The sequence below is a fragment of the Rhinatrema bivittatum genome, chromosome 5, assembly GCF_901001135.1.
Source record: "Rhinatrema bivittatum chromosome 5, aRhiBiv1.1, whole genome shotgun sequence".
In the NCBI taxonomy this organism is placed as follows: Eukaryota; Metazoa; Chordata; class Amphibia; order Gymnophiona; family Rhinatrematidae; genus Rhinatrema; species Rhinatrema bivittatum.
In genome coordinates this window covers 81,629,202-82,536,889 of record NC_042619.1, presented here as the reverse complement: position 1 = coordinate 82,536,889, position 907,688 = coordinate 81,629,202, and the positions used below count along the sequence as shown (strand labels likewise).

General features: G+C 44.3%; 5 protein-coding genes and 2 long non-coding RNA genes across 14 annotated transcripts in view; 3 read left to right on the top strand and 4 right to left on the bottom strand.

Annotated features, from left to right (window-relative positions):
• Nucleotides 1–27,266: 27,266 nt before the first annotated feature.
• Nucleotides 27,267–380,780, bottom strand: LOC115092047 (intraflagellar transport protein 88 homolog). Its single transcript, XM_029602513.1, has 28 exons — nt 380,658–380,780; nt 378,165–378,263; nt 376,148–376,210; nt 360,147–360,203; nt 332,957–333,010; nt 331,591–331,644; nt 298,521–298,584; nt 298,356–298,425; nt 297,407–297,497; nt 284,852–284,956; nt 272,650–272,752; nt 264,156–264,270; nt 263,843–264,074; nt 250,289–250,359; nt 226,376–226,462; nt 193,927–194,026; nt 178,447–178,533; nt 169,707–169,893; nt 148,136–148,244; nt 111,376–111,526; nt 98,456–98,571; nt 93,978–94,030; nt 63,843–63,908; nt 63,446–63,552; nt 54,396–54,447; nt 37,325–37,435; nt 27,917–27,955; nt 27,267–27,714 (listed from the first exon to the last, which is right to left on the bottom strand). The coding sequence occupies exons 2-28, from the start codon at nt 378,252–378,254 to the stop codon at nt 27,593–27,595; spliced, it is 2,556 nt and encodes an 851-aa protein (XP_029458373.1). The 5' UTR covers nt 378,255–378,263; nt 380,658–380,780; the 3' UTR covers nt 27,267–27,592.
• Nucleotides 380,781–399,365: 18,585 nt separating this feature from the next.
• On the top strand, nt 399,366–666,974 carry CRYL1 (crystallin lambda 1). Its single transcript, XM_029602510.1, has 8 exons — nt 399,366–399,537; nt 401,696–401,803; nt 447,001–447,127; nt 599,254–599,415; nt 610,621–610,815; nt 633,832–633,937; nt 661,844–661,950; nt 665,508–666,974. Exons 1-8 carry the CDS (start codon nt 399,497–399,499, stop codon nt 665,619–665,621), a joined length of 960 nt encoding a protein of 319 aa, XP_029458370.1. The 5' UTR covers nt 399,366–399,496; the 3' UTR covers nt 665,622–666,974.
• LOC115092045 lies at nt 486,471–785,192 on the bottom strand. 6 transcript variants are annotated; one of them, XR_003856889.1, is made up of 10 exons: nt 784,663–785,192; nt 767,620–767,716; nt 767,422–767,496; nt 766,190–766,571; nt 765,376–765,515; nt 764,690–764,768; nt 654,533–654,593; nt 547,392–547,454; nt 530,807–530,879; nt 486,471–486,874 (listed from the first exon to the last, which is right to left on the bottom strand). It is a non-coding gene; the product is annotated as an uncharacterized LOC115092045 (long non-coding RNA). The 6 variants fall into 6 exon arrangements; XR_003856887.1 differs by lacking the exon at nt 767,422–767,496; XR_003856890.1 differs by lacking the exons at nt 654,533–654,593; nt 767,422–767,496.
• LOC115092046 lies at nt 488,390–491,441 on the bottom strand. The gene is made up of 3 exons (XR_003856893.1): nt 489,897–491,441; nt 489,029–489,375; nt 488,390–488,471 (listed from the first exon to the last, which is right to left on the bottom strand). It is a non-coding gene; the product is annotated as an uncharacterized LOC115092046 (long non-coding RNA).
• Nucleotides 758,610–780,382, top strand: LOC115092044 (gap junction beta-2 protein-like). Its single transcript, XM_029602512.1, has 2 exons — nt 758,610–758,872; nt 777,019–780,382. Exon 2 carries the CDS (start codon nt 777,043–777,045, stop codon nt 777,829–777,831), a length of 789 nt encoding a protein of 262 aa, XP_029458372.1. The 5' UTR covers nt 758,610–758,872; nt 777,019–777,042; the 3' UTR covers nt 777,832–780,382.
• Nucleotides 782,756–841,970, top strand: GJA3 (gap junction protein alpha 3). 3 transcript variants are annotated; one of them, XM_029602508.1, is made up of 5 exons: nt 782,756–783,016; nt 789,166–789,390; nt 789,513–789,556; nt 791,618–791,876; nt 840,218–841,970. In XM_029602508.1, the coding sequence occupies exon 5, from the start codon at nt 840,235–840,237 to the stop codon at nt 841,498–841,500; it is 1,266 nt and encodes a 421-aa protein (XP_029458368.1). In that variant the 5' UTR covers nt 782,756–783,016; nt 789,166–789,390; nt 789,513–789,556; nt 791,618–791,876; nt 840,218–840,234; the 3' UTR covers nt 841,501–841,970. The 3 variants fall into 3 exon arrangements, with proteins under 3 accessions (XP_029458368.1, XP_029458367.1, XP_029458369.1); XM_029602507.1 differs by lacking the exon at nt 789,513–789,556 and having other exon boundaries at nt 782,763–783,016; XM_029602509.1 differs by lacking the exons at nt 782,756–783,016; nt 789,166–789,390; nt 789,513–789,556; nt 791,618–791,876 and adding an exon at nt 820,317–820,442.
• A 40,417-nt stretch (nt 841,971–882,387) lies between these two features.
• The window catches only part of ZMYM2 (zinc finger MYM-type containing 2), a 581,711-nt gene continuing 556,410 nt past the window's right edge, over nt 882,388–907,688 (bottom strand). The window contains exons 22-25 of the mRNA XM_029602506.1: nt 903,648–903,762; nt 895,447–895,698; nt 895,216–895,336; nt 882,388–884,690 (exon numbers count right to left, since the gene is read on the bottom strand). Coding sequence (XP_029458366.1) covers nt 884,495–884,690; nt 895,216–895,336; nt 895,447–895,698; nt 903,648–903,762 — 684 coding nt within the window. The 3' untranslated portion in view covers nt 882,388–884,494. The remainder of the gene's footprint in view (nt 884,691–895,215; nt 895,337–895,446; nt 895,699–903,647; nt 903,763–907,688) is intronic.

Here is a 907,688-nt window from a genome sequence, read left to right as displayed (position 1 = left end):
ACTGCAAGTGTGCAGGCGGGAATATGCCTTCAAAGCAGTCATTTGAATACATACAACCTAATTAAATAAAATTCTAAATTTTATAAAAGGCATGAATAAATAGGATATTTATTCTGTTTAGAAATGTTAAATACAAAGTTTTAGTGTTTAATATGTTCCCAAATTGCAAGTTAGAAAGTTGGGATTATTTGATGATATCATGAGAGCATTGATTCTTTTGGTAAATGGTTGTTCTTTTTCAGTTGAGAAATGTTTTTTTCTGAAACCTGGAGAGAGAGCAGAAGGCACAGACTCAGAAAATTCTTTACATTTTCGAAGGAAATTTGAGAGAAGTTCAAAAGAACTTTAAAGTTAAAGTACACTGACAAACAAAAGGATATTGTTTTGCTATATTATTTGTCAAAATTAGCTGATTGTGTGACTGTTATAATAAGAAAAATCTAAGACATTTGGAGAGAGATCTAAAAGGTTAAACAGATGATTTTATCTCTTTCCAATTAAAAAAAGGTAAGGTAATCTAAATTATTAAAGGCAGGTAAAGGGAAGCAGATGTGCAGAAATTTAAATCTGCTTCTTAGTTGTATGAATGTCTTTATTGGAGAAAGTTTGGATAAGTATTCCACTGAAAGTATTATAAATTAGAGTATAAAGAAAGTGAAGTTGCTTATCTGTAACAGGTATTCTTTGTGGACAATAGAACATAAGCCATACAAGATGGGGGACATCATCTGAAGGTGCTGATTTGGTCCATTTTCTCCCCTAGCCCAGAAACGTCTGGATTCTGTTCTGGGCATATGTGGGACTTTCCATGCTAGCATCACCATATGACCTCCCTTGGTCTAATTTTGTCCACTTTGCAAACAGTCACAAATTCTTACTTGTTGGCCTCATCTCACAGCAAACAAAAATTTTCATCAACTTCTTCAATACTAAAGTTCAAGGCAAGAATGGCAATGCCAACAACACTACAATCAAAAAAATGGAAAAATCCCTTCAAGGCATGCAAAAAATGCCATCATAAGATGGCAATAGCAAATCAACATGATTGGTGTATCCGTTGTCTAGGCCCAGAGCACAATAGCCCTTTTTGCGGCCCCTGTGGCAGAATGTCACAAGGGTGCTTATATAGAGAGATCTAAAGTTCCAATATGAGTTAAAAGCCTCATCAGAGCATAAAACACCACAAAAAGAGACAAAAGTCTTCTGAAACCTCAAGAAAATTTAGAGGTAGGTCTCTGGCACAATCTCCAATGCAGAAGTACCTGGACTTGAGCACAGCATCACACTCCAGTGACGCAGCAGATAACGTACCAAGAACCTCAACAGTGCCAACTTCAGTGCAGGAAACTGCCGGCACAGACGGATTGGTGCCAAAAAGATCTTGTGCAGAAATCTCATAGCACCAAGTTTTGGGGTGCACATCGGTGCATTCAATTCCCGGCACCACAACACTGGTGTAGAAAATGACCGATACCAAAGAATTGCCGAAAAAGAAGGCAACTAAAACTAAGAACTTATCAGACTCATCTCCTTCGATGCCTTTCTTAGAACCACATGCTTCCTCATCTGCATTCACAAAGGAATCGAAACTTCCTTTGCCAAACTATTCAGTCTCCCCTTTCTGCAAAATTATGGACAGATTTCCTAAGGGCTTACACAGATGAACTGCCAAAGAAAGGGAGAACAATAAAGACACCAGTATTAGAGAAACTTAAAAAAACAATTGTAATTAAAAATCACACCTCAACCAAAGGCCCAGGGCCATGATATCTCAGAACAACCAATTGAAATATCCTTAGATGAAGGAATATTTTCATGGGTTCCCTTTTACATTCATTACGATTCTAATCGTTCCTATATATCTGAGGAATTGGAAGAAGACTTGCATGGTGATAATTCTCTGGATCTGCCTTCAGATCCATCACCAGAGACTAAAAAAGCAACATCACCCCTGAGGATATGACAAAATCATCTTATACAGAAGATGTTGGATGTTCTGGCTTTCAAGCTCTATGAGGAAGAAGAGTCCGCAAGGGAATTAGAGTGCATTACAATGCCTTTGTATTCTGAAGCAGTACAAAGCATCCAGTGCTGCTTCAGGTCCAGATTAGAATATGGAAAACACCTTATTCCTTTTTTCCAGTAGCAATGAACATAGATATAAAATACCAAATATAGAAATGCCCTGGATAAGAAAAAGTACAATTGCTACATAAATCACTTATTGTAGAATCAGCCAAGAAAAAGGGTAAGAAAACAAAATCTTTCTCAAACACTCCATCGGGCAAAGACTCACAGATTCTATTATATTAGGAAAAAAAATTTTCAAGGAGCCATTCCGCAATCCAGAATTGAAGCCCATCAAAATAAATAAATTCAGTGTTAGAATTTTGCCTGCTATGCAGCTTAATCATTCTTTCTTAACTCCTGCAATGACACTTCCCCACCAGCAGAGGCCCCTCAGTAAGCCTCACTTCTAGTCTTGCTAAACTCCCCCTCTCTGCCTTTGTCATACCTCAGCCCTAGCTCTATGCAAAACTGTCTTACTGTGGTAGCCTTGACTTCTCATGGTGTCTCTCTTGGCTCCATGACTTGACCCTCGTTCTTGCCTTATGGGCTTCTAGCCTTTTAGCCTTGTTCTTTGCCTTGCCTTGTGGTCTTCGTTCCTTCTAGCCTTGTTCCTTGCCTTGCCTTGCCTTGAGGCCTTTTTGAATCTGTTCTGTTTGTTTCTTGCCTTGAGGCCTTGAGGCCAATTCTATCTTGTATCCTGCTTTGAGGCCTTTGGGTCTTTATTCTTGTTAACTTTTGGTCTTCTATGTTTTCAATTCTATGTGATCCTTATCTGCCTTGTCCTATACCTGCCCTAGCCTGCCTTGTTGGTCTTGTCTTGTCTGTTCCTAGTATCCTGTTCTTGCCTGGTCTTGCCTTGTCTTGTCTAGTACTAGATCATGTCCAATACCAAGCCTTGTCCAGTCTGCCAAACCTTGCCTGCTTTGTTCAGCCTGACAATACCTGCCTTGTTTGCCAAGCCCTGTCTTGCCTTGTCTGCATAGTCCAGTCTGCCAAGCCCTACCTGCCTTGTCTTCCTTATCCAGCTTGCCAGGTCCTGTCTGCCTCTTCCAAGCCTTGTCTTCAGCCATGCCTGTCTGGCCTTGCCTGCCAGGCCTTGCCATGTCTAGTCTTGTTCCAACTTGTGTGGACTCACCACAATAATGTACTGCTACTGCAGAGACCTACTGGCCCCTAGAACCCAAGATTTCAACCTGCGGGGGAGGGGGATAGCTAAGCAGAAGACCATCCCTTGTCTTGCTCCAAGACTGCCTGTCAATCCCATGCTGCTCCTCATGTGGGTTTCCTGGACTCCAGTACCCCTAACATTCAGTACCTCTTTAACAACCTGCAATAACTAAAGTACATTTTGCAGATACTACCAGAACAAGAGCTGAAACAATTCACAGAGGTTATTAAAAATACTAGAGATCATGTGACGCGTGAGAGGGAGCGGATGTAGCCGACCCTCTCTGGCTCCTTTTTTTCCTGATCCAACCCCATCTGGCCCCGTTTTCTTCATTTAAGTGGACATTATCTACTATACCTGGCTTGCTTTTGTCTTGTAGCCTGATTTGGAGCCCGATGTCGACCCGAATAGTGCGCAGGGAAAAGGATTTGGCTAGAGAAAAAACGAGGCCTACTGACCCGGCTTCCGAGGATTACAACATGGCGGATTCCCCGGTGCCAACAAACTGGGCAGATCTCCGCGCGGCCGTCGTTGAAGCGCTGGAACCGGAATTCAAAAAGCTATCCTCACAAATTGGAGAGGTGACCGCGGCGATCGCTGGGTACGAGGTGCGATTTTTGGCGTTGGAGCAACGGATCTTGGATGGGGAAGATGGCGCACAGGCTACGCAGTCGGAGGTCGCGGAGTTGAGGGCAGAGATCACTCGGCACACAGCACGCATCGAGGACCTAGAAAACAAGTCCCGGAGGTCTAATTTACGCCTGGTTGGCCTCCCGGAGGCGATTGATGACCGAGACCTGCCCCAAAAAAAAGAACAATGGCTGACCCGCGAACTTTCACTGGAGAAGGAGCACGGTCCCCTGCGCATTGAGAGAGCCCACTGGCTGGGGCAGAAACGCGCCCAGCAAGACAGAGCACGAGTAGTGATTATAAAATTGTTAAATTACGCCCATAAGGTTGAAATCCTGCAGGCAGTTCGTCGGGGGCAGGCTCTAATGTATGAGGGGAAGAAGATCCTGATCTTCCAAGATTTTTCAGGGGCCTTGTCTGCACAGCGCAGGGCGCTTTCTCCACTGTGTGCCCAATTGTTCAATCTTGGCCAAAAAGCTGTGGTAATATATCCTGCACGAGTCCGAGTCAGCACTCCTGGAGGGCCCAGATGGTTTACGGAGGTGGCAGACTTAAAAGCTTATATTGGAACTCTGGGACAGGAGGCAGGGAAGCGATCGGGCAGAAGCAGCTCCGGATCTGACACTGGATGAACGAGCATAAAAGCCAGCATAATTTAAGTGCATTTCATGCTGATAGCTGGGGATAGGGCATGGTGTGCCCAGCTCTTTGACTAATGAGACATGGAGAATGGATTATTACTGTTTAATGCATATGTTTGCTGTTTTCCTTTATCAAAATGCGGTAAGGCGTTTTCACATGCAATAGGCCTTTCAGACACGCAAAAACATGTGAGTGAGTGAGAGAGAGAGAGAGAGAGAGAGAGAGAGAGAGAGAGAGAGAGAGAGAGAGAGAGAGAGAGAGAGAGAGAGAGAGACTGGCCATGATAGCATGTCCCATGCATACGTTTTTATATCCCTAGGATAGGCCCACCTAGTAACTCGAGGTGGGGATTAGATAAGGGTGTAGGGGGTTAGGGGCCACTGTCACATTCTACATGAGACGTACGAACAGAACAGTGGTCTCTTGTGACGATTAGCTGGCCTTCGGAGTGAGGAAACTCCCTCCAAGATGAGATTTGGCCAAGGGTCTCTCAGCCTAAGGTAGGTTGAGAGACCCTTGCCCAAATCCCATCTTGGAGGGAGTTTCCTCACTCCGAAGGCCAGCTAATCTTCACAAGAGACCACTGTTCTGTTCGTACGTCTCATGTAGAATGTGACAGTGGCCCCTAACCCCCTACACCCTTATCTAATCCCCACCTCGAGTTACTAGGTGGGCCTATCCTAGGGATATAAAAACTTATGCATGGGACATGCTATCATGGCCAGTCTCTCTCTCTCTCTCTCTCTCTCTCTCCCTCCCCCCCCCGGTTCCCATATGAAGTGGTATCGCAATGTGCACTACCTTAGTTCTTCGCACAGGTAAGTTATCGCAAAATGCGATAAACAGTACATTAGCATACACCACGCCCCTTTTGGTAACGCATGCGGTACTTACCACATTTTGATAAATGAACCCCTCTGTTTGGTTATCTCATGTTCCTTGCAGAGACAACAGGTCTCCATTTCACCTGTTTTTGGGTTATTGGTGCACTCTTTGTATTGAAACAAGGTACTGTGATATACATCTATGGGAGGGGTATGATGCTGTTCAATTTTCTTATTTATCTTTTTTATTTTCAATTTTTTAGAATTCATATCCCTCGCTGGGTTGGGGTGGATGAGGGAATAAAGGAGCCTAAGTGTTCAAGGTGATCTCCCAGGTGGGGAGTTAGTTGAGATGAGATTTCGGGGGGAACTAGGTAAGAGAAGAAGGGAGTGGCGGGGGAAGGGGAGAGGGGAGGGGGTGGGCAGGGGCAGGGGTGTGGGCAAGGGAAGGACTTTAGGTACTGGCACGATAGAAAAGCAAGTTATTTGGCTGATAAATGGGGTGGAGAATTCACTATCACAGGGAGGTGGCCAGAGCTGGGATGGCCATTACTCCCTTGGAGTTGGAAATTTCTCATTATTCAACTGAATTTTCAGTGGCATGATATGGGGTAAATGGCTACGCGCAGCCTCAAGTTGATTTCATGGAATGTCTGTGGTATTAACTCACCTATCAAAAGGTCAAAAATTTTACAAGCCTTGAAAAGACAGGCAGCGGATATAGTATTCTTGCAGGAAACCCATCTTACTGATGTTGAGCACCAGAAATTATGTAAGACTTGGGTGGGCTCGGTGTATTTTGCCTCTGCCACCACGAGGTCAGTGGGAGTAGCCATATTGGTTCGCAAGAATCTCGCACTGCAGGTCCTCTCTGAACTTAAAGACCCTCAGGTCTTTAAGTCATTTTAGTCATTTCTCATTTTAGAGGACCTGATTAATCAAAAATAAAAATAAAAAAGAACTAAAAACATGGTTGTTTAGACAATCATACACTGAATGATATGACCCATATATACCAATCCCAACCTTCTTCCTAAACCCTTACTTCTTTAATAAGATGATGCAAACTAAACCTGTACTATTTCTATCTAACATGTTATACTCTGCTGTTGCTGAGATGTTTTTATATATATATTTTTCTCTTTGTATTGTATTATGTTATAATTAATAACTGTTCATTGTATGAATTTGTTACACTGTAAACCGGAATGAAGGCACTTAGCTATATTTCGGTATAAAAAAGAATACAAATAAATAAATAAAAAATAAATAATCAGAATTCTGTGGTGCTTTGTAACCTATATGCCCCGAACTCTCATCAAATGCCTTTCTTTCAGAATTTACACAAATTGTTACTTTCCCATATTGATCAAGTACTAGAAGTGGGGGGTGATTTCAATTCTTTGCGGGACCCCAAGTTAGATAGCTCCACCAATGCGCGACAGGCTGGAGCTAGGGGACGAGGAATACATCTCCTTGAACGGAGCCTGCATGTGGCGGATACCTGGAGTACATTACATCCCTTTGAACGGGACTTTACACATGTTTCAAGAGCACACGCGACGCAATCCCGTATAGACTATTGGCTAGTCAGTACACACTCATTTTCTAGGATTTCCGGGGTGGGCATTGGAGATATCGTTATATCAGACCATGCTCCCATTTGGGTCGATTTAGTGTTGCTCCCCCAGGAGAGCGAACGCCGGCGCTGGCGTGTTCCTTACTATTTGGAATCTGATGCTGCCTTTCAAACGTTTCTACTTGAAAGATGGAAAGATTTTGCAACACTTAATGCCCAACATAGCAATGACCCTATATTGTTTTGGGACACAGCTAAGGCTGTAATTAGGGGAGACATCATATCTTACCTTGCACACCGAAAAAAAGCGTTGAATAGCCAGTTGTTGTCGCTGACTCAGAAACTACAACAGGGCAAACGGGCGCTATTAAGATCTCACACACCCGCTACTAAGAGTGCCTACATGGCTACTCAATCTGCCTTGAACTCTCTTTTACATCAAAGAGCAAAACATAGTATTCTCTACTATCAACATAGGCTCTTATCGGCATAGTAACAAATCTGGGAAGCTTTTGGCTAGTTTGGTTAAGTCTAGCAGGGGATCCCGTCACATTACGGCTCTTCGCTCTCCACAAGGCCATATAGTACATGAAACTCCCAAAATTCTAAACATTTTTAGGGATTACTACTCCACGCTATATCAGACTGAGGGCTGGGAGTCAGACAAATGGGAGGCCTTTTGTGCAACGTTAAAACTTCCCTCACTTACTCAGGCCCAGTTAGAAGGGCTAAATCGGCCCATTTCTGAGGAAGAAGTCAGATAGGTTATTCGTGGTTCCCCGAGGTTTAAGGCCCCAGGGCCGGATGGCTATAGTACGGAATTCTATCGATGTCTAACTGAGCCCCTTTCCCCATTTCTTCCTTTAGTATTTACTGCATTAATCTCGAAGGGAAGCTTCCCGGTACATGGGAATGTGGCCCATATTACTTTGATCCCTAAACCTGGGAAAAATTTATTACAACCTGCCTCTTATCGCCCCATTTCTTTGCTAGATGTGGACCATAAATTTCTGGCGAAAATTATGGCAGACAGGTTGGGCGCTATTCTCCTGCAGATGATTCAACCGGGTCAGGTGGGCTTTGTCCAGAAACGTTATGCCCTGACTAATATTAGACGGCTGACAGTAGCCATCGACCTGTGCACTAGACATCGTATTCCCTTTCTCATTGCTAATTTAGATGCAGAAAAGGCCTTTGACCGTGTGGAATGGGGATTCATGTTTGCCCTATTAAGGGAAATGGGGTTTGGAGGTTTTTTCTATCAAGCACTCCAACTATTGTACTCTGACTCGGTTGCCTCATTGATAGTGAATGGTCAATACTCTTCTTCTTTCCCTGTTTTTCGGGGCACGCGGCAAGGATGTCCGCTATCCCCTTTACTTTTCTTATTGACCCTGGAACCTCTATTGTTGGCCATACAGGCGTCTCCTATGATCCTAGGGGTGCTATTTCAGGCCCATGGGCAAAAGGAGGTTTTCAAGTATGCCGCTTTTGCGGATGACCTTTTGGTGTTTATTACTAACCCAAGTAGTTCCCTGCTGGCACTACTTGATGTGGTGAAAGATTATGGTGTCTTTTCAGGCCTTCGTATCAACTGGGAGAAATCAGAGGCCTTGGGGTTCCCTTCGTCCCTACGGGAACAATGGGGGGTCCTTTTCCTCTGCAATGGGCGAAGGGCACAATTAAATATTTGGGCATAGGTATATCCTTAGATCTAACAACTTTATACGATTTAAATATCCCGAGACTACTTCAGCTCACTAGAGATAAACTCAGTCTTTGGAGGAACTTGCCACTTTCTATTGGGGGGGGGGGGGGGGGCGTGTTAACCTATTTAAGATGACATTATTGCCTAAGTGGTTATATGTGTTGCAAAACCTACCTCTGACCTTGAGGCGTTGTGACAATGCCGCCCCACAACAGATGCTGCGGTTTTTTATTTAACAATATCTATCCACAAAGCGTGAGGGTAACTCCTATATCAAACTCAACAAACAACCCACACACAGAAAAATTCTATCTTTGTACCTTAGATGTATATCTTTCTTTTTTATCTTTTTTTGTTATTTTTTGCTTCTGTGCCTCATGCCCAACTTAATAAGTGCCTTTAGTAAATGTTATTAGAGAATTATTTAAAATATTTAATGGATGAATGGTGATGCTTCATACAATTACAAGAACACCAGACCCTGGTGTCTCGTTCAATTTTTGTTATGTAATCATGAGCGCCACCATCCCCCACATAGTCCTTTAATAGATTTTTCAAAAACTTGTTTTTTCTTTTTATTATTTTCGTTTTTCAAAAATGTAATTTTTCTTTTTATTATTTTCTTAAAATCTTCTCTTTATGTCTTTATATCTTTAGACATTAATGTGAAACACTGAATGAAAAACAAGAGATTAGGTCGCCAATCACTCAAGATAGGAGTATTACTTATCTTGCACTTAAAGTCCTCGAAGATCTTTTCGAGGACTTTAAGTCCTCGAAGATAAGTAATACTCCTATCTTGAGTGATTGGCGACCTAATCTCTTGTTTTTCATTCAGTGTTTCACATTAATGTCTAAAGATATAAAGACATAAAGAGAAGATTTTAAGAAAATAACAAAAAGAAAAAATAAATTTTTGAAAAATGAAAATAATAAAAAGAAAAAACAAGTTTTTGAAAAATCTATTAAAGGACTATGTGGGGGATGGTGGCGCTCATGATTACATAACAAAAATTGAACGAGACACCAGGGTCTGGTGTTCTTGTAATTGTATGAAGCATCACCATTCATCCATTAAATATTTTAAATAATTCTCTAATAACATTTATTAAAGGCACTTATTAAGTTGGGCATGTGTGAGGCACAGGAGCAAAAAATAATAAAAAAAGATAAAAAAGAAAGATATACATCTAAGGTACAAAGATAGAATTTTTCTGTGTGTGGGCGGATTTTTATTTGGCAAGGGAAAAAGGCGCGTATACCACTGTCTTGGCTTGTGCTGCGCTGGGGTGCAGGCGGTATAGGCATTCCTGACTTTCAGTCCTACTGTGTGGTGGCCAATCTTCATATCATTCAGGAATGGATATTGGGAACTCCCTTTTATATTAACCTGCTGGCTGAATCTACACTGGTGGCTCCCTTCGAGCTGACTTATGTTTTGATGGGATCGGGTAAAGAGCTGCCGCCTGTGATCTCTCGGAGCCCATTGATTGCCCCGCTCCGAAAGTCTTGGCTGTACCTCACCAAGAGGTTGGGTTTGCCCCGGTGTAATCCTTACCTTCTTCCTGTACAGGGCAACCCAGAGTTTCTTCCGGGATCCCAAGATATGAGCTTACGGGGGTGGGCAAAGAAAGGCATTACTCGTTTGGGGCATTTGGTGGACCCTGAGGGGGTGCTGATGCCGTTCTCTACAATACAACAATTGTATGGTTTGACCCATGTGCAGTTATTTGGCTATATCCAAATTAGACACTACTTTTTATCATTGCGGATCGATAGTCAGAGTTCCACTCAATTATTGGCATTGGAATCTTTTTTTCACCTGGGCAGAGAACGGCCTTTATCTTTCTCTATGTATTACAGGGCTCTTCAACGGGATATGTCACAAAGTACATATGTTACCTCAGTAGAGCGTTGGGCTAAAGATGGAGTATTCACGCTTACATTGGCAACCTTTTCTGCTTGTATGGGGAATTTAAAACGGTCCACTGACAATATGTATTTCCAGAAAATGCAATACAAATTTCTGCGGAGGGCCTCAGGTTGCGTGGCGAGCACGGCTCAGAACGGATTCAACATGCCCTCGCTGCCACCTTGCACTTGGTACTCTATCGCATGCATTCTGGGCCTGTCCCCTCATTCAACTGTTCTGGCAAAAAATTGTAAATTACTTACAACACCTATTGAAAGTACGTTTTCAAATTACTCCGCAGCTGATTTTATTTGATTGCATTTCTCAGTCTGTTATACGAAAAGTGGGTTTACGTATTTTGGTCAGGAAGGCATGGCTGGTGGGGAAAAAAGTAATTTTGCTTAATTGGCTGGAGCTGTCCGCACCATCCTACTGGACTTGGCGCAATCATTTTCATCGAATGATGCATATGGACAATCTCACCTCTAAATTGTCACCAGCGCACCGTCGAGCCTTTTTGGAGACCTGGGAGGTATATTTGCAGGCTCTACCACATCAAGCTCGTAGTTTGATTCTCAACGCCTGATGCTTGTCTCTCTGGACGAGAGGTGGATCCACGCCCTTGAATGTCTTGTACCAAATCTTGCATATTCTGATGTATTTACCTGTTTGTTTGCCAGGCCTTTGGGGGGGGGAGGGGGAAAAAGGGGGGGTATAGCGGTGTTAGAGGTGACAGGAGGGAGGTGGTGTTGGGGGGGATAAGGGGGGGGTTCTGGGGCTAAGCTCACCTGTATCCATTATTTTGGGGTTTCGTCCGCTACAGCTGTTGAATCTGCGGGACTGGGAGAGGTATCAGAGTGCAGCATCTCCTGGTCCTACTTAACACGAGTAATCCCTAAAGGTGACCTCAGCGATGTGTACATGTATGGACTTGGGTATACGGGGATAAAATTCACTGAGTGTTTCCTTATTGTTCTATGACTTGTGTTTCTGACATTGCTGTTTCGCACTTGATTGTACGTTGAAAACGCTGTTCCACTATTTACATGAGGATCACTCAATAAAATTGAGTTTACAAAAAAATACTGAAGACTCAGCCCATCAATTTGACATGTTCGATCTCCTTTGATACTTCCTCCAGAGTAGCAGCTATGTGTATAGTAGCAAGGAGGATAGCATGGCTTTGAGCATCAGGTCTCCAAGAAGTGATCCTTGAGAATTTAGCCAATGTGATGGTGATAAGCTATTTGGAGAGAAGATTGAGACCATAAAGCCAATCAAAAACCAGAGGACAGTTCTTCAATCATTGTCAGCATCTCAGAAAGATAACTCTGTTCAAAGGAGATATCAGCAAGACTCTTAATGTAAATCATAGTACCACTGCTCACAGCACAGGCAATATACCCCTTGTACCTAATACAGGCAAAGGCCCATAGCATTACAATCACTTCAGCAGTCTCAGCAACAGAAATCCAGACAAAGAGTTTGAGTTTGCCAAGAACAGAGACAGACTCAGCAGTCTCAAGAGGCTCGTGCTGGTTTTTGACACTCAAGCTACTTACCAGCAAAACTCAAGTCTGGAACTTCAAGTAGGGGAAGACCGAGCTTCTTCAGTCAATAATGGAACTTCATTACTACTGACAAATGTGTTTTAAAAATTATCCTCAAGGATATTTCCTAAACTTTGAAACATTACCACTGTTACCGTTCAGCAAGGCTCCAGCAGGCTCCCGCGGTATGCAGCTCGACGGCATCGTTTGGCTCGGCGCGGTACCGCATGACTTGCAGCGTGACTCTGCCCCCTTTTGTCGTCAGCAGCCTGGCCAGAAGTTCCCGCGGTAGCGTGGAAAAATACTGGATTTAAAGGGAGCTCTCCAGCATAGCGTCGCCTCGGCTACAGGCTTGCTTGTGCTGAAGCTTCGGTGGTTCCTGCCTGCATTCTTGTCTGCTGTTTGTCTTGACCCGGATCACTCCTCGGACCTGCCTTGTCTCGCTACCTGCCTTCAGATCTGTTTGCTTTGGAACTTTGTCTGCTGCCTGTCCCGACCCGGACTGCCTCTTGGACCTGCCTTGCCTTGCTGCCTGCCTTTGGATCTGTTTGCCTTGGTACTCTTGTCTGCTGCCTGCCCCGACCTGGACTCCTCTTGGACCTACCCTGCTGTACTGCATGTCATCGGATCTGTTTGCTCTGGAACTCTTGCCAGCTGCCTGCCCCAACCGGTCTGCCTCTCGGACAACCCTGATCATCTCACAGAATAAGGTAAGGTGGTTCTCTACCCTGGTTCCACTATCAAATCCGTAACAGTTAGCTGAGGCCATGGTACCCGTAGATCTGACTGCCTTACAAGCCATTCCTGGATTAACCTCCCGAATCCAGCAGCAACAGGGAGTACTTGATCAGGTAACAGGAGTTCTGGAACAGCTAGCTGCTTGTATGGATGCCTTGGCGCTAGCTCCATCTGGGACTCCACCTGCCGCCATACCACCACCTGCCACATTATGCCTTCCACCTCCACCTCGCTTTAATGCAGTGTCGGGGCTTCATAAACCAGTGCCACGTGCACTTTTCACTCCAAGCCTCACTATTTCCCTCAGACAAGACTAAAGTCACCTTTATTTTGTCTTTATTGGAGGGTCCAGCCTTAGCCTGGGCATCACCATTATGGGAGAGAGACGATTCCATTTTGAATAACCTGGACCAATTTTTGAAAGAATTTCACCTTATCTTTGATAATCATAGCCAGGACGCTTGACTTCAGCAGCTACTAACCTCCTTCAGATCCGGCAGAGTTCTCGTTCCGGACTTTGGCAGCCAAACTTTGCTGGGGAGAGGATAGTCTTACTGCTATCTTTCGTCAGGGATTATCAGAACCCATAAAGGACGAGTTAGCAGCCCAGGATCCACCTGAATCATTGGAGGAACTGATACGTCTGGCAATTCGTTTGGATTTACGATTCCAGGAAAGAGCGCGAGAACGTGCATCTGCTCGGTGACTTTTTCGGCTAGCACCCACGTTTCAACAACTACTTGAGATACCCAGGTCTGCGGAACCTCAAACTACACTTGAGGAACCCATGCAAATTGACCGGTGCCGACTTTCCCTTGAGGAATGACAATGTAGGAGATTAAATAATCTCTGCCTATACTGCGCCGGAATAGGACATTTTGTGAACAAATGCCCTAACAAGTCGGGAAACTCTCGGACCTAGGCCGGGTAGGAGAGGCCTCCCTGGGTCCCATCGTTCCCTCTCCACAAATACTAATTCCAGTTACCATTTCTCTGGGAAAAGAGTTTGTTCATCTCCAAGCCTTCATAGATTCAGGAGCAGTTGTCAATTTCATTGAGGAAAATCTAGTCCAGCTTCATCATCTTCCCACTGAACCATTAAAGACTCCACTCTCCATTTCTTCAATTTCAGGTCAACCCTTGGGGATCCGAATCTCCCACATTAGTAAACCAGTTAAAATGAATTCTGGAGTGTTACACCAGGAGTCCATTCCGTTCAGTTCGCTGTTAATCAAGTGATCTTAGGCCTACCTTGGATAACTTTACATCAACCCCATCTGGATTGGGCAGCCCTACAGTTAGCTAGTTGGAGCCCATATTGTCATAAAAATTGTTTAATTCAAGTCAAACCTTGTCAAGTCAATTCCATGATCAAGTGCTCAGGCATACCACCTCAGTACATGGAGTTCACGGACGTCTTTAGTCAGCAGCAAGCAGAAACATTACCACCACACCGGCCCTATGATTGTGGTATAGATTTACTCCCCGGTCAGTCTCCCCTGAGAGGGAGAGTTTACACTCTCTCCGAGCCTGAATCTGAATCCATGACGCAGTATATCCAGGAGAATCTGGCTCGGGGATTCATCAGACCATCCTCCTCTCCAGCTGGAGCTGGGTTCTTTTTCGTCAAAAAAAAGATGGGCCTCTGCGACCATGCATTGATTACAGAGGGTTAAATAACATTACCAAGAAAAACTGATATCCAATTCCACTTATTTCCAAACTATTTGATCGAATCAAAGGAGCTCAGATTTTTACTAAACTTGATATGAGGGCCTACAACTTAATCCAAATATGAGACGGGGACGAATGGAAAACGGCTTTTAACACACGTGATGGACATTATGAGTATAGGGTAATGCCATTCGGGCTTTGCAACGTTCCAGCTGTATTTCAAGCTATGATTAACAAAATCTTCAGAGATCTCATGTATTCCCATGTACTTGTTTATCTGGACGATATACTAATTTTTTCAAGATCAGAGGAACAACACCAGGATCATGTGCGACAAGTATTCCTGCCTTCCTTTGGATCTGTTTGCCTTGGTACTCTTGTCTGCTGCCTGCACTGACCCGGACTGCCACTTGGACCTACTCTGCTGTACTGCCTGCCGTTGGATCTGTTTGCCTTGGAACTCTTGCCAGCTGCCTCTCAGACAACCCTGATCATCTCACAGAATAAGGTAAGGAGGTTCTCTACCTTGGTTCCACTATCAAATCCGTAACACCTACTATGTGCAATTCTGGTTGCATCTCAAAAAAGATATAGTAAAACTGGAAAAGGTACAAAGAAGGGCGACCAAAATAATAAAGGAATGGCTCCCCTATGAGGGAAAGCTAAAGAGGTTAAAGCTGTTCAGCTTGAAGAAGAGATGGAGCCATAATGGCCAAACTGTATATCCACTGCTGCTTAAACTGTAAAAGTTTCAATTCATGATTACAACTACACAGCAAATGTCAGGCTATTCAAATCATGTTGCAATACAAGCAGTGCTTCAAATTTCTCACGTGTTATACAACTTAAATGTTCAATGATCCAAGTCTTCCCTTTCTGCTGGGTTTTCCCTACTTATAAAAGTGGTTAAGTATACATAGAAACATAGAAATGACGGCAGAAGAAGACCAAACGGCCCATCCAGTCTGCCCAGCAAGCTATGCACTTTATCCATTTTTTTATTTCCCTTTTTCTCTCTCCTACCTGTTACTATTGGCTTCCAGTACCCTCCAGCCCTAATTCCCCTCCACCCCACCACCAATGTAGAGAGCAGCGCCGTATCTGCATCCAAGTGAACATCCAGTTCAATTAGGGGTAGCAACCGCTGTAACAAGCAGGCCACACCCCTGCCCCATACTCTTACCCACCCCTGTTTTGTTTTTTTTTGGAGATGGCAGTCCTCCATCCTTCCGCTCCGTGAAGGTGGAACACCAACCACTCCGTGAATGCCTCTGTGGCTACTGCCGCTCCGTGCAGTGTTTTGCTGCCTCCTCTTTATTCATGCCCTCTAGACTTGATGGATCCACAGTGTTTATCCCACGCCCCTTTGAAGTCCTTCACAGTTTTAGACTTCACCACTTCCTCCGGAAGGGCATTCCAGGCATCCACCACCCTTTCCGTGAAGAAATACTTCCTGACATTGGTTCTTAGTCGTCCTCCTTGGAGCCTCAGCTCGTGACCTCTGGTTCTGCTGATTTTTTTCTGATGGAAAAGGTTTGTCATTGTCTTTGGATCATTAAAGTTTTTCAAGTATCTGAAAGTCTGAATCATATCACCCCTGCTCTTCCTTTCCTCCAGGGAGTACATATTTAGATTCTTCAATCTCTCCTCGTATGTCATCCGATGAAGACCCTCCACCTTCCTGGTCGCCCTTCTCTGTACCGCTTCCATCTTGTCTTTGTCTCTTTGTAGATACGGTCTCCAGAACTGAACACAGTACTCCAGGTGAGGCCTCACCAAGGACCTGTACAAGGGGATAATCACTTCCCTTTTCTTACTTGATATTCCTCTCTCTATGCAGCCCAGCATTCTTCTGGCTTTTGCTATCGCCTTGTCGCATTGTTTCGCAGACATCATATCATTAGACACTATCACCCCAAGGTCTCTCTCCTGCTCCGTGCACATCAGCCTTTCCCCCCCCATCGAATACAGTTCATTCGGATTTCCACTCCCCATGGTAAATTTTTATCCTCTCTTCCCATGACATGCAACACCTGGGTTACATCCTTCTCCCTCCATCTCTGAAAATCTAATGAAGAGCTACCGGGTGTAAAATTTGGAAGTTCTCTGAATCGGTAAAAATTGGGAGTTGAGAGATGAATTGGCAAACAAGGATGTCAGTTTGATCCAGGCCCATTTCAGAGGTGACAACACAACATGTTTAGACTACCCACTTGTTAATTTACTATATGGAGCATGAAGCACAAAGACTATATCAAAGGGATGCAGCACCGCCCTCTCCCCCATCACATTAACATAAAAGGACTTGCCATATATCCAATCTCTTATAATGTGCAGCAGACAGGCTAAATTGTAGGATTCCAAGTCAGGGACACCTGTTCCCCCTGCAACCCAAGACTCCTTCAGACATTTGAGTGGGATTCTCGCATTTTTCCCTTGCCGAAAAAAGGAAATCAATAAAGTGTCTATCAATTTGAGATCTTTTTGTAACAGACACCAGGGAGGTTTTTGTAAGATGAAAAGCCACTTGGGGAAAATCACCATCTTGAAAAAATGAATTCTTCCTCCCAAGGATAATGGCAGATTAACCCATGAATGCAGCTTCTGTTTGGAATAATCTATGATATGGGAGATATTAATTTTATATACATCACCCAGGTCTGGAGAAATCAAAATACCCAAGTATCTAATCAGAGCTGAAGCCCATTTCAGTGGGAAGCTACCAGGCTACTGCTCCCAAAGAGAGGATGGAGATGCCAAGGCCTCCAATTTATCAACATTGAGTTTTAGACCCGAAAATTTCCCGAACATTTGAAAAGTCTGCATGAATGCCTGCAAAGAGGACACTGGATTAATAAAAAATACCAAGATATCATTGGCAATGATGGAGCCACATCAAAAGTATCAGGCTTAATGAATAAGGGTAAAAGCTGCATCAGCAAGTTACCCCCATGTTTATTTGTTCCCCAAACCATAAAAGTCAGGACCCTCATTGGTTGCTGTCTGAATCCACTTCCCCCTTGAAGCAGAGAGCAATAATGGAGTTTCATTAAGCCTTGATACTGTTATTTGTTAAGGGTCACAACTTCCACACCAGCAAGTTACCCCCATGCACTGTTTTCTTTAATTCCATCCTCTAGACTTTATGGATCCACAGTATTTATCCCATGCCTCTTTGAATTCCTTCACTATTTTCATCTTCACCACCTCCTCTGGAAGGGCATTCCAGGCATTCACCACCCTTTCCATAATGAAATATTTCCTTACATTGGTTCTGAGTCATCCTCCCTGGAGTTTCATTTCATGACCTCTAGTTCTATGGATTTCTTTCTAATGGAAAAGGTTTGACGATTGTGCATCATTAAAACCTTTCAGGTATCTGAAGGTCTGTATCATCTCCTCTCGTCCAGGGTATAGATATTCATATCTTTCAGTCTCTCATAAGTCTTCCAGTGCTGACCCCTTACCAAATTGGTCAATCTTCTTTGGACTGCTGTTGCACCGGAGGTGGACTCTTGGGCCGAGCTGGGGTTGACGCTACCCGTAGGAGGGATCCTATGGGTCCCCACCATCAGCAGGCAGAGTGGGCTGAAGGACGGAGGCCGGCTGGCGCTTCACCAATACAAGCCCTTGTTCCCCGCGGGTTGAGCCTTTGGGTACCGGGGCCAGCTGGACTTAGGTGGGCCTCCGTATGTCGTTGTCGTCGATGGAAGGATCGAGAGGTCAGCCCAGGGGCAGTAACAGTGAAGAGAAGAAGTCTGTACTGAACGAGGTGGAGTCCCGGAGACCCGGGAGCCAATAGAACCAAAGTCAGACAGGGGGCGCCCGAGCAAGAACAGGCCGAAGCCTGAATAGGCCAAGTCCAGGACGTAGACTGAAGAAGTGTCATAGGACAAGCTGGAGTCAGGGCCGGTGGCAATCTGGAAGCAGTGACAAGCAAGGCTGAGGTCTGGATGAAGAGAGAGTGAAGAACATAGGCAATGCAGAGGTCCGGGCTTGGAGAGAGGCAATAGAGGAGTCAGGCAATGCAGAGGTCTGGGCTTGGAGAGAGGCAATGGAGTAGTCAGGCAATGCAGAAGTCTGGGCTTGGAGAGAAGCAACGGCATGGTCAGGCAAAGCAGAGGTCCAGGCTTGGAGAGAGTCAATGGCGTGGTCAGGCAAAGCAGAGGTCCGGGCTTGGAGAGAGTCAACGGCGTGGTCAGGCAAAGTAGAGGTCTGGGCTTGGAGAGAGTCAGGTAAAGCAGAGGTCCGGGCTTGGAGAGAGTCAACGGCGTGGTCGGGCAAAGCAGAAGTCTTATCCGAGAAGGCAGCCCAAAGGCAGGTTAGGAAACAGGAACACAGAATTGAGGAAACCAGGAACAGGAGTCAGCGAGGATCAGGAACCGAGAACGAAGGAGAATCACCAGGAGGCAACGAGTACACTACCAGTGTGGAGACCTGTTGCAAAAGCAATCCTTAGGAGCGGAGCCCGGCCTTAAGTACCGGAGCTCCACTGATGTCATCATCCGGGGCCGTAGCTAGGTTCCCGCGGCGGGCCCTACTTAAGATTCAATGATGCGCGCGCACACGCCTAGGGAGGAGCATGGCACTGAGTGGCGGTGTCTCTCCACGGGCCACAGGGATCTGCAGCTGAGCCGGAGGCACCGGGGGCGGCCCGAGGACGGAGCCGGTGGCCCACCGCCACCAGGGACAAGGAACCAGGCACTGGATTCATGTGAGAGAGGTGAACGGCCAGCACACGTAACACCGCCTCTATCCTGTCTTTATCCCTTTTGAGATACAGGCACCAATACTGACGGCAATACTCCAAGTGAGGCCTTACCAAGGACTGACAAGGACATTATCACCTCTTTTTTCTTTTTTCAATTTTTTTAATGAATATTATACATTACATTTTCATGAATAATAACGTGAATTTACAAGCAGAATACATATTTGAAAACTATTAAAAACAAAGGAAATACATAGCTTAAAGTAAGCAAGGCTTCTGCATATCTAGTCCCCCACTTTGTTTTTCAAGAAGTTGTTAAGTTGAGAGGGAACATAAAATATATATGTAGAATTTTTATATTTAATCATGCATTTGCATGGAAATTGTAATAGGAAAAGGGCACCAATTTGCAAAACCTGAGGCCGCATTTGAAGAAATTGTTTCCTCTTCAATTGTGTTACCTTTGCCATATCTGGGATAACGCTAACTTTCAGATCTAGGAATGTCTCCTGACAATGTCGGAAGAACATTTTTAAAATCCACTCCTTGTCGGATTCCAATAAAAAGGAGACAATTAAGGTTGAGGGTTTAACCTGTTCTCTTTGAGTTGTTTCTAGGATTTTAGTAAAGTCCGAAATCATAGGTGTCAAGACTTGAAAACCATTTTGAGATGGAATGTTCTTTTTAAATGGAGGGATATAATAAATTCTGGAAACCAGAGGTATAGTCTGTTCAGGTATTTTCAATATTTCTATTAGATATTTCTTCCACATATCTTTAGGTGGTATCAAAGGGTCTTAGGGAAGTTTATAAACCTAAGATTCTTGCTTTACTCTGATTCTCAAACTGTTCCATCTTGTTGGATAGTAGTTGATTTTCTTTTATAACACTCTGAGCTGTGTTAGAAACAGCCTTAATTTCTTCTTTCAAAGATAAACAATTTTTCTTGTTTTTTTTTAACAGAATTTTCCACTATTTTTAATTTGGTATCCATATGTTTAATTACATCTGTTACAGGTTTTAACTGTTGAAATACATTTTCATTCAAAATTTGGATTGGCTCCCAGATGGATTCTAATGAAATTACTTCAGGCCTTATCAAGTCTTTTCTGGTCACAGTAGGCAATTCAATTTCTTCCCCCTTTGGCTGTGGAGAATCTATGCCATCGGCAGCTTCTCTGGAATCGGCAGGAGCTCTTCGGGGCTCTTCCATAGCCCCAAGAGCTCTCCCATAGCCCCAAGAGCTCTCCCGTTCTCAAAGTCCATGTTAATTTTTTCCCCCATTTCACCCACCAGTAATCAATGGGGGTGGTTAGAAAAACGGGCCTCTGCTGGGTTATCCGGGTCCTTTGATCCTCCAGGGACAGAGTTGTTAGTAGCTCCTGCAAGGCGACAGGTTCTACTTCCTCCTGCTCACCTCGCCGCAAACCAACTCCCGAAACTCCTGGACCACATGGGTATCCATCGGCCCACATGGGTATCCATCGGCCCTATAGCTAGAGGAGTCATGGGAGTGGTCAAAGACTCACGCTCCCATGCTCTACGTTTCCTCACAGAGTGCGGCATCAGGCAAAAGACTGAAATCTGACGGCGCCTTGCTCACCAGCGTTTACACAGCTCCACCATCTTGGATCCCTCCATCACCTCTGTTTTCTTACTGGTTATTCCTCTCTCTATGCATCCCAGCATTCTGGCTTTAGCTATGCCTTGTCACATTGCTTCGCCGCCTTCAGATCACCAGACACTATCACACCAAAGTCCCTCTCCCAATCCGTGTGCATTAGTCTTTCACCACCATCATATACAGCTCATTTGGATTGCTGCACCCCAGATGCATGATTCTGCACTTATTAGCATTGAATCCCAGCTGCCAAATCTTTGACCATTCTTCATGCTTTCTTAAATCACTTTTCATTCTCTCTACTCCTTCAGGCATGTCCACTCTGTTGCAGATCTTAGTATCATCCGCAAATAGACAAACTTTACTTTCTATCCCTTCTGCCAGGTCACTCACAAAGATATTGAACTGAACCGGTCCCAAAAGCAATCCCTATAGCACTCCACTTAACACTGTTCTTTCATCAGAGTAGGTTCCATTTACCATTACATGCTGTCTCCTGTAAGTCAACCAATTTGCAATCCATGCTACTACCTTGGCACCCACTCCCAAGCTTCTCATTTTGTTCACGAGTCTCCTATGTGGGACCATATCAAAAGATTTACTAAAATCCAAGTAAATCACATCTAGTGTTCTTCCCTGATCCAATTCTCTAGTTACCCATCAAAAAAATCAATCAGATTTGCCTGACAGGACCTTCCTCTGGTGAATCCATGCTGCCTCGTGTCAAGCAACCCACTGGATTGTAGATTGTTCACTATCCTTTCCTTCAGCAGAGTCTCCATTAATTTTCCCACCATCGAGGTGAAGCAAACCAGCTTGTAGTTTCCAGCCTCCTCTCTGCTCCCATTCTTGTGAAGCGGGACCAACACCACTGTTCTCCAATCTTCCTGCACACTCCTGTTACCAAGCATCTATTAAAGGGGTCTTTCAGCAGACCCGCCAGCACATCTCTGAGCTCTCTCAGTATCCTTGGGGGTATCGCATTCGGCCTCATGGCCTTGTCCACTTTCAGTTTTCCTAGCTCTTCCCATACATTTTCTTCGGTAAATGGAGTATCGTCCACAGTCTTGTCAACTATTTTTCCACATCCAACATAGGTCTGTTTGGATTTGTTTATGAAGATGTACTCTACTTATAATGCTATTTGTTATTTGTTAATGGTTAATGGTTATTGGTTATTGGTTTGTGGTTATTTGTTACCTGTCATCTAACTTCTTGTTCTCAATGTAACGCCACTACAGCGATTATTTCCACGTATAAGACGTGTTCCACTTACAATGTTATTTGTTATCGGACGAATTTGTTTCAATGTAACGCCACAGCTGCGATTGTTCAGTTTCAATGGAAACCAATATGATTTGATATCTTCTTTCAAGAATGTCGGTATACAAAGATTCTAAATAAATAAATAAATAAATAAATAAATAAATAACTAGCGATGGTCCTTCGCCAGGGTCTTCTTTAGCCAACACCGAACTGAAGTCTTTTTTAAATATGTTGGTCATCTCTTCATCTCTCTCCACACATTGATCTTTGTCACCTTTCAATTTCATTATACTTCGAATCTGTCTCCTTTCTCTGATATATCTGAAAAAATGTTTTGTTACCTCACTTTACCTCTTTGGCAATCCTTTCTTCCGCCTGACATTTTGCTTTCTTGCTTTCGTTCTTCATCTCCTTCAGTTTCATGAGATATTCCTCCCTGGGTTCCTCTTTTTGGGGTCCTTTATTTTATTAGCCACGTCCTTTGAGAACCAGATCAATTTATTTCTTTTACTTTTGTTTACGTTTCTCACATATAGATTTGTTGCCTTTGTAATTGCTCCTTTTAGTTTGGTCCACTGTTGTTCCACCTCTCTTATTTTCTCCCAGTCTTCTAGATCTACCTTCAGGTACGTCCCCATTTTGACAAAAAGTAAACAAGGAGTAAAAATATATCTCCCGTTGCATAGCATGAGTTCCCAATGAGAAGTTATTATGAAGAGTCCAGACCCACTTGTCTGTACACTCAGGGAGAAAAAATTGACAGGCTTATCATTTAGGAACAGTGAAAATCTTCACTGAACAAAGAAAAGAAGACGTCCTCGGGCTCAGCAGCATTTATTTTGTCTCCAGTTCTTCAATAAACTTCTTTGCCTCTGGCACCAAGGTAAACCATTGAACCCCACCAGAATGCTGCACGCTCAACATGACCAGATAAAGTAGTGCTGAACGGATTCCCAGAGAGAAAAGTTCAGAGCTCAGAGGAGCAAATTCGTGGCAAGTAGCAGAGATCTTTGCAGAATAATCCTGGAAAGCTAAAATCTTCTTGGCTTCATAGATTACCTGTTTGCCGCCTCATAGGGCTTGCATAATGGCAACTTTGTGGGCGAAGTCCATTATGCATACTATGACTACCCTTGGCTTTTCACTGTTCTCCTGATGGGGGCCCAATCTGTGTGCACATTCCACTCGCAGTGTCCCATACACCGGATAGGTCCAACTCTTGCGGCAACCATGGTTCTAAGAAGCCTTGCAACTTTCTTTCAGCTATTACTTCAGGCAGACCGAGGAGCCTGATGTTATTATGGTGAGATCGATTCTTCAAATCCTCCAGCCGCTCCTCCTATTTAGCAGCAGCTTTCAGAAGGGCAGACAACTCAGATCTAGCGCCCCATAGATCATCCTGCGTATGGGAGTTTCTTTGTTCCACGTCTAAAAAACAACGCTCAAAATCCAGACACAGTAGCAGATATTTCTTCTAATTTGTCCATAATTTTCCGCAGTTTGGGTTCGAGTGCCTCTACTACTGTGGTTTTTATTTCTGAAATCGTCCCGGTTTTGAGTAGCTCAGTCTCCAGGTTGGACTGCCTGTCCGCCATCTTGTTTTCTTGTGCTCTGGGTCAGTCTTTATCTTTCTCCTTCTTCCCTACACGAGTCAACATGCCAGATGCAAATCCAACAGGCTCAAAAAGTTCCTCTCACTCTGTTGCTAGTAGTATCCAAAAAAGTAAGAAAAATTGATGTGATGGGGTAGATCAGGAGAAATGGGCCAAAGAGCAAAGGAGATTACATCCTTTGCTTCTCACAGTGTCATGTGATCCCTCACGCTGCAATATTTTACTGCAGGAGGGGACAAATACAATTATCTGTGCTAAAAAATCTTCAGTGGTGAGGGGTTGCATTCCCACAGTAGTTTCCCCTCCATGGTAAAATATCATAGTAGCTTCTCGCAGTATGTTTTCTCAGGAAAAAATTATGCAACAAAACATATGGGGGAAAAATGCATGATGGTGGCATCTTAAAGGACCACCAGCGGCTAAAAAGCAACCACCCCATGTATCACATTCCTCATAGGGTTATGCCTAGACCCTGCCCACCCACCCCATGCCACCTGTCGAGGCGGCCCAGCAGGGAAAAAAGGTATAAAACAAAATAAAAACATTGTAGTTCAATGCCCTGTACCCCCCATCTCAAACCTCACCCTTGTCAGCAAAATTCCCCCATCCAAACTCCCCATGTAGAAGGAAGTACTCCTCCAAACCCTTCCATGCTAGCCTACCCTCTGAATCCCCCCATACCTTAGAATAGATCCCTAGTATTCTAGTGGGGCCTGGAGCACCCCCTAATGCCATCGGCTCTGAACCAACCATGTAGGTTGAGTGTTCATGGAACGATGGAGGTTGCCATTGCTTCTCTATCCTCACCCACCCACCATTGAACCTAAGAAAAAAATGTCTCTTCCCATCAGTTGTCATGCATCTTTCGCCTGGGCCCAAAGGAAAATGTTACCACTGATCCTGGCAAGGGGGATGTTTGGAGGAGGAGCTATTTGAAGGGAGGCATCAATCTGAGGGCTGAATCAGCTGGAAGGGTTTGGCTATGGAACGTAAGAGGGGGGAATGACAGAAGATGGATTGTCCATCCACAATCACCTTCAGCTCGACCTCGAAATCCCCTTCAGACTCCACACCTCCACCAGACCGATTAGAGAAGTCTACAAAGGAACTCTGCAAGCCCCTCCAACCAAAGCCGCACGTCTCACCACGACCAAAGACCGAGCTTTCTCGACAGCAGGCCTAGCCATCTGGAACAACATCCCCACAGACCTCAGACTGGAACCCTGCCATCTAACATTTAGGAAAAAACTCAAGACTTGGCTTTTCCACCAAGCCTTCTCATATACGCCTGACCCATACTAATTGGCCTTAGACACTCTTCATGAGCTATGGAACATCATACCTCTTCTAAGTACCTTATAAGCACAATCCCTTAACTCTCAATTGTATTATGCTCTTAGTTAACTGCCCTCTCCGGCCTTATCTTTCTGGCTGCTTAAGCTTCCAAGTTTACCCTCCTTGTTGAATGTAACTTTTCGTCTTCTGTTAAATGATTGTTCTTTGTTACAGTTTACCCCGTTCTGTGTAAACCGATCTGATACGGTTATTAACCATGAAGGTCGGTATAGAAAAGAGTTAAATAAATAAATAAATTGTGAAATATATGAGGTTCTAAGGGTGAGAAGATTGACGGTGAGGAAGATAGGTGAGAGAGAAGATATGGGGGATGGGGTGAGAGGGAGGAGATGACAGAGGATGAGCTAAGAGAATGCAAAAAAGAGCTGGAGGGAGTTAGAGAAAGGGGATGGGATGGAAAGTTGAGAGGAGCTGGGGATGTAAGAGAGGATTAGTTGGAGGGGCAGAGGTTGAGAGAAAGGGTCCTCTGGAGGGATGAAGTTTGAGAGAAAGGATCGACTGGAGAGGGGATCAGTTAGAATGCAGAGAGGGTGAGAGTGGTGCTATCGTCTGAGGCCATGTGAATTTTCAAGTGCTAAAATGGGGTCACGCTGGCTAAAAGTTTGTGAAGCCCTGACATATACAATAAAATAAAAATAAATAAATAGAAAACCACTGCCAGTCTGGTAGTGTTAAAAAATAAATCCTTTACCAGATTATTGGATGCAGATGAAAGAAATCAGTAGAGTGAACAATGAAGAAGAGTGCAAGCCATACAGCAAAAACAAAAGACAGTACACTGTCCAAAAAGTTAGTCACCTCAAAATCTTCACATACAAGAGGTTTTCTTCCTGTATTATCTACTATACTAGTGCTGAGATACTCCTAGGAAAATGGGTCCCTCCCAGGGCTCTTCCCATTCTGGCATGCACATCTGTATAGTCCTGTAACTGAACTGCAACAGACTACTGAATAGAAGAACTTTTGCTGACTACTTCCAAGCAGCAACTCTGAAAGTAGATTTCCTAGTCTGGCAATCCTTGCTCTGACGCCAACCAGAAACCACGCTTCAAACCTTAAGGCAAATCTTCAGTGGAATACAAGGAGTATGGTATTAATTCTCCTTTCACTATTCTTCACCTCTTTTGGTTCAGAAGCTCAAAATCCTCCTTGGATTCCCAAGAAATCTCCCTCCTCCTGGAAGGCCTGAGGGCTTCAACTTTGAGCCTTAGCCACCTTCCCAGGATGGAAGATTGGACAAAAGAGAACACAAGCCAAAGTAGATTCATGAGCTTTGTTAAATCACACTTCTTGACAAGACACCTCCCACTTGAGTGTCAGGGAACATTATATATGCCTACGCTCTCTCTCATCCTCCATTCAGAATTTGTGAAGATAATGATATCTTTAGTAAGAATGTTGGTGACACCCTTACAAGTGTTATAAAACAGAGGCTTCCACTTTCATATATTGGAAAAATACTGTCCCTCTCAAATGGGAAAAGTGATTACAGAAATATTTCTGCTAGTCTTTGGCTTCAACCAACATAATTTAGTCAGTTGCTATTCCTTCCTTGATGGAACAATATTTTCAACAACTAGCCACAGTGGTAGGAAATATTTTCCATATATCTGTAAGTAGGTTTGATATCTTTAGCTACTTTTTCTGTGCCATAGAACAAGGGCATTACAGTGACACTGGGAATGAGAATCCTATACTGCAAAACAGGAAAGCGAGTCAGTATGAAGTTTTGACTTCAGATTGATTAATTATAATGTATTTTAATGGGCTAGGCCTTTACCTAATTTTAGCATGGCATATAAGTATGAGTGTAATAATCAGCACAAGTTAAGGCTTCCTTGTTATAATGTAACTGTATGCTCTGTATCTCTTGTTGATTGGTTAATTGTATATTCTACTTAGTTCATTGTAAACCGAATTGATTTGATTTGTATCAAGAAAGTCGGTATATAAAAGCCTTAATAAATAAATAAATAAAATATAGCAGAGATCTCAAATTTTAAATAAACATAAACATTAAATATTTATATTGCTAATTTAATTATTGTTGATAAATGATTCTTTATAAGACACTGTCCAAGCAAAACATGTGAAATAATTATTGCTGTGTATGATATACAGTGCCTTAAATTCCCTGTACTTCCCTTGGATTCCTAAAATTATAGATTGATTATTTCTAAAACAATGACTAATTTATCCAAATAGCAGTTGCAGATGTTTTTATTTAAAATGTATTAACACTTCCAAATCTGCCAAGTACATGCTAGGACATGGTATACAGTACCTAGAATTTCTGTATTTAATAGCCAGGTTGTGAGAACACTCTGAATTGCTTTATGACATAACCCAACACAAAAAGTTCTTTGGTTGTAATTATTCATTTGTCAGGATCACAGGTTTAATCCAGAGCCCCATATATATATATATATATAACTCAATCTGTACAAAAATGTTTTCACATATACTGAGGCTTGTTAAAAAAAAAAAAAAACAAACACTTTCCTGTTACTATTCAATCATTTGGAAAATCCTAATCTGGGAGTAAATCATCTCCTAACACTTCATCTGCAAATTCATCATCTTCAACTCGTTTTTTGGGTGCTGTTTTTGGCCTTTCCATTGGTGTTCCCAGAGGATCCATATATGAGGTATCTAGAATTCAAAAGAGACATTTTTACAGACGCTCAATAAGGAAACTAACTTTTATTACTATGAAACCAGAATTGGGAATATGGCACAATAAAATTAACTATTTCAATAAAGTCAAATAGAAAAATACCCCAAACCCCACATCAAAAACAAAGTCCCAGTATAATAAAGTCAGTGCATAATTGAAAGACAACAAAGTTATTACCAGAGCTACTTTTTCTGTTCCGTCCTGCTGGTTTATTTACTGCAAAGCAAAGAAGTTACATTAAATTATATGCAGTTTTAAAAATGGAAAAAAGACCTGTATTCATTGAGACAAGCCTTCTTCTACTCAACTGCTAAAACTGATCCTCAGTGTTACATCAGCATATACATCTTTCCTATGTGCACAAAGTATTTACAATATCAAAAGCTGGAGATCAATGGGAGGATAACTTTTAAACAAGTGTGTGCTCATATACGCAGCTATATGGACATGCGCACGCATGCACATGTATTTTATATTGTGCGTTCAAATGCGCACACACTATATCAAATACACTTAAATCTACCCAACAACATGTTCATGTGTCTAAAAGACACGTGGCATGTATTTTCAACATAGCCGGATAAGCAGTGTTTTAACACTTATATGGCTATTTTACAGGGTCATTCATCAAACCACATTAGGGCCTTATAGTGCAATAAAAGGGGGCCTAATGCGCCATAAATGCGCAATCTTTATTGTACTGTGCGTTTGCATGTAAATATGATCATGAGTATGTAAAAGCTAAAAAATTATTCAAATGAGGGACTCCTACCACACTTCGTGGAAAAATAACGCACACTAATGTGGGATTTAACTACACCTTTTTTTGTGCGTGAAAACCAGTTTATATCATGCCATAGTGACCGTTATCGCTGCAATTATTGCGAGCGAGACAGCGAGAGCTTTTCTGACACACACCGACACAGCCCTGCTGAGCCAAAAAAACCCTCTTTTCTTATCTGCCCTATCTTCATACATCTTTGATGTTAGGGGGAAGTGTACTAGTTAGTGGGATACTGGCTGCTTCATTGGCCCACTTATGCGATGGAAGCAGGATTTCAACGCACATGTGCACATCCATTTCAAATAGGGTGCACATGTACGTGCTTCAGCCTATGTTATACCATGCGCATATATACGTGCCTATGTTACAATGGTCTTAGCCATTGTATTACATATGCGTGTATGGTATAAGGCTAGACAAGCGTACTGTTTGAAATGGATGCGCACATGTTTGCGCAAATCCCACTTCCACCACATAAGTGAGGGTATTTTAAGGATGGTGGTCTTGAACGAGTAGATGTGGCTCGGTTATTTACACTTTCGAATAATAGAAGGACTAGGGGGCATTCCATGAAGTTAGCAAGTAACACAATTAAGACTAATCGGAGAAAATTCTTTTTCACTCAACGCACAATAAATCTCTGGAATTTGTTGCTAGAGGATGTGGTTAGTGCAGTTAGTGTAGCTGGGTTCAAAAAAGGTTTGGATAAGTTCTTGGAGGAGAAGTCCATTAATGGCTATTAATCAATTATACTTAGGGAATAGCCACTGCTATTAATTGCATCAGTAGCATGGGTTCTTCTTAGTGTTTGGGTAATTGCCAGGTTCTTGTGGCCTGGTTTTTGGCCTCTGTTGGAAACAGGATGCTGGGCTTGATGGACCCTTGGTCTGTCCCAGCATGGCAATTTCTTATGTTCTTATGGGATGGGGTTCACGTGAATGTGTTCGGGGCTGCAAGGGTGAGAGGTTGAGAGAAAACGAGGTGATAATTGAAAATGTTTGATTGTTTTTCTGAATATCCTTTGGAGCGCATACGAGATACTGAAATCTGAAGGTTTGTGTTTGTGGTTACTTTGGTTAATTTAAAGTTTTAAACTAAAAGGGACACGCGCTGTCGCCATTGCAAGTTTCACCAGTTTATTCCCAGTTTGTCCCAGTGAGGGATAGGGCTTCCTAACCTACTAGTTTATATGTCTTTCTTTCCCCCTGTTATTCCCAACCCGTAATAGTTTGCTGATTATCCTAGATTTTTTCTTTTGACTTACATGCCATCCATAGCAGCAGTAAAGTTACGAGGCAGGGAACCTCAGCACACACAACTACTGGCCTTCCCCCACATGTCCCGCCCCTTTTTCTATACTTTTTCACATGTGAGCATAGTGGGAAATATGCACATACTTGGTCGGCTTTTAAAACTCGCTCAGCATATGCCAGCCAGAGTTTTGTGCATATCTCCCAGTTTAGACGAGCAACATGTTAAAGTGTTGTATACCGTGATCCTTTGTCCCGCAATGCAAGATTTTATCATGGGTTATGAAATTTACCTATGTGATGCAGTATTTAAGAAATTTTCCTAACCACACCCCTTTTTTTTAAATCTCAGCTGCTAACATGCCATATTTCCACAGAATTTATAGCAATTTGATGAATCTAGGCCTTAATTAGCTGGATAAGTAGTGGTTCTTGAAATACATCTGGCTAAGTAGCAGCAAAGATAGCCGGATAAGTGTTATAACACTACTTTTCCTACTATGTTGAAAATATATGCCGAGTGTCTTTTAAATAAAAGATATAGATTGAGTGGTACCTGATTATAATTATTTGTGGATATGTTTACTGCTTAGCTGCCTGCCTAGTTCAGGAACTTATATTGAATCCTTTTTTTTTTTTTTATATATTGACATTTGATTTGACATATCACATTGGTTTACATTCAGGTACTGCAAGTATTTTCCTATCCCCAGAAGGCTTACAATCTAAATTTGTACCTGAGGCAATGGAGGGTAAAGTGACTTGCCCAAGGTCACAAGGAGTGATAGGGGGACTTGAACCCTGGTCTCCTGGCTCGTAGCCCACTGCTCTAACCACTAAGCTATTCCTCCTCCCTGTTGTGATATCCTGTACCTGATTTTGCGGATCAACCTATGCACAACCTATGGTCCTCCCTATCGTGATGTCCTGTAGCTGATTTTGCGGCCCAACCTATGTAGTTTTAAGTTACATTATTATCATGTGTGATGGAATGTACCGACTAATCCTTCATTCTACCTTATCCCAGTCCTCCTTAAGGCAGAATGCCACAAGGGATTCTGGGTGAAGGAGGTTCTCTTCACCCTACCATAAGAACCCAGGCCTAGAAAGGCTAGGGAAGCCCCAGGACATCACGATATAACCAGATGATAGACGTTTATCTGTTAGTTGTGCCTGATGCAAGATGAGCTACTATCTTGATTCTTGTATCTTTGAAGCACTTTAAATAAATATCTGTACCATAACTAAGTTGGTTCAGTCTTATCATATTCCTGAAATATCCTGCAGTGGCAGAAGGCCCGAATATGCTCCATCATCATTCTGTTGAAATAATTGTCTTTGTAGATGCTTTTTATCATGTACCACAATGTCTTTTATTTTACTGTGTTACTTAACTAAAGAGTTTCACTTCCATAGCATGGATAAATCTATTGTATTTGTGCTCCTAATTTTAATCATTTACTCAAGGAAATTTAACTTGCATATTTTCCTTAGCACTAACCACATCCTCTGGCAACAAATTCCAGAGCTTTATTGTGCGTTGAGTGGCTTCTGACATTATCCAGTGAGTCGGGGTAGAGATGCCTGCACAACTTCATCACATCACCCACGCAGCACGAGGTACAACCTGGCCAGAGCTGGGTGGTGACGCAAGAGAAGCGGTAGCAAACATAAAAATCAGTGACGCTCTTCTTCAAATGTGAATGACGATGGCCAGTATGATGCGATCTGACAGCAGTGGCAGCCACAGATTAGTTCACAGATCAGAAAATGGACTGAGGTACTATCCTGGGATGGGGAGCAGCACCGGATCGCTGGACCGAAATATCACTTCCACTGGCGGGGTGGCAGCTGGGACCAGTATGACGGCAGGGGAAACTCCCATGTTCTTCATTCCCCGGAGGAGGGTGAAAATTACTTTAAAAGGAGCAAGATCCATGGGTGCAGTGCAGTGTGCCGATTGCTGTGCCCTTTTACCAGGGCAGCCATTACAGTTCCAATGCCACATCGAGGCCCACTTTCCCCAGCTTGAGTACAGCAAAGGATGTCCCCAGACTGCCCTCAGTCTCCGAGTTCAAATAAGCCACCCTCAAGGGATGCTCTACCTCTCCTTCAGCAGCTTCCGAGGGAAGCAGTGACAATGCTACCTGCTAGGGAACCCTGCCAGAAGGACCGCAGGGATTCCCCATTCTAGTGGTGAGTGGTGATGCCAAGACCCCAGGAGAGGTGAGTGTTACCTCAGAGGTGGCTGCTCTTTCGATAACATCCAAAACCGCGGCAGAAATCTCAGCTTCAACGGAGAATGACCCTCCCTCCTGGGGGGACATTGTAGAAGAAGCTTTTCATGCCCAAGAATGGGAGCCAGAAGAATTGGAAGAAAAAAGAGAGAAGAAAACTGAAAGAGGAAGGCCTGCCCTCAGGAGCCCTTCTACAGATATTTGACCAAGAGGGGCCTGCTGAAGCCTGCTGATACTGCAGCCCTCGGACTCAGACCATGGCCAAGGACCAGGTGTCTTTGGACACCTGGTCCTTCAGATCCAGGTCCTCTGGAGGCCTATACAGTAGATCTCTGGTCGCATGCAAGGGAGCAACAGAATGGAACATAGCTATCAGTGCCTGCACGTCCTGAGAAAGGTTCATTATAGCAGCACCTGAGGTTAACCTGTTTGCCAGTACATCACAAAGCTACAGGGAATACTGTATCATTGCTATGAGAGGATGCCTGGTGGTTACCAGCTCCAGAATTTCATCAGGGAATATCTTCCAGATCAGCAGCAGCTCCCCTGGAGTGTAGCTGCCAGATTCATTCATGTCAGAGTCTTTAGTTCCCAGCAAGGCGTTAAACCCAGCAGCTGCTTCTAGAATCACCATACCAAGCGAATTATTCGATCAGGCTATGCCCTCAGATATCTGCAACTAGTCATAGGTTGCCCCCAGCACCTGCAACAATCTGAAAGATCTTCTGCAAGCTTCTCAGGCTGAGAGGCTGGTTTGCAGGATGGTGCTCATTGAATACAGAGGGGCAGGCACAGGAGGAGCAGCCTGTGAGTGAGCTTCCTCATGCTCCCGGTCGGATCATGCACGTGCCTCTTCTTGCTTCACCGCCAGTAGTATGAGGTCCACTGGCGGCACTTGAGGCCTGCTTTCTTCCTCTGCAGCTAGAGTTTTCAGATGTTGACCCGGAGACCCGGCAATTCATTCAGAATTCCAGAGTCTCCGGGCCAAATCCAGGGAGTTCCTAGATATGCCACAGACCTCTTCTTCTGTCGCTGGCTCCGGGAGTGCTGGCGGCAATGCTAGGTTTGTACTTCTGCTGCTGGCTCCTGGAGCATTGGCGGCAACGCTGGGCCTGTTCTTTGCTGCCACGCCGGCTCCAAGAAATGCTGGTGGCGTCGCTGGCCTCTGCCACTGCAGGTCCTTGCTTTTGCTGGCGGGGTTTCCCCCACCACGTCACTGTTCTACGCCGCCGGCAGGACCTTCCTGCCGGCAGCATTGGCATCCCTCCCCCTGTTGCCACCCAGGGCAGACCACCCCCCTCACCCCCCCTTAGTACACCTCTGGCTAAAGATTACTTTTGAAACAAAGGTGAAAGTTCTGACTGCCCTTCCTTCTTGACTGGATCATCAAGAGTCCTGGTGTAAGGGATCCCTCCCATCAGGGATTCGAAGACAAGAACATAGGACTGCATTAGAGCACAGGAGGTTTGAGTCATCTAACAATGAGTAAAAACAAAGTGTACCATCAAAAAAGACACCCATCCGGTGACCCTCAAGGCCCTGGGGAAGGAGAGAGAGTTTTATCTCTCTGTGCAGAGATAGTAACTTTGTAATCTTGTAAGCTGGTGGTTCTGCCCATGAGAAGGACACCCTGACTACCTAGGGACCTATTTTTCCATGCCCTGGAGGCCTTTGACATTCCTGCACAGATTGAGGGAAAACATTGTGATAAACTAATACATTGTACTGCTGTGGATCAAGATTTGTGCCATCTTCATTCATTGTTCATCAGTAAAGAATTGTTTTGAAATACCCAGTGTACATTGGGACAACAGGACAAACACAAGGCCTTGGGAGTAATCCTCCCCCCCCCCCCAACTCAACAAAGGTTCTAGGCCCTGCAATAAAGAGACAAAGCCAAGCTAGCCTGGGAAGGTCCCTGCCCCCAAAGAGTACAACAAATTCTTTTATGGCCTCATCAGGTAGCAATCCCCTCCTCCTGGGGTTAGAATTACACAGTAAAGACTTATTTTTGGAACACCAGCACCATGTGTGAAAAGTCTTCTTGGTGCTGCACCACTGAAACACCTTGGCCCTGAAGATAATTCTCCACCACCCATTGGGGGCTCCACACCAGGGTTTTATAGGCCTGAGTTGGGGCTAAGCTTTGGTATCGTTTGCCTAAGTATAACTGGAGGATGGAGTGGGGGAGAAAGAGGGCTGGCTACATTTAGATGTGTTCTGCACAGAATGGAATCCGAGGCTCTATTGAAATCCAAATAGACCAGATTCAGTGCTCTCATCAGATCTAATTCCTTGTTAGTTGGTGGAAAAAAATTAATCAGAATTTGACAGTCTCTCTCAGATCCTACAGTCTGATGGTTTCAAGGTCATTTTACCACTCTTTTCTTTAGTAGTGATTCCATTAATTTATTCACCACTGGGTCAGACTAACCAGCCTATAGTTACTGGCCTCCTCTAATGAATTTGCCTGTCTCCAGTCTACTGACATCACACCAATCTCTATAGGATAATTGAACAGAACTACCACCAGAACCTCTCTAGGCTCACTATGTTAAGATGTATCCCATTTGGATCCATTCATTTTTATCAGATTTCAGAGACTGAGCCTACCACTTTTGCACTCCTGTATTTATCTGTGGCCTTTTTCCAAGCCCTTTAAAAAACAAAACAAAACAGAATAAAAATATTTGTTCATTATTTTTGCTTTTGTAGTGCCCTTTTACCTTTGTGCAGCCACCCCATATCTTTATGATTGTCACAAAAGTGCAGTGGGACACTGCTGATTTGCAACTTTTGGGACATCTGTAACCCTTCTTACAATGGCTACCTCAGCCTGTGATTTCCTCATAGATTGTACTATGCCCCTAATTACATGACTAAGAACCAATGGAGCACAGAGAAGGATCTGACCAATGAGAAATCTGAAAGGACAAAGATTTCAAATCTGCCTGGGTTTTCTGGGTGGAGTTAGAGAAATATTACTAGGACAACGGAAGTTCTGCCTGTGACTCTACCCAATTAAGACTTGCTGTCCCCTGCAGGGATTTACACAGTGAGTATCCCAGTTATAATGGGCAGTGGCAGATTAATTGGCAGCTTGGAAAGCAACTGGCTGTAACTTTCTAGGAATTACCGTGCCAGTTCTGTGCTGAACCCATGTTGTTGCTGTTGTGGCTACCAGCTGCCACTAGGCCACTCTGATCTGAGGCTGGGGCATTGCTCACTATAGCCTACGGGCAAAGGATAAAGGTCCCACAGACTGGAGGGAAGACTACTACTTGGAGAAGTCATTTGAGGAGCATGAGTAACTATTCTCATACCACCCGCAAGGGAAGAGGTCTGTACCTAGCCTTGCATAATGAGTGAGCCATCAGACTATATGCCAGTGATATCCATCATCACATTAAAAGCATAGCTATTCATCTTCACCAGACGTAAACCTGTGATTACAGTTAAACTCAAGTTCTTTGTTATTTCTAATTTTAACCCTTGAAGTCCCTGTCCCATCGCCATACCAAACCCCAGGGGCAGAAGCAGGGCCCGTGCAAGGGGATTAGGTGCCTTAGGCACCTTCTGCCTTGCGCCACCCGCCTCGCGAGCAGCGGTGGCAAAGAGGAGTGGAGATTCGAATCCCCACTCCTCTTTGTCGCCGCTGCTCAGGCCCCCTATTGGTTGGCGCCCTAGGCCCCCAGGCCTAGCTCACCTAGTGCTTCTGCCAGCCCTGGGCAGAAGGCAGTATCCTTTTGCATATCCTAATTGAATTCTTAACATGTATCATTATTGTCTTTTGCTGTCAGAGGGACTGAGAGCACATCACTTTACTGCTAACTTCCAAGGTTTAAGGGACTATATATTTAGCACAGTAATTGCCTTCTGAGGCCTGGGGGAAATCATATATTTATGTATTTATTTAAATTCTTTTATATACCAAAGTATAGCTGAAAGCCTTCACCCCGGTTTACATTGTAACAATTCATACATGTAACAGCGATTAAACTTGAAAAGTAAGTACATAAAAATGTGAGAACAACTCAGAGAGTAACAAGTTAGTAGTATACAATTTACATATAATATTACATTTAGAACTTAATTATGAGAAATAAGTTTATTACAGAGGTATTGAAGTTCAAGATGAGGAGTGAGGTTATTCGAATCAGTCAGTGAATGATTGTCTAAACAACCATGTTTTTAATTCTTTTTTGAAGGATTTGGAATCACTGATGGAGCTTAGGTGATTTGGAATAGAGTTCCATTCTATGGGTCCTGCTATTGAGAAGGCTCTATTTCTAGTAGTGGATAATTTTGCAGATGACAGTGGGGGAATTACTAGTTGTAATTTTTCAGAGGACCTTGAGGAACGTGGAGATTTGAGAATTGCGATCATATTGTTTAGAGATGAGTCTTTGTAGATTTCATTATGTAGTAAAGTTAAAGTCTTGTATTTAATCCTTTGTGAGATTGGTAGCCAGTGAAGGTTGTCTATGCATATGTCTATGCATGTATATTATTGGGCCCAGTTATTAGTGTAAATATATACCACCATGGTTTATAGTGACTTCATTAATAATGTAAAAGTATACAAGGCTTTGGTATCCATAGATTTAAAGTTATAGTTTATTGCCCTGGGGCAGAAACTGATTTGACTGTGTATCTATAGTTGTATCTGTTTATGGTTAATCCTTCATTTACTGCAGCAATGGTTCTTTTAATAGTAACAGTTGCACTGTTTTACTATGATGGGTTCATTGGCTCACAGGTAAAGGGGGTTGGGAACGCTACTAGAATACTCATTTTAGGGACAGCTCCCCTCAGAAGTTTATTCATTATATGGATCACACCTCTGGGTGGGGGGACACTTTTGTAGCTGTCACAGATTCTTCACCTCTAAATCTTAATATTCTGTTCCTGCACTTTCTAATTTTATTAAAATATTTTTTAAAAGGTCCTGTCACTGTGCTTTACTGTCTTAGGTTTTTTTTCTGCAAATATGCCTTTGGTCTCCTATCTTCCCTGTTTCTCTCAGTCTTCCCAAATGTTTTTCTCTATTCTTCTTCTGGTATATCTTGTACCTTTTGAATGCTATGAAAACCACTTTGCCCTTATATTTTCAGTCATCCTTTAAAAAACAAAAAACAAACAATAGGGATGTTATTTTCTCTTTGTTTTATTTACTTCCCTAACAAAGGCTTTTTGCTCTTACAATGGCTCCTTAGTTTTCAAGTTTCGTCTCCTGTTCCTTTACTTCACCTAGATATTCCCACCTTGCCAGTGCTTCCCTAAGGTATTCCCCCATCAGCTATTCTCTACTTGCCTGTTTCTTTCTTGCTGCTGGTATCATTGAGTTGATCTGTACCTGGCAAGGATCTTAATTTGGCATTTAGTCTTTCGCCTTTGGCACTGGCACCACTGGTTTGCTTGTTGTCTGGAAAACATACAAAAATGAATTTTTTAACAATATCATTAATATGGTAGAAGGTAGTCATTGACGGTAACTGCTCCATTGACATGTCTATCCAATAAAGAGAGGAAAAATCTAGCAAAAAAAGAAAACAATAGTTATCCATCTAGCATTTGGTAAATTGAGGCACAGGGAATTAATGTGACTTGCCCAAAGTCACATTGATAGTAAGTCACACCCATTTCCCAAGAGTTCACTTTAAACATTGTTCAGTGTTGTAACCATTAGACCATATTTTCTCTTTCTTTCAGTTTCTTAACAATATACTTAGGGGACGATTTTAAAAGGCATGCGCATCCATGTGCATGCAGTTCCCGGAGCGTGCACTTGGATGCACCGATTTTATAACATGCGCGTGTTGTTGCGTACCCCATCCACGGTAGGCCCGCGACTGGGCCTACTCACCGTTGCAGCGCTGCTCCCGAACCCAGACCATCCTCGCTCACGGCTGTGGGCAGCCGCCTATGCCCCCGAGCACCTACTGCCTCGGCGGCTGTTCCAGACTCCTCCGTGGACCTCCTCAGTTCCTGACGGGCCTCCCTGCGTGGGCCATGGGGAGATGCCGTCGTCCGGCCTCCTGCGGGCCCTGGCTTTCGTGCGCGTACCTCCCAGTCAGCCCGCGGCCCCGGATGATGACATCATCGGGCCTTGGTATATAAGGCAGGGCTCCGCCACTAGTTCCTTGCCTTGGCAGCAGGTCTCCACGTTTGATCGTGTGCTCATTGCCCATCGTTCCCGTTTCCTGATCCTGACTTCGTTTCTGGTTCCTGATCCTGACTCCGTTCCTGGTTCCTGCTCCTGCTCCATACCCTGGTCCCTTCTGTTGCAACCGTCACTGCCCGACGTCTCCACTACGCCCACCTTACCTCTTTGGTGACTCCCTCTTTGCCTTTTGGAAGTTTGGCTGCCGCGGCATCATCGTGCCGTTCTCCTCTGGCGTTCCCGGACTGGCTAGATGCCACACTCCACCATGTTTCCCAGCAGCCTAAGAGCGTGTGCGCGGTGTGGCCCCAACTCAAGTACCAGCAGTGGCGCGAACCTCAGGGGCGTTCCCCTGAGGTGATGTCATCTCCACCGGATATTTAAGGTCTCTGAAATCGCTAACTAATCGAGTTAGCAAGGAGTTGGATTACTAGGGAAAGGTTTCCTTACGCTCCTAGCTACTCTGCCTCCTCGGACTTACCAGGGGTACTTGCTCCTCGGGGGCCTCGTTTCTCTTTGCCTTTCAGGTCACAGTCTGGAACCGGTACTCGTTCTAGAGGGCCCACGTACCGGGACTTGCTACTGAATACCACTTCTGCCAGGAAGTCATCGCTGCCTACAACTCCAGTGAGTTATCATCTCTCTCTCAGAGTGTTCCCTGGAACCAGGTACTCGCTCCTCGAGGGCCTACTTCTTTCCAGCTCCTGTTCCTGAACTCTGCATACCCTGCCTACTCACTATATTCAGTTTCTCTACAGCTCAGTTATCCAGGATCGCTGTTCCAGTATCTGAGGGACTACAGCCCAGCCAGGCATTCCAGCTCACTACTGCCACCTCTGGTGCTTCCATATACTGTCTAATAAAAGAAGTAGTGTGTGTCTGTCTCCATACTCTGAGCCTGACTGGTGGTCCCTCTCGGGATCTTCCCCCGGGGGCATGGTCATCTGCCACTGGCCCAAGGATCCACCCACAACTACCTCAAACACCAACAGCTTCCTTGTCTCGCTGGACTGATTCTCTGGCTTTGATCTTTGCTGCGTTCGACCACACTTAGGATTGCTTCTTTGGCTTTGACCCTTGCTACATTGGACTACACTCTGGACTGATTCTCTGGCTTTGACCTTTGCTACGTTGAACCACGTTCAGGATTGCTTATTTGGCATTGACCCTTGATACCCTGTACTATGCTCAGGATTGATTCTCCGGCTTTGACCCTTGCACCGTTAGACTAAGCTCTGGACTGATTCTCTGGCTTTGACCCTTGCTACGTTGGATTACGTTCTGGACTGACACTCTGGTTTGACCCTTGCTCTACTCCGTCTCAGTAGCTTATCTTGCTCAGCCGCCTGCCATGACCTCAGATTGCCTTGACTATGCCTTTGGTATCTATTGGACTTGGCCTCTTGGCTTCGCCTCTATTACTTGGGCGCTGTCTGTCAATGCCCTGTTCCTGTTGGCACCCGGGTCTCTGGATCCCTGCCTCGTCCGGACCTACGTCAGTCTCTTGATACCTCTGCTGGTTCCTGGCAACCCTTAAGAACATAAGAACATAATAAATTGCCATGCTGGGTCAGACCAAGGGTCCATCAAGTCCAGCATCCTTTTCCAACAGAGGCCAAACCAGGCCACAAAAACCTGGTAATTACCCAAACACTAAGAAGATCCCATGCTACTGATGCAATTAATAGCAGTGGCTATTCCCTAAGTAAACTTGATCAATAGCTGTTAATGGACTTCTCCTCCAAGAACTTATCCAAACCTTTTTTGAACACAGCTACACTAACTGCACTAACCACATCTTCTGACAACAATTCCAGAGCTTTAGTGTGCGTTGAGTGAAAAAGAATTTTCTCCGATTATTCTTAAATGTGCTACTTGCTAACTTCATGGAATGCCCCCTAGTCCTTCTATTATTCGAAAGTGTAAATAACCGAGTCACATCTACTCGTTCAAGACCTCTCAGAATCTTAAAGACCTCTATCATATCTCCCCTCAGCCGTCTCTTCTCCAAGCTGAACAGCCTTAACCTTTTCAGGGTTTCCTCATAGGGGAGCTGTTCCATCCCCTTTATCATTTTGGTTGCCCTTCTCTGTACCTTCTCCATTGCAACTATATCTTTTCTGAGATGTGGCGACCAGAATTGTAAACAGTATTCAAGGTGCGGTCTCACCATGGAGCGATATAGAGGCAATATGACATTTTCAGTTTATTAACCATTCCCTGTTGCGGTCGTGCCTGAGGTCTAAATCTCACCAAACACTTCTCCACCCCCAATCCACTCACCCCCATCTCGCAAACCACAAGATCACATCAGAACTATAGGCTAGAATCCTTTGAGACTACCTCTTCTCTCGAAGTTATGAATATCCTAAAGAAACTCAAACCCTCTTCTCATCCGCTAGACACCATCCCATCAAACCTTCTCATCTCAATTCCAAATACCATAGCGAAACCCATCGCAGAAATCAACTGCTCACTAACCCAAGGTCAAGTGCCCGACTCTCTCAAGCAAGCCATACTGAAGCCTCTACTGAAAAAACCTAATTTGTCAACAGATGATCCATCCAACTTCCGTCCCATAGCCAACTTACCCTTCATCGCCAAGATCATTGAAAAAATAGTAAATAAACAACTCACAGACTACTGGAAGATCACACGATTCTGGCTCCATCGCAGTACGGATTTTGTAAATCCCGAAACACAGAATCCCTTCTGATTTCTCTCATGGACTCCGTTCTATTGAGCTCAGAAAAAAGACAACCACACCTACTTATTCTCCTTGACCTCTCAGCAGCCTTTGATACGGTCAGCCACTCAATCCTTCTCCACCAACTAGCTGATATTGGTATCTCAGGCGCTGCCCTCGACTGGTTCCGCTCTTTTCTCAGCAATAGATCATTCAAGGTAAAAATCAATAACAAAGAATCACAATCAATCAGCTCAAACCTGGGAGTCCCTCAAGGCTCTTCCCTCTCCCCTACCCTTTTTAACATCTATCTGCTACCTCTCTGCCTCCTCCTTTCTAAGCTGAAAATCAAACACTTCATTTACGCGGACGACGTCCAAATTCTCATCCCGATTAAGAAATCCCTACAAAATTCTTTAATCTTCTGGGAGAATTGCTTTCATGAAATCAGCGCCCTCCTTACTAAACTCAATTTAGTAATCAACAAAGACAAGATGGAATACTCATCATCTCCCAGGAAGACAACCCCTTGTCTAGAGAAACAGCCTCACCCATAAATGGTCAACCATAAATAGTCTTCAACTCTCCCTCCAACCTTACATCAACTATCCTGAACAACCTCAAAAACTCAGCCTTCGTAAGAGACCTAGGAGTGCTCCTCGACAATCAGCTCAACCTGAAAAAATTTGTAAACAACACGACAAAAGATTGCTTCTTTAAATTACAAGTTCTGAAAAAGCTAAAACCGCTCCTGCACTTTCAAGATTTCCGCCTGGTTCTACAATCTATCATCCTTACCAAAATTGATTACTGTAACTCTCTGCTACTTGGTCTACCAGCTACCACCATTAAGCCTCTACAGATGTTACAGAACTCTGCGGCCAGGATCTTGACCAACTCTAATAAGAGAGACCACATCACATCTATCCTCTACAACCTCCATTGGCTACCGATCAAATACAGAATTCTATACAAAGTCCTGACCATCATGCATAAATCCTTATACAACTCAGCCCCAATGGATCTCACATTTCAGCTACACACCAACAAATCCACGAGACCGATCAGAAAAGCTTACCAAGGCACCCTTTTCGTCCCTCAAGCCAAAACCTCGCTAAGTAATAGGGCACTATCCACTGCAGGTCCTACCCATTGGAACACACTCCCACCAGAACTCAGACAAGACTCCTGCCAGATTTCTTTCAAGAAAAAACTGAAAACATGGCTATTCAGCCTTGCGTTTCCTTGAAGGCCCACAATGTACTACCCATGACAACTTTGATTGGTTCTATATGTTATTAATTCACCTTTAAATCCTCCCCACCTTACACCTTCTTTTCTATTTTCCCCTCCACCCTATCTTCCATTCCCCGTGTCCGCCCTCACTCTCCCATCCCAGTATTCCTTCTCAATCGAGACAATCATTCGCCTGATTTCGTCTTTACATTGATGGCACATTTACTCACATTTTGTATAAGAATTGTTACCAAAGGCTTCTAAATGTTTAAATGTTTAAATGTTCCTCGTTTTTTATGTAATGCTCACAAGCACTCTTATTTGTTCCATGTTCTTTGTTCCATGTAATGCTCTTAGGCAAGTTGAATTGTTTCACTGTAAACCGGTTTGATTTGCATCCAATGCAAGAAGATCGGTATATAAAAAACAATAAGTAAATAAATAAATAAATAATGACGTCTTTCCTGAGCATGGAGTAGCCTACAGGTGGAATTCATTCCTGTGCTCCTGAGCCGTCATGTCCTGCCAGCCTTTGCGGAGCTCCGATTGACTTATGGCTCGTTCGTCGAAGTTCTGCCTCGGCTGGATTCTTCCCTGCGCTCGTCCCGTTCTCAGCGTGGTCTGTGACCAGCCTCCTCGGGCTGTGTAGGGCCCGCAGTGGGAGAGGGTGGTCCGCGACCAGTCCCGCGGGTGGACTGTGTAGGGCGCCCTGAGAGACAGTGCCAATGTCCTTCCGCCCAGCTCTCGTCTCGTATGGACTTCGTCAAGTTCCTCGTCTTGTCCTGGATGCCGTTGCATCAGTCTTGGTATCATGTCAATGTCTTGCTCCTGATGTCGTTGCATCGACCCTGGTCCGGGATGCCATCGCATCGACCACTGGTCCGTGATGTCTTCGCATCAGCCTTGGTGTCATGTCTTCAGCTACCTTGGTGTCATGTCTTGTGCCAGCCCTCGTCTCTGATGCTGTCCACATCAGCCTTGGTGTCATGTCTTCGTCTGCGATGCTGTAGCATCGATCTTGGTGTCATGTCTTCATGTCAAGGCCGTCTGCCCTCGACCTCAGGCCAGGCCTGCTGCTCCATGCCGATCCAAGCGGCAGGTCCGAAAGGGCTCGGAATGGTTGGAGGACCATTCACATTCCAACATCATCATGTTGTTGGCCTTGGGAGCTTGCAGGCCTGGCAGAGGGTAAGCCTGTCAGCCATGCTGGAACATGCCGTCAACCCTCGGTTTGGTCCTGGATCTGTCTGGGGTCGGGCTGAGGCCCAAGGGCACACTAAAACACCAGCTTTCTTGACAGAATGCAAGGCCTTGCGAGGTTACTGTTCAACAGAAAAGCACAGGTCCAAGTACAGATCCCTGAGGCACTCCACTGTTTACCCTTTTCCACTGAGAAAATTGACCATTTAATCCTACTCTCTGTTTCCTGTCTTTTAACCAGTTTGTAATCCACGAAAGGACATCGCCTCCTATCCAATGACTTTTTAGTTTTCGTAGAAGCCTCTCATGAGGGACTTTGTCAAACGCCTTCTGAAAATCCAAATTCACTACATCTACCAGTTCACCTTTATCCACATGTTTATTAACCCCTTCAAAAAGGGGTTACTGGGAGTCGTCACATGGAGGCCCGCCTAAGATCAGCCGGCCCCGGCACCCAAGGGCTCAACCTGTGCGGAACAAGGGCTGGCATTAACGAAGCTCCAGTTGGCCTCCTCCTAGTCAGCTCCGCCTCCTGACAGTGGGGACCCGTAGGGCTTGTCCTACGGGTTGTGTCAACCCCACCTCGGGCCAAGGATCCACCACCAGTGCAACACATGTTAGTGCGTGCATATTAGAAAATACGGTTCCCGCGTGCACATGCATGCCGGATTTTAAAATATGCGCACACATGTGCGAGTGGGTCAGGACTCGTTTGCGCAGGGGAGGGGGGATTTTGTAATCTACGTGCAGCAATGCGATCGGGCCTTTGCCCAGTTCCCTCCCAGTCTGCTCCAAATAAGGAGCGGACTGGGAGGGAACTTTCCTTTACCTCTATCTACCCTTCTTCCTTTTTCCTTCTCCTCCCCGACCCCTAAACTAACTAGTGTTTTTTTTTTGTTTGTTTTTTAACTTACCTGCTCTTTCGGCCACGCTAGTAACCCCCGAATTTTACATGCATGGGCCGTTTAAAATTCGCCTGTTAATGTCCATATTCATATTCACTCATTTGTGGAGGCACCTATACAAGTTTAAGTGGTTTAGATATTGTCCATGGGCTATGATTCTTTATCTGGAAAACTTCTATTATCTGGAATTTGTGCACTGTGCAGTCATCATATGTGAGTGCCTCAAACTCATTCCTGCTTTGCTCACAAGTCATTTGCAGCTGATACAGCCCTGGTAGATCATCAGTTTTGCTCCTCTCTTGATCTCCACATTTTTGTGAAGACCAGAAGTGAGACCAAGTAGCTTTCTTCAGAGAAAAGTCCAGGAGTGAAAATAAAAAAGACTGCACTATCTGTTCAGCAGAAAGCTGAGCTGCTTAAAAACTTGATAACAGGCTAGCATTGTATCTTGTATTATTCTTGAGAAAATCATGAATAGTACAGGCTACAGGAAAAATTAAGGGAGAAGAATAATTATATGAAGCAACTGACACTGATGGGAGTTACTCAAAAATTCATCAAGTGATTGTGCACAGCAGTCCATTGTAAAACCAACCCCCATCAGTCATTAGTGATCAACCTGACAATCCAGATATCAGCTTTGAAGAGCTATCTGTTACATCCCTTGCTGCATCCACTTCTACCACAGATGATTCTTAAAGTAGATAGATACTGTTACCATTATTGATATTATGTACTAGCTGACTCCTTTGTATTTTTGATGCATAATACAGTTGGATGTACTGTATATTAATATATTAAAATACATTTTAACTGCCTTTCCCAAGGCTCAGAGTGATGTACAATAAATATACATAAAAATATAAATAATTACAATACAAAAGTAAAACAAAATCCACCCATCATATAAAATCCAAGCAACAAACATGTAAATATTAAATCAAAGAAATTCTAAAAATCAGCAACCAGTTGGCTAAAATAAAATCTCAAGATTTCTTAATAGAAGACATTATGGGGCAGATTTTATAAATCTGCACACACGCGTACTTTTGTTTCGCGCACGAGGCGTGAACAAGAGTATGCGGGATTTCAATAGATACGCGCGTAGCTGCGCATATCCATTAAAATCCGGGGTCGGCATGCGCAAGGCTGCCCAAAATCGGCAGCCTGCGTACGCCGAGCCGCGCAGCTGCCTCCATTCCCTCCGAGGCCGCTCCGAAATCGGAGCGGCCTCGGAGGGAACTTTCCTTCACCCTCCCCTCCCCTTCCCCTCCCTTCCCCTATCTAACCCACCCCCCAGCCCTATCTAAACCTCTCCCCTACCTCTATCCCGAAAGTTATGCGCCGATGTTATAAAATACGATGCCTGCAAACACATGCGATACAAAATCAGGCGCACATGTGCGTGCGGGTGCCCAATTATGCACACGGAGGGGGGGGGAATTTTGTAAAGCACGCACGGCGACACGATCGGGCTTTTGCCCAGTTTCCTCCCAGACCGCTCCAATTAAAGAGCGGACTGAGAGGGAACTTCCCTACCCTCCTACTTAACCTTCCTCCCTTTTCCCCTCTCCACCATGACCCCTAAATCTACCCTACCTATCATTTTTTTTGTTTGTATTTTATCTTACTTCCTCCTTGGAGTAGAAGTAATTTGCGCACGCCTGCAGAGCACAAAATTGTGTTATCCTGGTTGACCCCTGCCCCCACCCAGATCCCGCCCCCTGCCCACCCCTTTTTAATGGCCTGGCACTTCTGCACGTACTGGGAGATATGCGCACGGCCGGGCCGTTTCTAAAATGTACTCAGCGCGCACACAGCCCGGCCACGCACATATCTCCCGGTCTTTGTGCGCACCGGGTGAATAGAAATTTACCTGTGAGACTTTACCAATTTTATCTCTTTCACTGATGGAATACAGAGCAGATCCTCATCTGCAAATCTCAAAATTCACGCAGGCTCATAGTTGTCTGGTTGCCCCTTCAAGTACATGGCCCAATACCATTTAAGGCTTTAAAAGTAAGACAAAGTACTTCAAAAAGGAGCCCACTAGGGAATTGGGAGCCAGTGCTGTGAGTTAAGAAAAGGACTAATACACTTTAAGAGGTGAATTTTAAAAGCCTAATGGGCACATTAATTAGAGGATGCGTGAAGAAGTTAGGCTCATATGCACAGATTGGATTTTAAAAGCCACCAAGATATGCGCATTTCTCCCACATTGCGCACATCTCGAAAGTTTTCAAAAAGGGACATGGCGTGGTCTGGGTGGGCCACGGGAGTTTCGGGGCGTGAACCTAAGATGTGCACACAAATACTGATACGACCTGGCGTGAGCTGAGGCCCTCTGCCACGTAACTTCACTTCTGCTATGGATGCCGTGTAAGTTAAAATGTAAATAAAACTAGGCAGATCAGCAGGGTTTTAAGGGTCGAGGCTAACTGGGGGGAGTGGAGGCTATGAAACCAGAGGAGGTGGAGGACCTATCTTTTAATTGGGCAAACTGGGGACAAACTGGTAAAACTGAGAATGACATCAGCGTGCACCCCTATTAAAATCCCCTGATTTACATGGTAAAATTGGGATTTACATGCACATGCACCTGCCCATTTAAAATTTGACACACATATGCATGTGGCCAAGCTATTTTATAACATGTGAGCATATAAATGCGAATGTTATAAAATGGTTGCGTACCTAGGCACGGGCCGACGACTGTGCACAATAATGCGCATGTGCACCAGTTTGAAAGTTCACATCCCTATGAGGTCCCTGCTGCCAAACATATCGTTTTGGACAACTTGTAATCCATGTGTGCTCTTAGCAGAAAGATCAATAAAAAGAGAATTATAGTTAAGATGAGTCAATACTAAGAAATGTAAGACAATTTTCAAGTCAGATTGTGACAAGTAAGGCTTTAATTGGCTAACCATTCTAAGTTTTATAAAAGCTAATGAGATATGATCTTCTATATTAAGGACTGAATTTAATTCCCTGTCTTCGGGAGGTTCATTCTATCTAAATTTGGCTGGAATTTAACTTTTTTGAGAGTCTTCTGTATTGACCCACAAGACCTCAATTTTCAGAGTTAAGCTTCAGCCTATTTGCTTTTATCCAACTTGAAATAGCTTCAAACAAAGATTAATCAAAGATATAGATTCCTGTTGATCTAGAGGTAATGGCCAATATAACTGGGTATTATTTACATAAAGCTGAAACTTAATCCCGAAAGATCTAAGGGAGGAAATATATATTAAATAGGAGAGGGACCAAACTAGACTCCGGTGGGGTAGGCGATTGATTCAGCCATCTAACCCGTGGTGCTCAAATGGGGGGAGGGAACCCCAGGGGGGGGGGACATGAATGATCCCGAAGGGGGGCATGTTAGCTGACTAGAGAAGGACAAACAAATAAGGCTGTGCTGCCCAGATTCGGCGCTGGAAAGGCACTGCAAGCTCAGGAGTTAGGGAGCGGTGTGGAGAGAGAGTGTATATCTATGTTTGCTTGGTGTGCCATGATCACTGTTTCCTTTAAGCTGTGCACATGTGCATGTGCTCACACCAAAACATAGGGGGTAATTTTCAAAAGAATGTACACGTTTAAATGTAACTACTGTTGTAGCAATTTTCAGAAGCCATTTACCTGCTTAAAGTGCACTTATTCAGGTAAATCCTATGGAGAATTCAATGGCATATATTGTAGCAATTTTCAAAAGCCCACTTACACAGGTAAAGTGCGTTTACACATATAAAATCCAATTTTAAGCATGTAAATACTTTTAAAAATCAGGCCCAGTGTCCACACAACAAATCCTATTATTTGCATTATTCTTGCTCGTAGCGCACAAATTGAAACTCACATAGCCTTTCAGAAGTTAGAGGTAGCATTAGCTATGGTCATTGTCTTGCCTGTCTCTGGAAATGGGTGTCTGCCTCTCTGTGTCCATGCCTGTGTGTGTTTGCATGTGCTCTAAGGCTGAGAAACTGATCAGTAGGACCCAAGGTCAGGGAGATTCCACACTCAACCGGGTAGACCCTGGTCTTCCCTTTCCTCTTTACCATTCTGAACTAAGCAAGAAAAACCGTCATGAGCCAGCTAACGGTTGTTCACCATCTTGCTCTATCCCCCTTTGAAGTTGTTGAACTTGTATTGGTATGTGAGGGTTTTGAGGGGGGAGGAGACTCAGCCCGGCAGGGTCCCTGTTTTGTTGCTTGAGTGGGTGGAAGGGCTTTATTTCATGCCTCTAGACCCAAAAGATACTTTTTTTTGTTTTATCTACATGGCACTTAACCATGTATAGCCGGTTAAGTCTAAACTTATCCAGCCATATGAGGCCGGATAACCTTAAACCAACTCTGAGGCAGGTCTAAAGTTATCCAGCAAACCTAGCCAGTTATATCTGAAAATCAGCTAAATTAGCTGGATAATTTTACCCTGCACCAGAACACCCCCATAATGCCTTTTTAAAATCTGGCTAAAATGTATCTGTTAAATGACTCAATATTAAAAAAAACCTGTTATTTAGCTGAATAACTTGTTACTTAATGCCTTTGAATATTGATCACAATGTTTACAAAACGTTTTGAATTGAAAGAGCTCACCTCATTCTGATTTGAACTGCTAGTTCAAGGACATTTCCACTGATTTTCAATATACTGCGCTATCATCAGGCTTTGGAGATATTAACCAAAGTAAAAATACAAATTCTGATGATATAGGAAGGCAATAAAAAATTGTTGTGCTAAAATAAAAAATGTAAAAAAAAATTGTTGTGCCAGATTTGGTTAAGGATACTAAAGTAAAATGGAGGAAATTTATCTTACAACAATTATAGCTTAAAGAACTGACTAGCTATGAAAGTAGCTTTGAATAATGTTACAAAAATTACAGATCCTGAAGCCATTCAACAATATATGACCATCATGATAAGAGAATGATCACCAGCTAAGCAATTTCAAGATAAATCGACTGTGAAGTATTCCAGTGTACTAGTTAGAAGTTGATCTTTGTATGAACAGTATATTCAATGTCTGAGATAATTTATCTTGTTTCAATGCAAAGAATCAATATTCAGAAATTAGTGTCCTAAGTTTTTCTTTCTCCTCTTCCTCCTCGGTCATGTACATTGAAATAGATTTCACATTAATACCCAGCTGAAGCTTATATTGAGAACTGTCAGTATTCTTACTTCTAGGTGAATGTGCAGGAAAGATTTAAAGGGGATTCGAGGGTGAGAAGCAAGTAGAAGAATTCTAAAAAAATTATCAAAGACTAATTTCTGTTTTTTGCTCAATTGCTTTTAAAAATAAAGGTGAAATGATTTACATGAAGCACATATGATAGGTACATATGTAATGTGTGGTTAATTTATTTATATAAATAATTTGCACACTCAGCCTCATTGTTTTACTGTACTTTCAAAACATTTGAAATAGCATCCTGGCAGTGATGGAAAGAATTCTGACTGCTAAATGAGAAACTAAGAACAGCATTTACACAGGAAGAAGACCAATTGCAGGGGTTAATTACTTTTATATGGTGGGTTGATTGCTGTAAAAATATTTCAAAAGTATTCTTTAAACATTTAATAAATTATGGCCTGTTTTTAGCTAACGACGACCAGCGACAAAAAAAGGGGGGCTAAATTAATATATAGGTATTTTGCTCACTACTTTTAATTTATAATTTTTAATTTTTAATTTTTTAAATTTTTTATGTTTATAATTTTTAATATTTTGTATATAATTATTTATATGTATTTATTAATTCTTGGTTGAAGACGACTTACAACAAATATACATTGCTGAACGGAGCACAACTCAGGTGGAAGTAAAACTGCATCAGCAAGCCTGATGGCGTCTCTCTGAAATGTGAAAAGAGCGTCCGGTCTTCTCAATCATTTGCAGTTTCACTCAACAGCTGGAAAGGCTTTGACAGCTTTCTATTAGCTTTGACAGCTTTTTATTAAGAAGCAAAAAAACTCTTATAAGTAAGTGTCTTTGAAACCGGCTTGCTGTGATCCTAAAGATGCAGTAACTTCATTGCAGACAAAGACGGAGTAACAAACTTGGAGCACGGCTCTACTGCGGCCGAAGTTTCGCTGAAAACAGCTTCATCAAGAACCTGAAATATCACAATGTTTGTATGAAGAACTTCCCACAGATCCGTCGTCTCAAAACAATGCAAATACAATTAAACTTTTCTATTTGCAGCGTATGCTGTTAAAATCTTCTATATCGCGTCTTCAGTCATTTTGCATCACTATTTTAAACAAAGAAAAATCAATAAACAATTTTAAAAAGTTTCATGTACTTATCTTTCAGCGGAGCAAAAGAGAATTTTCCTTACTTCGGGACCTCCTGGTCTCTCACGTAGATGCACAAAGACAGACAGCACTCAATGAATTCAGCACTAGATTTTAACAGACCAAACAAATGCTGGCGCATCCAATGGGGTTTAGGTAACGTGATGACGTATTGATTTGGAAATCAGTCAGAGGAACACCTGTAGATCTAAATCTACATTCAGTCCTTGCGGCTGAAGAGTCTGTAGGCAGTGTATCCACCGCTGTTCAGATTGAAGAAGTAGGCGATCAAAGTCTCCTCCTCTCCATGATGGAGTAATTTGTTCCAAAACACAAACCCGTAGCTCATCAAATGTATGCGACAAATCCTGACAATGAGGCACCAAGGGGGCGGTGACTCGACCATGTGTTAAACAAGAGCGGTGCTCTATGAGGCGGGTTTTTAAAGAACGCTTCGTTTTGCCCACATATATTTTCAAACAGGGACATTGTATCATGTAGATTACGCCCACAGACAAGCAGGTGGTTATTGATCGTAATTGTAATGTGAAATCAATAGAGGCGAAATGTATTGAAGTGACATTCATCATAACCTGACATATTGAGCAGTGGCCACATGCTTGATGAGATCCCAATTCACTATTTATTGTCTGAGGTAGGGAATCCGTCGGTACTAGCTGGTCTTTTAGATTCGCTCCTCTAGTATATGTGCATAATGGTATTTTATCAAATACTGTATGACTTTGTAAAATATGCCAATTATCCATGATAATGGATTTGGCAGTAGGAGCCATCAAGGAAAATGGAATGACACATGTGAGTACGTCTGATTCTTCTGTAATGTTCGATTTAGGCAAAAAGAGCCAATCACGGTGTGTGTGCTTAGCACGAGTGTATGCTTTTTATATACAACGCAGGGGATAGCCCCGGTTTTGAAATCGTGCAGATAACATTCTTGATTGTTGTTGAAAATCCTCCATGGTTGTACACAAACGTCGTGCTCTGAAGAATTGGCCGATTGGCAAATTTTCTTTAAGGTGTCTCGGGTGTGCGCTAGTGAAATGTAATAAAGTATTACTACTGACAGGTTTTCTGTGTAACTTTGTAATAAAACCATCTGCCGTTTTTGTTATCAATATGTCCAAAAAAACAATTTTCTGATCTTGAAAATTCGATGTAAATTTAAGATGTTGGTTTAAAGAGTTTAACCAATTGAAAAAAGTTTCAAAGTCATTTTTAGTGCCAAGCCACAGAATGAGTATATCATCTATATACCGGTGCCATGATCGTATGAATTGGGAAAAAGGGTTGTTATTATTTATCCATGCCTTCTCAAAATGGCCCATATAGAGATTGGCTAAATTCGGCGCCATGGTTGCCCCCATGGCGGTACCACGTATCTGTTGTAAAAACTGTTGCTCAAATGCAAAAATATTTTTTTGTAATGCCAATTTTAGTAAAGACAGTAGAAATTCTGACGGAATTCGGTGTGGGCGAGGTCTCATTTCAAAATATTCAAAAGCAATATTTATTGCTTCTGTTTGAAGAATGCACGTGTAAAGGGATTCCACATCCAAGGTTATCAAAGAAATATTTGTAGTGTCACATTGTATCTGTTCAAGTTGGGAAATCATTTGCTAAGAATCACGCACATAAGATGGTAATTGTGGGACAAAAGGAGCTAAAAAGAAGTCTACAAATTTGGATAATGGCTCAAGTGCTGAGTCTTTTCCGGAAACAATGGGCCTCCCTGGTGGGTTAGTTAAATTTTTGTGAATTTTTGGCAATATGTAGAACAAGGGAACTTGTTTCAAAAAGACAGCTTCTTTAGTAGTTAAAAAGCCTTCTTGTGATCCCTGTGTTACAATGGTCTCTATTTGTTGCATAATTTCTTCAGTGGGATCTTGAGTTAAAGGTAGATAGAAGCGAGAATCTTGCAAATGACGTTTAACTTCAGATGTATATTGGAGCCGATCCATCACCACTATTTTGCCTCCCTTATCTGCCGGTTTGGTTATTAAATCACTATTGTTTCGTAATGTTTGTATAGCTTCAAATTCATGTTTTGTCAAATTTGAATAATTATGATGAGTAGTAAAATTGTCCCGTATTTGACGTAATACTACTTGATGATAAGTATGAATTACTGGATCTGGGGTCCCAGGAGGACACCATGTGGTTTATTTTTTAAAATGGACATATCAATATTGATGGTATTGTTGAAAAATTGTTTCAGATATAATTTCCGAATAAATTTGAAAACCGCTACCTCTAAATCGAATAGATTAGGTTTCGGGGTGGGTATGAACGAAAGACCTTTCTCGAGAACTTGAATTTGTGGTGTTGTGAGTGAAAATGTGATAAATTTAAAATCAAAGATCCCTGTTGGTTTGTTGACGGGTCTGTCGTGTATTGTACTGGCGATCGGCCCACGGTTTGTTGCCTCCTCTGGTCCTGTACTGACGCCGGCCTCCCCGGCCTCGAGATTCTAAAAAACGATTCTCTCCTGTAGAGGTATGTGTAGGTCCTGGGGCGGCTGATCTGCGCCCAAACAGATGCGCCAGCATCTGTTTGGTCTGTTAAAATCTAGTGCTGAATTCATTGAGTGCTGTCTGTCTTTGTGCATCTACGTGAGAGACCAGGAGGTCCCGAAGTAAGGAAAATTCTCTTTTGCTCCGCTGAAAGATAAGTACATGAAACTTTTTAAAATTGTTTATTGATTTTTCTTTGTTTAAAATAGTGATGCAAAATGACTGAAGACGCGATAAAGAAGATTTTAACAGCATACGCTGCAAATAGAAAAGTTTAATTGTATTTGCATTGTTTTGAGACGACGGATCTGTGGGAAGTTCTTCATACAAACATTGTGATATTTCAGGCTCCTGATGAAGCTGTTTTCAGCAAAACTTCGGCCGCAGTAGAGCCGTGCTCCAAGTTTGTTACTCCGTCTTTGTCTGCAATGAAGTTACTGCATCTTTAGGATCACAGCAAGCCGGTTTCAAAGACACTTACTTATAAGAGTTTTTTTGCTTCTTAATAGAAAGCTGTCAAAGCTAATAGAAAGCTGTCAAAGCTGTGTAACTGTTGAGTGAAACTGCAAATGATTGAGAAGACCGGGCGCTCTTTTCACATTTCAGAGAGACGCCGTCAGGCTTGCTGATGCAGTTTTACTTCCACCTGAGTTGTGCTCCGTTCAGCAATGTATATTTGTTGTAAGTCGTCTTCAACCAAGAATTAATAAATACATATAAATAATTATATACAAAATATTAAAAATTATAAATATTAAAAATTTAAAAATTTAAAAATTATAAATTAAAAGTAGTGAGCAAAATACCTATAGATTAATTTAGCCCCCTTTTTTTGTCGCTGATTGTCCTTTTGGGTTTGCTTAGCTCTTTTTGTCTATTCTGTTTTTAGCTAACCATGAAGATATTAGTTTCTCTATAAATGTTTTTTGTATTTCTTATTTGACAACTCATCCTGGAAATGTTCAGACCAGACTAGTCAAAGACCACAGCTAGAGGTTCTAAACACCACCTGTAAGAAGGTAAAAGTGAGATTATTTATTTATTTATTTATTTATTTAGTGGTTTGATATACCGTTCCAAGTGAGAATCACTAGATCACAACGGTTTACAGCGTAAACATTCACAATTATAAGTGACCAGACAAAGGGAAAAAACACATCTTGAATGCTAATTGAGGCATGTTTCACAGGTAATAAATGTAGGAGATAGTAAGAAAGGCTAATTAGAAGATTATAGCCCCAATGTACTGTAAAGTCTTATTGGACAACTTACTAAGGAGCATTTCCCAGGTGAAGGGTCATGCAAGTCAGAGTAGGCCAGAGAAATTTACGATCTGTCCCACTGTTTATTTTTCTGTACTTACCACTAATAGCACTTCCTCCTCTTCGACAACGGGCACTGCCATCTCGGCCAGACTTCACAGGTTACATGAGCAAAAAATGTTTCACAATAACCCAAAAGAGAAAGTAAAAAGTCAATAGTGAAACACAATAAATATAAATATACATTCTGCAAATTATCTAGAACCTAAAAATTGTCTAAATGATATGCTAGGGTTGTATGAGTGTCTACTTTATAAATTTAAATTCTGCTTGTTTGAATTTAATTGAGGTTATGCTTTATGTATGTTTGTTTATATTTGCTCACAATGTAGAAAGAGCTCAGGTAAACCCCCAAAATGTGTAACAAAGACAAAACCAGGGGAACCAAAGCAAAACAGAACTCACAACCATCCAATGGTCAGCAGAAACTATACTTAGAACCAGTGTCAGCAAGCCAGATGATGTGTCTTGCTGTATTATGCAAGGACCATCTGGGCAATTCAGTTATCCACCTTTAGCAATGTTCAAACAAAACTTTTGGATATTTTTAGGAAATTTCCAAGCCCAACACTGCCAGTTTTTTGTGAGTGAGACCATCGGTCCGATACCACAGACTCCTTGATGGATTATAAATTGTTTAACTAACTCCTGAAGAAGCTGTCATTCAGCAAAACACTGGCCATGTTGGGCTTGGTGATTTTCTAACTAGACTGTTGGTATCTCATTTGCTTTTCCATTCTATAAAAATACTAAATATACCAAAAATACCAAAAAAATTGTTAAAGGTGAATGATTGAATTGTCAGGATGGTACTTGCATTATTCAGTGGGACACATCGTATGGCGTGCTGACACTGGTTCTAAGTATACTTTCTGTTGACCATTGGATGGTTGTGAGTTCTGTTTTGTTTTGGTTCCCCTAGTTTCGTCTTTGTTTATATTCGTTAACATTTTTGAATGTTTCATGTACTATTTTTTTTATTTATTCCTCCATATTTGCATGTATTTATTGTTTGTTGACTTTGTGCTCCATTTTGAGCAACTTAAAATTCTTTTGAGAAATAGTGTATTATAAATATTTTAATTAAATAACAAATGTTTTAATCGTATTGTTACCAGTAGATTGCCTGATGATGTAATGAACTGAGAAACACAAATTGAGCCTTGTAACCATTTACCTCCTGCTGTAAAGAGGGAATACCATACAACAGCATGTATATTACAGGATTTTTTTTTTATAATCTGTTTATTGTGAGTCAATGCACAATGGATACAGTGTGAAAAATACAGAAACCAACATCAATCAGAAAACAAAATATAGTCATACGTACCAAGGGAAAGAATGTGCCTCAAACGTTTTCCAAATAACAGGATCCCAAACCCTCCCTCAACACACACACACCCACTCATACTCACGCATTTCCACATTCAAACCACTACAGCACTATCCATTACAAAAAGTTAGTAATGATAAATATAGAAACTAATAGGAAGGAGAAAAGAAGGAAAAAAAGAACATGCTTAATCATCGAATCTTTCACCATATCTGGAAATAGGGTTTTAAAGCTACTATATGTTTAATGGCTGTTATCTCCTTTTCAGCAATGAATTCCATCAAAGCCATTTGCTGGATTGTCATCCATAACTGAAACGGCAGCTCTTCTGAATTCCAAAATTTCAAAATAATCTTTTTAGCCAGCAAAACTGAGACAGCCATAAATCTACGATTCCCCCCCCCCCCCCTCTTAGGCAGGGATATATCCCTGTCAAAAAAATGCAAGAAATATTGGGATAGAATTATTCAACACTTTCTCCAGGTAGGTGCAGACCCAAGATCATTAAGATTGTAGTTTATGGCATTCACTGAACATATGGCATACTGTACCTTCCTGAAAATTACATTTCATACACTTATCAGTATCCCACAATTTAATCCTCACACCCTTAAACCTAGTGAGATAGATCTGATGTATTACTTTGAATTGAATTTCTCTCATATTTACAGAAGAAAAATACTTATACACCAATGAAAAAGCCCTGGAAATATCACCATTATAAAAAAATTTGCTCCAATCTGTCGCCAATTTCTGTAAATTTTGACCCTTAAGATGGTCTCAGAGCATTGTTACGCAAGTCGAGAGTCATCAGCAATCAGCAAAGTCTCAAGAAGACACTTGGTGGAGACAGATGCTAGAGCCTCTAGCGGTGTGGGAAAAACAAAGAGTTCAAGCAAGATGGCGCCTCCAGCAGATCGGTAGAACACAGCAAAAAAACTGGGACTGAAGTTTTTTCCTTAAAAAAAAAAATTCCTTTGGTAAAGAAAATCCAGGACTTGGCACAGGCCCATCACAAGGACATGAACGCCGAACACAGGCCTTCGCAATCTGTTGGGGAGCGCTAGGAGAGCGATCCCACTTCCTGGGAGATGTGTGTCCTTGGGCCACGGCTAGACCCTAGAGGAACTCTGAAGAGGTGCCGCGGGAGGCGTGGCATGCCCGAGCATGGGCTGGACAGGAGCAAGGCTGGAGTGATGACTGGGAAGACAGGCCCTCCTCCGGACCTGCACGCTTCGGAAGACTCAACAATGCAATGTTGGTCTTGTGAACAGTCCTCCGACCGTTCCCAGCCCTTTCGGAGCTGCCGCCGGGTACGGCACGAAGCGGCAGGCCGGATGGAGGCCAGGGCAGCGAAGACTGGAACATAGAGATACTGACGAGACTTCAGGAACGACGTAGACTCAGGCATAGACGTGGACTCAGGAATGAGGTGCTGGATGCATAGACGTGGACTCAGGCACAGATGTGGACTCAGGACGAGTTACTGGATGCACAGAGGTGGACTCAGGAACAAGGGCTGAAGGCAGACATGGGCACTGTCCCTCAGGGCGCCCTACTCAGGCCACCCGCAGGATTGAGTCGCGGACCACCCTGTCCCATGCGCGCCCTACACAGCCCAGGAAGGCTGGTCGCGGACCACGCTGAGAACGGGAGAGCAAAGGGAAGAGGAAGCGGTGGTTTACTGCACTCCTGGCAGTCGAGGCAAGTTGCTGTACTCCTGGCAGCCAAAAGCTGGTGCTGCACTCCTGGCAGCCAAAGGCAAGTTTGCTGCACACTGGCGGCTAAGGCAGGTTAAAGCATCAGGGTCAGGAACAAACACTAAGGATACTGGAACAAGAGACAGACCTCAGGGCTGGAACATGGACATCTGGAACAGCAGGTAACATCAGGACTGGAACACGGATACTGGATCAGGAGACAGACCTTGGGACTGGAACAGCAGGCGGACATCAGGACAAGACGAGGAGCTCCAACAAGTAACAGGAAACACAGGACCTTGCAGAAGTGCTGGAACACGGACGACTCCTGGAGCGAAGGATCTCAGGAGTGACCAACTCCTTACGAAGGCAAAGTTAGACTGGACGCTGAGCCCTTTTGTAGGGCTGAAGAGGACAACGCCCAGGGAGGGGTCAGCAGGGGGCCACACCTGGCTGGCCCTTGAAGAGGAGGAGAGAAGAGAGCTGGAAGCGGGTGGCGTCCTCAGCCACGTGGAGGGCCCAAGGAAGCCAGGCAGGCAGCGGAGCAGCCCTGCCCTGAAGCTGGAGAGGTGGCAGGCTGCTGGAGCAGCTTCCAGCCACGAAGACTCGAGCAGGAAGAAGCGTAGAGAGGTAAGGCTGGCTGCAGGGACGGCAGAGAGCTGCAGGCCCCGGCAGGGACCCGAGCTGAAGCAGGCACGGTCTCCCTGCCGGCTGAAGACCCCGGCAGTTAAGCAGGACATCGGGGAAGAGCTGGAGCAACAGCAGCAGTCCTGGCTGCATGAAGGAGCTCTCGGCAGCATGGAAACAGCTGCGGGGAAGGCCCCAGCTGACTCAGGGGAAGCAGCAGCGTCAGTGGCCTGACTGGCCGCGAAGGTAAGAGCCTGCCCACACTCCTCGCGGGCAGGATCGCAACACATATTTCAGTTTGGACCAGAGGATAGAAGTGTTAGCTCCTGAAAACTAGTCATGAAATATGTTATTTATTTATTTATTTTAAGAATTTATATGCCGCTTATACACAACTCTAAGCAGCTCACAATAAATGTACATACATAAAAAAATGAAGCTAAATAAAACAAAAAAAAGCAATACAAAAAAAATCTTCCAAAAAAATAGTTCAGTTAAAGATATAACATGTTAAATTAGTTTTTAGAAATGTGGACCCTTGTGTGGTGGTGCAGTTGACACAGCCAGGCCGGGAAGCCTGTACGGCCCACACTGACTGCCAGCGAATTGATCCCAGATGGAACTGACTGGAGCATCACCTATGCCAACTGTTGTTCCCACAGGTTGAGCCCTTGGTTCGGAAAGCCAGCAGGACTTAGTAGGATCCTTGAGGTAATGGCCGGAGGGAAAGTCCAAGACCAGGCAAGAGTAGGGTCAGGCAGCAGACAGCGGAATCCAGTAGATGAACCAAGTTCGGGAAAGGCAGCAGACAGGCAAAGGCCTAGTCCAAAGCAAGGGGTCTGAGTCCAGGAGGCAATCAGGAAGGTCAGAGAACAAGCTGAAGTCAAGCCAGAGGAGACAGGGCAAGATAAGGAAGGCAAGAACAGACTAACCCAAAAGGACCGGAACCAGGAAGGATAAACAGACCAAGGCACAGAACCACAACAAGAGCAGGAACACTAGAAGACAAAGAACCAGAAATACAGGCAAACAATGCAAGGAGAAGCAACACACACTGATGAGCAGATCACTCAGGAGATCTGTTGCCGAGGCAAGGAGTGCCGGGCTGAGCAGGCTTAAGTAGCTAGGGCGGGTAACATTATCTTGAGGAGACTGCAGTGGTTATCCCGCCAAGGCGCATACAGACCAGTCTGACCTCTGTGGTGGTAAATTAACAGAGTCACTGCTAAAGGAGAGGACAGCAAAATATCTCAAATCCAGCAAGGCAATAAGAGGTTGATTTGAAAAGGGTTGCTCGTGCAAAAATGGCCACATATGCTTGTATGTGGACTGCATGCGAGCAACACAAATTTTAATATGCCGCGAAGAAAGCGCATACATACCTGTGCACACATCAAGAATAAGGAGGAGGAAAAGGGGCAGGGAATAGGGGGCCATGGGCATTCTAGGATGGGGCCAAGACTTACGCACATAACTCCGAATTTAGAAAAAACAAGACTTTCAGCAAAGTGTGAAGGTTCAAGCTCAAGTGGGGGGATTACAGGATGAAGAACCAGAGGGGTCTTAAAGACCTCAGTATCAGCCTGACAAACTGGTGGACTAATTGGAAAAACTGTTTTTTCTCTTGCGCGCCATGTTTTAAAATCTGCCTGCATACGTGCGTAAAAGCTGCTAAAGCTCTAACAGAAATATGCACGGGACATTTACTCGAGCCACCTCTTACGATTTCGTACACACATACGTGCGGCAGAGGGATTTTAAATGGTACGTGCGCGCATGATATAAAATTGCAGCGTATCTCAGCTCGTGCGCCAATACGCGCATTTATGGGTGCACATGCGTTCCTTTTAAAATTAGCCAGTAAGGTTTTACTAGAGGAGGATTATGTCAAACAAATCTGATGAGCTTCTTTGACTGGATGACCAAAGAATTAGATTGGGGTAAGCACTGAATGTGGTATATTTGAATTTCATAATGGCTGATTTTCAAAAGCATTTACACACTTAAAAATGTATTTTACATGTGTAAACGCACTCTACCCATGTATGTGAGCTTTTGAAAATTGCTACAATGTATGCCATTGAATTGTCCATAGGGTTTACCTGTGTAAGTGCACTTTACGTATGTAAATGGCTTTTGAAAATTGCCCCCTAAGAGTTTTGACACTGTTCCACCCAGAAAGCACCTAAGTAAGCCGAGCAGCAGAGAAGTGGGTCCTAAGGTGGTAAAATGGGTGAGAAACTGATTTAGTTTTGGGCAATAGTGGTAAATGGAGTTCACTAAAGACTGGTGGATGTATGGAACCTCCTTCCAAGGGAGGTGGTGGAGACAAAAAAATGGGATTCAAGTACAGATGATCCACAGAAATGAAGGTTATGAGAGATTAGCTGGAATCTATAGGGTAGATTTAAAAAAATCCTGTGCGCCGGCGCATGCAAAGCCCCGGGACATGCGTAAGTCCTGGGACTTTGCTTGGGGGGCGTGTCGGGGTGGCGTGACGTTCGGGGGCATGTCTGGGGGTGTGGCGGCGGTCCGTGAGAGGGGCCGGAGGAGTGACAGCAGTCCGGGGCGGGGCCGAGTGCTCCGGCACAGCGGCCTGTGCCGGGGCAGGGAGCCGGCGACGCGCGTACTTTTAAAAAATCTGCCCCTATGCCAGGAAATACAGTTGGCAGACTGAATGAGACTTATCGTTCTTATATGCCATCATATTTCATATTTCACTATAAGGATCAGTCCTGGGTCCAATTTTGTTCAATATTTTCATAAGTGATATTGCAGAGGGGTTAGTAGGAAAAGTTACTCTGTGTAGATGATACAAAGATCTGTAACAGGGAAGACATTAAGGGGCAGATTTTCAAAGGGGTACACGCGTAAGATACGCGTTTACCCCCCCGAAAACCTGCCCCAACCTCCCCCTGCGCGTGCCGAGCCTATGTTGAATAGGCTCGGCGGTGCGAGCAAGCCCCGGGATGCGCGTAAGTCCCGGGGCTTTGCTAGGGGCGCGTGTTGGGGCCTGTCAGGGGGGGGGGGGGCATGTCACGGCGGCGCGTCATCCGGGGGCAGGGCCGCGGGATTGGTTCTGACCCGGGGGCATTTCGGGGGCGTGGCTGAGGCCTCCAAAATTGCTCCCGGGCCGGGGAATCGTGCAGCCGGCATGTGTAACTCTTCAAACAAAGTGGGGGGGGGGGGGCTTAGATAGGGCTGGGGGCGTGGGTTAGGGAGGGGAAGGTGCAGGGGGGGTGGAAGGAAAGTTCCCTCCGAGGCCGCTCCGATTTCGGAGCGGCCTCGGAGGGAACGGAGGCAGGATGCGCGGCTCAGCGCGCGCAGGCTGCCGATTTTGCACAGCCTTGCGCGTGCCGACCCCGGATTTTAAAGGATACGCGCGTATCTATTAAAATCCGGCATACTCTTGTTCACGCCTGGTGCGCGAACTAAAGTACGCGCGGGCGTACTTTATTAAAATCTACCCCTAAGGGTGATCTAATAAAGCACAAGGAATAGTTAATAAATTGGCAACTAAAATTAACACAAATAAGTACAGTCATGCTTTTGGGATGTGGAAATCCAAGGTAGCAGTACTTGATTGGATGTGTGCCAAATAGAAGAGAGATCTTAGGGTGATCGTATCTAATAACCTCAAAGTAGAAGACCAGTGTGACAAAGCAGTGGCAAAAGCTGGAAGGATCCTGGGGTGCAGAGATATTACCAGAAGAACAAAGGAGAAGATAATGCCCCTGTACAGTTGTTAGTGAGATTTATATATTTATAAAATCTTGTACCCTGTCACCTCCAATAGAATTGTCTAGGGCAGTTCACATACATCCATAATAAAATACTTACATACAATTAAACCAGATCTCATTTGTAGTATTGTAATGAACTCTGGAGATCATATATCCAGTAGGATACAGAGAGAGTACTGGAAGTTCAGAGGAGAGTTATCAAATTGATGCAGAATCTGCACTATGAAATTAGATTATATTGTAGAAGAGAAATGAAAGAGGGGGGTATAATAGAGAACAACATTTTTCAAAAGTGTTAATAATGCCCAAGAAGCAAGTATTTCTTAATGGAAAGGTAGATTTTGAACAAGGGGTCATGATATGTGACTCAATAATAATGTACAAAAATATTTCTTCATAAAAAGGGTGGTGCATGCATGGAGCAGCCACTTAGTGGAGTTGGTGGAGGTCAAAATAGTAGCAGAATTCAAGAGAGCATGGGATAGGCACAGAGGTTCCTTAGATGTGAAGGCAAATCATGAGACTGACGAAGCTCTGTAGTTCTATATCAGGGATGGGCAAACTAGATGGGCCTTTTGGTTTATATCTGCTGTCATTTTTATGTTTAAAATTTAGAGATAAAAATATTAAAACATTATGGAATACTTTTCTATAACATTTGGGATATATCCCTTTGTAGTACTGCCGCTTAAAATTAAATTTTAGTTTCAGTTTCAGATTAGATTATAACTGTATAATGGCGCCTATTCTACAAAATTCAGTGACATGCAAAAGAATTTGCATAGGGATAAACCTCTGTGGGACAGAACTGACTATCCCTTTAGTCAATCTGAATATCTATTTTACAGTGTAAGGGAAAAATAGTAAATAGAATGAGTAGCTACACGTTTGTCCATTTACAGGGCTCAGGAACTGGACAGAATAGAGGCCTATCTTCTTAGAAAACAATATTTTATCTAACTGCTAAAGCCTTCTATGATAACTCAGTCATTTTTGTAGGAACCACAGGTCTCTGTAGTTCAATAGTGCTGTCATTTTGTACTGCTGGTGACCATAGTTCAGGGGTGACCAACACCGGTCATCAAGAGTCAAAAACAGGCCTGATTTTCAGGATATCCACAATAAATAGCCATAAGATAGATGTATGCAAATCTATCTCATGCATATTCACTGTGGATATCCTGAAAACGCCTGCCATAGCTCATGGAAATGGAAACAAATTCATTTTTTGGAGAAAAAGTGAAGTTGCTTGCCTGTAATAGGTGTTCTCTGAAGGTAGCAGTTTACCAATCATGCATGCAGGTGGCGTGACCACACTTAATGCCAATCAATTGGTTTCTTCCAAAGCTTTCTGGAAAGGTCCGAAGGCCTCTCGTATTCATGCACGGGAATTCCCATGCTGCTGTAGCCCTGTAGTTCTTTTCATTTATTTTAACAAAGCTTTAACTGAGGGAAGAACAACTCCAAAGGGTTTATGCGAGAGATGAACTAGTTTCTTCACAGGTCACCTGTCACAGGCAAGCAACTCCACTTTCTCGGATGATAAGCAGGAACCAAGGGGAGCTGCAGGGCCATAGCAGCCGGAGAACCCCACATATGCGTAATTGTTTGCTTGGTGCAAAGCACAGTCCTGTCACTTACTTGCATGACTCGCTGAACCTGCTTGTTTTCAGAGAAAAAATGTTTACCTGTTCCCTCATTTCTTTCATTTTTTCTGCCTTCTTGAGTTTTGTTGCATATTCTTGAACTTCTTTGAGCCCAATGTCTGTGCAGAGACGAACCAGGAAACGCAAACCTATAATCAGATGTTGTGAAGATATTCATAAAAGGTGTTACACCCACAGGTAGAAAGAAAAATAGTAACAATAGTATACACTAATAAAACAGTGCACCTAACAAAAAATAGGTGCATAAATTAGCCAGTTGCTTAATTATTTATTTGGTTCACTTTTTTGCCTGCCTGTATGTTTACTAAGAATTCACTGAGATACTGTACTCGTGGTATGATCACATTTTATTTGCAGGAAAGATTTTAATAAACTAATTCAAAGTATTTAGGAACAATGCAATTAATAACTGACTTACATTCAATATTATCTGGAAATTTCCTGTGAATCTCTTTATAAGTTTCTAGTGCTTTCTGGTAGTTACCTAAAGAAAAATAACAGACACAGCATATGAATTTGATCACTTCTTATGCTCATTTTGGCTAAGATCATGTGTAAGATCTGAGCTATGAGCTTAGGAATGTTCTTGTGTTTTTGGCTCAGATTAAGAACCTGTATAATATAGGGGGCTAACGCCCTGCTACTCAGCCTCATGGGAACATGAAACTATTTGGATCTTGACTAAACTAGGAGGATTAAACCTCCCATAAGAAAGAGAAGACAAATGGAAAAGTAATGCAGCCCGACATGTATAAATTTTTGTGAGTACTGTTGAACCTGTCATTGGACACTTTTGTTGGAAAGAGTACATTTCTGGTGAAATGCTTCCAAGAAATGAAATACACAGACAGAGATTTAAAAGTCTGGGTTTTGAAGAATATAGAGAGGAATTCAAGGGGTGGAGACAAGGAGAAGTGATTGTTGAGAACAGAACAATACTGGATTTTTTTTTTTTTGCTTGAATACCAACTTCTCAAATAGTCTAAGTGAAAAGATACATTTGTTATGTTTCCTGTTAACAGTGGATATATGCACAAAAAGTATTTGTGTATTTGCAACATGGGGAAGGCAATTTTCAAAGCCATTTGCTCAGACAAATCGTGATTTACACAGGTAAAATTGCTTGGCTGAAAACTGTCCTTTGGCCAGCTAAAGGTATTTGCAGGCTCCCATAATGTGCATACTTTTTGCTGGGTTAAAAAGAGGCATTTCCAGGGGTGTGCTTTGGTCGGCGGGGAAACTGTGCACATACATGCCTTCCCCTCGGCTGCCCACACAAATAGCAGGTGCAATGTGTAAGGAACCTTACTAATTTTATGTGCCTCTTTTACAAAGGACATATTGTTGCATAATCTCTGAAACCCTTATTTGCCCTGACTCCATGGGATTCAATGAGGAAAGCCCCAGCACTCACACATATGGAATAAAAATGCATAACACCCTGGGAAAACATTAGCATCAGTGGCTTTGGAAGGTCCAAAGCATAATGTGCTGCAAAGTTCAAACACCATTTCTACCATGACTGTATTTGATGAAGAGTTATCCTGGTCATAAAGTGGTTATAAACCCTGCTCAGATGATTATTTACAACTTTCTATGAATTCAAGGAAGCAAAACTACACTTTTCCTATGCTAGGGTGAGCGGTTATCTCAGATACCACGAGAAGTGGCAGTGGAAAAGTGGGGCAGGGTGAAAAGATGCCCTATCTTCCCCTACATGGAATGCCTTCAGCAGGGAAGCTCCCGAAAAAGATGATAAAAATGCACTATCACAGAAGACCAACAACACAAAAACTATTCAAATCTAAAAACCTCAGAGCAGACCTGGTTGCCATCCAGAAGGACCTGAATTAAATTCCTGCTCAGATCTTCTGCTGTGCAGGTTGGCCAGGGATGGGGATGCTGCAAAGGCAATGTTCACCACATGTAGGGTGGGAGGTGGAGAGTTTCTTAGTTTCTTAGTTAGAGTTGAGGTACATATTCTATATATATATATATATATATATATATAAATATGTATACTAAATAAGAAGGCTGACTAGTAACATATACATAACCCAGGTTCTCCTTTATTAACAGACCTCCAACATCATACTTAATGATACTAAATTAATGTCTTCCATTTAATCCCATCCATAACCACCTACTTTAATTCTTCTCAGTCATGGCCTTGTTGTCTTAACTCAAAGCCTCTTATTTCTTTGTTTTGTATGTTTGTTTTAACTAGATTGTAAATGCCAAGGAGTAGGGTCTGTCTATTATGTATGTCTGTAGAGAAATGCGTACATCTGGAATGTGCTACTTATCCAGCTAATAGGGAGATTTACTAAGCCATACTTTATCGTAGGAGGATCCAAATATCATGGGGGCATCCCACAATATTTAGCCCCTCCCTGATAAACTATCACGGCAGTATTGCAGTGTGACTTTTTATCACGGCACAAATGCACATCAAAAAATTGCATTGCAGTATGAGGCCTCATCGTGTGATCGTGGTCTTCCTCGGCCAGGGCTGCCATCATTTAAAGGGCCCGAGGCCCATAAATTTCCCCTCCAAAAATTAGCAAAAAAGCTCCTAGGAGTCAATGGCAGCCTCCAAAACCGGTAGAGGCGATGGCGACAACCACAAGGAAAAAAAAAGTTTTAAAATGTGTGACAACTCCCTACTCCCCTTCCCTAACCCCTCTCCTAAGTATTTATTTCAAATTTTTTATACCCCACAAGTTATATTCAGTACTGTAGTTCACAGCAGTTTACATATGTTGCATACATTCTTACAATAATATTCAGACAGTATAAATACACAATATTAACAATAATCAAATCAAAAGAGAGAGAAAAGAGTTGGGACCCATTTAACTCTAAAAGACCTGTTTGAAGAGATACATTTTTAGTGCTTTTTTAAACATTTTCAATGACGAGGCCATGTGTATTGAGTTTGGTAAGCTGCTCCATAACCGTGGACCAACTACTGAAAAAACTCTGTTTTGGGCAATCCCCAGTCTTGCTATTTTTAAAATTGGCACTTCTAGTAAGTTTCTACTTGCTGAACATAGCTGCCGGGAAGGTTTATAGAGCCGAAGGGTTGAGGCCAGCCAGGTGGTTGATTCATTATTCAGCAAGTTATATATGAGACTGAGAATTTTGTATTGTGGTCTCCAAGCGATTGGCAGCCAATGTATGGTGTCATGTAGTCTCTTAGTTTACTTCCAGTTAAAATTCTTGCGACAGAGTTCTGAATGATTTGTAGGGGATGAATAGTTGAATTTGGTAAACCCAAGTACAGAGAATTACAGTAGTTCAATGAGTTCAAAATCAGAGCTTGTAGAACAGATTGAAAGTCCTGTGATTCCAGCAGAGGCTTTACATTTTTTAACAGATGTAATTTGTAAAATGCATTTTTTTACAACAGCAGAGACATGTCTATTCATTGATAAATTGCAGTCAAGGTTATACCAAGATTTCTAACAGTTTGTCTTATTGGTATTTGTTGATCCTGAAAAGAAATGACAGTTGGATATGGACATTTTTTTTTTGTTTTGTTTTGTTTTTAGTCTTTGAAAGATTAAGTTGGAGTCTATGATATTATATCGAATAGTGTGGATGAAAGAGTGGAGCCCTGTGGAACACCAGATATTATTTTGAACCAGTCTGAGTAAGACGAACCTATTCTAATTTATTATAAACGATCTGTTAAATATGATTTAAACCACTCTAATACTGTTCCGGATATGCCAATGGAGGCTAATTATATTAGCAAGATTGAATGTAAGGCCTTATCAAATGCAGCAGATATATTGAGTAGTACCAGGTTCCTGTTCACACCCCAGATCAATCCAGATACACAGGGGTCAATTTTCAGTTGCTGTCTGCCTCAGTTAGTCAGTCGGATAAACATATCTGGATAACTAGCAGGGTATTTTCAGTGGCTAACTGCTCCTCCTTGGAACACCTCTTGCAAGTCCACGGAACTCCCCCTTCTTATCCAGCTAAATTCTAGCCAGGTAACTATTACGTTATCCATCTAAATGGCTTTTGAATATGAACCTCATGGATTTTGCCTCTCCACCAACAGATGGAGACAGAAAAGAAAAACTTTACTGACACTGCTACTAAACCTAGTGTGCCCCTCAGTATTTCTTTGTCTCCAGCAGATGATAGAGGTACAAAACCTGCAGTCTGGAGAATGAAAAAAAAGAAAAAGAAAGAAGAGAGAAGAGAGATGAAGAGAAGAAGAATGGCAGGCTCTTTACTCCTTGGGGTGTGAGACTTGGTTAAGGGCCATCCCCCGGGGAGAGGGGCCCTGGGACAAGTTTATCCAGAACAGTGTATCCAGAACAAATGGGAACCCTTGATTGATTCAGCCCGAAGAGAGTGGAAATGGATACAACCAGTGGTCTGGCTCCTTTTCTGGTCTGCCACACAGCTTGCGCTCATGAACCCGGACTCCCTGCTCCAAAGGGAAGTATTGGCCTCTGTGTTCCTTTGTATTATTCTCCACCAGAGTAAAAAAAAAAGAATAAATAAATAAACGAAGCAGTAGTTTGTAACAGCGCAAAGGGGCCAGAGGAGTTACCTGAGTATTTTGGGGATCTGCTCCGTAATGTTGCGGGTCTGTACCCTTGCTTACAGGTGTGGTGCTGGTAGTCTGCGGATCCGGGGAGGAACAGTGTGCAAGTGCAGCAGGAGCAGCATGGCATTGGCGGAGGACTGTGGCGAGCGCTGCCATGTCAGTAGTGAGAAAACATCTTGGAGCTCCATTGTGACAGGTGCTGGTCAGGAGGCTAGGCCGGTGCAATGGGGACTGACTGAAGGGGAGAAAATTGATTGGAGTCATAGTGGCTGTCAGGCCTCCCTTCCCTGTAGCGTGGAAATGGTGGCCATCTTAGATGCAGTTCCTGCATTGGTTTCTGACCAGGATCTATTAGGAGATCCTCCAGGTGGATTCCAAGTGTGAGGATGAGTTACCAGGAAGGGACTGAGGAGATGTTTTCCATGGAATGTGTGCTTTTATTACATAAGGTTGTGCTTTGGCAAGAGGGTGCTTCTGGTAAGCAGATCTGGTTTCACAGTTCTCCAAATTGGACTAACTCCAAGAGGTTGGATTTCCAGGAGAGGCTTAAGTAGCAAGGTCAGGCTACAGTCCAGGGACTGTATCTCTTAAGCCCAATGGACGACTCCAATGGTTCTGAGTCCACTGTCATTGACCCCAGGGGGGGAGGAGTGTTGGCACTTCCAGAAGGAGGATCTCCTTTTTTCTTAATCCTCCATGTTTGAAGGAGCTGGAGATTAAGCTGGCACCAAAGGAATCTGATCCGGTAGGTGTGCACCCCCATCTTGGAAGGTCTCCATGGCCCAGCTAAAGCATGCCCTTTCCCCTGGCCAGTTAAGAAGTCTATTGAAGGATGGAAGGTTGATAGGGCCAGTCATGGAAGGACTGTGGGATCCTGTGAAAGGTTTTCCTTTCCATAGACTGTGCATACCCAAGTCCTAAGGGACTGCGATCACAGGAAGGACCTAGAAGGAGAACCAGATTCTGAAGGAGCAGATCTTTTTTTAGAGGAAGTGAGAGGATCCATAGGATACTTTTATTATCGCAGTGCAGCTTTGACATTAGTCTCAGTGGAACAGGTTACTCTGAACGCAGAGCAGAAAGGGGAGAGAGCTATGGTTTAGCTGGTCCCTTGCTTGAAGAGGTGTCACAGCCTTTTTCAAATGATTGCATAGAGAGCCCATGGTGTCTGTTTCAGTCTGAAGAAAGCATGGCTTTTGAAGCTACCCAGTACAAAGTTTGGAGCCCTTGTCTAGGAGCTTTCTGGAGTTGTGGCCTGATGCTGTCTGGTGTTACAACACACAAAGGAAGATGGGAATACATCTTCTAAAGATGCTTTGTGGACTTGGCCTTGGGGCACACAGGCAGCTGTAGGCAGAATGCTTGGTATGACTTTCTGGGCACTCTTTGCCTGGACATTGAGGTCCACTGTTTCAGCCAGAGATTTCTTAGAGTCCAAGTCACAATTTGGCAATTTCCCTTCAAGAGCAAGCCTTTTTTTGGTGAAATCCTGGAATAGCTGGTAAGGTACCTGGATGAGTCCATTACTGACAGTGGAGCCCAGAAGGAACAAGAAGAATTTCCAAGGGAGTATCGGTGGGGACTCTTCTCTTGGAGGCAGGTGCTTGCTGAACCACAGTCATTTCCAGATTCACATAAGCACCCGTGGCAGATTTGGTCTGGTGCTGGCAGGAGTAAGAGCGAGCAAGGCAGCGCAGATGGCCCTCTCTTCTCCAGAAGTCTTAAAGGGGCAATTGGCCCTCTTTTCTGAGGAGTGGATAAAAGTAGAAGCAGATCAGTGGGTTCTCACAGTCATAAGAATTTGCTCGTCCAGTCTGCAAGGCCTATATGAGCTCCCCATGTGCTTTCTATGCTAAGCAAGAGGTGGTTCGCTCCATGTTAACTTGTCTATGACACCTAGAGGTGATTGTCCCGGTGCCCTGAAAGGAGTGGGGCAGAGGATGGTATTCCACCTATTTCTTGGCTCTGAAGAAGGAAGGGACCTATTGGCCCCTTCTGTAGCTACAGAAGGTGAATGTGGCTCTGAGAAGGCTACATTTCCAAATAGAGACCCTACACTTGGTGATTACGGCCGTCCACAAAGGAAAGTTACTGGGTTCTCTGGATCTTACAGAAGCATACCCACGTATTCCCATCAGAGTGGAGCATCAGAAATGCCTTCACTTCATGGTGCTGGAAGAGCATTTTTAGTGTTGTGTGCTTCTGTTTGGGTGACAGCTCTGCAGGCATTCACCAAGGTGATGGTGGTAGGAGCCACAGTACTCCGAAAGGAAGCCATCTTAGTATATCCTTACCTGGACCACTGGCTATTTTGGACAAAGTGGAAGGACATATGTCAGTAATTGGTGCAATGAATCATGCAGATGTTACGGACCCTGGGTTGGTTTGTGAATCTGGTAAGGAGCAATTTGATCTTGATCAGATCACTGGAGCTGCTAGGAGCCGCTTCGATACAGTTTCAACAAAGTGTTTCTCAAGGAGGTCAGGGTGCTATTGTGGTTTTTGGTACCCACAGTCTGGTGCAGGTCCTGGGTTCTATGGAGTCTACACTAGATCGATATCCCAGAGCATTCATGCATATGAGATCTCTTCAGAGAGCATGTCTCTTCCAATAGAACCCTCAATACAGAGGAGTTCCAACTACAGTTATCACTGTGGGGGAAGGGGGGGGGTGTGGAATCCAGGTCCAGTCTCTCTTGGTGGCTTTCTTGGGTGTGATCTTGGAGATCCCTGAGTGAGTGATAGTGACCACTGATACCAGCCTTAAAGGGTGAGGAGCCATATGCCAGGATGATGCGGCACAGGACCAGTGGTTAGCAGAGGAAGTGTAATAGTTTATCAGCCATTTACAGGCAAGGATGGTTTGCAAATACATTATGGGTTTTTTTTCCACAGTTGTCCAATTGAGTGGTGAGAGCCCTATCGGATAATGCATTGACGGTAGCTTAAGTTCACCAACAAAGTGGGATAAGGAGTCTCAGGATCTATTAGGAAACCCAGGAGCCTTTCTGCTAGGCAGAGCAACATTGGGTGGCATTGGCAGGGTCTAATATTGCTGGCGTGGTCAACATTCAGACAGACTTTCTAATTCAACAAGTGCTAGACCCTGGAGATTGGGAGCTGTGGAAGAGGGGATAGTGCTCTTTTGCTTCAGGAGGGGCGTTCTACAGCTGGTCTTGATGACCCTAACGTAGAATGTCAAAGCATCCTGCTTTTTCAGTTGCAGACAGTGGGTGGAGCAAAGGGACTCAATATTCTAGTTCTCCTGTGGCCATGCAAGATTCTGCGGTACATCTTTCCTCCTTGGCCACTAATAGGAAGGGTGCTGAAGTATATTGAGATGCACCCGGGGAGAGTGATCCTCATAGCTCCTGAATGGTCATGTCACCCATGATTTGCAGACTTGGTAAATCTGTCGGTGGATGGTCTTCTGAGGCTCAGGCAACTTCCCAAGTAGCTCCATCACAGACCAGTCTTCTTGGATTGCTTGCTTTTGTCTTGAGAATTTGGGTTTGATAGGAAATGTTTGTGATTGAGAGGCTTTCACAGAAAGTCCTTACTGACTTGTAGCAGGCTAGGAGTCTTTCCACTTCTCTAGCCTATGCTAAGGTATGGAAAGTGTTGGCTTCATAGTGGATGTTGTACTATTTATTTATTTACTTAGACATTTTATATATAGTCATTCCATGGATAGACCATAACAGTTTACAAAGTGACATTCATAGTTATAACACAACAAACAAAGAATAATTTGTTACAGAGGTAATATTCATGGACAGGCAGTAACATTTATCAAGTGAAATTTCTAGTACATATTAATAATAGATCTAGTACTTAAGGCAAAGAGTATTGAAAATAAATACATCGTAATGATAGTTTTCACATCTTAGACAGTGGGTTGTTTTGAGAATCTTACATTCTCTCATTTGATTTATTCTTCATGATTCGATTATTATCTTAAGTCTTTCTTGACTTTGTGTCTCTGTATATTCTGAAGTTTTTAAGTTAATTTATATGTGTTTTGAAGAGCCATGTTTTTAGCTCTCCTTTAAATCTCTTTCTATCAGGTAATTGTTCAATCTGTTTGATGTAATTTTCTGTTCCTTGTTCTGTGTAAACCGAAGTGGTATGCACTAGTGCATGAACTCCGGTATAAAAAAGCCTTTAAATAAATTAAATAAAATAAAGTACGTAACATCTTAGGCAGAGAATTCCAGAGCTTTGGATCCGTTATGGAGAAAACACAATCTCTTATTTGTGTCAGATGTATGCTCCAAATTGTGGGAATAGTCAGTAATCCTTTATTTTGAAATCTTAGTGTTTGCTGTGGAAGTATGGTTATAGTGTCACTCCTAACAGGCCAGTGTTATTGGAATGAATGATGTTGAATATTATCATTAATGTTTTATAGTAGATTCTACTGGATTGTACTAGTAAACAATGCAGTGACATCAGCGAGGGTGTAATGTTATCATATTTTCTAAATCCTATTAAGAGTCTTGCTGCAGCATTTTGTCATAGTTGTAGTGGTTTTAAGTGACATGCTGGAAAACCTAGTAGAAAGGAGTTATAGTAGTCTAGGTTTGAGAAGATTAAAGTTTGCAGTATAGTTTGGAATCCTCAAAAGTTAATAATGGTTTCAACCAATGAAGTATATGCAACTTGGCTTAACCTATCTTGATTAGTTTACTGATTTGCCTTTTCATTGTAAGGTTCTCATCTAGCTGTATACCTAAATCCCATACTTGATTTGAGGGGTTAATTTGAAAATTACCCAGGTTTAGGGCAGGTGGTTTAACTATCGATGAGTTTCTACTCAGCCATATGATTTCAGTCTTTTTTGGTTTAATGTTAATTTAACTTGCAAAAGTTCTTGTTGTATTGCTTTCATATAGGTAGAGAGCATTGAAGCTGTATTTTCAAATGATCTGGAGAGTGAGATGTAAAACTGTATGTTGTCTGCATACATGAAAGATTCATCAGTAATTTACATAGTGGGAGCAAGTAAATATTGAATAGTTTTGCAGAGAGGGCTGAGCCTTGAGGGTCACCTGCATCACACTGGAAAGTATCAGATATATGGTTGCCCAATTTGACTTGGAATGTTCTATTAGATAGAAATAAAAGGAACCATCTGAAAACCCTGCCATTGATTCATCTGATGGCAGAACAGGTTATGGTCCACAGTATTGAAGGCAGACGTTAAGTCAATTAGCACAAGACAATAAGATTCATCTGCGTGAAGCCCTCGTAAAACTGAGTCCATTAATGAGAGGAGTAATGTCTCAGTTGAGTGATGTTTCCTAAATCCAAATTGATTTGGGGAGAGAATATTTTGATCTTCAAGGTGATTTAAAAGCTGGGATAACACTGCTTTCTCAAGAACTTTTGTGAGAAAAGACAATTGGATATTGGATGATAGTTGTCCCAATCGTTAGTTCTACCATTCTTATTTTTTAGGATCAGCTTTATCACAGCTTGTTTTAAACCATTTGAAACCATTCCTTCTGAGAGAGACAGGTTAACTAATGTTGACCACGTGTACTTGTTTCAAGGAACTGGCTGGAATTGGGTCATGAGGTCGTTCAGCGGGGGTTCCGGACCGCCGCTGAACGACCTCCTGCACTCGATCTCCTGCCGGCGCCATTTTCCATACGAAAACGATTCGCGGCGAGAAATCGCTCCCAGAACCCCGCTGGACTCCCAGGAAACTTTTGGCCAGCTTGGGGGGGCCTCCTGACCCCCACAAGACTTGCCAAAAGTCCAGCGGGGGTCCGGAACGACCTCCTCCGTCGAATTGTTTTTGTCTATGGCCGCCGCCATTTTGCGGCGGCCATTTTGAAAAATGGCGCCGGCTGAAGACAACACGATTCTATTGAGGGGGCCGTTCCGGACCGCCGCCGTTCTGGACCACCGCCGGATCCCCAGGTAATTTAAAGCATTTGGGGGGGGTTCTGGAGGATGGGGGATTTAATTTAAAGGGTCGGGGTGGGTTTTAGGGGGGTTTAGTGTGCCGGCTCACGATTTTAACGATTTTTCACGATAGTTTACACACCCAAACGGCAACAATACGATTCCCTCCCCCTCCCAGCCGAAATCGATCGTTAAGACGATCGAGGACACGATTCACATCTCTAATATTCATTTCAAACGTTTCTTGAGATGGATGATGGGTCTTTAATTAAATTTTTAACAACCTCAAAGAGCAGTTTAGAATTAAATATAACTCAGTGAATCTGCTTAGCATAGTAATCTTTTTTTTTTTTTTTTTTTTGCATTATTGGTTTGGTATTTTCTAAGGTTCTGTTTAGAGCTTCTTAATTCATCATTGTGCCAGGGTTTCTTATGTTTCGAGTTATTCCTTTCTTTGTTAATAGTTTTTGTCTGAACAGGACTAAGGTTTTCAGCTATGTCACTGACAATTTTATCCCAGGAATCAAAAGCTGATGTGGAATTGGTTTAATTTATTTCATGGAGCTTATTTCCTATTGCTTCAGCAAGTACTTCCATCTCTATCTTTTTCCTGAAGGTAAAAGTAAGCTTTTTATCTATACTGTTATGGATATGGTTGGCAATACCAATTTCTACCTTTATTAATTGGTGATAGTTGGTGATGGTAATTTCACCCTTTATTAATTGGTAATCAGACCAGGGCAATATCGTGTGCAAAGTATTAATTAAGCAATTACTGGTATTTGCAAATTTTAGGTCTAGAGTGAGACCTGCTTTATGAGTGGCTTTCAAGACAAATTGTGACCATCCCAGGGCTTCCATTGCTTCTAAAAACATTTCACAGGCTAAGGTTCTTGGTGTTTTGTCTACATGGAGATTAAAGTTTCCAACAATTAATGTAGATTCTGGTGATGGAAACACCTTAGCAAATAATTCAATCAGTGGTGAGCAATCATTTTTGAGTATTTCAAGTGTGTGGCGCTACTTTGAGTGTCAGTGTCTCATGTTCTGACCTTTTTGCAGAACAATTTAGCAAAAGGGAGAGCATTCATTTCCTGAAGAGTCCAGGTGGCAGCTTTGGACTGTTTTAGAGGTAAGGTACATGGAGTATCCCTAGCTTCTCATCTGGATGTGATTTGTTTTCTTTGAGGAGAGAGGCATTAGTGCCCCGTGAGGTGGGTGTTTCCCTCATTGATCCTTGTCTTGTGTTGTGGTTCCTCCATGGTCTTTGGTTCTGGCCATTGTGAAAGGCATTCCTAGTGGCCATTTGCTTGGCGAGGAGGATTTCAGAGCTTCAAGCATTGTTTGGTGAAAATCCTTTCCTTCAGTTTTCAGAGAAAGTCCTTTTTTTTTTTTTTAACCGAAGGTAGTCTTTGACATTTCCTTTGAACTTTTCCTTGTGGAACTTTCTTAATTTTGGAATTTGGGTTCTTTGGATCTGTAGGTGAGGAGAATTCACTTGTTGGATGTCTGTCAGGTACAATTGTGCTATCTGATGATCATTAACGATTTTTTAAGGTCCGATCATCTTTTCGCTCTGTTTGAGGGAATGGATAAAGAGAGTAAAGCTTCTAAAGCCACCATTACTCATTAGCTAAAGGCGGCTGTTGGATCAATTTATATTTGCTAGAAGCGTCTGATTCCCAAAGGGAGTAGGGCACATTCTTCTAGGGCACAGGCAGTATCCTGGGCTGAGTGACAGATGGTATCCCCAAGGAGTACTGTTACGGTAGCATTACCAACTGGGTGTTCAGGTGCTGGAAGCAGCTGGTGTTGGAGATAGTGTGCTGTGAGTGGGTCGTTCAGATTCCTGCCCAGTTTAAGGAGTTTGGATACATCTCATGCATCTAGACTGATCTGGGTTATGAACAGGAAAGAAAAATTGGTTCTTACCTGCTAATTTTCATTCCTGGAATACTACAGATCAGTCTAGAGTCCCACCCTCTTGTTAGGAGCTGCTGTTGGCAGTAGCAATCAGATAGGAGTTAGCAATCTGTAGTTATTTAGGAGAGTTGTGGGTGGATCCTTGGACCAGTGGCAGATGACCATGCCTCCGGGGGAAGATCCTGAGAGGGACCACCGGTCAGGCTCAGAGTTAGGAGACAGACACACACCAATTCTTTTATTAGAGGTGGCAGTAGTGAGCTGGAATGCCCAGCTGGACTCTAGTCCCTCAGAAGCTGGAACAGCGATCCCTGGAGGCTGAGCTGTAGAGAAACTGAAATATAGTGAGTAGGCAGGGTATGCAGAGTTCATGTACCGAACCTGATGGTAACACTCACACAATGTCTCATGGAAGCCCAGGAGCTGGAATGTATAGGCCCTCGAGGAGCAAGTAACTGGTTCCAGGGAAAGCTCTGAGAGAGCGATAGTAACTCACTGATGTAGTTGGCAGTGATGACTTCAGACAGAAGAGAATACAGAGCAAGTCTGGGAACGAGGGCCCTCGAGGAGCGAGTACCGGTTCCAGACTGTCACCTGAAAAACAAAGGAGAGAGCGAGGCCCCGAGGCGCGGGTACCCCTGGTAAGTCAGAGGAGGCAGAGTAGCTTAGGTAGAGTAACCCAACCCTTGCTAACTCCATCTGTTAGCAAATTCTAAGACCTTATATATCCGTCACGGGTGACGTCATCTCAGGGGGACGCCCCTGAGGTTCGCGCCATCGCCGGTACTTGTCGGGGCCGCGCCATGCGCGCGCCCCTAGGCCTCCAGGAAACATGGCGGGTTGCAGCGTCTAGCTGGTCCGGGGATGCCGGAGGACTTTGGCAGAAGGACGCTGCGGCAGCCAATCTTCCCGCGGGCGAAGAGGGAGGCGCCAAAGAGGTAAGGAGGGCGGAGAGAGGCTTCGGGAACCAACGGACACAACACCTCTCTGGAAAGATCGCTGTGTAAGTCTATGTGTAGATAGTAAAGACAATGGTTTTTCAGCTGGGGAGTCTTGGTCTTTCCCTGGCTCGGTTTCAGGGGGAGGTGAAGCTGGTTTATGTGTTTATCTCATCTTGGCTTGGGGACTGGTCAGTACTGAGGGACTGCAGGTGGCACACTAGGTTAAGTAGCAGTGTCAGTAAAGCTTTTTTTTTCTGCCTTCTTCTTGAGTAGGGAGGCAAAACTCATGCTTTTGGACTGCTCTGTGGTATTCCAGGAACCAAAATTAGCAGGTAAGAACCAATTTTCCTATGTAGTCTGTAATAACATCAAATCCACAAAGTTTGTGTCAAGTGATGATTGGAGTAGTGTTTCAGTACTATAGCCTTTTCTAAAGCCATGTTGATAGACATCTAGAATTCTGTGTTCTTTAAGAAAATCATTCAAATAATCCCCCGCCCGAGGCAAAAGGGCCCTTTTCTAACCCCTCACCCAGAATCAAGGCATCTCTACCCCCTCCAGTCCACACACCAACATATCCCTGGGGTCTAGTGTTTCCCCCAGCCCTGGTGGTCTGGGGCATAGCCTCATTAATGATTAGTGAGGGCTTGGAGCGCCCCTAGCTCTGGGTCCATCAATGCCATTTTTCAAAATGGTGTTGGCCTAACCTTGTCCTATCATGTGTTGGGACAAAATCAGGGGATTGGGCCTTGGGCATAATAGTGTTGACCGGCCTGGAGCTAGGGGACATTCTGGGCCCCCACTGACCACTAATGTGGATTTTTGGAGGTGCAGGGAGCTCGGGAGATGGGGATATGACTGTCGCCCCCAGACCACCAGGGTCTTTGTTTTGGTTGGAGTGGGGAAAGGGTCTAGGGAGGGGAACACTAGATCCCAGGGATATGTTGGTATTTGGATCGGGGGGAGAAGGGAAGGCAGAGGTAACTTGGTTCCAGGGAGAGTTGGAAGGGGGCCCTTTTGCCTTGGGTGGGGGTTGAGATACTTAGGGGAAGGGTTAGGGAAGGGGGGTAGGGCATTGTCATGTGTTTTAAAACTTTTTTTTTTCTTGTGGGGTTTGCTGCTGCCGCTGCCTCTGCAGCAGCAGGGTGGGGAGTGGACAGGGGTCATCATTGATCCTTTTCAAGAGGATGTAGATTTGGGCCATTTGATCCTTTAACTTACATTGTGGAGGCATCGGGAAGCATGTTTGCATCCAGATGTCCCTGCAATGGTTTATCTACACCTCCTTGAAGTGCGATAAGGTAACAGGCCAGACTTTTTTCTAAGTCTGCCGCATTATTTTATTTACATTAAATTGCCCATGCATAAGTTGCTTTGCATTCATTAAACAATTTTATACATGAAAATGCATGCAAAGCAGCTTATTTCCATAGGGGGAGGAGTATATTGAAGATATCGTGCAATATTTATTTATTTTATTTACTTTAATTTTTATACCACCAATGCTGTAGACCTGAGGTAGTGAACAAGAAAAAGCCTGTTGAAACAGATAGATTTTAATAGCCTAATAGCCCTTTAAAAGATTTTGTGCACCCTTCTATGAGTAACTCAAAAGGGAGGGAGTTGCAAATCTCAGAGTAGGCCACCAAGAAGGCATTTTCTCGTGTTTCGACAAGTCTAGCATGCCTCACACTAGGAACTTCTAGAGAAGAGTGCAGAGTCCATGTCAGGTTGTAGATGCATAACAACGCATTCACCCATGGGCATGACTCAAAGGCTAGCATTTTATGTTCCAGGGTGACAACTTTATATGTGGTTCTCCTTTGCTCTGGAAGCAAGTGCAAGTGTTGAAGACCCAGAAAAATACAATTCCTCATTGATTTGCCTGAGATTAATCTAGCAGCGGCATTTTGTAAAAGCTGCAATGCTCACAAAGTTGAAGCAGGAAGACTAATATACAAGGAATTGCAATAATCCAGAAGGGGCATAATTATTGCTTGCACCACCAGTCGAAAATCCAATGAGGACAGCAGTGATCTCAAACCACATATTATTTGTAGTTTATAAAAGCTGGAGCAAGTAATGGCTTTCACCTAGTTTAGGTGAAACTAGGTTGTTGAAAGTCAAATCAGAGTCAGTAATTACTCCCAGACGTCTTACTTTAGTGGATGTTTGAATAACAATCAGTCAACCAGAACCAATGGGAATGTTGTTAATGGAACCCCTTGCTGTAGCATAACCATTTTGGTTTTTGATAAGTTCAGTGCTAAATAATCACAACATGGTGATATTGCATGTTAAACTGTTTATCGCATGATATTACTTATCACAGCTTAGTATTTATTTATTTAAGAGTTTTTTATATACCGGGGCACGTTAAAAACATCACCCCGGTTCACAATGTAACGTAGCGTAGCAACAGGCTTTACAATAATTTAGAATAGATAAACATAGGTAAACATTATTTAGATTTACAATAAATTAGAATAGATAAACAAAGTGACAACTAATTCAATTTGAAACAGGTGGTTTATCAGGTGGTTACATGATAAACTCATAAGGAGAGTAGAAGAATATAGGTTCTTTAACTATTCACGGGGTGACAGGTATATGGGCGGTTATATGGGCGGTTATGAAGAGATAGCTCTTAAGGAGGGTAGCTCTTAAGGTAGCTCTTAAGGAGGGTAGAGGAAAAAGGTTCTTTAACTATTCACAGGTGACAGGTATATGGTATTGGAGGGTAGAGGGAAGATGGGGCTGTTGAGTTGGGAGGTGGAGGAGGGTGGGAGGAGGGAGAACAGGGATGTGGGGGGGGGGGTGGGGAAGAAGGGGGTAATGGTTGTTAAGTTCAGTAGAGGCGTGTCATTCGGGAGGGTCGTAACTTTAGTCGGGGTATGCTAGTTTGAAGAGCCAGGTTTTCAGATTCTGTTTGAATTTTTTATGGCAAGGTTCCTGGCGTAGGTGGGGTGGCATTTTGTTCCATTGGGATGTGCCTGCTATAATGAATGATCTTTCTCTGATCGTGGCATGTTTGATGACTTTGGGGGAGGGGGTCAGGAATTTGGCTTGGTGCTGTTTTCTAGTAGGTCTGGTTGTGTTGTGGATGTGGAGATGTTCAGGGAACCAGTGCATGTTTTGGTTGTGAATGGCTTTGTGTATGAGGGTGAGGGATTTATAGATTATCCTGGAGTTTACTGGGAGCCAGTGTAGGGATTGAAGAACTGGGGTGATGTGGTCATGACGGTGAGTATTTGTGAAGATGCGGGCGGCAGCATTCTGTAGGAGCTGTAATGGTTGAAGGGTATTTTTTGGGAGGCCTAGTAGTAGGCGTTGCAGTAGTCCAGTTTGGATAGGATCATGGCCTGCAGTACTGTTCGGAAGTCAGAAGTGTGTAGGAGTGGTTTGATTCTCTTCAAGGTGTGGAGTTTGAAGAATCCGCTCTTTATGGTGTTAGATATGAATTTTTTGAGGTTAAAGTGGTTGTCTATCCATATGCCTAGGCTGCGGACGAATTGGGTGGGGGGGCAGTCTGGTGGGGAGGGGGAAGAAAGGCTGAGTGTGGGAATGCTGGGGGGAGAGAGGATGAGTAGTTCGATTTTGTTGGTGTTGAGTGCTAGAAAGTTGTCAGTGAGTAATTTGTTTATTTCAGACAAAGCAGATTTCCAAGTCTTCATTGCGTTAGTGATAGAGTCTGTTATGGGTATGAGTACCTGTACGTCGTCTGCATATATGAAGTGTTGGATGCCCAGTTTGGAGAGCAGTATGCAGAGGGGTATGAGGTAGATATTAAAAAGGGTTGAGGAGAGGGATGAGCCTTGTGGAACTCCTTGTGATAGCTTGACTGGTTTGGATTCATTGCGGCCGATTTTTACTCTATAGCTCCTGTTATGTAGGTAAGACTGCAACCAGAGAAGGGCGTTGTCTGTGATGCCAATTTCCTTGAGGCGTTTAATGAGTATGTTGTGATTAACTGTGTCGAATGCCGCCGATATATCTAGAAGTGTGAGTATATGGGGCTGTCCTTTGTCTAGGGCTTTGAGTATAGTTTCCGAGAGGGAGATAAGCAGGGTTTCTGTGCTGTGGTGTTTACGGAAACCAAACTGGGAAGATGAGAGAATATTGTGGTCTTCTATGTATTCTGTGAGTTGTCTATTAATTATTTTTTCGAGTATTTTGGAAAGGAACGGGAGGTTTGACACTGGGCGATAGTTGGCTGGATCAGTGGTGTCTAAGTCTGGTTTTTTGAGGATGGGTTTTATAATGGCTTGCTTAAGTTCTGTTGGGACCTGGCCCAGTGAGATAGATTTATTCAGGACATTTGCGATGTGTTTGGCAATTGATGTAGGGTTTGAGATTAGTGTTGTGGTGGGCAGATTGTCTGATGGATGATAGGCGGGTCTGAGTTTTTTGATAGTATTTTCAATTTCTAGTGCGGATGTGTTTTCGAAATTTGTGAGGGTGGTGTTTGAGGTTTGAATGGGTGTGTTGGGATTGTAGTGGTCATTTGGTGTATTGCTGGGAGTTGTTGAGTTCGGGAGATTGGGGTAAGGTGAGAAACGAGCCATAATGGTTTGTACCTTAGTGTTGAAGTATGATGCTAATTTTTCACATTTTGTTTCATCGTCGTGGTCAAGGTTGTGTCTGTCTGGTGCTGTGATAAGGCTGGTTACGTATTGGAAGAGGGCTTGTGGGTTGAACTGGAATTGGTGGATTCTTGCGGCATAGAAGTCTTTTTTTGCTTTTTCAGTGGCTTTTCTGTAGGTGTGTAGAAGGGTGCGAAACTGTGCTAGGATGGTGGGTATTTGGTTCCTCCGCCAGGATTTTTCAATTTTACGAAGGTCGAGTTTCATGGTTTTAAGTTCATTTGTATACCATGGTTTCTTATTATTTTTGTTTGGTCTGATTTCTTTGGTGTGGGATGGGCAGAGTCTATCTGCTATGTCCGCGGTGATTTGAAACCATGAAGCTGTGGCTGTGTTTGCGTCAGTGAGGTCTATGTTGGGGAGTTCTTTTGAGAGGGCCTCAAGGATGTCTTCAGTCTTGCCTTTTTTGCGAAATGTTATTGTTTTTTTGTGTTGCGAGGGGGGGGTGTATTTGATTGTGCAGCGTGTGTCTATTTGGACGTGGTCTGACCAAGGGATGGGTGTACATCTGGGTTGGTCAGTTTGGATTGAGGAGTTGGTAAAGATGAGGTCGAGTGTATGCCCAGCCTTGTGTGTGGGTTCTGAGACATTTTGTTTGAAACCAAGTGCTGTCATAGCTGTCAAGATAGCTTCACAAGAAGGGGAGAGGGGGTTGCGGTCTACGTGAATATTCAGGTCTCCCAGAATTATGGCAGGCTTGGTGTTGTTTATGTGTTTAGAGATGTATTCTATGAGTGGGGAGGGATTTTTTTCGAGAAGGCCAGGGGGGGCATAGATTAAGCAGAGTTGGAGGGAATCAGATTTGAATATGCTGATTTCCAGTTTGGGGGGTGGTGTAATATTTTGGAGAGTGAGGTTGAAGTTCTTTTTGGCAGCCAGGAGTAGTCCACCTCCTTTTTTTTTGCTTCTAGGAATGGAAAATAAGCTGTATGCATCTGAGGACAGTTGGTTAATTAAGGGGGAGTCGGTATCCTTTAACCAGGATTCCGTGATGGCGCATATGTCAGGGGCTTCGTCTGTGAGGATGTCCTGTAGAAGAATGGTCTTTTTTAGAATGGATTGAGCATTGAGTAGCAGAATGGAAAATGATAGCATACCCAGGATTTGTGTGAAGGGGGATGCCATAATGGGGATGATTGATCTGTGTTGTTGTGTCATGTATGTGTGACTGGTCATTTTGTGGGGGGTGTAGAAGTGTTTTATGGTGGGAGTAGGTTGTGGACTCATTATTGTAAAGAGTGTGGGGTTTTGCTCGTGTTTGGTTGTTGTATGTAAGGTGGGTGTTGTTCACTGCAATGGGTGGGTTAGTATGTGGTAACGGGTGGATACGAGGATGGTAAAGGGTCTTGGCTAGCGGCATAGGAAGGTGGGTCATATGCTACATGGGTCTATGTTCAGAGAGACTTAATGATAATAGGGGGCTTTCCTATGGTAGGGATGAATAGGGGCTTTCCTATGGTAGGGAGGGAAGGCTGTGGGTGGAATGCAGGCAGCGGGGTGTTGTGATGTGGGTAAGGCGGTTGTAATATCTGGTTACTGAGATTGGGGAGGTGGTGTAGATTTTGGTGGGATCGGGGTTATGTAGAGGCATGTTATCGTAGTTATACAAGCATTGTCATAAGAGGCAGGCAAGTTAAACGTGGTTATACAGGCAAAGTCAAAAGAGGCAATTAAATAGGCAATACAATCAAAGTAGGTAGACTCAGGCAATTATCGTAATCATTTTAACATGCTGTAGAACATAGCGTTAACGAGGGCAATCATTTAACTGCTGTGGGAGTATGGGAGATAAAGAACCTGAGGGGGCGGGTAATAATTCTTACAGTTGGTGGGGTCCTGTTGGTCTCCGGACTTGTAGTTGGGTTATGAGAAGTAGAGTTGATGGAAACGGAGCCGGTGCGGTGTCGGAGTCCCGTGGCCGCAGCCTAGATGAGACAGAAGGCTTGTCGTTGGTCTGTGGGGGATTGCAGGGCTCTGGTAGCTGCGGCTGCGCCTGCGGAGGTGCACGAAGGAGTGCACAAAGGGGCAGGCCCCTTTGTCGCGCTCCTTAGGCGCGCGACGCACGGCGTGCGACGCCTAGAGTGGGGTTGCTTTTTAAAGTTCCCTCCGGCCCGTAGTTGTGACGCGATCCGGGGACGGAGCAAAGCCTTCGGGGCTCGGAAGGAGCACTGGGGCGGCCACGAGGTCCTGGGGAGGGCTCCTCAGACCCCGATGGGTCAGGCGCCGATAGCGCAGGAGCGGCGATCCGTGCAGCGGCAAGAAAGGCAGGTACCTTGAGTGGGGCTGCTTTTTAAAGTTCCCTCCGGCCCGTAGTTGTGACGCAATCCGGGGGCGGAGCAAAGCCTTCGGGGCTCGGGGCTCGGAAGGAGCACTGGGGCGGCCACGAGGTCCTGGGGAGGGCTCCTCAGACCCCGATGGGTCAGGCGCCGATAGCGCAGGAGCGGCGATCCGTGCAGCGGCAAGTAAATCTAGGCATAAGTCAGAGAGCTGGATAAGTCTTAAATAGTGCTACTTTTTTTGGATAATTTATTTGAGGCTTACCTGCCTATCTTATTTATCCAGATAAGTATCTATTTGAGACTTATCTGAATAAATAAGATGGATGGATAAGTCTCAAATATTGCTACTTATCCGGATAAGTAGGGCTTTTCAGACTTCTCCTGCTAAGCATCAAATTTGTCGCTACCTAGGTGGATAAATCGTAACTTATCTGGATATTTGCTGCTACTTAGTTGGATAAATTGGAATTTATCCAGATAAGTGTAATATTTATTTATTTATTTGACATGTTTTGTATACCATCATTCGGTTTCGCCATCATAACGGTTCACAATAGTAACATTAGTTAAACAAACGTTGAGTCATATTAGAGAACATTGTTACATCATATTTTTTTATAGATAGCATTACATCATGGTTATTATATAGTTTAAGCAGTTATGCCAGCCCATTTGCATGTGGCTATGTGCATTGTCTTGTAAGTTCTTGGGTTGTCTTAGATGCTTTTATGATTCTCTGAGGCTGTGGACTTTTCTTGGTGTTTTCTTAGTGTTTTCTTGAGTTGTCTTAGATGTTTTTATGTTTCTTTGAGGATGTGGACTTTTCTTGGTGGAAGTTTGTGTGGGATTCTTGTTGTGTTGATGGATGAGATCATTTGCATAGGCTCTGGTGAACAACCAGGTTTTCAAGTCTTTTTTAAAGGTTTTGGTATCAGATTCTTATTTTGCTTGGTAATTTGTTCCAAAGGGCGGGGCTGGCAAGGGATATAGCTCTCTCATGAGTTGTGTTCTGATGAGTGGATCTTACATGAGGTATTTTGAGGAGGCTCCTTTTTGGAGCCTGGGGTATGATGTGTTTGTTCAGCCATAGATTTGTTTTCCTGTGATTATTTTGTGAAGGATTTTTAGAGCTTTGTATTCTATTCTGTATTTTATTGGGAGCCAGTGTAGAGACATAAGGGTTGGTGTGATATGCTCGTGTTTCTTTTTTCCTGTAAGAATTCTGGCTGCTGTGTTCTGTAGTATTTGGAGCAGACGGATGGTAGTCAGAGGTAGGCCGAGAAGTAAAGCATTGTAGTAGTCGATGTTGGAGAATATAAGTAGTTGTAGTACTGTTCTGAAATTTGTGTGGTTTTTCTTTCAAGTGTGTGCATGTTGCAGGGTACATTTGCATGTATTTTATAATCTGTGTATATATGCATAGGATATAAAATACAGGAATAGATTTTTGTGTGCCCATATACACAAGTATATAGGGGCACGCATAGCTATTTGAAAGTTATCCTCTCTATTTGCATGATAAAATAAGGTAACTATTACAATAAGCTAGATTCTTTTCATTTCCAGTTTTGATTTTATCCACTTTTTTTGATGGATGTTTAACTGTAGTATATATTATAATCTGATGGAGTAGACACTGTGAAAAAATATTTTCAGCTTCTCAGATGAAAGATTATCTAGTGTGTTACAAGAAAAAAATGTATTTGATGACCCATGCAACTCACTGATCATGCAGCCAGAGCTACCTCCTGGGTCTTGAAAGTAATCTTTAGCAAAAATAAAAATACCACTGGAGTACAGAGATGTGAATCGTGTGATCGATCGTCTTAACGATCGATTTCGGCTGGGGGGGGGGAGGGAATCTTATCGTCGCGGTTTTGTTTTTTAAAATATCGTGTAAATCGTAAATCGGGGGAGGGCGGGAAAACTGGCACACTAAAACATCCCTAAAACCCACCCCGACCCTTTAAAATAAATCCCCCACCCTCCCGAACCCCCCCCCAAAATGCCTTAAATTACCTGGGGTCCAGAGGGAGGGTCCCGGTGTGATCTTTTACTCTCGGACCTCCGGTGCGTTGTAGAAATGGCGCCGGCGCTACCTTTGCCCTGTCATATGACAGCAGGGCAAAGGTAGCGCCGGCGCCATTTTGTTTTTTTGTCCCCCGACGTCAGGAGCGTAGGAGATCGCTCCCGGACCCCCGCTGGGCCCCCAGGGACTTTTGGCCAGCTTGGGGGGCCTCCTGACCCCCACAAGACTTGCCAAAAGTCCAGCGGGGGTCCGGGAACGACCTCCTAAATTTGAATCGTTTTGCCGTACAAGTCTTGTGGGGGTCAGGAGGCCCCCCCAAGCTGGCCAAAAGTCCCTGGGGGTCCAGCGGGGGTCCGGGAGCGATCTCCTGGACGCGTGACGTCGGGAGCTAGGAATCAAAATGGCGCCGGCGCTACCTTTGCCCTGTCACATGATAAGGGCAAAGGGCCACTGGCGCCATTTCTCTTCACAGCAGCCGTGGGCAGAGAGCGGGACATCGCGCCGGGATCATCGCGCCGGGACCCCAGGTCATTTAAAACATTTGGGGGGGGTTCGGGAGGGTGGGGGTTTGTTTTAAAGGTTCGGGGTGGGTGTTAGGGTTTTTTTGGTGTGCCGGTTTTCCCACCCCCTATTTAACGATACAATACAAATGCCCCTGACGATAAATCGTGGGCATTTGTATTGTATCGTGCACTCTAACGATTTTGGATGATTTTAAAATTATCTGACGATAATTTTAATCGTTCAAAAACGATTCACATCCCTACTGGAGTATACCCCTACAGCAGGTCACTGACACCCCCAACCTCACTGAGGATATATGGGGGCAGGTCTTCCCTAACCTGCCCAGGCCCAGTCTCAGGGTTCCCGTTCCCAGGAGCTGAACAGGCTCCAGTAAGGCTCCTATCACTTAAAAGGGTAAATTCCAAAAAATGTACCCAGAGAGAGAATTCCCTGCCGACAGGTTGTGTACTGGAGAGGCAAAACCCCTCCCGACCCTGGCCAGGACCACCCAACAGGGTTTGCTTGGCTCCTCTGGCAGGGCCTGAAAAAATAACAAAAAACCTAAGCTCCTCTCTACCTCTGAATACTGTTCACAACTGAAAGAACTGCCTCCCTAGCAGTAGCCAGAGCCCTGCTTTTAAACGCTCACTGGAGGGATGGTTATTCCAGACCCTTAGAAGGAAGAGCTGTATTTGAATGAATCCTCCCCCACTTTCGTCCTGCACTGAACTGTCTGATACCTGACATCCAGGTCTTATTAGTAACAGAACAAAAGGTCTGTTACATAATACATATAAATGTCTCTTTCACCATATACTTTAAGAATTATATTTGCATGATAAATTAAGGTGGCTATTAAAATAAGGTGGATTCTTTTCATTTCAAGTTTTATAAATTTTGTGTAACATGCAGCACACTAACATTTTGCAGATTTTCACAGGTGCAGGAACCATTAAGCTTCCAGTGAAGTCTAATGAGTGAAATCAGCTTTAGGGCAGATCATGGTTGCACTTGATTAGGGATCTAGTGGAGACTAGCCAAACCTATTGTTGCATTGGGAATCAGTGTCCAGATAATAATATGGCTGGAACTCCACATCACAACCTTGCAAATCTACTCAATGAAAGCTGATCTTGTTGTGATGAAATATTATGTCAGGTGCAAAAATCACTAGGGTCTGGAGCTCACCAACTCTGTAGGCTAAAGTGACTGCCACCAAAAATATGACCTTCCAGGTCAGGTAATCAAGCACGCAAGTATGTAGGGACTTGAAGGAAGCTGGATTGAAAATTATAGAGATGGGGTTTCCTTGATGCTGGTAATACATGTCAATTGCACTGATGAGAACCCTAACAGTGTTAGTTTTGAGGCCTGACACTGGAACATGCTGAATGTTTTGAAACAGTTTTTGAGAGGGGCATGAGAAGTGACCTATGGTCTTGTCCTCCATTTAAAATCATACAACCCTCCTGATGGATGCCTGTCTAGAAGTAAGAAGAATCTGAGACACTCCATTAGAGAATCCTAAGAAACAAATTATTTTGCTGTCAACATTCAGGCTGTGAGAGTCAAAGAGTAGATCTTGGAATGATGCAGAATTCCCTGAGTCTGCATAAGAGTTGGGAGAATTCCCCAACTGAATTGACACCCTGAAGAACAGCTCTCAAGAGTGGTCTCAGTCAAAAAGGAGTTATGAGAAATATAGTTCCTGGTCTCTTCTGAGTTTTACTATGGTTTTGACAACCAAGGATATCAAAGGATATGCATATAGAAGACCTGTCCCTTGATGAAGGAAGACACAAGTCCATCTTATGATTATTTTCTGGAGTAGAAACTGTGGATCCTGTTCAGGAAGGTTATGAATAGATTAATATCCAGTAGTGTAGTTTTTAACCTTTTTTGGTTATAGTACTCCTTTTTTAATTTAATTTAATTTTATATTCTGCTGTTCTGGCACTTTCAAAGTGGTACTGTAGGTATTTCTGTCCCCAGTGGGCTCACAATCTAATTTTGTACCTGAGGCAGTGGAGAGTGAAGTGACTTCCCCAAGGTCACAAGGAGTGGCAGTGGGATTTGTACCGTAGCTTCCCTGATTCTCAGCCAGCTGCTCTGATGAGGAAGAAGAGAGGGTTGCCCCTTGGAATTTCATACAAATATACTGGACCAGTGTTTTTCAATTAGGGTTCTGTGGAACGCACCAGTTCTGGGAGCTTCATTAAAGGGTTCTGTGAGGGCAGCCAGTGCCACCTCCTCACCTTGTTCTGATGCTGGCTGCCAATGCCATCTTAGAACAACAGTTTTCTTCTGACACAATGTGGTGCTTGAACTCCTGCTGCACAAATCACTGAGCACGGCAAGGTGTGGGAAGGTAACAGCTGTTCCGGGGTGTGGCCAGTAGTCAATGTCAGATGAAGGAGGGACATGGTGCAGCAGCGCTCATACTATACTTTATTAAAGCTTCCAGAACCAGCTGAAGAACACTGGACCAATATATTTGCATGCATTTTTTTTTAATGTCTTAGAAGAGGGACATTTAGCTGAAGAGCTAATTGTCTTTAAAATAATATATATAACCCCACCTTTTCCAGGGGCTACCTGCCTAGCCCCGGAGAACCACTGAGTATATTCAACCGGGGTAGGGGATTTCACTTGGGGCAAGCTCTCCTGCAAGGCCAAACTTGGCCAAGAATATCACACACAAAAAAACCCAAAACAACCCCCACACACAATGTCCACACCAGGTTTGTGTTGCAAAAGAAAGATAGTTTATTGCAAAAAATAACCAGTTCAGCAAAATAAACAAAACTGTCAGTTCTCAGTCCAGTACAGCAAAACAGCAGAAAAATCCAGTTCAAAAGTCAAAATCACAGTCCACTCTCTCCCAAAGAAATTTTTTCCAAAACAGATTTTCTCTTCTTCACAACAACTTTCCCAAAGTCAAATACTCTCTTCTCCACCCTCTCAGATCATCTGCAGTCTCAGGAACAAACCAAAGTCTCTCTTAAAAATCTCATTACTCACACACAGGTCAGGATTTTCTCCAGAACAACTCATCCCCTGTCCTTAGACAGATGCAATTTCTCCAGCCCTGCACTGAAACTCATACAGGCACAGCATTCCTGTCTGGTCCTGTAGGCCTCCAACAAAGTTCCTTCTTCTTGACTTCAAACTCCATGTTCTTCAAGTTCTCTTCATTTCAAATTCCCTTCACATCAGACTCCCATGAAGGCCTGAGGAAGTACCCCAGCTCCTCAGCATCAGTGGCATCACTCCCAGTGGTACCTTCTACATCTCTCAGTCTCTTCCCATTCTCTCTCCCTCTAAAATCATTGTGGAAAGCATATTTTATACTCCCCTTTAGTACCTAGCCCCTACTGGGCTGGACCACTATCACTTAGCTTAATGGCCCTCACACCCTTTGTCTTCTTAGTGAAATTCCAGCAAGTCCCACATTATAAAGAACAGAACACTCTATGGAATTCCTCTGCATGTCCCCTGATGGAAAAATCTTATTATTAGAGATAAACCCTATTCTTTTATGTAATGGGAGCCCCCTCCCCCCCAGTATCATAACCAGTAAGGCCTGGGTGAACCCCCAATTTTAGCTACAGCACTGTAGGTTAGAGAATGGAGAGGTTACCATTTGATGCAGCCCTGCCCTTTGAGGATGCTGGAGAGGCCTTCTCCCTAGGAAGGTATTTTAAGTAGCTCTCTACTGAGAGTCTGTGAGCAGACCCTTTAGGTTTGCTGAGAATTAGGAGGCAGTAGGAGCGTTGCTTGAGTTCAAAATTTCAGGCCCACTTGGGGAAGCCAGGAACAGCCTGCCTGGGGATCCTGAAATGAGGCAGGAGGTGTTTCCCTCCAGTTAACTCACTGGCTGGTTGGGACTCCCCTCTGGGTTGATTTTCAGTTTTTTTTACACTTTTTCATGATAGGAGACTTTTGAGTCCCCTGGGCCCAGGGTAGAAAAGACCTGCCCCTCCACCCCCTCAATGAGTAAGAGGTTATAGTGGTGACCTGCTGCAAGGAAGAACTCCAATGTTAATTTTAGTTGAAGGAGCAAGGATTTTGGTTTGTGAGATCCAGGAGGAAGAGTTTTGGCAGCCCCTTCCTTCCTGCATTTGTAGCAGTGACAGCTCCTTGTGCTAAGTGGATCCCATCCTTCGGGGATTCAAAAGAGACAGAAAGAGAAAGAAGTAATCTGCTAACTTTGAGTAAGAACTAATTAAGAACATCTGGGGACCCTCAGCTGGAGTCTTCAATCTCTAGGGATATAGAATTTTTGGACTCTAAGTGTAGAGACTGTATTTTTTATCTTTTACCAGTTTCAAAGGGGTTTTCCCTGCCCAGTTGGGAACTCCATTTAGCCAAGCCCTGGCGGGTGGATGTTCCCTTGCCCTGGTAACTGAGCAGTTGCACAGAGGGAAAAGAACTGTAACAAAAGAGAAATTATGTGGCGCTGAGGACTAATTTAAGTGTGTCATATTTCATCCTATTGTTATGATTTGTGGGTATGTGGGCCCTTGGCCCGAGATGCAAGTTGTTACTACTTGTGGGAAGGACCCCCACAGGTCTGCATCATCGGGAGGTGAGGTCAGAGACAGCGGAGAGCTCTGGGTGAGGCAATGGAGAGGTCCCGTGGTACCAGGAGAGAACCCCCTTGGGAGTAGACTGGAGGCAATACCTGGGCAGAGACCCCGAGGTGAGGAGTGCCAGACAGCCTGCAGAGCGAGGAGTGTGAGGCTTGGCTGATTAGGAGGTACTCTGAAGGGCAACCCTGAGGGGAGGAGCTGCACAGCGTAGGATGATGTTGTAACGCAATAGGCCACAGGACGGGGAGGCCTGAGCTGAGTCTCTGGTGATGACGTAGCACCGCCGCTAGGAGCGGGAAATGCTGACAGTCTCGATAAGTTATGTAGGTGCGATCCCAAAGAGCAGGGAAGTGTGTAAAGTCCCAGGGAAGCCAGAGGGCGCTGCCCCGAGGAGCAGGGAAGTCCTGGCAGTCACCAGTACAACATAAGCGCGGTCCTGAGGAGTGGGAGGCACAGACAGTCTTGTTCAGGATGTGGGCGCAAACCCAAGGAGCAGGGAAGTCCCTCTGTAGAACTCACGGATAGTTGAGATGTCCCAGAGGTAGCCCCGAGGAACGGGAGGCCTTGCAGGTTAGAACCCAAGAGATGCAGAGCCAGCCCGAGGAGCGGGGTAGGTGAGGAGAGCAAGTCCCCAATGTGTGCACTGGCCCCCGAGGAGCGGGTACCAGACAGGGTCCAAGTCTCAGGAACACGTAGACAGTAGTCGAAGACGTACGGAACTTGTTGCCAAGTCGGCTAGCTGAGGGCGAAGGTGGAGTTTAAGACGCTGGTCTGATGACGTCATCAACTGGAGACGCCCTCGAGGTTCCCGCTGAAGAGGCTTCAAAGGAGGGCTTGGTGGCGTGCGCTTGTGCCTAGGAAGGCCTGAAGTCGAGGAGGGTGGCGGTGGCGTCCAGGCTGCCAGAAGGAGTCCCGAGGAACACGACGGTGAACACTGGCCCGAGCCGTGAGCTGCCCCGGGGAGGGCAGGAGAGCAGTGCAGGAGGTCAGTACATGCAGTCGCAGCTGTCTTGACCGACGGGCATAACACCTATTTTTCTAGCAGTAAAGACTTTAATTTTGGACACTGAACCAGTGGCTCCAGTGTTTTATTTGGCACTTACAGCACACACACAGGCTGATTCAGTAAGGATCACGGAGAATGGGCACTCCCAAAACGTGCCCAGCCACTTCTCCTGGACGCGCTATCCTATATTTAAATGAGGAGTTGCGCTAAAAGGAAGTGCTAGGGACGATTATGCGCCCCTAGTGCCTCCTTAGCCCAGGAGAGGTGGCTCTATCAGCAGGGTCAGGAAACCGATGCTCAATTTTATGAACGTTGGTTTTCTGAACTCACTGATAGCCATCGGTTAGAAAAATGGATGCTGTTAAAATTGAGCGTCTGTTCTCCTAACCGGACTGGCTGGCACATTTTTAAAAAGTTTTTGGTTCCTCCAACTTAATATCGCTAGGTATTAAGTCAGAGGGTGTACAGAAAAGCAGTATTTTCTGTTTTTCTGTACACCTTTTCAGGCTGCTCATAAAGTAATGCCTGCAGACGTTAATTTATGAGCGTAAAATGTACAGATTGGTTGCACATTTTACTTTCAGTATACCGGGTGACTAATAGCCTCGTCAATATGCATTTGCATGTGATGAGCGCTATTAGTTTCCAGGAGGTTTGGCAGCACGTTTTCAACACGCTAAACCCCTTACAGTACAAGGGGTAATAGACGCGCGTCGAAAACACGAGGCCAAACATATGTTAAACAGTGCGCACGGCCAAGTGCAGTTTACAGAATCGGCCTGCCAGTGAAGGAAAAATATCCCTCTTCCAGGGACAAGAAAGTTACAAAAGAGTCATCCCTGTCACTCCAGGCTGTAAAAGTTAAGTCTTTCCCCCCACCACCAAAGGATCTAGACCCTGGGGAAAGAGACAGTAAAAAAGCTAGCCAGGAGTGGTTCCAGTCCCAAAGAGACTATCATTTCTTTTATGGCTACATTGGTGTGCAGTCCACGCTCACGGATGGGGTTACATTTACATGACAAGACACCATCTAGTAACCAGTAGTACCACAAATACCCACACTGACAAAAGATTACAAAATTAAAACATACTTTCTAGATTTTTTTTACAACTGAAAACATGATTATACAATCAACAGCACATTATTCTGAGGCACTCGCCATCATATTAATAGAAGTGCACGTATGTGTATATATATGTGTGTGTGTGTGTATGTGTGTGTGTGTGTGTGTGTAATGGAGAGGGCATGTGGTTATATGGATCTGTGGTGCAATGAGGTTTGTGACTCACTGTGTTTTCTCCTCCGGTCAGGCTGTTGCAGTATTAATACTTTGAGACACAGACCACAGCTCTCTTTAGAGTGCTTTATAAGTGATCCCTTTGGTTAGAAGGAAGACAGTATTGTTGAGCGGCATGTGGGTCTCTCTTGCCTCTGGAACTAATTAGGCAATTTAAATTTTTCCAGTGAACAAAGTCTTAATACCTGACTTTTGGTATCCAAATATTAGTTTCTTATTTATTTATTTGACATTTCTTCTAAACCACCTTTCCAAACTCAAAAGATCACCCAAGGTGACATACAAGTATTAAAACATAAAGTAATTTGAAAACTTAAAACATTATATCATTAATCAAAAGTGTCTATACTTAGTATATAGAGGGCAATTTTCAAAGCCATTTATGTGAGTAAAACATGTTTTACCTGTATTAATCGGCCATCGCAAAGCTGTCCTCCAAGACTGCTAAACGTTTGTATGGTGTTCTACAACAAATCTACTTTTAGCCGCATTATGAAGAGGCATTTCCAGGGGCATGATTAGGTTGGGTGAGGAAAATAACATGTGAAGATTGCATTTTCAAATCTAGGCTCATTATTTTCCATTAAAAAGTACCCACACAAAAAGCAGCCAAAAGCATCTGTGGGTACTTTGTACCTACAACAAGTTTAAAGGGAAAGTACACATGTACTTTCCTTTTGAGAACTGGTGCAAAGCCCATTGCAGACCTGCAGACTTTATTCCAATGCAGGAAGTTTGAAAATTGCCCCTAGAAATAGCAGTTTTGCAATAATTGCATGAGAACTTTACCAAGAATATTTTAAAATGTTAATATTTAAAATATCTAAATCCATCTGATGAAGGGAAACTTACCACTTCTTCTATGGCAACTTGCCACCATCAGCTGCCATTTTACTTGAGTGGGTCTGTAAAACAGGATAGCGAGTGCTAAAACTGTAAATGGTGAAGACGACCAAAAAGATATTCTTATAGATTTCTTAAAATATAAGGTAATTGCTTACCTTCAATTATTGTTCTCCAAAGTTAATATTGTCATAGATTTATAATAAATGGCTCAGCGATCTGTCGTTACTGCTTTGAGGAGATCCCTAGCTTCAGGTTTTTATTATTTAGAACTCTGCCATGCAACAAACTGCCAATTGTCAGTTCCTTTTAATCCAGGTGAGTGGAGATTGAAAGAAAATTAGACTGCAAGTCCCAAAGGGAGATATATGTAGCAAAAACTCAGTTATGGAAGTTGAAAATAACTTATTTATAAGAAGGTGAATATTCACTGGGATAGTGAGTGGGAAGTTAGCTGTGGAAGTTAACCAGCTAATAGGGTTATTTTCTAAAGGCTTATCGCACATATGCGCATACAACCTATTTTATACTATGCACGCATATACGCGTGTATGTTATAATATGGCCATGTCCTTTGGTGTGAGCTGGCATGGACATGTACATGTATGCCCGTGCGGCTGTTTAAAAGTTGCCGTAACCATGTAACAAACAATCATAGCAATATCACATGAATATCCTATGGACAACTCAATGGCATATATTGTAGCAATTTTCAAAAATTCTCTTACATGGGTAAAGTACATTGACACGTATAAAACCCAATTTTAAGGATGTAAATGCTTTTTTAAAATCAGGCCCTTAGTGTTCTTTAGACAATAAGGAGACTTTCAGAATATCCTGTTGTAAAGATTTATTAAGTTCATAGTAACTCAGTTGACTCAACAAGTATTGTGGGCTCCCTCTATGAAGACACATAAAAATGAGACAGAGTGTCTTAAATTACAATCGTGCTGCTTTAGATAACCAATAGAAGTCATAAAGAAGCAGAGTGATATGATCAAACCTTTGGCATGAGTAAGCAATCTCACAGCACTATTTTGTAACAACTGAAGATAATGAATCTCCCTCGTGGGAAGACCCTGATTCAAATAGTTGCAGTAATCAAGTTTAGGTGTGACCAATGAGTGGATAACCAAAGCTAAGTCTGATTGTTCTAATTATGGGGGTAACCAAAAGATTAACTGCTAATGGGAAAAATGAGCACACCAGTGTACAAATCTGGGAATTTCTTAAACTATCCCCCAAAATTAGAGAAAAAATAATAATTTTTTTTTTAAATCTCAAGGTTTTCTGTTGAGTCATGCCAGGTCACCAGCCCAGAACCTTTTGAGTTTGTTTCCTTTTCCCTCACTGGAAAAAAGTGAAAGACCTGACCTGTTAACTATTTTATTTAGAAAATTCTCACTGAAAATCTCTCTTCTTCTATTGTTTACTTTGCATCCTACTATCAATATTAATTTTAATCAATTTTAATTCATTTGTAATATTACAAATTTGGCCTTTTTAGATTTATCATGATTTTTAGTTATGCTTTGATTTTCATGCTTTTTGTTTTGCTATTCTATATGTAACCCCAACTTGGATGGCTCAATATGAGTCAAGAGCTCACTCTCAATTTCAGGGCTAAGTCTTGGTTAAAAAATGTTCACTCTCCTTAAACCTCGATAATAGATGCTCTGCAGGAAGGCTGAGTGGAGGTTACCCTACAAAACCCTGTGCTCTGTCTCCAAGTGCAGAAGACCCAGGACACATGAATGGTGTTCTAGCATATAGTCATTATTAAAGCACTTGTCCAATACGAATAATCTGACATAGAATACACTTTCTCTTTGGTAAATCCATAGTCCATAAATAAATACTTCAAACATAGGCTGTGTAATCCCTCTTCTCTGTTACTGAAGTCCCAAGTATTTCCCTCTTGAAATTAGGGACTCCTAGGACATTCTACTTGGATACTCTATCCAATTTAGGGCTTCCTGTTTGGTTCTTGAATTTTCCTGATGCTCCTATCTGATTCTTTCATAGACCCTCTTCTAGTTGTTTATTTGGGAAGACGGGGGCACATTCAATCCTGGGGTAAAATCACCATACACAGTCACAATTCTAAAAATATCTCCGGGTGTGGATTTATATTCTGCTTTTTGCACTTTTTTCAGCGCTTCAAAGCGGATTACATGCAGTTACTGTAGGTATTTCCCTATCCCCAGAGGGCTTACAATCTAAGTTTGTACCTGAGGCAATGGATTCTCCCGTGGGGACAGAATAACCTCCAGGGCCCAAGGTGCAGGGTAGGCAACCTTCTTTCCAGTATACTCACAGTCTGTAAAGGAAATTGTCTGTCCTTGTGCCTATAACAATGCTGGGCACTTGAATGAGGTGTTCAAAAAACAAAGTTTACTGCAGCAAGTCTTCCAGGGTTATAACAAGGCACCACACATACTTTCTCACTGTCACATCCAAACGTTGTCCAAAGTCTCAATCTTGCTTTCTCTAGGTATGTGTCCCTCAGAATGGCTGGCACTAAGATAACCTCTCTTCCCAGGTTTTAGAAAAGGCTCCCAGTATGGTAGGGGTCCTCTAACCAGGAGTGGGTATCTCCCTTCCCAAGATAATAAAAAAAAGAGACTGAGGTCACAGATGTTCTCTCAGACTCTAATCTTCACAGTCCTCTCTGTTCCTGGGGTAAAGATTTTGGTGGTGGACTCCAGATGAACTCCTTTGCACTCACAATTCTCTTCTCTGATGTTAAACTGAATATTTTGGGTCAAAGGTTCCAACAATAAGCATAGCAGAGGAATTCCTTTCTCCCCTCTTGTGGTCAGGAAGAGTGGGCAAATTTTCTCCAAAACCAATAGGACAAATAAAACTTCTCAATTACCAAAAAACAAACTCTCTTGTGGCAAGTCACTACTGTTCCACCAAGTGTTGTGAGATGGGAGCAGTAGGTCTTTTCTACCCCGAATTTCCCTGGGCTTCTCTATCCCGACTTTCCATGAGCTAGGAGCAGGGATTCACAAACGACCACTCCAAAAATCAATTCTTTAAAATGATGACTCTCCTTTCAATATGTGGCAAACCCGATCAAGCACAAAACTATAAGAGGAATTCCTCCTCCTCTTCTATGCTTACAGGCTGTGGGGCCTAGTCACAGAATCAGGTAACCTCAAAACTGAAACAGATCTTACTCCTCAGAAAGCGAACTAAAACATGCCACACCATACCCTGTCCCAGCTTGCAGTTATGCAAAAAGGAGCTACTAATTCCAGCATCCTTACAGGAAGTGCTATCAGTAATGGTATGCTCCTTCCTTTCTCCTAACCTGTATTCCATCTTAGGGCCTATTGGAGACCTAAAGGATCTCTACACTTTCTTCTGCTTTCTCTCCATTCAGTTTCTCTGCTTGTATCAGATAGGTACTACCATTACTCTCCTCTTTATAATGCATAGGAATCTGTTGTGGATGAACACCTCTCTTTTTCCAACTGTGATGGATGTCAGACAGAAACAGAGAAACATGATGGCAGAAAAAGGCTGTATGGACCATTCAGTCTTTCCATCCATCCAATTAATTTAGAATTATAATTCTCATCATTTCCTTAGAGATCCCCTAAATTTATCCCATGCTTTCTTGAATTCAGATACTGTTGTTGTCTCCATCACTTCCACTGTAAAGAAATAGTTCCTAAGATTACTCCTGAGTCTACCCCCTTTTAACCTCTCCTCATGATTATCAGCTCCTGGGCATGGAAACCTTTGAGATATTTCAATGTTTCTATCATATCTCCAACATGTCGCCTTTCCTCTAGGACAGGGGTCGGGAACCTATGGCTCGTGAGCCAGATGTGGCTCTTTTGATGGCTCATCTGGCTCGCAGACAAATCTTTAATAAAAAAGTAAAAATCTTAACAAAACCCCCCACCCTCCTGACGCCCTCCAAGACCTCTAAAATTAATTTACCACAACCCCCCACCCTCCTGACCCCCCCCAAGACCTGCCAAAAGTCCCTGGAGGTCCAGCGGGGGTCCAGGAGCGGTCCGGGAGCGATCTCCTGGACTTGGGCTGTCGGCTGCCAGTAGTCAAAATGGCGCCGATGGCCCTTTGCCCTCACTATGTCACTGGGGTCAACCAATGACGGCGTAGCCCCTGTGACATAGTAAGGGCAAAGGGCCATCGGCTGCCAGTAATCAAAATGGCGTCGGTAGTGAAAAACGATTTTTAGTGAAAAACGATTTTTACGAAAATTCGGGGGGAAAAGTGATCTTTTTTTTTTTTTATCTGATATATTAATGAATTTAGAAATATTGTACGATATTTCAATTTGTTAGAAAAACGATTCACATCCCTAGTGAAACTATTCAAACAGGTTATGGATGTAATGCATTTGAAATAGTTTATTATGCCTCCTGCATACTGTTATAAAAGTTAAAGGCTCAAGATAAAATATTAGAATAAACAGAACACACACTACTTTAATAATTTGTACTTACTGAATAAGTGCTGCTCTTTCAAAGTACTGAATGGCTTCTTCAAAAAAACAGGTATCAACGTAATAGGCTCCCAACCATTCAATGACCTCAATATTTGAAGGGAAATGCCGATATGACTGGCAAAACACAAATGGTGAAAGAAACACAATTTAGGAATAAACTATGCACCTGGAATTAAACTTTCTGATGCAAAAAATATGAATTATTGCATTGTGCATGAGATATTATATATTGATGTGAGACAACTTTACAAAAAAGGAGAAATTACTACTTACCTGCTAATTTCTTTTCCTCTAAGCAAGACAGGCCAAATCCCACAAGTGGGTTATGCACCTTTATCAGCAGAGACAGAGTAAAAGCTGACATTATGGATATATAGCTCTGCCCCGACATCAGCCCACCAGTATTTTCTGGAAAAGCCAAACCGTGGACAAACTGATCATACTTGAAAATAATTATTAACAATCAATCACTCATGCTTCCAACCCATAGAAAACAGTGGGCCGGATTTTAAAAGGGTTACGCGCTTAAGTTAGGCGTGTAACCCTTAAAAAACCCCTTGTGCGCGCTGAGCCTATTTTGCATAGGCTCGACGGCGCGCGCAAGCCCCGGGACACGCGTAAGTCCTGGGGTGTTATGACTTGGGAGGTGGACTCTTGGTCCGGCGATGAACGTGCGCCCAGCCGCCGGAAGGTGAGGCCAAGTCCAAGGTTCACGAGAGGTGGAAGATGGAAATCTGGATGCAGGCGCCTCCTGCAGGTCGTGTGGTCCATATAGCTGGCGCCTCCAGCAGGTCGTGGGATCAGGAGCTGGTGCCTCCAGCAGGTCGTGGGATCAGAAGCTGAGCTGGCGCCTCCAGCAGGTCGAGGGATCAGAAGCTGGCACCTCCAGCAGGTCGTGGGATCAGAAGCTGAGCTGGCGCCTCCAGCAGGTCGAGGAATCGGTATGCACAGTCCAGAAATCAGTGCCAAGGGAAACTCCGCAGCCGGTCCAGAAGTCCAGTGCCAAAGAATATTCCGCAGCCGGTCCAGGGATCGAGAGCCAAGGATACTCCACAGCCGGTCCAGGGGTCGAGAGCCAGAAGAATACACCGAAGCCAGTCCAGGGGTCGAGAGCCAGGAGAATACAACGCAGCCAGTCTAGGGGTCGAGAGCCAGAGAAAACAACGCAGCCAGTCCAGGAATCAAGCACGGAGGATCAAACGCAGGAACAGAACTCAGGAACAAACCACGAGAGCCAAGAAGCCAAGGCAAGGTCTGGGGCTCCAGACCTTGCCTTAATAGTCTAAACCCCATTGGAGCCCACAGGAAGGTGTCCAGTCATTTCCTGTCGTGGCCCCTTTAATAATTGGCTTCTGCCGCGCGCGCGCGCAGCCCTAGGGAACTCGGCGGGGGCGGCGCCAATGGAAGAGGAGAATGGCCGACGCCGCGGCCATGTTGGTAGCAGCAGGAATCGCCGTGAGACGAGCCCGTCGACGCCGGAGAAGTCATCGTGAGCGGGGCGGTCTGCTGCGCCGGTGAGTGCTTGGCCCCGGTCGCAGCTTGCTGCCGCCGGTGGCCATAACACGGGGCTTCGCAAGGGGGGCGTGTCGGGTGGGCGGCTCAAATTTCGGGGCGTTCCGGGGGCGAGGCGCCGGCTCGGGGGCGTGGTCGAGGTCTCCGGACCAGCCCCCGGGTCGGGTGATGGGAAGGTTTAGATAGGGCCAGGGGGGTGGGTTAGGTAGGGGAAGGGAAGGTGCGGAGGGGTAGAAGGAAAGTTCCCTCCGAGGCCGCTCCGAAATCGGAGCGGCCTCGGAGGGAACGGGCAGCGCGCGCAGGGTTTGGCGCGCACAAGTTGCACAAATGTGCACCTCCTTGCGTGCGCCGACCCTGGATTTTATAAGATACGTGCAGCTACGCACGTATCTTATAAAATCCGGCGTACTTTTGTTCGCGCGCGTAGATTTCTAAAATCTACCCCAGTGAGTGCAGATCAAAGAATTAATGTTCACTAAACTGAGGGACTGGGTAAAACACCTACCAGTCCTCCAGCGACTGCACCTGAAGAGTGAATCAAGGCAAAAACTGGCAGCCGAGGGTGGGTCAGGAATTGGCCTGCCTTCCTCGGAGGAAAGGAAATTATCAAGTAAGTAGTAATGTCTCCTTCCTCTGCACTCAGGCAGGTCAGTTCCCACAAGTGGGATGTACCAAAGCTACTCACGAACAGGATGGGAGGTTGCTCATTGTCCAGTTAAGACTGCACACATGAAAGCTGTATCCTGCTGAGCCAAACAACCAAGCGGAAGGCTTAGGAAGATATGCAAAAAAACCACATCACTACCTGGAAAAACTCGGCTGGAGACGATAATCAAGGCTCTGCCCATAGTAGTGCCTGAGCCCTAGCGGAATGCACTCTAAGTCATTTAGAGAAAAGAATCTTGGCAACCACACAGGTGGCTGTGATGACATCCTTTTTCCAACAGGCTAAAGTTGCCCGAGTTGTCAGTTCCCCAATCGATTAGACTTCCTGACATCTAAACATCTCAGATGCCGCTTGATAGCTAAGGTCCATAAGAAACAATATTCAATCTCATTTCTATTCCTGCCTAACACGGGTAGGAGAAATAGACTGATTCAAATGAAACTTTGAAACCATTTTCAGCAACAGAAGGTACGGTCTGGAACTGCATAGCACCCGAGTCACATATAAAATAAACTGTCCTTAAGGAAAGTATATTCAAGTAAATGCTACATAGCGATTGAAAGGCAGGAGCCTCCAAGGATCCAGAACCAGATTAAGGTTCAACAAGGGCACTAGTATCCACCAGAGAGGACAAAAATTCTTAACTCCCTTCAAGAACCGAGACACATCTGGAGGGGAATACTAAAGCCCTCCATCAACTTGCCCCCCTAGAAGAGGCTACAGCTGCCACGTGAAACTTCCAAAAATTTCTATTTTGAGAGGCTGAGAACCTCGCAGCTCACATCAGTCCTTGAAAATACTCCAAAAGTTAACATAAGCCAGAGACAGAGAAAAAAACATCCCAACCCAGCGCAAGGTGGAATCACTGCAGCAGAATATCCATGCTTCAATAATTGAAGGACAAAAATTGACCCAGATCATCATGTAGAATGGGTCTTTGTGCAATAGATCCACTCATGGCAGCCACTTGAGTAGCTTCTGCAGATCAGCCTATCACGTCCTCCGAGCCAAGCCGGAGCATCAGAAACCTAAGTTTAGGTCTGACTTGTAATCTTTTGCATGACTCTGCCTAATAGTGGCCATGGTGGGAAGGGATATAGCTCCATGTCCCGTGGCCTCTTTGGAACGAGAGCATCGATATGCAGCGCTTCGGATCACACCTGTGACAGAAGGACCTTGGAACCTTGCGTTGGCCAAAGTCTCTAGCAAAGCCAGAAGGGTGACCCCAGTGCCACCAAGAGCAGAAAGGTCTTGGCCGAGAATGCCCATATCATGAGAGCATCCATTTGCTCTGACACCTGAGGGTTCTCGGTTCCGACTTGAGGAAAGAAGTACGCCTTCATAGGCGCATTGCCCGACATTATCCCAACCATCCAAGCCTCAAGAAGCTTGATGAAACACAAGCACACCAGCTGAACTGCACATGTTTCCAATCATTTGAAGTTCCTTGGTGCCCCAGCAATCCATACTACCATTCTGGCAGCTCCAGGGAAACACCTTCCTGAGAACATCTACTGGCAACCACTTCTGCAAGTGGACGCTCTCTTCCAAGAGAAGCCTCACCATGTAGTCCTGAGACAGCAGACTCCACCGGGAAGTTGTGCTGAAGAGGCCGCATGTGCGCCTTCGCTCAGGGGAAACCCACAACATGGCTGCCATCAACACCAGGACATGTAGACAAGTCACACTGTCAGACGAATAGCCATTTCCAGGGTCTGAATTGGAACAATCAACTTCTGAAAGAGACTTCCAGCCAAAAAGACTCAGCCCTTCTAGGAAATGACATGGGCATTAAGACACTCCAGCATCTGAGGCGACTATAAGGAGCTTCTTGCCATGCGAGAAGCCAGGTGACTCTCTTGCAAAGCAGATATGGGGGACCAAGATGTCCCCCTGCGGAATAAAGCCGCTATCACCACCATGACCTTAAAGAAGGTCCTGGGTGCAGTGGCCAGCAGGAAGGGCAAGGCCTGAAACTGATAAGGACATCCCAGAACGGCACACCACAGGAACCGTTGATGTTCGTAATGACTGGGAATATGTAGAAAGCCTCAGTCAGATCTAGAGATGGGAGAATTCCCCTGATTGCATTTCCGTTGTTACAGCACGTAGAGTTTCTATACAGAAATAAGTCACTCCATATTTTCTTGCGATCCAAAACAGGAATTATGGGCTTCAACTCCAACAGCCTCCTTAAGGAAGTCTCCACTGCCTCCCTCTTCTATAGGGAGTTGCAAGGCAAGACCACAAAGCATCCGCAGGGATGTGAATAAAACTCCACAGCATGGGCCTTCTCTTAACACTTCCAGGACCCATTAGACCGATATGATCCGGACCCAGCTCTGATAACGGTGAGAAAGACAAGGTGCTCTACTCCCGGAGCCCACCTTTTTCCAAAGCTTCTAGATCAGAAGGACTGAGACTTACGAAGAAGACAAGAACTCTGAGTAATCACTCCCCTATAGGGACAATGGCTGAAGCCTCTAGCATGGCCTCTAGCAGCCTGTAGCATGGCCTCTAGCATGACCTTCTTATCTACTGGCAAACGAGGGATCTGTTCTCCAACTTATTTCCAAATAAAAAAGGAACCTCATGAGATTGGACTTGAAATTGTAACCACCAACCAATTTCGCAGCACCGATGACATCTTGCAGCTCTCAAGACACAGCCCACATCAACTAAGAAAGTGGCACCAGTTGCAGCAATGCTCTGTTAATCAACCCTGTTCCCTCAGGTTCCTGAGAGAGGCACAGACTCGCCCAAGCCATCAGGGAGCAACAAAAGGCATTTTGTCAATTCATTGCCATGGTCTCAAGGTCTGCTTAAGGATAGCTTCAATTCTCCTATCCTGAGCATCTTTTAGAGCTGCCTCTCCTTCTACTGGATGTGAAAAGATAATTTTAGGCAGCTTAGCTAGATCCCTGGAAGACTTTGTAATGCAAAGAGAGCTATGGATCAGAACAGGTTCAATGACTAATGATTGTGCATATATATATATATATATATATATATATATATATATATATATATATATATATATATAACCTATAATTTACGTACAAGGATTGTAATGACACTATCACTGTCTTTATTTCCCCCTTCATTCCTGATACTCCCTGACACCAATGAGCTGATAATGAGTTAAGATAACTTCAAAAGGCATCTGGTGTCTCTTAACAACTGGGAAGATCAAAGACTAGTATTGAAATACATTCCTAACTAGCTGGATGTAAATCTTTTGTTGAGTACCTAATGCTTGCAGTCGAGAAGTTAAGTCAGAAAAATAAGATATATAAGGAATTGCATTTGCCAATTTCCTTTGGATGATCCAAGAGAGCAAAGGGCTAGTTCTTTTTGGGGTCCCCGGGCTCGCAGTATTCCAGGTTTTTAAGGACACTGCTTGTAAAAGGAAGACTTAAGAGGGTAGTGTCCTTTGTATATTATTTCTGTCTGTATTAATATAATCCTATTTACCTGTATTGATTTATGTAAGGCTTTCTGTGATACTGTATTTGTTTTTGATATCATTTATCTTTGCTGACTCATTATCTATATATTAGCAACATTTAGTAAACTAAGTTTTGCTTTTACAATATTGTTTATGCATGTTCTATGATGGCTACCTCGTACACCAGAAGGTTGGTCTGCTTAGACACAGTACACCCCAGCACTTCCATCTTCAGAAAATATAACTGTTCCAAGGTGTGCCATCCATCAAAGCATGTCCCCATTTAAGGTTTACTTCTGGAGTGCCCCATACAAGGGCAATAAGCTCTTGAATTGCCTTCAGGAGGGGAAAGAAATAAGATGCTTGCGTAGGGTGACCAAAAGGGATCCATCTTTTGCACACCCATAGAGTCACACCAAGCAGCTTTAGAGTCTGAGATAGCTGACTCAGTAACTCAACAACTTAAAAGAAATGGAGCAGCGGACTTTATAGTTCCAAATCAAAAGGGATTTCCCCTTCAGCAGAGGGAAGAAAGCCATATCTTCGCCAGAAACATCTGTATCCACGTCCTCCTGCAAATCCTTAGGGACTCCTGTACTGCAGTGCTTGCACGCGGTAACAACCATTGACTACTTGATCCCTGGAAAATCCCACTCAGGAAAGGAAGATGGCCTATACCAGGCCCTACAGGCTTCAATCTGATGCCCTTAGATCAATCATCTCCTGAAGATGCTCCCATCCTAGGGTCAACTCAAGAAGGGACACCCGCAATGAGTCACCTTCAGGAGACTGTCCAGCAGCCAGGCAGCGCCGGCATAAACTAGTAGAAATCCTTGGTTGTATTGCCCTTATATGGCAAGCAGTGCAAATCACAAGACGCTTAGACTCAATTGTCACCTGCGCCTTATTGCTTCGCTTCACTTGTGTGCCCAAAGAAAAAATGTGCTCAAGCACAGTCACAGCACGTTCACGCTCAAGTAGGTGCCCAGTATGAGCTCAGCATGCTCTCAAGGCAGCGTTCACTCAGGTAGGTGCTCAGTATGTGCTCTAGTCAATGCTCAGTATGCGCTCAAGTCGACGCTCAGTACGCATTCAATTAGGCGCTTAGCGTGTGCTCAGGTATGCATTCAGCATGCGCTTAGACAGGCTCTCAATACACACTCAAGCAGACACTCATTGCACACTCAGGTAAGTGCTCACTCAGTCTCAAATAGGCGCACAAAAATATAGATCACGCATATATGCTGCAACCTTGTGCGCACCAGTAGGTAGGCACATGTGCGTCTATGTTACCACACTGCTGCACGGAAATCATGCACACAAACAAGAGCGCAAAAGTGCTGCCACGGCCTATCATGCAGCTTGAAAAATCAAGCCTGGGAGCGGGGCCTAGCCAGAGGTTACTCAATCCACTGCACCTGTGCCTCCCCACTTCACTAAACTCCCCAGAGAAATGAGAGGGATAAAGGAAGACACCGAACACTCACTCCAAGGAAGGAGGACCCAGTAAGAAAAGAAGAATAAAACCTCCCTACTCTCTGTCTTCTGCTCATCTTCACATACTTTTTTTTACCTGAGCTCAGCTGACCTGGCTGAGAGTATGACCGGGTCTCCAGCTATTGAGGGAGATGGCAAAAGCCTTCACTGCCGAGCCTCCCTCGTCCATCAATTGCTTCACCTTGAGTATGACCGGGTCTCCGGCTACAGGGGGAGAGGGCAAAAGCTTTCACTGCCAAGCCTCTCTGGTTCGACAACTGCTTTGCCAATTTCTTTTTTAAATCCATGCTTGAAAAAGGTTACCTGACTAAAGGCGCTCAACTGAGGGAGGGACCCATTGGCGTCACCTCAGAAGTACTAGCGGTGCAAATGTCTTTTCCTTTTCTTTATTTTTTTACTTCAGGCAATCCCCAATAGGGAAATGAATGTCCACCATCTGTAGCAGATGGAGAATACTAGTGGGCTGATGGGGCAGAGCTATATATCCGTGACGTCAGCCTTTACTCCATCTCCTTTTGCTGGCAGAGGTACATAACCCACTTGTGGGGATTGGCCTGCCTTAGTGCAGAGGAAGCTGTCATCTTACAATCCATTTCTTTGCTGTTTAAAATACTGATTAAAAGAATTGTCACTCAGATCATAACTATGTGGATTGTAGAAGTTAATATAAAAATAATCAAGAAATAAAAATATGTTCTATTTTGCAAATTTTTTTCTCAACAGTATATGGAAATCTATCTCATGGATAATAATTCTGGCTATCCTGAAAATCCAGTTTAGTTAGTTGTGCTTCCAGGAAAGGGTTTAGAAACATTGCAGTAGAGGGCCAAGGAGAGGAGATAACAAAACTGACTTGGATAAGGAGCAATATCCTGCAGATGGTGAAGCTTGTACATATCCCTTCACGTACACGTCCCTAATAGAAACTTGAGATCAGCAAACAAAGCCCTACTAACTATTCCCTCAGTAAAAACAGCCAGACTAACTCAAGTAAGGGATAGGGCCCTATCCCTGGCAGGACCTATAATATGGAACACAATGCCTTTAGAAATCAGAACACAAAGAGACATCAAAGCATTCAAAAAAAGTTTAAAAACATGGCTATTTAAGCAAGCATACCACAAAGGGAATGAAGAGTAGAATCCAGGGAATTGTATGATGCAGTCCGAAGAACTCCCACACACACACACATCAGCTTACTCGAATGGTATGTGTGTGTATATTTCATTTTACTTTACCTCTATTAGATTGCAACAACAGAGGACAAGACTTAAGTGTTAATTTATCTTATAGCCGATATACTTAAAGTAGACATGACTTATCACAACCACTAAGTAATATTTAATATGAAACTATGTTACAGTATTTGATGGCACCTGTTTAATATAACTCAACACATTTAAGTTTGAAATTATGTGCCTTATTGTGAACCGTTGTGACGGCAACTAGCTTAACGACGGTATAGAAAAGATTTTAAATAAAATAAATAAAAAATATCATCATATCCCTCCTTCGTCTTTGCTCTAGTGAGTTCATTTTGAGAATTGTTGAATATTTTCAGGGGGTCAAGACCGATCCCTTAGACAAATTATGCTTTCTCTAATAGCAATTGTGCACTCTGTTCATCAGGCAAGGTAAAGGTTAAGCAGAAAGTAGATTAGAAGAAGATACGTTAGAATTGTTGTGCCTTTACATGGTTCTACATGAAGGTCCCTGTCTCAAGTGCCAGGAAATGTCTTGTTAATTCTCAGCAACACAGCAGATAACACCAGATGCCTCTGCTTCATAGTAAATGCCAGACATTTGCTGTAGGAGCAAATGATCTCTAATTGGAACTGTGGGTTATTTTTGAACAGAGCAGGCAGATGACATCAGAGCTGTGGAAAGTCCCCTGGCCTAGCAGGGTTGACCTTAACCCAGCAGTCTGATGAACTTTCCACCTCTCTGATTTTCCTTAGCTTGTGGGTTGGTGATCACTTGAACCTGTGAGCTGACCTTGTGCTTCATCCCAAGCCCTAGCTGGATGTGTGTTGGAGTTTTCCACCTGCAGGGTACATGACTTCAGTATTAGCTAATTACTTCCAATGTCTGTAAAATCCTATAAATGTGCTGAGGACAAGTCAGTTGGCAGATTGGTGACTCAGGTTTCCCATCTCCTTGCATATGTTTTTCTGTGCTAACCAATAAAATCTTACTGAACCTATTGACTGTGTGTATTGTTTTAATACAACTCGGACAGGGAAATCTGGTCCAGGGTCCAACTGGTGTCCTAGTTGGCAGGCCCATTCTACTATTTTTGTGTCCACGTTACCTTAAACATATCTGTGTAGGGTTTGTGTTACAGGCCTTGCATCATTTAGTAGCTCTTCTCAGATCTGCTTTCTCATTGCAGTGTCTTTACAAAGATATGGGTTCCAGAACTGAACACATTACTCAAGTTGGGTTAGTTTCCCTTTACATATTGGCTTGCAGGCACATAGGTACAAAGTATCAACAGGTCTGATACCTCCCCACACTTTCTAAAATTACCATCTCTCTGCACAATTAGAATAGATGACAGATCTTTGTAAAATATTTAGTGATTCTATTTGGATCAAGTTATCTATTGAATGCTTCCATTTCATAGGCTCCTGTTCTGTCTTAAAATAGGACACCAGTGGAATATGCTTCCAGTCTTTTAAATACTATTTCAATATATGCATTCACAGTAATGGAAGATGTTTGTATTTTATGCATTTCAAATTTAAATAGATTCATATTTTGTAATTTCCAGCTACAATTGAGTGCAAAAAAGCATAATATTTTAGCTATATTCTTCAGCTTGGTCCTTGTGCTGATTTTCTACTGCTATTAAATTGAGTTATATATATGACTCCTGCCAGCCCCAGAGCTAAAATTCTATTATAAGAAAGTATATGAAACATCTATTGCATCACACATTTGCAGAAGAACATGTTTTTAATAGGTTCCACAAACATAATTTTATATAAATGAATGATAATACAGAGGTAATGAGAGAATTGGTTAGTATGGCTATCAAAAGTAAGGCTTTTCTTCACATGCAAAAGAGAAAGATACCAGGAAAACTGATAAATTAACAAATTCTGTATAAAGTTCCTCAAAGACTTAAATGAAGTTATCATAGCATAAGGTGCTGATCTATACCACAATCTAACCCAGATGCATCAGGGACCAGATTATCATGCCAGATCAAGTGCTTGAAGATCTCATACAGAACAATTTTCAAAGGTTTTTATGTGGGGAAACCTATTTACACACAGAGGTAGTTTTTAAAAGTGTTGCTCGAGCAACGCAAATTTTAATAATCCACAAAGTATGCACATACATACCAATGCACTTGTCAAGAATAAGGGGGTAGAAAAGGGGCAGGGCAGGGGCATTCTGGGGTGGGGCTAAAACTTACGCACGTAACTCAGAATTTTAAAAAAGCTGACCATGGCACACGCCCATGTGTTATCTGCGTAACTTTGCTGCAGATCCTGATGAGGAGTAAATCTAGAGATGTTAAGTTTTAGGGCTTTCAGCACAATGTGACGGTTCAGGGTAAACTGGGGGGCTTACAGGATGAAGAACCAGAGGGGTCTTGAAGACCTCAATATCAACTGGAGAAACAGATGGACTAAATGAAAAACTGTTTTTTCCCTTGCGCGAGCATGTTTTAAAATCTGCCTGCATACATGTGAAAAAGCTGCTAAAGCCCTAGTGGAAATACATGTGGGACATTTACTTGAGCTACCTCTTAAGATTATGGGGTAGATTTTAAAAGGGTTATGCGCGTATGTCCCAGGGCTTTCCGGGGGGGGTGGGGGTGTCGGGGGGGGGGGCATGTTGGGGCTGACGCGACATTTGGGGCGTTCCGGGGGGCATGTTGGGGGCATGGTATCGGCCCGGGGGCTTTTCAGGAGCATGGCTGAGGCCTCCGAAACGGGTCCCGGGCTGGGGAATCGCGCGCCAGCAGCCCGCTGGCGTGCACGTTACGCCTGCTTCTGGCAGGCGTAACTTTTAAAACACAGGTGGGGGGGTTTAGATAGGACCGGGGGGGGGGGTTGGAGGGAACGGGCAGCTCGCTTAGGGCTCGGCGCGCGCAAATTGCACAAATGTGCACCCCCTTGCGCGCGCCAACCCCGGATTTTATAAGATACTCGCGGCTACACGCGTATCTTATAAAATCCGGCGTACTTTTGTTTGCGCCTGGTGCACGAACAAAAGTACGCACGGGCGCACTTTTATAAAATCTACTCCATGTGTACACATATGTGTAGCAGGGGGATTTTAAACGATACGCAGCATATCTCCGCTCATGCACCGATACGCGTGTTTATGGGTGCATGTGTGTTCCTTTTAAAATTAGCCAGATAGACAGTAACTTTCAAACTGGCGCACAGGCACACTTTGGCGCATGTGCATCAGTGAGTGTCCAAATACGCGGCCATTTTATAACTTGCATGCATATATGCACGCATGTTATAAAATAACCTGACCTTGTACATATGTGTACCCAATTTTAGGTGGGCGCACAACTATAAGCGTAAATCCTGCTTCTACTACATAAGTCAGGGAATTTTAAAAGTCACACGTATCCATGCCATTGCCAGTTTCACCAGTTTGTCCAGTTAACAGCTAGGTCCTCCAAACCCCCTGGTTTGATAGTCTACACTCCCCCCAGTTACTCTAGACCCTTTAAAACTCTGAGAAATGGCTTTTTCCTTTTATTTTTTAACTTATAACTCTTCCCTAGCAGAAATAAACTTATACGGCAGGGGATCTGGGTGCACACCCAGGCGCATAAGTATTTAAGTGCACATGTCTTGGCCATGCTCCAAAATGGCCATGTCCCGCCCAGACCATGCCTATGCTCTGCCCTTTTTTGAAAACGTTTGAGATGCATGCGCAGCGGGAGATACCCGGATGCATAATTTTTTGAAGAGAAGAGAGAAATCATCAGAGACCTGGTCTAGACTTGGGCGCCAAAATCAAGCCTTGGGCCGGGCCCCGGCATTGGGCCTTAACCTCAGGCTGGGCTCTGGCCTAGACCTCAGTGCTAGGGCCATACTTCAGCATCGAGCCTGGATCTAGGCCTTGGCACCAGGTCTAGGCATGAAGCTTAGGCCTTGATGCCAGCACTAGGCTTTGCATTTTTACTTTTTTTAAAATGAAAATGAAAGTAAAACCAACAAAATTTTGTTGGCTTTTTTTTCTTTCTATTTTCAAAATGAAATTAAATGAAATAGATGCTATTGACATGCGTGATTTCCAATTTTATGGACTGAAACCTTTTGAAAATTCACTCCCAAATGAAAATCAGGCCTATTGCCTTGTACTTCCTTTTGGTAAGAATATATTTTCATGCCTTATTTATATAGTGACACACTTTCTCTGCTCTCTGGAGTTAAACATTATGAACAGCAAATGGATAAATGTGTTCTTTAGAAGTTCAAGGATCCTTGTCAGAAATAAACCAAAATGTCCATTAAAGGTGTAGTTAAAGCATTTCCAACTTTTATTCAAAATTACAGTAGATTTTGGTCCCCCGACACAGACTGGGTTTTGCCACAAGGGCTGCATCAGGAGGGTCAGATGACAAGGATCCTTGAACTTCTATGCTATAGTTCTTAAACATGGTTGGTTACCAGTCTGTATACTGCTCATCGTCTCCACTTTATTATTTGCTAAATGTGTTCTTTGACTAGCAGTCAAAAATAAATATGTGTACTCCATTTCTATAAATAGTACAGAATGCCTGGAGATGAACAATAACATATAATAGAAGCACCTCATAGTAGTACTGAAAAGCTTGGGGTTTATCATCTTCACTATCGTACAGTTCTCCAAGTTTTGCCAGTGCGTGTGAATCTGTTGGAATTACACTGATCAGCTGCATTAGCCATTCAATAGCCTGGTTGGGATCCTCCAGCATTTCATATCTAAAATATCTTCAGTTAAGGATACTATAACATGCAATATCTACATAATAATGTATGATACTTTACTTAGGGCTTGCCATCAAATAATAATTTATTTTGTGATTTCAAAGTTTCATGCTAATTAATTTCATTCAAATATTATAAAATCAAAAGTGCTATGAGAAGTATTTAAAAAGTTAAAATAGTTCATTATCAGGAGCTCCAAGTTTACAGAATAACAGGAAATAGGAATTCTTTTACATTTTATTCCTTTACTTTTTTTTTCAGAATCTTTATTAACATTTTCATATAAAACAAACATCAGAACTCAGCTACCGAGATCATGTTTATTCCTTTACTTTTGGTTATTATTTTGTTTAAACATACTTTGCTAATGTTAGGGTGCTTTGAAAGGTTTTCATATGAAGCTATCATATTGCACTGTGAAATTGCATTAGTCAGACTGCTAAAACTATTCAAGGCTGCTGATATGCTAGAATGTATGCTATAAACTAAAAAGTTTGTAAAAGTTCAGCCTTATGTTTTTTTCCTGCCTTCTGGGCTCAATTTACAAGAAATCACATGACTTACAAGAATCCCAGCCCCATTAACATATATAAGATAAAATTATAATGTCAACTAATTAGGAAAATGTTATGCAAACTAGCTCACTGGTGTGTAAATTGTAGGTGGTAATCTATTTAATTTTATATGTCAACAATGTTCTGAGAGACTGCTTCTGACTTGCCTTGTACTTTCCTGGAATATTCCAATACTTTTTAAAGATCTTTCTTAAGCTGCCAGATTTAAGTGTTTATTTTGATAACCCACAATACTATCCACAGTACATGTTGGTAAAACATCTGAATTAAGTATAGTATGCCAACCAGGATAGATCCTCGTCCCTAATTTAATCCAAAATGTTTTTCCTGCAATACAATCGGTCTTGATGTACCTAATACTATGAAATTATTATAAGTTTTCCAATAAAAAGAAATTTCAATTTGCGTTTGTCCAATACCATTTTTTTTACAAGCTGAAACCCACAAAAAAATTTACATTTAAATTTGTTTTTATTATCAAATCTCCCCTACCCCTAGCCTCCTTCTCATCCCTTCATCTCAGCAGACTTACTGTCTCTCGCTCTCCACAACCAGTTTCCCCTCTCTCTTTCTTCCCTACCCTCACCAATCTCTCTCCCATTTGTTAACATAAGAACATAAGAACATGCCATACTGGGTCAGACCAAGGGTCCATCAAGCCCAGCATCCTGTTTCCAACAGTGGCCAATCCAGGCCATAAGAACCTGGCAAGTACCCAAAAACTAAGTCTATTCCATGTTACCGTTGCTAGTAATAGTAGTGGTTATTATCTAAGTCAACTTAATTAATAGCAGGTAATGGACTTCTCCTCCAAGAACTTATCCAATCCTTTTTTAAACACAGCTATACTAACTGCACTAACCACATCTTCTGGCAACAAATTCCAGAGTTTAATTGTGCACTGCGTGAAAAAGAACTTTCTCCGATTAGTTTTAAATGTGCCACATGCTAACTTCATGGAGTGCCCCCTAGTCTTTCTATTATCCGAAAGAGTAAAAAACCGATTCACATCTACCCGTTCTAGACCTCTCATGATTTTAAACACCTCTATCATATCCCCCCTCAGCGGTCTCTTCTCCAAGCTGAAAAGTCCTAACCTCTTTAGTCTTTCCTCATAGGGGAGTTGTCCATTCCCTTTATCATTGTTTTAAACCAGGGGTCAGGAACCTTTTTGGCTGAGAGAGCCATAAACGCCACATATTTTAAAATGTAATTCCATGAGAGCCATACAATATGTTTAAAACTAAATACAAGTAAATGTGTGCATTTTATGTAAGATCACACTTTTAAAGTACAATAAGTCTCTGAAAATATTACACCAGGCCTTAAGACACCAATACATCTCCTATTAGGAAAACGGACCAAGTCAGGCTGCTATAGAGTCCTACACAGAAACTACACGCCAGCAGAAAACCTCACCTGAATCACGTGCTGTCCCTCACCTAACATAGAATAAAGAGACCAAAACGCATAACAAGAAGCATGCAGACAAAAACTGAATTGGAAACTGCAACAAGCCAGAGTCTCTGTATGCAGTGTAACAAAGGAAAAAAGAAACATCACACATCCTTATAAAACAAATCAAGAAATATAAAATCATCAGCAGTAAAACTGTACTAACAAAAGAACATATTTCGAAACAGCTGATGAGTGGAATATCCAATAATTAAAAACTCATATAAAACATTTCCAGATACCAACAAAATATTTCAAAATAGCAGACACAAAGATCCAGTAATGAAAATAATAAGGATACAAAAATTTTTTTGCTCTGCATACCTGGGAACGTTTGATATCCAGGTGTCCTGAGATTGTTCTGAATTAGCAGGAGGTGGGGTGGTTTGCTTGGAACTTTCTCCTCTCTGTCACATACCAGCGCTCTCTCTCACACTGGCTCTCAATGACACACCTATACACACATGCTCTCAGTCACTCACATATACAAATGTTTTTTCTCTCTCACTTATATAGGCTCTTAATTACACATTTACACACATGCTGTCTATCTTTTCACGCTTACACACACACAGGCTTTCAATCACATAAATACATGCTGTCTTTTTCTCTCACACACAGACTCTCATTCACATGCTTACAAACATGTCCTCTCTTTCTCTCAATTACACACAGGCTCTCAATCACATACTCACATGCTCCCTCACCTAAATCAGCTCTCAATCACACACAGACACACATGGTCTCTCTCTCTCATTTAAAACACAGGCTCTCAATCACATACTCACATGCTCCATCACCTAAACCAGCTGTCAATCAGACACAGACACACATGATCTCTCTCTTACTTATACACACAGGCTCTTAATCATACATACACATGATCTCTCTCACACACAAAGGATCTCAATCATACACACATACTCTTTCAAACAAACAGGTTTCAATTACAAACTTACACATACAGGTTCCCAATGGTAAACTTACATTCATGCTCTCTCTCTCACAGGCAGGATCTCAATCACAGACATACTCTCTTTCACATATACAGGCTCTCAATCATTCACATACATGCAATCTCTCACTCACACACACAGGATCTCAAACACACATGCTTGCTCGCTCATTCACTCTCTCTCTCTCCCCCCCCCCCCCCCCGGGAACTCGCGGCAGCAGCAGCCACCTCCCAACGCTAACCTCCTTCATTTTCAGCCCTCGCGGAGGCGAAGGCGGAGTCCCATCGGCCGCGGTTGCAGATTTTCATTTTCCTCCGAGCCGCGCTGCAGTCTTCTTCCCGCGCAGGCACCCGATGCTCTCCACTTCCTCTTCCGGGCCGCGGGAAGAAGAGAGCACCGGTGTGCTCTCCTCTTCCCGCGGCCCGGAAGAGGAAGTGGAGAGCATCGGGTGCCTGCGCGGGAAGACCCGCGCAGGCACCCGATGACTCCAGCGCTGGCACCCGGCTGACACCCGATGACTCCCGCGCAGGCACCCGGATGACTCCAGTCGGCGTGCTCTCTTCTCCTCCCCCCCGCGGCCCGGAAGAGGAAGTGGTGAGCATCGGGTGCCTGCGCGGAAGAAGAGACCACGCTAGTGTGGTCTCTTCTTCCCGCGCAGGCACCCGATGCTCTCCACTTCCTCTTCCGGGCCGCGGGGGGGGGGGGGGGGGGGGAGGAGAAGAGAGCACGCCGGGTGCCGCTGACTCCAGCTGTCCTGCCGCGTTCCGCCCGGGCTGACAGCATTTTAAGCCCGGGCGACGGAGGACCGGGGAGCAGCTGGGTCAGCGGGGAACCGCGAAGTATGGCGACACGTGTCTGCGAGCCAGATGCAGCCCTCAAAAGAGCCATATCTGGCTCGCGAGCCATGGGTTCCCGACCCCTGTTTTAAACAAATACACATCCCTATAATGTTGTTAATAAAAATGGGGAGGTTGTTTGCTATATTATTATCTAGACCAGTGGTTCTCAACCGGTGTGTCATGACACACCGGTGTGTCGCCAAGCACACGCAGGTGTGTCGCCACACTTCCCGGTCCCCTGCTGATCCAGCTGCTCCCCCTACCGAGCAAGACAGGTCCTACATCCGGGCTTAAAATGCTGAAAGTCAGGGCATGCTCTCTTCTTCCCGCCCCCCCCCCCCCCCCAGCCTGGAAGAGGAAGTAGTGAGCAGCGGGTGCATGCGTGGGAAGAAGAGACCATGCAAGTGCAGGCAGTGTCGGCCCGCAGAAAAGAAGAGAGGCGCAGTCTGAAGAATGAGCAGCTCGGCTCAGAGAAAAACGAAGAATGTCGTCAACCCCCGCATCCGATGGGACTCCTTGCTCCGCGAGGGCTGAAAATGAAGTAGATTGCTGCTGTCTTTAGGGTTAGAAGTGGAGGAGGCTGCTGCTGCCACTAGTTCGGGGGAGGGGGGGGGAGAGTGAGTGAATGAGCAAGCATGTGTGTTTAGATCCTGTGTGTGTGTGTGAGTGAGATAGCATGTATGTGAATGATTGAGAACCTGTACATCTGAAAGAGAGTATGTAGTGATTGAGAGCTGGTTTAGGTGAGGGAGCATGTGAGCATGTGATTGAGAGCATGTGTGAAAGTGAGAGAAAGACAGCATGTGTGTCTGTGTGATTGAGAGCTGGTTTAGATGCGTAACCCCTGAAAAGCTGCCCCAAGCTGCCCCTGCGTGCGCTGAGCCTATCTTGCAAGCCCCGGGACGTGCGTATGGCCTGGTGCTTCAAAAAAGGGGTGTTCTGGGGGCGGGGGCTGTGGGTGGGGTGCCGGCACTGGGGTGTTCCAGGGGAGGGACCGAGGCCTCCGGAACAGCTGCTGTGCTGGGGGATGGCGCGCCGGCAGACAGCCGGCGCGCACAAGTTACGCCTGCCCAGAGGCAGGCGTAACTTTCCCAATAAAGGTAAGGAGGGGGTTTTAGATAGGGCTGGGGGTCGGGTTAGATAGGGGAAGGGAGGGGAAGGGGTGGGGTGGGTGGGGGTGGGGGCGGAAGGAAAAGTTCCCTTCGAGGCCGCTCTGATTTTGGAGCGGCCTCGGAAGGAACGGAGGAAGGCTGCGCGGCTCGGTGTATGCAAGCTGCACAATTGTGCACCCCCTTGCGGCACGCAGACCCTGAATTTATAACATCAGGCGTAGATTTGTTCGTGCCGGGTTGCGCAAACAAATCTACGCACACGCACAGGTTTAAAGATCTGCCCCCAAGGGTCCATCAAGCCCAGCATCCTGTTTCCTTACAGAGGCCAAACCAGGCCACAAGAACCTGGCAATTAACCAAACACTAAGAAGATCCCATGCTACTGATGCAATTAATAGAAGTGGCTATTCCCTAAGTAAATTTGATTAATAGCAATTAATGGACTTCTCCTCCAAGAACTTATCCAAACCTTTTTTGAACCTAGCTACACTAACTGCACTAACCACATCCTCTGGCAACAAATTCCAGAGCTTAATTGTGCGTTGAGTGAAAAAGAATTTTCTCCGATATTCTTAAATGTGCTACTTGCTAACTTCATGGAATGCCCCCCTAGTCCTTCTATTATTCGAAAGTGTAAATAACTGATTCACATCTACCCGTTCAAGACCTCTCATGATCTTAAAAACCTCTATCATATCCCCCATCAGCCATCTCTTCTCCAAGCTGAACAGTCCTAACCTCTTCAGCCTTTCCTCATAGGGGAGCTGTTCATCCCCTTTATCATTTTGGTTGCCCTTCTCTGTACCTTCTCCATCGCAACTATATCTTTTTTGAGATGCGGCGACCAGAATTGTACACAGTATTCAAGGTGTGGTCTCACCATGGAGAAGGTACAGAGAAGGGCAACCAAAATGATAAAGGGGATGGAACAGCTCCCCTATGAGGAAAGGCTGAAGAGGTTAGGGCTGTTCAGCTTGGAGAAGAGATGGCTGAGGGGGGATATGATAGAAGTCTACAAAATCATGAAAGGACTTGAACAAGTTAATGTTAAATTGGTTATGAACTCTCTCAGATAATAGAAGGACCAGGGGGCACTCCAAGAAGTTAGCAGGTAGCTCATTTAAATCAAATCGAAGCAAATTCTTTTTCACTCAGTGCATAGTTAAGTTCTGGAATTCATTGCCAGAGGATGTGATTATAGCAGTTATTGTAACTGGGTTTAAAAAGGGTTTGGATAAGTTCCTAGAGGAAAAATCCATAAACTGCTATTAATTAATAACCAATAGTAGCTTGTAATCTATCTAATGTTTGGGTACTTGCCAGGTACTTGTAGCCTGGATTGGCCACTGTTGGAAACAGGATACTGGGCTTGATGGACCCTTGGTCTGACCCAGTATGGCATATCTTATGTTCTTATGATACAGAGGCATTATGACATTTTCCGTTTTATTAACCATTCCCTTGATAACAATTCCTAACATTCTATTTGCTTTTTTGACTGCTGCAGCACACTGAGCTGACGATTTTAAAGTATTACCCACTATGATGCCTAGATCTTTTTCCTGGGTGGTAGCTCCTGATATGGAACCTAACATCGTGTAAATACAGCAAGGGTTATTTTTCCCTATATGCAACACCTTGCACTTGTCCACATTAAATTTCATCTGCCATTGGATGCCCCAATCTTCCAGTCTTGCAAGGTCCTCCTATAATGTATCACAATCCGCTTTTGATTTAACTACTCTGAATTATTTTGTATCATCCGCAAATTTGATACCTCACTTGTTGTATTCCTTTCCAGATCATTTATATATATATATATATATATATATATATATATATATATATAGAAAAGCACTGGTCCAAGTACAGATCCCTGAAGCACTCCACTATTTACTCTTTTCCACTGAGAAAATTGACCATTTAATCCTACTGTTATCTCCCCAACTCCTCATAGTAACTACGGAAGCAAGAATTCATTTAGTCTTTCTGCAATGGCCCTTATCTTCCCTAAGAGCCCCTTTAACCCTCGATCAACTAGTGGTCCAACCGACTCCCTCACAGGTTTCTTGATTCAGAAAAATTTTAAAGTTTTTATTATGGGTTTTGCCTCTATGACCAACTTCATTTCAAATTCCTCTCTTCGCCTGTTCTTATCAATGTTTTACATTTAACTTGACAATGCTATGTTTTATCCTATTTTCTTCAGATGGATCCTTCTTCCAATTTTTTGAAGGATGTTTTTTTGGCTAAATAGCCTCTTTCACCTCACCTTTTAAGCATGACGGTAATCGTTTTGCCTTCCTTCCACCTTTCTTAATGCGTGGAATACATATGGACTGCGTCTCTAGGATTGTATTTTTAAACAATGTCCATGGTGTTGCGCGTCCGGCCCTGTTGGTGCCACGACCAGGCCTGCTCACGTCGCGCTTCCCTCCACCAGTTCCGGTTCCTAATCCCTTGCCGCTGCTGCCAGCTCCTGACGTCCCCGACACTCACCGCGGCCCTCTCCGGCTTCCTCCATGCCGCAGGCCTCTTAGCGGAGCTCCCGTAGGGGCTCTGTGTCTTCAACCTCCTCGGCCCCGCCCCTAGGCACGCGCACTGCCGACAGTTGAACGTTTAAAGGGCAAGGGTGGGAAGCTCTCCTCGGACCCCGCCCGATGACGTCACCTAAGGCTCCTACTTAAGGCGAGGCTCTGTCCCCAGAACCTCCACCTTGGCAATCGGGTTGACACTTTGGTGTAGCTAGTTTGCTGTTCCTTGTTCCTTTGTTCTCCTGCTTCCTTGATCCAGCCTTGTTCCAGTGTTCTTGCATTTCTGTCATGTTCCAGTGCTCCTGCATTCCTGTGTTCCCGTGGTCCTCTCTGTGTTCCAGCGTCTCTTCTGATCCACCTGCTCTTCGTTCTCCTCTGGCCATACCTTCTCGGACTGATTCACGGTACTGACCCCTGCTTGCCTGACTACATTGACCGCTGCCTGGAACCGACCACTGCCTGCCTTCTGACCACGTTGACCACTGCCTGCCTTATGACCACGCTTGACCGCTGTCTGGAAACTGACCTTTGCTCATCTTGACTACGTACGGACTGATCTTGGAACTGACCCTTGCTTTGGCTGACCACACTCAGACGGATACCCTGGCTTTGACCCTTGCGCTACATTCGGATACTCTGTTCGCTCCTATGACCACCAGACCAGCCTGCTCAGACACTGCCTGCGACCTACATCTGACTAGAACAGTAGGCGCTGCTTATCTCGCCCAGAGGATTTTCACTTCCTGTCTCCATCCAGAGGCCTCCAGTGATCCTGGTCTAGTCCATCCTATCTCCACCAGCCACGCACCTTTGCTCGTGGTGGGCACACTTCTCCGCTATCTCTCTGGGAGACCTGCAGAGGCCCACCTAAGTCCAGGCAGTCTGGGTACCCAAGGGCTCAACCTGCGGAAATACCGGATTGCTATTGGCGAAGCTCCAGCTAGTCTCTGTCTCCTTGTGTGCTCCACCTCCTGGTGTCAGGCGCTCTCTGGGTCTAATCAGAGGGCCGTACCAATCCTGCACAAGGCCAAGGGTCCACCTCCAGCGCAACACGTGCCTGTTGAACACTTTTAACTTTTGCAGCTGCACCTTTCAGTTTTTTTAAAATTATTTTCCTCATTTTATCAAAGTTTCCCTTTTGAAAGTTTAGTGTTAGAGCTGTAGGTTTACTTATTGTTCCCCTTCCAGTTATTAGTTTAAATTTGATCATGTTATGATCACTGTTGCCAAGTGGCCCCACCACTGTTACCTCTCTTTCCAAATCCTGCGTTCCACTAAGAATTAAATCTAAAATAGCTCCCTCTCTTGTTGGTTCCTGAACCAATTGCTCCATGAAGCAGTCATTTATTACATCCAGGAACTTTATGTCTCTAGCAAGTCCTGATGTTACATTTACCCAGTCAATATTGGGGTAATTGAAATCTCCCATTATTATTGCACTGCCAAATTGGTTAGCTTCCCTGATTTCTCTTAGCATTTCATCATCTGTCTGACCATTTTGTCAGGTGGATGGTAGTATACGATCACTATACTCTTACCCAAACACTTGGGATTTCTACCCATATAGATTCTACTGAGCATTTAGTCTCTTGTATGATCTTTATCCTGTTGGACTCTATACCCTCCTGGACATAAAGTGCCACACCCCCAGCAAGTTGATCCTCCCTATTATTGCAATATAATTTGTACCCTGATATAGCACTGTCTCATTGGTTATCCTCCTTCCACCAAGTGTCTGTGATGCCAATTATGTCAATCTCATCATTTACTGCTATACACTCTAACTCTCCCATCTTATTTCTTAGACTTCTGGCATTGGCATACAGTCATTTCAAAGTGCGTTTTTGTTTGTATTAACAACCTGCTTTTCAGTTGTTAGGGATAATTTGGAAATCATTAGCTTCAGTGATTTTTTACATATAGGCCCATGGACTATGTTTGCTTTCATTGGAACCTCTCTGTTGGGATGCCCTAACTCTCCTGTTTCATTAATATCCTTCAAGGATACATTTCTCCGAACCATGCACTGCTGAGTGACTGTTGGCTTTCCCTCTTGTTCTAGTTTAATAGCTGCTCTTTCTCCTTTTTGAAAGTTAGTGCCAGCAGCTTGGTTCCATTCTGATTAAGGTGGAGCCCATCCCTTCGGAAGAGACTCCCCCTTCCCCAAATGTTTCCCCAGTTCCTTACAAAACTGAATCCCTCTTCCCTGCACCATTGTCTCATCCATGCATTGAAACTCTGGAGCTCTGCCTGCCTCTGGAAACCTGCACGTGGAACAGCAAGCCATCCTGGAGGTTCTGGATTTCAGCTTCCTACCTAAAATCCTAAATTTGGCTTCCAGAACCTCTCTCCCACATTTTCCTATGTCGTTGGTGCCCACATGTACCATGACAGCCGGTTCCTCCCCACCTTCGCACCAGGCAGGCAAGTTACCAGGCGGTCCTCATGTCCACCAGCCATCCTGCTATCTACATTTCTAATAATTGAATCACCAACTATGATAGCCGGCCTAACCCTTCCCTCCTGGGCAGTAGCCTTGGGAGACTTGTCCTCAGTGCGAGAGGAGAATACATCACCTGGAGAGCAGGTCCTTGCTACAAGATCACTTCTTGCTATACCAGGGTGATGTTCTCCTACTGGGCTTATAAATTTCTGTATAGAACATAATTCATGTTAATACTTCTGCAGTATTAGACATCTTTATTCTGTAATGTGATCCATCTTAAAAAGGCTTGATTCTGTAAAGGTGAAATACAAATGTTGAATTAAATTAAAATGTAATTTCCTTCCCATTCCTTGCCTTTCCCTTTACAACACACTTAACTTCATTGTTTCTTATACATTTCTAGAAAAGCTTCTATGGATTAGAAGAAATACTCTAGGGGAAGTCCCGGGAGGTCCAATAGTGATCTGCAAAGACAAGCTGTAGAAATATGGATGAATTTTCACATTGGTAATGTCTCTCTGTCAATCCTATCACAGCCATGATTAGTCTGGCAACAAGAAATTACACAGGAGAGCATAGGTCTGTCTGTTACCAAAGGAATCAGGAGGTCCACATTCAGTGCCATTTGTCTGGCTGACTTAGCCAGAAAAACAGCGCTGTTTCAACATCCAGCTGTGCCCACCATCTGGCACTTTGCCAGCTAACTTTTTATCTGGCTAAAAAGAGTAGGGACATGTTGTGGGGCAAAGTCAGCTATCTAGCTAACTTACAGGGTCATTTATCAAATTGCGTTATGGCGTTTTCAAATGCATTAAGGCGTTTTCGCATCGTTGAGTGAGTTTTCTCACTCTGAAGGACATCAAATCTTCACAAGAATGTACTGTTCTGTCTCACTCTGCATGTCAAAGTGGCCCCTAACTCCTACACTGATACCTAAACTCTTACGTAACGGGTGATTTCGTGTGCCCTTGGGCCTCAGCCCGACCCCAGACAGATCCAGGACCGAACCGAGGGTTGACGGCGTGTTCCAGCGTGGCAGACGGTCTTACCCTCTGCCAGGCCTGCAAGCTCCCAAGGCCAACAACATGATGATGTTGGAATGTGAATGGTCCTCCGACCATTCCGAGCCCTTTCGGACCTGCCGCTCGGATCGGCATGGAGCAGCAGGCCTGGCCTGAGGATGAGGGCAGACGGGCCTTGACATGAAGACATAACACCAAGGTCGATGCGGACGGCATCAGAGACGAGGGCTGGCACAAGACATAACACCAAGGTAGTTGAGGACATGACACCAAGGTTGATGCGAAGACATCACGGACCAATGGTCGATGTGACGGCATCCCGGACCAGGGTCAATGCGATGCCATCAGCAACAAGATGTTGAGGCGAAGACATGACATCAAGACTGATGCAACAGCATCCAGGACGAGACGAGGAACTTGACGAAGTCCAGACGAGACGAGAGCTGGGAGGGTGAACATTGGCATTGTCTCTCAGGGCGCCCTACACAGTCCACCTGCGGGACTGGTCGCAGACCACCCTGTCCCACTGCGCGCCCTACACAGCCAGAGGAGGCTGGTCATGGACCACGCTGAGAATGGGACGAGCGCAGGGAAGAATCCAGTCGAGGTGGGACTCCGATGACGAAGCCAGATGTCATCCGGAGCTCCACAAAGGCTGGCAGGACATGGCGGCTCAGGAGCACAGGAACGAATTCCACCTGTAGGCAACTCCACGCTCGGGAAAGACGTCATCTGAGAGAGCACGGCTTGACAGGACCAGAAGGCTCAGGAGCGCTGAAGCGAACACCAAGAAGGGCAGGACACCAGGAGACGAAACACCAGGAGGCGAACACCAGGACACCTGGACGAGGACCTCAGGCATGAAGACTTGACTTGACATGAAGACGAAATGAAGAGGAGCTCCACGAAGAAGACCTGACGGAGCTCTGGCAGGCAGGAGCCTCCAGAGTGAAGTAACTCCGATGCAAGGCGAAGACTGAAGTGACGGAGGAGCCCTTTATAGGGCTGGAGCAGGAAGTCCAATCAAAGGTAGGGCCAGCCACACTTCCTGTGTCTGGCCCTTTAAATTCTGAGAGAGAGACGCGTGCCGGCGTCTAAGGGAAGCAGCAGGAGCTTGTGCAGGACCACTGACAGCGGTCTGCATGGACGTCAGTGTCAGGCAGCAGGGCTGGCCTGGAGGCAGGCCCCGATGACGGCAGCGGCTCCAGCTGCTGCAGGAAGCCCCGGGGGCGGCTCCAGCCGCCAATCGAGCCTGGGGATGCGGCCTCCTGCCGCGAAGATCAAGACAGCATCTGCGGTGGCTCCCATCCGCGAAGGTAGAAAGTCCGCGGCTCCAGCCGTGGTAAAGAGCAGACAATATGGGCAGCCTCCGGGCTGCAAAGAAGCAGGAAAGTCCGCGGTTCCAGCCACGCGGCAGCATCCGTGCCGCGTCAGGTGAAGACAGCAACATGGTGAGTACCTGTTCGCAGGGGGGAACCTGCGGGCAGGGTCCATGACATAAACCTCACCTCGAGTTACTAGGTGGGCCTCATATAGTAGCATAAATAGCTGCTTACTATGGTGCCACCCCCAGAGGCTCTCTCTCTTTCTCTCTCTCATCCCCTCTTCTCAGGGCCGTCCTCCAATCCTTCCCCAACCTAAAATGCCAAATCGCAATTTGCGTTATGGGCATATCACACAGCTTAACGCCAATGAAAAAGGTGTAGTTATTTTCAGTGTTAAAACTGTGCAATATGGCATCGCAAAATGCGAAGCCAGCCCACTTTTCCAAAATCCTTCCCCAACTCCTCCCCTTTCAAAAATTAGCATCGTACCATGCGTTATGGTGCTTTTCGCATGCGTTAAAGGCGTTGTTGCATGCGAAAACGCCTTAACACATGCGAAAAGGCCATAACGCGAGTTGGAAAATAGCCTTCTAAGGGGTCATTTTCTATCCCTATCGCACGCTAGAAAGGGGCTGAGTTGGGGCAGAGTCGGCACCGGAAGAGGAGGAGTTGGGGTGGACTCGGGGCAGACTCGGCGGAAACTTCGCTGGCAGCGAAAAGGTAAGACCCCTTATTGCCGCCAGTAGCACACCCAATAGCGCTACTGGCGGCGAAAGCCGGCAGTGATAACACCGCGGTGGTGCGATCGCTGCCGACTTTCGCAGGCCCGCCCCCCACTTCGTGCCCCCTGCCCCCCATTACCGCAGGATTCAAAGAGCTCTGCGATATTAGAAAATCCAGACCTAAGTTAGCTAGATAAGTAGCACCACCTAGTTACACCCACTGCTCGCCCACTGACTATCTGGCTGTTCCTTAGCCAGATAAGTGATGTATTTTTTTTTAATTTAAATGTTATTATGTTAACAACAAAGCATATACATCCAGTAAGCCATAGATCATCCAAAACACAATACTGAGTTTTTTACATATTAGCATTACCTTGTCACCCACCCCACTCCTTCCCCCAGAGGGTTCAAAGAACAACAGAAATATTTATTTGTTTATTTATTTAAATTGTTTATATACCGCTTTTACAACAAAAGATGGTCAAAACGGTTTACAAGTAAAAACATCCATAATAAAAAAAAAAACACAAAACAAGTAATAAATAATAAATAAGTAATAAGTTACAAATGGCAAAGAAAAGTAAAATAAAGAAAGTAAAGCGTAATGTGTACAGGGGTGTGGAATCTGAATTTTTATAAGGAGGGCAAAGAGCTAAAAGCAGTGGAAAACAAGTAAGTTTTCATTTTTTTTTTAAAGACCTTTGAATTTGAGATCTGCCTTAGAAAATCTGGTAAAGAATTCCATAGTAGAGAACCGGCGACTGAAAATGTTTGTTTCCTAGTTATGTCAAGTGTAGCTAGGCGAATTGAGGGAATTTAATGATTGTAGATGTCTATTTGGTTGGTACAGATGGAGAAAGGAGCACAGCCAAATAGATGATTATGTATAAGACTGTGTATAATGGATAGAATTTTATATTGGATTCTGAACTTAATGGGGAGCCAATGTAGCAAAGATAAAATAGGTGAGATATGATCTTTCTTAGAAGTACCTGTCAAAATGCGGGCAGCAGTAGTTTGGATCAATTGCAGGGGATGGAGGGAGTAGTCAGGAAGACCAAGATATAAGGCATTGCAATAGTCTAGACCAGTGAATTACAAGGATTGCAACACAGTACGAAAATCACCAGGAGAAAGTTTTAGTAAACAGATGTTTTAGTAAATGAAGTTTAAAAAAAGAGTTCTGTACTACTGAAGCTATGGGATGTGACAAGGATAATTCAGAGTCAAGAATTACCCCAAGATTCCGGGCTTTGGATATTATAGGGATGGAGATGCCAGCAACTGTCAGATAAGAGGGAGGACTACGTATAGAATGAGAGATTGTGGATAGATGAAGAATTTCTGGTTTTGATGAATTTAGTTTAAGGTGATTGTGGGATAGCCAGGTATTGATAGTTTCAATATAGAGGCTTACAGCTGATAGGGTGTTTGACCAAGAAGAGCTGTAAGGGAGGAAAAATTGTATGTCATCTGTGTAAATCTTGAATTGAAGGCCAAGCCCATCAAGCAGGTGGCAGAGGGGTAAAAGATATATGTTTAATAAAATGGCAGAAAGGCAGGAACCTTTAGGGATGCCAAAATAAATGGTAAACCATTCAGAAAAATGAGAGTCTATATTAAATTTTTGAGGACGATTAAATAGATAAGATTTGAACCAATTAAGTACCGTGTCTGCAAAGCCGACTGATTGTAGTCCAGAAAGGAGGATTTGGTGGTCCAACATATCAAAGCCAGCGGAAATGTCTAATAATACCAGAATATAGTCAGTGCTGGAGTTGAATCCGCTTAGTAAGGTATCAAAGGAAGATAGTTAGTTTCTGTACTGAGGCCTTTTCGAAATCCGTGTTGATTTGGGTGAAAAATTGTATTGTCTGATAAGAAATCAGTGAGTTGATGGAGAACTACAGATTTGATTATTTTAGCAAGCAAAGGAAGGGAAGCAATTGGATGCAGGTTATTAAGATCAAATGATTCTATGTTTTTTTTTCTTTTGATTTGGAAGGATGGAAGTTTGTTAGCGAGAGTCTGGAAAAGTACCGGAGACGAGGGATTGATTAACTAGTTGGGAGAGAAAAGAGTAGGCGAGGCTACTGAGGGCCTTTAGAAATTGACTTGGACAGGGTTTGAATAGAGAAAAGAAGGTTCTTGTTTTTTGAAGGATGTGTGCTATTGAGAAAGTATCAGTCAAGATAAAAGAAAACCAAGTAGTGTCAGTTGGAGAGGAGTTTACTTTAAGGCAGGGGAGGTGAGAAAATTCATTGGAGATGTTAACAATCTTATTTTTAAAGTGGTGAGCTATTCTCATTTATTTATTTAAAAGTTTTTATATACCGCACAATAAGGCATTTATATGTCTGTCTAAACGGTTTACAAAAATACAAACATAATTTAAATAAAAATGAGATTAACGCAAGAGATTAATAAATGAAATAAAATAAGATAAAAATAACATGCATACATTAAAATTTAAACTCTGGTAATCTTATATTTTGTTGCATAGTGCGTTATCGATAGGTGTGATGGAGGTTAGATGAGTAGATGCTAAGGATTTCCATTGGCAGCAGCAATTTTATTTGCATAGAAAGTTTTCTTTGCAGTGTTAATTTCATTTTTATATCTTCTTAAACAACTGAAAAAGCAATCTTTGGCCTTAGAAGAGTGGCATTTGCGCCAATGGTGCTCGTGGCATCTGAGAGTAGTTTTCAAAGCTTGAAGAGTGGTGGAAAACCAGGGAGCATTTGGCTTCATAGGAACAATAGAACCAAGTGTGCGAAGTGATCATATCACATCAGTATTAATAACCTTACACTGGCAACTTGTGAAGTTCTACATAGACTATAAAATTCTATGCATTATACATAAAATCATATATGAAGAACAAATTGACTGGCTGAACACATCCATCCGACTCCACACACTGTAACGTAATCTAAGATCTACCAACAAGGGACTGCTTACTATACCTTCTATTCATTCAGCCCACATGACTCAGGTTAGGACTAGAGCCATCTCGATTGTGGGGCCAAAAATTTGGAATTCCTTGCCACCCGAACTCCATTTACAAGGGAATCTAAAACTGTTTAAAAAAGAACTAAAGACATGGCTTTTTAACAAGGCTTACACTGAACCAGAGTAAACAACGTAACCATCAGCCTTATTAACATACTTGCTCTTTTATATTTCTCATTTTAATTAACTCACTTAATTTTTATTGATTCTTCTGATTTTAATTGCTCCTTTTTACTTCATATTTTATATCATTTGTATCTTATCTATTTTATTTGTTGGAGCTTGCGTCGGCCTCGAGCTCGGGACGCTCAAGGCTTGGCAATCCTGTTGCGCTGACAATGGGACGGAATGCAACCAAGGGCTCTCCAGCATGGAATGAGGAGAGTGCGTGCCCTTGTGGTGAATACAGTCCAAGTCTGGGAATCAGGAACCTTGAATCCTCTGCCGACCTACACTCCCATGATACCACTAACACTATGGTGATATCTGAATGGTCCTCCGACTGTTCCAAACCCTTTTGGACCTGCCACAGGGTGAGCAGAGGCTGCAGGCTGGATAGAGGTCACGGTGGAAGGAGGTTGTAGGCACTGGAGCTTGGAATGAAGACTGGAGCTTTGAGTGAAGACTGGAGCTTTGAGTGAAGACTGGAACTTGGGACGAAGACTGGAAACAAGAGGGATGAGCAAGACCCTCAGGCTCCCTACTCAGCACGTGGGGCTGGTCGCAGACCACACTGTCCCCTTCATGCCCTACACAGTCAGATGGCTGGTCGCGGACCATAAGGAGATTGGGACAGGATTAGGAAGTCTCATAGCGCAGGTTAGTGGAAACCTCTCGGATCCTCCAGAGTCAGGACTTGGGAAATGAGATAAAATCTTGGAGCTTGGAAACTCAAAATAAAAGCAGGGAATCTCCAGAGGCCCGGGTCCCACCAGACCTGGAGCATCAGGACCGGGAACATGACGGAACTTGGGACATCAGGACATCGAGGAACATTAGGACATCAAGGAACATCAGGACATCACGGAACTTGGAAACAACACGGGACATCAAGGAAACTCAGGAACATCAAGGAGACCATGGAGATATGAAGATACAGGATACATGGAAGTCCATGGACAAAATCAAGATGCCAGGAAGGAGCTGGAAACAAGAAGTCCTTGGGAAAAGTAGCCCAGAAGGACTAGCTCCTTGCCGAAGCAAGGACTGACGGAGAAGCCCTTTTATAGGGCTGAAGACAGGCAACTCCCTGGGAGGAGTTCAGATGGGCCACACCTGGCTGGCCCTTTAAATAGAGAAGGAAGCTGCAGGCCCGCCCCTTAGGAAGGAAGGGGCAGGACCCTGGACAGTGGCCATGCTGCCGCTGTGCAGAGAGGAGACGAGCAGAGAAGCTGTGTCTTAGGGCAGGCCCCGGTGACGTCGGCGGCGACTAGCCTGGAGGGGGCAAGAGTGTCGGCAGCTTCCTGCCACATTGGAGAAGCCCGGCACGGCTCCTTCTGCGCCGGCAAGATGGCGGCCAGGCCGCGGAAGTACCCGGCGTCAGCGGCCCCAGGCAAGGGTTGTGGCCTCCGGGCCTTGAAGGTAAGCGCTTCCCGTGGCACCAGCCGCGGGAGGAGCGCAACATTATTATTGCTACTACTTCTTATTATCATTTGTATTTCTGATTTTATTTATTTATACTATTACTGTCTTTTATATTTTTTATGTAATTATTATTGCGCTCTCTAATTATGTAAACTGCTGTGATGGTTCTTCCAAATGACGGTATATAAAATCAATCAATCAATCAATAAATAAAATAGAATCAAGTGTGCGAATAATGGCTGAGTTGCAGTCATTGATGGAATTATTAATGTCGCCATTAAGAACTGTTGGCATATTTGGAAGAAAGTTTTCAACAAAGACATTAGTGTATATATTTTTCCGTTTGTAGAGAGTAGTTTTGCTTTGGGTAAAGTGAGAAGAAGGAGGATTCAGATTCAAAGAGATAGAGATCAGGAAGTGATTGGACAATGGTATAGGAACAACTGAGAAAAATGTAGGAGGAAGAGATACAAAAAGAGGATTATAGAAGACAAGGTCGAGAGAACGGCCCAATTTGTGGGTAGGTACATCTATTAATTGATTAGTTAATTAATCTATTTATTTATTTATTTAGCTTTTTATATTCCGCTTTTCGGCACTTCAAAGCGGATTACATTCAGGTACTACAGAATATATTCAGAATAGCATTTACAATACCACAAATACACGGAGATCACGTGAGCCAGCGGTGAGGGCGGATGTGGACTCCTTAGCTCCGGGTCCCGTTCCCCGATCTACCACCATCCCTTAAAACGTGCTCTAATACCACCCCCTTTTTTATTCCCCTGCCACTTACTACCGAGGGCTGCGCTTGTTCCAGTAAGCAGAATGGCGACTCGGACGATACGCAAAGACAAGGACCGGGAGAAGCCTAAGGGCTCTGAGCCGCCATCTTCTCCGGATCGCCCGCCATCAAGCCTGCAGGGCCCAGGCTCTGACCTTGAACAACTTAAGACAGCGATGTCGGCGGTGTTAGGCCCAGAGCTCAAAGTTATCGCAGAGCAGCTTGCTGATTTAAAACAAGCTCTGAGTGGATACGAACCGCGGTTAGTGGAGCTAGAATCGCGTGTATCGGAAGCCCAAGATGACCTCGTGACAGCAAAGCGGGACATCGCGGCGTTACAGGCTACCAATCATAAACAGGCCCAAAGGTTAGAAGACTTAGAAAACCGATCAAGGCGGTCGAATATTCGACTGATCGGAATGCCGGAGTCCATTAAAGACTCTGAGTTGCCGGCATATTTGGAGAAATGGCTAATGGAGCAATTAACTCTTACTGCGACTAATGGCCCACTCCACGTGGAACGAGCGTACCGGTTGGGCCCGAAGACATCAGATAACATGCGACCGAGGCCGGTGATCGCGAAATTGTTAAACTATGCCCATAAGTCGGAAATCTTTCGGGCTCTGCGAGGGGGGAGAAGCCTTACCATTGATGGGCAAAAAATCCTGCTCTTTCAAGATTTTTCGGCGGAGGTATCTCAGCGCCGCCGGGCTATGGCCCCTTATTGCTCGCAGCTAATTAATCTGGGTCATCGGGCGACCCTGATATATCCTGCTCGGTTGCGGGTGGCGACTCCGGCTGGTGTCAAATGGTTTGAAACTCCGGATCAAGCAAAGGTCTATGTGGAAGCTCAGGGGGCAGATGATATGGCGGCTCAGCGCTCACGTTGATACGGGGTCCCCCTTGGGAAGTATACGCCTCGCGGAGAGTTTTTTTTTTTTCCCGCAGCCCCGGCTAAGTGACCTATCGGGGCGTGGGAGTTCTTGAGGCCTGCATAAGACCTGGCGCTTGATCTCCTGGATTTCTACTGCTGCTGGTCCCAGAGACTGTTTTGTGCCCGGACTGGAGATCTGTTTCAAGACCCTGCTGTGTTTGTTGTTTGAGTCTCTTTTGGACCTGTAGCCTTTGTTGCTCTGGCACTGTACTTTCACCGGCTGCCTTTTTTTCAGTGGTAGCAGCTCTTTTATATTATTTGTTCCTGTTCTGTTTCATTTTTATGGGGTTTTTTTTTGGGACTACCCTCACCACTGTCCTTGTAGGGGAGGCCGGCGCCATCTTGGGCAACCTAGGTAGAATGCGGGGAGCAGCAGCGTTCTGAGCTGGGCGGCCTCCTGGGGGCCTGCACGTTAATTTTGCCACGGAAATCCCAACTTTCTGTCGTTCCAGTTGCTATCGATCGCCTAGACTCTCCGGCACCTCCCGTGCAGTCGCTCATTGACCTTGCTTATCTTTCGCCCTGGCTGGGAGATGGTGCCGGGACCAAGGGGATACATGGGACTGCTTGTGGGTTGGGATCAGCCACTCAGCCGCTGTTTTTTTTTTTTTTTTTTTTTTTTAATTTTCCATTTTCCTAGCTACGTTCTCAACTTTCGGCCAGTTCCCCCGATGCTGTTAGGGGTCCTGGTTATATTTGCATTTTGTATTGGGGTGGTATAGTCAATTCATTGTTCAGCTTGGGGTGGGGTGGGGGGCGGGGGGGGGGGCCATAGGAACGAGGAGTTCATCTGCGGGAGGGAAGCCACGTGATCTCACCTACCACAGTACCTGGGGATCCGGGGATTTTATGGGTGCTGTGTTAATTAAGATGGGGGTTTGGTGGGGATATGGGTTCGGGGGGGGGAGTGGGGGAAACGGGGGGAAGGGGAGGGTGTTGGAATTTTCTATGCTTGGTGTGTATTATGGTCCAGTTCAGCAGGTTCTATGTTCACTCGGGTACTGCCCTTACTATACTGTGGTTTCAGGGCTGGGCTCCGGCTGGGAGAGCTCTGCCTTGTTTATTGTTTGGCACTCAGCAGCTTGTGATGGATTGTCCTACGCACCTCTAGTACTTTAACTCGAATTGTGTCCTGGAATGTGAGCGGAATACATTCCCCTATTAAGCGTACCAAAATCTTATCTCATTGAATAAAAAGGGAACGACTGGGGTTTCTTGCAAGAAACCCACTTAAACTGATAGTGAACATCAAAACTCTGCAGGCATGGGTGGGACAGGTGCGGTTTGCCTCGGCATCCACTAGCTCAGCTGGAGTTGCTATTTTGTTTCATAAAAATTTACCTATCCAAAATTAGCCAGGAGATAAAAGACCCGGATGGACGATTTATTCATTGTAGTGACTGAATTGTACCATCGTCGTATTGCCTTTTGCAATATTTATGCCCCCTAATCTTATAATCCTCGGTTCTTCCAGGTAATTTCTAAGCACCTTATACCATATGCGAATGATATTCTAGTCCTTGGGGGGATTTAACACAGTCCGGGATCCCCAGGTGGACGCTTCAGGGTGACCAGGAAGGAACGGGGGATGGGTAGGGGCCCGGCGTTGTTGGAGGCCATGCTCCAGGTGGTAGATGTTTGGCGAACGCTTAATCCAGGGGTTAAGGAATTTACCCACCTGTCCCGAGCTCATGTGTCTTATGCTCGTATTGACTATATTATGTTTAGTGGACATGCCTTTCACTTAGTGAGTGAGGCGGGTATTGAGGCGGTTGTTATTTCAGATCATGCTCCGGTATGGGTGGACCTGCAACTTGCCCCCCCTAGTGGAAGAGCTGCGAATTGGAGATTCCCATATTACTTGGCCACTGATCCCCAGTTCCAGAAGTTTTTACATGATAAATGGTCTGATTATGCTACTCTTAATCAGGAGCATACAGTTGACCCTTCGTTATTTTGGTACACGGCTAAAGCCGTGTTGAGGGTGACATAATTTCTTACTTAGCGCACCGGCGAAAATCTATTAATGCGCAAGTTATTCGGTTGACAAATCAGCTGAGTCAAGTTAAACGACAATTGCTGACGAGTAACACAGGCCCCCTCCGTGATCAATATTCTTCTATTCAATGTGCATTGAACACCGTCTTACATGATCGTGCAAAAAAAAGTATTTTATATTACAAATATCAATTATACCGTTATGGTAACAAGGCCGGGAAACTGATGACACATTTAATTCGAGCGTCTCGTGGTCCCCGTTATGTGGCGGGGTTACAAAATACATCTGGACAAGTTGAAACTAATACTCACACCATTTTACGTCTTTTTAGAGACTATTATTCAAGGTTATATAGTGCTGGAGCATGGTCTGAGGAGAGCTGTGCTCGGTTCTGTACCTCATTATCCCTCCCTGTTCTGACGTTGGAGCAGCGGACGGTGCTTAACGCCCCTTTCACTGATCTCGAAATTAGAGGAGGGATCATGCAGGCCAAACCATTGAAGGCCCCTGGCCCGGATGGATACGCGGCCGAATTTTATCGGTGTCTCATAGATAAAGTCTGCACACCTATGAAAGCGTTTTTCACGGATTTGATAACTAAAGGCCATTTTCCCGTACATGAGAACTCTGCTCATATCACGTTGCTTGTGAAACCAGGGAAGGATCCGCAGAGAGTGGAATCGTACCGCCCAATTTCGTTACTAAATTGTGATCAGAAGATTTTAGCTAAAATTCTTGCTGATCGACTAGCTGGGATTTTACCAACCCTGGTGGGGGACCATCAGGTGGGCTTCGTACGGAAGCGTTATGTGCTTTACAATATTCGACGACTTCTCACGGCTATGGAAATCTCTCAGCGCATGCGGGTTCCTTCCCTGGTCGTAAGCTTCGATGCCGAAAAAGCATTCGACAGGGTGGAATGGCCTTTTCTTTTTATGATACTGCGGACTATGGGGTTCGAGGGTTTTTTCTTGCAAGCTATTCACCTGCTCTATGCGGGCCCACAGGCTTGTTTATTAGTTAATGGGGAGCGATCTTCTTCGTTTCCTATCCAGCGCGGTACCCGCCAGGGTTGTCCGCTCTCCCCCTTATTGTTTATTTTACAGTTAGAACCTTTACTCTTGACCATACAGGGTACACCAGGCATTCGAGGGGTTCGATTTCAGGACACGATATTTAAATGCGCAGCGTTTGCAGATGACCTTTTGGTCTACCTCACGTCCCCGCAGGTTCCCTCCCTCTCCTTTTGGTTAAAATGGAAGCATTTGGGGGAATTTTCGGGCTTCCGGATCAATTGGGGGAAGTCTATGGCTTTACCCTATCCTCCCGATCTACGGGATAGTTGGCCGGGGGTCCTTCCCTCTACAGTGGGCCTCACAGGCAATCCGATATTTGGGGATTCAAATCCGGCTGACCCTACTCGGGTGTATTCCGAGAATGTGTCCCCGCTCCTTCGCCGGGTACAGGACCTCTTGGAGCGGTGGGGGATCTCTCCCTCTCTCCCTTAGCGGAAGGGTGGCCCTGCTACAAAATGGTAGTGCTGCCTAAGGGCTCTATCTTATGCAAAATTTGCCACTCTCTCTTACCCGGGCAGAATAAGTTATCGGCGGAACGTACTCTACGCCGGTTCTCTGGAGGGGGGGGAGGGCCCGCTTACCCCTGGTCTGGTTGCAGAAACAGTGGGGCGAGGGGGGCCTGGGGGTCCCGGATTTACAATTATACAATTTAGCTTGCAATATGCGAATTATCCGTGATTGGATTATGGGGACTGCCGCTTATACGAGCCTAGACGCGGATATGGCAATCTCGTCTCCTATTGCGTTAACCTACGCCATGCAAGCCGAAAGCCAGCATCTGTCTTATATTTTTACCCATTCTATCAATATCAGCCCAATTAGACGAGCCTGGGTAGCTCTCACCAAATGGTTGCATTTGCCACGTATTTGTGCATTTTTATTGCCGGTAACGGGAAATCCCGAGTTCTCCCCAGGCACTCAATCCCAGGTTTTTCGAAAGTGGCGGGACAAGGGTGTCACCTATCTGGGACATCTCTTTCATGAAGAAGGTCATAGACTTACCTGGTCGCAGTTTAGGGAGCGGTATGCCATAGGACCCAAAGAGGTTTTTTCTTATCTGCAGGTTGACCATTATCTGCGCTCCTTGCCACCCGCATTCCTCCACTGTAAAACATTTCAGATATTGGAAGCAACCTTGCTCCTCACTCAGCCTAAGGCACCTACTATTTCACAGTATTACCGAATATTAAGTAAAGGCAGCTGTACTGATTTTTTTGACATCATGGCAGCCCGTTGGAACGCTGACGGGGAATTTAATCTGACTGCTCAGCATCTCAGGCATTGCTATGGAGCGGTATCCAAAATCTCGAATAACAGCCTTTATCGTGAGCTACAATATAAATTTTTGAGCAGGACTTATATCTCCCCCCAGAGAGCTTATCAACAACGCATTGTGGCCTCGGCACAATGTCTCAGATGTCTGGGTCATGTTGGTACGCTTACCCATGTGTTTTGGTCCTGCCCAATTATTTTGCGTTTTTGGAAGCGTATTGCTAAGTATTTGGCAGAGGTCCTCCGGATCTCTATTCCCATTGCCCCTCCTTGGCTACTATTTGGCATTATTCCACCCATACGGATTCGAGATTTGGGTACTCGTTTGTTTATTCAAAAGGCTGGCATGGTAGGAAAACAGGTTGTTTTAAAACAGTGGAGAGAGGCGGACCCACCTTCCTTTTGGGTGTGGAGAAACCTCTTCTACAATATGATGCACATGGAATCTCTCTCTTCCAGGAACTCACCTCAGCAACACCAGCGATTCTTGGATATCTGGGAACCGTATCTGATGACTCTGCCACATCGGGCGCGTAGCCGCATTCTAAACGCCCGGCCGTGACGAACCGAACCTCCTGCTCTACATTCCATCGACGATGAGGACTGTTGGTGATTTGGGACAAAATGACCCGAGCTGAACGGGACTTTTTATTTTATTTTATTTCATTCTGCTGAAGGGGATTAAAAGGGGGGGGGGGGATGGGGGGAGGGGGGGGGGGGTGAAAAATTTCGCTCATATTGTTGTACTGATTGTGTTGTTGCAATGCTGGGTTCGGTGGCAGATACAACCCGAACTCAGCCGTTTGTGAGTTGGTTTTTTAAAAATTAATAAAATCGTTTGAACATACAATACCACAAATACACATCAAAATCATCAATATGCGCAGGATTAAAACTGTGAAAAGCAGGTTTTCAGATAATATTATTAGTCCGCAAAGCACACCATATTACATAGGGAGACAATATTAAATTAAATTTGGGTATAGAATTTCTCTTTAGGGTGGTAAACTTACTTAATCGGTAGACACAGCCTAAAGGTTTAATAACATCAGATAAGGGAGGTGCGTCAAATTTCTTCCAGTGGAGAGCTATCTCACATTGAGGGGCTAAAAATATCTGTTGCACTAGCAGTTGCACGAGCTTATATGCCTGTGGGATTGTATACCCAATAAAACATACTTGGGACAATTAATAGTAGCCATACAAGTGTTTTTTTAATTAAAGAAAAAAAATCACCTCCCAAAAACTAATTATAATGGCAAATTCCCACCAAATGTGAAAAAACAATCCTAAACAATCCACATCCTCTCCAGCACCTGTTATCTAAATGCAAGAAAGCTTTATGTAACCACTCAGGCATTAGGTACCAGTGCAATAACACTTTATATCCATTCTCTATGAAAGCAGCGGAAATAGAACTCTTTTCTCTATGCAAAAAAGAGATACAGATTCAGAGATGGATATTGAATCAGTCTCTTGTGGTCTATTTAAATTTACTGACCAAGGCATTAAAGCTCAGTATGTCTCTTCCCCCCATACATCTTCCATAAGGGTCAATCCTTGTTTATTCCCGTTCCGAAAGGCCCCCATGGCTAGCCTCAATGGGAATTCTGTATTATGAAAGAGCAAGGAACTATAAAAGTATTCTCTCTGTCCCACTATCCTATTTCACCATCGAGTCCAAAGCCTCATATTAGCTGTTGTGGGAGAAACAACCGTGAGAAGTCTCCAAGTTATCTTAGATTGCCAAACCATTGCATGCAGGAGAATAGAAACCACCAGCGATTGTTCTAAGTTCATCCACTGTTTCACCTCCCTCCTTCTATTCCAGTCCATTATTGCATGCAGTTGAGAAGCTGCATAGTACCATACAATATTCGGGACTCTCAAACCTCCTCTTAGTTTTAGTTGATACATCGCTTCATGAGCCACCCTAGGGGTCTAAGCCACCAGATGAAATAAAAATGTATTTTTTACCACAATTTCAGCATATTATTTGGGTCCCAAACTGGTAGTGTTTGAAACAAATAGCATTGCCAAGATACCTAGCCCTGCATATTTCCCACCTTTAGAATAGGCAGCATAAAACCTGTGGGGATAGTCTTTAGAGTTTAGCAAATATTCATACTGCCTTTTCAGGTGCATCTCTTGTATCATCACTATTGATGCTTTCAACGAGGCTAGTTCTTTATATAATAATTGCTGTTTTCTTTACAAATTCAAGCCTTTCACGTTAAATGAAAGTATTCTAAACATATCTGTCAATGACCCCAGAGGTTTCCAACCTCCATCACATCAACCGAAGAACCATTAGACAACAGCATTCTCCACACTCAACTCTCCCATGCAAGCTGTTTCCATTCACATACCCTCTTCCCATGAATCCCCCCTCTCTTGCAAACATATTGGGGTAGATTTTAAAAGGAGTGCGCACGGCGTACATGTGCACGCACTACCCGACGCGCACACATGCATCCCAGATTTTATCACTTGCGCGCGCAGGCACGCGCAAGTTATAAAATCAGGGGTCGGCATGCGCAAGGGGGTGCACAATTGTGCACCTTGCGCGCGCTGAGCCCGCTCCGAGCCACGCTGCCTTCCCCCTTTCCCTCCCAGGCTGCTCCGAAATTGGAGTGGCCTCAGAGGGAACTTTCCTACCCCCCCACCCCACCTTCCCCTACCTCCCCCGCCCTTTCCCCTCTACCTTTGATGACTTCTTTTTTTTATCTCGAAACTTACTTCAGCCCTGGGGCTGAAGTAAGTTGAACACGCTGGCCAACTGCCGGCGCTCGATCCCCAGCACAGCGGCAAATATGGCCGCTGTGCTGGGAGCCTGACCCCACCCCTCCCCCACCCCTTTTTGCAAGCCCCGGGACTTACACGCGTCCTGGGGCTTTACACGTGTCGCCAGGCCTTTTTAAAATCCGGCCCATTATGCCTATATCTCAGCCCCCAATAACTTCTTCTCTCATCCCCCTCCTGCGTCCCCTCCCCAATAGTGATCTGCCATCCCTCCTTCACAGATCCTCTCCTCCAACAGGAAGTGTGTTCATCAGGCTAGATTTATTTTGACTCCATTCAAGCAACAATACAAAATGTGAACTTAGGAAAACAGGTAAGCCAACAACCAAAGTAAAACATCTCTGCTCTCGAGGACCCAAGCTGCCATGGTTTAGAAGTAATCAGCTCAGGTTTTGCATAACCTTTGCCTCCCCCATTGCAGCAGCAACCAGAAATTTGATAGAAACATGCAATATATCATTTTAATCAGCATTCAAAACAGAATTAAACAACATATAGGGGTCGATTTTAAGCCCCTTGTATGCAATACCATGTGTGCGCAGCTCCCGGTGCGAGCACATGGACGAGGCTATTTATAATATGCGCGGTCAGCGTGCACGTGTTATAAAATACGATATCCGTGCGTACATGCATGGCGGATTTTAACATCTGTGCATGCATGTGCAGGTGGATGGCCTCCGTGCGCGGGGGGGGGGGGGGATTTTAAAAGGCTACGTGCGGCGACGGGAGGGCTTCCCCAGTTCCCTCCCAGTCCACTCCAGAAGTAATCTCTGCGTGCCAACTGGCTGCCAGCGCACGCTTCCCTGGGACAGCGTTGAATGGCGCTGCCCTGACACACACACACCCCCCGCCCAGACCACGACCCCCAGCTTGCCCTTTGGAAGGGGCCCGACACTTCAGCACCTAATGCGGTTTATGCACGTGGCCGGGTCCTTCTGAAAATACATGCGGCGCACACAAGGCCTGGCCTGCGCGTAACCCCCCTGTTTTACATGCGTGGCCCTTTTTAAAATTGGTGTGCCCATTGTTAGCTTGCAAAACGGCTTTAAAATGAGCGGGGGGTAACAGCTTTTTTTTCTGCTTGTTGATGGAATTTTCTATAATATTTTGGTTTCCTTTAGACAATTTTAGTGGTTGACTGTTTACGCTCACCAGCCACGGGAATAAGCAGCCGGCCCTCCATCCCCCGCCTGGGTCCTGGTGCTGAGCCGGCCTCCTCTTTGCGGCGGTAAAAAGTCGCTGCCGCCATGATCCCTCGCAGCCGCTGGGAATGCCGCCAGTCCCCCGAACCTGACTGTAGCATAGGTGCACGAGTGCGCCTCACGTTGAGCTTTAAAGGGACTGCGGCGGGAAAAGTTCCCGCGGTTCCCATCTGACATCATTGAGCAGGGACTATTCCAGTTTAGTCCCTGCTCTCCAGCCTTGCCTCTGCAACAGGTCTCCTGAAGCTGCTGTGTTGGTTCTGCTCTTCGTTCCTGGTTCCTGTCCCTCTCCGTACCCGTCCTGCTCCTCGCCCTCTGGGCTGACTCTTGGCCTCGACCCCTGGACTGCTTGCTGGATTCTGTTGTTCGCCGTCTACCTCGACCTTGGACCGGTATCTGGATTCTCCTGTCTGCTGCCCGTCTCGACCCTCGGACTGTTTGCTGATTTCTGCTGCTAGCCGCCTGCCAAGCCCTTGGACCAGTAACTGGATCTTGCTGGCCTCAACCCGGATTGGTACTAAGATCCGCCTCCCGACAATGAGAGCCTGGGAAGTCCTCTCTCAGGTAGGACTACACTCGTCTCGGCTCAGGGTCCACTGTCGCAACATTGACCATCACCAAATTCTGTAAAACACTCATCAGTAGTCTTACACATGTCCTCTGAACCCAGCTTTTTGCTTCAATCTAATTATTCTTCAATCCACTTTTTCATGATAAAGGTTGCTCCAGCATCACATGTCTCATGAAATGCAATTCACTTAATACGGTCAATCTGATACTGTTTTCCGTTATCATATGTTCTGGCCATAAATAACAAAATTCAGTAATGTGTAAGGTATTGTTAAATTCTAAATTGAATGGCTATAAAATGGTACAAATTATATTAGTGGGATAATCCAGTGGGATGCTAGGTGGGGAGGCAAAGTTTATGCAACTCTCGGTAGATGGAAACCATCAATTATAGTGTCTTTGCAGGTGGCAGAGCCCCCCTTGATTGTCGGCACAAACCATTTGCCATCCTTGCCGACACATGTGCCACCTCGGATAATCATCTCTGGGCACTGATGTGGCAAGAAAACGGTGCACAGCATGGATGATTGTGAGGCCTGCTGCTTTGAGATCACATCTGCCTCAGCCACAGTTTTCACTTTAGAAAATGCTCCTTGTATAAAAAATGAAAGACCAAATGGGTACAGTCATGCATAGCAAATTTCTTCCTTATGAAGCGTAGTGGTCACCTCTTTCAACTCCTGCCTCTTGCGTAAGGTGGTCAGGGTAAAATCTACATACATTGTGATTGAATTGCCTTCCCATTGCCATGAAAACAGTTTTTGTGCTATAGTGTTAGATTTCTTTCTTTCATGGTAGAGCTGTGGAAGCATACAATTATATCACGTGGCCTGTTGATCAACTGCCTCAACACTTGATGTGCTCATTCCAGATCTATATTAAATTCCTTCTTTCCCACCTCCTCATCATGATTCAAAATGGTCTTGCAATTGCTAACAGCACTTTTACAGTCCACATACACAGGAGTCTTCGGTACTCCCTGGAACTGCAGGCTACAGTGGCAGGACCGATTTCAAGGTCCTCGAGCTTCTTGTGAAGTTCTGACTGCTCTATTAGTTCTTTGCATTGCCCCTGGCACTGCTCGATTATTTTGACCTGCACAACTAAGCGTGTGTCATTTTCCTCCACTTGTTGGCTGATCTGTTATCTCCTAATGGAATTCGGCCATCATTGCTAGGATTTCTTTTTTTTTTTAATTATTATTTTTCATGTCCTATCTGAGCTCAAGTATTTGGGGGAAGTCTGTTCATCCACAGAGGGAATAAGTGTCCCTGTCCAGTAAAGAAACATCTCTGAGTCTGTTCCTCTACACCATCTGCTTGACCATTTCCAAAAAACACAGTGACCAGTGAAAGGTTTGGACACCCAGCAACTGGTCATATTTTATGTACCTTAGTTGAGCCTGCATTTGTAAATTGTTAATATGTATCAACAGCTTTGGAAAACAGAGCCTATAAGTGTCTGTGATCTTTAAAAATTAACCAATGTTTTGTTTCAAACCAATTGTCAAGTATATTTCATAATAAAATAGTAACCATTTTACAAGTACAATAACACAAGTTGTGCAGTTATACAGTATATATCTATTTTTTTGTGAAAGCCTTTTATTTCACAATGTACTGGAATCATGTTTAATCTTTATTATCATACATTTTGTGGTGTCATATTCCTTGCATAAACATTAGAGCATGGAAGTAAGGTCTGTGATACAAATATCTGCATTATTTGAAATGGCTGGAATAAGCCTGAATATAATAATATACTGTATTAAAAAGCAAAAAACAACTTACCTGATAATTTTCTTTCCTTTATTTCTGCCACACAAGTCCAGATTGATTAGGATTCATCCCTGTCTCCCAGTTGATGGAGGCAGAATGTACTTTTAATTATTTATTTAATACTGATTACATAACTATCTATATATATTACTGGCGGAATTCTAACTGGTTAGTATCCTTCTGTCAAAGCATCTATTTAAAATTCTTCTTCTTAAAGTTTTCTCTCATTTTTTTTAATTTAAAGAAGTGTCTCTAGAAATTTAATTTTTTTTTTTTAATATATATTGGGGGGGTTTCTGGAAAATTATGAAATAAGTTTAATTTTTTCTTCCTTGCCTTTCTGCTATGCCAGTCCAGAACAACTGGGAAGTATCAAAGCCTAATTATTTAGAGATGGTGGATATTAAACTTGCTTTTAAGACACTTGCTCCATAAGCATCTTCCTTAGCAAAAACATCCAACCTGTGACAATATGAATTGATGACCATATTGCCCCTTTATAAATATTTTCTGGACTTCTAGCACCCAGTTCTGCTGGTAAATTTATGGATTAATTTAGATGGGAAGGTAAACTACCTTTGGCAAAAAGGAAGTTTTAGGAGTTATGACTAAATTTAATTTAAACTTTAAAAATGGATCTCTACAAGATATAGGCCTGGATTTTCCATTCTCGCAGACAATGGTGAATCCCGGCGGTAATGGGGGGCGAGGGAGGGGGCAGGCCTGCAAAAGTCGGCAGCGATCGCACCACCGCACTGTTATCGCTGCCGGCTTTCACACCCAATAGCACCACCGTGAAAGGTGGTGCTATTGGGCGTGCTACTGGCGACGATAACGTAACTTACCTTATCACCGCCAGCGAAGATAACGCCGCGTCCGCCTCCTCACCGCCCTGACTCCTCCCCTCCCTGCCCCGACTCTGCCCCCCGCTTGCTATTGCACGCGAAAAGTCCCTTTTCGCGTGCAATACGGATAGAAATGACCCCCACAGTTTGTAATTCAGATATCATTGCCAAAGTAATTGCAGCTAAAAATACCTTTAAACCGGCATGCGGGTGCACATGTGCATGTGTTCATCAACCCTTGCCCAGGGATGCATTCATCTTATAACATACGTGGGGATATGCGCACATTATAAAATAGCCTAACCATGCGCAATTTTAAATTGATGCACATCTGTGTGTGCAAATGCTGCTTCTACCATGTAAGTGGGGGATTTTAAAAGACACACACACCGATGCCATTAACAGCTTTCCCAGTTTGTTCATAGTTTGCCTAGGTCAGAGATAGGACCTTCCAAACCCCACTAGTTTAACACCCTTCCTGCTTCCCTGTTAGCCCCAACCTTTAAAACCCTGTTGATCTGCCAAGAATTTTTGGTTTATAACTTAGATTTTTTTTTTAAAATACAGTCTTAACACCCCTCCTAAATAATTTTAGATCCTATTGTTTTGGAGTCCTATTGGCAGATTATTCCACTCAGACACTGCTCTAGAGGAAAAGACCCTTGCTCTTGTCTGTACCCATTTATACTTATTAGCTGAAAGAATAGCCAACAAACAAGTACCCTCTAATCTTAGAGCCCGCTTTGGTATATACCACTCAATAAGATCTCTCAGAGCACATGGAGATATATTTTTGAAAAGCTTGAACACAGTAACCAACAGCCTGAATCTTATCCTCCACCTGACTGGAAGCCAATGAAGGTCTCTCAGTCCAGGAGTAACATGCTCTCTTCTTGCAAGAGCAGTAAAACTTGGGCTGTGGCATTCTGCGCCAGTTGTAACACGTGTCAGTCTCTCAGGTAAAACTACATACAGCACGCTATAGTAGTTTAAATGACTAAGGATCACAGCCGTATCACACTACAGTGTGATATATTTGCGCATTCGCTAATTTTGGCATGTGTCAGGCTTTTAAAATTCACCTGTTTTTAAAGTGAGATCCTTTATAGAAGCCTGTCTTAAAGGCTCAAATGGCAATGCTGTAAGGGGTAGATTTTCAGAGCCCTGCTCGCCTAAATCCGCCCAAAACCGGGCGGATTTAGGCGAGCAGGGCCTGCGCGCCGGGAAGCCTATTTTACATAGGCCTCCCGGCGCGCGCAGAACCCCGGGACTCGCGTAAGTCCCGGGGTTCTCGGAGGGGGGCGTGTCGGGGGCGGGCCCGGTCGTCGTGGCGTTCCGGGGGGCGTGTCGGCAGCGTTTTGGGGGCGGGTACGGGGCGTGGCTACGGCCCGGGGGCGGGGCCGCGCCCTCCGTACCCGCCCCCAGGTCGCGGCCCGGCGCGCAGCAGGCCCGCTGGCGCGCGGGGATTTACATCTCCCTCCGGGAGGCGTAAATCCCCCGACAAAGGTAAGGGGGGGGTGTAGACAGGGCCGGGCGGGTGGGTTAGGTAGGGGAAGGGAGGGGAAGGTGAGGGGAGGGCAAAGGAAAGTTCCCTCCAAGGCCGCTCCGATTTCGGAGCGGCCTTGGAGGGAACGGGGGGAGGCAGCGCGGCTCGGCGCGCGCAGGCTATACAAAATCGATAGCCTTGCGCGCGCCGATCCAGGATTTTAGTGGATACGCGCGGCTCCGCGCCTATCTACTAAAATCCAGCGTACTTTTGCTTGAGTCTGATGCGCAAGCAAAAGTAGGCTGATCGCGCTTCTTTTAAAATCTACCCCTTAGTGCTTTAAATACCAAACTTAAATCCTAATATGGTACTAGAGATCTGAATGGTGGTCCGATTCTTAACTCCCTTCATATAACATGCAATATCTGTATGGGACACAAATGATAAACCTTTTACTCTTCCTCTGTAGTACGTAATACCTGCTATCTGAACTTTTAGGGGTCGATTTTAAAAGGACACGCACATGGACGTGCTGATTTTATAACATGCGCACATCGGTGTGCGCATGTTATAAAATCCGGTGGCCACGGGCACATGCATGCCGGATTTTAAAATCCGGCGCACATGTACAGGTGGCGCACGCAGAGGGTGTGAATTTTCACAAATTACACACAGTGACGCGAGTAGGGCTTCCACAGTTCCCTCCCAGTCCGCTCCAATTAAGGAACGGAGTGGGAGGGAACTTCCCTATACCCCTATCTAACCTTCCTACCTTTTCGCCTCTCCTCCCTGTCCCCTGCCCCCTACCTATTAGGTTTTTTTTTTTTTGTTTTCTACATACTTCAACTTCCTAGTTGAAGTAAGCATCTTGCGCCGGCCAGCTGCCAGTGCGCACTTCCCCGGGACAGCAGCTAATGGTGCAGTCCTGGCCCGCCCCCCCAGCCCGCCCCTTTTTCAGGGCCCGACACTTGGGCGCGTATCGGGACTTACGCGTGTAGCTGGGCCCTTTTGAAAATGCGTGTGCATGTGCAGGGCCCAACCACGTGCGTAAATCCTGATATTTACATGTGCAGCTCTTTGAAAATTCGCCCATTAGTGTATTAAGCGTTAACCCCTTTTCTAAACCTCTTTGTAGGAAGGATATAATATCTGGAATTTGAGAGGGTCGTGGTGAGATGAATTTTTCTTTACAGAAAGCTTTGAAACATCGCCATGTGCGAATATATTTCATTTCATTTATTATTTATATACCACATCTATCAGACTAGCAAAGCTGTCCAGGATATGTGTTGCCATTAGATCCATCTGAGGCAAGTCCCATCTCTTTACAATCACTTGAAAGACTTCTTTGCTCAATTCCCTCTCTACTGGGTCTAAGAAATTTCTGATTAAGAACTCTGCCTTAACATTTTCTTTTCCTGCTATGTGTGTTGTGATCCTGCTCACGGAGCTCATCCCGCGAGCAGGCCCCCATTTACTGCCTGAGCCGCCGCCAACTGTCTCCGCGGCGGGCCGCCACGCCATTGTCTTTCTGCGGCCTAGTCCGCCTCCGGTCCATGCCGCTGCTCTTTGTCCTTCTTCGCAGCTTTAGCACCACTGCCGGAGCCTTCGTCTTCGCGACAGCCGCTGCACGTCTCCTCCATCCTTGCGGCCTTGCACCACCACTGGGACCCTGCAGCTGCTGCCAAAGTCATCTCTGAGCAGCCGGGGAAGCCGCTACAGCTGCTGACGCCATCTTGTGGCCTGGAGGCCGCTCCCTACACCTGCCTGCTTCCTCCATCTGTGTGGCAGGGATGCCGCTGTCTGTGGTCCTGTTTCTTCCTGGGCCCTCCTCTAGGCGCCGGCGAGCACCTCTTTAAGTTATTTAAAGGGCCAGCAGCGGGAAAAGCCCGTGGCCCACCGGGAGTCCTGATCAGTCAACTTCCTGCTTCAGCCCTATAAAAGGGCTCATCTCCAGATCCTCAGAGCCTTCGGATCGAGGTTCCACAGTTGTCTGTGCTTCGTGACCAGTCCACATCCTCCGAGGTCTTCATCTGTGTAGATGGCTTCCTGTTTGGTGTTCTCCATGTTCCAAGTTCCTGAAGTTCCGAGCTCCAAGCTTCTGATGTTCCAAGTTCCAAGTTCCTGATGTTCCTAGTTCCAAGATGAGTTCCGAGTCTTCCAGCTCTTCGAGTCCTCCAGATGGCCACCCTAAGGGTAAATCCATATGGATCCGGTTCCTGTTTCCGGTCATTGGACTCTCGTTTAGTTGGATCCCCTTTCTGGTGCTTGACTTGCTCCCGTGTGGTCCGCGACCAGCCTTCTTAGGTTGTGTAGGGTGCACAAGCGGACAGAGTGATCCGCGACCAGCCCACGGGCTGTGTAGGGTGCCCTGAGGGACAGTGCCCACCTGTACCTTCCAAGTTCCAAGTCCTCGTCTGAGTGCTTCCAAGTTCCAAGTTCTCGTCTGAGACCTTCCAACTTCCAAGTCTTCGTCTTGTTCCTGCCCTCAGCGTCCGTCTGGCCTCACGCATTCATCGTTCCCAAGCGGCGGGTCTGAAAGGGCTACCGTGTGGCCGGAGGGCTACTCTCGTGACCAGCATTGCATTGCTGGGTCACACTGGTGCGTGTAGGTCCAGCGGAGGGCTGATCCTGCCTGGTTCCCGTGCCGGGTTTCTTGCCTTAGCTTCCAGTCCTGCCTGGTTCCTGTTCCGCCCATGCTTACATGCTCTCACCTCCCCTGGTGTGCCTTGGGGCTATTCTCCTGAGCTGCACCGTGGTCCAGGGGCTCACGCTCTCCCATGAGCTAGTGACCGTGCCTGTTCAGGATCCATAGGCCGTGGTCCGCAACAGGTTCCAAAGGCGTCTAAGCCCTCAGTCGCAACAATGTGTAGTGCTGAAATTGGTAATAAATATTTCATTTCATTCCATAATTGTATGGGGAAATTTGTAAAATTCTTTAAGTATGTTTGTGTCAAAATGTTTGTTAATCCTGACCACTTGTTGACTTTGATATTGGCATAAACATAATAAAAATGTTCCAATTAAAAAAAATGTCTTCCCAAGAAAGATTTGTCTCTTCCTTCTTGGTTGTTTATGTATGCACCTGCAGTTGCATTGTCACAAAGAAGCCTCACAACTTTACCATGAAGAATTGGCTTGGAGTGAAATAGTGGCAAGCAAATTGCTATGGGCTCTAATCTGTTGATTAAATTTGATATTGTTTTTATGTGGTCTCCTGATTTTGGGTCTGTTTGTAGGCCTTTGGAGAAGCAGCTCATTTTTTACCATAAGTCGAGCAATGTCACTGCTTATCAGACATCGCGGCTATCTGGTTAGAACTTATAAGTAGATAAACAATGCCTTAGTAATAATTTTTCTATTTCAAAATGGTAAATATGAAGGCTTACCTTAAAAAGTTATAACTGTTAGTGTATTGTTTGCTGTGTGTATATATATTTATATATTCTGCTTTTTGGCATTTCAATGTGTACATTAAAGCAGATTACATTTAGATACTATAGGTATTTCCCTATTCCAACAGGGCTTACAATCTAATTTTGTACCTGAGGCAACAGAGTGTAAAGTGACTTGCCCAAGGTCACAAGGAACAACAGTGGGATTTGAACGCTGGTTTCCCTGGGTTATAGCCTGCTGCCCTAACCACTAAGCTATTCCTCCACTCCCTTTTGGAAATACACAGTGCACACAGGGCCCGGCCACATTAAAAGTGCTGATTTTTACGCACGCAGCCATTTGAAAATTCAGCCTTTCGTGTTAAAATTCTCTGGGTGAGCAACGATTAGCTGAGAGTACCTTTCAATTTCAGTAGATGAAGTGGCATTATTTGGCACATCATTTAGAAAAGAAAATCTCTGTGGTGCCCCCCTTCCCTTGGTGTCCTAATGAGGTGCTTATTTTGCTTAATAGTTAATCCAGGGTTGGAAGGGAGCTTTAAATAATATGAGCTTGTTACTCTGACCAGTAGGCAAGAGTCTAGCCCAAGTATTGCAGCTGTCTTTCTTCAATACTTTTATAATTTTGGAATAGGTACTCTATACATTAACTGGATGCAGAGAATACTGGTCAGTTAGGATTCTACTAATAATATACATAGATAGATAGGGATGTCATCTGCAGGACACTGCCTCAATCAACTGGGAGGGAGGGATGAATTCCAATCGCTCTGGACTGGAATAATAGAAAGACAAGGAATATGTTATATCTGATCTCCTCTGAGTCTCATAAATAACAGACTTTATAACTGTCACAAGATACTTGAACAGGATACAGAGTAGCTAACTGGTAGAGAATTTGGCCATTGTTTCGAAGGATTGCATGTAGCTTCAGGAAGCAATCCAGAGCCTCTTCTATCCTGCCTAACTTCTTATATGTTAAACCTAGGGGGAGAAAAATAAAAAAGCAATCATGAAAATAATATAATAATATTTCTCAGATAATCTGTGACTTTCAGAATACAAAAAGGACAACTGAAAAAAAATTAAGATCAACAGCTTCGGAAGTGCTCTATAGTTTCCCCATATTTTCTAATAGTTATGGGGCATCCATACTAGCTTGTACTTATATTGTTATAATAAGCTCCTGATTTTATTACAGAATTGAAATGTGTATATGGTGGGAAAGGAATGAGAACAGGACAGAACTTATTTATTTTTATTTCAAATCTCTTATTAACCACTTCTCTGATCCAGAAAAGGGCGCTCGAAACAGTATACAAAAGTATATAATTCTCAACACACAATAACTTGGAAAGTCAAAACTCACTAGACTTATAAAAGCAATATAGCAAGTATAAAATAACTGGAAACGGAACTCTAATGCAGTAGTCCTGCTAAAGACATGACAACTATGTCAGTTATCCATGCATTTACAGGGTCAATACATGATTTTTCTTGCCCTAGGCATACTCATATTTGGTGCTGCCTTGCCCGATAAGTTTCCCACTCACAGCTTAGACTCCCTCTCTCAGGTACCTGTGGGCGGTTGGTAGCTTATATGTCTGTAGCAGCCACCATGAGAGATGATGTTTCTCTGCAGACTTCCTTATTTAAAATGCTGCTGAGAGCAGAACTGTTTACATGCCAATAGAGAGAAACTTTGATTTGATTTTACAGTTGCAAGAATTGAACAATGAAGTTTTTCTTAAAATCCCTGCTAAGAGCAGAGTGAATACATGTGTGTTGGGTTTTGAAGAGAAAACTCCTGGAGGCTCTTTTGGTAGGTATACTTGAGCAAGAAACTTTAACAAAGGGATTTTCAGTTGACTGGACTGTCAAGAGAAAGCAAAATTGCTTACCTTGTAATAGGTGTTATCCCAGGACAGCAGGATGTAGTCCTCACATATGGGTGACATCATTGATGGAGCCCTATTGCGGAAAACTTTCTGTCAAAGTTTCTAGAAACTTTTGACTGGCCCTGTGAGGCAACTGAGCATGCCCAGCATGCCATGATATTCTCTGCCACAGGGGTCTCTCTTCAGCCTCGTATGTAGCAATAAGCTTTAGCAAAAATAAAGTAATAAAATGTATTGGACCCAACTCCGCGGGGTGGCGGGTAGGTTTCGTGAGGACTACATCCTGCTGTCCTGGGATAACACCTATTACAAGGTAAGCAATTTTGCTTTATCCCAGGACAAGCAGGATGCTAGTCCTCACATATGGGTGATTAGCAAGCTAGAGGCTGAGTCATTTTGTAGTGAAGCAACAGTGAAGTATTGTTGTTGAAAATGAGGCAGCCAAAGATCATAGCAGATTGGATGTAGAAGGAGTTGGGATTAAACTGGAAACAAGTTTTTTAAGACAGATTGTCCATATGCTGAATCTTGTCATCCTTGTTTGTCCAAACAGTAGTGAGCTGCAAAGGTGTGAAGAGAACTCCATGTTGCTGCTTTACATATGTCAAGAAATGGCACTGAACGGTAGTGTGCTACTGAAGTTGACATTGCTCTTACTGAATGCGCCTTTACTCACCCTTGGAGAGAAAGGTCTGCTTTTTCATAGCAAAACTGTATGCAATCTGCTAGCCAATTGGATAGAGTATGTTTACCCACTGCTTTTCCCTGTTTGTTTGGATCATAAGATACAAAGAGTTGAGTGGATTTCCTGTGGACTGCAGTGCAGTCTAAGTAAAAGGCTAGCGCACGCTTACAGTCCAAGGTATGTAAGGTCCGTTCTCCTTGGTGAGAATGAGGCCTTGGAAAGAATGTGGGCAAAACTATAGATTGGTTCAAGTGGAATTCCATAACTACTTTGGGAAAGAATTTTGGATGTGTACGGAGAACCACTCTGTCATGTAGGAATTTTGTATAGGGTGAGTACGTGACAAGTGCTTGTAACTCACTAACCCTTCTAGCCGATGTAATGGCTATAAGGAAGATAGTCTTCCATGTGAGAAATTTAAGATCACAGGAATTCATGGGTTCAAAAGGAGAATGCATGAGTCTTGTTAAAACCAAATTCAGGTCCCATTCTGTGACAGGTGGCCAAACTGGTGGTTTAAGGTGAATTAAACCTCTCATAAATCTACTGACAAGAGGATGTATAGATATTGGTGCATCTCCCATCTTGTTTGGTAAGCTGAGATTGCACTTAAATGTACTCTTACAGATGATGTCTGGAGACCAGAATCTGAAAGATGGCATAAGTAGTCTAGTAGAGAAGTTGTGTTGAAGGTTTACGTGAAGCTATAAGCACTTGAGATACATTGGTTGAAAGATTGAATGGTTTTAAAATCAAGCTTTCAACATCCATGCTGTCAGTGATAGGGATTGAAGGTTGGGATGGCGCAACCGACCCTGATCCTGAGTTATGAGAGTGGGAGCTACACCCAGGCGAATTGGCTCTCTGATTGAGAGGTCTAGAAGTGTGGGAAACCATAATGCCGAGGCCAATACGGGGCTGTGAGTGTCATGGACCCCTTGTCCTGTTGTAGCTTCACTGGAGTTTTGGTTATCAGCGGTATTGGAAGATACACGAATAGAAGGCCTGAGTTCCAAGGGCGAGCAAAAGCATCCTTACTAGTTGGTGATTCTGTCTGTGCAGAGCACAGAATCTGTCCACTTTGTGATTCAGGTTTGATGCAAAGAGGTCTATTGTTGGTTGTCCCCAATGTTGAAATATTCTGGTCGCTACTAAGGGATCCAGGGACCATTCGTGTGGTTGGAACTGGCGACTGAGTCGATCCGCCACTACGTTGTGAATGCCTGCCAGATAAGTGGCCCGGAGAAATATTGAGTGTGTCAGGGCCCAGTCCCAAATCTGTGCAGCTTCTTGACAAAGGAGATATGAGCCCGTACCTCCCTGTTTGTTGATGTACCACATGGCTACTATGTTGTCCGTTTGGATCAGAACAGTCTTGTGTGAAAGGCAGTCCTTGAATGCATGCAGAGCATAACATATAGCTCGAAGTTCCAGGAAATTGATTTGAAATGTTGCTTCAAGTTTTGTCCAAGTACCTTGGGTCTGGAGATTGTCTATGTGAGCTCCCCAACCCAAGGTGGACGCATCTGTAGTTAAACTTATCTGTGGGACTGATTGCTGGAAGGGTAGGCCCTTGTGCAAGTTGTCCTTCTTCGCCCACCAAAGTAGAGATGAACGTAGCTGGTGGGTTACTTGAATTGGAGAGGACAGTGATTGAATAGCTTGGATCCATTGTGATCTTAAAGTCCATTGGGTTATTCTCATGGCTAATCTTGCCATAGGAGTGACATGAACTGTGGATGCCATGTGGCCTAGTAAGGTTAGAAACTGATGAGCTGTTGCTTGTTTCTTTGAGTGAATTGAGTTTGCCAGTAGGGAAAGTGTGTCTGCCCGATCCCCGGGTAGAAAGGCTTTTGAAAGTATGGTGTTCAATTCTGCTCCTATGAATTGAAGCAGGTAAGACGGAATGAGGTGGGACTTTTGATAATTGATGAGAAAGCCCATGGAGTGAAGTAGAGTAATTGTTCGACTGAGAGAAGCCAAAGCTCCTTGTTGAGATTGGCTTCTGATGAGCCAGTCGTCTAAATAGGGAAAAACATGGACACTTTCCTTGTGCAAGTGTGCTGCTATTACTGCCAGACATTTGGTGAATACTCTGGGAGCAGAGGCAAGTCTGAATGGTAGTAGTCTGTACTGGAAATGTTGATGACCCACCATGAAGCGCAGATACTTGCGATGAGGAGGGAATATTGGAATGTGAGCGTAAGCGTCTTGAAGATCCAGAGAACAAAGCCAATCTCCTGTTTGAAGAAGTGGAAGCATGGTGCCTAGAGAAATCATCCTGAACTTTTCTTTCTTCAGAAATTTGTTGAGATTTCTGAGGTCTAGGATGGGACGTAGGCCTCCGGTTTTCTTTGGAATGAGGAAATAACGGGAGTAGAATCCTCTGCCCTGCTGAGTCCGGGGCACTGGCTCTATAGCCCTGGCTCTCAGAAGGGTGGATAGTTCTACTTGCAATTGGATTATGTGATTTTCGCTTAGAGGAAGAGGTCTTGGAGGAGAATCTCTTGGAATTGAGAGGAAATTGAGTTGGTACCCTCAAGATATTATTGCAAGTACCCATTAGTCTGTTGTTATTTGTAGCCAATGGTTGTAGAAGGAGGATACTCGCCCTCCTACTGGAAGATCTGGTTGAGGATTGAAGAGATGGCCTTGGTCTCTGGGAAAAACCTCAAAAGCCTGCAGCCGGTCCCATCTGCGGTGGAGGTTGAGGCCTAGCCTCCCTAGATTGTCTGAGCTGAGCTCTTTGTTGCGGCCTAGTAGATCTACCCCTTGATGCTGGAGGGTATCTAGATTCTTTCCTTGGAGGCCGACGAGATGACTGGGTAGCAGAATCCTGCGGAATTAATGAAAGTTGGCGCAGGGTTTCTGTGTGTTCTTTTAATTGTGCTACCGCATCTTGCACTTTGGAACCACAAAGGTTGTCACCAAGACAAGGTAAGTCAATTAATTTTTCCTGAACTTCAGGCCTGAGGTCTGAAGCTTTAAGCCATGCCCATCGTCTTGCACTTATACCAGAGGCCGCTACTCTGGAGACTGTTTCAAACCCATCATAAGCGGCTCGGACTTCGTGCTTGCTTGCCAGCTTCAAGTCCTTTGTGAAAGATTGCTTGGGCTGCTTCTTGATATTGCTGTGGTAATGATGTTGAAAATTCTTGCATCTGTTTCCACAGATTTCTTTGATATTGAGTCATATATAATTGATAAGATGAAATTCTGGTATTTAACATGGCTCTTTGATAAAGTTTTCTTCCCAGGGAATCTAAGAATCTATGATCCTTTCCTGGGGGAGTGGAGGAATGTGGCCTTATCCTTTTGACTTCTTTTGTGCGGATTCCACAACCACTGATTGGTGTGGAAGCTGTGCCTTTTGGTAGCCAGGAACAGACTGTACCAAATAAGTAGTGTCCATTCGTTTGTTGACAGCAGGTACTGAGCATGGGTGCTCCCAGAGTCGATGCTGTAAGTCTAGGAGGACTTCATGGACAGGTATGGCTACTACTTATTTTGGAGGATCCACAAATTGGAGGACCTCCAATGTTTTCTGTCTAGCATCTTCCTCCATTACCAAGGTGAAGCGTATGGTGTCAGCCATATCCTGAACAAAATTTGTAAAGGATAAATCCTCCGGCGGAGATTTCTTCCTTTGGTCTGGAAGGGAAGGATCTGACATAAATTCTTCTGAGGAAGTGTCTGTATGCCCATCATCCCAAGTATCGTATGAATCGTCCTGAGGTGGAGATAGCGGAGAAGATCTTGGTGGACGAGGACGTCCTGAAGGACCTGGTTGCGGATCCTCGAGGGGTATCCATCCAGGAATCTCTTTTCGTAGTCTGGTTGGAAGAGCATCGACTACTTCATCAAATCTCTTCATGAGAAGTTGGACAGTGCAAATTCAGGATGTCCTGGAGCCCCAGGTGACATCGGCATCGATGGTATCAGGTCTGGTATCGACGATGGAATTGGTGTTGGTATCGATGGTCGCCTCGGCATCAACTTAGGCTGTGGTGCCGGCATCGGTGCAGGCACCGGCATCAACGGGGTTGTCGGCATCGGTGCAGGCACTGGCATCGGTGCAGGCACTGGCTTCGGTGGAACCACCGGCATTGGTATAGGTACCGGCATCGGTTCGGGAACCGGCATCGGTGTAGGCACCAGCATCGGCGAAGGCACCGGAATTGACATCTGTTCCTTTAAGGCTTGGCGCACCACTTGATGGATGAAATCCGACAATTCCTGAGTTACAGCTGGTGCAGGTAGAGCAGCTGTATGCTGTGGTGGTGGGGGTGTCGATGTTCCCTCCACAGAGCCTGTGGAGGTTTGACAACTGGTGCGTCTCCATGGGATGAAGGCCCCGGCATCGGAGGTACTGGTGTTTCCTAGATTCTTGGCCATTTCGCGGTCGATTCCTCTGGGGAGAGAAGTGCCTCTGGTATCGATGGGTGTAGGTGCCGATGGTGCTTCGTGCGGGGTTCGATCGCTGACTTCGTCGATGCTATCAATGACGTTGGCGATGGATGGTCCCCGACCCTTTCAGAAGATGTTTTTTCAAAATTATGCGTTTGGAGACTCCGGCTGGAGATGATTTTGTCGATGTAGAGGGTGATGGCAAAAGTTGTAGATGGAATAAGTGCTCCATCTTCTCTTGGCGGGCCTTTCTTCCCTTCGCAGTCATTTCTGCACATTTAGGGCAGGTTGTTATGTCATGTTTTTCCCCCAATTAAAGCACACACTCAAGGTGTAGGTCTGTAATGGACATTGTCCGATTACAGATGGGACATTTTTTAAATCCTGTAGCCATTTTAACGTCGACAGCCATCGATGAAATGAGGAGAAAACGTGAGAGGAAAAAATTTTATTCAGAGAGCAAAAACGAGACAAAGATTTACTCACCAGCCGGTGGAAACCTGAGAGATCCTGTGTGGGAGAAAATGAATGAGAAATGTGACTTTTAGTAATACAAAACACTGTGAGAAAACTCACAAAGGCTCCTGCTCTGCGATGCCTAAAGCAGCGCGGAAAAACCAAGACTGAAGAGAGACCCCTGTGGCAGAGAATATCATGGCATGCTGGGCATGCTCAATGGCCTCACAGGGCCAATCAAATGTTTCTAGAAACTTTGACAGAAAGTTTTCCGCAATAGGGCTCCATCAATGATATCACCCATATGTGAGGACTAGCATCCTGCTTGTCCTGGGATAACCCCCTTTTGATTGCAGTCTTGGGCAAAGAGATTGGATTTAGTCGTAAATAACATGAGGAAAGAGGAATTGGAACTGGTAAGTCTGTTGTACATCAATGGATCATTTTGAAATCTTGCAAGGAGAGCCCTTGAAGCCAAGTATGTTACAGCACCCTGGGAACTTTAATTCTGAGACACTGTGGGAAGTTATAGCTGGTTTACAACTTTCTTTAACTGTTCAGCTTTCTCAGTTGTCTAACCAAATTCAATCATTGGCTACTGAACTTTCTGCACATAAAGGTAGACTGAGGAATTACAGGTACATTTTAAAAGGCTGGCATACATGAGTATGTTGGCCCAGTACAAGCCGAGCAGATTGTACAACCCCGCCCGGATACGTGCGTATCTGCCACTACATGCACAAATGAAAAGTTCAAAAAAGGGGTGAGGCATGGGCGTTCCTGGATTTCACATTAAAATTAATGCATAAATATTTGCGCACACAGGTGCACGTCGGGGTCCCCTGCCATGTAACTTTACTTTTGCTAAGGATGATGTGCAAGTTATAAAATAAAGACAAATAGACAGATCGGCAGGGTTTTAAGGGTCAAAGCTAACAGGGGAGAAGGGAAGCAATTAAACTAGGGGGGTTTGAATGTCCTATTCCTTACCCAGGCAAACTGGGAGTGAACTGGAAAAACTGGTAATGGTGTCGGTGCATGTGTTTTTTACAATTCCCCCACTTACATGGTATACGTGGCATTTGTGTGCATAGGCATGCGTCCATTTAAAATTGTGTGCATTTGAGTGTGTTCAAGCTATTTTATAACGTGCGCATATACACTCATATGTTATAAAATGGCCACGTCCCTGGTGTGGGCTGACAAACACGTGCACATGTGTGCCCGCGTGCCTGTTGAAAAGTTACGGTCCTTGAATATACAATTACTTTGCAGGAAGAGCATTTGATTAAACTTGAACAGCATGAGTCAATTTTGGTTAAAGATAATACGAATATCGTAATAAATTAGAAAGTATGGAAAATGTGATTAGGTGTAGGAATCTGCGATTGATTAATTTCCCAAAGTGTTCAATTATTTCTCCATATGAAATGTTAAAATATTTGTCTGAGATTTTGAAGATTGAAGTTGCTTCATTTTATCATATTTCAAATATATATTACCTGCCTCAGGATAAGAGGCAACCTTCTGTGGATCAACAATCTCAACTGTCCTATGATGGTTTGGATTTATCCAGATTTCTAGATAAATTGGAGGTAGATATAACAATTCATAACATTAACAGGCTAATTTTAAAACAACTGCGCAGGGTCCCATACACCCAAATATGGTTGTGCGAGTGAACATACGCTGGAATTTTAAATCATGCGCGCATTTACATATGTATGATTTAAAATATGCCTACCATGCATAAGTGTGCTCCTAATTTTAATCTGAAACATTTTTATTTTTAAAATGAATCATACAATTTTTCCCCCTCCCGTTTTATTGTAATTTCCATCTTTTTGTTAAATTGTAAACCGATATGATGTGTATTTTAATGTCGGTATAAAAAAAACTGTTAAATAAATAAATAAACAACGTCCCAGTGGTATTGGTACACGTAAACACCCCTGGACAAGTGACAAAAGAGAAGGGGAAAAACATTAGTTATCTCAATCCCCCACTCCCCCCCATTAATAGAAACATTACATCCATCAACAAGTCCATACTGTGTTTCTTAGCACCATATACACGCTGAATCAGGTCCGGATCCCGGCAAAGAACCTATAAGTCAGTCATTGAGAATCAAACTCCTGGATCTGTGCAGAAGAGCCTGGACGTATGGGTCCCATATTGACAAGAACCTCCAGCGTAGTAATGAGGAACAGCGAGAGGTCAGGTCATCCATACGCATCATATGGTGAAGATGGTTTTGCCATGACCAGAAAGAAGGAGCATCTGAATCCCTCCAATGTAGCAATATCACTTTTTTACCTACTAAACATGCTTTCAGAATGAATAAACGAGGACCAACACCTTTAATCGGTATCAAAGGGAGGTACCCAAACAGAAAAAGTAAAGGGGACATGGGAAGGGAAAACCCCAGTAAATTCTTGATATAGGGCTGGATTTACTAATGCCGCAAGGCATAGTGAATTTGGCGGTAACGGGGGGCAAAACGGGGGGGTGGGGGCAGTCCTGCAATAGCCAGCAGCAATCGCACTTCCGCGGTGCAATCGCTGCCGGTGTCGTGCCAAATAACTACACCATAAAAGGTGTAGTTATTTGGCACCATAAAAGGTGTAACTACACCATAAAAGGTGTAGTTATTTGGCGCGAAACTGGCAGCGAAAACGCAGCGTACCTTTCGCTGTTGGCGAAGTCTTCGCGGCGACAGCCCTGGTGCCGCCCCGACTCCTCCTCTTCTGGGGCTGACGCCGCCCCGATCTTGGTATCACCCATGATAAGGGACTTTTCCTGTGCGATCCGCTTGGAAAATGACCCCCATAGTTTACAATGTGACCCCCAAAAGTGTCTTATAAGGGGGCAAGCCCAAAAAGAGTGAGATAACATGCCCGTAGTCTGCTTACACTTATCACACAAGGCAGAGAAGACATTTTGGAACAGTAGGTGATATGAGCTGACACATATGCCCTCCGTAAAATTTGTACTGCATTTCCCTATAATACATGCCTGAGGATAATTGGGACACTCGTTTAAAGCATGCCCGAAGGATAGGGACAGTAAGAACAAACACTCCATCTCCATTCCAACGATCCACTAGGATCGAATACGTGTCCCTTCATACAAGTTTTTTAAGACTTTTATAATAAAGGGAAAGGGAGGGAGGCTGTGACCTGTTGAAGAAAAATAAAGCATCCAGAGAGTGAAAAACCCTGGGCTGCATGGATTCCGGAGACAAGGATTTAATATAGTGTTGCATCTGGAGGTAGGAAAACACCTGGACAGGCTGCAAATTATACAAAGCCTGCAGATCTGGGAACGACCTCAATTGACCCTCTACATTAAGTAAATGACCCAGCTGGGTGATAACTTTAGACCCGCACAGGCGAAAACCCACCGTCTGAGAGCCTGGAGGGAAATCCAGGTTCCCCTGAATGGGCAGCAAATAGGAACAAATCCAGGGAATCTGTAACATTTTGGTTACCGCTAGCCATGTTTTCGGAAGGGGCGCTATCGAAGAGGATTGGGTCAAAAAGGTTGGGAGTTTGTCCGAGGGTGACTGCAGTATAAATGTCAAATCCAAAGGGGCTACTAGGCCCTGTTCGGCTGAAACATTAACATAGGAAGATTGGCTCAAGAGCCAGTCTCTAATAAGATGTAAGTTTCCAGCCAGATTATATATGCCCAGGTCCGGCACTCCCAACCCCCCTTCCCCCCACCTCTCCAGCAGGCCAGACGAAAGTATTCTAGTTTTCCCACCCTTCCACAAATAGGCGCATAGCGCTTTATCCAAATTAACCAGATCTTTGCATGTAAGAGAAAGAGGTACATTTTGCAGACCATAAAGCCACTTCGGGAGGAAAACCATCTTAAACAAGTTCACTCGACCCCCTAAAGAAAGAGGCAAGGCCTTCCAAGTACACAGTATTTCCTGGGAGTAGTGAATCAAGGGCGGGACATTACATTTGAATAACTGGGCTGGGGAACAGGGAAGGTTAATCCCCAAATAGCGGATGGACCCCTTAGCCCATTGCAAAGGAAAAGTCTCATCCCACCACTCCTGGAGAGAGTCTGGAAACGCCAAAGCCTCCGACTTGTCAGTTTTAAGGCGTAGGCCCGAAAAAAGTCCAAATTCCCAAATTAATTGCATCAGGGCCAGAAGGGAGTGGGCAGGGTCTGTCAGAAAAACCAAAATGTCATCTGCAAAGACTGCGTACTTAAACACATCCGCCTGCAGCTTAACCCCCTGTACCTCAGGAGTATTCTGTATTGCCAAAAGCAGGGGCTCAAGCTACAGCAGGAATAAAAGGGGGGATAGTGGGCAACCTTGCCTTGTGCCCCGTGAGATGGAGAATATCTCGGACGGTGAGCGATTAGCAACAATAAGGGCGGAGGGGTCGTGATATAGCAATTGGACAGCATCATAAAAAAGGCCATTAAACCCCATAACCTGCAAAATGTGAAAGAGGTATTTCCACTCCACCCTATCAAATGCTTTCTCTGCATCAAAACTAATCACCAGAAAGGGGGAGTCCGTTTGCCGACACATAGTCATAGCTGCCAGTATCTTTCGAATATTAGTCAGGGCATAGCGGTGCTGGACAAAGCCCACCTGACCTGGGCCAATCAGGGAGGACAATATCTCCGCCAATCGATCCGCCATAATTTTGGCTAGCAATTTCTGATCAAAACTAAGTAAGGAAGTAAGGAAATAGGACGGTACAAGGCTGGAGAGTGAGTGTCCTTTCCAGCTTTTGCAATAAGATGTTATGCTCAGGCTAGTGAACCCTTGGGCCGACGGGAGGATGGTATACCTTAGGAGGAAGATCCGTAGGTTCTCCCGTCGGGTGGCGAAGCAGAACAGAAGATGTAACCAGCTGACCCTCGGCACTGGAGACTGAGACGACTGTGGAGGCAGATGAAGAGTCGTGACGTCAAGGAGAGGAACTGTGTCTTCGCCACTGGAAGTCCACGGTCCCCCCCAGGAGAGCCCGTAGGGACCCGGACCGCTGGGACTTAGGTGGGCCTTTGAGAGGTCAAGGAGTCGAGAGTTCGGTGCAAGGGCTAACTGGGGCTTCAGCCCTGGAAGCCCGCGGTCCCCCTGGGAGGAGCCCGAAGGGACCCGGGCCGCTGGGACTTAGGTGGGCCCTTGGAGACGATGGTCCAGAAGAAGTCTATGGTCAAGTGCCAGAGGGTCGTCGTATACCAGTCCGAGGTCACACACCAAGGGATTGCCGCTTGCCAGTCCGAAGTCACACACCAGGAATCACCGCTTGCCAGTCCGAAGTCACACACCAGGAATCACCGCTAGCCAATCCAAAGTCACACACCAGGAATCTCCACTAGCCAATCTGAAGTCAGGAACCAGGAACACCAAGACAAGACAGGAACAAGGATCCAAAGTAGAAGAACTCACTGAGGCAAGCAGACCTGACTACGTGGGACGTTGCCAAGTCAAGGAATGAGCAGAGGAAGCCTCCTTTTATACTTCCTCTGCTCTGGCTCATAGGGAACAGCTGTGGGTAGTTTAAAGGGATCAGGTCCCTTTAAATCTGAAGAGGAGGCGCGGCCTCACACCTAAAGATGACAGCGGCCATCTTGGATTTCCTCCGCGGAGAAAACGCTGCTGGACACCGCGAGGGAGGAGCAGGGATGGCTCCCCCACCCAGCGACCATCACTGGGGCCTGTGCCAGAGCGACGGGCACTGGATTATGGACTTCCACCGGAGCTGCCGTGGGTGAGGTAGGGGGCCGTGCCCGTGGACAGCCATGGGCGCAGAACACAACATAAGAGTAATATGAGCAGTGTTAACATGTGCCGGGAAGGAGCCTGTTCTTATTAATTCTGTAAAGGTATGTGCCAGTAAGGGTCCCAAGGGGTCCGTCCACCAGACATTTATAAAATTTGGCCGTAAAGCCATCTGGGCCTGGGGCTTTAAAACGTTTAGCTTGTCGAATAGCGAATTGTACCGCCTCAACCCCAAGCAGGCAATTCAGCCATTCCCTTTGTGCCCCGGAGGGGCAAGGTAGGTCAATTCGAGCACAAAATCAATCACACGCCTCCCCGTCCCAACCCTCAGTAGCATATAAGTCAGAATAAAATTTTCTAAACTGGGCCAAAATAGCTGAAGTGTCATTGATAATATGTCCAGCTGGAATTCGGATAGCTGTGACATGTCGTGGACTATGAGCTGCTCTAATTAAGTTAGCCAATAATTTCCCCGATTTATTGCTAAACTGGTATAATCGATATTGGGAATAGAGAAGGCTCTTTTTGGCCCTTTGGTGGAGTAAAGAATTTAAGGTCCCTTGGAGAGTAAGGTAACGCTCTCTGTCTGAGCTAGTATTAAAACTTGCCACTCGCTCCTTAGTGTGCCGCAATTGAGTGCTTAAGGCCAGAAGGTGCTTGTCCAAAACTTTGCGCCTATGAACTATATAGGCTATGATGTCACCCCTTAGGACCGCTTTAGCGGTATACAAAAAAAGGACAGGTTTGGCCAAGTGTTTGCTATTTAACCTTGCATAGTCTTTCCACTTGGCCAGTAGGTAGTCGTGAAATTGAGTATCGTCAGCCAGGTAGTATGGAAAGCACCAAAGGAGAGATGAGGAAGTGAAGGTAGAGAGTTGAAGATCTAGCCATACCGGCACATGGTCAGAAATAACAATGTCCCCTATACAAGCATCATTAACTTTAGTGGAAAGGTGACTGCTAATTAAAAAATAATCCAATCGGGACAGGGTAGCGGGCACCTGCGAAAGATGCGTAAAATCTTTTTCCATAGGATGGAGGATACGCCACGCATCTACTAAGTGGAGGGATTGTTCAAGCTGTAAAGGGCCTTTGCTCACTCCCAGGTCTCTTGTGGATGCTTGGGATTTGTCTAAATGGGGATCTCGAATAACATTAAAGTCGCCCCCCAGAATAATAAAATCATCTAGATATGGGAGAAGCAGACATTGAAGTACTCTAAAATAGCCAGGGCTATAGTTATTGGGAGCATAAATATTACATAATACAAGAGTAAGTTCATACACCTGAATTACCAGAATGAGATAACGCCCTTGAGTATCCTTAATTTCTTTTTGAACTTTAAAGGGCAACTGTTTATTAAATAAGATTGCCACACCAGCGGATTTAGTAGAAGCCGATGCAAAATAAACATCACCAACCCAACTTCTACGTAATTTCCCATGTTCTATGTCTCTTAGATGGGTCTCCTGTAGAAATGCTATATCAACCTGTTTCGTTTTTAAATGAGTAAGAATTTTGGACGCTTAATAGGAGAGTTTATCCCACACACATTCCAGGATATTTTTCGGGTACCGCAGCTAGGAGCACTTCACTCTAGGAAAACAAGACATGCATGCCAGATAATACTCATCAAAATGGGAGCCCCCCAACACAGGCCCCCACATATCTTTGACAGTGAAATAAAGGACCCAAACCTGTAAGCACACATTCCTGTTTCATGTGATACAGAACACAGCATGGTACAAACCCCCCCTCCCCCTAACCAACCCTGTTGCCCCTCCCACCCTCCCTGACCCGTTTCATTTCCCATAACCCCGAACATCCTCAACATCCAGAACAACCCTATGGAAGCCACTTCCATGCAAACAACCCCACACCCCCCCCAATCCAGCCCCATCCACAACAGTAGAAATGCCATCTAGATAATCAGGCCCTGCTTTAGTGTTGCAAGAAAGAGAAAAAAAACAAACTAGAATTCTGCAGCACCATCCGGCAGTCCTTAACAGGAACCCTGGGTTACCAGGTCCATCCAGTCTCATCCATGGTCTCTATAAGACAAACGCAACCCCATGGACTTCAGGGGGTTCTGTAGAAAGGAAATTGATAAACTGAGAAAGTCCACTGCTCACGCACCCTTGTTGGCCTATGGATCGAATCCTTTATTGACAAAATTAATAGCCTGTCCTGCCAATCCGGTGAGGACACCTAACCTGCACCCAAACTCACCATCATTCTGCGAGTCAGGGAATGGATGGGTGCGCAGGAAACTGTGAACTTCCTCCGCTTCAGTGAACCAGCGAACCCCTGCCGGGGTAGTGGCCCGCAGGCATGCAGGATAGACCAAGGTAGCCCAGAGGCCTGCCGCAATCAACTTAGAGCAAAGGGGCGCCAAAAGGCAGAACTTGGCAGCTAACGCCATAGAAAAGTCCTGGAAAATCAAGATTTTCTGGTTTTCATAAACCAAGGACTTACCAGCTCGAGTCACTTGCAATATCTCGCATTTGTGCGCAAAATTAAAAAAATTTGCAGTAACTACCCTAGGTCCAGTGTCAGAGGCCTTATTATGCTCGAGACTATGTGCGTGTTCAATGCGAAGGGGGCCATGTGCTCGAGAAAGCACAAATTCCTTACTGAGCCAGCTTTCCAGGAAGGCAGGAAGCTGTCGGTCGTCTAAGGACTCAGGAAGGCCAAGAAAACGCAAACTCGAGCACCTCGAGCAATTCTCGAGGTCCTCCAACCTTTCGGAGGGCTTCTCCAGTGCGGCCTTGAGAGCAGAGATTTCCATCTGGGAGGTGAGGGCGCCATCTTGAATGTCCAACACACGCTGCTCTAATTCCGAGAAATGGGCTTCATAGCCTGCAAAAGCCGTGGAGAGCTCCGATAATTTAGATGAAATGTTTTTGAGCTCAGGACCCAGCGTTTCAGCAATCGCCATTTTAATCTTGGGCAGCGCTGCCATGGGAGGCGATGCGGGAGGGGTCCGGTGGCATGATGGCGGGCGCTTCCTGGATCTGAGGTCTGTCTTTATCTTTCTCTTTTTTCACCAAGCAGGAGGTCATCCTCCGAATTGTCCGACTGTCCGGGTTCCAAGGAGTCTGGATGTTATTTGGCAGTGCAGAAAAATTATTTGTTAGCGTGTGGATGAGGCTGGATGTAGAGGCCATGTGCTGTGAGGGGAAATTATGTCCATCCCCTGCACTGCATCACATGACTGTGTGCTACTAATTTTAAGCCATTACTCGAGCAAAAATACTTTGCATATCTTCCTTAGGACTTTGTCAGCTTTAATGCATGCAGGGAAGCAGATTTTTAAACATGTTCATGTGAAGGATATAGCCAGTTTTCTCAATAAGTCCATCAGTTTGCCCAGTCTATCTCGAGGTCATCCATACTACTCTGGTTCTTCATCCTGTACTCCTCCTAGTTGACCCAATCATCTCACTCTGTAGTGTTAAGCCTATAATGCGATTTCTGCATACTCCTCTGCTTTTAAAATATGGATTTACGCATGTAACTGTTGGCCCCATCCCTAAACACCCATGCCCCGCCCATGCACCACATTTTTAGCTCACACACATGTATATATGTGTTGCATCCGTCGGTCTCAGACGGCTTCGACCTTTGTGCCTCACCTTTCTCTCTGCTCTCCCCGCTAGCCTTGGAAAGATGGCTACCGCTGTGTCTGCATGCCGCTCTCTCCAGCGTCCCCGGAACAGCAATGGCAAGGCTATCCGCCATTTTCTCCTGAGGGCCTCCTAGGGCGCTCGTGCGCACGCCACCCATGTCTTTATCCATGTCATGGCAGGAATCTCGGGGGCGTCCCCCTCGAGTGTCGTCACGCCATCTGGGTATTTAGCCTGCCCTTCGTTTGCTAACACACATGCCGATACAGAAAAACGCGCGGGAGAGCCGGCGAGCGCCAGCTCTCCCGGAGCGCACACAGGCCACTCTCCTGGGCGCACGATTCAGGAGGGTGGCCTATGCAAATTATGGCCTGCGGTAAAAGGAGGTGCTAGGGACAAAGCGCGTCCCAAGCGCCTCCTTTTTGACAGCAGCGGCGGCTGTCAGCGGGTTTGACAGCCGACACTCAATTTTGCCAGTGTCAGTTCCCGCTGACAGCTACGGGTTCGGAAAACGGATGCCGGCATAATTGAGCATCCGTCTTCTGACCCGCGGGCCACGGGCATATTTTAAATTTTTTTTTTTAAATTTTAAATTTTTTTTTACTTTTGGGACCTCTGACTAAATATCGCTATGATATTAAGTCGGAGAGTGTACAGAAAAGCTATTTTTTCTGCTTTTCTGTACACTTCCCTGGCGACGGCAGAAATTAACGCCAGCCTTTGGGCAGGCGTTAATTTTTGAAAGTAAAATGTGTGGCTTCGCTGCACATTTTGCTTTCTGGATCGCACGGGAATAACTAATAGGGCCATCAACATGCATTTGCATGTTGCGGGCGCTATTAGTTTTGGGGTTGTTGGCTGCGCATTTTCGACACGCTATTACCCCTTATTGTATAAGGGATAAAGCTAGCGCGTCAAAAACGCGCGGCCAAACCCGGGCTAACAGTGCACTCCACCGGAGCGCACTGTACTGTATCAGCCCGAAACTGAGTTAGCAAGGATTGTACTTTTCCGGTCTAAGCTACTTTGCCACTTCCTTGCTGCCGCTGGAAGCTCTCTCTGCCCTTCAGGGTAATCATCTAACCTGGGTACCTGCTCCTCAGGATCCCTTTGCTTCTTTCAGGTGCCTTTCATGGATCAGTTACTCGCTCCTCGAGGGCCTGCTCTCCCTGTCTCGGTGCCTGTATTCAACTACTTCTGCCTGCTGAGATCTCCATCTTTACAGCTACCAACTTAGTGAGTAATCTAACATTGTCAGTCTGTCTCATCTATAGATCAGCACTAGGAACCTGCATCCTGCACTCCCTATACCATCATTGCGAGACGGGTCTCCTCTGCCGAGGGCCCCTGGACTGCTACCTCTGGATTACCTCACTACTGCCACCTCTGGTGGTATCACTCTGCTGAATAATAAAAGACAAATCTCTGTGTTTGCGTGTCTAGAGTCTAGCCTAGTACTGTGGTTCCTCATGGGGCTCCTTCCCGTGGGAGTGGTCATCACCACAGTATCCAAGAATCCACTCCAACACCTCAAAACCACAACAGATTGCTAACTCCATGATTTGGCTCAGCTCACCGTATTGCAGGCCATTCCAGGCCTTGCCCAGCGACTCTCCGAACAACAGAACTCGCTGGATAATTTGACTACTGCCTTTATCCAGTTGCAAGCACAGATGAATACACCGATCACCACAGGTAAAGAAGTGACACCGCCAGAAGTGACGGTCAAGACAACTGTACCTCTAACTGCACCAACACGCTTCTCAGGGGAAGTTTGGAAATGTAGAGGATTTATCAATCAATGTTGCATGCATTTTTCTTTGCAACCTAATCATTTCCCTACAGCTTATGCCAAGACCACCTATATCTTGTCTTATCTGGACGGAAAAGCGTTGGTGTGGGCCTCTCCGCTGTGGGAGCGTGATGACCCTATCCTGCATGACCTTGCCGGGTTCCTTGAACTGTTCAGATCAGTATTCGTTGACCCTGCCCGGTACATGACAGCAGGATCTTCGTTGGTTCATCTGAAACAAGGTAATAAACCTTTGCCAGACTTCGCCATAGAATTCAAGACGTTGGCATCAGAATTACATTGGGACCCTAAATGCCTGAAGACCCTCTTCTTGGAAGGACTGAACTCCCGGTTGAAAGATGAGCTGGCAGCTCGAGAGATGCCTGAGACCTTAGCAGAACTAATGAAGTTGGCAACAAGAATTGATCGCCGACTTCATAACAAGGTTCAAGAGGCCAAGAGCCCCAGAAGACCACTTCAGGGAGAAATCCGAGTTAAGTCTACACCCAGGCCTATTTCCTCTGGTCCATTTGCTGGTGAAGAAGAACCAATGCAATTAGGCTGCAGTCACTTGACTTCAAAAGAGAGAAGAACGCGAAAGAGGTTGGGACTATGCATGTATTGTGGACAAGTTGGCCATGCTGTACAAACATGCCCTATATGTCCGGGAAACTGGCAGACCTAAGTCCTGTGGGAGGACTCTTCTTAGGGCTAACTGCACCCTCTCCTCCACTCTCTCTTCCTGTATCCTTAATCTGTGGACCTCTAGAATACCAGATCCTTGCCTTAGTGGACTCTGGGGCAGGAGGAAATTTCATACTGAAACATCTAGTGGAACATTTGCGGATCCCCACCACTACAAATATTCACTGATAATCAATCCAAATATTAAATCCAAAAAGGATCTTTTTATTATTTTTTATTTTTTGAAAATTTTTTGTAGAAGATGGGAATGGTTTCATACATTGTATCCGGCAACCCCCCCTTGGTGCCTTTATTCCTTTAATCATCAACACATCCACCAACCTCCATATTTCTTTTATTTTAATTTAAATCAACTGGACAAACTGGTGATAAAAGCCGCTAAAGCCCTAGTGGAAATATGCATGGGACAATTACTTGAGCCGCCTCTTAAGATTACGTGCACATATACGCGTGGCAGGGGGATTTTACATGATATGCACGTACTTTTGCACACAATATAAAATCGCAGCGTATCTTCACTTGTGCACCAATACACGTATTTATGGGTGTATGCACGTTCCTTTTAAAATTAGCCAGTAAAAGGGGACATTTTTGATAATGAGACATTTTTATTGCACTAACTTCATTCATCTATGACATGCTTTCAAGAGTTATCCTCTCTTCATCAAGTCAGACTGAAAATTGCCTCCTCAAAGATGATCTCATGGTTAACTGTCAAACTTTTCAAGCCTTGAGAACCTTGTTTAAGTTCTAAACAGTGTGAATTTCTTCAAAATCAGCTAATATTTTTTAAACATTTTATCTTTGGGGTGGTTACGTCCTGGAGGAATAAAGGTAGATGTGGGTGACTACTTTGGACACAATGATCTTATAAGACATTAGAGATGACATTTTTGGGCTCACCAAAAGAATTCTTTAGCTAGGAGAAGAAAATGTCTGTGGAAAACAGTGTTTGTTTTTTTACCTTCCTCTGAACCACCACTAGAGACCTACCAAGCGGGCAGCTTAAAAAGAATAAAAATAATGAACCTTGATTTATTTTCAACATTACTGAAATAGGAAAGATTCATGTTGCAGTGGCCTTTACATAAAGCACATATTTTAATCCAGAGTAGGGGTTTAGTTGCGAGAGCTATATTAGGAAAACCTGAAGAGCTTATGCGGGCCAGGTTTCTACAGCCATTGAGGCTTCAGGCGGCTGACCATCTGATTCACTCAGCTATAAACTGTGCCTGAAAGCATAGGCAATGCCAAGCAGATCCTACTTCTTTTGAGTTCTAGTTCCCTGGAAATCCCTGTATATTGCTGGAATGTTTGGGGGACTGTTTTAAATGTTCCTGAAAACTACTTTGTTCATATTCTGTTTTGAGGATCTGTGGCAACCAAGCCTTCTTTGGGTTTGTTGCCTGCACATGCGTCAGACTTACTAGCCTTTATTTATCAATCACCTGCTATCTTCCACACTTACTTACTATAGCACGCTATTGTGGGAGATTGGGGTTGGTGAAACAGCACAGTTCAGCTGCAAAAGTGAACAGTCCAAAGTTTATTTTGGCAGTTTTAGGCCACAAAAGAAAACCGCTTTTGCAACAGCAGCAAATCAGTAACAGAAATCACAGCTTGTTGTTAACATTCCCCAAATGAAATGATAAAGCAAGATAGTTTACTAATATAGTAAAGGTTGCTCACTCTATTAGCAAAGCATCTGCTACAGGTCTAAAGTTCTGCTGCCATTCTCTCTTCTATTCAGCAGGCCAGGCTTTTTAAACTGCTCCCTAATGAGTGGAATGTCTTCAAATGGAAGTAGGCAGGTGCAGACTTATCCTGGTTTGAGATAGCTCAAGTAAAAGACATGAAAACCCTGGCCTAGATTCAGACATAAATTTATCTTCCTATAACTATATACTACTACTATTATTTAGGGATGTGAATCGTTTTTTGACGATTTAAAATATCGTCCGATATTTTTTAAATCATCAAAAATCGTTAAAGTGTGCGATACAATAGAAATTCCCCGATTTATCGTGAAAAATCGTTAATCGGGTTTGTGTCCACTAACGGGAGTTATTTGGGGGGGTGGGAAAACCGGCACATCAAAACAACCCCTAAACCCACCCCGACCCTTTAAAACTAATCCCTTACCTTCCCCCACCCTCCCAAACCCCCCCAAAATGTTTTAAAATCACCTGGTGGCCCAGTGGAAGCCCCGGGACCGATCGCCCGCTCTCGGGCCATCGGCTGCCACTAATAAAAATGGCGCCGATGGCCCAATAAAAAAACCCCACCCCGACCCTTTAAAACTGACCCCTTAGCCTCCCCACCCTCCCGACCCCCCCAAAAACGTTTTAAAATTACCTGGTTGTCCAGTGGGGGTGCTGGGAGCGATCTCCCACTCTCGGGCCGTTGGCTGCCACTAATAAAAATGGCGCCGATGGCCCTTTACCCTTACTATGTGACAGGGTATCCGTGCTATTGGCTGGCCCCTGTCACATGGTAAGAGCACTGGATGGCCCGCACCATTTTTAAAGATGGCGCCGGCCATCCAGTGCTCCTACCATGTGACAGGGGCCGGCCAATAGCATGGATACCCTGTCACATGGTAAGGGCAAAGGGCCATCGGCGCCATTTTTATTAGTGGCAGCCGACGACCTGAGAGCGGGAGATCACTCCCAGCGCCCCCACTGGACCACCAGGTAATTTTAAAACATTTTTGGGGGGGGTCGGGAGGGTGGGGGAGGCTAAGGGGTCAGTTTTAAAGGGTCAGGGTGGGTTTTTTGTTTATCGGATCGGGCGCAGCCGATAAACAAAAAACTAATCGGGCCGGACGATAAAAATGATAAGATTTGAATCGGAACTGGAACCGAACCGATTCCGGTTCCGATTCACATCTCTACTATTATTACTTAACATTTCTATAGCGTTACATAATATACGCAGTGCTGTACAACTGTATGTAACAAGAATACTCACACTTGAAAATGTTTCCAGAAATTTTTTATCTACATGTTTTATTTTCCTCTCCTTTTCTTTTTTTAAATTATTCAAAACGTTGCAAAACAGTTGAGGGTCCTATAGCCATTTTTAAATCTTAATAGAAAACACTGAACAAGAATGTTGCTTACCAATATTATACAATGCTTCAGTGCAGGAGGAATCATTCCTTAAAGCTTCTTTATAAAACTCTGCTGCTTTGTCATAATCTCCAGATGAGAACACAATATTGCCTTTATTAGTAAGAGCTGAGGGATTGTACCTATCAGAAGCCACAGCTAAATCTGCATAGTTGTCAGCTTGTGTATATTCATTCTCCTGTATAAACAAATGCAAAATTCTCTCACTGACAAAAAACATTAAGTTCTCATCAAACAGCCCAGGGATAGGTCCGGGAGTGCCAAAACAAGTCTGGTTTTCAGGATATCCACAATGAGGTATATGTACATGCACTGTCTTCATTATATGATGGCTCTACTGAATGACTGTATATAAAACTCAACAAATAAATAAATAAATAAATAAATATGCACATACATCTCATGTTTATTCACCATAGAGGTCCTGAACACCAAACCCTGTCTAGAACCGCAACTGCCTACCTCTGCAATAGCCTATCCTAGGGATATCAGAATAGTTACTTACAAATTAACTCTGAACTCTCTCAGGTAACATAACATATAACATAGTAACATAGTAATGACAGCAGAAAAAGACCAAATAATAGATACAGTTTGCCCAGCAAGCTTCTTCTGATAGTAACTGCTGCTCCGTGCAGATTACCCCCAAGCCTTGTCTCAAGCTCTTCTCCTATGAGCTGCACACAGGTCTGGTTTCAGAATAGCCACAAAGTAAAATTGCTTACCTGTGTTTCACAATAACTGCGCAATAGGGTCACATATACAGGCCATATGACCTGGTTGCATGTGTCAATGGAAAATCCTTCAGTTGTTTCCATAAAAGATGTTTGGTATGAATGGTAGAGGACCTCCACGGCACTGGAACTACCACCAATGACTTTAGCAGTCAGCATAACAAATGGAGGTAGTAGCCTAGTGGTTAGTATGGCAGGTTGAAAACCAGGGAAATCAGAGTTTGAATCCTACTTCTCCCAGAGATACTCCTTGTGACCTTGGCCAAGTTATTTCATCCTCCATTGCCTCAGGTGCAACTTAGATAATAAGACCTCTTGGGCAGGGAAATAACTACAGTACCTGAATTGGAAAAGATGAGTAATTAAATCCAAACTCCCAAGAAGGGGATAAGGTAGGTTGTCTGACTCCATTGAGCTGCTTTGATCAGGGAATGAACTTTATAGATGAGTAATTTCACTTTTCTCTGAAAACAAGTAGCCTCAGTAGACAAGCTAGCCAAGGGTTTCTTCAAATAAAAGGAAAAAAGCACAACATCAAAGCCAGTAGGTAAGCAATAAAGCAGAGTTGCTTACATGTAACAGGTGTTCTTTGAGGACAGCAGAATGTCAGTCCTCACACATGGGTGACATCATCTGATGGAGCTTGGCATGGAAAACTTATGTCAAAGTTTCTAGAACACTGACTATGCCTCTCTGATTATGCTTGAGCATGCATTATACCAAGCATCCATGCAAGGTCCCCTAAGTCTTATCACATAGAATTGAGGATCAAAATAACAAAATAAGAATAAAACCCACAATGTGAAAACCCAACTCTGCAGGGTGGCGGACAGATTTCATGAGTACAGACATCCTGCTGTCCTCATTGCTCACCTGTTACAGGAGAGCAATTCTGCTTTCTCTGAGGACAAGCAGGATAGCAGCCTCATACATGGGGGCTACAGGCGGCCGCTCAACAGAAAAGGGGACCAATAAAACAAATTCCATTCTTCACAACAAGAACAACAATATTCAGGGGGCAGCCTGAACAGAAATAATTGGCCTTAGGAGGGAACAGAGTTGGGTTCTACACCTCAAACAAGTTTCAAAGGACAGATTGGCCAAATCTGCTGACACATTGGCCATCCCTATCCAGACAGTAATGAGGTGTGAATGAGTGGATGGAACTCCATGTCGCAGCTCTACAGATCTCCTCCATGGGGAGTGTTCGCAAGTGGGCCACCAACGTTGCCATCACTCAAACAGAGTGAGTCTTGACATGGCCCCCAAGATGCAATCCTGCCTGGATATAACAGAAGGAGATGCAGTCTGCTAGCCAATTGAAAAGCTTTTGCTTGGCATTGCTGTTCCCCAACTTGTTCTGATGAAAAGAAACAAAATGTTGGGTGAACCGTCTATGGGTTTCTGTCTGCTTCAAATAGAAAGCTAAGGCTCTTTTGCAGTCCAAACTGTGCATGGCTCATTCACCTTAGTGCGAATGGAGCCTGGGACAAAATGTTGGAAGGATGATGGAAGTCTGACAGGAACTTAGGGTGTGTGCATAAGACCACCCTATTGTGGAAAAACTTAGTGTAAGGTGGATAAGTCACCTGGTTCTCACTGATCCTGTGTGCTGAAGTGCCCACTACCAAAAATAGGACCTTCCAGGTCAGGTACTTTAGGTCACAGGAGCACAGTGACTTGAAAGGAGCTTTCATCAGCTGAGCTAAAACCACGTTGAGGTCCCAGGACATGGCAGGAGTCCTTAGGGGAGGCTTCAACTGAAGGAGACCTTGCATAAAACATACAACTATAGGCTGTATGGAGATGTGCTTACCCTCTACACCGTGGTGATATGCGCCAATCGCACTCCGGTGAACCCTAATGGAAGTCTTTAGACCAGTTTCTGAAAGGTGAGGAAGGTAGTCAAGCAGTTTTTGTGCACAGAGTGCACTGCCACCCTGTGAAATAAAACTGACCCAAAAACATCAATAAACCTGGCTAGAGACAATAAGGGGAGCATTGGGAGGGGGACCCTGTGTCGATCCCGCAAATAAATTACAAGAAAAACTTCCACAAAGTTTTCAGAAAGTCTTCAAAATTGCCGCAACACACGAGGGGCTGAGGGAATCCTGCATGGATGCATAATATAATGCATGCTTGAGCAGGCTCAGAGGCTCATTCAAAGTTCTAAAAGCTTTGACATAGTTTTCTGTGCTGAGCTCCATCAAATGATGTCACCTATGTATGAGGACTGCCATCCTGATTGTCCTCGGAGAATAAAGGTCTAACTCCCCCCACCCCAGTCTGCCTGTCCTGCATGGGTGGGGCCATAAAATAATTTATCTCTTTGGGGTATGGACCCTGGATAGCTGTAGACACTGTCTCTTTTCTCTCCAAGGTGAAGGTCCTTTGTTGGAAGGGGGGAAAGTTAGGGCCGGATTTTAAAAGCCCTACACGCGCTGTGCCTATTTTAAAAAGGCCTGGCACGTAAATCCCGGGGCTTGCAAAAAGGGGCGGTCTGGGGGCGAGGTGTGTGCAAGGCGTGGTGGTCTGGGGGTGGGGCCAGAGGCTGTGTTGGAGGATCACGTGCCTCCAGGCAGGCGCAAAAGGTTAAATGGGATGGGGTTAGAGTAGGGATGGGGGGGAAGGTTAGGGGAAGGGGTGGGAAGGTTAGGTTAAGGGGAAGGGAAGTTCCCTTCCAGGCCGCACCGATTTCGGAGGGAATGGGGGAAGGCGTGTAGGTTGTAAAATCGGGCGTACATGTGTGCACGCCAGGTAGCACGCGCACATGTACGTCCGCGCGCTGCTTTGAAAATCTACCCCTTACCTTTCAAGGCCCTAAATGTTAAGGGTAAGTCCGTGTACCCCTGGGAGAGGAGCTCCCCATAAGGAAGTTCACACTGTGGGCTCTTGGTGCTAAAACCACTCCAGACTCCGAGGTGGTGTCCAAATCAAAATTTACTTCTGGATAATAAATAGAGTAGTGGCACAATTCACTTTGTCATTAGCTCCAAGGTAATATTAACTTGATTACATTTCCTTCTTTCAATCTGTGTAAGATATTTCCTCACAGGGACCCCTGATATTTCCACCCTCCAGGGTGTGGAAAATTGAAGTCCTTTGGTGAGGAAAGTACCTTTTTAGGTGACAGGGATCCCCTTCAACCCTGGATGAAACTAGGTAAAACAGTCTTGGCACAGAGAGTTGATAATCCTCTCTCTCTCTCCCCAAGGGTGAAGACTCTGTGTGGGTGTCCTCAGTGATGACAGAAAAGTTCTTACTCACACTTTAAAACCCTTGATTTGGTATCTTGGTATCTGGATCCCCAATGGGAGGGATCCTTCTGGAACAGTAGCTCCTGATGTTCCCTTCAGGTAGGAAGGGGCAGCCAAACACTTCCTTCTCAGTCTCAAAGCAAAACCTCTTCCCTTACAAAACAATTTAACACCAGGGGGCCCTGGCACCAGGTCACTACTTGCTCCGTCCTCATCAAGGTATAGAGGGACAGGACTTCCCTAACCTGGGCAGCCTCAAAAATAGGGTTCCCCAATCCCTGAATCCAGGTAGTGCACAGGGTTTCACCAGACCTCCTACCAAGAAAAGTGTAAAAAACCCAAAATATACCCAGAAGGGTAGCCCAACCAGCTAGTAAGAAGACTGGATAGAAACCCTCCTTACCCTGGTCAGATTCCACAGGCTGGCTTAGCTTGATTCCCCTGACTAGACTTGAAAAACAACAAAGGCTAAGCTCCTCAACTACCTCCTAACCTCCTAACTTCACAAAGCCCCCAGATTCCCTCTAGGGAGATGCTTCAAAGACCTCTCAGGGGGGGCAGCCATTCCAGACCCCTCAAAGGGAGGGTCTGCATATGAATGGTATCCGCCCCCTTACTGACCTGCACTACTCTAGCTTGAAACAAGACATACCCAGGGTTTACTAGTAACCGAAAAATGGCTATCGGTTACCAAGGTTTTGTCAGAGGAACCTCTGTTATGGGATTCTTTTTGTTTTGTTTCAATGAAAATGAACCTCCAAACATCAACTACAAGTCAGCAGGATAATCCTGGAAACTTAACACCTAGTACTGTAAGAACTTTTGAAAAACAGTTTTACAATTTTTGGGAGAAGTTCTTTTCAGGTGTGTTTATTTTATTTATTTAAAAATGTTTACATTTATTTGTTTATTTATTTATTTATTTATTTAAAGAGTCTTCTATACCGATGTTAGTCGAAACATCACCTCGGTTTACATGGAACAAAAGCAACGGAAATTACAAATATCAGGGGAAGGGTAGGGATACAAAAACCAAAAGGAGAGCAGTGAAGCATAGGAACAATTAACAAATGAACTATAATGTCATAAGAACAAAGTCATAGTCAAGTTCAGATCAGTATTCCATCACAAATCAATATTCTTCAAGGATTTTGGGGAAAGGCTTGTTTGAATAGCCAGGTTTTGAGTTGGGCTCCGAATTTGGTGATGCAAGGTTTAAGTCTGAGGTGGGTTGGGAGTGAGTTCCAGTGCACAGGTCCAGCAATGGAGAGCGCCCGATCCCTTGTAGATGTGATGAGGTGTGCTTTCTTTAGGGATGGCACATGGAGGGACCCTTTGTTTGTGGTCCTTGTTGGTCGATTCAAGCAGGCAAATTGGAGGGGATCTACAAGCCACTTGGAGTTATGGGAATATAAGGCTTTATGGATAATGGTCAGGGATTTATAGAGGATACGGGAGGGAATAGGGAGCCAATGTAGGTCCTTCAGGATAGGGGAGATGTGGTCATATTTGCGAGCGTTGGAGAGGGTTCTGGCTACAGCGTTCTGCAGCATCTGGAGGGGCTTTATGGAGGAGTAGGGTAGGCCAAGAAAGAGGGAGTTACAGTAATCCATCTTGGATGCCAGAGTAGCCTGGACGACAGTGCAGAAGTCACTAGCGTGAAGTAGAGGTTTCAGGTTTTTTAACACTTTAAGTTTGAAGAAACCCTCTTTGAGTGTGGCACTGATATGTTTTTTGAAGTTCAGTTGTTGGTCGATTAGGACCCCCAGGTTCCTTGCGCAGGGCTGTGCATGAGGAATCTTGTCAGCAGAGTCAATTGTGAGTGAGGGGTTGGTAGGGAGGTGATGGGATATGAGGAGAAGCTCAGTTTTGGCAGTGTTTAGAGCAAGATGGAGGTTGGTAAGTCAGGAGTTGATGGTGGCGAGATGGTTTCCCCAAGATTCAAGGGCATCGGATAGGGAGCCTTGAATGGGTATGATGATTTGCACATCGTCAGCTTAAAGAAAGAATTTGAGGCCAAGTTCTGATAAGAGTTTGCATAAGGGGGTGAGGTAAATGTTAAAGAGGGTAGAAGAGAGGGAGGAGCCTTGAGGTGATCCAAGACATCGTAGGCAGGTCAGGAAATTTAAACAATTAGCATCATGATAAGGGCAGAACAAGACATACACTATATACAAATTAAAATTCCAAACAAAACATAGAAACAACCTCATAAAAAAACTGTGGAACCAGGGATTATAACTTTCAAACCGGCACACAAGTGCACATTGATGTGTATGTGTCGGCTCGCATCCATGCCATTGCCAGGGTCATCAGTTTGTCCACCAGTACGCCCAGTGTTGAGCTAGGACCTCCAAATCCCCTGCTTTAATAGCCTGCACTCCTCCTAATTTCTCCAGACTTTTTAAACGCTCCAAAATAGCTGGGTTTTTTTTAAAACTTACACCTCCTCCATAGCAGAAGTAAAGTTACATGGCAGTGGAACTGGGCGCATAAGTATTTATGTGCACATCTTTTGCCCACTGTTATGAACTCCCCTGCCTGCAGGTCCCCCCGCGAGCAGGCACTCACCATTCACTGCTGTTTCCCCGATGCGGCATGGACGCCGCCGTCGGGCCTCTCCAACGCAGCTGGAGCCGTGGTCTCGCCTGGTTCTCGCGATCCGGAGGCCGCCCGGACTCGTCCTCTTCACTGCGACCAGAGCCGCGGACTTTCCTGCCCTCCATCGCGGTCAGAAGCCGCCGCCGCTGTCACTTCACCTTCGTGGCGCTAGGCCGCAAGCCCCGGTCTCACCGGGCGGCTGGAGTCGCCCCCGGGGCCTTCTGCAGCGGCTGGAGCCACTGCCGACGTCAAAGCCTGCGCCCAGGCTCAGCCCTGTTTCCCTCATGCCGTAGGTCAGTGCAGGCCGCTGTCCGTGGTCCTGCACAGTTCTTCTGCTGCTTCTTAGGTGCCGGCGCGCGTATCTTCACTGAATTTAAAGGGCCAGGCACAGGAAGTGTGCTGGTCCCACCTAGGGAGTGGACTTCCTGCTTCAGCTCTATATAGGGCTGCTCTGTCAGTCTGTCTGTGCCTTGCATCTGAGTGACATCCCTCTGGAGGCTCCTGCCTGCCAGAGCCTTGTAAGGTCTTCTGTTCTTCGTGGAGCTCCTCGTCTCGTCTGCCTTTGTACCACGTCTTCGTGTCTTGCCCGAGGTCCCTGTCCATGTCCTGATGTTCCATCATGATCTTCCATGTCCTGATGTCCTGTCATGATCTTCCATGTCCTGATGTGCCTGCTTGTCCGGATGTTCTTCCCTGCGTCTTCGTCTGGTGCTCCTGAGCCTTTTGTTCCTGTAGAGCTGTGGTTCTCGGATGATGTCGTGCCCGAGAATGGAGTGGCCTGCAGGAGGGATTTGTCCCTGTGCTCCTGAGCTTCTGTTCCCGCCAGCCATAGGTGGAGCTTCGGATGACATCGGCTCCGTCATTGAAGTCCTCCTTGCCTGGGTCTTCCCTGCGCTTGTCCTGTTCTCCTCGTGGTCCGTGACCAGCCTCTTAGGGCTGTGCAGGGCGTGTAGTGGGACAGGGTGGTCCGCGACTCAGTCCCGCGGGTGGGCTGAGTAGGGCGCCCTGAGAGACAGTGCCAGTGTCCTTCCGCCCAAGTTCCTGTCTCGTTCGTGATGTCTTCGCTTCAGCCCTCGTCTGTGATGTCCTCGCTTCAGCCCTCGCTTGTGATGTCTTCGCTTCAGCCGTCGTCTGTGATGTCTTCTGTGTTCCAAGGACTCTCTGCCCTTGTCCTCGGTCCGGCCTGCCGTCCAATGCAGTTACCCAGCGGCAGGTCCGAAAGGGCTTGGAACAGTCGGAGGACCATTCATCAATCAACATTGCTTTGTTGGTTGTCTTGGGCGTGCAGGTCTGGTTGAGGGTCAGACCTTGTTCTCTAGTCCTTGCTTCAGCCAAGCTGGAACACGCCGTCAACCTTCGGGTCGGTCCTGGACGCGTCTGGGGTCGGGCTGAGGCCCAAGGGCACACAAAACACCCCTTCTCAACACCCATGCCCTGAAATGCCCATGCTCCACCCCTTTTTGAAATCAAGTAAGACGTGTGTGTAACGAGAGATACGCGTGCATCTAGGCAGCTTTTAAAATTCAGTGAACGTGCGTGAGCCTGACTTGTACATACATCGGGCTTTTAAAATTCATCTTTTAGGATCTATTAAAAAAAAACCTGCTGGAAATTTTAAAGTGTCCAATTTTTTTCTAAACATGCTAAAATCAAGGATTTCACACACTTCCATAAAAGCAAACCTTTCCCGATAACCCTTCCACAATATATTTTATGAAAATATTAAACAAAAATGGACAAAGGACCAATCTCTGTGGCACAACACTGGTAAACCCCTTCTCCTAGGAATGAATTCCATTTTTCACCTTTGTCATCTCCTACTCAACTAGTTTCTAATCCGGACATGTGGAACTGTTTCAAAGGCCTTAGTACACTTCATCTAGTGCTCTTCCCTGTTCTAACTCTCTGATTGCCCAGCTATAGAAATTGATTTATCTGACAAGACCTACCTCTGGTAAATTATGCTACCTCAGATCCTGTAATCTATTAGAGTCCAGAAACTGCTTTTTTTCCTGTTTTAGCAGAAATTCCAGGTCAGATTAACTGGACTTTTGTTTTCACACTCCTCCTTACTTCCACTTTTCTGAACAGGAATGATAAAGTCACAGTTAAAAAAAAAATCACCAGACAAATACTTACCAAGAAATAAAGGAATGAAAGATTTGTTGCAGCTGCACTTTTTACTCTGCTGTCCTTTTTCTCAAACATTTTCAGAGTCTCTACAGCCTAGAAGTAAGACATATGTGCATTATTTTGAATTGCATCTTATTATATTAAAGATGTGATAATAACTCTTTTATTAAAAAAAAAAGTATGATTTTAATAAACAAATTGTATTCCATAAAGTAGATTTTATAAAGTATATTTCCTATCAAAGTTAAGGCATGGGGAGCGGAGCGGCAGTTACTACCCTTAAGAGAAGGCACAGGAGTAACCATAAGCAGCTTGCTGTACTCTATGGAACATTTGGTCTTTATCTGCAGTTATTGTTTATTATTTATTTATTTTACATCTTTTCTATACCGTAGTTTGGAGGAGATCGTCACAACGGTTTACATCAAGGCACATAAAATTAATGATACTGTAATTTGCACATTTACAAGAGTGCCATAAGGTTCGGTAACATACAGGTCAAGCCAGTAAAGTGCGGCCGCGTTTACCCCGCTCCTAACCCGCTTTCTACTCACTTTCCGGCCGCGTTAGCCCTTCCTGCGATCCACAATCCCCTTTAACCTACTCTTACCGCGTCCTTAAATCCCCGGGTAACCCCTTCCGCACGCGGCATGTATATTACATGTAAACGATCGAATTAGCTATTCCCTACCATCCAGTAACGCGCGCCCCAACTATCGCTTTTTTACCCTGCCGTTTTGCCGCGTGTTTAACCTGCTAACTTACCGCCTACCCTTACCCCTGCGTTAGAGGCAGGGGTAAGGGTAGGCGGCAAACTTTCCCCCAGCCCCCGCTCACCTGCCCTGGCCGCGTCCATGGGTGCTGGTCTCCGGGGCAGCCCAAGTCCTCTCCCCTTCTCCCGAAGCAACAAAAGCGAAAAAAAGCGAAAAAGCAAAAAAAAAAAAAAAAAAGCGAAAAAAAAAGTTGCAAGAGAGAGAGGGGAGAGAGGACGGGCAATCCTACGCTCGGGATTGCCAGTCCTCTCTCCCCTCCTCCCGAAGCAAGGCGCGAAAAGCAGCCTTGCTCCGTGAGGAGGGGAGAGAGGACTGGCAGTGTATAGCGACGAAGCGACTTACTTTTTTTGCAGCCCCCCTCCGGAGACGGACATCGGCGAGGACGACCGCGGCTCCCCTGCCTCCAGCTGCCCGTGAAGATGGACGCCTGCACGGGCGAAAGCGGCCCCTGTTCGTGCAATTGGGCCGCTCAAGGCGTGACGTCACGACGTTTGGCGTCACGGCATGTGACATCACGTCTTGAGCGGCCCAATTGCATGCACAGGAGCCGCTTTCGCCTGTGCGTCCATCTTCGCGGGCAGCTGGAGGCAGGGGAGCCGCGGTCGTCTTCGCCGATGTCCGTCTCCGGAGGAGGGCTGCAAAAAAAGTAAGTCGCTTCGTCGCTTTACACTGCCAGTCCTCTCTCCCCTCCTCCCGGAGCAAGGCTTCTTTTCGTGCCTTGCTTCAGGAGGAGGGGAGAGAGGGCTGACAATCCCGAGCGTCGGAGAACCATCCACTTCCTGGTACCTGTCATTTCAAATGTCATTTTTTTCCTGTTTTTTTCCTGTTTTGTCATTTGAAATGACAGATACCAGCGTGTCCGTGAAGCGTTAGGCCCGCGCACCTAGGTTACTGTATAGGCGCTGTATAGTGCTCTATACAGTAAAATGGGCTGCGCGGGCCTAACGCTTCACGGACGCTTCTTAGACGCAGCTTGCATTTGCAAGCTATTTACATACAGGATCGAGCGGTAGGTGAGCTGGACTGTGCGTGCGGCAACCGCGGGTACGCCAGGCACTAACGCAGCTCTTCCTACCACTCGTTACTGGATTGACCTGAAAGTTAGTGATCAATAATGTTAAATGTAATTAATCATGTCCATGTCTCTATCTCGGTTTATATTACAGAAGTAACTTTAAAATTATGACTTGTCCTTTAAAAACTACACACTTAGGGGTAGATTTTCAAAAAGCGCGAATAGGCCTACTTTTGCTTGCGCATCAGACTCAAGCAAAAGTACGCCTGATTTTAGTAGATACGCGCGGAGCCGCGCGTATCCACTAAAATCCCTGGATCGGCGCGCGCAAGGCTATTGATTTTGTATAGCCGGCGCGCGCCGAGCCGCGCTGCCTACCCCGTTCCCTCCAAGGCCGCTCCGAAATCGGAGCGGCCTCGGAGGGAACTTTCCTTTGCCCTCCCCTCACCTTCCCCTCCCTTCCCCTACCTAACCCACCCGCCCGGCCCTGTCTAAACCCCCCCCTTACCTTTGTCGGGGGATTTACGCCTCCCGGAGGGAGACGTAAATCCCCGCGCGCCAGCGGGCCTCCTGTGTGCCGGGCCGCGACCTGGGGGCGGGTACGGAGGGCGTGGCCACGCCCCCGGGCCGTAGCCACGCCCCATACCCGCCCCCAAAACGCTGCCGACACGCCCCCGAAACGCCGCGACGACCGGGCCCGCCCCCGACACGCCCCCCTCCGAGAACCCCAGGACTTACGCGAGTCCCGGGGCTCTGCGCGCGCCGGGGAGGCCTATGTAAAATAGGCTTCCCGGCGCGCAGGGCCCTGCTCGCGTAAATCCGCCCGGTTTTGGGCGGATTTACGCGAGCAGGGCTCTGAAAATCCGCCCCTCAGTGAATACAGCAGTGTGTGTGGATGTTATATTGATCGTGCTTTGCCTGCCCCTGGTTTCTATTCTCCCTTCTCTTTCTGAAAAGCTTGTTTAAAGAGCCAGGTTTTTAAACCTTTTCTAAAGGTTTTGCTGTCTCTTTGTAGTCTTAAATCTAGGGGCATGGAGTTCCATAGTATGGGTCCTGCCAGTGATAGTGCTCTCTCTCATACCTGTGTTAGTCTTGCAGTTTTGACTGATGGAATGGTTAGGAGTGCTTTGTTTGCTGATCTTAGGTTTCTGTTAGGGATGTGTACACATAGGGCTGTATTTAACCAGTCTGCATGTTCGTTATGTATTAACTTATGTATGGTGCACAGTGTTTTGTATTGTATTCTTTGTTCAATGGGAAGCCAGTGTAGTTCAGCCAGTGTTTCGGTGATGTGATCTCTTTTACTTTTGCCAGTTAAGTTTTGCAGAACCTGCAATGGTCTTAGTGAGGTGTATGGAAGACCTAGTAGAAGTGCATTACAATAATCAGTGCTTGCAAATATTAATACTTGTAGTACAGATCGGAAGTTGGCCGTTGTCAGAAGTGGTTTAAGTCTCCTGAGGACCATGAGTTTAGCATATCCTTCTCTTACTTTTAGATATATGTGTTGTTTTAAGCTTAGTTCGGGGTCAATTATTACTCCTAGATTCCGTACTTTTTCTGCAAGTATTATTTGTTGATTGTTTTTTAGTGTGATTGGACTATGTTTGATTTCCGTATTTTTTCTCTCTAAATGTAAGAATTCTGTCTTCTCTATATTAATTACTAATTCCATTTGGTTTAGTAGCTGTTTGATGATATCTAGATACATGTTGGCTAAGTTTAATGTTTTCTCAATTATATATATATATATATATATATATATATATAGTATGTGATTCCCAGACCAGCTAGCAGGTGGCATAGTGGTAGTAAGTATATGTTGAAAAGTGTTGCGGAGAGGGCAGATCCTTGGGGTACTCCCGTTTGAAGGTTTATTTTTTTTTATATAGCGTCTTTAATATGTACCTGAAAATATCTGTCATTGAGATATGATGTGAACCACTTGATAGTTTTGTTGTTTAGGCCTATTTCTTCTAGTCTATTTAAGAGTATGTCATGATTTACAGTGTCAAATGCTGCTGACAGGTCAAGCATCACTAGAATGTAATGTTTGCCGTTATCAAATCCCTTCATGATGTTATCTGTAAGTGCAAGCAGAAGTGTCTCTGTGCTATAGTGTTTTCGAAAGCCATGTTGTGATGGATAAAGGATGTTATTGTTATCTAGGTGTTCTGCTAGTTGCTTTTGTATAGTTTTTTCTATTAACTTTGCGATTAAGGGTAGGTTTGATACTGGTCTGTAGTTACTCAGGTTCAGTGGGTCACTGTTTTTCTTTTTTTTTAAATATTATGTTATGTTAAATTCAGCTACAACAAACCTTCTTCATAAACAAACTTGTTGCTTCCCAGCTCAGCTGGTATAAACAGGAACCACTGTATTTTTATTTACAAATATATACATATATAAAATTGTATTAAATCTCACAGGGCCGGATTTTATAAATTAGTGCGAGCGCATACTTTTGTTCGCGGGATTTTAATAGATAAGCGCGTAGCCACGCGTATCCATTAAAATCCGGGGTCGGCGCGCGCAAGGCTGCCCAAAATCGGCAGCCTGCGCGTGCTGAGCCACACAGCCAGCCTCCGTTCCCTTCGAGGCCGCTCCAAAATCGGAGCGGCCTTGGAGGGAACTTTCCTTCCACCCCCCCGCACCTTCCCTTCCCAACCCACCCCCCCGGCCCTATCTAAACCCCCCCCTACCTTTGTCGGCAAAGTTACGCCTGCTGGAAGCAGGCGTAACTTTGTGCGCGCCGGCCGGCTGCTCCGCTCCATGTTCCGGTCCCGGGGGCTGGTCCGGAGGCTGTGGCCACACCCCTGGAACGCCCCCAGGCTGAAACCACGCCCGCGGCACCGCCCCCGAAACGCCATGTCACGCGCAACACGCCCCCAAAACGCCGTGTCACTCCGGGCACGCCCCCCCATGCAAGCCCCGGGACTTATGCGCGTCCCGGGGCTTGCGCGCGCCGCCGAGCCTATGCAAAATAGGGGTTTGGGGTAGGTTTTCGGGGGGTATGCGCGTACCCCTTTGAAAATCTACCCGTAAATGTTTAAGGAAATAGGACTATAAAGAAAATCTCCCCCTTGAAACAAAGAAGTTATATAATCTCTCATTATGTAGCTCATTATATTAATTCTACAATTCTGACATTTATAAGTAGGGACCTTTGTTTTCAGCTTTTATATTATTTTTCCAAGGAATTTATAAGTGTTGATTATAACAAACAAAAACAGGAGAAAAATCTGTAGGAAAGCTAAAGTGTGTTTTTTAAAGAAGCTTTTATATCTTTTTTTTTAGTCTCTGTATCTTTTCCTTCTAATGTTACTGATTTAAAATTGTGTGTTTATGTGAAATATGAATTTACTATTATTGTAAACCTCACTAGACTATGATTTGCAGGTGGCAAGTGTTTGTCTGAAATGTAGTTGTGAGAAAGCTTCTTTGTTACATTGTCTTTGGGAGTACATTTCATACGTCCTTTTTGGGATTCTGTTAAAGGTTTTTTTGACCTAATGCATATCCCTACACTCTCTTGGTCTCCAGCTTTTTGTCTGTTGTACATACCTGTCATACTTTACTGCTTCTCAATGGCTGTTTAGCAGCTTTGCGATTGATCCTTCAATGTTGGTTGAAGCCTTTAGGTCCCTCTTTGGAGATGTGGAAAGCAGCATTCATGGATGTTTATTTGTTGGAGTCCAATTTAGGCCTGGATTCTCTAAAGTCGCAGACCTTAGAGAATCCAGCGGTAATGGGGGGCGAAGCGGGGGCGGTCCTGCGATAGCCGGCAGCGATTGCACCTCCACGGTGCGATCGCTGCTGGCTTTCGCGCCGAATAACTACACCATAAAAGGTGAAGTTATTCAACACGAAACTGGCGGCGATAAGGAATCTTACCTTTCGCCACCAGCGATGTGTCCGCAGCGTCGGCCCCCAGTGCTGCCCCGACTCCTCCTCTTCCGGGGCCGACTCTACCTTCGAGAATGACCCTCTTAGTTAGGGGAGAGGTGGCGAAGTCCCAAGCTTGGTGTCAGGTGATTTGGCATCCACTCATTATCTTTCTTCCCATAAGAAATGCTTCAGTTGTTTACATGGACGATCTATGTTGTGTTTTTATGCTTCTTTTTGTTCTCTTGCTCTGAGATAATTTTATCTTTGTATTCTCATTGTATAAGGTACTACCACAATCACAATTGATGCTTATCTTCTTTTTATTTGGATGAACAATTAACCATTTGGGGGGGGGGGGGAGCTAGGGTTACTTATGAACCTTCAAAAAATTTGTATGAGATAGTATTGTTTTCTGAGTTATATTGCTGGCTGTATTCTGAACTTTGTACTATCTTCTCTACTATTTATTAATAATAAAAATATATTACAATTAAAAAAAGTTTTTAGAATTTTAGGAGGCAGTGTGTGAACCTACTTGTCTATAGAGAAAGCAAAATTGCTTACTTGTAATAGGTGTTCAAAATATGATATTATGTTGGGTAGCTTATGGGAATACACATCAAGAAGGAAAGTATTGCTTTAAGTTTTACATGAAATAAAAATCAAAACTAAAATAAGTAATACACTGGGACAAATGTGTTTAGCTTAAAGAAGGCTGAAAAGGCTGTAAAGTCAATTGCCTACAGCTAGTGTTATGAGGACCATACTAAGATATTATTTATGCTGCATAACTTAAAATGAATAATGCAGATTGCTGATTTTGTATATAAAAAATGCCATACCGGGTCAGGTCAAAGGTCCATCTAGTTCAACATCCTGTCACTAAGAGTGGCCAATCCAAATCAAAAGTTCTCATCAGGATCCAAAAGAATAGATCCAATCCTTCTTTCTCATAAGCATGGATAAGCAGTGGTTTTATCAAGTCTACATGGCTAATAATGGTTTATGGACTTTTCCTCCAGGAACTTGTCCAAAACCTTTTTAAACCCAGCTACACTAAATGCTTTCCCCACATCCTCTGCCAAGAAATTCCATAGTTTAATTGTGTACTGAGTAAAAAAATACATTCTCCAACTTGTTTTAAATGTGCTATTAGCTTTATGGAGTATCCTCTAATTCTAGTACTATTTGAAAGAGTAAATAACCATTGCTCTGTTTACCCATTGTCCCCCATTCACGATTTTATGGACCGCTATCTTATCTCCTCTAGGCTGAAGAACCCTAAGCTGTTTAGCCAGGGAGCCGTTCCATTCCTTTTATCATTTTGGTCACCCTTCTCTGTACCCTTTCTAATTCTGCTGTATCTTTTTTGAGATGGGGCAAACAGAATGGCACATAATACTCAAGGTGTGGCTGTAGAATGGATCGATTCAGAGGCTTTATGATATTATGTTTTATTTCCATTCCTTTCCTAATAAAATCTAACACTGCTTGTTTGACCACCACTGGACACTTGGCTTAGGATTTTATCTTTAGGAATATTTATTGAAAAGCAGTTAAACATACATTTGACATATAGAACACTGAGGCATGCCAAACGATCAACAGAACACAGTCAACTGTTCAAATAGATTTAGAGGGTTCTCACCCCCTTAAGCCCCCGCCCCCCCATGTATTGTCCACAACAATTCCAAGATCCTTTTCCTGGGTGGTGGAACCCAACATTAGGTACCTATACTTTCGATTATTCTTTCCTATATACATCACTTTGCATATGTCCATTTAAATTATGTCTGCCATTTGGACTCCTAATCCTCCAGTTTTGATGTTCCTTACAATTGGATAGTGATCTGACAACTTTGAACAATTTTGTATCATTTGTGAATGTGATTACCTCACTTACTACTCCATTTTCCAGATCATTTGTTCAGCTTAGAAAGAGACGTCTGAGAGGAATATGATAGAAGTCTTTAAAATCATGAAAGGTCTTGGAAAAGTATATGTGAATCAGTTATTTAAACTTTCGGATAATAGAAGGACTAAGGGGCATCCATGAGGTTATCAAGTACAGGAAAATTAGGTCTTACCTTTGCTAATTTTCGTTCCTGTAGTACCAAGGATCAGTCCAGACTGCTGGGTTATGTCCCCCGTCCAGCAGATGGAGTCAGAGAGAAAACTGAAAAGGCACCCTCTATATACTCTGGTGCGCCCCCTGCGATCCTTCAGTATAATCAATAACAAAGCAGAATGAAACAAGAAACAATGGCTGAAAACTGGTGACTAGAACAAGATAAATATGAACATTTGGAAAACGAGGAAACCAGGCGTTAGGCCATGAAATACAATCATGTAAAACGAGAACCATCTGAAACAGAAAAGCTGAAAAACAGAGCCGCCGCGGGACTCTTCACTGATATGGGCGGGCGTCTGGACTGATCCTTGGTACTACAGGAACGAAAATTAGCAAAGGTAAGACCTAATTTTCCTTTCCCTGTACGTACCAGGATCAGTCCAGACTGCTGGGAAGTACCTAAGCTGCCCTAAATGGGGTGGGACCTAGACAGTCCCGCGCAAAGCACACCGCTACCGAAAGAGTCCACCGGAGTGTGCACATCCAATCGGTAATGTCTAGCAAAAGTGTGCAAGGATTTCCAAGTAGCCGCCCGGCAAATCTCTTGAGGAGAGACAAAACCACTCTCCGCCCATGACGACGCCTGAGAGTGCAGAGAATGGGCTTTGAGACCAGCCGGAACGGTACGACCCTGACAAATGTAAGCAGAAGTAATGGTCTCCTTCAACCAGCGAGCTATCGTAGTCTTAGATGCTTTAGCTCCCTTTTTCGGACCGCTCCACAAGACAAACAGATGGTCAGACAGTCGAAAAGGGTTGGTAATCTCCAAATACCTCAACAGCGTCCGTCGCACATCCAACTTCCTAAGTTCCGGTTGTCGAGACGCATCCCTATCGTCCAGAACAAAGGCAGGGAGATCGATGGTTTGATTGATGTGAAAAGCGGAAACTACCTTCAGCAAGAAGGAAGGAACAGTACGGAGCGAAATCCCCGAATCATGAATACGGAGAAAAGGCTCTCTGCAAGACAACGCCTGGAGCTCGGATATTCGCCTAGCCGAACAAATAGCGACGAGAAACACTGTTTTGAGAGTGAGATCCTTGAGGGTAGCCCTTCATAAAGGCTCGAACGGAGAAGAACAAAGACCACGGAGAACCAAGTTTAGGCTCCAAGAGGGACAGATAGCCCGTACCGGTGGGCGTAAGTGCTTAACCCCTCTTAAAAACCACAGGTAAGCCTCTGTGAGGTCCAAAGAAGCCAAATACTCGCCTTTGTGGACCGCTGCGATAACAGAGCGCAGAGTTTCCATCCGGAAGCGCGGTATGTGTAACGCTCTGTTGATCTGCTTCAGATCCAGAATGGGACGGAATGTGCCTTCCTTCTTTGGGACGATGAAGTAAATGGAATAGCGACCCGTTCTTTGTTCGGAAGGTGGAACCGGCACGATAGCTCCAAGGTCTTGTAACCGAGTTATCGTCTGCGCAATCGCCTGCTGTTTTGCTTGGGAACCGCTGGGAGAAATGAGGAACAGGTCGCGGAGGGGCCTTGCAAACTCCAATGCGTACCCGTAATGAATGATGTCGAGAACCCACTGATCGGTAGTAATTCTGGCCAATTCCTCTCGAAAGTGAAAAAGACGTCCTCCTACTTTCGGAACTGAGGGATGAGCCAGCGTCCCTTCATTGAGCTGTTTTGGCGGCGGCACAGGAATGCGATGCTGTTTTACGCGCTGGCCGCCTGCCACGAAAGGAAGGAGTCCATGCTTGAGAACGCGTGGTAGGTTGTCTAGAAGAATAAGAGGAGGATGAGGAGCCTCTACTGGAGCGAAATCGACGCTGCCCGCGAAAACGACCGCGAAAATTGCCCGAAGACCGAAAAAACCGAGGTCTGTCCTCCGGTAACTTAAATACCTTGTTCTCCCCCAGAGAACGAATTAACTGCTCTAACTCGTCCCCAAATAAGAGTTTACCGCGAAAAGGAAAAGAACCCAGTTGTGCTTTAGAGGACGAGTCGGCAGCCCAGTGACGCAGCCAAAGTAGCCTTCTCGCCGATACTGCGGAAGACATGGAACGGGCCGAGGTGCGAAGCAGATCATAAAAAGCATCCACAGCAAAAGCTACTGCGGATTCCATGCGGTTGGCCTGCTCTGCCTCCTGCAGCGGCAGATCTTGTGATGTTAACATCTGTTGTACCCAGCGAAGGGTAGCTCGCTGCACCATGCAACTGCAAAGTGCTGCCCGTACTCCTAAGGCTGAAACCTCAAATATCCGCTTCAATAAGGTCTCCAACTTCCGATCCTGAAGATCCTTTAGGGCCGTACCTCCCGTCACCGGGATGGTAGTGTGTTTCGCCACGGCTGTGACAGCGGAATCTACTTTAGGCACCTTAAGCAACTCCAATGAATCCGCAGGTAGCGGGTAAAGTTTATCCATCGCCCGACTAACTCTAAGAGTGGCCTCTGGATTATCCCATTCTCGGTAGATAATCTGAGCAAGCTTATTATGAAAAGGAAAAGCATGCGATGGAGTGCGGAGTTCGGTCAATTCTAAGTCACCCGGTAGGTCATTTGACTCAATCTGGGGTACCGGAATTCTCAGTTCCTGTAGCACATGACTGATTAAAGGATCTAACTCCTCCTTGTGAAATAATCTGAGAATTTGAGGGTCGTCCCCTTCGACCGGATCCCCGCCCCCTATATCCATTCCTGAATCCGGGGTGGGAGTGTCCGGTAAGACCGGATCAATAGTAACATGCGCTGGAGGCTTAGGAGGAGGGGCTGGATTAGGAGGAAGGGCTGGATTAGGAGGAAGGGCTGGAATAGGGGTTCCCAAGCCCAAGCCAGTGGGAGCTGAAAGTTTGCCCCGTTTATCAGAAATAGGAGCAGCCTGTTCCCATTCAGCTTCTGCTTCCAAATAAGCTTTATGGAGCAAAAGAACAAACTGTGACGAAAAAGGGTGAGGCCTCTTCGAGGAACCTCCCCTGGCTCCTCTAGTCGGCTGAGGGCTAAGCTGCGGAGGAAATTGGGGTAGGAGGTCCTCTCCCTCCTCAGGCGACACTGAATCGCGATCGATATCGCCCAAAATGGCCGCCGACTGCCCCAAAATGGCCGCTGCCTCCGAGGACGGAGGGGAGGAGAGCCGTGGTCTGCCCGAATTTAAACTTGCCTCCTGCCGCGGAGAAGGGGAGATACCGGTCGTGGCTGTCTTCCGCGAGGGCCCCTCCCCCCCGGGAAGGCACCGGGAACAGAGGCCCTCGCGGGAGAGCCGGCGACCCGGCTCTCCACACGCTGCACAAATGGTTCCTCGAGGCATGCTGAATAACAGAGAAACGGCGCGAAAATGGCGCGAAAAGGGGCCCGGGTGACAAGCACCCCTTCCGGAGAGCACAGTGAGTAAGCAGGCGAAAAGGAAAAAATTACCTCGTTTTTTTTTAAATGCCAGTAGCGCTGTTACCAGCAGCCGAATAAAACTTGAAAACTTTTTTTTTTTTTTTTTTTTTTTTACTTGGGAGCTGGCAGAGGGTGCACCACACCCATAAAATCTAATTCTCTGAGGAATTAATACTTCTCAGGAGTCGGAGAGGGAGAGTGACCGGCCCACCTATTAATACTCCCCTCCTCTCACTGGGCTGGGCAGACAGAAAAACTCCGGGAAAAGGCTCTAGGGTAGCACCCTGCCTTGCCTGCTATGGCTCCAGAATAGGCAAAATTAGTTCTTAAATTTACAATGAGCTAGTCACCAAATCTTTAAGCCATATAATTATAATCAAACCTGACAGGGAACTTCCCCAACTACAGGAGATCAGGACCGCAGATTATGCTCTCTCATCTGCTGGAGTCAGAGATATACTGAAGGATCGCAGGGGGCGCACCAGAGTATATAGAGGGTGCCTTTTCAGTTTTCTCTCTGACTCCATCTGCTGGACGGGGGACATAACCCAGCAGTCTGGACTGATCCTGGTACGTACAGGGAACACATTTAAGACTAATCAGGGAACATTCTTTTTCACTTAATGCACAATTAAGATCTGGAATTTGTTGCCAGAGGATGTGGTTAGTGCAGTTAGTGTAGCTGGTTTAATAAAGGATTGGAGAAGTTATTGGAGAAGTCGTAGGGACTTAGGGAATGGCCTCTGCTATTACTGGCATCAGTAGCATGGGATCTTCTTACTGTTTAGGTACTTGCCAGGTTTTTGTGGCCTGGTTTGGCCTCTGTTGCAAACAGGATGCTGGACTTGATGGACCCTTGGTCTGACCCAGCATGGCAATTTCTTATGTTCTTACATAGACCTATTACAGATCCCTAGGACACTCCACTATTTATCTTTCACCACTCAAAATATGACCATTCAGTTCTACTCTTTGTCACCAATTCTTTAGCCAGTTACCCATCCATTGCCTCCTGTTCCATGACTTTTTAATTTCCTGATAGGCTCTCATGAGGGATGTTGGTAAACACCTTCTGAAAATCCAGTCACTCTATATCAATTACTCCCCCTTGTCCACATTTGTTATCCCCTTCAAAAAAATCTAACAGATTTGTAAGATAAGACTTCCCTTTGTTAAATCCATGTTTGCTTTGCCCCATTAGTCTGCGTCTGTCCATACAGTCAGCATTTCACCTGCTTCCAATATCAGGCTCACCAGACTGTAGTTTCCTGGATCACCTCTGGAACCCTTTTAATAATGGGTGCTATGTTGGCCATCCTTCAGTCATCAGATACTGTAGCTGATTTGAATGAGTATACCATCTGGTCCCAGTGATTTGTTACTTTTTAGTTTGACAGTCTGTTCTACATATTCCCAGTTCACTGTGATTTGATTCCATTCCTCTGAATCATCATCCTCAAAGAATGTTACCAGTAAAGACCAAAGCAAAGAATTCATTAATTTCTCTGCCATGACCTTGCTTCCTCAAGAGTCCCTTTTACCCCTCGGCCAAAAAGTCCCTCACTGACTTTTTGATTCTAATATACTTGAAGTAGTTTTTATTTTGAGTTTTTGCCTCTCTGGTAAGTTTCTTTTCAAATTCTCCTTTGGCCTGCCTTATTAATGTTTTACAGCTAACTTTCCAGTGCTTATGCTCTTTCCTATTCTCTTCATTTGAATCCACATTTGTTTTTGAAGGACATCCTTTTGGCTTTAATAGTTTTTCCCTTCTTCATTTAACCATGTTTGGTCTTCTTTCTACCTTTTTAATGCATAGAATATATCTAGTCTGGGTTTCTAAGACAAGAATTTTTAAACAGCATCCATGCTGCATGCAAACATTAAACCTTTGCAACTGCTCCTTTTAGTTTTTTTTCTAATTTCTTCATTTGATCATAATCCCCCTTTTTAAAGCTAAATGCTGCTGCTGTAGTTTACCTTAATGTCTTCCCTTTAATGCCTGTGTTAAATTTGATTATGTTATGATCATTATTGCCAAATGATCCCAGCACCATTACCTCTCACATCAAATCCTGCAATTCAGTGAAGATTACATCTAGAGTAGTTTTGCATCCTTGCCCCTAGCTGCAGGGATGATGTGTCCTATAGGCAGAATATGCAGCTCTGTCCTCCACTACTTGGAAGGCCTCCTCAGTCTCAAAGACTGCCTCCTAAGGAAGTTCTGCAGTAGATAGAGATCCCTGAGAAATAAAAATTCTACATCTGTACCACCATTAGGATACCTAAATGGGGTATTGAGTCTGGAGCCATATTGTGGTAAGACAGCAGCATTCCCTTTTGCAAAGCTTTAACTAGTTTCTAAAACTGTGGTATAAATAAATTAGATCATTCAAATGGATGTCCTAGAAAGTGTCTCTTACAGGATGATCCACAGATTAACTCTTTAGCCAGTCCTTTCCTAGCAGCACTCTTCAGACCATGGGCTTGGAGGCAATTAGATGAAAGAGCAGACAATATCAGCCAAGAACTTGACTGCTATACAGCAATGAGACTAGGCTTGCTGGTTACACACCTGGCTTGTCCAGGGCCTCCTGCAACGTCAGAGACCATTTAATTAAGATCTTAAGAGACGAAAGCTCAATGCACAACATTCTGATGCAAATAACCATTTATGTTACACTTTCTGTTCAAGGCTGTCCCTCTTTTTCTATAGCATCTCTCATGTCAGTCCTGATCTCCAAAGGAATAATGGTATCATGGGTGATACCTGCATTTGAGGAATCCATAATACAGGATTCTACCCCCAGGTCTACTTTGGTAGGCTGTTCAGTGCTATCATGGCTCTGGGCAAGAATTTCTCTGTTTTGATAAGCTCTTCAATAGCCAAGTGGATTGGTAGCATCTTATAGTCTCTGTGCCATTCAGGGGCTCTAAGAGTCCCAGTACCACGCTATCTAATGTAAGAATGACTGATACTTTCTTTTGCAAGGAATTCATGTAGTATCAGGCTTGGATTTTTCAATAGGCACATCAGATGTGTGCCTAGGGCAGCAGAAATTGGGGGGGGGGGAGGGGGGAACGACAATAGGCTAGCTGAAGATTTGCTGTCTTCCAATAAAAATAATATAAATTATACTAATAAATATAGAATAAAATTACTTTAGCTTCATAATGTAATATAAAAGATGGAAATATTTGCCTTTTTGCCACAGGATCTACCCTTAAGCTGCCATAGAAACTAGGAGGGACTGTGTCTTAGACCTTCTGCCCTCTGTTGTCCAACCTTGGGGGGGGGGGGGGGGGGAGGGAACAAGAGGATGACAGGGGATGACAGCACCAACAGTGCCTACGGGCACCGAAATCCTAAATCCATCACCTTGTAGTACTCATTGTATAATCAAGCTTTTACCTGTTATGATTCTCTTCTCTTCAAAAAGAGTGTGAGCCAGGTAGACCTGGAGCTCAGAGTACACCACATTATCAGGGCCATTTATAAGGCACTATAGGGCTTGCACTGGACCGTAGGCCCCATGGGGAACTGGTTGCACACTCCAGGTTACATAATTTATAATACTTTATGTCTCATAGTCTAACTATTATTGGTAGTATTATACCAGTATATTACATATGCTCTTAAAGGTGAATTTTAAAAGCCAGACCTGCACCGAAATTAGGAGATGCACGAATATGTCAGGCTCACGCATGATGAGCAGATTTTATAAACCACCCAGATATGCATGTAAATGCAGCTGTGAGCACATCTCGGAACTCCTCAAAAAAGAGTGGGGTATGGGCATGCTCTGGGTGGGGCATGGGTGTTTCAGAACTTTAAGTTAAACAGAAATTTGTGCGTAAATACTTACACAATCTGGAGCATGCAGAGGCCCCCTGCCGCTTAACTTTACTTCTGCTATGGATGGCGTGTAAGCACCAAAAAACCCCCCACAAAGCCATTTTGGAGGGGTTTAAAGGGTCTGGCATAATTGGAGGGTGTACAGGCTATCAAATCAGAGGAGTTTCAAGGACCTACCAGTTAACTGGGTGAACTGGGAACGAACTGGTAAAACTGGCAAATGTGTTGATGCGCGTTTCTTTTAAAATTCCCCCACTTATGCAGTAGAAGCGGCTTTTGCGCAAACAGGTGCGTGCCCACTTAAAATTTGGCGCACTTGTGTGCACGGCCAGGCTATTTTATAACATGCATGCATGTAGGCGCGTATGTTATAAAATAACCAAGGCTCTGGGCACAGACCGACAAATATGTGCACCCATGTGCTGGTTTGAAAGTTACTGTCCCTGCGTATTGCTATCAATATATTATTGAAAAAATTATATATAAATGGGATACTACCTGGTTAAAATCTCTTTGTCTCAAATATGTAATTGCTTTATTTATTTCCAGGTCATTGGCTAGCTCCACATACTGGGATGTTTTTACTACCTCAACACACCTAAAGTACAAAAGAAAGTGATCAGTAGTGTTAATAAGTTCACCCACATTAAAAGTTTATTTAAATCATATCATTGATCATTTTAATTTTAAATGTTTAGAAATATGCACACACATTATGGTTATACATTTGGATTTAATTACTCACATTTCCAAACCTGTACTGAAGACAAGTTAAAATTCAAGTACAGTAGGTAGGTTCCTGTCCAAATAGGGCTTACAGTCTAAGCTGGGACACAATTTTATCACAGTTCATGTACATGAACCAGGAATGCAATATAAAATATAAGAGGAGCATATAGTCACTTGCATTATTATTTTACATATATATTTTCTAACAATTCTGTTTTATACATCAAAATGTAAGCATTATTCAGTTTTCCCACAGGTCATTTACAAACAATAGAAATACACATTGTATTCTTGTTAAAATATGAATTTATGTAGCTGCATTACAAATAAAATTGTAAATATACAATATTAATATATTTATTTAAAATGCACAGAAAAAATGTTTACAATTGTACTAGCATATCTACAAATGATTATTTAGGTTAACCTGTGTCATGAGAAAGTTTCTAAGTAAGAAGGACCTGATTTAAGAAAGATCCATTTCACTTTTACTCCAGAGGAACCAAATGAATTCTACTGCTCATTAACGTAAACACAAATTGTTAACATGTGCAAAATGCCTGTGTTATCTATTGCAAGCAGCTAAGACAGGGCTTCCCACTCCTGTGCTGGGAGCCCCACAGCCAGTCAGGATATCCACAATGAATTTGCATGAGATAACTTAGAATATACTGAGTCTCCATGATATGCAAAGTTATCTCATGCATATTCATTATGGATAGCCTGAAATCTCTAATGGCTGTAGGATCCCCAGTACGTGTTTGGGAAGCCCTGTTGCTAACACATGCGAACTGTATTGTTAACACATGTAAAGAAGCTTTCATGTTAATACAAAATCTATGTTAATGAGGTTATGAAATGCAAAAGCATAAACATTGCTCATTACTTTTTAGTGCAGAGAAAAAGTGCATGCATTAAAATGCACAAAATTTTACATACATGCATTAACACCAAAAACATCACTACTTGTCAGGGAGTATAAGTAAGTTTGTGTATTTACTGTCTGCCTTAATTTGTGGACTTTTACAGGTGTATATCTGTGGCAATACATGCTTCATTTGAATCATATGTCAGATGTTAATACAGTTTAATAAATCAGCCCTTAAGTTATTGCATGTTGAGAAAGTATAATTACTTACCTGTAGGTTCGTTCTTTGAAGACAGCATCTCAATGGAGTTACATACATGGGTCATATGACCTGTCATATGCATCATTAGAGAATGTTTGTAGAGCTTTCCAGAAAAAGCTTCAATGTGCACAGCTGCGGTCCCATATGCCAAAGGACCAATAGCAATGCAATTGTATTAAATCTCTTTGTTAAATATATATGACTTAGGAGGGAGAGAGAGAGGAGAGCAGAGGACTGCAGCGGCGCGGCTTGGCTTTTGTTTTTCCACCTTCAGCTGGTCCCGAGGCAGGGCTGTTTGAGGCCAGATGGTCCGCCTCGTGACGTCGGCTGCTGAGAGGGGCGGACCCGCAAGCGGCAATAAAACCTCCCGCTCTGCGGCGCGTAGCAGAGCCGGCGCGTCGCTTAAGCCGCGCGTGCTCAAGGGGCACGCGTGCAGTCAGCGGACTTTGCTGGACTTCGCCGGAATCGCCTAAAAGTAAGAACAAAATAAATCCTACTCCTCTCTCTCGGGGTCACATATTCCAGTAAATTCAGCATAAGAGGGAAAGTTGAGATATATCTTGTTTTTCCTTTTAATCATAGTTATGCCTCCCAAACGTAAAGGCAGGGTAAGAGTCTTTCCTACTCTCCCGATGCCGTCCTTGACGCAACAAGAAATAACCAGCTTTATGGCCTCTCCTATCCTATTAGCTAGAGATGCCAAGGACTTTGATGTACCAAGGGGTTAGGGAGGGCCCCTTGTGTCTGCAGAAGAGGCCTCTCTTAGCCCAAACACCGGGCTACCACCAGTACAAAGGGAGAAGGGAAATGCTCCTGAATCAACTGTAGAGGAGCATGAAGATCTTGGGCTTATTGCGGGGAATATTCAATCCCGCATTTATAGTTCAAATGAGAAAAAAGACACTTCAGTCACCCCTTCACTTGTTGTAGGGGGAAATGAAAGTTTGTCTCTGGTAACTCCTGGAATGGAGGGGAAAGACTCTATGCCAAATATCCAGTTATCAGGACCCCTAACCCGTCCAGCACTGGTAACATTAGAAACTTTGTGGGATATGATGGCAGGCATGACAACTAATATTAAAGATTTGGAAAGGAAAATGGATTTATTTAATGGGAAATATGAACAGGAATACCTAGAGACCCAAAAGCAGATAAAAGAAACTAATGAGAGAGTTAAACATCTGGAAGATCAGGGAAAGAAATCATTGGAGTTTAATGCAGCTGTGGTGAAAGACAGGGATGTTATAAGTAGGAGATTAGAAATGTTGGAAAATAACACAAAAAGGTTCAACTTAAGATTTTTAAATTTCCCAAGAATAGTTGGGGAAGAGCCATTAATATCTTTAAAAAAAGTTTTTGTTGAGCAATTAGGGTTTACCTTAGAGCAGGGGTCAGGAACCTTTTTGGCTGAGAGAGCCATAAACGCCACATATTTTAAAATGTAATTCCATGAGAGCCATACAATATGTTTAAAACTAAATACAAGTAAATGTGTGCATTTTATGTAAGATCACACTTTTAAAGTACAATAAGTCTCTGAAAATATTACACCAGGCCTTAAGACACCAATACATCTCCTATTAGGAAAACGGACCAAGTCAGGCTGCTATAGAGTCCTACACAGAAACTACACGCCAGCAGAAAACCTCACCTGAATCACGTGCTGTCCCTCACCTAACATAGAATAAAGAGACCAAAACGCATAACAAGAAGCATGCAGACAAAAACTGAATTGGAAACTGCAACAAGCCAGAGTCTCTGTATGCAGTGTAACAAAGGAAAAAAGAAACATCACACATCCTTATAAAACAAATCAAGAAATATAAAATCATCAGCAGTAAAACTGTACTAACAAAAAGAACATATTTCGAAACAGCTGATGAGTGGAATATCCAATAATTAAAAAACTCATATAAAACATTTCCAGATACCAACAAAATATTTCAAAATAGCAGACACAAAGATCCAGTAATGAAAAATAATAAGGATACAAAATTTTTTTTGCTCTGCATACCTGGGAACGTTTGATATCCAGGTGTCCTGAGATTGTTCTGAATTAGCAGGAGGTGGGGTGGTTTGCTTGGAACTTTCTCCTCTCTCAGTCACATACCAGCGCTCTCTCTCACACTGGCTCTCAATGACACACCTATACACACATGCTCTCAGTCACTCACATATACAAATGTTTTTTTCTCTCTCACTTATATAGGCTCTTAATTACACATTTACACACATGCTGTCTATCTTTTCACGCTTACACACACACAGGCTTTCAATCACATAAATACATGCTGTCTTTTTCTCTCACACACAGACTCTCATTCACATGCTTACAAACATGTCCTCTCTCTCTCTCATTTAAACACAGGCTCTCAATCACATACTCACATGCTCCCTCACCTAAATCAGCTCTCAATCACACAGACACACATGGTCTCTCTCTCTCATTTAAACACAGGCTCTCAATCACATACTCACATGCTCCATCACCTAAACCAGCTGTCAATCAGACACAGACACACATGATCTCTCTCTTACTTATACACACAGGCTCTTAATCATACATACACATGATTTCTCTCACACACAAAGGATCTCAATCATACACACATACTCTTTCACACAAACAGGTTTTTCAATCACAAACTTACACATACAGGTTCCCAATGGTAAACTACATTCATGCTCTCTCTCTCACAGGCAGGATCTCAATCACAGACATACTCTCTTTCACATATACAGGCTCTCAATCATTCACATACATGCAATCTCTCACTCACACACACAGGATCTCAAACACACATGCTTGCTCGCTCATTCACTCTCTCTCTCCCCCTTTCCCCCCCCCCCCCCCCGGGAACTCGCGGCAGCAGCAGCCACCTCCCAACGCTAACCTCCTTCATTTTCAGCCCTCGCGGAGGCGAAGGCGGAGTCCCATCGGCCGCGGTTGAAGATTTTCATTTTCCTCCGAGCCGCGCTGCAGTCTTCTTCCCGCGCAGGCACCCGATGCTCTCCACTTCCTCTTCCGGGCCGCGGGAAGAAGAGAGCACCGGCGTGCTCTCTTCTTCCCGCGGCCCGGAAGAGGAAGTGGAGAGCATCGGGTGCCTGCGCGGGAAGACCCGCGCAGGCACCCGATGACTCCAGCGCTGGCACCCGGCTGACACCCGATGACTCCCGCGCAGGCACCCGGATTGACTCCAGTCGGCGTGCTCTCTTCTCCTCCCCCCGCGGCCCGGAAGAGGAAGTGGTGAGCATCGGGTGCCTGCGCGGAAGAAGAGACCACGCTAGTGTGGTCTCTTCTTCCCGCGCAGGCACCCGATGCTCTCCACTTCCTCTTCCGGCCGCGGGGGGGGGGGGGAGGAGAAGAGAGCACGCCGGTGTGCCGCTGACTCCAGCTGTCCCTGCCGCGTTCCGCCCGGGCTGACAGCATTTTAAGCCCGGGCGGCGGCGGACCGGGGAGCAGCTGGGTCAGCGGGGAACCGCGAAGTATGGCGACACGTGTCTGCGAGCCAGATGCAGCCCTCAAAAGAGCCATATCTGGCTCGCGAGCCATGGGTTCCCGACCCCTGCCTTAGAGCGTTCTCCCACTGTTAACAATTGTTATTTCCTCCCCATTAGAAATGAATTGCCTAGGTTAGAAAATTTCCAGGGAGATCTTACCAATTTTTTGGAGGACTCCACAGCAAATGTAATAAGTTGGGGAACTTTGTTGGTTACCTTTTACTCCACTGCAGATATTAATGCTATAATGAAAAAATATTTTAGTAAGTATCCAATTACTTATTTTGAAAAACCTATAAAAATTTTCCCTGATCTGGCTCCCTCTACTCAATTGCGATGTAAGGCCTTTTTGGTATTTCGCCAAGAAATTATCTCGCTAGGTTTTTCCTATGTACTACGTTATCCGTGCAAGTGTATAATACAAAAACAAGAAAATACATATATATTTTTTGTTCCTGACCAATTAAAAATGTTTCTGGATCAAGCTAGATTGCCTACCTCAACCCCAGTTTCTAGTTAAAACAAAGAAAAGAGGTATAGGATATGCAAATTCGTTTTAAAAAGATTTTCTTTGTTAATTCTCCCAAGTGTAGGAATAATAACCCTCCAGTTTGATTGATAAACCAATGTGGTGGTTAATTGTGTTTAATTTTCTAGTAAGTGTTAATATATTGCATTAATCATACATTGTTATTACATAATATGCAATGAGAATATGAATATTGTATAGTGAAAAGTGATAAATAAAGAATTAAAAAAAATATATATATATGACTTAATGTTCTCTTCTATTTTTCTTGTCAGTGTGTTTCTGGGACTTTAATACAATTATTTTTTTCTAGTGGCACCATGTGTTTTTGGTTCTATTTTGTATTGCCCTTCAGACTGTTTCAACAGTCATACTTAACATGGATTTATGATACAATAATAGTACAAACAAGTGCTGTCATTCAGAAGCCAGGGTACCTAAAAGTTTGAGTTTTTTACATTTTAAGGTGAATTTTAAAAGCCCTATGTGCACCAAAGCTGGGAGATATGTGCATGTCTCGGGCCGGTGCACGCTGAGATTTTAAGAAGCACCGAGTATGCATGTATCTCCTGGTACATGCACAAATCAGAAAATTAAAAAAGGGCAGGGCATGGGCGTGGTCTGGGCAGAGCATGGGTGGGACATGGGCATTCCGGGAAGGTCACTTGAAATGTATATGTAAATATTTATGCACACAAACGTGCTGGGGGTCTCCTACCGCATAACTTTACTTCTGCTATGGATGGAGTGTAAGTTTTAAAATAAAAAAAATCAGGGCTAGTCAATGGGGTTTGAAGGGTCTGGGCTAATAGGGTAAAAGGGAGGAAGGTTAATTAGTGGGGTTAGGAAGTCGGGAGCCTTTAACTGGGTGAACTGGGAATGGAATGGGGAAACTGGTAACTGCATCAGCACGTATCTAATAAAATCCCCCCACTTATGCGGTACAGCCACCATTTACATGCATCCTTACAAAATTGCATGCACATGAATGCGCATATAGTTGATTTTATAGCACGCACATATGTTATAAAATGGTTGCGCCATTTGCGCGAGCCATCATAGCGCATTACATTCCTGTTCATTTAGTCAATGCTCATAACATCTTAAGTGCAGATTTTTATTTCATTTCCAGATTTCCAGTAACTATTCCACGTTACTGTTGCTAGTAATAGCAGTGGCTATTTTCTAAGTCAACCTAATTAATAGCAGGTAATGGACTTCTCCTTCAAGATTTAGATTGCTTCTCTAATCTATTGAATTGGATTAGATACCATGTATTCACAGTGCTCTAGAGCAGATAATGCACATTGTTATAATACAATGGTTAATATCATAGCTTAAGAATAGGATGTTAATGACTTCTTCTGCAGTGAGTGGTAGAGAAACTAAACTCCCAGGTTTGCAGCTATGTATTGCAATCATTATGCTATAATTCCAGAGAAAAATGTCTAGCATTGCAATTAATTTTGCCTTACTAACTGGTGGCCTGCTTATTTCGCAAATCATACATCAGGTTCTTCTATCTGGAAAAGGGGGGTGTACAGGGAAAAACATGATACTATATAGCCTAAGCTCACTCTTACTTTCATACTTTCTCCTATCAACTACTGCACAAATTGGTGGTAACCTTCATGCTACTTTATACCACTTAGATTCTATAACAGTACAACTGACATAAAAACATAAGAACATGCCATACTGGGTCAGACCAAGGGTCCATCAAGCCCAGCATCCTGTTTCCAACAGTGGCCAATCCAGGCCATAAGAACCTGGCAAGTACCCAAAAACTAAGTCTATTCCATGTCACTGTTGCTAGTAATAGCAGTGGCTATTTTCTAAGTCAACCTAATTAATAGCAGGTAACGGACTTCTCCTCCAAGAACTTATCCAATCCTTTTTTAAACACAGCTACATTAACTGCACTAACCACATCCTCTGGCAACAAATTCCAGAGGTTAATTGGGTGTTGAGTGAAAAAGAACTATCTCTTTCTCCGATTAGTTTTAAATGTGCCACATGCTAACTTCATTGAGTGCCCCCTAGTCTATTATCTGAAAGAGTAAATAACCGATTCACATCTACCTGTTCTACACTTCTAATGATTTTAAACACCTCTATCATATCCCCCCTCAGCCATCTCTTCTCCAAACTGAAAAGTCCTAACCTCTTTAGTCTTTCCTCATAGGGGAGCTGTTCCATTCCCCTTATCATTTTGGTCTCCCTTCTCTGTACCTTCTCCATCGCAACTATATTTTTTTTTAGATGCGGCGATCAGAATTGTACACAGTAATCAAGGTGCGGTCTCACCATGGAGCGATACAGAGACAATATGACATTTTCCGTTTTATTCACCATTCCCTTTCTAATAATTCCCAACCTTCTGTTTGCTTTTTTGACTGCTGCAGCACACTGAACCGACGAATCCAATGTGTTATCCACTATGATGCTTAGATCTCTTTCTTGGGTGAAAGCACCTAATATGGAACATAACATTGTGTAACTATAGCATGGGTTATTTTTCCCTAGATGCATCACCTTGCATTTATCCACAATAAAATTCATCTGCCATTTCGATGCCCAATTTTCCAGTCTCACCAAGGTCTTCCTGCAATTATCACAATCTGCTTGTGATTTAACTACTCTGAACAATGTTTGTATCATCTGCAAATTTGAATACCTCACTCGTCGCATTTCTTTCCAGATCATTTATAAATATATTGAAAAGTAAGGGTCCCCAATACAGATCCCTGAGGCACTCCACTGCCCACGCCCTTCCACTGAGAAAACTGTCCATTTAATCCTACTCTGTTTTCTGTCTTTTAGCCAGTTTGTAATCCACGAAAGGACATTGTCACCTATTCCCATGACATTTTACTTTTCCTAGAAAGCTTCCCATGAGGAACTTTGTCAAATGCCTTCTGAAAATCCAAGTACAGTACATCCTTACCGGTTTTACCTTTATCCACATGGTTTATTAACTCCTTCAAAAAAGTGAAGCAGATTTGTGAGATAAGCCTTACCGTGTGTAAAGCCATGCTGACTTTGTTCCATTAAACCATGTCTTTCTATATGTTCTGTGATTTTTTGATCTTTAGAACACTTTCCACAGTTTTTTCCTGGCACTGAAGTCAGGCTAAACAGGTCTGAAGTTTCTCGGATAGCCCCTGGAGCCCTTTTTAAATATTGGGGTTACATTAAGCTATCCTCCAGGTCTTCAGGTACAATGGATGATTTTAATGATAGGTTACAAATTTGTACTAATAGGTCTGAAATTTCATTTTTGAGTTCCTTCAGAACTCTGGGGTGTATACCATCCGGTCCAGGTGATTTACTACTCTTCAGTTTGTCAATCAGGCCTACCAAATCTTCTAGGTTCACTGTGATTTGGTTCAGTCCATCTGAATCATTTCCCATGAAAACCTTCTCTGGTACGGGGACCTCCCCAACATCCTCTTCAGTAAACACCGAAGCAAAGAAATCATTTAATTTTTCCGCAATGGCGTTATCTTCTCTAAGTGCCCCTTTAACCCCTTTAACGGTCCAACTGACTCCCTCACAGATTTCTGCTTCGGATATATTTTAAAAAGTTTTTACTTGAGTGTTTTTACCTCTATGGCCAACTTCTTTTCAAATTCTCTCTTAGCCTGTCTTATCAATTTATTACATTTAACTTGCCAACGCTTATGCATTATCCTATTTTCTTCTGTTGGATCCTTCTTCCAATTTTTGAATGAAGATCTTTTGGCTAAAATAGCTTCTTTCCCTTCCCCTTTTAACCATGCCGGTAATCGTTTTGCCTTCTTTCCACCTTCTTAATGTGTGGAATACATCTGGTATTTTTTAACAATGACCATGCCTCTTGCACACTTTTTACTTTTGTAGCTGATCCTTTCAGTTTTTTTCTATTTTCTCATTTTATCAAAGTTTCCCTTTTGAAAGTTTAGCACGAGAGCCATGGATTTGCTTACTGTCCCCCTTCCAGTCATTAATTCAAATTTGATCATATTATGATCACTATTGCCAAGCGGCCCCACCACCGTTACCCTCCCTCACCAAATCCTGTGCTCCACTGAGAATTAGATCCTAAAATTGCTCCCTCTCTTGTTGGTTCCTGAACCAATTGATCCATAAAAATGACATTTATTCCATCCAGGAACTTTATCTCTCTAGCATGTCCCCGATGATACATTTACCCAGTCAATATTGGGGTAATTGAAATCTCCCATTATTACTGCACTACCAATTTGGTTAACTTCCTAATTTCTCTTAAGATTTCACTGTCCGTCTCACCATTTATTTATTTTATTTGGAACTTTTATATACCGACATTCATGTGAAAAAGTACATATCATATCGGTTTACAGCGAAACGAGAGAAGCATAAATGAATGCGTTACATCGAACAAGGGTTACGGGAACTGGGATCAAAATTACAAAGAAATACTATGTTCTTCCTGATACATAACAGGGTGGCAAAAAACTGACTTAGATAGAAAAGATACCATGAAGGAAACAGATCCAAAGTAATTCGTGGCTAGTGGGTTGAGGTGATAGTGAGAGGCAAGACCTGTCTGCGAGATAGAATCATTGTTTAGAGTTCGGAAAACTTGACTGAAAGAGTAGTCCAGTTATAATAGAAATGGCAGATGGATGGATCATCTGAATTTACTGAAAAAGCTTGAGAGAAGAGCCAGGTTTTTGAGTTTTTTTTTTTAAGGTTGTCAAGCATCTTTCTTGCCGGAGGTCTGGCGGGAGGAGCATTCCACTGCGAAGGGCCAGCTGTGGAAAGAGCTCATTTCCTTAAGGAGGATTTGACAGGGGGGGGCGTAGTAGAGTGGGTCTCTATAAGCAGATCTGATCGGTTTAGCGGGATTGTGGTGACGAAGAGAGATATTTTGATCAGGTGGGGATAGATTGTGTAAGGCTTTGTGTATAATCATTAGGACTTTATACTGGATTTTAAATTTGACTGGGAGCCAGTGAAGGTTACGCAGGATGGGTGTGATGTGCTCTCTTTTGCTGGTCTTGGTCAAAATCCTCGCCGTAGCGTTCTGCAGCATCTGCAAGGGTTTGATGGTGTTTGCTGGTAGACCGAAAAGAAGCAAATTGCAGTAATCTATTTTCAAAAAAAATGATGGCTTGAAGAACAGAGCGGTAGTCTTGGAAGTGTAGAAGGGGTCTCAGTCATTTTAGGACTTGTAGTTTGAAAAAACAGTCTTTTGTGGTGTTATTGACAAATTTTTTTAGGTTCAGTTGGTTGTCCATGATGACTCCGAGGTTTCTCACATGGGAGGAGAAGATAGGTTGCATGGTGAGCTGATTGTTGGAGGCTGCTTTGGTGTCCTCCCGGGATATGAGGAGGAGTTCTGTCTTATTGGTGTTAAGGACTAAGTTGAGGCTTGTGAGAAGGTGGTTGATAGATTGAAGGCAATTTTTCCAGAAGCAGAGGGTTTTGTGGAGTGAGTCCTTAATCGGGATGAGAATTTGCACATCGTCGGCGTATATATAGTGAGTTAACTTTAGATTTATTAGGAGCTGGCAGAGAAGGTCATCCGGTATAGTTGGGGAAGTAAGTTTGGTGAGGGCCGAGACGTATGAGAACAATGCTTTAGAGTCGAAGATGAAATGGTGGATTTTCTGTGCGAAGAAGTCTCTCTTAGTTCATAGGATAGAGATCCTGTAGTGATGCATGAGGATTTATATGCAGCCTGATTTTCTAAGGATGGATTTTTTCGCCAGATGTGTTCGCCGCTTCTTAATTCTTGACCAGGTGGATGGTAGTATACTCCTATCATTATAGTCTTCCCCGATACACAAGGGAATTTCTACCCATAAAGATTCAATTGTGCAATTTAGGGGTAGATTTTCAAAGGGTTACAAGCGTAACCCCCCGAAAAACCTACCCCAAACCCCCCCCTGCGTGCACCGAGCCTATCTTGCATAGGCTGTCGGCGCGCGCAAAGCCCCGGGATGCATGTAAGTCCCGGGGCTTTCCTGGGGGGGGGCATGTTGGGGGGGTGTCGCGGCCGGCGCATCATCAGGGGCATTCCGGGGGCGTGGCCGCGGCCTCGCGGACCAGCCTCCGGACCAGACCATGGCGCACCGGCAGCCGGCCTGGCATGTGCAAATTACGCCTGCCTCGGGTAGGCATAACTTGTGCAACAAAGGTAGGGGGGTGTTTTAGATAGGGCTGGGGGGTGGGTTAGGTAGGAGAAGGGAGGGGAAGGTGCGGGGGGGGGGGGGGGTGGAAGGAAATTTCCCCTCCGGGGCCGCTTCGATTTCGGAGCGGCCCTCGGAAGGGAACGGAGGCAGGCTGTGTGGCTCGGCGCGTTTAGGCTGCTGATTTTGGGCAGAATTGCGCGCGCTGACCCCGGATTTTAACAGATACATGCAGCTACGTGCGTATCTATTGAAATCCGGCGTACTTTTGTTTGCGCCTGGTGCGCGAACAAAAGTACGCGCACACATAGTTTTATAAAATCTGCCCATTAGTCTCATGCAGGATGTTTATCCAGTTGGACTCTATGCCATCCAGGACATAAAGCGCTACACCGCCTCCCGGGTGCTCCTCTCTGTCATTGTGATATAATTTGTACCCCAGTATAGCACTGTCCCATTGGTTGTCCTCCTTCCACCATGTCTCTGAGATGCCAATTAAGTCTATGTCATCATTCACTGCTAGCATGCAAGAAGGGCGGAGTTAAGAGCACACACATTTAGGTAAATCACAGCAAAATAATTGTGCGGCAATACATTAAACTGGACAATAGCACTATAAACGAAGCATAAACAGTTAATAAGTGCACACACCAATAGTGCACAAAATTTAAATCAAAACGAAGCGTAAACACGTAGTTTATACTATTGGTGTGTGCACTTATTAAACTGTTTATGCTTCGTTTATAGTGCTATGTCCAGTTTAATGTATTGCCGCACATTATTTGCTGTGATCATTCAATGCTATACATTCTAATTCTCCCATCTTACTTTTTAGACTTCTGGCATTAGCATCAAACATTTCAAAGTGTGCTTTTTGTTTGTATTTCATTCTGCTTTTTAATTGATAGGGATATGTTATAATTTTTTTAGCTCAGGTGAGTTTTTTAGTTACAGGCACTTGGATTACTTTTCTTATTATTGGAACCCTCACTGTTGGATGCCCTAATTCTAATGCATCATTAGTATCCTTTGAAGATACCTCTCTCCGAACCATGCGCTGCTGAGCGACTGTCGGCTTTCCCCTTGTTCTAGTTTTAAAGCTGCTCTATCTCCTTTTTAAAGGTTAGCGCCAGCAGTCTGGTTCCACCCTGGTTAAGGTGGAGCCCATCCCTTCGGAAGAGACTCCCCCTTCCCCAAAAGGTTCCCCAGTTCCTTACAAAACCGAATCCCCCTTCCTTGCACCATCATCTCATCCATGCATTGAGACTCCGGAGCTCTGCCTGCCTCTGGGGACCTGCGCATAGAACAGGAAGCATTTCAGAGAATGCTACCCTGGAGGTTCTGGATTTAAGCTTTCTACCTAAGAGCCTAAATTTGGCTTCCAGAACCTCTCTCCCACATTTTCCTATGTCGTTGGTGCCCACATGTACCACAAACAGCCGGCTCCTCCCCCAACACTGTCTAAAATCCTATCTAGGTGACGCGTGAGGTCAGCCACCTTCGCACCAGGTAGGCATGTTACCAGGCGACCCCTCATACCCACCATCCACCCAGCTGTCTATATTTCTAATAATCGAATCACCAGCTATGACGGCCGACCTAACCCTTCCCTCATGGGCAGTAGGCCTTGGGGAGTTATCCTCAGTGTGAAAGGACAATGCACCATCTGGAGAGCAGGTCCTTGCTACAGGATCCTTTCCTGCTGCACCAGGTTGATGCTCTCCAATCATGAGCCTTTTTCCTCCAAGGCAGCGCCAGGGCTGCCAGTCTGAAGTTGGGACTTGGCTACTATGTCCCTGAAGGTCTCATCTATATACCTCTCTGTCTGCCTCAGCTTCTCCAGGTCTGCCACTCTAGCCTCCAGAGATCAGACTCGTTCTCTGAGAGCCATGTACAATTTCTCACCGGCGGGTAAAAAATCATACATGTGACACTCGATGCAAAAGACAAAATGTGGAGCAGTTTTTAAAGTGCATTTACATGTCAAGAAAAGTGAAATGTCTATTTATATTAATTGCACAGCATATAGTTGAGAAAATAAATTAGAAAATCAACATTTAAATGTTTGATTGTAAATTTTATGTCAACTTCACTGTTAGAAAAAAAATATGCTAAATAGAAAGTTATAAAATGTGAACTATTTTTATTCTGCTACATAATATTCCTTTATTTAATCAAATTAAAAGCAGCTGTTTAATTCTCAAGAACATATGGACAAACAGAACTTTAAAGTTAGAATTCAGGTCACAGTGGGGCTAGACTGCAGCATGATTGGTTGCATAATATATCATCATGTCAAGACTCATGCTTGAACTTTGGTCATTCTGTCTCAAAAAGGGAGGGAATAATGGGGTATGTATCCAGTTAAATAATTTACACTACTGGCCAGTCAAAGACCACTATTCCAACTCCCCTTAATCTTGTGTGTACCTGCACTAAAATTTCACCATTAACCATTTTTGGAAACCCTAGATCCATAGTTTCTTTGCTATACCCAGATGTCCAGTCTAAATCCTTTAGAAAGAAAAATACATAGTAGAGATGTGAATCGTGTGTGATCGATCGTCTCTAACGATCGATTTTCGGGCTGGGGAGGGGGAGGGAATCGGATCGGTCGCAGTTTGGGTTTTTAAATATCATGTAAATCGTGTAAATCGAAAACCGGCACACTAAAACATCCCTAAAACCCACCCCGACCCTTTAAAATACATCCCCCACCCTCCCGAACCCCCTCAAAATGCCTTAAATACCTGGGTCCAGAGAAGGGTCACGGTGTGATCTTTTACTCTCGGACCTCCGTGCGTTGTAGAAATGGCGCCGGCGCTACCTTGACCTGTCATATGAAGGTCAAAGGTAGCGCCGGTGCCATTTTGTTTTTTTGTCCCCCGATGTCAGGAGCGTAGGAGATCGGCTCCCCGGACCCCGCTGGACCCCCCAGGGACTTTTGGCCAGCCTTGGGGGGGGCCCTCCTGACCCCAAGGACTTGTCCAAAAGTCCAGCGGGGTCCGGGAACGACTTCCTGCACGCGAATCGTTTTTCCATACGGAAAAACGATTCGCGGTAGGAGATCGCCAAAAATGGCGCCGGCCGTACGGCAACACGATTCGACTGCAGGAGGTCGTCCCGGACCCCCGCTGGACTTTTGGCAAGTCTTGTGGGGGTCAGGAGGCCCCCCCAAGCTGGCCAAAAGTCCCTGGGGGTCCAGCGGGGGGTCCGGGAGCGATCTCCTACGCTCCTGACGTCGGGGGACACAAAAACAAAATGGTTGCCGGCGCTACCTTTGACCTGTCATATGACAGGTCAAAGGTAGCGCCGGTGCCATTTCTACAACGCACGGAGGTCCGAGAGTAAAAGATCACACCGGGACCCTTCCTCTGGACCCCAGGTAATTTAAGGCATTTTGGGGGGGTTCGGGAGGGTGGGGGATTTATTTTAAAGGGTCGGGGTGGGTTTTAGGGTTGTTTTAGTGTGCCGGTTTCCCGCCCTCCCCCTTCCCCCGATTTATGATTTTTTGACGATAAATCGGGGGGAATTGTTATTGTATCACGGCTCTAACGATTTTTGACGATTTAAAATATATCGGGACGATATTTTAAATCGTCAAAAAACGATTCACATCCCTAATACATAGCTAAAACATTTTTGCCTTACAAAAACAGTAGGCTTATTACCCTGTGTCCATACAATTTAATGGTTACAGTAACACATGGAGGTTGATATTCAAACGTTAGATAGCCAGATAAGTAGGACTTATCCGGCTATCCAGTGGCTACTGAATATGCGTTTATATTCTGCAGCCACTAGTTAGCCAGATAAATAGTGGGCAGGCAACAGGCACATCAGGGCAGTGCTACTTAGTTGGTTAAATTATCCAGCTAAGTAGCGATATTCAGCCTTAGATAAGTTATTTGGCTAAGTTAAACCTGCTCACTAGCAGGTCTAAACTGGGATGGATAAGACTAATCCATCCAAGTAGTGATTTGTTTGGGGATTTTCAGCAGCATAGCCATGCTGCTGAATATCCCATTTAAGTTAGGTGGATATGTCTATCCAGCTAACTTAGCCGAAAAGCTAGGTTTTCAATATTGACCTCAAGTAGATTATAGACCAACAGACAACATGATTTCACAAAAGAAAGATCCTGTCAGACAAACAAATTTTGCTCAACTGAGGGGCAGGTGTGATGACCTTTTGGAACTGTCACTATAGAGGCCCTAGTCTTGAATCTTTTGAGCTAGGATAGGAAAAGTAGTGGAGGGAGGGATGAACCACTTGGAACAGCTCATTCTCTATGGTTGCAAAAATGGCCAGCCCCCTACTGCTATAAAAGCAGCATGTGGCATAGCTTAGTATGGCATTTTGGTTAGGAGGTTAGACGAGAGCAGGAGTGTGGTTTTTTTTGAGTTGTTCCCTGCTTGGGTACTGGGTTTTACAGCCTGGGCCAATACTGTAGCAGGAAAGGGACCAGTGCCAGTTCATATCAGAATAGTATTCAGCTACAATAAGCAGTATCTCAATTATAATCATCATTGACTTAAACATGTGCGTGAACAATTGCTGTGACATGTAACTTATACATGTGACTGTAATGTGCTCAATTGCCACTTCAAAAAACATGGCGCCCACAGAATACTTCTGTATATCCTATTAGCTCATATATTGATATGCCTAGGAATGTATCTATCTGCATTTTTGCTGTAGATATTGTTATTCCCATGATCTTTCTTATTTAAGAACATAAGAACATAAGAAAATGCCATACTGGGTTCAGACCAAGGGTCCATCAAGCCCAGCATCCTGTTTCCAACAGTGGCCAATCCAGGCCATAAGAACCTGGCAAGTACCCAAAACTAAGTCTATTCCATGTAACCAATGCTAATGGCAGTGGCTATTCTCTAAGTGAACTTAATAGCAGGTAATGGACTTCTCCTCCAAGAACTTATCCAATCCTTTTTTAAAACACAGCTATACTAACTGCATAACCACATTCTCTGGCAACAAATTCCAGAGTTTAATTGTGCGTTGAGTAAAAAGAACTTTTCTCCGATTAGTTTTAAAATGTGCCCCATGCTAACTTCGTAGAGTGCCCCCTAGTCTTTCTACTATCCGAAAGAGTAAATAACCGATTCACATCTACCCGTTCTAGACCTCTCATGATTTTAAACACCTCTATCATATCCCCCCTCAGTCGTCTCTTCTCCAAGCTGAAAAGTCCTAACCTCTTTAGTCTTTCCTCATAGGGGAGTTGTTCCATTCCCCTTATCATTTTGGTAGCCCTTCTCTGTACCTTCTCCATCGCAATTATATCTTTTTTGAGATGCGGCGACCAGAATTGTACACAGTATTCAAGGTGCGGTCTCACCACTGGAGCGATACAGAGGCATTATGACATTTTCCGTTTTATTCACCATTCCTTTTCTAATAATTCCCAACATTCTGTTTGCTTTTTGACTGCCGCAGCACACTGTACTGACGATTTCAATGTGTTATCCACTATGACACCTAGATCTCTTTCTTGGGTTGTAGCACCTAATATGGAACCCAACATTGTGTAATTATAGCATGGGTTATTTTTCCCTATATGCATCACCTTGCACTTATCCACATTAAATTTCATCTGCCATTTGGATGCCCAATTTCCAGTCTCACAAGGTCTTCCTGCAATTTATCACAATCTGCTTGTGATTTAACTACTCTGAACAATTTTGTGTCATCTGCAAATTTGATTATCTCACTCGTTGTTATTTCTTTCCAGATCATTTATAAATATATTGAAAAGTAAGGGTCCCAATTCAGATCCCTGAGGCACTCCACTGTCCACTCCCTTCCACTGAGAAAATTGCCCATTTAATCCTACTCTCTGTTTCCTTTCTTTTAGCCAGTTTGCAATACACGAAAGGACATCGCCACCTATCCCATGACTTTTTACTTTTCCTAGAAGCCTCTCATGAGGAACTTTGTCAAACGCCTTCTGAAAATCCAAGTATACTATATCTACCGGTTCACCTTTATCCACATGTTTATTAACTCCTTCAAAAAAGTGAAGCAGATTTGTGAGGCAAGACTTGCCCTGGGTAAAGCCATGCTGACTTTGTCCATTAAACCATGTCTTTCTATATGTTCTGTGATTTTGATGTTTAGAACACTTTCTACTATTTTCCTGGCAATGAAGTCAGGCTAACCTCCAGTTATGTAACATCTATGTAGATTGTCTACTGTTTGATGTCATTTTTCTGCATATCCAGTTACCTTTGTAAAATAAAAAAGTTTAGGGGACGGCAGAGAGAGAGAAGGCCATCTTCGGAAGTGGGGGAGACCTCAGACCATCTTATTTTATTTATTTATTTATTTATTTATTTATAGATTTTATATACCGAAGTTCAGGTAACAGAGTTACTTATCACTTCGGTTTACATTCCAACGGGCAAGCAAACAATGACAAAAATTGTCTTACATTGAACAGGGAGTCGAACAACTTGGATAAATATAACTTGGAAGAACAAGAGTAAAAAGAGTAGTAGTAGCTGGACTTGTGGGAGTACAAGCCTGCAGGCAGGGGAGGGATGGCTGAAGGAGGGGTAGAGGGAAAAGTGAAACTATCGATTTATTAAGCATAGGATGTATACTTAGGGGAAGGCTCTGGGTGAGGACAGTCCGAGGAAGCTGTGGAGGGTCCGTGATGTTATGGGAAAGCTTGGCAGAACAGCAAAGTCTTTAGTCTTTTTTTAAACGTGATTGGGCATTGTTCCAGCCTGAGGTCCGGAGGGACACGGAATTCCACTGTTTGGGGCGGCGGTGGAGAGAGCTCTTTTTCTTAAAGATGTTTTGATAGATGGAGCCTGTAGGGTACCTCTTTGCGCTAATCTAATCGGACGGGAGGAGGTGTGTAAAGTTGAACGAGGAATTTTGAGGGTCCAGCGGGGTGATGTGAATTGGCTTTGTTGGATGATTGATAAAAGTTTGTAGAGGATTCTCAATTTGACTGGGAGCTAATGGAGATCTTTAGAATTGGTGTTATATGGTCCCTTTTGTTGGACTTTGTAAGAATCCTAGCTGTTGCGTTTTTGTAAACGCTGGAAAGGCTTAAGGGAGTTGTCTGGAAGGCCGTGAAGAAGTGAATTACAATAATCGATTTTTGAGAAAATGATTGATTGTAAAACTGACCTGAAATCATGGAAGTGGAGGAGGGGGTCTTAGCCTTTTTAAAACTTGGAGTTTATAGTAGCACTCTTTTACGTGTTGTTGATGAAACCTGTGTAGCTCAGTTGGTTATTCATGACTACACCAAGGTTTCTGACCCGAGGGGAAAAGGCTGGAAGCGTCGTAGAGAGTGAGTTGTTTAGCGGAAGGTTGCCGTCCTGTGTGATCAGTAGGTACTCTGTTTTGTCGGTGTTGAGAATCAAGTTGAGGTTTGAAAGGAGGTTGTTGATGGAGAGAAGACAGGAATTCCAAAAAAGTATGGTTTTATGCAGAGAGTTGGTAATCGGTATAAGGATTTGGACGTCAGCTGCGTAAATGTAATGGGTTAGCTTAAGCTCGGAAAGGAATTGATAGAGCGGGAGTAGGTAGATGTTGATGAACCTTGAGGGACTCCTAGGGTGGAAATGAATGGTGGAGATTCTTTGCTGTTGATTTTGACTCTGTAATATCTGTTCTGGAGGAATGATTTAAACCAATTTAGGGCTGTGTTTTTGATGCCGATCTCCGTTAATCTATTAATGAGACACCCATGGTTCACTGTGTCAAATGCAGCCGTTAAGTCGAGGAGGATGAGCAAGCAGGGCTGTTTATTTTCAAGGTTCAGGAGAATGCTGTCTGATAGTGATAAAAGGAGATTCTGTATTACGAGATTTACGGAAACCTAGTTGCGTCGGGGAGAGGATGTTGTTATTATCCAGGAATTCGGAGAGTTGTTTATTAACTATTCTTTCCAGGATTTTGGCAATGATCGGTAGATTTGCAATCGGGCGAAAATTAGCTGGATTGTCTGTGGATAGATTTGGTTTTTTTAATAAGGGTTTCAAGATGGCAAGTTTGAGGGGGTCCGGGACCAACCCTGAGAAAGGGAGGCATTGATGGTCTGGGCGATAGGTTTGGCAATGTCTTTGGCACTAGCTATAAGAAGGTTGGATGGAATCGCATCAAGTGGGTGTGATGCTGGCTTGAGTTTCTTTAGAAGATTTTCTATCTCTAAAGCGGAAGTCAGTTCAAAATCCTCTAGGCTTGCCGAATATAGCGATGAGGTGATGGGAGGTTGAGTGGGATTGGAGCTGAGAGCCGGTGAGGCGGTGAATGGATAAGTTTGGTCAGGAACTTTCTTATCAGTACAGGAGGCAAATAGGTTAGCTATTTTGAATTTGAAATATGTGGCAAGTTCGGTGGCTTTGTTTGCTGCTATGTCATCTGGAATAGCAGATGCTGGTGGTTTGGTGAGCGATGAGACCAGGGAGAATAGGGCTTTGGATCAAAGATGAAATGATGGATTTTCTGAGAGTAGAAGTCTCTTTTTGTCTGAAGTATGACGATCCTGTATTGATGCATATGAGATTTAAAGGACGCTCGGTTTGAAGACGAGGGATTCTTACACCAATTCTGTTCCATTTTTCTGAGTTCCCGCTTCAAAGTTGTTAACTCTGGAGTAAACCACGGGTTTTTTTTTGTCCTTATTAGAGATGATATCCTTGGTAATAAGAGGGCAGGTCATGTCCGCCACTTTGTTTGTGATTTTAGACCATGAGGATAAGGCCGTGTCTGCGTCTGTGAGGTCGATTTGGAAAGGTGCGAGATGAGAGTTTCCTGGTTGCATAACTTTCTGAATTGAACAGTGGTTTTCTGTGATGCCGTGGGGGTTGGTTGTTGGTTTAGGAAAGAAGTGGAGATTAGCTTGTGGTCAGACCAGGGAATTGGCAGACAGATAGTGGGCGATGCTGGGGTGAGGCCTTGGTTAATGAAAATTAAATCAAGGGTGTGTCCTGCTTTGTGGGTGGGTTCTTTTATGAGCTGATTGAATCCCATGCAGTTGAGAGTGCTAAGGAAGGATTCGCAGTTAGGGGAACGAGGGGTGGTGTCCACATGAAGATTGAAGTCACCTAACAGGATGGCCGGCGTATCAGTGTTGATGTGTTTTACTATGCATTCTATTAAAGGAGACGGGTCTGAATCAAGATGTCCTGGGGGGGGGGGGGGGGGGGGGGGGGGGGGGGCGTAGATAAGTCCTATTTGAAGTTGAGAAGATTTAAAGACTGCAATTTCAAGGAAATGTGAAAAACTGGTCACCTGAAGTGACAATCTAAATTTTTTATTAGCTACGAGAAGCAGACCGCCTCCTCTTTTTTTTGGTTTGGGGATGGAGAAAATGTTGAAGGTTTGCAAAGGGAGTTGATTGAGAAGGACCGTGTCTTCCGGTTTTAACCATGTTTCTGTGATAGCACACAGGTCCGGCTGCTCATCCATGAGATAGTCATATAAGAGGTGGAGTTTTTTTGAGAGGGACTGGGAATTCAGAAGAGTTAAAGAGAATAGGGTAAGACCAAGTAGTTGGTTCAGAGGTGAGAGCATGATGGGAGTAAGTCTTTTTTGTTGTTAGTTGATCTTGGGGCACTCCGACTCCTCCTGGCTTGCAGTGGCAGTGATTTCTGGGTTCCCACTGATATGTGTGTAGAGACTCACCCAGAATAAATTATATTATATTAGAAAAATAATACCTTCCATACTGGTTTCTCTTTGTTTTTTCTATCTTTATAATTGTTACAACACTATTATGTGATTACTTGACTCTGAAAGATAACATATGTGGTCTTGCTATTATATGTTTTCTCTTCTTTATAATGCAGCCATACTTGCAGCTCAGCAATAGAGCTAACGGACATCTAGTGGAACTTAGTCACAATGCTATTATTTGTTAACTAGAGAATGCGTGTCTGTCTATGAGTATCACTTACATTATTAGGGATCTACAGGGATACATGCACTACTCTGTACACACATTATACACCAAAAGTTAGTTGCTAGTCTACACATTTTAGCCCATTTGCCATGATCAGTTCTTACTGTTCTGTCCTCCTCTCTTGTACTTGGGTGTGCCACTTTGACCATTTGTAAGTGGCACAAGAGGGAAATGATATGTGTGCCTGAGCTTGAAACCAACATGGAGATGGCAACTGACCTAAAATCCTCTGCTATCTTAGCCTTTCTGGCTAGGTGAACTTTAAATGCCCTATTGAGCCTGACCAGGAGGAATTCCAAGGACATCTGGACAGCAGATGAAGCTGGCAACAATTTGTGATGCCTAATTATAGGGTCACAAGAGCAGAAGGCAATGGTCAGAACATCAGGCTAGAATGTCGATTACAGGGGCATCTGTAATCACAGCACACAGCCTAAGATATAAAGATTGCCCTGAGCAGCAAGATTTTAACAGAACAAAGGATTATCTAAAGAGTGATGGTAAATGGGCCCCAACTTGGAGAACTGGTCAGGGTAATTTAGGGATAATTTATCATGCTGTTGACATGACAACCTATGTAAATGATACTCCAGGTAGTCACACAACTTAAGAATTTCTGACCTAGTACTGTATTGTATTTTACCTATAAAAGAAGGATCAGTTCTTGTATACAAACAAGATGCTGGTTGGTCAGTTTGTCAGAGAAATGGCATCCAGCATCTCCCAAGAATACTTATATTGCTCAATAAAAAATTATACTCTCTACAAAATTTAAGTATAGTGTTCTTGTACCCTTGGAGAAGTGCCATAAGTGTGTTTGGAACAATAGAAAAAAGACCAAAAAAATAGCAAAAAGGAAATTAACTCAACAGGTTAATATATATTCTGCTATAACATGAAGCTCTTGTCCCATCTCTTAATGAAAGTATAATGCGATCTTCATATGTTGTCACTCTGTGCAAATGGCTTAAATATGAAGCCTATGAGGCACAAGGACTTTCTAATCATAGGTTGCTTATAATGAGTTCGGAGGACAGACTTCAGGACCACATGAGAAACTGCCCGTTCCAGAGTTAAGTGCACATTACGTTTTCATAAGCAGTGCACCTCTCTGATGCATCTATATCTCCAGTCAGGAGAATACACAAACTCAGTATAAGCGACCTATGATTAGAAAGTTCTTGTGCCTCATAGGCTTCATATATAAGTCATTTGCACAAAGTGACACCATATGATGGTCGCATTATACTTTCATTAAGAGATGGGACAAGAGCTTCATGTTATAGCAGAATATATATTAACCTGATAAGTGTGTTTGGCGCATAACATCACCCAGCGCCTGATGTCATCTTCCCAGCCCCATAAAAGACCTGCAGTGGTACACTGCCGCCACCGGTGCATCACCAAAGGGGCGCTTGGCTTTGATTTTTTCTTTCTTCATCATTGGATGGACTTGGATCCATTTCAGAGTAAGACTCACTCTCTCCTGCTGATATTTCTTGACATAGAGTGTTCAGAAACAAGTATCACTGTGTCAAGTTGTTGTAGGTCTTTGTAACTTTCATAAAGTATTTCAACATAAAAATTATTTATAGAAGAAATATTTTCCTAGCTAATACACTTTCACCTGGTGAAGCTGAATTAGATGAAAAGAGGGCCTTTGTTGGGACATAGTAGGTGGAAAGATTTTTATAAGGACATAATGTTGTTATACATATATATAAATAATAACACATGGTCTTATTAAATGGACATATTTGTGGGATATATGTATTTTTAAACTTTTTTAATTTTCAGATTTTTCCAATTTAGCAAGTCAAAAATAAGACATCCAGAATATAGAGGATTAACAAAGGAAAAAAAAAAGAAAAAAAAATTACATTGAAAAGAAGATATGTCCTATAAGACCACTATGCGGGGACCTAAATAGGAAATAAAAAACAACAAAAAGGAAGGCATAATATCAAATTAATCTCACTATATAAAACAAATTGGATTGCAACATTAGGCATGAATAGGTAGGGGCCCTTCTTGATTTTGGAGAAAACCTTCCAGCTGATCAGAATCAAAGAAAATATATTTGTTAGTACCTGTTTTTATAATACACTTACAAGGAAATTGCAAAAGAAATGATGCACCCATATCAAACACTCGTTGCTTTTTAGCCAAGAAAAGCTTCCTTCTAAGTTGGGTCACCTTAGCAACATCAGGAAATAAAGCAAGTTGTTGATCTAAGAAGAATTTGTTAGCAGAGCGAAAAAAGATTTTCATTGTCCATATACAATCATGTTCCAAAGCAAATACAACAAGCAAATAAGCAGTACCCTGTATTTAGGTTCTTGCAAAAAAGTTGTCAAATGTTCTAATGCATTAACATGTGGTGAAACATGACTATTAGCATTCCCACTTTGTCTAAAGGGTAAATAAAATGCTTTGGTAATAGGAGGAACCGAATTAGGAGAAACTTTAAGAACTCTATGTAGAATTTCTTTAATAATTCGATTGGAGAAATACTCAAAGATTTAGGAAAATTAAGAATTTGCAAATATAATTTCCTCCAACACTTCTAATCTACGTTGGATAGATTCCTGACCTTTAATCAAAGATAGATCACATTTCCCTAAAGAATCAGACTTTTTTGTCTAAAGACGAAATATGGTCTTTAAAATCATGAGAGGTCTAGAACAGATAAATGTGAATCGGTTATTTACTCTTTCAGATAATAGAATGACTAAGGGGCACTCTATGAAGTTAGCAAATAGCACATTTAAAACTAATGGGAGAAAATTCTTTTTCACTCAATGCACAATTAAGCTCTGGAATTTGTTGCCAGAGGATGTGGTTAGTGCAGTTAGTGTAGCTGGGTTTAAAAAAGGTTTGGATAAGTTCATGGAGGAGAAATCCATTAACTGCTATAAGAGAATAGCCACTGTTATTACTGGCATCAGTAGTACGGGATCTTCTTGGTATTTGGGTACTTGCCATGTACTTGTAGCCTGGATTGGCCACTGTGGGAAGCAGAATGCTGGGCTTGATGGACCCTTGGTCTGACCCAGTACGCCAATTTCTTAGGTTCTTAGACACATCCCTAGCATATCAGAGTATGAGCTAAAAGGATATGCAGAAGTATCCTGTGGGCTCCATGTTTTTTGAAGAGGCAATTGAGCACATTACAGTCACATGTATAAGTTACATGACACAGCAATTGTTCACTCACGTGTTTAAATCAATGATGATTACAATTGAGATACTGCTTATTATATCTGAAAACTATTTTGATATGAACTGGCTTTTTCACCTATTTTAAAAGACATTTGATTTGGAGACTTATCCAGATAAGTCATAATCTGAAGTAGAGCTGAGCTGGCCGAATGATTTATTCAGCTAACTCTGATATTTGAAGTTAACCAAATAGGGCCTGCATTTATCAAAATGCGGTAAGTACCGCATGTGATTGCAAAAATTCAGTTTATCGCAAATTGCACTAATTACCTATGTGAAGAGCTAAGTTAGTGCACATTGCAATAACATTATCAGAATTTGCAGTAGGTGTTAGACCTGTTGTATTTCCTGCATATGACCACTGGGTGGACTGAGAGATTTGGACAATGTTCTCTCCACCTAGCTTGATGTTACCCAGGTAGAGAGTCCATCAAGCTAGGTTGAGAGAACATTGCCCAAATCTCATCTTGAAGTGAGTTTCCTCACTTCGAAGGCCATCAAAGCTTCACAAGAGACCACTGTTCTGTTCGTACGTTTCACGTAGAATGTCAAAGTGGCCCTTAACCCCCTACACTCATACCTAAACCCCACCTCGAGTTACTAGGTGGGCCCACCATAGGGATACCAATACCTACCTATGGGGATGTCATTATGGCCAGTCTCTCTCTCTCTCTCTCAAATAGGCCTGACATCGCAAAAGGAAATGAAATTTTATCGCACAGCCTAACGCAATTCAAAGAGGTGTTGTTAAAATCAGCATTATGGCTGTGCGATAGTTCTTCGCAGACAGGCTAACCCAGCTCACTCTCCACCCCTAACTCCTCCTATTTTCTGAATTTGCATCGCACCATACAATATGGTGCTATCGCATGCAATAAGCCCTTAACGCATGCAAAAAAGCCTTATTGCATTTTGATAAATGACTCCCTAAGTTATTTGGCTAACTCAAAACATGGCAAACAGCAGGGTTAAAATTATCCAGGTACACATAGCCAGTTAACTTTAAAACCTGATAAATTTAAAACCTATAGGCCGAATTTTTATTCCGCTGCGCGTGTAAAAAACGGGGGTTATGCACGTGACTGGGCCTTGTGCACACCACGCACATCTTCAAAGGGGCCCTGTTATGCGCCGAAGTGCCAGGCCCAGATAAAGGGGCAGTCCGGGGGGCAGGGTGGGGCAGGGCTGGACGTGGCCAGTACAGTGGCCATGCTGCTGTGCCGGGGAAGCACATGCCAGCAGCCTGCCGGTGCGCGCAAATTACTACTGCTCCAGAGGAGCAGCAACTCGAAAAATAAAAAAATAAGGTAAGGCAGGAAAGGTTTAGGGGGTGGGGAGGAGAGGGGAAGGGGTAGGAAGGTTAGATAGGGGGGTAGGGAAGTTCCCTCCCAGTACTATAAACTGCTGTCCTAAGTTTGGTTATTGATCTATATATGGTAACGCAATGTTATTTGTTTCTTTCTCTGGTACTTGTTCCTATTGTATATCCTGTTCTTCATAGATCTGCTTCTGTTCTAGGTTGATCAGTTCCTGTTTATTGTAATTTCAGTTTCTCTGTCACACATTTTGAGCTCTCTCAGTGGAAAAGCGTGATCATAAATAAACAATAATGATGACGAAGAACATTCAATGGGATATTCCGCTGAAATTCCTGATAACTCATCCGGCTAACTTTTAGGCCGATACAGTACAGTGCGCTCCGGCGGAGTGCATTGTTAACCCACGACTGGACGCACGTTTTCGACGTGCTAGCTTTACCCCTTATTCAGTAAGGGGTACTAGTGCGTCGAAAACGCGCGTCCAACTCCCCCGAACCTAATAGCGCCCGCAACATTCAAATGCATGTTGATGGCCCTATTAGGTATTCCCGTGCGATTCAGTAAGTAAAATGTGCAGCCAAGCCGCACATTTTACTTTAAGAAATTAGCGCCTACCCAAAGGTAGGCGTTAATTTCTGCCGGCATTGGGGAAGTGCACAGAAAAGCAGTAAAAACTGCTTTTCTGTGCACCCTCCGACTTAATATCATGGCGATATTATCGGAGGCCCCAAAAGTAAAAAAAAGTAAAAAAAAAAAAAAAAAAATTTAAAATGGGCCCGTGGCTTGCAGGTTGAAAACCGGACGCTCAATTTTGCCGGCATCCAGTTTCCAAACCCGTGGCTGTCAGTGGGCTTGAGAACCGACGCTGGTAAAATTGAGCATCGGCTGTCAAACCCGCTGACAGCCACCGCTCCTGTCCAAAAAGAGGCGCTAGGGACGCGCTAGTGTCCCTAGCGCCTCTTTTTGCCGCGGACCCTAATTTAAATAAATTTACTGTATTGCGCGCCTGCTCTCCCGCGATTTTTACTGTATCGGCCCGTTAGCCAGATAAGTTGTCCATTGTAGCTTGTTTTGAAAACTGACCCCCAAGTGCAGAAAGCAGAGCTACCAAAAGTAGAGCAGTGACAATTGTCAGCTATTACATATTTCATTTAAAAATATTACAAATAATGGAAACAATAATCAAAACTGTCCACAATGTGCAAACTCCACAGGTATTTTTATCTTTGGGGTTTTGCACCAATGATAAAAGCAAAAGCCTTCCTCTAAAAAATTACCTGTAGACATTACACCTTTCAGTTAAATTACATAGATAGGTCTGAATAATCAAACCTACGTGCATAGCTCCACACTCTGCCCCCTTCGCTCTGCAGGTAAAAGCATGCATTTTGTTGACCAACATGCATACAGGTGAATTTTAAAAGGCCGGTGTGCACCAACATTGGAAGATACACAAATGTCAGGCCGGTGCGTATTGAGCGGATTTTAAAAGCCACCCGAGTATGCCAGTATCTCCTGCTGTAAGCACAAATGAAAAGCTCCAAAAATGGGGCAAGGTGTGGGCATGATATGGGTGGGACATGGGCATTCCTGGATTTCAGCTTCAAATTAGAACAAATACTTATGTGCATTGGCATGTGCAGGGGTCCCCTGCTGTGTAACTTTACTTCTGCTATGGAGGATGTGTACATAATAAAATAAATAGGCAGATCGGTGGGGTTTTAAGCATCAGCACTAACAGAGGAGAAGGGAGGTTATTAAACTAGGGGGATTTGGAGGTCCTATCCCTTACCTGGGCAAACTGGTAATGGCATTGGTGCGCTTGTCTATTAAAATCCCATTTACACAGTGGAAGCCGTATTTGCGCGCATAGGAGCTCGCACATGTGTGCACAGTCAGGCTATTTTATAACGTGTGCATGCCGTGTGTCCCTGGGCATGGGCTGATGAACACACACACATGTGCGCCTGCATGCCTGTTTAAAAGTTACCGTCATTCTTTTTACCTATGGACAAGTTGGGCAATGATGATAGCACTTATTTCTGCAGGTAAACTGCTATTTTACCCATTGAAAGGGTTTTCATTATTGCTTTCAAATTCTATAAATACATAATGCTTTAAAGTCACATTTTCCAGAACCTAAATTGAAAATAAAATGTTTGCCTAACTTTTGTTGGATGGTCTCTATCGTCTTTCATTTTCTGTCTTTTCCTACCCTTTGTCTATTCCTTTCTCCATTTTTTTCCTACCTCCTTAATCTCAAACATCATTCACTTTTTCATCTCACGTCTCTCCTCTCACTGCCTCACTTCTTGTTAATCCCCAATTCTTTCATCTCTGTCTCTGTCTTCCCATTTCTCCTTGTCCTACCATCATCATTGATCTTCTGTCAGTAAAGAAGGCTTGCTTAGCAGGACTAAACCCAATGATTTTCTGGATATTGTTATACTATGCATGATTCTTACATTTCAGTGCTCTAGCATTTCTTTGTATGTCAAAGAGAGAAACTTAATGTTACGCTTAGCTGGCTGCAGGGTAAGCCCGTGACCAATTGCACTCACCAGCTGGCCCCGGCTCTGGAGCCGAAGCTACCGACACACCATCATTGCTCTTCTGGCATTTTTCTAGGCCAAAGGAAAGGAGCAGAGAATACCAAGAGATAACGTTAGCGTCTCGCTGGGGATTTAAATCCCAGCTGCGCTTCCAGTTGGTGCCTCAGCAACGGGTCTCCTGCCTAGTGCAGTACTGTTGCTATTCCTTCCAGTGTTCCTGCATCCAGCATTGCTGATCCCAGCCTGTCTCATCCAGCCTTGCCTTGCCCAGCCTGTCTCGTCCAGCCTTATCTTGCCCAGCTTGTCTCATCCAGTGTCTCCTCGCCTGTCCTCATCCATTCTTCAGCCTGATCTCCTGGTATTGTCTTTTTGCTTTGGACCTGACTACACTTGCCTGCCATCTGTACCTGATCATTGCTTTGAACCTGACCATGTTTGCCTGCTGCCTGGACCCCGACCACTGCTTTGGATCTGACTACGCTTGCTGCTGCCTGGATCTGAACATTACCTTTGATTTAGACTACGCTTGCTTGCCACCTGTCCTGACCCTTGGCCTGTTCCTGGTACCTCCTGACTGCTGCCTGTCCTGGCCCTGGTGTGTCCTTAACTCTTGCTCCCCCTAATGCCCTAGGGACCCACCTAACTCCTGCCAACCGCCAGAACCCAAGGGCTTAACCAGCAGGGGAGACTGCTGATATAGGTATAGGTGAAGCTTTAGTCTGTCCCACTTCAGAGTGCATTTGCCAGCTGTCAGCGTGCGCCTCGTAGATTCGCTTGTGAAACTGCGACTTTCTCTTTCTATATTGCAGCTGCAAATTCTCTGTAATATATAGACTTTTAACAAGCTTATCTCTCATATAAAATATTCTTGTAATACAAATACCTGTACTTGCATCTATATTCTACTACTTCTATTCACTGCCACAGGGAAACTGAACTCAGGACCTTGCATTTATATTACTACTACTACTATTATACCTTCCTTCTCTTTATTTTCTCTTCCATCTGTCTCTCACCCATTGCCCATACCCAACTGTCTCATTGTTTCTCTCCTCCCTTCTAGCCCCCATCTTCTCTTCTTCTGGATCTGATCCTCCCAGCCCTCCACATTCCCCTCTCTCTTTAGCTCTCAGAAATTCCTAATCCCACCATCCCATCCCTCCTTCTTATATGTCTCTTCCACCTCCAAGATCTCCATCTCCTTTTTCCCTCTGTCTAAGCTGTTTATCATAATATCCCTCCATCTTTCTCCCCTCCTTATCTCCCCCTCCTTTTCTGCTTTTTACCTTCTTCTTTCCACACCACTTTCTCTCTCTTATCCCTCCTCAATCCTTCTCTTAAGCTGCAAATCTTCTATTTATCAGCAGTGCCACCCACTGCCTTACACTCTCCTTGGCAGCCCAACAAGGTCACCTATGCCCTCTTCCTCCTTGAGCACTCAGTGCGGCTGAACTGAATCCTTTTCTTTCCGGTGGCACGAGTCATAAAACTTTTAAAACGTGCTCATCACCACCAGTACAGGTAAACAAAACATCAAATAATTTGTAAGGGTGCCTTGGCAGAAACAAAATAGAGCAAAAATGTGAATATATGAAAAGGTTTTTTTAAATTTGGGAATAAAACCTAACCTGACCAGGCGACACTGCTTGTCCCATGCTCTCTGCAACAAAGAAGTGCCTATGGTTGATCCAGCTATTCTGTTGCTATAGTGAGGAGCAAATGTCACAGTGGCATTAGGTCAGAAAAGGATGATGACACTAAACTGTTCAAATCATTTTGACAGAGTGCTAATTTCTTTCTGATTGCGCTGTATTGAAATATTTTTGCCCATTTCCAAAGCAAAGTGAACTCTACATACAGACTTCATATACCACCTTGTGGCCATCAGTGAACTGAATATTTTTTCAATAGCTGAATACTGTTTTCTTGGAGAAACAGATTTCTCATATTCAGTAAGTATACTGTAGGTGAATTAGAGGCCGTTATTCAGCCAGCTGGGCATGGGTAAAGTCAAGCAACTTTGTCCAATTAATTTTATCCAGATATTCATCCTATATAGGTTTGGGATTAATATCTGGTCTCAAGTTAACAGGACAAAGGTGTCCAGTTGCTTTGAGGTCTGCAGTTACCAAGCTAACTGAATCAGCTCGTGCCGAATATCAGTGCTGACCGGCTAGGGATGAACAGTGCCCCATTGCCCCCAGTGCTGCCTCTTTTTGTCCAGCAACCATTTGCTTGGACAAATTGTAGCCAGTCAAGCTGTGGGGGGAGGGCCAAATTTGAAACATCTGGGTTTATCCAGCTAACTTTAGGATACTGACCCCTTGATTACTTACTTTGATCAATTTCACTTGATTAGTTACCTTGGCTGCCAGAGCTCCACCACTGCTGCTGCTCTCAACACGCAGAGTTAGTTGCATCTCCCCATCTCACTCAGCATAGGGATAAGAGAGAGGATGGAAGGACACATGAGAAGCGGCTCAGGAGGGGGAAGAGGAGGAAGTGATGTATACAACGTGAGTGCGGCAGAAGGCAGGGGCCAGCTGTCTGCGTGCTGCCCATTAATTTTCACATGCTTGCTGCTCATGTAAGTGGGAAGGAGAGATATGCATGACTACATATGTGCTAAGAAAGGAGCTCTGCATATTTGAGAGCTACCGCCGGTATTTCTTGTCCATAGTCATGAACGGCTTTGCCAGCTGCTTGTAACGTGAGTAAGAGAGCACAGTAACTCTGCTTTGTATTTGTTAAATCTCTTATACCTACTCGATACTTCTCTATCTTTTGCTTTGCTGTGAGCAGCGTGCCCATAGCCAAGCTAAAGAAGTCTTTTAAGGCTGAAATAATTAACACACATAATGATCCCCACATTGCCACCGATGACCTGGCCTTTTTTCAGGACAAGATTTTCTAGCTGAAGGAATTCCTGAAATCCAGCAGATACAGGGATTCTGTCATGCATCCATGATTTCTCACTTCATGTCATTCATTATTTATATACCACACCTATCAGACTAGCAACGCTGTCCTGGGTGGTTTACAACAATTTAAGAACATTCAAAATAAGTACAACCATTAAAAACATCTACGGTATTTCCTAACCCGATCTCTCCCCCTTCCCAAAAGGAAAAGAAAAGAAGAAAGGGAGAGAAAGAGAACTAACATTTAATCCATATGGTGATGACAAAGAATCATTCTAACATCCTGTATTCCTAGGCCACATGTGAAGCTTATTTAATGTATACAATTTTATATTCTGCTACCTCCACAAAGTGTTCAAAAAGCTTAGATTTATAGGTAAACTATGAGATCCAGATTTAGAGGTTAGCTTTGTACCATAAGCCACAGATGTCATAAGGCTTCATTCATTAAATTATGGATGACTTTGTATTTCTATTTATCCCACATTTTTCCTTCTTTTCTGTACAGCCCCCCCCCCGACGCACACATTTAGAAAGCTTGCCCAGGAGACAGAAGCTTACTGTTCAACTTACTCTCAGTGGTGCTTCTTCAGCTGGTTAGGGTTAGCAGAATATGTCATCCTCCCCACCCCCCTCTTTTCTGAGATCCAGTGCATTGCTTCAATTGTATGCCCAACCCTTGCTAGCCCTGTTCAACAGGAGACTTGAATGCCTGCCATATGGATAATTTTTAAACCAGTAACAGTAGAGAAAATCAAATCCACAAGTGACTTATAAAAAGGCATTAAAATAGTGGCAGTAAACAGTAGATTTAGACCCATCTTTGTCAGTAATCTACATGTGTGGGTGGCTTCATTTTTCTCCCTTAAATTTATACAACATATAAGGGCAGAGATAAAGATGCACGGTTTACCTTATATAATTAAACACATCCTCTTACCAATCATAGCCTACAGCAAAGGATGTATCAATAACTGGGGCAATCAGTTTAGCACCTGTCATGATGTATTTCTCAGCCAAAGCTTTCCTGAAAAAAAGATTTATAAAAGACTCATGTGATTAAAAGATAAGTGGGAATGTTGTTAAGACAACTTTAGACATAGGGAAGGTAATTTTGTAACAATGCAGGAAACTTATGTAGCGGCAATGCACATAAATTACACAAATTTTCAAAGCAATCATAAATTCACTTTGAAAATTATTTGTAAGTACATACAGAAACTCACCTACAGAAAGTTAGAGCTACTATTCATAACCCATAACTTGTGCTTGTGAATTCACTCGCAAGACTTTTTAAAATCAAAAGTATATGTGTAAATCCAAACTCCATCCCAACTACACCCCCATAATGCCTATGTTTTGTGTGTGTCAAAATATGTGTGAAATTGTGTTTTGTGCATACTTTTATGTGCACAAAATGGGAAATTTTATAACAACCTATTTACGCGAATAAAGCAAAGTTGCTTACCCATAACCAGGATTCTCTAGACAGCAGGATAAATCAGCTATAACCAGTGGATAATGTCATGTGATGGTTCTGACACAGACCCAACTCTCAAGAGTTTAGAAGTCTTTCCAAGCATGTGCGGGAATTACCCTGCACAGTTACTGCCTTGTGAGGCCCTCAGTCTTAACCAGAACTTTATGCTTAAGCTGAGTAGTTGACTCTCAGGGAGGTGGGAAGGTAATAAAAGTATGGCTGATTTATCCTGCTGTCTATGGAGAAATCTGATTATAGGTAAACAACTTTGCTTTCTCTGTCAAGCAGGATTATTTCAGCCATAATCAGTGGGGAGTCCTAAACTGAAAGTTATTATGCAGAGCAACTACTAGAGAATAATCTAGATACCACCAGTAGAGGGTGTACTATTAAGTGAACAGACTCTGCAGAACTGCTTGTTCAAAAGTATGGTCTCTTGAGAACATGGAGTCCAGACAGTCGTGGGACATTGAAAATGTGGCTTAGTGATCAAGCAGTTTTGTCTATGTCTTCAATAGAGATGGTCCTCAGAAGAGCCACTGATGTTACCATGGTTCTCACTTGATAAGCCTTGACAGAATCCGTGATTTGTAAGTCAGCCAGTAGCTCTTTTGGCTACTGATTTTTCCAACTTGTTGGGATCGAAGAACATGAACAGCTGAGAAGCTTGACAGTGAGGCTAAGTCCTCTGCATGTAAAATATTAGGGCTTTCTTACAGTCCAAGGAGTGAAAAGCCCATTCTCCTTTGTATGTGTGCTATTTTGGAAAGATCATAGGTAGCAAAATCGTTTAGCTGAGGTCAAATGTAGTTACCACTTTCAGAAGAAATTTTGGGTGAGTGCATAGAACAACTTTATTGTGAAAAAAAGCTGAATATATGTCAAATAAGCAACAGAGACTTTAATTTGCTCACACTTCATGCCAAAGTTATGGCCATGAGGAACACCATCTTCCAAGTGAGAAACTTCAGGTCTGTTGACTTGAGAGGGTCAAAGGGATAGACCAAAAGATATAACTTTGTATTGGTAGTGTCTGGAATTCACTTGGAAGCACAGAAACCGCCAGCAGGAGGGGTGTATTGGAATGTGGGTGTAGACATCTTTGAGGTCCAATGAATATATCCAGTTGTTCTCCTGAATGAATGGGAGTACCAGTTTGAGGAAAGTCATCTTGAATTTCTCCTTCCAAAGATATTTGTTTAGGGAGCATAAATTCAGAATTGGATGGAGACCCCCTGAGCATTTGAGGATGAGGAAGTATTGGGAGTAGTATCCTGCACTGATCTGGTGTTTGGGCACCAACTGAATGGCTTTTTGCTGGAGTAGGGATTGGATCTCCTGTTCCAGAAGAGGTAACTGAGAAGAATCCCTGAAATGGGTTGTGTAGCATGGAAGAGTGGATTAGGAGAGGAAATTCAGATGATAACCCTCGTGGACAATTTGAAAAACCCATTGATCCAAAGTGATGTGGATCCACTGCGAGGCAAAGATGTTATTCTGCCCCCTACCGGAAGGTAAGGTTGTGACTCGGTGTTCCTCAAAAAGATGGTGGAGTTTTCTGAAGAGACAACTGGGAGGGCTTTTATTGTTTCCTGTCTCTTGGATGTCCTCTAGCTGGAGCCAACTGAGTTTGAGAACGCAGTTGCTGGAATGATTGAAACTGTTGCGGCCTGTAGGGTGGAAAATATTTGTATGGTTTCCCCTGTTATAGTATGGCTTCCTATACTGTTGATAGAAGCATCTCGATGTCAACTGAGTGTCTGATTCTGCCGACAGACTGAATTGCCATGTCCTACTCTTTTAATTGGGACACCATATCCTTAGGTTTTTCACTGAATAGATTATCTCCCAAGCAGGGAAGATTGGCCAGTTTGTCATGCACATCTTTTCTGAATGAACTAGAGCGGAGCCAGGATGTTCGACAAGCAGCTATAGCAGTTGCCGAGGTTCTAGAAGATGTCTTGAAGGATTCATATACTTCCCTGAGTAGGTGGTATATACCTTCCTGCATGTCATAGAATGGCTGAGGTGTAATCGGTTGGCCTGATTCAGAGCACAGGAAAGCTTTCAGTAACTTTAAGGTTTCGTACAGATACTGCACCATATAAAATTGGTGCTGCTGTATTCTTGATATCAACATAGCACTCTGGAAAGTTTTTTTGGCATACTCATATAGGAGGACTAGAAGCATGTAGTCTAGACTTCTTTGCACGTTTCATTGCCAACTCAAAGACAAATGATTGGTGAGGAAGTTGAACAATGCCGTATGTGGTCAATTTTTGTATTCTGAATTTTAAATCGAACTTCCTGGAAACTGGAAGAATGGAATGAGGGGACTCCTACATCTTGGACAAAACTGAATCAAGTAGCTTATGTGATGTTGGTTCAGCCGGTACATCCAGAATTTTTAGTATTCCAAATACTTCCTCTCGAGGGTCAGGAATTTTATGGATCTCCACTCCTAGTATGTTGTCCAATTTGTCCACAAATTTTGAATAGGTGAGATCATCCAGAGGAAAGGAGTGGTATGGAGGCTCCTTCGGTGGGTCAGAGGGGTTTCCCATTGAATTGTCCAGGGAATGATCTGGTGGAGAGCCTTGGATGCTGATCAGAGGAGAGTGTTGAACTATATCAGGTTGTTCCTCTGGAGCTGGTGATGGCTGCTCCCTAGAAGAAGGAGGAGTGGTTGATGGATCTGCATCTCCCCCTGGTCCCAGAAGATGCGGAGGAGAAAATTGTGGATGCAATGTTGAAAAAAGATTTTTTTATGGTAGAGGAGATCTGGTCCATGGCCTGTTGTAGTTGAATGGCCTGTAGATTTGTAGCAAATTTTGAATGGTGCTGACCCTCTTGAGAGAAATGGGAAAGTTTATCCTGAGGATGTATCTTTGCGGATAAAATTTCTATGGGTGGTTGCGGCTTCCAGGATCCTTGCTCCCGATCAGGAGGTCTAACCTTGGGCGAGAGCACTTCCTGAAGTTTGAGGTGATGTTGTTGTGAACAGGAAGATAAGCCCGAACCTACCGAGTGGCCCTCAAGTGATGAAGCTGATTGAGAACTAATCGATACAGGGAGAGGTGAGACCCAGGGAGGTTGAGATAGAATCTCCTGGAAGGGATCTGTAGGGTGAATTGGAGATCTGTGCTTATGTCAAATTGATTAGGTTTTGCCAGTCGAGTCCCTGATTTTTTGTGATGCATGCATTGATGAATGCTTCATGTGCGTCGAAACCGCGCCACACTTAACATGGCTAGTCTGTGTCGATGTGTAGTGCTTGATGGGATGCAGCATATGTTGTTCTGTCGACTTGTTCTTCGTGGCCTGCACAGATGCAACGTGCATTGAGGCCCACATTGATGCGTTTTTTTTCTGACATTTTTTCTGACTTCTTCAACACATTTTGCACTCTAGTCAGGCATTGATCTTCCGATAGCACTGTCGATGCATCCCCTTTGGGCCACTTTGGACCTGGAGTAGATTTGGGTTTCTTAGGTGGCGTAGCAATTTCAGCCTCTGAAAAAAATCAGATGCTTCTTACTCCTTGGTTCCTCCGAAGAGGCCCTCCTGGCAACCTCAGGAGACAATGACTTATGCCCCAGAGATGAGTGGATGGAGCGTCTCAGTGAGGGTACATAATTACCTGAAGTCGATGAGGCACCTTCCCAGTCTTGGAGACTGGCGATTTTTGCTGTGCTCTCTCCTTGCTCTGGGAGACATGCGGCTGCAATCCTTGCATTTCGCTTGGTCATGATCTGGACCTAGGCAAATGTAACAATAGTTATGGTTGTCAGTGATGGACATTTGGGGGGTAATTTTCAAAAGGAGTTACATGCGTAAATGTAGCTACTATTGTAGCAATTTTCAAAAGCCATTTACTCAAGTAAATTGCACTTATGTGAATAAATCCTATAGACAAGTCAATGGCATAAATTGTAGCAATTTTCAAAAACCCGCTTACTCAAGTAAAGTGAATTTACTCCAGTAAACCTGGTTTTTACTCGAGTAAATGCTTTTTAAAATCAGGCCCTAAGTGTCTGCAGTGACAATATTTAAATCCTGGTTTCTTGGGGCCTGACATTACAGCACTGAAAAGTGCTGTTTGGGGAATCGCTGACATGATGAAAAAAAAAGAAAAATAGAAGAAAACTAGAAGAAAACCTGAAGAGGCACGCAGAGAAGAACATATTCCGTGCCTGAGCGCGGAAAAAAAACAAACTGAAGATACGGTTATTGCGCTTCGCGCAGGAAGTGCCACAGAAACACAGTAGTTCAAAACTTTATCTTAAAGAAGAAAAGGTCCGCAAGAGCACCGTTGGGGACATCACCCAAATAGCATGGCTGATTCAGCTTGCTTAGCGATGGAAAACAAAGAGGATCCTACTTTGTAGGGTTGTGTTTTAGTTTAAAGATTGAGACAAATTTTTCTATTCATGTAGAATACATTGTATAATTATTTGTGGGAAGCGATACATTGTAAATTGAGAGTTTTCTAATATGATACATTGTAATTGTTGATTGCATTGGTTGGTTGCATGTAAGTTGATGAATAGGGAAACAGAGAGATAGGTTTAACCAGTATGAGTGGATGTATGGTGTGTGTGTGTGTAGTATATTGAACAAGAGTAATCCAATATATATTCAAGAGAAATCAAGGATATATATTTTTTATGCATATGTAGGAATTTTTGACTATAAATTGGTATATGTTATGGTATCTGCTTTAATTTTTTATATTTATTGATTGTAAAAAATGATTGTACTTTGTACCACATTATATTCCTGGCATGTATAATGATCAGGTATTTTTTAATTTATTGTTAATTAATTAAAGATTTACATAAAATATTTTCAAATATATTTGATTCCTTCATGTCATGTACCTATCTTAATGAGTGCCACCATCTTCTGCACTTTGGGGTAGATTTTCAAAGGGGTACGAGCGTAGGATATGCGCGTACCCCCCGAAAACCTACCCCAAACCCCCCTGCGTGCACAGAGCCTATTTTGCATAGGCTCGGCGGCGCACGCAAGCCCCGGGACGTGCATAAGTCCCGGGGCTTGCATGGAGAGGCATGCGGGGGGCATGGTGGTCGTGACGCGGCGTTTCAGGGCCATGGCGTGGGTGACGTTATGTTTTGGGGGCGGTGCCGCAGGCGTGGTTTCGGACCGGGGCGTTCAGGGGGCGTGGCCACACCCTCCGGAACAGCCCCCGGGTCGGGTGATGGCGCGCCAGCAGCCCGCTGGCGTGCGCAGATTTACGCCTGCCTCTGGCAGGCGTAAATCCGTCGATAAAGGTAGGGGGGGTTTAGATAGGGCCGGGGGGTGGGATAGGTAGGGGAAGGGAGGGGAAGGTGAGGGGAGGGCGAAAGAAAGTTCCCTCCGAGGCCGCTCCGATTTCAGAGCGGCCTCGGAATGAACGGAGGCAGGCTGCGCGGCTCGGCGTGCGCAGGCTGCCCAAAATCGGCAGCTTTGCGCACGCCGATCCCGGATTTTAATGGCTACGCGCGTATCTATTGAAATCCCGTGTATTCTTGTTCGTGCCTGGTGTGCGAACAAACGTACGCGCTCGCACAAAATTATAAAATCTACCCCTTTGTCTGCAAATAGGTTCTCTCCTGTGCATGGGACATCCAGTAGGCGATTGTGAACATCTTCCTGGAGTCTACTTGCTAGCAGCCATGAGCAACATGACTAATAGATGCTCCTGACGTTCTGGCTACAGTGTCATAGGTTTCATGTATGGAGTAGACTGGCTGCTTTCTGCCCTTCTTCACTAGAGTATGCTGGAAGTCAACCTGATGAGGGTCTCCTGATCTTGCTAAAGGCTTTAGCTTTTGAACACATTCTGTAAGTACTGCACCATGAACAGCTGGTGGGCAGCAATTCTGGCACTAAGCATCAATCCCTAGAAGCCTTTCTTTCTGAAGGTATCCAAAGCCCTCTAGTCTTTATCAGGAGATGTGTTAGAATGCTTAGCATTTCACACATTTCAGAACTAATTCCACCACCACAGCATGATGTTGCAGCTGAATTATTCCGAAGTCCAAAGACGCTTGAACTCTGTACTTCAATATGAATTTGAACACCTCCAGCAGGCAGGAAGACATGGGAGACTGCCACATTCTCACCTGGAGGTCCTTAAGAAGACTGTGCAACGGGACAGAAGTTGATTCTTCAGGAGACTGGGTAAACTGTAACAGTTTACCCAGTCTCCTCTTACCCAGTCTCCTCTTACTATGCATTAACCTCATATTTCTTGAGGTTAATGCATAGTATTTTCACCATTTCCTCCGGAAAATTAAAATAGCTAATGTCTTTGGGAAATGAAGCATGCTTCAGTGGGACTGGAGAGGGGGGTTGGAAGGCATCTCTGTAGACCTCTCATCAGATCACAGGGATAATAGGAGTGGATCTTTGATGGTCTGATGTAGATTAATCTCTGGGGAGCATGCCCGAGGACAGAGGAACTAGCTGTGACATCAAGAGGCTCGCTCCCACTAGTAAAGCAACTCAAAGGACAGTCCCAGGGATTCCCTTGAACCCTGCTGTGTGGCAAATGTTCTTTCATCCTGGATAGGAGAGGCTCCATGTTCCCTCTCTGATCCTCAGGAAGTAAGGAGGTAAAGAAATTCCTTACTATCTCAGACAATTCCTCACTATCTCAGACATCCTCATCTTATACCCAGATGGCTTACTCTTCGCTGAGTGTCACAGTGGCAGGTGGTGCTAAAGAAGAGCTCGATGGAGCAGGCACTGGAACTCAAAAAGCATTGGTGCTGACACACTACACTGATTGGATACCAGCTGCACCATTAGCACTGGTACTATTTCTCTATGCACCAAGGCTCTTCTTTCCATTGTGGATGGTGGTTTACTTCTTGGCACAAGGGTGCTTGACAGTGAGGAAACTGGCACCTTGTCCTGCACCAAGGGAACTAACCACACCTTGGTCTGCATCAGCATGCTCTGCAGCAATGTAATTGAAGATGCCCTTGATGGCACTAGACCATCCATGAAGAATAAGCAGTGTTGTGCGATGTATGTCCTCCACTCCGTGGAAGGTAATGCCATCTGCACTGAAGAGCTCCTAATCATGGAGACTGAAGACACTCTTCTCAGCATTGAGCCAGGGTTCACCACGACATAACTGCACCAATGGCACTGATGGAAACAACTCCAGAAGGGATCCCTCATGTCATCTAAGAACTGCCAAGGGTCCATCAAACCCAGAATCCTATTTCCAACAGTGGCCAGTCCAAGACACAAGAACTTGAAAGGATCCCAAATAGTAGATTCGTGTTGCTTAAGCTCAGGGATTAAGCAGTAGCTTTCCTCAAGTCTACCTGAATAATAGTAGTTTATGGATTTTTCCTCCAGGAATTTGTCAAAACCATTTTTAAACCCACCTACATTAACTTCCCTTACCACATCCTCTGGCAATGAATTCTAGAGCTTAATTGTGCACTGAATGAAAAAGTGTTTTCTCTGATTTGTTTTAAATGTGCAACTTAGTAACTTCATGGAGCATCCCCTAGTCTTCCTTTATTTTCCAAAAATTAGGGGATACTTTATGAAATTACTAAGTATCTTTTCTTAGTGCCTCCTCCTGCATTTTAGGCCAATCTCAGAAGCTGATTTGCAACAGATCTGGATACTTGTGCCAGACGGGGAGCTTTCCAGTAGATATGCAGAAAGAAGAGGAACCTAACTCCTGGCACAATCTCCAGTGCTTCTTATGGAACCAGGAGTTTGATAAGCCCTTGCATTAGGAATTAGAGTGGCTAGCACTGCCTGCCCTCGTGCTGATACTTTGGCCAACTTCAACAAGTCCTCCATCTTCCAGGTGGGTGTAAAGAATTCACAGAGACATACTGACTCAATTAGGGCAATTTGGACCATCATGGTCTGCCCATACAAATAGGCCTGGAACCCGCTTACAGTGGGTTCCTTCACCTTTATGCTTTTTCTTTTCTTCTTTGTAACTAACTTTTATTTTTTTTTTTTTTGCAAAACTTTAAAGTTCTTTTTGAGGGGCTGTCAAGGCAGAGATGAAAAATGAATTGGCAACTTGCAAGTTTGAATAAAAAATGCAAACATAGGAAAAAATTTAAGAGCAACTGGGAAATCTGTCCAGGCAGTAGCTTGGACAAAAACTGACTGAGACACTCATGAGACAGCAACTGCATTTGGGAACTCCTACACTTGTTCAGAAAGATTATCTGAGCTCTGAGAGCTAGATCTATGTTAGCGCCATCAGATAACATCACCCACTGGTAATGGCCGATTTAATCCAGCTTGTCGATGGAGAAACCTGTGTTTTATGCACATAAATAGCTTTGAAAGTTCACCCCTAAAAGAGTTTTGGTTCTTTATGCAATTTTGAATGATTCTTCTCAACCTTTTTTCCAGTAAAATACTAAAATGTAGCAGAGTAATAAAAATGCTTTAAAGCTATAATGGGAATCTTAGCAACAAGAAGAGTGAGTGGTTTAAAGTTACCATATCTTGTTACTCTGTCTTGAAATAATTAATAAATATAAATATTAGTATTACTATAAGTCTCAGCACACAGAAATAAACTAGTAGATTAGGGTCACACAAAGAAAGGGGCCGGTTTACTAAAGTGCATTAAAACTGCGCATTAATGAGTTTTAATGGATATCATTTAACATGGTATTTACCAGAGTAAGTGAATACCGTCAAATAATAAATACAATGTTAAAGAATGAACATTACAAACAGCCACAGAAATGCCAGTATGAACCCCACCAACTCTCCATTAAGGACTGTCAGGTACCTGAAATAACATTCCCCCAAGCAGGAACACAGCAAAAACACAACCCTCCCCCCCCCCCCCCCCCCCCCCCCCCCCCCAGCTGGAGGGCAACTGTCCTCTCCCTAGAGTTGCCAAAGGGCTCTGAGCCCTCAGGTCCCTCAAAACCTGTCTCCCCCTTCCCAAAGTGAAATCCGGGTATGTGTGTGTGGAGGGGGTGCTGATTTATCCAAACTTGCTTCTGCCCGACTCACTCTGAGGTGTCAAATAACGTTGGTAGACCTGACAACTTCCTTTGTCCCTAACCTGATACCACTTTGAATGGAGTAAGCTGGAGTTGGGGGGAGGACCTTGGTGAAAGAGGGGGAATCCTAGGACTCAGCACCTCAAGTTGTTCAAGGAGAGGGCATTTGACACCCCTTATTCAGCTAGTGGGGAAACTTTGAAGGTGGGCAAGGAGGTGGATATCGGGGCATGAAGCCCCTTCTGTAGCTGGGACAGGAGACCTCAGTCATATGTAAATTCATACAGATGCCACAAAATTTCCAAAACCTCTTGCCACAATCTGCCTCCAAGTTACCACAGGAATCCGGAAATAGCTCATAAAAGAGTTAAATCTTTCTTTTAGCAACAGAAGGTTACTGCAGAAAGTTACTACACTGCATATACAAAAAGTGAGATAGAGAAAAGAGGAAACAAAGGAGAAATTACTACTTACTTGATCATTTCCTTTCCTTTAGTGAAGGGTAGGTCAATCCCAAGAGTGGGTTATGCACCTCTGCCAGCAGATAGAGACGGAGCAAAAGCTGACATCATGGCCATACAGTCCCACCCCAACATTCTTGAGAATACCATAATATTGGGGGACTTTAATATACATGTAAATGCACTCAATAAATCCACTAATACAATCTCATTTTTAGAAGCTATGAAGGGTATGGGTTGGCTTCAACTAATTTCTGAACCTACTCATCAAAAAGGTAATACATTAGACCTGGTATTTCATAACCCTACCTTTGTCAATATACCCTTGGACAAAGTTAAGAATGAAAAAGTACCATGGTCTGACCATTTATTTATTTATTTATTTTTGGTTTTTATATACCGGAAGTTCCTGTATAATATACATATCACTCCGGTTTACAAGTAACAGAGATAACTATCGCCTGGATGGCGGTTTACATGGAACATATCGAACAATTAAAATCATCATTTAATTTCCTTTCCTGCAATTACTGAAAAGCAAGTTGAAGCAAAAGATCCAAATAAAACTATAAATATAAGAAAAAAGATTACAAATGAGGAATTTCTTACAGCTTTTGTCAATAAATTACCCACAATATTGCAGGAAGATGTGGAAAAAACAGTTGAGAGCTGGAATAACTCTATTGTTGATACATTTGACACAATAGCCCCAGTAAAATCGATTAGGATATATAAGAAAAAGTCAAATAATAAATGGTATACGGATACATTACGTAAACTAAAAACATTACTAAGAAAAAGGAGCGCCTCTGGAGAAAGCATAAAAACATCCAAACGAAAAATAGTTACTTTGCAACTTTAAGAATGTATAGACAAGAAATAAATGCAGAGAAAAAGAAATATTATGCCAACAAAATTAATTTAGCTAATAAAAATCCAACTGCCTTATTCAATATTGTCAAATCACTGACTTCTCCGAGGAGTCCTGAGTTATCCGAAATTGATAATCATACTTGTGATAAAATAGCTTTATTTTTTCAATCCAAAATTAAAATTATCATATCTGAATTTAAGAATTTACCTTATCCTACATATTCAGATCATACTCCAATTTACAATTGGAATTTTTTTGATAAGATTTCTACCGAAACAGTTCAAAAGATAATAAGTAAGCAAAAACCTTCTAATTCTCCCTTAAATCCTTGATCTGGTGTTATCTTTAAAGGCTTAGCAGAACATTGTCCTGACATAATTTGTTCAATAATAAATCAATCTTTAGAATCTGGAAATTGTCCATATCAACTGAAACAAGCCTCTATTACTCCAATCCAAAAGAAAAAAGCACCTTCATTTCTAGATCTCTCTAATCTCAGACCTATTGCTACTCTGACTTCTTTGTCTAAAACAATGGAGTCATTTGTCCTATATCAGCTGAAAGAATATTTGTATGAGTATGATATATTACACCCAGATCAACATGGATTTAGAAAGGGCTATTCAACAGAAACACTCTTGCTCTCCTCTTTTGACACGTATATTACAGGATTTGATTCAAACACAGATTTCTTGTTAATATTACTAGATATTTCTGCAGCGTTCGAAAAGCTAGACCATAAGATTCTTTTGTCTAGACTTCAAACAATTGACTTACAAAATACTGTTTTAAACTGGTTTAGTAGTTACCTCACTAACTGATGCTATCGAGTAAATCTTAAAGGTAAATCTTCTCAAATTTATACCCAAACCACTGGAGTCCCGCAAGGGTCTTCTTTGTCTCCAGTATTATTCAATATTTACCTCCTACCATTGTGTCAAATACTATCCACATTAGACGTCCAATTTAAGATTTATGCGGACGATATACAACTTTTTGTTCCGTATAAATTGTCATGGGCTGATACCATCTCATTATGTAAAATTTATGTAAAAACAATTGAGCAATGGCTAAGTCATAGTAGACTTAAACTTAACACAAAAAAACAGAGCTATTACTGTTAAGTATGATTGATAATCCCACAAATTGTCCACCATCAACGATCACATTAGGAAATGAAGTAATTGAAATCAAAAGAATATCCCGAAATCTAGGAATACAACTGGATACTAATCTATCTCTAACATACCATGTCTCTCACTTAGTAAAAACTCATTCTTTAAACTTCATACTTTAAAAAGATTAAAACCCTTGTTATTCAAATCTGATTTCCAATCAGTTCTCCAATCTCTTATTTTCTCGGGCTTAGATTAATGTAACAGTTTGTTTTTAGGCTTGCCTGATTCCATTTTAAAACCTCTGCAGCAGATTCAAAATGCTGCAGCTCGCCTACTGACAGGATCTCCAATGTGACATCATATTTCTCCTATTCTTTTCAATTTACACTGGCTCCCAATTAAATTCCATGTGAAATATAAAGTATTATCATTAATTCATTCATTAATTCATGATCCCGATTCAACTTGGTTATGTACCACATTACGACTCTACAAACCAACCAGAAATTTAAGATCTGCTAGTAAGAATTTACTTGACGTACCCACAATCAGGCTCGCAAGATTAAATATAACCAAAGAGGGAGCGTTTTCTGTGGCGGGCCCCTTACTTTGGAATTTGCTCCCCAATGCTCTAAGACAAATTACTAACCATAAAGAATTCAAAAAAAATCGGTAAAAACATACCTATTCAAAGTAGCTTTTGCAGAACATGAAGAAATGAAATCAGTTTGAGATCTCATATATTGTTTCTGTGACTATCCAGCGATTCATATTGCTATAAACTAGTACGCAGTGATTCATATTGCTATAAACCGTATGATAAAATTTTGGGAAACCTAGCTTTATTTTATTTTAAAATTCCGACTTTACTCTGTTTTTGTAAAACGTAATATAGTTAATTATTTAATTTAAGAACATATTAGTTAGAATTAGGGCTTAAAGTATACATTGTATTTTTTTCCTTAACTTTACTTTCTTTCATTTACTTTTTGTGTTTTTATTTTATTTTTATTTTATCTGATGTTATTCTAATATCTGTAAACCGTTTTGGTCAAATTATTATTTGTGAAAGACTGTATAGAAATCTTTTAAAATAAAAAATAAATAAATAAAATCACCTCACCAGTATTCCCTGGAAAAGCCAAACTATGGACAAACTAATTATACTCGAACTTTAATATCAGCAGGCAAACATTCATGTTTCTCAACCAACCAGAACACTGAACTTTTACTTTTTAATATATATTTTAGTCTAGTATAGAAGGAGTGTGAAATTGCATAATTGTGAGCTTTGGTTTTTAGGAGGGCGCAGATGTTAACTGAAACCAAAGAGTGTGCAATCTAGACTGCTTTTCTGGGTCTGAGAAAAAAAAATAAAGCTTTTACTTCTGGCCCTGTAGCTAATGGGGGTGGGGCTAATTGGATTTGCCTGGCCATAAGTCTTGTGTGTTGAGGAAGAACAGAGTCTTCTGACTGCAGGTATTCCTGGATTCACAAGGTTTCCTGAATTCGCAAAGTGTACTTTTACTGTTTAATATATATTTGAGCCTAGTATAGAAGTTGTGTATAATTGCATAATTGTGTGCCTTGGTTTTCAGGAGAGGACACATTTTAACTGAAACCAAAAAGTGTGCAATCTAGACTGCTTTTCTGGGTTTGAGAACAAAAAACAAAAATCCTAAATTTCAGTGGATTAGATAAACTCAAAATAAGTGCATGTCAAGGAATATTTTAATCATTGATAATCTCAACTGTTAAGCCCTCCCTCCCTCCCCTCTACCCAGCCACCCCAGAGGTTGCTCTTCTAATATAGTCTTGCTGGGGTACATAATAGGTAACAAGATAATTTGCTAATTCTTTATCAGATTAAAGGAGCTCTCTATCAAATCAAATGAACAAGATGACTATTATTCAGTGTAACAACTGTGGAGCCTTTACATTGAAAAAAAAAATCTGGAGGCTTAGGGCTTGCCCCTCTTTTCCAAAACTCTCCTCAATGAAAATGGAGTTAGCTCACCTGAAAGCTGAATTAGCTACAATAAAAACTGAATTAGCAGCTACCAAGGAAGCCTCATCTACTTTACAACATTCAGGAATCTTTCCCCCCTAACACAGAAGATTCACAAACCCAGAAATAAAGGGTTTACAGTTGGCTCAGGTAGGATAAGACCTGTGACCCAAAGACACCCATTCTTCACAACAATGCTGCTCAGATGCCTCCTCCACTTGCACAGAGTATCCAGAAACCCAAGAATAAATGGATTAAAGTGAGTTCTGGTAGGAAAAGACCTGTAATGCGGCGACACCCACTCTCTCAAGTGACACAAGTACAAAATTCATTTTCTGTATTGGAAAATGAAGAAGCTCTACTAATAGAGATTAATGAGGGACCAGAAAGGAAACAAGAATCCCAATGCATACAGAAATTCAATAACGCAACCAAAAACCATAAGAAGAAGCTTGTTGTGCTGGGATTCTCAGTCATCAAAGGCACAAATTTGGGAATGCTTCTCAAGGGGAACACTATAGTTAAATGCCTTCCAGGATCCTCAGCTGGTAGAAATGCTAATCAGATGCAATTAATGAAGAAAGTAAGGACTCTGAAATTGACCTTATCATCCATCTTGGAACCAATGACCTTGCAAGAAACAACATCCAAGCCACACAGAGAGATTTCCAGACTCTGGGCAAGCAGATTAGGTACATGCGGGCGGATTTTAAATGCCCTGCCCGCGTAAATCCGGCCGGATTTACGCAAGCAGGGCCCTTGCACGCCGGCGCACCTATTTTGCATAGGCCGCCGGCGCGCGCAGAGCCCCGGGACGCGCGTAAGTCCCGGGGCTTTTTAAAAGGGGCGTGTCGGGGGGCATCACCAAATGACGCGGCATTTTGGGGGTGTGACGCTGCGTTTGGGGGGCGGGCCTGGGGGCATGGCGCCGGCCCGGGGGTGTTCCGGGGGCATGGCCGCACCCTCCGGAACAGCCCCTGGGTCGGGTCTTGGCGCGCGCGGATTTACGTCTGCCTCCGGTAGGCGTAAATCCATGGATAAAGGTAGGGGGGGTGGATTAGGTAGGGGAAGGGAGGGGAAGGTGAGGGGAGGGCGAAAGAAAGTTCCCTCCGAGGCCAGCTGAGCGGCTCGGCGCGCGCAGGCTGCCCAAAATCGGCAGCCTTGCGCGCGCCGATCCTGGATTTTATAAGATACGCGTGGCTACGTGCGTATCTTATAAAATCCAGCTTACTTTTGTTTGCGCCTGGTGCATGAACAAAAGTACGCGATCACGCTATTTTTTAAAATCTACCCCATGGTGAACAGTATTACCTTTTCAGAAGTGTTTCCTGTTCATGGAAAGGGGAAGGATAGGCTAAGTCATATAAATAATTTCAATGCATGGCTTAAAACCTGGTGTAAGGAAGAAAGTTTTTGATATATTGGGGTCTAGGGCCAAGTATGGCACAGTAAGAAGCTCTATGTAAAAAATGGCTTACATCTATCTGTCTCACATATTTTGAGATAAGAGTAGATAATGAGTCTTTCCCACACGGTTTTTATATTTAGTTTAATTCTGAGGATTAAAACATTTGTGGCAGGAAAAAAGATCTTAAGTGAAAAATTCAAATCATATATCATAAGGCATTTAAACTAGAGGATGGAGGTGGCAAAAGGAAATTGAAATGTCACCTCCAACATCTCCAAGAAGTGGGTGAAAAAATGAATAAAAATCAGCTAAATAGGGCCAAAAAGATGTCCAAGGAGAGAAGCTGGAAAGCTATAAGCATAAATGCCTTTAGACTGGGCAATAAAATCCCAGACCTGCAGACTCCAGTGGCGGAAGCAGGTTTGGATATTGGTACTGTTACAGAGACATGGTTCACGGAGTCTCATGATTGGGATACGGCCACCCCTGGCTATAACTTGTTTAGGAAGAACAGAGAGTACAGAAAAGGTGGAAGAATAGTTTTTTTATGTCAGAAACAATATCCAAGCAACTGAAATGCAAGGGACGTGGGGTAGGGAAGGAGCATTATGGGCTGTCCTAAAAAAAAAAGATGGTGCTTCCATTTACATCAGTGTGGTCTACAGGCTTCCAACTCAAACAGAAGAACTGGACAAGGCTCTGATTAAAGACATCCAAAAGGTGGTAAAGAAGGGAGAAGTTTGCTAGTTGGAGATTTTAATCTGCCGGATGTGGCTTGGAGCATCCCATCTGCAGAATCTACAAGAAGTAGAGAGATAGTGGATGCTTTTCAAGGGGCTCTGTTCAAACAAATGGTGAAGGGAGGGGTATGATACTTGACCTGGTGCTCTCAATTGGGGATGTCTCAAATGTCTGAGCAGATGCCTACCTGAACACCAGTAACCATCAGCCGGTATGGTTTGATATTGCAAACAGGATATGGAGAAGACGCACAAAGATCCGAGTTTTGAATTTCACAAATACAGACTGTCAAAATGGGAATGTTCCTAGAGAAAGAACTGGAAGTTTGAGAGAAAATGAATAAGGTGGAACAACAGTGGGCCACACTGAAAGGAGTTAATACAAAGTCAACAAATCTACATGTTAGAAAAGTAAACAAAAGTAAGAGGATAAAGAAACTGAACTGGTTCTCAAAGGAAGTGACTGAAAAAATAAAGGCAAAAAGAGTGTTCAAGAAGTATAAAGGATCCCAAAAACAGGAACACAGGGAAGAATACCTGGTGAAACTGAGGGACATGAAGAAAGAAATCAGGAAAGCAAAAGGTCAAGTGGAAGAAAGGATTGGTAAAGAGGTAAAGCAAGGTGACAAAACATTTTTCAGATATATCAGAGAAAGAAGGAAGGTCTGTAGTGGTATAGTGAAATTGAAAGGTGACAAGAAAAAATGTGTGAAGAGAGACAAAGAAATGGCAGAAATATTAAACAAATATTTCAGTTCGATGTTCACTAAAGAAGACCCTGGAGAAGGACTGTAAACAAGATCATAGATAGGAATGGGTTAGACGAAACCTTTTACGAAACAGAATGTATGGAAGAGCTAGGCAAACTGAAAGTGAACAAGGCAATGGGGCTGAATGAGAGATACTTCCCAGGATACTGAAGGGGCTCAGAGATGTGCTGGCAGATCCACTGAAGGACCTCTTTAATAGATCTCTGGAAACAGGAGTGGTACCATGGGATTGCAGAAGATCGGTGGTGGTCCCGCTTCATAAGAGTCGTAGCAGAGAGGAGGCTAGAAACTACAGGCCGGTTAGCCTCACATCGGTGGTGGGAAAATTAATGGACATGCTGCTGAAGGAAAGGATAATGAACTATCTACAATCTGGTGAGTTCCTGGACCCGAGACAGCATAGATTCATTAGCGGAAGGTCCTGCAGACCAATCTGATTGATTTTTTTTGATTGGGTAATTAGAGAATTGGATCAAGAAAGAGTGCTCGATGTGATCTACCTGGATTTCAGTAAAGCTTTTGATAAGGTCCCACATAGGAGGCTTATGAATAAAATGAGAAGCTTGGGAATGAGCGTCAAGGTGGTGGCATGGATTACAAACTGGTTGACGGATAGACGACAGCGTGTAATTACAAATTGAACCTACTCTGAAGCGAGAACAGTGTTAAGTGGAGTGCCACAAGGATCGGTGTTGAGACCAGTTCTGTTCAATATCTTTGTGAGCGACATTGCAGAAGGGATAGAAGTTAAAGTTTGTCTATTTGTAGATGATACTAAGATCTGCAACAGAGTGGACATGCCTGAAGGAGTAGAGAAAATAAAAGAGATTTAAGAAAGCTGGAAGAGTGGTCAAAGATTTGGCAGCAGGGATTCAATGCCAAGAAGTGCACCTGGGAAGCGGTAATCCAAAAGAGCTGTACGTGATGGGGATGAAAGACTGATGTGCATGGACTAAGAGGGATCTTGGGGGATAGTTTCTGGGGGTCTGAAAATGGCAAAGTAATGTGACAAGGCGATAGCTAAAGCCAGAAGAATGCTGAACTGCATAGAGAGAAAAATAATCAGTAAGAAAAAGGAGGTGATGATGCCCTTGTACAGATCCTTGGTAAGGCCTCCCATGGATTATTGTGTTCAGTTCTGGTATCTCAAAAAGGATATACAGGATGGAGGCGATCCAGAGAAAGGCCACAAAAATGGTGTGGGTTCTGTATCGAAAGACCTATGTAGAGAGGCTTAGGGATCTGAATATGTATAGACTGGAAGAGAGGAGATGCAGGGGTGATATGATACAGACCTTTAGACGTATGGACTCCGAACCTTTTCCATTGGAAAGAAAACAATACAATTAGGGGTCATGAAATGAAACTCCAGAGGGGACGACTCAGAACCAACATCAGGAAATATTTCTTCACGGAGAGGGTGGTGGAGGCCTGGAATGCCCTTCCGGAGGAGGTTGTGAAGAAGAAAACAGTCAAAGGATTAAAAGAGGCATGGGATAAACACTGTGGATCTCTAAAGGCTAAAAGACAGAAATGAGATAAGCATGCAGGGGGTTAATTTGCTGGTAAGGCGGAGATAACGACCCTTAACCAATATGCTTTGATGCTCGTAATGCAACTGCAACATTGCTCCTCACTTAAACAGCAGGGGGATAAGAAGAATTTCATTCAGATGACAATTGAGGGCCCCAACTTCCATAGTCTGGGATAGTGTAACGTGGATGTAAGGGAAAAAGCACAGGACTGCTTCTATGGCCAAGTCCTAAAGGAAATGATGAAAGTGTGCTGGTGCAGCAATTACTACCCTTAACCAAATAAACCTTGATACTTTTGATGCAACTCCAGCATTTCTCTCTGCTTCAATGGCAGGGGAAAAGGGGAATTGGATTTAGACAGTCACCATCGAAGGCCCCAATTTTTACGGTCTGTAGAACTGATGAGTATGGGGGTAACCAGCACAGTGAAGAGGTTACCTCCCTTAATAGAAGCATGGGATTACTACCGTTAACCAATAAGCCTTGATGCTTTTGATGCAACTGCAACATTGCTCTCTGCTTTGAATGAGGGGGTGGGGGCTGAAAGGAAAGAGAACTTTGGATTCAGGGTCAACCAACACAAGCCATGACTTTTGTACAGTCTGGGGTACTGATGCTCAGACATTAAGGAAAAAAAAAAAACAGGACTGCTTCTACAGCCAAGTCCAGGAAAACTGACTGATGCATGGGGGTAACGTGCACTGTGCAGCAGATACTACCCTGGGAAGCTTGTTGAGCAGACTGGATGGATCATCAGTCCTTTTCTGCTGTCATTTCTATGAACTCAGTCAAAGAAAATAAAATATCTAGCAAATTACGGGCTACATAAGTCATTTACCAGTTGTCAATGAAGAGCAAGAATGATACTCTGCATAACCCTAAGAAAGGCTAACCACAAATTCAAACACTGGCAGCTGAGGGCAGGTCTGGGATTGACCTACCCTTCACTAAAGAAAGGAAATTATCAAGTAAGTAGTATTTTCTCCTTCCTTAGCTTTCAGATAGGTCAATCCCAACAAGTAGGATGTACCAATGCTAATCTCGAAAAGGGTGGGAGGCTGCCAGCGGTCCAGACAATACTGCCCATGAAAAGGCAGTGTTCTCCCTAGCCCTAACATCCAAGCGGTAAAGCTTGGAGAAGGACAGAAAAGATGACCATGTTGCCGCTTGACAAATTTCAACAGGCAACAACGAACGAAGTTTCGCCCACAATACAGTCTGAACCCACATGGAATGTGGTCTAATCTGTCTTGATAAGGCAACTTCAGCAGCCACCTACAATGTCATAACAACTTCCTTAACCCAGCGGGCAATCATTGCCCATGTTGCCGGAGCTCCTTACCTACCTCCACTATGGAGCACGATTAGGGGATCAGACTTCTGAACAGCCTTAGTCACCTCCTAACACCACCTTACAGGACACTTGACGACAAAGGAACGCAAAAGGCAGTACTCATCCTCATCTCTGCCCCTGTCCAAGGCAGGCAGAAAAATAGACTGATTCAAATGAAACTCCGAAACCATTTTAGGCAAAAAAGAGGGCACCGTCCGAAGTTGAACCGCATCTGGAGTCATACGGAGAAGGCTCACAGCAGGAAAGAGCCTGCAGCTCAGAGACCCGATGTGCCGATTAGATTACTACCAGAAAACCTGTCTTCAAGGTAAGCAACCACATGGAAAGAGTATGCAGCGGTAGAAAAGTCGGACCCACCAAAAACTCGAGGACCAAGTTAAGGTCCCACAGAGGCACCGGAAGCCACAACAGGGAGTGAAGATGTTTAACTCCCTGCAATAAACGAGACACATCTAGATGGGAAGACAAAAGTCCTCCAATGATTTTTCCCCTAGAACAAGCCAGGGCTGCAACTTGAACCTTCAAGGTGCTAGGGCCAAACACTTAAGGAAGCCTTCCTGTAAAAATTCCAAAATCAAAGGAATATTCCACCTTGCGCGATTAAGCACATTACTCTGAACACCAGGCCTCAAGACCCTCAAACTGTAACCTAGGCTAGAGATGTAGAACATTTCCGGGCCTGAAGAAAAGTGGAAATTATGGCAGGTGAAAAACCCCACTTCAACAACCGAGGCCTTTAATGGCCAAACCGAAAGACAGAATCAATCCAGATCCTCTTGCAGAATGAGCCCCTGATGTAAAGGTCTGTCCAAGACAATAACCTGCAGGGACTGTCCACCAGAAGTCTACTTCTAATGCAGCAGCCATCAACCCCCAGACCTGTAGATAAAAAACATGGTCAGACAAATAGAGTTCCGCAGCAATCAAACTTGTAGCATCAATGTATGGAACAGAGGCCGTGGCAGGAATATGCTGCCCTACCTTGCATTGAACCGAACCTCAAAATACTCCAGGGTCTGAGATGGCTGCAAATCACCCTGGGTCAGATTCATCCATGAACCTAGTTCCTGTAGCAAGGAACCACCCTGAGGGAAGTGGGAAGACTCTCTTCCGCAGTTTTGGTTTGAATCAACCAGTCGTCCACACAGGGTGAATTAGAATGCCCTCCTTGTGGAGAGCCACTGCTACTGGCATCATAACCTAGGAAAAAGGTCCCGGGCACTGTGGCTAGCCCGAAAGGCAAGGCCTGAAACTGGTAAGGACTATCCAGAATAGCAAGACAGACCGCTGAATTTCCCAAAGGATGGGAATATACATCCAGTATGGGCGGAAACGGCTCTTTTTTCTTGGGCTTGACCAAATAAATGGAATAATGGGCCGAATATCTCTGTAATTTGTGAACGGGAATCACAGCTTTCAGGTTCAACCTCCATTGTACTTTTCCTTCCACTTCTACCCTCTGCTGAGGGGAGTTAGATAGAGAGACCATGAAGGCATCCGGAGGACTGTGAAGAGTTCTAGAGCGTACCTGTCCAAAAAAGCTTTGAGAACACATTGATCCAAAGTAATCTGTATCCACCTGTGGTAAAAATGGGATAGATGCCACCTATCTCCTGAAATAACAGGTGAGCCTGCCAACCTTCATTGGCAGACCAAGGGTCTCCACCTCTGGAATCTGTATCCTTTCAAGATCTTCAGGGGCGAAAGGACTGAGATTGCAGAAGGGACAAGACCTCTGGAAAGAACCCTTCATAAGGCCGAAAACACCTCAAATGCTTTGCTTTAGGATAGTCTCAATCCTCTAATTCAGTGCATCTTTGAGTGCCGGCACCTCCCTCTACCAGGATGGTGGTATGGTTTGTGACAGAACCCACCAAGGCATCCACACTAGGGAAACGCAACCATTCTCTGTTCTGTGGATCCAAGGGGTATAAACCCACCAAGATATATCCTCCATTAAAAGATGCCCCTGGTGCACTCCATTCCAGAAGTCAACTCCTGGAGTTCAAACTGGAGGGGAAAGAAACAAGAAGCCTAGCATAGGGTGACCAAAATAGGAACTTTCTTATACCTTCCCAAGGAGTAAGTCACAGCCGAACTCGGCAACTCATCTCTAGAAAAGAAACAGAGTAGAGTTCAATTTGGCTCTAAAGGTGGGGAAATGTTCCCCATCACCATCAACATCATCTGTATCATTTTGATTCACCTGCATTCGAATTTAGTCAGGCTGCATTGTGCCATGGTGAATGGCCCCGGTGCCAGGCGGAGGAGCACTTGGAACGCACGGACCAATCTTACTAGGCATTGGCGATTCAGAAGACCAGCCCTGTAGAAACGTCTACCAACCCTGGAAGAATTCTACCCAGGAAAAGAGGATGAGTCCATTCCAGGCCTGAGAGCTAGTGGTTCGTGACGACTTGGCCTGTGGACCACCCAAAAGAGGGGATACCCTCATTGTCTCACCCTCAGTCCCAGTCCCCACAGACCACGGAGATGGATCACCGCCGGCAAAATCAGAAGGGGTAAATCACCCTGAGCATTAAAGAAAGCAGCGGCCAAATGACCCTGAAGTGCTATGCAGCACAATAGATAAGTGCTTAGACTTCCTCGCCGCGGGCGCCATAGTTATAAGCGTGCAGAATGGTGAAAGCTCGCACCTGGAACATACACACATAAAACCCACGCCTAAAATGGGTGCCCCAAAAACGTGCGCACATGTATACATGCATGTATACACGCCTAGGCCTCACACCCAACTAGGCGCCCAATCTGGGCACCCAGTAAATCAAGGTGCCTGAGCAGGATGCACAAATGGACACACAGGCATGCACTGAGCAGCCCATAGCACAAAAAACGCATGCAAAGACCTCATAGCTTACTTACCATGTGCTCAAACAGGGAGAAATCTGCGCGCAGGGCCTAGCCAAATGGCTGCTCAACCCGACATTCCTGCACTGCCCTCTCAGCTCATGGAACTCCCTGAAGACATGAGTAGGTTAGCCTATGAATTTTCTCCTTTTTTTTAAATAAGAAAAAAGTTCACCTGAGCCCAGCCCAGCCCTCTGTGACTGAGAGCAAGAACGGGTCCCAGCTACAGGGGAAGAGAACTAAACCCTCACCATCGAGCCTCTCTTGGCCTGCAACTGCTAATCGCACTTTAGGTCCAGGCCCTTCATGGCTACCAGACTGAAGCACTCTACTGAGGGAGGGACTACATTGTATCCCTCAGGAGGCAAGAGGTGCAATAGGTGTTTCATCCCAAAAAAGACATCGAAGTTGGTTGCACAACTAGACGTGCAAAATCACCTCGCGGCCTATTGTGCGACAAAGGAAAAAATCTGGAAGCGAGGCCTAGCTAAATGGCTGCTCAGCCCACCATGCCTACATTACCTGTTCACTTCACCGATTTCCCCAGAGATGTGAGTGGGACAGGCGAGCACCAAGGTAACACACCCTTTCACCTGCTTTCCTCTTGCTGTTTTATTATTAGCATTATTTTTTTATTAAGCAAAAAAAACCTTTTACCTGAGCTCAGCCTTCTCTGGCTGAGAGCAGAAACGGGTCTCGGCTATGGGGGGAGAGGACTAAAGCCTTCACCACCAAGCCTCTCTCGGCTTGCAACCACTATTGGAATTTCAGGTCCACGGCAGTCAAGGCTATCGGACTGAGGGCACGCTATTGAGGGACTGCACGGTATCACCTCAGGAGGCAAGCAATGCTAATAAAGATGCCTTGTCTTTCATTATCTCTTTTTGATTCCTTCTTTTCTTTTCTTCTCTTCTTTCTTTTTTTTTTTTTTACTCAAAGCAATCCCCCAAAGGGAAATGCATGTCCACCATCTGCTGGAGACAGAGGATACTGGCAGGCTGATGTCAGGGAGAGACTATATGGCCGTGATGTCAGCTTTTGCTCCGTCTCCATCTGCTGGCAGAGATGCATAACTCACTCGTTGGGATTGACCTACCCGAACGCTAAGGAAGGGTATGTATAATAAATAAAAAAGAAATCCAGGGGGGACAAAATCATTATTTTCAATTACAGAAAAATAAAGCAATTAATAATTTTCACACTTAGAAGTACAGTGTTACCTCTCACGTTCCATTTGTCTGAGACTGTCATTTTTAATAGCGTCAATCACCAGGATACTATGAGGGTCATTCTGAAAGAGGTAAATTATGAAAAATAGTTAAGGAACTTTGAATATCTAAAAATATTTCAAAGGCTATCCATTGAGAGAGCAATTTTCAAAGGGATATTTGTGGGTAAAAAGTGTTTTATCCACATAAATCAGCCATATGAAAACCTCTTCAATCTGTATGTGGGTAAAAGCATGTGCACAGTAGTATAATCTGTGTACTTTTACCTGCAATGTAGTGAGAGTATTCCCGGGGCAGGACAAGGTCAGGGTAAAAACTATATGCATAGTTTTGGATTTTCAAACCTATGTTTGTAGTTTTACTGAGAAAAAACATCTGCAGAAAAAGCTGATGCAAATGATCTGTGGATACTTTTTCCTTGGACAATTTCAAAGTAAAAGTACACGCAGATAAAAAGTGCCTGCAGACTTTGCAGTTATGTGAGTAGTATGAAAATTGCCCCCTTAAAGTTGGGTTTATTAAAGGATTTCCTCTCAGCTTGTGTCCAAGACAAAAGTCCTTAGTAAGGTATTTTGCAAATAAGCCTCCATAAGATCTAAAAAGGTCAGAAACTCTACCTGTCTCACTGTCATTATTACTGATTTCAGTGTTTCCATACTGAATGTGTCACCTTGAAAAATGTGTTGACTTGCTTCAGTTCCAGAATCAGCTGATAGGAACCTTCTTTCTTAGGAACTAAAATGTAAATCAAGTACTGCCCCAGACCGCATTGAGGCCTCGGAACCGGCACCACCACTGTTAATTCTAAGAGGCAGTGAGAGTAATTGTTACTGCCTTGTTTTTTTCTGGAGAGTAACAAGGGGAAACCATAAAGGCATCTGAAACCGGATGGGAGAATTCCAAAACATAATCTTCTTGTATTATCTCTAGGATCCATTGATCTGACATAATTTGAACCCATCCCTCATAAAATCTGGATGGGTGGTACCTATCCCTGAAATTGGAGACTAGATCCCCAAAAAACTCATTGGAAACTCTGAGAAGGCCCTACTAACCCTGAGGCTGAGGATCCATATTTTCCCTCGGTTTCGCGTAAGAAAAGGACTGAAATCTACCGAAAAGGCCAAGACCTTTGCACATTAGGAGACGGAGCTTACTTGAATATCTGGTGTCTCAAAAACAATTACAGGCCTGAACCAGCCACAAAACACACTCAGAAAATCTCAGAACTGTTGCGTTCGTCGGTCTCAGATGGCTTCGACCTTTGTGCCTCACCTTTCTCTCTGCTCTCCCCGCTAGCCTTGGGAAGATGGCTACCACCGCGTCTGTATGCTGCTCTCTCTGGCGTCCCCGGAATGGCAATGACAAAGCCTCATGGCATGTTTCTCCTAAGGGACTCCTAGGGTGCGCGCGCGCACGCCACCCACGTCTTTATCCACGTCATGGCGGGAACCTCAGGGGCACCCCCCTCGAGTGACGTCATGCCATCCGGGTATTTAGCCTGCCCTTGTTTGCCAGCTCATCGAGTTAGCAAGGATCGTGATTGGATGGAAAGCCTCCGGTCTGAGCTACTCTGCCGCTTCCTTGCTGCCACTGGAAGCTCTCGCTGCCCTTCGGGGTATTTCTCTAACCTGGGTACCCGCTCCTCGGGGGCCCTTTGCTTTCTTTCAGGTGCCTATCTGGGATCAGGTACTTGCTCCTCGAGGGCCTGCTCTCCCGGGCTCGGTGCCTGTGTTTAACTACTTCTGCCTGCTGGGATCTCCACCTGTACAGCTACCAACTTAGTGAGTAATCTAACCTTCTCAGTCTGTCTCATCTACAGCTCTGCTGTGCTGGGAACCTGCATCCGGATATCCCTATACCATCTCTGTGAGACAGGTCCCCTCTGCCGAGGGTTCCTGGACTGCTACCTCTGGATTACCTCACTACTGCCACCTCTGGTGGTATATATCAGCTGTATAATAAAAGACGAATCTCTGTGTTTGTGCATCCCGAGTCTAGCCTAGTACTGTGGTTCCTCACGGGGCTCCTCCCTGTGGGCGTGGTCACCTCCACAGTACCCAAGAATCCACTCAAACACTTCAAAACCATAGCAGGAACCCCGGACTCTCCCCAGACCTTGACCATCTTTTCCAGATCCTCCCCAACAGCTTCCCCTTGAAGAGAAGCTATGACAGTGAATGAAAGCTCATGAAACTGCATCCCAGGCCCAGTTCCAGCTGAGCTACAAAGCCCAAAAAAGCAAGAGAAAACTGCTGGGCCAAAAAAAGAAAATTAAATTATTGAATTTTTATGAAAGACAACTTTAAATGCATAACAATATTTCCAAAACTATCATGGGTCTATGATTAAAGATATTATAGGTATCAAGAATGTGATTACAACGTCATTTAAAAGGAAAATTTAGAGTCGAGTGAACATTGTACTGTATGGTTCTATATGAAATTCTGATCTGAACTGAGCCATGGAAAGAATCATTATCAAAGCCATTTATTGGGTAAACAGTCATTTATGCAGGTAAAATAACTTAGCTGAACACTGCCCTCCTCTGGCTAGTTAAAGGTATGCACAATCTCCTATTGCAGAAAAGTGTTTAGGTTAGGAGGAAAATAGTGCATAAGCACTATCTTCCCGCTCTCAGTTGCCTGTACAAAACAGTGAATGTTTTTACCACATGTACCTTGCACTAATTTTCAAAGTGAAGCTACCCACATGATTTCTTTTTGAAAATTAGCATAAAGTATGCAGGATATTTGAAAACTGCCTCCCATATGACTAGGGTCTTGGACTTTTTGTATTTTTTGAACACTAACTTTTTTGCTCTTACAATTTCTGCTACCTCCTTAGAGAACCATATCGTTCTTTCTCCTTTTCCTTTTGTCAACCTGCCTACACTTTCAATATACAGAAGAAATATGGTCAGCAATAACAGGGAGCACTGATAGGTAATAATTCTCTATGTAGGCTGCTTGACAAAGGGGAAAAGAGAAACAATGATATGATTCTCTAAGCAGGTAGCAGAAATGGTAAGAGAAAAGAAGTTGGCATTAAAAAAATGATAAAACCTGGAAAAGATGTGTAAGGAGGACCACGTCGCAGCTCAGCAGATATTGACGGGAGATAACAAATTAACCTCCGCCCATGACACTGCCTGAGCTCTAGTGGAATGAGCCCGAAACTGAGTAGGCAATGGCTTCTCAGCATCCACATATGCGGCTGTGATCACCTCCTTAATCCAATGAGCAATTGTAGCTCACGAAACTGGTTCGCCCTGCTTCCTTCCACCATGAAGGACAAGCAGGCAATCCGACTTTCAGAGAGGTTCAGAAACCTCCAGATACCGCACTACAAATCACTTGACATCCAAGGATCGCAGGAGGTGATACTCCTCCGCATCCCGCATCCAGGGATGACAAAGAAATGAACTGATTCCAATGAAACTCCGAGACCACCTTAGGCAAGAAGGATGGTACAGTATGCAATTGTAATGCCCCTGGAGTCACCAGAAGGAACGGCTCCCAGCAAGACAAGGCCTGCAGCTCAGAAATGTGAAGTGCAGAACATACAACCACCAGAAACACTGTCTTCAAGGTTAATAACCGCAAGGAAAGGGTGCGCAGTGGCTGAAAGCCCACTAAAAAATCCAGCACCAAGTTAAGACTCCACAAAGGAACTGGCAACCGCATGGGAGGCTTAAGGTGCTTCACTCCCTTCAAGAAGTGGGCCACATCAGGATGAGTTGATAAAGAGACACCATTCACTGTACCTCTGAAACATGCAAGAGCCATAACTTGAACCTTCAAGGAATTAAGGGCCAATCCTTTAGTCAACCCATCCTGCAAAAAGTCCAGAATAAGTGGGATCTTAAATGAACAAGGAAGAACACTGTGCTCCTTGCACCAGGCCTCAAACATTCTCCAATCCCGCACATATACTAGAGAAGTGGAGAATTTCCGAGCGCAAAGTAGCAATCACCGTAGAAGAATATCCACGCTTCAACAGGTAAGCCCTCTCAAGGGCCAAACCATAAGACAGAACAGAGTAGGATCCTAATGAAGAACTGGCCCCTGCCGCAACAGATCCACGTGCGGCAGAAGACGAAGGGGGTTCTCTACCAGAACCCTCTGCAGATCTGCATACCATGGACACCTGGGCCAATCCAAACCCACCAGGAGTACTAGCCCCCTGTGGACTTTGATTCTGCGAATTAGCCTGCCCACCAAGTGCCATGGAGGAAAGGTATAATGCAATTCATCTTCCTGCCAGACCTGTACGAGAGCACGGATGCTCAGAAACCATGGATCTCTCCTACGACTGAAGAATCGAGGAACCTTTGTATTGCAAGAAGTTGCCAGCAGGTCTAGAGACGGAAGTCTCCAACGATCTACTAACAGCTGAAAAGCCTCGGCAGACGATACCCATTCACCGGGGTCCAGACTCTCCCTGCTGAGAAAGTCTGCTCTTAAGTTGTCCTTTCCGGCAATATGGGTTGCCGAGATCATCTGTAGATGTCCTTCCGCCCATTCCATAAGTCAGACTACTTCCTGCAACACTTGCTGGCTCTTGGTTCCATCCTGGCAATTGAGGTAGGCCACTGTTGTCATGTTGTCCGACATCATGCAGACCGCTCAATCCTGTAGTCTGTGGCTGAACTGCAAGCACATCAAGCAAACCACTCAAGCTTCCAGGCGATTGATGTTCAAAAGGGCCTCTTCGGCCGTCCAACGCCCATGACCTGTCAGTTCCTGACAGTGAGTTCCCCAACCCTGGAGATTCACATCTGTCGTGAGAATCAACTAGTTCGGGGAGGACAAGGACATTCCCCTTCTCAGATGTGCCTCCTGCAATCATCACTGGAGGCAACAACAGATTTCCATCGGCAAGTGGAGATGAAACGAATAGTCCTGAGACTGTGGGTTCCAACGAGACTGCAGTGAGCGCTGATGAGGGCGCATATGCGCCTTCAACAACAGCACCACTTTCAGGATAGCCGCCATCAAACCATTGGGTATATAGTGTTCACGAACTGATGCACCTGAGACATCAACTTTTGGTTTCGTGTGTCTGGCAGAAAAACCTTGCCCAGCCTCAAGTTGAAATGAACTCTCAGATACTCCAATGATTGAGAAGGCTAGAGACTGCTTTTGGCCAGGTTCACCACCCAGCTGAGCTCCTGCAGCAAGGATATCCCCTTGTTGATCACCAGGTTGCTCTCTTCCAAAGACCTGGCCTGAATCAGCCAGTCGTCCACATATGCAGGCACCAGGATCTCATCTCTTCTCAATGCCGTGACTATGACCACCATAACCTTGTAAAATGTTCTGGGGCGGTGGCCAGACCAAAGGGCAGTGCCTGGAATTGATAATGGTGACCCAGCATTGCAAAGCACAGAAAACACTGGTGCTCCAAATGAATGGGAATATAAAGGTAGGCTTCAGACAGATCCAGGGAGGTCAGAAATTCTCCCGCCTGCACGGTTATTATCACAAAGCCCAAGGTTTCCATGTAAAAATTAGTCACCTGCAGATGACGGTTGACATCCTTGAGGTCCAGGATGGGACGAAAAGAACCTTCCTTCTTGGGCACAACAAAATAGATGGAACAGCGCCCTGTATTTTCCTGAGGCGTAGGCATGGGAACCACAGCCCTCAGCCAGAGGAACCATAGAAGCATAGACTCCATTTCATGCTTCTTCTGCGGGGAGTGGCAAGGAGACACCATGAACACGTCCCGAGGAATGCTGCGAAATTCCAGTGTATAGCCTTCCCATATCACTTGCAGGACCCATTGATCCAATGTGATCTCAACCCACCTTTGATAAAAGAGAGATAGGCATCCCCCTATTTCCTCCTCCTGAAGGTGGGTTAGCAAACCTTCATTGGGAAGCTTGGGTCGGTCTGCCACCCGAGCCTGCTTGTCTCTTGGGCTGTCGGGAATGAAAGGACTGAGACTTACCAAAAGGCTGAGTCCTCTGAAAGGCTGGATTCCTGTAGGGATGAAAAAACTTGGAACCCCTGAGACAGCGAAGTTGCTTACCTGTAAAAGGTGTTTTCCTAGGACAGCAGGATGTTAGTCCTCACATGTGGATGACATTCATCAGATGGAGCCTGGCACAGAAAACTTCTGTCAAAGTTTCTAGAAACTTTGACTGGCACACTGAGCATGCCCAGCATGCCACTATCCACACATCCATGCGTCCACTCAGGGTTTCTTTTCAGTCTTGTAAGTAGATTATGAAAAAATAAACTACAGGAACCCAACTCTGCGGGATGGCATCCTGCTATCCTAGGAGAACACCTGTTACAGGTAAGCAATTTTGCTTTCTCCTAGAACAAGCAGGATGGTAGTCCTCACATGTGGGTGAATCCCTAGCTACAAGCTGGCCCCGAAAAATAGTGGGACCAACAGATACCAAACAAATGCCAATGGGCACAACAACAATGGGGACAATCTGAACCCAAATCATGGGCCTTAGGAAGGAAGAGTTGGGTAGGAAGAGTTGGGTTCACAGCTAAAAGAGGTTCCAGAGGACAGACTGGCCGAATCTGCTATCCCAGCGGCCATCCCTGTCCAGACAATAATGAGCTGCGAAGGTGTGGAGAGAACTCCATGGTGCAGCTTTGCAGATCTCCTGCATTGGAACTGCACACAGGTGAGCCACAGAAGTTGCCATGGCTCTGACAGAATGAGCCGTGACATGGCCCCCCCAGTTGCAGTCCTGCCTGGTCAAAGCAGAAGGAAATACAGTCTGCTTGCCAGGTAGAGAGAGTCTGCTTAGCAACAGCCACACCCAGCCTGTTAGAGTTAAAAGAGACAAAGAGTTGGGTGGACTGTCTATGACCTGCCGTCTGGTCCAGGTAGAAGGCCAAGGCACTCTTATAATCAAGTGTATGCAGTGCCCTTTCCTCTTGGCTGGAATGAGGCCTAGGGAAGAAAGTAGGCAGGACGATGGAGTGGTTGAGATGGTAACCTGTCAACACCTTTGGCAGCAACTTAAGGTGTGTACGTAGATCACCTGGTCCTGGAAAAATCTTGTATAGGGCAGATAGGTCCCAAGACATGTATAGTTCACAGACCCTGCATGCCGACATGATCGCTACTAAGAATATGACCTTCCAGGTCAAATACTTGAGAGTAGAGGAGTGCAGTGATTCAAACAGGGGTTTCAACAGCTGGTCCCAAGAGACCGTAGGGGGCCTCAGGGGAGGCCGCAGCTGGACCAACCCACGCATGAATTGCCCTACCACAGGCTGCACAGAGATGGGTGAACTGTCCACCTCCTGGTAGTAAGCACCTATGGCCCTCAGATGTACCCGAACTGAATTGGTTTTAAGCCCAGACTCCGAGAGGTAAAGCAGGTAATCCAGAAGTTGCCAGACGGGACAGGAGAAGGGGTCAAGACCCTTCTGCTCCCACAAGATGGTAAACCTTCTCCACTTCGTAGCATATGACTTCCAGATGGAAGGCTTTCTTGAAGCCACCAAGTCTCGGGACACCTCCTCAGAGATCAAGAGACTGCAAGATCAACCGTTCAACATCCAGGCCATGAGTGACAGGGCCCAGAGGATGGGGTGGTGCAGCCTGCCCTGATCCTGCGTGAGGAGGTCTGGGGCCGTTCCCCAGATGGACTGGCTCCCACTGAGAGAGGTCCCGCAGGTGTGGGAACCTAACCTGTCTCAGCCAATGGGAGCTATGAGGATCATAGTCCCCCTGACCCGGCAAAGCTTCAAGAGAGTCCTCGACACCAACGAAAGTGGAGGATACATGTACAGGAGGCCTGTCCCTCAGTAAAGGGCAAAGGCGTCCATGGCTGGTTGGCTGTTTGACCTGGTCAGGGAGCAGTACTGGGGAACTTTCCTGTTACAGGAGGAGGCAAATAGATCCACATCCAGGGACTCCTAGAGATGGAAGATCTGATCTGCCACCTTCAGCTTCAGGGATCACTTGTGGGGTCTGAAAGTTCGTCTCAGCCTATTCACCAGGGTGTTCTCCATACAGGCCAAGTACATGGCTTGGAGCAGCATTCCCTGAGCTAGTGCCCAAGCCCAGATCTGCACCACTTCCTGACAGAGGAGGAAGGACCTGGAACCCCCCCCCCCCCCCAATCCGGCTTGGTGATATAGCACATAGGTACTTGATTGTTGGTCCGGATGAGGGTCCCCCTGTTGACTAGCCGATCCCGGAAGGCCAACAGAAGGTACCGGATCGCCCGCAGCTCCAAGAAGTTGATCTGACACTGAGCTTCTTGTGTGGTCCAGAGACCTTGAGTGCGGAAGCCATCGACATGGACCCCCCAACCCAGCTGGGATGCATCTGTGGTAAGCACAAACTGGGTGGGGGGAGCCTGGAAGGTAAGGGAACACTGCTCCAGATAGGAAAGAGTTCTCCACCAAGACAGGAAAGCCCTGAGAGAGGGAGAGACTTGAATGTGAACTTGAAGACCCTGGTTGGCTGGACGCCACTGGGACTGCAGTGACCACTGGGCCCAGAGCATATGGTGATGGGCAAAAGGGACAAGAATGTGCCACAGGAGCACAACAGTAAGCAATTTACAAGGTCATTGTCACTGCGTCAATAGCCTGTTTAAGGATAGATGCAATCTGCCTATCATGTATATCCTTCAAGACTGCTCCTCCCTCCATGGGGATAGTCGTCTGCTTAAAGATGGCACAGACAAGTGCATCCACTCTGGGAAAATGCAAACGCTGTCTCACCGCTGGATCCAGAAAGTACAGGCCTTTGAAACTTGCCTCCAGGGCATCCCATTCAAGATCAATCAATTCTTAAATGGTGTCCATAAGAGGAAAAAAGCAAGAAGCTTTAGGCAAAGAAACCAAAATGGAATTCTTCTTTGGCTCTGACATAGAATCTGCCCCAGGCACTCCCAGCATTTTCAAGGTCTGGGAAATTAGGGCCGGAAGTTCATTTCTATGAAAGAACTGTAACATGGTTCGATATGGCTCCAAACCAGGAGGAATCTCCCCATCTTCCAAGGAATCAGGATCTGCCTCATCATCTGTGCCATCCGGGTCACCACTGGGTATACCCATGGCAAACCGAGGCGTGCCAATGCATTTAATCGTAGGATTGGAAGAGAGAAGGGCCACCAGCTGAGGGTCTGAACTGACAGGAGTGTGTGAAGCGGAGGACTGCACCTGAACAAAGACCTGTAAATCCTGAAAAAATTGCACCCAAGAAAAAGCAGCCAGGTCTTGACCAAACCCCAAAGGTACTGGAGTGAGCCCAACTGGACTGTCATCTCCTGCGGGGAGCCAGTCAAGGGAGTACCAAAATCTGGCGCACTTCCAGCCAAAGCCATAACCAGGCCATAAGAACATAAGAACGTAAGAAATTGCCATGCTGGGTCAAGCCCAGCATCCTGTTTCCAACAGAGCCCAAACCAGGCCACAAGAACCTGGCAAGTATCCAAATACCAAGAAGATCCCATGCTACTAATACCAGTAATAGCAGAGGCTATTCCCTAAGTCAACTTGAGTAATAGCAGTTAATGGATTTCTCCTCCAAGAACTTATCCAAACCTTTTTTGAACCCAGCTACACTAACTGCACTAATCACATCCTCTGGCAACAAATTCCACAGCTTAATTGTGCGTTAAGTGAAAAATAATTTTCTCTGATTAGTCTTAAATGTGCTACTTGCTAACTTCATGGAGTGCCACCTTCTATCCATCATCAGAATGGGAGGATCCAGGCTTAGCAAAATCCAAGGAAGACAACTCTCCCTCAGTATCTGAACAGTGCTGACAGATGTTTGAAGACAGATGAGGCTGAGAAACCCTAATATGACAGGCAACACAAAGAGAAAGGCACTTAGGCTTCTTGTTTACCTGCGCCAAGAGCGACAGTAATTGTATGTTAAAATGGCTCGGGCTTAAAAAAGTTATGCGCCTAGCTGGAGCGTATTACACGTCCAAAAAGGTTGTGCATGCAGAAGTCACGCCTAGCCTGGCGTGCACAACACATGCGCAGAGCCGACCCATTACGCACACCGACGTCCTGTAGAGGGCAGTAAGGCATGCACAGGAGCGTGTGAAAATGCCGCCACGGTCTACTATGCGGTGCGCCGAGAAAAGCCTATTGCGGCGCCAAGCCCACCAGGGCCACTCAACCCGCCAGACTGCCAAGTTCCCCTAACCCCAATGGAAGAGGGAACAATGTTGGAACGGTGTGCCAAGCATGGAGACTGAAGGAAGGCCTGACTCTGTAAATAATTTTCTATTTTTAAAAACTTACTGGAGCTCAGTGTTTACCAGCTGAGTACAGGGACGGTCTCCGGCTGCAGGGGGAGAGGGATGTGCCGTCACTGCCGCGCTCGGCCTCCAGCACCCGCTGCCTTTCAGCTGCACAAGCAGTAAAGTCCACGCCGGGAACCAGCTACCGGACCAAGGCACACCTCTGAGGGACCACTGAAATCACTTCAGGAATTTCTCAACTCGGGGAGGGACCTTTAGGTATCACCGCAGAAGAGCAGGGCTTTCATTTTTAATTTAAAATTCTCCTTTCAAAATTCACAGCAATCCCCATAGGAAGAAGCTCGTCCACCATCTGTTGGAGATGGAGAATACTGGCAGGCTGGGGTCACTGCAGGAGTATATATACTGTGATGTCAGCTTGCTCCGTCTTCATCTGTTGGCAGGGGAGCTAGCCCATTGGTCCTGAGAACATCTGTCTACATGCTAGGAAAGGAGGGATTTTTTTTTTGTTTCTAAGGACAATACAATTAGCTGGCTGGAGGAAAGAGGGATTTCTTTTTTATAAGAGCAACTTATTTTTATAAAATACATTTTTTGAACTGGCTAATTACCTTCTTAAATAGACAGGCTGCAAGGCAGACCTTATGTTAAAGACTGGATGGGGGAGGGAATATATCCTCCCCTTCCCTTGCTCTTTAATTTTTTTTTTTTGGGGGGGGGGGGATCTCCCCCCTCATCAGAACTGCAATCGGTGCATATAATTTAAGGAAGGTAGCTAGCCAGTCCCTGACACTCAAAAAGGAATATGTGAAGAGCAGAAGCAGTACAAGGCAGAAATAAGTTCTTTTGTTCAATATTCACAGAGGGAGAAAAGCGACAGACTTAAGGCACCATCATCAGAGGATTTGACCCTAATACCAACTACATTTTAGTACTAATTGATATATCTGCAGCATTCGATACTTTAAATCATAGTATCTTAATCGCCAATCTATCTCAGATTGGAATTTCTGGAACAGTACTACATTGGTTTTCAACATTCATCTCAAATCGTCCCCAGAGAATCACAATGGGAAAAGCAAAATCAGAATGGTACACCACCAAAACGGGTGTACCACAAGGTTCATCACTATCTGTGATCTTATTTAACATATATCTTTTACCGCTGTGCTGCCTTTTATCTGGACTTAATCTAAATTTCAAAATCTACACTGACGACATTCAGTTTACGGTACCTTTCTCCGACTCATGGTCGGAAACACTTTCTTCTTTATACATTTACCTAAAGACAATAAAAACTTGGTTATCCCACAATAGGCTAAAACTAAATGCTTCAAAAACAGAACTAGTATACTTATCAACAGTACCAGATTCAAATAACCAACCCCCCACAAACATTTACATTTGAAAACCAACACATACCCATAAAACAATGTGCAAAAAACCTAGGTATGATTATAGACTCCAAATTATCAATGACCACGAACATATCTGAAACAGTTAAAAAATTGTTCTTTAAACTATATATGCTCAAAAAACTCAAACCCTTACTATCACAAACCGACTACCGTACAATTACACAAGCTTTAATATTAACAAAACTGGACTATTGCAACTCTCTATACCTAGGTCTACCTCTATCAACGATACATCCACTGCAGCTTGTTCAAAGTGCTACAGCCAGAACCATTTTCAATCTATCACGAAGAGAACATATAACACCCATATTACAACAGCTTCATTGGCTACCAATATCCCACCATATTACATACAAAATCTTGTCAACAATCCATAACCTGTTAGACAATACAACTTCTGTTTGGCTTTGCTCTTTACTACATATATACAGACCATTCAGACAACTTTGATCCATGGACAAATATATTTTGGAGATTCTCTCAATCAGAACAGTAAGTTTAACAGTAACCCGAAAACGGGCCTTTTCCGTGGCAGGTCCAACTCTGTGGAACGCTCTCCCTGAACACATCTGTTTGACTGCAAACTCTAAAGATTTTAAGAAGAAACTGAAAACTCACCTGTTTAACAGTGCATACAATATACAATTATAGTAGTAATGACAGTACATCCACTAATATTGCCAATCAAGACAAAATTAATAATCTGCTTTTTAATGTTTTTACTTGTTATTTTTCTGTGAATGTTTTGACAATTGATATTATGAATGTAACATTGTAAACCGCCTAGACGGGCATATATATGCCTCATTTGCGTGGCATATAAAAACTTTTAAATAAATAAATAATAAATAAATAAATAAGGCTGGTATGATGGGGTTTGTATCTCAGACGGGTGGAAATAGGTCAGAGATGCAGAGGAGTTAGTCAGCCCGAGACACAGAGAGCACTGTAAAGAAAACCATAGTCATGTTTGATATTCTGTATTCTGAATGCTGCAGTAACCAAATTTTAAACTAAATAAAATGTTGAGGGAGAGCAATTTTGAGCCATCCAATTTACCTGCATAAACGGCTTTGACAATCAATCTCATGAAATATTCCTTAGAGAGCAAGGGATGACCTTACCACTGAAAAGAGACACAGTACTTCTCTGGCCACACCAAATCAAATATTTATTCCTAGTTAACCTCAATATCTCTGTGTATATGTTTTCATACATTACTGAATTTGGCAGATTCAAGTCCAAAATAAGTTTTAATAAGTCATTCAAATAAAAAAAAGATACTTATAGCTCTGTTTTACCATGATCTTGATGTCATACATAAAGGGGTAGATTTTAAAAGCTCGCACGCGGGCGTACATGTGTGTACGCTACCCGGCACGCACATATGTACTCCTGATTTTATAACATGCGCGTGCATATTATAAAATCCGGGGTCGGCGCACGCAAGGGGGCGCACAATTGTGCACGCCGAGCCCGCTCCAAGCCGTGCTGCCTTCCCCCTTTCCCTCCCAGGCCGCTCCGAAATCGGAGCGGACACGGAAGGAACTTCCCTACCCCCCACCCCACCTTCCCTTCCCTCCCTCTACCTCCCCTGCCCTTTCCCCCCTACCTTTGATGATTTATTTTTTTTTAATCACAAAACTTACTTACTGGGGCTGAAGTAAGTTGTGCTCGCTGGCCAACTGCCAGCGCGAGATCCTTGGCACAGCAGCAAATATGGCTGCTGTGCTGGGAGCCTGACCCCGCCCCCTCCCCCGCCCCTTTTTGCAAGCCCCTGGACTTACATGCATCCCGGGGCTTTACGCGCATCGCCGGGCCTTTTTAAAATAGGCCCGGAACATGTAACCCTTTTAAAATCCGGCCCAAAAAGTCTTCCACAAAACAACCAAACATATAACTTTGTTCACTTACATTTGGGGAAATATATTTATCATCATCGTCAATTCCCAATGGAACACTAATCAGTTTCTGAAAAGCTTTCTTCATTTTTTCTCGGTCTCCAGTAGCAAAATAGCAAAGAATCAAGTTAAAGCCAGCCTTCACATTTGGAAATTCACTCATAATATGCTCAAATGTATTTATTGCATCCGAGTACTGGCCAGTTTTAACAAATGCAACTCCAATGTTCTGCATGATTTTAACCCTAATGGGAGAATAAGAATTGTTAGCTCTCATCTTCCTTGCATGAAAATTAGTCACAGTGTCTATGGAAATATAAACTCACCTCATTTCTTTATGTGTGCTTGGAATCTGATCCAGAGCCATTCGATAGAATTTTATTGCTTTTGAGTAGTTTCCTTGTTTTAAATAAATATTTGCCATGTTCACTTTGAGTCTTCCTAAAAAATATAAACAGAGTGAATGAAAGCTATTTCATGTTGAAGTTCTCTGTTTTGTGGATGTGGATTTGATTGATCTCCTTTACAAATTCATGCACAAAGCAAGTTACAAATTCAGGTACAATAAGTAGGTCCCTGCCCCTGAGGGTTTACAATCATGCAAGTTGATGCAGAAAGGTGCGTTCAGTTGAATGCAGCAAAGAGTTTTGCATGCAGAAAATGTGAGTTCCTAAAGGAAAATTGGTTCTTACCTGCTAATTTTCGTTCCTGTAGTACCACGGATCAGTCCAGACCATGGCTTGAGCCTCCTGTCCAGCAGGTGAGGACAGACCAAAACTGTGAGGGTATCCTATATCAGGACAGAGCCTACCCTACACTCCTTCAGTATAAAGTACTTTCAAAGCAGATATAACTTCCCAAAGATCAAGCAAGCAATAAGAAAAAACTAACAAATTGAACAAGTGAACAATTGAAAGGATTCTGTATGAATAAAAACGCTCTTGCATACAATTTTATTTTCATCTGTTAAATGCTTCCGGTGCCTTTAGTAATAGTAGACAACAAATCAGATAATTGAAAAAACCTGCAGAAAAAAAACAGAACATTCGAGCGGACGTATCAGATCTAGTACGGGCAGGTGTCTGGACTGATCCATGGTACTACAGGAATGAAAATTAGCAGGTAAGAACCAATTTTCCTTTCCCTGTACGTACCTGGATCAGTCCAGCCCGTGGGATGTATCAAAGCTTCCCTAAACAGGGTGGGACCGAGATAGTCCTGCTCGAAGAACCTGCCGCCCGAAGGAGCCAAAAACTGGAGTATGCACATCCAGACGGTAATGACGAGCAAATGTATGCAGAGATTTCCAAATAGCTGCCCTACATATTTCCTGCGGAGAGACCGATTGACTCTCCGCCCAAGAAGTAGCCTGAGACCATAAGGAATGAGCTTTTAAGCCTTCCGGCACGGGCCAACCCTTACAGAAGTAAGCCAACGCAATGGCCTCCTTTAGCCAACTCGCAATAGTAGCCTTTGAAGCCTTAATACCTTTATTTTGTCCACTCCACAGAACAAACAAGTGGTGAGAGACCCGGAACTCATTTGTAACCTGAAGGTAACTCAGTAAGACCCGTTTCATATCGAGGCGCCGCAGATCACCCCAGTTGTATTTGCTATGAAGAAAAAGCTGGAAGTTCCATGGATTGATTGACATGAAAAGAAGACATGACCTTTGGCAAGAAAGAGGGTACCATCTTAAGGGAAAGCCCTGAATCCGAGGAACGTAGAAAAGGCTCTCTGCACGACTACGCTTGGAGCTCTGAGATTCTTCTGGCTGAACAAATGGACACCAAGAAGACGGTTTTGAGAGTCAAATTCTTGGGCGTAGCCCTCCTTAAGGGCTGAAAAGGAGCTTCGCAGAGAACCCGGAGAACCAAGTTAAGACTCCACGAGGGACAAGTAACCCGGACTGGAGGATTCAAGTGCTTGGCTTCCTTGAGGAAACGGACGACATCCGGATGAGCCACCACTGAATAACCGTCAATGGTGCCTAAGAGGGAACCGAGAGCGGAGACCTGCACTCGCAAGGTACTGAATGACAACCCCTTGGCGAGACCGTTCTGGAGAAAAGAAAGGACCTGGGAAACAATTAAACTCTGGAATTTGTTGCCAGAGAATTTGTTGCCAGAGAATGTGGTTCGTGCAGTTAGTATAGCTGTGTTTAAAAAAGGATTGGATAAGTTCTTGGAGAAGAAGTCCATTACCTGCTATTAAGTTCACTTAGAGAATAGCTACTGCCATTAGCAATGGTTACATGGAATAGACTTAGTTTTTGGGTACTTGCCAGGTTCTTATGGCCTGGATTGGCCACTGTTGGAAACAGGATGCTGGGCTTGATGGACCCTTGGTCTGACCCAGTATGGCATTTTCTTATGTTCTTATGTTCTTATGAAACCGGAGCCTTACAAGCCGAGATACCCGAGGCGACACATGCATTTTCAAAAACCTTCCATACTCGGACATAAGCAAGCGAGGTAGTCGGCTTCCTGGCCCGCAATAGAGTGGATATAACTTCTTCTTTATATCCCTTCTTTCTCAATCTCCACCGTTCAAAAGCCAGGTCGCTAGACAGAAGCAATCCGCCTGATCGAAAAATACGGGACCCTGCCGAAGAAGATGGGAAAGACGACCGAGGCGTAGGGGACTGCCCGTGGCTAAATTCATGAGGTCCGCAAACCACGGTCTGAGAGGCCATTCCAGAGCCACTAGAATGACAGGCCCGCGATGAAGCTCAATTCTACCTCCCCTGCCCACTAACGGCCAGTGAGGGAACATGTACAGAAGAATGTCACGGGCCAAGGAAGGACCAGGGTATCCACCCCTTCTGTGCAATGTTCCTGTCTGCGGCTGAAGAACAAGGAGCTTTCGCATTGGTCATGGTGGACATCAGATCCAAGTGAGGGGGACCCCACCTGCGGATGATCAGGTTCATCGCTGCATCTGACAATTCCCACTCGCCTGGGTTTAACTTCTGGTGACTGAGGAAATCTGCTTGAACGTTCTCCTTCCCCACAATATGGGATGCCGCTAAGCGCTCTAGGTGACGTTCTGCCCATGCGAAGAGCCTGCTGGCTTCCAGAGCGACTAGGCGACTCCTGGTGCCCCCTTGTCGATTGATGTAGGTTACAGTGGTGGAATTGTCTGACAGGACCCGCACCGCCTTGTGGAGGAGTAGGGGAAGGAAGGCCTTGAGAGCCAGTCAGACCGCTCGAGCTTCCAGTCGATTGATGTGCCAGCGAGATTGGATCAGCGACCAATACCCCTGAGCAGACTGGGTCTGGCATACAGCTCCCCAGCCGGAGAGGCTAGCGTCCGATGTTACCACAAACCACTGCGGTATCAGAAGGGACATCCCCTTCTGAAGATGGGCAGGCGATAGCCACCAATGCAATTCTGCAACGGGAGACTCAGAGAGCGGCAGGGGCGTCTGAAACTGTTCAGATACCGGTTTCCAGCGTGATAGCAAGGCTTTCTGTAACGGAAGCATATGTGCAAAAGCCCAGGGGACCAGATCGATAGTGGAAGCCATGGACCCCAGAACCTGGAGATAATCCCAGGCAGTTGGCAGGGCAAGAGAGAGAAAATTGCGCACTTGGCCCCTGAGTTTGAGCGATCGGTCCTCCGGAAGAAACACCCTGCCTACTCGAGCGTCGAATCGCACCCCCAGGAATTCCAATGTCTGGGAGGGTTGAAGCTTGCTCTTGGGAAAGCTGTTGACCCACCCCAGAGAGGTCAGACCCGACAGGACCTTGCTGACCGCCAGCTGGCAAAGAGACTTTGATTTGGCCCAGATGAGCCAATCGTCCAGGTAAGGATGGACTAGGACTCCGTCTTGATGCAGGGTGGACGCCACTCCCACCATTACCTTGGTGAAAGTGCGCGGCGCCGTGGCAAGACCGAAGGGGAGTGCTCGAAACTGAAAATGTTGGCCCAGTATCTCGAACCGAAGATACCGCTGGTGATCGCAGCGAATTGGGATGTGTAAGTAGGCCTCTGTCAGATTGAGCGAGGCCAAGAATTCTCTAAATCGAACTGCCGCTATCACCGCCCTTAAGGTTTCCATCCGAAAATGGGGAACTGAGAGCCCGGTTGACATGCTTGAGATCCAAAATTGGACGAAAGGAGCCCTCTTTTTTGGGCACGACGAAGTAGATGGAATATTGGCCGAACCCTTGTTTTTCCACTGGGACTGGACTGTGGCCCCCAGTTCCAGCAGCCTGCGCAGGGTTTGTTCGACCACAGGCCCCTTTAGACTTCCGCAGGGGGAGACCAGGTGAAGATCCGGTAGGTCTCGAGCAAATTCTTAAGCGTAGCCTTTTTCTATCACCTCTAGGACCCACTGGTCTGTCATTATGGTGGCCCATTCCCCGAGAAACTGGGTCAGTCGTCCACATAAGTCTCGAACGGAGGAATGAGCAGGTCCCATCTCATTGAGAGGAGGACTTGGTGACCGAGTGTTGCTGGCTACTATCCCTGAAAGGCCGACGTCCCCGAAAGGAATGAGGCCAGGATTGAGATCGGGAAGCATTAACCCTCGAGAATGAGCCCCTTGCCCTGGTGGATAAATGGCATTGCCCCCTAAATCTAGTGCAAGAGGGTAAGAAGGACTTAGACTGTTTTGGGTGGTCCTCCGGCAACTTATGAACCTTATTTTCTCCCAGTGATTTGATAAGTTGCTCTAGGTCCTCACCAAAAAGCAACTGGCCCTTGAAGGGAAGGGTTCCCAACTGCACTTTGGAAGAGGCGTCTGCAGACCAATTTCTCAGCCTGGCAGACACCGCGAAGACCTTTGCCTTGGCTGCCCTTGCAGAAGATTGTACAGGGCGTCCGCCCCATACGCAATCGCTCCCTCCAAGCGATCCGTCTGCTCCGCCTCTGCAGATGGAAGGTCTTGGGTGCTGAGTAATTGCTGAACCCACCTGAGGCTTGCCCGCTGCATGAGACTGCTACAGATTGTCGCCCGAGCTCCCAAGGACATGACCTCAAATATGCATTTGAGGTAAAATTCCAACTTGCGGTCCTGGACATCCTTTAGAGCCGTAGCCCAACCACTGGGATGGTGGTGTGCTTGGTAACTGCCATGAAAGAGGAATCTACCTTGGGCATCTTAAGTAGATTCAAGCAGTCCTCAGGAAAGGGGTAGAGCTTGTCCATAGCCCTCCCCACTCGGAATCCCACCTCAGGGGACTCCCATTCCCTAAGGAGCATCAGCTTATGCATAGGGTGAAAAGGAAATGTACATGGAAGAGCCCTAAGTCCCACCAGGACCGGGTCCATTTTGGCAGGCATTGCGGCCGTAACTGTATCCGCTGGGGGCAGCTCAATTCCCAGTTCTTGCAAAATGAAGGGAATAAATGGCTCTAGTTCCTCCTTTTGAAATAACCATAGGACCAGAGGATCGTCCCCCTCAGGGGGGGGGGGGGAGGGGGGTAGCAAGCAGTGGGTCAACATCCAGATCTGGAATAGGGACCGGCGGCGGCTGTGGCGGATCTGGAGGCGGCGGGGCCCCCGGGACCACCCTAACCCTAACCAAGCCCTGGCCCTCCGGTGCCTTCAGAGGTTGCGGAGCAGAATTCGCAGGTTTTTTGGTGGGGGGGGTCCAGGGATGGATCTTCCTCCTGCTGTACGCTGGCTAAATAGGACTTGTGCATAAGAAGCACAAACTCCGCGGAGAAACAAGACTTAGACTTCCCGAGGGAGAAGGGTAGGAGGGGGGTATGGAAAGGTCAGGCACCCCCTCCAGGGCATGAGGGGGGCTCAAATCCGGAGAAGAAACTAAAAAATCGGGCTCATCTTCCTCCTGCACATCCGGGTCTGCATTTGAGCCTGCTTTCAAGATGTCCCCCGTTCCCGTGGTTTTCTGGGCCAGGAACGGTCTGGCCACGCGGCGGGGAACTCGCCCCCGGGTCGCTGTGGGCAAGGGGACCAAGGAGCGACGTTCCCCACCCGGTAGGCACCCTGAACAGAGGCCTTCGCGGGAAAAAAGTGTGGGAGACTCTCCACATGCTTTACAGGCACTGGAATGGGGCATCAGCAATGAAGAAAAAAAATCGCTAAAAAAGTAAAAACAGTTGAGCTGTGCAGGGCTGAAGTCGGTCAGCGGAGGCAGTGACTGAACTCTGCCGGAGCTGTCCACAGTTCTTAAAAAGTAACAAATACAAGTAACAAATACAGCCCTGCTTGTACCTTTTTTTTTTTTTAAACTGCTCAGCTAAGCCAGGGGAAAAACACTCCCTGAGAGGGTACTGTTTTACAGTGGACAGCTAGATAATGTGGGAGGGACTGGATCACCAGTATCACCCCAGATGGTCACCAGGAAAAAGGGGCCTAGGATGGGCAAGCCCCCCTCCCCCCCCACCAGGCTCCCAGCAGAGTGAAGAGACTGAACTGTCTCTGTGAGGAAAAAAAGGGAGAAAACTTTCAAAGGCCTCTTTTTTTTTTTTTAAACAATAATTTAATACTTGCTTTATCCAGACCAAAAGTAAAGAAAATCCCCTCAGGGAAACTAAGGGAAGAAGAAGAAGGGGAACAGTAGGTTCAGCTGCCTGCACCTGCTGGAGACAGACGAATAATGAAGGGATGTAGGGTAGGCTCTGTCCTGATATAGGATACCCTCACAATTTTGGTCTGTCTCCACCTGCTGGACAGGAGGCTCAACCCATGGTCTGGACTGATCCGGGTACGTACAGGAAAATTAGAGTAATGCTTAATGCCCTCGCATTGATATCCATTGCAAATGAGGGCATTAAGCAGGACTCCTTGATGCAGAGAGACTGTGTTTGGCCAGCGCATCTTTTTTTTAGTACTGCAAACTTAACTCCTCGGTCAGAGCTGGAGTTATGTTTCCAGTGCTACTAAAAAAAAAAAAAAAAAAAAGGAAAAAAAAAGACAAAAAAAGAAAAAAATAGCCAGGAACACTCTGGGCAGCCACCATCACTTAACTGGATAAGTATTGACTTATCCAGGTAAGTGGCGGCGGTGGCTGCCAGTACTTAACTGGACAAGTATTGACTTATCTGAGTAAGTAGCGGCAGCTGCTGCTGCAACTTAGCCAGATAAAAACTGATTAAAGTACTTATCCGGCTAAGTAGAGGTAATCCACACCAGATAGCTGGATAAATCATTATTTTTTGGACAAAGTGGTGGTGGCAGCTACTGCCACTTACCCGGATAATGGCCTGTCAGTGATGCCTCCCCCCTTCCTGAGTTAAAATGTACATCTGGCCTATGCCGAACTGACATTTTAAAGTTTATGTGCATTTTTTTTTAACTCTTGATGCATTTGCATAACATTAGCTTACTGCAACAGGAGTTAAAAAATATTTTAAGCTGAGTGTTAAAACTGTGCGTGGAAATCAAGGGGTCGATTTAAAAAAAAACAAAACATGAGGGCGTCCATGTGTGTGCGGTTCCCAGTGTGCACACATGGACGTGGCTATTTTATAACACATGCGCGTTATAAAATACGATATCCGCGGGCACGTGCCGGCAGATATCTGTCAAGCACGCAATGAGAAAGGATCTTAAAAAAATACACCGAGTGACGCAGATAGGCCTTTCCCAGTTCCAATTAAGGAGCGGACTGGGAAGGAACTTCCCTAAACCTTACCCTATCCTTGCTCCCTCTTCTCCCCAACTCCTAAATTATACCTACCTAATCCCTTTTTTTTTTTTTTTTTTTAAATACTTACTTGGAGCCATATCGTCTGTGTGCCGGCTGGCTGCAGGTGCATTCTTTCCCAGGTCAGCAGCTAAAGGTGCTGTCCTGGCCTGGTCCCTGCCCCTCCCTGCTCCCTGGCCTGCCCATTTGGAGAGGCCCGGCATTTTGTCGCGTAATGGGGGTTATGCACATGGCCAGGCCCTTCCGAAAATATGCGCAGCACGCGCAAAGCCCAGCCACACGCGTAACCCCCGTTATTTATGCGTGTGGCCCTTTTAAAATCAGCCCACAAGGGTATAAAGTTTTAATGTTCAGCTACCTGCATCGCCACCACTATCACAGGAAAAAAGTAGAAAGGCAATACTTCCCTGCTCAGTCGGGATAGTCCAATGCAGAGCTGTCAGCGGAATCAGCGCTGCCTCATGGAGGATGAATGATCTGGACCACCAGATATACAACCCCACGGAATCTAGGACCAAACTTCCATCAAGGATCACCAACCCCCTGCTCATTCACCTCAAACCAGGAAGGATGGCCCCACCAGTACCTACCAAGCCCCTGGAAGGAACTGGAAACCTATCTTCTTGTTACTTTCATTTCTTTTTTTATTCCAGACTGCAGGTTTTACACCACTATCATCTGCTAGAGACAGAGAAATACTGAGGGACTGCAGGTGGCATACTAGGTTATATGGCAGCATCAGTGAAACCTTTCTCTGTCTCCTTCTGCTGGCAGGGAGGCAAAACCCAGGAGTCTGGACTGATCTGGGGTATGACAGGAAACTGTTTATGTAAAGTGGAAAAACATTCATTATCAAATAATGCTAATTTTTTTATTATTTTAAAATAGTAAAATAAAAGCAGCAGTTTCAGTCAGCCATCATAACTTTTATGGTTCTGTTATGACAGCCACACTGTTTTATATTTTCAGGTAATATCTTTTGCTCATTTGAATTCTGATCTGAAGAAGCCAATTTTAATTCTCTTAAGCTAATCAAGAAAAGTAGTGTTAGTCCAATAAAAAGCAATCATTTGATATATATTTTGTGTACCTTTATTTCTGCAAAGGTAAATGGTCATTAAAAAAACCACTGAAATTTAAGAGCAAATTCTTCCACATACCATCAATATCTGATGAAAGACATTTGCATGTGTAATTACCTGCATTGCTGAACATCTTATTTTTCACTATGACTTGGTAAGTATTGAGTGCCTCAGCATGCATATCATTCGCTGAATACTGGCTGGCTAGGTTGAAAAGGACCTAGAGAAGAATAAATAACTGAAAACACTGGAAACACATAGATGTATACAATAGAAAAGTTTTAAAATCTCCTCTACGATGCATAGTTAAGTTTTTGTGATACTGTCTACATATATCCATGTTCTTTAGTTTCTGCAGAACATGCACCTTATTTGCATCTCATTAACATTGGCTGTTAGTACATGTGATAACATACATAAATGTTTTTAACTGCCAATGTTAGCAGATTTTAGTACATCAGCCCCCAGATATCAGAAAATGAAGATAATTATATTGCAGCATATAGCAAATGTTGCTTACCTGTAACAGGTGTTCTCACAGGACAGCAAGATGTTAGTCCTCACAAATGGGTGACATCATCAGGATGGAGCCCAATCACGGAAAACTTCTGTCAAAGTTTCCAGAACTTTGACTGGCCCCTACTGGGCATGCCCAGCATGGCACTAACCCTGCAGCCAGCAGGGGTCCCCCTTCAGTCTTATTTGAAAGCTACAGGCAGTGCCGAAAAATAAAATAACAAAATGTTACGAACCCAACACCGCGGGGCGGCGGGCGGGTTTCGTGAGGACTAACATCTTGCTGTCCTGTGAGAACACCTGTTACAGGTAAGCAAAATTTGCTTTCTCACAGGACAAGCAGGGTAGTAGTCCTCACAAATGGGTGAGTACCGAGCTGAGGATGTCCGAAAATGCACCAAATGTACCCAATGGCGTGCAACAGGCACAACAACTGGGGTGGAATTTGGTAGAGGGCATCCTGAACCCCACCGGGCAGGCGGAAGGGTGTAGGTACGTCACGTTGGAAATAGGTTACGCAGGACAGACTGGCCGAAGATGGAATCTTGTCTTCCGGCTTTGTCCAAGCAATAGTGGGCTGCGAAGGTATGGAGAGAGCTCCAGGTGGCAGCCCTACAAATGTCAGGAAGCGGCACCGATCGGAGGTGTGCTACTGAAGTCGCCATGGCCCTCACAGAGTGTGCTTTGACACGGTCTTGAAAAGGAATGCCTGCTTGCTGATAGCAAAGAGATATGCAGTCCACCAACCAGGAGGAGAGAGTCTGCTTACCCACAGGTTGCCCTAATTTATTGGGATGGAAAGAGACGAATAACTGAGTACTCTTCCTGTGGGCAACTGTACGGTCTAGGTAGAATGCTAGAGCCCGTTTAGAGTCAAGGGTATGCAGAGCCTGTTCCCCTGGATTGGAATGGGGCCTGGGAAAGAAGGTAGGTAGTATGATGGATTGATTAATGTGAAACTCCGAAACTACCTTAGGTAAAAATTTAGGGTGAGTGTGGAGTACCGCCCGGTCCTGCAGGAGTTTAGTGTAAGGCGGATAGGTAACTAGCGAGCTGCGAGCTGAAGTGATAGCCAAAAGGAAAATCCGTCGTTTTGAGTGATCAGATGCGGGTCCATTCCCAAGGGAATGTGCCTGCGGATGGAGAGATCCTGAAGTATAGGAAACCACACTTGGCATGGCCAGTGAGGTGCTATCAGGATCATGGTTCCCTTGTCCTGACGTAGCTTCACAAGAGTCTTCGAAAGAAGAGGAAGTGGAGGGAATGCATAGAGCAGACCGGTTGCCCACGAGAGGGAGAATGCATCTCTGGCCTGAGAGCGATCGCACCGAATGAGGGAGCAGTAGTTGTCCACTTTGTGGTTCTGAGGGGACGCAAAGAGGTCTGTCTAGGGGTATCCCCATTGGCGAAAGATTGAAGTCGCTACCAAGGAGTTGAGAGACCACTCGTGTGGCTGGAAGACACGACTCAGTTTGTCTGCCAAGACATTGTCCACTCCCGGCAAGTAGGTGGCCCTGAGGTACATCAAGTGGGAGAGCGCTTCCGACCAAATCTGCGCAGCTTCCTGACACAGAAGGAAGGAGCCTGTGCCTCCCTGCTTGTTGATGTACCACATGGCCACCTGGTTGTCCGTCTGAATCAGGATGACGTGATTTGACAGGTGTTCCTGAAAAGCCCTGAGAGCATATCGCATTGCTCGAAGTTCTAGGAAGTTTATTTGATGTTTGGCTTCCTCTGGAGACCAAGACCCTTGTGTCTGTAGATTGTCCACGTGGGCTCCCCACCCGAGGTTGGAAGCGTCGGTGGTGAGAATGAGTTGAGGATCTGGCACTTGAAAGGGCAGACCCTGGAGGAGATTGTTGAGATTTTTCCACCAGGCGAGAGACAGACGGAGTGAGTCGGTGATGTGGACAATGGTCGACAGAGGCTGAACAGCTTGAATCCATTGTGACCTCAGAGTCCAATGCATGAGTCTCATGGCTAGGCGGGCCATTGGTGCGACATGGACTGAGGATGCCATGTGTCCTAAAAGGACGAGGAATTGGCGAGCTGTTGCTGTATGCTGAGACTGCAACTGGTGAGCTAGAGACACGAGAGTTAGAGCTCGTTGTTGGGGGAGAAAGGCTTTTGCCTGCAAGGTGTCCAAGTCTGCCCCAATGAACGACAAGGTTTGAGATGGGACTTAATAGGATTTTTCGTAATTGACGAGAAATCCTAGAGAAATTAGAGTGTGTAGGGTCAAATTGAGGGACGACCGAGTGGCTCACTGGGTTGGAGCCCTGATTAACTAGTCGTCCAGATAGGGGTAGACGTGAACACCTTCTCTCCTGAGAAAAGCTGCGACAACCACGAGACATTTGGTAAAGACTCATGGTGCCGATGCTAGGCCGAACGGAAGCACGCGATATTGATAGTGCTTTGGGCCTACTAAGAACCTGAGGTACTTGCGATGAGCTGGAGTTATCGCAATATGTGTGTATGCGTCCTGAAGGTCCAAAGAGCAGAGCCAGTCTCCTCTTTGCAGAAGAGGTAGAAGCGAGCCCAAGGTTACCATCTTGAACTTTTCTTGCTGTAGATACTTGTTGAGAGCACGTAGGTCCAGAATTGGATGAACTCCCCCGGATTTTTTGGGGATCAAAAAGTACTGGGAATAGAACCCTAGGCCTTGCTGCAAGAGTGGGACGGGTTCTATTGCTCTTAACTGGAGAAGAAGGGAAACCTCCTGCTCCAGAAGGACAGAATGGTCGGCTACTCTCCAAGCTTGCAGAGGTGGTGAGTCCGGTGGAAGAGCAAGAAAGTTTAGGTGGTAACCCTGAGCAACGATTGCTAGCACTCATTAGTCGGTTGTGATTGATTGCCACATGCCGTGAAAGTGGCACAATCGACCTCCCAATGGTATGCTTGGCAGAGTAATCAGGCTGCTGCTCTCCAAGTGAAAGTCAAAAACCTGAAGCAGGCCCCGGCTGGGGAGCAGCTTGCGGCTTTTGCTTTCGGGCCTGGCGAGGCTGAGGTTTTTGAGAAGGTCTCGTAGTTCGGGACCTTGCTGATGGAGGATAGTACTTCCTTGGACAGAAGAATGACTTCTTAGAGTCCTTCCTAAAGGGCTGTCTTGAGGGGAAGTCGGAAGGTATCGATGAGAGCTGTTTAAGGGTCTCATGATGTTCCTTTAATTCAGCCACTATTTGCTGGATCTGTTCACAGAACAGATTGTCTCCTACACATGGTAGGTCAGATAGCCTGTCTTGTACTTCTGGCCGAAAGTCAGAAGATTTGAGCCAGGCCCATCGTCTTGCACAAATGGCAGCTGCAGACACTCTAGTAGAGGTGTCGAAGATATCGTAAGCTGTTCTTATCTCATGCTTTCCTGCTTCAAACCTCTTGTTGACAAAGATTTGAAGCTGTTGTTGGAATTGTTCAGGCAGGGTTTCAGAGAAGTCCTGTATCTGCTTGAAAATGACCCTATTGTATTGGGTCATATACAGCTGGTAAGCAGCAATTCTGGAAATGAGCATGGCCCCTTGGAACACTCGTCGACCAATATTGTCTAGGAACTTGTGTTCCTTAACAGGAGGGGTAGATGAGTGAGGCTTCGTCCTTTTTGCTTTCTTTTGAGCCGATTCCACCACAACTGAGTGGTGGTCGAGCTGAGATTTTTGAAAGCCGAGGGCTGACTGTACTAAATAGGTAGTGTCAGCTTTTCTGTGGACTGGGGCAATGGATCCTGGGTTTTCCCAATTCTTTTTGAGGAGGTCAAGAAGAACTTGATGAACAGGAATAGAAGTGATCACTTTAGGGGCATCCAGGAATTGGAGGAGCTCCAGCATCTGATGCCTATCATCCTGCTCTGTCTGAAGCTGAAAGGGGACCAACTCAGACATTTCCTTCACAAAATTAATGAAAGAAAGGTCCTCTGGAGGAGAACGCTTTCTACCTTCAGTAGGAGAGAGAGGTGAAGGTAAGTCATCTGTGTCTGTGGAAGTATCATCACCCCAGGTGTCATAAGGATCAGCAGACTGACCTGTAGGACGAGAAAGGGGTTGGATACCCGAAGGCCCCAGCTGAGGTTCTGAGAAAAATCGAAGGAATCACCGGGGGCACCGTGGACGGCCTGGAAGGCATCGGTGCCGGTATCGAAGGCATCGATGGCGCCGATGTGCGTATCGCTCCCGATGAATCTGTGGCGAGGGACGAAATGGCATCGATGGCTGAGGCAATACTCCCGAAGGAGGAATGCGGAATGGTGTTTCTCCTCCCGATGAAGCTGTTAACGGGGAGCGCACCGGAGCCATTGGAGACCCGGGAATCACCGGTGGAAGGGCGGTCATGAGCGCCTCCATCCGGGATAGCAGCGGTGCCAGCGCTGCTGTCATCGGGTCGGTGGCTGGTTCCACTCTCGGTGCCGGTGTCGGTGCCGGAGGAACCTGGAGCCGTTGCATCACCTTGGACCAGCCGATCCAGTTCTTCCCGGAGACCCGGAGCAAGCAGCTCGGCTCCGTGATGGAAGAGGGAGGCGGAGGCACAGTCGGAGGGACCACCTTTACAGGCGGAATCGCGACTCCCAAACCCGTATTGGGTGAGGGTGGCCTCGATGTCCCGGTCGCAGGAATGGTCGATGCCATTTCTGGATGGGGCTTCTTCGATGGTGGCTCGGACGGTGGCGAGGTCGATGATTTCACTCCCTCGATGGTCCAAGACTTAAGATGGCGATGTTTCTCCCTACGATCCCCTCGATCTTGAGGGGGAGTAACAGGAGTCGATGGCCGTGAAGACGTCGATGGCGGACGGTCACCGGACAGAGGTCGATGCTGGTGCGACTTCAACGATGCCAGTTCCGATGACATCGATGCGATGGACGGCATTGGGGTGTGAGAACGGAAGAGGAGTCCCATCTTCTCCATTCTGGCTTTGCAACCTTTTGGTGTCATGAGGGCACATTTGGTGCAAGTCAGGACATCATGCTCAAGGCCTAAACACAGTACACAGTCACCATGAGGGTCTGTGATAGACATGGTGCGAGTACAGTCTGGGCACCGACAAAACCCCGACGCCATGGCCATAGAAAAAAATCGAGCCGCGGTACAGTCGATGGCCAGTAGGCAGGGAGGGCCAAACTCGACGGTAATCGACAGAAAACGGGTAAAAACTTACCGGAGTACCGCGGCCTAAGAAAAGTTAGAGGAGGGACCCCTGTGGGGCAATTTAAGTTTAATTAACTCCATGAGGAAAATTCCTGTCAGGAATCTCTTCAGAGCTCCTAAACCGTGAGGCTACTGCTGCGTGGAAAAAAGAAGACTGAAGGGGGACCCCTGCTGGCTTCAGGATTAGTGCCATGCTGGGCCAGTCAAAGTTCTGGAAACTTTGACAGAAGTTTTCTGTGATTGGGCTCCATCCTGATGATGTCACCCATTTGTGAGGACTACCATCCTGCTTGTCCTGTGAGAAACTATAATACCTACTTACAGACCTCACAATGGAAGAACCATTTATATTGAAAACAAAATATTGTAGTGCACAAGAGGTAATTTTCAGAGAGAGAAGCAGGGGTTGTGCATGTACAAATGTATGCACATATATGCTATTTTATAAATCTTGAGAGTACACATGTACTTGCTGTGTCATGTATAAATGTTTACAAGGAAAAAAGGGGCAGTTTAGAGCAGTGGTCCCCAACCTTTTTTGCACCAGGGACCGGCTTCAAGCAAGACCATTTTTCCATGGCCCGGCAGGGCGGGGCTTTGGTCATATGGGGGCGGGGTTATGGATGGGGTTGGATTTTAGTGCATACTTATTTAATTATGACATTTATAAATCCTGCACCTCCAGTTCTCTAACTCTGTGCATCCACTGAAATTCCCCCACAGAATAGAGCTTGGATGTTTCCCTTACAGCTCATCATACTAAAAGATATTTTCAAATTCTGGTGTCACCTCACAGTAACAGCAGCACAAACACCTTCCACTGCCAGACACATTGTGAACTAACACAAAACCCCACAAAAAAAAAAAAGATACTCAAAATCTATACTGCAATCCCATCGTAACATAACAGTAACAACACCAAGGACTCAAACAACAAAAACCCTACCTGTGAATAAGCAAGGGTAAATATTATACTGGGTCCTAGGATAACAATACACCACCTACTGAGGAAACAAAACAAACCCGATTGCTATAGATCCCTATACAGACACTACATGCTAGCAAAATCTCTCATCATGGTCACACTCGCAGAGCAGAGACAGACCCTCACCAAATACAGAATACAAAATAAAGGAGCACAAATTAGAAAAAACTGAAATGGAAACTTCAAGAAGCCAGACTCTGTGTATTAACAATGGAAAAACAGAATCACCATTCCTCATAAAACAAATAAAATCAAGAAACTTAAAGCATCAGTTATAATAGTAAAACTATATTAATAAAAGAATACATTAAAACTACTGATAAATAGAATTTCTATTAATTAAAATCATATACATTTTTTACAATTTCCCAAACACCAATAAAATATTTCAAAACAGCACATATATCAAATAACACACAATAATTAAAACTAATAAGGATTTTAAAAAGCCCCTGCTGTCCATACATGGGAGTTCTTGATTTCCAGTCACCCTGATATTGTCGAGGATTAGGAGGTTATCCTCTCTCTCTCACACATACATGTCCATTCTCTCTCACACATACACTGTCACATACATACACATTCATGCTCTTATACCCAACCATAACTTCTCGCTCTCACAGACACTGATACACTCTCAGGCTGTAAGATACTCTCTCCCCCTCCATACACACCCCTCCCACACACACACTCTTACTCCCCTGGATTTTCTCATACACACTCATGCTCTCACTTTCACTGGCTCCCTCACAACCTCAGAGCCTCTCTCATTCCTCTGCTGCCACTGTCACTGGTGCCGCGTGGCTATTGGGGAGGTGCTGATTGCTGCTACTGGCACTGAAGTCCATTCTGCTGCCTCCTCTGTGCAGGCCCCATGGGCTTCCAGTTCCTCCATGCTGATCTCGTACATTGTGAGATCCGCATAGAGAAAGTGCTACTCTTGTACATTCCCAAAGATTACATGTGCCAATCAGTAAAAAGTAATTTATTATTTTTTTTACATCTGCTGTCTGATCTTAGTTTTCTAATCGGTTGGTCACAGGCTTTTTTTTCCCCCACCTTCCCTTTCTTATTTTTTTGCCAATTCCTTTTATATTGCCTTTTTTTCTATTTCTTTTCTCTCTATCTGTCTTCTTCCCTCAAACACACAGTCAGGATCTCATTCTCACATGCTTTCTCTCTCTCTCATACACGCGCTCTCACTTTCACATGCTCTCTCTCATACAATCATTCATACACACAGTCTCTCACTGGCACATGCTGGCTGAGTCTTACACCCACAGGCTCTCTCTCACTCCCACATGCTGTCTTGCTCAAGCACAGGCTCTCACTGTCACATGCTCTCTCTCATACATTCATACACACAGTCTCTCAATGGCACATGCTGGCTGAGTCTTACACCCACAGGCTCTCTCTCACTCCCACATGCTGTCTTGCTCAAGCACAGGCTCTCACTGTCACATGCTCTCTCTCATACAATCATTCATACACACAGTCTCTCAATGGCACATGCTGGCTGAGTCTTACACCCACAGGCTCTCTCTCACTCCCACATGCTGTCTTGCTCAAGCACAGGCTCTCACTGTCACATGCTCTCTCTCATACAATCATTCATACACACAGTCTCTCAATGGCACATGCTGTCTGAGTCTTACACCCACAGGCTCTCTCTCACTCCCACATGCTGTCTTGCTCAAGCACAGGCTCTCACTGTCACATGCTCTCTCTCATACATTCATACACACAGTCTCTCAATGGCACATGCTGGCTGAGTCTTACACCCACAGGCTCTCTCTCACTCCCACATGCTGTCTTGCTCAAGCACAGGCTCTCACTGTCACATGCTCTCTCTCATACAATCATTCATACACACAGTCTCTCAATGGCACATGCTGTCTGAGTCTTACACCCACAGGCTCTCTCTCACTCCCACATGCTGTCTTGCTCAAGCACAGGCTCTCACTGTCACATGCTCTCTCTCATACAATCATTCATACACACAGTCTCTCAATGGCACATGCTGTCTGAGTCTTACACACACAGGCTCTCTCTCACTCTCACATGCTGTCTTGCTCAAGCACAGGCACTCACTGTCACATGCTGTCTCTCTCACACACACAGAGGCTCTCAAATGCTGTCTCTGCAAACATTCAGTTCTTCACTCCCACTCACAGTCTCTCAACTCATCTCATACACGCACACATACACACTCTACAAACCCTCAGCCTCTCTCTCACCTCTGGGCCTCCTCTTCACGAGCCGCTGCAGGATGGGCTCTGCAGCGGCCCTGGTCTTCTCGGGCCGCGCTGCTCCTCTTCTGCACGCGGCTGATGCTCCTCCTCCTTCCTGCCCGTGCGGCTCTAGCAACATTTTTCTTCCGGGGCCGCGTGGGCAGGAAGGAGGAGGAGCACCTGCACGTTTAGACAACTGTTTTCTGCGGGCCGTGGTGACGTGAGCTCCACCATGGCCCTGCTGATCTTCTTGCTTTTCGGGTCGTGCCTCCTCCCTTTTGGGGTTGGAGGAGGCGGGTCTCCAGCCTCACCCCGACTCCCCGCGGCAGCCAATGAACGGTAGCCGGGGAGAGCGGTGCTGTGGACCGGCAAAAACCCCCCAACGGCCTGGTCCCGGTCCGCGGACTGGTGGTTGGGGACCCCTGATTTAGAGGTGTTCAGAAGTAAACACACATGTTGCTATTTTGAAAGCGGCATATGCACACATATTACCAAACTTGTCTGTATACTTTTACACTTGCTAATTGATTCAGCAATTGAAATCTTGTGTCTGTAGTTTTTGAATGAACTAGTGGGGGTTTTAGGGTGAATTGCTGGAGGTTCTAGATGATCTAGTGAAAGTCTGGGTGAATGGGTGATTCCAAGCACGCGTGCAAGTGAGTATTTTCAGAAGCAGAGTACATGCATGCTTTATAAAATACCCACCTTCATGTTTAAGCCTGGGTTATTACAAATGCATTGTTATAATGATTACATGTGTATAAAAAAGAAAATTACTTCTTACCTGCTAATTTTCGTTCCTGTAGTACCATGGATCAGTCCAGACGGTGATTATGTCCCCTGCCCAGCAGATGGAGTCAGAACAAAACTTCTGAGGGTGCTGCTCTATAAGTCAGTGCACCCTCAGCATGCTCTCAGTATACAGAATTTCAAAGCCAAAGCCAGATAAATGTGGATAATGATGAATCAAGCTATATAAACCCACTGGGGTAGATTTTAAAAATTTGCGCGATCGCGTACTTTTGTTCACTGGATTTTATAAGATACGCGCGTAGCCACGCGTATCTTATAAAATCTGGGGTCGGTGCGCACAAGGGGGTGCACATTTGTGCAACCTGCGCGCGCCAAGCCCAGCACGCGCTGCCTGTTCCCTCGCCCTCCCCCCACCTTCTCCTCCCTTCCCCTCCCTAACCCACCCCCCCCCCCGGCCCTATCTAAACCCCCCCCCCTTACCTTTGTTGGCAGATTTACGCCTGCTAAAAGCAGATGTAAATCTGTGCACGCCAGCGGGCTGCTGGCGAGCCATCACCCGACCCAGGGGCTGGTCCGGAGGCCTGGACCACGCCCCCGGGCCGGCACCACGCCCCCCGGGCCTGCCCCTGAAACATCGCGTCACACCCCCGAAACGCCGCATCGTTTCGGGAACGCCCCAACACGCCCCCTCCCCGCCCCTTTTACGAAGCCCCAGGACTTACGCGCGCCGGCGGGCGAGGGCCCTGCGCAGGGCATTTAAAATCCGCCCCACTGTGTATGGGTAAGACACAAACCCAGCGAAGACCCGCCCGCTGTGCAAGGGAGGTGCAGAGGGCTGCTCGAATCCCAAGGGCGGAGACCTAAAAAACCCTCTTGAGGTAGACCTCCAGCTTCCGGTCCTGCAGGTCACGCAGCGCCGTGCCCCCAGTTACCGGAATGGTGGTACGCTTCGTGACCGCCGAGACTGCCAAGTCCACCGTCGGGACCTTAAGGAGGTCCAGTAACTCCTCAGGGAGGGGGTAGAGCTTTTCCATCGCCCTGCTGACTTTCAATGAGGATTCGAGTGCATCCCATTCCCTGGCTATCAGTTGCATAAAGGTGGGATGGGTAGGAAAGGCTTTAGCTAAGGGGCGGAGGCCCGCCAGGACCGGATCCCCTTCTTCCCCGAAGCGGAGGGTCCTGGCACTTCTTGTGGCGCGTCAAGGTCCAGCTCCTGAAGGATATGGGGAATTAGGTCATCCAGCTCTTCCTTTTGAAAAATGCGCAGCACTCTGGGATCGTCACCTTCCAGCTGGGCCGCCAGTAGGGGATCATCCGGATCCTGCAGTGGATTCGCGAGAGATGGATCCCGCTACCGGGGGGAGTGACAGTCCTACCCGGGAAGCCCCTGCCGATGAACCTGACGTCCCGGTCCCAGGGGTATCCCCCACCCTAGGGACCTTAAGCGGTGGAGGTGCTGACGCTGGGTCTAGAGGATGGCCCATGCTTGCAATGTACGCGTTGTGCATTAAAACCACAAACTCTGTGGTAAAATGAGAGGGCCCCGAGGAGGACAATGCAGGCGGGTCCCCAGGCTGCCACCCGGGGACCGGGGGCTGCACCGGAGTAAGAATCGGCGGTGGATTGTCCGGGAGGTCCTCCATCTCCTCTCCTTCCGGCGTTGCACATGCTGCCCCTGAAGTCAAAATGGCCGCTGTTCCTGCCATAGACGGGATAGGGGCCAACCCAGCAAAATGCAGGCGCGCCGCGTCGTGCGAAGAAGGCCGTCTCGTCGGCAGCGAGGTGCCCTCCCCACCAGGGAAGCACCGCGAACACACCCCCTTGCAGGAGAGCCGGGACCCCGGCTCTCCGCAGGCAGCACAACACTGAGGTCGTGGCATAATGACCACGATTGAAAATCAAAAAGAAGGAGGGGCCACGAGGAAGCCGGTGCCGCGGGTAGCAGGAACACGCGTCTGCTGTGCCCGGGCCCTACTGTAGAGCAGCTTGCTCTCTTTAATCGGCGGTCCCGAGGAAGGCGCGTCTCGGGGCCGCGGGCCAAATCGCGGCAAGGGGGGGAGGGGCTGACCCCGTCAGCGATCACCCCTGAGAGAAGCAGGTCCAAACCTAAAAGAAATAAAGAATTCCCAAAAACTTACCCCAGAAGTCACTCACAAAAAGAAAGAAGTGGGGTTTGCCTGGTTTCCTCCAAGGGCAGAGCTGATTGCAAGTTCTGAAGGGGCAATGCTTGAGAAATGAACTAACTTGCCTCTTTTTTTTTTTTTTTTAAACAACTTGATTCACCAACACAGAGTAAAAGAAAGTAGAAACAGGGAAAGAAGAACCAAATTCTAAAATCCCAGGGGAGCTAAGGCTCCCCAGCTCCTGTCTGCTGGAGTCAGAAGAATACTGAGAGCATGCTGAGGGTACACTGGCTGATACAGTAGCACCCTCAGAAGTTTTGTTCTGACTCCATCTGCTGGGCGGGGGACATAACCACCGTCTGGACTGATCCTGGTACGTACAGGGAATATATGTTCATAATTTAATAAAATGGGTAGAGAAAGTTTGTGTATTCCTGCACTACAGATATATGGTTGTACTGAAATATGTTTGTGTACTTACAGGGCAGTACTACATGGTATTTTATAAACTCTGTGGCCAACCTATGTACACAAATAGCGCACTACAGACAGTTTTGAAAGCTGGGATCTTACTGAATATGTTAGGTCCAAGTTGATGTTTTCAAGATTTGTCATATGCTCACGTTGTCTCACCAGAACTCTTTCTTTCCTTCCAGCTTCTTTTGCTTTTTCTAATGCCTAAAATGACATATAAAATAATTAAAAAAGAACCAAGCTTGAAACTTTCTAGAAAAATCTTGTGACCCACTGTGACAGCTGACAGGATAGCAGCCATAAAGGAAAATTGGTTTTTACCTGCTAATTTTTGTTCCTGTAGTACTACAGATCAGTCTAGACTCCTGGGTTTTGCATCCCTGCCAGCAGATGGAGACAGAGAAGGTTTCACTGACACTGTACTTAGCCCAGTGAGCCACCTGCAGTCCCTTAGTAGTGACATGTACCCAAGCCAAGATGACAGCCACAACCATAAATTTCTAAGCAAATTTCTAAACAAACTCCCTCCCTTCCAACAAGCCAGAAGAAGGTGAAATTGCCCGAAAAGACAATGGAAAACTTGTTTCCCAAATTTAACAATAATAAGCAATCAGCATTGAAAACCAAAACTCTGCACTATAAACAAAGCAACAGTATGAGCAGCAGATTCTCCCCCCTAGTAAATGGGCGGGTTTCTGGACTGATCTGTGGAACTATAGGAATGAAAATTAGCAGGTAAGAACCAATTTTCCTTTCCCTGTATGTACCCAGATCAGTTCAGTCTCCTGGGATGTACTTAAGCTCCCTTTAACTTGGGTAGGGCCTGGAGAGTTCCGCTCATAGAACACTATCACCAAAGCACATAGAAGCCGGAGCCCCAACATCCAAGCGAAAATGTCTGGCAAAAATGTGCAATGACTTCCCAATAGCTGTCCAGCAAATTTCATGCAGAGACATCTGTTGTGACTCAGCCCAGGAAGTCGCCTGAAAATGCGTCAAGTACATCGCTAAATCCCCCGGCACTGGGTGCCCTTTAGAAATGTAAGTCGACTCGATCACTTCCTTCAGCCACTGCACAACTGTAGCTTTGGACGCTTTATTTCCCTTCTTTGGACCACTCCACAGTACAAAGAGGCGATCAAATCTATGGACATCATAAGTGACCTTTAAATACCTCTATAATGCATGCCTCCCATCTAGCAGTCTAAGCCCTCCCATGTGAGGCGTAAAGGAATCCAGATCCAGAAAAGCTGGAAGCTCTACTGTCTAACTAAGATGGAACACCAAGACTACCTCAGGCAGAAAAGAAGGCACCATGCATAAAGATACCCCTGAATCCAACATCTGAAAAAAGGGATCTCGACAAAACAGCATCTGGAGCTCGAAATTCTCCTGGCTGAACAAATAGCCACCAAGAAAACCATTTTAAGAATCAAGTCCTTAAACATAGCTCTCTTTAGTGGTTTAAACTGAGCCTCACACAATCCTCTAAGGACTAGATTCAGATTCCAAGATGGACAAATGTTACGCACCTGAGGATGCAAGTTTTTAGCTCCCTGAAGGAACTGTAAAACATCCAGATGTGCGGACAGAGGACAGATCCTCCAAATTCACACATAGTCAAGAATGTAGGAGGTCACCTAGCCTGCAATAAGGTAGAAATAACCGCTTTAGACTATCCCCTCCTTCTCATAAGAACATAAGAAATTGCCATGCTGAGTCAGACCAAGGGTCCATCAAGCCCAGCATCCTGTTTCCAACAGAGGCCAAACCAGGCCACAAGAACCTGGCAATTACCCAAACACTAAGAAGATCCCATGCCACTGATGCAATTAATAGCAGTGGCTATTTCCTAAGTAAATTTGATTAATAGCCGTTAATGGACTTCTCCTCCAAGAACTTATCCAAACCTTTTTTGAACCCAGCTACACTAACTGCACGAACCACATCCTCTGGCAACAAATTCCAGAGCGTTATTGTGTGTTGAGTGAAAAAGAATTTTCTCCAATTAATCTTAAATGTGCTACTTGCTAACTTCATGGAATGCCCCCTAGTCCTTCTATTATTCGAAAGTGTTAATAACCGATTCACATCTACCCGTTCAAGACCTCTCATGATCTTAAAGACCTCTATCATATCCCCCCTCAGCCATCTCTTCGCCAAGCTGAACAGCCCTAACCTCTTCAGCCTTTCCTCATAGGGGAGCTGTTCCATCCCCTTTATCATTTTGGTTGCCCTTCTCTGTACCTTCTCCATCGCAACTATATCTTTTTTGAGATGCGGCGACCAGAATTGTACACAGTATTCAAGGTGCGGTCTCACCATGGAGCAATATAGAGGCATTATGACATTTTCCGTTTTATTAACCATTCCCTTCCTAATAATTCCTAACATTCTGTTTGCTTTTTTGACTGCTGCAGCACACTGAGCCGACAATTTTAAAGTATTATCCACTATGATGACTAGATCTTTTTCCTGGGTGGTAGCTCCTAATATGGAACCTAACATCGTGTAACTACAGCAAGGGTTATTTTTCCCTATATGCAACACCTTGCACTTGTCCACATTAAATTTCATCTGCCATTTGGATGCCCAATCTTCCAGTCTTGCAAGGTCCTCCTATAATGTATCACAATCCATTTGTGATTTAACTACTCTGAATAATTTTGTATCATCCGCAAATTTGATAACCTCACTCATCGTATTCCCTTCCAGATCATATTCCTTTCCAGATCGTATTCCTTTCCTTTCCAGATCAATACAAATACAAATAGCTCCTATGAATACCCTAATTACCTAGAGAGCCCCCGGTCGCCCCCTGCCCCTTCCCTCCCCCAATCCTCCTCACCCCTTCCAACTCCAACCAAGAATAGAGTGCCCTATCCACAGACGGGTAGATTTTCAAAGGGCTACGTGCGTAGGATACGCGCGTACCCCCTGAAAACCTACCCCAAACCCCCCCTGCGCGCGCCGAGCCTATTTTGCATAGGCTCGGCGGCGTGCGCAAGCCCCGGGACGCACGTAAGTCCCGGGGTTTGCATGGAGGGGCGTGTCGGGGGCGAGCCCGGAGTGACACGGGGTTTTGGGGGCGGCACCAAGGGCGTGGTCTCGGCTCGGGGGTGTTCTGGGGGCATGGCTGCGGCCTCTGGACCAGCCCCCGGGACCGGAACTCAGAGCGGGGCAGCCGGCCGGCGTGTGCAAAGTTACGCCTGCTTCTAGCAGGCGTAACTTTGCCGACAAAGGTGGGGGGGGGGGTTTAGATAGGACCGGGGGGGTGGGTTAGGTAGGAGAAGGGAGGGGAAGGTAGGGAGAGGGTGAAGGAAAGTTCCCTCCGAGGCCGCTCCGATTTCGGAGCGGCCTCGGAGGGAACGGAGGCAGGCTGCACGGCTCGGCGCGCGCAGGCTGCCGATTTTGGGCAGCCTTGCGTGCGCCGACCCCGGATTTTAATGGATACGCGCAGCTACGCGCATATCTATTAAAATCCGCGTACTTTTGTTCGCGCCTGGTGCGCAAACAAAAGTACGCATTCATGCAACTTTATAAAATCCGGCCCAGAGAGTATAAGGCACTAAGATGTGCTTGGGTGCCTTCCCTCTAGCACAGAAAAAGAGCACATAATACACAGGAGATCCCAAAAAATCCAAAAAGTTATCCTCCCTTCTCCCCTGGGCAAGTCACACTGTTAATCAGCAATTAACAGTATTAGAAGTAATGTACAGAACAGGTATGGTAATAGCATATACCACCTAATATCACATGTGAGCCCCTAAAACCCCGGGAATTCACTGGACCTAAACAAGCCATCCAGAAATGCTCTTGAATAAAAACCAAAAGCAGTGTGTATCGCTATCCATCCTGGTACAAAACTGTACTGAAAGAAAAAAAATGAATGTCCTTGATCAGATATGTCCAAGCTCGGTTATGAACCTGTCACTAACAGGAAAAAAAAAAAATCACCCCTTGATGTCTGCGGCACAGCAGGAATGTCAGTCGAATGTTTCGAACAAACTGATAACATTTTCGTCTTCCCCTTCCTTCAGATGAAACAGGACATGCAAACTGCCGCCAGCAAGAAGTTGTCAAGTCTTGGCATCAGCCGATGCTGGCAGTGGTAGGGCTTGCAGATAGGCCTTAGCCTCTTGCACTGATTCATACCACCGGATTCCTTGAGCTGTCCAAATCTTGAGTTTTGTAATTCAATTCAGTGTTTGTATAGTTCAAATCTTGAGTTTGGCAGGACAGAGCAGAGCGAACAGAGTCTGCCGTTTCACAAGCTCCAAACATATCGGCCCATATTCCCTGTGTAGAGTGGAGACCTTCGCCGAAAAGTCTTGAAAATATTAATATGCGCTGCCCATCATATTGGAGGTCTTTGCTTCTTAGATATACCTGAAGAATGCAGATTTTGTGGGCAAAATTCAAAATCTTTGCCAACACGATTCTTGGTTTCGCTCTATCTGCAGCTACAGAGCCTACGCAATGCACTCTCTCAAATTGGATACGGTCTTGAGTATCAGTTAGGGCCAACTCCGATGGCAGCCATTGCTCCAAAATTTAATGTAGCTTACCATCTGAGATATTGTTGGGAAATCCCATGAACCGTAAGTTAGAGCATTGGGACAGATTCTCTAGATCATCTATTTTATCCGCTTGGGCTCCGACCAATTTTTCAAGTTTTGTCAATCTTAGCAGTCAACACCATCGTGTCATCTTCATTTAGGCCCACTCGCCCCTCTAAGTTCTCCAGACAGGAGATTTGCACAAACAAATCATCAAATCTGGGCGAAAGAGCTGCTATAACTGCTGCTGTTAGTTCGGCCACAGCAGTTTCGTTAAGCCCTATCACGTTAGAAGAGGCACTCATGACAGCCATTTTTCTTTTCACTGTTGCTGGCTTCTCCTTTCCTTTCTTAGACAATCGGGTGGACATGCCCCCACAGTAAGCAGCCCAAACTGGCTGAAATGATTCAGGGTCACCTCCGATGCGGTTTTAGGAGTAAAATTTATAACTTGCGATCCTGATGGTAGGGGATTTAGAAGGAAGGAACTCAAAGCTGTAGGAATCATGTCTTTCCTTGCTCACCTCATCACGTGACCTCTATAAATTGTGATATTTTTTATATAAGGACTCAAGGAGCTAATCCCAGTTGAGAAGAAAGTTTTGACTAAAGTAGAGTTTTGGATGTTGTACTTGGGGACTGTTACAGGAAAATTGGTTCTTACCTGCTAATTTTCGTTCCTGGAATACCACAGATTGTCCTGTAACCCTCAGGAATATCTGTTGAGCTCACAAACTGCTTGAAACCTTCATTTTAGAAAATGAAAGGAAGACTTAAAATGGACGTTGGACCCGTTCCCCTCAGGACTCCCTCAGGAGAAAAAGTTGTCACCTGCTTGCAACTGGCAGCTAATCAGCCACCCGATCTGAGGTGATCCTCCTGAATGGAATTCAACCCCCCCCCCAGCAAACCATAGCTGGTGGTCCGGAATGGAATGTGCCTAGCATGCACTGCGTAATTCGCCTTCCCGCACCTGGTGGGAGCAATCACAATAGCAGGAACTTTTGTAATGGCGCTGACAGTCTCTGTCACTCCCACATGCAGGGGGAGAGATTCCCATGCTGCTACTGAGCAGAAGCATTGGCCATAGCGCTACGGTATGCCTCTTCTCGCTCTCAGCGGGATCTAACAACATAGTGCTACCCTATCTTAACTGCTTGCGCAGAGCAGGCAACACTTCTCCTGGCGCCACAGGACTGCTCTTCCTGCTCTCAGCGGGAGCCAGCAAACATGGTGCTGTCAAACTTTAACTGCTTGTGCTGAGAGGAAGCACTTGCCCTGGCGTCACAGGACTCCTTTTTCCCGCTCTCCAATGTAGTATCACAATAGTGCTGCAAAACTGACACTGCTTGTGCTAAGTGAAAACACTTGCCATGGTGCCCCAGGATTCCCCTTCCTGCTCTCAGTGGGAGTGATTACAAAGGAAAATTAGTTCTTACCTGTTAATTTTCTTTCCTGTAGTACCACGGATCAGTCCAGACCATGGGTTGAGCCATGGAGACAGACCAAAACTGAAAGTGTATCCTATATCAGGACAGAGCCTACCCTGCAGCCCTTCAGTATAAGCATTGTCAAAGCAGTAAAAGACATAAGGTCAAGCAAGTAACAGAATAACCAGTAACTTAGTGTAAACAATCAAACAATAGAACAATTGAATGAACTGTGTGACTAAAACACTCTTGCATGACTACTCCAGATCATCGTGAAAGATGCTTCCGGTGCCTGTAATGAAAATCCAAGAGAGCCATGCAGAAACACAAATTACTCCTATAAGAAGGACAAAACAGGAAAAAGTTCGAGCGGACAGAACACGGGAGGGCGTCTGGACTGATCCGTGGTTCTACAGGAACGAAAATTAACAGGTAAGAACTAAATTTTCCTTTCCCTGTACCCAGATCAGTCCAGACCATGGGATGTACCAAAGCTTCCCTACAAAGGGTGAGACCAAGACAGTCCCGTCGAAGAACCTGACGACAAAGGAACCAAAGACTGGCGCCTGTACGTCAAGGCGGTAATGACAAGCAAAGGTAAGCAGGGACTTCCACTTGGCTGCCCTGCATATTTCCTGTGGAGAGACCGACTGACTCTCCACCCAAGAAGTAGCCTGAGAACGCAAGGAATGAGCTTTCAAGCCTTCAGGAACCGCCCGGCCCTTGCAGATGTAGGCCGAAGAAATCGCCTCCTTCAACCACCGAGCGATTGTAGTCTTAGAAGCTTGTTTGCCCCTATTTGGACCACTCCACAGAACAAAAAGATGATCCGAGACCCGGAAGTCATTGGTAACCTGAAGGTAACACAGCAAGACGCATTTAACATCCAGGCGGCAAAGGTCACTGCCCCCGGATCCCGCGATATCCTCAGAAGAAAACGTGGGGAGCTCCACCGACTGATTAACATGAAAGGAGGAAACAACCTTCGACAAGAAAGAAGGTACGGTTTTGAGAGAGATGCCCGAATCCGAGAACTGCAGGAAAGGTTCTCTGCAAGATAGAGCTTGAAGCTCCGACACCCTCCTGGCGGAGAAAATAGCAACCAGGAAGACAGTCTTGAGCGTCAAGTCCTTAAGAGTAGCTTGATGGAGAGGTTCGAAAGGGGCCGAACAAAGAGCCCAAAGAACCAAATTTAGACTCCATGAAGGACACGTGGGCCGGACGGGCGGTTTCAGGTGCTTAGCACCCCTGAGGAAACGGACAACATCTGGATGAGAGGCCACCGCCCGACCCTCGATGGTGCCCAGGAGGGAACCGAGGGCGGAAACCTGTACGCGCAACAAGCTGACGGAAAGACCCTTGGATAGCCCCCGTTGAAAGAAAGTGAGAACCATAGAAACCGAAGGTGAATGCGCCGAAACACCCCATTCCGCGCAGGTGTTCTCAAAAACCTTCCAGACACGGACATAGGCCAGAGTCGTAGACTGCTTACGAGCCCTAAGCAGAGTGGAGATAACCTCTTCTTTATAACCTTTTCTCCACAATCGTCGCCGTTCAAATGCCATGCCGCTAGACAGAAGCGATCCGCCTGATCGAAATATACGGGACCCTGCCGAAGAAGATGGGGGGATGGCTGAGGCGAAGAGTATAGTCCGTCACCAGATTTACCAGATCCGTGAAATGGCCTGCGAGGCCAATCGGGGGTCACGAGAATGACCGGTCCTCGGTGAAGCTCTATTCTCCTGAGAATCTTTCCCACTAATGGCCAAGGCGGAAACACGTAGAGGAGAATGTCGGGAGGCCAAGGGAGGGCCAACGCATCTACTCCTTCTGAGCAATGCTCCCTCCAACGACTGAAGAATCGGGGAGCCTTGGCATTGCCCAAAGTAACCATCAGATCCAGGTGAGGGAGACCCCACCTGTGAACAATCAGCTCCATTGCCTCGTCAGACAACTCCCACTCGCCGGGATCGAGACATTGAAGGCTGAGGAAGTCGGCTTGAACATTCTCCTTGCCTGCTATATGAAAGGCAGCTAGATGATCCAAGTGCCTCTCCGCCCAGTAGAAGAGCTTGCTGGCTTCCAGCACCATCAGACGACTTTGAGTACCCCCCTGACGATTGATGTAAGCTACCGTGGTAGAACTGTCTGACAGAACTCGAACCGCTTTGCAGCAGATCGGCGGGAGAAAAAACTTGAGAGCCAGGCGCACTGCACGGGCTTCCAGGCGATTGATGTGCCAACGGGACTGGAGTGGGGACCAGTATCCCTGAGTCGCTTGAGATTGACAAACCGCCCCCCACCCGAAGAGACTGGCATCCGTCGTGACTATGACCCATGAAGGAGTCAGCAAAGGCATCCCCTTCAGGAGGTGCGCCGGTGACAGCCACCATTGTATGTCTGCAATGGTAGAGTCGGAGAGAGGTAGGGTCTCCTGGAACTGCTCAGACACCGGCTGCCAGCGGGATAACAACGCTTTCTGTAATGGATGCATATGCGCAAACGCCCAGGGGACCAGGTCGATAGTGGAAGCCATGGTCCCAAGAACCTGCAGATAATCCCATGCCGTGGGAAGCGGCAGGTAAACAAAGCTGCGCACTTGATCGATGAGCTTGAGTGCCCAAGCGTCTGGGAGAAAAACTTTCCCGACCCGAGTGTCGAAGCGAGCTCCCAGGAATTCCAGGACCTGGGAGGGCTGGAGATTGCTTTTGGAGAAGTTGATTATCCAGCCGAGTGAAGTGAGAAGAGCCAGGACCCTGTCGACTGCGCGACTGCACAAGCCAGTCGTCCAGATAAGGGTGGACAAGGATTCCTTCTCGGCAGAGTGCAGCCGCCACGACTACCATGATCTTGGTAAAAGCGGTGGCAAGCCGAAGGGTAGAGCCCTGAACTGGAAGTGCTGGTCCAGGATGTGGAATCGGAGAAATTTCTGATGCTCCCGGCGAATCGGTATGGGAAGGTAAGCCTCTGTCAAGTCGAGGAAGGCTAGAAATTGCCGGGGCGGACCACCGCTATCACTGCCCTCAGGGTCTCCATTCGGAAATGGGGAACCTTGAGAGCTCGGTTGACTCGCTTGAGATCCAGGATTGGACGGAAGACATTGTCCTTCTTGGGCATGACAAAGTAAATGGAATACTGGCCGGCGCCTTGTTCCTGCAATGGACCCGGGATAAATCGCCCCCAGTTCCTGGAGCCTGTTCTCTCCGACTACTCCTTCAGGCGTATCCACTCTGTTGCAGATATTAGAATGTTTAGGGCGGTCCTCCGGCAGCTTATAGACATTGTTCTCACCCAAGGATTCAATAAGCTAGTCCAGGTCCTCATCAAAAAGCAACTTGCCCTTAAAATGAAGTGTGCCCAGCTGAGCCTTCGACTAAGAGTCCGTGGACCAGTTGCGCAGCCAGAGTAGGCGTCTGGCCGAAACTGCGGAAACCGTTGCCTTGGCCTGGACTCGAAGCAAGTCATACAGGGCATCTGCGCCATATGCAATGGAGCCCTCCAAGCATTCCGCCTGCTCTGCCTCTGCAGACGGGAGGTCCTGGGTGCTGAGTAACTGTTGCATCCACCTAAGGCTTGTCCGCTGCATGAGACTGCTGCAGATTGTCACCCCGACCCCAAGAGCTAAGACCTCAAAGATCCACTTCAAATAAAAGTCGAGCTTGCGGTCTTGAACATCCCGTAACGCTGTGGCACCCACCACTGGGATAGCTGTATGCTTGGTGACCGCAGTAACAGAAGAGTCAACCTTTGGAATCTTCAACATGTCCAGGAAATCCTCGGGGAGCAGGTAGAGCTTATTCATAGCCCTCCTGACCCGGAGGCCCATCTCAGGGGCTTCCCATTCCCGTAGAGAAGCAGTTTATGCATAGGATGGAATGGGAATGTTCGCGGGAGTGCCCTAAGTCCCGCCAGGACCGGGTCCGCATTTGGTGGAATCGCCACCGTCACAGAATCATCTTGTGGAGCCTCAATCCCCAATTCCTGGAGAACGAAAGGTATGAGAGGTTCCAGCTCCTCCCGCTGAAATAACCGGAGGACGCGGGGATTGTCGACCTTGAGTGGGGGGGCCTGAGCCAAAGCCTCCTCATCAAATTCATCAAGAGGGTCCATGGTGAGCTGTGGAGGGTTCACAGGGAGGGGGGCTCCCGGGACCACCCGCACCTGAACAGGGTCTTGCGGATCTGGAACCGTGGGGGGACGTCGTGGGCATCCGAGGGAGTTTCGGAGGGGGGGGGGAAGCAGGGGGGGGTCCTCCTCCTCCTGTAGGCTAGCTAGATATGATTTGTGCAAAAGGAGCACAAAATCTGAAGTAAATTGGGGGGAGGGGGCGAGGGAGACGAGGGGGGGTCCGGGACATCCCCCTGAGAGCGCACTGGGCTCAAATCGGGGGGTAAAACTGGCAAATCTAGCTCCTCTGCCTCGAGAGGCAGAATCTGCATCAGAAGAAAAACCCAAGATGTCCGCCGTTCCCGCGGTTTGCCGGGTCGGGAACGACCTGGCCATGTGTCGTGAAGCCCGTCCCCGGGCTTGAGTTTTCTGTGCCGCCACGGAGGAGCCCTCCCCACCCGGGAGGCATCGGGAGCACACCCCATTCTCTGGAGAGCCGGGAGGCCAGCTCTCCACAGGCTAAGCACAAATTTGAATGCGGCATGAGAGAATCAGCACAGCCGTGAGGGAAACAAAAAAATAGCTGATAGGGGAGACCCAGAGGAGAGGAGCAGGATATCGAATCCCGCTCCCTCCCTAAAAGCCAAAACCTTACTGCCACTGAACTTTCACAGAAAAAATACAAATTTACTATTTGTTTTCTCTTACTGTTCTTTTTTTTTTTTTTTTTTTACAGCAGAGAGTTACAGGGGAATGTGCTTCCCTGAATATGCACCTGAGGAATGGACGTCCCAGGGCAAGGCAGAAGGCTGAGGGGGAGTGACTGGCACCACCAGTATCGCCCCAATAAGGAGGTCACTGGGAAAGGAACCTAGGCTGAGCAAGTCAAGGGCAAAGCCCCCCTAGGAACCCCAAGAGCGAGGGAGACAGGGCTGTCTTCCTAACACAGTCAACAAAATGACAGAAAATAAAACTAGTATTTTTTTTTTTTTTTTTTTACAGAGAAATAACTTCAATTAATACTTGCTTGAGCTTGCCCCCAGAGAAAAGAAGCAAAGAAGAAACCCCAAAGGGGAAGGGCAAGCTAACAGGGAACCGCAGATTGAGCTGTCTGAAACCTGCTGCAGACAGACAAATACTGAAGGGCTGCAGGGTAGGCTCTGTCCTGATATAGGATACCCTTTCAGTTTTGGTCTGTCTCCATCTGCTGGACAGGAGGCTCAACCCATGGTCTGGACTGATCCGGGTACATACAGGGAATGGTGCTGCTAGAAAGATTTGCTTGTGCTATACAGGAGCGTTTACAATGTGGCTGCAGCACTCTTCTACTCGCTCTGAGAGCGGCTAGCCAGGAACTGCCTGACTTAATTGCTTGCAAATAGCGAGAGCGCTGACTATGGAGTGGACATCACATATCGTGTCCATCCCTAAAGCAACGGACACACTTTCTACCTCCCCTCAGCATACACTGAACAGCATCAACCTGCACTGTGGGAGAGCCTAATCTGTACTCCCCTATTCCAGCTGATTGAAGTAGTCTATTGTTTTTCTTTTCTTTTTTTAAACTTAAAATCAAAATTAAATACTTACCTGCCAACTGTTTTGAGGAGCCTCAATGGAGTGCACCATAGAGAGGAGGAATGGGAGATAAATGCGGGAACCAGCACACTGGATTTCATCTCTCTCTCCTGGCAGCATACCGAGGGCCACTGACTCTCTGCTCACCTATACTTGACCAGGAGGATAGCCTTTGCAGACCACTCCTGGGCATCACATTTCATCCAGCTGAAGATTTTGCACCTCTACCAATCTGTTGGAGACAGAGAAATACTGGGGGACTGAAGATGGCATATTATCTTTAGTAACACAGAGAAGAAAAGCTTTACTGACACTATTGCCATCTGCTGGTAGGGTTGAAAAACCCATGCGTCTGGACTGATCTGGGATATGAACAGGAACCTGCAGTTTTGTGTCTGGGGATATTTTATCTATTTATTTATTTACTTATTTAATGGCATTTCTTTATCACTTTCTTCTACCTTTTCATTGCCTTTATGCTGGAACCCCATTCCAGTTACCCAACATTACAGAGTGATAACTTTTTCTCCATGGATAATGGTGCAAGTGAAGTGAGAAAAAACTTAACTCCTAAAATGGACAAATTGACAATAATATTCATTGCCATCATATTTCTGATGCTGTTTTTGAGTTTTGGTATTGTGGCCTGGACCATCCTTTTTAAGTTACAGTAAAGACTTTCATTTGTACACCTACTACAGACTCAAGAGTGGAGTTTTTTTTCCTACTAGTTTAACCTTTTCGCCTTACTAGGGGTTGGAGGGACCCCTTTATTCCTCTGGGTTTCTTCTGATTTTTGTTTCCCTATGCTTCACTATTTGTAACTGCTGAAGAGTTTTGAATTTAATTGTGAAGTCGTCACAGAGGTGGTGACAGGCAATGCCTGAGGCTCCGGAAGAGAAATCTTCCTCCCTGTCCGGACCTGTATCATCCCTAGTCTAGGATAAAGCACTGAAATGGGGGAAGTGCTACATACATACCAGTTTTAATTCGCCACGGCTGTTGGCTACACAGCTTTCTTCGATCAGCTCATTCACTTTTCTTTCTAGCTGCTTAATCTTTTCGTCTGGGCTAATATAAAAAAAGAATTTTATCAGCACTGTGGTGGCCTTTTCAGACTGCTTCAGATAAGGTCTCAGAATAATTTGTACTGAGCTAGTATCACCTCCTTTTTTTTTTTCTACTAGTTATACCTTATCATTCCTTTAACTCTTGCCACTGTCTTGTTATATTCAGCAACTTTGAAATCATCAAATACAGTCACTCTCATATCCCTCACCTCTATCATTTGCTACACTGCAATACAACAATCTGCAATTCTTTTGTGTTAAATCTTAACTAGCAATCATGTCTCGAGCCTTCTTAGCTTATTTCTCATTTTTCCAGGAATGGCGATACTGCTGCACATTTTAGCGCCATCTAGAAATAGATACATTTTTCCTACCAACTCCTCTGCAATAACATTTATGAAAACATTGAACAGAAGCGGACCCAGGACTGATCCCTATGGAATGCCACTGGTAACTCTCTTTTCCTTGGAGTGAACTATATTTCTCTTCTTGACTACCATTCAATCAGTTTCTAACCTCGTTGTATACCCATGTAGAATTGTGTCAAAGCCCTACTGATATATAAGTACAGCACATCCAGTGTTCTCCCCAATCTAATTCTCTGGTCACCTAGCTAAAAACTGATCAGTTCCATTATAGAGGAGCTGAGGTACTCAATCAGGTCAAGATCCCAATTTCATTAGATATTATAAACTGTCATATGAACTTACTGTGCACAATCTCTTTATCACTTTGCACTTTTCTTAATTTTTTTTACATGGATCATAAACTGGTACTGGGACAGTTAAACCCTATTTTTAACTGACTGAAGAGTACCCTATTTATGTTTAATGATAATAAAAAAACTACAATTACATACGTATCTTCACTTTTATTTTCCAAAGGAGGGGCAGGACCTCGTGACTGACCAAGAGGATCAAATATGGATCCTGTAAAATAAAAGTCATGAATGTGTAATACTGAGAAATGGAAAGAAACATCAACACCTGTTCCTATGACTTCCTTCAAATATTGGAAACCTTACTTCTGAAACCTGTTTTGGAGTAACCCGCTGCACGCACTGCTGTCAGAGGTCGAGCAAATCCATCCTATCAACAATAAACGCCAGCAGTCAGTTCCACAGGAGAGACATATTGAGGATAATTTTCAATAGTATATATAAATCAGCCCCTACATGCATAAGTAGGTGCATTTAAACTTAACCCCCCCCCCCATATTTTATAAACTCTGCAGTGAAAGCCACACAGTTTATATAATAGCAGGCATCCCCGCCTCAAAAGTACAGGCGTATGTTTCAGTACATATACATTCTTTCAATGTTTATTGCACTTATTTTATAACAATTACATTTGTGTGTTAATTAATTGCAACCCTCAGTTTATGCGTGAAGGCAAATATTTCATCAAGTTGGCTGATGTATGCGCTTAACTTGCTTATGTAATACTTACTTGCCTGCATACTTGACATCACCAATTCAGTGAGACCTCCACCAGTTCGCCCACATACTCCATCTATTCACCCACACCCCCACCCAGAAAATGCAGAAAAAAAGTGTCCGATATAATATCCATGACATGATTAGCAGGTAGATGATATACATGCATATTCAGTTTATAAAATCTATAAAATGTGTACATACTCCCAAACCCTGCCCCATAATGCCCTTGAAACACCCTCTTTGTATCCACATACTGTTCCACAAGGCAGCAAACAGCATGCTCATATTCCCGTCCTTCTCAAAACTTGCTTACCAAGCACAGAGGCTACTTATGCATGAATATGTCAATATTACATGCATTACACCTTCAGAAGTCTTTGAAAATTCACCCCATTAAGTCTAATCAATTTTGTTTGAGAAGAATAAGCCATTGAGGCCAGCACCTTGAGTATATTAGAAACTATGGTACCTGCCTATCTTTAGTGAACCCTGCCTGTTCTGGGGAAATAAGAAAAGGCAGTATCATTGAGCACTGATCAGCCATGATTTTTACTAATAGTGAGATTGGCCTATAGGAATCAGGTTGTAAAGGGTCCCAACCTGGTTTAGATAGAACTATTATAGTGACTATGTTAGCCCCTAAAGGAAATGCCCCAGTTGTTAAAAGAGCTTCATATATTGTTCCTCGGGGGGGGGGGGGGGGGACTGGACGACATTCCTGTCCAATCAGAATTTGGACCCAGGGCCTCATGAAATGGTGACATTTTTTTTCCTTTATAATAGACTGGACCTTTAACAGAGTCAGAGGGGCATTAAGTGCTTGAAGATCTTTTTCTGTCAGTTTAGAGAGGCCAATTGAGTGTAAGTAATTCTCTACTGCCTCCAGATCATTAGGCTCCAAAGTGTATAAATTTATTTAATATACAGAAAAGATTTCCCCAATCTTTTTAGATTCTTGAGTCAGGAGACCTCCTGGAGATTTCAAAGAGACTATATAAGCTCTCCCTTGCCAAGTACGTATTACATTGGCAAGCATACACACTGCCATGTTATCATATAGGAAAAACTTATGTTTATAATATAATAGGCTTTTTTCATTTGCTGGTGTATTAGAGTGTTTAAAGCAGCTTGAGTGGCCAAGAATTGAGATTTATGCTAAGGAGCTGGGTTAATATTAAATTTTCTTTTATCAGCTCTTACTTGCTTTTCCATGTAAACCGCTTTGATCAATTATATAATTGCAAAAACGGTATAGAAATAATTTAAAACCAAACAAAACAAAATTTATTTGGCTCTCATTTCCTTCTGTCTGGCCACATATGCCATTATTTCTCCCCTCAGTACAGCTTTTGCCATCTCCAAAAAGAGCAATGGGTTATCTATGTCCTCCTTATTAAATTCTTCAAATTTCTTCCATTTGTCAGGCTTGGTCATGATACAAGTATGGGGGAATTTTCCATTGACCACGCTCAGAAGAATTAGTAAAGCCTTCTAAAGTCACTCAGACTGACGCATGATCAGATTTCGGAGCAGCCTCGGGGGGAACAGGGAAAGCCATCGGGGCTTTCCTAGGGCTCGGCATGCACAGGGTGCACAAGTGTGCACCCCCTTGCGTGCGCCGACCCTGGATTTTATAACATGCGCTCGGCTGCACACACATGTTAGAAAATCGGGCATAGATTTGTGTGCGCAGGGTTGCATGCACAAATCTATGCCCGCGCGTAGGTACGAAAATCTGGTCCTTTCTGCGTAATTTTGAAAAATTGAAATAGACGATACTCCAGTTACAGAAGAGAATGTATGGGAAGAGCTAGGAAAACTGAAAGTGGACAAGGTCATGGGGCTGGATGAGGTAGATCCCAGGATAGTGAGGGAGCTCAGAGAAAAAAAACTGAAAGGTGCAGCTGTAAAGGTTAAAAGTGTTCAACAGGCATGGACATTGTTTAAAAATACAATCCTAGACTCGCAGTCCAGATGTATTCCACGTATTAAGAAAGGTGGAAGTGTTGCATCCGTCTGTCTCAGACGGCTTCGACCTTTGTGCCTCACCTTTTTCTCTGCTCTTCCTGCTAGCCTTGGGAAGATGGCTACCGCCACGTCTACTTGCCGCTCTCTCCAGCGTCCCTGGAACGGCTATGGCAAAGCCTCATGCCATGTTTTTCCTAAGGGCCTCCTAGGGTGCGTGCAAGAGCGCCACCCACGTCTTTATCCACGTCATGGCGGGAACCTCGTGGGCGACCCCCTCAAGTGACGTCACGCCATCCGGGTATTTAGCCTGCCCTTGTTTGCTAGCTCATCGAGTTAGCAAGGACTGGACTTGTCCGGTCTAAGCTAAACTGCCGCTTCCATGCTGCTGCTGGAAGCTCTCTCTACCCTTCGGGGTATTCTTTAACAATGGTCCCCGCTCCTCGGGGGGCCCTTTGCTTTCTTTCAGGTGCCTTACTAGGATCAGGTACTCACTCCTCAAGGGCCTGCTTTCCCTGCCTCGGTGCCTGTAATCATCTACTTCTGTCTACTAGAATTGCTACCATCAGCTACCAACTTAGTGAGTAATCTAACTTATCAGTCTGTCTCATCTACAGCTCTGCTGCACTGGGAACCTGCAACCAGACTTCCCTAACCATTTCTGTAAGACAGGTCTCCTCTGCTGAGGATCCCTGGACTGCTATATCTGGATTGCCTCACTACTGCCACCTCTGGTGGAACTCATCAGCTGTTTAATAAAAGACAAATCTCTGTGTTTGCGCGTCCTAAGTCTAGCCTGGTACTGTGGCTCCTCACAGGGCTCCTCCCTGTGGGCGTGGTCACCTCCACAGTACCCCGAGAATCCACTCAAACATCTCAAAACCATAACAGGAAGGAAGGCAAAACGATTACCGGCATGGTTAAAAGGTAAGGTGAAAGAGGCTATTTTAGCCAAAAAAACATCCTTCGAAAATTGGAAAAAGGATCCATCTGAAGAAAATAGGATAAAGCATAAGCAAGTTAAGTGTAAAACATTGATAAGACAGGTGAAGAGAAAATTTGAAATGAAGTTGGCCGTCGAGGCAAAAATTCATAATAAAAACTTTTTAAAATATATCCAAAGCAAGAAACCTGTGAGGGAGTCTGTTGGACCGTTAGATGACTGAGGGGTTAAAGGGGCTCTTAGGAAAGATAAGGCCATTGCAGAAAGACTAAATGAATTCTTTGCTTCCATGTTTACTAATGAGGATGTTGGGGAGATACCAATTTCGGAGATGGTTTTCAAGGGTGATGAGTCAGACGAACTGAACCAAATCATTGTGAACCTGAAAGATGTAGTAGGCCAGACTGACAAACTAAAAAGAGTAGCAAATCACCTGGACCAGATGGTATGCATCCTAGGATACTGAAGGAACTAAAAAATGAAATTTCTGATCTATTAGTTAAAATTTGTAACCTATCATTAAAATCATCTATTGTACCTGAAGGCTGAAGGGTGGACAATGTAACCCCAATATTTAAAAAGGGCTCCAGGGATGATCCTTGTAACTATAGACCAGTAAGCCTGACATCAGTGCCGGAAAAAATAGTGGAAACTAATCTAAAGATCATAATTGTAGAGCATATAGAAAAACATGGTTTAATGGAACACAGTCAACATGGATTTACTCAAGGTAAGTCTTGGCTAACAAATCTGCTTCATTTTTTCTGAAGGGGTTAATAAATATGTAGATAAAGGTGAACCGGCAGATGTAGTGTATTTGGATTTTCAGAAGGCATTTGACAAAGTCCTCATGAGAGGCTTTTAAGAAAACTAAAAAATCATGGGATAGGAGGCGATATCCTTTCGTGGATTACAAACTGGTTAAAAGACAGGAAACAGAGAGTAGGATTAAATGGTCAATTTTCTCAGTGGAAAAGGGTAAACAGTGGAGTGCCTCAGGGATCTGCACTTGGACCAGTGCTTTTCAATATATTTATTAATGATCTGGAAAGTAATATGACGAGTGAGGTTATCATATTTGTTGGTTGATACAAAATTATTCAGAGGAGTTAAATCACAAGCGCATTGTGATACATTACAGGGGACCTTGTGAAACTGGAAGATTGCGCATCCAAACAGCAGATGAAATTTAATGTGGACAAGTGCAAGGTGTTGCACATAGGGAAAAATAACCCTTGCTGTAGTTACACGATGCTAGGTTCCATATTAGGAGCTACCACCCAGGAAAAAGATCTAGGCATCATAGTGGATAATACTTTGAAATCGTCAGCTCAGTGTGCTGCAGCAGTCAAAAAAGCAAACAATGTTAGGAATTTTTAGGAAGGGAATGGATAATAAAACGGAAAAAAATGTCATAATGCCTCTGTATCGCTCCATGGTGAGACCGCACCTTCAATACTGTGTACAATTCTGGTCGCCACATCTCAAAAAAGATATAGTTGCGATGGAGAAGGTACAGAGAAGGGCAACCAAAATGATTAAGGGGATGGAACAGCTCCCCTACGAGGAAAGGCTGAAGAGGTTAGGGCTGTTCAGCTTGGAGAAGAGACGGCTGAGGAGGGATATGATAGAGGTCTTTAAGATCATGAGAAGTCATGATCGAGTAGATGTGAATCGGTTATTTACACTTTTGGATAATAGAAAGACTAGGGGGCATTCCATGAAGTTAGCAAGTAGCACATTTAAGACTAATTGGAGAAAATTCTTTTTCACTCAACGTACAATTAAGCTCTGGAATTTGTTGCCAGAGGATGTGGATAGTACAGTTAGTGTAGCTGGGTTCAAAAAAGGTTTGGATAAGTTCTTGGAGGAGAAGTCCATTAACTGCTATTAATCAAGTTGACTTAGAAAATAGCCATTGCTATTACTAGCATCAGTAGCATGGGATCTTCTTGGTATTTGGGTACTTGCCAGGTTCTTGTGGCCTGGTTTGGCCTCTGTTGGAAACAGGATGCTGGGCTTGATAGACCCTTGGTCTGACCCAGCATGGCAATATCTTATGTTCTTATTTTCTTATGTTCTTATGTGCTGGCAGGTCCGCTGAAGGACCTGTCAATAGATCTCTGGTAATGAGAGTGGTAAATCCGGGCGGATTTACGCGCGCAGGGCCCTCGCGCGTCGGCGCACCTAGTTTGAATAGGCCGCCGGCGCGCGCAGAGCCCTGGGACGCGCGTAAGTCCCGTGGTTTTTTAAAAGGGGCGGGAAGGGGCGTGTCGGGGTGTGGCCGAACGACGTGGCGTTTCGGGGGCATGACGCGGGCGTGGTTTTGGTCTGGGGGCGTGGCCACGGCCTTTGGACCAGCCCCCGGGACCAGAACACGGAGCGGGGCAGCCGGCCGACGCGCGCAGATCCACGTCTGCTTTTCGCAGGCGTAAATCGTGGAATAAAGGTAAGGAGAGGGGGTTTAGATAGGGCCGGGGGGTGGGTTAGGTAGGGGAAGGGAAAAGGCAGCGCGCGCTGGGCTCGGCGCGCGCAGGTTGCACAAATGTGCACCCCCTTGCGCGCGCCGACCCCGGATTTTATAAGATACGCGCGGCTACGCGCGTATCTTATAAAATCCAGCGTACTTTTGTTTGCGCCTGGTGCGCAAACAAAAGTACGCGATCGAGCAATTTTTTAAAATCTACCCTTTTGTGAATAGCCTGGTGGAAGGGATAGAAGGTAAAGTTTGTCTATTTGCAGATGATACTAATATCTGCAATAGAGTGGACATGCCTGAAGGATTAGAGAGAATGAAAAAGTGATTTTAAAAAGCTTGAAGAGTGGTTGAAGATTTGGCAGCTGGGAATCAATGCCAAGAAGTGCAAAGTCATGCATCTGGTAGTCCTGGAGGAATTCTGCGCTACTGTGGAGTGCAGAATTTGCGCAGAATCCCCCCCCACCCGTGCAGAATAGCTATTTTCTGCGTAGAAATGCCAGAAGACACGTCCACCAGTCCAGAGGTCAGAAGCCAAGAATCAATCCACGGAGCAGGGGAGAAGAGCGGGACGAAGAACCAAGAACCAGGAACACACTCAGGCAGGAACCTCAATACCAAGGCAAGGACTGAATGCTCAGCCCTTGCCTTAAATACAGGAAGCCAGGGGAGGAGCTTCAGGGGGAGCCATGACACTTCCTGTCATGGCTCCTTTAAGAATATCCCTCAGCCGCGCGTGCGACTCTAAAGAGCAGAGGGGGAGGAGCCGGATCGCCGCGGAGCCACGCTGCCGAACTCAGCGATGGCAACGGCCGGGAGAGGGAAGAAGAAGGGCTGCCTGCCCCCTCAGGCACCCTCGACCATACCCGGCGACCTGGGTGAGTTAAGTTTGCTGCGCCCTTCGGCCTGGCCTCAGTCGCGGTCGGCTGCGGCCGGCGGCCATGACACCCGGTCCTGGTCGCGGCTTGCCGTGGCCGACGCTGCTAACAGTACCCCCTCCTTTAGGCCTCCCCCTAGAAGGTTTGGGTTTACCAGGGTGTTTTGAATGAAAGTCTTTGTGCAACGATTTATCCAATATATTCTTTGCCGGTTCCCAAGAGTTCTCCTCAGGGCCAAATCCCTCCCAAGTCAGGAGGTACTCCCAAATGGTGCCCCATTTCCGGACATCCAACACCTCACGCACTTGATAAATAGTCTCATCCACAGCTTGATGGTGCGCAGGCTCAGGTGGATTCCGACTAGGCCACCTGAGGATCAATGGTTTTAGAAGAGACACATGGAATGAATTGTGAATGCGCAATGAAGCAGGTAACCGAAGTTGGTAGGATCCTGGACCTAATTGTCTCAATACCGGAAACGGTCCAATATACCGAGGAGCCAGTCTCATGGAAGGGACCCTCAGACAGATATGCCGGGTGCTGAGCCACATCTTCTCCCCGGGATGAAACTGAGGAACCTGGCGTCGATGTGGATCAGCGAATTTCTTAGCGGAGCGGGCTGCTCTCTGTAGCATCTTTTGAGTATGAGCCCAAAGTTGTTTCAGTTGTGTAGCTGTTAACTGAGCTGCTGGTGATGGAACAGGTAGGGGTACAGGCAAGGGCGGACAGGGTTGACAACCGAAGACAATCTGAAAAGGGGATGCTCCCGTAGAGGTCCCAGCATGCGAATTATGAGAAAACTCCGCCCAGGAAAGAAGTGATGCCCAGTCATTTTGTTGAGAGTTGACATAAAAACGTAGAAACTGTTTTAGCGCTTGACTGGTGCGCTCTGCCTGACCATTAGCCTGAGGATGGAATGCCTTAGTGAAATCCAACGAAATCTGGAATTTCTTGCAGAGGTTGAGCCAATATCGAGCCGTGAACTGCGGGCCCCGATCCGAGGTGATGTGTTGAGGCAGTCCATGTAGGCGGAAGATGTGCAGCATGAATAATTGAGCCAGTCGTGGAGCAGACGGGAAGGAGGGGAGTGGAATAAAATGAGCCACTTACCAGAGACCCTGAGTGTATGGGAAATGCGGAAGCAAGATTAAAGGAAAGGTATATTGTGGGAATAAGAGATGTTGGCCTAAGAAGAGAAATGAAGAAAAGATTAAAAGATTATCCCAGAATGACATTCCCAGAATTGATACAAGAGGCTATTGAATGGGCAGAAGAAGATGAATCAATACAAGTAGAAAGAGAAAGAAATCCACGACTATTGACTCGCAAGGGGGAAATACCAGTAAGAGCATTAAAAGCTGGAATTGAAGAAAATGAAACCACATCAAGGAACATAGAAATTTTAACTAAAATGGTAACTAGTGTTTGTGTACAGCAAGATAAGTTACAGCAACAACAAGAGAAAATATCACAACAAATAAATGACATGTGCCGAGGGATTCAGCTGAAGAGTACACAAATTAGTACAGACGTAGTTCCAACTCAATCAGGAATGAGAAACTTCTACAATAATGAAAGAAACTCTGCAAACATAGATAGACGGAGAGCTCCTTTGAGAAATGAACAGGGAGCCTATATTTGTTATAGATGCCAAGAACCTGGACATATAGCTCGATATTGTAGATCAGAAAAACCCATAGAGAATACTTGGGGAGCACGATTTTCACTATCATCTCAAGTAGGAATACAAGAACAGCCGAAAACTAATGTAATCAGTGCGTCGTCATCTGCAATGACTGCTAGTACTATAAAAGCACAACATGGTACCACTGAAAAGAATCTTATAATTTCAGAAAAACAAAAAGAAAAAGCTTTCGGGAAAAGCCCAGTAGTAGAAGTGGTAATGAATGGTATAAGGGTAAAATGTTACATCGATACAGGATCAGATGTTTCAACGGTAACTGAATCGTTCTTTAAAGAGAATTTGGAACAAAATTCCGAATTAGGAGATGCAAGTTGGGTCCGATTAGTAGCAGTAAATGGCTTAGATCTGCCAGTGAAAGGATGTATAGAAGCTACTATTATCTGCTTAGGGCAAACATTACAGCAAAAGTGTATATTTATTGTTCCAGATGTAAATTGGATTCAAAGTGAGAATGAAGAACAGATACCTGGAATCATTGGGATGAATGTGTTACAGGATATGGGAGGAATATTCAAAGAATTATCAATGTTAGCTGGAAACCATAAGAAAAAATCAGGTATTTTTAAAATCTGGGCTGAATTACAACAATGTGAGTCAGGAAGAATTGGTTTCGTTAAATTGATAGGAAATAAGGGAATAGTTATACCTCCATTGTCTGAGAAAGTAGTAGAGGGACAATGTACCAAATTACAGAATATCCAGACTGGTTCGGTAGTCATAACAGCTACAGATACTGTAACCGTACCTTGTAATCTTTTAGTAGCAAATACCTTAGCTACACCCAAAGAAGGAAGAGTACCAATTCGATTAATGAATGCTGGATCACATCAAATTCGTCTTACTCCAATGTCCAGAATTGCAGAAGTAGTAGTCCCAGAAACGTTACATGTTCCCGCTCCAATATATTTTAAACAGGAAGGACATGAAATACAGATTTGTAAGGCGGATAACTCAGAATTAAAAACTAAAGAAATGGAAGAAAGTTCAATTCCAGTAAGTCATATACCAATCAAAGTACAGTGGGATAGCTTAACTCCATCACAAGCTTCTGCATTAGAACAGTTATTAAGCAAACATAAGAATGTATTTTCAGTCAATGATACTGACATTGGATTCACTGAGTTAATCAGACATTCTATCAATACCGGTGATCACGCTCCAATAAAGCAACGCTATAGAAGAGTGTCACCACATGTTTATGAAGAATGTAAAAGGCATGTACAAGATCTGGTAGCTCAAGGCATTTTACAGAAGAGCAGTAGTCCATGGGCCTCACCTGCTGTTATCATTAAAAAAAAAGATGGTTCAATAAGGTTCTGTTGCGATTATCGGAAGCTGAATCAGATCACGGTTCGAGATGCATATCCTTTACCTAGAATTGATGAAGCCCTAGATGCTTTAAGTCAGGCAGCCTGGTTTTCATCATTGGACTTAACATCTGGATATTTTCAAGTAGCCATAGATCCAAAGGATCAAACCAAGACAGCAGTGACAACTCCCTTTGGTTTATTCGAGTGGACCCGTATGCCATTTGGATTAACCAATGCTCCAGCTACATTCCAAAGGTTAATGGAGCTTACTCTGAGGGGCGGATTTTAAAAGGCGCGCGAATAGCCTACTTTTGTTTGCGCTCCAGGCGCAAACAAAAGTACGCTGGATTTTAGTAGATACGCGCGGAGCCGCGCGTATCTGCTAAAAACCTGGATCGGCGAGCGCAAGGCTATGGATTTTGTATAGCCGGTGCGCGCCGAGCCGCGCAGCCTACCCCCGTTCCCTCCAAGGCCGCTCCGAAATCGGAGTGGCCTCGGAGGGAACTTTCCTTTGCCCTCCCCTCACCTTCCCCTCCCTTCCCCTACCTAACCCACCCACCCGGCCCTGTCTAAAACCCCCCCTTACCTTTGTCGGGGGATTTACGCCTCCCGGAGGGAGGCGTAAATCCCCGCGCGCGAGCGGGCCTCCTGCGCGCCGGGCCGCGACCTGGGGGCGGGTACGGAGGGCGCGGCCACGCCCCCAGACCGCAGCCACGCCCCCGTACCCGCCCCCAAAACGCTGCCGACACGCCCCCGAAACGCCGCGACGACCGGGCCCGCCCCCGACACGCCCCCCTCGGAGAACCCCGGGACTTACGCGAGTCCCGGGGCTCTGCGCGCGCCGGGAGGCCTATGTAAAATAGGCTTCCCGGCGCGCAGAGCCCTGCTCGCGTAAATCCGCCCGGTTTTGGGCGGATTTACGCGAGCAGGGCTCTGAAAATCCGCCCCTGAGTGACTATGTATTTAATATACTTCTATTATATTTAGATGATATCTTAGTATTTGCCAAAGACTTTGAAACCCATTTAGAACATTTAGACAAAGTTTTTCAACGTTTAGCAGAAACTGGACTAAAATTAAAACCTACTAAATGTAAAATTGTATGCCAAGAAGTAAAATATTTAGGACACATAGTTTCTAAAGCAGGAATGGTACCGGGGTCAAGCCATACCGGGGTCAAGCCAGGAGAAGGGTCCAACGGCGTACCAGGATCAAGCCAGGAGAAGACACGTCCACCAGTCCAGAGGTTAGAAGCCAAGAATCAATCCACAGAGCAGGGGAGAAGAGCGGGACGAAGAACCAAGAACCAGGAGCCAGGAACACACTCAGGCAGGAACCTCAATACCAAGGCAAGGACTGAATGCTCAGCCCTTGCCTTAAGTACAGGAAGCCAGGGGAGGAGCTTCAGGGGGAGCCATGACACTTCCTGTCATGGCTCCTTTAAGAATATCCCTCAGCCGCGCGCGCGGCTCTAAAGAGCAGAGGGGGAGGAGCCAGATCGCCGTGGAGCCACGCTGCCGAACTCAGTGATGGCAGCGGCCGGGAGAGGGAAGAAGAAGGGTTGCCTGCCCCCGCAGGCACCCTCGACCATACCCGGTGACTCGGGTGAGTTAAGTTTGCTGCGCCCGTCGGCCTGGCCTCAGTCGCGGTCGGCCGCGGCCGGCGGCCATGACACCCGGTCCCGGTTGCGGCTTGCCGCGGCTGACGCTGCTAACACTACCGCCCTATTTCAAACCTATCATTCATAGCCAAGACCATCGAAAAAGTCATACACTCCCAACTTGATGACTATCTAGAAAAAAAATAATATCCTATCACCATCCCAATATGGATTCAGAAAAAATTTAAACACAGAATCTCTCCTTCTCTCCTTAAATGACACAATACTAAGAGGCTTTGACAAAGGAAAAAAATTCCTACTCATTCTCCTTGATCTTTCAGCTGCTTTCGACACAGTAAACCACAAAATATTGCTAGAACGTCTATCTGAAATTGGATTAACTGACATCACCATTCAATGGTTCTCTTCCTATCTATTTGACAGAACCTACCAAGTATTAACAATAACCCATCCAAAAGAATTGACCTCAATACTGGAGTTCCCCAAGGATCAGCATTATCGGCCACTTTATTCAACATATACCTTCTTCCCATCTGCCAACCACTGAAAGATAATGGAATCACTCACTTCATCTACGCTGACAACATTCAGCTGTTAATTCCCATCCAAAACTCAATTGAAGACACCTACAAAGAAACCTCTGCACTACTTATCTCAATTAAAAATCTCCTAACTTCACTGAAACTCATAATCAACATTGACAAAACTGAAATTATCCTCATGGACAAAAAACCCAACCCTACCACCCCTTCCTTTACTTAACAATCAAACGAAATCTATACTCCCTGCCACCCACACCAGGAACCTAGGAATTATCATTGATAAAGAGCTTTCATTCAAAAACCACATATCAAACAAAACTAAAGAAGGATTTCATAGACTACTAACCCTAAGACATCTAAAACGGTTCCTCAACCCTTACGACTTCAGAACTGTCTTACAGCTTCTCATTTTCTCTACCATTGATTACTGCAACTCCCTACTAATTGGAATACCTTATTCAAACCTCTCCAGATTCTGCAGAATTCAGCAGCCAGAATTCTGACTAGAACAAAAAGAAATGATCACATAACACCCACACTGATTTCACTACACTGGCTTCCAATTAAAGCACAAATTGAACACAAATCCATGACCATCGTACACAAAATCCTAAACAATGAGCAACAAGGACTAAATGATTTAAACATAACCCCCCAGTTTCCCCAAAGAAGCCTACGCTCAAACAACTCAGGACGTCTAAACATCCCCCCCCATCAGAGATGCTCATCTGACAACAACCCGAGAAAGAGCCTTCTCCATCACCTCCCCTGCAATTTGGAACTCCCTCCCAAAAGATCTGAGAACCCAACATAGCCTCAAAACCTTCAAAAAAGACCTAAAAACTTGGCTGTTTCGCAAAGTCTACACTGACATGCTTACCTCTGATCATCCTAACACACATTTGAACCTTCAACCTTAACCACAAAAATACCTTGTCTCCATCCAACACCAAACAGCCCCTGTGTCTTTTCCAGACTGGTAATGTTTAACATCTGTTTTTTTATATATATCCTGTTATACCTTTTTCACAATTGTTAAGAAAAAATTACAACTTGAATCTTGTAAACCGTTACGATGGCTTCACCGAATGATGGTATATAAAACTCAACAAATAAATAAATAAATAAATAAATAAATAAATAAATAAAAGAAGGATCACTTCCTGTATACAATGAGATGCTGGTGGTTTGTTTATCAGAGACATGGCAACAGCATCTCCCAAGAATACTTATCTTGTTCAATAAAAAATCATGCTTTCAATAAAAATCTAAGTGTTCTTGTCTCCCTGGCCATAAGCGTCATAAAAAATGGCGTGGCACATAACATTATGGCGCCCGAACAGGGACCTGATAGCTGAGGCTATCTATTGTGCAGTCTTACGTCTGACTCTGCTGGACTGGGTCAGATCTAATGCTGCTACTCGGACTTTAATTGGCTTTTGTCCGAAGTTTTGTTTATTGCATAGTAATTCCTAGGAAAAGAAGATTTCTGGATGACTGGTTATTGAAAAAGTAGTACCCGGAAGACAGAAGTGAGTGCCCCCCATGGGATGACAGATCTGTGAGTATTTAATCATGCCTATATAATTAATTTGCAAATTTAATTTTCTAGATAAGTAAGTAAAAGATTTTCTTTGGCCAATTGTAAATATAAGTGCACTATATATTTTGATTTACTTTGGGGGCACCCATTTGTAGACTATGAAACCTTATTAAGAGTGATTTTGGTTTATTTGTTTGTATATTTGTTAATAAATTTGTACTGGAAAAACCAATACAAAGAGGTTTAAAAACAGCGATAGGTAGCCCGTGGTTGTAAGCCCTTGCCCTGCTTGCAAGGCTGAGGGATTATTAAAGGAACATACGAAAGTAAAGTTTTTGGAAAAATATAGGTTGAAAGGAAAATTAGTTTCTTACCTGATAATTTTCGTTCCTGTAGTACCAAGGATCAGTCCAGACTGCTGGGTTATGCCTCCCCTCCAGCAGATGGAGTCAGAGAGAAAACTGAAAAGCACCTCCTAGATATACTGGTGTGCCACCTGCAATCCTTCAGTATAATCGATATCAAAGCAGAAGGAATGTAAGACAACCCCTCCGCTAAAGTAGCCAATCATTAAATATGGCAACTGACTAGATCAACTGACTAGATCAAGTAGTAAAATTCTTTAAAGTCAAGTAGTAATATTCTTCAAATAATTAACCAAACCCAACCGGAAACGAAATGGGTAACCACTTACCGTATCAAATTACCGTATACCAGATAGAGCGAAAAAACTGGTAAGAAAGGAGTTCGAGCGGACTCTCCTGAAACACAGTCTCGGGCGGGCGTCTGGACTGATCCTTGGTACTACAGGAACGAAAATTATCAGGTAAGAAACTAATTTTCCTTTCCCTGTACGAACCAGGATCAGTCCAGACTGCTGGGATGTACCCGAGCTGACTTAAATGGGGTGGGACCCAGAGAGTCCCGATCGAATTACACTGCTTCCAAAGGAGTCATCTGATGGCCCACGAACATCGAGCCGATAATGTCGAGCGAAGGTATGCAACGACTTCCACGTGGCCGCCCTGCAAATCTCCTGGCTAGAAACTAGTTGACTTTCAGCCCACGAAGTCGCCTGAGAACGCAGGGAATGGGCCTTGAGCCCCTCAGGAACAGCCTTACCGCAACCAATGTATGTGGACGCGATAGCGCTCTTCAACCATCCGGCAATCGTTGCCTTGGATGCCTGCAGTCCCTTCTTGGGGCCCTGCCACAAAACAAACAGGTGATCCGACCTCCGAAAGTCATTGGTGACCTCCAAATATCTCGGGAGTACTCGACGGACATCCAAACGCCTCAAATCTGGACCTTGAGAAGACTGTAGCTCTGTCGCCGAGAAAGAAGGCAATTCCACCGTCTGATTAACATGAAAGGCCGATACCACCTTAGGTAAGAAGGAAGGTACCGTACGCAAAGACACGCCGGACTCCGAAATACGCAAGAACGGTTCTCTGCATGAAAGAGCTTGTAGCTCCGATACACGACGTGCAGATGCGATGGAGAGCCCCGGCCTTCTCCTGAGCCCCGGCTTTCTCGAGAACCGGAGTCACCTTTGGAATCTTTGTAGGGGGGGGGGGGGGTCATCTGGCTCCCAACCTGCCTCTGCCTGTAAAAAAGCCTTGTGCATTAAAAGCACAAATTTTGAAGAAAAAGGTACTGGCCGTTTAAATGTGCCCCCCCCGCGGGTCGGGCCGGGGGGGCTCGAGGAGCTTCTAAATCGGAGCCACTGCACGGGCTTAATGCCGGCGGTGAGGGAGGAGGAGAATCCTCCTCCTCCGACGCTGAATCGGGAGCCTGCCGCGTGTCCAAGATGGCCGCCGCCTCTCTTTCACTGGGAGGTGGGGCCGACGATCGAGCTCCGGACACCCTCCCCAGCCGCGCTGAAGAGGACAGAGCCGGACCGCTGCAGGCAGCGCTCGGCCCCCGAAAGGGTCCCTCGCCCCCGGGAATGCATCGGGAGCAGAGACCCTCTCGGGAGAGTCGCGCCCCCGCCCTCCCGCAGGCCGTGCAGGCCGAAGAACGCGGCATCCAGAGGCCGGCAAAGAAAAGCACGCCAAAAGTGAGTACTCAGGCAAGAGGTGATAACGCTGGGTGAAATCGGCCACCCCCTCCGGAGTCCCTGGTTAGGCTATAACAAGCGCGGCAGGCTGGGGCTGTAAGTCAGAGCACTGCCTGCCACCAACAGGACTTAAGTGTCCCTCAAGCGGGTGTAAACCCAATTATTAATTTTTCTTTTTTTTTTTTTAACAAACAGAAAGAAAAGCCCCCTTCAGAGTAAAGACTCCGGTATAATCACAATGGGGGGGGGGGGGGGAGGGTGACCGGCCCACCGGTAAGCTTTCCCCCAGGACCAAAAAGGGACACACTAATTCCGGGAAAAATCAGTGAGAGCAGTGCTCTCAACGCCTGCCTTTACTCTGTGCGTAACCGAACAGAACAACCACTAAGCTAAATATCTATTGTACTTCTTTTTTTTTTTTTTTTTTTTTAAATAAAACAAAGAAAGAAACCAGTTGATCTAGTTAGCATAATAATAATAAAGAACACCTGTAAATGTTTTCAGAAGAAAGCTAGCCAGAACAGACAGGACCGCAGGTTATGCCTCTCAATCTGCTGGAGTCAGAGGAAATACTGAAGGATTGCAGGTGGCACACCAGTATATCTAGGGGGTGCTTTTCAGTTTTCTCTCTGACTCCATCTGCTGGAGGGGAGGCATAACCCAGCAGTCTGGACTGATCCTGGTACGTACAGGGAACTCTGGTTTTTTTTATTTCTGTCTGATTTCTGCCATGGTGTAACGCATTGCAGTGATTGGGGTCTGACTTACAATTGTTATGGCAGTTTCAGTACTTGAAAGGGCACTGGGAGCTGGAGAGTTAACTGTGTTGGCAGGTAAAGAGAGGGAGTTATGTAAAGCTCCAGGCGATTCATATGTGTAGTAGGTCACAGGGGGGAGAACTGGTTTAAGGTATACACAGACTGATGAGGAATTAAAAGTTGTGGAGAAATGTTACAGTAAGTGAATTTAATTTAGTAGATTCTTTCAGAAAGTTTGTTTTCGTCAGCTTTCTCTGGTGCATAAAGGGCATTCGTTAGATAAACATTTACAAGTCTTTGATTTATGATATAGGTAAAGGGATTCTGTTCTTGATGACACTGAATGGAGTAAGATGCCCCCACCCTATGCTCCTGCTACTCTGAACTCCTCTGTCTCAGGTGACCTTAGTATGCCCGGCTTATATCCAGCTTTGCTGCATGCCTGTAGTCAGTTAGGTCACTTTTCACTATATACTGCCCCGGCTGAATTAGGTCCAGTTGATCCACATGATGTTGCTCCAGGTTATAAACCATTTCAGTTAGATTCTCCACCTTTAATTCCAATATATGTTACTGCTCAGGAGAGGAAACTCCCAGACTACCTAAGTTAGTCAGAACTCCGTTACTCCATTGCCAGCAGTAGTTCCTGCTGTATTTCCAGCAGTGGCACTTCCCCAAACTGTACAACAGCTAAGGATTATTGGGTTTGCTAAACTTTTGCAGACTGTGGATACCAGCGTTTAGTACATAAAGAGGTAGATCTTAAATAAGTACGCCGGATTTTATAAGATACGTGCGTAGCCGCGCATATCTTATAAAATCCGGGGTCGGCGCGCGCAAGGCTGTGCAAAATCGGCAGCCTGCACACGCCGAGCCGTGCAGCCTGCCTCCGTTCCGCGTCTCCCCACCTTCCCCTCCCTTCCCCTATCTACCCCACCCCCCAGCCCTATCTAAATCCCCCCCTACCTTTGTTGTGCTTGAAGCAGGCGCAACTTGCGTGCGCTGCCTCGGCATTCCCCGGCACAGGCCGCAGTGCTGGGGGACTCGGGACCGCCCTCCCGGCCCACCCCCGAACTGTCGCCACACCCCTGGACATGCCCCCTCCCGCCCCTTTTACGAAGCTACGGGACTTATGCGCGTCCCGGGGCTTTCTGCGCACCGGCGGCCTATGCAAAATCAAATGTTCACAAGAGACCACTGTTCTGTTCGTACATCTAACATTGAATGTCAAAGGGGCCCCTAACCCCGTACACTGATACCTAACCCTCTCTCATGGCCAGTCTCTCTCTCTCTCTCCCTCTCTCTCCCCAAAGGCTAGGTGGACGCTCTGGGAGCTTCAATTCATCTAAATAGGCCTTGCGGGAGACATCGCGCAAGGCGATAAAACCTTAACGCCCGGTCACAGCAGCTATCGCACAGCCTAACGCAATTCAAAAAGGTGTTGTTAAAATCGGCGTTAAGTCTGTGCAATAGCTCTTCGCAGTTAGGCAAACCCAGCCCACTCCCCGCCTCTAACTCCTCCTATTTTCCATATTTGCATCGCACCATAAGATATGGTGCTATCGCATGCGGTAAACACGTTTTCGCATGCGTTAAGGGCCTATCGCATGCGTTAACGGAGCTTTTCGCATGCGCTAAGCCCTTAATGCATGCGAAAAAGCCTTAGCGCATTTTGATAAATGACCCCCTAAAACTACTTACAAGGTTGCTTACAGTATACTAAGGGGAAAGATATCAATTATTTCTTCTCCTGCAGCCTACATTTATAGTACTCACATTGTTGGTCTATCATATTCCAGTCCCCCTGCTCCTAACCATACCCAATATACCGAGTTTAGTTAGCCCCTTCTATTTTTCCCTATATACCTTTTTGAGCATTTCTTCCTGTAACACTACCTATTCGTTTATTTACCTAGAGTTTATTCACAACCTCTCACAGATGTGCTCTGGTAGTGTGACACTTATGTTCACCTATAGGCCCACTTCTGCCTACGACCAGAACATGTCTTATGCTTTGCAACACTGTTATAACTTGTCCCACATTATGTATGCACAACATAGTTTGAGTCCTTCTGCTGGTTCTTGGTTTTCCTCTATTTTCCTGGCTTCCTTCACTTTTCTGGTTATGTGCATTGCTTATATCCTCCTCCCAGTTCAAGTGCCCCTGTTTTATTGTAACTTTTGATCACCTTGCTCTCTCTTCACCTATTGCTCTCTCTTCACCTATTGTTCATGTTGATGTTAATGTTATTGTTATTGTTATTGCACCATTGTTTCCTGTAAACCGATACGATATGATTGGTATCATGAATGTCGGTATATAAAAGCCCTAAATAAATAAATAAATAAATAAATAAATAATGTGGGAGGCGGCTAAGCGATCCAGGTGCCGTTCTGCCCAGATGAAGAGCTTGCTAGCTTCTAGGGCCACCAGACAACTCCTAGTGCCCCCTGCCAATTGATATAGGCAACCGTAGTGAAGTTGTCCGAGAGTACTCGCACCGCTTTGTGATGGATCAGAGGAAGTAAGACTTTGAGAGCCAGGCGGACCGCTCAGGCCTTCAGCTGATTGATGTGCCAGCAGGATTAATCTGGGGACCAGAACCCTTGAGTAGCTTGGGACTGACACACCGCTCCCCAACCGGAAAGGCTGGCATCCGTCGTGACTACAATCCACAGAAGAGTCTGCAAGGACATTCCCTTTCGAAGGTGTGGTAGCGATAGCCACCACTGTATGTCAGCGATGGTAGAGTTGGATAGCGGGAGAACAGTCTGGAACTGTTCCGACACCGGCTTCCAGCAGGATAGCAAAGCTTTTTGTAATGGTCGCATATGCGCAGCCCAAGGGACCAGGTCAATCTTGGACGCCATGGACCCCAGGACCTGAAGATAGTCCCACGCTGTGGGGATCGGGAGCGAGAGAAAGGTGTGCACGTGCACTGTGAGTTTGAGCGTTCGAGCTTCCGGTAGGAACACCTTGCCGACTCGGGTATCGAAGCATGTTCCCAGAAATTCCAGGACCTGGGAAGGCTGGAGATTGCTCTTGGAAAAACAGATTATCCACCCTAGGGAGGTGAGGAGAGCTAGGACTCTGTCGACTGCTATCCTGCAGAGAGTTTCCAATTTGGCACAAACGAGCCAATCATCCAGATAAGGATGGATTAGGACTTCTCCCTGGCGGAGAGCGGCCGCCATGACCACCATGACCTTGGTAAACGTGCATGGCGCAGTGGCGAGGCTGAACGGAAGCGCTCAGAACTGGAAGTGCTGTCCCAGGATGTTGAAGCGGAGATACTTCTGGTGATTGCATCGTATGTGTAGGTAAGCTTCCATCAAGTCGAGCGAGACCAGATATTCGCCTGCACAAACCAGTGCTATCACAGCCCTCAGGGTTTCCTTTCGAAAATGGGGCACCCTGAGGCCCGGTTGGCTCTCTTGAGATCCAATATTGGGTGGAAGGAATTGTCCTTTTTGAGCATGGCGAAGTAGATGGAATACTGGCCGGCGCCTTGTTCCTCCACCGAGACTGGGACTATGGCTCCCACCTCCTGTAGTCTGACGAGGGTCTGGCAGATGACAGGCCGCTTTTGGCGTCCGCAGGGAGAGACTAGGTAAAGATCCGGTAGATCCCGAGCAAACCCTAATGCGTAGCCTTTCTCTATCACCTCGAGGGCCCACTGATCCGACGTGATTTTGGCCCATTCCTCGAAAAATAGGAAGAGACGTCCACCTGAGTCTGAACAGAGGAATGGGCTAGCCGGATCTCACTGGGGAGCGGACTTTGCGGTCAAATGTTGTGGGTTACCATCTCGGAAGGCACGACAGCCCCAAAAGGAACGAGACCAGGACTGGGACCTGGAGGTGGATCCCCTCGGGAAGGAACCCCGTGCCCTGTTGTTGTACCACCACTGGCCTCTGAAGCGGGAACGCGTAGGGAAGAAGGACTTAGACTGTTTAGGACGGTCCTCCAGCAGCTTATGGATCTTGTTCTCACCCAAGGATTTAATAAGCTATTCTAGGTCCTTGCCAAAGAGCAACTTACCCTTGAAAGGAAGTGTGCCCAACTGAGACTTGGAAGAAGAATCCGCCGACCAATTGCGCAGCCAGAGGAGATGTCTGGCCGACACTGCTGAGACCATCGCTTTGGCCTGTACGCGGAGTAAGTCGTAGACAGCATTCGCTCCATACGCCACAGCGCCCTCCAGTCGTTCAGCTTGTTCCACCTCTGCAGATGGGAGGTCCTGGGTGCTGAGTAATTGTTGGACCCACCTAAGACTTGCCTGCTGCATGAGACTGCTGATCATCGCCCGGATCCCTAAGGCCAAGACTTCGAAGATGAACTTGCGATAAAATTTGAGTTTGCGGTCCTGGACATCTTTCAAAGCTGTAGCTCCCACCACCGGAATAATGGTATGTTTGGTGACAGCGGATACGGAAGAATCCACCTTGGGAATTTTAAGCATCTCTAGGCATTCCTTGGGAAGAGGATAGAGCCTGTCCATTGCTCTACCCACATGGAGCCCTGTCTCGGGAGCTTCCTATTCCCGAAGGAGCAGCAGCTTGTGCATGGGATGGAAAGGGAAAGTGCGTGGAGGCACCCTGAGTCCTGCCAGGATCGGGTCCACATGAGCTGGCATCGCGGCCGTAACTGTATCCTCCTGTGAAACTTCAATCCCCAGCTCCTGTAGGATAAATGGAATGAGCGGCTTCAGCTCTTCTCTTTGAAACAAACGGAGGACTCGTGGGTCATCCCCCTCAAGAGGGGGGGCTGGCATCAGCAAATCCGCATCCAGATCCGGGTCTGGAGCCGTGGGTGGCTGAGGCGGATCCGGGGGGGGGGGGGACACACCCCCGGCACTACCCGAACTCTAACGGAGCCTTGCGCATCCAGCGCCGCAGGAGACAGCGGGGTGGGCATCCGTGGGATCTTAGCAGGAGGAGGACCTGGGGGGGGTTTCCTCCTCCTCTTGTAGGCTTGCCAAATAAGATTTGTACAATAATAGCACAAAATCAGAAGAAAAACGTAGTCTGGATTTGCCGGAGGGGGGGAGGGGAAGGAGGGTCAGGGACCTCTTCCTGAGGACACACAGGGCTTAAATTGGGGGGGGTGGGGACATGAGAATCTGGCTCCTCTCCCTCCTGCAGCCCCGAATCGGGAGCTGCACTGATACCCAAAAAATCCACCGTTCCCGCGGTTTGCCGAGTTGGGAACGGCCTGGCCATGCATCGAGAAGACCGCCCCCGGGTGGCCAGCTTGAGCACTGCTGAGGAGGGGCCTTCCCCACCTGGCAGGCACCTGGAACAGAGCCCATCGCGGGAGAACAAAGGTTAGAATGTGGCAAAACAAAGAATAAGGAGCTGCCACGAGGCAGAGAACAGCTGAGCTGTGCTGCCCCTGGGAGCGAGTGCACGCGATCGAACCCTGCTCGCTCCCTACTCTGACCCCAAAAACAGAGGGAAAATAATGATGCCTTAGAAATTTTTAATGTACACTTTTTTTTCCTTTTTTTTTTAAATTACAGGGGAATGAACGTCCCTGTCAACACACCCGAGGCCAAGGCAGCTACTGAGGGGGAGTGACTGAACCACCAGTATCGCCCCAAACACAAAGGTCACCGGGAAGAGAGCCTAGGCTGAGAAATCAAGGGGCAAGCCCCCCTAGGCCCCCCAAGAGCGAAGGAGACAGAGCTGTCTCCTTAAAAGAAACAGAGATCTCTGTGAACATCAACAATTCATTCTTTTTTTTTTTAATTGCTAAGAAATATAATACTTGCTTGAACTTGCCAAAGAGAGAAAGAAAAAAACCCCCATAGGGCAATGGCAAGGCTAAGAAGGAAAGGGAACCACAGGGTGAGCTGCCTGCATCTGCTGGAGACAGACAAATACTGAAGGGATGCAGGGTAGGCTCTGCCCTGATAAATGATACCCACAGTTTGGACTGATCCGGGTACATACAGGGAAATGTGGTTTTGCTATTATAAGTTAGGTCCTTTTTATAACTTAGGTATCCTTACAGCTCAAGTATAAAGCTAACGAATATCTAGTGAAAGTTAGTTATACTGCTATTATTTGTTACTTAGAGAGTGCGTGGCTAGCTATGAATCTCATTTACTTTAGGGGGGATCTAGAGGGATCACAATGCATACAAAAGGTTAGTTGTTAGCTTACACATTCAGCCCATTTGCCATATTCACTGCATACAGTTCTGTCCTCCCCTCTGGTGCTTGGCACAGAATTCTCTGCTTAGCCTGCCTTGGCTGTATGAACTCTAAATGACTTATTGAGAATGACTTGCAGAATTCCCAGGATATCTGGACAGGCAGTCAAGTTGGCTCCATGGTGATGACTAATCATAGGGTCACAGAAAGCAGAAACCAATGGTGGGAACTTCAAGCTATACGGACACTAGAGAGGCAATCTTTCTCAGGGGTTTCTATAAACACAGCCACAGATGTGTTAATTATCCTGACCAGCAAGATTCTAACAGAACAAAAGACTACCTAAAAAGTGATGGTAAATGGGCCCCACCTTGGGGAAATACTCAGGGGTAGCTAGGGATGATCTTATCATGCTATTGACATGACAACCAATGTAAATTATTCTCTAAGGCAGTCACGCACACTAGAATCTTTAACCCAGTACAATATGGAATGTTATCTATAAAAGAAGGATCACTTCCTGAATACAAGGAGATGCTGGTGTTCTGTTTGTCAGAGACATTTCATCAGCATCTCCCAAGAATATTTATCTTGTTCAATAAAAAATTATGCTTTCAATAAAAATCTAAGTGTTCTTGTCTCCCTGGCCATAAGCGTCATAAAAAAATGGCATAGCGCTTAACATCTTACAGTGAATTTCTAGGGAAATTCTGTTCAAAATATTTAAAATTCTGCATCTCTAAGTAATAACTTTTTCTGTATTAATTTAAAATTTAATTACTTAGACTGTCATGTAAATTATGTTATTTTGACCAATATAAAGTTTGCAGAATTTTAAGTTTTTGTGCGCAGAATTTTAAATGGTTTTGCGCAGAATTCCCCCAGGAGTAATCTGGGGTGTGGCAATCCAAAAGAGCTTTAAGTAATGGACAGTGAAAAACTAATGCGCATGGACTGGGAGACAGACCTTGGTGTGATAGTATTTGATGATCTGAAGGTGGCGAAGCAATGTGACAAGGCGATAGCTAAAGCCAGAAGAATGCTGGGCTGCATAGAGAGAGGAATAACCAGTAAGAAAAAAAAGAGGTGATAATGCCCTTGTACAGGGCCTTGGTGAGGCCTCACCTGAAGTACTTTATTCAGTACTGGTGCCCGTATCTCTAAAAGGATAAAGACAGGATAGAGGCGGTGCAAACAAGAGCAACCAAATTGGTGAGGGGTCAGCATTGGAAGACTTATAAGGAAAGGCTGAAGGACGAGAGAGGGAGCAATTTTAGATCTACTTCTCAGTGGAGCACAGGACTTGGTGAGAGAGGTAACTGTGGTGGGGCCGCTTGGCAATAGTGATCATAATGGGGCGGATTTTCAGAGCCCTGCTCGCCTAAATCCGCCCAAAACCGGGCGGATTTAGGCGAGCAGGGCCCTGCGCGCCGGTAAGCCTATTTTACATAGGCCTACCGGCGCGCGCAGAGCCCCGGGACTCGCGTAAAGTCCCGGGGTTTTCGGAGGGGGCGTGTCGGGGGCGGGCCCAAACCGCGCGGCGTTTTCGGGGCGTGTCGGGAGCGGTCCGGGGGCGTGGCTACGGCCTGGGGTGGCCCGGGGGCGTGGCCGCGCCCTCCGGACCCGCCCCCAGGTCGCATCCCGGCGCGCAGGAGGCCCGCTGACGCGCGGGGATTTACGCCTCTCTCCGGGAGGCGTAAATCCCCCGACAAAGGTAAGAGGGGGGCTTAGACAGGGCCGGGTGGGTGGGTTAGGTAGGGGAAGGGAGGGGAAGGTGAGGGGAGGGCAAAAGGAAGTTCCCTCCGAGGCCGCTCCGATTTCGGAGCGGCCTCGGAGGGAACGGGGGTAGGCTGCGCGGCTCGGTGTGCGCCGGCTATACAAAATCGATAGCCTTGCGCAAGCTGATCCAGGTTTTTAGCAGATATGCGCGGCTCCGCGCGTATCTACTAAAATCCAGCGTACTTTTGTTTGCGCCTGGAGCGCAAACAAAAGTAGGCCTATTCGCGGAATATGAAAATCCGCCCCAATATGATCAAATTTGATTTAATGACAGGAGAAGGAACAGTGTGCAAATCCAAGGCTCTCGTGCTAAACTTTCAAAAGGGAAACTTTGATAAAATGAGAAAAATTGTTAGAAAAAAACTGAAAGGAGCAGCTACAAAAGTAAAAAATGTCCAAGAGGCGTGGTCATTGTTAAAAAATACCATTCTAGAAGCACAGTCCAGATGTATTCCACACATTAAGAAAGGTGGAAAGAAGGCAAAACAATTACCAGCATGGTTAAAAGGGGAGGTGAAAGAAGCTATTTTAGCCATAAGATCTTCATTCAAAAATTGGAAGAAGGATCCAACAGAAGAAAATAGGGTAAAGCATAAACATTGGCAAGTCAAATGTAAGACATTGATAAGACAGGCTAAGAGAGAATTTGAAAAGAAGTTGGCTGTAGAGGCAAAAACTCACAGTAAAACCTTTTTAAAATATATCCGAAGCAGAAAGCCTGTGAGGGAGTCAGTTGGACCATTAGATGATCGAGGGGTTAAAGGGGCACTTAGAGAAGATAAGGCCATCGCGGAAAGATTAAATGATTTCTTTGCTTCGGTGTTTACTGAAGAGGATGTTGGGGAGGTACCCGTAATGGAGAAGGTTTTCATGGGTAATGATTCAGATGGACTGAATCAAATCACGGTGAACCTAGAAGATGTGGTAGGCCTGATTGACAAACTGAAGAGTAGTAAATCACCTGGACCGGATGGTATACACCCCAGAGTTCTGAAGGAACTAAAAAATGAAATTTCAGACCTATTAGTAAAATTTGTAACTTATCATTAAAATCATCCATTGTACCTGAAGACTGGAGGATAGCAAATGTAACCCCAATATTTAAAAAGGGCTCCAGGGGCGATCCGGAAAACTACAGACCGGTTAGCCTGACTTCAGTGCCAGGAAAAATAGTGGAAAGTGTTCTAAACATCAAAATCACAGAACATATAGAAAGACATGGTTTAATGGAACAAAGTCAGCATGGCTTTACCCAGGGCAAGTCTTGCCTCACAAATCTGCTTCACTTTTTTGAAGGAGTTAATAAACATGTGGATAAAGGTGAACCGGTAGATATAGTATACTTGGATTTTCAGAAGGCGTTTGACAAAGTTCCTCATGAGAGGCTTCTAGGAAAAGTAAAAAGTCATGGGATAAGTGGCGATGTCCTTTCGTGGATTGCAAACTGGCTAAAAGACAGAAAACAGAGAGTAGGATTAAATGGGCAATTTTCTCAGTGGAAGGGAGTGGACAGTGGAGTGCCTCAGGGATCTGTATTGGGACCCTTACTTTTCAATATATTTATAAATGATCTGGAAAGAAATACGACGAGTGAGATAATCAAATTTGCAGATAACACAAAATTGTTCAGAGTAGTTAAATCACAAGCAGATTGTGTTAAATTGCAGGAAGACCTTGTGAGACTGGAAAATTGGGCATCCAAATGGCAGATGAAATTTAATGTGGATAAGTGCAAGGTGATGCATATAGGGAAAAATAACCCATGCTATAATTACACAATGTTGGGTTCCATATTAGGTGCTATAACCCAAGAAAGAGATCTAGGAGTCATAGTGGATAACACATTGAAATCGTCGGTACAGTGTGCTGCGGCAGTCAAAAAAGCAAACAGAATGTTGGGAATTATTAGAAAGGGAATGGTGAATAAAACGGAAAATGTTATAATGCCTCTGTATCGCTCCATGGTGAGACCGCACCTTGAATACTGTGTACAATTCTGGTCGCCGCATCTCAAAAAAGATATAATTGCGATGGAGAAGGTACAGAGAAGGGCTACCAAAATGATAAGGGGAATGGAACAACTCTCCTATGAGGAAAGACTAAAGAGGTTAGGACTTTTCAGCTTGGAGAAGAGACGACTGAGGGGGGATATGATAGAAAGTTTAAAATCATGAGAGGTCTAGAACGGGTAGATGTGAATCGGTTATTTACTCTTTCGGATAGTAGAAAGACTATGGGGCACTCCATGAAGTTAGCATGGGGTACATTTAAAACTAATCGGAGAAAGTTATTTTTTACTCAACGCACAATTAGACTCTGGAATTTGTTGCCAGAGGATGTGGTTAGTGCAGTTAATATAGCTGTGTTTAAAAAAGGATTGGATAAGTTCTTGGAGGAGAAGTCCATTACCTGCTATTAAGTTCACTTAGAGAATAGCCACTGCCATTAGCAATGGTTACATGGAATAGACTTAGTTTTTGGGTACTTGCCAGGTTCTTATGGCCTGGATTGGCCACTGTTGGAAACAGGATGCTGGGCTTGATGGACCCTTGGTCTGACCCAGTATGGCATTTTCTTATGTTCTTATGATATGAATATGTATACCCTGGAAGAGTAGAGGTGCAAGGGAGATATGTTCCCTGTACGTACCTGGATCAGTCCAGACAGTGGGTTATGTCCCCAATCCAGCAGATGGAGTCAGCACAAGCTTTGAGGGGGCGTCACCCTATATACCACTACCCCCTCTGCAGGAGTTCAGTATCTTCTGACTCCAGCAGATGCGAGTAGGGTATCCTGGGATTCTCCCATTGCTATAGGTTTTCCCTGTGATTCTCTTACTTGTTTTTCACTTTGGCCTCTGCCTATTTGTGTTGCTTTGGATCAAGTTTTGGTATTTTAAAAAAAAAAAAAAAAAAGTCTAAAAAAAGTTTCAATTTTTAGGGAGCTGCCATTTCCTTACCCTCTGGGTCTCTCTCTTGCCTGTGCTCCTGGGACTATCTGCAGCTCCTGGGGGTGATGGGCTCCACCATCGACATGGTCCCTTGGGCGTTTGCGCGCCTCCGACCTTTACAGAGAGCTCTCCTCTCCCGTTGGAAACCGCTCTCGCAGGACTACCAGGTGATTCTCCCTCTGCCGCAATTGGCCAGGAACAGTCTGAGCTGGTGGTTGGACCCGGCGAATCTGGCTCGCGGCGTGTCCCTCGATCTGCCAAATTGGGTGGTAGTCACCACCGACGCCAGTCTCGTCGGCTGGGGAGCCGTGTGCGACCGCAGTGCCACGCAGGGGACGTGGTCCGAGGAGGAGGCGAAATGGTCCATCAATCGTCTGGAGACCAGGGCGGTCAGGCTAGCTCTGCGTCACTTCCTGCCACTTCTTCGGAACCGGGAGGTCAGGATATTATCGGACAACGCGACCACAGTGGCCTATATCAACCGACAAGGCGGCACTCGCAGCCCGCAGGTAGCGCTCGAGGCAGCCATGTTGATGCAGTGGGCAGAGCGGCATCTGGTCCGCCTGGCGGCCTCGCACATCGCAGGGGTGGACAACGTCCAGGCGGATTTCCTCAGTCGTCAACTACTGGATCCCAGAGAATGGTCCCTATCCAACGAGGCGATGCAACTGCTTGTCCATCGGTGGGGGACCCCCCACCTGGATCTGATGGCGTCCGCGCAAAACGCCAAGGCTCCCCGTTTCTTCAGTCGCCGAAGAGAGCGAGGGGCGGAGGGAGTAGATGCTCTCGTGCTCCCGTGGCCGTCCCACCTTCTCATCTACGCATTCCCACCGTGGTCACTGGTGGGCAGAATACTCCGAAGAATAGAGGCTCATCAGGGGACTGTGATCTTAGTCGCGCCAGAATGGCCCAGGCGTCCCTGGTTTGCGGATCTACTACAGCTGGTGCTCGACGGACCCATCCGCCTGGGACATCTCCCTCGCCTCTTGCATCAGGGTCCGGTATTTTTCGATCAGGCGGAACTCTTCTGTCTTGCGGCCTGGCTTTTGAGAGGTGCCGGCTCCGGCGCCGGGGCTACCAGGAGGTGGTAGTGTCAACGCTGTTGAGCTCGCGAAAGACGTCAACGTCGGTAGCCTATGTTCGCATCTGGAAGGTGTTCGAGACGTGGTGTTCTCGCCGGAACACGGGACCAACTAAGGCTTCTGTTCCTCAGATCCTTCAATTCCTACAAGCGGGGGTGGACAAGGGGCTCGCCTATAATTCCCTACGGGTTCAGGTGGCTGCCCTTGGTTCGCTCTTGCGCGATGGGGGTTCTCTGCTACAGCACCCGGACATTGTTCGTTTTCTCAAGGGTGTCAAACATCTGCGGCCTCCGTTGCGAGATCCTTGTCCCTCCTGGAGTCTCAACCTTGTGCTTCGCTCCCTGTCGGGACCACCGTTCGAGCCACTGCGGAGTGCTACACTTAAGGATCTAACCCTTAAGGCAGTGTTTTTGGTGGCCATCTGTTCCGCTCGTCGCGTATCAGAACTGCAGGCTCTCTTGTGTAGAGAACCTTATCTGCGTTTCTCCGACTCTGGAGTCTCCATCCGCACCGTTCCATCATTTCTTCCAAAGGTAGTGTCGGCGTTCCATGTGAATCAGACGGTGGAACTGCCGTCTTTCGCGTTGTCTGAACCGAAGTCTCTCCGACTCCTGGATGTTAAGCGCACTCTGCGTATCTACCTGGAGGCTACGAATGATTTCCGGACGTCTGACCATCTCTTCGTCCTTTGGTCCGGCCCTAAGAAGGGGTCCCAGGCCTCGAAGACGACAATTGCCAGATGGCTGAAGGCTGGTATTGCGGCTTCCTACAGTGGGGTGGGGCGGACTCCCCCACCCGGCATCGTCGCGCACTCTACACGTTCTCAGGCGGCCTCCTGGGCGGAGGTTCGCTCGGTCTCTTCTCAAGAAATCTGTAGAGCAGCCACCTGGAAATCGTTACATACGTTTTCCAGGCATTATCGTCTACATCTCGCCTCCCCAACCTCTGGGCACTTCGGCGAGCAGGTTCTCCGAGCAGGCCTCGCAGGACCCCCACCCGATTTAGGGAAGCTTGGGCACATCCCACTGTCTGGACTGATCCAGGTACGTACAGGGAAAAGAAAATTATTATTTACCTGCTAATTTTCGTTCCTGTAGTACCATGGATCAGTCCAGACGCCCACCACGTCTGGGTTCTCAGCCTGCTCAGTTCCTCTTTCTGGGGATATTCTTTTCTCACATCTTCAGCTTTTACTGCTTTCGCAGTTCTCTACAAGTTGTCTTACTGGGTTTTTAAAATTTCCTAAAGTTTCCTATCCGTTGGTAGGATCTTTGCAGTTCTAGTTCTTATAGTTGCACGGCTCTTGTTGCCGGTTCATTTTAAACTTGATCCAATGAGGGGTTCTGTTTTTCTACTCGGGCTTTGATATACTCGATACTGAACTCCTGCAGTGGGGGTAGTGGTATATAGAGTGACACCCCCTCAAAGCTTGTGCTGACTCCATCTGCTGAATTGGGGACATAACCCACTGTCTGGACTGATCCATGGTACTACAGGAACGAAAATTAGCAGGTAAATAATAATTTTCTTATATAGACCTTAAGATACATGAAAGGTTTTAATGATGCACAATTGTCAAACCTTTTCCATTGGAAAGAAATCAATAGAACTAGAGGTCATGAAATGAAACTCCAGGGAGGTCAATTCAAAACCAAAGTCAGGAATGCTGCTAAATATAGGCTGCTAAATATAAGCGTATATTCAGGAAATGTTTCTTCATGGAGAGGGTGGTGAATGCTTGGAATGCCCTTCTGGAGGAGGTGGTGAAGGTATTCAAAGGGGCATGGGATAAACAGGTGGTGAAGGTATTCAAAGGGGCATGGGATAAACACTGTGGATCCCTAAAGGCTAGAGGATGGAATTAAAGAAAAGAGTGCATGGGGGTAACTTGCTGGTGTGGCAGTTGCTACCCTTAACAAATAACAGTATCAAGGCTTAATGAAACTCCATCATTGCTCTCTGCTTCAACAACAATGGGAAAAGAGGTACTGGATTCACAGAGAAACCAATGAGGGCCCCAACTTTTATGGTTTGGGAAACAAATAAACATGGAGGTAACTTGCTGATGTGGCTTTTACTACCCTTATTCATTAAGCCTGATACATTTGATGTGGCTCCATCACTGCTCTCTGCTTTCATGGCAGGAGTTAGGGAAAATAAGATTCGAACAGCATCCGAGGGCCCTGAATTTTACGGTCTGGAAAACTGATAAGCATGAGGGTAACCTGTATAGTGCAGCAGATACTGGCATAAGTTTGCTGGGCAGACTGGATGGATCATTTGGTCCTTTTCTGTCATCATTTCTATGTTTCTATGGAAGCCTTTGGATCTGATTAGCTCTAGTGAGAGAGGGAGGCAAAGTCTGTCACCTCCAGAGCCCCTTATTTTGCTATTCAGTCTACCAGGCCATCATCCACAGCATGGAAGACAAAATATTGGCAGGCTGGTGTTAGCACTGAGTTATATAAGAAGCGACATCAGTGAGCCTGGTGATCTCTGTCTTCATCTGCTGGTTGGTATCCACTGGTCTGGACTGGTCCGACTGGATGAAGAAGAACTATGCCCTTTGCCACTGCTGTTTCTGCAGATAGCGGTGGGAGGGGCACAATACAGTGCAGGTATATTTAAACCTTTTTTTTTTATTCCACTTCAAAAGGGATTACATTCAAGTACTGTAGGTACTTCCCTTGTCCTCAAAGAGTTTATAATCTAACTTTGCACCTGAGGCAACGCAGGGTGAAGTGACTGCCCAAATTCATAAGGAGTGGCACTGGCATTTGAACCCTGGCTTTGCTAGTTTGTAGCCTGCTGTTCTAACCACTACTCCTCCACATGTAAAGTACATGCGCCACTGTCTTTCCCAGACTGAATACCCACACCCTTTTTTCACACAGCCATGCACACTTTTAGCTGCATACGAGGAGGGTAATTTTCAGTCAGGCCATTCTACCTGAATTGAAAGGGCAATTTGAAAATTGCCCTCTGCAACTTCTACGTATTTTCCATGACCTGAACTAATTATATTCTTATTGGGGCCAATATTCAAAGGTATTTATCCAGATAACGTTTGAGTTATCCGGAGTTATCTGGATAAGTGCTGATGTTTGAATATTGCTGGCATTTATCCAGCCAAACATTATGAGGTCAATATTCAAAGCTGGCCATTTAAGTAACTTAGCTGGATATAATTTATTTGGCTAAGTTTCAAGGTATATTCAGCATCAAGGCTAAGCTGCTAAATATAAGCATATATTCGTGCTTAGCCAAATAAGTTATAACCAAATGAGTTTAGACCTGCTCTATGGATCGTCTAACGTAGCCGCATAAATTGTAGGGCTAACTTGCTCCACCCTGATCCACCCACTACAGGCCCACAAATTATGCGGATAACATTTTAGCCGTATACCTGACTTATGCGGCTAAGCAGCGGCCGCTGAACATAGGTGCATATTCAGTGGCTGCTACTTAACAACATAAGCTATACTTATGCAGCTAAAAAGACCTGAATGCACTTTGAATATTGATCTCTATTTGGATTAGTCATTATCTGGATAAAATTTAGCCTGATAACTGGGGGACATATCAGGGGCAGTCCAGGGTGAAACTGAGTTAATTCCAAGATATTTGACTAAGTTATTCGGCTAACTCTAGATGAAGGCATGAGCAGAGTTAATCAGTTATCCGGGAATGTGTTCCTGGATAACTTTAATCTTAATTATCTATTTCAGCCAGTTAAGCGGCACCAATACTGTTAAAAAGAAAAGACAGCCTGATCCCCCATCATACTCCCCAGTGAGTCCCTCCCTTCCCCTAATCCCTTCTATTTAGGCCAAGTTAACGATATAGGAACTGTCTCTTATGTGTTTGTACAATGCTGCATATGTTAAGTAGCATCCCAGACACAGGGTTCCCTAAGTCCCCATGCCTGAGAAAGGCCCAGGTGTCCAGTAAGGCTCCTGCCACAAAAAAATCTCAAAGGCCTGAAAAACAACCTAGAGGGATATTTCAACCTGCTAGTGAGTAGACTGGAAGGAAAACCCTCCTGACCTTGGTCAGTATCCCCAGGTTGGGTTAGCCTGCTTCCACCGACTGAGTCTGAAAAAAATAATAAAGGCAAAAGCTCCTATACACCTCCTAACTTGTTGCAAACCTAAAGGGACTGCCTCCTAAGCGCTCTCTCTGGAGAGCTTCTAAATAGACTCTCGTGGGATTAGACATTCTAGCGCCCACAAAGGAAAAGGCTGCATTTGAATGGTGCCTCCCACTCACACTAACCTGCACTTTTACTGACTTAAAAGGGTCATCCAGGTCTTACTGGTGATGTGATCATAGGGTCCGTTACACCAGTGGTCCCCAACTCTGTCCTGGGGGCCCACCAGTGTGTAGCCTGTGGTTGCAAGCATGTTGCTTGTCTCCAGTACAAGGAGAAAAGAGGGGGGGAGAGGTTTTAAAGTCATCTTAACTTGCAAATATAGTGTAACGCAGTGGTCCCCAACCCTGTCCTGGGGGCCCACCAGCCAGTCGGGTTTTCAGGATATCCACAAGGAATATGCATGAGAGATAATTTGCATGTTATGGAGGCAGTGCATGCAAATGTTCTCTCAAGCATATTCCTTGTGGATATCCTGAAAACTCAGCTGGCTGGTGGGCCCCCAGGACAGGGTTGGGGACCACTGCGTTACACTATATTTGCAAGTTAAGATGACTTTAAAACCTCCCCCCCCTCTTTTCTCCTTGTACTGGAGACAAGCAACATGCTTGCAACCACAGGCTACACACTGGTGGTTACATTTGGCAATGCCTTGAATACAAGAATCTCTCTCTCATTTAAAGAGTATGAAAATTAAGCCTGCAGGAAGGGCACCCCCGAATGATCAGACAACTCACCAATGGAAGTCCTGCTCCAAAAGGATTCTCTTTCCTCAGCTTACCGTTGCTCTCCTATAATTTTTTTTTTTTAAACAGAGAGAGGTTGGGGGGTGGGGGGGGAGGTAAAAAAGGGAAGACATAAAATGACTGAGGATCTTCCTTTTTCCTTACTGAGATTCCCCTCCAGACTCAACCTAGCCTCTTATGAGGCTGGGAGCTAGCACATCATGGCTCACAATGCAAAAAATGAAATTTCTGATGCCTGGCCCACTGACTGCTGGGAGAGAATCAGATAAAGTTGTAATATGAAATCACCAAAAATCAAACCCTAAAGTGAAAGAAAACCCAGCTTCAAAATCCTGCTGTACCATCAGTGCACCCTACCATCTCCTGAAGGCAGAGAATACTGGCTTTAACTGATCCTGCATCACACACAAGTTCTGATGGTGTCGCAAAATGTCTTAAAACTCTGTCTCCATCTACTAGAAAGGGGACATAACTCTTGTCTGGACTGGTGTAGAAGGATGAAAAAGGAAAGGATCCATTAACTCAGATACAACTCCCCCACCCTACCCCTGCACCATATTACTCATACTTGGATTCCCCATGCCCAATGCAGAACTCATTCTGGACTCTCTTCTTTCGTCCCCTTCCCCCGCCCTGGGCTAGCCAGCAGAAATATAGTGTCTTACCTACTACCAGCTTGGCTTACGGTGTTGTTCTGGCATCACTAGAAAATTCCAGAATGACACTGAACGCTTAGATGGATGGGAGATATGTTTTGTCTGGGGGAAAATTTGTGTCCCCTTTCATAAACTTCAAGTATGCTGACCCTGATGTGCTGGATAACTGTGCTACAAGTTTACTATAGCCCTGAAGCAGAAGTAGAGTTCCACATGCTAAGAGGGCACATGGAATTCAAATTCTGATACTATGGGTTTGTGCATAGTATGGAAATAACTAATAAGGTTATCATCATGCCACATCTATTTCTACAGGTGCGACAGGAAATTTAAAATCTTGAATTTCGTCTGCGTAACTTAAAAGTTACAAAGATAAACTCTTTTTAATATCAACCTCATAAAAATAGTAATAGCCATGCACTATTTCTCAATGAATGGATAATAATATTTTAATTATCATAATACAATCAATACAATCCTAAACAGTTTCCTATGACCCCTATTACATAGACAACAAAATATACTGAGTATATTATTTGTAATAGAGTACTCAGAACTCATTTTGCATCTTATATAGTATCCCAGGTTTGAACAGGTATGTTAGTAAGGGTTTCTTTGGGGGTGTTTCATTGCTTTGGCATCCTATACACACTGTAAGCAGAGAATGGAGGTAAATACAGAAACGAACAAAAAGACATTACCTGAACAGCTCCAGTAACTGGTCTTCTAAGCGACGATGAACGTGCCAACCTTCCCTACAAAAAAAGAACAGACAAAACAGATGCCTAACATGCCCAACCGTATTACTTCTTCTCGACAAAAAAATTCAGAGTAGGGACAGTATTGATGTTGAGTGCCTCCGTGATGATTGGGTCCTACACTTAATGAAGTAATTATTACTGATGTTGACTTCACTATATTGAAATGGTATGAGATTTTACAGGATTCTTTAAATTTGATTCCTCCTTTTAAAAGTGGCATAATAGTTAGATATCATAGAGCCACGTGATTTAATAAGGAACTGATAGAGAAAAACACCAGCTTCGATGTGCTGAACATTGTTGGCAGTTGTCAAAAGCCTATTTTGATAGGGTGGTGTATCTGAATGTAGGATGAATATTGAGCTAGAATAGACCACCTGTATTCAGGTGGCTCTCAATAGATCTCCAGAGCTGTTTCAAATCTTAGAGCTCAGTAACCCACAATCCAGTGGAAGCACTGAGAGGAGAGGATCACCTTGCTGGTGGCTGAAAGGAATCAGTAAGTTTTGCTTGGGAATTGTTTTGGGTTTTTTTTAAGTATTGGGGCGAAGTAAACTATTGGGGTATATTATTTAGTGTGTTTGTGCTTTTAATAGTCAGTAAGGCAGCGAATAAACAGAAGTTAAGAGTGTTTGTATAGGTGGGCCACTTTGAAGTGGACTGTTGCTCCAAAATGGTTCTGGATTCATCTCACCAGATACTAAAAAAAAGCTAATTACAGTGGGGAAAAGAGTAATCTTATGATAGTGGAATAAGGTACTCCCGCCATCTATCGCCAACTGGTTGGATGAGTTAAGTTGGTGGATGGAGATGGAATCACTTTCAGTTAAATGCAGAGGGAAGTTCCTGTTGGTACAAAAGGAATGGGAACAGGTTAAAAAATTCTTGGAGAGTCTGAGAAAAAGGCATATTTAATGGTACTTTCAAGACGGGGGAGGAGAAGATGTTTAAACATGGGCTGGTGAGAAGGGTGATGTGAGTAGGGGAAAGTGATGGAGGAAATTTGGGGGGGGTGGGATTAAAAGATATACTGCTGAAGGATGCATCACTGTTGCTCTCTCTATTTAGAATAGCACCTTGAAGAGTGTTGTTCTTTGTTAAATGTACACATATTTTGATTGATATTGTAATGTGGATAATACTCTTTGTTGTCTTGCTGTGATGTTTAAAATAAAACCCACCTAAAATAAAAACCTTGGTCCAGATTTGGGATGGACCTGCTGAGTCACTTTTAGTTGGCGGAGCTCACATTGTCAACTTCAAACTGGAAGCTGCTGCTATTGAGGAAGTAGAGGTGGGATCTGGTACCACTGAAACTGCCAAAAGGGGCATGTTTAATGGAATCACTTCTGACTTCTCTGGTTGAGGATGTATATAGAGATTAGGTCACCCAGACACAGACTATTTTGAAGGCCACAGGCCAACCTCCAAAGGGGAATTTTCAAATGCCAGTGTGCACCAATATCGGCAGATACGTGTGTGGCCAGGCCGCACATGCATCAAATACATTTTCATAGTGACCCGGCCACATGTATATCTGAGAGAACGCGCAGAAGTGGCGGGTTATTGAAAAGGGGCGGGCCAGAGGCAGGCCGGGACAGTGCCATTTTGCATTGTCCTGGTGAAGCGTGTGCACTGGCAGCCAGCTGGTGCACACAATTTACTTCTGCTCGGAACAGAGGTAATTTGTGAAACAAAAAAAATAGGTTAGTTAGGGTGGGTTTAGGGGTTGAGGTGGACAGGGGAAAAGGGAGGAAGGTTAGTTAGATGGATAGGGAACTGGGCAAAGGCCTGATCTCATTGCTGCACGTGTGTTAAAAATCCCCCCCCCCCCCGTGCGCGTGCCGATATCGGATTTTAACACATGTGCACAGTGATGCTCGCATGTTATAAAATCAGAGCGTCTTTGAAAATTTGCCCCTAAGTGAACGTATTTACCATTTTGCACTGCGAAATGCTAAAAAAAAAAAAAATGCTTACAAAGAGGCAAGAATTTGAGAACTGTAGTGCCAGTAGTTCCCAGATGGGAAATTAAATAATTAACTGATACAAAAGGGAGAGAGGGAAAGCCACCCATCTGTGTTTGGAATCAATAAAAGAACACAGTGGCAGGGAACATTGCTCCTATCACAAGCAAATTGGCAGATTTTACTGTCTAAGATGTGATAATACTTAAAGAGAGAGAGATAGCTTCCTGGACATGATAGCACAGACTGATACTTTAGAAAATGTAAGCTTTATATATATGTAGTAATTGTTATTATCTGCAACCAACTCTTCTATATTATCTGATTTTATTTATTCTCTGTTGTGTGCATGCAGGTGATGCATGCACACTGTAGAGGCCAGTGATGCATGCACATTGTAGAGGCCAGTGAGATTAGCTCCCAGGCAGATTGCTAGTGTGCACAGTCAGCCCAGAACAGTATGATGTTTTAAAAGTATAGCAGGGCCACTTTGAAGTGGACTGTTGCTCCAAACCTGACTATACCATCACATCCTTATCTTTAGCTGCTAAAACGGTAAAGAAAGTCTTCACTAACTCTGCCAGAAAAAAACGAATGGCTGAATACTGCGTTACAGCTGCATACTCCGCAAAGAAATTTGAGATCGGCCAATAAAGGACTCTTATCAATCCCTACAATTAAATCTGCACGCCTTGGCCAAGTAAGAGAGAGAGCTCTGTCAATAGCAGGATTAAAACTGTGGAATCTGCGTCGGCTAGTGTTGGCATGAGGATAACTTGCACAGAGTGGCAGTTGCTGCCATGGGAAGCCTGCTGGGCAGACTGGATAAACCATTGGTCTTTCTGTTGACAATACTATGTATGTTATGTAAGGAGGAACCTTACATGCTATTTTGTGGTAGTTCAATGAGAAACCTCAAGAGAATTGGGTGGATGGGCAGACTAGATGGGCACAGACTCTGGGCTCATGCTTTGAGCCATGTATAGAAGCACACTTGTGATCTAATGAGACTGCCCTGACCATACACTGCCACAGTCATCACCCAGGATCTCAGTGTAGCATGAACCTCCTGATTAGTCTCCAGTGTCACTGGGCCTCCTTCTCATCAGCGTCGGGCCATCCGGCTCACCCACCGATGTGTCTGGACTTCCGGTTCACTCGCCGATGCGCCGGGCCGTCCGGCTGAGTTGTTGTTGCGCCGGGCCCTCCAGCGCAGGTGCCGATGTGTTTGCTCTCCGGTGTCCTCAGCTCAGCAGCTGGCTCATCAATGCCTCGGCACGCCGAAGCTGACCTCAATCAGTTGGCACGCCAGTGCGTTCTTTGATGCTCCTGCTCCGTGGTATGGATTTTGGTGCTCTTTCCTGCTGCCGGCCGGTGAGCAATCGTCAGTCAAGCGCGCCCCTCCCCCAATCTCTACTCGGTGCCCGCCCGGGTAGACCAGGGAGTTGACCGAGGAGACAAAGTAAAAGTAGCACACCAGCTGGGAGGGGGTGCCCTGAAATGTTAAACAATCTCGTGAGGGCAAGCCTGATGAGGAAGGTTTCTGCCTTCCTTTTTTCTTTGGGTTTTTTTTTTCTTTCTTCTTCTTCTTGGTAGGGGTTATTTAAAAAAATTTTTTTTTTTTTTAGATAAAGATATATGTTTTTTAAAGCACAGTGAGGAGAAGTAAAGAGCTCCGTGCAAAAATTTAGACTGAGGAGCCTGAGGTAATCCTGTCAGGATATAGGAGGGAGGGAGTACACCTAGCTAAAAAGACTTTGCTAGTCTTAGAGAGGTCCGCCACCTAGTGGCATGGAGGACATACCCATACAGCATGGCTAATTCAGCTGCTTATCTACGTGAAAATATGTGCTTTTAGTATTTTACTTATTTAATATCTATTTTAGTATACTTTATTTTATTGTATTATTAGTATATTTTATTGTATTTATTTTAGTATACTTATGTATTTTATTGAAATGTTAACCGCTGTGAAGGCTATGCTGAGACAACAGTATATAAATGACAATAAATCTTAAACCTTAAACCTTAGCCCAAGGGCTGACTTGCCCTGAGGCCGGGCATGGAAGGTGGAACACCTTCTTTAGATACTAGGATGGAATCTCCTTGCACATCTTCTGGTGTATCCAGGTGTATGCCTTACTGCAGTAACTTTGCTGGTGAAAGAGTTCTGGAGATTGGTTCCTTCTGCCCTTGAGAAAGTTCCATATGCATGGTAATAGGCAATAAATTAAATGAATAGCTGTGTCAAAAACACTACAGCCTGATGTGCCAATGGTGCAGTCTGTTCTGATGCTTAAGGCAGGGGTGCGCAAACGGGGGGGCACAAACAAGCTTCCAGGGGACCACCAAGAGAAGAGGCAAAGTTGCAGCGCTGAGCTGGGACATATCCCAAGATTTACTGTTCCTTCCCTCCTCCCCAGCTCTGTAGCAGAGGCTATGAGATTTTATATTGAGTGGGATGTGCCCACTATTCAGCAGCAGTGCTGCCTGTGTGTTGGTCTGCCGAATTAATATTTCATCTCCCATCTAGTGATGCTTAGTCTGGCTCCATTGTACAGCAAACATGTCCATAGTGGCCTTTGATGTTGGCTTCTAGAGCCATGGCCTGGGCAGGAAGCTTCAAGACCATTGCCAACTAATACAGCAATTGCAACCCACTGAGTCCACTGTGCTCTGACCCCGCCACTGTCTGGGGCCTAGTTCAACCGCAAGCAACTGGCTGCAGTAGGGAGTCCCTTCTGCCTGTCTGAAAGTGACTCCTGCATCAAGGGCTCTGCCTCGAGAGTTCCGCCTTTGCACAATTCACTGCTGAGCCCGGTTGGGCCTCTGCTCTCCTGGCCTTGATCTGTTTCCCATTAATTCATGGAGCTGGAAGTAGGAAGGTCTGTGTCTGGAGGCCAGTGGGTGCTTTTGCCAGTCCTGCTCCTGAGCTTTGGACTGGGTTTGCTACATAATAAATTTTGCCCCTATTAGAAAAGAACAGATGTCATTTTTAAATTGATTGGGGAACACATCATACCTACCTACACCACATCCTCTGCCCTTCCCTTTACACACATGTATGGGAGGGGGAGGGAGGTATCTACCAACTGGAGACCAGATGATGCACCTTGCAAAGTAGATCCGGTAGGGCCCGCAGTGCGGGGTATGCCGAGAATCTGAACTGTCGATGGTAGGAACGGTGCAGGAGGTCAGCAGAATTGGGTAGATGAAGGTACTCACTCCGAAGTGTAAATGATGGTTAGCTGAGGCGAGCACGGTAGTGGCCCGAGGCACGGGGTACACCAGAGGTTCCGCAGGCAAGATGGTAGCAAACGAGAAGTGTACTCACAAGGCTGAACAAGGCTGAGTCCCAAGAGTGAGTAGATGGATCCTCCAGGCAGGAAGGCCCTCCGAGGAGTGGATAGCCAGAATGTGACAAGGCCCCCGAGGAGCGGGTACCTATAGCGTTCAAGTCCCGGAGTTCAGGAACACAGTTCAGTGTAGCAAATAGCGAAGCATCTCCAAAGTAGAGTGGAATTCAGCAGGAAGGAAGTCCTTGCTAACTCGTAGGAAGCTCAGTCCGAATAACTTAATTGCACTGATGGGTGACATCATGCGGAGGGGACACCCCCAAGGCTCCCGCCATGACATGTATAAGAGAGGACCTGGCGCGCGCATGCCCTAGGTGGAGTGGAGGAGTAGCCTAGTGGTTAGAGCAGTGGGCTATAAACCAGGAGACCAGGGTTCAAATCCTGCTGTTGCTACTTGTGACCTTGGGCAAGTCACTTTCCCTCCATTGCCTCAGGTACAAACTTAGATTGTAAGCCCTCTGGGGATAGGGAAATACCTACAGTACCTGAATGTAATCCACTTTGAAGCGCTGCAAAAAGCAGAATATAAATCTAAAAAAAAAAAAAAAAATCCCTGATTCAAGATGGCAGACAGGATTGCCCATGCCGTCCCGGGAACACCAGAGAAGGCAGCGTTTGCAGGCGGAGGCCGCCATTCTTCCGAGAAAAAGAAGTGAGCATCAGAGGTCACAGCTGTCTGCAACCGACGGGCCCAACAAAGCTCCTCCGCATCTTGTCCAGGCAACCCAAGGCTGACACCTGCATGCAGAGTGAGCTATAGGATAACCCCTGTTGCAAAAAGGCCAAACTGTGAGGAATATCCACTCTCAAGAGGGTCCAGCCACTGCTCCAAACCCAAAGACTCAAAAACCTTCCAGCCTTCTAGCCTGGAGTAGGGTGGAAATAGCTGGCTCGGAATATCCTTTTAAGCGCAATCGCAGCCTCTCAAAAGCCAAGCCATGAGTCAAAAGTGATCCTCCCAATCCGAGAATATGGGCCTTTGACGAAGAACCCCTAGGAGATGGGCCAATCTGAGAGGCTCGTCCATTGCGAGACACACCAGATCTGCGAACCATGGTCAGCGCATCCAATCTGGCGCTACCAGAATCACCCTCCTTAGGTTTCTAGTTTATTAGATTTTATATACCATCATATCGGAATGGCCATCACGACAGTTTACAATAACAAGAAATAAAATACAAAAGATTGTCAATAAGAACACAATAGTAAAAAATACATAGTTCTAAAATTAAGATAGTTAAAAATTAGCACAAGTAAACTAAAATTTAAAAGAAACAACAACAACTACATGATAAGATTAAGTACATTCAGTTAATTAAAAGCAGTAAAAATATAGACAACTTCTTAAAAATAATAAATAAAGGTCCTTAGTTAGAATCTGCGTAAGCACAGCTAAAGAGCCATGTTTTAAGATCGGATTTAAATTTTTTTATATCTGCTTGTAATCTAATTTCTGCTGGCAGCGTATTCCAGAGTTTAGGGCCTGCTATCGATACTGCTCGCTCTCGCACCTGACTCAGGTGTGCTGACTTCACTGAGGGAATTGTTAGTAGACCTTTGTTTGCCGATCTGAGATTCCTTTGGGGAACATGTAGTTGAATGGCTGTGTTTAACCATTCGTTTTGTTCACCATAAATTATTTTATGTACAATGCAGGTTGTTTTATATTGGGAACGATAGTTAATTGGGAATGCAATGAGATTAAAATCGGTGTAATATGATCGCACTTTTTGCTTCCTGTCAAAATTCTAGTGGCTACATTCTGTAATACCTGTAGAGGTCGGATAGTGAAAAGCAGGAATCCTAGTAGCAGTGTGTTGCAATAGTCAAGGGGCCAGGGAGGGAATACATACAGCAGAATTCTGCTTGGCCACGGGCACACTAGCGCATCTATTTCTTCCGACCCAACTTCTCGCCTGCGACTGAAGAATCGGGCCATTTTGGCATTGCCTTGCATGGCCTTAAGGTCCATTTTAGGGTTGCCCCACTTGTCGCAAATTAGAGTCCAGGCTTCCGGGGCCAACTCTCATTCCCCCAGATCCAACTGCTGCCTGCTGAGGAAGTTTGCTTGCACATTGTTCACTCCCGCGACGTGAGAAGCTGCTATTCCTTTGAGAAAAAGTTCCGCTCACACAAAGAGATGCTGGGCCTCTAGAGCCATAGCGTGACTCTTCGTCTCTCCTTGACGATTGATGTACGCCACTGTCTTCGCATTGTTGGAAAAGATTCTCACCATCCGACCCTTGATCCAAGGTAAGAACACCTCCAGGGCTCTGTGGACTGCCCTTGTTTCCAGGTGATTGATCGACCACGCCGCCTCCACTGGCATCCACAGACCTTGAGCCAATTGCCCCTAACAGACCGCCCCCCAATCTGTAGTAACCACTATCCAGTCCGGAGATTCCAGATCCACTCCCTTCTCTAAGTTGTGGCGCAACAGCCACCACGAGAGACTAGACCTGGACTCCCCCTGTAGCAGTAAAGGCAACTGATACTGTTTTGACAATGGATTCCACCTGGACAAGTGCGCTTTCTGTAAAAGTTGCATGAGAACAAAGGCTCATGGAACCAAATCCAACATGGATGCCATGGACCCTAGAACATGCAAATAATCCCAGACTTTGGGCACCGGCAGACGTACCAGACGCATCACTTGTTTCTGCAACTTCATTACTCTGTCTGAGGTCAGAAACACCCTATCCCTCTGAGTATTGAAAAGCACCCCCAGATATTCCAGCAATTGGGTTGAAACCAGATGGCTCTTCAACAGGTTTATTACCCAACCCAGTGACTGCAATCTGTCCATAACCCACTGCACTGAGCAACCGCACTCCTCCTCCATCTTCGCCTGGATGAGCTAGTTGTCCAGATATGGGTGAACCAGAATCTCTTCTCGCCTCAGGGCCGCCACCACTATCACGATCACCTTTGTGAAGGTCCGTGGTGCAGTGGCCAGCCCAAATGGAAGAGCTTTGAACTGGAAGTGCTGTCTCAACACTATGAACCTCAGAAACATCTGATGATTCATTCGAATGGGAATATGTAAGTAGGCCTCCATTAGCTCTAATGATGCTAGGAACTCTCCTTTGCGGACCGCTGCTATCACTATGCACAAAATTTCCATGCAAAAACGCGGAACCCGCAGGGTTTCATTGACCCTCTGCAGATCCAGAATGGTTTGAAAAGTTCCCTCCTTTTTGGGAACCACGAAATAAATTGAGTACTTCCTCCCCCCCGTACTTGTTCGGACAGAGGCACTGGAAAGATTGTGTCCAATCTTAGCAACTTCCACAGCGTATCCTGCACTGCCTCCTGCTTGCTTTGAGATGAACAATTGGACTCTAGGAAGGCCTCCCTGATGGAGCATGAAAATTCTAAGACGAAACTGTCTCTTACCATCTCCAGAACCCACTGGTCATAGGTGACCTTGGTCCATTCTCCATAGAATTGGGCTAATCTTCCCCCCACCGCCTCCACGGAGGAATGGACAGCTCTGGCTTCATTGTGTTGAGTTTCCTCCCCCGGTCCCCTGACCAGTGAAATCTCTGGAGGATCTGTGAGAACCCCAAAATGACAGTTGCCTTCCCGAAGTCGGCTTCTGTCCCAAAGATGAGGAACTCTTGCCTGAATGAAAACGTTTTGTATCCCAAAACCAGGAATGGGCAGCAAAACTCTTCTTGACACCCTTCTTATCCTCAGGCAACCTATTCCCTTTCAATTCTCCCAAGCTCTTCATCAGCCGATCCAGATTCTCCCCAAACAGAAGTTTCCCTTTGAAGGGGAAATTACACTGGGGCTTGGACCATGTATCCACCAACCAATTTTGTAGGCCAACAGTCTGCGAGTCGCCACTGCTGAGACCATGTTTCTGGCAGACGTACGCAGCTAATCCTATAGCACATCCGCCACATAAGCCACTCCAGCTTCCAAATGCGCTGACTGCATGGAACTGCTGGGTCAAGTAGAACTCTGTTCTTGCGCCTTCTGCACCCAGCATAAGCAGGCCCTCTGCATCAGACTGCCACAGATCGCCACCCGGAGACTCAAGGCAGAAACCTCAAACATCTGTTTTAACTGCATCTCCAGTGTATAGTTCTGAACATCATTCAGAGTGGCTGAACCCGCCACTGGCAGCTTGAACAGGTCTAAGGTCTCCTCCATCAACAGGTATAGCTTCACCATCGCCCTGCCCACCTTAAGACCCTCCTCCGGGAAATCCCATTCCCGGTTAACCAATTTCTTTATCTTCTTAGGTAATGGGAAGGCACTAGGAGGACCCCTCAGTCCCTCCAGGACTCGATTCACTCCCTCATTGTCTGACTTATCTTGAGTGACCTTGAGGCCCAATTCCTCCAAAACCTGAGGAATCAGGACATGTAGCTCCTCTTTCCTAAACAGGTGGACAACTCTCAGGTCATCTCCCTCTGCCACTGGTATCTTGTCCGTATCAAGGCCATTCTTGTCTGTATACGGATCCACATCTGGGTCTGCATCAGGATCCACCCCACTGGAATCACCCCCCTGAAGGAGCACTTGCAAGATCTTCCTGAGGATCATCCGAGCCATCCAAATTCCTTGGATCATCTTCGGATCCTGAACCATGCCCCAGGCCCAGATGTCTGAGCAAACCACCCAAACCTCTCGATGAGACCTCCCTAGGTCTCTTGGAAGGACCTCGTGGCAGTTGTTCTCTGAGACGCATCCCTCTTGCCCCTTTCCATTCCAGAAAGGCTTTATGTAGAAGTAGAACAAAATCCGGTGAAAACTCCTGTGGATCCTCGTCATCCTCATCAAGGCCGCTCCCATCTGACTCTCCACCTGTGTTAAGATCCCGCGCTGCCGACGGTCTCATGGGAGAAAGAGCCGGAGTAGAATCCCTGGGCACCTTGGAGCTCGCAGCCTTCTTCCTATGACCCTCAGAGGTCATGGCTGCTCCTTCCAGTCCCTCTGGGACATCTGCCATGGGCCCCAAAGATCTGGTTGCCCTCCTGTCTGTAGCTGCATCTGCAGAGACTCTTTCATCCCCTCTGGCACAGCCAGAGCACAGGGATGCTTCATTGAGCTGCATGGACCACAATCCGCACGCTTTACAGACTGCCATGCATGGCTTTGGCACCATTAAACAAATGGGAGAAGCAGTGGCCTAGTGGGAGGAAAACCCTGCTCCGGCGCTTGCTCGCAGGCTGCGCATGTGGTCTGCCTTGAGAGCCACGCACTTGCACAGGAGGACCAAAAGTGCACCTGAAGAACCTGCCCATCAGCATCCCTGGGTCCCCTGGAGAATCGGCAGTAGAGCAGTAGAAAAAACCCTACTCAGGTGCTCGCACACAAGCCACGCATATGGTCTTCCCCCAGAATCATGCGCTTGCACAGGCCCAACTCAGTGCGTGGAACAGAAAAACATGACTAAGCCACCTGCCTGTCAGCGCCCAGATCTCCCAGCAGCCACAGCAGCTCAAACTCTCCCTCCTTCCGCCGCCGACAGCTACCACTGAAGAACAAACAGCCCCTGCCGCCAAGCCCCCCTGACCGAAGCTCCTATTTCCAACAATTACCTTTAAAAAAAAAAATGTAATTACTCAAGAAACAGAAATACTTCCCTGCCAAGAGAAAGATTGGCCTGAAGGAAAAGACCTCAGAGGGAATGAGGGAGCCAGTCCCCTGGCTATCAGATCCTCCAGAAGTAGCAGGCTAAACCCAAATGGGGATAGCCAACCCTCTGCTTGCCCAGCTCCCCCTGAGGGATGGCCCACAAAGGAACCTAACACCTCAAAGAGCAATGCATCAAATTCTGCTTCTTTCTTGCTTTTTTTTTTTAACAAGCTGTAGAATTGCACCTCTACCATCTGCTGGAGACAGAGAAATACTGAGGGACTGCAGGTGGCACTCTTGGATATGTAGCAATGCCTCAAAGTTTTGTTCTCTATCTCCATCTGCTGGTAGGGCTGCAAAACCTACTTGTCTGGACTGATCTGGGTATGAACAGGAAAATAAGATATGTCATACTGAGTCAGACCAAGGATCCTTCAAGCCCAGCATCCTGTTTCCAACAGTGGCCAAACTAAGTCACAAGTATCTGGCAAGTACCCAAACATTAAATAAGTCTCAAGCTACTATTCCTTATTGATTAATAGCAGTTTGTGGATTTTTCCTCTAGGAACTTATCCAAACCTGTTTTAAATCCAGTTACACTAACTGCCATAACCACATCTTCTGGCAATGAATTCCAGAGCTTAACTATGCGCTGAGTGAAAAAGAATTCCCTTCGATTTGTTTTAAATGAGCAACTTCATGGAGTGCCCCCTAGTCCTTTAGACAGTAAATAAGTGATTTACATTAACCTGTTCAAGTCCTTTTATGATTTTGTAGACCTCTATCATATCGCCCCCTCAGTCGTCTCTTCTCCAAACTGAAAAGCCCTAATCTCTTTAGTCTTTCCTCAGCTGTTCCATGCCCATTATTATTTTGGTTGCCCTTCTCTGCACTTTCTCCAGCAGTGAAAAACAAGATAAGGAACTTTGACCAATGTTACCCAGTTTATCTGATCTGCTTGTTGATTTAAGGACTATAAAGCTTCTTTCCAAATAAAAAGTAAGCTGTCCCAAGACACAGACAAGTCTGCCTGGAAAAGCAGAAAAAAACAAACAGTCTAATCAAGGGCAGTTCAGACAGGAGCCGTGCCCTTCCCCCCTCCCCCCCAAAAGAAAGAGAAGGGGCAGTTATCTGAAATGAAGAAAATTGCTGACAGGGCATGGTAGCACTGGTCAAGAGGTGACAGGACCAGACCCTGAACTGAAGGCCACCAGCAGGAGCAGTGACCCTCCCCACGGAAGAGGGGGAGGTCAGTGACTTGAAATGAAGATACGACAGTAAAAAAAAAAAAAAATTTGAAAATCGGCGATATTAAGTCAGAAAGTTAAAAAAAGTTAAAAAAAAAATAATTTTGAAAATCGGCCCGTGGCTCGCGGGTTGAAAACTGGACGCTCAATATTGCTGGCGTCTGGTTTCTAAACCCGTCGCTGTCAGCGGGTTTGAGAACCGACGTCGGCAAAATTGAGCGTCGGCTGTCAAACCCGCTAACAGCCGCCGCTCCTGTCCAAAAAGAGGTGCTAGGGATGCGCTAGTGTCCCTAGCGCCTCTTTTTGCCACGGGCCCTCATTTAAATACAGAATCGTGCGCACAGGAGAGTGGCCTGTGCGTGCGCAGGGAGAGCGGGCCCGTAAGTGACTATGCATGAGCTTTTTGCATATTCATCTCCTGGGCTGTTAAAAGCAGCAGAGAAGAGAGAAGGAAGGAGGGCCAATAAGAAAAAGAGAGTCAACACCTGACAATGCCCGAGACATCTGAAATAAGATTCCTATCTGTTCCTGGTTACTCATGTTGCAGCCTTGCCAGCACAGAAAAAAGGGGGGCAAACAAAAGAAAGACCATTTACACCTGAAGACGACGCCAAGATGATTGCGAGTTTCTGGTGATATGGCAGAGAGGAAAGCCCTGCCTGGTATCTGGCTGCCCTTCACGAAGCCAGAGACTGCTCTAGGGCTAAGAAATGCCTCCTCAGCCCAGCCAGTCCCAGGACCAAGGAAGCAAGCTCTTTCCCTCAATACTGTCTTCGAGATCTCCAACTAGAGACTGCTCCAGAGGTAAACAGAAGGTAATCTCCCAAAGAAGGGGAGGGCTAGCCAGCTAGTTACCTTTATTAATATAGTCCAAGCAGGTTAAGGATTCTGGCATGTCTCAAGCCACTTTACTTAGTACAAACTGATGCTAAGTAGCAAGGATTTAAAGACATGTATTGTTTATTTTCTTCTAAATGCTAATCCTGCCATGTCTGACAAATAAAAGTCTGATTCTGGGGATAAAACATGGTCTTGTTTGAACTAGTCGGATTGTGTAAGTATAAGAGGTAAGACAAATTGGTTCTGACCTGCTAATTTTCATTCCTGTAGTACCACAGATCAGTCCAGACTCCTGGGTTTTGCATCCTTGCCAGCAGATGGACACAGAGAAAGTTTTACTGATACTGCTACATAACCTAGTGTGTCACCTGCTGTCCCTTGGTATTGACCTGTACCCAAGCCAAGATGATAACCACACTAAAAAACTTTAAGAGCTAAATTCCCTCAACGAATAGGAGGATGGTGAAGCCATAACCAACAGGAAACTCCATCCCAGAAAATAAAGTGAAGAAACATTGTGGAGAACCACCAACTTTTGCATTACTAACAAAACCATCAGAATGAGTGGCAGAATGTCCCTAACCGGTGGGCTCTGAACTGATCTGTGTTACTGCAAGAATGAAATGAGCAGGTAAGAACCAATTTTCCTTTCCTGTACAAACCCAAATCAGTCCAGACTCCTGGAATGTACCTAAGCTCTTCTACATCTGGTGGGACTTGGAGAGTCCCACTTGCAGAACACTCTCACCAAAGCCCATGGAAGCTGGAGCCCCGATATCCAAACAATAGTGTCTGGCGAAAGTGTGCAGCGACTACCAAATAATCGCCCTGCAAATCTCCTGTGGAGATACTTGCAGAGCCTTGGCACATGAGGTCGCCTGAGAACGTGTCAAGTGAGCTCTCAAGCCCTCAGGCACCTGCTAACCCTTAGAAATATATGTTGAACCAATCGCCTCCTTAAGCCAATGTGCAATTGTAATCTTAGAAGCCTGACACCCCTTCTTTGGACCATTCCTCAGAACAAAGAGGTGATCTGACTTATGAAACTCATTAGTAACTTTCAGATACTTCAATAATGAATGCCTCATATCCAAGAGCCTCAGTTCTCTTGCACGAGGCACAGAGGAATCCAAATCCAGAAAGGCTGAAACCACCTTAGGCAGAAAAGAGGGCACCGTGCATAATGACACCCTCGACTCTGAAAACTGCAGAAACAGATCCCAACACAACAAAGCCTGGAGCTCCAAAATCCTTTGGCTGAACAAATGGCCACTAGGAAACCCACCTTATGAGTCAAATCCTTTAAGGTTGCCCTCCTCAGTGTTTTGAACAGAGCCTCACACAGTCTTCTAAGTAGCAGATTAAGATTCCAAGACAGAGAAGCCTTCCTTACCGGAGGATGCAAATTCTTCATCCTCTGAAACAAAACAGATGACATCCAGATGTGCAGATGAGTATAACCTAGAACCTTACCTCGGAGACAGGCCAAGGCTGCCTCCTGGACTCTCAGAGAGTTAACGCCCAGACCCTTGTCCAAACCTTTCTAATGCAAAGCCAAAATATTCTTGAATAGAATGCATCCCATTAGCGATACAACAGGACTCGAAGATTTTCCAAACTCGCAATTCACTAAAGATGTGGAAGTTCGCCTGGCCTGCAACAAGTCAGTAATAAAAGCCTCAGAATATCCCATATGTCTTAGCCATTTCCTCTCAAATGCCAGGCCGTGAGACAAAAGTGAGCCGCCTAGTCCAAAAATATTGGGCCCTGGCAGAGAAGATTCGACAGATGGCCGAACCATAACGATCCATCTACAGCCATATTCACGAGATCTGTGAACCATGGACAGCAAAGCCACTTCAGAACCACTGGTGGAGCAATGTGATACAACGTAAAGTAGAATGCCCCGAGGCCATGGTAGAACCAGAGCATCATAAGAACATAAGAACATAAGAAAATGCCATACTGGGTCAGACCAAGGGTTCATCAAGCCCAGCATCCTGTTTCCAACAGTGGCCAATCCAGGCTACAAGTACCTGGCAAGTACCCAAACACTAAGTAGATCCCATGCTACTGATGCTAGAAATAGCAGTTGCTATTCCCTAAGTTAACTTGATTAATAGCAGTTAATGGACTTCTCCTCCAAGAACTTATCCAAAATGGTTTTAAACCCAGCTACACTAACTGCACTAATCACAACCTCTGGTAGCAAATTCCAGAGTTAATTGTACTTTGAGTAAAAAAGAATTTTCTCTGATTAGTTTTAAATGTGCTACTTGCTAACTTCATGGAGTGCCCCCTAGTCCTTCTATTATCTGAAAGAGTAAATAACCAATTCACATTTACTCGTTCTAGACCTCTCATGATTTTAAAGACCTCTATCATATCCTCCCTCAGTTGTCTCTTCTCCAAGTTGAACAGCCCTAACCTCTTTACTCTTTCCTCATAGGGCAGCTGTTCCATCCCCTTTATCATTTTGGTCGCCCTTCTCTGTACCTTCTCCACTGCAACTATATCTTTTTTGAGATGTGGCGACCAGAACTGTACACAGTTCTCAAGGTGAGGTCTCACCATGAAGAGATAGAGGCATTATGACATTTTCTGTTTTATGCAACATTCCCTTTCTAATAATTCCTAACTTTGTTTGCTTTTTTGACTGCCGCAGCACACTGAGCCGACGTTTTCAATGTATTATCTGCTATGACGCCTAGATCTTTTTCCTGGGTGGTAGCTCCTAATATGGAACCTAATATCATATAACTACAGCATGGGTTATTTTTCCCTTTATGCAACACCTTGCACTTGTCCATATTAAATTTCATCTACTATTTGGATGCCCAATCTTCCAGTCTCGCAAGGTCCTCCTGCAATTTATCACAATCCACTTGTAACTTACCTACTCTGAATAATTTTGTATCATCTGCAAATTTGATTATCTCACTCGTCATATTCCTTTCTAGATTATTTATAAATATATTGAAAAGCACTAGTCCAAGTACAGATCCCTGAGGCACTCCATTGTTTACCCTTTTCCACTGAGAAAATTGACTATTTAATCCTACTCTCTGTTTCCTGTCTTTTAACCAGTTTGTAATCCACGAAAGGACATCGCCTCCTATCCCATGACTTTTTAGTTTTCCCAGAAGCCTCTCATGAGGGACTTTGTCAAATGCCTTCTGAAAATCCAAATACACTATATCTACTGATTCACCTTTATCCACATGTTTAACCCCTTAAAAAAAATGAAGCAGATTTGTGAGGCAAGACTTGCCTTGGGTAATCCATTTATTTATTTTATTTATTTTTAATTTTTATATACCGAAGTTCTTGTGAGAATTACAAATCACTCCGGTTTACATAAAAACGATGAACTGCCCAACCGAGAAAGGAGGCTTTACATGGAATCCATGCTGACTGTGTTACATTAAACCATGTCTTTCTATATTCTCTGTGATTTTGACCTTTAGAATAGTTTCCACTATTTTTCCCGGCACTGAAGTCAGGTTCACTGGTCTATAGTTTCAAGTATCGCCCCTGGAGCCCTTTGTAAATATTGGGGTTACATTGGCCACCCTCCAGTCTTCACGTACAATGGATGATTTTTATGACAGACTACAAATTTTAAATTAACAGATCTGAAATTTCATTTTTTAGTTCCTTCAGAACCCTGCGGTGCATACTAGCCGGTCCAGGTGATTTTCTACTCTTTAGTTTGTCAGTTTGGCCTACTACATCTTCCAGGTTCACAATGATTTGGTTCAGTTCATCTGACTCCTCAACCTTGAAAACCATCTCCGGAACCGGTATCTCCCCAACATCCTCATTAGTAAACACAGAAGCAAAGAATTAATTTAGTCTTTCTGCAATGTCTATCTTCCCTAAGAGCCCCTTTAACCCCTCTGTCATCTAATGGTCCAACCAACTCCCTCACAGGTTTCTTGATTTGGATATATTTTTTAAAGTTTTTATTATGAGTTTTTGCCTCTACAGCCAACTTTATTTCAAATTCTCTCTTTACACTCATCTTGACCATGCTGTTTTTTCCTATTTTCTTCAGATGGATCCTTCTTCCAATTTTTGAAGGATGTTTTTTTGGCTAAAATAGTCTCTTTCACCTTACCTGTTAACCATGCCAGTAATCGTTTTGCCTTCCTTCCACCTTTCTTAATGCGTGGAATACATATGGACTGCGCTTCTAAGATTGTATTTTTAAACAATGTCCATGCCAGTTGTACACTTTTATCCTTTGCAGCTGCATCTTTCAATTTTTTTCTACTATTTTCCTTATTTTATCAGAGTTTCTCTTTCTGCCCCGGGTTCCCTCAGATGGCTGTAAAACTGAGACAACTTGGCGTTGTCTAGTCGCCATTAGGTCCATATGATAAGAACCATCTTTTGTGAATGAAATTCATTGCCATCTCTCACAGCTCCCACTCTCTAGGATCTAATTTCCTCTGATTGAGAAAATCTGCCTGGACATTGTTATACACTTCAAGTGCTGCTTTGCCCAGAGAATCAACTCCTGAGCCGCTGCCCAATTCTTGGTTCCTCCCTGCCGATTGATGTAGGCCACCACTGTTGTCCAAAAGAACCCTCACCGGACGACCATGTAACCATGGCATAAAGGCAAGTAAAGTGTACTTCACCACTCTCGCCTCTAACCAAGTGATAGACCAAAAAGCCTATCTTTCTTCAACCATTGGCTCTGTGCCAACTGATCCTGAAACAGTGCTCCCCAGCCCAAAAGGCTGGCATTGGTGGTGAGAACCACCCAATCCAGAACCTCTAACTGCATACCTCATTCCAGATTTGACCGAAGAAGCCCTACCTTCCTCTTCGGACAGAAGAGGGCGATGAAAATACTCTGAAATCAGATTCCACTGGGAGAGAAGAGCCATCTGAAGAGGCCACATATGTGCAAAAGCCCAAGGCAACAGCTCCCGTGTCAAAACCATAGAACAGAGGACTTAAAAATAGTCCCATACCCTGGGCACTGAAAGCTCCAACATATGACAAATGTGTCCGTTTAACTTCAATATCCTCTTTTCCGTAAGGAATACTCCCCCTCCTGCTTATCAAATTGAGCCCCTAGATATTCCAGGATCTGGGAGAGAATGAAATGGCTCTTCACAAGATTCAACATCCAGCCTAAAGACTGCAAGCTTTGCAGCACCTTCTGCACAGATAACCAACAGAGATCCTCTGACTTCACCCTGATGAGCCAGTTGACCAGGTACGGATACACCAGCACCCTACTCCTGTCTTAAGGCCACCACCACTACCAGCATCACTTTGGTGAACGTACACGGAGCTGTTGTCAAACTGAACGGAAAGGCCAAAAATGAAAATGATCCCCTAGAACCATGAACCTCAGAAACCGCTGATGCTCCTGCCTAATGGCAATATGGAGATAAGCCTCTGTAAATTCCAAAGATGCCAAAAACTCTTCTTTGCACGCTGCTACGATGACTGACCTCAGGGTTTCCATGTGAAAGCGAGGAACTTTGAGGACTGTATTCACCTTTTTCAAGTCCAGAATTGGATGAAATGTCTCTTCTTTTTTCAACACCACAAAATAAATGGAATACTGTCCTATTCTTTGCTCCTCTCGAGGAACTGGCACTATAGCCCCCAGACATCCCAAGCAGGCCACTGTGTTTTGAATATCACCTGCTTGACATAAGGAGCACAAGGGGACATGAGGAAAGCGTCTTGTATGGGCCGAGCAAATTCTAATGCTTAACCATCTTTATCACATTTAAGACCCACTGGTCCGTGGTAATTTTGGTCCACTCCACGTAAAAGAAGCCAAGTGGCCTCCAACAGCGAGAATCGAAGAGTGGACTGTTCTCACTTCATTGTAAGGACTTCGCTCCTCCTGCACCGGAGTTGTCTCGAGATGGCGTCCAACACCGCCCCCCCCCAAAAGGACTGGCCCCAAGACTGAGCTTTGACTGCAGCCTGTCTCTGAGATCCTCAAGACCCTTTGGTTTGGCAAATCCTCCTATTGTCATGAAACTGTAGTCGAGCAGGAAAAAACCTCCTGCCCTTCAGCTTATCTTCTGGCAACTTATGCACTTTGGAATCTCCCAAATGCTTCATTATCTTTTCCAGGTCCTCTCCAAACAAAAGCTTGCCCTTAAATGGAAGAGCACCCAGTTGAGATTTAGAACATACATTCGCTAACCAGTTGCACGACTGCAGCAACCTCCTAGTACAGACTGCCAACACCATGATCCTGGAAGATATCCTGATTAAGCCATAGAAGGCATCCACCCCTTATGCCACATTTGCTTCTAGATGCTTAACCTGATGTGCTGCTGGACCAGATACCACCTGTATCTCCTGAAATTGCTGGACCCAATGTAGACATACCCTCTGCATACGACTGCTGTACACTGCAGTCCTTATGCCAAGGGCCAAAACCCTCAAAGATCTTTTTGAGGTGAAGCTCCAGCTTGCGATCTTGCAAGTCCCATAAAGCAGCACAGCCTGCCACCAGAATGATGGTCTTCTTCATGACCACCAACACCGAGGCGTCGACTTTAGGAAGAGCTAGCAGCTCCGACAAATCTTTCAATAATGGATAAAGCTTTCCCACAGCTCCGCCCACCCTTAAGCTAAATTCCGGAGTGTCCCACTCCCGAACTACCAACATTTTCACAGATTTCTGAAAAGGAAAAGCCTTCGCTGGACCTAGCAAACTGTCCAAAGGAAAATTAGTTTCTTACCTGATAATTTTCGTTCCTGTAGTACCAAGAATCAGTCCAGGACACCTGGGTTGTGACTCCACACCAGTAGATGGAGACAGAGCAAGACCTGTTGGACTCAGTCATATATGACAATGTGCCAGTCACAGCCCCTCAGTCTTAGGCAATGTCAAAGTAGAAACCCTAACAAGGAAACTATCTAGGCAAAAATACCTTACTTAAACGGGGAACCATTCAAAACCCCCCTCTGGAACAGAACTCCCCAACCGGGACAGCGAAACAAGCAATCAGATTAGATAAACAAACAATGAGCGGACTCTCCGTTACTTCAGCACAGCAATGCGGGCGGGATCCTGGACTGATCCTTGGTACTACAGGAACGAAAATTATCAGGTAAGAAACTAATTTTCCTTTCCCTGTACGTACCAGGATCAGTCCAGGACACCTGGGATGTACCAGAGCCAACTTAACGAGGGTGGGAAGCAGAGAGTCCCGCTCGGAGTACCCTCTCTCCAAAACCCCCAGCCTCAGTAGCCTGAACATCCAACCGATAATGTCTAATGAAGGTATGTAACGACTTCCAAGTAGCCGCCCTGCAAATCTCTTGAGGCGACACCCTGAGAAGATTCTGCCCAAGACGCAGCGTGGGATCGTGTCGAGTGAGCCCTGAGACCCACGGGAACCGGTTTTCCCCGCACTAGGTACGCTGAGCCAATGGCCTCCTTGAGCCAACGGGCGATTGTTGTGCGGGACGCTCCAGCACCTTTCTTTGGACCAGAGAATAGAACAAAAAGATGATCTGTCACCCGAAACGGATTAGTGACCTCTAGATAGCGAAGGAGGGACCTCCGCACATCAAGCTTCCGTAATTCCCTTGTTTTTGGGTCAGAGGACTCCCCGACAGCAAAATCGGGAAGCTCAACTGATTGGTTTAAATGAAACGCCGACACGACTTTAGGCAGAAAGGAAGGGACCGTCCGCAAGGAAACCCCCCGAGTCGGAAATGCGCAAGAACGGCTCCCTACAGGACAGGGCCTGCAACTCCGAAACACGCCGCGCCGAGGAAATCGCCACCAGGAATACGGTCTTCAGCGTGAGATCTTTAAGAGTCGACCGCTTCAAGGGCTCAAACGGCGCCGAACATAAGGAGGAGAGAACCCAATTGAGGATCCAGGACAGACATGGATGACGCAATGGAGGACGGAGATGCTTTGCTCCCCGAAGAAAACAGGAGATATCCGGGTGTAGAGCCAGGGAGGATCCCCGAACCTTACCTCGCAAACAACCAAAAGCCGCCACCTGGACTCGTAGGGAACTGCACGCCAGCCCTTTGGCAAGACCGGCCTGGAGAAACGCTAGGATATCGGCGACAGAGGCGGAAGTGGGATCTAATCCACGCTTCACGCACCATTCCTCAAAGATCACCCAGACTCTGACATACGCCAGGGACGTAGACTGCTTCCTGGACCTCAACAGCATGGCTACCACCGCGTCTGAGTAACCTTTTCTCTTCAACCAATTCCTCTCAAAAGCCAAGCCGCGAGACAAAAGTGATCCGCATCCTCCAAACAGACGGGGCCCTGGCGGAGGAGCCCCGCAAACCCCTGAAGCCGAAGGGGAGTATCCACCGACAACTGAATGAGGTCTGCAAACCACGGACGCCGCGGCCACTCTGGTGCCATCAGGATTACGGTGGACGGGTGCAACTCTATGCGCCGAAGAATCTTGCCGATCATCGGCCACGGGGGAAACACATACAGCAACACATCCGTCGGCCAGAGAAGCACCAACGCGTCGACGCCCTCGGCTCCTCTCTCTCGACGCCGACTGTAAAACCGCAGGGCCTTCGCGTTGTGCCACGTGGCCATCAGATCCATGTGAAACACTCCCCACTTCTCGCAGATGAGGAGAAACGCTTCGTCCGCCAGCTCCCACTCCCCGGGGTCCAGGCGATGACGGCTGAGAAAATCCGCCTGGACGACGTTGACTCCGGCAATGGGAGCGCTGCGATGTTGCTGAGATGGTGTTCTGCCCAGGCCATCAAGAGCTGCGCCTCCTCCGCCACCAGCGGACGTCTCGTCCCGCCTTGGCGATTGATGTAGGCCACGGTGGTCGCGTTGTCCGACAACACTCGGACCGCTTTTCCCCTTACCAAGGGCAGGAAGGACTGCAGTGCCAGGCGAGCCGCTCTGGTCTCTAGCCGGTTGATGAACCACTGCGCTTGAGTCGCCGACCATAGGCCTTGTACTGACTTGCCTAGGCAAACTGCTCCCCAGCCGGAGAGACTGGCATCCGTGGTCACCACCGTCCAGTTGGGCACTAGCAGGGACACTCCACAGGTCAGATGATTCGAATCTAGCCACCAGTACAGGCTGGACCTCGCCTGGACCGTGAGTGGCAGCGGCAGGTGGAACTCTTCCGATACCGGCTTCCAGCGGGATAGTAAGGACAACTGCAATGCTCGTAGATGAGCGAACGCCCAGGGGACCAACGCGAGCGTTGATGCCATAGAACCCAGAACCATCAGATAATCGCAGACCCGCGGCAGTCGAAGGGACAATAACCGCCTCACTTGCGACTGCAGTTTGCACACCCGTTCCTGGGATAGGAATACCTTGCCTCTTTTCGTGTCGAATAAGGCTCCAAGGTATTCCAAGGACTGGGTGGGCACCAGTTGACTCTTGCTGAAGTTGACGACCCAGCCCAGAGACTGCAAGAGCTGCAGGACCCTGGCCACTGCCAGCCGACACTGACTCTCGGACTTTGCCCGAATCAACCAATCGTCCAGGTAAGGATGAACCAGGAATCCTTCCCGGTGGAGCTGCGCCGCAACCACTACCATCACCTTCGTGAATGTACGAGGGGCCGTCGCGAGACCAAACGGGAGCGCCCGGAACTGGTAATGCCTTCCCAGGATGCAGAACCTGAGGAACCGTTGAAAGGACGGCTGAATGCCCACGTGTGGGTACGCCTCCGTCAGATCCAGGGAGGCCAGGAATTCGCCTGGACGTACTAAGGCAATTACCGATCAAATTGTCTCCATTTTGAAGTGAGGGACGCGAAGGCATCTGTTTACCCCTTTCAGATCCAAAATTGGCCTTGACATGCCGTCTTTCTTTGGAACGATGAAGTAAATGGAGTAACGGCCCTCGCCTTGCTGATTGGCCGGGACGGGAAAAATAGCTCCCAAGCTTTCCAAGCGCCGGATGGTTCCTAGCACTGCCGCCCTCTTCTCAGGAGCCTTGCAGGGCAACACCAGAAACTTGTCTGATGGGGTGTGAGCAAAATCTAATGCGTAGCAGTGTCTTATCACGTTGAGGACCCACTGGTCCAACGTTACGCTGGCCCATTCCTCGAAAAACAACGTCAACCGCGCCCCTACGTTTGGAACGACGGCCTGGAGCTGCTGCGAGGGATGGGCCGACCGCATCTCATTGCAAAGCCTTGGACCCCGTGCCCGACGGGGCTCCTCCTTGTCTACCGAAACGTTTCCCACGAAAGGACTGCTGCCACTGGGCGGGCCGGGAGGAAGACGACCTATACGAGGGGCCGGTAGACCTTTGAGGACGCGACTTCCTGGGACCACGAAAATGGGACCTACCTGGAAACGAGGACCGCGACCTGGATCTGTCCTCGGGCAGCTTAAAAGCCCTGTTCTCCCCCAGAGAAATCATTAAATCATCCAACTCCTTGCCAAACAGCAACTTTCCTTAAACGGCAGCGCCCCGAGGTGAGCCTTGGAGGATCCATCTGCCGCCCAGTTGAGCAGCCACAGGAGGCAGCGTGCCGAGACGGCCGCCACCATGGATCTAGCCGACGTCCGCAGAAGATCGTGGAGAGCATCTGCTCCGTATGCTATTGCCGCCTCCAACCGATCCACCTGCGATGCCTCCTCCGCTGACAGATCAGCATTCGCCTGAAGGACCTGGGCCCAGCGCAGGCTAGCTCGCATAGCGAAGTTGGTACAGATGGCGGCCCGGACCCCCAGGGCGGACACTTCAAAAATCTTTTTGAGTTGCACCTCCAGCTTCCTGTCCTGTATGTCCCTGAGAGCCGTAGCTCCTGTGACCGGGATTGTAGACCTCTTCGTCACCGCTGAAACCGCCGCATCCACCTTCGGGAGCCGGAGAAGCTCCAGCGCATCCTCCGGCAGTGGGTAGAGCTTATCCATGGCCTTGCTGACCTTCAGTCCTAACTCCGGAGTATCCCATTCCCTGAACAAGATATCCGTTGACGAAAAGTGAAAAGGAAAAGCAACTGCGGGCCCCGTGAGACCTAACAGGACAGGATCCATGTTGGCTTCTTGTCGAGCCACCACCGGCGGAGCCTCTATTCCCAGCTCCTGGAGAATGGCCGGGATTAGTGGGGACAGTTCCTCCCTGCGAAACAGCCGGACCACCTTGGGGTCATCCCCTTCAACGGCCTGCGCCCCTTTGCCCGCACTGGGCTGGGCGGAACCGTCCGCTGCCGCCCCCTCGGCCCCCCCCACCGGGGGCTCCTCAGGGGAATCCGTGTCGACCTCCGAAGAAGACTCGGTGTCCGATTCCTGCGGGGCGCCTCGTGGAGGCCGCTTCCCTCGGGATGGCTCCTGGGACAGCCCCGTGGTTTCTCTAGCTTTCCTCTTTCTTGGAGCGGACTTGTGAGCTCCCCCCACGGAAACTTTCCCCTGGCTACGTCTGCAACGCTTACATTTAAGCACTTTGCGCAATAAAAGCGCAAAATCAGCAGAAAACGATCCGGAGCCCGACGAGTCCTCACTAGCATCCCCAGGGGACGTGTCTCCCCCCGGGGCGTCCCCCCCCCGCAGGTCCCTGCTGCTGGGGAAGCGCGGGAGGCAAGCCGGGATCCCCAGCCGCCTCCCGCGCGATTTTGCGGCCAGAGCTCAAAATGGCTGCCACTCCCGCGCTAAGCGGGAAGGGATCCTGAGGCCTAGCAGGAGGAGCACTACCAAGCGGCGGCGATCGCGCAGCCCGAGATCGGCCCCCCTGACGTGCCCCGGACGAACCCTCACCGCCCGGGACGCAGGCCGCACAGAGGCCCTCCCGCAAGAGGCGCGCGCCGAGCTGCAAGCCCGGCAACTCGACCCCCGCGGCATGCCCCCGATCGCGATCGAAAACAAGACAGCCAAAAAAACAAATTTAAAATCAATTTGTACCGTTCGGCACGCGCCCCCCCGAGAAAATCCCGAGCGGCGACGCAAAGCAAAGGAGAGCCGGCAGAAAACAAAAAACAAGAAACTTTTTTTTTTTTTTAAACACTTGCCGCTGTCCTCGGTCCTGGAGCCCTGTTCCAGCAGGGGTGAGTGAACCGGGCTCCCCGGTGTCACCCCCGTCGCTGCTACTCGCTGAGCCGGGTCCTCGACCTTAGCAGCGGCCTCGACCAGGGGGGGGTGGTCCCCTCAGAACCTCCCAACCCCCCTGGGAGGCAGGGCGGACGGGACTTCTCTCACCAACAAAAATAAAACAATTTTGAAAACTTCAAACAGACTTAGCTAAACTCAATCAAATCAACCCTGACTGACTACAAGAACTCAGGGCAGGCAGAGGCTGTGACTGCACCTGCACCATCTACTGGAGACAGAGTAAGACTGAGGGGCTGTGACTGGCACATTGTCATATATGACTGAGTCCGACAGGTCTTGCTCTGTCTCCATCTACTGGTGCGGAGTCACAACCCAGGTGTCCTGGACTGATCCTGGTACGTACAGGGAACATGGGAAACACTCCCTCCAAGACAGATTCCTCCTGAGATATCTTGATTTCCTGCTCCTGAAGAACATGCGGAATCAAAGGCCAGAGCTCTTCTCTGCAGAAAAGGCACGCCGCTTTGGGATCATCGCCCTCGGCCATAGGAACCTTCTCTGCCTTCCCATCCATGCCTGCCACATCTAGTTGCGCCTGCGTCCAGGGAATCCCCTTCAGTTGCCTTGACACCCTCGGAGTCATCCATGTCCCCCTACTGACCATCAGACAGCAAAGAATGCAACAAAGCATGTCAAACGCCATCCGTATGCTTCCTCTTGGAAGGAGGGGATCTCTCCATCAACTGGGATTAAACACGGAGTGGGATCGGGGACTAGAGTGATCCCCACTTCCTTCCTGGCCAAATATATCTTGTACATGAGGAGAACAAAACCAGCTGGGACTCTTCAGAATCCCTATCCTCTATTTCATAGTCTCCCCAATCCAGGGGAAAATCTTCCATATCTGAGCCCCCTTGGAGCTCTCTAGTGCCAGCCACAGCAGGAGACAGTCATGGTGGAGATCCCCGGGCCTCCCCCATTGATGCTGACAGCTGAGCAGCAGGAAACAAAATGGCCAACATTCCAGCACCTCAAGAGCAACTTCCAGCGGCAGGCCTGGGCACGCGTGCTGAACAAACTGGCTTAGATCGCGAAAGAGGCAGTCCCATCGTGCCTTCCCCCCTCCCCCCGGAAACACAGCCAGAGCATAAGTCCTCCTATTAAGCTGCAAATGAGAACCTCCACAAGCACGGCATGCCGTGCTGTGCACCATCACTTGGCAGAAATCACTGGATACCAGCTCTGCGCCCGCTCAAACAACTGGCCGTTGACACAAGCAAGCAAAAAAAAAAAAAAAAAAAGTTAAGGAGGATTTTGTTTTCCTAAACTTCTTTAGCAATCAGCCCTGGGTAACAGATTGAAAGGCATACTTCCCTGTTCCTCCAGGTTTGCTGCACAGAGTTGTTAATGGGCCACATACACTGCCTCGCGGAGGATGAGGGATCTGGACCTCCAGATGTCCACCCCATGGAACTCTGGAACAAGCTATCAGAAGGGTCACCAGTCCCCTACTCATTTGCCTCAAACCAGGGATAATGGCCTCACTAGGATCTCACAATTCCCTGGGAAGATCCAGAAATCTTTAAACTTCAACATTTTTCCTCTCTTTTTTTTTCTTCTCCAGACTGCAGGTTTGCACCTCTACCATCTGCTGGAGACAAAGAAATACTGAGGGACTGCTAGGTTATGTACTGACACGCTAGTGTCAGTAAAACTTTGTCTCCATCTGCTGGCAAGTATGCAAAACCCAGGAGTCTGTGCTTATATGGGTACGTACAGGAATAGAGGTAACTATAGCACTGTCTGCCTCAACAAGTGTGGGAGAGAGGGAAACGAGGTGAACAGTATTAGACAGGTTACCGAACACTCTCATACCACTTACAGAGAAGAAGCCAAAACCTCACATATGTTACTTTTCACATTTAGGAGTATTATTTTTCTATATATTTTTTATAGATTTAAATAATCATATATGATGTAGATCTAAAGTTTCAGATATTTTTAAATAAGAAAATTCCATATCTGTAGCAGTTGAAAACTATTTAATTTGCTTTCTTCAAATGTGCGAGCTTTTAGTCAGTCAAAAGGAAAGCTCATGGAAGAATCAAAAACTTACCCCAAATCCTGTTTCCAGGGGTTTTGCAGATGCTGTGCCTTGAATTTTGCCTGTAACCTTAAAAAGAAAAGAACAAACACAAATATATTAAAAGAAAATGTTTCACAACATATGTTGTGTCAGTAAAAGGAAATTTTAACTGTATTGAACTTTCCCTCCTATAATAAAAGTCAAAAGGTGAAACCCTTTGATAAAAAAAAAAATCCAATGAGACCTGACAGCTGCCTGTGAGCTTTTATGCTGGGATTCCCAGCTGAGATCTGCTGTTTTGCCTTCATGACTCTCTTTATATGTTCTCCTACCCTTTAAAGATTTCCAGCTCTGTGATAAAGCTCTTTCAGTCATTTTACTGCCAATCTGCTGCTCTAGCAGGACAGACAGTTCCATCAGATGGATTCTTGTCAGCTAAACATGCTGGAGGAACTCTAACAAACAGAGATCCTATGGCAAAAATGCTGGAGACTGGGAGGGTGTGTGTCCAGTGCCTGCATCATGACCATAAGTGTTTTTTCTATAGCTGTCAGAGGGCAGGAAGGTTGATGCTGCTCATTATCTGGCAATATCAGCTCTAGAAAACACATCCTGAGTGTCACAGTCCATTCGTACTCTGCAAGAGCTGAGTGAATCATAGAGCTGTTATAAAATACCAAGACTTCTTTTTAGAACTTGACACTTATCTTTAGTGCTTTTTTTTTTATCAACTGTGAGCATGAAATTCACTATGACCTATGAAACTGGCCATTTTGCTTTTCAAAAAGAGCCATATTTTGACATGAAAAAAATACAATTGATAAAATAAAGTTTGGGTTTATATTCAGCAGGCCAGTAAGCAAGAAAGTTATCCAGGTAAACTTAACCCGGATATTCAATGGAACATACGTGGGTGTATTCCATTAAATATACCCCGTTAAAGTTACATGGGAAACATTAGGACAGTATTCTTCCAAACTTACTTGGCTAACTTTAGTCAGATAACACTGAATATAAGTATTCATTGACAGAAATTTAACTACACCCCTGGAATGCCTCCACGCATACCAACATATCCTGACACATACATCATGGTACCCTGAATCTTCAATCTCTCTTTTCAGCCTTATCAGAAATAAGCTTGACAACTCTTCCTCCTTCACAACTCCATCACTGACAACATCCTCCCAATCCTAAGAAATAGAAAAATCCCATGCACACACACACATAAGAAAAAAAACAATGTGGGAAATGTCAGTATTGTACATATCCACAATGAGATTCAGCTTGGGCCTACATGCAATCCACATATACCTAACTTGATCTAAACAGGCCTGAATTGATGCTTCTATAAACTATTACACAAGAAGGAAACTCTCAGACTCACTGAATCCTGCCTTAGTGGGATGTAATGCCTTGTTTGATAAGAGACTGAACAATTTCTAAATGAATTACTTATATGCTAACAGACTTACACTAGAGACAGAGACTAAAGAAGTCCATATTCAGGCAGTCCAGATAGCCAGATAAATTTATCTATCTTTGAATGTATATTCAATAGTGCAGCCACACTACTGAATATAGCCGGCTATCTTAAAGTTAGCTAGCTAACTTTAGGACAGCTCTTTGGCCCAACCAGACTTAGCCAGCTAAGACATCCGGCTAACTTTGAATATCAGAGTTAGCCAGATGACTTAGCTAGCTAACTCAGCTCCTCCTAGTTATGTCCTTGGAATACCCCTAACTTATCCGGCTAAATTCTAGCCAGCTGATTTCTGAGTTAGTTGGCTAAATGCTTTTGAATATGGACTTCCAAATGACTTAATTACAGCCTGTGTCTAATAGAAGGTTAAAACTATCAAAAACAGTCACTAAAGAAAGCAGATATTAACTTGAAGGAAACATGCTTTTGATTTGTAGGTAAAGAGATCATATAACTAATCTCATCCCTTTTTCTCTTGATTGCATCATTGAACCATTTCAGACTGTTAGAAGGGGCATCCATATACACACAGACCACCTTTTCAACCCTTAACAAACCTTTTCTCACCTTTCAGACTCCCTCATCACACTTTCCCCTTTCTCTTTCTTTCTCTCTCTCTCTCTCTGTAAAACAGCTGCACAATTCTGTGGAATATAATTTTGTAACAAGCTGATATCTTATATAAAATATTCTTATTATGGGGCGGATTTTAAAAGCCCTGCGCGTGTAAATCCTTCCGGATTTACGTGCGCAGGGCACTCGCACACCGGCGCACCTATTTTGCATAGGCTGCCGGCGCGCATAAAGCCCCGGGACGCGCGTAAGTCCCGGGGCTTTCTAAAAGGGGCATGTCGGGGGCATGGCCGGCGTGACGCGGCGTTGCGCGTGACACAGCGTTTCAGGGGCGGCGACACGGGCATGGTTTCGGCCCGGGGGTGTTCCAGGGGCGTGGCCACGGCCTCCGGACCAGCCCCGGGACCGGAACACGGAGCGGGGCTACCGGCCGGTGTGCGCAAAGTTACGCCTGCTTTCAGCAGGCGTAACTTTGCCGACAAAGGTAGGGGGGGGTTTAGATAGGGCCGGGGGGGGTGGGTTAGGTAGGGAAAGGGAGGGGAAGGTGGGGGGAGGGCGAAGGAAAGTTCCCTCCGAGGCCGCTCTGAAATCGGAGCGGCCTCAGAGGAAACAGGCAGCGCGCGCTGGGCTCGGCGCGCGCAGGTTGCACAAATGTGCACCCCTATGCGTGCGCCGACCCCGGATTTTATAAGATATGCGCAGCTACGCGCGTATCTTATAAAATCCAGCGTAATTTTGTTCGCGCCTGGTGCGATCGCGCAATTTTTTAAAATCTACCCCTATATGAATACCTGCCTTTGTGTCTATTCACTGCCCTGAGAAAGTGAACTTGGGGACCTTGCATGCACATTACTAATAAGATTATAGTATCCTCATCTGATATGACTAAAATACTTCCCTTTTCTGTGGTGGCCTATACAAATTGAAACTAGAAGAGCCTAGATACAACAGGTTAAGACCTGGTTGTTTTCTGGAAGAAACTGATGAGATATTTATCGGTTTAATGTCTTTTGTAATAATTTATTTATTTAGGCATTTTATATACCATCATTCCAAAAGAAGATCACAACAGTTTACAAAAGCAATATTCACATTATAGATCAGCATATCATCAAAACATGTTAACTAGATTATTAAAATAGTCACTGAGTTGTCTTAGTACTCTTTACTTCTCTTAATGACTCGCTCTTTCATCAGCCAATATCCATGTAATTTTCTGGCATTATTTTGCGTTAGACTGTACGCATATTTGAAAAGCCATGTTTTCAGCTCACGTTTGTAGCTCTTTCTTTCAGTGATCAGATGTAATGACTCGGGTAGAGAGTTCCTGTTGTAGTTAGTAAGGTTTTGGGTGGATCCCTGGACACTGTGGCAGATGACCACGCCCACGGGGGGGGAGGGGAGTCCCGTGAGGGGCCACAGGTCAGGCTCAGCTCTAGACACACAAACACAGATAGTTCTTTATTTAGACAGTTTGAGAAGCCACCAGAGGTAGCAATAGTGAGTAGAAGATGTAGCCCGGGAACCCCGTTAGCAGAAAGATGTAGCCCAGGTACCCTGTTAGCAGAAAGAGTCCAATGGAAGTTGGAAGGCAGAGCAGCTGGGTACGGAGAGCAAATCCCATCCATAAGATCACCCTTGCTAACTCAATGGCTAGCAATAAACAGTAGGCTTAAATATCCGGGCAGTCTGACATCATCACAGGGGGTCACCCCTGAGGAACGCACCAATGAGGAAATAAGAATGAGAGTCGTGAAGGGATCCAAGATGGCGTCCTAAGGAGAGGACGCGTTGAGAGTAGCTCCTCAATTTTGAAATTTTCTTTCCTGGAATAGAATGCCTCACACTAAAAGGAAGGGGAGAGTGAGGCTGGGATTCGCAGTCGCCACCTCACCAAATCCCCTTCAACCAACGATCGAGGGCTTTTTCAACGCGGCAACTACTTCAACCCCAGAGAGGAGGTCCGCGGAGGCGTCGGGTGGGGAGCACACCCAGACGCCATTGGACCTATCGACATCATTAAGCCCTGGGGCGCCCGATACTCCCTCCCCCCCTACCCACGACGTGAGTTCGGAACAGGCCTGGACCCGGCGGCCGACGGGGCTAGCAGGAGACCAGGCGGCAGCGGCTGTTTCTGGGCTGGGAGCTGTTGGAGTGGTGGCGTGCGCTGAAGCTCGAGGAGAGCAGAGAGAACAGTGGGGATCCACTGTGCAGAGTCCGGTGGATGAGAGCACGGCCATGATTGCTATCGGTGGGGGAGAGGAACCGGTGGACGAAATTCAGCAAATTTCGGAGGTCTGTCGGAGTCAGGAGGTAAGCCCTGATCTCAGTCTCAAGTTAATAAGACCGCAAGAAATTACTTTAGACATTGTTTGGAATGCCTTAGTTGCCTTGGAGAAGGCAATAACAACTCTAACAGTGGCAGTAACCAATTTACAACATAAGGATAATGAAATCAAACCAGTGTTGGATATTCATGAGAAGAAAATCAAAGACATTGAATTAAATGTAACTAAAATTCAAGATATCCAAGTAAAATTAATACAAAAGTGAGGTGAATAATCTGAATAAATTGGAATTCCTGGAAAATTCTCAGAAATATTTAAACCTCAGGATATTAAATTTTCCTTCTATGAAACTGGTATCCTTACGAGATCAGTTTAAAAAATATTTGATGGATGTTCTTTCTTTTCCAAGTGAAGCCATACCACCTATTTCAAAGATCTATTTTGTATCAAGAACAACTGAAACCTCACATGTGGAACCAAATGTCCCCCTAAATTTAAGGGCAGATTTGACTGGACTTCTTGAATCTTCTACATTAGAACAACTAGAGTACCGGGGAACTGTATTGTGTACTTTTGTCTTTCCTACGGACCGAGATTCAGTTTTGAAGTGTTTTCTTCGTAACAGGGAGAAACCTTTTCTTGGTAAAAAAATTAGAATTTATCCTGATCTTTCAAGAAGTACGCAACTTCGTAGAAAATAGATGTTAGAGATGTGCCAAGAAGCAAGGCAGCTGGGAGCTAAAATTACAATTAGATATCCTTGCAAATGCTTAATGTATATTAATAATAATAAATATGTATACTATGATCCTTTACATTTACGTTCTTTTTTGGATAACTTTGGAACTGAGAGTGCTGTACCTTAGTAAATTCGGGCATTAATGAATATATGTATCTCTCCTTAAAATTTTCCTATAAATTTTGAAATTTGATGATTTATGCTCCCTTATAACATCTTGGATCCCTATATATTCCTTAATTATTTTACTTTTATAATTATAAGAGTTTTGCATTGATTAATCCTTTAGATTATATTGTTGGAGTATGAACATGTTGTAAAAATTTGAAACTCTATGTCAATTAATGAAAACTAATAAACAATAAATTTAAAAAAAAAAAGAATGAGGGCCATGCGGTGTGTGCGCCCCCTAAGGTACCTGGAGAGCATGGCGGGAGGCAGTGCCCAAGCCGGTCCGGGGACGCCGGAGAGGACGGCAGACGGACGCCGCGGCAGCCAGGCGTCCATCAAGAGCAGGAGTCGCCGCAGACAAGGAAAGGTAGGCAGAGTGGAGCCATCGGGCAGCGATGGTTGCAACAGTTCCAAAGCTCGGGGCCCGCTACAGAAAACATTCGTTCTCTTATTTGTGTCAGATGAGTACTGGCAGCCAGTGTAGCTCTACCAGCGATAGGGTGATGTGGTCAATTTTCCTTGTCCCAATAGAAGTCTAGCTGAGGCATTTTGTAGAAGCTGTAATGGTTTTAAAAGTCCTGAAGGTAGTCCTAGTAATAGTGAATTGCATAATCAATATCTGAGAATATTAGTGTTTGTAGAACTGTTCAGAAGTCCTAGAATGTTAGTAAAGTTTTTAACCTATGTAGGATTCACAGCTTGGAGTAACCTGTTTTAATTAGTTTGTTTATGTGCATTTTCATAGTAATGTTTTCATTGATCTGTATTCCTAGATCCCATACTGTTCAGAGGGTAGAGTGTGAAAAATACCTAAGTCTAGGGATGGCGGTTTCACTATAGCGTTGTTTCTCCTTAGCCACACGATTTCAGTTTTTTTTGTGTTAAGTATTAGTTTAAGCTGAGATAGCTTTTGCTGTATTGCCTTCATTGTATGTTGAGATTGTCGATGTCATATTTTCAATTGATTTGCTGATCGGAGTAAGTTGGTTTTGCAATAAGTTGGTTTTGCAGCTCTGGAGATAATAGCTTATTATTTCTGGGATCCATCAACACATTTTCCCATAGACACAGAAAGGAAGAAATGCCTTATTGAAGCAGATGGAGTAGCGACCTCGTCTGAGCTCTCCTGCGGGTACCGGAACCATGGCGCCTAGGTCCTGTATCCGCCGCAAATTGTCCTGTACCGCCCGGTGTTTTTGGTGGTACCAGCATGGGGAAACCATGTACCGCTCGTGGATCGGTCAAGCAAAATCTAACGCGTAACCGTGTTCTACTATACTGAGGACCCACTGATCTGAGGTTAAGTTGGTCCATTCTTCTAGAAAAAGGGATAACCTCCCCCCTATTCTTGGGACAAAAGAGTGGACTGGCCTCACTTCATTGCGCTGACTTGGGACCCCCATGAGATTGTGGGGCTCCATCTCTGGCAGGCAACTCCAATTTGCAGTCCTGCAAATCCTTCAGGGCAGTGGCTCCTGTTACCGGGATGGTGGTTTTCTTGGTCACTGCCGAGACTGTGGCGTCCACCTTAGGGAACTTAAGGAGGTCCAGCACTTCCTCCAGAAGCGGGTATAACTTGTCCATAGCCCGACTTACCTTTAAACCAATGTCCGGAGTGTCCCACTCTTAAACAAAAGATCCATAACTGACATATGAAACGGAAAAGATCGAGCTGGACCCCTGAGGCCCACCATCACCGGATCCATAGCCCCAAACCGTGAGTCCTCCGGAGGAACCTCAATGCCCAGCTCCTCCAGAATGGCTGGGATAAGTGGACCGAGCTCATCCCTTCTGAACAGGAAGACCACTTTGGGATCATCGCCCTCCACTAAAGGCGCGTCTACTGGCTTGGCCGGCTGGAGCTGGTGATCCTGATCCGCATCCAGTCCCTCACCAGGGGCTTGCGGAGGACACTCGCCTTCATCCACCCCGTCTGTATCTGAACTGTCCATCTGACAGGAAAAGGACCGGAGAGGGTGTTTGGCCTTGGGGGCTTCTATGCCACTGTGTGACTTGGTACATTTGTGGAGTGATGAAGCTCCTGTCCCAGCCCCCTGCGATGGTGGAACCTCACGGGGTACCTTAGTACCCTGGATCTTTGCTGCTTTTTATTCTCTGAAGGCTTTATGCAGCAACAAAACAAAATCGGAGGAGAACGAGGAAGAAGACTCATCCGAGTCCTTCCCCCGTTCCTCCTCTGAGGAAGAGATCTGCACTGCCTGCAAGTCGCCCCTCCCTAGGGGCTGCAGGGTGCAGCGAAAGAGGTGACGGAGAGCTCCCCTCCCCCAGGGCAGCCTTCTCCTGCTCCCTGAACATTCGCAGTAAGGCTTCAGTACCTGCACTGAGAAGAAAAGGGTCCTGAGGCTGCCGCAGCAATTTTGCCCTCCCAAGGTCCCTGCGTGCTCTAGAGCTGCTGCGATGCGATTTCACCGGAATCAGCTTCCCCGAAGAGCCTTCCCCTCCCAACAAGCACCCGGTACAAACTCCTGCCTGCAGGCCGCACAATGCGGCATGATCCCCGAGCTAAATTAGGATCATGGCCCGAAAAAAGAACCAGCGCGACCAAGGCAAACCCCTGGGAGCTCGTAGGAACTGAAAAGGACAGCGAAAATGGCATCGGAAGAAAGGAGGTCCGAAAGAGACCGCTATGCCGGCTTAGAAATTAAATAAATCACCTCAGCGTTGTTTTGTGATTGATAATTTTTATTTGTCAACATCAAAAATTGGTATACATCAGTTGAATAAGATTGACAATAAACAATTTTCTTGAAAGAGTTTCCCCCCTCCCCCCCAGCTGAGAGAAGTACATTCAACCATTAATCTCATCTAGAAATATATAGTGCACAGTCACAAACACTAATACACAACTGGACTTGTGCATTTTCACAAGGTATCCTCGACAGTCATAAGAACTTTAGAATTGTTTATTCTTCCATGTTAGATAAGGATCCCAAATCCTATAAAATTTTGGCAAGGAATAATTTTTAACCGCCGTTAATTTATACAGGGTGCAATTCCAGTCAAGGCGGGTTATTACTTCAGCCTTTGTGGGTAGGGCAGTTTATTTCCACATCAATGCCAACTCACAATGGGCCGCAAGAATTATCTGGTGCGCGCACCGGCCGGTAGCCCCGCTCCGTGTTCCGGTCCCGGGGCTGGTCCGGAGGCCATGGCCACGCCCCTGGAACACCCCCAGGCCGAAACCATGCCCGTGTCGCCGCCCCTGAAACGCTGTGTCACGCGCAACGCCGCGTCACGCCGGCCATGCCCCCGACATGCCCCTTTTAGAAAGCCCCGGGACTTACGCGCGTCCCGAGGCTTTATGCGCGCCGGCAGCCTATGTAATATGGGATCTGAGGGGGTAGATTTAATAGAAAGTGCTCAGGGGCCAATGGCAACAACAGGCCTGCAATAGCATTGATCAATTGAATTAATGTCTCCCAAAACAGACCCACCTTAGGACAGCTCCACCACATGTGAAAATAGGTATCCGTTCCCCCACAATTTTTCCAACAAGCTGCACTTGTAGAGGGTATGATCCTCTGCAACCGAACAGGCGTTAGATACCACCTCATGAGGACCTTGTAACCATTTTCTATTAAATTGGCGGAGACCAAGCTACTTTTAGTATTCTGAAATATCAGGTCCCAATTGTCGGGGGAGATTGTCTTACCCAAATCCTGTTCCCACGCCCTTTCATAAGGGGCCTGACGTCACAACGCATTACCTAAAAAACCATACAGATTAGATATGATACCTGTCATATCATCCACCCGTGCACACCAATGTTCCAAAACTGTCTTGCCCTTCCGGAGCTCAGCACTAATATTCTCTGCTAGCACAAAGTGACGAAGTTGCAGAAATAAAAAAATGCCCTGCTCCCGTAACTGAAATTTCTCTCGGAACTCCGGAAAGTCAAGCATCTGCTGTGACCCCCATAAGTGTTCTGGCCTAACCACTCCTTTGTCGATCAATGGGAAATATGATGGGGGTACCCTACCTGCCGGAAAGTTAATGTTATAATTTAGGGCAGTGCTGTAAAAATACCGGCGTGAGCTGACAAAATGGACTTTCCATTTTTCCCAAGTATCAATAGTGGACCTAGTTGTAGGGGCCAAGGTACCACCTCCTGGCCAGGTGCCCCTAGGTTGCCACACTATGGCCCACAATGGTGCCACCCCCATCACCTCCTGTTCAATAGTTACCCAACGTGGTATATCTCGCTTCTTATTCCAAGCTATAATGGCCTTCAACTGGGCGACCACCCAGTACCATTGTAAATTAGGTACTCCTAAGCCACCCCTACTTGTGGTTGATACATTACTTCCCTTCTGATCCTTGGTGGCTTCTGCTTCCAGATGTAAGAGAACACCCGTCTTTGCCAACATTTCAACATACTGTTAGGGATAGAGATGGGCAAAGATTGGAACAAATATAGAAGTCGGGGGAGTAGATTCATTTTACGGCGGCCATCCACCCCAACCATGAAAATGAGAGGGAATCCCATGTCTCCAAATCCCTTGCCAATGTGTTCCATAATGGCTTATAATTTAAGTCAATCAGGTCATCATAATTTCTACTAAGGTGTATACCTTGATATTTTATGCTGTAAGTAGCCCACTTAAAAGGAAGCTGTAATTGTAAGCTAGCCCGCTGCTCCTCCCCCAGGGTCAAATTTAACACTTCAGATTTATCGAGGTTTAATTTGAACCCCGAAGCCCGACTAAAATCCTGTAACACTGCAATAGACCCAGGTAGAGAAGCAGCCAGCCTTGTGAGGGTAAATAGAACATCATCTGCAAACATGGCAATCTTATACTCCGATTCACCCAAGGAGACCCCGTGTATATCTGTCGAAGCACGTATATGTTGGGCTAATGGTTCCAAAAAGAGGGCAAAAAGAAGTGGCGAGAGTGGACATCCCTGTCTCGTGCCCCTTTGTATAGCTAGGGGTTCAAAGTAAATATCGTTGACCTTAACTCTCGCCTGAGGGTTAGAGTATAGATTTTGTAGCCAGGCCAAAAAGGAATCACCAAAATTCATTTTTCGCAGCAAACTGAAAAGATATGGCCAATGGACCATATCAAAGGCCTTTTCGGTGTCTATGGATAATAATACTGCCAGTGTCCCCTGCTCCCTAACTGACCATATGAGATTCACTACCTTTCTGATATTGTCCGCTGTCATGCGTCCTGGTATAAACCCCGTCTGATCTGAGTGCACTAGTTTTGTCATAACACGCTTCAGCCTGTTAGTTAAAATTTTGGCAAAGATCTTGATATCGATATTGAGCAGGGAGATTGGCCTATACGAACCGCACAAGGTGGGATTGCGACCCGGTTTTGCTAAAATAGTTATCCCGGCTACATTTGCACTAGCCGTCAGAGGAGACTGAGGCTTCAAAGAATTAAACCAGACCTGCAATAAGGGGATGATGTGGGTGGAGAACGTTTTATAAAATAATGCTGTATAACCATCTAGCCCAGGCGTCTTGTTAAGTTTTAAGCCCTTAATCAACTGTAGAATCTCCTGTTCAGTGATATCTTTGTCGAAAAACTGCCTCTCAAGATCAGAGATACCAGGGATGTCCACCTCTTGTAGATACTTTTCTATATGGTCAGTGTGGATCTGAGAATCTGCAGAATAAAGGGCCTGATAGAATTCCTGAAATTCAGTGATATCTTTGTCGAAAAACTGCCTCTCAAGATCAGAGATACCAGGGATGTCCACCTCTTGTAGATACTTTTTTATATGGTCAGTGTGGATCTGAGAATCTGCAGAATAAAGGGCCTGATAGAATTCCTGAAATCTATGCCGCATTTCTTCCGCCTTGGTAAGCAGAGTGCCCCCTTCTGATTTAATTTTCACTATTTGGCGCTGGGCCACTCGCTTACGTATGCAGCGAGCCAGGTAACGGCTGGCCTTATTTCCCCATTCAAAGCGCTCCTGATTGGTTTGCTGAAGCTGAAATGCTATAGTTTCCAACTCAAGGGCCGACAATGCCGCCCTGGCTCTCTGGAGCTTAGCGTAACAGGCCTTTGCTAGAGTTTGTTTGTGGGCGCATTCAAGATCATGAATTTCTGGACGGAGCTGCTGTTGTCATCTACATCTCTGCTTTTTGATATAGGCCGCCCTTGCAATTAATCGACCCCTAAGCACTGCTTTCAGGCCCACCCAAACCATAGAGGGATTGATATCATCCTGCACATTGAAGGCGATATATTCGGAAATAGCTTCCTCTATTTGTGTACAATAACTTTCATCTCCCAATAATGAATTATTAAGAGTCCAGAATCGTCCCCCCTCCCTTCTAATGGGATCGTGCAAGACAAGTTCTATCGTGGCATGATCCGACCAAGTGATCGGCTGTATATCTACCTTACTAAACCGGGGTAGCAGTAACTTGCCTATAAGAAAAAAATCCAGCCTGGCATATGAATGGTGCGGATTAGAAAAGAAGGTGTAATTCCAACTGTGTGGATACTGAAACCGCCATATATCTATAAGGTTCTATTTTCTCAATAGTTTCTTCAACCGGGCTCTAGCCATTCCCACCCCCGAACCACCACCCATAGTGGTATCCACCCGGGGGTCCAAAGTCAAATTGAAATCTCCCCCCAATATCAAGTGACCCTCCACTGCTTGCTCCAGATAGTGACCTAAGGCTGTATAAAATGCTGGTTGACCCTGTACTGGGGCATATATATTGACTATAGTGAACTTGACATTTGGCAACTGAAATTGCACCAGCACATATCGGCCCTCAGGATCAGAATAGTAATGGTTTACCACACTTTGAAAATCTTTATGAAGCATAATAGCCACCCCCGTATATTTGTTCCAAATTGTTGCAGCCGCCATGTATTGAGTAGGATATAGGGACCATTTCATCAAAGATTCATATTTTTTTCGTAAATGAGTCTCTTGCAACATAATTATGGCAGCCCCTGAACGTAAAATTTCAGCTCGTAGAAACTGCCGCTTCCTCGGGCTATTGAACCCTTTCACGTTCAGAGACAACATAGACAGCTGCTCAATCATACTTTAAATATAGAAGTCAAGAAATGGGAAGAATATCCTAAGAAACAGGGCAACCCATGAAATACACATCATCCAATCTATATATCCATTAAAATAGAGATGGAGAATACAATATTTCAGCTTAATCCCCCGAACCCCAAAATATGTGCTATGTTGCCATAGCCTCGCTGCCCACGCAACCAGAGGGGGAAACCTAAATGACATGTAGAACGTGTCCCACATCCCCTCGAGCCTTCTTTTGTAACATACCGTATTTTTCGCTCCATAAGACGCACCTGACCATAAGACGCACCTAGGATTCAGAGGGGGAAAATTAAAAAAAAAAAAAAATTTTGTGCTAAACCGGCTCTGCATCTGGGCGTCTTATGGAGCAAATTAGGGGAGTGCATAGCTTTTTTTTTTTCTCCCCATTTTGTTTTCGGGTCTGGGGAGGGCCATTTCGGTCCACTCCCCAGATCAGAAAACTTTTCTTTCTCTGGGAACCCCATCCCAACCCTTTAAATTAACAGCCCCCACCCTCCTGACCCCCCCAAGACCTGCCGACTTAATTTACCGCAACCCCCCCTCCTGACCCCCCCAAGACCTGCCGACTTAATTTACCGCAACCCTCCTGACCCCCCCCCCCAAGACCTGCCGACTTAATTTACCGCAACCCCCCACCCTCCTGACCCCCCCAAGACCTGCCAAACGTCCCTGGTGGTCCAGCGGGGGTCCAGGAGCGGTCCGGGAACGATCTCCTGGGCGTGGGCCGTCGGCTGCCAGTAATCAAAATGGCGCCGACGGCCCATTGCCCTCACTATGTCACTGAGACCAACCAATAGCAGCGGTCGGTCCCAGTGACATAGTGAGGGCAAAGGGCCATCGGCGCCATTTTGATTACTGGCAGCTGACGGCCCCACACCCAGGAGATCGTTCTCGGACCCCCGCTAGACCACCAGGGACGTTTGGCAGGTCTTGGGGGGGGGGGTGCGGTAACTTAAGTCGGCAGGTCTTGGGGGGGGGTCAGGAGGGTTGCGGTAAATTAAGTCGGCAGGTCGGGGGGGTCAGGAGGGTGGGGGGTTGCGGTAAACTAAGTCGGCAGGTCTTGGGGGGGGGTCAGGAGGGTGGGGGTTGCGGTAAATTAAGTCGGCAGGTCTTGGGGGAGTCAGGAGGGTGGGGGGTTGTTAGATTTTTGTGTTTTTTTTTTTTTATATTCGCTCCATAAGACGCACATACATTTTCCCCCCACTTTTGGGGGAAAAAAGTGCATCTTATGGAGCGAAAAATACGGTATATCATGAATACAGTTAACATTAACCCTTTAGAAACTTCTTGCAAGTCACTCACATATGAAACCCAAACCTTATGTAAACACACTCAGAATATAATCCTGACGCTGGTGGCATCAGCTCTTCTCCATGAAGTAGTCAGTGTCAAGTGTCAAGTTGGGGCCCCTAGGGCTCCTCATCCCTTGTCTGTTCTTATAGGAGCTTCTCCAGATTGCCGTTGAAGTCTCTTGTTGTTTTTACCCACTCTCTGCCACCGAGGCGTCTCCAATCATCCAAGGACAGGTGCTCGGGTCTGCTGTCTGGCCCTCTGCGTCATGTAGCCTGCTTCTATCAGGAGTCGTTCTGCCTTCTCTGCCTTATGTACCATGGAGGTGGATCCCTGTATGGTGACGGCAATTCCAAAAGGAAACAGCCAACGGTACCTGATCCCCTCCTTCCACATAACCGCAGTAGCCTCCTTAAATTCCGCCCTTTTTTTTCAGCGTCAGGGGTGATAGATCAGATAATATGGAAATAGAATGATTTTCCCAAGTCCAGCTTTGTTGCTTTCTGGCAATAGCCAGCACTTGTTCCTCAATAGGAAATCTGTGAAAGCAGGCCAGAATGTCACGAGGCCAGTCTCCAATTTTTGGGCCCAGCTCGCGATGAGCTCTTTCTAACAAAATTTCCATCGTGCTTTGCCCCGGGTTAGTGCTGTCTGCTTGAGCCAACAAAAAGTCACAAATTTTTTTCACCACCTCTGAGGCATTTTGATACTGTTCTGTATCTGGCACACCCCGGAACCATAAGTTCCGATTTTCCAGATCCTCCATTTTAAGGAGAAGTGCGGAGTTTTCCTGCTGCAAGTCTGCCATGCGGATGTCTATTAGATCAAATTTTACCTCCTGGGCGTTCTGCCTCGTGTCGCATTCATCCACTCGACTCCCCAAGCTGGAGATATCTTCTTTCATGTCTGACATAAGTTCTTTCATTTCTCTTTTGAAGTCTGTCATTTCCATTCTGATCTCCCGAAACCATTCTCTAAATTCTTCCCGGGAGGGGATACCGCCCACCACCTCCTCCGAAACCACCGCTGCTGCGCCAGGCGCCATGTGCTCCTCTCCCCGGCTCTCCTGTGCGCTAGGCCCCGAATTATCCTCCGGGCTTTTGAACGAAAACTGGCAGAGATTGGGGGGTTTTTTCTTTGCAGGCTGAGCCATTACCGCCTCCGGTAATGGCTCAGCCTGCGAACCCCTTTCGACTGGGTTCGCAGGGTTTTTTGATAATGCGCTCGCTAATGGGCTCGAGGAGGGTTGGAGTGAAACGCTCACGCGGCCATCTTCCACAGTGGCCACCCTCAGCGTTGTTTTGACCTATGTGCAGATCTTCAGAGAGTGAGTGAACCGAGCTCCCCGGTATCACCCTCTGCCGCGGGCAGTTACAGGGCTCCCAACCCCCTGCTCCAGAGCCTCTGTTACCATGGAGGATGGTCCCACCAGGACCTAACAACTCCCTGGGAGGCTTAAAGAGATATCGTCTCTCTTTTTTTTTTTTTTTATTACTAAATCCTTGTCCCTTTTTTTTTTTAAAGATTCCCTAAGGAACAAATACCAACAAAACTAAAAACCTAACACAAAACCCAGACTAAAGGTTTTGCACTGCCACCATCTGCTGGAGACAGAGAAATACTGACAGACTCTAGGTGGCAACTCAGGGGTATAGGACAGAGTCCGTTAAAACTTCTCTGTTTCCATCTGCTGGAGGGGAGGCAAAACCCTGGAGTCTGGACTGATCCGGGTACATACAGGGAATGGGTGATTATCTGATTAATTTGAGGCAGGTATGTGTAGGTGCAAGTTACATTCAGCTGCCTTCTGATACAGTAACACAAGACACCAATCACTCAGGGATTTGGTTCAAAAAGTGAAAATCCTCCGGGTTGTTCCCAGGTGAAAAATTATATCCAACTTTCTATAGGAGAGTGGAGTAGTGTAATGAACTCAAATAACATGAGAAATACCCTGAGCAAAGAAAAGACACCAACCGAAACAGTTAAAATTATTCTGAAAATCATTCTCACCAGGATTTTCAATTTGCTTGGCTCTCAGCAAGGGTAAGTTTAGAAAACCTGCCTAGGTTTGAAGTCTATGCATCTGGACTTCAGCCCCAGTTTTCAAAGCAGTCTGTTTTGAGAATAAATAGGACTGCGTATACCTTAGTATGTCACAGGTTTGCACACTTATGCCTACGAGAGAGCAGCTGTAACCATTCATGCGAACGTTTATGTGTATACTTCTGAAAAGCGAATAGGTACACTTCTCCCCAGTATGTGCAAAATTGCTTCCTTGCTTACTTTTATGCATACAATCCCCAGAGGAATTTTCAAAAAGCCCATTTACATGCATAAATGCTTTTGAAAAACTACCCTAAGAAAAAGAAAAAATGTTCAGCAACATCATTCATTCTGAGGCATTAAAAATAGGACTTACAGGAGGCCTTCTACCATGGCTGGTCCTCACGGCCTGCTGAAATGCTGTGTCATTTTCCAAATCCTAACAAGGCAAGCAAGCATTTCTTAATCGTGTACAGTTAAAATTCAGTTTACATATTGTTATTAAATTACTTTCCAAAACTAAGCTGGTAAACTTTCAAGAAGTAGTCCCTGTGGTAAGTGATTCTTGATTAATTACTACGACAATTCATTGGTCAGGTTTTCGTGGAATACATCGTTTCTACCAATTCTAGAGTAAGAATGAACTTCAGCATCAAATTAGTACTGAGGGTATTTCTTGATCACAGAAGTCTATTAAAGCAATCAGAATACCAGACTTGGTCAAAAACAAATCCAATAAGTATTACACTTCACATTACAGCTTGACAAGAAGTACTGAATCGACAATCAATAAATGTTCAATAAGTTATTAAAAGGATACCTGTATTATTCAGATGGCAGAATAGCCCATGATATTTAACACAAGAGCAAATGTTGATACAACTCTGTTCTACTTTTTAAAATTACTATGTCTTATTAAAGTTGCATGGAGCCAGTGGCTTCAGTGATTCATGACTGACCTCTTTTTTTCCTCCCCAAAAATCTCACCAATGCTAAAGCAACATTTTCTCAAAAATTAAAAAAAAAAAAGCCAATTCTGTTAAGAATGGAGGAACTGTCAAAATTTGAATTGATGCTATTGGTCTAGGAAAATACCCGCACTATTAAGAAGCCAGATTTACAAGAACTTGTCCCTGCTGTGTTCAAACAACCCTTCTTCATTGGTATAAATGCATCATCAGTCCGTGAATCTATTTAAGAGATACTGGCATCACAGTGAAAGAAGGTTAGCACAGAAGGTTTTAGGAGATACTGCAAAGAGCAACAGCTTTCAAATAAAAACCAAAACAAAAAGAAACATACCCCCTCTTATAAAGGACTCTGCACACACTTGCTACAAGGAGGAGAGCATGGCTTTGGAATGAACTTCTGCTGGAACCGCATGCCATGGTAAATTATAAACAGTTTCAAAAACAGTAAGGTGAATTTGTTTAAATAGGTTTTGTTTTATTATCTAAAAATGTGTTTCATTGCTTGTAATTTTGTTTTATGTTACCCCGTTTTTGTTTTTCCCTGGTCATATGTAAGGGCTCCTCCCTATAATTTATCTGTATATATCCTGTTTTATGTAAGGGCTCTGCCTAAAAGTTCTTGTTTTATTGTGAACCGATGCGATGTGCGAACGGACATCGGTATAGAAGAGACTTTAAATAAATAAATAAATAAATAAATAAATGTTATATTATACCTTGCTCAGCATGAGATTCTCTTTATGAGCGGTCTATGACTGTAAATAAATAAGTACTTATTTCTATAGTACAACTATATGTATATAGCACTGTACAAATACAGATATGGGAGCCAAGAAAGCTGCAAGATCTACCATGGAATTACAGCCCTGGATACGTAAGATTGCTGAATATGACGGAAATGGCCTCTCATTTCAGCATCCATTTTACTAAAATTGTTGTTGTGTTGCAAAACCCCAAAAGAATTGCAATGGGGTATATAGCTCACACCAGCCACTAGGCGCAAAACATTCAGAAAAGAAATGCCTGGATGGATGCTGAATCAGAAAGTTTGTAGCAAAGGTTCTTGGGAGTGGGTTTTGGAGAATGGCAGCTCAGGATCCCATCCCTGCACCCAGGAGTGACTGAAAAGAAGGGGGCTGAATAATGTTCAGTGTTGGAGGCAGAAATTGCTGGTGACTGTTTGAAACTATACATACTCTGTTGGTGGTGGGAAAACAGGGCTCTAGATATAGAGTGTTTATGGCCCAAACTGTTTGTCTTCTGAGAAATAAAGACTGTTGTACAGATGACAAAAGAGGGGTGGGTGTCACCGCACTGAAGAGCCAGCAGGACCAGAGGGATTATGACCCATGGAGCCAAAGAACATGGCCTGAAGGCAGTGGCTGCACTAATAGTAGTAAAGAATAAGGAGAACTGGGTTACCTGGGTGTCATAGGTGGGATTGTAGTCATTATAGCCAGTGTAGAGATCCTCCTCATCTTCTTCAGGCACCAGGTGTACATGCTGCATCATTTACTCCTCCTTAAATATTTCACAAAACACTGATTAAAGCTCAACAAGGTTCTCTACCTTCTAAAGCACATTACACAAATTTGCTTCACAGGTCTGGCATAGAAACAACACACAGGACAACATACAATTATAAGGGAGTGGGAGGGTCTCAGGGGCACCTCATTAATAAACAGCATACGTTTCCCCAATATGGATTAACTAAAATATAAGACTGCGCATATTATTTTATCAGATCTTTCAGATTTGCTCAAATATGAAGGACAAACTGATGTCATTTTTTACAGAGTAAATATCAAAGCCATTTCTGCAGGTAACAGTGCCTTTACCTGTTGAAATGCGGGTTATAAAATTGCCCAGCTGATATGCAAGTAAAAGGATGTGCACAGGGCCTGAATGTGCCCACATTTACCCGCAGTTTGAAGAGGCACTCTCATGGGCAGTGTTTGCTATTTTCAAAAGTATATGTGTAGTTTTCCCAAAACAAATACCTGTGCACAAATGAACAGTGTAATCACAAGTGGATAGTTTTGGTGGGTTAATTTTCAAAGGAAAAGGATGGGCAGATGTTCCCTTTGAAAACTGTTTGTAAAGTCTGTAGATAAAAAAAACCCAAAAAGAAGATACACCGATGCAGGCAGCTACAAAATGACCACCTTAAAGTTTCTTTTCATCAAGAGGATTTTTCCCACTTTCTTCAGGGCAACTGGAGGGAAGATTTACCCTCCATGCTGCTCTTATCATCGGCAGCCATTTTCCTTCTCCTCATTACCCTCTCCCTCTTTTTCAGGGAATGAGCATTCGGCCTCTGTGACACACACCTGACCCCTGCTGGCCCTGTCAGGCACAAGACTCAAACAAGTCTGTACCACAGTGCACTGCCATAGCGTTAGCCTGAGAAAAAAATGTTTTATACCAACAAGGCCATTTTCTTTTGCACAATGCTAGTTCTTAGCAATTTTGTGGAATTATATGACAAAGAGAAGTCACTAATCCTGAAATTAAAGATATAAACATCAAAAGATCAATGCACTGTAACCATACTAGACAGTCAGAGGAATAGGAACCTAAACTTTTATGATGAACTTTATGGTTTTATGCATGCAAAGTTAGACATTTCCACCTGCTAACTTGCAGTATAAATGTGTGACCATATGTCACATTTAGTTCTTTGCATAAATCCTAATTTTTGACTGAAATCTGCATGTATTTTTTACATGATGCTGTTATAAAATTATCCTCCCTTCCAAAGATTCTTTTTGGAGTTGGTTGCATTTTAATCTCTTTCTTTAGCAAATATTTTTATGAAGTGTATAGATTAATAGGCCAGGGCAGTGCTATTTTCTCAGAATTTTAAAATACTATGCAACTGCCAGATGTGCTTTTACACATGGTCTCTGTGAAGTCAAACGAATATATGCCCAATTTACATATATTCTAAATTGTGCAATTTCCTATTAACCTAAAAGTAGTTAAGCTGATTACATAAGCCTGTTGTAATACTCGTTTAGCTTTACAAAGCTTTTGAGAACAACAGAGCATCCTGGTGATAATGCCACATCACCATTTCTGCTGAAAACTGAAATGGTGCTATCCAGGCGTCCAAAGAAACATAACAATAAATCCTAAAGAGACTGATTAAAATTAAAACATATCTTAATTTTTGCTTTTTTGGAAGGTATATACATAACATTCACCATACAAAGTTTAGGTTGTTTAGGGGTTGTTAATGTACTGACCGAGAAATCTGATTATCGAGTAAACAAGATCTGCGGAAGGTACAACAGTAGGAAAACTTCCATTGTAATCAGTGTAGAGGACTAAACTCCCATGCGCTTTTAAATCTCCCCAAAATAATAAGGGGGAGGGCTGCGGGAAGTATCCAGCAAAAGACCAAAACCGGGAGTTTCATATTCGGAAGACAGCGCTAACTCGCAAAACTGGTGAGTGCTGGACTATTACGTAATTGAAACGCTGCAGATAAGGACACCTTATGTTATAACCTATTAACACCACCTTCTGCTGTAAAACTGGGGACAAAGCTGTCTTCTCAACACCCCGATTCCTACACCACTGCTCTTCCTTGCAGAATCCTTCCTGTTCCCAGCAATAAAATACCAGGAGACAAATATTCTCACAACCTAAGTGATCGCCAAATAAAACACAGTTATGCTGGAGGTGGAAAGCTGTGGCACCAGCAAATCGCTCTTAGGAAAAGCTTTATGGTGTTTAGCAAATGTATGTAGTTAATGCCATTTTTAATCTGAACCTGGCTCCGCTGCAGCCTCCCCTCTGAAACACTGTCAATACAATAAAGTGATCCCTTTCTTCTCCTGCAGGGAATCCCAGGGACAATTCGCAGGCTCGGCAGGAGGAGCGACTCGCGAAACCGGCGGCAGCACTCACACGATCAGTCTCCCTCTGAAGAGTCGTGAACCAAAAGAAGACAGAAATTATTACATATAATAAATAAAAATCCAGATAAAGGGCGCAGAACAATAACGCGACATAACCAGAGGCTCTGAGCAGCTCCGTTGACTACCAAGAATCCAAAGAAGCCGATCCTAACACCCCGCGCTCTTCATCCTGGCTGTGATTGGTTGATTGGATGTCGCTAGGACAATACGTCATAATCTGAAAGCCCCGCGTTTCGTTGCTAGGAGACGGGTAAACAGAGCTCTGCGTGCCTGCCTAGAGATGAGAGATCCAGGAAGCGGCTGGCGCGTGATCGGCTGGGAAAAAAATGTTTAATATTATCCCCTGCATTAAATCCGGAACTCAGCGACAGAGCCTTCGCTTGCTGGGAGCGTATGAATTGCTTGTCTTTGTGATCTGCATAATTGGTTTAAACTTTACCTCCAGAAAATGCAACTTCACCAATGTCTCTTGTTAACTGTGACAACCGTGTTTGCGCGCACACAGGTTGTTAAACAAGTGCACACAAACATAGCATGTACAAGTAAAGGAAGAATGGAATGGTGTTTTCATTGAACATTGCACACACAGATTTGTACACTGCATTGCACAGTAGACCTTTTTTGTGCACATAACCCTCAAAACATTATAGGGAACATCGCTTGCCATTGTGGGTGGAAGTCAATCATGTTAATGTTGCTTAATCATTAAATAAACTTCCAGGACCAGTCACATATATTTATTCTTTTGTTAGAATTTTATGTTCAGTTTTTTTTTTAATAGAAATGGAAGGAAACATGAAATCATCTTTGACTAAGATATGATTAATGCCAGGGATTCAACGACTCTTTCAAAGCAGCTGATAACATCACAAAGGCATTGACAGTTACAATCAAACTAAAACAGGACATTTTTTTAAAATAATATTATGTTAATGGTATTCAAAAGATGGTGGATGCCACGTCTGGTCTGCTGTCCTTTTTATTGACTTAATTTCTGAAGAAAAAGCAGGTTTGCATATTCACGACATCAGGGGAACATAAGGACCATTAGACAAACTAGGTGGTCGACTAGAGTGCCAACATTTTGGGGGTGACAGAGCCAATACCACCAAAGAAGGGAGTGATGTGCTGGATGTAAGCTGGGGGGGGGGGGGGGGCACCAAATACTCTTGCAGCAGCCCTGACAGGAGTATGTTTTCTTTTTGTGGGGTGGAGAGGGATCCATATCTATGCCAGAAAGTAGGCTCCTTTGTTCTGGAAGAACTTCTTGTTCTGTTTTAAACTTCTTTGGGGTGCTATTCTTAGTTATGGGCAATTGGAATGTTTGATTGCAGACCTATACTTCTGTGTCCAGTCCACCTCCATCAGGATCTATGGCCGCAGCTGCTGAAGTCCTAAGAGGATCTTTGGGTGGAGCAGTGAGCTTTTCATGTTTTTTTTTTCTTAATTTAAAAAAATGTATATACTGCATCCTGCTTTTGAAAAGAGCCACCTAAAGTGGTATACAGATTAAAACAAACACATAAAACAGCAATAAGAACATCACACAGTAATAACAAATACAGTAAAATAAATACAGCCAGTAGATATTAAAATTACTGGAAATGTATCAGTTTCACCAACAATGGCCAAGTTCACATATATCTTTAAAACATAGTTGCATTACCACCCACCTCCATAACCAGTTAAATCTCCGGTGGCCCCCTTTCTGCCACTGGTTCTTCCCCCCCCCCCCCCCCCTGCCTTGCTTTCTTCCTGCTTCTTCCTCCTCCTCCTTCTAGCCGTTTCCCCCTTCCCCCCCACCCTTGTTTTATGTATTTTGCCTTCTGTTACATTGTAAACCGGCATGATATACCCACGAATGTCACTATATTTAAAAGCTTATTAATAAATAAATAAATAAATAAATAAATAAATAAATAAATATACAATAACACACATTAAGATACTGACAAAAAACTGAGTTCAGATACCAAAATATCACCAGCACAAAGACCACTTAGGGATTCAGACAGTCATATATTCAACTTCTTTCAAAAAGAAAAATAATTAATTTCCAGTTGAAATGCAAGGGGCAAAGTATTCCATAATATAGGAACAAGAATATAATAGATTCTTGCTCTATAATGTGCCCATTGGAATTCCCTCATTGTAGGAATCATTTATTAAATTTATTTATTAAAGGCTTTTATATACCGACTTTCTTGATACAAATCAAATCAACTCGGTTTACATCAAACTAAGCAGTAACTATAACCATCCAGTCAACAAGAGATAATTTAAAGGAGCATAAAGTTACATTATAACAAGGATGCCTTAACTGGGAGAAGGAAAAAAAAGAGAGGGAAAACGAAGATAAATTACTATATACAATGGAATATGGGAGGGGGGCAATGAGCCGACCTCATGATGATTTGTGAGTATAATTAGCGTTTGTTTATTTACATGAGAGATGGAATAGTTCTAAATCAGGCTGTTGGGCTAGTGGCGGGGAGGCTCGGCAGAACAGCCAAGTCTTTAGTTTCTTTTTGAAAGTTGGTAGGCAAGTTTCCTGCCTGAGGTCCGGAGGCATGGCGTTCCAGATGGAGGGACCTGTGATAGAGAATGTCCTGTCTCTGATATTTGAGTGGTGTACAATTTTGATTGGAGGAACATGTAAGGATCCCTTGTAGGCATCCCTTAAGGGTCTGGCCATCGAGTGCAGTTTGAGAGGGTGTAAAAGATCAAGTGGGGTCTGATGGTGAATATTTTTGTGGATAATTGTCAGTGATTTATGGAGAATCCTGAAGTTCACTGGGAGCCAGTGAAGATCTTTTAGAATGGGGGTGATATGCGTTCTCCGATTAGTATTTGTTAGAATTCTTGCTGCAGCATTTTGGAGCAGCTGGAGGGGTTTTATAGTAGAAGCCGGTAGACCTTGCAAGATGGAATTACAGTAGTCAATCTTAGAGAACAGAATGGCTTGAAGGACAGATCTGAAGTCGTAATGGAATAGGAACGGTTTGAGTTTTTTGAGTACTTGTAGCTTGTAGAAGCACTCCTTTGTGGTGTGTTTTATAAATTGCTTTAAGTTCAAGTGACTATCTATTATGACTCCAAGATCTCTGGCGTGGTATAATTGTATGTTAGGTTGCGGTTGGTGATATGAAGGACTGCCTTCTGGGGTGATTAGCAATAGTTCTGTCTTGGAAGTGTTGAGCACCAGATTAAGGCTTGAAAGGTGATGGTTGATCGTTTGCAAATGAGAGTTCCATAATTTGAGTGTTGAGTCCAGTGACTCCAGTGAGTCCAGTGAATCATCAGTGATGCTGCCTGATTAGACCTAAGAGCCCTTCCTGGCACATACCACCTAGCTTTCTTCCCTAAGTAATCTGAGCCTTTACCAAGCAAACCATGGTAAGTAAGCAATTTAAATTTTGCTCTGGCCTTTAATGGAGCCTAATGTAACTGGCACAGCAAGGGTGTAACATAGATCTTCTGAGAATTAGTCTTGCAGCTACCATATGAAGTTTTTTTTTAATTAATTTGTCATTACTATGAAATGCATCACTGGCCTAAATGCCTTATTGTTTAAAAAAGGGCACCACTGTTCAATCATTTTTAAGTTCCCAAAAGCTTTTCTAGTTGTTGTGGTGATGTTGGAATCATTGAAGGGGAGTCTAATAGGGATGTACATTAGTTTAAATTGAATGAGTAATTTAAACCAAAAGTGCCTAGCTCAGCAAATAAGTGCATGGTATTTAATATATATGTGGTTTTTTTTTAAAAACACGGCCCTCCTCCCATGGCCCCTTACCATCCCTCCTCCACCCATGTGGCCCTCTTTACTTCTTCCATGGTTTTCCGATGATAAAAGGGCAGGGATGATCCGCAGTCGCTTCTGCCCCATCAGCTGTGCTTTAAAAATGGTGCTGGTCTCAGGGCTGGCCTATACCAAGTAGCTTTATGGCTATAAAACTGCCAGCAGCTATTGAACATATATGAACATTTCCCACTGCTAGAAGCTCCAGTTGTTTGCTGTTCATGTTAGCTAAAGGGATATGGCTGTCAAGCATCCATTCAGTTGGTCACCTATTTTATTTATTTATTTTTATTTATTTATTTAAATTCTTTTAATATACCGATGCTCAAGACAGAGTCTTATCGTACCGGTTTACAATAAAACTAGGGGAGAACCAGTTAACATGGAAAGAGAAAGTTACAATAAAACAGGGAAATGTAGAACATGGCCGTTAGAAGAATAAGGGTAGCACCACATCCTTCTCCAATGGCACCAGTATCTGCACATCATATGCATACAAATAACTTGCTAATCTAAAACTGCAAATAGATTCACCGTGCAATTTCATCAAAATATTTAAAAAAAAAAACAGTGGTGATAAGGCTGAGGGGGACCCCACATGTAACTGGCCTCTCTTCTACAAACTACTAATTCTAAAACGACTAAAACCACTACTAAACCACAACAACTTCAGAACCACACTACAATCCCTAATCCTGACAAGCCTGGACTATTGCAACTCCCTGATGTTAGGCCTACCCAAAGCAACCAACGACCACTCCATGTCCTTCTAAATGCAGCAGCCAGAGTCCTTACCGGTAACAAAAAACAGACCACATCACCCCTGTCCTAAAATCTCTGCACTGGCTCCCCATAGACAAAAGAATTGAATTCAAAGCGCTAACCATGCTACATAAAACCATATATTTTATTTATATACGATATATGCGAATTAAATCAAATGGCTAAATGATGTAATACACCCGCACATTCCATGACGAAAAGCATTGCTAGAAATACCCTCAGTGACAGCAGCCAAACTCTCTACAACCCGGGACAGAGCATTCTCAATAGCAGCCCCTACCCTCTGGAATAAACTCCCAGAAAACATGACTACTGAGCGACTCAAAAGTCTTCCGAAAACACCTCAAAACATGGCTATTCCAACAAGCCTACAGAGAGGACACTGGATAAGAAAAACATGATCACAGCTATCACCCACCAGAAAAATACGTACACACCACTCACCCACCAACATGCAATATCACGCAAAAAACCTGCAACAACACGCAAAAAACTGTCTTAGCACTTAGCACATCAACGAGCTTCATTCAACCCACGAACAACTCATGAACCTACAACCAACCCCACCATTCATTATCTTCCGTTACCTGCTAACTATAACCCACTACAACGATCACATACTACAACCAATTACACTGTCATACTTTACAATTGTTAAACGTTATTTGGTTTCGTCTCTTGTTAAACATCCCTATGTATTATTGTTAAACATTCCTATGTATTGTCATTTCACTTGCATAATCGTTGTATGTATTGTTAGCCCTACTGTAAACTGTTGTGAAGGCTAGTTCCAAACAACGGTATATAAAAGCACCTAAATAAATAAATAAAATAAATAAATACAATTGTAAACCCATTTAAAGTTACTCCCCTGTGATCTCTCTGAATGGAAATAAGCAATCTAGATAATTATATTGTTTTGCAGCCCTATGGCATACACCTTTCAAGAAAAATATTACCATTCACCAGATCAACTCTGGATAAATCCAACATAATAAAGCTGCTCCATCTTTATCATGACAACACAAAATCTCATCTGAAACTGAGACCAATATTGACTCTATGGAATGACATGCATAAAAAAAAGCCCGATTGATAGCTATTGTTGTGAGGCCTCCTTCAGGTTCTGGTCACCCAGGCTGCTTATTGTAGTGGTCTGAAGCTTGAAGGTAGACTAACTCTGGAACAATATAAAAGTGGGAGGTCAGGGAATTTCAGAACTAGCTCTGGGATGGGGAGTCTTACCTTCCCTTACACTCCCTGCACCGCTCTTCCCCCAAGATTTACATCCCTCACCTCCTACAATATTTACCACTTTTCACATTACCCCTCCCCCCCCCCCCCCCAAGCATTCATTCCTTTTCAGCAATCATCTGTTTTTCCTTGCACCAATCATTCTGACCCAACTGGAGCTCTGGGTGCCTCCCTTCTCACGTCTGCTGTTAGCTGAATCCCAGGTTTTGGGAACACAGTGATCTACTGATTTTGGGGTAGTGTTCACTCTAGTTTCTTCCCTATAGCCAGCACCCCAGAGAAGAGCTCTCTACTCCAGGCAGCAGGTAGGGTGAAGCAGGGAGCTGACTGACTCTTCTTTGCTGTCCTGTCAGCTCCAGCCTTGCCACCTCTTCTCCTGTCCTCCAGTGTTGGGCTGTAGACAGAGCAGAAGGGGCAAAGCAGGGATGAGCAGGGAGGGAGCTGGAGCCACTTGCTCCAGCTCCCTCCTCTGTTTCTGCTGCAATCAGCAGCACTATGAGGACAGGAGAGGAGGTTTTGGAATAGAGAAGAGAACTTATCTTCTTCTACTCGTTTCTACTATGTATGCTCCCTGCTCCAGCCTCTCCCTTCTTGTCCTCTGCAGTGGTATTTAGTTGCCATGTGGCCAGGAGGTCAAGAGCCACATTTTGCATATGAAAGAGCCACAGGATGGCCACTCCTGTAATAGCCTTTCCTGGCTGAGCTACTGACTCCACTCCATTCCAAGTCCCAGCTGCTTGGAACTTCCTGAAAAGCAAACTCTAGGATATTAGGGAAATGTAGTTTATACCTAGCAGCCTCCTTATTTCTAGGCTATTTTGAACCAACTAGGCATTCTCCCATAGGCTTAAATAGGCACTTTTCAGCACAGGAACAAGGCTGTTACTAGTGAATCATTCACACTATCAAAAGCAGAATTTCTTTCTATAAACTATGGGGCGGATTTTCAGACTCTGCGAATAGGCCTACTTTTGTTTGCGCTCCAGGCGCAAACAAAAGTATGCTGGATTTTAGTAGATACGTGCGGAGCCGCGCGTATCTGCTAAAAACCTGGATCGGCGCGCGCAAGGCTATCGATTTTGTATAGCCGGCGCAGCCTACCCCCGTTCCCTCCAAGGCCGCTCCGAAATCGGAGCGGCCTTGGAGGGAATCCTCTAACGCCCTCCCCTCACCTTCCCCTCCCTTCCTCTACCTAAACCCACCCGCCCGGCCCTGTCTACACCCCCCCCCCTTACCTTTCTCTGGGGATTTACGCCTCCCGGAGGGAGAAGTAAATCCCCGCGTGCGAGCGGGCCTCCTGCGCGCCGGGCCGCGACCTGGGGGCGGGTACGGAGGGCGCGGCCACGCCCCCGGACCGCCCCGGGCCATAGCCACGCCCCCATACCCGCCCCCAAAACGCTGCCGACACGCCCCCGAAACGCCGCGACGACCGGGCCCGCCCCCGACACGCCCCCCTCGGAGAACCCCGGGACTTACGCGAGTCCCGGGGCTCTGCGCGCGCCGGTAGGCCTATGTAAAATAGGCTCACCGGTGCGCAGGGCCCTGCTCGCCTAAATCCGCCCGGTTTTGGGCGGATTTAGGCGAGCAGGGCTCTGAAAATCCGCCCCTATGAGAGTTGATCTAGAATGGCCTTCTTGATCAAGTTGACAAACAAATGTAAATTAGATATAGGTTGATAGTTGTTACACTAACTAGAATCCAATAATATATTGTTTTTTCAGGATAGGAATTACAACTGAGCCCTGCAATATCAAGGAAAAGTGACCTTCACCCAGGAAGAAATTCATAAACTTACTCAATCACAACAAAATGTCATCTGGCAGATTTTTTGTACCAGTTAGCCTGACTTCAGTGCCAGGAAAAATAGTGGAAAGTGTTCTAAACATCAAAATCACAGAACATATAGAAAGACATTGTTTAATGGAACAAAGTCAGCATGGTTTTACCCAAGGCAAGTCTTGCCTCACAAATCTGCTTCACTTTTTTGAAGGAGTTAATAAACATGTGGATAAAGGTGAACCGGTAGATGTAGCACACTTGGATTTTCAGAAGGCGTTTGACAAAGTTCCTCATGAGAGGCTTCTAGGAAAAGTAAAAAGTCATGGGATAGGTGACGATGTCTTTTTGTGGATTGCAAACTGGCTAAAAGACAGGAAACAGAGAGTAGGATTAAATGGACAATTTTCTCAGTGGAAGGAAGTGGACAGTGGAGTGCCTCAGGGATCTGTATTGGGACCCTTACTTTTCAATATATTTATAAATGATCTGGAAAGAAATACGACAAGTGAGATAATCAAATTTGCAGATGATACAAAATTGTTCAGAGTAGTTAAATCTCAGCAGATTGTGATAAGTTGCAAGAAGACCTTGTGAGACTGGAAAATTGGGCATCAAAATGGCAGATGAAATTTAATGTGGATAACTGCAAGGTGATGCATATAGGAAAAAATAACCCAAGCTATAGTTACAGAATGTTAGGTTCCATATTAGGTGCTACCACCCAAGAAAGAGATCTAAGCGTCATAGTGGATAACACATTGAAATCGTCGGTTCAGTGTGCTGCGGCAGTCAAAAAAGCAAACAGAATTGGGGAATTATTAGAAAGGGAATGGTGAATAAAACAGAAAATGTCATAATGCCTCTGTATCGCTCCATGGTGAGACCACACCTTGAATACTGTGTACAATTCTGGTCGCCGCATCTCAAAAAAGATATAATTGCGATGGAGAAGGTACAGAGAAGGGCTACCAAAATGATAAGGGGGATGGAACAGCTCCCCTATGAGGAAAGACTAAAGAGGTTAGGACTTTTCAGCTTGGAGAAGAGACAGCTGAGGGGGGATATGATAGAGGTGTTTAAAATCATGAGAGGTCTAGAACGGGTAGATGTGAATCGATTATTTACTCTTTCGGATAGTAGAAAGACTAAGGGGCACTCCATGAAGTTAGCGTGTGGCACATTTAAAACTAATCGGAGAAAGTTCTTTTTTACTCAACGCACAATTAAACTCTGGAATTTGTTGCCAGAGGATGTGGTTAGTGCAGTTAGTATAGCTGTGTTTAAAAAAGGATTGGATACGTTCTTGGAGGAGAAGTCCATTACCTGCTATTAATTAAGTTGGCTTAGAAAATAGCCACTGCTATTACTAGCAACAGTAACATGGAATAGACTTGGTTTTTGGGTGCTTGCCAGGTTCTTATGGCCTGGATTGGCCACTGTTGGAAACAGGATGCTGGGCTTGATGGACCCTTGGTCTGACCCAGTATGGCATGTTCTTATGTTCTTAGGGCACATGTTACTTTTAAAGTGCTCAACAGCAACTTCAACTTTGAAAGGGGGTGGTAGGGGACTGAAGTAATCCAGTACAACTATATCTCCTTTGCGCTCACTGCACTCGTATCTTCAATATCTGCTCTTCTTGGACTTTCTATAATACTCCATTCTGTCACTTCATCAAATACCATTTCACTCTCTTCACTGATTATCATCAACTAATGGTAAAAGCCCGTTCAGGGACAGGGGAATACTGTGACGTGGAGGAAGTGCATAATTGAGATGAGTGGTAATAGAACATGTACGCTGAGCTCGGGTGGACTGTGTGGTAGTCGGGTGGATTTGACAATTCAGAGAGAGAGAGAGAGAGAGAGAGAGAGGGGTGGAGTTGGAGATACAATGAGAAAGAGGGGTGGAGCTCAATTTCCATAAGGACTGGCGGAGTAGCCTAGTACTTAGTAAAGCAGGCTGCAAACTAGCAGCCTGCTTTACTGCTTTTCTGTGCACTTCCCCGGCGCCTGCAGAAATTAACACCAGCCTTTTGGCAGGCGTTAAATTCTGAAAGTAAAATGTACGGCTTGGCTGCACATTTTACTTTCTGTATCGCGTGGGAATAACTAATAGGGCCATCAACATGCATTTGCATGTTGCGGGCGTTATTAGTTTCAGGGGGGTTGGACGCGCGTTTTCGACATGCTAGCTTTACCCCTTAAGGGGGTGTTGCGATGATACCTAAAACCTGTCAACTCACTTGATACCATTGGGAAATCAGACTGTCTACTGAAGGACAAATTACATCTACCAAGCGCTTTCTCAATAGGTCATAAAAATCATCTGGATTAATTTTTCTCTCCCCTAGTTTTTGATAATTATCTTTTATGTTCCCACTTCCAGACAAGGCCCTTTTGAACTTCAATCTTAATAAATAGTGATCTGACCAAGGAATAGAAGAGCTCACCAGGGAACAAAGTCCAACATGTGTTGTCTAAGTTCTAAAGAACGAAAGATTAGATCCAGCAAATGCCCATCTTTGTGGGCAGGACTAACTGCTAATTCATGTAGACCACTCACACACAGTGAGCAATGAAAAGCACGGGCCCTCGTGTATGTGGGGTCATCCACGTGCAGATTTACATTTTCTGAAACCTATAGAGATGGAAATTTCAGACATAACAAACTCATTGATTTTTGGAGGTTAGCCAGTCCTCTCTGATCCATCCCAGGGAGACAGTAAACAAGGAATATACTGTCAGGCCCAATGCTCCCATGTTTAAAGCCAGGCCTTCATCTCCTATCAGTGCAGCGCTGGAGGCGCCAGGAGCAGGGCAGAGGATCCCTCCCTCCTGGCTCAGATAAAAAAGGTATTGGGCAGGATGGGGAAGGTCAGGGGATGGGGGGCAGGCACCACTAGTCTTCCTTGTGGGTGGGTGGGAGGAAAGGGGGGAGGCAGGCCAATTATGTTTCTATTTAAGAATTGGGACCAGGCAGGCATACAATGCCAGCCCCTTTCTAAGTCATTAAAAAGGTTTGAGGGCAGGGAGGGAGCTAGGAAAGCACAGCCTAGCAGGGCCCTACTATTACCCTTGGGAAGATGGGAGGGGATTGCCCCCACTCATACTCATCCTCATCAACAAGCCATTTATGTACATATGTTATATACTATAGTCTAATGTTCCATGTACTCCTGTTAGTTCTGTTACAACTTGTTATATTTATTACCATGTTATAATGTAAAATATTCTTGTTATATTTATTACCATGTTATAATGTAAAATATTCTTATATCTATTTAATACCATGTTATAATGTAAAATAGGGCTGTTATCACCCTATTCCTTTAGTTATCTGGAAACCGATGTGATATCTCGATCGAATGTCGGTATACAAAATAAATAAATAAATAAATACCTTATCTCCCTGAGTTTTGACAGTGCTACTTGTAAAGATATCCAGTTAAGTAGCACGTTATCCGGCTACACTCAGTCGGATAACTAAAACCTATTCGCTACATTCAAATATAGCCGGATAGGTTTTTTAGTTACTCAGCTATAGTTAGCCGGATAACTTGAGGATGGTATGTTCAGCGGGGCACTTATCCTGCTGAACTTATGGGACAAGTTAGCCAGCTAACTTTAACCAGATAACTTGTCCACCTCCAGGCCTAATGAATATGGACCTCCATATGTTAGTTTTGAAGCGTTCGATCATTTTAACTTCAAATGTCTTACTTTCCTGAATAGTTCAGAATTTGTCCATATCCTATTCATATTGCCACAGATACAGTAGTCTGATCCTGAAAGATCTTCTTCCTCAGAGGTATTGCCTTGTTCTTCTCTGTGCAATGAAGTTTTGTGTATGTGAAGGTTTATTCTTGTCTTTAACTTTTGGCCTGGTTTACCAGTGTTGCATCCCTCTATACATTTTCTGCATTGAATATGTGGCCAAGGCTCTAAATCAGGATCCTGCCATTAGAAATATGAATAGGTGGCACTTTTTTAGTTAGGGGGAGATTTTCTTCTTTCCTCAGTGTGTGACAAATTTTTAGAGAGGAAAACAGGAGGAGGTAGCAGTGGCCAGTTGGGCTGGAAGGCTAAGAAGAAGGAGAAGGCAACAGCTGTAGATTGGGTCCTGGGAGGGAAGGAGGAGAAGGCAGCTGCAGGGGCAGATTGGAGCTGGGAAGGGGTTTTCATGTGTTGGTGAGCCACAAAAAGTAAAACAAACTGTGCAAAAAATGTCCTTTTCCTCTGACAAAATTCCTAGAAGAGAAACATGATAAAATTGGGTCACTGGATATAAGACCAAGTCCTCTCCTCTGGCTTGGGGCAACTATTGGAAAATTAGTTTATCTCCCTGTTCTCTTTTGGGACAAAGATGGAAGCATGGTATTTCTTGATCTGACTTTCCTGATCAATAAACACATGTAGGCAGGGCAGGCTCACTTACCACCAGTTCCCATGACTTTTAACTTTGATTCATTTCTGCTGCCAGGAAACTTTGTTATGAATCTGTAAACACCCTATACTTAGACAGCTGTATGTCCTGGGCATAGTACAGTAGGGTACTTTTAATTTTTAACTGATTATCATCTCCTTGATGCGTTAGACAAGCCTGCCTCAAAGGTACTCATGTGCATAACCATCCTGTGCCACTGTTGTGGGAATATTACTGCGAAGGCTGCCTGCACAGGATGAGCGAGAGACCCATATCTTAGCAATGCACCAAGGCTACTTCTCTACAGCAGTGTCCAGTGGGCATGGGATGGATTTAGATTTCTGGCATTTGTTTAGATATATACAGTACATTGTACTGCAATTTATAAAAAGCTAGTTTTGTCACTTTTTGGGGGGGGTGGGGTGAGGTTGGGAAATAGGCTAAAAGTATTACAGAGAAGAAGAAAAAACGGGATGGGGTTTGACCTAAATGTTTGAGAAACACACTGTTCTACAGGTTGGTTCAGCTATGATCATTGGCAGGGCTAGATTTAAGATTTGGGTACCCATAGGCAAAATGTCAAAGCAGCACATGTGCCATATGTCGGCACATGGCACAGCAAGCAGAAACAGAATCCTCTTTGGCCTGAATATTTGGCCCTTTCAAAATGTGCTGCCTTGTAAGCCACTGTCATAAGAACATAAGAAATTGCCATGCTGGGTCAGACCAAGGGTCCATCAAGCCCAGCATCCTGTTTCCAACAGAAGCCAAACCAGGCCACAAGAACCTAGCAATTACCCACACACTAAGAAGATCAATTAAAAGCAGTGGCTATTCTCTAAGTAAACTTGATTAATAGCCGTTAATGGACTTCTCCTCCAAGAACTTATCCAAACCTTTTTTGAACCCAGCTACACTAACTGCACTAACCACATCCTCTGGCAACAAATTCCAGAGCTTTATTGTGCGTTGAGTAAAAAAGAATTTTCTCCGATTAGTCTTAAATGTGCTACTTGCTAACTTTATGGAATGTCCCCTAGTCCTTCTATTATTCGAAAGTGTAAATAACCAAGTCTCATCTACTCGTTCAAGACCTCTCATGATCTTAAAGACCTCTATCATATCCCCCCTCAGTTGTCTCTTCTCCAAGCTGAACAGCCCTAACCTCTTCAGCCTTTCTCATAGGGGAGCTGTTCCATCCCCTTTATCATTTTGGTTGCCCATCTCTGTACCTTCTCCACTGCAACTATATCTTTTTGAGATGCGGCAACCAGAATTGTACACAGTATTCAAGGTGCGGTCTCACCATGGAGTGATATAGAGGCATTATGACATTTTCCGTTTTATTAACCATTCCCTTCTAAATAATTCCTAACATTCTGTTTGCTTTTTTGACTGCTGCAGCACACTGAGCCGACGATTTTTAAGTATTATCCACTATGATGCCTAGATCTTTTTCCTGGGTAGTAGCTTCTAATATGGAACCTAACATCGTGTAACTACAGAAAGGGTTATTTTTCCCTATATGCAACACCTTGCACTTGTCCACATTAAATTTCATCTGCCATTTGGATGCCCAATCTTCCAGTCTTGCAAGGTCCTCCTGTAATGTATCACAGTCTGCTTGTGATTTAACTACTCTGAATAATTTTGTATCATCCGCAAATTTGATAACCTCACTTGTCGTATTCCTTTCCAGATCATTTATATATATATTGAAAAACACCGGTCCAAGTACAGATTCCTGAGGCACTCCACTGTTTACCCTTTTCCACTTGGAAAATTGACCATTTAATCCTACTCTCTGTTTCCTGACGTTTAACCAGTTTGTAATCCACGAAAGGACATCGCCTCCTATCCCATGACTTTTTAGTTTTCGTAAAAGACTCTCATGAGGGACTTTGTCAAACGCCTTCTGAAAATCCAAATATACTACATCTACCAATTCAACTTTATCCACATGTTTATTAACCTCTTCAAAAAAATGAAGCAGATTTGTTAGGCAAGACTTCCCTTGGGTAAATCCATGTTGACTGTGTTCCATTAAATCATGTCTTTCTATATGCTCTATGATTTTGATCTTGAGAATAGTTTCCACTATTTTTCCCGGTACTGAAGTCAGGCTCACTGGTCTATAGTTACCTGGATCGCCCCTGGAGCCTTTTTTAAATATTGGGGTTACATTGGCCACCCTCCAGTCTTTAGGTACAATGGATGATTTTAATGATAGGTTACAAATTTTAACTAATAGATCAGAAATTTCATTTTTGAGTTCCTTCATTACCCTAGGATGCATACCATCCGGTCCAGGTGATTTGCTACTCTTTAGTTTGTCAATCTGGCCTACTACATTTTCCAGGTTCACAATGATTTTGTTCAGTTCGTCTGACTTACCACCACTGAAAACCATCTCCGGAACTGGTATCTCCCCAAAATCCTCATTAGTAAACACGGAAGCAAAGAATTCATTTAGTCTTTCTGCAATGGCCTTATCTTCCTTAAGAGCCCCTTTAACCCTTCAATCATCTAATGGTCCAACTGACATTAATACAGACCTCTCAACCCCTCAATCAGTCCACAGGTTCCAAGTACGCCAACCGGTCGGCCTGGGCTTACAGATGATTGATGCTCCAGAGAGACTCTTCTATATTCCAGCTCCCTTGCGCTGTCAACTCCTGACAGTGGACCCCCCCCCCCCCCCAACCCTGGAGGCTTGCATCTGTCGTGAGTTCTAGCCAGTCCGGTGATTGTAGGGAAACCCCTTTCCTTAGATGGTCCGCTTGCAACCACCACTGCAACTGTATTCCGATTTCCATCAGAAGGTGAAGCTGAATCAAATATTCTTGAGACTGAGGACTCCAATGAGCCAGCAGGGTCTGCTGAAGAGGACGCATATTCATCCTCACTCACGGAACCACCTCTAGGGTGGTTGCCATCAATCCGAGCACCGGTAGATAAGATCACACAGTTGGGCGTACTGATTCTGTCAATAATCGTACCTGCGCCATTAGCTTCTGAATGTAGCTCTCCCGCAGAAGCACCCTACCTTGCTTTGTGTCGAAGCAAACCCCCTAGGTACTCCAGTGTTTGAGATGGCTGCAGCTTGCTCTTGACCAGATTCACCACCCAGCCTAGTTCCTGCAAAAAGGAGATCACCTTGCATGAGACCAGAAGGCTCTCTTCCAGGGCCTTGGTGTGAATCAGCCAATTGTTTCAAAATTACCCTCACACTGTTCAGCTGAGTGGAGTTGATGTTTGAGGATCATTGTTATAATGTGGGTGATGTTTGTTTTGCATGCAGCTGGTATTTATGTTGTGACCTCCCATTTATGGCTTATGCAAACTTATGCAAAAAAAAAAAAAAGAAAACATTACATGGGCGAAACATGCTATAACAAAACAGCACATATTCCCAGAACTCAAACAGCAACAACCCTAATTAAAATGGCAATACTGCAAATATTCCATTGGGCTTTAGACCACCAGTAAAACTCCTACTGGAAAAACAGAACAAGCTGGACTGCTATAATCCCTACACAGAACCTACATTAGCAGAATATATCACTCATTCACACATGCAGAATGCAGATACTCAGACACAGAATAAGTCAACACAAATTAGAACAAGAGAAAGAATGGAGCTGGTTTAGGGGACAAAGTGGCCATTCTTTGCTCTGTAGTGTCTTCTTCTGAATCACCCCCTTACCTTCTGTCCCTGAATGACAAGAGAGGAGAGGCTGGATTAGAAAGCAGAGCAGCTCTGCTTTACTCTGCTCTGTGCTCTGACTGCTCCAGACTCGCTCCCTCACCTCCTGTTCCCTGCATGCTGTTTGGGAGGAGAGGGGCTGCAGAAGGAAGCAGAGGGGTGTTCTCTGCTGCCAGAGATTGGTGCACTGGCCAGTAGAGTCACTGGTGCAGATCCCTGTGTGTTCATGCAATGCAGGGCTCAGTGCATCTGCCTCTTTTGCCCATGTATAAAAGTGGCCCTAAGTGGGGTGGAGTGTGTATGAGGTTATGTGGGGTTATGCATGGGGGGGGGGGGGGGGGGGGGGGAGAATGTGTGTGTGTGATATCTAGGGAGATGGAATGATGGGTATAGAGTTGTATTGGTAGGAGAGACTTAAATGGGGCAGTGGAGTGTTTTTTGGGGATATAGTTGTGTTTGTAGGTAGCAGATGTGGTTGTGAGGGACTGCACATGTGGGCATTAATGGATAGGGTTTATATCTGTGTGGGTGTGTGAGGGGTTGTGTATGTGAGCATATCTGAAGGCATGGGTATGTATATGTGTGTGTGTGTGGGGAGTGTAAGTTGTTGGGGATGGATGTCTATTTTGGGAAGGTTTGTGTGGGGATTCTGTGAGGGTTAATGTGCAGGAATTGTGGGGTATGTTTTTTGGGATATATTACTGTGTGTGGGGGCTATTTGGTTAGGGAAAATGTGTGTGTGTGTGTGGGAAGGTTTGTGTGTGTGTGTGTGTGTGTTTGTGTGTGTGTGTGTATGAAGGTGTGTAGTTTGTAGTGAACTGAGAAGCTGCATCATTTATTTTCTCTGTCTCTGTGGGAGGGTGTTCTGGGTTTGGATGTGCTGGGAGCAGGTGTATGTGTGTGTGTATGTGTGTGAATGAAGAGCAGAGCCATGGGGGCGGTTTGCTGGAATGTTGGCTACTACCTTGCGATTACTACCCTTATTCAAAAAGCCTTTGCTCGGTTAATGCAACCCCAACATTGCTCTCTGCTTCAACAGCAAGGGGAAATGTGGAATAGAGGATTTGCATTCAATAACAACCAAAAAGTACTACCCTTACTCAAAAAGTCTTTGCACGGTTAATGCAACCCAAAAATTGCTCTCTGCTTCAACGGCAAGGGGAAATGTGGAAAAGAGGATTTGCATTCAGATAACAACAAAAAAGGACTGAACTTCACAATCTGGGTAAAGCGTAGGGGTAGCTTGCTTATCACGGCGGTTACTACCCTAAACCAATTAAGCATAATACATTTTTTTTATTTATTTATTTATTTATTTATTTATTTATTTATTTATTTAGAGGTTCTTATATACCGCGGTACGTATAGATATATATCACCTCGGTTTACAGTAAACAATAAATTAGCAACAGGCTTTACATACAACAGGTTATACAGGAAGTAAACAAATAACAGCACTTTCAAAGCATATACAGCGTTGCTCTCTGCTTCAATGGTAGGGGGAAATGAGGAAAAAAGAATTTACATTCAGAAAACATCCAACAAAGCATCAATCTGTGCAGTCTGAGCAAACAAGCATCGGGGTAACTTGCTGGATGCGGCGATTACTACCCTTAACCATAAGCCTAATGTTCACCTTTGATGCAACTCCAACATTGCTCTCTGCATCAATTAAAGGGGATAGCAGGAAATTTGATCAAACAGTTTCCAACAAGGTTGATGAAACAGATAAGTATGGGAAAATAAGTGTGGAAGCTTGCTGGGCAGACTAGTGAGTAAGCGCAGTATGAAATAAAGGGCCTGACTAGATGGGCCGATTGGTCTTTTTCTGCCGTCATTTTCTATGTTTCTATGTATATGTGTGTGTGGGATTTTAGTAAGACTATGTGGAATTTGTGTGGATATGTGGTATAAAGAGTGTGGGGTGTGTGTGTGTGTGATGGACATGTGTGTGTGTATGGGATGGGGTGTTTACTGTATGTGTGTACGTTGGAAGCATTGTTTTGTGCCATCTTTTGTGAATTGCTCGGTTTTTTTTTCTTGTCTCTGTCTCTCTGCCCATATTGCTCTGTAGCAAACTTCTGGTGAGGAGGTGTGGGGGCATTTGGAATGGAGCACTGCCCAGCATTCTAACAGTTTGAAGTTATATAATTATTTCCTACAATCCCTATAATGGAAAACATAAGACCCGATGAGAATATTCTGAAGCAATTCTTTTGTGCAAAAGGAAAAGAAGGAGAGAAAAGTTGTCAGAAAATCTTCAGTCATTTTTGAGATGCCTGACACTGAGTCAAAGATATAGATAAAGCTACAAATCAGCATTTTCTTGTGTGCATTGGGCTATTTTTGTGCTTTTACTGATATCTTTTACTATGAGTCTAAAGTTATGGACTTTGCTTTTAGAAGAGATAAAAGCAGTTTCCATGTGTTGTAATGGTGATGCAGTGCATTTTCTGGTTTCTTCCAGATGAAGCAATTGGAGCATGTTAGTGTTTTCCTCAGTTCCTAGTTATTGTGCTAATAGAACCATTTGTGCCAACTACAATATTTTTTGAGGTACGGCTCTTACAGTCAATACAAGAGACTTCGTTAAGCAAATAGCAAGTACAGACAAGAAGCCAGTGGGGGAAAATCGACTTTTGGAGCTCATCTAGAAAATTGTGGAATACTTAATATTTTAATCTAAAAATCACCGAGTTTTTAATAGCCCCTAAATCTGCTTTTTGTTTAGTACGTCTCACCTTACTTCTCGCAAGAAAAGAGCAAAGAAGGAACTACACGTCATATGCACAAATCAAAATTTACTTCCACCAACATGTCTGGAAGAAAATAAAAAAACTGGGCGTGAGTAATTCTGGCCATTCAGGAAGCAGTGCTCAGTGACTCGTTAAGAACTGTCGAGAACAACCAATCAAGTTCAAGTTTACAAGCTATTTCTTTGTAGAGTCAGGAAAACTAGTCTTATGAGGACAGCGCCGTGGTCAGCAGCTTTCTGCTTGCAGCCCGAGGGTTTCCTTTTCCTGGCCCTATTACTGTGGTGCTCTGTTCAGCCTCACAAAATCCACCAGTATAGGAAAGAATGAGTAACATTAAGGATGGACATATTCTCATTATTGGCAGGTAAATTACTTTATGTGTTTCTTTTTTAACTTAAATATTTATGTACTAGTTATCTTTTCATATGTTTCTGCTCTTAATGTACCCATTTTTTTTTATTAGTGGATGCTTTTCAGTATTGGTTTTGTTTTTTCTTGCCTGTGCTTGAGAAGCATTGTCAGTATAATTTTACAGCAAGTTTTCCCTTGTTCACATTGTAAAATGGTCCTAAACCAATCGTTTATCAAGCTTTTCTAAATTGAAAACGCTATTAAACTGTTATTGTTTACTTAACTGGTTCAGAAGTAAGCAGAGCCATGAAAAACTATAAGCATTTAAAAAAAATGTTAAAGACCAAACCAGATTATTATTGCACTAGAGTGGCTAGAACAGTGGTTCCCAAACCTGTGCTGCAGGATCAATGCATGCAAATCTATCTTATTCATATTCATTGCAGATATCCAGAAAACCCAACTGGCTGGGAGTCCCTGAGGACAAGTTTGGGAATCTCTATACTAGAATATATTTTGGAGGGCAATTTTTAATAGTACACATTGCTGCAAAGTATACGGATACCTGCTGATCTTGGAGTTTTTTTTAAATGGGGAAACTACCTACCTGTGCATAGATTTAAAAATTCTGTTCTACATGCATTGTGGTCAATATTTAAAAAGTGCCTAGGCACCTAACTGACAGACCGATGCAATAAGATGTGCATTAAAACAGACATTCGTTTTCCTAATGCGTGCACAGCCACGTCTCCTGGGCACCTGATACAATATTTAAATGACTGCTGCGTTAAAAAGGATGCACCAGGGAAATATTGTGCGTGCCTAGCGCTCAAATGCATCGGGCGCCAGGGAGACGTGGCTATGCGTGCACAATTCCAACAGGCGCTCAGTATGAGCGTCTGTTTTATCTAGTTTCAAGTCGCACAATAGCTAGGAGCAAAAATTGGTCTGGTATTTGTCTACTGTGCATGTATATTGTGCATTCAATTTTTTTTTCCATCAAACCATTACATTATATCGTTATTCTTAAAGACAGCAAGCAGTATATGTAAGCATCGCAACAATACTATTAGGAGGAATAACAGAGGACAGTATTTTTAAGATTTCGCCTGAGCCCATGACTCGCGGATTGATTTAACACCAGCTTTCGGGCTGGAGTTAATTTTGTTGGGCACCCAGTGATTTTTTTTTTTTTTTTGCATTGGGAGGCAATAACTAATAGCCTCTTCTACATGGAATTTACATGTGATGAGTACTATCAGTTACAAGTTTGTGCACATTTTGGACGGCGCTAATCTCATTGCATGGGGTGCTAGTCTAGTGCATAAACCTGTGCACTAGGCTGGGCGCACTTTATTACATTGACCAATGAGCCTGTCAAATTCATCTGAATTTAATCAGCTGGATTTTCAGCTGAGAGGCTTCCTAAATATTGTTAGTGAAAAGTTAGCTGGTCAGATTTAGGGCACTCGGTCATGGCTGCGTGAACTTAACTGGCTAGCTAAGTTCACTCCAGGAACCCTTGCTTCTTTGTAGCCCCATCATATGCCTCTTCCCCCTCCGGATGCAGGACGAGGTATGCTTACCGCCTCCCTGCTGTAGCACAGGCTTCTTATAGCTCAGGGATGGCCAACTCCAGGTTTTCAGGAGTTTACCTATGTTTATCTACTCTAAATTATTGTAAAGCCTGTTGCTACATTATCTATGTTTATCTACTCTAAATTATTGTAAAGCCCGTTGCTACGTTACGTTACACTGTGAACCGGGGTGATGTTTTTAACGTGCCCCGGTATATAAAAAACTCTTAAATAAATAAATAAATATCCACAATGAATATGCATGAGCTTGATCTGCATGCACTCCCTCCATTGAAGCACATTTATTTCATACATATTCACTGTGAATATCCTGAAAATCAGGCCTATGTGTGCTCTTGAGTTGGTCACCCCTAATATAGATCTTTGTAGGGGGAGTTAGCAAACAATTACTTTGTAGTTATTTATTCACTTTACTTTCAAAGAAGGAACCGGGCCCCTTCAGTACTAGGGTACCAAGTGCCATTCAGATCTTCTAAGGGCTTAAAATGCTATTGCACCTTTATGAATCGGCTCTTTAGTACAGAATATAAAAGTTGTATATTGATAATATGCAACTATTTTCTCTTGCTGCAGTGGTCTTATTGGTCGCAGCTGGGCAATGGTTTTCGCTAGTGGTGGCTACAAAGTGAAACTTTATGATATCATGGAACAACAGATCACAACAGCCATGGGAAACATTGGGTATGTTGTCTGAAATGCTGTGGTTTCATATAAACTGTTATAGCTGTACATTTCTGCTTCCAGTAGGCACTGCTGAATGTACCTTGTGATCAGCTGAAGCATTCAAAATAATTATGATGAATTTGTAGTAACGCCAGAATTACAATTTCTTGCCACCTTTGTGCCATTGGGAACCAAAATATTTATTTACTTCACATCCATGGCTCAAAGGTAGAAATTTTCAATGGGATTTGCACAGGTAAAAAACATATTTGCCTAAATCAGCAGTGTGAAAATTGCCCACCTGGTATGCAGGGAAAATTCCATTCATAATTGCATTAAGTATTTTGGTTTTTCAAAACTTTGCATGTAGTTTTGGCTGGAAAATGTATCCGCAGGAAAAAAAAAAACAGGTGCAGATCCTTTTTTTTTTTAATGTATAATTTTATTGAAAGATATAACAAAGTGATATAACAACAAAATGAGTTAACAGCATCTTCCAGAAGACAATATGAAAGGACCCCATGCCCCAAACAGGCATATAGACACTAATAGGGAAAATACCACCCACAAAACCATGTGGCAAGCAATCAAGAAAATATTCACTACATAACTAAATGCATCATAGTCATTTCTGGAGAATGACAAGGAAAAGAGCAAACATACACCACCCAGGAATGCGAAAGTTCCATCCCCACACCGAAACCATCAGCTGGAAGCTTTCCAGTGCACAAAAGGAGCCCAAGTTTTATCAAATTTAGAAACAGTATATGAGCGTATGGCTGACATTTTACTTAATAAATGCACTCTGTCCAAGTGCTGGATTACAGCTGACAAGGTCGGCACAGCCAGTGAGAAGCAATGGCACCCCTTGCGGCAATAGATATTTGATGGAGTAAAATCTGAGCAAGGGTCTCATCCTGTTCAAAAGGAAAATTCAATAATACAGATCGCACACAAAGAGTCAAGTGTAGCCCTGTCAGTTTTTCTACATAATCATATACCTCTAACCAAAATGGCGATTTATAAGAGGGCAGCTCCACCAAATATGATATAAAGTTCCCACACTTCCTCCTTACAACTGGGATTAACCTGAGAGTGGCATTAGATGCCACCTCTATAAGAGCTTATAGGAGTTTTCCAAAATATTCATGGAGATAGAACCTTTTGCCATTCATTGGAATATTATATCCCAATCACTCTCATCCATGGAGGCAATGTCAGTATCCCATGCCAAGATATGTGATGGTTTTGCCACTAACTCTTTATTTAACATATTGTACAATTTGGAGATAACCCTTGTATCTTATCAGCCTGGAGGCATTAACCCTCTAGAAGAGAGCATCCCTGAACAAGATCTCGAGTAACTTTGGGGGAACTTAGAAAGTGGCGCATTTGTGCATATTGTAAAAGAATTCTTGTCGGCCAGGGAATATTTATCTTTAAATTTATCCTATGATAACACACTAGTTCCCTCCCACATCTGTTCAAAAGTCAAGATACGCTTATCATTCCAGGTCTTAAAACAAGAAATCACTAACCCCAGGGTAAAGTCAGAGTTGAACTATATATTTATATATATCTATCTAGAGAGAGAGAAGAACTATAAAAATATTTCAAATCTGACTTTACCCTGGGGTTATCCTTTGGGTTGCAGGAATTATTTTTATAGTTCTCTCTCTCTCGCTCTCGCTCTCGCTCTCTCTCTCGATATAGAGAGAGAACTATAAAAATAATTCCTGCAACCCAAAAGGACTCCTTTCCATTGCTCCCACACTCGTCACATGGTAAGAGTGCTTAAGGGCTTCTCCCGAAATGACCGCCAAGTGCCAACAGGTTGCCAGAGAAGAGCATTTCCCCGACTAAGCATTGCTCTATAATGACCCAGTGTTTCCTGTCACTTTGTCTATGCCAGCCTACCAGAGCCCACAGTTGGGAGGCCACATAATGCCATATCAAGTTTAGTGCACATAGAGCCCCTCCCCTGTTTTTTTTGTTGAAAAATAACCCTCTTGGAAACCCTGGCCGAGGCTACCTCTTCCAGATAAAGGAAAATAGTTGCTTCTGCCACAGTTTCAACATTTTGGTGGGTATGGATATGGGTAAAGTTTTGAAACACAGCAGGGGAGAATATTCATTTTTAAAGTGGCCAATCGCCCAAGCCGTTCCCAATGCTTCAAATCCTTAAAAACAGCATGGGCCAGAGGAACATAATTTGTGTGAAAAGATCATTTAAATTCTGACCTAAATATATCCCCAAATATTTGAGACAATTGGCAGCCCATTTGAAAGGAAAGGCCCTTGCAGAACTGGTAGGTCAGCCCCAGGAACCAAAATGTTCAGAACCTCTGACTTCGCAAAATTAATTTTAAACTCGGAGACTCTACTGAACCTCAATAGTTCAACCATAATTTCCCTTGGGACTCCTGAGGTTGGGACAGGGTAAACATAATGTCATCAGCGAACGTTGAAAGTTTATACAAACCTTCACCAATCTGGACCCCCCTTGTATGGCTTCATTCTCCCTAATCTTAATTGCCATCAGGTCAAGAAATAAGGCAAACAACAAAGACGATAGGGGCCAACCCCCTATTGACAGGAAAGGAATCGGAGTACCCACCATTTACCTTTACAGAGGCTTGGGGACGGTCATATAACTTATGAATCCAACCTATAAAAAGGTGTCCAAATTGCATTTTTTCTAATACTTGAAACAAACACTCCCAGTAGACCATGTCGAATGCTTTCTCAGCATCGATGGATAACAATATGGTCGGGATCTTAGCTTTGGAAGTGTGCCATAAAATATCAATAATTTTACGGACATTGTCTGCTGCCATACGATGCGGAATAAAGCCTGCTTGGTCCACATGTATCAAACTGCTAATAAACTGATTCAATCGATTAGTAAGGACTTTAGCTAAAATTTTAAGGTCGACATTTAAAAGGGAGATTGGCCTGCATGAACCACATAACAAAGGATCCCTCCCTGGTTTGGCTAGGACAGTAATTCCTGCCAAGTTGGAGCCCTCTGAGAGCGAGTCCCCACTCCGTAGAGGACATTCGTCAGAGGAACAAGAATATAAGAGGCAAAGAGTTTATAAAATTTAGGAGAGAAGCCATCCAAACCCAGAGATTTGTTGATTTTAAGATCCCAAATAACTTGCAGGACCTCTGTCATTTGAGTCTCCCCATTCAACAAAGTCTGTTTTTCAATATAAAGGCTAGGCAGATCTACACTCTGAAGAAAAGCTTCAATCTCAGCGATGGAAATACCAGTATCACATTTCTATAAATCACTATAAAACTGGGAAAACCTGTCTCTAATGTCTCCTGACATGGTTAACAATTGGCCCTCTTGAATCTTTCACCCTTGTAATTTGCTGCATACATTCCCTGGCTTTCAGTTTGTGGTCGGAGTTTCCCAGCTTTATCACCCCATTCAAAATGCGATTGTTTGACCAAATTTAACTGGTGTGCTATGAGACCAGCGTCTAGAGCGCGCAGTTCTTCTCTAAGTGCCAAAAGCTGATGGTAGAAGGTTCTGTTTATGTAAATGCTCTAATTTCAGCAATCCTTGAGAGTAACAAATTCCACTGCCAGGTCCTTTCCTTTTTCTGAAGGTGCAGATCTTTTGTGGGTACTTTTCCCTGGGGCATTTTTCAAAACAAAAGCATGTGCCTATTTTTCCTTTGAAAATTGGTGCAAAGACTGCAGGTTAAAAGTACCTATAGACTTTATGGTATTGCGAGAAGGTTGAATATTGCCCCAAAGCACGGAAGCTGATGTCATAAGCAGTGACTGATTTAGGATTTTGGTGCTGTCGCCCCCTGTCATCCCCGTCTTCCCTCCTACCACTACCCAGACAACACAGGGCAGAAGGTCTAAGGTGTAATCCCCTTAAGTTTCCTGTGGCAGTTGCAAATTTGCTTCAGATTTTTTACATTTTTTATATTACATTATGAAACCAAAGTAGTTTTACACTATATTTATTAATATACTTTATATTATTTTTATTGGAAGGCAGCAAATCTTCAGCTAGCCTGCTGCCCTAGGCACAGGCCTAGTGTGCCTTTTGGCAAATCCAGGCCTGGTTATAAGGGGCACTAGGCTGAGTACACATGTTAACTCCCATTTCTGTGCACATTTGTGTGCATAACTTCACTTATGATTTACTAAGGATTTTAGAGCAGAAAAATGTGTGCAGAAATGGAAGTCAAGATGTGAACACAAATTAGCATGCCTCTATGTAAATCCCATGGATTTCCATAGATTTCCATGTACCTCCCCAATGCAGGGAGGTGCATTAAGGCCCTGAAGGGTTATCTCATGTTTTCTTAATGCTGAAAATTTAACTCCTGGGTCAGAAGTGGAGTACTTTAACTCAAATTTCAGAGATTGTTAATCTATGATGCTGTGCATGATCCCAAACCTGGAGTTCCTCTGTGCGGGGATCCCGGAATTATTGCGCACACATTTTTTTTTTTATTTATTATTTAATATCTTTTATATACTGACGAACGTTGGGAACATCTCGTCGGTTTACAGAGAACAGAACTTAGCAACAGGCTTTACAATTATCACATGATTATAAGAGGAACAGTAATTATAATAATAACATATAAATAAGAGGGTGGATTATACAAGTAATAATTAACTAGGTGGGATACAGGGTAGGGGTTACCTAATAAAGGGGGGGGCAGGGAGGTTCTGATAATTTGGGATGGACATCAACATTTGTAGGAGGTAAATATTTGTATTTTTGGATATTACTTTATTGCTGTTTCAAGGTTCCTATCATATTTATAGGCATGAGGGATATCTTATCAGTACAATCAACACCTAACAATCAGTTTCAGGATACCTGAAGATTTGCTAATATTCTCTGTGCAATTGCTTTTTGTATGTGGTGTTTGTCTATTATATGAAGGACAAGGAGTCAAAGAAATGAATGGACATGCCAGGTTCCTGTGGTCATAGCTCATGCTGTCATATCCTGATCTTTAAATAAAATATTAACTTTCTCTGATGCAATCTCTGTTTTTTTCCACTTTTCTCCAAGTTTATTTTGGATGTGTTGTTAATGATCCTAACATTATTACTTCAGTAAATGTTATTCATGGAAATTTACTTTTGTCAACTCCAACTATGAATCTTTCCAGTATAAGAAAAGATGGGAGAAAAATGCTTTTTTTTGGTGGTTTTCAGCTTCCATTTCAATTGTCTTTCCACTTTCGGAGAAATGTCTGTTCCACTCGCAGTATTGCTCAGAAGACAGAAATGTACATCCCTGACTTTAAAACAGGGAGGATTGTTTTCAAAGCTGTTTTTCTGGGTAAAACAGTGTTTTACCTAGGGAAATGGCTTTTTACAAAACTGCCCGCTTGATATGCAGGTAAACCTAAGCATGTGTGTCTTGTATCGGCCTAAGTTTACCTGGACCGGGGGTTGTGTTCTCGGGGGAGGGGAGGAGTTTGAACATACACAAATTTTGCATTTTGAAAAATAGGCAACTAAAGTTCTCCTTTAAAAATCTGCACACAAATTAGCAGATGTAATTGAAAATTATCCCACCAAAATTGCCCGCATGCAAAGTGGATGAATGCATGTAAATTTGCTTTGAAAGTTCAAGAAAAACAAGTGCACAATTCACTGAAGATTTATGTGGGCTGTTACAAAATTACCCCCAAAGTGTCTTCCATTTCACAAAGAAATATTTTTTTGTGTGGCTGAAAATAGATCTTACACGCGTAAAGGAGAGCAGTAGCCCGTGTTATAGACTGTAGAAGGATGTGCTGGCCCACAGTATTGTGCCAGTCTCTCTGCCTTCACTAGCCCTTTTAGCCTGATCAGGGCTGGATTTAAGATGTTGGTGCCCGTAGGCAGGACCATAGGGTGAGGTCAGGGGGTTCCTCCCTAGGACTGCAGGGATTTCACCACTGGAGATTTGTAAAGCAGGGCAGAGTTGATTGGCCAGAGTGCCACGGTAGTGCCTTATCAAGGAGGCAGTGGCACATGATCCTAAAGTATGTTGGAGAAGGCTCCTCTTGGGCCTAGGTATTCAGCTCCTTCAAAATTTGGTGTACTAGGCAGTTCCTATGCCTAAATCTGGGCCTGATCCTGATAACAATCTTTCCCTGTACGTACCAGGATCAGTCCAAATGGTTGGTTATGTCGCCCGTCCAGCAGATGGAGTCAGACAAGGCTTCGAAGGGTGCTGGCATAAGTACATGGGCACCCTCTGCAGGAGTCCAGTATACTTCTGACTCCAGCAGGGGAACCTGGTGCTTCCCCTTATTGAAGGATTTCTTTTTGGTTCTCCTCTTTACTTTTCTTAGGCTGGATCAAGTTTGTTCTTAAAGTTGTTTTAACTTCTTGTTTGAAAAAAAAAAAAAAAAAGGGGGCTTCAGTGGGAGGAGTGGGGGGGGGGGGGGCAGGGCAGGGCCCTCTCAAGGGACTTCCAAGTCCAGCCTGGGTTCTCTTCCTTTCAAGGGCAGGTTCCTCTTCGGGGATGAGCTGGTTGAGATCTTCAAGTCCCTGGGTGAAAATCCGGTATACAAACTCCCGGAAGACTGTCGGCGAAATTTCAGGACTTTCACTTCCTCCAGATCTCGCTCCCGGGGGCAACATCGCTACCACAATTACAAACAGCAGGGGCCTCGGACTCCGTCTTCCAGGTCCCAGGCCTGGCCTCGTTCCTTTCGCAGCCGCAGGCCTGCCTGGGAGGGAACAACTCAGGGGGGCTCATCCAAGCCCACTCAATGATGCCACGCTCCCCCACTCCTTGATGCCGCGGATTGGGGGACGGCTCTCACGTTTCTACGAGGAGTGGGTTCGCATCACCTCGGACCAGTGGGTCCTAGACATCTTAAAGAACAGCTACACTTTAGAGTTTGCCCGCCGCCCACGGGACAGGTTCATCTTCTCACCTTGCGGATCGAGTCTCAAGAGAAGAGCGGTACAACAGACCTTGGACAGGCTCCTGAGCCTCGGGGCCATCGCGCCCGTCCCCTTCGGAGAGGTGAGCTCGGGCCATTATTCCATCTATTTCGTCATTCCCAAAAAGGACGGCTCCTTCCGCCCAATCCTGGATCTCAAGGAGGTCAACAAGTTTTTACGGGTCTCCCGGTTCCGCATGGAGACCCTACGGTCCGTGATTGCGGCGGTACACCAAGGGGAATTCCTGGCCTGTCTGCACATTCCCATCCTCAGGGCCCATCGGAGGTTTCTCCACTTCAAGATCCTGAACAGACACTTCCAGTTTCAAGCCCTCCCCTTTGGGCTGGCAACGGCACCGTGGACGTTTACGAAGATTATGGTGGCGTGGCGGCTGCTGTAAGGCGAGAGGGAATCCTTGTCCACCTCTACCTGGACGACTGGCTCATTCGAGTGAAGTCCTTCTCCGGGGTCGTCTATCTGCTCCAGTCCCTGGGCTGGGTGGTGAACTTCGCCAAGAGTTCCCTCATCCCCTCACAGCGCTTGGATTTCTTGGGAGCACATTTCGATACGCTTCAGGGCAAAGTCTTCCTGCGCCCGGACAGGGCTCAATCCCTCTGGGAACAAGTACAGCGTTTTTTCTGTGTTACCAGATCCCACGTCCTGGGATTATCTACAGCTCCTGGGTTCCATGGCCTCCACGATCGATCCCGTCCCATGGGCTTTTGCGCATCTTCGGCCTCTGCAAGCGGCTCTTCTCTCCCGTTGGAAACCAGTGTCTCAGGATTACCAGGTGGTGCTTCCTCTTCCTGAGATCGCCAAAGACAGCTTGGGCTGGTGGCTGCATCCTCCTCATCTGGCCCAAGGAGTCTCTCTGGAGACCCCGGATTGGGTGGTGGTTACGACCGATGCCAGCCTATCTGGCTGGGGGGCGGTATGCCTCCAGAGCTCTGCCCAGGGGCGGTGGTCGAAGGAGCAAGCGACCTGGCCGATAAATCGCCTGGAGACAAGGGCCGTGTGGCTGGCCCTCATTCAGTTCTTGCCCTTGGTCCGGAATCGAGCGGTGAGGATCCTCTCGGACAATGCGACGACCGTAGCATACATCAATCGCCAAGGAGGCACGAAGAGCAGGCACATCTCGCTCGAAGCCGCCCGCCTCATGTCGTGGGCAGAGAAGCATGTAGCGTGCCTGGTGGCGTCGCACATCGCGGGCGTAGACAACATTCAGGCCGACTATCTGAGTAGTCAGCAACTGGATCCCGGGGAGTGGTCCCTCTCCGAAGCCATGCTTCTCCTTCAGTGTCACTGGGGGACATCACGACTGGACCTCATGGCGACGTCCCTCAATGCCAGGGCTCCTCGATTCTTCAGCCATCAGCGAGAGCACAGAGCGGAAGGAGTAGACGCTCTAGTGCTCCCCTGGCCGGAACAAGTTCTACTCTACGTTTTCCCCCCCTGGCCTCTGGTGGGCAAGGTTCTTTGGAGAATAGAGCATCATCGGGGTCCCGTCATTCTGGTGGCTCCCAAGTGGCCACGGCACCCTTGGTTTGCAGATCTGCTCCACCTGGCAGTGGACAGCCCGGTTTGGTTGGCCCATCTTCCACGCTTGCTTTGCCAGGGCCCCGTATTTTTCGACCAGGCAGAACGCTTCTGTCTTGCGGCCTGGCTTTTGAACGGCATCGTCTCCGCTGCAGAGTATATCCTCAAGCCGTAATTTTGACGCTCCTTAAGGCCCGGAAGACCTCGACTTCTGTTACCTACGTGCAGCTCTGGAAGGTTTTTGAGGCTTGGTGCGCAGCGCGTGATACTCATACTTCAAGGGCTTCCGTTCCTCAGATCCTGGCGTTCCTACAGGACAGAATGGACAAGGCACTCGCCTACAACTCCCTGCGGGTTCAGGTTGCTGCCCTGGGCTCGCTTCTCCAGTATGCAGACCAGTCATCTCTATTGGGACAACCGGACATCGCCCGTTTTCTCAAGGGAGTGAAACACGGCCTCCCGTTCAGGATCCGTTTCCTTCTTGGAGCCTTAACCTGGTTATTCGGTCCCTGGCGGGTCCTCCTTTCGAGCCTTTTTGAAACACCTCCATTAAGGATATCACACTCAAGACTGTTTTCCTGGTGGCCATAAGTTCCGCGCGCCGCATTTCGGAGCTCCAAGCACTCTCCTGTAGGGAAGCCTATCTCCGGTTCACAGATTCCGGGGTTTCGCGATGCACAGTACCCTCCTTTCTTCCCAAAGTCGTCTCATCTTTTCACCTCAATCAGACGGTCGAGCTCCCCTCCTTCCCAGAGAGGGATTCGGGGCACCTGCGTTCTTTGGACGTCAAGCGGAGCCTCATTCGCTATTTGGAGGTTACAAATGATTTTCGAGTCTCCGACCATTTGTTTGTGTTGTGGTCGGGACCGAGGAAGGGTTCCCCGGCCTCGAGGACCACGATTGCCAGGTGGCTCAAGGAAGCTATAGTCTCAGCGTACATAGGTGCGGGTCGGGAGCCTCCATGGGGGATTAAGGCACATTCCCTTCGCTCTCAGGCTGCTTCCTGGGCCGAGGTACAGTCCATCTCCTCACAAGAGATATGTAGAGCAGCGACCAGGAAGTCGCTCCATACCTCTGCGCGCCATTACCAATTGCATTTACCCTCATCGTCCACAGGGTGTTTCGGCGCCAGGGTCATTCGAGCAGGGCTTTCAAGGGCCCACCCAGTGTAGGGAAGCTTTGATACATCCCACCGTCTGGACTGATCCTGGTACGTACAGGGAAAAGAAAATTACTCCTTACCTGCTAATTTTCATTCCTGTAGTACCAAGGATCAGTCCAGACGCCCGCCTCTCATTACCATACCTGCTCGATATCTCCACTGCACCTCATTTTCTTATACCTGTTGGGCGTTTGTGCCCGATTTCTCTCTAGTTCCTGTTGACTTGCGAGTCTGTTCTCTAGTTCGTTCTGCAAGTTCTCAATTCTGGCGCCAATTGCCTCATTTGGGCAATTGTTTTTTATGATTGTTACACTTGATCCAGCCTTGGTAGCTTCTTTTGGCTTTCATATTCTCGATACTGAGCTCCTGCAGAGGGTGCAGATATACTTATGCCAGCACCCTTCGAAGCCTTCTCTGACTCCATCTGCTGGACGGGGGACATAACCCACCGTCTGGACTGATCCTTGGTACTACAGGAACAAAAATTAGCAGGTAAGGAGTAATTTTCTTATTCTATATTGATAATGGTGACATATTACTGCATATTATCCTAAAGCAAGGGGTTTTGTCAAATCAAATGCAACTTCTATCTAAATTGTCAAAAACGAGCATTCGATGTAATATTAATTATCTTATATAACATGGTGTTTAAATAGGCAAAAACGTTTTTATCATAAAAGGACCATTATCAATCCATGCTGAGGTTTCGTAATAACTTTTCACCTCTATAGCGTATATGGGTCCAGTTTAATTATTGGTCCGTATCAATGTAGTATGAAAGTTACTGCAAATCTTTTTTTTTTTTTTTGTACACTTTTTTGTCTTGTAAATAAAAGTGAAACACATGTATATCCTTTAGGGAGTAGATGAGTTTGACAATTTAGACACATTAAGAACATAAGAAAATGCCATACTGGGTCAGACCAAGGGTCCATCAAGCCCAGCATCCTGTTTCCAACAGTGGCCAATCCAGGCCATAAGAACCTGGCAAGTTCCCAAAAACTAAGTCTATTCCATGTTACCATTGCTAATGGCAGTGGCTATTCTCTAGCGGGCGGATTTACGCGAGCAGGGCCTTGCGCACCGGCGTGCCTATTTTCCATAGGCCGCCGGCGCATGCAGAACCCCGGGACGCGCGTAGGTCCTGGGGTTTTCGGAAGGGGGCGTGTCGGGGCGGGGCCGAATGACGCTGCGATTTGGGGGGCGGGGCATTTTGGGGGCGGGCCCAGGGGCGTGGTTTCAGGCCGGGGCGTTCTGGGGCGTGGCCACACCCTCCGGAACCGCCCCCAGGTCCGGTCTCTGCGCGCCAGCAGCCCGCTGGCGCGCCCGGATTTACGTCTCCGTCCGGGAGGCGTAAATCCATGGATAAAGGTAGGGGAGTGGGTTAGGTAGAGGAAGGGAGGGGAAGGTGAGGGGAGGGCGAAAGAGCGTTCCCTCCGAGGCCGCTCCGATTTCGGAGTGGCCTCGGAGGGAACGGAGGCAGGCTGCGTGGCTCGGCGCGCGCCGGCTGCCCAAAATCGGCAGCCTTGCGCGCGCCGATCCAGGATTTTAGAAGATATGCGCAGCTACGCGCGTATCTTATAAAATCCAGCGTACTTTTGTTTGCGCCTGCTGCGCAAACAAAAGTACGCGATCATGCAGTTTTTCAAAATCAACTCCACGGTGAACTTAATAGCAGGTAATGGACTTCTCCTCCAAGAACTTTTCCAATCCTTTTTTAAACACAGCTACACTAACTGCACTAACTACATCCTCTGGCAACAAATTGCGTTGAGTAAAAAAGAACTTTCTCCAATTAGTTTTAAATGTGCCCCATACTAACTTCATGGAGTGCCCCCTAGTCTTTTTACTATCCGAAAGAGTAAATAACCAATTCACATCTACCCATTCTAGACCTCTCATGATTTTAAACACCTCTATCATATCCCCCCTCAGTCGTCTCTTCTCCAAGCTCAAAAGTCCTAACCTCTTTAGTCTTTCCTCATAGAGGAGTTGTTCCATTCCCCTTATCATTTTGGTAGCCCTTCTCTGTACCTTCTCCATCGCAATTATATCTTTCTTGAGATGCGGCGACCAGAATTGTACACAGTATTCAAGGTGCGGTCTCACCATGGAGCGATACAGAGGCATTATGACATTTTCCGTTTTATTCACCATTCCCTTTCTAATAATTCCCAACATTGTTTGTTTGCTTTTTTGACTGCCGCAGCACACTGAACCGACGATTGCAATGTGTTATCCACTATGACACCTAGATCTCTTTTTTTGGGTTGTAGCACCTAATATGGAACCCAACATTGTGTAATTATAGCATGGGTTATTTTTCCCTATATGCATCACCTTGCACTTATCCACATTAAATTTCATCTGCCATTTGGATGCCCAATTTTCCAGTCTCACAAGATCTTCCTGCAATTTATCACAATCTGCTTGTGATTTAACTACTCTGAACAATTTTGTGTCATCTGCAAATTTGATCATCTCACGCGTCGTATTTCTTTCCAGATCATTTATAAATAGATTGAAAAGTAAGGGTCCCAATACAGATCCCTGAGGCACTCCACTGTCCACACCCTTACACTGAGAAAATTGTCCATTTAATCCTACTCTCTGTTTCTTGTCTTTTAGCCAGTTTGCAATCCACGAAAGGACATCGCCACCTATCCCATGACTTTTTTTACTTTTCCTAGAAGCCTCTCATGAGGAACTTTGTCAAACGCCTTCTGAAAATCCAAGTATACTATATCTACCAGTTCACCTTCATCCACATGTTTATTAACTCCTTCAAAGAAGTGAAGCAGATTTGTGAGGCAAGACTTGCCTTGGGTAAAGCCATGCTGACTTTGTTCCATTAAACCGCGTCTTTCCATATGTTCTGTGATTTTGATGTTTAGAATACTTTCCACTATTTTTCCTGGCATTAAGTCAGACTAACCGGTCTGTAGTTTCCCGGATCGCCCCTGGAGCCCTTTTTAAATATTGGGGTTACATTAGCTGTCCTCTAGTCTTCAGGTACAATGGATGATTTTAATGATAAGTTACAAATTTTTACTAATAGGTCTGAAATTTCATTTTTTAGTTCCTTCAGAACTTTGGGGTATATACCATCCAGTCCGGGTGATTTACTACTCTTCAGTTTGTCAATCAGGCCTACCACATCTTCTAGGTCACCGTGATTTGATTCAGTCCATCTGAATCATTACCTATGAAAACCTTCTCCATTACGGGTACCTCCCCAACATCTTCTTCAGTAAACACCGAAGCAAAGAAATCATTTAATCTTTCCGCGATGGCCTTATCTTCTCTAAGTGCCCCTTTAACCCCTCGATCATCTAACGGTCCAACTGACTCCCTCACAGGCTTTCTGCTTCGGATATATTTAAAAACGTTTTTACCTCTACAGCCAACTTCTTTTCAAATTCTCTTAGCCTGTCTTATCAATGTCTTACATTTTAACTTGCCAACGTTTATGCTTTATCCTATTTTCTTCTGTTTGGATCCTTCTTCCAATTTTTGAATGAAGATCTTTAGGCTAAAATAGCTTCTTTCACCTCCCCTTTTAACCATGCCGGTAATCGTTTTGCCTTCTTTCCACCTTTCTTAATGTGTGGAACACATCTGGACTGTTCTTCTAGAATGGTATTTTTTAACAATGACCATGCCTCTTGGACATTTTTTACTTTTGTAGCTGCTCCTTTCAGATTTTTCTAACAATTTTTCTCATTTTGTCAAAGTTTCCCTTTTGAAAGTTTAGCACACTGTTCCTCTTCCAGTCATTAAATCAAATTTGATCATATTATGATCACTATTGCCAAGCGGCCCCACCACCATTACCTCTCTCACTAAGTCCTGTGCTCCACTGAGAATTAGATCTAAAATTGCTCCCTCTCTCGTCGGTTCCTGAACCAATTGCTCCATAAAGCAATCATTTATTCCATCTAGGAACATTATCTCTCTAGCGTGACCCGATGATACATTTACCCAGTCAATATTGGGGTAATTGAAGTCTCCCATTATTACTGTACTTCCAATTTGGTTAGCTTCCCTAATTTCTCTTAGCATTTCACTGTCTGTCTCACCATCTTGACCAGGTGGACGGTAGTATACCCCTATCACTATAGTCTTCCCCAACACACGAGGGATTTCTACCCATAAAGATTCAATTTTGTATTTAGTCTCATGCAGGATATTTATCCTGTTGGACTCTATGCCATCCCGGACATAAAGCACCACACCTCCTCCCGAGTGCTCCTCTCTGTCATTGCGATATAATTTGTACCCCGGTATAGCACTGTCCCATTGGTTATCCTCTTTCCACCATGTCTCTGAGATGCCAATTAAGTCTGTCATCATTCACTGCTATACATTCTAATTCTCCCATCTTACTTTTTAGACTTCTGGCATTAGCATACAAACATTTCAAAGTTTGATTTTTGTTTGTATTTTCATTCTGCTTTTTAATTGATAGAGATAAGTTAGAATTTTTTAGCTCAGGTGAGTTTTTAGTTACAGGCACTTGGACTACTTTTCTAATTATTGGAACCTCACTGTCAGGATGCCCTAATTCTAATGCATCATTAGTATCCTTTAAAGATACCTCTCTCCGAACCATGCGCTGCTGAGCGACTGTCGGCTTTCCCCTTAGAGCAGCTTTTAAACTAGAACAATCTCCTTTTTAAAGGTTAGCGCCAGCAGTCTGGTTCCACCCTGGTTAAGGTGGAGCCCATCCCTTTGGAGGAGACTCCCCATTACTGCAGCCAATAGTAGACAGTTTTCTAAATGTCCAAGCTTTCCGATCTTGGGTCTCTCCCCAGGCACCAAAATTCCCATACGTGTGTTGCTTCCTCCCTGAGTGTATTTCATCAGATTATAACACGGCATGCCCAGGAAGGTTGAGGTGGTTTTGGAGATTAGGAGAAGGTAGGGATTAGAAAAGAGTACATGCCAGGAAAACTGCCTCTTTCCTTTCAGTGATATGTCTTCAGTTTCTGGGCATCAAAACTTTTTATTATTTTATGGTCTATAGCTTCTTCTTCCTTGTTTCTATGCTTCCAGCTTTACTCACTCCTGTCTGTCTTGAGATAAGATGCCATAGGCCTTCCTATTCGGCTTTCAGAATTTGTTTCTCTATTCCCACCCAGCCTAGTCATGCAGAGATGGTCCCTGGCTGAGAAGCACGGATAGCTGCTCTCTTCAGAGCCCAGCGCGAGTGTGCTTTAGTCTCAGCCAGTGGATGACACAGAGAGGACTTTCTCCCTCCAGAGGGCTGTGAATGCTGTGTCTACCATTTCCCTGGCGTGGTTAACCTGAGAAGCACAGCCATCAGGCCAATCCTCAGTTTCTGTCTTTAATACTGTATCCTGCTTCAAATGACCTCTTGAACTAGTAAAATGAAAACTGTTTTCTTCCACTTCTTACCAAAACTTTAAGAGATTTTTTTGTAAAACCTGTTTTTTATTAGCATTTTTGAGAGGTCACACAGATATGTTACGGAATGATGGACATGACATTTCTTTTTACATTATGTGTATAATCCTCATTCAAATGTATTTAGACTATACAAGTTTTTGATACACAACTTAGCCAAATTTCTCTTTAGCACGTCCAAAATATTAATCATACCAAATTTTATTTCTGATCTTATCTTCTGGGTTCTTTCCAGTTTATTTATTAATATTCAGCACAAATTTAACCTGAAGCTAAGATCTGATTTTAAGCCGACTTTCAAATATCTATAATTGTTAAACATGCAGCACATGCAGCACTTCTTGAGTGGTTTCTCAAAAACTAAAAAGAAAAGAACTTGGAAAAAAGATAACATTAATAGTTTCCATATATATCTCTAAATCTACAGAGTTTCCACACTACTTTTCCATTTGACATATCTCATTTCCATCTAGTTTAATAAATAAAATGTTGCTATATGTTAACTTTTTCTTATTGTTTATTTGATCTATTCATTTCCAACACACACTTGTTTTAAGTGGCTCTATCAGTCACAAGTTTACTACTATATATTATTTTACCCTGTTGTCATAATTCTAATTTAAATATTTTTCTATCTTGGAAAAACTATGGTCTTCCCTAATTCCAAACAAACGGAGCAATTCTTTTCTTTAAAAGTTTTATGCTTTATATACTGTACTATAAGCAAAAGACTTTAAATGTAAAAGGAAAGTGTGTGTTTGCTGCCTAATCTAGAGCATTATATTAGGGGTTCTGTTCTGGCAGTTCGAACAATTCATGTCACAAAAAACCAAGGCATCAGGAGACTGTACTAAATTCCAATAACAATGTCCATAATTACTTGTTAATTATCTTGTGATAACAACCAATGGTAGTTGCATATAAATTAGATCTGCATTCAAAATTATGCATTAATGCTGTAATAACAGCAAGGAAGGCTGTCTAACAAAGCCGTGAGGGCAGCAAAACAGGATTAGCAGCCAGATGTCCAAACTGGATTTCTTTATTGAGCAGTAACAAATAGTTAAATATCGTGCATTAAAAGTGATGATAACGTGTTGTTGATGCCAGAGCTATTGAATAGGGTTAACTTAATTGAAGGTTGTTATTGGCACACAACAAGAGCTTTCTTAAGATTACAAAATGCAGTTTACAAGGTTACAGAGCTTGAAAATATATTCAGATCATTGACCTTTGTTTGCTATCAAAACTCCTATCTAAACATACTTTCAAGCTCTGTAATCTTGTAGGTTTTGCATTTTGTAATCTTACAAAAGCTCTTGTGTGTGTGCCAGTAACCACCTTCAGTTAATTAAGTTAACCCTATTCAGTGAATCAGTGGTTTTGGCATGAATATATTAGTCTCCTGTTCATGGAGATAACAAATTGTATCTTTGTGTATAACTTTTCAACCAGGTTAACAGCTCAGTACTAAATGTTCTTAGTCCATATTTTTATGATGGATATGTCTGAAAAATATTTATAGCTGTCAATGTTAAACCAATTTTAGCTGAAAGAGAAGTAAAGTGAACTGTTCATTAACTGTTGGGTGATAATTCAGTGCACTGCCCTTACGGAATGAAACCTTTTCTCCACTCACAAGAAGGCCTGTAAAATTGTGAAAGGTCCCTGGTTCAATCTGAGGTGTTTTTTTTGTTTGTTTTTTTTTTGCTCCCCAAGACAGCTAAGGCAGGGCAGGCTATGGAGGCAATATGCACCGACCCCAGGTAAGGAGTCATAGTCCTTGCTCAAGGGTGACACCTAGTAACTGGATTCAGGGCCTGTGAGTGCAGGTGGCCTATAGGATCTCTGGTGCATGGCCCCTTGCCAGCTACGGTCACTGCAGACTGTTGGGAGGGAGGAGAGAGTAGGGGAGTTATAAAACAGAGAAGATGCCATGGATAGTTGCAAATGATCCCTCATGGTTCTGATTGAGCTGGAGGTTGGGAACTGTCTTACTTGCTCATTTACACAGCTATATGCACTTTCTCATTTTTATTTCAATATTGTTTGAAAAATAAATGTCGTTATGCGTATTAGATAATATTTCATATTATAAAAATATCATAGATTCACAATTTTACATACAGGGAGCAGAATAGCAGGACTAGGCTCCTATATTGAGGTGAATTAATACAGAGCTTTAATAACCAATGTTTCCATTTTTAAAAAGTTAATGAAATGCCATGTTAATTTTTCCTCAATAATAAAGTGGAATTTACTGCTGGCCCTTGTACATATTTGGAGAGTGAGAGTTTTTTTTTGTAAGGGAGGAGTTATGTTAAATCATGGAAGACAACAGTGTGGACATAAATAAGAAATGCCATGCTGTATCAGAGCAAACTCCACTGAGCCCAGCATCCTGTCTCTGAGTTGTAGGTGCCCAGCATATCCCATGAAATAGATCTGTTTCCTGTTACTCATTTCCAGGGATATCAATAGATTTCTTTAGTCTACTGGCTAATAATCTTTTATGGACATTTCCTCCAGGAACTTCTCAAACTTCTTTTAAAGCCCACTCCACTTCCTTTGGCAACAGATTCCACAGCTTGATTTGTGTGCTGAATGAAAAAATACTTTATGATTTGTTTTAAATCTTCTGGCTGTTAGTTTCATGGAGTGTTCTCTTGTTTTAGCATTTGAAAAGGTAAATAACAACATTGCACCCCACTCATGATTTTATTAACTTCTATCCTGTCCCCTCCAGTTGTCTTATGAAGCCAGTATAGAAGGAGGCAGACGCAGTTAAAAAGCACAAAGGTCAGCTGTAAGTGGAGGTGAGGGGAGACGCCGAAGATCTTGCACCTAAGAGTGCAAGTGTATACTTGCTCACTATTCTGGTGACATTTAGAGCAAAGGAAAATCTGCATGTAGAGGTATGGTCACGAGTGAGGTTCATGTCCTGTTAAGTGTGAGCCTGGGAACAAACATGAGCATCAATGGCAACTTTAAAAATAAATGGTTCAGGCTCTTCTTGCAATGGCTAAATCCGAAGCTGGAGCAAGATGGGTACAGGCAGCAGCCACAAAACAATCTGGGTCAGAGCCTTTGCTGGCAATTATAATGTGGAATAAAGATACGTGAATGAGCATGCACATGAGATGATATCAACAAACAAGCACAGCCAACATCTACTGCATGCTCTCACTTGCAAGCACATACACAGGCAGCCAAAATCATTTACACAGCTACTATTTATAACATCTTCACACAAGACCCTTCAGAACTGGCTACAAGAGCATTTCTTTCTCTGAAAATCATGCTGATAATCAGTGGTCCCAGTATGCCTCCTGCAGATAGGAGGTGCTAGGGTCACTTGCTTAGGCTTCCAGAGAGAGACAAAATCCTCACCTGGTCAAGGTCCAATTGGAAATCTGTTAGGTTACTGCTGAGATCTAGGGAGCAGTAACAAAGCCAGAAATTCAATCCCGCATATAGGGTAACTAGATGGCTCCAGGTCCTCAGGAACAGGCTGAGCAAGCCTGGGTTTGCTCCATTGAGTGCATGGACATGTAGCCACTCCTTGTGATCTTGGGCAAGTCACTTTACCCTCCATTGCTTCAGGTACAAACTTAGAGGGTCATTTACTAAGCATTTTTTCCATAGACATAGAATGGGAGAAATGTTGCACTCCCTGGCAGTGGCAGGCCCATGGTCGGGTTCACTTACCTTTGTTCCTTCTACTTGTGCAAATTCTGTGCTGCAGAACAAAATTACAGCATTGGAGACCGTGAGTTACTCTCCATCAAGCTGGCTTTGGAGGAATGGCGCCCATGGCTAGAGGGCGCTCAACATAAATTTACAGTGTTCACAGATCATAAAAATCTGGAACACTTGAGCCAAGCCCAACGTCTTAATGCCCGTCAAGCCCGAAGGGCTCTCTTCTTTTCCAGATTTAACTTCGAGCTTCGCTACCGCCCGGCAGAGAAAAATCTCCGGGCAGATGCCTTATGTTCATTTGAACCTGAAGTTCCTGTACGTACCCGGATCAGTCCAGACAGTGGGTTGAGCCTCCTTTCCAGCAGGTGGAGACAGACTAAAACTTGAAGGATGCCCTATATCAGGACAGAGCCTATCCTCTAACCCTTCAGAATTCGTCTGTCTCCAGCAGGTGCAGCATCTCCCCTTCGGTTCTCTGCTGTAGGCTGGTCAGCCTTTTTCTTCTTTCTTTTGCTAGGCTCAAGCAAGTATTTCTTGTCAAAAAAAAAAAAACTAGAAGGGAAATTTGCCTTCTTTTTAGTGAATTTTCCTGTTTCTGTGTGGGAGACGGTGCCGTCTCCCAGCTCTTGGCCGGCTCAGGAGGGCTTTGCCCCTTTTGCAGGAGGGGGTTCCCTGCATAGCCTGAGTCCGTGGACGCTTCCAGGTATGGGGACCGACGCTCTCTGGGCCTCGTTCCCCCCCCCCCCCTCCCCACCCCCCATCTGGCTGCCAAGAGGGTTTTGAACCCGCTGCTGCGCTCAGTAAAAAAAAAAAAAAAAAAAAAAAGTTTTAAAACTTTAAATAAGTTGCAGGTACTCACCTACCTCTAACTTATTGGCAGCAGTTAACCAGCTTTTTCCTTTTTTTTCTGGTCAGAGTAGGCCTAGAACCGGCAGCCAGACAAGCAGAAGGCAGCAGGTTTCCCTCCTGCTCTCTCCTGCTGTGCAGGCTGTCAATCAAGCTTTTTTTTCTTCAGCCGCGGCTTAGCTATGTTCCAGCAGGCAGCCTGCCTTTCTTGTGGGCTGCCTTCTTCGCGTTTTTCGCATCAGGGCCTTTGCAATGCTTGCCTGCTGGGTGGGGAAGGTCCCTCCTCGGCAAGACAAGCAAATTTAGCCCGGGGCTCCACTCCTCCCGGCATGGCCAGGCCTTTCCCGGGTCGGCAGAGCCCGGGAACGGTCGCCATCTTGAATTTTTCATCAGGGCCGATTTCAGTGCTCCCTGGGGCTGGGGTACCAGATTTTTTTTATTTAACCCCTGATTTGGCCCCCGCGGGTTCCCAGGAGGGGGGCCCTGACCTTCCCTCGCCCTCCCTCCCCCCCTTCCCACCATCAAATCCAGGGTCCCTTTTTCAGCGGATTTCGTCCTCCTCCTGCACAAATCTTACTTAGCTAGCTTGCATGAGCAGGACGAAAGCCCTCCCCCCCCCCCCCCCCCCCCCCCAAAAATAAATCCCTCGCTCAGCGCCGTTGACCGCTGGACCGGCTGCGAAGCCCCAGGGACCAGTTCGGGTGTGGTGGTCCCGGGGGTGCCCCCCCGGTGTCCCCGGGTCCTTGGACCCCGCTACTTCCTTGGATTCGATGGATGCCCCCCCCCTTGTGGGGGATGACCCCAGAGCCCGCCGTCTTTTTCGTAAGGAGGAATTAGAGCCCTTCCTTCCCTTTGTGTTACAGGAGCTGGGTCTGGAAAGTCCCTCCGTGGATAATCTCATGGCCTCGCTCCCTAAGGATATGAACCCGGTTCTGGGGGGGGGGGCTCCGGGCTCCGGCCTCGGCCTTTCCCTTCCACCCCATGCTCAAGCTCCTTATCCTTCGGGAATGGGAGGCTCCTGAGGGTTCACTCTTGGTGGGGCATGCGATGGATAAGGTCTATCCCCTCCCGGAAGAGGGCTTGGAGCTGCTGCGATATCCCTCTGTACATTCCTATGTCTCTGCGGTGGCCAAGCACACCACCATCCGGGTGGAAGGTTCCACGGCTTTGAAGGATCCACAAGATCGTAAGTTGGAGGCTCACCTGAAGCGCATCTTCGACGTTCTGGCCCTCGGGGTCCGAGCATCTTGCTGTAGCAGCCTCATGATGCGGACGGGTCTTCAGTGGGTTCAACAGTTACTCTGCGCCCGGGATCTTCCGCCAGGTGAGGCAGAACAAGCCGAACATCTGGAGGCGGTAACCGCCTACGTATCGGACGCCCTCTACGATCTGGTCGGTGTGCAGGCGAAGGCGATGCCACTGGTCCTCGAAGACTCGGCTGGGCATGTTGCCCTTCAAAGGTAAGATGCTCTTTGGCGAGGATCTCGAGAAGCTTATGGACTCCTTGGCTGACAACAAGGTCCATAAGCTTCCAGAGGACCGCCCTAAGTCTTCTCGATCCTTCGCGTCCTCCCGCTCTCGCTTCAGGGGCCAGCATCGCTTCGCTTCTCGGGGGTGGGGCGGGTCTGCGAGGGATTCTTCTCGTGCTCAGTCCTTTCGTGGCAGGCGGCCCTTTCATGAGGGCCAGTCCGTGCGTTCCACCTCTAAACCTGCCACACAATGAAGTTCAGCTGACCCATTCCTCGGTTCCTTACCTCGGAGGACGTCTCTCCCTGTTCTTCGAGGAATGGGTCAAGATTACAATCACTTCGGATCAGTGGGTCCTCGACATTATCAAAGACTGGTATGCTTTCGAGCTCGTCAGGGACCTGCCGGATCTCTTTCTCTTCTCGCCTTGCGGATGGGCCAAGAGGGACGAGGTGGTCCAGACCCACTCCTGGATCTGGGAACGGTGGTCCAAGTTCCGGAAAGGGAGGTTGGCGCAGGCCAGTATTCTATTTACTTCACCGTGCCCAAAAAGGACGGGTCCTTCCGCCCCATTCTGGACCTCAAGAGGGTCAATCGGGCCCTCAAGATCCCCCACTTCCGCACGGAAACCCTGCGTGCGGTCATTGCGGCGGTCCGCCCCGGAGAGTTCCTTGCTTCTCTCGATCTCGCAGAAGTGTACTTCCATATTCCCATCCACCGCAACTACCAGAAGTATCTCAGATTCCACATCCTCAACCAGGACTTCCAGTTTCGAGCTCTCCCCTTCGGCCTCGCGACCGCTCCTTGCACCTTTACGAAGGTCATGGTAGTGGTGGCCCTGCGCCGGGAGGGGATTCCCTATCTGGACAATTGGCTCATTAGGGCCAAGTCAGAGACCTCTTGCCAACGGGCAGTGGATCGCGTCTTGGAGCTCCTTGCCTCCCTCAGGTGGATAGTGAACTTTTCCAAGAGCAAGCTTCAGCCCTTCCAGGAGTTGGATTTCCTGGGAGCCCACTTCGACACCCGAGTAGGCAAGGTCTTCTTACCACGGGCGCGCGCCCTCAAGCTGATCGATCAGGTCCGGAATCTGATCGCGCTACCTCCTCCGACCGCCTGGGATTATCTTTAAGTCCTGGGATCCATGGCTTCCACCATCGACCTTGTCCCCTGGGCTTTTGCTCATATGCGTCCGTTGCAGAAAGCTTTGCTGTCCCGTTGGCAGCCAGTGTCGGAGCAGTTTCACGTAATCCTTCCGTTCTTGGATTCTACTGCCGACGAATTACAGTGGTGGCTGTCTCTTCCTCATCTTCTGCAAGGGATGCCTCTTCAAGCTCCACAGTGGACGATAGTGACCATGGACGCCAGTCTCCTGGGCTGGGGTGCGGTCTGCCTTTCTCAATCCAGCCAGGGAATATGGTCACAGACCCAGTCGCGCTGGCACATCAATCAGCTGGAAACCTTGGCGGTCCGCCTGGCTCTTCAGGAGTTCCTTCCCCTGATCCGCGGTAAGAGTCCTGTCCGACAACTCCACCACAGTGGCCTACATCAATTGCCAAGGGGGCACTTGCAGTCCCCTGGTAGCCTTGTAAGCCAGCCGTCTCCTCTCTTGGGCGGAGCGCCACCTGCAGTGCCTGGCAGCCTCTCACATAGCAGGCAAAGAAAATGTTCAAGCCGACTTCCTCAGCCGGCAGTCGCTCGATCCGGGAGAGTGGGAGCTCTCGGACGTGGCCATGGCTCTGATAGTGGACAGGTAGGGTCCTCCTCACCTCGACCTCATGGCGACTCTGCGCAATGCCAAGGCAAATCGGTTCTTCATCCGCTGGAGGGAGCACGGCGCAAAGGGCGTGGATGCTCTGGCTCTACCTTGGCCAGGGGACGTCCTGTACGTGTTCCCCCCCCCCCCCCCGTGGCCTCTGGTGGGGAAAGTTCTCAGGAGAATAGAGCTCCACCGGGGACCAGTGATTATCGTCGCTCCCGAGTGGCTGCGAAGTCCGTGGTTCACGGATCTCATCAATCTGGCGGTGGACGGGTCCCTGCGACTCGGTCATCTTCCTCGTCTCCTCCAGCAGGGGCCTGTATTTTTCGACCAGGCCGATCGCTTCTGTTTAGCGGCCTGGCTTTTGAACAGCGTCGTCTGAGGTGCAAGGGTTATAAGGAGGAGGTCATCTCCACCCTGCTGCGAGCCCGGAAGCAGTCAACTTCTCTGGCCTATGTGCGCATCTGGAAAGTTTTTGAGTCCATATGTGCGGAGTCGGGTGTTCCGGCACGCTCCGCCTCGATCCCTCTGGTTCTTTCCTTTCTTCAGAAGTGTCTTTCTAAGGGCCTCTCCTTCAGTTCTCTACGCGTTCAAGTCTCTGCGCTCGGCTCTCTCCTGGGTCGGGTGGACGGTCATTCCTTAGCTGCTCACCCGGACGTGATTTGTTTCCTGAGGGGTGTTAGGCACCTTCGTCCCCCCTCTCGTGCCACGTGTCCGTCGTGGAGTCTCAACCTAGTCCTTCATGCTCTCTGTACGGCTCCCTTTGAGCCTCTTCGCCACGCTACGCTCAAGGATCTAACACTCAAAACTGTCTTTCTGGTCTCTCTCTCCTCTGCTTGCCGGATTTCCGAGCTCCAGGCGCTGTCCTGTCGGGAGCCCTTCTTGCGTTTTTCTGATTCCAGGGTTTCTCTCAGGACGGTTCCTTCCTTCTTGCCTAAGGTTGTCTCCGCTTTTCATGTCAACCAGTCGGTAGAACTGCCCGCGTTCTCTCCGGAGGAGATTGCGGGTACGGCCGGTGGTGACCTTCGTCGGCTAAATGTCAAACGAGTCTTGCTTCGCTATCTCCAGGTCACCAAACAGGCTTCTAAGACCACGATTGCGCGGTGGTTGAAAGAAGCCATTTCCTCAGCATATCTTTGTCAAGGTCTTCCTCTTCCTGAGGGTCTCAAGGCCCATTCTCTGCGTTCTCAGGCTACTTCATGGGCAGAGAGTCAATCTGTCTCCCCGCAGGAGATTTGCAGGGCCGCCATTTGGACGTCTCTGCACACTTTTGCTCGGCACTACCGTCTGGTTGTGCACGCTCCGGTTTTCGGTTCCTTTGGGCAGCAAGTGCTTCGAGCGGGACTGTCTCGGTCCCACCCAGTTTAGGGAAGCTTTGGTACATCCCACTGTCTGGACTGATCCGGGTATGTACAGGAAAGGAAAATTAGTTCTTACATGTTAATTTTCGTTCCTGTAGTACCACGGATCAGTCCAGACGCCCTTCCCAGTCTGTCTTTCTGTCCTCTCGAAGCTTGTTTTCTTGCAGGTTTGTAGATTTTCATATTTCACTTTGTGCAAGATTACTGAGCAATTACACCGGTAGCCTTGGTCGTTTTTTATACCAAGTTTATGCAAGAGCGTATAGGTATACCATGTTTCTTCATTATTCTATAGTTGCTCCTTTGAGCTTTATGGTTACTTGCTTAATCCTATTCTTGGGTTTCTTGTTTTCTGCTTTGACATACATTATACTGAAGGGTTAGAGGATAGGCTCTGTCCTGATATAGGGCATCCTTCAAGTTTTAGTCTGTCTCCACCTGCTGGAAAGGAGGCTCAACCCACTGTCTGGACTGATCCGTGGTACTACAGGAACAAAAATTAACAGGTAAGAACTAATTTTCCTATAAGCCCAATGAACCCGGTCATATTATCGACCCAGCCTGCATTTGTCTTTCGGCTACTTATCCTGTTCCTAATGGGAAAACTGTGGCGCCCCGTCGACTCCATGAAAGAGTCCTCCGGTGGACACATGACTCTAAGCTTGCCGGTCATCCAGGGCGAGAGCGAACCTTAGCGCCGCTTCAGCGGTTCTTCTGGAGGCCCACTATGGTCTCTGATGCTAAAGCGTACGTCGATTCCTGCAGTACCTGCACTCAACAGAAGCCCCCAGTCGGGCGACCTTGGGGTTTACTTCAGCCACTTCCAGCTCTCAAAGAACAGTGAACACATCTTTCCACGGATTTCATCGTGGATTTGCCACCATCTAAAGGCCACACGGTCATATGGATTACAATTGATAGATTCTCCAAAATGGCCCATTTCGTTCCACTACCATCTGCACCCGAATTGGCATGCCTGTTCTTTCGACACATCTTCCGACTACACGGCGTACTCAAGGACATTGTTTCTGGCAGAGGCTCACAATTGCTCGCCAGGTATTGGCGTGCTCTTTGTAAAACATTTGGCGTTAACATCAGTTTAACAGCATACCATCCTCAAGCCAATGGACAAGCCGAGCATACAAACCACTTCTTGAAGTCCTTCCTCCGCGCACACAAACGATCATCAGGACAATTGGTCAGAGCTTCTTCCTTGGGTGGAGCTCTCCCACAAATCCCACATTGCCGCTGCCACAGGTACGTTGTCCTTTTCCATTGTGTACGGGAAACAACCATGACCACCGCTACCCATTCCATTGTCTGTGCCTTCTCCTGCTGCGCAAGCCACTGCCGATGCCCTCAAGGCATTGTGGAACCAGACGAATCTTCGCTTATGCCAAGCCGCTTTCCGGGCCAAGAGATCTGCTGACAGCCATCGACGCTCTGCTCCTGAGTTCCTTCCTGGCCAGAAAGTCTGGTTAAGCACCCGTTTATATTCAACTCAAGATACCTTCTCAGAGGTTTGCACCAAGGTATATTGGACCTTTTGCAGTCATTCGTTATGTCGGAACAGTAACTTACCAACTCCGGCTGCCGCCTACACTGGGAATTCACAGTATGTTTCACGTATCACTCTTAAAACCTATGGTCCTACCCTGGCCTTCACAAAAGGCTCCTGCACCTCCTCCGCTGGTCGCAGAGACTGACACCACATATAAGGTCCATGAAGTCCTTGACATCCGCCTCCGGGGCCGCCGGTGGGAATACCTCCTTTCCTGGGAGGGTTACGGCCCTGAAGAAAATTCATGGGAGCCAGCCTGTAACATCCTGGATAAGAGACTCCTCCTCCAGTTTCATCGTGCCCATCTGGGCAAACCCAGACCTGCAAGGGGGGGGCCATAGAGGGGGGAGTACTGTTACACGTGACGGCTGCAGCAGTCCCGTGGCTCGGTCCCCTCAGCATCTGGTCCTCGTCTCTGGTGGCTGTGGGCCACTGGCTCTGTCCTCGGGCCGCCCCTAGTGCCTCTGGCTCTGCTGCAGTTCCTGATGCTCCGTGTCAGGCCTCTCTGCATGGCCCGTGGAAAGACGCCGTCCCGACTAATACCGCGCGCACAGCTAGTCTCTAAATAGGGCCCGTAGCAGGAACCTGGACACGGCCCTGGATGATGATGTCAGCAGAGCTCCGGTATATAAGCCCGGGCTCCACTCTCTCAAATTGCCTTTGCAACAGGTCCCCTTGCTAGTCGAGTGCTCGTTTCTTCTACTGTTCCTGGTTCCTGATCCTGATTGCCTCGTTCCTGTTCCTTCATATCTCCATCGGATTGCTAACCTGGTTTGACCCCTGCATTGCCTGACTATGCCGTTGCCTCTCTCCAGCCCTGGACCTCTGCATTGCCTGACTGTGCCGTTGCCTCTCTCCAGCCCTGGACCTCTGCATTGCCTGACTACGCCGTTGCTTCTCTCCAGCCGTGGACTTCTGCTTCATCTGACTCTCCTCGTCCAGACCTCAGCCTTGCTTGCCACTGCTTCCAGCCTGCTGCCAGCCCTGAACCTAGCTTGCCTGTGGTTCATTCAGGCTTCAGCCTGCTCTTGCTCGGGCACCCCCTGTCAGACTGTGTTTCTATTGGCGCCCGGGTCTCTGGGACTCGGCCTTGTCCAATACAGACTGTTAACTATTTTAGTTGCTGCCTCTGGGCTGACTTTGATCCACCCATCGACGACCACCAACAGAGGTGACCTAAGTCCAGCCGGCCCCGGCACCCAAGGGCTCAACCTGCGGGGAACGAGGGCTGATATTGGTGAAGCGCCAGCCGGCCTCCATCCGTCATCCCTCTCTGCCTGCCGATGGTGGTTACCCGTAGGATCCTTCCTACAGGTAGCGTCAACCCCACCTCGGCCCAAGGGTCCACCTCCGGCGCAACAAAGAAGTCTGTTATTATCCGTGTAAATGGGGGCGGCTGCCTACATTGTTAGACTATTTTTCATTCTACCAAATCCCCCAATTAGTTTAATACAGCCCTGCATCCCCTGACCAACCCCTCCTTTTCTCTCTTGCACCTTCCCCCTACCCTAGTATGGACACCAGAGATGGTGGGGAGAGTGTGGGAAGCAAGTATGTTAAGCAGCAACTCAGCCAGGAAGCTGACAGATTTAGTAATGCCTAAAGTAGTTAGCCAAACAGGCAATCACCTTATGTCTCTTCAAGCTTGGCCATTAGACTTCATGGCCTTCTCAATTCTGACAACACTTAACACCCAAATCTGGGTTATTTGGCTATCCTATCTCTGGGAAAGCTGCTCCAACACACTTAACTCTGCTGTGCCTTTCCTGGGTGGGCAGAAGTGATCAGTGTTCTGCTCTGTTTGTGCAGGAAAGTAGGAACAGGCTGCCATCCCCAGATCAGCTCAATTTCTAGGGGAGATGCAGAAATTGTGTACACAGCTGGCTCTACTCCACTTCCTTGGGTCTCAGAAAAAACCTTCCAGAAAGCAACTCTGAATTTTTTCTCGAAAATTAATATTGAAACAGATGTGCAGAGTTATGCTGCTGGGAGAGGAACTACTCCAGAATCACCGGGAGTAGAGTGATTATATATAGAGACCTTATTATCACAGGGTGAAAGGAGAACAGAGTACGTAGAAACACATTGTAATTAATGAGTGGACTAGGCATGTTGGTTCAGCATCACCAGAGCAAAGAGGAGGAGGGGTTTGGCGTGTGAGAACCCCATAGTCACTATCAGCCATCTACAGTTTTCCACTATGAACCTGCATTCCCAGTCTGCAGTAGTCCTTTAGTTACCTGTGCTCATCCAGAATATACAGAGTGTGAAGAAATTGTAAGGGTACAAGCTTAAGAAAAAAATTACTTGTAATCCCGTCCCTTAGATGGAGCTGATCCATCTAAGGGAGCAATTGGCCAGGATTCAATTAACCTCCCCTTCCTTGAAACATCCATCTGGCACTCATCTCCCACAGCGGTTATGGAATCCCAGGAAAAAATGTTTTACAGTGGGCTCTGGTAGAACGTGACAATCAGGCACCCACCTTCCCCAAGTTTACATCAACCTGTAACTCAATCCCCACTCCCACAGAGTTATCAGACATCCAGGATTCAAAAACCCAGAATCAATTGGATAACAGTAGGTTCTGGCAGAATAAGACCTGTGAAGGATATGCGAAGTGAAAATAAAATCAATCAGCTCAAAAAAATAGAAAAGGTTCCTGGGAAGTGCAGCATAGCAAGGGAGAAAAATTGGAAATCTATGACTACAAATTCTCGCAGTTTTAGCAATAAAATCCCAGACCTGCAGGCTTTAATGGTGGAGGCAGATTTGGACGTTGTTGCTGTCATGGAGACATGGTTCATGGATTCTCATGACTGGGATACGGCCATAATGGGCTATATCTTGTTAAGGAATGATAGAAAGGACAAAAATGGGGGAGGAGTAGCACTTTATGTCAAAAATAATATCCAAGCAACTGAACTGCAAGGATTTGGGGTAGAGAAGAAGCATTATGGGCCGCCCTAAAAAAAGATGACTGTACATCCATTTTTACTGGAGTGGTGTACAGGCCTCCGACTCAAACAGAACTAAACAGAGATCTGATCAAAGACATTATAAAGGTGGGGAAGTGTTTATTGTTGGTGACTTTAATCTGCCGGATGTGGACTGGAGAATCCCTTCTGTAGAATCTAACAGTAGTAGAGAGATAGTGGATGCCCTGCAAGGCGGTCTATTCAAACAATTGGCAATGGAACCCACGAGGGAGGGAGTTATACTTGACCTAGTGCTCACTAATGGGTCTAATGTCTCTAACGTCTGGGTGGGTGCCCACCTCCAGCACCAGTGATCATCAAACAGTATGGTTTGATATTGCAAATAGGATCCAGAGAAGTGTCACAAAGACCCGAGTTTTAAACTTCAAAAAAACAGACTTTGTAGAAATGGGGAAATATCTGGAGGCAGAACTTGAAGACAGGGAGAAAATGGGAGAGGCCAAACAACAGTTACAATTCAAGAAATCCTTAAAAACATATTTGTTTCAGAATGCTTTCAAAATTATAACTACTATACACTAATCTCTTCATTTACACAACCTGGAAATTCCCCTCCTATTAATCCTTATGTATATTTTGAAAAATACCTTTCCTAAACTCCTCTTCCCCTTACATTTGCAGTGGCTACAAGTTGACACCTGATTATTGTTATGATATGTTTATTTTTTCATAAATTACTAATTTTATTTTATGAGATTTATTAAATTTTTAGCTATTACTTATTTTATTTTATGATTTATATTTTTGTAAACCATTTTGACTAAAATTTGTAAAAGCGGTATAAAAACACTTTAAAATAAATAAACAGTGGGCCAAACTAAAAGGAGCAATTACAAAAGCATCAAATCTATATGTTAGAAAAGTAAACAGTAAGAGAAATAAGAATCCAATCTGGTTCACAAAGGAGGTGGCTGATATAATAAAAGCTAAAAAAGCAGCTTTTAAGAAATATAAAAGATCCCAAAAAGTGGAACACAGGGAGGATTATCTGGCAATACTGAGGGAGATGAAAAAAGTAATCAGAAAAGCAAAAAGGCAGAGAAAAGGATTGCCAAGGAGATAAGCGAGGTGACAAATTTTTCAGATATATCGGAGAAAGGTCCATAGAGGAATAGTGAAATTGAAAGGGGATAAGGATCATTGGGTGGAGAGAGATGATTAATTAGCAGAAATATTAAACAAATACTTAAGTTCAGTATTCACTAAGGAGCACCCTGGAGAAGGACCGTCACTTGTTATCAAGACTGTAGAAGGAGGTGGAGTAGATGAAACTCCATGTATGGGAAGAGCTAAGAAAACTGAAAGAGGACAAAGCAATGGTGAGGTTCACCCCAGAATACTGAGGGAACTCAGAGATGTGCTGGCGGGTCCACTGTGTGACCTGTTCAGTAGATCCCTGGAAAAGGGTGTAGTGCCTAGTGACTGGAGAAGAGCGGTGGTGGTCCTGCTTCACAAGAGTGGGAACAGAGAAGAGGCTGCAAACTACAGGCCAGTTAGCATTACCTCGGTGGTGGGAAAATTAATGGAGACTCTGCTGAAGGAAAGGATAGTGAACTATTTACAATCCAGTAGGTTGCTCAATCAGAAGCAGCATGGATTCACCAGGGGAAGGTCCTGTCAGACAAATCTAATTGATTTCTATGATTGGGTGACTGAGCACTCTTCCCTGATCCAGTTCTCTAATGTAATTTACTTGGATTTTAGTAAAGCTTTTGATACGGTCCCACATAGAAGACTCATCAACAAAATGAGAAGCTTGGGAGTTAAGTGGAGTGCCACAGGGATCGGTATTGGGACTGGTTCTTTTCAATATCCTCGAGAGCAACATTGCGGAAGTGATAGAAGGTAAAATTTGTCTATTTGCGGATGATACTAAATTCTGCAACACAGTGGATACGCTAGAAGGAGTACAGAAATGAGATGGGATTTAAGGAAGCTGGAAGAGTGGTTGAAGATATGGCAGCTGGGATTCAATGCCAAGAAATGCAGAGTCATGCATCTGGGGTGTGGTAATCTGAAAGAACTGTATGCATTGGGGGGGGGGGGGGGTGTGAAGGGCTGATGTGCACGGAGCAGGAAAGAGACCTTGGGGTGATAGTGTCTAACGAACTGAAGTCAACGAAGCAGTGTGACACGGCGCTAGCCAAAGCCAGAAGAATGCTGGGCTGCATAGAGAGAGGAATATCTAGTAAGAAAAGGGAAGTGATAATCCCCTTGTACAGGACCTTGGTGAGGCCTCACCTGGAGTACTGTGTTCAATTCTGGAGACCGTAACTCAGAGGAGACAGAGATAGGATGGCGGCAGTCCAGAGAAGGGCGACCAAAATGGTGGGTGGACTCCATCAAATGACTTACGAGGAGAGGTTGAATAACCTGAATATGTATACCCTGGAGGAGAGGAGGAGCAGGGGTGATATGATACAGACCTTCAAATACTTCAAATACTAAGCAACAAAACAATCAACTGGTTCAGGTCATATCTATATAACAGATACTTCCAAGTACAGATCAAAGACATAATATCAGAAAAAATAAACCTTCAAACAGGAGTTCCACAGGGATCAGCCTTGTCTGCCACACTTTTCAACATATACCTGTTGCCACTATGTCACCTGCTGGCTGGTCTGGGCATCACACATTACATATATGCTGATGATATTCAATTAATACTACCCATCGATACAATTGAAAAAACATTACACATAGCTAACATGCATCTAGATATCATCAAACAGCTACTAAACCAAATGGAATAAGTTATTAATATAGAGAAAACAGAATTCCTACATTTAGAATGAAAAAATATAGAGACCATTGAAAACCCAATCACTCTCAAAAACAACCAAAAAATAGAATTAGCAGAGAAAGTACGGAACCTCGGAGTGATAATTGACATGGAACTAAGCATGAAACAACATATATCCTTAAAAGTAAAGGAAGGATACGCCAAACTTATGATTCTCAGAAGACTAAAACCACTACTAACAACTACCAACTTTCGATCAGTGTTACAAGTCTTAATTTTCGCAAGCACTGATTACTGTAACGCCCTACTACTAGGCTTACCTTACACCACAATAAGACCACTACAAAACACAGCTGCAAGAATTCTAACTGGTAAAAGTAAAAGAGACCACATCACCGAAACCCTAGCTGAACTACACTGGTTACCAATTGAGCAAAGAATACAATACAAAACACTATGCACCATACATAAATTAATACATAACAAAAAAGCAGAATGGCTGAACACTGCTCTTCATGTACACGTACCTCACAGAAATCTGAAATCAGCCAACAAAGCACTACTAACTATTCCCTCAGTCAAAATAGCAAGACTAACCCAAGTAAGGGAAAGAGCGCTAACCTTAGCAGATCCTATACTATGGAACACCATGCCTTTAGAGATCAGATTACAAAGAGACATCAAAACTTTTAGAAAAAGTTTTAAAAAATGTCTCTTTAAACAAACTTATCCAAGTTCTACGCCCTATTCTATGTAATGCATTCTTACATGTGTTGTTTTTTTCCATTATAATGTAAACCGAGATGATATGTAATGTCTTACATGAATCCCGGTATATAAAAAAAAATGTTAAATAAAGAGAATAGAGAATACAATCCAGGGAAGTGTAAGGTGCGGACAGCAGAACATTGACACACTTCACCTTAATCAATATGTGTGTATTTTATTTTTTCCTCACCACTAAAGGAGAAGACACAATTACAATTATAAATCTAATCTTGTATTCAAAATCAAGACAGATAGAAATGGACATGATTCATCACATTTACCAAATAATAATTTATTTTAAAACTGTTACCGAACTTTGATGGCACCTGTTTAATTGTTATAAGTTGATACATTTACCTACATTATTTTATGTGCCTTACTGTAAACCGTTGTGACGATATCCATCTTAACGACAGTATAGAAAAGATTTTAAATAAATAAAAATACTTGAAAGGTTTAATGATCCATGGTCGTCAACAAACCTTTTCCATTGGAAACAATTTAGTAGAACTAGGGGTCATGATTTGAAACTCCAGGGAGGAAGACTTAGAACCAATGTCAGGAAATATTTCTTCACTGAGAGGGTGGTGGATTCCTGAAATGCCCTTCCGGAGGAAGGGGTGAAGACTAAAACTATGAAGGATTTCAAAGGGGCATGGAATAAACACTGTGGATCCCTAAAGGCTAGAGGATGGGAATAAATAAAAAAGCTTGGGGGTAACCTGTTCGGAATGGAAGTTATTACCCTTTAAAAGAAACATGGGGGTGACCTGCATGGAACAGTAATTACTACTTTGGGAAATTTGCTGGGCAGACTGGATGGACCATTTTGGTCTTTTTCTGCTGTCATTACTATGTTACTTCAAATGTCTCAGAACATACATGCAATATGACACAAACCACTGATAGGCAATAGCTACCTGTCCAAAAAAAGGCTGTTACATATCCTTAACTATCAGCCAACCGACACATCATCCTGCTGATAATCTATAGCCTTTGAAAATCCCTTCAAAGATCAAACAAAAGAAAAGCTCTCTTACATACTACCCTTCTGAGGGCTTCAGGTAGCTCTCAGCAGAAATCAAGCTCTCTCTTCTTGCTGGTAGGCAATGCTGGGCCCCCTCAACCTTTTCCATGTGGTGAACATGCAATAGACTAGAATGTTGATGTGACTGAAGGTATTTAACAGAGCCAGTACAGAAGTTGGAGTTTCAGGCCATGTGGGATTTTCCCCAGCTAGTTCACACTGATACTGATTTGACATCACAAAGGGATGGGAAGGAAGAAGAAAAGACATAGGTGAAATATAAAATCTGGCATGGATACTTTTAGAGATAAAGGACACATAGAGCTACAGACTTCCTATATTAATGCCAATGAGCAGATGGAGAGAATAGACAAGTTCCCTAAGCTTCATCTTCCAGACCTCTTATGTTATTGTATTGTATCCTCAGTTCCCTGCTGGACCAAGAGCTGCTACATGCACACGTCCACTCCATGGTATTGGCCACAGAGGAAGCCATTAGGGAGAAACCTGGATCAGGATTGCAGAGTCACCGAGGATATCAGCCCAAGCATGCACCTGTGATAATCAACCCTCTCTTCTACACTCCAAGGCAGTCAGGTGTTGATGTTATTCACAATGATTATGCCTAAACTGGAAGAGCCTCCCCTTGATAGCTTAATGATCTTCTGACATATCAGTGGGGATATCATTAACACTTGGCCCTAGGTGTGTTATGAATGGGTGGAGAATCCCACCTAGAAATTATTTGCTTACTTGCCATGTGTAGGTTTTACTATTTAAACATATACGCACAGAAAATGTGTCTGCTCATGTGCGCACACATTACAAATAAGGTGCACATGATTGTGCTTTCAGCCTATATTATACAATACGGTAACATAGGCGTGTTCTTGTGCGCATGGTATAACATAGGCTGAATACACATACATATGCACCTTATTTGTAATGTGCGCGTACGTGTGTGCACAAAACCCATTTCCATCCTGTAAACTGGCCGGTATCCCAGTACTAGTATACTCCCCCCCCCCCCCCCCCAACATAGAAGATTTAGAAAGATAGGGCATGGAAAAAAATACATTTATTTTGGTCCAGCAGGGCTATGTAGGTGTGTGAGAAAAGCTCCCATGTTATCACTTGCAATAATAAACATCATAATAGCTGCAACCTGCAATAATGGCAGCGATCCAGCGATAAAAACTTTTTCCCCCTCTACTGCGCCAAAAAAGGTGTTATTTCCAACATTAAATCCCACGTTCGTGTGATACATTTTCACAACAGGTGTAGGAACCCCTCATTTACATAAAAAGCTAGCTTTTGCATACTCATTATAAAATTTGCATGCAAACACTCAACTTGATAAAGATCGTGCGGGTATCGCACATTAGACCTCGTTTATCGCACATTGAGGCTCTAATGCAATTTGATGAATGACCCTATTGGTGTGGCAGAATTATGTTCTACCCAGGCCCAGATATAAGCACAGGCAACATAGGCAACTGCCTAGGGTGCCAAATTTTGAAGGCTTCAAGTATCCAGGCCAAAGAGGAGCCATTGCCTAGTAATCTAGTCTTGAATGTAAAATTCTGATTGCCTTTTCATTGTCTGTTTTGTGACAGAAACTGCAGAGCAGTGAGTGACGTCCTGTACTTGCACCTGACAGGACAGTAAACCTTTGGGCAAGCCTATATTTAGACATGATAGTGTGGGCTACTGTCCATGCATCAAGATATCAACTTTCCTTTCTTTTCTTTCCTCCTTCCTTTATTGATCTTGATCTGGCTCTATTTTTGTCACTATTTTTAAAATGTATTTACATTGTTTTGAAATAATAGATTTATATCATTTTATAGAGGGTCATTTTGTCACATAAAAGGTAACCTAGAGAGATGCTAGAGAGATAAAGTTCCTTGATGGAATAAAAGGCAGTTTTATGGAGCACTTTGTTCAGGAACTGATGAGAGAGGGAGCAATTTTAGATCTGTTTCTCAGTGGAGCACAGGATTTGATGAGAGAGATAACGGTGGTGAGGACGCTTGGCAATAGTGATCATATTATGATCAAATTTGATTTAATAACCGGAAGGGGGACAGTATGTAAATCCATGGCTCTAGCACTAAACTTTCAAAAGGGAAACTTTGATAAAATGAGAAACATAGTTAGAAAAAACTGAAAGGAACAGCTACAAAGGTAAAAAGTGTGCAACAGGTGTGGACATTGTTAAAAAATACCATCAATAGACCAGATGTATTCCACTCAATAAGAAAGATGGAAGGAAGGCAAAATGATTACCGGCTTGGTTAAAAGGGGGTTGAAAGAGGCTATTTTAGCCAAAAGATTTTCATTCAAAAATTGGAAGAAGAATCCATCAGGAGAAAATAGGATAAAGCATAAGCATTGGAAAGTTAAATGAAAAACATTGATAAGACAGGCTAAGAGAAAATGTGAAAAGAAGTTGGCCATAGAGGCAAAAACTCACAATAAAAACTTTTAAAAATATGTCCGAAGCAGAGAGCTTGCAAAGGAGTCCGTTGGACTGTTGGATGATCAAGGGGTTAAAGGGGCACTTAGAGAGGTAAGGCCATCGTGGAAAGATTAAACAATTTATTTGCTTCAGTGTTTACTGAAGAGGAGATTGGAGAGATACCTGTTCTGGAGAAGGTTTTCATGGGTGATGATTCAGATCAATTGAACCAAATCACGGTGAACCTGGAAGATGTGGTAGGCCTGATTGATAAACTGAAGACTAGTAAATCAACTGAATTGGACGGTATATACCCCAGAGTTCTGAAAGAACTAAAAAATGAAAATTTCAGAACTATTAGTAAAAATTTGTAACATCATTAAAATCATGAAGATTAGAAGATGGCCTGTGTAACTCCTATATTTAAAAAGGGATCCAGGGGTGATCCAGGAAACTATAGAATGGTGAGTCTGACTTCAGTGCTGGGAAAAATCATGGAAACTGTTATAAACAATAAAATCACAAAACATTTAGATAGACATGGTTTAATGGGACACAGCCAGCATGGATTTACCCAAGGGAAGTCTTGCCTCACAAATCTGCTTCACTTTTTTTGAAGGGATTAATGAACATGTAGATAAAGGTGAACCAGTAGATGTAGTGTATTTGGATTTTCAGAAGGCATTTGACAAAGTTCCTCATGAGAGGCTTCTAGGAAAAGTAAAAAGTCATGGGATTGGTGGCAATGCCCTTTCGTGAATTACAAACTGGTTAAAAGACAGGAAACAGAGAGTAGGATTAAATGGACAATTTTCTCAGTGGAAGGGAGTGGGCAGTGGAGTGCCTCAGTGATCTGTATTGGGACCCTTACTTTTCAATATATTTATAAATGATCTGGAAAGGAATACGACGAGTGAGGTTATCAAATTTGCGGATGATACAAAATTATTCAGAGTAGTTAAATCACAAGTGGATTGTGATACATTACAGGAGGACCTTGCAAGACTGGAAGATTGGGCATCCAAATGGCAGATGAAATTTAATGTGGATAAGTGCAAGGTGATGCATATAGGGAAAAATAACCCATGCTATAGTTACATGATGTTAGGTTCCATATTAGGAGCTACCACCCAGGAAAAAGATCTAGGCATCATAGTGGATAATACATTGAAATCGTCGGCTCAGTGTGCTGCGGAAGTCAAAAAAGCAAACAGAATGTTACGAATTATTAGGAAGGGAATGCTGGATAAAACTGAAAACGTCATAATGCCTCTGTATCGCTCCATGGTGAGACCCATCCTTGAGTACTGTGTACAATTCTGGTCGCTGCATCTCAAAAAAGATATAGTTGCGATCGCGAAGGTATAAAGAATGGCGACCAAAATGATAAAGGGAGGAAACACTGAAGATGTTAGGACTGTTCAGCTTGGAGAAGAGTGTTAGGGCTGCTGGTTATGGCTTCCCGTGCCCGGTCCCCCCCTCCTATCGGCGAGGCATCCACCCGCTCCGGGTTGTCTGCAGCAGTGGCCAGCCGCTCTTGGGGTGCTTCCTCGCGCTCCCCTCTCCCAGTGCACTGGCAGGCCATTCGCTCAGGCCTCTCCAATGCACTGCCATCCCTGGCACGGGCCCTGCCTCCTCTGGGCCTTCCTAAGCCCACGCGCATGTTCCTGTCCAGGATTTACAGGGACCACGAAAGGAAATTGCCATGGCCCCTCCTCTCTGCCCTGCCCAGCCTTTTCCTACTTAAGGCAAGGTCTGGTTCTCAGACCTTTCCTTGGCTTCTGCGTAGGTTCTGTTTCCTGTTCTTCTGCGGAGGATCGCACTATAGTCTGTGTTCCTGTTCATCGACCTTCCGGATATCGACCCTCGCTTTGCCTCCTGACTACGAGATCTGCTGCCTGCTTGACTTTCGCCTGGAAACCCAAATACGAGATCTGCTGCCTGCCCTAACTTACGCCTGGAAACCTGATTACGAGATCTGCCAACTGACCCGACCTACGCCTGGCCTTCTTAGAGTGCTGCGGCCTGTCCAATTCCTGGACTCTTTCCTGAATTCCTTCCAGCCTCATCTCTGCAGCCTTCAGAGACCCCACATAAGTCCAGCCGGCCTCGGTATCCAAGGGCTCAACCTGAGGGTAACGAGGGCCAGTAGTGGTGAAGCCCCAGCGGGATCTCTGCTCCAGCCCGGCCTCAACTTCCAATGGCGAGGACCTGTGGAGGTTGTGTCAACTCCATCTCGGGCAAGGGGTCCACCTGCCTAGCCGCAACAGTAAGCCAAGGCTATGGACCAGGCAGAGGCTTCCGCCCTACAAGCCATTCCAGGTTTAGCTTAGAAAATCGTGGAGCAACAACGAGCCTTGAAGACACTGGCTTCCTCCATTGACTGTCTCAACGCTCGCCTGGACTCGGTGGTCGCTGCAGGCACTGCCTCTTCTCCAGCATTTAATTCTCCCATGGCGCAGTTACCCTCTCATCAGGCCATCTCGCTTCCTGCTCCTCCATGTTATGCTGGTGATCCCCACAAGTTTTGGGGGTTCTTTAACCAGTGCAGTATGCACTTCTGTCTCTAGTTCTCACTATTTCCAGACAACGTAACCAAGACTACATGCATCTTATCCTTGCTGGAGGGCAAGGCCCTGGCTTGGGCATCCCCCATATGGGAACACGCCGACCCGGTATTGCAGGATCTTCCCCGCTTCTTGGAGCTGTTCCGGAAGTGTTTGAAGATCCAGGGTGACAGACGGCTGCCAGTATCAGGCTCCTGCACATCCACCAAGGAGGACGCCCACTCTCTGACTACACAATTGAATTCAGGACCTTAGCTTCAGAACTCCACTGGGAGGAGAACTGCCTCCGGTCTATTTTTTTAGATGGGTTGTCCACGAAAATCAAAGATGAGTTGGCGGCTCGGGAACTTCCTCTTTCACTAGACTCCCTCATTGAGCTAGCGAGCTGGATTGATCGCCGCCTGCAAGAAAGGGCTCTTGACCTGCAAAGCCAAAGACACACTAGTCTACCACGACTCTTCCCCTGTATCCCGGGTGGCACCCCCTGCAGAGGGAGCAGTTGAAGAGCCCATGCAACTTGGATGAGGACCTTTGTCCCCTGAGGAATGTCAGAGGCACTGTAGGGCCAGCTTTTGTCTCTGTTGTGGAGGATCAGGTCACCTCATCGCCCTCTGTCCTATTCGCCCGGTAAACTCCAGGGCCTAGGCTCCACTGGGGGGAATGACCCTAGGCTCGACTTCTCCGGTTCCCTCGCTCACTCTATCTGTGACCCTCTCTCTGGGAGAACGCAAATTCTCCACACTAGCCTTGGTGGACTCTGGGGCTGGAGTAAACTTTATCATGTGGGACATTGTGGAACAGTTACTCATCCCTACTCATCCATACCCTAGACCCTCTCTTACATCCGTGGAGATCCTCTTCCAGGTAGGATCACGCACATTACGATCCCTCTAGAGTGCCACATCGATCCTAGTCACTCGGAACATCTCACCCTTATGTAATTCCAAAAGCCATCTACCCTGTTGTTCTCGGTATACCTTGGCTCCAGTAGCATAACCCCCCAGTTCGACTGGGCTTCCCTCCAGTTGACCCGATGGGGATCCACTTGCCAAAAAACCTGTCTGAAAGGGAATTCCTGTTCCTCTTGCTGCTTAAACACCACGCTCTTGGAAGGTCTGCCTCCTCAGTACAGCCAATTTGCCGATCTTGTTTCTAAGAAGGCTGACACCCTGCCACCGCACCGAGACTTCGACTGCACCATCAACTTGATCCCCGGTTCTATACCTTGCGGGAGGGTCTACCTGCTATCTATCCTGGAGACCCACGCCATGTCGGATTATATCCGAGAGAACCTCCAGAAGGGGTTTATCAGACTGTCCACCTCTCCAGCCGGGCTTGGTTTCTTCTTAGTTAGCAAAAAGGATGGGACCCTGCGCCCTTATATCGACTTCCGTGGTCTGAATGCCATCACCATCAAGGACTGGTACCCATTTCCGCTGATATCCGAACTCCTTGACCGTCTTCAAGGGGCTAGGGTTTTTTTCAAAGCTGGATCTCCAAGGGGCCTATAACCTGATCTGAATACGACACTGCGATGAATGGAAGACGGCCTTTAACACACGGGACGGCCATTATGAATATCTAGTCATGCAGTTCGGCCTTACCAATGCACCTGCAGTCTTTTAGAACCTAATGAATGAGGCATTCTGGGACCTCCTTTATGAGTGTGTGGTCGTCTACCTCGACGATATTCTGATTTATTCCAGCAATTTGCGTACCTATCGCCAACATGTCTCTGAGGTCCTCCAACGTTTGAGGGAACATCATCTGTATGTGAAACTGGAAAAATGTATTTTTGAAAAGGAGTCCCTGCCCTTCCTTGGGTACATTATTTCCAGTTGAGGCTTCCAGATGGATCCGGCTAAGTTAAGGTGTATTCAAGAATGGCCTCAACCCAGCGGGCTGCGAACTCTTCAATGCTTCCTCAGCTTTGCGAATTATTATCACAGCTTCATCCGAGATTTCTCAAAACTAGCCACAGCCCTCACATCTCTGACCCGCAAGGGGTCTAATGTTAAGACATGGCCCGTCGAAGCAGAGGTGGCCTTCCAATCCCTCAAGAGGTCCTTCCTGCAAAAACCTTGCCTCAGGCACTCAGACCCTTGACTTCCGTTCACTGTGGAGGTGGATGCCTCCTCCGAGGGAGTAGGAGCTGTTCTTAGTCAACACGATTCGGGGGGGGGGAACGGGACACTACACCCCTGTTTCTTCATTTCAAAGAAATTCTCCTCGGCGGAGCGAAACTATTCCATTGGGGACAAGGAGCTACTAGCCATCAAGCTTGCATTTGAAGAATGGCATCAGTGGCTGGAGGGGGCCCAGCACCATATTTCTGTGTAAACGAACCATAAGAATGTAGTACACCTGCAATAAGCTCAACGACTGAACCCCCGCCAAGCTTGGTGGGCCCTCTTTTTCACCCGTTTCAGTTTCGAACTCCGCTACCAACCCAGTAAGAACATAAGAGCGGATGCTCTCTCCCATTCCTTCTCCTCTGAAGATTAAGAGGAATCTGTTCAAACCATTCTAGACCCAGCCTGCGTCATCCTCTCGGTCACCCAGACCATTCCTCCAGGCAAGACAGTAGTCCCTAAAAGACTCCGCAGCAAGTTTCTAGCCTGGGCACATGACTCCATGTCGCCAGCCATGCTGGTCTGGCAAGGACTCAGAACCTTCTTCAAAAATTCTACTGGTGGCCTGAGATGAGCAAGGATATCGTGCATATGTCGACTCTTGCCCCAACTGTGCCCAACAAAAAACCCCTGTGGGGAAACCCTGGGGCTTATTGCAACCATTACCACTCTCATGGAACCCTGGACTCACATCTCCATGGATTTCATATTGGACCTCCCTGCCTCTGAGGGCTACACGGTGATCTGGGTGGTGGTCGACCTCTTTTCTAAAATGACGCACTTCACGCCCTTACCCGGTCTTCCATCTACTTCTCAACTGGCCCAGTTATTCATACGACACATTTTCTGTCTCCATGGCTTGCCACAGCATATCACCTCTGACCGAGGCTCCCAGTTTACTGCCAAATACTGACAGTATCTCTGCAAAAAATTTCGTATCTCCTTAGACTTTACTACCGCCAACCACCCGCAAACCAATGGGCAGGCTGAGAGAACTAACTGCACCTTGAAGCAATTTCTGAGATCTTAAGTCAATGCTCGTCAGGATGACTGGGTCTGTCTCTTTCCCTGGGCTGAGTTTCCGCATATGCCACGGGGGTTTCCCTCTTTCAAATTGTTTATGGGAAACAACCCATTCTTCCCCTGCCCCTTCCAGTGTCCGTTCCATCACCTGCAGTACAATTGACAGCAGCAAAACTCAAGAGACTATGGATTCACACTCAGGAGCCTGTCGGGGTAAGTTTCTACCAGCTTTGCACACTGTTTGGGAGTGATTTTTGCCCATTCTACCTGGCAGATTTGCTCCAGGTTGTTCAGGTTGCTTGGATAATGCCGATTCTTGTTTGGACTGAGATCTGGATTTTGACTTGGCCATTGTAGAACATTCACCTTTTTGTTGTACAACAACTCCTGTATTACTTTGGCCTTCTGCTTGGGATCATTGTCCTGCTGAAAGGTGAACTTTCTCCCAAGATTTAGTTTTTTAGCAAACTGAAGCAAATTGTCTTGCAGTATCTCCTGTATGTTGCTCCATCCGTCCGTCCTTTGATTTTAACAAGATGCCCAGTCCCTGCTGAGGAAAAGCATCCCCACAACATGATACTGCCACCCCATACTTTACTGTTGAGATGATGTTTGTTTGAGGAATAAGCAGTGTTAGATTTGTGCCAACATAGCATTTTGAATTTTGACCAAAAATGTTTGTCTCATCTGACCACCAAACCTTATCCCACATTTTAGCTGGATCACTCTGATGCTTTCTGGCAAATGTGCTTTGATGTGATTTTTCTTCAGTAATGGCTTCTTTCTAGCCATTCTCCCATGTAGGCCAGTTGTATGCAGAGTTTTTGATATGGTTGACTGGTGCACTGCCACTGAACTCTGTAGCTCCTTCAAAGTGATTGTTGGGTCTCTGTGGCTTCCCTCACAAGACTCCTTCTTGCTCTGATGCTGAGTTTTGAGGAAAGGCCTTGCCTAGGCAGTGTCTGGGTGGTATGATGCAGCTTTCATTTCCTCACAATTGATCCAACAGTGTTCACTGGGATATCCAAGCACTTAGATATTATCTCGTAGCCTTTTTCTATCTTGTGTATGTCTGTAACTTTATCTTTAATTTCCTTAGAATGCTTTTTGGTCTTCATTTTCACAGCTTTCCATCAGATTCACAGTTTGATCAATGGTACTAGAATTAGGGGGTCTTTTATCCAGAAAAGCTGACCTTTTTAAATAATTCATAGGTAGAGGCCAATTGTAAGCTAATTGTTAAGGCAGTATTTTTCATCTGTGTAAACTTGGAGCTTCCACAGTACAGGGATTGAATACTTATGCAAGCAGTATTTTTCAGTTTTTCATTGTTTTTTTACCAAAGATGCAGAGAAATAATGAATTATGATTTTGAAAATTTACTTTAAGAGCATACTAGTTTGGAATAAAAATACTGTCTGGAACAATCTGTGCATCATTTGTAATCCACACAAATCTGTTGACTTTTTAGCGGGGGGAGGGAGGTGTCGAATACCTTTTGCAAGCCACTGTATATTCATAAGTCAATCATTTTTAAAACATTTATCTAAAGTGGAGGGTATCTCTCATTTACCTACCTCATGCTTGGATCAGAACTGGTTGAAAAGAATTCAAGTTGCAACCTCTTAAGGAGTTTCCTTGGAAAATTTAAATATCAATAGGCAGTGTCAGATTTATAGTTTTGATGCCTATAGGCAGCAGGCAGGGCTGAGGTATGGAGATTGACTCTCATCCCCTCCGAGGTCATCAGAAGTATGAAGAGTTGTGAAGGGGAGAGGGTGAGGGACCCCAGATTGGTCCTGTCCATTTCCTCTCCTCCTGCCTCTGAGCCACACTGCGCTCCAGTATCGACAACAACTTTAAACAGGAAATTCAATGTGGGGCTTCCAGCCAACTTTCACACACTCATGGCCCTGTGGCATACCCACCTTCTCCTCCCCATGGACTTCCTGTTACTCTGGAAACCTATATGAGGGGCAGGGCTGCCTCATGGCCTTGAGCATGTGACAGGAAACTGGCAGCTCAGCACTGAATTTTCTTTTTAAAGTTGAGTTGCTGCTGCTGCCTTTGTCAGATCAGAGTGGCCCCAGCTCAAAGACAGGCCTGGAGAGAGTCATGGGAGCTGCAGCAAAGCTCCAGTACCCTATCAGAATCTAGCACCAGAAGCAATTGCCTGTGTTGCCTAGACTTAAATCCAGGCCTTTCAGTAGGGAAACAGGTTTGTAGGTGGATATGATTGTCCAGGCAGGGAAGAGGGGATTGTGAAAGAAGCACTTTTTTTTTTTTTTTTTTTTTTTTTTTTAAAGTAGATAGGATGCAGTCCTAGGGAATGGAGCTAAACCACAAAAAATATAGAAAGAATCATACATTGCCACAATCCTCATCCTCTTGCAATAATAATTTCAAAGCTTGTTTAATTCTTTTTACCTTTTAGAATGTCTAAATGGTGACTGGCAGTACTGGCACTACTCTATTACAATATAAATATACAAGCCGTTAGGCCCGTTCAAACGGGTGAGATTTGTGAACCCCCGTTTGAACCCTTCCTGGATCAACTCTGTCTCCATCCAATTGGGATAATGCCCCAATCATTCCAAAATTGCCTCCAAATGAACCAGTGTCGGGGCCAAGGCATCAGGACTCAGTTCCCCTTCCACCACCCCAGATGGCATACTTACTGCATTGAAAACTGGGTGTCCCCCTTTGCATATTAAGCAGGCTATGCCGGAACTTACAGTTGGGAAACAAGCACAACGTTTTATTATATCTCCAGCATAGTCTGTGCCACCAGTCTGCAATTTAACGGGGTTCCCTGCCTTTCCGAATCCTCCAGGCTTATGAAAGGAACTGCTCAGTTTCCCCCTGCTGACTACCTTACTACCCCTACATGCTCTCTGTTCATCATCTGTATTTACCACAGATTGATATCCTATGTGTCCCACATCATAAACCGATTCCCCTCCATTTTATCTTGATACCTCTCATCGTAGTTCAACCAAGCCCACTCCTCATAATCATTAAATGTCCCTAAAATGGTGTTAGCGTATGCTAAGAAGGACCCATATTGTGCAGGATCAAAATGACCCACCACACTCGTTAGCGGAAGAAAACATCTTACCCAATTAATGATATTCCTGGGAATCTTCTTAGGAGCTGCACTCTCCTTATTCTTTGTTTTCCCCTTCTTACTACCCCTCCTACCTTTCAACAGCTTAAATATATCAACATAGCTAGGCTTCTTAATCCTAGAGGAGGCACATTGGTCAGACCAGCACATCGGTCAGAGCTGCTCTCTTCTCCCCAACTTCTTACCTTTCCCACTTACTCACTCATATCCTCTTCCCTTTTCCTTCCATCCCCTCTCATCTTCCCTTTCCTTCCCCTCTCACCTCATCCACAACCATTTCCCTCTCCCTCAGCCTTCCTCCACTCCCTGTGTTTCCTGCAAGCTTTTGCCCAGCCAGGACACCATTAGTTGTTTTGCCGGAGGGGCCTGGTCCATCCTCATATTGTGCTGCCACCCCAGCATGGAACGGACGAGAGTTTTGTTTTGCAGCACATCGGTCAGAGCTCTGTGGTCCGCGCATGCGCGGCACGTTGGTCAAAGCTGCTCTCTACTGCGCATTCGCGGCACCTCGGTCACTGCTCAGTTATAAGAGAGAGATTTTAGTGCATCTTATGTTTCAGGAAGTAGTTTTCAGTCTTTGTGGATATATGATTGTTTTCTATTGTTCTGATTAGTAAACAGATGGAGGAACTGGAAAAATCAGGAATGCTGAGAGGATCCCTGAGTGTGCAGCAGCAAATCTCTCTCATCAGTGGCTGCACTGACCTGAAATCGGCAGTAGAGGGTGCCACATACATTCAAGTGAGTTTTCAAAATATTTTGTCACCCTGTCAGGTCTGATTTATGACAAGTTTTCCCCATCATCAAATAAGAGGAGAACATCTTTGAAAAACGTTGTCATTTGATATAGTATTCAGGTAAGTCAAACTAGTACTGAAACTGTGAACAAAAGTGAATGTTTTTGCTTTTATCTATATGCTTGACTGAATTATGCTTCATGGTACTTTATTCCAATGTGTAAAATACTGTTGAAATAAAATTTGATTCATTGGATTTGAAGATAGTCAAAAATATCTTGTATTAATGATTCAAGTTGTAAATAAATGAGGCAATATAAATTTGCATAGGCTATATTATATTCTGGGAAGTAAAGAGTGTGTGTGTGTGTATATATATGATGGTACAACAAATTTTGGCTTTAACTAATAATTTAGATATGGATACTCAAAATTTTTAAATAAATGTAATCGGGAGTATTACCATAAATTTTACCTTACTATTTTTAAATTTCCAACTATTTTTATTGAAAAACCAGAATTGTTTTATATTTCAATGTTAAAAACAACACATAACCATCTATTCACCTCAATTAGCAACAATCTGAAGGAATATACCCACCATATTTCCACACCATTCACTCTATGAGCTCAATGTACACACACCATACACGCTATATTAAAACTGTATAGAAATACTGCTCTATATGAAAAATTCACAATATCACTTTAATATCTCTGTAAATGTTTACCCAGTGGCGGCAAGTGAACATTCTTATCATAAAGCACCATGGATATGTTTAAAATTGGCAACATGCCAACTTCTAAATAACATCACAGAGGTTTATCGTTTGTTTGCAGTCCGTAATCGTGAAATCTAATCACGTTCTTAACGGTTTAATCCCAGAATCTGATCACGTTCTTAATAATTCAGTCCCAACAGAGACCTTTGTTTTACCTGATATGGGCTGCATCAGGGGAATGTTTCACAAGTATCCAAAGTAGCAATGTGTAAATTCAACCAAGTGCCATTGAGCGGATCCTTCATCTAGTGAAGTTTTATCCTTTTGTTGTACGAAATTGGAAACGTGCAGTTTAAGGATTCGGTAAATCTTTGAGAAATGGACATTTAAGATCATATATGTTCAAGACTGGGGGGCAAGGTCCACTCTACTGCCATTAATATGGTGGCGGGCGGATATTTGCCCCTCCCTTCTCCTAGGGGTGTTGGTGGGGCAGGTGAGGGTCTCCAAGCCTTGGAGTCTCCAAGTCATTTATTTATGAAATGATGGGGTATGTTCCTGATTGGTTCAGGCAGGGATGGTTCAGTGAGTGAGTTAGGCGATATGGGGCATGTGTTTGGCTCCTTTTTTAATCTGGGTACCCTGGAAAACCGTTGCGTTCCTTCTTGTTGGCGCTTTTTGCTACCTTCCCTACTTTTTTCAATCATCTGGTGTTTTGTTGCTTGGATTACCTTTGTTTTCCGGGGGGCATGGTGTGGTTTAGGTGGGGAGACACGGGCGGCAGGCCAACAGTGTATATCGAAGGAAAGGAGTTCCCTTCTTGAAAATGAGGCAAGGCAAGTGGGTATGGAGGCCGGCGCTGGTGAGGCAAGGAAGGCATTTTAAGGAGTAGGTCCAGCAGTGGCGGCAAGTGAACAAAGTTCGGGGGAGAGGCACTGATCCAGTATGCACGTATTGCGGCCAGTTTGGTGGTGGAAGCGAGAGTGAATGATGGTGATGATGGCATCGGGCATGGAGGAGCGGTAGGTGGAGACTTTGTGATCGGCGTTTGCGCAGCACTGAACGGTGAAATGGATGCAAGTGGGGTAGAGGCACAGCTGGGTCAGGATGTCTGTGTGGCGAGTGCCGGAGCACTCTTGGGGCCTTTTGTGAAGGTTACGGGGGAAGCTAGCTTTTTCATCGGCCGAGATGGTGGTGAGAGGCCATGTTGTTTGCAGGTGTTGACGTGAGTGCTGGGTAGAGGTGGAACTGCAGTCCTGGTAGAATGTGCGGTGGTCCTGGGTGATCAGGGTCAGTTTCGGGGGCGCAGCATCAGAGTCTCGAAAAAGAATGGCAGGGAAAAGGACCGACAGGGGCCTCAAGAGAGACCTCATTTGGAAAACAATGCAGCGTTGGGGGGTGGAGCTGCACCATTGGTTTCTGGTCCCTTTCCTGGGGCTGGTGATGGGAATGTCTGTCAATGTAGAGAGAGCTTTGTGCAGGACATGCAGCAGTTGTGGTCATAGTTCTCTCTAAGCTGAGCATGTGAGCGAATGCTCATATGTTTCAGAGCGTTGCTCACAGATTTTACATGGTTGCTCATATACATTTTTCTTTGTGCTATGTACAGAAATGCAATGCTAATACTGGCAATCAAAAATCATTGGTTTAAAAAAATTGTTGCTAACAAGAAAAATAATTTGTACATATCTAGTCCCTTCTTGGAGGGAACATTGGTTATGGAGTCAGCCTACTTGGCCAGAATGGTATGGCGGATGAGGTTATGGGGCAGGCTCAGGCAAGGGCCCTGGTTTGGCTCTTGGCCCAGGGTGATTTGGTCAGTGGGGATGAGGTGGGATAATTTGTGGATGGGGGGAGGTTGGGGAGACTACTTTGCTTGGGATGGGGATGTTAGTCCAAGGAAAGTTGGGGAGAGGCGGGGTACAAGATGGGGAAGGGGTGTTAGTCAGAGCAAAGTTTCTGGGCAGGTTTTGAGGCCAGGAGAGGGCAGGATTGGGGCTGCAAGAGTTTCTGGTGCTGGCTTGTTTTCTGCTTCTGCAGTTCCACATTCCAATGAGGTCAGTGAGCGGTCGAAGGACTTCTCAGCAGGAAGCTTGGCAGAGTTAGGATTTCTCTGCGGGGACCTCGGTGGGCTTTGAGGCAGCCGACCATCAGCAGAGGATGCAGGCGGTTGAGACCTCGGCCGGCTCTAATGCTGTTGACTGACAGCAGAGCTCCCGGATGGAGAGCAACAGGGGTCAGCAGAGTGTTGCAAGCAGCAGAGATCGGGCAGAGAAGCAGGGGTCAGCAGAGGGTGAGATTGATAGGGGTATTATTAGGGGGACCCAATGGAGTGGGAGGATACAGGGATGTGTGGGGGGGCACAAGGGGGTACGTGGATATCTGGTGGGCAAGAAAAGGGAAGAGGTCCAGGAAGCATAAGTTTATCATTTTCTTTTTCTTACTCTTCATTTTCGATTTGTGGCATTCCAACCGTTAGAGCAGACTGTTGTGGGTGAGAGTCTGGGACAGGACATGAGGCATCTAGCACTAGTAGCGTTGAGGGAGTTATGGGAGGGTGTTCCCAGGAGTTTGCAGAGGAGGATTAAGAAGCCTAGCTATGTTGATATATTTAAGCTGTTGAAAGGTAGGAGGGGTAGTAAGAAGGGGAAAACGAAGAATAAGGAGAGTGCAGCTCCTAAGAAGATTCCCAGGAATATCATTAATTGAGTAAAATGTTTTCTTCTGCTAGCGAGTGTGGTGGGTCATTTTGATCCTGTACAATATGGGTCCTTGTTAGCATACGCTGACAGCATTTTAGGGACATTTAATGATTGAGGGGTGGGCTTGGTTGAACTACGATGAGAGGTTTCGAGATAAAATGGAGGGGAATCGGTTTATGATGTGGGGCACATGGGATATCAATCTGTGGTAAATACAGATGATGAACAGAGAGCATGTAGGGGTAGTAAGGTGGTTAGCAGGGGGAAACTGAGCAGTTCCTTTCATGAGCCTGGGAGATTCGGGAAGGCAGATGGGTGGCACAGACTATGCTGGAGATATAATAAAACGTTGTGCTTGTTTCCCAACTGTAAGTTCCGGCAGCCTGCTTAGTATGCAGAGGGGGACACCGAGTTTTCAATGCAATAAGCATGCCATCTCCGGTGATGGAAGGGGAACTGAGTCCTGATGCCTTGGCCCCGACACTGGTTCGTTTGGAGGTAATTTTGGAATGGTTGGGGCATTTTCCCGATTGGATGGAGACAGAGTTGCTTCAGGAAGGGTTCAAACGGGGGTTCACAAATCCATATGAGGACCTGGGAGCCAGGGGATGCATTCGGAATGTCAAATCAACAGTCAGGTTAGCAGGTGTCATTTGGGAGAGATTGGGGAATGAGTTAAGTTTGGGGGAAGTTGCTGGGCCATTTGATTCGCCTTCTTTTGAGGCAATGCACTTGTCTCCTTTAGTGGTAGTCCCCAAGAAGAAAGTGGTAAAATTCAGAGTAATTTTGAATCTGTATTTTCTGGCTGGGGCTTCAGTAAATGATTTCATACCTAGGAACAGGTGCTCAGTTAATCCGTATCATGGTGACTTTGGTATTATGGGGTCATCGTCTAAGGGACAAAAAGGTTTTGTTCCTGGGGTGACAGTCGGAGCATAGTGGAGGCCATAAACAGGCAGTTTGCTAGATATGGTAGGGTATCATCATTATTAAGAACATAAGAAATTGCCATGCTGGGTCAGACCAAGGGTCCATCAAGCCCAGCATCCTGTTTCCAACAGAGGCCAAAACCAGGCCACAAGAACCTGGCAATTACCCAAACACTAAGAAGAAACCATGTTACTGATGCAATTAATAGCAGTGGCTATTCCCTAAGTATAATTGATTAATAGCCATTAATGGACTTCTCCTCCAAGAACTTATCCAAACCTTTTCTGAGCCCAGCTACACTAACTGCACTAACCACCTCCTCTGGCAACAAATTCCAGAGCTTTATTGTGCGTTGAGTGAAAGAATTTTCTCCGATTAGTCTTAAATGTGCTACTTGCTAACTTCATGGAATGCCCCCTAGTCCTTCTATTATTCGAAAGTGTAAATAACTGAGTCACATCTACTCGTTCAAGACCTCTCATGATCTTAAAGACCTCTATCATATCCCCCCTCAGCTATCTCTTCCCCAAGCTGAACAGCCCTAACCTCTTCAGCCTTTCCTCATACGGTTGCTGTTCCATCCCCTTTATCATTTTGGTTGCCCTTCTCTGTACCTTCTCCATCGCAATTATATCTTTTTTGAGATGCGGCGACCAGAATTGTACACAGTATTCAAGGTGCAGTCTCACCATGGAGTGATACAGAGGCATTATGACATTTTCCGTTCTATTAACCATTCCCTTCCTAATAATTCCTAACATTCTATTTGCTTTTTTGACTGCTGTAGCACACTGAGCCGACGATTTTAAAATATTATCCACTATGATGCCTAGATCTTTTTCCTGGGTGGTAGCTCCTAATATGGAACCTAACATCATGTAACTACAGCAAGGGTTATTTTTCCCTATATGCAACACCTTGCACTTGTCCACATTAAATTTCATCTGCCATTTGGATGCCCAATCTTCCAGTCTTGCAAGGTCCTCCTGTAATGTATCACAGTCTGCTTGTGATTTAACTACTCTGAATAATTTTGTATCATCCGCAAATTTGATAACTTCATTCGTCGTATTCCTTTCCAAATCATTTCTATATATATTGAAAAGCACTGGTCCAAGTACAGATCCCTGAGGCACTCCACTGTTTACCCTTTTCCACTGAGAAAATTGACCATTTAATCCTACTTTGTTTCCTGTCTTTTAACCAGTTTGTAATCCACGAAAGGACATCGCCTCCTATCCCATGGTTTCGTAGAAGCCTCTCATGAGGGTCTTTGTCAAACGCCTTCTGAAAATCCAAATACACTACATCTACCGGTTCACCTTTATCCACATGTTTATTAACCCCTTCAAAAAAATGAAGCAGATTTGTTAGGCAAGACTTCCCTTGGGTAAATCCATGTTGACTGTGTACCATTAAATCATGTCTTTCTATATGCTCTGCGATTTTGATCTTGAGAATAGTTTCCACTATTTTTCCCGGCACTGAAGTCAGGCTCACTGGTCTATAGTTACCCGGATCGCCCCTGGAGCCTTTTTTAAATATTGGGGTTACATTGGCCACCCTCCAGTCTTCAGGTACAATGGATGATTTTAATGATAGGTTACAAATTTTAACTAATAGATTAGAAATTTCATTTTTGAGTTCCTTCAGAACCCTAGGATGCATACCATCCGGTCCAGGTGATTGCTACTCTTTAGTTTGTCAATCTGGCCTACTACATCTTCCAGGTTCACAATGATTTCGTTCAGTTCGTCTGAGTCATCACCCCTGAAAACCATCTCTGGAACTGGTATCTCCCCAACATCCTCATTAGTAAACATGGAGGCAAAGAATTCATTTAGTCTTTCTGCAATGGCCTTATCTTCCCTAAGAGCCCCTTTAACCCCTCTGTCATCTAATGGTCCAACCGACTCCCTCACAGGTTTCTTGCTTTGGATATATTTAAAAAAGTTTTTATTATGAGTTTTTGCCTCTATGGCCAACTTCATTTCAAATTTTCTCTTTGCCTGTCTTATCAATGTTTTACACTTACCTTGACAATGCTTATGTTTTATCCTATTTTCTTCAGATGGATCCTTCTTCCAATTTTTGAAGGATGTTTTTTTGGCTAAAATAGCCTCTTTCACCTCACCTTTTAACCATGGCGGTAATCGTTTTGCCTTCCTTCCACCTTTCTTAATGCGCGGAATACATATGGACTGCGCCTCTAGGATTGTATTTTTAAACAATGTCTAAGCCTGTTGAACACTTTTAACCTTTGCAGCTGCACCTTTCAGTTTTTTTCTAACTATTTTCCTCATTTTATCAAAGTTTCCCTCTTTAAAATTTAGTGTTAGAGCTGCAGATTTACTTATTGTCCCCCTTCCAGTTATTAGTTTTAAATTTGATCATGTTATGATCACTGTTGCCAAGTGGCCCCACCACCGTTACTTCTTTCACCAAATCTTGTGTTCCACTAAGAATTAAATCTAAAATAGCTCCCTCTCTTGTTGGTTCCTGAACCAATTGCTCCATGAAGCAATCATTTATTACATCCAGGAACTTTATATCTCTAGGAAGTCCTGATGTTACATTTACCCAGTCAATATTGGGGTAATTGAAATCTCCCATTATTATTGCACTGCCAAATTGGTTTGCTTCCCTGATTTCTCTTAGCATTTCATCATCTGTCTGACCATTTTGTCCAGGTGGACAGTAGTATACTCCTATCACTATACTCTTACCCAACACACATGGGATTTCTACCCATATAGATTCTACTGAGCATTTTCTCTCTTGTATGATCTTTATCCTGTTGGACTCTATACCCTCCCGGACATAAAGTGCCACACCCCCACCAAGTTGATCCTCCCTATCATTGCGATATAATTTGTAACCTGATATAGCACTGTCCCATTGGTTATCCTCCTTCCACCAAGTTTCTGTGATGCCAATTATGTCAATCTCATCATTTGCTGCTATACACTCTAACTCTCCCATCTTACTTCTTAGACTTCTGGCATTGGCATACAGACATTTCAAAGCATGGTTTTTGCTTGTTTTAACAACCTGCTTTTCAGTTGTTTGGGATAATTCGGAAATCATTAGCTTTGGTGATTTTTTACATATAGGCATATGAACTATGTTTGCTTTTAATGGAACCTCTCTGTTGGGATGCCCTAACTCTCCTGTGTCATTAGTATCCTTCAAGGATACATTTCTCCGAACCATGCACTGCTGAGTGACTGTCTGCTTTCCCCCTTGTTCTAGTTTAAAAGCTGCTCTATCTCCTTTTTGAAAGTTAGTGCCAGCAGCTTGGTTCCACTCTGGTTAAGGTGGAGCCCATCCTTTCGGAAAAGTCTCCCCTTTCCCCAAAGGTTTCCCCAGTTCCTTACAAAGCTGAATCCCTCTTCTGCATTGGAACATAATGGCATCAGCAAAGCATGTTCCAGGGGTTAAAAATGCAATTGCGATGCCCATTCTCATTCCAAGTGGCATATCTTTCAGACTTTGGCCCAGAAGCGGACAAGATGGGAGCTGTGGTTCCGTAATACATCTGAAAATTTGGTTGAGCAGAGAGTGGGAAATGATTCAAACATCTGTGATGCCGGTGGCTTGGGCATCCTATGTAAAGGGGAGAGGTGCGGTCTCCAGTGTTTTACATGCTCAAGGGTGGGGAGAAGTAACAGTTCCAGATGTGATTATTTTTCAGTATATCTTATGGGCAAAGGCTGTTTATTATTCTTTGATATCTGTGCGGGTACAGAAAGTGGGATTTTCCTTTTTCCAGAAAATGTTGAGTTGGGGTAATCCTGCGGCGAGTTTTGGTGTGAAACTACTTTTAGGAGGGTGGGAGAGGTGGCAGGGTGCAGTAGGGGACAAGAGGTGGCCGATTCGATATGTGGAATTATTAGTTCTGTCGGGGGAATTGGGGAATGTATGTCTGTCCTTTTATGAAGATTTGCTTTTTTGTGTTGCTTACGTGTTTGCTTTTTTGGGGGGCAATGAGATTGGGGGAATTAGTGGCGGAGTCTGGGGCACACCCAGGAAGGTTTGGGTTGCTAAGGGAGAATGTAAGGGTGGACAACGAGTGGGTGTCGTTTTGCAATCATAGATCCAAGGTGGATCAGCGAGGCAAGGGTCAGACAATTATGCTAGGGCAGTCTTCTAACGTTTAACATACCCATTTCGTTGTGCCCGGGCATTCTTGGCAGTATGCCCAGAAGTGGAGGGTCATTTTTTAGAGCATGCTGACGGGTTGCTTTTAATGCTGTACCAGTTTACCAGCATTTTGAGGTTGGTCATAGGACATGTGGGATGGGATGTGAATTTGTAAAGAATTCATTCCTTCCGCATTGGCGCAGCTACGAGCACAAGAGTAGGCGAGTTTCTCAGGGGAACAATTTCAAAGGCTTGGACGATTGTGTTCAGGAGCTTTTGCTTCTTAGGTTAGGAAGGGGCTTTAAGGATATCCCAGGGGATAGTGAGTGGTGGAGGAGCATTAATGGTAGTCTGTCTTGTTTCTCTCAGAAAGAAGGGAAGGTGGCTTTGGCTTTGACTGCAGGTGTACCTGCTTCATGGGTGACTCGTTAGTTCACTGGGCTTACATGCAGGTGTAAGATGTTTTCTGTATAAATTGTATTTATTAAATTATTTTTTGTATAACAATATTTAATAAAATAATTTTTTGTGGTACATTATCTTTTAGTGATATATATATATATCTATATATATATATATATATATATATATATATATATAGCTATGTGTGTGTGTGTGAGTATATATAACAAAATATTACCCTGAACCATAACTTTAATATTTAAAAAACATTTTTTTATTATAAACCAAATTGTTTATTGATTTCATTTATTAATATTCCACACACATGCTGTTAAACCACCTACCCACATTAATGTGTTCAACACTTATTCCATACATACCACATTCATACTAGTTATACTTCATAAAATGGTTGAAAACACCACAACCATAAATTTCATAGCACCTTATTGAATATATAAACTTGGAAAATCTTATCAAACTCTCTTTGGAAAGTTGAAATTCCTAAATTTCAAATTACATAAGGCATTTGGCAGATATGCAAACGTACCCCAGATTTCTCAACCCAACAGAGGCCTATGTTTCACCTAATTAAAAGCTTAATCAAGAGAAGTATAGATAAAGCTAACATACTGTTTGATAGTACTCATTGTTTGGAAATATTTTTCTTTTTCATAAACTACATTCATTACAAATCCCCAGCCGTAAAATGATGATTAGCCAGCAATGAAATAAGTTCATTAGTCCATCTTGGTTTTTCTTTCCATAACAGCGTCAACTCATCATTGCTTTCTCACAGTAACCATGCCCGGCTTAGCTTTCTGCTACTGGACTCACTCTACATGGTTCATACATAAAGTCACGTTCAAAGACACAGTGTTGTGTGTGCAAAGAAATGCAACACCGATGATATCCAATTTATATATCCAAATGTATCAAGCATTTGATACATTTGATTATAATGCATGTTGCCTCTACAGTTAAACATAATTATCTTCAGTATTTACTAAAAGTTTTACATAGAAAATTTTCTTTCTTTTAAAACTTTTACTTCAAACTAGAAATATAAATCCCTTAATTAGATCACAGCACACATTATGGGGCAGATTTTAAAGACTTATGCGTGTAAATCCAGGTGGGCTAAAGGTGGATTTACACGCGTAGGGGGGTTACGCTCGCCGGGTCTATTTTCAAAAGGCCCGGCAGCGCGCGTAAAGCCCCGGGACGCGTGTAAGTCCCGGGGCTTGAAAAAATGGGTGGGATGTGGGGCGGGGGCGTGGCCAGAGGCTTCTGCTGGGCTGGGGGATCGCGTGGGGGGGTGGGGTTTCTTTAGGGCTGGGGGCGGGATAGGTAGGAGAAGGAAGGGGAAGGTGGGGGGGGGAGAAAGGAAAGTTCCCTCCGAGGCCGCTCCGATTTCGGAGTGCCTCGGAGGGCATGGGGAAAGCCAGCTGGTCTCCCTGAGGGCTCGGCGCGTGCAGGTTGCACTAGTGTGCACCCTCTTGCGCGTGCTGACCCCAGCGCGCATGTTATAAAATCGGGTGTACATTTGTGTGCGCTGGGTAGCACGCACAAATGTAGGCCGCGCGCGTAGGTTTTAAAATCTGCCCCAATATAATCTATCTATATAAAATCTTTGGTAGAGGCCTGGATTTAGGCATAGGCAATTGCCTAAGGTGCCAGTTATAGAAGGTATTCAATACTTGGGCTAAAGACAATCCTAGTCCTGCTTGCTTTAGGGCTTTTTGCCACACTATTTCTAATGGTTGCTGTCAAACCCCTGCCTCCATTTTATGGTCTTGCCTGTGGGTATCAAAATCATAAATCCAACCCTGCTCTGTTAAGTTGGGAAGCCAAAAGCCTTAGGTCTTATGCTTTCATTATCTAAGTGTGTGTATTAAAAAGTTGTATTAAATATTTTGTTATGATAAAAGTATATATTTCCTTTGGTAATTCATGAAGAGCAGGTACACTAGATGGAAAACTAGGTCCTAGAATTTAATGAAGATTCTATATATAGTGCCTAGGTCTGATCCCCGGACCTAACCCCAGTCATATGACTGGGGCAAGGTCAGGTTGGCACCATTTGGGAAATAGCTCAAAATGGGCCAAATGCAAGGATGCCCCGACCCCTGGCAGGATCCCTTTCAAGATTCGGGGGGGGGGGGGGTTTGGAGGAGGGTCAGGGTTGGGGGATTGTGCGGGGGGGTTTGGGGATCCATCAACTTTTTTGGGGGGATAGGGGGCTTGATCAATTGACTTTGGGGGGCTTGATCTGTTGACTTGGGGAGTTTGATGTTGGACTTCAGGGCAGGGGTGGTGGGTTTGATGTTGGACTTTGGGTGTTTTGATGCTTGACTTTGTGAGTGGGGAGCTTGGGGTTGGATTTTTGGAGTAGGGGTTATTGGTATCAGGGGCTGGGGGTCACATTTTACTTGTGTGCTTTGGGGAAGGAGAAGGGGGCTAGGGCCATTGCTACGCCATTCTTTTATTTACTTTTTAACATTTTGGGGGTGTTGGGCCACCTCAGTTATTGGCCCTGGCTTGAGACGAGGCTCAGCACTGACCCCTGCCCAACCTTCTCATTTGCAGCAATAATATTTGGGTGGGGACCAGTGGCCCTTTAAGGCGATGGTGGTCCCGTGAGGTTTGGGCTGCCATTGCATTAAAGGGTCTCTTACTATGTTCTTTGTGCCATGGTACAAAAGAACGCACTTACAGCCGCATTGCTTTTTTGGGGGAGGAGCCCCAATATCATGGCAACATCCCCCCCCCCCCCCCCCCAAGATGGTGGGACCCATCCTGTGATAAAACGTAACTTTGTGAATCTAGAGAAGTTTTTACTTGAGGCAACACATAAGTAAAGTGACTTCTTTCATTTTAGAAGCATCAAACAGGGAATATAAGTGATGGGGACCCTAAGGATCATGTAATATGCTCAAATTGCTTTCTTTTCTAGTTCCATTAACTACAGTTGATCTCTGGTTTTCCATTTGTCTCTTAGCAACTCAGGATCATCTCTGCTTACCCCATGTCTTCTTAGATTCTGTTTTTTTTTTGTTTCCATCATCTCCACTGGGCAGCTGTTCCATGCATCTACCAACCTTTCAATGAAGAAATATTTTCTAGTATTCCAGAGTCCACCCACCTTGGAGCCTCTTGTTCTGCTAGAAAATGTTTGCTTCTTGTATATTATTGATACCTTCTGTGATATTCGAATGTCTCTTTATATCTCCTTTTTCTCTTCTCTCCTCCACAGTATACATATTTAGGTACTTAAGTTTCATCTCATAGGATGTTTGGTGCATTTTTATAGCCCTTTTTTGGACCACTTTTACCCTGTTTTATATACTTTTGGAGGTACAGCCTCCAGAATTAGACAGAATGTTCCTGATGAGTTGTTTCCAATGGTGATCTATTTTTTTTTAACTGTGTTTTTTTCAGGGTAAACTGCATAATATATGCCTCTTGTTTTATTCACTCACACCTCCAAATTTTGCTTTTCATTTATGATGGAGACATTTAAATACCTCCAAGGTTTCCATGCATAAGAGGTGAACCTCTTAATGGAAAGGAGACTCTAGAACAAGGGGTCGTGGGGTAGACTCAGGAGTAATCTAAGGAGCTATTTTGTTACTGAGAAGATAGTGGCTGCATAAAATAGCCTTCCAGTGGAGATGGTAGAGACAAGGATGATATGTGAACTCAAGAAAGTATGGGATAAGGACAGGGGATTGCTGAGAGAATGGTAGGATTGTGGATGGGCAGACTAGATAGGTCATATAGTCTCTTTCTGCCGTTGTATATTATATATATAGTTTTATGCTTATTTGAGAATTTTTGTGGGTAATTAGGTTTATTTTTTTTTTTGTTTGCCAATGCTATTATCCCCTTCAGTGTTGTGCTCCATGGCCGTGGCGCCCCATAACCGCAGCCCCCTACCTGATTCGTGGTGTTCCCTCGCCGTGGGAGCCCCGGGGGAGGGCTCCGACTCGGGCCATAGCGCCCGCGCGGCCTCCAGCGCTGCCCGTTGCAGGGGAGGCCGTCCTGCTTCCCCCCCAACGGCGTCTCCCCTCCGCGGGGGGGGGGGAATCCAAAATGGCCGCCACCATGCTTAAGCATGAGGCCACGCCCCCGCCACAGAATTAAAGGGACCCATCCCTTTAAATGGCCTCACCTGTTCTCTATCAGCCAGGGCAGAGGAAGTATAAAAGGCAGCTTCCTCTGCTCATCCAGTGACTTGGCAACGTCTTCTAGCGCTGTCCAGTCTGCTTGCTTCGGTGAGTCCTTGAGCTTTGGATCCTGTTCCGTCTTGGTGCTCCTGGTTCCTGACTTCGGATTGGCTTACGGTGATTCTGATACACGACTTCGGACTGGTGAGCGATGACCCTCTGGCACTCGACCTAGGACTCCTTCAAGACTCAGTTTCCAAGGGCCCACCTAAGTCCCAGCGGCCCGGGTCCCTACGGGCTCCTCCTGGGGGGACCGCAGGCTTCCAGGGTGAAGCTCCAGTTGGCCTTTGCACCGTTACCCTGACCTCCCTAGGTCCACCTAAGTCCCAGCGGTCGGGTCCCTACGGGTTCCTCCCGGGAGGACCGCAGACCACCAGTGGTGAAGACACAGCACCTTATCTCCTCTCTTCATTGTCTCCTTGTTCGCCTCAGTCTCCAGTGCCAAGGGTCAGCTGGTCCTGCCTCCTGTTCTGCCTCGCCACCCGACGAGAGAGCCTACGGACCCTCCAAAAGGTATACCATCCTCTCGTCGGCCAAGAGTCCACAAGCCTGAGCATAACATTCAGTATATTGAAATTTTACTGTTAAATGTTTCTCTAAAAATAATGTAAAAACACCTCTTCTCTGCCCCTCCCCAGCCATTATATCTAAGGACAAGGGAAAACAAGGCAAACGACACACAGGTTCCTCAGATCTTGATTTCTCAGACTTTTTACACTGATGAAAGAATATTGGAATATAGCCTGGGAAGACAAATATGAAAGTCATTAATGGTATACTACATAATTATATGGTATGTCCATGTACATGCAATAAAATATTTTTTCCTGATTTTTATTGGTTATCTAATTGATTTGCTATCACATTGTTTTTGTTTCTGAGCAGCTCCTTCTTTTTTCGAACCTCATTTCAGTGTTGTATTTTCTCTTCCATATTTTTCATTAATTTTCCTTGATTCCCTGCATTATGTTACTTATTTTTCCTGCTTTACTTCCTTTCTTATTTTATCATTTCTGAATATCTAATACATTGTGATTATATGGGTCGATTCACCTTAAAGGAGGCTGAAGTGAATAGCGATTTGGTAAAGTGGGTGAATAATATGCTAGCCTGAGTTTGAAAAGAGACTCCTTGGAAGCCTGATTAAAGGTAAATAGGCTGAAAATAAAGGATTTTCAGTAGACCTCTGTCTGTGGGACATGTTGCTTTATTGGCCTTATTTAAATGTGCATGGGGCTCATTATTCCTTTTTGGACATTTAAAGTTACTGTGCTGATTCCTGCAGTATCTGGAATTAGACAGAGGAAGCTCAAGTATGCTGAAGGAGTGGTCTTACCCACAACTTCAGCTTTCTCCAGCACAGTCTGTACTTAGTCCCAGCTCCCAGTCTGTACCTAGTTTTAGCCCCAGCTAGTACCTGCATCCAGCTCCCAGCCTGTACACAGCTCCCAGTCTGTGACTTCTCCAGCCATAATGTTCTACAGATGACAAGTCCTACCGACCCCCAAAATCCAAGGACTCAACCTGCAGGGAGGAGGCTTGTTAGGCAGAAGACCAGCTCCAGTTTTGCCCTGCAATCCTGTACTGCTTCTGCAGGGGGTACTCTCTGACTCCAACCTGCTGTTCCATAATGGCCTGCAGAGTCTCATTCTTCCTGCCTTGCCTCGCTCCTTGCCTTGCTCCTGCTTCTCCTTGCTCCTTCCTACCCTGCTTGGACTGATTTTCATGCCCTGACCCTAGCCTGCCTCCCGACTTTGCCTAAATCCTGCCAGCCCCCGAACACAATGGCACAACCTGCGGGGAACGGGGTTTATGTGGTGAAGTTCCTCCTCGTCCTTGCCTGTGCGGGTTCACCTAATGTTGGCGTAGGTTAACAGTTTGCCTGTAAGGCTTCATCAACCATGCCACATCCTAAAGGGCTCACACGCTATGACAACTTTTAACTTAGTTTGGGTTGCAACTGCCCTTTGACTACCTTCCCTTTTATATAGGTAATTCTGCCTTTTGTAGGTTGTACCTGTCTACGAGCCTTATTCCCTGATATATGAAGAATTTTTTTTTCTGGACTATTTTTGTACACTAGCCCTTCCTCCTACACAGCAAGGACAGTTTTTTTAAATTTTTTTGTTTCTTTGTCTTCCTCCCCTATGCAGAATTATCTCATAGTTACTTTGTCTTCTTTAGTCCTCCATTTCTGCAGACAAATTCATTTCTGAGTCTCCCTTTCACATAGTGCAATGTTAGTTCACATTCTGGTCTAGTCTCTAATGCATTTATGAGGATTTCATAGGAATCGGACAAACTGAACAGTAATACTGCAGACACGATAGTCTTTCAAATTCCCTTTCATGTATATCAGTCTCTCTAATCTGCCTATTTATCTATCTATATATTAAAAACTAGTGTTGGTTGGTCAGTCAGTCAGCCACACTATAGTATCTTTCTTGTGGTGCCCATTCTAGTGGAAAGTGCACTGTGCAAAGACAATATGCTGTGTCTGCAAAGCACTGTTACAAACATGCACATGCACCAACACATAGGAGCACACACACAAGCACCACACAGAGGCTGTTATTGACCAGACATCTCAAGGAATGCTGGGTAATGTTCGCTAGTATGTTCAGTCTGCAATGCTTTGTCTCTCACTCTCCCACACCAGGGACAGGCAAGCATAGGTACACACAAGTGCTCACAAGCTTGAATAAATATACAGAAGTGCATACACATTTGTGCAAACATGTACAAGCTTGTACAAGCACACACAAACTTATACATGTGTACATGCTGGCTTACATATGCACATAAGTTCACATACAAGCACACACACACATGCACAGGCATCCCCATGCACATACAGACAGGCAGAGGCATCCACCCCCCCCCCCCCCCCCCCCCCCCACACACACACACAGGCACATTTCACTTGACATTTATAAGATGAATATGTTTAGGTAAGGCATTCCAAAGAATAGATGCCATGCTGGAAAAAGCTTTATTCTTGGTTTCAGCATATTTGATGTATTTTTACAGAAGGAATTCATAAAGTAACATCAGTAGTTGAACGTAATTGTCTTCTTGGGATATACAAATACAGTTTTTCAAAACTATGGGACTATCTAGAAAGAAAGATTTAAAAACCAGTACTAGAATCTTAAATTGTATTTAGAACATTACTGGAAGCCAATGCAAGCCATCTAGGGCAGGAGTAATATGGTCATGAAGTTTTAAGCCTAGCAAAACCTAGCCACCATATTCTGAATATACTGTAGATGAGACAATATTTTCTGTAAACCAATGTACAAAGCATTGGAATAGACTAAATAACTAGTTACTGTCACATGGATAACCATTAACAAATTATATTTGGAAAGATTTGGGCATAGATTATGTAAAAATCAAAGCTAATAGAAGGAAAAATTAATAGCAATATATCTGAGGATTCATCGTAAAACCTGAATCAGAGATCACTGCTAGGATCTTAACCTCTGATTGTAAAGATAATGGCCATCGAAGAATATCTGTGGTACAGGCAAAACTATTCTTTCTCAGAGGACAAGCAGGATGGTAGTTCTCACACAGGGGTGATATCATCAGATGGAGCCCCGATGCAGAAAACACTATATCAAAGTTTCTAGAACTTTGACTAGATACACTGAGCATGCTCAACATGCCCCATACCATGCGTCCACATGGGGTCACTCTTTAGTCTCTTTTTCCCCATGGAGCTGTAAGCCTCGTGATGCGATTGAGCTCATTTTGGCTGTTTTCAGCCTTGTGGAAAACTTGCCTTTTTTGCATTTTTTTAATGGAATTTCTTCTCAGTCCACCTCCAGGTCCCCCTCTGTGCCTTTCCATACTGTCACTAGTCAGGGTTTTCGATGATTCAGATAAGTTTCTTTTCACAGTCTATTCCCCCCGTGGTGGCAGTGCCTTGGTGCCTGCCGGCCATCTACGCTACCATCACTTTTGATTTTGCGGCCCTTTTGTTCAATCCCATCATGGCCATGTTCGGTTTTCGTCAATACCCCTGGTGCCCGAGAACTATGTCTATCACTGATCCTCATGATATCTGTATCCTCTGCCTGAGGGCATCACATGATGTCCAGGGTTACCAGGTACTTGTAGCCTGGCTTGGCCACTGTTAGAAACAGGATGCTGGGCTTGATGGACCCTTGGTCTGACCCAGTATGGCAATTTCTTATGTTATGTGCTCATATGACCCTAAAGGGATGTTGGCTTTGACTTGACAATATAAATCAGTCTAAGCTATTGACTTCGGCATCGGCGGCATCAGCATCAATGGACCTTGGAGCCTCACCAATGGACACCGCACCATCGACTAGCGGGACCATTGGTTCTGTCGGTGCAATCGGTTTATATAGGTGCTGGAGACAGACTGTTGCTAATCTCCTTCGGGCCGAGGAGGCCAGGTTCACTGTCTTCAGCCTTGGCACTGTGGAATGACCAGGCTGAGCATTGAGGGGAAGCCTAAGAAACATTGGCACCAGTCCCCATTGATGCACAGTGCTGGGCATGGGGATGCACCAGCTTTTGCCGCAATGCCACTGAAGTGACCCTGCAGCAAGGAGTGCCTATCCTCTATTGATGCTGGGGTTCCGCGATCATCTCCATTGGTCCCGGTGCCAGTCATCAAGCCACCTCATAGTTCCTTAGGAAGATCTGGCCACCCCTCCCTCTTCCCAGTTGGTGTTGGCATCGGCAACATTTGAGGAGGAGCTGGAGCCATTGAGTCCAGCTAGCGGTAGATCAAGCACTGATGGGCATTGGGCCTATGGTACTGGAGCCGGTGCTGCCCGATATCCTCCTGCTACTGGGGAAGCTCAACGTGCTCATTGGTGAGTTACCGATCCAGCTAGTGCCAATTCCTGGGATGGCGTCTGTGCCCGGTGGGGCACTGAGGCCTCCCCCTATCAATATGGTGGTTGTTGCCAATTCCTCCTCCGAGGAAGCTCCATTGAGGCTGGTGGAGGTGCTATGGCTTGTAGCCCCTCGTCTAGTTCCACCTGTGCCTGCACCTCTGGATATAGGCTGAGCATCTAGGGCCCTATCCCCTGTGGCATACAGTGAGGATGAGGGTCCCAGTGTTCCCTGGGGGGATGATCAGATAGAGTAAAGGAAGTCTCCACCTAAGAACTTAACCTTTGCAGGGTTTGTGAGGGTGATGGCAGAGGCCAGGCACAAAATGCTTGAGATCCTTCAGCTCATGGAGACTTCTAAGGAGATTGTGGCAGTCCCGGCACATGAGATCCTTAAGGAATTGTTAGTGAGGATTTGGGAACATCCCCTCACAGTGCCTCCCATTAATAAGAAGGCAGACAGGGTTTACCTTGTCCAAAAGGCTGCCAGATTCAATAAGCATCAGCTGCCACACACCAGTCGGTGGTAGTCGAATCTGCCGTCAAGAGGGCCAAGTGCTTTCAAACCCATTCCTCTACACCCCCAGGGAAGGACTACAGCGTGATGGATGCTCTTGGGAGGAAGATGTTCCAAGGCGCCATGCTCATTGCCCACATCACTGCCTACCAGCTCTACATGAGCCAGTACTCATGGGACATCTGGAAGCAGGTGCAGGAGGTGGCTGAGTAGCTTCCCCAACAGCAGCAAGACACCCTCTTGTCGCTGGTGCACAAGGATTTGGAGTGCAGGAAACATGAGGTCTGTGTGACCTACGATGTTTTTGAGATGGCATTGAGAGTCTCTGTGGCAGGAATCGGTGACTACAGAATGGCATGGCTGTGGGCCTCAGATATCTGACTGGAGGTACAGGAACGACTGGCTGACATGCTGTGTACAGGAGAGAATCTCTTGGAGACAGGGTGAGGGTGAGGGATGGAGGAGGAATAGCCTAGTGGTTAGAGCAGTGGACTGTGAACCAGGAGACCAACGTTCGAGTCCTGCTGTCGCTCCTTGTGACCTTGGGCAAGTCACTTTACCCTACATTGCCTCAGGTACAAAAACTTAGATTGTAAGCCCTCTGGGGATACCTGAATGTAAACCGGTGTGATATCTCAATTGAGATCGAATGTCGGTATATTAAATAAATAAATGTTGTGGCCCAACTCAGCGACCATCACAAAACCCTTCAACAACTCTCTGCCAGTACACCGGACCCATCCTCCTCCTCCAGGAGGCCATCAAGACCGGGGCCAAGGACATCGTTCTTTCACCAAAGGAAGTAATATCCTCTGCCTCCTCACTCCCATCAACACCATCAGAGCTCCTGTGGCCATCCCAGCCAACAGAGAGCTCCCAAGCCCCAGCTTCTCCTCAGTCAAACCTGGGGACAGGGTTTTGACTGGGCCACATGGAGTGTAAGCCATTCGCGTGTACCTGGGGAGATAGCCCTCTGTTCGAGGGCAGGCTGTGGTTCTTTGCAAACCAGTGGCCCAGTGTAAACTTGAAGTAGTGTGTTCTGTCCATTGTCTGTCAAGGGTACCAATTGAACTTATTGGGTGTCCCACCAAATTGCCCTCTGTACCTATATTGGTGGCCGGTAGCGCATCAGGAAGTACTTTCAGTGGAGCTCTCCTCCCTCTTAACAGCCAGAGTGGTCAAGCCTGTACCACCAAGGCAAAGGTGATGATTTTACTCCAGGTACTTCCTGATTCCAAAGAGAACAGGAGGACTCTGTCCCATCCTAGATCTGAGAGACTTGAACAAGTTTCTAAAAAAAGAAAAGTTCAAGATGGTTTCCCTGGGCACCTTGATCTCCCTTTTGCAAAAAGTGGACTGGCTATGCTCCCTTGACCTAAAGGACACATAAACCTATATCGAGATCTTCCCTGGTCACAGGAAGTATCTCTGATTTGTGGTGGGAAAACAGCACTTCCAGTACTGGGTGTTGCCATTTAGGCTCGTGTCCACACCACTGGTTTTCCAGAAATGATTGGCTGGTCAAGAGCATGTCTCAGGCAGGGGCTATTGGGTCCATGTGATTGACTATTCGGATGTTTGAATCATTAGGGTACATTCTCAAATACCCAAATTCCCATCTCAGCCTGTCACCTCGATTGGACTTCATAGGAGCTCTGCTAGACACAGCTTAGGCCAAGATCTTTCTGCTTTGCCAGAGGGCTGTTGCCTTGGCGATCATTGCAGCAGAGGTTCAGCAGAGCCAGCAGGTGTCAGCCTGGCACATGTTGAGGCTCTTGGGCCTCATGGCTATAACTGTCCATGTCATTCCCTTGGTACGTTTACATATGCACAGAGTCCAGTGGATCTTGAAGTCACAGTGGTGCCAGGCAATTCAGAGCCTACAGTATTGCATCCAAGTCACCCCATCTCTCCAGGATTCATTGTCCTGATGGCGGGTGCTTTCTAATTTGGAACATGAGATTTCCTTTCGGAGTCTCCCTACTCAAATTGTGCTAACCATAGATGCATCTACCCTGGGGTGGGGAGTTCACGTGGATAATCTCGGCACCCAGGGTCTGTGGTATGCTCAGGAACATAAGAACATAAGAACATAAGAAAATGCCATACTGGGTCAGACCAAGGGTCCATCAAGCCCAGCATCCTGTTTCCAACAGTGGCCAATCCAGGCCATAAGAACCTGGCAAGTACCCAAAAACTAAGTCTATTCCATGTAACCATTGCTAATGGCAGTGGCTATTCTCTAAGTGAACCTAATAGCAGGTAATGGACTTCTCCTCCAAGAACTTATCCAATCCTTTTTTAAACACAGCTATACTACCTGCACGAACCACATTCTCTGGCAACAAATTCCAGAGTTTAATTGTGCGTTGAGTAAAAAAGAACTTTTCTCCGATTAGTTTTAAATGTGCCCCATGCTAACTTCATGGAGTGTCCCCTAGTCCTTCTACTATCTGAAAGAGTAAATAACCGATTCACATCTACCCGTTCTAGACCTCTCATGATTTTAAACACCTCTATCATATCCCCCCTCAGTCGTCTCTTCTCCAAGCTGAAAAGTCCTAATCTCTTTAGTCTTTCCTCATAGGGGAGTTGTTCCATTCCCCTTATCATTTTGGTAGCCCTTCTCTGTACCTTCTCCATCGCAATTATATCTTTTTTGAGATGCGGCGACCAGAATTGTACACAGTATTCAAGGTGCGGTCTCACCATGGAGCGATACAGAGGCATTATGACATTTTCCGTTTTATTCATCATTCCTTTTCTAATAATTCCCAACATTCTGTTTGCTTTTTTGACTGCCGCAGCACACTGAACCGACGATTTCAATGTGTTATCCACTATGACACCTAGATCTCTTTCTTGGGTTGTAGCACCTAATATGGAACCCAACATCAAATCAACTTCCTGGTGCTTAGAATGATCAGGTACATGCTATGGGCTTTCAGAGATCGATTGTCCAACAAAGTTGTCCTGATCCAGACCGACAACCAAGTAGCCATGTGGTATGTCAACAAGCAGGGAGGCACGATATCATACCTCCTGTATCAGGAAGCGGTCCAGATCTGGTCGTGAGCTCTGTCCCACGGGATGGTGCTCAGGGCCATGTATCTGGCTGGGATGGAGAACATGGCAGCGGACAGACTGAATTGAGTCTTCAGACCCAACGTGTGATCCCTGAACCAGGGGGTAGCGAATTAGATATTCCACCTCTGGAGGAAACCAGATGTAGATCTGCTTGCATCCCCCTGCAACAGGAAGGTGCTTCGGTTCTGCTTCTTGTACAGGTCAGATGGAATACCAGCCTCAGACACCCCTGCCTGTCATTGAGGCAAGGGTCTTCTGTACGCATATCCTTCAATTCTCTTAGTGGTGAAGACTTTCTTGAGCTTTGTGAGGACAGACAGACTATGATCCTGATAGCCCATCACTGACCGAGACAGGTCTGGTTTCCAATCCTGCAGGAATTGTCCAACCAGAAAACGATCAGTGTGGGGACTTCCCTAGATCTCTTCATACAGGGCAGTCTGCAGCGTACCAAGCTCTAGGCCCTGTCACTCATAGCCTGGATGTTGAAAGGTTAATTCTGCAGCTGCTTGATCTTTCAGAAGATGTGTCTCGGGTCCTGGTGGCTTCTATAAAGCCTTCCACTAGAAAGTCCTATGGACTGAAGTGGAAGAGGGTTTCCATGTGGTATGAGCAGAAGGCCCTAGATCCATTCTCCTGCCCCACACAAAAACTGCTTGACTACCTTCTACACCTATTGGAGGCTGGATTAAAAATCAGCTCTGTTAGAGTTCATCTTAGTGCAATTGGCACATACCATCAAGGTGTAGATGGTATGCCCATCTCTGTACAGCCTATAGTTGTACATTTCTTGCGGGGCCTGCTTCAACTGAAGCCTCCCCTAAGGCCTCCCACTGTGTCTTGGGACCTCAACGTGGTGTTAACTCGGCTGATGAAAGCTCCTTTTGAGCCGCTGCACAACTGTGACCTGAAGTACTTGACCTAGAAGGTCTTATTTTTGGTGGCAGTCACTTCAGCATGCAGGGTCAGTGAGCTCCAGGCCTTAGTGACTTATCAATCTTATACTAAGTTTTATCATGACAGGGTGGTCTTGTGTATGCACTAAGTTCCTGCCTAAGGTGGTGATGGATTTCCATCTTAACCAGTTAATCATCTTGCCAATTTTCTTTCCCAAGCTTTATTCCCACCATGGCAAATTAACATTGCACAGTTTAGACTGCAAGCAAGCCTTAGCCTTCTATCTGGAGCGGACCAAAGCCCATAGACAGTCCACCCAATTTTTTGGTTCTTTTGATAAGAATAGATTGGGCGTTGTGGTTGCCAAACAGACACTATCCAATTGGCTAGCAGATTGCATCTTCTTCTGTTAGGTCCAGGCTGGACTGTATCTTGGTGTTGTGTTAAGGCTTATTCTATCAGAGCCATGGCAGAATCAGTGGCCCACTTGCAAGCAGTTCCTGTGGAGGAGATTTGCAAGGCTATAGCGTGGAGGTCTCTCCAGACATTCACATCCCATCACTGTCCTGATAGGGATGGCCGACATGACAGTAGGTTTGACAAGTTTGTCCTGTGGAACCCTGTTTGAGGTGTAGAACACAACTCTCCCAACCTATGGCACGTTGTTTGTGTTCAGGCTGTCTCCCCCCTCTGTTACCAACAGCACTGGTGTTGTTGTGCCCATTGGCACCTGGTTAGATGTCTGTTGGTCCCCTTTTTGTGTTGGGGAGCAGCCTGTAACTAGGGATTCATCTATCTGTCAGGACTACCATCCTGCTCGTCCTCAGAGAAAGCAGAGTTGCTTACCTATAACAGGTGTTCTCTGAGGACAGCAGGATGTTAGTCCTCACGAAACTTGTACGTTACCCCACGGAGCTGGGAGTATCCTATTTTTTAATTTAATCGTAATTCTATGTTATGAGACTGAAGAGGGACCTCGCGTGGGTGCATGGTATAGGGCATACTGAGCATACTCAGTGTGCCTAGTCAAAGTTCTAGAAACTTTGACATAAATTTTCCGCAACGGGGCTCATCTGATGATGTCCTCAAAACACCTGGTACAGGTAAGCATCTCTGCTTTCTATCCAGTCTTTTGCATATTTAAAGATAACTGTTATGACTGTCTGTCGCAGATGGCTGTGACCGCATCTACTCATGTCCTGCACCATCCTGCTTCCCTCTCCGGGTCTGCTCACGGCGGGGGCTAATCTCTGCCGCCAGGTACCCCATGGTTCCTTGTGGCGGTCTGGACTGCCACCACCCATGCTGACTCTGGGCCTTCCTAGGCGCACATGCGTGCCACCGGGCCCTCTTTTGAAGCTGCTTTGGCAGGAACCTCGGGGGCATCCCTTATTGATGATGTCATTGGATCAGGGTTCTTACGCTCCGCCTTTGTCCCCAGCTAGCCGACTTGGCAATGAGTTCCATCGCTCCTCTACGAGCTCCTGTCTCCGTTGGATCTGTGGTGATGTTACCGGATCCTACTTGGACTCTAGATCCTGGCCGGTACCGGCTCCTTGGGGGCCTGCGAGCGCTCTCTACAGAGACCTGGTCTTCTGGCTTCCCCCTCTCCTCGGGCTGGCCCTGCACATTCCAGAGGTCCTACTCCTTCAGCTCCCCACTCCTCGGGGTTGTCTCTGGGAACGCCTTCACCACTTGGGAGTTCTGTCTCCGTGCTTCCCTGCTCCTCGGGGCAGTGCCTACGTTCTATACCAGAGACTGTCAGTGCTTCCCCTCTCCTTGGAGTAGTGCCTATGTTCTACACTTGGGACTGTCAGTGCTTCTCTGCTCCTCAGGGCAGCACCTACGTTCGACACCAGAGACTGCTGTGCTTTCCCGCTCCTCGGGGCAATACCCTTGTTCAACCACTGGTGACTGCCGGCACGTCCCGCTCCTCGGGCTTGTGTACGTCATCATGTGGAGACCTGACTTGGGCTTCCCTGCTCCGCGGGTTAGCCTACGTCATTGCGTTAGTACCTCCCTCGCTACGTAGCTCTGCCCTTCAGGGTTGCCTCTACTGTATATCTCCAGCCTGCCTGCTTACTGTGGGGGACCCTTCTTGCTGTGTCTCTTACCCTGCTCCTTGGGACCTCTACACAGATTCTCACCCAGAGCTCCTGCTGTACCTGACCTCGCCTCCCAATGGTGTGGACCTGTGGGGCTCCTCCCCAAAGGTGGTATCAACTCTCACCTTGGGCCAAGGGTCCACAAACCCACAAATCATTACAATAACTTTAAATTTGCTTTGCAGTGGTCATGATGAAAGGAGGAATATACATAAAAAATGAATTTGATATTTGAAAGGATGCATAATTTCCCTGATGTTGTGGAAGGGATGGAAGTTCACTTATGATTTTGGACTTGTTTTTTAATCATATTAGGCATAAACTTAAAGCATGTCTTAACATGTAATATACAGTGAACACTGAATTCTGGAAACCACCCATGGGTGTTGGTGAAACATTTTAGAATTAACTTCAGAAACAACCATGCTTTTAAACATGGCAAGAAGACTTTTTTGCTAATAAAGGAGCAATTTTCAAAGGAATTTCCATGGGTAAATATGTGTTTACTTGTAGAATGCCTCCTCCCTCCTGCCTCCAGGGTGGGCTATCTGAAGAGATCCCTGCAGTACCTTTCCCTTTAAAATAGGTTTGTATGCCCATGGGTCGGCAACTCCTCTGCACCCTCTAAAAATTGCCCTTTGAAAGAACCACATATGAATGGCAATGTCTGTTGCAATGACTGCAGCAGAAAAAGGACACAGGAGTTTATGGGACTTTCATTTAGGAGTCTTTTTTTTTCCCTTTTATTTTTTACAAAGACAGGAAAATGTGCCAAAAACAAAACAAAACCTTCAAAGAGTCATAGGGGAATTATGAAAACGTTTTTCCAAAAGTTATAGACATTTATTTAAGTCTTTTTTTCTTGTGGAACATTAGGCAGAAATTGTAGTGAAGCCTCTTGTTGCTTGTAATTAAAATACAACATTTTAATTTCTAAACTGTTGGAATACAAACTTGAAAGCTGTGCAAGGGATAATGAGATGAAAAGGGTAAATTTGTATCTGCCCTGCTCTTTCCTTGTTCCCTGGTTTATCTTGCCCTTGAAATATTTTCACACCTTCTCTTTTAATTTCTCTATTGCCTTTTTGGCCATGACGGTTGCACCAGTCTCTTTTAACAATAGCCTATACATCCTCATTATGGTCTCTCTCTGGAATGCCAAAAAATCTTGGGGTAGATATTCAAAATCCATTTAGACTGATAACTGAAATGTTATCTGTGTAAATATTTAATATGGCAATTTCAGCCAGTTATCTGGATATATTGTTATTTGGCCATAATTTACCCGGATATAAAAGGGGCGTTCTGGGGAGGAGTTTTGCTATCCGGCTAACTTAGCTGAATATCGGTTATATCTGGCTAAGAGGGTCATTTTCAAAAGCAATCGCATGCGATTGCTAAACAGGGGCGGAGTCTGCCCCGGAAGAGGAGGAGTCGGAGCGGCACTGGGGCCAACTCTGCGGAGACATCGCTAGCAGCGAAAGGTAAGAACCTTTATCGCCGCCAGTTTCGCGCTGAATAACTACACCTTTTATGGTGTAGTTATCCGGTGCGAAAGCGGCAGCCAGTGTACCGCAGGCCCGCCCCCCCCCCCCCCCCCCCCGTTACCGCTGGATTTTGCGACCTTAGAAAATCCAGGCCTAAGTTAGCCACATAACATTAGATCTACTTCTGAACGTTACTTAGGTAATAACACTGGAAACATACACCGGTATCTCATAGCACAGCGATCCCGGCAGGAGAAGAGGGGCAATTTTCAAGGTAACCAGCTGGATGGGGAGATGCCTGGCTGGGGGGGGGGGGGCGGGCTGAGTGGATGTTTGAGGGAGCTGAAGAGATAAAATTAAGATTTTTTAGCGGGGATGGGGGTGAGGAGGGGCTGGCGGCACTCATCTTTTTGAGCTATAGATTGTTTTTAAAGATTGGGGCACATTTTTTTAGTGAGTGGTGGGGGATGGGCATCAGGCTGGGAGGCCTGTGCTTTTTTTTTTTTTAAAAGGTGTACTACGTACCCGGATATCTTGGAAGATATCCGGGTAAGTAGCTAGTTATCTGGCCACACGAGGGTGGATAACTTTAGGTCTAACCAGCCATATTTAACCAATGGCTGGTTAGGGTTAAAGTTACAAACAATAAGCCCTACTATCCAGAAACCGGAAGTACACGTACAAACAATAGAATAAGGTTTCAGGTTAATTTTTCAAAATTCAATACGCCATATGTTAAAGTACAATTGCTGTGAGGACAAATTATGTAGGACCACTATCAACGGGATCTGTATAGCAATCAGACCCAACATAGGAGTGGTCACTTTACTTTATTAATAATATTGAAGTCTCTCAAAGTCTTTCGAAAATTATATTGCCACGGGAAGATAAACCTCTAAATTCAAAACAAAGCCACGAGAAAGCTTTTGTTTAGATGAAAAATCATACGCAAAAATTGTAGTACTTAGCTTCAAACCGGGATTAAGGCTGAAATCCCGACATGATCACGTTTCGGACCACCCAGGTCCTGCTTCAGGGGTCAAGTCTTCTAAATCCTTCGTAATAGAACTTCTAAAGTTCATTCCCACGACGGCAAAACAAACTGGCGTTTCTTCATCCCAAACATTCTTTGGTGGTCCATTTGGACCGCCAAAGAATGATTGCTATACAGATCCCGTTGATAGGACAAATTATGTAGGACCACTAACAGCAATTGTACTTTAACATATGGCGTATTGAATTTTGAAAAATTAACCCGAAACCTTATTCTATTGTTTGTAGGGATAAAGTTATCCAGCTATATATATATATATATATATATATATATATATATATATATATATATATATATAAAAACCAGATAACTTTAAACAAGCATATTCAGTGGGACGTTTATCCCGATGAATATACTGGACATGTTATCTGGCTAACTTATCCACTAAACAGCCAATTGAATATTGGCCTCCTTATGTTTTATCTTGGTTGCCTGTTTTCAAGATCACCTTGTCTCTCCTTTAAGTCAACTGGTAATCTCTTAACATGCTTCTTTTTTTTTTAAAGCAGCCTGCTATAAGAGTCGATTTGCTGTCCAATAGGAATTTAATTTTTTCCATCTTACACTTTCAATTCTTTTAGCTCTCCTCTAATATCCACCACTGCATTTGAGGTGTCTCTTCTAATTAAGTTCATTCATTAAAGTGATCATGACAGAAATGAAATTGCCCCTCCACAGGCCTCCTTTTTCATTTTGGATTTTCCTTGAATCATTTTGGGATCTCTGGTAAATTTTGCAAGAATGAATGCGCATGTGGGCTTTTAAGTCCATAACCTGCAGAAGAGCCTTATGAGATTTTTTTATAATTGGATGCCAAAACTGATTCAGAAAATCCCTAGTGTATCAGAGGAAGAAATGAGCACTATGAGCCAACTTTGGGAGAGAGGTTGAAAGAAGTTATACTGTATCTCAGGGCTGGGCAAATCTGGTCCTCCAGGGACACAAAGTGGTCGGATTTTTTAGTATATCTGTAATGAATATGCATTAGAGATATTTGCATGCACACTGCATGCAAGCCTATTTCATTGATATTCATTAGGGGTATCCTGAATACCCAACTGGATTGTGGCCCTTGTAAACTAGAATTGCCTACCCCTGCTGTATCTCCAGCAGGCAGATAAAGCATTGTCCACTTAATTTATACTATGGAGCTTTTATGTAATTGCGGTTTAGTTTATTCAGTTTAATAATTTTGCTGTACTGCTTTTCCATAAAATGAATCGAAGCAGTTTACAATTGAAATACTATAAAAGTGTATGCTTATTTGCTATCTCCCTAGTTCAGATGTTTTGTTTTCTGTACTTTTTTTTCCTTCCACTTAAGTGTAAATGAAGAGATTTAAATTCCAGCTTAGCTTTAGCAACAGTAGCAAACAATTTCAGTATTATATATTAACATCCTTAGGGCCTGCTTGGTCAATACCAAAGGGTATTTTCCCTTAGACACACAGAATGGGAGAAAAGCCTTGGTGAATCAGGCAGTTTGATATAACTTGTCGCTGAGCCTTATTACTAGCAGCTTTCTCATCGTTTTTCACTTTGGAGAAAGAAAAAAGTAAGAGCTTTCTGTTAGGATCACCTTTATTACACCAATAGCAAATTAAAGAAACATCTCACAATAAGTTTCAATTTTATTGCATTCTTGAGAGAAAGGCAGTGTTTATTTTCCTAATGTATACAGAATGTATTCATCTGTCTCCATTTCAGCTTTCAGACTCCTTTCTGCAGGGAGCTCGCTTGGCTTCCTGCCAAAAGTAACTTTTTAACAAATTGCAGCAGGAGGGGGGCCTCCTCCTATTTCTCTCTGAAGACACAGATTTGATTGTTTAAACACCATTTAGTAGTATTTATTAAGCAACAGAATAGCAACAACTACTGTTTTCCCATCAGACTCTAGTCTACAACTGCTGTCAACAAAGGTAGCTAATTAGGCGTTGTTCATTTTCAGTCTAGCTTCTGTCTGAAGCTTAATTGACTTCCTGTCGAGGTCAGCCAGTTAATCAGGCACAGACTGGAGCCTTTCAGTTTACAGGTTCCCTGAGTCAAATCTCAGCTCTCAGCAAACTTTAAACTATAATTTGGGAATTGCAACAGTGAGGAACTACAGAAGGATCTTGCAAGACTGGAGAACCGGACATCTAAATCACAAATGAAATTTAATATGGAAAAGTGCAAGGTGATGTAATTTTAGATACACAATGATGGATTTTGCATAAGGAATAACCATCCAGGAAAAAGATATAGGTGTCATTGTTGACAGTATATTGAAATCCTCAGCTTAGTTTGTGGTGGTGGTCAAAAAAAGCAAATGGAATTCTAGGACTTATTTGGAAAGGAATGGAGAATAAAACAGAGAACGTCATATAGCCAAAGATACAGATGAGTTAGAAAAGGTACAGAGAAGGGCAACAAAAATGGTTAAGGGGTTGGGACAGCTCCCTTGTGAAGAAAGGCTAAACAGGTTAGGGCTGTTCATCTTGGAGAAGAGACAACTGAGGGGCATATGATTAAGATCTACAAAATCATGAGAGGAGTGGAATGGTTATTTACTATTTCAAATAACACTAGGACTAGGGAACACTCCTTTAAGCTAACAGGGAGCAGATTTAGACCCAATAGAGAGAGGTTTGGGTTTTGTTTTCCATTTAGGGCTAGATTCATCAAAATATACAGGTATTACCACCTGCAACCACTGGGGGGAGGGGGGGGGAGCGGAGAGAGAGACTATAAGGCCCTTCTAGTAGTTAGCTATTTATGCTACTATAGGAGGCCTACCTAGCAGTAACTTCAGGTGAGGTTAAGGTAGTAGTGTAGGGGGATAGGGGCCACTTTGACATGCAGAGTGAGATGTACGAACAGAACAGTAGACTCTTGTGAAGATTTGATGTCCTTCAGAGTGAGGAAACTCTCACACAACGATGAGATTTGAACAATGTTCTCTCAACCTAGCTTGATATTACCCAGATAGAGAGTCCATCAAGCTAAGTTTAGAGAACACTGTACAAATCTCATCATTGTATGAGTTGTGCGTTATCTTGCGTTATGGCTTCACAAAGTGCGAAGTCAGCCCACTTTTACAAAATTCCCACCCCGACTCCGCCCCAATCCCTCCCCTTTTAAAAATTAGCATCGCACCATGCATTATGGTGCTTTTCGCATGCGTTAAGTCGTTTTTCACATGCAAAAACGCCATAATGCGAGTTGGAAAATGACCCCCTTAGCAATAAAACAGTGACATTTGTTGCTGGAGGATGTGGTCAAGGCATCTAGCATAGCTGGATTTAAAAAGGGTTTGGAGAAGTTCATGGAAGAAAAGTCCATAAATAGTTATTAACAAGGTGACTCAGGGAGATCCACCATTTGTCACAGGGATATAGCAGCAAGAAACGGAATCTACTTTTAGGGACTGGCCACTGTCATAGACTGGATACTGGGTTTGATGAACTTTAGTCTGACCCAGCATGGCACTTCTTATGTTCAGGTTCAAAGAGGGAAAACAAGTTCTGGCAAACAGGCAAAAAAAGGTACTTTAATGGTCTTTAAATACAGCCTTGCAAGTTCCAATGCCACATTCACTGCCTACTGTTTTGTTCAAAAACTTCACCAAAAAGAAATGTTTTGTCAAAATATTTCAGCACAGCCCCAAGTACGCAGCTCTGCATCTGCTCCTCACAAAGAATACAGGGTTAGTTCACCCACCTAAAGTCTCCATAGCCTGAGTTTCTAGCACACAGCACTAGAGATGTGAATCGGAACCGGAATCGATTCCGGTTCCGATTCACATCGTTAATTTTTTTTTGTGCGGCCCGATCGCGGTTTTGTTTATCGGCTGCGCCTGAGCCGATTAAACAAAAAAACCCACCCGACCCTTTAAAACTGCTCCCTTAGCTTTCCCCACCCGCCCGAACCCCCCTAAAACATTTTACAAGTACCTGGTGGTCCAGTGGAAGTCCCGGGAATGATCTCCCGCTCTTGGGGCCGTCGGCTGCCACTAATCAAAATGGCGTTGATGGCCCTTTGCCCTTACCATGTGACAGGGTATCCGTGCCATTGGCCAGGCCCTGTCACATGGTAGGAGTAATGGACGGCCGGCGCCATCTTTAAAAATGGTGCAGGCCATCCAGTGCTCCTACCATGTAACAGGGGCCGGCCAATGGCACGGATACCCTGTCACATGGTAAGGGCAAAGGGCCATCAACGCCCTTGATTAGTGGCAGCCGATGGCCCGAGAGCGGGAGATGGCTCCCAGGACCCCCACTGGACCACCAGGTACTTATAAAATGTTTTGGGGGGGTTCGGGAGGGTGGGGGAAGCTAAGGGAACAGTTTTAAAGGGTCGGGGTGGGTTTAGGGATTGTTTTGGTGTGCCGTTTTTCCCGCCCTCCCCCAAAACGATAAGAGAACCCCAGGAACAAAATCGTGGGGTTCTCTTATCGGGAGCCCCTGATTTCTGACTATTTTGAAAATATCGTCCGAAGCCCGATTCACATCCCTACACAGCACTGTTCCTTGGCAACTGCACAACCTACCAATCCCTCTGGTTGTCCTCAGGCCTTCCTACTTCACACCAGACTACTCCATCTACCCCATGAGGTAATACATCTGTGGCCTTTTCAAGCCCTTGACTCTCAGACTCCACTCCCAGTGCCCCTATTGGCAAGCCTACTTTCTGCCCGGTCAGCTGGGGCTTATAATCTAATATACTCGTACTTGTTCTGGGAGCCCTCCTGCAGTTTTCTTCATCTACTCTGTCCCCCTGGGGCCATGTATTATCGCTCCTGCCCCAGCAAGAACTCCCAGTAGTAGGTAATCTTGGATGGAGGGTCCAGGGGGGGGCCAACATTTTATTTTGTACATTTTTAAAGGGTTACAAGAAGGTGGGGCTTCTAATAGCCCCACTGCTATGGAACATTTTTGTCCCCCTTAGGGGGCCAGGATGAGGGTGGGACTACTGGCCCACCAGGAAAGGTCTTTCTGTTTGGGAAGGGCTCTCATGTGGGCTCTGTGCCGCTTCCATGAAGCCCCACTCCTGGCCACAAGAAAAAAAAAAGAGGTGTAGTTCTTTTTATTTATTTATTTTTTTTGTGACAACATGACTGTGAGGACTTTTCTGTATGCCCGTTTTCACAATTCACCCCTAATGAGCTGCTTTGCATGCATGATTTTGCATTGCAGTAGCTTATTAGGGAGAATTTAAATATACTTTCATGTGTAGCAGATTATGCACAAACATTTTCTACTGCAACATTAATTTTTGGAAATTTTCTTCACAAAATAATTTTTCACTACAAAACCTGTTTTGTAAAAAAGAAATTTGCTCTTTAGTACGTTGGCTTCTTCGTGATGTGTACTAGAGGAATGGGTGTAGTATGCTGGTTTTTTTATGTGATGTGTAACTTGCTGAGGAGTGTCAAAAAAGAACACATTTTTTTTCTATTCAATACCTTCCCGCAGAACCATTCTGTGCTTTATCCCTCTGCTTTTAACCTTTAAACATGCTGTACAACATAAAACAACTATTTCTTCCCTAGCTGCTTATCTTATTTTTGGTCAGCTATCTAGTTGATGATGAATGGACACCTACAGAGATGTGAAAACTGGCTTGCAAAGCACAGAAAGGACTATTCAGCTGTTTAGACAGAAGGAAAAATAAAAAGTAAGCCCTAGCACACACAGATGGATGCACACAAAGAAGAGCAGCTTTAAACTGTGCAGTTTCTCTTCTTCCTTCTCGCCAGTTTCAGAGCTAAGGATCAGTTTGGGGTTTATCCTTCTCGGTGGACAGTTAAAGCAACTCCTCCTCCTCTGCTCTACACAGGTGCATGCAGCTACGAGATATGCCTCCTGGTGGGGGAACTCCTTGTAACTAATAATTGGGTTCCAGGTTACCTGGGTAGCAACATTAGAAAAACAAAATCTTGGTCTTAATTTATCCAATATTTTTTCTGATTCTGTGCCAACAGGAAAAAATTAATAGGACCCCTCATCTTTCCTGTTTCTTTTATTAGAAATGTTGTAAAGACATGTTTTTTTCCTATTTCCCATTGCTTATTTTGCAGCTCATTTTCTATAATGTTCTATATTTATTTTACACTTACAAATCAGTAAGATAATTTCAACTTGTTGTAGCTCTGACATTAATAACTTGTCTTGATACTTATTCCACCTGCAGAATTAGAACCTATTCAAAGGACATTGAAGCCAGGAAACAGAGGTTACACAAGATCATGTAATAGCAATAGTTTACAGGTTTAAGAGAGAAATACTTGATGTATATAAAAGATAACTGAAAGGACATGTGAGATAAAATGTGTTTATAACATACATATAAATAGCTAGGGCCAATATTCAGCATCATCTGGTTAAATTATCCAGCTAAGTAGTGTGACTCTCTCCATAACACCCATTGCTCACCCCACTGGATATCCAACTATCTACTTAGCAGGATAAGTGGCTTATCCAGCTGCATGGCGGCTGCTGAACACAGCTGGATATTCAGTGGCTGTCACCTGGTAAGTCACTGCTTATCCGACTAAGTAGTTCTGAATATCGGCCTTTGTGTGTTTCATATTATGGTTCACCACAAGTTGAATGTTTGAGATCCTTAATACTTGCATCTATTATCTGCTACTGATACAGTCAACTGTTTTTGTGTGTTAAGGGCTGAATGCTTGTATAAGACTCTCTAATTTCACCCCTTCCTAGTGTTATATGTCCTCGTTCTATCTCATGCCAATCACTATATATGGAGAAAATGAAATAAAAAAATGTAAGTAGAAAAGGGATCTTTGGGGTTTTGGGACTACTAAAATTCATTCCTCAGGAAATTACCTTAGTAGCTCCAAACTGTTATATGTCCATTTATTTGCTCAGTAGTTTTCCTCTTGTTCCTCTGGGCTTCTAGCTCATTTGGATTGGCCTCATGTGCAACTCTTTGGGTTTTTGCTCAACTCGCTTAGCCCAGTCATTGCAGTGGCAATCTTTGGCCAGGGACCACACCATGGCTCTCTCCAGAACACTGCAATTGTATGCCCTTTTTAACTCATTTTGTATTGGGCACACTGACACAATCTATTTTCATATATAGAAACAGGGCAATTAGAAAGACTGAGAATTTCTCTGGTGCATTTCATGGATTCCACAAAGATCTGTCTGCAGTTCTGTAGGCCTAATTTACCAAGGGTTTCTTACCCTCTACCCCCATTTCATACATATGAGAAAAACCCTTTGATAAATTGGTCCCTGAGTTTAGGGCCTGAATAGCCTAGTAGTTAGAGCAGCAGGTTGAAAAGGAGGGGAGCCATGTTTCTTTCACTTTCATTCTCTCTAATCTGGGGCAAATCACTCCACACTTTCCTTCTGGTACAGACAGATTGTAAGCCCTTATGATTGTAAATTGCCTTGAGCAAGTAGTTAAATCCATTTATAGATTATCATATTTCATCACACTATGATCCATAGTGGTTAACCAGCAAAATGTATTTCACATACCATAAAATCATCTATATTTGTAAGATCTCCTTCCTAGTTAAGTTACTACAGTTTATCATTTCCAAATTCCTCTGACTGCTTCCCAAAATCATGAGGTACAATCCAGTGAATCCTCATTCCTACTTACATTTTTTGAATCAGTTTATCATTTCCTAGTATCCTAGACTGCCTCTCACAATCTCATAAATCCAGAGTTAATAACAAACTCAGGGTAGTGTGAACATGTGAGAGTGAGCTCGTGAAATGTGAGACTGGTTTAACTGGTTCAAGAAAATGTTGACTGGTGATTTCTGACCAGATTGTGAAATTCTGCTGTTTATCACAGGCCATGAAATAAGAACATAAGAAATGCCATGCTGGGTCAGACCAAGGTCCATTGAGCTCAGCATTCTGTCTCCAACTCTGGCCAATCCAGGTCGCAAGAACCTGACAGACCCCGAAAAGTAAATCTAATTTCTCTTACTTAATCCTAAGGATAGCAATAGCTTTCTTTAGTCTACCTGGCTAACTATGTGTTATGGACTTTTCCCTTAGGAACTTTTCTAAAACTCTTTTAAACTCTGCTTTGCTGTTTGCCTTGACCATGTCATCTGGTAACAGATTCCATAGCTTGATTGTGCTTTTGAATGAAAAAATACTTTCATGGAGGATCCCCTTGTTTTAGTACAATATGTGATTGTAGACCAAGAATAGGAATGGTGATATTGCAAACCGTTGTGTTCTTCATTTGAAAAGACAGTATATAAAATGCCCAAATAAATAAATAAATACATACATATGATTTGAAAGGGTATATAACCATCCTTTATTTACCTGTTCCAACCCACTCATGATTTTATAAACTTCTATCAATTCCCCTTTCAGCCATCTCTTTTCCAAGCTGAAAAGCCTTAGCCTGTGAAGACTGTCATCAAAAGAGCTGTTCATCATTTTTGTCACCTTTCTCTACACTTTTTCTAGTCCCGCTATGGCTTTTTTTTTTTTTTTTTTGAGATGGAGTGACCAGAACTGCCCTCAGTACTCAAAGTGCGGTCACATCATGACTCAATACAGAGGCAGTATGATTTTTTCCATTTTCTTCACAATTCCTTTTTAGATCATTCCTAACATCCTATTTGCTTTTTTGATCACTGCAGCACACCGAGACAAGGATTTCAATGCATTGTCCACAAGGACTCCAAGGTCTTTTTCCTAGGTGGTGACTCGCAATACAGAACCCAGATTGATGTACCTGTAGCTGGGATTATTTTTCCCTATATGTACTTTTCCACTTTAAATTTTACCTGCCATTTAGCTGCCCAGTTTTCTAGTCTCACAAGGTCCCTCTGAAGTATCTCACAATCTGCTGCTGTTTTAACAACTTTGAATAATTATGTATTATCTGCAATTTTGATCACCTCACTTGTTATTCCTTTTTCCAGATCGTTGCTGAATATGTTAAAACAGCATAGGTCCTAGTCACGATGCCTGTAGTACTCCATTAATGACTTTTGCCCATTTGAAAACTGCATGAAGAAATGCAGATGCAGCGCAAAATACACTAATATACCAACAGGGAAAGCAAATTGTGTGTTGCGGAGGTTTAGCGGTCTTTAAAACATCTTTTCCTTTAAATACTACCTTTTCATTTTTGGACTTCATTAGAGTTTTTCCAGACTGCTAAACTTCCGCAACCTACAATTTGTTATCCCATTTGAAAAACTGACCATTTAATTCAACCCTCATTTTGCTGTCCAGTGATTTTGTTTTTAAGAATGGTTTCCACCAATTTGCCCAGCACCAATGTCAGGCTCACTGTTGCGTGGCTGATGAGGAATGGACGCACTAGATCTGGATCACTGGAAACCTCCGGAAGGAGACGGGAGATGAAGGTCTTCCAGGCGGGATAGGCAGCGCCTATGGGTCCAGTTGGAGGTAGGTCACTGATAGCGTCCGTCTAGGCTGGTCTAGTAGTCACAGGAGCAAATAGAGTATCTGAGTGTAGTGCAAGGGTCAAAGCCAAGGTATCAGTCCGAGAATGGTCAGCCAAAGCAAGGGTCAGTTCCGAGATCAGTCCATACGTGGTCCGTAAGCAGGCAGTGGTCTGTTCCAGGCAGCGGTCAAATGTGTTCAATGAGCAGGCAGTGGTCGTTTCCAGGCAGCAGTCAACGTAGTCAGGCAGACAGAGATCAGTACCGTGAATCAGTCCAAGGAGGTACGACAAGAGGAGGAACGAAGGAAGGAAACAGGAGAGATACTGGAACACGAGGAGGACATGGGAACACAGGAATGCAGGAGCACTGGAACGAACAGGAACACAGGAATACTGGAACGAGACTGGATCAGGCAGAGGAACAAGGAACAGCAAACTAGCTACACCAAAGTGTCCACCCGATTGCCAAGGCGAGGCTCTGGGGATTGGGCCTCGCTTTATATACACAGCCTAGGTGATGTCATCAGCAGGCACTGTGGATCGGGTTCCCGCGCTGGGCCCTTTAAATGGACTTGCGGTCCACGCGTGCGCTCCTAGGGGCGGGGCCGATGCTGTGGAGGACGCCGAGCCCTGGCGTGAGGAGGGCTGAGAGTCGGAAGGCCCAGATGGGCCTGGGAGCGCCGGCCGCGGCAGTCAGAGACAAGGAGCCGGAGCTGGTAGACGGGAGCGCGAAGTGAGCAGGCCCGGTCACGACACCAACATGGCCGGGACACGCAACATTCACTGCTCTGTAGTTTTCTGGATCATCCATGGAGTCTTTTTAAAAATCGGCATCACATTGGTCACTTTCCAGTCTTCAGGTATCATGATTGTTTTGAATTATAGGTAAGAGATTAGTGATAACAGGTTAGCAATTTCATGTTTTAGTTCTAAAAGAACTCTGGGATGGATGCCATATGATTCTGGTGATTTGTTACTCTTTAGTTTGTTAATATGATCTATTACATCCTCTATTGTAACACATATTTGTTTTAGTTGCTTAGAATCTCTATCAATTCAGATTTGTTACTCTTTAGTTTGTTCATTTTGGGGTAGATTTTAAAAAAGCGCGCCTTCGCATACTTTTGTTGGCGCATCAGGCGCAAACAAAAGTACGCTGGATTTTAGTAGATACGCGCGTAGCCGCTAAAATCCTGGATCGGCGCGCGCAAGGCTGCCGATTTCGTGTAGCCGGCGCGCGCCGAGCCGCGCAGCCTGCCGCCGTTCCCTCCAAGGCCGCTCCGAAATTGGAGCGGCCTCGGAGAGAACTCGCTTTCGCCCTCCCCTCACCTTCCCCTCCCTTCCTCTATCTAACCCACCCCCCCCGGCCCTATCTAGACCCCCCCCCTACCTTTGTCGGGGGATTTACGCCTACCGGAGGGAGAAGTAAATCCCTGCGCGCCAGCGGGCCGCTAGCGTGCCGAGACGCGACCTGGGGCGGTTCTGGAGGGCGCGGCCACGCCCCGGACCGCCCCGGGCCGAAACCACGCCCCCGGGCCCGCCCCCGAAACGCTGCGTCCCGCCCCCAAAATGCCGCGCCGATCCGACACGCCCCCCTCGAAAAACCCCGGGACTTACGCGAGTCCCAGGGCTCTGCGCGCGCCGGTAGGCCTATGGAACATAGGCGCACAGGCGCGCGAGCAGGGCTTTTAAAATCCGCCCCTTTATCTATTACATCCTCTGTTGTAAAAGATATTTGTTTTAGTTGCTCAGAATCTCTACCCATTCAGGTGTGGGTCTGTTCTCATCATTCTCCGCAGTAAATACTGGGGTGAATAATTCAGTTTTTCTACTGTTTCCTTGTCCTCCCTTAGCACCCCTTGGTCATCTTAGTGGCCCAACTAACTCCCTCACAGGCTTTTTATTTTGAATGTATGTAAAGAAGTTTTTATTATTTCTCCTTACTGGCAAGCTTTTTCTCAAATTCTCTCTTGGCCTGTCTTACTACTGTTTTACACCTAACTTACCAGCATTTATGTTTTTGCCCATTTTCATCAGTTGGGTCTGCTTTCCATTTTTTGAATGATGCCCTTTTATCTTAAACCACCACCTTTACCTTACCATTTGGTTAGTCATTTAGTCTATCTTCAACCTTTTTTAATGTGTGGAACACATTTTATCTGAGCTTCCCTGTCCATGCCTCATTCCTCATTCTGAAACACTCAAAAAAAAGTATGTAATGGGATACTGAAAGATAGCAACCTAGATACAAGAAACCCTTTCACTAAAATAGCTATATTGAGAATATCTTGGTTTCTTGCTTGAGTAATGTGGAGGAGGAAAAGAGCTCAGAGATCTAGCATACTATGTCAGCTAACTTAAAATTGTCAGTATTGTTTGTATCATCGGTCAAAAACCTCCAACTAGCCATTTTTAATATTCAGATATCAAAAACTCTTTTAATAAGTTCAACTTTTTGTATTTTTTATATTTTTCTAAATGAGAGACAAAGAACTTATCTTATAATGACCATTCCTTTCTAACAGACCAGAGAATCTTGGCAAAAGCCGCCAAAGTTGGCCAATCATTTCGCCAATAGGCTGCCTCAGGGCGGGAATCCGACTTATTGCCGCCTATCTTTTGACTAATGATTAGAAGAATACAGACATTTTTAAATCGGCTGACATAGTATGCCAAATCTGAGGTCTTTTCCTCCTCCACATTATTCATTCCTCATTCTAACTAAAGAGGAACCCAAGAGTGAAAGAATCAAAACCATATGAATAAATAAAGGATCTCACTCTCAATACGTATATCTTGGATATATGAAAAGGCTCACTATTTAAATGTTATTGGTGACCATCATATTGCACTTTCCAGGCATGAGAAATTTCGAGTTCCTGACACCCCAATGTGCAAAGGTATAATCATCAGTCAATATGAAAAATTAAAATGTTCATGTTGTGAGCAAAAATTCTTTTTTAAGTATATTTTCTTTTCTTTGCAAATAAGCTGAGCTTTACCTAAGTTTTTATCTTAAACTTGTTATCAAATCCAAAAACCGAGAAAGCTACTTGGAGTGCAGGTGCACATTGATAAAACCAATCTTCTCTTGTGCAAAACTCAACTTCCACCCGACATTGCAGTGTTTTGGAACAAACGTCCTTCTTCAGGAGTAATCGCTGTCCTCGCGTTTCCTGCATTAAATTGCCCAGTATTCTAAAGGAATGAAATTACAGATTATAAATTATATGACTTCACTATAAAACCAAAATAGATAATTCTATTACTGGCATATTAATAAATCATGTTGAGCATTAAAAATAACCTGTCAAAGTTTCACCAGTGGGTAAGTCAGATGGGGAAAACTCCATCTTCACTGATGGAACCCAACATTTTTAAAGGGCCACAAGGTGTGAAAATGAGCTGTCAATCAACTGCGTCTGGATGTAGATATATAAGACTATAACAAATTTTACAAAGTATTACAAAGAATGCCACGATATCCTATCATTGAGACCATTTGGTTCAATTACATTTAATTTGAAAATCTAGTAGCTTTCTCGTCAATTTAACAGCACTGAATGGTCGCCTCCCCATGGTGGGGCAAGGACAAATTCCAAAAGAACTTTTGAAACTTATGCCCTGTTTGAACAAAAGAGGTGCATGTTTGTCTTCTGAATTAACTTGGCCATGATGTTTTTTGGCCAGATATTTTGTATGTCCAACATTGTAGGTATTTCCCTATCCCAGAGGGCTTACACTGTAAGGCCTGGATTTATCAGAGACAGAGACAGAGACTAGCTATAATGCCCTCACACTAGATAGGTATTTATATCTCTATGGGAGGCCCACCTAGTCACTCGAGGTGAGGTTAAGGTATTAGTGTAGGGGTTAGGGGTCACATTGACATTCAAAGTGGGACGTACGAACAGAACAGTGCTCTCTTGTGAAGATTTGATGACCTTCAGAGTGAGGAAACTCACCGAAAGATGAGATTTGTACAGTGTTCTCTCAACCTAGCTTGATGTTACCTAGGTAGAGAGTCCATCAAGCTAGATTGAGAGAACATTGCACAAGGTCATCAAATCTTCACAAGAGAACACCATTCTGTTCGTACGTCATACTTTGAATGTCAAAGTGGCCCCTAACCCCTACACTAATACCTAAACCTCACATTGCATTACTAGATGGGCCTCCCATAGAGATAGGTATTTATATCTAGCATCAGGGCATTACAGCTAGTCAGTCAGTCAGTGTCAGTCTCTCTCTCTCTCTCTCATAGCTTGGCTGCCTCTCCAGGAGTTTAAAATGGCATGTGAGAAAAACATTATGCAAATAAAAAAAGTGTAGTTAAAGCCATGTGATTATGGCTTTGCAAAACTGTGAGCCCAGCCCACTTGGCCAAAATTCCAACCCCCAATATCCTCTCATTTGCATCACACCAAACATTATGGTGTTTTTGCATGTGTTAATGGTGTTTTTTGCATGCGAAAATGCCATATAGCACTTTGATAAATGACCCCCTAAGTTTGTACCTGAGGCAATGGAGGGTAAAGTGATTTGCCCAAGGTCACAAGAAGCGACAGTGGGACTTGACTCGTCAAATAACATGACTCATCAAAATAACATGACTCATCAAATTGATGCTGTGTCAGCACTTAATCACACATTCATTGTTAGGCACTGCCCAGTATGTTCCTGCAATAGTAGAATTACAAAAGTCACACTGACCTCAGGGGTCATGCCTGGGAAGATTGTCATTTATAGGTGCTGTGCGTGGAAGTGCTGCTCTAAGAACACGTTGTTTAATGTTCTGTCCTCACGAAAAAACAAACATAGGTGGTTGGGAGAATACTTGATGTATGTTCAGTATATGCCAATGTTGTTGGTTAATCCTTGTAATTTTATCTGCCATATTTGTATATCTGAGGATGCAACTAGTCCTTTATTTTACGATCATGCTCATACATTAGCACACTCACATGTTCACTCACACACATGCTTATTCTCACATACTCATTCATTTCTCTCCCTTGTCCACATACATATGCACACTCACTTCTCTCGTTGTTCCACACACATACATGCACTCACTCCTCTGCCTTTTACACACACATTCACTCTCTTCCAAACACATACATACACACTCACTCCCCTCTCTGCTTCCACACACATAAATGCATTCACTCCTGTTTTCCACACACACACAAACTCACATCTCTTCCTCTTCCATACATGTACATGCACACTCACTCCTCTCCCTTTTCCACATACACCCATAAATGAATACACTCACACATACATACATACACACTCATTTACTTCTCTTCCTCTTCCACACACTTATGCACTCTCATTCTCTCTTCTCACTTTGATTCTTATTAGCCACAGGAGCCTCCTTTTTCCCCAGGCCCGCAGGATGTGCTCCACTTCTTCCTCCTCCTGCAGTGTCGGGCTGCTCTGTCCTTGTTTTATTTTCAGCGCGCGGCCCGATATTGTTGCTCCTCCTCCTGTATCTGTAGTTTCTTGATTCCTGCAGGGGAGGGCAACGCTCCTGCCCATCTCCTTTTCACGTCATTTTCCTGAGGCACAGGTGCTGACACTCATCTTTCCTTGAGCCTGCGCTGCTCCAGACCCTTTTTCTTCTGATCTTCTGCAGCAGGACCCCAGAGTTATTGGGTGTTGGCCCGGAGATCAGCCCAGAGATTCTAAAATTTCTAAAAAAAAATATTCCCATTGGGGGTAGGGGGGAAACTATTCAGAGTTAAATTAAAATCATCTAAACATATAAGATTATTAAAATCATTTTTAGCTGTGATTAGTTGCTAAAAAAAGATGGATTAATTAGCCAGTAAAATTTTAGATGGACAATAAGAAAGGCAAATTGAAAAACTCGGAGTGGAAAGCAACAAAATCTCACAAGAAATGTTGCCACCCAAGTCTTCAAAAGAGGGTTCCAAAATTTTTTAAAGATAATAAATAATCCCCCTCTCATTCCCTTCTTCCTAGGTAAAGAGAGAGAAGCATAATTGGGTGGATACATTTGATTTAAAATCATAGAATCAGAATTCAACAGCCAAGATTCAGTCACACAGAAAAAGTTTGGTTTTTCAGCTATAATTAGATCATGAACTTGTAGTGAGGGCTGAGGAGATGTGGACCCTTTGCCCGTGGGGGAGTTGGCGCTACCTGAGGAAGCAAACTCCCACAGGTCCCCCCGTCGGGAGGCGAGGCTGACCTGAGGCAAGGGCCATCTGGAGCTACACCATTATCAGCCCCGTTCCCTCTGGGTTGAGCTCTTGGGTGCGTGGGGCCGGCTGGACTTAGGTGAGCCCTTGAGAAGATGGAAGGTTTGTTGAAGTTCAGTCTGGAATCAGAAACCAGAGAATCGCCAACCGCCAGTCCAAGGTCAGAAGCCAGAGAATCGCCAATCACCAGTCCAAGGTCAGAAGCCAGAGAGTCGTCAATCACCAGTCAGAGGTCAGCAGCCAGAGAATCAGTCCAGGAGCTGCAGAGGGGACAACAGGAACAGGACTCGGAGGGCAGGACTCAGGAAAGCAGGAACAAGAGCACCAGAGCCACAGGCAGGCTTACCAAAGCAACCAGACTCATTGCCAAGTTGAGGAACAGGAAGAGGAGGCTTCCTTAAATAGTACCTGGATCCTGACATCATCTGAGAGGCTGGGCTGAGTTAAGGTGGCCTGCCCCTTTAAGAATGGCTCCGGGGGCATGGCCAGGTGTCTAGGGAGCATCCTGCCCGATGTGGGCTGCGGTAGCGGAGGTCTGCGGCCTGATGCCGCGAAGAGGAGGACCGGGAAGCCTCCCAGCCATCAAGGAGGGCTGCGCTGAGCCTGCGGCAGGGACAACAGGGGAGGAGAAGGCCAGAGACCTGTGACGGGAGTGACTCCCTGCCGCAGTGCAGCTGCCGACGCCTGGGCCAGAGATAGGAGGGGCCGACCACGGCTGCCGTGGCGCCTAACAGAACTAACAAGGGTTTACTCTTAATTGCTTGAGCGTTAACCAGCATAATGCCAATATCAGATAAAACAGAATAAGGTAAAGCATTGGATAGCCGAATATTAACTAGCCAAGATGGCCGCCAATGTTATCTAAACCATTTAACTTTGGCAAGTTCCCCATAACGACCGTGATGAGTAATAGTGGAGATCTTATAAATTGCCTGAGAAGAAACAGGGACGAAATCACTGACAGTGCTGTTAAAAACATATGGACTTATCTGGTGTGCCCGTAGGCGCTCCTTCATGCGCGCAACACATTCTTTGTATGGATTCCTTGCATAAATTCCTTGTTTTACACCTACATAATAAAGAATGGGTGAACTTTTTTCTTTTTCTTTTCTGTTTTTCCATCTAGTATATTCCATACTTTTCTTCATGGTTCTAATCAGGATCGATCTCAACCCCAAGCTCCTGCTATATGATGGAGGGGGAGGAAGGAGTTCTGAGATAAGGACATTACAGGAATCTTATGCACTGGAACTTTTTCTTCATTTTAATTTCAGTACTCTACCATTTTTGCCACAAGTTCATGAACCAGAGGGGCACCAGGAAGCTCTAATTCAAGAGGCCTTGTTCTTTGGCTGCTTGGCTCTTGTCATATCTTTAACACTACAATAAAGGGGAAAATGAAACAGAGCTTGACTTTTGATAACAATTCCTTATCCCCTTATATAAAATTCATTATACTTAAAGATATAATTAATATAAGTAAAGATTAAAAGGGTGGATTAAAATGCCATAATTATACCCAGTGGACAAGTTTAGTCTTGTTATTCTTTTAATGTTTTCAAAAGCATACTTAGCTCCTTCCTTCATGGTTTCAGTTTTCAAATTTAATAAAATGTATTAAATGTTTGTGTGATTTTTCATATCTATTTAGAAGAGCATATTTTAGAACATGCAATGTAAATAAACGTATTGTTCAATGACAATACAATAGAATAAAAATGTTTGTCTATCAATTTTCTTTAAATAATGTAGTCTAACTCTAATGAACTGAGCCACTTATCCTCAGAATCATAAACAGTGAAGCTTATTGCTTAGGGCCTTGCAGTGTTAGAACTAATGCAGAAAAGTTGCAAGCCAGTAGCAAATTTTCCATAGTAATTAATGGAATATCCTGGTCCTGTATAAAATTCATTTCTATTGTACAAGGAGTGTAGTATACAATTTTATGATGACCTACTGTACAGTTTTTCATCCCAACAATGTACAGAAAATGTAGGAAAAACTAACTGGAAACAACAAATATATTTTCTCAACCAGACATACATATGATAGTAGATAAAAACCAATAAATTAAAATAGTCTGCCAATTTCTATTCTTGATGAAGACTCTACTTGATCTCAGGCTTTAGTTTCACATCCTCATAGCAAATGATTCTCTTTTCTTCTCTGATGCTTTTTTGAATTGTGCTACTGTTTCAGCTTCCACCACTTCTAGTGGGAGGCTGTTCCAAATACCCATCACTGTTTGTGTGAAAAAATATTTCCTTATGCTACTCCCAAGCCTATTCTCTTTGAGTCTCATATCATTAACTCTTGTTCTGGAACATGAAATGGTAACATTTTTTGGCTATGCAAACAACCCACAACATGCCATGTCAATGGAAAGGTTCCCCTCTGGATGAAATTCTGCTTTCAGGAGGGGAGGGCTCAACCTGCTTATATACGTTTGGCCAGTTGTGGATGGCCCCGTAAATGGCCGCACTCGCCCCCAAACACCGAAGAGGCCATTGACGCAGCCAGGATGCTGCTTTGCTGCTCCTCCTGCAGACTCCCTTAAGTGCGCATGCACATAGCGCACTGTCATTTAAAGGGCCCTTGGCATGAGTCTGTTCCGTCAGTGCTCATCAATCATGTCATGCGGCTGTATATTTAAACCCCACCCATGCTCCGTACCTTACCTCAGCAACAGGTTCCCCGCCTAGTCTGCAGTGCATGTTGCTTTCATGTCTCCTTGCCTTCTGACTGTCCTGCCTCATCTCTCTGCTTTGCATCTTCCTAGTCCATGCCTTGCCTTGTTGTGCACAGACCATGACCACTCTCTTGCATACTGCCTGGTATTGACCTCTTGCTATAGACCACGGCCATTCTCTTGTCTGCTTCCAAGGTAGTGACCTCTGCTATGAACCATGATCACTTTCTTGCCTGCTGCCTGCCCTGACCGTTGGCCTGGACCCAGATACTGCCTGATCACCACCAGCCCTGGCCGCCTCCTGTACCAGGACTTTCCTATAACGCCCATTGAGGGACACTCACCTATATCCTGCTGGCCCCTGGAACCCAAAGGCTTAACCTGTGGGTAACAGGGCTGGTACAGGTGGAGCTCCAGTTCCTGTCCCAGCAAGGGTGTGTCTACCATCTGTCGGCATGGGCCTAGTTGGCTCACCTACTAGGCTGTGTCAACTACAACACAGCCTAAGGACTCACTGACCATAACAATTTGCTGAGGCCATGAGTTTGGGGGATACGCTCTCAGTTCAGGCCATACCTGGTTTGGCCTACCAAGACCAGCAGCAACAAGAGCAGCTCAACCAAATAATTGGGTTGCTCCAGGGCTTTGCCATATACATGAACGTTATAAAGGCCTGACTACCAGCACCAGTCCTGGTGGCACCTCCTCCAGCTGCATCTGATCATGTCCCTGGACCTATACCGCACCTCCCAGATAGGAAAGAGATCCTAAGGCTTGCAGAAGTTTTATCAATTGATACTTCATGCATTTCAAATTACAGGCCACCAGCTTTCACTCTGATCGTACAAAGGTAACTTTTATGTTGTCCCTGCTGGGCAGTCTGGCCCTGGCCTGATTGTCACCTCTTTGGGAGCGAAAGGACCCCATGATAAAGAATCTGGATACTTTTCTCCTCCAGTTTCATTTAATCTTCGATGAGCCAGGTCGAGTCTCATCTGATGCCTCCAAATTGCTTCGAATCAGTCAAGGCAACTGCGCCGTGGGCAAGTATGCCATTCACTTTAGAACCCTGGCCTCTGAGCTTTGTTGGGGCAAAGACAGTCAGACGGCCATCTTTTGGCAAGGATTGACCGACCAAATAAAGGATAAACTGGCATGCTGGGACATACCACCGCACAAGGATCTCATCTCTCTGACCACAAGGTGGGCTTCCCAAACTGTGGGTCGGGACCCAAATGGGGTCATACATCCTTCAGTTGGGGTCACAAGTGCCTCAAGTGACAGCATTCTTTAGGTGCCAGCAGCAGCAGCATTAGTAGTAGAAGTCAGCATGGGGTCTGTAAATAAGCATACACTCATAGGCTATGCAGTGGCACAGCCCTTCCATGAGTTTCTGTAGTTGCAGGAAGCCCTGTGTAAAGAGGGATCAGGGCTGCTGCAGGGCCTGATGTGATCTGCAGGTGGCAGCAGCTTGGGACCAGCCAAGAAAGAAGGGGAGGCTTGAATGTATGGCCAGTGGAGATTTTCACTGCTGCCCTCCCCTCACCAACCACTGAACCCAACCAAGAGAAAAATGTTGCCCCTGTCATCAGCCTGCTCTCTCTTCCCACTGTTATCATCCACCTTTTGGCCAGAGCCCAAAAGAAAATGTTATCATTGACTCTGGCTAGTGAGATGTTTGGGACTATTGAAGAAAGGTATGAGAGGCAAGAGGGTTTTTTGTGTTGGATAAGGTGAGGAGAGATTAATTCTGGAGAGTGAGAGAGAGAAGGAATGACAGAATATCAACTGAGGGATGTAAAAATAATGGAGATTTGAAAAAAGAGTTGGAGGGAGGAGATGAAGCTGGAAGGTTTGAGAGAGAGGATGAGAAGGAGGAGGCAATGGGAGATGGCATGAGAGGGAGTGGATGACAGAGAATCAACTGGGAGATGTGAAAATGACTGGAAGAGGTGAGAGAGAGAAGGGGTGGGCTGAGGAGTGAGAGATACAGAGATTGAGAGAGGGAAGGAGGTTAAGAAAGGGCATTAGATGGAGAACAGGAAGGGTGAAAAGGAATGATTGATGGAGGGGAAGAGCATCACTGCTAATTTGTTTTGGTCATCCTCTGGGCATACTTAGGAACTCTCCGGATTTGGCCTGGAGAGTCCATCAAGCTAGGTTGAGGGAAAATTGTACAAATCTCATCTTTGTGTAAGTTTCCTCACTCCGAAGGACCTCAAATCTTCAGAAGAGTGTACTGTTCTGTTCGTACGTCTCACCCTGAATGTCAAAGTGGCCCCTAACCCCTACACTACTACCTAAACCTCACCTCGAGTTACTAGGTGGGCCTCGTATAGAGGTATAAATACCTAACTGCTATGAAGGTCTTGTAATTAGTTTCTCTCTCTCTCTCTCAGTTTAAAACACTACTTGTGAAAACATTGCAAAGTGCAATAAAGCCATATTGCACAGTTTAATGAAAAGGGTATAGTTATTCCCATGTTAAAATTGTGTGACATAGCTTTGCAATTTGTGAACCCAGCCCACTTGACCAGAAATCCCTCCCCTTTTCTAAATTAGCATCAACCCATGCGTTATGATGCTTTTCGCATGCGAAAAACCCATAATGTTGCTTGGAAAATAACTCCTTGGTTTGCCTGCATCTACTTTACAACCTCTGCAACTATTGTTAAATTCTGCAGCTCGCCTTATTTCAGGCACCAAGTGAAATTAGCATATTACACCAGTAGTTTTGAATCTGAAATGGTTACCAATCAGTCAGAGAATTGTTTTTAGAGTTGGCTTAATTGTAGCTAAACTATTGATTTCTGATATATGCCCTTGGGCTAATGCCCTATTGAGAATATATAGTCCTACTCATCAATTGTGCTTATCTCAGCATGGACTCCTAGACGTGCCCTCTGCTCGAGTTGCTCGCTTAACATCTACTAGAGAATCAGCTTTCTCCATGGCAGCACCCTCCTTATGGAACTCCTTGCCGATTGACTTAAGACTAAATCCTAGTAGTAAAACCTTTCGGAAAGATCTTAAAACCTTTCTTTTGCAGCAGATCTCTTGAGTGTCTTAACTTTATTGGTCAGTGATCTCATGTGTGCGTCAGATGTCGTTTTTGTTTTGTATATACTATTATGTTTTATTACTTGATGTTTTTACGTGTTTGTTTTATTTGTTATATGCTACAACCACCAAAACCTCAAGGGATCCTCTAGTAATAGATACAAACACAAATCATGAACGTGAGGATCCTAAGTACCTTATTACTGAGGTTTGTCCAGTGGGAAATACACAGCGAGAGTAACTATAAAACTTACTCGCTGAGCTGTATTCCCTCCATTTTTATTCTTTATTTAAAACATTTTTAAATTTGTGTTTTTATTTTATTTGTTAATTCTACAAATAATTGCTTTAGATTGCTCACTGAAGCGTCTTTATGAAGTAACTCTCGTTTTTAAAGCGAGGAGCTAGGTGTTGGGGAGCGCTAGGAGAGTGATCCCACTTCCTGGGAGATGTGTGTCCTTGGGCCACGGCTCGACCCCAGAGGAACTCTGAAGAGGTGCCGCGGGAGGCGTGGCATGCCCGAGCATGGGCTGGACGGGAGCAAGGCTGGAGTGATGACTGGGAAGACAGGCCCTCCTCCGGACCTGCACTGCTTCGGAAGACCCAACAACGCAATGTTGGTCTTGTGAACAGGCCTCCGACCGTTCCCAGCCCTTTCGGACCTGCCGCAGGGTACGGCACGAAGCGGCAGGCTGGATGGAGGCCAGGGCAGCTAAGACTGGAACATATAGATACTGACGAGACTTCAGGAACGACGTAGACTCAGGCATAGACGTGGACTCAGGACGAGGTACTGGATGCACAGAGGTGGACTCAGCAACGAGGGCTGAAGGAGGACATGGGCACTGTCCCTCAGGGAGCCCTACTCAGGCCACCCGCGGGACTGAGTCGCGGACCACCCTGTCCCATGCGCGCTCTACACAGCCCAGGAAGGCTGGTCGCGGACCACGCTGAGAACTGGAGAGCACAGGGAAGAAGAAGCGGTGGTTTACTGCACTCCTGGCAGTCGAGGCAAGTTGCTGCACTCCTGGCAGCCGAAGGCAAGTTTGCTGCACTCCTGGCAGCCGAAGAAAGGTTAAAGCATCAGGGTCAGGAGCAAACACTATGGATACTGGAACAAGAGACAGACCTCAGGGCTGGAACTTGGACATCTGGAACAGCAGGTAACATCAGGACTGGAACACGGATACTGGATCAGGAGACACATCTTGGGACTGGAACAGCAGGCGGGCATCAGGACTGGAACAGAAGGCGGACATCTGGACAAGATGAGGAGCTCCAACAGGTAACAGGAAACACAGGACCTTGCAGAAGTGCTGGAACACGGACGACTCCTGGAGCGAAGGATCTCAGGAGTGACCAACTCCTTGCGAAGGCAAAGTTAGACTGGACGCTGAGCCCTTTTGTAGGGCTGAAGAGGACAACGCCCAGGGAGGGGTCAGCAGGGGGCCACACCTGGCTGGCCCTTGAAGAGGAGGAGAGAGGTGCGCGCCCACGCCCTAGGAAGCTGGAGAGAAGAGAGCTGGAAGCTGGTGGCGTCCTCAGCCACGAGGAGGGCCCAAGGAAGCCAGGCAGGCAGCGGAGCAGCCCTGCCCTGAAGCTGGAGTGGCTTTCAGCCGAGAAGACAGAAGCAGGAAGGCAGAAGTGAAGAAACGCTGGCTGCAGGACGAGCAGGGAGCTGTAGCAGGATGCAGGCACCGGCAGGGATGGCTTCCCTGCCGGGTGAGGACCCAGGCTGAAGCAGGCACCGGCAGGGACGGTCTCCCTGCCGGCTGAAGACCCCGGCAGTGAAGCAGGACATTGGGGGAGAGCTGGAGCAACAGCAGCAGTCCCGGCCGCATGGAGGAGCTCCTGGCAGCATGGAAACAGCTGCGGGGACGGCCCCAGCTGATTCAGGGGAAGCAGCAGCGTCAGCGGTCTGACTGGCCGCGAAGGTGAGAGCCTGCCCGCGCTCCTCGTGGGCAGGATTGCAACACTAGGAGCATATTATTTATATAATTATACCGACTTGCTTGCTCTCTATTTCTCCGTGCTCCTCTAGTGCCCGACACTGAACAGCGTTTCAGTGGACAATGGTGCCTGCTTTAGGGGCTCGAGAGTGTCTTCGTCGAAGTGAAAGTAATCTTAAATCGCCATCTTGAATTGCCATCTTGATGCTTTAGTGAACCACCAATGCTTCCCCTCAGGGGTGGGGAGCCCATGTGAATGGTATTCACATGCAAGGTCTCTGGACGGCCTCCGAAGCCCGTTGTCAGATAAACTTCCTGGAGCTTTGGGCAATCCGATACGCCTTGTGGGCATTCAGGGACCAGTTGTCATCCAAGGAAATCCTAATTCAGATGGACAACCAGGTTGCGATGTGGTATATCAACAAGCAGGTAGGCACGGGTTCGTTCCCCCTCTGCCATGAGGTGGTACAGGTCTGGTCCTGGGCCCTTTCCCAGGGCATGTCACTATGAGCGACCTACCTGCTGGCCCATCTCACGTGCTGGCAGACTGCTTGAGCCACTTCTTCCAACCACACGAGTGGACCCTCAACCCGGAGGTGGCAGCCAAACTGTTTCGCCAATGGGGCAGACCGGATGTGAATCTCTTCTCCTCCCCAAGCAACTACAAGGTGAGCAGGTATTGCTCCCTAGTGTTGGGGGACAGCCTTCCGGCCTGCGATGCCTTCTCTCTCCACTGGGGTTCGACCTGCTGTATGTGTACCCCCTGCTACCGCTCCCCTGAGGACCCTGCTGAAGCTTCAGCAGGAAAGAGGGACGATGATATTTGTGGTGCCTGCTTGGCCCTGACAGGTCTGGTATCTGCTTCTGCAGGACCTGTCGGTGTGGGCACCCATTTGGCTGGGGATGGCGCCCAACCTCATCTCGCAGAATCAGGACACTCTGCACCATCCGAACCTCCGGGCGCTGGATGTTGAGCGCATAGTCCTCCAGCCTTTGGAGCTCTCAGACTGTGCCTCCCAGGTCCTGGTAGCATCTCGAAAGCCTTCCACCAGGAAGTCCTATAGCTTGACATGGCAAAGATTTTCCATCTGGTGTGTGGGTCCTGATTTGGATCCTTTCTCATGCCCCCTTTCCTAGCTGTTGGACTACCTGTGGCATCTGTCTGAGTCTGGGCTTCAGACCTGCTTAGTCAGGGTGCATCTCAGCGCTGTCAGCGCGTACCACCAAGGTGTCGCTGGCACGCCCATTTCGGTCCCATCCTTATTGGGCTGTTTCATGTGGGGCCTCCTCCATCTGAAACCCCCTCTGCGGACCTCAGCATTGACCTAGCATGACTCAAGTGACCTCCTTTTGAGCCTCTGCAATCCTGCGACCTGAAGTTCCTCACCTGGAAAGTTGTTTCTGGTGACGATCACTTCGGTTAGTAGGGTCAGCGAGCTTCAGGCTCTGGTTACGTACATAGTTAATAGTAGTTTATGGACTTCTTCTCCAGGAACTTATCCAAACCTTTTTTAAACCCAGCTACACTGACTGCCTTAATCACATCCTCTGGTAATGAATTTCAGAACTTAATTGTGCGTTGAGTGAAAAATAATTTTCCCTGATTTGTTTTAAATGTGCTCCTTTCTAACTTTTTAGAGTGCCCCCAAATCTTTGTATTATCTGAAAGAGTAAATAACCGATTCACATTTATCCACTTAAGTTCTTTCATGATTTTATAGACCTCTATCATATCACTCCTCAGCCGTTTCTTCTCAAAGCTGAACAGCCCTAACCTCTTTAGCCTTTTTTCATACGGAAGCCGTTACTTACCCTTTATCATTTTGATTGCCCTTCTCTGTGCCTGTTATTTCAGAAGACAACATGACTTAGACACATCACAGCCTAAATTACTATTTTTATCAAGGGATCATCCAATTTGTGTTATAAAAGACTGGTAAAAGCTTGAAAAGAAAATATTGTGTGAGCTTTTAAAGAACTCTTTGGATATACTTTTTCCTTTTATTTGAAAGGAGCCAGTGGTTTAGCAGGCACACTTTTAACCTTTTTTTTTGTTACTAAAAATAAAATGTTTTGGGGATCATGTGACATGAGCATGTGAGGATGTATTTCTTACTCACTCTGGGCCCCAACCTCCTGTAAGGTCAATGTTATAGCACTATTTTATTTAATGACTTTGCTTTAATTCCATCTGCATCATAAACAGTTTCTGTGTAAATCGTGGTTGCTTTGTTATTTTTAAAGCAGAGAATGGCTACGAAGGTGGTCTGAAAGGAGAAGGGAATGAAGCACAAGATGGCAGAACCCTAGAATGATTCTCCCTCTCTCACAGCTTCAGAATCAAGGGTGAGTGGGAGGAAGTGACATCATCATAGCGAACAAAGCCCGGGATTTAGTAGTTTGCTATCATTCTTTTTCCCAAAAAGAGAGAATTTACAGCGTGGCACAGAAGCAACGCACGTGGCAGTGGGAAGGACACACCATTGCCATCTTTGCTGACCTTGCTGCTGCCACGCTGAGGAAAAGGCAGGAATTTCGATGCATTACCGCTAAATTGTCAGCGGCAGACATTTGGTATCGCTGGCTCTTTCCCAGAGGCCTGACTTTCAAGATCCAAGGGACTTCGCATCGGGTTAAAACAGTTGCGGAAACCGCCGAGATTCTACAGGAAGAGGGGATGCAAATTGACATTCTACAGCAGGAGAAAGAGAACAACTGGGCAACACAAGTCAGCCCAAGCAGGGATAGACCTCGCTGGCAAAGAGCCCTGCAAGGCAGGCGCAGACTTCAACGAAATTCAATGGGAGATGTGAGAGGAACTGATCCAGCTTGATTGAAGCAGCCATGGATGCATACCCAATTCAACTCTACAAGGGAATTTACCACCGCTGAGCCCATGAGGCGAGATCATCTAAACATGCTTTTACTTTTGACATAAGTACTTTTCATCTATAACCTCAGAGTTATTTATTATTATTCTCCTGGACAGGCGAGAATGTTGCACTACAATCGCTGATCCGGCTGCTGGAGTTTGTGAGGTGACAAGGACTTCCTCTGAAATAATCTGGGAACAGGATGGAATCCCAGGATAGGGTACTAGGGGGGGGGGGGGGGGGGGAAGGGATTGAGGGACATAGAAGAATACACAGGTGGGTGGAGGTTTTCTTTGCATTGTCAGGGTGGGCTTCTTTATTTTGGGTATGTTCTCTCCATGGAGGCCACTGTGTCCTTCTAAGCATTTTGGTCTTACCTTTTGGACCTGCTGGGTTCTTGTTGTCAAGAGTAACTAAGGTGTATTACATATCTGGGAACAATGAGTGGACAGGGGCTCTTTGCGACATGAGGGACAGGAGAGTGTTCTATATGCATGGCGTCATTTAAATTTCTATCTCTCAATGTAAATGGTCTTGATAGGAGCTGCTATCTGTTGGGAGTAGCAATCAGATCGGAGTTAGCAATCTGTTGTTATTTAGGAGAGTTGTGGGTGGATCCTTGGACCGGTGGCAGATGACCACGCCCCCGGGGGAAGATCCCAAGAGGGACCACTGGTCAGGCTCAGAGTTAGGAAGCAAGACACACACTAGTTCTTTTATTAGACAATATACTGAACCACCAGAGGTGGCAGTAGTGAGCTGGAATGCCCTGGCTGGGCTGTAGTCCCTCAGATATTGGAACAGCAATCAATGGAGGCTGAGTTGTAGAGAAACTGAAATATAGTGAGTAGGCAGGGTATGCAGAGTTCATGTACCGAACCTGATGGTAACACTCACACAATGTCTCATAGAAGCCCAGGAGCTGGAATGTATAGGTCCTCAAGGAGCGAGTACCTGGTTCCAGGGAAAGCTCTCAGAGAGCGATGGTAGCTCACTGATGATGTTGGCAGTGATGACTTCCAGGCAGAAGAGAATATGGAGCAAGTCTGGGAATGAGGGCCTTCGAGGCGCGAGTACCGGTTCCAGACTGTCACCTGAAAAACAAAGTAGAGAGCGAGGCCCCGAGGAGCGGGTACCCCTGGTAAGTCCGAGGAGGCAGAGTAGCTTAGGTTGAGTAACCCGTGCACCATAACTTTGCTAACTCAATCTGTTAGCAAATTCTAAGACCTTATATATCCGTCGTGGGTGACGTCATCTCAGGGGGACGCCCCTGAGGTTCGCCCCATTGACGGTATTTCAGTTGGGGCCGCGCGCGCCCCAACTGAAATACCCAACTGATGGACGCCGCAGCAGCCAATCTTCCCGCAGATGAAGAGGGAGGCACCAAAGAGGTAAGGAGGGCGGAGAGAGGGCGTCAGGAACCGATGGACACAACAGGTCTTAATACTCCCCGAAAGCGCCGCTTACTGTTCAAGGAAATAGAACGTCTGAAAGCGGATGTAGTACTCCTACAGGAGATGCACCTGAGGAAGCGGTATCAAAAGTTGATGGCCTCAGATAGATTTCCCCATCAATTTTGGTCGGCTGCCATTCAGGCTTACAAATATGAGGGGGTGGGGATCATGATGCACAAAGATTTTCATTGTGAGCTAAAGGAGTCGGTTGTGGATCCTGAGGGAAGATTTGTGCTTGTAAATGTATCTGTGGATGGGGAGCTGGTCACACTGATCTCGGTTTATGGCCCTCGGACCCATAAAGAGAAGTTCTATGTTTCTCTAAATGCCAAGTTAGCCACTAGGATGGAGGGCCAATCAATTATTGGTGGCGATTTTAACTTTACCATTAACCCTAGACTGGATAATTCAAATGGCCAAAGTAGCGATTCCAAACTGGCCAGGAAAGCTCTACGGGCCCTTATGAGTGATCATGGTCTGATAGATGTGTGGCGGTCCAGATTCCCTACCTCCAGGAACTATACGTTCTATTCACACCCACACACGAGCTACTCCAGAATTGATATGTTCCTGGGCAGCAAAAACATGATGTCCAGGATAAAAGATTTAGATATTGAGCCTATTCTATGGTCAGACCACGGCCCAATATGGTTTACAGTGCAGTTCCAAGAGTACAATAGGGGCACCAGATATTGGAGATTAAATGACTCTGCTTGACGATACCCCATTTGTAGCACAATTGACATGATATTCAGGATTATTTCACCCCTAATGATACCGGCGATGTAAATGCGGTAGTACTATGGGACTGTTTAAAAGCGGTCATGAGAGGTAAATTCATATCTCGCGCTGTGTTTTTAAAAAAGGAAAGGGAGGGGCGGCGTGCCCAAATGCTCCTCCAGAGACGAGAGTTGGAAAGGCTCCATAAGATTAATCAGGGTGTACCATCTACAATGAAGCAACTGAGGGAATTAAGACCTCGGTATCGCGACCTTAGACACAGAACAGATAGCACATCAAATTACCTTAGCCCGACAGCGCTACTTTGAAGGTGGCAATAAAGCAGGAAAATTACTAGCTCAAACTTTAAAATGCAAACAAGCATAGGCCACCATAGTTAAGGTGAAAGCACAGGATGGAATCATGCTGATGGATAATAAGTCCATTCGTCAGCGGTTCCAACAGTTTTATTCAGAGCTATACTCACAAGATGACACCATGAGCAACGAACGAATAGAGCAATACCTTGAGGGTACGGACTTGCAGGAATTGACTAGCGCACAGCGTGATATCCTTGACAGAGAGGTTTCTGAAGTTGAAATAATGGTGGCTATTAAAACCCTCCAACCTGGTAAATCACCCAGACTGGACGGCTATACTTGCAGGTTATATCAAGTATTCGCCAAACATCTTACCCCAGTACTAAAGAACTTTTACCAGGCTTTCCATAATGGCAAATACGGCTGGTATCACGGTCCTTGCAAAACTGGGTCGTGATCCCACGCTATGCGGGTCGTATAGACCAATTTCCCTTATTAACATTGATTTAAAGTTACTCGCCAAAATATTAGCGACATGACTGAATAGCTTTATTGCCCATATAATACATCCAGACCAGGCCGGTTTTATACCGGGCCGGCAGGCGAGTGATACTTCACACATCCAGCAGAGCTCTCTGCTTCAACGGCAGGGGAGAAGAAAAAAGGGTTCGCACTCACAAAGCGGGGAGTAGCTGGCTTGTTACGGCGGTTACTACCCCAAACCAAATGTGCCTGATACTTCACTTTCCATGCATATCCAGCATGGCTCTTTGCTTCAACGGCATGGGAGAAAGACTGATACATCACGCATTTCCAGCATAGCTCTCTGCTTCTACAGCAGGGGAAAAGAAAAAACTGATGCTTCACGCATATCCAGCATAGCTTCAACGGCAGGGGAGAAGAAAAAAGGATTCGCAATCACAAAGCGGGGAGTAGCTGGCTTGTTACGGCAGTTACTACCCCAAAGCAAATGTGCCTGATACTTCACTTTCAATGCATATCCAGCATAGCTCTCTGCTTCAACGGCAGGGGAGAAAAAAACTGATACTTCACGCATATCCAGCATAGCTCCCTGCTTCAACGGCAGGGGAGAAGAAAAAACAACCAACAAGGGCTGTACAACATAGTCTGGGTAAAACAAATAAGCATGGGTGTAGCTTGCTTATTGCGGCGGTTACTACCCCTACTACCCCTAACTAATCAAGCTAGATATTTCACTTGGATGCAGCTCCATCACTGCTCTCTACATTAATGGTGGGGGTGGAAGGGAAATAGAACCAAGAGCTAAGAGAAACAGATAAGTATGAGAGAAAAAAATGTGTGAAGCTTGCTGGGCAGACTGGATGGGCCCTTTGGTCTTCTTCTGCCGTCATTTCTATGTTTCTATGTTTCTATAATGTCCACAAAATCTTAGACATGATATGGTGGGTTAAGAAACAGGGGATACTGGCATTGGCTCTCTCGGTTGATGCCAAGAAAGCCTTCGATATGGTACATTGGCCATATCTTTTTGCTCTACTAAGGAAATTAAATTTTGGTGAGCATTTTTTACAATGGTTATCACAGCTATACAGCGAGCCTCAGACCTGCATAAAGGTCATAAGAACATGCCATACTGGGTCAGACCAAGGGTCCATCAAGCCCAGCATCCTGTTTCCAACAGTGGCCAATCCAGGCCATAAGAACCTGGCAAGTACCCAAAAACTAAGTCTATTCCATGTTACCGTTGCTAGTAATAGCAGTGGCTATTTTCTAAGTCAACTTAATTAATAGCAGGTAATGGACTTCTCCAAGAACTTATCCAATCCTTTTTTAAACACAGCTATACTAACTGCACTAACCACATTCTCTGGCAACAAATTCCAGAGTTTAATTGTGCGTTGAGTAAAAAAGAACTTTCTCCGATTAATTTTAAATGTGCCACATGTTAACTTCATGGAATGCCCCCTACTCTTTCTATTATCCGAAAGAGTAAATAACAGCTTCACATCTACCCGTTCTAGACCTCTCATGATTTTAAACACCTCTATCATATCCCCCCTCAGCCGTCTCTTCTCCAAGTTGAAAAGTCCTAACCTCTTTAGTCTTTCCTCATAGGGGAGCTGTTCCATTCCCCTTATCATTTTGGTAGCCCTTCTCTGTACCTTCTCCATCGCAATTATATATTTTTTGAGATGCGGCGACCAGAATTGTACACAGTATTCAAGGTGCAGTCTCACCATGGAGCCGATACAGAGGCATTATGACATTTTCCGTTTTATTCACCATTCCCTTTCTAATAATTCCCAACATTCTGTTTGCTTTTTTGACTGCCGCAGCACACTGAATTGACTATTTCAATGTGTTATCCACTATGATGCCTACATCTCCTTCTTGGGTTGTAGCACCTAATATGGAACCTAACATTGTGTAACTATAGCATGGGTTATTTTTCCCTATATGCATCACCTTGCACTTATCCACATTAAATTTCATCTGTCATTTTGATGCCCAATTTTCCAGTCTTACAAGGTCTTCCTGCAATTTATCACAATCTGCTTGTGATTTAACTACTCTGAACAATTTTGTATCATCTGCAAATTTGATTATCTCACTCGTTGTATTTCTTTCCAGATCATTTATAAACATATTGAAAAGTAAGGGTCCCAATACAGATCCCTGAGGCACTCCACTGCCCACTCCCTTCCACTGAGAAAATTGTCCATTTAATCCAACTCTCTGTTTCCTGTCTTTTAGCCAGTTTGCAATCCACGAAAGGACATCACCACCATTCCCATGACTTTTTACTTTTCCTAGAAGCCTCTCATGAGGAACTTTGTCAAACGCCTTCTGAAAATCCAAGTATACTATATCTATTGGTTCACCTTTATCCATATGTTTATTAACTCCTTCAAAAAAGTGAAGCAGATTTGTGAGGCAAGACTTGCCTTGGGTAAAGCCATGCTAACTTTGTTCCATTAAACCATGTCTTTCTATATGTTCTGTGTTTTGATGTTTAGAACAATTTCCACTATTTTTCCTGGCACTGAAGTCAGGCTAACCGGTCTGTAGTTTCCCGGATCACCCCTGGAGCCCTTTTTAAATATTGGGGTTACATTAGCTATCCTCCAGTCTTCAGGTACAATGGATGATTTTAATGATAGGTTACAAATTTTTACTAATAGGTCTGAAATTTCATTTTTTAGTTCCTTCAGATCTCTGGGGTGTATACCATCCGGTCCAGGTGATTTACTACTCTTCAGTTTGTCAATCAGGTCTACAACATCTTCTAGGTTCACCGTGATTTGATTCAGTCCATCTGAATTATTGCCCATGAAAACCTTCTCCAGTACGGGTACCTCCCCAACATCCTCTTCAGTAAACACTGAAGCAAAGAAATCATTTAATCTTTCCGCGATGGCCTTATCTTCTCTAAGTGCCCCTTTAACCCCTCGATCATCTAACGGTCCAACTGACTCCCTCACAGGCTTTCTGCTTCGGATATATTTAAAAACGTTTTTACTGTGAGGTTTTGCCTCTACGGCCAACTTCTTTTCAAATTCTCTCTTAGCCTGTCTTATCAATGTCTTACATTTAACTTGCCAACGTTTATGTATTATCCTATTTTCTTCTGTTGGATCCTTCTTCCAATTTTTGAATGAAGATCTTTTGGCTAAAATAGCTTCTTTCACCTCCCCTTTTAACCATGCCGGTAATCGTTTTGCCTTCTTTCCACCTTTCTTAATGTGTCGAATACATCTGGACTGTGCTTCTAGAATGGTATTTTTTAACAATGACCACGCCTCTTGCATATTTTTTACTTTTGTAGCTGCTCCTTTCAGTTTTTTTCTAACAATTTTTCTCATTTTATCAAAGTTTCCCTTTTGAAAGTTTAGCACGAGAGCCGTGGATTTGCATACTGTTCCTCTTCCAGTCATTAATTTAAATTTGACCATATTATGATAAGAACATAAGAAATTGCCATGCTGGGTCAGACCAAGGGTCCATCAAGCCCAGCATCCTGTTTCCAACAGAGGCCAAAACCAGGCCACAAGAACCTGGCAATTACCCAAACACTAAGAAGATCCCATGTTACTGATGCAATTAATAGCAGTGGCTATTCCCTAAGTAAAATTGATTAATAGCCATTAATGGACTTCTCCTCCAAGAACTTATCCAAACGTTTTTTGAACCCAGCTATACTAACTGCACTAACCACATCCTCACTATTGCCAAGCTGCCCCATCACCATTACCTCTCTCACCAAGTCCTGTGCTCTACTGAGAATTAGATCTAAAATTGCTCCCTCTCTCGTCGGTTCCTGAACCAATTGCTCCATAAAGCTATCATTTATTCCATCCAGGAACGTTATCTTTCTAGCGTGTCCCAATGATACATTTACCCAGTCAATATTGGGGTAATTGAAGTCTAATTCAAAAAATCTCTTAATGGGTAACCCCACGAGGACAGTGAACTAAATTGAAATACGTGGTGTTTTAAAGAATTGAAAAAACTTTTACGCTGTGCATATCAAAATTTACTTTAAGAATTTAAGGACCATCATACCACCCAGTGCTCACAAGTCAAACTTGCATTTCATGCACTTCATTTGGGTCACTTTTAATCAACTGGTCCATGTAACTCAGTTCAATTTTTATGAATTTTTTAAGTAATAAATTTAAAAAAAAAAAAAAAAAAAAAGAAGAAGAACTTCCCTTATTCATCCGCTGTCGGGGTCATTCATCCCGTTGCTGTCGGAGGTACTCGTCCGACGCGCGCGTTTCGCCAAAGTAGCTGCTTCAGAGACATGTATTCAGACTCTCCTGATCCAGCACTCCCCTTGATTTGGCGGGGGATACAAACAGATCTTTAGGCATTAGTAAATTCTTACAAAAAGTGCTTCAGTGGTGTTAAAGGTCCATCAAATTTTTTTCTAAAAAACATTAAAAGCTTCGGTTAAATTCAGCGATTATTACTTTTTTGCAATCAAATGTCTTAACGATGTGTACTTGCAGAGGGAAACAACAGATAAACTTACCGAACCCAACGCCGTCTCCCCGCTCGAAGTTCTTAGCGGTAGAGCGGCTTGGGTCGGTCTGAATTTAAATGCAATTGCGTCTGACATCCACCTGACAGGAGATTCCTGATTTTGGCGGGCAATCACCAGAAATGAAACCATTCGATGTCTTTATTCAAGCCACCAGGGGTCATTGATTTCAATTGAAAAATCCACTTCTGTTCGCATTGTCTCAAGGTCTGTACACGATTTCCACCTCTCCAGTGCTGATTGATGATTTCTAGCACGGTCCATTTGATGTCATCAAACTCATGCTTAAATTCTTTAAAATGAGCAACTAGGGGTTCCTCAATTCGGTTGGTATTAATGCAGCATTTATGTTCAGTAAGACGAATCTTAACCTTCCTTTTTGTCATGCCTACATAAGTTAATGGGCACGGACAAAAGATGGCATAAACTGCATGAGTTGAATGACAAGAAAATTCAGGCAGTAGAATGGTTTTCCCCGATGCCGTGACAATTTGAGTCTGAGGAGACTTTAGAGGGCAGAATTTGCATTTATCACATGTTTGAACAAGTTCCTTGTTCTGTATGGGTTTAGAACAGTTTGAGCGTACAACATGGTCCCGAATGTTTTTGCCGCGAGAATATGCAATCCGCAAGGGTTGATTCAATGAAGGATGAATTTGTTGAATAATCTTCCAGTGTTCCCTCATAGCTCTACTGATTGGGGCCGACAGAAGGGTATGTTTCAATACCACAGTGTGTGAGCTCGATCCTGGCTCAGGATTTTTTGGCAAAAATAAATAGTCTCTATTCGAATAAAGCGCTCGCCGGTAGGCTTTTTTAAATTTATTACTTAAAAAATTCATAAAAATTGAACTGAGTTACATGGACCAGTTGATTAAAAGTGACCCAAATGAAGTGCATGAAATGCAAGTTTGACTTGTGAGCACTGGGTGGTATGATGGTCCTTAAATTCTTAAAGTAAATTTTGATATGCACAGCGTAAAAGTTTTTTCAATTCTTTAAAACACCACGTATTTCAATTTAGGTAATTGAAGTCTCCCATTATTACCGCACTACCAATTTGGTTAGCTTCCCTAATTTCTCTTAGCATTTCACTGTCTGTCTCACCATCTTGACCAGGTGGACGGTAGTATATTCCTATCACTATAGTCTTCCCTGACACACAAGGGATTTCTACCCATAAAGATTCAATTTTGCATTTAGTCTCATGCAGGATGTTTATCCTGTTGGACTCTATGCCATTCCGGACATAAAGCGCCACACCGCCTCCCGAGTGCTCCTCTCTGTCATTGCGATATAATTTGTACCCCGGTATAGCACTGTCCCATTGGTTATCTTCCTTCCACCATGTCTCTGAAATGCCAGTTAAGTCTATATCATCATTCACTGCTAAACATTCTAATTCTCCCATCTTACTTCTTAGACTTCTGGAATTAGCATACAAACATTTCAAAATTTGTTTTTTGTTTTTATTTTCATTCTGCTTTTTAATTGATAGGGATAAGTTAGAATTTTTTAGCTCAGGTGAGTTTTTAGTTACAGGCACTTGGACTACTTTTCTAATTATTGGAACCTCACTGTCTGGATGCCCTAATTCTAATGCATCATTAGTATCCTTTGAAGATACCTCTCTCCGAACCATGCGCTGTGAGCGACTGTCGGCTTTTCCCTTAGAGCAGCTTTTAAACTAGAACAATCTCCTTTTTAAAGGTTAGCGCCAGCAGTCTGGTTCCACCCTGGTTAAGGTGGAGCCCATCCCTTCGGAAGAGATTCCTCCTTCCCCAAAAGGTTCCCCAGTTCCTAACAAAATTGAATCCCTCTTCCTTGCACCATCGTCTCATCCACGCATTGAGACTCCGGAGCTCTGCCTGCCTCTGGTGACCTGTGCATGGAACAGGGAGCATTTCAGAGAATGCTACCGTGGAGGTTCTGGATTTAAGCTTTCTACCTAAGAGCCTAAATTTGGCTTCCAGAACCTCCCTCCCACATTTTCCTATGTCGTTGGTGCCCACATGTACCATGACAGCCGGCTCCTCCCCAGCACTGTCTAAAATCCTATCTAGGTGACGCGTGAGGTCCGCCACCTTCGCATCAGGTAGGCAGGTTACCAGGCGATCCTCATGCCCACCAGCCACCCAGCTATCTACATTCCTAATAATCGAATCATCAACTATGACGGCCAACCTAACCCTTCCCTCCTGGGCAGTAGGCCTTGGGGAGATATCCTCAGTGCGAAAGGACAATGCATCACCTGGAGAGCAGGTCCTTGCTACAGGATCCTTTCCTGCTGCACCCGGTTGATGCTCTCCAATCATGAGACCTTCTTCCTCCAAGGCAGCACCAGGGCTGCCAGTCTGAAGTTGGGACTTGGCTACTATGTCCCTGAAGATCTCATCTATATACCTCTCTGTCTGCCTCAGCTCCTCCAGGTCTGCCACTCTAGCCTCCAGATATTGGACTCGTTCTCTGAGAGCCAGGAGTATTCCTCTAGTTTTTCTGTAAAGCGGGGAACAGGGCAAGGATGCCTTTTGTCGCCACTCCTGTTTGCCATTTTCCTAGAGCCTTTCGCTCTGAAAGTCCGCTCAGATCCTGGCATAAAAGGAGTGGAGTTGGGACGTTTCTTGTCGAAACTGTCACTATTTGCTGACGACATTATGATTGTCATTACTTAGCCTGCCACATCTCTGCCTGGGATAACATCAGCTTTGGAGACTTTTAGCCTGGTATCTGGTTTTCGTATTAACTGGGACAAGTCTGAAATTCTTAATATAAGCATGGGGTCTCAGGAGGCGCTCCTTCTTAAAACCCAGTTCCGATTTAAATGGGCCTCTCAGAAAATAAAATATCTGGGAATATATTTGAGTGTTACACAGGATCTCTTTCAACTAAATTATGGCTCCTTATGGGGTAAGATCTCCCAGGATTTGGAAGTATGGAACCATTATAGTATATCCTGGTTAGGCAGGATGACAGTTCTGCCCAAGCTACGATATCTTTTTCAAACTTTGCCTATATCCCTCCCCAGAAAGTGGTTAGCTCAAAGAAAAAAGAAAATTATGATCTACATTTGGGGTGGCAAACGACCCCGCATAGCACGGCGATTGATGTATCAATCTCGACCACAGGGAGGCTTTGGTATACCCAACCTCGAAAGGTACTATCTGGCAATTAGTAGATTGGCACAAGCTGTTACGGTACTGGGCCGGCCCAGAGGTAGTTGTGCTTCCTGCTTCCCGGTTCCTGTTTGTTCCCGACGTCTAACTTCTGGCCCCTGACCTTGCGTGTTCTTGACTCCGGCTTCTGCTCCTGTTCCTGGTTTTGGCTTCCGACATCTGACTTCTAGCTCCTGACCTTGCTTCGTTCACAGATTCTGGCTTCAGCTCTCTCTGTTCCGCAGGTATCCAGTTCTTCACTTGCCTGGAGGTTTCGCCTAAGTCCCAGCGGCTCGGGTCCTCACGGGCTCCTCCCGGTGGGGCCGCGGGCTTCCAAGGGTGAAGTCTCTTCTGACCTCCTGGGCTCCGCCTAGTCGTTGGACTACCTCGTCTGACTGCTCTTCTGGTCCTTGGTTGCATAGGATCACTCCTAAGACCAAGAGGCCCGGGTCCCTATGGACTTCTCCTGGGGGGACCTCGGGCTTCCACTGGTGAAGCCTTCTCCGGATTCCTTCTCCAGCGCCTCCTCCCGGCTGTGACGTCCAATGTGGATCCTCCACAGTGCATCAACATCACTTTCAGCCGGCCCAAGGGTCCATGTCCATAACACAAGCAGATACACTCTAAACTATGGGTTCAGTTCAGTCAACAACTCATTGGCGATGTCCCGCTCACCAGTCTATTATGGCAATCCAAGAAAACTTGGTGTATAGTGCCAAAGGAGGTTTTACCTCCGTCTATAGTGCATCCGATAGAGGTTTGGAATACTAAGGGCTCTTTACTTGTGGGCCACCGGGAATATCACTTGAGCACATATCTTTATGCAAATGGCGACTTTACGCCGGGCTATGAAACCAAGATTTACAGGGATTGGGAATCAAAAGGCATCTTCTCACGGGCACAAGTGTGGGACAGCATAATTTAATAACATTTCAGGATCTAAACTTAAAGTACACTCTATCTCCTGCTGATATCTACCCCTACCTGCAATTAAGACACTTCACGAAGGCATTTATGCTGGCGGGACACTTACAACAAGGGAGATCCGACTTTGAAAATCTATGTGTGAAGGTGGATCAGACTGCCAAATTACTATCGACAATTTATAATATGCTGGGTGGACAGTTGACTATCCAACCTACTCATCTACTGGCGTGGGAAAAGGACTTAGATATCACCTTCATGCATAGTGAATGGGGAGATATCTTTAAAAGACTGGGCAAGGAACTAATTGCAACATCAATGATAGAAAACTCGCTAAAACTACTATACCGCTGGCACTACTGTCCAGCGAGACTACATAAAATGAATCCAGGCGTCTCGAACCAGTGTTGGAAAGGTTGTTGGATGGTGGGGTCCTACTTCCATATGTGGTGGTCCTGTCCAAAACTAAGGACACTGGGGCAGATATAAAACGATGGATCGGGCAAATGATACCCTCAGTTATCTGTATACTCCCCCAGCATGCTGTACTGGGGGTACCTTGCCTTTCATCGTCGGCCCCTGAAAGTAGGATAATCAACTTTATCTTTACGGCCATCAGATTAGCCCTAGCGGGGAAATGGAAATCACCTAATGTCCCCACGATAGCTGAAGTTCAGTGCAAAATCGGGGACATACACCTTCTTGCGGAGATTACAGCATATAAGCAGAACTCTATGGGGAAATTTCATAATATCTAGAAGGCTTATTGTATGTGGAGGGATCAGTATGCTAGGGCAGATGCAGGTTCCTCTTAACTGATGTTTAGCAGAGAACATACTTATTTCCTATCTTACATCATGCGACGAGGTCACACCACCACCTGTAGTTTCTACAAAGCTCGTGGTAGGGGAAGGGGGGATTACAGTCACAAAATCCAAGACAAAATTGGGAAAGTGATAAAATGGTTTTATTGGTAACTGTTTCATGATGAAGAACTTTGTTCATTCTTTTGTTGTTGGTTGAACAACTGCCATGAAGCATAGCTTATTATGTTTATTGTGATATATTTTGTCTTCAATAAAATAGTAAAGAAAAAAAAAAAGAAAAGAATCAAGGGTGAGTTAAGTCTCCTTTGCTATTGTTGCCGCATTGGGGGTGAAAATTGAAAAAACGTATTCTCTATCTGAGGAAGCACATGTTGTCTTTGCGGAGACTGAAAAGGTACAAGAGTTGAAGTTGTACCTTTTAGGTGTTGATCACTGAGTGCATACTTTTGAGTCAGAATTAAATAAGATAAAAACTGTAAATAAGAAACAAATGGCAAAAACTGAAGACCTGGAGAACAGGTTGTGCAAAAGTAATCTGTGTTTTATAGGATTACCTGAATTAGTCACGGAGAAAGACATGCTTGACTTACTGGACTCTTGGCTGCTGCATGCGCTTTACCTGGATGACAAACATGGCGGATTAAGAATTGAGCAAGCGTATCGTTTAGGACAGCAAGCAGCGTATAGAATCAGGCCTTTCCCAGTAATCGCCATAATAATTGCATTTGTACACAAGGAGGGCATTATGCAGGTCTGTTGGAAGTGGGAGCTCATATATGAGGGAATTAGGATTCTCATATTCCAGGATTATTCAGCAGCTGTAGCCATCAGGCACAAGGAATTTTTGTCCATGGTCTGCAGCTGGCCAAAAATGAGATGAAAGTTTATGCTGCGATTTCTAGCCAAACTTCGCTTCGCATACAAGGGTAAACATCCAAGTTATGATATAGTTGAAGAGACATAGGCTTCATTAGAAGCTAGCCAAAGGAGTTTGATCCGAGCCTGTTGCCATTGTGCTAGAGGTGAGGACCAAGTTATATTTCTCTATGGAATGAATGGCAGCTTAAAGTGCGTGCTTGCAGTATAAGACTTTGTTTTTAACTCCAAGACTTGGAGTTAAAAACAATTTTCATTTCATCTTATGCTGAAGTGGAAGTGAAATGATGGGTAAACCCCTATAAGTGCTCATATGAATCTGCAGCTACTAAGCTAGGGTGTGGGAGTTGATTAAAATGCTACGAATTAATATATGAAAAGCTGCAACATGTTTTGATATAATCTGAAAGTTGTTGGAAAAAGATTTTGAAGGTTAGGATTTTAAGAGCTCACTGATTGAATCGTTTAGAGAGGGACTACATAGCTGCAAAAGAGGGTGCTGAAGTCAGTCCAGTGAAAATATGAATTGGACATCTCCAGACGCTTTATTTGACTTTATCCTCTGCTCTGAAATTGAGGATAATGGGTGACCAGATGGATAACTGGAATGAGAGAAGGGGAAGTAAATCAGACTGGTTCAACTATTTAGCTTTTTTGCATTCATCTGCAACTGGTTTTAAATTTGACTATTGGCTAAAGCTGGAGCCACCGCAGTGTGTATGGAGTGTGTAGCCTCATCTTGTATTGGAACTCAAAGGAGAAAGTGTGCTGGTTCTAGTTCTTTCTCCCCCCCCCCCTCTTTTTTCAATAAGTGGGCTGTTAGTTTGATGTGGACACCCTGGGTAAAACTTGTAAATAGTATAACTATGAGCAGCTCCTTACTGTTCTAAAAACTGGAGAAACTTGGAGCATTAAATATTTTTACTGTGTTTTAGTTGTAAATGGAATCACTGTCAGAGAATATGCTTATAGTTTGTTTTTGGAGTACATAATTCATGGGTCTACTTGGAACCTATATTTTAATGGCATGATTATTAAGATTTATATATGGGGAAGTTGGAGCCCTTGCACACTGTTTAGAGTGACTTTGGCCCACAGTTGGTTCATAAACCTGTTTATAAATATGGTTGGGAATAAAAGGGGGAAAATGGGTGGGAGGTGGGAGTTATTTTGGAGTGCTGAATCTAGAGGTTGGGTTGGGGGGGAAAGATAACAGTAACATTGATAACAAGTGGATGTACCAACAGGAGACCTCTAACATTCTCAGAGGAAAAAGACTTGGATCTAGGTTGGTGGATCCTAGTTATGACTGTTACACATGGACCAGTGGTTATAGGTCAAATAATATTGTTCAGTGAATACTAATGATATTCGTTGTGTTACATGGAATGTTTCTGGTATAAGTTCAGTGATTAAGAGATATAAGATATTGCGAACTTTGCAAAGGTGTAAAATGCAAATTGCAATGTTGTGGGAAACATGCTTAGACAAAGCAGAGCACCAGAAGCTGAGGCGTCAATAGGTGGGGGGAGGTGTTTTCAGTGCTATCTAGGACAAGAAAAGCAGAGGGTCGCCATTTTAGTGAAATAAATGATTCTCTTTAAAGCTCTCAATATTGTAAGGGATCCTGAAGAGAGATTTCTTATCATTGAAAGAACATTGTATGGATGTAGCGCCCCCTTATCCCCCCAATGACACCTTCTGGCTGCAGGCCCCTCTGACATAGCTTCCAGCACCATGCTGCATTCAGTAGCTCTGACTAGGAGGCAGACTGCAATCTCCGAGTCTTTGTAGGCCCTGCATCTGGGACTTCCTGTGGCACTGGCTGATGACATCATCAGTGCCTTGAGATATAAGAATGCTCAATGTTCCTAGCCTGTGCCTCAGCCATAGGTCCTCTCATGGATTCCTTGCCTAGGTGTTGTCATTCTTCCTGATTCTGACTCCTGTTCTTGCTTCTCTGCCTGCCTGCTATGTTCCTGCCTCCATTTTAGACCTTGCCTACTTCCCACCTTACTCTGCTCATGTCCCCCTGCCTGCCCTACTTTTCCTCCACCTTGGACTGACTTCTCATTATTGACCTGGCCTGACCTTTGACACTGCTTCATGTGCTGCCTGCCCTGGTCTCTGCTTGAACTCTGCCAGCCCTGACCTTAGCCTGTCTTCTGTCTCTGCCTAGATGTTGGCTGTCTTGACTTTAGTCAGTAACATGTCAGCCGGGCCCTAGTCCGTACTGGCACAAACTAGGCTGCACCAATCCGACAGTGGCCCAAGGTCTCACCATCTTGAAATGTGACAATGAGCAGATAGTAGTTTTATATAATGTGTATGTACCCAATATATAATCATTTTTTCCATACTATAATATCGAGATGTTTGATTGTGTACTTCTATATTTTTTGATAGACCCTAGTTTGGATAAGAGTTCTGGAGTAAAACACTAATAAAGGGATCTCATATCTGTGTAAAAAGTGGATTTAATAGATTTGTGCAGAGCCTTGCATCCAATAGATAGGGAATACCCTCATATTTCTAGAGCCCACAATTCACAAACTGGAATTGACTATTTGTTCACATGACACACTGATTTTTGACAAGTCCCCTTGAGATCTCTGACCATTCCTCAGTTTAGGTGGATATTGAGGGAGTTTGTTTCACTAACAGGTTATGGGGATGGACGTTCCCCAAGTTCTTGTATCATGACCATGTTTTTCAGGAGTATCTGATGAAGTGTTGAGATGACTTTAAACTGAATAATGAAGTACATTAGAACACTCCCATTTTGTTTTGGGAGACAGCTAAATCCATACGCAGGAAAATATTATTTCATACTTAGAGGTGAAGAGGAGAGCTGTAGCAAAAGATATACTTAATTTGGAAAGTCAATTGGTCATAGTGAAACAATTATATAGAAACAAACCAATAGTGATGTGAATCGTTTTTTGACTATTATTAGGTATGCGCGCGGGATACAGAAAGTAAAATGTGCAGCCAAGCCGCACATTTTACTTTCAGAAATTACCGCCGACCCAAAGATCGGCGCTAATTTCTTACGGCGCCGGGAAAGTGCACAGAAAAGCAGTAAAAACTGCTTTTCTGTGCACCCTCCGACTTAATATCATAGCGATATTAAGTCGGAGGTCCCGAAAAGTAAAAAAAAAAAAATAATAATAAATTTGAATTCGGCCCGCGGCTGTCGGGCCGAAAACCGGACGCTCAATTTTGCCGGCGTCCGGTTTCCGAGCCCGTGACTGTCAGCGGGCTCGAGAACCGACGCCGGCAAAATTGAGCGTCTCACTGACAGCCGCCGCTCCTGTCAAAAAGGAGGCGCTAGGGACGCACTAGTGTATCGGCCCGTGAGCTAGGAAGTGCCCCTTGTTACCGCAATATAAGCACAGGCCTTGAGTGCGGCTACATCTTCTCTCTTCCTGCGAGATCAGACCTTGTCCTAATTGCATGGGCTCAACCCCTTGGGTTCCAGGAGAGGCAGTAGAGGAGGGTACCGGTCGGGGAAATGTAGACCCCGAGTTTCTGGGTCCATGACTGGACTTCCCTTCACGAAAGCGGCGTTGGATTCGATGGTCACCCCCCCCGACCCCCCCCAAAACTTTTTACACATACCTGGTGGTCCAGGGGGGCCGCGGGAACGATCTCCTGCATGCGGGCCGTATTGCCAATATTCAAAATGGCGCTGGCGCTACCTTTGCCCTGTCACATGGTAAGGGCAAAGGGCCATCAGCTCCATTTTTTTTAGCGCAGCTGATAGCGTGGGAACGGGAGATCGCTTCCCGCGGCCCCCCTGGACCACCAGGTATGTGTAAAAAGTTTTTTGGGGGGGTCGGGAGAGTGGGGGAGGCTAAGGGGGTAATTTTAAAGGGTCGGGGTGGGGGTTTTTTTATATCGGCATGGGTCTCACTAAAAAAAATTAGTGATGTGAATTGGACTCGGAACAGATTCCAATTCACATCTCGTAACGATCAGATTCCCCCCCCCCCCCCCCCAGCCAAACCTGATCGTTAAAACGATCGGGCACACGATTCACATCCCTACAAACCAATACTGGCAAACAAAACCACATTTTTGGTGACTCAAGGGATGCTCAATATTGCATCAAAGAGCAAAGAAGGGCTTACTATACCATACATTTATTTTCTTTTCAATTCGGGAATAAGGCTGGACAGTCTTTAGCAAATTTGACTAGATACTGGACAGGACCCAAATATACCCACATTGAACTTAGCCTCAGAGGTATAGTTAATTCTAACAAGATTTTAGACAATTTTATCAATGTTTATATACAGCTGATTCTACAGATAAAGTCTGAATCAGGAATCATTTAACAGCTGCTGAATTTCTTAAAATAACAGAGGAACAGGCTGCAAAATTAAACAAACCTATTTTGCTGGAAGAAGTACAATTTAATATTCATCATGCCAAGGCTTCTGGGCCAGATGGTCTTTCCACAGAATTCTATACGATTTTGTCTCCAAACATTTCTCTCTTTGGGAGGTATATCTAAGCAGCTAATTGATATAGGTCATCTTCCATATACTTCTAATAAAGCCATCATCATGGTGCTGCCAAATTTGAGATCATTTACTCCTAGAATCCTGTAGACCAATTTCTTTAATAAACTTTGATGTCAAGCTCCCAGCAAAATGCATGGTTGACAGGTTATCACAACTGTTATCTATATTAATAGATGATGAATAAGTAGGATTTGTTAGAGGTTGGTACCCTGTTTTGAATGTTCATAAAATTATTGCTTCAGTGGAGAGAAGCAAATGGTATCAATTGCGCTCTCTCTCTCTCTCTTGGTGAGCTTTGATGCTGAAAAGGCATTCGACAGAGTAGATTTGGCCTTTATGTTTGAGGCTTTAAATTTGTTTTGGTATTAGGGGAAATTTTGTACAAGTGGTTTAAGTCCTCTATAGTAGACCAGTGGCATCAGTGCTGGCTCATGGCATTTACTCAGAGGATATTGAACTTAGGTGGGGAACGTACAAGGGATGCCCACTTTCTCTGCTGCTGTTTGTACGTGCACTCGAGCCTCTCTTGAAGAGACTTAGAGAACAATGCATTGCAGGAGTTCCATTGGGAAGCTGTGACTTGGCATCATTTAAAGTAACAATCTTTCCAGATGACATTTTGGTTCATATTGTGAATTCTGATATACCCCGGGGGCCCTCTTGAAAGAATTCTCAAAGTATATAGAGAGAGCAGAATTCAAATTGTATCTAGGTAAATCTGAGGCTCTGCCAATGCAGGACTCAATGAAGGAAACATGGGGATCTGTATTCCCATTGAGGTGGGTGGGAATATTTAAATATTTGGGAATTTTATTGCATAAAGATCTTTTAAAGATATATCGTATACATTTCCAATAAGTGTTTGCAGCTGCAGAGTCTTTGTTACATCATTGGTCAGGTTTTCCCTGTCTTTAGCAGGTAAGATCAACATGTTTCAAATGATGATACCTCCTGAGTGGTTGCATTTTTTTGCAGACACTGCCTGTTTATTTACAGAAAAAAGATTTGAATAAAACTGAAAAAATTGTTCGGCATTTCTTATGGAAGGGCAAAGAAAATCGGGTATAGCTCTTAATATTCTGATGAACAAATGGGGCAAAGGGGTAATGAGTCTGTCAAATTTAAAGCTGTATAACAAGGCATGCCATATTATATTTTTAGGTGACTGGACAAAGTAATTATTATACCTCCCTTGACATAGAAAAGATGCTAATTGTACCCCTGGTTTTTTTTATATATTATTCATGCTTTACCATCCAAAATACCATTACAGGTTAAAGAAAGTCTCCTGTTTATGCCAATAATGAAAAGGTGAAATGGTTATGTAATAAGCTACAGTTGAGTTATAGTCTTGCATTTCTTGCCAATTAGAAGAAATAACGATATTACACAGATATTGCCTAATACATTTGTGACTACATAAAGTATTGTAACTCTTTCAGATGTTAAAGTCAATTTCTCAGTCTTTATATTTTGTATTTTCCCTTTCTCCATGGTTTAGAGCAAGTTTATGCTTTCCTTCCATGTAGTTGAAATTTTGAGATATATAATTTCATAATACACAGTCACACATCTCATGCCTCTTCAGTAGTTTTCTGACAACTCCTCTTTCTCCTCACTGTATTTGAATGGAGCATATTGAACACCTCTTCTCCCAATATCTTCTGTAAATGAAATCCGGTGGGATCCAAAATAACTCATCTCCTCTTCTTTCTCCTTTCTCCCCTTTGGACCAAGCATAAGTCATCCCTCCTTCCAGAATCAGATGATCCCAGGTTCCTTCCAATGAAAGGAAACCTCATCTTTAAAAAGTCAGTGCGATCAAAAGGAAAGAGTTCCAATCAATGAGAACCCACTGTTCTCAAAGAACAAGAAACAATATCATATCAGGTCTTCAGGTTCCCAAAAATAGAAAGGATAGGGAGGGTGGAAGAAAATTCCCATATCCATGAGTTCCTACAATAAATTAACATACCAAGGACAGCAATAGAAAACTGCCCCTAGGAAGTGCAACAAAAGTTCTACTAAGTGAAATGGTGGTCACAATTTATATATCAAAGAAACTCACCATTTACTATCTGCCACATGAGGGAGTTAACCACCCACACTCTTACCCTGTCTACTCACAAACATGAAGAGGTTTAGACTGAATTGTCAGGGAACCAGGAGGTCTCTACACAAATACTAAATGATAAAGGTCAGGTATTGTCCTTTCAAGATTTAAAGCAAGAATGTGATTCAGACCATAAGCAGTTATTTGCTTATTTACAAATCCATCATTATATTCATTCTGTGGATGCTAAGGAACTCTTGCTGGATCTTGCAGTGCTGAGAAGCATACTCTGCACACTATTCATCTTTGTATGTAAAAATTATTGCAGACGGATGTAGAATTGTCTTATCAGAATATGTTAGTGAAATGGAATCAAGAATTGACCTTAAATGTGGCTAATGCGTAGCATGCCTCTTGTTTTAAATGCATAAGATTCATTATAAAAACTATTCCTTTAAAGGAAACTCAGTATAAGTTTTTAAGGAGATTTTATGTATACGAAAATTGGGCATTTATGATAAAGATTTCTCAGACAGACAAGTCTGCTAATTGTCTTACAGAAGTAGGAGCCCTGGGACATCAATTTTGGTCCTGTAAATTTATTTACGGGTTCTGGAAGACAATAATAAAATATGTCAAAGGAATTGCAGATACCTCTACAATCGAATGTCATACCTTTTGATGATTTACAGGGTATCCTTTTTAGAGATGCTGCCACTAAGTTGTGGGTCAAGAAAATATTTTTATTAGCAAAGAAATCAGTGCTGCAAAGTTGGAACATTCTCCGTTTTTAACATAATGGAGAAATGGACTCCACAATTTGTGTCTTAAGGAAAAATATACTGGGAAAATGGGAACTTTTAAAGACAAAAAAAGCTTTCCTTGAATTTTGGGATATGGGTTTGTAGTCTTTACCTCATAAAGCTAAAAGCATGATGTTGAGGGATTATTAGCATCTTTGTATTTGAATTGTCATCTGAGCTAATGTCTTTTAAATTGCTGATTATGTCCACTTGAATAATATATGATTTGTTGGAGAGGAGGTGGTGAGTTAGGAGGGGTGAGAAACGAAGCTTGAAACTGTTTTGTATGTCCTTCTTTGAGTGTAGTCCATGGCAGAGTTTACCATGTATTATACTGATTATTGGAGTTTTATATTATAATAAAAAGATTTAAACATAAAATCCTTTGAGCCATGTACCATAAGTAAGGATATCAAAAGCAATATTGCAGAATTTATAGTTTACTTGTTGTGGCTTGCTAAATGCTTACAGATGTACTTTAAGCTGATTACAGGCCAGCACTCCTCCCTGAACACGAGATTTTAAGAAACTTGTGATGTCTATGTAGCTAGTTCTTAGGATACACTGTGTTCCAGTGCCAGCCCTACGGTACTTTGAAAGAGAAACTAAGTAGGGTAGAAGCAAGACAGGAATAAAGTGGAAAGAACTGGAATGAGTATATCATGAATTGATGATAGAATGAGGTGGAGACTGAGACTGGCTCACTTGTTTTCTTTAAGTACTAAGCATTCTTTCTTGAGAGTCTCATATTTATGTTTTCAAACTTGTTTTCTCAAAGGGTAATCTATTGACCATTTTTTATATTTCCTCTTTCCTCGGTCTCCAAATCTCAACCAATCATGGTGGCTGAAGGCATGGATTGTGACTTACTGCAGAATCTTGTATAAATTTGCCTTTAAACTAGCCACCAGGTGCGGTTTTGATGGGAGTAATGAATGCTGCCTCACTAGCAACACAGCTCTCATTCAATGCAACATGCAGCTCGTGTGCTGGACCTCTGGACCAGACTTAGAATAGCTTGGGGGTAATGATCCTTCCTTAAGGATGATGCTTTTGTGAAGACTTTGGGGGACCACTTAAAAGAATATTTCCCAGGGGATAGTCTGGGAATGTTCTAAGGCAGTGGCATGAGACTTACTTATCTCCAAGGCTGTCTCATGTAAAAAGGAGAGAGAAAGGAAAAGGTCCTCCTTGCTGGCTAGAATAGAACATTTTGCCCATCAGCACATGTATACACAGTCCAATACTATTTACCGCCGGCTGCTAGCAGCCAGATCTGAGTTGCAACGGCTTGATGATGCTCGATTTGCACATCACTTGGTCCTGATCAAGCAGGCCTATTATGAAGGAGGAAAGAAAGCAAGTCTTTATGTAGCCCAGCAGTTGAAAGATAAAATTGCTCAAAGCTCCCTTACTAAAATTAAATATGTTCAAGGTAAGATGCACACTACTGTGGCTGAGATTCAGGGATGTTTCACAGAGTTTTATGCCTCTCTTTACAGTAGGGATACAACCATTTACTGTGTTAATATTGATTGTTAACTTCAGGCCCTTTCTTTTCCTATGCTTACCCACAAGCAGTAGCATTATTTAGATAGCCAATCACCACTACTGAAGGCTGGTAACTCTTCAGGCCTGGATGGTTTCTCTAGTGGATATTATCGTAAGCTTTCCCACATTTTAGTTGTTCCACTAACAGACATGTTTAATTTTATACAGGGCGGCGGTTCCTTTCCTGATTATTCAAATGTGACTGGGATTTCTGTTATAGCCAAGCCGGGCAGGGATCCGTACTTTTGTGGGTCATACAGGCCTATTTCTTTGATTAATCTGAATCTGAAGATATTGGCTAGAGTATTAGCCTTGAGGTTGAACAGATTCCTGCCAGTTCTCATACATTCTGACCAGGTGGGCTTTATGCCGCAGCTGCAGATGGCTGCAGTTAACGTACGTAAAATCATTATCTTATGTGTGGTGGGTTGATCGGGAACACATCCCCTTTGTTTTATTATCCATTGATACTGAGAAAGCTTTCTTCAATGGGTACAGAAACTATATGAGCTCCCTAGGGCTAAAGAAAAAATAAATGGAGGACATGGGAAAGGTTTTGATATATGTAAAAGGACTAGAAAGGCCCCTTTCTCCATTATTATTTGCGTTGTTCCTGGAATCCTTCACCTTGAGTGTTCAAACATCATCTCTGATTAAGGGGGTTAGCTTGGGCGAGTCACAATTCAAGCTATCTTTATTTATAGACAATATCATATTTACCCTGACTGATCCTTGCTTATCCTTAAGGGGTGTTGCAAGTGAACTGGAGCTATTTAGCAGGGTTTCTGGCTTTAAGGTAAACCTTGATAAATCTGAGCTCTTAAATATTAACTTAGATGCAGAGGCGTCTATTATTAAAAAATGTTTCCCGTTTCGGTGGGCTAAAGCATCCCTCAAGTATTTGAGTCTTCTTAGGCGTTCGTACTTCAGATTGGTTTAGCCTTAATTATATACCTTTATTGAGAACCATAGACAGGGACCTAAAGAAATAGCAGAGAGGCACTTTCTTGTGGTTCGGCCGCATTGCTATAGTTAAAATGAACGCGCTGGGGCGTGGCCCAAAACCGGTGTCCGGCGCCACGAAGGAGGCCAGGGGCCTGTGCCGGGGAACCCCCCGCACCCGTGCGCCGACACCGACGGCACCCCGAGAGCAGGTAGGAGGGGCTAGCTGCGGCCAGCCGCGGGTAGGAGCCATAACAAAAGAAAGGAGAGTCTCAATGGAAATTACAAATTAAGCTTATGCTTAACAAGCTATACAAATTACCACCAGTTGGTATAGACCTACTATTCTACTTGATCCTGTATAGGGGAGGAAGTTAACATTTCCCTCTTTCTTGAGTCTAGGAATACTCTTAGTTGTTCTGGGGCATTAAATATATATGTATCTTTATTATAATTAACAACACATTTGCATGGGTATCTGAGAAGAAACTTTGCCCCCAATAGATTAGATTCCTGTCTTATAGAAAGAAAGGCTTTCCTCCTCTCTTATGTTGCTTTCGATACGTCTGGGAAGATTTGGACACGTTGTCCCATAAAACATTCTCCCATATGTTGAAAATAGAACTTCATCACCAAACTCACATCTGATTCTATTACCAAAGAAACTAGTAAAGTCGCTCTCTCATATATTTCAACTGATGATTCCAAGAACTCTGTTAGATTATTTAAATCAAGCTGTGGTGCATTCCTCTATTATATGGCAAGAAATAGACTTTATTTACAGATGGTAAAATTTCACTTGGCATTTTTAACACGTCTAGCATGTATTTTCTCATTGTTAAACGAGGCTGTTCCCCTATAACCTTGGGGAAATTCAGAATTCTTATATTTAGCCTTCTCAGTCTTTTTTCTATAAACTCCACTTTTCTATTCACCACTTGTTTGTCTTGAACTAACATATTGCAAATGTTCTTCGTCGACTTAACCTCCTGTTGTAATACGGATATCTTGTTGGTGTTCTCCTGCAATAAATCATCATGTTCTTGGGATACTTTGTCCAACTTCACAGACAGCGAATTCAACTGGCTCATTAGCCCTTGAAACATAGGGCCATAAGAGGCAACCAGTTTCCACAGGGAATCAAGAGTTACCATATCAGGTTTTCCAAAATCCCTGTTTACCAGGTCCCCCAACTGCCCTCGAGGATCTTCCGCCACATTTTGACCCACAGTTTCGTCCATACGAGGTAACTCACCAGTCCCCTTGGGGCCACATGGAGTCAGAGCAGCTGCTCCTGGTGCTTCCGGACTTTCAGGTTCCACCGGTGTTTCCAGGCCTCATCTCACCGCCTCGACTCCTTCCGATCCATGTACAGAACTCTTTGGTACCGTTTCCAGGATCTCGTTACTGCAGTAAGATTTGGAGATCCTTGGGCCACTGGATTCCGCAGGTTTGGGGGGGCTAAGAGAGGTAACCCCAGATGCGAACAACTCTCCCAACACCACTCCATCAGCAGGGTTAGCTTCCCCCATTTTCTGGTAAGTCGCGGCAAACTCTGGGATTGTACGCTGTCCTGTCAGAGTAGGTGGTATGGAGGGAAATACCCTTACTCGGCCTTTACGTTTTGGAGGCATTTTAGTTTTCTTTGCGAGAAAATTCAGGAAATCCAAGAACAGCTCCATGCTGCTGCTAGTAGCGTGCCGCCATCTTGGCTCCTCCCCCCAGTGGACCTATATTTTCATTTCCTGGTTTGAGTCCTGGTGTGATGTGGTGCTGAATGCTGGCCTATTGTGAACTTAATGGCGGGGAGGGTGGTTGGTGGTTGGGTTACAGTGATGGTCCTTTTGTATTTTGATTGATGTTTCCTTTCTGGAACTGTTTGTATTTGACCCTATCACTGTACTGTTTTTCTTAGAAATAATCAATAAAAATGTAATAAAAAAAAAAAAAAAGGTTTGGGGGTAATGTCTTCAAATGGGTTAATTTAATGCATTCCTTGACAGGAATGAATCTTACTTGTAAGCCAGGGTATGTGGAGTCTGATCTCAGTCTCTTAAATTTATTGCTAATGGCCTTGTTAATACTTGCATTATGCCAAAGAGAGCTTCCTTCTGGAGTTCATAGGGTGTTATATGCACAGGTAACATGTCTATATGTGCCTGCAATATTTTAATCAGGCCAGTGGTCTGATGTCTTTTCTATCCTCACGCCTCATCTCTGGAACCTACTTCATTCTCATTGTTTTAAAAAATCTATATAAATAAAAATGTTAAATAGTTTGTACAAAATCGCTAATCTCAGAAACCACTGCACCGATTGCTTTCAAATTTGGACACAACCTTTCTTTCGCTTACGGGAAGGTTCTTCTGTACTTACATTACATATATGTCACACCTGTGACAGGTAAAAAAGGTTTAAAAATTGGTTCCACAAAACAGCGACATCTGGTGGACATCGGACATCAGTGCATCCTCTTACACCTTTCACAAACACACACCCCACACACATGACAAATGTATTTAATTCACATACTCTCCGAACACAGAGAAATCCACACCCCCCCCCCCCACACACACATGCCAATTGGACTTACTTCACACACCCTCCCAAAACACACCAAAACGCATCAAATTCCAGGCTGCTACACCGGGGGGCCACGCACATGTCACATGTTGGCAATTCCCACACTCTCCAAACTCACACTAAAACATCCTCCTCACACCCCCCACGCACATGCCTGTTCTACTTACTGCCCACACCCTCCGAACACACAAAAGCGGAAACAGGTCCGTGCTGCTCCAGCGGGGGACCAAGAACGGTCCGGGATCACATCGCGTACACTACGGCCGTCGGCTGCCAGCAATCAAAATGGCGCCGACGGCCCTTTCCCTTACTATGCCTCTCGGAGACAACAATGGCGGCAGTAGCCCATGTGACATAGTAAGGGCGAGGGCCCATTGACGCCATTTTCAGGACTGGCAGCCAGAGGACCTTTGCCCTTACTATGTCAGGGAACCTAGCGCTCCCATTACTCTTCCATGGTGACATAGTCAGGTGAAAGGGCCATCGGAGCCATTTTTATGGCTAGCAGCCAATGGCCTGAACCCAAGACTTCGATCCCGAACCGAACACCCGCTCTACCGACTGACTGTTTGCACAGGTATCCGGGGGGCTGCACGGTGGGGGGCCCGTAGTTATTTTCTTGCGCGCGTGTTCAGGGGGGGAGGGGGGGTTTTAGTCATTATGCAACTCTCGCGGGGGGCGGGAGGGTGGGTTACTGTATTTCGCCGGGGTGGGGTGTGGGGTGCGTATTTAAACACTGCATTTATGGTGGGGTTCTTTTGGAGTGGAAAGACGGAGGGCACACACAAACACAAACACAAAGCGTCCCTGATCTCGGAAAGGCACCTAATTATTTAGTTAATTGTTTTGTAGAGGGCTAGAGAGTGCTAACTTGGTTAGGCACTCCCCTATTTTGATACAGAACACGCACAACCTCCCACTGACGGACCACGTTTACCACCACCAATTTCTATTTCGGTGTTTTTTTTCTCAATCGGCATCCTAGCTGCTTCTTACAGTCTGGGTCCTCTTACCTAAGAAAGCATACATTTCAGGGGAGGGAGAATGAGGGGAGGTGAGTGTGAGGGGAGAGAGCTGGAGTGGGGACAGGGGAGGGAAGGGGGGGTGAGTGACCAAGGGGGAGGAGGATGAGTGACTGAGGTAAATGAGCAATGGGAAGGGGGAGGGAGGGTAAAGAACCTGACTCTGCCACTGCAACGCGTGGCCGGGTACCGCTAGTAAGCTATAAAACTGTTTTCAGCATTGCATTCAATCAATAATGCAATGAAACATTTCCTACCATTTTCATTCCTCTGACTTGCTATCTAGTAACCTTGTAGACTGTAGAATGTTTTATAAGGTGCCCTAGATAGGATACCAGTTGAATACATAAATAAATAAAATTACATGTTCTGTTTCTTAAGAAAGCAAACTAAATTCTCAAATACACACAAATTGTTTTTGTTTTTTTTTAAATAGAAGTTTAAAAAAAAAAGGAAAAAATGGGCGTGCTCTCAGTCTGAAAAACAAATATTAGAGCAATAAGCAAGCTTGGGTACTGCCTTCAATTCAAACAACAAAAAAGAGTTTATGCTTAAGTTACATAACAAAAAGAAACCAGTGTCCATAGGTGTTTCGGTCTCAACACCAAACCTATGGCAGAGTAAATCATAATAAAACTCCTGGTATTTATAACTTATGTCCAGTCTAAGTCATCATCATCATCAGTGGAGACTGCCGATGTTTGAACATCTATGTTAAATCATTTGATGATCCAAAGCAACAAAGGTGCGTTCCATACCTTCATTACGATTTATATGTATGTGCTCTTTCTCCTCTTACTTGCTGGTTGTTGAAATAATTTGATGATGTCATCACATGCAAACAGTGCATGCTTGAGAAGATTTGAACATTTTGGGGACAGTGGTGCGCTGTAAAGGGTTCTGAGGCAGGAAAATGACTGCAAGAACCGTGTGGTTGACGGATGCCACGGGTGCCAGCTTTATCAGGTGTGCTTCTAATATGAACACAAGAACTGCCATACCAAGGGTCCATCAAGCCCAGTATCCTGTTTTCAGCAGTGGCCAATCCAGGTGACAGGTACCTGGCAAGATCTCTAGAGTGGAAATTCTTGTATTTTAAAGCTTAATTTTTAATTAAATTTAAATTTAATTAACCTATTTATTTTAATGTGCTCTTTTGTGTATATAAAAGTGTGTGTATAAAAGTGCAAAAACCTTTTTTATCCATTTGAATAATAAAATTTCCTCATATAAAATGAATTGCAATATAGTAAACTTCCCATAACAAAATAGCACTAATTGCCAGCACTCATACAGTAATAACCTTACCTATGAAAATGTAGCACTGCAAATATTACACCAGGCCCTATATACCAATACACCTTCTGTTAAGAAAACAGAACAAGTTAGTGTTGTATAACAGCCTACATAGAAACTGCACACTAGCAGAATACCTCATGTCGGTCACTCATGCAGAACACAGACAGACCCTCAACAAACACAGAATAAAGAAACTATAAAGTATAAATACAAATATGAAGACAAAAACCAAACTGGAAATCATAAGAAGCCACACTCAGTGTATAGTTCAATATTGAAAAAAACAGAATCACCACTATTCCTCATAAAACATCAACAATAAAATCAAGAAATATCAAATATCAATCATACTAGCAAACTATACTAACAAGAAATACATATTTCAAAGCAGTTGATGAATAGTAATTAAACACTCATAATTTTTTTTTTTTTTTAAATGTCCCAAACTCCAATTAGGATAAGATATCCCCTGTTCTCCATACCTGGGAACTTTTGATTCCAAATGCACTAAGATTGTCGGGGGAGGGGGGCGGGGATATGCACAGATTCTCTTTTTTCGCTCTCATACATACATTCTCTAACACACACACTGTCACACATGTTCAGTCACACACTGTTTCACTCACACACTCTCTCACATGCTCACTCACTCCCATGCTCAGATTCACACACAGATGCCCAGTCACACACTCTCATGCTCACTGATCACACTCAGTCACACATTCATTAACAGACACAGATGCTCAGTCACATATTAGCTCACTGACAAACACACGCTCAATCGCACTCTCACGCGCTCACTGACAGACTCTTAAACACTTGGTCACAAACTCTCACACTCACAGAAACACATACAGTCTCACACACTCTCTCGCATGCTTTCACAAATGCTTAGTCACACACATTCTCTCACACACACTGACTTACAAAGACTCTCATTGACTGATCACACATGCCTACTCACTCACTGAGTTTTTCTTCTTCCTCCTGCAGAATGCAGAAATGGCAGCAGCCCCACAGATTAATTTTTTTTTTTACTTAACATTGGTGGTTTGAGGATACAAACAAAGCCCAGGCAGAGTAAGGTCTTGCTGGGCTGCCTGTTTCTGCAGGAAGTGGCATCCCTTGTTGTGGAAAGGAGTGGGCTACAAGGTCCTGTTACTCTTCATTTAGATTTTTTTTTTCCTGGCTGCAGCCCAAGAGCAAAGGAGGCCCGCAGCAAAGCAGAGCACGAGTAAGAGCCTTCCTGGGAGGCTTGAGAAATGCAGTTAGGTACCTGGTCTTGGTCACAGAGGCCTTGTGGACATGGGGCCGCTGTTACCAACACCAACCACGTGATTGACTGGACTGGACCACCGGGGCATGCTCGAAGCCCCGAGAGGCCAATCCGCCCCTGTGCAGAAACATACTGTGCTCTTATACAGTATCTTTCACTATTATTTGCTTGTTTTCAGTAAGTTTAAATTGTGTTCTTAAGCATTTCACTATGGGCTAAAACATTTTGGTGTCTTGGGAGTTCATTTTAGGTGACCATAGAATGTTTGCATTTATTTTAAGAATTCTCAGTTTTAGTTGGGTTTGATATTAGGCCAGAGTAAAATGATGTATTTAAAATATATTGATTAGATTTTTTTTTATTTCTGGGGAAAACATACAGAGTCCATATTCAAAAGATTTGTCAGGTAACTTGGGATGCTACTTGGACAAATCCTTGGTTTCAAAAATTTCTTTTGTACAAAATTTAACCAGATAAAAAAAAGAGGTGGTGACGGAGCATTCCAGGAGCAGGTTTAACTTCAGTTACCCCATGGGCCGGTTTTGAAAAAATCCCCTGGGCTGATATTTTCCTGCAATCCGTCCCTGCGGAGTACTGTCCTAAAGTTACTCAGATCACTGTATCTGGGTAGCTTTGACCTTGGTTAGGTATATGTAAGGGAACGCACATCCAGTTATGTTCCTCTGAATATCCTCATAAAGTAACCTAGGTAATGTAATCCAGATAACTTCCTTGCTCCTCATTTCTTTTATATAACCTGCATATTGTTATAAATCACTTTTGACAAAACTGGTTATACAATAAAAAAAAATCCAGCATGAAAAAAAGTTATCAGTCTGTGAGCCTGTTTACTAAAGGTTTTCTCCCATTTTGTGTCTGTGGGAAAAAATGCTTAGTAGATAGGATCCTTGGTAACACAAATACTCAATGCACAGATATTAATGTCAATAAACAAAAACTATAAGCCAATACCTTTTTCTCTGTTGTCAAGCAGGATGATTCAGCCATACAAGTGGGTGATGTCATCTGACATCGTCAATTGGAACTGTTCATTAAAAACAAAACGTTTATCTGAGCATGCATCGGAGGTCTCACAAAAACAGGGGAAGCAGAAGGGTATATGTGACTGATTTAACCTGCCACATCTATGGAGAATCTCCCATTATAGGTGATCCGTCCACATGCAGGATATGTTTTCCACACAAATGGGGAAGCTCAAACTAAGGGTTGCTTGCAGAAGGAATGTAAAGATATACCCCACTATGTGGAGTATACACTCTGCATTAGCTTTATTGGATTGACTTGCTACATTTCAGCTAACATCTGTTTTTATCTAATTGTATTTTATTGTGTTATTGTTTTTTTTTGTATGTATTATGTAATCTGCATTGATTAGTGTAGAAATGCGAAATATAAGTGAAATAAATAAATAAATACACCTATACCAGTCCCGACCCAGGAAGGTTGAGCCCTTGGGATCCAGGGGCCAGCAGGACTTTGGCAAGGATCCTGCAATAAGCAGTCAGGTGAAGTTGAATAACAGGCTGAGGCTAGGGCAGATAGCGAGCAAGTGGTGTCTAGGCCCAGGGAGATGTTGGGACAGACAGAGTATAGGCAGTGTTGAGACTGAAGCCAAGGTTGGGGCAGGCGGAAGTCAATCACTGTCAAGATCCAAGCTGAGGTCAGGGCAGGCAGAGTTCCAGGAGTGGAGGAGTAGCCTAGTGGGTAGAGTAGCAGTCTACAAACCAGTCTACTTGTGACCTTTGGCAAGTCACTCTACTTTCCAGTACAAACTTAGGCCTTGTTAAGTGTTAGGCGATTAATAAATTTTAATAAATGAAATGAAATGAAATGAAACTTAGATTTTAAGCCCTCTGGGGATAGGGAAATACCTACAATACCTGAATATAATCCACTTTAAAGTGCAAAAAGCAGAATATAAATAAGACTAGCCAGGGTCAAGCAGAGATAGACAAACAAACAAGAATGTGGGACCAAGAAACAGACAAGACAGGGAAGCAAGGTGAGGCAAGGCACAGAGACAACAAAGCAATGTGCACTGCAGGAGTAGGAAGACCTTTTGCTGGGGTTTAAATTCTGCAGGGTCTTCTTAGCAGTGTCATTGGCACGCGTGTAGTCCTAGGAGGCAGCAGGACAGAGATGCTTGTGATAAGGCAACTGTTCAGTGAAATTAAATGTTGCCAGAAGTTGTAAAGTACTAATATGTATAATTCTACATCCTCATAAATGTAAAGGGATAATTTGGGACTTGGAGCATGCCAAAAAATTATATTCCTGCCCCGATGGCACTGTAAGGTCCTTCAGAACCTCTCATAGAATCGCACAATCCCACAGATTTCCTTGAAGGCATCCCATGGGTTCATATGCCTGTTGAAGCCTGAAATCAGAGAGAATAACTACTACATTAAAAGCTATTTTTTTATCTCCATATTGTATAGTACTTTATTTTACAAAAACGTAAAAATGACAGCAAATAAAACCTTAAGATCCATCGAATCTGCCCATTTTCCATTCCTGTTGCAATGCTACAGACTCTAATTTATCTTTTTCTTTACCCTTGCTTCCTCACCACCTTGAAGAGCCATTCAGGTCATGGCCATAGACCCATTGGCATACTGGATCCCCACAAGTCTATGGTCTGGCCAGAATTCACCAAGGTTGCCCAGCATTTCCTGTTCTACTCCTCAAACAGCATGCCTGATCATCGGGTATTCTGAATGGCAGAGGATATCGTGAGTCCACATTGTTCATGGCCGGTACCAGAGTTGGTAGAAACGTTGGTCTTTATTGAAATAAAGCTCCCTCTGTTGTGTTACCCTCAAATTCCATGAGAGAGGCAGGAGGACTGCATGCACAGCTACACTGAATCATTGCACATTGCACATTGAAATGTTTGCACTCAGCACCTTGTGAGTTCCCAGTCTTGATGCTGTTGCTGCCTCTCTCTTAGTTTCATGGTGGTGTTTTGTCCTCCAAACAAAATAAAAGACCACCTTCTCTCCCATGGGCATAGGATGACTGCTGAAATTGGTGGTTCACCAGAAAATCAGCTGCTGCTAGGTGCCCTAGAACACAGTCCATCCTCCTACATTACCTTGTGAGCACTACTTTCTTTGATGCAAAAAGCCTATCATCACTTAGCATCCAGTCAGTTGAATCCAGAACAAGTAGGTTATGCACCTCTACCAGCAGATGGAGACAGAGCAAACTGATGTCACAGTATATACACCCTTGTAGTGACATCAACCTGCCAGTATTCTCCATCTCCAGTAGATGGTAGCCATGCATCTCCTTTCTGGGGATTGCTTCATTTTGAAAAAGAAGCATTAAGGATATTACATTTGCCCTGTTCTCCTGCGGTGATACCAAAAGGTCCCTCCCCCAGGTGAGAATTCCCGAGGTTATTTCAGTGGTCCTCAGATGAGTGCCTTGGTCTGGTAGCTGGTTTTTCAGCCGGCGTGGACTTAGATGCTTAAGCGGCTGAAAGGCAGCAGGTGCAGGAAGCCGAGCACAGCAGTGACGGCATATGCCCTTTCCCTCTGCCGCCAGAGACTGTCTTTGTGCTCAGCTAAGTAAGGCTGAGCTCAGGTAAATGTTAAAAAAAAAAAAAAAAAAAATTATATATATATATATTTGCAGAAACATAAAAGGAGATTTTTGTAGTGTAGGGCTTCCTCCTTCTGATCTCATGCTGGGCTCGCCATTCTGACATTTGTCCCACTTTGTGGGAGGTCGAGGAACATGGGCAACCTGACCGGTTGAGCAGCCTCTGTAGGTTAGGCCCCGCTTTGAGGCTTTTCCGCTGCTGCGTGGTAGGCCGCAACAGTGTTTCACGCACTTTCTAAGGCTGCCCTTTACAGGCTTGTCTGTTCGGTGTATGTGTCTAGTTGTGTGTCCAGGTTGTGTGTCCAGTTTTTGGATGCTTAGTTGGGCCTTGTATGGGTGCATCTAAGTTAAGTGGTGCCTTAAGTGGCCGCACGCTTACCTGTGCGTACAAATTTTATTGTGCGCTTAAATTGTTATGGCACTTATTTTTGGGACTCCTAAATTTTGGACACCTAGGCATCCTGGACACCTAAGTGTTGGACCCCTAGGTAGGATGCCTAAGGCTTTTTTGATATAAAAAAAAAAAAAGAAGCTAAGACGCACGCCTCCGGCCACCACTCAAGCACTCTATCAGCCATAATGGTGCCTATGCCTAAGAAACCTAAGCTCCTTTCTGTTTGCACTGCCTGTTATATTCAGACATCTCAGCCAGGAGTGTCCAATAACTTGTGTCAGCGGTGTTTGGAGGCTCAGAGAGAATTATCCTCCTCTGATTTCACTAAGCCTGGTTCATCCCAGCCGGATATAGGCCTGGCTCAAGATGGCTCAGGTGGGGCGCCTAAATTTGGAACTCCCCTAACTGGTTCCCCAGCTCAATCAGTATGCCTCAAGTGCCTCTGGGAAGAAGGTCGATGAGGGATTGCAATCATTTATCCAGGCGCAATCTTCAGCCCTCTCTAACACTTTTAGAGCAGATTCACAGGTAGGATCCTTGCCGGAATCTACTGTTAAGCACCGGAGTACTCCTAGAGCGACAGCGGGACTTTCTGAGGGAGGTCCGGATGGCACGGATGATGATACCGATCCTGACTCTCTTGAGGATGGTGAAATTCCTCCAGGATTAGAATCATATAGAATGGGGGCGCTCTTGAGCAGCGACCAAGATGGCAAGATCCTGCTTAGTTTCAGCTTTTCCACCCTGGTTCTCTCGGTGTGCGCCTTCGTTTTTTGATATCAACTTGTGCCTGGCTATGTCTGGAGCTATATTCAGGAAGATCGAGACCACTTCTCTGTGGCTGCCAGCACGAAACACTCCAAGCAAGATCCTCCATCTCCGGACAAGATGGCCTCCGCGAAAACTATGGCATTGGCCGACGTCGTCCTGGCTGAACTCCGGCACTTGAAAGATATGCTTCAGAGCAACATGGACTCCACAGCTTCCATCCGCTCTGATCTCTCAGTGATGTCTCAACAGTTGATCTCTTTTACTGTGCAGCTGGAGGATGTCTAATCCCAGACCGCATCCCTCCTGTTTGTGACAGCCCCACTCCCACAACTTACCTTAAAAGTGAAACGCCTCCAAAGAGAGCTGGAAGATTTGGTGAATCGCATTCATCGCAGTAATGTGAGGGTACTTGGCATCTCTGAAGGCTTGGAGGGTGTCTGATATAAGGCAGTTTCTTTCTACTCTGATTCCTGCCTGTCTACAGCGGCAGTTCGATTTACCCTTTGAAATCGCGCGTGCTCATAGGTTCCCGTCTCGGCCCCTTCAGAAATCCAGATTCCCGCGGCCTATTATTTTTAAGTTGCTGCACTATCTGCAAGTTTTGGAGGTGCTCGCAGCAGCCCATGCCAAATCGACAGTAGTATTTCTTTTTTTTTTTTTATTATTTATCAATCTTTTACATTTATTGACAAAGATACACTTTGTAATGCAACTTAAGAGGCATTATTTAAGAAATCTCTAATATAATTAGCAAAAAATAATACAAATATCATTCTCTTATTTTTCAAAAAAGAAACAGTGGGGAGAGAGAATTTAGTAAGGAAAAAGAGAGGAGCTTCAATGAAACTAATACAAAACAAATTGCTGCTTGATACCCCGGGACACATTGCAATGATCCACACTATTAATTGGTTACAGGATTTTGTGCTCTACTATTCAGGAACTCCCGTAGCTGCTCTGGGTTAAAGAAAACATAAGTATTACCAGAGAGCTTAATTGTACACCTACAAGGATAGCGTAACTGAATGTTTGCTCCTAAAGTTATTACTTCTGGACGCATTAATAAAAACGCTTTACGACGTAGTTGGGTTGGTCTTGCCAGATCTGGATAAATCCGGACATGATCCCCAAAATATGAAACATTTAAATTCTTAAAGTAACATCTCATCACATAACTAAGGTCTTGTTCAGAGAAAAAAGAAACAAACAATATAGCTCTCTCTGTAATCTCCACATTTGAATTTTCTAGGTATTCAGTTACATTTGAAATATCTGCCCTATTAACTGCCGAAATCTGTGTTAGCCCCAGTCTCTGAGGCAGAAACAGGATCTTCTTTGCGGCAGGAACTTGTTCAGGGGGAATTTTTAAGACTTCATGTAGGTATTATTTAAAAGTTATTAAGGGTATTTCACCCATAATTTTAGAAAAATTCAACAGCTTCAGGTTTAAATGTCTCAGGAAATTCTCAATGGATTCCATTCTCGAGGAAATCATGCGCTCACACATAGTTATAACAGAGGAATCTTGTAGGCTTTTAACATCCTTTCTCAAAGACTGTATGGATTGGGAGTGCTCTTGAAGCACCTGTTGATGGTCGCTGGCTACTGAATCCAATTTTTTGGCAACAACTTCTAAACAACGGGACTGTTCCTTATATGTAGAGGCCATACATATCAAGTCCCAAAGGGAATCTAGAGTGACAACCTCCGGTTTTCTAATCTCTGAGGTCTGCAGATTGTTCACTCCTGCATCTTGCACCGATTCATTCCCCTCTGATACCACCGGGGAACTTGCTCCACCGACTGCACCTCTCTCTTCGGGAGCCTCGGTCTGCACAACAGGAAGGGGAGCCAAGACCTTGTCTGAGCAAACGCCGGCAAGACCAGCCAGAGGAGAAGTTGAAGGAAGTTGCTGTGGATCTGGCAGGCTCAAGGAAATTTCCCCAGGTGACAGTGGGGCTCCTCTCCCCACCGCACCAGTGGGGCTTGATGCCCTAAAATCCGGGGAAGGGACAGCAAACTCCGATATGAAAAGCTGGTCTGACGGAACATTGAATTCGGCTGGGTAAATTCAATTCTTCCCCTTCCTTTTATAAGGCATGGCTGTGATAATAAGTTTTTATAGGAGAACGAAGAACAGAGCAGCAGGGTTGCCGTCCACTCAAGCAGCCATCTTGTTCTCTCTCCTGCCAGTAGTATTTCAAGGGCACACCTTGCTTTTTGTGCCTGACCTTGTGAAAACCACAGTGGCATGGACTAAAACCTTTTTGGTGTTTCGGCCCCGTTTTCAGGCGCTGGGTAACTGGTATGGCCTTCTATACCCTGTGCGGATATGTGTCACCTGTCACAATCAAACCAAGACCTTCGAAATCCCAGACAACTTGGACTCGTTTCTCTCATCATTGGAATCCGCTCAGGAGATGGTGATGTGACTTTTGATTTTCCTGCTACTTTCTCATTTTCTCCCTATTTGGTATGGTGACCCTGTTAGAGGATTACTTGACATTTTCCAGATTTTTTTTTTCCTCTGTCTCCACACTGCATTTGAAGGGAAGCCAATGTTGTTACTGGCGCACTTGAGTTGTAATTTTTCTTTTTCATCACCTGATCTGGGCGATGTCTTTTTCAACTTGGTTGAGTTGGAACTTGTTCGGCTGCTGGTTCTTCCCTGAAGCTCGGTTGGCATTTTGTTGCCACTAGTTTTGGCTACAGTCCTATATTTTAATGTTTACCATAATACATGTTTTTTTTTCTTTTTGTTTGTGTCTTTCTTTTTGATAGGCTGCCTGTTTTCTTGTTTTGATTACTGATTGATGCTTACATTTTTATTGGCGAAGTTGTGCTTTTTATTTTTATATTTGTCTAGACTATGGCTACTGTATCTGCTTTGCAAGTCATCTCCCTTAATGTTAATGGTCTCTCACACCTCATTAAATGCAAGAAAATTCTGTCTTATTTGAACTCCCTATGTCCTGATGTGGTCATGTTTCAAGAAACTCATCTCTTCCTTGGAATCTCTTAAACTGAAACAAGCTTGGGTTGGGGGCGTTTTGTTGTTTTTTTAGCCCAGTGCCAGACAAGAAGCGGGAAGTTGCAATTTTATTTTATAAGAAGCTGGGTGTTCAGCTATAGCTTTGGGTCAGAGCATTTTCTTTTTTTTAACTTGTATGCCCCTATTGCTGATGACCCAGGTTTTTTCCAGGCTGTTTTCTTGCAGCTTCTGGGGCAAAGGCCCTCACATCTGATTGTGGGGGGCGATTTTAACCAACCCTTAGATCTTATATTGGATAAACAGTCCTCCTCTAAAATCTGTTATACCAGAGCTTATAAGATGTTACATAATCTTATAGATACTGCAGATTTGGTGGACCCCTGGCGTCTGTTAAGGACCACACCTTTTTTTTCCTCCCCCAACTTCACATATTCTCGCATTGATTATTTTTTGGTCTCCAGCTCCCTGATCCCTAATGTAACTTCTGCATCCATACAGCCTATATTGGTGTTGGATCATGCAGGGGTTTCATTTCCTTTAGCTCTACCCTCCCTTTCAATGGAAGACCGCTTGTGGCAGTTTAATTCGTCTCTTTTGGAGGATACTGAATTTAAGGAGTACCTCAGGGGCAAAATTGTCGAATACTTTCTCTATAATGATACTTCAGATGTTGCTCCGCCAATGGTTTGGGCTGCATTCAAGGCTTCTATTCAAGGAGAGATTATTAGCTATAGCGTTTAGGCTAAGAAAGCACAACAGGCTAAAATTAGTGAGTTGTGAGACCTGGTGGCCAGTTTGGAAAAGGAGCATATCTCTCATCCTTCCCCTGCTATCCTTCTTCCACTGGAGAGAGCACAGTATGATTACACGCTTCTAAGTCTTCATGCTAGAAAATTTATTTTTAATTAAAAAAGCTCAGCATTACGTTGAGAATAACAAGAGCGGCCACTTACTGGCTAATTACTTGAAAAATAAACGAGAAAAAAAAAGAATCCATGTGATTAAATCCCAGCGAGGGGACACCCTGCTGTCTGATACCGCTATTCTGCAAACCTTTTGTGATTTCTACGCTGATCTGTATATGTCTGAATCCTCCTCATCTATATTGGCTATTAATACTTTTTTTTCACAGTTGTTTCATCCTATCCTCACAATGGACCAGAGAGCAGCTTTAGATTAACCCACCACCTTGGATGACATCTTGACTACTTTGGTTGGACTACAAGGAGGGACAGTCCCAGGACCCAATGGATATACAGTGGACGTTTAGTGGACAGGAGTTGCTAGTTCCTAGGCTTCTTACTTTCTTTACCACTATATCATCTCATACTGATTCCATCTCTTTTTTTTCGGAAACACATGTAGTGGTGCTTCCAAAGCCAGGAAGAGACCCTCAGTAAGTTTCCAATTATCGCCTTATATCCCTTCTTAATACTGACTACAAAATTTTGCTTACATTTTGGCTACTAGATTGATAGCGGTTATGGGCATGCTTATCCACTCTCACTAATCCGGCTTTATTAAAAACCAACTGTTACGGGTTCAGACTGTAGACACTGGTATTCTGCCCAGGGGCTCATCTCACTGAGGTTTACACTGGGGCTACCTGAGGGGCTTATCCCACATAAATACACAATTACTGGGATTATACCTGGGGGCTTGAACCCAAGAGTTTATTCCCTACACAAATAACCATACACAATTAATAGGATTATACCTGGGGGCTTGAACCCAGGAGCTTATTCCCAACACAATGAGCTACACACAAACTTTGATTCAGTACATCACGGTTCCAGGTATTTAGGAAAGTGAGTTTATTTGAGCAATAGGAGGATAGAACAAATAAAATCAGATTACACAGAAGAAGTAATGGTAATTTCTAACAATTGCTACATAGTTATAAAAAGCTTACATTTCCAAAGGATCAGCCTGAACCATCACGTCCAGAGCTTTCTCTCTCCTCTCTCTCTCTCTCTCTCTTGCTGTCTCTCCTTATATACTTCAAATGCTTGTGGAAACAGTGGCATTCCCTCCTCTGATTTTTTAAATCAAATTTCAGGCACAGCTGTGTGGCTTTCACTTTCTCTCTTAGGCTTTAGTATAAGATAATAACAACTGCTTCTTATCATAGACTTAGTGGAATAACTAAATACATAGACTCTGGCCTGTTCGTAAACATTTCACAGAGCATGGCAGGTAAATAGGAGTTCACTCAGAAGTTGGTCTAGGGCCTTCAAACTAGTCTTTGTCTGGGTGAAAACTCTGAATCCATACGGCCTACCCTCTGTATACATCCTCAGCAAAAGTAACAAAAAATGACTCCAACACCGACTTATTTCCAACAATGCTTGGGTGTTTTTTTATAATCAAGAGCTGGCAAAATCTTCCTCCTCTCCGATTATTGCTCTCTCTTTGGATGCTGAAAAAGCATTTGACAGGGTTGAATGGCTTTATCTAATAGAGTCATTGCGGTGGTTTGGCTTTGGTGGTTCCTTTTTGCAATGGATTCAATTGCTATATCATCACCCTACTGCCTTTTTATTCCTCAATCGGATTTCTTCCCGCTTTCAGTTATATAGGGGTTCTAGACAGGGGTGCCCTTTGTCCCCTTTTCTTTGTAACCTGGCTTTAGAACCCTGCTATGGGCTATTCGCCATGACTCTGTTATTGATAGTATCGAGTTCAGCTCAGTGACTTACAAGCTCTCTGCTTACACCGATGATGTTTTGCTCTACATTGCTAATCCTGCCACTTCTCTTCCCCATCTGTTCTCTTTTATCTCCCACTACTCTTCCCTCTTTGGATATCATGTGAACTGGCATAAAACTGAGATGCTTCCTTTAAATTTTCTTGGCTCATGTGTATATCAATCCGCTATCGATTATGTCTGTCTGATAAAGGCCTTGACTATCTGGGTATTAATTTTTTTTGGAGTTATCCAATAATATATCTCATTGTGAGTCATCTCTTTTATATATGTTACGCGAGTCTGTTTTACAGTGGTCTCCTTTTCATTTAACTTGGTGGGGGCACCTTGATACTATTAAATTTTTTTAGATTTTAGATGTTTATATTCCGCTTTTCAAACTTTTTTCAGTGCTTCAAAGCAGATTACATTCAGGTACTGTAGGTATCTAACGGGGTCATTTATCAAATCACGTTAAGGCATTTTGCATGTGAAAAAGCCATAACGCTTGCGATAAACACCATAACACATGGTTCGATGCAAATTTTTAAACGGGGAGGGATTGGGGAGGAGTCAGGGGCGGGATTTTTGTAAAACATGGGCTGGCTTCGCGAAGCCATAATGCATGATATCGCAGTTTTAATGCCGAAAATAACTACACCTTTTTCAATTGCATTAAGCTGTGCAATGTCATGCGATATGCCTATAACGCAATTTGCGATTTTTTCGCAAATTCTATTTTGGGCATTTTTATACTGGGATGAGGGGGAGGGGAGAGAGAGAGAGCCTCTGGGGATGGCACCGTAGTAAGCAGCTATTTATGCTACTATAGGAGGCCCACCTAGTAACTCAAGGTGAGGTTTAGGTAATAGTGTAGGGGTTAGGGGCCACTTTTACATGCAGAGTGAGACGTACGAACAGAACAGTGCACACTTGTGAAGATTTGATGTCCTTCGGGGTGAGGAAACTCACTCAAAGATGAGATTTGTACAATGTTCTCTCAACCTAGCTTGATGTTACCCAGGTAGAGAGTCCATAAAACACACCCCTTTTCCTATCGTATGTAATATTTACTGCAGATTGATAAATCTAGGCCTACGTTTGTACCTGAGACAATGGAGGGTAAATTGACTTGCCCAAGGTCACAAGGAGTGACAGTGGGATTTGAACCCTAGTCTCCTGGTTCCTAGCCAACTGCTCTAACTACTGGTGTTTAGGGATGTGAATCGTTTTTTGACGATTTAAAATATCGTCCGATATTTTTTAAATCATCATTAATCGTTAAAGAGAGCGATACAATAGAAATTCCACAGATTTATTGTGAAAAAATCGTTAATCGGGTTAGTGCACACTAACGGGAGTTAGGACACAACCTAAAAACCCACCCCGACCCTTTAAAACCGCTCCCTTAGCCTCCACCACCCTCCCGACCCCCCCCCCCCCCCCAAAAAAAAAAACGTTTTAAAATTACCTGGTGGTCCAGTGGGCCCCGGGAGCGATCTCCCGCTCTTGGGCTGTCGGCTGCCACTAATAAAAATGGCGCCGATGGCCCTTTTCCCTTACCATGTGACAGGGTAACCATGCCATTGGCTGGCCCCTGTCACATGGTAGGAGCACTGGATGGCCCACGCCGGACTGGCTAGTATTGACCACAGACCAGGCCTCCTTGGTTGGCGTGCTCAGTGTCAGGAGCTGACAGCGCAAGGGTGCTGGAATGCAGAGGAGTCTCTCTGGAATATCAGTCGGCTGGAAACCAGAGCGGCTTGATTGGCATGTTTGCAGTTCTGTGACAGGCTGCAGGGTCGGTTGGCTTGGATAATGTCAGACAATGCAGCAACTGTGGCTTATATCAATCGGCAGGGAGGCACCAAGAGCCAGCAAGTGTCGCTGGAAATAGATCATCTTATGGAATGGGCAGAAGTGCATCTCCAGATGATCTCAGCCTCACACATAGTAAGAAAAGATAATGTAAGAGCAGAATTTCTCAGCAGGGAGAGTCTGGACACAGGAGAATGGGTCAAACGAGGCGTTTCAGCTGATTCTGGATCACTAGGGTCCCCCATTTGTAGACCTGCTGGCGACTTCTCGCAATGAGTAAGTTCTGTGATTCTTCAGTCGCAGGAGAGATCCAAAGTCATTGGGGAGTGATGGCCTAGGGCAGGAGCGACTTGAAGACAAGTTGCTATATGCCTTTCCTCCATGGCCCATGTTGGGCAGATTGATCCGACGAATAGAGCTCCACAGAAGGATGGTGCTCTTGGTTGCTTCAGTTTAGTCCAGGAGGCCATGGTATGCAGATTTGCGACGGCTCCTGGGTTACTCTAGCGCACAGTAACCTGTTAAAGCAAGGTCCAGTTCTTCACAAAGATCCAACTCGGTTTTGTCATAAGGTATGGCTCTTGAGAGAGCTCACTTGCTGAAACGTGAATACTCGGTGGCAGTGATTTCCACTTTGCTTAGAGCTAGAAAGTTCTCCACTGCCTTGGCCTATGTGCAGATTTGGCGAGTGTTTGAGGCTTGGTTTTAGGACCGAGGTGCTCTTCCTTATTCGGCCAAGATACTGCTCAGTTTGGAATTTTTGCATGATGGTTTGACTAAAGGTTTGGCCCTATTCCTTAAAGGTACAAGTAGTGGCTCTCACCTGTTTTAGGGGCCAAGTTCTTTGTGGTTCCTTGTCGGCTCATCCTGATGTGGCCTGTTTCCTGACAGGAGTGAAACATCTTCGTCTTCCCTTGCGGTTTCCGGTATCCTTATGGGGTCTTAACGTGGTCTTGGATTTCTTAGCAGGTCCTACATTTAAACTGATGCGAAACCTGCCTTTGCGGTTACTGAACTTGGAAACTGTTGCGACCCTTGAATGTCAAGAGACATATTGTCCAGTATCTGGAGGTTACTGAGCCTTTACGGACAATGGATCACTTGTTTGTCCTTCATGGCAGTACTAAACAAAGAGAGCTGGCCTCGTGGGCTACAGTAGCTTGCTGGATTAAGGAGGTAGTCACGGCAGCATACGTTGTGCTGGAAAGCCATTATCTAGTCAGGTTAGGGCTCATTCCACTAGGGCTCAGGCAATGTCTTGGACGGAAGTTAGTTTTCTATCTCCCATGAAAATTTGCTGAGCAGTGATGTGGTCCTCCTTATACATCTTTTCCAGGTATTATCGTCTGGATGTGCGATCCTGGGGGGACATAGCCTTTGCACCTATAGTTTTGACAGGACTGCGGGCAGCCTCCCACCCTATTGGGTACATCCCTCTTGTTCTGGATTCATCTGACTGGACGCTAAGAAATGAGAAATTACTACTTACCTGATAATTTCCTTTTCTTTAGGACAGTCAAATGACACCAGCTTCCCTCCCTTGGCTGCTGAATGATTGCACTATGGTTCTTTTATGTGGCTATGTGTTACAGGGATTACTGGTAAGTGTTAGTCCAGTCCCTAGACTAGTGTTAATACATTTTTTGTCGGAGCTCAGTGTTTTCTGTTGGCTGAGTTTTGACATGGTTATCTGTTTTTAATAAAGCTTTTTGCTAGTCTGTCCACTAGTCCACTGGCAAGCTGATGTCGCTACAGGGGTGTATATACTGTGATGTAAGTTTGCTCTGTCTCCATCTGCTGGTAGAGGTGCATAACCCACTTGTTCTGGATTCATCTGACTGTCCTAAAGAAAAGGAAATCATCAGGTAAGTAGTAATTTCTCAATTTTATGCTCACAGCAACCCAATCCTTAGAGGGAAACTGAAATAAATCCATCCCTTCAAATAATCGCCTAATTGCCTAACAGCAGTTTCAATAAAATATGTGAATGAAAAAAATATTTTTTGTAAGAACATTCATACCCATTTTCTGCATGCAAATAAAATTAATAAGATCAAACTTCTGTTTAAAATAGAAATGTGGAAGAGAGGACCTTAATGCCATAAAAGCCAGTGTTAAGTAAGTACCATAATTGTCACAGCAAGAATTCAAGTTACACAAGAACTGAACCTTTAAAATACAGACAAATCCTCACCAAATACAAAATAGAAACGTGCCAACAAAAACTGTACTGGAAACTACAAGCCCGACTGTATTATTATTCCTTGCAAAACATAAAGCAATAAAATCAAGAAATATAAAACATCATTCATAATATTAAAACCATGCTGATAAAAAGAATAAATGTCAACATAGCCGACGAACATCCAGTAATTAAAAAAAAAACTTGCATAAATTTGTTCTAGTATTTCCAAAACATCAATAAAATATTTCAAAACATCTGATGAATAAAACATCCAATAAAAATGTTCTTTATATCCCCCCCCCAAAAAAATACAATAAAATGTTTCAAATCAATAGAAACATCAAATTACACCCAATAATTAATAAAGATTAAAAAATCTCCTGCTCTTCATACCTGGGACCTTTTGATTTCCACTCACCCTGAGATTATCATAGATTGGGGGAGGTAGGGCCACACAAACTATCTCTTCTCTCTCTCAGTCACACACACATACTAACACATTCATTCTTTCATACACTCCCTCTCTCATATATATGCCAGTGCTCTCACATACCCTCCCTCTCTCTTAAACATAGGCTCTCTCTCCTGCGCGTGTGCCTGTGAGAGCCTGTGTGTAACACACCAGACCCTAGAACACTAATACACCAACTACTGGGCAAACAGAACTAGCAAACTGCTACAAATCCCTATAGAGAAACTACATGCTAGTCAAATTACTGGACCTCTTCACACATGCAATCACAGACAGACCCTTATCTAGTACAGAATAAGGGACTACAAATTAGAAACGGAAACATGCAGGCAAAACTGAAATGGAAAGCCCGAGAAATCAGACTCTGTGAGCTCAGGAATACTGAAGAAAAAGCAAAATACAAATATATAAGCAATGCACATTCCTAAAGTTGTCTGATCTTATTTTTCTAATCGGTTGGTCCCAGTCTCTCTTTTTTTTTCCCCTTGTCTTTCTTTTCCTTTTTCCTTTTTCAAGGTTTCTCTTATTCTTTCTGTTTCTTCTCTCACATCCTGTCTTCTTTCCTTCCTCCATACATGCACACAGGCTCGCTCTCACACTCAAGCTTTCTCTCACACAGGATGCCATTCTTGCATGCTGTCTCTCACATACACACAGGCTCCCACTCTCATGTGCTCTCTCCCACATGCAATCTCTCACATGCAGGCTTCCATTCCCTCACACACATGCAAGCTCTCACTCTTACATACTCCCCGTTCACACACAGGCACTCACTCCCACAAACACAGACAGGCTCCCATTCCACCGCAGATACACACAGGCTCTCACTCTTACATCCTCTCATTCACACACAGGTTCTCACTCACACACACACACATACACAAATAGGCTTCTATACCCCCTTAGAAAAACAGGCTCTCACACACACACAGGCTCTCACATGCAGGCTCTCACTCCCATACATATGTACACACACACAGGCTCTCACATGCAGGCTGCCACTTTCTCACACACACACACACACACACACAGGCTCTCACTCTCACATGCTGTCTCTCACACCCAGACTCCAATTCCCCCCCACAGACACACATTCTGTCTCACACAGCTTCATATTGCCACACAACACACAGGCTGTCATTCTCATACTCAAGCTCCCTAGTCCCTCATGCTCTCTTACACACACATACACACACTCAGGCAGGCTCCTATTCACACACACACACACACACACACACACACACACACCACCAGCAGCTTACTATTCTCTCTCTCTCACACACACAGGCAGGCTCCCTATTGGGTCCAGAAGGCCGCCAGTGGCTGAGAAGAGGAAGGAATTCTTTCTCCCGTGCTCCTCGTGTGTCTGCCCTGCGCTATTCAAAACTTGCGGGGCTAGCACTTGTTCTCTCCTGCCCCTCTCTGGATGTCTTGGAATTGTGGTGCCACTGATGCTGATGCTGCCCAGACTGCTCCCCACCTTCCTGCTCCTCTCATGGTTCAGTACCTTGCTGTGGAGTTGTGCTACTTTGCTTGCTGTTTCACATTGCACTTTGTGCTTTGCAGTTTTAATGCCATTCTTACTGCCTCAATCTGTACCCTGTGCCTTGGCGGTTTGATGCCACTGCTGTTGGTGCCCTTTGCCCCTCTGGTACCTTGGAGTCTTCTTGGGGCCTGCCTGAGTGTGTGTGTGTGTGATGCATATAGGGAAAAATAACCCATGCTATAATTACACAATGTTGGGTTCCATATTAGGTGCTACAACCCAAGAAAGAGATCTAGGTGTCATAGTGGATAACACATTGAAATCGTTGGCTCGGTGTGCTGCAGCAGTCAAAAAAGCAAACAGAATGTTGGGAATTATTAGGGAATGGTGAATAAAACGGAAAGTGTCATAATGCCTTTGTATCGCTCCATGGTGAGACCACACCTTGAATACTGTGTACAATTCTGGTCGCTGCATCTCAAAAAAGATATAATTGCGATGGAGAAAGTACAGAGAAGGGCTACCAAAATGATAAAGGGAATGGAACAGCTCCCCTATCAGGAAAGACTAAAGAGGTTAGGACTTTTCAGCTTGGAGAAGAGGGGGGATATGATAGAGGTGTTTAAAATCATGAGAGGTCTAGAATGGGTAGATGTTAATCGGTTATTTACTCTTTCGGATAGTAGAAAGACTAGGGGGCACTCCATGAAGTTAGCATGGGGCACATTTAAAACTAATTGGAGAAAGTTCTTTTTTACTCAACGCACAATTAAACTCTGGAATTTGTTACCAGAGGGTGTGGTTAGTGCAGTTAGTATAGCTGTGTTTAAAAAAGGATTGGATAAGTTCTTGGAGGAGAAGTCCATTACCTGCTATTAAGTTCACTTAGAGAATAGCCGCTGGCATTAGCAATGGTAACATGGAATAGACTTAGTTTTTGGGTACTTGCCAGGTTCTTATGGCCTGGATTGGCCACTGTTGGAAACAGGATGCTAGGCTTGATGGACCCTTGGTCTGACCCAGTATGGCATTTTCTTATGTTCTTATGTTACTGTCCTTTGCCCCTCTTTTAGTGCTTTGTGCTGTTTATGAGACTATTTGTTCTGTTTTGCCCCTTTCACAGTACCTTAGGATGTTCCTGCCACTGTTGGTGCTTTGCCACTGCATATAAATTCTGATAAAAGTCCACCTAGAAATAAAAGTCAACAAATAAATTGTAGATAATAGCTTTTTTTGTACCAACTTCATACATTTGTGGCTATCTTTTAAGATCTCTCTTCCCTTTATTAGGTTAATACAAAATTATCCTTTCTCTTTTTGAGTTCTTATGAATTTCTTTTTCTTCTACGGTTGGTCTATCATGTCATTTCTCTGTATTGACTTGTTTGTGTGAAGAGTTTTTCTGCTAGAGCTAGATGTGTTCCATTGACCCGAGGAAGGGAAAATAACTTTTAAAAGTTAGCTGCAAATGGGTCAATAATTCACAAGGTGGACAATATTTAGCCGGTTACAAAAGGCAGCCCCAGGGTTGTTCCTGGGGAGGACTTGTGACTGAGCCAGCTAGCAATGATTTTCAATATTAACCAACTAAGTTTAGCTGGGCAGCCCTGGTTATCTTTGTTGCTCAGCAGCTTTTTGAAAACTGACCTGAAATGTATTAAGTTAGTCCAGTAAAAAGGCTGATTTTCAAAAGGTTTAAACTTCTAAAATGGACCTTTTGAAATGTTACTACGGCTGAGAGCCTAAATTTAGGCTCCTAGTTTCATTAATCTCTTAAATTTAGGATCCTATATGGGAGCAGAGAAAGGATGGGGGAAATAAAGTTAGGTAATTAATGCTGATTTTCAGAACTAGTTACCTAATTTAGGAATCCCTGAATGTAGGCACATGCATAGCAGTCCTAAATTTAGGAACCTAATTCTCAGCTAAAACCTTAGGCATGTAAGTTTGACTGACAAATAGGCACCTAACTTAGGACAATTTACTAAGGCTTTCTCCCATTCAGTGTCTATGGGAATAATGCTTAGTAAATGAGGCCCATAGCAAATTCATTTAGGGGCTGATTTTTTTTTTTTTTTTTTTTTTATGTTGGCCTCTAAGATCCTTAAAATTGGTTGAAAATAGGCGCTTAACTTAAGACATTAACTTAGGCGCCTAAATTTAGGAGCTTAGCTTTTTCGAATTCGGCCTTGTAACATCTACAACTTATTTGGTGACCTTTGTTTTTATATGTCTAAGTGAACTAACAGACAACCACATCATGTTATTTTGATTAAATGCCCTAATTCTATCTTGCATCTTCCAATTATCCATGAGTATCTGTCCTTCCTATTTTTATCCTAGTAATCTGCTGTAAAAAGGACAATTTCCTTAGGAGTAGATTTTCAAAGGGTTACACGTGTAACTTACGTGCATAACCCTGAGAAAGTGCCCCTGCGCGCGCCGAACCTATTTTGCATAGGCTCGGCGACGCACGCAAGCCCCGGGACAAACGTATGTCCTGGGGCTTTGAAAAAGGGGCGGGAAGGGGGCGGGGCGTGGGCAGGGCGCCGGTCCGGGGGGATTTAGGTAGGGCTGGGGGGGGGGCGGGTTAGATAGGGGAAGTGAGGGGAAGGTGGGGAGGAGCGGAAGGAAAGTTCCCTCCGAGGCCGTTCCGATATCAGAGGCCTCGGAGGGAATAGGGAAAACCATTGGGGCTCCCCTAGAGCTTGGCGCTCGGGTTGCGTGCACAAATCTACACCCACACACATGTTAGAAAATCTGGCCCATGGTGTAAGAGCTAGTAATTCATGGGGATGATTTTACAATACTATGCAGCTCGTTGCAAAGATTTTGGATACTTTCATGCACAGATTTTGCAGCAGTATTCAAATGGAAGGTATGCACATACTTGCCCTTTGAAAATTACCAAGGAAAAAAGTACCCGCAAAGGTTTGCGCCTGCTTTTTCAGCAGATACTTTTTCCCTGAAGAGCAATTATAAAATTGCGTGTGTTTCGGCCTAACGCAGCCTAAGCCTGCCCCAGAAACATCTTCATGAAAACATCAATAAATGTGCATCTGTTCAAACACCACACTTACTTTTACACACATACATGGCGGTCAGTTTTCAAAACGCCCTTTTGCCCAGGTAAACAATCTTTTAAAATTGAAAATTTTGAAAATTGCCCTCGCTAAGTCATATTTCATTTGTCATAAAAACTGCTTTGTTTTCCTAAAACTGTGTTCTATATTATCTGTTAGTGTTAAGCTTGCCGGCAGCGGGAATCCGCGACCGAGCTCACTCTCCCAATGCCGCACCATGGCAGTCGGGTCAGGCCTGGGCTTCCTGGTGGCTGCGGAAAGCTGCCACTGCTGCCACCACTCTTCTTCATGGCCCCGAGCCATCAGCACAACACCGCCGACTCTGTGGCCCTGAGCCATCAGCCTGACACTGCTGATTCCTCCTCCTTTGTGGCTAGAATGCCGCCAACACTGCACTCTTCCTCACAGCTGGAACACCGCCGACTTCTCCTGCACCTGGGATCTTCCTAGGCGCACATGCCTTTCTTCCTTATTTACAAGGCCCTCGGCGGGAAAGAGCCCATGGCTCTTCCCGATGATATCACTGCCTAGGGACTATATAAGGCTGGTCCCCTGCCTTCAGCCAGTGTCTTGGTAATAGGTCTCCTCGCTTCTGAGAAGTGGATTGCCACACCTGAGTTCCTCCCATGTTCCTTGTCTCCATTCTGCATTCAGTGGACTGATCTTGGCTTTGACTTGGACTGGACCTTGACCACGAGCCATGCCGTCTGCCTCGACCTTTGTCTGGAACTTGACCATGAGCTGCGCTGCCTGCCTCAACCTTTGTCTAGAACTTGACCAAGAGCCTCGCCGCCTGCCACGACGCTTGCCTGGAATTTGACCACAAGCTACGCCGCCTGCCTCGACATGTGCCTGGATCTCAACCTCAAACTTCACTGCCTGTGCTGGACCTCGGCCTCTGCCTCTGTGTCTCTTCTTCCTCCTGGACATCCATCTCTGCAGAGACCCCCACGTAAGACCAGCCGGCCCCGGCACCCGAGGGCTCAACCTAAGAGGAACGTGGGTTGGTAGTGGTGAAACTCCAGCAGGGTCTCTTGCTCTCCATCAGCCTCGCCTACCGATGGTGGGGACCTGTGGGGCTCCTCCCCACAGGTAGCATCAATTCTCCCTTGGTCCAAGGGTCCACCAGCATAACAGTTCAAGCTTACCTCAAATTCTCTTTCAAGGTAATCAACCTGACAAGTGCCTTATTGGATCAACTAAGTTTATGAACTTGTTCCTATTAATTTATCTTGTTTCCCAAGATCTAATGATGTATATTCCTTTACTTTTTTTCTGAATCTTACTGCTCCATTACTTGATTTATTTATTGTTTGCAATACTCTATAGGTCTACCAAATCCAGTTCTATACAATATTTTTTCTACATAGACCTAGACTTACTTTTTACTCAAAGATTCTCATTCAAATTATCCAAATATGGTTGTAAGATTCGTTTACAAATGCTGCATAAAAACAGATGTTTACAAATTTGTGTTGGGAGCTCATATACCTGTAATGATCAACTTAATATTATTAATGCTGCCTTTGACAAACATATATCTTCCTAATTCATTCAGTTTTGAACTGCTCAGGATAAAATATATATTTTCAAATTTGATGATTCCCATATAAATATATATATCTGTGGGTAGATTTTGGTCTTGAAAAGTATATCATCTCTTCTTTTAGAATTAATCTCTTGAATAAGCAGAAAATATACCTGCAATCTTTCTATCTTTCCAATAGTCAATTTTCTTTTATAAGGAGAATTGAATTACTTGATATTCAGTGATGCTGCCCTAATTAATTTCCTTTCCTTAATATTTTGGAAGCTTGTTTTTTTTTTTTTTTTTTTTACTATTAATAGCAGATAGTGGTATGTCAGCCCCATTAATATAGAAGATATTTACTTTCTTCTCCCAGGATAACCCCCTAAATATCACCTGGCCTAACTTCCTTATGCTAACAGGTGTATCATGCAGTCCATTTAATTATTATTTTTGCATAAGGGGTTATTGCTACATGAAAAACCTGATTCATCCTATCATATTTCCTGATGTTGAAATGTACGGAAATAAAGGCTAATAAAAATGTACGGAAATAAAGGCTAATAAAAATATATAGTGGGTAATGTATTTTATGAGTCACATGTATCTTCTTGCAATGTCCTGTTTGGACCTGAGGAAAGGAGTATTAACTCCCAAAAGTTAGTCAAAAGATGTATTAAGTTAGCCCAATAAAAAGATATCACCTTATATTATTTTTTTTTTTTTTGTTTATCAACCTTTATTTCCATGCATTCAAATGGACTAACATGACAACTACTTAATACAACAGAAATGAAAATGTCTGTTGTATTAAGTAAATGCAGGCAAATCACTGCATCCTTCTCTCACCTCTTAACATATTCTCTGTTACTCTTATATTTCTTTCACTTCCCAGTCTCTCTCCCTGTTTCTTTAATTTCTGGCTGCTTTTAAAAAAAAACCATTTTATTAGTATTAGTAAAAAGGCCCATTATATTGCAAAAGGTGAGAGAAGCATGGTTTGACAGTTCCATTTGGGGGGGCAGGCTAGGTTTCAGGAGGTAAGATTGTGTTGGGATGTGATCTTTGGCTCCCTCCCCCCCAAAACACAGACGCTCCCCGTAGCATGGGTGTGTGTGTGTATGAGAGGGTACTTTCTTTCTTTCCCCATTCACCCACCCCACTCACACTTTCTGTGTCTCACAAACACGCCCACACGGAAAACACAAAACTGCTTATTGCGCCAATTTACGAGCGCACACAAAGCTGCTACTGTATTTTATAACCTGAGTGGAAACGATATTTGCAGGTTCTAAAATATGAGTACATATGCATGCACAAATTACAAGCTGCGCAAGTTTAGCCTTATCCAGTTTATCTGGCTAAGTTTTGTGCGGGCAGCTTTGCTTGCTGAATAGCCAGTTAGTGTGTGTGTGTGTTTTTTATGATAGTGCACTATTCTGCGATTAGCACACAAAGCCATCTTTGAGAAGTTTCTTTCACAAAGAAGAAAACTTTGTGCATAGTTTGAGTGCATGAAATTTAATTCAGATTCCTAGTTAATGGGCTGATGTGATGCAAAATCAGACAAAGAAATTTTTAGCTATGATACAACATGTGAAATTGACTTTGCTGGCTGGATTTAACAAAACAAATAACTATGCCTCAATCAGGTAGTTGTGGGTTTTTTTTGTGTGTGTGTGTGTGTGTGTAAAATCCTTAGTAGCAAAATTTTACATGCAATTTTTCTACCATGCTCATTTGAATATGTAGAAAAATTGTATGAGAAATTCCCAGTTGAACGCACAAAATGCATAGCTTTGTACATAAGCCTCAATGAAAATTATACCCAATTTCAATATCAGAAATTCTACAGTTAACATAACAGAATTCAATGTCGGCATCAAAGGGCTTAATATATCATATCCTTTAACCATCTTACACATGTTCGCCTTTTCTGTTTTCCTATCATTTGCACCATTCATCTATCTTCACATTCAAACCATGCACAGGATCCCTTTCAGCTCCAGTTATTCCACTTAACACCAATGTTACAAGTAAACTTTCATCTCTCCCAGGACTTTTAACTCATTTGGTAAATGATTACCAAAAGCTTCCCAAGTTTTATAAAACTTCCTAATCTTTTTCTGTCCTTCTTTAATAGGGTAGGGGAGATAGGGCAGATATGATAAAGACATTTAAATACTTCCAAGGTTTCCATGCACAGGAGGTGGGCCTCTTTCAACAGAAGGGAGGCTCTAGAACGAGGGGGTCATGAGATGAGGTTAAAACGGCGTAGACTCAGGAGTATTCTAAGGAAATGTTTCTTTACAGAAAGGGTACTGGATGCCTGGAACCCCACGGAGTTGGAAGAGACAAGGACAGTATCTGAATTAAAAAAAAATCATGGGATAAACACAGAGGATCTCTGAAGAAGTGGTAGGGATTGTAAAGATAAATAGTTGGTGTAGATGGGCAGACTTTTTCTGCTGTCATGTTTCTATGTTAAGGGAAGATATTTTCTCCATTTGTTAAATATTAAGCATTTGCATCAGCCATAACAGGAATTCTGGAGATTCTTTCTATATCTGTGTTATCCACCTTCTTCTGCAGTATCCTATCTACCACATGGATGTCATCCATCCGTCTCTTGTTTACCTCACAGATGTAATCCTCTCTATAATCCTGTACTTCGCTCCGAATACTTCGGTAGAGGAGCAAACACTAAATCCTTTTAATAAATGTAAACTTCCTTGCTATCATTAAGAGTTACACATTTCTTCATTCCTCATCCAACCAGAAAGCTCAGCTAACTGGCATCTAGTAGAAGAGCTTTTTTTTTTTACAGAATATTAATCAACATTAGAGAGCGCAATATCTTTTCTCTTCTTTGCTCTGCAGTCTGTCCACTTTTGCCTCGCTCCCTCCTCTCCTGTTCCCTGCCAGGGCTAGGAAGAGATCGGAAGGGGAAAGGAGAAGTTGAATTAGGGGTATGGACTAGTCCACTTTATGCTGTATAATAGGATTTTTGCTGTAGTAGAGTTTTTTTTTTCCCCCTTCCAGTAACAGTGAGGTATTCTTTAGTAGATAGTATATTTTAGTGGTTCTCTTGGGGGTCAATATTCAGCTGCTGAGTGGCTCGATAGGTTAGCCGGACACACTTATCTAGCTAACTTAGGCCTGGATTTTCTAAAATTGCAGAGCCCTTTGAATTGCGCAGTAATGGGGGGCGGGCCTGCGAAAGCCGGCAGCGATCGCACCACCGCGGTGTTATCGCTGCCAGCTTTCGAACCCAGTAGTGCCACCGTGGCTATGAGAAGTGGAAAATGCTTTTGAATGTGCATCAAAATGTAAAGCACCTGGCATAGATAAACTATCATCAGAAATGATTAAAACCCAGGAGAAACAGGGATAAAAATGGCTTTAAGTATTTCAAGCAGTGTGGATCCAACAGGAAACATCAAAAGATTGGCAGATTGCCATTATTGCTCCAGACTGGCAAAATAAAGGTAGCAGGCAGGATTTCCAAATAGAGAGTTTCCTTATTAAGCCACACAGGAAGATATTTTTATTAAATAATCCAACAACTTTTAAGATCAACTATCAGCGTCCCAAACATGTTTCAGGAAAAAAAGTTGGCACCAATGTCATCTTTACACTCAGGCAACTAAAGAAAAGGTGCATCGAATACAATAAAAGTCGCAAGGTGGCCTTTGTAGACTAGGAGAAGACATTTGATCAAGTTAATGGTGAAACACTATGATCAATCCTGGCAGAGTAAAAGCACCTAATTGCAGTCTAAGTCTACCCAAGGATAGCAGTAGTGTAGTGAGAGCAAAGTTAGGTATTTTACAAGCTTTCCAGGTAATATCAGGCTTTGTATTTTCATCTTTGCTTTTTATCACTTAGCATGCTAATATCTATAATAAACAAAGCCCTGAAAGGGCGATAACAATGAACCTAGCTCTGATAGCAGAGAATGAACAACTTCAGATCCACTTGAACAAGTTGCAGATAAAGAGCACAACATGAAAATCAATAGAGATAACATGGATGATAATAGGAAGGCAAAAGAAAGATTTGAATGTAATGGTAAACAGGTTACAACTCAAACAAATTAATTTAAATATGTTAGTGTGACCATAACAGAAATTGGAAAGTTAGAGAGTCAATACAAATCAAATGTTAAGAAAGATGGCACCCTTGTTCTAACACAAATATATAACTTGGGGAGGGCAGGGGGAGGGAGAGGGGTAATATGCAGAGTCTGCAGGTGTATCTAGAAAAGCTAAGCACAGCTACCCAACAGGATGCTACAAGTAACAGCTAGATGCCTTTCCTTAAATTAATTTGCCTAAACATTCTGGAGAAATTTGTCTGTGCGTGAGAAGCTGATGCTTGCATCACCTTGTAAATAATGTGTCACCTGTTTTTCCTCTGTCAGCATTTAGTATAGCAAAATAAACTTGCAGTGCAATCTGAATCTGGAATTGTGTTTGTGCCAGGATCCACCGTGAAGTCGTTTTATAAAATGTAGATATCAGGATGAAAATGGTAATGGTGGTGGTGGGATTTTTAGTGAAAATCTCAGCACAGAGATGACTATAAAACCAAGGGAGCACTTTATTGAGATAAATATAGAGTCAATACATTGCAATAATTGTCAGTTTTCCATAATTTTGTAATCCACCTTATACGATACTGTTTGAGAGAGGTGGAATAGAACATTTTTTAATAAACAAAATAATAATTTAGCTGTGTGCACGTAACCCCCATACGCGTGTAAATCCAGCTGGATTTACACGCGCGTAACCCCCCTACGCGTGTGTAAATCCAGCTGCATAGGGCTTTTAGCTGCGTGTTAAGCAGTAAAGTTCCTATATCAGTCCTGGAGAAAATGAAAGTTTTTATATGTCTCGCACTCACATCTGATGAATGAACCCATGGTGGTCTTGAATGCTCACGTACTGCAGCATCTTTTAAAACTGGTCCAATAAAGAGTATCAGAGCTAACAAAGATTCCAGATAATCATTAGAAAACATCCCTTTCATAATCTAAATGTGTTCAAATTAAAGGGCTAAACGTTCTATTTATGCTGCAGCGTTTTATTTTAGAAATGGCTGGTCCCCATAGATTAGGGGGGGGGGGGGGGATTTTAAAACTGGCTATACAAGTGCAAAGTCTGGGGCTACTTTTATGTGCTTTCACTTAGGAACCCCAGGAAAGGACTTGTACATATTGGACCAGATTTTAATACCTACGGGCGGGCGTAGATTTGTGCGCACAACCCGGCGCGCACAAATCTACGCCCGATTTTATAACATGCGCACGCAGCCGCGTGCAAGGGGGTGCACAGTTGTGTATCTTGCGTGCACCGAGCCCTAGGGGAGCCCCGACGGCTTTCCTTGTTCTCTCTGAGGCCTCGGAGCGAACTTTCCTTCCACCCCCCCCACCTTCCCCTCCCTTCCCCTACCTAACCCGCCCCCCAGCCCTACCTTAACCCCCCCCCCCCAACCTTTATTCCATAAGTTGCGCCTGCCTCCGGGCAGACGTAGTTTGCGATCCCCCGGCACAGCCGCTGTGCCGGAGGCCTCAGTCCTGCCCCCGCCCCTTTCACAAATCCCCGGGACATATGCGTGTCCTGGGGCTTGCGTGCATCGCCAGACCTATGCAAAATAGGCTCAGTACGCATAACCCCCCTATGCGTGTAAATCCAGCTGGATTTACGTGCGTAGGGCTTTTAAAATCTGCCCCATTGACTTCTGCTAATGTGTGCAGGTACTTTTCACGGCAAAAACTAGGCACGGGCTTTTGAAAATTCAAAACTATGCACATAATTCCAAACCCCATCCACAGGAATACCTCTCCCTACTGTGGGTAAAAGTGGGCACATGTGGGTGACAATATAGGGTGGGCAATTTTCTTAAAGCCTATGTCAGTAGGTAAACTGCTTTTGAAATGATCCTTCCTTTATTTAGGGAGGGTGATTTTTCAAATAGCACTTTCTACTCCCAATATTTAGCCTGAATTTTCAAAGCTGATTTATGCGCATAAGCGTCCACTTTGAGAATTTGTGGGTTGTCCTACTATGTGCATGGGCATACACACATAAAGCTACACTTGTTTCCGAGCAAAAGTATGCACCTAAATCCCACCTCCACCCCCCTCAGAATGTCTCTTGCTGTGCGCAAAAGCATGCGTGAAATCAGGTTTCACGCATGCTTTCATGTGTGTAGGCCCCCAGTTGTTTTCCAAAAAGCCATTTACGTGCACAAAACCTGGTTGTAAGCATGTAGATCCTTTTGAAAATTAATCTCGAGGTACAATAACCAACCATCTAGATAAGGGGTACACAACTCTAGTCCTTGAGTGCCCCAAGTCACTCAGGTTTTCAGAATATGCATGATATGTATTTGCATGCAGGAGAAGCAATGCATGCCAATGGATTTTCCTGCATATTCAGTGTTGATATCCTCAAAACCTGTATGGCATGCGGCACTCGAGGACCAGAGTTGCCTATCCCTGTTCTAGAATAAATGTCTAAAAAATAATCATACTCATCTGTGTGAATTGTGTTCTGGATACATGAAATCATAGTGCTTCTTTGTGCAATGTGATATATAAGAAGCTGAATTCCACCTTCTGCCTTATAATTAAAATGTAGAGAATTTCTCTCTCAAAACCTGATATGCTGAAATGTATCAAAGGGTTGTGAAACTACTCAATCTCTTAATCATAAGAGACGATGTGAACCAAACACAAAACCTTCTTTATTGGGGTTACACTTGTGCCCAAATGACAGGGACTTTGTGAGTGGTGCACACTAGGGATGTGAATCGTTTTTTGACTATTTAAAATATCGTCCGATATATTTTAAATCGTCAAAAATCGTTAGGGCCACGATACAATACCAATTCCCCCGATTTATCGTTAAAAAATCGTAAATCGGGGGAAGGGGGAGGGCAGGAAAACCGGCACACTAAAACCCCCTAAAACCCACCCCCGACCCTTTAAATTAAATCCCCACCCTCCCGAACCCCCCCCAAATGCTTTAAATTACCTGGGGATCCAGCGGTGGTCCAGAACGGCGGCGGTCCGGAACGGCCCCCTCAATTGAATCCTGTTGTCTTCAGCCGGGGATCCAGCGGCGGTCCAGAACCCCCGCTGAACGACCTCCTGCAGTCAATCTCCTGCCGGCGCCATTTTCCATACGGAAAACGATTCGCGGCAAGAAATCGCTTCCTGAACCCCGCTGGACTCCCAGAAACTTTTGGCCAGCTTGGGGGGGCCTCCTGACCCCCACAAGACTTGCCAAAAGTCCAGCGGGGGTCCGGAACGACCTCCTGCGTCGAATCGTTTTTGTCTATGGCCGCCGCCATTTTGCGGCGGCCATTTTGCAAAATGGCGCCGGCTGAAGACAACAGGATTCAATTGAGGGGGCCGTTCCGGACCGCCGCCGTTCTGGACCACCGCTGGATCCCCAGGTAATTTAAAGCATTGGGGGGGGGTTCGGGAGGGTGGGGGATTTAATTTAAAGGGTCGGGGGTGGGTTTTAGGGGGTTTTAGTGTGTCGGCTCACGATTTTAACGATTTTCACGATAGTTTACACACCCAAATGGCAACAATACGATTCCCTCCCCCTCCCAGCCGAAATCGATCGTTAAGATGATCGAGGACACGATTCACATCTCTAGTGCACACTGGAAAGTCAGTGTTTGCGTGTCCCTGTATTGGGGAACATGCTGCTGCTAGAAGAGTCACCCCACTGGCTGCCAATCCACAAGCTGGAGATCCTCAGCCTTTAGAAGGTCTCAGTCTATGAAATCCCCCTTCCTTTCCATTAATGGGAAAGCCATCTTGCTCCATGAGCAACTGAGCATATGCAGAGAGACTCAGCATAATTTTTATGCTTCAACATATTGCTAGGTCCCATCAGAAGAGCAAAAGAGTGATTGGCATGCGCAAACCTATCTCATGCATATTCATTGTGGATAGCCTGAAAACCCGAACTGGCTGGGTGTGTCCCGAGGACTAGGCTGAGAAATTCTGGAATAGTGAACATACCTTAAAAAGGCTGAAAAATAAAACAAAACTGTTGTTTTTATATTGCTCTCAATGGTGGCTTTCTATGACGGCTGCTGAAGGCTTTATTTATTCTGGAACTTAAAACACTATTTCCATATGCTACCCTTCCAATTAAAAGATAAAGTGAAGAAAGCTGCTAGAAGGCAAAAGCGGCATGTGGATACATTAATTTAAAATTCCACAATTAAGAGATGAAGAAAGGTGTGTTCTTGCATAAATATGTTTTCCAGCCATGTGCACCTGGCATGCTTACTTAAATGCAGTCCACGCATAGGTGTGACTTCCAGTGCACAAAATGTAACTTTCAGTGAGGACAGAGACTACACTTCATTAACAAAGAGCAATATTATTCTTTCTGTTACAGTAAATATAGGGTTGTTAAAGCTCAGATCTGGATAAATGAGGTAATGCTTAAAATATTAGGATACCAAAGTCTGAAACAGAAAATTGGCATATATCTAGGATTCTTAAACCAACGTGATTAATAGCCAAACTATGTAAAAGCAAGGGTTAACAAATAAGATTTAACAATTCATTTTCCATAAAATCAAATTACATTGTCACATGCAGGAAATCTGACACATGTGCTTAACAGCGCGTAGCTCAGAATCCGTTGTAAAATAAAGCATCTAGCAAATAGAAACTGACGAGACGGACAAGGCACCAAAGGACTATGAGCATGGAAAAGTGAGACCGGTACACTCACTCTCTGCATTGTGGAGATCATTTTCAGAGGTGTTATGTGTGTAAAATTAGCATATGTGCACATAAGTAGATTGCCCTCGTGATCATGCTATCTTATAAACATCAAAAGTCTATGCGCAATTTCGGTTTCACATGTACATTTACCTGCGTTAAAAAGAGACAGTCTAGATGCGTTCCTGGGTGGGGCCAAGAAGTTATGTATGTAAATTGCTATTTTATAAGAGATTTATGTGAATGCATTAGGAAACTTATTTGTGCAACTTTACACCTGCTAATTATCTAGTGCAATTAATATCAGGCTCGTCTGTTGTCTGCTGTTGGTTGGGTGGGAGGTCCGGTGGACTGGGGGTCATTCAGGGTGAAGAACTAGCAGTGTTTGGATGATTTGGAGAAGGAATGGGTGACCTGGCGGATGTGTCGCCAGACTGGTGATTTCAGTTACCCAAGCAGGTTTTAAAATACACCAACTTCCAGGTGTAAATCAGGCTTTTCGCGAGCAAGTTCTGTTTTTTTTTGCAGATAAAATGTACGTGCGTATGTTTATAGAATAGATAAGAAAAGTATGCGCTTTCTATGTATTGCAGGTATTCACATGCAATCAAACATGTTCACATGTATGCCGGGGGCAGAAATATGCATATTTTATAATCTGCATGTACTTGATACACGCAGGATATAAAATATTGTAGTAGATCTCCGCATGGCCATACACACGTTTATGGGACCGCGAGGAGTTGTTTGAAAGTTATCCTCTATCTGTCCTTGGTTTCCTTATGTCTGATGTGGTTCCGTTCAGTTGTCATCTTGTTATCTGGATTGAATTTAGTAGATGCTGTAGATATCTGTTCTCAGTCCTTAGTTTATAATGTTTTTATTGGGCTTCTTATATTTTACCCTGGGCTTTAACAAGCAAGTATTTGAAAGGAAATGTTTTAGTAGCATTGTCATCCTTCTTCAGATTCAGTTAAGAAAGGGACAAATAAAGTCTTGATTCATATTAATATATACAGAGCCCATTTTTCAGTAGTCTGTGAAAATCACCAAATGTGTATGTAAATCACCTGCAGGGATTTAGGCTTCTATTTTATAAACTATGTCATGGGAGCTGCACAATTTATAAAATACCATGGGGCCAATGCAATATCATGCGCTGGGCGCAGCGCATAGCTCAACACATTTTTGTTTGTGCATTTTGGATGCGCGTCCATAACCCGCGATGCAAAACAGGGGTTAGTGCCTCCAAAACGTGCATCCAATAGATTGTAGCTAATAGCGCTCATCACATGTAAATTCATGTTGACAAGGTTATTAGTATTTTCCCCGATGCAAAAAAAAGAAATGTGTGCCCAACGCGCACATTTTTACCCTCAAAAAGTGTACAGAAAAGCAGAAAATACTCTTTTTCTGTATTTCCTCCAACTTAATTTCGTGGAGTGTCAGGCACTTAATATTAATTTATTCACTCCTTCACTTATTGCCAATTGGTCCGTTCACTATCACATGTCAGTGAAATGACCAATCTCCTTTCAGAAGGCTGTCCTGAAAGGGGATTGGTCCTTATGACAGTCAAAATGACCAATCTGGAACAGCCCTGCAGGGGTTCCTGGCCGAGAGGGAGGAGATTTTCAGTCTGTCAAGGGTGGTTTTATCATATGGACCTCGGATTCCCGATTTCAGGTGCAGGACCCCCGAGTCCGACTCAGACCACTTGGCACATTGGCCCAGACCTTGGGGGGAGGGAGCTTAGGTCAGGTCAGCTGCTGTATGCCCGGCCATGTCTCCTGCGTACTCGAAACCAAGGACACGCAAGGGATGCAAATTTTTCCTAGTGCATCCTTTTTAGTAAGGCAGGGCATTTAAACATTAGATTCAGTGCCCAGGAGAGGTGGTTGGCACGCATTAGGAAAGCGAACACTGAGCATTGAGTGTCTGTTTTCTACTTGCCGATATTGCATCGGCCCCCATGTATTTCTGCCCCCAAAGTACACGAATATGTTTTAGTACTTGCATATATTTATAATAGAGGAAAACACATACTTTCTCTACTCATTTTTTAAAATGTATTTATTAGTTAAGAGTGCCCAACGTTGCTCAGGTAGTCTCGCGCGCGTGTGTGTGTGTGTGCGCACACATACGTATGTGGGTGTGTGCCTATGCCTGCCTATGCATGCACCTGTGTGTGGGGGCCTGTGCAAAAATGCGGGCATGCTTCTTTGTGGAAGGGGGCCAGCTATGTGTGAGTGTGTTTGGGGGGAGGCCTGTGTGTGTGTGTGTGTATATGTGTATGGGGGACAACTGTGCTTGTGTCTGCCTGTATGAGTGTGTCTATCTCTTTGTGCCTGTTTGTCACTGCCTGTTTGTATGTGTCTGCCTATGTGTGTGTGCGAGTCACTATGTGTGCAAGCCAGTGTGTTTACGTGTGCAAGCCTGCATGAGACTAAATGCAAAATTGAATCTTTATGGGTAGAAATCCCTTGTGTGTCAGGGAAGACTATAGTGATAGGAGTATACTACCGTCCACCTGGTCAAGATGGTGAGACGGACAGTGAAATGCTAAGAGAAATTAGGGAAGCTAACCAAATTGATAGTGTGGTAATAATGGGAGACTTCAATTACCCCAATATTGACTGGGTAAATGTATCATTGGGACATGCTCAAGAAATAACATTCCTGGATGGAATAAATGATAGCTTTATGGAGCAATCGGTTCAGGAATCGACGAGAGAGGGAGCAATTTTAGATCTAATTCTCAGTGGAACACAGGATTTGGTGAGAGAGGTAATGGTGGTGGGGCTGCTTGGCAATATGGATCATAATATGATCAAATTTGAATTAATGACTGGAAGAGGAACAGTATGCAAATCCACGGGTCTCATGCTAAACTTTCAAAAGGGAAACTTCGATAAAATGAGAAAAATTGTTAGAAAAAACTGAAAGGAGCAGCTACAAAAGAAAAAAGTATGCAAGAGACGTTGTCATTGTTAAAAAATACCATTCTAGAAGCACAGACCAGATGTATTCCACACATTAAGAAAGGTGGAAAGAAGGCAAAACGATTACCAGCATGGTTAAAAGGGGAGGTGAAAGAAGCTATTTTAGCCAAAAGATCTTCATTCAAAAATTGGAAGAAGGATCCAACAGAAGAAAATAGGATAATGCATAAATGTTGGCAAGTTAAATGTAAGACATTGATAAGACAGGCTAAGAGAGAATTTGAAAAGAAGTTGGCCGTAGAGGCAAAAACTCACAGTAAAAACTTTTAAAAATATATCCGAAGCAGAAAGCCTGTGAGGGAGTCAGTTGGACCGTTAGATGATCGAGAGGTTAAAGGGGCATTTAGAGAAGATAAGGCCATTGCGGAAAAATTAAATTATTTCTTTGCTTCGGTGTTTACTGAAGAGGATGTTGGGGAGGTACCCGTACTGGAGAAGGTTTTCAGGGGTAATGATTCAGATGGACTGAATCAAATCACGATGAACCTAGAAGATGTGGTAGACATGATTGACAAACTGAAGAGTACTAAATCACCTGGACCGGATGGTATACACCCCAGAGTTCTGAAGGAACTAAAAAATGAAATTTCAGACCTGTTAGTAAAAATTTGTAACCTGTCATTAAAATCATCCATTGTACCTGAAGACTGGAGGATAGCTAATGTAACCCCAATATTAAAAAGGGCTCCAGGGGCGATCCGGGAAACTACAGACCGGTTAGCCTGACTTCAGTGCCAGGAAAAATAGTGGAAAGTGTTCTAAACATCAAAATCACAGAACATATAGAAAGACTGTTGTGTTCCGTGGCCACGGACGGCCGCGGTCCCCTACCTGACCCGCGACGGCGACCCGCCGCGGCAACATCGGGGGAAGTGCCAGTAGCCCGACGCCCGTCGGTCCCGTGCGTCAACGAGGCCCTCTACGGTGGACGCCGGGCTGGGAGCCGTCCCTGCTCCTTCCTCTCAGCGTCGGGCAGCCTTTCCTCTGCGGCCGAAATCCAAGATGACCGCCGCCATCTTAGGCACGAGGCCGCGCATCCTTCCTAGATTTAAAGGGACCTCGCCCCTTTAATTGACCACAGCTGTTTCCTATGCACCGGATCAGAGGACGTATAAAAGGAGGCTTCTTCTGCTCATTTCTTGACATGGCAACTTTCGTGGTTGGCCAGGTCTGCTTGCTTCGGTGAGTCTTCTTGTGCTTCGGAACCTTGCTTCCTGGTTCCTGTCTCGTCTCAGTGATTCCTTGGTTCCTGACTTCGGATTAGCAAGGGGTGATTCCTGGTATGTGACTTCGGACTGGCAAGTGGCGATCCCTTGGTGTGTGACCTCGGACTGGTAAACGACAACCCTCTGGCACTTGACCTTGGACTTCTTCTGGACCATCATCTCCAAGGGCCCACCTAAGTCCCAGCGGCCCACGTCCCTACAGGCTCCTCCCGGGGGGACCGCGGGTTTCCAGTGGCGAAGACACAGTTGGCTTCTTCGACGTCACGACTCTTCCTCTGCCTCTGCCTCCCCGGTCACCTCAGTCTCCAGTGCTGAGGGTCAGGCGGTCACATCTTCTGTTCCGCTTCGCCACCCGACGGGAGAACCTAAGGATCCACCTCCTAAGGTATACCACCCTCCCATCGGCCCAAGGGTTGACAAGCCTGAGCATAACAAAGACATGGTTTAATGGAACAAAGTCGGCATGGCTTTACCCAAGGCAAGTCTTTCCTCACAAATCTGCTTCACTTTTTGAAGGAGTTAATAAACATGTGGATAAAGGTGAACCGGTAGATGTAGTATACTTGGATTTTCAGAAGACGTTTGACAAAGTTCCTCATGAGAGGCTTCTAGGAAAAGTAAAATGTCATGGAATAGGTGGCGATGTCCTTTCGTGGATTGCAAACTGGCTAAAAGACAGGAAACAGAGAGTAGGATTAAATGGACAATTTTCTCAGTGGAAGGGAGTGGGCAGTGGAGTGCCTCAGGTTCCATATTAGGTGCTACAACCCAAGAAAGAGATCTAGGTGTCATAATGGATAACACATTGAAATTGTCAGTTCAGTGTGCTGCGGCAGTCAAAAAAGCAAACAGAATGTTGGGAATTATTAGAAAGGGAATGGTGAATAAAATGGAAAATGTCATAATGCCTCTGTATCGCTCCATGGTGAGACCGCACCTTAAATAATGTGTACAATTCTGGTCGCCGCATCTCAAAAAAGATATTTATTTTTATTTATTTATTTTAGTTTTTTCTATACCAGCATTCGTGAGAGTATCACATCATGCCGGTTTACAATAAACAGGGGGAGTGATAAAAGTTACAGTGAACGAAATAAATAACAGGTGCTGAACAAAAACAATTACAGTTACAATAAAACAGGGAAAAGTACAACTAGGAGCAGAGAAAGGTGATAGGAAATTTAATAGAATATATTAACCGAAATTTGACGGGGTACATTTACAGAGTTTATGGTATTTACTAGGACATGTCCATTTGCCATTTTGTAGTTTTTGCGTAAGGGTAGTGACTGGAGGTTATAGTTTTGTGCGTAAGGGTAGTGATTGGAAGTTGGTTAGAGGTAGTTAAGATTTATTCCGAGTCTGGGAAGGCTTTTTTAAATAGCCACGTTTTATATAATTGCGTTTTATATAATTGCAATGAAGAAGGTACAGAGAAGGGCTACCAAAATAAGGGGAATGGAACAGCTCCCCTATGAGGAAAGACTAAAGAGGTTAGGACTTTTCAGCTTGGAGAAGAGACACCTGAGGAGGGATATGTTAGAGGTTTTTAAAATCATGAGAGATCTAGAACGGGTAGATGTGAATCGATTATTTACTCTTTCGGGTAATAGAAAGCCTAGGGGGCACTCCATGAAGTTAGCGTGTGGCACATTTAAAACTAATCGGAGAAACTTCTTTTTTACTCAACGCACAATTAAGCTCTGGAATTTGTTGCCAGAGGATGTAGTTAGTGCAGTTAGTATAGCTGTGTTTAAAAAAGGATTGGTTAAGTTCTTGGAGAAGTCCATTACCTGCTATTAATTAAGTTGACTTAGAAAATAGCCACTGCTATTATTAGCAACGGTAACATGGAATAGACTTAGTTTTTGGGTACTTGCCAGGTTCTTATGGCCTGGATTGGCCACTGTTGGAAACAGGATGCTGGGCTTGATGGACCCTTGGTCTGACCCAGTATGGCTTGTTCTTATGAGCTTGTGTGAGCTTTTGCGCACTCGAATACATTTGTTTGAGCTTTTGCATGCTTATGTGTGTGTGTTTCTGCTTATGTATGCGTGCATATTCCTGGAGTTTGAGAGACAGGGCTTTGCAGACAGAGCATATTAGCAAACATTACCCAGCGTTACTCAGGTTATCTGTTCAATAACAGCCTCTGTGTGTGCGCGCTTGTGGGTGTGGGTGCCTTTTTTGTGCTTGAGTGCCTTTGGCTATGTGTACATGTGTGAAGGACTTGTGCCTCTGTGTGTGTGTGAGTCTGCCTATGTGTGTATGTTTGAGGGAACCTGTGTGTGTATGTCTGCCTGTGCCTGTAAGTGGGTTTGCCAGCATGTGTGTGTGTGCCTGTGCTTATGTAACTGTGTACTTGTGTATATGTGTGCTTGTGTGTGTATATGCATGCATATGTGTGTGTGTGTCAGTGGCATAGCCACTGGTGGGCCTGGGTGGGCCATGGGCTACCCACTTTGAAGCCAGGCCCACCCATTTTCATCCTCTGTCTGGTCATGAGAGGCAAAAAGAAGAGGCAAGTCAGCAGTTCCATGTCAGTGGAAAAGAGGCAGCAGAAGCATTAGGAGCCCTGCAGAGCTGGCCTGAGGTGCCAGAGAAAGGGCCATCGCTTCTAGCTGCTAGTGCTGCTCCTTCCCTCTGCCATTCAGTTCAATGGTTTGCTTTTGAACCCCTCGAGGCTCTGTAGATACAGAGCACTCCGTGGTTCAGAAAGCAGATCATTGAACCAAGCAGGAGGGAAGAGGATTGACGCTGGCGGTTAGGCTGGCGGTTAGGTTAGCTCAACTGACCGCCAATACTGAAGTACAGAAGAGGGAGATGAAGAGTGCAAGCTGTGGGAAGTGAGGACTCCAAGAAATAAAAGCAGCTCTGGGAAAGAACTAAGTGAAAGCTCAGGGACTAGGGAAGGACGACTTCAGGGGAGAATGGAAACTCCAGAGTGAGGTGGGTTGGATGTTGGAAGCTGTAGGGAATGATGTGAAAGTGGAGATCTGGGTTAGGTGACTGTGTGGGGGGAGAGACTGGGAACTTGAGGGTGAGTAGGGGGTTAGTGAGGGCTCAGAGATTGGGTGTGGATAGTGAGGAGAATGGGGACTGGATTGGGTAAAGTTTGGGGGAGGAGTGGGGACTGAGTGAGGATTTGGGGGACAGTGGGATTGGGTGGGAGAATGGGGGGTTGGTGAGAGCTGAGGGAATGGGTATGGATTGGGAAGGGTGGAAACACAAGGTATTAAAAAGGGACTAAGAGTGGTGAAGTAGGGACTCTGGGATGGGGGGAGAGCATGGACAAGAGACTGAGTGGGGATTGGGAAGATAATGGAGACTTGGCTTTTGGAAGGAGGCTTATGAGATGAGGATGTTATTTGGGCTGGGAGAGTATGAGTGTGGCATATGAGATGGGTGTAAGAGAAGGGGGCTTAAGGGTGGGAAGGAGTTGAGATGTGGCATGAATGACCTGGGGTGAAAGACAGTAGAAAACAGTGGGAAGAGGGAGCTGGAGAGGGCTGAGAGACATTGGAAAGGTATGGCTCTATGAAGGGAGTAAGAGATGATGGAAATGGGGCTAGGAAGGAGGTCGAAAGGATGTAATAGGAGGCTAGGTAGGGGATAGAGCGATGAAAGGAGCTGGAGGCGGGGAAGGGAATTAGCAGCTGGGGGCTGGTAAGAATATGAAAGGCAGAAGAAAATAGATGATGGCTGGGAAAAGGGTGAGTACAGACAAAAATTGGGAGACTAGGGAATGGGTGAAAGACAGGGATAATAAGATACTAGGGAAGGAGTAAGAGACAGACAGGAAATGAGAGGGTAGATAGAAGGGTGAAAGGGAGATAAGAACATAAGAGTATACCATACTGGATCAGACCAAGGGTCCATCAAGCCCAGAATCCTGTAGGCCATAAGAACCTGGCAAGTGCCCAAAAACTAAGTCTATTCCATGTTACCGTTGCTAGTAATAGCAGTGGCTATTTCCTAAGTCAACTCAATTAATAGCAGGTAATGGACTTCTCCTCCAAGAACTTATCCAATTCTTTTTTAAACACAGCTATACAAACTGCACTAACCACATCCTCTGGCAACAAATTCCAGAGTTTTTGTGCGTTGAGTGAAAAAGAACTTTCTCCGATTAGTTTTAAATGTGCCACACGCTAACTTCATGGAGTGCCCCCTAGTCTTTCTATTATCCGAAAGAGTAAATAACCGATTCACATCTACCCGTTCTAGATCTCTCATGATTTTAAATGCCTCTATCATATCCCCCCTCAGGTGTCTCTTCTCCAAGCTGAAATGTCCTAACCTCTTTAGTCTTTCCTCATAGGGGAGCTGTTCCATTCCCCTTATCCTTTTGGTAGCCCTTCTCTGTACCTTTTCCATTGCAATTATATCTTTTTTGAGATGCGGCGACCAGAATTGTACACATTATTCAAGGTGCGGTCTCACCATGGAGCGATACAGAGGCATTATGACATTTTCCATTTTATTCACCATTCCCTTTCTAATAATTCCCAACATTCTGTTTGCTTTTTTGACTGCCGCAGCACACTGAACCGACGATTTCAATGTGTTATCCACTATGACTCCTAGATCTTTTTTTTGGGTTGTAGCACCTAATATGGAACCTAACATTGTGTAACTATAGCATGGGTTATTTTTCCCTATATGCATCACCTTGCACTTATCCACATTAAATTTCATCTGCCATTTTGATGCCCAATTTTCCAGTCTCACGAGGTCTTCCTGCAATATATCACAATCTGCTTGAGATTTAACTACTCTGAACAATTTTGTATCATCTGCAAATTTGATTATCTCACTCGTCGTATTTCTTTCCAGATCATTTATAAATATATTGAAAAGTAAGGGTCCCAATACTGATCCCTGAGGCACTCCACTACCCACTCCCTTCCACTGAGAAAATTGTCCATTTAATCCTACTCTCAGTTTCCTGTCTTATAGCCAGTGTGTAATCCATGAAAGGACATCGCCCCCTATCCCATGACTTTTTATTTTTCCTAGAAGCCTCTCATGAGGAACTTTGTCAAATGCCTTCTGAAAATCCAAGTACACTACATCTACAGGTTCAACTTTATCCACATGTTTATTAACTCCTTCAAAAAAGTGAAGCAGATTTGTGAGGCAAGACTTGCCCTGGGTAAAGCCATGCTGACTTTGTTCCATTAAACCATGTCTTTCTATATGTTCTGTGATTTTGATGTATACAACACTTTCCACTATTTTTCCCGGCACTGAATCAGGCTAACTGGTCTGTAGTTTCCTGGATCGCCACTGGAGCCCTTTTTAAATATTGGGGTTACATTAGCTATCCTCCAGTCTTCAAGTACAATGGATAATTTTAATGATAGGTTACAAATTTTTACTAATAGGTCTGAAATTTCATTTTTTAGTTCCTTCAGGTGATTTACTACTCTTCAGTTTGTCAATCATGTCTACCAACATCCTCTTCAGTAAACACCGAATCAAAGAAATCATTTAATCCTTCCGCGATGGCCTTATCTTCTCTAAATGCCCCTTTAACTCCTCGATCATCTAACGTTCCAACTGACTCCCTCACAGGCTTTCTGTTTCGGATACATTTTAAAAAGTTTTTACTGTGAGTTTTTGCCTCTACGGCCAACTTCTTTTCAAATTCTCTCTTAGCCTGTCTTATCAATGTCTTACATTTAACTTGCCAACATTTATGCATTATCCTATTTTCTTCTGTTGGATCCTTCTTCCAATTTTTGAATGAAGATCTTTTGGCTAAAATAGCTTCTTTCACCTCCCCTTTTAACCATGCCGGTAATCGTTTTGCCTTCTTTCCACCTTTCTTAATGTGTGGAATATATCTGGACTTTGCTTCTAGAATGGTATTTTTTAACAATAACCACGCCTCTTGCACACTTTTTACTTTTGTAGCTGCTCCTTTCAGTTTTTTTCTAACAATTTTTCTCATTTTATCAAAGTTTCCCTTTTGAAAGTTTAGCATGAGAGCCGTGGATTTGCTTACTGTCTCCCTTCCAGTCATTAATTCAAATTTGATCATATTATGATCACTATTGCTAAGCGGCCCCACCACTGTTACCTCTCTCACCAAATCCTGTGCTCCACTGAGAATTAGATCTAAAATTGCTCCCCCTCTCGTCGGTTCCTGAACCAATTGCTCCATAAAGCTATCATTTATTCCATCCAGGAACTTTATTTCTATAGCATGTCCCGATGATACATTTACCCAGTCAATATTGGGGTAATTGAAATCTACCAAGCAGAAAATATGAAGCAGAGACGTCTTGCACATCAATCAAATCACAAAATCCCAGCGTGCAAGAAACAGGTAACCAAGTCCATCGACAAACTTATAGTCAATTTTTTATTAAGATGATGATTTTAAACAACAATCATTCCTGGCAACTCCATGAATCTTCAAACATGCAAGTAAACAGTCCCCCGACACGGTCCGTGTTTCGCGGTAGCTGCATCGGGAGGGACCCACGATTAATGTTATCTATGGTATAAAGAACAATAAATGATGGACCTTATAGAAAGGGCTATTAAACTTATACAGGTTTTCAAAGAAACAACAAAAACATACCTTATATATTCATCGTGGAGCGCACCGGCTCGTACACCAAGTGAACAATTTAAAGAGGCAGTTTTGGCGCCAAAGACAGAAAATACCGCGAGAGACTCGCAACTAAACTCCTCCCCCACAGAAGTGTCAACTAAACAAGATTAAAACGTCTGTGCTCTTCTAGGAGTGATTTTTTGAATCAATCCCAGGTGTTGTCTCAGCGGTTTTTGGACAGAGGGTATCCCTTACGGGTGGTCAAAAAAGCTTTTAAAACGGTGTTATACACTGACCGTGACTGGCTGTTCCTCCCCTCATCAGACAATGCAGGCCAATGCTTTAATTGTATTTTGCCTTTTTCTATTGCTAGTAAAGCTATTGCGGCTATGATCCGGAGACATTGGGAGAATCTATCCCTTTCATTGCTTTTTCAGGGACCACTGCGGTTCACATTTCGGAGAGGCAGCAATCTCCGGGACCAGTTAGTTCACGCAAATTTTAATAGACAACTGAGGGAGAGTGGCGCTGGCCAGCATGGTCCCTGTGGGCATTGCACAGTTTGTAGTCACACCACCTTGTCAAATTCTTTTACTCATCCTGACACTGGACTTTTTCACCAACTTCGATATAGGTCGGATTGCACCACGAGGGGCGTGGTTTATGTCATCCAATGCCCGTGCCCTCTACTGTATGTGGGTAAGACATCTAGGATGGTTAAGACCCGAATCATAGAACATTGCTCGAACATCCGTCTACTCAGGATGGACGAACCCCTAGTTACACATTGGGTTCAACATCATCACACCATTGCTGATCTACAATTTTCAATTTTAGAGGTGGTGGTACCCCCGTTTCGGGGAGGGGACTACTCTGAAATCCTGGGTAGACGTGAACAAAAGTGGATCTTTAAATTATCTACTGTCCATCCAAAAGGTCTCAACAAAGACATTGAATGGTTCTTGTTTAGTTGACACTTCTGTGGGGGAGGAGTTTAGTTGCGAGTCTCTCTCGGTATTTTCTGTCTTTGGCGCCAAAACTGCCTCTTTAAATTGTTCACTTGGTGTACGAGCCGGTGCGCTCCACGATGAATATATAAGGTATGTTTTTGTTGTTTCTTTGAAAACCTGTATAAGTTTAATAGCCCTTTCTATAAGGTCCATCATTTATTGTTCTTTATACCATAGATAACATTAATCGTGGGTCCCTCCCGATGCAGCTACCGCGAAACACGGACCGTGTCGGGGGACTGTTTACTTGCATGTTTGAAGATTCATGGAGTTGCCAGGAATGATTGTTGTTTAAAATCATCATCTTAATAAAAAATTGACTATAAGTTTGTTGATGGACTTGGTTACCTGTTTCTTGCACGCTGGGATTTTGTGGTAATTGAAATCTCCCATTATTACTGCACTACCAATTTGGTTAGCTTCCCTAATTTCTATTAGCATTTCACTGTCAGTCTCACCATCTTGACCAGGTGGACGGTAGTATACTCCTATCACTATAGTCTTCCCCGACACACAAGGGATTTCTACCCATAAAGATTCAATTGTGCATTTAGTCTCATGCAGGATGTTTATCCTGTTGGACTCTATGCCATCCCAGACATAAAGTGCCACACCGCCTCCCGGGTGCTCCTCTCTGTCTTTGCGATATTTGTACCCCGGTATAGCACTGTCCCATTGGTTATCCTCTTTCCACCATGACTCTGAGATGCCAATTAAGTCTGTCATCATTCACTGCTATACATTCTAATTCTCCCATCTTACCTTTTAGACTTCTGGCATTAGCATACAAATATTTCAAAGTTTGATTTTTGTTTGTATTTTCATTCTGCTTTTTAATTGATAGGGATAAGTTAGAATTTTTTAGCTCAGGTGAGTTTTTAGTTACAGGCACTTGGACTACTTTTCTTGTTATTGGAACCTCACTGTCAGGATGTTCTAATTGTAATGCATCATTAATATTCTTTGAAGATACCTCGCTCCGAACCATGCGCTGCTGAGAGACTGTCTGCTTTCCCCTTTGTTCTAGTTTAAAAGCTGCTGTATCTCCTTTTTAAAGGTTAGCGCCAGCAGTCTGGTTCCAACCTGGTTACGGTGGAGCCCATCCCATTGGAAGAGACTCCCCCTTCGCCAAAAGGTTCCCCAGTTCCTAACAAAACTGAAGGTTTTCCTTGCACCATCGTCTCATCCACGCATTGAGACTCCGGAGCTCTGCCTGCCTCTGGTGACCTGCGCGTGGAACAGGGAGCATTTCAGAGAATGCTACCCTGGAGGTTCTGGATTTAAGCTTTCTACCTAAGAGCCTAAATTTGTCTTCCAGAACCTCCCTCCCACATTTTCCTATGTCGTTGGTGCCCACATGTACCACGACAGCCGGTTCCTTCCCAGCACTGTCTAAAATCCTATCTAGGTGACGCGTGAGGTCCGCCACCTTCTCACCAGGTACCCAGTTATCTACATTCCTAATAATCGATTCACCAACTATGATGGCCGACCTAACCCTTCCCTCCTGGGAAGGGTTAGGTCGGCCATCATAGATATCCTTGGGTAGATATCCTTGGTGCGAAAGGACAATGCATCACCTGGAGAGCAGGTCCTTGCTACAGGATCCTTTCCTGCTGCACCAGGTTGATGCTCTCCAATCATGAGACCTTCTTCCTCCAAGGCAGCACCAGGGCTGCCAGTCTGAAGTTGGAAGTTGGCTACTATGTCCCTGAAGGTCTCATCTATATACCTCTCTGTCTGCCTCAGCTCCTCCAGGTCTGCCACTCTAGCCTCCAGAGATCGGACTCTGATAGGTAGGTGTGGTGAAAAGAGGCTAGAGAGGTAAAGAAGAGAACAAATATATAAAAGAGACATGAAAGATCAATGTCAGAGACAGATGTTGAAGAGGAAGTGAAGAGACAGGAGAGAAAATAAATGGGCAGTAGAAGATAGAGGATATTGGGAGAGAAATTGGGTCTAATGCAATAAGAAAACTATGATGCTCAGACAAAGGTAGAAAAAAGCATTTTATTTTCAATTTAATGATTAGAATATATTAATTCTGGAAATGTGCATCTTTGATATCTTTAATATCTTTATATTTTGTTTGGTACAGGAGAAAATGCATTTCTCTTTCTATTTTTCCAATGTACTGCATGCAAAGATGGCTATTTGGGGGTTTCATGTTTATTTTTTTTGTCTACATATTTCTGATTGTAGTTTGTAGTCACTTACTCGGTATTAGGTAAAGGTCAGTTTGTTCTGTGTAGGGATCTGTAGCAGATGAGCTTGTTTTGTTTTCCTATTTGAAAGTGTATTAGTGTTCTAGAGCCTGGAGTAATTTATTTGCAGTGCTGTCTTTTCCTTGCTGTGTGCATTCTGGGAGTTATTGATGCTATAGGTTTGCTCTATAGGGTAGCAGATTTAAAACAAATTGGAGAAATTATTTTTTCACTAAGTGCACAATTAAGCTGTGGAATTTGTTGCTGCTGGATGTGTTCAAGGCATCTAGCACAGTGGTGTTTAACAGAAGTCTGACAAGTTCCTGGAGGAAAAGTCCATAAATAATTATTAGCCAGGTAGACCTGGGAAAGCCACAGCTTAACCCTGGGAGTGAACAACAAAGAACTAGAGTTACTCGTTGGGATCTACTGAATACTTCCTAATGACCCAAATTAGCCACTGTTGGAGACAGGATGCTGGGCTCGATGGACCTTTGGTCTAATCCAGCGTGGCACATCTTATTTTCTTATGTTTTGCACTACTTCAGTCTGCCTAACAGTGGAGAAAGTTTGTTTGCCGGTTATTAAAGTGACACCAGAATTTGAATATTAATTTAGAATTTACAGTATAAAAGAATGATGTCAATTATGTGTTTTGACAGGATTGTTTTCAGGGTGGGGGGATGGAAATCATGATTGGTTCTGTTACCAAAATTTTGGTGGGGACTCTATAGGTACGAGCCCTGAATTTACATAGCTAGCAGTGCCTCAGGAAGGACTTGGTGGTGTGTTCAGTTAAGAGAGATGCAAGGAAGGAAGGGATTTGAGATAGAGACACTGCTGGGGACAGGGGAGAGGCTCTGAACTTGAGAGATATTATGGTTAGAGGTGTTTGAGTGGATTCTCGGGGTACAGTGGAGGTGACTACACCTACAGGGAGGAGCCCTGTGAGGAGCCACAGTACCAGGCTAGACTCAGGACTCACAAACACAGAGATTTATCTTTTATTGAACAGCTGATGAGTTCCACCAGAGGTGGCAGTAGTGAGGCAATCCAGAGATAGCAGTTCAGGGATCCTCGGCAGAGGAGACCCGTCTCACAGAGGAGGTTAGGGAAGTCCAGTTGCAGGTTCCCAGTGCAGCAGAGCTGTAAATGAGACAGACTGACAAGTTAGATTACTCACTAACGGGCCAATACAGTAAAAATCGCGGAAAAGCAGGCGAGTGCCCGCTCTCCCGGCGTGCGCACAGGATACTCTCCTGTGCGCGCGATACAGTAATTTAATTTATTTAAATTAGGGCCGGTGGTAAAAAGAGGCGCTAGGGACACTAGTGCGTCCCTAGCGCCTCTTTTCGGACAGAAGTGGCGGCTGTCAGCGGGTTTGACAGCCGACTCTCAATTTTGCCGGCATCTGTTCTCGAGCCCACTGACAGCCACGGGTTCGGAAACTGGACGCTGGCAAAATTGAGCGTCCGGTTTTCGAGCCGCGGGCCTATTTCAAATTTTTTTCTTTTTTTTTTTACTTTTTTAATTTTCGGGACCTCCGACTTAATATCGCCACTTCCCTGGCGCCACTTCCCTGGCGCCACTTAATATCGCACTTCCCTGGCGCCAGCAGAAATTAACGCCTACCTTTGGGTAGGCGCTAATTTCTTAAAGTAAAATGTGCGGCTTGGCTGCACATTTTACCTACTGAATCGCGAGGGAATACCTAATAGGGCCATCAACATGCATTTGCATGTTGCGGGCGCTATTAGGTTCGAGGGGGTTGGACGTGCGTTTTCGACGCACTATTACCCCTTACTGAATAAGGGGTAAAGGTAGCGCGTCAAAAACGCGCGTCCAATCGCGGGTTAAGAGTGCGCTCTGCCGGAGTGCACTGTACTTTATCGGCCTGTTGGATGGTAGCTGTGTGGTAGCGATTCCAGTAGGCAGAAGTAGATGGTTACAGGCAACGAGGCAGGGAGAGCAGGCACTCGAGGAGCGAGTACCTGATCCCAGTAAGGCACCTGAAAGAAAGCAAAGGGCCCCCAAGTAGCGGGTACCCAGGTTAGAGAATACCTCGAAGGGCAGAGAGAGAGAGCTTCTAGCAGCAGCACGGAAGCGGCAGAGTAGCTTAGACTGGACAAGTCCAATCCTTGCTAACTCAATGAGCTAGCAAACAAGCACAGGCTAAATACCCGGATGGCGTGACGTCACTCGAGGGGGACGCCCCCGAGGTTCCTGCCATGACGTGGAGAAAGACGTCTGTGGCATGTGCGCAAGCACCTTAGGAGGACCTTAGGAGAAACATGGCGTGAGGCTTTGCCATAGCCGTTCCAGGGACGCCGGAGAGCGCGGCTTGCAATCGCGGAGGTAGCCATCTTCCCAAGGTTAGCGGAGAGAGCAGAGAGAGAGGTGAGGCACAAAGGTCGAAACAGTCTGAGACTGACGGACACAACAGTACCCCCCTTCAAAGGGCCCCCTCCAGACCTCCTACCTGGTCTTGGTTTCTGAGGATGCGTTCTGTGGTATTGTTGAAGCATCTCTTTATCCATGATATTTGCCAAAGGTTCCCAAGAGTTTTCTTCAAATCCATAACCCTCCCATGATAGGAGTTACTCCCAAACTCTGCCTCACTTTCTCACATCGAGGATGGCTTCTACTTTGTACTCTGTCTTCTTCTGCATCAATAGTTGTAGGTTCCAGTGTCTTAGAGGAAAACTTGCTGAGAATGAGTAGTTTCAATAGCGAGACATGGAACGCATTATGAATCTTCATTGCTGGTGGAAGTTTTAGACTGTACGTAAGAGTACCCAGACGTCGGAGGATGGGAAAGTGTCCGACAAAGCGAGGAGCAAAACGAGCTGATGGTAGCTTGAGTCTTAAGTGTTTTGTTGACAGCCAGACGTTATCACCAGGCTGAAATTCAGGAGCCTTGCAGTGGTGAGCATCATAGCCTTTCTTTGCTCTTCATCCTGCTTTCTGTAGCATCTCTTTAGTCTTAGTCTATAGTAGATGGATTTCTTTGGCAGTAGATTGAGCTGCCGAGGATGACACTGACAGTGGAAGTGATAAAGGTGGTAAAGGCAGTCGTCCGTAGACCACTTCAAATGGTGTTGATCCAGTAGATGTTGCTGGATGAGAGTTGATGGCGAATTCAGCCCAGGGCAACAGTTCAGCCCAGTCATTTTGACGTGAGCCAACATAGGCTCGGAAGAACTGCTTGAGTGTTCTATTCATTCTCTCCATTTGGCCATTCGACTGAGGATGGTATGCAGAGGTGAAGTCGAGAGAGATGTCAAGCTTCTTACACAAAGCCTTCCAGAACTTTGCTGTAAACTGAGCTCCTCTGTTGGAGACAATGTGCTTTGGCATGCCATGCAGGCGAAAGATGTGGGTGATGAAAAGTCTTGCAAGCTCCATGGCTGAGGGCAAGCCAGTGAGAGCCACGAAGTGAGCCATCTTCGAGAAACGATCCACTGTAACCCAGATGGTATTGTTACCTCCTGAGAGTGGTAAGTCTACCACAAATTCTGTAGCGATGTGAGTCCAGGGCTCATCTGGTACTGGCAAGGGATGAAGCAGGCCCCAAGGATGTCAGGGCGGAGTTTTCTGTCTGGCACAATTTGAACAAGAAGCCACATAGGTGAATGTGTCCTCTTTCATGGTGGGCCACCAATAGTACTTCTGCAGTTTGGCCAGAGTTCCGCGTTGACCAGGATGTCCAGCCAGTTTTGAATCGTGAGCCCATGCTAACAGTTTCTTTCTCAGGTTATTGGGTACGATAGTCTTGCCCGCAGGTACTGGATGAGTAGTTGACAGGATCACTCTCTTCGGGTCGATGATATGCTGAGGTTCATCAGGTATGTCTTCAGAAATAAATGAGAGAGATAGGGCATCTGCTTTGACGTTCTTATCTCCAGGATGATATTTCAGCACAAAGTCAAATCTGTTAAAGAACAGGGACCATCTCGCCTGTCTATGGTTTAAGCACTGAGCATAACGGAGGTACTCCAGATTTTTATGATCTGTGAAAATGATGATCTGATGTTGGGCACCTTCAAGCCAGGGGTGCCACTCTTCGAACGCCATCTTTATCGCCAGTAGTTCTTTATCCCCAATGATGTAGTTCTTCTCCGCAGGCGAGAAGCGTCGGGAGAAAAAGGAACATGGATGCAAGATCTTAGAGTCGCTGGACTGGCTTAGCATGGCCTCTACACCTTCATCTGAAGTATTGACCTCTACGATGAAGGGTCGCGTCGGATCTGGATGGTGAAGGCATGGCTTACTGAAGAAGGCATCTTTCAGTTTCTGAAATGCTGTCACAGCTTCCGTAGATCAATTGGCAACGTTGGCACCTTTCTTAGTCATAACTGTTAGTGGAACAGTTAGTGAAGAGTAGTTCTTGATGAATGTTCTGTAGTAGTTGGTAAATCCCAGAAATCGTCTAAGAGCTTTCAGACCAGTGGGCTGTGTCCATTTTTGAATGCTCTCAAGCTTCTGTGGATGCATCTGAAAGCCTTGGTTGGAAACTATGTACCCTAAGAAAGGCACAGATTCCTTGTGGAATTCGCATTTAGACAGCTTGGCATATAAGTGGTTCTCGCAAAGTCTTAGCAGTACTCTTTTGACATCTTCCAAGTGAGTGTTCAGGTCCTGGGAAAATATCAAGATGTCGTCTAGATATACAAGGACACATTTGTAGAGTAGATCACGCAGAATGTCATTCATCATGTTTTGGAAGACAGCCGGGGCGTTGCACAAGCCGAAGGGCATCACCAGGTGCCTATCCCGGGTATTAAAAACCATCTTCCATTCATCGCCAGAGCAGATGCGAACTAGGTTGTAGGCTCCCTTGAGATCAAGCTTGGAGAATATCTTGGCTCCCTGTAGTCTATCAAATAGCTCCGAGATGAGTGGTAAGGGATAGCGGTCTTTCACAGTGATCTTGTTTAGACCTCTGTAATCAATGCATGGATGTAGTGTTCCGTCCTTCCCCACAAATAAGAAGCTTCCCCCCTTAGGAGACTTGGAGGGTCTTATGAAGCCTTTCTGAAGATTCTCCTGTATGTACTCTAACATAGCTTTATTCTCCACAACAGAGAATGGGTAAACCCTTCCTTTGGGTGGCTCAGTATCAGGCTTCAAATTGATGGCGCAGTCGTAGGATCTGTATGGAGGTAGAACGTCTGCGGCTTCTTTGGAAAATACATCTTGGAAAAATGCATATTGTGGCGGCAACTCAGGCATCAACGGGGTAGTTGGCATGCAGGGTATTGGAGAGACCTCCATCAGACATTTACCATGGCAATCTGGACCCCATTGTGACAGCTCCAGTGTGGCCCAGTTGAATTGAGGCATATGCTTCTGCAGCCACAGTAGCCCCAGTACTAAAGGGTGCATGGCCTTCTCTAGCGCAAAGAAGGAAATAGTCTTTGTATGAAGAGCACCAGTTCGTAGGCTCACTGGATCAGTGAGCAGGGTTACTTCACCCAGTAAGGGCTCCCCATGAATAGAAGATAGAAGTAGTGGAGACTTCATGGTAGTAGTGGGAATCCGCAAGTGTTCCACTAGACGCTTCAAAATGAAATTTCCTCCTGCCCCAGAGTCCACTAGGGCAAGAGTCTGGTATTCTAGAGGTCTGCAGATCAAAGATACAGGAAGAGAGAGTGGAGGAGAGGGTGCAGTTAGACCTAAGAAGAGTCCTCCCACAGGACTTAGGTCTGCCAGTTTAACGGACATATAGGGCATGTTTGCACAGCATGGCCAGCTTGACCACAATACATACATAGTCCCAGTCTCTTTCGTGTTCTTCTCTCTTTTGAAGTTAGGTGACTGCGGCCTAATTGCATTGGTTCTTCTTCACCAGCAACTGGACCTGAGGAAATAGGCCTGGATGTGGACTTCACTCGAGTTTCTCCTTGAAGGGGTTTTCTGGGAGTCTTGATCTCTTGAACCTTGTCACGATGTCGGCAATCAATCCTTGTTGCCAACTTCATTAGTTCAGCCAAGGTCTCAGGCATCTCACAAGCCGCCAGCTTGTCTTTCAACCAAGAGTTCAGTCCTTCAAAGAAGAAGGTCTTCAGGCACTTAGGGTCCCAATGTAATTCTGACGCCAACGTCTTGAATTCTATGGTGAAGTCTGGTAAAGGTAGGTTACCTTGCTTCAGGTGAACTAACATGGATCCTGCAGTCATGTACCTGACAGGGTCATCGAATACTGATCTGAACAGTTCTAGGAACCCATCAAGGTCATGCAGGAGAGGGTCATCGCGCTCCCACAGTGGAGAGGCCCAAGCCAACGCTCTTCCGTCCAGATAAGACAAGATATAGATGGTCTTGGCATAAGCTGTAGGAAAATGATTAGGTTGCAGAGAAAAATGCTTGCAACGCTGATTTATAAATCCTCTATATTTCCAAACTTCCCCAGAGAAGTGTGTTGGTGCAGATAGAGGTACAATTGTCTTGACCATCACTTCTGGCGGTGTAATTTCTTTACCTGTAGTGTGACAGCATATGCCCTCTCCTCCCGCAGCTGGAGACCGACTCTGTACTCAGCCACGTAAGGCTGAGCTCAGGTAAAATTAAAAAAAATATATATATATATATAAATACAGAGACGCATAAGGAAGATTTTTTTGTAAGGCTTCCTCCTTATCCAGTCTCCTTGCTCAGCGCGCCATTCCGACGTTCATCCCGATCTGAGGGAGGTTTAAGGGATGTGGGCAGCCTGGTGGGTTGAGCAGCCTTTTTCGGCTAGGCCCTGCTCTGAGGCTTTCCTTCTGTGTGCCGTGTGGTAGGCCACAGCAGTGTTTCACTCGCTTTGCCTGCATGCTCGGCTGCCCTCTTCAGGAGTGTCAGTTCAGGCAGTGTGTCCAGGTTGGGCATCCACTTTTTGGACACTTAGGTGGACATCAGTTTGGGCATCCAGGGTAAGCGACGTCTGGGTTAGACGAGTGCTTAGCTTGGAAGCATTGATTGTGCGCTTATCTTTGGGACACCTAGGTTTTGGGCGCATTAAAAAAAAACAAAACAAAAAAACAAAGCAGAATGGCGCCTATAGCTAAGAAATCTAAGCGCTTTTTCCTATGCGCTGCCTGTCATATTCAGGCATCTCAGCCTGACATGCCCTCTAACTTGTGCCAGCGCTGTTTGGAGATTCAGGGAGAGTTACCTTCCTCTGATTTTAATAAGCCTGGTGGTTCCCAGCCTGATGAGGGACTGGGTAAAGATGTGTCAGGAGGGACACCTGATCTTGGAACTCCCTTAACTGGTTTGTCAGCGAAGGAAGGTAGCTCGGTGGGCGCAGCACAGGTGCCTCCTGGTTTGGATCCTTCTGCCTTTTCTTGGGTAGAATTTTTTTTCAAGGGTTGAAACCCTTTCTTCAGGCACAGTCCTCAAGCCGGCCCAGTCCTGCCAGGGCAGAGCCGCAGCGTGTTACTCCTGTTAAGCGTCAGAATACACCCAGATCAGCAGTAGGACTTCCCGTTAGGGACCTCCTGGAGGATAGAGAAATTCCTCCGGGACTGGAACCGTACAGGACTGTGTTGCAGTTCTTTCATAGAGATGAGCTGCCGGCTCTGATTTCCCAGACCTTGAAAATGCTGTGAGTGCCTGGAACGGATTCCAGTTCTGAGCCAAAGAAAGCTCCCATTTTGGTTTCCTTGCGTAAAGCCTCTTGATTTTTTCCCTGTCATGGAGGCCATTTAAGAATTAATTGATCTTGAGTGGGGCGCCCTGGGGGCTAATTTCAAAGGTGGCCGAGTTTTGGAAGCTTTATACCCCTTGGATCCAGTGGTGGGAGATCGTTTGTGCAGTCTGCAAAAGGTTGAGAGGGAGGAACGGCCTTGAAGGATGTTCATGATAGGAGAATTGAGACCATCCTTAAACAAACATTTGAAGCAGTGGGAATAATCCTGTAAAATCACATATCTGGACATCATACTTTTAAATATTAAACTTTGTTTTGCAAAATGTATGTTTCAGAAATCATGTCACAGTCTGATGAATAATGTGTTCTGTGATTTTTGGAAATAGACTACAAAAAAAAAAAAGATCCCAAGAAATACCTTATACTAGACTGGTTGAAGGTAATCTCTGAAATGGCTGGCTGGCAGAAATGTTTTCACCTCTCATTATAGGGGAAAAACGTTCAAATAACGCTGTCGCTTCAGTTACTTTAACACAAGGTCCCTTCCATTACCAGGCACTTTGTGAAGTAATATAAAACCCTGCAAAAGGTCACTCAGAAACTATATAGCAAACCTTCTATATCAAAACAGCATTAACAGAACTCAAATAGCAACAACCCTGCACGAAAAGGCAACACTGCAAATATACTACAGATCCCTACGTAGAACCTACATGCTAGCAGAATACTTCACCTCTGCCACACATGCAGAACAACAGGCAGACCCTCACCAAATACAGAATAAGGGATCCCAAATTAGAAAAAGAAATATGCAGCTAAAAAGCAAATTCTTCTTTGTTCTTCTGTCTTCTCCAGCCCCCCCATTTTCTGTTCCCTGCAGATAGGAGGAAAGGGAGGGAACAAGAGAGGAGAAGGGGCTTTGTCTAATCCAGGCTCACATTCATCCCCATCTAGTTCCTAGGGGAGGGGCTAGAGTATTTAACAGAAGACTGATCTCTGCTGCCTGAGATTTTGGGCTGTGGCCAGTAGATCCAAGTAAAAGCAGCCTTGCTGATGAAACCTCCTTGGACTTGCCTCTGGGGCAGCCGCTGCCGCCCCCCCCCCCCCCCCCCATCCTGGCTTTGAGTTAAATTCAGAGTCCGTCGATAGTTGTGGGGCCAAAGCCAGGCCTCCCCCATCTTCTTTCTCCTTAAAAGGCGCTGGCATGAATTCTCTGAAATTTTCAGGACTTCAAAATTATACCTTTAAAGCATATCCAACAATATAATCAAATCACTCTTAGGAAAATTTATAAATCTGACCCCTCACGATATTTTCCACATTTTCAATTTTATAATGTAAATTAATATCTTTCACCAGATGGGATTTTGCTTTCAATTATACTTTAATATCTGGTTTACAGTACCTCCAAACGATCCTTACTAGCATTGATTCATTTTCAAGAATTTTAGTTTTCCCAGAAGATTCTTGAAAATGAAGCATAATTGGGTTATGAAAGGGACCTTTCAAGTGCAGCAGTAGCTTGCCACATTCCTTCCAAATTAAAGCGTGCTGGTCTAACCAGACTCTGCTAAAAGGGGGAATTCACTTGCTCTTGTTTTTTGCTGCCCACCTCCTCCTGGGGCCACCACTCCGCTCCTCAATACTTTCCCAATCTGATCATCCAGCTTTCAGGGCTCTAACACTTAAACAGAAATTATCTTGAATTTACATCTTTAGATAATCGGTGTTAATTAGAAAAAAACAACGCTGTGAACCTTATTTTGAAAGTACCAAAAAGAACTGTAACCAAGATACTTAAACTTCTTGAATGGACTTTCAGTCCTGAGGAGTAAATGATGTATCCAAATAGAACAAAACTTTGCTTGAGATAATATTAAACCAAAAACCTTTGACACCTATGTTGGCCTTGGTAGGATGAAAAACTGAGGGGCAGATTTTCAAAGCCCTACGTGGCACTCTTAAAGCCCCAGGAGACATGTAAGTCCCAGGGCTTGAAAAAATGGGCGGTCGCGGGGCGTGGGTGGGCGGGGAAGTCCGGAGGCGGGGTGGAGGCGGGGCCAGAGGCCTCTCCATGGCCGCTGGGCTGGGGATCACGTGCCGGCAGTTGGCCAGCGTGTGCAAGTTACGCCTGCCTATGGCAGGCGTAACTTGTGAAATAAAAGTATGGGTTGTTTTTTTTTCAGGCTGGGGGGCGGGACAGGTAGGGGAAGGGAGGGGAAGGTAGGGGGGGGAAAGGAAAGCTCCCTCCGAGGCCACTTTGATTTCGGAGCGGCCTCGGAGGGAACGGGGAAAGCCAGTTGGTCTCCCCGAGGGCTCGGCCCACGCAAGATGCACTAGTGTGCACCCCCTTGCACGCGCAGACCCCTGATTTTATAACATGCGCGCGCAGCTGCGTGCATGTTATAAAATTGGGCATACATTTGTGCACGCCGGGTAGCACACACAAATGTAGGCCACGCGCGTACCTTTTAAAATCTGCCCCTGAGTTTGTAGTTTCATTAAATAAAAATGTAACCTCCATCCCAGTCAACTCTAGGGCACAGGTGTCCTGGGGAGTGGTACAGACTACGCAAGGCCTCATGACCTCCCTGGTTTCTCATATGAGGTGAGGGGGGGGGGGGCGGTGGGGGAAGAGAGAATCTTGCTTTTCAAGGCCCTTAGGGTTTTTTTTTCAGTCTGGAGCTTTCCTGAACACCAGTCCAGTTACAACAAAGAAATGGTTTCACTTTGGTTCTCTTTTCAGAAATAAGTCATTACTACAAACTGATGGCAGTGAATAAAGTCCAACAGAGTACTCTAATTGATAGTGAACTAAACAGCAACAAAGTTCAAAATTGTCACAAAAATCTAAATATAATCCTTTTTCAATCAGGTAAGATCTTAGGGCAGGCACCCTTCCACCCTGGGACCTCCCAGTAGCTTTTGGGTAGATGAAATCTCTTCTCTTTGCTGTTTTTCTCTTTCTCTTCTCTTAGTGAGCTCCTGGCAGACATTCTGATCAACCGTCACTCTGTGGATTTTCCCAGGCAGATTTACTCCTGAAAACGCCCAGTACACTCATCCCACAGATTCTAAGGAATCCTTTTGCTCCTCAGGGCTCCTCAAACTCTGATTTTATCCAAGAGCAAGCAGAATGGCAGCCCTCACATGTAGGTGACATAACCAATGGAGCCTGGCCCATAAATTTTATGTTAAAGTTTCTAGAATTTTGTCTATGCCTCACTTGACCTGCCTGGCATGCTACTATACTACACGTCCATATAGAGGCCCCTTCAGTCTATTCTTTTTCATGGAGCCCACTGGTCATAGTTCCTCACTCTCCTGCTCACTTATTGAAAGTTCTTTCATTGTGGGACCCTGAAATCTTGTTTCATCTCCTTGAAATTCCCTAGGTAGATTTTTTGATCATTTTTTCGTTCTGTCTCAGTGCCAGGTTGGTACACTGTCAGTGCCAGATAGGCATCAATTGCCTAGCAGCCATTGAGTTTGATTTTGTTTCTTTTATTTTCCAGTCATCCATGTCCAGCAGTCTACAACAATGCTATCAATGCACCAGGGTTATGTCGGTCACGGATCCCTATGATAGATGTATCTTGTGCTTAAGGGTATTGCATGAGGTCTGGAGGTGTTATCTCCACATGACCATAAACCTAAGCTGATGGATAAGCATTTTGAGCACCAGAAGATTAATCCATTAGCATCAGCACTGGAGGCATCAACACTGAAGGACCCTCGAGTTGCACCAGATGCTGGTACTGCAATGGCATTGAGAGGGCAGTCCACTCCCTTGACATCAGGATTGGTAAAAACTAAAGGGATAGGCCTTTGATTGTCTCTTCCCATTCTAAGAAAGCTTGGTTTCCACTTCTTCAACACCAGATTTGAGGAGCTCCAATACCAGACACAGAGCGAAGGCAAAGAAGCACCGGCATTGATCTCCATCAGTCCATGATGCTGGGAGCAGGGTGGTTCAGTAATGGGCAAGAACTTCTCCCCCTCCTAAGTGGTCCCGTAGGGAAAAGTGCCTATTCTCAAAGGCATGGGAGCCTCACCAGTCTCGGGGAGGGGGGGGGGGGGGGTTGTCCTACTGTCAGCCATGGACATGGCCAGTTCTCCTGCCTTCCAGTCATTGTTGGCATCAGCTATCTTTGAGGAAGAGCTGGACAAAAAGATTCAACACTGCAAGGTCTTAGTGTTCCACCATTGAAGACGTAGGAACCAGCACAGGCTGAAGCCGAGCCATTGCTCCCTCTTTTGTGTTTTTGTGTGGTCGGTTGCAGATGAGGATGTGAGAGAATCCCCTCTTTGTGGCTCCTGTGAAAAAGAAAGCGAACACGATTATCTGGTCCAGAAGACACTCAGATTTGAAAAAAGGCAGCTACTGCACCAATCTGTGATGTTCAAATCCACACTCAAGAGGGCCAAAAGAACCAGGACCCATTCCTTAGTGCCCCTGAGGAAGGTTACTAGAATCCTAGTCACTCTTAGGAGGAAGATGTTTCAGGGGGATAGCCTGAATGCCTGCACAACCTTATAACAGTTCTTCATGGACCAGTAATTGCAGAACTTATCAAAATAGATGCAGGAGATTATTGAGGAGCTTCCTCCAAAGCAGCACACACTTCAGTTGCTGGTGGACAAGGGAATGGAATGTAGAAAACATATGGTCTGCTCGACTTTTGATGTTTTCAAAGTGGCATTGAGAATCTCTGCCATGGGGATTGGTGTCTGCAAACTCACCTAGTTGCATGCCTCAGACATCCAACCAGAGGTCCAGGAAAGACTTGTAGATCACTGGAGAGAATCTCTTTGGATATAGGGTTGAGGAAGCTGTAGCACAGGTATGTGAATACTGCACAATGCTTTATCGTCACTCTGGAAATGCCCTCCTCTTCTAGAAGGTATACAAGAATGGAGCAGAGGAGGTACTTTTTCCACCCGAAGAGGTGCTATACTCTCTCCCCCTCTGACCTATACTCAGCAGGCTCTTCCTGCCTGGCCAAGCCACAGCCAGCACCCTAGTCAATGGCTGGGATGGGGTTTTGACTGGATCGCACAGAGCATAACCTACTTTCCTGTACCCATGTTGGAGGACCTTCTCCTTCAGAGGCAGGATGAGGTTTAATGTAAACTATTGATCCAGTGTAAGTTTGGACGTGTGGGTCCTCAGCATCATATGAAGTTGGCACATATTATACCTATTGGGCCTTCTGCCAAATTGCTTCCCCAACCCCTAGATCTTAGTTGGGATCACTTGGCACATCAGAAATTGCTTCAACAGGGCCTCTTCTCCCTCTTAGAGATCAATGGGGTCAAGGATGTCCTACTATGGGAAAAAGTGTAGGGATTCTACTCAAATACTTCTTGATTCCAAAGAAAACAGGCAGACTGCTTCCCATTCTACATTTAAAGCCCTCGAACAAATTTCTGAAAAGAGAAAGGATCAAGATGATTTCCCTGGTCACTTTGATTTCCTTTCTTCAAAAAGGGAACTGGCTATGCTTTATTGATCTCAAGGATGTTTACACTCACATAGAGATATTTCCCCTTCACAAGAAATATCTCAGATTCATTGTAGGAGACCATCTTCACTTGGTGTCTTATGGCCTAATGTCAGTCCTGCATATCTTCATCAAATATTTTCCTGTGGCGGTGGAAATGCATATGTATCCCTATCTGAATGATTGGCTGATCAAAAGCTCATTGCAGGTGGTGATACAGAATCAATGTGTAAGACCATTAGGATGTTGGAGTTTTTAGGGTTCATTCTCAACTACCCCAAGTTCCACTTTGGCCCATCATCTCAATTGGAGTTTATCATACCCTGTTAGACATGACTTGGACAAGAACATACTTCCCCAACAGTGGGCTATCAGCTTGATATCCACAGTGGGAAGGATCCAGACAATTCAGCAGACATCAGCATGAGACATATTGAGGATTTTGGGCCTTATGGCATCAACTGTTTATGTAACTCCCTTGGCACATCTCCATATGAGGAAAGCCCAATGGGCCCTCAGATCACAGTAGCTGCAAGCCACTCAGGATCTGCATGACAGCATATGTCACACAACTGCTCAAGGACTCCCTGCCCTGCTGGTGAGACAGTTCCAGTATGACCAGAAGTATACCCTTTCAGATTTCTCTGATCAACATTATCCTTGCAAAAATGCATCCAACCTGGGTGGGGAACTCATGTAGAGTGGATGTGCACCCATGGTCTTTGGCCTGCTCAGGAAAGCTTCATCATATAAACTTCCTAGAATTCAGGGCAATTCAGTATGATCTAAAGGCTTTTAAACATTGGTTAGCCAACAAAGTAGTTCTGGGCAAATGGACAACCAAGTTACAATGTTATACATCACCAAGCAGGGAAATATGGGATTGCACCTCCTGGGACAAGAGACTGTTCAGGTGTGGGACTGGGCCATCTCTCAAGGGATGGTTCTCAAGGTCACATATCTGGCTGGAATGAGAATGTCCTTGTGGACATGCTGAATTGGATCCTGGAACCACTACAAATGTTCCCTTAACTGGGGAGTAGCAAAAGAGATTTGCCATGAGTGGAGCACATCTGCAGTGGATCTGATTTGTCCCCTCAGAACAGGAAAGTTCCGCTCTTCTGTTCCAAGAAAAGGGCAAACTAGCCTTCAATGCCTTTGCCCTAGATTGGGGCAAAGGCCTGCTATATGCATATCCTCTGATACCACTAGTCATGAAGACTCTATTGAAGCTGAAAAAAGACCAGGGGACCATGATACTCATAGCTTTGTTTTGGCCAAGACTCATTTGGTTCCCACTCCTCAGGAAGATGTCCATCTGGGAACTGATCCGGCTGGAGAATTTCCCAGATCTCATCACTTAGAATCAAGACAGGTTGCATCATCCCAACATCAAGTCCCTGGCTCTCACTGCCTCGATATTGAGAGGCTGACCTTGCAACCTCTTGAACTGTCAAGGCTGTGTTTCAGGTTCTTTTAGTTTCAAGAAAGGATTCCTTTAGGAAGTCCTATGAGCTGAAGTAGGTTTGCCTTGTGATGTGAATAATATTCTCTAGATCCTTTCTTCTGCTGTACTCAAAAATTGCGTTATTTTTTCTTCATTTATCCGAGTCAGGTCTCTAGACCAACTCAGTAACAGTTTATCTTAGTGCAAATGGTGCATATCACTAGCATGATGAAAGTAAACCCATCTCTGTACAGCCTTAGGTTGTCCGATTTGTGTGGACCTGCTTTATTCAAAGCCTCCCATCAGGCCCTCAGGTATTTCTTAGAACCTCAATGTGGTTCTCTCTCTTTGAGCTACTATGCTCCTGTGATCTGAAGTACCTAATCTGGAAGGTCGTGTTTTTGGTGGCTGTCACTTCAGCGCACAGAGTAAGTGAACTCCAGGCTGTTATAGCAAGTTTAATTATGATAGGTTGGTTCTGCACATCTGTTCTAATTTCTTGCCTAAGGTGGTCTTGGAATTCCATCTTAACCAGTCAATTGTCCTTCAAACATTTTTTCCCAGGCTACATATTCACCAAGGTGAACATGTTCTGCACAGTATGGACTGCAGGACAGCCTTTGCCTTCTACCTAGAGCAGTCTCAAGCTCATAGAAAGCCCCAGATTTTTGTTTCTTTTGACACCAACAAACTGGGGATTGCCATTGCCAAACAGACATTAATTAACTAGCAGATTGCATTTCCTTCTGTTGTGCCCAGGTGGGACTGAATCTGGTGGGCCATGTCAAGGCTCACTCTGTCCAAGCTTTGGCAACATCTGTGACTCACCTAAGATTGATCTGTATGGAGGAGACCTACAAGGGTGCAACGGGAGACCTACAAGGGTGCAATGTGGAGTTCTCGCTACACATTTACATCTCATTACTCTTTAGGCAGGGACTCCAGATGTGACAATAGGTTTGGCCAATCTATCCTGCAGAATTTGCTTGAGGTATACAATTAAACTTCTTTCCCTCCTATGCCTGTTGTTTTTGTTCCAGTCTACCCCTCATAGATAAGTTATAAAATGGAAAAAAAACTTATTGCTAACAAAAATAGTTTGTTGATCCCTTTGGCACTTTGTTTTTGTTTCCATTTTTTTGTTCAGGGCAATCTGCAGCTAGGGATTCCCAAAATGTGAGGACTGCCAACCCCCACTTATCCTTGGAGAAAGCAGAGTTGCTTACCTGTAACAAGTGTTCTCTGAGGACAGTAGGATGTTAGTCCTCACAAAAGCTTCCCACCTCCCCTTGGAATTGGCTACTTCCTAACATTGTAAGGAGAAGCCAAGACTGAAAGGGCATAGTATAGTGGCAGTGAGGCAGTCAAAATTCTAGAAACTTTGACATAAAAATTCTAGACCGGGCTCTATCAAATAATGTCACCCATATGTGAGGACTGGCATCCTGCTGCCCTTGGAAAACACCTGTTACAAGTAAGCAATTCTGCTTTTCATAAGTTTGGTAGTCAGAAGCATGTCCAGTCTATTCTTGCAAAATTCTAAAGCAAATGGCTCTATGCCCTCCAATAGTCAACTATTCTGTAGTCTTATTCTTAATTTTAAAATAAATTAAATTGGTGATTAATTATGAAAGATATCCTGAAAAATCTTTTAGTTAAATCTCATGAACATTAACATCTTTGGATGCCTCTTACTGGACTAATCTAAAAAATGATTGCAACAGGCAAAGTTCTGGTTTCCCCCAAGCCCAAAAACAGTCACTAAAACTTAAATTCAAGCTATGCAAGAGAGTAATTTAAGCTGAATTGGAACAAGATAACTCTGTGAGAGTGGAACTATATTGTAATAGCTACTTAAAAGGCATTTTTAAATTAAAAAGAAATGTTTAAGAAATCATTTGGTTAACATGTAGGTCCCAAGGTAACCTTCTCTGAATTGTGGATTTCTAGTTCTCTGTTCAAGTGTAGGAAAGAATTGTTCCCAGTTCATCTTTGCTGTGCCATAAACCCTAATGGCTATTGACACATCCTATCACTAGATTAAAGAGAACCTCAGAGGTTTTAAAACATGTACCAAAACACAATTGTGTATAGTTCATCCTATCTGAGGGATTTTTCCAGGTAAACAATATATTGACATAATTGCAAACAGCATTTTTTAAAATTAAGGTGAAGTGTGATTCTCACCAAAATAGTGGGCACAGCAATATGCAGTATCACTTAAAAAGTAACCTCATTTTGCCTGTAACCTTGTTGCCCTCACTCCTTCAGAGAACTTCTCAGCTGTTGAAGACTGATTACTGTATCTCAGTTACATACTGTTTGATTTTTTTTTCTCAGGGCGCACAGAATAGTTGGAAGTTTGTCTAAAAAACAGAATCCACCTGCAAGTGACACAGTTCTTGATTAATAGCTTGTTCTGGGGCCTCTCTTTTCCCTTCTGTCCCAGAGGAAGCCAATATCCTTCACTGAGAAAATGAGGCCATGCTTGACAAGGACAGAAACCTTATTGGACTGGGCCAACAGAGCACAATTGCACCACTATAAAAGAGACTGCAAATGTTCCATTCAGAAATCATATATAATCATTGCGGGTTTGAGTTTCCTACAGTTTGGCCTTCCTACCTCTGATTATCTTACAATGTGAAGAAAGGGACAAAGCATTTTGGGGTAGAAGCTGCTTTACTCTCACAATAAGGCTATTCATTGCTGCCCTTTAATGACTTTACACAGTAAATAAAGTATTTTACTAGTCCACAGCTTAACTAAAGTAAGTTGTTTAAACTTTACCAGCTCTCTAATTTAATGGATCTAGGCTTGTCCAGTTCATTGCAGCTGTTTGATAAGATGGCTTAAATACAATGGGCTTTGCAGTTCTTAAATGACAGCTTATTTTCTAGAGTTAAAATGATTTCCTTGTGATTTCTTTTCTTAGAGAAATGTTAAGGGATTTGATTCAGTACAATAACAAATGATTGTTTTGAGGTTCTTGTCTGTAGTACACTGTATTTACCATGTCAGATTACATGTCAATGCACTAAAAGAGTGAATTATTTTAAGTATAATAATGTTAAGTATAATTGCATTAATTAGGGCTGCATTGTCTAGCATTTAGAAAACATATGGAAATGTATCTAGAATTAATTTCTCAAAATAATGTGAATTTAATGCACTGATTTCAACTGAGGTGCCATCCTTGGCACTCGAGAAAGTGACATTCTGACTGTTTATAGATGAAGCTTATTAAATGGAAAACCTCAATGACAGGAAAAAAGGATCCTATTTATTTATTATTTACAAAGATTTGATATTCTGGTTTTTGCCAGGTTTGATCTCAAAGTGGATTACAGAAATTTAGACTTAAACAGGTATAGTATTGTTAAATGTAGCTAATACTGAGTGCCACTGTATGGCATTGTAGCACAACACGAGCGATCTGTGGCTGGATGGAGGACAGATTACAGTCTGGGCTCCAGCTTTTCTCTTGCACATGTTTATTATCAACATTCATATTTTATACAGAAGTTGCTTACCTCAGCAATACTTCACAAAAACACAGCAATACAGCAGTACTTAATTGGAGTTCTTTCTCCTCATCTTCCCCAGGGCCTGCTCTGCTCTCCTCTGAGCCTAGACTATATTCCTGTTCAGAGATGACACCCTTTACCCAGAATGCCTTGCATTAAGGTGGACTGGTACTGGGCAATTGGGACCGGTCTTTTAAGGTGTCCTGAGGGCTTCTGCCACAGGCATAAAGACCAAGTGTGGGAAAAAACTTTAATATTCCTAATGAGCCGGCTGGGTAAAGGCCTGGTTGAATAGCTATGCCTTGGCCTTTTTCCAGAAAGTGAAGTAGTTTGGTTCCTGGAAGATGAGTAAATGAAGCTTATTCCAGCTCTTGGGAGCATAGCAATTGAAGGCTTTTAGTCTTGTGCAGTTCAATTTGGCAGAAGTCAGGGGTGGGGAGGAAAGAATGAGGATCAGGGCTTTCTAGCTGAGGTACAGAAGGCAACGAGAAAAGTGTGGTACTCCGGGGTCTGATTATTCACAAATTTGAAGATAAAGCAGAGGGTTTTGAATTAATCATTCATTAGCCAATGTAGTCTGTAGAAGATGGGTGTAATGTGGTCTGACAATTGGGCACCTACAAGGATTCTGGCCACCGTGTTTTGCATGAGTTGTAGTCATTTCAATTAAGTCTGTGAGCTTCTGTTCAGAAGATTGTTTCGGTAATCTAAATGACTAGTCCTTAGTGCATAGATAACTGATGCAAGGCTGTGCTGATTGAAGCAGTAGGAGACTCTCACTACTTTAAAGATGTGGGCTTCCATAATGAGATTAGGATCAAGTTGAACCCCTAGGATTTGTACAGAGTCTTTTAGTTGGATGGGGGTGCCTGATAAGGAGGGAATTGACCTTAAGAGGTGACAAGTTTGAGTTATGGTTATGGAGCACTTTCCACAGCTAGCCATCCGCAATGGAATGCTCTCCCGCCAGATCTTCGGCAAGAACGATGCCCGACAACCTTAAAAAAAAAAAGACTCAAAACCTGGCTGTTCTGTCAAGCTTTTCCTTAATACAGATGATCCATCCATCTCTCCCTCTAATAACTGGACTATTTTTTAGTTAGCTTTTCGTTCTCGAAACAAGGCATAACTTCACAGGCAGGTTATGCATCCCTCTACCTCCCATGTCAGTAAATTTGTCTTCATCCTTTGGCTTATTGTTCTCCACCTTTATCCCATCCCCTGGTAATTTACCCATTGGTCCATTCTCACCCAGTTTCATATGTTTTGTTCCTTCTAGACTCCATTTGTCTAGCAAAGTTAACTTTGATCCCCTGTTATGTATCCTAGAAATGTGATATTGTTCATTTTTAGCTTCTTGCTCTCATGAAGAGCTTAGTATTTATTTGTAACTCTGATCCCAGTTACCTTTATTCCTTGTTTGATGTAATGCATTCGTTTGCTTTTATCATTTCACTGTAAACCGATGTGATATGTAATTTTGCACATGAATGTCGGTATATAAAAGTTCTAAATAAATAAATAAATGGAGCCTTTGGGCTACTGCCGTCAGATAGTTGTTGAGAATGGCGATGGGAGAGGATTGATCACATCTGAATTTGACGCAAAGTTGGAGTCATCCACATGCAGGTGATATTCAATGTTGAAGGATAGAATCAGGTCACAGATTGGATGGATGTAGATGTTGAAGAGAACTGAGAAAAAACAGAGGCCTGAGGTACTCTACAAATGAGGTTTTTAGGAATGGACTGTTCGTTGGCCCATATGACAGACTGAGTTCTGTTGGACAGAAAAATTGAAATCACCTAAGGCAGTACCTTTGATGCTGATAATCTAGGCAGTGAATAAAGAAGCTGTGATCAAAGGTTCTGAAAATGTACTGCCAATGAGGGGCTAAATATAACCATCTACTTTCACTAGACAATTATTTGGTACTCAAATTCTGGTTGATCCCAGGGGCATGGTTGGGTGGAAGAAGGTAACTTAACTGGCCAGCACTCATTTTCAGAACCAGCTGGCTAACTTCAGTGGTTATCCCTCTGCACAGGAATAACAGGGTTAAATCTATCCAGCTAGATTTAAGACAGATTTCAGCTGCAACCGTGACTGAAAATCTGCTTAAATCTTCTTGGCTATGCTCTAACCAGCGAGTCTGCTGTTCCTCAGCTTAATGAAAATTGCCCCATAATATACTTGTTGATGCAAAAACATCACATTTTATTTTTTAAAAATCCATTACATTTCAAAGGTGAATGACATATTTATAAAATCCTTGAAAAAAACTAAGTATTCAGATTGGACAATCATCATCCATGTGTCAAAATCCTTTAAAACAAAGTGAACTTGTTAGGTGTGAGCAACCAATGACATCACAAATTGCTGTAGCTGTACTGAAATTTCAATTAGGCTGGTTTAAAAAAGATCAGTTAAAAAGTTACCTTTGTTTTTTGTTTTTTTTAGAGGATGGAGGTGGGGAGGTCATGTGATACAAGAGGCATTAACAGTCATGTTTTACATCAGTTCTGATCTCTGCCCACACTTATGTAGAACTGATTGAGAAGATCCAGTATCTAGATTGAGGTCCCCCAATGATATGCCATTTTTGTGACAAATCTGTTAGCAGAGTTATTTGATCCAGAAAAGTTCTAACCTACGTTATTCATAGAAAAAAAAAACAACCCAGGAATGTGAATGTGAGGACAAAGGGGAGCCTTAAGTCAGCTGGCACCATTATGAATTTCAGCACCAGCAGGCAGGTGTTGCGTCTGTCGCTGCTCGACGCCCTCACTCCGCCCTTTTTACCTCTGTGGTGACTCCCTCCAGGTCTGATGGACGGTTAGCTGCCATGGTGTCTTCATGCCGTCTCCCTCCGGCAACCCCGGACCGGCACGACGCTGCGGATCTGCCATGTTCCTGATGACGTAGGGCACGCTCCAATTGATGTACCAGCAAGGGCGCGAACCTCGGGGGTGTCCCCTGAGATGATGTCATCCGTTTCCAATATAAAAGGTCTCTACGTTTGCTAACAGATTGAGTTAGCAAGGACATGAATTCGGTCATGAACTCGGACAATCATATGGACTCACTACGGATTCGTCCAAGCTACTCTGTCTCCTCGGACTTACCAGGGGTGCCCGCTCCTCTGGGGCCTCGCTCTCTTTTTCTTTATTTCAGATTGCAGATAGGAACCGGTACTTGCTCCTCGAGGGCCCATGTTCCTAAACACTCTGAAGATTCTCTACTGTCTGAAAGCTATCGCAGATACAGACATTGTGAGTTACTATTTCAGATTGCAGATAGGAACCGGTACTCGCTCCTCGAGGGCCCATGTTCCTAAACACTCTGAAGATTCTCTACTGTCTGAAAGCCATCGCAGATACAGACAATTGTGATTTACCATCACTCTCTGAGAGCTTTCCCTGGAACCAGGTACTCTCTCCTCGAGGGCCTAACCCTTTCCAGCTACTGAGCTTCTTTAAGACCTTATGTGAGTTTTGTCATCTAGTTCTGGCTATGAACACAGTATACCCTGTCTACTCACTATCTATAGTTTCTCTACAGCTCAGCAACCCTGGGATCGCTGTTCCTGTTCCTGAGGGACTCCAGCCCTGCCGGGCATATCAGGTCACTACTGCCACCTCTGGTGGTTCTACTAACCTGTCTAATAGAACTATCTGTGTCTGTCTCCATACCCAAGCCTAGCCGGTGGTCCCTCTCAGGATATCCTCCTGAGGGCGCAGTCATCTGCCATCGGCCCAAGGACCCACCTATCTACTTTTCTTTACAGCCGAGTGCTCTCTCCAAGCACTCCGCTGGTAACAGATTGTTAACTCCTCACAGAGTCTCTAACAGATTGCTAAATCCTCCCTTCTACAGGAGTCTCAGTCTAGTCATAACAAGATTGCTAACTCCTAATACCACGGGAACGAACCATAACAGATTGCTAACTCCTCCCCTCTGGAGGAGTGAACTCTAACAGCAGGTTCTGTTGGATATTGGTGCTGTCCCATGGGGCTCAGGCAGCCCTTGAGTAAGGAGAGCTGGCCCAAGGATCTGAGGGGGCCCCTTTTTTTCCAGATTGGTAGGGGTGGGGTTTATGCTTCGTGGACAGAACTGCTTGCTATCGGGCCGATTCAGTAAAATTCGCTGGAGAGCCGGTGCTCCGAGACGAGCACCCGCTCTCCCGACGCGTGCCCAGGCCACTCTCCTGGGCATGTGATTTTGTATTTAAATGAGGGTCTGCGGTAATAAGGAGGCGCTAGGGACACTAGTGCGTCCCTAGCGCCTCCTTATTGACAGAAGCGGCGGCTGTCAGCGGGTTTGACAGCTGACGCTTAATTTTACCGGTGTCGGTTGTCGAACCCGCTGACAGCCATGGGTTTGGAAAACGGATGCCGGCAAAATTGAGCGTCCGTCTTCCAACCTGCAGGCCACAGGCAGATTTTCAAATTTTTATGTCACACATAGTGAGGGCAAAGGCGATAGGCGCCATTTTGAAACTCAAAATCGCCGTCCGATGCCAATACTCAAAATGGCGCCGATCGCCTTTGCCCTCACTATGTGTGACATAGTGAGAGCAAAGGCGATTGGCGCCATTTTGAGATGCAAAGGCGATCGGCGCCATTTTGAGTATTGGCATCGGACAGACAGCATGCATGAGGTCGCTCCCGGACCCCCGCTGGACTTTTGGCAAGTCTTGTGGGGGTCAGGAGGCCCCCCCAAGCTGGCCAAAAGTCCCTGTGGGTCCAACGGGGGTCCCGGAGCGACCTGCCGTCCGATGCCAGGACTCAAAATGGCGCCGATAGCCTTTGCCCATACTATGTCACAGGGGCTACCGGTGCCATTGGTCAGCCCCTGTCACATGGTAGGAGCACAAGTTAGCGCCGGTGACCATGTGACAGGGACTGACCAATGGCACCGGTAGCCCCTGTGACACAGGCTATCGGCGTCATGATGAAACCGGCAAACGTGGGAGTGAGAATGCAGGGATGGCTTCTGGACTCGCCGCTGGACCACCAGGGAGTTTTGGTAAGTCTTGGGGGGGTCAGGAGGGTGGGGGGTTTAAATTTTTATTTAGGAGGCCGAATAAAACAGAAATCTGTTTAATACGTGGGGAATCGCGATGCGTTTCGCCTCCCCACGCTTTTAACAGATAGGACAAAATAAGTTGCGGATTACAAATACGTGGAAAACGGATGCACACCTCTATTCAATATTAGTCCGTGATCATTCCTCTTTCTCTAGGCTGTGCAGTAATCCTTTCTCCAATGTCCAACAACAGAAAGACTGCACCCAAAACACCCTTATCCAAATGTCTGCCTTCAGGCTTTTATCCTGCCTATAAACGTTTGGATTGGGGATTCAGCACAACTCGCCCCTTCTCCCCTATAGCTGTGCTCCAAGCCCAGACAAACAGCCAGCACTCTCCTTAGTTAGTGCTTTACTGGAAAACAGGGGAGACAAACTATTTCCCCCTGTAGGTTTTTCTCCTCATTCACTCCTTCATTCCTCCAACACTTGCCCAGGGAGGACTCATCTGTATCCAGCATGGAGATAGATGAGATCGGGCATATTCAGGGCAGTGTGGCCATAGGCAGAAGGGTCTCTCTGCTTAGTCCTCATGGCCTTTATCTAGCGTGCTTCCATGCAGGCACCCTTAGCCGGCGATGAAGAAAGTTAGGATATCTCCATGCTGGATACAGATGAGTCCTCCCTGGGCAACTCCCAGTCCATCTCCACCTCCATGTCCAACGAACAGCTCTCTTCATATTCCCCTGCACTCAGGGACCCACCCTCTTCTTCACACAGCATGGACTCAGCTGAATCTAATTCATCCCAATCACCTTCAGCAGCCCCTTCAGCCTCATCCTGGGCTCGAGCTTTCCACTGCTGCTCTGGTATTGTAGTTTTTCTAGGGTATTGTAGTTTTTCTAGGGTATCTAAGCGCCCCCTGCTGTTCCACCTTGAGATTGTTCGGCATCTTTTTACTATGGCAGGGCTTTCTACCCCTCCGGGAGGGCTGCGAGTTGCCTTTGTCATTACAACATGCATAGGTACTTACACTCTCTTTCACAGACAGGCAGACACATACTCCAAAGAGGTACGCACACATACACATGCACATACAGAGGTACTCTCACTCACATACACACATGTACTCTTCATACACAGGCACCCTCTCTCTCACTACACACACACACACACACACACACACAGGCACTACCTCGTATACATACATACATACAGGCACCATCTCATATATACATATACACACACATAGGCATCACCTTGTATATTCACACAAACACACACATACCCCTAATACACATACAGGTACCGTCTCCTACACATGAACACACTCACACACTCTCATACATACACAAGTACCCTCTCCTACACATGCACACACACACTCGCATAGGCACCTCACTCTCACACACACACAGACACTCTTTCATACATAGTCTCTTTCAAAGTCTCTCTCATACACAGGCACTCATTCTCACTTGGCCAGTCTCTCACTCCCACACACACACATACTGAACCTCTTCTCTGGCTGCTGACTGCAGGGGAAATGGCAGCACATTAGAGGCTCTTCTTCTGCTGCCAGCTATAGAGGAAATAGTGACAGCACTGCAGGGCCTCTTCTTTTCCTGCAGGCTGCAGAAGAAACACCAATGGTACCACAGGGCCTCTTCTGCTGCTGGCTGTGGGAAAAATACTGGTGGTACTACAAGGCCTCTTCGACGGCTGGATCTTCCTTTTGCTGGCAGGGAGTGGGAACTCCATTAGCATATCACTGCTTTGTGCTGCCGCAGGACCTTCCTTTTGCTGGTGGGAAGTGGGAACCCCAGCCAGTACATCACTGATGCGTACCACCAACACTGTGGATTTTCATGTTGACAGGAGTGTGGGGACCCTGCTGATGTTAGAACTTAAAAGGCAGGGGTTTTTGGGGGGGTAAATCACTTGCTGCTGCTTCCAAAATATCTCTGACTGAGTTGGCTGCCTCATCCTGCCTCGTTATAAAACCACCCCTGGGTGCAGAGCACACAGGTGCTTTTAGTGCAGGTTACTAATTTTCTAAGGGAAGCTACACATGTTTTAATTTGTTTAATTTATTTTATTTTAATTTATCAGCTGTGATATCCTTGTCAAAGTGGGAGATAAGAGCTCTGCATTATTTTTCTATAAATATATTTCTTATTAGAAAGACATTAATTTTATTTATTATTCTGCTGTAAATAACCAGACTCATCCAAGAAGCTTATCAGGAAAGAAGATGTGCTTTCAGTTTGATTTGCTCCATAACTAAATATTTTTAAATCAAAAATAGTAAATAAAATACATTAATCTATGCCTTTCTAGTGGGAATAATATTGTTTTTCAGAATCATTGTACCATGGTAACATATAAAAGGAAAGATGTTTATAATTGCAATGAATGATTGAGTGATTCCACTGCAAATGAATTATTTGCGGGTTTCTAACTCTTTCAGGAATGCACTCCGGAGAACCTGGAATTAAAAAAGAAGATATTTGCTCAGTTGGATCTTCTGGCCAGCGATAAAGCAATAATTGGCAGCTCCACGTCCTGCCTTTCACCTACCAAAATGTTCACTGGACTTAAGCACGTCAAACAATGTATCGTGGCTCATCCCGTAAGTACTCCAATGAACCGGGAATAGTTTGTAAACTTTTATTTTTTATCTTAAAAGTAATGATGAGGTCCATATTCTGTAAGCCAGTGAGCAAACAAGTTATCTGGCTCAAGTTAGCGAGACAACTGGTCCCAAATATTCGGTGGGATAAACGCCCCGCTGAATATACTCATTGGATAATTTTAGTCTTAACTGGCTATATTCAACATATAGCCAATTAAGTGGCTACAAAATTTTAAAAATATTTTTGTGGGTTTTTAGGCCTCATTCCACAGCCCTCCACTCCAAAAAGCACTTTGAATGAATGCAAGCTAGTGCCTGATCCCTCCCTAACTAACCACATTTTAAAAAACAGAAGCAGCCTTACCGGCCTGAGAATGCCCGCCACAATATTTTTGGAATAATCATTAAGTCCGTTCTTGCCCCCCCCCCCCCCCCCAATCCCACCCACCTGAAACCTCTAGTGCATTTCCCCCACCCCTGCACCCCTCCCCCTGGAAACTCCATCCAGAAGCACAGGTAAGACGACACTGCGCTCCTGGCTGGGGTTTCAGAGGCTCTGGGGTGTGTTCTGAGGAAGTGGGGAGGGTGCATTGGAGGTTGTGGGTGGGTTCAATGTGGGCTGCGGGGGCTTGATGATTTCTCCAGAAATATCATAGAAGAAGGGGGCTGGCCTTGAAATGCTATGATCCTTTTTTTTTTTTTTTGTATTTGATGGGGGAGATCGAGCACTAGCTCACACTTATTTCAAAGTGTTTTGTGAACTAGAAAGCAACAGGATCAGACCTGAAGGCCCACAAATTTTCTTTTTAAAAGTTTTTTTAGCCACTTAACCAGCTATGTTTTAATCTAGCTAGTTGAGGCTAAAGGGCTGCACGCGCCCGGATAACTTTAGACTCGTTTTTACCATGGCTAGACCTATTCGGCTAGAATTATTCATCTAAATTTAGTTGGACAGCACTGATATTGGTACTATCCAGCTAAGTTTAAGCCTTGCCCCCAGAGTTCCTCTTTTTATCCAAATAAGTTTCATCTGGATAATGACTTATCCAGAAAGCTGGGGGAAAATATTTAAATCACATATTTATCCAGCTAAATCCTGGACAAATCCTTTTGAACACTGACCATTTTGAAAACACTTGTGATCAGTACAAGGACTGTCTGCATTAAGGACAATGTTTACTCACATAAGATACCTTTGCCTTTCATAATATAGGCCTTGCATAAACACCTTAATTTGCCAGATATGTCAAATCAAGTTTAATCTTTCTTTTGAAAAGCTCAGGACGATATGGGGCAAGTTATTTTGCTAAAACAGATTGGCTGAAAATGTTTGAGAGATTTAGATTCCAGCTAACTGAGGAATCTAAAAGGTAGAGAAAACATGATTATCTACAAAATTAAGCATTCAGATTATTACTGAATCCAGGTATTCATTCCCTCCTTCACTGCAGCTGGACTGCGCACGCTTTCAAGTTTAATTTGTTTTTTATCTTCAATTCTTTAAGGGTAAAGGAATATGGAATTCAAGAGTGGAAAAGTCAACAGCTTTCCATATTTTACACTTTCAAAAGTAATGATCATTTTGAAATTTGTTTCTGCAACCTCTGTACTTCTCATCCTCGAGTTTCACTGGTCCGTTTTTGTAGCATGTTCATTTACTTTTGTAGACTATGAATTATTGCTCTTCTCCGTGGACAAGCCGGATAGATTCATCCACACAAGTGGATGACGTCATCCAACAGTACCGAGACAGAAAAGCTTGCGCAGAGCTCAAAAAAATTAAAAGGTTTCTCTGAGCATGTGCTGCGTGACTCTCCTCAATCTTTTTCTTCTGCACATGCGAACAAACATGTTTTTGGCTGTCTCTCTCTCAGCCAATCATCAAAGTTTTTTGTGAATTGTTTTCTTTATTTTCTTTTTCTGTTCAAGCACTTAGATTTCTTGCATGCCTTTAGCTATGCCAGTCTTAGTCCTGGAATCAGATGGCTTTTCACCAGCAAAACATCCTGTTTTAGAGAAAAATGTGGTTGGAGTTCATGAAGAAGTATATATCTGATAATGCCACAGTTGCTTCCTCCTTCTCCATTGCAAGAAATGTCTCCTATATGTACACTAAGGCCTCCAAGTTGGACACTTATTCCACTAAATGCTCGAAGTATGATTCTGACGCTCATATTATTCTTCTGCCAGTGATTTCTAATTAAATTTCAACTTCTACTTCTGTAAGATTTTCCTGGCCTCCCATCTTTGTTTCTTTTTTTGTTCAGCCCGATGCTATAAGGGGATTAGTGCATCCAAAACACACATCCAACCCCCTGTGAAGCTAATACATGTTGAAGAAGCTATTAGCTATTCTCCCCTGATTAAAAAAAAAAAAAGTGCACCCGACGCACACATTTTTACCCTCAGAAATTAACACCTGCCCAGAGCAGGCATTAATTTTTGAGCAGCCCAAAAAGTGTACAGAAGAGCAGAAAATATTGCTTTTCTGTACTTCCTCTGACTTAATATTGTGGCAATATTAAGTCAGAGGAACAAAAAGAAGGAGAATTTTTAAAATAAAAATTAAAAAAAAAAGTGTACCAGCGGTCAGGTTAGGGAAACTGATGCTTAATTAATGAGCATCCATTTTTCTAAACCGTGGCTGTGCACAGGTTAGGAAAAGGGACACTCGTAAAACTGAGCGTCTGTTTTCCTAACCCACTGACAGTCACCTCTCCTGGGCGCCTGCTGCCGAGGAGGCACTAGGGGCATACAATGTCCCCTAGCGTATCCTTTTTACCACAGCAGCTGATTTAAATATTAAATTAGGCGCCCCAGAGAGATTGATTGGCGCGCGTTAGGAGAGCAGGCGCTCAATCATGAGCGCCCTTTTTCCGCGCGCCAATATTGCATCGGCTGAATGTATGGAATGTTTTGAGCATGGTGAAAAGCTGAAGAGAAGCTGCACTGATGACTTTCTGAGAGAGATAAAACAGAAAGGAGTGTTAGAAATAAATTGCTGATAAAGGTTGTAGAAGGCTTACCAAACTGGGAGACTCTCTCGCATTGCAGTGGACGAAATTCATTGTTCTAGTCAATGGGAGCATAGCTTCAGACTTGACTTCTGGCATCTTCACCATGGGGCCGATGCAGTATGGTGCGCCGAGCCGAGCGCACTCTTAACGTGCAGTTGGACGCAGGTAGAATAGGCGCTAAACAATCCCCTAATGCAATAAGGGGATTAGCGCCTATTCAACGTGCGTCTAACGTGGAATGAATGCAATAGCGCTCTTCACATGCAAATGCATGTGAATGAGGCTGTTAGGCATTCACTCCCGGTGCAAAAAGAAAAATGTACGTCTCCGACGCACATTTAACTGTCATCTATTAACGCCTGCCAGGAGCAGGCTGTCTAGGTCGCTGACTAGGTTGCTGAAAACCAACGCTGAGTTTATTGGCGTCTGTTTTCGTGGCTGTGCACCGCTAAGGAAAACCGACGCTGATTTCTCTGGAAATAAACTGTAATAACTGAAAAAGTCTTGCAGAAAGTCTTTGCGATGGCGCAAAGCTGACAGCAGTCAAGCGGGAGCAGTGAAGGAGCGAACCCTCCGAGCAAGCGGCTGTGCCTTACCTGGGGATGTAGCGGGCTTCTTCCCCCAGCCGCAGCTGGAAGTCGTCCCAAGCCGGGCCAGGCCTTCCCTGGCAGTCCGAGCGGCGGACAAACTTCCTCCAGTCCCGATGTGCTGGGGCACTGCAGGAGGAGAGTTCAGTTCCTCCCTCTGCCTCTTCTTCCCGAGCGGGGGGGGGGGGGGGGGGTTGTTGATCGGGTGCTGCTGCGGCTCCCCGAGTGAGCGCACACTCTCACCCGTCTGGCCGTCTGTGCGGGACACTTGCTGGGGTCAGTTTTCATGACCGCCGTACGGCAGTAAGGAAAACCGACGCCGATAACCCGGTGTTGGTTTTAGTCGCTAAAAACCAATGCCGAGTTTATCGGCGTCTGTTTCCCTTACTGCCGTACGGAGGTCACAAAACTGACGCCTGGTTTAGCGGCGTCGGTTTTCATGACTGGTGTACAGCAGTCACGAAAACCGTTTGGGTTCATGTTAGCAAGGATGCGACCCTAGTGCATCCTTGGTAATGCAACCCTCCTAATTTAAATATTGCATGGCACCCCCCTTTGGGGCACCATGCGCGCATTAAGAGAGTGGGCACTGACTGTTCAGTGCCCGCTTTCTACACAACTTTATTGCATCGGCCCCCATGTTCCTTTCCCTTCCTTCAGAGTAGTGCCAGGAAGGGCTCATGCAGGGGATCCTGACTCTATCCCCTGCTTATGTCATCCTGTAGCCAAGGTAGCCGAAGAGAGAGGAACAGCAAAGAGCAAGCTTTTGGGACTGGAGGAGAGGAGTTTTCCACCATGGTCCTTTCCCTGCAGATACAAGTCCATTGCCTTCCTCTAGAGTTGTGCCAGGCTGGACTCATACCAAGGTTCCTAACTCTGCCACCCTGCTATCATAACAGCAGTGATACTTATTTACTATTTACTTTTAAACATATTTAAACACCTTATTTTCTATGTAGCCAATGCACTGGGAGAAAGTGGATAAAAGATAGTTAGACTCTTTTGAATATTGTACTATACTATGAGTGCAGTTCCTTAATCCTTATATTAAATTTCAGCATTTAGCTTCCTTGAATCTGCCTACATAGCACTAGAGAAATGGTTCCACCTGTTATTAGATTGCTTTATACTTAATTTATTCACATGAATAATCCATGACTCAACCTACATGTTCACAGTTGTAGGATATGTCTCAAGGAAATTGTGAAAGATATGTTTTTACATACAATAGGTAAAATAAGAAATACCATGCTGAAGCAATGGTATATTGAGCCCGGTATCCTGTCTCTAACAGTGACCAGACTGGATCACGGGAAAGAACCTGGCAGATACCAATGGGAAAGTCCTTTCTCCTAGGACAAACAGGATGGTAGTCCTCACACATGGGTGACATCATCGGATGGATCCCGGCACGGAAAACCTATGCCCAGCATGCCACTATCCACACATCCACGTGGGGTCCCTCTTTAGACTCTTCTTTTCCGTGGAGCTGTTGTCTCGCGGTGGTGGAGCTTATGCTCTGTTTTTTTGTGGAAAGCTTTTCCCAGTCGCTTCTGCGATGACTTTCCTGCACTGGGTCCCTCTTCCTTCCCCTGGCATAGTTAGTGAGGTGGTACGGTAAGTTTCTTCATTCTCTGCGGGCGATTCCCGGCTTGTTTCCTTTGGGGTCCGCCGGTCATCGACCACTCGCCGGGTTGTTTTTCTATGGCATTGTTGGGTTTTCATCGGTGCCCCCAGTGTCCTCAGACTATGTCTCTCACGGATTCGCACGACATGTGTATCCTCTGTCTAGGGGCGTCGCATGATGTTCAGGGTTGTCATTTTTGCAACCAGATGACCCCCAAGCATCAGTGTGCCTGCCTGGATAAAATGGAGAAACTGTTCAGATAGAAGAAATCCGAACCCTTGATGCCGGCATTGGGGGCATCAACTCTGAGAGATCGCGGTTAACCTGTGGAAACTGAGCATTCATTGTCCTCTCCTCTACCAGGGCCTTCAGTGGAACGGGGTGCTGGTGATTAGCCTTCATCGGTCTCGTCGCACTCGAAGTCTGGATCGTCTCCTTTGTCCTCAGCGCCAGGGAAAGACCGGGTCGAGCATCGTGGGAAATGCTTGTCTTCGCATGGTGCTGGGCTTGGGTTGGCGCTGGCTTCTGCTGTGATGCCCCTGAAGCGACCCTGTGGTGAGGAGGTACTGCCCTCCATCGAACCTGGGAGTGCTAGGAGTTCACCGATTCTGGTGCCAGGATCCTCCTCAGGCCGATCCTCCTCAGGACTCCAAGGGAGGTCCGGTTATGCCTTCCCCTCCTCCATCTGTCCTCTCTTTGACGGCATTCCAGGAGGAACTTAAGTGCAAGGTGCAACTGGCGGTTGTCTGAGCCCTGCAGGGCATCAAGCTACCAGCCCCTCCGGTGCTTCCAACAGTGCTGGAGCCCTCGCCCTCAGTGTTGGCACCGATGCTGAAGCACCTCAATGTATTCCTCTGTGTTCTCCCCACGCAGCCGCTGCCCTTGCCCATGGGTGCCTTCGATGCCCCTGCGACCACTATTGCCGCCTCCTCGCAGTGCTATTCCTGTGCTGGGTTCCTCCAAGGAGGAAGGGCCTTCACGGCCCGCGTCATCATTGAGGCCCTTGGCCCCTTGGCCAGCATTGCCTGGTCCAGTGCTAGTTTCTTTGGGGCTCCTGATGCCCTCAGTGTCCTTGGTGCCCAGGCCAAGAGTCTGGGGAAGGGGCCCTCCACTGGTGACTCCAAGTGATTTTAGTGAGGAAGACACCCCGTATGACCTGTGGGGGGATGATACCTCCAAGTCTTCGTCTGATGACTCAGGGGATCTTCCCTCATATCCGTCTCCTCTGGAGGAGCGTTGCCAGTCCCTGCCTGAGGACCAGACCTTTGTGGGGTTTGTCCAGGCCATGGCAGAAACTATTCCATTTCAGCTTCTGACGGAAGAGGATGCCAGGCATATAAGATGCTGGAGGTTCTCCAGTTTGTCCAAGTCCCAAAGGAGTTGGTGACTGTTCCCGTCCATGAGATCTTCAAGGAGTTACTCCTTAAAATTTGGGAACATTCCATCTCCATGCCTCTGGTGAATTGGAAGGTTGATGCTGTTTATTTGGTACGAAAAGGAAAAACCCGTGGTTGCAGCTGAAAACCAGAATCAAATCACAAATTATTTGGTACAGCATACCTTGGACTTGAGAGGCGTCAGCTCCCACATCTGTCGGTGTGGTAGAGTCTGCCCTCAAAAAGGCCAAGTGTTCCCACACCCATGCATCAGCCCCTCCAGGTCAGGAGCACAGGGTGCTAGATCATCCTGTTGATCGCACGTATTGCTTCCTAACAGCTGTACATATCGCAATACTCTCGGAACCTCTGGAAGCGGGTCCAGAAATTGTCCAAGCACCTGCTCCAACAACAGCAGGATGCTTTTTTGGCGGTCGTCCAGCAGGGCCTGGAATGTGGCAAACACGAGATGTGTTCCACCTACGACGTGTTTGAAATGGCAGCTAGGGTAGTGGCAGCGGGCAGCGGTCCTGCATGATGGCCTAGCTCTAAGTCTCTAATCTCTGGCCAGAGGTCCAGGAGAAGCTTGCAGACCAGCCGTGTGCTGGCGAGAACTTCTTTGGTGACAAGATGAGGGATGCTGTGGCTCAGTTGAAGGATCACCATGAGACCCTTCAGCATCTCTCTGCTAGTACATTGGACCCACCATCCTCTGCCAGAAAATCCTCATGACAGGGCCCAAGGAGGTCCTTTAATCACCAGAAGAAGTATTATCCTCCTGTCTCTCATGCCTGTTCTCAGCGCGTGGACTCTCGGGGCCACTCCAGACAGCAGTGGACCCCCAGGCCTCAGCCAGTGCCCCAGCCAAGTCCCACTACAGGATTTGGATTAGCTGCAAGGGAGCATAAGCTGGCTGCAGATCTTCATGGACCGCTGGCTCAGTGTCCCTCAGACCAGTGGGTTCGTTCCATCGTTAGTTGAGGGTATCGGTTAAACTTCCTGAGTGTCCCCTTGGACTCTCTCCTGTGCCCCTCTTGGGGTCTGTCCGCCCTCATATCATCCAGAGCAGTCGAACCCGTTCAAATGCAGCAGCAGTCGCTATTTCCTGATTCCAAAGAGAACAGGGGTCTCTGCCCTATTTTGGACCTGAGAGCTTAGAACAAGTTTCTAAGAAGTGAAAAGTTCAACATGGTCTCTCTGGACACACTGATTCCCCTCCTGAAAAAAGGGAACTGGCTTTGCTCCCTCGATCTGAAAGGCGCATACGCCCACATCGAGATCTCCCCCGATCACAGAAGTATCTTTGGTTCGTTTTGGGTGAGAGATATTTCCAGTACAGGGTGTTGCCATTCGGCCTCGCCTCGACCCCATGTGTCTTCACCAAGTGTCTGACAATACCTCCACAGACTGGGGGTGCAGTTGTTTCCCTACGTGGACAATTGGCTGGTCAAGAGCGCCACCAAGGAGGGAGCATTTTGGTCCTGTACTTGACTATTCGGGTGTTGGAGTTCCTGGGGTTTGTTATCAACTACCCGAAGTCCCATCTTACCCCGTCGCCCATGTTGAGCTTTGTCAGCGCTTGGCTGGACATGGCTCAGGCCAGAGCCTATCTTCCTTGTGATCGGACACTCGCACTGGCGTCCCTTGCGGGAGTGGTTCATCTGAGCTGGCAGGTCTCAGCTTCCCACATGCTCCGACTTCTGGGTCTCATGGCTGCAACCTTCCATGTTACTCCCTTGGCTTGCTTACATATCCGCAGAGCTCAATGGACCTTGCTGTCCCAATGCAGTGGGCCACTCAGGACCTCCATATATGCATCCTCATTACTCCGCCTCTCCAGACCTCTTTGCCTTGGTGGGAGAGCCTAGGCAATTTGGAGCAGGGGGTTCCTTTTCAGTCTCCCCCCACCCAAGTTGTACTTACCATGGATACATCAACCCTGGGCTGGGGCACCTATGTGGAGGGGCTCTCCATGCAGGGTCTGGGGTCTACTCAGAAAACTCAGTGCCAGATCAACTTCTTGGAGCTTTGAGTGATCTGTTAAGTGCTTTGGGCGTTCAGGGGTTGCCTATCCAACAAAGCGATCCTGATCCAGACTGACAAACAAGTGGCGATGTGGTATATCACCAGTGAAAAGAAGGAAATCCCAGACAACCAAATGGGTTAACAACTATTTAGATAACCTATATATACAATTGTACAATTTTATTTGCAAAAACAAAAAAAACTAAAAAATATTTCTTTCTCACACGATTCGCAAATAATGGAGCTGTCCAGGCAGCCCGTTTGTTAAAGGGTATGTCATCAGGCTTGCTGATGCATTATTTAATGAGTATATACTAAAAATGTTTTTTGTTGCAAGACAGGATTGTTAACCCATTTGGTTGTTTGGGATTTCCTTCTTTTCACTGGTGTTATTGTTGGTGGAGATTCCTGGCTCTTTTTTAGTGTTTAGATGTGGTATATCAACAAGCAGGGAGGTACGAGTTTGTTCTTCCTGTTCCAGGAGGCAGTTCAGATTTGGTCGTGGGCTTGGTCCCAGGGCATGCTGCTATGAGCCATGTATCTTGCCGGGATGGAGAATGTGATGGCGGACTGGCTGAGTTGAGTCTTCTGACCCCACGAGTGGTCCCTGGATCAGGAAGTGGCAGAACGGATCTTCCGTCTTTGGGGAATCCCAGACATTGATCTCGTCGCCTCCCCCTGCAACAGCAAAGTGAGACAATTCTGCTCCCGGTACAGGGGGGATGGCAAACCAGCCTCGGACGCCTTTGCCCACCATTGGGGAAGGGCCTTCTGTACGCATATCCTACATTTCCCCTGGTGATGAAGACTCTCCTGAAGCTTCGGCAGGGCAGGGGGACCATGTTCCTCATAGCCCCTCATTGGCTGAGGCAGATCTGATTCCCGCTCCTGTGGGATCTATCGGTCTGGGGACTTCCCCCTCTATCATTTTTTGTTGCTCTTTTTGCACTCTCTCTAGTTCTGCTGTATCTTTCTTGAGATGTGAAAAGAACTGTATACAATATAGAGGCATTATATTCTTAGTTTTGTTTTCTGTTTCTTTCCCAATAATTCCTAACATTTTATTTGCTTTTTTTGTTCTGCCACTGCTGCACAATGAGCTGATGATTTCAATGTTTTGTCCATAATGACACCAAGATCCTTTTCTTGGATGATAACTCCTAATATGGATCACAACATGGTGTACACATATGAATACATTTTCAAAAGGGTTTCACATGGCAAAATAGCATATACATATGCAAGTAGCATGTTTTCGTGTATATGCTATTTATAAATTTCAAAAGTACGCTTGTATTTTCTGTATCTAATGTACATTTTACTGGTGCAAAAAAGGGGTGATCCAGAGGTATTATGGGTTGGGGATCAAGAAGTATGCATGGTAGTTGTTGTTTTATAAGAGATATGTATATATTATTAAACTTATTCATACCATTTACATCTATTAATTGACTAGCATAAGTGAAATTGGACTTGTCTGTCTGCAATTTATGGGTGGAAAGCCTAGGTGAGCTGGGAGGGGGAGGTTCAGGGTAAAGTGCTAGAAGGTGTAGGTGAACTGGAAACAGACTGGGTGAACTGGCAGCGGTATCATCATCCTTGTTATTTCAAGTATGCATGCAAGTATTTTCAAAACGGTACTACTTTATAAAATACCTGCTTCCACGTATAAATTAGGGTTATTATGAGAACACTTTTTTATTTTTGAGCCTAAACTATATGTGGCCAATTTTAAAACAAGCGTGTGCTTGCTGAGATACACTGGAATTTTAAATCATGTTTTTGTTTTTATCATAATAAACCCTGATAAATTACCAGAAAATTAAAATGAAAGTCCCTGTTTATTCTTTATCATATTTCAAAGTTTTTGTGTATTATTTGCGGAAAAGTAGGAAATGCCTTTTAATTAATTTTGATCCACATTATCTAACTCTGCGTGTCTTTTTCAGAGTTTGTTTTTTTTTTACGTATTAGTCTCCTGATAAAATACAAAATGGAAAATTATGGATTAATGAAAATGTGTATATTTCTTAATCTGGCATCTTCTTGCTTTTAGTATGTTAGGAGTAAATTTTCGGAGGGTTTAGGTTACTAACCATGGGAGTTGGCTGCTTAAATTGTCCCTTTTTGAAAACTGAGCCAGGCTGAGTGCCTATATTTAGATGCCTAGTTTCACAAGACACTAAAATTTAGGTGGCCTAAAAATGGGCTGCCATAATGATGAGGTGAGGGTTTAGGACTGGGCATGAAATGTCAGTGCCAAATGTCGATTTTCAGCAGTAGGCTTAATTTGACCAGCCGAATGTTTAGGCTGAAATAACAGACCTAAAGCTGGTTGGCCGGCTATTAGCAAGCCCCCCTTCAAGCTCCAATCGCCTTCCCCAAGCCCCAGTCCCCCTTCCCAAGGTTCCATTTAACTTTGAGTCACAGTGTTGGCATGAAGGCTGTCGCATCCCTCGTCATGGTGCAAGGGTAACCTCTGGGGTTGTAAGTGCTGATTCCAGAGGTGTGGTGGATAAGAAGATGGTAAAACTTAACCTTAATTGTTTGCAATTTTTTTCATTCTCTAGGTAAACCCACCCTACTATGTGCCACTGGTTGAACTAGTTCCGCATTCAGAGACTGACCCTGCTACAATTGAGAAAACATATACTCTTATGAAGGAAATTGGACAGTCTCCTGTCAAGCTGATGAGAGAAATTGATGGCTTTGCTCTGAATCGACTCCAGTATGCAATAATTTGTGAGGCATGGCGACTAGTGCAGGTACCATACAATCCATATAGGGTCATTTTTATTTTTCAATTTAATTTCAGAAATTTAAACATCTTGTGAAACATTTCAATTAAGACAACCACTGGATTATATGTTTCCGATCTTTATAGTCTAGAAGTTTGATTGTGCAGCTTTCAGTGCACAGTATGTTGTATGTATGCTAGTAAACACTTTGACCATCAGTAAATTAGGAGCTTGAGAACATTAGTGACTGGCTGTCCCTTAAAATCTCAACATACTATAAAAAATGTGTCTAAATGACTCTAGTCGGAACTACATATTTAAGCTCATCCTTGTGTTGAATTTTTAACAACTGTAGGGGGCCAATGTAATAAAACACACGCTAAAATTAGAGTTAGATTTAATCATGGATTTCATTTTTAACGCACATGTTAAAAATAAAAAGCAGTCCCTGCAGGATGCAGGAAGCTAATGACATGCAAATAGACCAGGAGTAAAAAAAAAAGGGGGGGGGGCACTAAACTGAAAAAGCATGTTTTTTTCCTCATTCATTTGCTCTAAAAAAAAGTTCCCAAACCTCCATAGTGGGCCCTCTTTGGCCTGGCCAGACTGGCTGAATGGATCGGCCTGGCAAGTCCTCCCTTTGTCCCCAGAATGCCGAAACCCTCTCTCTCACAATAAAATTTAGTCTGGCCTGGGTCCATCATCCTAGCCTCCCTCTTCCTCTCACTTTACAATGAAGTCACCGGGCAGGGCTGGGTTGGGTCTAGGTCGTCATCCTCCTCCCAACCCCCTCCTTCTCCCCTAAAAAAATTAAACTGGGCCATACCCTCCAAATCCCCCCTCTCTTCCTGGGAACTCCTGCCAGAGAAGACCTTTCCACTCAGCGGAGGAAGACCGACCCGGGGATTCGCCGCCCAGGCCGGCCCAGGACGCATCACATGGTCTGCCGAGCGCGGCTCCGTCTTGGCCGCGCACGGCAGACCACACGACCGGAGCGACCGGCCCACCGAGGGATGCCCGATCCCCCGATAGGCCAATCCGCCCCTGTTTCCACTCCTGGCAGGGCTGTCCCCTCACTAGCAGCAGATTGGTCCCTCCACTGTCACATGTCAGCGAAAGGATCAAACCCCCTTTCAGAATTCTGAAAAGACAACCTTCTGAAGTTTTCTCCTTCATACTCCTTCCTATCTAGTGTTTATTACGGAACCACTTGTGCACCACCTCTATCATTGTCTCCTGCCATTCTAGCAATATTTTGGGAGAGCAGCAAGTGTCAGACCTCATTTTTGGCATCCATTAGCCTAATCCCAGAAATATCAAATTCATTTTGACATGGTATTTTGCCAATTCATTTTCAAGCCCTGACCATATAAATAATTTTGCTATCTATCCATGAATGAGGATAATAAAAAAAACATAAGAAGTGCCATGCTGGGTCAGACCAAGGTCCATCGAGCCCAGCATCCTGTCTCCGATAGTGGCCAATCCAGATCGCACGTACCTGGCAGATCCCATAAAGTAGATCTAATTCCAGTTACTCACTCCCAGGGATAGCTTTCTTTAGTCTCCATGGCTAATAATGTGTTATGGACTTTTCCTCCAGGAATTTGACCAAACCTCTTTTAAACTTCCCTGTGCTCATCACTTTGACCACATCCTCTGGCAGCAGATTCCACAGCTTGATGGTGCGTTGAGTGAAAATGTAGTTTCTATGATTTGTTTTGAATCTGCTGGTGGTTAAGTTTCATGGAGCGTTCCCTTATATTAGTATTATTTGAAAAGGTAAATAACCTTTATTTACCCGATCTTCCCCACTTGTGATATTATAAACTTCTACCACACAGTGGCATAGCCAGAACTGATTTTTTTTTTTTGGGGGGGCCCAAGATTAACATGGGTGAGCAGTAGGCATACAGGACTGAGCCCTACTAATTGTACCCTTATCCATAAATAATGGCTTAGAGGGCACCTGAGTGAAACTTTAAAATATTTTAACTTAATTATTTCCAGCACTTACCAACATTCAAAATTCCTTATTAACCTGTATTATTTGTATATTTATTGCAGTTTATAAATAAAAAGGCATGTTATGTAAAAAGCAAAGAAAATTAAGATCCAATCAATCATGTAAAAAACCAAATATCAATGTATTCTTTCATGTATCCTCTTTTTAAAATGGCATCTAGAATGAAAATAATAGATTGTTAAAAATTATACTACTGCTGGTTAATTTTTAAAATGTAGAGTTGCAAGCAGTTTTCACATTCTGCTTTCTTTTATCTGCTGCAAATGCACTTTGTCCTCTTATGAAAGTAATTGCTGACTAGTGGATGTGAAACTGAATTTTACTTTGTCTGCAAGTGAACCTTGATGATATTTTTGGTGTAATCCTTTCAAAACTTAATTCAAGTTCTTTAAAAGGTTTGTTACATTTATGTCCTTAAAGCAGCTTTTCACTCAAAGGAGGAAGATTTCAGGGCAAAAAGAGTGTTATCTTAGGCCTGGATGTATCAAAATGCACTAAATATTGCATGTGATAGAAAAAGGGGCATGTTTTATGGTAATAGGCAGTTTATTGCAATAATACTTATGCAAAGCCAGATTTGTGGTATTTTCTACATACAACCACTAGGGGGATATGAGAGAGAGAGAGACTAGCCATAATGTACTCACACTAGATAGGTATTTATATCTCTATGGGAAGCCAATAGAGATATAACTCGAGGTGAGGTTTAGGTATTCATGTAGATGTTAGGGGCCACAAAGTGAGATGTACGAACATCACAGTGCTCTCTTGTGAAGATTTGATGACCTTAGGAGTGAGGAAACTCACCCAAAGATGAGATTTCTGCAGTGTTTTCTCAACCTAGCTTGATGCACAAATCTCATCTTTGGGTGAGTTTCCTCACTCTGAAGGTCCTCAAATCTTCACAAGAGAGCACGGTGCTGTTCGTACTTCTCACTTTGAATGTCAAGTGGCCCCTAACCCCTACACTACTACCAAACCTCACCTGGAGTTACTAGGTGGGTTTCCCGTAGAGATATAAATACCTATTTAGTGTGAGGGTGCTCTTGCGCTCTCTCTCTCTCTATCTATCCCCCTCTTCCCCCCCCCCCCCCTCCCTGGCTGGCTCTCCAGGAGCTTCAAAACAACTAAAACCAGCATGGGCAATGCATCATACATTAAGGGATTTTCATATGCATTAAAGGTACTTAACACTTGCAAAACACCATAACGCAATTTGATAAATGACCCTGTCAATCTCTGCTTGAAATTCATTGTATTAACAGAACTTTGAAAAGGATATTGGAAATCAGAGAGCCTGATTCACCAAGGCTTTTTCACCATTCATTATATTTGGGGGAAAATGCTTAGGGGCGGATTTTCAGAGCCCTGCTCGCCTGTGAGCCTATTTTACATAGGCCTACCGGCGCGCGCAGAGCCCCGGGACTCGCGTAAGTCCCGGGGTTCTCCGAGGGGGGCGTGTCGGGGGTGTGTCGGGGGCGGGCCCGGTCGTCGCGGCATTTAGGGGGCGTATCGGCAGCATTTTGGGGGCGGGTACGGGGGTGTGGCTACGGCCCGGGGCGGTCCGGGGGCGTGGCCACGCCCTCCGTACCCGCCCCCAGGTTGCGTCCCGGCGCGCAAGAGGGCCACTGGCGCGCGGGGATTTACGCCTCCCTCTGGGAGGCGTAAATCCCCCAACAAAGGTAAGAGGGGGGCTTAGACAGGGCCGGGTGGGTGGGTTAGGTAGGGGAAGGGAGGGGAAGGTGAGGGGAGGGCAAAAAGAAGTTCCCTCCGAGGCCGCTCCGATTTCGGAGCGGCCTCGGAGGTTCCCGGCTCGGCGCGCGCCGGCTATACAAAATCAATAGCCTTGCGCGCGCCGATCCAGGTTTTTAGCAGATACGCGCGGCTCCGCGCGTATCTACTAAAATCCAGCGTACTTTTGCTGGCGCCTGATGCGCCAGCAAAAGTACGCCTATTCGCGTTATTTGAAAATCTACCCCTTAGTGAATCATGCCCTTAGTAAATATTTTTGGTAAGTAGCACTTTTTTTCCCAAACTCAGATAAGAAACTGTAAGATACATTTTAAAAGCCTTGCATGCACAAAAACAGCCATCTATATGTGTAAGTGGGCCATACAGGAGGTGCATGAATTTTAAATAGCCAGGGAGAGAGAGAGAGAGAGAGACTCTGTATAGGGCTCAGCCTGATGCTCAATATATATTGTAAGGGGGCACTTTGATTACCGGTGAGTTTTCGAGAGATGGGTTAGGGTTTGGGGGTGGTGTTACAGAAACATTGAGAGGTATTCATTATAAAATTGAAATCATTAAAGAATTTTAGATCTCAATATTTTATAACCGCACGTACCATATACACCCCCTCCTTCTTGACTTGAAATCCCTTGCACCCCGACCCATTTCCCCCCCTTTCCATGTAAATAATAGGCTAGTAGTGACCCCCCCACCCACCAACTCTTTAAAAACAACATTGGTAGCCTAGTGGCCCCCACCATGGACCTTTGAAACCGCCTCCCATACCTCATTACTTTAAAATCTTCATTGATGTTCAGGTTAGGGTCCGGCGTGCCCCTAGCCATGGGTCCGGTTGGCACCATTTTCCAAAATGGCACCAACCAAGCCTTACCTCTATCATGTGATGGGGCAAGGACCAGGTCATGTGGCCTTTATCTAGTCTCAAGACCTTGCCTCTGTCAGGTGATTGGTACTGGCCAGGCCTTGCCCCATTTTGGAAAATGGTGCTGACAAGGCTTGGGGTAGGGGGCACCCTGGGCCCTAACCCTGGATACCAATACAGATTTTAAGGTAATGGGGTGTGAGGGGCCATTAGGCCACCAATATTATTTTAAAGTGTTGGGAAGTGAATGGGGGGCCCACTGCTGGCCTGTTGTTTACATGGAAAGGGGGGGGGGGGTAGGGGTGGAGTGCACACTCTTTTGGGAGGGGTTGAGTCATTAAGGAGGGGTAGGCCAGGTGAGGGTCATCTTTTAATGCCATATCTCATCTATTTTTTAACTTTGAATTTGCGGAGATGCCTTGAATGACAACCCTGGTATGGGGGTGGGCTTTTAAGACCCCAGTGACTTTTTTTTGAGCCAAGGCCTGCAGGGCCTATGAGTTGAGGACCGCCATTGCACTTTCACTAGGCCTTAGCCACATTCTTTTGTCTCGCAGGTGATACTACCACAATATGTTGTCGAGGAAGGGCAAAATATCATGGGATGCCCCCCCCCCCACAATATTGGGCTCCTCCCATGATACAATATAGTGACTTAGTGAATCTAGACCTAAACAAGATAGCCTGAGAAGTTTTGCTTATCTGGCTTTCTTACTTAGCCAGATTAGTCGGAACTTACTCGACTAAGTGGTGCTGATCTGCTGTATACATATATTTTTATTTTCAGTTTTAAAAATATACATGTGGAGGTTTTACACACATATTTTAAATAGCACTTACCCCTGTAAGTTGCTTTTAACATAATAACATTTTAATGACAGCAGAAAAGGACCAAAATGGTCCATCTAATCTGCCCAGCAAGCTTCTTATGGTAGTATCTGCCATGCTATGTAGATTACCCCCATGCTTCTTTTAACTGGGTGATGGTCCTTCTTGAAAATTCAGACAGTTCTGCTTGACTTGATTTACTGATGGATTTGGCTGGAGAAGCAGTCCTGTTCATTTTCTCTTATGTCTGTGTATCAGTACCTCAGGCCGTAAAAGTCAGGATCCGTGTTGGTTGTTGTCTGAATCCAATCTCTCTTTCCACCCCACCTCCCACCCCCCGCTGTCAAAGCATAGAGTGATGTTGCAGTTGTGTCAAAGGAATCAAGGCTTATTAGTTAAGGGTAGTAATCCCATGCCTTACGTTAAGAGTAGTAACTACCACTCCATGCAAGTTACCCCCATGCTTATCAGTTCTGTAGACTGTAAAAGTTGGGGCCCTTGTCGGTTGTTGTCTGAATCCAATTCCCTTTTTTCCTCCTGGCGTTGAAGCACAGCACACTGTTGCAGTTGCAGCAAGGCTTATTGGTTAAGGGCTGTAATCCCCATACCTTCTGTGAAGGGTAGTAACCGCCACACCAGGAAGTTATCCCCATGCTTTCTTTTCTTCATTTCCATCCTCTAGCCTTTAAGGCTCCACAGTATTTATCCCATGCCCTTTGAATTGTTTAGCTGTTTTTGTCTTCACCACCTCCACCGGAAGGGCATTCCAGGTATCCACCATTAGAGATGTGTATCGTGTGATCGATCGTCTTAACGATCAATTTTGGCTGGGGGGGAGGGAATCGGATCGTCGCGGTTTTGTGTTTTTAAATATCGTGTAAATCGTAAATCGGGGGAGGGCGGGAAAACCGGCACACTAAAACATCCCTAAAACCCACCCCGACCCTTTAAAATAAATCCCCCACCCTCCCGAACCCCCCCAAAATGTCTTAAATTACCTGGGGTCCAGTTGGGGGGGGGGGGGTCCCGTTGTGATCTTCCACTCTCGGGCGTCGGGCGAGTTGATAGAAAATGGCGCCGGTGCTACCTTTGCCCTGTCATATGACAGGGCATAGGTAGCGCCGGCGCCATTTTGGTTCCTGTTCCCCGACGTCACGAGCGTAGGAGATTGCTCCCGGACCCCCGCTGGACCCCCAGGGACCTTTGGCCAGCTTGGGGGGGCCTCCTGACCCCCACAAGACTTGCCAAAAGTCCAGCGGGGGTCCGGGAACGACCTCCTGCACTCGAATCGTGTTGCCGTACAGCCGGCACCATTTTGCTGTACGGCAATATGGCCGGCGCCATTTTAAGCATTTTTGCTTAAACAGGAACCAAAATGGCGCCGGCGCTACCTTTGCCCTGTCATATGACAGGGCAAAGGTAGCGCCGGTGCCATTTTCTATCAACGTGCCCAACGCCCGAGAGTGGAAGATCACAACGGGTCCCCCCCTACTGGACCCCAGGTAATTTAAGACATTTTGGGGGGGTTCGGGAGGGTGGGGGATTTATTTTAAAGGGTCGGGGTGGGTTTTAGGGATGTTTTAGTGTGCCGGTTTTCCCGCCCTCCCCTTCCCCTCCCCCTTCCCCCGATTTACGATTTTTGACGATAAATCGGGGGAATTCCTATTAAATATCGCCTCTAACGATTTTTGACGATTTAAAATATATCGGACGATATTTTAAATCGTCAAAAAACGATTCACATCCCTATCCACCATCCTCTTCGTGATGAAATACTTCCTGAAGTTGATTCTGAGTCGACTCCCCTGGAGTTTCATTTCATGATCCCTAGTTCTACTGATTTCTTTACAACAGAAAAGGTTCGAAGTTCATGCATCATTAAAACCTTTCAGGTATCTGAAGGTCTATATTTTATGTATTTATTTATTTATTTAGATTTTTTTCTATACCGGCATTCGTGAAAATGTCACATCAAGCCGGTTTACAATAAACAATGGGGTGATAACCGTAACAGAGAACGAGATAATATGTACTAAACATACTATAGATGCAGTTACAATAAAACAAGGAGTTGTACAACTAGGAGCAAGAAGAAGAAAAGATAGTAACTTTAACATAGTATATTAACCCGTAAAATGGTAGACTTTCCAAAAATTTCCAAAAATTCCAAAAATATAATTTCTCCCCTGCATCTCCTGTCGTCCAAGGTATACATATTTAGATCCATCAGCCTCTTCTCATAAGTCTTCTAACTCTAATCCCACACCATTTAGGTCGCCCTTTTCTGGACCACCTCCATCCTGTCTCTCTCCTTTTTGAGATATGGGTTCCAGAACCGAACACTCCAGATGAGGCTTCACCAAGGATCTGTACAGGGGCATCATCACCTTCTTTTTCTTACTAGTTATTTATTTATTTAGCTATTTTATATATCAACATTCCAAATAAAAGATCACAATGATTTACAAAATTTATTTAAAATTTACAAAATGACGTACATATCATAGATCAAAATGTACATTGACTGGAAGAGGTCAGAAACATATATTTTAAATGACATCCTTGAGGGTGCATGCTCTGAGTTCAGATGATTTTAAGTTAGGTTATAGGCATTTTGAAATAACTATGTTTTTAGGTCATGTTTGAATTTCTTTGTGTTTGGAGTCAGTCGTAGAGATTCAGGCAGAGAGTTCCATAATTTTGGTCATGATATTGAGAACACACGGTCTCTTATTTTAGTTAGGTGGGTGTTCTGTAATGATGTCACAGCTAGTAATCCTTTGTTTTGAGATCTTAATGATTTCTGCAGCTTATATGGTTGTAGAGCTACACCTACCACGCCAGAGTTGATAGAGTGGATGGTGGAGTATGTCACATTATTTCACCATCTTCAGATCGCCAGAAGCTATCACCCCCAAGATCCCTCTCTTAGTCTGTGCACATCAGTCTTCCACCCCATCATATACAGCTTTTTTGGATTACTGCATCCCAGATGCATGACTGCACGTCTTGGCATTGAATCCCAGCTGCCAAGTCTTCGACCACTCTTCAAGCTTTCTTAAATCACTTTTCATTCTCTCTACTCCATCAAGCATGTCCACTCTGTGGCAGGTCTTAGTATCATCCGTAAATAGACAAACTTTACTTTCTATCCCTTCTACAGTGTCACTCACAAAGATATTAAACAGAACTGGTCCCAACACCGGTCCCTGGGGCTCTCCACTTAAAACAGATCTCTCTTCAGAGTAAGTTCCATTTACAATTACACATTGTCTCGTGTCAGTCAACCAGTTTGTAATGTACGCCACCACCTTTGCGCTCAATCCCAAGCTTCTCATTTTATTCACAAGCCTCCTATACGGGATTGTATCAAAGGCTTTGCTGAAATCCAAGTAGATCACATTGAGCGCTCTTTCTTGATGCAATTTTCTAGTCACCAAATCAAAATTTTCATTAGGTTAATCTGACAGGACCTTCCCCTGGTGAATCCATGCTGCCTTAGGTCCAGCTACTTACCCATTGAAGATAGTTCTCTATACTTTCCTTCAGTAGCATTGCCATTAGTTTTCCCACCACTAAGCTGAGTCTAACCAGCCTGCAGTTTCCAGCCTCCTCTGCTCCCACTCTTGTGAAGTGGGACCACAACCGCTCTTCTCCAGTCTCGTGGCATCACTCCTGTTTCCAGGGATCTATTGAACAGGTCTTTCAGAGGACTCGCCAACCCATCTCTGAGCTCTGACAATATCCTGGGATGTACCTCATCTGGCCCCAAGTTCTTGTCCACTTTCAATTTACCTAGCTCTTCCTATACATTTTCTTCTGTAAACAGAATTTTGTCTACCCCCATCTCCATCCACGGTCTTGTCAACCAACAATGGTTCTCCTCCAGGGTCTTCTTTAGTGAACATGGAACTGAAGCATCTGTTTAATATTTCTGCCATTTCTTAGTCTCTCTCTACACATTGCTGCTTGTCTCCTTTCAGTTTCACTATACCTTTTCAGGCCTCCCTTCTTTTTCTGATATATCTGAAAAAGGTTTTGTCACCTCGCTTTACCTCTCTGGCAATCCTTTCCTCCTCTTGACTTTTTGCTTTCTTGATTTCTTTCGTCATCTCCCTCAGTTTCTCCAGGTATTCTTCCCTGTGTTCTTCTTTTTGAGATTCTTTATACTTCTTGAACACTGTTCTTTTTGTCTTTATGTTTTTCCAGTCATCTCCTTTGAGAACCAGATCAGTTTCTTTTTCCTCTTATTCTTGTTTAATTTCTAACTTATAGATTTGTTGCCTTTGTATAACTCCTTTTAATTTGGCCTACTGTTGTTCCATCTCACCCTTGTTCTTAAAGGAAGATCCCCTATTAGTGCCTTTTTATTTAGAAACCAATTACAAAGATTCACTGAATAATGTGAGACAGCCCCAGAATATTTTAAGGATCTGGCTCCAGGTATCTGGCCCAGTCCACCTTAAGACACAACCAAAGATGTAATCCTGGTCCCAAAGAATTTCCCTTAGCAGGGGAGTAAGAAGAAGGGCTCAGGAGAAAACCAGGGGGGGGGGGGGTGTCAGGAGTGGGATGAGAAGCTCAGGATATGTTAAGACTATATACACTTGGTTTTGCTGTGAGTTACATTGTTGGACTGCTGAGGTAAACAGGTCTGATGTACCTGTTTATATATATTTATAAAATAAAAGTTTATATATATATAAACCCTAACTTTAGGCAATATCCCTTTTTCTTCATGCTTAACAGTCAATATATATATAAAATAAAAGTTTTGTGAAGAGACACCTGGGTCTATTCACTCTGTACCCTGTCAAATTCCCAAGCATGGGCTGTTCCCAAGGGACCACAGTATACAGTTTTCTTAACTTAATACTAAATAAGTATTCTCAAAAGATGCCATGGTTAAAGATAAAACTCCTTCATGAGCCATGTTTTATTCACTAACAGGTCAATACAGTAAAGTGCGGCCGCGGTTACCCGGCTCCTAACCCGCTTTCTACCCACTTTTCGGCCGCGTTAGTCCAACCCGCGATACACTATCCCCTTTAACCTACTCTTACTGCGTCCTTAAATCACCGGGTAACTCCTTCCGCCCGCGGCATGTATATTACATGTAAACGATCGAATTAGCTATTCCCTCCCATACAGTAACGCGTGCCCCAACTATCGCTTTTTTACCCTGCCGTTTTGCCGCGCATTTAACCTGCTACCTTACCGCCTACCCTTACCCCTGTGTTAGAGGCAGTGGTAAGGGTAGGCGGCAAACTTTCCCCCAGCCCCCGCTCACCTGCCCTGGCCGCATCCATGGGTGCTGGTCTCCGGGGCAGCCCCAGTCCTCTCCCCTCCTCCCGAAGCAACGAAAGCGGAAAAAAGCGAAAAAGCGAAAAAAAAAAAAAGTTGCAAGAGAGAGAGAGGGGAGAGAGGACGGGCAATCCTACGCTCAGGCCGCTCAAGATTTATTTATTTATTTATTTATTTATTTATTTATTTAACAGTTTTATATACCGAAATTCTTGTAAGAGGTTACAAATCAGTTCGGTTTACATTGAACAGTAACAGTGCTTCAGAAGAGAGCAATTACATTGAACAATAACAGTTCGGATTACAATGAACAGTAACAATGCTTCAGAAACGAGCAAATGGAAACGAAGTAGAATAACATGCCTCAAAAACAATGTCTAGAAGGGAGCGAATAAATAAACCCGTGATAGCAGAGGCTCAAATCTTGAACTAAGAACAGACTACTCGGGATTTAAGACGACAGAGGATTGCATAATACTAGGATCGAGGAATTAAGGGAAAATATCAGTGTGTACCTCTAAAAATATGAGATGCGGTCTGTGTGTCACTCTACAACATAATAGGATACTATGAGTACAGCAGAAACTATGAATAAAGCTAACTCTGGACTACTTAGATTTTATTGGCTAAAGGGATATGTTAGATAGTAATGGAACTAAATCTGGGCCTGAAATTTTTAGGCTAGAGCGGTCTAAATGATAGGAAGAGTCAGAAGTGCTGCTCCTGGTCTGAATCGGGGAAGGCCTGATTGAACAACCAGGTTTTGAGTCTTTTCTTAAAAGTGACCGGGCAATGTTCAAGCCGAAGGTCTGGAGGAAGAGAGTTCCAGTGTTTTGGCCCAGAGGCTGAAAGGGCTCTCATTCCTAAGGTTGTTTTTAGAAAGGGAACCTGGAGTGTGTCTTTGTATGCTGATCTTACCGGCCTGGAAGGTAAGTGAAGTCTAAAAGGGATCTTGAGTTCCAAAGGTGTGATGTTGAATATTGCTTTATGGGTGACGGTTAGAGTTTTGAACAGGATTCTGTAGTTGATAGGGAGGCAATGAAGATTCCTCAGGATGGGAGTGATGTGATGTCCCATTTTTTGGATCTGGTTAGAATTCTGGCTGCGGCATTTTGCACCATCTGTAATGGCTTGATAGAATTTGCAGGGAGGCCGATCAGAAGAGAGTTGCAATAGTCTATTTTTGAGAAGATGATTGCCTGAAGTACTGTCCGGAAGTCGTGAAAGTGGAGGAGGGGTCTCAGCCGTTTTAAAACTTGGAGTTTGAAAAAGCAGTCCTTGGATGTGTTGTTGATGAAGGTTTTGAAGTTGAGTTGTTTATCCATGAGGACTCCCAAATTTCTGACTTGGGCGGAGAAAGTGGGAAGGGTTGCAGGATGGTTTGCAGGATAGGTGTTGGGCAGAGTGCAATTGCCGTCGTGAGAGATGAGAAGATATTCCGTCTTTTTAGTGTTCAGGATCAAGTTGAGGCTTGATAGCAGGTTGTTTATGGACTTGAGGCAGGTGTCCCAGAACTCGAGGGTTTTGTTTAAAGATTCGGTGATAGGTAAGAGAATTTGTACGTCGTCTGCGTACAGATAGAAAATTAGATTCAGATTGGAGAGGAGATGGCAGAGTGGGAGAAGGTAAATATTGAAGAGTGTTGGGGATAGTGACGAGCCTTAGGGAACTCCCAGAGTAGAGAAGACGGGTAGGGACTCTTCCTTGTTGATTTTGACCTTGTACGTCACGTGTGACGTCACGACGTTTGGCGTCACGGCATGTGACGTCACTTCTTGAGTGGCCAATTGCACGCACAGGGGCCGCTTTCGCCCGTGCGATGCGTCCATCTTTGCGGGCAGCTGGAGGCAGGGGAACCGCGGTCCCTCATCACCGATATCCGACTCCGGAGGGGGGCTGCAAAAAAAGTAAGTCGCTTCGTTGCTTTTCACTGCCCGTCCTCTCTCCCCTCCTCCCGAAAAGCAAGGCTGCTTTTCACACCTTGTTTCGGGAGGAGGGGAGAGAGGACTGGCAATCCCGAGCGTAGGATTGCCCGTCCTCTCTCTCTTGCTACTTTTTTTTTTTTTCGTTTTTTCCGCTTTCGTTACTTGCTTCGGGAGGAGAGGAGAGAGGACTGGCAATCCCGAGCATAGGAGAACCGTCCACTTCCTGGTACCTGTCATTTCAAATGTCATTTGAAATGACAGATACCAGCGTGTCCGTGAAGCGTTAGGCCAGCGCACCCAGGATACTGTATAGCGCTCTATACAGTAAAATGGGTTGCGCGAGCCTAACGCTTCACGGACGCTTCTTAGACGCAGCTTGCATTTGCAAGCTATTTACATATAGTATCGAGCAGTAGGTGAGCTGGACTGTGCGTGCGGCAACTGCGGGTGCGCCTGGCACTAACGCAGCTCTCCCTACCGCTCCTTACTGTATCAGTCTGACAGAGCTGTTTCAGAGTATATGGCATTTTGCAGAGATATAATAGTCCTTTACAAGTAAACCTGAACAGACAATTGAAAATATATTCAGCAAGGAAAACAACTATAAATATGATAACATAATTTATTGCAAACACTTAAGAAATATATCAGAAAGAATCAAAAAGATGTTTGAATGTTATAACTCCTGAGGCAGCTTAAGGGAGTGAAACATGGCTTATGTCAGAGTTTTGCCTTTAACAATGGCATCTTTTGAGAATAATTGCTTAACACCAAGTTAAGTAATTGTATATATATTTATAAATCTTGGTGTCAAAAGACTATTTTTTGAAAGTTGTTTCTAAGTAAAAAGATATAATTAAGACTTCTGATGTTTCTAAATTGCAAACATAAGTGCTTATTCTTCAGACAATTAGGTGTATTTGGAGGGTCCTGGAAATAGGCGTTTTGTCAGTGTTTTTCACATTGTGAACAATACCTCTAGGTGCATTTTTAGGTTGATTTAATTCTATAAAAGAGAGAACTATACAAAAGCTTACAACAAATTCAAAACAAAACAAGAGTGAGGGTGGAGAAGAGAGGCCTTGGCATCAGGAGGGGCAGGGTGAAAATGTGTGTATGGTGCTGAGATGTGTGTGTGTGTTGTAGGATGGGTGTATGTGGATAGGGAGGTTAGCAAGGTATGTGAGCATATGAAGTTGGAGGAGTGGCAGTGTGTATGAGTATATGTGGTTGGTGGGGTGGCTAGGGATTGGCGGTAGGGATGGGGTGGCAGGGGAAGGGATGTGTGGCTGGGGGAAAAGGGAGGTGTAGTTGAGGGGGATAGGGATTGGGTATGTATATAGCTTGGGTGGAGGCTGGTGTGTGGATATGTGACACTCTCCCTTCACACTTCCCCTTCCCCGCTTCAATTCCTCCACTCTACCTTTCTACCCTCCCCATTTCCCACTCTTCACTCACTTCTACCTGCTGGTTCTCCTCCTCCAACATTGACTGTTCTTAGGACGGTGGGACTTGGGCTCCCCACCAGTCTGCTCCTCCCATGTTGATATCCTATATGTTTTGCTTTTCTTCATAGCTGCCAGGGGTTTTTTCCTCGGTCATTGCAGATCTTGATAGGGAATCATAAATCTCAGCTCCTTTTGGGGTTCAATATGTGTGTGCTCTTAACCCCACTGGTAGCTGTCGCTGTTGTGCAGTGGCTAGGATTGCCTCAAAATGGCAGTGTGCCCTGCTCCTCTTGATTCTGTCTAAACAGATTTGCTGATGGCAGCCACATCTAAAATTTGTCCCTCAGCCATAGATCTATTGCTTTGCTTTTGGAGATTGTTGGTGGACTTTGTTTCTATTCCTGAGAAGCCAAAGCAATAACGGCTTGAGTAATACATGGCTGGAATTTATTAGTTCTCAGAAAACAGGTTAGATGCCTATTGCAACAAGTCTAACTGTGAAGATTTAAACACAGCTTCAGTGATAGGGAATCATACATCTCAGCTCCCTTTGGGGTTCAATATGTGTGTGCTCTTAACCCCACTGGTAGCTGTCGCTGTTGTGCAGTGGCTAGGATTGTCTCCATTCTGGGGCTGTAGAAAGTGTCACCAGATCTGGGTATTGAACCCAGAGTTCAAAATGGCAGTGTGTACTAGGGATGTCATCGGGTGCCCGATCATTTGCGCTTTCGGGTTCGTCTGGCCGCAGGAAAATCTCATTTTCCTTAGTAAAAAATCGTATTTTGGCTTAGTGCGCGCTAACTCCCGTTAGCATGCACTAACAAAAAGTAACAAAAAATAACAAAAAATAAATGTTTTTTTGTTAGTGCGCGCTAATTCCTGTTAGCGCGCACTAACCCGAAAAACAATTTTCACGAAAATTCGGGGGAAAAAGTGATCGTATCACATTTTAGCCAATATATAACAAATTAAGAAATATCGTACGATATTTCAATTCTTTATAAAAACGATTCACATCCCTAGTGTGCACTGCTCCTCTTGATTCTGTCTAAACAGGTTTGCTGATGGCAGCCACATCTAAAGTTTGTCCCTCAGCCATAGATCTATTGCTTTGCTTTTGGAGATTGTTGGTGGACCTTGTTTCTATTCCTGAGAAGCCAAAGCAATAACAGCTTGAGTAGTACATGGCTGGAATTTATTAGTTCTCAGAAAACAGGTTAGATGCCTATTGCAACAAGTCTAAGCTGTGAAGATTTAAACACAACTTCAGTTGCAAAATGCTATCCTAGTTAAAAGAAAAATAAAATATATGTGTTCATGACTACAGTACTTTTTAAATCATATTTTGAGTGACATGTTAATTTTATTTTAACATCTCAAGGGCAGTTTACTCTTTTGTGTTTCAAAAAGTTCAATTTATTCATTCAAAAATTTATAAACTGCCTATATCAAATAATTTGTACTAAATGACAGTGCAACATCATCTTATACAATATAAACAATACAATTTACATAAAACAGCAAGTGCCAAACATTAATTGTAAAGATTGTTAAAATGCACTGTGGAAAACAAATTTTAAAAGCAACAAAGGCCCTATTAAAGTGTTCATGGCTGTGTGCAGGTTAGCGCATGGTTGTGTGCAGATTTTTGTGTGTACAAGTTTCCTACCAACTTAACAAGGAGTTTAACACACATAAAATGTGTACATAAACAGGAGTAAAACTATTTGCACAAATTAGTGCTCTTCCATTCAAATCCCAAGGTATTAGCTATCACTCCCCAGCGCAGAGAGGTGTGTAGGCTACCAAAATGATAAGGGGAATGGAACAGCTCCCCTATGAGGAAAGACTAAAGAGGTTAGGACTTTTCAGCTTGGAGAAGAGACGGCTGAGGAGGGATATGATAGAGGTGTTTAAAATCATGAGAGGTCTAGAACGGGTAGATGTGAATCGGTTATTTACTCTTTCGGATAATAGAAAGACTAGGGGGCACTCCATGAAGTTAGCATGTGGCACATTTAAAACTAATCAGAGAAAGTTCTTTTTCACTCAACGCACAATTAAACACTGGAATTTGTTGCCAGAGGATGTGCTTAGTGCAGTTAGTGTAGCTGTGTTTAAAAAAGGATTGGATAAGTTCTTGGAGGAGAAGTCCATTACCTGCTATTGATTAAGTTGACTTAGAAAATAGCCACTGCTATTACTAGCAACAGTAACATGGGATAGACTTAGTTTTTGGGTTCTTGCCAGGTTCTTATGGCCTGGATTGGCCACTGTTGGAAACAGGATGCTGGGCTTGATGGACCCTTGGTCTGACCAAGTATGGCATGTTCTTAGGTTTAACTCATCTTTTTTTAAATGCTGAAAATGTAACTCCTGGTTAGAGATGGAGTAAGGTTTCTGGGGCCAGTGGTACTTTATGGGACTGAATTTGTAGTTTGTGGTACAGGGGTTCTGTACTCAGGATTTATGAGCATAAAATAAGATTTGTGCATAAATCATGTTTTGTGCACAGAGAACATGCTTTGTGCACATATTATATTCAGGTTATCACACTTTTAACTTCTGATGCGTTGGCATACTATTAGCTTATTGTGTTAAATCATTTTTAGCACCTGAGTGAAAAAACATCTGAGCTGAAATTCAGCGCACATTTTCCCTCACATCTTATTACATCAGAGCCAAATGGCCAATGGCATAAGTATATAATACGCCAATGACTGTGTTTGTGGCAGTGGGCTTTTTTGCCAAGTAGTTGCCTTGCTGAGAATTAGAGGTCCTGAGCCACACTTGAGGGCATTTGATGATTAGACAAAGGTAGTTTGCTTATTGAAATAGTAATCCAATAATGCCTAATGCCAAAAGCACTAACACTTAAACAGTAGTCAGATGTTATTGCTAGGGTGTGCTTACTTGTTTGATGAGACATATAATGTAATATGGGTGTATGCGCACTCCTGTTTAGGTTAAGGAGTTCATCCCCTTTTTTTCTTTATTTACAGCCATCCCAATGTGGTGCCAGTTAGAGATTGTGATTGGGAATGAACTAATAAACCTAGGCCTCAGGCAAATGGAAGGTGCCAGATTTGTATGTATGATGCAAGTATTCTTCAGAAAAATGGGTGGCAGGGTTTAATCACTAATGATGGGTGAGCCAGTTTGGAACTTCTCTTTCAACAAAAAGGAACTGTAGAACTAGCGGTCATAATGAAACACTGGCTTAGCCGACACAGAGTGACACCTCATCCCAAATATGCTGACGTGCCCTGCAGTGAAGAGAATCCTTACGGGGAGAATTCTAAGGAAGCAGTGGCTCAAATTAAGGACCACTGTGCTCTGCCTCAAACGCTCTCCACTGCTGCTCCGTAGGAGATATTCAAGTGGGGTGTCAAGGAGACACATCTGTCATCAGAAAAGTCGTAGTCCCTCATCCTAGAATAACAGAGGGCCACAAAACCACTGCCCCACTAGCCCAGCCAAAACCCAGGGATGGGGGTTTTGATTGCAACCTGGAAAACAGACAGAATCCCAGTATCAGTGCCAGAAGCCTTCCTTTGGGCGAAGGCTGAGATTTTATGTAAACCATTGGCCTAGTATAACCTCAGAATCTTATGTTCTTAATCAGAAATGAATACAGATTGCATCTATTGGAAAAACTACCAAATTGCCCTCCAAGAAGCTCTTGGTTTGTTTCTCAACATTGGAAACTACTACAGGAGAGCTCTCCTCCCTTTTAGAAACCAATGTGGTAAAACCTGTTCCACCAGGGGAAAGGAGATGGGGATTTTATTCCAAGTACCTCCTGATTTAAAAAAATAAACAGGGGGACTCCATCTCAAACAAATTCCTGGTAAAGGGAAATTTCAAGATGGTTTCCCAGAGCATATTAATTCCCTTCTTGAAAAGGGGGATTGGCTATGCTTCCTGGATTTAAATGATGCCTACACCCACATAGAAATATTTCCAGGTCATGGGAAGTATCTCAGATTTGTAGTAGGAAAACACTAAATCTCATACGTCCGATTGACCTAGTATTAGCAACACATGTATTCACAAAATGTCTTGGAGAGGTTGCGCTGATTATACACATACGGGCGGATTTTAAAAACCCTGCTCGCGTAAATCCGCCCGGATTTACACAAGCAGGGCCCTGGCGCGCCTATTTTGCATAGGCCGCCAGCGCGCGCAGAGCCCCGGGATGCGTGTAAGTCCCGGGGGTTTTTTAAGGGGGCGTGTCGGGGGCGGGGCCGAATGACGCGACGTTTCGGGGGCGGGACGTGGCATTTCGGGGGCGGGACCGGGGACGTGGTCCAGGCCTCTGGACCAGCCCCCAGGTCGGATGACGGCGCGCCAGCAGTCCGCTGGCTCGTGTAGATTTACGTCTGCTTCTAGCAGGCGTAAAACAAAGGACAAAGGTAAGGGGGGGGTTTAGATAGGGCCAGGGGGGTGGGTTAGGTAGGGAAAGGGAGGGGAAGGTGAGGGGAGGGCAAAAGAAAGTTCCCTCCGAGGCCGCTCCGATTTCGGAGCGGCCTCAGAGGGAACGGAGGCAGGCTGCGCGGCTCGGTGCGCGCAGGCTGCCCAAAATCGGCAGCCTTGCGCGCGCCGATCCAGGATTTTATAAGATACGCGCGGCTATGCGCGTATCTTATAAAATCCAGTGTACTTTTGTTTGCGCCTGCTGCGCGAACAAAAGTACGCGATCGCGCTTTTTTTAAAAATCTACCCCATATTGGATAGACATATATTTCCCTACTGGATGATTGACTGATCAAGAGCATATCTCTAGGAGATGATGCCATAGAATCAATGAGCAAAACTATCAGAGTGTTGGAGTTGCTAGGGTTTATCATAAATTATTACAAATCCCAATCCATTGTTTTCTGGTACACCAGTCCAGAATGACTGGGTTGGTCCCCTTCCAGCTGATGGAGGCAGAGTGCACTTTTTTAAAAATCTATAACATCACAACATAAATCCTTGAGTCTCAGAGCCTTCTCATCAGCAGGTCCAGCTCTCTGGAACTCGATCCCACCTGATTTGAGACAAGAGCCATGCTCTTTAACATTTAGGAAAAGACTAAAAACTTGGCTTTTCAAAAAAGCATTTCCAAGCCTTGAATAAAACCTCCTCTCACTAGCACTATCTCGTATGCAATAATGGAATGTAAACACGAATCAACCAACCTCAAACCCTCTCTCACTAATTCCTGCTGAATATTTATCATACTATTACCATTCACAACTGTGTCATATTTATTCATTTGATTACCTATGTACTGTTTCATAGTCTTATTTTTTCACTTGCTATTCTAATGTATCAATAGGCTGAAATGTAAATATTGTGCTGTTCAATTTCTCCCCTTCCATCCCAAGTTTATTTTCCTTGTTTTTTGTAACTTTCCCTCTCCCTTTTTCTGATTCACTGTATTTAAAGTTCAAGGTTCTTATTGAAAATATTATTTTTTACGTTACGTTATGCTTTACACTCCTTGTTATTTGTAAACCGGGTTGATGTGATGCCTATCATGAAACTCGGTATAACAAAAACAATAAATAAAATAAAATAAAATAAATCACTAGTACATATATGGAGCTTGGAGCCAGTATACTACTGCTAAAGCATATAGCTAAAGTTTCTCAGTGACTTTTGACAAGAAGTTATTACTGAATTTAAAAAGACTGAAATTGTATTTCGGTCTATATGTTCTCTTCCATTTTGACGTTTGATGGAATTGATGTTGACAAGCCCGTAACTTAGGTGTAATTACTTAAGCTGTAGGTTAAGGGGCAGATTTTAAAAGCCCTACGTGCGTAAATCCAGGAGGATTTACGCGCATAGGGGGGTTATGCATGCCAGGCCTATTTTCAAAAGATCCGGCGGCACACATAAAGCCCCGGAACGCGTGTAAGTCCCGGGGCTTGAAAAAATGGGCGGTCCAGGGGTGGGGCAGGGCGAGGCGGAGGCATGGCCAGAGGCCTCTGCAAGGCCTGGGTCGGGGGATCGCGTGCTGGAAGTCCGCTGGTGCGTGCAAGTTAGGCAGGCGTAACTTGTGAAATAAAAGTACGGGGGGGGGGGGGGGCGGGACAAGTAGGGGAAAGGAGGGGAAGGTGGGGTGGGAAAGGAAAGTTCCCTCCGAGGCCGCTCCGATTTCGGCCTCAGAGGGAACGGGGAAAGCCAGCTGGTCTCCCCAAGGGCTCGCTGCACGTACGGTGTACTAGTGTGCACCCCTTGCACATGCCGAAGCCTGATTTTATAACATGCATGTGGCTGCGTGTGCATGTTATAAAATCGGGCGTTAATTTGTGCGCGCTGGGTAGCGGGCACAAATGTAGGCCGCGTGCGTACATTTTAAAATCTGGCTCTAAGAATAAACAACAAAGAATCGCATCCAGTCCTCACAGATCTAGGAGTCCCACAAGGTTCCTCACTTTCACCCACCCTCTTCAATATCTACCTCCTCCCTCTCTGCCACCTACTCTCAAACCTCAAGCTTACACACTACCTCTATGCAGACGACATACAAATCCTTCTCCCGATCTCAGAATCCCTTGAAAAAACCATCACATACTGGAACGAATGCCTACAGCCGATTAAAAACATTCTCTCAAACCTCAACCTAATATTGAATGACAATAAAACCGAAATGCTCATTGTCTCCCAGGATCCCCTTACAATCTCATCAAACCTCTCTCATAACTCAAATAGCAAGTTCTCACCCGACGTCAGAGACCTTGGAGCCTGGCTAGACAACCATCTAAACCTAAAAAAGTTCGTAAACACTACCACTAAGGACTGCTTTTACAAACTGCAAGTCCTTAAAAAACTTAAACCCCTCCTCTACTTCTCGGACTTCAGGCTCGTACTGCAATCCATCATACTATCAAAGCTCGACTATTGCAACTCCCTTCTGCTAGGTCTACCCTTCAACACCATCAAACCATTACAGATGGTACAGAATTCCGCTGCTAGAATCCTTACAAGTTCTAACAAAAAAGACCATATCACCCCAATCCTTCGTAACTTACATTGGCTTCCCATCAAATATAGGATACTCTATAAGATACTCACAATAGTACACAAAGCAATATACAATCTGGCTCCTATCATGCTAAGCACTCAACTTCAACCGCATACATCTTCCAGACCAATTAGAAGCGCATACAAAGGAACACTGCATGTCCCACAAGTAAAATCAGCATTGAGCAAACGAGCATTATCTTCAGCTGGACCCCACCAGTGGAACGCTCTCCCCCCAGATCTAAGACTAGAACCCAGTCATCAAGAGTTCAAAAAAAGACTGAAGACCTGGCTTTTCCAACAAGCCTTCCCAGATTCTCAATGATACTTAGACAAGAGGACTTCCTAAATAATAGTATCCCTAAATTATCGACATCTCACCAATTCCTACTATCAGGACTCCACAACTGCTCAATCAATTTTTGAATCCATAAGTTCACTATATTACTCTTATTGTATCTATATGGTAGATTTGACAGGTCATCTCTACTACGTTAAATAGTTAAATTGTATGTACATATTATATTATATTATATTTATTATTACTATGTTAAATTGACATCCGGTTTTATTGTTCCTTATGTTCTACAGTTCTATGTAAAGCCCCCATCCGCTGTTGGGCAGTTCATCGTTTTTTGTAAACCGGAGTGATTTGTAATTCCCACAAGAACTTCGGTATATAAAAATTAAAAATAAATAAATAAAAAAATAGTATGAAGCTGCTTTTTAAATTTTCATTTGCTTAGACATCTTAAACCATTTTTAAGTGAATCCGATTTTAAAACTGTTTTGCATATACTTGTAATTTCCACTGTTGACTACTGCAATTGTTTGTATATCGGTGTGTCACTGTCAGCACTAACAGCTCTTCAACGTATATAAAATGTGGCAGTAAGGATTGTTTCAGGTATGAGTATTCAAAACATATAATTCCTGTATTTGCTCATTTACATTGGTTATCCATCATTTGGATGGTAAAGTTTATGATAATTTTGTTAGTTTTTTAAAGTCATTCAAGACTTACCCCTATTTTTTTTTAGGTCTTTTTAAAATATTTATCACCCTGTTGGTGTGCTAAGGTCCACTTCTCAAAATTTACTGGTAGTCTCATTGGTTTGTCAGGTGAGACTTGCAGAATTGAGAGACAATTGTTTTATGTGACTGGGCATTGTTTATGGAATAAGCTACCTGAAGAGATCAAAGCCGAAACTTCTATTATTAGACTTAGGAAGGTATTGAAGGCTTATTTATTTCAACAGGTATTTGGGTAGACATTTGATTTAATATTCCTATGTGCTGTCACTGTATTTTAAATAAGAAGATTGTAATATAATTTTATCTTAATGCTAGGCAGAGTATATCTTCACAATAAATTTTCCCACAGGATCTGTTGATTGATTACCTGCTGGATGACATGTAAATTAATATATTAATTATTTATGTTTTATTAGATTTAATGTTTTATTTTATGTCCATTGTTCTTATTATTTATCTACTGATTTTGTATTGTTGTTTTATGAATTTTTATGGATGTATGGTTATAACCTACCTCATCCTGTAGATATGTGGGCTATACATTTTTAAATAAATAAATAAAACTACCAAATATCAATACATTGTTAACTGAAATATTATATAAAATATATATAAAAAGGAGAAAATCCTCATGATCAAAATGTCAGAAGATTAAAAATTCGCCTTTCCTCTCTAGTGCTCTCAGAAGCTAGTCAGGAAATGTATTTAGTCCAATAAAAGGTTTTGCTTACTTTTATTTCTGTGCATCTAGGTGGACAAACAGGACAACCACTGCTGAATTGACTTGGTTATTTAATATGAAAATATTTCTGTGCCTAACCTATGCAATATTTATTTATACTTTAGGCAGGGGTGATATCACCTACTGATCTGGATGTGGTGATGTCAGAGGGACTTGGAATGCGCTATGCTTTTTTAGGCCCTTTTGAAACTGCACACCTCAATGCCGAAGGTAAGAATTTTTTTTTTTTTTTAGCTAAAACTGAACCTTGGTACAATATTTGTATTCAATTCAGACCTTACTATTTTCAAGTAATTCCATCTCCAGTCCCTTAGAAAAGATGTAAAATATATTTAGAAACTTTATATATTTTCTATGTATGGTAGTAAAAATATTTAAAGGATATTTTAAGTCCCTTAAAGGAAATTAAAATAAATAAAAATAAATAGAGATGAAAGCTTTTCCAAGAGTGTATGTTTTATCACAGACTCACACTGTCGCTGAATTTTCTTTTAACTGCTGTGATATGTGTAAAACTAAGGATTCAGATTGAGAGCGTTAGCTGCTAAATTATGATGGTCCCTTGTCTATGTTTGTCCTCAGAATGTTGACTTGCCTTATCGTAGGATCCTCCTACGAAGCTTTCAGTTGTTCTTTTAGAAACAGCCAGCCATGCGTGTAACCTTTTGAAAATCTGCCCCATAGTGTGTGAGGAAATGTGTGAGACTGAGTGTTTGTGTGTCAGCATGTGGGAAAGTGTGCATTTGACTGGGCATTTGAGTCAATGAGCGTCTGTGAAAGTGTGTGTGAGACTGAGTGTGTTGTCAGCATGTGAGAAAGTATCAATCAGTGAGCATGTATGATAGTGTGTGTGTGCGTGACAGCGTTTTTGTGCATGTCAGGAAGCATGTGTGATAGTGTGTGTGCGTAATTCGGGGTATGTATGAGTCTGTGAGTGTGTGAGACTGTGTGTATGTGTTAAGTATGTGTATATGAGAGCGAGAGGAGAAAGTCTGGGCACATCCCTCATTCCCATCCATCTCAGGGCTTTTGAAATAAAAAAAAATGTTCTGAGGCATTTTATTTATAAATTAATTTAAGAGTAGGTGATTTTTTTAATCTTTATTGGTTTTAATTTTTGGGTGTTTGATGTGTCTGCTGTTTTGAAATATTTTATTGGTGTTTGGAAAATCCTTTAAATTCAAACCAATCGTACCACTGGTCAATAATTCATATAACAGGTTTTTGCCAAGTATATATATATGTAGGCCCCTCACTCTAAGGGTCTGTAACATCATACAGACTCCTAAACGGTACGGGGCCACCTTACTTTAATTATAGCATCGTTTTTTTGAATTTTGCTTTTTATATTAAAACTTCCCAAAATTAGTCAGAATGTTCAATGATCGCTTTTACCACGTTCAGTCATCGCTTTTATAACATCAAATTTAGAGATACGAGAGGAACAATCACTACTCATCTGCTCCAATCTTGGTTGATCTCCCTCGCCCCGACAAGCGCGTGTTTCGAACAGAAAGTTCTGCTTGAGGGGGTTTCCTTCTGTATCTGTTTCTTAAACGATCTTCCCAACTTTGGTACTGCGATTTCCCATCTTCGGTATATCTCTTCTTGGCTTATTTAACGCATCTTAATTTCTCAGCAGCCCCATTGAGCCGCGTCTGCATTTAAAATGGCATACCGGCCAGAGTGATCCTGTTATAGCCAAGACCGGAAACTACGTCATCATGGGCAGTCTCCCCTCACGTCCGGCGTGTTCCTTCTTTCATACACACAATCACCAGGGCAATATTATTAATATTGAATGTCGAGAGACTTTCATCCTTTGATGATAGGGTTACATCACATCTCTTGTTGCCTATTATTACCATCAGTATCACCGCTTCTTTTTCTTTTTTCATTATTCAGGGTGGCCCTAGCAGGGCATCCTGCAGACCTCTATCACGTCCGCATCGACGTCATCAGGTTGCAACATCCGGGTATTCTTCGAGTCCTCTATCTCTGATTCTTTAATCTTGAAATGTTGATCCCCATCAAATGTTGATCCCCATGAAATGTTGATCAACATCAAACACCAAACCAGGTGCCCGTTGGTACCTGGTTTGGTGTCTGTTGGTTCCGCTGGGTCAAGTCCAGCCTGCAGCTAGGGATTCCTCCATGTATGAGGACTACCATCCTGCTTGTCCTAGGAGAAAGCACAGTTGCTTACCTGTAACAAGTGTTCTCCAAGGACAACAAGAGTTTAGTCCTCATGAAACCTGCCCGCCACCCCGCAGAGTTGGGTTCTTCTGGTTTGTTCTTTGTTATTGTATCTACATACCCGCATGGATGCAGGGATAGTGGTATGCTGGGCATGCTCAGTGTACCAGCCAAAGTTTCTAGAAACTTTGACAGACATTTTCCGTGCCGGGCTCCAACTGATGCTGTCACCCATGTATAAGGACTAACATCCTGCTGACCTATGAGAACACCTCTTACATGTGAGCAACTGCACTTTCTATTATGATTGATGTTTTGTACTTCTTGATTTTATTGTTTGTTTTATGAGAAATGGTGATATTTCTGTTTTTCCATTGATGTACTGCATCAGAGACTGGCTTGTTGTGGTTTCCAGTTCAGTTTTGTCTTCATGTTTCCATTTACACTTTATGGTCTCTTTATTTTGTATTTGGTAACGTCTGTCTGTGTTCTGCATGTGTAACTGAGCTGAGGCTAAAGGAACCCTAAAGTCTAAAGGATGGAAATGAAGAAAAGAGTGCATGGAGTAACTTGATGGTACAGCCAATAAGCCTTGGTTAATGCAACTCCATCATTGCTCTCTGCTTCAATGGCAGTGGGAAAAGAGGAATTGGATTCTTTCAGCAACTGAGGGAAACAAGTATGGGGGTAACTTGCTGATGCAATGGTTACTACCCTTAACCAATAAGACTGTTACTTTGATGCAACTCAAACATTGCTCTCTGCTTCAACGGCAAGGCATAACAAGGAACTGGATTCAATAACAATCAAAGAGGGCTAGTGTGGGAAACTGATAAGCATGGAGGGGTAATGGGGAACTGGATTCAAAGAGCAATCAACGAGGGCCCTGATTTTTATGGTCTGGGAAACATATAAGCATGGGGTAACCAACAAAGCTCAGCACAAACTACCATAAGCTTATATAAGCTTACTGGGCAAACTGGAAGGACCATTTGATTCTTTTCTGCTGTCATTTCTATGTTTCTATGATGGATTCTGCTAGTGTGCCAGCCAGTTGAATGGATGGAAGGGGGACCCCAGTTCAGTTTGCTCATCTCTGGTCTAGGGTATGCTGCTCTTCTTAATTATTTAGGAAAGTGTGGAATTTACATTAGAGATATTTTGGCTCCAGACCACATGATGGACCTTTCAAGGTTTGGCTTGGCATGCTTTTAGGAACTGTTGAAATACGTGCTGCACAGACAGTGCTCAAGGGTGTCGGGCATATAACCTGTGAACCTATTTTGAAAAAATCCCCCAGGCTGATATTTTTCTACAATCTGCCCCTGCTCTTATCCTTTCCTCTTTCCCCACTTCCTCAGATACTGTCTCCTTCACTGCTGCAGGCAATACTGGGGTCTAAGTTTACTTGGAGCCTTGCAGTTATTGTTCACCCCATGAGGGTAGTGTGATGTGATGCAAGAGACAACATCTGAGGGAAAAATGGAATGCAGTGGTTGAGCCAAAGAAAACTGCTGTGGTTTGGTGGATGGGGAACTTGAGGTGAAGAAAATACTGTGGTTTGGCTGGTAGGAGAGAGAGAAGAAAATGCTGTGGCTTGGTGAATGCTCTCATCACCAAACTTTCATCTGCTCCCTGATGAAATAAGCTTATTCATTGAAATTAGAGCTTTAATGGACATGAAAGCAAATGGCTATTAATGTGTCACTCTTAAATGAGTGTAAAATTAATTTCTGCTTGTCTACATTAAATATTTCATGGACTTTTTTGAAGATAAAATCTTTTAACCACTGTCCATGCATAGGTAGGCCCCATGGCTCAGGCTACAGCGCTGGAAACTCAAATGTGAGTTTCCTGTCCAGTGGCAATAGTTGGGATCAAGGCTACATGCTCAATCCTATGTAGAGGAGGGAAGGCAACTACTCCTACTGTAGCATTTCCAGCTTGCTCAAGCAGCAGTATTGAGGTTGAGTCTTGAAGAAATTGTTCCAGCAGCTCTCCTGGCCAGCAAGGGCACATACATTGCCCAGACATGTCATCTGAGGGTGGTGGGTGGGGGAAATGAAAAAAGAGGAAAAAAAATATGGGATAAAATATCATTGTCCATGAATGGTCAAATTCAAACCTTGGTGTACACTGGCTTTGGCATGTCAAAATTCCCACTGCAAAAATGAAATAAGATACCGTAAAATCTTCCAGATTTAACCTGGCAGTTAGGATATGTAAGGGAGATACCAGATATTCTACCACTGTATGCAACAAAATACTGACCTCAGAGGAACACAGACTTTAAAAGATGGATGCTGACACATATGTTCCAGCAAAGAAACACTGTCTCAGTAGAGAGAAACAAGATAAGAACTTTGACCAGCATAACAATGCTATCTAGCTATCAGATCAACTTGTTGATCCTTGCTAAATAAAAAAATAAGTGGCCCTAGCATAGCCAGGGCAGAAACTCAAAATAACTTAATCCCCTAGAGCAGAAAACACAGTCTGTCCAAGGACAGTTCATCAAACTGGAACAATAAACCACCCCAATGGAAGAGGGGGGGAAGCCTCTGAAAGTAAGAAAATTGCTGATATGGCAAGACAGTGCTGGTCAAGACGTGACCAGATACAGTCCAGAGTTGCCATGCGGCAGGAGCAGTGATTTCCCCCCCATGGAAAAGGGGAAGGTTAGTGATCTGAAATGTAGAGTCAACATCATCTGAAATGTAGAGTCAACACCACTGCATGAATGTGCATGAAGTTTTCACATATTCATCAGCTGATGGGGAAACAAGAAAAAAAAGAAGACCAAATGATGCATTGAGCTCTTCCTACTCTTCAGCAACAGCAGCTACCTGTTCAAAATCAACAGAGGAAAAGGCATCAGCCCAAGGCTGAGCAGCAGATGCAGCCTAAACCAGGCATCTGTTTTTGACAATTCTATGACCAGTCTCCCTGCCTCATCTGGTGAGAGGAAGAGTTAAGTCCTTCCTTCCAGTGTGGCTTCAGATTACCAAGACAAATGGTGACATATGACTACTGTTTAGCTTTCTTTTGCCCTCCTCCAATCCAACAGATTTGTCTTCAAATCCAGCTCTTCTCAGTCTGCCCAACTGCAGTTGGAACTGAAGTCTCTCCTCACTCAGAAGGCAGTTGAATCTGTACTCTCCCAGGAGCAAGGCCAGGGATTAGATTCATGGTACTATCCAATTTCCTGGAAATCAGGGGATTTGAGACCTATACTGGACTTAAGCAGACTGAACAAGTTGCTGGTTTGGGAGAGGTTCAAGATGAACTTGCTCCATACGATTCCCCTTTCATTCAACTGAGAGATTGATTTTGTGCATTGAATTTAAAATATGTTTTTTGCACACATTCCCATTGAAAATTTCTGAGGTTCATGATGATGGATGAATACTTCCAATATAAGGTGTTCCTCTTTAGCCTCTCAGTGGCGCTAAGGGTATTCACAAAATGTATTCTGGTAGAAGTGGCACAGCTTCATCGGCAGAAAGTCAGCATATTCCCATATCTGGACAATTGCTTGGTGATGGGTCCATCTCTGTAAGGTATTCTGGAGTCCCTCAAAAAGTCCATCCATCTCCATACCTGGGTTTCCTAGTCAACTTTGCCAAGTCAAATCTATTTCTGGCTGAAATAATTTTGTTCATCAGAGCCTGGAGAGAATAATTCTAGAAGAAAGTATTTCTCCCTGTCAAAAGGGCCACGTTGATGATGGACCTAGTAAGGGTTTCCTTCAACAGGGCTGAGGGTCAATAAAGTTGGTCCTGGTCCTTCTGGTCACATAGGAGATGCTGTGCATGTGGTACCTCTGACTCTTCCACACATGTGAGGTCTCCAAAGGTGACTGCAAAGCTAATAATATCAGTTCTTTCAAACTTTATCCCACCAAATCTCTGTTTCTTCCAGGATGAGAGCATCCCTTCAGTGTGGATCATTCCAAAAGTTCTAAAGGTTGGTCTCTTACTAAAGTATCATAGCATCAAATGAAGATTGGACATCCAAATAGCAGATGAAATTTAATATGGACAAATGCAAGGTGATGCATATAGGGAAAACTAACCCATGCTATAATTACACAATGTTAGGTTCCATATTAGGAGCTACCACCCAGGAAAAAGATTAGGCATCATAGTGGATAATACATTGAAATTGTTGGCTTAAAGTGCTGCGGCAGTCAAAAAAGCAAACAGAATGTTATGAATTATTAGGAAAGGAATGGTGAATAAAACAGAAAATGTCATAATGTCTCTGTATCGCTCCATGGTGAGACCGCATCTTGAGTACTGTGTACAATTCTGGTCACCACATTTCAAAAAAGTTGCACTAGAGAAGATACAGAGAAAGGCAACCAAAATGATAAAGGGAATGGAACGGCTTCCCTATGAGGAAAGGCTAAAGAGGTTAGGACTGTTCAGCTTGGAGAACAGATGTCTGAACAGGGGATATGTTAGACGTCTATATAATCATGAGAGGTCTAGAACGAGTAAATGTTAATCTCTTTGTTTACTCTTTCGGATATTTATTCTTTCAGATAATAGAAGGACTAGGGGACACTCCATGAAGTTAGCAAGTAGAACATTTAAAACAAATCTAAGAAAGTTCTTTTTCACTCAGTACACAATTAAGCTCAGGAATTTGTTGCCAGAGGATGTGGTTAGGGTAGTTAGATTTGGATAATTTCCTGGAGAAATCCATTAACTGCTATTAATCAAGTTGGCTTGATTACTGCTATTACTGGCTATTACTGCTATTACTGGCCATTAGTAGCATGGGATCTACTTAATGTTTGGGTACTTGCCAGGTACTTGTAACCTGGATTGGCCACTGTAGGAAACAGGATGCTGGGCTTGATGGATCCTTATCTGACCCAGTATGGCAACTTCTCATGTTCTTATGTTCTAATATGTGTACCGATTCCTCCACTAAGGGGTGTGGGGTGCAAACTTATGTTATGTGGACCCAAGGATGTAGTCTCCCATAGAGTCTTCTTTAAATCAGCCATCTAGAGCAGCAAGCAATTCACTATTCTCTGAGAGCTTCTTCTCATCTTCTTTTGTGAATCTTAATCTAGACAGACCACCAAATTCTTTACAATCCATGTTCTATATAAACAAATAGGGAGGTATGGGCTCTTTTGTTTTTTGCCAGGAGGCTATCCAAACTGGTCATGGGCAGGACATCACAATGGCCATTTTTAGGTGACCTATCTTCTGAGAATCCAGAATACATTAGCAGACTACCTCAGCAGAATGCCACAACTGTACAAGTGGTCCTTGGATCAAAGAGTTGCAGATGACTTGTTCTTCTCCATGTATCCAAGCAGCTACAGATCAATTCTCGATGCTTTTCTGCCCAACTTGAACTCTACACACACACACACACACCAATTCCTCTAATCACCAGAACTGTCCAGAAGGTCCTTTGGGACAAGATGGGTATAATCTTCATTGCAACAGCTTGGCTGTGACCAGTGTGGTTTCCATATTTCATTTATCGGTTTAATCTCTGATTCCATTGAGAATATCGCCAACTCTCATCACACAGGAAAATAGCAGTCTCTGCCATCCCAACCTTCCATCTCTGGCTCTCATGACATGGATGTTGAACACACAGTAACCTCCTCTCTGCTTCTTCTGAAGTAGGTGGAAGATATGCTGATTTCTGCTAAAAATATAGAGGTGTGAATCGTGTAATCGATCATCTTAACGATCGATTTTGGCTGGGGGGGAGGGAAATCTGATCGTCGAGTTGTTTTTTTTTCTAAAAATCGTTAAAAATCGTAAATCGGGGGAGGGCGGGAAAACCGGCACACCAAAAAAAACCCTAAAACCCACCCGAACCTTTAAAACAAATCCCCCACCCTCCCGAACCCCCCAAAATGTTTTAAATTACCTGGGGTCCAGTGGGGGGGGGGGTCCCGACGTGATCTCCTCCCGCTCTCTGGCCACCGCTGCATTGAGAAATGGCGCCGGTGGCCCTTTGCCCTGTCACATGATAAGGGCAAAGGGCCTTATCATGTGTCCCAGCGTTTGAAAAGTTGGTCAAAACCTTCTGTGTAAAAGTCTTTTGGCTGGCATCGTAACCAGCGCTTCACCTCTTGTTCCACTTCTTCATCGCTGGTGAAATGTTTACCACCGAGATGGCTTTTCAGTTTGCCAAACAAGTGAAAATTGCTGGGTGCCAAATCCGGACTGTATGGTGGATGTTCAAGAACTTCCCAGTGCAGGTTCGCAATTGTCTGACGAGTCTCATTCGAAGTGTGTGGTCTGGCATTATCATGAAGAATCAGCACTCCTCTTTTTTCCGGATCTGGGCGTTTTCTACGAATAGCTCCTTTAAGCTTTAATAGAGTAGCACAGTAGGAAGCCGAATTAACAGATTCACCACGCTTCTGAAAACTGGTTAAGAGTATCCCATCTCGGTCCCAAAACACAGTCAACATCACCTTTCCTGCAGAAGGCACAAGCTTGAACTTTCTCAGTGTTGGTGATAGTGGATGCTTCCACTGCATCACCAGTAACAATACGTGCCATCATTGATTCACCTTTGTTTGCATAACGGCAGAGATTTTCCAAACAGACACCCATCCGGTTGTTCTTATTGTCTTCGGTCAGCTGTTTGGGAACCCATCTTGCACAGACTTTGCGAAGTTCAATGCATCGTGCACTAAGGAATATGCTAATCCGTGAGAACACCCAATTTCTTTGGCAACTTCGTCAATTGTTACCCTCCGGTTAGCGCGAACCATCTCTTCAACCTGCTTCACAGTTGCCTCTGTCGCAGTCTCTACAGGTCGACCAGGTCTGGTTTCGTCATTCACGTTGGCACGTCCTTGTGCAAATTTATCGGTCCAGTTATAAATTGCTTTACGCAACAGACATTTCTCTCCATATACTGGATACATTTCTTTATGAATGTCTTTTGCCACTAAGCCCTTAGCCCATAAAAATCGGACAACAGCACGTTGTTCTTCGACCGTACAATCTGTCAACACGGCAGCCATTTTCCTTGTGTACACAGCCCCTGTGCATGCACAGTTTAAATAACTATTTATGTACATAAGCACTTCTAAGGTGCTGCCATCTATGGAATATGACAACATTACAGATATATGTTTTTATTACCTTAGTAGAGAGATTTGTGACTTACTTACTGACTTACCCTCGTATATTTACACAGATGTATATTTCTAAGGTACACACATTAACATAGGAAATTTTACTAGGCCCTTTTATTTTTCCATTGCTTAAGATAATTAGACTGCAAAGGTGCTTATTGCAGCATATAAAATAAGGCCCAGAGGGCACCTGGAGGATCCAAGATGTCTACATCAGTAACTCACAGATAAGGGCGTCCTCTTACCAATTTTCTCATTTGTGAATATGCTGCATTCTGCCCACAAATGGAGAGCCAGGGAGTGAGAAGCCCAGTTGCCTCCTTCCCAGGCCCCGTTACCGGCCCTATGGAAGTCTGCGTGAGTTGGGCATCTCTATCCCAGGAGTGGAGTCACTGGAGAGGTCTCGAAAAGGAGCGGAACTCGATCCTCTCCCTGACTCAATGCTATCTCTGTTCTCGGTCGATCCGATTGCATCTTCGAACCCTGCCCAGAACCTGATGCTGGAGGAGCAACGATACTCGGTGCAGGCCGATGATGTGGCGATGGCTAAGTCAAGTCACTCTGGGACCGTGAGTCTAGCAGAAGTTGGCTTGGAAATGCATTACATCTACGGCATCAAAGGGCAGCTGTCTGAGAGAGAGGCAGTTCGACGTAGAGAGGAGGAAAATGCTGAATTGGTGCAACTTTACAATCCTTACCTCTGGTAAGTCCTGCTACCTTTTCTCTTGAAACTATCTGGGAAGCTATTAAGACTTTGGATAATAATATATCTGCTCATTTAAGCCCTGTGGTTCGTTATTTGAATGATTTGGAAATTTGAGTAAAGTTATTGGCATCAGATAGAAAATCTCTAAAATAATTAAATACTTCTCTTAAACTGGAAGTGGCTAGTAATACTGCCTTGCAGCAAAATCTATTCAAAGAAAACCAGCAAGCTAGGGGGGAAAACCTTCGGTTTATTAATTTTCCTAAGGATCCTGCTATACCCCCTAAAGACATGCTGAGCCAACTTGCCTATTACTTTGAGGGCTATTTACCACCTTATTAAAAAAAACCCCCACTAATGGATAAGAACATGCAAGTGTTGTCTCTGATTAGACCACCTAACTTAAATTTACCTACAATTTTGGAATCCTCAGTGTCTGATATAGTCACTCCACTACTTTAGTGGTTGTTTTTCTCTTAGAATCAGATACAGAGTAGGTTCTAAAGCTTTTCTTTCGTCTTCATTTGGAATTGTTTTTGAGCCTTAAAATTCAAGTTTTTCCAGATATATCTAGACAAACTCAGAGGAAGAGGAGGAAATTTTTGTTGTTAAGACCTCGAGTTTTGGAATTGGGTGCTTTATTTGTTCTCTAATTCTCCTGTAAAAGTCATAAAATATCAGAGTATTTCCTATGTTTTTTTCCATTCCTCATAGCTTGTTTCATTTCTGAGTGACAAACTCCCTCAGTCAGCGGATACGCCCCCTCTACTATCTGAGAATGCCTCAGAATACCAGTCATAATCTGAATAAGCTAAAAAATATCCTCTGTTCCTAGTTTTCTTTATATACTGACATTGGGATATCATTCCCTTCTCTTTTTTTCCCTTCAGTTGTGTTAGGATCTTCTTTATTGAGGACTTAGAATGTAGTGAGACAGGAGAATTATGTTTTTTTATTGTTGATATTTTCATATGTATGCTTCACTGTCTTAGTGTTTTCCCATTCACGTTAAATCTTGAAGTATATTTAAAAATGAATAAATTAAAAATTAAAAAACAAATAAGGCCCAGAGGAGAAATCCAGCTTCCACTTGTTAACAGTCATAAACCTGAGAGAGTAACCAGGATTTCATTGCTGTATGGAACTTCATGAAATTATCTTCTGCACAGATGTCATAATGTAGAGCGTTCCAGAGCAATCAAGTGAAAGAAGTTCTCAACTTGGTGTGGAACCAATCTGATTCCTTCTCCTATGGCCCAATGGACTTGCTTCATTATCTGTTCTTTTTCTCATCCTCAAGCATTAATACCTCTTCAGGCAAGGTTTATCTCAGTACCATTGTGGCTTATCATCAGCAGGTGGAAGGGGCTCTAATCTTTCTCCACCCTTTGGTATCCAAATTCATGAAAGGATTATGGCATTCCAGACCACTGGTCAGTAAACCTCCAGTTTCTTGGGATTTCAGTGTAGTCCTAGCTCAATTCATCAAAACATTCAAACTGCTCGAGTTGGTGGACATCAGGTTTCTTACCTGGAAAGTTTTGTTTTTTGTGGCCATCATGTTGACACAAAGGGGGTAATTTTCAAAAGGAGTTACATGCGTAAATGTAGCTACTATTGTAGCAATTTTCAAAAGCCATTTACTCAAGTAAAGTGCACTTATGTGAGTAAATCCTATAGACAAGTCAATGGCATATATTGTAGCAATTTTCAAAAACCCACTTACTCAAGTAAAGTGAATTTACTCCAGTAAACCTGGTTTTTACTCGAGTAAATGCTTTTTAAAATCAGGCCCAAAGTGTACACAAGTTTCAAGCTGTGGTTTCATATTCACAAAACCTGCAGTTTTTCATAATAGAATGAACCCACCCCAAGTTCCTTTCCAAAGTGGTATCTGCATTCCACATTAATCAAGCTATTGTGCTGCCTTCATTTTTTTCAAGACCACATGCGCACAGAAAACAGGCTCTTCACTCCTTGGACTGTAAGAAAGCCCTAGCATATTACCTAAAGAGGACTGAACCTCCCCTTAAGCTTCTCGACTGTCTGTGTTCTTTGATCTGAATAGATTGGGAAGGGCAGTTTCCAAACAATCTTTGTCCAATTGTATAGGGAATTATATAGTGTGTGTTATGCATTGGCTGGCTTATGGATTGCAGACTTGGGCAGGGCTCATCAAGTGAAGGCCATGATGACTTCAGTGGTTCATCACAGGGCTACTTCTATTGAAGACATTTACAAAAGCTGCTACTTAGTTATCTGTTCACACTTTCTTGTCCCACTATGTCTGGACAGCACGTCATGAGGAGACAGTAAACTGTTTATCCAGTAATTAATTCTCCATTTCGTGGGGCCGAGTTATCGTTAAGTAAATGCTTCTGCCACTGCAACCCTCAGCTTGCAATTCCCCACGTGTAATGGCTAATTCATGCCTGCTTGTTGATGGAGAAAGCAACTTTGCTTATCTGGAAACAGGGTTCTCCGTAGACAGCAAAATGAATTAGCTATTTTCAATACCCTCCCACCTCCCTGTAGGGCCGACTATCAGCTTTGGAAGTGACTATCGGGCACATTTTACTGTACTTACATGTGTGGCCGGGCCCTGCATTCACTGTGTGCATTTTCAAAAGGGCCCGGCCACACGCATAAGTCCCGATACTCACACAAGTGCCGGGCCCTGAAAAAGGGGCGGGCCAGGAGGGCATGGTCTGGGTGGGGAGGGGCAAGGTGGAGCGGGACAGCAGCCATTAGCTGCTGTTCCAGGGAAGCACGCGCCGGAAGCTGGCCCTCGCGTGGAAGTTTCTTCTGCTTCAACTGAGCAGTAAGTAAAAAAAACAAAAAAATGGGGATAGAGTTAGGTTAGGGGTTGGGGTGAGAAGGGGAAGAGGTAGGAAGAGAAGGGTTAGGGATAGGAAAGTTCCCTTCCAGTCTGCTCCTTAATTGGACTGGGAGAGAACTGGGGAAGGCCGATTGCATCGCCGCACATAATTTACTAAAATTTACCCTCCCTGAGCTCACCACCCACACATGCGGATTTTAAAATCCGGTGCGCATGTGCCCACGGCCAATGGATTTTATAACATGCACACACCGGTGCGCGCATGTTATAAAATTGGTGCGTGCAAGTACGCGCGCCGGGAGCTACGCACACATGGACACATGCGCGCTCCTTTTAAATCTACCCCTTAGGGGCTAATGAGGCTTTGTGCTCACACAGCAAATCCCATGCATGCTCAATAAAGTCTTTACAAGCCTTTGAGAGCTGAGTCTGTGTTAGTGCCATTGAATGACATCACCCACATACTATGCTGTCTAAGGAGAACTCTTCAGTTAAGAAAACTTATTTAATTTACTTTAACATTCTCTTATTCATTTATATAAGTGCTCAAGAATGTGTCAGGCTACTAGGTAATTCGGTAGGAGAAGAAACTCTGGCCAGAATCCTGAATACAGAAAAAAGAAAAAAAAAATCCCATTTGAAAGCCACCAGAGAATTCAGAAACCTGAGTGCTGAATGGTGCATGGCTGATGAGGCAGGAAAGAAGACTATCTTATTTATTTTAACAAGGAAAGCACTATTAGAACATCGAATGGATATAACCTGATAGTAGTGTGAGTTGATTCTAGTGTTGATATGCTCTAAAGCTCGGATTTAGACCTTTGAAGAATTGGCATGGTACTGTCAACTTGAAACATTGGCAAACTCTGTTGTGAAAGTAAATATTTATCATACTGTTTGAGATTTTCTCTAATTAAACTATTGTGTTAATGTCCTTGTGTATATTCTACTTACATATACTGCTCATTTCTTTTCTGCCAGTAAGATATATATATACAAATGTATGTTGTAACTTCATTCTTTCACAAGTTATCAACTGAAAACTATTCAGTATATCCACATCTACCAGTTTTTTCTCTCTAGATAGGTATTTTCTGACCATTTTGCATCCTGAAAATATTGGATTTGTAGCCCAGCTAGAACCAGCATAGAATAAATTGCCAGCATAGTTGTGTGCATTATATAGAAGGAGACTTTGAAATATCCAGTGCCTGACACAGGCATGATCCTCCCCGGCCAGAGCCAGAAAGAGGGCCCAAAAATGAAAACTGTGTGCATGCTGACCAGTGACAAACATTCTGTATAAGCAGACAATGCAGGAGGGAAGAAGGAAGAAGGGGGGCCCTGATGGCCTGCTGTCCCATTGCTCCAGACCAGCTGATCACCCGCAACAGCAATTGGAAGAAAAGTCAGCACAGGGCCATCAGCGGACACATGCTCACAGGCCTTGTGGTGGCCTCACCACCTGCTCCCGCACAGGCCGCCTATTACCAAGAAAACCTGTACCAGGGGCAGAGCTGCCTTGAATCCTGAAAGCGCACACCTCCTGACTGATCCTACACTGATTTACCCTCCTATCGCTACCATCCTTGGGCCCCAGACCAGCCAAAAGAGGCTAGGGCAGGGACGGGCTGACAACGTGCAGGGAGGACCCGGGAGGTGTCCGTGGGCATGGTGCAGACAGGAGAAGAGACATGATGATGGAGTGGGAGGGAAAAGACCTGGGAGAAGGCCATTAGTCTAGGCACGGTTTTAGAAACACATTTAATCTTTATTTGCATTTCAGTGCTCTCAGTTTCCCTATTAGACATAGATATCTCATGACAGTCTTTTGAATGTGGACCAGGGGCTCTGACGTCGTTGGAGAGCCAAGTTCATATACTTGAATCAACTGGCAGCTGTCAATATAGAGAAATGTCTTACTCTCCTCCTCCTTAAGTTAAAGAGTATTTTTTTGTGCAGCTAAGCATTCATTTAGTTTTCTAATATTAATAAACAGATGTACTAATTGAGACAGTTTCCTAAACAGGTGCATAAACGCTTTAGTTCAAATTGCTGTATTAGTCAAATGACCCAGATAGTTCTTAGAAACTTACTGTCAGTGGAAGCAGGCAATAAAATCATCACTATCCCATGGAGATCTTTAGTACATTTTCACATCAGTTGAATCATGTCAACTGTATCTTCAACTACCATTGCTATGATTCAATTGACTGTAAAAGAAATTGCTGTATCTTTAAGGCATCAATTTGTGCCATGTAGCCCTTATATAAAGACTTCACCTCCACCTTCATCTATCATAGAACAGGCAGTTTCTGTCACAGAGGTGAGTCCTTTGGACTGAGGCAAAGTTGATACTGCCCAGGATGTAGGTGTGACTGTGCCCACGCTAACAACAGGTAGACATGCTCTGGGCTGGGACGGGGACAAGGCTTCACCTATACCGGACTCTTTCCCCTCAGGTTGAACATTTGGGTTCTGAGGCCGGCAAGACTTAAGTGAGTGTCCACAGCCAGGGGGGCGGTGCGAGTGACAGACGAAGTCGGAAGGCAGGCGAAGGTCGACACAGGCAGAAAAGGTGCAGTCAATAATCAAAAATAGGTCAGGGCAGACGGCAATCAGGCAAAATCGGTAATAGGCAATAGGTCAGATCAGGTGGAAGGAAAGGAAGGCAAGGTAGAACAGGAGCAAGGACAGGGCCAAGACAAGGCAAAGGCACGACTGGAGCAAGGCAAAGGCAAGATCCACGGCAACTAGCTCTGCAGGAGCAGGACAACCTGTTGCTGGGTTGTTTGGCTGTGTCAGCAGTGAGGCTTAAATCCCCTGGGCTCGCTGATGTCAGATCTGTGTGCCGAAGGAGCTTTCTTGCCGTGTGGCCAGTAAGTGCTGTGAGTGCACACATGCGCGCACCTAAGGAGCATCAGATGGCGGTGGCAGTGTCGTTGGCATCTTAGGGGTAAGGGGAGGCTGGCGAAGGTGTGGCTGTCGCATCTGGCTACACATTACAGTTTCATAGCCATAGTGGCTGGAGGTTGCTATATAAAGCTCCTGGTGGTATCTATGTTTGGACATAAACTTTCTGGCCATGTATTTTTTGCAAGCAGAAATTTGCTACATGTGATGGTGAGTTTATAAGCCATATCTCTATAGCTTCTGAAAGTTCTTGATATTTTAGAACTTCTCATCATGGTAAAGTAAATTTCTTATCTTAGCTTTGCTTCATCCAGATTTTGGACTTAGAAAACTTTTCAGCAGAAAGTTATCACGTTTGGTGAAAAAAAAAATCAAATTTTATTTTTAAAAGAACATGGATCAGATGCCCACAAGTGGGATGGGCTCCACTCAAGGCACGCTGGCCCTCCTTCATCTTCTGCCACGAGTGGGATAGGTTCCGTTCACAGCATGCTGGGCCGCTTCCATCTTCTGATGTGCATGAGAAACACCCACGCACATCAGAAGATGTGATAAGTATGATATGTTTTCCAAACACCAAGTTAAAAAGAGAATGCATGTTTGAATTTTGTGCATAAAATAGCTGTAGTAAAAGTGTTTGTGCATTCTTGTTGACATTTGCATGTATGTTCTTTATAAAATAGTAAAGTATGCACAAAATTGCAAACAATGCCTCAAAACACCCCAATTACATATTCATGTGTGCATTTTCTTGCAAATGCATTATGTTGCCCTTTTTGTAAAATTGCACATATACATGTACAAGTCATTTTTACATGCATAATTGCTTTAAAAATTAATTAATAAGAGGATAATAATATTCTGTCACTGGCCAGATTGCAAAGTTGACTGAATAATCTTATCCAGCTAACTTTGGAGAGATAGCCAGTGGTGCAGATGCACTATTGAATATAGCCAGCTATCTTAAAGAGTGAAAGGACAGTGATTGCTTCACCTAAACTTTGGAACACCCTACCTAAATTCCTGAGAACCCAACACGACCTAAAAATATTCAAAAAGGACCTAAAAACACTAATGTTCCACAAATTCTACACTGACCCTCAGACGTCTGATCATTCCAACTCTCAACTGAACTCTCAGTTATAAACCTCTTAATACATTCTCTTCACCCTGAACTGCATACCCTCCTCTTCCAACCTAATAATGCTCTCTGGACTTGATATGCTTATGTCTGATATTGTTCACATTGTTTTTTCTGTTACACAACTGCTAAGAAAAATGTATATTTTTGTAAACCGTTATGATGGCTCTACCGAATGACGGTATATAAAACTCAACAAACAAACAAACAAACAAATAAATAAATAAATAAATAAATATAAATGTGAGTAATTCTGGATGCCTTTCATATACCAAATCTAGTAACGTCATAAATCACATGAATTAAAAATTTGACTTTTTAGCAATATTATCAATTCAGTTTTTAAAGTATTGTTTTTCTGGCTATTCACTCATTGAAAAGTAAAGTAGTCATATTGTTCAGCTATTTAAAAGATGAACAAGAAAAAACATTTTTTTAAAGGATAGGAAGTAGTACATTGTTTCGAACTACTGCATTGTGAATGGTGGTTCATTGCAAAATATGGTTTATGTTCCCTTTGCTTTCATAATTCATTAATACTGTGCATGCCACATTTTAATCAAAATCTGTGTTGAAAACAAATATGGTAGTTAATTTGATACAATTTTCAAAACTATGTACTTTTTTTTAAACTCTTTATTTATGCATTAATAGAGGCATACATACAACAAAATCAATTATTCAAACAGTGCATAGTCTAATAGTATATAAACAACTCAGGTACAGTGGTACAGTAATTACACATAGAGCAAAGTGAAGCTAAATGCATAAAGAGCAATTACACATTAGTAATACTGTCTTGATAAGTATGATATGCTTTCCAAATATGATCATATTTAAATTGTTCATTTCTAATTGTGTACTACAAGCGTTCTATGTTAGCCACCTCCTGGACTTGGGCTCTCCAATGTTTTAAGTAGGGAGTCTGTTTCCAAAAAGTGGCGATTGTAAAGCGAATAGCCAGCAACAACTGACCGATTAAACATCTAAAAGAAACCAGCATACCAGAGCTAGCCAGTAGTCTGATTAGTGGTGTAATATTCACTTGAAAATTAAGAATATCAGCCAACTCTTGAGTGACACCAGCCTAGAACTTCGGAACTTCTAGGCATTGCCAGCACATATGGAAGAAGGATCCAATACCTCCACAACCTCACCAAAACTCTGGGTTCAGATAAGGATAAATGGCTGCAAAAAAGGCAGGGATATGGTACATACTATGCAATAATCTCACCATCAACTCCGCATGTTTTTGGCAAATTGAACTACGATGTGCCACTACCCAAATATCCTTCTATGCACGAGCGTCCGAAGAAACCCCAAGATCATCATTCTAAGCGTCCATTAACTGAGAGGAAGTATCTGACCCTAGTTTAACCCTTTAAAATTCCCCAATACATTAAAGAAATTCCTTTTGCTTGTGATTCAGGATCACCCAGGTAAGTGAAGAGTCCATTCACCTGACAAATTGGCACAGATATATCAAAGCAAGAAGCCAATGCCTCCCAAAGCTGTAAATAATGACTATGGTCTCCCACATCTAAATCAAATTCCTCACAGAGAAGCAAATGAAGCAAACTTACCCTCTTTCCATAATTGGGCAATACTGATTAGTCCATTAGCATGCCATCCCTTAAAGGCCAGCAAAAAAGTCAAGCCTGAAATCAGTGAATTACCATAGATAGGGGATACTAAAAGCACATTGGTATTCTGCGGATCCAAAAACTGCAAAACCTGGCTCCACACATCAAGCGCATGAGCCAGGAATTAACTACTTCTAGTCACTTGTCATCTGATCAGAGAGGTCGATGGCAAAAACGGTAACAAAGATAAGTCAATAACATCCAATTGTAATCTTTCCAATGAGATCCATGAATCTTTACAAAGTCCAAGCCAAACCTTAAGACACAATAATAGTGAAGCCCAGTGATATAATTTCAAATTGGGAAGAGCCATACCACCCTGCAACTTAGGCATCCATAGCTGGCTGAGCTGGATTCTAGACTTTTATTTCACCAAATTAAATATAGCTATAGTCTCATGTATATCATCAAAGAGTTTTAAAGCAAGGAACATGTTGAAATAAATATAACAATTTTGGCAAAATACTCATTTTAAGCAAGTTGATCCAGCCCGCCCAATATATGGATAAGCCCATCCAAGAAATCAAGAGCTGTTTTATCTTAGCTGCAAGTACCTCATTGTTACCATAGTTTAGACTATTGTGATTTTTAGGCTCGCATATACCCAAATTATCTTGAAATCGGAAAAACAAATCGGAACAGCGACCTTAGAACTCAAAAGGAGAAGCTCAGACTTGTCCTAATTAACCCTATAACCTGCCAGTCTGCCATATTGTTGCAGAAGCTGCATCAAAGCTGGTCCAGACTGATGCAAATCCATCAAATATAAAAGAACATCCTCAGTATATAGAGAAATGCGATGTTCCCTTTTACCCAAAGTAACACCACAAATATCCTTATTCTTCCACACCGCTTCAGCCAGATCACTTGCCAAATCAAATAAGAGCGAGGATAAGGGGCACCCTTGATGCGTCCCATGGGCTATTTCAACAAGCAATAAAGCATTCAAGTATTTTGGAATTCTGAAACACCACAAATAAAAATTGTCATGAAAGTCAGTCAAAGGCTTTTTTTGTGTCTAAAGAAGTGACTACTTCTGAAACCCCAGACTTCTCAGCCAGCTGTATAATGTTGAATAGTCGTCTAGTGTTAGACATTGACGAACTCGCTTTAATGAAGCCTGTCTGGTCACAGTGATTTAAGTTGTGCAAACAGTTCTCAAGCTTCATCTGCAACACCTTAGCAAGTATTTTCAGGTCTGAATTCAGCAGAGATATAGGCTGATAAGAACTACATCACCAGCACTCTTACCCTTTGTGAAATAAAGAAACAAAAGTATCACCCAAATTACCGAGGGAAAATTGACCTTCATCTACTGAATTAAATAGACTAAATAAGAACGGCATGAAGCCCATCAAAAATGTGTTATAAATATGAATGGTATAACCTTCAGGCCCTGGGCATTTCCCACCTGGCAAAGGTTTAATTGTATCCCATATCTTCTGAACTGAGATAGGTGCCACCAAAGCCTCTCTCTGAGTCTCTGGCAATACTGGCAAATTCAAGCTAGAGAGAAAATCATGAATATTTCCTTCTACTACTGCGGGCTGCTGGGGAGTATAACTGAGAATAATATTGCATAAAGAGCTGCTCAGTCTCACCAGGATTAATCGTAATGTTCCCATTAGACGTTTTAAGGGACGCAATATGAGATTTATATTGCCGTTCTTTCACCATATGAGCTAAAAAAAACCCTGGTCTGTCTCCGTATTCATAGAATCGTAGACAAGTATATCGCATAGCTCTTTCTATCTTATGCATTTCCAGGGTTTGTATCTCCTTCTGAACTGCTTCCAACTTTTTATAAACGCATATCGAACAACTCTGTTTATGGAAAGCAGGGAGGTGCACCAACTGATTTTGAAGAAGCATAAGTTGTTTATCCCTTTGTCTACAGATGTGACTGGCGTATTCAATAATTTTGCCTCTCAAAACAGCTTTAAAGGTTTCCTACTGCAATAGAGGCAAGTATTCAGTATCCGGGTTATGAGTATTAAACTGGGAAATCGTATCACGCAACAGACCAGAAAACTCCCTATCCCCAAGTAGAGATATGTTCAACCACCAAGTGAAGCCGGACGGCCTGAGTGTTATTCCACCTCTGTTCTTTGTATCGCCCAGAGTGAAAGTTGTTGTTATATTGTAAACCGTTGTGATATGTATATTTTACAGGAACATCGGTATAGAAAAGCAAATAAATAAATAAGTTACACAAGGAAGATTTTCACTACTTACCATATGTTTCAGGAAGTTCGGTGAGCACAAAAAGTAATCTAGGTGACTATGGGAGTTATGTCTAGGGGAAAAAAAAGCATAGTCTCGGTCTAAAGCATTCTGCTGCCGCCATACATTGAGCAAATGATAAGTATCTAACAGCTGCTTATGACCCAAGTGCTGCTGTGAAGCCACACCCAAACCAAAAGAACTATCCAGCACCAAATTCATACATGTGTTCTAATCGCACTCCATCAGCAACCAGTAAAACCCAAATGTGGCAAGAACAACTGTTTATAAAAGGCAGCTTGCCCCTGATTGGGGCCATACACATTAGGTAAGATAAACCTGATAGTGTTCAGGAAACAATCTAAGATTACATATCGACCTCCAGGATCAGAGAAAGAGCCATGCACCATAACAGGAAAGTTTTTATCAAAGAGACCAATAACCCCTTTGCTCCATGGGTTGTAAGAAGCATAATATATGCTGCCCACCCACCCCCCTTTCAGATTTTCATGCTCAGCATTGGTCAAATGGGTTTCCTACTATAGAAGGTTCTGAGTATTCTGTTCACATGCAGATTGCAAGATCCACTTTCTTTTAATGGGTGAACAGATTCCTCACATATTCAAGGGAAAAACATATAATAACCCTCATTGTTCCTTAAGAAAATAAGCTTCCTGCCATACATAATGCAAAAGGCCATTTCCTACCCAAACTAGATCTACCCTCAAACAGATAACATAACGCCACCCATTGACAATAGTCTCCATAGCTATACTTTGCCCACATTGCCCCATAGGAGGATGTCCCATATACCAGTTTTCACCCAACTTCAAATCCCACAAACCTAAGCCCATAGCTAATATTTTCCAAACAGATCCAACCCCCAGACAATCCCCAAGGGACCCTAAACCATCTAACCCACCCACTAAAAGGTACATAAACCCAAACCCCGTCATACAAGGCAATGAATCCCATACCTATTCCCTCTCTCCATTCACTAAACCCTTGACCCCCAAGACCAAGCATCTTCTGGGTGGGAACCAAATCAAGACCCAGAAAAATAAAAAGAACAAAAAACAAACAAAAAACAAAGCAACAAGAAAAAAACACTGTCAGTCATAGGAAAGCCACCAAATTCAACTGGCAAAACAATTCTGGAGGGCATATGAATCAAATGCGTAGTGATGATAGAAACTTCCCTTCGCCCATCATTCCTTACCAGGCCGCTCTCGTCAGGTTGTGCAGGCCACAAAGAACACAAAGTGACACATTAAGTATAGGGCTAAAGAATTAAGAGCCAGAAGAGCTCTTTTTATAGTTCGCCGGCAACTGCTCTACTTCTGGTGCCTTATTCTCCAGCACCATCCTCAACTTTGCAGGGTACAACATAGAGTAGCAAATTCCCATACTTTGCAACTCACGCTTAATTGCTCCTTGTGCTTGCCATTGCTTCTGCACCTCAATAGAGTAATCTTGAAAAATCATAATTTTCCCCCCTTTATAAGACAGGGAGCTTGTCTTTCGCGCAGCTTTCAAGATTAACTGCCTATCACTGGAGTTATGAATGCGCACAATCAGAGCCCGGGATCATCTTCCTTGTGCTGTGACCGGGGCTAATGATTGATGGGCCCGGTCTATTTTAATGGCACCATTTTTGCATGAATCCAGGCCAAAAGCTCAGGAAGCCAGGTCACCACGAAGAGAACCGGGTTAATGCCCTCACTCCTTTCCAGCAGTCCCACGATTCAGGTATTATTTCTTTGCAACCTATTTTCAAGGTTGTCTAATTTAACAAAGGCAGCCCTATTTATTTTTATTTGGCATTTTTTTATATACCGACATCCGTTTGCACATCGTATCGGTTTACAAATAACTTGGAACTTGTAGGCAAGGCCTTTACATGGAACAGTAACTATAATTAAAAGAGAAACAAGAAACCAATTTACAAAAGAGGAAAACTAAATTACAAAAATAATCAGTGACTGTTCACAGAGATTTCAGATATCAATCATATGGTGGGATTAGAAGACGGGTAGGCCTGTAGGAAAAGCCATGTTTTTAGTTTTTTTTTTAATTTAGGTGTGAATGTCTCTGTGCGCAGATCTGGAGGGAGGGCGTTCCAAAGAGTAGGGCCAGCAAGGGAAAAAGCTCTATTCATTGTGGAGATCAGTTTGTAGGGTTTGATAGAGGGAGTGCGGAGTGTTCCTTGAAGGGCGGGACGAGTGGGTCTTGTGGAGGTGCGAGGAAGGAGGGGAGGGCAGAGCCAATGGAGGTTTTCATTTGTAATGCTTTTGTGGATGAGGGATAGTGTTTTGAAAAGGATACGCGATTGTATTGGTAGCTAGTGAAGCTCGATAAGAGTTGGTGTGATGTGGTCTCTTTTTTTAGTGTTTGAAAGAATACGTGCTGTGGCGTTCTGTAGGAGTTGCAAAGGTTTAGTGTGCATGGAGGGGAGGCCAAGGAGGAGAGCATTACAGTAGTCTATTTTGGAGAATATAATAGACTGAAGTACTGTGCGAAAGTCGGAGAAATGCAGTAGGGGTCTGAGTTTTTTGATAGTTTGTAGCTTGAAATAGCAGTCACTTAAGATAGACTTGATGAAGGGTTGGAAGGAGAGTTGGTTGTCGAGAAGAACACCCAGGTTACGGGTGTGCGAGTAGAAGATAGTGGAAGAGTAGGCGAGGGGAACAGATGGAAAAGGAAGTTTGGTGGAAATGATGAGGAGTTCTGTTTTTTGAGGGTTGAGGGCAAGGTGCATGTCTGTGAGGAGTTTGTTGATGGCGGTAAGGCAGAAAAGGGGAAGAGAATTTGCACGTCATCTGCGTAGATGAAGTGCTTGATACCAAGGTTGGTGAGGAGGATGGTGAGGGGAAGCATGTAAATGTTGAATAGGGTAGAGGAAAGTGAGGAGCCCTGGGGAACGCCCTGATCCAAACTAATAGCATCAGATTCATTGTTATCAGCAAGGACTGTGACATGACGATTTTGTAGGTAAGATTTAAGCCAGGAGAGTGCGGTTCCAGTAATACCAATACTACTGAGGATGTTGATAGGGATGGTGTGGTTAACAGTGTCGAACACCGCAGAGATGTCCAACATAGCAAGGAGATAAGAAGTACCAGTATCAGTTTTTTTGATTATGGTGTCAGTTAGGGAAAGTAGTAAGGTCTCCGAGCTCAGATGCTTTCGGAAACCATATTGCGTGGAGGGTAGAATGTTGTGTTGTTCGAGAGGTAGTCAGAGAGGCGAGCGTTTACTAGCTTTTCTAGGATTTTAGCCAAGAGGGGGAGATTGGAAATGGGTCTGAAATTGGAGAGGGTGGAGGGATCAAGATTAGGTTTTTTGAGGATGGGTTTAACTACCGCTTGTTTGAGAATGTTGGGGACCGTGCCCTGTTCTAGGGAGCAGTTGGAAATGTCGGACAGAGGTATGGAAAGAAGAAGTTTGGATGGGATGGTTTCAGAGGGATGGGAGGAGGGTTTCATCTTTCTCAGGATATTTTCTATTTCCAGGGAGGAGGATGGGTCAAAAGTAGACAGGGAAGCCGAGAAGTTGAAGGCGGGTAGAATCACGCTGTTGGAGTTAGGGGCAAATTGTGCGGTAAGGGAGGAGACTTTATTTTTAAAGAATTGTGCCAGTTCGTTGCAGCGATTCTTAGAGGTGGGAGATTGGGGTTGCATTGTGGAGGAGTTGGTAAGGCCAGTGATCAAAGTAAAGAGGGCCTTGGGGTTGTATTGGAAACCATGTATCTTTTTAGAGTAGTATTCTCGTTTAGTGATAAGGATGGTTTTTCTGTATTCGTGCATGAGTTGATAGTAAGTTGTTTTGGCTATCCACTTTAGCTCGTACAAATTAGCGAGTCCTCCAAGTCAGATACTCGCCCCTCCACTTCTTTAATCTGAGCTGAGTTATCTTTAATGGATTCCAAAAGTTGAGCAATTTTTTTCCACAATACCCAATCTAGTGTCTAATCGGGCTGTAATTTTTGCTGCAAATGACGCCAACAGCTTAGAAGTGTGGTCATCTTCTTCACCATCCTCAATGAGCAATGTTTCCTACTCATCTTCTGAAGCAGTGGCCATGGCCCTGTTATCAGCGTCAACCAATTTCTTATTTGTCATCTTTCTCAACTTAGAGCTACGATCGGCCCACAGAACCGGAAAAGAACTCTGACTTGAATCCTTAGGAGCAGACATGTAGAAAGATTGTGGCCAAAAAAGGGAGTTAAGGTAAAAAAATATTCAGAAATGACAGGAGCTCAGCCGCTCACAGCTTCTTCCATTAGGGCATAACCGGAAGTCCTCAAAACTATGTACTTTTTACCCTTGGGTTTTGCACCAGTTCTCAAAGGGGTAGATTTTCAGACGAGCGCGAACAGCCTACTTTTGTTTGCGCTCCAGGCGCAAACAAAAGTACGCTGGATTTTAGTAGATACGCGCGTAGTCGCGCGTATCGGCTAAAATCCTGGATCGGCGCACGCAAGGCTATCGATTTCGTATAGCCTGCGCGCGCCGAGCCGCGCAGCCTACCCCCGTTCCCTCCTAGGCCGCTCCGAAATCGGAGCGGCCAAGAAGGGAACTTTCCTTTGCCCTCCCCTCACCTTCCCCTCCCTTCCCCTACCTAACCCACCCGCCCGGCCCTGTCTAAACCCCCATCCTACCTTTGTCGGGGGATTTACGCCTCCCGGATGGAGGCGTAAATCCCCGCGCGCGAGCGGGACTCCTGCGCGCCGGGCCGCGACCTGGGGGCGGGTACGGAGGGCGCGGCCACGCCCCCGGGCCGTAGCCACGCCCCCGTACCCGCCCCCAAAACGCTGCCGACACGCCCCCGAAACGCCGCGACGACCGGGCCCGCCCCCCCGACACGCCCCCCTCCGAGAACCCCGGGACTTACGCGAGTCCCGGGGCTCTGCGCGCGCCGGGAGGCCTATGTAAAATAGGCTTCCCGGCGCGCAGGGCCCTGCTCGCGTAAATCCGCCCGGTTTTGGGCGGATTTAGGCGAGCAGGGCTCTGAAAATCTACCCCAAAGGGAACATACGTACGTATTTTCCTTTGAAAACTACCTAGAGAAAAGGTAGCCACTAAGATCTGTATCTTCTTTTTCTGTGGATATATTTGCCCTGAAAAACAACACACTGTGCACCTGATTTTCAAAAGCATTTACATGCTTAAAACTGGGTTTTATACACGTAAAAGCAGTTTGCCCATATAAGGGGGCTTTTGAAAATTGCTACAATATATACCATTGAATTGTTCTTAGGATATTCATGTGTAAGTAGGTAAATGGCTTTTGAAAATTGCTGCAATAGTAGTTACATTCACACAGGTAAATCCTTTTGAAAATTACCCCAAGGGCCTGATTTTCAAAAGCATTTACATGCTTCAAACAGGATATTACACATGTAAATGCCTCAGGGATCTGTACTTGGACCAGTGCTTTTCAATATATATATAAATGATCTGGAAAGGAATACAACAAGTGAGGTTATCAAATTTGCGGATGATACAAAATAATTCAGAGTAGTTAAATCACAAGCAGACTGTGATACATTACAGGAGGACCTTGCAAGACTGGAAGATTGGGCATCCAAATGGCAGATGAAATTTAATGTGGACAAGTGCAAGGTGTTGCATATAGGGAAAAATAACCCTTGCTGTAGTTACATGATGTTAGGTTCCATAATAGGAGCTACCACCCAGGAAAAAGATTTAGGCATCATAGTGGATAATACTTTAAAATCATCAGCACAGTGTGCTGCAGCAGTCAAAAAAGCAAATAGAATGTTAAGAATTATTAGGAAGGGAATGGTTAATAGAACGGAAAATGTCATGCCTCTGTATCGCTCCATGGTGAGACCGCACCTTGAATACTGTGTACAATTCTGGTCGCCGCATTTCAAAAAAGATATAGTTACGATGGAGAAGGTACAGAGAAGGGCAACCAAAATGATAAAGGGGATGGAACAGCTCCCCGATGAGGAAAGGCTGAAGAGGTTAGGGCTGTTCAGCTTGGAGAAGAGACGGCTGAGGGGGGATATGATAGAGGTCTTTAAGATCATGAGAGGTCTAGAACGAGTAGATGTGACTCGGTTATTTACACTTTCGAATAATAGAAGGACTAGGGGGCATTCCATGAAGTTAGCAAGTAACACATTTAAGACTAATCGGAGAAAATTCTTTTTCACTCAACGCACAATAATGCTCTGGAATTTGTTGCCAGAGGATGTGGTTAGTGCAGTTAGGTTCAAAAAAAAAGGTTTGGATACATTCTTGGAGGAGAAGTCCATTAATGGCTATTAATCAATTTTACTTAAGGAATAGCCACTGCTATTAATTGCAACAGTAGCATGGGATCTTCTTAGTGTTTGGGTAATTGCCAGGTTCTTGTGGCCTAGTTTTGGCCTCTGTTGGAAACAGGATGCTGGACTTGATGGACCCTTGGTCTGACCCAGCATGGCAATTTCTTATGTTCTTATGCACATAACTCCTTTGAAAATTCATGTGTTAGTTTTGAAAAAGCAAAGGGGTAGATTTTACAAAAGTGCGCCTTCGCGTACTTTTGTTGGCGCACCAGGTGCAAACAAAAGTACGCTGGATTTTAGTAGATACGCGCGTATCTGCTAAAATCCTGGATCGGCGCGCGCAAGGCTGCCGATTTTGGGCAGCCGGCACGCGCCGAGCCGCGCAGCCTGTCTCTGTTCCCTCCGAGGCTGCTCCGATTTCGGAGCGGCCTCGGAGGGAACTCCCTTTCGCCCTCCCCTCACCTTCCCCTCCCTTCCTCTACCTAACCCACCCCCCCCCCCCCGGCCCTATCTAAACCCCCCCTACCTTTATCCCTGGATTTACGCCTCCCAGAGGGAGACGTAAATCCACGCGCTCCAGCGGCGGTTCCGGAGGGCGCGGCCACGCCCCTGAACCGCCCTGACCCGAAACCACGCCCCCGGGCCCGCCCCCGAAACGCCCCCCTCGAAAAACCCCGGGACTTACGCGAGTCCCGGGGCTCTGCGCGCACCGGCAGGCCTATGGAAAATAGGCGCACCGGCGCGCAAGGCCCTGCTCGCGTAAATCCGGGCGGATTTACGCGAGCAGGGCTTTTAAAATCCGCCCCAAAGCTAGGTGTGTGTTTGAAGTCTTCTTCCTAACTGCACTCCTAGGAATGCCTCACTCAGCTCAATGTGGGTTAAAGTACATGTATACAGGGTGGGCACTTTTCAAAATCGCTATTTACAAAGGTCAGTGATTTTGGAAAATTACCTCCCCATAGTAGATCAACAAGTGTTGCTAAATGCATTTGATTTTTGTGTTATTTTAATGTGTTTTTCAGGGTTTAAATCTTACTGTGAGCGATATGGTGAAGGTATAAAACGAGTCGTCCAATCCTTTGGGCCAGTACCAGAATTTTCAGGAGAGGTTGAGCAGAAAATTGATCAGGTGTGTACCCAAGTTTAGAAAGATATCATGATAACCTCCTCTGTACTTTCCTTCTGTGTACAAACATATATTTGAATTGCATCATTAGTTATCCAGTGTTTAATCTAAAGATTAAAACTGGAATTGTGAAGCAATACTTTGGGATTATGGCTCGCTTAAAATAAGCTTCATTATGGATCAGCTTTCCCAGGAAATTCCAGGAGCTATTTTTAATAAATGAATTAATAATAATAAATGGCTTCTCAAATTATTACTGGTAATTTTTTTTGTTTATTCTATAACTATACATGGAACTTTGCCTTTTGGTTATCAATGACTGAATGGAAAAAAAGAGTATTTTAATTTTAACTGGAAGCACAAATCATGAACCAGCATGTTTACAAAGCCACTAGCTCAGCTAAAATACTGTTACATGCAAATGAAATAAACTCCTTTTTAATATCTTAAATACATTTTCTTGGATTTCTAAGTAAAAATTGGTAAAAAAAAAAATATATATATATATACATATTGGGTAGATTTTCAAACAAGGCGCGTTGGCGTACTTTTGTTGGCGCTCCAGGCGCCAACAAAAGTACGCGGGATTTTAGTAGATACGCGCGGAGCCGCACGTATCCACTAAAATCCTGGATCGGCGCGCGCAAGGCTATGAATTCTGTATAGCCGGCGCGCGCCGAGCCGCGCTGCCTACCCCCGTTCCCTCCAAGGCCGCTCCGAAATCGGAGCGGCCTTGGAGGGAATCCTCTAACGCCCTCCCCTCATCTTCCCCTCCCTTCCTCTATCTAACCCACTCACCCGGCCCTGTCTACACCCCCCCTTACCTTTCTCCGGGGATTTACGCCTCCCGGAGGGAGAAGTAAATCCCCGCGCGCCAGCGGGCCTCCTGCGCGCTGGGCCGCAACCTGGGGGCGGGTACGGAGGGCACGGCCACGCCCCCAGACCGCCCCGGGCCGTAGCCACGCCCCCGTACCCGCCCCCAAAACGCTGCCGACACGCCCCCGAAACGCCGCGACGACCGGGCCCGCCCCCCTCGGAGAACCCCGGGACTTACGCGAGTCCCGGGGCTCTGTGCGCGCCGGTAGGCCTATGTAAAATAGGCTCACCGGCACGCAGGGCCCTGCTCGCCTAAATCCGCCCGGTTTTGGGCGGATTTAGGCGAGCAGGGCTCTGAAAATCCGCCCCATTTTGTTTTTTATCCCCGAACAAAACCTAGTGCCTGACAGTTAGATTCAGTACTTCTGGATGTTGGACTTTGTCCTTTTGATTTCACATTTCTGTCATCAGGCAAGAAAACAGACATTGTATTTGTTCTCTATCTGAAGTTCAGATTTAAAATCTTAATAAAACATTAGAGAATGTTAATTTTAATTGTTGAGGATTCTCAGCAAAGCCACACTATTTCATTTCAGAAGCTCCCTACATATCTTCTAAGAACTGTACCATGACTTTGAATGATATTATATGAACATTAAATACAATTTAAAACCAATGAACATTTTCCAGATTCTAGCTATTAACATATTAACAATATGTTGCTTTGCATCAGGAAGGCTTCATACTATTTTGACTGCAGTAAAGCAAAGAGGCAGGCAATGCAATATTTCAACAAACAAGGTGTTCACCAAAAACACTCTAGTTTTAATTGCTTATATTTGCTGATGTATGTTACTTAACAGCATTGTTACTGGCATCACTGAATATGAGAAAAGCGGGAGTTTGTCTGTAATAGCTGTCCCAAGCAGTAGCTTCATTAAGCCAAAGGGCTGGAGGGGATGTGCCACTTAACACCATGGTGGCCTAGCAGACAGCAGAAGCCCCATTCTCGGGATCTCAGGGCGATTGAAAGAGGGGTCATCTGACCAAGTTCCTCCCTACCCATCCCTCTTCCCTGTTTGCAGTCTGCCATTCTTTGAAAACTGTCATGAAGTCATGGTGCTGTTTTCAGCTGGCGTTCAGAGAGCACCATGACTCCATGACAGTTTGCAAAGCTTAATGCAAAGAACTGAGATGTCAGGCAAAGAGATTTTTGTTTCAGTTTTCTCCTGAGTATGTTTTTCAGCATGTCTGATGTTTGCCAGCTAAAGGTTTGACTTTTGTTCTAACTGCTCCTCCCTGAAGAAGCCAGCTTGTACGATATTGGCAAATCTTTACTTAAATCAGTGCTTATAAAAAAAAAAAAGTTTTGCTGGTTGCTCTCTATAACGTGAATTTTAAAAGACCAGAACACGCCAAAATTGGGAGACGCACACGCATATAGGACTACATTTTAAAAACTACGTGCAGGCGTAGATTTGTGCGTGCAACCCAGTGTGCACAAATCTATGCCCGATTTTATAACGTGCGAGCCCAGCCGCATGCATGTTATAAAATCCAGGGTCGGCGCGTGCAAAGGGGTGCACAATTGTGCAACTTGCGCACGCCGAGCCGCACAACCTTCTTCCGCCCCCCTCCTTCCCCTCACTTCCCCTACCTAACCCGCCCCCCACCCTAACTAAAACCCCCCCTTACCTTTAATTTTTAAGTTGCACCTGCCTCTGGGCAGGCGTAGGTTGTGCGCGCCAGCAACGGCCGGCCCGCGATCCCGGGCACAGCGGCAAATGGCCGCCGTGCCTGGAGGCTCCAGCCCTGCCCCCACCCTGCCCCCGGACCACCCCTCCCCACCCACTTCCCGCCCCCTTTTTCAAGCCCCGGGACATACGTGCATCTCGGGGCTTGCGCATGTCGCCGAGCCTATGCAAAATAGGCTCGGCGCGCGCAGGGGGCTTTTAAAAGGGTTACGCGCGTATATTACGCGCGTAACCCTTTTAAAATCTGCCCATAAAGCTTACATGTGCCGACCATATTTTAAAAGCTGCCTACATGCATGGTTTTTTTAGTTTGTGTTATTGGGTACTAATTTAAATAATGCCCTTTATCAAAGGGCCTTCATTTTCTGTTTTTATTTAATTTTTCTGGGAATTTTTCAGTGCTCATTACAGCAAGAGCAAAAGTGATATTTACCCAGTAATATAAGTCATTTTTCCACTTATTTCTCTCATTTTTGTTCTTGTATTAAAGACTGATAAATTCCTAGGACAAATAAAATAAAAACTGGAAACGAAGGTCCTTATTTATATCATAGATTAAGGTTCTGGCACCGTGTGATTGCATATTTCTGTAAATGGAGAAAAATTCCTTCTGTATTTTCTATAATTGTAGTACAAGAACATCTTAACATTTGTATGTCTGCTGTGGTACTGTAAAGATAAGGCACTATTCAATAAAGTTGCCATTTTATTTTAAAAAAGAAAAGAATTTAAAAAAAACATTTCAAATCCTTATTATGGGTTAAGGCAGCTAAATAAAATGAGTTTCCAAACTTATTGGTGAAGAATGCTCAATCAAGTGTGAGCTACAGACTAGCTGAACTATAAATGATGTATGTTCGTCATATTATACTTCTTTCATTTCACGAATGTAATTTCTATTATGAGATTGTAACTTTAATGACAGCATGGCTAAAATTATTATGTCATCATCATTACATAGTTAAATGTCTTTTCTTTTCTCTATTCTAGGCATTGTGTGAAAATATTCCTGCCGATTCTGTCCATTTAAATACTAGAAGAGAATGGAGAGATGCATGTCTTAGCCATCTGGCAAAGCTGAAAAGAGAAATGAAGTCAGACTAATGCAGTGTGTCAGATGAATGTTAAGAGGCACATGCAGAGTAACCCATGCTAACTTTAATGCAGATTAACACATGCGTTAATTGCTGCAGGGCCCATCGGAAATAATGGAGCCAATTCACTAAATAGTGCATGCGTTATCCACATTAAAGTTAATGCAGGTTATCAAGCTTTAGTGAATTTGCCTCATGGTGTCATCTCAAAACAAGCATGATAAAGCCTCCTAAATTAATTACAAATAGATATATTAGATACCGGATAATAATGATATTACTAATACTGCCATCTTAACGTTTTCTTTTAGTAAGTGCATGGTTGTACTGTATGTACATTTTGTGCTATTGACTGGGAATGCATCTTTCACACTGCAGATTCTCATGACATATCAAAGAGCAATCTTGTTTTTATCACCATGGTATTTAATCAATGTGAATGGTCAAATCTCTCTTGAAAACTAGCAAACCTCTTAGACTACTGTTAGCTAAAAAAAAGTTGAATGGTTTATCACCAGAATTTCTGTGAAACCTTAAGATTATAACAACATTTAATTGGCTCATTTAAGGTCATATAATCAAATATAGAAATGACTACTAACTTTTATGATCAGTTTAGTTTTCAAAATACTTTCAGAAAATGGTGAAAATCCTTGATAACTTGGGAGGAAATATTTACTTTTAGCTTCTCAGGATATTGCTGGTCATTTTTTGAATTTATTGAATTTATTGTTTTCAAATCCTCACTTTTTGTTTTCATGTGAGAGGCATGCTTAATATGTCAAATATTTTCAAATTTGTAAAGCGAGTCATTTTGCAACTGCCCGCATAAATTTAAAATATTTTACCTGGGGACATTACACCAGTTTTCCAAGGGAAATTACACATACACTTTCCTTTTGAAAATTATCTCACCAAACTTTTCCACACACATTTAGCCCTGCTAACATGTGCACACATTTTTTGCAAGGAAAAATATGCACATCCTTTTGAAAAAGCAAAAGTATGTGAGTAAGTACAACCCCCACTTCTACCCTGCTCCCGGGAATGCCTCTGTTCACTGTGTGTGAAAGTACATAAATGCAGGCTCCACACACATCCTTTTATCTGGGTTATCAGACAGGTAGTTTTGTAAAAGCCCATTTCTGTGAGCAAAGCACTCTTATCACAGGTGGAAATGACTTTAACAGTTACTCTCTCTGTAGTTTGCATCATGTCAGTGAGGTATTTCTACTGCAGATTTTTAAGACATATCAAACAGCAATCATGTTTTTTGCTATGGTATTTTTATTCAAATGAATGGTCAAACTTCTTGGACTATCTAAAAACTTTGCAATAAAATCAGTTGATTGGTGGACAACTATTTTATCTTCTTTGTTTTTTCTGGGTACAGGTTTATATAGTCACAAGGAGCACTTCCGTCAGAGTTTTGCTGCAAGAAAATTCTGGAATATTTCGGATTGAATGTGCTTGCAATAAATAAACATTTTTGATGGTGGCGATTGCTGTCCAGATTGAGATGACCACCATCAATATTTGGAAAGGGAGAGAAAGAGAGACTTGTGCTATTTTTATTTCTCAATCTGTATCTTTACCTCTAAGATTAGCCCCTTAGTTAAGTCAAGTTAAAGTCAATTGGTGTTTTTGCATGCATGCATAGTGTGAGTACAACTATTTCTCCAAACTCTCACAATCATTGTGCCCTAATTCTACAATGCCTAGGGCCCTTATCATGAGATAAGAAGTGCTAATCTTAGAGTTTATTTCTTTATTTATAATATTTATATACCACATAATCAGTATATACACACCAGACACAATTATGAATAGAAATAAGATCAGAGTGGTAGGCAGGAGCAAGCAGATTATGAATTTTGAAAGCAAGCGGCTTGATTTACTACGGCTATTTTCCTGTTCTTAGTCTATGGGAAAGAAGCTTAGTAAATCTGGCTCAAGGAGAACAAATTTGAAATAGATATTGAAAGAGACAATAAATGAAATTCTCTATGAGAAATTTGAGATTTGAGGAGTTCATATAAAAGAAAATTCTAATAATCAAGGCATAATGTTATAGAAGCATAATTTAAGAAAGTAATAAATGTTCATATTTTTGTATAGATGATGAAAGGCAGATTTAAGATGTTGTACAGAAGTAAGGCTACAGGGGTAAATATTCAAAAGCCATTTAGACAGATAATAGGAAAGGTATCTGTCTAAATGGCTTAGCCACATATTTAAAAGACTGAAAAACAGATCTCTTGGTGGTTCACAAGGACTGGAATTTGAAGCCACTAAGGTGGTAGCTTTCATAGTGGCATGCAGGCACACATTGGCGTATACACGTCGGTGTGCACCCAGGGACACGTGATTTTATAACTTGCACACATATATGTATGCATGTTATAAAATAATCTTAGTTCGTGCGTATTTATGCCTCATTTTAAGTTGGCGCTCCCTTAGGCGTAAATGCCATTTCTATTGTGTAAATCAGGGTATTTTAAAACCGGCACACATCCAGTTTCACCAGTTCATCCACTAGTTTGCCCAATTAAGAGCTAAGTCCTCCAAAGCCCCATGGTTTAATAGCCTTCACTCCCCCCCCCCAGTTTCCCCAGAGCCTTTAAACCCCTCTAAAATGGCTTGGGGTTTTTTGTTTTTTTTACAACTTACACCTCCTCCATAGCAAAAGTAAACTTACACAGTAGTTGACCTGGGTGCGTAGCAGGATACATAAATATTTACTCGCACATCCCTTGGCCACACCCTAAAATGCACACATTCTGCCCAGTCCCTGCCCACACCACGTCCCTTTTCTAAATCGAATGAGATATGCATGCAGCGGGAGATACATGCACATCTGGGTGGTTTTTAAAATTCTGTGGGCACGCACGAGCCTGATTTGTGCGAGAATCTCCAGATTTTGGTGCATGCCAGGCTTTTAAAATTCACCTTTAAGAGTGCAGAGGGTTAAAGTGGTTTTAGGGGAAGTTAGGTGAAGAAAGTGTTAGAGAAAGGTTAGAGAAAGCAAAGTTAAGCACTTTGCTGAAAAGAAGTGATAGTTGCTAATCAGAAGATCAAGTGAATGACAGGAGGAGTGGTGAAAGAAGAGAGAGACTGGATTAGACCAGCAGTTCTCAACCCAGTCTTCAGGACACACCTAGCCAGCCAGGCAGGTTTTCAGAATATCCACAATGAATATGCATGAGATATGTTGTCTCCATTGTATGCAAATCTATTTCATGCATATTCTTTGTGGATATCCTGAAAACCAGACTGGCTGGGTGTATCCAGAAGACTAGGTTGAGGGGGATTGAAAGAAGGGGGTCCAGTTTTGGTAGACAATTAACAAGGAGGGTGATCCATTGCTCCTACCATGTGACAGGGGCCGGCCAATGGCACCGATAGCCCCTGTCACATGGAAGGGCAAAGGGTCATCGGCGCCATTTTGATTAGTGGCAGCCGAGAGCGGGAGATCGCTCCTGGGACCCCCGCTGGACCACCAGGTACTTTAGAAAAGTTTTGGGGGGGACGGGAGGGTGGGGGATTCTAAATAATGAGATTTAAAGGGTCGGGGTTGGTTTGGGGGTTGTTTTTGTGTGCCCTTTCTTCCCACCCCCACCCCCCCAAATGATAAGAGAACTCCTGAAAAATTTTGTGGGGTTTTCCTATCGCTTTTGGGGACCCTCCAATTCCTGATGGCTGAGAAAATATCATCCATCAGAAAAACGATTCACATCCCTAATTCACAATGCAAAGAAGCAAAATGTACCTCTGATGCCAAATGAAAAAAGGATATAAGCTGCCATTGGTACTTATGTCTTATATTTTGTTTCCACAGCTCTCACCCACGAAGCTGCTAGTCCCAGCCAGGAAGCCTCAGCCAGCAGCGCACCACCCTTTTTGCATATGCCCTTCCTCATGGATGCCCAGACCCAGGTCAGCAAGGAGGAAGAGCAGCAGCAGGCACAGGCGCAGGAGGCATTGTCAATGCTGGAGGCCCTAGGTTCATCCAGCCCACTCAATGTGTTCCTCACCCTCTCTGGTTTCATGGAGGAACAGAGCCTTGAATGGGAGGCTATAAAATCAGCACAACCTCGAGCCAGCACACCAGAGCACCAGCTCAAAGCACCTCACCCTTGGCAGGAGCAGCCCGCATGCCTGGTCATGCCAAATTTGGAGGATCAAATTCCTGCACCGGCACCAGGCCCTGCACAAACACCAGCACCAACATCCCCATCACCAACAGACGACTCCATACATGAGTAGCTGGACCAGCTTGAAAGAAGGCATGGGGTACACCTTAGACTCATACTGGCAGAGCTACTGTGCCTCAGGAGAGCTGTAAACAGGCAGAGTCAGATTCTCTGAGATCAAACCGCTGCAAACACACAAAACATGAACACGCTGGTTGCTACAGTGAACAGCATGACCAACGTTCTGATGCAGATCCTGCAAAGGATGCCCGAGCTGCCAATAGAGTCTTCCCTAGCATCATTGGAATCCACGCCCCGCAGCAGTCTATGGGCTGACAGAGGGGTAGGCCCCTAAAATCCATGCCTCCCCCCCAAGTGGCAAACCACGACGTGGCAAGGGGGCCATGAAGACCAGAAATACCTGGCCTTTAAAACCGAAGAACAAGACTTGTAGGACAAGCCTGGCCAGGACTCTGTACAGAGTTCCTGTGCCGTCTAGATGAAAGAAGCCTGCTGGGCCCATCCTCACTACAGAATTCCTATGCCGTCTAGATGGAAGAAGCCTGCTGGGCCTGTCTTCACAACAGAATTCCTGTACCATCTAGATGGAAGAAGCCTGCTGGGCCTGTCCTCACTACAGAGTTCCTGTGCTGTCTAGATGGAAGAAGCCAGTTGGACCTGTCCTCACTACAGAGTTGTTGTGCTAGCACTCAGAAGGAATGGTCCTCTGTCAGCCATTGTGATCCAACAGCCTAACTGTAAAGCCTCCGTAATGCTCTGCCTGTATTCCATCCTCCTTGAAGCGGCCTCCAGTCACGGTCCAACTGCTGCCTTTTCTCATCTTGTCTAATCTCCTGCTCTGGATGCTGGTGTCTCATCTCATCTCACTCCTGCTGCTGCTGCCTCCATGCTGCTGGGTCTCCTTCTGGGCCTCCTGCCTCTATGTTGCGCTCTTTGGTCCTGGTCCTGCTGCTTCCATGCTGAACTCTTCTGCCTTGGCCCCTAGGCTGTCCCCTTAAGTGCACTCTTTCAATGTGGACTGTCTGGGGCCTTTTTCTAGCCATCACATAGCAAGGCTACTTTCAGCTACAACAATAAAGATGTACTATAACTATTGGGTGTTGCCACTTCCACTTTCTATGTTCTTAGTAGTAATCATGATAGTGCCAAATATATAAGATTATAAGCCTGTATATGTAACTAGCGGTACCCGGCCACGCGTTGCAGTGGCAGAGTCAGGTTCTTTACCCTCCCTCCCCCTTCCCATTGCTCATTTACCTCAGTCACTCATCCTCCTCCCCCTTGGTCACTCACCCCCCCTTCCCTCCCCTGTCCCCACTCCAGCTCTCTCCCCTCACACTCACCTCCCCTCATTCTCCCTCCCCTGAAATGTATGCTTTCTTAGGTATGAGGACCCAGACTGTAAGAAGCAGCTAAGATGCCGATTGAGAAAAAAACACCGAAATAGAAATTGGTGGTGGTAAACGTGGTCCGTCAGTGGGAGGTTGTGCGTGTTCTGTATCAAAATAGGGGAGTGCCTAACCAAGTTAGCACTCTCTATTTAGTTAATTGTTTTGTAGAGGGCTAATTAGGTGTCTTTCCGAGATCAGGGACATTTTGTGTTTGTGTTTGTGTGTGCCCTCCGTCTTTCCACCCCAAAAGAACCCCACCATAAACGCAGTGTTTAAATACGCACCCCACACCCCACCCCGGCGAAATACAGTAACCCACCCTCCTGCCCCCGTGAGAGCTGCAGAATGACCGAAACACCCCTCCCCCCCTAAACACGCACGCAAGAAAATAACTACGGCCCCCCACCGTGCAGCCCCCCGGATACCTGTGCAAACAGTCAGTCGGTAGAGCGGGTGTTCGGTTCGGGATCGAAGTCTTGGGTTCGGGCCATTGGCTGCTAGCCATAAAAATGGCTCCGATGGCCCTTTCACCTGACTATGTCACCGTGGAAGAGTAATGGGAGCGCTAGGTTCCCTGACATAGTAAGGGCAAAGGTCCGCTGGCTGCCAGTCCTGAAAATGGCGTCGACGGGTCCTCACCCTTACTATGTCACATGGGCTACTGCCGCCATTGTTGTCTCTGAGTGGCATAGTAAGGGAAAGGGCCGTCAGCGCCATTTTGATTGCTGGCAGCCGACGGCCGTAGTGTACGCGATGTGTCCCGGACCGTTCTTGGCCCCCCCCCCGCTGGAGCAGCACGGACCTGTTTCCGCTTTTGTGTGTGTTCAGAAGGTGTGGACAGTAAGCAGAACAGGCATGTGCGTGGGGGGTGTGAGGAGGGTGTTTTAGTGTGAGTTTGGAGAGTGTGGGAATTGCCAACATGTGACATGTGCGTGGCCCCCCGGTGTAGCAGCCTGGAATTTGGTGCGTTTTGGTGTGTTTTGGGAGGGTGTGTGAAGTAAGTCCAATTGGCATGTGTGTGGGCGGGGCTGTGAGGAGTGTGGATTTCTGTGTGTTCGGATGGTGTGTGAATTAAATACATTTGTCATGTGTGTGGAGTGTGTGAGTGTTTGTGAAAGGTGTAAGAAGATGCGCTGACGTCCGATGTCCACCAGATGTCGCTGTTTTGTTGAACAGATTTTTAAACCTTTTTTACCTGTCACGGGTGACATATATGTAATGTAAGTACAGAAGAACCTTCCCGTAAGCGAAAGGAAGGTTGTGTCCAAATTTGAAAGCAATCGGTGCAGTGGTTTCTGAGATTAGTGATTTTGTACAAACTATTCAACATTTTTATTTATATAGATGATGCCATTTCAAACATTTCATGAAATGTTTGACCAGCTGAAAGTGCTGTTCATGAAATGTTGAATGATTTGTGCTTTTTGATATCTTGTCCTTGCAGAATGTGATTACTCAAGATATTGACTTTATTTCAAACAGTGGACTACATGTCTTCGCTAATAAAGTGGTCACTGTTTGAAAATGACACTTCCTAGTTGGCTCCCTTCATTTGTGTGGTTGTAGTGTTAACAGTTCACTCAGTATAAGGTTTGCCCTCCACATGACCTTGCATTCTAGAATGCCCTTGCACATTCCAACTTACCACTTATCTAGGAGGCAAGACTTAGGCCATACAACTGAACGCTCACTGGATGCTCCTTAGGAAGACAGCAAGAGTTAAAGACGAAGCTCATTACTGGGGACCTTCTTTATTGCTTCTTGTTGCCTTCTTCACTCTGCATAGTCGTAGCTAACTCCTGCTTACATGGGCCTATATGTGAGTTGCACAGTAGCAGGCTGGCACACACAGTATATTGTGTACATGTAGAGCTTGTGTGGTGTTAAGGGGAAGTTATTCAACATCACACAAGATGTGTTCTTTGGCCCCCTTATTTGTGTCATGACTCAAAGGCTATTTATACCCAACCATTTGTAGCCTTCACACTGTGAAAATCTGCCTGGTCCCAAGCAGCAGCAGCAGCCCTCTAGACCCTGTGCTCTTTGCCTGTGGTCATTCTCCACAAGACACTACTCCCTCACTTATCCTCCCTAGTTGTCACACAGCAGCTCACTCTCTGATCAAACATTCAGCAAGTACACAGCGGTGTCGAAGGGAAAGGTAGGTTAAGTGTACAAGTGAAGTGCCTAAAGTGCCAAGCAAAGCCTGTCCCCTAGATTCTAAAGCAGATATGGGTGCACCCTCTCTATGTATGCACAGGAAAGCTATTGACCTACATATGGCAGAAAGAAGGTAGCCCTACCCTGCCAGCGTATACAGAGCACGGAGTATGTGTGGAATGATACGGCCTGGGTGGGCGGGCTGTATGTAAATGGTGCATGATATGATCAACGGAGAGGAGGTAAAGGAGATCAGTGACAGCAAAAAGAAATTCTCAAATTGGACTTCCGGCAGGCCTCAGGTACCTGCCTAGCAAACCATCCCCAGACACACACACATCCCTGCACTGGGTAGCTCACTACATGCTGCCTCTAAACCATCTAAATTTATAAACCCAAACAATATAACATGAAAAAATTATGAATTCAAAAAAAGACCTGTTATATGGATGTCAATAATCTGAGTGTACCTTCATACGATGCTGTAAAAAAATACGGCTATCGTGACTGTGAAGCCTATGTGTAGGCTTTAAAAATCATTAGGTACCCCAGTGTTGGAATGCAAACTTTTGTAGTGCTCACTGTCCACTGTGCAATTGTTGCTAAAATGATCACGTGGATACTGTTGCAATATTCACTTATCTCAAAATTGTAGTCGGTCTTGCCTCAGCCGACATCCTGATGTTTCGGAGGCTGGCTCCTTCTTCAAGGGCTGGATATGCGCAAGAGAGACCGGTATTCCAGTGAAACATTAGATGTTGTGACAGTGAATTTGATTACTGTGCCAGCAATGTTCAACTTGTTAAGTTTGTTTAGCGGTCTGTGAAGCTCCGTGAAAAACAAGCGGCTGCTCCCACGACTCTGTGCTGGCCTCTAAACCATCATCATGCAAACCATTCATCTGAATCAGCCCTACGTCGATGCCATTAGGTGGTCCTCGGCATTCCACATTCCAGCCATCACAGCATCCCCACATTCATTGGATAGCTTCTTAACACCCATTACCTCCCTCCCTAAAGTAGCAAGCCTCTGTGATAGCTTAAGCTCTGGGTAGCTTGCACCCCTACAAATTACCGGACTATTAGAACCACTCCAAGTACTTGGTGGAAAAGCATCGGTGGGGGAGGAGGGGGGGGCAGGGGTCAGGCCGGGTTGCATGACAGACAAATGTCAACTAAAATTTAAACAAGACCACATATTTGAAGTGTCATGCTGGCAACTTTCACACCTCCACCCCTCTTTATAAACTGTAGGGGAAATTTTAGAGGGCAAAGTGTGAGGGCATTCTTACTGCAGCCCACATGCTCTACTGTCACAGGCGCCCCCTTCTCAAGAGAGCAAGCACTGGAGCACTACTGTGCAAAAGTTGTATGTGCACAATATTTGCACACACCCTGTTCTGGGGTATGGATTGTAGTGGCAAGGGAAGGACCTCCGAGTGCAACAGCACCCTGAGACACAGAGATTGGCAGAGAGTAACACAGCACATCCCTCATCGCGTTGCACACTGACACCCTTATCTTTTGAGTACAGACTACCTGCAGCACTTCCTGCACCTACACATGGCCAAGGAGTAGGTTCCTGAATTGTTTGGCATCAAACAATATTGAACTCTGTGGCTGCTTGTCCCTAACAGCTAATGAGGTAGTCTAGACTCCTTCATTGACACTTATTATCTATACCTGACCACATAAAATACATCTATCAGAGGCTTATATGACACTTCCTTTGTCTGAGGTACTGACATGAGCCCCTCAAGGGCTTAGGTGCCTATAAATGCGTGTGTGGCAGAAGTCGAAACAGAAAGGCGATCAACCTACATGGCTATCACATGAGACCTCTGTGAGCAGTACGCCTATACATTCAGGACTGTGTCCGTGTACTATGGAGGCAGCTTGTAGACTCATCAAGTCATCAGATGACAACAGTTTCTCTAGCTAGAATGCTGTACTCAGAGCAGATCATTCACAGTGCAGGAGCACATCTGCCCTGCTCACCACAAACTGTAAAACTGAATAGCACCACATGAGGCACAGCCTAGAGCAGAGCTTTCCAAACTGTGTGTCGGGACACGTTAGTGTGTCGCCTGCAGTGTGCAGGTGTGTCGCGCAAGCCCGGTCAACTCTGATGCGAGTTTGGGCTTTTTTTTATCTAGAGATTCACTTTTTTTTTTCAGTTTATGGGTTGCTTATTATTGGGTGATTTTTGCTGTCAATCGCGTTTTTTGGGGGGGCTTGGTGGGTGGAACGAGCCCAGCCATCCTTGCATTGGCTGCTGCTGCCGATGAGGCCTGGCCATGAGGAGTACTGACTGCAAGCAGCAGTGTCTGGTGATCATGGAAGGGAGTGAAGCACTTAACTGGCAACAATCAAAAAGACGAGGTACATGAGTGTGGGGGCCAGACATGTGCTGGGGGGAGAGAGATGAGTGAGTGGGGGGCACACATGCTGGGGGGACAGACATGTGCTTGAGGGGGAGAGATATGAGTGTGTGGGGGCCAGACATGTGCTGGGGGGAGGAGAGAGATGAGGGTGTGGGGGACAGACAATTTGTTTCATTATTGTTTCTCATAAATTATAACAATAACATGAATCTTGGAATATATATTTTTAATATAAATTTAAGGTTTTCATGAGATAGGTTGTGTCGTGAAACATTTTATTTATGTATATATTTAAGGAAACATACATAAATTGTCGAAATATGTTTCGTTCGTTTAACCTTTAACCTCTGGTTTACTAGTAGACTGAATTACCGTGTCGTGAAATTATGTTTGTCTAAAAAGTGTGTCACCAACATGAAAAGTTTGGAAAGCTCTGGCCTAGAGGATAGCAGCTCTTCCAGATTCCCCACCAGTCATGACAGGTATGTGGATCAGCAAGTGCTAGCAAGCCTGAAATGACGCAAACATGTGGAGTGATGTTGGAAACAGAACAATCTGCAACTGTTTGGCATAGGAATGCTTGCTATAGGTCAAAGCTAAATACGCTGCTTATTTTCTGGGTACATACATACATACAGCTGTACCATATGACTCAATGAGTCTGAACGACCAAGGCCCTCACCTTCTGCACATTATCATTTACAAATTGCATAGGTAGTTGTAGTACGGTGCATCTGTGTCTAGGTGCATGCAACCACTAAGAGGAATGCTAGATTAAAGGACCTGCACGCATTGTGGGAATGGCTAAGGCTGTAAGGGAAGGCATCCTACTTGAGCACTCTGATGTCAGCAGTAGAGTTGCCAAGTGCCTTCATTTTTCAGGACAAGTTAATCCTGTCCTGATTTGGAACCCATTAGATGCTGGGATTTCATCTGATTTCCCTATAGCTTATCCGAACTAAACAAAGACTATCAATACCTGCATACATGGGAGTAAGACCAGGACTGGATCAACATGTCCTGTAAATCTGGATCCAGTTGGGAAATGGAGTCAGCTGTGACTCTGAAACTGGTGAGGCAGTGATGTCAGCCCTGTCTTGGCACGCCCATGTGGCAGTAAGATGAGCCAGTACAGGCGTATAACTTCACATAAACATAATTCTCAGCTACGGAATCAGGCAGTAAAATGGGAAATCTGTCATTGAAACCTTAAACTCTCTACCTTTCCCTTTAGGCTGTGCCTTTAAGCTTCCAAGCTCTTTGAGAGGTACAGTATTTCTAGAGCTGTAGCTCTCCATGCTCGAGGAGCAGATAGGGTTGCATCACACTTGTGGCACTATCTCATCCACATGTGAGCGCTAGGATGGGGTCCACTGGGGAGGGGCGGCAAACCACACTGCGCTACCTAGGCCAGAAACTCTCGGGCCACACATGTTGCTTTTACTGTTACTAACAGGCAGAACACATTATGGCAGCCACATGTATTTGATGATAGGGATGTGAATCGTGTCCTCGATCGTCTTAACGATCGATTTCGGCTGGGAGGGGGAGGGAATCGTATTGTTGCCGTTTGGGGGGGTAAAATATCGTGAAAAATCGTTAAAAATCGTTAAAAATCGAAAAATCGAAAAACCGGCACATTAAAACCCCCTAAAACCCACGCCCGACCCTTTAAATTAAATCCCCCACCCTCCCGAACCCCCCCCAAATAACTTAAATAACCTGCGGGTCGTTAAAAATCGAAAAATCGAAAAACCGGCACATTAAAACCCCCTAAAACCCACCCCCGACCCTTTAAATTAAATCCCCCACCCTCCCGAACCCCCCCCCAAATAACTTAAATAACCTGCGGGTCCAGCGGCGGTCCGGAACGGCAGCGGTCCGGAACGGGCTCCTGCTCCTGAATCTTGTCGTCTTCAGCCGGCGCCATTTTCCAAAATGGCGCCGAAAAATGGCGGCGGCCATAGACGAAAAAGATTGGACGGCAGGAGGTCCTTCCGGACCCCCGCTGGACTTTTGGCAAGTCTCGTGGGGGTCAGGAGGCCCCCCACAAGCTGGCCAAAAGTTCCTGGAGGTCCAGCGGGGGTCAGGGAGCGATTTCCCGCCGCGAATCGTTTTCGTACGGAAAATGGCGCCGGCAGGAGATCGACTGCAGGAGGTCGTTCAGCGAGGCGCCGGAACCCTCGCTGAACGACCTCCTGCAGTCGATCTCCTGCCGGCGCCATTTTCCGTACGAAAACGATTCGCGGCGGGAAATCGCTCCCTGACCCCCGCTGGACCTCCAGGAACTTTTGGCCAGCTTGTGGGGGGCCTCCTGACCCCCACGAGACTTGCCAAAAGTCCAGCGGGGGTCCGGAAGGACCTCCTGCCGTCCAATCTTTTTCGTCTATGGCCGCCGCCATTTTTCGGCGCCATTTTGGAAAATGGCGCCGGCTGAAGACGACAAGATTCAGGAGCAGGAGCCCGTTCCGGACCGCTGCCGTTCCGGACCGCCGCTGGACCCGCAGGTTATTTAAGTTATTGGGGGGGGGGTTCGGGAGGGTGGGGGATTTAATTTAAAGGGTCGGGGGTGGGTTTTAGGGGGTTTTAGTGTGCCGGCTCACGATTCTAACGATTTATAACGATAAATCGTTAGAATCTGTATTGTATTGTGTTCCATAACGGTTTAAGACGATATTAAAATTATCGGACGATAATTTTAATCGTCCTAAAACGATTCACATCCCTATTTGATGAGATCTTTACTTTGACAACTGTTTTCAAGCACAGTCTACTGCTCCATTGTCAAGGCGAATCCTGAGTAGGCAATCATGTTTTCTCTTTCACACTGATGTACACAAAGAAGCAGTGAGAGAAAGAAAGATGATAGCGAGGACAGCACCAGCTAACAGTCTACTGGCCTCCCTTCCCTGGAAGGGGATGTGGTAGGTGAGTTCTATCAGGCAAGGTAGCATTGTATAAGATTTTGGCGAAACTGTCTGCCATTCAGCACGCCGTCCTGGGCTCATGCGGGGACACATGGGGGATCTGGAGGGAGATCAACAACAATATCCATTCATAGTCCACAGCATAGAGTGAGATTATGGAAGACACAGCAGAGCAGCACTATAGCTGCTACTTTGGGTGGGGCATACATTTAAGCTCCACCGATCTTGTCCAAACAGCGACAGCGACTTTTGAGAACTCAGAAGGTGCATTCGATGGCACAGCGGGTAGCACTCAAGGCCTTGTTGTACCTTGTTTCTGCCGGTGTGTTGGGAATGGCAATGGGGGTGAGAAGCCAAGTCCTGCAACAGTACCTAGGACTTTTCAGCTTGGAGAAGAGACGGCTGAGGGGGGATATGATAGATGTGTTTAAAATCATGAGAGGTCTAGAACGGGTAGATGTGAATCGGTTTTTCACTCTTTCGGATAATAGAAAGACTAGGGGGCACTCCATGAAGTTAGCATGTGGCACATTTAAAACTAAGCGGAGAAAGTTCTTTTTTACTCAATGCACAATTAAACTCTGGAATTTGTTGCCAGAGGATGTGGTTAGTGCAGTTAGTATAGCTGTGTTTAAAAAAGGATTGGGTAAGTTCTTGGACGAGAAGTCCATTACTTGCTATTAATTAAGTTGACTTATATAATAACCACCGCTAATATTAACAATGGTAACATGGAATAGCTTAGTTTTTGGGTACTTGCCAGGTTCTTATGGCCTGGATTGGCCGCTGTTGGAAACAGGATGCTGGGCTTTATGGACCCTTGGTCTGACCCAGTATGGCATATTCTTATGTACTTATGTTCTTACCCAGAATCTAATTGTGCATTGAGTGAAAAAGAATTTTCTCTGATTAGTTTTAAACGTCTACATGCTAACTTCATGGAGTGCAACCTAGTCCTTCTATTATCCGATAGAATAAATAACTGATTCACATTTACCCATTCTAGTCCTCTCATGATTTTAAAGACTGCTATCATATCCCCCCTCAGCTGTCTCTTCTCCAAGCTGAACAGCCCTAACCTTTTTAGTCTTCCCTCATAGGGGAGTTGTTCCATCCCCTTTATCATTTTGGTCACCCTTCTCTGTACCTTCACCATCGCAACTATATCTGCAGCTACCAGCTTTGTACACAGTATTCAAGGTGCGGTCTCACCATGGAGAAATACAGAGGCATTATGACATCCTCCGTTATATTCACCATTCCCTTCCTAATAATTCCTAACAATCTGTTTGCTTTTTTGACTGCTGCAGCACACTGAGCTGACTATTTCAATGTATTATCCACTATGACGCCTCTTTCCTGTTTGGTAGCTCCTAATATGGAACCTAACATCATGTAACTACAGCATGGGTTATTTTTCCCTATATGCATCACCTTGCACTTATCCACATTAAATTTCATTTGCCATTTGGATGCCCAATTTTCCGGTCTCACAAGATCCTCCTGCAATTTATCACAATCTGCTTGTGATTTAACTACTCTGAATAATTTTGTATCATCTGCAAATTTGATTACCTCACTCGTCGTATTCCTTTCCAGATCATTTATAAATATATTGAAAAGCAAGGGACTCAGAACAGATCCTTGAGGCAATCCATTGTATACTCTTTTCCACTGAGAAAATTGTCCATTTAATCCTACTCTCTGTTTCCTGTCTTTTAACTGGTTTGTAATCCATGAAAGGACATCTCCACCTATCCCATTACTTTTTACTTTTCTTAGAAGCCTCTCATGAGGAACTTTGTCAAATGCCTTCTGAAATCGAAATACACTAAATCCACCAGTTCACCCTTATCTACATGTTTATTAATCCCTTCAAAAAAGAGAAGCAGATTTGTGAGGCAAGACTTATTTATTTATTTATTTATAGATTCTTATATACCGCGGTACGTATAGATTTACATCACCTCTGTTCACAGTGAACAGTAACTTAGCAACAGGCTTTACATATAACATGTTATACAGAAAAACAAAATGTAGCAACAAATTTTACATATAACAGTTAATACATTACATAAACAGTTAAATTATCAAGTTTTATATAAATAACTGATACAAGAGACCAATATAAAGCTCCAGTATATACAATCACCAGATGCAAGTTTCTAAGCAGCGTAGCTTATCTAATGACTATTAAAGAGCCGGATTCTAACGTTTGGTTCAGGTTGAATTCACAGATTCGCATAAGGAAGGGGGTGAGAAGGGGGAGAAGAGAGATAGGCAGAGAGCAACAGGCGAGTGGAGTAAAGAAGTACGTAGTGCAGAATAGGAAACAGTGTAGATCTGTGAGCTGAAAAACAGAAGAAGAACCTGGTGAAATTGAGCAATTATACAGAAAAACTGATTCTCAGGTTATTTATTGATCATTGATAGAACGCTTGTTCAAACAACCATGTTTTAAGGTTTTGTTTGAAGGTTTAGTGGCAGGACTCAAGACGTAAGTCCAATGGCATATTGTTCCACATGTTGATACCCGCTATAGAGAAGGAACGTTCTCTTGTGGATAAAGTCTTTACCCAAGACTTGCCTTGGGTAAAGCCATGCTGACTTTGTTCCATTAAACCATGTCTTTCTATATGTTCTGTGATTTTGATCTTTAGAACACTTTACACTATTTTTCCTGGCACTGAAGTCAGGCTAACTGGTCTGTAGTTTCCTGGATCGCCCCTGGAGCCCTTTTTAAATATTGGGGTCACATTAGCCACCCTCCAGTCTTCAGGAACAATGGATGATTTTAATGATAGGTTACAAATTTTAACTAATAGATCTGAAATTTCATTTTGAGCTCCTTCAGAACCCTGGGGGTATACCATCTGGTCCAGGTGATTTACTACTCTTCAGTTTGTCAATCAGGCCTACCACATCTTCTAGGTTCCCTGTGATTTAGTTCAGTTCATCTGAATCATTACCAATTAAAACCTTCTCTGGAATTGGTATCTCCCCAACATCCTGTTCAGAAAACACCGAAGCAAAGAAATCATTTAATTTTTCCACTATGGCCTTATCTTCTCTAAGTGCCCCTTTAACCCCCTCAATCATCATCAGTTCAACTGACTCCCTCGCAGGCTTTCTGCTTTAGATATATTTTTTTAAGTTTTTACTGTGAGTTTTTCCCTCTACGGCCAACTTCTTTTCAAATTCTCTCTTAGCCTGACTTATCAATGTCTTATATTTAACTTGCCAATGCTTATGCTTTATCCTATTTTCTTCTGTTGGATCCTTCTTCCAATTTTTGAATGAAGATCTTTTGGCTAAAATAGCCTCTTTCAGCTCACCTTTTAACCATGCTGTTAGTTGTTTTGCCTTCCTTCCACCTTTCTTAATGTGTGGAATACATCTGGACTGTACTTCTAGGATGGTATTTTTTAACAATGTCCACGCCTCTTGCACTTTTTACATTTGTAGCTGCTCCTTTCAGTTTTTTTTCTATTTTTCTCATTTTATCAAAGTTTCCCTTTTGAAAATTTAGCACTAGAGCCATGGATTTACTTACTGTCTCCCTTCCAGTCATTAATTCAAATTTGATCATATTATGATCACTAGTGCCAAGCGGCCCCACCACCGTTACCTCTCTCAGCAAATCCTGTGCTCCACGAAACATTAGATCTAAAACTGCTCCCTCTCTCTTCGATTCCTGAACCAGTTGCTCCATAAAACTGTCATTTATCCCATCCAGGAACTTTATTTCTCTACGTGTCCTGATATTACATTTACCCAGTCAATATTGGGGTAATTGAAATCTCCTATTATTACTGCACTACCAATTTGGTTAGCTTCCCTAATTTTTCTTAGCATTTCACTGTCTGTCTCACCATCTTTGCCAGGTGGACGGTAGTATACTCCTATCACTATACTCTTCCCCAACACACAAGGGATTTCTACCCATAAAGATTCAATTGTGCATTTAGTCTTATGCAGGATCGTTATGGGACTCTATGCCATCCCGGACATAAAGCACCACCCCACCTCCCAGATGCTCCTCTCTGTCATTGCGATATAATTTGTACCCTGGTATAGCACTGTCCCATTGGTTATCCTCCTTCCACCATGTTTCTGAAATGCCAATTAAGTCTATGTCATCATTCACTGCTATACATTTTAATTTTCCCATCTAGCTTCTTAGATTTCTGGCATTAGCATTCAAACATTTGAAAGTGTGTTTTTTGTTCGTATTTTCATTCTGCTTTTTAATTGATAGGGATAAATTGGAATCTTTTAGCTCGGGTGAGTTTGTAATTACAGGTACTTGGACTACTTTTCTTATTATTGGAACCTCACTGTTGGGATGCCCTAATTCTAATGTGTCATTAATATCCTTTGAAGATACCTCCCTGCGAACCGTGCACTGCTGAGCAACTGTCGGCTTTCCCCTTTGTTCTAGTTTAAAAGCTGCTCTATCTCCTTTTTAAAGGTTAATGCCAGCAGCCTGGTTCCACCCTGGTTAAGGTGGATTCTATCCCTTTGGAAAAGACTCCCCCCTTCTCCAAAAGGTTTCCCAGTTCCTTACAAAACTGAATCCCTCTTCCTTGCACCATCGTCTCATCCAAGTATTGAGACTCCGGAGCTCTGCCTGCCTCTGGTGACCTGCGCATGGAACAGGGAGCATTTCAGAGAATGCTACCCTGGAGGTTCTGGATTTCAGCTTTCTACCTAAGAGCCTAAATTTGGCTTCCAGAACCTCCCACCCACATTTTTCTATGTTGTTGATGCACACATGTACCATGACAGCTGGCTCCTCGCCAGCACTGTCTAAAATCCTATCTAGGTGACGCGTGAGGTCTGCCACTTTCGCACCAGTTAGGCATGTTACCAGGCGATCCTCACGCCCACCCGCCACCCAGCTGTCTACATTCCTAATAATCGAATCACTAACTATGAAGACCAACCTAACCCTTCCCTCATGGGCAGTAGCCCTGGGAGACACATCCTCAGTGCAAGAGGACATTGCACCACCTGGAGAACAGATCCTTGCTACAGGATCCTTTACTGCTGCACCAGGTTGATGCTCTCCGATCATGAAACCTCTTCCTCCATATGTTTCTTAATATACCCTAAGCAAGTCAAGGCCTCTCATACATTAAATTCACTAATGATGCTGAGCTTTACTCAATATAAGCCTGTGCTGTGTTAAGGACGTAAGAGGCATGTGTTGTCTATCTTATTCTAACTGCTAAGCTTGAAATGTCTGAAAATAAAGCAATCTGATTCTGAGACAAACAGGTGTCCTTTCTTAGACTTTTCGGATCGCATATGAGGTAATAAGTGATAAGTTTCTGTAACACAGCCAGTATCCCTCAGAGAAGGAAGGGAAGGGAGAGGAAGCAGCCTCTTCCGGCTACACATACCCTTGTACTGCTTACAGAGCTGCTTATGTGAAAATATATAATACTATTGGGAATATATATACCATGATAGGTGACAACTGACCTACTGCAAGTAATGTTACAATGTCTATGAAATGACCTGAATTATAATATTGTATATGAAATAATCCAAACTCTGACAAACCAGCTAAAGCTAAGTTCCGACATCAATTCTCACTCTGCTGCAACACTCGATTAGGGCAGAAAATACCAGTGAGCTCATAATGACACTAAGTTAGAATCCAAAGGCTTTCTTTAAAAGGAATGTCTTCAGCTGCTTCTTAAAAGTGGAAAAACTCAGCTCAGGTAATAAATTCCAGAGCTAGGGACCAGCCACCACAAAGGTTTTCTGGTGGTACTCTGAAAGTCAGATTAAACGTATTGAAGACTTATCAAGGAGACAGCACCCGATTGATCACAAGTCATTAGTGGGTCTATGCCCGGGTATCATTAGTGAGTAGGGATGTGAATCGTTTTTGAACGATTAAAATTATCGTCAAGATAATTTTAAAATCGTCCAAAATCGTTTGAGTGCACAATACAATACAAATGCCCCCGATTTATCGTCGGGGCATTTGTATTGTATTGTTAAATAGGACGCGGGAAAACCGGCACACCAAAAAAACCCTAAAACCCACCCCGAACCTTTAAAACAAATCCCCCACCCTCCCGAACCCCCCCAAAATGTTTTAAATTACCTGGGGTCCAGTGGGGGGCTCCTGGCGTGATCTCCCTTTCTCTCTGGCCATGGCTGCGTTGAGAAATGGCGCCGGTGGCCCTTTGCCCTTATCATGTGACAGGGCAAAGGTAGCGCCAGCGCCATTTTGGTTCCTGGCTCCCGACGTCACATGTGCAGGAGATCGCCCCCGGACCCCCGCTGGACCCCCAGGGACTTTTGGCCAGCTTGGGGGGGGGCCTCCTGACCCCCACAAGACTTGCCAAAAGTCCAGCGGGGGTCCGGGAGCGACCTCCTGCACGCGGGCCGTATTGCCAAACTTCAAAATGGCGCCTCACTATGTCATACGGGCGACGGTCGCCCGTATGACATAGTGAGGGCAAAGGTAGCGCCGGCGCCATTGGCAATATGGGACCGTATTGCCAATCTTCCCCAATCCCACCTACCTGGAAAGCACCCAATAAACATGCAGTTCAAAGTGCAAGGTGGCAAAACTATTTTAAAGTGAACTAACAAGGCAGCAGGATGGAGTTAGACTGCTCTCTTCCTCCTGCTACCTCCCGGTAAGGTAAGAAGCCATGTTGGGAGGAGACTAAAGATGGAGGATAGATATGTTAGGTTCCTTTTAGGGACTGGAGATTAGGTGTCTATTAAGTAGGTGGAATGAGGAATGTAGGGGGTTACAATAAGTGCCTGTCAGTCTGTGGAGGGAATTGGAAGTGTAGATCACTTCAGGAAAGAGTGTTGGGAATCCCGACAGCCTTGATCCGCTCCCCCGACGCCGTCTCAGCCTGTTCCTAGACTCCGCTTCACCGAGGAGACCCACACCTAAGTCCTGCCGGCACCCAAGGGCTCAACCTGAGGGGAACGAGGGCTGGTATAGGTTACGTTCCTGCTGGGTCTTCCTCACCAATACCGCCCTCCGGTGATGAGAACACTTGAGGGCCGTCCCTCGGTGGTGGTTCCAACCCTCGCCCTAGTCCAAGGGTCCACATTGCTAACAAAGAGGCCGAGAATATTGCCTCCCTGCTTAGTTAATTGCTATCCGTGTACCATCAGCATATTTGGGATTTGACCTTGAGTCTTGGGGATTTCAATGAAATCTCTGGGTTTCCGGAGACACCTGGAAAATATCCACATGCAAACCCTCCTCCCTTCCTGTTCCCTGCTAGCTGTCTAGGAGGAAGGAGAAAGAACAGGAGGGGAGGGACTGGATTAGAGAGCAGAGTGGCTCTTCTCTGTTCTGCTCTGTCCATTCCAACCTCAACACCTCCAGTTTTGTTACATACACAATAAGAGTGGAGGGGCTAGATTAGGAGCAAAGTGACTCTTTTCTTCTCTGCTTTGTCTATCATGACCTCAGCCTCATCCCATCCCTTCCTTTCCATACTCAGAGTCTGGGAGGGGAGGGGCTGCAGCAGGAAGCTGAGGGCTGTTCTGAACTGAGTGAGATTCCTTTTTTGAGCCCCAATTGCCCGAGAGACAGTGTTGGGGTCAGTTCTAAAGGAGGAGGAAGAATACTGGGATCAGGCTTGGGGATCGCTTGATTCTCCGAGGACAAGTAATCCTCACACATCATCAGATGGAGCCCCAACATGGAAAACTTATGTAAAAGTTTATAGAACTTTGACTTGCCACACTAAGCATGCCCAGCACACCTTATACCACGCATCCACGCGGTGTCCTTCTTCGGTCTTTCTTTTTCTGTGGAGCTATAACATAGTGGTTTGTGAGCTCACTTTTGGTCTTTTTGGCTCCTTTTGGAAATTTTTCAACATTTTTATTTAATGCAATTTTCTTCTCACCTGCATTCAACACCAGGTCCCTGTCAGTCCTCCCTGTAGTGTTCCTAGTAAAGGTTTTCGATGTTTATTGGCAACTTTTCTTTCTCAGTCGATTCCCCGCAGCAGCAGTGCTTCGGTGCCCACCAGCCATCAATGCCTGTTGCCATTGATTTTGATCTTGCTTCCCATGTATTTCAGCACATCATGGCAGTGTCCAGGTTTAAGCAATGCCCTCAGTACCTGAGGACCATATCCATCACTGGTCCTCATGATGAATGTGTCCACTGCTTGGGGGGCTTCGCATGACATCCAGGGTTGTCACAAATGTGCTCAGATGACCCCAAAAGGACGTCGTCTTCATCTCAACAAGATGGATCCCCTCTTCGGATTGAAGAAGACTGAGCCATTGGCATCAAAGGACCATGGAGCTGCACCAATGAACACCAAGCCATTGACATCGGCAGGACCGTTGGTTCCTTCAGTGCCGTCAGCTGATAGGGGCACTGGAGACCAACTATCATCGGGCTCCTCCAGGCAGAGGATGTTGGATTCCTCGTCATCGGCCTCGGCACCGGGGAAAGACTGTGTTGAGCATTGAGGGAAGCCGAAGAAACATTAGCATCGGTCTCTGTTGATGCACACTGACGGGCACAGGGATGCCCCAACTCATGCTGTGATGCCCCTGAAGTGACCCCACGGTGAGGAGTGCCAGTCCTTCATCGGTGCTGGGGGTCCATGACAGTCTCCACTGGTTCAGATCCCAATCACCGATCCTCCTCTCAGTTCCAAGGAGGATCTAGTCACCCCTCCTCCCTCCCAGTCGGTGTTGGCATTGGCAATGTTTGAGGAGGAGCTTGAGAAGCGAGTACAGCTGACAGTCGAGTGTGCAATTCGGGACATCGGTCCTGTGGCAGTGATGGCACCAGAGTCAGCACCGTCCGTCTTGGAGCCACTGTTGGAGAATCTCCATGCACTCATCAGTGCGCTACCGACCCAGCTGGTGTCAGTTCCTGGACTGGTGTCAGTGCCTGTTGGAGCACCATAACCTCCCCCTACTGATACAATGGACATGGCGATTCCTCAGAGAAGGAAGCTCTGCCTAGGCCGGCTGAGACATCGAGGCCTGCAGTCCCCTGTCCAGCCCCACCAGTGCCTGCACCTCTGGATGAAGGCCAAGCACCCAGGGCCCCATCCCCTGTTGATGTCAGTGAGGATGAGGGCCCCCATGACCCCTGGGAGATGACACTACAGAGTCCATCGATGGCTCTGAGGGTCTCCCCTCAGATCTTTCTCCTCTAGAGGAGCGAAGGAGGCCTCCACCTGAAGACCTAACCTTCGCATTTTTGCTGTGGGCGATGGTGGAGGCCATCCCTTTTCAGTTGCTGACAGAGGAGGATGCCAGGCACAAAATGATTAAAACCCTCCAGTTTGTGAAACCTCCTAAGGAGGACATGGTGGTCCCAGTACACAACATCCTTAAGGAGTTACTGCTGAGGATGTGGGAACACCCCCTCATGGTGCCTCCCATGAATAAGAAGGCTGATGGACTTTACCTCATCCAAAAGGCTCCCGGGTTTGATAAGCGACAGCTTCCCCACCAATTGGTGGTAGTCGAATCCGCTCTCAAGAGAGCCAAGTGGTCTCTGACCCATTTCTCGGCTCCCCCAGGGAAGGATCACAGAACGATGGATGCTCTTGGGAGAAAGGTTTTTCAGGGAGCCATGCTCATTGTCCGCATAGCTCCCTACCAGCTCTACATGAGCTAAAACATGTGGGACATCTGAAACAGGTGCAGGAGGTGGCCAAGCAGTTGCCTTAGCAGCAGCAGGATACTCTCATGTTGCTAGTACATAAAGACCTGGAGTATGGAAAACACAAGATCCGAGTGACCTACAATGATTTTGAAACAGCATCAAGGGTCTCTGCAGTGGGAATCGGTGTCCGCAGAATGGAATGGCTGTGGGCCTCATATCTGACCAGAGGTACAGGAAAGATTCACTCACGTGTCATGTACTGGGGAGAATCTCTTTGAAGATAGGGTGAGGGATGCAGTGGCCCAGCTCCAGGACCACCATGAAAACCTCCAACAACTCTCCGCCAGCACTCTGGACCTGTCCTCCTCTGCTAGGAGGTCAGCAAGATTGGGGCAGAAGAAGTCTTTCTTTCACCAGAGGACGTACTATCTTCTGCTTCCTCACTCCTGTCAGCAACGTCAGGGCTCCTGCAACCATCCCAGGTAGCAGAGAGCTCCCAAAGCCAGCCGTGCCTCAGTCAACTCCAGGGACAGGGTTTTGACTGGGTTGTAGGGAGCGTAATCCAGTTACCTGTACCCAGGGCAATGGATCCGCCGGTCAAGAGCAGGCTCTTGACAAATCAGTGGCCCAGTATAACCTCAGACCTGTGGGTTCTTTCTATCATCCGTCAAGGATAACGATTGAATCTGTTGGGTGCCCCACCAAATTGCCCTCTGAGCCCATTTTGGGGGCCAGTAGTGCATCAGGAGGTGCTACTAACGGAGTTCTCCTTCTTCTTAATGGCCAGAGCAGTCAAGCCTGTTCCATGAGGGCAAAGAGGGCAGGCATTTTACTCCACGTATTTCCTTATTCCAAATAAAACAGGAGGCACGGCTTGGCTCTCTTGAGAAAGGAAAAGTTCAAGATTGTTTCCCTGGGTACCTTGATCCTCCTTTTACAAAAAGGGGACTGGCTGTGCTCCCTCAATCTGAAGGAAGCATACACACACATTGAGATCTTCCTATAGCCTAGTGGTTAGAGCAGTGGGCTATGAACCGAGAGACCAGGGTTTGACTCCTGCTGTTGCTCCTTGTGACCTTGGGCAAGTTCATTTACCCTCCATTGCCTCAGGTACAAACTTAGATAGTATAGGGAAATACCTACAGTACCTGAATGTAAACTGATGTGATATCTCAGATTGAATGTTGGTGTATTTAAAAAAAAAAAAAAAAAAGTAAATAAAATAAATCTCTTATTCGTGGTGGGAAAATACTTCCAGTTTCAAATGTTGCCATTTGGGCTCGTGTCAGAACCACAGGTCTTACAAAATGCCTGACCATGGTGGTGGCGCACCTCTGCAGGCTGGGGTGCATGTTTTCCCTTATCTGAAAGATCTCAGGCAGGGGCTGTCAAGTTCATGTGCTTGACCATCCAGGTGTTGGAGTCACTAGGGTTCGTCATTAACTACCCGAAGTCCCAACTCAGCCTGTCACTTCAATTGGACTACATAGAAACCCTGCTAGACATGGCTCAGGCCAAGACCTTCCTGCCTTGTCAAAGAGTCATCACCCTGATGACCACTGCGGCAGAGATTCAGCAGAGCCAGCAGGTGTCAGCCTGGCACATGTTGAGTTTGTTAGGCCACATGGCCACAACTGTTCACGTCACTCCCTTGGCACAATTGTACATGTGCAAAGCCCAATGGACCCTGAGGTCACAGTGGCATCAGGCCACACAGGATTACATTCACAGTGGCATTAGGCCTCCAAGATTACATTCAAGTCACCTTGCCCCTCTGGGTCTCCTTGTCCTGGTGGCAAGTACTTTCAAATGTGGAACAGAGGATTTCTTTCCAAGGTCCTCATACTCAAATTGTCCTAACCACAGATGCATCCACCCTGGGCTGGGGAGCTCGTGTAGATGGGCTGAGCATCCAGAGTCTCTGTTCTGCCCAGGAATTCTGTTGCCAAATCAATTTCCTGGTGCTCTGGGCAATCAGGTATGCACTATGGGCTTTCAGAGACCAGCTTGTCAACAAAGTTGTCCTGATTCAAACTGAAAACCGAGTGGTGATATGGTATGTCAACAAGCAAGGAGGTTTGGGGTAGTACTTACTGTGTCAGGAAGCAGTTCAGATCTGGTCATGGGCCCTGTCCCATGGGATGGTGCTCAGGGCTATGTACCTGGCCAGAAAGAGAACGTGTTAGCAGACAGACTGAGTCGTAACTTCAGACCCCACGAGTGGTCTCTGGACCAGGGGCTTGCAGATCGGATAGTCCACCTCTGGGGGAGCCCGGACGTGGATCTCCTTGCATCCTCTTGCAACAGAAAGGTACTTCGATTCTGCTCCCTGAACAGGACAGATGGCAAACCAGTCTCAAATGCCCTCGGCCGGCATTGGTGCAAAGGTCTTCTGAATGCGTGTCCTCCAATTTCCTTAGCAGTGAAGACTCTCTTAAAGCTTTGCAAGGACAAAGCAAAGGGACTATGATCCTCATAGCCCTTTATTGGCCAAGACAGGTCTGGTTTCCACAGTTGTCCACTTGGAGGCCAATCAGTCTGGGGACTTCCCTAGATCTCATCACGCAAAATCGAGGCAGATTGCGACATCCCAACATCCAGGCCCTGTTGCTCACAGTCTGGATATTAAGAGGTTAGTTTTGCAACCACTCGATCTTTCAGAAGATGGGTCTTGGGTCCTGGTGGCTTCTAGAAAGCTTTCCTCTAGAAAGTTCTATGGACTGAACTGGAGGAAGTTTTCTGTGTGGTGTGAGCAGAAGGCCCTAGACCTGTTCTCCTGACCCACACAAAAACTGTTTGATTACCTTCTACACCTATCAGAAACTAGCTTGAAAACCAACTCTATTAGAGTTCATCTGAGTGCAATTGGTGCATTCCAATATGGTGTACATAGTACGCCCATCTCTGTACAGCCTATAGTTTTATGTTTCAAGCGGGGCCTGATTCAATTGACACCTCCCTTAAGGCCTCCCACTGTGTCTTGGGATCTCAACATGGTGTAAGTTCAGCTGATGAAAGTTCCTTTTGAGCCACTGTGCATCTGTGACCTGAAGTACCTGACCTGGAAGGTCATATTTTTGGTGTCAGCGAGCTCCAGGCCTTAGTGACTTATCCATCTTACACTAAGTTATATCATGACAGGGTGGTCTTCTTTATGAACCTTAAGTTCCTGCCTAGGGTGGTGGCTGACTTGCATCTTAACCAGTCCATCATCCTGCCAACAATCTTTCCTAGGGCCCCATTCACACAAAGGTAAAAAAAACACCCTGCACAGTTTGGACTGTAAGCAAGCCTTAACCTTCTTTCTGGAGTGGAGAGAAGCCCATAGACAATCCACCCAATCTTTTTTTTCTTTTGATAGAAATATGTTGGGCATTGCTGTTGCCAACAGACTATCAAATTGGCTACCAAATTGCATCTTCTTCTGTTATGTTCAGGTCAAGGCTCATTCTTTCCAAGTCATTGCAGCATCAGTGGCCCTCTTACGAGCAGTTCCCATGAAGGAGATCTGCAAAGCTGCAATGTGAAGTTCTCTCCACACATTCTCATCTCACTATTGCTTGGATAGGGATGGCTGCACAATAGTAGGTTTGGCCAATCTGTCCTTTGGAATCTGTTTGAGGTGTAGAATCCAACTCTCTCCTGCCTATGACCCATTGTTTGGGTTCAGACTGTCTTCCCTTCTTGTTTCCAACAACACTATTGTTGTTGTGCCCGTTGGCACCAGGTGTTTGTTGGGCCCCTTTTATGTTGGAGGCAGCCTGTAGTTAGGGATTCACCCATGTGTGAGGACTACCATCCTGTTTGTCCTCGGAGAAAGCAGAGGACAAGCAGGATGGCAACAGAATTGATTCCCTATAATAGGTGTTCTCCGAGAATAGCAGGATATTAGTCCTCATGAAACCCGCCCGCCTGCAGAGTTGGTTTCTCTTATTTTTTTATTTATGTCTAATTCTATCTTATAAAACTGAAGAGGGACCCCACATGGACGCGTGGTATAGGGCACGCTGGGCATGCACAGTGTGGCAAGTCAAAGTTCTAGAAACTTTGATACTAGTTTTCCGTGTTGGTGCTCCATCTGATGATATCACTCATGTATGAGGGCTAACATCCTGCTGTCCTATGAAAACACCTGTTATAGGTAAGCAATTCTGCTGTCATCCCTGGAGAGAGGGAGCAGATAGAGAGAAAGTGTGTGTGTGTGTGAGCAATGTAGCTTAGAGAAAGTTGGTTCATATTTGGTCATACCACAGTAATAACTAGTGAGATCATTACCATGCTTCTTGCATATCTCAAAGACATGGGCACATTCAAAATTAATAGAATTAGATTATTTTTGACATGGCCACATTTGGAGTACTAAAAAAAAAAACCAAAAACAAAAACAAAAAACCCTTCTGTGCCTCCCCCTTGTATAGTTATAAATGCTGGTCTAAGCAGGATTTGAAATGACAGGTAAAGACCATAACTCCCTTCTTGTATGAAAGTAAACCATCTGATTTGTAAAACACTCAGAAGAGGACTATACTGTAATAATGTTATCACTGATTAAATAACTAGGGAGCACTAATAACTAATCTCAAAACTCTTATCAACCAATATCAAAATACACTGAAAATATTATTTTACAGATATTACGTTTATAAAAGGGTATCATATTTATTTATTTATTTAAAAACTCTTCTATACCATCGTTAATTCACCATCACAACAGTTTACAGAAAGGCACAATAAGAAAAAATATAATTGGTATAGATTACAAATTAAACATGTGCCAACAAAGAACGGTAACATATTTTAATAATAAGACTCAATTCTCATTTCATAGACATTACACGCCATTTGAAGGCTTGCCACCTGGTTCCAGGTTTTTTAGAACAGGCTGAACCAGTCCCGGTTTTACCCCATTGCCTGCATGGACTTGTAACTCTGATTTTCCTAAGAAACACAGGAATACAAGATCCTGTAGACAATGGAATAAAACTAAGACTGTCCTGAAAAAATGCAACCATTTGGCAATCCCAACCATATGACAATACTAATTGCCTGTTTAATCATCTCACACACTTACTAATGTTTAAATCACTCAAGTCTCTTGATTGCTTAGATTCTTTTTCTTTTTTAAATATTCATTCACTTAGAGGACCATATTCAGAAAGCTGGTGAGCAGGCAAGTTATCCAGACAGCTTTATCCAGATATTCAGCAGAGCTTATCTGGGTAAATATCTGAGGTATTGTCATCTGAGTAAAGTTACTCAGATAACTTTAGACCTTCTATTTGTGCAGACCAATTTGTCCACATAAATTCAGTCAGCACTCAGTATGGTATTATTCAGCTAAATATCAGGCCCATTCAGTAAAGTCTGCGGGTGCACCTGCTCTACCGACACGTGCCCAGGCACCTCTCCTGGGCATGCAATTCTGTATTTAAATTAGGGTCCGCGCTAGGGGTGTGCATTCGTTTTGAACTTAAAAAAGTGATGAGGCAAACGATCGGATTTCCAACTTATTCAACATAGCTATGTTGAATACGTTGGAAATCGCAATCGTTGATCCTAAATAAAAATTTAAACCCCTCACCCTCCTTAATCCCCCCCAAGACTTACCAAAACTCCCTGGTGGTCCAGCGGGGAGTCAGGAAGCCATTCCTCTATTCCTTTGCGAGGAGCACGTGACGTCCGCGTCACGGAGTGACGCGGACGTCACGTGCTCCTCGCAAAGGAATAGAGGAATGGCTTCCTGACTCCCCGCTGGACCACCAGGGAGTTTTGGTAAGTCTTGGGGGGGATTAAGGAGGGTGAGGGGTTTAAATTTTTATTTAGGGAACCGGTGCACGTATGGACATAGACTCAACTTATGGAATTCTCCATATTGACCGAAATTGACCCCCCTTTTCGACTTATGGACTTATGAACATAAACGTTTTGTCTGCACATCCCTAGTCCGCGCTAATAAGGAGGTGCTAGGGACACTAGCACGTCCCTAGTGCCTCCTTAATGGCGGAAGCGGTGGCTGTCAGCAAGTCTGACAGACGACACTTAATTTTACCAGCGTCGGTTGTCGAACCCACTGACAGCCATGGGTTCGGAAAATAGACGCTGGCATAGTTGAGCTTCTGTTTTCAAACCCACGGGCAGATTTTTCTTTTTTTTATTTTTGGGGCTTCCAACTTATCGCTATGATATTAAGTCGGAATGTGTACAGAAAAGCTGTTTTTTCTGCTTTTCTGTCCACTTGCCTGCTGCCGTCTGAAATTAACACCTGCCTTTGTCCTTTTATTTGTCCTTTGGCAGGTGTTAATTTCTGAGAGTAAAATATACAGCTTGGCTGCACATTTTACTTTCTGTATTGTGGGTACTATCTAATAGGCTCATCAACATGCATTTGCATGTGATGAACGCTATTAGTTTCGGGGGGTTGGCCGCGCGTTTTCCACACGCTATTACCCCTTACAGTATAAGGGTAATAATAGTGCGTCAAAAAGCGCGGCCAAACGTGGGCTAAACGGTGCGCTCAGCTGAGCGCACCGTTCTGTATGTTATCTCACCACACATAGGGCTAGATTTTATAAATCTATGCGCGCGTGTACTTTTGTTCACGCACCAGGTGCAAACAAAAGTAAGCTGGATTTTATAAGATACGCACGTAGCCTATAAAATCCAGGGTCGGTGCGCGCAAGGGGGTGCACATTTGTGCACTTTGCATGTGCCGAGCCCTGCGCACACTGCCCGTTCCCTCTGAGGCCGCTCCGAAAGTCCGAAATCGGAGCGGCCTCGGAGGGAACTTTCCTTCCACCTCCCCACACCTTCCCCTCCCCTCCCTTCCCCTACCTAACCCATCCCCCGGCCCTATCTAAACCCCCCTTACCTTTATTTGAAAAGTTATGCCTGCCTCCAAGCAGTAGTAACTTACGCGTGCCGGCTGTCTGCTGGCGCGGCAGGCCCCGACACAGGCAGCTGTGTCGGGGCACTCTGCCACGCCCCTGGACCACCCACACGCTCCGAGCCGACACCACATCCCCTGGCCACGCCCCGGACCGCCCACACGCTCCGAGCCGACACCACATCCCCTGGCCACGCCCCCGACCGCTTTTTGCAAGCCCCGGGACTTACGCGTGTCCCGGGGCGTTTTAAAAGGGTTATGCGCGTACTTTATGCGCGCAACCCTTTTAAAATCCGGCCCATATAGTCCTACCCCCTTTTTTTGTCTGCGTAACTTTGCACCAGACAAAGAGGGATATTTTTAAATGGGAAGATCTTCAAAACAGCATCAAGAATCTGATTTAATTCTACTTACATTCTCCTCTAAAACATACACATGGTCCATTCTGAATTCTGCCTTCAGCTCACTTCACATGCTGCTGCTAACAGTGATTATTTTTCCTGACAATGGGGGCATGAGCATTGCAGAATTTAATTAATTCTCTTCTAAAACACTGTGAGCATCTTAGCCAATAGATATACAGTATACCTCTTATTTGAACCAGTCTATTGTTTGGTAAACTCTGTGTTTAAGGAGGACCAATGAAAATCACAGAATTCAATCTCTTGTCAGATGAAACCTGCCAGGTTTACTACAATACCCACCATTCTATCTTCTGATTTATCCCTCTGGGAGGCAACCTGTTAAATTGAAGATCCAGTATTGCTCCCTTTGAGCTAAAAGAGTTAACGTATTGCATTTCTGAATACTGGGCTGTAGTTTTTCAATGGCGAAAAAACAAATGGTCATCCAACAAATATTCTCCTGGTATCCAATATTGGATGAAAGGAGTTTTGATACTAATAACAAGAGAGAGAGAAAGAGAGAGATAGACTAACCATAATGCCTGCACTCTAGATTGTTATTTATATCTAGCTTGATGTTACCCAGATAGAGAGTCCATCAAGCTAGGTTGAGAGAACATTACACAAATCTCATCTTTGGATGAGTTTCCTCACTCCTAAAGTCATCAAATCTTCACAAGAGAGCACTGTTCTATTCGTACGTCTCACTTTGAATGTCAAAGTGGCCCCTAACCCCTACACTAATACCTAAACCTCACCTTGAGTGACTATGTGGGCCTCCCATAGAGATATAAATACCTGTCTACTGTGAAGGCATCATGGCAGCTCTCTTTCTCTCTCTCTCCCACAGCTGAAAAAGGCATAGTTAAAGCTATACAAAACTGCAAGTTCAGCCCACTTGGCCAAAATTCCCACCCCAATATCCTCTCATTTGTATCACACCAAACATCATGGTGCTTTCGCATGTGTTAAAGGCATTTTTTGCATGCGAAAACGCCATATAGCACTTTGATAAATGACCCCCATAGATAGCATAGTCTGGTCTGCAATTTGAAAAAAAAAAAAGCAGAGGTACTTGTCTGCCAGTTCAAAGATGACTAAACATGTTCAGTTCTCTTGCATGCTGACATACACTACAGCTACCACCTTTATATTGCCCCTGAGATTCTTTTTCAATCAGTGAGTGCATTTGTAGGGGATCGGATACAGTCACTAACCGGTTTCATATATTTTTGCATCTATGAAAGGCAAAGGCCAGAGATCCTCAAGATTAGCCAATGTGTCTTAATAATTTTCTTAATAATGAATGCTTGAGTAGAATAAGGAAGAATACGTACTATATTTTCTGTAGATGCCTTGCATTTAGGTTGTAACAACAAATCCTGGTTAATGTATAAAGCTTGTTTAAATGTTTTCTTGATCAAAGCAGTAGGATAGCTTTTTTTGCAGAAATCTGTTGGCCATGTCTTTGGCATGGGTCTCATATTCTAAAGAGGTTGTGCACAACCCCCTTAGCCTTAAGAATTGTCCAATAGGGATATTGTTCCTAAAGAATCTATGATTTTATTTTTTCAGTAACTCTGCATTTCATAATTTATCCATTGTCTTGAGCTGTCACACTCATGACTACCTCACTGTCATGCAGGTGAATGTCTCCAAGACTGAAAACCTCTTCTTGGACAGGAAGAATCTCATCAGCTGTATTTCTGTATTCATTGTCTTGTTTTTTGACTCTGTTCTTGCATGCCTCATTTCTCAATAACTATGTGATCCATAATTATCACACCTCTAACACTTTAAATCTACCTTCTATCATTTTTGCAATATTGCTTACATGCCTCTTAGTTTTTAGTTTCATCACATCCCTTTTATTTGTCCTGCCCCTCTCCCCTATTTCTTACCTTCTGTATGTTCAGATTTAATATTTCCCATCATTTGTTTCACAATACAAGTGGAATAAAGTTGAACAGAATCAAATGTATGTTCATATTTGCCAGCCCTGAGCGTTTTCATGTCTGGTATGTTTTATTATTTTGCGTTTTAAATTTGAGTTGGTTTTTATGTTACCCACTTTAGGCAGTCATTGGAAAAGTGGGATAAAAAATCTATATAAATAAAAATGTAAATGTTTGTTCAAAATCTTAAATCTCCAAAAGTTCTTCACCGATTGCTTTGAAATTTTGACACAACGTTGCTTTCGAATACGCGCATGTTTTTATATACCTATATTATATAGATGTCACACCTGTGACAGGTAAAAACATGCTTTTTTGGAAAAACAGCCCCATCTGTTGGACATAAAAGCAACACATGCTATCTACAATATAAATGGGCTCTGACCGACGGACCGCAAATGCGCGGTAGAGAGCAGCTCTACCGCGCATGTGCGGACCATAGAGCTCAGCGCTACGTGCTGGTTATCACAGAGGGGAGGAGGAAAGGGCAGACGAGTCGCTGCTCCGAGAAATGGCTCAGCCCGTTACTCCGCCGCTGGGGAAGGGGGGAGGGAGTAGGGACTGCCGAACAATTACACACAGGAGGAGGAAAGGGTAGAAGAGTCGCCGAGCCAGTCTGTCCACCACCAGGGAAAGGGGGGGGGAGGGAGTTGGGACGGCCGGAGCAGAGCAAATGCAGTAGAAAGCGGCTGTGAAGAGATCACAAGCAGCTGCAGCCTGCAGCAGCCAAAGCGCAAAGAGCTGAACAGAGAACAGCTCACCCTCCTCCCCCGCCCCTGAGTCCCGCAGATAAGGAGAAGCCAAGTAAATATCCCGCAACTGCAGGGGGGGGGGAGGGGGAAGGCAGTGCTGTCAAGCTACCCGTGGGTCTCAGCCACCACAGGAAGATTTTACATGGGCATCGCTCCACCCCCACTCCCAGCAAACCACCGTCTCGAAAGTGAAAGTCAGAGCCCTGCTCCCTCCTCCCTCTCAAGCCCCCGATCGGATTTCTTAAAGGCACAGGTCTCCCAGAAAGAGCAAAGTAAGCTATGCAACGTGTCCAACATCTGTTGCAGTGCCTGCCACCTGCCCTTTGCGAGGGGGAGGACGGAGTGTTTTCCTCACTCTCCCAGACACAACAGGCGTGGGAACTTTGCAAGCTCTTGCGAGTGCAGTGCAAAGACTTAGGTGGAGAGGGGACAAAAATATCACCCGTTTTAACTGTGTGAGAGAGAAGTATGTTAATGTGCGCTGAAGGCGAGTGTGAGTGCCAGAGAGAGAGGGAGACTATGTGAGGGATTGTGTATGTGTGTGTGAGGGATTGGGCGTGCGTGTGTGAGGGACAGTGTATGTGCAAGAGAGAGAGAGAGAGGAAGCCTATGTAGGGGGCTGTATGAGAGAGAGCATCTCTACCCCCCCCCCCCCCAGCTCTCCACTTATAGGTTAGAGGGGAATGGGAGAGCAAAGGAGTTGGGGCCTGTAAGGATAGCGTGAAAGGGGTCTGAGCCTATCCCTCCGCCACCAGGGAAGAGGGGGGGGGGGGGGGGGGGAGTTCGGATGGCAGGACCATTACGCCTCGCGAGATTCCCCTCGGCCACCGCTGCAGCTCCTACCACTGCCGCCGCCTCTGGCCCTTCATGGTGCTGGGGAGTGGGGAGAGGAGCGGAGCAGAGCAAAGACGTAGGAGGAGAGGGGACAAAAATCTCGCCCGTTTTAACGGGCTTAACGGCTTGTACTAAATATTTTACAATTCCATTTTAATGTTTCCGATTGCATTGTTAAATTGAATTTTCATAGATTTCGATTTATTTTCATTTTGATTTAATTATTTCGTGTGACATTGCGTTGGAATTGAGCTGTGTCGTTTACCATACCTAACATTTACTGAGTATAGTTTATTTTTTTCTTTTTTCATTCTTTTTCATTTCTAGAATTATGCGGTTTACAACTAGACACGGATTGCTTCTCACATGGACAATTATATGTTGCGTGTTCTAGAGTCGGCAAACCAGACAATCTCTATATCTGCACAGACAATGGAACAACAAAAAATATTGTATACCCACAAGCTGTTACGAGCGCGCGCGGTCGTCTCGGGCGGGTGGTGAGCCCTTGGGCCACGGCAGGACCCCAGGAGGAGCCCAAGGCCACACCGTGGGAGGTGAGCTGAGCAGGCATGGTGAGCCAGGCAGGCAAGAACAGAAGCAGGGAGTCCGACCCTCAGCCGGACCTGCATGCCCATGGTAGCCAACACGGGGAAGTTGACTAATGAACGGTCCTCCGACTGTTCCCGGCCCTTTCGGACCTGCCGCAGGGAACGGCAATGGGCAGCAGGCCGGACAGAGGCGAGGGCAGACAGAGTCCTTAAACAGAAGACATCAAACGGGGCAGAAGCAGGCTGAAGCAAGACGGAGACATCAGGACAAGGGCTGAAGCGAGACACAGGAAAGGTCCAGGCGAGCAGGAACTCCGATGCTGGGATACTCACATCCGAAGCCCCCTCGGCTGGCAGAAGCTCAAGAGCCTGTGGGACGAATCCCTCCTGTTGGCCACTCCAGGGCCCAACAGGACAGAAGGCTCAGGAACCAGGTCAAGGCAGAGACAGGTAGACATCCGGACAAGGGCTGAAGCAGACACTGAAGACAAGGCTGGACGGGAACATTGCACTGTCCATCAGGGCGCCCTACTCAGCCCGCCCGTGGGACTGAGTCGCGGACTACCCTGTCCCAGACGGGCCCTACTCAGCCCAGGAAGGCTGGTCGTGGACCACGCTGAGAAGGAGGGTGCAGGGAAGACCCAGGCGAACAGGAACTCCGATGCTGGGATACTCACATCCGAAGCCCCCTCGGCTGGCAGAAACAGGAGCAGACATCAGGAAACACATCAAGGCAGACATCAGGAAACATGGAGGACCTGAATCGGCAAGGTTACAGACAACTGTAATGCACAATCCGAAGGCCGAAGACAAGCAGGAGTCAGAGTCACGGACCGGAGTCAAGGCAGGCTGAAGACAAGCAGGAGACGGAGTCACGGACCGGAGTCAAGGCAGGCTGAAGACAAGCAGGAGTCGGAGTCACGGACCGGAGTCAAGGCAGGCTGAAGACAAGCAGGAGTCGGAGTCACGGACCGGAGTCAAGGCAGGCTGAAGACAAGCAGGAGTCGGAGTCACGGACCAGAGTCAAGGCAGGCTGAAGACAAGCAGGAGTCGGAGTCACGGACCGGAGTCAAGGCAGGCTGAAGAGAAGCAGGAGTCAGAGTCACGGACCGGAGTCAAGGCAGGCTGACGACAAGCAGGCATCGGTGTCACAGAGGACCTGGATCAGGAGAGGCCACAGGCAACTGTGTAACCCAATCCAAAGGCAAAGACACAGTGAACAGAAAGTCCTTAAATACTGGAGGTAGAAGGCAACTCCCTAGGAGGAGCTTGCCAGGACCGCCCACCGCTGGTCCTATAACTAGGGTAGAGAGCTGCGGGCCAGCCCCTAGAGAAACGGGCGTGGCTGGAAGCAGGAAGTCCAAACGCTGAGGCTTGCAAGCCACAGGCATGCCTCAGGAGCAGCTAGGCCTCTCAGGCCCTGGAGCAAGTCCTGGATGATGCGCAGGCGAGGCCCTGGCTTCAGAGCGGCCTCTGGAGGAAGGTAAGAGACCTCCTGCAGCGCAGCAGCAGGGGGGATCGCAACACAAGCATTGTGAAATTAAACATATTAGAAACGTGCGCTTTCTCTTTTTTTTCTTTTCCATTTAACCAGACTGAGCCACAGCAATGCGTGGCCGAGTACAGCTAGTATTAAATAAAATTTGTACTATGGAAAAGAGAATATTAAAGCAGTGGTTTGAGAAAATATAAGCTAAAAGCCATGGAACAGAGGAAAATACACCACACACCTTGCAGTTTCTAACAATGACCATACTATCTTCAGCAGAGAAACATTTATTATACTAGCTACTGTACTTTCAGGGATCTGTGCTGCATCTATCTACAGGTGTGCCTCCTAACAACATTTCTAGCTGCCAGTTTGTTTGACATCCATTAATAAGAGAATATTTTCATTCTTACAAGCTTGGTTTGCCTTTTCCTATACCTCAGTCAGAACCTGCCCCAACCTAGCTCACTTCCATATACAAGAAAGGTAGGGGTGGAGAGATGTGGAGTCTAAGGCTGAGATGTCATGGGCCTTCATACTTGGCCACCAGAGTATTTTACTCCATATGGAGCCCAACCTGTGCCCTCTCTAGCGCAACATTCACAGTGAAAATGCCAGAAGCCAACTGTTTCATTCCTATCTAGGCTTACCTTGAGAGGTGAGTTCAAAGCCTCAAGTTTAACAAGGAAAGCTCAGTCTCTTAGTTGAATCACACAGTGGTCAGGATTCCTGGGTATCATTCTGAGTGTAGGTGACTGTTGGAATCCTGCAAATGCATGGGATGTGGGTGTTTCTGGAGATAGACACACTGGAATTGCCATGGCAGGGGTGCCGGACTGACAAGAAACAGATATTCTGGGGTTGCTAAGGACCAGAAATCCAACGGCCACAGGCAACAGGAGTCACGTGATGAAGTTCCATGAGAATGGCAGGCAGCATTAAAGTTGTTCGGCACACTTCCTTCTTCCCAGCTTGCTCTTCTCAGAATCAGTCTACTCCCTCAGGATCATGGTTCCTTGCTCTATCTGGCTCATGTTTCACAGGAAAATGGGCTTTCCTATGTTGCTGACTGGCTCACTGATCAAGGAACCAAGTAGCCCCTGGTTAGAGTTCCATTGGTAACTAACCCTGAGAGTAGCTCTTCTCTGGATTTGGACATTACATCTTTCTGTTGTGCAATGACTGGGACTTACTTGCCATTAAGGCCCATGATCACTTCCTCTACATCACTCTCAACTCCTTCTGACCCAGTGAACAGGAGCTGGGTCAAAGACTTGACCCAGCTCCTGTTGACCCAGACAAGTCTCCTGTATGGCAATACATAGTGCTACCTCTGGGACATCAACTATGGTTTTCTTAGAGAAATCAGAACTACGAGTGATCAGCTATAGAACAGCATGTAAAGGAATGCTTTGGGAGCAAAATAGAAAATGAACTAGAATTTAGCTAATGGAATTAAACAATGTAAACATTTAAATTAGTTAAGCACACATTGTAAATAAGGCTTTTGTTAATCTGGAAAACTATGTATAGAAATCTCAAAATTCATTAATGTGGAAAAAATTCACTTGCAAATGATGACTATATGTACTTCCAAATTTTGGATGTATGGAATGTTTTATACTTTCAAAACTTAAAATGTAATTGAATCCACTGGTTGTAAGATTTAATGATACCTGCTTTATTGTTGTTGCTCAAAGTTTCAAGTAGTTTAAAATATAGAGAGACATTTTAAAACCACTAAAAAGCTGATTTTGCTGTTGATGTTTTTCTATAGTTGTGCCTCCCATGCTTTACTTGTTGCTAGTTACTTGTTAAGAAACTTTAACTGATCACAGAGAGGGCAATGTGTTAACTAGCTACATTAAGACAAGGACCATGTGTACTTTCCACCCAGGAGCTTTGTACCAATTATTAAATCAAAAGTCCATGCATACTTTTAATTTGAAAATGACTGCAAATACAAAGTACTCATGGTCTCCTGCAGTTGCATGTTCTGTGGGCAGTATTTTGCTGGAAAAGTGCACATGAAGACTTGAAAATGCTATCTGTATGTGTATTTTCCCTCTCACATCCTAAACAAGCTCTGCGAGCACCTCCCCTCCATGTGGTTAAAACTCCATGTTTTGATCCATGCACGCTGGGGGGGGTGAAATTTTCAGATAGCCAATTAATACAGGTAAAAACACTTTGAGGTCAATATTCAAAGTGTGTTCAATGCTATTTAGCCACATAAGTATTGCTCATGCAGTTAAGTAAAGGCTGCTGAATTTGCATCTATGTTCAGCAGCCACCACATAGACACATAAGTCACTTAGGCTAAAATGTTAGCTGCAAAACTTGTGATCGCGTAGTGGGTGGATCAGGGCAGAGCAAGTTAGCCATACAAATTATTGGATTAACTACCAATATTCGGTCTTAGACATGTGGCTAAGGCCTGGATTTATCAAAATGCACTAAATATTGCATGCGATAGGAAAAGGGGTGTGTTTTATGGTAATAGACAGTTTATCACAATTTGCACAGAAAGTGCTATCTTAATACAAATTGCAATAACTTCAATAGAGAGAGAGAGACAGACATGCCATGATGCTACATAGGTATTTATATCTCTATGGGAGGCCCACCTAGTAACTCGAGGTGAGGTTTATGTATTAGTGTAGGGGTTAGGGGCCACTTTGACATTCAAAGTGAGACATACGAATTGAACAGTGCTCTCTTGTGAAGATTTAATGACCTTCAGAGTGAGGAAACTCACCCAAAGATGAGATTTGTGCAATGTTCTCTCAAACTAGCTTGATGTTACCTAGGTAGAGAGTCCATCAAGCTAGGTTGAGACAACATTGCACAAATCTCATCTTTGGGTGAGTTTCTTCACTCTGAAGGTCATTAAATCTTCACAAGAGAGCACTGTTCTGTTCGTACGTCTCACTTTGAATGTCAAAGTGGCCCCTAACCCTAATACCTAAACCTCACCTCGATTTACTAGGTGGGCCTCCCATAGAGATATAAATACCTATCTAGCATCAGGTGATTAGGGCTAGGTTCTCTCTCTCTCTCTTTCTCTTTCCCCCGCACCAAATGCAATGGTGCTTTTGGATGCAAAAACACCATTTGCATGCAAAAACAACATTTAGCACTTTGATAAATGACCCACTAACAGGCCGATACAGTACAGTTCGCTCCGACGGAGCACACTGTTAGCCTGCTCTTGGACGCGTGTTTTCCCTTACCCCTTATTCAGTAAGGGGAGGAAAACACGCGTCCAACCCGCGGCACCTAATAGCGCCCTCAACATGCAAATGCATGTTGAGGGCCCTATTAGGTATGCGCGCGAGATTCAGAAAGAAAAATGTGCATCCAAGCCGCACATTTTACTTTCAGAAATTAGTGCCGACCCAAAGATCAGCGCTAATTTCTTCCGGCACCGGGAAAGAAGAGTGTCCTGTGCGCGCGCCAGGAGAGCGGGCACTCGCCCGCTCTCCTGCGTTTTTTACTGTATCGGCCCATAAGTTAGATGAGCATAGAGCAGGCCTAGCTCTGGCTGCCGGCTTTCGCTCCGACTAACTACACCATAAAAGGTATAGTTATTTGGCGCAAAACTGGCGGCAATAAGGGTCCTTTCCGTTCGCCGTCAGCGATGTCTTCACGGCATCCGCCCCAGTGCCGCCCCGTCGCGTGTGAAAAGTCCTTTTTCGTGTGCGATCCCTTTAGAGAATGACCCCCTAATTTACTTAAATGGCCAGCTTTGATTATTGACCACTTTTTACCTACATAAATTGCATGAACAAGAGGAATGTACACTTTTTTCTATGAGATTGCCAGCTTGATTACTCACATTTTTAGGCTTGCCTTAAATTGTTTTGGTTCCACACCCATAACATGTGCGCATTTCAAAATCTATGAAGTCAGGTGTCATCTAAAGCGTGAAGCAACATTGCAAGGAGAAAACTATGATCCGTAAAACCTTACAGAAGAACCTGAAGCACCATGAACACAGAAAACGAGATATTCATGTCACTTATTCCAGCTAGTAAGCAAATATCACAGACCAGTGTCTGAGTTTGCTGTGGCACAAATCTCCAGCAAAATGGATTTATGACCCCCATACAGTAAAATATGCCTTGGGTTCACTAAAAGACTGAAAAAAGAGCTTTGAAAAGGAAAATGTTCTCTCCCAATGGACAGAAAAGTTTATAGCATTTAACTGAAAAATAGTAACACCTAGAAGAGCAGCTGAATTACAGGTGTAGAAGCATTCTTTCTCAACACAGTAAATATAATCTCCAGTTATAAATTAACCATGTGGTTTAATGTCTGAATAAATTAAAGAGGAGGGCACATAGACTTTTGATTTTCCATCCAAGCATTATTTGATATTCATTTTCTTCTCTGAATTAATGACCATTTATCCATTTATTCAAAGGGCTAAAATTGCCTGATAGTACCATTTCCCAGCTTGATAGCGCTCTGAGGCAAAAATAAAACAGTGGTATCCTCCTATAATTAGCACCGATATGGAGAACTTCTCTGTTTCTGGACGCTTCTCCATTTTTTACAATATATTTCAAAGGAAGTAAATCCCTGTTGTAGCAAGCAATGAACCAACAATTCTGCTGTAGTCAATTTTTAAATACACTTAAAAAAACAAAGCCATAAAAGGGACCCAAAGAGCACCCAGCCAGCAGAAATAAAATGTAAAATGCTATTTTATTTATTTATAAAATTCTGCATGGTTCTCCTGTTCTCCACCATGAGTTTGTTAGCTACCATTAGAGGAAGAATGGCACAAAAACCCAAATAATTTCTGCACGACTGTAAGGCAATTTCTTTACTAGATTCTAAAATGCTGAGAGCATAACACTGGTCCAAAAGTCTCGTTCTGGTGTTTGGAGAATAAACTGCTAGTAGGAAGCTGCAGAACTTCACATTTTAGCTTTAAATTATATGTCTTTATATTAACCAATACTGAGAACAGAGGGCAAATCAATATTACTAATGAACCTAATAGGAAAACGAGTCCATAGTAAACATTACAATTTTTAAATCCAACCTTTTCTAAAAAGAGGCTCTTATTTAAACTGAAAAATCAGACTTTTTCTTAAAAAAAGGTCTTAAGTGTCTCATTTAACAAAAAGTCTGATTCTTCAGTTTAAATAAGATCCTCTTACTAGAAAAGATTTGATTTAAACCTAACCTCTGCTTCGGGGTTTTGGACAAAATCTGCAGGGGCCACCAGGGCTATGTCCTCACATAGTCCCTCAGCCTTTATGAGCACCACAATAGATTCTCTGATGGGAGAGGCTGAAACTCCAACATCCAAGGCGTAGGTATGATAACCTCTTCTGTGGGCATACCTTTGGTTACTTAAGTGTAAATACAGAATAAAAGGCAGGACTCTGTGGCTCGGTGTTACAAATCAAATTTACTGCAAATATTCCAGATTAATCAGATGGCACCATATACTTTTACCTATGGTTACATCCATGCCCACTATGCCTCTACGACCAGTTTCTCTTTGACTCCATGATTATATCCCTCAGCACTGGGATCCAAGATAGTCTCACCCTCCAAGGCTTGGACTGATGAGTAGTATCCCAGATGGGCAGGGGTATCCTACGGTTAGTGGAATCTTTTTCCCCACAATACCTTAAGCGCAGATGTCCTCAGTTTCTACAAATTCATTCTTCTTTTCTTTCCCATGGTAGATCCTCTGGTGGGGTCTCCAGACTCTAAAGTTCTTACTCCTGATTCTCTTCTTTAGATGGTACTTTTAGGATTTTACCCCAAAAGATCCATGAAGCAGGGGAAACCTCAGTTCTTACCTTCCCCCCTACTGAGCAGTTAGGGTGGCAGGAAAGTATTCCCCTCAAATACAAGGAAAAACAAAGTCTTTTACAAAAAAAAACTATTTAGGGATTCCCTTGCAGTGAGTCACTAATCTGCTACCATCCACAGATTGTGACATGAAGACAACGGGTCTTCTTTACCCCTGGCCCTTCCAGGGAAACAATTATTCTTTCCCAAGCCAGGGACCAGAGATCTCACAAGAAGGGCCAACAAATACCAAAATCCTTGGGAAACCCCCAAAAAACTGGAGACAACCCAACCAGAGAAGTGGTATGTTAGAATGTGATAAGTCTCTCATCTTTCCAGGGGACCCCAAACTGTGAGTTCTGAAAAAGACAAAACCCAGAAACACCAGGACTCCTCCTCAGAAATCTAAACCAAAAGCTGACCAATCTAGCAGCCTCATGGGCATGCCTACTATGTGCATTCATTATTGAAAATTACATGCATGCACATCGTTTTCAACCATGCCCCCTCAGAATTCCTATATATATTGTGACTGCAAAGTACATGCACTGTGAAAATATCCATGGACTTCCAGGCAACTGAAAATCCACTTATGCAGATTCAACCAATCTACACATATAACTCCTTACATGTAATCCCAACTAAAACTAAAAGTTTACTCCAACTACCTGATTCATCAACATCCTTTTCTACAGACATAGAACGGGAAGCCAAGGTGGCAACATGAAGTGAGAACGGGCCATGTCATGCTTCTGGGCCGCATAGAGTCTTGTTTCCTATATTCAAATGTGTATGCCCCATCATGGGTAAGCGTAAAGGGAAACTCAGAGGAGCACCCCCAGGCTCCTTGGGAGTTGTAGTCCTGTGCTACAGCCTACAATTGACTGTTACCTGGCATAATTTGTGGGTCTTTCGCTGGTGAATCTTCCTTGGCTGTGAGAAGTGGAGGTAGCCCACAGCTAGAGCATGAGATCTCTGTCAGTCTTAGCACAGCGATAACCCCAAGCCCTCCTTGCTTCACCGAACTTGCTGGCAGATCTCAGCTGCCTCTGATGACATCAGTGGATACGATTGCAGCAGTTCAGGCTGGGGGAGAGGTACTGAAGCCTGTGGAGTGCAAATCGGAATGGCAGATGGCCATGGGGGAAGCTCTGGTCCAGGTGTGAGGGGGTTCCCCGTTTGAGGATCTTCCACAGGTTATAGAGAACAGTACTAACATGAAAGTCTTGTTGTGCCCTTCTCCTCTAACCAATTTGCTGGTAAGATCTCTGGTCAAAACAAATATATTCATGATGGATTCCTTATGGGATGCCCTGACATCTGTGGAAAAGGTAATTTCCTCTTTGGTGCTTGTAACAATGGATAAACATAACAAAATCCAGTGCAGGGAGTGATCCCAGTCAGCAAAACTGGAACATTTTGAACAATGAATTAAGCAAGTCTCTGAGGTGCAGTCTGACATTCTCTCTAATAATTTGGCGATTTTACGTAAAGTTGAGAACTTGGAAAACTATTTGCAATACTTGGATATCCATGTGATTAATTTTCTTAAGGTTTCCTTGGTTGTTCCAATTGAGATTTTCAAAGAATACTTGACGCAAGTACTGGGTATTTCATCTGAGGCTATTCCAACAATTAGTAACATTTTCTTTCTCCCAGAGGATTTCAAGATGCAGTTTCGCCTTCTGCCAACAATTTGAATTTTACTGATATTTTGGAAAGTTCTAGTTCTGTTGAGATTTAACAAAGGGGAATGCTTTTGGTTTCCTTTGGGTTTTTTCCAAGATAAAGATTGCGTTATGAAATATTTCTTTCATAATAGAGCTGCTTTATTTTATGGCTATAAGGTGTGGCTCTTTCCAGATGTTTCCAAAGTACCCAAGCTCATAGGAAAAAGTTTCTTGCACTACGCCAGGAGGCATTAGATCTTGGTGCAGTGTTTATAATGTTTTCTTGTGAATGTATTCTACATTTAAATAGTATGAAATATGTGTTTTTTGAGCCAACAGAACTTTGTGTATTTCTTGATGCCAGGAAATCACAGGAACCCTGATATGATCTATGGGAGTTTATTGTACATTTGTAATCCTGCTTTAATTCTCTCATTAAAGTTTTTTTCATTGTGTTTCTTGTTTGGTTTTCCTCAAAATGTGCTTGGGCCTCCTTTTAAGATTGTGGTCTCTGTAGAGCATGCTGGTTATACTATACAATTTCTTCATATTTTGTTTCCTTAATTATTGAGGCTTTGTAATCTTTATGCTTGTTCTTGTGTTGAAAATGACACTTGATAAAGTGTTGAAAATGAAATCTTATAAAAAGTAAACAAAAACAAAACAAAAACAAAAACAACCCAACAGATAAAACCTTTAGCAAATCAGTTCATTATTGGGAAAAACTCTTTAGTGCACTTGGTCTACAGATAATTCTCATCAATTGTTGAGAATTATCATCATAAAATGTAATAATGTGATTCATAAAATGCAAAACAAAATTGTCATATATGGTGCCTGTGGTATGGTTATCTACTAAATTTGCACAGATCCATGCTCTAACTCAGAGATGGTACCAGCCAGTTCCCTGCATCCCTGTAATGTGGGAACTTTTTGGCATGCATCTGCCAGAACCACTAGAGGGATTTAGTATTTTTGTTTCACCTCCAGATTTAGGAGGAATATGGAGCTTCCTTAAAAAGGAAGTATGCCTCTAGGTTGGACAGGAGTAAAGAGTGTTTCCAGGCTCTTCCTGTGAAACTATTTGGATAGTGAAGAGCTAATTCAGTTTGTCTCATGCGAGACTCTCTCTCATTGCTTCAACTGCAATAGCTGCAGAGCTTTACCTGTAAGCTAGATTTGTAGGTCCTTTTGTTGGAAAGGATCTTCATGGTATTTTCCAATTGGATTCAGAGAACTGGAAGACCGAGTGATGGTACATATCTGGTGCTACCATCTTGAGCAACTTGGCGTGTAGCATACTTTGCTGGGAAACTTTGGAAGGAGGGCAGTTGTAGCACAATACTCCTTTATTGTTACTCCACATTTGAGCCGCTCTTCAGGGCTGAGATTGGAGAAGGCATTCATTGATTTTCCCCTAAAGCCTGTTCCAGTGATTTGTTTGAAGATTGTTCATTTTGAAGGAGTAGAAGGTCAGAAAGAATATAATATATATAGAGCATCCTTCCCTCATTTCTCCCCACCTCCTCCTCTATGCTTAATGCATCTGATAAAGTGTCCTTAAAAGCTTATGCCTCAGGAAAAAGGGGGATAGAGGAGTCAAGATGGTGGCATAATGGCTCATGTTTCTTTTGGATAACATACCTCTTAAGCATAAGGGTTGTCTGCTAACCTTCCCCTCTGAATCGACCACCCTCTTACCTGATCAGCAAATGCTGGGTTTCATGGTGAGTTGAGATCCAGAGACGGTGCAGGGGGATGTGCCTGTTGGAGCCCGGATGCAGGGAGACCCAGAATCCCAGGGTCTTGATGTCACGCTGTCACACCCCCCCCCCCCCCAAACATCTTCCTCTGAGGCAGTCTGCAGTGCTGGGGGTCCTTGCTTGCCGGTCAATCAACTGTTTCTGACGTCATAGGACCTGAAAAAAGGGGAGCAGGACCCGGATGGTAGAACTGTAGGAGGAAGGAGCCACAGCAGCTGAAGTGAACAGGGTGTAGGTTTGCCATATTCCATTGTCTCTGAAGGTTCCAGCTGGGAGAACATTCAGTTATTGAGTAGACCATTACTGCTGCTTAGGTTTCTTGGGATAATATTTGGTCTAAGCTCACAAGGGTGGGTACTGCAATCTCCAAGCGTGCTTCAGATATTGGTTTTTTAGTTAAAGAAGTTGCCGAAATGTGTAAATCTCAAATGGAAGATATTACAGCTTTGAAAGGAAAGCTGGAAGCTATATCCTCAGAGGTCCAGACAATTCAGCAGTTAAACCTGACTTTGGTTCAAGATAAAAATATGGCACATAGGACAACTGAGTAGCTGGAAAACTTTTACTAGACATCAGAGTTTGAGATTTCTAAATTTTCCCAAGACTTCCTTTCTTTGCCCTCAGGATTTATTCAAGAAATATTGTTTGAAAATTTTGGGAATCTCCGAGGCAAATTTCAACCTTTGAATGAAATATACTTCTTACCACCTGGATCAAGACTCAGGGAATTATTGATTCCCCTGTGGCATCAAACTTCCATTCTCATGTTCAAGATTTGGATATTTCCAATGTTTTGAACAGTTCAGAGACTGCTAGACAGGAGAGAGGTACTCTCCTTGCCAAGTTTTTTTTAAACAGGATTTAAATATGGTCTTGAAATTTGTTCTGTAAATCTTAGGCTCTATTTTATGGTAAAAAACTTTGGATGTATCCTGATGTACATGTAACACCCCTCTTGGTTTTAAGGTCCTTAATATAGGGGTCACAGCAGAAGTCCCTGGGGCCACAGTCTCACTAATTGCTCTTATCTTTTTCTCGCACTGCCCACACATTAGAGTAAGCCACCAAGGGGGCCGGGATTCGATGGCAGAGAGAAAGACAAGCCTCCGGGGCCCTAAGCTCCTGGGGTTAGGTACTTCGTATGGTCTCTCACTACCAAATGGTCTCTTTCTCACTGGTACTCATGTAGGCAGATCTCTCAGGTCTGCAGGTTGGTTCTTGAGGTGTAAAATAGCAGGCATAGGCTTGGAATGGTGTTCAACAAAAATAGTTTTACTGCAACTGAAGAATAAAGTTCCAACAAGAAGGCCAAAATCCTCAAAAAGAAAAAACAGGATGGCAACTCCAAGCACTACAATCTCTATCCAGATCAACCTCTGAACAGGTGTCCTAACATCCGAGTTTCTCCTGTGATGGGAAAAGAAAAGCTTCACTCCAGAATTAAGGCAGAGTGGAAAAAACAAACTCCCTTCTTCAACAGATGACAAAGAAACATCTGCACCTTCCAGGTGGATAATGAGATTAGAGACCCTGAAGGAAGATACATTATTATTATTGGGAGGATGCATGGTAATACAGATAAAGGAAAAAGAGGTGCCGATGGAGATTTGGTCCCAGTTAGTGGTGTCTTCAAGTAGAAAAGCCTGGACCTTATTAAACAAGATGACCAATCAAGCTGGGAGGATCTCGTCTTTGTTATTTATTTGTGGGAATCCACAATTTTCCCCATGGGTAGAAAACCTAATATTCAAGGATTGGTACAAGAAAGGGCATAAGAGCATACAACTAATCGTTATTGAAGATTCAGATTCTATACATAGTTTTCAAGAATTACAAACCCAATACTCCCTCTCACACAAGGATTATTTTTGCTTATTTACAACTGAGACATTATTCACAGAACTTCTTAAAGTTAATCCGGAAATGAGCACTAGTGACAAATTGAAAGGAATTTTTATAGGTGGAAAGAAGGGATGGCCATCATGTGCTAAGTTTAACAGGAAATTAAATAACGTATCTGTTCAGGGGGATTTTCCAGAAGTACATTCAAAGTGGATTCGATAAACTGGGTTTCAATTGTCTTCACAAGAATATCAACACTGCTTCAAGAACTCTTCTACTGTATGTCTTAAGAGTGGTGCAGAGTTAAGTGATTACATTCATAGCTTTTGGGGATTCCGAAAGTACAAATCTTTTGGAAGGAGGTTGAAAAATTCTGTTCTAAGCTTTTTGGAGTGTCTTTTAAGAGTGACCCAAAAGTTTGGTTCTTTGGCACCTATGAAGGTCTTATGCCTTTGTTAAATTCCAAGCAGTGATTATTTCTCGATAAAGCAGGTCTAATTGCATTGAAAACTATACTGGCCACTTGAGCCTAGATTAATCAAAATGCTATGTTTACTGCATGAATAATGCATGCGATAAACAAAAGGGGCGTGTTTATTCAAATGGACAGCCTGCCGCATCACACAGATAAATATTGCACACAGCGTTGCATTACGCATGCAGCAATGCGTTACTGCAAGCAGCGGTGCTTCATTGTGATACGCATTTCATCATCGCAGTGCGTTTATTTATTTATTTATTTATTTTATTTATTTGCAATTTTTGTATACCGACATTCGTTCGGGGAACATCACATCGGTTTCCATGTAACATAAGGTAGCCAACTGGGCTTTACAATGAACTGATAGGCGAACTGGGTATCAGGGAAGGTGGGGGGAAGAAAACAAAGGTAAACTGTACAAATTAACAAGCGATATAATATGGATAGATATATACAATGAGGACATTATGTACAGGTGAATTATTTACAGAAAGCATCTGGGGGGGCGTTATGAGGAAGGAGGAGCGGTTGAATACTTGGTGGGCGAGGGGAGGAGGGGGGAACAGGGGTGTGCTTAGGGGGCGGGGAGATGGTGTGAGGAGAGGAGAGGAGGGTTGGTGGGGGGAAGGGGGTGGAAGAGGGAGAATGGTTGGGATGTTCACGTGTAGGCTCGGGTGAAGAGCCAGGTCTTGAGGTTTTGTCTGAATTTTCTGGGGCATGTCTCAAGGCGTAGTTGGGTGGGAATGGAGTTCCATAGTGAGGGTCCAGCTAGGGATATAGCACGTTGCTTGGTGGAGGATAGGTGAAATTGTTTGGGCGATGGAGTGTAAATATTTGCTGTGTAGGGTATTCTAGTAGGTCTGGAAGAGGGACGGATGTGAAGGCTGTCTGGGAATCAGAGCATGTCGGGATTGTGGATGGCTTTATGTATAAGGGTGAGAGTTTTAAACTGAATTCTGGCGGTAATAGGGAGCCAGTGAAGTTGTTTAAGAACTGGTGTTATGTGTTCGTTTCTACGGGAGCCAGTTAAAATGCGTGCTGCAGCGTTTTGGAGAAGCTGAAGGGGAGCAGGGCTGTTCTTCGGAAGACCTAGGAGTAAAACGTTAGCGTAATCTATTTTGAATAGTATGAGGGCTTGTAGGGCGGTTCTAAAATCGTTGTAATGCAGGATGGGTTTAAGTTTTTTGAGGGTGTGTAGTTTGAAAAAACAGTCTTTAATGGTGGAGGTAATAAATTTCTGAAGGTTGAATTGTGGATCTAGTGTGACACCTAGGTCTCTTACGGTTTGGGAGAAAGTAGGGGCAGGGGGAGAATTGGCTGAGAGGGTGGGTAGGGGGTTGATGGCTTGAGGAGAGATGATCATAAGTTCAGTTTTTTTGGGGTTCAGAGCTAGGTTAAGTTGAGTAAGGAGTTGGTCGATGGAAGAAAGTGCAGTGTCCCATCTTTTTAGGGCATTTGATATGGAATCGGTTATGGGTATTAGGACTTGTACATCGTCTGCGTATACGAAGTGTGGGAGATTGAGAGTAGAGAGAAGCTGGCAAAGGGGGAGGAGGTATATGTTAAAGAGGGTGGATGATAGTGAGGAGCCTTGTGGTACGCCCCTTGTGATGTCGATTGGTTTGGATTCATGGTTTTCGATTTTTACCTTGAAGTGTCTATCACTAATGTAGGATTTGAACCAGTGAAGTGGGGTCCCGGCAATGCCTATGTCAGCTAGCCTATCGAGTAGGATAGAATGGTTGATAGTATCGAAGGCTGCTGATATGTCTAACAGGGCTAGGATGAAAGTATGACCTTTGTCAAAGCCTTTGATGACAAAGTCAGTGAGGGAAAGAAGAAGCGTTTCAGTGCTGAAACGTTTTCTGAAGCCGTGTTGTGATGGGTAGAGTATTTGGTGTTGGTCTAAGTAGTTTGAGAGTTCCGTGTTTACAGTTTTTTCTAGGATTTTCGTGACAAACGGAAGGTTGGAGATGGGGCGCTAGTTGGATAGGTCGGACGGATCAAGTTTTGGTTTCTTGAGGATGGGTTTAACAATAGCTAGTTTGAGCTATTAGAAAGGGAATGGTGAATAAAACGGAAAATATCATAATGCTTCTGACCGCACCTTGAATACTGTGTACAATTCTGGTCGCCACATCTCAAAAAAGATATAATTGCGATGGAGAAGGTACAGAGAAGGGCTACCAAAATGATAAGGGGAATGGAACTGCTCCCCTATGAGGAAAGACTAAAGAGGTTAGGACTTTTCAGTTTGCAGAAGAGACGGCTGAGGGGGGATATGATAGAGATGTTTAAATTCATGAGAGGTCTAGAACAGGTAGATGTGAATCGGTTATTTACTCTTTCGGATAGTAGAAAGACTAGGGGGCACTCCATGAAGTTAGCATGGGGGACATTTAAAACTAATCGGAGAAAGTTCTTTTTTAGCTCAACGCACAATTAAACTCTGGAATTTGTTGCCAGAGGATGTGGTTAGTGCAGTTAGTATAGCTGTGTTTAAAAAAGGATTGGATAAGTTCTTGGAGAAGTCCATTACCTGCTATTAAGTTCAATTAGAGAATAGCCACTGCCATTAGCAATGGTAACATGGAATTTACTTAATTTTTGGGTACTTGCCAGGTTCTTATGGCCTGGATTTTCCACTGTTGTAAACAGGATGCTGGGCTTGATGGACCCTTGGTCTGACCCAGTATGGCATTTTCTTAAGTTCTTATGTTCTTATGTTCTCCAGTCTTCAGGTACAATGGATGATTTTAATGATAGGTTACAAATTTTTACTAATAGGTCTGAAATTTCATTTTTTAGTTCCTTCAGAACTCTGGGGTGTATACCATCCAGTCAGGTGATTTACTACTCTTCAGTTTGTCAATCAGGCCTACCACATCTTCTAGGTTCCCCATGATTTGGTTCAGTCCATCTGAATCATTTCCCATGAAAACCTTCTCCAGTATGGGTACTTCCCCAACATCCTCGTCAGTAAACACTGAAGCAAAGAAATCATTTAATCTTTCCACGATGGCCTTATCTTCTCTAAGTGCCCCTTTAACCCCTTGACCATCTAACGGTCCAACTGACTCCCTCACAGGCTTTCTGCTTCGGATATATTTGAAAAGGTTTTAATGTGAGTTTTTGCTTCTACAACCAACTTCTTTTCAAATTCTCTCTTAGCCTGTCTTATCAATGTCTTACATTTAACTTGCCAATGCTTATGCATTATCCTATTTTCTTCTGTTGGATCTTTCTTCCAATTTTTGAATGAAAATCTTTTGGCTAAAATAGCTTTTTTTCACCTCCCCTTTTAACCATGCCGGTAATCGTTTTTCCTTCTTTCCACTTTTTTTAATGGTGGAATACATCTGGACTGTGCTTCTAGGATGGTATTTTTTAACAATGATCATGCCTCTTGCACTCTTTTTACCTTTGTAGCTGCTCCTTTCAGTTTTTGTCTAACACTTTTTCTCATTTTATCAAAGTTTCCCTTTTGAAAGTTTAGCACCGAGAGCCGTGGATTTGCTTACTGTCTCCCTTCCAGTCATTAATTCAAATTTGATCATATTATGATCACTATTGCCAAATGGCCCCACCACCTTTATCTCTCTCACCAAATCCTGTGCTCCACTGAGAATTAGATCTAAAATTGCTCCCTCTCTTGTCGGTTCCTGAACCAATTTCTCCATAACTCGGTTATGGAGCAATTGGTTCCTGAACCAATTGGTTCCTGAACCAATTGCTCCATGACTCGGTTATTTACACTTTTGAATAATAGAAGACGAGGGGGCATTCCATGAAATTAGCAAATAGCTCATTTAAGACTAATCAGAGAAAATTCTTTTTTACTCAACGCATAATAAAGCTCTGGAATTTGTTGCCAGAGGATGTGGTTAGTGCAGTTAGTGTAGCTGGGTTCAAAAAAGGTTTGGATAAGTTCTTGGAGGAGAAGTCCATTAATGGCTATTAATCAATTATACCTAGGGAATAGCCACTGCTACTAATTGCATCAGTAGCATGGGTTCTTCTTAGTGTTTGGGTAATTGCCAGGTTCTTGTGGCCTGGTTTTGGCCTCTGTTGGAAACAGGATGCTGGGCTTGATGGACCCTTGGTCTGACCCAGCATGGCAATTTCTTATAAAAATGTCATTTATTCCATCTAGGAACTTTATATGTCTAGCATGTACCGATGATACATTTATCCAGTCAATATTGGGGTAATTGAAGTCTTCAGGAAAAACGTTGTATCACAATATTTATATTTAAAGTGTTGTCAATGTTTAAACTATAATACCGTGCATGTATATCACATTTATAGATTAGGGACATTCATAACATCCACGGTGCTGCAAGTCAATACTTGTGTTTTTGCACCTGTGTGGATCATTTTTAATCATTGGTCCAATAGTCCACTGCTCATTCAGAAGTGTTTTTAAACTTTTTTGACATTTTTATATTTTTTCTATTTTTTTAAAACTCAGAGGATTACTTCCCTGTTTTTTGCTTAGCCGGAGTCAGAGGTCCGACATGCGCGTTTCGCGGTCCGCTGCTTCAAGGATATTTAAAGCTGTCTCATATCGCCCGGCGTACTTCACTATGGTGCTGCTGCGGGTGAAATCTTCATTAATTGCAAATTCACAGGGGTCCCATCAGTTATTTTGGACCTGTCTCCATATTCAGTTTCAGCATGTCAGCCAAATGGTCAGTTTTCTCAGTGGAGAAAGGTAAACAGAGGAGTTCCTCAGGAATCTGTACTCGGACCAGTGCTTTTCAATATATTTCCAAATGATCTGGAAAGGGGAATGATGAGTCAGATGATCAAATTTGCAGATGAAACAAAAATATTTATAGTTGTTAAATCACAAGCAGATTGTAATAAATTGCGGAACTGGGCATCCAAATGGCAGATGAAATTTAGTGTAAACAAGTGCAAAGTGATGCACATAAGGAAAAGTCACGTACTTTGTAGTTACATGAGGTTAGGTTCAATATTAGGCATTAACACCCAGGAAAATGATCTGGGCGTCATAGTGGACAATACATTGAAATCATCGGATTAGTGTGCTACAGTGGTCAAAAAAGCAAATAGAATGTTAGGAATTATTAAGAAGAGAATGGTAAGTAAAACGGAGAATGTCATAATGTCTCTGTATCGCTCCATGGTAAGACTAAGACTGCACCTTGAGTACTGTGTGCAATTCTGGTCGATGCATCTCAAAAAGTATATAGTTGTACTGTTAAAGGTTCAGAGAAGGGTGATCAAAATGATAAAGGGGATGGAACAGCTCCCCTAGAGGAAAGAGGAAAGAGGTTGCCTCTGGTTTTAGCTTAGAGAAGAGACGGCTGAGAGCAGATATGTTAGAGGTCTATAAAATCAAGAGTGGTATAGAACGGATAAATGTAAATCAGGTTTTTTTTAATTGTTTTGTATTAATTTAATACAAAATTTTGTATTAATTTAATACAAAATTTAATACAAAAATAAGCTGAATGTGAAGTGCTTTTTGGCACTTCACATTCAGCTTATTTACTCTTTTAAAAAATACAAAAACTAGATGCACTCTGTGAAGTTAGTAAATAGCACATTCGGAGAAAGTTCTTTTTTACTCAATGCAAAATTAAGCTCTGGAATTCATTACCAGAGGATGCAGTTAAGGCAGTTAGCATAGATAGGTTTAAAAAAGGTTTGAACAAATTCCTGGAGAAGTCCATGAACTGTTATTAACCTGGTAGACTTAAAAAGTAGCCATTACTTATGACTGTGCGATAGTATGGGATTTATTTACTGTTTGGGATCTTGCCAGGTACTTGTGACCTGGACTGGAAACAGGATACTGGGCTTGAAGGACCCTTGGTGTGACCCCATGTGGAAAGTACTTATCTTCTTATGCTATATATCACCTACTTCACCAAACCATTTACAGTCAGATTTAACTGGACAAAAAGTAGGGCAAAATCTACAAAAAGCAAGATAATATGCTTCCACAATTTGGAAATAATGCGTGTCTTTGACCAAGACTTCAAATTCCTGCAACTTTGTAAATGAAAAAATTCCTCAAAAAGCTTGTATAAAAAGCACTTCTGTTGTGAATTGCGCTGCCCGTGGGTTCCCCCGCGAGCAGGCCACTTACCCTCACTGCCTTTCTTCACCGACGCGGCAGGACGCCGTCGTCGGCTTGCCCACGCGGTCCGGAGGCCGCCCACCACCATCCGGGCTTCCGCGGCCGGAGCCGCGGCTGTCTTCGGGGCTGGGACCGCCCCCGACACCGATTCCATCTTCACGGCTGGAGGCCGCAAAAGCCCCGGGCTGGAGTAGCGGCATGGACCGCCCTCAGGGCCTCCGGCAGCGGCTGGAGCCGCCGCTCACGTTGGAGCCTGCTCCCGGGCTCAGCCCTGCCTCTTCTGGCATCTGACGCACAGACGCTGTGCAGGCCGCTGGCCATGGTCCTGCACAGCCTCTGCTTCCTGCTCCTAGGCGCGCGGCCGCGTCTCTTTGCTGTATTTAAAGGGCCAGACACAGGAAGTGTCTGGGCCCCACCTTGATGACTGTTTCCTGCTCAGCCCAATAAAGGGCTGCTCCGTCCATTGTTCCTGGCCTTGCATCATCATGAGTCTTCGCTCTGGAGGCTCATGCCTGCCAGAGCCTGTGTAAGGTCTTCTCTCCGTGGAGCTCCTCGTCTCGTCCATTGTGCCATGACCAAGTCTTCGTGCCTGAGGTCCATGTCCAGGTGTCTTCGTTATCTCCTTCGTCCTGGTGTTCCTGCCTGCCGTGATGTCCTTTCCTAAGCCACGCCTCGTCTTCGCTCTCGAGCCTTCTGGTACCGGTAGGCCGGGCGTCCCTCAGATGCAGTATTCCTGAGTGGACTGCCTGCCGGTGGACGGTTGTCCTGTGCTCCTGAGTCGTCATGTCCCGTGCTGTCCCGCTCCCGTCATGGTCTGTGACCAGCCTTGGGGCTCAGTCCCACGGGTGGCCTGAGTAGGGCGCCCTGAGAGACAGGGCCAATGTCCATGCCTTGTGTTGCCTTTTGGATGTCAAGAGTCTCGTCCCTGGATGCCGTTGCATCAGCCATGTGTCTTCGTCCCTGGATGCCATTGCATCAGCCATGTGTCTTCATCCCAGGATGCCGTTGCATCAGCCATGTGTCTTCGTCTAGATGCCGTTGCATCACTCCATAGTCATGTCTTCATGTCAAGGCCCGTCTGCCCTCAACCTCAGGCCAGGCCTGCTACTCCATGCTGCTTGCAGCAGGTCCGAAAGGGCCCGGAATGATCGGAGGACCATTCAACTTCCAACATCCTCGGATGTTGGCTATGGGAGCTTGCCGGCCTGGCCGAGGGTAGACCGTCAGCCATGCGGGGCCACCGTCAACCCTTGGCTCGGCTCAGAAGGTCTGGGTCAGGCTGAGGCCCATGGGCACACTAAACCACCAAAGTACAACAACTTCTGCTCTGAGTTGTCTCCCACCCTCTGGTATCTCATCCCTGCTCACTAGCTGTTAAAATCATGCAGGAAGCTAAGCACCAGTTTAATAGCTAGGGAGCACTCCTGCTGTCTCCTAGATGGGACAAGGAGTCTGTACTCGCTTTAGCTATCAAAGGTGTCCGCCATGCTCCTGCACTGCAATTCACCAAAGCAGTTACAATGTGGTGATGTTAGGCTCTTTCAACTGATGCAGTCAACCCAGGGTAAAAAGTACCAAAATAAAGGGTAACCACTCCTCTCTGCAGCAACACAGGTTTCGGTAGTTAAGACGTTAAACAATGGCAGACTACTCCAGACCTGTAGCTCCAAAACTAGTCTGATTTTTATTTGCAGAAAGAAACTTATTGACAAGCTGCTGAACAAGGCACGTTTGAGCGTACACAGTTCTCGCAAATCTGTACCAAGCTTTTCACAGACAGTTCCCATAGACAGTTCCCATAGACAGCTCCCTGGGGTTGTTGAATTCATTAAATTAAATTGAGATACGTGGTGTTTTTAAATTATTAGAAAAAACTTTTACGCTGTGCATATCAAAATTTACTTTAGAAATTTAAGGACCATCATACCACCCAGTGCTCACAAGTCAGACTTGCATTTCATGCACTTCATATGGGTCACTTTTAATCAACTGGTCCATGTAGCTCCACTCAATTTTTATGAATTTTTTAAATATTTTTCAAGTAATGAATTTTAAAAAGAAGAAAAACTTCCCTTATTCATCCGTTGTCGGGGTCATTTTTCCATAGCTGTCGGAGGTACTCGTCCGACGCGCGCGTTTCGCCAAAGTAGCTGCTTCAGAGACGTGTATTCAGACTCTCCTGATCCAGCACTCCCCTTGTTTCAACGGGGGATATAAACAGATCTTTAAGCATTAGTAAATTCTTGCAAAAAAGAACTCCAGTGGTGTTAAGGGTCCATCAAATTTTTCTAAAAAACATTAAAAGCCTAAATCAAATTCAGCGATATTACTTTTTTGCAACAGAATGTCTTAACGATGTATACTTGCAGAGGGAAATAAAAGGTAAACTTACCGAACCCAACGCCGTCTCTCCGCTCAGAGTTCTTAGCGGTAGAGCGGCTTGGGTCGGTCTGAATTTAAATACCATTGCGTCTGATATCCACCTGACAGTCAGATGATTCCTGATTCTGGCGGGCAATCACCAGAAATGGAACCATTCGATGTCCTTATTCAAGCCACCAGGGGTCACTGATTTTAATTGAAAGATCCACTTCTGTTCGCATTGTCTCAAAGTCTGTACACGATTGCCACCTCTCCAGTGCTGATTGATGATTTCTAGCACGGTCCATTTGATATCATCAAACTCATGATTGAATTCTTTGAAATGAGCAACTAAGGGTTCCTCAACTCGATTGGTATTGATGCAGCATTTGTGTTCAGTAAGACGAATCTTAACCTTCCTTTTTGTCATGCCTACATAAGTTAATGGGCACGGACAAAAGATGGCATAAACTGCATGGGTTGAATGACAAGAAAATTCGGGCAGAAGAATAGTTTTCCCCGATGCCGTGACAATTTGAGTCTGGGGGGACTTTAAAGGGCAGAATTTGCATTTATCACATGTTTGAACAAGTTCCTTGTTCTGTATAGGTTTAGAGCAATTTGAGCGTACAACATGGTCCCGAATGTTTTTACCACGGGAGTATGCAATCCTCAAAGGTTGATTCAATAAAGGATGAATTTGTTGAACAATCTTCCAGTGTTCCCTCATAGCTCTACTATTTGAGGCCGACAGAAGGGTATGTTTCAGCACCACAGTATGTGGGTTCGAACCTGGCTCAGGATTTTTTGGCAAAAATAAGTAGTCTCTGTTCGAATAAAGCGCTCGTCGGTAGACTTTTTTAACACGGTGTGTCGGATAGCCGCGTTGTAAGAAGCGGTTAGCCATATCTTTTGCCTGAGTTTTGAAGTCCTCTTGGTCTGCACATAATCTCCTCAATCTGAGGAACTGGCCCACAGGAAGATTGGTTTTAAAGCTGGTCGGATGAAAACTGTCATATCTCAAGAGATTGTTGCGATCATTTGGCTTGCGGAATATGCTGGTGACCAAAACGGTGTCTTTTTTCTTAATCAAAATGTCTAGATAAGAGATTTGATTATGGTGATGTTCCATAGTGAATTTTAAACAGGGATCAAGACTGTTCAGCCATATATGGAACTCTTGTAGCGTTGATAGGGATCCTTCCCATATGACAAAGACGTCATCAATATAACGTTTCCAACATTTCAATTGAGATCTCCATTGGCAATTTTCTATGTGTAGAGTCTCAAACCTGGCCACAAAGATGTTTGCCACATCCGGAGCCATGGCAGCTCCCATGGCAGTTCCTCGGATCTGTAGATAAAAATCCCCATCAAACATAAAGTAATTCCTACTTAATGTAAATTCAAGAAGTTCAATAATGTAAATAATTGGGATCCTTTTTGGATGTGAGTATACTTTTAATGTTTCTGAGACTGCAACAAGTGCTTGATCCTGGGGAATAACTGTGTAGAGAGACTCGATATCAAACGTAACTAGCCAGCATTCTTGTGGTAAGTGTACAGTATCAAGAAATTGTAACATGCTTGTGCTGCCTTTCACATACGAGGTGGATTTTGACACGCAAGGTTGTAAAATTTTGTCCAAGAAAATTGAGATCGGTTCCAACACTGATTCATTCGCTGAGACGATTGGACGTCCCGGAGGGTTACAGAGTGTTTTGTGGATTTTAGGTAGTATGTATAGTACGGGTATCCTGGGGTTTTCATTAATTAGAAAACGACGTTCTGAATTTGTTAGATACCCACCATCAAAGCCCCTCTCTATAATCTCTTTTACTTCAGAGAGGATCTCCTGTGTGGGGTCTTTTTCCAGACGTTGGTAGAAGTCTGTGTTGGACAGTTGTCGATTGACTTCTTTAAGATATGCAGATTTTTCCATTATAACTACTGCACCTCCTTTGTCCGCAGGCTTTATGACCAGCTCTTCATTTTCTTGGAGCTGATGTAAAGCCTCAGATTCTTGTTTAGTCATATTGTAGAAAATATGTTTTTTTGTATGTTCCAAGATTTCAACGTCATGTAAAACCAATTCTTTAAAGGTGTTAACTACGGGATCCCCCGGTGGAGGTGGACTCCATCTAGATTTTAATCTCACCAAAGATTCTTGTGTTGGCGGTGGTTCAGAAGGCTGCTGGGACAAGAATACAGTTCGCTGTAGATGTCGGATAAATTTTTGAAAATCACATCTAAAATTAAAAGGGTCATGTCTTTGTGATACTACAAAGTTTAATCCCTTATCCAGAACTTTTTGTTGCAACGGTGTCAAAAGATGTTTGGATAAATTAATGACCGCAGATTCTATGTCCAGTCTCTCTGCCCCCCCTGGGGCGGGTACTTGTTCCCTGTGTATTGAGACCTTGTTTTTGGGCGGTTCCAATCGGTATTTTGTTGACCTCTGTATCCCCGTCTTTTGCCTCGCGTATTCTGACCCCTGTTTTGTACAGGACGTGTACAAGCCTACCGACGAGTGCTTTATTCGAACAGAGACTACTTATTTTTGCCAAAAAATCCTGAGCCAGGTTCGAACCCGCATACTGTGGTGCTGAAACATACCCTTCTGTCAGCCTCAATTAGTAGAGCTATGAGGGAACACTGGAAGATTGTTCAACAAATTCATCCTTTATTGAATCAACCTTTGAGGATTGCATACTCCCGTGGTAAAAACATTCGGGACCATGTTGTACGCTCAAATTGCTCTAAACCTATACAAAACAAGGAACTTGTTCAAACATGTGATAAATGCAAATTCTGCCCTTTAAAGTCCCCCCAGACTCAAATTGTCACGGCATCGGGGAAAACTATTCTTCTGCCCGAATTTTCTTGTCATTCAACCCATGCAGTTTATGCCATCTTTTGTCCGTGCCCATTAACTTATGTAGGCATGACAAAAAGGAAGGTTAAGATTCGTCTTACTGAACACAAATGCTGCATCAATACCAATCGAGTTGAGGAACCCTTAGTTGCTCATTTCAAAGAATTCAATCATGAGTTTGATGATATCAAATGGACCGTGCTAGAAATCATCAATCAGCACTGGAGAGGTGGCAATCGTGTACAGACTTTGAGACAATGCGAACAGAAGTGGATCTTTCAATTAAAATCAGTGACCCCTGGTGGCTTGAATAAGGACATCGAATGGTTCCATTTCTGGTGATTGCCCGCCAGAATCAGGAATCATCTGACTGTCAGGTGGATATCAAACGCAATGGTATTTAAATTCAGACCGACCCAAGCCGCTCTACCGCTAAGAACTCTGAGCGGAGAGACGGCGTTGGGTTCGGTAAGTTTACCTTTTATTTCCCTCTGCAAGTATACATCGTTAAGACATTCTGTTGCAAAAAAGTAATATCGCTGAATTTGATTTAGGCTTTTAATGTTTTTTAGAAAAATTTGATGGACCCTTAACACCACTGGAGTTCTTTTTTGCAAGAATTTACTAATGCTTAAAGATCTGTTTATATCCCCCGTTGAAACAAGGGGAGTGCTGGATCAGGAGAGTCTGAATACACGTCTCTGAAGCAGCTACTTTGGCGAAACGCGCGCGTCGGATGAGTACCTCCGACAGCTATGGAAAAATGACCCCGACAACGGATGAATAAGGGAAGTTTTTCTTCTTTTTAAAATTCATTACTTGAAAAATATTTAAAAAATTCATAAAAATTGAGTGGAGCTACATGGACCAGTTGATTAAAAGTGACCCATATGAAGTGCATGAAATGCAAGTCTGACTTGTGAGCACTGGGTGGTATGATGGTCCTTAAATTTCTAAAGTAAATTTTGATATGCACAGCGTAAAAGTTTTTTCTAATAATTTAAAAACACCACGTATCTCAATTTAATTTATTGCCCTCGTGGGGTTATTCATTAAGAGATTTTTTGGAATTTGGTTGTTGAATTCATTCCCACATTTCTTCTCTTAGAAAGAGCACAAGGGTTTTAAAGGTGCGCTGACGTTTCCTGGCTTTCTTTGCAGAATTTTGCATTCTCCCCCCCCCTTCCTTTTCACTCTAGGGTTCCTTCCTTACAATGGAAATCCAATTACGTTTTTTATTCGGGTGTTAGTAGGATCCCCTTGTTCCTCAGTGTTCCATGTTTTTCAATGACTGGAAATCTCTCATAGACTGGGAATTCATCTTTCTCTCAGAAGCTTAGGGCCAGAGCAGGAGTCCTGGATTTCTTCTGCTGCCATGCTTCTGAAGTACTCTGTCTCTGTAGATCCTTGCCACGCAGATGCACCCAGTACCTGCTGTCACAGCACACACTCTTCTCAAATTGACTTCGTTCTGAGCATCTCTCCCTAGAGCACAGCTGGACAAACTATGGCTCATGGGCCAAAACTGGCCCCCTCGCCACCTTTTTGCCTACCCTCTGCCTACCTCTGCTGTGAGCTCTGTCATCTCTGGCCCTCTGGTGACGTTTTGCCACATCTTGGGCCTTTACATTCAAGCTGCCTCAGACTTGCTGGTCCCACTTAGCATGCTCTGCATTCCAAATCCTCTGTGCTCCAAGCCTCCTCTTGGCACTCTATCACCCACTCCAAAAACAGCTACATGGACTGGCTGAAAAAAACCCGAGATGTCCTGCTTCTGTGCCCCCTTACTTCGTATGCGTTACTGCCCCCACCAGCACTGTTGTGAGCCTGAGGAGGTGGCGGCGGGAAACAGTTTGCACGGGTTCTCCTGGGTGTGAGAAAGAAGAGCTAGACTGGGAGGTAAAGAGTGAGAGGCGATTTGTGTAGAATAAGAGTGCTCTGTCTGTCTGGTGGCTGAGGGACCCTAAGGGGGAATCCCTCACCCCCACACTCAAAAAGCTCCAACAAGGGACCCTGGAACTTGGAGCAGGTGAGATTCAATAATGTCGCCCGGTATAAAAAGAGTTTGCCCATCCATGCCTTACAGCATGCTCCCACCTAGAGGGTCTTGAAATATGAGTACACAGTCCTGTGGTCATGCTATAGGGCCCAGGCGCTACCTAAATACTCTGTTTAGTAAATGGTGTGGAATCTGCTCCCTACCCTATGCACCCCTTCCAATTATCTCTAGTCCTTCTCCAACCCCTTCTTCTGAGGTGACCGCTGAACAAAAGTATTTGTTTAGTGTTTCTTTTATTCTTGCTGCCCTCCACATTTTTCTCCTTTATTCCCCTTAAATTTTACAGTCTCACCTCTGTACTTCCTCCATTCACTGACTTGCCACATGGCTTTACAGCTTTGGCTGTCTTTTCTTCTTCTTGTGCCTTGGCTGTTCTGGTTACCTTTTCTGATTTTTGCTTTTCTCACCTTCCCCCTTCTGAGATCCCTTGTACCTTTTCAATGCTAATCTTTTCGCCCTTACATTTTAGCCATTTCCTTGAAAACTATACCAGTCGCCTTTTTCTCTTATTTTTATTTAATTTCCTAATATAAGTTTTCTAGCCCTTGCTATAGCATTTTTTAGCTTATCCCACTGTTCTTCTAATACACAAAGATGTTCCCACCCTGCCAGTTCCTCCTTAAGGTATTCTCCCATTACAACATAGTTGGTACTCTGGAAGCTAGCATTTGTCTGAGCGTGTCTTGTCCAATATCTCTCTATCTAATCCTAACTGATTCTGTAGATGGGATGCTCCGAGCCACATCGGGATAGATTACAATTTCCCACCAGGAGCAGCTCCCCTTTCATTGTAGTCTTATTTATGACATTGCTTAGATCACCATCTAACTCTCCTGTCTGTGCTAGAGGAATGTAGATCTCTCCAGTGTAGATAGCCCAGGGCTATGCACACACATTGTTTATGTTTCATTTTATTTTCTGTTTTGTTGGGAGGTGTTTGGGTTTTTCTGTTTTGCTTAATTTCTGTTTGTTTCTTTATTTGAAAATGTAAAAACAAACAAAAATAAAATTATAAAAAAAGAAACACAAAAAAAAACAACAAATATGGGATCATCCCACTACAAAAAAATCCCCCACAGACCCCCTCCTGGGCACTCCAACGATCCCCCGCAGCCTCCTCAGATATTCTTCCACCATCTTCTTTCGTGTTGGGGTTGCTTCTTTCCTTTAGGTATTATAATTGTAAATGCCTCCAGCAGACTGAGGCCAGTGACATTATCAATTCATTTCATATCCAACTTAAGTTTCTGCAGTGCACCTTCTTCTTATATCTAGCAGATCATACTGATATGTACAAATCTATATAAGCACAATTTTTCTATTTGATTTTTTTTTAATTTTGTGGATAATTAAAAGAGAATCTTAATCTAGGATATAATGTACCAGGGGTTGCCAACTCTGGTCCTCAAGAACCACAAACAGGCCAGGTTTTCAGGATATCCACAATGAATATGCATGAGAGAGATTTGCTTACAGTGGAGACAGAGCATGCAAATCTCTCATGCATATTCAATGTGGATATCCTGAAACACTGGTCTGTTTGTGGCTTTTGAAGGCCAGAGTTGGCCACCCCTGTAATATACTAATTTCTTAGTTTTCTAGCATGGACCGTTGGCACTAGAAGATTATACACTGCACTCACATGCCTCCTCCAGCTTTTTGCAGTGATTGCATCATCTGTCACACTTCATGGGAATTTAATGAAATGAACTCCCTCCTCATTTCATTGTGCTTTAAATATAGTTTAGCAAACAATGTATTTGAAAATTATCAAAATGTTTCAGAGTCTTAAATTGGAAAGTAAAGCTTTTTGTATCATGCTTTGCAACTGCCAAGATCTTTGATTAATTGATGTAATGCTGAGAATTACAGGGTGAAAAAAGAAGACAGAGAGACTCCATAATCCCACAAAGAGTTGACATCATATCTCTTCACAGTCACTCACCTTTTGTGCCAATAAATTATACAGTAATGTGTTTAACTAAAACAATATTTAAAGCATGTTTACTACAAACAATGTCTTTATTTTGTTTTTAGACAGCCTCAGGTACCAAAATCTTTATAGTCAAGTGCAAATCCATTAAAAAAACACTCATTGAATTTAATAATGGCAATAAAATGCTCTAGATTTTCAAATACAAGTACTAGATGTCTCCTGACATGGACTGTGTTTTGCAGAAGCTGCATCAGGAGGGAAAACCAATTGAAATATATAAACAAAAACAAAGAACAAATCAATACAGGCAACACAGCAATAAAATTAAAATGTATACATCTTAAGTCAAATCTAGCAAATTGCTAACATATATGTTAAAAAAATTCCATGCATAAAGAAAAAAACTCCAAACCCATAACAATATATTAAAATATATTTCAACATGTGTACCAATAATCCAAAAAAAAAAAAAAGAAAAATATCTTACCAATAATTCAAAGGAATAGTAATTACAAAACACATGAAACATATAGTCAATCTAGCAGCATGTATATCCGAAACATTCCATTCAACTCATATAACCAACTGAGAAAACTGGCTTTTCTGTTCCATGTGACCTCTTTTGGCGCCATGTCAGGGGACCTCTAGCACTTGTATTTAAATTTCTGGAGTATTTTTTTGCCATTACTAAATTTCTATTTTGTGGACTCATATTTTTATGAGTTTTACTCCTTGTTAAATGTAACTTTTATCTTATTCTCTTCTCTTGTTAATTACTTTTATTTATTGCTTCTGTTATACCCTTGTTTTATGTAAACCGATCCGATATGGTTTAATTTACTATGAAGGTCGGTATAAAAAACTGTTAAATAAATAAATAAAATAAATATTTGGACAATCTCTTCACACCTTTTTTTCTTTTTGATTGAATTTGATTTGTTGGTGTGTTTTCTCCACCTTTTCGATTGTGCCATTAAGATGAAAGTGACATCACAAGATTTCTGTGATGTCATGGCCAGGGCCAGTGTTAGACATGCTCGGGAGAAGAAAAAAAGAAAGACGAGATGCCTAAATGTTGTTTGCAAAAGATTAATATGAGCAACTGAAGGAGGAGATCAGACAACCAGGAGAGCAAGTATAGATAGGCAGGGCTGGTTTAAGGCTATAGTAATCAACCTGACTGCATGGCCCTGATTGGGCTGAATGGGAATGGCGATGAGATTAATGCTCTCAGTGCTGCCTGCATTATGTCTGCCCAAGTCACTGTCTGGGTGCTACTTCTGCCCTGAGTTTTTTATATTGCTGGTTGTTTTGCTGTTCTGCAGAAGGAAGGGAACAGTGAGGTGCCGAAATTGTCCCCATTCCATGAGGAGAAGAACTGAAGGCATTGCAAATTGAGGGAGGAGATTCTAGAAACATAGAAACGTAGAAACATGACAGCAGAAAAAAAGACCATACGGCCCTTCCTGAGGTCCATATTCGGTCATTGTTCATATAGCAGGGATATTCAATAGTGCAGTCACATTGAGGCCAGTATTCAGTAGACTGTTTAGTGGATGGGTTATCCGGGCAAGTAGGGCTTTTGCCAGAAAAACATCGCAAGAATTAAAGGGGCCTATGGCCCAATTTTTTCTTTCCCCCCACTTAATTTTAAAGTAGCCCTATTGGGCCTTGCATCCCCCACGCACATTGCGGCCCCCTCCCCCCCCCCCCCCCCAGTCAAACCCTTTCTTTAGAAATCACCAAGGCCAGGCCCTTCCCCCATCCCCTCCCAGCAATCCCACCCACCCGGCGAGTCCAGCACAGCTTCTGTCAAAGCTGCTCTGGAAGCGTAAACTATACCAGGTTTACACTTCCAGCGCTTCCCTTCTAACTAACCTGGTGTAGTTTACGCTTCCAGCGCAGCTGTGACAGAAGCTGTGCTGGACCACGCCGGGAACGAAGTTAGCCAGCTAAATGCTTCTGAATATGGATCTCCCCATCTCTACAATCCCTGCCACTCCCTCAGAGATCCCCTGCTCTTGTCCCATGTTTTCTTTAACTTAGATACGATCCTTGTCTCCACCACCTCCACTGGAAGGCTGTTCATCCGTCCTCCACCCTCTCTGTAAAGAAACATTTCTTTAGAGCAGTGGTTCTTAACCAGTTTGTCACCTAGCACCTGCAGATGTGTCATCACCTTCCCGGTCCCCCGCTGGCTCAGCTGCTCCCCTGCCCCAGCGAGATGCAAACTCTTTCCCCGTCTGGGCTTGAAATGCTGATAGCCCAGGCGGAACGCGGCAGGAGAGCTGGAAGAAGCACTCAGTCATCATCACGAACAGCATGGGCTCTTCTTCCTGCCCCCGCGGCCCGGAAAAGGAAATGGTGTGCAGCAGCTGCACGAGTGGGAAGAAGAGACTATACTAAGTTAGAAGAGCATGCAGCATCCACCCGAAGGAGAAGATCAGTGTGGCCTGGAGCTAAAACTGGAGCAACGTCAGTCCCTGTGGGAGATGGAACTCCTTTCTCGAGATTGCAAGGGTTGTAAAAGGAAGAGGCTGCTGCTGCCACCAGAGAGAGAGTGAGCATGTGTGTGTTTGAGACACTGTGTGTGCGTGGGTGTGAGAGACAGTATATATGTAAGTGTGTGATTAACAGCCTGTGTGTGAGAGAGAACACATGTGTGTAAGTGTGTGATTGAGAACCTGTTTGTGTGAAAGAGAGCTTGTGGTGTGTGTGTGTGTGTGTGTTTGAGATTGAGATCTTTTGTTTGTGAGAGAAAGACACAGCATGTATGTAAGTGTATGATTGAGAGTCTGTATGAATGAGAGAGAGCATGTCTATCCATGATTAAGAGCCTGTGAGTATAATTGAGAGAGAGAGCATGTGTGCCTGTGTGTGATTGTGAGCTCATGTGTGTAAGAAAAAGAGACAACATAAGAAGAACATAAGAACATGCCATACTGGGTCAGACCAAGGGTCCATCAAGCCCAGCATCCTGTTTCCAACAGTGGCCAATCCAGTCCATAAGAACCTGGCAAGTACCCAAAAACTAAGTCTATTCCATTCTACTGTTGCTAGTAATAGCAGTGGCTATTTTCTAAGTCAACTTAATTAATAGCAGGTAATGGACTTCATTGAGTGCCCCCTAGTCTTTCTATTATCCGGAAGAGTAAATAACCGATTCACATCTACCCGTTCTAGACCTCTCATGATTTTAAACACCTCTATCATATCCCCCCTCAGCCGTCTCTTCTCCAAGCTGAAAAGTCCTAACCTCTTTAGCTTTTCCTCATAGGGGAGCTGTTCCACCCCCTTTATCATTTTGGTCACCCTTCTCTACACCTTCTCCATCGCAACTATATCTTTTTTGAGATGCGGTGACCAGAATTGTACACAGTATTCAAGGTGCGGTCTCACCATGGAGCAATACAGAGGCATTATGACATTTTCCGTTCTATTAACCATTCCCTTCCTAGTAATTCCTAACATTCTGTTTGCTTTTTTGACTGCCGTAGCACACTGAACCAACAATTTCAATGTATTATCCACTATGATGCCTAGATCTTTTTCCTGGGTGGTAGCTCCTAATATGGAACCTAACATCATGTAACTACAGGATGGGTTATTTTTCCCTATATGTATCACCTTGCACTTATCCACATTAAATTCCATCTGTATGTAAGTGTGTGATTGAAAGCCTTTGAAAGCCTTTGCGTGTAAGTGTGAGAAAGATAGACAGCATGTGTGTAAATGTGTAACTGAGAGCCTATGTAAGTGAGAAAGAGTGAAAGCATATGTATATGTTTGACTGAGAGCCTGAGTGAGAAAGAGAGCTTGGGTGTGACTGAGAGAGAGGAGAAAGTTGTAAGCAACCCCTGCCCCCTTTCTTGCTAAATCACAACAATGTTGGGACACCTGGAAATCAAAAGTTCCCAGGTATGGAAAGCAGAACATTTTTTTATCATTATTTTTAATTATTGGGTCTTTGTGTCTGCTGTTTTGAAATATTTTATTGCTGTCTGTAAATTTTTTATATGAGTGTTTAATTATTGGATATTCCATTCATCAGGTGTTTCAAAATAATCTGTTCTTTTTGTTAGTATGGTTTTACTGCTACTGATTTTATATTTCTTGATTTGTTTTATAAGGACGGGTGATGTTTCTTTTTTTCCTTTATTACATTACATACAGAGACTCTGGCTTGTTGCGGTTTCCAGTTCAGTTTTTGTCTGCATGCTTCTAGTTATGCTTTATGGTCTCTTTATTCTTTGTTAGGTGAGGGTCAGCACGTGTGATTTAGGTGAGGTTTTCTGCTGGCGTGTAGTTTCTGTATAGGGGGCTCTATAGCAGCCTGGCTTTTCCGTTTTCCTAATAGGAGGTGTATTGGTGTTTTAAGGCCTGGTGTAATATTTTCAGTGTTGCCTTTTCTTAGGTAAGTGGTACTGTTTGAGTGCTAGAAGTTGGTGCTGTTCTGGTATGGGAGGTTTACTATTTATGTAATTTCTATTCAGAGAGAGTACTTATCTTTCCTTTGTGTCTTTCTTAACAACAAAAGTAATACTGGGCCTTTTTGTTTTATTTCTGCCATGGACTATAATGAGCAGTGTGTCACACATGTGAGTGTTGTCTGTCAGGTTTGTCACGATGGGGAAAAGGTTGACAACCACTGCTCTAGAGTATACATGTGAAACCTAGGCACCTTTACGGGTTACCTGTAAGCCCTGGGACCATACATCTAAGTACAATTAGAGAGGGATAGTTAGAGGGAGAGTCCCTCTCATTGCGGGTGCTGTAATGGATATCCCCTGCAGGAGGTTTTATAGCAGAGCTCCACAAAGGTTCTGGGGGCAGTCTTAGTTGGTAGCTTGAGAGGAAGGTCGGAGATGTTTCCGAGTTACATTTTGGGCCTACCTGGGGCTTTGGAATCCATCCGAGATACTTCAGAGTGGGTCGGGGCTCTATTGCTGTGCTCTCCTTCAGAGGTGCAGAGTGGCTGTCCCAGGACCAATTTGAGTTTTGGGACTTTTGCTTGGTAGGAGCCTTGCTGAACACCTGGGCCTTTCCGGGAATCAGGGAGTGGGGAACCCTGTGTTCAGGGCCCCCAGAGGTCGAGAAGACCTGCCCCTGAAGTGGTGGTGACCCGTTGCGGGGCATCTCCGGTGTTATTTACTGTTGGGGAACCGAAGAAGTTAAGTTTGAAGACCTGGGAGAAAGCATCTTTTCCTGCCCCTCTTCCTCCCCTCCCATCAGGGATCCCTATCAAGACAAAGGACCTCTATCTGTGAGTAAGAAATCACCTACCAAAAGAGGACACCCCTCCGGAGTCTTCACAAGCCCTGGAGAAGAGGGAGAGAAAAATCACTCTCTGTGCAGAGACAGCTTTGCGATCTGGGAAGGGTTTTCCATCCAGGAAAGGGGGTCCTGACCAAAGGGAATCAACACTTAACCTAAGCCAGGTAGGGTGGCTGGATTCCCGGCCGGTTCAAAAGACTTGCATGGATAGAGGACCAAGATATGTACTAAAGAGCCAGAAAGACTGTGGTGCTGTCAGTTATATGCATTGTGCCATCAAGCCATCATTGTCTCCAGTAAAGTTATTACATTTGGACACTAATCCAGTGGTCCCTGCATCTTCTTTGGGCACACAGCATAGAGAGCGTAAAAATTCACCGCACCCAGGAAATTCAAGGGAGGAAATGGGACCTGAAGGAACCCTTCTCTTCACCCAGTCAAAAGGATCCACACCTTGAGAGTTAAGGGAAGAAGAAGAACTAGTTAGGGTCCCTTCCCCAAAGAGATTATAAATACGTTTTTGGCCTCATTGGGTAGCAGTCTGCACCCAGGGATGGGGTTACACAAGTTTAGATCTTTAAACCTCTCCCCTTACACTTTACAATGAAGACAACTGACAATTTTAGTAGCCTGTGGACCGACTCCATCCGGTTTACATCCTGTTGAAGATGCAGCCTCCAGAACTGTACACAATGTTCCAAGTGAGGTTTCACCAGGGACTGATTATAGGGGCAATGTCTCCTCCTTTTGTATTCTGACCACTCCTCTCCCTATGCACCTAAGCAACTTTCTGGCTTTTGCTGTCACTTTAGCCACCTGTTTGCCTACCTTAACATCATAATATTCAATCATCCCCAGATTCCACCCTATATTGTAATGATCACTTGGGGTTTTTTTTTAGCCAGAATGAATGAATCAGCTTTTTTTTTTTTTTTTTTTTAAATGTAGGTTTTTATTGAAGTATGAACATATATTCAGGTACAAGCATCATAAAGCATAACGTATACATTTCAGTTCAGGTTAAGGCCCCAGGTCCCTTCCCCCAGAACGACAGAATCCTACAAAAACAGTCCAGATATAATTACAGATACACTGTAAACATGCTTGTATTTTACTGTAACAGTATCAATAAATCACATGGTGGAACTCCCTATAAAATATAAACCAAAGTCCTAGTATGTCTTCTGATTCAGAATATTGAGAATGCTTGTGTCTGAAAGGCAATAAATGGGAGAATTATAGTCGTGCAATATATTCTGTAAAAGGCTGCCAAAGTTTTTGGAAGGAAGCAGTGAGAGATGCCAGGTGATAATATGAGTGCAATTTTGTAATAACCTCTGTAAACGTGGGTAGTTGGTCCGACTTCCACTTAAGTGCCAACACAATACGAGCAGCTATAAACACCTGGATACAGAGTTTCTTCTGTGACTTGTCTAAATTCTCAGGAAAAACCTGCAGTAAAGCCGATTCAGCAGACGGGCCAATCGACACACCTATAATTCCGCTAACCCTTTGAAATACCTCTTCCCGTGAAGGCTTGACACATGCGCACGTCCACCAGATATGTAAATAGGTGCCTTTAGCTCCGCAGCCACGCCAAAATACATCTGGGATGTGAGGATAAAACCTGTGAAGTTTATCTGGGGTGAGGTACCATCTGTAAATCATTTTATAACAGTTCTCCTGCAATCTAGCAGAGATAGAGCAGTGACTAGCAAGAGATATTATCTCTCCCCTCTTCTTTGAACCTAATTGTCTGCCTAAATCACTTTCCCATTGAACAATATAATTGCCTGTCGCCAATTCAGGGGGAAAAAATAATTGATAAAGTTTGGAAATGGTTCCCTTAAGGACATCCCCTTTAAGGAAATATGCTTCCAATAACGATCTGCCCGGCCTCAGGGAATTGGATCGAATAATGCTACGGATAAAATGAGAGACTTGCTAGCACAACAGAAAGTTGTATAAGGCTGATAACCGCTCTCTAGAGAGGAGGGTACCCTTTTGAAGTAAATGGCCTACAGTGGTGATTCCCCGCTCCCGCCAGTATTTGCATACGGTGGGATTGACAACCAGTGGCAAGATGCATATTATGCAATAAAGAAGTTTGGCAAAAATATTGATATTTACCCGCCAGTTTTTGTTTAGTATTTGCCCAAATGCGAAGAGTGACTCCCAGAGACCAGGGGATTCTGGTGATTGTGCGCCAGGTATTTCGGGGTTGCCACAGCAAAGATGGGACCTACTATAACTTGTTCAATGCGGACCCACTGTTTAAGAGCTACCCGACGAGGGAAGCCTAATATGGCCCTCATTTGAGCCGCGCTGAAGTACCAGGATAAATTAGGCACAGCCATGCCCCCTTGAGTCTTCGGTAAATATAGTACAGTTCTGGCTGGTCTGGGAGGTCGTCTCCTCCAAATAAAATCAAAGATTTTTTTCTGACAATTTCAAAGGATTGTGGATGGGATAAATACTGGCAGGGAGGAAAAGAGATACAAAAATGTTGGTAAAATGGTCATTTTTGTGATGGCAATCCTCCCAAGCCAGGAAAAAGCAAATTTATTCCATCTACTTAGATCCGTGGTCAATTTATCCACTAACGGTTTATAATTAAGAGAGAACAATTCAGATAATTTAGCAGAGAGTAAGATACCCAGATATTTGATGTAAGCTTTGGCCCATCTAAAGGGAAATTGCCTGCCTATAGTCTGCACTTCCCGTGGTGTTAAGTTGACATTTAACAATTCTGATTTTTCTAAATTGACTCGAAGTCCCGCCACTTGACTGAAACCGGTTAATTCTCTCATCACTCCCTGTAGGGATCGCACTGGGTCAGTGAGGATCATAAGGACATCATCCGCAAATAAAGAGAGCTTATATTGCCTGTCCCCCAATTTAAATCCTGCAATATCTGCTGCGTTACAGACATGAGTAGTAAAGGGTTCTTTTTTTTTTTTCTTTATGCATTTTAACAAAAAATCACAAGATAAATTCTTGTAGGAAAATACAGAGAATATTTCTAATACAAAATGGAAAAAAGGGAAACATTATTCCTACATAATGAATATGCATATTCTCTTAATTTGAGTCCTCAGAATTGGAGCATGGATTTCACAACCTAAAATAGAATATGTATTTTTACTTATTAAGGAAATCATACACAGTTTTCAGAGAACCAATTATTCATATGAGGGACTTAACACAGTACTGTTCCCTACGGGTATCGGCGGAGTTTTCCCTATAAGAAATTGTGTAAGCTGTGGGGGTTCAAAAAACATATATGGTAAGTATTATTTGCATATTTTATAATACATTTACACGGGTATTTGAGGAAAAAAGATCCCCCTATTAACAACACTTGTGATTTCAAGAGAAGGAATGCCTTCCTTCTCTTTTGAGTATCTTTTGATACATCTGGGAATACTCTAATTCTACAACCCAAAAAGACTACATTTCTTTATCTTAAACATAATCTTAACAACCAGTTCTTATCTGGCTCTAAGGCCAGAGTGACGAAGGTTACAGGCATAGCTTGTGCAGTATCTGATACTTCTAGTAATGCCGAGATATCTATTGGCACATCACCTCTCGGATTTTCTGGAATCACTATATCTCGTTGCTCAGTCTGACTCTTAACTTTAGGTAAATAAAATATTCTCGAGAGGGGTGGAATAGCTGACGCCTCCACTTGAAGCACTTCCCGCAGGTATTTCCTGAAAGTCTCTCTGGGAGATACCTGAGGTACTTGCAGGAAATTGATAAATCTTAAGTTCCTGCTTTTTAATTGATTTTCAATATTTTCCATCTTTACTGCCATATTCTTCTTTTCTTTTATCATCACAGTCTGTACTTGCTGAAGTTCTTTAATCTGTTCACTATTTGTTTTAACTTGCTGTTCCAGATTCACATTAGCTTGAGTCAGTGTTTCTACTTTCTCTTCCACAGACTTTAAACTAGTATTTATCGGTTGTAGCAAACGCAAGATTGAAGTTTTCATTTCTGTTATAGTTTCCCAGATCGTCTCTAGAGAGAAAACAGTAGGTCTTACCCCACTCGCAAGCAAAGAAACCAAGAGAACTTCTTCGCTTCTTCCTGTCCCTCTCTATACTGGGCTTTCCTCCTCGTCGAGTTGCCCGGAAAGAACTGGGCTAACCGCTGCTGTTGCACCTCCTGCAGTCCCTGCCAGGAGCAGTTCCTCAACTCTTTGGTCCGGTGCTGTTCCTCCCGCTCCAGTGGTGCTTCTCTCGGCTACAGGATTCCTCGGCGGTATACCCTCAGCGGGACTTAAAGGCGATAGTGAACCTGGGAGAGAGGGGAGCTCATCTTCCCCTCCCCCACTCTCCAGCGGCTGTATACCCTCTCGTTGGTGTTCTCCGCGGACAAGGTGGGCATCCATGGGTCAGGTAAGTAGCGGTGTCTTGGGGGCCTCAGGGTAGGGCTCCCCCCCTCGGCTTCTGCTTTCTTCCCATCCAAGAGGAAAGATTTTAGCAGGAAAAAAGTGATTCACCCACAGAGCTGCTCGCTGGCCGAAATCACTGTGCGGCCATCTTGGATCCGCCCCCGCTTATGAGATCATAAAGGGTTCTAGATATAGGGCAAATAGTAGCGGGGATAGGGGGCACCCCTGCCAGGTTCCCCGCCCTATATCAAAAGCATTCCCATAGCCATTATTTTCATTTACCCTAGCTTGAGGGTGGTCATACAGGCGTTGGATCCAGGTAAGAAAGATGGGTCCAAAGTCCAGTTTTTTCAAGGTGTGGAAAAGAAACGGCCAATGTACTAAATCGAACGCTTTTTCAGCGTCGATAGATAACAATTCTGCTGGCTCCCCCATTTCTCGCACCCACCACATTAAATCTATAACTTTCCTGATGTTATCTGCAGCCATGCGCTGCGGGACAAAACTGACCTGATCATTATGCACTAAGTTAGGAAGAACTTTGTTAAGCCTAAGTGCTAGCAGTCGCGCAAGGATCTTAAGATCCACATTTATTAGGAAAATGGGTCTATAGGAGCTGCATTGGGTGGGGTCTCTACCTGGTTTGTTGAGAACTGTTATTCCAGCTAAATTGGTTCGGCGGTTTATGGTCCCGTCCTCCCGAAGACTGTTAAAGTACCTAGTTAGGGGTTCCACAACCGTGTTGGTACATTTTTTATAGTATGCACCAGAGAGGCCAGAGAGGGGATTGCCTAATTTGAGAGATTTGATCACCGCCTGTACTTCAGAAACGGTAATGGGGGCATCCAACGTCTGTTGTTGTTCTCTAGAGAGACACGGTAGGTCAACAGTATCCAAATTTATTTATTTATTTTATTTAAAAACTTTTCTATACCGTCGCTAAGTTATATACCATCGCAACAGTTTACAAATAGGCACATAAAATAAGGTAAGTAAATGTAGGATATCTTACATTCTAACAGGTGCCAATAAAGTTCGGTTACAATTTCATAAATAAAATCATTATTTGATTAATGTTGGTCAAGTCCAGGTATAATTATTGAGTTACTATCTCTTTGAGATATTACTTCTTAAATGTAGGATTAAGGAGGAATAGCCTAGTGGTTAGAGCAGTGGACTATAAACCAGGAGACCAGGGTTTGAGTCCTGCTGTCACTCCTTGTGATGTGTGATATCTCAATTGAGATTGAATGTTGGTATATAAAAATAATAAATAAAAAATCTGCATTACCCTGGACTTTCATTCTCTTTAGTGAAGGCTTTTTTAAAGAGCCCTGTTTTTAAATTTTTCTTAAAAGTTTTGAGATTATTCTGTAATCTGAGTTCGGGTGGCATCGTGTTCCATAGTATGGGCCCCACCAATGATAAAGCCCTTTCTCTCACTTGGGTTAATTTTGCTGACTTTACTGAAGGGATTGTTAGTAGTGCTTTGCTGAGCGGAGGTTTTTTTGTGGAACGTGGACGCGTAAGGCTGTGTTTAGCCAGTCTGCTTCTTTATCATATATTAGTTTGTGTATGGTGCATAAGGCCTTGTATTTGATGGGTAACCAATGTAAGTCTGCTAGAGTTTCGGTTATATGGTCCCTCCTCTTTTTTCCCATCAGTATTCTGGCTGCAGTATTTTGAAGTGTCTGGAGTGCTCTTATCGATGTGCTTGGGAGTTCTAGTAAGAGTGCATTGCAGTAGTCAGTGCTGGAAAAGATAAGTGTTTGCAATACTGTTCGGAAGTGGGCAGCTGTGAGTAATGGTTTCAGTCTTCTGAGGACATAAGTTTTGCGTAGCCTTCTCTTACTTTTATAGATATGTATTGCTTCAGGTTGATTTCTGGGTCATTATTACTCCCAGCATCTATTTCTGAATTAAGGGTAGAATCCTCCGGGCTATAGAGCTTTTCATAGAAGCAAGAGAAGGCCTCTCTAATCCCGGTGGAGTCAGTGAGGACTGTCCCCGAGGAGTCTTTAATTTTGGATAAATTGTTTTGAGAAACTTTAGCTTTTAATTGCCGTGCTGGCAGCTTCCCCGCCTTATCCCTCCCCCCCTCATAATATACCTATTTAGTGATGTCCATGGCATGAGGCAGCTGCTTGTTATCTAGTTGCTGGAGTTCTGATTTAAGGGCCAGTAGTTTTTGATAACATTTCTGTGATTGAGAATGCATGTGTTCTCTAGTTAATTGACTGATTTGTTCCAGGAGGCCTTTTCTAGCTTGAAGTCTTTGTCATTTACATGCAGTGGCCTTGACTGTAAGGAGACCTCTAACCACCACTTTAGAGCAATCCCACAGGGTGCAAGGAGACGTGTCTGGGTTATCATTAAGGGAGAAATACTCCTGTAACTGGGACTCCAGTGTCTGAGTGAGTTTGCTATCTTGTTGTATTTGTTTAATTTCCAAAATCATACACCATCGTCCCTATGCCCCATACTGACCTCTATGCTAATGGGGGCATGGTCTGACCAGGTGATTGGCTCGATTTCTGTTCTGCGAACTAGATTACATAGCAGTTTATCAACCAAAAAAGTAGCCAATACGTGAATAATTATTGTGGGGAGTGGAGTAGAAAGTGTATGATCAGGAGTGTGGGTTTCGGTTCCTCCAGACGTCTACCAGCCAGTCATTCATAATTCCCCGTAACTGGTCCCTAAGGGCTTGTTGAGTGGTAGCCTGATTTTTAGAATTATCCTGGTCTCGGCTCAGGGTTAAGTTAAAATCTCCACCAAGTATTAGAGACCCTTCTACATGCGATAATAAAAAAAGCCTGTATGGCTCTAAAGAAATCACTCTGATCCTTGTTGGGGGCGTAAAGGGACACCAAAGTGTAAACCTGGGAACCTATTCGAATTTTGAGTAGTAAAAATCTACCAGATGGGTCCTCAATGTGGGATATCATATCAAATACCAATTGAGAAGAGAGTAGAATTCCAGTCCCTGTATATTTATGCTTAATCCCGCTGGTAGACGTAAAAACGTGGGGAAATTCTTTACATCTTAACAAATGGCTGTGTCTGCATTTTAGGTGCATTTCTTGAACAAAGGCTATGTCCGCTTTAAGGTTTAGCAGCTCTTTCCTCAGCAGAAATCGCTTCCTATAAGAATTAAGTCCATTGACATTAATTGAAATTATTTTGACTATGAGAAGTATAATAAATGTGGATCTATCATGATAATATAACTGACACCATCAGCAGACTAGAAGGCATATGATTCCAAAAAACAAGTAAAGTGATAACAGGAGAAACCCATGCACCGCTGGACATTGAAAACTGTAAGATAATGAAAAAACAAAGAAGAGACAATAGGATATCTGCCAATCTCCACCCCCCCCCCCCCCCATATTGTAGGTGTTCGCTAAGCCTTTGCAAACTGTAGTCCTAGGGGTGCCTGAATTGCAATGCAGATCCCAGAAGCAACCCCCCGTTTGAAAGCTTTATAAACAATAAACGACAATTTTCTGTAGGTTTCATTTTAGCCCCTAATAAGTGCGATCCAACCAAGTCCAGTTTCACCCAGTACTCTTTCCTTGCAAGTGGAGTCTTCATTCGCTGATGTTTAAGTCCCGAATCATGTGAAAAAATTACCTTCAGCCCTGGTCATCGGGCAAGACTGCAGCTTGAGACTGCTGTCTACGTAGTCGGCCCTGACCAGGTCCCGGTCGGCGCCATCTTGGAGTCAGCGCCGCTGCTGGAACTGATTGTTAATGAATCGGGACAGAGCAGGGCACGTCAATCCCGGCTTGCTTGAAGCAATCAACGGTGTCAGACAGAGATTTCACGCGGTAAGTGATCCCTTTCCATTGAAAGATGAGAGCGAATGGGAAAGTCCAACGATAGCAGATATCTTCATTTCTCAAAGCAGTAGTCACCTCTCGCAATTGATAATGCTTCTGCAGGGTTGAAGGCGCTAGGTTGTTGTAAATTGTGATATCCAGGTTTTGCCACTTCCAATGAGGGTGCGATCCTGCCATCTTTATTAATTCCTCTTTAATTCTAAAGTGATGAAACTTGATAATTATATCTCGAGGTTGGTTGTCCCTCCTTGGGCCCAGAGCTCTATGAGCACGCTCGATGTCAACTGTGGGTTCCCCATCTCCTCCATCTTTATATGGGCTGTTGGCAGATAATAAATGCTGACAGAGAGCCTTAGCAATAGCCATGCAGTCCTGATATTGTTCCGATTCCGGGATCCCTCTGATGCGTAGATTCGCTCGACGCGAGCGATTTTCCAGGTCTTCGAATTTTCAGTTAGAAATTCCAAATCTTTTATCAGCTTAGAGTTTTGGGTGGATAGTGATTCTGTTATGACACTCTGGCCTTCCACGCGAACATCCAGGTCGTCCACCCGGTGCCCCATTGCATCTAGATCTTCTCTCATAGTAGTTATAGACACTAACATTTCAGCTTTATGGGACTTTAGGTCAGCTCTCAATTCTATGAACCAATTCCGCATTTCCAATCGGGTTGGGAAATCTGGTTGTGTTGCCAAGATGCATTGTTCAATTGACTTTGCCGTCCCAATGCTAAGTTCATCTGTTGCGTCTTCATGGACCGTCGACTTCTCGGCCTGTTTGTTGCCATCAGGCAGCAGCTCCCCCGCGACTTTGCAAACTGTTTCATCCTGTGCTATTCCCACACTCTTTTTCAGCAAGTTTCAGCAAAAAAGGGCAAATTCTGCTACTTAAAATGCCGTTTTAAGTCAGGGGTGAGGAGGAGCAGCTAAATCAGGCAGCCATCTTGTTGCACTGCTCACTAGCGCCCCCTCTGCATTTTTTTTTAACATTAAATCTTAGAAACTAGATCATTCCTCAGGTTACACTAGATACCTCTTCATGTTTTGCATACTTTCCTGGGTTTCTACCCTGTTGAAGATTTTGGTATCATCCCTAAAAAGACAAGTCTTTCCCAAATATTGCTTACAAAAATATTTAAAAGAATTGGTCCAAGAACTGATCCCAGTTGCACACTACTAGAAACACCCCTGTTCTCAGAGTGAACTCCATTTACCACTAACCTTGTTGCCTTCCACTCAATCACTTTCTAAGCCAATCAGTCACTTTAGAGCCCAGACCAAGGGTTCTCAGTTTATTTATTAATTGCCTATGCAAAATTGTGTCAAAAGCCTTACTGAAATCCAAGTACATGACATCTAACAATCTCTCCTGACCTAACTCGCTGGTCACTCAGTCAAAGAAATAGATCAGATTCATCTGATAAAATCTACCTCTGGTAAAAAAAAAAAAAATCATGCAGCCTTGGATCCTGTAATCCACTGGATTTAAGAAGCTACACAATCCTCTGTTTTAATAGTAATTACATTAATTTTCTCACTATTGAAGTCAGACTAACTGGCCTGTAATTCCCAGCCTTCTCCTTACTTTCACATTTGTGAAGAAGAATCACATCTGCCTGTCTCCAGTTCGTTGGAATTATTCCCAAATCTAAAGACGCATTGAAAAGGTCAGCCTTTTTATTTGTTGGCAATAAAGAGGGGAAGGGAATTTTTTTTTTTTTGCCATGTGTGGGATATAATTATAAAAATGTCTTTGCCTCAATATGTGTGCATTTGGGGGACACTTACTTACCTAATTCAGAGTCTGCTCACCTTTCCCCAGTAGGGTTGCCAACTGGCTCCATATTTTCAGGACAGGTTGATCTGGTCTTGATTTTATTCCATTGCATGCAGGGACTTGTAGTTCTGACTCCCCTATTAAAGTTCCTTAGAAAAGCAAAATTACAAATCCCTGCATGCAATGAAGTAAAACCCGGACTGAATCAACCTGTCCTGAAAATATAGAGCCAGTTGGCAACCGTATTGGGGAAGGGGAGAAGTCTGGTGTTGAATTAAATCCAGAAATGTATTAAACCATGTCAGTAGGAAGAGAAAAGAAGGGGGATCCAAAAGGAAGCCAGTAGAGACAGGGGAAGGGTTACAAGCAGAATTGTAAATGAGTACTTGAAAGATGTGTCCAGAAGGGTAAGTACTGCAGTAGTTATGATCAGAATCCTCAGTCCCCTGTGGCAGCTCAGTGATAAATTCTATGGACCAGAGTTCAGAAATTCTGCAACAAAGATTTTTTTTATTTATTTTACATTATACAAATAAAGTACTTTTCTAACCTTTCGGGTATGCCTAATCTTTTATTTTATTTTTTGCTTTTTCTCCATATGTTTGGAGCTTCATGAGAAATCCATGATTTTATTTATTTTTATTTAGCTCATGCTTTTTCATTGGTGGCTTGGGGTGAGTAGGGTATCTCCCTGTCCCCTGAGGGCTTACAATTCAAAGGGGGCGTTTACTAAACATTTTTCTCATGGACACAGAATGGGAGAAAACAGGCCCCTATGTTTGCACCTGCAGCCTAAGGTCATAAGGAGCAGGGTGGGATTTGAACCTTGGCTTCCCTGGTTTTTAGCCCACTGCTCTAACACTAGGCTTTCCCAGGAAGGTTCAGCATTTGTAGAAGGGGTTCTTTCAAGCCTAAGCACATGCTGAAAGCCTGCATGGATACATTACAAGGTGTATAATGTACTACTTGCCCACTGTTTGCCCTTCAAGCTTGCAAGCTGTTTAAGATACCACAGCTCAACAGTTTCACTTTTTATTTTTCTAATGACTTAATGAGAAACAAACTTAACAGAGAACTGGGAGCTAATCAGTTCTTGCATGGAGTTCTGATTGGTTCCTTATACAAAACGTTGATAGGAAGTCACTGTAATGCCATTGAGAATGGTGTGGCAAGCACCTCTGCCATGGCATCTGGGATAGCTGCCATGAGAAAAAACCACTCGCCCTATATTTCTGGGGACCTGCTGCAAGTTCTGCTGTGGGAAATTTGCTTGAGGTTTGAATCCCGAGATTTGCAGGAAGACATGTTAATCGCATTTCATGCAGTAACTAAGATATGGCTGCTGGGTCACCCGAGATAGAGGTAACGGGAAGTCTGTAAGAAATCATTACTTAGAACTATCACACACTGGACGTTTACACTGAGACTATGGAAATGCAGGGGGAATAGCAGTATTTCTTGACCAGTACAGCTTGAAACTTGCTTTAGGTGATAACTCACTGATTAAGTAGTTAAGTTAAATGAGTAATTTCACAGAACTTTAATCCTCGTTGGGGTATGGGAAAATGTTTGATTTTTGAGGATGTTATTGATTCACAACTATGTATTTTGACAATATGGGTCAAATTTGTAAATTTTAGTCAGAGAAAACACAGGAGCTTTGCTACTTTGTGGAACCAAAATGAGAACTGGTAAATTCAGTTTGAGTGTTAAGAGTCAAGTGGGTGGAAGGGATGAATAAGGAAGGGGTTCCCAAACTTTAATCCAATGTGACCCCATTTTAGCATTTGAAAATTCACATGACCCCAGAGAATGTCCAAAACTAATTAGTGGTGGTTGAGTTCCCCTCCATCACCCCTCCCATACTCCATCAGATCCCCTCTTTCAACCTCCACCCCCTCCTAAGAACCTCCTCTCCTCCAACAGACCCCTCTCTCAACCTCTGCATCTCTCACCTCCTCTAGCCCTTTTTACATCTCCCAGTTGAACCTGTTATCTCCTCCCTCTCACCCCCTCTCCCTTGGTCTCCTAACTGTCATCCCCACCCCCTCTTTCTCCTTTCAGCCTTACCTTCTCCCCTCCAACCCTTCTCACATGTCCCCCAGCTCCTCTTACACCCCCCCCCCCAGTTGATCTTCTGTCATTTCTCCCTCTCTCACTCTCCATAGCTAATCCATCTCCACCTTATCCAACCCCCCCCCCCCCCCCCAAAAAAAAAGCACTTGCCTCTCATTCCTTTCTTCAAATAGCCTTCCTCCAAACATCCCATTGGCTAGAGTAAGTGGCAACATTTTCCTTTGGGCTCGAGGCAAAAGGTAGATGGCAAAGGTGGGAAGAGAGGTCAGGCTGATGACAGGGTGAGGAGAGGGGAAAGAGAAGCAGTGACAATCTCCATTGGCCCACACAAACTCAGCCCTCCCCTTCTTTCATGACAGTGATCTGCAAGTGGTAACAGCATTAGTAATGAAGTCAGCACAGGACCTGTGATCTAGGGCAAGCTCACAGGCCCTGCAGCGGCACTGATCCCTGCTTGTGCAGGGCTTCCTGTTGCCACAGAAACAAATGCAAGAGGTGCCACTGCAGGGCCTATGAGTGTGCGCTCGCTCAAAAGCTCCTTGCTGACTTCCACTTCTAATGCTGCTGCTACTGGCGTGTGAATTGTCATTTGAGGCACTCATGACCCCAGCTGAAGGTTTTGTGACCCCCATTTGGGGTCCCAATCCACAATTTGGTAAGCCCTGGAGTAAGGGGTGAAATACCAGTATGTATGAATGAGCTATGTATTTAAGGAGTGTGTAAGAGATACAGGAAGTCTGGATGGAACCACAGGTGAGAGTAATGCTTAAAAAATCCTTTGATACTGATGGTGGTGTGTTCATAATTGCTTGGAGGCTAATATTTTTGGCGTGCAGGCCAGGAGACGCCAAAGCACACACTAGAATTTGGAATAAATTATGGTTCAATCTTTCTTATAATCTGTCAAAGATGAATTGTAGTGAATTTAACTATACATTCATTAAATGTTAATGGAATTCACTCATCCACCAAAAGAAAGAAAAATGTTATGATATTTAAGAACTTATATCTTTCTATCATTTTTCCTCCAAGAAATATCTTACAGGAGGACAGTGAACATGCAAAACTCAAAGTGGCTAAGTGGGATTCTAGGAGAAGTTGCAATTTTAATGCACAAAAGGGATCATTTTCAAAAGGATTTATGCACATAAAAATAACATAAGAACATGCCATTCTGGGTCAGACCAAGGGTCCATCAAGCCCAGCATCCTGTTTCCAACAGTGGCCAATCCAGGCCATAAGAACCTGGCAAGTAACCCAAAAACTAAGTCTATCCCATGTTACTGTTGCTAGTAATAGCAGTGGCTATTTTCTAAGTCAACTTAATTAATAGTAGGTAATGGACTTCTCCTCCAAGAACTTATCCAATTCTTTTTTAAACCCAGCTACACTAACTGCACTAACCACATCCTCTGGCAACAAATTCCAGAGTTTAATTGTGCGTTGAGTAAAAAAGAACTTTCTCCGATTAGTTTTAAATGTGCCCCATGCTAACTTCATGGAGTGCCCCCTAGTCCTTCTATTATCCAAAAGAGTAAATAACTGATTCACATTAACCAGTTCTAGACTTCTCATGATTTTAAAGACCTCTATCATATCCCCCCTCAGCCATCTCTTCTCCAAGCTGAACATATCATAGCAATTTTCAAAAACTAATTTAAGCACTTAAAGTGCTCTTATGTGCATAAAAGCTATTGATAATTCTATAGCATATATCATAGCAATATTTTTAAAGCACATTTTCACGCATAAAACTCAATTTAAAGCGCTTAAATCAAAGACCTAATGGTCATTTTATTATTTTACCAAGCTCTCCCTAGGGGGATAAATATATTTCTTGTAACATCTACGTTCCTAATGTTTATAGTAATCATTTTTTTCTTCCCTGACAGTCTAGCTCTCTTTGTTTAATAACTTCCAACTGATGTGAAGTTTGCTAGGCAAGCACCTAATTTAGGAGTTAAGATGGATGCTCAGCTGAGCTATATCCCACAAATCAGGTCAGTTTTATCAAGTGGTTATTTTAAATTTAACAAGTTATGCCATTCCGGATCTTTTTTAGAGCAGGATGATTTTAGAACCATTGTGCAAGCGTTTGTTTCAACGACCATTGTCTATATTGCAATATCTCCAAAACTCTGCTGCTAGGTTGATCACAAATACTTGTAAATATGAGCTTATTACCCCGGTTTTGTAAAGTTTTCATTGGTTACCTGTGTTTCAGCGGTTAAAGATTAAAGTCATCATGCTAATCATCAAGTCATTTCAGGACAATGCTCCAGGGTATTTATCTAAATGATTTAAAAAATATGTCCCTGCTCAATCTTTCAATCTGCATCGCAGCACCTCCTTGTGTTACTGACTGTGAAGAACGAAGAACATCTTCAAGAAGTTTGCAGTTGTGCTATCTCTATAATTGGCCCCAGGTTGTGGAACTCTCTCCCTGACGAGATCAAGACTATAACTGATCTTAAGGTTTTTTGGAAAAGATTAAGGACAATACTATCCCAGGAAGCATTTTCAGTTTCATTGGACTGCTTTTGTTGTTTTGATTTTAAGATGAAATGTTTTTGTTGTATTGTTCTTTTTATGTACTTATTTAAATATAAGTGTGTGCTCTGCTTAGTATGTACCATTATAAGTGAAATATACATATTTTTAATAAATAAAATAAACCATCATGTGATCATTAGTGGAGATTTCAACATTGTCTCAGATCCTATATATGATTCTTCACCCCCAGACATTTAAAAAAATGTTGACAAGATGGGAGCAAGCTTTCAAGCCAAGAAACTCAATGTCATAAATATTTGGAGAACTTATATTCTGAGGGAGATTTCACTTTTTTTTCCCACACCCTCAAAGCAGATGTTCACGGATTCATTCTTTTCTTTTATCCAAACAGCTTTCTGTGAAAATGCAGTTAAGAAGAACTGATCTGCTCGTGCCCTTAACTCCGTTAGTTTGGAAGTGAGAGAACCTAGACCTAAAAGCCCAATCCTATAATGATCCAAATTTCAGATTCTTTCTCAGGGAGCACTTCAAATTTGTGCAGAAATAGCGAAGGTGAACATTTTCTAAGTGAATGCAAAAGATAAGGACTTCTGAAATTACTTGAAAGATCCAAAAAGCAAATACTTTTTTTGCATTATTCTCTGCAAGATTGTAATTATTTTGCAGCAACTGAAGATCTTTCTATCATATACAGTATATTCTGTTTTAATTTGCCTTATTTTATTTCATTATGACTTTCTATAGTGTATGTGAAATTGTAAACCCCTCCCCCCCACACACACACACACTATTCAGAGGGTGCAGGCTATATATAATTTTAAATAAATACATAAATGTCTCTACTACTGCTGTTGCTTTTTTCAAGATTAAATATGAGATTCCCTAGTAAGGTTGGAATTTCGTGAGAAGGATGTGAAGGTTCAGATTTGAAAGAGTGAGTGCCAGCACAGAAGACAATCTTTGGCACCAGCCTCCTCTCTTATCAGATTAAATGCCTGGAATAGGACCGTAGGTTCTTTTCAGTTGACAGATGACAGTAACAATAGTTTGTTTTGTTCTTGCACTAAAATGCGGCATTCTTCTTTTTAAGAAGCTATTCAATCATATCTATAAACCTAGGGCTTGATTCAGTCAGGGAGCACTACCTTATGAAGGTACCAACCTAGCCCTGGCCCTGCACTGCATTAGCTGGACATGCTGCCATCCACAAGTTTGGCCTCACTTCTAGCTACTGCAAATCATTAAGCAGTATCATCACTGGCAGCTGGGAGTGTCCTCTTCCAAGGGTGCAGTCTCACAGGATCTTACTTCCCTACTTCCAATGCCGTGAGAGGTATGGCTGCTGGTGCCCTTCTCCCCTCCTGGCCTGGTTGCTCCAGGCAGGTGCCCATCTTGTCCACCCCTTCTGATAGTTCTGACAACAGTAAGATGGTGGATTCGCTCCAAAGTCAGCCTGATCAGGAGGAGGTGCTTTTCCAGAGTCTGTCTCCGTGAGAAAAGCCTTTTGTCTCATACAGAACAGGAAGAAAGGTGGACAGAGAAAGAGGCAGAGAGAGAGAGAGAAGCTGCTAGGAGAATCCCCAGGCTGGGAGAAATGTGAGGCAGGGCAGTGAGAGAGACAGCTATGAGAGACAGAGAGGGAGAACGAGAGCTGTGAGAGAGAGCAAGACATGGTGAAAGAGCAAGAGCTGTGACAGATGAAGGAAGAGTCACAAGGAGTAAAGAGCAAGACCTGTGGGAGAGACAATAACCCCATCCCACTGCCCATCCTCCCCTTATCCCCACCATTTTGTTGGTCTAGAACTCCGAACATCACAAAAGTAGATGGGGTGGTAGTGGTGATGGTGGAGCTGTCACTCTGCCAATAAATGTTTCTGATCCCTTCCTTGTATCATATTTATTTCTAATTCAATAAACCCTCTTTATAGCAACCACATTTATTGTTTACAACTTGTTTTGAAGATGGACTATTGTGTTTCCTGTCTGCAAGTTTTACTGAGCATCAGCTGGTGGATACATTCTCTTTTCTGCTCATTGTGCTGAGGTGAAAGCATTCTTTTGTGTATTCCAGGCCTGCAAGGCTTATCTTTATGACAGATAAATGCTAACTCTTTATTTGCTTTTCTAGTCACCATTGTCTTTTAAAGTAATTATTTGCCAGGGACCTGGCAGATTCAGATTTTAAAGTAATTATTTGCCAGGGACCTGGCAGATTCAGTTTTACAGATAAAACTATTTATTTTTCTATTAATAATAAATACTATCTCTTCTAGAGTCTGGCAGAAACAGGATTTTTATTATACCCTGTGATTATTTTTATCTGTTTTAAGTGGGAAGCTTTAAAACTTTTCTTAACTTGTAAACACAGTACAATAAACGAATCAGTGAACTACAATTTGAGAGTGGAACAGCCTTGTTAGAGCACATAAATCCACTTTATCAATCAAAATACATCAAATGAACATTTCACCCCTTTGCTTTTACTTTCCTAAAATTATCACATGAATACAGGGCAAGCCAAACAGGAATCAGACACAACAGTTATTGTTGCACTATAAGGATAAGAAAACAATTCCAGCTCACCCCTCCACCTCCATCCTGCCCCCAGGTATTCTATAAAATATAAAACTTTGATCCGTCACAGGCTATGGCTCAATCAAAAGGGGGAAAGCCCAACCAAAAATAAGGGAGGGCATACTATGGAATACTCAAAAAAGCAGATGTACTAAGCTACAGCGTTTTCCACGAAAAAGCGGCAGAAACGCACAAAAGATTTTGCATGTTACTGGATCATTTAAATACCGGTAATATTAAAATTGCTTTGAGGCCCAAACTTCCATAATAAAGTTCACAGGAATTATTAATGAGCTGATCTGCATGATGTTTGCATTGATTACATTCGCAAATGCAGAATGAAGCGTGTTAAAATGGAATAGCATTTGTAAAATTTACCGAACCTGACTGCACATTCTATTTGTTTTAATGTGATTAATGACAGTGTTCAATATCACAGTATGCTAGCTGTGTATATAAAAATGTAGAAAGGCAAGTTTTGAGCAGGTGCATTTCCTTTATCAGAAGAATAGCAACTTGTATTCCTTCAGTGAAGAGTTGCTACTGGTATGGTAAGAATGTCCTGGGAGAACTGTATGGCTAAATTAAGTGAACACTGTTTTGTTTTGGGTTTTTTCTTCACTCCTAAAAATAAAGTCCTCCTTCTTTCAGTGCTGAAAATGGCAAACAGTATCTACAGGAATGATTTCTGTGCCCTAACAAAGCACTGATAACTCCTATTCTCACTCTAGCAGCCCCCCCCCCCCCCCGTCTCTCCTTCGTATATATAGAGAGATATGAAGGGCTGCTGGGGTGAGAGAAAGTGCCTATCTAAAAAGTTATAACAATTCTTCCTTATTCGCATGTCAGGTTATGTGATCTTAGAAAGTTTGAATTATACAGTGTCTCTCTATATGTGTGTGTATACATACATACACACACACACATACATAAACAGGGAATACAGTGGCTTGTACTGCAGGCACAGAGAGGATCACATTTTTTAAATGAATGGTATCAGAATATCGTGGAACATAGTGGATTGTACTGTGGAGAACAGAGTGGATCACATCTCTTGATTTAATGGAATTAGAACACTGTGCATCAGCTGCACATTTTTCTTGGATCTAATATCCTTGGTGTGTTGAACATTTTCAAAAAAACTTTTTAAGGAAACCTTTGCGAGGGTACTTGGACTCTATTAAGTACAATTATAGGGCACTGTGAAAAAATATGTGTTAATGATTTTTTTTAGTATGCAGGTTTGTTTATGCTCCTTGTCATTTTTAGTATGTAAGTAATTCTGAACAGTTTGCATTATATATATATATATATATATATATATATATATATATATATATATATATATACACACACACACACACACACACATTCATACATCCAATATATAGAACACTAATGTAAACTCTAAGGGGCGGATTTTAAAAGGGATACGCACGTAATGTACGCGCGTAACCACGAAAACCCGCTCCTGTGCGTGCCGAGCCTATTTTGTATAGGCCCGGCAACGCGGGCCTATACAAAATAGGCTTGAAAAAAAGGGCGGGGAGTGAGCGGGGGCTTGACCGAGGCCGCCGGCAAAGGGGCCATGCCAGGGGATCGCGCGCCAGCACTTGGCTGGCGCGCACAACCTAAGCCTGGCCGAAGGCAGGCGCAACTTATTCAACAAAGGTTGGGGGGTTTAGATAGGGCTGGGGGGCAAAGGGAACGGGGAAAGCCATTGGGGCTCCCCTAGGGCTCGGTGCGCGCAAGGTGCACAAATGTGCAACCCCTTGCGCACCGACCCCGGATTTTATAACATGCGGCTGCGCGCATGTTATAAAATCGGGCATAGATTTGTGCGCGTAGCTACTAAAATCTGGCCCTTATGCAGCAGAAGGAAGAATTCCAATGCTGGCAGCAACAGCATGAGATGGAAGAGGGCATGTGGCAGCAGCACAGGAACAAAGCCAGTACATGCTCTCTCCACATGGTTCACTGACCTCTTCCTCAACCTTACTCAGGTTCCTCTTCCTTCTTTGGAATGCAAGGTTGGCTCCTGCTTTTTCTTACTCTTGGGCTGCGGTCTCCTCGTCCTGCTCTTTCCTCACTGCTGTCATGTGAGCCTAGAATCGGGTTCTGCTCCATTCCGACCCATTTCAAACCTTGCCTCCCTTCCAGAATCTATCCACAAAACATATTTTAGAAAATATGTAACAATCTTTATTTTACAACATAACTACATAGTTTCTATATTATCGTACCAACTCATGAGTTAACAAAGAATTCACATAGGGCCAGCCCAGTGACTGAGTGATGCAGAGGACCTGACTTAGATTTCTGCATCAGGTCTTCCACTCCCCAAGCAAGATGGGGCTGGGGATGCGGCAGATGTTGCATCCACACTCTTCATAGTCATTGTTACACCCAGTGGCCAGACGTACGGTCCATGTTAGCTGGCTTCCAGTGGGAGTGGCAGCCTGTGGAGCAAGGCTAAGGACTGTTCCTGCAATGATTAGGCTGAATTGGGAGGGAAGGTTATACAATATAGAGATATAAAATAGGAGAGAAGCTTTCCAAGCAGTTGGAAATGAAGGCTTATGGTACTGTAGAGCAACAGAGGCTGGGTCTAAAAGAGTTGGAAGTCCCAAAGAGTAGGAGACAACTGCTGAATCAAAAAAAAAAGTCACTCTCTAAAGCTTTAACGCAACACTACTATAGCAGGTAGGTAGATTTTTCCAAATATTAACTTGGCTTTTTTTTAGCTCATCTGTCTTCTTTTGATCATATTCCTATTTATTTATTTATTTATTTTAAATCTTTGGAGGCTACCGTCAAAACGGTTTACATCAAGGCACATAAAATTAATGACACTGGGGTAGATTTACAAAAAATGCGCGTTCACGTACTTTTGTTGGCGCACCAGTCGCCAACAAAAGTACGCTGGATTTTAGTAGAGGGGGTGACAGCTCTTCTTTAGCCCAGTGGCCTCATGAAGAAGAAGCAGTGGCATCCCCTAGTGCATACTAGTTCCCTCCGAGGCCGCTCCGAAATCGGAGCGGCCTCGGAGGGAACTCGCTTTCGCCCTCCCCTCACCTTCCCCTCCCTTCCTCTATCTAACCCACCCCCCCCCCCGGCCCTATCTAAACCCCCCCCTACCTTTGTCCGGGGATTTACGCCTCCCGGAGGGAGAAGTAAATCCCCGTGCGCCAGCGGGCCGTTAGCGCGCCGAGACGCGACCTGGGGCGGTTCCGGAGGGCGCGGCCCCCGGACCCGCCCCCTGAAATGGCGCGGCCCACCCCCAAAACGCCACGATCGGCCCCGCCCCCAACACGCCCCGACAAAAAACCCAGGTAGAGTGTCCATCAAGCTAGTTTGAGAGAACATTGCCCAAATCTCATCTTTGAGTGAGTTTCCTCACTCCGAAGGCCATCAAATCTTCACAAGAGACCACTGTTCTGTTCGTACATCTCATGTTGAATGTGAAAGTGGCCCCCAACCCCCTACACTCATACCTAATCCCCACCTCGAGTTACTAGGTGAGCCTCTCATAGGGATACAAATAGCTGTCTAGGGAAGAGACATTATAGCATCTCTCTCTCTCTCTCTCTCCCCCTTAATTTGCTCCTTTGTAAATCAGGAAAGGGAGATCTGAAAGTTTAGCTTGTAAATTTCCTTTTCTTCTGATTTATGTACAGAACAAACTAATGGGAAACCTGCTATTTACCTGTGGGCAAAAGATAAGAACATAAGAACAGGCCATACTGGGTCTTATGTCTTATGTCAAATTTGATTACCTCACTCGTGGTATTCCTTTCCAGGTCATTGATAAATATATTGAAAAGCATAGGTCCCAGTACAGATCCCTGAGGCACTCCATTGCAAGAGAGGTGAAATGCAAAAATAACCTAATGTGCTCAGGGCCGCCATTTAGGGTGTACAACCTGTGCAGTTGCATAAGGCACTAGTATGCACTAGGGGATGCCACTGCTTCTTCTTCATGAGGCCACTGGGCTAAAGAAGAGCTGCCACCCCCTCCTTCCAAGGCTGAAGATCTGCTACTTCTAATCCCCAAATGTTTGTAGCACTGAAGAGCAGCTATGTTCCACCTCCTGATGTGGCCCGTGGGCCTGAAGGACAATTGCTGATCCTGCTGTAGGAATATTAAGTTGGAATGGAGGGCTGAAAAGCAGCTGTGGTGGACCCTCCCTGCCGTAACCTGACCATCAGAAGACAGAGGCCCAGTGCTTATAACCTCCTTCTCCTGCCATTGTCTCTCTGCCTCCCACTTGCTTCACACAGCTGATCTGTAAACTGAAGTGCACAGAAGAGAGAGGACAAGCAACATGAGGAGGAGGTTAAAAGCACTGGTCCACCAGCTCTGCTCTCCTAATGGACAGAGGAAGGTGACGGGGATGATGGGGAGGATGCAAGGTATGGGGGTATGGGAAGTTGAGAGAAGAGAGGAGGAGGGCAGAATGGAAAGTGAGGGAGGAGGAGGGGAGGATGGAGAGGGAGAGAGGGGATGGTAGAAGGTGAGGGAGAGGAGGAAGTGGAGGGGAAATGGAAGGTGAAGGAGGATATAGGAGGGTTGAAAATGAGCAAGATGAGGGAGTAGAAGGGGAGAGAGAGGATGATAGGGTGGAAAATAGATCAGAAAAGTAGGTGGAGGGAAGGGAGGAGGGAGGGAGGAAGATAGAAGGTGAGGATGCAAGGTGAAGGAGGGGGAAAAGAGAGGATGGAAGGTAAGAGGGGATATAAGGTGAGGGAGAGGAGGAGGAGAGGAAGGAAGGTGAAGTGGGAAAGTAAAGGAAGAAAGGTGATAGATCAAAGGGATGAGGGGCAGGGAGGAAAGAAGGTGAACAGGGTTGGAAGGTGAGAGGGGAAAGTAGTGGAAGGAGGAGAGGACAATGGAATGTGAGTGAGGAGGAATTGAGGGGGAAAGGAAGGAAGGATAGAAGGTGAAAGGTGGAGGGAAGAAAGAATAGGGAGGAGGGAGATGGTGAGGAAGGAAGGTCAAAGAGAGGGTGGAAGGTGAGGAGGGGTTGACTGGAAAATGAGGAAGAGAAGGGTCCAGAAGAGACAAGGAGGAGGAAGAATGAGCAGAAAGGTACGAGAAAAGAGAATAGGTGGGTGGAATTTGAAGGAGAGGAGGTGGGAATGGTGGAAGGAGACAGAGAGAAGAAGGAGAAGATGGAAGGTGAGGGACAATAGGATTAGGGAAGGATGGAAGTTGAGAGGGAGATAGTCCCTGGGAGACAGAAGATTGGAGAATTAGGTCCTGGGGTAGGGAGAAAGCTGGGACTGGGGGACTGAGCAGGGATTTGAGGATGGAGGGACACCAAGAACTCAGAGAATTGGGGAACAGGAGATAGGCAGTGAAAAAGGACTGGGGGGCTGTGGGAGAAGAGGGAAAAGATGGAAATGGAGGGAAGGGGGAGGAGGAGGAGGATTGGGTAGGGATCATGGAACTGGGGGTAGAAGAGATCCCTAAAGAGTTTGCAGGAGGTGGTGAGGTTGGCATGAGTGAAGCAGGTATTTTTCATTGGGGTGAGGAGGGAGAGACACCAGTTTCACTTTCTACCAAGAGGAAAGAGCTTTGCTGTCCATTCACCAAGTACCAGGTCTGAGCTGCTTTAAGATTGGCAAAGGCTATGTCTGCTGTTTATAATAGGATTTGTGGTCTTTTTTAGATTACTCTCAGATGTAAGATCTGAGCCATAAGCTGAGGATGGTGCTTTCTTGTCCTTTTGGCTGAGACTGAAAACTAGGGGTGTGCAGCTAAAAAAAAATTTTTTTTTGTTTTCTTTATTATTTTTTCCCACTTTTGTTTTTTTTTTTGGGGGGGGGGGCGTTGTTTCATTTCATTTTTAGTGCGCACTAAATTTGAGTTAGTGAGCACTAACTCACAATGGTGTGCACTAACTCAAAATTAGCATGAAGAAAAAAGTAAAAGAGAAAACCACTGTGTACATCTGGACTGAGAATATGTGCAATATGAGGGTTATGTTCCCCTCCCCTCTCAATATCTTTGGGAGCAGGAATATGCAACATCTATTGTCAAAGCAGGAGGAATGTGATAAATGCATGGAAAGCTAGGGTCCTTCTAAGGATATATTAAGAAGGGAAGCAGGAATAGAAAAAAACTATATAGAAGTCTAGCTCTGATCCCTGACTAGTGGATGTTAAACGAAGCTGGCCTGAGTTAGGATTATATATAATGTCTGACCTGACATACGGTGTATTGCAGCAGTTAGTGATACTGATCCTTAAGAATTACAGGAGGAGTAAATGCTATTAAAGATCTATGTACTGATGTGCACAACATGTTACCTGGTTAAAAAACAAAAAAGGTTTAAGTCATTAAAAACAACGATCAGTCATCGGTTAAGATCCACACCGGTGAAATAGCTCCATCTGCCTTTCAGCTAAGAACAAATGTAAAGTCTGAGCCATGAACTGAGAATAATCCTGTCTTGATCTTTGGGCTGAGACTGAGAATCTGTATAATATAGTATGGGGTAGAGAGGAGGGAAATGTGCTAATGATCTCTTGGGGAGACAAAAAAGTGTTACAACCATAGCCAAAGTACAAGACTTAAATATATTTAAAATAAAACACAAGATAATGGTGGATGTTAGATGCCCGGGTGAGCATTCTGCCTCTGAATATTACCATCCTGCCATTGGGATTATGGGCAAATGAAAGGGTAAAAGTCAAGACCTCCCCAGGCTATTGGCAGAGTCTGAGTTTCAGGGCTAAATGCCAAGGTCTGTCTGTAAGGACTGGAAGCAGCAGGAAGATGCCCTCTGATGCCGCTGGTCGTGAGGGAATGGTGGAAGGAGCAAGGCCATTCATTTTACCTGAATGGATAAAATACCCCCAAGGAGTTGATTTTCACTTTGGTTCATTGCAACTGAACCGAAAGATCAAGTCATTCATTTATCTCTTTATTTTATTTACGTTCGGCTTTTCGGGCACTGCAAAAAATATCTGAAAATTTCGGCAAACGGTGCATGTTAATTGCCTACAAATGTTTTTAAAAAAACCTCCCCCATCCCCGCGACCGTGGGGTCTCTGATGAAGAAAAGGGCAAGGAGCCATCCCTAGCCGATCCTGCCTCACCGGCTCCAGTTGTAAAATGGTGCTAGGGGGCACTGGGACCAGCACCAAGTTGTTTCACAGCTGCCTCGAGAGCTGATGGCATTCCTTTTTTTTTTTTTTTTTGTTTGAGTGTTTTGGATTTTTGTTTTTATATGTAATGTGTTAAACAAACCAAAACATCCTCCCAAAACTCCCTGGAATGGAAAAAAAAAAAAAAAAAAGATGAAGCTGTTGCTTCTGCCTCTCCCTAGCTAGTATTTCTGCAGGTTGGGGCGATGCTTCAGGTCCCAGGAGGTCTTCTTGTCAAGCCTCCAACCATTCCTTTTAAAGGACGTTTTGGAGTCCTCGGTCTCAGGTCTCAGGTCAGATCTGAGTGGCTGCGTCCCGAGGGGTTTCTGTGAACATTTGTACGGATCCTGGCTTGCCCTGCATACACTGCAGCTATAACAAAATCGAAGCCATGTTTGATCATGAAGTTGGGGAAAAAATATGGGCAGAGAAGTCCTTGTCAGTTTTAATCTTTTTTTTTTTTTTCCCCCAGTTTTAAAGAATCCCTTTCTCCTTCCTTAGGCAGCAGAGCGTCCATTTGTAGACCCTGTGGCTCTGATAACAGATTCAGATTCCAATAACTTTCATTGACCTGACAATTGTGCAGTTGCCCCCAAAGTTATAGATGAGGCAGATTGCATGAGAAGCGGCAGTTACAGCCCGAAACATCTTGCTGGGCAGACTGGATGAGCGATCTGGGGTTTATCTGTTGTTATATTTACTATAATTAATACATAAAATTATTGAAATAGGGAACCCATTTGCCAGATAAAATTACAGTGTTCAGAAAAGGAGAATTCCTGGTCAGAAAGGTTTTTCTTCTCTCTCTCCTCCCTTTCTCTGGCTGCCACTCCCCCCCCACCCCCGCCTTCTCTTGGCCTCTCCTCTTACCTGCAGGTGTTTAATAGGAGGCGCAGGAGCCTGCCAGAGTTGTAAGGAAGAGAGCAAAAGTCAGAGGCAGCCCGAGCAAGCCAGACAGCAACCTTTGAGCCGTCACCCAGCACCGGGGGATCCTCGGGGCAGCGCTGTCATCCCGGGACCGAGCAGGGCAGGAGGAGCCTCAGCGCCCCCTTTCCATGGACTGGCAGGTCGATACTCTCCAGCCCAGGTAGCCTGCTCAGGACAGAAAGGGGTTGATCCCCCTCCCCATCACAGGACCGCACTCCGGACAAGGTGAGACTGCAGGGCCTGCAGACCGTCCTGCCCTCTAGCTAAAGCGCAACTCTCGATGCCAGGACTAGAAATGAGATTTTCAGTAGCCAGGTCCTTCCTTTTTGCGCCTATGAGGCAGAACTCCTGATTACTCCTGTCTCTTAAAAAAAACCCAACATGCGTTTTCTTCCGTTTGTTAGAATCAAAAGAACATATATAAGTTTGTACATATACATATATATATGTGTGTGTGTGTGTGTGTGTGTGTGTGTACAAACTTTTCTGATGGATTCCCCAAGTGATAGCCCGGGTATAAAACCATCCCGTTCTGAAATTCAGAATGACAATGGAGTTAAACATAAGTACCAGCTTTGTGGGGGCTCAGTACTGAGCAAACTTTTTTTTTTTTACTAAGTCCAAAAGAGAAAATTTGGGCTGCATTTGACACACTCTCAATCATTCTGAAAAGTTGGCTCCCACGGCAATTGCTATTGTAATTAATTCGCGTGGATGTGCTACTTATTCTCTACTACTTTCGGGAGGAAAAAAAAAAACAAAGTTTAGGATTATTTCCTTGTCTTATCCTTTCCAAATACGCGTCAATAGGCCCAGAATAGAACAAGCCTTAGGAAAGCTTAGGTCCTTCTTAACAAGCGCAATCTCTGCAAAACCGGGACCTGCGTTCCTTAACGCTTCTTTTCAAATTGATGTGCTCTACGTTAGGCTGGGTTGGCATCAAAACAGGTCAAACAGGGAATATTGCTTGGATCCGGAACAAGGATAACTTCTGTTCCCTTGATGTGTAACAGATTTTGTAACTCTGTAATTTTTTTTAGGTCAAAGCTCAGCATTGGGAAACTGGAAATTGATTTAATCGTTTTAAAAAACTTTTCCTGTTTATTCTCTTAATCAATACTCGCTTCAACGGTACAAAGCAGTTAGAAGTAGTACAAAATTGGCCTAAAGAAAAACGAAATTGGAATGGTTCATCACAATCACAATGCGAGTCATAATCCGGAAAGACACGTGTTTCCAGCTGTTGCACGCGCAGCGCGCGTGCTTTCCGCCGGAGGTGGGGGGTTAAGACGTCCCGAGTTTGGGCTTTATCCTGTCCACGGGAACCCTCAGCACACACTCACACTCCGGAATGTCTGAGTACAGGCATCTAAAATAATAAATCTGCTATGACACAACTGAAAGCAATCTGCCAATTACAGGAAACTATGCCGATTCTCCTTAAAGTCTATAATGGGCAGGGAATAAGGAATGCGTAGTGCAGGCCCTTTACTTGCGTCACCCCATCGATCGGTTTATCTTGCTAGAAAAAGACGCCGATTCAAATTCAGCCCTGCTCCCTAGACTGATCTCCTTTACCTCTGCCAGGGCAGTGCTAGATTTAGCAGTCCTCTCCTGGCACACAGATGTTAAAAGACGGGGTTTTTTTGCCAGGCCCAGGAAAGGGGAAATGCCAGTCGAAGAGGACAGAACTGAAAGTGATAAACGTAGCCGAACAGTGATTTCTTTACAGTGCGCGGACTACGGATATTGCTGTTCCAATTGACAGCGACAAGGATTCAGAAACTGTCCGTTCCTGTCCCTTACAGCCGGTGTAATTTTTAACTACACAAACGAGGCTTGAAAGATGGGGAGGAGAACTGCCCACATAACTGGACGTGGCTGTCACTGTTTAACTCGTTGGGATGAGGGCAAGGTGATTAAAGATCAAAACTGTTCCATCCATCTTTTGGTGGAAACAAAACTTAAAACCCGAAAATATGCCATTTTACCATCAATTAGCATTTTTTTTTAACTGAAACATAAATTAAGAGATTGAATTTAAAACTCTAATAACAGTTTGCTGTCCTGTCCACAAACTGTTTTTCCTGTCTTAAGAAACCAGTTTATTTCGTTTTGTTTGTGTTGCTTTTTCTTCTCGTTTTTTTAGTAAAAAAAAAAAAAAAAAATCCGCTGAAAACTGTAAATGCTTAGTTTTGAACGAAATCTCGCAGGGAGGCCAGCTGAACTCCGTTATAAAAAGCAACAAGTAACTGCTAGCAATTTCCAGATTAAAAAAAAAACCTGCCACATACTGAAAGTTAAATGTAACAATATGTTTAAAGGGTGACATGGGTGACATAAACCTGTTTACAGCAAATCTGAGACTTTTTATTGTATTGGAGGTGTAAGTGGCCTGAACTGTTTCTCATCTACTAGTGAAAAATATCGTGCTGGTAAGATTAATGCTTAATCTTGCACCACTTCCCACCGGGGCAATGAGATCTCTGTTGCCACGAATATAAATGGAAGCACATTGATTTTTTTTTGCTGGAGCGCATGGGTGCCACAGTTTTACCCTCCCCTTTCTGCCTTTTTTATTTTTTGTTCTCTTGTTAGGCACTGTCTTGTGCATCTCTGCTGTTACCGTACCATCCAGTGTCATCGGTAGCAAACTGCTGTGTGTGACTCACCTTCACTGGACTGTGTGTTCGAGGCGTCCGGGCGTAGGCCCTGCGAGGAACACAGAGTCCTCTCTCTCTCTCTTACCAGCCGTGACTGGCAGCCAACCCTTCTACCCTCCCCAGAGATCAAAAAAGGTTGGGACAAAAGCACACCCAGCAATTAGAGTAGGAAGGATTGATGGTTTATGGCGGAACCTCCTTTACTCTTGGGAGGGCCTGTAATGTAAGAGCAGTGCCAACACACCGAGAGTTAGGGAAACGGAAATGCCAGGGAAGGAGCTCCCTTCTGCTAGGATTTTGTCCAGGCAGAAAAGGAAATTTGCATTTTCAGTCCACCTTTTTCCCAAGTAAGGCTCAAAGCACCTTACAAGTTTTGTTTTGTTTTTTTATTCAGGTGCAGTGATTCCCTGCCCGAAAGAGCTTACAATCTTAGGTGTGTACATGAGGTAACAGGAGATAAAATAACTTTACCTAAGCCTTCTCAGAAAAGGAATGAGCTCGGGCAAAAAAAAAGCAAAAAAAACCCCGGAAGACTTCACAATTTCATTCTAGCCCTTTCACTGTGACCAGACAGAAACATTGTAAACAAAGAATTCTAAACATTTTAAAGAAAACTGCCTGAGACATACACTTACAGGCCAAAGCACTGCTTAACCTGTAGTTGGATGCGAGTTTTGGATGCACGTCCACAACCCCTTATTCTATAAGGGAATTAGCGGGTCCAACCCCCAGCAAAACAAATAGCACTCATCACATACAAATGCATGTTGATGAGGCTATTAGCTCCCATTCTCACACACATACACATAACCCCATCCCAGACAGGCTCCCATTCACATCAACTCAAATGCCAGGCAGGCTCCCACCCTGCCCAGCCCAGGAAGCTCCCATGCATACATACACACACACACACACACACACACACACACACACATACATACACACACCCCATCCCTGGCAGGCTCCCATTCACTCACTCACTCGCACTCTCTCACGTGTATACACACACATGCACACACATGCAATCCAGGCAGGCCCCATTCACACACACATCCATCACAGATGAGCTCCCATTCACACACACACACACACACACACACCCATCCCAGGCAGGCTCCCATTCACACTCACACACACACATCCATCCCAGGCAAGCTCCTATTTACACACACACACACACACATACCCATCCCAGGCAGGCTCCCATTCACACATACACACACACACACACCCCATCCCAGGCAGCCTCCAGTTTTCTCTCTCAAAGACTCACACACCCATCCCAGGCAGCCTCCCATTCACACACACACCCATACCCATCCTAGGTAGTCTCCCATTCTCACACACACACACACACACACCCATCCCAGGCAGCCTCCCATTCACACACAAACACACACACACACCCATCCCAGGCAGCCTCCCATTCACACACACACACCCATATCCATCCCAGGCAGCCTCCCATTCACACACACACACACACACACACACCCATATCCATCCCAGGCAGCCTCCCATTCACACACACACACACACACACACACCCATATCCATCTCAGGCAGCCTCCCATTCACACGCACATACCATCCATACCCATCCCAGGCAGCCTCCAATTCACACACACACACACACATCCATCCCAGGCAGCCTCCAATTCACACACACACACACACACACCCATCCCAGTCAGCCTCCCTCACACACACACACACACACACACACATCCATTCCAGGCAGCCTCCCATTCAGACACACACACACACCCATCCCAGTCAGCCTCCCTCACACACACACACACCCATCCCAGTCAGCCTCACACACACATACATATACACACAAACTAGGCAGCTTCCCATTCTCACACATACACACAAACCAGGCAGCCTTCCATTCATACAGACCAGGCAGTCAGGGTCCACGGGTCATATCTCTTCCAGTGCTGCTGCCACCACCCTGTACTTTCTTCGTTGGGGAAAACAGATGTTCTGCATCTCCTTCTGCATGCTGGCTCCATGGTAACTGAACACTCACAATGCTAGCACTCCCTGTATTCTCATTTTGTCCATTGCAAGATGAGAATACAGGGAGTGCTAGCACCGCGAGTGTTGAATTACCACTGGGCCAGCACATAAGGGGGAGCTCCAGGACAGACTTTATCTTCTGCTCTCGCTGCCTGCTTTTTCCACCATTAGTGGGATGGAGCCTGCCAGTGGCCCCATGGGCTTTTAGCATTTCTTCCACCAGTGGGATGGGGTCCACTAGCGGCCACAATAAATTTCTGCTTCTTCTACTGCTGGTGGGATGGAGTCCACTGGCAGCTGCACAGGCCTCCTGCTTCTTCCACAGTCGGTGGGATCGGGACTACCAGTGGTAGAATGGGCCTTTTCTTGCTCCCGACACCGCCCCTCCCCCCCCCCCCCCCCGGGTGTGCCACCCTGTGCAATTGAACAGTTTGCACACCCGGTGGCGCCACACCTGAGATTTTTGAATTTCAGTCAGTCATTGCCAGATTTGCATGCTAAGTACAGAAGAGATGGACACCTTCCAACGATGCAGCAGGAGCTGAGGGAGATGTCTACCCCTATGCAGGCATCGCCTTCCAAGAGACAGTCCTCCGAGCCAGCTCTTTTTCACAAGCATTGTTCAATCTGAGTTGAAGCCTCTTGTTAGAGCTGTTCCCTTCTAGGCACAGAGGCGGGCTGCAGGTAATTTCTATTTTTACAATGGTCAGAATGCTGCCCGCTCTTAAGGGCAGTGCTCTTCAGGACAGAAGAGAAGGTGCCCTTTTCAGTGCAGCTGTCTTCTCACCTAGTGTGAAATCCAGGCCTGACTACATTCAGAGTTTCTAAACTCTCTCCTAACTTCCCTACCCCTGCCCCGATCTCCCCTTTGCATTGAGTTATAGTTCCAGCTTTTTGTGTTAATAAGGTTGATCTTTAATGTGCGATCGTGAGTATTTCATGCAATGCTACTTTTTAATGTAATTTTTATAAAAAATGGTTGAAATAATAAAGTTAAGCACATGTACTTCCAGACTAATGCAAAGTTCACTGCTTGGCTTCACCAAAAGATTAATTCTAGTTTGTCAGTTTCCTTGCAGGCAATTCAGAATGTGAGTTTGGGATAGGACTGAGGAAGAACAAGTGTAACTCTCGGATGCTAAGCTGCTATAAAAGTGGATGCAGTCTTAGTAAATAGTTTAATTACTGCTTCCCTCTAGTGTTCATAGAATTAAAATATTTTGAGAGTCATATAACAGCATGCTACCTTTATGGTTTGCATAACTTGTGTCCATTGATTCAATCTTAACTTGCAATAATACAATGGAGGAAAACAAAAAAGAAAGTGAAAACTATACGCATGTTTTCTACTTACCCTATTGAAAATTACATGCTTAGCAGGTCATTTTCCAAGGAGTTAATTCCACTAACAGTTCACAATGTTTCCAGACAGCCTGTTTGAGTGAGAGAGAGAGAGAGAGAGACTGAGACTTGCTATGGTGTCTCTTCCCTAGACAGCTATTTGTATCCCTATGAGAGGCTCACCTAGTAACTCGAGGTGGGGATTAGGTATGAGTGTAGAGGGTTGGGGGCCACTTTCACATTCACCGTGAGATGTACGAACAGAACAGTGGTCTCTTGTGAAGATTTGATGGCCTTCGGAGTGAGGAAACTCACTCCAAGATGAGATTTGGGCAATGTTCTCTCAACCTAGCTTGTTGTTGCCCAGGTAGAGTGTCCATCAAGCTAGTTTGAGAGAACATTGCCCAAATCTCATCTTGGAGTGAGTTTCCTCACTCCGAAGGCCATCAAATCTTCACAAGAGACCACTGTTCTGTTCGTACGTCTCACGGTGAATGTGAAAGTGGCCCCCCAACCCCCTACACTCATACCTATTGGAACATGAGGCCCTTAGTTAAAACAATTTAAATGTATTGTATGAAGTGGTGTTTAGGAAGGTGTTTTAAGTATACTGTGCAGTTATATCTTCCAGTTTATTCTGTAATAGTACACATTTGCAAAGACTAAGCATGGCAACAAAGAAAAGCAGCAGAACTCTACCAGTTTTGAAACCACCTTGCTTCTACTCTGAGAAGGTCCTCCGACCTTGGTATGAGGGCCTTAGTCTTCTTTGTCATTAAGACTCTGGCATTGATGTATTCAGGCCTGCCTGCTTGTGTTCCTATAGGGTAGAGGTACTACTGCCAAAAAATATTTAAAAAATAAAATTTTCAATGTTGAACAAATAAAACCATTAATATATACACAGAGAACTGGTATAATTGTGGAATAGTAGCAAACACATTCAAACCAGAATAACAGAACTGGCACATCTTGAATGTTTTAAATATAACAAGTGCACAACTTAATGATATATATTACATATCAAAGGAACACTCATGTGTTACATAACAATTACTTTTACAATATTTTACCCAAAAGTTTTACAAACATTCATTTATTCATAACACTAATATAAAAAAAATTCTAAATACAAAAATAGCTTAATTACTTAGAGTGCTTTGTGGAATCCATACATGCTTATGTTACATTATAAGATCCACTCTAATATCTCTGCTTCAGTGTCTCATTATATTGTATTCTGTAAGCTCAAAATGTCCAGATAACCTAAAAAATGTTTACTATAGATGTGAATGTCCCAACATTGCTTTCAAAGGGGTCCTTTTCCTAAGAAAAGTCCAGCTAAGTCCTTGACAAAGGCCATTGTTTCACTGGTAATTGGCTTCATCAGGAAGATGAGATAGTAAAAGGTGGACACAGTTGGTGCTTACTGAAAATCAACATAAATGAAAAATATGTCTATGTATATTGCATGTTGGACACAGCCATATACAAATTCAAAAACTTTACTTACAAAGATTCACATAGGATTGCATATCAAGAATGCCTTTTCTTCAAAGTTATTTCATTGGTGATGCCATTTCAAAAGAGGAGTATCAAAGTTGGGTGCAACTTATAAATACTAGAAAGAAATATAATAAAAAGTGATACAAAGATTCACATAGGATTGCATATCAAGAATGCCTTTTCTTCAAAGTTATTTCATTGGTGATGCCATTTCAAAAGAGGAGTATCAAAGTTGGGTGCAACTTATAAATACTAGAAAGAAATATAATAAAAAGTGATACAAAGATTCACATAGGATTGCATATCAAGAATGCCTTTTCTTCAAAGTTATTTCATTGGTGATGCCATTTCAAAAGAGGAGTATCAAAGTTGGGTGCAACTTATAAATACTAGAAATGAATATAATAAAAAGTGATGTATCTCTGTACTTATTACATACATAACATGAGGAAGCAAGACGGCCCTTCGCTTCTCCCCCTCCTCCGATCCCCTATACATACCACTCTGACAACTTTGTGGCATTAAAATTTAGGCCGCAGTTTATTAACAGTAAAACATATAACCCGAGCCACTATGAATTAATACAATAATTAAAAACCTTACCCCTTCCTCCCCCCACACCCCGGCTCCTCTTCACTTACCACCGTGCCAAAATGGTAAGACCTCTCGATTCGCCCTCCTGCCCCCCCCCCCCCCCCCGCAGCTCACTCCGCCTCGGCTCCAGCGAGGGTAAGCGTTCGGCCTGAGCATCGGCCCCATCTTGCTCTTTAGGCCTTCCCGTGTAGCAGCCCCAAAACTACACAGGCATTACTCCCCCCCCCCCCCCCCCCCCCCCACCACCACCACCAGTCCCTCACATTCACCAAACAATACAAATCAACTGATGGCTCGGGTTTTCCACCAAACTGCGACAAACAAACATAAACAATACCATTGAACAAGCTCCAGTTAGTCGGGTGGGAGGGAGGGAAGCAAAATTCTGCTGTTCACTTCGTAGTTGCTGCCCAACTGCCAGCATTCCTCACTGTACCACTGTTTTGAAACTGCCGCAGCCAATGGCAATGCAGCAATTCAAAAATTGTTGCCATTGCCTTGGTTGCTTACCCCCCTCCCCCACTATCCATCCCTTCTCTATCTAATGCTCCCTGCCCCTTACTCCCATGTTAAACTACAGCAGCGCAAGACAAGCTTGCGCTGCTTCCTAAAATGTAATCACCTGAAGAATGGAGATTTACTTACAGAGCTTCACAAGAAAGTGCATGTTACGAATGTCGTTTCTTTAGAACTACTGCATTGATGATACTGTTTACAATTCTGAAAGTAGACATTGATGGAATCAATTTTTCACCTCAAATGGGATCAAACTCGAAATTTTATTAGCTAAGAAAAGAAAAGATATGGGTATTTAAACAGCGGCGCCACTCGCACCAACATTACCTCAGCCTTCCTTCTTTATGATGAATTTTTCAGAAACTGACAGCACGGCTGCTTATCATGGGACCTCTAGGGCTTTTAAACTTTCTTATGAAATCAGCTGAAACGAGATGAAACAGCGCGCAAAAGTCAAACAGGCCGATACAATGCAGCGTGCTCAGCTGTTTAACCCGCGGCTGAACGCATGTTTTGGAAGCGCATCCACAACCCCTTATACTATAATGGGATTAGCGGGTCCAAAACACGCGTCCAACCCCCCTCCCCCAGATCCCAAAAAAGAGTGTGCACCCAGTCTGCACATTTTTACGCTCTGAAATTAACGCCTGCCCACAGCAGATGTTAATTTCTGAGCAGCCCAAAAAAGTGTACAGAAAAGCACATCCTCCAACTTAATATTGTGGCGATATTAAGTTGGTGGAATCAAAAGGTTAAAAAAAAAAAAAAAGTGTGCCGGCGGTCAGGTTAGGAAAAGGGACGCTCAATTAACGAGTGTCCATTTTCCTAACCTACGGCTGTGCACGGGTTAGGAAAGCGGATGTTTGTAAAATGAGCTTCCGTTTTCCTAAGCGGCTGAAAGCCACTTCTCCTGGGTGCCCACTGCCAAGGGGTTGCTAAAGGTGCACAATTTCCCCCAGCACCTCCTTTTTACTGCGGCACCCGATTTAAATATTAAATGGGGCACCCGGGAGAGGTGGATTAAGGGAGCAGGCGCTCAGTCATGAGTGCCCGTTTAACGCGCCGATATTGTATCAGCCTGAAAGTGAGGCTAAATGATCTTGATGTAATCTTGAATAAATCATATGTTAGCAGGGAACTTCATAGGAAAGCCTCCCATTTGATCATAGAGTTTAATCCATCGAGGGACATTGTGTGCTAAGAATAAATGAAAAATTGTGTGTGTGTGTGCGTGTATATATATATTATATATATATATTGATAGAGATATCAATATAGCGATATATGAGATATCTATATATAATGATACTAGCGGTACCCGGCCACGCGTTGCAGTGGCAGAGTCAGGTTCTTTACCCTCCCTTCCCCTTGCTCATTTACCTCAACCACTCATCATCCTCCCCCTTGGTCACTCACCCCCCCTTCCCTCCCCTGTCCCCACTCCAACTCTCTCCCCTCACATTCACCTCTCCCCTCATTCTCCCTCCCCTGACACTCACCTTTCCCCTCACTCTCCCTCCCCTCACTGTCACCTCCCCCCGCCTACTGCCTGCCCTTCAGATCAGAAAACCTTTGTCTTTCTATTTCTGCGGGAACCCCCCCCAATCCCAACCCTTTAAATCAAATAATAACCCCCCACCCTCCTGCCCCCTCCCAAGACCTGGGAAATTAAAATTGTTGGTGCTACATGTGGTCTGTCCCTGGGCGTCTGTGCGCGTTATGTAACCAAATAGGGGAGTGCCTAACCAAATTTGCACTTCCAAATTTGTTTTGTGGTCTGGGGAGGGCTATTTTGGTGCGTTCCCGAGATCGTGCAAGCTTATTGTATGTATTTGTGTGTGAACCTCCCCGTTCCCCCAAAAAACAACCCTATGAGAAAAGTTCTTTTAAACTAACCACCCCGCACTCTCCTGCCCCTCCCCCCCCAGCCCTGCGAAAAACAGTAGCCCACCCCCTGCCCCCCAGAGTTGTTGAATTAATGAAACCTCCCCCCCCTTGTGACCCCTCCCCAAGATGTTCGCAATAAATTCATTACCACCCCCCACCCTCCAGACCCCCTGAGACCTGATAAAAATGTCTGTCGGTGGAGCGGGCGTTCAGGAGCAGTCCGGGAGCGATGTATTGGCGTTGGTCTGTCGGCTGTGAGCACTGAAACGGGTTCAGATGGCCCTTTGCCCTTACTATGTCAGTGGGGTGGAGCAATGGCAGCGGTAGGTCCTCTGAAAATGGCGCCGAGGGGCCCTCGCCCTTACTATGTCACATGGGCTACTGCCGTCATTGGTATCCCCGAGTGGCAAAGTAAGGGAAAGGGCCGTCGGCGCCATGTTGATTGCTGGCAGCCGACGGCCGTAGTGCAGGAGATGTGTCGCGGACCAGTCCTGGCCCCCCGCTGGAGCCTCCTGGACTTCTGTCAGGTTTTGTGTGTGTTGTGAGGGCCTGGGAAGTAAATTAATTTGGCATGTGTGAGGAGGGTGGTTTTGTGTGTGTTGGGAGGCTGTGGGAAGTAAATTAATTTGGCATGTGTGTGGGGGGTGTGAGGAGGGTGGTGGGTGTATTTTATCTGTAAAGGAAATAGTTATCTTCCGGCGAAAAAAGTGTGCGAATGTGTTAAAATGGAAGTGAAACGTGGACCTGGACTGGTGAAATGATTAGTGTAGCGTGTGTTAGTGTAAGGTGTAACAGATGGCGCTTACGTCCAGCAGATGTCGCTGTTTTCTCGAAAAAATGTTTAAACCTATTTTACCTGTCACAGGTGTGACATATCTGTAATGTAAGTACAGAAGAACCTTCCTGTATGCGAAATGAAGGTTGTGTCCAAATTTGAAAGCAATCGGTTCAGTGGTTTCTGAGATTAGCGATTTTGTCCAAACTATTTAACAGTTTTATTTATATAGATTATTTGTTTAGAAGTGGAAACTAAATTATGTAAAATGTTATTGGCAGTAGTACCTTTAACCTATAGGAACCCTGGCAGGTTAGGTGAAATGGGTGTGCCTGACATATGTTTACAGATGTGTTGCAGCAGTAAAAATGTGCAAACTGAATCAAGAGAAATTTGAATTAATCTCAATAGGAAGCAGATGAACAGGATAGGTCAATTTGATTATTCTGGTTAGTATATGTTTGCTGCTGCACTGCAGTTATGTCAGTGCTGTATAGGTGGAGTAGTGCTATAGAAGTGATAAGTAGAGGTAGCAGTCATTTTAGTATATCACATCCTGCCGTAAAATTTCAAATATTCATTAAAAAGTTTACATCAGATAAAAGATTAAGCAAAATGTGAGATATAACTAAATAGATATGTAACATATTTGGGCCTGCTGCGGCCTCAGAAATAGTCCAGAAATATAATGAGACTTGACAAGCCCAGTCCTACTAGCTCCCGGGGGCCTCCTCGAGTTTTCTAGGCCTTGGTTTTTATGGTAGAGTGAAAGGAATCTCCCTTCACCCAGAATCCGTTGTGGTGTTCTGCCTTAAGGAGGATGGGGTTAGAAATCTGAACTGGACTCCTTAAGGTAGAATGAGGGAGTTGTTGGTACACTCCGTCAATATCTTCCCCCTCAGCTTGGCCTTGTCAGGTCAAGCATCCAGACGTGCCCAGGGCACTCCCCAGCTCTGTCTTAAGTGGTTCCCCCATCCGTCTGTATTGTCCCCAACACTGAGTTGTCTCCATAAGCTTGCAAAATGTGGATAATCTCGACTCCAGACTACAGGGTATGGAAACTCAGGGAGGACAGCCGCTTCTAACATGGTTTGTTCTATGGCGGTCGTCAAGAGGACATGGGAAGTTGAACACATCTGTTCGTCCCCATGTATATATGTCAGTGTCTCCATTTTCTTATAGTTAATGTATCCTTGACATAATAAGTCCTGGCGAATAAACGTTTAACTATAGCCAGAATCTAACAAAGCCTGGGTAGAGGCTCCTTCCAGTTCCACCTGGATTATAAAGTCCTTAAATCGTGCACGTGGAACACCCACAAAATTGGAATTTTGACAACATGTGTTCCCAAGTGTGTTCCCACGTGTCCTTAACATTTTGGGGCTCTGTCCTCATTCTTTGGTCCTTCTCCCGTTGTTCCACTAACTTGTGTTAGCACTCCAGGTCATCAAGCCAAGGAAATTCTTCCTTTTCATGACCTTCTGTTTTACAGAAAGAGCACTCCCGTGGGGCCGGTCAGGTTTCTGCCTTACCAGGTTCACTTAAATACTCTTAGGTTACTGGCTGCCTATATGGACAGTGGTCTTCTTCATGTTCATTTCTCTGCACAAAGAGAGGGCCTACAAGGCCCCATTTCTGGGTTATTCCCATCTCATAAGAACATAAGAAATTGCCATGCTGGGTCAGACCAAGGGTCCATCAAGCCCTGCATCCTGTTTCCAACAGAGGCCAAACCAGGCCACAAGGACCTGGCAATAACCCAAACACTAAGAAGATCCCATGCTACTGATGCAATTAATAGCAGTGGCTATTCCCTAAGTAAACTTGATTAATAGCAGTTAATGGACATCTCCTCCAAGAACTTCTCCAAACCTTTTTTGAACCCGGCTACACTAACTGCACTAACCACGTCCTTTGGCAACAAATTCCAGAGCTTTATTGTGCGTTGAGTGAAAAAGAATTTTTTCCGATTAGTCTTAAATGTGCTACTTGCTAACTTCATGGAATGCCTCCTAGTCCTTCTATTATTCGAAAGAGTAAATAACCGATTCACATCTACTCATTCAAGACCTCTCATGATCTTAAAGACCTCTATCATATCCCCCCTCAGCCATCTCTTCTCCAAGCTGAACAGCCCTAACCTCTTCAGCTTTTCCTCATAGGGGAGCTGTTCCATCCCCCTTTATCATTTTGGTTGCCCTTCTCTGTACCTTCTCCTTCACAACTATATCTTTTTTGAGATGCGGCGACCAAAATTGTACACAATATTCAAGGTGCGGTCTCACCATGGAGCGATACAGAGGCATTATGACATTTTCCGTTTTATTAGCCATTCCCTTCCTAATAATTCCTAACATTCTGTTTGCTTTTTTGACTGCTGCAGCACACTGAGCCGATGATTTTAAAGTATTATCCACTATGATGCCTAGATCTTTTTCCTAGGTGGTAGCTCCTAATATGGAACCTAACATCGTGTAACTACAGCAAGGGTTATTTTTCCCTATATGCAACACCTTGCACTTGTCCACATTAAATTTCATCTGCCATTTGGATGCCCAATCTTCCAGTCTTGCAAGGTCCTCCTGTAATGTATCACAATCTGCTTGTGATTTAATTACTCTGAATAATTTTGTATCATCCACAAATTTGATAACCTCACTCGTCGTATTCCTTTCCAGATCAATTATATATATATTGAAAAGCACCGGTCCAAGTACAGATCCCTGAGGCACTCCACTGCTTACCCTTTTCTCTCTGGATTCCCTTTTATTTTCGGGTTGTGGATCATCACTGCTTCAGAGAGTTGTTTTTTAGTACAAGTACTTCTTCCTTCGGTGTTGGCTGGATCACCAAAGTAACATTCATAGACACTGTTTGGCTATTCTGACAGGTCTTTGCCAAGTGTCCTTTCTGTTGACAGTTAAAACATGTGGATGAGATTGGCATCTGTAAGGTGAGTACAGAGGCCTGCCCCTTCCTCAGAGGTTTGAGTCTGAGGTCCTCTATCCTCTATCACATGCCAGTGAATGATTACAGTTTGCATCTCTAAGCCCTTTATGCCAGCGGGCATTGACTGTGCCTGGTGGAAGGCTTCTGCCACTTCCAGGCCTCTCTCCAAGGTGAGTCCAGTATGCTGGCAGACCCAATTCTGCATGGGTTGCTCTAGAACATCTAGAAACTGTTCCAGGAGTATCTGATGGGCTACTTCCAGTCCCAACCTTGCCTCCAGCTGGAGTCACTTTCAACCAGCATTTTTCAATCACTGAAAGAGGTTTCAGGGGCTCTCCCTGTGCTGTAGGACTATTCACCAGAACTGCTGCCGGTATTGATCTGGGGAGTACCCAGCTCTCTGTAGTATAGCGGCCTTGATGTCCTTATAGGAAGTCCTCCTATCTGGATTGGCAGCCTGGAAAGCTTTGCACTCGGGCCGATTTGCCAATATTCAAAATGGCGCCGGCGCTACCTTTGCCCTGAGGGCAAAGGTAGCGCCGGCGCCATTTTGAATATTGGCAAATCGGCCCGAGTACAGAAGGTTGCTCCCGGACCCCCGCTGGACTTTTGGCAAGTCTTGTGGGGGTCAGGAGGCCCCCCCAAGCTGGCCAAAAGTCCCTGGGGGTCCAGCGGGGGTCTGGGAGCGATCTCCTGCACTCGTGACGTCGGGTCACAGGAACCAAAATGGCGCCGGCGCTACCTTTGCCCTGTCATATGATAAGGGCAAAGGGCCACCGGCGCCATTTCTCTTAACGCAGCCGTGGCCCGAGAGAGTGGGAGATCGACCCGGGACCCGGGACCCCCCCCCCCCACTGGACCCCAGGTAATTTAAAACATTTTGGGGGGGGGGTTCGAGAGGGTGGAAGATTTATTTTAAAGGGTCGGGGTGGGTTTTAGGGTTGTTTTGGTGTGCCGGTTTTCCCGCCCTCCCCCCTCCCCTGATAAAATTATTTTTTAACCTAAAAAACTAAGACGATCAGATTCCCCCCCCCCCTCAGCCAAAATCGATCGTTAAGACGATCGATCGATCACACGATTCACATCCCTAATGCTTTATTGCATTAATTGGTCTTGCAGCCACTGCTGTTTATCTATTTGTGCTGCAGAACATTCTGCAGCTTTTGCTGACCTGTGGCCAGGACCTGGATTACTTGCTCCATTTTATATCCCTTTGGGGCCAGCTCCCAAATGGATAACTCACACGAGGCAGAGAAAACGAGCACTTACTGCCCTGTCCTGCCCCAACTTACTACTTGACCCCTGACACACCAGGCAGGGATAGCCCCCTGGCCTGCTGGAATAGAATTTTAAGTCTGAGGGCCCTAGGAATGTTGCGCAGGAAGTGGACCCTTGGCCTGGAGCAGGATTGGCGCTGCCCTGTGGGTGGCCCCAGGGGGCTCCTGCTGCCAGGAGGCGGAGCACACAAGAAGACAGAGGCAAGCTGGAACTTCGCCAATAACAATCCGGTCTTCCCGCGGGTTGAGCCCTTGAGTATCCGGACTGCCTGGACTTAGGTGGCCTCTGGGACTTTCTTGAAGTGGTGACGCGGGAGGATGAGAAAGGAGAGTATCCGAATGGAGCACCAAGGTCAGATCCAGAATATCGATCCAAAGGGTGGTTAGCCGGACCAAGGTCAGGTTCCGAGGAATCAGACAGAGCGTGGTCGAGTACAGAAACCAAGGTTAAGTTTCAAGGAGTCAAGCCATACATGGTCAGGTCTGAAGCAAGGGTCGAGTTCCAGAGAGGCAAGCCGTACGTGGTCAGGTCCAAAGCAAGGGTCAGTTCCAGGAGGTCAAGCCTTACATGGTCAGGTCCAAAGCAAGGGTCAGTTCCAGGAGGTCAAGCCACATGTAGACACGGATCAGGAACACAGGACACTGGAGCGTTACAGGGCTGGAACAGACACAGGGACACTGGAACAGAACTCAGGAACAAGGACAGGCTCAGGAACACAGGAATAGACGCGGAAGGCAACTTGCACACTCAGGGGTGTCGACCTGTTGCCGAGGAAGCTAAAACTGAGCCCGACCTTTATACCGGCCTCAGGTGACGTCATCGGGAGGTACCCTGGCCAAGGTTCCCACCCTGGGCCCTTTAAAGGACGGAGTGTCGGCTGTGCACATACCTAGGGCGGGGCCGAGGATGCTGAGGACGTGGAGCCCCTGTGTGAGCTCCACTGGGAGGCCTGAATAGCAGAGAAAGCCGGAGGCACTCGGGAATAGGCGTTGGGGATGCCGGGAACTGGCAGCTGTGGCAAGGGAAGACAGACCGGAACCTGCAGAGGGGAGCCGAGGTGAGCAGGCCTGGTCGTGGCACCAGCGCGGCCAGGACGCGCAACAAGGAAAGAAAACTTTGCAAGGAGTTTGTTTTTTTTTTATTCTGGGAGGTTCTGGGTTTTTTACTTGTGCTTCCTGTTTAAGCAAAAAAAAAACCAAAAAAACCCCGACCTGACACCACGTGTAGCGTATTTGGGCTTGCTGCAGCCTCAGGAATACGAGACTTGACTAGCCCATTTCTGATGCAAGTATTTACAGTGGTTCACACTTACAGAAACAAAATAGTGGCTCACCTTGCGTCAGGTACAATTGTCAGATATAGATACTCCGTACAAATATACCAGGACATCCTACCAGCTCCCTGAGGCCGCCTCAAGCTTTCTAAGCCTGGGTTCTTATGGTAGAGTGAAGAGAACCTCCCTTCACCCAGAATCCCTTACAGCATTCTTCCTTAAGGAGGACTGGGTTAGAAACCTTAACAATGAGGGAGTTATAGGTACACCCCGTCACAGTGTAGTAACACAACGCTGTGGTAACAAGATTTATTTTTAGAGCTTTTCAGATTCCCATTTTATCAAGTGTGAGTGTGTCCCATTAAATAAACAGAGCAAATGGACTCTTTTTAAATTACCAGGAATTAATGATGAAAGGATAAATACACAACCCTCTTCCCCCCCCCCCCCCTCCCCACTTCTATTGAAGGTGATGCAACAGATTGCAGCCAGTGGCATAAACAAATTAAAGGAAGATGCATATGTTATATTTGCTCTTTTCAGCATACTTTTCCTCTCATCAGTTTTAATACACGATAAGAAAGCAAGGCCAATCTGCTTAATTGCTTTGTAGCTGGTGAGGCTGCTAGGTTATGTTTCAGCAATTATTGCCAATTTACAGGGCATGTAGTGGTGGTTAATGCCCTGCTTGAAGTAGCTTTTAACCCAGAAATGAGATAAACTAATAGGCATAATAGCAAATGCCTGGTCGAGATGGGATTATTGCTGTAATAGGCTACAATCTCTTTGTTTTATGGGTTTTAAGATTTTTTTTATTTCAAACATTGCATCAATAAGATAGGGCATCTTTATGAAATTAAACAGCCTGTGTTACACTACCAGTTAAGATTGCTCAGAATCTTACCGAGCATTCCAGTGGTAATTTTTCTGCCAGGTCACCGACCTGGAAGCTTTTGTTGATGCGTTGGAGCCTTTTTGAATTTGCTTTCTAGTGGAAAGTGGAGACTGCTGCTGACCCTGACCCACTGGAGCATTCAATTTAACTTCTGGTATAGTGTTAATACCTAGCAGTGGAAGCTTCAGTAGTCTTGTAAAGGGATAATGCAGTAGATAAATTGTAAGGCCACAGTTGGAGGTGTTTATCTCTGCTCATTTCTGTTTGGCTCTTAAAACATTTCCCTCATATAGCACTAGATATATTAATAGCATGCTTGAAGATCACACAACAGAGGAAAGAAGCTCTATTTTGCTGCTTGAAAATCAAGTTTTGGACTTAGATTTTCTAAACACTAGAGAGTGGCAAAACAGCAGGACATATTTATCTGGATAGAAGCTAAGACTTGGAATCTGTCCAATCAGATCTCATTTACTTGAATAAAAACAGTTCAGATATAAAAAAAGGCGCATAACATAAGTCCTTTTGTAGTCAGATAATCAAATTGTTTATGCAGATCCGTGGCTGGTGATCATGGCAATGTAATCTCTAATCTCTAATAGCACTTATTACACTCATTTCCTAAATAGTGATTACTTATAACCTGAGATATTTGTTTTGCCTTCGTAGGTACAGAAACAAGCAGCTAGGACGATGGATTGGGGAACTCTGTACGAAGTTGTAGGAGGTGTTAACAGACACTCCACTAGCATTGGCAAGATATGGCTCTCAGTCCTATTTATTTTCCGAATTCTAATACTTGTGGTGGCTGCAGAGAGTGTCTGGGGAGATGAGCAGTCTGATTTCACCTGTAATACTTTACAACCTGGATGTAAGAACGTTTGTTACGATCACTACTTCCCAATTTCCCACATTAGGCTCTGGAGCCTACAACTCATCTTTGTGGCTACTCCTGCTCTTTTAGTGGCCATGCATGTGGCCTACAAAAGGCATGAAGAGAAGAAGAAGCTTTTAAAGAACAAAAAAGGATGTCCTGATGAGAGAGATCTAGAAGAACTAAAAGCCCGAAAAATACCCATCAGGGGGAGCTTGTGGTGGACATACACAACTAGCATATTCTTCAGGCTCCTTTTTGAAGCAGCCTTCATGTACACGTTTGCTTTCTTGTACACTGGTTTCCAAATGCCTCGTCTAGTGAAATGTGATGACTGGCCATGCCCCAACATTGTGGACTGTTTTATCTCTCGACCTACCGAAAAAACAGTGTTTACTCTTTTCATGGTTGCTGTGTCTGGTATTTGTATGGTGCTAAATGTGGCTGAATTGTGCTTCCTGATTATACAAGCTTGCACTAGAAGATCTAGAAAATATGGAAAACAACACACCAACTTTGTCAAACAAAAAGAACAGGAACAAAATGAGATCAATGAACTCTACTCTGATAGCTGCCAGAACACCATCTCTGGCTCTAAATTAAAATAAAAATCATTATCCTAGTAACTGTACCAAACAGTGAAATTCCATCACTCACAGTAAGAAACTGCTTATTTACAAAGATTGCATAGTCAACTAGATGAATATAGGCCAAATGTACTAAGGTTTCCCCTCCTGCCTCAACATTTTGGGCCAATGGACTAAAGAGTTTTCTCCATATTGTGTCCATGGGAAAAATGCTTAGATCAAAGGCAATAAAATGATTAAAAAAAAAAAAAAACAAACAAACCAACTCTTATTACATCTGGTTTGGATGATTTCTGTCAGATTATTAACAAAAGAAAGCAGATTACAAAATCTGAACATCTTTACCTAAAATGATAATAAAATATAGAAACTAAAAGCATAGATGATAAATGCTTTTAATGCTCTATGAAACAATATGAATTACAGACCATATTTCTGATCTGGTTTCCTTGTTCAAGAATGGTTACTAAATAGATAATATCCATTATTTTTACAAGGAAACTTTTTGTGGTTTAAAGGTCTAGATATTCAAAATTACATAGCAGGCTAGTGTCAATTTTTTACTGGCCAAAAATGGGCAAAGGCCCCTGTAACACTGACTCCAGGAGAACAGCTAATTTATAATTGCAAAAGCTAAAGAAAATGACTTGTAAAATAAATATTTTATATTAGACTGCAACTTCTTCTTTTGATTGGATATAATATGAAAGAAACTAAAGGACAAGTGGCAGTCCCAGCGCTGTTCTGTTCTTACAAGTTCTGCCAATCGGTAATATAAGTCAGACATATCACTGAATACATATCACGCAGTGTTATTACGTGTTTCCTTGAATTGCATCCTAATGTTAGTTGTTATACCCCAAACCGATCAAAGGTCTGGCCTACCATTCCCAACCCAATCAATATATGAATTCATCGTCTTATATCCTAATGCCATAGCATGCCCCACTGTCAACCATTTTAGATCTAAGGCCACATATCCCTTAGGCTTCCATTTTAGAACTGCACCTCTTGATGTTTTCTCTGGCCTTTACTAGAGACATTTCACCATTCTCACAAACAGCAAACCTTGTAGTTTCATTATGATTTTGTTCCAGGTGCAAATCCATATTTTACCCTGGATTACAAAAAGTTGATTGCAACAGCACATCATAAAACTATGGACATGCAGTAAACAACATCCACTTCTTGTCACTCTCTTTAGCTTAACTGGCCTATATTGAGATCTAAGACCCTCGGAGACCACTCAAAGACGGGTAGCTTATACCCACTTGTGAACTCAAATAATATTTTTGCAATGTTTAATGCTATTTAAAATGTTACAGCATAAATGTGAATAGTAAATATTGCTATGACTACAGTATAACAGAAATATTCTTTAATGCAATTTATTTTATAGAGGAAATAAAATTGTATCAATGTCATATCTATAATGTAATTATTTACAGTTATTATATAGTGCCAACATCAGCAAATGTAGTATCACGGGGAAATATACAAGTAGATATTGTGCAGCTGATGTGAATTAGTGATATTAACCAGCTAGGGTTCTAGTTCTTGTTGCCTCAGACACTATTTTTCTTCATAGTATTGACTGAAATCTGAAGAAGATGCACAACTGGTTTTGTGGCTATGGTTTCAAAACAAAAGACTATCCTTGGACTGTGACAGCTTTGCTAGCATGGCATTGCAATGGGGCTGACTGCCCAACTGGCAAGATTCCATTAGAGAAATTTGCACTGCCTTTGGTTCCAATTATCAACAAATGCTGCTATGGGTGCCTGCCAGGAGCTGGAAGAAAAATATAAGGACCAGGCGATTACCAAATGGCACCTAAGCACTGCAACAACTTACCATAAACTCCAGCAAACCCTGAAGCCTTATTATTGTTTCCCACTGGGAAGCTCTATTTATTTCATGTAAACATGTGACTGAATCACAGCCTACAGTGGAATTTTTCTAAGTCTGTAGCAAGAGAAACTGAAATGGTGAATACTACACAATTTTGCTTTGGAAGCAAAGGTTGAAAACTTGAATATGGCTTTCATATGGAAACAAACTCATCCACCAATGAACTACATGAAATGCAGCCTATGACCAACAAGTCAAAATGTATGTCTTCCCCAGCAGAACCTTATATATTTTAATTACCTAAGAGCTAAACGCTTCTAGGAGACTGGATAAGTTTTCGGTTTCTGGAACTTGAACTGTAAGATGTACATGGCTGCTGTGATGTCTGAGAGCCAGTCTCTTGTAGCAAGGCAAGGAGCAAATGTTTAGACCGCTGGAAAGCAGATGAACAAAGCATCCAACTCAAGTCTCTGTTGAACTTGTAAAATCCCTTTTCACAGGCAAATTAAAGTGAAATGGAAGTGTGCCTTTCTCCTACCATCACATGAGGGATTTCACTAGTGCATTGTAACTGTTGTGATGAAGGCTGCCAGAACCACTGGAGGGAGCTTTACCTGCAGACAATGAGTTTGTGTTTCCGTTTGCTTTTATATTGCTGGGTTGTTTTTTTTATTACTGTTGTTAACATGAAATTAAACTTCTCTTCTTCTAATTATCTGAATTATGTTGTTATCAATTTCTTGTGTAATCAGCATGTAAATTCTATTAGAACATCTCGTGAATGGCTGGAAAAGAAACGTGCAAATCATTTTTCAGCTAACGCGGGAAAACAAGTAGAAACATAGAAACATGGAAATGACGGCAGAAGAAGACCAAACGGCCCATCCAGTCTGCCCAGCAAGCTTCACACATTTTTTCTCTCATACTTATCTGTTTCTCTTAGCTCTTGGTTCTATTTCCCTTCCACCCCCACCATTAATGTAGAGAGCAGTGATGGAGCTGCATCCAAGTGAAATATCTAGCTTGATTAGTTAGGGGTAGTAGGGGTAGTAACCGCCGCAATAAGCAAGCTAGTCCTAATATTGTTCCATTAGACTAGTTTTATTATTAATAATAAAAAAGCGAAAAATCGTATGTCTGAAAAATGAACACATTAACCGCAGACTTTCCCGGGTATCAGTGTAGCGTCACAGGTCATCCACCTCAGATTGCTATCACTGCTACCTTTCACCCGCTGCAAATGCAAAAGTCTAGCCTCTTTACTTTGTAGGGAGGGGGAAATCGCTTTATTCATCATAGAGGAGAATGCTTGAGGTCCAAACATTCCACATTCCCAAAGTGCTAGAGCTGCCATAAAAGAAATATATATACATACACAACACATATATAAAAGCGTTGTATAACATACATACATATGTATGTATGTATGTATGTATGTATGTATGTATATCAGTGGCGTAGCCACGGGTGGGCCTGGGTGGGCAGGTGCCCACCCAACTTAGACCCAGGCCCACCCAACCAGCACCGGAACTGCAAGGCTGTCACGGGATCCCATCCCCGCGACAGCGAACAAGAGAACCCACGCCTCCCGCGCCCTCACGGCACACATGGGGAAGCGCTGCTGCGGCCGTATGGCCAACTGGTCTTCCTGTTCGGGGGGGGGGGGGGAGAGGAAGCGCCGCGCGCAGCTTCCGCTTCCTCCCCCCAATGCAGGAAGATCAGCTGCCTCTCCTGCTGCCACCCGTTCTCCTGCTATCTTCTTCGGGCGTCGGGCGGTATGGCCCGCCGATCTTCCTGCTTGGGGGGGGGAGGGAGGAAGCGGACGTTGTGCGCTGCGCTTCCGCTCCTCCCCCCCCCCCCCCCAACAGGAAGTTCGGCGGGCAGTACGGCCCGACGCCCGAAGATAGCAGGAGGCCGGTGGCAGCAGGAGAGGCAGCTGATCTTCCTGCTCTGGGGGAGAAAGCGGAAGCTGTGCACGTGCTTGAATGTGTATGTGTGGATGAGAATGGGAGTGTGTGTGGGTGAAAACTGGAGCCTGGGTGTGTATGTGGGTGAGAATGGAAGCTTGAATATGTGGGTGAATGGGAGCTCGAATGTGTGTATGTGTGGTTGAGAATGGGAGCCTGGGTTTGTGTGTGGGTGAGAATGGGAGCTTGAATATGTGTATGTGTGGTTGAGAATGGGAGCCTGGGTTTGTGGGTGGGTGAGAATGGGAGCTTGAATGTGTGTATATATGGGTGAGAATGAGAGCCTGGGTTTGTGTGGGTGGGTGAGAATGGAAGCTTGAATATGTGGATAAGAATGGGTGCTTGAATGTGTGTATGTGTGGGTGAGAATAGTACCTTACATGTGTATATGTATGGATGAGAATGGGAGCTTGAATATGTGTGGGTGAGACTGGGAGCATGGGTTTGTGGGTGACAATGGGAGTCTGGGTTTATGTGTGTGGGTGAGAATGGGTGCCTGGATGTGCGTCTGTGTGTGCATAAGAATATAAGCCTGGGGAGGGGTGAGAAAGTGAGAACTTGAATGTGAGCTTGGGGGGGGGGTGGGGGGGGGAGAGCATATGAGAGTGACAGCTTGAGTGTGTGAGAGGGAGTCTGTGAGAGAAAGCGTGTATGTGTGTGTGTGTGTGTGGAAGGGAAGAAGACAGTAATAGAAGAAAGACACTGAAAAGGAATTAGGAAATGAGCTATAAGGGAAAAAATGGTAAAAAGAGACCAGGACCAACTGATTAGAAAAATACAAAGATCAGACAACAAAGGTAAAAATATATATCTATATTTTGAGATGTTAGCAATTTAAATATAAGCAACACAACCGCTCTCTCAAAATTTATGGACAGGTAGGAGCCGTGTATAAAATCGTAATAATAAGAAGGCTAAAGTACCACAAATCACCGTGAATTATGTTTGTATCATTAAGTAAACCTCATACTTAGGCGTAGATGTGAATGCTGTGCTGCATAATTTGGCATTATTTATCAGTAAAAAAACAACTAGTAGACCTGCATGCCTACAGCCCACCCATGTTAACCTTGTGCCCACCCAAAAAATCAATTCTGGCTACGCCACTGATGTATATAGAGAACACTTTTTTCCTTCACAGAGTAAGTAAGCGGGGTGCAAAGGACGCCAATGCGCATGCACTGGGACACGCGCTGGCAGTGTGTGAAGGTGCCACTGTTAACGCGCGGGGCGGGGCCTTGGTTTGCGCTGGCCTCAGCCGTGGGCTGCTCAGCGGAATGTAACCGCGGAGATGGTACAAGAGGCGAAGTCGCACTGTGCGGACTTCAGCCCCGTTCTTTAAGACGTTTCCACAGCTCCAACTTTCCAGACCTTTTCTTCCGGTCGAGGTTTGTTGCTGCTCTTTATTTCTTTAATAGCAAATGTTGTTTAAAATTTTGGTGTGGGCGGAAGGAGCTGCGCCAGGGACTGTCCGGCTCGGTTGTGAGCCGTTCGCTAAGCGTCTTTTGCGAGACTTGGGAAGGGGAGACATTTCGGTGAAGAACGGGTGGATAACGTGAGCTCCTCTGGGAGGCCCAATAGGCACCTTTTTAGTACCATACACTATCCAAGCTGCTTGACTGACATCTCAATTAACTTGTGTTTTTAAAAATTGTTTGGATATCAGAGCTAGCATGGGGCGGGCCACACACACACTCACTCTTTTTCTCTCTATTATAGATAGGATCTGTTGTTGTTTTTACTTCACATGATGCAGAAAGGGCACAACCTAAGCAAAATATTGTATCTGTTCGCAGCACACTGCTCTTTGATAGCGTTGCTGGACTTGCTTAAACGCGCTATTTTGTTGACTTTACTATTGACTTTGGCGGCATCTAATAAGAATTGGCAGATTTTGAAACGGAGCTTGATTTAAAAATTGGGCCAGGTTTCATGGGTCATTTAAAAGTGCCAAGAAGAAAAGGGTCGACCTAGGAAGTAAAACATTTTATTTATTTGGAAAAACAGAGGTGGAAAGATAGGCGCTTGCTTCATACAGTGAAGTATCTGCAGAGAGTTGGGATGGATGTAACTAGAGGCGCGCTTAGAATTATTTCATTGAAAGTGTTCTTGACTCATTCTTACAACGACATCCTCATATGTAGCAGAGGGCTTGCAACCAAGAACAGCAGCAGCAGCAGCCAGGAAAGAGGAAAACCCAAACGAGTCGAATAGAAAGGAAGAGCACCTCCTTTAAAGGTTGCACTTTAAAAAATCTGGCAGCTAGCTGGAAGCTTCGGTTGATCTGGCAGCTCTTTTTCCTGGTTCAGCAGTTTGTGTGCTGCTGAGATAAGCGCATACCACTGTCATCTGCTTAAAATAGCCCCTGATTGCAGCTGCACGCAGGATAATTGGACGGGTACCTATATTTTCCCAAATAGCTTTTTATTTTAAACTGCCTTTCTGTTCGTTTCTTTTTTTTTATTTAGTTTGCAATCAGAAACCATTTTTTTTGTAAACAGTGATGCTAAAATTATCGCTATGGCATGAAGTAATTCATAAATCAGCGCAAAAATAACTGCAAAGCGGATCGGGTGATAATCAGATCCGACTTTTTGTACTGACTTCCTCGGAAAGATTCGGGAACGAACTGAAGCCATAAAACTCGTTTCTTCCTGGTTCCCAGCGCACACGTGCAATCTATGAAATCTGTAGAATCAGATCTAATAATACACATTAGCTTGTTCGCTGTTTCTGCAGGTGGCAAGAAACAAATAATTCTAAAACCTGAAAGCAGCCCAGATCAATGACCATTCATTCCTGTTTTTTTTTTGTAAGATCCCTGAACTAATTGTTGTTCCAATATTTTTTTAACAAGTGGTATAATTTGAATTAAAGCATGCACGAGGACTTCAGAATATTTTAAAGACATTTAAATACTAAATAAACTAATAAAACGTATGGGGGAAAAAAACATTATGTAGGACGAGCAAAACTTGCAGTTGGTGCAATCTATATTAACTTTATTCGTAGAAAGTCATATCGCAATACTAACCTTCAGTCTTAGTAAATACGACGCTGAAAGTCACAGAGAACAGAAAACGAGGAAACTTCGAAAAGGAAGAACGCTTAAGTCTCTGGAGAATGTTGAGCAGGCAATTCTTTAGCGGCAACCAAAAAATCTGCATCTTTTCTATACTGTCCGGCAAAAAAAAAATCGCTTTAAAAGACGGGGTTTTGGTTCTGAAAACAAGGCAGGTTGTGATCCGTTTTACATAAAAACTTTCCAGCAGCCTTCACCCAAGGTTCCTCACGGCTGGAGCATTATTTCGACTTCTGACTTTTAGTTGATCTTTTGTTCTTGATCATGCAGCTGGAAAAGCCGAGTTGTGTGATTCTGGAATTTGCTGTCACCTCTTTTCCGAAGCATGTTCAGTAGTTGTTAAGGGGAGGTCGAAAAAGCGGTGCCGCGCTAGTCCAGCACCTCTTGCTTCTCTGTGTGATTCGCTTTTAAGTTGAATGCGGACGCGGAGTGGACTTTAGGTGATGACTGGATTGATTACAACGATTCTGTAGAGGAATTTGGGGGGGGGGGGTCGGAATGTGTCCGATGCACCGGACAGGCCATGAATTCTTGTAGCCCCGCCCAGAGAGCAATGGGCGATCTTTGCAAAAGTCCCAGGCCTCCAGCCTTTATAAAAGTCATCACAAAAAAACATCTACATAAGTATTGGTTATGCAGTAAATTAGCTCTAAAGGTTTATTGGGTAACATTATTTTAAAGCTGGAATTTTAACTGAAGTTAAAAGGTTAAATCAGTGGGATAATGGAATAGATATTAAAAAATGAAATGTAATCTTTAACAAGGACATTAATTAGGAGTCTAGTTTACATATTTGTATACATTTAGCCTTTTATCATAAAGCTTTTTTCTTCTGTGTAGAAATTAGACAGATCCAAAAGCAGACAGAACTAGGAAGAAAAGAGAGAGGGTAGGATTTATGAGTTAAGCCTGTGTTATCACATTTCTTCACCATATCCACCAGACTGGTGAACGGGGAAATTAAACCTTACAGGCAGTTTTTTTACTTTACCTACTTTACCTACATTGGAATCAGATTTACCTAATCCAAAGTCCATTGTACTTGTGTAAAAATATCTACACCGAGAAGCCTGAAACATCTGCAACACTCCTAAATTCTCAAGATGGTGTTTCTACTGTTGTTTAAGGTGATGCTATGGTCGATTTTTATTTATTTAATTGTTTTTATATACTGGTATTCGAGAATACATCATATTGGTTTACAAAATAACAATATAAAATAACCAGTAATTAAAAATACATCAGATAAAAAAGCAATAAATGAAATACAGCATAGATAAAATATTAAAAAATACAAATACAATAATCATAAAATAATCAGTAAAAAATAAAAGTATGGCATTATTCAATCAGAAAAAAGTCCTTTTCTGAGAGCTGCTCCCTGCTGTATGTTGTGTTTAGCTCAACTTCCATCTGAAATAAGCATTACAAGCTCATACAGTATTGCACGTACCCAGGAATAGAGGATTAACCATGTCTGACCTGTAAATGACAAAAGACCTGCCCTTTGAGTAGCTTTATTAACAATTTCATATTTTAAAATTACTTTCCCAGACTTTTTGATGTTTCACATAACATGACTAGCATAGGTGGCTTTAAAAGAGGTTTGCACAAGTTCCTAGAGGAAAAGTCCATAACAAGTTATTAGCCAGGAAGACTAAAGAAAGCTTTTACTATCACTGAAAGTAATTAACAGGAAATAGATTTACTTTATGGGATCTGCAATGTTCTTGTGACCTGGCCTGGCCACTGTTGAAGACAGTCTACTGGGCTCGATGCATCTTGGTCTGACTCAGTATAGGAATTCTTATGTTCTTATATTCATGTGTACTTAATACATTAGAAAAGCAAAAGCGTATAACTGTAGCAATACATTTTGTAGCGAACTGCCACATTTTCTGTTAATAAATATTGCTTTAAAAATCATATGTGTATACTCAGATACATACAAAGATATCATACCAAATCCTCTCTGCTGCCAAAGTTTTCCCCTATACTGCATATTCCTAATGAGAAGTGAAGCTACAATTACACAGTAGAGTTATTTTGTTGAAAATACAATTACTATTTAATGCTGCAGTTAATAATAATCTGCCATCTAGTGCAATCGATCACATGGCTAAAATGTCCAGTTGCAAGGAATTTACAGTCTGAATTTGAATACAGTGGGGTTAAGTGACATAATCAAAGTCACACAGCAGGTTAGATGCTCTAAGGATTTTCTCCCATATGCTTATTACATTTAAAATCTACTTTAGATGCAAAAATGTTATTGTCTTATTCACAAAGGGATTTTTGTAGCAATTTTTTCATGCTGAAAATCTGTTTTTAAGTATGAAAAGGTTATTTGTTATGTCTGAAATTTCTACGTAAATCAGTTTATGAAATTAATCATTCAGTTGATATTCGCTTAGGCATGATAATTGCCACAATGTTTTGGGCATAAAAACGAAGTCACAAAAGCTTCCACCTGCTAGAAAAACAAAACATGTTTAGTTTTAGTGAGATATAAAAACCTCTTTTTTTAAGGAAAGATAGAGCCTTTGCTACTGCTGTGGCTGCAAGCTAAGAGACAGATGGAGGCCACAGAGAGCAAGAAAAAGAGAGAGCAGAACTATCTCAGTACAGGACAGATTGGTGGAGAGGGGTGAAGAGGAGGATTTTCAGAAGAGAGGGCATTCAGTGTCCAGGGCATTGTCAGCACTGCTCATGCTTTCTGAGAAAGTGGTAATCCACAGATATAGGCTGAGCTCCAATGCAATCCAAGTTGTATATGAGGAGATAAAAGCAGATCTAGATCCTCAGGTTTCATGCCTTACTTCCTTTCATCATATTTCTGAACTTGCTACATTTTCTAGCTTCTGGGTCTGTTCAGTTTACAGTGGCTATAACAGGCAAATGTCTCGGGCAACTTTTCCAGGTGTGTTGGTCAAGAACTACCTGTCCTGAAAGGACACATTGGGAATGGTATATTTCTTCCTAATGACAGCATGGTAGGCCACTAAGAATGACTTCTATGACAGAGGTCTCCAAATTACAACCTGTGGACCAGAAGACTTTTATCTGGCCCACTAGGGTTTCAGCCCAGTTTGGGCTCAGATGTGAGAAACAGCACAAGGACATTTGATCAAAGCTTCCAGCTATGCAGGCCGAAAGGAGATAGTGGTAGCAATATCAGCCTGCATGGGCAATGAAGGAAGCAGCAATGGTGCAGCAGTGGTAATCATCAGCCTGCAAAGAAGCAGCAGCAGTGACACCCTGAATGAGTCAGGAAAAGCCAGATAGGCTGGGGAGAGGGGAGGTTAGGATGAAAGCAGCACAGCAATGGACACCCCAAATAATGCAACAACTAGAAAGGGAGAGTGTGAGAAAAAAGGCTGGAGGAGGTATAGAGAAATTGAGATAGATTGAGAGGGGTAGCAGGAGAGAGACTAGAGGGTATAGAAGAGAGAGAGAGCAATGCCTGGGACAAAAGACAGAGAGAGGTTGGGGGCAAGCTGGATGGTGGGAGGATGAGTGGCAGAAGTTGATGGGGGGGGGGGGAGGGAAGGAGAAGCTGGTTGAGAGAGTGTCTGGTGAGGATGAGTTGTGGGACAAGAGATTGGGACAGCAGAAAGTGATAACCTGTTTCTGTATGTAGTTATATTGTTTACAATAATTATTACTCCTACAGTAACTATATTGTATTTTGTTGAGAAAATATGTACTATTTTTCAGTTTTGGCACTGAATTTCCCCAGAAATAATGTATGTAAGTGAGATAATTTGAATGAGCAATTTCAATTTTTTATTGTCTCTGGCTATGCTTTTTTAAATCAGGTTAGCCATATTCTTTTTATTGTCCCTTTTAATGTTATACATGAGGCTGTTCATCTTGATTGTTTTTATTTTGTTTTATTGTATTTTCTGCTTTCTTTGTTTTCATGGTATTTTTTTTTTCAATGTATTTTCTTAACTTTTGTTCCTCACCTGGAGCTTCTGAAAAGGCAGGCTCTAAATTCAGATAATAATGATAACTTTAAAGCCAGAAAGAATTTCTTCATTTCTGTTTGTTCTATTTGTTTCAGTTGGGTAACATAATTTAATTAGGGTGGTTGAAATCATTTGTTACATTTTTATAAAAAGTACAAGCTAGTATGAAACAGAAAAATTGAAAACATAATGATATGGTATGAATATATGGATGTATTATGCTTGGATTTTTGTATTTTGCATGTGTTTGAATGTTTCCACAAAACCAGATAATTAAAATTTGCATCTAGCCCTTTCAGTGATTTGACGTGTTCTCATAAAAATTTTGGGGAATCTCTGTTCTGTGAAATAATCAGGTTACTTCATGTATTAGGTTCTATTGATTGCACACATGCTTACATGAACTTTGTTCAAGGAAATAGGACTGTAAATGTGATCTAATATATAACAATTGTACTAATTACTAAACTATCTCAAACTATAGAGAGACCCTGAGCTTGAGCTTAAGAGATCCTAGATGCTAAGCAGGATCAGACCTGACTCATGTCTCGATGGGCAACCGCAAGGGAAGACCCAGTGCTGTGAGCTGCAGAAAGCAATGGCAAATGCTTGCAGTATTCTGTTAAGTAAAGAAAGCAAGACTGTTGTGATTGCCTACCATGGGCCCCTACAAATGGTAGAAAGAAGACAAAAAGATGAAAGAAAACAGGTATACCAGAACAGGAAATGCTTTTTCATTCACTGTTATTATAGGTTGCTTGCAATGTGTATGCTTGAATGGTGTTTATGTTTTCATGAGTCTGTTCTCCTATATCTTGCATCACTCTGCAGTGATTTGAGGAGGGAAGATACGAACACAGATGACTGCTGTATGGGTAAAAATTATAGATTTTAATTTATGTTTTCATGCAGTTGATAGTGAAATGCTATAGTCACTATTATTGTACTAAGACTACAAGCCTTCAACTATGTCTCTTACCATAATGATCACAAAAACTTTGTATTTGTTCTCTGTCACCATCAGTTTCACATGACACATTTATATCCAGGTGGCATTATTGTAAGGACCTTGCTGTAATCAGTATTAGGGATTTGCAGTCATTTGAAACAAACTAGGAAATGTCAAAGTTTTTTGAGTCATGTTTTAAATGAACCGACAGAAAAAATGAAGGAAATGTCACTTTTTTGTGGTTGTTGTTTTATACGTGCTATTTCCATATAAGCACGCATCAAGATATGCAGAGGTAGATCTTAAAAACATACGCGCGCGCGTAGTACACCGGATTTTATAAGATACATGCGCGCGTACTTTTGTTCGCACCACCGGCGCGAACAAAAGTACACCGGATTTTATAAGATACATGCGCGCGTACTTTTGTTCGCACCACCGGCGCGAACAAAAGTACACCGGATTTTATAAGATACGTGCGTAGCCGCGCATATCTTATAAAATCCGGGGTCAGCGCGCGCAAGGCTGCGCAAAATCGGCAGCCTGCCCACGCTGAGCTGCGCAGCCTGCCTCCGTTCCCTCCGAGGCCTCTCCGAAATCGGAGCGGCCTCAGAGGGAACTTTCCTTCCTCATTCCCCTCCCCCCCCCTACCTTTGTTGGGCAAGGCGTAACTTGCACGCGCTGCCTCGGCATCCCCCGGCACAGGCTGCAGTGCCGGGGGACTCGGGACCGCCCTCCCAGCCCGCCCCAGGACTTACGCGCGTCCCGGGGCTTTGCGCGTGCCAGCAGCCTATGCAAAATAGGCGCGCTGGCACGCGAGTGCCCTGCGCGCGTAAATCTGGCAGGATTTACGCGCGCAGGGCTTTTAAAATCTAGCCCTTAATGCACACTATTCACAAATAGAACCTAACTTTGAAACCTGTCCATGGTACAGCAATTGTGGGCATAAGTGGACACGCAGAGATTTATGCTAGTATTTTATAAGCTGTGCACGGTTTATAAAATACTGTGTAGTTCTGTTCTGAAAGTATGTGCATATGTTTTAGTATGTGCAAATATTTCTAACCTGTTTTATACACATATGCGTGAATATTCTAGATGTGTAAAAAATATAACATGTACGCATAATAACCCCAGTTTATAAGCAGAGGCAGGTATTTTATAAATAAGGACTAGAGGATTTTGATTTGTGTTATACAAATCAACTCATCTAGTTATACTTTTCAAACATTATAATGACTACAGATCTTTAGTGATGACAATTTTACTATGAATAGCTCAGAATGTTTCTGCAATACCCACACCGATTCAAAGTGCCCCTCTACAGTGGAACATATCTAGAGAGTCAGACTGATTCTATACAGATGTTTTCTCTCGCTCTCTGCTAAAAATATTTTCTCTGTAACGCAAGCCTATCGCAAGCACAATGCACCAAAAAATAGGTGCATTCTTGTAACGCATTGGATGCTACCAACACTCATTTCCATTAACTCCAACCAAACTCTTCCCACTGGAATACTCGATGTTGAATTTGCATATGCATTTGTGTTGCATTATCGTGCACGTTAAGGCTCTAACGCAAATTGATAAATGACTCAGTAGGTTTGGTGATGTATATGCATATATCTTTTACAAAATGGCAACTACCATGCAAACTTTTGAATGCTAGACCACCCCTTCTTTCTGCCGGTAAAATATACATGGAAAACACATGCGTACTCTAAATATTTATAATGTTGCATAGCCACGAGTATATGCTATTTATACATGTATATGGTATTTTTATGTGCAAAACTCCTTTGAAAATGTATTCCAGAGTGCACTATTTGCAAGTATGCAGCGCTAAAATGAAATAAAAATTAAACAAAAATATGAAAAAGAAATAAAACAAAAGAATTTTTTTTTTTTGCATTTACACTTCTAATCAGTGTTATTTACCATTGACTAAGGAACACTTCACTAATGTCTTCTGCTTTTTCATTTCCAGGCGGTGTAGGATATGGCTGCCGGACATGGTTCATGACTCCTGATGCTTATCCTAGGACTCTTGCAAAAAGGAGATATAATGAAGTGCACACATCCACGCATTGTCACTGATATTAGCCTATTACCAGTGCTACTTAGAGATCTTGGACCCCTGAGAACCTGTTCCAGCACCAACCAGATGCTGTCAGACAAGAGGAACCTTATCTCAGTACCAGCAGAGTGCAGTAATAAAACAATAACCAACAGGTGAAATAATAAGTGTATGTAACTTTTTTCCATACCATAATGATTAAAACTAAAATTATCCTTTTTCCACCAAGTCCTTAACTCATACAGCAACAGAAAGAACAGAAGATTATCTGTCTGATACCTCTCCTCTCCCAGTCCTAACTCTTGGACCTTAAGAGAGTTGTTGATGTCCTTCTTCTCCTGTTTCCTTCTTCCATTCTTTCCTTGGAAGCCATATTTTATTCTATTTTTATGTCACATTCACTAGTGGTTTTGGCTATATTCTAATTACTCACTATTTCTGTACTTCATATTGGTATACTCTAGCCTAAGGTTTTCTTGCAGTCATTATATTTTGTCATAAATATGGTTTTCCTAACCCATTGGAAGATTGATACATTTGGCTAAACTAGATACCATGCAGCTACTTTAGTATGCAGTCTTCTTCAAAGCTACCATAAAGCCTCATTAATGCTTATTAACATTTTACCTATAATTACAAATACAAATACAGCCAAACTCTTCTGAAAGGAATATGTGTTAGAATTCATTTCATTAGTCAATAGCTTTTATCTATTTTTGTGCCAAAAATCTAGGCCTTTCATACTATCCCAGAGACTTTTGCTTGTCTCAGGAATTTTATGACGCACTTAGAATATCAGAATTGCTCTCTCTCTGCAGAAGATTCTGGGAGTTTCAAGAGTATGCAATGTTCCACTGAATGGACATTTGGACTATTAAAAAATTGGTTCAGGTAGCTGGATACATTTTTTGTTTTTTTTTGGGGGGGGGGGTAGGTGTTAAAATGTTTGCATGTGAACATAAGAATTTGCCATACTGGGTCATATTGATGGTTCATCAAGTCCAGTATCCTGTCTCCAGCAATGGCCAACTCAGGTCACAAGTACCTGGAAAGATCCCAAACAGTAAATAGGATCTATCGTGCAGTGATAAGCAGTGGCTATTCCTTAAGTCTACTGGATTAAACAGTTTATAGACTTCTCCAGGAACTTATCCAAACCTTTTTTAAACCTAGCTTCGCTAACTACCTTTACCACAACCTCCAGCAATGAATTCCAGAGTTTAATTGTGTGTTGAGTGAAAAATAATTTTCTCTGATTTGGTTTGAATGTGCTACTTACTAACTTTATGGAATGTCCCCAGTCTTTGTATTTTTTGAAAGAGTAAATAACTGATTTACATTTACCCATTCTATTCTACTCATGATTTTATAGACCTCTATCATAACCTCCCCTCAGCCATCTCTTCTCCAACGTGAACCGCCCTAACTTCTTTAGTCTTTCCTCATTGGAGAGCTGTTCCATCTCCTTTATCATTTTGGTCACCTTTCTCTGTAGCTTTTCCAATGCAACTATATCTTATTTTAAGATGTGACAATCAGAACTGTACACAGTACTCCAGGTGAGGCCTCACCATGGAGCGATACAGAGGCATTATGACATTTGCTGTTTTATTCTCTATTCCTTTCCTAATAATTCCTAACATTGTTTGCTTTTTTGACTACTACTGCACACTGAACCAAGGATTCAAAAGTATTGTCCACTATGATGCTCAGGTGCTTTTCCTGGGCGGTAACTCCTAATATGGTACCTAACATTGTGTAATTACAATATGGGTTAATTTTCTATATGTGCATCACTTTGCACTTGTCCACATTAAATTCCATCTGTCATTTAAATACCAAATCTTCCAGTCTCGCAAGGTCCTCTGTAATTTTTCACAAACTGTTTGTGATTTAACAACTCGGAATAATTTTGTGTCATTTGTAAAGTTGATCACCTTACTTATCGTTCCCCTTGCCAGATCATTTAAAAATACATTAAAAAGTATGAGTCCTAGTACAGATCCCTGAGGCTCTCCACTTGTTTACCTTTCTCCACTGAGAAACTCTGTTTCCTTTTTTTTTTTATTTATCAACTTTTCAAATTACATAAATCAAGAACCTCTTGATATAACACATCTTATGATTTACAGAAGTCTTCTAAATAAGAAAAAATAAGAAAGCACTTCACTTAAACCATAATTTTCAAAGTCCTCTATAGAAGGGGTTAATCATTAAACAATTGAAGGTTATAAAGCCATACTATTTGTTAGAGGAAATAATTAGTGAATACCCCAAAATAACAAGAAAACCTTACTTTAAGCTCACTAGTTTATCAAATCTTATACAATGTTATGAAATAAAATGAGTTAAAAATATATTTCAAGTTGAAAATTTTTTTTTGAACAATAAATAATTTCATAATGTTTTCACAAACTTAAATTATTCATTCACACTGCATTCACATAATCCCCATAAACCCCCTACACTCCCCTAAACCTCTATTAAAAATACATGCATGTTTTCAAATAATAAAAACATCCTTATTTGTCTAACACCCAAGGACTTTCTACTTGTGCACAAAACCACATTTTTCTTAAAATGTCCCGTATATGTCAAACCTCCTTTTTCATATGCGAATTTCACATTCCTCCAAGACAACGTATTATTTATATTTCTCACTATGTGATCACATTCCTCCAAGACAACGTATTATTTATATTTCTCACTGTGTGATCTCACTGTGAGAGTTAAAAATATAACATTGTATAAGATATGATAAACTAGTGAACTTAAAGTAAGGTTTTCTTCTTATTTTGGGGTATTCACTATTGAGAGTGGACAAGGGAAAATCGGTACCATTTATTGAGTAGAGGAAATAATTACACAAACCTAACCGAGGGAGTTTCTTTAACAATTTGAGAACTTCGTAAACTTCTAGGGGGTTGCTAGACCAGATATTTCATCTTTAGTTCTATCACTTATGAATTTTGACAACTGTGAAGGTTGAAAAAACCAGTAGTTAACATTTTGATAAGATACACAGCATTTACATGGGAACTTTAGTTTAAACAAAGCTCCCATCTGATCTAACTTTGGTTTCATTATCAAGAACTGTCTTCTTTTTATTTGTGTTTCTTTGGTTACGTCAGGAAATATCCTAACACCTAATTGATAGTATTTCTAACATAAAGCCTTAAGACCCAATCTCTATCTGTACTTAAAAGAAATGAAATAATCATAGTGGCTGGCTGGACCTCCTCTACATTTGAGGATTCTAGAAATTCTGAGACATTTAATGGAACAATTTCTTGAAAACCTTGATCCTTTTCCTCTTTCTTCCATAAAGGAAGATAATAAATTTGATTCAGTGGAGGTAAGGCTTGCTGAGGAAGTTTTAAAAATTCTATAGCAAATTTGTTCCACATTTCTTTTGCGGAAATTGCTGGCAACTTGGGAAAGTTCACCAGTCTTAAATTTTTATTATGGATCCGGTTTTCCAGATTTTCCATTTTCCTTGAAATATATTGATTTTCTTTTATTAACATTACATTTTGTTCTACCAACTTCTTAATATCTACTTTAGTTGACTCAATATCCTGATCTCTTCTAATATCATCAGACATCACCTTATTTACTTTAATCTCTACCTTTTCTACTCTTTTTACCAATGGCATTAAAGATGTAGTGAAATTTTTATTCATCACAACTACAGTCTCCCAAATTGTCTCCAGTGAAAACACAAGTGGTCTTACAATAGGTTCAATGTCAATTTCACAACTTGAAGAAATATTTAGTTCAGTTTGGTGTAGCAACTGCCCCTCTTTCACGATCCCACCTGAGACTTCAGCAGGAGTAACTCCCTCCGCACCAAATATCATTGATGTTCCAGTGTTCTCCACTGTCTCCATCAATGGGGACGGGGTATCCACATTTGATATTGATCTTGTACTTGCGGGATTTTCAGGTGGTGTTCTGGAAACCGGGGATAAAGAGAATAGCGAGTCACGAAGGGAATCCATACCTTCCTGGTTCTCTTCAAGTGACAACTCACCTGGCAATAAAACTCCCCTCCTGATATGGGCATCCATAGGGCCCAATACTGGTGTTGCTAAAGTTCCTTCCATTTGTGGCCTTTCTCGAGCCCGGCGTTTCTGGGATGAGTGGGGCATAGCTTAACTAAAGACTATCAAAACAGCAAGAAATAAGTTAATGAAAGGATCACTTAGCTTAGGTAGGGTTGCGTAGTCACCAAGATTTCCCCTTCTAGAGATGGAAAAATATGAAAAGTCCAAACAAGATGTTTAGTTTGTAGGGAAACATGGTCTGAAAATAGAACAAAGCCGCACGCCCCTTTGGCACGTGCTGCTTAGGCGACATGGCGGCGACTGAGTGCCGCAAATGGGCCACTTTTGAAGGCCCCTTCCGGCATCGCCTAACAGTGATGTCAGACGCTGTGAGACACTCGGGAGTCCCTGTCGGGACCGTCAGCTGGTTCTCTCGCTGTCCCCGGCAACTCTCTGGACTCCTCCTCACCCTCTCTCCCGATCTCTCCTGTTTCCTATTTTTTAACCACAATAGGACATTGCCTCCTATACTATGACTTTTTAATTTTCTCAGAAATCTCTGATAGGGCACTTTGTCAAATGCCTTTTGAAAATCCAAATATACTACATCCACATGTTTATTAACCCCTTCAAAAAAAAATGTAGCAGATTGGTGAGGCAAGATTTCCCTTGTGTAAATCCATGCTGCCTTTGTCCTATTAAACCATGTCTTTGTATATTTTCTATGATTTTGTTCTTTAGATTAGTTTCCATATTTTTTTCCCAGCACTGAAGTCAGACTCCAGTCTATAGTTTCCTGGATCCTTTTTTAAAGATCAAGGTTACATTGGCTACCCTTCAATCTTCATGCATGATGGATCATCCTAATGATAGGTTATAAATTACCAGTAACTGATCTACAATTTCACTTTTTAGTTCTTTCAGAACCCTGGAGGGTACACCATTTGGTCTGGGAGATTTGCTATTTTTTAGTTTGTCAATCTGCCTTATTAAATCTTCAAACTTAATTGTAATCTGTATCAGTTCTTCTGAATTACCATCATTGAATACAGTTTCTAGCTCAGATATCTCTCCAACATCCTCTTCAATAAACACTGAAGCAAATAATTCATTCAGTCTCTCTGTGATGGCCTTAAATTCCCTAAGTGCCCTTTTAACCCCCTATCATCTAACAGTCCAGCTGTCTCCCTTACAGGCTTCCTGCTTCGAATATGTTTATTAAAGTTTTTATTATGAGGTTTTTGCCTCTAAAGTCAGCTTCTGTTCAAATTCTTTATTATCCTGCCTTATCTAACTTGACAATGCTTATGCTTTCTCCTATTTGCCTTAGATGGATCCTTTTCCAGTTTTTAAAAGTAGTAGTTTTGGCTAAAATAGCCTCTTTCACCTTACCTTTTAATCATGCTGGCAGTCATTTGGCCTTCCTTCCACTTTTTTAAATGTGTAGAATATATCTGGACTAGGCTTCCAATATGGTATTTTTAAACAATGGTCATGCATAATGTAAACTCTTAAGCTTTGTAGCTGCACCTTTCAGTTTTCTTCTATTTTCCTCATTTTTATCAAAGACACATTGTTGAACGTTTAATGCTAGAGCTGTAGATTTACTTAATATCTTCCCTGTCATTAAATCAAATTTGATTGTACTATGATCACTGTTGCAGAGCAGCTCCACAACCATTACCTCTCACACCAAATCTTGCATTCCACTAAGAATTAGATCTAAAATGGCTCCTCTCTTATCAGTTCCCAGACCAACTGCTTCATGTAGCAGTCATTTATTTTATCTAGAAACTTTACCTTCTTAGCATGTCCTGATGTGACATTTGCCCAGTCAATATTGGGGTAATTGAAATCTCCCATTATTACTATGCTGCCAAATTTGTTCGCTTCTCTAATCTCTGTTGGTATTTCATTAACTGTTCATTTTGGCAATGTGGATGTTAGTATACCCCCACTGCTACACTCTTCCCCATCACACATGGGATTTTCACCCATACTATTTCTACTATGCATTTAGTCTCCTGCAAGATCATTATCCTGTTGGACTCTATGCCATACTTAACATAAAGTGCCATTCCACCCCCCCAAGTTAATTCACCCTGTCATTATGAAATAATTCATACCCTGGTATAGAACTGTCCCATTGGTTATCCTCTTTCCACCAGGTCTTTGAGATGCCAATTATGCCTACCTCTTCATTCAGTATTATATATTCTATCTCTCCCATCCTTTTTTTTTTTTTTTAGACTTCTGGCATTAGTATACAGACATTTAAAAGTATGTTTTTTGTTGGTATTAATCTACTTATCACTTGACAGGGGTATTTTGTAATCTTTTAACTCGGGTGTTCTTTACTTATAGGCACATGGGCTATTAGTCATTTTATTGGAACCTCTCAATCAGGATGCCCTAACTCCTCTGTTATCTTTGAAGATACCCCCCTCTGAAGCATGTGCTACTGAATGACTGTTGGCTTTCCCCTGTGATCTAGTTTAAAAGCTGCTCTGTCTCATTTTTGAAAGTTAGCACCAGCAGCCTGGTTCCACCCTGGTTAAGGTAGTAACCATACTTTCAGAATAGGCTTCTCCTTTGCCAAAAGTTTGCCCAGTTCTTAAACCTAAAGCCCTCTTCCCTCCACCATCATCTTAGCCATGCATTGAGACTCCAGAGCTCTGCCTGCCTCGGGGATCCTGTGTGGAAGGGGGAATTTCAGAGAATGTTTCCCTGGAAGTTCTGAATTTCAACTTTCTACCTAAGAGCCTAAATTTGGCTTCCAGGACCTCCCTTCCACACCTTTCTATTTCATTGATACCCACATGTACCTTGTCAGCTGGCTCTACCCTAGCATTGTCTAGGTGATGGATGAGGTCTACCGCCTTCACACCAGGCAGATAAGTTACCAAGTGATCCCTGTACCCACTAGCCACCCAGCTATCTACATTTCTAATGATCTAATCACCAATTATGATGGCCATCTTAACCCTTTCCTCCTGGGCACTAGCCCTTGGAGATTCATCCTCAGTGCAAGAGGATAATACATCACCTGGAGAGCAGGTCCTAGCTACAGGATCACTTCCTGCTATATCAGGGTTATGATCTCCAATAGGTAACTTTGCTTCTCCAAAGCAGCACAGGGGTTGCTAAACTGGAGTTGATACTTGTCTACTATGTCACTGAAGTTTACCTCTATATACCTCTCTGACAGCCTCAGCTCCTTTTGGTCTGCCACTCTAGCCTCTAGAGATCAGATTTGTTCTCTGAGAGCCAGGAGCTCTTTGCATCAAGCGCACACATACAACCTCTCACCAACTGTGATACTCAGTGCAAAAGACAGGAAGGCCCTCATCTTGCTACTGGACTGCTGACTGCCTCTTAATACTGTTGAATTGTTAGTTAATTAAGGTTGCTAAGGGAGTAGGGATGCTTAAAATGTATATAGTGAAGTTTGTTACAGGTCGATACAGTAACGTGCGGTTGAAGATTTCCCGTCTGTAACGTGCTGGGAGCGCACAATACAGACGAGTAAGGCCATCCAGCGATACAGTCTCCAGTTTCACGCGTCCTTAGCGCTTCCTAAAATAGACACATAACCCTTTCCGCACCCAGCATGTAGATGATGTGTAAATGAACGAATTAGCTGTATAATGAAGGAATTAGCTATTCCCCTCCGATACTGTAACGGGCGCTGATATTATCTCCTTAGTAACCCGCTGTTTTGCCGCGGCCTTAACGTGTTAGTTTACCGCCTCCCCCTAGTAGGTGTTAGGACTGTGAGTCTTGTAGCAAACCCATCGACACCACTTAAAATACTGAAACACAATAAAACACAATAAAAAAAAAAGCGATACAGAGATGATCGAGAAAATGTAATGCTGTGGGACACACAAAAAACCTGTCAGAAAAAAAAATAAAAATTTTTAAATACCTGTCGGAGGGCCGCATGGGTCCAGGCGGGCGGCGGCGGGAGCCGGGGAGCGAGTGGTCGCGTGTAAAATCTAGGCCGCGGGCGGGTGGGCGCCTGTTCCAAGCAGCGGCGGGGGCGGGTGGACGCGCGATAGTCTCAGACGGGCGGCGGGATCCGGGCAGAGGGAGCCAGTGGCGAAAACGGCCTCCGGCTCCCTCTGCCTGGATGAATGCTCGGCAGTGAAGGAATGGCCGTGCAATTTCAGCGCTCAAGGCAGTCACATGCCGTGACTGCCTTGAGCGCTGAAATCGCACGGCCATTCATCCAGGCAGAGGGAGCCTCTGCCTGTATTCAACCAGGCAGAGGCTCCCTCTGCCTGGATGAATGGCCGTGCGATTTCAGCGCGCAAGGCAGTCACGGCATGTGACTGCCTTGAGCGCTGAAATCGCACGGAGAGGAGAGGGGAGAAGAGACGGAGGGGAGAATCGCACGGAAAGGAGAATCGCACGGAGAGGAGGGGAGGGGAGGATCGCACGGAGAGGAGGGGAGGGGAGGATCGCACGGAGAGGAGAATCGCACGGAGAGGGGAGGATCGCACAGAGAGGAGAATCGCACGGAGAGGAGGGGAAGGGAGGATCGCATGGAGGAGAATCACACGGAGAGGAGAAGGGACTACCGTAGCAGGCCCGAGCCTTGCTACTTTTTCGGTTTTTCGGTTTTTTTTTTTTTTTGCTTCGGGAGGAGGGGACCGGACGGGGCTGCAGGAGACCGGACGGGCTGCACCGGAGACCGGACGGGGCCAGGGCAGGTAAGCGGGGGCTGGGGGAAAGTTTGCTGAGCATCGGGGAACATCTGGTACCTGTCATTTCAAATGTCATTTGAAATGACATTTGAAATAACAGATACCAGCGCGGCCGTGAAGCGTTAGGCCCGCGAACCCAGGATACTGTATAGGTGCTCTATACAGTAAAATGGGTTGCGCGGTCCTAACGCTTGCCTAAGGCTTCGCAGCCGCGGCATGCATTTGCATGCAATTAGAAGAGAGTATCGGGCGCTAGGTGAAGAGAACTGTGTGTGCGAGGAGGAAGGGTGCGCCTGACACTGCCGCACTGTTTCTACCGCGGCCTTACAGTATTGAGCTGCGTTTGGTAATAACCTACCAGGGGATAACAAGGGCTACTCTCTTGTTTATGTAAATCTCTGATTTTTGCTGTGAAAAATGTTCCTCCTGCCCTCTTAACTGGGGTAACAGTCTATAAATCAAAGAATGCTCTTGGGGAATGTGACAGTTGGACTAGGTGGGAGGAGAAGTATTTACCTAGCTTTCTCTATTAAATCTAACACGTACTAAAATTTGGCTAGCTTATTCTTTTAAATCAACACTATCTTTTCTGCTCCAAGCTTTAAGTCACAACATTTCCCAGCAAAGCAATACCTACAAATCCTCTTCAATCCCTAGCAAAACCATCTTCTTCTCTTAGTACTCCCCCAGTACTTTTCAATCACCTGGTAAAATCATTCATCTGCTGTCAGTGCTCCCAAACCCAATCTCTGCTCCTCAAGAGATTTAGGAAGTTGCCACCCTTAGGCACACCACATCATGGCCCCCTCCCTGGCAAATCTCTGAGCCCTGCTGTACTCCTTTTACTGCACACTCCTCCCCCTGCCCCAGCAGTCCTGGCTGTGTGCCCCCATCTCTGACCTCTGCTTCAACAACATTCTGTTCTGATGCAGTGAGCACACTAGTATGGGGACTAAGCATGCGCTCACAGGCCCTGCCTTCCCCACATGGAAGCCAGAGAGGGTGGAGCCTGGAGGGCAGTGAGTATGGGCAGTATAACTAAATTTAAAGAAGCCCATCTCTGGAACAGAGGCTTTTGGAGATCTGGGTCAAAATTCAGTCTGCAGGACAGCATGGGTAGGAAATTTACTCCCCCCCCCCCTCCCCCCCAAAAAAATTTTTTTTTCAGCTTTGACACAAGTCGAGTAGGCCTGTGCACAAGTCCAGAGCTGCCAGTAGAGCTTCAACCATTGTACAACAGGCTGCTAACCCAGTAATAATAATTAGAAGTCTTAGGAAAAATACAGGCACTTGCGTAGCTGGATCTATCTGGAAGGTTATACAGGGGACCTAGGAGGCCAGACTGTTTGTTTATTTAATTTGAAATACTGCATAATTTACAAAATCACAGTATACAATAAAAATACATGCATAACATTTCTAATACCAAATATAACAAATACATTTTATAAAATAAAAATTAAAAAAAAACCTTCTTGGGCAGCAAGTTTTTGTGGTTTGATTATGGGACGCAAGGGTATGTATGCCAGAATTTTTTTGTTTCTTTTCCTTTCATTTATTTTGTTTTGTTTGAGTAGGGAACTTTGTTTTGCTTTGTTTTTACTAATTTTTGTTTCATTTCCTTTCACTTTACTGCATGATATTTTATAACAGCATGCACAAAAAAAACTAACCCACACTAGCAAAATAAAAATTATTTCTACCCTCAGGTCCCAGTGGACCACTCTACCCCATATCTTACCACATCCATGGGTCTTTAGGGGCAGGAGTAATCTCCAGTTACTCCTGCCTTGCTGATGCTGTATTTCAAATGCCACAAGCCTCAGGTGCATTTTAAAATACAGCACCAGCAGGGCAGGAGTCACTGGGGATCACTCTTGCCTCTGAAGACCACAGATGGGGTGAATTGAGGGGTGTGGGGCGGAGAAGGCCTGAACAGACTGGCAGCAAGCCCGAGGGGCTTTTTAAAAATTGTTAGCACACCTTTTTTTTTCATTATGGCACAGAATTTTTCAGCAAAGGAGGGCCCTCCGGGTTAGGCAGTGCCTGCTAGTGCTATTTTGTTTTAAGTAAAACAAAATGTTATTCGTTTTTCTTTCATTTTGTTTTCAAAATGAAATGAAATCAACTAGGAAATGTTGTTGAGATTTCCTATTTCATTTCAAATTAAAGCACATCCCTAATGGAAAAAGAGGAGCACTCAGGCCCACATTTAGGCAGCAGCAATATAGGCAACCTCCACCAGCACCACGTTCTTAAATCCATGCTTGCAGCCATGGCACTGTTTCTTTACATTTTTTAAGCAATCGCCATATCTAATGCTTGTAATTCAAAGCGCTGTACAATTTAAAAGAACAAGCTTGCTAACAAGGTTGAACTAGTTCCTTAAAAATATAGAGTAATTAGTAAAACAACCATGAACAAAATAAAACCAACAGTAATAACACATGGTACATTGAGTAATGAAAAGGTAAAACAATAGAATAGTAAATGAAAGTAAAAACAGACAAATATTGAATAATGAAAAATAAAAACCTGAAATTAAAAACAGAACAAGAAACTACTGAATTTCTCATCTCCAGTGCACCAAATGATGATGAAAAAATGAAGCACGGGGCCTTCATCAGCCTTTCAGTGCTGCCAGATCCTGCGGCACACCACTCCTCATCCCGTACAACCTTCCTATTACCATAGAGACCAGTGCAAGCGGTGAGGCCTCACAGGGTCTGTTATCACACACAGGCTATTAAAAGCCCCACACTGCTTTTTCTTCATCTTCAGGCACCACAATGGAGATGAGGGGGAGGGGGAATTTGGCAGGTTGGCTCATCCCCCCATCCCACTTTACCCCCCCCCCATCTCTGCAGGGAGAAGTGGGAGGATATCCCCCCTCTCCCCATTGCCTATGGGCACACCTCGCCTTAATCCAGGGTACTAGGTATGAACTAAATGGCAGATTTTGTATACTCATCTACCCACGATGGATGAGTTCTGAGAAGCAAGACAGCAAAAACTGTCCTGGATAAGACGTGATATCTTACAAGCAATCATACTCTATGGCTGGCAGCTGGGATATATCCTGAGCAGTGTGGAGAGAAAGTAATTGGGCAGATTGGATAGGCCAATTAGTAGATAACAGAAGAAAGAGACTGTTACTGTTTTACAACAGTGATATCTAGTAGTCAGACTCAGGGGGCCAGATTCTAAAGGGGTTATGCGCGCTGGGCCTATTTAAAAAAGGCCTGGCAACGTGTGTAAAGCCCAGAGCTTACGTGTGTAAGTTCCAGAGCTTGCAAAAAGGGGCGGTCCGGGGGCGGGGCCAGAGACCTCGACACAGCGGCCATTACCGCTGTGTCAGAGGATCGCGTGCCGGCAGGCTGTTGGCAGGCGCAAAAGGTAAGATAAAAGTCAGGGGGGGGGTAGGCTAGGGGAAGGGAACAATTATGCACCCCCTTGTTCGTGCAGACCCTGATTTTATAACATGCGTGTGCACATGGACGCGCACACACATGTCTTAAAATCTACCCCAGGGTGTTTCCAGAAGGAGCTGCTGTCTGTGGCCCCCAGTCAAGGCCTATCACTGTGATGAGTGGGGTAGATGGTAAGGATGAGAGGTTATAAAATAGGGGAAAACCACCTCATTGCACCATAACCCAGCAGATGACCGTTCCAAATTAGTAGGTAGCTCAAAAAGCAAGAAAAAAACTGTTGTGCCAAAAAGAAAAAAGTACTTGTGAAAAGGTGGCTGAAAAAAGCCTGCAATTATGTTTTAAGTATGTAAGAGTTGTAAGAAATCTTTGTTACACCCTCACTCCTATTACAGCTTGTAAGCATGCAACACATGAGCACGTTGCAAGACAAAACTGAGCTGTTGTATCCACATTCCATGGAAGAAGTCGACACGTGCAATAAAGAGTAAAAGAAAGGCATGAGTGTTCACATTTATTTGACTCAGTACCAAGCTTCCATGCAACATCTGACTGTCGTTTTTCCTTCTTTACAAGCAAAAAGATTGCTAAGAGAGAAACTGAACAATATATATCATTTTTTTGCACAATTATCTTTTTCACTGGAGATATTTTATAGTTCACAATTGCAGCTTTAGTGCATAATAAAATATTTCTTTTCATGTGCATGTTACAATTATTCTGTACAAAACAAACACCCTAATTCTGCTTTGCTGGGCAAACTGCATGATGAAATGAAGGGTTTGAGAAATGGCATAGGCAAGTTTTATAGTCTTTGCTAAATTAAAAAAAAAATCCTGACTGAATTTGAAAGTTATAATTAGCAGGATCCTCATTAGTATGACAATCTCTCTGCAATTGGGTTGGAACTTGTTTCATATCATACATTTTGTATATGAAGAATGCTGATAAATTGCCGAGGTCCTGCTGGGTCAGAAAGAGGGGAGGAGACGCCATCAGTCAGGCATACAAATCTGGGTGACGCTTGACACTGTGCAAATCATTTTGCAAGGTATTACATCTGCAATGAAGCGAGTAGAATGTATTTGCAATATGTCAAAATTAATCCCTTTCTCCATCCAGTTAACCACTGTGGCTGAACACTGCCAGGTCTCATTCATTTAGCGCTAGAAGACACATTCCTCCAGTGCAAAATTATTTACGTCTGCACAGTGCTAAGCTCTTTTTGTCTGGAGCTAGCATTTTTTGGCCCATTAGTCCCATGATATTTTAGGATAAAAAAGAAAAGGAACTTAGGAATAAGAATAATAGGAGATGCCACAGTGCCACAAAAATGGCAAGTTTGATATTTGAAAGTACCTACATAGCATTGCTGCTTTAATCCCCATGCATACAGCAGGAATATTAAGTGCTTTTTGCTCTCTAGAAAGTAGGTTAAGTTAAACAAGCTACTGTATTTATCAGGTTTCTTTAATAAATGTACAAACCACAAGACTCTTATTAAAAATAAACCCTGTTTTATTTAATAAACAAGTTAGAACCATAAACATTAATGAGAGAGAAAACTCACAAGACTCATCCAGTCTGCACATTGTTCTTGCCTACTTCAGAACCTTCTTGATCTTTGACTTTATTCCTGTTAGAACATAAGTTCCATCCTGGGTCAGACTGAGGGTCCATGGAGCCCAGCATGCTGTTTCTGACAGTGACCAATCCAGTTCTCTAGGAAGTACCTGGCAGATCCCAAAGAATGGATCCATTTCTAGTTGAACAGAATGCCAATATTTTTATGCAAAACAGTCTTCTATATGATGGAATTAATCTTCAATAGTGACCAGCGCGCGCATGTTATAAAATTAGTGCGTCCATGTGCGCTCACTGGAAACTGCGTGCACATGAATGCGCACGCGATTTTGAAAATAGATCCCAAAAAGAATAAATATTTCAAACAGTTAGGACTGGATTTTCAAAAGGCCTGGCGATGCGCGTAAAGCCCCGGGACGTGTGTATGCCCCGAGCTTTGCGGGATGGGGGGTGAGGCATACGGTCCAGGGGCATAGTGTGGCAGCCTGGGGCGTGGCTGGGCGGTCTGGGCGCGGTCCTGAGGCGTGGCCGAGGACTCCGGCACAGGGGGATTGCATGCCAGCAGTCAGCTGGCAGGCGTAACTTCCAAAACAAAGTTACGGGAGGGCTTTCTTTAGGGCTGGGAGGCAGGACAGGGAGGGGAAGGTGGGGGTGGGGGGAAAGGAATGGGGAAAGCCAGCAGGGCTCCCCGAGGGCTCGGTGCAGCAATTTGCACTAGTGTGCACCCCCTTGCACGCGCCGACCCCTGATTTTGTAACATGCGCGCACATGTTATAAAATCAGGCATATATTTTAAAATCTGCCCCTTAATGAATAGAACATACAAAATTTCCCAAACACCAATAAAATATTTCAAAACATCTGATGAATAAAAAATCCAATAATTATGGTTAATTTGTTTTTATTATGGTAGGTACAAAACATAATACAGATATACACTCAACATACAACTGAGCCTTATAAATATGGCATAATAAAGGAGTACAGCTACAACTCAGGGCCGGGCTGTGAGTGTCCTTCCACATCCCGCCCCCCCAAGTTTCAACAAATCAGAGAACCTTTATTAAACAGAGAGTTAGTGCAATCTGTTCTCTCCCCCGATAATCTTCATGTAGATGGCACATAAAGCAATTATGTAAATGAGTCCAGATGTAGATAGAGGGACTGAGACTAAGCCGATGAAGCATCGTAAATTGGAATTAATTAGGAAACATTGTTCAATATTAAACTCCTGGCTTTGGGAGTGAGAGAGTTGAGATAGCTGAACCACGTTGCCTTAAAGGTCTGCTGCTTCTTGAATGATTTATTTATTTATTTATTTGTTTATTTGTAATCTTTTCTATACAGTCGTTAAGCGGGTGCCATCACAACGGTTCACAACAGGGGCACATAACTATATGTTGTATAGCGTGTCTAGAGTTCTAACAATTAAACAGGTGCCATCAAAAATACTGTAACATAGTTTCATAACAAATATTATTTGGTGGGTGTTATAAGTCATGTCCAGTTTTCTCTGTCTCAGCTATAAGATAAAGTATTACTTGACTAGTTCTTTGTTGTTTAAAGATAAAAGAGAATTAGAGTATAAAAGTGAGAAACACACGCATTAAGAAAAAAGGTGTGTGTGCGTGGGAGTTTGACTGACCGCAACCAACATTTCCTTGGGTTCTCCAGGATGTGAGGCTTTGTAGTTCATTACCGCTAGGGTATGAAATAAATTGCACCAGGTCAAGTAGGAAGGATCAATGGCCTCCTTCCACATCAGTAATATTGTGGTTTTTTCCACATTAGGCAGGCTTTTCGAAACAATAGAGTTGCTCCTTTAGATTTAAGCCCAGTAAGTGGCATATGATTAAACAGAATAGAGCCAGAGTTCAAGGGAATGCTATGATGCAGGAGAGTAGAGATATAACGCATGACCCTGGTCCAAAATTGTTGGATCACTGAGCAGGACCAAAAGGCATGTGACAAGGTGCCTTGTTCCAGATTGCATATAGGACATAATTGGGATTGGGCTATGCCTGCCCTGAAAGCTTGCCATTGCGACACGTATGCTCTCCGCAAGACTTTCTGATGGAGTTCTCATAAAACCATATTCCCAGTCAGATCCTTTAAGGAGCTGAAGCATCTACTAATCATTGCTTCTTGTGTCTGTAGGCCTCCATCCTGCCTCCAATGTTCCACAACTGAAGAGTGGTTCGGAGGAGTGGCAAGAGTTCTAACCCATTTCCGAAGGGTAGACACCGAGCATTTATTCTAGTCCGGGCTGAAGAGGGCGTCCAACATGTCCAATATTTTAATATTAAGATCCAAAATAGGTAATGTGGTCACATAATGCTTCAGTTGCATATATGAAAAGTAATTTGCAGTTGTGAGCCCATATTCCTATTGTAATGCTGCAAAAGGTTGCACACAGCCATCCTTGGACAGGACATGTTGCAAGTGCACAATTCCCCTGGCAAACCACTTTTGAAAATGTTTTGATTGACCCCGTGGAATAAAGTCCAAATTGCCATATAATGGTAACAGTTGTGAACCGGTATGTGAGTGATTGTATTTCTTTAATAAGCCTTTCCAGGCCCATCGTATAGGAGCTATTAACACATTCCTGCATATTGTCCCCGGAAGCCCTTTGTCAGCAGCATGAAGAACATAATGTAAACTCAAGGGGAGTACCAGTCGTTTTTCCCCCTCTAAATGTACACAGTCCAATTTATTAAATATCCAGTCCTGAAGAATATGCAACAGATTAATGAAATTATATTCCTCTATGTCCAGGAGACCCATTCCCCTCTGCTCCCATGATAACTTTAAGTAGGAGAGGGATATCCGTGGCTTCTTTCCCTGCCACACATATTTCGAGAGTAGGGAATTCAGGGTCCCAAGATCTTTGCGGGTGAGCCTAAGGGGTAGAGTTTGGAGGACATACAGCAAGTTAGGGAATAAGACCATTTTGTAAAGATTCACCCTCCCCCCCCCCCCCCCCCTCAAGGATAGAGGAAGACCCTGCCACATATGGAATTTCTCTTTGGTGTGAGTCAGCAAATGGGGCACGTTAAGGGCATAGTATTCATTCGAGTCTGTAGACACCTGTATGCCCAAGTATTTGAATTGCCCGTCTGCCCATTTTAGCGGGAAGCCCGGTCCCCAGTTTGCCGATAATGTAGAAGGATAAGCTAACGCCTCAGATTTGTCTACATTTAGTTTGAGGCCGGAGACCCTCCCGAAAGCTGTGAATGCTGCCATCAATGATAGGGAAGTGGTGGGTGAGGTAAGGAAGACCAGGATGTCATCAGCGAAGGCAGCATACTTAAAATGGTAGCATCCCAAATGTATACCCACTATGGACTCAGCTTGTAAGGTGCGTAGGAAAGGTTCTAGAAACAGCAAGAACAAAAGGAGAGACATAGGGTAACCTTGTCTTGTACCTCGCTTAATGGGAAAATGCTCAGAGCAGGTCTGATTAGTCATTACTACAGCTTGGGGGTTGTTATACAATAGTTGCAGCGCACCTCCAAAGGGACCCGTCAACCCAAGGCTGCACATGACTTCAAATAAATACACCCATTCAACACAAATGCCTTTTCGGCGTCAAAGCTGAATGCCAGGAAAGGGATCTCCTGTTTACGGTAATATGTTATGGCAGACATCACCAGGTGCACATTAGCCATAGCATGCCTCCCTCGTACAAACCCCACTTGTCTGGGGCCTATCAAATTTGGCAAAAGAGGCACTAACCGGTCTGCCCAAATCTTGGCAAAAAGCTTTTGGTTGAAGTTGAGCAATGATATGGGTTGGTATGAGGCCGGCAGCAGAGGGTCTTTCCCCTTCTTAGGCAGTACTACTATTTGGGTCACATTATATCCCCCTCTGGGTATGCCCTGTGCTCCAGAAGAGCCGGGAAAACCTGGGTGAGCAATTGGGAAATAAGTTCGCTTAATATTTTGTAGAATTCCCCTCTAAACCCATCTGGGCCTGGGGCTTTTAATGGTTTAGCCCTCCTAATTTGCACACGGATTTCTTCCCCCGATATAGGCCTATTTAACCAGGCTATTTGCTCCTCGGAGAAACTAGGGAGCTTTAAACTCTGTAGGAAGTGTTTAATTGAGTCAGGGGATAGTGTCTGGGAAGTGTAAAGTTCTTGATAATATGGCTTCATCACTTCTGCAATCGCCTTGTTGGTTTGGGCTTTCGCCCCCCCCCCCCCCCCCAGCGGATCGCAAACCTGAGATGTAACTGGCACCCCTCACCGGTCGAACCAGGTTCGCCAAGTATTTGCCAGTTTTGTTGCTATATTGATAGAGTTTATATTTATAATAGGCAACACTCTTTTTAGTACGTTGATGGATTAATGTATTCAGTTGGGTCCACAACGCTATGTAATCCTCTCTAGCCTGGTTAGTATTGGTCCCTAGCAGGTGTCTTTTAGCTTTTTGCATTTGCTTTTCCACCTCGATTAATTGTTTATCTATGTTCTTCCGTTGTTGTGCAGCAAATTACATTATTTCCCCCTGAAGCACAGCCTTACCAGTTTGCCAGAACAATATGGGATCTTGAAGGTGTGCTTCATTATTGGCGGCAAAGACCCCCCCATTTTTTCTTAAGATAACCTTGAAACTTCGGATCTTGCACCAAATAATAAGAGAATCTCCACCCGCGCTCCCCCAAAGAATCCGATAATTGAAGCCCTATATGCACGTGATCGGAAATAGAAAGGGTGTAAATTGTAGCCCCCAGGACCTGAAAGAAGAGATGACAGGATACCAAGAAATAGTCAAGCCGAGATTGGAAGGCATATGCTTGGGAGAGATGCGTGAAGTCTCTCTCGTCAGGATAGAGCAGGCTCCAGGCATCCACCAATTGCAACCCTTGTTCCAAATACCCAATGCCCTTGTGGGAGTGCGCCCGGTCCATGGATGAGGCCTGCGACCTGTCCATAGTGGGATCCCTCACCCAGTTGAAATCTCCCCCCACTATCATGGCATCATTCATGTATGGACAAAGCTGAGAATATAGAGATGTAAAAAAATCATGATTATAAGAATTTGGTGCATATATATTGCAAAGAATTAACAGTTTACGGTATAATTCTGCAAACAAAATCAAATACCGGCCAGAAGGATCCACTATTTCACGTTGAATAATAAGCGGAATATTTTTCTTGATTAATAGGGCCACCCCAGCTGATCTCATGGAAGCCGAGGAAAACCTGACTTCTCCCACCCATCCTCTATTCAGTTTTCGATGCTCCTCTGCAGTCAACTGCACTTTCTGCAAAAATGCAATATCCACATGTTATCTTTTTAAAGCAGACAATATCTTGGAGCGTTTGATAGCGGAGTTTATGCCACACACATTCCAAGAAACAAAGTTTAGTTTCCCTAGTACCATAAGAACAGTATATCAAATATTCCCCATTGTGTAATCATAGAGTTGTCAGTCATCTTAATGGGGGGCTGCCCAGCCCAGACCCTCCCTCCACAATTCCCTTAGGGCGAAGCCTCTCATGTCACAAGTGCCAGGATAGATCATGCATACGAAGAAAAGGGTCATTAGTGCCATCTGTCCCCATCTTCCCCAAAGAATAGCCGCCTCCCCCCTCCCTGCCCCCCCCAATCCCCATCTTGTCTACCCATCTTCCACTGAAGTGTCAGAGATCAGTCCTGACATCAGCAGGCCACAACTCCACCGCCCCTATGTATATATCTCTTCTTTGCCCTTCCTAGAAGGTACTGTTCCATCCTCCAGTGTCCCCATGACCAAATAATCCGTAGGTATCCACATAGGAATCAGCAACCCTTACAATAATTTAAATAAACATTTGGATCATGTACTTATAGACCATTACAGCATGAATAACATCTGAACCTGAATCTGTGCCGGGGAGAAGTCCCCAACTGCCTTGAAGTCCCGTCACATTTTCAGATCAAATTAACAGAAAGTAAAAAGGATCAATGGGTCAACATGCTTCAAGGACTCTCTACTGCTCTTGCAATGCCCCAAACTGGCCGGGCAGGAGCTGTATGTCCTCGTTTGGTTTTGTGTGGACATATACATAGTTAAGAATTTCTTTGCTTCCAGTACAGTGTTAAGCCATTTCTTTCACCTCTGTAGATGATCTTGAGCTTGGCCGGGTATAGAAGCGCGGGTTTGAGGCCTAGTTGATACATCTGAGAGCAGACGGGAGAAAACTTTCTGTGGAGTGCAGACACTTTTGCAGAGTAGTCTTGGAACACCAGGACTTTCTTTCCTTCTAGCATTAGGCTCTTCTCCTCTCTGCAGCTCCACATTTTGGGCAAAATTTAGAAGCTGGAGGATTACCACTCTGGGCTGGTCCGAATTCTCCCGGCGCGGGCCCACCCGGTGCGCACATTCGACTTTTCAGGTCTCCATATTTACTTTCCAGGCTGAGTTCCTGGGTTAGCCAGGTTTCTAAAAATGACGCCAGTTTACAGTCCTCTACCGTTTCCGGTATGCCTACCAGTCTCAGATTATTGCGGCGGGAGCGGTTCTCCAAATCTTCGAGCCACTCCTCCTCGTGGCAGGCCACCAGGCCCTGTAGCTCCTGCATGTCTGATTTGGTGGTGTTAAGGCTGTCCTGCATGTCGGAGATGCGCTGTTCTGCATCAGACAGCCATCTCTCAATGCCCGTTATGGAGGCTGACACGTCATCCAACTTGTCTGCCAGTTTCTTAAATTCCGGCTCCAGAGCAGCTACTACTACGGCCTTTAGATCTGAAATCGCTCACCCCTGCCGTCAGCTATCTTTGGTGAGCTCGGTTTGGGCTTGTCTTTATCTTTCACCTGCTGCACCAGCCGCGTTGACATCCTTTGCCGCAAGGTTAATTATTTTGGCGCTAGGTGTTTTCCCGGGCGGAGAACTGATGTTTTGCTGGTAAATGTGGCGGTGAAAGCGGGCGGGCGGTGGGTGCGGGCCTAGGAGAGCAGCGGATCACATCCCTCTGCGCTCACGACATCACGTGATCAACCAAAATCCAATAATTAAAAACTGTTTTATTCCCCCAAAAAATTGAATATTTCAAAAGAGCAGAATTATCAAATTACACCCAATAATTAAAACTAATAAGGATTTAAAAATCACCTGCTCTCCATACCTGTGATCATCGTGGATTAGGGGAGGTAGGGAGGCCCAAATTTTATCTTCTTTCTCACACACACGCACAATAACACATTTTTTTCTCTCACATACTCCCTGTCTCTAACATACACAGGTTCCTTCTCCTTCACAGATACATTATGTGTGTGTGTGTGTGTGCCTGTGAGAGCCTATATGTGACACATGGGCTCTCACAGGCACACAAACATCCACACAGGCACATTGGCTCTCACACAGACACACACATGCACAAACACACAGGCTCTCAGACACACACATGCACAAACACACAGGCTCTCAGTCACTCGCCCATATACACACATAGCCTCCTGATGTCTTCGGGCCATGGTGGGATGAGCTCTACCATGGCCCTATGGGCCTTTCTGATGGGGGGATGGGGGTGGAAGCTGTGCACGTGCAGGTACGCAGCACACGCAAATGGCACACGGCCTATCTGATGGCCACCCGCGGCTTTCAGCCTCTCTCCTTTGGCTGCTGGCAGTCCCACGGCCTCTCCTGCTGCTGCTGGCTTGCCGCCTCCCCCGGGTGTGTCACCCTGTGCAAATGCAGAGTATGTACACCTTGTCGAGAGGGGCCTGCTAGTTTGAGTCTCCCGGGCAAATCTACAGGAAAATCTTGTATGATGTGGTTAATATCAGCAGCAGTTTACACAATTGCTTTTCATCAAATGTATACCAACACACGAGCAGCACTGAAAAGTTTGCCATTGGAGAGAATGATAAGAAATCAATTGCAGGGTTTTAAACAATTGATATGGATGCTTCTCGGTTACAGTTTCATCATGATATGCTGTTGGAAATCGCAAGGGAGCAGAAAGTTAAACTTTCAGTTCTTCAGCATGTGGGGTGATCTTTGAGTGGGACACAAAAGGAACATCTGTGACAGCTACTATCAGAAATGATAAAGGTGACTAAAATCATGCTTGGTGTTTTATTTATAATGTATATCAGAAAGGTCATTCCCATGCCTTCATAGAATATAGACCTTTTTGCAGTCAAGCATGGAGCAAGGCAGGCTCAATCACATAGCTGTACAATATGGACATTAAAATATAGGTTAGGAAATGAATATTATCAGTATTTATTTATTTGACATATTTTTATAGCTGAGTTAATCCAGGTAGCACCAATGAGAAAAAATGCATTCTGTCTGGAAGAATCCCAATAATACATACACTGAATGTATCTCTTTTCATTGCTGCTCTCTGGAGTTAGTTACTCTTTAGTGCTTTCTCTGGTTATCGATAATTTTGTTTTAATTCATGTAAGAAAGCTGTTTTAATTTTAATTCTGGATTTTTGGCTTCAATTTACAGAGTGAAAAAAATAAAACTACATAATTGATTATTGATGAAATCTATCTAGAAATAAAATAATAAATACACATAGATATACTATATAAGCCTGTGCCTTTCCCAGGTTTATCCCTGTGCCCCTCCCATTCCCCACAACCATCCTGCCCCCACCCCTAGGAAATTGAGCTGTATATGCTCCTACTTCGGATGTCTAGTCCTACATCATTGATAACTGATTTGCTTCCCTAATGCGCTGCACCTGAGATCTACTTGTAGTGAAACAGACAATCAGTAGAGAAACTTCAATGCAGAAATTTAATTAAAATAAAATTGACTATAGCCATAGATGCCCCACAGCTTTCTAGGAACGATTAAGTCTCTTGCACCTTTGCAAGCCATCCCATAAGGCTTCTTGTTTGGAGTCTCAGCAGACACATTTTCAAATTTTCCTGTGGTTAATCTTCTGCCAGAATTCAATTTTGGGCCAGATGTACCAAGCATTTTTCTCATAGACACAAAGGGGAAATTTTTCAATAGCCCATGAACATTGCAGTTAAATTTAATTGGGAAACAACATGCATTGCTCCCCTTTGAAAATCTGAACTGCAGTACGATAAAAGTGCCCATGTGCTTTGCAACTGCTGTATGAGCGGCTGGCCGAGAAGAGGATAAAGTAGGGTACGTACTTTTTAGAATATCAGGTACGCATGCTGTTTTACTCCATTCTCATGAGAACATCTCTTTTTTTACCTGACTAAAGGTATACATTCTGTGGAAGTACATGGGTAGAGAGGGCACTGCTTTATTTACTGAACCAGGCATCAATCAGTGACCTCATGCTATAGCCCAAAATGTCTCACCCACTCCAGACCACACATTATTCACCTGGGGGTAGATTTTCAAAACTAGTGCGTGCTCGCACTACCCGGCGCGCACACATGGACGCCCAAGCCGAAGTAAGTTGCATGCAGCCAGGCAGCCAGGTCATCGGGATAGCAAACAATGGCACTGTCCCGGCCCGCCCCCTATCCCACTCAGAACACGACCCCTGGCCCACCCCTTCAAAGAAGTTCGGCACTTGTGCGCATATCGGGCTTTACGCATGGGGCCAGGCCCCTTCGAAAATTGGCTCAGCGTGCACAAGGCCCGGTCACATTTGTAAAATCCAGGCTTAAGCCGGCCAGCCATCCTCTTTTGAATGTCACCCTTGGCTGTGCACCTTGCATTGGCCCTTTCTAATTCATCAGGTCATTATGAAGCATGGGTAATGTGTAAGGAAGGTCCCTTCTCCTAACACCCAAACCCACGCAATAAAAACCAACATGGGATTTTTTTCCCAAAACAAAATGCATGTATTGACAAACCATATAGCAACAGTGTTGCAAAGGTTATTGACTTTTGAGAACACAAAAGGCAATAGCAAAACAGTTGAGACAGAGCAGTGGTAGGCAACTTCTATCATGGAGTGTCACAAAGAGGTCTGGTTTCAGGATATCCACAATAAATATGCATGAGATATATGTGCACATGATGGAGGCAGTGCATGTAAATATACCTCATATTATTCATTGTGGATATCCTGAAAACCTGTCTTCTTTGTGGCACTCCAGGACTAGAGTTACCTACCCCTGAGGCAGAGTGTAAAAGTCAACATAACATGACTATCACTGTCTTATGTGATAAACATGGGTGCACAACTCTGTTCCACAAGGGCTCCAAACTGGTCAACTTTTCAGGCTATTCTAATAAATACACAAAGATTTGCATGCAGATGTGAACGGGACTAACAAATTGGGTCCACATCTAGAAGTTTGATATTGGGCGAGACTTCAGGTGAGGGAGCCCAAGAGAAGTCTCTATTGGAAGTTCTGAGGAAAAAAATGGTATTGGGCCACAATACCAGTGAACTGCCACTAGATGGCATAAGGAACAGTGGTGAGCTATGTTATATGCCTGTTTCCAGATAAAGTTTACCAAGGGGTGCTAGTGTGGGTTTCCCTTTAAGAAATTTGGAAAGATGATACTTTAGAGAAGTGGTCTAGGGAGGGTTTATAACCTAGGTCAGCATGGCAGGAGAGAGAGACTGGGGAAGTCTGAGGAACTTCCATTATGGAGTAGGATATCCAGAGGGAGCCAGCCCTCTGAGCTGGTGGGACCAGGGACTCATCCATTTGGAGTCGGCTCTATAGGGGATCTTTCTCTCTAGGGAAAGGCCCCAAGACCTGAGGTGGAAGTGGTGTTTCCTTCCAACAGAAAATGGCCAGGGACCAAGAGCGAGAGTGAGTTAAAACGGGAAGAGAAGAAAAAGTTTTTTCCAAGAAGAGGAATGCCTCAAAGGAGTACCAGAGGATGGAGGATACCAGGGAAGTCCCAAATACTGCTGAAGAATAGGGCACAGGATCTCGGATGGAGATGGTGCCTGGTGGTCTATTGGTATGCGAGGACCTGGATTAGAGGGAGAAGATAGTAAGAAGATTAAGTTGGGGAGTAATTTAGGGATATGAGCCACACATTAAGGATGCGAAAATAATTTGGGAATGTAAGCCACACATTCCAGCTAGGAGGGAGTTAATGTGGAGTATAATAAAGGTGGGAGGAGTATTGAAAAATCATACTCTGAACCGATGAGCACTGTTTATTCCAAACTGTTAACTGTTTCTTGAATGTGAACCCTGTGAACACTGAGTAATTCAGCTACATTGTAACACCCTCCTTAAAAACCTCTGTACATAATTGCTGGCTGGTAATCCCAGAAATAAAAGTTATTGTTTTAACTTGTACCTCAGTGTGGATTTGTGGTTTTAGGTATCTGAACTGCCAGCAACAAGGGTAAAGAAGACAGAGGGCCAGGGTTCACAGAGGGGAGATGAGAGATGAGATCTCCCTGTCCAACTGAAGAAGAGCAACCTACCTCACTGCCTCTAGCCCTGGTCCATTTCACCATCTGCATGATCCAAAGTGCTGAACCCTAAAAAAGTGCTGAACCCTAAAAAGACTAGTACCAAAATGGTGTCAGAGCCGCTTAATATTTTTATGAGCTTTTTAATATTTTATGAGCCCCATACCTCAAATGTATGCACATCTATTTCATGCATATTTCATTAGGGTTATCTTGAAAATCTGACTGATTAGGGGCCCTCAAAGACCAGAGTTGCCTACCTATGCAATAGAAGACATTCCAAGCAAGCAGGGCAAGGATGGAACCTGCAAGCAGAGCTGACATTTGAGTAGGGTGAACTGGGCAACTGACCAGGGAGTCGTGAGTTGCGGGATGCTCTGGGCAATGCCAGCTTCACCCACCCTGCTGTAGCCAAAGAGAAATCCTGGCATGGCCATGGCAAGATAAGAGAGCCCTGGCATAGCTGCAGCAGATCCCTCTCAATCCCGGACTCCCTCTTACCTAAAAAGAAGATTTCTTGGTAGTCAAGTAGCAGCCTGAAGCACCCCTTAGCTATGGGTTGGTTATCGCCATTTTGGGGCTCCACAGCTTGATACAGGGGACGTGGTTTTTTGTTTTTGCAGTTTGGAAGTGTTGAGCTGAAGTAGCTGGTGGCCGATCCCTATATTAGGCTTCACAGCCTGATCCAAGGGAAGAGACTCTTCCCTGTGCCAGTACCTCTTGTTCTGCAAGGGGTTATCTTGGAGAAGTGAAAAATATTTTGAGACAACGGTTAAGAAGAGCTGGGTTTTGGTTTTTTTTGCTGAGATTTTTGTTCTTGAAATCTTGTGCCTCCCTAAAGAGGATTTTTTATCCCTACTTTGGGAGGAAAGGAAGATGCTATAACTCCTTCCATTCAGCTAAGAAGGGACAGCAGTGACCTGACAGAGTATTGACAGAGAAGAAAGTACTATTGCAGATAGTTATGGGAAGGATTCTTTTGGCCGCTAGTTCCTGCTCACTGAGAAAGAGGAGAGATTTAGGACTTTGAAAACCTTTTGGGACTTTCCACCCCCAGACATCCATCCTTTACCATTGGAAAAAGGGATAGGAAATCCCAATGCTACTAGAAAGCCAATCTCTAGCATTCAGGAGTGCTGGGTCTTTTCCTTGTGCTTGCCACCTACGGGATACTGACTCAGCTGTTAGAACTGAGAAGAAAGGCAACCCTTAAACTCTATTTTTGTAAGAAGAAAATTGGAGATTGTTTGTTGTGAACTGGACTTAAAAGTATTTTTGGTTACAGCATATTTCTGTTGAACATTCATCCAAAATATCCAGCATCTTCATTCAAGTTCAGAGGTGCCCTAAAGCAAGGACATCCCAAGCATAAGTACTGTGGATCACAAGAGTTTAAGAAGAGTGAGAGACTGTGTGTGTTAGGATTTGTGGGTATGTGGGCCCTGGGCCAAGGTGAGAGATGGTACCACCCACGGGGAGGAGCCCCGTGAGCCTCACCATTGGGAGGCAAGGTCTCAGCTGTGAGGTGCGTAGAGAAACAGAAGCTGGAGAGAGAGAGGTGAGAGGCAGAGGAAACTAGAGAGAGTGACCCCTGGTGGTGGAGTCATGGAACATCAGCGTAGGGAGCTGATGTCAATACTAGCTTGAGAGTCCTTGAAACTTTATTAAGAAGTAGATTGACACTGCCCGCAGAGCGGGGAGTGTGGGAGAAAGATACACAGGTGCTCGGGAGCCCCAGGGTCTGTGAAGTGGGGTATACCCACGGCGAAGTCCTCTGTAGTGAAGATACGCGGTACACCAGTGAGGGTCCTCAGTAGCGATGGTATGGCAAAGGTCCACAGAGCGGGGTACACCGATGAGGGTTCCTCAGTAACAATGGTAAGGCAATGGTCTGCAGAGCGGGGTACACCTATGACGATTCCTCATTAGCAATGGTATGGCAATGGTCTGCAGAGCGGGGTACACAGATGAGGGTTCCTCAGTAGCAATGGTACGGCAATGGTCGGCAGAGCGGGGTACTCACTGTAGCAGAGAGAAAGTTCCAGAGAAGGTCCCGGGGAACGGGGCAGGCAGATGTCCAAGGCAGAAGGCCCTCTGAGGAGTGGATAGCCAGAGACAGGAAGGGCCCCCGAGGAGCGGGTACCGGAACGTCTCACACCACGGAAGCAGGAGCTGGAACAAGAATCTGTAGCAAGCGAAGCGGATTCAGCAATGAGGGAACTCGTTGCCAAGTCGTAGATAGGCAGGGCCAGCCGGCTTAAGAGTCCTTGACGATTGATGTCATCCGACTGGGTCGCCCCCGAGTTTCCCGCCATAATGTGCATAAGGCTAAGAACATGAGAACATGTCATACTGGGTCAGACCAAGGGTCCATCAAGCCCAGCATCCTGTTTCCAACAGTGGTCAATCCAGGCCATAAGAACCTGGCAAGTACCCAAAAACCAAGTTTATTCCATGCTACTGTTGCTAGTAATAGCAGTGGCTATTTTCTAAGTTAACTTAGTTAATAGCAGGTAATGGACTTCTCCTCCAAAAACTTATCCAATCCTTTTTTAAACACAGCTATACTAACTGCACTAACCACATCCTCTGGCAACAAATTCCAGAGTTTAATTATTGCATTGAGTGAAAAAGAACTTTCTCCGATTAGTTTTAAATGTGCCACATGCTAACTTCATGGAGTGCCCTCCTAGTCTTTATATTATCCAAAAGGATAAATAACTGATTCACATTAACCCATTCAAGACCTCTCATGATTTTAAACACCTCTATCTTATCCTCCCTCAGGCGTCTCTTCTCCAAGCTGAAAAGTCCTAACCTCTTTAGTCTTTCCTCATAGGGGAGCTGTTCCATTCCCTTTATCATTTTGGTCGCCCGTCTCTGTACCTTCGTAGCTATATCTGGCCATGTAGCGCGCATGCCTAATAGACTCCAAGGGCAAGATGGCGGTCGGCAGCATCCACGCCATCCAGGGGGACCCGGGAACCAGGGCGATGAGGCTGGCGATAGCTGGCGGAGGCCGCAAGTTGACCCAGAGGAGTCAAAGTAGTCAAGCAAGAGGTAAGCAACAGCGGTCAGAGTCGTCTGTGACCGGGCGTAACAGTGTATTGGTGTCCAATCCTGTAAAGCCATGGTCCCAGAACAAACCCTGGAGCAAGTGGACTGTGACTGTGGTGAAAAAGGGAAGTATTTATTTATTTAAAAATTTTATAAATTGTTTTGTAGATCTTACAATAAAATCTTCCTAAGCATTGTACAACAAAACAGTATATAACAATAAAATACAATTAAAACAATAAAAATAAACAATAAACACAAATAAAAATAAACAGCCATGCTGCCAGTCAAAATAAATCAGTCTAGATCAATCTAGATGTTGGAAATCATCTTCAACCAGGTCTTTAGCTTACGACGAAATCTCAATAGATCGGTTTCTTCCCTTACAGATAAAGGAAGATCATTCCATAACTTGGGCATAGTCATAGAACATGATCTTTTTTGCATTCCCACTTGTTGAAAATGTTGGCGATGGAATTGAAAACTGGTAGCAATTTTGCGAATGAGAAGCCCTGGTTGATGATTTCCAACAGAGTCAAGAAGACATGTATGGGGGGCCATTACCATGTAGGATCTTAAATGTAAGTACTAATAACTTGAATTTGCATCTTAGTCTTACAATGTAATTTAGCTAATGTAATTTAGCTAGTAAAGGAATAGCTAATTCATGTTTAGAGTGGCTCATTACTATCCTTGCTGCCTTATTCTGTACATTTGAAGATTTCTTGTCAGGCATCCTGGGAGACCTCAGTAAATCATATTGTAGTAATCTAATACTACAATGACCAATGCATACACCACAGATTTTAAAGCAGTGAAAGTCATGAATGTTTTTAATTGTCTCACAAGTCATAAGCGGCCATAGGCCATACATTAAACAGAATGGATGTTCAGGTCCCAATTACACTCTGCTACGTTAGTCCAATACCTGCACCAACAGATTATCCCCCGTGGTCTACGGGTAAACAAATCCCCATTGGTATTTAGAGAAGACGACGCATTTGTAGCAAGATGGATTTCAATTCTAAATAAATGTTCCATTGACCTGATGGTCCTCATAGTGGAACGCACTAAGGAATCAATTGATGAGACAACAGCCAAAATCTCTCAGCTTAGTGAACAGATCACTCAAGACTTTTCACCAGAACGCCTACAAGAGATAATAGATAAAAACACATCCAAATTAGAAGAATTTAAAAATTCAATTAAACAATTTAAATTAAAGACCCTGAAACGTGATGAAAATGACTATGCAACCAACAATGTCTACCGGTGGTTAAATCCTGAGAACAATTCCCCAGGTAAACATGTGACATTTGAAGACTCCGAAGGCAGTGGGTCGACAGATTCTGATGAGGGAGATTCAATGAAATACCCCAAGAGAGGCGGGTCCACACAACCTTTTTTAGGACGCGGCCGCCGAGGAAGATGGTACCATCAGTCACAACGAAAGTCGTACCGCAACGACCCCGTAACACAAGCATATGCTCAACGAGAATACCGCAACGATCCAGCGGCTCAAACTTATCCTCAACAGGAAGGACCACAAACACGGTCATGCACGCGGTATGATCTGCAGTGATAAATATATCAAATTACCCCCTCACCACAGCTCAAGAAGAAGTTCTCAATTTAGGTCTTTCTTTCGTGCCTCATCAAAAGCACAATCCTTTTCAAAGTCGCATCTCCGTGACTAAATTTGTTCATAAGCTTCACATTAAATTATACTGTAACTCCAATCAAATTCCCATGGACAATCTCTCAATAGTGCGCTCCAAGTCAAAATGGAATCCACCTGGACCTTTGGATCCCACCATTAGCACCTTTAGGGATTTAGTTCTAAAAGATATTACCACCTTTGAAAATATTAAAACGCATCCATATATCAATTTTTCAGCTCCATCTCGAGAAGCTCTCCGGTCCCTGTCTTCCAATTCACAGATCGTGATTAAACCTGCGGATAAAGGTGGAAGCGTGGTGGTTCAGGATTGCAATCAATACATACAATCCATAACAGGACACTTGTCCGATAACAAATATTACAAACAACTTTCTGGAGATCCCACCAAAGAAATAGCTGATTCAATAGAGGCACTATTAGAGGAGAAGTGCACACCATTCTTGACACGCAAGGAACGCACCTTCCTACAAGTTAAATATCCAAGGATTCCCGTAATGTATGGTGTTCCGAAAGTGCACAAATCACTCCAAAACCCACCTTTAAGACCCATCGTGTCCAGTAATGGGTCCATTTTGGAACCACTAGCTATCTTTTTGGATTCTTTCCTTAAACCAAGAGTGAAATGTATGCGATCGTTTGCCCAGGATACCACACATGTTCTTAATTTATTGGAAGACTACACCACCCCTGCAAAACCAATTTTACTCGTGACCATGGATGTAGTGTCCCTCTACACTAACGTATCCCATGAGACAGCCCTATGCACTATCGAAGAATGCCTCAGAGACTCCATGATGGGTTCCAGGATCCCGTTTAATTTTATCTTTGAGATAGCCAAAATAGTCATACAGAAAAATTATTTTTTATTTTTGGATTCTTTCTATCTTCAAACCCACGGGATCGCTATGGGCTCATCGGCAGCCCCATCCATAGCCAATTTAGTCATGGATAGACTGGAAAGACAGCACATATATGAATCTACATGGTTCATCCATATTTCCCTATGGATAAGATACATTGACGATCTGTTGATATTTTGGACAGAAGATCTAACATTGTTGTTAGCCTTTGCACAGTGGATTAATTCCATTGATGAGGATTTAAAATTCACATTTCAATACAGCTCAGAAAAAATGGCATTTCTAGACATATTAATCGTGAGCCAAAATTCTCAACTCAAAACCACTGTCTTCCGCAAGGAAATTGAAAGAAACAATCTCTTAATGTATCATAGTTTTCACCCAAGGGCTTTTAAAAATGGACTTCCAGTCAGCCAGTTTTTTAGGATCAGACAGCTGTGTTCATCCGATAGTGATTTCAAAATCCAAGCTGGCATTCTAGCCTCTAGGTTTTTTACCCGCGGCTATCCCTATTCATCAGTATACAGAGCCTATAAGAGAACATGGTACTCTCCCCGCAATGCCCTCTTACAATATAAGGCAAAAGACCCGATGACCAGGGACATCTGTGTATTAACCCACACGGACAAGTCCTACCTTATCATGGAAAGTATCAAGAAACACTGGCACATTCTTCAACTACACTCAATTTTTACTGATTATCCATTGTTCGCCTATAAGCGGAGCAAGAATCTCCGAGATTACGTAGTGCAAGCAGATTCTAACCTTCAAGTAATGCAGAAGACACTGGGGTGTCACAACCAGTGCGGTCAGTGTGAATTGTGCGCTACTACTATAGAGGGATCCGAATGGCAACATCCCCAGACGGGATATAGATATAAGAAAAAATCTGTTACTACATGTAATTCTACCTCAGTAGTGTATCTTATCCAATGTCCCTGCTCCCTCTTATATGTAGGTCGCACTAGCAGAAAAATAAAAGTACGACTGCATGAACACAGAAGTCGCCTTAACACAAGAAATATGGAGGCACCCATGGTGAGTCACTGTATCAATGCTGGACATACTTTCGATCAATTACAATGGACAATCTTGGAACAAATAGTCATAAACCCTCGAGGAGGCGATCATGGCTATTTGTTAAATTACCGTGAACAATGGTGGATATTCACATTAGCTTCTGAATCCCCTCAGGGACTTAATGATACAGTTGAATGGTCCTCGTTACTCTAGCATGCTATTGGCTCCCAGTCTACCAAACTTTATTCTCTGATTGGTTCCTTCTCAAGAAGTAAGCAGGTTTAAATCCCCTTGTCAAATGGCGGATCCAGTTGTTCGGTTAAAGCCTCATCCTGGTAGCAGAAGTGATTTCTGGACAGACAGTGGAATCGTATGTATACATTTAATAGCAGTTTATATGGTTAGTTCCTGGCATTACCTAAGCAAACTCTGTTTCTTTAAACTTAGATTTGGCAATTCCCGGCCCCTGAGGAAGCTTATCAGAAACACGAGCCGTGTCGGGCCAGAGCCAGTTTGATATCTGAGCTGCTCCAATCCTGCTACAAAAAAGTACAATTGCACTGCCTGGATACCGATAATATAACCTGGTTTCTAAAGATTACAAATATGAAAATATGAAAAAAACAAAAAAAAATTATAAAAAAAAGTTGGTCCTTGCAGAGTAACCGATGATTATAACAACCGGTGACGGTCCAAAGACTTACCTGTGACTGCACCTGTATATGATTGGCAATTTTGGCTAACGAAGTAAAGCCCGCCATAGTTTTATGAGGTTACCTCTGCACGGAAGATATAAGACTACATGGTAACAGCTATTCAATATTGTTTTTTGAATATGATGCTGTTTTGAATCTATTATATCTTCCTTCATGTCATTGATTGCTGACATAATATTCCATTTGTAGTTCTTGATATCAAGCCTGAGTTCATAAAATCAGGATCGGAATTCGGCTCTGGTGGGTATTGCCTCTTCTGTCTGAAGTGCTTCTCGGTTCTCATCAGGCTCAGGCCCGCTGTCATCATCCGTAGTGGTGTCCGCCATTTTGGATTTTATAGACTCCAGGGTTTTCCCCGTTTTGCAATAGGAATATTGTTTAAAGTCAACCGATTTCTTCTTGGTCGTCATCCGCTTAGTTTCCTCTGTCGTGCCGTCCGGAATATAAGTTAGTAAATCGCCAAGTTACTGCGATGTAGTGGTATTATCGCTGGGCATCGGGAGGAGCTCTCATTAAAGCTTCCATCATTCCTGGTGACGTCACTTCCTCTTCCCAACCATTGGTGTTTAAGGGTGCCTATGACATCTAAAACCTCAGACTTGTCAAGATTAATTTTGAGACCCAAGAAGGTGCCAAATTGCCACTGAAGCTCCATTACCCTCGGCAAAGACTGTATTAGGTCCGTCAAAAACACCAGGACATCATCTGCAAAGGCAGCGATTTTAAAAGTTTTTTCCTGGATCTTGAAGCCCCCAATTCCCGAGTCTGCAGCAATTTTCAGTAGTAACGGTCCCAGGATAAGATATCTAGCAGGGGAGATAGTGGGCACCCTTGGCGGGTCCCGTGCTGTATGTCAAAGCTTTGTGACATGTCTCTGTTGGCTAGGATGGATGACAATGGAGCCTGATACAATAAAGAGATAAGGCGTAAGATATCCCCTGCTAGCCCATATCGCTGCAGTACCGAAAATAGATAAGGCCATGCCACACAATCAAATGCCTTTTCTGCGGCAAACCCACCACCAACGCTGGCGTCCCCTTCGCTTTGCATTGTGAGATTGCCGTCCAAAGATGGATAATATGTTTGCCTGATATCCTGCCCTTGACGAACCCAACCTATTCCCCAGAAATCAGAGAAGGCAGAACCACATGTAGTCTGGTGGCAATGATCTTAGCGAACAATTTAGTGTCAAAATTTAATAAGGAGATGGGGGCAATATGACGCTGGTTGTAACGGATCTTTCCCACCCTTAGGGAGTACGATAATGTGTGCCAATGTTGCTTCCTTCTGGAATTCCCCTTGCACATTTTCAGCCTGAAAATATTCCCGAAGATCCATTCCCATTTCCTTAGATAATATCTTATAATACTCTGCATTGAACCCATTGGGTCCCGGGGCCTTATGAGCAGAGCTAGCCTTGATCCCAGCTTCAATCTGCTGAACTTCAATGGGCCTATTGAGCCACTCCAATTGTTGTGGGAGGGGAATGCTTGGCAAGGGCAACCCCTGGAAAAATGCCCTTTCCCGGGCTTCTGCCTCCTTCAAAACCTCTGTGCTATATAAAGTGTCATAAAAAGCCCTGAAGATGTTATATATTGACGCTTCGGAGCTATGGCTTACTCCCGCAGTGTCTCGTAGAGCATTAATAAAGGTTTGTCCCCTCTGAGCCTTAACTAGAGCAGCTAATAGCTTTCCCGCCTTATTGCCAAAACGATATAGACGGTGCAAGGCATTCAACATAGTTTTTTCCGTTCTCTGGTGGATATAGCTATTTAGGGAAATCAACACTTCTCTATACATCTTTTTAGTATGTTCGGAGGGATACTTGATTAACTGGGCCTTCACCCTCCGTAACTCTTTCTCCAGTTCCAGTATATGCTGGGTAAGCAACTTGTTTTTCCTGATCACATAGGCGGTAATGTCCCCCTCATCACTGCCTTACCCACAGACCAAAACAGCAATGGAGTGGTTTTATGCTGAGCATTGTTTGATGTATACTCCGCCCATTTATCTCTAAGGTAATCATGGAAGTCCAGATCATTCGCCAAGTGAGAGGGGAACCTCCACCTATGCGGCCTGCCCATTACTCCCCCCCATTTCTCCTCCATCCAAATCAAGGAGTGGTCCGAGAATTCCGATAGTCCAATCTCCACCCGTTGTACCTGAGCTAAACCCCCCCTAGAGAAAAGAATGTAATCTATCTGGGACATAGTCAAGTGGGCCCGGGAGACATGTGTATAATCTGATTCCTCAGGGTGTAGGGCTGTCCAAATGTCTAGAAGTTGTAAGTGATTGCAAAGGAATGGGATCCCCTTGTTTTTTCTAGGGATGTGCAGAGGGACGCCATACGTTGCATTCGGGATTCGTATTCGTCGGGGGGGCAGATACGTTGCATTCAGCAAGGGGGGCCCCCGATACGTACATGCGTTAATTCTTATTCGTTTCCCAGCTAAAATTGAATTAAGTACAACCCCCCACCCTCCTGACCCCCCCCCCCAAGACTTACCAAAACTCCCTGGTGGTCCAGCGGGAGGTCCGGGAGCCATCTCCTGCACTCACGCCCTCGGCTGCCGGTATTCAAAATGGCGCCGATAGCCTTTGACCTTCTATGTCACAGGGGCTACCTGTGCCATTGGTCAGCCCCTGTCACATGGTAGGAGCAATGGGTGCACCTACCATGTGACAGGGGCTGACCAATGGCACCAGTAGCCCCTGTGACATAGTAAGGGCAAAGGCTATCGGTGCCATTTTGAATACCGGCAGCCAAGGGCGTGAGTGCAGGAGATGGCTCCCGGACCCCCCGCTGGACCACCAGGGAGTTTTGGTAAGTCTTGGAGGGGTCAGGAGGGTGGGGGGTTTGTTTAAATTTGCTCCTTTAGACGGCCGAATAATTTGGCAAAGATTCGTTGTATTCATGGGGAATTGCGATACGTTTCGCTTCCCCACGAATACAATGAATAAGGCCCTATACATTGCAGATTACAAATACGTAGGAAACGAATGCACACCCCTAATTTTTTCCCACGCCGCAATGGCCACAGATGATGATCTGTCCAGTATAGGATCTGCTACTCAATTGAAGTCACCCGCCACCCTCAAGGAACCCCGGGTCACCCGTACAAGCTCCTGCATAAGTGTCGTAAAGAATGCATGCGAATATACATTAGGAGCATACACGCTGCTTAGAGTAATGAGATGTCCACTAATTTTCCCCACCACAATGAGATAGCACCCCATATCATCCGTGGTAGTAGAAATCCATTCCCATGCGACCTTCTTACCTATAAGAATCACCACTCCCCCTTTCCTATTCACCGCTGGGGCAAAGTAGACTTCTCCCACCCAGTCTTTCTTTAGTTTCTAATGCTCAAAGGCAGTTAAGTGTGTCTCCTGAAGACAGGCTACCTGTGCTTTCTGTCATAAGAACATAAGAAGAACATAAGAAAATGCCATACTGGGTCAGACCAAGGGTCCATCAAGCCCAGCTTCCTGTTTCCAACAGTGGCCAATCCAGGCCATAAGAACCTGGCAAGTACCCAAAAACTAAGTCTATTCCATGTTACCATTGCTAATGGCAGTGGCTATTCTCTAAGTGAACGTAACAGCAGGTAATGGACTTCTCCTCCAAGAACTTATCCAATCCTTTTTTAAACATAGCTATACTAACTGCACTAACCACATCCTCTGGCAACAAATTCCAGAGTTTAATTGTGCGTTGAGTAAAAAAAAACTTTCTCTGATTAGTTTTAAATGTGCCCCATGCTAACTTCATGGAGTGCCCCCTAGTCTTTCTGCTATCCGAAAGAGTAAATAACCGATTCACATCTACCCGTTCTAGACCTCTCATGATTTTAAACACCTCTATTATATCCCCCCTCAGTCGACTCTTCTCCAAGCTGAAAAGTCCTAACCTCTTTAGTCTTTCCTCATAGGGGAGTTGTTCCATTCCCCTTATCATTTTAGTAGCCCTTCTCTGTACCTTCTCTGCGTAAAGAGGCCAGCAGTTTTGTGCGCTTCACCGGTGACCCTATACCTGCCACATTCCATGAAACTAGCTGGATATTTTCACCCATATTTGATCCAGTAACCTGTAGATAATTCAATCATATGAAGCATGTTTGATATCTTTAGGTTCCACTCCCCCCAGCCTAGGAGTCGAACCACATGTAGACCCTCCATCTCCCATTTCGCAGTGTGAGGGGAACACCATCCCCCTCAGTATTGAACAGCACCAGAGCTCCACAGTTCTCTACCCCGCATCCCCTCAGCCCTCTGCCTTCCTCCCCACCCCCCCAAACAATAGCACTTGTCCCCTTAGACATAAGGCCTCCCCAAATGGGAGGTATGGAGACTACATTTCTATCCGGGCTGGTCCCTCCTCCACTACATATCTGACCAAATACAACAGATAAACTTTTGAAAAGATACTATGGCAAAGTCCTGCCGAGGCTCTGAGTATCTGCCTGGAGCGACCAGGATATCTGTGTAACCAAGTCCTGAGCCAGGCCGAGATCCCTTTATTAGTAGTAGGCCTATCTGGCAAGCTATGGCAACCAGGTTTATGTTTCCGCTTGGGCTTCCAGAAACTGCTGGGCGCCATTCGCCGTTTCAAATGTGCGCCATGCTCCCTTGTGTTCAAGTCGAAGTATTACTGGATATTGTAAAGTAAATTTGATGCATTTTTGGAATATGGTGTTGCAGATCGCTGAATATTCCCTCCTCTTTGCGGATACTGCAGCAGAGAAGTCTTGAAAAATCAAGACCTTAGAGCCCTCATGCTCCAAGGCTGCTTTTTTTTCTATAAGCTTGTAGGAGTAATTTTGTGCACATAATTCAAAAAGCGGGCTATAACCACCCTTGGTCTTGCGTTTCCAGGCAGGCGTGCCCCTAATCTGTGTGCCCTTTCCACTATGCACTGCCCCCGAATGTTCTGGAGACCCATTTCATCCAGCAGCCAGCCTTCTAGTAAAGGGGCCAGATCCCGGTCGGGAATAGATTCAGGGAGGCCCACGAACCTCAGGTTCTTCCTGCGTGATCGGTTCTCGAGGTCTTCCACCTTTGCTTCCAGCGCCCTTCACTTGCTGCTCCAGGGTATTTTGTTGTTGCTGCAAGGCCCTGTGCCTCTGTTTCTAGTCCCACGATCCTGGTTTGGGTTTCCTCAACCTGCTTCTTAATTTCTGTTAAGGTTTATTTACCAGTAATGATCTGTTGAGACAAGGCAAGAAACCGGGCATCTAACGCTTGTACCATCGCGTCTGTAACCTCCTCCGCTAAGGCTCCGGTTGTGCTCGTCCCTCGCGGGCTCAGGCTCGGCGGCCTGTTGGCCATTTTGGAATCAGCTGCTTTCCCCAGAGGTTTTTTCTCCTGTTGCAGCTTGCCTGACATTTTGCCGCTGCTCTGCCAAAAGGTGGCCAGGTGTCTTTGGGTAGCCACGAGGGAGCCGATGCTAACTATTCCCTCAGTAAAGACGGCCAGACTAACACAGGTAAGGGATAGGGCCCTATCTCTAGCAGGACCCACAATATGGAACAATATGCCATTAGAAATCAGACTACAAAGTAACATCAAAACCTTCAAAAAAAGTTTAAAAACATGGCTATTTAAGCAAGCATACCACAAAGAGAACTGAGAGCAGAAAAACAGGGAAATTTTGGTTGCAGTTAGCCTAGCTCACACTCACACACCTTGTCTCTTTAAGTGTGTGCCTCTCATTACTTTATCCTAAAACTATTCTTTCTTTTTAAACAACAAAGAACCAAAATAAAGGAGTACAATATATCATAACCGAGTAAAAGGAAACTGGACATGACTTATAACACTCACCACATTATATTTTTTATGAAGCTATGTTACAGTAAATTAACGGCACCTGTTTAAGAGTTTAGAATTCCAGATACTGGATCTAACACATAGTTTTTGTGCCATATTGTAAACCGTTGTGATGGCACCGCTTAACGACGGTATAGAAAAGATTTTAAATAAATAAATAAAATTTCCAGTGCCTGGAAAGTGCTGGAAAGCAGTGAAAAAAGGCCCATTTTGGTGGGGGGACCGGGAGCGGGTAAGTCGCACGTCCTACCCGTGCATCCGATCACGTGGTCTCCTAGTTAAACCAATTTTTAAAAAACCCACACTTGATCCCTTAGCGTTAAATAAATACAGACCGATATCCAATCTCTCTTTTTTAGCTAAACTGACAGAAAAAGTAGTTCAAAAACAATTCTCGGAACACCCTGAAAACAATAACATCTTATATCCCACCCAGTTTGGCTTTAGAAAGCATTATAGTACTGAAACACTTCTGCTTGCTTTGAATGACACCATACTGAGAGGATTTGACAGTGAACAAAACTATTTGTTAATATTATTAGACCTGTCAGCAGCTTTTGATACAGTGAACCATTCCATCCTCTTAGATAGATAGAGAAATTGGGTTGACAGATAATACTCTTAAGCGGCTCAAATCATACATCACAAACTGTTTTTTTCAAATAAAAATCAATAACACAATATCGGACAAAACTGAACTTTATACTGGAGTCTCGCAGGGATCTTCGTTATCAGCAACTCTGTTTAATATTTATATGATTCCCATCTGTCATTTTCTTAGTGGACTCAATCTCACTCACTATGTTTATGCTGACGATGTGCACATTTTAATTCCGATCAAAAATTCAATAGATGAAACATTAAAACTGACAGCAATGTATTTATCCTTGATCAAACAGCTTTTAACAAATATGAAGCTGATTTTAAAAGTAGATAAAACTGAAATCATATTACTAGATTGGAGAGCTGACTGTATCAAACCGTCGGTATTAACTCTCAAAGATAATAAAACGAGTCTTATAATTGGAAACAATGCGCCAAACCTCGGCGTGATAATAGATTCTGAAATTAATTTAAAGAAACATGTTAGTAATCAAATGTAATTTCTTTCAGCACCCCCTAACCTAGGCAGCCAATATCTCTGATTTTACAACTCCCCCAGGACGTATTTTCCATTTTTGTAATTGTTAGAATCATCTGAAAGGGTATCATTAAATACCTCCCATAACTAATCCAACCCTGCCCCCTCCCCAACCATACCACACACACACCACGCATACCTACATTCATGCTAAACAATAATTCCATAAGAAGCAACATTGCTCCAAACGACTGCATCATCTAGATACACACCTCTTCCATTGTATTCTCATACTTGTGTAATCCATAAGATGACCCCATGCAAGAAACCCCATATAGGAATATGGGGTTTCTTGCATGGGGTTTTTTCAACAATGAAAAAAATGACCATCTTAACAAAGGAAAATAAATGGTAGGTAATAAAAGAAAGAAAATATCCCATAAGAGTATATATTCACCATACACTGCCAAAGGACCACACTAATTCCGGCACCCAACAATGCTATTCCTCTAATAATATCATTAAAATCATTGAGAAAAAGAAAGAAAGAAAGAAAATGACAGCGGGAAGTGAAAGGGGAAAGGCGATGAGAGGGCCCCGATTGGGAGGCCTGCCCCTCCTGACGTCATCGAGGGCAATGACGAGCGGTTAAACAACGCCTTCCATCAGGCGCCACGCGCCGAAGGGGCGCAACAAAGGGGCTTTCCCCTTTGTGCACCCCTTCGTGTAATCCGTAGTGCGAGTGCTAATTAATCTTTATAAAAGGATGTCTCTCGTTGTTAACAGTCGTATTATATGTTTGTAACCTTCCCATGTTGTAAACCGTTATGATGGCTTTATAGTAAAGCCGAATGACCGTATATAAAACCTGTAAAATAAATAAATAAATAAAAGAAAAAGATTCATGATGCTAAAATAAAACAAAATTTACATGTTCACTCTGTCAAAAAGTTCATAGTCATTGAAGATGAGAATAAAACACAGAGGCAGGCGTAACTTGCACGCGCCAACCTAGTGCTGTGCCAGTGTGCGATCCCCCGGCCGTTGTGCCGGAGTCCTCGGCCACGCCTCCTGGACCGCCCCTGGACCACCCCACCACACCCCGGACCTTCTGCCCTGCCCCCGTCCTGCCCTCTGCCTGCTCATTCAGAAAAGCCCTGGGACATACCTGAGTCCCGGGGCTTTACGTGCGCCGCTGGGCCTTTTGAAAATAGGCCCGGCGTGTGTAGGTCTTTGAAAATCTGCCCCTAAGAGTTGACCCATGGTTTGGGATTTTTACTATGGATAATGGACAAGAAAATAATTTTTCATTGTAATCATTGGTTTGATGCTGATCCTTGTTTTTTTGTGATATTGGACTGGATGTTTTCCTTTTAAGTTGCAGTAAAGATTTTATTTTGAACACCACTTTTGGTGTCCTTGCTTCATTTTTGGTGACTGCACCAGGAGCCCTAGAGATTAACTTCTCCCCCCATCTGGACTTGGATTCGGACCCATGGCATCCCTGAATGATGTTCACAGCACAAGAAAGGGGCCTTGTACACAAAAATGACATCTAGCATAAGATCTGCTGGCATGGAGGATGTGAGGAATGTGTTTGACGTGATTTATTTCTTTTTTGTAACTTTTCCCCAAGTTTTGAAGACTTTGAAAATTTTTCCCCGTTGGACATAATGGAGTCAAGATGGCCACCATCCTCATCTCAGGGTAATGGGCTGAGGCAGGAAGCCCTCGTGCTGTTCTTCCACAAGGAGGAGGTGCCCTTGAGACTCAGCAAGGAGGAGTTGAAGCCCTTTTGTGAAGACTCCTGGAACTTCAGCTTGGAAGAGAGAAGGAGGGGTTGCCTGAGAGCCCAAGAGACTGAGATGGACTGCCCCCCTCACAAGGATGATCCCACGGTCATGGTCCACCATCCTGGTAGCTCTCCCCACCTCTGAGGGACTACTATGAATGGGAATACAGTTCGACTGGATGGAAGGAGGAGCTACAGAGTGGTCTAGGAGGCCTGAAGAGAAACAGCAGGAAAAGGGAAGTGTCAGTGGAGTCCTCTCATCAGAAGAACTGTGGCAGCCATGCAATCCAGTGCTTGGTCAAGGGAGGCCTTTACAGCAAAGGGAAGAACTAAATATTAAAAAAACAGCAGCTGTGGTAGAGCAGTGCTGGAATGGGGCAGTCAGCCCCAAGAGAATACAGCTGCAGTGCAATCATGACATGACCTTGGTACTGCAGGAGATTGGCCACATTGAAGAGAATCCATTTCTGTGCTACTGAGAAGCTGAATGCAGAGGGAGTTGCTGCCCTGGTGCAATTCTGTGTTGAAAAGGAAACCCCAATCAGGGGAGGTTCTACAATGAGGCAGGGTGAGGTGGCTGCTTCAGGCGGCAAGATTTTGAGGCGCAAAATTGCCCCCTGAAACCTTACTGCCACAGCCGCCTTACCCTGACTTTATTATGCCTGCTCTTAAATTTGAAAATGGGGATGGGGGGGGGGGGGGGGCACAGACTGCCCTATCTGGGGATTGGGCTTGTCCTGGTTGGCCAGTCACTTCCAGCCGAAGAGAAGAAGAGGGGTTGCTGGCGCTGCAGCCTGAAGAGAAACCTGCGGGGCCATGGCAGAGCCATCCTGCCGCAGCTGGAAGATAGCCATGCAGGGACGGAAGAGAGGCCTGCAAGGCCGCGGCACAGCCCATCCTGCCGCGGCTAGAAGAAAGCCATGCAGATCACGAGCTGCCGCTGGAACCCAAGCTGGCAGTGGCTGAAGAAATGGCAGTGCGGGGCCATGAGCCACTGCCAGAGTCCAAGATTCCCATTTTCTGCCGCCACTGACCTGGGCTCTGGCGACGGCCCAGGGCCTCCTTTCCTTTTCTTTGTTCACTTCTGGCTTGGGCTCCGGCAGCGGTTGAAGACGGTGAAGAGAAACCCAAGTGTTGCCGTCGGAACCCAAGCCAGCGGCGGTCAAAGAAAAGGAAAGGAGGCCACGGGCTGCCGCCAGAGCCCAGGCTGGTGGGAGCAGAAGAATGGGAAAAGGCACAATTTGTGTGTGTGTTGTGTGTGAGGCAGCTTGCTTGTGTGTGTGTGTGTGTGTGTGTGTTGTGTGTGAGGCAGCTTGCTTGTGTGTGTGTGTGTGTGTGTGTTGTGTGCGAGGCAGCTTGCTTGTGTGTGTGTGTGTGTGTGTGTGTGTGTGTTGTGTGCGAGGCAGCTTGCGTGTGTGTGTGTGTGTGTTGTGTGCGAGGCAGATTGCTTGTGTGTGTGTGTTGTGTGCGAGGCAGATTGCTTGTGTGTGTGTGTGTGTATGTATATATGAGGAAGAATGCCTGCGCACACGTGTGTGCATGTGTGAGAGTACTTGTATATATGTGTGAGAGAGAGGTTAAAGTTTGTGCACCCTCTTCCAATCTACGACAATCTCAGGAGGATTGGAAATCTAAAGTTCCCAGGTATGGAGAGTGGGAGATTTTTTTTTTTCATCCTTGTTAGTTTTAATTATTGGATATGGTGCAACTGCTGTTTTGAAATATTTTATTAGTGTTTGGTAATATTTTAAACATTTTTAAACGTGTTTTTAATTGGCTGAATTTTTCAGTAAATTTGACATTCATTTTATTGGAATGTTTAAAGTTTTATAATTCTTGATTGTGTTTGCATTGCTTACAGAGTTTGACTTCTTGTGATTTTCAGTTTAGTTTTTGTCTGCATGTTTCAATTCATATTTTATGATCTCCTTATTCTGTATTTGGTGAGAGTCTATCTGTGTTCTGCTTGCGTGACTCAGGCTTTAGGTATTCTGCTAGCATGTAGTTTCTGTGTAAGGATTTACAACAACCTGGCTTTAATCTGTTTTCCTAATAGGAGGTGTATTGGTGTTTAGGCCTGATGTAATATTTGCAGTACGGCTTTTTCATAAGTTGAGTGCTGGCAGTTATGATATGGAAGGCTTACTATATAGGAATTGTAGTTCAGATTATTCCTGGCTTTCTGTGGGCCAAGTCCTCACCCAGTGCACTTTACCATAGGCCTAATACCATATGGGATCCAGTAAACTGCCTTGATTACTGTGAGAAAGGTAGTTTATTAAGTCTATTAAACTTTTTTAAATAAATAAATAATATTATTGAAAGTGTTTTTTGCAGTGTATGCCTATATAATATATATGTAATATATACATCTACCCTACCTTTACCCTGACGATGTTGCCTATATATAGATCCCCCTTTTTGAAAATATGTAACATTTTTATCCCCCTGTTGAAATATGTAAACCATTGTGATGGCATTACCAAATGACGGTATATAAAACTCAATAAATAAATAAATAAATATGTTGTAAGTGATGTTTTTACTTCAGAAGACTGTAGTTTGAATGTCTATTTTCCATATGCAATCTGCCTTTTTAGGTTGGGGAAGTTAATACATTTTAAAATGGAAAAGAATGCATAAGGTTTAGTTATGTGGGGAGGGGTGGGACGGAGGAATCAAAGGCTGTAAGGTTTGTCTAGGGCATCTAATACTCTTGTATCAGTCCTAAGAGAGAATGTGTCATGCACACAGACTCCCAGCTTTCATCAACCTCTCACACCCCTAGCGGGACAGATCCTGGAGAGGGGTGGGAGGCAGGCAATAGGGAAAGGAGGAGTCCTATTTCTAGACCCAGGAGATGGGGCAGCCTTTGGCCACCCTGCCCCATTAAACATTTCTCCGGCACCCTCTAGTGCAGATGCCAAAGACTGAGAAAAAAACAACCCAGGCCCAAAAACCCAGTGGTTAGAACAGTGGGCTGCAAACAAACCTATTGCCATTCCTTGTGACCTTGGGCAAGTCACTTCCCCTCTATTGCCTTCCCTCTGCCCTGGCCCTTGGCGATTTCGCCTGCACCGGGCCATGGGTGGGGGCATTTCATCCTTCACCTCAGGCAGCAGATTGCCTTGAGCCGCCCTTGGCCCTGATGGTGGAGTGAGCGGCATTGCATCTATGCAGCTGTGGGGAGGCTCGAAGAGGCATCGAAAATGGTGCAGGAGGCCGCCTCAGCACTACCATGGGTTCCAAGAGGCTGCATTGGAAGGAAGAGCAGGAGCAGTCTATGTGCAGGAACACGCAGAAAATCAAAGTAGTAGCTGGATTAGAGGCCAGCACACAGAGAAGAGAGAGAGAAGAGTCGCGGCAGGGAAGCCCAGAGTTGGCAGAATGGTTGGTGCAGATAGCGCAATCCCACCCAGCAGGAGTGTGCAGCAGCGGCAGAAGAAGCAGCGTTGCAGAAGGGAGATCGGCTCGGTGTGAAGCTGGACCTGGGAAAAGAAAAATAACAGCTGGCAGTGAACTCTCCCCAAAGGAGCAGCATCAGAGGAGCCCAGTGGTGAAGAAGCCTACTGGCAGCATGCAGCAGTGCAAGCCCTGGCTGGGAGAGAGAAGGGGACCCTTCTTAAAGGGGCCATGACCCCTTTTTTTTCTAAAAATGTCATTAAAAGAGCTGAAAGTCACTCTGCTGCGTGTCCTGGCATTTCAGAGGGTGGCTGGCTAGCTGCTGCTAACACAGACTGCCTACTGTGTACAATTCTGGTCACCACATCTCAAAAAAGATAACGTTGCACTGGAGAAGGTACAGAGAAGGGCAACCAAAATGATAAAGAGGATGGAACATTTCCCCTATGAGGAAAGGCTAAAAAGGTTAGGGCTGTTCAGCTTAGAGAAGAGACAGCTGAGGGAGGATATGATAGAGGTCTTTAAAATCATGAGAGGTCTAGAAAGGGTAACTGTGAATTAGTTATGTAGTCTTTCGGATAATAGAAGGACTAGGGGGCACTTCATGAAGTTAGCAAGTAGCACATTTAAAATTAAATGGAGAAAATTATTTTTCACTCAATGCAAAATTAAGCTCTGGAATTTGTTGCCATAGGATGTGATTAGTGCAGTTAGTGTAGCTGGGTTTAAAAAAGGTTTGGCTAAGTTCTTGGAGGAGAAGTCCATTACCTGCTATTAATCAAATTGACTTAGGGAATAGCCACTGCTATTACTGGCATCAGTAGCATGGGATCTAATTAATGTTTGGGTACTTGCTAGGTACTTGTAGCCTGAATTGGCCGGTGTTGCAAAGAGGATGCTGGGCTTGATGGACCCTTGGTCTGACCCAGAATGGCAATTTATGTTCTTATGGTAGAATGAGATATATAGACAAAATAATGTGGTGGTTTCTAATACTGCTAATGTTTCCATGTACATACTGTATGTGGGATTTTGCTTTTCAGTACAGTCCTCTACAAGTAACTGGCACTTGGCGTTTCAAGAGCCACCCAAGACAGGGACCAGGGCTAGTGCTGCTGTTTCAAAGGATTTAAGTCTAAAAATGTTAATCCCATGTTTGCAGATGGGAATGTTGCTAGGCATTATACTTATGCTATTAGCAATTTAAATAATGTAAATGGCTGAATACAGAAATCTATTTTTCAAGAAAAATTTGAAAAAACAGATATAAAATTTATGGTGTTCATTATATTGCTTTGTATTATTATCGGTATATTTTAATTAGTATGACCGTATTAATGTTTTCCCTTGCCTTGTTCTATTGTCTTTCCCATGACTAAAAGATTATCTACTCTCTCACTAAAAATGTGGTATAAGTGTTATAAGGTGTGGTTTGGCAATGTTAGAAGTGAGAATAATGAAGGGAAACTAACTTTTCCTTAGACAGGGTTATTTGAGGTGGTGTTTTAGGGTTAGAGGCCATATTCCTTCCCCCTGGGAATTCCAGAGGGCCATGAAGATATAGGATGATATTCTCTCAGTATCCCACTCCAGGAAGAAAACGAAGATGAGGATTAATATGGTAATTTCATATTGCATTCCAGAGGATAATCAGGCATGGGAGAACATGCTGGAGGGATACATGCACCTTCTTGCTGGTATTGATTCTCCATGGTTTGGGTGTCTGTCAGAGGTGGGTTCGGATGTGCTTGAGTCTGGGGATGATGCCCCAGAGGTACTGGTAAAGGGACGTTGATGATGATATGTGCTAAGAGGGATGGGTATGTGGGGAAGGTCTCCCATCTGGACACTTACCAACGTGGTACAGTATATGTAAATTCAATGACTAATGTAAGGGATAATCTTGCCATCTCAAGGGTTTAGTAAAAGAGGTATGATAAAGGTTTCAGTATATACTTGATCTTCCTGTTGAGGATCACTAGGTTATAAATATTGAGAGGTAGATCTTTAAAAAGTACACGCGCGAGTACTTTTGTTCGCGCAACCGGTGCGAACAAAAGTACGCCGGATTTTACAAGTTACATGCTTAGCTGCGCGTATCTTATAAAATCCGAGGTCGGCACGCGCAAGGCTGTGCAAAATCGGCAGCCTGTGCGTGCCGAGCCGCGCAGCCTGCCTCCATTCCCTCTGAGGCTGCTCCGAAATCGGAACGGCCTCGGAGGGAACTTTCCTTCTGTGTCCCCCCCCCCCCCACCTTTGTTGGGCAAGTTACGCCTGCTTGAAGCAGGCGTAACTTGAGCGCGCCGCCTCGCACCCCCCGGCACAGGCTGCAGTGACGGGGGACTCGGGACCGCCCTCCCGGCCCGCCCCGAACTGTCACCATGCCCCTGGACACGTCCCCTCCTGCCCCTTTTATGAAGCCCTGGGACTTACGCGTGTCCCGGGGCTTTGCGCGCACCGGCGGCCTATGCAAAATAGGCACGCCGGCACGCGAATGCCCTGCGCGCGTAAATCCAGGAGGATTTACGTGCGCAGGGCTTTTAAAATCTAGCCCTGAATGTATTTGTGAAATATGAAAGTATATTTTTTGCAAAATGTTTCATAAATTTATATGCTGGCCACAGGTCCCATGCAAGGGGATTAAGTACGCTAGGTACCTTCTGCCTTGCACCTACCTCACCCCTCGTCTCGCCGCCCCTACATGGTCTCACTGCCACTCCCATTAGGGGGTGTGAGCCATGTGGGGCTGCGAGTGGTGGTACCAAAGAGGAGTGGAGATTTGGCAAATCAAAGAAGAAAAGAGTAATAAAAATGGAAAGGAAAAGGATTAAAATTAAAGAAATAAAGGAAAAATTGAAAGAAATGAGATATGAAAAAAAAACAATTAGTAAGAGAAATAAAAATAAGAATATTCAATTAAATAGAAATAAGTACCCAAGCAAAAATGACTGATAAGACGTGGATGGGTCAACAAAACACAGACCACTCAATGTTCCGGTTTAAACCCAAGGGACGCAGCGAGTTCAATGTAAATGTCTACCATTGTACCCTATGGATCAGCCATTCGTTAAAATTACCACCTCGAGAACGTGGGCAAGGGATCCTAATAGTGAAAACATGAAGATCCTCAGTGCAGGGTTCAAGTTCAAGCCAGTCGAGACTAAAGGAAATTCCTCCCGGGCATTAAGAGTTGACCCACAGTTTAGGATTTATGCTATGGATAATGGTGCAAGGAATATGGACAAGAACACCATTTTTCAGTGTCATCATTGGATTGATGCTGATCCTTGTTTTTTTATGATATTCCCCCACAAATTAAACCCTGAAACTACACATGGCCTTATATGCACATATATGCAGCCACACGCAGTTGTTTGAAAGTCATCTTCTAAATGTACTTGTATTCTTTGTAGTTCTGTCCAATAAGCGCAGTAGTAACATAGCATGCAGACTTTTCCTACTGACTATTTTGCAAAGATTAACTATATTTCTTTGAGGTGTAGTTACATTTTTTTTGTGAAATTGGGTTTGCGAAGGGATTTTTACATGTAGCTTTATCATGTGTTCATTCTTAATGAGCTGCTTTGCATAATTTTACATTGCAAGTACTCAGCAATGAATTTGCATTAAATTTTGCAAGTGTAAATATGCATAAAAAATAGCTATTTGTGAAAGAAATAAATGTATGCTAAAATGGCAAATACTGCATGTTATCCCATTTTAATATGCACTTTTAGCGATTTTAGCATTCAAAGCAGCCTTTGCACATTTCTGTGCTCTTTATTACATCAGTCTCTTTATCTGCTATCATATGCTATGTTTCTATGTATTTCTAGAAACTCTACACTATGTTTGTAAACATGAAATTTGAAGCACCACAATGCTATGTATGCCAGTTTCTTATCATCTGTGTCAATGTCTACAAACAGATTTCTGAAACTTGATATAATCAGAATCACCTTGTTCTTATTGTAGGTTAGGAATCTGAAATAATGGGTGATTGGAGCTTCCTTGGGAAACTATTAGAAAATGCACAAGAACACTCAACCATTATTGGCAAAGTTTGGCTGACTGTACTATTTATCTTCAGGATCTTGGTCCTAGGGACTGTAGCAGAAGAGGTCTGGGGAGATGAGCAATCTGATTTTACATGCAACACCCAGCAGCCTGGTTGTGGAAATGTTTGCTATGACCAAGCCTTCCCCATATCCCATATTAGATTCTGGGTTCTTCAAATTATCTTTGTATCGACTCCCACCCTTATATATCTGGGTCATGTACTGCAAATTGTGCGGTTAGAAGAGAAGAAGAAAAGGAAAGAAGAAGAGTTAGGGAAATGCCTGAAAGACAATGAAGACAAGGAGCACCTTTTGAAAAAGAATATTGAGAACACGGAAAAGCTTCCTATTAGAGATGAAAGGGGGAAAATCAGAATAGCGGGTGCTCTTCTACGCACTTATGTCTTCAACATCATTTTTAAGACTTTGTTTGAAGTTGGTTTTATAATAGGACAATATTTTCTCTACGGTTTTGAGTTGCACTCCCTTTACAAGTGTAACCGGTGGCCTTGCCCTAATGTTGTGGACTGTTTTATCTCTAGACCTACTGAGAAGACTATTTTTATCATATTTATGCTCGTAGTGGCTTGCTTCTCTCTTTTCCTAAATATGTTAGAGATTTATCACCTTGGATGGAAGAAGCTCAAACAGAGTATGACGAACAAGTATATCCCTGACCCAACCTGCAACAAAATTGAGCCATTCAATGCATTTCCACAGACTGCTCCTTCCAATCTAGACTTCCCACCTTATTATACTGAAGCTGCTGCTGCTACATCTCCCATGAAGCATCAGGTTTACCCTACTGGCTCTATACATGAGTTCGAAATGATGACATTGGTAGAGGACTCTCTCAAGGCTGCTTATTTTGGTGGGAACCATCACATGACCGCTGAACAGAGCTGGGTAAACCCGGCTGCTGAGCATCAAACTCATGAGAGTAGACCACGATTTGGCATCAACCACGCCACTGCTTCAGCTTCCAGCAGTAAGGAAAATGATGGCAGAGGTGAAGAAATGACAGTAGGAAGAGGAAACACTGTTAATTTGAAAGGTGGAAAGGCAAAGTCCAAAGATATGCTAATAATGACCACCACTGTGGAGATGCATGAATCACCAGTGCTCATAGACTCACAACGGTTAAACAAAGCCAGCAAATGCAGCAGTAGCAGAGCAAAATCAGATGACCTTGCAGGCTAGTATTTTTCTGTCACCATCAACCAAAATAAGCATAAACGTAATGTAAAAAAATGCATATAAAAAGAGATAGATCTGTTGCCCTATATATGAGGCCATTATATATAGGAGGCCAGATTTAAAAATGTCAAGCTTGTTCGTGCATTCTGGGAGATGTGGTGGATATAGCAACAAGTTTTAGCATAATTTGTTAATACAAGCTTCAAACATAAAGATGAATTTTCAAAGAGTTGCATGCATACAAATCAGCACATATGCATGTAAATAGCATATACTAATATATATGCTATTTTATAAACCTCAAAATACACATGTAAGTAAGGGTATGTGAATAAATCTGTGCAAATAAAAATGGGCGGGCCAGGGGCATTCCATAGCTGGGCCAACATTTATGCCAGTAAGTTGCTATTATATAAGGAATTTACAAATGCTAATTTGGAAACTTACTCTCATATATTTACACCTGCTGTATATCTGGAGGAAGTGATAATAAACATTTTAAAAGTGAAATACTGACTGAGTGAGGGGTAGATTAATTGGTAAAACTGGTAATTTCATTGCCACTCGCATGTTAGAAAATCTCCCAATTTACACATTTAAAAACTGATTTTATTTATTTATTTGTAAACTTTTCTATACCAATATTAGTGGGGACATCATATCGGTTTACAGCAGAACTAAAGTATGGAAATTACAATGAACAGGTGTAATGGGAGGGATTACATAGGAACAAAGAACTAGCAAGGAAATAAAAGAGATCAAGCGCTTGGGGCTGCTTGGGAAAACAATAAGAGCCCTTAAATAACAACATAGTAGAGCAAAAATATATATGTGTGTATATATATATATATACATACATATATATATATATATATATATATATATATATACACACACACACACACACACACATATATATATATATATATATACACACACATATATATATACAGTTATACCCTTGTTTTATGTAAACCGATCCGATATGGTTATTACTATGAAGGTCGGTATAAAAAAGTGTTAAATAAATAAATAAATAAATATATGTATATGTATAACAAAACTATGTACAAGGATTCAGTTAAAACTGGCTTAAGGGGATAAATACATATAAATTATAATATAATATAAATACATATAAATTATAATATAAATATATATAAATACATATAAATTAAATGATTTAAGGGGATAAATACATATAAATTACCCAGGTAAAATGTCCATGCATACATTTTTTAAATTAGATGTGAAAATATGTGAGTATAGCAGTGGAATGCTACTTATCCAGATAAATTCTGATTTATCTGCTAAATCTTGAAAGCAGCACTTGTCCGTAAAAGTTCCAAATTAACTGGCTAAGTAGCAACACTTATCTGGACAAGTTCCAACTTTTCTGGTTACTATTTATCCAGATAAATTGGAACTTCTGAGCGATGTGACTGCATTGGTGGGGGGCAGGGGGGGAGAGAGAGCAGTATGTCACTCTCTATTTATATTACTGTAAGAGGGGGCACTTTTAACTCTGTGTAGGGTTTGGGGGAGGTGGTTTTACATTAACAGTAGGAGATATAAACAAAGTTGACATCACTGAAGATTTTCTGCTGTTTGAATTAATGAAAGGTACAAGAGGAGTTGATTTGTACAATGCACTCTCCATTGTACCTCCTACTGTATATGTAAAACCACTATGCCCAAACCTACCCCACCCCCCAAACCCCACAGCGAGTTAAAAGGGCACCCTCTTACAGTGATAATAGAGAATGACAGTGATTTCTCTACAGAGGTTTTCTCTCTCTCTTGTTAAATAACGCAAGGCAGCGTGCATTGCAAAAATTAACGCAAGGTGCAATGCTGTAGTGTGCAATGTGGTAGCTTGGAAATTAGCCTAACCATGCCCCTTTTTTATTGTGGGTGCTATTTCTGCTATAAATATAGCATTTTGATAAATCTAGGGGTTAGCTGGATAAGTAGCGCTTTTTAGACTTATCTAGCTAGCAGGACTTAGCTGGATAAGTGGCATTTTAGGACTTATCTGTTATTGGTCATTTTTGCTTGTGTACTTATTTTTATTTCATTGTCTATTCTTATTTTTATTTCTCTTATTTTTTTTTCATTTCTCTTATTTCTTTTCATTTTTGCTTTATTTCTTTAATTTGAATCTCTTTCCTTTCCATTTTTATTACTCTTTTCTTCTTTGATTTTATTTTACCTTTCATTTTCACTTAACTCTCTACTTATAGCTTTGCTGCTACTTAGCCAGATAATTTGGAACTTATCCAGATAAGTGCTGCTAATTAGCCAGATAAGTCAAAATTTATCTGGATAAGTGCAATAGGGTAGATCTTTAAAAAATACGCGATCGCGTACTTTTGTTCGCGCACCAGGTGCGAACAAAAGTACGCTGGATTTTATAAGATACGCGTGTAGCCGCGCGTATCTTATAAAATCCGGGGTCGGCGCGCGCAAGGGGGTGCACATTTGTGAAACCTGCGCGCGCCGAGCCCAGCGCGCGCTGCCTGTTCCCTCCGAGGCCGCTCCGATTTCGGAGCGGCCTCGGAGGGAACTTTCCTTCGCCCTCCCTTCCCCTACCTAACCCACCCCCCCCCCCGCCCTATCTAAACCCCCCCCTAACTTTGCGCGCGCCAGCCGGCAGCCCTGCTCCGTCCTCCGGTCCCGGGGGCTGGTCCAGAGGCCTCGACCACGCCTCCGGGCTGGCGCCACGCCCCCAGACCCACCCCCGAAACGCTGCATCATTTCGGGAACGCCCCCGGACACGCCCCCTCCCGCCCCTTTTCGAAAGCCCCGGGACTTACGCGCATCCCGGGGCTTTACGCGCACCGGCAGCCTATGCAAAATAGGCGCGCCAGGGCCCTGCGCACATAAATCCGGAAGGATTTACACGCGCGGGCCTTTTAAAATCCGCCCCAATATGTATTCACATGAATTTTTTGTGTGCGCACATAGGGGCAGATTTTCAAAGGGATACACGCGTACCCCCCGAAAACCTGCCCCAAGTTCCCCCTGCATGCGCCGAGCCTATGTTGAATAGGCTCAGAGGCGTGCGCAAGCCCCGGGACATGCGTAAGTCCCGGGGCTTTCCTGGGGGGCATGTCGCGGCAGCACGTCATCCAGGGGCATTCTGGGGGCGGGGCCACAGGCATGGTTCTGGCCCAGGGGCGTGGCCGCAGCCTCCAAACCAGCCCCTGGACCGGAGCATGTCGCGCCTGCCTGGCGCGCGCAAGTTACGCCTGCCTCGGGTAGGCGTAACTTTTGCAATAAAGGTAGGGGGGTTTAGATAGGGCTGGGGGGGTGGGTTAGGTAGGGGAACGGAGGCAGGCCGTGTGGCTTGGCGCGTGCAGGCTGCCGATTTTGCACAGCCTTGCGCGCGCCTACCCCAGATTTTAAAGGCTACGCGCGTATCTATTAAAATCCGGCATACTCTTGTTTGCGCCTGGTGGGCGAACAAAAGTACGCACGGGCGTACTTTTTTAAAATCTACCCCATATTGCGAGTGTATTTTTGTGTATTTTATAACCTGCATACATCATATATACGCAAGTTAGAAAATACAGGAGAAGATTTTCGTGCATCCATATGTATGTGTATATGAGCTTACACGCAGCTGTTTGAAAATTATCCTCATATTGTACCCTTTACCCAGAATTAGAGTCTATTTGATTGATCCAAGCATAAGCCAGCCATGAACTAATCATATTAAGTCCCATGTTTTTCTTATGAATGGTTGGTCTTGTTTGCGACGATTTCTGAAATTGCACCAAGAGTAAGGAACCAAACCGTATCTCCTAAAATACTGCATAAAACAACATTACAGTGAAAAAATGAGCAAGAGGCTTACTTTATGATTTTTATAGATGAAGGCCTTGTATGATCATCATGAGCAAAGCATTAAAGTGAGAATGCAACACTGTATTTTAGACAATTTTATAATTAGCAGGAATACCAATTCGGTCTAGTTCTGTTGTTAATATCAAACAAGTTATGGAAAACATATTAAGCATGTTAAAAGTTAACTGTAATATTAATTTGCTTACCACATACTAATAAATGTTTGACCATTTGTAAAATCATTTATAGCAAAATCCCCTTTATCTGGCACAGAACAACTGGAAAGCTCAATTAACTGGCATCCTGCAGAGGGGCTTTTTATTTTCATACTGCTGCCAAGAAGGATTAAACAGAATGCTAATCAGCATTAGATAGCACAATGGCTTCTCTCTGCTCTGCATTGCCCAATGTCCACTCCTACATCACCCCCTCTCTCTTCCTGTTCCCTGCAAGGAATAGGAGAGGAGAGATTGGATTAGGGAGCAGATTAATTTTTCTCTGCTCTGTGCTCTGCCCCTCCTATTCCCTATAGGTTGCTGCCTGGAGGAGAAAGCAGGGGGAGCTCTCAAATAGCTGGCATATTCAATTAACTGGCATGGACTAATCCCCATGCATGCCGGATAATGGGACTTTTGATATACATTTATAAGTTGCAATTTGGTAAAACCAAAATAGAAGCAACATTTACCATATTGAATATAGGGGCCTTTATGCTAAATTGTTGAGTTAGTAGATTTCTATCTAAAGAATGGAGGAAAAGTGTGTGGTATTATATAAGAAGCCAGCTTTTCTTGAATGATATTTGTTCTTTGCAACTATAAGGATGTGCCAAATGTAGATAAAGCCCAGTACTATGAATGGGAAAATGTGATTTTCACAATGTCATATTGGTAAATAGTTCCCAGAAATCAGTTAAGTATTATACACCATTAGAGGTGCAGTACAAAATACACATGAGATTGTGATATACTTGGTTCTGGAGCAATGATTAGCTTTATATCTTTGGACTACTGCAAAACAAAACCTTAATTGTTTTTTATTGCATTCTTAGTAAAATAAAAAAAAAATGTTTTAACATGACAAAGACCAGCATTTTAGTCCAGTACAGACTGTAACTATTTATTTATTTTTTTTTAATTTTCTGTTTATTACATTTTTCAATGTTACAAATTTGTATACATTTAAGGAAAAAATTGTGAAACAGTATAATCTAAATAATCACTTATTTTAACAGGAAAAAACAATAATTCTGTCTTACAGTCCATAGCCCACAATTAGATTCCAGGAGATCCTTCACGGGAGATGTCTTAACTAAAAGGAAATTAAATATTACAATTTACCCCCACCAATATTCTGAAAGCATTAGGCAGGAACAGGTTTTATCACATAGAACATTTCATCCTTAGATGAGGTTTATACAGGGACTGTACTCGAGCTATCTCCTGGCAAAGCACTTGATCTATTTTTTATAAATTTTTCTAACTGAGATGGTTGAAAGAAAATATAAGTTAAATCTTTGAACTTTATAAGGCATTTACATGGGAACTTAAGAAAAAATTGGGCTCCCATTTGAACCACCCCCTACCTTAATTCAAGAAATTGTTTCCTCCTAAACTGCGTCTCCTTAGCATAATCAGGAAAAATGTGTACCCTCAAACCACAAAACAATTTAGATTTATTTCAAAAATATTGCCTGAGAACCCAGTCTCTATCAGAATCTAATAAAAATGTAGATATTAATGTTGCTGGCTGGGCCTCTTCCTCCATTGATGACTCCAAAATCACCGATACATTCAAAGGAAACAGTTGTTACATAGCTTCAATTTGAGTGTTTTTCCTCGTGGGAAGATAGTAGATTTTCGATAGTGGAGGTAAAACTGCCTATGGGATTTTCAACTTCTCCAGAGCAAACTTGGTCCACATTTCTGTCGGCGTTACTGAAATCTTCTTGGGGAAATTAATCAACCTTAAGTTCCTACTTCTTTGCTGGTTCTCCATATTTTCTATTTTCCTTAATAAGTACAAATTATCTTTAACCATTCTTTGATTCAGCTTTTTCATTTCCCCCATTTCAGATTTTAACAGTGTAACTTCCCATTTATTATCTATCATTTTCTCTTTTATTTTCTGCAACTGAATCTCAGTTTGTCCGATTTTCCTTACTCTCGGTTTGATTTGCATTACCATATTATTATTCAGTGCTTCAATTGCCATCCATATTGTTTCAAGAGAAAAGGTCTCTGGCCTTACCATTGGCAGTGGTTCAGGGTAAAGTTCCTGCAGTTCTTCTTCTCCCAATTCTCCAACTTGCCAAGAGATAATCTCTTCCAGTGCCTGCTTCTCTCCTCTATCAGGTATTCCACCCTCCATCCCAGAGGCTCCTGGAAGCGCCGTGCTCGTCAAGCCTCCTTCAGCTCCACATGGGTCCCCCTCCCCAGAGCAACCCGGAAGAGACTCCGGGTGTCCCAGGTTAGCTGTCTGACTGGCCGCTGGGTTTTCGGGGGCTGTTCTTTCATCCAGGGAGAGAGACAGCAGTGAGTCATGGAGGACAACGGCTGTTGTAGCGTCTCTTCACCCGGTATTCTAATTCCTCTGAGGAGGTGAGCATCCATTGGCCCCCGAATCGTGCCCACAGGGGCCTCCATATTCAGCCTCTCACGGGCTCTCCGTTTTTGCACGGAATGAGGCATAAGGAAAAGGTTTGCGATACAATGAGGAAGAGAGACGTTACACACCCTCACTCTAATGCGCCATCTTGGATCTCCTGTATTTATTTATTTATTTATTATGATTTATTAAACATAATGTAAACTTTCATCCAAGACAGTGTATAATAAAGAGGAAAGATGGCAGCTATTTGCAGATTTCAAATATTTTATTAATATCGTCCTTCAGTCTTTACAATGGTTTCTAATTATGATAATATTCTAACGTGTTTTTGCATTGGTTATTTACCCACCCAAAACTGAAATCAGTTCCTGAAACTCTCACATTAATAACATTACTTCAGCTCCAAAATGGGCATCTCTTTTTGTAACTAGTAATTTAAGAAACCTGTATTACGGTGTGCTTAAATAAAGCCTATCACAGTTAAGTGCAGAATATTACTATAAGTGGACACTGTCATCACTTAACATGAAAGGATCTGATTTTGGAACTAGGGTCTGTATTCAAAATCAGTTCTATTTTCTATATATTTTAATATGGGATTGCAAATGTTGGAATGAGGTTATTGATGTCAGTGCAGAAATAGCTTGCTATCTAAAAAATGCCACACTTTGAATAAATTAGCAGGTTTATTTTCCAGAATTGAACACCACTTTTCTGAGTCTTATCTGCAAATTGATTATATTATAAGTATGTGCACACAAAATGTTTCATTTTGGTTCATTTTTTTCGCTTTTTTAAATCAGTTTATTTAAGGTTTATTTCAATTTGGTTTGTTGTTTGAACCAAGATGAATTTTACATTTTTTTAAAAACCTAAAATGAAAACACAAATGGGACCCTCCCAACCATTTTCACCACTTCTTTAGGTCCTGGGACTTCCCTGGGCCCTCTATAACCCCCCAATTCCATGCCAATATTCTGAGACAAGGGCTGGGATTTCTCTGATGCTGGCTGAACTAAGCCCAGCTGGTGCCTCCTCAGGCCCCTAATCCCCATTCTTCCCCATAATAAGCCAGGCCTCCCCTCCCCAGCCTCCACTTATCTGCTTCATGGGGGTTGTCATCCAAAAAAGGGATAGGCTCAATCCCCAGTCACTCTTGCCCTGTTAGCTTTCTCTTTAAAAATGGATCTGGCTAGCCCTGAGACTGGTGCCAAGTTTGATGCTACAAAATGGTGCCAGTGTCAGGGATGGCCGTATTTATTTATATTGCTTTTGTGTGTTTATATATTATGTTTGTGTGCAATATATTTTTATATTTCATTTAATATTTTGTAATTTTATTTTCAGTTTATATAATGTTTACCATTTAGTTTATTAATACCGTTATTATATTTTTTTATTTTTTTATCAATAAGTTTAGCGGTACACTTTTATATCTCTTTAAACTTATGATTTCTCCATGTGCTGCTGCTGTAAGATTTTTCTGTTTGCATCATACAACCATTGGCTCAGATTTTCAAAGGGTTACGCACGTAACTCACGCACGTAACTCACGCACGTAACCCCAAAAACCTGCTCCTGTGCGCCGAGCCTATTTTGCATAGGCTCGGCGACGCACGCAAGCCCCAGGACGCGCGTATGTCCCGGGGCTTTGAAAAAGGGGCGGGAAGGGGACGGGGGTGGGACCGAGGCATCTGGTACAGCGGCTGTGCCGGGGGATGGTGCACTGGCAGCTGGCCAGCGCGCGCAAGTTACGCCTGCCAAAGGCAGACGTAAATCGTGAAAGAAAGGTAGGGGGTATTCAGGTAGGGCTCGGGAGTGGGTTAGATAGGGGAAGGGGGGGGGGAAGGTGGGGGGGGAGTGGAAGGAAAGTTCCCTCCGAGGTCGCTCCGATTTTAGAGCGACCTTGGAGGGAACGGGGAAAGCCATCAGGGCTCCCCTAGGGCTCGGCGCGCGCAAGTGGCCAGATTTAAAAAAACAAACATGGGAGTACATTTGTGCGCGCACAAATCTTCACCCGATTTTATAACATGCGTGCGCAGCCGCACGCATGTTATAAGATCCAGGGTCGGCGCATGCAAGGGGATGCACAATTGTGCAATTGCGCACGCCGAGCCACGCAGCCTTCCTCCATTCCGTCCGAGGCCTCTCCAAAACTTTCCTTCCACCCTCCCACCTTCCCTTCCCTCCTCCTACCTAACCCGCCCTCCCAGCCCTACCTAAAACCCCCCCTTACCTTTAATTTTTAAGTTGCGCTTGCCTCTGGGCAGGTGAAGGTTGTGTGCGCTGGCAACGGCCGGCCAGCGATCCCGGGCACAGCAGCAAATGGCCACTATGCCTGGAGGCACCGGCCCGGCCCCCGGCCTGCCCATTCCCCGCCCATTTTTCATACCCCAGGACATACGTGCGTCCCAGGGCTTGCCCGCATCGCCGCGCCTATGCAAAATAGGCTCGGCATGCGCAGGAGGCTTTTTAAAGGGTTATGCGCGTATATTATGCACATAACCCTTTTAAAATCTGCCCCAAGGTGCACAAGTGTGCACCCCCTTGCGCGTGCCGACCCCGAATTTTATAACATGCGCGCGGCAGCGCACGCAGGTTATAAAATCGGGTGTACATTTGTTCGCGCTGGGTAGCGCGCACAAATATACCCCGCGCGCGCAGGTTACAAAATCTGTTCCATTATTTGTGAAACTGTTGTAAGAGCAGACTACAAGAATCCATATGACACCAATACCAAAATAGGAATGCACTAAGGAGTATATTTTCAAAGGAGTTTTGTGTGTAATAATAGTATATATGCGCTTAAGTAGCACATACTTGCGGATAGCAAATGTTGCTTACCTGTAACAGGTGTTCTCACAGGACCTCACATATGGGTGACATCACAGGATGGAGCCCAATCATGGAAAACTTCTATCAAAGTTTCCAGAACTTTGACTGGCCCCTACTGGGCATGCCCAGCATGGCACTAACCCTGCAGCCAGCAGGGGTCCCCCTTCATTCTTATTTAAAAGCTACAGGCAGTGCCGAAAAATAAAATAATAAAACGTTATGAAACCAACACCGTGGGGCAGCGGGCGGGTTTCGTGAGGACTAACATCCTGCTGTCCTGTGAGAACACCTGTTACAGGTAAGCAACATTTGCTTTCTCATAGGACAAGCAGGATGGTAGTCCTCACATATGGGTGAGTACCGAGCTGAGGATGTCCGAACTTGCACCAAATGTATCCAAAGGCGTGCAACAGGCACAACAACTGGGGTGGAATTTGGTAGAGGGCATCCTGAACCCCACCGGGCAGGCGGAAGGGTGTTGGTACGTCACATTGTAAACATGTTACGAAGGACAGACTGGCCGAAGATGGAATCTTGTCTTCCGGCTTTGTCCAAGCAATAGTGGGCTGCAAAGGTGTGGAGAGAACTCCAGGTGGCAGCCCTGCAAATGTCAGGAAGCGGCACCGATCGAAGGTGTGCTACTGAAGTCGCCATGGCCCTCACAGAGTGTGCTTTAACACGGTCTTGAAATGGAATGCCCAATTGCTGATAGCAAAAGGATATGCAATCCGCCAACCAGGAGGAGAGAGTCTGCTTACTCATAGGCTTCCCTAACTTGTTAGGGTGGAAAGAGACAAACAATTGAGTGCTTTCCCTGTGGGCCGCTGTACGGTCTAGGCAGAATGCTAGAGCCCGTTTACAGTCAAGGGTATGCAGAGCCTGTTCTCCTGGATTGGAATAGGGCCTGGGAAAGAAGGTAGGTAGTATAGTGGATTGATTGATTAATGTGAAACTCCGATACTACCTTAGGCAAGAACTTAGGGTGAGTGCGGAGTACCGTCCGGTCCTGCAGAAGTTTAGTGTAAGGCGGATTGGTAACTAGGGCCTGTAGTTCACTAACTCTGCAAGCTGAAGTGATTGCCAGAAGGAAAATCACTTTCCATGTGAGATAGCAAAGATCACAGGAGTGAAGAGGCTCGAATAGTGATTTCATGAGCCGACCCAAAACCAGGTTGAGGTCCCAAGAAGGGGCCAGAGGACGCAGTGGAGGCTTGAGGTGAAGCAAGCCTTTCAGAAAACGTGTTACAAAGCGTTGTACTGATATAGGAACATCCCCAATACCTTTATGGAAGGCGGCTACCGCACTGACATGCATTCTGATGGAAGAAGTCTTTAGACCTCACTGATAAATGCCAGAGATAGTCCAAAAGTTTCGTGATTGGACAGGAAAAGGGGTCAAGGGACTGAGAAGAGCACCATGACGTGAACCTTTTCCATTTGTAAGATTAAGCTTTCCACGTGGAAGGCTTCCGTGAAGCAATCAAGACACGGGAAACTGGTTCAGAAAGGTTAAGTGGCTGAAGGATTAACTTTTCAACATCCATGCCATCAGGGACAAGGTGTGGAGATTGGGATGGCAGAGGCACCAGTCGTTTTGAGTGATCAGAAGCGGGTCCTTTCCCAAGGGAATGTGCCTGCGAATGGAGAGATCATGCAGTATTGGAAACACAGTTGGCGTGGCCAGTGGGGTGCTATCAGGATCATGGTTCCCTTGTCCTGACGTAACTTCAAGAGAGTCTTCGAGAGAAGAGGAAGTGGAGGGAATTCGTAGAGTAGACCGGATATCTCTGGGCTGAGAGTGTTTGCTGCAAATGAGAGAGCAGAAGTTCTCTACTTTGCGGTTTTGAGGAGACGCAAAGAGGTCTATCTGAGGATATCCCCATTGTTGGAAGATGGAGTTCACTACCGAGGGGTTGAGAGACCACTCATTCGGTTGAAAGATGCGACTCAGCTTGTCTGCCAACACAAGCAAGTAGGTGGCCCTGAAGTACATCGAATGGGAGAGAGCTTCCGCCCAAATCTGTGCAGCTTCCTGATACAGAAGGAAGGAGCCCGTGCCTCCCTGTTTGTTGATGTACCACATGGCCACCTGGTTGTCCGTCTGGATCAGGATAACTAGGTTTGAGAGGCAATCCTGAAATGCCCTGAGAGCATATCTGATTGCTCGAAGCTCCAGGAAATTTATTTGGTGTTTGGCTCCTTCTGGAGACCAAGATCCTTGTGTCTGCAGCTCGGACACATGGGCTCCCTATCCAAGGTTGGAAGCATCGTTGGTGAGAATTAATTGAGGTTCTGGAGCCTGAAAGTGCAAGCCGTGGAGGAGATTGATCTGGTTTTTCCACCAGGCTAGAGACTGACGGGGTGAGTCGGTTATGTGGACAATGGTCGACAGGGACTGAATGCTTTGAGTCCATTGAGACCTTAGAGTCCACTGCATGACTCTCATGGCCAAATGGGCCATTGGTGTGACCTGAACTGAGGACGCCATGTGTCCCAGGAGGATGAGAAAGTGGCGTGCAGTTGCGGAGTGCTGAGACTGCAGCTGGAGTGCAAGAGACACGAGAGTGAGGGCTCGCTGTCGAGGCAGGAAAGCCTTTGCCTGCAAGGTGTCCAAGTCTGCCCCAATGAACTCAATGAGGTGGGGCAGACTAAGTAGGATTTGTCATAGTTGGCAAGAAATCCTAATGAAATTAGAGTGTGTAAAGTAAGATGTAGGGACGACAGAGCAGCTTGCTGAGTGGGAGCCCTGATTATCCAGTCGTCTAGATAGGTGAACACCTTGGGTCCTGAGGAAGGCTGCAACTACTACGAGGCATTTTGTGAAGACTCGTGATGCAGATGCTAGGCCGATTGGAAGCACTCGGTATTGATAGTGCTTGGGGCCTACTAGAAACCTCAGGTATTTGCAATGAGATGGAGTTATCACAATATGAGTGTATGCGTCCTGGAGGTCCAGAGAGCAGAGCCAGTCTCCTCTTTGTAGAAGAGGAAGAAGCAAGCCTAAGGTTACCATCTTAAACTTCTCTCACTGGAGGTTCTTGTTAAGGGCCCGTAGGTCCAGAATAAGACAAACGCCTCCCGATTTTTTGGGGTTTAGAAAGTACCGGGAATAGAACCCTAGGCCGTGCTGAGAGTATGGTACGGGTTCTATTGCCTTGGACTGGAGAAGGAGGGAGACCTCTTGATCTAGAAGGATGGAGTGATCGGATGTTCTCCACATCAGTAGAGGTGAGGAGTCCGGTGGCACAGAGAGAAAGTTCAGGTGGTAACCCTGAGCAATTATCGCCAGTACCCATTGGTCTGAGGTGTTTGAGTGCCATATGTTGTGGAAGTGGGACAATCGACCTCCCACTGGTATGTGAGGCAGTGGAATCTGACTGCTGCTCTCTGGGTGGAAGTCAAAAACCTGAAGCAGGCCCTGGTTGAGGTGCTGCTTGTGGTTTTTGTTTATGAATTTGACGAGACTGTGCTTTTTGAAAAGGTCTCGTGGCATGGGATCTGGTTGGTGGCAGAAGAATGACTTTTTAAAGTCCTTTCTGAAGGGCTGTTTAGAAGAATAGTCAGAAGGCATCAGAAAGAGCTGTCTTAAGAGTCTAATGATGGTCCTTAAGTTCCACCACCATCCGTTGAATCTGTTCTCCAAACAGATTAGCTCCTACACAAGGCAGGTCGGATAACCTGTCTTGTACCTCAGGGCGAAGGTCAGAAGACTTGAGCCAAGCCCACCGTCTCGCCGAAATAGCAGCTGCAGATACCCTAGTAGCAGTATCAAAGATATCATAAGATGATCTGATCTCATGCTTGACTGCCTTAAAACCTTTGTTTACTAAGGTTTGGAGCTGTTCTTGAAATTGCTGAGGCAGAGAGTCCGTCAAGTCTTGTATCTGCTTAAAAATGACCCTGTTATATTGGGTCATATAGAGCTGATAAGCAGCAATTCGGGAGATGAGCATTGATCCTTGGAAGACTGAGTGACCAATGGCATCTAGAAACTTCTGTTCCATGCCAGGGGGAAACAAAGTATGAGGCTTTGATCTCTTTGCTCTCTTCTGTGCAGATTCCACCACTACAGATTGGTGATCCAATTGTGGTTTCTGAAAGCCCGCAGCTGACTGCACCAAATAGGTAGTGTCAGCTTTCCTATGGACTGGAGCAATGGAGCCGGGATGTTCCCAGTTCTTCTTCAGGAGATCCAGAAGAACCTGGTGGATAGGGATAGAAGTTATTACTTTGGGAGCATTCAAGAACTGGAGCAACTCCATCATCTGATGCCTATCATCCTGTTCAGTCTGTAATTGGAAGGGAACCAATTCAGACAATTCCTTCACAAAATTTATAAAGGAAAGGTCCTTTGGAGGAGAACGCTTTCTACTTTCAGTGGGTGAAGGTGGTGAAGGCAAATCATCGGTGTCTGGTGCGGAATCATCAGTCCAGGTATCATAGGGATCTTAGAGGGGGATGGGATGGTGGGATACCTGAAGGTCCTGGTCTAGGCTCCAAAGGAATCAAAGGAATAATCGGAGGCACCGATGAAGGCATCGAAGGCACCAGCGCAGGCATCGAGGGATGGCTCGGTGGTGCCGACAGGCGTATCGGCACTGATGGCTGGATCGGTGGCGATGGACGTATCGGCATCGATGGCTGAGGCAGAACTCCTGAAGGAGGGATGCGAAACGGTGTTTCTTCTCCCGATGATAGAGTGAGCGGGGAGAGCACCGGCGCCATCGGTGACCCAAGGTCCATTGGAGGAAAAGCGGCAATTAGCGCTTCCATCCTGGAGAGCAGCGGTGCCAACGCTGCCGGAATCAGGTCGGTGATCGGTTCCGCAATCGGTACCGGTGTCGGTGCCGGGGGAACCTGGAATCGTTGCATCGCCATGTCGATGGCCTCCTGAACCATCCGGTCCAGTTCTTCTCGGAGACCTGGAGCAAGCAGCCCCAGCTCCGGAACAGAAGAAGGAGGCAGAGGCATAGCTGGAGGGACCACTGTTAAAGGTGGAGTCGCGGCTCCCGATGCCCCATCGGGGGAGGATTGCCTCGGTGACCAGGTCGCTGAAAAGGTCGGTGCCTTTTCTGGACGGGGTTTCTTCGACGGTGGCTCGGACAATGGCGAGGTTGATGATTTCGCTCCCTCGATGGTCTGAGACTTTCTATGCTGGTGGCGATGTTTGTCTCTACGATCCCCTCAGTCCTGAGGGGGGAGTAGAGGGTGTCAAAGGCCGAGATGTCATCGATGCTGGACAGTCACCAGTTGGTGGACAATGCTGGCGCGAAGTTGACGGTGCCAGTTCTGACAACGTCGATGCAATGGACGGAGTCGGGGTTTGAGCACTGAAGAGAAGTTCCATCTTCTCCATTCTGGCCTTGCGACTTTTTGGTGTCATTAAGGCACATTTGGTGCAGGTCAAGACATTGTGCTCTCGTCCAAGACACATTACACAGACTTTATGGGGGGTCTATGATGGACATGGTGCGATTACAGTCCGGGCACCGACGGAACCCCGACGCCATGGCAAAAATCGAGCCGCGGTATGGTCGACGGCCAGTAGACCGCGAGGGCCAAACTCGACGGTTATCGATGGAGAAAAGGGTAAAAACTTACAGAGTACCGCGGCTTGAAAACGTTACAGGAGGGAAAATTAACTTTTAGTAATTCCATGAGGAAAATTCCTGTCAGGAATCTCTGCAGAGCTCCTTAACCACGAGGCTACTGCTACGTGGAAAATAGAAGACTGAAGGGGGACCCCTGCTGGCTGCAGGGTTAGTGCCATGCTGGGCATGCCCAGTAGGGGCCAGTCAAAGTTCTGGAAACTTTGACAGAAGTTTTCCGTGATTGGGCTCCATCCTATGATGTCACCCATATGTGAGGACTACCATCCTGCTTGTCCTGTGAGAAATGCTATTTTATAAATGTTGAGAATATGTGCGTATTTTCCATTTTATGCATACATTTTACTAATAGAAAAAAAGGACGGGCTAAGGGAGTTTCCAGGATGGGGTTCATAAGTACTCATGTTAGTTGCTATTTTTTAAGACATATATGCATATATATTACTGAACTTATTTATACACTTTTACACCTGCTAAGTGACTGGCTAAGCTGCAGTTTTTGGGTAGGAGGTCAAGGTGAATTAGTGAGGGCTCAGCGTGAAGTGCTGGAAGGTCTAAATGAACTGGAGACAGACTGGGTGAAATGGAGGAGGAATTGGTAAACTGGTGATTTCAAATATGTGTACAAGTATTTTCAAAACTGTATACACGTATACTTTATAAAATACCTACCTCCACATCTAAATCAGGGTTATTACATATACAAGCTAAATTTTTTTATGCACCTAGTATATACATGCATATGTTTATAAAATAGGTAGAGAAAATATGCATTTTATTTGCATTGGAAATATTCATGCGTTCTGAAACATTTGCATGCACACAGTACATATAATTTAGCATAAATCTTCTCACATCCACTTAAGTACACTGATTCTGTACCATGCTAGGCTTGAAAGATGGGCTCCTTATGGGCGATCAGCCTCTAATTAGATAAAGCAATTGTGCTAGAATCATGGAGGATAATTATCAAACAATTCCATGTGGCCCCATATATGCACATATATGGCCACACAGAGATCTTCTACAATATTTAATAACCTGCGCATATCAGGTACATGCAGAGTATAAAATACATGTATGTCTACCCCCAACATATACCTGCATAGTTGGTTATGCATGAATACCTGCAATGCAATGAAAGCGTGGATTTTCTCTACCTATTTTATAAACATACATGTGTATATTTTTCTTTGCATTGTTTGTTATGCTTTGTGTATGTCTTTTATGTAATTCACCTAAGGCTTTGGTATTGGTGGGATATACAGTAAATACAAATAAATACAACAGAAACCTAGGGGTGTGCTGCATCACAATTCCTGAGGAAGGATCAAATTCAATCATTTTGGAAACCTCAGCTCCCATCAGTAGCAGCATCAGGAAGAGGACCTTCATGGTTAGGTTCTATATCTGTAAAACAAAAACAGACTAGGCTGTAGCTTTGTTAGTATCTATCATTTCAAGAATAGATTCTTGGCTAAGAAACCTGTTAGGATGGTAAAGTCGAAGTTCATTAATGTGTACCCATTTAAAGAGATCTTCACTTTCAGAGTCTTTCCTAATTTGGAAAAGATATGCAGTAGGTGAAGCTTTGTCCACAACTGGAAATGGACTTTTCCAAAATAGGTCAAAATGTACTTTCCTTGTTGCTAAAATTGTAATAAAACACTTTATCACCAATTGTGTACTCTTTAGAGGTAGTCCTCAGATCATAGTAGGCTTTTCAACTTCTGGCAGAGTTTTCCAGGTTCTTTTGAGGAAAAGCAATGGTAATCTATAGATGTTGCCTTAGATATACAACATATTCATGTGCAGTTGTTGTACTCACTAGATTAGTATCTTGCATCCTGTAAAAAGGATGCATAGGTAAGCCATTTACCTTCCTGACATTTCAAATGGTGACACTCCTGTAGAGAAGTGAGGAGTGGTTTTGATAGTCATCAGGATGTGTAGCCCTTGCACGACATGAAAGTCAGTTATAAACATCAATAGCAAAGAAGTCTTTGCACTAGTATAACAATCTTTTTGTTGAGCTTTCTAAGACCCATCTGGCTCAAGGCAATCTGCTGCCTAAGGGGAGAGATGAGATGGTACCCTCTCCCCTCAAAGCACTGCAGTCTGGCCCTTTCAGTGACTTTAAATGCTGCAGAAGGGGGAAGGCAGGGGTCAGTTACCAGAGGAGTGGCAGATAGAGTGCCAGTACTACTGTTTCTAGGAAGCTGGCAAACTTGACATACTCCCCAAAACCCTAAGACCTGCTTTCTACCTTTTCCCCAGCATTTTCCCCTGGAGAAGTGGGAGATGGGTAAATGGTGGGAGTCTTTTTGTGGCACACTCTCTGGGTCGATAAATGGGGATTAAGCACAGTAGGCAAAATTTACAGCCTTTTGCCCATGCCCCCCCCCCCTTCCAATCCTTACTACATAATTAAAAATTCTGCATTTATAATAACCAATTTTACATAAAAAAGGACATTGAGAGTACAGTCTTCTGAGATAAAAATATCACAACCCTGCAAAAAACACACTTGGAAAGCATATGGTTTTAGGCTTATAGTAATGCATATTGGGTGTGGGCTTTGCCCTCAGAAAGCCCAGAATAAAGCAAATGTTGCTTACCTGTAACAGATGTTCTCACAGTCCTCACATATGGGTGACATCACAGAATGGAGCCCAATCACAGAACACTTCTGTCAAAGTTTCCAGAACTTTGACTGGCCCCTACTGGGCATGCCCAGCATGGCACTAACCCTGCAGCCAGCAGGGGTCCCTCTTCAATCTTGTTAAAAAGCTACAGGTAGTGCCGAAAATAAAATAAGAAAACGTTACGAACCCAACACCGCGGGGCAGCGGGCAGGTTTCGTGAGGACTAACATCCTGCTGTTCTGTGAGAACACCTGTTACAGGTAAGCAACATTTGCTTTCTCACAGGACAAGCAGGATGGTAGTCCTCACATATGGGTGAGTACCGAGCTGAGGATGTCCGAGAATGTACCAAATGTACTCAGGCATGCAAGGCACTAGGCCTGGGATGAAATTTCGTTGAGGGCATCCTGAACCCCACAGGGCAGGCGGAAGAGTGTTGGTACGTAACGTTGTAAATAGGTTGCGCAAGACAGACTGATCAAAGATGGAATCTTGTCTTCAGGCTTTGTCTAAGCAATAATGGGCTGTAAAAGTATGGAGAGAACTCCAGGTGGCAGCCCTGCAAATGTCAGGAAGCGGCACCGAACGTAGGTGTGCCACTGAAGTTGCCATGGCTCTCACAGAGTGTGCCTTAACACGGTCTTGAAGTGGAATGCCCGCTTGCTGATAGCAAAAGGATATGCAGTCCACCAACCAGGACTATTGGCTACCAATACAGTCTCGTATCCTTTTCAAAGTTCTCTCCCTCATTCATAAAAGCATCATCAATTAAAACACTGACTGGATCAACCCCCCACTGCTTATCCGCACATCCACTAGACCTACTCGTACTGCCCTCCAAGGGACACTCCGCACCCCCTCTATCAAATCCACGAAACTTATTTCCACAATGAACAGAGCCTTTTCCCTGGCCCGCCCCACCCTTTGGAACTCTATGCCCCCAGACTTGCGCACTGAAACATCTACACCCAAATTTAAAAAAAAGCTAAAAACCTGGCTATTCTTACAGGCCTACCCTTCACTCAACAACCATCTTCCTGATGACCCCCTAAGCTGTGTATAATGCATTCCCTGTATTACCCTTTACAATTTATTTATTTATTTATTTAAAATTTTTATATACCGGCATTCATGTTGCAAACACATCATGCCGGTTTACATATAACAGGGGTGTACAGTAAACAATTCAATAACCTATTTGTGTAGAAGGAAGCAGTTACAAATAACAAGGTAATAGAACTGGGAGGAGAGAAGAAAAGAAAGAGAATAACATTAGGTATAGGTATTTACATTAGTAATAACATTTTTACATGTGGAAGTGGTAGAATCTGGCTGAATAGAATTAATCGGTGTCCGGGAAAGCTTTTTTAAACAGCCAGGTCTTAAGTCTCTTCCTGAAGGTTGGGAGGCTGGGCTCCTGTCTAAGGTCCGGTGGGATGGAGTTCCATAGAAGGGGGCCGGCTGTTGAAAAGGCCCGATCTCTCAAGGTAATGTGTTTGGTAGTTTTGGCTGGGGGCACTTGAAGAGATCCTCTGAGTGTGTCTCTTGTTGGTCTGGAGGAGTTATAAATTTGGAATGGGACTTGTAAGTCGAGTGGGGTGTGTTGATGGATGGTTTTGTATATTATGGAAAGAGATTTGTAGAGGATTCTAAAGTGAACAGGCAACCAGTGGAGATCTTTTAGGATTGGAGATATATGGTCCCTCCTCCTGGAGTTTGTCAGTAATCTTGCCGCAGCGTTTTGTAACATCTGGAGGGGTCTAGTATAGGAGGAAGGTAGGCCCAGAAGGATAGAGTTACAGTAATCGATCTTAGAAAAAATGATAGCTTGTAGAATGGTTCTGAAGTCCTGAGTGTGGAAGAGTGGTCTAATTCTTTTCAGAACTTGGAGTTTGTGGAAACAGTCCTTGATGGTTCTGTTGATGTAAGCTTTAAGGTTCATCCGGTTATCAATTAATACTCCTAGATCTCTCACCTGTGTAGTAGTTGGGATAGTTGGAGGATTAGAGATGGCATTATTATCTGGGGAGATGAGAAGCAGTTCTGTTTTAGAGGAGTTTAAAACTAGGTTTAGGTTAGCCAGGAGATGTTTAATTTCGAAGAGACAGTTTTCCCAGTGAACCAATGTTTTTGTGTAAGATTCTTTAATGGGTATCACGATCTGGATGTCGTCGGCGTAGAGGAAATGTTTGAGGTTAAGGTTGGAGAGGAGTTGGCAGATAGGTAAAAGATAAATGTTAAAGAGTGTAGGTGACAGTGAGGAGCCCTGGGGGACACCTATGGATGCGTCCATTCGTGAAGATTCTTTGTTCTGTATCTTAACCTTGAAGCCTCTGTTGGAGAGAAAAGATTTAAACCATGAGAGAGCTGTGCCTGAGATACCTATAGAAGCCAGAATGGAAGTGAGAATGGAATGATTGACCGTATCAAAGGCGGCTGATAGGTCCAGTAGAATTAAGAGGAAGGATTGGCCTTTGTCAAGGCCCATTAATATGAAGTCAGACATGGAGATGAGGAGGGATTCTGTGTTCAGTGACTTGCGAAATCCGTATTGTGATTGGAATAGGATTTTGTTTTCTTCTATGTATTCGGAGAGTTGAGTATTGACAACTTTTTCTAGAATCTTGGCTATGAATGGGAGATTGGCGATAGGACGGAAGTTGTTGGGGTCTTTAGGATCCAAGTTGGGTTTCTTGAGTAGAGGTTTGATGGAGGCCAATTTGAGGTCGTCAGGATATAGTCCTTGGGAGAGTGAGCAGTTTATGATGTCCGACAAGGTTTTAGCGATGGAGTCAGGGATGGCCAGGAGCAGTTTGGTGGGGATAGTATCCAAAGGATGGGAGGAAGGTTTCATTCTTCTTATAAGAGTTTGTATCTCTAAGATAGAGATGGGTTCAAGTGTTTCCAGACCATTGTTGTTGAGGGATGATTGTTGAAGAGACTGGTAAAGAGCAGGGTCGGTGGGATTAGAAGGCAGATGAGTTAGAAGGCTGTTGACTTTGTTGTGAAAATGAAGAGCAAGTTCTTCAGCTTTGGGTTGTGCTAGGTCGTTGGGAATCTCCTGTGGGATGATTTGGGTGAGATTGGAGACATAGGCGAAGAGGGCTTTTGCGTCGAAGATTAAGTGGTGAATCTTGGATGCATAGTAGTCCCTTTTGGATTTAGAGGTAGTTGACTTGTATTGATGGAGGGTGGCTTTGTAGATGGATCGTGTATTGGTGCTTGGGGATTTGCGCCAGTCGCTCTCTTTCTGTCTTAGATTTTGTTTTAGCTTTCTTAGTTCTTCCGTGAACCATGGTTGTCTTTTGGAGGCGTTTGGGAGTGATTTTTTGGTTGCTAGCGGACATAGCTTGTCGGCTATGGAATCTGTGATGGCTTTCCAAGAGCGGAGAGCTGTGTTCGGGTTTGAGAGATCAATGGATGGAAGTTGAGAGGCTAGGTGGGAGCTGAGGTCTTCTGTAGAGCAGGATCTTCTGTATGGGAAAGATGGTGAGGGCCCTTTGGAGGTGGAGGGTTTGTTCAATGAGAATGCGGTTGAGATAAGTGAGTGATCAGACCAAGGGACCTTCTTGCTTTTGAGGCGTGAAGAATGTTTGATGCCTGGGTTAATAAAGATAAGATCCAGCGTGTGGCCTGCTTTGTGTGTGGGTTTGGTAACTAGTTGTTTGAAACCCAGGGCTGAGAGGGCAGAGAGAAAGGATTCACAGCTGGATGATGGGGTAGGATTGTCCACATGCAGATTAAAATCTCCTAGGATAATTGCTGGAGCGTCCAGTTTGATGAGGGTTGTGATTTCCTCTACTAAGGGGGAGGGGTCTGTCTCAAGGAGGCCCGGAGGGGCGTAGACGAGTAGGATTTGTAGTTGTTCCGAGGTGAAGAGACCCATTTCTAGTTTAGAGTCTGAGTTGTATGGGTGCTGGATGAACCCGAGGTCTTTTTTTGATGCAAATAGGAGTCCTCCTCCTCTTTTTTTCAGTCGGGGGATGGAGAAGATGTCGTGGTTTGATGTGGGAAGTTGGTTTATAATTGCTGTGTCCGTGGGTTTGAGCCATGTTTCTGTTATAGCACATATATCTGGTTTGGTATCAAGGAGATAGTCGTTGAGGATTAGAGATTTCTTGGACAGAGATTGTGCATTGAATAGTGAAAGTGAGAATACAGTGAGGCCTAAGAGTTGGGTGATGGGTGTTATCAAAATTGGGGTGAATGACTTTTCACCTTTACTCCTGCTGACTTTACTCCTGCTGACTTTTTCTCTCAATAACCTTCTCCCCGATGACCTCCTGAGCTGTTTTCAGTGCTGTCCATGTATTACCTTTACAATGTGCTCCTGTTGACTTTTCTCTCATCCGTCCCCGGTTGAGGAACTATCGTTCCCTGTAAATAGTTACCCAGTTTCCATATGTTCATGTTTTTATTTATTTATTTTATTTATTTATTTATTGTTTTTGTTATACCGAGTTTCATGACAGGCATCACATCAACCCGGTTTACAATTAACAAAGTGTGTAAAACATAACATAAAGTAAAACAATGTTCTCAAAAAGAACCTTGAACTTTAAATATCGTGAATCAGATAAAGGAATTGAGAAAGTTACAATAAATCAGGGAAATCAACTTGGAACTGGAAAAAGGGGAGAGATTGCACAGAGCAATATTTACATTTCAGTCTATTAATGTAATAGATTAGCATAGTGAGTAAATAAGAATATGTGAGAAACTGTGGCAATACCTCACTATGGAACGGAACATAAATAACCAAATGCATAACCAAATGCGTGTATGCATAGTTTACTGTTCTATGTAATGGCACTGCCAAAAAGTTTCAAGTTATCTGTAAACCGACACGATGTGCAAATGGTTGTCGGTATATAAAAACCTATAAATAAAATAAATAAATAATAATAAGTGGAACTGGAGGGAATGCATATAGGAGACCGGTTGCCCAAGAGAGGGAGAATGTATCTCTTGGCTGAGAGTGTTGGCTGCGAATGAGAGAGCAAATGTTTCCTACTTTGCGGTTTTGAAATGTCGCAAAGAGATCTATATGAGGGTAAGCCCATTGTTGGAAGATCGAGTTCGCCACTGAGGGGTTGAGAGACCACTCGTGTGGCTGAAAGGTGCGACTCAGCTTGTCTGCCAACACATTGTCCACTCCCGGCAAGTAGGTGGCCCTGAGGTACATCGAGTGGGAGAGGGTCTCCGCCCATATCTGCACAGCTTCCTGATACAGAAGGTAGGAGCCTGTCCCTCCCTGTTTGTTTATGTACCACATGGCCACCTGGCTGTCCGTCTGGATCAGGACGATTTGATTGGAGAGGCGATCCTGAAATACCCTGAGAGCATATCTGATTGCTCGCAGCTCCAGGAAATTTATTTGGTGTTTGGCTTCCTCTGGAGAACAAGATCCTTGTGTCTGCAGATCGGCCACGTGGGCTCCCCAGCCGAAGTTGGAAGCATCGGTGGTAAGAGTTATTTGAGGGTCTGGAGCCTGGAAGGGCAAGCCCTGGAGGAGATTGACCTGAATTCTCCACCAGGCGAGAGACTGACAGAGTGAGTCAGTTACGTGGACAATGATCGTCAGGGGCTGAATGGATTGAGTCCATTGTGACCTTAGAGTCCACTGCATGACTCTCATGGCCAAGCGGGCCATTAGGGTGACCTGAACCGAGGACGCCACGTGTCCCAGGAGGATGAGAAAGTGGTGTGCAGTCGTGGAGTGCTGAGACTGCAGCTGTTGTGCAAGAGACACGAGAGTGAGAGCTCGCTGACGAGGCAGAAATGCCTTTGCCTATAAGTTGTCCAAGTCTGCTCCAATGAACGATAAGGTTTGAGATGGGACTAAGTAGGATTTGTCGTAGTTGACGAGAAATCCGAGTGAAATTAGAGTGTGTAGGGTAAGATGTAGGGACGACAGAGCAGCTTGCTGAGTGGGAGCCCTGATGAACCAATCATCTAGATATGGGTAGACATGAACACCTTGAATCCTGAGGAAGGCTGCAACTACGACGAGGCATTTTGTGAAGACTCGTGGTGCAGATGCGAGGCCGAATGGAAGCACTCGGTACTGATAGTGCTTGGGGCCTACTAGAAACCTCAGGTATTTGCGATGAGATGGAATTATCGCGATATGAGTGTATGCATCCTAGAGGTCTAGAGAGCAGAGCCAGTCTCCTCTTTGTAGAAGAGGAAGAAGAGAGCCCAAGCTTACCATTTTGAACTTCTCTCACTGAAAGTACTTGTTGAGGGCACGTAGATCCAGAATTGGATGAACGCCTCATGATTTTTTGGGGATTAGAAAGTACCGGGAATAGAACCCTAGGCCTTGCTGGGAATAGGGCACTGGTTCTATTGCCTTGGACTGGAGGAGGAGGGAGACCTCCTGTTCCAGAAGGATGGAGTGATCGGATGTTCTCCATGTTGGTAGAGGTGGGGAGTCTGGTGTAATATAGAGAAAGTTCAGACGATAACCTTGAGCAATTATTGCTAGGACCCACTGGTCTGAGGTGATTCAGTGCCACCTGTTGTTGAAATGGCACAATCGACCTTCCACTGGTATGTGAGGCAATGGAAGCTGGCTGCTGCTCTCTATGCAGGAGTCAAAAACTGGAAGCAGGGCCCGACTGAGGAGCTGCTTGTGGTTTTTTTTTTGTGTCTGACTAGACTGGGTTTTTTTAAATGGTCTCATAGAACGGATTCCAGTTGGTGGCGGGTAGGACTTCTTTGGGCGGAAGAATTACTTCTTAGAGTCCTTTCTGAAGGGCTGTTTTGAAGAGTACTCAGAAGGCATCAGAGAGAGCTGTCTTAGGGTCTCATGATTGTCCTTGAGTTCCACCACCGTTCATTGAATCTGCTCGCCAAACAGATAATCTCCTACACAAGGTAGGTCGGGTAATCTCTCTAGTACCTCAGGGCGAAGGTCAGAAGACTTGAGCCAGGCCCATCATCTTGCTGAGATAGCAGCTGCAGATACCCTGGTAGCAGTGTCAAAGATATCCTAAGATGCATATCCAGCATAGCTCTCTGCTTCAACGGCATGGGAGAAAGACTGATACATCACGCATATCCAGCATAGCTCTCTGCTTCAACAGCAGGGGAGAAAGTCTCATAGTTAACTTTCAATGCATATTCAGCATAACTCTCTGCTTCAACGGCAGGGGAGAAAGTCAGATACTTCACTTTCAATGCATATCCAGCATAACTCTCTGCTTCAACGGCAGGGGAGAAAGTCAGATACTTCACTTTCAATGCATATCCAGCATAACTCTCTGCTTCAACGGCAGGGGAGAAAGTCAGATACTTCACTTTCAATGCATATCCAGCATAGCTCTCTGCTTCAACAGCAGGGGAGAAAGTCTCATAGTTAACTTTCAATGCATATTCAGCATAACTCTCTGCTTCAACGGCAGGGGAGAAAGTCAGATACTTCACTTTCAATGCATATCCAGCATAACTCTCTGCTTCAACAGCAGGGGGAATGAAGAAAAGTAGATCTATATACAGAAAAAAAAAACAAGGTCTGAATTATTTAGTCTTGGTAAACAAATAAACATGGGTATAGCTTGCTTATTGCGGTGGTTACTACCCCTAACTAATTAAGCTACCGTGTTTCCCCGAAAATAAGACAGTGTCTTATATTAATTTTTGTTACCAAAGATGCACTAGGCCTTATTTTCAGGGGATGTCTTATTTTTCTATGAAGAAGAATTCACATATATTGTTGAACAAAAAAAATGAACATTTATCATATTCTGAATAGCTGTCTGGTTATGCTGGTTTGTGATGACAACTAACTGTGAATCCTGCAGGGTAAAAAAATCACAGCTGCATGCTCTGGTGTTCTGTGCGACGGGCATGCTCCCAAATAAAAACTTTGCTAGGTCTTACTTTCGGGGGAGGTCTTATATTTAGCAATTCAGCAAAACCTCTACTAGGTCTTATTTTCGGGGGATGTCTTATTTTCGGGGAAACAGGGTAGATATTTCACTTAGAGGCAGTTCCAACACTGCTCTCTACATTAATGGTGGGGGTAGAAGGGAAATAGAATCAAAAGGTTACTAAGAGCCAAGAGTAACAGATAAGGTCCATCAGGTCTAGAGGACATGTATAAAGAGGAGGCAGCAAAACACTGCACGGAGCGGCAGTAGCCACAGAGGCATTCACGGAGCGGGATGCCAGTGGCCAGTGGTTGGTGTTCCACCTTCACGGAGTGGAAGGATGGAGGGCTGCCATCTCCAAATTAAAAAAAAAAACCCAGGGGTGGGTAAGAGTATGTAAAATTAACGGACAGTTCAAAGGCTATAGGTATTACCAATTATTAGGCTTATTCAATATTTGTTGATAGTTAATGTGGCTTATGAGGAAAGACTAAAGAGGTTAGGACTTTTCAGCTTGGAGAAGAGACGACTGAGGGGGAATATGATAGAGGTGTTTAAAATCATGAGAGGTCTAGAACGGGTAGATGTGAATCGGTTATTTACTCTTTCGGATAGTAGAAAGACTAGGGGGCATCCATGAAGTTAGCATGGGGCACATTTAAAACTAATCAGAGAAAGTTCTTTTTTACTCAACGCACAATTAAACTCTGGAATTTGTTGCCAGAGGATGTGGTTAGTGCAGTTAGTATAGCTGTGTTTAAAAAAGGATTGGATAAGTTCTTGGAGGAGAAGTCCATTACCTGCTATTAAGTTCACTTAGAGAATAGCCACTGCCATTAGCAATGGTAACATGGAATAGACTTAGTTTTTGGGTACTTGCCAGGTTCTTATGGCCTGGATTGGCCACTGTTGGAAACAGGATGCTGGGCTTGATGGACCCTTGGTCTGACCCAGTATGGCATTTTCTTATGTTCTTATGACTGGAAGGGAGTGCAGGTAAAGTTGGAACTCAGGAACAGTGTACAGACAAGACTGGCACTCAGGAACAGCATGCAGGCAGGACTGGCACACAGGAACAGCGTGCAGGCAAGACTGGAGCTCAGGAACAGTGTGCAGGCAAGGCTGAAATTTAGGAACAGCATGGAGGTAAGGCTGGGACAGGAACAGACTAAGACAGGGCAAGATGAGGACAACACAGAACATGGACAAAGCGCAAAGGCAGCAATACAGGAAGGCTCCAAGGAGCAAGATTTGGAGAGGCTCAATGAGACCACAGAGGTAAGCCAGGCCTAGAAAGGTAAGAGGTCACGAGTAGGCCAATATAGGCCACAAAAGCAAAGAAGAGAGCCAGAAGGTCCTAAGGCCTCAAGGCAAGGCTAGGAGCAGAAGGCCTAATGACAAGGCAAGGCTGATATCAGAAGGCCAAGAGGCTACGAGACAAGGCAAGGCAAGGCTGATGTCAGAAGTCCCAAAGACCATGAGACAAGGCAAGGTAAGGCTGAGGTCAGAAGACCCATAGGACACGAGCCAAAGCCTGAGAAGGCTGCAAGGCAAGAGTGGCTAGGGCAAGGAGCCAACAGATTCTTGGTGCAGTAGCATCGAAGCAAGGGACAGATAGGGTTAAGTAGAGCTGAAGTCTAGGTGTGGTGCAGGAAGGAAGGGCCTGGCCGGCTTAGAAAGTATGCTCATGGAGGTCCCCTGCTAGAGCAGTTGAGGCATGAAACCAGGGACGAGGTAGAAAGAACAGTTCAACGCGGCACTTACTGGAGAACTCTGCTGGTAGGGAGGTGTCCTCCACAGGGTACAGTGAGGCTGCATAGCAGCTGAAATCATAACAGTACTTCCCCTTTAAGACCCCCCTCTTCCTAGGTCCCATTTTACATGGGGGTCAATGCTGGGTGAGAAGATGAGATTTGACTGAGCGGTTGTTTACTAGGGTGGATTCTTCTTGCTGGGTAGTCTGGCTGTGGACAGATGCCGTTTCCAGGGCAGACTGGCTGTGGATGGACAACATCTGCTGGGCAGGCAAACTAGCTGTATACAGGTGCCACCTGCTGGGCCATTGACTGTAGGCAGATGCCCCCCTGCTGGGCAAACTGTGGAAAAGTGCCCTCTTCTGGACAATCAGGCTGAAGAAGAGTATTCTCTGCTGAATGATCAGGCTGTGGAAGAGCATTCTATGGGTAGAAGAGGTCAGGCTTTGGATGGATGCCTTCAACTGGACTGGCTATAATCAGGATGGGAGCCCTCTGCTGGGCTGACTACATCTGGGCAAGAGCCCTCTGCTGAGCTAAGTGAAACATAGCTGGAGTTCTCTTCTGGGCTGATTGGGTCACAGCTGGAACAGGAATCTGCTGGCGCCTGCTAAGCAGGGCCACTGGCATCAGGTGACTGAGATGCAAAGACACTGGGTCAGGATCCTTAGAGAATGAAACCACCAGCACAGGGTGTGTAAAGAGTTGACCCTCTGACATGGGTTGTATAGAGCATGGATTCCCTGGTTCAGAATCCTCAGAGGATGGGACTAGCGACACAGGGTTTCCTAGAGGCTGGAGCTAGAATTACAGCACCTTGTGCTGGGCTGCAGAAACTGGAGTTACAGCACGTCCCACTGGTTGTGGAGTGACTGGAGCAGGACCTACCTAGAATATTGAAAATTCATTCATTTCAAATAAAAGTACATCCCTGCTAGGAACTCCCCCTACCCCCTTTTAATCTTTCCCCACCAAAGCAGTGGGGAAGGACCAGGGCTGAATTTAGGGCAAATGGCACCCTGCATGAAAAGTGCACTCCTAACTGACAGTACCCTCTTCCAACTGTTGGCACCCCCCGAGTTATCTCTTCAGCCGGGAAGGAATGGGAAACACTGCAGCCACACCATTTACTTTCTTGGCCACAGAAAGTTGAGATCTGCAGTGGCCAAGCCGGGCCTTATTTCTGTTATCATAGTGTTCAGTGCACCCCTCAGCTGACGGCGACTGCCCAGCTTGCCCACCCCTAAAAAAACCAGCCCTGGGAAAGACTAAGAAGGCATCAACTAAAGCTTGCACCGCACTGTTTCATTCTGATCAGTGTTAGATTTTTAAAGAACATACTAATTCAGAAGAAACATGAGGGAGTTGAGGAATTAGAGGAAGGGGATATTTTAAAGTGGGTTTGGAGAACCTAGTTAGTAGCATGATATCTGATGAGTAGCTGCAGATGGATAACATGGCTTAGAGATAGTAAGTGATACTGCCAGCGCTAAGAGCACCCCTAGGAACAGCAGATAGTCAAGCATATGAGAGATGCACCAGGCCTTTTACTTCTTGTTCAACCCTCAACCTCAGCAGCAGCAGCCACGTATCCAGAGAGATCCTGCAAGACAGCACTGGTATGGAGATATTTTAAAATTATGGAGGATAACATTTTTTCAGAATGTATTCACAGTCAGAAAGTAATCAGTAGAAGAAAGGTATACAAAAAAATAAGCAATAAACACTTGCACCACTGCTACCTACATATGTATTAGGACACTGGTTAAGGCTTTACTTATTTTTTCAAGGGCAAGGAAGGTTTGTATAATTTCTTGGATTGCTTGATTTCATCTAACAGTTGGATACTATCAATGTATGGGTACTTTACTGTTTATTTTGCCTACATTGTATAAAAAAGATGTAGCTTAGTATGTTACCAGTCTAAAAACCTGGCAAAAATGTTTTCAAAAAATAGCAAAAAAGGGAATTATATATAGACATATAAAAATGATAGCAGAAAAGGACCAAATGGACCATCCAATCTGCCCAGCAAGCTTCTTAAAATAATAATTGCCAATCTGAGCAAGTTACTCCCATGTTTCTCTTAAGGGTAGTAATTGTTGCTCTGTGCAGTTCTCCCCAAGCCTTATGATACTCATAAAAATTGCAGCTTGCAACATTTTTTAATGGGTGATGAGCTGTCTTGAAAATGCAGACAGTGTTGCTTGATGTGGTTATGGACTTGGCCATAGAAGCAGTCCTGTGCTTTTTCCCTTATCTCTGCACATCATTACCCAGACACTAGAAGTCTTGGTTGTCTGTATCCTATTCTCCTGCCGTAGAATCGTGGAGCAATGTTGCAGTTGCATTAGAATCACCAAGGCATATTGGTTAAGAGTAGTGATCTCAATGACTTCTGTTAAGGGTAGTAACCACCGCACCACTAAGTTATCCCTCAGCAAGCTTTTCTCATTTTCGTCCTCTAGCCTTTAGAGACCCAGTGTTTATCCTATGCCCCTTTGAATTGACTATTTTCATCTTAACCACTTTCTCCGGAACAGCATTCCAGGCATCCACCACCCTCTCTGTGAATAAATATTTCCTGACATTGGTTCCGAGTCATCCCCCCATGTGTTTCATTTTGTAAGCACTAGGTTCTTTGGTTTTCTTCCCAACAGAAAAGGTTTAAATTCTGTGCATCATTAAAACCTTTCAGGTATCTCAATGTCTGTATCATATTACCCCTGCATCTCCTCTCTTCCAGGGTATACATATTTAGATCCTTCAGCTTCTCCTTATAGGTCTTCCAATTAACACCCCACACCATTTTAGTCTCCCTTTTCTGGACAACCTCTATCCTGTCTCTATTCCTTTTGAGATATGGACTCCAGAACTGAACACAGTACTCCAAAGTGAGGCCTCATCAAGGACCTATACAAGGGTATTATCACCTTTCTTACTGGTTATTCCTCTCTCTATGCAGCCCAGCATTCTTCTGTCACTTTGCTTTGCCATCTTCAGATCAACACCCCAAGATCCCTCACTTGGACGGTGCACATCAGTCTTTTACACCCCACCCCCCCCCCCCCCCCCATCACATACAGTTCTTTGGATTACTGCATCACAAATGCATGATTCTACACTTCTTGTCATTGAATCCCAGCTACCAAATCTTTGACCATGCTTCAAGCTTTCCTAAATCTCTTTTCATTTTCTCTACTCCTTCAGGCATGTTCACGCTGTTGCAGATCGTAGTATCTTTCACAATGTTGTTCACAAATATATTGAACTGAACCGGTCCCAACAACGCTCCCTGAGGCACCCCACTTAACATGGTTCTCTCTTCAGAGTCTATTCATTTACCATTACATGCTGTCTCCTATCCGTCAACCAGTCTGGAACCCATATCACCACCTTGGCATTCACTCCCAAGCTTCTCATTTTATTCATAAGCCCCCTATTTTATTTAAAAATGTTTTATATACCGCTAATACAATTAAATTATTCCATCTACGCAGTCCCTATGTGGGACAGTTTCAAAAGCTATGCTGTAATCCAAGTAGATTACATAGAGTTCTCTTCCTCAATCCAATTCTTTAGTCACCCATTCAAAAAAATCAGATGTCTCTGACAGGACTTTTCCCTAGTGAATCCATGCTGCCTTGGGTCCAGCAACTCACCAGTAAGATAGCTCACTATCCTTTCCTTCAGCAGAGTCTCCATTAATTTCATACCACCCAGGTGAGGCTAACCGCCCTGTAGTTTCGAACCTCCTCTCTGCTACCACTTTTGTGAAGCAGGACCACCATTGCTCGTCTCCAGTCCTGCGGTACCACTCGTTTATTGAACAGGTCCTTCAGTTGGTCCGCTGGCAAATCTCTGAGTTCTCTCAGTATCCTGAGGTATATCTCATACAACTCCATGGCCTTGTGCACTTTCAGTTTGCCTAGCTCCTCTCATACATTCTCTTCTGTAAACAGAGTTTAATCTACTCCAGCTTCACCTATGACCTTGTTAATGAGCAACAGTCTGGTCCTCCCCCAGGGTCTTCTTTAGTGAACACCGAACTTACTTAAATATTTGTTTAGTATTTTTGCCATTTCTTTGTTACTCTCTACACATTGCTCCTTGTCATCTTTCAATTTTACTATGACTTCTGACCTCCCTTCGTCCTCTGATGTATCTGAAAAATATTTTGACTCCTTGCTTTACCTCTTTGGCCATCTTTTGCCTTCATATCTTTCTTCATTTGCCTCAGTTTATAACAGATATTCTTCCCTATGTTCCTTTTTTTGGGATCCTTTACACTTCTTGAATGTTCTGTTTGCTTTTATTTTTTGTCATCGCCTTAGAGAACCGGATTGGTTTCTTTTTCCTCTTACTCATTTACTTTTCTAACACAGATTTATTGCCTTTGTAATAGCTCCTTTTAACTTGGCCCACTGTTGTTCTACCTCACCCATTTTCTCCCAGTCTTCCGGATCTTCCTCCTGGCATGTCCCCATTTTGACAAAGTTTGTAATTTTGAAATTCAAACCACAGGGTCCTCATGTGACTTCTCTGTATCCTATTCGCATAATCAAACCACACTGTCTGATGATCACTGGTGCTCAGGTGAGCCCCTACCCAAACAGAGACATTACCATTTGTTTGAGCAGAGCCCCTTGAAGAGCATCCACTAACTTTCTACTTCTCATAGATTCCACAGCAAACTCTAATCCACATCTGGCATATTAAAATCTCCAACAAGCAACACTTTGCCTTTCTTTTCCACCTTTTGGATGTCTTCAATGAGTTCTCTGTGCAGTTCATCTGATTTGATGGCCTGTAGATCACAGCAGTAACAATGGAAGCACAGATCTTTTTTTTTTTTTTTTAGGACGATCCATGCTTTTTCTCTACCCCATGTCCCTTGCAATTCAGTTTCTTGGATATTGTTTTTGACATGAAGAGCTATTCTTCCCCCTTGTCTTCCCTCTGTGTCCTTTCTGAGCAAGTTGTATCCTGGGATGGCCATATCCCAATCATGAGAATCAGTGAACCAGGTTTCCATAACAGTTACAATGACCAAGTTTGCCTCCACCATTAGAGCTTGCAGGTCTGGGATTTTGTTGCTCAGACTACGAGCATTTGTAGTCATAGTTTGCCAGCTGCTCCTTGTAGTTACCTTTTCTGCTTTTATGAACTTGTTACATATCCTCTTCCCCACTCTTCCGTTTTGCTTGGGAGTGACATGCCAAAGTCACTGGCCACCTCCTGCCACCCCCGCTCTCTACTTTAAATGCCTAATACTGTATGATCTGAATTTTTCACTTAGCTTCTTCTTTCCTGCCATTGACAAATGTAGGCCATCCTTACCATATAATCTTTTATTGCTCCATCTACAGCCCCAGCCTCCAATGTATCCAAATCCACATTCTTTACACCAGGTTTTTGAGCCAGGCATTATCTATATGGCATAACCTTTCCTTTTACTTTCCATGAATAGGTAATACTTCTGAAAAGGCATTAGTCTTTGCCATGTGTCTTTTTCCTTAGACTTTGGAAATCTTTCTGTACTTTAAGGACACCGTTTCTAGCAAGGTCATTGGTCCCCAGATGCATAACAGAGTTCTTACTTTCTTGTATAATAGCATTGACCACTTGGTTTGCATTTTCATTAGCTGAGGATCCTGGAAGGCATTTAACTGTTGTGTCCCCATCAAAATAAGTTCCCAAATTGGTTCCTCCAATGACAATCTCCCAGAAGCAGCTTTCTTTCATGACATCTGATCATATTGAAAGGTTTCTAGGTACATTGGGTGACTACTTCCCTTTCAGACATTTTTGATAATCAGTTACTTGAACTTCTTCATTTTCCAATGCAGAAAATGTATTATATAAGGGTAACAGTGGAGAGAGTGGGTGTTTCATCACAGGCCTTATTCTGCCAGAGCCTACTGTAATCCAATTATTCCTGCGATTCTGAATCCTGGATATCTAACTTCTCTGTGGGGGTGGATACTCAGGATGCTTCACAAGTGGGGAAACTGGGCGTTTGAGTCACATGCCTTGTTCTACTAGAGCCCAATATAAACCATTCATTCCTGGGTTTCTGACTCTTCTGTGAGAGTTGGGAGAGATATTCTGGATGCTGCAAGGAAGGAGAGGATATAAGAATTCTGCATAATATTTCCTTCATATGCATTAGCGCCTTATTCATGGCAGACAGCTGAAAGCAAATTAGAAAACCCTTAAATCTCCAAAGGATATACCTTGTGATATAAGCACCACAATTGTTGCACTGAGTAAAGGATATTTTGATAATAGTGACTAATAAGCTAGTTCACAGAATTGTAGTTCAGGACTATATTTTTCTGAAAAAGACTCTGATGACGTCTCTACATGCTGTTTATGGTGTTAAATGCTTTTAGGTTAGCCCATTTGTGTTTTGTTCCTAAAAGAAATTGGAGCAGCAGCAGGTCTGAAACCTGTACAAGGAGAGCTAATCTCTAGCGCAGCAAGCAAATAAGGTCTGGTTTTTAAACAAAACATCCCATGAGATGCTTAAAGTGGTGCATTTCACAGTTTTGCTCAAATCAATCTAGTGGGAAGTTGATCTCACTGCAAATATTTTTGATGCAAACTGTAAATAGATCAAATTCAGTTGTATATTTATTATTTAAAAAGTGGTCCTAAAAGGTTGAACGCTCAACAGGGGATACCTCTAACACCATGAATTGTATTCGGGACATGCCAGTATCTTGTCTAATACGGATTTATTTTTGTTTAAAGACTTTGTGCAACTTTGGTTATTAAGGAAATCCCCTTGAAGAAGCTATGGTTTAGTGAAGTGGGGGCCTCTGTTGGGGTTTTTGAAAACAAAGGGTTTGGAATTGTTCATAAAATACTGTTTGTGAGATGTAGTGACTATGGTTGGATATATGGTCTACGATTTTAGAAGTGCATGCACAGGATGAAGGTTTTATCTTCTTATTGTTGTACTGGTATGACCTTTTTTGTAATAAGCATTTATAAAAATGTTTTTGAAATATTTGTAATAAAATTGTATGAATATGTATAATTCCCTTTTTTTGCAGTATATTACTTTTGGGATTGTGTGAAATTTTACTTTATTTTTGTACCTATCGAGACAGCAACTGATTAATATACTTCAGTTCAGGTAGCAAAGAAAGCATCCCTCCAACATAGCTGTACCAACTGCGTAATACTAGTTTAGATGAGTAAGTTGCTAAAAATCCAACCCCAAATGCTGCTAGACTAAGGTTTCTGTATCATCACAATGCACTAAGGTTGAAGTCAGCCCCATCTCCAAATTGCTTAACCAGATATGGAGCCTGCCTGACCTCACGGAGGCTCTGAGCTAATAAAAGTTATGTTAGGTTGTGGCTGCAGTTTTAATCATGAATGTATGCGAATCTTTTTGTGTAGACATTATTCTCAATGCAACAAAGAGGTTTGTGTGCAAACAATGTAAACACAAGCAAGCATAAAACTGCACACAAATTAGTGCTCCTCCATTTAAAGCCCATGTTAATGAAAGCATTAGCTATGATTCCACACTGATTAAAAACATATAGGTTTAATTCATAGTTTTAACACTGGAAATGTAACCCTGATCAGAGCTGGAGTAAAGTTACTCAGGCTATTAATGTATGGGGCAAAAGCTGAAGCTTGTGTGCAGAAATTCTGTACACAGAATTCATGCACATAAAACACTTGTGCATATAAAGCAAATTTTATGCAGACTATACTTTGTACACTTTTTTTATATGCAAAAATATGTTGTGTCCAGAAAACATTCACACTCCCAAACTTTGTAATGTGATTCCATGGTCCATTCGCCTTGAATCATGCTATCTCACCTTCTGTAAAAAAGCTAAAGCATGGCTGTTTAACCAGACCTGATCAAACCTATTACCAATTTCCACCAGCTACGACTCTTACCATAAGGAAATTTAATCTCATTTGTTGTCTGTACCAGTGAATCTATTCACCATGAAGGAAATAGGCTCATGTTTTGGTCTGGTCTGTACTGGCTTAACCATTCTATGATCTCTACCCTGATGACCTGTCTTAGGCTTGCAAAATACCACCTATTAGATATATGATTATAAGCTTCAGAATTTAGGTGACCACCAGTTTATCATAGTGCCAATAGACATTTGGTCTCTATTACATGACTACATAAGTGCTTTATTTTTGCTCTTACTTTTTTTGTTTAATTATTCTATTAAGTCGATGTGTCCATTCTTTGTGATTTACATTGCTTTGAGAGATTTATGATCTGTAAGGTGATTTATAAATGTTTCTAAATAAATATTGTTAGCACACTATTTGTTAAACTTCTGATACATTAGCATTTATTCCATTAGCGTATTGGATAGGGAGTTAATTCAATTTTTCCTGTAAGTAAATAAAATGATTTAAAACTGAGCTCGCATTTTATTAAATGAGGCTCAAAGTGACTTCAAGTGCAACATGTTAGTCCTGGGGGAATTCTGCACTACTGCGGAGCACAGAATTCTCTCCCCCCCCCCCCCCCCCCCCCCCCCCGCACAGAATTGCCAAATGCTGCGCAGAAAATGGCAAAGGAGACCCCGGCTTGCTACTAACAGAGCACACGCATATAAAGGCCCAGGTGTTCACGGTGAAGATGAAGGCCCCCATGTGCTGCAGGATGCGCTCCGCTCGCGGCAAGGATGAAGGCCCTGGCAAGCTGTTCGCTGCGAAGACGAAGGCCCCCATGTGCTGCGAACAGAGTGTGCGCCATTTGCAGTGAAAACAAAGGCCCCCCTCGTGCCACAGGATGTACTCTGCTTGCAGTGAAGGTGAAGGCCCTGGTGAGAGTGAATGTGTGCGCGAGAGGAGAGGGGAGGTGGTGTGAGAGAGGGGAGGGGGGATGCTTGAATGTGGGTGCCAGAGAGAGGAAGCCTATATGAGGAGATTCTGAAGGAATGTGTATGTGTGAGAGACATTGGGAGCTCGTGTGTGTGATAAAGGGATCATGTGTATGTGAGGGTGCAAGTCTGTGTGAAGGGATTGTGTATGTGTGAGACAGCCTGTGTGAAAGGGTGCATGAAAGAGACATTGGTAGCCTGTGTGTGAGGATGTATGCGTGAGAGAGAAAGGGAGCTTGTGTGGGTGTGTATGCAAGAGAGAGGAACCCTGGTATGAGGGGATGTGCGTGTGTGTGTGAGGGAGCCTGTATGAGGGTGTGTGTATGTGCACAAGAGAGAGGGAGGATTTGTGGTTAAGAGAGAGGGACAGAGGGAGCCTGTGTGAGGAGCAATACTGAGAACGGGGTCAAACTCTGGGACTGGCAATAGAGAGGAAGGGGTTGAACTTAGAGGTGGAGGAGTTGGGGCCTGAGAGGGCAAAGTGGCTAGGGGAGTAGGGCAAGTGAGTGGTAGAGACACTTACAGTGAATTTCTAGGTAAACTGTGCTCAAAATATTTAAAATTCTGCATCTCTAAGTAATAACTTTTTTCTGTACTAATTAAAAATGTAACTACTTAAAGACTCATGTAATTTGTTATTTTGACCAATATAAAATTTGCAGAATTTTTTTAATTTTTTTTGCGCAGAATTCCCACAGGAGTATGTTTGACCAACTAATCCTAGTCCACACTTTGCAACACGCTTATGCCTTGCTCACTGCTATTGAAATGACCAGCTCTATAAAATGTCTTAAATTTATGACAGTAAGGGCGGCACAATTCATAAAATTAAGTAGAGAGTTGATACAGATTGCATACAATCTTTATAGGCATGAGGTGCAGCTATTTCCTGAAGCAAAGAAGTCCAGGAACTAGTATAACTAGCAACTTTTAAATTTTAGTTTTACGTACCTGTGATATTCCTTATTTGCTTCATTAAAATTACATTTAATATCCATCTCATTAGAAAACAGAAAACGCAGTTGCTTACTTGTAACAGGTATTCTAGGACAGTAGGATGGTAGTCCTCACATGTGGGTGACATCACCAGATGGAGCCCAGCACGGAAAACTTTTGTCAAAGTTTCTTGAAGCTTTGACCAGCAGATTGAGCATGCCCAGCCTGCTACTATAGACACATCCACGCGAGGTCCCCCCTTCAGTCTCTTAACTTAGCAAAATATGTCCCGAGGACTAACATTCTATTGTCCTACGAGAACACCAGTTACAAGTAAGCAATTGTGCTTTCTCCTAGGACAAGCAGGATGGTAGTCCTCATGTGGGTGAGTACAAACCTCTAGACTGCCCCATTCAACTATAGAGAGACCAACAGCTACCGAATAAGGTGCCAACGGACACAACACAACTGCGGCGCTGTAGGTAAACAGGGGGCGGTCTGGGTCCCACAAGAGGCAAGAAGCCAGAAGAGTTGGGTTCAAGTCTGGTACAGATTGCACAAGGTGGATGAGTCCGAACGGCCGGAGAAAGTATTTCCTCTGCTGATAAAAGGGTTTCCGAGGACCCTGCCTGGAGGATTTTCTGGCCAAGGACAGTCCTTCCAAGGCACTAGCAGAGAGCTGCTAGTTGCGCCACCGCATCCCAGACCTTATCCCTGAACAGGTTGTCACCAGTGCAGGGGGGAGTCAAGCCTGTCCTGGACCTCTGGCAGGTGATCAGAGGCCCAGAGCCATGCCATTCACCTGGCGCCGATGTACACGGCTGCTAAGTTGGCCGCCGTCTCAAAAACATCATAGGTGGAACACACCTCGTGTTTTCTGCCTCCAGACCCAGCAAGGCAATGGCGGAAAGGGCTTCCTGCTGCTGCTGGGGGAGGCCCTCCAATAAATCTTGGATTTGTGTCCAGAGATCACAGTTGTACTGGGTCTTATAAAGTTGGTAGGTGGCGATGCAGGCAACTAGCATGGTGCAGTGGAAGATTTTTCTTCCCAGGACATCCAGCTCTCTATGCTTGCATCCCGGAGGAGCGGAGGCATGGGTACGGGAACGATGGGCCTTCTTTAAGGCGGACTCCACAACCACCGACGGGTGGAGAAGCTGCCTCCTAACAAACCCACCTACTTGGTGCAACACAGCCTGTTGCAGCAAGTAGGTGGTATCGGCCTTCAAGTTATCGGGGGAGACAGAAGTGGGGTGCTTCCACATGCGGAGGAGGAGTTCTTTGAAAATATCATGGATCGGAACCGCCACAATTTCCTTGGGAGCATCGATGAACTAGAGAAAATACAGCATCTTATGACGCGCATCCTCCTCCGTAAGCAGCTGAAAGGGAATGGCCTCGGCCACAGCCCTGACAAATCCTGCGAAGGACAAATCCTCGGGTGGCTACTGGTGCCACTCCTCCGGAGGGGAAGGCTTCAAAAGAGGGTCATGGGAATAGCTCGAGGACGAGTCTGTGGAGTTGTCACCGCAGAGGTCATAAGTCCCCTCCTCCTCTTCACTGGCATGCCGTGGGCGAGGTCTGTGAGGGGTAGTGACTCTGGGCTCCGATGGCTTCGGCAACCTCGAGGGCATCGATGGGGCCCTGGGAATGGAGGGGACCAGAGGCTGCGCTAGGCCGGAGGGATCCGGCAAAGGATCAGAAAACCATGGGCGAGGGAACCCGAGAATCGGTATCGCTCCAGTGGAGGGCATTAGTGGCCGACGGGGAATCGAGAATCCCTCTGGCTCTGGCTGCGTCAGTAGGGTGTCCAAAAGGACGTCCAGATGCTACAGCAGTGGTGCTAACATCGTTGATGGAGACTCGGGTACTGGTGGCACCAGTTCAGTGCTTTGAAGCACTTTTGAGCACCGGGGATTGCACCCTGTGGTCTAACTCCTCCTGGAAGTCCAGGGTGGCCAGGACTGATGGAGGGGGAAAGAAGTCACCGGCGCTTCCTCGGGCCTCCAAGGTGGCACGAGCCCTGCACTGGTGTCGGTGGGGGAATGCCTAGGGCTGCTGGGGGCACCAGAGGATGGGGCCTCTGATGGCTGGTGCCACTTCGATGGGGGCGATGCTGGTCTGGAACCGGAAGTCCACAATGACCGGTGTCTGTGCTTGCGGGTTCTTTTCCAGTGCTCGGCCCGGTCTTTCCCCAGTGCCAAGGAAGCCAACGATCCCGACATCCTGGAGAGTGGGGAGACCATCGAGGATCTATCCTCTTCTACCCAATCCTTGGAAGTACTAGTGAGAAGGACCTTGAGGAGAAGCAGGTCGGATGGTTCCCCGTGATCTCTTGGGGTCAATGGGACAGATGCAGGGGGTAGAAGGTGTAGACTTCGGGGCCCCAAAAAGTTTCTCCATTTTATCCAGGAGCCTGATGCCCTTTGGGTGTCATCTGATCACACAGTCTGCACTCACGGACGTTGTGCGAGGCCCCCAAGCAGAGTATGCAAACCTCATGCGGATCCATGATGGACATGGTCCGCGGGCACCAGCGAAACCTGGTCGACGCCATAAAAACAACCTGGCGCGTAGTCGATGACAGACATTCACCATGAGGTGATGAGTCTGGATCGACCATAAAGTTAGAAAAGGGCAGAAAAAGGACCTACCGTACAGAGGTAGCACCGACCGCGAAGGGGGACCAGACGAGGAATCGGCAAAAATGCTCGAAATATCAGGAAAAAGTGGAAAAGGAAGAGCTCCATGGACGGCGAGGCAACTGCACCGCAGAAAAGAAGAGATTGAAGGGGGACCCCCCGTGTACGCGCAGATAGTAGCAGGCTGGGCATGCTCAATCTGCTGGTAAAAGCTTCTAGAAACTTTGACAAAAGTTTTCCGTGCCGGGCTCCATCGGATGGTGTCACCCACGTTTGAAGACTACCATCCTGCTTGTCCTAGCAGAATAGATTTAACAGTCAATCTTATGAAATCCACACCATACACACACTGAACTGCTTTCATACAACTTATGTTAAATACTAAAAACACATCTCCACTTCTATGTTATCTTTAAGGACTTGGCCTCAAACTTCCATTATAAATCTTCCCTGCTTAATATGAGAACCCCTATGTAGTTTCAGATACTCATCACCTTCTGCCATTCTTCCAAATGCTGATTTTACTGTTATGTTAACTCATCTATTAAATAAAATTTGACAGTTTCTTTCTACATTTGAGTGTTCAAACTTCTTGATTTTGTTTTCCTTAAAACGAAAGCCTTGAGAAATTTTTAAACAATTCTAAATTAAGTGTTAATTTTCTTGACTATTTGGAAGATAGTTTTTGTGAGCTTTTCTTTATATTGTGAGAAAACAGTCTTAAAGGATCAGATAACTATTCTGGATTTCTACAGTTGTATCAGCAATATGCTGTACGTATATTAAGGCAGCCATATCAGGAAACTCAGACCCCCAAGGAGCAAAGCAGAAACAGGTAAAAGTCAATTCATTTTAAAAGTAATCTGCAAAGACATTTCTTTTTCTCTCTTCATATTTACAAAAATTTGTAATTAACCAAAAAGAAAATAAGACTGAGCAGAGTATATGATTTTCTTTTTGTTAGCATATTACCTGGGAAAACTAAGCAATATTTAATCAAACATGCAGTAACATAGACCTCATTTACCAAGTGTAAACTTATTATCTTTTTAATTGCCTTGACCACCACTCTTTAAAAAGGTTTACCTTTATTTTATTAGTACAAATAATATATTTAGCTTAATAACCAAAGTTTGTTTTGTTACCAGTAAAATATTGTAAAACATTTTGAAAGGTGAAGATTTAGATTTTTCAGTAGTACATCTCAAAATGTTTTGAAGATTTGAACTAACCACGCTGAACTATACTTGTAAAAAAAAAAGCTTTTATTGCTAACTGATTACATCACCATCTTTTGGAAAAATGTGGGTCCATTTTCTTATTTGTAAACAAGAACTTGTGCATTTAGTTTATAAGTAATGTTTCATTTAGGTGGGGGGAAAAAAGCGAGATTTCAGATGGAAACTTTTTAAGAATGACATTTATAGTACAAGGGAAAAAAACTCTGGTAAAAACAATATAGTATCAAGTCAAATGTTATTCAATATTACCTATATCCCATTCATGATTTTTGCCCTTTTTTTTTTTTTTACTATTACCCCAGTATTTGATTTAGATTCCCATGAGAGCAACAAGACCATCACGCTGTAGTGGCCCATACCACAGCTATGTTACCTCTTAAATTCAACAACAAATTAGGTACCATACCAACTGTATTAATTGAACTAGAGAAGAGCACGATTAGAGTTTCCAGTGATAATAAGCACAAAAGTCCTGATTTCTTATGCAAATTCAACTAAGTTTTACAGTCAGTTTCAACAGGTTTTTTTGGATTTGTCATCACTTTACATGTCAAATAACTTTGAGGTTGGTGATATATAAATGATTCCAAGCTGCAAACCTGTACAATGCCCAAGTGCAATACAGTAATAAAGTTCTGTCATCATAGAAGGTAGTATAAATCAGGTTCAGGCAACTCAGGTACCCCCCCTTCCCCCATGTTACACAAAGCTCATTGTTTCACAATATTCCCAAAAATATGTATTAGAAACTTGCATACAATGAATATGAAAGGTTATTTTGCATATGCCTCAGTTAACCTGCTATCCTGATTGATGTTCTAGCACTTTAGGAACAATGGTTACCTACCCCTATAAAAATAGTAGAATACATGTGATAGGGCAGCCCTGGGCTGGCCAGATGGCCCACTGCAGGTGCTGCCATACAAGAGACCTGGGTTTGCTTCCTGAACCCAGCTTCTTCTCCTCAGGCTGGCTGGAGATGGGTACTGTGGAGGCAACTTTCACAGCCCCTAAGGGAGAAAGTCCAAAACACTGCACAGTGGTGACACCTAATGATTAGACCCTGGGTGACATCTAATGATTAGCACAGGTATTGTGTTCTGGAGGAAACCACAGTCTGGCCCCTCTGGCTATATAATTTTCAGTGCAATGATTGGGCTTGAGGCAGAGATGTCTTAAAAATGGGAGAAATAATTACAGATAGATATCTGCAGATGAATGTGAATGGTGCTGCAACCCCAGCAGGTGCAGCTGAGATGGTAGCACAAACCAGTAAGAAGAAACCATTGGGCGAAAAGAAATAGTAGGGTAGCAATACTTAATCCTTTTCACCATGTTTCTGGAGAATATTCTCATAACAGTGATGGACGAACACAAACCTTTCTCAACAGAATTTCTCATGAAAATGTCTAGATATTATGCTTCAAGATAACAGCCAGTATAGAATGCACATTTTACTTGCTGGGGACATTCAAATCACAAATAAGGAAAGGACACTAAGGTTTTAATAAGGGCAAACAAAATGTTGCTTTCACCAGTATAGATTCACATTACAGTACACCAATATTGACAGCATTCTCTTTTGTCTATTTTTGGTACATAAGATGGAATCTCTACATAACCTCATAAGGCTCCATTAACTAAAAAGTAAAAAAAAAAAAAAAAGTTTACATTTGTTTAAAAAATTTGTAAAGACACAGCAAGTTCTAATTTTAGTAGTGCTACCCATACACAACCATCTGCTTTAAGAACTTGTTAGAACATCCTTTACAGGAAATCTTGCAACACTAGAGTTGTGGAATCTGGATGTTTCTTACTACATGAAAAAAATTACACATGGCACATTCTCATTCATATTTTGTAATGTATAAAGTCACAAACATACCTAATCAAATAAATAATAAAAAATGAATTTGAATGTGTGAGTTTAGTATCCTAAAACCACTATATAGAATAATGGCAACTTTCACGCAAATATTATTTACACGGTAATACCCAATCTGGGTACATTGCTACAAAACTCATAAAATAGGAGTAAACTTGAAATGTTTTCTTTTAAAGTACGGTCTAGCAGCTTGACTATCTAATGCTGTTTCTTCTGTGGATTTGTGATTTTTTTAATCTGTGTCTTCATCCAGTTCATAACTGTCTCTTTTATCATAAATATCTTTTACTAAAAGAACACGTATAAGCATATTTTCCAAGGTGTTGCGGTCCAGTGAAGTAGAGGTATACCACACCAGGCTGTCAAAGGAATTTGAACATTCTGGTTGCAAATAGAACACATCCATTCTCTGGTTAAGATTCTGTGGGCTAGAAAAAAAAAAAAGAAGTTACTTATTTGATTAATTCTGTGTTAAGTAAAATAAATACTATCTTGGTGGCAGGAACATACAAGGCATCAGGAATTATATATGCATATTCATATAAATAATTGTGCACAGAGCAGTATATTTATTTATTTGGATATTTTTATATACCGTTGTTTGGTACTGGCCTTCACAACGGTTTACAAGTATAACAATACATATAACATTTTTATGTATAATGAAAGAACATATGGAGGGGTACAATCTGTGGTCAGTTCACAACGGTTTACAAGTATAACAATACATATAACATTTTTATGGATAACGAAAGAACATATGGAGGGGTACAATCTGTGGTCAGTTCAGAGGGTTACAACAAAAGTATCTCGGAAGTTTTGAAATTGTACAGTAAAACAGACAATAAATAATAATACTAAGGTCATGAAAAATCTTATGGAATGAAAACAAATGGGATCGATTTGAATGTATCAGTGAGGTCATGTGAGAGCGGGATAAAGGGGAGATTAGATTAATCTGTTTTTTCTGTTTAGTAAGAGGAAAGGAAAAGAGACAAAGGATCACTAAGAACTTTACAATATACAATAGCGGCTTAGTTAGTATGAGGGACTGAAGCTGGAGAGTGTGATGGGAGGAAATTGTGTTGGTATTGTTTAGCCTATGCCATCTTTATAGGTTTGTTGGAACAGCCAGGTTTTGAGGTATTTTTTTAATAGTTTTATATTGCTCGGGAGTCTTAGGGGTTCAGGCAGTGTATTCCATAGATTTGGGCTGGCCAGTGAGATTGCTCTCTCCCATACCATATTGAGTTTGGCTGTTGCGACTTTGGGGATGGCTAATAAGGCCTTATTAGCTGATCTCGTGTTCCGTTGTGGTGTTTGTAGCTGGATTACATTATTTAGCCATTCGATTTCCTTCCCATATATTGATTTGTGAAGCAAGGATAGTACCGTATTTTCCGGCGTATAAGACGACTGGGCGTATAAGACGACCCCCAACTTTTCCAGTTAAAATATAGAGTTTGGGATATACACGCCGTATAAGACTACTCTTCTGTGTCACTACATAACCATACTGTATGTGGTACCCAGTATACAACAACCAGCCAATCACGGCAAGTGATGTACCTTACCGGCGATTGGCTGGTTGTTGTATACAAATCCTGCTTGGATTGGTCAGCTCTCCCTGCTTGCCCAGCCCTCCCTGTCTCCAAGACTATCAGAGCGGTAACGCATCCCTCTGGCCCACCCTTGTATCCTATTACTGGTACCTCCTTCTCTGCCTCTCAGATCTCGCTCCTGAGGACTGCAGTGAAGTGGCGCAGACGTGCATGTGTGAGATCTGAGAGGCAGAGAAGGAGGTACCGGTAATAGAGATGTGAATCGGAACCGGAATCTGTTCTGATTCCGGTTCCGATTCACATCGTGTTGTTTTTTTTCGTCCGGCCCGATTGGGTTTTTTGTTTTTTTTTTAAATCGGCTGCGCCTGAGCAGATAAACAAAAAACCCACCCCGACCCTTTAAAACTAATCCCTCAGCTTCCCCCACCCTCCTGCCCCCCCAAGACCTGCCAAATTAATTAAATACAACCCCCACCCTCCTGACCCCTCCACAAGATCTGCCAAATTAGTTTTCTACAACCCCCCACCCTCTTGACCCCTCCAAGACCTGCCAAAAGTCCCTGGTGGTCCAGTGGGGGTCCAGGAGTGGTCCGGGAGCGATCTGGACTTGGGCCGTTGGCTGCCAACAATCAAATGGCGCTGACGGCCCTTTGCCCTTACTATGTCCACTGGGGGTCGACCAATGGCAGCGGTAGCCCCTGTGACATAGTAAGGGCAAAGGGCCGTCGGCGCCATTTTGATTGCTGGCAGCCGACGGCCCAAGCCCAGGAGATCGCTCCCGGACCGCTCCTGGACCACCAGGGACTTTTGGCAGGCCTTGGGGGGGTCAGGAGGGTGGGGGGTTTTGTTAGATTTTTATTATTTTTTTTATATTCGCTCCATAAGACGCAGACATTTTCCCCCTAACTTTTGGGGGAAAAAAGTGCGTCTTATGGAGTGAAACATACAGTAATTATTCGTCCTATAAGACGACCCCCGACTTTTGAGATTTTCAGGGGTTAAAAACTAGTCTTATACGCCGGAAAATACGGTACTTTGAACTCTATCCGTTTGTCGATGGGAAGCCAGCGAAGTGCTTTTAGCACTGGGGTGATGAGCTCTGGTTTTTTTGTTTTTTTTTATCACCAGTTAAGATTCTAGCTGCTGCGTTCTGTAAGATTTGTAGGGGTTGTGTAGTTGATTTGGGTAAGCCTAACATCAGGGAGTTACAGTAGTCGAAGCTTGTGAAGATCAGAGATTGAAGTATGGTTCTGAAGTCATTTTGGTTTAGCAGGGGTTTTAATCGTTTCATTGTTAAAAGTTTGTTGAAACCTTCTTTGATCTTTGCGGATATGTGTTTTTTGAGACTTAATTCAGGGTCTATCCATATTCCCCAGATCTTTCACTTTATCACTGAGTTTGATGATAGTATTGTCGATTTGAATGATGCTGTCTGTGTTGGGTGTGGTATTTTTTCTTTGCAGGAGAATGCATTCTGTCTTGTCCATGTTGAGACAGAGTCGCATTTGGCTTAGGAGGTATTTTTATGTCGTTTAGATATGAAGCTGATAGTTTGAGTGCGTTCTCTAGTGTGTCTGTCACCGGTATGATGAGTTGGATGTTGTCAGTATATATGTAGTATGTGATGCCAAGACTGGAGAGGAGCTGACATAGTGGGAGGAGATAGATATTAAACAGTGTGGCTGTTAATGCTGAGCCTTGTGGGATTTCGGTTTCTAGTGGTTTTGATTCTGATTTGGATTTATTAATGTGTACTTGAAATGATCTATTATGGAGAAATGATCTGAACCAATCCAGTGCTATCCCAGACAGGCCAATTTCAGTTAATCTCTGTAATAGACATTTATGGTCGACCGTGTCAAAGGCTGCAGATAGATCTAGCATTATGAGGATGTGGCGTTGGCCAATATTTAACATGTATAGCAATAAAACTTACTTATAAGTTTGAATGGCAAATTAAAACCTGCTGCTGTGTTTTAATGGGGAAAGCAGAGTTGCTTACCTGTAACAGGTAATTTCAGAGGACAGCAAGATATGTGTCCTCACACATGGGTGACATCATCTGATGGAGCCTGGCACTGAACTTTGATTTCAAAGAATCTAGAACTTTCGAACATGCCCTACTGAGCATGTGCAGCTGTAGTTATCACCCTGCACCCTAGGCAGAGCTTAGGTATTAATACCTAAGATTATAAATATGTCCCCCAAGGAAGCACGTGGTCCAGTAATGTAACAATTGTTGCATGAACCAGGACTCCCCTGTCCATAGGCAGAGTTATCTCTAAAATGGGGAAGTATAGCTTGCAAGCCATTGCAACCAAGAGCAGTGCCTCTGTTGCGGCGTTCCTCGTCCCCCAATGACTTCAGCTATAGATATGGCAATAGGTTGAAAGGCATACTCGCCAATTAGATGGACTAGAACCCTTCTCACTGAGGTTGGGTCCCGCAGGTGAGAATAACTGGCCATAGTGGCCCACTGAGCTCAGCAGATATCAAGATGACTCCAGGATGGGAGAAACCCTTAAGGTTCATTTGGGAGCTACTCTGGAAAGACTCCCTCACAAAATAGACCTGCTGTGCCTTAGAATGACTGTCATTTGGAGCTCGTAAGGAACAGAAAGCAACTGCCAGTCAGAAGCAGTGACATCCCTTCCCTGGGAACGAAGAACGAGGGATACCCCCTTTTAGGGGTGGACAATTGTGCATCCAGATGGGAACCCAGTCAAATCTCCCCTTTCTGAAGGGAGAGGAGTAATGGGCATCGTGGCCTCCCAATCCCAAAAACCTTTCAAATCTCCAACAGAGTTGAGTGACAATCACTGATCGCTGAGGTCAGAAGCAAGCAATCCACCACTAGCAGCTACCCTCAGAAGGGGTAGGCACCACAGTAATCAACGGAAGAGCCCGAGCAAAAACGGTCCTACGACAGTCGCTGCTGTTCCCCGGCCCTGACCTCCCAGGAAATGCACCAATTCAAAGAATCTAGGCTTTGGTTCAGAGATAAACATGCCAGGGACTTCTCCACAAAAGGGGTTTTTGACATGGAAGGGGGTCGAAAGACATTCCTCTTCTGAGGGAGGAGAGGACTCCCGACACTATCCTCCCAGTGTCTACTCCCCCTGGATTCTTTGAATTGGTGCATTTCCTGGGCGGTCAGGGACGGGGAACAGCAGCGACAGTCGTTGGATCACTGTGAAGGACGAATAGATGGTCCGTCTTTCGTACGGATTCCGCCTGAGATTGTTTAGACTTCGAGCCTCTTTCGAATTCTTATGCTCATCTGGCAATGATAGTGAGATGGTTTGGTTGAGATGGAAGTGAGACACCACTTTGGGGAGGAACGACGGAACTGTGCCTAACTGGATGGTTCCCGGGGTGAGTCTGAGAAACGGCTCTCGGCAGGACAGTGCTTGTAGCTTGGATATACGATGGGCTGAACAGACTGCCAGCAGGAAGACTGTCTTCAGTGTTAATAGTCAGAGAGACAGGCCATGGAGAGGTCTGAAGGAGGTTCCTGCTAGGAAATCTAGGACCAGGTTGAGATTCCAAAGAGGCACCGGCCACTTCAGGGGTGGTCGGATCTGCTCGACTCCTTTCAGAAAGCGGGAGACATCCGGGTGAGAGGCTATGCTGCTGCTCTCACTCTTGGTTCCATAGCATTACAATGTGGCCACTGGTGCCTTGATGGAGTTGAGAGACAATCTCTTCTGTAGGCCGTTCTGCAGGAATTCCAAAATCGCAGGAATTTTGACCGAGCATGGTATGATGTCGCGGTCCTAAGAATTAGATCTAAAATAGCTCCCTCTCTCGTTGGTTCCTGAACCAATTTCTCCATGAAAAATTTGTTTATTCTATCCAGGAAATTTACATCTCTAGCATGTCCTGATGTTACATTTACCCAGTCAATATTGGGGTAATTGAAATCTCCCATTATTACTGCACTGCCAAATTGGTTAGCTTCCCTGATTTCTCTTAGACTCTCATCATCTGTCTCAATTTGGTCAGGTGGATGATAGTAACTCCTATTACTATACTCTTACCCAATACATATGGAATTTCTACCCATATAGATTCTACTGAGCATTTAGTCTCTTGCATGATCTTTATCATGTTGGACTATGCCCTTCTACAGAAAAATCTCAGATTCACAGGCAACAGTACTGGAGACTCATTTAGCCCTTCAGTATCACATGGCTCCAAAATGTTCACTGTTGCCATTACAGACTTCAGCATGCTGGCGGGAACATCTTTTCTGACTGGCCCCCTGTATTGGTCTGAGAGCCTCAGACACTAACCCTTAAGTTCCTTCAGTCCAAGCACTATCAGCACAAGGAAATGCTGGAAACAGTGAAGCGAGAACCACACCCATGAAAGAGGCCTCCACATTTTAAGAACTCGGTCTGGCTTGCCATCATGTTCCCCCCCCCGCCCACTAACTCATCACTGAATGAAAAACCAGCAACTATCCCTCTGTCCTTCATTGATGGAACCTGCCTCTGCACTATCCTGTATCCCCCGGATCACTTCACCAAACTCCCCTCTTTTTTTTTTTAAACTTTATTCAAGGACTATCAGTGCCACACAAAAGGATATTCTGCTAGGACCTGAGAGTCCACAGATAGTACCAGGAACAGAAAGAAGGGAGAAAGAGAAGGGGCAAGGAAGAGAGGAGAAACAAATTGTTTCACTGACCCGTTTCAAATGTCAGATCCCCTCACCCAGGAGAGCCACAGGCCCCAGAACTTCCAGGTTCTTTGAATATCTTTGCCACAGAAGCAGTCACTGCTCCAATCCAGGCCTCAACTGACAGCATGGGATATGCCTGTCCACCATCTGCTAGAGACAGAGAATACTGGCAAGCGGAGTGCTGCATAGGACCCTATAAGGAGCAATATTAGCAAACCAGTTCTCTGCTCTATTTGCTGGTAAAGAAGCATAACCCATGCATCTGGATTGGTCTGGCTAGATACTGAGGAAAAAAGAAATTATGGGAGAATGGAGACACATAGGGGCTGATGCAATAAAAACACATGGTAAAATGGGCGCTTGTGTTGAGCACCCATTTTCCTAATGCGCACACATCCATAGCCGATGGGCGCCTGAAGCAGTATGTACATTATTGGCCGCGATAAAAAGAACGCGTAAAGGACAAATTGTGTGTCCCTAACGCTCAAAAGCAGCAGGTGCCCTGGAGACGTGGCTATGCGCTGGTTAGGAAAATGGATGCTCAATATGAGCATCCATTTTATCCCGCCACTTTTCATCACTGCTTATTTTCATTATTAGGTCTTATTTGCTATGTTTTTCTATTTTAACAATTTTTTGCCCGTACATTTTGTTTGAAAAAAATATTCCCTAAATCTACCTATCAGCTGTTCATGGTATGGTTAAGCTTTACATGCAGTGTGATGCCTGAATGAGGTCCTGATAAAAATATGCAGTTCACTGAATTTACTGAAATTCATAATGTAGGGAATGGTTATGTCAGGGGGAGCTATCAACTGAAAACAAATATCTTCCCAAGAATTAAGAGAAAATACAGAATTAAAATGATTTTAAAAGTAATTGCTAAATTATCTAAAATAATTTTGGCAGTTGTGCAGCTTTAAAACTATTAGGCTATGCTCCTTTGCAAAAAAAACATTTTGTAAAAGTGATGATAATATACATCAAGGTCAACTCAGTGTACAAGTATCATTCTAATATACCCATCTGTTCTTATGGGCATATCTTCCACAAAACTGTGCAGACAAAATCTGAAAAGTTATCTGGTCTTTGCACCTTTGTACAAAATCAAGGGATGACTGGGTAATGCCTTTCTACTGGTAAACCAGAATTTAACATGTGTTACAAAACAAATAAAAAAGTACAATAATAAATACATAAACATGTTACAAAATTAAAGAAATCAAAAGTACATAATAGTAAGTTACATAATGCAATAAAAAAATCAATATTAAACATTAAAATAGAATAAAATGCATAGTACAGCTCTCTCAAAAGAACTGAACTATATAGCTCTGTACAATACTAGTCAACAAAACCTATGACTATACCCTCTACGCAGTTTATATCAAGCAAGAATACCCTGATAAATTTACATTATAAATCATGAATGAATATAAACAGCAACGAATATGCTATGAACTAGCAACTTTCAATGAAATATGAAAACTGCCTATGGTACAAATATTTTGGAGAAAAATACTTATAAGAAATGGTATTTTAGTTATGTTGCACAACCAAGCCCTTGTCTAATACCACAAGACCCACGTCCCTTTGCTGTAATCATAACATACCAGTAGAAGGTGAAGAGCCATATGATCTTTTTCTGCCATCATGTTTCTATTCTTAACCTACTAGAGGACTGGCTTTTACTCAAAACATGAAAAAAGAGAAGCTGTGAGGTTGGTAAAAAGGAAATCTAAGATAAAATATTAACTGTGTTATTCAGTATCTGCCAATTATCCTTTGCATTTGTTTTAGTTTTTGGCTTTTTAACAAACATTCTAAAGTTTTCAGATATGGTGTGCCACAATAGCTGTTTTACAATAGGGTATCAAATATTTCCGAATTAAGACAACAGCTCAGTAAAACTTGTATATCTTTGTTGATGCACCATGGATGAAAATAAATGTAAGCAAATTTCCAACTTACAAACTCTGACAGCACTCCTGCCTGAAACTTCACAACTTTCAAGACACATTAATTAATTGAATATAAACAGAAAATAATTCATTCACTAAATGAATGTAATTAGGCACATTTAAATTTCATACAATATGAAAACCATGCCTATAGTAAAATAAACTATAGGGAGATACTGTTTTATAGCAATTCAGTGGATGCCTCTACATCAGGGGTCAGGAACCTTTTTGGCTGAGAGAGCCATAACGCCACATATTTTAAAATGTAATTCCATGAGAGCCCATACAATATGTTTAAAACTAAATACAAGTAAATGTGTGCATTTTATGTAAGATCACACTTTTAAAGTACAATAAGTCTCTGAAAATATTACACCAGGCCTTAAGACACCAATACATCTCCTATTAGGAAAACGGACCAAGTCAGGCTGCTATAGAGTTCCTACACAGAAACTACACGCCAGCAGAAAACCTCACCTGAATCACGTGCTTGTCCCTCACCTAACATAGAATAAAGAGACCAAAACGCATAACAAGAAGCATGCAGACAAAAACTGAATTGGAAACTGCAACAAGCCAGAGTCTCTGTATGCAGTGTAACAAAGGAAAAAAGAAACATCACCCATCCTTATAAAACAAATCAAGAAATATAAAATCATCAGCAGTAAACTGTACTAACAAAAAGAACATATTTTGAAACAGCTGATGAGTGGAATATCCAATAATTAAAAACTCATATAAAACATTTCCAGATACCAACAAAATATTTCAAAATAGCAGACACAAAGACCCAGTAATGAAAAATAAGGATACAAAATTTTTTTTTGCTTCATACCTGGGAACGTTTGATATCCAGGTGTCCTGAGATTGTTCTGAATTAGCAGGAGGAGGGGTGGTTTGCTTGGAACTTTCTCCTCTCTCAGTCACATACCAGCGCTCTCTCTCACACTGGCTCTCAATTACACACCTATACAAACATGCTCTCAGTACTCACATATACACATGTTTTTTCTCTCTCACTTATATAGGCTCTTAATTACACATTTACACACATGCTGTCTATCTTTTCACGCTTACACACACACACAGGCTTTCAATCACATAAATACATGCTGACTTTTTCTCTCACAAACAGACTCTCATTCACATGCTTACAAACATGTCCTCTCTTTCTCTTTTACACACAGGCTCTCAATCACATACTCACATGCTCCATCACCTAAACCAGCTCTCAATCGCACACAGACACACATGATCTCTCTTACTTATACACACAGGCTCTTAATCATACATACACATGATTTCTCTCACACACAAAGGATCTCAATCATACACACATACTCTTTCACACAAACAGGTTTTCAATCACAAACTTACACATACAGGTTCCCAATGGTAAACTTACATTCATGCTCTCTCTCTCTCTCACAGGCAGGATCTCAATCACAGACATACTCGCTTTCACATGTACAGGCTCTCAATCATTCACATACATGCAATCTCTCACTCACTCACACAGGGCCCCCCCCCGCGGCCCGGAAGAGGAAGTGGAGCGTATCGGGTGCGTGCGCGGCAAGAAGAGGCCACGCGAGTGCGCTCAGCATCGGCCCGAAGAAAAGAAGACTGCAGCGCGGCTCGGAGGAAAATGAAGAGGTTCAGCCGCGGCCGATGGGGACTCCGCCTCCGCGAGGGCTGAAAATGAAGAGGTTAGCGTTGGGAGGAGGCTGCTGCTGCCGCGAGTTTCCAGGGTGGGGAAGAGAGAGAGTGAATGAGCGAGCAAGCATGTGTGTTTGATCGCTCATTCACTCTCTCACCCCCACCCCGGGAACTCGCGGCAGCAGCAGCCTCCTCCCAACGCTAACCTCCTTCATTTTCAGCCCTCGCGGAGGCGGAGTCCCATCGGCCGCGGCTGAACCTCTTCATTTTCCTCCGAGCCGCGCTGCAGTCTTCTTTTCTTCGGGCCGATGCCGAGCGCACTAGCGTGGCCTCTTCTTGCCGCGCACGCACCCGATACGCTCCACTTCCTCTTCCGGGCCGCGGGGGGGGGGGGGGGGGGGGGGGGGGGGGCGGGAAGAAGAGAGCACGCCGGTGCCGCTGACTCCAGCTGTCCTGCTGCGTTCCGCCCGGCATTTTAAGCCCGGGCGGAGGACCGGGGAGCAGCTGGGTCAGCGGGAAAGTGTGGCGAGTGTCTGCGAGCCAGATGCAGCCCTCAAAAGAGCCATATCTGGCTCGCGAGCCATGGGTTCCCGACCCCTGCTCTACATGTAAGTGATATGAAAAAGAATTAAATCACTCCTACAATTATTCTCACTCCTGACAATTATTTTCGACTTGAGATCCCAAGAACCATAGGAAATTAAAAAAAATAATAATTTATTGTCCAATTTAATAAAACCAGAAATCTCAAATGTTTGATCTGTTTGAAGATTACATTTTTTAAATTATACTATTTAAATTTTAAGGTAATCAATTTAATACTATGAAAATGTGTAACAATGAATACATACATTGAAATTTATAGTATGTGAACATTTAAAAGGTCTTTATATTGCAGCTTATTTGGTCTGTCAAAAAAACCACATTAAACAGAGCACTGTGCAACTCCTACAAATCCGTCATCTATAGAGTTTAGTATGTTGGGAAGTAAAGTTAAATAGTCTTTTTTTTAATCCAAGCATCAGGGCTGAAAAATATTTACATTTCATCACATCCAATAATCTAAGTGCACTCTAGATAACTCTTACCTTTTAGACAAGTAGCATTCAAAAATTTTAACAGGACATCTTGAGGGATCAGCTGTGTTTTCAATTTGTTCAAATACTGGTTCATCATCCTCATGTTTTCTTTTCCCCGTAGTAATTTTATCTTAAGAATAAAATAAATACATTTGACCATTTGACAAAATATTCTTAGTAGCATTATGTTATGCTACAGCAAACCTAGTTGCCTTAATCATTCTGGAATGGTCACTGTACCTTCGCCATCACTTCCACAAAGAGGAGACACTTGATATCGAAGACATGCTTTGTTTTCCTTTGTAAGAGGGTTTTTTTTCCACTGCCTAAAAATTGTGCCAAAGGAAAGTCTCAAGTGCTGCTCTACTGTTCTCAGACCAAAATACTTAGTGTTGAAGTAGAACAGTGTAAACAGAAGTGCTAATGGAGAGTGGGATCCCAGCTGTTTTATTTTCCAAAGATAATCTTCTTCAACTCGGGAAAATATTGAACCTTAAAGAATAGAGACAAAGGAATGAGAAATGGGGAACAAAAGATTAAAAAGTAATAGGCCTTTCACAGATAAATAATTGAAAAGCAAGTTTGCTTACTGTAAACTGTTTTCCATAGATAGCAGAACTCGTCTCTCCTAGCTAGTACAGTTTTGAGCTCTATCCAGCATGCTTAGGAGTTCTCATTAAGGGCAGTGCTTCGAAAGACTCCTCACTCTATATCATAGCTAAATATGGCTAGGTAGTCGACTCTACAGGGAGGCAAGTGAACATCTCATGGTTAATTCATCCCTTCATCTATGGAAAACACTGTCTACAGTAAAACTTGCTTTTTCGGTCAATAAGCAGGCTGAATTAGCCATGATCTGTGGGGAGTCCCAAGCTGAGGGTTGCAGAAGAGCATTTACTGAATAAGCAACCTGCATTCCACTGTGAAAAGTACATAGGTACAGGCTAATTGTTAGGGCAGTATCTTTCATCTGTGTAAACTTGGAGCTTCCACAGCACAGGGGTTGAATACTTAAGTAAGCATTTATCAGTTTAAAAAAAAAATTTTTTAAACAAAAAATGCTGAGAAATAATGAATTGTGACTTTGAAAATGTACTTTAAAAGCATACTGGTTTGCTATAAACATACTGTCTGGAATTATCTGTGTCTCTTTCGTAATCCACACAAATCTGACGTTTTAGGGGGTTGAATACTTTTGCAAGCCACTGTATATAACACAAAAGCAATAAAAGAATAGGAAATATGAAATTGGCTTCCAGTCATGTTAAAATAAGAGTATAGCAAAATTGCTTACCTTGTAATAGGTGTTATCCCAGGACAGCAGGATGTAGTCCTCACATATGGGTGACGTCGCTGACGGAGCCCTATCGCGGGAAAAACTTCTGTCAAAGTTTCTAGAAACTTTTGACTGGCAGCCTGAGGCTACTGAGCATGCCCAGCATGCCATGATATTCTCTGCCACAGGGGTCTCACTCCAGTCTCGTATGTAGCAATAAGCTTTAGGAAAAATAAAATAAGAAAAAATCTGAGACCCAACCCCGCGGGGTGGCAGGTGGGTTTCATGAGGACTACATCCTGCTGTCCTGGGATAACACCTATTACAAGGTAAGCAATTTTGCTTTATCCCAGGACAAGCAGGATGCTAGTCCTCACATATGGGTGATTAGCAAGCTAGAGGCTGAGTCATTTCATATTGAGGCAACAGTGAAGTGTTGTTGTTGGAAATGAGGCAGCCGAAGATCACAGCAGGTTGGTTGTAGAAGGAGTTGGGTTTAAACTGGAAACAAGTTCTTTAAGACAGATTGTCGTCCTTCTTTGTCCAAACAGTAATGAGCTGCAAAGGTGTGAAGAGAACTCCATGTTGCAGCTTTACATATGTCAAGGATTGGCACTGAACGATAGTGTGCTACTGAGGTTGACATTGCTCTTACTGAATGTGCCTTTACTCGTCCTTGGAGAGGAAGGCCTGCTTTTTCATAGCAAAACTGTATGCAATCTGCTAGCCAATTGGATAGAGTATGTTTACCCATTGCTTTACCCGATTTGTTTGGATCATAGGAAACAAAAAGCTGATTGGATTTCCTGGGGACTGCAGTGCGGTTTAAGTAGAAAGATAGTGCACGCTTACAGTCCAAGGTAATCCTTGGTGAGAATGAGGCCTTGGGAAGAATGTGGGTAAAACTATGGATTGGTTCAAGTGGAATTCCGTAACTACCTTGGGGAGGAATGTTGGATGTGTACGGAGAACCACTCTGTCATGTAGGAATTTTGTGTAGGGTGTGTATGCTACAAGTGCTTGTAACTCACTAACTCTCCTAGCTGATGTAATGGCTATTAGGAAGATAGTCTTCCATGTGAGAAATTTAAGGTCACAGGAATCTACGGAATCGAAAGGAGAACGCATGAGTCTTGTTAATACCAAATTCAGATCCCATTATGTGACTGGTGGCCGAATTGGTGGTTTAAGCTGAGTTAAACCTCTCATAAATCTACTGATGAGAGGATGTGTGGAGACTGGTGCATCTCTAATTTTGTTATGGTAAGCTGAGATTGCACTTAAATGTACTCTTACAGATGAAGTCTGGAGACCAGATTCGGAAAGATGGTATAAATAGTCTAGTAGAGAAGTAATGGGGGCAAGTGAAAGGATCAATACTCTTGTCTGCACCAGAAAGTGAACCTTCTCCACTTCGAAGAATAGTTCTTTCGTGTTGAAGGTTTACGTGAAGCTATAAGCATTTGAGATACACTGGTTGAAAGATTGAGAGGTTGTAAGATCAAGCTTTCAACATCCATGCTGTCAACGATAGGGATTGAAGGTTGGGATGGCGCAACCGACCCTGATCCTGAGTTATGAGTGGGAGCTACTCCCAGGCGAATTGGATCCCTGACTGAGAGGTCTAGAAGTGTGGGAAACCATACTTGTCATGGCCAATACGGGGGCTATGAGGATCATGGTCCCCTTGTCCTGTTGTAGTTTCACTAGAGTTTTGGTTATGAGCGGTATCGGAGGATACGCGTATAGTAGGCCTGAGTTCCAAGGGCGAGCAAAGGCGTCATTGGCTGGCTGGTTCTTTTGTTTGTGTAGAGAACAGAAGTCCACTTTGTGATTCAGATGTGACGCAAAGAGGTCTATTGCTGGTTGTCCCCAACGTTGGAATACCCTGGTTGCTGAGGGATCCAGGGACCACTCGTGTGGTTGGAATTGACGACTGAGTCGATCTGCCACTACATTGTGTATGCCTGCCAGATAAGTAGCCCGGAGGAACATTGAGTGGTTCAGGGCCCAGCCCCAAATCTGTGCAGCTTCTTGACAAAGGAGATACGAGCCCATACCTCCCTGTTTGTTGATGTACCACATGGCTACTGTGTTGTCCGTTTGGATCAGAACAGTCTTGTGTGAAAGGCAGTCTTTGAACGCGTGTAGCACATAACGTATAGCTCGAAGCTCTAGGAAATTGATTTGAAATGTTGCTTCGAGTTTTGTCCAAGTTCCTTGAGTTTGGAGAGTGTCTATGTGAGCTCCCCAACCCAAGGTGGATGCATCTGTAGTTAATGTTATCTGTGGGACTGGTTGTTGGAAGGGTAGGCCCTTGCACAAATTGTCCTGGTTCACACACCAGAGTAGAGAGGAGCGTAGCTGGCGGGTTATTTGAATTGGAGAATGTAGTGGTTGAATGGCTTGGATCCATTGTGATCGCAATGTCCATTGGGTTACTCTCATGGCGAGCCTTGCCATGGGAGTGACATGAACTGTGGAGGCCATGTGTCCTAATAAAGTTAGAAACTGATGAGATGTTGCCTGTGTCTTTAAGCGAAGCAAGCTTGCCAACAGGGATAATGTCTCTGCTCGATTCTCGGGCAGAAAGGCTCTTGATAGGATAGTGTCCAAGTCTGCACCTATGAATTGAAGTAGGTGTGATGGAGTAAGGTGGGATTTTTGATAATTGATGAGAAAACCCATGGAATGAAGTAGGGAAATGGTTCGACTGAGAGAGATGAGGGCACCTTCTCGAGAGTGACTTCTGATGAGCCAGTCTAGATATGGAAAGACATGCACACTTTGCTTGCGTAAAAGTGCTGCTATTACTGCTAGGCATTTTGTGAATACTCTGGGAGCAGAGGCAAGGTCGAATAGCAGTACTCTGTACTGGAAATGTTGATGACCCACCATGAAGTGCAGATACTTGCAGTGAGGAGGGAATATTGGAATACGAGCGTAAGCATCTTGAAGGTCCAGAGAACAAAGCCAGTCTCCTGTTTGGAGAAGTGGAAGCATGGTGCCTAGAGAAACCCATCCTGAAATTTTCTTTTTTCAGAAACTTGTTGAGATTTCTGAGGTCTAGGATGGGACGTAGGCTTCCGGTTTTCTTTGGAATGAGGAAATAATGTGAATAGAATCCTCTTCCTTTCTGAGACCTGGGCATGAGCTCTACAGCCCTGGCTCTCAGAAGGGTGGATAATGCCATTTGTAGTTGAAGTATATGATTTTCGTTGAGACGATAGTGAATTGGTGGAAAATCTGTGGGAATTGAGAGGAAACAGAGTTGGTATCCTCGGTGTATTATGGATAGGGCCCATTGGTCCGATGTTATTGATGTCCAATTGTTGTAAAAGTTGGACAGTCTGCCTCCTACTGGTAGTGTTGACTGAGGATTCGTATAAAGGCTTTATTCTCTGGAGGTGTTTTCAAAATCCAGTAGCAGGTCCAGTTTGAGGAGCTGGTTGGGCTCTAGCTGTTCTCTGTTGCCTCTGTTGTGGTCTCTGTTGGGATCTAGGCAGTCTCGGTCTAGATGCAGGGGGATAATATCTGCGTTGCCTGTAGAAAGGCTGCCTGGTATCTCTTCGTGGGGGCCTGCAGCCAATATGCATGGAAGAGTCGTGTGGAAGGGAGGATAAATGTCGCAAAGTTTCTGTGTGTTCACGGAACTGGGAAACTGCATCCTGTTCCTTGGAGCCAAATAAATTATCTCCAAGGCAAGGAAGATCGACCAGCTTATCCTGCACCTCTGGTCTTAGATCCGAGGCTTTGAGCCAGGCCCACCTTCTGGCACTAATGCCAGATGCAGCAACTCTTGAAGCCGTATCATAAGCATCATAGGCGACTCTAACCTCATGCTTTCCAGCATCGAATCCATTGTTGATAATAGTCTGTGCAGGTTCCTGATATTGTGTGGGCAGTGACGGCACAAACTCCTCTGTTTCCAGAGGTTTCTCTGGTACTGAGTCATGTATAGGTGGTATGCCGAAATTCTGGAGTTCAGCATTGCTCCTTGAAATACCTTGCGGCCCATTTGGTCCAGGAATCTATTGTCTTTCCCTGGAGGTGTTGATGAATGGGCCCTTATTCTTCTAGATTTCTTCTGAGCCGATTCTACTACCACTGAGTGGTGTGGCAATTGTGTTTTTTGATATCCTGGTGTGGACTGTACCAGATAAGTTGAGTCTACCCTTTTATTCACCGCAGGAACCGTGCAGGGATGCTCCCAAAGACGTTGTTGTAGTTGCAAGAGGACTTCATGAATAGGAATTGCAACTGTATGTTTAGGGGGGTCTACAAACTGGAGGACTTCTAAAGTTTGTTGTCTGGCGTCTTGTTCAGCTTGCAGCTTGAAAGGGATGGAATCTGCCATTTCCTGCACAAAGACTGGGAAAGAAAAGTCCTCTGGAGGAGATTGTTTCCTGGCATGAGGTGGTGACGGATCAGACATAAATGCCTCAGATGAGGGATCTGAATCAGTATCAGACCAAGTATCATAATCTGTAGGCTGGTGGTGAGGAGGTGTAGTCCTACTAGGTGGAGGTACACCAGAGGGTCCTGGTAAAGGGTCATCAGGCGTAACGTCCTCTACCTGCTCTTCTAATGGGTTAGATGGCAGGGAGCCCAGTAATTCATGGTATCTCTTAATAAGGATACTATGCAGAACTGATTGTTCAGATCTTGGAAGCTCAGAGAATGCTGGAAGATGTTGAGTCATCGAGGGTTGCAACTTAGTCGATGACTTCGATACCTCTGTTTTCTTAGCTGGAGGTATAGTGGGTGCCATAGTATACACAGATATCGGTTATGGAACCGATGGAATTGTCGATGTCGATGTTGAGAAAAATGAAAACATCGATATTGGAGTCGAAACTGAAGTTGTTGGTAGTTCCAAGGAACTTGTCATCGATGGAAGCTCTGATATAGTTAGAGGCACTGATACAGATGGTAATTGCACCGATGACATGGCCTCCAAAGACGGCATCGGCATCGGAGTGGTTTGAGGCATCGTTGATATCGATGGCACTTGCTCGATGACTGACATCGGCGTAACCGCCGGCACTGGCGTGTGGGCCAGCATCGGCGATGTCGCCGGAACTTGAGCCTGCAAGGCCTCCATCACCATCTGCTTTATAAGAACAGCTAAGTCTTGAGTAGTCGATGGTAATATTGCGATGTGGGTGTCTACGTTGATGGTGTAGACGAGGGCACCGTAGATACGGAGGTTAGCGGGGCATCGGTGGGTTTGCAGTCAGTTCTCCCTGGGGGGGGGGGGGGGGGCCACGGTGACGCAGAGGATTGACGATGCTGATGCTTATGTTTAGGCCTCAGTTCCAAGACTGACCTGGTCGATGCTGACGACGGGGCCGGCGATGAAGCGTCTCCGGATCCTTCGAGGCGCCGCTTTTTAAGCAGGAGTTTCTTCGTGACTCCTGTTGGAGATGACTTCGAAGTAGATGGTGAGGGAACGAGCTGGAGATGGAAAAGATGAGCCATCTTTTCCTGCCTAAGCTTTCGACACTTCAGGGTCATCTCCTGGCATTGCTGGCATGATGTAACATCATGCTTTTCTCCTAGACAGACCACACATTCAAGATGTGGATCTGTTACCGACATGGTTCGGTTACAGACCGGGCATTTTTTGAAGCCCGAAGCCATGTTGGTATCGACAGCCATCGATGAAAACATTTTTGTGAGAAAAAAGAAGTAATGACAAAAGTGAAAATTCGCTATTAGTTTTGTCACCATCCGGTGACAAATGTAAAGTTAGACCCGAAGTGGGGAAAATATGAGAATTATAGCTGACTTTTTCAATCAAAAAGGGTGAGAAAAACTCACAGGGCTCCTGAGAGCAGCTCGGAAAAACGAAAACTGGAGTGAGACCCCTGTGGCAGAGAATATCATGGCATGCTGGGCATGCTCAGTAGCCTCAGGCTGCCAGTCAAAAGTTTCTAGAAACTTTGACAGAAGTTTTTCCCGCGATAGGGCTCCGTCAAATGATGTCACCCATATGTGAGGACTAGCATCCTGCTTGTCCTGGGATAAATTATGTTTTAACATCTTGTATTGTGTTAGCTCTGGAATAATTTGTTGGCATATGAGTTGATATAAAGAGATTAACCTATAGAATACAGCAAAATCTAAAAGCAGGACTCATAGTAACAATCTTCCAGTGGATAGCAAATATGCACAAATCAGATGCTAAAGGTTGAATCTGCAAATCAATATGCAACTTCAGTAGTAGCACAACTTATAGGGTCTAGCCTACTTAGAAATGGGTGAGGACTACAGCTGTTTCTGATGAAGGGTAGTTCTTAGATGGCTTACCTGTTAAGTGCCTCAGCACAGAACTAATACCATCAACCGTGCATTTTGAAAATAATAGCATTTTTTATTTGAAGTATGCATAATTTTCATAGTAAAGTAACATACAAACATAGAAATGACAGCAGAAGACCAACTGGCCCATCCAGTCTGCCCAGCAAACTTTCACTCTTATTTTTCTCATACTTAGTAAATGACAGTAAAGATCAATTGGCCTGTCCAGTCTGTCCAGTTGTATCTTTCTCAGTTTTGCTACTATTTTGGTTAGATGAGCATAAACATTTTCATACTTAAATCAAAAACAGCTCCTCCCATGTCTTATTTAACCTTAATCCCATTCCTCAACTTCCCTCTACATCTGTCCCAAGCATATTTAAATTCCATTACAATATCGGCCAAGCCATGTCGTCATATTCTGGGTTTTTTTTTGTTTTTTTTTAACAAGATCCATACTTAATCCAATACCCAGGTCCTTTCCCTTTTCTTTCCACCACATTATATAATTCAGTCATCAAAACTAGTGAGGCTGTTTTCTGAAACATGTGGATACCCCATATTTGATATTAACGTTATAACCAGAATTCCTATGGCTTAGAGAATTCTGCAGCGTATAAGATCTGAATTTAGATCTTTGTTTTATGGAATACTGATAGCTAAAGCATAGAGATCTCATCTGAAAGAAAAATTGTATAAGCAGTTAGCTAACTTTAGAATGCATGAAAATGTTTAGCTATTCATCTAGCTTTCTTTTTATTTTTTATATCAGCTGGGGACCATCATAGATGTATCTGAGAGACTGGAAGATGTGTGTGTGTGTGTGTGTGTGGGGGGGGGGCGGGACGACAAAAAAACTTACCATCTGGAAGTATGCTTGGTTGCCAACTTCTTAATATCTTATTTAATTCCTGCCCAAAAGTCTGGTAACTTGGATCAATGAATATATTGTCATTTCTACTGCTTCCTTGCAAGAACTGTAAAATAAGAAAATATCTAACAATAAGCACACAATTATATTGTGCAATTTAACTAAAGTAGCTCTTTCATTTTGAAGAATTTAACTAACATAGCTCTTTCACAAAGCAATCAGCCCTAGACACAAAATAACTTAGAATCCAATATCCATTTTGATGTGGCATGATTTTAAATTATATATTACGGTGATGAAAGTAAATTTCTTCAAGGTATTTACCAATCCATTCATTTTGATAAGACCTTATCAGTTCTATCTGGATTTCAGATGCAGTTAAATCAGTTCTATCAAACTACTGCTCAATTTATCTATTTCAACCAGGATTTTGCAAGGCACAGGTGATTAATACTATCATTACTAGTCAACCATTATTTCCATCCCAATTTTTACCTGACAAATCAGAATTTCAAACTGTGTATAGTTTTCCCAGAAGAGGACTGGCTTAAAGATAGGATTCCTCCTAGACATTTTGTTTAAGAAAATACATAAAAAGATCACAGGATATGTATAAAAAAGAACTAAAAATGAAGGCTTCAAATGTAAAGTGGTACAGTATCATTAAGCAACAGATAATAGTCAGATACCAAGACTAGGTTCTTAAATGCTGATCAACTGTCACAAACAGGTTAGGTTTCACAATAATCAAAGCAAGCAAATTATTCTGATTCTTTAACCAAATATATACATAGAAACGTGACAGCAGAAAAAAAAAAAAAGACCTATCCAGTCTGCTCATCCACCTAATTAGTTTAGCATTATAATTCTCAACACTTCCTTACAGATCCCCTGTATTTATCCAATGCTTTTTGAATTCATTGTTTTTGTCTCCACCACTTCCACTGAGAGGCTGTTCCACACATCTATCCCCTCTCTTTAAAGAAATATTTCTTAAGATTACTCCAGAATCTAACCCTTTTCAACTTATTTTCTGAATATTCGTTGCATATATCTTAAAAACCAGACTCGATGACCAGAGTTCAAGGGTCCCAGATTAAAAAAAAAAAAAAAGGTATGTTTATTGTGAATAGTTCACAATAAACATACCTTTTTTTTTTTTGTTGCCAATTTGTGATGGCTGCCATCTAATATTACCCGGAATAACAGAACAGCATTAAAGACATATACAAAATTTACAGTCCCTGGGGAGAAGGAAGTTCCAGTCATTGCTTAACAGTGGTGATGGGAGAAAAGACTGAATGGCCTATCTAGTCTGTCCAGCCGCCCAACTAATTTAGCTTTACAATTCCCATCACTCCTTCAGATGCTCTGTTTTTATTCCATGCTTTCTTGAATTCAGATACCATTTATGTCTCTACCACCTCCACTGGGAAGCCATTCTATGCACTTACTACCCACGACTCCTTGTTCTAAAACTTCCTGTTGAAAGAGAGCGATGCCTATTGGCTACACTTAGGAACCATGATTGCAGGGTTCTGAAAGAAGCCCTGGTGCATGGATCCTCCACCCAGTGGCGTACTAAGGGGGGATGCGGTCTGTCCCGGGTGACATCCAGGAGGGGGGAGGCAGCTGGAAGGTCAATGGCTGTAAGTGGAGCCCATCTTACTCACGGTAGAAAAAGAGGGAGGCCTCCGGGCTGTGAGCGGTGGGAGCGCTGGGCAGCTGCCTAGAGTGCCATGGACCCATGCAGCTGGCAACCGCATAGCCTTTTCTTCTTCTCGTCCCCTTCGGCCCGGAAGTGGTGGGTCCGTGCGGGCGGGAAGAAGAAAAGGTCATGCAGTTGCGGCCCGAAGCAGGAGGAAGAACAATAGCGCTGCCCCCCTCCCCACTGCAGGAACTAGAGCTGCACCAGCCCCCGTGCTGCATCAAGAAAAATGAAGAGTCCCTGTCTGTCACAGGGGCTGAAGGAGGAAGCTGCTGCTGTGCTTCTGATAGGGAGCAGGGTAAGAAGTGAGAGTGTTTGAGTCTGTGTGAGAGCATGCCTGTGTGTGTGTGTCTAGGAGAGTCTTTGTGTCTGTGTGTTACAGCATGTGTGTATGGGAGTAAGAGCACATGTTTGTATGTGAGAGATGGAGCTGTGTAAAGTGACCCTGTTGCAAAGACCTGTTCTCCAGGTTATGCACTGTCCTCTCGCACAGAGGACGAGTCTCCCAGGGCTACTGCCCAGGAGAGAAGGGTTAGATCAGCCATTACAGCTGGTGATTGAATTATTCGAAATGTAGATAGGCCCGCCTGCTAACTTGCCTGCCTGGTGTGAAGGTGGCAGACCTCACCAGTCACCTAGATAGGATTTTAGACAGTGCTGGGGAGGAGCCAGATTTCGTAATACATGTGGGCACCAACGACCTAGGAAAATGTGGGAAGGAGGTTCTGGAAGCCAAATTTAGGATTTTACATAGTAAGCTGAAATCCAGAATCTCCAGGGTGGCATTCTCTGAAATATTCCATTCCACGTGCAGGTACCCAGAAGCAGGCAGAGCTTCGGCGTCTCAATGCATGGATGAAACGATGGTGCATGGAAGAGGGATTGAATTTTGTAAGGAACTGGACAACCTTTTGGGGAAGGGGAGACTTTTCTGAAAGGACAGGCTTCACTTTAACCAGATTGGAACCAGGCTGCTGCGCTAACTTTTAAAAAGGAGCTAGAGCAGCTTTTCAACTAGAACAAGGGGGAAAGTGGTCACACCACACTGCATGGTTCGGAAGAAGGTATCTTTGAAGGATACTAATGAAACAGGAGAGTTAAGGCATCCCAACTGAGAGGTTCCAATAAAAGCAAAAGTAGTCCATGTGCCTATAAGTAAAGAATCACCTGAGCTAAAGGATTCCAATGTATCCCTATCAACTGAAAAGCAGGTTGTTAATACAAACAAAATACATTTTGAAATGTATGCCGATGCCAGAAATCTAAGACGTAAGATGGGAGAGTTAGAGTGTATAGCAGTGAATGAGACAGACATAACTGGCATCTCAGAGACCTGGTGGAAGGAGGATAACCAATGGGACAGGATTATATCAGGGTACAAATTATATCACAATGATAGGGAGGAACAACTTGGTGGGGGTGTGGTGCTTTATGACCAGGAGGCCATGGAATCCAACAGTATAAAGATCATACAAGAGACTAAATGCTCAGTAAAATCTATATGGGTAGAAATCCCATGTGTGTTGGGTAAAAGTATAGTGATATTACCATCCACCTGGCCAGAATGATGAGAAGGACAATGAAATGCTAAGAGAAATCAAGGAAGCTAACCAAATTGGCTGTACAGTAATAACAGATTTCAAATACCCCAATATTGACTGAGTAAATATAATATCAGGACATGCTAGAGACAAAATTCCTAGATGGAATAAACAATTGTTTCATGGAGCAATTAGTTCAGGAACAGACGAGAGCAGGAGCTATTTTAGATCTAATTCTTAGTGGAACGCAGGATTTGGTGAGAAAGGTAACAGTGATGAGGTTGCTTGGCAATAGTGATCATAACTATCAAATTTGATCTAATGACTGGAAAGCGGACAATATGTAAATCTACAGATCTAATACTAAATTTTCAAAAGGGAAACTTTGATAAAATGTGGAAAATAGAAAAAACATGAAAGGTGCAGCCGTAAAGGTTAAAAGTGTACAAGGGGATAGAACAGCTCCCCTATGAAGAAAGGCTAAAAAGGCCACGGCTGTTCAGCCTGGAGAAGAGTCGGTAGAGGGAGGAAATGATAGAGGTCTTTAAAATCAGGAAAAGTCTAGAATGGGTAAATGTGAATCGGTTATTTACTCTTTCAGATAATAGAAGGACTAAAGGGCAATCCTAATTGGAGAAAATTCTTTTTTCACTCAACGCACAATTAAGCTCTGGAATTTGTTGCCAGAGGATGTGGTTAGTGCAGTTAGTGCAGCGGGTTTAAAAAAGGTTTGGATAATTTCTTGGAGGAGAAGTGCATTAACTGCTATTAAACAACTTGACT

Excerpts from the sequence above, each read along its gene's own strand:
- LOC115092044 (XM_029602512.1), top strand. The coding sequence starts at position 777,043 with ATGGATTGGGGAACTCTGTACGAAGTTGTAGGAGGTGTTAACAGACAC.
- LOC115092047 (XM_029602513.1), bottom strand. The coding sequence starts at position 378,254 with ATGATGCAGCATGTACACCTGGTGCCTGAAGAAGATGAGGAGGATCTC. Across the intron at positions 284,957-297,406 it reads GCCGTGGCGAATTAAAACTG|GCATTAGAAAAAGCAAAAGA; the intron begins GTATGTATGTAG and ends ATGTCATTTTAG. Across the intron at positions 264,271-272,649 it reads TAAGATGTTCAGCAATGCAG|GAAGACTCAAAGTGAACATG; the intron begins GTAATTACACAT and ends TATATTTTTTAG.
- GJA3 (XM_029602508.1), top strand. The coding sequence starts at position 840,235 with ATGGGTGATTGGAGCTTCCTTGGGAAACTATTAGAAAATGCACAAGAA.
- CRYL1 (XM_029602510.1), top strand. The coding sequence starts at position 399,497 with ATGAGTAACATTAAGGATGGACATATTCTCATTATTGGCAG. Across the intron at positions 599,416-610,620 it reads AATGTATCGTGGCTCATCCC|GTAAACCCACCCTACTATGT; the intron begins GTAAGTACTCCA and ends TTCATTCTCTAG. Across the intron at positions 633,938-661,843 it reads TGCACACCTCAATGCCGAAG|GGTTTAAATCTTACTGTGAG; the intron begins GTAAGAATTTTT and ends TGTGTTTTTCAG.